The 1,153,433-nt window shown below is 44.6% G+C and overlaps 1 protein-coding gene and 1 long non-coding RNA gene across 2 annotated transcripts; one reads left to right on the forward strand and one right to left on the reverse strand.

The window, feature by feature from the left end:
• Positions 1-4,313: 4,313 nt before the first annotated feature.
• Positions 4,314-23,585, forward strand: LOC144823481 (uncharacterized). The gene is made up of 2 exons (XR_013608803.1): positions 4,314-4,403; positions 22,861-23,585. It is a non-coding gene; the product is annotated as an uncharacterized LOC144823481 (long non-coding RNA).
• A 103,712-nt stretch (positions 23,586-127,297) lies between these two features.
• On the reverse strand, positions 127,298-954,514 carry SEMA5B (semaphorin 5B). The gene is made up of 23 exons (XM_078682030.1): positions 954,136-954,514; positions 781,403-781,462; positions 632,028-632,240; positions 572,619-572,718; positions 522,579-522,624; positions 425,369-425,431; positions 391,611-391,709; positions 374,498-374,711; positions 361,644-361,929; positions 340,623-340,758; positions 327,084-327,291; positions 325,735-325,942; positions 260,873-260,990; positions 243,157-243,338; positions 230,232-230,375; positions 222,493-222,640; positions 213,586-213,811; positions 206,991-207,209; positions 200,972-201,142; positions 191,916-192,065; positions 190,772-190,816; positions 168,291-168,496; positions 127,298-137,412 (listed from the first exon to the last, which is right to left on the reverse strand). Exons 3-23 carry the CDS (start codon positions 632,182-632,184, stop codon positions 137,257-137,259), a joined length of 3,282 nt encoding a protein of 1,093 aa, XP_078538156.1. The 5' UTR covers positions 632,185-632,240; positions 781,403-781,462; positions 954,136-954,514; the 3' UTR covers positions 127,298-137,256.
• Positions 954,515-1,153,433: the final 198,919 nt, after the last annotated feature.

Below are 1,153,433 nucleotides of genomic sequence, written 5' to 3' on the forward strand. Positions count from 1 at the left end.
GAAATTCAACCACATCTCTCCCAGTGGTCGAAGTGGGGGGGGGGGAAATAGGGGAATTGTGGGTGGAGAATCAAAGGGCAGGAAAAACCCGGGAACTGGATCAGTGGGCGGAGTCAGAGGTGTGGCCAGAATGCGCAAAACATCCAAATTTTTTGTATTTGTTTGACATTTCACTGACCAGTTACAGCTTTTTATGTTATTTAATTCAATCAATGGAGGCACCTAATTATTTAAGGTTTAGTATGAGTTATTGACATTAAAATACAATCACAAAGTGGGATATGTTTTCAAACACATAATGTCCCAAATACGCTTAAAAGTGGAAGCACAAGTCATCTGTCATCAGCGCTTCTCCTCCTTTTTTCCACAAGAGCAGTTCAAACGTGAAGGCGAAAAATATCCTAGTTTGCAAAGTTTTCTATATAATTATGGCTCTTCCATATTTGTTACATAATACAAGCTAGATAATCTGATGATTTTAACTAATACATTGTTTGTAGCACAAACGGATCAAAAGTTTTTTTTGAATGTGACTTGTGTTGCTGCGGAGTGGACGGCCCTTTGCAAAGGTTGACTGATAACCTCTCTCACTGCTGCATTTGTTTGTTACACTGGTACTAATAAGGCAATATCTTTCCAGAAACTGTTAGCGTGTGTAAAAATGTCAAAAAGTTTCAGGAAATATACTGCAGCCTTATTTTGCTGCATAATTTAGTCAACACTGTGGCGTAATTTTGTCTTTTTTGCTGCATAATTCCAGTGGCCCTAAAGCAGGCAGCACATCTTAAAAGTGCTTGCGCATGAAGCAGAGAGAATGTGAAGACTGTGAACTTAGTTTTGTGTGCGTGCAAATCCTGCATTGCCAATCCCTGGTGAGTTGCAGCTACTGCTGCTGAAACAAGGCCAATGGAGATACCAATGGGTGAGAAGGACTGGCCTCAAAGACACGGCCGACTTTAGCGCTGGTGGCACCTTGTGCAACAATGTGTGTTGGTGTCCCCCAATGACCACCTCCGCCACGGATTCCCTCAATTCCATCCTGTAACAGTGCCCCTCAAGTCACCTTAACCACACTCTCTCTCAGATGCATTTAATGTGATATACAGCGCCACTCATACCAGTGTAGGGTTTCAGAGCACTTTACATCACACACACTACAAAGAGACAATCAGTTATATGTGTTTAAATCACGATATAGGAAATGTTACATAAGACAAAGGACTAAAAGGTGTAGAAGTCACATGACAACCATACTAGTAAACCCACTGCAACCCCAACAGAGCAGTACCTCCACTAGTCAACCCTCTGTTTCCAGCACAGGTCAGGTGCCTTTTTTAGGATTAGGCACCGACGCAACCGGCGATCCCGGCGGACCCGGTTCAACAGAATTACAGTGTCCTATAGCTCAATCAACACGGAGTCACAGCACTTAATCATAAATATCTCACAAACTGCTATCTCTACCACACAGATTAAAGTTCTACAAAAAGGCATGACCTTCGTCCCAACATACACCACCAATGATTTAGAAACTCAAGTGTGTTTTTACAAATTCATGCGGAAAATCCGATTGAAACACTTTTTTTCCAACGTGTGTGTGCCTCCAACCACGGAGGATGAGCACACCCTCATGGATCTACGACCTAAAAGTTCTTTTCTGGCCCCGGTCAGTCACAAAACCCTTGACCTATTTGAAGCACTTGTGCATAAAGATTTGCATACCATCGATAAGACAACGGTTCATACCAAACAAAACTTTCTAGAAATGAGAAAACAGCGTTAACTCAGTTGGCTACCAACAGTCACATCAAAATCTGCAAGGCTGATAAGGGTGGCGCACTAGTGATCATGGATACTCAATTCTACCTGGATAGTGTAAACAATCACTTGTTAGACACCAACACGTACATGGAAATACATACAGATCCCACCATGGAATACGCAACTACTCTCCAGTCTCTCATTGATAAAGCAGTCTCCATTGAAACTATCACGGATAAAGACAGACGATATCTGGTCAAAACTCATCCTCAAATTCCATATCTGTACATGATACCCAAAATCCACAAACATCCGGTCAAACCTCCATTCAGACCTATCATCAGCACATGCAATTCCATTGACGAACCTGTGGGCACCTACATAGATCGACATCTTCATTTATCAGTGAAACAAATGCCAAGTTACTTACAGGACACTACAGATTTCTTTTCAAAAATCAAAGATATCGCCATTGATCCAGCAGCACCTGTTTTACTATGTACAATCGATGTCAATTCTTTGTATACATCCATTCCGCATGACTTAGGTTTACAAGCCATCGAAGCAACATTACTCAAAACTCAAAAACCAGCTGATCTTCAATTATTCTTAATGGAACTGGTCCAATTTACCCTGTTACACAGCTACTTCAAATACCAGGATAAATTCTACATTCAATTAATTGGCGTTGCCATGGGCAATTGCGCAGCACCATGATATGCTAATCTGTTCATGCAAGACTATGAAACTCAACACATACTCACGGTTCCACACTGGCAAGATCATCTGAAAACATATCATCGCTACATAGATGACATATTTCTAATATGGTCAGGTACAGAAAAACAACTGGTCACAGCTATCAATCACCTCAACACCATCAATGACCGAATACAATTCACTCACAATATCAACTCATCCAGAATATCCTTTCTGGATGTTGACATACAAATCAACAATGCCAAGTTTGAAACATCCATTTATACCAAGCAAACTGACCGCAATAACTTTTTGCATTTTTCCAGTTTTCACCAGCCCAGCTTAAAGAGACATCTACCCTACTCACAACTGCTTCGAGCCAAGAGAATCGCATCTACGGATCAGGCCTATGCACAGGACAGTACTACCATTATCAACAAGTTTTTGAAAAGAGGTTACCCGGAGCAGATAGTTAAAACAGCTAGTGACAGAGTGGCAACCATTGATCGTTCCACTTTACTCAAACCTAAGGGCAGTACAAGTCCGCCAGATCAACGCAATGTGTTTGTTTCAACATTTTCCACCAAAAGCCGTCTCATCAAACAAAGTATTATCAAACACTGGCAAATTCTTCAATTGGAACTTGACTTTAATCAGATATTTGAGCAACCTCCTATCTTTGCGTACCAACGTTCCAGAAACTTACAAACCATGTTGAAACCTCGCACCATTGAATCAACCACATTTAAAGGAACTATCCCTTGTCACAATTGTATCAATTGCCACAGCATTATTTCTGGAAACATTGTTACTCATCCTTTACAAGGCACTCCTATCCGGTTACAAGTCAATGCTACATGTGACACTACAAATGTAGTATATCTACTGAAGTGCCCCTGCGGGCTATCTTACGTGGGCAAAACGGAACGCAAGAATAAAACCAGATTGATCGAACATCGTAGCAACATAAGAAACAAAAATTTTAAATCCTGCGTTGCGGCTCATTTCATACAACAAAACCACAACATCAGTCAACTATGCTTTCAAATACTGGAGGTAGTCAAAAAACCAGAAGGGACTGACTCTAGAAAAATTCTTCTTCAAAGAGAATTGTACTGGGTTCACAAGCTTGGTTCTACTCATCCGAAAGGACTCAATGAAAGACTGGAATACAGTAGTTTTTTAAAAATATTTTTCTTACCCTGAGGGCTCTGATAAATGTTTGTTGGTCTCTTTTGTCAGCATCCCCCTATCTCACATTGTTTCCTAGTGTTTCTCTCTTTTTCTTTTGTTCTTTCTCATTTTCACTTCCCATGTTTTCACTCCTACTGGATTTACCCTCGTCCGTTTCTTTCTTTTAAGTACTGTTTCAGGTAATGGTTCTGTTCCACCGTTTACAACCCTGTCCCATCTTTTGTCTACACTTGTTTCTGGTGTTTTTACATTTTTCACTGTTGTTCGGTACGTGCAGTTTCACTTGTATCTCCATTCATTATCCTTTCTTTCCTATGATACCCGTATTTTTACACCTTTGGGTGTTTCATCATGTGTTTTCCTCCATATTGTTTCTTTTTAACATGGATTATAGTAGTCCATTTCAGTATCTCGTTTGACCTCCGTTTCACTATTAGGTACAAGTATCACCGTTTCATTGCATAGCATTTTCTTTCAGCATTTGTGGTTATATTTACAGATTTATGCATGATTGCTTTTTACTGGTTTGCTTTTCTCTATGTTTATGACCACTCCTAGTTAGCGATTTACCTTTGTATTCTTGACGATTCCCCTTCGCACTAACCTTTAGTCCCATTTCTATTGTTTGTTTCGGCACCCTTCATAACACGCATGCGCGGGTTTTCTCACACTTCCGCGTTTGGAGACGGAGCATTGTTATTCCGAATGACCCCGTCTGTTCCTTGGCACACACCTTTTTCTACACAGTGGTAAGTGTTTGTCTTGTCCGGTTCTTCTTTTGTACCTCTTTTGGTTTACTCGCCTCGGTGTTGGTATTCAGAATCCACTGTTTCACAGTTTACCCGATAAATGTCACGAGTCCTGCACCGAGCTAGGTGTTTACCGCGTTGCCCCGCTTCAAAGTTTTAATTTGCACCGTCTGCTCTCTTTACACTCTTTTTCTCTCCGTGTAACTTGCCATTGCTCACTCATTCACTTCGTTTTTTCTGGACACCATTAATCATCATCCGTTCAACGGCCATTATATTCGAGCACTCCCCTTGTTTGAGTTTAGCACTAATATCTCGGGCCCTGTATATTGGTAAAATCAGTATTTCCTTTTGAATTTCATTTGTAGATTTCTCTGACCCCCTGAAGAAGAGCCATGGGCTCAAAATGCATCGGGGCAAATTTAAAATGGTGTTTCTTAAAACATACAGACATACTGTGTTGAAACCCACGTTTGGGAACTTTTTGAAATTATTGCATTTGATCAACATTTAGTTCTTGAAATCCTGGTTTTGGACATTGTGAGAACAAAATGAATAAAACTTTGAACTACACGATTACCTTGTTTAATTACCATCATATTCTCCCAGCTTATAGGAGTGCTCAGGAGCTCAACCTTACACCTGTAAAGTTTCTTCAGCCTAAATCACGATATGGGAAATGTTAAATAAGACAAAGGACTAAAAGGTGTAGAAGTCACATGACAACCATACTAGTAGGCAGTATTGTTTAATATTGATTGGTCTGGACAAACAAACTCAGAATTTAAAACGTAATACAATGGTTGGGGGTTCTATTTACTAATCAGAATTGATTTCTATCCAAAATAACACTTTTTTGTAACATTAGGATAATGAAAGACTGGGGGAAAAACCAATAATGCTCTAATTTATCCCTTGTAGTTTGCATGCAGCTCTTGGATGACAACAGCTCACTGTTCTATGTTAGGATTTTAACTTCTAAACTGCAAGTAACCAAAGATCTGTCTGACAAAAGCAGTAACCCACTGACCTATTTACATTATGTGCACTTTGTGATCTGCATAGTACATGGTCTTTGCAGCAGGCACATTAACCCTCTGTACAACCTCTCCATGAATCAAAATTCCACTAGACAAAACTTCAATCTCTCTCTATGAAGAACATTAATCAACGGAGTTATCATAACATTTGTATTGTTGCCGAAAATTGCTGGAGGCCAAAAAGGAGGCAACAAGCACCTTTAAAATAAATCATAATATACTTGCCACCCAAATTCAGCACCCGGTGCGAACACACCGGTCGCACCGCTCTAGAGCTGGCACTTCTCAAGGGTCCTGTAACCTCAGTGACCAAGTAACTGTTGCTCTAGGGTGTGCTGCTTCATAAGCCTGCTCCCAAGACTAGAGGTGAACTTCAGTATGGATTGTGGTGGACAGGCCTTTAAGGTTAACCCACACTAGGGTAAACTTGCGGGTGCTTAGACACCAGGGCTTCTATGGTCTTGCGTGGCATTCTAAGGCCTAGCATGGGAATGTGCTCCCTCAGGAGAGTGGTCTGGGGGACTGGTCATGAAGGCTGAACCTGGTTTCCCTGTTCCAAATTCAACAGCTCTGACCATAGTGCCACATCCTCTCCCCCACTGAACACAATACTGCCCCACTGAGAGAAAGTCGCACAGCCTTCAACTACAACCCAATTGTGCCCTGCTATAAATACCTGGATGGGACTCAGTTCAAATTGTATAGTGGCTCTAATGTGTTTAGGTATGAATAAAATCAATCTGGCCGCTTTGTGAACACTGTCTTGCTTTATTTAGTTATTTATTTTTCATAGTTTAACCTTTTATTTCTCTCCGTCCCGAGACTGTACTTTGGGATAGAATAATGTCAGAAAAAGACATTTGCAACAAAAGTATTTTTCTTTTTTGGATCCATTTCACAGGGGAAGAAATAAAGGAAAGGAGGAAGGAAAGGATGAGAACCGTTTCTTGAAGTCACGGTTTTCAGTGAGGAGGAGCGAGACAAAAAGAGAGGGAGTAAGAGGAAGAAAGGAGGGGGGCAGCTGCCAGCCACAGAGCAGGAGTGGACACTGTCCTTGTCTTCTCTGGCAAAAAGGAAAAGATAGAGTCCTTTTCCTTCCCTGCCCACCGCCCATCCCCGAACGGCCAGGAAAGCCAAGCCTCCTCTGCAGGCCTTGGCTATTTCTGCCGTCCCGGGGCGCATTATTAAAATGAAAAAATTAGGGGCATGGGATCTTTTGAATTATAAAAGTAGGGGCACACCGTGCCCTGCTGATCCCACCCACTTCGACCACTGATCTCTCCACACCTTAAAGCGCTAAACTGGCTTCCTCTCAATGCCAGAATCCAACTGAGGCTGGCCTGCATCACTCACAAGCCTTATACTCCAATTCCCCTGCATTTCTCACCCAGAAACTCGTGGTATCAGAGGAGCCAGACACTCTTGGTCCGCCAGAGACCTTGTGCTCCAACCAGCACGCTTGCGGAAAAAAAAACTTAGAATCGGGCCTTCTCTGGGGCCTCTCCAAAAACATGAAATTCACTCCTGCTCGTCATTAGAAGACTTCTGTCTCTGGCACGCTTTAAAAAGGAGGCCAAAACCTTCCTAATGGGCGAATTCCCCTTCTGACGCTTGCACTACAATCACCTCGGCGACTTTGTTCTACCTCTTATTACGGCCTCTCCATGGTTGTCCGGAATGATTCCTACCCGGCTCCTCTGGACACTCCACTCAGGACTTGAGACTGCCTGTTCCAAGTAAATGTTCCCATCTGTGTTTTTTACCCCAAATGTATCCTCCCTCCTAAGTCTTTTGTATACCACCTGTCAATCCTGTAAAGCACTCTGATACCCTCACTGGTCTGGTTCGCGCTCTATAAAAATCTTTTTAAATAAACAAATAAATAAATAGAGATTTTATTATTGGACGCCTCAACCATTTTATCCCAGGATACCAAAACCTTTTCATCTACCATATCTCCCCATCTCTGCATTCCTGCCTCCCTTAGCAGGAGAGCCAGGTTAACCTTCGTCCCTTCAGGCGATCCCGGGGCGATCCATATTAGCGCCCACATGTTATTGTAAGTATGTTTTACCTCCTTTCTAATCTTAGACCAAATTTCCGTCATACTGTGTAAAGTTTTAAGGTGCACTCTTTTTGAAGTATTTGGGGTCACCAAACTTATACATAAATCCTTGCTTTCTTCCTTTAATATCTAACAACATGCACCTAAACATTTTCCCAATGTCTGAATTGTCTGGTTGGGTTAATAACACCTTCCTGTTCCTTAGAAGAAAAGCCCAGGCATAGTACATTAACTCTGGCATACATTAGCCCCCCTTTTCTATCCTTCTGCATAGTTTTACCAGGCAATTCGGGGGCCTTTTGAATCCCATAAAAAACTATTAATTCAGCATGTAAGTTCTCCAACCACTCCATTTTAAATAGAAATGGGATCATCTGGAAAAGGAAAGTAAACTTCGGAGGAATTATCATTTTCACCAAATTAACTATTCCAATAATCGTCAATGGAAGATGGGGCCAGTTTAGGATCAAATATCTTGCTTCTTTCATTACATTGAGGAAATTAATTTCGGGTAGGTCGTTGATGTTCTGAGAAATTTTTATGACTTGGTTTCTCATCTCCTTTTTGCAGATGTTTATGTTTGACTCCAAGTTCCAAGGCATAACCTCTGTTTTTGCCCTATTTACTGAATACCCAGCAATACGGCCAAATTGTGAAGTTAAGTTGTTTAATAAAGAGGCTGTTGTCTCCAAATCCAATGCAAATACCAACACATCATCTGTATATAGAGCCACCTTCTTCTCCCACTCCTTATATCTAAAAGGGAGTATAGAACTCTCCTTCCTAATCCTAACTGCCAATGTTTCAATGTATAAATTAAAAGGAGAGGGGATAAAGGATAACCCTGTCTTGTCCCTCTAAATACTAAAGGGCATGGAGGGATTACCATTTAACAAAATTCTGGCCCGTGGTTTTCTATATCTCATGGCCTGGGTCCTGCAGATGTTTCCACCAAGATTGTAAAATTTTAACATCACCTGTAGGTAAGCCCAGTTTACCCGATCAAAGGCTTTAGTAGCGTCCAGTGAATAACTGCTAGGGGGAGTTTATAGGTGGAAGCTATGTTGGCTGCCCCTATTAGGTTAAATGTCAGTTCTTGGATCCCTCTGCCTCTTACAAACCCCTTCTGGTCTGTACGTAGAATACTACCTATCACCCCTTTGAGTGTCTGCCAGGATTTTTGCAAAGATCTTATAATTGTATTTGAACCCTTTCGGCGCTTATGCCAAGCTCAGCTCGTCATGAGGCACAGTGGAGGTGTGCTCATGACGAGCTGAGCTCGTCATAACTGCCACGGAACGCCCACGTGGGACTAATTCACCTCCTGTGCGGACGTTCCACAGGGTGGGCGGAGTCGTGATGAGCTCAGGTCATCATAAGCACAGCTCCACTGTGCAGCATGACGAGCTAGGCTCGACACGAGCAAAGCGGCGTCGTGCGCGGCCACCCCGCACCACAGAAGGGGTTAATAAAGAGATGGGCCTATAAGAGTCACATAAATTCAAAGCCCTCCCTGGTTTTGGAATTAGTGTGACTGTGCCCTCATCCCAAGATGCTGGCAGTTCTGCTCCCTCCTAAAAAAAATTCAGTAAACAACTTTGCAAATATGGCAAGAGGACCTCCTCCAATATTTTATATACTTCTAAAGGCAACCCATCCAGTCCTGCTGCCTTACCCGACTTTCATGCCCTTATTGCGTTTATCTCTATGGTCGCTATATTGCTATTTCAGAGCTATCCTGGGGAACATCCGGGCCCAGCCATGCCTTGACTTCTCCCTCAGTGACTGCCAGCTCCTCCTGATATAACTCTCCCAAAAAATTTTGAAAGGTTTCTTTGATTTCTTTACATCCAATAAGAGTATTACATGTCATCTCGCACCTAACTTCTTTAATAAAAGATCTTGCTTGATCTGCCTTCGCTTTCCATGCTAACAACTTTCCACAGCCCTCTCCATACTCAAAGTGAGCAATTTTACTCACCTGCCATCTTTTCCTTAGCCTGTATTCTTCAAAACCGGACAGAGACTCTTTTACAGCCTGTAGAGAAGCTTGTAGAGTTAATTTCTCGCTGTCCCCCACCACCTCTAAAAGCTCTTACTCCAGCTGTTGAATACAGTTTTCTAACAAACTTACTTCCATGATAAACTCTTTCTTTCTGAGTAATTCTAGACTAGTTATTCTTCCCCTTAAAAAAGCCTTGTATGAATCCCATACTACGCCCGCTGGCGCACTTTCAATATTTATGGCATAAAAGTCCTTCAACTCTATTTTAAGTGCTACTATCACTGCCTCGTCTAGTAGCAGACTTTGGTCCATAGTCCACCTTCTTTGCATTACTCCAGGGAATACTGATAGGACCAAAGAAACTGTTGATAGGTCAGAAAAATTGGCCCCATGTGTGTGATTTTTTCCACATAATCTCTAAGCCCTTGATCCACTAAGAAAAATCAATTCTCGATTGGTGTCTGTATTTTTTGTTATAATACGTAAAGCCCTTCCTGACCCCCATTCTCTCTCTCCATATATCACACAGTCCCAGTTCTACCATGGAGACTTTAATTAATGACTGCATTGTACTATTTATAACTGACCGGCTGTTAACAGAGCAATCCAACAAATTATCTAGGAACACATTATAGTCACCAGCCAGAATGACAAGATCCGTAAAATTCAATAGTTCTGTCGACAACCTCCCTAATGGCCTCATATCATCGATATTGGGTCCATAATATCCGACCACTGTATACCTTTGATTAAAGATTTTAAGCTTTACAATAACCCATCTGCCTGCCCTGTCTACTGTGCTATGGTCTACCCTAATATATGGAATATTCTTTATCAAAATTGCCACCCCCTTTATCGTCAACTGTTGGGTAGTACACACCACCTTTTGCACCCAACCTCTAGCTTTAAATACCTCCTTCATTTCCCCCTCGGTTAGGTGTGTTTCTTGTAGAATTATGATCTGAAACATCTTTCAGATACTGCAGGATCTTCTCTCTTCTTCTTTCACTCTTAGACCATTGACATTCCATGACAGTAGCTCTCCTCTAGTTCTCTGATCCCATGTAATTCCCTATTCAATAATTTCCCCAAAGCGGAAGCTCCATAACCATTTTTCTATTAAATGAGGAAAATCATTTTTTTATTTTCTCACTTATATGCTCCCCCACCCAGTGTTCCTACCCCTAAAACTACCTATCTCCCCTCCCCTTACCCTGGAGAACCCTTCTTCCTTCCTCATGGCCTAAGCCTATGGGGCTGCTAAGTTGGGACAAACCTTTTTAAAAAACTGTGATAAAGATTGGGGACATATGACTATTTCCTACAACCTCCCACCTATAAGTGAATCAATGTGCCAATAAAGCAAATAATGTGATACATAATTAACAAATGAATGCCTTTCTAGCCATCCAAACAAAAGGGGTATGGTAGAGGAGACAAGATAACAAGAAGCACACGTGGAGCCCCCAACCAACCTTTATGTAGCATCTGCTCTAGGGATAGATTTCATGAATTCCTCCACTTCCTCACCTCTCCTAAAATTCTGCATTTTATTTTTTTACATTACTCGCAATGTAGCTGGGAATTTTAGCTGTGCAGTAGCACCTAGCTATCTCAGCGGTTCCACCATTTTCCCTAATTCCCATTGCTTATTTGCAGTAATCTGGGAAACGTCTGACTTTATCTCAAAGTTTATTCCATCCACCTTAAGGGAGTTCACTTTTAATGCCTTAGCAAGATTTCTTCTTTCATTTTGTAAGTAAGGAAGTTCACGCAAATTTTCCTGGGCTTCACATGATTAGGGTTTAACCTGAAGGGATATCTGTGTATTCTCTGAATATCGTCAAAAATGTCCTTCTCAGAGCAATTCACTTATGTCCCAGCTTTAATCAGTTTTGCTACAAACTTTTTCAAGTTCTCCCCTTCTGCCCCTTCCGGAATTTTCAACAGGTGCAAATTGTTTCTTCTTTGATTATTTTCTAGTGACTCCAATTTTTCCTGCACGCCTGCCCCACTTTCTTTAAGAAGTCTAATGTTTTCTTTGTTTACTCCTGCATGCAGGGTTAAGTCTTTAACTGCGGATTTCAGCACTTAAGTCCTAACAGCAAGGTAATCAAACTTTATTTCCAAGTTGTCACACGCCAGTCTTATATCTCTTTGGTTTGCTTCTGACGTTTCAAATCTGCTCCTTATCTCCATAGTTAACGTCTTGATCAATTATGACACTGGCTGTGGTGGCACATGCATTTGGGATATCTCTGCTGACTCTGTCTCTCTCCTTACACCATCTCGAGCAGATGACCCTCCTCCCTGTACTGGAGAGTTTATCTCCCCTACCTCCAGGTCAGCTTCACATGCTACTGCATTTTGTACACCCTCCTCTGAATTGATACATTCCTCTACTGTCAGGACTAGGAATCTGTTTGGACTGAACAGGTCATACCGTCCCCACTTTGCCATATCTCTCTTAGATTCAGGACGGTGTACCTCTACCACATCTCTTCTCAGATGATCCTGAGGCTCCCTCTGTATCCCTTCTTCTCCCTTTTTAAGAATCATCAGCGTTTTTGGCAGCACTTTAAGAAAAGTGCGAAGTGAGGAGGTAATCTGTGTCTGCTCTTCCAGGGCGACCTTGGAACACTTTAATATATTTTGTTTTTGCTAATTTAGTTTCTGGGGACAACAACGCCTTATCTTGACCTCAACTTGCTTCTCAGCACGTGTCTATTATACTTCCCTAGCTTCTCTGTTTGTTTTATCCAAAAATGGAGATGCAGCAACAATTTGAGCTGTGTCTGTCATTTCCCCCTTAACTGGGTTGATTAGAGGAGTTGTACCTCCCGACGCTCCTTCCCCTTGTTAGGCGAGTGTTCCTGCTACTGGTGAGCTGGCTGCCACCTTTTCCTTTCACCTTCTTTCTCAAAAGTGACTCTGAAACAGCCCTCTGCTCCTTGCCTTCTACTTTATTTCCGTACAACTCTTCCTGGCTCCCCAAGCTAGCTGAGCTCTTTCCACCCACCACACTCTCTCCGGAAGGGAATCTGAGCCGTAGCTCCACGACCCCTACAGAGCCCACATGTGGCTTCAATTCAGCGCACCTCACTCAGCGCCTGGAGACTCTGCATGTGCCATTTTTAATGACAACAGAGGGGGCTCCACGGTCCCAGAACAGGAGCCCAGCTTTGGCAAGTCTCCCAGCACAGCAGGGAGGCTAAACTATATTGCTAACGGACCCCCTAAACATAACACTTACTCCAGACAATAGGAGTAGGAGCACCCGTGATCTGCCGCTAGCCGGCCGCCATGTTCTCCCACCAAGCCAAAAACAAAGCCACTATATATGACTATGTTTTACCCTCCTTTTTTATCCTCTCTTCCTCAATGTGTCAGTTACTGGCATTCAGCAGTTTTGCAGTGGGCTGGCGAGAAATTTTGTGTTGATTCAGTGAAGATAAACAATGATTTTTGACACAATTGGTGAACCGTTCTTACTTAATTGCACTGCTCCCACATCCAGCCGTCATTGGAGGCTCTTACACCACCTAGGTGTATAGAAATATTGGCCTCTCACCTAAATGTGGGTCCATATTAACCATTGATTGGAGGGGTTGTTTGCAGGTCACAAGTCCTAAAAAAAGAAGTGGGGGGACGCTCCAAGTTAGGTGGTGTCACCGGAAGTGAAGTCACGACAGAAGTGACGGCACAAAATGTAGTTCCCTCTAATTAACAAAGGTTACAAGGCAATGGGGGCAGGTTCAAAGGGCAAAGCAGAATGTTTACCTTGGAATTTGTCACCGTATTGACACTCGAAGGAGCGGGGAAATTAAAGCTGTGCTTGTTCAGTGCGTATTTATTGCCCACAGTAAATTTGCCGGTCTCCTCCTGAAATGGGTGAACACATACTGGCCTTTTCTGATATACGCCCACGAGCGCCTGTCTGTCATACTGAACGGCTCCATCAACGTGAAACAACTTAAAGAGCTCTGTTCGCACTCTCTTGACAATAGGATTTGAGGTTTGGTGAGTGCTAAGCGCGTGCCCAGGTGCAGACTCAAGGTACCGGCACCATCTTTTGGGCAGGGGGACGGCGTCCACCCAGTAAAAACCCGGTAAAATAAGTGGGGGGACGCCATCCACCCGCGTGGTACCCCGACTCGAGCCCTGGTTGTTTGAAAATCTCCTATTTCTGGCTTAGCAGCGCTGCGTCATAGAACCAGTATGGTTAAGTCAGTAGATTTTCTGATAACATTTCTGATAGAATGTTTATAATTTGATGTTATTAGCTTTGCTAAATTATTGAAAACTTGGCTACAACACAACCACAGAAATTAATACATTCTATTGCAAAATGGGTTCAGAAATAAGTACGAAAGATTGGGTCTGTTATTATTCAGAAAATCACTATTAGAAATGAAGATAGCTTTTATGTTTTATACTAGTATTTTAATAAATCATCAGCAATTGGTTAATATGGACCCCCATTTCAGGTTAGGCATAGTTTGTCTGCAACAAAATATAGCCTCTTCGACATGCCATTTAGAACTAGAGCCATTCTGTAAGACGTCATTTTTACAGTCCTGAGATTAAATTTGAAAACCTAATGCTTTCTGCTTCCATTGATTCAACTAATTTATCGTTAATATCCGATATCGTTTTGTATTCCAAATACTAAGGATATGAACATCAGCCCACACTTACTAGGCATTTGCACGACTGTTCGCGAGCCACAAGCGATGCAATATGGTATATGACAAATATTTTGATCAAAAAGTTATGGCGAGCGCAAGGCTAGATAGTTTTGTAATGCTCGATACCAAACCACTGATAATGAATGTAAAGGGTCATGACAGGATGGAAACACAACAAGTACGTTCAAGATTTCAGATAAAACCAGAAGTAGCATGACCTGGATGTGTTCACTATCCTATTGCCACATGGAACCAAATGCAAAAAAGGTCAAGAAGAAAATTGCGTGACATTCCTATTTGCAAAGTTATTTCTGTGAAATTTTATATTTTAACTGGCTTACCGTTCTGTGGTTGCTACTGCATAGATATTTGTACTTGAGAACAATTATAACATTTTTTTTTTTTTTTTGAAAATCTGTTTATTAGTAAAGCATGTGAAGCAGTTACACACATTTCAATTTCAGTACATCAATATAAACCACAGAGATATCCGCTCAAAACAAATCTGTAGCTTTGTCATTTTGATTTCACATTTTACATTTTACGGCGATCAGAACTGTCGCAGTTAAACAAACCCCCAACTTTAGAAACCCTCCCACCACCCTCGAACAACCCACCCGACACTCTCTTTGCAGTTATCAAATGAAGTGAATAGAACGAACATTTATCTGGGTCACCCTTATTAGTACAACATGTAGTCGCTTTTTCAGTACACTTAGTCGGTGCGAGGCAGCAAGCCAGTGATTGGGCGGTCCTCAACCCATAACTTTGCAACACAGCCGGTGACAGTGTGTAAGACGAAATTCCGGTTTCGGACATTTTATTCCATATTCGGTGTGTCACTATTATCCCCTTCCTCCCCATCATCCTCCGTTTCAAAGTCCCCCAGCATGGCAAACCAGTCTAGTGAGATCGGCCTTTTCCGCAACCCTCTGTATTCTTCGCGTTGCAGCGCTTCTCCCTCCGCCCTGCTCCAGCGCACTACCTCTGCCTTCCATAATTCAGGGTTGGGTGGGTTAGGTGACTTCCATCTCATTGTGATAGCTCGCTTCGCCAATAATAAGGCCAGATCCGCAAAGCGTGACGCCACTGTCCTACTGCGCTGGGAGGGTCTCAGCCCTAATAACGTGCCTTCTAATGTAGGAGATCGGGACAGGGCTCCTGCGCTCTCAAGTGATGCATGGACCGTGGTCCAGTAGTATCCTAGCTTGGGGCATTGCCACATCATGTGTATCAGTGATGCATCTTCAGTGTCGCAGCGGGGGCAATTGCTTTTAGCATCAGGAAACATCGTGTGTAAGCGGTGCGGGGTCAGGTAGGCCCTATGTAACAGCATTAATTGTATAAATTTGAACTTGGGGTTCCTGGCTACTTTCCTGGGAAACTGCAGTATTCGGTCCCATTCCTTGTCTCTCAGGGGTCTACCAATATCCTCCTCCCATTTCTCCCTGAGAAACGAGAGAGGGAATGTCCTCCCTTCTCTGATGCCCGCAGCAAGCCATCTCGTCAGATGTGCACCCGGTCCCATTAGATAGTGCATCTTAGTGAGGGGGTTCGTGTCAGGTTCCTGTCCCTCAGGTGCCCATGTATGTGTGATATAATTGCGAAGACCGGCGTACAGAAGGAATGATCCCCCGGGTATGCCTTGTGTGGTTCTGAAGTCTTCAAAGGACAACAAGTGGCCGTCAGTAAACAGGTCACCTACATGCGATACTCCCACGTCATGCCATGTGGTTAGTGCGGTCATCGTGAGAGCTCCCGTGCCCAATGGGATGCCCAGAAGTGGAATAGTGGGGGCATAGGAAGACTTAGGCGAAGTGTATTTCAGAGCCTTCCTCCAGTAAAGGATCGCTAGTCTAAGTAGTGGTGGGGTATCCCTCGGTATGTTCGAATTAGGTAGGAGTAGTGTGTGCAAGTTCCCTCCACCGTAGCCCTCCACCGACATGTCGATCTCTTGGAGATTACGGCCAGCCACCCAGTAAGCCAGCCATTGAAGCTGACATGCGTAGTTGTAAGCTCTAAAGTCCGGCAGGCCCATACCTCCCGCGCCAGAGGGGAGTTGCAACTTAGACAAGCTTATACGTCTGCGGCCGTGCCCCCATATGAGCTCAGTAAGGAGAGTGTCCAGGGTCTTAAATGTCGCAGCTGGGATCAGGTAGGGTAAGTTGGTGAAATAATAGATAAGACGGGGAAGCATCACCATCTTTGATATCGCTATTCTGCCGGGTATGGAAAGTGGGAGTGTCAACCAGAATTGAATCTGTGATTTCAGTGCTCTGATGGCCCTCCCAAGGTTTCCATCAATCATCAGGTCGGACTCCCTATATATTTGCATCCCCAGGTATCTAAAGGTGGTTTCCGCCATCTGGAATGCATGAGGGGCGAAGGGTAAGGGTGTAATCAAGCCCGTTGCCGCAAATGTGTAGCCATAGGACTTAGATTCGCTTATGGTCAGACCAGAGATCGCCCTAAAGTCCTCGAAGACCTGGGAAACAGAGCTCAGATCTCCCCTCAGGTCTCGGAAATACAATATAATATCATCTGCGTAAGCAGATACAATATGTGCAGTCCCGTGTCTGCGTATTCCATATCGGGGAGCCATCAATCGAAGCCGACAAAGCATGGGTTCAAGGGCAAGGACAAAAAGGAGGGGGGATAGCGGGCAGCCCTGCCTGGTGCCCCTTGCTATGGCTATAGGAGCCGATATAAGGCCAGAGGTGCGTACTCTCGCTGTGGGGACGGTATAGAGCAATCTGACCCAGTCAAGGAATTCAGAGGGTATCCCGAATTTGGACAGGGTGGCGAACATAAAGTCCCACCTAAGGGAGTCAAACGCTTGTTTCAAGTCCAGAGATATGCAACCCTCTGAGTGTACGTCTCCACCGCCTCCGAGCATCAGTTGTGCTAAACGTCTAAGGTTCATGGCCGTGCTACGACCCGGAATAAAACCGCATTGATCCGGGTGGATCAGTTGCGGCACGTATTGCACTAGTCTCGCTGCCAGTACCTTGCTCAATATCTTGGAGTCAGTATTGAGGAGGGAAAGTGGCCTATAATCCGCCATTTGCAGCCCTTCCTTGGCAGGCTTTAATATAGATGTGATCAACGCCTGCATTGACGACTGTGGAAGGGACGACGTCCGTAAGGCCTCAATATAAATAGTGTGCAGGCGCGGTGCCAGGAGGTCTACGAATGTCGCATAAAAGTCGGCCGGTAGGCCATCCGTACCAGGGGTTTTGCCCTTGGGGAGAGCTCTTATCGCCTGCTTAATTTCAGCGATCGTAATGGTGCGTTTCAGGTCTTTGGCCTGACTCTCAGTGAGTTGAGGTAGAGTCAGGTCCCTCATGAAGGTTTCGAATGCATCTTCGGGTAGGGGCTGCGGAGGGCTGTAAAGTGTTATATAGTAGTCCTTGAACGCCGTATTAATCCCGAGTTGGGTGTTAGTTGGGGTGCCCGCCTGATCCAGAATATTCAGGATGGGATGATGAATTGGGGAGTCACGGAGAATGCGAGCTAGCAGGGGGCCGGCCCTATCCGCCTGTGTATGCTGCCTGTTCGTGTACTCTTTGTAGTCTAGGAGCCTCAGGTCTTCCAGTAGTTCCGCTTGCCTAATGCGAGCCTCCTGTAGTGGCGTGAAGGGTGCATTGGTGCCAGCTGCCTCATTTTCTAAGGGCGCAAGTGAGTTCTCCACTTCCGTCAATTGGGCAATTACTGCACGTTTCCTACCCGTCCCAGCAGCCATTGCCTCCCCCCTCAGGCAAACTTTAAAGGCGTCCCATTCCACTAGTCGGGAGCTGGCCGTGTTAGTATTTGTGGAAAAGTATGAAACTATAGTGTCAGACAGGGAGGCCCGAAATACAGAGTCCTCAAGTAGATCTGGAGATAGTCTCCAAGTTGGGATGGGGGTCAAACGCCTACCCCACTGCCAGGTGAGTTCTACAGGACTGTGGTCAGACAGAGTTTTCCCCATGTGTTGGGTTCGGACTATGGAAGCCGCTAGGGAACGGGAACAGAAAATGTGGTCGATTCTGGTATGGAGCTGGTGGGGTGGTGAAAAAAAGGTATATTCCCTGTCTCGTGGGTGTACACTACGCCACGCGTCTGTCAGATCCCATCCCTCGGACCATCTCGCTAAAACCTCTGCCTGTTTTTTGCTCTCAGCCGCCTGCAAAGGGGGATGTGACCTATCCAAAGCAACATCAAGCACAGCATTAAAGTCCCCTCCAAGCAACAATCGATGATCCGCCCAGTCTGCAAGTACCCCGTTCACTGTCAACAAGAACTCCGCCTGATTCGAGTTCGGCGAGTACACACACCCAAACACAATAGCCTCCCCGTCCAGCAGCCCCCTCACAAATACATAGCGCCCCTCAGTATCGATTCTGTGCTCCAGTAACTGGAAAGGGACAGAGCCGCGGAACCAGATCGCCGCCCCCCTGGAGAACGCAGAATAGGAGGTAGCAAAGAGCTGTCCCCTCCATTTCTTCCGGAGTTTCATGGTCTCAGCAGCGTTCAAATGCGTCTCTTGGAGGCAAGCAATCTGTGTCCCCCTGCGGTTAAGTTGGGCTAATATCCTATGGCGTTTATGAACCGCCCCCATGCCACGCACGTTCCAAGTGCACATTTGGTATTTATTAAGCGGCCCCATTTCCATCTATGAGACTCAGCCGGATGATAAACCCGGGTACCCATGGTAGTCCGGTTTCGTGAAAGGATGAGAGTGTCTTACAACCCTGGATTCCCTGAACAAAAGGGTTCCCAGGCAAACGTGCCCGAGATCCAAACCATGGTGCCCAACGTGGGCACAAGTCAGTTAAGTTTGTATGCATCTCGGGGGTGACAGGCCTCTGTCAGTAGTCTCTCTCTCTACGGCCTGTATTAGTTCAACAGCCCACCCAGAAATAGGCCCCTCATGCAACCCACCGCCTACCATACAAGTGGGGGGGAAACAGTCATACGTTACCACCCGGAGGGGAGCATACTTGCAGCAGTTCAGAACTCCTCCGCCATCTGGGCTGTGACCTTCGGGAAGAGCGGCAAGCTGTCGACCGAACCAGACACCTCAGTACGGGTGTCAGTGGAGATGGTGTGTCTGTCTGCAGCTGCTACCGCGTCGTGCGCTGCCAAGGCCTCCTCCGTTAGCCGTTGTCGCTGTAATGAAGATGGGTGTCTGCCTGTGAGGGCACCGGAATGGTGCGGCTGCGCTGGTACACCCTGGGAAGAGTGTTGTCCCGGGCTGGGGCCTTTGTCCTGTCGAGTCGGAGGGTTTCCACGGTTTTCGCCCTGGCGATCTTCAAACGGGTCCTGTGAGGCCGGCGGTGAGAGGGTGACTTCCATCCATTCTTCTGCCTCTTCTGGCGAATCAAAGAAGTGGGATCTGTTTGCGTGCAGAATTTTGAGCCGTGCAGGGAACAGGAGCGCATATTTCATGTTTCTGTCTCTTAGTTTGCGTTTTACATTCATAAAGGTGGACCTGGCACGCTGGACTGTAGGAGTGAAATCAGGGTAGACCGAGATGTTCTTGTCCTCAAAACGTATCGGCGCCTTCTCCCTGGCTGCCCGCAGGACAGCGTCACGATCCTTGTAGTGAAGGAGGCGTGCGATAAGAGGACGAGGGGGTGCTCCAGGTTTGGGGGGCCGCGGCGGCATCCTGTGTGCCCGTTCCACACTATAGAGGGCAGTGAGATCTTCTTGGCCCACTAACTGCCGCAGCCAGTCTTCCACAAATTGGGTAGGGTTCCTCCCCTCGCTCCTTTCCGGAATACCTAGGATGCGGACGTTGTTGCGGCGGGCCCGCCCTTCGGCATCGTCCACCCTATCCCACAGTTGTTTAAGTTGTTTCTCCACACCTTCCAACTTAGTGGAGTGTTCCGTCTGTTGCGGTACAAGGTCATTCAGTGTGATCTTTTGTTCCGCTACCCGTTCTGCCAGTTTGTTGTGATCAGCCCTTAATAATGATAGTCCCGTCGCCATAGTATCTATACGTGATTCCAAGGCTTCGCGCGTCGCGCGTATCTCGTTTAGGATGAGGTCCAATTTCGCATCTTGGGATCCCCTTCCGGTCGGCGGGATGATGTCCGCATTGGAAGAGGCCAGTGGGTCTTCAGAGCCCGTGGATTGCACGTCCATCGCGGCTCCCTGGCCATGGGCCCTGCCCCTGGGCTTGCCCATGGATCTCGTGTGCAGGGTGACGCAGCAGTGGATACCTCTGGACGCCGCTGCCTGCTCCGGAGACCAACCAATACGCAGTCCACGGCCACCGGGGATACAGGATGTAGTGGTCAAAGAGGGCAGAGCGTATATATGGTCTATGCGCGCTGCACTGTAGTTGGGGTGCTTGTAAGCCTACTGGGGGCAGCAGACAGTCGTCTCCCCTGCTTCCAGGGAGTAGAAGAATAGGGACCGTGTGGCCCTAGGTGTTGTTAGGCACGACTCGAAATCCTGAACAGGAGCGCGATGAGCAGCTATGCTGGGAGTATATGGCCAGGCGGTATGGCTCACGTCGCACTTCCACGCAACGAGCCGGCGCGGGTCCTCCGGCCCTCAGTAGTGTGTCCTACCTCGTAAAATGTCCGGTCCGAGGGGAGCAACACCTCGGTTCAAGGCCCCGTCTCACCTTCAGGGCGCCGAGGGTACTGCCCGGCTGTGCTGGCAAAATGGCGCCGGAGGCAGTCAATATACCACAGCCCCGGTGTACTCAGAAAGGTCCAGTCAGGGTCGGGCACTCCGGTCCGCTGGCCCAGGGAGCGGCAGCACTGTATCTGCAGGCTCAACCAGAGTTGCCGAGGGCAGACGCCGCAAGGACGAAGGGCGAGCCGGCAAACCAATCCGGTGAGGTTCCCGCGCGTCCCGCAGGTCTCACAGCAGGGAAGCTGGAAGGTGCGCAGTGTTGGAAGACAGGCAGCAGGGCCACGGACATGTGAGGGTGTCCGTGCGTACTCCGGAGCCTCCGCTGAAGTCCACAGTCACTTCCGATCAGGGGCCCCGTCTGGACCGCGCTGATGGTGCAGCGCGAGTCGGGCAGGCCACTTAATTGAGCCCGGGGCTCCGCCTCGTCCCGAAGGCCGCTGCAAGGGCTGGTGACGCAGCGTTCTCGCGCTGCTGGCCGAGTGTAATAACACCTCACCGCTGCTTTCAGCACCCCCCCGGGGGCTTCCGGAGTAGAAATCAGATGGGCTGCCGCACGGGGCTGCAGGATATATCGCTAGTATTTTGGGCTGTGGACGGAGCTCTGGAACTACGCGTCCACCATCTTCGGCTCCAGGCCACGCCCCCCGAGAACAATTATAACATAACACTATATTTGTTGCCATTGCCCTGTGGCACTGCGCTTAGCACTACACTGAAACATCATTTATCATTTTTTTTTGTGCAAGCAACACTAGTAGAATCTTTGGCTAGGGACTCCTTGTAGGTACGGAACTGCCCAATTTCTTTATTATTTGCTTAAAGCGATACTGCACTGTTCTACCTAACTTTTAGTAAATCTTTGTTAGGTGTCTTGCAGTCGTGGAATAAGGTGGCAGTTCTCATGCCAGCCCTACCTTGCAATATGAAATTAAACCCCGTCAGGGCAAACCAGAATGCTTCTGGTGTCTATTCACCTCATGTGGACATACTTGGTGATTGCTGAAATTGAAGTAATAACTCAGGAGCATTGTATGCTCCCCCTGCCAGAAAAAAATGGGAAAAGAGGGTAGGCTGTCGCTGCTGCCAACGTCTCATGTGATTCCACTAGGCGGAATTATCATCGGACAAAATCAGGTTCAGCGTTTGAATACATTCAATAACGGGGTAAACCGGGTGTGGGTATACCATCCAACTCAGAATCAGGCATATCAAAATTCGATACATGAATTGAATTCTGTTCCACCTAACCAATAATCATGGCCCTAGAGTGGGCTGTGGGTTCGCCCCTTTCAGCCATTGACTTGAGTCAGTCATGTCTTGCCTCAACGTAGTAACGTATTTATCTGTCGCCCAATGCTGTTGGTTGTTTAGGTGTCTCCTTCCACATCCACTTGAGTGCAGGCATTGAGTTTAATGAGGGATTATTTAATGACCATAGCCATCTTTCTTCTTCATACTCCCTCCAGTATGTCTTGCTCTAATGTGGTAATGCTGTCTACAATTTGTACATTAATCTGGGCCTTTAGGCTTTCCCAATGCTTAGTCTAGGTATTGGAGCAGTTACACACCAGCTTTGGAGAGGGTACTGATGGAGCGAGATTTAGAAATATATTTATTTCAACTCGCAAAGTTAAACTTCCATAATAAAAATAATTGAATTAACATGAATGGAGTGAATATTATTAACCAACCTAGATTAGATTGCAGTTCATGACACGCGGGAACTAATATATGTGCTCATATATGTGCTCCATGTTGCAAATGCTTGTCTGTGAAAAATAATAAACTAATCTAGTCTATTGTCTTTGTCAGAATTAAATGTGGTTGATTTATTAATGGCATGTGTTTATTTGCGTGTGCTCATGTTTTGTCTTTCTTTGTCTTTACGTTGCACAATTTTGTTTGTTGCTTTATTTGCTTCTGCTAGGTAACATTTATTAATGGGTTAATAATTAGAAAAGGTGGGTGGGTAACAGAATAAACTCTATTTCTTTTATTAATCGATGTTTTGTGTTTGTTTATACATTAGTTTTACGAATGGGCCTAATGAAAAATGGCTGGCAGTGCTGCAGTTTTCAAGACTTGACCAGAGTGAAGCCTTCACTCATGCGCAGAGTATTTTGCTGAGCTGACAACGTTTTGTGCGGAAATAATTATGGTCGAGTCGGATATGTTCTTGGAGTCATAGCCAAGGACAGGATGCTGAATGGCCTGCCAAGATTAGGAAGTGAAATGATTCTCCTCGGTAAAAGTATCGTTTTGAGGAAGCAAAGAGGATGGTGAAACTAAGAACAATAAGGGCTATGATGAGGCCCCGGACTTGGTCTGGAGAGTGTGACCTAATTGTGGACTGACATGGCTCAGCCAATGGGAAGTTTGGATTTTCAGAAAAACGTGCGATAAAGATACTTTAGTTAGTCAGAAAAGGTATAAAAACTGTCTCCATGGGAGGGAGGGGGCTCTCGCTGCTCTTGCTGCTCATCATATCTTGATTTCTGTTAAGCGTGACGTGCTGAAGGACTCTTTGAAGCACGTAAGGATCAATAGGGCTAAATGACTTTTAACTTTATTCTTTTAGGTGAAGTGAGTTTTAGACAGGGAAAATAGGGCTTAGGTGATGGAAAATTGTTTATTCTTCATTTAACATGCTATTTGATTTTGCTGTCAGAACTGTCAGTCTAATTTGCTATTCCTCTAATAAAATGTACTTTCCTTGAAAAAAATAGTTAATAAATAAGATTTTTGAAAAGACAAGCTGGTCTTGTTATTTCATGGTCATTACCATCAGCAGATCCATTTGCCTAAGTGACGTAATTAAATGCAAAACTTTATAAGAACCATGGTGAAATCATTATACTGCAGTTATATATAAAATGTGTATATAATTTATAAATAGGTTTTATTAATTATGTCACATGATTCAGTTGCTCAAAATATGTCACATTAGTTTATGGGCCTTGTGAGTGTTATATGATTAATGATGAGTATTGTGGAGTTGGGTAGTGTTGCTATGACATATTTTCTATAGGGGCGCTGGATCAATTCTGAGGTAGCAGAGTTACGGTTGCTATGGTAACTGACGTGCTACATGGTAATTACATAGGATGGATGTTTAACATATGTTGAGTTTGTTCATTTGTTACATGTAGTCGAAAGGTTTTTCCTGCAGTGTGAAAAATCCTAGTTGTGCCGGCATATGAGTGGTGTGACAAATAAAGTTGCACAGTGCATTTGTTCTGTTTCAAAATAGTGATATTGTCATATATCACTAGTGTTGTGGACGTACAGCACGAATTTAGGGATTTTAGGTGTGCTAGGTAGAATGTATAGTGAGGATTGTCTATGAAATTGTAGCTTTCGAGTATAGGGACTTAGAGCCTGTTTTAAAACTCACTGTGAAAAGAGTAGTAGAATTTTATCTGAGCTTGTGTGAAGGGAAAGGAAGCGTCGTCTATTCTTACTGGCAAATGTGGATTTCTATGGTTGGTTAAAGTCCTACCAGAATTTCATGTATGGTTAGGGAAACTTTCCGTTTGAAAGTGCGTAAATGATTTTTTAAATTCGTTAGAGTCAAACTTTGAATTGCTATTTAATGTGCATTCAGAGGGAAACAAGTTCGTTATTACTTGTTAGAAGGGTATATTCTGTGAGATTAGCGTCGTCTATTCCACACAAAAGAATACTTGAATGACTGTATAAACTATCACTTTATTTTAGCGAAACCGACAAATGTTTTGTTTATTTGTTGTTGTTATTAATTGAAATTAATTGAAAAAGTTTTCTTAAAATGGCGCTGTCAAAATATTTGTGAAGGAGGGGTGAGCGCTAGGAGTGAGAGACGAGAAGCTGCAGCGGCTGTGTACGTCACAGGGTCCGCGCTGTGATTGGCTAGCATACGTCACAGCTAGCGCATTGATTGGTTCACGTGACTGAGTCAAGCTGTAAGCTGATTGGTTCTTCCAGAAAGTGGCAATTCTATTGGTTGAGCAAGGTGGTGACGTAGCTTAACCTGATTGGCTTGTTGGTAAGTTTCGCGCACGGATTGGCTGGTTTTGCGGAACAACCAGGAAATATTTACGATCATTTTGAATTAAACGAATTTGATTAAAACATGAGTTACTATTACCGAAAAGAGGAAAAGAAGCTTACATGGCTTCAGAAATTGAAAAATATATTTTCACCCGATAAGAAAATTGAGACGCGAGGTGGAAAATTACTTCATAAGTACAAAACACCTGCAGCCTATATGGAAGGTGAATATGGTTATCATACTTGCCTTTGATTTGATAATTGGATGGATTATACCAAGAATGATGGTGTTTTAGCTTGGCCAGAAGATGGCTCATTTAATATGAGAATTTTAAAAAATTTGAGAGAAAAAATGATGGCTCTTGTGCCGAAACCTAGACCGACACAATTTGAGGCTTTAGTTGAATGGGAGGATGAGATGTTTCAACTTCAACTGGAAAGCTGTGGTATAATAAAAAGTCCAAAATCAAATTTTAAAAGAGAAACTCATGAGGATAGAATGCGTCGATGGAGACAGGCAGACATGTGTGATGGTCTCTATCCAGTGAGAGTAATGATTACTGAAATACCAGGTCAAAAGAATACCCAAAAGAAAAATAATATTGAAGAAAGTGATTTGGAAGATCCAGTTTTAGAAGAAATATATCTTACAAATAAGAAACAGACCCCTTTAAAACCAGCTTGTTCATGGTCTACCCCAATGGTTTCTACACGAACCACCCCGAGTGCACCTCCACTTAATGAGGAATCACCCAGATTTTACCCAAATAATACAGAAACTCCTGAAAGATTAGAAAAGAGAACTAATTCTAGTGCATATGGTGAAAGTAGAAATTTTCCTGAGACTCCAGTTTCAAGAAATGAGATTCCTTCCAGAGGTCTAATGGGTACTGGAAGAAATGAGGAAACTCCAAATACTTCAGAATATTTACGATCAAAAGAGGAATTCATTCGACAATTAACTAAAGGCATGGAAGCAGTAACAGTTCCAGTAACGATTGATCCTGTTCAGCCTGTATTTGATCATTGAGAAATTAGACATCCGGGTTTGACTATTCCATTAAATGCAGAAATTCAAAAAGTGTCTGAAAAATTTTACTCGAAATTAACTGGAATACATCGAGAGAAAACAATGATGCCTGATTTAACTTTTAATCCAGGTTCATTATGCAGAACACCAATGGGTGCAAAGTCAGATACTGAATCTCAAGAAAAGAGTGTTGAGAAAACAGATTCATTCTCAAAACTTGATGTCGCGAAACTTAAAGCAGATTTGGGGGAATTAATTATTGGCACAATTGGTCCTGACAGTTTAAAGCATTATCAAGATGATGAATTGTTATTCATTTGCAAAAGCATACAATGGAAAACTAAAAATAAATACGAACAGTTAGAAGAATTAGCTACAGAATTAGAAATTGACTTGAGTAAACAAAAAATTTTGGGAAAACATTACAGATTAGATTTTACTGAAAAAGACATTGGGAATTTTAATGCAATGGGAAGAATTCTGCATATAAAAGATTTGATTGTGTACATCAAAAAATTGGGTGATTTAAGTAAATGGAGAGTGAAAGGGACAAAGAAAAGAGAGGAATAAATGAGAGAAAGGAGCATGTTGACTAATCAGTATCCAATGAGAGAAATAGCAGGAGGTGGTTATGTGCATGTTCCTTGGTCTAGACAGGATATTCTGTTGTTCACAAATGATTTTCCTCGGTTGAGAGAAAAGCCAGTGGAATGGTATCGACAGGTAGACAGATTCATAAAGGTTTCGAAAGTTCTGTGGATTGATCTGGATGGATTCTTTGACATTGTTGTCCCATCAGATCTTTGGACAGAATGTAAAGTTTTTGTAAGTTGGCCTAAGGTAGAACCTGCTCGAAATGAAGTAACAGGTGCTCCATCACCAGTTGTTATGGATTTATATGATAAAGTAATTGTCTGGTTGAAAAACAAAATTGCCCCTAAAGAAGTAGACTGGGTTAAAATTGACGGAACAAATCAGGTGCCAAAAGAATCAGTGCATTCATTCTATGAAAGACTACTGTTAGTTTTTAAACAGTACAGTGGCTATGAAAAATTAAGTGAAAAAGACATGAGTCACTTTATATACAGATTTGTTTATGGCCTGAGACCTGAAATTGGAGAAATGATTAGAAATGGGATTGTCGGCTGGCAATCACTTTCAGTTGACGATATACTGAGAAAAGCAAAATACTGCAGTGATGAGATAGACGCGAAGCAGAAAAAGCTTAAAGAAAAGGCAATGTGGGCACAGGTGAAAGTAGCTGAACAGCAGATTGCAAATTTGGAGAACAAAAATGTAAATCTTAATCAAGGTCAGGGTCAAGGAAAATTTAAAGGCAATTTTAATAAACCTAAATTTAATGTTAATATTGAAGAGCTAAAACAAAAGCTGCCTTGTTTTAATTGCGGCGAAATTGGACACTGGAAGCGCGAATGTAAAAATCCGCCCAGAAATTTTAAAAATGCATCATTAAATCCACAGATGCAGAATGATGTAAATCTGCAGCAACAGCTACAGCGACAGTTAAATGAGCTAAATCTTCAGCAACAGCTACAGCGACAGTTAGCGAATCAGCAGAATCAGATTCCACAACCTCCTCTTCCAAACTGTGTGGATGGTCAGAGGTATAATTCGGAAACAGGATTCAGTGGAGGTGATCAGGTAATCAGATCACAAAGAGTGAATGTGCCAAATGTTTCTCGACAATTTTTGATGACAGAAAATGATGGAAGTGATTCTGAGGATTATTTATGACGGTGTCTGAGAGAGGGGGAAGAGTGTGTGCTTGGAGCCACTCTTGAGGTCGACCAGTCTGGTCCATTTGTAAATGGCAAAGTGAATGATGTAGAAATCACTTTTCTTGTGGACACTGGCGCTACCCTTTCTACTGTTAGATCAGTGGAAATAGAAAACCTGCCTCTCTCTGGTGAATCAATCCAAGTAGTTGGTGTAGCTAATCAACAGATTAAAACAGATTTTACAGAGCCTGTAAAAATTGAAATTGGCAAGTTCAAAGACAAACATAGATTTGTAGTTTGTAACAGCAGTCCTGTAAACTTGTTAGGGAGAGACATTCTCTGCAAGATGAACTGCAAATTATACTGCTCACAGGAGGGTATTGAGCTTCAGACACTAGAAGAAGATGGGCTTTACAAATTGACAATGCTAATGGTTGAAGCAGAGGAAAGTAAATTATTTCCTGCATTTGATAAAGACAATTTACATGAAGAACTGAAAAAGACAGTCAAAGCTGAAATTTGGGACTTGTCAGGAAGTGAGATGGGCTTGATGAAAAATGTAGACCCAGTTAAAATCACAGTGAAACAGGGAATAGATGTTCCAAACATTCCACAGTACAAAATGAAAGCAGAAACAATTGAAGGTGTCATTCCTGTAATTGACAAATTCATAAAACAAGGTGTTCTAAAAGAAATTGAAAGCAGTCCTTGTAATTCACCGTTCATGGGGATCAAAAAGCCAAATGGAACGTACAGAATAGTTCAAGATTTGAGAAAGGTTAACCAAATAGTTGTTCCATGTTGCCTAGTTGTTCCAAATCCAGCAGTGATTCTTTACCAAATTCCGCATGATGCAGAATGGTATACAGTCATTGACCTTTGCAATGCATTCTTTACTGTTCCATTGCATCCAGACAGCCAGCAAATTTTTGCATTTCGGTGCCAAGGTCGCATATTAGCATGGTGTTGTATTCCTCAAGGGTATACAGAGAGTCCATCTATCTTTAATCAGTTGTTAAAAAAGTCTTTGGAGAATTTAAATTTACCTGGAAAATCGACATTGGTTCAGTACATTGATGACTTACTTGTAGCAGCAAAAACACGAGATAATTGTGTCACAGATACAATTACTCTTTTGAATCATCTAGCAGATGAGGGACATAAAGTGTCACCTGCAAAATTACAGTTTTGCAAACAAGAGGTAAAATACCTTGGTCACAGAATTGCAAAGGGAGTCAGACAAGTGACAATTAAGAGAATTAAAATGATTCAGGGAATGCAACCTCCAAAAACACAGAGACAGGTTAGAATGTTTCTAGGGATGGTTGGTTATTGTCGTCAATGGATTAGTGGATTTTCAGTAATTGCAAAACCACTGCAGAGATTAACAAAATCAGATATAAAAGATCCAATTGTTCTGACAGAAATTGAAACGGAAGCTTTTGAGAAATTAAAAAGAAGTTTGTGTGAAGCACCTGCTCTAGGTATGCCAGACTACGAAAAGGATTTTGAGTTATATTGCAGTGAAAGAGAAGGATGTGCATTATCTGTTCTGATTCAGAGACATAGAAAACTGAGAAAAACAATAGCATATTTCTCAGCAGTGCTTGATCCTGTCGCAAAAGCATTACCAGGCTGCTTAAAAGCGGTGGCTGCAACAAGTGTGAGTCTTGAGCAAAGTGAGGGAATTATAATGGGATTTCCTGTAAAAGTTTATGTACCCAATTCAGTTGAAATTCTCCTTACCAGAAGCAAAACTCAGCGTTTAAGAAGTAACAGACTTACAAAATACGAGAAAGTTATTCTGGGATCAGATAATGTTTCTATAGCAAGATGTGTGAATTTAAATCCTTCCACATTATTGCCTGATGGTACTGTAACAGAAATCAGAAATGAAAATGATATTGACCATGAGTGCTTGGATGTTTTGGAATATTGCACCAAGCCTAGGCAGGACATAAAAGATGTTCCTTTGCCTGAGTCAGATTTTGTTTACTTTGTTGATGATTCTTGTCTGAGAACAGAGGAGGGCTTTCTGAGAGCGGCATATTCTGTCTGCACAGTTGCTGCTGTGATCGAAGCATCATGTCTTGAAGGAATTCGTTCAGCTCAAGTAGCAGAATTGATTGCTTTGATTCGTGCATGTGAAAAATGCATAAGATTTAAAAATCACAGTGGTGAATGACAGCCAATATGGATATGGAGTTGTGCATGATTATGGACAGCTCTGGTCTCAAAGAGGTTATTTAACCTCTGCAGGTTCTCCCATCAGAAATGCAAAATTGATTAAGAGATTGATCGATGGCATTCAATTACCAGAAAAGATTGCTGTTGTGAAATATGCAGCTCACAAAAAGGGTGAAGATTTTATTACAAAAGGAAATGCCTATGCAGATGAGATTTCTAGGTATTGTGCGAAAAATAATTGTTCAATTAATCGGGAAAAGAATGATGAACATGTCTTGAGCTCACTTATGCTAACATCAATAGTTGAAACATGGCAGGGAGTAAAGGATTTACAAGATGAAGCAAGTGATGAGGAGAAAAACACATGGTTAAAAGCAGAATGTAGACAGCGAAAAGAGGATGGAATTTGGACCTACAAGGATGGCAGACCAGTTTTACCAAATAGCATGATTGCTGACATGGCCAGGATGTATCATGGTCAGAGACATATAGGAAGTCATTCTATGATTAGGCTTTTCAGGCAGACTTGGTTCAATCCAAAGTTCAGAATAATAGCAGAATCTTTTTGCCAAAGGTGTTTGGTTTGCCAACAAATGAACCCCAACAGGAAAACAGTTGTGAGTATAGCAACCGTAGGACGGGAGGGTGGTCCATTCACAAGGTTTCAAATGGATTTCATTGAAATGCCACCACACAACAAATTACGTTATGTGCTCGTAATAATCTGTTTGTTTTCAAGATGGGTTGAAGCGTTTCCTACACGTCACAATGATTCAATTACTGTTGCAAAATTACTTTTAAGAGAAATTATACCTAGGTACGGTGTTCCGGTGACTGTGGAAAGTGATCGTGGAACACATTTTGAAAACAGATAATTACAAATGGTTTGTGAAGCTTTACACATAGAACAGAAGCTACATTGTGCATACAGACCAGAAGCATCAGGTGTTGTTGAGCAAGTGAATGGAACCATTAAGAATAGACTTGTAAAAATGTGTCTAGCTACAGGTATGAAGTGGACTGATGCACTTCCACTTGTTTTGATGTCTATGAGAAGTACACCTGATAAAAAGACAGGTTTAAGCCCACATGACATTCTCATGGGCAGGGTCATGAGACAGGCATTTATACGAGTAGGAAAGTTGATGACTATTAATGATAGCGTCATTTTGGAGTACTGCAGGAACTTATCTGACATCGTGACTTCTGTGTTCCATCAGGTGGGAACTGAAGTGCAAACAAGAGAAAAAGAGCAAGCACATGATCTGTTACCAGGTGACTGGGTAAGGACAAAGGTTCATCGAAGAAGAAACTGTCTGGTACTCAGGTGGCAGAAAGCAAGGCAAGTTATTCTTGTCACAACAAATGCAGTGAAGTGCAAGGGTCTGAAGAGGTGGATCCACGCAAGCCATACAATTCGTGTACCTACTCCTGAAAATTCAGACGAAGAAAGTGACTCCACTGCTGATTCAGATTCTGAAGGAGAACCTGAGAGAAATCCAGATCCTGAAGATCGACTAGCAGGTCGACATCTGGAAAATTCAACTGTGAATGAAGTATTAAATGAAAAAGATTTGGAAATTGTGATACTAGACTCTGAAAATGATGAAGATGTGCTAGAAGGAGAAGCAGAGAAAGAGTCTGATCAAGTTGTGATTCAAGACCAGGAGAGTATTGAAAAGCAGAAAAGAAGCTATGAAAGCAGGAACAGAAAGTCTGAAACTGGGAAGTTGAAGGTAATTGAGGAAGAAGAAGACGAATTCCGAAGTACCAGCTATGAAGATAGAGTTCCTAACGGAGTGAAATTGCCGAGTAAAGAAGTACCTGAGTCTAGAATTCAAATTTCTGACAGTGAAACTGAAGAAAGTGATGAAGATTCTCAGATAAGAAATTTCAGAAAAAAGGCTTGGAGAACAGGTGTAATGTGATAGAGCTAAAGAAGAAATTACCAAGAAAAGGTGATAACTGGCCAAGAGAAAATGAAGGTCTGAAATTCAAATTGATAAAAAATTCAAAGGAGCAAATTAAGGAAATATCCAGTCAAAAGGACCCTGAAAAGAAAAGTGAAGTAGGAAAGAAAATAGAAGTCATTAGTAGTAGAGCAAAGAACTGTGAAGCCAAATCAAAAATATAAGTCACCTGAGTGGACTTATATAATTATTCCACCTGTAGTGGAAGTCAACAGCAGTAGTCAGGAAGAGATAAGAAGATAATAGTGACAATGATTGAAGTATTATCTGTTAAAATGTAGGGTTTTCGTATTTTTGGCATAAGGCTGAAGAAATTGTGTTAGATGACACAAGGTCGGAGAAATTGTGTTAGCTGGAAAACAAATTGTGACGCAAGGTCGAAGAAAAGTTGTTAGAAGGTGGGGTTTTATAAAAAAAATAAAAATAAAAATAAAATAGGGGGTATTAGAAATTTAGAAAATTTAGACATTTTAAAATGTTTATTTTTATTTTCTTTACAAGGCTTTGTTAAAAAGAGTAAAAATGCCTTACTTTTTTGTTAATAACAGTTCAAGGTGTTCTATTCTTAGGAGATGCTGAAAGATGTCTTTGATTTGTGTGGTCCTAATAATCCTGCTTTGGTTAATTCTAGCTGTCATTTTCCCTTTTGGAATTGACAAGGAAGTGTATAAGGCTAATATGACGAGTAAAGCTTCAGTTAAACAAAACAAACACAGTGCAACAGGTAAAACTAACAGAGTTATTGATCATAGACCAGAGATACATCAAGATAGATCTGTTGGTGATTTTTCTAGCAATACTTTTTCAAGACTCCTGGCTGAATATGTAAAGGTCATGGAAGTCAAAGACTGTTACATTTGTGTGAAATTGCCTGCTTCTGTTTCGGAGGGAGTGACCTATAATATGCTTCCTCTTACTTATGGCATAACCTGCAGTGTAATAGCTAGCTTATTTTATCAGACTGGTCGTTTGGAATATTATTATTCTAACCATGACGAGATTTTTGCAAACCTGAAAATTGAGAAAAGCTTAAATAAGCACAAACAAGCCAAACAGATGAGGGAATTTTTCATTGTGACAAATGAACTCACCTATGAGTATGCTTTTAGAAATAATTTGACATGTAAATTGAGAACTGAGGAAAAGTCTTTCCTGAATTTAGTTGAGGAGAGAAGAGCAATTTATAAAAGAAATGAGATGTTCAAGCAGACAAAATCTAAATTTTGGCAGTTGGAGGATGAAAAGCTTAATGGTAAATCATTTGAGAATGTTGCTATACACATAGACAAACCAATTAGTGGTAAATTTTGTATTAGGAGAGATAACACATTGTTCGATAACTATTTTGTGGGTGCAAGTCATTGTGAGGACACTTATCAAATCATGGGGGGTTGGGGATTTAACGGTGGCAAGGATCCAATTTTTCCTGGAATTTATTTTGTATGTGAAGATAAAGCTTACTATAACCTCCCAGATCACTGGTATGGGACGTGTTTTGTTGGACTTGTTTTTCCAAAAATATTCCATGTTGACAGAAATGCAGAAGGTTCATTTGAAATCAGCAATCATTTAAACAGGTTTAAAAGAGAAAGTTTTTCAGAAATTCTGGGAGACATCTTTGAAGCAGTAATACCTTTAGTGGGTATAACCCTGAATGCAGGTAGAATCAGAAAATTGTCCACAATAGTTGACAGGTTGTCAACTGACACAGCTAGTGGCTTACAATTAGTGGATACTGAGCTCATTGCTATACGGTCCATGGTAATGCAGAATCGTCTTGCTTTACACATTCTGTTAGCAAAAGAGGGAGGGGTTTGTGGCATTTTGCATGTCCAACACTGCTGTACCTATATTCCTGATGAGAGTCAGAATATTGAGATGTATATCAAAAATATTACTGAGTTGCAATCAGAAATTGTACCCTTAGAAGAGGATGATTTTTCAGAACGTTTAACTAAAAGATTTGCAGCAATCAAAACCTGGTTTCAAAAGATTGGTGGTTCAATTCTTGGCAAAATACTGACACCTTTATTAGTTATAGTTTTTGTGATACTGTTGTTAACGATCAGTTGCATGCTGCACAAGAGAAAGAAATACCTGAGGGAAAAGAAGAGAATATATAAGATCAGAAAGGAACAGGAGAAAGAGATAGAACTGGAAGAGTTTCGTAGAACTCAATATGAGAGTTGCAGACAAACAGCTGAGACAAGTCTTTAGAAATACTAACACAGTGAAAATCAAAACATGTTCTTCTATGGGATAACATTTTGCTAAATTTTTGGGTGTGGTTTGGTGATTTGGAAATCACCAGATGAGGGAGTTGATGGAGCGAGATTTAGAAATATATTTATTTCAACTCGCAAAGTTAAACTTCCATAATAAAAATAATTGAATTAACATGAATGGAGTGAATATTATTACCCAACCTAGATTAGATTGCAGTTCATGACACGTGGGAACTAATATATGTGCTCATATATGTGCTCCATGTTGCAAATGCTTGTCTGTGAAAAATAATAAACTGATCTAGTCTATTGTCTTTGTCAGAATTAAATGCGGTTGATTTATTAATGGCATGTGTTTATTTGCGTGTGCTCATGTTTTGTCTTTCTTTGTCTTTACGTTGCACAATTTTGTTTGTTGCTTTATTTGCTTCTGCTAGGTAACATTTATTAATGGGTTAATAATTAGTAAAGGTGGGTGGGTAACAGAATAAACTCTATTTCTTTTATTAATCGATGTTTTGTGTTTGTTTATACATTAGTTTTACGAATGGGCCTAAAGAAAAATGGCTGGCAGTGCAGCAGTTTGCAAGACTTGACCAGAGTGAAGCCTTCACTCATGCGCAGAGTATTTTGCTGAGCTAACAACGTTTTGTGCGGAAATAATTATGGTCGAGTCGGATATGTTCTTGGAGTCATAGCCAAGGACAGGATGCTGAATGGCCTGCCAAGATTAGGAAGTGAAATGATTCTCCTCGGTAAAAGTATCGTTTTGAGGAAGCAAAGAGGATAGTGAAACTAAGAACAATAAGGGCTATGATGAGGCCCCGCTCTTGGTCAGGAGAGTGTGACCTAATTGTGGACTGACACGGCTCAGCCAATGGGAAGTTTGGATTTTCAGAAAAACGTGCGATAAAGATACTTTAGTTAGTCAGAAAAGGTATAAAAACTGTCTCCATGGGAGGGAGGGGGCTCTCGCTGCTCTTGCTGCTCATCTTCTCCTGATTTCTGTTAGGCGTGACGTGCTGAAGGACTCTTTGAAGCACGTAAGGATCAATAGGGCTAAATGACTTTTAACTTTATTCTTTTAGGTGAAGTGAGTTTTAGACAGGGAAAATAGGGCTTAGGTGATGGAAAACTGTTTATTCTTCATTTAACATGCTATTTAATTTTGCTTAGAACTGTCAGTCTAATTTGCTATTCCTCTAATAAAATGCACTTTCCTTGAAAAAAATAGTTAATAAATAAGATTTTTGAAAAGACAAGCTGGTCTTGTTATTTCATGGTCATACCATCAGCAGATCCATTTGCCTAAGTGACTTAATTAAATGCAAAACTTTATAAGAACCATGGTGAAATCATTATACTGCAGTTATATATAAAATGTGTATATAATTTATGAATAGGTTTTATTAATTATGTCACATGATTCAGTTGCTCAAAATATGTCACATTAGTTTATGGGCCTTGTGAGTGTTATATGATTAATGATGAGTATTGTGGAGTTGGGTAGTGTTACTATGACATATTTTCTATAGGGGCGCTGGATCAGTACTTTAACATTCTGTGTCTGAAGAATTTTAAAACTGTTCCTTTCTTGTCACCCACATTTACATAGACTGCATTGTAATATATAATATCTAGATTTTTTTTCTTGTCTTCTTGTGACAAGGAAGGCAATGCCAGGGGAAGTGGATGAGGAGGGTTTTATGCTGACTCAAGATGGCCCACTTATAATGGAGCGCCGTGGCAGCCACAGATGGACTTTGACCCCTTAACGGTGTTTCTAGCTCATGACGGATTTTAAGAAAGGGTGCTTTAGTGCAAAGCTTTCCTCCCCATTTGGTCGATTTATGAAGATTTGCTGTACTGTGATTGTAGATAAATGATCATGCTTGTGTGTGCGTTCACTGGGAATGTTGTACCCGCCATTATGTTTTAGTGTTCTTTAATGGAAAAGCATAACGTATTTATATTATGCTTTGGCTTGAAGGAGTTGCTGTGTCTTGCATTCCATTTAAAAGTTGCTTTTAAAGGATAGTGTACACTAACGTTTAAGACACCCCACTTAGTTGAAACTGTGTTGAACAGAACCAGAACTAGTAACATCCCCGTAGATATGATTGCCACTATCCCTTTGGGATATTTCTACCAACCTAAACTTTATATCAATGACACAAGGCCTTGGATAACATTTGCCCAGAGAACGAGGATGGGCCATAGGTACCTGGTTCAAACCTCTAATCATTTCCACTGTCTGTCCTCCCTAGATGGTTTGGTCTGACTTAATGATCATCCTTCTACAGGTATTATAGAGCGTTCCCTAAGAACTCACCCCATAGAAAAGATCACCGAGGGTACATTTTTACAATTAATAACTAAGGAAATTAGATCAACTATAGACAGTAGAACCGACATGGGCAGTAGTAATAAATTAATCCCTTTGATAGGCAAAAAAAAAAAATGAAATTAAAACAAGCAGACGATAACTGCGAATCATTAGGATTCCTAAGTTAGGACTTGTCAGGCTTGAAAAGGAAAAGACATAACACAGAATGGCTAGAGTTTGTGACAGACTATCAAGTTAATTCCCTGCAAGAGGCATGTTTCACAGAGTCTGCTCATATTAATGGATATAGGACATATTTAACATCACCACCTTTGGTTTTTCTTTGTTCGCCCTAAGTTGGAAGGGTATGCTCAGACGTGAGTCCCTTGCTCACTTTGCCACTGGAGTCAAGCAAGCCCGGCTGAAGATGGCTGTAATGCCAGAAACCGGTCCTGGGAAGCTTGATTCCGGTCCAGGGAAGACATGGCTTAGCAGTTCGGGCTGGACTGTTCCTATGAGGCACAGGGTCAGACTGATTTGCATATGGTCATGTCTGAACTGGGGTGGCGGAGTGAGCTAAAGAATGGTGATGGATTAAACCCAGATCAGTTGACTGGGGGTGAGTGTTTGTATTGTCAACGCTCCGTCCATCACCACCTTTGGTTTTTCTTGGTTCGCCCTAAGTTGGCAGGGTATGCTCAGACGTGAGTCCCTTGCTCACTTAGCCACTGGAGTCAAGCAAGCCCGGCTGAAGACGGCTGTAATGCCATAAACCGGTCCTGGGAAGCTTGATTCCGGTCCAGGGAAGACATGGCTTGGCAGTTCGGGCTGGACTGTTCCCATGAGGCACAGGGTCAGACTGATTTGCATATGGCCATGTATGAACTGGGGTGGCGGAGTGAGCTAAAGAACGGTGATCGATTAAACCCAGATCAGTTGACTAGGGGTGAGTGTTTGTATTGTCAACGCTCCGTCCATCACCACCTTTGTTTTTTCTTTGTTCGCCCTAAATTGGCAGGGTATGCTCCGACGTGAGTCCCTTGCTCACTTTGCCACTGGAGTCAAGCAAGCCCGGCTGAAGACGGCTGTAATGCCAGAAACCGGTCCTGGGAAGCTTGATTCCGGTCCAGGGAAGACATGGCTTGGCAGTTCGGGCTGAACTGTTCCCATGAGGCACAGGGTCATACTGATTTGCATATGGCCATGTCTGAACTGGGGTGGCGGAGTGAGCTAAAGAACGGTGATGGATTGAACCCAGATCAGTTGACTGGGGGTGAGTGTTTGTATTGTCAACGCTCCATCCAACACCACCTTTGGTTTTTCTCTGTTCGCCCTAAGTTGGCAGGGTATGCTCAGACGTGAGTCCCTTGCTCACTTTGCCACTGGAGTCAAGCAAGCCCGGCTGAAAACGGCTGTAATGCCAGAAACCAGTCCTGGGAAGCTTGATTCCCGTCCAGGGAAGACATGGCTTGGCAGCTCGGGCTGGACTGTTCCCATGAGGCACAGGGTCAGACTGATTTGCATATGGCCATGTCTGAACTGGGGTGGCGGAGTGAGCTAAAGAACGGTGATGGATTAAACCCAGATCAGTTGACTGGGGGTGAGTGTTTGTATTGTCAACGCTCCGTCCATCACCACCTTTGGTTTTTCTTTGTTCGCCCTAAGTTGGCAGGGTATGCTCAGACGTGAGTCCCTTGCTCACTTTGCCACTGGAGTCAAGCAAGCCCGGCTGAAGACGGCTGTAACGCCGGAAACCGGTCCTGGGAAGCTTGATTCCGGTCAAGGGAAGACATGGCTTGGCAGTTCGGGCTGGACTGTTCCCATGAGGCACAGGGTCAGACTGATTTGCATATGGCCATGTCCGAACTGGGGTGGCGGAGTGAGCTAAAGAACGGTGATGGATTAAACCCAGATCAGTTGACTGGGGGTGAGTGTCTGTATTGTCAACGCTGCGTCCATCACCACCTTTGGTTTTCCTTTGTTCGCCCTAAGTTGGCAGGGTATGCTCAGACGTGAGTCCCTTGCTCACTTTGCCACTGGAGTCAAGCAAGCCCGGCTGAAGATGGCTGTAATGCCAGAAACCGCTCCTGGGAAGCTTGATTTCGGTCCAGGGAAGACAAGGCTTGGCAGTTTGGGCTGGACTGTTCCCGGCACAGGGTCAGACTGATTTGCATATGGCCATGTCTGAACTGGGGTGGCGGAGTGAGCTAAAGAACGGTGATGGATTAAACCCAGATCAGTTGACTGGGGGTGAGTGTTTGTATTATCAACGCTCCGTCCATCACCACCTTTGGTTTTTCTTTGTTCGCCCTATGTTGGCAGGGTATGCTCAGACGTAAGTCCCTTGCTCACTTTGCCACTGGAGTCAAGCAAGCCCGGCTGAAGACGGCTGTAATGCCAGAAACCGGTCCAGGGAAGCTTGATTACGGTCCAGGGAAGACATGGCTTGGCAGTTCGGGCTGGACTGTTCCCATGAGGCACAGGGTCAGACTGATTTGCATATGGCCATGTCTGAACTGGGGTGGCGGAGTGAGCTAAAGAACAGTGATGGATTAAACCCAGATCAGTTGACTGGGGGTGAGTGTTTGTATTGTCAATGCTCCGTCCATCACCACCTTTGTTTTTTCTTTGTTCGCCCTAAGTTGGCAGGGTATGCTCAGACGTGAGTCCCTTGCTCACTTTGCCAATGGAGTCAAGCAAGCCCGGCTGAAGACGGCTGTAATGCCAGAAACCGGTTCTGGGAAGCTTGATTCCGGTCCAGGGAAGACATGGCTTGGCAGTTCGGGCTGGGCTGTTCCCATGAGGCACAGGGTCAGACTGATTTGCATATGGCCATGTCTGAACTGGGGTGGCGGAGTGAGCTAAAGAACGGTGATGAATTAAACCCAGATCAGTTGACTGGCGGTGAGTGTTTGTATTGTCAAAGCTCCGTCCATCACCACCTTTGGTTTTTCTTGGTTCGCCCTAAGTTGGCAGGGTATGCTCAGACGTGAGTCCCTTGCTCACTTTGCCACTGGAGTCAAGCAAGCCCGGCTGAAGACGGCTGTAATGCCAGAAACCGGTCCTGGGAAGCTTAATTCCGGTCCAGGGAAGACATGGCTTGGCAGTTCGGGCTGGACTGTTCCCATGAGGCACAGGGTCAGACTGATTTGCATATGGCCATGTCTGAACTGGGGTGGCGGAGTGAGCTAAAGAACGGTGATGAATTAAACCCAGATCAGTTGACTGGGGGTGAGTGTTTGTATTGTCAATGCTCCGTCCATCACCACCTTTGGTTTTTCTTGGTTCGCCCTAAGTTTGCAGGGTATGCTCAGACGTGAGTCCCTTGCTCACTTTGCCACTGGAGTCAAGCAAGCCCGGCTGAAGACGGCTGTAATGCCAGAAACCGGTCCTGGGAAGCTTAATTCCGGTCCAGGGAAGAAATGGCTTGGCAGTTCGGGCTGGACTGTTCCCATGAGGCACAGGGTCAGACTGATTTGCATATGGTCATGTCTGAACTGGGGTGGCGGAGTGAGCTAAAGAATGGTGATGGATTAAACCCAGATCAGTTGACTGGGGGTGAGTGTTTGTATTGTCAACGCTCCGTTCATCACCACCTTTGGTTTTTCTTGGTTCGCCCTAAGTTGGCAGGGTATGCTCAGACGTGAGTCCCTTGCTCACTTAGCCACTGGAGTCAAGCAAGCCCGGCTGAAGACGGCTGTAATGCCAGAAACCGGTCCTGGGAAGCTTGATTCCGGTCCAGGGAAGACATGGCTTGGCAGTTCGGGCTGGACTGTTCCCATGAGGCACAGGGTCAGACTGATTTGCATATGGCCATGTATGAACTGGGGTGGCGGAGTGAGCTAAAGAACGGTGATCGATTAAACCCAGATCAGTTGACTGGGGGTGAGTGTTTGTATTGTCAACGCTCCGTCCATCACCACCTTTGTTTTTTCTTTGTTCGCCCTAAATTGGCAGGGTATGCTCCGACGTGAGTCCCTTGCTCACTTTGCCACTGGAGTCAAGCAAGCCCGGCTGAAGACGGCTGTAATGCCAGAAACCGGTCCTGGGAAGCTTGATTCCGGTCCAGGGAAGACATGGCTTGGCAGTTCGGGCTGAACTGTTCCCATGAGGCACAGGGTCATACTGATTTGCATATGGCCATGTCTGAACTGGGGTGGCGGAGTGAGCTAAAGAACGGTGATGGATTGAACCCGGGACAGTTGACTGGGGGTGAGTGTTTGTATTGTCAACGCTCCATCCAACACCACCTTTGGTTTTTCTCTGTTCGCCCTAAGTTGGCAGGGTATGCTCAGACGTGAGTCCCTTGCTCACTTTGCCACTGGAGTCAAGCAAGCCCGGCTGAAAACGGCTGTAATGCCAGAAACCAGTCCTGGGAAGCTTGATTCCCGTCCAGGGAAGACATGGCTTGGCAGCTCGGGCTGGACTGTTCCCATGAGGCACAGGGTCAGACTGATTTGCATATGGCCATGTCTGAACTGGGGTGGCGGAGTGAGCTAAAGAACGGTGATGGATTAAACCCAGATCAGTTGACTGGGGGTGAGTGTTTGTATTGTCAATGCTCCGTCCATCACCACCTTTGGTTTTTCTTTGTTCGCCCTAAGTTGGCAGGGTATGCTCAGACGTGAGTCCCTTGCTCACTTTGCCACTGGAGTCAAGCAAGCCCGGCTGAAGACGGCTGTAATGCCGGAAACCGGTCCTGGGAAGCTTGATTCCGGTCAAGGGAAGACATGGCTTGGCAGTTCGGGCTGGACTGTTCCCATGAGGCACAGGGTCAGACTGATTTGCATATGGCCATGTCCGAACTGGGGTGGCGGAGTGAGCTAAAGAACGGTGATGGATTAAACCCAGATCAGTTGACTGAGGGTGAGTGTCTGTATTGTCAACGCTGCGTCCATCACCACCTTTGGTTTTCCTTTGTTCGCCCTAAGTTGGCAGGGTATGCTCAGACGTGAGTCCCTTGCTCACTTTGCCACTGGAGTCAAGCAAGCCCGGCTGAAGATGGCTGTAATGCCAGAAACCGCTCCTGGGAAGCTTGATTTCGGTCCAGGGAAGACATGGCTTGGCAGTTTGGGCTGGACTGTTCCCGGCACAGGGTCAGACTGATTTGCATATGGCCATGTCTGAACTGGGGTGGCGGAGTGAGCTAAAGAACGGTGATGGATTAAACCCAGATCAGTTGACTGGGGGTGAGTGTTTGTATTATCAACGCTCCGTCCATCACCACCTTTGGTTTTTCTTTGTTCGCCCTAAGTTGGCAGGGTATGCTCAGACGTAAGTCCCTTGCTCACTTTGCCACTGGAGTCAAGCAAGCCCGGCTGAAGACGGCTGTAATGCCAGAAACCGGTCCAGGGAAGCTTGATTACGGTCCAGGGAAGACATGGCTTGGCAGTTCGGGCTGGACTGTTCCCATGAGGCACAGGGTCAGACTGATTTGCATATGGCCATGTCTGAACTGGGGTGGCGGAGTGAGCTAAAGAACAGTGATGGATTAAACCCAGATCAGTTGACTGGGGGTGAGTGTTTGTATTGTCAATGCTCCGTCCATCACCACCTTTGGTTTTTCTTTGTTCGCCCTAAGTTGGCAGGGTATGCTCAGACGTGAGTCCCTTGCTCACTTTGCCAATGGAGTCAAGCAAGCCCGGCTGAAGACGGCTGTAATGCCAGAAACCGGTTCTGGGAAGCTTGATTCCGGTCCAGGGAAGACATGGCTTGGCAGTTCGGGCTGGGCTGTTCCCATGAGGCACAGGGTCAGACTGATTTGCATATGGCCATGTCTGAACTGGGGTGGCGGAGTGAGCTAAAGAACGGTGATGAATTAAACCCAGATCAGTTGACTGGCGGTGAGTGTTTGTATTGTCAAAGCTCCGTCCATCACCACCTTTGGTTTTTCTTGGTTCGCCCTTAGTTGGCAGGGTATGCTCAGACGTGAGTCCCTTGCTCACTTTGCCACTGGAGTCAAGCAAGCCCGGCTGAAGACGGCTGTAATGCCAGAAACCGGTCCTGGGAAGCTTAATTCCGGTCCAGGGAAGACATGGCTTGGCAGTTCGGGCTGGACTGTTCCCATGAGGCACAGGGTCAGACTGATTTGCATATGGCCATGTCTGAACTGGGGTGGCGGAGTGAGCTAAAGAACGGTGATGAATTAAACCCAGATCAGTTGACTGGGGGTGAGTGTTTGTATTGTCAATGCTCCGTCCATCACCACCTTTGGTTTTTCTTGGTTCGCCCTAAGTTTGCAGGGTATGCTCAGACGTGAGTCCCTTGCTCACTTTGCCACTGGAGTCAAGCAAGCCCGGCTGAAGATGGCTGTAATGCCAGAAACCGGTCCTGGGAAGCTTAATTCCGGTCCAGGGAAGAAATGGCTTGGCAGTTCGGGCTGGACTGTTCCCATGAGGCACAGGGTCAGACTGATTTGCATATGGCCATGTCTGAACTGGGGTGGCGGAGTGAGCTAAAGAACGGGGATCGATTAAACCCAGATCAGTTGACTGGGGGTGAGTGTTTGTATTGTCAACGCTCCGTCCATCACCACCTTTGGTTTTTCTTTGTTCGCCCTAAGTTGGCAGGGTATGCTCCGACGTGAGTCCCTTGCTCACTTTGCCACTGGAGTCAAGCAAGCCTGGCTGAAGACGGCTGTAATGCCAGAAACCGGTCCTGGGAAGCTTGATTCCGGTCCAGGGAAGACATGGCTTGGCAGTTCGGGCTGGACAGTTCCCATGAGGCACAGGGTCATACTGATTTGCATATGGCCATGTCTGAACTGGGTTGGCGGAGTGAGCTAAAGAACGGTGATGGATTAAACCCAGATCAGTTGACTGGGGGTGAGTGTTTGTATTGTCAACGCTCCGTCCATCACCACCTTTGTTTTTTCTTTGTTCGCCCTAAGTTGGCAGGGTATGCTCAGACGTGAGTCCCTTGCTCACTTTGCCACTGGAGTCAAGCAAGCCCGGCTGAAGACGGCAGTAATGCCAGAAACCGGTCCTGGGAAGCTTGATTACGGTCAAGGGAAGACATGGCTTGGCAGTTCAGGCTGGACTGTTCCCATGAGGCACAGGGTCAGACTGATTTGCATATGGCCATGTCTGAACTGGGGTGGCCGAGTGAGCTAAAGAACGGTGATGGATTAAACCCAGATCAGTTGACTGGGGGTGAGTGTTTGTATTGTCAACGCTCCGTCCATCACCACCTTTGGTTTTTCTTTGTTCGCCCTAAGTTGGCAGGGTATGCTCAGACGTGAGTCCCTTGCTCACTTTGCCACTGGAGTCAAGCAAGCCCGGCTGAAGACGGCTGTAATGCCAGAAACCGGTCCTGGGAAGCTTGATACCGGTCCAGGGAAGACATGGCTTGGCAGTTTGTGCTGGACTGTTCCCATGAGGCACAGGGTCAGACTGATTTGCATATGGCCATGTCTGAACTGGGGTGGCGGAGTGAGCTAAAGAACGGTGATGGATTAAACCCAGATCAGTTGACTGGGGGTGAGTGTTTGTATTGTCAATGCTCCATCCATCACCACCTTTGGTTTTTCTTTGTTCGCCCTAAGTTGGCAGGGTATGCTCAGACGTGAGTCCCTTGCTCACTTTGCCACTGGAGTCAAGCAAGCCCGGCTGAAGACGGCTGTAATGCCAGAAACCGGTCCTGGGAAGCTTGATTCCCGTCCAGGGAAGACATGGCTTGGCAGTTCGTGCTGGACTGTTCCCATGAGGCACAGGGTCAGACTGATTTGCATATGGCCATGTCTGTACTGGGGTGGCGGAGTGAGCTAAAGAACGGTGATGGATTAAACCCAGATCAGTTGACTGGGGGTGAGTGTTTGTATTGTCAACGCTCCGTCCAACACCACCTTTGGTTTTTCTCTGTTCGCCCTAAGTTGGCAGGGTATGCTCAGACGTGAGTCCCTTGCTCACTTTGCCACTGGAGTCAAGCAAGCTCGGCTGAAGACGGCTGTAATGCCAGAAACCGGTCCTGGGAAGCTTGATTCCGGTCCAGGGAAGACATGGCTTGGCAGTTCGGGCTGGACTGTTCCCATGAGGCACAGGATCAGACTGATTTGCATATGGCCATGTCTGAACTGGGGTGGCGGAGTGAGCTAAAGAACGGTGATGGATTAAACCCAGATCAGTTGACTGGGGGTGAGTGTTTGTATTGTCAATGCTCCGTTCATCACCACCTTTGGTTTCTTTGTTCGCCCTAAGTTGGCAGGGTATGCTCAGATGTGAGTCCCTTGCTCACTTTGCCACTGGAGTCAAGCAAGCCCGGCTGAAGACGGCTGTAATGCCAGAAACCGGTCCAGGGAAGCTTGATTACGGTCCAGGGAAGACATGGCTTGGCAGTTCGGGCTGGACTGTTCCCATGAGGCACAGGGTCAGACTGATTTGCATATGGCCATGTCTGAACTGGGGTGGCGGAGTGAGCTAAAGAACAGTGATGGATTAAACCCAGATCAGTTGACTGGGGGTGAGTGTTTGTATTGTCAATGCTCCGTCCATCACCACCTTTGGTTTTTCTTTGTTCGCCCTAAGTTGGCAGGGTATGCTCAGACGTGAGTCCCTTGCTCACTTTGCCAACGGAGTCAAGCAAGCCCGGCTGAAGACGGCTGTAATGCCAGAAACCGGTTCTGGGAAGCTTGATTCCGGTCCAGGGAAGACATGGCTTGGCAGTTCGGGCTGGGCTGTTCCCATGAGGCACAGGGTCAGACTGATTTGCATATGGCCATGTCTGAACTGGGGTGGCGGAGTGAGCTAAAGAACGGTGATGAATTAAACCCAGATCAGTTGACTGGCGGTGAGTGTTTGTATTGTCAAAGCTCCGTCCATCACCACCTTTGGTTTTTCTTGGTTCGCCCTAAGTTGGCAGGGTATGCTCAGACGTGAGTCCCTTGCTCACTTTGCCACTGGAGTCAAGCAAGCCCGGCTGAAGACGGCTGTAATGCCAGAAACCGGTCCTGGGAAGCTTAATTCCGGTCCAGGGAAGACATGGCTTGGCAGTTCGGGCTGGACTGTTCCCATGAGGCACAGGGTCAGACTGATTTGCATATGGCCATGTCTGAACTGGGGTGGCGGAGTGAGCTAAAGAACGGTGATCGATTAAACCCAGATCAGTTGACTGGGGGTGAGTGTTTGTATTGTCAACGCTCCGTCCATCACCACCTTTGGTTTTTCTTTGTTCGCCCTAAGTTGGCAGGGTATGCTCCGACGTGAGTCCCTTGCTCACTTTGCCACTGGAGTCAAGCAAGCCCGGCTGAAGACGGCTGTAATGCCAGAAACCGGTCCTGGGAAGCTTGATTCCGGTCCAGTGAAGACATGGCTTGGCAGTTCGGGCTGGACAGTTCCCATGAGGCACAGGGTCATACTGATTTGCATATGGCCATGTCTGAACTGGGTTGGCGGAGTGAGCTAAAGAACGGTGATGGATTAAACCCAGATCAGTTGACTGGGGGTGAGTGTTTGTATTGTCAACGCTCCGTCCATCACCACCTTTGTTTTTTCTTTGTTCGCCCTAAGTTGGCAGGGTATGCTCAGACGTGAGTCCCTTGCTCACTTTGCCACTGGAGTCAAGCAAGCCCGGCTGAAGACGGCAGTAATGCCAGAAACCGGTCCTGGGAAGCTTGATTACGGTCAAGGGAAGACATGGCTTGGCAGTTCGGGCTGGACTGTTCCCATGAGGCACAGGGTCAGACTGATTTGCATATGGCCATGTCTGAACCGGGGTGGCGGAGTGAGCTAAAGAACGGTGATGGATTAAACCCAGATCAGTTGACTGGGGGTGAGTGTTTGTATTGTCAACGCTCCGTCCATCACCACCTTTGGTTTTTCTTTGTTCGCCCTTAGTTGGCAGGGTATGCTCAGACGTGAGTCCCTTGCTCACTTTGCCACTGGAGTCAAGCAAGCCCGGCTGAAGACAGCTGTAATGTCAGAAACCGGTCCTGGGAAGCTTGATACCGGTCCAGGGAAGACATGGCTTGGCAGTTTGTGCTGGACTGTTCCCATGAGGCACAGGGTCAGACTGATTTGCAAATGGCCATGTCTGAACTGGGGTGGCGGAGTGAGCTAAAGAACGGTGATGGATTAAACCCAGATCAGTTGACTGGGGGTGAGTGTTTGTATTGTCAATGCTCCATCCATCACCACCTTTGGTTTTTCTTTGTTCGCCCTAAGTTGGCAGGGTATGCTCAGACGTGAGTCCCTTGCTCACTTTGCCACTGGAGTCAAGCAAGCCCGGCTGAAGACGGCTGTAATGCCAGAAACCGGTCCTGGGAAGCTTGATTCCCGTCCAGGGAAGACATGGCTTGGCAGTTCTTGCTGGACTGTTCCCATGAGGCACAGAGTCAGACTGATTTGCATATGGCCATGTCTGTACTGGGGTGGCGGAGTGAGCTAAAGAACGGTGATGGATTAAACCCAGATCAGTTGACTGGGGGTGAGTGTTTGTATTGTCAACGTTCCGTCCATCACCACCTTTGGTTTTTCTTTGTTCGCCCTAAGTTGGCAGGGTATGCTCAGACGTGAGTCCCTTGCTCACTTTGCCACTGGAGTCAAGCAAGCCCGGCTGAAGACGGCTGCAATGCCAGAAACCGGTCCTGGGAAGCTTGATTCCGGTCCAGGGAAGACATGGCTTGGCAGTTCGGGCTGGACTGTTCCCATGAGGCACAGGGTCAGACTGATTTGCATATGGCTATGTCTGAACTGGAGTGGCGGAGTGAGCTAAAGAAGGGTGATGGATTAAACCCAGATCAGTTGACTGGGGGTGAGTGTCTGTATTGTCAATGCTCCGTCCATCGCCACCTTTGTTTTTTCTTTGTTCGCCCTAAGTTGGCAGGGTATGCTCAGACGTGAGTCCCTTCCTCACTTTGCCACTGGAGTCAAGCAAGCCCGGCTGAAGACGGCTGTAATGCCAGAAACCGGTCCTGGGAAGCTTGATTCCGATCCAGGGAAGACATGGCTTGGCAGTTCGGGCTGGACTAATCCCATGAGGCACAGGGTCAGACTGATTTGCATATGGCCATGTCTGAACTGGGGTGGCGGAGTGAGCTAAAGAACGGTGATGGATTAAACCCAGATCAGTTGACTGGGGGTGAGTGTTTGTATTGTCAACGCTCTGTCCAACACCACCTTTGGTTTTTCTCTGTTCGCCCTAAGTTGGCAGGGTATGCTCAGACGTGAGTCCCTTGCTCACTTTGCCACTGGAGTCAAGCAAGCTCGGCTGAAGACGGCTGTAATGCCAGAAACCGGTCCTGGGAAGCTTGATTCCGGTCCAGGGAAGACATGGCTTGGCAGTGCGGGCTGGACTGTTCCCATGAGGCACAGGATCAGACTGATTTGCATATGGCCATGTCTGAACTGGGGTGGCGGAGTGAGCTAAAGAACGGTGATGGATTAAACCCAGATCAGTTGACTGGGGGTGAGTGTTTGTATTGTCAATGCTCCGTTCATCACCACCTTTGGTTTCTTTGTTCGCCCTAAGTTGGCAGGGTATGCTCAGATGTGAGTCCCTTGCTCACTTTGCCACTGGAGTCAAGCAAGCCCGTCTGAAGACAGCTGTAATGCCAGAAACCGGTCCTGGGAAGCTTGATTCCGGTCCAGGGAAGACATGGCTTGGCAGTTCGGGCTGGACTGTTCCCATGAGGCACAGGGTCAGACTGATTTGCATATGGCCATGTCTGAACTGGGGTGGCGGATTGAGCTAAAGAACGGTGATGGATTAAACCCAGATCAGTTGACTGGGGGAGAGTTTTTGTATTGTCAACGCTCCGTCCATCACCACCTTTGGTTTTTCTTTGTTCGCCCTAAGTTGGCAGGGTATGCTCAGACGTGAGTCCCTTGCTCACTTTGCCACTGGAGTCAAGCAAGCCCGGCTGAAGACGGCTGTAATGCCAGAAACCGGTCCTGGGAAGCTTGATTCCGGTCCAGGGAAGACATGGCTTGGCAGTTCGGGCTGGACTGTTCCCATGAGGCACAGGGTCAGACTGATTTGCATATGGCCATGTCTGAACTGGGGTGGCGGAGTGAGCTAAAGAACGGTGATGGATTAAACCCAGATCAGTTGACTGGGCGTGAGTGTTTGTATTGTCAACGCTCCGTCCATCACCACCTTTGGTTTTTCTTTGTTCGCCCTAAGTTGGCAGGGTATGCTCAGATGTGAGTCCCTTGCTCACTTTGCCACTGGAGTCAAGCAAGCCCGGCTGAAGACGGCTGTAATGCCAGAAACCAGTCCTGGGAAGCTTGATTCCGGTCCAGGGAAGACATGGCTTGGCAGTTCGGGCTGGACTGTTCCCATGAGGCACAGGGTCAGACTGATTTGCATATGGCCATGTCTGAACTGGGGTGGCGGAGTGAGCTAAAGAACAGTGATGGATTAAACCCAGATCAGTTGACTGGGGGTGAGTGTTTGTATTGGCAATGCTCCGTCCATCACCACCTTTGGTTTTTCTTTGTTCGCCCTAAGTTGGCAGGGTATGCTCAGACGTGAGTCCCTTGCTCACTTTGCCACTGGAGTCAAGCAAGCCCGGCTGAAGATGGCTGTAATGCCAGAAACCGGTCCTGGGAAGCTTAATTCCGGTCCAGGGAAGAAATGGCTTGGCAGTTCGGGCTGGACTGTTCCCATGAGGCACAGGGTCAGACTGATTTGCATATGGCCATGTCTGAACTGGGGTGGCGGAGTGAGCTAAAGAACGGGGATCGATTAAACCCAGATCAGTTGACTGGGGGTGAGTGTTTGTATTGTCAACGCTCCGTCCATCACCACCTTTGGTTTTTCTTTGTTCGCCCTAAGTTGGCAGGGTATGCTCCGACGTGAGTCCCTTGCTCACTTTGCCACTGGAGTCAAGCAAGCCTGGCTGAAGACGGCTGTAATGCCAGAAACCGGTCCTGGGAAGCTTGATTCCGGTCCAGGGAAGACATGGCTCGGCAGTTCGGGCTGGACAGTTCCCATGAGGCACAGGGTCATACTGATTTGCATATGGCCATGTCTGAACTGGGTTGGCGGAGTGAGCTAAAGAACGGTGATGGATTAAACCCAGATCAGTTGACTGGGGGTGAGTGTTTGTATTGTCAACGCTCCGTCCATCACCACCTTTGTTTTTTCTTTGTTCGCCCTAAGTTGGCAGGGTATGCTCAGACGTGAGTCCCTTGCTCACTTTGCCACTGGAGTCAAGCAAGCCCGGCTGAAGACGGCAGTAATGCCAGAAACCGGTCCTGGGAAGCTTGATTACGGTCAAGGGAAGACATGGCTTGGCAGTTCAGGCTGGACTGTTCCCATGAGGCACAGGGTCAGACTGATTTGCATATGGCCATGTCTGAACTGGGGTGGCCGAGTGAGCTAAAGAACGGTGATGGATTAAACCCAGATCAGTTGACTGGGGGTGAGTGTTTGTATTGTCAACGCTCCGTCCATCACCACCTTTGGTTTTTCTTTGTTCGCCCTAAGTTGGCAGGGTATGCTCAGACGTGAGTCCCTTGCTCACTTTGCCACTGGAGTCAAGCAAGCCCGGCTGAAGACGGCTGTAATGCCAGAAACCGGTCCTGGGAAGCTTGATACCGGTCCAGGGAAGACATGGCTTGGCAGTTTGTGCTGGACTGTTCCCATGAGGCACAGGGTCAGACTGATTTGCATATGGCCATGTCTGAACTGGGGTGGCGGAGTGAGCTAAAGAACGGTGATGGATTAAACCCAGATCAGTTGACTGGGGGTGAGTGTTTGTATTGTCAATGCTCCATCCATCACCACCTTTGGTTTTTCTTTGTTCGCCCTAAGTTGGCAGGGTATGCTCAGACGTGAGTCCCTTGCTCACTTTGCCACTGGAGTCAAGCAAGCCCGGCTGAAGACGGCTGTAATGCCAGAAACCGGTCCTGGGAAGCTTGATTCCCGTCCAGGGAAGACATGGCTTGGCAGTTCGTGCTGGACTGTTCCCATGAGGCACAGGGTCAGACTGATTTGCATATGGCCATGTCTGTACTGGGGTGGCGGAGTGAGCTAAAGAACGGTGATGGATTAAACCCAGATCAGTTGACTGGGGGTGAGTGTTTGTATTGTCAACGCTCCGTCCAACACCACCTTTGGTTTTTCTCTGTTCGCCCTAAGTTGGCAGGGTATGCTCAGACGTGAGTCCCTTGCTCACTTTGCCACTGGAGTCAAGCAAGCTCGGCTGAAGACGGCTGTAATGCCAGAAACCGGTCCTGGGAAGCTTGATTCCGGTCCAGGGAAGACATGGCTTGGCAGTTCGGGCTGGACTGTTCCCATGAGGCACAGGATCAGACTGATTTGCATATGGCCATGTCTGAACTGGGGTGGCGGAGTGAGCTAAAGAACGGTGATGGATTAAACCCAGATCAGTTGACTGGGGGTGAGTGTTTGTATTGTCAATGCTCGTTCATCACCACCTTTGGTTTCTTTGTTCGCCCTAAGTTGGCAGGGTATGCTCAGATGTGAGTCCCTTGCTCACTTTGCCACTGGAGTCAAGCAAGCCCGGCTGAAGACGGCTGTAATGCCAGAAACCGGTCCAGGGAAGCTTGATTACGGTCCAGGGAAGACATGGCTTGGCAGTTCGGGCTGGACTGTTCCCATGAGGCACAGGGTCAGACTGATTTGCATATGGCCATGTCTGAACTGGGGTGGCGGAGTGAGCTAAAGAACAGTGATGGATTAAACCCAGATCAGTTGACTGGGGGTGAGTGTTTGTATTGTCAATGCTCCGTCCATCACCACCTTTGGTTTTTCTTTGTTCGCCCTAAGTTGGCAGGGTATGCTCAGACGTGAGTCCCTTGCTCACTTTGCCAACGGAGTCAAGCAAGCCCGGCTGAAGACGGCTGTAATGCCAGAAACCGGTTCTGGGAAGCTTGATTCCGGTCCAGGGAAGACATGGCTTGGCAGTTCGGGCTGGGCTGTTCCCATGAGGCACAGGGTCAGACTGATTTGCATATGGCCATGTCTGAACTGGGGTGGCGGAGTGAGCTAAAGAACGGTGATGAATTAAACCCAGATCAGTTGACTGGCGGTGAGTGTTTGTATTGTCAAAGCTCCGTCCATCACCACCTTTGGTTTTTCTTGGTTCGCCCTAAGTTGGCAGGGTATGCTCAGACGTGAGTCCCTTGCTCACTTTGCCACTGGAGTCAAGCAAGCCCGGCTGAAGACGGCTGTAATGCCAGAAACCGGTCCTGGGAAGCTTAATTCCGGTCCAGGGAAGACATGGCTTGGCAGTTCGGGCTGGACTGTTCCCATGAGGCACAGGGTCAGACTGATTTGCATATGGCCATGTCTGAACTGGGGTGGCGGAGTGAGCTAAAGAACGGTGATCGATTAAACCCAGATCAGTTGACTGGGGGTGAGTGTTTGTATTGTCAACGCTCCGTCCATCACCACCTTTGGTTTTTCTTTGTTCGCCCTAAGTTGGCAGGGTATGCTCCGACGTGAGTCCCTTGCTCACTTTGCCACTGGAGTCAAGCAAGCCCGGCTGAAGACGGCTGTAATGCCAGAAACCGGTCCTGGGAAGCTTGATTCCGGTCCAGTGAAGACATGGCTTGGCAGTTCGGGCTGGACAGTTCCCATGAGGCACAGGGTCATACTGATTTGCATATGGCCATGTCTGAACTGGGTTGGCGGAGTGAGCTAAAGAACGGTGATGGATTAAACCCAGATCAGTTGACTGGGGGTGAGTGTTTGTATTGTCAACGCTCCGTCCATCACCACCTTTGTTTTTTCTTTGTTCGCCCTAAGTTGGCAGGGTATGCTCAGACGTGAGTCCCTTGCTCACTTTGCCACTGGAGTCAAGCAAGCCCGGCTGAAGACGGCAGTAATGCCAGAAACCGGTCCTGGGAAGCTTGATTACGGTCAAGGGAAGACATGGCTTGGCAGTTCGGGCTGGACTGTTCCCATGAGGCACAGGGTCAGACTGATTTGCATATGGCCATGTCTGAACCGGGGTGGCGGAGTGAGCTAAAGAACGGTGATGGATTAAACCCAGATCAGTTGACTGGGGGTGAGTGTTTGTATTGTCAACGCTCCGTCCATCACCACCTTTGGTTTTTCTTTGTTCGCCCTTAGTTGGCAGGGTATGCTCAGACGTGAGTCCCTTGCTCACTTTGCCACTGGAGTCAAGCAAGCCCGGCTGAAGACAGCTGTAATGCCAGAAACCGGTCCTGGGAAGCTTGATACCGGTCCAGGGAAGACATGGCTTGGCAGTTTGTGCTGGACTGTTCCCATGAGGCACAGGGTCAGACTGATTTGCAAATGGCCATGTCTGAACTGGGGTGGCGGAGTGAGCTAAAGAACGGTGATGGATTAAACCCAGATCAGTTGACTGGGGGTGAGTGTTTGTATTGTCAATGCTCCATCCATCACCACCTTTGGTTTTTCTTTGTTCGCCCTAAGTTGGCAGGGTATGCTCAGACGTGAGTCCCTTGCTCACTTTGCCACTGGAGTCAAGCAAGCCCGGCTGAAGACGGCTGTAATGCCAGAAACCGGTCCTGGGAAGCTTGATTCCCGTCCAGGGAAGACATGGCTTGGCAGTTCTTGCTGGACTGTTCCCATGAGGCACAGAGTCAGACTGATTTGCATATGGCCATGTCTGTACTGGGGTGGCGGAGTGAGCTAAAGAACGGTGATGGATTAAACCCAGATCAGTTGACTGGGGGTGAGTGTTTGTATTGTCAACGTTCCGTCCATCACCACCTTTGGTTTTTCTTTGTTCGCCCTAAGTTGGCAGGGTATGCTCAGACGTGAGTCCCTTGCTCACTTTGCCACTGGAGTCAAGCAAGCCCGGCTGAAGACGGCTGCAATGCCAGAAACCGGTCCTGGGAAGCTTGATTTTGGTCCAGGGAAGACATGGCTTGGCAGTTCGGGCTGGACTGTTCCCATGAGGCACAGGGTCAGACTGATTTGCATATGGCTATGTCTGAACTGGAGTGGCGGAGTGAGCTAAAGAAGGGTGATGGATTAAACCCAGATCAGTTGACTGGGGGTGAGTGTCTGTATTGTCAATGCTCCGTCCATCGCCACCTTTGTTTTTTCTTTGTTCGCCCTAAGTTGGCAGGGTATGCTCAGACGTGAGTCCCTTCCTCACTTTGCCACTGGAGTCAAGCAAGCCCGGCTGAAGACGGCTGTAATGCCAGAAACCGGTCCTGGGAAGCTTGATTCCGATCCAGGGAAGACATGGCTTGGCAGTTCGGGCTGGACTAATCCCATGAGGCACAGGGTCAGACTGATTTGCATATGGCCATGTCTGAACTGGGGTGGCGGAGTGAGCTAAAGAACGGTGATGGATTAAACCCAGATCAGTTGACTGGGGGTGAGTGTTTGTATTGTCAACGCTCTGTCCAACACCACCTTTGGTTTTTCTCTGTTCGCCCTAAGTTGGCAGGGTATGCTCAGACGTGAGTCCCTTGCTCACTTTGCCACTGGAGTCAAGCAAGCTCGGCTGAAGACGGCTGTAATGCCAGAAACCGGTCCTGGGAAGCTTGATTCCGGTCCAGGGAAGACATGGCTTGGCAGTGCGGGCTGGACTGTTCCCATGAGGCACAGGATCAGACTGATTTGCATATGGCCATGTCTGAACTGGGGTGGCGGAGTGAGCTAAAGAACGGTGATGGATTAAACCCAGATCAGTTGACTGGGGCTGAGTGTTTGTATTGTCAATGCTCCGTTCATCACCACCTTTGGTTTCTTTGTTAGCCCTAAGTTGGCAGGGTATGCTCAGATGTGAGTCCCTTGCTCACTTTGCCACTGGAGTCAAGCAAGCCCGTCTGAAGACAGCTGTAATGCCAGAAACCGGTCCTGGGAAGCTTGATTCCGGTCCAGGGAAGACATGGCTTGGCAGTTCGGGCTGGACTGTTCCCATGAGGCACAGGGTCAGACTGATTTGCATATGGCCATGTCTGAACTGGGGTGGCGGATTGAGCTAAAGAACGGTGATGGATTAAACCCAGATCAGTTGACTGGGGGTGAGTTTTTGTATTGTCAACGCTCCGTCCATCACCACCTTTGGTTTTTCTTTGTTCGCCCTAAGTTGGCAGGGTATGCTCAGACGTGAGTCCCTTGCTCACTTTGCCACTGGAGTCAAGCAAGCCCGGCTGAAGACGGCTGTAATGCCAGAAACCGGTCCTGGGAAGCTTGATTCCGGTCCAGGGAAGACATGGCTTGGCAGTTCGGGCTGGACTGTTCCCATGAGGCACAGGGTCAGACTGATTTGCATATGGCCATGTCTGAACTGGGGTGGCGGAGTGAGCTAAAGAACGGTGATGGATTAAACCCAGATCAGTTGACTGGGCGTGAGTGTTTGTATTGTCAACGCTCCGTCCATCACCACCTTTGGTTTTTCTTTGTTCGCCCTAAGTTGGCAGGGTATGCTCAGATGTGAGTCCCTTGCTCACTTTGCCACTGGAGTCAAGCAAGCCCGGCTGAAGACGGCTGTAATGCCAGAAACCAGTCCTGGGAAGCTTGATTCCGGTCCAGGGAAGACATGGCTTGGCAGTTCGGGCTGGACTGTTCCCATGAGGCACAGGGTCAGACTGATTTGCATATGGCCATGTCTGAACTGGGGTGGCGGAGTGAGCTAAAGAACGGTGATGGATTAAACCCAGATCAGTTGACTGGGGGTGAGTGTTTGTATTGTCAACGCTCCGTCCAAAACCACCCTTGGTTTTTCTCTGTTCGCCCTAAGTTGGCAGAGTATGCTCAGACGTGAGTCCCTTGCTCACTTTGCCACTGGAGTCAAGCAAGCCCGGCTGAAGACGGCTGCAATGCCAGAAACCGGTCCTGGGTAGCTTGATTCCGGTCCAGGGAAGACATGGCTTGGCAGTTCGGGCTGGACTGTTCCCATGAGGCACAGGGTCAGACTGATTTGCATATGGCTATGTCTGAACTGGGGTGGCGGAGTGAGCTAAAGAACGGTGATGGATTAAACCCAGATCAGTTGACTGGGGGTGAGTGTTTGTATTGTCAACACTCCGTCCATCACCACCTTTGTTTTTTCTTTGTTCGCCCTAAGTTGGCAGGGTATGCTCAGACGCGAGTCCCTTGCTCACTTTGCCACTGGAGTCAAGCAAGCCCGGCTGAAGACGGCTGTAATGCCAGAAACCGGTCCTGGGAAGCTTGATTCCGGTCAAGGGAAGACATGGCTTGGCAGTTCGGGCTGGACTGTTCCCATGAGGCACAGGGTCAGACTGATTTGCATATGGCCATGTCTGAACTGGGGTGGCGGAGTGAGCTAAAGAACGGTGATGGATTAAACCCAGATCAGTTGACTGGAGGTGAGTGTTTGTATTGTCAATGCTCCGTTCATCACCACCTTTGGTTTCTTTGTTCGCCCTAAGTTGGCAGGGTATGCTCAGACGTGAGTCCCTTGCTCACTTTGCCACTGGAGTCAAGCAACTCCCGGCTGAAGACGGCTGTAATGCCAGAAACCGGTCCTGGGAAGCTTGATTCCGGTCCAGGGAAGACATGGCTTGGCAGTTTGGGCTGGACTGTTCCCATGAGGCACAGGGTCAGACTGATTTGCATATGGCCATGTCTGAACTGGGGTGGCGGAGTGAGCTAAAGAACGGTGATGGATTAAACCCAGATCAGTTGACTGGGGGTGAGTGTTTGTATTGTCAACGCTCCCTCCATCACCACCTTTGGTTTTTCTTTGTTCGCCCTAAGTTGGCAGGGTATGCTCAGACGTGAGTCCCTTGATCACTTTGCCACTGGAGTCAAGCAAGCCCGGCTGAAGACGGCTGTAATGCCAGAAACCGGTCCTGGGAAGCTTGAGTCCGGTCCAGGGAAGACATGGCTTGGCAGTTCGGGCTGGACTGTTCCCATGAGGCACAGGGTCAGACTGATTTGCATATGGCCATGTCTGAACTGGGGTGGCGGAGTGAGCTAAAGAACGGTGATGGATTAAACCCAGATCAGTTGACTGGGGGTGAGTGTTTGTATTGTCAACGCTCCGTCCATCACCACCTTTGGTTTTTCTTTGTTCGCCCTAAGTTGGCAGGGTATGCTCAGACGTGAGTCCCTTGCTCACTTTGCCACTGGAGTCAAGCAAGCCCGGCTGAAGACGGCTGTAATGCCAGAAACCGGTCCTGGGAAGATTGATTCCGGTCCAGAGAAGACATGGCTTGGCAGTTCGGGCTGGACTGTTCCCATGAGGCACAGGGTCAGACTGATTTGCATATGGCCATGTCTGAACTGGGGTGGCGGAGTGAGCTAAAGAACGGTGATGGATTAAACCCAGATCAGTTGACTGGGGGTGAGTGTTTGTATTATCAACGCTCCGTCCATCACCACCTTTGATTTTTCTTTGTGCGCCCTAAGTTGGCAGGGTATGCTCAGACGTGAGTCCCTTGCTCACTTTGCCACTGGAGTCAAGCCAGCCCGGCTGAAGACGGCTGTAATGCCAGAAACCGGTCCTGGGAAGCTTGATTCCGGTCCAGGGAAGACATGGCTTGGCAGTTCGGGCTGGACTGTTCCCATGAGGCACAGGATCAGACTGATTTGCATTTGGCCATGTCTGAACTGGGGTGGCGGAGTGAGCTAAAGAACGGTGATGGATTAAACCCAGATCAGTTGACTGGGGGTGAGTGTTTGTATTGTCAATGCTCCGTTCATCACCACCTTTGGTTTCTTTGTTCGCCCTAAGTTGGCAGGGTATGCTCAGACGTGAGTCCCTTGCTCACTTTGCCACTGGAGTCAAGCAACTCCCGGCTGAAGACGGCTGTAATGCCAGAAACCGGTCCTGGGAAGCTTGATTCCGGTCCAGGGAAGACATGGCTTGGCAGTTCGGGCTGGACTGTTCCCATGAGGCACAGGGTCAGACTGATTTGCATATGGCCATGTCTGAACTGGGGTGGCGGAGTGAGCTAAAGAACGGTGATGGATTAAACCCAGATCAGTTGACTGGGGTGAGTGTTTGTATTGTCAACGCTCCGTCCATCACCACCTTTGGTTTTTCTTTGTTCGCCCTAAGTTGGCAGGGTATGCTCAGACGTGAGTCCCTTGATCACTTTGCCACTGGAGTCAAGCAAGCCCGGCTGAAGACGGCTGTAATGCCAGAAACCGGTCCTGGGAAGCTTGAGTCCGGTCCAGGGAAGACATGGCTTGCCAGTTCGGGCTGGACTGTTCCCATGAGGCACAGGGTCAGACTGATTTGCATATGGCCATGTCTGAACTGGGGTGGCGGAGTGAGCTAAAGAACGGTGATGGATTAAACCCAGATCAGTTGACTGGGGGTGAGTGTTTGTATTGTCAACGCTCCGTCCATCACCACCTTTGGTTTTTCTTTGTTTGCCCTAAGTTGGCAGGGTATGCTCAGACGTGAGTCCCTTGCTCACTTTGCCACTGGAGTCAAGCAAGCCCGGCTGAAGATGGCTGTAATGCCAGAAACCGGTCCTGGGAAGATTGATTCCGGTCCAGGGAAGACATGGCTTGGCAGTTCGGGCTGGACTGTTCCCATGAGGCACAGGGTCAGACTGATTTGCATATGGCCATGTCTGAACTGGGGTGGCGGAGTGAGCTAAAGAACGATGATGGATTAAACCCAGATCAGTTGACTGGGGGTGAGTGTTTGTATTATCAACGCTCCGTCCATCACCACCTTTGATTTTTCTTTGTTCGCCCTAAGTTGGCAGGGTATGCTCAGACGTGAGTCCCTTGCTCACTTTGCCACTGGAGTCAAGCAAGCCCGGCTGAAGACGGCTGTAATGCCAGAAACCGGTCCTGGGAAGCTTGATTCCGGTCCAGGGAAGACATAGCTTGGCAGTTCGGGCTGGACTGTTCCCATGAGGCACAGGGTTAGACTGATTTGCATATGGCCATGTCTGAACTGGGGTGGCGGAGTGAGCTAAAGAACGGTGATGGATTAAACCCAGATCAGTTGACTGGGGGTGAGTGTTTGTATTGTCAACGCTCCGTCCATCACCACCTTTGGTTTTTCTTTGTTCGCCCTAAGTTGGCAGGGTATGCTCAGACGTGAGTCCCTTGCTCACTTTGCCACTGGAGTCAAGCCAGCCCGGCTGAAGACGGCTGTAATGCCAGAAACCAGTCCTGGGAAGCTTGATTCCGGTCCAGGGAAGACATGGCTTGGCAGTTCGGGCTGGACTGTTCCCATGAGGCACAGGATCAGACTGATTTGCATTTGGCCATGTCTGAACTGGGGTGGCGGAGTGAGCTAAAGAACGGTGATGGATTAAACCCAGATCAGTTGACTGGGGGTGAGTGTTTGTATTGTCAATGCTCCGTTCATCACCACCTTTGGTTTCTTTGTTCGCCCTAAGTTGGCAGGGTATGCTCAGACGTGAGTCCCTTGCTCACTTTGCCACTGGAGTCAAGCAACTCCCGGCTGAAGACGGCTGTAATGCCAGAAACCGGTCCTGGGAAGCTTGATTCCGGTCCAGGGAAGACATGGCTTGGCAGTTCGGGCTAGACTGTTCCCATGAGGCACAGGGTCAGACTGATTTGCATATGGCCATGTCTGAACTGGGGTGGCGGAGTGAGCTAAAGAACGGTGATGGATTAAACCCAGATCAGTTGACTGGGGTGAGTGTTTGTATTGTCAACGCTCCGTCCATCACCACCTTTGGTTTTTCTTTGTTCGCCCTAAGTTGGCAGGGTATGCTCAGACGTGAGTCCCTTGATCACTTTGCCACTGGAGTCAAGCAAGCCCGGCTGAAGACGGCTGTAATGCCAGAAACCGGTCCTGGGAAGCTTGAGTCCGGTCCAGGGAAGACATGGCTTGCCAGTTCGGGCTGGACTGTTCCCATGAGGCACAGGGTCAGACTGATTTGCATATGGCCATGTCTGAACTGGGGTGGCGGAGTGAGCTAAAGAACGGTGATGGATTAAACCCAGATCAGTTGACTGGGGGTGAGTGTTTGTATTGTCAACGCTCCGTCCATCACCACCTTTGGTTTTTCTTTGTTTGCCCTAAGTTGGCAGGGTATGCTCAGACGTGAGTCCCTTGCTCACTTTGCCACTGGAGTCAAGCAAGCCCGGCTGAAGATGGCTGTAATGCCAGAAACCGGTCCTGGGAAGATTGATTCCGGTCCAGGGAAGACATGGCTTGGCAGTTCGGGCTGGACTGTTCCCATGAGGCACAGGGTCAGACTGATTTGCATATGGCCATGTCTGAACTGGGGTGGCGGAGTGAGCTAAAGAACGGTGATGGATTAAACCCAGATCAGTTGACTGGGGGTGAGTGTTTGTATTGTCAACGCTCCGTCCATCACCACCTTTGTTTTTTCTTTGTTCGCCCTAAGTTGGCAGGGTATGCTCAGACGTGAGTCCCTTGCTCACTTTGCCACTGGAGTCAAGCAAGCCCGGCTGAAGACGGCTGTAATGCCAGAAACCAGTCCTGGGAAGCTTGATTCCGGTCCAGGGAAGACATGGCTTGGCAGTTCGGGCTGGACTGTTCACATGAGGCACAGGGTCAGACTGATTTGCATATGGCCATGTCTGAACTGGGGTGGTGGAGTGAGCTAAAGAACGGTGATGGATTAAACCCAGATCAGTTGACTGGGGGTGAGTGTTTGTATTGTCAACGCTCCGTCCAACACCACCTTTGGTTTTTCTCTGTTCGCCCTAAGTTGGCAGGGTATGCTCAGACGTGAGTCCCTTGCTCACTTTGCCACTGGAGTCAAGCAAGCTCGGCTGAAGACGGCTGTAATGCCAGAAACCGGTCCTGGGAAGCTTGATTCCGGTCCAGGGAAGACATGGCTTGGCAGTTCGGGCTGGACTGTTCCCATGAGGCACAGGATCAGGCTGATTTGCATATGGCCATGTCTGAACTGGGGTGGCGGAGTGAGCTAAAGAACGGTGATGGATTAAACCCAGATCAGTTGACTGGGGGTGAGTGTTTGTATTGTCAATGCTCCGTTCATCACCACCTTTGGTTTCTTTGTTCGCCCTAAGATGGCAGTGTATACTCAGATGTGAGTCCCTTGCTCACTTTGCCACTGGAGTCAAGCAAGCCCGGCTGAAGACGGCTGTAATGCCAGAAACCGGTCCTGGGAAGCTTGATTCCAGTCCAGGGAAGACATGGCTTGGCAGTTCAGGCTGGACTGTTCCCATGAGGCACAGGATCAGACTGATTTGCATATGGCCATGTCTGAACTGGGGTGGCGGAGTGAGCTAAAGAATGGTGATGGATTAAACCCAGATCAGTTGACTGGGGGTGAGTGTTTGTATTGTCAATGCTCCGTTCATCACCACCTTTGGTTTCTTTGTTCCCCCTAAGTTGGCAGGGTATGCTCAGACGTGAGTCCCTTGCTCACTTTGCCACTGGAGTCAAGCAACTCCCGGCTGAAGACGGCTGTAATGCCAGAAACCGGTCCTGGGAAGCTTGATTCCGGTCCAGGGAAGACATGGCTTGGCAGTTCGGGCTGGACTGTTCCCATGAGGCACAGGGTCAGACTGATTTGCATATGGCCATGTCTGAACTGGGGTGGCGGAGTGAGCTAAAGAACGGTGATGGATTAAACCCAGATCAGTTGACTGGGGGTGAGTGTTTGTATTGTCAACGCTCCGTCCATCACCACCTTTGGTTTTTCTTTGTTCGCCCTAAGTTGGCAGGGTATGCTCAGACGTGAGTCCCTTGCTCACTTTGCCACTGGAGTCAAGCAAGCCCGGCTGAAGACGGCTGTAATGCCAGAAACCGGTCCTGGGAAGCTTGATTCCGGTCCAGGGAAGACATGGCTTGGCAGTTCGGGCTGGACTGTTCCCATGAGGCACAGGGTCAGACTGATTTGCATATGGCCATGTCTGAACTGGGGTGGCGGAGTCAGCTAAAGAACAATGATGGATTAAACCCAGATCAGTTGACTGGGGGTGAGTGTTTGTATTATCAACGCTCCGTCCATCACCACCTTTGATTTTTCTTTGTTCGCCCTAAGTTGGCAGGGTATGCTCAGACGTGAGTCCCTTGCTCACTTTGCCACTGGAGTCAAGCAAGCCCGGCTGAAGACGGTTGTAATGCCAGAAACCGGTCCTGGGAAGCTTGATTACGGTCCAGGGAAGACATGGCTTGGCAGTTCGGGCTGGACTGTTCCCATGAGGCACAGGGTCAGACTGATTTGCATATGGCCATGTCTGAACTGGGGTGGCGGAGTGAGCTAAAGAACGGTGATGGATTAAACCCAGATCAGTTGACTGGGGGTGAGTGTTTGTAATGTCAACGCTCCGTCCATCACCACCTTTGGTTTTTCTTTGTTCGCCCTAAGTTGGCAGGGTATGCTCAGACGTGAGTCCCTTGCTCCCTTTGCCACTGGAGTCAAGCAAGCCCGGCTGAAGACGGCTGTAGTGCCAGAAACCGATCCTGGGAAGCTTGATTCCGGTCCAGGGAAGACATGGCTTGGCAGTTCAGGCTGGACTGTTCCCATGAGGCACAGGGTCAGACTGATTTGCATATGTCTGAACTGGGGTGGCGGAGTGAGCTAAAGAACGGTGATGGATTAAACCCAGATCAGTTGACTGGGGGTGAGTGTTTGTATTGTCAACGCTCCGTCCATCACCACCTTTGGTTTTTCTCTGTTCGCCCTAAGTTGGCAGGGTATGCTCAGACGTGAGTCCCTTGCTCACTTTGCCACTGGAGTCAAGCAAGCCCGGCTGAAGACGGCTGTAATGCCAGAAACCGGTCCTGGGAAGCTTGATTCCGGTCCAGGGAAGACATGGCTTGCCAGTTCGGGCTGGACTGTTCCCATGAGGCACAGGGTCAGACTGATTTGGATATGGCCATGTCTGAACTGGGGTGGCGGAGTGAGCTAAAGAACGGTGATGGATTAAACCCAGATAAGTTGACTGCGGGTCAGTGTTTGTATTGTCAACGCTCCGTCCATCACCACCTTTGGTTTTTCTCTGTTCGCCCTAAGTTGGCAGGGCATGCTCAGACGTGAGTCCCTTGCTCACTTTGCCACTGGAGTCAAGCAAGCTCAGCTGAAGACGGCTGTAATGCCAGAAACCGGTCCTGGGAAGCTTGATTCCAGTCCAGGGAAGACATGGCTTGGCAGTTCGGGCTGGACTGTTCCCATGAGGCACAGGGTCAGACTAATTTGCATATGGCCATGTCTGAACTGGGGTGGCGGAGTGAACTAAAGAACGGTGATGGAATAAACCCAGATCAGTTGACTGGGGGTGAGTGTTTGTATTGTCAACGCTCCGTCCATCACCACCTTTGGTTTTTCTTTGTTCGCCCTAAGTTGGCAGGGTATGCTCAGACGTGAGTCCCTTGATCACTTTGCCACTGGAGTCAAGCAAGCCCGGCTGAAGACGGCTGTAATGCCAGAAACCGGTCCTGGGAAGCTTGATTCCGGTCCAGGGAAGACATGGCTTGACAGTTCGGGCTGGACTGTTCCCATGAGGCACAGGGTCAGACTGATTTGCATATGGCCATGTCTGAACTGGGGTGGCGGAGTGAGCTAAAGAACGGTGATGGATTAAACCCAGATCAGTTGACTGGGGGTGTTTGTATTGTCGACGCTCCGTCCATCACCACCTTTGGTTTTTCTTTGTTCACCCTAAGTTTGCAGGGTATGCTCAGACGTGAGTCCCTTGCTAGCTTTGCCACTGGAGTCAAGCAAGCCCAGCTGAAGACGGCTGTAATGCCAGAAACCGGTCCTGGGAAGCTTGATTCCGGTCCAGGGAAGACATGGCTTGGCAGTTCGGGCTGGACTGTTCCCATGAGGCACAGGGTCAGACTGATTTGCATATGGCCATGTCTGAACTGGGGTGGCGGAGTGAGCTAAAGAACGGTGATGGATTAAACCCAGATTAGTTGACTGGGGGTGAGTGTTTGTATTGTCAACGCTCCGTCCATCACCACCTTTGGTTTTTCTTTGTTCGCCCTAAGTTGGCAGGGTATGCTCAGACGTGAGTCCCTTGCTCACTTTGCCACTGGAGTCAAGCAAGCTCGGCTGAAGACGGCTGTAATGCCAGAAACCGGTCCTGGGAAGCTTGATTCCGGTCCGGGGAAGACATGGCTTGGCAGTTCGGGCTGGACTGTTCCCATGAGGCACAGGATCAGGCTGATTTGCATATGGCCATGTCTGAACTGGGGTGGCGGAGTGAGCTAAAGAACGGTGATGGATTAAACCCAGATCAGTTGACTGGGGGTGAGTGTTTGTATTGTCAATGCTCCGTTCATCACCACCTTTGGTTTCTTTGTTCGCCCTAAGATGGCAGTGTATGCTCAGATGTGAGTCCCTTGCTCACTTTGCCACTGGAGTCAAGCAAGCCCGGCTGAAGACGGCTGTAATGCCAGAAACCGGTCCTGGGAAGCTTGATTCCGGTCCAGGGAAGACATGGCTTGGCAGTTCAGGCTGGACTGTTCCCATGAGGCACAGGATCAGACTGATTTGCATATGGCCATGTCTGAACTGGGGTGGCGGAGTGAGCTAAAGAACGGTGATGGATTAAACCCAGATCAGTTGACTGGGGGTGAGTGTTTGTATTGTCAATGCTCCGTTCATCACCACCTTTGGTTTCTTTGTTCCCCCTAAGTTGGCAGGGTATGCTCAGACGTGAGTCCCTTGCTCACTTTGCCACTGGAGTCAAGCAACTCCCGGCTGAAGACGGCTGTAATGCCAGAAACCGGTCCTGGGAAGCTTGATTCCGGTCCAGGGAAGACATGGCTTGGCAGTTCGGGCTGGACTGTTCCCATGAGGCACAGGGTCAGACTGATTTGCATATGGCCATGTCTGAACTGGGGTGGCGGAGTGAGCTAAAGAACGGTGATGGATTAAACCCAGATCAGTTGACTGGGGGTGAGTCTTTGTATTGTCAACGCTCCGTCCAACACCACCTTTGGTTTTTCTTTGTTCGCCCTAAGTTGGCAGGGTATGCTCAGACGTGAGTCCCTTGATCACTTTGCCACTGGAGTCAAGCAAGCCCGGCTGAAGACGGCTGTAATGCCAGAAACCGGTCCTGGGAAGCTTGAGTCCGGTCCAGGGAAGACATGGCTTGGCAGTTCGGGCTGGACTGTTCCCATGAGGCACAGGGTCAGACTGATTTGCATATGGGCATGTCTGAACTGGGGTGGCGGAGTGAGCTAAAGAACGGTGATGGATTGAACCCAGATCAGTTGACTGGGGGTGAGTGTTTGTATTATCAACGCTCCGTCCATCACCACCTATGATTTTTCTTTGTTCGCCCTAAGTTGGCAGGGTATGCTCAGACGTGAGTCCCTTGCTCACTTTGCCACTGGAGTCAAGCAAGCCCTGCTGAAGACGGTTGTAATGCCAGAAACCGGTCCTGGGAAGCTTGATTACGGTCCAGGGAAGATATGGCTTGGCAGTTCGGGCTGGACTGTTCCCATGAGGCACAGGGTCAGACTGATTTGCATATGGCCATGTCTGAACTGGGGTGGCGGAGTGAGCTAAAGAACGGTGATGGATTAAACCCAGATCAGTTGACTGGGGGTGAGTGTTTGTAATGTCAACGCTCCGTCCATCACCACCTTTGGTTTTTCTTTGTTCGCCCTAAGTTGGCAGGGTATGCTCAGACGTGAGTCCCTTGCTCCCTTTGCCACTGGAGTCAAGCAAGCCCGGCTGAAGACGGCTGTAGTGCCAGAAACCGATCCTGGGAAGCTTGATTCCGGTCCAGGGAAGACATGGCTTGGCAGTTCAGGCTGGACTGTTCCCATGAGGCACAGGGTCAGACTGATTTGCATATGTCTGAACTGGGGTGGCGGAGTGAGCTAAAGAACGGTGATGGATTAAACCCAGATCAGTTGACTGGGGGTGAGTGTTTGTATTGTCAACGCTCCGTCCATCACCACCTTTGGTTTTTCTCTGTTCGCCCTAAGTTGGCAGGGTATGCTCAGACGTGAGTCCCTTGCTCACTTTGCCACTGGAGTCAAGCAAGCCCGGCTGAAGACGGCTGTAATGCCAGAAACCGGTCCTGGGAAGCTTGATTCCGGTCCAGGGAAGACATGGCTTGCCAGTTCGGGCTGGACTGTTCCCATGAGGCACAGGGTCAGACTGATTTGCATATGGCCATGTCTGAACTGGGGTGGCGGAGTGAGCTAAAGAACGGTGATGGATTAAACCCAGATAAGTTGACTGCGGGTCAGTGTTTGTATTGTCAACGCTCCGTCCATCACCACCTTTGGTTTTTCTCTGTTCGCCCTAAGTTGGCAGGGCATGCTCAGACGTGAGTCCCTTGCTCACTTTGCCACTGGAGTCAAGCAAGCTCAGCTGAAGACGGCTGTAATGCCAGAAACCGGTCCTGGGAAGCTTGATTCCAGTCCAGGGAAGACATGGCTTGGCAGTTCGGGCTGGACTGTTCCCATGAGGCACAGGGTCAGACTAATTTGCATATGGCCATGTCTGAACTGGGGTGGCGGAGTGAACTAAAGAACGGTGATGGAATAAACCCAGATCAGTTGACTGGGGGTGAGTGTTTGTATTGTCAACGCTCCGTCCATCACCACCTTTGGTTTTTCTTTGTTCGCCCTAAGTTGGCAGGGTATGCTCAGACGTGAGTCCCTTGATCACTTTGCCACTGGAGTCAAGCAAGCCCGGCTGAAGACGGCTGTAATGCCAGAAACCGGTCCTGGGAAGCTTGATTCCGGTCCAGGGAAGACATGGCTTGACAGTTCGGGCTGGACTGTTCCCATGAGGCACAGGGTCAGACTGATTTGCATATGGCCATGTCTGAACTGGGGTGGCGGAGTGAGCTAAAGAACGGTGATGGATTAAACCCAGATCAGTTGACTGGGGGTGTTTGTATTGTCAACGCTCCGTCCATCACCACCTTTGGTTTTTCTTTGTTCACCCTAAGTTTGCAGGGTATGCTCAGACGTGAGTCCCTTGCTAGCTTTGCCACTGGAGTCAAGCAAGCCCAGCTGAAGACGGCTGTAATGCCAGAAACCGGTCCTGGGAAGCTTGATTCTGGTCCAGGGAAGACATGGCTTGGCAGTTCGGGCTGGACTGTTCCCATGAGGCACAGGGTCAGACTGATTTGCATATGGCCATGTCTGAACTGGGGTGGCGGAGTGAGCTAAAGAACGGTGATGGATTAAACCCAGATTAGTTGACTGGGGGTGAGTGTTTGTATTGTCAACGCTCCATCCATCACCACCTTTGGTTTTTCTTTGTTCGCCCTAAGTTGGCAGGGTATGCTCAGACGTGAGTCCCTTGCTCACTTTTCCACTGGAGTCAAGCAAGCCCGGCTGAAGACGGCTGTAATGCCAGAAACCGGTCCTGGGAAGCTTGATTCCGGTCCAGGGAAGACATGGCTTGGCAGTTCGGGCTGGACTGTTCCCATGAGGCACAGGGTCAGACTGATTTGCATATGGCCATGTCTGAACTGGGGTGGCGGAGTGAGCTAAAGAACAGTGATGGATTAAACCCAAATCAGTTGACTGGGGGTGAGTGTTTGTATTGTCAACGCTCCGTCCATTACCACCTTTGGTTTTTCCATATTTAACACCGGCCATTCAATCAAGCCATCATCGGGCAAAGGGGGTCTGTGCATTTTTGTGTCCAATAGTTTGCGATTTACTAATATTAAAATGGTTATCCATAATCCATATTATCAACTATTATTATGCGAGTCGCAAGGTGGACAAGGTTGGCATTAATTAATTTTTACAATAACACTACAACCAGGGAAATGATAGAGTCCTTGAATAGTTTGAGTCTGGAGTTGGATCACATTGTTTCAGATAGTGGAAGTCAAACCATTATTCTTTATGGGGGGCGATTTCAATCTGCAACAATGCTCCACTCAGACGGATAAAATCATTGGTATGGTAGACCGCGAGGGTGGAGATCAGCTTCATTTCAGTCATGGCTGTTATGGGGATAAGATCAATGACAGAATGGCAACATTTGATATGGTATTTGCAAATGAAATATCTTCACCTTATGTGGCTCGTAAAATAACCTTCTATGGAAGGAATAGTTAGAGCACTATTGACCATATTTTACTCTCAGATAGGTGTGTAGGTTACCTTTTAACCTCTCTACTCACTCAATTCCACTTAGTGATCACCTCCCCCTGAGCATGCAAATACATTTGTTATTGTTTTTCAAACTGAGACGTGGTAAAATATATAGACAAGCAAACGAAATTGAGTTAGCAAGGAGTAATGGTTATTCTTTAAGTTGGACCCAGAGTAACTCAGAAGGCTTCCTCAATAAATTGATTACAATAAGAGGAGAGCCTTCGAGTGCCGTTTAGACGACTTTAGTTCAAATATTGAAATCATTACAGCTTTTGTATCAATAACAGAGGGCATCAAAGAGGGTCTATTTGTCGTGGGTGAGAAGGCAAAACAGAAGAAGAAGGGATGGTTTGACTCATCGTGTTCTAAAGCATTTAAAAGATTAAAGGCGGTACTACATAAAATACCCAGAAGTATTACAGAAGTCCGTAAATGCAGATCTGATTATAAGCAGGCAGTAAACCTAAGGAAATCAAGTTTAAAAGAGAAAGCTTGGGAGCACTTGCAGGAAACAAGCTCCAGTAATGATAATAGAGCTTTTTGGTGGGTAATTAATTCTATACCCTCTGCTAATCTCGAAGCTCCCAGAGTGGAGCTCGCCATCCTGGAGGGAGAATGGATTAGACATTTTTCCAAGATCTATGCTTTGCTTCACACAATACTAGTATCTGAGTCTGCCCATAGTTATACTGAAAACACCACTCTATCTCAAACTTCTTCCATTACTTCCTTCACACTGGTATAAGTTAAAAATGCTATTCTAGAAAGCAAGAGTGGTAAAGGACCAGACCAGATGCAATACTGGTTGATCTATACAAGGGCAGTATCGATTAATGGGGGCCTGGCTTAACCCTGGTACTAAGAGCCTGTTGTTCAACAGGGAAGTTGCCTAACTGGGGCGAGTCCATCATCGTCCCAATTTTTTAAAAAGGAGACCGCCTCAATCCCACCTGCTATAGACCTATCTCTCTCCTTGATTCCCTTGACAAGGCAGTAGGGCGTGTAATTTAAAAAAGATTGCAAGACTGGGCGGAATCGCAAAACATGTTGTCAGATTTACAATATGGTTTCCGCTTGGGTTTTGGGGCGATAGAGCAGAGCCTCAATCTAAATATGCTAATTGGAAAGTATGTCCATGTCAAAAAAGGGAACTTATACCTAACTTTTGTTGACTTACCTTGGCTTTTGAATGTGTCATTCATTCCAAGCTTTGGCAAAAATTGATGGATATATGGGTGGAGGCACTGATCATCAGCTTACTGAGGGACTTATACTCGGGCTGCAAAACCAGGGTTAGATATGGCAGCAGGGGAGAATGTACTGAAGCATTTTGAGTGGAAAGAGTGGTGAGGCAGAGTTGCGTCCTGGTCCCCTTCCTGTTTTCATCATATATCAACAGGTTAGGGGAGGCACTCGCAACATCAACTAAAGATTTACCACAAATAGGATGCGCCCTGTCTCTGCCCTCTTCTACCCTGATGATGCCATTCTTATGGCTTGTACACCCTTAGCCCTTCAGTCCCTGCTGTCAAATATTTCAGAATACATGAAAGATCTTGGTCTCCCAATTCATCTAGGGAAAACATTCATTATGAAATGTGGCAGGACAAGAAAAAATGGTAGAGACATAAAAATAGACGACACCTCTATTGCCTCAACTAATATATTCTCCTACTTGGGAACTTTATTTGATAGAGATTGTCTGAAATAAAGCCATTGCCAACAGGAAGTTACTATTTAGGAAATCCTGAATGGCTCTCAGGAGTTTTGCAAAACGCCTGAAATGAAATGAAAGGGAATTCATAATGCGCAAAAAAACAATAACCCGCAGGTATCAAGGCGCCTAATAATACAATCAAAATTTGAAACCAACGTCCTTACATATAGGCTTGTTGAAAGAGGCGAGTTTTTAGGGCCATGCGGAATTTCTGTAAGGATGGAAGAGAACGCAGGTCAAAAGGGAGATCGTTCCACCATTTGGGGGCCAGAGTGGAGAAAGCCCTGCCACCCCATTTGGCTCTTCGTACACGAGGGGTTTTGAGAAGCAGTTTCCCAGAGGAACGCAAACTCCTACCGGGGGCATAGTGGGAGATGATAGACCCAATACCAGTGTCGCTGTTTTTAGTAATGGCTCTATAGGTCATACAAAGGACCTTAAACCGGATTCGGGATTCTACCGGTAGCCAGTGCAGTAGTTTCCTAGCTGCAGTGGCTGAGGAGCGTTTGGGGATATCCAAAACAAATCTGGCTATAGCGTTTTGGACCACCTGTAAGCGCTGTAGGTGACTCCTGTTTAGCCCAGCATACAGCGCATTACAGTAGTCCAAACGAGAGCCAATTAGTGCAACAGCTATTTGTTTTCTAGCCTGCAAGGAAAGATATTTCCTGATCCTTCGCAGGGTATGGATCAAACCCCAGCAAGTGGACACAGTTCTGTTCACCTGACCACCCAGATCAAGGGCTGGATCTAACAGCACCCCGAGATTCTTAGCAGATATTGTGGGGGCGGGACATATTCCCAATGAGTCAGGCCACCAATTGGCTGACCAGATGTTTTCTTTCCCCCCAAACACCAACACCTCAGTCTTCTCCCCATTCAATTTGAGAGAGTTCTGAATCATCCAGTGACCAACCGCCTCCATACAAGATCTAAACTTGGAGGCGGTGATCACATCCGAATGGGGGAGAGAGACGAGTATTTGGGTGTCGTCTGCATAAGAGACTACCTCCATCCCGAATGATCTTATTAGCCTGGCCAGTGGGGTTACATAGATGTTGAAAAGGGTCGGACTAAGCGCCGACCCTTGAGGAACCCCACATAGCACTGGTCGGGATGGAGATAGAAACTCTCCCAGCTTGACTCTTTGTTCTCTCCCAATAAGGAAGGAGGTCAGCAGATCCAAGGCTGCACTTCTCACCCCCACCTCCCTCAGGCGAGATGTGAGCACTGAGGGGGAGAGGGTATCGAAGGCTGCTGTTAGATCTAACAGGATCAGGAGGGTAGTCTGGCCCTCATCTACTGTCGTGCGGATCTTATCAAGCACGATGGTGAGGGCTGACTCGGTGCTATGTTCCCTCCTGAAACCATGCTGGGAGGAATCCAGACATCCCGAGCTTTCCACGAAGGTAGCGAGATGCTTGTTAAGATGTGCCTCAAGCATCTTCGCAGGGGCAGGAAGCAACGAGATGGGGCGAAAGTTTTTTAAGGCCTCCGGATCCAGGGATGACTTTTTTAACAGGGGTTTAACTACTGCCTTCTTCCACTCTGTAGGGTAGACACCATCTCTAATAGCTAGGTTCATAATATCTAGCAATGGCGGCAGGAGGGTCTCCCTACATAACTTAATAATTTTCAATGAACAGGAATCCAGGGGAGATCCCGACTTGGTCTTGTTAAGCAGGATCTCCAGATCTTGTAGGGTCAAAGGAGGAAAGGAGTCCATGGTGCACAGTGGGGAGATGCCAGTAGTATTCATATTCATCTCAGCCCGAGTGCTAGGCGCACTAACGGAAAGCCTTTGTTCCTCGAGAGCCACATGGATATCCTGAATCTTGACATGGAAGAAGGAGGCTATCCTGTCACATAGGTCCTGCGAAGGAATAACTGGGTCAGGGGCTTGCAGGTTGACTAAGGAGTCAACCGTTTTAAAAAGCTCCTTTGGCGAGGAGAGCGAGGTAGTCAGGGTAACAAAGTAATCTTGTTTGGCCTGTGTAATCTCGGCTTTATATTTCCTGACAAGAGTTTTGTGATCCTCCTTATTCTTGAAATCCCAGCTGGCATGCCAAAGTCTTTCCTTTCGCCTCACTTCTTGCCTCAGAAGTCTGAGGGAGTCGGAAAACCAGGGGGCGGATGGTCTCTTTCTGGCTCGGCGGCGAGACTGTACTGGGGCCAGCTCATTCAGAGCCTCAGTGGTGACCAGTTCGAAATGGCCAACTGCATTCTGTACGCTGTCCAAGCCAGTAACAGCAAGACTTGTAGCCCAGGGCGCAAAGGAGTCACTGCTAAGATTCCTGAAGTTTCTGGCGGTTTCTATGACATGATTCCCTCTTTTACAGGAATCCGATCTATGATGTTCAAGGGTAAAAGGGACCGCTAGATGATCCGACCAAGATAGATGTATCGGATCCTTGATGGTTAACCGGGGGTCATTCGAGAAGATACCATCCAAAGTATGGCCTGCCCGGTGAGTGGCTCCGCTGACTCGTTGCGTGAGTCCACATGCCTCCAACGCCTCAATGAGGCATGATGTATCAGATAGATCATGTCGTTCTAGGTGATAATTAAAATCACCTAGGATAGACAAGTTTTGTTGGCCGAAGTACGGTTCCAAAACTTGGAGAAGATTGTGGGTAAAATGGGTTCTCACACCAGGGGGTCGATATACTAAGATCCCATTAAAAAAGGGGCATTGCACTTCCTTTATTGTGAAGTGGAGTGCCTGAAAGCTATCCGAAAATTCGGATATCGGTGCTAGATGGCATTGCAGATGGTCCTTATAAAGGATCGCTAACCCCCCTCCCACTCGACCCTGTCTATCAAGTCTGACCAGACGATATCCCTCTGGGACCGCTTCAATTAAGTCGGGGTCAGAGGAATCTTTAGCCCATGTTTCCGTGATGAATACTATGGTAGGCGATTTCTCCAGTACCAGTTCTTTAAACATAAGTTTGTTCTTAACAAGAGAGCGGGCATTAAGTAGAATGCCCTCTACTCCTCCTTTCTTCTGGCTGGAGATAGCAGGACAGGCAGGGAAGGAATATTTAGGTGCAGAGCTGGAAAACCTATGCAAGGAGGAGCAACCACAGCGAAAGGGGAGGAGGAGATCATCCGGCGCGTAAGTATGCGAACATCGCAGTCGATTCGGTTTCAGGCACAGCAGTTGCTGATGGGAGTAGCTATAGGGGGCGGGGGCGGTATCACCGGAGTCCAGGGTCCAGCCGTCCAGCGCGTCCTCAGCGCGGACGGGCGCAGACGGGCTGGACTCTGGCGTGACTCCGGCGTCACTATGGCGTCCACGCTGCGCGTATACGCTGCGCGCCATATCCTACGGTCTATATGGGGCTCTAATGGAACCACGTGTCTACTCCAGCCAATGGCTGGATAGCGCCAGTGACCCACCCAAGATGGCGTCCCAGACAGAACAGAGCGCGGGGACCGGGCCGCCCGAATGGCGGTGAGTGCAGACCAATTAAATGCAGCAGTGCGAACCGTGTCCAAGGGCACAGGTGAGGACCTAGAAATATTAAACACTAATCTAAACAAAATTCTAACTCTTTTAAAATCAGGGGGTAACAGGCGCGAGTCAAAGTAAATATAAAACGGGATGTTTAAAATGCAATTCCAGGCTTTCAGCGCGTAGCGCTATATGCAGGACGGGGATCGAGCTGGAGTGCGACACTCTCCTACCTGCTTTAAGTACTATCCTCGGTAACTGCTTTTAATGGAACCACGTGTCTACTCCAGCCAATGGCTGGATAGCGCCAGTGACCCACCCAAGATGGCGTCCCAGACAGAACAGAGCGCGGGGACCGGGCCGCCCGAATGGCGGTGAGTGCAGACCAATTAAATGCAGCAGTGCGAACCGTGTCCAAGGGCACAGGTGAGGACCTAGAAATATTAAACACTAATCTAAACAAAATTCTAACTCTTTTAAAATCAGGGGGTAACAGGCGCGAGTCAAAGTAAATATAAAACGGGATGTTTAAAATGCAATTCCAGGCTTTCAGCGCGTAGCGCTATATGCAGGACGGGGATCGAGCTGGAGTGCGACACTCTCCTACCTGCTTTAAGTACTATCCTCGGTAACTGCCTCTAATGGAACCACGTGTCTACTCCAGCCAATGGCTGGATAGCGCCAGTGACCCACCCAAGATGGCGTCCCAGACAGAACAGAGCGCGGGGACCGGGCCGCCCGAATGGCGGTGAGTGCAGACCAATTAAATGCAGCAGTGCGAACCGTGTCCAAGGGCACAGGTGAGGACCTAGAAATATTAAACACTAATCTAAACAAAATTCTAACTCTTTTAAAATCAGGGGGTAACAGGCGCGAGTCAAAGTAAATATAAAACGGGATGTTTAAAATGCAATTCCAGGCTTTCAGCGCGTAGCGCTATATGCAGGACGGGGATCGAGCTGGAGTGCGACACTCTCCTACCTGCTTTAAGTACTATCCTCGGTAACTGCCTCTAATGGAACCACGTGTCTACTCCAGCCAATGGCTGGATAGCGCCAGTGACCCACCCAAGATGGCGTCCCAGACAGAACAGAGCGCGGGGACCGGGCCGCCCGAATGGCGGTGAGTGCAGACCAATTAAATGCAGCAGTGCGAACCGTGTCCAAGGGCACAGGTGAGGACCTAGAAATATTAAACACTAATCTAAACAAAATTCTAACTCTTTTAAAATCAGGGGGTAACAGGCGCGAGTCAAAGTAAATATAAAACGGGATGTTTAAAATGCAATTCCAGGCTTACAGCGCGTAGCGCTATATGCAGGACGGGGATCGAGCTGGAGTGCGACACTCTCCTACCTGCTTTAAGTACTATCCTCGGTAACTGCCTCTAATGGAACCACGTGTCTACTCCAGCCAATGGCTGGATAGCGCCAGTGACCCACCCAAGATGGCGTCCCAGACAGAACAGAGCGCGGGGACCGGGCCGCCCGAATGGCGGTGAGTGCAGACCAATTAAATGCAGCAGTACGAACCGTGTCCAAGGGCACAGGTGAGGACCTAGAAATATTAAACACTAATCTAAACAAAATTCTAACTCTTTTAAAATCAGGGGGTAACAGGCGCGAGTCAAAGTAAATATAAAACGGGATGTTTAAAATGCAATTCCAGGCTTTCAGCGCGTAGCGCTATATGCAGGACGGGGATCGAGCTGGAGTGCGACACTCTCCTACCTGCTTTAAGTACTATCCTCGGTAACTGCCTGGGCACAAATTCCCCCGAGGCAATAATGAAAATCTATAAAGCCAAGTGTCTGTGGAGAGCTACATATGGGGCAGGACTGTGGGGGTACAGAAACTGCATAGACATTCAAATGGTGAAAAACAAATTTTTTAGATATTTACTCGCAATCCCCAAAAGTACATGAGTCTATGTTAGTCATGTGGAATTGGGGGCACAATACGTCACAGACTTAATTAAGTTGCAACCAATACTCCTCTGGCATAAAATCTGGACTTCTGAATATACAGTATTGAACCAAGCAAGTATTGGGGACTGTCTAAAACCGAGCTTGCCCACAAGAATCTCATGGATAGCGTACGTTCAACGCTTTTTCCACGACATGGGCTGTTGCGAGTATTTTGAAAGACCAGATACTCTTTGCACCATTAGCAAAAAAACTTTGAAGGAGAAAGGGTTGCCGCATCTAGATAATATTAGATGGACACTTGAAGCTCCTAAATCAAGTGTATCAAAGAATCAATTAATTTTAACAACTTTTAATATGCAACCCTATCTCAAATCAGTATTGCATGGTAGACATAGATTTGTTTTAACCCACCTAAGACTAGACATTTTTCATCGACTAGTCAGTCTCCCAAAAATGATTGACTGGGCAGTAAACTTGATTAACTGTCCATGTGATAATTTTCTGCCACGGGATACAATGCATGCGGTTCTCTTCTCAAGTTTTACACTCACTTACGGAAAATATATATTTTACCGATACTAAAACCGCATGAATTTACCTAATGTCGCCCGGCATATTTATATTTGCAAATATTTTATACTAGAAAGAATATGGTATTAGCCCCATAACTGGGCTAGAATGGACAGTATTGAACTGTTAATTGTTGTAGAAATATCGAAATGAGTATCCGATGGAATTGAGGGTAGTGTAGCACAATAATTCAATTGCTATATTTTTAATTTGACCAGATTTGTGTAACATTTTGTATCTTTGCATTTTAACTTAATTAGATTAGTCCATTTATGCATTAGAATAGGGGGGACCAGGCCCTACAATATACCATTGTACCTTCTATGTGCATGGGCCATGGCAAGTCACAGAATGATGAATGATTCTGGAGCTTGGAGTTTTTACCCCCCAGCACATAATGATTCAGACTTTTTAACCAATATTAATACTTATGCACTTTATAAAACTTGGTCGGGCCCATTTGTCAATAAAGTTGCCCCTAGTGTCTTTTGCACTTAATCAGGATGTGTACACAAACATAAAACCCTAACGGTCTCTTTAAGATTTTAATACTGTTTGTGTATTTTGACTAACCATGGCAGTTTTCTTTTCATCTTAGGACAAGTACTGTATAATGTTGCCTGATGTTTGTTATGCTTTTATGGATGTTTTTATGCATTCGAAAAAAGATGACTCGGACTATGGCTAATGTACACTTCTAAAGTATGTTCATGACTGGTTGTGACCTTATTTTATTAACTTTTTTAATTCTTGTCGCATATTGCTTCAAACTTATACACAGTTTCACTCCTGTTTCTAACAATTAACTTCTGGGCAACATTACATCTGTTATAACTAAGTTCTACTGTATTCTATGGAGAGATGTGAAACTCATTTCCAATCCCATAGCATCTTCGCCGGGGAAATCTTCATTGCCTGTTTCCAACTCAGTCACCACTATATCAATCAGCATGAAGGACTCAATATATGTGCACCAAATCTCATCTTTCTCAGTCCCTTCTGCAACAGTCAGACCTTCAGTCATGGGTTGTTACAAACGTGGGTCGAAAAATAGCAACACTTTTATAATTTTAGAGTAAAAAAAGATGCACCTTCTCTGGCCAAATCTCCTTTTCTCATCTTAATGGAACTCATAAGGGTTCTCAAACCGTATATAGAGGAAGCAAAAGGCCCCAAAGCGTGGATGATAAATGGACTCTGATGGACAATAGAGTTACTGAGGTGAAAAAAACAGTGTGGGAGTCTACAGGATGTTGCTGATCAAATTAAAAATTTGCAATCTGATGATTTACAACTAAAGGAACAAGCCAAAGACCTTAAAAATTGTAATTTTTGAAACAACCTTATCATTTATGGCTTAGAAGCAGGTTCAGAAGGCTCCAACCAGATTTATTTATTTTTATCCTTTATTTCGAAGGTCCTTGGGATGACAGAGCCTACCTCTTTATATTTTCTATGGGCTCACGGGCTTGGTAATAATCCTCAGCATTCAATTGCTTAACAAAATACAAGAGGCATCATTGGTTTCTTCTTGAAATATACTGACTAGCTTTTAGCAGGGATGGCTCCTCCATAAGGTGGAGAAGCATCGCCCCACTGCCCTGCGAGCAGTGTAAAAAGGAAAATGAAAACGATAACTAACGTTATTGTTTTAGTTTTCTTCCTTGCTTGGGTACGGTGTGGGTCGTGTGGGCCGGGCTGACCAGTGCAGGGGAGGAGTGTAAAGCACACTCTAAAGTACACACGAAGGTTTGACCGTCCCTCACCATCATGCACACTTTGCATTTTCCCCACCAGGCTGCATTACACAGCCTGATGCGGATCATGCAAAGCCTTTAAGCCCCTGTCTGAGCACCAATCCATGGTGAACAGACCAATCACAACATTGCTTAAGGCAGCGTTGTGATTGGACAGAAGATTCTGGGAGGCTGGGAGCTTCCTGTTGCGGCACAGAGGAGACAGAGCAGAGGCGGTAGCACCCGGAGGCACCTAGGGAAGTTCGTTTATTGTTATTGGTTGATTACCCCCTCTGCTCCCCCACCTCTCCTACCCCACAACCCCCAGCCCCTTCCCTACAACTCAGGCTCATATTGTTCTTTTCCCTTTTTTCTAGTTATGCCTGGTTACCATGTTTGAGAATTAATCATCTAGGTTATTACACTTCATATATCTTGTTTTTATGTGTAGTTGTTACCTTTTTATATATAACAAGGTATCTACAAATGACTTTAAGAGTCATACCTTGCATTGCTACGAGATTCGGTTCACCTATTTAAAGACAGAGAGTTTGATCACCTTTAACTAAATAAAAAGCTGATGTTGCACTTTTAAAAGAGACATGTGGCTACAAAACTTCAAATATATAAACGTAACCGGGTTAGTAATGTTTTTCCTCACCTGGATCAAAAAACAAAAAAAAAAACAATTATTGTCCGTCCCTCAGCCTATTGCATTTGCATTAGCCCCACCGCACCAAATGCCTCGTTACTCATAGCGGCACCTCTGTGTAATCATAGGACCACTTGTTGTGCCGGTTCTGGTACCAATATACCACGTCACCTATAGAAGTCAGCCCATATCCTTTTTGTCCCACAGGGCTTGCCCTCAGTGTCCAACCGACATGTCCAGTATACCACTTTGAGCCAGACTGTTCCAGAGGGGGAAGATGGGGCAATCCAGCTCTTACAGATCTCTCTTCTGGCTACAAGTAGAAGATAAAACAGGTCCCTCTTAACTCTACTAAAAAGACCACGTGAGACCATATCCACCCCCATCAAAACCAGCAGGACATTGACCCTAAGATGTCCTTTATGACATTCTTGACATCCTCCCAGAACCCTCTAATCCCAGAGCAGGTGTAAAATAAATGTTCAGAATTAGCTTTTAGATAACCACACCTTCTAGATTTAGGGGTTAGTTCCTTTGCAATCTTTTGAGGAGTCCAGTATAGTTTGTTGATGGTAAAAAAGTGATGTTTGTTCAGATTGTCTGGCATGACAGCAGAATAGAACAGCTTCAGAGATTTTGCCACATAAGTTGTAACTTGGGCCCCTGGATGATTCCTTCCCATACTAACTGCGACGCTCCCATTTTTCTGTCCTCAGCATCCAAGAACTTCCAATACCAGATGGCAACTTCTCTACTTTTAGGCCTCACATCCTGTAATAGCGACTCATCTTCCCAAACATTTCCCATGTCCTCAGTGATGCTTACGAGCCAGGAAGACAGCTGCAAATATTTGAACCTCAATAATGATCCCCCGAGAGGAGGAGCTACGCGCGCATCCGAGATGGCCGCGTGAGCACAGGGCTCCCGAGGACCCTCGCTGCCTCCCGCATTTATCCTGGATAATATCCTGATTTGAAGGAAGGTCATTGAAGACACAACCCGGCTGATGTACTAGCAGGTTTTTGGGTCGGAATCGGACACAGGGTCCCCGAGTTCTGCCGTCTTAAAATTTGTGGCCTTCTCCATGGAACAGCCTGGACCTTGAGTTGTAGCAGTGCCCAGGTCGTAATTTAACAACAACGGCTTGAGGGGATCAGACCATAGCCTCACTTCACTTTCGGTTTAGTTTCTCCAGCGCACTGTCTCCTATCTGCGGTGTATCTGTTGATCGGTCGAGCTCCGATGCCAGCTCATTGAGCTTCGAGCTAGCGACTGTTTGGCTGTGGACTCAATTTGACCCGACTTCGCCTCCCGTATTCTTGTGTGTGAATTTTAAGGAGCCATTTGGACCAGATCCCAAGCCTCCCTCCAGGGCACCCAGCTCGCCATGACGGGCAAGCCCGAGGGTGAAAAACGGAAAGTTAAGACCACTATCCGTGGAGGTTCAACCCAGACGAATGTCATGGATCGCTACACACTTTCTAAAGGATCCCCTGGTGGCGCACCTAAGGCCCGGGAGGAGGCTGCCGATGATCCTGCTGTATTAGCGGAATTAACGCTACAGGACGTGATGGGCGCCATTGCTGGTATTCAGTCTTCTATTGGCCAACAGTATGAAGCCCTGGCTCTAAAGTTGGACACGGTGGCTATTGATGTCAACCTCATTCGAACTGATTTGGCCAAGACGAACGAGAAGGTGAAGTCATTGGACCTAAAGACATCCAGCCTTACCACGGATGTGTCCGACTTGCAAACAGAAGTGCGCAACCTTAGATCTGCTAATGGCTTTTTTGCTCGTCGCTTGGAGGATTTTGAAGGCCGTGCACGGCGCAACAACGTGCGTATTATTGGGGTCCCGGAAGATTCTAGTTCACTCGCCACTGATCTTCGAGTGGAGGACCTCATTCTTAATCATCTTGCACCCAAGGGCCTGAGCAAATTCTTTGCCATCGAACGTGCGCACAGAGTGCCAGGGGGACAGGCGAAGCCCGGTTTTCCCCCCCGTCCGATTATTGCACGGATCTTCAACTTCAGAGATCACTACGCCATTCAGCAGGCAGCACGGACAAGCGGCCCTACGCAGTTCGAGAACGCTGCTGTGAACTTTTATCCGGACTTTTCTCAATCGGTCCAGAAACAACGAATGGGATTTCAAGGGGTGAAACGGCGACTAAGAGCCATGGAACTAAAATACGCTATGTTATTCCCGGCCCGACTGCGTGTTGAATATGACAATCGAACATTCTTCTTTGTCAGGCCTGAGGAAGCGAGTGATTGGTTGGACACTTTGCCGGCTCGCCGTGCTGGCCAGGAACATGCTGGTGGTGCTGAGGGGGGACTAATGGACCAAGAATGATTATGGTGCCTGTGTCCGGAACACTATTCAACGTGTCCAGCTGAGGCTCACTGACTTCCTTGATCATTCCATTCGTATCTTGGGAGGTAGCGGGATGGCGGGACCCCTTTCCTCCTCTGGGGTTTTCTTTGTGTAGATTAGTTCTTTGTTTGTAATTGTTAGGGCGACAGGCACACTGCAAATTGGGGTGGCTTTTGAGTCGGTGCAGGGGTGCAGGGTGGGGGGGAATTGTGTTGGGAACCTTGGGGGGAGGGAGAGCCATGTTATGGGATTGTTTGTTTTTTCTTTTTCAAGGCAAGGTACTTTCATTATCTTTGACATTGGTGTGACGCTCGTTTTGCGATGGGAGTTCATTGTGGATCTGGATGGGGGGTAGAGGGTTGAGGGTATTATGCTGGAATGTGAATGGGTTGGGTGATCGGATAAAGAGAGGGGTGGTTATGCAGCTGTTGCGGCGCCTTTCGCCTGATGTCGTTTTGCTACAAGAGACACACTTGATAGCAAATACTTGTCACGCTCTTAACAGACGGGGTTATCGTCTTGCTGCCCATTCTGGATTTACATCTAGTTCTAGAGGAGTGGGTATTTTGCTTAGGGTTTCCCTCCCCCTCGAGGTTGACGATGTGATCCTTGATGCCAGGGGTCGATATGTTGCACTTGTTGGGCGGTGGGAGGGAAAACCAATTTCGTTGGTGTCGGTGTATGTCCCTCCGGGCTTACAATCTACGACATTTACGGACCTGGGGCGGATGGTTCTGGGTCTCCCGGAGGGTGTTTTGATACTGGGTGGTGATTTTAACTCCGTCATTTCTGGCAGAATAGACTGCTATCTGCCCCGAGATCTTCCTGCTGCGCAATCCTGGTTGGGTGACTTCCTGGAAACATTGGGACTTATAGATTGTTGGAGACTAATGCATCCAGAGCAAACACAGTTTACTTTCTATTCGGGAGCTCATGGTAGTCTTTCTAGATTGGATTATATCCTGATACCGGCTGCCCTGTCCCCTTCGATTGGAGAGATTAGACACTTGGCCCGGGGTATATCAGACCATTCCCCTATTTGGTTTCATTTTAATCTTAGCATCGGCGCCGAAGGGAGGGTGGCCCCGATTAACCCCTGTTATCTTCTTGACCCTAAGACTCGCACTGAATTGATTAAATCATTTGATCTGTATTTTACTGAGAATGCTGGTTCTGTATCCTTGCCTGTTTCATTATGGGAAGCTTTTAAGAATGTGATCAGGGCACAGGCATTGTCTTTGGTGGGGTGTGCTAAGAAATGTAAGAATGAGGCAATTGTTCAGCTCGAGACTGAAATCACAGACCTGGAGATTGCATTGGAACGAGAGGTGTCTCGAGAAGCATTACACGTCCTCCGCCTTAAACAATTAGAATATAAAACTTTTGGTTACTGATGCGGCAAAGATGATGAGTAGGGAACAGCAGGGACGGCTATATGATGTGGGTGATAAGGCAGGAAAATTGATTGCCTGGCTGGACAGAAGGGAGAGAGCGAGTCGAGTGGTTCCGGTGATTGAGACATGTGGTGGTGTGCGTGTAACGGACCTTGTTGAAATTGTTGAATGCTTTGCTGATTATTTTCGAGAGGTCTATACCTCGGTGTCCGACAGGCCCGAGGAGGATTCGCAGTTGTTGCTTCGAGATATAGCACTTCCATGTTTGTCGGAATCGGATCGGGACTGTTTGGATGCCACGCCCTCGGTGGATGAGGTGGCTCTCACGCTACGCTCCATTCGTTCCGTCAAGGCTCTGGGTCCCAATGGCCTTCCTGTTGAACTGTATAAATTACGCCCTGATACTCTAGCTCCCTATCTCCGTGATATGTTTTTGGCTGCGCGAGACGGTGGCTCCCTCCCCAGAGATCAGCGTCTTGCTACTATTGTGGTGATCCATAAGGAGGGTAAACCACGGGATCGCTGCTCGTCTTATAGACCCATTTCGCTCTTAAATGCGGAGCCTAAGATCCTCGCCAAACTGCTTGCTAATTGTCTGATTACGGTTATTAGCGACCTGATTCATCCGGATCAATCGGGTTTTATCCCGCACCGTAACACGGCATTAAATTTGCGATGTTTGCATGGTGTTCTCGCGAGGGCCCCGACGCTGCGTGAACCGGCCATCTTGGCGTCCTTGGACGCCACGATGGCCTTTGATACAATCGAATGGTCTTATCTCTGGGCGGTACTCGGCAAATTTGGATTCGGCGCTGGTTTTATTGGTTGGGTCAAACTCCTGTATGAAACGCCACTGGCACAGGTGGTGGTTAATGGCCGTGTCTCCGTGCCTTTTACTCTTGGGAGGGGCACGCGGCAGGGTTGTCCGTTGTCCCCGCTCCTCTTTGCTTTGGCGTTGGAGCCACTCGCCGCTTGGCTACGGTGGGAACCTTCGATGAAGGGTATACGCTGAACGCCGGAATTTGAAGATCGCATTTCCTTATACGCGGATGATATTTTATTGTACCTTACGTCTCCCCAAAAATCGCTCAACGTATTGTTTGACGTACTTAACTCCTTCGGGAAGAACTCGGGCCTTATCATTAATTGGTCAAAATCCTACATTTATGTACTTGCGGGTGATGTCCCTCGTTTGCCGCGGGGCTATCCCATCCAGTTGTTGCAGTCTGGCTTTAAGTACTTGGGTGTGTTTATCTCGTTGGATCCGGCGGTTCGCTATGAACGCAATTTACTCCCCCACTCCAAAGGTTGCGCTCCGATGTAGCGCGTTGGAGTAAATTACCGTTATCTCCCCTAGGGCGTGCGGCCCTTTTTAAAATGATGTCCTTACCGCGGTTCCTATACGCACTTCAGAATAGTTTTGATGTCATCCCGTCGAAATATTTTTGGGAAGTAGAATCGTTGCAGAGGCAATTAATATGGGACGGACGTTCACGCATCGCTCTGCCAAAATTGACACTTCCCTGGTATGATGGCGGTATAGCGCTCCCGGATATTCGTAGGTATTATTGGGCCTCCCACCTTGCTGCCATCAACCACGGGATGTATGACCCGGCGTTGAATCCTGCATTTGAAATGGATAAGTGGCTGCTCCCGGATGGTGATTACTACAGGACGCTTTATTCGGGACCCTCGCGTTCACAACTCTCGGGACCTACCGCTATAGCCGTGCGCTGGAGTGATAAACTAACTGGTGCAACTCCGCTCTATGCCTCTGCGAAGTTGGGTGGCCTATGGAAGACGAAGGGATTTGATAAATGGGACACGATCGGTATTAGTAAAGTGCGTGATCTCTGGGTTAAGGGAGAGGTGAAGACCTTCTCGGATCTGCAAGTAGAATATAAGCTGAGTGACAGGGAAACATTTCGTTATGTCCAGGTACGTCATGCTCTGAAATCTGTGTTGCCAGTGGGTAGTGATATTCTGGAATCCTCCCCCCTCGAAGATCGTATACTAGACGGTTATGTGCCAGACAGTACTATCTCATTGTTCTATAAGAAAATGATTAATGACCGATCGAGTCTGCTTGATCGCCTTCGTGAAGCTTGGATTGCTGATGGTATTGAACTGGATGATGAGGACTGGCAGTCCGCGATCTCCTCTCCCAGGGAGGTGGCGATTCCGGCCCGCCTCCGTCTGGTCCAACTCAAGATCCTCCACAGAATCTATGTCACCGGTCCCCGTCTGATCCATATGGGCTACTCCACGGATGGCATGTGTAGGCGTGGGTGTGGTCTCCTTGGCACCTATCTCCATATCATATGGGAATGCCTTGAGGTGGTGCGATTTTGGAAACGTATACATGAGGTGATGGATGAAGTAACGGGTGTTGTGATGATGCCGGAAGCCCGACAATGTTTATTGAATGTGTGGGGTCCGAATGATTATGATGTGTCGCAGCTTCGGTGGGTGACTCTTGCCAATATGGTTGCGAAGAGGGATATTGCACAGTTGTGGGGGTCCCCGAGGCCGCCTACAGTGACTGCTTGGAAAGAGAGTCTGGACATGTGCATGTTCAGAGAGAAGACAGTGTATATGGCAAGAGGCAGACCCAAAAAATGGGGGAAGATTTGGAACCAGTGGAACTCATACCGTGGAGATATCTGTACGCCCCCACTCACTGAGATTCCTAGTCCTTCCCAGTCGCCCTGACCTACATTCCTTCTAGCTGTGGTATATTGTGCTGTTCATATACAATTCTACCTTTGGCACCCTCCCCTCATCTGTATTCAAAACATCTTTTTTCCTGTTGTCATATATCTCCCGTCCTCCTTGAGCGCAGACCTAATGGCTGTATTATTGCTGTATTGCCTTGATTGTATGTTTAATGTGTTGTTTCCTTTTGTTTTATATAATAAAAAGTTACCAAAAAACAAATAATGATCCCCCGTCCTAGCTTTTAATACTTTCCAGGGTAGTAGCCCCTGTACTGAAGACAACTCCCCAGGTAGCTATTCCAGCCCTCCTTAATTGAAGACTCAACCCGTTCCGCAAACACAGTGGGGTGCCTTGGGAATCCCAAATGGTTGCAAACTGTTATCCAAGATCTTCCTGATTCTGAACTATAAGCTCAGTGCAGCATTTAAAAACTTTTAAAAACAAATTCGGGGCAGCACACTTATATAGGAACACTATGGATCCAAACTCCCTGGTCATCTCTTCTAAAATCACCCCCCAGATTGAACTATTCAGAGTACCCAAAAGCATTCTGCAGTTTTTAAACTGAAAGGCCAAAAAAAGATTCAGGTCCGAGAGAGCTAGGCCCCCCTTCACAAGCCTGCGCCTCAGCTTTTTCCAAGCTAATCTTGCCCCTCCCCAAGCCCAAATAAAGCTTGTTATTTTCCACTGAATCTTGTCTATAGCCGATCTTGAGAATGTAAGTGGGATACAATTAAAAATATATGTGCTACTAATGGAAGAGGCAGCCGGGTTTTCAAGAGGATTGCACTGCCCAGTCTAGTCACTACCCTTCTGGAATATTGCCCACCTCAAATGGCCAGCTGCCACTTGACCATAAAGTTAAACATTCATACAGGGGGTATGAGAGGCAACATGTAGAGACAGTAAGTTACAAGGTCTCTGTTTTGAAAGAATGAGTCCACGTCGCTGTTTATAGTTATAGTCTTATCCCAGTTGTGTTTGATTATAACATCCTGTTTAATCAAATCTACCTCCTCCTCTAATGCTCTATTGCGTGCAGCCACTTCATCAGGCTTCTTAGAGAAGGCAGAGCAGGATGCTTGGATGCCCACCTGATTGGCCTCAGAGTCCTCAAACCTGACTTTGATCTCTTCTTTCTAGCTCAGGAGAATGGTTGCTAGTGACTCTTCTGGCCGTGCCCTGCTTATTTCGCCTCCGTCCTTCTCTTGCAGTCCCCCTGAAAATGCTCACCAACTTGTCCACACTCTTCTAATACAGCAGAAGCTTCAAACCTGTTGTTGGTAACAATATGTGCCATTTTACAGAGATCTTCATCCTCCTCTGATCTTCTTTCCACTGTGAGGTGCCCAATTGACCCGTCGGGACATCGGAAACTGCAGCCAGTGAATATGTCCATACTCAAGCCCTGCCCACCTGTGTCCTCTTCAAAGCCCCCCTCATTACTCTTTAGGGCTGGTGAGGTTAAGACTTTAGAAAAAGATTTGAGCGATGGCGTTACCTTAATCTGGGGAGCTGGCCCCTTCCTGTCCCTTCCTCCAGAGCTCTTACTGGGTGACTTGGCGGGTTTACATGATTTAGTGCGGGAGGCTCCAATAACCCCACCAAACATGGACCACTGCCCCTTCACTGTATCTTTAGAATTAGCAGGAGTAAATTTCAGCACATGACTTTACTACGAGTGTGCAGCGTTTATCTCGAGGTCTTGTTGCCAACCTTTCCAACAGTTTACTGTTCTTATCCATATGGTTAAAGCACAATGCCCGTTTGTCTTGGGTAAATCCATCCAGTTTGACCTCGGAGGACGATAGGCTGATCACAGTGGGTGAGACCATATTGGCTATAAAAACCCTCAAGAAAGTGAAGGCACCTGGCTTTGAAAAGCTACCTGGAGACATGTATGGAGGGGAACCGGAAATCTGGGGTCCCTTACTTACTTCAGTCTTCAATGCCATCATGGTAGAGGTGAGATTCCGGGGTCATGGAAAGGCACCAAAATCATCCCAATATACAAGAAAGGCGATAAGGGATTCCCGGAAAATGATAGGCCAATTAGCCTCATAGATGTCTCCCAGAAATCTTTGGCAAAGTTGTCCTAGCCAGAATTCATCTATGGATCGAGGAACATAACATCCTTTCCGATCTCCAGGCAGGTTTCAGGATGTCCACGAGCACAACTGATCAGGTGTTCAGATTTCTGATGCTAGTCTCAAAAGAAGTTACCATCGCTAGAGGCCACCAGTATGTTGTGTTCGTGGACCTTAAGACTGCTTTCGATTCCATTGATCGATCCATCCTGTGGGCTGTTCTGAGAGATATGGGCCTACCGTCATTCAGTTCAGTTCATAATCTTTATTCGAACTCCAAGAATTCATAAAAGCACATTCACAATTAACACAATTGTTCTAAAATCCATATAAAATTAATTAAGTCACAGAAACGTCAGACAAATTTTACAGATTGATATTCAGAGAAAAACTCAGGCATTGTCCATCGTTTTGTGAGCTCGGACGGCAATTCTCAAAAAAGTGCTGGTGCGGCAAATTATTCTTCATTATCCAAGGAAAGCAGCAGTTGATAAGATTCCCCCAAAGTGATTGGTCTATGTTTTCTAAAAAAAGGGAGTTAAAGTCCATTTTACATATTTTAAGTAGAATTTACAGACAAAGAAAAAGTGTAAATCAGTTTGTGTGCTAACCCCGTCACAAGGACATCTTATATTGTCGGAAGTTGGCCGATAGCCCAGAGGAAAATTTAACAAGAATCTAACAGTTCCAGCCCTCAGTCGAAACAGAAGACTTCTTTCCCAATTTATCATGGGCAGAGTTAGATATAATAACAAAGGGTATCTATATGATTCCCTGCCCATGTAGGTAAGGACTGTAGATTTCTTAGATTCTTCCCTGACTCTGTCTGTGTTATAAAGTGCTTTCTTGAAGTCATTCTTGTGTACCAAGTTAACTTTACTTGGGTCAGTGAAGAGGCTACCTTTGTCAATACTACACAGACTTTTATAAACCCCCGAGAGCCACGGAATTTCCATTCCTCTTTTGCATTTTAGACAATCGGTTGTAATTTCTTGAGTCAGGGTAGCTGATTTATTCCTCCAGACAGAATGCCAAAATAACGTGGGTCAAGCGCTAATAAAATCAGATATAAAATGTAGATTTAATTCCTTGTGACAGATGTATTGGGAGGTGAAAATCGGCGTTCCCAGCAGCTTTCTACAAAACCGATTTACTTCCTGCTGGATACACTGGTTCTTCGCCAAACCCCATACCTCTGCCCCATAGGTAGCTACGGGGACACATTGTAATTTAAAAATCTTAACAATTGCTTCAATGGCGCCTGTTTTCGTAGGTCGGGGATACTTAAAATCGAGTTGATGGCCTTTGATAATTTGCTCGTGGATTGGGCCAAGTGCCCAATCCACGAGCCATTCGCAGCAAAGACGATCCCCAAATGTGGGAAATTGTGAGTAGAGGTAAGTCTGTCATTCTCAACTAGTATGGAATTAAGCTGACGTTTCCCTGGTCCACATGGCATGATGAAAGACTTTTTAAAGTTCACCCGTAGATCCAGTCCGTCCATATATTCTGTAAAACTTTTGACTAGAGTACGCAAGGAGTTTGGGGTGCGGCCCAATAGGACCGAATCGTCTGCGTAGAGAAGTACAGGCAGCAATTTGCCATTGATTATAGGGACTTCTGGGGTGGACTCTTCCAGATGGTTACTCAGGCCGTTAATATAAATAATAAAAAGCAGGGGTGCTAAAACGCACCCCTGTCTTACTCCCCTTTCTACCTTAATTGGTCCTGATAGTTCCCCTCCCATTCCTATCCTTACTCGTGCCTTGAGATCAGTCTGTAGGAATGCTAAGAAATGGACCAATAAATGGTCCGAACCGTAACGCAATAAAATAGACCAAAGTTTGGACCGGTTAACTAAATCAAAAGCGGATGACAGGTCCATAAACGCTAAATAAATGGGGGCTGAGCAAGCAATGTTATATTTATTAATAACCAAATTAAGGTTTAAACATTGTTCAACTGTGCCAACCCTGCTTCGAAAACCCAGTTGGCACGGGGATAAAATGCCACTTTCCTCTGTCCAGTCTAAAATCCTGTTGTAAATAACACGGCCCAGAATCTTTAGGGTGTTATCGAGTAAAGAGATTGGTCTGTAAGTAACAAGACCCGATCTGTCACCCTTTTTGTATATTGGGACGATTACACTCGTTGCCCATGTATCAGGCATGGGTGCTTGGGATAAGCTATTAAAAACATTCACAAGGACTGGGGCCCATAATCCCGGTTTCCATTTTATAATATCTATAGGTAACCCATCGGGTCCTGGAGCCTTGTTTCCAAGGCTCTGTGTAATCGCCTCTTATACCTCCGCCAATGTTATCTGTAGGTTGCCAAGGTGGCCCTGCACATAGTGATCCGAGCTATGTGGTGGCAGGGCATAGATTTTAGAAAAGTGGTTTTCCCAAGAACTGCTAGTAATAGTGCAGCTGACAGGTGTTAACTGTTGGCCCATATTACGCAAGTCTCTTACTGCGGATCAAAATAAGTTACCAGTCTTCCCCCCTGCTGTTTCTGTGAGGGCTTCCCATCGCTCACTCAGATGGGTGCCCTTCCGCTCATTTAATGTGGTTTTGTAGACTTTCCTAGCTGCACTAACATCTGCCCTACATTTTGGTTTAGCTGTTAGGACCTTACGCAGTTTCCTATTGGCCTCAGAGCAGTTATGGTCAAACCATCTTGGGTCTTTTGGACCCTGTGAGAGTGGCGCTGATAGAAGGGATCTAATCACAGAACATATTTTAATAAAATCTTGAATTACGTTAAGGCTTGGTGCTGTCGTCGATAGACATGAATTAATTAAAGTCTGGTGCCCTGTTAATAGGGACTCAGTAATTTCCCCGCTATCTATCCCCTTCCACTTTAGTCTTAGTCTATCTGATGAAGGGGTTATATCCCTCGCCCCTTGAGCGGTAGCATACACCGGCCGTGGGGCTAATCTTAAGGCAACTGTCAGAGGGTTATGATCCCCAAAATCTGTTGCAAGAACCTCTTTGGCCAATAGGCGGTCCGCCAGGCAGGGAGAGAGAAAAATGAAATCAATAGTTGAAACATTATCCCTGCCTCTATATGTCGGCACCGGCTTGGTTGTAGAGAGTGAGCCTAAATCCATTGCCTTACTAAGAATGTATTCGCTAAGAAAAGAGTTTAATTCTAATCCCCTCCGCACGGCTGGATACGCCTGTCATGTGCCTATATTTCGAGTATCTATTGGGAGCTTAGCATTAAAATCCCCCCCAGAAGGATCCCCATACCCTCACCTGAGCCCTGAATTTTCTCTAATTTGGAAATAAATTTAAAAAGTGCAATGAAATTCTTATTTGGAATAGAATAAAAATCCTTATTATAAAAGTTTATTAAATAAAAAGGGACTCGACGCTTATACTCTATTATGTTTGTATTTATTATCTTGAAACTCCCACTAGCTGCTATACTGATCCCAATAAATAAGCCCCCTGTTGCACGGCCGAAAGTTGGCTTGGGCGCCACAACGCTAAAGCAGTGGAATCCTTCTATGTACAAGTCTTGAGTGGCCCATTTTTCTTGAAACATTATTATATCTTGAGAGGATAATATATGTAGCCACTCTGTATCAGCGAGTCATGGCTCGAGACCGGCAACATTCCAGCTTAAAATTCTAAGGTCAGAGTCATTATTACTTCTGTTACTATTCTGAGAGGCCTTAACTATTGACCCACCACCAATTTTAACATGGCTGGGGCCAGCCTCTGCCTGCCCCTGATGATCAGTGAAAATTAATGGCTGCGTATTGCATATTTCCAGGGATTCCTGTTCCTTGCTAATGGCAGAAAAATGGATACATAAAGGGTCCCTTGGTGTGTTGTCATTTGCCATCCTATCTAGCAGTCAGTCTAGGTTGGAAAAGGCTAAGTCAAACCAGATAAATGTTGGCACATTGTACTCATACCTCCCCTGATTGTGAGCACTAGTTAGTGGTTGACATCTGTACGTAGGTAAAGGAGGGGGGCCCGATAGAAGAAACTTGGAGGTGATAGATAATAATTTCCCTGTTGCAGAATGTTCTAATGATGTTATGAATATGTTATCCTAATATGTCTAACCAATATGCAGTTACAGCTTATTATTCATGTGCTGCAACCCACTGAGCTATTTTTGTAATATGCAAGCTTCAACTTCTCTCATAAGAGAGAGAGGCTTGTCTATGGCAGAGAGAGACTTCTGATGCTGACATTTGCTCTGCAGCTCTAATGTCTCATGGTACAGTTTTCCCACCCTCCCTTATGAGCAGAAAATCCCTGGTTTCAGCATCTCTCACCTTCGGTATTTTTCTTGCAGAAATGTTTCCATGCTCTAGAGAAGCCGAGTCTCGGCTCCGTGGCCTTGAGAGAAAAATGTTGCTTTTGCATGAGCAGATGCTTCTTGTGTGAGGCTATTGTTTGCCCTCTGCTGAGCCCAGTACTTTTCCAGTCTGGGCGTGTCTTTACCCTGCCATGCTATGTTATAATGTATTGTCCTGATGGGATGGGTCAGTCCTCTCGGTGCACTCCCTGGGGTGTAGGCCTGACGGGGCCCATCTGCAGATGAATCTTATGGCCTAATAAATATATTTCTAATTCTTCTCCACTGTTCGGCTGGCTTATTATATGAGAATGATAGATGAGTGAGGTAAGTCGCTCAGGTGGATTTGAGCCACGCTTATCAGATGGCGCCCGAACAGGAGCTCTGCGATAAGGATCTTTCTCACCCGTAAGTGGGTAGCAGAAGGCCGGGGGCCCTCTGGTCGGCACGGTGGGTCTGGGTACCCACTTTGATGCCGAGCTTGGTTCTCCCAGCGCTGCCCCACCCTGCTGATCGGGAGAGGTCCTGGTTCATGATCCTGCGCCGGGGTCCGGAAGGCGGAACTTTGGAGCTGACCGTGTTGGTCCCAGCAGCCGAAGGGTAGAGAACGGTGGATGTCGGTTCTGCGAGCAGAAGGTGAGTGGTCCGACTGTTGATTGAGGGAGCTGGGATGCTCTATGAGACCGGTGTGTCTCTGAGACCGGTGTGTCTCTGGTGATTGGAGGAGCCGGTGTGCTCCTGGGACTAGTGTGCTCCTGGGGCTAGTGTGCTCCTAGGAACTCAGAGTGCAAGTGGCGCTCTGACAGACTATTGGTGATGAGGGTATTGGATGGATGTCTGTTTTAGAGCATCCGACCGGGTGGTACTGAGACTGGAGTGTGGCTCATCATGGTTAAATACTAGGAAAGGACCCAAACCCCTAGTGTGAGTGGTTTGATGGAAGAGTCCCAGATCTTCCGGGGTAAAGTGCGCAACGGTCTGTAGTGCCGCCGGGTGGCGGATGTGTCATCCAACCTCAGAGCAGTTAGTGTACTGTACGGTCTGCGGTAGGGTCCAGGTTCCCCAGGACTTGGTCGACGGGCCTTGTCCCATTATGGTAACACGTGTTTGGCAGGGACTCAATGCATAGGACGTGCATGCAGGGGCGGTGGGTGACATTTCCAAGTGGTGGGGCGCAAAGTGATTTGCATACAGCAACGCAGCAAGCGAGCGAGCGCAGCGAGCGAGCCCGAACCTTAAAAGGGGGGTTTGGGGGGATAACCCCCCCCAGAAAATTTTGAAAAAAAAGAAGAAAAATTGTGCATTTTCAAGCAAATTTGAGAAAGCAGGAAGGTTAATAAAGCAATTGTGAAAGTGCAGTTATTACATTAATAGATGGCATAACATAGGTAGCAAAAAACAAAACACACAGAAGAGCAGACCAGGTCTGGAAGTGGTGTGGAGCTACAACAATAACCGTGAGGCATTGGTAATGAGTGCGTGAGATGCAGGTATACAGACTATCAGTAACAGAAAACTGCAGCAATTCACATCAGACCACCCATGTGGTGGAGGGAAATATTTAATGACCTCTCTGCTCGCTCCCCTTAACCAAGATACAAAACACACAGAAGAGCAGACCAGGTCTGGAAGTGGTGTGGAGCTACAACAATAACCGTGAGGCATTGGTAATGAGTGCGTGAGATGCAGGTATACAGACTATCAGTCACAGAAAACTGCAGCAATTCACATCAGACCACCCATGTGGTGGAGCCTTAAAAGGGAGGTTTGGGGGGATAGCCCCCCCCCAGAAAATTTTGAAAAAAAAGAAGAAAAATTGTGCATTTTCAAGCAAATTTGAGAAAGCAGGAAGGTTAATAAAGCAATTGTGAAAGTGCAGTTATTACATTAATAGATGGCATAACATAGGTAGCTGCTTATTCAGTATAACCACAGAATGACCATGCAAGGTTCTACAGCATATTCTAAAGCAGAACAAAACAAGTGGAACTACCCCTCCCTTAAACCATACAAAAGAGGATGAATGAACTAGTCAAATAGTGTCCACGAGGACACTAAATGAAGCACACCGATGTTAAGAGAAACCTGGAGCCACTACCAAAATGAAACTAGCCGGTGAATGAAAACAAAAAACAAGGAGGAGGGGCCATCACATGCTGTACAGTGTGATGGCCAAACAAAACGTTCTCTGAGTGAAATCGCCTGGGGCGGAATTAAGCAGCAAAGGAGGGGCATTTACACAAATGCAACAGTAACAATTAAGCATTTCTGAATGCCACAGATCGTAACCAATGGCTGTAGAGGGTGTGCCAAACCCCACAGAAGAGATATAACAGGTTGATCGAAGCTCGACTTAAAAATGGTGAGCGAGATAGAAGCACCTGGGAAGAATGGATAAGTAGCGGGTGAGACTGAGCAGATAGAGTGCAGGAGCAAATGATTGTGTGTGAGTTTCTACCTTGAAGGATGCCTACATCCGTGAAGTGCCATTGACAGATGTCAACACTGATGGAAAATCCTGGTAGCCAATGGCAAATTTTCACTCAACCACATCAGCCAATGAATGAAATTGGCTGTTCAAAAACCCCTGCCTGTCTATGTATGTTTTATGTTGTGTTCTGTATTGGGTGTTGGGTCTGACAATATCTCTTACCATACAGCTAAAGCTACCTCTAAGTACCACTTGAGGCCCGGGGAGATAAGATAGCATGATAGCTTTCTTTTCCTCACTTAATGGATCTGTTCTCTGCAGTGTGCAACAAGTCTGGATGTACACTGCCTACAAGTTGGCATTACTGTTCAATACCTTTGACTGCGCAATACCTCATTCACTGCACAAAATGTGTGCAATACAGTCGACTGTGCGTTAACTTGCGCAGTACCTTTGAATGGGCACTGCTATGTGTAAGAGGCCGTGACGCCTGCCTCTGCACAAGCTCTTTAGTATTGAACGGCTCAAACAATGACAGCAGGTATATATCACCCACTCATGACAGGCATATCTCATTCATTCATAGCAGGCGTATCTCACCCATTCATAACAGGCATATCCCATTCACTCATAGCAGTCATATCTCACCCACTCGCAGCAGGCATATCTCGCCCACTCGTAGCCAATATATCTCACCCACTCATAGCAGGCATATCTCATTCACTCATAACAGGCATATCTCACCCACTCATGGCAGCCATATCTCACCCACTCATAGCAGGCATATGCCACCCACTCATAGCAGCCATATCTCACCCACACACAGCATTGAATACACATTTCACCCACTCATAGCAGCCATATGTCACCCGTTCATAACAGACACCTCACGCATTCATCACTGTCACATCTCACCACTCATAGTAGGCACATCTAACCCACTCATAGCAGCCATATGTCACCCATTCATAACAGACACCTCATGCACTCATCGCTGTCACATCTCAACCACTCGTAGCAGGCACATCTGACCCACCCACATCATAGCAGACACATTTCACCCACTCACAGCAGCCTTATGCCGCCCATTCATAACAGACACCTCACGCATTCATCGCTGTCACATCTCAACCACTCATAGCAGTCACATCTCACCCACCCATAGCATAGCAGACACATCTCACTCACTATAGCAGCCATACGTCACCCATTAATAAGAGACACCTCACTCACTTATGGCAGGCACATTTCAATCACTCAATGCAGGCACAGCTCACCCACTCATAGCAGGCATATCTCACCCTCTAATAGCAGGCATATCTCACACGCTCATAGCAGTCACACCTCACCCAGACACCGTCCGCCTCTGCACTAACAATTCCTTTAATACCCATGCGTCATCCACCACCAGAGCGACATGCCTCACCGTGTCACTGCCGGCCTCGAGGAGACATTAGCTCCACTCGCTGTAACATTCATTATAACATTCATCGTAACTGACAGTCATTGAGCCTCTCCTGCCCGAAGTCGCGGCTGCCTCTGGCCTCTACCCTCACACTCTGACCCTTCCGCTCAGGAGCTCTCAATCCGCACAGATCTCACCCGCGTCCAGCAGTCTAAAGCCCAGAGTGTTCTCGGCAGCAGTCTCACCCCCTGACACCCCCGAACTCTCCCCCCCCTCCCACACACACACACACAGGACACTCTCCAAAACCAGTGCACTAACACGGGGCACAACCTGAGGCTATAGAGTAAAAACATGAAAGGGCCGACTCCACCTTTCTTATAAAATCACTCAAACTCTACAATCCATTTAACTAAAAATACAAAATTTACAAGAATAGTTCTAAATTCTAAAAAAACACATTTCAGTTACACTGATTTGTAAAACAGTGAAACCAAAAATCACTAGTCAGGTTATTATCCGATCCTGATTTCCCCTCTCCTGGGGCCTGAATGTCACTTTCATTCTGCACAGTTTTAAATCATGTTTTAAGAATGAGCGCTCAGAGGGGGAGGGGGGGGGGGCTCTGATGCTCCCATTTATCCTAAACACAAAAGCCTGGAATCTTAAAGTCAGAAAAAGTAATGGTGTTAATGTGGAAAGTGTCTAGACAGTGGCCATTCAGAAATGAAATTCACAATTTGTAAGATTAAAGAGAAGTCATAAGCACAAAAACCTATATATATATATATATTTATATATATATATATATGTATATATATTTATATATGTACTGTAGCACATAGTAAGGTAAGAGTCGTCAGCCAGACCGTCAATCACAGAGAGAGAATAGTAGAGAGCTGCATTCAAGAGACAGTGAGTTCAGGTACCTGAAGGTCTGTAGTCTAATACTGGGCTACAGCTGCTGCTTAGGCAATAACATATAGTGTGCACTATTTTAAATAGTTTCTTGCATATGTATTCAACCTGACTTACTTTTCAAACTATGTTGCTGAAGGACACTAATGCATGTTATTATTTATTTTTAGTGCTACAGTGCTTCAGGATTGTGAATGTAAAAGCTAATTAAATATAATACAGATCTTGCTTTAAATTAATTTAGGGAACAGTCACTCTACAGGACTCTACAGGACCTCTACTCGGGAAAAACAACAAACCTTTCCGTCACAAAGCTCAAGGTTAGCACATCACAGTATGTACGCCACAACATCAATGGAAAAGTTATCTTACCATCATGGGTCAAATCCCTGCTCACGAGACTCTGGGCAGCGTTAGGCAACAGCTTTGTTCCCAGTCTCCCATATCTGTTTTTACGTCTCTTAACCAATTCTGGCCTCCCGCTTTTCGCACTCCATAACGCAAGGCAACAACCATGGTCTGCAAGGCTGGTTGTAGACGGGCTCAGGCCTTGTTAAGTCACCGCAGGCTGTAGCCATCAGCCCCAGCCTGCCTACAGTGATAGTCCTCCAGGCCGTCCTGACTTCTGCAGGGCCGTCTTGTGACAGAGTGACTTCTCTAAGCTTAAAAATTGCAGTAAGATAGAGAATAAAGTGGGGGAGAGCAGGTATTCACAGCTGATAGCAACCGCACGAGTCCCCCAAACAACAGGGAGACCCTTCCCTACGGCTGTTGATGGCAGGAAGTGTTGAACTCATCCCCTGGAGGAGCTGGCGAGGCCCATGCCGATGTGGGGAGTCTGGCTTAGAGGCCGAGGCCGTACTTGCACTGCTTGTGCCTGGGATTTACGGTTCTGGGAGCCTAACTGCCAAGAGTTGCACAGCAGTTGTCCTGTATTCATCGTTTTGCCCACAGTGATTGCCTGCGGTGCAGGCTGCTTCGCCACCGCATGCAGCCTGCTGACCTGCTGCGATCAGGGCACAGAGCGACAATCAGTAACGTGTTACATATTGTTACATCGTTTGCATACATAACCCACTACTCCAAAATTAGGTTTGAGTAATTGTGTAAATGGCTTGTAAAAATGTCTTCTCTCTATTTTGCAAAAGTAGTGGGAATGGTTTTTCCCAAAAGGAAATCATTTTAATCGTGGATAATGTTTTCTTCAAAAAGTGTAGGTTTTTCCATTGAAATACACCAGATAGTTTCATGCTCCATGTGGATGAAAGCGCTGCTGTTGCACTCGAAGATGACCAGCACACTGATATCGGATGTAGTCCTGTATGTTACACACCTCCCAGAGTTCTTTTCGGTGTGATTCGACACCTGGTCTTCTAAGTACAGAACAGTGCCTAAGTATTATTCATTTAATTTTGAGCGCTGGGTAATGAAGTAAACGTAGAAGGCGTTGCCTTGCCATATACTTGTCAGCAGCTGCTCTTTATGTATTTTAATCTCTATTATTTGCCACTAGTTTTCAGATCACTTGTTTTTGCCTAATGTTATTTATTTTGCTTGCTGTGACTTTGGTGGGCCCAGTGGATGCCAGAAGAGTCTTGGGAAGGCTATGCTTGTTTAACATAATTTGGTATTTGGCCTGCCTATGGAATCTATGCATCTATGGTTGTCGACTGCTCTAATTTATGTGCTTCATTCAGAGGATGAATGTTCTTTACAGAGCATGGATGTGTGTGGTGCTCTCTACTTGTTTGAACGCACGTAGAGGATAGAGATGAATCAATATGTTACAGACTAATGCACAGATCTCGGTGTGGACATGCGCTTGTGTAAATGTGACCAGCTGATTTTTCTTGATTCGTTTGCCTTCATTTGCATTTTTATACTTTTGTAGTTGTATTTGTTTTTTCTAGTCTGCTGAAATATCTTGACAGGGAGTGAGGTCAGCCAAAAGATCGGTTTGGCAGTAACTTTTGCGTGAGTAAAATTGCACATTGAATATATAGCTGTCAAATGACCCTAGATCAATACTTTGGCCTGCTTTCGAGCTAATACTAAGCATGCTTGGAGGAGTTGTGTCACTTTTTACACGCACTCTTCAGCAAATCACGACTTGAAAGTTGTTTCTACGAAGTCCAATGGAGCAAACCCGGGAAATTACACAACTCATTCACCTTCTGAAAGTCGGAAACACATGGCTGTTAAAGTTTAAGCCCCCTAAGTGTCCCACATTTCTCTACTTGATAATACCAGTTTGACTCCTTAATCACAGTAACCTAGTGCACAGTAAGGCACTCCCAAAAAATTATAGTCTAATGCAAATCGACACAGCTTATCTCTGTGCTCCACACCAAGAGCTCAGACCGAAACCACAGACACCATGTTGTGACTCATCAACTAGGTACGTAAATAAATACTGTGTGAAGCGCTCTTTATCCCTTCTTGCATTCCTCTGCAACACCGGGCTTGCATACCAGCAGCGACAAGTTCACCATGTCACAACAAGGCCACACATCTGGGCCCGCATCCTGCACCCGCCTCTTCCCATGCAGATCATACTACTCACCCCCCACTCAAGCCAAAGATTCAGAACTACCTGTATTCACTCCTGACAGTGTGGGTGCTACAATTCCACACTAGTGGCAGTCGCACACTTCACAAATGCTAGATGACAAAACGTGTGTGGGTCTGAAAAGTCCGAGCATGCCTAACTCAAACTCCCACGCGGTCGGTGTGGTACATTCTGTGCCCCCTAGTGGCGGGTACATTCCCGGGGGAGGTGATGGGTGGTGGACTGCCTCCACAAGGTGTAGGCTGCGGCCTACAGGATGGGACATCGCGTGACATCGGTCCTCGCGCCGATTACCAGCTGGGCCGACAGCCCGATGCCAAATGTCCGAGCCCGCTCAGACACAACACGCAAGCATGGTTGTTGAGAGAATTGTGGCGTTCGAAGACACAGTAGAAAAATTAAATTGGATAATTAAATTGCACAGGCAGGCAACAACGCCAGTACGCATGTGAGAATTTCCACTTTCCAGATCCCAATGATCAAATTAAAAGAGTGCATTTGTGTCAGCGTGGAAGGTGGGTGTGTGTCTGGCTCCAGGATTAGAAGAAAAAAAAACAGCTTCTGCCTCAGTGAATATTTCAGACAGTGGCGGCCAAAAGCAGTACAAAAGGGGGTGGTGATGGACGGAGCATCTGAATCAATCAAACACTCACACCCAGTCAAAAGATCTGGGTTTAATCCATCACCGTTCTTTAGCCCACTCTGCCACCCCAGTTCAGACATGGCTATATGCAAATCAGTCTGACCCTGTGCCTCATGGGAACAGTCCAGCCCGAACTGCCATATTGCGGGCCCAGGGGTGCATATTTTTGCAAAGCTGAAAAGCTCATGATGCTCCCATCAATACCAGCAAGCAATATACAATTCAACCCAGCTCCCTGGACAAAGATGTTCCTTGCTCTTTATTAGAAATGCATGCCCTTTTCTATTCTCTCTTATAGGGTGGAAAACCATATGTTACAGACCTCTCTGTTTCTCAAAATGTTCGTGAGAATATGTAATGGGAATTACAGATATATAGCATTGTTTATCTAGCTCTTATTTAGTATCACATTGTATATGTAAAAGCAGCAGTAGTGTATTCGAGGAGGAGAAAATCTATTACCGAAAAACGACCATAAGATCAATTTCTATCTAAATACACACAAGTGTATATAACACAAGTATGTCATGTATGAGTGAAAATGCACAGTTGTCTTCGTTAAGGATATTGCAAGTCACTGAGGTGTTTCTTGACCATACAGAGACACGAGGCCGCAATCTGAGTGCTTTTAATGGTCAAGAAACTCCGAGGTGACTTGCAATAACCTTCATAATGCAAATTAAAGGGGCATTTTATTCCATCTACTATGGGAACCTCTTGCCGCCTGCTTCTCTCAATATATATTACATGTGTGACATGCAGCACTATTATGTGTGACACCTTCTGTTGGGACTGATTATTGAGGCTATGACGGCATGACCTGCTGATAGTGTAACATATGAAATGGGCTTCTTGGCAGCTAACTTTAAGCAGCCTCCAATCAGCAATAGCGCTGGCCCATAAAAGAAACAAAAATAATGTATTCCATCAGGGAGAGAAGCCCATTTGCACCCCTAAAACCTTCTTCCACGAAATAAATCATTTTTCTGTTTCTTGCAGAGACGGGCGCTGCTCTTTCCTGCAGGCGGCTAAGGTTGTGTTTAAGATGTAAGAGCTAGCTAGGGACGTTGGAATTTGGGCCCTAGTACTGTCTATGTGCCGAGATATATAGTTTTACAAACTGCTCCTGCACACCAACTTCATTCCCCTTAATTTCCCTGGGGCGCTATGATGGCTCGAGTTGCCCGTAATAACTTATTACAAACTAATAAGTGCATCGTTTTCGTATAACACATTCTGATGCTGGAGCGCATTTGTAATAAAGAAATAACATGCAAAGTAATATAGGGAAATTACAGTCTCCACTTGTTAGAAAGATGCCATGCTAAATGCCATCAGGATATAGGAAACAGGTTATAGGTCACACAGGCCATAGTGTTAGCGGGCACATTCCTTATCTAAGTGTCTTCCTGCAGAGAGATGGCATTTCTCTCTTTATAACGCGTGGGAACTGTAATTTCGCTATATAAACATTCAGAATTCAGACAGGGATAGAATCACACCGGGAAGGAGAAGAGGATAATTTGTCACGGTATCCCTGTTTCCATGTCAGTCTTTTCCCTTTTTTAGTGACAGTCTGATCTCACTCCCAGAATCTGTTTATTTCCTCTCAGGAAGGATTCGAGTATTCTCTGCCCATCTGTCAATGAGTTATTCCCTGACTCCTTGTCAGTCTGTCATTTGCCCAAGTGCCTGTGTGCCCCCATGGCAGGCTCTTCAGAAGAGTTCAGAGGAGCAAGAATTGTAACGCGACACAAGGCTTTTTCATTAAACATGCTCGAGTCAGCAGGAAAAAGAAGGCCACGGGAAAGACGCAAAACTGAACGGAGTTAAAAACAGACAGAGAGTCCCCGGTGGGCGGTGGGTGAATATGAAGCACCTGGACACACAATGTACCTGCCATACCGTACCCCGGCACTGGACACACAACAGCTCCTCGGTAGCTCGGCGGGGTGGACGGGTAAGGGAGTCTGTCTCCTCAGATTTTCTCCCCGGCTCCCCTCTGTATTTCAGCGCGGCGGGCCCCAGCCAATCCTGGCGCTCCATAAGCGCCAGGATTGGCTAGGGGGGCACACAGTCACTCGCCCTGGCGTTTTCTCTAAAGGACGGGGCCCAGCAAAAGACACACCCCCCTCCCTCTCAGTCAACTTGACGAAGTTGACGGCTAAAGCGCATGCGCTGGGAAGTTTCCTACTGAATTCCTCATGCGCAGCCTGTCAGTCGAGTCAGACACTAACCCAGCCCCACCCCCTGCCAGACACTAACCCAGCCCCACCCCCTGCTCACTCCCTATTCCTTCGGGTCTGTCCCGGTCGGAACACCCGATGAAGCGCTGCATAATTATTTGGTGCTCTCTCTCTGCTGCAGCCGCAGGTGCGTCCACCAGGCTTAGTGGGGCTACGCCCCTACGCCCCAATGGACGCACCGCTGCTGCGTGCATGTGCGGTTGTATGTGGTTGTGGGTGGAGATAGTTGCTTGGTTCTTTTGTGTCTGGGTATGTGTGGGTTCTTTGGCGGTGTCTGATTGAGTGAGTTTGGTGGTGTTTGATTGAGTGTGCAAGATGCCGCGTTTCAGTAAGTTGCGATGTTTTGGGTGTTGCTGCAGTTCAACTGATGTCAGAATTGGCCGAGAGCCAACCCGCTCCTGTAGAAGACTCTTTGAATTTTGAGATGTATGTGAATATGGATTTATCCCGATTTTGTTTAATATTTTTGATGCAGCTAAGATAGATTACTTGCAGGAGAGATTGTTTGCTAGGCACAGCTGTCAGAGCATGTTTGATTCCCTAAGGTTGTGGCAGAAAGAGGAGACAGATAAGAGGATAGTCCAGAATATGGGCAGATCAAAAGTTTAGTTTTAAAAGAAGACAAAATGTGTACATTTAAAGTTGCTTTTAATGGCTCAGTGAGCCAATGTGAGCAGTGATTAAGAGGATGGGGTATGCATTTCATGTAATATGTTTGATTTGGTTATAATTGGTTTGGTTTGAGAGTGTTAGGATTTGGGGTTAGCCCTATTTCCATGACCATATACTGACATCACATGATCCGGGGCTGAGGTATAAAAGTTTGTCCTACCTTTGTCTCAGTGCTTGATATTGCCTTTGTGAGGATTCTGGTATCCTGCTTCCCTGTTTGCTGTGTACCGCTGTTGGGGATTCCTGTTGCTTTGGTTTCCCTGAATTGCTTTTCTTTCACGGGCTCGTGAGAGACTTTTTCTTCCCCTTTTTGCCCCTAGTCAGTTAGTCCTAGTCCCGTTTTTTGACTCCCCTTCCATTTCGACCCCTTTTTCGGTTTTCCCAATCCAGCTTCCTTTTCTTCTTTTGTTGTGTCCCTAGCGGGCGGGGGCTCCCGTTCGCTGTGTTTTCTCGTTTTTGTTGCTGTGCCCTTGTTCTGGTACCTATTGTTGACCGCGTACCGCGTCCTTTTTTTGAGACGCTTTTCACATCGTTATTCGCGGAAGTGACGTTTGGGTCTTTCCGCGAAGGGACAAACAATTGAATGTTTTGGAAGCCTCGGCGTTTTCGAGTGCCGCAGGCCGATTCCCTTTTTCCCTTTCAATCAATCAATCAATCAGAGCATTTGTATAGCGCACTACTCACCCGGAGGGTCTCAAGGCGCTGGGGGGGGGGGTTCGCTACTGCTCGAATAGCCAGGTCTTGAGCTGCTTCCTGAAGGCGAGGTGGTCCTGGGTCAGGCGGAGGTGGGTCGGAAGGGAGTTCCAAGTCTTGGCGGCCAGGTAGGAGAAGGACCTTCCTCCTGTGGTGGCTCTTCGGATGCGGGGGACGGCGGCGAGGGCGTGGCTGGTCGATCGAAGCTGGCGCGTGGGAGCGTAGAAGTTGAGGCGGCTGTTGAGGTATCCTGGTCCTTGGTTGTGTAAGGCTTTGTGTGCGTGGGTGAGGAGCCGGAAGGTGATTCTCTTGTTGACCGGGAGCCAGTGCAGGTCTCTCAGGTGTCCGGAGATGTGGCTGCGGCGGGGGATGTCCAGGATGAGTCGTGCTGAGGTGTTCTGGATCCGCTGGAGTCTCTTCTGGAGTTTGGCGGTGGTTCCGGCGTAGAGGGAGTTGCCGTAGTCCAGACGGCTGGTGACGAGGGCCTGGGTGACCGTCTTCCTGGTCTCGGTGGGGATCCATCGGAAGATCTTGCGTAGCATTCGCAGGATGTGGAAGCACGACGAGGAGACGGCGTTGACTTGTCTGGTCATGGAGAGGGAGGAGTCCAGGATGAAGCCCAGGTTGCGTGCGTGGTCAGTTGGTTTGGGTGCGCTGCCCAGGGTGGGGGGCCACCAGGAGTCGTCCCAGGCGGAGGGTGAGGATCCCAGGATGAGGACTTCCGTCTTGTCTGAGTTCAGTTTCAGGCGGCTGTTCGACATCCATTTGGCTACTTCTGTCATCCCTTCGTGCAGGTTGGCTCTGGCGGTGGCGGGGTCGTTAGAGAGGGAGAGGATCAGCTGGGTGTCGTCGGCGTAGGAGATGATGTTCAGGTTGTGCTGGCGTGTGATGGCTGCGAGGGGGCTCATGTAGACGTTGAAGAGAGTTGGGCTGAGCGAGGAGCCTTGAGGAACGCCGCAGATGACTTTGGTGGCCTCCGATCTGAACGGGGGGAAGCGGACTCTCTGTGTCCTTCCGGTGAGGAAGGAGGTGATCCACTCCAGTGCCTTCTCCTGGATTCCGACGTTGCTGAGGCGCTGTACTAGGGTGCGGTGGCAGACAGTGTCGAAGCCGCGGAGAGGTCCAGGAGGATGAGGGCCGCTGTTTCTCCGTTGTCGAGCAGGGCTCGGATGTCGTCTGTGGCTGCGATCAGGGCGGTCTCGGTGCTGTGGTTGGCCCGGAAGCCAGACTGCGAGAGGTCGAGGGAGCCGTTCGTCTCGAGGAAGGCGGCCAGTTGCTTGTTGACGGTCTTTTCGATGACTTTGGCCGGAAACGGGAGCAGCGAGATGGGGCGGTAATTCTTGAGGTCGGTAGGGTCTGCTGATGGTTTCTTGAGTAGAGCGCTGAGTTCGGCGTGCTTCCAGCTCTCCGGGAAGGTGGCGATGTCGAAGGAGGTGTTGATGATGTTAACTTTTAAGCTATTAAGCTATTAACTAAGGGTTTTTTTTTTGTACTTGGATAAAGACCTTTTTTCCCCTTATGCCCATAAGTCTGAAATCGAAGGACACCGCCATTAATAGCTCCTGACTGGCAATCCGATTAGAGATTTGCGTGAAACTTGGATTGCCCAGTACCTGAACAAAGCAAAGCCTGCACTATCATGGGTAAGAGGGGCCAGTGTGTGTTGGGGCAGTGCATGGTCATTGGAATTGGGAACCTGCAGTATAAGAAGTGTATTTGATTTCTTTCTGTCTGCTGCAGGTGCATCAGGGTGGAAGACTTGGTGTCTCCTCTACAAACCACCCTCTTTTCAGGTCCATTGGTGTGCTCATTGTTTTACAACTCGAGAGTGGCCATTGGGCAGGGGAAGGGGACTGGTGCATGCTACGTTCCTGCAGTGCTTGGGCTGGGCAGAATCCAACAGAATATCAAGCCCACGTATTATAGCACTGCCCGGACTAGCATGGACGAGGATGGGAATTCGTTGAGTGGGAATACGGGAGGTCCCTCCATGCAAGACATTATGGGGGCTTTGCATGTTATACAGGCACAGGTTCAGGAGCTACAACAAGAGAATGCAGGTCTTAAACAGGAACTGGTGGCGGTAAGGGCTAGAGAGCAGTCGCAACATAGGGGAACGGCTCCAGTCATACAGCCTGCTACGTTTCAGTATAGTGGAGGGGTGGGACAAGGTGCGGTTGGTGGTAGCAGTACCATAGCGGTGACAGTGTCATCCCCTGTGGCGGTTCCTCTAGCACCCCCTGAGAGGTTTTCTGGAGATAGCGCCAAATTTGGCATGTTCATGACCCAGTGTCAGCTGCATTTTATGTGTAGACCTAGTGCCTTCCCTGATAACTCTGCTAAAGTCGCCTTCACGATATCATATTTGGCTGGCAATGCGGCCCAGTGGGCTATTCCATTAGTGGATAATGACGATCGTGTGCTGTACAATTATACAGCCTTTAAAGAGTTGATGCGGGGTCTGTTTGCCAAGCATGCGTTCATGCAGGCAAGCGATGCAGAACTGATGAAGCTACGGCAGGGTAGGCAGGATTTGTTATCGTATATAGCCTCCTTCAATCGGTTGATATCCGAGACTCACTGGCCGACTGAAAAGAGGACGTCTATATTTTATCAGGGTCTTTGTGAGGAACTCAAGGATATAGTGTCACAGGTGGTGGATCCCCCGGAGGACTGTGCAGCATTTATAGACCTTGTGGTTAAATTGAACCATCGGGTATCAGAACGGCGTGGAGAACGCAGTCGTTTCCAGGCATCTAGGATTAGTTATACGAAAATAGAGACGAAGGCAGGAGGGGAGAGTAAGACGTTGCCAGAACCCATGGAAATAGGAGGGGTGAGGGGTCCTCTGACCCCTGAGGAAAAGAAAAGACGAAGAGAGAACAATCTGTGTTTGTACTGCGGTCAGGGAGGACACTTCGCACGGGAATGTTCTGTTAAACCGTCTGGTGCAGGTTTTGGCAAAAAGGTAGCCTGCGTACAAGTGGAACGAGATAAACAGTATGAAGTAGTCGGTGCCGTAGACCAAGTTCCAAGACACTTTGTTATAAACGCTCAGCTATTGCTTTCAGTACACAACCATGTCCCTGTGTCAGTGTTGTTAGATTCAGGGGCTACTGGAAATTTCATAGATATTGCTATGGCGGAGAAATTAATGATTCCCAGTCAGTTGAAAGACCAACCTGAGCCTGTGAGGGCTATTGATGGGACTGAGTTGACCTCTGGTTGCATCACTCGCCAGACCGCTCCTTTATGCCTGTTATGTGAGAATGGGCACGCAGAAACGGTGGTGTTTGATTTGATCGATGCCCCCTCTTTTGGTTTGGTGTTGGGTGTCCCGTGGCTGCAGAAGCATAACCCCAAGATTGATTGGGTACAGAGATTGGTGACGTTGGATTCGGTGTACTGTTTGGGGAATTGTTACACCATGGCACGTGAGCAGGTTAACCCTCTGTTCTGTGCCATGGCAGATGCGGGATTAGTCCCACCTCAGTATTCTGCCTATAAAGATGTGTTTGACAAAGGATGTGCTCAGGACCTGCCACCAAACAGATCCTATGATTGTAAGATCAAACTGATACCAGGGGCTCCACTGCCTTGCAGTAGAGTGTATGCTCTTTCGGAACCTAAAGAGGTTCACTTGAAAGGATACATCGATGAGATGTTGCGATTGGGGTTTATTCGCCCTTCCTCCTCCCCTGTGTCATCTGCTATATTTTTTATTCCTAAGAAGGAAGGGACGCTGAGGGCTTGTGTTGACTATAGGATATTGAACACGAATACGGTAAAAAACAGGTACCCTCTTCCGCTCATCTCCGTGTTATTGGACCAGCTCCGCAAAGCAACGGTATTTACCAAACTAGATTTGCGGGGTGCTTACCATCTTATACGGGTCAGGCCCGGGGATGAGTGGAAGACGGCCTTCAAAACCAAATACGGTCTGTTTGAGTACACGGTGATGCCGTTTGGCTTGTGTAATGCGCCTATTAATGAGGTCCTCAGCAAATACCTAGACCGTACTGTTATCGTCTATTTGGACGATATTCTTGTTTTTTCTGAAGTCAGGGCGGAACATACAGAACACGTGCTGCAAGTGTTACAAACATTACAGGAACATCAACTCTACGCCAAGTTAGAGAAGTGCCAGTTCAGCACCCCTGAGGTGGAGTTTTTGGGCTTTATCATCTCGGCGGCAGGGATCCGGATGGACCCAAAGAAGATACAGGCCATTGTGACCTGGCCTGTGCCGACTTCAGTGAAACAGATCCAGGTGCTTCTAGGCTTTGCCAACTTTTATAGGCGATTTATTTCGCACTTTTCCGACATAGTGGCGCCAATGACTCGCCTCTTGAGAAAGGGTGTCCCCTTTGAGTGGACCAGTGAGACTCAGGAGGCTTTCCGTTCCTTGTTGGAACAGTTTACATCGGCACCTGTGCTGGTGCATCCTGATCCTGCCCTGCTGTTTTATGTAGAAACTGATGCTTCTATGTGTGCCGTGGGTGGGGTGTTGTCCCAGCGTGACGAAGCCACTGGCCATATGCATCCCATCGCTTTTTTCTCCAAGACATTACTGCCGGCAGAACTAAACTACACGGTGGCTGAACGGGAACTGTTGGCAGTGAAACTGGCTTTTGAGGAGTGGCGCCATTATCTGTGGGGCGCTAGGCATGTTATCACCATCTATACTGACCACAAAAACCTTGAATTCTTTCGTTCCGCTAGGGCGTTAACACCTCGACAGATGCGCTGGGTTTTGTTTTTCAATGAGTACGATTTTATCATCACTTATAGGCCTGCGGCTCAACAGATTAAATCGGATGCCCTATCTCGAATTCATGATGACCCTAAGGAGGATGGCTCCTTGAGTGAGGACAGGGCTATGATACAGGGAGAAAGGATCATAGGGGCCATGGTAATGGGTGATTTCCCCGCTGTGGTGAAAGAGAGATTGAGTCAGTTGGATTTGACTCCCTGGTTATCGTTGCCCCTGATAACATCAAAAGAGGGGTTGCTGTACCATGAGAGTGAGATGTTTATTCCCCCTGTGTTGAGGCCTATGGTTCTGGAGTGGTGTCATTCCTCAGCTTTGGTAGCACATCCGGGGATAAGGAAAACAAAGGAATTGTGTATGAGGTGGTTTTGGTGGGATTCCATGGCTAGTGACGTTCAGGAGTACGTGCGTGCCTGTCCTATATGTGCCATCAGTAAGCCTTCGCACACTAAGCCATCAGGGCTTTTACATCCCCTGGAGGTACCCCCTGCCCCGTGGCACACCATGAGTATGGATTTTGTGACCGATTTGCCTGCCGCCTCTGGTTACACTGCCATAATGGTGGTGGTGGATTTGTTCACCAAAATGGCGCATTTTATTCCACTTTCCAAAATCCCTACTGCAAAGGAGATGGCTGTGGTTTTCATGTCCTCAGTCGTACGATTACATGGGTTGCCGTCTGTAATTATTTCTGACCGGGGAGCGCAATTTGTGTCTCATTTTTGGACGGAACTTTGTTTGGTTCTTAAAACGGACATACGTTTGTCTTCGGCATACCATCCTCAGTCTGATGGCCAGACGGAGCGGACTAACCAGACGATGGAACAATATCTGAGATGTCTGGTTTCATCTTTGTCATGTGACTGGGTGACGGCTCTGCCCATAGCGGAGTTTGCCTATAATAACAGCCTCCATTCCGCTCTGGGCATGACCCCCTTTTTTTGCTCTTTTGGTTACCATCCTAGGGCGATGGCTATTCAGCCTACGGGACGTGTGCTGGCCATTGATGATGTGTGTGGGCGACTGAGTCACATTTGGGGCTTGGCCAGGGAGAGTTTGGTGGAGGCCAAGGCTGCTATGAAAAAACAAGCAGACAAACATCGGGCCCCGGCTCCCTCTTATAAGGTGGGCGATTTAGTGTGGTTGGCATCCCATAATCTGAGATTGCAGGGATCTCGCAAATTGCAGCCTCGGTTCCTGGGTCCATTTCCGGTAACTAAGGTTATTAATCCAGTGGCCTTGAAGCTCCAGTTACCATCAGATTATGGAGTGCATCCTGTGTTTCATGCATCATTACTGAAGCCTTACGTTCCCTCAGCACAGGTGATGCCCCCTCCTCCTCCTTTGGTGGTAGACGGCCAGGAGGAATTCGAAGTGCAGGCTATCCTTGATTCCAAGAGGGTCAGGGGTCGTCTTTTCTACTTGGTGGATTGGAAGGGTTATAAACAGGAGGACAGGACATGGGAACCAGCAGGGGGAGTGCATGCACCACGGTTAGTTCGAATATTCCATAGGCAACATCCCCTGAAGCCCCGCCCTGTGGGGAGGATCGTAGGGGGGGGTACTGTTAGAATTTGGGGTTAGCCCTATTTCCATGACCATATACTGACATCACATGATCCGGGGCTGAGGTATAAAAGGTTGTCCTACCTGTGTCTCAGTGCTTGATATTGCCTTTGTGAGGATTCTGGTATCCTGCTTCCCTGTTTGCTGTGTACCGCTGTTGGGGATTCCTGTTGCTTTGGTTTCCCTGAATTGCTTTTGTTTCACGGGCTCGTGAGAGACTTTTTCTTCCCCTTTTTGCCCCTAGTCAGTTAGTCCTAGTCCCGTTTTTTGACTCCCCTTCCATTTCGACCCCTTTTTCGGTTTTCCCAATCCAGCTTCCTTTTCTTCTTTTGTTGTGTCCCTAGCGGGCGGGGGCTCCCGTTCGCTGTGTTTTCTCGTTTTTGTTGCTGTGCCCTTGTTCTGGTACCTGTTGTTGACCGCGTACCGCGTCCTTTTTTTGAGAAGCTTTTCACATCGTTATTCGCGGAAGTGACGTTTGGGTCTTTCCGCGAAGGGACAAACAATTGAATGTTTTGGAAGCCTCAGCGTTTTCGAGTGCCGCAGGCCGATTCCCTTTTTCCCTTTTAAGCTATTAACTAAGGGGTTTTTTTTTGTACTTGGATAAAGACCTTTTTTCCCCTTATGCCCATAAGTCTGAAATCGAAGGACACCGCCATTAATAGCTCCTGACTGGCAATCCGATTAGAGATTTGCGTGAAACTTGGATTGCCCAGTACCTGAACAAAGCAAAGCCTGCACTATCACGGGTAAGAGGGGCCAGTGTGTGTTGGGGCAGTGCATGGTCATTGGAATTGGGAACCTGCAGTATAAGAAGTGTATTTGATTTCTTTCTGTCTGCTGCAGGTGCAGAAGGTGAGGGAAGGAGCTGTGTCCTATCGATCTTTCATGGGTGGAAGACTTGGTGTCTCCTCTACATACCACCCTCTTTTCAGGTCCATTGGTGTGCTCATTGTTTTACAACTCGTGAGTGGCCATTGGGCAGGGGAAGGGGACTGGTGCATGCTACGTTCCTGCAGTGCTTGGGCTGGGCAGAATCCAACAGAGAGCAGTCTGTGGGCTGCCTTTTGTTTGTGTAAATGTTTGTTTGAATGAAGTGAGTGCGTCTTGTTGCATGAGTTAGATTGTCTGGTCCTTGTGAGCTACCGGAGATGGTTGTGCCTGGCTATCAGTGTGTTTTTCATGTAGTTTAAAAGTGCATGCAGGGCTGTGCTCTATGGAAAAGAAAAGAATGAGAAGAAAAAATAACACTGTGGCCTTTTAAAAAAAAAATGTGTTTGGAACTTATTTAATTTGGTTTCTTTCATCCCCTTAATTTGTGAACAGTAGAAGATGAAGAAAAGAATAAGGATTTGATTACCAGTAATTAGAATGTATATTAATAGAATGTAGAAAGAGTGTAAAGTTAGAAAGAAGTGAGAAAAAAAGAGAAATGTATTTTTTGAAATAGGGTTAATTATTGCATGTTAGAGAGAGTTAGGAAGGCTTATTGGCTTTGTCAGCGCCAGAACGAGGAGGGCAGAGCGCGAGGCAGATTTTGGCCTCGGTGGAGCCCAGAAGGGCTGGAAGGCTGGCTAGCAGCCCAGAATTCTTAGCTCTTGGAAGACTGTGAGAGGTGCATTTCTGAACGGCAAAAGTGGGACTCAAAAGGGGGTGGAGAGCAGGAGTTGTTTAGTTAGTTTTAAACATGACCTGTTGAGTAGATGTGTTTCAGTGTGTGAATTTTTATTCCGTTCTGGAAGGGTTAATTAGAAAAAGGAAAATAGACGCAGAGCAGACGTGACCTTTGTGTGATGATAAGAGCATTCCAATGGGTTCGCAGAGCTTAGGCAGCAGATTGTGGGGGGGCTAGGAGGCTCAGCTCTTGGCACAGACAGGCAGAGATACACAGTCGGAGCCGTGTGAATTATGAATTTGGAGCGAGTCTGCATAATTATGAGTGCAAACTGCTGCTGGTTTAGACTAAAGTATAATGCAGTTATTCAGAACACACGTGATTTAGTATTAGGAACAAAATTATGAATAACTTTCAACAGGTTATTCCATTTGGACATAGAGAATTACACTTTAAAATGGCCTAGTCTGAGAAAAGAAGGATTGTTTTGAGAAAAATTTATTTACTAAATATGTTAGTGAGATTTTCAGATGCAATAGTTTAAGCACGTTACTCCTATTATTTGAATTGTATTCAGAATTAGTGATTTATTTGTGTGCAGTTTAAAGGCACAGAGAAAAAGAGATTTATTGGTTGTCTATTGTGTCCATTTTTGTTGTTGATTTTTTTTGTTTCACTGTTGGTCCATGTCATAGTATAAAAGTTTTCTATTTAAATAATTATTGAGTTGGGGGGTCTCTGATTGGCATACTGATTAGTGTGACTTTGCTAGTGGATCCCTAGTGGAGAGTACTGATCATGCAAGGGTAGGTAAATGCATAGCGCCTATTAGGTAAAGGATAATGATTGTGTTGCTCACAGGAGCGGCCTGGTGGGAATGTATATATGTGTGTAACAGTATTGTATGCAGTTTGTCCATGGGACACCATTGCAGTGGGCCCAGTGCCCCACCCGCTGAGTGGAGGTGCAGAGTGCGTGTTTTGTGCAAATGTCTGCTAGTGTGGACCGGAGTATTTAGTATGTTCTGGGGGTGAGAATATACCTTTGTCAACAGGATTAAATGTAGTGAGATGGCGCCCTTTTTGTTTAAAGATGAGAAATTGCATTGGTTATAAAAAGGCCCATTTAGACAGCGAAAGATGTCTGTGCAGAAATATTTCGTACCTTTAATAACAAGAATAAAATGTTTACGCAAATATGGAAATTCCTGGTTAATGACAAGTGAAAGATGTGAACGTAAATGTATATCTTTTTCCATTTTTTTAAAAAAAAAACCTTTATTGTACATAAAGCAGTTACAATCACGGGCAAGCAAATCAATAAAGCCATAAGCATGCAACATTCTGTCTTCCAATTGCCCTATTGTAGCTCAGGATAGTGACCGTACCATAACGATACCAGGATGAAAGAGGTTTCTTTTTTAAAGGTTTCTAGAGAGTACAGGATCAATGCCAAGCGATCGTTTCAGGACCTACAGCTGGCCATCAGAATGTATAACGGCATCCAGCATAACAATTAAAGTGGGAGTGAAGGGCGAAGTAAACAATACAAAGTAGCCATCATTACAATCACTATACGTGATAAACCGATGTCCCACCCCACAAAAACTGAGTACACTACAGGGACCCTGTGAAACGATAACGCAGAAAAGAATAAAGAGAAAGGGCCATAGAACCAAGGAGGAAACAAGAAGATAGAAAGAACCCCCCCCTCCAACCCCCCACCCCGCACCCCTGCAGAAGGCCATGGCCTACCCCCCCAGCAGTGTGCCCGTCGCCCTAAATGGAACCCGAAATTTAGTAAGACAAAAGAGAAAGAAAATGGAGGAGGAGAGAGAATTATTATACTGGCCTCCAGCCACCACACCCATCCGATCCCCAGCCCTTCAAATCAGCACCCGGGCGACCATCAGTTCAATCAACAGAAGGCATGTCACACATAGTCACCAGGAAATCAAACTCCAGCAATCCAGGACACGACCTCAACCCTGTCCCGTGCGATCTAATGCACCAACGGAGTCCAACCGCAGTCGACCCATTCCCATAATGAATATTGCGAGGGAACGGAGCCTCAAATCTAGCCCAGACTGCAGTCCACACACAATGAGGCGACATATCTGAACACAAACACAGTCATCAGCATGGCAGTCCAACAATCCCAATACCGCTCCGAAGCGTATCTTCCAGGTCACATGCACAATATCCGGGAGGAAGAGGAGAAACAAAATGTCCGACAGCATCTGAGGCAGCACTAGGGTCTTCGGGAGCATAGCATAGAACGATACTGCCACCTCTGGATCCAGTGTTAGTCCCACCGAGCAGTCCGAACATCCGGAAGCCTGCGCACAAGTTACCACACGAACCGGGACCTCCGATGTTGCAATGTTCACAGAGGCAACCATCACGCTCCTCACGGGTACAGAACCAGGCAGGTCATCGTGAGCCTGAAGACGGTCTGGTATCGAAAGTCTCAAGGTAGACACCATGGCATCCAATTTATTCCCCAATACTTGGGTGCCACGTTCCAGGGCGGAGTGTAGGGCACTAAGAGCCGCTAGAAGGTCACGACACGTTAATCCAACTCCATGTGCAAACACTTCCACGCTCCTCATGTCCATGCACTTCCCTCCTTGCTGCAAGCCAGCACTTCGGGTGTTACACTCCACATTATCGAGTTGGTCAGCAAGCCGCTCCACTAACGTGTGGGACCGAGCCTCAACAAAGGCACATCAGGCTCCATAGTACTGCAGCAATTCTGTAAGGGCAGTATCAATAAATGCTGAATTGGCAGCATCCGGTGCGAGCCATCCGTGAAAGGGAGCAGTTCATGCGAAAATTTGGGAGCGGCCCGTCAAAAGTGGGCCGGGCGGCCGACAGCGTCCGATCGGCTCACTTGCAATTAGGCACATAATTACACAATCCCTCGAAATTAACACGCCGGGCATACTCCGATCCGCTCCGCTAGTTGTGCTAGCTGTCCTCGGCAAGAAGCAAGCCGATCATCTCATTGCTGCAGCTGACCGACTCCTCCCCGGCACGGGTGACCGCTGTTGTTCACTCAGTACCCGGCCCCATCTATAACGCACAGTCCCGGTTCCGACGCCATTGCAGGCCGCAAGATGCAAATGGATGTTTCTCCGGGTGTATGGCTGGGGGAGACCTTGGGATGACGCGACCTGTGACCGGGCGTCCTCACCGACGCGGGAGTGTGAAATAGGTCCAGGATCAATTACAGGATATCCAGGCGGGAGGAGAAGGGCCGCGGAGCCGAGGTCTCAAGCGGCCATCACAGTCGCTGTCTTGGCTCCTCCTCTTTTTCCATTTTTGATGCTGCATTAAATGTCATTACAAGATTGTTATGTGATTTTCAATACTGCTAAATGTTTTATCTTTTTGGCTGATGGTTAAAAGAGGTTAGATCTGTTTCTTGTTTAAAACAGCAGACAGGGTTTTCAGAACGGAAAGTGAACAGTTAGTATATATATAGGGTGATGATAGATAATATAGATGAACTGGTGTGAATGAGCTCCAAGAATAGGTTTTAAGGTAAGTATTTGTAGAAGGTATTTTTACTAAATGGTTGCCTTTTTGTCCAAAATTGTGTGTGTTGTTTTTTTTTGTGGTTTGATTTGTTTCGTTTCAGTGCAATGGGAAATATTTTTATCTGTGTGTTACGGTGAGTATTGATGCAGATTTGTGCTAAACAGATAAAGTGTGCACTGACACCGCATGATGCATGACATGCATGAGAAAAATATAGTCCTTTGAGTAACTAATATTGTGTTTTCCTTTTGTGGCCTTTGTGTTTGGTATATGTATTATTGCGTATTATTTTATGTTATACGCATGTACCTATATTGTGTGTTTTATGTTTCCTTTGGCTTATTGTGCATTGTTTGTTCTGTTCTGCGGGGTAGGTATGCTGATCGATCTTAAGCCTGACAAATTAAGCAGGCTAGCATGCTGGGTTTTGGGCCGCAGGCTCACTGTGCATGAAATGCATGGCATCGTGTTGTGTGTCCCAGCTCATTTGCATGTGCTACTGTGAATTGTCTATGCTTTCTGTGCTTAGCACGGCAAGTATACCTGCTGCCTTGGTATGCTTGTTTTTATTTTATGTATGTTTCTGTTTTGAATTGTTTTGACAATTCTATTTTTGATACTAGTACACGCTCCTATGTGGGGAATTTGTTCTGGTCCCTAAATTCCACAGACAACACTTCAGCAGTGTATGTCTATTTGGTCAAATGGTATAGATGAGAAATGCATGAGTTCTACGGTGTACTCATGGTGTTGTGTCACAAGCCTGACCACCACCTAAGTAATTTTTGTTCTTTTATAGATTTTCCTTTTGCCGCCATTTCCCTAATGAATGTCGCATAGTGCCTAGTTATGGGGACTTTAGATGTGTCCCAGTCCCATTTCCTTTTCCTTACTACTTCATGGGAATAAAATGCCTCAAAAAGAAATAGTGTGTTTTGTAATAGATAAATAATTATAATGAATTTACCTTAGTTACATTGTATTAGATGTTAAAAGGCACACACATAATTTTGTGGCAATGACATTTGTACATGTGCTAACAGGCGTTCTAGCCCTCTCAAAAGTGCTATGTATCTCCTAGAATTTTGTTTATGCTCAGTGCTACACCCAGGGGTTGATGGTGTTGACCGAAGAGAAATATGTTTCAGATTTCTTCCTGTCAAACTGGGGGAGGAGGCTAGCTCCCCGCTAGCTCTCTTATAAATTAAAAATAGGTAACATGTATATTGCTCCCTCCTCTTCTCAAATTTGTATTAGCCTGTCCTGCTTTGATCTAAAAGGGGAATTAGATGTGGGTAGTTTTGTTCTACAAGTGTTGGGTGATAATACCATTATTGTAGGGATAGTCCCTTTTTAGTGTTCATGGACTGCCATCACATGATCAGGTAGCAAGGGATAAAGGTCTGCCCTACCTTTATTTCCTTGCTAGTTGTTGCTTCCTGTGAGGTTCCTGGTTGTTGTTGGTGGCTTTGGAGTACTCCTGGGCTTCGAATCGGTTATTCCTCACGGGCTCGTGAGGTCTAGACCTAGTACTCTCCCCTGGAGTACATTGCCTGTATTTCTTTTGTCCTGTAGTTCTTTCCTTCCCTCCCTGTTACTTGGCCCCTCCTAGTCAGTTAGTCCTGTCCCTACTCCTCAGTTTTTTTCCACTACGTTTGCACTAGTTTTTCGGGGGTTAGTCAAACAGATAGGGGCTCCTATCTGCCTCCGCTTATTCAAGTGGGTTATCCTGTATGCGGTGAAGTTGAGGAGACGCGGTTTATTGCGGGGCTTCGGCTTCGTGACGCGCTCCTTGTTTTGTAGCCGCTCCACTTCTTTATGCGGAAGTGACCCGTTTTCGGGTCATTCCGCGAGTGCAGAGGAAGCCGATCGTTTTCCCTTTTCCCTGGCCTGCCTTAGTTCATTGTCTTCGATACGGCAATTGGGATAGGGTTTTTTTTAAGTGTGCTCCTGAGATCTATGAGCACTTCCTGCCTTTTTTTCCCCTATGATTCAGTCTTTTTTAAAGGCGACACCAGAATTACAAAAGTGTCTTTTCTTGAGTCCCTGAGGATTGATTAGGACTCGATACCAACTTCTGCCCAGCGTCCCTTCGAGGCAAAGCCTGCATTGTGCATAGGTAAGCTTGTGATTGTGGTGGCAGGGCATGCTCACCGGCGTTGGGGGGTTTGGGACTATCTCGACTGTTCTACATTGGGTGATGTGTACTTCCTTTTGTCTGTGTACCTAGGTGCAGAGGCGAGGAGACGGGAGCAGTGTCCTTTTAACTACCAGTGGGTGGAAGACTTGGTGTCACCTCAATACCACCCTCTTTCCGGGTCCATTGGCACACCCATAATTGTTTGTCTGTGGGTTGGCACATGGGCAGGGAGAGGGGATTGGTGTATACTTCGCTTCGTTCCTGCAGTGTATGGGCTGAGTGGGTGGAACCCCAACAGAAAGTACATTGCTAGTTCTTTATTAGATAGTCTTTGAAAATAAACTGATAGTCTTTATTAGAGGATTATTTTAATTGGATAGGGATGAAAGGGATGAAAGGACTGGTGGCCCCAGACTAGTGTTTCCTTATTTGACCTTTGAAGGGTACAGCCCAGACTAGTGTTTCCTTATTTGACCTTTGAAGGGAACAATAGGTCGGTACTTTTTGTTGTTGTTTTGCTTCACATTCCTAGGTAACAACATCATTATTGTGCAGCACTAAGTAAAGGTGTACAAGTCTCCTATCAGTTAGCCTGTATAGTTGAGCTGACAATCCCTATTAGAGCTGGTGAACAGGTTTTCCCCTAAACAAAATGTTACATGGTCTCAATAGTGAGAAAGGTGAAAGATGCTTGTGTGATCCTCAGCAAAATATTTTTTTTAGAAATTAAAGCTTTGTAGAAGTTAGTTTCCTGCTGCATCTAATATGTGAGCATGGTCATGAGCAAAAATATAGTTGTTTTGAGTAAGAAAAAGAATATTAGAAGTGTTTGAAGTTTTGCACAATAGTGAAGGTTCACAAAGTAGACGCTGTGTGCTCGCTATAGGAATAGCGGTTTGACCTTCCCTTTTTGCTGTTTCTCAAGTACAAATGTGGGAATACAACAGGTCTGTTTTGTTTTATTTTTATTGTCAGTGCACAAAGTTATTGATGGGCCTGAGATGTTTTCACCTTCAAATTCACACTGTCCAGCAAATGTTTGGGGTGTCCCGAGACCAAAGTGTTTTGCTGATATTGAATACCCTTTGTTGACAGACTATTTGTATGCTTTGACTAAAGATCTTCGTTCCCTTCATCAGCAGGTAGCAGACACACTGAAGCCGAAACCGGAGGGGCCTGGACATACCATCCAACCCAGGGACTGGGTTGTTGTCAGAAGATATCAACGGAAGTCTTGCTTGGAGCCGAGGTGAAGTGAGGCGAGGCAAGTGCTCCTCACCACCCGTACTGCACTCCGGATCCAGGGCCGCAAGCGCGTCCCACTGCCACTGCCATGTGACGAATGGGTGAGAAACGGCGTCGCTGACGACGAAAGTGAAGAAGTTCCTCGGTACATACCCTTCTCGGATGCTTTGCTGAGGGGTCAGGAGCCGGATCAAAGAGCAAAGAGGCCAGCTCTGATTGCAAGTGGTGAGGCCTCTCCTGATCACAGTGAGCAAATATCAGCGGATAAGTTCCCTGCCATTGAGTCCCCCCATTCTGTTCACAGATCCAGAGGTGCGTGGGAGCACTCGTTATAATCTGCAGCCCCGGAAAGGAAGGAAAGAGAACAGAGCACTGGAAGAAGGGCTGAGTTAGGGACTTAGAAGAGAACTGTGCTGAAGAATAGTTAAGTGTTAGGGACGGACTGCTGGTAAGAGACCTGGTGCACTGTCGAGACATTGTCAGATGGGACACTAGGATTGCGCCTGGGCCCGGATTAAGTGCTCCTGAGTTGCAAAAGCTGTGCGACTCCGTCGTGGGATTAGGGAACGAACAATAGAAGCCTGCCTGTGAGACTTTAACGGACACAGGGAGAAGATCCCTTCTGAGAGTGAAGACCCCCTGGCCGGCTTCAGTGTGCCTGTGACTGTTTTAGTACCTTTTTTAGTTTAGTTTTGGACTTTTAGCTCAGAAAATTAGTCCCTTTGAATGTTCCTATTCCCAAGGAGGAGCAGCCTCTGCGGCTCCTTGTCCAGATGTCCCTGATCTCATTTGGTTCTCATGGTCTACAAATGTAATATTGTGTTTGTTTATATCCTAACTATTGCTTTCATATTTCTCTTTAGAGAATTAGTTTCTTGTTGCTTGGCGCATACCCTCATGGGTGTTATTCCAACGCCACCTGAGAATGTCATTGGTACCCTAGCTCCTCACGAAGAGGAGCACTGGGAAGTTCATTAGGATGATGTAGTATTCAAATGTTGCACCAGACACATGTTATTTATAGTACTGCAAATTATTGGGTGTGTGGGTCATTGCCTTCATACACACACAGAGGTGGAAAAATGTTGCTTGTATTCTTGCCCTATGGAAGTAGCTGTGAGGGTTAGTATACTTTGAGTAGTTTAGTACAACACATTTCTCAGCCCGATAAAGATCTACTTCATGGATGTTAGATATGGGTCCTCGCTGATAATGCAACTGAGCCCTCAGTATAGAATTCAATAGGGTGTTTTCCCTGATAATGACAGTTTGATCTTATTTGCATTAATTCCTGCACATGACTTAAACTGTAATGTATTTTAAAGTAGTCCGATCATGACATAGTGTTATAGAGAAATGGTACCCCGAGAAGATATGCTTAGATTAGTCAAAAGGAGGGTGTCTCACACCCAGAGAATAATTATTGTCTTAGTAGGTATTGCAGGGGTTGTTCTTTTACTTGTTGCCTGTGCATTTCCTGCCCTATAGTATGCTGCACTACTTCTGTGATCATGCTCATCCTAGTATTTCATTTTCCGATACCAGATATCTTTTATGATGATATACTATTGGTTATTCTTGTGTTTTTTTTTGTTTCCCTTTGATTGATGAGTGATGCCTTTAGAATTGTATAGTCCTTACCTTTAAGCAATAAAGGCTGCGCTTATGTTAGCCACAATAGGCTAAAAGGAGGGTCTGATAGATAGTAATTTCCCTGTTGCAGAATGTTCTAATGATGTTATGAATATGTTAGCCTAATGTGTCTAACCAATATGCAGTTACAGCTTATTATTCATGTGCTGCAACCCACTGAGCTATTTTTGTAATATGCAAGCTTCAACTTCTCTCATAAGAGAGAGAGGCTTGTCTATGGCAGAGAGAGACTTCTGATGCTGACATTTGCTCTGCAGCTCCAATGTCTCATGGTACAGTTTTCCCCCCTCCCTTATGAGCGGAAAATCCCTGGTTTCAGCATCTCTCGCCTTGGGTATTTTTCTTGCAGAAATGTTTCCATGCTCTAGAGAAGCCGAGTCTCGGCTCCGTGGCCTTGAGAGAAAAATGTTGCTTTTGCATGAGCAGATGCTTCTTGTGTGAGGCTATTGTTCGCCCTCTGCTGAGCCCAGTACTTTTCCAGTCTGGGCGTGTCTTTACCCTGCCATGCTATATGTTATAATGTATTGTCCTGATGGGATGGGTCAGTCCTCTCGGTGCACTCCCTGGGGTGTAGACCTGACAGGGCCCATCTGCAGATGAATTATATGGCCTAATAAATATATTTCTAATTCTTCTCCACTGTTCGGCTGGCTTATTATATGAGAATGATAGATGAGTGAGGTAAGTCGCTCAGGTGGATTTGAGCCACGCTTATCAGAGGTAGAATATGTATCCCTTCCCTGCCCATGTGCCTTGTCCCTGCTCTCTCCAAGATGTTTTGTACTACCTATGTTGAACCAAAATTCTGTATTATGCAGTCACCTCTGCTAAATTTGATCGATCTACCTATCCATGGGACCCTTCTGGCCATTTTAAAGTCCTGAAACAAGCGGCTGCCCAATCCCGTCTTAGTGTCCAATAGGTGAAGTGCCCTATTTCTTAAAGAACTCCAATGTTCCACTATGTTGGGGGCTAGTGGTGGTACGTTGGAGAGGACAATAACATTCGGGAGGTAGATTAAAATGGTCCTTTCTATAAGCAGTTTGTACGATAATTGAACTGTCCCCATTTAGGCCCCTATTGTTCCCCTTACTTAGTGTTCCCCTCCTATGATTGGGATTGCACGATGTAGAATTTGCCCCAATAGTACATGATGTAGGGTCGTGTGTGCCCGTTCTGATAGGATCATTATTTACAATAAGTGGCTGGTTGAGGGCGGGTGCCAAGCATGCACTAGGCACCCCAGATGCTACCAAAGTTCCATTTGATAACTGGCTGGGCTGCGTCGGTAGTTTTTGCTCGATGATATTTAGTCTTGTGTTAATATCGGCAAGTTTATTTAGCAGTGGATTTAACAATACCACAAATGTATCTACTAATTTGGATAGTAATACATCTCCTAAATCTATTTGGGGCTGCTTGCAGGTTCAGTGACATCCACAAGTACTTGAACCAGTGGGGCTGATGACGACTGCCTCTTCAACGGGGCCCGTCTTCCCACGGACTAAGCCTTTTGTTTTAGCTACTTTGTTGGTTTGTTGAGTTGTAGCAGGTAGGTCCCTTGCCTTTCTTTTCCGTGTTGTAGTTAAGACTGTATTTCCCCCGCCCTGTAATTGATGTGTAAATCGTGTGACGATTTGAGGAGGGGGAGGAAGGGGCGACGGGGACATACCTACAGCTACAATAGGTGGTTCTCTGACTGCCATCTCGGGCTCACAAGGCCCTGTGGCTGGATGGTGAATACTAATTAGGCTACATTCAGCTTGTTTTGATGGGTTAGAAGAAGGACCGCCTAAGGATGTTTCAATGGGAACACAACGTGTCTCCATGGATAGTCTTTTTTGCGTGAGCTCGATCTCTTGGTTTATGAATGATTCTGCCCGAATGAAAAAGGCATCAAGGGTGCCCGCAGCCCCATCACCCCCAACCCCATTGCGAGTGCTCATTATTCAGCAATGAGGTAATAGACAAAAATACTGTATATTAATATAGCTTGCAGTGAATAGCAATAAGCAGTAAAATATGAAAGTCACTGACCACAATAACAAAGTGCAAAGAGTAGGTCCAATGTTCCGATGAAAGGGAGGTGGCCCTGCCCTACCTTATCCTGCCTCTGACTGCCTCAGACGGCCTGCCCTTTGCCCAGGCTTAGCCCGGCGCTGCCCGCGCACGACCCGCGATGTGGGGGCTCTCCTTGATATTTATGCGCCTCCAGGCACGGAACAGGCGTGTGCGGCTTCCTGCCGCTAGGGACACTGGGTAATGTAGTCCCCCCTCACTGCGGCCGCGCCAAGATTTCCAGAGGCTGCGGCGGCGGGGGAAGACCAGCGTCAGGGGCAGGGAGCGTGGTGCGGTCAGCGAGGAGCAGGGAGCCAGGAACTGCCAGGAGCTGCAGCAAGGGTTCGCGGTAAATCCAAAGGTAAGAATAGAGCCCCCCTACCCTCATATTTAGTTGACATCTTGATCCGTCTGCATTTTAATACCTTTGCCAGAGTTAGATGGTACAGTGATGGTGGCCTAACAGGAAAGATCCTGATCCAAAAAGGTGTCAGACAAGGGTGTGTCTTAGCCCCCACCCTGTTTTCACTCTTTATTAATGGGATTATAGGTGATCTCTTCAACTGTGGTGGTGATCCTCCTAAAATGGCGGGTAGGGTGGTACCCTGCTTGCTCTTTGCGGATGATACACTCCTAATGGCTAGAACCCCAAGGGGAATTCAGAATCTACTAAGTAGTTTTGAAAGGGCTTGTTGAGCTCAGGGACTGACGATTAATTGTACGAAAACCAAGTATATGGTGTTTAACCCATATAAACATGATAAGGGGAAATTAATGTTGGATTCCCAAGTCCTAGAGGGGGTTAAGGTGTTTGATTATCTTGGGGTCCGTATCAGTGAGAATCTAGCATGGTCCTACCAAATTGAAAAGAGTACCATTTGCCTCCAACATATAGATAGTGCGATTGCCAAGAGATCCAGAACATCCCCGTTTAGACCCATTTCTCCGCTACTTGAGTTGCACAGGGCCAAGGGCCTGGGAGCAGCACTATATAGAGCGGAGCTGTGGGGTCTCGAAAATCTACAGGAATTGAATCTCACTGAGAATAAATTTATCAGGGCCATTCTGAATTTGCCAAAAAATACTCCCTAGTTACCATTGAGATTGGACCCGGGGCTCAGATCGATTGGCCACTTTGCTATCCTTAGAGCCCTGATTTTTTGGATCAGGATCTGGGATAGTAATACACAAGTTCCCATAAAGGAAGCCTTGATAGAGCTGATTGCTCTTCACAAACAATCAGGGCGTATAAAATGGCTAAATTTGATCAGGGATTGGCTACTCAGATTAAATCTGGCTTCCCTATGGGAGGATCCTGGCTCGATCAAAAGAAGTATTGTTCCTACATTAAAACAAAGGTACTGGGAATTCCAAGATCGATCTAGTCTTGAGTGCAATGTACATGGCTCCTTGACATCCAGCTTTTTAAATGTGAAGGCTTGTTACGATTTTGAGGTATGTCTGGATGATATTGAGCCGCCCCAAGCTAGAGTATTGTTCTCCAATTTAGATATGGGACTTTGCCCCTTAATAGTTGGAGATCAAGTTGGAGAAACACTGGCTTAACTTCATTATGCCCTGCATGCCTTTTGGCACCTGAGTCCAATATATATTTTCTTTTTCATTGTCATGCATACGATGACCATAGGAGACAATGGATTGTACCCGTTTGTAGGCTACTGTCTTGTAGTAGGCCAGCCGAAACATTTAGAATATTTTCATCTGACACTACGAGGTGGTTGGCTTTTGCTTTTTCCAGATATTTGTTATTTGCTTGGTGGAGGAGATCCAAGATAATCAAATCTGCTCTGGGGAGTAGATTATGATCTCAATATTGTTTATATAAGTCTGTATTGATGCTGATGTATTGTAACTGTTTTTTGAATCTGACTATGCCCACATAAGAACACACTGACAGGTGAATTATGACTGTAATCTGATTTGTTCATAATTAAGTTTGCTGCTAAACGGTCTTGGGATCAAATGTTTAACTAGTATTTTTAAATTGTTGTTTTATGAGAAGTTTTTATTATTTTAAACTGTATTCCTTTTTGCAATGATAAAGTGATTGATCGAATAAATATTCTTCTATCCTTCCTTGTCTTCTTCTGCGGCCTCCCAATCCCCTCTATTTCCACCTGCCACTTCTCAAAAGCAGGGAACTACTGTGTGCCGCTGCGTCGCCTCTATGGCAGTCAAGGAGCCTCTCCAGCTTATGCTTGACCTTCGACTTGTGCTGGCACTACCACCACCATGGAGAGCTTGAGCTCGGGCCACCCTACAATGCTGCAGCTACTGTGTGGCTGCCTCCCCTCGTGAGATCGATGCGCTGGCCGGCGCAAAAGGAGTGAACTCTGTAATCGTCACAGAGGGCATTTCAGGCCGACAATCTCAAAAAACCTAGGGAAGCATACATCCACTACTGTCAGGCATGTGTTTGGGTGGGGGCGGCAAGGACTCATACCTCGCGGCATGAAGCATTCCTTTCCCGTGGAGCTCGGAGCCGTTCAGTGCACGGCCGTCACATTCCCCTCACTAATGACACTTGACTGTTATTGCAAATCTTGTAATGGCCCCCACTTTAGACCACAATTTCAAGTTATATTTATTCCGTATGCTCTGCATAAACAATTGCTACTGCTAATAAACAAAGATCTCTTGTAGATGCTTAGAGGAGTTTTGTAATCCTTCTTTGAGAGTACAAGCCTTTTTCTCCCCTTTACATTTCTCTCTATCTACATTTCACCACTTATTGTTTATACATCTTTATCCCAACATATTTTGAATGCTGATATTGGCACAATTTTGATTTCTGATCATGATCCAAAACTTTAGATTTAGATCTTTCTCTGGTTCCCAATAGTGATAGAATAAGGCACTTTTATAATTTGCTTCTACTAGATAACTGATTAGCTAAATATTTTAAGTTGTTCATACATTTGTTTCTTCTAATAAACACCACATTTGATATTTTATCCTAGACTAATTGCGATTCATTTCAAGCTACTGGCAGGGATTTTATTATTACTAATGTTTCCAGGACAAATTAATTTTTTATAGGAAAAAGATTTATATCAAAAAACTAAAGAACTTCTATTTCATCTCAAAACAAATACTTTTTGGACAACCTAATAAAAGCAAAGTTTCATTTCAAAATACTTTCTACAGAAGATGCTGCCTCCTACTTACTTAAATCAAGTGCTAACTACTACAGTCATCAAAATAATGGTGGTAAACTATTGGCCAATTATCTCAAAGTTAAATACCAAGTAAAAATAGAATCTATTATACAAGATACCACTGCACCCATTTTTAAAGGTGCTGACATTTTAGCTGAATTTACAAAATATTACAATACACTATATATTCTGGAATAAGTTTCACGTCAAGATACCATCAACCTTTATTTGTCATTGATTCAAAGGAATATGATTTGCATTTTGATTCGTTTTCTTTGGGAAAAGATATCTCCACTCATAATATTATTGCTGCAATTAATTCAATTTGGAAAGGTAACACTCCTGATCCAGATTGATTTCCTATTGTATTTTATCTCCATTTATTCAAATGCTCAATTCTTAAATTACATGAATTATTTTCAAACTTCATTAATAAATCAGCTGACAGCACTTTTCAAGGCACTCGAATATGTCTCTTAGTCAAAGTCAGTTGGCATCGTAAATTATGCAAAAACTGCAGATCAATTCCTTTAGTTAACTCTGATTATCAAATGTTTACAAAAAATTTCACCCTTTGTCTTGACCTGTTACCACCAAATTTGATAGGTAGGGTACAGTCAGGTTTTGTCAAAGGCAGATACATTTCTGATAACACTAGGCTATTCTTCAATATCTTCAATAAATATAGAGGTTACAAACATTTGTTAAGTGCTATCTCTCTAGACGCCGAGAAAGTGTTTGATCACATGGGTTGGAATCTCATATTCCATACTCTTACGTGGTTTGGTTTTGGTATTAACTTTATTAGTTTGGTTTAGTTTTTATATTCATTTCCCAAAGCTTCTATTTTTGTTAATTGTCTAGTCCCCTCCTACTTTCCATTACATAGAGGAGTTAGACGGGTTGTCCCCCTCTCTATTCGTTATTCTTGCATTATAACACTTTCTCACCAGCATAAGACAAAATACGAGGATACATGGTTTCCAATTTGATGATAAGCATATCAAGATTTCTGTTTATGCAGATCATATTCTTTCATTTTTGTCCCAACTTGATTCTTCTTTACCAGCATTTCTTGAAGAAGTTATTAATTGTGCTACTCTATCAGGGTAGGAACTTAATCCTGCTAAATGTGAGATGTTTGCACTTAACAAAATATTTTTTGAAACATCATTTTATAATCTTCCAACTTTGAGCGGAAAACAAGAAAAGTCAAATATGTGGGTCTTTAGTTTATTGACTCTTTGAAAATCTAATGGCTGTCATTACAAAATGATTATCTTTAACCTCTAGCTGGAATCCTCTATTTCGCTCTTGATGCAGAAGAATAGATTCTAGTTCCCATTATTCTTTTAACCCTTTATTCAATTCTCTTTCTAAAATACCCAAAAATAATCCATCTCACTTCTTATTACCCTTTCTATAATTCCATAATATGTTCAATCGCACTTCAAAAAAAAAATTCTACTCAATTTTGTGTTCTATTTTATGTAATAACAAAAAACCCTGTAGGGCCCTCCTTAAACTAAAACAACATGAACAATAAGGAGGAGTAATCTCTCCCCATTTTCACTCTCATCATTATGCTTTCCTTTTGAAACATGCAGAAATTATTAGGAAGATACCCCTATATTAAGATACAGGGACGGGGGTAAGTTAGAAAATAAGGTGAAAGGCCCTGCGGTGTGGTCACTGGGATCCTTGTTAAAGTCTGAGATAAAAAGATTGATACCTATACTCTTGGTATTCTATCCACTACTATTCAGATGCAAGACTGTACATACTATATAGAGGCAACAAGTTTTTCTAAATAAAGCTTAAAGTTCGGAAAAAAATTCAAAAGGTGTAATTATTTTAAAAGTTAGAAAACATGTTTATTCAAAACCTCCCTACGGGTTACATTCTACATACAAATTATTGGTTAAAAACATCATTACAACATACACAATTGATTAAAAAACAATCACAAAGGACAGTCGACGCGGCGTTTCAGTGTTTGTGAATCTTATCACCTTCATCAGGACAAAATTATTCGACGATGTAAAATCTTATGGGATTGGTTTCCTCAGTTTGACCCTTTTCTTTTCTTTTTTGAAGGGGTTTGGATTTATTAATTTCTCCAATTTGTCTTCAGGTTTCTTCGAACATGTTTTAATTTGTGCCTTAAGAGATGGTTATGTGGGTACATCTATATAGATGTGAGGTGCTCTTTATTCAATGAGAGTACCCCTTATTTGATGCAGGGTCGATATAAGTGCAGAAAGTAAGAATAAAAACAACTGCATCTCCTTTTAATTAAAATACGGCCTCCCTGTTCCAACGTCCCGGGGTTCTGCTTCCGTAACCGAAACGCCGCGTCGACTGTCCTTTGCGGTTGTTTTTTAATCAAGTTGTTTTTTAATCAATTGTGTATGTTGTAATGATGTTTTTAACCAATAATTTGTATGTAGAATGTAACCCGTAGGGAGGTTTTGAATAAACATGTTTTCTAACTTCCTTTTGAAACACCCATTATATTGTTTGTTAAATAATCAATTAGAAAATTCTAATTTCTGGTATGACAAAGAAGCATTTTTTATTCACTCTTTCAGAGAGTTTTTCATCTTTCAGACAAAAAACTGTTTCTCTTTCTCCTCCTGCACTTAAAAATACTAGCAGAATATTTTATCCAATTTTACATTTCTCATCTTACAGATAAATAACAGTTCCTTCATTTATCATTATGGTATAATAAATGTACTAACATTAATAATAGAGCTATCTTCTGGAATTCATGGAGAGAAAATGTACTTTGGGTTAATCAAGCCATATAGAATTACAATTTTCTTTCTTTTCAGCACCATAACACATCTTTAACCTTCCATCCTCTTACAACAAAAACTTTAATTGTTTAATTCATGCTTTTTTTTCAAAATACAATAACTCAATTCTCTTTTGTCAGACATGCTTGTATCACCTCCTTCAGCATGTACTATTTACTAAGCCTTCGGATACATTCTCTGATAATAGGGAAGTGAAACTAAAATAAGAACAGGACTTGAAGACTTCATGGCCAATAAATGTATAGAATACAATATGGGATAAAATAAGAAAATCCTCCAGACAGCAAACATAACCCAAACCTTTTCTGGATCTATAACAGACCAAAGTTTATCCCAGTCACTTTAAATAAAGTCTATTATTTTACCTTCTTGTTGGTCATGTAATACTGCCTTTTCTGACTTGAAACATATTATATTTTCTTGTCCTTACACTCAGGACTTTTAAGAGAAAGTGTGGAAACAAATTAATACTATTTTCATTACTAATGTATATTTTATTTTTGCAAATATATAACTCAGCTTTATTGGGCAAGCTGGGTAGGTTAACCAAAAGTACTTGCTTTGCCTCCATGCTCATTTACTGGTCTGGACAGAAAGATATATTTCAGGGAACTCTTTGGCTGGAAGCCATGGTGTAGGAATTGCTGCTATGGGAGATTTGTACATTGGTTTGAGGTCAAAGTTATGCACAAATTTGACATCCCTTTTTTAATAAGCCTGTTATTTGTTTCTGATAACACATGCTCTTCATACAAATACTATGGCCATTGGTCTTCAAGCAAACGCGACAGCTTTATTTTCTGTCAACAATCACCAACTAACTGCTAGGTTCACTCCAATAACAAACTGGCCTTCATCCCAGCTTGTATTCCAGGTTGCGATTGTAAGAGATCCACATAGCTTGATCACTTCGGAAATCAAATAGAACCAAATATTGTTTTAATGTATTTTATTAAAGAAATGCAAGTGTTTCTTTTTTGTCCCCACTCAAGTGGACTTACAAAAACACTGTATAACAATTAGAATAAAAACATAAATGGAAAAAAGAGAACAAGAGCAAGTTGAAATGTAAACATTCTAATAAGGCTTTCTGGAAACGGTGACAGTCTTGCATTGTTTTTTTTAATTCAACGGCTCACAGCAGAGCATATCACAGCTGAAAGACAAATCCAAACCTTTGGGGGCAAAACTGGAAAAAAATCACCTCCAACATGGTTTGATGATGAAACATATATCCATTGACATGATCGGTGTAAGCTGAAGATTGACATTGCTGGTCAGTGTTGTAAGAGAGCAGTCCCAAACAAGGTGAATTCAAAGTGATGCCAAACTTTGAAAATCATGCCAGCCATTTTGAAAAGGACAATGCTATTCAGATAAAGACGTTGTGTGTGTGCATCACATGAGATGTGTGCAGCAGTACATACTCAAATGAAGAAAATGTAACACTCCAATTGCATTTAAGAATATTATTGTTTTTCTTATAATCATACCTGCCAATGCCAGGTCAGCAGACCTCAGATAGGACAGGTTGGTGTGCATTTTAACAGAGGATGCCATACTTGGCGCGAGTGAACATACACAAGTGACATCAATCAAAACTGAAAAACCAGCAGGAAAAAAATGCAATATATACAGAAGACAACAACATATAAAGGAACCTCAACGTATCGTTAGTGTTCCGATGAGAGCATGTAACTCACAGAATGTTATTCTGGTTCTGCTTCATTTCAGAATTATTCTTTACATTGTACAATATATAAAAATACTGAGTACCAAAAAGAAAAAAAAAAGAAATTCACAGTGTCTAAAGGCAGTGATTACCATCTAGGTCACATTATATTAGTTGTACCGTCAAGTTCAATTGCATAGGAAGGCTTATGGCACGCTAACAATATCACACATATGTGTCTCCATGCTCTTTATAGTGGGGCCACACTGACTGTAAGTTCCATGTGAAAACTATTCTTATACCAACCAAACTGCACTTCGGCTCCTTATATTTTCCTCAACTATGAAACCATTCAGATGACTATGAATATTGATTAGTGCTCACTACATTATTCCTCATCTCTGGTGATTCTAAATATCCTTGCATGGAAGATACTGGGAGGCTAGCAATTATCACCATGTTTGGCTACTCCATCATATCACTGCTTGATCAGTTTGAATGAGTGAGATCATTTCTAAAGCACCCACCAATCTTGTCTCTGAAAACTGTACCAAAAGATTTCCGACCCACGGTTATTGTCCGTATCAGAATTTCAAGAGAAATATTTCGCTGCCTGGAAAGTTTCTTGGAAGTTTGCTCAGGAAACTTACATAAATTTGAGCCAAATCAATAGCAGCTGAAACAAATCGCTGATGGTTGTGCTCTCCCTGTGTCAGAGGAGAAGTGAAACTGCAGAGAGTGCAACAATACTCAACATTTTTTTTTAATTCAAAGTAACTCTGGTTCCTTAAATAGTACAGAACCCTGTCTCCCCTTCATCCACATTATCCTATACCAGTTGGCTTCATATGCCTGGTTCCCAGTAAAAAATGACCATGGCTGCATAAGTTAGGTTTTATGATCTCTTCCTAAAGAGCAATGAAGTGTATTTAAAAACCCTTTAAAAATGGCTTCAAATTACCTGTTAATAAGAAATGTCTAATAGCATATCTTGAGTGAGTGTGATTGTGGTCAACAAGCCACCAAGCAGCATTTGCCCTAAAGGTAGATTTTTATAATAACATTAGACAGGGCCAAAAATACATATGAGTATCTTTAACACATGGTATGGCACTAAAAGATGTGAGTCCACATAGAATATGTCTCTACTACTACCTCTAGGCAGGATACAAAATAGATGTGATCTGGTTGCGTACTATGGAACCTGAAGACCTTACATTTAATCCAGTCTTCGGACTGACTAAGCTTTGTGATCTTGTCCAGTCACTTGATATCCCTGTGCCTCTGTTCTGCAATCTTTACATGTATGTGAACTCTCTGTTGTGTTCTTCTCCCTGCTGCATGCACTGCACCGAGGGACAAGGCACTTGTAAGCTAGGTAAGGAAAATAAAAGCAGAAGTGGATTAAAGTGGCGGGGGTGTAAACCATGTAAAGAAAAAATAAGAGGCTGCATTTTTTTAAATGGCTTCTAATGGCAAAAAAAACCTTAGGGTTGCAACATGCCTCCTACCCTGTACGCTGTGCCTCAAAACAGAGAGAGAGAGAGGAGGAAGGGTTTTTCACTTCCTGGGGGAGCATACCTAAAAAAAATATTTTTTTAAACAACACAGAGAAACACAACCAGGGAGCCGTTAGGGGGGGAATTCACTGCGGGACAAACGCTGGCACTAAACATGTGTTAGTGACTGTCTCACTGTGAAAAGTCACAGAACTGTATTTAATGATTGGCAGTACGCAGAAACATCCAGAATGCTACTATTATGCCCTAGACAAAAAGTGTACATTTTGAATTCTATTTTAATGGTGCAATTGCTTGATCTCGTTCTCTGGAAACTCTTATTTTATTGCTATCCCTGAATAGGAAGGCATAACATGTGGAATACGTAAGCCGAATACCATAGGCAAAAGACTACATGCAATAAAGGCCTTTACAAACTTTAATTTTGTTCTCATCATGCAAACAAACAAAGCATGTTGAGGGAGTGGCAGAGCGACTAGTGGCTCGTACTAAATAATACAAGGGATTTCGTTCAGCAAAGCAAACATCCAATAGACTAATTTATGCTAATTTCCTAGTGCGTTCACACCAATTCCTATCATGTTTTGTGGTGCCATTCTGTGCCCCACCTAAGCTTAAAATCAGGTACAAATGACTTTCACCCACAACTTCTCGCAAATTGTGCTTGGTCATGAATTTTTGCCCTCTGCAATATTCTCTAGGAAATAGAGAAATATGTGTGTTAAGGGGGAACACATGGTTTTACCAGCTGCAAACAATATTTCTGCATGTTATTCTCCATTACCAGGAAGAAACTCCGAGTGAGACGTAAAAACCGACTCAATATCATGCAATAATAGTACATTTATTGCCAATTTTGCATCATATTTCCCCCAATCTTGGAAGGAGGCTGTTTGTTTCTTGTTACTATCACATCCTAGTAGAGCACCATTTTTTCGACAAGATCAGAAGGATCATGTGATGTTCCTATACGAACCTTTGCTTAGACATTTCCTATTGTTATCCTAAATGTACTAGTTTTTCTGTAAGATGCCCATCAGTATGCACATGGTATAAGAAGTAAGGGACAAAAATCGTACAAGTGTGAGTTATGTACGATGAATGGAATCACAGTTCATGTTTACACGCTAGAAAAGCGTTGATCAGTACTTTTTCAAAAATCCGAACTAGGAGCATAATTTGAGTGGCATAAGCATGGTGTAAGCCTAGGTGCAGGTTCACCTTTCACCAGGAAATGAATTTTAAAAATACCTATGTGGAATATAGGTCTAGCATAGATGTATGCATACTCCCTCAAATACGCTTGTAATTTACTCAAATAAATTCCATCTGTAAAAGCTTAGGGTATAATCTACACATGCAAGTCCATCTGCACACAACTGTGTGTACGTAGTTTTCACGTGCTGGAAATATGTGCACAACTCAACGTTCCTCATATGTTGGTGGATGCCTATGAATTCCATAATTTACTGATATTTTGTGTTTCAGAGATATGTTGATCATTCTTAGGTGGGACCTAGGCAATGTGGCTTCCTGAAGGATCTGTAAATTTAGTACTGCAATGCGTGCTGTAACATGCAAGAGAAAGCTTTGTCAATTCCAAGACAATTAAGACCTGGCGAATACTTGTCTGACTCTCCAGTAGGAACTCCCTCTTTGATTCCCATCATCCATACTTTAGACTACCGAACCTCCAGTCAAACCGAACACGATAGGCAGAAGGAGAGAGGATGTAGCCTGACGGCTAGAAAAGTCAAGCTCGAATCTGGGCAACCAGGTTTGAGTCTCGGCACTGACGCTCAACATCCTGTGATTCTAGGCAAATTACTTCATCTCCCCTTGCCCAACAAAAATGAATGTGTCCGTCTGTAATGCAACTGGGGATCTGTTAAGCACTCTGACACCTGATATCTTCGGGTCTAATTCGCACTATATAAAATTATTTTTATTAAAAAAAAAGCAGGGAGTGCCAGCTGTACCCTAAAAAACAACATTTGCAAATTGATACGGTGCTAAAAGTGCTATTTTTAATAAACACCAACTAACTACAGCATACAGTAGCGAGGTCTCACAATTCTGCCATTTGATAGCGCCCTTCCTTCTGGCAGGAAGAACTAAAATTGCCGATAGGCTGAAAAACTAGAACTATTGCCATCACATTAACTGTTGACAAACATTTAAATTACGTTTAATACAAAACACCAGATTGTGGGTTTGAAATGCCAAGGGCATTTCGTTATCTTATTTTAATTTAATATAGCGCACCAATCGCCCACGGAGGGGTATCTCGGCACTGTGTTCAGACGCAGGCAGAATAGAATGCCAAGTTAAAATAAAGCTGTCTTGAGCAGTTTCCTGAATTTGATATGGTTAGTACTTTGAAGGAGGTATGCTGCCAACCTGGGCCCTCTTATGACAAGTGAACATGCACATTCTAGAGTGGTTTAAAAAACACTGTTTATCTTTTCACAGAAACAAAACTACCTGCTCAGTGAACACGTAACATTCCTGTAAAGTTCAGAGCGCATGAGCATACCTCAAAAATAACTTTAATGGTAATTATGCGAGTGAAGGTTGTTGGGCCTTTTGACTTTTTTGTCTTGAAATTGTTTGTAGTTAAAGTGACAGCACCTTATCAATTTGACTGCGTTTCATCACCACGGGTCCCAACTACATCCTTCCTCAAACTCCACCACTGTATGATTTTGAGGGGGTATGCAGCTAACCATTCCTCGGAACTTGATGGAGTGTGGCTGGATACGAAAAGGGATGCAAAAGGATAAAAATATTCTGAAAATATGTGTCTGAGAAAGCCAGAGAAAACACCCACTTTTAGTAGGTGAATTTTCTTGGGAAACTTATTTTAAGTAAAGTTTCTCTTGTAAGTGAAAAGGGAACCTTTACAAACTGAGCGAAGTGCACATTTTACCAAATTCACCCAACTCTGTGCAAACTACTTATAATTTTTTTTAATGGCATCCCATCAACTGCTCCTTTCAATGCAATAAAGCCTGCTACGCAAGAATAGTGGGGGGGAGACTGTTGTAATGTTGCTATTTCTGGTTTATATTCCCATTGCCCTTCCTTCTGCAATGAACTCTCACAAAGTTCTTCAAGACACCTGGCCTTTGACCACTAAGGGAGTTCTTCTGAATGTCTTTATCATATTAAAAAAAACCTCCTGCCTGACAGATACCAGGTATTTATAGAGCTTTGTATTGGGTGGAGCGTACCCATATTTTTCCACATTTCTGCTTATAGTGATTTGATTTGCATGTAGCATAAAGTAGTAGGGAAGGATATCAGTCGATTACACAGAAGGCATCACTGATATCAGTAATCGTCCCATTTAACATGACTGTTTCATGTCACTTTACTTTATGTACAGAATAGAGATATATGGATGTGGTTAAATTGTTGCTCCTGACTATTGATGCAACAAGATGGGAATAAAGACCTTATGCCTTCGGAAGCAACTGTGCTGGCACTAAGGAATCGATTAATGTGTCCCTTTTCTCTCTATGTGTGGGTCTGAAATATGGAACAGAGTAATCAATGGCTACGTTGGGGTGGGGGGAAGGGACTGCATCCTCTCGACACCAGGCAGGGGAGGTTGGAGACAGGTATCATTTAGTAAGCTCCTACATGGCCAACTGAAAAAAAGGACTGATTCTGAAGGTGCCCTAAACACCATCCATACAAACCAGATTGATGAGCTACATATAGTTTTATACATCAAAACCCTGATTTAGAAAGACTGTGGGAGGTTTGCATTATTTTTTAACGCAGACCAGATTGAAAGAGTAGTGGTGGTATTTACATTCCTAGGCAAATCATGATTTGTGTTGTAGTGTAACCAAAAGTAACGCAAAGCGCTGCCTTGCATTACTATGCGGCAAGGAGATTTCCACGAGTGGTGTATGGGCATTCCCAGGCAAACACCCATAGGTTTTTATGCAAATCTCCATCTACGAAGAAATGTAGACAGAAATGTGTGCCAAAATCCTGCATCTCCTTAAGGCAGGCATAATGAGGAGATATGTTTTAATTTCTCCTAGTTTTTAACTCTATGCATGAGTGTTGCATTCTAGAGCCCAAGTACAAAGTGTAAATGCTATAAAACGTAGTTTTTGTACTGGAAGGGACATCTTCCTGTACAAAAACTATGCTTATTACAACACTATGGTGCAAGGGTGTCTGCTTAGAGCATGGCAGCCAAAAGCGTGTCAGCACAGGGAAAGAGACAAACAGTTCTACATCTTAGTAGATATGGTGCTGCTCTGCTCTGTTTGGTTCACGCAAAGCAGCAACTGTACTTGCGGCACTGCATTGCATGATTTTTCAGTACATCTATACCTTCAAATTCTTCAGTATGGTGCAAACAACCAGTGCTCCCAGAATCCAAAGCTAAGGCAGTAGCCTTAGGGCACCATTATTAGATGGTGCCAAATTACAACAAGAAGCCAGAAAAAATGATCTATTTCTCAGGGAATAGAGGAGTGATTCAAAAACAACAAAAAAACATCCTTGCCTAGAGCGCTGTTCGTCCTTGCACGATTACCTTGGTGGCATTTGCCAAGTTCTAGGAAATTACAGCCTGGTAAATATTTGATCACCACTTGTTAAAGATGTAAAGGGAAATAGAGCAATACAAGCCCTTATTGGAGGCCTGGCAACATTTGATACCTCGGAGACAATCACTCAAAAGGCAGGGGTATGACCATAAAACTCATTGCATCCAGACTCCTTCAGTTTTTTTTGTAAGTGTGATTATTATTTCCCTCTCCCCATTACCTCACTGTTCGTACCTTGTTTGAAGCGCTATCTTACTCAACCACCAGGGGAACAGAGAGCAGAATTGCTCTCCACCTTAGCCCATACAGCGGTGCAGGCAAGAGATAAGTAAATATATGAGTGAAAAATGTCCATCTGTTCATAACAACTCTTACTACTAAACACGAATTAAAATTATCTACACTGTTACTATGCATTGAAGTACTGCATTTCAGGAAAGTAATGGGGATTACATCCTGACTACTTTATGATCGCTACAATAAAAGTGAAGACGGCATTTACATGGAACAGCACAAAAGACAGAGGGTTTAAACTCTGTCAGAACGCTGGTCACTGGCACGTGACCTTGATAGAGGGTAACTGACTGAAATAAAAGTGATCATTACATTGGTCCACGGCATTGCAAGGGATAGAACTAAAAATACCTTATGGCCTTTCTCCTCGGTCAACATACAACGTTTCTCTGCCTAGAAAGTATCCAAACTACACATTATTGCCAGATCACTGCCAGTCTCATATATTACAAAATGTCAAAGGAACCGGAGAGGCTGCTGAAAAATGTGATGAAACATATGGTTCTATTTCCCAAAATACAGGTGCCTTTTGAGAAACCACTTGAAATGGGTTCTTCTTTATTGTACTTTTTTGGTAAAAAGGTGTACTTAACCAGACCAAAGACTTTCCTTCACATTAATTTTGTTCAGGATTACAAAAAAAAACACAAAAACATGTTTTCATTCATAGTGGCCTACAACCAACTATTCTATCTCACGTTTAGGCACGTCTTTTATGGTTAAACATGGCCATGAGACACATTTTTGAAACAGTCAACACAGTTAGTTAGTTGTGTTGAAACATTGCAGTTTTTCATGAGCAGCGGATTGACCCTATGTGACCCATATCACCTTGGCCAGGAGTCTGTTGGTGGTGCTTTATTTACATTCATCATGTGTGAAAAAATACATGTCCTGCCTGGAACAGTCACTAACTGATCACATGTATTTTTCGCACAGCCTGACAAGATGGCTTGGGTCCCCATTGTGGACAGAAAAAAGTCCTCCTGTGGGGTCGAAGAGGCACAATCATTATGCCAGCCCTTGTATTACAGCCTCAGAAAAGAATAAAAAATCCTGGCCTATGTACATTAGCATGAAGGCAGTCCATTAAAAGGAAGCCTGGATTTAAAGAGCAGCCATGCTGTGACCGAAGAATCTCTGAAGTGAAAATCAGCAGTCTATGCTAAAAGCAATCAAGGGATATACACCGAATGCATGTCGGTATATTGGAGAGCATTCAAATGCAACGATCACCGCTATTTGCTGCTCAGTGAGTTACTGCTGGAAACTTGTCTACAAATGTAAAAAAAATCCCTCAACGTAAGGACTTGGAAAAAGAGAAGACAATGGTTAGCAAAAACGCATAAGCTTCTATTCAATAAAGAGTTACTGTAGATTGACATGACAGAATTTCTTTAGGATTTGTTTTAGGAGGGCATAACATCTGATGTATAGAAATGGTTGTCATGCTTCCTGATGAGGGAGGAAGTGACATAGTAGACCATATGAACAGATAATATGTGACATTACAATGTTTTTTTTCCTTGGTAATCCCAAAGAAAGCTCAATGATGAACGCAAGCCTTTCTCATACAATGTACCTACTGACCATACCTTTGTACTAACAACTTTGACCAAACCATCAAAGGCAGGCCCTATGGCTTTCTTTTGAGTCAAGCATCAATAAGGGATGCAACAAATTAAATTCTATATTGGTTCTGAAACCTGTCAGCACTATCATCAACACATCTTTTCTTTTTAGTAGTGGATACACATATGTGTTGTCTACAAGGTCAAATAAATCTAGTGGAATTTGTATGAGAAATGCAGAAGCATTTGTATCGTTTGGAAGACATACTGAATGCTTGAGTGATGGACGAACATTGGATTAGCGCGCAATAAAAAGTGATGCTGAAAACAGAATATAAACAGTGCTGCGTTCCTTCTCGTGGTATGGGCGCTAATATGACCAATACAGGAAATATTGGTATGCAAAAAATAGATATTACCTAAATGTAACAAATGGTGATGAGACTATGGATCCATAGATTTCCACTCTTTTCTACTGGAAGAAATTGTAAAATGATAGAATAAACATCATACCCATCTGCATACTTTAATTGACAGCAATGGGACTCTACCAGTAGAAACAAAACCGTTTCTTTAGGTTGAAATAGTAGCACTTGTTCTTTTGTCTTATTTCTCATTGAAGTAGAACTGAACACTGCAAAGGAAGGATTGTAAGCTAACCTGCTATTGGGTATAGTTGTTAGGCTGTGAACACTGAATTTCAAAGTTAATTCAACAAACTTGTTCAAATATCAGTCAAGCTTATAGCATGAAGGGAGTCTCAGCAGCCTATCATGCAGGGTGTAGGCCATTCGATGTACCGCTATTTGATTTGCCTTTGTCTTATAAACAACGCACTTCCATACATTGATGGGACCCTACGAAGAGACTCAAGTTCACAAACCTCTTGTCTGGGCTTCTTCAAATGATTGACCCATGAGGTTTCAGTCCACATCCAAGGGTCGTGTAGCATATCTTCAAGACAATGTAGGGATTTTCCATCCTCCAGACAAACTTGCTTGTCCCATGACAAAGTTAGGGTGACTTGTCCATCCAGGATTTCATAAACATGTACACAGAAATAAATCTGTGTTTTAGTAGATCCTTTCGAAGGTAATATCCCAATCATACAGGAGATGTGGAGAACTGAGAAGAACAACAGGGAATGTAGGCTCAATGTATGATAGCAACGTCATGAGAAAGGGCCAGGTATGGTCCACAAACCCAACTGCGCTAACAGTACGAATGAAAAAAAGGAATCCATTGCTTGAGGGGGTCTGTCCTCAGCTGTTGGTAAAGGTTCGTCCTGGAGAGGTCTCTGGCATGTAGTCATATTTGTTCATTGTTGTAGGGTAATATGTTGTGGTGTACACATTAGTCTGCTGCAAGGGGTAGAAATTGGACCTTTCATCTGGGATCAAATTGTTCTTGTTTAATGTCTGGAAATGGAAATAAAAAAAAAGGATTTGTTAGGGTTTTGCCTTACCATAGAAGCTCTTCATTTTTAACAACTTGATACATTTCCAGCATACCCATCCTTGAGAAAGTCAGTAGGAAGCCTGTTTTCAACCCTTTTCATACCCTGAACTTTTGATAACCAAAAGGTTTGTGGATGTTCTTTTCCCAAAGAATGAATGAATACATCAAAGGTATTGTGAACATTACCACAGAAAGGATTGTTTAAGCAACAAGACAGTTAATTTATTATATAAAATCAGATGCACAAGAATAAAACAGCAGGGCTGGATTAGGATCAAAAGATGGACAATCTCGACTAAGGAGGGGTAAGTTAACACGTTTTCTACTCTTTGCCATATCTCTCTATTGCCAATTAATAGGAAGCCGGCACATGATTATTTCCTTACAATAATTTCAGTATGCATGCATTTTGCTCATAATAACTTACTTTGCAGTGACATGCAACCATTAATTGCAAAAGTGATTGGAATATTCAGGTAGCTAAGGCTGATCAAGGAGTGCGTCTGTTGAATCTAGTACATTTTTGCAAGAAACCATATAAAGTCTAGCTGATCTATGAATCCTTCGTTACTGTCTAGCATCACCAACAATTAAAACTAAAGAAACACTACATGTTCCTCAATTTTTCTTTGGAATCTAGTCTATTGAATTCCAGATTCACCCACTCCATACACAAAAGACAGCATGGGCATGCACACAAACCACAATAGTTTGCGCCTTCAGGACTAGACACTGAGGAAAGACTGTTTTAAAGCTTGACGATCTAGGATGTACCATGAATGCACCATGAATGCAACAAGGAGAGGCAAGGAAGAAATGGCAGAATGCAGAGGAAGGAAGGTCCTGGAGGGACTTCACACAAAGCTAGGGCAAGAAATATTTAAATGACAGAAAAAAAACTAGAAAACGATATTTACTTCACAAAAGCATGGGGAATATTAAATGAGCACTCTTAAGTATAAAAAGAAAACAATTTCTACCACAATTACCAACACAATTACTTAACCAAAATAATTGGAAACAAAATAAATTCAAACCAGAATCAACAGCACCAACATAATACATACCTATGCTCCAGACTCATATATTTAGGAGCCAGCTATACATAAATTGAAGTTAAAGCATGAATGGGATGCAGGAGGCAGCCAACTAAGGTTGGCTGAGGATGAATGATCGGTGGTTCTTAACCTAAATATAGACCACAAAGCAAGACTATTCCTGTGTACCAGAAAGAGAGAGAAATATGCATTTGTGGTGTCCGATAAGTGAAACCTAAAAAAAATTAAATGTGATTCAGGAGGAGAGTTGGGGGACAGGGAGAGAGTAAAATGAATTTAAAGACTTACAAAGTGCACACAAAGGTTAAATTTGCCCCCGTAAAAATTAAATAAACAGAGGCAGGAAGGGACAAAAGTTGAGAATATAGGGATTCTGCCACCCTAATAACAGACTAAACCATACAGCTAGATATTACATTTTACACTGTCAGTGCAAATGCTGGCTTAAAATTGCCAGACCACAAGTGCAAAATTGCTCACTATCTGATGCAAAAAGGCATGTAACCATCCTCTGAAGTCACTCTTACAAGATGTAACGGTACTATTTATGGACATTAGAAAAGCCAATGAGGGGAATCGACTACGCTATGATCTGAACCGGTGAAGCGCAGGTTAGACCGCTATCAGGCCCTAGTGCCTAATTCACTGAGCTACCGGACTGATGTGCATGAAAGAAGTATTTAAAATAATTTAATCAAATACAATTTAGAACTCACAAACTCCATCACATGCACACCATTTTATGTTGAAAATAAATAGCAGTTTCAAAGGCTGCCAATCACAGCTGTACAGTTATTTTTGGCAAAGAACATTAGAGTTTATGCAAAACACCCAAAATATTGAAAGTGTTCAGGTATTTCAGAAACTTCTTTCCATATAATGCCAGAAAAGTGTGAAAATCCAGCCGAAGATCAAAGGCACTCGAGTAGTGGCGCGCTCATCATGGCGGAGGACTGAAATCTCTTCAAATATTGCCAGGGGAGGACCAAAGAACGAGTGCCACTACAGCCTGACTGATTTAACCCCAACTAGCATTCATTCGGACCCCATAAACTGTACCGCTATTTTACAGAGAAGATCCATAAGCGATTTAAATGGTGGAAATTGCTCGAGGTTACAGAAGTATTTGACACGAGTAAAAAAGCATAGCTAGCTTAATGAGATTTCTTCCATCTATGAGTATTTCGAGTGTCTGCTATCAAGTTTAATTAGAGCGGAGTGGTCATAAGTGCCCATTGGCTCCAGCTGCTTGGACATCCATCCAAGCTCATTCCACACGGTCCAATCACATTTTCAAGAAGCACTCTTGCAACCATGCTGGGACACACTGATGGCAGCTTATGCAAGCACCTAAAATCAATTCAATATCAGCGATCTGCGCAACGACTCATCAGGCACAGAATACTGAATTTCATTCCAGAGTCGAGTAGCTCAAGCTGTCCGTACCTCAGACTACATGGGTACACCTAGAGTTAAGTGAAATCAAATTAGATGTTTCCAAATTTCGGTAAAAATATACAAAGCTGTAAGCTAAACATTTTTTGTGGAACCCTATCATGTTATTATCTTTTTTTTTAAAGATAATAGGTTTAAAGGCTAGCACTTTACATTTTGGTTGCACTGCCTACATTAGAAAAAAAACCTTTCAGATTATGCTTCTTGTTGCCATTCCAGGAGCCATATTATCGGACAACCCTGGAGGCACAAAAGGTGTTTGTGCCTGCTTTGCACGCCGCCAGGGCACTTTGGTATTATCGAAGAGGCAGCAGACACTTGTGCAACTCCTTTTGTAATACTGAAAACGCTGGCGCACATAAAGCGCCAGTGCTATCATCAGGTGGTGTGTCCTCATTTGCATGGGGGCACAGCTTCATGCATATGACGGAATCCCTTTGCTTCTGCGCCATAATACAGACGCTGGCGCAGAGGCAAATAAGCTGTCAGGAGGCACTCTGACAGTGCGCCCCTAAAAGGTGGCAGGCCTCTAAAGGGAGAAAGAGGGTCCTATGTACTCCCCCAGACATCCCCTAGCAGGCGGGTGCAATCATTCACTGAATCCGCCTGCAAAGGGATCTCTAATCCCCCTTAAAAGTTTGCCACCTGCACAGTGAAACGGTGAGTGGCTTCACAGCAGCAGGTCGGGTTTTCACCTGAATAGAAAGACAAGTGTCCACAGCGGACCAAACGAAAAAGCACCTCAAGCTTCAGAGAGTCCCATAAAGTATTAAGTCTCTTGTGCTGTTCAACCTCCAAGACCTGCTGTGGTTAGGTCCCACTGGGTTCCCAGACAGAAATTCGAAGACAAATGGAGGGAGCACCAATTTCAAAGTAATTCGCAAAGGCGGGAAGTTGTGCAAAAATATATTTTTATTTTTATTAATCTTTTTCGAAGGTGCACAGGACAGCCAACGCGTTTCGCTCCCCAACCTTGGGAGCTTCGTCAGGGCTAGTAGTGTGGTTTAACAGGCGCTGTGTGCAGATATGTTGCTCAGGCGAAATCCAATTGGACAAAAACAGAAATCGGAAACAAGTAGAAATAGCTGATCGCTCCACGTTTGGGTCCAAGTCAAATAGAAGTGACACCGTCCATAATAGTGTGGCTTGAAAGGCGCTGCGGGCAGGTATGTCACTCAAGCAGAATTCAATTGGGCAAAGATTATACTTGGAGACAAATAGAAATAACTGATTGCTCCACGTGTTAGATCCAAACGCGTCAAGGGGCCATAAAAAGCTAACATCAGGTTGCAATGGTGTGCTATTGCATGTTAAAGTCACATAGATGCCGAAGTAATAGTGAGCAGTCCTTGATAAGCTGCAGAGTATAATCGATCTCACACTGGTGTGGAATCTGGACAGGCCCCCGCAAGGTTGGGGAGGGAAACGCGTTGTCTGTCCTGTGCACCTTTGAAAAAGATTAATAAAAAGAAAAATATATTTTTACACAACTTCCCGCCTTTGCGAATTACTTTAAAATTGGTGCTACTGTTTTTCACATGACACTGCTGCCCACAGGGCAGTGCAAGATCGCGGCTGCCCTTGTAGCAGCTCATACACTATAATGCGGCACATTTTCCTGGTTAGCGCAAGGCGCACCTTTTGCCAACCAGGAAAATGCGCTGCATACGAAATACGGCCCAAGGTGCCTATGTTTTTCTTCTGTGTTAGGTTTTGATCATTGAAATTCGTCAATTCACAAGTCATTGTTCGACATATAAACATGTTGGTTGGGATAATGTGATTGGTTTGTCTTACATTCACACAACTGCCTTTCACCAGGTGTCTTCCTTTGGTCACCTCCTTTCTACATACAGCTCATTCTGCTTGTTGGTTTTTCTTTGCTTGCTTGTTATTCTTTTAAGGGGAGACCCTCTTTATCCCACACCTTGATTATTCCTTTCTACTTTTATTTCCATCTCTTTCCAACCTCCTGCCATTGTATTTTCCCTGTCAGTCTAGTTATAACCCTTTCCTCGTCCTGATCAATACTCCCTCCATTCACACCATCGTACCTACTTTGATCTCACTCTGCCTTCGGGACTCTTTTTCTTCATACTCATATAAATAACCTTTCTTGGCTGTAACTAGTGTTCCCTCCCTCTCTGATACCGTCCTTTTGGTTTGTACATTTTAAGTCTCAGCTATAGACAGTGTGGCAAGACCTTTTGTTTCTAATACATTACAGATAAATTGACCTTTCTGGCAGCTCCTTGCTTGTGATTGGATGGCATTGTTGTCTATCTCAATTTCATGTTCCAGATTCAGTGGTTTTCTCCTTTATTGTTCTATTTGTCCCACCCAGGAGCATTTTGGTCTCACAGTATTCTAATGGATGATGTATCCGTCCACCACTCAAGACCGATCTTGCTTTGCAGTGCATGGGGGAGCCTGTTATTTTTGTGCTCTCTCCCTTCTCTCCATACTCCCTGATGCCCATCTCTTCCTTCCCCCTAACCTCCCCACCTAGCATCCTCTTGCACCTTTCAAAAAAACAGTTTTGCCCCCGCCCACTACTGGCAGGTGGCTGTCTTAAAATGCTGTTCTGACCATTTCAAGATGGCTGCCTGCACAGGCTCATGAGTGAAGGGCATTTCCCAAAAGTTTCTTTTTAACAAAATACACTCAAAGATGGCCACTCATCATGTACTACTATGACCATGTCTTACTACTATTTTATTACTTTGAGCGGGGGAGTGGAGGATGGGGAGGCAGACTTTACCCTCTTTCTGCTCTTTTAAGCTATTTTTAATCCTTATATATTTTGCAGGACAACACATGCAATATATACACTTGGGCGCTTTGCAGAGCACTAAACAGAGCACCATTCATTGTGTAATTATATTTTAATATCGTCTTCTAAGTGGGTGAAGGGCAAAATGGAAAGTTAAGATAGCAGTATGATGCCACAAGAGGGGCGAGACAAGAACACTGGCAGGCCACAGGTCTTTGCACAGCGTATACAAACCATCCTTAATAAGAGTCCTCAAAGCAACTTGAGAGGTGCCTGCAGTCAGGGGCTGCTCCTTTTTATTTTGCTATCCAAAAGTTTTGCTGGAAACAACTTGACGATAAATACCATGACTCCGAACCATTGTCTTTGGTTGGTACCCAAAAAGAGGGAAACTGAAAATTTAACAGCGTTTCCTGATCTTGGAATGAAAAATTTAAATAAAGTGCAATTAAAAATTGATACATAATCTGTGATAGCCAAGTCAGGCCTGTGCCCAACAGCAAATTATTCAAGTAATCTTGCTCATTGTCTTCTCCTGACAATCTTGTGCACTCTTTCACTCAAACAAAACAGTGCTCTTTCCTCTATTTTCTCTAAAAAGAGGTTTCTTGCACTGCGCAACCTTTCGGCTTCTTCCACTTTAACAATGCAGTATACTAGTTATCTTTGAGCCAACGGTGAATGCATTTGCTTTTTTCCTATTTATTTATGATGCTCTAAGCATGGAATACATCCTAGTTCACATTGTTCTGGGCCATTTGATTGCCGTCCACCACCGTGGAGGAGGCGCAGGACACTTCTGGGTCTTTGTCAGGGAAGGAAGAGGTTCCCTTGGTTATGGAGAGTAAGATTGAGAATAATGGCTCGTGTCTGGTAATGAGCTTCAAGGGTGTCGGTGACTGAATTTAGGCGAATCAGCGAGAGGCGATTACATTTTGACCAGCTATGTGGGATAGTTGTAGCTGATGATCATACCCTGAAGTCATGTGAACTGTGTAAATAAACGTCAGAGTGAAGCCAGTGCTGCAGATAGACCTGTGGCCGACCATTGCGGCCCCTGTATTTGCCACCCCGCGACGGTCACAGGTAAGAGCAGGGAGAGCTGGAGATCCCTTGTGATGGCCTCAGGGAGTAGCTGGGGGATTCTGGCATTCCCTACGTTTGCCGCAACAGCAGCAGGTAAGAGCGGGTGGAGGCCATCGCCCCCAAAACACATGCCGCCCGGGGATGACCGCCCACTCTCTTGCCACGCCACTGAGTAAAGCAGCCAGCCTGGTGAGTGAAGAGTCGATAATGAGTCGCAAGTAGTGACACATGGAAACACATATGGGTCCCGGACCTCATTAACCCCATGTAGGCACTAAAACATATGATGATTGAGAACAATGTAGTTCCCCGCAAACACTTTTCCCACCAGACTAGGAATGTGAGGCTGTTCTAGAACAAATTATTGCAAACCTGAGAATGCAACCCAGCCAGGTGAGGTAAGTGGGGAAACCACTGCACCAATAACTTTACTAAAGCCTCAGAGGCATAGGTTTTTAATTCAACTATCTTCAATGATGGAGACATGGCAAGTTTTATCAAGTTTCGTCGGGATAGACAATATAACTATCCAAAATGGAAAACATTTAAAAATTGCAACAATGCTTGGAAAGTGTATCCTAGTCATAGCTGCACTGGCCAATGAGAATAAAGTTGGCCATTGCAAAAGGTTCGTCTTTCTTTGCTGCAGCTCGATTAATATTATTTTTGCTATTGTGTCACTGTGAAATATGAATAAGTTTTATATTTAAATTTCCATGACCATGTTTGATTCACCTGTTGTAAAGTTGGAAACTCACACACATGTACGCTCAAGCTAGGGTGATCAGGTGTCCCGGATTTGCCCCGACGGTCCCGGTTTTTCACCAGCTGTCCCAGGAGATTTCAGGAAATTTAGCTCCTGTCACGCTTTTTAGAGAGAGTTGACTGAAAACGGTGGGAGGTGCTTTTTCATGTTGTACAAAGCAGGGAGAGTTATCAGTTGTTCCAAGAAAGCAAATTTGCTACCAAGCAAGATACTGGGTTTAAACAATTACATTTTATGTGTGTTCTTACCTCCTGTTCTGTAATTCTCTGCTGAGGAGCGCTGTCATTCTGACCGCACGCTTGAAGTAAAATTGTAGTCCTTCTTCTATTTTCGTGAAATCGTTTTTTTGGTTTTAAAAATCTGGTCACCCTAACTCAAGCACATGTGAAAAGATTGCTTTCCCTTCATTCTTGAACTCAAATTCTCCCATCCACATATTCGACTTACAAAAGTAATAAGACCCTTGAGGAGTCTCTTAGTAATTTCCAGCCTCAGCGGCAAAAATAAATTTGGCGGGAAGACGGGGGAGAACGAATGAGCAATAAGGGGAAACACTCCAGTTAGCTACAGTGATTTTCTCAACACAGAGAGCTAAAGAAATGCAATCGACATTACCCTCAAATCCAATTATCTAAGAAAGTGAATTGTGTCGATGCTTAGCTCTTTGTTAGTATTTATCTAATTTATTGCAAACTCTGTTTTGTGCCTTGGGCATTCCACGCCGAACGACAAATCGGAATCTCGCGCGGTAAGCAAAAGGCACTGCTTCCACACAGCGGGGTGCTCTGCATAAATAAACGTTCTTGCCTACGCGTTGCAGCTTTGCGCTCAGGCAACGGAAATTTCCCTGATACAAATAGGCTAAGTGCATCAAAGGAGGCAGCAAATAGACACCGAACGTGGGCTGAGGAAAACAACAGGAAATTCTACAGCACACATTAAAACGTAATTTTCCAAGAGATGGCTCTTTCAGCGTGACCTCCAGGGTGAAATCACGCGCGGGAGGTAGGGCAGAAGGCGGTCACAGAGTCCTGAGACTGTGAGAGAAGAATGCGCGAGAGCAGCATAGCACGGCACTCACACACGTGCACTCTCTGTGTCTGAGGATAAAGCATATTGGGACCTGCCTGTGTGCTACAATGAAGGGCGAGGCGCAGCCATTGCTGGCTGTCCCTGCCCTTGGTGCTGCGTTATGTTTCACCCAGCCTCTAACCTGGCTGAGGCTGGACATTGGTAGCATGTCAGTCCCTAGGTGCAAGAGTTAGAGATGCATTCAAGGAGGCCATGCAGAGGTTATCACAGGCATGGGTGTGCCCCTTGCACAGACCCGCAACCCTACTGCTATCTGGCAGCACAGTGCTTGCAAGCAGGGCAGGCCTTGGGCATGGGCAAGCTGGGCCCAGGCCCAGGGTGCTACTATTCCGAGGGGCACAGCCAGGGCCGGACTGCCCATAGCCGGCACCGGGCAATCCCCCGGTGCACCGCACGGGTGGGGGCTGGTTTTGGTCCCCTGGGGGCCGTTTTTCTTACAGGGCCGCTTTTGCAGCCTAGCTGAAAAATTGCCCTGTACCAAAATCGGCCGAAAACCGGCACTGGCAAAGTGCTTGGCGGCCCCTCCAATCCCCCCCCCAGTGGGGAGGGGGGGCCGGCCGAGCACTTTGCCGGGGCCGGTTGTGGTTCCCAGTCCAGCCCTGGGCACAGCAGGGAGCTGCCTGACAATGTTATGCAAACAGCAGCATCCATCCCACTTCATCTCAATCGGTCCTGTTAAAGACTTTGTAATCAGCCCATAATTTAGGCCCCCTGTTTTCCATTTTTACGGATTTTCACAGATAAATACAGACAGAAAGCAATGTGTTTTCTGTCTGCATTTATTTTTAAAAGTGGATAAATACAGAAAATTGTGCTTCTTTTAAATGACACTCCGTGCTGTCTTTCATGAATTATAGGCCATCTCTGTGTTGTCTTTCATGAATTATAGGCCAGCAGCTGAACAGATGGACAGCACGGGAAATTAAAAAACAGGATGAAATGTCTTTAAATAAAGGCTTATGTCAACATACATTTATGATATAATGCTAGTATTTACCAGTGAATGTATTGTTATGCAATATTTGGCAGCTTAAATAGCTAAAACACGACAGACATCAAAGGCTGAGTGCCCGTCTATCAGTTAAATGGATATGGAAATGCACAGTTTTACAACTTCATTTATACTCAAAACACAAAATAAATATGGATAAATACAGATAACATGGCCAAAAAATAGATATGGATGAATACAGATGGAAATTGACAAAAAATAAATACCATAAAACTGGGAGCCCTACCCATAATGTACCTCATCGTAATTGTTAGCACCCCATCAGCCCCCTGCTCTCCTTCCATCATCCTCACACCTCCTGCCATCGCCCCCGCCGCAACAAACCCCGCCCCCACAACAAACACCAAACTTTTGTTCAGCCCAGGGCGCTGTCCCATTCAATCCGATTTAGGGCTGACCGTGCTTGCAAGCCCAAGGTGAGTACACTACAGAGAGGGGAAGGGAAAGAGAATCACAATAGGTGAAAAGGGCTAGAACAAAACAAACCCATTCCCCTCTTTTCCTTCAAGGCTCCTTTGCAATCGCCTCCTGCTCTTCCATAGCAGAGTACAGAGTACCACACATAGAGCATACATGGTTTAGGCTTTACTACAAAATATAGATTTTTGTTATTATCTTGATACTGTGACAAAATACTACAATGCATATGCCATTCCTAATTTTCACTTTCTCTATGTTATTTTAGAACTTGAGTTTGTTTTTAATGGAAATGTAAAAATGAAAAATAAAAAACATTTATCCGACAGAGTTTTATCATCCATTAAAAGACCGAGGAAAAATGAATGCATGCTTTAGCTGTGTGTAATGGCTGTAGGAACGATGCATGTTTTCTGTGACATGAAGTCTGAGTAGCTAAATGTAGGGCCCAGGCAAAAGCATGAGGAAGGATCCGGCTTTGAGCAAAGCTCTCCTACTGCTTCAGCATAAAGACAAACAGCATACATGCGCCATTCCTGGCGCCACTGAACACAAGGAGGAGCTGCACAGATTTCCGTGTGCTGTACAATAGGCAGCGTGTGGGATGGATGCACGGGACATCAATCATAATAGAAGAGCATTTACATAGTGTTGCAGATCATCACGACACTCTGCACCCTTACTAATATGTATAGTGGGTCACAGGGCTGGCTTTGGCGCTGGTGGCGCCCTGTGCAGTAACCTGTCTTGGCGCTTCCCCAGTGACCTCCTTCGCAAGGAACTCCCTCACTACCACCCTCCAAGAGCCCCTCATCTCTCCGTATCCCCTCTCTCACATGCATTTCATTTGTTTTATCGCGCTTTTCGTACAAATGAAGGGTGTCAGAGCACTTTACATCACACACATTATAGAAACACAATGAGTCATATGTGCATAAGTCAGTCTATAGGAAATGTCACATATAACGATGACGATTACAAGGTATAGGAATCACGTCATCCATACTAGTAGGCAATATCATTTTAAGAGTGTTTGGTCTGGTGAAGCCCAAGCTCAAGATTTAATACCTACCGCAGGGTTTGGGTTGGCTTTACTAATAAGGATGTATTTCTACCCAAAGGAACCTTTTTAGCAGCATACGGATAATGAAAGAAAGACTAGGGAAAAAAACATAACGTTCTAACCTATACCATACAGTTTGCACGCAGCTTTTTGATGACCGCTTATACCTCACTTAGCTATATTAGGGTTAGGACTTATGAACTGCAAGTAGCAAAAAGATCTCTTTGACCAAAGCAGTAACCCACTGAGCTATCCAAATAAAATAAAGTTCTGTGATCCTCATGGGAAAGGTTCTTTGCAGCAGGCATATTAACCTATGGTGCTACTTTATGATGAGTCAAAACTGCCACTAGAAAAAAGTAAAGGTCTCTCCAGCAGGAACAATAATCACTAGAGTTATATTGACATACGCCAGGTCTGACTGCACCAGTTGCACCCACTGTAAAGACAGCCCTGGTTGTTAATTTGATTTTGAAATCAGTATTAAGCCCATTGTCACGGGGCGGGTCGCCAGGATACTGACTTTGAATGGTGGTCGGCTGTTCCCCCCCCTCTCACCTGTGTCTATTCCCGACTCACAGACTGCGTCTACATGGCCGGAGGAGTGGACTTCTTCGGACATCGGGTTTCGTTGGGAGAATAGGCACGAGGAGGCGCACGGACCCTTTAAGGATCCCGGCTGGGTGGATGAAACCCCGCCCCCCTGGTTGGTGACGACGCCAAAAGGCAGCCCGACCCGGAAGATGTCGAACAGCAGTTCCGGAGCGGGAGGTGGAGCCATAGCGAGAGACTGGAGAGTAGAGACGAACAACGAGGGAGAGGAGACCCTGACGAGCCCAGCGGAGGACTACAAGCCAGGAGGCCAACGAACAGGCGATCCGCCCAGCCACGTTCCCGCGGGAGGAGCGTGGCTTTCCAAGGTACGGGGCAGAGTGGCGGGCTGGGTGACACGTAGCCAACCAAACGTGTAAGAGTACCTGTGTGAATAGTGTAAAGTCTCCACAAACCCCCCTTCCCTCACGAGCACAAAGAGCACCTGACCGGACGTGTGGTTATTTCACTAGAGCACCAGATTTCCTTCACTCCCCGGCCCCATACAACGTGTACAAACGGAACGAATACTAATAGTTCCTCCCTCTCTGTTTTGTTTCCATGGGACGTGCCGAACCCGAGAGGGATCTCCCGGTCACGGCATCTACCCCCGAAAATCAGCGGCCTGGCTGGCTCTGGTGCCCGGCGTGGGAGAAACACCCTGGAACATCCCATCTTCCCCCGAGGCGTCAAGACGGAACCGGACGAGTTTGCCCGGTTGAGACTGTCTAACAGAAGACGAAAAGCATATTTAAAAATAAAACCTTCCTTGAAAAGTTTACTCCAGGTGTCTGACTCACTACCTACGGTCCCTACCGTTCCCGAACCCCAACACCCATTAATTTGAATATTCTTCTTAGGTCTTGCCTTTAGACAGCTAGAAGTGTCTATCAAGGCAAGACCTATTGTATATAATACCAAACCCTTAGATCAGCCCACTGCTTATCATTAGTAGTATTTCTTATAAATCTCATTTGATAGCTTCTTATTTGATGGCTTTTTCGGTTGAGCCTATCATAGATCACAAGATGGCTCATAGAAACAGAAATATTATGGGGTTACTAAGCACATACAGGGGCTTGCAGTATTGCTTTCCAGCTTATAATTCTTGTGCTTGTCCATGCCATGGGGCATCCCCTCTTTACCATCCCTTTGACTGGCTGGCTTCTACGATTCCATGGCTTGCTTTTAAGGAACTACTTTTTTCTTTTTGTTTAAGCACTCCATGAGACTGCATGTCTTTTCAAGCTGCGCACCAGTGTGCTTTTCTCTGTGTCAGTGTTACTCTTGCTTGCCCATATGTTTCCCTCCTCGTGCTCATGTTGTGCTCTCACCAATGTGTGCTTCTACCCCCGCCACAGCTACGGCTGCAATCTTTTGCGTCTGTTGCTTCTCCCCCTGCTTGCTGTGTTGTGTCTCCCTCTGCCTGCTGTGTTGCTTCATCCTCTCCTCCCAGCTCTCGCAATCCAGTCATCCTTTTGAATATTTTAAAGGTTTTTTCAACACTTTCACTGTGTGTTTTAAATCTGTTCTTTCAAGCTCTATTTTGTACATTTACAGATCCTTCTCAAATCAGTAAATAAAATGGAAAAAACAATGCCCACCACATTTTGCATCCATGCATATGTCTTAAAAGTCTGTATGCATCCTCAAAAGGATGCAACCACTGTGTTGTCGTCATTTTTATCTTATAGCCATGCTGAGCAGCAGCCGTGATGCTGTACAGCATGGCTAAAAAGATGGGTAAAGCCAAAAAGTGAGGCTTACAGGCTTTGCCAAGGCTTGTTTTCATCTTGTTGCTGCCGAGAAGCTTAATTTATTTACCATCTTTCTCTTTGGATGGGTTGAATCCTTCCACTTCTTGCAATCAGGGAACTACGGTTTTCTTTTTCTTTGAACATTCTATGGAAGTGAATGTGTTTCCTCACCCCCCTCTCCCTGCTCCTATGTGCTACCTTATCCCTTATCTCGCTTGCCCATTGTACTGTTTCTCTCCCCAAATTCATTTGTTGTTTCCCTGCCACTCCATGTCCAAATTGGATTCTTTTCATCCACCACATTCCTTTTTTTGCTCACCATCCCCACCTCATCCAATTAAAACATTTTTTTATGGAGGATTCAGCAGCTTCAATTTGCCACCAGGAAGCTCCTGCCTCTGGGAGAAAAAATATATATATATATATATATTTTTTTTTTCACAGAAAAAACATAGGTTTCAGGCACATTATAGTTAGAAATTAGCATTTAAAAAACCTTAGAAATTCACTGAAAAAAACCATAGCTTTCAGGGACGTTATAGTTAGTTGGACATTTCTCTCATACAAAACCATAGAAATTGCCCCATTATAGTTAGTTCAGCTAACTATAACTTGCGCACCCGCAATGCACTTCTGATGATGTCACATATTACATCATTCATTTAATGGTCAGTGACATCACTTATGACATCTCAAATGACATCACTGATGACATCATCCAGTGACTGTGTGTTTCTGTAAAGTTTAAATACGTTTTATATATATATGCCACGGTGTATTGAAGAATGAGTGGGTGTACATGTGTGTGGATGGAGGATTTTTGTAGGTGCGTGATTGATTGTATAAGTGAGTGATTAAATATGTTTTACTGAATGCATGGGTTAGTGACTAAACTGTGTGAATGTCTGTATCAGTCTGTCTGTTGTTGTGTAAGCTGCTACATGGGTTGGTCAGTAGCTGCACAAGTGTCTATTTGGGCTATTGATTGGTTGTCTGAGTATTTGTATGGGTGCCTGAGTGTGTGTGTGGGTGGGTGGGTGGGTGGTTGGGAGGTGTGTGACTCTGTGCATAGATGTGTGAGTGGTTAATTCACTGGGTTGTGGGTTCAAGAGTGCATGTGCAAACAGCTGTATAGGTGGGTGAGTGTGTGTATGGGTGTGTTGGTGAGAGAATGGATGTCTCAGTGGTAACATGTCCAAGTAACTACATATGGAAAAGGCAGTGTCTGCGAGTGTTGGAGTATATAAGTGACTATACGTGAGAGTCAGTGATTGTGAGAGTGGCTGTATGGATGAGTGTGTACTTGTATCAGTGATTGTATAAGAGAGTAAGTATGCTTTTGTTTCGGTTTGAATAAATGTTGTGGTGTGTGTATAACTCTATAGGTCAGTAAATGGAAGTGTGATTGATTCTTTGCATGACTGACTAGCTGTGCGAGTAACTCTATGGATGAGTGGTGGTGTGTGAGTGTCTGTATAGGTGTATGATTGCTTATGATAGTGTTGTATTGATGAGTGACTGCATGTATGAGTGACTTTATGGGTGAATGAGTTGATGTGTGTGTAGACCTAGGAATCAGTGAGTGCGTATGTAGTAACTGGTATTGGTGTGTCGATGGTTTCGAAAATGGTAGTCTGTATTTTACAGTGGGTGTATCAAAGGTTATATTAGAGTGTGAGAAGGTCCATCAGATATTCACATGGATGATGTCATCGATGTCATCAGTGATGTCATCAGTGATGTAACTGACCATGTCATGAATAATGTAGTATGTGACGTCATCAGAAGTGCCTTGCAGGTGCACAAGTTATAGTTAGCTGAACTTACTATAATGGGGCAATTTCTATGTTTTTGTACAAGAGAACTGTCCAACTAACTATAATGTCCCTGAAACCTATGTTTTTTTTCGGTGAATATCTAAGGTGTTTAAATGCTTAATTTCTAACTATAACGTGCCTGAAACCTATGTTTTTTTCAGTGAATTTCAATGTTTTTTTAAATGCTAATTTCTAACTATAACGTTCCTGGAACCTATGGTCTTTTCAGTGAATTTCAAAGGTTTTTTAAATGCTAATTTCTACCTATACCATACCAGTCGTGTTTCCCAAGTGGTGGAGAAAGGTGAGCGTGGCCTCCGAAACACCTCTTAGCAATCCCACTGTGTGGTATTTACTGGAGGTAACAGGAGGAGTAATTAGCCCCCAACGTCAACCTTGGGGGCCAACTATCCCTTTTATTACCACCAGTAAGTCCCACAGCGCAAGATTGCTAACTTCTTACATAAGGCCCCGCCCCCTTCCTGCACCACTGTGCAAATGTGCCCCCTAGCACATTGTAAGTTGGGGGATTAAGTCCCCTTGAATCCTGAGGGTCCCTGGGGGCCAACTAGCCCACCAGGTACCTCCAAGAACCAGCACAGAGCTGCATTGCAGAGAGGTGTTCTGAGGCCACGCCTCTTTTTACACCTCTCTGCAGCGCACCTCATGGGCGCTAACTGGAGGTACCTGGTGGGCTAGTTGGACCCAAGGGACCCTCAGGATTCAAGGGGACTTAATCCCCCAACTTAAAACGCGTCACAGGTCACGTTTGAACACTTGTCACATCAGGCTCCGCCCCCTCCCTGCACCACTATGCAAAAGCAGGCAATGAGGCAGGTAATGGCCTTTGCCACTTGGCAGTGCTGTAGGCTGGAGTTGCCTGTAAATGTTTCAGGGACAAGGTTTCTTTTGTGAAAGAGCTGCTCCCTGGTGCTGAAACATTAGAGGGGCCCGCATGAAGTTAGTTACCTAGGGCCCCACACATGCTTCTGACTTGCCTGGTCCTTAACACAGAATTTAAGGACCTTGAAGAGCGCAGGAAAAATATGTTAGAAAAACCGTCAGGCAGGTCATGCTTTGCGGTTACAATTAAAATAGTTTGTGTTCTGAGACAAAAAGATATAATTTTTGTTTAGGAAGTAGTGTAAGTATGCTAGTAGGTCTTTACACAGAAGATTGTTTTAAAGAGGTCCTGTGTGTAACGCAGATGGAACAGATGCAGGTGCACTCAGAGACATTTTTAGAAGTTTAATGATGAAGATGGTTTTCAAACACTGTAGGCGCCAGGACAGAGCTGGAGATTAAGTAGGTACCCAAGATAAAGGCAATGAACAACAAAAAATGCCAACGACACGGCAAAAATCTTTTAATGTGACATATCTAGTTCTTAAGTAATTTACAGGAACCCCTTTTGTTTCATGTGCTCCAAAATACGACATGTTTTAAAGCTGTCACGTTATTTTTCAGTCCTTGAAGTAATCGCTTTAATTTTTTCTGCATGAGCTGCACAGCACGTCAGAGCTGATCCACGTCCCCACTGAAGTGCAGCCATCAACAAACAGAGACACCTCCAGGAGGCGAGGATACACCTGCCACCCCCCACCCCAAGCTACAATTATCACCGTGACAGACGCTCTTCCCAGAGAGACAGGCTGATTAATCTGAAAGGGGAGGGGGGGGTGGGATGCAGATGTTTATGCATCCCCGCACTCCATCTTTTTATAATCTCCTCAGATACTGATACTAGACGAGAACAGAGGCAAGAAGGCCATAAAGTGAAATCATGTATTTGAACTAAAAAAGATGACATGACAAAATAACCTCAGAAGCAGGTCCAGTGGGGAGCGGGGGCTTGGCCATAATGCAGGTCATTTAGTGACAGCCAGAGGTGCAGCGCGCCACTTCTTAACTTCCACTATGCAATTCTAACAGCAGGAATCAGGAAAGGCTAGACCTGCCAACTTGAAGTTAGATGAGTGGGTGGGGCCTTGAAGGGGCAGGCTCTTGCGTGGGGGGCGGAGTTTAAGCCCATCACAGGTGGCCCAACCATGGACAAGATGAGCGGCCAAGGAGAGGGGCTAATGCTTAGAACCTGCACTGCTCAGGCAGAACTTCAAATCCCCCCACCCCCCCCCCCTTCCCCCAAAACAAATTACAAAGGCTTCTGAGGCTGCGGCTGACACCCTGGGGATCAAACTCTGATCGATGTTGGCTGCAGTGTCTCGACACGAGTGCACACGTCTTAACCCCTTAGCTGCGGGGTGTTTTCCCCCCGCTGTGCGGGGGGGAGGGGGGCCGCGTGCAGCGCCGCCGTGCTGGTCACGGCCACACCCGTTTTTAGAACGTTCAGCACAGCGGGGAAATTAGCCCCGCGTGCGAATGGTCCAACGGCCATGACGAGCTGAGCTTGTCAGCAGCACCCATGTGGTTAAAGAGGTGGGAGGACTAACCAAGTTAGGCACTATGCAAGTGACATCGTGGCACGTGACAGCACGGTGCTGCATCACAAGTGGCATCGCAGTATGTGACCTCATGGGAAGTGACATCACAAGAAGTGACATCAGATCTTAACACCTCACACATATATTTAGCAGCTCTGTCGTGAGTTCATTTGAGCGCATTATGAGGTTTAACAAATAAGATATTCAGTTGGGGTTGTGCCAACAATGTGACGCAACCATGGCGCAAAATCTGGGCCCCAATTTATACATTTTTTCTTTTTTTAACTCCGCTGCAGAGAAATTGGCAGAAAGGAGAAGCAGTAAATCTGTTCTGCTTAATTGGTTGCAAAGTCTGCATTTTAAAATATCTTATGGGGTTAAGGAGACACCTGCTGCAGAAATCTTCGTGTGCCCAATAAATCTCAGGAAACAATAATAGTAAGATAACTTTGGAGGTTAAGCATTTGCTAGATAGATCTGTGCTTTGTCTAGTTCCATTTTTTTTTCAATCAAAGTAGCACAGAGGTTTTATTTGCCTCCTGCACAGCACATCATCCAATGTGCAGAAGGCAGATTTTTTATTTTATATAGCTAGGTAAGTGGGTTACTGCTTTTAACATATAGATGCTTTTGTTATTACAATTCATAAATTGTAATCCTTATAATAAAGCACAGTGAGCTTGGAAAGACATGTGACTTCCACAGCTCATACATAGTCCTCACTGCCTTGTGTAACACATCCTGTACATTAGTTTACACGTGATTTATTGTCAATGTATAACGTGTACGCGTGATGTAAAGCGCTCTGACACTCTGCATTGGGATGAGTGGTGCTAGAAAGAACCCAATAGTGATATTTAAATTATTTGGGTAAATACTATGACAGATTAACAAATGTGACACACTTACAGTGCATGCACATCTCTTGTATACAGGGTATGAACAAAGTGCAAACCATGCGATGAGTACTCAATAACAAGCTGTGCACGCCTTTGTTTCCTCTCCATTGCATTTGCATCTGGTGTGAGGCTCCAGATCGCTCACAGCAAGGATAGAACAAAAGGAGGCCTGATGGCCCTTAACTTCAGCCTTAAACGTCAGCCTCTGTTTTGGCCCCATGCAGCTCAAATTTAAAATAAAGCCCCTCACTGCCTGCAAGTTGCTGCTGGAAAAGTGCAGGCGCTGCTGAATGTGTCCAGTGTTTGAAAATCACACCAGGACAAGTTCAGCATATTTCAGTGGGGCCCAACGTCTTGGCAGGGGAGACAGCGTCCACCCCGTGAAAGAAGTGGGTGGTCATTGTCTACCAGTGTGTACCCCCGACTTGTGCCCTGCTTCACACAATGTTAACAAGTAACAGGGTCAGACCCAGATAGTCATTGGGACCTGAGTGATAAGTTATTATGGAGAAAGGGGGGTCCCAGACTGTCAAACAATTTTTCATAAAATGATGAAACAACAGAGTTTAAGGAAGAAATTTTTCATACAGCATATGAATTAAGGGTTACGTTGTATTTATTTCACAGGGTAACCAGGCAAACCGATTAATGGTTCAAGCAAATTGTAAAGGTTCATTTGCAGTTCATAAGCATATTAGTGCCCACATGGTGAGGGGGTGGGAAGTGAAGTGAGGGATTATTATGTGAAAGAAAGTGACAAAATACATTAAATAATCAATTGCACATCATTGATTAAAGATTTTTCTATATATATATACACTGGTCTCCTGAATTCGGAGCCAAATCCAAACGGAATAATTTACAATCAAAAGTCAAAAAGAACAATATCTCCTATCTATGCAAAGCGACTCGCGTAACCAGGAAAACTTTTCCTGGTTACGCGAGTCGCTTTGCATTGACTGCCTCGAGACCACGCCAGCGCCGTGTTCGACAAGATTAGATCTGTTGACACCCCTCGTGACGAATTGAATGGGACTGAAGAACACCTGTTTGCGGTAACGACCTACATCCAAGGCTACTGCAGCGCCCCTCCACTCCAAAGGAGGTCTGCCCACTGCTCCATTGTCCTGACGAAGACCCGCCTTGTAAGGGCCATTCACCCTACCACATAGGGTCGAAACGTAGACGTTTTTTCCTGATATATACTCCTATGGTTACACAGGATTTATACAGCCATAGATAGGAGATATTGTTCTTTTTGACTTTTGATTGTGAATTATTCCGTTTGGATTTGGCTCCGAATTCAGGAGACCAGTGTATATATATATATAGAAAAATCTTTAATCAATGATGTGCAATTGATTATTTAATGTATTTTGTCACTTTCTTTCACATAATAATCCCTCACTTCACTTCCCACCCCCTCACCATGTGGGCACTAATATGCTTATGAACTGCAAATGAACCTTTACAATTTGCTTGAACCATTAATCGGTTTGCCTGGTTACCCTGTGAAATAAATACAACGTAACCCTTAATTCATATGCTGTATGAAAAATGTCTTCCTTAAACTCTGTTGTTTCATCATTTTATGAATAATTGTTTGACAGTCTGGGACCCCTGCTTCACACAATGAGCAGTAAACTTGGTGTCTGCCAGAGTTTCCAGCTGACTGTGTGATATTGACTCTTCACCAGAGGACAGTGTGAAGATAACTGATATCACATGACACACGGTGGCGCAGGTTGAGTTGGCAGGTCTGGAAATCAGTTCCTCCTCTTCAGGGAACTTCTGTTCCTCCTTTGGTGCAAGAGGATGGAAACAAAAACCGAGGGCAATATATCAGCAATTGAAACCCAAAGAACTCAACAGTACCCCTGATGAGCATCCAAAATTCCAGATGTTGCTTTGTGCTTTGCTAGAAATGCCTTCTAAAGCTAGTAGTAATAATCCATGTGAAGTATTGAGATCTAGACAAGGTGCAAAAGGTGAGGCCATGCTAGTGAAGTCTACTTTGTACAGTTTGTTTCTTTAGGTGTTATTATACGTCACTGAGATGCAGCCTTATGCCAGGATCATAAGACCATACACTGCAAGCATGCATACACACTAAAGGTGCTGCTCAGACGTCTCACCGAGTTTGCAAAATGCATGAAGGGGTACGATGTAGGAGATGATTCTCACTCTCTGAACCTCTCCTGGTGAACCCCCATCTTCTCCGTTCAATTGTTAGCGGAGTAGCACAGAAAGTGTGCTACTCAACAAAAAAGCTCTCCAACACTTCATCAGGGGTAACAAGCGCAATATAAATGCAAACCTTTTTCCTCATCTATCCCTCGACTATCCTTCTCAATCCAAATAACTGACTAACATATCCACCGCTCAAATGACTTTCATATTTCACTATACTAATTCACCACTAATCCTTTATGGGTTCTGGATTAGCGTACTACTGACCAAAAAAGCGCTTCAATGCCTCGTCACGGGGTTTAAGTGCTAGATAAATGCAATTACAATTGCAGAACTAGAGACACATTCAGGTGAGGATGAGCTTCAGCCCGAAAGTCCTCGGAGTGCAAGTACGAGACTGGCCTGGGCACACGTGCTGCAAGCAGCCTTTGCCGAAGTCTGGGCCACTGTGGGGACTGGTATCATCTGAGACCGAAGCGGGGCTACAATTAGACTTATGCACATACGCTCGCCCTTTCCCACTCTGCCCCTGAGCTGCGATTGTGACTCTCCCACAGAACACAGTCTCAGTGCCAATCCCAAGTGCATGCGTGAGAGAGCAGCCCTTAATGCCAGTCTTGATGAAATGACTGAAAGGGGCTCCTCAGGATTGAGCGAGGGAGAATCTAGCAAGAACGGATGAGTGGCTGAGTACATTGCCTGGGGGAATGCACCCTCTATTCATCACCAGGTGTAAAAGATGCTTGGTTTATAAAAGAGCCTAAGTTGTAACAGTCATTCAAAGTTTATTTTATTGATTTCCATGTTTATAACAAGCTCAGGTTTTAACAATCGTTTAAAGCTTATTTGAGATTTCATCTGCACCCCAAAGTTACTTTTGCTCTCTCTGGAGTCCAGTCATAGTGTTTGCCTACTTCCGGTCATCCAGCAAGGGGTCCACAGAGAGGCCTACGGAGAGGGCAGCATGCACCAGTGCCATCTTTTACCTATATATATATTCAAAGTTTTATATAGCGCGAACAAGATCTTAGCAGATATCAGAGCGCTTTACAGTAGGGTGAGTAGACATAGTAATTGGGTACAGTATAGTGCACGGTAGCATAATAGGATAACAATCATGTGCAATAAGATACAGGTAAACACTCAGCTAGACAGTAGAATAAGGTGGTGTAGAGTCTTTGATCTAACTAAAATAGAGATCATAAGGTAGCAGAGAACACTCAAATAGACAAAAATATAAGACAGTGCTGAGTCTGAGCTAGCTACAACACAGGTCTAAAGATAATATTAAACATTCAAATAGACATTAGGATAGGGTGGTGCAGAGGGACTCTGATCCAGCTGCCATGGAGATCAGTGGATACCAGTAAACACTTAAAAGACAATACTGTAGTACGGTGCAGGGTCTATGATCCAACTGCAAAAGAGGTCAATAGGTCATGAACAGAAAGTTAATGGATCACTAATTATCCAACGTTACAAGATCGGTGCATAGACTCTGAGCAGCAACAGTGTGGATCATGTAAACTTGGCCATAAGGATGGCTTGAGGTAGGGTGACCAACCATCCGTAAATTTCACGGACAGTCCGTAATTTCGGCCGTCTGTCCGTTGTCCGTGAAGGATTCTTTAACGGACGCCATTTGTCCGTGATTTAAACAGGGCACCGGTTGCCTCACCCTAAAGCCGGCACAACCTGCACCCACCTCCCTTCTTCACTCCGATGCTGTACCAAAGCTCCTCAGATACTCAGCAGCATTGGAGAGGCACAGCGGGATGGCAACCCTCACACCTCCAGCCCTTGATGACCTGTTAAGAGGTGCTTCGAAGGTGACTGAGAGGGAGGGGCTGCAGGTTCAGGAGCAGCGGCACCTATTCACATGCAAACAGCCCTGAATGCATCATGTCTCTGCTATTTAGAGGGGGGCTCACAATTCCATTTCTACCCAGGGCCCCAAACATCCGAGACTCGGCCAGATTACACCCCTGATTACACCAAGGCAGCATGTGCTTCTCTTCACCGAGCTTAATTACTGTCACTAAATTGTAAGCAAACCTCGGTTCTTCAAACATGCAGTCTATAATGTAATACAATAAAGAAATGGCACAATCGCACCCACACTGATTAACAAAGTATGGAGGACAATCAGTTCTCTTAGAGTATCTCCTGTAAGTACTGTACATCACAGTGGGGGATGGCATTTTGGACAGAGAGCCTGTCTTCTCGTTGTCTTGTGCAGGAGGGGGCGAGGAGCCCAAGATGATACTAGAATACTGCATGGCCACCCCTGTGCCCACCCTGGTTGATCCTGTTCCCTCTCCTGTGATGGCTCCTGCCCTCCCCATCAGTGATGGCTCCTGTCCCCCCCATGTGGTGGCTCCAGTCCACCCCCCGCCTGTGATGGCTCCTGTCCCCCAATGTTGTGGCTCCAGTCCACCCGCGCCTGTGATGGCTCTTTTCCCTCCCCTGTGGTGGATCCTGTCTCCGCCCTGGGTGGCTTCTGTCCCAGTCCTGGAACGGCCCCTACAGCGAGGGTGAAGTTCTTGATGGGCCTCTTCTCAAAAGGGCTCAGCTCAAAATTAATATGGAAAGGTGGGCGAGTAAGTAAGTGAAGGGATGGGTGAATGGCTGGGTGAATTAGTGAAAGGGTGAATGGATGAATGAAAGATTGAATAAATGGATAACGAGAGAGGATGGATGGATTGATGAGTGAGGGGAAGGATGGAGAGAAAATGTAAATAGCTGGATGTATGGGTGGAAGGGTAGCTGGATGATGAATGAGGGGAAGGATGATGGATGAGAAGAAGGATGGATGGAGGGGAAGGATGGATGGATGAGGGGAAGGATAAATGGATGGGATGGATGGATGGGTGAGTGGAAGGATGGATGATGGATGAAAGGAAGGATGGATGAGGGGAAGGATGGATGGATGAGGGGGAAGGATGGATGAGGGGGAAGGATGGATGAGGGGGGAAGGATGGATGAGGGGGAAGGATGGATGAGGGGAAGGATGGATGGATGAGGGGGAAGGATGGATGAGGGGAAGGATGGATGAGGGGAAGGATGGATGAGGGGAAGGATGGATGGATGAGGGGAAGGATGGATGGATGAGGGGAAGGATGGATGGATGTGGGGAAGGATGGATGAAAGGAAGGATGGATGAGGGGAAGGATGGATGGATGAGGGGAAGGATGGATGGATGAGGGAAAGGATGGATGGATGAGGGGATGGAAGGATGAGGGGAAGGATGGATGTATGAGGGGATGGATGAGGGGAAGGAAGGATGGATGGATGAGGGGAAGGATGGATGGATGAGGGGAAGGATGGATGGATGAGGGGAAGGATGGATGAGAGGAAGGATGGATGAGGGGAAGGATGGATGGATGGATGAGGGGAAGGAAGGATGGATGGATGAGGGGAAGGATGGATGGATGAGGGGAAGGATGGATGGATGAGGGGATGGATGGATGAGGGGGTGGATGGATGGATGAGGGGATGGATGGAGGGGATGGGTGGATGGGTGGGTGAAAGGATGGATGGATGGATAATGTGGGGAAGGATTGATGATGAGGGGAAGGATGGATGGATGGATGATGAGGGGATGGATGGATGGATGATGAGGGGGTGGGTGAAAGGATGGATGATGAGGGGAAGGGTGGATGGATGGATGATGAGGGGAAGAGTGGATGGATGGATGATGAGGGGTGGGTGAAAGGATGGATGGATGATGAGGGGAAGGATGGATGGATGATGAGGGGAAGGATGGATGGATGATGAGGGGATGGATGATGAGTGGGTGGGTAGAAGGATGGATGGATGATGAGGGAAAGGATGGATGGATGATGAGGGGAAGGATGGATGGATGATGAGGGGAAGGACGGATTGATGGATGGATGGATGGATGGATGATGGGTGGGTGAAAGGATGGATGGAGAGTGGGTGGGTGAAAGGATGGATGGATGGATGATGAGTGGGTGGGTGAAAGGATGGATGATGACTGGATGGGTGAAAGGATGGATGGATGGATGAGTGGGTGGGTGGGTGGATGGTGGGTGGGTGAAAGGTTGGATCAGTGGATTGGATGGTGGGTGGGTGAAAGGATGGATGAGTGGGTGGGTGGATGGTTGGGTGGATGATGGGTGGGTAGGTGGATGAGTGAAATGATGGATGGATTGATGGATTGATAAGGGCAAGGGTGAATGAATGGACGTTTGAGTGAAATGGTGGATGTAAGGATGGAGTGAAAGGGAGGGTAGATGGACAAAAGGATGAATAGATGTGTGAAGGAGTGAAATGATGGATGAGTGATAGGGTCAATGGATGGATTCATGAGTGGATGAATAGATGGATGGATGGATGGGTGGGTGGATGGATGGATGGAAGAAAGGATGGCTAAGTGAAAGGGTCGATGGAGAGAGAAAGGGAGGATGGATGGATGACTAAAAGAGTGGATGGGTGGAAGGATTAGTAAGTGAAAGGTTGGCTGGATTGGTGAAAGGGTAAATGGATGAGTGAATGGATGGATGGGATGAAGAGTGGATGGATAAGTGTACAGATGGGTAGGGTGAAAGGGTGGATGGATGGATGGATAATGGAGGATGAGTGAAAGGATGGATGAGGGGATGGATGAAGGGATGGATGAGTGAAATGATAGATGGAAGGATACATGATGGATAGGTTTGCAAATGGTTGAATATGTTTGGAAATGGCTGGGCTTACTTATATACTATTGCGCGATCTCTGATGTGTCTGTAAAACGTACCTATTGTCCTGAAGTTTTGTCCTGAATTTTGACCTCCTGTCCTGAATTTGTGTCCTGAATTTTGACCCTTTGTCCTGAATTTTTACACTCACCGTCCTGAATTTGCACCAATGCCAGTTGGCCACCCTAATCTGAGGTGTACGGGAAGGATGGGACGCTGCAGTCCCTCTGCTCTTGTTCTCTTGAAGGTGAGCTTTGCTCCCACTCATCGTCTACCAGGCCTGCGTTGGACAGAAAATGTGCATTGTTTTCACATGCGCTCTCCCTCCTCTGTACTTGTGAGAGACGCTTGCACGATTGTCCTGCCACACACCTGCCGGTTCTGCGTGTGATGGAAGCTCGCACACCTCCTGCCCAAGCTGTGTGCGTGAAAGAGACGATACTTGGTCACATTTTTTAACTGCACAAATCCATAACAGTTGCCTTTCCCAGTGCTTGGTTTCACTACAATGGTACTACGTTCCCGGACACCCCTCCCCCGCCACCTGCTGGAGCATGTACAGCAAATGGCAAAAGCTGTTTATCACACCACCAACAATAGACCAATCACCACGCAGAGGGACACCACCATACAATGACAACCAAAGCTGTTAATGAAGAATAGAAAGGAAACACACTTCTATGAGAGATGTTGAAAAAATGATCATAATTCCCTACACAAAAAACACACGTTCAGCAGACGAAAGTTCGCGCACCGCCTCATGAAATAGTGAAGAGAACCTAATGACGGGCTGGTATCCCGGCAAAATGATTTAAAAAAATAAATCGAATCGGCACCAGTATATTGTGAACGTAATGGTTCTTTCTGCGTTCGGGTTTCAAGGAAGGCGGTAAGAGGCCTTTGTGTTACCAGAAGCGCGCCCGCACAGAATGTCCGCTCCCGCCAGATTTACAGTACTGTTCTCTTTCCGGCTAAAGACCTCAGCTAAATCTTCCACTGAGCCGCGCCGTTCCAGGGGAGAACACTTTATAACTTTCTTTATTGGGCCGCGTTTTTCATCGGCGCCTGACTAATGTCTGAACTTTATGGCCCGCCACCGAGGCCGTCGTGCATTTCAGCGAGGGCCATTGAAGCCACTGTTAACGACGCTTCACCTCACACGAGCATAGTACCATGACCGCCTGCGCAGGAGGGCTCCGAGTCCAACAGCAGCTCATCGGGGCAAACGAGTGATTTATCATTTGGAGAAAGTGTGTCTACGTCACGCTTTTCCAACCAGTAGCTCGTGAGCTACTGGTAGCTCTCCACCTCCCTTTGAGTAGCTCCCCTGTGTGCAGCCCACTCTGCTAAATTAGAAGCTTGGCTGATGTGAATATATTTATATCCACATCGAAAAAAGTGTTTATTCAAGATAAACATTTATGTATTTTCAGAGCTCAAAAGCTGATGTTTGGTGAAAAATGGTTGAATTTCCTAAATACTTTTTAAAGCCAAGTGATAAATCATGTGGCGTTGGCGAGTCCTATTACTAATACTATTACCTTGGGGCCATGAGCATTTCAGCTACAGCTGTTATGTAGTACATATGTAAAAGGATTCCACATTGACAGACTTTTTAAAGTTACTGCTGGCAACCGTGCTGATGCACTGAGATGATCTCTGTCAATAATGTTGTATAATGTGGCCAAATAATCTTGTCTGATGTTGTTGCTATTACAGGGCCCACAATATTATTAGCTCAGGAACAGTTTCATTTAACATAAGTAGCTCTGGTTACAGAAAAGGTTGGAGATCTAAGGCTAGTTTGAGGCTTGGTGAGAGGGGGTTCCCATGAGTGGACATAAAGCAAGAGGTTGAATTTGAAACCTAGTACAAGCCAGTGATGGCCCAAGTAGCTCAAGGAGGGCCAGAACAATCCCCGATTTACATGTTATCCACCTCAGATAACTTAACAAATAGTGAATTTAAATTGAACACATTAACGCAGTCAGTGGTTATCCTGACAGACCGATATGGATCAGGCTCTACAAGACCCACAGTGGACAAGCCCGCGCTAGGCCTTATCGGGCACTTGCTGCTAAAGTTTTGTCCATTACACTGCAAGAGTTTGTTTAATTAAGAAAATATATTGCTGATGGAAGTTCTTGATGGCGGTATTCATGCTGCTCTGTTTAAATTTACAAAGAAATATCCTCAGTAGCGGCCCGTCCCCTGCCAAAGTGGTGTGGCGGACTTGGCCGGAGGAGGGAGGTGAGGGGGATGGTGGGGAAGTTCAGGGGCCAAAAACACCCCCAAAAATGAACTGCTGCTGCCATCTCCCGTCGCATCGCGATCTTCCTGATTCTGGGCACAGGCTCTCAGAATGCACTGCAGCAAATCTTGACGCTGCCTGAAAGCACCGTCGGGATTGGACTAAGCGCCAGCAACTTGCGTTCCCAGGCAGACTGAAGGCAGTGCCTGCTCTCTCCAGCCCTAGCAATGCAGCTGGGGATGGAGAGAGCTTCATTGAGCATGAGGTGTTTGGCCGGCCTGAGAGGGCCAGCCAAAGCCTCATGTACAGTGAAGGGAGAGCCCACCACTCCCTCACCAGCAGTGTCATCCACTGGACCCACCTCCACGACTCGTCAGAGTCCTGGGGGCAGGTCCAGTGGATTAAAATAAAATCATAATAAAACGAGTTTAAAACCTGTTTCATTATCATTTTAATTGCTGGTTGTGGCGAGGAAGGGGGGGGGCGGTGCTCCTCCACCTTAATGGAGTGGCCGCTGCTGATATCCTTGACACAAATAACACATTCTTATTTCCTACAATATAGCAGACTTTTTGAGATTCAGGAAAGCCCTGCAAATGCACTGAGCAGCATTCGGGGTCAAGTCCCGGACAGTAGTGACATTTTTGCAGGCATCCAATGATGCATTGATGGGCAGACCGGTGTGCAGAAGCCGAAAAGTCAGTTTTTGCAGCCTAGATTACAGTAAGTCTATATTTTAATATGGTACGTTAAAGCTGTCACATGTCTAATAGATGCTGGCACCAAGAAACAGCCAGAGAAATAAACATACAACAGAACACATTAGGCAGAAGATTTCACACAAGCATTACAAAACCAGAACACACTAGTTAGGACACCACACACAAATGTAACCTATAACAGATCTTTTTCATGCCCAAGGACAACATGCTTAAGCCACTTCCATTGTCTGGGCAATGGTCGGGTGTGGCAGCTTAGATGCTTCATAAGCAATTGCTAAATCCCTTCGCTTTCACCTCTCAAACTCAGTCTCATGCTCCCATGACTCAATGAATAAAACATAACCACCAAGCCGATACACTTGCAGAATGCAGTGCCCATAACACGTCATCACTTGCTGAACCAGACTTGGGTTTGTGAAAGAAACCTTGGAGTCAATTTTACGTCAACCCAGACTGTTGAAAGTACTACAGTGTCATACCCTTGCAGACCATGCGCTATAGAAATGGCAATTAACTCCACGCAATATAACACGCCTCAAGATTATCTATATACCATACATGTTATTGCACCTGTCACATACTTTTACGGTACAATTATCTTTTGACCCACCAGTTGGACATGCTCTTACATAAAATAAATATAGAAGACACATTTCCTCTAAGTTGCTTTATTATTGGAAACCAGATCAATGTAATTAACCGCAGACCATCGACAAGTAGGATATCTGGTGATTTATGTGGAAAAAGTTTGAGCATTTTATTAAGAGATCTTATCGCTCTACCTAGTTTGTAAGATGGATTGCGTGCGATGTACAGTATTTCTTTGATATGTAGCCATTTGCTTTCTTGTAACTCTTCAGCTCTGAGCAGATAAGCGCCACATGTGTAAGAGAAACCAATTCCTCGAGGTTCTAACCTATCGATCAATTGGAGTTCAGTTCTACCTATTCCATTTGAACTATAGTAACTGTTCAGTTGACATCGTGTTATCAGGTGCCTCATATTGGAATTTCCGGCACTGAACATTTATCCAGCTCTCTTTGGAGTCTTCAGCCTATGTATTTTAGAGCACCCATGGCCAGCCAGCTCAGGTATCTCTGGGTGAGAAGCATAGAAGGCGAACTGGCCAATGGGTAAGGGGGGCACACAAACAACCACAAACTGTGGATAGTGAAGTCTTGGGAGAAGATCACAATGTTTTGAACATAATAGATGTACACAATTGACAGTATTCAAATTTGTCTTAATTAGTGTTGAAACATTGCCATCTAAGAATGAGGAAGAGCCATGCTCATCCTTCAGTGAACACCGTTAATATGTTCACTGGTCAGAGTCGCAATTGCTTTCATGTCAGGGTTGTGAGAGCTCACGGGTGACAAATTAGAGACATTGCACAGAATAGCACATCTTGGATGCCATCAGCCCTGAAGAACAGCATTATACAGTGCGCCCACAGGTCCTTAACTGGCACTGGGTTGATGGAAGGAGCTTTAAGGAACTGGGGAAAGTAGGGGCCATCGTGGCACTATTAATTAATTAATGATCCACGCCCCTTCTGAAGTTGACCGCAAACTGAAGTCTGTGTCTGCTTTCCAACAGCGACTAGGAGTCACTGCTGCTGCTGCATTTCTTGCATCCTATTGTAATCTCACTGAAGCTGAACTATTCTAAATTTGATTCAGCTCCTACATTCCATAATACAAATACGGCCATCTTTCTTTCGTACAGGAAACTAAAAGAGGTGGTGTTGCAAGTTGGCCAAATGCAGTCTTCTGATGAATCCATACCAAACCCTAAAAATTCACAGAGGCCACGGAATAGTAAAAGGAATACGGCTATGGAGCTTAAGTCAAATTTCCCTAAATTTCATAATTCCCAAAAGCACAGAAGGTTAAAAGAATAGTCAAAAGAATACATTTGGGGAGGATTAGCAAATTTCAGTAAATGTCATAATTCTCCATATGAAGAGAAGGTTGTACACATGCACAGAATCAGAGAAGCGTGAAATGTTGCACAATTCTGCTATTCCAATCGGCTAGTAGGTGACCCACTGAATGAGATGAGCAGAGGTATTGGCAAATTTCACCAAAGCATGCATAATAATAATAATACTGTCATTTGTAGAGTGCGAACAGCTACCTCCTAAGAGGTGTCCCGACGCTGTAGCAACTGGTGGCGTGCTGGCAGCCTTAGTTAAACAGAGGGTTCAGGGGCTTAATCGTGGTTGAAAAGCCAAGTTCTGGTTGCCTTCCTAAAAATGGTTTGTGACTTGATTTGTTACAGAGCGTTTGGCAAGGCGTTCCAGAGCATGGCAGCCCTGAGCATAAAGGATCTGCCTCCCAGCCGTGCCTTCCTTACTCGTGGGATGCATAGCAGGTTCTGGGAGCTAGAACAGAGTGAGCGAGACTGCTTATACGCTCCAAGCCTCAGCTTCAGATGGCTGGGGAAAGATTCTTGGAATGCCTGGAAGGCTAGGGTTAGGGCCTTAAATTTTATTCTACTGGTGACCAGCAGCCAATGTAATTCCTTGAGATGTGGAGAAATAGGTTGTTTAAATGGGACGTGTTTGATCAATCTCGCAGCCGCATTCTGGACCATTTGCAATCTCTTTATCTGGTACGCTGGGAGGCCTATCCACATTCATTTAATTCCTCCCATTATCCCAACTACCTGAATCTATTTATCCTTTCTGGCAAATTTAGAAAACTATGACATTGAGCCATTCATCACTTGCAGGTGTCCTACCTTGAATTCCATAGGTGTGTACTTCTCGTTTTTGGGCGTGGTGTTGCCTTTATAGTGTAGGTGGTTCGGTGTGGCCGGGTGGATGACCGTGGATTCCTGGGACTGCCTCTGGCACCTCTGGCAATACACGTAGATCACAAAGGTGAGCAGGCTCGAACCGAAAAAGCACGAGACTCCAGTGGCGATGAGGTGGATCAGGCTGAACCCTGGCAGGGAGAGAGTCAGTACCACAGGGTCACAAAAAGACACAGAGGGAACCAGTTTACAAGAAAGAATTTCGCCTTTGGTTAATAGTAACATCAAACTATTTTGTAATAAGCATACAACTGTGTGTGACATAACCATTTTTAATTTGAGTTCTAATCAGTTCAGAGCTCACACTTTCAGTGTTCCATGTGAAAAATAAAGAAAACTGAGAATCCGGATTACAGAAGGCCTTTTATTCATTGTGAGCCTACGAAATGAGGGACTGTCACTTGAGAATTGTTGGGACTGGGGGACTGTAGCATATATGAAAAATAAAACATCAATTGAATACTAATTATGGATTAATCTCCTTCTGGTGCAATAACATCCTTTCAGATGTCAAAATTATTGACTAGTTTAACTAAAAACAGACTTTAATTCATCATTTGCGTCCCACTTTACTTTGTTTAAAGACCATTCATAGTTTACTAGACATTTCCAATTACATCACAAATTTTACATTATTCTTCAATTCTTTGTTAGTTACTAAACATACCATGCATAGCTCTCTTAGAGAGCCATTAGTGTGAACCAGATCATTGTTAATCCGCTAATTCACTACTACAACAGTGGGTAACAGAACCGATTAACCTTAGCAGCACCATAAAGGAATATCAGGCTGATATGGTTGTGCTCTCTAAATGCCTGTCCTGAGCAGTGCTGATGAAACAAGTTACTTACCATGGGTAACGCCTTATCTGGTTAAGACTATCTAGCAGCAGATTCCTTAACTGCGAATATTCACCAGGTGTCAAACTAGGTCTGGAAATTTTTGAGCAATACCCCTTTGCGCCAGTAGGGCTCGTTATTTGGCCTCGCGTCAGCACCATTCATGATGGATGGGACATGTGCAGTGCCTATATAGGCGCCATATCAGCGTGTGGACGTCAGTTTAATTTTTGAGACTTTTCACACGAGAAGCACGGAGCCATGACAAATTCTGACAAACTGGTGTGCATTATTAAGGCCCTCAGAAGGTAGACCCTACTGAATCAGTTCGCAGAGTGAGGAGAGTGGGAGGGTCAGTAAGGAATCTGTAGCTAGATAGTCTCTACCGGGGAGGCATTACCAAAGGTAAGTAACTTGTTCATCTCATAGAGACTTCTAGCTGCAGAATCCTTACCTTAGAATAGATACCAAAGCAATTCCTTCCAGGAAGTGGGTGTGCATACACATTAGACCAAAAAGTCCTACAGGACCGAATGGGCAAAGTGCTTGTCATGATGGACCTGACCATCCAGGCAGAAGTGCTTGGTGAACAAGTGCAAGGACGCCCATGCTGCTGTCTTGAAGATATCCAGGACAGGAGCTTTGCAAGCTAAAACAGTGGTCACAGGCTTGGCTCTGGTAGACAAGCCTGCAAGCCCTCAGGGGATTGCTTTTTGTCTAATGTGTTGCAGATCTTGATGCAGAGCACTATCCATCATGAGATGATCAGTTTCTGCACTGCCTTCCCTTTGTTAGCTCCAATATATCTTTCAAAAAGGTTTGATCATCAACCCGGAACTCTCTTGTTGGATCAATGTAGAATGACAACACTCTTTTTGGGTCCAGATGGTGGAGTCACTCCTCTTCCATAGAAGGGTGAGGCGGAGCAAAGAAGGTACGTAAGGTGATGTTTAGGCCTACATGAAAAAGTTTCACAACCTTTGGAAAGAAAGAAGCATGGGTCCTCAGAACCATCTTGTCTAGGTAAAAGTTGAGTGTACAGAGAGGCCCTGGAGTTCGTTGAACCTCCTGGCTGGAGTTATGGCCGCTAGAAAGGCCGTATTGATAGTCAGCAAGTGAAGTGGGCAGTTGTGTAATGGCTCAAAGGGAGCACACATGAGAAAGGTAAGAGCCTGGTTAAGGTCCCACTGGGTCACGATGAATTGCCTATGGGAGGAACATGTGTTGTATTCCTTTGAGGAACCTAGTCACAATGGGTGATTTTAACAAAGAAGGTTGGTCCGGCAACTACAATAATGCCGAAATGGCAGACAAATAACCTTTAACAGTGCCCAGAGCAGAGCCCTACTGGCCAAATAAAGAACTAAGAGACAAACCTGGGATAACTGTGCAGAAAGATGGTTCAATTTTTCTGGATGCACACCATGCACAAATTTGTCACAATGGCAGTTAACTTTGGAATAAAGTTCGAAAGCTGTCAACTGTTGCCACTCTATCTCCATGCGTGAAGCTGGATAGTGCGAAGATTCGGTTGCAGAACACTCTCAAGCTGCTGCAATACAAGATCCTCCTGAAGGGGCAGCCTGATACCAATCAGGAGATCAATCTCTCTGTGCCTAATCTGGAACCATGCGATTGACTTGGGCCAGGTCGTTCCTGATCTTCCTAAGAACTCTGGGCAGGAGTGGTATCAGCAGAAAGGCATATAGGAAGTGAGACGAAAAGCGTTTCAGAGCGAGAACCGCTTTGGGAACTCCAGCTCACAAAACTGATGACATTGCACTGTCCCAGAAGTGACCAACAGATCTAACCAATGAACTCCCCACTCTTGAAAAAGACCTTGCACCACCTCTGGGCAAAGATGTCATTAGTGCTGTGCTAGGCATTGACGCTTGAGTTTGTCTGCCCTGGTGTTCAGAGAGGATGTATGACGTTACAACGCATACTTTTACCACGCCTACCATTACCACGCAATTTTTACAACGCAGGATCCATTACAACGAAGTACCATTACCACGCATGTATTTACAACGCATATACCTTTACAACGCATACAATTACAACGTAAGTATTGGTAAGTATATAATATTTTTTAAAATGTAACTTAATTAAAATTAATATAATGTAATTTAATTTAATTAAATTAAATTAAATTAAATTAATTTAATTTAATTTAATTAATTTAATTTATTTTAATTTAATTTAATCAATTTAATTTAATGTAATTTAAATTTAATTATATTTAATTTTTACCCTGTACCCTTTTACCCAAAAACCCAAAACTGACCCTGAACCCTAAAAATACCCCTTTACCCAAAAATCCAAAACTGACCCTGAACCCTAAAAATACCCCTTTACCCAAAAACTCAAAACTGACCCTAAACCCTAAAAATACCCTTTTACCCAAAAACCCAAAACTGACCCTGAACCCTAAAAATACCCCTTTACCCAAAAACTCAAAACTGACCCTGAACCCTAAAAATACCCCTTTACCCAAAAACTCAAAACTGACCATAAACCCTAAAAATACCCCTTTACCCAAAAACCCAAAACTGACCCTGAACCCTAAAAATACCCCTTTACCCAAAAACCCAAAACTGACCCTGAACCCTAAAAATACCCCTTTGCCCAAAAACCCAAAACTGACCCTGAACCCTAAAAATACCCCTTTATCCAAAAACCCAAAACTGACCCTGAACCCTAAAAATACCCTGTACCCAAAAACTGAAAACTGACCCTGAACCCTAAAAATACCCCTTTACCCAAAAACTGAAAACGGACCCTAAACCCTAAAAATACCCCTTTACCCAAAAACTGAAAACTGACCCTAAACCCTAAAAATACTCCTTTACCCAAAAACTGAAAACTGACCCTAAACCCTAAAAATACCCCTTTACCCAAAAACTGAAAACTGACCATAAACCCTAAAAATACCCCTTTACCCAAAAACTGAAAACTGACCCTTAACCCTAAAAATACCCCTTTGCCCAAAAACCCAAAACTGACCCTGAACCCTAAAAATACCCCTTTGCCCAAAAACCCAAAACTGACCCTGAACCCTAAAAATACCCCTTTACCCAAAAACCCAAACTTATAATATTTTTGATAAAATGATATACTTACCAATACTTACGTTGTAATGGTATGCGTTGTAAAGGTACCTGCGTTGTAAATACATGCGTTGTAATGGTATGCGTTGTAATGGATCCTGCGTTGTAAAAATTGCGTGGTAATGGTAGGTCGTTGTAAAAGTTGCGTGGTAAAGGTTGTATACCGTTCAGAGAGCATGTCAGGAGTTGAACTTCCAGGGAAAGACCCGGACATTCCAGCCATGTCCATAGGCGCAGGGCCTCTTGATAAATGGTCTATAACGGCACCCTTTTTGTTGCAGTACCACATTACGTTGGTGTTGTCCGTAAACACCTGCACTAGCCTTACCTTGTTCGAAGGAAAAAAGTCTTTCACTTCCAACTGGATGACGCCAGGACTCCTTCAGAGACCAGAGTGCCTTGATCTCCACCTCTCTCAGATGGCCACTCCAACCCAAGAGTGACACATTTATCACTAACCCCAGCTCTGGGTGGGTAAGGGAAAGGGGTCTGCTGCTGAACCAATTGTGGTCAGTCAGCCACCACTGCAAGTCTTTTGCAGTTTCCTCTGAGATCTGGACAAGGTTGGAGAGTTTTCCCTGATGATGTGCCCAGTGGAACTTCAGATCGCCCTGCAAAGCCATTATATGCAAACAGGCATGTTTTACAACAAGGATGCAGGAGACTATGAAGTTCAACAGCCTCAGAGTCAGTCTCATTGAAATTCAGAATAGAGGATGAAACATCGGAATCATAACCTGAATATCCTCGACTCGCCGTTCGGGAGGATAGGCCCAAAATTGGACTGTGACCAGACCAGCCCCAAAGAAAGGGAGCATCTGAATAGGAGTCAGGTGTGGCTTCAACACGTTTATAGTGAACTCCATCGTCTAGAGGTGGCAGACAACTGTCTTGGATGAACCCACCTTCAACAGCCAATCATCGAGGTAGCTGAAGACTGGAACCCCTAACCACTGCAGATGTACTGTAACCTCTGCCATCACTTTTGTGAACACCTGCGGGGCGCTGGTGAGGTCTAAGGGGAGCACAGCACCCTGCAAGTGCTCTCGGACAACCGTGAATAGCAGGAGGCACCTGTCAGCTGGCAGGACGGGGATGTGGAAATATGCGTCCTGCAAGTCCAACACCACCATCTTCTTTCCAGGGTCCAGGGCAGACAGGCCTTGAGCTAAGGTGAGCATTTTGAACTTATACTTTTTTCAGGCAGCGGTTGAGAAGGTGTAAGTCTACGAAGACCTACGTCCTTTTTGGACACTAGAAAATAGCAGGAATAGAAATCACGACCCACTCATGATGCCGGCAACCTCTCAATGGCTCCTTTGGCAAAAAGTGCCAAAACCTCCTGACAGAGCAAAAAGTGGTGGCCCTCCATCAGTCAGTTGTAAGTGGGTGGCATGGGGAGAGGGTTTGCAGAAAAAGGATGGAGGAGCTCTTCTTGATGATCTGCAAAACTCATTTTTTGGATGTATCGACTTCTAGTGGGGCAGATGATGGCGAATCCTGCCTTCCACTGGGTGGCCATGTGGGTGTTAGGGCAAACTAAAGGGGATTGGCGGTTGTGACTGCTAGGAGGTTATGGACTTGCTCTACCTCTTGCAGGTGGTCCCACATGATGTTAGGCCCGCGTCCACAGCCACTAAAGGGCTGAGAACCCTGTTGGCATTCATGGCTGGGCAGGAAAGGACACTGTTGGTAGCCACTACCGAAGCCATCGAAGAGGAGAAAGACAGACTGGGGTTGGTGTGGGGTTATGGATAGACCCAAGGATCTGACTAACTCTGCTAACCTTGAAGCACACCAGTGCTGAGTTTGCCTTCTCACCAAAAAGGCAAAAGCCATCAAAGGGCATGTCCATGAGACATCCTATGGCAAGCCAGTGGTTCTAAGCCTGGCATGGAGTCTTAGTGCCAATGACAATGAGATCACTCTGCCCAGCGACTCAGCCGTGTTACGCCTACATCTGATAGTGAACTTTGCTGCTTATCGCGCATCAGAAATTGCTTGAGTATGGCTTGGACCTTCTCCGAGACTAATGGCAACACTTGCGCAATCAACTCCCGTACAGTGTGCTGCTTTCAGCCCAGAAGGCACGCTGTATTAATTGACCACAGTGCTAGGATGGTGAAAGAGAAAACCCTCTTACCGAAGGTATCAACATAGGGACAGAGAGAAAAGACCATGTTATGTATGGTTCCCCCATTAACACCTTCGACGCTCATGACGAGCTGAGCTCGTCATGAGCCACGGCGCTCCGGTGCTCATGACGAGCTCAGCTCGTCATGGCCTGTGGAACGCTCAGGTGCGGGGAGAATTCCCCTGCTGTGCTGAGCGTTCCACGGGAGTCAATACACCTGTGACGAGCTCAGCTCGTCATGAGCACCGGAGCGCCATAGCTCATGACGAGCTCAGCTCGTCATGAGCATGGGGGCGCTTTGCGCGCCCCCTTCCCCTCCAGCACAGCGGGGGAATAACCCCCGCAGCGAAGGGGCTAATAGGACCCTGCATAGAAGTTGAACATGGGCAGATAATTTTGGAGAGTCACACATAACATAAAATTAAAGATGGCTAAAAAGTGAATTAATGTGATGTTTTTCACCTCCGGGTTCTGAGTGATGTCATGGACAACTCTAGCTTTGCTCTCATTGTCTATTTGATGTCACTCAGAACCCCTTTAGTAAAAAACATCCCAGTAAATCACTGTTCCCCATCTATAACTACCACCATGCGATAAGTGTGCACATATGTTAGCACTGTAAATTTCATACGTTTGTAGTATTTGCATTCATTTTAACATCGCTAAATGATTTCCTGTAAGAGGATGCAACTCAGAGTTTTATCTTGTCTAAAGAAACGTGAACTTTTTATAGCACAATATTGTTACATTTGAAAGGACCATTGAAAGGATTCTTAAACACCAAAAGGAAAAAATGAAGCCTGATTATGGTCCACTTTTTCGTATCCTACTCATCTTAACTTTTTATATGTTCTGACAGGAAATCCCTAGTCTGTTTTTACATACTACTTCACAACAGTGGTTAGCCTCGTTGCACACATTCTCAATGTTGGTACATAAGGGAACTGAGGCACCAAGCGTGTTATTCAATCTCACACAATTTATTCAAGTATAGAAGCCAGGATTAGAAATCGGATTTTCATATTCCACCGCCATCAGTCTAGCAACAAGCTCAAATATGTCACCTTGGTTTGGAAATGCATCATGTTAACAATGTAGGTGAGAGGATGGCGCCTAACGGCTTGGGCGGTCGACCCCAAATCTGGTGAACCGGGTACGAGTCTCGGCAACGACGCTCAACATCCTGTGATTCTGGGCAAATCACTATTGCTCCGTGCCTAACAAAAATTAATGTATCCTTATGTAACGCAACTGGTGCTCATGTAAAGCGCTCTGATACCCAATACCTTTGTGTCAAGTTCTATAAAACAAAAACAAAAAATTATGGTTTGCCTGCAATAACTGTTGAATGAGTAACAACTACCACAAAATATAGGGTGAGTACGTAAGACTAAATATGAAAGCCTACGCAGAAGTTGGTGGAAACAAAATCATCTAACCACGTCATCAGGAGAAAGACGTGGATGTACATTTTGACATGGTATCATGCAACTTGGCCAGTCCTTTTTTTGAGCTTGAGTGATTATTACCTTCTGCTTGCTTCTGAAGCCCCTGCATATATACTTTGTGAATAGCAAAAAAAAATGTTTTTTAGATTGTTGCCTAAGAAGATCAGGGAACTCAAGCACATAAATTAGAAACGACTTGTCAAGATTCAAACAAATTTGTTTTAAAGGATATGCCGGAGTTACAATTGGGCTCAAATATTTCTCAGAAGACCACGGCCAGTGCTACCAAGTATCAGAGGTGCAGAACATCAAGGTTGTCAACTACTAAGTCTACCTTATGCTTTTCCTCCACCACCATACACTCGGTGCCCCTTCTCTTTTCCACCAGTGGTTTCTGCTTTTTCCACCGTTTTCCCTCCCTTCTCTTCCTTCTTTTCTTCTCCCATTTTCTGCATTTCTCTCTCCATTGTTCTGGGTCAAAGTCTAGTAATAAGAAAATAACTCCTGGTCCCCAAAAGTGAGTGCCAGTGGGCCCCACCTGAAACCACTGGCTCTAATGAAGCACTGACTGTACAGCACATGTGTTAACATCTCCCACAGCCTGTCTTATCCTCCAGGGCCCAGTCCAGGGTAAACTTTCGCAGGGACTCTTTTTCTTGAACACACTGCGGAGCCGTTGCACTCGTGCCGCGTCTGATTTGTGTGGGGCCTGCTCATTAGCTAAAAAAGCTGCCTCCAATAATTTCCTCAACACCTGTTAGAGGTTGGTGAAGCTCTACTTCTCAGATGGCTCTAATCCTTCCAAGGCTCGTTGTGACAGCATTAATTGCCAACACGTTTTCACATTACATCCTCCACTGACAGAAGCCGCAATGCAATCAGTGTCGGGGCCGCGAGCTGTCTGGCGGAGTTAAATAAGTTTGCGCGTTCTGCTCTCTCAGCCCACTTCCTTTCTCCATCCGAACTGAAACGAGCTGATGTGTCAGGCTGACAGCAGCGAAATGAGGCATGGAAGCAATACACCTTGGTGATTGCAGAAGCATGTGCCTGCCGCAGGGAGCGGCAGGCCTGGGTTGCTGCAAGCTAAAATGTTGCAATGCAAAGTCACAAATGACGTCTGCTCAAAATGGCTAAAAAGGGCTCGGGGTTATAGCTTTGAGGCCCGCACACATGTAAGCTTTTCAGGATAGCCAACATTAAGAGGGAACATCGAAATTTGCATAAAACTGTACATTTATTTAATGAGTATTAATTACTAATATCCTGGAACCCTGATGTGGTAGCTGCTCTTGTGGGCTAGTTATTTTTTTCCATCCCCCCTTCTTCATTTTTGTTTTTTCTGGTGTGTGTTTTTCTCATTTTATTGGACGGTTTTCAAAAAGAAGGATTTTACCTTTCAAAGAAAGTCATTTGGATGCTAGTTTCTGTTGTGGATATTACCACACAAACCACCTCCCCTGGAGAAAGATGGCGCGGTTCCATTTCATACAAATGAACTTTGGAGCCTCTAGTGGTCACTCAGTGAAGCAGATTGTGGTGTGGGCTTAATTTCTTGAACACCATTTGCAAAACCACCTTTTTGAAAACGACCTCTACAGTCTGTGTTTTCAATGATAGTGGCTTCCTCACTCACAGACGTCTATCTATGTTGAACAAAGGTCCACTTGAACCAACATTCAAACAACTACCCTATCAAATACCACAGCGAACACAAGTGACCCATCAGCGGGCTCCCTCATCCAGCATAAAGCTTAGGAAAATATATATGATAAATCGGAGTGGGGACATCTTTTTACCATGCACTCCTGCTTCATTTAGGAGTGTAAACAAAATGCTGGTATTCACAAAATGTGGATTTACATTCGTAAATTTGCTGACATGTCATATTACATTAACATAACATCCTATCTCACAATTGTTTTAAAAAATGCTAATATTTAATGCAGCACGGAGGCCAATAAATCCATGGGAAAGGAGACAAATTTGTATTAAAATAGATCCTGAAAAACAAATTCCAGATTTCCAAATGTTTCCATTAAATTCCGTGGACAATTTATAGACAAGAAGAATAATCTTAACACGAAGGAGGAGTGTTACTAAACTGGCCTCCGACTGTCATTTCCTTACCAGAGAGGCCATCTAGCCTAGTAAGGCTCACTTTCTCTACCACATATTGAGTACATATATACCTCAAATTCTTGAGATTGGATACGTGAATTGTTTTACGCTGACACGGTAAGTGGACGCATTCTTTATGTCCATCTTAAAGTGCTACTTTAATGTCCCACTTTTGAATGGTTTTGGGTTCATGACCTAATCCAAAAAGACATTGAAGAAAGCTATCAAAAGAATTAGGTAGTGACCATAAGATCCAAAATATAATCATCGAGTAGAATCATTCATTCACATTGAAAGAAATATTTTCTAAAACTGCAATACAAACAGGCACAATCTATGAAAAAAGTACATTGTGAAAAATTTGTGAAAAGGCATGTTTCCATATTCTGATGGTTGCCTGGGTGTTAATGGAAGAGATGTTGGCAAAGGCATACTTTTCATAACTTTATGGTGACTAATTGGTGTAAAAACACCCTTTAAAAATTCAGTTTGTAAAACCGTTCCCACATCTTGTATCATAGTCCATAACATATAATTATAGATTCCTGCTAACAATCAGAGGGTGCTAATACCCATTTGTGTTACTCTGCACTTCGCAGCTCACTCTGGGGTACAATCATAGCCTAACTTTTTGGGAGGCTTACTTTTTCCAGGGACGAATTCTTGAAGAGTGTGTTATATTCTGAGCAAATCTTTTAAGGAAATTTGAACTTACCAATAAGGATTGGAGATTCTGTATTTCCTGAATATGAGAATGTATTTAAATTCAAGACCTACCGGGACAAAGACACCACGTGTGCAGGTTACATAATGGGACACTGACCAATCACATGAAAACAAAGGTGTTAACCTCAGCTACAGTACAAACGCCTTCTGTCTGTGCATCCAGGTAACACACCCTCTGTAATATCCTAATGCACTCACATTTCCTCAATTGACACTACAATTGACTCCTTGTTAGTTGTACACTTGACACCCTTCTTGCACCCACCTTTCCTCATCACACTCCCCACAACTGGCAAGTGGTTCCATGTCTTGCCGCTTTATTTCATTAGGGTCTTAATGCGGTGATATATTTAATAATCCAAACCCATTGCTCCTCGACGTTTCTTGAACTCCTACCACCAAGCTCTGGACTGATTCACTAAACCTAGTTCCAGGTGGAAGTCAGACTTGCGCCTGATAATGGTGATTCTTACCATTGTGTGCTTTACGCTTGACTCACAAAGTGTGAACTATCCATAAATGTATGCGAGTAGTGGTAACGTGGTTTAGATAACCCACAAATTTATATCTCTGTGTATAGTCAAAAACATTTTGCAATATATTTTCCACACCTATCCATGTAAATAACTTAGACCCAAATGGCCAAGGCCTACTTGGTGCCGAAAGTGTAGGAAAGCGTCCCAGTGGCTTGTGTTTTCACAATGTTCATGAAGAAAAAACTGTTAGCAAATTTAACCGCATGCGCGCTAGCGGTTTTCCCGCTGCGCGCTGCATTTTGCAAAAAGCCGCGTTACATGACGAGCTCAGCTCGTCATCAGCGTGCGAGCGGCGTAACTCATGACGAGCTCAGCTCGTCATGAACGCCGAAGTGGTTAATACATGCCATCCGTTTGTATGCAGAAGTTAGTGAAACTGCTATAACACCGTGCCCCCGATTAGGAGTGGGCTGATGATTTCTGACGTCTGCGTACACCCGTGTTTGTGCAGGGGTCAGAGTTACAAGTTGGGTGGTGTTTACTGCATCCGGTAATGACGGGTGCCCTAACAGCTCACCCTTCATTACATTTTGGTAAGCCAAATCTTCTGGAATTTAACAAGGGAAAAATGTACAGTATTTACAGTACTATTCGGATTTTGGTGTGGTAAGCACCAAAATACGCATATTCTCTCCCAGAAACTCATAATAAGTGCAATTTATCCCCACCCCCCAATAAATAACATACCCAGGATATTGTTATTGATCAGGCCCGATAAAGCACCTGGATTCCAACAAACTCTTAACCAGGGCCTAAATAGCTCAATTACCACCGTGCATGTGTATGTAAAATATATGCCATAATTTACAACTGTTTTTGCCTTTGTGGCCAACCCTTTCATTTACTGAGAAGCTGATCTGCCACATCTATGGTGTCTCAAATTACACGTTTTACCCTGATCTACTGTTATACGGGGGGAGGCCTACCAATCATTTCCACTCATGCATTCATAGTGCTATACCTTTTAAAGGATGGGCATGTGTTCTGGGGAAAGGTGTGCTTTACGGGTGGAAAGCCCGGGATGGACTTGGAACAGTTCTGAATTTGATCTCCAGCTCAGTAGACTTAATGACATTCTGGGCAAAGGCAAATCAAGGTCTCCCTCCATCTCTCCAAGTCACCTTTGGCTTGGCTAGAAAGTATGCCACCTACCCCTTCACTGCACTTCTGATATACAGCCATGGGCGTATGTGAAGCAATTTCCAAGTAGTACATATTCGTGGAGCCACTGGTACAATGGTCTCACAGTGACACGTTGGCATGCGGCTCTCCATTCATTCATCTTGACACAATGGCTCCCTTTTCTTCTGAAACAAAGACCCATTGTGAGCACGAATATCATTGTGTGGGGCTGGGCATTTTCTTGGAATCACACTGAATAGAATAGAATAGTCCCCTTCCTCTGCTGTTCAGAAATATTTCCAACAGTTAATGTCCTCTGCACTCGTTGCCACCCCCCATCATTGCCATCATCATTTTAAAGGTGAGGGTCTGCTGCTCGGCCAGCTCACCCTTTGATGGACGCCTGTGGCTGAAGATGATCGACGAGCCGGCTCCACTCCTGGTCACAGTTTCAGAATTTCTCTGCAACCTGCCAGTGCGGGGATCACTCTGCCCGGCTGTCGAATGATGTATGGCTCAATTGTGGAATATATTTATGGGCTGGGTCCACGTCTGTCAGGATTAAGACATTGTGGTAGAAGATCGAGTTTTTCCTGCAGCATTAAGGGGCCTGCTAACCCAGGGAAAGGACCCACTGGTGAGCACATGGAGAGCCGAGGGGCGCGCAGTCCAACCTTGCAGTAGGGAAGAGCTTAATGATGAAGATAAACTAGGACAGTGGCATCAATCAAATTTGCACTGCTTATTATTTGTGCTCTTCATCTTCCTCGTGCCCTGATTTGTTTTTAGCATTAAAAATATGTTCCTACCCCTCCTCCCTCCGTACTGTATTTTGTGTCCCCCCCGGCTTGGTCTCGACACCTACCGCACATTGCTAAATAAGAATGTCTATACCTAAATGTTTTGTTCTGCACTGTTACTTGTATTTTTTCCTTACAGAAAACCGAGTAAACAAATTTAGAAAAATATATATATTTTCCATCCACACAATCCTCAATTGACATGAGACGCCCGTGGTATTGGTACACATTTGAGTTAGTGGGGCCAGTGGGGCCTAGAGCAACTGTGTGTTTAGCCCCTTCCGCTACCACCCCTAGCTAGTTTAGCACGATGCGCTGTCCCTCCATTTGCTGGGTGCACTGACTGCATATCGCATATTACAGCACCTCGCCCCACTGTACTTGCAGGGACCTCTCCTGTACACCACCTGATCATTCCACCCTGGATCACCAACACCAGCGGTGCACTACGTTCACTGCAAGCTGCAGAACATGCTTTTAAACTCATCTAATCATAAATCCATATTATCAAGCAGTTATTCTTAAGGAAAAGAATTAAAAGGCCCATTTCAAAAAGATATTTATTCCTCGAGACCTATGCAATTATAGAGAATTTCAGGAGTACTCCAGGAATGTCTGATTATCTCGGCTTTCCAGGAATGCTCAGCCTGTAGATAGTTGCACTTGCATAAGTATAACACCTCCTTGAGTAAGTATAACTCAAGAGTGCATTGCACTTTAAATCTTTTAGTTTCTCTAGGCAAAGCTATTTTTCCTCTCAGGAAACGCTTTTACCTATTTATTTCATTCCCTCACCCCTGGAGAGAGACTTGTATATGTCCTTGTCAGGAGTAATTCCTGACCACATCCAGTGTGGAAACATGATTTTCACAAGTTTGTCAATACCCATTAACTCAGTACTCTGGTGGTAATCCCCCAGTTAGGTGAGCATCCCCAATCTAGAAAGCCCCCCCCCTCAGATCAGTTTTACCCATATGCCAAATGACACCATTTTGTAAACGCAAGAAATTAGCTTACACGCACAAATGAAAAAAAGGTGCACATTTTCTTTGGTAAGCTAGTGGTGCACGTTTTTGCTCAAGGGCTACCTCAGAAAACTGTGGCTGGACAGGTTATTGTGCAAATGTTGGTACGAGACTGAGTATTGCAAGCAGTGCCTGGAGAGTGAATTTTGAAAATGGTGGTTGAGTGAACTGTGCACAACTATTTGTTTCCAAAACTGCCGTTGACTTCCTGGAGTGGGAAGAAGAGTTACCAAAGTGCAGTCACTTGGAGCGGGACACATGACAAAAGCCCCATCTGCTACATGCGGTGCGAACAAGTCCACACTTACACATTCAGCACTACACTGGAAGGAGTAATGGGTATCTCAATCACAGAACTTCTGTTAGTCCGTCACATACATGGTAGATGCCGGCAGTCTGGGTCACCCTCAACATGATGGAGTCTCCTTGATTGGGCACCAGTGTCTCTGGTCCTGAACTTCAAGCATAGGATTGATATACATATATACATATATATATATATATATTCACTGAAAAAAACATAGGTTATAGACCATATATAGTTAGGAATTAGCATTTAGAAAACCTTATTTTACTCACACAAAACCATTGAAATTCCATATATAGTTAGTTGCACTAACTATATATCGCGCACCCGCAATCCACTGCTGATCATGTCACATATTACATCATTCATGACATGGTCAGTGACATCACTGATGACATCACTGATGACATCTCAAATGACATCACTGATGACATCACTGATAACAACATCCAGTGATTTTATGTTTCTGTAAAGTTTAAATATGTCTTACATATTGAAGAATGAGTGGATGTATAAGTGTCTGGACGAAGGATTTAGTAGGTGCATGACTGACTGTATGAGTGAGTGATTAAATGTGTCTCACTGAGTGCATGGGTTAGTGACTAAACTGTCTTAATTTGTGCATCATTATGTCTGTTGTTCTGTAAACTGTTGCATGTGTTGATCAATAGCTATATGAGTAACTATATGGGTTATTGATTGATTGTCCAAGTATTTGTATGGGAGACTGAGTGTGTGTGTCTGGCTGGGAGGTGTGTGACTGTGCAGATCAATGTGTACTTATATCAATAATTGTATAACAAGGTAAGTATGTGTTAGTATATGTTTGAAAATATAAGGTGCTCTATGTTTAACTATATAGACAAGAAAATGGAAGTGTGATTGATTATTTACAGGACTGACTAGGTGTGTGAGTAACTCCATGGATGAGTGGCAGAGTGTGAGTGTCTGTATAGGTGTATGAGTGCATATGATAGTGTTGTAAAGATGAGTGATTGTATGTATGAATGATTGTATGGGTGAATGAGTGAATGTGTGTGTAGACGTAGGAATCAGTGAGTACATATGTAGTAACTAGTATTAGTGTGTCAATGGTTTCAAAAATTATACTCTGTATTTAACACTGGGTGAAACAGAGGTTATATTAAAATATGAGGAGATGCATTGTATTGTCACATGAATGATATCATCAGTGATGTGGTCATTGATGTCAAATGAGATGTCATCAGTGATGTCATCAGTGATGTCATTTGAGATGTCATCAGTGATGTCATCAGTGATGTCACTGACCATGTCATGAATGATGTAATATGTGACATCATCAGCAGTGGATTGCGGGAGCGCGATATATAGTTAGTGCAACTAACTATATATGGAATTTCAATGGTTTTGTGTGAGTAAAATAAGGTTTTCTAAATGCTAATTCCTAACTATATATGGTCTATAACCTATGGTTTTTTCAGTGAATTTTCAAGGTTTTGTAAATGCTAATTCCTAACTATATATGGTCTATAACCTATGGTTTTTTCAGTGAATTTCATTGGTTTTTTAACAGCTAATATCTGTAGCTGTAAAATGTATTCTTCTTTAAATCCAAAAATATATTTTATATGTTTATTAATAATTTTTTTTTTAAATATTTTTTTTTCTTCGTTCCCGCTTCGCGAATCGGGAAGCTTCCCGTTAGCTGACCTTGATGCCGCGAAATAGACCGCGAGCCGGTAAACGTTTCTTTACCGCAACTGCCGCGTTAGAAAACAACATCGTGACGCCTCCCGTCCGCATGACGTTTCGCGTTGTCGCGTGATACGTCATATGACGTGCTACGTTAGCGAACTGGTACGCTTACCGAGTCGCAAAGCACAGGTTTCTGGAAGCAAACCGGGAGGCCCTGCAAAGCGCTTAACGTAAACACAGCAGGTCATGTGACTTGGTAATAACACTTTTCATTGGTTCATCTCACTTTTGGTTTCCTAATGATGGAAGACTAGGTCATATAATCTAAAATGAACACTTTTCATTGGTTGAGAACTATTGTTTTTCCCAAATGATGAAAATCCCTCCTTCTTTCCTCACTCTGACTTTCATCATTGTGAGAGAAAGACCCTTTGTTACCAGTGAGCAATGGCTTCTTTAGTAGCTTCAGCTGGTGCTTCCCCACCACCTCCACCACATCCAAGGAAGAGTGGACCACCTGCTCAAGTTATAATTCAGCAAGAAGAGGAAGAAGAGGAACAGGACGACGAGCACGAAGAGAGGCACTTTTTGCCTGAGGAGCCCAGGACGTCTCACCGGAAAGAAAACTTCATTTGGCAATTTTTTAAAATTCCCAAAGGTCAGAAAAAAGTAAATGCAAGATACGTAACTTGCCTTATATGTCAAGATAGACTGTCCAGAGGGACCGACAAAAAATACAGTTTCGGAAACTACACAATGCATCGCCATATGACTAGGTGGCATCCTAACAACTACAGTGCTGCACAGTTTCGTAACGACCTAGATAATCTCCCTATTATGGCCAGAAGATCTGTTGTACCGGAAGTAACTGGACCAGAGGGCAGGGAGATGGTGCCAAATATTCAAACGAGATTTCATGAAGTAAAACACGTCTGCGTACATTGCAATGGATTCATTTGCTACGGAGAAAGAAGCATCACTCTGATCAACAGAGCTATTGACTATCATATGCAAGTTTGTACGAAACGCCCCAAATAATAAATACTTTTTTTTTGTTTTGTTGCTCCTGTTGAGCCCTTTACAATGAATCGTTTTCATTGCCCCCTGCAAGAAAAACCCAAAAAAATATAAAACTGTTCAGAAAAATTCAACAAAAAGTAAAAAAATGTTCAGAAAAATAATAAAAAAAATATAAAACAACAAAAACAATAAAAAAAAAAGTTATTTTCAGAACTACCTCCCCGTTATTAAAAAATTGGTACAATATTTGGAACTGTGCCAACCTCTATTTCTCGTAGTTCGCTTCCCAGTTCGCTCGCCGGTACGCGAACCGGAAGTGAACCAAAATTTTTTAAAAAAAAAAAGAACAGTAAGTATAAGGGAAGGAAACAGACACTTATGTTAAAAGAAAGACAGCTATAGGGGAGTAAACTAGAGATACTATTACCCGTAATCCACTGCTGATGATGTCACATATTACATCATTCATGACATGCTCAGTGACATCATCAGCAGAGGATTGCGGGTTTTTTGGCAACGTGCCTTATCCACGGTTTAATAACGCTGCCTTTTGCTTTATATAAGTTTTCAAATTGTATGAAATATATACCAATAGGTCGTTATGAACCTTTAGGTAGTGCTTTTCTTCATGAGGTCTGGTCGTTTCCATACACATACAGATGTTTCAAAGATGATCAAGAAGTTTATTTGAATGGAGAGGAATGCACTGAGACGCCAGATCATTCACTAATGTGTAGGCACATACAGTTACATGGTTCATGCAACAAACACCGACCAAATATGGCTTGCGTGTTGCAAGGCACGCCAGTTCCTGCTATCATCCCCAGGTTCAAGTTGTTGGAAAATGGTAGTTATTTGATGCTCAATAATGAAGATTGTTCTGGGTTAATTAAAAGTATTCCTTTTATCGTAACAGTAAATGAACGGGTTATTTGCTGCAGAAATGTTCTATTTCCTCCCACACATGAACATAGGGAGTTTTCAATCTGGCCACAAATACCAACCTTGGGAGCACATTTCAACGGCATGGCAAGAATAAGAGCTCTTTTGTCTCAGAGAGAGGTGGCCTTGAGTTCGGCCCATGAAACTTTCGTGCTTCACATAGCGAACACCCGTACAGAGGTGCAGACCCTTTTAAATACTGATTCGCCTTTGCATTTCAGCGACATGGTTCGGACTATCTTTAACGCGTCCTCCACAAAGGCCCTGGCGCACTTTTTTAAAGTTGTTACCAGTGGTCTCGTGACTTCATTTGAGAAAATCTTTGGAGTCATCCCTGCTTTCTTTCATTCTATTTTTTCCACTCTGCTTCGTGGATTCCCATTTTTACTTGCATTACCAGCGGACGCTCTTGTGCTTTTTTACATTTTTAAATATGGATGTCCCTCCTGTGCAAGCTCCCGCCCTGCAGCTGCTGACACTGTTCCGCAATCGCATGCTAGAATATTAAGGCACAATGCCGTTGGCGATATTAAGCACGGCATATGGATTATCTTTTCGATTCTCCTACTTCACCTGTGTCCAGCCTGTATTTCACTGCCTGACCTGTGATTTCGATTGAGCCATTGATTTGTGTCTCTGCGGACCGGTTTCTCCTGACGTCGACTTTAATCAGCTGATGACTCCTATCATTACTCACGAGTTGGTTTGTCCTGGCGAAAGGATTATGGCTGTGGCATTGATGCATGGACTAATTGGTCCCTGGAATTTACTGGCGGCAACACAGTCTTTCTTGGAACAGAGCTTTCTTGAAAACCCACCGAGCTGTCCTCTGATGGTGATAGAGGATCCGGTGCTGGGAGAGCACGTATGTTCTTTTCCGCTTTTAAATTGGATGGCTGAACTCTTTTCGGATGAAGACGGTGACTTCCTATTGGAGGCTGTTGCAGCTTATTTTGCATACACAGTTATGTCATAGACCTTTTTCATGTTTGATATGCTGAGTACTAGCATTTCATTGACAATTCATTGACTTATTTGTCAAGTTTTTATTATTTAGCTTGCCTATTGGCTTAAGCCTCGATAAAGTAGTTGGCTGTTTTATTTTTCTTTAGCATTAAATTTTCCTAGTTTTTAATGTTTTACCTTGCGGACCGTCCACATATAAAGTTGTAATCTGCTCTCATGAGATGGCACTTCTATTATCTTATTCAGTTAGTTTCCGGATCATGGGGAGCTGTCATCTAGATCCTGGATATCTTTACACCGTGTTAAGTTAGCATGGGCTCATTACCGGTTTAAACGCCATTTTTCCTTTTTTGCAACTTCTGTACACGACACTTAGTTGTTGCTTTAGCTTTCAACCTAATAGTTCATCGTGATTTACATGAGAATAATATGTTATTGCTCTACTATCTGCTTTACTTGTTAAACTATATCTGTACAGCGAGTGCTGAAGTTTCAAGAACAACACGATACAGAATTGTTATGAGGTCTGATCTCCACGACTTCATACTCATAACATAAGTGCAGCTTCTGCCAATTCTGGGCATGAGGCGGGTTTTATATTGCTTTGCCGAACACACATACACAACACTTGATGCGGTTCACATGAAGAGAGAGCTGGTGTATGCTGATGTGATTCCTTCAAATCTAAGACACTAAAGAATGGGCACGCCCTAAACCAACACAAAGAGACCTTCTTAGCAAATAATATAATATGTGTATTATGGAGGGTGAGATATAAGCAGCCGCGGGCCGTGGAGGGAGTTACGGTGGGGCAGGGAGGCGGGGAGGGGGAGGGGCAGGGTGGAGCCCTCTCCACCCTGCCCCTCCCCCTCCCCGCCTCCCTGCCCCACCGTAACTCCCTCCACGGCCCGTGGCTGCTTATAAGTGTTGCTAACTCTTATTCATTTACAGCATGTTAACATACTGTCACCATTCGCTTTCTATGTACTAGTAACTATGCTGGTAATTTTGCTACTAATAATATGTGTACTTGTATTATCTAAGATACTACGCCTGAGAAGACGGCATTAGTAAATAAACATTTCAAATACACATGTGTTCTTCTTAACTCCATGTTCTGGTTTCTAAGAAATATATAACGACCGACTGTTCATGAGTTCCACGTATCCTGAGGTACTATAAGTTCATATTCTGGATTGTCTAAACATTGAGAGTTTGTTATATCCAATGTGACACTGTACCTAGCTTGCTAAGGGGTTTTTGATTACTAAGGTGAGTTTTGGGACACCCTAATTCGCCGAGGTTCCAATCCTCTGTCCACAGTTCTGTGTGAGAACAGAAACCCTGCGACAGGGGCACCCCCGACCCTTGCTGGAGCTTCATCACACTTGCGATACAACTCCAGCAATGCGCCACCTTTACGGCACAGATACATCACGCATCTGTGCTGTTTTTGCCCCATGATGCGCCGCATTGTAAATGCAGCACACCATAGGTGACGGAACAGCGGCACAGAATGACTAACACATCCCTGGTGATGCGCCAGTCATCATAAATCTATCCCTATGCTTCTTATCTTGTTAGAGATGAACCGCCATATGTATCATCAAAGTTTTTTGCATTTCCTAAATAGCGAACTTTAAGGAATAAATAGCGATTCTTTACCATTCCTAGTTTGCGATGAGCTATTTGCTAATTACAAATTACCCATTCATTTCCTTCATTTCCATAGGGCGGTTGGACTCACTTTTAGCTCGAACGGCTGAATGGATTTCCACGAAACTTGGCAAAATTGTAGGGACTGGTAGCCCGATGTGCCTTTGCTATGTCTCAAGATATATGCTCCAGTGGTTTTTACGAAAATTAACTTTGAAAAATATATATTGGGCTACATTGGCCTATATATATGTTGGAGCCCAAATGTAGCCCAATGTAGCCCAATGAAGCCCAATGAAGCCCAATGTAGCCCAAAGATGGCCGCCAGAGACAAAAAAAACAAATGTAGCCCAAATATCAGCCAGATGTAGCCCAACTATAGCCCAGTGACAGAATGACCAATCAGCTTCGCAAACCTCCGTTACGCGAAGCGGAGCGCTGTTACAGATATATATCTTTTTTTGAACGTTAATTTCTCAAAATCCACTGGAGCACATATATTAAAACCTAGCAAAGGCACATCGGGCTACCAGTCCCTAATATTTTACCAAGTTTCGTGCAAATCCATTCAGCCGTTCGATTATTATTATTATTATTTTTTTTTGCCCCGCGGGGCCCTTTTAAAACCTCCACATCAAACCTAGGGGGTCAGCGAGGATCTACTATGCCCCCTTATGGTCATTTGCCCCTTCGCTTTGGCCTCCTCTTGTCTCTCGATCCTACCGAGAGACAAGATGGCGGCCGCTACGGACTGTTTGGAATGTTTACAGACGCCGGAGAACCAATCAGCTTCGCTTCACAAAGCTCCGTTGCGCGAAAAGTACGCGTACTGGAGCGCTGCCCGGTCCGCTGTTACAGATATATATCTTTTTTTAAACGTTAATTTCTCAAAATCCACTGTAGCACATATATTGAGACCTACAAAAGGCACATCGGGCTACCAGTCCCTACAATTTTGCCAAGTTTCGTGCAAATCCATTCAGCCGTTCGGGCTAAAAGTGAGGCCAACCGCCCTATGGAAAACTCAATGTTAAAAACACGTTTTGGGACCCCCCTTTTTTTCTCGGCCCCCCCTTGACGAAACCCCCCCAAATGTTCAGGGGCTGCTCAGAAACAAAATGTTCCATTTTCCTGAAAATTTCAGCCAATTCCGTCCACAAACGCCAACGTTATTAGACATAGAATTTTCAAAAATCCCATAGAGAAAAAATCCTAACTATATATACCTACTGGCGACCGCCAGTAGGTAATATACATATATATATATATATATATATATATATATATATATATATATATATATATATATATATATATATCTGAGTTTTCTAAATAAATGGAAAATATCTCTGGAAGTGACAAAGCCTTTTGATAAATAAAATTAATTTGGTCAAGGCACTGGCCTATCTCTACCATTCTCAGGCAGGGGACGTACACATGGTATATTCAGTTACAAAGAAAAAAATGCATATTTTCCCCCTTTTTCACATTCCTAAAATTCTTTTAAGTAAAATTAAAGCATTTCCCTTCTTTGTGTTTAAAGCCTTGGACTTTACAATCTATTTGTCCTTAAATGATCAGGCCATAAAAATAGCAACACACTGAACAGCCCTGCTAAGAAATGGCTGAAACACTGAGCCTCGGTTTTCAGTCATCAAATGAAAAAAACATTTAGCCAGGCCATCAATATTTCTGCTAGACAGTTCAGCAGAAAGTGTCGCTTTGAAACGCTGCTGAAGATGGAAGAGGTGGGGGAGGGAGAGCTGGCATGGGACAACCAGAACTATTTTTTTGACATTGAGAATTAGGTAATATGACATCCTGGCAATCTGGCCCAGACAATTAGACTCCCCTGGGCAGGGAGCTCGCCGCTGCATGGGAAGCTGCAGATTAATGCATGTCGCCGGAGGTGTCTTGAATTAAATCAGAGGCAGATTCATAAAGGGAGAGATTAAAATACAAAATGTAGTTCACTCTACCTCCACAGTGCACGCTTTCATCAATGCTGGATGCCGGCAAGATCACTGAGCACAGGAGGGAAAAAAGAGAAAGTTATTCTTCTGAGACGCTACTTTTTTTAGTCACCATATAATCAGTCAATATTTTTGTTATTTGGTAGTTGCTGATGATATAAGGCTTCATCAGTGATACATCAAGTAAAAATAAAAACCCACTATTGTGTAGTATAAAAATTACATTCCCTCTGAGACAGTCACCTTTCGAATGCCACGGTTGTAGGATCATGGCAGGTTTGTGGATCTTGTGCAAAATCACTGAAGCAAAAAGGGTAGTCAAAGTGAACATTTCCATATTAACTGGTTTTTCCTTTTGACTTGATTAGCAGTTGAACATTTTCAGTGCACCGCTGCAAAAGGGGTTGTTTTGTTTGTAGTTGGTAACTAAGAATGTGTATTTTCATATGCATTTTTTTTGCTGCTATAAATGACAATTGTGTAACAGTGAGCAGACACTAAAATGAAAGTTCTGCCTCTTGTCATCAAGCAGCGGCAAATGTGTTTTTTTCGGAGAGGGAGGGACAAAAGGTTTTTAACCTACTGTACTGTATTAATATATCTCGTTTTAGCTTATTAAAGTGGTTCAGCATTTCAACATCATAATTACGGTGCACTGCTTAAAAACATTTTCAAGAGAACCCTTGTGTGATGAAGTTGCTGAATGTGAGGGGAACAGTCAGCTTCACTGTTCTTAACCCCTTCCCTGCGCTGTATATTCCCCCGCTGTGCTGGGGGGAGGAGGGGGCGCTCGCAGCGCCCCGGTGCTCATGACGATCTCAGCTCGTCATGAGCCACGGTGGTCATGTGCTCATGACGAGACACCCGTTTCTTTAGAACGCTCGCACAGCAGGGGAATTTGCCCAGCATGCGAGCGTTCTAACGGTCATGACGAGCTCAGCTCATCATGAGCACACGAGCACCGTGGCTCATGACGAGCTGCGCTCGTCATGAGCATGGAAGGTGTTAACCGCTCTTTTTGAACACCTGTAACAAGTTTGTTCATTGGCTATAAAAAATGGAATAGCATACATTTAAAAAAAATAAAACATTTTTGCCTTCCATTATTCTTCCAGGGTTTATCGGCCTTCCAAGTAGGGGTTGTACATACCAGGAATTTCATTGTATAGGCACTCTCGGTACTGGGTACTGTTTCCGTTGCACTGGGAGGGGCCAGGGTTATGGAATTCACAGTAGCGGCTTCTGTACTGAATCCCTTCCTCATTGCATAGAGTCCATTCTGACCAAGCTGCCCAACCACCTATAAAAAGATTCAAGATGAATAAGGGCATGGAAACACCAATACACATGTGAACAATTCAATATGACAACACAAGGTGGCATCAGCTTAGTCATTACAAAGTTGTAAATTACAGGCTCTTTCTGAATTGAACTACAATATAATTCAAGGCCCTGTGAATTAAGGGCTGCCTCCTGAGTTTGTATACGCTGTAAAACATGTTTCTCTATATTGCTTGCAGACAATCACCTGCCTACATTAAAATACCACATGTAGCTCCTTTCTAGGATTACAAGAGGAATTATCCATGCCCCGCACCCAATTCTAGAAGTTCCTGCAATTTCGTCATGCACTAACACCATACCTTAAACACCTTACAGACCTCCCTGAATTCAGCCCTCTAGCAGGAAAGCTCCTTATGGGTGTCCTAGGGGAACATAAAATTCCCAAAATATATCACACGCTAATTACCCATAGTACCCCAACGCTGGAAACACTCAGAGACCTGGCAGTTAGATGTGGGCCCCATAGATAATGACGATTGGAAGGAGGCTCTAGAATCTCCACGAGGGGCTGCAATCTCACATTTGCGTCAGATTCAGCTCAAATACCTACATAGATCATATTATACACACTTAAGGCTCTGGGAGGCAGGGCTTATAGCCTCTCCTGAATGCCTGGGCTTCGGCGGGGGAAAAAGCCACCTTCTTGCAAACAGTATGGTCCTGCCCGACCTTAACCAGATTCTGGAGGGGGGTGTTCTCGAGCTTGGCTGAGGTGTTAGGCTGGAACCTTCACTGCACGCCATGACTGGCATTATTACAGATTGCAGATGACATAGGTGGGAACAGAGATAAGTGTCACTTGCTCTTCCTCGGCCTTACCATGGCCAAACGGGATATAGCTTGTGCTTTGAAGGCTGAATCCCTGCCTCTGTTGGGTGTTTGGAAGTGGGGGATGGATTTCTCCATGGGGTTGGAGGAGCCAGTATTTCAGGCTAGGCGATGCACCAAGAAACACACATGCATATGGAAGCAATGGGCCGACTACCGAGGCATTGTGCTGGCCTCATCACCATCAAGCGCAGCTTCACTAGACTCCGAGGTATTTTCATATGGCTAACACGCAAAGTATACTCACCGCCAACAGACTGAGGACAATGTTCATCTGCTGGGGATGTGACAAAGGGACACAGACAATTCTCTATAGTAAAGTCCTTTTCTGTATTAACCGCAGCTTGTTTATGGTTTAGTTTCCAAACTATTATATTGCTTAATTAAGCCAATAGAACATTTTTGCTTGTATCTATATACAATGACTCCAAGAGCACGACTGTGGCAAAAACCAATCAAATATGTTCTTATAAAAAAATACTACATGAAGCTATCAGGTTCCACCCGTATTCTTATTCCCAATGGCCAACAGGCTGTTAAAAATAATAATAAACTGGGGTCTTAGAGCTCACCACAAAGTACATTTTCTCTTAATAGTTTTAATGATAAGTGTTCATCATACCCAAATGAATGAGGATTGTTTTTTCAATATCGAAATTACAGAAGGGAGAGTAACCCATCGATATTTAAAACTATGAAGTGTGAGTTTACTCTTTGTACCTCCATTACAGAAAGCACAAACTGGTGGAATCTCCTTCTCCTTCCAGACAGTCAGATTTTGAAACTAACCACCTACTCGAATAAGGAGAACTGGCAACCTTCTCGGTTTCCGGATAGCAAGAAACATAGCTTTTTTCCTAGACTATGCCCACTTGACTTTATAATCTCTGCCAATAGGTTGGAAAGTAGGTGTGGGCAACGGCATCTATCCTGACACTCTGCAACATTACATGCTTAAGCACTGCAAAACAGGCTGCTCCATGTTTGGTGCATGTCTCTGAACCTTTACGCACCTCACCCATCTCCTCTCACATAGAGCATTCTCTAATAAACACCCTTCGAATCACTCCTACCGGGTATTGATGACAATCAAAGTGCTTTCCAGCCTTCTCGGAGTTATGAAGCACGATGCAATACAATACAATATCAATTTACCGAGCAGCAATATGATACATTGGAATTTATTTACGAGTTTGAAATTATGACACTACACATCTACTTTACTCCAAAGTCTCTAACACTGTCATTTTCTTTTTTTCCTGGCTATGAAATCAACAAGGGAAAGAGGTGATAGCTTCACCTTTTAATTAGCAGTTACTAAATATTTTATAGGTTTGGGTCTCCAATATGATTTTCTTTAGTAGCATTATTCAATATATAATTTACAGCACTAAGTTTATAGTAGGTAAAGCTTTAGTAACCATCTGTATTAGTTTCCTCTTACATTTTGGTCATTATAGTGATTTTGATTTTAAATGCCTGATCATTTTCGTTGTTTTTCTCAATGTTTGACAACCACCAGCGTTCAATGGGCATGTCTTTAGTAGCCTATGATTAAATTCAGAGACTGTAGTAATTTTACCTTAAACCTTTGAAATTTGAATTTTTTTTTTACAGCGACTGCAAAATTCAAAGATATTTGGGTACTGGTATTTAATGATGAGCACTGCATTAGACTAAGAATATGAGAATACCTTTACTCTTCTGTTCAGCGTCAAGAAGAGTGGCACAAAAGCAATGACTTACATTTACACCAAGGAGAAAACATTTATCAAAATGTACAGAGCAAATCACGATTTCTCCACCAGTTCGAAATGTTTAAAGTTTAAATGATCATAATGTAGTAGAAGTTTAAAGCCATGAGCTATTGAAGGCTGAAACGTAACAAATGTGGCAGCAGAAACAGAAAAATTATGCAAAAGTTCAATGCCTGATCCGCTCCACCTGTAGTGTTCAGTAGAGTTTTTAAACTGGTGTTGCTAACATGCAGAAGTAGGAGGGACACTCTCACTTATGACAGTAGTGCAAGACCCGAGGCAGAATTTTTTATTTTCATATATTTAAATGGGTCACATTACAAAAATGTACCAAGAGGCTCTACTGAATATAATAAAAATTATAATGCCGAACAAGGAGATCTGCATATTTAACTAAGACCTACTTGAAAAAGTGATAGATTTCACACCTTTACTGAAGTTTATATTGATAGGTTAAATTTTTTTTCCAGGGCACCAATTACAGAAAATCGGTTATCAATTTTCTAGCTAAGTCGAGCTCTTTGGTTGATTTCAAGTGCTAAGTTAGCTGTTTGAAGAGACAAACGGGGAAATGTCTGCTGCCTTCCTACCGGAGGCAGAGTGGAGCCAGATTATTAAGGTGTCCAAAGATTAAGCCTGGGATTTTATCAGGATCGGTTTTGCAGCTGGAAGCCAAAGTAAAGAGGTAGTACCTTTCAGTCCGCTGGTATTTAGAATCAGATGTCTCGATGCATTTTGAATATCTTGCAGCATTGGAAATCCCCTCAGTAAAGAATGTCGCCAAGTTTGGAATTTAGAGGCCCGCCAACAACCAGCATATGGTGTTTCTTGGGAGTGAGAAAAGAGGTAAGCGAAACAGCTCAGGATTGTCCTCATGTGCCTTGATTTAAGGTGACCACCAAAGAGAATTACCCCTGTTTTTAGACCCGGCGCTAGCCACAATCTTTTTGATTTTGCTAAAATTCTATTATAATACTTATTTAGACGGGCATTCAGCCAGTCCCTTTTATCCATTGGTCTGTTATTGTGTCATTCACATTATTCTTCCACCAACTACAGCACACAGCACGTGGCAATGGTTCAGCCTACTTCAGTCGTTGACTAACATCACTCTGAGTGACCGCAGTCATAAGGAGCACATCCACACACAAAGTGGTTCTCTTAAGTGTTGGGGAGCACTTCTGAAATGTGTTCCATTTGAGACCAAAAATATTTTTCTTTATAACTAATTTCTTTTTCAGGATCACAAGGGCCAGACAGCTTTCCCAACATTGATCCAAATAAGCTTTGACAAGGCCAAAAGGCTGGCAGCTAACCACGGACCCATTGGCTTTGCAGTGCTTGTTACTCCATTGAGCTTACTGCCACTATTGCTTTTTCAATAGGCTGTCTCTTCTAATTATGAATCTAAGGCACAATATGGTCCTTTAACACTCAAGTACATTTGCATTAAATTTGCACATGAGTGGCAGCACGTCGTTTTGTCTTTGAGAATTTGTCCAAGGTTGTTTAGTAAATGTATTGAAAAGTAAAGGTGGAAACTCATGTGGGTCTCTGCACCTTAACCTCTGCCAAATGAAATGGCCCTAGTTTGACACAATGGTCTTTACCTGTCAAAAAAGATCTTGGTCACCTAGTGCTGGATTAGCATTATTGGCTTCAGTGGGCAACCAGTTTCAAAAGCACAATATTATAACAGACCTCCAAGATCCAGCTTTCCTGATGGTGGTAATGAAGTAATACACCCAACTTTAGCTTAAGTCATCAAGACATGCACTTTTCTTTTAGCACAAAGTAAGAAGCCAATTATGGTGAAAATAGACTCTGTTTTGTATATTTTTGTGATACTGGAGGGGAAGGTGGATGGAACCCATCAGCGGTTGTAGATAGCAGCCAAAAAGAGGAAGAAGTTCTTTGGGGGAGGAAGTTCTCTGATGGGCTGGCCAATTTTGCAATGCTTTGGCACTTTTATGCTATTGCTTTCAAACCTCTGTCTTTACTTGATGAATGGTTGTCAGTTTTGAACACTGTGGTATTCCCTATTTGGAATATATTTATTAGTATGTTCGAGGTCTTGAGCAGCACAGACGGGTGCTGGTAAGTTGCCAAAACGCAAAACCAAAGTTTGATGTTTCAATAATGGCAAGGAATGTGACTCGCCTCCACAACCAGGGAAAACACAGCCAGGTTTGGAATACTTGACGTTATTCTGACATGCTGATTTTGCAACTAGAAATGTTCCTTTATGGACAACAGCTTGATTTGTTAGAATCTGGTTGCTTAAAACAGAAGATTATGTACAACTACATGACACCCTTGATGTGTCTATCTCACACAAAAAATACAATGATAAGCACTTTATTTGCTGTACTCCAACTGTTCTGAAAATCTTCAGTGTGCTGATAAACCTGTATCTGTTACCAGTTATTATGGCGACAACTTGGATGATGAGCACATTCAGTGGATTTTGCAATAAAACTCGCTCAGCTACTTGAACCTTATTGGGTGGATGGAAATTTCAGTTTAGTATTAGATTACATATTACACCCTGGATACACTTTCTCACACATTTAAAGAGATGGTTGCCAACTACGGTAAAATCTAAGAAGCATTAATGCAATTAATCTAAGATTTCAGTTTAGTATTAGATTACATATTACACCCTGGATACACTTTCTCACAAATTTAAAGAGATGGTTGCCACCTACGATAAAATCTAAGAAGCATTAATGCAATTAATCTAAGATTTCAGTTTAGTGATATATTACATATTACACCCTAGATACACTTTCTCACAAATTTAAAGAGATGGTTGCCACCTACTGTAAAATCAAGGAGGCATTAATGCAATTAATGTAAGATTTCAACCTGACATTATGATTTTGAGTTTACGATCCGCTATGTCTATTCAAGGACACATAAATTACCCTCTGGAATAGACTCCATAAATCTGTGATTGTAGTGGGGAAATCTTGAGTATCTTGGTTATGGAAAAGAGAGATTTTAACAATGACTAACTAGAGATAATAACTTTAGGGGCCGTCTAATATGCTTATAGCCCTCTGGGTTTAAACAAATCTATAAAAAAAAGGTGCATAACTGAGTGAGGAAATTCCTGCAGGATACCTCATTGTCATACACCCATATGGCACATGCAAATTCATATATGCAACAGTTGTTCCACCACCCTATTCAGAGAAACTCCGTAACTCAACTCCTACTCGCACTGCGGAATAAATTGGAGATTGTGGGCCATACTTGGATCCGTAATACCATATTGCAGACAGCAACTCGCAGCATACTGACTACAGGTGAACTATCAAAATAATGGTTCTAGTCGGATCTAAAAATATCGGAATCTACAGCATCCACCATTGAGCTTATTCTTTCTCTGAATAGGGTGGACTAGTGGCTTGTGCTAAATATGAGCAACATTGTGCATATTTCGAGAATTGAGATACGAAGCCCTGATGAAGTCGTAACTGTAACAAAACATGTGTTGGCTATTGTGAAGAACCATCTGAAATGCAATAAAGTGCTTGTGAAGAACAAGACTCAAGGAACAACATCTGTCGGAGACTATATTTTTACTAAATACAGTTGCATATATGAATTGTGTGTGCCATATGGGTGTGGGTGTGTATGTATATATATATATATCTCTTTATAGAACCTCGAGAAAGGCTCTAATTTGTGAATGTTGGGTGAACATTCTTCCTGTGCAGAGCACCGTATTTACTTGATTTGTGTTTAAACAATTTGTGGTACTTCTCAAGTGAGCACCGTAGAACCCTTTTTCACCCTTTGTTTTGCTAGAATGATACCTCATTGTCTCATGTTAGGGGAGAAACGAATTTGCCCATTGGGCCTGTAACAGGTTCTTCATATTTACACAGAAAAGGGATACGAAGCAAAAATACAGATTTTTCCCTAGATCACAAAATTTGATTAGGTTGGGTAGCCACCTAGATCTCAGGCCTACTGGTTCCCACCACAGTTGTCTTCCTTAGTGGACTACCTGGTGTGGATAAAATGGTAGATCATACTGGTTGAATGTCCGATTCTTGGCCTCTTAGTAGATGTTGCGAACAAGGGTTTCAATTGGTGGTTGTAGCAGTGGTGGTTACAGAATAAGATAGCAACAGCCTAAAGGGATCTTAACTTCTGAAAATTGACTCAACTCATCATCATGTTCGTTGGTGCCATGGGATCTGTACAATGCTGGATCTCTAGAAACTCTGCATGCTGGACACATTTGCTGTCGCACTACAACTGTATACTTCAGCAAAGACAATGGAGGACATCGATGTAGCATGTTTCAAACAGGTTGATGCTTATTTACATGATAGTCCTATTTTTTTAAACTCTCACAGTTTGAGGTCTAAAACAAAATATGGGATCTCCATCTCAATATCAGGTCGGCTTGGAAGCTACAGATATGTATACTGGCTTCGGTATTCGGATATACAGCACGGCCACAAAATAATTTTAATCCTGGGACAATTGACTAAATCCCATGAAAGAGGAGAAGTAAGAAGTACCTCTAAGTGACACTGTCACCGTGCATAAATAATAAGAATAAAGAATCTACACCGAATACACACGGGTGTAACTGTCCTTATGAACAAATTGACAAAGGACGATAAATCTGCAGAACCACTATACTGTGTGGGAGTGAAAAAGGATTAAACACCCTGATATACCCTATTACAGGAAGGAATAACTTCAAAAAGCTGACTACAAGTGCCCTCGAAGTTAAAATCAGGGTGATTGGTGGAGTGTATAAAGATCACTGTGTTTTAATTGTCCTGAGGAAGGTGGTGCGAATAGCAGGATCCACCGAAACTCGTCGACATGTATTAACCTCTGTGGTTTTAAAATATTCTTTTATGTATTTGTTTGTATGATATTTTGTTCTTTGTATATTGAATTGTACCTTGATACAGCAGTTCATATCATTATAAGTAGTAGATGTACACTTGATTGGTATATGTAGATGTTTTTAGAATTATTTAAAAAAAACTTTTTGAAAAAAAAACTGAATGAAACATACACCTTGGCAATGGAATGTTGAATACCTTTTAGATTGTTAAGTGCCTTTGTGGTTCTACTTATGTGTGGGGTCTTGAGTAAATGCAGTATGATCAATGATAGGTTTTGATCACGAGCTAAGCAGTAGATTAGGGAAATTGGAGTTGATATAGTTACAGGCAAAAGTATTTGAATTCAACCAAGGGAACCTTCTTGTTTTACTTGACTACATGCATACTGTCATGCCACATCACCAAATGTTTGCTAATTAGATTGTGTAAATGTGAACATTTCCATGTTTATTCCATGGCAGAGGTTAAGTTAGGAACATGTACTATTTAAGTGTGTATAAAGCGAATGTGGCTGCTGGCATTCAGTTTTTGGAGTTGGACATTTTTTGCAATGATTTGGCTTCATGTTGAGAAAGAATTGGTAAATCTGCTGACTTGTGCCGAAAATCATTACTTTCCACCACGAGAACTCCATCAATTTGACAGGATTGTATAGGCATTAAGGGCCTGATTAAGAGTTTGATGGAAGCGCAAATAAGATGGATATGCCAACCGCCTTATTACAAATGCATTAACTACTAAGGCACTTGTAATAAGGCGGATGGGATATCTGTCACTGTTGTGATGAAGTAACCGGTCAGCCAAAGTCTAGATGAGGTCCTTGGTTTTCCAACAGGGGGCTTGGTATTATTGTCCTTATATAGTTTTATTGTGACAGATTTCTGATCATTGTATTTATTCCATTTTGTATTTAAAACTTGTTGACTGTAAAATGCAAGTCCGACAATAACTTTGGTGATAAAATACGAATTTCAAGCACTATGACTGCATTAACAGGTTTTTAACTCTAAACATTATGTTGTTACTGTTTTTTGGATTAGGATATAGACATCTCTACTACAAATTTCCATCTGTTAAAAGCATTTACGATATCTACAAGCTACAAATCCAGGGGCAACAAATTGATTCCCCAAAGCTTGAAGGCACTGACAGATCTGTCTGTCTTTTCTTATGGACCAGGGACCTCTGCACGATAACCAAAATCCTATTCCTATTCAACTGTTTGAACAGTATCTACTGGTAGCAAGATGCTGTACTGACATCTCTAATCATTTCCATTACCGAAGATACGACCCGGTCGCTGCACAGAATCTCGTTAATAGTTTATCACTTGTCACAAAGTTTCAGTGTCCTACTGTGCTTGACTGGGAGTTAAAAGAAACTTCATCCTCTACCTTCACACGGGTATGTGTTACAGAGAGCTTCTTCAGTATGCAGCCCAATGCAGATGTCTCCTCCGTTGGATGGTGCTGGGTTGGTACAAGTCCGGGTACGTTGATAGTGTCCTCCGCCACAGGTCGTTGAACACTGGGACCACGAAGACCAGCAAGACCAGGATCCTTTAACTGAAAAGCAATGATTTCAAAAACAGGACAAATGTTAAAATGCATAATCGGGTCTTCTACAGAGATCATGTTCTATGCTGCTGAGTCAAAGTGTGTTACTCAATATTTCTATATCTTAGGCAAAGAATATTTGTTCACTTATTGATTCCAGTCATGGCTCCTGAGCCACAGGTTCCCTATAATTTTTACTATTGGAAATATTTACTTTACTTAAGGTTATGGGAGTATTAACTCTACATTTGATTTAGTTAAAAAAATGTATATAAATATGTGTATATAATATATATGATTTGTTGACGGACAACCATGCCAATGGTAAGGGCCATCTTCCCACTTCCTTGGACATCCTCTAGTAACTGGAGAGACCTACCTTCACCGGCACCATTTTTTAATCAGAATACACCCCGGGCCCTCACTTCAGAGTCACTGTCACCCTGATTTGCAGATAGCCACATGGCTGAATCTGGAAGCTTTTCCATATCTTCAATTTCAACTAATTATGTTAAGTATTACATAGTTTATGCCATTGGGCACAATCAACATAAGACCTACTTGAATGTCTCATCTTGAACTCAATCCATTTTATATTGCTAGACCAAGCTGCATATTCAAAAGTAAATTATTACTGTATGCACAGCTGAAAAAAGTAAATAACTATATTTATATATGCAAATATATATATATATAATATTTGTTTACATTTTGTGTATTTATTTGTAACGTTTTTTTGTTTATTTGTTTTTCTGACAAACCTCAGTTATCATTTTGGAGATACATACTATGTTCAATTAGGTTCATATCATGGTGAAAGCATTTTTGCTGCACTTTGGATGTATTGCCATAGGCATTCGAAAATGGAGCCAGTTTACCATTGTTTGGTACTAATACTGACTGTCAACACTGTCTATTACTGCATGTTTATTTAATGTGTACTGCACTGTTCAACCACTACCCATGAGCACGGCCATAGGGCTGAAACTTGTAGGGTAATTTTTTTCACCTAAATAAAATGGTCAATGAGCATTTGCAATCATCTAGAGCGCCCATATTCTGTTAATTCACCAATGAGAATCAAAATATATATATATATATATATAAATATCTCTCTCTCTCTCTCTCTCTCTCTCTCTCTCTCTCTCTCTTCCCCCCCCCCCTAGTTGGAACGCACCCGCAGGAGACCAGTGTAGATCAAGGTAAGTCTCCTCACAGACCTCCGCAGCCAATCCTGACGCGTTTCGGGAATGTTCCCTTTATCAAAGGTGAGCTGCGGCGTAGTGGCAAACAAAAAGGACTTCGAATATTTCCCCTCTTTTATTTCTGGCACAATCATTGACATCAGGTGAGTTTACACAGCATCCTGCGATCGTCATTAGCATTGAATGAATTTGCATAGCATCTTGGGATTTGAAGTCCTGCCATAACCCCCATGTGGGCTGTAGCCACCACGCTGTGAAAGTCACTAATATTAGGGTACATTCAGATGTGCTCCTCTCAGTGTAAATAATCTCCTCCTGCTCCACACACTGTTGCCCACTACAGGCAACAAAGGATCCGCGCTGATAATGTATATATATATATATATATACACACACACACACTCTAACCGAATACCTTACGTGTTTACTTACTCGACATTACAGCATTCTAATTCAGTGGATCGGAAATTATGCTAAATCCGAAATTTTGGATCAGAAAAAAATGTGATCTAAAATTGTGGCTCTGTAATTGTTGGGGTATATGCACCATATACGGTATAACACGCCAACCTCTTCTTAATTATGAATATTGCTGTTTTACCCTGAAATGCTTTATTTAATATGGAACATCACAGGTTTGAAGTAATTTAAAAAGGCAGACCTGAATTTTGTACAGGCTATCTTCTTTTCCCAGAATCCATTGCACTCATGTGTACATAAAGAATGCTGACCAAAGCTCTAGAACGTATGTCCTATTACTCATTAGCTAGAGAGATCATCATAAAAAAACCTAACTGGGAAAATTCCTAGGTGGGCCGGTGACAACGTCTGCGATGTTTCAGCTTGTGTTTTAAGTATTTTCTTATTTTTTTAAATGATCTATTTAATGTTTTATTGGTTATCATTTAAAAACATGAAGGAATGCATTTTTAAGAATTAAACGACAAAAATGTGTTCTCGTGTTTTTCATCAGTTCTAACACAGAGTTTATATTTCACAGCTCTTTTCCTTACGACTGCCCCTTTTCACAAAACAGCACAATGAGCTCTCTGCATCTGTCTTTCCATCTGTTGAGCAATTGCTCCCTGGTGTGGTAGACTAAGGCCACACAGTGTTTGCCAATCATACTGACACTAGAGCGGTCTCTTACTCCAACCCTAAGGGTCCTCACTTTTCCTGAACTGTGTGGAGACAAGCGTCTCAAGCTCCCAGAGCTACTACTCATGCATAAAACAGAAAATTAGCCTTCTGGTCGGTCATGTTTTACACCATCGTCTGCCATTCTGCCCCCTCATTACTGCCACTATTTCATCTCGCCAGCCCAGATCTTAGACTGGCAACAGGGTTTTCCTTTGTTTGTAATGTGCGATGTGGCTAAGGGCCTAATGGCAGATGCATCTCTATTTTATTTGCATTGAATAAATACATTATTTCCTTTGTAGACAATTCTAAAGCAAGATTCTGAATAATTCTCCAGGAAACCAGAATGTTGAAATATGGGATATTTTTGTGCAGGAATAAAAAAGAGTGTATGCTACTGAGCAATCAGGTTCCTCCTATGCTTACATTTTGGAGTACACTGACTAGTTAAATAGGACAGTTTTCCAATTTACTGTCTTCTCATGCGGCGATCCTTCCCTTACACTCGCCTAAGTTCCTCTGAGGTGTCTTGAGGCTCACAATTCAACTATATCACCCCTGCGCCTGGTGATGTTGCTCAAACAGTCCCACTTTTCACGATGAGTGAACAGGCTTTTTTTTACCCATTCCATTCTGGCTGAGCAGCATCTCAGAAGATAATCGAGGTGAAAGCGTGGTCAATGGTTGAGCGGAAGGCTCATGGGAACACCTTGTGCTAATGTGCCCAGGTGGTGCACTTCTTGGCTCTCCGTCAGTCCCAGTATGGATGTCGGAAACACTTTTCCAGAAGACAGAATGACTATCTAATGAGTTCTTCAAGCAGGCCGGACTCGCTTTAAAGAAATGACAGATCCCAAGGAAGCTGTTGTTAAAGTACAAGGTAAGAATGTGGTCTCAGGTCCCTGATTAAATTTAAACACGGACTGCCTCTCCTCATCATTATACAGAAATGTGGTGTACGTAGAACAGTCTTCCACTTTTCTGTTTGTTATAATGTGCCTTTTCATGGCCACTACAGAAGATTTATTTTAGTGTACAGATAATATTTGTCCTTTGCTATTTTCTAAAGCTAACAGACTGTTACACACATAAAAAAATATATATACATTCTCCTAACATGCTAGCTTCTCAGTGTACTCAGAGTTGGAAGGAAATGGCTGAGAAGCAAAACACAGATGGACAAAACATTTGCTATGCGGTTTAGGAATTTGAAGTCTGGGTTGTGAAAAAAGAATTAAATTGCACCATAAAAATAAGGGCTGATTCACAAACTGCACTTTTGATTAAGTTTAAACTTTTGACGAAGTTTACTACTTGTTGGCATTCACGAACTGCACTTTTGTAGTAATTTACACTTTTGTATTAGGTCCAGCACTACTTATGGCCAACCACTGGTACTGCAACATTTGCCAACAGATAATAATGGAGGTAGGGACGTAGAATCCCATAGGAAATAATGTTCAGTTTAATTCCTAAATCTTTTTGGCAGAATCAATGTTTTGATATATTCAAAATGTTTTACAAGAAGGTAGAAAACGGGGGTGGTTTTGGCCCATTATTTCTCCCAGAAGAGGGAAAATTGGGTTCACGTTTTATTCCCCATTTTGGGAATTAATTTGTAATCCCAAGATTTAGATCCATGCAAACCAGCAGAAATTGAACATTTGCATCCCCCTGGTAGGCAGGTGCGTAAATCTGGGGAACTGTTAACGTAGCATAAAGTGCCTAGAGTGTCAGAAGAAGATACTAGTTCTCCAGGAACTGATTCTAGTGGAGTATTGGGATAGCTGTAAGTAGTGTAGGTGGCTGGTCAGGTGTAGCCCGGGTTTAAGAGAGAAGGTAAGTAGTTGTGTAGGTCCACTGGCAAGAGAACACATTAGTAATATAGTTTCAGGGTTACACATGGGTGATGGGGTAGCAGAAACCACTAGAATAGTAGACTATGTAAGGATCTGCAGAGGGGATGAACATGCTTAGAGGGCATAGGTTATGTTTTGATTCATTGAAATTAATGGCAGGATCACAGGTATCAATAGACAGAAGAGCCGGAGATCAGTTTCCAAAGTCCAACAGATGACACTCTAGACTAAACAAGGGATTCCTGGCTCAGTGGGAGCTCCTACAAGCAGAATCCAGGAGCAGGATGAAGGGCGACGGTTTCAGGTAGAGGTCAAACAGCAGACGAAGGGGGAAAAAGAGGCTAGTGGTGGATCAGGGCTAATCCAGCAACAGGTCATTGACAAGGTAACATGCAAGTAGGGAGCAGGCTAGCACAAGGCAAAACAACAGGGCCATCTGAGAAGGAGTGATAATTGTAAGGCTGCTTACATTCCCTTCATGCTTCACTACAGCACTCAAAGAGATAAACCTCCTGTTGATGGCAATGGAGTGCTATCGAAACCCCAGCATTCTGCAAATATTTCTGGCTTGCCGTTGCTCATAGGTCTTAGTACTGTGATGCCTTTATGTATACACACACTCTACAAATAAACTTTCGATCATTCACGATGGAAACATGCACATCGATTTGTAGCACCCGCACAAAAACAAAGAGGATATACTAGATTCCAACTGAACTCATAGGGCCCAAGGCAAACATAGTCGTTTGCCGGTGAGCTCCCTCTATCTTGATCTTTGCCACATTGGCCATCATTCTCAAGTGTGCTCCACTTAGGGTTATAGTATAATCCTTGCCAGCAAAACACAATTGTAGCTCTTTGTGCAACTGAATTCATGTTAATAGACTGGGACCACATCAGTTAAATGAGCCTCAGAATGAACGACAGGAGTACAATAGTTACATTGAAGGTTTTAAATTACTAGTGTAGTAAATGACTACCTTCAAACCCGAGTCTGTACAAACCATTTATCAGCCCACATTGAAAGGGTGAGATGCGGGAGCCCTTTAAGGCTCAAGTTGCTGCAGTGCTAATAAAGTTAGGGTTTTTACAAGCGTGGGTAATCATAGAAAAACAAACATTCTGTGAACAAATGGCCACAATACACTTGCCAAAGGCTCCATATCATTCCATATCTTTCCATATGGAGGATCTAAGTACTACATTCCTATATCTCTTTGGTAGCATCTGCACTTTCATCTATTCAGAATGTGTTGGCAAGATACATACCTTCCCCCACGGTTATGAACCAAGGGTTTGAAAAGCGAAAGATATATATTAATTCAGTATAATGTAATACGATACCTAGCATAATGACTTACTCACATCACATCCTGTATAGTGGCCTCCTTGGTTTCTTGTACTATCAACCGCGAACCTTGAAGATGTGTCTTTGATACATGAGACCCCTTGGAACCATAACCTCATCCCTTGATTTTCCATGCCCTGGTGTGAATTATTTTCAATCCCTAGCCAACTGGTTGAAATCACACAACCCTTGCCCAAACTCTGTATAAAGGGGCCTTGTATACGAAGGAAGGAGAGACAAGAGACATAGGAAGGGATTAATGCAAGATTTAATCAAAATCTGTGAGAACAGTAGAGTCCGCTCACCTGGACAGGGCTGTAAATTGCAATCTTGGTATTCCGCTGCTGACCCTACACAGGGCAGGCCACCATTTTTCGGTTCTGGGCTTGTGCATGTTCTCTTCCGGCTCTTAAATCCCATCTCACAGTCTTTGGAGCAGGATGACCAGGCACCCCATGAAGACCAGCCACCACTGATGATGCGAGTTGGGGACTTCCCAGATCTCAGGAGATCTTCTACAAGAGCTAGAGAAACAGCAGAAATCATGAGATTCACCACTGGAGCCATACATCACATTGCTATCATTGGGAACAAACAAACTGCACCTTATTAGTACCTATTAAGAAAGAGAGAGGGGTTAAAGAAACATATCCTGAACATTTAATTAATTAGTGAGGTAACAGATTTATTGTACTCAACACTAGGGTGGATGTCGTGTCCTAAAAAATAAAAACCACAATAGTCCTATTTAAAAGTTCCCGTCTACCGGAGATGCGTAAACAACTTTTTAAAGATGACTCTGTATTTGTATTTCTTCAAAAATGCGCGCGTAATTGCCAGCCAAAATGATTTGCCTCTCTCGCTTTTTTCTCAGCCCATTTAAAAAAAAGCCTTTTTTTTAACTTCAAATTGCGCAATTGTCTTGTCCCAAATTGTCCATGACACGACGACGCTCTGAGTTAGTCTATGGGTTTCTGTGTATTGACACAGGTACGCTGTTTTTTGGCAAATCTGCAAGTATTTGATTTGCTCAAATACATTTGTCATGCCTAAGTGGATTTAACAGAGGGTACTGCACATCACTTTGATGTATGTAAGTACTTTTAAAAAGCTATCTGTTTTTTGGATGTAGCTCAGGGAGTACTGAATCATCTCTTGTAGGCTCTGGTGTGCAATATTGTGCTTATTTCTTTATTTTAGGGTTTTCTATAGTGGAACATAGAACACTTTAGAGCGCTTTTGTGCATTGTTACAGAGTAAGACCAATATTATCCCAGTGAATACTTGGACATGAATGAATCAAGCGGATATTATGGCACTTAAGAAACAAAGTGAAAGGCCGTAGTGTAGGTAGCTTAGGTGAATTCCTATGGCACTTCACAGTGAGCTTCTCAAATGAGGTAGGTATTTTCGGGAGTGGTGGATGGATGTAGTTGTGGGCTAATGGGGAAAATGAAATGTGAGCTTTGTGTATAGACACAAATTGTATTCATAACATCATACAACTCAGAAGTCCTAAAAAGTTTAGTTTCAATCGCTTCATGAAGACAAGGTAGTTCGGATGTCACCTTAAAGTGCGGGATGAAGGTGTTCCACGGCTTTGGGTCCTGAATGGAGCACTAAACACCAATTGTAACGAGGTTTCCACTAACTTGAATGGCCGCTTACTGATATAGATTCTAAAGGACTGACAGTAAGTCTGTCTTTCTTGTCTGCTACACTTGGCAGCTATTGCAACTAGGGCACTGCTAGATTAAACGACCTATCCGGGATGCCACTATTTAATAATCAGTTGAGAAATACAGGATTAGAACACGGTTCTCCAAGTTGCTGTATGCTTGACGAACATTCTTTTTTGCATAAAGAAAATTGACCTAAGGAGGACAGAATGGTTCCACAAATTAAATATGGTTTGCCTGGGCCCAGTCCTGTGCCCTGGCCAAAGAGTAAAAAAAAACAAAAAAACCTAGCTGTAAACCCCGAGATTAAGAGCATGAATGCAAAATAACAGTGGCGGTTGCTACCTGGAAGCAACAGTGGGGTGGGTTGAGGGGGGGAGGTGTGGGGTGATAGGATCGGGCTAAAAAAATAAAATAATCACTTATATCCCGGCCAGCTGATCGGTCGCTGCCACCTCTCCTGCGTCCTCTTCCTGGCTTCTTGGGGGAAACAGGAAGCACCAGGGCTCCCACGCTCCCCGCAGCCCATCACAAGGCTGCAATGCATTGTTGTGATTGGTCTGAGCGCAGTGACACAGTGCTCAGCCAAGGGCCGGAGGGGCAGGCTGTAATGCAAACTGCATGGAGAACATGCTATATGCGCATCACTCTCTCGGACCAATCACTCATGCTCACATAAGGAGTGCAAACCACTCCTCCCCCTGCTTTGAGAGCAGCCCAGCCCACAAAGACGCTGCAACGAGAAACAATAAAATGATAATACCCTCAAGTTATTATCATTTTATTTTTCCTTTTTTTGAGACTGCATAAAGCAGCGGCACAACGCTCCCCCGCCTTAGCGGAGTAGCCGCCACTGCAAAATAACATCGAATGGACTTAATAGCTGACCACTGCACAGGTGGTTTACTGTTGTATTAATTAGGCATGACTACCCTAGAGCCAGATGCAAAATGTGGAAAGAATTTAAAATGATCCTACTAAGGTTTTATATCAGATATAAAGATTACCAAGGCTGCAGTCCAAGACACTTCCTTAGGTACTTGCACCAAATGCCTCCCAACTTGGCTGTTGTGCACACACAAATAAACCTGGGGCCCAACCGCACCTTCCAGTCTGCAATCCAAGTTCAAATGAAAGACCATAGAAGCAGAAATCTCAGGCCACTGTGTGAACATCTTTGGAATGCCTTTGATCTCCCACTGAGGTCACACTGAAGCATCTCTCATGTGGACGTTAAAACATCAGTCTTCAAGGATGAATCTGGACTATGAATTTGTCACAGAAAGGCCAAGCCATTCTCCCCTGTTCCGGCGCGACCGGGAATGGCCTAGACTAGAACCACCACCACGGCTTCCTAAATAACGGGCACTCTCCCAATATTTCAGATTCTTATTCTGATGTGTTAGCGCCTCATGAGAAGAACTTGCAAGAGGAGATATGAGTGTGCTATAAATAAATGAAGGCAGCCAGCAGCTACACTTTAGCCTTAGAACTGGACTCCTACCAGCTGTAACCTGGCCCTAGATACCCAACCCACTTCACAGACAGCTGACAAAAAACACCACATCACAATGAATTCTCATCAACACCACACTGTCATAGTCATATGGGGATTTAGAGGAGAACCCACCAGGGTCTGTGAAGGAAAACACAGAGCCACCCATTTACACAAACAATAAAAATACATCGCATAACTTATTTGCTTTTAATATTGTATTTGCAGAGCTGAGGTTTGGTTTGTTTTAAAGTAGTCTGATTATGGCCACTGTGACCATTAAGTTAATAGTGTATCTTGGTGGTGAAAATTTCATGAAAAGACCTGTCTAGCTGAATCAAACCTTAGTGATAAGGTCACTTAGCCTGTAGCAGTGACATTTCAGCTCTGCATGGGATGTCGAGATGTTACCTTGCCGCATGACAGAACTGCACAAACATACCCGCCTTTCCAGGAACCCTACTCTGTGGAACAGTTCTGCTTTCGGGAAGAGAATCTGGTTTGCACAAGTCTGCTTCATTTAAGTTCAAAACAACGTGTACACATTGGCATACATTAACTAAAGTCTCGGTCTGCGATCTGCAAGGCCAGATTAAATGTTGTCGGCTATGGAATTTATCCTTCGCCTACATTCTCAGAATAAAAGAACTGTTGTCCTCTCAACAATAGGCAATCCAGTAATGTGCATTCATTTTTCGATCATTCAAAGAGTATATTTAAAAGAGAATATTAGGGAAAAAAGTAGATGGCAGTTTTTTTTCCCTTCCTCCACTGACGTAGAAACTCTTCAATCTTACATCTGAAGAAATGACAGTAACGGACGTTGGAAGATATTAACTTCCATATTTAATATTTACTTTTGATGATACAGTGTGTAGTTAGTTTTCTGCAGGAACACTGAAATTAATGTCTGCCACTGTTGCCCAATACTAACAGTTTACTTACTATTCAAACCTGTAAAGCCGCAATTTGTTTTGCAAATCGCGATGTTGCTATTTGTATGCATGTACACAGGGCCGGCTTCAGGGTGGTGCGACCAGTGCAGCCAAACTTGGCGCTAAGTTCGGGGGCGGCGGGATGGAAGGGGGTGCGCCGAGTTGTGGGGGGGCTGTGTATAGAAATTGCTGATGAATTTAAAAGCATAAAAACAACTACTACAAGGTTCCTTGTGCGTCCAGCAGGGTTAAGGCTACAATAAAAATGTCAAGGTCACACTGGTGATTAATGTTGGTGCTTGAAAGAGATCAGAGTTTTGTCTAGTGGAAGCTTTGACTCATCATAACGTAGCACAGAGTGTTCCCTACATGGTGCAAAAAAGTGTACCCTGCAGATCACAGAACTGATTTAGGTAGATAGCTTAGTGGGTTACTGTTTTTGCCTTAGAGATCCTTTTGTTACTTGAACTTCATAAGTTACAACCCTGCTATAGCACAGTGAGCTATGAACTGTCTTTGAAGCGCAAACTGCATGGTGTAGGTTAGAAAGGTATGTTTTTTCCCCAGTCTTCCATTATCCTAATGTTGGTAAGAAAGGGTTGCTTGGATAGAAATACATTCTCATTAATAACGCCAACCCCAACCATTATGGTAGGTTTTAAATTTTAAAGTTTCTGCTTCTTCAGACCAAACACAAAATATATTGCCTACGCGTATGGATGATGTGATTGCGACACCTTGCAATACTCTTTATCTTATGTAACATTTCCTATGCAGTGATTTACACATGTATGATTCATTGTCTCTGCATAGTTTATATGTGCTCTGACACCCTAGACTGGTAGGAATAGTGCTATAAAACAGGTTAATAACAAAAATGCATGTTTTGTGTTTTAGGAAAATGTTGGCACCGAAAAGGTTCCTTTTTAGGTCTCGCCCGGAGGTAGGATTTTAGCTGAAGAGCTTCTTAGCCAGCACCTATTCCCAGTCTAGTTGGCATTCAAAGGAGAAAGGCCGAAGGATTGACTGAACATCAGATATGATGCATCCATCCCCTGTCAGAGTACACACGCGAGCCACATTGGTAGCAGTGCAGCGAACCTGCTCTGCCTTTAGTTGCATCACCATACATCTGACATCTTTAATGAGTGTCTAAAAGTCATATATAACATTTTAGGAAGAAATATGGAATGTGAATTGAATGTCTGCACAAACACAAGAATGCTGAAGAAAGAGGCCCATGAACTACCAAAGGTTGGTTAGTTGTCTCCTATTCTCACTCTCTATATGATGCAACGAACTCGACCCCACATCCATGCACTGGAGTCGTCCATCACATTTGATAGACTTTTTGCTGCGGATGCATCTGCCAGGTCTACAGACAACCTGAGATTTGCCTGAAGGATGGAGTTCACAGGAACCCAGTCGCAACGAAGAATAAACCACTCAGTAAGTCAATCAGTACAAACCGGGGTAGGCATGGAGTGGCGGCAGTGAAAAGAGACGTAGATAAAGATCGGAGATGTAATTGGGAAAGGTTCCTAGAACTAGGAACGACAGCTAATGGAAAAGCCTAAAAACAGTCTGACTGTAATTCCAATCTAAAGTGAAGGCATAGTTCGTCTGGTGAGACAGCTCACTAGAGGAAGACGGAATCATTTACTTATCTCTATGTATCCGGTAGCTGGTAGCCCCGAGCAGTTGTCAATGGACAGCCCACACGTCAATCAGCTTGGATCAAAAGATAGAAGGTCAAATAAGGATGTTCTATATTTGGTAATACAGAGGGGCAGAACACATAAGTTCCAGTAAGCATATAGCAAGTGTTCAGGAATCAATACATCACTTTTCAAACAATGATGACCATCATACAAGAAAAGGTGTGCGCAGAGCAAGATTAAAAACCACAGTAATTTCAGTTACATTCGTAACCAGAGTGCGGGGAAATCCTTCAACCTGAGACACTGCACCATGAAGATGTGGAATCGAATTCAGCATGTGAATATAGTCCTGATTGTATAGACTCAAGTTTGGTTATGCAACCCTTTTAGAAACAACTGACAGACTGTCTTCTGACATTTCTTTCGACTCAGTTCTAGGCAAGCAGCCGCAGGCAAGTCGAGAGACCATTGAGTGTGCTTGGGCTCTCCTCATCATCAGCCACTTAGGGGCTATTATTTATTTATGCATCAAAATAGCTACCTACTGCACACTATAAAGGCCTAATGGATCCTGGTATGGGCATAGCACTATGGAATTCAACAGACCAACAACTGCTTTCAACTTGACAGTTTGTTGTGTATTACCGCACACTTTAGATCTCCTTTTTCACAATCACATATACCCTGTTGCTCTGTATAGGGACATTAATAAACTTTATATTTATATCTATCCCCCAGATGTTATTAAACTGAAGAGAAGGAAGACTCCTGACAGTCGGTTCATCAGGGAGGCAAAGGGAGCCCATCATTTACTTTTAAAGTACTTTGGCCGTCGGGTCACACCCTACACTCCACCACTAACAGAGCAGAGAGCACAAGACATTCCCATTGTTAGTCTCTAGTCACCATAAAATCTTAGGACTCTGCTCAAACAAACTCCCTTGAGGTATCTTCTAAACACTCCTTACGGCGGATTACTCAGGAGAAGATCTAGCTCCTGGTGTACCCCAAAAATATACGGCTACAAAGATGTCTTTAAGGTGTGTTTTAAGCACCATACAAAAGCTCCCCCCATTCACACACTGACCCACTGATCAGCTCTGCTACCATCCTTAATCGAGTAAACGTACAGTCAGTTTCACAAACCGCAGAACCATCATTGGGACAAAACCGTGACTCTGTCTTTTTCCTCCCAAACTGCAGCTCGTGAGGGTCGGCCAGCTGCGCACGGCAGGTGTAGCGGAAGCGCTGCTCCTGGCGGGCTCCATTCTGGGTCACGTTGACGGGCATCCATGGAGTCCAAGGGGTATTCCTCCGAACTTCAGGGCAGTTCTCTGGGTTACAGGTCCTAAACTCCTATAAGAAATAAAGACTAATTTTCAATTTAATTATCTCAAAAGATTACAGAAAATATTTTGCTTACCTGCTTAGTCTGAAACAAAGGAATGGGGGATTAAGCATTGGGAGAAATGAATCAACTTACACAATTATAATACTTCAATATGTTAGAATACCTGCCCTATCGCTAATTTCAGTCTAAACTCTTTTTAGACTATCCAAAATATTTACAAATAACTTAAACATAACATATGAAATAATCTGTGCCAAACCTCGCTGTGACTAAAATTCAGACAAATTAATAGCACTTCTGTTAAATTATATATATTCTAAATTTACCTACGCATGCTGATTTTATCTCTATACACTTTTATGTAAGTACCGGAGAGGGCTTATGAAGAGAGAACTAGATTGGGGGATTCGACCAGACCCAGGTTTTTGGCTTGAATCCACCTTTGTAATGGACCACTTCTGTGTACAAATATATTTAGATGAAACTGGCATGCATAATATAGAAAGTATAATTATCTGGGAGGGTCTTGCCTTTTCTCACACTTGACTTAATGGATACCATAATGAGATGCTGTGCCTAACACGTGCACCGCTTGTTTCTAAGAGGATGTAAATTATATTCTTCAAGTTATAGAAGTAGTTTAATTAACACCATACACTGACTACAAGAACAATACTTCCATCTGGTTTATTGTCCACTGAAATGTACAATGCATCTTTGCTTCCAAACATCTTTATAATATGTCATTTGAAACTTCCAATATGTCCATGTTACTTTGACTGTAAAGCACAGCTGTTTAAATATTTTATAAGGCTTATTAGAGTGGGTACCTCTTTGCATAAATATGCCACCAATTAATTTGTTGCAAGTTCACCTAGAGCAATGTAACATACTACTGGCTTTAACATAGGATTCCTTTATGCTATTAAACTCGAACTGCAACAACAACAAGGTGATGGATAGAATGCTGAATTAATGTCAGCCACTGGCAAACGCTTGGGGCTACACTCCAGTCCATTGTTTTTTACCCACCGTGCCATTCTAGACAATGGCTAGCCATATGCAAATCAGTGACGACCCAGCTCTCTATGGGAAATGTATGTCCTGAAATGCCAGAAGGGGTCCCCTCCAGAAGGAACCACAAGCAATACTAGAACGCTTTGACTTATTTCGAGCCCATCAGTGAGATACAGCTCGAGTCCTATTGCACAGTGAGCACTATACCAAAGTATGGGCATACCCGTTGTACCTAGGACATAAACTGAAACTGCATGAAGGTGATGGATAGATGCCGAATGAATCTCGGCCACTAGCATAGCAATTGTGGAGAAGTGTGGCTCACTGGTTAGAGGAGGCAGACCTGGAAGCAGAGGTCAGCCCGGGACCAGGGTTCAATTCCCGGCTCGGCGGGGTCTTGAGTCCTAAAATGTCCATGGACTCGACAATTCTCGCTCCGGTGCCTACTCGATTCACGGGCTCACACTCTGCGACTCTGGGCAATAGCTTGCTTAATCTCCACAACGGCCCCTCGCGGCGGGATGCCTGGCTTTCACCTTGCGGATACCCTGCCGGGGTTATCTCACAGGGGAATACCAGGACGGGTTCCCTAAGCAAGCGCTTAGAAACCGCTTGGTGATTTGCGCTATATAAATTCCTGTGCATTTACATTTACAATTGTAGGGGGCTGCATTGCTGTCTGCCCCGTCACTGTAGAAAAGGCCCGCCTCATGCAAATCATTATTTTCATGAAAGTTAGATGACTCATAATTGTTTAAACTCGGACAGTTCTACATTGCTATTGATGATCTGTTTATCAAGGGTATGCATGGGCCATACGGGAAACCAAACTTTCTTTGTGGAGTATTGTCTTCTTCCTGTGCAAATCTCATGCCCTCGTCTCACAAACATCTTAGGAAACAAGTACTGTCTGTTCAACGGGTTTCATTTAGTGTAAGAGTATAAATTGTCATGGCCTCAGTAGGTAGCTAGAGAGAAGAATCACTCTGCTTCGGGAAATGTAAAGGATCAGTGAGAGATTCCTTTGCATATGGAATGGTGTCAAAGGTGAAGGCTGTATTAAAAAAAAAAAGGCAACTTAGGAAAATAAATGTGGGAAGGGTTATATTTCCATAGAAGAACAAAAAAAGACAGGATTCTATCAGGCTGTTTTTATAAGACGTTAAGTACCGTATATATATATATATATATATATATATATATATATATATATATATATATATATATATTTTCAAGGTCGTGGCAACACGGTCGAAACGCGTCATGACGATCCTCACGTAATAGATTCGCACTGAAATTTGAACCAGCAGCACGTTGTGGTTTGTACCTGTGTTTTCCAGAATTAGGAGGTTGGGATTGTGATTTGTCATATATAGTTTAAAAAAAAACCTTTGAGTTAACACGCAAAATTGGGATTGTGATTTGTCATATATATATATATATATATATATATATATATATATATATATATATATTGTTTTAAAAAAACGTGTTATTAACACGCAAAATTGCTGCACATACATAGAGCATTTATATTGCTTCTTCAAACCCCTTATTTGTTTTCTTTTGCTTCAAAGGTTATATAAAGATTTTTTTTCGGTACCAAACAGCCATTCTCCTTGGCTCTTCAGAAACAAAATGAAAGGCCCCACTTTAAAGTACTCTAAAAGGTTTTCTGGCAGGTCTGTGCATTCTCCAGGCTGAAGGTTCTTTAAAAAAACACACAGATAGGTCACTGAGACGCAGGTCAGTTCTTTCAACTCTGCCGACTCAGAGTGCAGTCAAATGAGTCTTGAGGGCAAGAGATTTTTTTTTTTTTTGCAGAGTTTTATATAGCGCGAACTAGACCCAAACCGAAACGGTATCAGAGCGCTTTACATAGCACCAGTTACGTTACATGAGGACACACTTTCATTTTAGGCACGGGGAGATTAAGTGATTTGCCCAGAATCACAGGAGGTTTTGGCGTCGTTACTGAGAGTCGAACCCAGATCCCCAGGTCCGAGGTCGAGCGCCGTAGCCGTTAGGCCAGGGAAGGCCGAAATCCCATACTTGGTCATACTGAGTGCTTCTGCTCATGAGTAAAAAATGCATCTCATCAGACCTGCATTGTCCCACAGTACACTCATAAGGTATTTAACTTGGCACATAAGGGATAGCTTAGCAGGTTAGTTACCAGTGCATGAGACTCTTGCGTGTAAACTCAAGGTCAGGGATTTGAATTCTGCTAGGCAAAATGTGACATTCATCCTTACAGGAAAATGAGTGATCTTACTATAATGTAATCCTTCAGAACTGGTCATTATCTGATGGCAGTCATTCTGAGTAAGAAGGTCTGACCAGGTTAGAAATGTGGCAAATTTGAAAATCTCACACTAAAAGGTTTGAATGAGAATCGTCCACTTTTAGCTAGTGAAAAGGTGGCAACACAGGCTCCCTGTCCAGGAAACGTGATGGGAAACCATCTACAAAATGTTAACCACAGATGGAAACGGTTTGGTGGGCCCGGTACCAACAAATAAGGTAATTGAGAGATGTATACCGAGTTTTCTCATTTAATTCATATTCTGAATGGTTTGCCTGGCATAACATGATTCAGGTGGTAAATACATTTGGCATCTGATTTACAGTTGCGTGGCACTACAAAGTTCTCTAATATACGGAGCGAGTGCTAAATTCAGTGGAGAATTAACTTGTTGAAATTTACTCATGAAGAGGATGGACTGATAGAAGAAATTCAGCTAAACGATTGTCATCAAGGTTTGGCATTCATTACCACCCGACTCCAAATCAGTCCACTGGCCAATAAAACTGTATAAGGCCATCCCAGTCTCTTACTGCAGAGGAGAAATTGCAGTATAATGTATGGATGACCGAAACACATTTTTAAGAACCTGCAAATAGTTTCCTACCAATGGAATTGCAATTACCTGTGCCTTCAGCCTGAATTCTTCAATTACCTATTCTAACTTTATTGATTGTATGCCATTTATGTTGGAGAGCACAGACCAAACACAAACCATTAGGGAATGTACACAGGCATGCTTTTGGTTTGAAAAGGTTGACTGTATTCCTGGTCTGTTTCAGTTAATCGCTATGCCCTGGCCACCAGAGACTTAGTTTATTGGCTTTCATTACCTATAACCCCAAAGCTGGTGAATGTTGGCCATCTTTATATTTCGCAGTATTTACCACTCCAACGTATTTGGATAGATTTCTAGTTAAAAACAATGAGGGTTGACAGGAGAACTCTGAACCTACACACCCAAGAGGAAAACCATGCCGATGACAAGTGCTCTATAACAAGATAGTTTTGAATGTGCTTTTTTTTTAGCAAATTACTCCTATTACGTACAAGTATAATTCTGATTGTTTGCCCAGTCTTCCTTTTACTTAAGTCAGCAATTTAAAATTAAGGATGTGAAGGTTTGTCAGTACATCATAAAACAGTTACTAGAATGACTGATTCACGTTGCAGGCCCATAGGAATACATTGCGAGTTATGTTTCAGGCCCAAATACTTTTGATGTCAGGAGAAAATCAGACCCTCAAGAAATGCAGAAAAACTACTACTGAAACCACAAAAATTCAATAAGAAAAAACATAACAGAACCTTCTCTGGGAAGGCGCCCAGAATTTGGAATGCCTTACCCCCAGAAACCAGACTTAACCCTTCCACTACCTCTTTTAAAAAGGAAGTAAAATCCATCCTCATGGCCAAATTCACATGAGTATGGTCTATTGAAACCTTGTGACGAGATATACACACGCTCCCAACCACAAGACAGACTTGATGTTGCATTTTACTATGCTGCTTTTACAATATGCTCTGTACGTATGTTTGGATTAGCTCTTTTTTACTGTATAAGTAACATTTATTGATTGTATTACACTTTGATATCCACCAGGATCTTGTTTGCGCTCTATAAAACTTTCAAAATAAATCAAATAAAAACAATTAACTAACAAGGGAAGTCAGTTTAGGAAGGATACAGAACCAGTCATTTCGCTTTTTTTGGCCAAGGTATTTGTCAGACAGACTCGCTTGCTTGCTACACGTGGTTAACACAACTGAAATCAGGAGTAGAGTGGGAATAGACCAGTAGACGTTGCTTGCAAGGGAAGTTAACTTCTGGAACCATACATAAAAAGTGTTTTTTTTACAAGACTTACAGAAAAGCAGCACTAAATTAAATCAAATTCAGAACTACCAAATCAGTCCTATGCTGCTGCCCTAGCTGAAATAATGTAAGCATGTTAAGTTTCCATTCATTATCTTGTCTCTTTTTTACCTTGAAATGTCATTCACTACTAATAACGAAAGTGGAAGTTGTTCTGGGAGGATATTCCTTAATGTCAGGAGGATGCCTCTATATGTAAACTAGAAGGAACAAGGGTCTCTGGGAATCATGAAGAGTGTGGGGCACACAGGGAGGGGGTGAGGGCAGCAGGTAACACAAGGCAAGTCAATTTTCTCTTGTGCGTTCAATGCAGCAACCTAGCAACTGCTTCATCTCTCACCCTCACATTTGCAATGTAGCACTCTAGTCGGGGGTCTGATCTTTGCCCTGACTAGTGCTCTCCTGACTAGTTATCTTCCATCTTCAAAATCCTGAGAGGGGCTTGGGGCATGAACCTCGGCTTAAATTTTGGCTTTCTTAAGCCTAGCGGGAGTAAGTGGAATCTGTGCCCTAGCCCTTTTGATATGCCGTTACTCATTCAAAAGCATCTCTACCTGAGGCATGTCACTATATGGATTTTTGGGCCTTCTCTGAATACCCATCTTTTTGGTGTACAGACACACAGTGTTACACTGTTTGGAGCTAGGCGGATTAGTCCTTATTATAATTATAAATTGAACGTCTAATTCTCACCCATCACACCTCCAGGCTCTAAGACCCATAACACGATAACCACACCTCAGTGGTTATCACACAGGGCACGGTAACACTTCCCATACAGACTCAAAACAAAAACACCCCTCCAAATACACAACCTACACAGTGTACATTGCTATGCATGTTGTTAAGCACTTCAGCACCCCACATAATCACTATTCAAAAGCTACATTACAATAAAATCTCAAGATGCACAGAGTAAATGAACCCCTGCAAGTCAGCCTGCGCTCAAGATCAGTAATGCACCAGAAGAGTTTTAACACTGCCATCATTCTCAATTCCAATAATCCTCAGTAACATGACCTTTCTATTAAACAGAGCAACCCTGTGACCCAAACTCTCTGCTGAAGCCCATCTCTAAACTATCCTGCAAGTCTAAAGAAATTACAGTAATGGCAGAGCTTTTTCATGATCTTGCCCATGAAGCCAGCTTCTAAAGGAACCTCCCTGTGCGAGCTATCCAACCCATAACATTTAAAAGCGCCCACCACCCGATCCCCTCACAATGGAAAGATGAAACCCACTATCAGAACCACAGTCTTTTGCCAGGGGCGGCCTTAGGCATGTGCAAGCTGTGCACCTGCATAGGGCCGCCAAACACCAGGGGCCGCCACACCAATATATATCCTTAATATAATAATCCTCTGAGGATGGATAAATATTTGCGTGGCGGCCCCTGGCAGGGATTTGGCGGCCTCCGGCTCTGTTCCACTTCCAAACACCCTGACCCCCCCGCCCCACCCGGACCCCCTCTTCCGGGGCCCCCTACCTACGCTACCTGCCCAGGGCCGTCATGAGCCTAGAGCCGCCCCTGCTTTTGCAACCCATTCTGTGTCTGCGCTAAGAAGTGGTTCCTGTGGTAATAATAAGATAAACAAAAATACATTAACAATCTTTGAAGTGAAGTTTGACCGACTCAATGGGAAGTAATTTTTTCTTCAGGAGTTGGACCAAATCCATCTTTTGGAGTCCATTCAGCTGAAAGGATTCTGATGTGGGACAATTGCTCCTTCACTTGAGGAAGAACATTACATAAGATGTGAGCTCCCACAAACTTGCCTCAAGCCCACACACTCTTCAGACAGACATGCACAAGTGTTTGAAGATGGTGCTTGTTTGTTATAGTGGTGGCGAGGTGAGACCTCTCCATCTGTGAGAGGCCCATCACGATCTTCCCATTGGATGAGGCGTCCACCAGAGTACTGGGGCACACAGCTCTTGGAGAATAAAGCACATTAGTCACTGGCTCAGCAAATCATTGATAGACAAACTGACTGCAGAGGCCCAAGACTGCTATCTATGTTTTATTTAGATACTAAAGTGGGTTGGTTAGCCATGGTGCCCACTAAAAAAGGCTGAAGAGCACCAAAACTTCAAGGAGAGTGCACATCTAGAATTATGGTGTCTGTGCACTGGATATCTACTTCCAGGGAAACAAGCACTCCGAGCAGAAGAAAATACAAGAACTCTGCTGTGCTTTCCTAGATTCAGATGTCTTGTCTGAAAAACATTGGAAAAAATTTGAAAACTGGGCAACCTTTGCTAAAGAAATCAGATCTTCCTTAATAAGCAACAAACTAAATACAGGAAACAGAAAGGGAATCATCCTGATCTTTTTTTTACAGAACTAGTAAATTAGGCTGCTCAAGGTGCTATTTATTAACAAGGAACTGATGTGTGTACAGTTGGAAGCCTGTGTTTAGCACACCCTAAAAATACAATGTTCACGTTGTGAGAAAACCCAGGTTTGCACTCAGGTAGGGGCAGCTCAAGCAGTTTTGGAGGTGGTGCAGAAAAAGATGGTCTGCATCTAGGACATAGTAGTCTGATTTGATGTGCCAAATCTTGGTGAAGTTCCAGATGTGTATTTTATTGGGTGGAGTCCACTTGGCAGTTAGTCATATGTTCTCTGCTCTTGGCCTCGTCTTACCTTTACCTACCAGTGACTCTGAGGTTAGATACACTAGAGTCCACACCGCAGACTGAGAGCTAAAGTTTTACACTTGCAATATGTGAGAAATTAGCTTTATGTGAAGTTCAAAACACAATCCATTGTGTCATTTTTTGCTAGTGGGAGACTGATTCAGACAGAACATGGCAAACCAAAGAGAGAGAGAGAGAGAGAGAGACGTTCTCAATTAAAACCAGAATCTTGCACCTTATTGTATGAGGTGTGGGCTGGCAAGAACATTTCACAAAAAATACAAGCAAACTATCCAACCAGATTTAGACTAATTCACCTTATTTTGCATAATTTCACCCAACTTTCGCACACAAAATTATGCGATTTCGCACATTGTTAATTTCTACCTAAATCTCAGACAAGCCAGGTTTCACAACTATACTTTTGTTGGTATGGCACTTACAATATACTTGTTCTTATGTACAATATGTGTTATTGGTACATACCTCTTTATTAAATAAAATAAAAAAATTACCAGATGCGGAAAACATACAGAAGCCGCTTTGGTGACATATGCACAGCACACACATCGCCTAAGGTATACAAACATAAACAACCTTCATAAAGCAGTATTCTGTTAGTATGTCTCATTTGTCATGCTTGTCAGAGCTGTTTTACCCCTGGGAATCAGATAACTACTTCTTGCTTCCAATTTCAGCATCAGGAGGTTTCCTTTGTTTTCACCTCTGCGCTAAGACACATTGTTGTTTGGCATATTTAACCACTACCAGTGAAGCATACAAGCAACTGAGCATTGCATTCACATCAGGGGGTTCGATCACAAGCAGCAATGAACAATAATACACACCACAGTACAGCCCAAGCAGGTGTTCCCATTTTCACAAGACCGCTGTCGTGAATGGATCCCTCCGCCGCAGTTTGAGCTGCATTTGGTCCATGGGCCCCATGAGGACCAGAAGATCGGCAGTGGGCATGGATTCTTCTCATTGCAGAATCTGGAAGACAAAATAACTGGTTTCGTGGATTGCTTTAAGTGCATCATACATGTGTGAATGAAGTGCACTTACCTGCGGCTCAAATATACTTCCTTCCAGGCAAACAAGGTCATTAGCTGAAACAGAATAGCAAGGTCTGTGGAGATCATGATGAAGCCGTGATATCCCTCAAACATTAGGGAAATACCGGGGCAGTCAAGAAGAGCAGCTGCTACCACTGAATCCTCTTGTTGCACATGTACCCCAAAATATTGGTAGGTCTATGATCTCCATGAGCAACCTTAAAGCTGTCTAGCTATAGCCAAATGTGTGGTGCTCTCTCTTAGCCACATCTCTTCTCTCTCCCTCACCTCCAAACGTAAGCGTCAATAATCATAAGTTATTTTTTGCCCTTTTTATGATTTTCAAGTATGTCACTTCTTAAGAATTAACCTCTTCTGTTACTGCTAGCAGCTCAATGTTTGTTATTGTTCTTCTTTTACACCTGTGTCTGAAGATGGACAAGCCGCTGGAAGCTGCAGGCCGTCACCCATCACCCATCAAAACAGAAGATGTGGAACACTCAAAGAGGTGCCATTTATAGTATGTAGGACTTTGTGTCTCCTGCCATTCTGCCAAAGCGCTCATTTAGTTGGGTGTCTCCAGATTTATAAGAAAAACATCCTTTCTATGCTCCTGCTTAACAATGCTCCACGTCACTGTGAATAATGTGTAAATTAACTACCACATGTTTTCTTTTCTAAACCTTCCTCTTATCTATTCCCAAAATTACATCCGTGATGGAGTTTCACTGCCTTTCTTCTGGTTTCTTGCTCACCAATTCAGGGCCTGTTTTTATAGCTTCTAATTATGGTGGGAATCCACCAGGGACATCTTAAGTTCTACCTAACCTTTCTAATAGAAATAATACTACTAAATGTAGTCATGTCACTATTTATTATGTCACAAAGCACCTAGGCACCTTTCAGAGTACGGATATTAGGAACTTTCTTTCTAGCACTCCGAAGTTGCCTCTCACAACCTGAAGCCTAGTTATATCCTCCTACTAATTTATTTAATTGAAAATTTTGATTAGCGCAAACATGACCCTTGCGAGTATCAGAGTGCTTTACAGGTTTTGGAAACCAGAAACAAATACAACAACAACAAAAATCCTAATTGAAAGTGTCACAGGATATAGTACATCCCAAGCTGATGGGAGTATACCTTTGAATGAAATAATATTCAATCAATAATTTGCCATTGGTATCATTTATTTGGGTGCTGGTATTGGCGAGTCCTTCACAGCTAAGCCACTCCACTCCACTCTACTCCACTCCACTCCACTCCACTCCACTCTTAGCTTAGAGAGTAGCAAACACCCAATCCACTTGAGACCCACCAGCATCAGCCATCTTCCGATGCTTGTGCAAATCGTGATACCTTTGCCATCTAACTGGCTTCCCCCTTTTGTTTTTGTTTATGGCAAAGCAAAACCCCGGAGCAGACCACAGCTCGCATTTCTAAACTCAATCGCTAAGAGGCACCATCCAATGAACCTCCAAAGAGCAGCAGGCCAATGGTGCATTTGAATTATCTTTCACTAAGAACTAAGACAATGTTTTACAATACCTTTTACTGAAGATCCCTTACCATTAAAACTAAGGCTTCATTTCAAGATGACACAATACATTATCTTATTTCAGCCTTCAGAGTTGGTCTTCACATGAAGGATTGAAGTTATTTATTTTAAAAGGACTTCCTTGTATTACAATGGTGATAAAAAAAGGAGCCAAGTAAAAAGGCTCAAAAGTGGCTGATCAGCATAATCACAAGAAGCCATTCTGTACAGTTCGAAGGTCAAGAGAGTAATGGTTGACACATCTCAACAAATCTGTATTATATTCACCCCACACCCCAGGAAACCTATCACATACAAAGTAAACTGACCAATTTTTGACCACCACTCATTATAGATCAGTCACACCCAACCATCCTGTCTGATTTTGCTAATAAAACTATGAGAAAACATAAAACAGTAAAATCATATTTTTTGGAAGGTGCACAAGATGAAGAGACTTCTGATAGCACCATGAAAAGTTGGGGCAGAGCATAAATGCCTCATTATGGTACACCAGCCAATGAGCAAGTGGAGTAGCCGGTAGGTACAGTCAACCCCTTCCGGTTTTAACATATACTTGATTTCGGCCAGTGATGCATGGGTCAGGAGCTCAGCCCAAGAGCGATCTCGGGATAAATAGGAAACTTGGCCAAGGTAGTGGGGACAGCTCCATATACAACTTTGCAATTACAATGGAAACTAGATTAGGACTAGGTCGAGTTCTTGAAATGTTGAGGTTTCTTATCATTTTACGGGTGCATGAAGGGAATGTAATGGAAAACTCTGCACTTCCCAATATGCTGTGTTACAGTCCTACATTTCGACTGAGTGAGTTTAGATTGTAACACTTTTCTTGACATACATTGATGAGGGAGGGGAACTATGGAAGTCCCTCCCTTTGTCTGCAGAGAAGAAGGTTTCATACTGTAACGAGGGCCCCCTACTTCTTTTCCCAGTTAGCAGAGAAAACATCTGCTGTCCCCAAAATCTTGGGAAGCTCTTGTGTGTCCTTCTAGCCAGCATGAATCAGTGTTGGTATCATGAGAAGTAGGTGGTGTTTTCGGTGAAGGTTTTGAGTATGTGGAAGGAAAGAGGCACCCATTCGACAAAGTAGTCGGTCTCCTAGCTCTCTAGATCCAGTGAACGGAGTAGGTTGATACTAGCTGCATTGCCTTTGGACTGGAGGTTCCAGATAGTTAGTGTCCCAGAGTGTGGCAGAGTCATGTGCAGCTCCTTGAAACCCTCAGACGTTGTCCCATATTATCAACTAACTGGAGGTGCCCTCTCTGTTGGTCAATACTGCCTTATAAGGGCACGATGTTGAGAACAAGCTTCAGTAGATGAAGGTCGGAGGCAGTGGCGGTTTCTCGTCTAGGGTGTCGGGGCTCCGCCCCCTTTACTTTCGTCCCCATCATTATCTCCAAATTAAAACCAAACTCATTGTTAATTTATTTTTGGGTTTCCACGCTGCATTCAATCACACAAAGCATTCTTTTTTTTTCTTTCTTTCTGGGCCAGGAACCACGACTGCTGCACACTTCCAATTTGCAACTCGCCGTTAATGACGCTGAATGACTCTTCTTGTCTGAGAGGTCGCAACATTTACACTAGTTGCCGGGCTGATGATTTCACAGCCCTGAAGCCTGTGACGTCATCAGCTCGGTAAACGCATAGTATTGAGGGGCAGGCTCCACCCCCCGAGGACGTCCGAGTAAAATTACCCCCAGGCGTTTTAGATTGAAGCCCCGCAGTGCTAGGGCTTCATGTCACTCAGGTAATTGAGAGCACAGTCACCACCACCCTTTCCCAACTCGTCACAGGGTTGGTCCCACCCTGTGACGAGTTGGGAAAGGGCAGGGAAAAGGCAGCAGGCCGGCGGGAAGTCAAAAACTCGAGTATGCGCAGTTTGTTATTTTCGAAGACACTGCACAGACTCTGATACCACGCTGCATTTTGGAAGGGTCATGATTAGTGGTGGTATAAAACACATGTATGACACTACACAGCAGTACTCTCTGGCTGCGAGGAGGAGACTCGCGGCTGCATTAGCTAAGGTGGTGCTGATGCACAATACAATTGTGTGTGACTCAGGATGGTGTCTGGAGACCAGGGCCGGTTCTTGGATCTGCGAGGCCCTGGGCTAAAAGGGAACCTGGGAGGCCCACTCTAATTTAGATAAGTGGCCCCCTGCAAGGAGACCATTCACAGACACTGTGGGGGGCCCATTGTCCAGCATTTTGGCGCCCCCACAGTTTTAACTTTTACTCCACAAGCATTTCTCACACCTTCAGTCCGATAGGTGTGAGAATTGATTGTGGTCTAAAAGTTAAAACTGTGGGGGCGCCAAAATGCTGGACAATGGCCCACCAACAGTGTCTGTGAATGGTCTCCTTGAAATTGAGGGAGCGTCTCCGTCTCCCTCCCCTATGCCTCCAGACACCATCCCTGAGAGGACCTGGGAGGGGGCCCCCTCCAATGGACCTTAATTGCAGGCGACACCTTTCTTTGTAATAGATCGCCAGGGAAACAACAGGACACATCACTGGTGCGTGGCCCCATGCTGGTGGGCTGAGTGCGAGGCCCTGTGCAGCTGCCCACGCTGCCCATGTCTAGCGCCGGCCCTGCTGGAGACTCCAGATGGTGCCTGCAGCCCCCAACCCAGTGGACCACGAGGTGAGAGGTTTACATTTTACGGCTCCGTCTGCCCCTGAAAACTTTAGATTAACAATTGTTTGTGTGCTTTAGCTTTTCCTATTTATGCATTTCACTGTAGTTTTTATAATGCGACTGTTAGAACTCACCTCGTAGGCAGTGCTAATGGTCTGTGTACACAACTGACATTCATGCACCCATTTGAAAGTGCTTTGATTGACCGTAATGATTTATGTAATACTGGCCTTCACAGCCACGCACACATTTTAAAGTACTTTCATATCCATGCATGATGATTTATGTATAGCTGGTTTTCTGAATGCACATATTTAAAAGGGCTTTCATAGGTTCGTGATAATGTTTTTTTGCTTTCTGAAGGTGAAAATGTGCCTAAGATCACACACAGTTTAAGTAAGGAAGCACTGATTTATTCACATTTTCTGGTTTCACCTTACAAATCAGACAGTAATTGAGTGTCTATTAGACTTTCTTTATGTTAAGCCTTTGGTTTTTACCTATTTATGCATTTCTGTGTAGTTTTTATAAAGAGACTGCAGAACTCGACCTGAAGTCAGCCCTAATGGTTTTTGTACAACTGACATTCTGAACATACATATTTGATTTAGTGTGCTTTTATACCCGAAAATGATGAAAAGAGCTTTTGTGAAATAAAATGTTTACCTAAGATCACAATTTAGGTTGTGTAAGCCCTGATTTATCCCTGTTTTCTAGTTTTACTTTGTGGAAATCAGCCACGAATGAGCAGATTCTATGGTACAGGTAGTCCCCTTGCTTATAGTGAATGCATTTTAGCTATGAATGTCATGGAGCCTAATACCACCAAAAACCATTAAACCATGGTATTTATTGTGTGGGCACTAGAAGACAGCCATAACGGTGGTGCATTAGAAAACGCATAATTTTATAAGATTTTTAAAAATTAGACTTGCACAGAAAATGGTGACGGGCCTCCCCGAAAATACCATGCCGCACCCCGCGACAGGCCTCCCTACATGGAGGAGAAGAAGGTATGAAAGGGCAATGTGTGGCAGCTGCCAAGAAGACAGAGAATCAATGAATTACTGCATTTATATAGCAAACTCTGTGGTGGCTGAGGACTGCCAGAAGTACAAAACCCTTACAGGCTACATAAAGTCTCTGGGAGTATTCATAGACTGACCTCGGTACTCAACAATGGTGCCAACATCCATAAAGTTAGCAATCTCAATTTTATGATTCCTAAGGTGGACTGGTGTTAAGAAATTCAGGGCCAGATTGGAAACCAAAATCAGCCCTTGTAAAAATGCAGCTCCACACTGCTAGAGGCCACGATTAGTATAGGGCCATTGGGCATGGTTGGACCTTGGCAGCCCATCCTGCTCCGGAAGCAGCCCCCTAGAGTGCAGCCCACTATGGCAATGCGGGAGTAGCGGAACGTCCTGTCAGGCCCTGAAGAAGTTAATCAAAAGCTAATGGCTGGTAGCTGAGTCCTTAAGATGCTCAATTAGCCTGAAAGAAGCAGTAATGTGCAAACCATTCAAAGTGAAACTTGGAGGTAAGTGAACATGTGAATTGCTGCTCATGGAGAGAATTTTTAAATAAATACCTACACAAGCAGTATCCACCCTTTGAAAACGTATATCAGAGCTGCTTAAAGTAGAAAATGTACGCGCTAGTGTGAGCATGAAAAATGCATGTTTGGTTGTCACCAGGGCCGGAACAGGCCTTTCATTCTACTGGGCATTTCCCCGGTGGGCTGGAGACCCCAGAGGAAATGTTTTTGGACTGGGAGCCACTCCTGGTGTCCATGTCACTGTTATCGGCTTTCAAGGGTTAATTGCAGCAAGCACAAGGAGGCTTTAAGAGAAGGAGAGAGAAAGGGAGGAAGAGGCTAGAGAGAAAACGATCAAAGAGGGACAAAAGAGAGAGAATGGATGGAAAGGAAGAGAGATTGTTTGAGGCGATGAAGGCAGCGGGCTGGTTCGAGCATTTTTGCTGGAGCTGCTTTTGGTTCCCCAGTCCAGCCCTGGTCATCACAATAATGTAAGGCAGTTGCTGTGTGACGGACAGAATGCATAACCCTCCTGCTCGCTACAAATATTAACTATTACCTGTATTTTTAACATCAATCACGCCCAGTGGGATGAATTGAATTGTTCAGATGGACTCTTTTGGGTCCGGCGGAGGAGTTAAATTCACTACTGGTTAATGCCCTTGAAACAAAGCTAGGCAAACAGTGTTTTTGTACAAAGTTCGTGAGGACACAAAATTTAGCAACATGCAAAAATGGAGCGATTTGATTTTTCGCAATTGTTGCTGTTTACAGAGAAAGGAATGGCAGAGATATACAATCCACATCAATCCAAACTGAGTTTTCACTCCTGTTCGAAAATGTATGCAGTAGCGCGGTGCCTGTTCACTGATAGCTTTTAAGACATCTCATTGTCGGTATGCAGCGCTACATACATTTAACTGCAAATCAATGCAAATTAATTTACTCTGGTTTCAAATGTCTATTACGGGATTGAGCTTGAGACCCGAGCCTGTTCTGTCCATCTTTAGGTAACCTGCAGAAGGGAAGCATCCTGACTTTGCTCCTACAATCGTTCAGGTAATGTTGCTTTTGAAAAATGAGCAAAGTAGGTTTCTCATTATTTCCTAATTTTGTAAACTGCAAAAACTGAGGAATGTCTGATTATGTACATTTTGTCCATTTCGAGCCTTTATCAAATACAATTACGGATTCCCATTCAGACCTCCAGAGTACATGGCCAGGCACTCACCCTTTCCCAAGCATTCACTCCTTCCCAAGCAACACAATCCAGACATACCATTTGACATTTTCATACCTGCCAACTCACAAGGTGCCACAGTGTGACACACGATATGGTCTCCCATCACACGGTCTCCCAGCGAGGCGCGGATATCACACTGTGGCAGGGAAAACGAGCTGAAAACCACTGTAAACAGTGGATTTTCTGCTCGTTTTCTGAGGCTTTGGACTGCTGACGTCCATTAAGGGTTGTGAAAACACCCCAGGACATCGGCACCAGCCTCAGCAAGCTTTTTCTCTGGTTTTGGAGGAGGGTGATTGGGGGCAGGGGCAAAAGTGCCTCTCAGGTGCTTTGGCGGCACAAGGCCACGCCCCTCCAAGCCCCGCCCCTCCTCACAATGTGAAATTTCTGTTTTAGTTGGCAGGTATGCATTTTGTTGTACAACCTAAATGAACAATGCTCTGACAGGCACACAACACAGTCTTGGAGCATTGGTAACACATGCAGCCTTCAAGAAAATGATAAAACAGAAATATGGTTGTGTAAAGGTCCAGGGATCTCTTACCGTTCCTCTCTGCTCTGTCCCACGCAGACTCTGCCCCCAAACTGTGGGGCCGGGTTACTGCAAGATCGCTGTCGCACCTGGAAGCCGATACCGCAACTTGTGCTGCACTGAGCCCAGGATGACCAGGATGTCCAAGCTCCGTTCCTTCGGGAGAAAATGGAAGTGTGTAATGTTTAGCCATCAAGATCTCTGGGCATTGGTGCTTTCTAGTACAGCAAGATGAAGTGACGCGGACTAGTGAGAAATGTTGTGCTGCTATGTCGGACAGGGCTAGTAAGTCTTACAATCAGCCACGGCAAATAGGGCATTTAAACTGCGGCTACCATTCCATGTCCGCTACATACTTTCATGGGTTGCACACAAAATCTAATCTTGGGATTTTGGTAAATTTGCACAAAGTGTATTTGGGAAGCAAATAACTTGGCACTTACATCAGCCATGCGAAAATCCAACATTTACCCTGAATAGTATGTGGATCACTCTTCTGCAGGAAACTTTCAATTCTAGATATGCCTTGAATGAACTACTGTTTGGCCCCTTATTACTGGCTAATAGTGAAGCTGCATTTCTAAAGCGCGGATGGGTGATAATACCAGATGAGGTCTGAGTAATGCATCACACATTTTGGAAGTTTAGATTTTTTATGAACTAACATACCAGATTGACTGAAGACCTACTTTCATTCCTGTTACCTCTTAGGTTTCTTTGAAACGTGCAGCAATGTCCGCTACTGTTGTTGCTGGTGACATGTACATTGTGTTTAAATGGTGGTCACCCTCCTGAAAAGATAGTATGACGTTTTCCAGTTCAAAAGAATAGGTGAGCCCTACAGCAGAGTTCTGGAGTGCTGTCTAGCAACATGCAGAAAGGAAGGTCTCTTCTACCATCAGCTGTCTCTAAAAGGGATGCTCGGTAGCGTGTGTATACCACCCAAAAATCAAAAAGCGATAAATATTGTAACGTACACCTATAACCAAATGTGACTTAACACAGGTTGACTGAGATTGTAACCACTGACAACTAAACGATAATTTTCTGTATCCACTTGGTTTAATTTATTTGACTTACGACACATATTCCCTAGGAACTCATTTGGAAAATTGTAAATTACATATTCAAGATGCAGCATCGGGTAGTACCTGGAAATATCATCGAATAATGACCTAACCATTGTCCCCTTGAACTGTATATCAGTTAAAATGGAGTTAAAGACATGGGAATCGCTGCTATAAAACCACAATACTTTCCAATACAAATTCTTAGAAAACTGTAAACTTTTGTACTGGATGAAGCCCTCCATATTTCTATTTTATGTGAGACACATTTTTCCAATATTAGAACTCAAATTCCCATGATGCAATCCATTTTGGAATTGAACTAATTAGTCTTTAACACTGTTTCACTGGAACTGTTGGGTGAAAGTTCCCCACTCCAGTTTTGGTCATCCGCCGCTTTTAATTAGGGAACTACCAGGGAGAAAAAGAGGACTCGAGATATCTCAATGGATTACAAAATACTTACATATTTAAATAATGTATAATGTTTGTGCTTTGATGATATTAGCATATCCAATCAAACAATTTACACTAGTGGCCCACAATGCAAATTCCCTAGTGTCTAAAAAATCTAGAAATCCACAAATGTCAGCGGTCCAAATTTGGTACTCGCACCTTAACTTGATAATTGTTATCAGGAACGAAATAAAAAAATATCTTTGCCCTTAGTGCTAGGAAAATAGGTTGCATTTAAACACCAAGTATCTCTGCTGATCATACTAAGAATGAAAAAAACCTTGTCTGAGGACAAGATGCTAGTGAGACAAGAGATCCTCACCACAGGTCCTCGCTAACAAATAATAAACTATAGCCAGATTTCTTGCATCTCCAATAACTCTTAACGTAACCCCTGAGCACTATGGGCTCATTATCTAGTGAAATCTAAGTCATAATCTATCTTTGAATGTAAGGTATCTTTCATCCAGTGCATTATACACACTACACAATTGATAAAGCCCTGGACACATAATAAAGTGACCATTGCATTTTTTCATATTATGGTGGTTTTAACTAAACCACCTATAGAGGCAAAGGAAAATTAGTTGCTTATTCTCTTCCACATCCAACCCAGTCTTGGGTATTTCCAAAACTTGTTCTGAAGACACTTCTAATACTGTGTGGTAGATGAGACTAAGCAGCTTATAATGCTAGGAGTAGTCTCGGAATGCACTAGTCCACCAAAATGTCTACTCGAAGGAGCGGTCTTGTTTTGATTATCTGATAATTTTCTGTTCTTAAATAACTAGCACAAAATTGTATTTCACATTCGAAACGTTCGATAGTTATCACATTTTTTTTAACTTCTATTCAAGAGTGTAAACACTACACAGTTGCACCAAAGTAATAGGGATCTCAGATTAAACAGAAATAGCCCCTCTACTGAATTTAAGAGGGATATCGATGGGGGAGGGCACTACTTTTGCAACGCAACACCACAGCCTCTGGAATGCTCAACATATCCTTCAGAGCACACCCAAACTACATGATTTTCAAAATAGCTCTAAAAAAATGTTTCCCAAACAAGCTTTTCAGTTCAGTTCAGTTAGTCTTTATTCGATAGTTCACGTTCATAAAAGTCACAATACATACATAAAAGTGTCATAAAAAACAGTTAAAACCCTATATACATACATTTAATACAGAATTAAACCCACATATCGAAGTCCTAACTTGACAGCAATAATTAAAATAGAATTTATTGGAAATTATATTTCCTACGTTCAATCTCTAGAAGGGAGCCAGTTGGATTAAGTCAGACTGGCACTGAAATTAATTCCTCAGCATCTGACAATTTTTTCCTCCTCAGAGGCCAGGACCAACTCCAGAATTTCGCTACAGCAATAACAATATCTGCACGCGTATTCGTTGTCAGGATACGCATAACCGTAATACAAGATCTAGTGCCAAGATTGGAACATAGAGGCTTCAGCCACCTAGAGCTTGGGCCTTTGAAAGCAGGACATACAAAGAGAACGTGGGTTACTGTCTCTTCCTAAATATGGCAAAAATGACAATTGGCATTCATGGGCTTTTTCCATTTAGCAACAAAGGATCTTAGAGGAAGTGAACCCACTCAGAATTGATGGAATATTTTCATATCATTTTTGTTTGTAATCAAATTCCAGTATGGTCCTGCTTTCGATGCAAACTTATGATCTAAGAAGATGCCTGTGAGCGAGGTACTATCCACTGCTGACAGGGTTTTTCTTGTGACCATGTCCCAATAGAGGGTTTTAAAATCTTTTTGTTGGGAACAATGTTTCCAATTGGATCATCCCACAATTGTCCAAGCCAATTTCCCTTAAATTGTGCTTGATCTTCTCCAACCATTTGATTTTCGAGGATAGATCAGCACTCCTGATGTGCAGTAATGCTCTCGCATACAATGCCAATTCAGGGGTGGTCCAGAGCCTCCTCCAGTAGGCTAGGGGTCTGAAGCCTGCAACCTCATCTAGAGAAGTGCAGCCCAAATCTATGAGTAAAGGCTTCATAGGTGTTGATTGAGGGAGAGCAGTCAGGGATCTCGAAAACATGTTTTGTGATTGTACTAGAGGTAAATATTTTTCGAACCCTCAGAGTTGAGCACCATAAATGATGGAAGCTTTAATTTTCCCATTATAGATATCTACTGCTGGCCTTATAGGTTTTGTATGGGGTGATCAATTGTTCCTTTAGTAGGTCGCCAGCCAGCTGGTTGTGCCTTAAGACTATGACATCCAAATGGGAGGCCCAGTTCATCTTCCTACCCATAGTTACCCCTAAGTAGGTGAAAGTATCAGTCTGTTCCAATAATACATTGTCCAATGCTACCCTACCCTTGACACATTTGTGCCTATGCAATATCATGAACTTTGTTTTGTCGGTGTTTACCATGAGCTCATGGTCATTGCAAAAAACAAAAAAACGGTCAAGGGCACGATGCAGACCAGACTGAGTTTTAGATAAAATTAATGTATCGTCCGCAAACATTAATATAGGTACCCTTGAACCAGCAAGAGATGATGCATTGGTAGGAAAATCAGAATATTATGTAATCACCTTGTTTATGAATAGGGAAAATAGGGTAGGGGCAGGGACACACCCTTGCCGCACTCCCTTATTAACTGGGAAAGGATCAGTTAATTCACCCTGCTGCCCCCACATAACTTGAGCGTAATTTGCCTCGTGCATGCTTTTCACTTGAACAAGGTAATACTGGATAGAAATTACACTGTGTCTTGTACCGACTCTTACTGCACAAGTCCATGCCATACTACCCATTATCTGAACTTTATTACCTACCTGTTCCTTTTTTCTCTCCTTCCACCTCCATTCCAAGCCCATACTCAATATACCTCTTCATCTGCATCAAACGCAGATGGACCATTCACCTTATGTACGTAATTATCCAGTATCACCAGTGGCACATTTTCAAACCATAACACAAACATGCCCAGTGTTTGGGGTCACCAGATTATTTCTTTGTTAAGTTAATTTAAGAACTCTGAGGTTGGTGCACTACGACATACTTTGTGTGGCGATACATCTTATGTTATATTTTGTAAACGTCTTCAGTCCTATGTGTTTCTGTATTACATTTAAAAAAATAGAGTTTCAAAGTCAACAATTACTCTTCAACAGTTTTTCTGGAACCATTGGGCAAGCCCTTATTGGAGCCCCCATGAGCACAAACGAAGTAAGAATACATCAAAATCAGATGACTTATCAAGTTTCCATCAAATATATTTATTTGCCATAATTTCATATGCATTGACATTTTTATTTATTATGCCAATATGCCACTTTACAGCCACTTTGAAGTGTCATGCTTATGACCTCAAATCAGAAGAGCAAGCCCTAGTGATCCCCAGATTAGACTATGGGAGTGCAACCCTATGAGGGTTGCAGAGATCCAGTGTGGCCCCACAACGGGCATCCCCAACTCGGCTGCAAGGCTCATCACTGGATCCAAAAGGAACAACCACATCACCCCTGATCTGATGGCACTAAACTGGCTCCCTTATGAGGCAAGAATACAGATGAAAATTGCTTGCATGACAAATAAAGCCTTGCACTTCAAGACACCTAAGTATATAGCCGATAAACCGGAAGTGTCAGGTGGTGTCCGATTGTCAAGAAGCACCACACCTTACTATTGAAACCACAAATTTTTCAGAAAAAGAAAACCTACAACTGTACTTTCTCCAGACTAGCTCCCAGAATCAGAAACTCCTTGTCCCCTGAAGTCAGACTGAATCCTTCAAGCACATCCTTCAAAAAAGAAGTCAAACTGTTTTTAATGAGCAAAACTCAACCTTGAACTCAACGACTAATGTATCCGGGTACTGATCTGACACAGTTCACCAGTCAGGGTTTGCACTCACAGTTACGTCCTGATGTTTAACTCACTCCTTTTTATTCTCAACTGTAACGGGTAGTGACAGCATTTATGTTGCTTGGTTGTCTTGTTTTCTACTTACGTTCATGTTTCTAGGTTAGCCTGCTTTCTACTTACTGTAACATTTGCAAAGCGCTCTGACACCCTTTCCAGTTTCTAGTTCGCGCTATATAAAACTTAATAAATAAATAAATAAAAATATGTTTGACTCAAAAAGATGATGGTTATTATTTGGAGTCTATATGTTACTTATGATGTTAGCGAGGTAAGGAAGGTTACTAAATTATAAGCCAGCAATTCTAAAGCAACACAGCTGTATGTTCTGCAATTACTAAGGATAGACAGCTCAAGTAAGTAGTGCAAACGTAGATAATCAGAGGGTACAGTGTATGTCAGTAGCCCACAGCTGGACCTAATTGCCTGGCATCTGTTTTTGCTGTCTTTGTGGTTTTCTGCTTGAAGTCAAATTATTGTTTGTACAAGGATGTTTTTGGTGGTTTTCTGAAGAATATGTAGTTTGACTAAGATCCTTCTGATGAGCAGATGGGAGATCCATAGGTATTGTCCTTTTATTCCCAGGATTGTACCCCCCTCTTTTAGTCTTTTGAATTTTTATTTGGAAATGGTTTATTCTCTGGCTGATTGGCACTATTTGGGATCCTTTTGCATGTAATCCAGATCTTTGTGGATTATGCATGGAAACTTTAATATGTTCCTGGATTCTGCAATCGCCACTGGAATACTTTTCAGACACGTTTGATAGGATCCATTGTATTCCATTTAAGGGCAGACTGAGTTTGCTCATCCTGTTCGCATTGTCTGCTGTCAATGGGTTATTCGGTAAGCCAGACACACTACAGACACACAACTGGGAAATTATACTCATGATCCAGTTAATCCCTCTGTGCTCAGAGTGCTGCAGCAGTACAGCAAGGCAGAACAGTTATCATTGGTAATCCAAGTCATATTGTTGTAGAGATTTAAAAAGTTGCTGGATCTACTCTCTGCACATGCTAATAGTATTAGGCTTCTTTCGGTTCTCCCAATATTTCCATTTGTCTTGATGCTGTAGAGAAATGGAAAGTCACCACAATTCAGCGATCAATAGGTGTCTATACTTGTGATAGTGGAAGTTGGGAATGGGCTGCTCCTCCTAAACAGAGCGTTGCTCCGCCTGCTGAGAGCGCAGACAGTAAACACAAATAAATTAAATGGCATGTCAATGCCATTTTATTTTGCCATCGCTCACGCGCGAGTGTGGGGGCAGGGCTGAATCCTGCAGATGCGGGATGGCTGCACTGGTCTACAGTGCGCATGTCGAATTGGCTCGCTGTTTCGCAACAGCCAGCCTGACATGTTCACTGTAGACCCAGCATCCAAGGACTGTAAAAGAGCCTGGGGATTGCTGCCACAGGGCAAAAGCCTCAAAATGAGCGCTGGGTTAGCCTGCTCCAACCAATCCTGGAGCTACTCTCATGCTGAAAACAACATGTCAAATGCAAAACAACAGTTGATGGACAGAATGCAGAACAATGTCATACATTCACCCCACTACAGGGATCTGGGCCTAAATCCATCGATTTTTTGCACTCCACACCACCCCAGTTTAGACATTGCCATATGCAAATCAGCCTTGACCCTGTGCCTCATGGGAACAGTGCAGCCCGAACTGCCAAGCCATGTCTTTCCTGGACCGGAATCAAGCATCCTAGGACCAGTTTCTGGCTATCAGCCGTCTTCAGCCAGGATAGCTTGACTCCAGTGGTGTGGAGAGTATGGGACTCACGTCTGAGCATACCCATCCCACTCGGGGTGACAAATGCAAAACAACAGTTGATGGACAGAATGCAGAACAATGTCATACATTCACCCCAGTACAGGGATCTGGGCCTAAATCCATTGTTTTTTTAGACTCCACACCACCCCAGTTCAGACATGGCCATATGCAAATCAGCCTTGACCCTGTGCCTCATGGGAACAGTCCAGCCCGAACTGCCAAGCCATGTCTTTCCTGGACCGGAATCAAGCATCCTAGGACCGGTTTCTGGCTATCAGCCGTCTTCAGTCAGGATAGCTTGACTCCAGTGGTGTGGAGAGTATGGGACTCACGTCTGAGCATACCCATCCCACTCGGGGTGACAAATGCAAAACAAAAGTTGATGGACAGAATGCAGAACAATGTCATACATTCACCCCAGTACAGGGATCTGGGCCTAAATCCATTGTTTTTTTGCACTCCACACCACCTCAGTTCAGACATGGCCATATGCAAATCAACCTTGACCCTGTGCCTCATGGGAACAGTCCAGCCCGAACTGCCAAGCCATGTCTTTCCTGGACCGGAATCAAGCATCCTAGGACCGGTTTCTGGCTATCAGCCGTCTTCAGCCAGGATAGCTTGACTCCAGTGGTGTGGTGAGCATGGGACTCACGTCCGCTTTGGCCGCCATAAGTGTGGCAGGGTATGCTCAGACGTGAGTCCCTTGCTCACTTTGACACTGGATTCAAGCAAGCCGGGCTGAAGAAGGCTGTAATGCCAGAAACCGGACCTCGGAAGCTTGTTTCCGGTCCAGGGAAGACATGGCTTGGCAGTTCGGGCTGGACTGTTCCCATGAGGCACAGGGTCAGACTGATTTGCATATAGCCATATCTGAACTGGGGTGGCAGAGTGGGCTAAAGAACGGTGATGGATTAAACCCAGATCTTTTGACTGGATGTGTTTGATTGGTTCAGATGCTCCGTCCATCACCACCCCCTTTTGTACCGCTTTGGCCACCATAAGTGTGGCAGGGTATGCTCAGACGTGAGTCCCTTGCTCACTTTGCCACTGGATTCAAGCAAGCCGGGCTGAAGAAGGCTGTAATGCCAGAAACCGGTCCTCGGAAGCTTGTTTCCGGTCCAGGGAAGACATGGCTTGGCAGTTTGGGCTCGACTGTTCCCATGAGGCACAGGGTCAGACTGATTTGCATATAGCCATGTCTGAACTGGGGTGGCAGAGTGGGCTAAAGAACGGTGATGGATTAAACCCAGATCTTTTGACTGGGTGTGAGTGTTTGATTGGTTCAGATGCTCTGTCCATCACCACCCCCTTTTGAACTGAAAACAACATGACAGCAGTTCCAGGATTGGTTGGATTCGTGCACTGGCGTATGAAAAGTGAGGGGGCCTCCCTGCACGGTACTTAGGGGGGCCCCCTCCGGGCTCAATCAGGAGCTCTCTGGCCAGAGTGCAGTGCCGAGGGGGTCCCTTGAAGCTAGGGGCCCCCCGCACCGCGTGGGCTGCGGGGGCCTGTGTTACGCCTCTGGATTCATGTTCCACGAGCAGGAAGTAAGTCCTTCCCTTTCCTGCTCGTGGACAGCAGGATCCAGCAGAGGTGAGACACATTGGACGGGATGGAGTCCAGGAAGTGCAACATATATGGTGAATTCTTTGGGCATCGTGCCCCACCATATTTTAATGTTGCCAGCTGTGACTGAAGTGGGGGCTAGGTATCATCCGCATATAATAGGAATTGTAAATATTGGAGTTACTTACTTGAGCCAACTGGCTCATATATATGTTCATCAGTGAACATAAGGAAGCATCTCCAGGTGGTCCCAAAGCCCAAGTAATAAAATCAATTAAAGGGGCTGGGAATCGGGGTCGTGAAGGAAAAGGAAAGTGTGAAAAATGTCCATGTACTGTGGACCAGCTTAGGTTCTGACATTTAGTGTGAACTTGGGTAAGTTGATATCCTTTATTAGCATACGATAAACCGAGAAATTAAAGTTTGGCTATGACTCTATGGGTCATCATGTTCAATACCCTGTTGTGCTGTGGGAACTTTTCCTCTTCTGGTATAATTTCGTCAAACTGCCCTTTTTCAATTGATTTGCTTGTTTATTTCAGACATTCAGAGTCTGACTTAGAGTTAGGTAGTACTTGACATTCCTCCAGTTTCTAGAGTATATGCTAAATTCTTTTGGGAAACCATCAGTTAAATTTCCTGCACTACTCTATTACATTGGTGTAAGAGATTCCACTGCATTTACCATTTCTTCCAGAAATTGGACGATTTTCCATTACTATCAAATTCTCAATCAGCCCTTGATCAAATGTAAACCATTTCCTGGTTTGGATATCAGGGCAGTTCTTAAATAAAGTAATGCGATTTGGAACTTAAAAGAGCTATTTGACACATTCAGCGATTAGCTAAACGTGTCGGCGTTCGGGTGGATTTTTAGGAGAGGGCCCGCACTTAAGAGCTCGCAGTGGTTGTGATGTACATTTAGAGTACCTAAATGCTTTTGCATCTGGTTTTTAGATCGTCGTTCTTCTGTCATTTGCTGTTCCCTTTAGTAAGGAACGCCTCGCCTTCAGTTAATACTTCTCTAAAACTGTGATGTTTTGAAAGTAGGTCATTGAAGAGGCGTGTGGTTTCATAGAATTGACTGGGTGTGGGGTTACCTTGAGCTCATAACTAATGGCCTTTCATCGATCAATGCCTTTTAGTAGTGCTTCTGAGCGCCACTTAGAGTTGCTGTAACCAAGACTCAGAGCCCGAAAGCACAATCTGCGAGGTACTTAGCAATTAAGATCGCAAGTGCACAAAGAACAGAGGCGCACATTTGTATCCCTTATTATTGCACCCGAGCTAAAACCACTTGAGACTTCAAACAAAGACATCATATGTATCCCAGTTAATAATTGATAAACTCTGAAGATTAAGAATTCCCCTTGTCCAACCCCGCTTGATCCTGATTTTCCAGTAGGGATTTTAAACCCTTCACAATCGACCTATACATCATTTTTCTCTTCTCTTGCGTTTTCTGTAAATATTCCTTTATTGTGATGCAGTTCCTGAAATAAGTATGTCTGCCACACTGGGAATGAAGAAGGAAACGTGCGTGTAGTGAACTGGGGGATTTCAGAAAGGGCTCTGTTTTCAACTGTGAAAATGGACCAAGTGTCCTCTTTGCACTCTTGGTTCTCTAGAGATGACTAGTAATCCAGGCAGAGGATCACAATCAGGGACTCCACTGAACAGTGGCAAGGGAGACTAGTCTATATGGACTCACTTAACCATTGGCCGACAGCTCGCCAAGTAACAATATTAAAATACTTAATATATTTATTAAAATTTAATAAAATCAGATGGACTTCGTTTTCATTGCAGAAGTAAGTAGGCGTGTTTGTTCTTGCCAGTTGCCACTATCCGCCAGGAGAATGTGAAATCAGTCGGTGCACATCAGTCAAATGGGAACTCAGTGCAATGGGTTAGAACGTGGATTCAGATACAGCAGTAAAAAGAATTTCCTTCACATCACACAGTAACCAACAATGGATCAGAAATGAAATCACCACAGTGTAAATCGAACACACACATCTGATTTATATGTAGGGTAAACGAAAGACCAGAATGCCAAAGGTCCCAGACACCATACCTAATGTGGTCCCCGAACCCAGCTCCAGACCTGTACAACAAACCTATGCAGACGACAAAGGCAGTAAAACAAAGTACCCCTATTGATGTCCCTTTTTTGATCGTCCCTCACTGCGCCTTAAAAATGAATGCTGCTATTCATCTCTAACTGTCTTTTTAACTAAAGTATGATACTCATTACATATCGTAGTTTTTAAAAGATAATATTAGATAGAATGTTTATCTTTTTTCTAAGTGTATATACATTTACAGTGGTTGTTATGGTGAAACTTGCATTGTCAACGGTTTTAGCTTGTACTTTTATGATTATTAATTAATATTTGAATAAAGAAATATTGATTGATTGATTCTCCCTCACACGTTATTCCCCTCTGGTGCAGGATTTCCTTAAAGCGTCTTCTCCTCACGCCTTCTATATGCATGCCTGCCACAATCCCCTTGGTCAGGACATAGTTTGTGTACCACTGCTCATGCTAACAATGCTTGCCTTGTATGACCCCTCTTGATTATGCTTGTCTAATACAAACTTTTCCTACAATATTTGAGCTGTTATTTCAGGTGCCTGTGATAAACGCATTGCTGGTACAACACTCTGCTAATGGTGCGTTCATAACACAAGAACAGTTCTGGATGTCGGCCTATCAGAAACTCTGCTGATGAGGCCTGCGTGTTGCAAATCTAGGTCGATGTTTTATATGAACCTTGCACAGCTCCCTATCGTTTTACAAATTATGAAAACCGGTGCTTAATTTATAAAGAAATAAGTGCCAAAGCCGACATCAGCAGGCGACTGCAGCTTGCCCAACCCATTGCCCCTGCCAGAGCAGCCAATGACAGTACCAACACAGCTACTAACCATCCCGCTCCTAAAAGTGTGACAATTCAGCCTATTCCAGGCTCCCAAAGCTAAAAGAAAGGGTTGGGTGGCAGGTAGTCTTCATTTTTAATGTGTATTAAATGATTAAACAACTTTTGTTGTGGCCATCTCTAATTAAGACATACAGAGCCACCCTGTGGCAGACTGTCATAAGTGCCAGTGTTGACAATTAAGTGCCGGTGCTAAGCATCGGAAACCACCAGCACAAATTAAGCACTGCGATAAGTTTATCTGCCTTTATAGATAAACCTTTGGTTTTAGTGCCACTGGCACTACTGGAGAGACATAAATTCAGTCTTCATGTCCACAGGTTTCTCACTCTTTCTGAAACAATCAGCCATGATGTCAGCGTGTTTCATTTGTTTATTGGGAATGTTATAAAGTGCATAAATGGCTCGAGGTTTCAGAGCACAGTACAGTATACAAGGTAATTACAGGTTAAACTGATAACAGTTTCAAGGATAAATATAATGCGGGAGAATCTGTACAAGGGTTAGATGGAGAGAGAGAGAGAATCAGTTCAACACACTGGAGGGGTTCAGGGATAACGACTGGTCAGTTCAATAGATATCTTTCAAGTGGAAGGGATTTAAAGCTCTTTTTGAAAGAAGCAAGAGTTCAGATGGAATGATGATTACTTTGTAATGTTCACGTGCACCAATGGTAATTGGATTGACACCACTTTCCCATTTCATAAAGGACTACCAAAGACCACCAGATGCTAATGAAATCTGACTGCAACTGATGTAAGCAGCTTTAGAAATGGTGATTGAGGGTTTTCCTAACTCATGGCCAACTTGGTGAACCATTCTGTATCAATGCCTCGGCGCCATTAACAATTTTTAAGGCACAGTACTCCTACAAGTTCAAAAAAGCACAGGAAACGTCCATATTATGCCTTCGTGGTCAGCAGGAGGGAGTTAAATTGTTGCATTTTCTGTGCTGTCGTCACTCATGCTAGGTTAATTTATGTACTGTTTTCATGACAATCTGCTATCTAACTCTATTAAAATAATTCTTCCCGGTGAATGATGCACCCAACACAGAGAAGGCACACTCATCAATCAGTGTGCACAAAAAAGTGTTAAGAAAGCTCAGAACCAAGTTGGTTAAAAGACCGATTGGGTTATGTGCTTTCTCCAAATTAGATAAACTTCAAACCCACGTAGGACAATACCTAAATAAAAACTTACCTGGAGCAATTTGCAATCTCGATTCGGGATCCCTCACAGGCACGGCCTCCGCAGCGCGGAAGTGGGCTGTCACATAACCTTGAGCGACACATACATGATCCTGTACTGGCACCATCTGAATGCTCGCAGGGTTGCCACGGAGACCATGGCCCAAAACCGCCATCTGTCGTCAGGTTTCTTACCTATTTAAAACAAAATAAAGTCACTCGGACCTTCTGACCTTGATTGACAGCAGAGGAGTGACAAGACAGAGACAGGAGGAGTCTGGTACACCAAGATGTCTGCTAGCATCTCGGAGGACATTAACAAATGAATTACGTTGATTATTCTATGTTCACACATTTGTTCCTAGTGTGCCAAGGTCTGATGTCTAAGCAGAGGTATTATTTTAATAATGATTTGTCCAAATAAATTGAAACTTTATCAAATTTGACAAGCAGGAGGCAGTGAACGTTAAGACTCCCTAAAGACTGTACATTGACTCGCTGGCATTAGCTGAATCTGTGCATGACCATGTACAACAGTGCTGGAGAGAGGATGACAACCTGTCAGGCCCCTATTCCAGATCCATAAAACCAAGCCTGTACGCCCATTAAAAAAAGAGAGGGATTATGTTGTGACCTTTTTATTCCACCTTGAGACTGTGGGCACTGTCACTTTCCATGGGGCATTCCAGATGCCAGACACACTTTGTATGAAAGAGTGTCTCCTCGAGTTACTTTTGATGAGCAGGGCGCCGACCTTGTGACTGTCACCTCTCCATTTTTACTTTCTATTAACTCAGTTTCACCTGATGGTTTCTCAGAATGGCAATGTTCATTATCTGGAAAAACAGCAGCAGTTTCTTCTTTGAGACTTCAAACCTGACACTTATCTCCTCTTCGCTCACACTAACTACTTTGGTGGCACTGGTTAAATCAGGAACAAAAATTCAACAATTTGTTATCACGAAGAAATGCATCAACCCTCTTCTGGCTGCTTTATTAACTGGCTGGTCTTAGGAAAGGCCCAAAGTGGGGATCCGGTGCCCACATTGTGTCACAATTACTTGGGGAAATGGATGGAAGACCATATTTAAAAATGTGTTATTGCACGTACATGCCACTAAAATAAAATAAAGGCAAGCATTGGTAAAGGCAATAGGTATGGCATGTGCTGTCAGTCGTTTTGCTTTGTCAAGGTTTTTGTAAAACTTTATTGTTGGTGGAGCGGCTTGTCCCCATCTACTAAAGATCTATATATCTATCTATCTATCTATCTATCTATCTATCTATCTATCTATCTATCTATCTATCTATCTATCTGTCTGTCTGTCTGTCTGTCTGTCTGTCTGTCTGTCTGTCTGTCTGTCTGTCTGTCTGTCTGTCTGTCTGTCTGTCTGTCTGTCTGTCTGTCTATACGGGGAACATCGTTTACAACGCTGTGTTTACACCGCGTTGCCTTTACAACTATGCCATTACAACGCAAGTCGTTACTACGACTTGCGCTGGATGGAGCTGTTGTATAAGGAATATTGTAATTTTATATCCAACACCTTCCCTACTGTTACGTGGACTGGTGTTGGAATATAAAATTATAATATTCCACAATCCACGCCCTACAAAGCAAGTCGTTGTAACGAATTGCGTTGTAATGGCAGCGTTGTCATGTACCGCGATCTAAAAGATTGCGTTGTACTGACATACATCCGTCTATACACACACACACATTGGCTAAAAGCAATATCATTTTTGGTATCAAAAAGCACACATTGTTATTGTAGTCCCTGGCAATGAATGGATCTACTTTGCGTCCCTGAGAAGGAGCAGAATGCCATCACTCACAGTGATTTTACCTAATAACCGAAATGGGCTGACCCTTTGCAAAATGAGGTATGCTGTAGTGCGTGTATGAAAAAGGTTAATAACACCACAACAAAGCCAATAACTGAAGAGGCTGTCTGAAAGCCAGCATAAGTATATATAATGTTAGCAAAATCAATAAGTTTTGTCCAACACTAAGCCGAAAAAGAAAACACGCAGTCGCCTAAACATAGCTGTCACATGCTTACAATAAACATTTTTAAATTTTAAACAATTTCACTGAAGACTCCGTTTTGCCAGTGATATTTTTTTAAATAATACGCCTTTCAGTTGTGCCATTTATTTTACTATAATTTACCTTGGCACCCGAAGTGCAGGCAAAATAAAGCGTGAGCAGTTGCATTTAATATAAAAAATAAAGTAAAACACACTGTGAACCAGATGTGTCACTGAAAGGAAAGGAGCACATTTCAATGTACATGAACACAATGCACAGATTTTTTGCAGTTAAAGTTAAAGTGGCCAATGTACAAAGTGAACTGACACGGTTTTGTGTGGTGGGCAGAACCAAAATGCAAATGAAAATGTAACAGAAGAATGTATGAAGCCCAATGACCAAAAGCCACTATATATGTGCGAATTTGTAGAAAAACTATCTATAGAGAAGGCTAAAGTGATCTCAAAGGCAAGACCTAAAAATAAAAAATAAATTAAATTACCGGAAAGTTCACTGCTATCTAGAAGCAAACAAGCAATTGAAGCATCTTTTGAGGGGCACTAAGGTTCTCTGCATCACGTACACTGAAGCCTCTTGAAGTGGCAGCCTATATTTTGGAGGGGACAATATTTTGCAAAGCGCAGCCATTACACTATTATACTTATCAGCAAACATAAGCAGTACACCCGATGACTTAATGCATTGCACACTTAGGCAGGGGCAGGGCCGGGCTGACTACAGGGCAGTTTGGAATGCTGCCGAGCTGCGGGCTGATTTCACTGCGCTGGGGGCTGATTTGGTTCTTCGAGACCTGCGTGTGCTTCGAAATAATTAAAGCAAATCGAATTTCATTCACCACACCCAGGTCTCCATGAAGGAAATCAGCACCAGCTCAGCAGGATTCCAAACTGCCCGGTAGCCAGTCCGGCCCTGGGCAGGGGCATAGGAAGGGGGGTGCGGTGGGTGCCGGCCGCCCCGGGTGTCATCACTGAGGAGGGTTACAAATTGGCAAAAATATGTGTTTTAAACACATATTTTTGCCATTTTGTCAAGCTGGGGGTGACAACAAATTTTCCGCACCGGGTACTACCTGACCTTGCCACGCCACTGCGCTCAGGTATGTTCTACAAGAAATAGGTGGAGGTAGCAAAATCCAGCGACACAGACAGGATTAGGGAAATTAAAAAGTGCAATAATTCTTTTTTAATGACTGGTTGCATGAAACAAATTGTGTTATACTCATAGCATAAACACAGTGCCAAATCCACTGGTCTTTCAAAACGAACACACAACTGTGTTTTTTCTCACAAAGTTTAGGGGGAACATAACACAAGAGCCAAACACAGCTTCAGTACGGGAACAGTTAGAAACTGATGAAACAATAAGCCTGGTGAGAATAAGTGATGGGACGGACTGTTGAATCTCAATGTCAGAACAGCAATCACAGGAACGTAAATGAATTTGCGAGGAGCGATTGCTATTGGAAATACCCGTTAACTGGTTTAAAGTTGTGTTCACTCGGACCAGTCTCTGCAATGGCAGTTAATATGGTATCAACGGCGAACGCCTAGCTCACTTTCGTGGATACTACAGCTGTGGATTTTTAGGTCCAGCTTAACAGCCAGCTGTCACAAGGCCTTACATGATCAACAGAAAAAAGAGCTTTAAGGGTCACTACTGAGAGAGGGGTGGTGCAGATTTTTACTGGGCAGAAGCTGTGTACTTCTGCTGAAAAAGTGTGCTTGTATTGCAGGAAAAAGTAAGTTCAATACAGCAGGACTGAGTTGGTTCAGTGGTGTAACACAGTGCGGGGTCCCCAAGCTCCAGGGGTGGCCCCAAGCTCCAGGGGTGGCCCCAAGCTCCAGGGAGCCCCCTCAGCACAATACTTTGGTTTCAGAGCTCCTGATTGAGTCTGGAGGGGGGCCCCTCCACAAACCTTGCAGGGGGGCCCTCAAGTTTAGTTTCGCCACTGAGTCAGTTATGACGGCAACACCTTAATTCAGGCTATAGACCAAATTTGTTTATTATGAAAAGTTACAACAAAGGCAGTAGGCCTGACCTGTTTATTGTGAACAGCATACTTTAAAGCCAATAAGTCTTTAAGGGTGTGTTGTCATTACATCATTACACTATCTTAAATGTAGACCAGTATATATATTTTTTTACAGGTACCTCACACATTACCACAGTAGGCCAGGAGTTTGGTGTTGGTTACCCCATGTGACAAACCCTCTGGATAGAAGATTTGCACTTTGAGAATCTTAGTCGTAGTTTTAGGAAGAGATGTATATTGTAATTTCAGGACTGTATACTGATAGTGTGGAAATTTATACAGAATGCTTACTGTAGGTCTGAGTTGATTATGATGACCATCCAGGTATTAAGGTTATAGGACTGATAAGTTCATTAGAAAATCTTATGGCAAAGACCATAGGATATATATATATATATATATATATATATCTATATATATATAGATATATATATATATATATATATTACCTACTGGCGGTCGCCAGTAGGTATATATAGTTAGGATTTTTTCTCTATGGGTTTTTTGAAAATTCTATGTCTAATAACTTTGGCGTTTGTGGACGGAATTGGCTGAAATTTTCAGGAAAATGGCACATTTTGTTTCCGAGCAGCCCCTGAAAATTGGGGGGGGGGTTCGTCCAGGGGGGGTCGAGAAAAAAGGGGGGTCCCAAAACGTGTTTTTAACATTGAGTTTTCCATAGGGCGGTTGGCCTCACTTTTAGCCCGAACGGCTGAATGGATTTGCACGAAACTTGGCAAAATTGTAGGGACTGGTAGCCCGATGTGCCTTTTGTAGGTCTCAATATATGTGCTCCAGTGGATTTTGAGAAATTAACGTTTAAAAAAAGATATATATCTGTAACAGCGGACCGGGCAGCGCTCCAGTTCGCGTACTTTTCGCGCAACGGAGCTTTGTGAAGCGAAGCTGATTGGTTCTCCGGCGTCTGTCAACATTCCAAACAGTCCGTAGCGGCCGCCATCTTGTCTCTCGGTAGGATCGAGAGACAAGAGGAGGCGAAAGGGAAGGGGCAAATGACGATAAGGGGGCATAGTAGATCCTCCCTGACCTCTTAGGTTTGATGTACCATTTTGCCAAGTTTGGTGTAATTCCGTTCAGCCATTCAGGCTGTAGACGTATGTAAATGTCCTATGGAAAATTGCATGGGGAAAACACATTTGAAAGTGTTGAAATTTAGAACCAATTAAAATGTTACTTTGGTTTTGTATTTGTGTGTGATGAAAGTTAATTGGTTATGTATATATGTCAAATGAGAGGAAACCACAGCCATTTTGTGATACTACTGTCTGAGGTACATTTGTGAGGAATTTTTGGTGGTGAATTTCTGGTGTTTGATTTACACAGTACTAACACTTCTCCTACTTTTAAAAAGGTGAGTTGTTAATTTGTAAGGGGAACTATGTTGTACACTTGAAGATAATTTGAAAAATGTTTTCTGTTATTTATTTGCAGTCCTTTCTGTTATACTAAATACTTGATAAAGTTAGTTTTATATTATGTATTACTAAAAACGATAAATGAAAGTGATTATTTTTTTCTGCAATTTACAGCAAGCAATTTCAAAATAAAATGGCTCACAATGAAGAGACCGTGGCAATTTCTTTTGAATTGTCCACTACATTGATTGAAATTGAGAGCACCAATAATGAAATATTGTCACATGGAGGAGATGACTTGTATGATTCCATTAGATTGATTGAAATGGACAGCACCAATAATGAAATATTGTCACAAGGAGGAGATGACTTGAATGATTCCACTACATTGATTGAAATTGAGAGCACCAATAATGAAATATTGTCACAAGGAGGAGATGACTTGAATGATTCCACTACATTGATTGAAATTGACAGCACCAATAATGAAATATTGTCACAAGGAGGAGATGACTTGAATGATTTTTTTGATCAATCTGTTGATGGCGAATTTATCGAATGTTTGGAGACCATAGAGTTACAAGAATCATCATTGCAGACTTTTCATGAGGAAATTGCTGATGAGGACATGTTACTAGTTCTTTCAAATTTAGAAAATTCTGAAGAATAAATTTATATTTAGAAATCAAAAATTGTTTGAGACATTATTCATTTTTATTTTTAATTTATGAGGTTGTAGCGAAGTGATTGTAGTATAAAATGAGACTTATAGTATAGAGTGCAACATTTTTATGTTACATGGTAAGTTTACTCATATTTACTTCCCTTCTGCCACTATATTATCTCCAATGTGTATTTGACATCTCTTCTTCATCTCCGGCCTCCTTTCTCTCACTGTGTGTCTCCGATGCATCTTATCGCTGCTATTTTGTGTAATTACAGAAGAGAGTAAAATAAAATAGTTCGGAACGTGAAAAGGGGGCAAAGTAGAGTACCCCTCACCCCGTAGGCCTTTTCAGGCGGTCCCAAAAGGATCAGTTTCTGCTTTCCTGAGAGATTATGGTATGAGTTCCATATACCACAATAATTTGCATTACAACATGCAAGATATCTATCTCCTATTACCAACTTTTGGAGATATTCGCGCTAAGCGCGAATATCTCCAAAAAGTTATACCTGCCCTGAGCAGTTCTTAGCCATGTTATCCAATGGGAGGTGGATAACATGGCTAAGAGCATTAGCTCGGTAATGCATGAATATCGCGGACTTTTTAGCGATATTCATGCATTGCGGCCGTTTTTTATCGCATTTGCGATAAACCTTGATAATAGCAAGGTTTATCTTCGATAATTTCTGACGATGCTTAGCGGTAAAAAATTCGTTGGTAAGCATCGTTAGCGATAAATATCGCTTAACTTTGGTAATATGCACCAACGTCTGTTAACGTTCGATTCGAAGGAAATGAGGAAGTGTTGAAAAACATTGTTTGCGCCATCTTGCCTTTTTTGAAATGCCACACTTTTGTCGTGCACGGCAGCCATTTTAGATGCCTTGACCAGACCCACTCTCTGCACGCTGTCGATTCGTAGCATGGCTCCCCACCCTCGCAAGCATCTTCCCCAGGCACTGGTCACCCCCGCTCTCTGTCTTATGCATGGGCAATAAACCTCCCCCCATCTGCGCTGCTCTTCCCTGAGAATCACACTCTGTGCCCGCCCGACACCTCCCTTTCGCCCTATTCACTACCGCACCCTCTGACACTCCTCTTCCTCTGTGTCCGATTGTCCAGGCTATCAGCTAGCCCTGCAGATGTAGTTTATGGCTCCAGCTGTAAAGAATCACCCCTCTTTAAAGGAGTTATAGTAGATCAAGGCCCACACCCGATGAGATCAGTCACACCACACGTGTTCCTACTATCTGAAAACCATCCTGTATTGTGATTGGGGAGGGGACCGAGCCTGAAGCGGAAGATTCCAGGAATGACTCTTTGTACATCAAAGTTTTTACAATTATGTGTCACATTAAAAATATATAGCACTCCAACAAAGTAGTAGTAATATAAAACTTTAATAACATATAAATATATACAACAAAACAAAAACAGTAAAAACATTTAAACAACGAAGAGACCGTGGCAATTTCTTTTGAATTCCTGATGAGGACATGTTACTAGTTCTTTCAAATTATGAAAATTCAGAAGATGTTGCCTGGGGGTGGGTCATCAGTAGCAGTCTGTTGTGCAAATAGTTCCAAGGCAGCAGAACGCGCTGAAATCTAGATGGCACGAAAGTGATGTCTAGTAAGTTGCCGCCCAGCAAATAACGGCGTGGGGCGCCGCGGGGGGTGGATTGTCAGTAGCGGTCTGTTGTGCGAATAGTTCCAAGGCAGCAGAAAGCGCTGAAATCTGGATGTCACGAAGGTGATGTCTAGTAAGTTGCCGCCCAGCAAATAACGGCGTGGGGCGCCGCGGGGGTGAGTGAGTCCAGTAGGCACCACAGCTATTCTTACCGGCATTGCAGAATTACTGCTGGGGACAATGCCTGTGCTGTAGCAGGGTCACAGCAGAAACAAAAAGGATTCTGTTGAAGATGTTGTTGGTTTTCAATTTGAAAACAGTTCTGGTGTCAATTGCTATGCTAATGTAGTGGTTAATGTTTTGTTTTCTCTAGAAAATGTAAAAGAGAGGGAGGCAGTCCAAAGTTCCGTTAAAAGGGCAAAGGAAAGGATCGGTGGTTTGAACTATCAGTCAAAAAGGGGAGGGGGTGCAACAATTTTTCCTACCGGGTCACACTGTGCTTTCACCGGAACTGAGGTCTGCAGGATTCTAGTAATTCAAAGTGAGGCTGGCGCCAGCATGGGAGCGCCGACGTCCCGCGGATACAGTTTCGTCACTCCACGGGCGATCATGGCAGTCATTCCCCATCGGGGGTGTCTGCGGGGGTCGGAGACTCCCGCGGCTCCTGTAGAATCTTCAAGGTCGTGGAGGACTACGGTGGTGGAGTCAACCAGTGACCGGGCCATTTCTTTATGCTGGGCCCGCTCTTGCCAGGTCGACCGCCATTTTGAGAGTTCGGTAGCTACTGGCGATCGCGGGGTCAAATGAGCGGACGGGCTCCACCCTGCCGGGCGAGACGTTGCAGCATCGCCACAGTGGAAGAACCCTTTTCCGGGCGCTTGGAGCGCCGAGGGTGCAGGTGGGAAGCCTCCACTGGGGAGGCGGGAGAGGCCTGTTCGCATCGTCTCTCCCTCCCAGTGCACCCCACGGCGTCTCGCTTGACTTTTGTTATGGCCGGACCAGGCGATGAGGACGAGGGGGGGGGGTCGGAGGCATGTGCAAGACACCCCCCCCCAGTGTTGTCGCAGCCATTATTCAAGAGAGAAGAAGTGTCCCGTCCGTCTTCGGGCCGGGCTTCCGGTGGATGTCGGCCGGACGCCCCTGGCTCTGGCCCCATGAACGGGTTTCTTGGTTTATCGGCTGCAGCCGGATCCCGTCGGCCTCGGCCCCCCGACCGTTGGTGGCCGGACCGGAAGAGCATGTGGCGGGACTACCTGCAACTCTCAAGGGCCACCGCGGCCGGACTGGGAGAGAGAGGGGAGGGTCGAGGAGACATTTCCCCCCCCCCTGAAACTCTTCAGCGTTGTAAAGGCAATCCCCTGGCCGGGTCCCGCTGGCCTCGGCCTCTCCTCCGGCTACACCCTACGTTAGGATCTCCTGGCCGAGGCGTGGCAGCAGGATCCGCCTTATATGGGCTGCTCCCGGCTGGGCGTAGCCGCAACCCTGCCCCACCTTGGAAGTTTCCAGAGTGGGGGCGGATGTTCTACTGACTTGCATTTTCCCTAGTCTATCGATTTTTTTGGTGTGGCAGGCGGTGGGACAGCGAGGGGTGATTTGGTTTCTCTTACTGTTTTTCTGGTCTCTCACCACTGGCATATTTCTAACGTTTTCTTGTTTCTAGGACATTAATAGGTTTTATCATTACGTTATGTTATCGTTTCTTTGTTCGTTGTTTAATAAAAGTTTATGTTCATCAGTGGCCTACTGATTTTCGTTTTCCTATTCTTTTCTTTCCAGGTTGTTTCATGCTAAAGTTTCTGTTAACAGGATACAGTGATCACTTCGTTATTATTGCATATGTCCTTTTCACTAGGGGTGCTCTCTGGTCGGGCCAGATGACGTATCTCTAGTAAATGGTCCGGGTGAAACAGGTGCATCAATCAGTGGGGAGTAGATAGGCATGACAGATTACAATGGGGGAGAAAGGTCCGCATTACGTACCCTTTCACTATTTGCAAAGATTTTCCTACGTATATTTGCAAACAGGGAATACCTCCAAAAAGAACCAATTCCCAAACAGTCAATGTTTGGGGAAACAATCAATCAATGAGGAACGAAATAGGCACGACGTGTTAAAGGTTTGCGTTACCTACCCTTCACTATCTGCAAAGGGAGAGAGAATATTCCTATTCTTCCTCGTTTGCAGGCAGAGAAGATTCTTAAGAGAACCAACTTCGAACAATTCAATGCTCGATTCAAACAATCAAGAAGGGGTACTGTGAACACAAATGAACGCCGCTTATGTACATACACATTGGTATTATCAACAGGTTGTTCCTAATGTTTCTATTTTAGGGAGGTCAAAAAGAGATCCCATTAGTGGCCTACTGATTTTGCTTGATTCCTTTTCTTTTTTTACACGATTTTTCGCTATCTGCAAAGACTAAACAGAGTATTGCGACTCTGTGCTTCTTTGTAAATAGAGAATGAACCAAAGAGAACAATCAATCAAATGGAGAGAGAAGCAGGCACGACGGATTACAACGGGGGCAAAGGCCTGCGTTAACTACCCTTCACTATCTGCAAAGAGAGAGTACTCCTAATAGAAATGAGGGGTGGGGGGCAGCATTCAAAGCAGATCAGTGTGCATAAACACGAAAATGTTTTTACTTACCACGTACTTGACATTCGACAGCTTATGATATTTGCTATTAAAAAACCTTTGAAATTCACTGAAAAAACCATAGGTTATAGACCATATATAGTTAGGAATTAGCATTTAAAAAACCTTATTTTACTCACACAAAACCATTGAAATTCCATATATAGTTAGTTGCACTAACTATATATCGCGCACCCGCAATCCACTGCTGATCATGTCACATATTACATCATTCATGACATGGTCAGTGACATCACTGATGACATCACTGATGACATCACTGATGACATCTCAAATGACATCACTGATGACATCACTGATGACATCTCATTTGACATCATTCTTGTGCTAATACGATAAACCTCTTCAGACTCTAATATAACCTTAGATACACTCAGTGTATACAGACACTCACACACTGCCACTCATCCATGGAGTTACTCACCCACCCAGTCAGTCATGCAAAGAAACAATCTCACCTCCATTTCTTCAACTATACAGTTAAACACACCTTACTTATTGAAACATATACTAACACATATTTACTCTCTTATACAATCCCTGATACAAGTTCACAATGATCGATACAACCACTCACTCATTCAGTGGCTCTCATGCACAGTTATTTATATATGCCAACTTTCACATGTACTGTGTTTTACATATGTATTTAGTATGACATGTAGCATTGAGATATCCATTCACTCATCAATACACTCATGCACACAGTCAACTGCCCATGTAGCTGTTTCCACATGCACTCTTGAACTCATACACCTAGTGAATAAACTGCTCACACATCTATGCACAGAGTCACACACCTTACAGCCACCCCCACACAAACTCAATCTCCCATAGAAATACTTGGGCAACCAATTAATAACACATATAGCCTCTCGTATAGCTAATGATCAACACATGCAGCAGTTTACATCACAACAGACATAATGATGCACAAATTAAGACAGTTTAGTCACTAACCCATGCATTCAGTGAGACATATTTAATCACTCACTCATACAGTCAGTCACGCACCTACTAAATCCTTCATCCAGACACTTATACATCCACTCATTCTTCAATATGTAAGACATATTTTAACTTTACAGAAACATACAGTCACTGGATGTTGTCATCAGTGATGTCATCAGTGATGTCATTTGAGATGTCATCAGTGATGTCATCAGTGATGTCACTGACCATGTCATGAATGATGTAATATGTGACATGATCAGCAGTGGATTGCGGGTGCACGATATATAGTTAGTGCAACTAACTATATATGGAATTTCAATGGTTTTGTGTGAGTAAAATAAGGTTTTTTAAATGCTAATTCCTAACTATATATGGTCTATAACCTATGGTTTTTTCAGTGAATATATATATAGATATATATATATATATATAGATAGATAGATAGATAGATATATATATAATGAAAATTTACAACCAAAGCAGTAGCCCTGACTTATTTATCATATGTTAAAGTCAATAGGCTGTTGAGAGTGGATTGTTATTTGCAATGTTAAAGCCAGTTGACTTGCATTGTGCTGCATGGATTCTCACAAATTACTGTAGTAGGCAAGTGTTGTGGTGATTTTCCCCTCGGGTTAGCCCATTTCTGCCACTGGCTCTATTGTTCTGCAAGTAACAGCATTTGCCTGTTCACACGTGCACAGCTACCTGAAAATGAATATGATTTAGGGTCACTCCTTTACTTCTTCATTCAATCAATAAAGATTTGTAAAGCACTGCAAATCAACCGTGCGGGTCTCGAGGTGCTGGGGCTGCTAGCTGCTTTGTGGTGATCTGTTCATTCAAACAGCCAGGTCTTAAGTCCTTTACAGAATTGCTGTAGTTTTGGAGAGGTCCTGAGGTGCAGAGGAAGGACTGAGGCTTTGGACGCCATGTGTGAGAAGGAGTGCCCTCTCCATTGGCTCGGCAGTTTCTGGGGGTGTCTGCGAGGAAGAGGGAAGAGGATCATAGGGATCTCGTTGGTTGGTGGAAGGTCAAGCACTTGTTGATGTCTCGCTGGTCCCTTGTTGTGCAGGGCCTTGAATGCATGGGACAACATCTGGAACTGGCAAACCTTATGGATTGGGAGTCAGGGTAGATTCTTGAGGTGGGGGTTTGATGTGGGTGCTTCTGGGGAGGTGCCTTGCATCCCGGCTGTAAGACCGATGTTATCCTACCCAGAGGTTTCATTCGACCTGATAATCCAATCTCTAAGCTTTTAGCGTTACCTCACTGGGATCTCCTTATCAAGCCCCCTATTGTCTAAAAATCTTCCTTGTGGGGTGTCTCCTTTCATTTTGAATAATCGACTGCACCCACTATCATTTGGATAAATCCACGGTGCTGGCTGCACCTTTGGAGCCAGTGTACACCCTGTATTTAAATATATTGCTTATCTTTCCATGACTTTGGCCGCTGTCCTGGCATCTTAATCCAGGTCTCCTTATCTCTTTTGCTTGCACACAAATTTTTCGCCCTGAAGTTGTGACCCTAACGAGGGTCTGACACTAAAGCGCACGTCGGCACAGGAGCCTCTGTGCTCCCTTTGCTTGCATCTGTTCCTTGGAGAAAAACAAGAATATGGACTGTATCAATGCTGTATAGTGATAATCAACTGCGCCTGGATCTTCTGCAGCATCCTACATTGTCTGATGTCTTTATGTGATGTAAATCTTGTTTTGGAACATAAGACTGTGTTCAGCACTATTTAATGCGCTGTTACTTGATGGAATGTCTGAGTACGTATGAGTCAGTGTCTGTCTGTTTGCTTGAAAGTGTGTGTGTGTGTGTGTGTGTGTGCAGCTTAGGATGTTTGCAATAGTCAGTTGACATTTTTTGTCTGTTATGCCTTTTCTACTATGTTGATCAAATAAGCTAAATAAATATGATATCCCTAACTCACAAGCTCTTTGTACTATTAATGTGAAAGGTAGCCTACTGAGGACTGTTTTGTATATATCAGTGATGTATTGCACTATATAAAGAAATATTGAGGCAGAGTGTCTTTCTTTATTGCTCTTCGCCTCTTGGGAGGTCAAGGATGAGTCTTGCAGCTGAATTTTGTATTGTCTGTAGTTTCATGAAGAGGTGTGCGGTGATTCCTACGTAGAATTTGTTGCTGTAGTCTAGCCGACTGGTGACGAGGGCCTGTGTGACGGTCCTTCTGATGCTGACTGGGAGCCACCTGAAGATCTTTTGGAGCTTGCGTAGGGTGTGGAAGCAGCCGGATGAGACTGCATTTACTTGTTCTTCATGGATAGCTTGCTGTCCAGGATGATGACGAGGTTGCGGGAGTGGTCTGTGAAGGGGGGCGTTTTGCAGGCCACCATGCTTTGTTCCATGGTGAGGTGTTGTTCCCAAAGATGAGTACTTCCATCTTGCCCATATTGAGTTGTTTTCTTTATAGGTCACTTTTTTTTATAGGTCCCGTTTCCTTTCATTCCTGCTTCTCCTTTGAAGTGTCCTGTAGCTCCCAAGACAGTCCAACTGGGCTGCTCACTGGCTGTTTATTTCATTTTCAGTGTTCTGCATCCGTTTTCGACCACTGTTCTAAATTGAGGTGCTATCCTGGAATAGTATTGTAATTATATGTATCATTATTTTACAGTTTGAGGTTTACGGAATGACCATATACGAATGGTATTATGTATAGTCTATCGGTGTGTTTTTACGGGTCCAAGGTAGCCAACATATATCTTCACAAGATGATAGCTATTCTGGAACTTTAAAATAACAATACACTATTTACAATATGACTGCAAGACAGCCGAATGCTGTTCTATTTAATTTTATTTTGCATTGCAAGATCACCAAGATTTGATGGTGGCATGTTTTCTTTTTTCTACTTTTAGAAAAAGAAATCTTCCACATGCTTGTTGAGTTTGTGTATGTGTTTTATTGCGGATGAGTAATAGGGTGAATGCAAAAATTAATGGGTAAATCAATGGGCGTACTAGTGCAAAGATGAATGACAGAGTGTATGCAGGATGACTTGATTGCCTACATTTATCAGTATCTGGAGAAGCATTTTCCGTTTTAAACCAGAACTGTAGGCATTGCAGTGCTTTACAATTAAAAAAAATGGTAAATTGAAGTTGCCCAATATCCAATGTTCCTTATCTTGCAACTGGGCTCTATAGGAACCATTTGTAACTAGATTTTTATGAAGCATCTAACCCGACAGACGCCAATTCAAAAACACCAAAATCAGTTGATAAGTGACGTCATGTGGTTCAAAGGCCTTCACACAAATGTCCTGAGTAAATATATGTTAATAACAAATAGGGAAACCACTGCTCTCACCCACAACCCCACCCCTTCCCCTCCTACCAACTCTCAGACCTCCACACATACCATTAACACCCCTCTGTCCCCTAACACAACAGCTCTCACCCACTCTCCTCTCTCCCCTGACATCACCCTCAACACCACCCCTTCCCCTTCGACCAACCCTCGGACCTCCACACATACCATTAACAATCCTCTCTCCCCTGACATCACAGCTCCCACCCACAACCTAGCTCAGCTCCGGAACGACACACACAACGACAATTCCCACCCTTTATCCCCTCCCATCCTCAGCCCCCACTACCCTCTGACTAAATACGCAGAACACACTTCCTCTCTCTACTTAACTCCCCCACCTCTCAACAGGTCCACCATCATTCCCACTTCCCCCCCCCCACTCTCAGTCCTCACTACCATTACTGCACCCCCACCACCACTAACTTACACCCAGCCTCCACCCTGCTCTCTCCGCCCTCCACCAACCCCCTCTCTACCTCATCCATACCGCCCCCGCCCAAACTCTCTCTCCTCCCTAACTCCGGCCCGTACATGGACACTGACACAATGGTGCCCTGCACGAACACCAGCCTACCCCCCCTCCTGCTCGCTAATTCACGGGTCAGTCATGCACCTCTGATCCCCGCTCCCACCGCCATCGCATACCCCACGCTGGACAAGATCATGGCCACCCTCATCCAGGTCAAAGAAGAACTGCACATCATCAAAGAAATTCTCTGCACAAACCCCATACAACTCTCACCCAACTCAACCCAACCCACCAAGTAGTTCAAGTGTACTAATTACACTTGAACCACTACTTCGGACTCTTAAAGAATATGCACAGACCTTACTCCCTGCTCGACCTCTTTGTTTATCTGTATTATCTGTATTTTTGATCTACATCGATTTGTGCTGTTAGCTTTACTGACTTAGCTGTTTGATTAGGATCTTGTACTCTCTCTATGTAAAGCGCTCTGATATCTGCAAAGATCTTGTTCGCGCTATATAAAACTTTCAAAATAAAATAAATAAATAAATGGATGTAAGCCAACTTCATAAAGTGAGAATGATGGGCACATAGGGCCAGACTGGCCAATTATCTTAATGAACATTCTCTGGTGGACTAGAGTCATCAGAGACAAGTTTATGAAGGCCCATGGCTGACAACTGGTGTCCCTCACTCTCTACAGTACGGGCCTCTTTAGGTTGTTCTAACCGATGCCGTTGCACTGGGGGCCAAGGTAAAGACGTTGCCCTCTGCATATGTAAACAAAAGGAATCCACCTATGGTGCCTGAAAGTGTTCCCTACTGTGGTAGGGAGCACTTAGTGTTTTTTAAAATACCCCTCACACACCAAAAGGACCCTTGGTGTCATGCTTCATCATTGGGGTCTTCGCACCCCTCTACGGGATGCGGCCTGCTGCGACCTACGGCTACGCGGGAGCACTTTTAAATGATGAATATGCGTGGTGCGTGTGAGAGTATTTTTGTTTTTCAGTGAGTGGTGGGGTGAGTGAGAGTAAAAAGTACCTGGCTCATGGGGTAAGACTAAAAAACTTTTTATTAGGCCCTCGGGCTGGTATTAAAAATGTGAAGTGCGAGGTGTTGATGCTGTGCTTATGTACATCACCTCATGTGTGCGTCAACATGTTTCGGAGATCAACTCCTTCTTCAGGACGGGGTGCACAAATTCCCCACCTTACTCACGTTTCACTATGTAAAATATGTGTAGATATTTACAGAAAAGTGAAAATTATATGTAAACAATAGGCTACAATGTACCTACAGCTGTAAATCCAGTAATTGGCTATTTGCATTACTTAAGGAAAAAGAAGAAAAAGGCGGAAGAACATCAATATTGCCCTCGGCGACATTCTAGCAGGTGCCCTCTGCATGACAGGCTGAACTGAGATAACAGCAGCCTGCAGAGAGCTTTGTGTGCGCAGCATATTACAAAGGCATGACAATGGTGGTTAATGCACTTGAGGGAAAGATCTATGATTTGTCTAGTCACAGTTTTGACCCAATATAGTAGCATAGAGGATAATATTCCCGCTGCAAAGCACAATGTATGACATGTAGATCACTGATTCGTATTTTATGTTGATAGCTCAGTGGGTTACTACTTTTGTCACAGAGATCCTTTTGTTCTTGGCGGTCATAAGTAACAATACTTTGAATATGGTACATTGAGGTATGAACCGGCATCAAAGTGCAACACAGCGAGGCACCTTTGGTTAGTGTGCATCGTAAAAACGTAGTTAATCTGACTCTTCATTTCACTAGAACAAGCACTCTGAACATATAATGTCTACCAGCATGGATGACATGTGACTCCTACACCTCCTAGTCCTCACTGTCTTAAGTAACATTTTCTGCACATTGATTTATACACTCATTATCTCTGTATAACATGTTTGTAGGGTAAAGTGCTCTTACAGTCTACACTGGGATGAGTAGTGCTATAAAATAAACCAATGTGAGCGAGGAACTAAGGAGCGCTAAGGAGCATGATTGGAGGGTGGTAGTGAGGCAATCCGTGAAGGATGTCTTAGGGAGGGAGGCTCCAACAAAGTTTATCGCTCCGGGCACCACCAATACTAAAAACAGTCCCACTCTCAAGCTTCGTGGGGTTTATTGTAGCAGGCAAAAATGGGGGTGTATAAGAAGAGAGAGGGAAAGAGAAGGGAAAGAGGAACAGAAGTGGGAAAAAGAGTGGAAGGAAAGAGAGGGAGGAATGGGAGAGAAAAGAAAAGGAGAGACAGACAGATTGGGGGGATGAAAAGATAGTCAAGTAAAGGCAGGAGTAGGATGGTTTGAACAATTTCGCCAGGGCCACTTTTAATTCTCGGTCCAGGTGTGTGGGCTCATGCTCATCAAACCGTACAACTGGAGGGACATGTCATACATTACCTCACAGATGCCACACTCTTCTCCCTCCATACAATTACAACACGGTGGTGATCTAGGGACCTGGTCATGCGCAATGTAGGCATACCACACAACGGTGAACATGAGGCCCACTTACCGGACAGTCAGTGATATTCTGGGTCCATAGACTCATGTTGGAGCTGTCCTCGAGGGTGGTGCACCGGTTCTGCTTGCTATCCCAACCACAGTATGGGTCTCTGGAACCAAGGCAGATGCTGTTGAAAAAAACATGTCATTAACGGGACTGGCTAATTTCTATTCATTTCAGGTCAGGTTTATATGAGCCACAGAAATCATTCAGCAGAGTCAAGGATGTCAACGTCTTTCTAAAGTTACAGGCCTGGGGATGAGAAGGGTGCAGAGTTACAGAAAACTTGATCTCGTTTTTTGTTTTCAATTACTGACCAGTCAACAGAAAGGAACACAATTTGGGTTGGGTGGGGAGGGATAGTAACGGACTCAGACTCGTGCAGTAGTATGCCTTGCTTGATAGTTCCCACTCTGGCTAGCATTTGTATTAAACAGACTCTTAACTGAATGACAAGTACAAGGAGTGTGAGCAGTAACTTGGGACTGCGGGTCGTCTCGTGAACAGAGATGCTAGCCAAAGAGTGGGGTGGTCTCTCAGAAGACGGGGAGGACCCAAGGGAGCATAGATGGTGTCTCTGGAATGGATAGTTTCTTAGGAGCAGGGGTAGTCTCTCAGGAGCACAAGTGTACTCTCAAGAGCAGGGGCCGCCTCTCTTCAGCAAGGGTGGACTCGTGTGAATGGAGGTGGATTGCAGGTGGGGCTTTTGTTGTGTTTGGAACCCATGATCTATAATTCCCTGAGGATTTCACTGCAGTCAGCCACTTTATCCAAGAGGAGCACTGAGGCAGGACCTGCTCATATCTGTGCTATTTAAGAGACAGCTTTTGATATCAGGAAGTGCTCTGTTAGAAACTACGTCTGTACACGGATGTGCCTTGGAAGAGGTAGTATAGTAAGCTGTTTTTTGGGAGAGATCCACATAAGATGTTTCCAATAGTACACAAAATGTGTCAGTTTGTCATGTTCTCTATTTAGAACTAACTATGCCTTGGAAAAGTCTGTGCTTGTTCTAAGTTGTATTGAATTGTAGTGCAACATTTACATAGGACTTAATACCTCAATGCGGGGCACTGAAATGCATGATATCGTGAGCAGCATGCTAAGCCTTGTAGGGTCTGTCCTGAGAATCGAGTTTTCCTTGTTTCGACCTATGTGGGACGTATTTTATGTTGTGCGTGATGGCCATGAGATGCAGCGCATAGCATTGTAATGGATGATGACAGGTGAGAGAGAGATGCCGAGTTTATGGTCTTGTACCCCCCTCATGCAGTGCAATGTAAAAGCCAGCACATGTTTGGTGCTGTCCCCTGATTGGACAAGGATACAGTAAACTGTGCCCTGTATGAATGAACACTAGTCAAACAGTGTCCTTGTTGAGATTGCGTCACATTGAACAGCGTAGAAGATGCTAATTTTCCGGGGGGGTGGGGGGTATGGAGAAAAGGGACAGCCATGGGGAGAGCCAAGGTAGGGGTCAGGCTTGGGTCCAAGAGTCAAGGCTAGAGCCGAGCCACCAAAACATCCATATTAGGCAACAAACATCATGATCAAATATATTAAAATCTTTGAAATATAAAAGGCAATATTGTTCAGTGTGCCAATTAAGTACATATGATTATATCACTGAATTAAGTGCTATTTATTGAAAGTAATATGTTTTAAGCATGAAACATTGAAGGACAGCCCCATCCCTTTATAACATTGCCACGAGTTACGTAAAATGTGTATGTTTGCTATGTTCTCCATTTATATAGCCTGTATTGTTATTAAATGACATGCAAGATTATTTTATGTTAAGTATATATATGTAAGGTCTTTGCACAGCACAGATTCTTAATTGAATCAATGTGTGCTCAAACTGGTTGTTTAAGGAAAAAGATACAGAGTAAATTAAAGTGGTGGATCACACATCCTACAGCAGCGGCTCCTCCACTCAGGTGGAGGAGCATCGATAAAGGGAAACATTGATAATTACACTTAGTTATTATCATTTTATTTTTCCCGGTTTACATGGCAGGTCGGGGATTTGCTGTGTCACAACCAGCAAAGGGTGGAGTGGTGGGCACTTAAGTGCGCATGACTGTTTGGCCATCCATCTTGGGCTGGCCAAACAGTCATGCGCACTTTGCATGTTCCCCACCAGGCTGTAATAGACAGCCTGGTGGGGAACATGCACAGGCTTCCACTGCTTGCCTGCGCACCAAACCACGGCGCTAAGACCAATCACAACGGTGCAATAGCGTTGTGATTGGCTAGAGGAGCCTGTTTGTGCTTCCTGCTTCAAGCAGGAACAGAAGAGGACGACGCGAGTCAGTGGTCTGGCAGCAAGGTAAGTAATTTTTGTATTCATTTTTCTATCACCCCCACCCCACCTGTGCTACTTGGTGGCAGCCGCCACTGTTTGCACATTGCACTGTTCAGAGGCTGTAGGTTACATCCTTGTCACTTTTATTTGACGTCAAAGGTCAGTGCTTTGTATTCAGTTAACCAATTATTGTTATTCAATTCAAGTTAGTATGTGGAGGTCAATAAATACAAGCATTACACCTTTAATCAAATTGATACTATACACACACACGTGTATCTGTGTGTCATCATAAGATTTAAAGGTATGGTTTTCTCTCTGGAATGTTTCCATAGACACTGAAGATCAAACACAGTGACTGAACATGCCTGCCTCAAATCATTCTACACTGCACTAGACTCTTTAAAGAGATTTATTCTAAGGAGAAACTCCGTAGGTGCAAGGGAACTCTCCGTTTCTGTTAATTATTTAATGGTGTGTGGCGTTGAACGTCTCCTAAAATGGTTCTTTTTTGCAAGACAGCCGAGCCAGCAGAAACATTAGCATAAAACAGCATGTTCTGCCTTCCCTTCCTGTTGGTTTGCCCAGCTGGACAAGCAGAACTATCTAAGGAGAGTTACAACACCTCAATGACCGCAATTAAATAATTGGCAAAAGAAATATGCCTTGCAGCCCCCACAAGATTTTCTCCTTAGGATCAGGGTCACTGGAATTATGCGATACTGCATCTGAGGCTTTTTTCGCATAATTATATATCTGTCACATTTGCCACATACCCCATCATCCACTGCATAATCTGCAGATTTTAACAATTTTTTTTTGTTTCTAGCTCCATTGGATCAAAAGTTATTAAAAACGCTGCGATATATGATCACATGCAGTGGAAGGCCATTCGTAGAGATTAACTGGTCATCTTTAAGTTACTTATTTCTATATTTGGTGGTTAAACTGACATTAAGTGAAATTCTTGCCCAGACAATATTACCAAGTGTGTAAAGTACAAAATTATTAACACAATAAAAAATGTGCTGCATTATGCTGCATAATTTGGCTTTATTACCACATATTTTAGTCAATACTGCCGCATAATTTGATGTTCCCCACCGCATAATTCAAGTGGCTCTGTTTAGGATACTTTCAAAAACAAAGAAAGGAGTACCCCCAGGACACAGTGTCCTGGTGATCAAATCAAGAGGGAGAAAGGTGCAGATAAAGAAAGAAGTCTTTCTTTATATAATCCCCCCCTCACCAACCTGGTTGGTGACATTCTTCATCATCCGGGTCCACCTGAGTGACCGAGTGCCACCCAGGTGTGCTACGACGCCTGCAACTGCAGCGGAGCTGCTTTTTGTTTGCAAGTTGTGACAGGAGTGAGTTTGAAAAAAAGTGATTTTTAAAAAGGTGTTCGACATGTACTCTTTGCCAATTTTATTCACATGTGGCACGGTTAAAAAACAAGTGGGATACTTATACTGGCGTAATTTGACCAGAAAGTATCAGTGTTGTGTGAGTATGGTCAACATGTTTCAACCTTATTATTAGGTTTTCATCAGGACCAATGTGTGATGAGTCGAGTGGTATGCGCACGCTAAGGCGCACCCGTCCCAGACTCAGCCAGATGCCAGACCATGTACTTGCGGTTCGGCGAATTTACAGCCTTCTGTGTAAGAACAAACTTGTAACTAAATTAAGTTGTACCCCATGGATCCCGTGGGGGGCCTTTTATGTGAGCATTTTCTTTAAGTTATGCGGCCCGCCGGAAACCTGCCTTCCTACCACATGGAGTCCGTTTAGGATACAACACTGCAAGGAGACAGATGACGAGTTACACTGTAGCTTCAGCGAGACATGTTTATTCTGCCACTGCTTAATCTTCAATTCCTCTTCAAAATCTGGGGGTGGGGAGGATGAAGGGCGATATTGTCCGCTGCGTCCCCACTCTAAAGTCTGGGGGGAATAAACCGCTCCCCCCATGGTTCCTAAGTCCATGGTCTAGTCGTAATAAGTCATTTGGAAGACAGCAACTAAAAACAGTGTACCCTATATGAGAGGATTTGCTCACAACCGTGACCTGTGACAGGAGCTGTGTTCTGTGGGAGACACTGAGCGCTGCTCTGCCTGAGACCGCACCCAGTTAGATCTGTTCCGTGTAGCAGACAGCATCTTGTCGCAGCTGTGCTCTGCATGAGCCAGCTAATAACCAGAGCTATTGCATGAATGAGACAGCGCCTAGTCAGAGCTCTGCTCTAAGGCGGCGCCTACTCAAATTTGTACCGCCTACGAGACATCACTTAGTCAGAGTTATGCTATTTGTGTGTCTGCCCCTAAATAGTTGTGTCATGTATCGGCAGCACCTAGTCAGATATGTGCTCTTATGTGTAAGAGACAGCATCTAGTCTGAGCTGTGCCTTGTGTTAGGCAGCATCTAGTCAGTGCCATGTAGGAGACAGCACCGAGTGGGAGCTGTGCTCTGAATGTGGCTGCACCTGAGAGAAGCGCTCCTCTGTGTATGAGACAGCACCTGCGCAGAGCTCTGACATGCAGGAAAACCACTAACCAGTACAGGTCCCTTTAAGACCTCTGCATAGAGCCGAGAAAACAAATGTCACCTCAATAACAAAGGTGGCAACACGCAAAGCAAAAATATCACTCATGCAGTCTCTAGATTAAAAAGCTGTCCACATCCTGCTCCCAGAGCCAGAAGAAATTGCATTTCAGATTTCGCCCATGAACACCCGTCATTGAGATACCCTTGCGCACCCCGGAAACCATCCGTCAGGCCAAATGTTGCACAAAGCAGCCTGTGTGAAGAGGTGTTCTGTCACTCAGCGCATCGGCGGAGGTTAGACAAGCGGAATTAACCAATGGTGTAACAACAAGGCCCATCTATTAACCCTGGCAGCCTGCGGAACAATGGCCTTGTTGTGCGACAAACTAAACCGAGATTGACAGGGGCACGGTTTCTATTTTCCTGACTAATCTGTACGAGAGCAGATGTTTATGTTCTCTTTAAATACACATTTTCCAGCAAAATGTGTTTCCGTCTTGTGGGAAAATTGCAATTGACCAGCTACAAATGATTTACATCGAATCCATTTCCAGGTCCTTTGGACCTCAACACCATGGGCAGAACTCAGACCACTGTTCAATTGTGCCAGGTTTGGTGGTATCTTTCATTAACCAGGATAATTTCCTTTGTGTTATATATATATATATACACACACACACACACACACACACACAAGTATATATATATATATATTTTTCACTGAAAAAAACATAGATTTCAGGGGCGTTATAGATAGTTGGACATTTCACTCGTACAAAAACATTGAAATCACCCTGTTATAGTTAGTACAGCGAACTATAACTTGCGCACCCACAATGCACTGCTGATGATTACATCACTCAAGACATGATCAGTGACATCACTCATGACATCACTGATGACTTCTCAAATGACACTGCAGGAGCCGGCCCTGGTGGGTGGAGGTCCCGAGGGCCATCACAGGGCTCCAGGAGGGGGGGCGCGGGCCAACCTCCCAACATTGATAATCGTGGCGTTGGTCTCCGGGGCTCGGGGGTCCATAACGGACACCCAAATTTGCATACTTAGTGTCCAGGGGAGGTGGCGGTCCCTGAGGGGTGGGGGGGGGTTCAAGCCCCCACACACAGGTAGTTGTGCCCCCGCCAATATTTTATAAAAGCCCCGGGGTGTGGTGGTCCCCGGGGCTATTTATTTAATATTAAGTACACTACGTTTATACTAGGTTCTATCTTAAATAATAATAAATTGTTTTAGGTAGTACTTGCAACTTTTAAGGGAACATAGAATTACAATGAAATTCTGTCAGAGTTTCAAATCATGGCACAGCTGTGATTTTAATGGTCTGACTATCAATAGGGTCCAAGTGGATTCTACCTCAAATATGTTGTGGTGGAGTCAGGACTAATCAACCATTACATAATGGTATCACTGCGATTTTGAACAAGCAATTACTATAAATAACTATGTTTTTAAATCTATATTTATACATGGTTTTAGCTATGGAATACCATCTCCAGGTTTTGATAAATAGATTATAATATGAATGTTATTATATATTTTTTAAACATATATTTATATATTTATTTATCAACGCATGATACAATATCCAACTAAGTATTTTACTGTGATGTAGACAATGTGTTTATGTAAAGTAAAGGACCCATGTTAAAAGACAGACTATAACAACAGATCTTGCCATTGAGGCTAAAAGTATGTTTACGGTGTTCATTAATCACGTGGTACAGCAATGTAAATGTAAAAATGGCAAACAGCTTCCTATGTGTCTGTGTGATCAAGAACTGGTGAAGTCTGAAACGCGTCACTGAGGAGAAAATAAACATCTAAGCCATACCTTCCTGGGGTCCGTGTCTCTCTTACCCTTTGAGGTGCGAGCCGGAGAGTCGTTTGTTGGTGATACAGTTTACGGAATAAAGGTTGCTTCCGTTCACGGACCCACTCCCGGAAAGAAGGCAGCCGCTCACAACCACGAAAATATATATATATATACACACACACACACACACCAAACTGTGATAAAGTTATCAGTTGAGAACGAAACGCGTCGGTATGGCTTTGTTAAGAACCTGACAAAAGCAATTTACATAAAAAAAGGATTCATTTCACCAAGCCAAAGAGTGCGACCTTTCTCCTTCTTTCGGAAGGCTTTGGAAATATATATGTGTATATATATATATATATATATATATATCCCAGCTCCACAACACCAAACACGTGAGTCACTCTTCAGGGCGGGTGCCGACACCAATGGAAGAGTCCGTGTTGAAATTAGGACTCACCTTTTGCCCGAACAAAAACATGGAATTTACACAAACACGCATAGACCTTTACAAATTCACTCGGAAAATGAAGCTGCATAAGTTTTTTAAGACCAAACCTACTAAGCTGGAATCAAAACACCTGAGAAAGAGTAAAGACACCGATCTCCTAACGGTCAATGACCTCACGGCCTGTGAAGTTCTACAAAATCTGAGACGAGATGGTGATATGGAGACTAATGCAGCAACAAATACGTTAACACAGAGACTGGAGAATGTTAACATAGAGCAAGAAGCACCGAAGAGTACATTTAAACTTGCTTCAAGATTTGTCCCTCAGACTGCAATGGACGCGATTGATGTCTTTGCAGAAGTAGTAACCAGGGATCTGGCTGCCATGAGGACGGAATCTAGACCCCGGAACAAGCACCATAATATCAGCAAGGAACAACAACATGCTGTGCAATGCTTGACGGAGGATGAAAAGATTGTTTGCAAACCCTCCGACAAAGGAGGCAACATAGTCATTATGTCCAGATCACAATATGTCACAGAGGCCAAACGACAACTTGACGATCAAACATGCTACAAGGTCATCACTAAGAAGGACTATCTGACCAGCATTGAGGAACTTTACCAATTGCTAAAAAAGTGGCACGATCGACAAATGATTGAACTTGAGGAATATCTGTTCCTGAAAACTGTGAACCCCATTTTACCCTGTTTCTACCACCTGCCTAAGGTTCACAAGAGCATGTGCAATCCTCCTGGAAGACTGATTATCTCCTCCATAGGAGGTCTTACTGAGAACCTATCCAAATTCTTAGACCATTTTCTTTTTGGCTTTGTACTGTCTTTGAAATCATACATAAGAGATTCTACAGATTTCATTGAAAAAATAGAGTCTATTATTTGGCAACCCTCATTCATACTCATCACGCTAGACATTACAAGTCTCTATACTTGTATAGACCACGAAAAGGGACTTATTGCTGTGGAATTTTTCCTTAACCAAAGAGAACTGAGATTTGCATCACACAACAAGATGCTGTTGGAACTTATCAGATTTTGTCTGTATAACAACATTTTTCTCTTTCAGGACACCCTATACCAACAGTGTTCTGGGACTGCGATGGGTTCCTGCTTCGCCCCCAGCTACGCGAATTTATTCGTGGGCTGGTGGGAGGAGCAGGTAGCCTGGGCCCCTGGAAATGCAGTCTGGAGCAATAAAATAGTGGCTTGGAGCAGGTATATTGACGACCTGTTCCTTGTGTGGAATGGGTCTATAGAAGAGGCGAATGATTATATCTCTGTGCTTAACAACAATGAGTGCAACCTTAAATTCACTGGGGAAATCAGCAAAGAGAAGGTCAATTACCTTGACTTAGAAGTGAGTGTGCAGGATGGTAAAATCAGTACCAAACTTTATCGCAAACCAACGGCGGGGAACAGCGTTTTACACGCCTCAAGTAGCCACTCCCGGAAACTTATTGCCAACATCCCTTACGGTGAATTATTACGATTAAAGCGTAATTGCACCAACAATGAAGATTTCGAACTAGCAGCTAGCGATAGCATAAAGAGGTTCCAAAATAGAGGCTATAATAGTAACCAGCTTCGAGAGACATTGAAACGAGTCAGAAAGATACCTCGGAGCAAACTGTTTGAAAAGAAAGAGATCATTGAATCACAAGTGGCCCAATTCAGAATGATCACACCGTTTGCTGCGAATTCATTTAGACTAAGATCAATCTTGTCCAAACATTGGCACATCCTGAAAGCGGACCCAATCATAGGTCCAGACATTCCAGCTGTGCCTGCCATTACTTTTAAAAGGGCAAGATCGTTACGAGATGATATGGTTCACAGTTATCTTCCAGTAGAGAAAAAACGCCTAGGAACTCTAAAGGATGCAAAAGGCTTTTTCCCGTGCGGGAAATGCAAGGCCTGCTCTGCTAGTAAGAGAACCTTGACATATGAGGTACCAGGTTGTCTAGGTGGCAAGAAAATTAACAAATTCATGTCCTGTCACACTGATCACGCAGTCTACTGTTTAGTCTGTCCATGCTCGTTAAGGTATGTGGGTAGCACCATCAACCCAGTTAAACTTCGAATACTGGAGCATATGCGGGCAATTGCCAATAAAGACTTCAGTTATCCGGTAGCACGGCATTTTGCCATCAAACACAAGAGTGATAGAACTCTGCTGCGCTACTTCTGCTTAGATCAAGTGGATGAAAACCCAAGAGGAGGAAACCGATTACAGGTCTTGAGAAGACTAGAATCTAGATTTATCATAGATCTTGAGACCAAGGCCCCCAAGGGACTTAATATGGGGGAAGAACTTGCTACTCACCTGGGCTAAGAAGATGATCTATAATACATAAGTAACCATATAATTCTGTTCGCAATATCAGTGATCATTTAACTGGGTATTATTCTGAATATGTATATAGTGAATGCAATGTTTTGTATTTGATCTTTATGGGATTTATTTTTCATGTGCTTTTTTCTGTGTCACTTTACTGAGTATCTAGCAACCTACTATTAGGTTGCAATTGCCGATCCACGGCAAGATTTGGTTAAACATACCATTTATCAATAAGAGTAGCGTTTTTCGCTTTAAAGATGCATTCTTTGTATTGCACTTTATCTCAGATATGTGACTATTTAAGACTTTACTGTCTCTTATATCTGTTGCCGATACACGGCGAGATTTCGAGATACTAACGCACTAATGTCTTTATTGACGTTCTGAATATGATGCGAATATTATGCATTCTTATTTCCCATGTTGATAAAATGTAAAAATGTAAATAACATAGGCGTTTGAAGATGGCGCGCCGTTTTTTCCGAAAATGCATTATTCCTTTGTTGATGTCGGCATTTGGCATGAACATAGATAAGGGTGTAATTATTGGCGCTTTGATGACAACACTGACGAAGGGATTTCACTCCCGAAACGCGTCTGCTTTGCTTTTCTGAATAAACCGTCTTGCTAAACTGCTGCTGCCCGTGTGAGTGCTGTGTTTTCCTCTAAGCCCGGCTGGGCATTTTTTGGAAATTGGAGCCTTGATATATATATATATATATATATATATATATATATATATATATACACATATATATATGTGTGTATATATATCTCCAACGAAGCCAGATGCCAAGCAATCCCCGCACTTATAATGTGATGATGCCAACCGACGTTCAGCAGATTTGGGCAGGAAGTGCCTGATGACAGTACTATTGTGTAAACTTTCAAGGTGCAGGACACTATCACAAACCCACTGGCGTTTTTATGGCATTTTATTCTGGGGCGTGCAAGCAACTCACTTGAGGAATAATACCTGGTACTTCAAAGACCAAAAGGCAGTGCAGGTGCTAACGCCCATGGAGGTGGAGATACAAGTGTTTATAAGTGCGGGCAGTGCTTGGCGTCTACTGTGCTTATCTGCCCATGATTAAGTGCGAGAGGAGCACGAAACACGTTGGGTGATTGAACTGGTATTTAGTGACTTTGTCGTTATAAGCTACAGCTGTCACGATTAAACAGTGCATATACCTACTTTCTTGTGCGAGGCTTTCCTTAAGGGGACAACTTCTTTGTTATATATATATATATATATATATATATATCTCCATTATATATATATATATATATATATATAGATATATATATAAATGAGGCTCCTGCTTGATTTCGGGTACGTGAGAAGCACTCAAGCGCCAGCACCGGGCTCCAAGCACTGCCCAATCCTTTGTGCAGGAAGGTGGGTCAGTCAATCCCTTTCACAGTTCTGGCATCATGACACTGCCGACGCGTTTCGAATAAACATTCTTCTTCATGGGCTGATGATGGCAGAAAAACACGAACCAGGTGGTATTCCCATTTATGCAAAATAGCGCGCCTACTTTCTGGCTGATCTCTGTGATCCTACGCTTAGCATTGTGGTAATTATAGTCCTGGAAGTATTATTAAAACACTGCTGGTTTTTAAGGCTCACAGATGAGCCCTGACGAACACACGATCCTCTATCAGTGCCGATGTTCCACTTGAAGGAGCATGTTGGATACAGGCTCCTGTGGCCCCCAGGTTCCCGGGGTGGTGCTCCTCGGTGGTACGAACACCGCCGATATCTGAGGCTCCTACTTGATTTCGGGTACGTGAGAAGCACTCAAGCGCCAGCACCGGGCTCCAAGCACTGCCCAATCCATTGTGCAGGAAGGTGGGTCAGTCAATCCCTTTCACAGTTCTGGCATCATGACACTGCCGACGCGTTTCGAATAAACATTCTTCTTCATGGGCTGATGATGGCAGAAAAACACGAACCAGGTGGTATTCCCATTTATGCAAAATAGCGCGCCTACTTTCTGGCTGATCTCTATGATCCTACGCTTAGCATTGTGGTAATTATAGTCCTGGAAGTTTTATTAAAACACTGCTGGTTTTTAAGGCTCACAGATGAGCCCTGGCGAACACACGATCCTCTATCAGTGCCGATGTTCCACTCAAGATGATCATGTGTTCGTCAGGGCTCATCTGTGAGCCTTAAAAACCAGCAGTGTTTTAATTGCTGGAACCCGTAGTTTTATTTCTGCGAACGATTATCCCATGTGGGTGCAGTTCAACTTCTGTGTCTTTTTTTTCACAAAATAAATCCCAAGTGGGCTGCAGTGAAATCAGGACGATTTTTTGATATATATATATATATATATATATATATATATATATATATATATATATACATATATATATATATGAATCCGTTTTCCCCAAGGGGAAATTTTTCTTCATGCACTCTCGGGTATTTACAAATTACAAACTAACACATAAATTGCAAAGTTCGTGCAGTTTATTCCTCAATTTTAACAGCAAGCCAGCAACACCTTACGCGTTTCGGTCTCTACGGAGACCTTGCTCATAGGAAAACCAATTAGGCATTTTTTTACACAGTTTAAATATAGTGCATACTCATTACTGACATCACTTCCTGTTACTTCACGGGAATTGTGGGATCTGTAGTTTTAACACATAAAAAAGAACCGTATTTAAATTAATATCCGATTCTGAGTATATAAATTTATCCGGGAGATACATGAGGAATAAATTGTGGAGTATTGCCCTCCAGTGGGTAACTAATAAATCACTTGGCCTCTGGCTCCTTGGTTTTGGCTCGTCCGAACTTGTGGATGCGTGACTGGAAGGCTGATTCTTCGGAGAAGTCCTCGCTCCTTAAGATCCCCTTTGATGGCAAGATGCTCTTTGGTGACCAGCTGGATAGTATGATCACTAAGGCCTTCAAGGACCGTAAACATGCTCTGCCTTACAAAGGCAAGGCGTCTGCCTCTGGTTCTCGCCGTTTTTGAAATCCGGCTCCTTCCTCCTCTGCGTCCTTTCAGTCTTCTCGCCAGTCCTCCAAGAACTTTTCTGCTCGTCAGCGCCGCTTCAGGCCTGGGAAATCTTCGGCCTTGCCTGGTCCCAAGCTTCCGGCGGATACCTTCAAGAGGAAGTCCTGACGTCGACTGTGTTTCAGCCGCCAGTCCTGTGGGCGGGAGTCTGATGTCTTTCCTGGACGCTTGGCGGCTGGATGTGAGGGATCTCTGGGCATTGACTATTATCAGGAGAGGCTATCTTATAGACTTTGTCACCGTTCCACACGGCTGGGGCTCCATCCTTACTCCTATCCCCAAGTCTCCGACCAAGAGGGAGGCTCTGCTGGAGGGGGTTCGGGATCTTCTGTCAAAGAAGGCGACCGTTCCGGTCCCACTGACACAGTGAGGTCTGGGATGTTATTCCATTTTGTTTCTGGTCCAGACGGTGTCAGGGGGATTCCGGACAGTTCTGGACCTGAAGAGGGTGAATGGTTGGGTTCGGACCGTCCACTTCAAAATGGTGACTTTGCAGTCCATCATCCCGTTGGTGGGGGTCCGGGACTTCATGACGTCTATCGATTTGCAGGACGCTTACCTTCAGGTTCCTGTGGCTCGGACTCATCAGTAGTTTCTTCGTTTTGCGATTGGCAGCTTCCACTTCCAGTTTGCGGTTTTGCCATTCGGGTTGAAGTCCGCCCCTCGGGTCTTCACCAAGCTCTTGGCCCCTTTGGTGGCCCTGGTCCATTGTCGGGGGATATTTCTACATCCATATCTAGACGACTGGTTGGTTCATGCTCCCTCTTTCCAGTTGACTCTCGATCACACAGACATGGTGCTGGCCGTTTTGAGGGAACACAGCTTTCTTGTCAATCTGGGCAAGTCGTTCTTTGTTCCGTCCCAGGATCGTCTCTTCATTGGGGCCAGGTTTCGGACCGATTTGGGGGTGGTCACTCTGCCCGAGGCTCGGATGGCCAAGATTCGAGCTCACATCCTATCTCTTCTGTCCGGTCCGGTGCAGGTGGCAGCACGTTGGCTACAGGTCCAGGGGGATATGGCGGCCACAGTTTTTCTGGTTCCTTGGGCCAGATTCCATTTGCACACTCTGATGGCTCATGTTCTGGGGCATTGGTCTCCCCATTGCCTTCCCCTCTCTTCTCCAATCCCGGTTTCCCCTCAGATCAGGTTGTCTCTGGGTTGGTGGCTGGTTCGAGGTCATTTGCTGAAGGGTGTCTCTCTCTCTCCTCCGGCTCCGGTTGTGGTGACCACCGATGCCAGCCTCTCGGGATGGGGGGCCTGGCTGAGGGTTCATCAGTCCAGGGGCTTCTGGTCTCCCGCTCAGAGCGGGATGTCATCGAACTGGAGGGAGTTGGAGGCGGTCCGTTTGGCTCTGTTGGCCTTCTCCCGGTTTCTGCGGGGTTCCGTGGTCCTGATCAGGATGGACAACATCACTGCCATGGCTTACGTCAACAGGCAGGGGGGGACGAGGTCCTCTTCTCTAGCCCTGGTAGCGAGGCGGTTGTTTGTTTGGGCGGAATCTCATCTGTTGGCACTCTCGGCGATCCATATTCAGGGGGTGTCCAATTCCCGGGCGGATGCCCTCAGCAGGGCCATTCTGTCTTCTGTGGATTTCTGCCTTCATCGGGAGTTGTTTGTGGCTCTGACGATGCGTTGGGGTGTTCCGGTGGTGGACCTCTTTGCGGATGTGGGAAATGCCTTGGTGTCCCGGTTTGTCTCCCGCTGTCGGGAGGGATCGGCCTGGGCGGTGGATGCTCTCTCCTGCCCTTGGCCCGCGGGCTTCTGTATGCGTTTCCTCCTTTCCCCCTTCTTCTCCGCTTCCTTCTCCGGGTCCGGTCCTCGGGGGCTTCTGTGATTCTGGTGGCTCCGGCGTGGCCTCGTGCCTCCTGGTTTCCTCTCCTGGTGGAGATGAGGTCGGAGGTGGAGTGGTTGCTGCCTCTGTCCCCTCCCCCATTGGTCTTCCCCGCGTTGCAATGTGAACGCTCAGGTCTTCTGCGTCAAGGGGTTCCGGCTGGTTTGACCTCTACTCTGCAGGCGGCTAGGCGCGCTTCGACCAACAAGTCTTATTTGCGTCACTGGCGTTCTTTCAGTCGATGGTGTCTTGTCCGGTGTTTGGACCCTGCTACCTCTTCTTTGTTTGAGGTGATGCTGTTTCTTCAGGAGGGTGCTGCCTTGGGCTTGAAGGTGTCTTCCCTTCGTTTGCAGTGGGCGGCGATTAAGGCGTTTCGGAGCTCTTGGGGCAATCTCTCTGATTCTGAGGGGTTGGTCAGTCGCCTTTTTAAGGGTTTGTGTAATCTTCTTCCTGCCCCTCGAAAGCATTTTCCGACCTGGGATCTGTCTCTGGTCTTGGACGCCTTGATGTCTTCTCCCTTTGAGCCTTTGCTTTCGGTGGATCTGCGCCTCTTGTCCTTCAAGACCTTCTTTCTGGTGGCCATTTCCTCTGCTCGCCGCCTGGGTGAACTGGGTGCTCTTTCTTCCAAGCACCCTTTTTGTCGGATTTTTGATGACAGAATCGTATTGCGGCCGATTCTTTCCTTTCGTCCTAAGGTGGATTCTCAGTTCCACAGGGATCAGGAGTTGGTTCTTCCTTCCTTTTTTGATTCTCCGTCCTCGGAGTCTGAGGTCCGGCTTCACTCTTTGGATGTTAGGAGGGCTCTCCTGGTCTATTTGGAGCGGGTCGCTCCTTTCCGTCTCTCGGATTCCCTTTTTGTTAATTTTGGTCCTGTGAATCGGGGTTTGCGTCCTTCTACTCCTTCCTTGAGTCGTTGGGTTCGTTCGCAGATTTTTTTGGCTTACAAAGAGGGGGGTCACCTTTCTCCTTTGGGGGTTCAAGGTTGTTCCACTCGCTCCAAGGCTGCTTCCTGTGCGGACGTCCAAGGGGCTTCCATTTCGGAGATCTGCCGGGCTGCCACCTGGGCTTCCCCGCTGACTTTTGCCTCTCATTACAGGATTGGACAGGAGGTTGACTGTGCTGATGTCTTTGGACACAGGGTTCTTTCCACTATGGTTCCTGAATAGTGGTTTTTCCCTGGTCTTCTGTGTTTTTTAATAAATCTGTTTTTTGCATACCTTCTTTGGTTGTACTGTTTGGCTTTGTACATCTCAATTTTGTAAGGAAGGGAAGCGAGGGAGGGACGATGAGGTAATGCTTCAATTACTTACCGGTAATTGCATTACTCTGAGTCCTACTCCCTCGCTTCCCTTACTTACCTCCCTCCCTCCCTGATGGTCCAGGCCAACCTTTTGGTATGGTTTCGATCTATGTGGTATTACAGGAGGTATGAGGGGGCTGGGGGCTATATATAGTCCCCACGTGATACATCACGTGGGTACGGGTGTCTGGTGAGGCAGGGATGCCTCAATTTTGTAAGTAAGGGAAGCGAGGGAGTAGGACTCAGAGTAATGCAATTACCGGTAAGTAATTAAAGCATATAGTAAGATACTACAAATTTTAAATTAGTATACTTTGTGTACTGCTTATGAGTGATACTATTTGTAACACATTATGTGTGTGACTGTGTGTATCCATGTGTGCGTAGTTGCCTAAGTGGGTCTATGGGTGTATGAGTGGCTGTATGGGCGAGTGATTGTGGCCGTGTGGATGTGTCAGTGGTGTATGGGTGAGTGGGTGTGTCAGTGGTGAATGGGTAGTTATGTGAGAGGCTTTATAGTTGAGTGATGGGGTGTGTGAGTGGGTGTTATTGGTGAGTGAGTGGGTGCATAAGTGTTGTAAGCATCAGTGAGTGGGTGTGTGAGTGACTGTATGGGTAAGTAAATGTGAGAGTGGCTGTATGAGTGAGTGTGTGCTTGTGTTAGTGACTCTATAGGTGAGTGAGTACATGTGTTAGTATATGTATGAGTAAGTGAGTGGGTGGGTGTGTAAGTAACAGTTGTATGACAGAATTCCACATGCCTTTACCATGCATGCCTTTGCACCACAGTCAGTATCCTGACTGTGAAATTACCACTCATTTGTTTACCTCGCAAGTCGTTACAACAACTTGCTTTATAGGAGTGCTAGACTTTGGAATAGTATAAATTACTCCAGTGGGTGTATCAGTAGGGAATGTGTTTGACTTACTATCCAACACCAGCCCAACACTGTGTTCCCTAAAGCAAGTCATTGTAACTACTTGTGGGATAAAGGAACGTGTGGTAACATTGCAGTCAGGGTAGTGACTTCATTGTAAAGGCAGGTCGTGGTTCTGCCTTCACAGTAACGGATGTATCACATGAATAACTGTATGGGTGAGTAAGTGGCTGTATGGTTGAGTGAGTAGGTGTGCGAGTAGCTGTATGGGTGACTGACTCAGTGTGTGAGTGGCTGTACGAGTGAGTGAGTGGGACATGAGTGGCTGTATGGGTGAGTTAGTGGTTGTGTGGGTGGCAGTATGAGTTGGCAGATGTGCGAGTGCCTCTATAGCTCAGTGAGTGGGTGTGTGAGTGGCTCTATGCATCAGTGAGTGGGTGTGAGTGCCTGTGCGGGTCTGTGAACGGGTTTGTGAGGGGTTGAGTGGGTGTGTGAATGGTTCTTTGGATGAGGTCATCAGTGATGTCATTTGAGATGTCATCAGTGATGACATCGGTAATGTCACTTGGCACATCATGAGTGATGTAATATGTGAGGTCATACGTGGTGCATTGCTGGGGAGTAAGTTATAGTTAGCTCAGGAAACCAGCCAGAGGGGACCTGGAGGATTATGTTCGATGGCTTGTCCATCTTATAGAGCAGACCTCGCACCACAAGACATTCTGCTGGATCGCACACACAGGGCGGGCCGACCTGCCACCTCCCCTGGCATGCCCGAGGACATTTTCATGTACCTGCACTACTGTAAACAGAAGGAGGCAAATATGACAGCAGTGCTAGATCGCAACGCCATGGGCTTTGAGGGAAACCAGGTCTGGCTCTGCCAAAATCTCTCACCCATCACACTGCAGCTGCAACGGTAACTGAGACCACTCACCAAAATACTACAGGAGAAAGGGATCCGCCTCCGCTGGGGACACCCATTTCGCCTGCAGAAGTTGCATTGGCTGCCAGTGTCGCAGCACATTACTTTTAAAATACTTACTTTGGCCCATAAAGCAATCAATGGCCAGGGCCCTACCTACCTGATGAAACGGTTTGTCCGCTATCTTCCTAATCAGCCGCTGCGCTCTGCTACCCAACATTTGCTACAGGTCCCACGATTCCGGCATTCTCGGCTGGGTGGGCAGTCAATTGCTGTTAGAGCTGCGACTGCCTGGAATGATCTACCTTTGCCCCTTCGGTCTAACTTGAATCTCGGTCTTTTTAAAAAAGCTCTGAAAACGTATCTGTTTAAACTTGCCTTTTAGGTTGCTCCTCTGTTTGTTATGGCCCTTTACTCACTTCCCTTTCATAACCCGCGCCAGGATACTCCGGCTGTAATTGAGCGCGTTATAAAACTGCATAAATAAATAAATAAATAAATAAACATTTGACTGGGAGAATGAGACGTGTAGTGTAGGCACCACTGAGGATGTAAAGAAATTGCTGGACGTTGACACAGTCACTTGCCGAACATTAGGGTCCTCCTCCACATAGCCTCTCCCCCTCAACTGGCTTGAGACATTTCACATGACCGAAACAAAAAAGTCAGTCAAACCATCTGAGATAGAAAGCCGTAAAGAGAGGGCGACCTTGCTATGTCAACTCCAAAGCGTACAGGGAAACTCTGATTGCTCCCGCCTGGCAAGCTCCACTCTATGCCACTGCACTCTACACCACTCCACTGTACGCGACTCCATAACACTCCATTCTACACCACAGTACGCTATTACCTGTATGACACTCCACTCTATCCCGGTGCACTGTACAACACTCCACTCTACGCTATTCCACTCTATAACATTCTACTCTATGCCACTACATTGTACCTCACTCCACTCTACTCTACTCTACGTATGCCACTCCACTCTATGCTATTATACTCTATGCCACTGCACTCTACCGCACTCTGGAGCACGCTATTCCACTCTATGCCACTCAAGTATATGGCACTCCACTCCATGCTATTCCAGTGTCCGCCACTACACTGTACCTCACCCGACTCTACAACAGTCCAATCTACAACACTCCACTGTAAGTCACTCTACTCTAAGCTATTACATGGTATGCCACTCCACTCTAACACACTACAGTGCACTCCACTGCACTGTACACCACTCAGTTGTAATTCCACTGTATGCTGCTAAACTGTATGATACTCCAGTCTATGACACTCCAATGTACTCTACTACACTATACGCCAATACACTCTACACCATTCCACTGTACTCAGCTCCTCTTTATGGCAATCCACTTATGCTATTCCACTCTATCCCACTCTAATATACACAATTCCACTGTACGCCAATCTCTTTATGTTATGGCACTCCAGTCTACACCACTCCACACTACCACAATCAACTGTACGCTATTACACTGCACATCAATCCATTCTATGTCACTCCACTGTACGCCACTCCACACCAATCCCCTCTATGTTACTACACTCTACCCTTTTCCACTGTACAACACTTCATTCTACGCTACTCTACTATACACTATTCCACTATCTTCCACTCCACTCTATGTCACTACACTGTTTCACCAGTAATGCTCACTATATCCCTCTACACTACCCATATATACGCCACTCCACTTTAGGATAATCCATTGTATGCCACTCTACTCTAGAACACTTCACTTTATGCCACTCCGTAGTACGGTACTACGCTGTATGTCACTACACTGTACCCCGCTGCACTATATAACACTATCCAACAATCCACTTTATGCTACTACACTGTACACCACTCCAGTTTATGCTATTCCACTGTATGCCACTATGCTGTACCTCACTCCACACTACTGTGCCCCACACCTCTGTATGCTATTCCAGTCTATACCACTCCACTCTACCCCACTCCAGTGTACACTGTTCTACTGTATGCCACACCACACCACTCCACTCTAATCCAATACATGCCACTATAGTCTATGCATCTCCACTGTACCCCACTCTACGCTATTCCACTGTTCACTGTTCACCAATCCACTAACACACTCCACTGTACACCAATCTGCTCTTCACAATTCCACTGTATATGATTCAACTGTACAAGATGCCCGGCTCTGGGGACTTATTGGACTGATGTGGGGGATCTCTTAAACCTAATTACAGAACGCCAATTGGCTTTCGATATGGCGACTTGCATCCTACATTGGTTTCCTCATACACCCAAGACGAAGGTGACTAGTAAGTTTGTGGATTTGGGCCTAATATTAGCAAAAAGGGAACTGACGATGCGCTGGATATCAAAAGAGGGGCCCAGTGGTAAAAGATGGAGGGGAGCTACTTAAGTGGGCTAGTAGTGAGGGAGCGATCCGCTATCAGATGGCGATCCGACAGAAGAATGAAAAGGCACTGGAAGTGGAGAAAGCTTGGGAAGAGTTGGTTCAGTCATTGATTGCCCATACAACCGAACAGGAGGGAGAACAAGGAGACGGGGGGCACAGGAGTAGTCGTAGTCCCAAGATAGAGCATCCTGATCTGCTATTATCATAGACCTCACATCTAAATATGTCTAAATTGGAGCGCACACCGGTGATGGGGTGGGGAGAGGGGTTGATGGGAAGGGGAGGGAGTATTCGATTGTTTAGTTGTTATTATAGTATGGGAGCAGAGTTGGTCACGTCCATGATGAGGTTGAGTTGGTAAATGCCTAGATGGTCATTCATGTAATCCCAAGAACTGCTGTACTGGAATCCTAATCAATGGGACGGCAATGTGGAGTTGAAACTGCATGCTAACATGGGGGTGGGGGGGGGAGTATATATATTCATGAGCCAATTACCTTGATTGTTGAATAAAACTCAATAAAATATGTTTACAAAAAAATATGATTCAACTGTACAAACTATGCTATTCCACACTATGCCACTCCACTGTATGCCACTCTATAATACTGTGTTTCACTGTACACCACTCCACTGTGTGCCACTGTATTCAATGCCACTCTACTCTGCCCCACTCCACTCTACGCTAGCTCCTCTACACTGCTCCACTGTACATCATTCCACTGTATGCTATTCCACTGTATGCCACTCTACACCACTCCACTGTATGATACTTCATTGCATTCTATCCCATTCCAAGGCACTCCATGACACTCCATGCTACGCTATTGTACTGTATGCCACTACACTGTACAGTAACTCGCACCTTCTCCATGAACTGCTTATACCCTTTTATATTAAATCAGTTAGACCATCTAAAATAATATTATTTAGAATAATAGCTGTGGCATTGCAAATCATATATTTTGTGACAGCACAGTACATGGTAAGGTGGTGAGATATAATTAATGTACTATGGCTACCAAGTTGAATACACTGTGTATGGAGGTGCGCGAGATATAAGTATAAGTTTAGAAATTTTAAATATTGTGTACTTTAACCTGTATATGTAGCTAAAGAATAAAGTTATATCAATGTAATGGTAATGCGTAAATTATAAATTTAATGTATAACTATAAATGAAGAATTTCTATTGTTTGTGAATGTTAAGCTTGGTTTATATAGAAAGAATAACTGAAATGTTCCTAACTATAACAAAGGTTTGACCTTTGGTCTTTTCATTGAAGGAAATAAAATATATGTATATATATATATATATATGTATATATATATATATATATATATATATATATATATATATATATATATATATATATATATATATATATATATATATATATATATATATATATATATATAGAGAGAGAGAGAGAGAGAGAGAGAGAGAGAGAGAGAGAGAGAGAGAGAGAGAGAGAGAGAGAGAGAGAGAGAGAGAGAGAGAGAGAGATTTTCAATGAAATGACCAAAAGTCAATCCTTTGAGATTACGTGATTTGCATAGAATCACAGGATGCTGAGCGTCGTTGCAGAGACTCGAACTATGTTCCCCAGCTTCGTGGTCGACCTCCCTAGCCGTAAGGCTACATATTAATTTCTAAACTGTTCTTTTATTTCATTGTCTCCTATGCAAACTTTTAAAATTATTAACGGTTTTACGATAAAATCATCTTAACCTAGTTAGTTAAAATATAAACCTGCCTCTTCATAAAATATCAATGTTTTCTTTGCTTTTGAATAATTGAAAACATCAATACAAACTTGTATTTTTACCCAGTGTAGCATCGCAAACAATCAGCAGCAAAAGGCATTCCAAAATGTCTTGTATTTGCGTCATTCACCGGATGGGCCTTTTAACACAAATCATGCCCCATTCACCATCCATCAAAGCCACAATCCTCATACAACGAGAGAGTCACATTTTTCTGGAAGGAAGAAACAGAATGCAATCTGGCATCCTACAGAAAGGGGGCGCTGTAGCACAACAGGAACTGTGCACGCATTTGTTACTCCGGAGTGATTGGGGGGGACGCCGAAGTGATGGGGGGAGGTGTTGCGAGTCCTATACCACTACAGATCTTGAAAGTGAAGGGAGTTGGAATCACAGAAAAAAACTAATAAATAGCGTAAACTGTCTGTTTGCAAATGGCGGCAGGCCTGAAAGACATGTAGAGGCATTCATTGCTAATCCAAATGTCAAGTCTATTATTCTATAATTTCTATTTCTTTTCACTAGGAGCCAGCTTCAAACTAATTTTCCTATTTGAGGAAGAATTAAAAATAAATACACCCCTAAGCTCGCCAATGGCCCCATAGTTTCTATCTATAGAACAAAAAAATGGTGAAAATGAATCCAGTAGGAACTATCTTTCATATTTCAATGCGAACAAGGACTAAGGACTAAGAAAATATAGCTTAAAAACACACAATCGCTGCTCAAATAGTCAAACATTTTCTTTGTGACACGCAGAGGCAAACACAATAAACAAACCTGCCTTGCTAACTAAAACCTGACAAATAAAGCTGTCCATGCAAAGGAATATACCAGTGAACACAAACGTCAAAATGAATGGAATTTGACATTGCCTAATAACAAAGGTTCAAGGTTATTTTCTTTGTCACAATGAAACCTGTTTTTGATGCAGACAGAGCCTATTAAAGCTGAATAAAAGCCTCGCTCGAGGAATGAATCTGCTAAGAAAATGTTGTTTTGCACATCAAGGCCCTGCCTTTAGCACTTTTTTTTTACTGTAGAGGACGTGAATGCCTAGGGTTACTATTAACACCATGCATTTCTGTGTTCACACGAGTTTACATCAACTTTTAGTGCTTGATGTCGGAAACGTTGCTTAAAAAGCTCCAGAACCTTCATGAAAATGTTTAGCCGGAAATAAAATAAACCCCCCTCCCTCCCACGGCCAAATATTGAAGCACTGAATCTATTCCCTCAGAGTTTGTAATCCCTACCTCCCTCCCATTCACGTCTTTGTTAAAACTTCAAATAATATTCAGAAATGTCACTGAAATGGCAGCCGTGCCCCAAGGGGGGGAAAATCCATTTTGGGAAGCTAATAAGGTTTGCAATGGGGGATGGGCATCTTGGAGCGATGAATGACATGCTGGCCTCAAACATCAAGTAATAGGAGATGTGAAGGGTTCTCATGCAGAAATCTTTGTAATCATACTAGCCCGCGTGACTAGCAGCTCAGGAACATTTCAGCCCCAAAGGCCCAGCAGCAAACAGTCAAAGGGATGGAGCTTGCCAGAATGGATGGTCCCCATGCAATTTCCCTCCCAAGCAAACACCATGGGTCTTGGGCAATCGTCATTTGCCCAGGTTGTGCGCGAGGCATACGAATGCCATAGACATAGCGGCGAGCATGCTTAGGAGGCGGCTAAAGGAAACCAACGAAAGCTGCTGGAAAAAACCATCATGGATGGTGTCAATGGCGTCCGCCCGCATGAGTGCGAAAGTGAACGAGGCATGCTAACTATTTGGCAGAGAGAGTTTGTAATGGGTAGTTCGCCAGGTCCCCAAATCAAATTTTTTATATAGAGTACATACAAATGAATAGAATGCACATTTATTGCTTGATTTTTAACTATCAGTCGGAATCCAGCTCTAGTTTGTTAACTCTCGGGGTTAATACATTGCTGCCGCTATACCTCATCGTCCATTGTATCCATTTCCCATTCCTATTTGGTTCTCTGCCATTATTAATTAATGCCCCAGTTACTTACTGGTAATCTTCATTACTCTGAGTCCTAATCTTCCTCGTCATAGTAATTCACATGAGCTTTAGGTTTCGGGGCCATATTGGAGGGATGGGAGACTAGTAAAATACCTTTTTACTTAGAGTTTCTGTAGGAGTCTAAAGCTCATGTGAATTACTGTGGTGAGGAAAACGGACGCGAAGTATGTGTCATTGTTGTTGTCCTATGCCTAGGGCTGCTGATTTATGCGTCGGGAAGAACCAAATTATTGGGCAGAATTTAAAACATTTTGTGGTAAAACAAAGGAAATTAGGCAGTGTAATATGGCCCATGTCTTGCGGTAATGCCCCGTTTTCACATTCTTACATATTACCACTATCTGGGCAAATGTTTCACCTCATTAGTAGCAGTCTTGCACCCAAATACAGAAACAAGCACCAGCAAAGTGACCAGGCAACGTTTCCAAAGGTCCTCCCACTGGACATCAACACATGTTGCCACGTTTTTAGTAACTTTTGATCCATCTAAACTAGAAATAACTTTTTTGTTAAATCTGCAGTGTATGCAACAAATTATGGGTTATGGATTATGTGTCCACTGTGACAAATACTTAATGGAAATTGGCGAAGTCACAAAATCGTATAATTCCAATGACCCTGCATTTGCCCTAGTGGTTCTGATAGCACTCTGATCTCAAGCAGGTAGATGTCCTAAAATTCTGTAGCTTTTCCCTATATTTTTTTTGGTAAACAAGTTTTATTGATTTTGCATAAAGAAGGTAAAAAGGTAAAACAAAATGGCACATCATTAGTTTGCTTTAGAAAATCATACAGCGTTTGATCAAGGCAATGACATTCAGGTGATACAGAATAATTATACAAATCAACAACACCACCCCTATTTGATCAAGATCTTAAGCTAATTGGCCCTGCCACTTCCATCAGACTCGACAATGTTTATGGGGGCAACCTCTTGCCTCGTAGAGTGGCTTTTCTTGTTGTGCACACCAATCCACTCTATGGCGCCAGGAATGATCACTCAGCTCTTGTGCCTCCAGTGCCCTCAAGGAAACCCAGCAGTATCAGCAAAGGGGAGAGGGGAACCTCCCAACCCAGGACCTTGGTTAGCTCCCTAACCACAGTGTCTCTCCAAATTTCAACCTTAATGGGGCCTATCCAACATTCCCACCGGGTTCTGAGATGGTTAAGTGTGCCAGGAGCATTGACAATCAAGGTGCAGTAGATCTGGGAGGAACTTGCCTTCTAAGGGGCTAAACTCTGGAAGAGTTTCAGTCAGCAGGATGTGAGACTGAAGACCATGCCATAATGGAAGGCATTTATATAGTTGGGTATGGGAAAGGTGATTTGGAGTTCTTGGAACAATCGCATGTGTGTCCCTGCCCAAATGTCGCACAGTTGAGAGATACCAATATGGTCCCTTCACCCAAAGCTCTGCAATGATTTTGCCTCTTTACCCAAGTGCCATGCCAAAGAAGTGTTTGTTGTGTAAGTTTGGCACCCCAGTGCGTGAGACGGAGGGCAGCCCTCCAGGCTAGAAGAGCCGTTTTGGTCACTTGAGGCATAGAATTAGGGACGGGAGAATCCTATCAAATGGCTTGTATTCGAGGGAAGCCCAACAGGGATAACTACAATTGGTAAGTGGATCTGACCACCCCCCATTGAACCAATCATGAATGGGTAGGAGGTGAGAGGCTAAGTAGTAGAGATAAAGATTGGTTATCTCTAGGCTACCATCATATGGATCTCGTTGACAATAGGTGTAAGCAAGGCGGGGTCGGGACCCATGTCACAGGAAGGAGGCTGCAGTCCTATCAAAAGCCCGAAATCATGGCTGTGTTATGTGAAGTCGCAAATATTTAAATATGTATAAGAACCATGGTAGAATCATAATTTTATATAAAACTATGTGGCCCATTGAGTTCAGTAAGAGGGATAACAATTTAACAAGGTCAGTTTTAGCCTTCTGTGCCAAAGATTGGAGATTGAGGGATCAGGTGAGTTCAGGATGTAAGGCAACCCCAGATGCCCAGGTATTTCAAACTGAGTCGGCAGATAGGAATATTTGTTTGACAATCAAAGCAGTCCCTGGATGGAGCCAGGGGAACCAATACTGATTTGGAGGTATTAATTTTTAGTGAATAGGATCAAGAGACACATCCAAATCTTGCGTCTGAAGTCTGAAGCTGACTCGGTCTGACGCTTCGGCACATACACTTTCCGTCGGGATTACTCTCCCGGGTGTTTTTTTGGAATAGACCTAAGTGCCGTTGCATTATCAAATATGTGCAAACGACACACAAGTTTACTTCTGCTATTTGTTCGACCACTCCTCTGAAGGATGAACCGGGTTGTCTAACATTAAACAGGGGTGCCGATTGGTAAACACAATTTCCAGGCAATTTTGCCCCATAGCTGGCACTGGGAAGTTAACATTACAGTTTGGAGGACCACACCTGTTCCAAGGACAGACTGCTGAAGATAGTCTTGATGAAGTCATTGGGTCATTTGCCCCAAACGACGAAACACGTGTTGGCTAAAGCTCTGAAAAAGTCACATAAGCACGGAAAAAACCATGAAACCAAGAAAAGAGGTTTTCTTTTTGCTATTTATATTGTATATGTAATAGAATTTGTCTGAAAACTGTTTGCTTCTACCTCTTGATCTTAATCATTTTTGCTCAGTCTTCGAATTGACATTTTTGGGGGAGTTGGGTGTATCTTCCCATCATCTGACAGCACTGCGGGTGAGAACCCTCAGAGGGAAACTTAGAAGTGATGGCTGTATGAATGCCCTAAACACCCGCTGAACAAGTCTTTGAATTCAATTTAAGACCTGATGCCTCTCCAAACCCCTGCAGAAGGCAGAGACAGCGAGGGCCACTTATGGCGTGATCCGCCAGGAAAAGGAGGACATTGTCTGCTTATAAGGCTACGCAGTGCTCGTGGCCGGCACTCCACATCCATCCCTGCAGCTGAGGATCAGTAGGGACAAGTTGCACTAGTTTGCTCGATCGTGAGCACAAAAAGAAGGGGTTAGGAGGCAGCCCTGCCTGGTTCCCCAGTCGATGAGAAAGGCACCAGAAAGGACACCATTGATCTGAACCCACGCCATAGGGTTGAAGTATAGGGCCTGGGCCATGGCACATAATCAGGGTCCAATCAAAGCCCGGGTCAGCACCATCTGGAGGTAGGCCCTGTCCAGCAAATCGAACGCCTTTTCAAAATCAATAAATAGTAAGGGTAAGTCCTGAGGCAGATGAGGACAATGGGCCAGGTCCACATGGAACCACTTGAGGCAATGTCTTGTGCTGCGGACTGGCATAAAGTGGCATTGGTCTAGATTTATTAGTGTGTGAAGGACTTGTTTGATGTGGGTGGCCAGCAGTCTAGCAAAGCTATAGATCTCCCAGTTAATGAGGGATATTGGATGATAATCGGCACACACTGTGGAAGGGGGTTGCGTTTTGGGGATCACCACACTTGTGGCAGAATCTATTTCTGGGGAAAGGTGCCTTTTTGACCCACCTCCTTATAGAGGGATAGTAGGTGAAGAGTCAGGATCTCACGGAATGTAGTGTAGTACTATGTGGGAAAAGCCAAAGGGACCAGGAATTTTCCTAGGAGCCATATTTGATAGTCCTGCCCCCACCTCCACTGTCGTGAAGGGCTCGTCCAACATACGAGTTTTACTCAGAGATCGACACGGTAGGGGAACATCACCGAGGAACTGTGCAGAGGGGTCTGTTGCTACCACGAGGAGATGTATACAGATGTTGATGGTAATGGGCGTATGTATGTGTAATCTCCAAGAGGGTATGACAGAAGTTACCATGTTCATCGATAATTTCATGCACAATCCTGGTTATCTGCTGACGAGAAGCTAGCCAGTACAGTAACTTCTCGTTTTTGTCTCCCCAATCGTAGATCCTGGCCATTGTAGTGCGCTAGAGATGCTTGGCAGCCTTCAGGGATTATAGAGGTATTTCTTCATAGAGAAGACTCAATTGGTGGGAGGTGTCATCCTGAGGGTAGGATACAAGGTTTCGTTCCATTAGGAGGGCACATACCTCCAGCTGGGTGATGTGAAGGGAGCAAGTTTGCTCCTGCGACCGGATATGCCCCCTAAAAAAGTATGGTCACCTTGCTGGCATTCCATAGGGTGCCAACAGCTGCGGTGAGCCCTCATTACTTTGGAAGTATGCCTGCAGTTCAGCACTAAGAGCTTGAACATGGTCCTTGCCCTGGAGGTACCAGGCGTTAGATGCAGATCAGTCCTAGGAGAACCAAGGTGAAGGAGGAGAGAGGCATGGTCCTATATCCTTTGAGGGAGAATCTGGAGTTGTGAGATAGCTCGACAGTCCGGGGTGGGTAAAAATGCCAGGTCTATTTGTGAGCGACTGTAGTGTGCGGCCGATGAGTGCGTAAATTGAGATACCTTGGGTTCCATATCCTCCAAGCATTTCATAGGCCAAGATTAGTGGTCTAATCAAAGAGGCGATGTGCCCCAGAGCACCTAGAAATGGAAGGAGGCCCAGTGGCGTCTATTTCCCCAAGAGGGCCGGCTAAACAGTCATCCGCAACTAGAGTGAAAACCACTCCTCCCCCTGGCCCCTGCTCTGGTCAGCCCCGCCCCTCCCAGCACCTAGGAATGGAAAATAACTAAGTTATCATCATTTTACTTAACATTTAACAGATAAAGGGATGCACTTTGAAATATTGGGTGATGCACACTTCATTAAACCCCTGCCTCAAAGTCGGCAGGCCACAGCCCTTCTGTGCCTAGCAGTAGTGAGGCACCCGACCAGAACAGCATGATAAACCAGGCTGCTCGAATCCTCCTCTGCCTTCCCTAATACAATGCATGTGACACTTCCGGATTGAGTCTTCAATCAAGTGACAGCTCCTGAAATATTGCATCCTTAAAAAACTGAAAAGAGCGGCAGCCCCGTTTTTCCTTGTCACAGTATATTGGGTAGCACTCAAATGACCTTGTCATTGCATGCAAAATTAATGGTAAGAAGAACAAACTTTAAATCCGCAAGCACTACACTATCTGTTAACACCTGCACCTAGAAACCATTGTGCATATTCACAGTCAAAGCTCCTTAAACTGCTCGTGACTTCAGCGCTGTAGTACTCTGTTTTGATATGGTATGTCTGTATTTGTATAGTATACGAATCACTCGGTGGTCATCCTGGCGCTCAACCAAAGTCGTATGAGCCAAGCCAGGTCCAGGTGAAGAGCCAGGTCTTTAGTTTCTTGTTAAAATCAAGAACTGAGGGCAACTCTGATGTGCACGGACAAGTTGTTCTAGGCATTAGGATCCGGACAGGCGAAGGCTCTACTGCCGCATCTGGTTTTGTGTCTACAGGGGGTGTGTGCCAGTAGCAGTCCCTCAGTGGAGGTGTCTGATAGGTTTGTGGAAGTTTATATGCTTGTTGAGGAAGGTGGGGCCAACATTGTGTAAGGCTATATAGTTGTGTTTGAAGAGTGCTCATTTGTGAATTGGGAGTCAATGGAGCTCTTTGAAATGCAGGGGGATGTACGTACAAGGTGGGAGTTTGAGGGTGAGCCTGTCCGCTGAGTTTTCTGTGATCTGGAGTCTTCTGGTCAGTTGAGCGATGATTCCAACAGAGTCCCCTGACGTAATCCAAATGGTGTCACATACAATACTATCAGTAGAATCCATCACACATTTCCTGATTTCTGTTGTTTTATCATAGCAACATTTATGTCACTTTAACAGAGATTTTCTTTAAAATTCTTTGCTTTTTAGGTGTAACTCAATGAAGGTTGCATGCAGCATTCTTAATAATAATAACAATCTTTATTCGGCATATAGAAAAATATGACCATAAAAGATACACACTCCGCAACACAACATTACAGTACATTAATCATCATATACGTTAGAGGCCAATCAGAGCACCGCAAACTTATAAAACACTACTATAAACATGTTAAGATATTATAAAAAAGAATAAGACCCTAAAAAGGAGTGCCAGCTGTTGTCCCCACTTATCGGCTAAGTAATTAAAAGTCTCCTCCTATTATAAGCCCCTCATATTTCTTAGCTTTCGGGTAGATCTAAAAAATTTGTGACACATAATAATGTATAGACATCAGGGCACAGTTTTCGGAACAGTAAGGCCGCCTGGGCCTGCTTGAAATTCCGTTTCCTTAAAAGCCTCTTGAGATACACTTTTCTTGGGAATGAGTAATATGGACACAAAAGGACAAAATGGAGGGTGTCCTGTGGAGACTTATTGTCGCAGCCGCAGGGCCCCTTTTGTTCTAGTTGTGCAGTATACCCTGCCGGGGCACCCAGTAAGTGGTGTAACTGGCTATAATAGCTAGATATGGTTCTATGCTTTGTGTGGACGTAACTAAAATATAGTTCCTGCCCAAGGGCTTTTTAGTTCAATTTCCTCCCTTTGGGCCCCAATTAGTTTAAAAAACTGATTTGTAATAAGATCTTTGTCCCATGGGCTCACCTTGGCCAGGCAAGAGAACAAGTCTGCCCTGCCCAGCATGGTCAGGGAATCTTTTACATATTTTAGGCACAGAATTTTTAACACGTGATCCTAGGACAGGCAGTCTTGACTTACGTGTCTGTTAAAGCATTGGTCCACGTATTCACCCAGCACAAAAGGTGTTTCACTTTCACCAGGTCCGAAATGTGCTTAATTCCCAACTCCTCATGTATGATGAAAGAGGGGGTGCTTTGGGGGACTCTCAGGCATCGCCTGGGGTACGTATTGTCTTAATTTTGTAGTTCACTTATCCCAGTGAAACCCCACACGTCACTTTCATATAATGTTTTGGAACTACAAAATGTATTATATAGTTTTAAAATTGTCGCCGGTGACCACTTGCCGAGCCTATAGGCAAAAGATGTAATTGCTCCTGTAGATTTTACCAGGCCTAGACACTTACTCTCTACTAACTCTCTATAGTTTAATTTTTCATCGAACAAGATACCAAGATATGAGAAGGCCAGTACTTTCCCCAATGTATGTGTACCGGCTATATAATGGTTTGTCTTCCTGCTTCTTTTCCCTAATTCCATTACATAGGATTTTGTGAAGTTGGGTGTCAGGTCCGAATCATTCATGAATGCCACAAACCCTTGTAATAGGATCTACAAGGCCTTGGGTGTATGAGCGAGCAGAACCGCGTCGTCCGTGTAAAGTAGGACAGGGACTGGCATTAGACCTACTTTAGGGGAGTCCGCTTGTAATGCGGTTAATGCTCATTCAAGACAGTTAATATATAGTGTGAATATGTAAGGAGCTAAAATGCATCCCTGCCTGACCCCACTTGATCAACTAAAATAATCTGTGGTCTTTCCCTCTTGCGTGTATCTTACCGTGGCCGAGGTGTTGGAGTGTAAGACCATAAGTACGTTAATTAGTGCCTGATCCGCCCCCAATAACCCCATTAGCTTCCATAATTTGGTTCGATTCACACAATCAAATGCTGAGCTAAGGTCCATAAAGGCAAGGTAGAGTGCCCCGCCTTTCGGTACAGTATACTTCGCGCTAATTAGGTAAAGATTTAAAAATTAAGCAACTGTAGATTTGCCAGAGCGAAACCCATACTGGACATCTCTTATAATACCAAGGGTCTCTGCCCAGTCAGACAACGTATTTAGCATGCAGCATTCATTCATGCCATCCTTTTTGGAGATCTAAGAAAAGAGGCATGTGTGCGACACGGATTTCCAATTGTTTGAGCCAGCGAGGTATAGATGTGTCACGCTTTAGGAATGGAGCTTAGCTTCTGCACTTTGCTCATGATCTACTACTGTTTCATCTATGCCACTATTAGAAAGCAATTCCGTCTTCACAGAAACCACCACTCAAGCCAGACATTTGCTTTAAGTCTGTAATGTAATGCAGCTATGGCATAGCCTGCATTCACCAAGTATTGGGTCTCTTGGTACCAGTGGTTGTCAGCACAGATCGGGGGTAGAGGCAGGACGGGGTATGCGGGGGGAAGCGGATGCTAAAATAAGTAAAGAAAAAAAACATACCCTCTCACCGCTTCCTCACTGCGTCTCTCCTCCGTCGTCCCTCTGCAACAAGAAACACACCCAGGCTCCCCATAGCCAATCACACCGCTGTACTGCAGCGTTGTGATTGGTTTGAGCATTGTAGTTCGGCGCACAGCCAGGGAATGGGGCCTGGGCATGTTCTTCACGCAGGCTGTAATGCAGCCAGCTTGGAGAACATTCAAATTGCACATGACTGTTTGACCGGCCCCAGAGGGCCGACCAAACAGTCTTGCCCACTTGGAGTGGAAAAACCACTCCCCCTGATCCTGTCATGAGAGCAGCTCCGCCCGCAAAGCTGCAGGACAAAGTAAAATGATAACCAAGTTATCATTTTATTTTTCCTTTTTTGCACTGCTAAAAAGCAGTGGGGTGACACTCCTCTTCCTTAGCGGAGGAGCCACCACTGCTAAGTGCTCTGAGACAGAGCTCGTTCGTTTTTTGAGGGTGTGTGAACGGAAAGCGGTCCCTACCTTAAGTGACCTGTCGCTTCCCTCAAGCTCCCGAGCCTCGCGGACCGCTCCGGCGGCGTCCCTGGCAACCCGGACTCCAGTTGTTTCTCCCTCATTACAGGATCGAAACCGGAAGGACTCCCGAGTGACCCCGGAAGTCCCTCCCACTACCCGACGTCGGAAGAGGAAAAAGCCGGAAGAGCCCGCAGTGTTGTTGTCAGAGAGCCCGACTCGTGGCAGAAGACGGACGGCGGCGACCCGGTGACTCAGAACGGCGAAGAAGGAGAAGAAGACGAAATCTGGACGGAGGACTGGTGGAGTCCGGTGGAGGACGCTGGAGAGCGGCCGTAACTCAAAGGAGAGTTACGGCGGGGCATGTGAGTACCCGGTCTCCTGGCTTCCAGGCGGACCTGTATACATATGTAAATAGCGTAAAACCCTCACCGCATGGCACCTCTAAGAGCACTGTATATAAGTATATATATATCACGACCCGAAAACACGTAAGAGTAGTGATCCCCTCACCGGAATCCTCACCCAGTGCACCTTCTTCCTTCCCCGCTTGTATTCTCTCCCATCTTTCTCCCTACCGTCCCCTCCCTCACTTTCGTCTTGCCCTCATCACATTCCTGGTGTCGGTAACAGGCCACTGATAGTCCTGTGTTTTAGGACTAACCGCCCTGTTCTCTCTCCCTTTGACTTCGAGGACCACCGGACCCGCAGAGAGAGAGAGGAAGGATCACCCTTAACCCTGAGGCGTCCAGCAAGACCCTACCCGGACCTTCCCTCACCCTACGACGACCACCCGGAAGACCACCTTCATCTCTACCCTCTGCTTCTACATCTACCCCGACCCTACCTTTGTGTACCTGAATAAAAACTTCAAAGACATTGCTCACTTTATACGGCATCCACGCCTGTTATTTCGGCCCGCGCAACCCCCACGACTACAGGGTGACTAAAACTCACACGACTGACTAAAGGTGTAGCACAGTGTTTCCCAAACTGTGGTCCGCGGACCCCCAGGGGTCCCTGACACATTCCCAGGTGGTCCGGAGGCAGCAGTTTTAAAAGCACTGCAAAGTAACTTGTTTAATTAGCAGTTTTCAAAGAACAATAAAAGTGTCGAGATAACGCCAGTGATTAATGTCCCTGCTGGAGAGAGGTGAGAGTTTTGTCTGGTGGCAGCTTTGACTTATCCAATGTAGCACAGAGGGTTAATATGCTTACTGCAAGGAAGTGTACAATGAATTTTAAGAAACAGTATTTTATGTGCATAGGTCAGTGGGTTACTGCTTTTGCCACAGGGATTCTTTTGTTACTCTGCAGTTCATAAGTGACAGTTGTAATCTAGCAAATAGACCTATAAACTGTCATCAAAGAGCTGCTTGCAAACTGTAAGGTACAAGTTAATAACTTATGTTTTTTCCTAGTCTTTCATTATCCTGATGCTGCTAAAAAGGTTTATTTGGGTGGAACTACATTTTTATTGTTAAAGTCAATGCTAACCACTGTGTTATTTTCTGAATCCCGGGTTTGTGCTTCTCCAGAACAAGCACTCTTTAAAAATGCCTATCAGTATGAATGACATGTGAATTCTAAACCTTGTAGTCCCCTTTGCCTTATGTAACATTTTCTATACACTGATTTACATGTATGATTTACTGTCTCTATATGTGTGTGATGTAAAGTGCTCTGACATCCTACAATTGTATGAGAGATGCTATAAAAAATGAAATACACATGACAGAGCAGGGCTATGGAGAGATGAGAAGCACTGTTGGAGGGTGATAGTGGGGGAATCATTGAAGAACCCCCAGAAAGATTGTCGTATTCTGGTGCATAGTCAGGTCTTCATTTACTATTCTTGAAAAGCTACTACAATTCAATATATAATGATGTGTTGTAGACTGCACCATTGTTTCCTAAATTGCTTGGGGGGAGAGCCATCCAAAGTCCCCTTTGCAGTGGTCAGGCTCACTCACTGCACTCAGTGTGCACCGTATGGGGACTGGTCTGAAATCATTTGCCAATGGCTGCTTTGGGTTTCCAGTTTGGCCCTGGCAGGAGCAGGCCTCGTACTGCGAAATAAAGCCAACCATTGAAAAGTTAGTCACGGAGACGCAGCACCAACCTTCCCATTAACTTTTTTTGTTTTCTTGCAAATTCTTTCAATATAAAATACAACAGAAGTGGCGAAGAGTGTCGTTAGCCTCCTTGGCTTAACAACACACTCCGCCACTTCAGAAACGCAGGGCTGCACCATATTTACAGGAATATGGTGCAGCCCTGCATTTCCCCTGCGCTGGCCCTACACTTAACAGGGGAAGGTTGTTTATGTACAGGAAGGTCCCCCTTCCTGCACATTTACAATCTTGAAGTGTCGTTTTGTCACTTATATGTGTGCTGCTTAATGCAGCACACATGAAAGTTATAAAATGGCATTTTCTTTTTAAAGATTATTGAGGTGCAGGAAGGGTCACCTTCCTGAAGATAAACAATCCAGGGCGTTTTGCAAAAACGAGTAGAAATTAGGCATTTCCCCTTGTTTTCCCAAGTTAAGACCCAGTTGTCCCTGGTCTCAATTTTGGCGCTGCCTCCCATTTACGCTGCCCTTGTAAATAGGGGGCAGCATCAAAATCAGTGGGTGTTGCAGGGGAAACGCCCACCGCAACACCCACTGCCCACCCCTTTAATGCTAAGCATTGGGTGAACGGGGGTCTTATTTACAAGGCAGCGTTAAGCCACGTTAACTGGCTTAACGCTGCCTTGTAAATAAGGCGAAGCCCCTATCGCCACGGGAACGTATCAAAAAGTGATTTTCCATTGTGATAGGGGCTTGTAAATATTCCCCTAAAATCATTAGTAATTCGAGTATTTGTTTTGTGTGCACACGTGTGTTCATTTTTTTCGAATTACTGTTTTAATGTTTGAAATTTAAATCCTACAAATTGCTTGGGGGTCCTCGGCTTCCAGTGGTGACTCAATGGGGGTCCTCAGGAGTCAAAAGTTTGGGAATCACTGGTGTAGCATATGGTAAGGGGCTGCATGGTCGGTATGCAAGTGCCCTTTATTTGTTATATTCGCTTTTATGTCTGCCCTTCTATGTTGTGTGCATAGAGAAGTGTATGCATTTCTGTTGTCTATGTGCATAGGCGCCTCTAGAAGTGTTGGTCCGAGTGTACCTGGAAGCCTGTACCGCTCATACCCGGTGTGACTGTGAGCAAGTGTCTACATATGTTGTGGGCCTCTGTGCCTTCACTGTATACTTTTTTTTTTTTTAAAAAGCCAATTGGCTTTGGCAGTGCTTGTTTATGGTGTAAAACAGACTGCCTGCACACTCCCCAAGAGTTGAGTGGTGCACTCTACTTTAACTTCAGGCGTTGAAACATCAATAAAAACAAACTAGCAAGTAGCAGGGGAAGGCAACTAGAATGTATTTCACTGCTGCATATTGATTTTCTGACACACATACCCTATTTGTTGAAAGGTTCTTAAATTGTGCTCGGAGAAATCCGAACGACTGAGCTATGAAGCTGCCGCCTTATTAAAGAATAACGTCCGTATATCTAAAGAAACATGCGGCAGCGACGTTTCGGAAATTACACGGCTACCTTAAGCATTATTTAACGCGTTATTTACGATGCTTCGGTCCCCAAGCTGGAGCATGCGTGTCCCGCGTTCATCTGACGTGCTCTGAAGGCAGTTCAATAATATACACTAAAATGTCACCTTGGGGCGACAGTGCAATATCTTCTCTGCACGAGGGGTGGTTAGGGAGTGCTGTGCAGTGCAGATGCCATATTTTGTAAATTACAACTGATTTTCATAACCCTTCAACAGAAGTGACACGTTTCCTTCAGAGAGCGTGTGGAAGACACTACAAATCCAGATTTTTTAATCCTTCTCCCGACGTCTAGCACAAGCTGGCATTACATACTAAGAGCAGCTGCTCTTAATATGCACTGGGACTAAGTGGTTTGTGATAGGTTTCCATTCATGACAAAGACTGGCCTTCCCGATGTCACCATATTTAGCATCCAGACCTACACAAGGGAAAGAAGTCAATTCAGAGGTTGGCACAACTCCCTCTGTGGACACACCAGATGTTTTCAAGAAGCACAGGGGCAGTTCCAGCCACACTTAATTCAAGCCAGTGATTGAGGAGCAGGGAGAGCAGTCCTAGGCCTGGCCGGTCACTACTGCAGTAGGATGGTGGATTGAAAAGGGCATTCTTTGGAAATGTCTTTCTTTTTTGGTGGGAGTTTTATATAGCACAAACTCGACCCGAGATCGAGCATCAGTTCCATTACACACGGATACATGTATTTTTGTTAGGCATGGGTAGGGTAAGTGATTTGCCCAGAATCACAGAATGTTGAGCGTCCCTGTCGAGACTCGAACCTGGTTACCCAGCTTCGAGGTCCACCGCTCTAGACGTTAGGGATGGTTGACCAACACCGATCCAGGAAGACAGGATATTCATGATAATTACTAACTATACAAATGGCTCGCATTTAATTAAAATTAACAGCATTCAAATTTAAGCTGGGTAAAAGAAGGAAAATTTGGAATTGATCAGATCCTCCTGGACCTGTTGTGGGCATGGCTGTAGTAGAGAAATTGCCTAACAGTGTTCTAGTTACGCCATTCTACAGCATTATCTACAGTGAATCTGTGATTTTTCTCTCGCCAAATGTTAGAGAATCACAAATCCACTGCAGAATGATAAAATATAATTTGATTATTCACGTTGCCCTTGGCCAGTGATATTAAAAAAGCTGGATATCCACCAATTGACTCCAAGGGCCTACTGTGAATTCAGGAGGACAAATTGACGTAGGTCTGAAATGCATCCATCTTCTAGTAACAACCAGGCCTATTCAGAAAAGTTACTCGAGGCACTTACGGAGAGGCAAAGCTAAGCTGTAGGATTGGAATCCAGCAAATTCAACTTTTTCCTCTTTACAATCTGTTTGTTTTGAAGTTGGTCAGGATTCTTCAAGTAATTTAACATATTGACAGAAAGAGCTAGTTTTTGTTATCCTTCAACAGAATATTCTCATTTTGATAGTTTCCCATTGACACATCAGTTTGTATTTCCCTGACATGATATCTACCTTAACCACCGCAGTCAGGAGTTACAGATCCCAGTTATTGAATTTTAAAACTCACATATGGGCACACAGAACTTCAAGGTGCAACCGGCCTCTTCAGCAACAGCCACACATCATGAATAGAGGTGCATTCTTACCTACAGCTGCACCCAACAACTCTGTGATCTCCACTGGCTCCCCATCGAAAGAAGAATAAGCTTCAAGCTCCACACCCACGCTTACAAGGCCCTGCACAACGTCAGACCAGCATAACTAAATGACCGCCTCACCTTCCACGCAACTAAGAGACACCTCTGATCAGACGACTCTGGCCACCATCCCATGCATCCATAAGACCAGAATGGGAGGGAAGTCCATCTCCTATCTCGCAGCCGGAACAACCTCCCTGTTTGCCCCTGGTAAACCCCCACACTGCCGTAGTTCAGGAAAGCCCTCAAGACCTGGCTCTTGAGTTGACCCCAGCATGCTACGGAGCTGCCGCCCCCCCCCCTTTTTTTAGCGCATTGAGATCCTCATGGGTATTGAGTGGTTGCACTTTACAAAACCCTGACTGATTGATTGACAGCTGCATCACTTCTTGGCTTAAAGTTAGGCATAGGAGCACAGTGTCAAGGGTCACTGGCCCAACTTCAAATGCCAGAGACAGAAGTGAGGATGAACAGACATACTCAGCTTTCCTGAACTGAGGAAACTCTAGTCTTCTTTAGGCAGTGGACTGTAGCCCTAAAGTTGGGGGTGGAGAAGATAGGACCACCCAGATTGCTCATGCCTTCCTGGCCCAATGTCAACCTCAACATTTCAGAACTCACACTGTTTCTAAAGGTTGTCCGTCTGTTACTCCCCCTTCCGACTCCAAGAATTGAAGAGGGATCACAAGACGGGAGGTTGTGGAATGTGGGACTGTGTATCTGATGGTATTAGCAATCACTTCAGGTTCTGGCTGTAAGGTGAGTTTCAGTATGAGGGCATCATCCTCTCCGCCTCACCCTCAATTCTACCCCAGACACGGCCGACATGATGTCAAGGAAATGGGACTTTCCTGTCACCAGGATAAACGCTTGCAACAACTCAAAACACAGTGGTAATATATCTGCCAGTGTGAAATCGGAAAGCTGTCTGGTTTTGACCTAGGAATCCAGCCCGATACCCTTCTGGGAGACCTTTTCTTGGGGAGTCCTGAGGCAGCCAGGGGTTCTGAACAGAAACCTATGTGGGCACTATCGTTTACCAATGTTGACCTAGTAACACCAATACTTTTGTACTCCAATTGGATAATCAAGTTACTTACTCCCTTTGGAAATTTAACTCACTCTCAAGGGATAGTGAAGTCAAGCAGTCTAGGCTTACGCTAGTACATGGTAGTAGTTATAAACTGAGATACAACATTGCACAGTAAGTAAGCATAATAAATTAAATGCCCAGCCAGTTATCATTTCAAAGAAAAATAGGTCTTTTACCAACAAGCCATAAAAGAATTGTTAAAGCTTAAATAAACCGAGAAAATGATAGTTGCCAACAGTTGCTGAGGGCTACATACGACTCTGAATGTAGTTATAGCATAGTCTTTCAACTGACATTCATCCCAGTTGTTGTGGTTATCATCGGTGGCTTAGCTAGACGTTGTGCCGTCTGTGGCGGTCAGTGCGTTTACCGCCCGGCTGCTGCAGGTAAGAGCAGGGGGAAGGCTGCCGCCCACAAAACGCGTGCCACACGGGGCAGGCCGCCGCCCCCAACCCCCTCCTGCTATGCCACTGGTTATCATATGACGGAGTGTTTGGGTGTTTGAAGTCAGAGAGACTTGCAGGAATTTACGACAGTATTTGTAAACAATGGGTAGCCACTGAGGCAGAGTTGTAGGACAGGAGCCACAAAGTACTAGGATTGCTACCTTGTGTCTGGCAAGCTAGTTTGAGTGTTTCTGGCTCCGAGTACAATCAGGACAACTCAGTGGCTTTAACACCCTGCTTCTTAGGTTTCAGCTAAAAAGTTCAAAAGCAAATATTTCACAAAATCTGTCACTCAGACAAAAACAAGGGTTCCAACCACGTCAAGAGTGGTGGTTTCCAGTTCAATAGGACTACTGAGGGTGCCTGTAGTTGGTATTCAGTCAGGCATGGCTCTAACGGAGACCAGTTATGGTAGAACCGGTTTCCAAGTATTGGCAGCATTTTCAAATGGGACAGATGTAGCAGTGGATCAGAACTCACTGTGCAATACCATGGGAGTGCCAAATGGAAGGGTCTGTATCTGTTTCTAAGCAGGCCAGTTGCAGTCAGAATTTTTGACCAGCAGGAGTACCGTGAGACTGTGTCAAACAACTCGGCCCAAAGTCTTAGCCAGTCACAATTGGGAACTGAAAATTTACAATAGGGTTCCATCATTTCTCTGGAAGCTACAGAGATAGTTTGAACTTTCCTGGACTGCAGACCACCAGCCACCACAAAATGAATACCGCTGCAATGACAGGGGTGAAGAGAAAAGACATATGTGTCCCTCTGGGCTTGAATGGGGGGAAAACAGCAGGCCAAGGGAACTGGTCAAACCAAGATGAATCCAGGCCCACGCCCTTAGGTGATGATCTTAATTTGTTTTGAAGACCATGAGCAGATGAGCACAATTCTCTCAGCTGAGGAGCCTTCCACGTAACAATCTGCTTGGGCCTTGTGTAGATCTTCCTGTCAGGGAAGGGTCCTCTCCTCTCCATGCTGGACAGCACAGCGTACCTTCTGCTAGTGGGTGACAGCAGCAATGGTCCTCAAGCATCGTAAGGTTATCCTCAGCCTTTACCCCTTGCATGCTGGTGACGAACCCCAGCCGTCACGCTCCGCGGTGCTCATGTGCGGATGACGGCTGGGGTTCGTCACGGCCCCGCCCTGTTCGTTTGTTTACCGCACAGCGGCGGAAACGGGTGAGCATCGAAGGGGTTAAGGAGGTCAGCCACTATCAAAGATTCTGTTTCTAATAAATGTCTCTCCCAACTTGAGTAAAGGGCTCCCTATGTGTCCAGATGAAGTGTGAGGTACTAATGAGGTATTGACTCATTGCAGGTAGTATTTTGGGAACCAAACAAAGTGCTGCTTTATAGAATTAATTCCACCACTATTCATGGGGAAGCACATTTCGAGCTATACTGCATGGAAACATCTATTGTGCAGAGCCATGCACAGGATCACAAATTAATCCCTCCTATTTCTCTCACAGTCTTCTGGTCGAACAGAGTGAAATAAACAAATAAATCTCACACAAACAAATCACCTACAGGGGGCTTTCACAGCACTTACAATGACAGGGCTAGTAGACAGACTGCCAGCAAGGTGCGGAAGTAAAATGGACCGGTCCCCAGAAGTATGAGCCATTGTTACCACCACTAGTCATCTCATACATGGGCTTCCCATCTCAGTGTGCCCCAGCAGAGAATGCTGCTAGGACTGTTGGCCGGTTGCTGGGAGTGAGCGTATGCCCTTGCCTGACATCCATCGAACTGAGCGACTGGTGCGTGTGGGGGCCCGCAGGTCAAGGCTCGCTTACCTAAAGATGGGACCTGGGGCTGGCAGGGTGACATGAAGTGGGGGCACTCTCTGGAGCAGAGAAGAAGTCTCCCAGGAACTGACAGGGAGATCGTTATCACCCGTGCCTGACTCCAAGATGGCGCTGGGCTGGGACGTGTAATGCGGTGCATGGCGGAGGGGACAAGCGAACAGCAGCATTCAATCCTCATTCAGAGGGTATTATTTGGACACCGGGGGTCAACTCACAATATGGTCCTGGGACAATGATGAATTTGGGACAATCTGCTCTCTAGTATCAAAATTTGCATTGTCACAATGTGGGCCTATAGAGGACTAATTTCTGATGAAGATCAGGTTTAGATTCACAGCCCCTCTTCAGTTTCACTCCGGCCAAGAGGACTGTAGACTACAAGGATGGGTTGTCCCTCAACTCGACAGCCTCTGGAACTGTCCCTTGCCCCTCTGATCTTCCTAATCTTGATCTGGGGGCGAGTTGGAAGACGAAGCGGTTGGCGTTTCCCAGTAACGTCAGGACCGGTGCGTTGATGGCTTTATGACGATGCCCCCTGGGCGGATACCTGAATCTCTTCGTACTTGCAGTGGTACCCGAGCAACCCTAGCCGATGCCCGGTGGAGCCGTCCCATGCAGCTAAAGAGGAGTTTGGCTCGGGTTCACCTACCCAGCCGGACATCGGACTCGGTTTTCCTCGTTTCCCTGCTGTTTTCCCCCCTTCCCCCTCCTTTTCCCAGTGTCTTGACTATACTATACGTCAATTTCCCTTATTATTGTGTAATCTCATGTTTTTATACTGGGCTCCTGTAACTGATGTAATTTTGTAACTTGTAAACCGATGATCCTCATGTAAGCGCTCTGATAACTCCTGGTCTAGCCAGTGCTTTATAAAACTTCTTAAATAAATAAAGAAGAGGAGGCAGGGAGGCGCTCTCACTATAAATAGAGTACACTTTAGCATATTCACTTCCAGTACGGCTAAACTCTAGTACAGTGAGTCTCTTGTTGAAGTGCAGCACCTCATGGGGACTTGTAAATTACAGACTCCACTAGAGGCAAAACAAAGCGGGTCCAAAACAGCAGTCTGGTGGGGCAGCACAACTTTCCCAAGTCATCTTTTCCAACAACAATCCCATACCTTCCAGGCAGGGGGCAAATTAGAAAACCAAATGCCCGCCTAGGTCGAAAGCCCCCAGAAGCCATGCATGCAACCCCCACTAATTCATCCATAAGGTACTTTAAAAGTGGCTTGCGATTACTTGAATACAGTAGGTAGTCCATTAAAATATTGCTAAAGCCAACTAAAAAGAAACGTGCAATAAATCAAATGAACAGCGGAAAGAGAAGACATTTTAACATTACATTCATCTATGTATAAGACACAGATTTCACACTGACTGTTGTGAACCAATGGAGAGGCCCAATAGTGTTGCCGGGGCAGAACTGCCCTGCTTCACTACATAGGTTGGAAAAAAAACTATTTCTGGCTGTTTGTCCATCCATCTTGGACCACATCAAGATCGACCTTGGCAAAACCGAATATGTGATTTGGGGGTCAGTCACAATCTTTATTATTATTGATGGAACAGGGTTTCCGCATAAAAATGAAACCTGCTCGGATTGAACATTCAGTAATATTTACTAAACGTGTGCAGTGAAAATGTAATGGAAAGGCCTAACACGAGGGAAAAGGCTTCTGCGCAAGCGTGAAACTAAACTGCTAAAGTAGGCCACAAGCTTGTTTTTTAGCTAATGAAAATTAAAAGGACTAATACTGCTTCAAGTACACGTTACTAATATTGGCTGAAAATAAAATAAATTACTTATGTGGGTTGTGCAGGGATGGATGCAGCATTTGGGTTGGTGCGTAGAGAAAACATTTTCATGAAAGTAATAGATGTTTGTGTTTCATTCTCTGTAGAAAGCAAGCATGGGTTTTCGTTCTGCATGTCAGATTGAGTGTTAACACAAAATCTGAAGAAAATATTTTAAAATTATGAAGTGTGAGCAGAAGAGAAGAAGGAGCCTGAATTTGTCCTTTGAGGATCCGCAAAGCTGCCAAATTCTGAACAAAAGGAAGTTACTATGAATGAGGAGAGAAACTTCCTCTGCAGAGAGGCGTTCACCGGAAGATTGTTATACAAAGTATTATTTGCTGCCGGAGTGGAGGAAACAAGTGATAATGGCATAGAGAATATTTCCAGGGATACAAAACTGATGCCACTGCTGAAACAAGAACAATAAAGTCTTAGAAGCTCATGTGTGTGTAGAGAGTGGAGTGATCATACACCCCCTTTCCTAGGTTATCAAAAGTAGAGAAAAGCCCGAGTTAGATACTTCTGTGGGATGGTCTTTGGGATTTTAGGGTATAATTGAGGTGCCCTGAGGTAGGGAGGGGTTTTTTGGACAGACATCTTAGCTGACTGTTGGGGTGAGGTCATGTGTCGTCGGTTTGCTGTTTCTCCTGTGTTTCCTGACTTAGTCTTTGCCTTTTCAAATCTACTTGAGGGGCCCATACTGACTTCCCAGCCAGGAGTTAGTGTTTCCTTATTGGGTTAGTATCAGCCTGATATCTAATCTGCATAATTATTTGCAAATGTATTTTCTCTCTGAAACTTTTATCTCTTCTCCTATCCACTCCTCAAAGCAAAGTCATTGACTGTGAATTTGTCATTTTTCTCTTCTGATGTTGTTTGGTTTGTGACGATCTATGATTGGCCCTGTATTTGATGTTTCATGAGCCTTCATTGACATTATTTAGATAAATATTATATATTTACATATGAGTCTGTCTTTATTAGTGTATTTTATTCATGGGTATTAATGTGTCTGCCCTGTCCAACTTTATAAAGATTGCATCGCCATATTTGATAAAATAGGGAAACATAATAATGGATATTGGTAAGTTGGTATAGTTACAAGGAATACAACTAACCCACAGTAAAGGGGCTTGTTGGGCAATGGAAATTGGGCCTTGTCTTTAGAAAATGTATCAGTTCCTGAGCGCTGGATAATTTTTATATGCAGCTTGTATAGCGCTCAGTTACTCCATTTCGGGATGTCCCCGCGCTGGATTTCATCAATGCATTAGGAGAGTTCTGACAAAGGAAAGGAATCATGTCACACAGCTACTCATTATTATACCATAGTAAGGATTTTTTAAGACCTACTTTTAGTAAATTGCGTAGTTTAAAACATATTGTTTGTGCCTACTGAAATATATCAGATTCATTAAGTGTACGGTCATCCTTTTTGGTGCATTTCTAGCACATAATTTATTGTGTTAAACCCTTCACATATGATTTGAAATTTCAGATGAAAAACATTCAAAAAAAGACGTTTTGATTTTCCAAAGTATTTCAAACCAAGTAGAAATAATTATTAGCATTCTGGTAATGAATAATGGCTGGTAAGTGGCAGTCTATGGTGATAAACTTGTTCTCGGAAGATTCAAACCGCTGAGAATTTGGCAGGAGTCTTACACCTAGAAATTCATGCAAATTCATGTATCAGTTCTACCTACCTATGTCAGGAGGAAGGCACAAATATATTCACACAAAAAAAGCTTTTTGCCTTGGGCCCAGGTGGATCCACATCAACGAGTCAACCACTTTTCCATTTGGGACTTTACCTTTACATATCATTGTTATCAGGGGTGTTGGTTCAATTAGTTCAACTAAAACGTACCAATACTACAACTCCCAGAATTCTCTCCGATTTAAAAGCAAGGTCCAGGAATGAAAAAGTGGCGTCACCCAACCCTAAATGCAATTTGACTCAGAACACATAGCATACATTTGATCAGCTAGCACCTTCCACATGTTTGGTGTTTCAGCTCACAAATCTGTACATACCACACACCATTGTAGCTCAGCTGTGGAAGGGACACGTTATGAGCACGGTAGCAAGAGTGTGGGCCATAATGCAAGCAAGGATGCGTGCCTCTCTCTCACCACGGGTGCGGGTTTAAAATATTGTGCTAATCCCGGTTCAATGGTCCCTCTGGGCTCAAGTTCCACTGCACCTGCCGCACAATTGATAACTACATCCCTGACGGTTGTGATGCATGTGGTTGGGGCGCTAACGCGCTCTCCTTGGCTAACTGAGAGCACTGGCTTCTCGCGCCAACGCACGAGTCGCGTGCCGAGCACGTGGAGCCTTCCCATGACCCCGAGTTGATGAGCCGTTCTGTAACCGAATCCTGAAATAAGCCCGCGTGGCAGCGCTGCGGTTTGGCTCGCGCCCGCCACTCTGTCTTCCCACCCGTGCACCTGATGCGCTGGGATCCAGTCCCGCGCCATTTACCCGGCCGCCATTTACAAGCGAAAGTGACACTATCGGTTCGCCCGTGCGTCAAAGCTATAATTTGACATCACTCAGCGGGAACTGGACCTTTTCCTTTTAATAGCAGCCTGCCAAGAATTTCCAAGGCCTAAAACAAACAGATGCCCTTCCAGTCGTCGGGAAATACAATACTCAATCATCTGATAACGCGCTGCAAAGAAACCTATTATATGAAATGGAGAGTTACAAAAATGTACGCGCGGGGGAACAGCCTTTGCATACCGAGTCACAATCATTTCCTTTGTTTTCGCTTGCAAAATGCTTTTATTTTTGTAACGGGGCTCGTACAACTTACTTTAAAATACAATTTGCAGCCAAGGGATTTATGAATGTGAGAGTGCATTGTCTCAGTACTCTCAAATGTCTGCCCTCAGGGCATATTTCCCAACTTGGCCTAGCCCAAGCAGGAACAGCCAGGGACTTTGTACTCCAAAAAGTATTCATGTTAATAGAAAGGAACCTGGGTAATTAGGATTTGGTTGCCAAATAAAGCATTGCCAACGCCTATAGCCATGTCACTGTATGTGGGTGGAGTCAGAGCATACTGTAACATGCCCCTGTGGGTGAACTTCCAGACAGTCGTATTTCTACTGTCTGTCCGTTTTTTTCGGGCGTTATAGGGGAAGGGAAATCCTTTAAAGAGAGTAATTTTCTCTCTGTATTTCCCTTCTCTTTTTGGAACTTAGGAGCAGCAACATCGTTGTGGTGTCACCAGGGTTTTAAGTGGAAGCTTTTTCAATATTAACCCCTCCCATGCTGGTGACGGAACGGCTCAGTCACCAGCCTCGGTCGTGCTGTGCTGGTGACGGAGCGGTTCCGTCACGGCCCGCTCCGCGCGCCTGCGCGCGCGTTCCATTGAGCGGGCGGGGCCGTGACGGAACCGCTCTGTCACAAGCACAGTGTGCCCGAGGCTCGTGACGGAGCGGTTCCGTCACGAGCATGGGAGCGCCGCGCGGCCCTCCCTGCCCCCTAGCGCTGCGGCGGAATTGCCGCCGCAGCCAAGGGGCTAATACAAGCCATAGTTGCTGTTCATTTATCTTATGCAACTAACAACCATTGACAAAGCTAATAGTACTGACTTATTGTAGGAATGATGTTACTTGTTGTATCATATATCTGGATGCAACGACAGAAACAGCAAAATACCCATTGGGCGGCACACTATGCTAAGCACACATTTTTAGCTTACATGTTTTAAGCCATGCCCTAAATTGCATTGGCCAAGCCCCCTTGAGACCCCCCAGGTTTTCATCCCACTTAGGCCCTGCCTAGAGCACTCGGCATATTTCGAAGCAGCAACTAGCCTATGCCTGAACTCACAATTTAGTCCTGTGTTTAGATTTGTAGAGCCTTCCGAGGTTTCCAAGTTTTTTTATTTTAAACGTTTTCTTTGAAAAAAAAACTGTTGTGTAACTTGCAGTAACAAAACCAAAACTATCTTGAAAAACATGGCCAAAATGGAGATTAGAAGATAGGGTTTTTTTGCAGGAACTCCTTCACTCCTGAATCCTGTACACTTATAATCTTGAAAAAGAATAATTATCTGATCACCGACAGTAGAAGTGAGCGAGCCACAAATTAACAGGGAGACAGGGAGAGCCGAGCTCTCCAAGGGACTGGCTGGACTCCACCTCAGTCATGAAATATTTGATATCTAAATCATGCAACAGACATGATGTGAAAATATAATAGTGTCTTTAAAATCAAAAAGGTTATTTATTTACATGCAGAAGCGTTGACGGTAATACATCAGATTAATTTGTACAGCGCACACCATGAACCTAAATATTGAAAGGTGCTCTCATATGTGATAAAGAAAAAGGAGGCTCTGTAAAATACATTTTTTTGCCTAGGATCACACCATTTCCTTGAGCAGGGAAGCCAGAATTAGTACCAGGTTTTCGGTTTTCAAATTATGCAATTCACCCACTAGATGGCTACCTCTTTCTCTTAACACCAAAGGTTTAAGCTTTGCTTTTAAAGTTATGCACACAATGGTAGAACATGGGTTGCAGGTGGAAGGTCCATTAAAGCTCGGCCCATTTTGAGCTTGAGGGTCCAAGAGGCAGTGGTGTAGCAAGAGGTGGGGCAGTCCGCCCGGTAGGCACGGGTTTGGGTGCGGCGGCCCCCAGCTCTTAGCTACGGCCGTCGTGGTGCGGCAAACATGGGGATCGCCTGCATCCACCCAACCCCACTCTTACGTGCGGCCGTCGCGGTCAGGAAATGCAGGGACTACTACGGGCTCGAGCCTTAAGTAGGTCGCCTACCTCTACTCGACAACTGCAGCATCTGAGAGGTAGTGCTCCTAAAAAGAAGACCAGCTAATGACTGCTGACATAGCGAAATCAAAAAGAACAAATTGCCTTTGTAGTACCTGCCACTGAAGGGAACTATTATGTGTGCAGATGCACGTTTGCAAAAGAGCAGAATGCCAAACTCACAGTGAAGTAAGACAATGGCTAAAGTTGGCAGACCTATTGCTCCATGTTGTATGCTGTACTATGCGGAAGAAAAGTGTGAATGAAACACACATGAATGGATGAAGCGGGATGGCGGAAGGCTCCCATAAGTAACTATACTTGATATACTTTTAGTAAAATCAAAAGGTCTTGGTCAACCTTTGACCTAAAAAGATGTGTCCGAGCAACTAGGCATGGCTGAGCCCTAGTCTGCGGCACAACCAGACTGTACCATTCTTAAGCTGCCCAGTTTTAGCATTCATTGAAAAGTGGCAGAGGGGCAACCTTTTAGCTTCAATTTGCTGAATATATTGTGGGTGGAGCATAAGGCAGGGAATGAGCTACTGATCCAGATTCCAAATCCTGGTTTTGAAAACTGGGACAATATGGTGTCCTTAGTGAGGCCGACACCAGCCCACCTGCAGAAGATGTGTCACAATGGGGCAACAAACTAGTGAGGAGAGCAATGACCGTTAATAATACAAAATAATGGGCAGAATAAAGGTGAGAGAATATTACCAACACTGATGGGTCATGAACTCGGATTTGTTCTGCATATATAGAATTGGCAAAAACAATATAGTCATTGCTTAGAGGAGGCAGAATAGTAACTGACCAGCTGTGGTTGGTCCACCAGTGATGGTGTCTTACTAAATGAAAACGGAAGGAAAGCACGGAGGACAAAGATGTGTTTACATACGAACGAGGGTCTAAATAACTTCAGTTTAAATCCGATGCACAAGGCGTACGTATGACCTCATTACATCCAGAAATATGATCGGGCCAGGAGCCTAAGTGAGGGACAGTTACTGCCACTGACTAACTCTGAGGAAACAGAATTTCTGAACCTTATAACACCGATTGTATGATTGCTTGGAAAAGTAGCGATCAAGGAAAAGGGAAAACTGTCTTGAAATCTATATTTTTTGGGCCAGCGCTGAAGAAGCGGTTGAAAGTTTAGGCCGTGATACCATATTGAAATTAGTTCAGAAATGTACGCTCAAAATGGCGAAGACTGAGAGTTGAGGAGGACAGATGCTGGATCAGGGACAATCACGCCGGGGCGTAACACAGGCCCCCGCATCCCCCGCAGTGCGGGGGGGCCCAGTGGCTGCAGGGGGCCCCCTCAGCACTATACTCATGCCTGAGAGATCTGGATTAAATCCAGAGCGGGGCCCCTCTGTGTACCTTGCAGGGGGGCCCCTACTACTTTCGTTACACCACAAGACAGGGACACATGTTTACGCAGTTTACTTACCCTTTGACCCCTGCCATACGGGATGTGGTTATAATTGGGGCTGGGGAGGGGGGAGAGGGGGGGGAGAGGGGGGAAAGATTCCGAAATAGAATATTTAGCATAAATATGATGAATTGTGCAAATTAGATTTTGTGAGGAACGGTCCTAAGTAACGTTCCTTATTTTTATTTATAACAAAAATATGGAGAGTAAAAACATGGAAACTGATTAAAACACATTTCCCATAATTTGGCACTCTATTCAAACATGTTAGCAAAAGGCCTGCGATCTTAATTATTATTACGGTCTCCTTCTACAAATGTATAAAAAATGACACATTTGTGAGAAATGTCAGAGAAGGTCTAATACAGTCAGGGGTAAAGCCTCCCTAGCACATAAGGAGTCAAGTATTTACTGTGTCTGTTGATGGTGATCAGCTGTATCTTTCTGTGCACATGCGTGCATGTTAAAAAGGTGCACACATTCTAGGCAGATGTGACAAGCAAAGGTCTCAATTAAATTTGGACTAAACTTGAGAATTAAAAAGAAAAGGGAGCAGGGGGCCTGAGTTGTCTGACGTTGTGCCCACAATCCATGCACCTACCGAAGCAAGCAGGGACACCCGAGACAGTGCACACATTCCAGCACAAAAACACTGGGCTGCTAAATGTATCATAGCTCCATGGGCCGCTTCAATGCTCCTTTGCTTGTTGTGGATGACTCTGCCTCAGCAGCCGCGGCCCTTGCAGGTAAGAGCGGTGGGGCCGGGTGGGAAAGATTTCAACAGACAACGAAGAGAAAAAATTATTTAATTATTTAATTTTCCATCCCTTGTGGAAGTCTGTTGACGCCCCCCCCACCCCTAACCCGGCGCCACCGCCCCCACCGCTTAAAGCTGCATTGGCCGCAGCTGTGCCACAGACAGAAATGACTCTTACTGTTTATAAGTTTTAAGATTGAATGAAACCTATGAAAGCGAGATGTTGAGCTAATGGAACAAAAGGGTTTGTGGAGACAGTTCATAGTGTTTCCTCTGCTAATCACTAGTGACTATTTCCTATTTTATAGGATCATATTTGGTTGGTGGCCTTTGCCTTATTTCACCTACAGATGCATTTCGACTGTCACACCATCTTTCCAAGAGCCCTGTTCAGTGACGTAACAAAACTTGAGGGAGCCCCCCTGCAAAGTACATGCAGCCCCCAGCCACACGCTCTGGACCCAGTCCGGAGCTCAGGGCAGGGACCTGCCAGTGCCAAGGGAGGATGGGGCGTTGGGGGGTGGAGCTTAAGGCCCGCCGCACTGCAGGGACTGCAGGAGCTTTTGTTACACCAATGACCCCATTGAATGCACTGCTACTGGCAAAAAACACACAATTCATTTTTTTTATCAACATCCTGAGTTTATGAAGACAAGAAGATATTTTAACCCACCTAGCCCTTTTGCAGAGGCCACATCGGTTTATTAAATCCTCTGAACCATCTACTTAAGGGCAGAGGTGTGCACCCAATGGCTTGCATGAGTGTGGCTTTCCCCTGTGTAGGCACATTTACTTTCAGGTTAACAGGAGACAGGCCATGGGATGGAATCGACCCTGCTGGATATTTACGATCCGCTCTTGTGTGTCAGAGACGTGGTAGAGAGAAGGTCCAATCGGTTTCACACAAAGTCTGTGATTGATACTGTGGAGCGCCCTCTCCTGCTACATGGAATTGGGGAGGTTGTCTCATCTGGAGAAGGCCAGGACGGCAAAGATCTACTGATTATTTGGCAAAGAACAGCTAGTCCAGTTAGGTTATTCCTGCCCCACATGCTTAGTGTTATTTTAGAGGTGTTGGGGGCCCAGGGCAAAACCTAATTTAGGAGCCCCCGTTCAGAACAACTTTGAATTTTTTTCTAATCTTTTTACAGTAATTCGGACTAGCATGATAGCAAGGAAAATGTCAGAACTGAGGTCATGCAAAGACATTTGAAATATGCTCCAACAGTGCCCCAAATATACTTAGAATGACCCTGGGCATAAAGGACATGGGCAGAGAAGAGAGAAGTTGACAAAGATACAAGCCCGGACTGGCCATTCCGGGCATCAGGCGTTTCCCCAGGAGGCTGGAAGGGTGGGAGCTGGTTTTGATACTAGGGCAGTTTTTGTAGGTGTGCAGCAGTTTTGAAAGCACCTATTGAAAAGTTCCTTGTGTCACCAGTAGTTTTAAGGCAACAATAAAAGTGTCATAATAACTCTGGTGATTAATGTATCTGCTGGAGAGAGATGAGAGTTTTGTCTAGTGGCAGCTTTGACTCATCAAGGTAGCGCAGAGGGTTAAAATGCCTGCTGCAACGGACATGTACCATGTGAATACCAGAACAGTATTTTATGTGCATAGCCTAGTGGGTTACTGCTTTTGTCACAGAGACCCTTTTCTTACTGTGAAGTTCATAAGTTACAATCATAATCTAGCACTGTGAGCTATGAAGTGCCAAAAAGATGTTTGCAAGCTTCATGGTACACCTTAGAAAGCAATGTCCCCCCACCCCCTCAAGTCTTCCATTGGCCCAATTTTGCACACATTTTCTTGGGAGGAGAACCCCCCCATACTCTCTTTGTAGTGGTCAGGTTCTCTTGCTGCACTCACTATGCACCGTACAGAGGCTGGTCCGACACAATTTGCCAGGGCTGCTTTGGATTCCCATTCGGGCCCTGCATACATAAATAGACAGAGGTGAGATCAAGAGAACATTCACTTACTCAGGGGAGCACTTTGAAGGCGAGGGGCCCCGGGCGGCTCTAGGGCGATGCGACTGGTGCCACTGCACTGGGTGCTGACCTCGGGGGGCCAAATTTGCAAGTTTATTTTGTTTTTAGAAGCACCTGGTGCTGCTTTCTTGGCCTCCAGCAATTTCCAGGCAACAATAAAAATGTCAAGATAACTGTGGTGATTAATGTTCTTCCTGGAGAGAGATCGTTTGTCCAGTTGAGGTTTTGACTGATCATAAAATAGCACAGAGTCTTAACATGCCTGCTGCAATGAACGTGTACCAAGAAGATTACAAAGTGCATATAATGTAAATAGGTCTTTTCTAAGAGACATCCTTTTGTTACTTGCAGTTTCTAAGTGAAAATCCTAATATAGAAAAGTGGATTATTAACTGTTAAAGAACTTCATGCATACTGCAAAATATAGACTGCCTACCAATATAGATGACATGGCACTCCTACACCTTGTAGCCCTCTGGCTTATGTAACATTTCCTATACACTGATTTATACACGTGTGACTGAGTGTCTCTTTGTAATGTGTGTGTGATGCAAAGCGCTCTAACGCCCTACACTAGTAGGAGTGGCGCTATATAGCTAATTAAATGCATCTGAAAGAGAGTGGTTATAGAGACCTGAGGGGCACTGTTAAAAGGTGGTAGTGAGGGAATCTGTGGTGGAGGTGTTCACCACTTCCACCACGGATGGGGGACGCCAATAAACATTGTTGCACCAGGTGCCACCAGTGCTAAAGCCGTCCCTGCGTCGACTATCAGATGGATGCAGAGGTCCACTCGCTAACTGTGCAGTTGGAGAAAGGGAAAGAAGAGTTCAAAATGGAATGTAACACGCATTTGGTCTGGAACAAGGGAGCACAGGACAAAAATAGGATCCTTGGTTTTGGTTATGGATAAACCGATAAAGTCTTATTTTGATTGGCCAGCCTTTTTCGAAGCTTAACACCTGAGGAACAGTGAAAAAAATCTAAACTTCTGATTTGATTCCAAATTCTCCCTACATAAACAAATTGCACAAGTAATGAAAAACTGCAAGTCTCTATTCACAGTCGTCAAGAGCATCACTCCCTACCTGAAAACACAAAATACAACAGCTATTATTGAAGGCCGAATACTCTTCGACCTGGATTACAGAAATTCGTTGTTCAGTCTCCCCTCGACCCAATCACCAGAATCCAAGTCTGGCTTGACCTAAAACAGTATGTCTGAAATATAGACACCGATGGTCTTGATCACTCAAGCAAGAAAGGTCAAATATAGATACACGCAGAAAAACATCACAGAAACACATGCACAGCACAGAAAACACATACACGGATAGATCAAGGACGCGTAATAGACAGAAGTGCAGAAATCACATGATACACAAAAACACCACAGCAACCAATTCGCTTAAAAAATGCGCAAACAGCACTTCCATACACAAATACACCACAGTAAACCAGATTGCACATGCACAAAACACGATAGAATATGGTGCATGGTACAATGCGAGGCGCACACTGATAGACTGCACAGACACAAATACACTACAGAAAACCACATATGCACAACAGAAACCCAGATAACATATACAAATCACGGCAGAAATTCATGAAAAGTAAAACACTCACAATGATACACAACACACAGACAAACCACATAGATACACACAAAGCCAACAGAAACCCATCAGGCAAAGAAACAGCCCAAAACAAAACACACCAGATCAGATAATTCAGAAATACACACAAACAGCACTAAATCCAGAAAACACATGCACAGAGAAACATACATGCATCTCTAAACAGAGCCCTACTTTAGACAACGCAGAGTTATTGTTCATCAGAGAGAACCTCTCAGGGAGAGGATGTGGTGTTTCAGACAGATCTGCCGACTTTGGAACTGGGGAACCAGGTTCCAGTCTCGGCGTCGGCTCAACATCCTATGATTCTGGGTAAATCACTTAATCTCCCTGTGCTTGAAAAATGAATGTGGCTTTGTGTAATGTAACTGGCACTCATTGAAAGCGCTCCAATATCTTCGGTTCGAGTTCATACTATAAAAAACTGCCAAAAATAAACGCGAAAAATAGTGCGGGGCAGGACTGGTCTTTTTTTTATGTCATCTGGCATTTCCCCAGTGGGCTGGATTATTTGAAGGCCGATTTTTTAGTTCTCAGAGTTGCTGCCTGTGACTTTATTGCAGGAGGGAGCCACAGCGGGGGTATAAGCAAAGAGAGAGAAAGGAAGGTGAGGGAGAGAGGGGAAGAGAGCACGAGGAGAGGCCAGCGAGAGAGAGAGGCGGAAAGGAGGGAGACAAAATAGGATAGCAAGATGGCGAGTGGAGAAGTGGGCTGGTTCGGACATTTTTCCCCGGGCTGCTTTTAGTTCACATTTCGGCCCACGGTCCCGGGAATAATAGCATAGTGTGATGTTTGCAAACAGAAACTCTCCACCGTGGCCCCTTCCCGAGCCGGCCCCTGTCAGCTGGGAACGGCCTTCACTCCTGCCCGCTCGGGCCTAGTTAAACGAATGTCAGGGAATCGCTGCTGACGCAGCAATTTTTGGCAATACTGAAATAACCGTTTGTTTGAGAGGAGGAGGCTGGGGGTGAGAACGATTGCAGGCATTTAGTTATCGTGACTGTAAATCGGCGCTCGGCCCCTGGTTATATTAAGCACTGCTAAGTCTGAAAGGAGCCCAGTCATACAACAGCTCTTTAAATGGCCGCGGGGCACACATTCTCAGAGAGAGTTCCACGCCAGCAGAGAGGCGCGCGCATGGCCCGGGTGACCGCCAGTGGAGTTGTTAGATTAGCAAAAGTGCTGAAACTAGACTTCGTTTGACAGCTGTCAAAAAGTTACGAGAGCAGCAAAAACTACGTGCATGAGGTGGGGGCTACCTCGCGCCCAGTCGAGAGTTATTTCTTGGCATGTGGTATATAGAGGCGGGGTACGTACTCCGTAAACAAAAACCCATGCACATCTATAGGTGGGTGACAACCTTCTCCAGAATGTCAAACCTGGAGAAAAAATGAAAAACAGATTTAATGCTGTAAATCAATTGGTTGTGCGAATCCTTCTCAGATCGCACTCATGAATACTATAAACGTGGGTTATACCCACACCCAATATTCTATGCCAATCGATAATTTCGTTTGTGGCATCGATAAACAGTGTGGCAACAGTGCGCAGGGGTCGAGTACCACAAACTCGAGTTAGGAAGTTTTCAGTTTAGGCACGGATTCAGGACAATCGTGCTACCTCCGCAGCACGCTTGGTTTAAAATTGAAAAATATATTGGAGTAGGGTTATAAGGGAGTGCTTCTCTGATTTACTCAAACACATCGATACATAAATGGCCAATATTAACCACACATTACACTTTGATAGGTTGAGAAAGTGTACTCGGACGTTTCCTGTTCGTTTAGCCCAGTCCTTGAAATGGAAAATATACCTAGATAGTGCTTAATTTGTAAAAGAATAAGTGCAGGGGCCGAATTATTGCTGAGACTCCTAAGCCCAGTGCCATTCAATGTCAGCGTGCCAAATACCGAAGCTTTATAGTCGTGCTTCCACCTCATGCCTCTTTGATCCACCACCAAACACTCCCTGCCCCTTTCTTTCTCTCTTGCGGGTTACTACAGTCTCCCTCTTCACGTTTTTTTCTCAATCTTGCGCTTTCTCTTTTTCTGGCTTTTGTAATTTTTCACTTTCTTGCTCCGGGTCAAAGCCTGGTGAAGAAAAATAATTGCCAGTCCCCAAAATGAGTGCCAGTGGGCCTCAATTGCAACCACCATCTCTAATTAATCACTGACCCTACTGGCTTTGTGTTCACTGCCCCTATGTTCTCTCCACAATCCCTTGTGCCCTTCTCTCTCCTGTACCCTCCTCGCTCTCAGCCATATTTTCCTTTCTATGCTGCATCCCCACATTTCTGTTATATCCAATGTTTTAAGTTGGATGAAAAGTGTAGGAAGCTCTCAAAATGGAGCAGGGCCAATTAAGCATAACCAGGCTTCCTTTCTAAGAGGCATGGCCTACTTAGTTAATTGTGTGGCTTAAAACATGTAAACTAGAACTCCATGCTTCACAGAGCATGCCACATGACCAGTAATTGTATGCCTCTCTATGAGATTTCTATTATTGCATCCCGACATATAACAGCACAACCAATGCACACACCCAAAACAAGGCAGACCTATTAGCTTTGCCAGTGCTTGTTAGCAGTAGCCGATAAGTGAGTAACAACAATAATATTATTGTGAATAATTAGAAACTAAAATGTTCCAATTTGGCAAATATGTGCCTGCGAATTAACATAGTAAGTTCTGTGGAAAGGGCAGTGCCCTTTCGAGTGCCTCAGACAACCCAGTTCACCCCTTCACACCACTTTCTTATGAAGTCTCCCACTCTGTTACCTACTTATGCCCATTTCCCCCTCATATCTTTCTGCAATCCCCCATCTGCATATTCCCACAATTACAACTGAACATATGTAGCCATCGCTCTGAAGAGAGGCCAAGGACTGGATGTGCATTCAGTCTGTACACATTTAGAACAAAACGGCAGACACTGTGAGAAAGTCGCACTGCCTTCTGCCTCAGCTTCAGAGCCCTCAATGGTGCACCTTGAACCGCCCACCCACATAACCCGAGCTCACTCAGGCATCTTGAGGCGTCTCAGTTTAAAATATGCACCATTATAAAAGAGTCATTTGGTGTATCAAAAAACTACAGAAACACAACACCTTGAAAAAGCAAATACTCCCAGGGAATGCAAGATAAAGTAAAACACGTGAAACGTAAACAGAGATTGCATCGCTAATACGGAATATCTAAATGCTTTTAACATCATTTTTGAGCAAACAATTGGTGTTTTTGATAGTCAAATTAAGGACATGAATATAGAGCCAGATACAGCCAGTTTTAAAGACAGATTTCAATTGCTACTGGGTCTGAGACTCAGCAAGGTCCACCCCACCTAAAGTCCTTGTGACAGCCATGGTTTATTTCCTGTCTGCTATAAAGGTATTCTAACCCATCTCCACACCAATCAGTATGCTGCATTCTAGGACATCAAAGTCTCACTAAAACAAAGCACTACCTCTCCCCAGCTTGGCTTCCTTCCCTGTCCACCACAGGCCACTCTCATTGGATATGGTCTAGAGATAGCTATTGTTGTCTTGTTAGCCTCACATAAAAAAAAAACAGGCGTTTGCAGTGCAATAGGTCTCACATTTATGAGAGTTTGAACTATTGCCATTGTAAATGACATTGCCTTTTATTTATGCGTTGTTTTTAAAACAGATACATAAAAGGAATCTTCATTTACAATGCCAAAAGCTTAAACCCTCACAAATGTGAGATCTATTGCAAATGCGTTCATGCTATAATTTTTTTTGTAAAGCATTAGGATAGAGCGTGTCCTGCCTGTAACAGCAGCCAGGACAAAGCTATATGAGAAAATAGTGCTCGGAGACTGTAATTAAAGCCTACTGAGTAACAACACACGTAACTGGGGGTGTCCCCATGGGAGGTTACAAAATAAGACAAGGCGGTACTAAGGAGGGACTACTAAACCTATAGACCAATGAACAGCCACAGTTTACAGTGGACAATGACACAAGACAATGAAAAATATGGGCGGAGGGTGATCAAAGCTTCAAGTCCATACATGAATATAGAATGCCTCGCAGAGCAGCGCATGCGCTGCCCAGGCTCGACCCAATCATAAAAACAATACATAGATGTATACACAAAGGCTTTTGATCAGATCTTTTCACCCACTGGATTACTCGAGTATTAGTCACATTTTGCTTCCATCCTTCAAAGCATGAGGCAATGGGTCAGCCCCTTTAATCCATTAACTGTCTTGAGCTGTGAGTAGCAGCACTTTGCCTAATTACATGTGCATAGCTGCCTGAAAAGGAGAGCACTTTAGTGCCAGGGCTGGTCTGCCTTGGCTGCTGGACCTCTATCCTTTCCATATTTTTTTGGCAATGGTTTTTGAATATTGCATACACTTGCAAACTAAAATAAATTAAACAAACATGCCGTCTTGCCAAGACCAGATCTATAGGCTTTGCATTACTTATTTTTAGGTCTAGGTTTTGAGAGGGGAAACATCCTTTACAACACAACTTTTACCACACAGTGCCTTTACGACACAACTTTTACAGTGCAAACCATTACAACGCATTGCGCTGGGGGGCGCTCTAGGATATGGAATAAGTTTAATTTACTATCCAACACCTTCCCTAGTGTCCACGGGGACTGGAGTTGGAATAGTAAATTAAACTATTCACTATCCAGCACCCCAAAGCGCTATGCGCTGTAAAGGTTTGCGTTGTAAAAACCGTGTTGTAAAGGCATGCATGGTAAAAGCATGCGTTGTAATGTCATACATCCTTTGAGAGCACAGCTGTCAAAATGACCTACTGCTAAATGTAAATGTAGGTGTACTTATATAGCGCAAACCTGTCACCCAAAGGGCATCCTGGCGCTTGCTTAGGGAACCCGTCCTGGTATTCCCCTGTGAGATACCCCGGCAGGGTATCCACAAGGTGAAAGCCAGGCATCCCGCCGCGAGGGGCCGTAGTGGAGATTAAGCAAGCTATTGCCCAGAGTTGCAGAGTGTGACCCCGTGATTCGAGTAGGCACCGGAGCGAGAATTGTCGAGTCCGTGGAATTTTTTGAGCCTGAGACCCGCCGAGGCGGGGAATCGAACCCTGGTCCACGGTCGATCTCAGCTTCCGGGTCTGCCGCCTCTAAGCACTGAGCCACGCTTCTCCACAATACACAGAGTGGGATTTGGGTCCACCCCTTTCAATGATTGGGTTTCTTCAATGAGTCTTTGTCTATGACCTCATGTCTCAGCCCACCGGAGCATTCATCTCTCAACTAATACTATTAGTTGTTTGGATGTATCCATACTCCTCCACGGGAGGGGTTACACCAAATAACATGAGCAACTACTTTACAACAGTAGCATTCCCAGGCTTTAATTACCAGTCAGGTGGAGTGGTATCTCCGAGTGGGATACTAGTCCACTGGATCAAGACTGGCTCAGTGTTGGGTGAAGGAATATTGTACACAATTCTACCGGCCTGTAATTCTGATCCCCAAAAATCGTATGGGGCTCTAGCTTTAATAACAGCTAGGCCTCTGTCTCACCCCTGTCCAACCATATTGTGTCAGCACGAGGGGAGAGGGGGGTGTTGGAGGAGAGAGAGTCATATAATGCTTCTTCTTGCCGGGGTATATTTTTACCCTTCCCTCCACTACCCTTTCAACCCCCCCACAACCTCCCAGCATCTGCCCCCCCCGACTTACCTCTTACTCTGAGCAGGTGGCAACTGTTAGCGTTAATTCCACAGGACAGAGAAAATTGTGTGGAATTCTGCCTGGTAAAATCAGGTCCAAGTAGTTATTTCCGATTAAGCATGGATTAACTTGTAACTGTATGGTACTGGTGGGGTGTTACTACATGGTAATGTGACGTGTGTGTCTGTTTGCGGAGTATGCTCCCCAACAGTACTACGCAACTTGTAATGAGGGCCTCAGTCTCCCTCCAGTGTGTTGCACTCTAATGGGCTATTGCTGCCTGCGTTGGATCTTTAAACCCAAACCTATTGGATTTGCAAAAGCTTGTTTCTTCTTCTCTGCTCTTGCTTAATCTTCCCTTTTCCATGCTACCACTCTCCTCCCACTTCAATGCCTCCGAATAGTCTTTTTTTCACTTCTCACCAGTGCGCCATCAGCACTGTTCATCACTCTCGAGACCCTTCCTCTATTCTCCACATAACCTGAATTCCCTGTATAATTTTTGCAGCAGTCTGGGGATACACGCAGATTCAGCACTCCTACCGTAACTGCACCAGTAAGCACCTTCTCAAAAGTATTTTCAAGAAACATATGCAGGGAAATGCATCTCAGCTCTAACTTGTTTATTTCAACAAAGTTATTTTTACTGTCAGCCTTAGTGCTAACAATCCCCACCAGTACTAGTGGCCCAGTACCCATCAGTGTTAGGGTCCGCAAGAACCATTAGTGCCAGGGCCATCACAGAACCATCAGTGTCCAGTCCCCTGAAAGCACTGGACCCATGGCACCTGAAACAATCAATACTGGGCCTTCCCAAGACCAATCAGTGACAAGAGACCACCCCCCCTCCCGGAATCTATCCATTAGTACCGGGTCCCAAGAACCATCAGCGCGAAGATCCCAGAAACCATCAGTGTCAGGGCTCTCAGTAACCATCAGTGCCAGGGCTCTCAGTAACCATCAGTGCCAGGGCTCTCAGTAACCATCAGTGCCAGGGCTCTCAGTAACTATCAGTGCCAGGGCTCTCAGTAACCATCAGTGCAAGTGCTCTCAGTAACCATCAGTGCTATGGCCTCAGGAAATATCAGTGCTATGGTCCCAGACTAACCACTAGTGCCGGAATCCAGAGTGGCAATCAGTGCAGGCCACACAAGCAAACTCCATTGTCAGACTGTGTACATTAAATGTGCAGTGAAATATTGGTCTTCAAATGAATACAGTGGCGTAGCTAGGGGAAGGGCTGGGGGCGGTCTGCCCTGGGCGGCATGAGTTTTGGGGGCAGCGGCTTCCACCCAAACCTGCTCTCTTACCTGCAGCCGCGCGGGGTGCCAAAGGCTGGATTCGATCACCAGCAACCCCCCCCCCGCTATGGCCGCCATGGGGTGGTGAAGGCTGGGACCGCCACGGGCGACAAAAGGCCTAGCTACGCCACTGAATGAATAGTTATTTTCTATTTTTCTAAACCTTTTCCCCACAGAGATCATCATATAATCTTTTAGCCTTTCAAAGTTAGGCTGTAGTATAGGTTGTATCTGGGTCTGCACACAAGTTTTCGACATTGCTCAGAGATCTTAAATGGTATTGTGCCCTTGCTTCTAGAGAAGGGGCGGTCTAGAGTTAAACTGTCAACTGTCGAACCAGAAGCCCTACATTGTAATCCGAGATTTCTCAATCAGCTAAATTGTGTGATCTTGTACAAACCACATTACCGTCCATCACCACCCCCTTTTGTACCGTTTTTGTTCGCCATAAGTTGGCAGGGTATGCTCAGACGTGAGTCCCTTGCTCACTTTGCCACTGGATTCAAGCAAGCCTGGCTGAAGACGGCTGAAATGTCAGAAACCGGTCCTAGGAAGCTTGTTTCCGGTCCAGGGAAGGCATGGCTTGGCAGTTCGGGCTGGACTGTTCCCATGAGGCACAGGGTCAGACTGATTTGCATATGGCCATGTCTGAACTGGGGTGGCAGAGTGGGCTAAAGAACGGTGATGGATTAACCCAGATCTGTTGACTGGGTGTGAGTGTTTGATTGGTTCAGATGCTCCGTCCATAACCACCCCCTTTTGTACCGTTTTGTTCGCCATAAGTTGGCAGGGTATGCTCAGACATGAGTCCCTTGCTCACTTTGCCACTGGATTCAAGCAAGCCTGGCTGAAGACGGCTGAAATGCCAGAAACCGGTCTTAGGAAGCTTGTTTCCGGTCCAGGGAAGGCATGGCTTGGCAGTTCGGGCTGGACTGTTCCCATGAGGCACAGGGTCAGACTGATTTGCATATGGCCATGTCTGAACTGGGGTGGCAGAGTGGGCTAAAGAACGGTGATGGATTAACCCAGATCTGTTGACTGGGTGCGAGTGTATGATTGGTTCAGATGCTCCGTCCATCACCCCCCCCTTTTGCACCCCCTTTGGTACCCCATTTTTCACCACCCCCTTTTGTACCATATACAACAAGCAGCTTCTTGGCAATGCTTTTTTCTTTTGTCAAGGTTTTTGCATATTTTTATTGTTGGGGAAAATGCTGGGCCACTGCCAATCTAAAAAAAAAGCATGGTAAAGCCAGTATGCCTTGCAATGGCTGCCAGCCGTTAGAATTTGCCAGACAGTTTTCTCTTGTAAAGGCATTGAAAAGCTTTATAGGTGTGGAAGTTGCCATGAGCTTGTCATTTGGAAAAAACATGTTGGCTAAAAGCATTTTTTGGGTGGCAAAAAGTACACATTACCATATTAGTGCCTAGCACTGAAGGGAACTACTTTTTATATCAACGTGCTCCTTTAAAAGGCAGAATGCAGTTAATCAGAGTGAAGTTAGTGAATGGCTGAAGTGGGATGACCCATTGCCTCATTTAGTATGCTGTAGTGAGCAGAAAAAAAACGTGAATGACACAGCAGCAGACCAATGGATGAAGCTGACTGACTGACAGCCCTTATAAGTATATTATACATATTATTTTAGTAAAATCAAAAGGCCTTGGTTAATGCCAGAACTAACAACTGATCATTTACATTAGCTGTAAGATAATATGAATGTCGCCTTCCCCTGGTACTCGTGAATGACAGCCACAGTGTTTCACAACATCTCACTACTTGTCATGTTTATGAGATTCAAGCAGGAACATCCAAATGCCAAATTTTGTCATGGTGTGGCCCATCACAAAAAGATGCAACAGAATTAATATTTGCAAGTGTAAACTAAAGGATACAGAATGCAGCTGGCTGAAGTCATCAGGGCAAAAGACAGCAAAATTCAATTGATGGAGTATTCCAGTTGCCCGAGTACAAGGTTATGGCTGTGCAAAATTGCCACATTAAAAAAAAAAGTCTGACAGAGTGGCAGTGCATCTGTGTGCAGACCTACAGTTACTAATTCTTTAACATAAACCTAAACATAGAGTGGGCTTTAGCTCCGCCTACAGCAATGCTTCTCTTTCATCTAATGTTACTGGTCGTTAGGTGTATCATTCATTCCACAACTTAATGCAAGTCATAGGTATTGGTTTTGCAATTGCTTTTTTCTTACTTCCACCCTATGTGAAGGGTTATAAAAAAATGCACAACTTGGAAATATCGGGACATTTTTTCTCCGTCGCATGTGCATAAAATCTTTGACTTTTTAAGCAATTTATGGGGTGTACCCCCTTCTTTGAGACTACCAAAATGATTCTGCATGAGCTGGGTCAGATCGTGTTCTTCGCAATGGGGCAACAATCTGGTGATTAAAAAAACACTTATTTACTCTCTTAGATGTAAAGCCTCAGTTACTACTGGGCTTGAGCCCAAAGAAGCTTACAGAGTCAGTCTAAAACCCGCTGCCTCGCACATTCCGGACACCTTCAGGTCCAGCACCGCCTTCTTTCCTCAAACCACACATGTGGTACGAGAAGTGATCTAAAAATCCACACCATAGGATGGATGATGTGCACGGGTCTCTTTAGTTAGGCCTTCAAGAAAGGAGGCAGATTTTTAAACAAGTGGGATACGGAAGCGATTGTGCACCGGTCAGGCACCCGCTGTGACCCTTGGAAATATGGCAAACCCATCCCCTGCACCATCCCCCACTTTCACATAAGAAAGGCAGTGTCCAGCCATGCAGTATATGGTCTGGTGGGACACCAAGCGCCAATCTAAACATCCGTAGCTGATGAGGGTTCAGCAGCGGATGAGAAGACCAGCACCATCACTGCAACACACCTTGCAGAGACAACCCGAACACCTATCGACACCACACAGGTTTGGACGTTACGCTGTCAGGCTCACCATAGCCTCCTACCTCCAGACCCTAGTCATAGAGAAACCCTACATTAGCTCCTCGCCACACTAACTCACCGAGCACCCCCCTCCACAGAGACCGGTGTGGGGCTGAATCCACAACTGCAGCACTACAACTTTAAGAGACCTAGTAATTGGCAAGCATGTACCCTGTTATTTTACTTGCTCCAAAGACCTTGACCATTTCTGGTTCATGTCATCAACAGGGACATATTGCAATATTCCAGGCGTGTATCAAAAACTGGTCGTTTACCCTTCTAGAGCTTTGCGCAGTGCGTGGAAGCCATATCAATCAAAATCATGGTCCATTTGATTCATTGGTTTCCTTGATATTGTCTTAGTGCTTGTTTTTAGCTTTTATCACACAGCACTTCGCAGTAGGCGGGCAGTAAAAGCTTTAACAACTATCTAACATTAAGACATAATCAGTGCGTGGAGCAAAGATGTAGTGATTGAAGGTCTGTGACTTTTGTAGTGGGGTGAGAGGTGGAAGATGATAAATGCATAAAGGTAGGGCACATATAGGCAGGGATCAGAGAAATCAATATTTCAGCCATGACTGCTATCTTTGCAGGCACTAGAGAGGGCCATTAGACTAAAATGCATCAGCCCCACGAGGGACCAATTTGCATTTTAAATACTTGTTATAAGCTATAAAAATGCAGGGGGACTTCACCGGCCATATCATGGGCGAGGAGCTTCCCTTCCATGAGAGCCTGTAAACATGCTCAAGGGGCCCAGTGCCAAGGTGGCTGGAGGTGAGCTTCACACCAGTGTCAGCACTGCAGAAACAAGATAGTTAAGTCGGTAGCGTGCATGCTGCAGAGTTCTTTGGTTCTCATGGTCGCAGGTTTGACTCCAGGGCATGTTTGGCTCAGACGTTTATGCCTCAGAGGTGGATAAAATTAGTACTATTGTGCAGGATAATCCTAATATTACGCATGTTGGTGGCATATAGCGGGTACGTGGCTACACAGCAGAGCGCTGTACACAATTGGGCTCTCGGAGTAGCAAGGTCTTATGAAGGGGCAGCGGGGAAACAGGCGCACATTATCAAGGGCGCAAGTCTACAGCGGCGAAGGGTTCTGTGCTGAGGCCTTCAATGAGGGTTGGGCATCGCTGGGGTGGTAAAAGAGATTAAGGAAAAAGAGGAGCAAAGCTTGGAAGGGGGGTAATGGGACATCTTCAAGGGTGGGCCCGCATCCTGGTGGTGACCATCAGTCAAGGCCCAGTTGACAATTTATTTGTGTACTATATACGGAATCTATGAAAACATGGTTTTCATCAGCCTCCAGTGTTCTTCATTATGCAGACATCACAAGCTCAAAACAAATAATAAAAGAGTTATGTTTTTCTTTTAAAGTTAGTCCTAAAAATAGAGAGTAAATATAACGCTAAATGTATAAGCTTGGTAACGCACCCACAGAGTCTTATGAACATAGGTACTTAAGGGATGCACATGTTATACAAGTGCAAATTCGAACTTAACCCACAGTTTATAAAATATATTTTTAAAGCATCACTCTGAATCTTGCAAGCAATGCACACGCGCTTTTCCGAACACCTACGGGCCAATAATGGATATAAAACGGTGAAGACAACGAGCATATGTTCTCCAGTGATTTGTGGTTTCTAAAGCGGCGAAGAAGTAAATAAGAGCGATACATTTGCTTACCCTTCTGTTCTGTACATTGAACACCTCTCCAGGGGAATCTTTAGCACTCCATTATTTAGGCCCACAAAGAGTGATCTGTCACTGTGAAGAATTTGCAGGTTTCTGATTGGCTCTCGCTGACCGCTGGGCAGAATTTGCATTTCCTCTAAGTAACAGCTCCTCAGGCTCTTGTTAGTGGTAGAGAGCGCCTTTAAGACCGAGCCATACTCTGAGGGGATAAGAGGGGGAGGCTCGTCAATCTCTTTTATCATGATTGAGTTTTGTACCTTGCACACAGGAAACAAATTCTTCAGCTAATTTACATTTCTAGATGAATCACATATTTTGCATTCTTGTTTGCACAATCAAAGGGTCTTTTCCCATAGGAAATCACCACATCATGGGTAAGGGCTTGAAGTTAAAAATTACAACCTCGAAATAGGAATCTGAACCGATTTATTATCAATGTCCACTGTAGCAGTTAGGGAGCAAGGGTTGAGGGAACGGTGGCAGAGTCGGTGCTGCATAAGCCCACTGCAAATATGCCTTATGGCACCACCACAAATGGCCTCAGGCGGTTGCCAGATTCCTACACTTGGCCTAAATATATGCCACGTTACGAAAATCCTTGCAGAGGAGATGTGAAGGAGGAGAAAGGCAACAATGCACTACAAGAATCCCTTTTCTGCCACTCCTCCTTCAATACTTCTTAATAGCTTCTTGAATGTGACACAGTGCTAGTTCAAGAAGCCTTGCAGAGCAGTGAAAGCTAATGACTACATACTAAGCAAGCAAAGGCCAATCAATTTGGAACTCTGGGGAGTCTGGTCAATTATGTGTACTTAATGGCTGCCATTTGACTAGAACATCACTCCTGCAGCACCATAGGGCATTTTGTATTTATAAAACTAGCAAGCATCTGTGCAGCTTGAAATTAACAAGATAAAGGACACCAGCTTAAAAATGTGAGAGAGATGTCTGTTACTCGAGTGTCGAATCAAGATATTGCACATGCTCTGCGAGGACACTCAAGGATGCAGGTCTGCGCTTCGAGGCCCTAATGAATGTATGGCTTTACAACGCATACATTCACAACGCGGTATTTTACATTGCGTTTGTCACAGCGCAAGTCGTTACAACAGCTTGCGCTGGAGGGCGCTGGACTTAGGAATAGTATGATTTACTATTCCAACTCCAGCCTACGTAACAGTAGGGAAGGTGTTGGAATAGTAAATCATACTATTCCTTAGCTTAGAGCGCCATCCAGCGCAAGTCGTTGTAATGACTTGCGTTGTAACACCCGCTGAGGTGTAACAACCGCGTTGTAAGGGTCGTTCTCCGGCCTTAACCACCACTGCAGCGATTCTTACCTGTTCCAATGTACATCACATGGTATAGGGTGTCCTTCCCCTGCACAATGTCGACCACTAGTTTGGAAAAGCGAAGGTTGTCCTGGGTGACAAGGGGGTCGACTGAGACGGGCTGGACCACGTCATTCATGAGGAACAAACGTTGGGCGTCCTGAAGGCTTCTCTCCGTCAGGTTCTCGTTGGGGCTGTCATCGTTCAGGATGCCGCACTGAGGAGAAACGGTGGACCACATTAGAATTTTCTTTGTTTGGTTCACACATTCACAAAACCGATACGCTCTCCGTACCACAAACACACCCTTTTGAAGACAGCAATGCTGCCCAAACAACTTCCAGTTAGTGTGCAAGGATTGCCCACACCGGATGAAGGGTGCAGTCATGGAGTAGCAACAGAAACTTTTGGATGAACCATCACCACAAAAACAATCAATAAGTACCCCAAGGCAGATATTTTTCAAGAGCTTCGCATTTAAGAATATAACTGAAATCACGCAGCTGGAGAAACTGCACATTTAAGGGGATCAGATGATTTGGTCATATGGTGAACTCACAGTTAGAACTCAAGCCTTTTGGTTTCACAGTGAACAGCTTAGCCATTGGGCCACACAATGATCATTTTGTCTGCACCTAGAATGTGCTTAATATTTTTTCTGACTTTTTATTTCCATTTACATGACTTAGTATTTCATCTCAGTGGGGGAGCTTGCTTGCCAAATAATTTAAGCATCACTTTATTTTCATACAAAATATTTTATTACTCAATATCATATATAAAAAATTTAGACCATCTCACGAAAATAAATAACTTCGGCCCAGAATACATCAACAATCCATCTAGCACTTAAATCCCTAATCAATGGTCCACAAAGTTGTGCAATATCTTTTTGTTCTATTTAAAACCATCCACAATCCAAGTGACTTGGCAGTACTGGATACAGTCGCCGACAGAGCCTAAATGCCCCGGGGTCATGGACCCAGTTTGATTAGCAAGTTTAGTAGAATTTAAACAATGTGCCATGATTACATATTCAATTCCTTAATATTCACATTAATTAATCACAAACAAGAAAAAAGCAGCAGCGCTTTACCAGTAAGTGCGACCTGTCATCAGAAAATTATATCTGGTTACACAAATTACCCCACCGGGGTGAATTGATTTGTGAGCTGGTTGGGCTACTGGCTCTGGGCGGTGTGTGCTTAGCTCAGATCTAAATATACTGGTGAAACCCGCCTTTTTTCTGATAGTTGTGCCTTGGTATTTGTTTTGGGCCTGCCGCTTTTGGATAACCCTGTACAGTGGACCAGTAAATAAATTAGTTATGTCAGTGTAACCAGAGGTATGGCATAGGTGGGTGAGCCAAGTGAGAATAAAGCCTGCTCCGCCAACTCTCGTGGTCTGGCCCGACCTTTGACCTATGGGAACTGGTGATCCTAATTTTTATTTTTTACTTTATGCACTTTTATATAGCGCAAACTCAACCCGATTGGAATTGGAGGGCTTTACAGGATCACAAGTTACACAAGGACACATTATTGTTTTTGTAGGCACAAGAAGATTATGTAATTTGCCCAGAATCACAGGATGTTGGGCCAACTCTGAACCTGGTCCCCCTCTCGAAAATCAGCAGCTTTGCCGTTACGCTACGTCCTCTTCCCTCAATAGAGGCATGCAGGCATCCAAGACACATCACGTTTCCCTCTGTAATGCAATTATTTTAAAATGCAAAAACTGCTAATAGCAGCGCATTTGAGAGTATACATTAGTTCAGCGTAGCTTAAAAAGCCTTTCTGCATCCAAAGTTAAACTCCAGTTGTGTCCCAGTGACGACCTGTAAAACTGTGCAATATCAATCAATCAATCAGGATTTGTATAGCATATTGCTTCACCTGTGAGGGTCTCGAGGCGCTGTAGGGTCAATGCTGCATGATCGCGCTGCCTGCTCCTATTAGTTGAACATCCAGGTCTTGAGGTCCTTCCTGAAGTGGTGGAGTGATGCTGATGCTCTGAGGTGCAGGGGGAGGGTGTTCCAGGTCTTAGCCGCCAGGTGGGAGAAGGAGTGGCCTCTGCTGTTGTCCATCGGATGTGCTGGGTAGCTGCTAGGGAAAGGGATCTGGAACAGAGTTCCCAGGTAGGTTGGTGGAAATTCACGCGTATGTTGAGGTACACCAGTCCCTTGTTGTGTAGCTTCTTGTAAGCGTGGGTGAGCAGCTTTAACTGGTATCTCTTCGCAACTGGTAGCCAATAGAGTTCCCTAAGGTGAGGGGTGATGTGACTCTGTCTGGGGAGGTCGAGGAGGAGACTGGCTGCTGTGTTCTGGATGGTCTGGATTTTCTAATGAGTTTGGTGGTGATTCCTACGTAGAGGTAGTTGCTGTAGACAGTTCTCCTGGTATTGGGTGGGAGCCATTCGAAGACTTTCCTGAGCATTCAGAGGGAGAGGAAGCAATCGGAGGAGACAGCACTGACCTGCTTTTCCATGGATAGTTGGCTGTCGAAGAGGATGCAAAGGTTGCATGTGTGTTCGGTGGGTTTGGGGGTAGGGCCCAGCTCCGGTGGCCACTTTCAGTATTGCAGTATTGCCTTTCCTGAAGATAAGAACTTCTATCTTGTCTGTGTTGAGTGTGAAACAGTTCATCGAGACGGCCCCATCCTTCATGCATCTTTGGAATCGCTCTTTGATGGTAGTTGGGTCATTTGTCAGCGAGAGGATGAGTAGTGAGTCGTCAACATAGGAGATTATGTTAAGTCTGTGGATCCTGAAGATGTTGGCCAGGGTTGTCATGTATACGTTAAAAAGGGTTGTGCTGAGGGATGACCCTTAAGGTACACCGCAGGTGATGTTCTTAGGGAGCGAGGAGTAGGGAGGGATAATGATCTTCTGTGTCCTTCCTGTGAGGTAGGTCGCAATTCACTTGAGGGCTGCTCCTTGGATTCCGATTTGTGGAGTCTGTTGATCAGTGTGTGTTGGGATACGGTGACAAAGGCTGCGGAGAGGTCGATGAGGATGAGAGCTGCTTTATCTCCATTGTCTAGCAACATTCTGATGTCATCTGTGGCTGCGATTTAGAGCGGTCTCAGTGCTGTGGTTTGCTCTGAAGCTGGCTTGGGAGGGACCCAGAAGGTTGTGGTTCTCCAGATGCCTGGTTAGCAGGATATTAATAGCTTTCTTAATGACGTTGGCTGGGAAAGGGGGCAGGGAGATGGGTCTGTAGTACTTGGGTTCTTCTGGGTCTGTGGATGGTTTCTTCAGCAACTGCTTCATGTCAGCATGTTTCTATTCAGTAGTGGCTGGCACAGATCGGGTGTGACGGGCGGGCTGGGGGGTTGTAAAAAAAACCAACAACAACAAAAAAGTACCTTCTCACGCTCTCTCCCACGTCATCTCAGTCTCTCCTCTCTGGGGCTGGACAGGAAGCAGCCAGGCTCCCTCCTCTAAATCAATCACAATGCTGCAACGCAGCATTGTGATTGGTCTGAGCGCCGTGGTTCGGTGCTCAGCCAGGGAATGGGGGCCTGGGCAAGTTCTCCACACAGGCTGTAATGCAGCCTGCATGGAGAACATGCTGAGTGCGTATGACTGTTTGACCGGCCCGGAAGGGCCAGCCAAACAGTCATGTGTACATAGGAGTGGGCTAACCACTCCTCCCCTGCTCTGAGATCAAATCAGTCCACCCACCCCACAAAGCTGTGCAGCAGGAACAAATACAATAATAACCTTGAGTTATCATCATTGTATTTGTTCTTTCTTTTACTGCTTTGCAGCAGTGGAGCGAGACTCCTCGGCCTTAGTGGAGGAGCCACCACTGTTTAGATATATGGGGGAAGGGGGCCATGGGAATCGAGGAGTTGAGGACCTTGGTGAGTTCTTTGCTGATGGGTTGATTGCCGAGTTTTAAAGTGTGGTGGGGCAGGGGTCTGCTGGAGCACCGGAGTAGATTGATCTCATGATGGATGCTGTTTCCTTCTCGGTGAGGGTGTTCCAGGAGGTGAGTTGGTGTGGGTGGGTGTCGGTTGGCGTGAGAAGGTTGATGTCGCCTTGATGGGGGGGCTTGGGTGTGAAGTCTTTGCAGATGGTGTTGATTTTGTTGTAGAAAAAGACTAAGAGGGTGTCGCAGAGGGCTTGCGATGGTGTGATGGTGTTTTCGGTTGCCGAGGGGTTGGTGAACTCCTTTACTATGTTAAACAGTTCGTTGATGGTGTTGGAGCTATCATTGATGCAGGTGGCTTGGGACATCTTCTTGGTGTTTTTCAGGAGGTGGTGGTACTGGATGGATCCATCTTTGAGTAGTTTTCGGTCCTGAAAGTCTTACCAGGCTCTATCGTCTTTCCTTCTGTCTGCAGTCGCATTTCCAGGTTTTCAGCTCTGCTGTGAACCAGATGGGGTGTCGTGTTCGTTTCTTGGAGTTGGTGTGTTTTCTTGTGCAACTTCATCAGTGCTCGCTGTGATCCAATTCGCAAAATTTTGCTTAACTTTTTTTTGTCTTTGGTGGTGGTGGGTGGGTGGGAGTTGAGGGCATTGGTCCATCATTGCTCTGATACCTTTGACCATCTGCGCTGTTTTTCACTGGCAGAGGAGGCAGGGTTTTGGGGGGTTCTGAGATGACAAAATGGATGCAGTGGTGCTCGGTCCAGGTGAGCTCCTCAGTGTGAGTGTATGTTACTCTGTTCTGGCTGAGAAGATGGGGTTGAGCATTTATCCTGCGGTGTGGGTGGGGCGGTGACAAGCTGCTTGAGTCCGATGTTAGCCATGGTTTCTAGGAGGTGGGCCAAGTTGGTGTTGTGGGTGTTCTCAAGGTGAGTGTTGAGGTCTCCTAGGAATATATAGAGATCCAAGTCAATGGCGAAACAGGTAATGAAGTTAGGGATTGCGTTGCAGAAAGCAGGTTGGGGTCCTGGATGTCTATAGGCAAGGGTGCCTCTGATGGTGGTTTTGCTGTTTGTTTGGCGTAGGAAGTGGAGGTACTCCATGAAGGGGTGGAATTGTTTGTGGTGGTTTAGCATTCACGGATCTCTTTGTAGATTATGGAGATGCCCCTGCTGTTTGTTGGATCGGTCCCAGTGGGTGATCTGGTGTCCTTCGGGGGTGGCTGCGGCGATGTCTGTGCGTGGGTCAAGATGGTGTCCCAGATTTCTGTAGCGTGTTGTCTAAGTTAATGTGTGTTTATCAGCAGACAGTTGATCAATCCAGAGGTGTTGGCATCAGCTTTGTTGGTGGGTGTGTGTATGATGAGGTGTGGCTGATTGGAGAAATGTGGGTAGTATCCTTGGTGAAGCGGCAGATCTGGCAGCAGAATGGGCCTTCGGTGGTCCAGGGGGCGCACTTCTTGTTGTCCTGGCATCCAGGGTTTAGTGCTCGAAGTTCGTCCAAGGTGCAGGCCTGGCAGTCTGTGGTGTTCTGGCACTGGGTGTGATCCAGGTGTGTGGTGCCCTCTGTGTGCGTTCACGACGTGGTAGCACTGCGGTCTCCATGCCATAAGGAGACAGGGTGCTGGGGAGAGGGGGAGGGAGGGAACTTCGAGCCCTAAAACCCCAATGCCAGGACAACAACAAGTGCGCACATGCCTTCCCCAGGACCACCAAAGGCCCATACTCCTGCCGGATCTGCCACTTCACTTGCGTCACCAAGGATACCACCCACGTCTCTCCAATCAGCCACACCCCATCACACACACACACACTAACAAGACTGATGCCAACACCTCTGGAAAGATCAACTGTCTGCTGATAAATGCACATTCACTTGGAAAACACGCCACAGAAATCTGTGACACCATCATAATCCATGCCCGGGACATCGATGCAGCCACCCCCGAAGGATTACGAAGATCGCAATCGCCCAGATCTTTGTGATTGGGGGTGAATGTTTGCATTGTTCAGCATTCCATCCATCATTTGTTCCTTTTGCTTGTATTCTCAATACAGCAGCACTGTGTTTGGTATTGTGGTAAGCCAATAATCATGGCTATAGGCGTGATCTATTTATTATTAAATGTTATGATAAAGGGAACAGTCCTAATGTATTTATTATGAACAGCGTTTGTTAACAATCAATCCATCTAAAAGGTGGAATATTATCACTCCGTATGAAAGCCTGCAGAGAAGGATTTTGTTACATGGAATCTCACAGATTACTTAAGTAAGCAGGGGTTTTGGTAACCCACTTTGACATACCCTAGAGGTTTTCTCTGTGATGATTCTTGTTAGGCCGCTTTGAGAGGGGATGCATATTTTTTTGCAAACTAACACTTTCTACATATCTATAATGATATAACTGGAATGGTAAGCATGATGGTTGTTAATTTTATGTTCACTTGAATACGCCTTTGTTGGTTATGGTGGAAGGCTTAATTGTAGGAACCCTATGATGAAACATGCCATCTTAGTGTGTGTGAGACTGTTCGTTCTTGAAGGAATGTGTCACAATCAATTGAGACAGACACAGATAGACCCATCCAATGTGATTAGGCCTTAAACTATGTGCATTTTTGGTGCTTTGAATTGTCAGATGGGCGATAAGAACATTTGGTCTTTAAATCCTCCCGCATGACCCTGCTCAATGAAAGATATTTTGATACATGGAAGCTCACACATTACTGCAGTAAGCAAGGGCTTTAGGGCCTGATTTAGATCTCGGGTGATATGTTACTCCATCACAACGGTGATGGATATCCCGTCTACTGAAATATAAATGCCATTATATTCGATAGGATTTTTATTTAGGCGGCTGGGATATCCATCATCGTTGTGATGGAGTAACCCATCCGCTGAGATATAAATTAGACCCTTAGTGTTTATGAACCATCGAAGAAACCTTTGTGATAAAAGATATGCATTACAATAATCTTTATTAGGCTCTTTTACTAGGTAATTTATAATATTTTGGTAACTTTGTGCATATTAATAATTTTATGACGATATACCTTATGGTTGCTTGCGGGCAAGCTTATGTCCAACACAGTAGGTCTTAGTCGGTTATATTGATACGCCAATGATAACGGTTATGGGCCTCATTGCTTGTTATGAAACTGTTCAATAAAAGCAGTAGGCTTGACGCTATATTGTGAAAAGCATATGTTAAAGTTCATACTCATTTATGGGTGGATTGTTATTACTCTGCATTAAAGCCTACAGGTAGGCAATTTGCTATATGGAACCTTACAGATTACAGTAGTAGGCAAGGCTTTTAGTGTTGGTTACCCCCCCCCCTGACAAACCACAGGTCAAGAAGATTAACACTGTGAGAATACTTGCTACAACCGTGTAGGACAGACAGTATTTATCCATTGAAAACCTTTATTTTGCATACATTTTTAATTTATGCCTGTGTGCCATATGGTTGTCTTGTGGGAAAGTTTAAGCTGATTGTAGTAAGCCTGGGTTGGCTATGATGACAACCCTAAATCAGCTAAGGGTTCACTAGAAAAGGCATTACAGATACCGTAAGTCTGATCTGTTTATTGAGAAAAGTGACAACAAAAGCAGTAGGCCTGATTTATTTACTATGCAACATGTTTATTAAAGATAATAGGCCTTTAAAGGCGGATTGTACTTGCACCGTTTAAAACCTGCAGTCAAGTATTTTGTTATAAGACATTTTACAGATTACCTTTGAAGGGAAGGATTTGAAGTTGACAACCCTAAGGTTGAATATTTGCCCTGTAGTAACTATTGCTAGAATCTCATCAGAAGGCATGGCAGGCAGTGCTTGAAATGGAAAAATAGAACTTCAGGTACTCTGTAGATACCTGCTTGTTTCTGAGAAGAGCCGGCACTCTCCAATTAAAAGTATTACATTTTTTTGAGAAGTGAAGGTAGTTTCTGTCTCTCAAAATAAAAAAGTGCCGGTACGGAGTACCGGACAGTACGGGCCTCTTTATAGCACTGCTGACAGACTTAGCTATTTGCCAGGACCTTGGCTAATAATAAACTGCTTAAATGATACACACATCCATATATATATTCATAAAAAATCACGTCTTTGTAGATACATGAAGGGCCTTGGAAGCAGCCCTGTTCTGCCATTGGTCTGCTGAGGGTACTTTGCACTCCATACAGACCACGGGATCATAGTTTTGTCCATGTCAGTCACTGGCTCTCTTGCGCTGTGAATAACAACATTTCTGATCACGTGTACATCCTACTGAAAATTTGTGAACTTCACTGTCACAGAGGTTAATAATATCATTGGCCAAACTGACCCAAAGCAACCAAACAATCTTTACTCCTTTCTGAAAGAGATGGCCCAGTGGCTTGATGACAACATGTTAAAATGCAACGGAGAGAAAACAGAATTTCTGTGTAGCTTGCCTGGGAATTGACAATATCAACTCCCAGCTAATTTTTGGCCATAGTCTAAAAATTCAGATCTGGACATAGCATATTCAGAGCGAAACCTGGGAGTCCAATTTCACAATAGACTCTCAATGGAGACTCATGTGAACAAAACGGTATCAATTTGCCATGGACTCTGAAGAAAATAGTCCCTATGCTTCCCCAGTCTTTTAGGAAACTAGTAGTACAGGCCACTGTGCTGAGCAGACTGGATTACTGTAGCTCATTGCCACTAGGCAGCCCAGACTATCTGCTCAAACGGCTCTAAAGAATTCAGGCAATGGCTGCTAAGCTAGCACTAAACAAAGGAAGACAGGACTCTGCAACGGAGACACTGCAGGAACTTTACTGGCTGCCAGGAAAAGAAAGGTGCATTTTTAAGGTCCTATACATGCTGCATTGGGCAATAACTGGCACCGGACCCAAATCTCTACAACAGAAAGTGGAACTTTACAGGCCCGCATGAACCTTAAGATCGTCCTATGCTTGCCTAGTGCCTTTCCTTTCCTTAAAAGACTTTGAGGCAGAGACTTCCAGGTCAGGGCTGCTCAACTATGGAATGACCTCCCACTCTTTCTAAGAACCAACACCAACCTGTTGAGCTTCAGAAAGAATCTAAAAACCTGGCTATTCCCCCGGAAATTAGAGTGATCCAGTGCTACCTTTTAGTAGTTCGTCTCCTCTATACTGATAGGTTAGTGTTGGACTGGCCTCTTTTTGGCTAAAGTTCCCTAAACTTTTTTTGCCTTCCCCCAGACCTTTTTTCTGACATGGTGTTGCCAACCTAGATGCTTTTGGCTCTTTGCCACTGCTGATCAGTGTCAAAGTGCAAGTGCTCCCTGTGTAAAGTGTTATGGTAATTGATTGTCCATGATTGGTATGTTTGCCTTACTAGTTAAGTCCCTAGTAAAGTGCACTATGTGTGCCAGGGCTGGTAATGCAAATGCTACTAGTGGGCCTGCAGCACTAATTGTGCCACCCACACAAGTAGCCCTAAAGAGAGAATTCAGGCCTGCCACTGCGGTGCCTGCGCGCATTTTATTAAACTGCCTTGTTGTCCTGACAAATGCACCCACTTGACTTACCCTTCTCTTTTTATGCACATCAGACACCCTATGGTAGGCCCAAGGTAACCCCTGGGCAGAGTGCAGTGGATGTGAAAGGTAGGACTGTACTAAGGTGTGTACCATGTCCTGACAGTGAAAACTGCCAGATTCGTTTTTCACTGTTGCAAGGCCATCTTGCCCATGGGACAGAATGGGGAAGGACATGTACTAAGGTGCGTACTATGTCCTGACAGTGAAAAAATGCCAAATTCGTTTTTCACTGTTACAAGGCCATCTTGCCCATAGGACAGACTGGGGAAGGCTGTGTAATATGTTTCCAGCCTATCTTCCCATAGGCTTAAGATGAAGAGGTGAAGTTTAGTGTGCCTGAACTCACAATTTAATAACACATCTTTTTGTGAAGGTGGTTTTTGAGTTGTGTGTTTAGAAGCGCGTTTTTAGAAGTGGCTGTTTTTTTTTGTTCCACCAATTCTGTGTGTCTCTGCCTGGTTGTTGATTGTATATATGTCTTGACCCAGGGGAGGAGGTGAGACAGCAACAGGCTGACCTGCATCTGGAGTGTAGGGGAAAGGAGTAGCCCCTGGAGGTGAAGAGGCCTGGGCTGATGCCATAACACAATGGCTCCATCTCCTGCTGAGTGATTGAGGATCCAGACCCCCACTATCAAAGGAAGAAGGTGTCACTGGCAGGGAGACACCCAGAGCTGGTTTGGACAGGGGTCAGCCCCCCCCCTGAACACAAAGACTTCAAATACATTTAGGGGTATATCTATGAGAGCTGAAACCCCTGAACGTTGGAATGATCAAGACTGAAAAGGATTGAAACTACTTTGTGGTCAAGAGGAACCTCTGCCAAGGAAGAACAGCTGAAGAGACTGAAGCGAAGGACTGACCCTTGCTGTGTGTTCTGGGGCTGGCCTGCAGCTTGCAGATTTAACTAAGGAGAAGCTAAGGGACTTTGCTCTGTGCTGTGTCCTGAAATAACTTGTCCCCAAGGGCCCGAGGAGAGCTGGCTCCCTGTTGTGGAAACTCAGGAACATAAAAGTTTCCAAGTGTGTCTCTGCAACGCTGTGTGAGTGTGTGCTTTTTGCAGCCTGAGACCTTCGTAAGAACTGCCCAGTGATCGTGTGCACCAGGAGTCCAATTGAGTCTCAGTGACACTGCGTGCGTGTGCTTTGTGCAGCCTGAGACCTTCGTGAGGATTGTCCTGTGATCGTGTGCACCTGGAGTCCAAGTGAGTTCAGCGACGCCGTGTCTGTGTGCTTCGTGCAGCCCAAAACCTTAGTGAGGATTGCTTGTGATCGTGTGAACCCCCGGAGCTCAAGTGAGTCTTAGCAACGCTGTGTGTGTGTGTGCCCTATGGCAGCCTGAGACCTTCGTGAGTAATTGCCCCGTGAATGTGTGTCCTAGAGCAGTCTTGTTCTCTGCTTCGATCGACAGCGTGACCAGAAGTGCTGCAATCGTCATTGCCATCGGCCCAGACCGGCATCCCCAGAGGAGCTGTGAGAATTCACCACCGCCGGCCCGAGCCTGCCTTTGCCATGGAGAGACCTCGACAGGGCCAGACTGGGAACCACAACCGGCCCTGGCAAAGTGCTCGGCCGCCCACCCTCCCTACTTGGGGGGGTTGGAGGTGCCGCCGAGCAGTTTGCCAGGGACGGTTTTCGGCCGATTTTGGTACAAAGCCGATTTTGCAGCTATGCTGCAAAAACGGCCCTGTAACAAAAACAGCTCCGAGGGGCCCAAACCGGCCCCCACCCGTGCGGTGCACCGGGGGATTGCCCAGTGCCCGCTATGGCCAGTCCGGCCCTGGTCCTCGAACCATCACAGTCGGTGGTCGAGTTCCAATGCCCAAGATCAACAAAGTCACATCAGAGGCCCAAGCCGAGAGGAGAGTGAGATCGTACCCCCCAGGTAATGCTCAGCTAACGTGTGTGTGTGTCGCCGCCTGGGGCAGGGTGCGGGCTAAGAGAGAAACGCTCTCGGCCTTTCCGATCTTTGCAGCGCAAGCCTCCGTTCAAACCCGTATTGCGGCCCGTACTTGCCGAGGAGTGGCAGTACCGGGGCCGGAGTGTGGAGCTGCACATTGTTTTCCATCAGAACAGTGTTGGGGCATATTTTGGCTGTATCTGACTGAGAGTCAGTAGGAGTGGCATAGAGACGTCCAGAGCCCCGCGATCGGTGCCGGAGTACACTATTTTTGCATTACGAACTGCCTGATTGTTGCATTACGAATTGCATTATTTTTACATCACGAACTGCCTGATTGTTGTATTACGTATTGCATTATTTTGGCATTATGAACTGCCTGGTTGTTGTATTATGAACTGCATTATTTTTACATAACGAAGTGCCTGATTCTTGCATTACGAACTGCATAGCATTGCATTAGGACTGCTTGGGATCATCAAGAATTGCTCATTAATACTGCAAGAACCTATAAGGACTTGCTGGCCTAATAACCGGCAAGGCGACATATTACAAATATGCATATGTTGGATTTTTATCGTGTGGTCTCATCTTATATCTTTTTCTATAAACATATCATTGTTTTTTTAAAACTCGTGTGGAGTCCATTTGTGGTGTTACCATTGGGTTACTGAGAGCGTGGTTGCAAATACTTTACACATTTGCCTTGGAGATAAGCCTGGCTGCTCGTGCCAAGCTACCGAGGGAGTGAGCAGGGATTACCTGAGAAGGTGTCCTTACTTTCCCTGACTTAGAAGCAAGGGTCCCTATTTGGACTAAGGTACCTACCTCAGCCAACTAGAGACCCCCAGTTCTAACAGTTAGCAACTCCAAGATGACCATTGGGGGATAGTTGTGCTTTACAAATTATTAATAATAATAACATCTAGTTGGCATGCCCTTTAGTTTTCAGTTTTCTTCTTTTATAGTCTCCCTTTCAATTCTTTGCTTTAATTTTAATTTTAAGATTCTTAAGAGAATATTACTTCTCCCCAGGCAACATTAACAGGCCACTTGCATGCCTCTTATTTCATCTGTAGTGTGCTGCATCCCACATGGCCGCTTCATCAAACCAAATCATTCTAGAATGCTGGTACCCATAGCAAATAATTGTTTTACCGTTCCAAGATGGTTAACATGTCGCCCTTAAATGTGGCAGCGGTGCTGGAACTTTAAAGCAATGATAGATCATGTACAATAACACTGCAAGATAGACATCTGCTGCTATGTTCAATTTTATTATTTCAAGCATATACCTACCATATTTATAAGGGAGCATATTTTCTTTTTTTCCTACTTGAAGTGCCTTTTAATTTATTTTACATACGTTGTTGAGTTTGTGTTTTTTTTGTTGTAGCTGTGCCAGGGGGGAGAATGCAAGAATGAGTCAGTGGATGAATGAATGGATGCAAGAGTGCAAAGATGAGTGACAGAGCATGTTTGATTACTTACTGAATGCCTAAACCCATCAATGACACAAAAGGCACTTTCATTCTTAAACCAGACCTACTGGTGCTGCCAATGCTTGTTTGAATTTGAAGAGACGCTTTCATGACAATTGCTGCTTCTATTACATGCCAATTATATTGATGGCTGGGCTTGGCTCTGACTCTGCTCTCCCATTAATTGGCTGGATTTCTCTTCTCTAGTTTAACCCCTTGAGTGCTGGCCACGTTCAGCGGACGTCGCGTGCACTACCTCGATAGTGCTGTGCACGTCCGTTGAACGTCGCGGCCCCGCCCACGCAATAGAACGTTCCGCACCAGCGCGGAACGTTCAGCGCAGCGGAGGGGTTAAGGCCTAATTCTCAGACGGAAGGTAAGATGGAAACTGTCAGCACAAACAAAAAAAGAAATCACTCCTTGTATGGCAACATTAAGTCAAATTTTGCAAAGCCTCGGGTTACACTCCATAGAATGCTGCTGCAATGGTGTAATGGTGTGTTCACTATAGTACTTAGGTAACATCACACAACAAAATTTAGCATTAAGTAACCTCACATAATGCCACAACATATCACATTAACATCATACAATATAAGTTGATATTATTTACCCTCAAATAGTAGAAGAAACAAATGGCGTGCTAAAAAAATTATAGGCACTTAAGGATATTACACAAAATGGAAGCTCTAATATGTTAGTTCCAGTGAGATCCCAGTCCTGCTGCATGTACCTGGAAGTTGGGCATGGAGTTTATGGTTGGCAGCCATGCTGACCTAGGGTTCTCCTGGTAACGGAACGGTCCATTGAAGGCCTGGGTAATGGCACTGAGGTTGAAGGCACACACTGCCGACGCGGCAATACTGTTCCTAGAAGATAGTTAAGAAACCAAACCTGCTGTTATTGCATAAGTAACATTTGCGTAATACAAATCTAAAATCCATGAAATTAAGAATGGAAGAATTTCGGCGGACAGTCATTTAAAAATCATTTGCAACAAAACGTACATGATTAACGTTGTACTACCTATACATATTTCAAACCTGTAAATTCACACGGTGCCACCTTGTGCCAGACAAGGTAGATTGGCTGCCAGGCACCCATATCCCTATTATCTAAATCTGGTCATGCGCTTTTGGCGCTCCATTGCAGGCAGGGACTCAGGTCTGCAAGGCTGGCTGCAGGCAGTCTACGGCCGCGGGATGCGGCGATTCGGGTTTGCTGCCCGGCCCGCCTCCTGTGATAGTCATCCAGGCCGCTGTCCTGACTCCTTAGAGTCCCGTCAGGGCCGTCCAGTAACAGACTGTCCTGGCGGCCAATGTGTCACTGACTCCTCTCCATCTCTGGCTGCTGCAAAAGATTGCATTCGGCCTGGGGGTAATAACAACAGCTGACACAGAGCTGACCCGAGCCCTCAATACAAGAAGTTACCAAGCCTCCCTGACTTCCTACTGTTTACTTGTATATAATTCTGATTATTTTGTTAATCCCTATTGCACTCCTTTAATGATGTATTGTGGACATGTACTGCTATTTGCAATATTTATGAACCTATGAATGTTTTCATCTCATTTTCTACATTTCACTTTTATTGCCTTGATGGTTTTTTGTATATTAACAGTATTCTCAAGTATTCTTTTATGCCTTTATGCATTGATAAATAACTGTTTGTACGAAGTATTGTTTTCACAACAATTGTAATTCTTCAATAAACCTTCACTTGAACTTAAAAATATAACAAACGGTACCCCTGAACCTGCTTCAGCACCGATAGTTATGCCCCTGCACCCTCTTTGTTCTTCGAGTATTGCCCCGCAAAACACAAATACATGTAACAGATTGCACTGTTAGCAGTTTACAAAATGTTGAACGCGAACACCTCCAAGACTGCTTTCCAAGAAAACAGAGAGCTGAGTCGACCACTTCCTGAACATAGTCAGCACATATAGGTTTATAGAACAGTTGATAACAGTACTGCACCCCCAGCCCACAGTGGCAAACAGGACAAATCAGCAAAATGTCCCTTCGGGAGAGAAGGCTCATGACATTAATCATGCACTTTATTGGCGTTTCATGTTTTCTGTAAACCAAAGCTCAATGTCTACTAATAACACCCATAAATCACAGTTATGTTATGCTATTATTTCCATGTTCACAGTTACCAACCTGGTCAATTTATACATCACTGTCAAGGTATCGCTGGAAGCAAGGTTCAGGGAAATTGTATACATTCATCTACATGAAGTTGCTATGAACATAACTAGAAATTCGGGTTTTCTCTAAAGGAAATGAAAATGAATGTCAGAGAAGCAGATAAACATGCACTGACGTGACCAGAGGGAATACAAAGCTAAGCCTTTTTACTGTACGCGAGCCAGGTACTTTTTAACCATCACTTAAAGTACTTCGAACCCCACCACTCACTCACTATTATTATAATAAACCTCACATGCATCTCACATAGTCATTGTAAAAGTGCTCCCGCATAGACGTAGGTAGTAGCACGCCGCATCCCGTAGAGGGGTGCTAAGACCCCAATGATGAAGCATGACACCAAGGGTCTTTTTGGTGAGTGAGGGGTATTTAAAGAACACTGAGTCTCCAGGTCATCTTACATTTAGCTTTTTCTGCATGGATATTCTAAAGTTATCATAGTGGGATCTACCAGGCGCAATTCTATATCTTTCATGTCCCACTGCTGGGATTGCTTCTTATAATCAATATGCTTATGCCATAAATATTTTTTTTAATCTATATTTATGTTTGGCTAACTGTGTGGGTGGAGGTCTCTAGGTTTAGGTGCTACAATTGTCAGGGCCCAATTGTGTTGTGGCACATTCCTCGCGAATGGCTTCACCCAAGAGCCATTGTAGAAGTAAGTATAGAGGAAAGTGGAGGATTGTGCCCTCACGGTCTGTCAAAGGTGGTCCAAAAAGAAAATATGAGCGTTCTTTAATGGTATCGCAGGCGGGATTTTATTGATTGTTGCATATGCGAAAAAATAAGCACAGACGACAGGTGTTTTGCCCTAATGGCCTATTGGCCGTGGGCTTTCTCAAGGCAAAGTTCAGGTGTGTAGTCAGGTAAGGATCGTGATTCTCCAAGTGCCCAAAATTCTGTTTCTGCGGTCTTATGCTCCAGGACCGCAGAAACAGAATTTCGGGCACTTCGAGAATCACGATCCTTACCTGACTACACACCTGAACTTTGCCTTGAAAAAGCCCACGGCCAATAGGCCATTAGGGCGAAACACGTGTCGGCTGTGCTTTTTTTTCCGCATATGCAACAATCAATAAAATCACGCATGCAATATCATTAAAGAACGCTTGAATTTTCTTTTTGGACCACCTTTGACAGACCGTGAGGGCAAAATCCTCCACTTTCCTCTATACATTTATGTTTGACATGAACATGTAGCTCCAATGAGTTTAGTGCCCATGCTGGGATTTGGACAAGCAATATTACCTATTAATATAATTATCTTTTCCTTAAACTCTTAGGTTTGTTTAGCAAACAATTTGCAGGCGCTCAGTGCATCCAGGCTATCCACATGCTTTCAAATCTTTTTGTAAACTTTTCTTCCCCTAATGATTTTTTCATGGGCATTTAAATTGATTTTAGTGCCTAGAGCAGAGCTTTCCAAACTCTGTGTCGCAACACATTACTGTGTCGCCTGCCATGTGTGGGTGTGTCGTACGACGACGCATAGACGTGGTCTACGCATCATGCATGATGGTGCTGTTCATGTCAGTGACGCAGTACCTGTTCCTGCAGAAGGCGGAAAGGAGGTGCATCGCACTGCCGTTCTACTGCGGGCCCGGCGGTGAGTATAATATTGCAGCGTGAATGTCCGGGGATAGTTTTAAACATATTAACAGAAAGAAAGCCATTGAGTGCATCTTCAGACCTTTCTGATTTTTTGGGGGAGTTGCCAGAAAAAGGATTCTTCGCAGTTGTTATTAGTGCTGAAACTGACTTTTAGTTGCTTCGTTCTTGTAAAAAACACACAAACTTTCAAAAACGCAGTCACACACACACACAAATACTGAGACGTGCCGGCATTCACAACTGAAAACAAATTCACAGAATTGGAGATGCATTCACATATCACACAATGCCACAGACACACAAGCCCAAATTTCACTTGCACATACAAAACGTTCATATTTACAAAAACACACATCAGAAGGCACACTCATTTGCATACACACAATCAGACTCATACTCCGATATAAAAACACACAAGCACACACCAACAGGCACCAGCAGCTGAGAGCGCACAGTCAACCATGTTTGAGACATCCAGTGTTATTATGAACGCGCCATCTGTTCTCCTTTAGTGCTTAATTTGTAAAAAAAGAAGAAAATAATATGTGCCAGGCCCTCGTGAGGAGGCTATTGCAGCCTGATCCACCCATTGCCCCTGCCAAGCCTGGTGGCTTAGTGGACTAGTGCATCCACTGCAGGGGCTTGTGTTTGACCTCATGGTCACAGGTTCAAATCCCCAGCTGGTCCACTCAGACATTCACCCATCTGAAGTCGATAAAATGAGTACCATTGGGTTGGGTAACATTAAACGTCTGTTATTCAGCGCCTTGAGACACACGGGTGATAAGTGCGCTTTACAAATACATGTGTTATGATACGTTTTATGTTATGTCAGAGCTGCCAATGATACTACCTTCACAACTACAAACCATCACATGCATAAAGGTGTGACAATTCAAACTATTCAAGGCCCCAAAGCTATAAGAATTGCTTGTATGGGAGGTATTAGTAATTTTTTCGGGAGATATGTTGCGTCCCTATACATTTAGTTATTTACAATTTCTATGGCATGTATTTGTCCTTATATCTTCTTATATGCAGCTAATGTAACCTCCGTTTGCTAGTAAAACTGAATAACTGTGCCATGAACTGAAGCATGTCTAAATAGTGTGTCACCAACATGAAAAGTTTGGAAAGCACTGACCTAGAGTCTATGATTTGGGCAAGTGGATAATCTCTTACTACTTTGTCTACCTATGAAAGAATTTTCATTGCACAGAAAGGGTTATATGGTCTCTGTAAATGCATAGGATGAGATTGTTTGAAGGTTCTATGGTGGGAATCATAGGAACTAGTTAGTCTCCGGACTAAATTATCATAAAAATTATCTTCTGCATCCAAGCAACTAGCTGAAGGATAAATTGACTAAGAGTAGATGTGGAGGAAGGCCACAATCATCTAACAAGCAAAATCAGCAGAATAAATCCAACCATTATGGGGCACTGGTGAAAATGGGAGCTTGAGTCGGCCTAGATTATGTCACCCGAAATGGTCCACAAAGCTTTGTGGAAGCTCCCTTGAAACTTAACTACGGCGTCTTGATTTCACCGCTACACACTAGTGGCACCTGTTTTTCCATCTTTCCGTCAGTGCCTGGATACCCTCATGGGTGAACAGAAGCACTCTATAAATCTACCTTACTATTTAACTTCTTTGCACTCTATGCTAAAAAAAAACTAAATGCAAACATAAATTCTTCAGTACTGCTTATTATTTGTCCCAATCCATCTGAAAGCCTAAAGCTGACCAGCACAACGAATCCCCCGTAGAGATAATTCAGGCATCCTACTTGAGTGTGTGAAAAATCCACCTCTCTTCTACTTCCTGCTTTTGATTAATCCAGCAAAGAATTAGCATCATGCCACTTTACATCGCCAACAAGCCCTTGATTAAATTCGAACACCGTTGACTTAATTTGGATTCCATCAATGGCTGGAAGGCTTATTTCCTGATCCGCTGTCCTAGTGAATCATTCATCTTTTGGAAAGATTGAACATTATTTAATTGCAATATGTTCCCTCACCCAAATCTATTTATACCTTCCTGTCATCGCAGCCAAAGCTCAGCACATGCCAACTCATGAATAGCTGCTTGCATGGTGAATGCATGCAATGTACTTGTTCTGTTCTGCAGAGTATGCCCGTGTCCGCCACGCTCACTGATTCTAAAGCAGGGAACATGCTAGAGTTGCAAGGTTTTCTAAAGGAACCTTTGGCTATTGATAAAGGAAAGTAGTAGAGGATTTAAAGGTTAAGAGGAGAACAGGATCAGAGGAAGGAGGAACTGGCCCAGTGCATCATGGGAACAGGGCAGACCAAACTACCAAGCCAATTCTTTACTGGAAAGGAAACAAGCTTCCGGGGACCGGTTTCTGGCATTACAGCCGTCTTCGGCTTGGTAGTTTGGTCTGCCCTGTTCCCATGATGCACTGGGCCAGGGTCAGACTAATTTGCATATAGCCAGGTTCTGAGCTGGGATGGTGCAGTGAGCTAAAAAACGGTGATGGATCAAGCCCTGATCTTTTTACTGGGTAGGAGTGTTCTGCTTAATTCAGATGCTCTGTCCATCACCACCCCCTTTTCTGAATCGTTTTGGCCACTATAGGAGTGGAAGGGTATGCTCAGACATGAGTCCCTTGCTCACTGCACCATCAGGATTCAAGCAAGCCGGGCCGAAGACGGCTGTAATGCCAGAAACCGGTCCCCGGAAGCTTGTTTCCTTTCCAGTAAAGAATTGGCTTGGAAGTTTGGTCTGCCCTGTTCCCATGATGCACTGGGCCAGGGTCAGACTAATTTGCATATAGCCAGGTTCTGAGCAGGGATGGTGCAGTGAGCTAAAAAACGGTGATGGATCAAGCCCTGATCTTTAGACTGGGTAGGAGTGTTCTGCTTAATTCAGATGCTCTGTCCATCACCACCCCCTTTTCTGAATCGTTTTGGCCACTATAGGAGTGGAAGGGTATGCTCAGACATGAGTCCCTTGCTCACTGCACCATCAGGATTCAAGCAAGCCGGGCCGAAGACGGCTGTAATGCCAGAAACCGGTCCCCGGAAGCTTGTTTCCTTTCCAGTAAAGAATTGGCTTGGAAGTTTGGTCTGCCCTGTTCCCATGATGCACTGGGCCAGGGTCAGACTAATTTGCATATAGCCAGGTTCTGAGCTGGGATGGTGCAGTGAGCTAAAAAACGGTGATGGATCAAGCCCTGATCTTTTGACTGGGTAGGAGTGTTCTGCTTAATTCAGATGCTCTGTCCATCACCACCCCCTTTTCTGAATCGTTTTGGCCACTATAGGAGTGGAAGGGTATGCTCAGACATGACTCCCTTGCTCACTGCACCATCAGGATTCAAGCAAGCCGGGCCGAAGACGGCTGTAATGCCAGAAACCGGTCACCGGAAGCTTGCTTCCTTTCCAGTACAGAATTGGCTTGGTAGTTTGGTCTGCCCTGTTCCCATGATGCACTGGGCCAGGGTCAGACTAATTTGCATATAGCCAGGTTCTGAGCTGGGATGGTGCAGTGAGCTAAAAAACGGTGATGGATCAAGCCCTGATCTTTTGACTGGGTAGGAGTGTTCTGCTTAATTCAGATGCTCTGTCCATCACCACCCCCTTTTCTGAATCGTTTTGGCCACTATAGGAGTGGAAGGGTATGCTCAGACATGAGTCCCTTGCTCACTGCACCATCAGGATTCAAGCAAGCCGGGCCGAAGACGGCTGTAATGCCAGAAACCGGTCCCCGGAAGCTTGTTTCCTTTCCAGTAAAGAATTGGCTTGGTAGTTTGGTCTGCCCTGTTCCCATGATCAGACTAATTTGCATATAGCCAGGTTCTGAGCTGGGATGGTGCAGTGAGCTAAAAAACGGTGATGGATCAAGCCCTGATCTTTTGACTGGGTAGGAGTGTTCTGCTTAATTTAGATGCTCTGTCCATCACCACCCCCTTTTCTGAATCGTTTTGGCCACTATAGGAGTGGAAGGGTATGCTCAGACATTAGTCCCTTGCTCACTGCACCATCAGGATTCAAGCAAGCCGGGCCGAAGACGGCTGTAATGCCAGAAACCGGTCCCCGGAAGCTTGTTTCCTTTCCAGTAAAGAATTGGCTTGGTAGTTTGGTCTGCTCTGTTCCCATGATGCACTGGGCCAGGGTCAGACTAATTTGCATATAGCCAGGTTCTGAGCTGGGATGGTGCAGTGAGCTAAAAAACGGTGATGGATCAAGCCCTGATCTTTTGACTGGGTAGGAGTGTTCTGCTTAATTCAGATGCTCTGTCCATCACCACCCCCTTTTCTGAATCTCTCCTGTAAAGGACATGTTAATAATGGAAGAGTGTACTTCCTGTTTAAATCATGATGCTTGTTGCTAGGTTTGTTGGCATTGGGCCGCGGCAATGCATAATTGCCTACTGGCCGGGTCTGCCGTTTCCGGTGTGGATTTCAGACAGGTTTTGGCAATGATCAAGCCCTTTTCTTGAACTCTTCAGGCAGATGTTGCATGAGTTCTTCTATTTTTTCCCGTTGTTGGTAGGCATGCTGGTTTAGTAGCATGTTGAAAATTGCTATGCACCACTCACTATGCTGCCACTAATCTCTAATTTTTTCTGTCCACCATGTCCACCCTCTTGCTCTCTTTGTCAAGTGTGGAACCTGTTAAGGTGATGGAATTGGCTCTATTTTATGCTGTTGCTACAGTCAGAGTCAGCTGGGACATTACCCCTGACGTGAGGGTGGTCACTGCTGGAGAACCTATATATCTTTTCCACCCTTAGGTGATTGCTGGCCTTTGCACCCTCAGGTTCTTTAAAGGCCTCCTAACCCTGGTCCACCACCCTAGCCAGCATTGGAAGGCATTGTTTCCTCTTCTGGTTGGGCAGTAATGTTAGTATGCGAAAGCAAAGCCTGCTAGTCAGCTGTTTTGTATAACTACATTTTATGCAGTGATGCCAACTTTTGGGGGAAGGTCTCAGTAGGTAAAAATCTACCATTCTTTCTGCTGACAGCATACATGTCTTGCTAATCTTCCATCGACTCTCCTGCTTGTAGTAAATTGTTTTTCAGGAACTATTCTTTATCTTCCTCAAAATCGAAGACCTCCTCCTCTATCTCCTCCAAGCGTTCTGGTGTGAGTTGTGGTTCCAGTTCCAGAACCTTATGCTCTGGTTGTTGTTTGTCGAGTTGAGGTTTCAGAGTTACCTTGAATCTTTCCAGAGTTGTAAAACTCTCTTTTTTGTGTGCGTGGGCTATCAGTTCGGCCTAAAGGGGCCGCTTTTTTTGCTCAACATCAGAAAAGCTTTCTGTTCGACGTCAACCATATGGCTCTTTTTCTTCAGAGTCAGCCTGTGCTTCCCTGAAGGAGTCTTGTCCCTCATATGCTCTCGATCCTTCTTCAAGGTCCAGGCTGATTCAGAAGGTTTGCCTCCCGCGGTATTCTTTGACTTCAATCTGCGGGGCTCATTTGGCTTGTGCCTGGCCTGCTTTCTGGCGCTGACGTTTTCTGCATTGATGCTGATTTTGCATGCTTCAAGTCTGAGATTTTTGCTCAGCTGCCGAGCCCATTCGGTGTTACCTTGCGCTTCATCTCAATGTTGGTTTTTTCTCTTCATTGACTTCATGTACCTCTTTGAGATCTTCATTATGGGCCACTTGTTTGTTCTTGAGTGTGTCTTCTTCCTCGCTCAACAACCTCAGATCTTTTAAGGATTCTTGTCTTCCCTGGGACAAGGTCAAAACGTAGTGTGTCCAGCTCTGCATCTTTCTTGTCCTGATCCTGATGGTCTTGAATTGGTATTCTGCGCATGCTGCACACCCCTCCGAATGATGGTTGGGAGACAGATGTTGCAGACCTTGTGGTTGTCTTTGTGTGTACTTATGGTGGCACTTGTGGCAAAATCTCAAGGGTGTGTGCTCCATACCCCTCTTTTATTCTCCCACCTATGTGTTCGTAGTGGGTATCGCCAATCTCATCTCTACAATGTTCTTCAGTGTCTTCCTGTTTTTTTCCTATCCCATGATTCCCTTTGTGAGCCCTCCTCTCTTCCACTGTCCTTACAGTGTTTTTGGTGAAAAAGTATCCTCCCTAATGCCGTTTCTTCCTCCTCGACTCCTGTGATCTATTTTGGGCTTCTAAACCCAAACGGTGGAAGAAAGAATTCAAAGTTGACGGCCACGTTGAAATGTTCCCAGGGGGTGCATCTGATGTCACACAAGGAGAACCATAGCACCAAATGGTCGATGATGTGATGAGGATGTCTACTCAAAATAAAAAGTCTACAAAGAGACAATTCTGGACCCAGCCAAATAGATTGATGAATCATGCACCAGATATGAATCCAGAAGAGAAGCACGCTGCAAAACTATTTACCCCGAATGCTGCTGCAGTGGATAGGATGGCTAGGACTGTAAGGGAAACCGACTGCCAGCGAGGGCGTTTAGAAACTCCTACTCTTGTTGGTTCAAGCCTCAGCAAAAAAAAAAAAGACAAACAAGGGAATCATCAACTTATGGTCCTCTGGCATTTGAAAGTGAAACAATGCAAAAGGGGGAGTGATTTAGAGCAGTTGTGTCCGACCTCGCAGATCAGTGTAAGGTGTGGTTAGACAGATTGGCAAAGACCACATTCAATCTTTGTGCCCCATTTCCTGAAGGTGGTGATATATGTCAACAGTAGAGCGTTTTCTTTACAAGCTCATCTGTCCCCTCTTAGATGCCAGGAGCATTGAAGAGATACCCATTTCAGGCACTGAGCGAATACCACGAATACCACAAGGAAGAAGCTCTGCTTCCCAACAATGCAAGGAGGACAGCTCTAGTTAAAACAGAGGACGGAAATCCATACACCACTGATGTGATAACCTAATGTAAGGGTTGCTGGGCCCACCAAACCTGTCTAATTCATGGTGTTTTCTTGGCATACAGAAATTCAAATAGATCTCCAGGTACACCACTGCATACCCAGAAGTATCACAAAGACATAAATGGGTGAGATGCTCACTCCATTTTAGCGCTTGCAGTGCCATCTGGCTGTTCAGAGACTGATACATTTAAAGGACTGGGTATAGATCCAACATTGTGACAAGGAACACCCGGTCTCTCACCAAGTTTGCAACTGCGTGGTATCAGCATTCATTTTAGGGAGCAGGACTTATCTTTCATCACACGACTTTGAGCCAGAACAAATGAGAGAAAAGCAGAAAAGTGAGAAAGGGGGAAGACAGAAAGAAAACAGAGACAACGTCTTAACCAACAGTGTGATGGGTTACCATTTTGGATTGGAGTAACCTTCTAAATGGATCGATATTACCGACATCCATCTGAACTTTATAACTCAAACACATCAATATGCCTGAATTAATTGTTGATTATCAATAGTCTATGATATACGTAGCTATGAGAAGTTATTTTGTTAAACACAGTGTGGCTGATGCTGTTATTCGAGGTACAAAATGTGGCATATTACATTTTTTTGTGTGAAATTTATTACGTTTTTAGGAACTGTTGAAAAGCTTTTTCTGAAACAGAATACCAGTACTGTCTCATTAACGTTTTTGCTATGAACATTTACAGACTTAATAATGTGTTTGTGCCTCCATGTGCTGTATTCAAGGACTACTTCACAGGAGGTTTTAATGGGTTTAGTCCAGCGGTTTCTGGAGCTATCTAGGCAACAACTGCCTTTAGAAGTGCATTAGGCCACTGTAATTGGCCACCGGAACTTGGCAGGACTTAAAGTCCACTTTAAAGGAGCGCTTGTGATTATTTTGGAAATGTAGTGATAAAAAATGCATTGTTAAGCCATTAGGCCAGTAATACGGATAGGGCTGATTTGCAATGGATTTCAGCTTTCTTCCCCATGAAACTTCTTCAGTGATTACCTGGTATTTTTAAAGCATATTAGGATAGGGGGAATAAAGGCCTCTTTATACAGTAGCTGGAGCCCTCACCAAGGAATCATTCAAAATAAATAGTAGGACAAATAAATACACGGAAAAACAAATTTACAGGAAGAAAATTCGTTCACACTAAAAAACACAACAACATGCAGAGCATCCAGTTCCGTGCCCTGGGACATGGACCGAAAAATTTCCTGTCCACTTGCCTCATACATAGCACAGTAAATGGACAAATAAAAATGCAGTGGGATTCCTGAGCACCGCCCATCCTTTCCGGATATTTTTATAGCGTAAAATAACTCCCGGGAGCCTATTTATACAGGGGAGACACTTGTTGTGATGACAGCCGACAGCTACCTTGCAAAAGGCTTCAACTGTAATGTAAACATCACATTAAATCCCGAATCATCCACTCCTCCCTGCCATTAAGGAGACAGAAATATGATTTCTCATAACCAAAGCACGACAAAGTTAAAAATATAAACAGACGCACCGCAGGGCGTGGGGTTTACTTGCCTCACAACCCAGGCCCCCGCCCAAATGACGTCATGGTAATTTCAGCGGAGCCGCAGCCCTGGAGTGCTTTATTGCCTTTTCACTGTGTTTTGCGTGGGTAATATCAAGGGTATAATTGGGCTTTGCTCGCATGAAAAAAACATCCTATGCGGCCATGAACTGGGCGTTCAAGGTTCATTTCTGTTTTGGAGGAACATGGCTGTGCTGTCATCAGACACATGGCGATGCCGATTGGTCAAAGTTGGACTTCGAACAACATGCAATGGGGCAAACTACAGTCAGACAGGCAGGAATGAGGAAAGAACGTGAAAGTGTGGCAATGAGTGTGTGAGTGAGTGTGGAAAGCAGTACAAGAAGAGATGTAGTGTCTCCAACGTGAGCTACAACAAGCTCTCCATCTACCTGTGAGTAGCTCTCTTGTGTGCAGCCCAGCCTACTTCTATGGTAGCTTTTGCTTTTGTTATATACATCCCAAAATAAAAAAAAACATGTATTCAAGACACAAATGTGTGTATTTTCAGAACTCACAAGCTGATGTTTGGAGAACAATTGCTGAATGTTCAAGATGTATTTAAAGCTATTATTTGAGTTGTAGAGATTATAACTCATATTTATACCTTGGTGCCAGGGGGATTGTGTCTATGGTTTGTATGTAGTACCCATGCAATATTTCACTTCGAATTGTCAACGCCTTTTTACATTACTGCTGGAAACCCTGTCTATGCACCAATGCGATCATTGCTGACAATCTTGGATGGGGTGTTTACTTTTATATCACTAGTGTCAGTAGCTCAGGATGAATTTCACTGAACATAATTAGCTCTTGTTACAGAAAAGATTGGAGTCCCTTGCTACACACACTTCTTGTCCCCAGATATGTATGGGTAAATCCTGAAAAAGATGGTGACAAAGTTGTGGCTTTTGGCAATGTACATTTCCCAGAATTTAATTGGACCTTTCTTGTAGGTACAGGCAACAAAAGTCATATCCCCTAAGCGATCCCAAACAACACTTCATCTGTTTCCACTGCACAACCTAACACCCTTTTTTCTTAGCTGACAAGCACTCCATCTTTGGGAACTGCAGCTCCAAAACTCAGCCAAATGTACAGCTAAATTCTTTTGATTTTCTTTTGTATTCCTGTAGAAACAAGCCGGAACGGTACTGAGCATGCGCAGTAATCCCAATTGTGCTTCTGTAGTAAGTGCTTAGAAACTCTGTCCCTGTATGCATGTCAGATTTTCAGGACACCCACATGTCGTCATGTATTGCAGAATAGGTACGGGTCGTGCATTAAAAGGACAGGTACTGTCCGGTACCGAATACCTGCACTTCTTTAATTTGAAAAGGAGAGTAACTGCACTTCTCAGCACAGCTGCAATACAGTTAATGGAACAGTACGAGCGCCTCTCAGGAGCACACAAATACTCAACATTGGGAGTACCTGCAGTTCCATTTTCCATTTAAAGCATTGGGTATAGCGTTTCCTAAAATTGGCATGGCCACGAAGGTCAATGATTTGCATTAGGCTAATAGATGCCATTTCGGACTATATGGTTCTATGTCCTACAAGAGGGGAGTTGGGTAAGATGATGAATTCACATAGTGAATCTAGACACTCATTTGCATAGATCTTGGTTATTTAGAAAATCTGGTGTGGATCCAGACTCCTGAACCTAAGGGGATGCCCCAGGTTTCAGGACAGACTAATAATTCTCTGGGGACTTAATGAAGCTCTCACTCATATAGGCAGGTTATCCCAAAGCTTTAGTGTTCCAAGAACCCTAAACTAGGAATATGCATGTCCATGAATTTTACTACGTCTATACATTTTGTAGGTAACCGTTGAAACTAAATGCTACTTGTTCTTTAGATTGCATAGTGTTCTATATGTTCACGTTTTGCATATCACAGTCTGTGGGATTTTGTAGATCCATGTTTTAGGGCGCTCCGGTAGCCGGTGATCTGGTGTTATTCCTTCCCTACAAAAGCATCAGATCCATTACAAATACAAATGCTTGATTCTGGAATGACCTCTTTCCAGTTTCTTAACTGTATTTGGATCCTTATTGGAAAGTGCACCTGTTAGTCTGAAGGGAATTTAGGAAAGAGAATGGGCACTTGACCCACAAACTTCGCAGAGGACATTCCAAGGTCAACAAATGATTTGCATAAATGTAGGCTGTAAAATGTTGATGTGAATATACATGTTTATAAACCACAATGGAAAAACTCACATGAACTATAGTTGTTGGCCAAATGTTTGCCTTAAAGGATACAGTTCATTAACAATGAGTTTTACCTCAAGAAACATCAACAGCTGGTGAATTACTGCCATGCACTGAAAATTGGCATTTTTAAAGATTTGCCAGAAATGCATGACCAGTAGTGTCATTTGTGATCAGTCCATCCCTGATAAGAACCCCCTCAAAAGTAATTCTCTTCCTTTCATGAACTTCTCTTCTTTACCAGCAGCCTCTTTTGGTATAGACGGCAGCAACACAAACTCAATGTTGGGGGAAGAAGAACATAAGACAGCTTTGCAAATGGAGGAAAGCATCGCTAATTAAAGGTATTGGTTTTCAGTTCCGGTGAAAGGATGTTTGGAGTCGCAGTAGTGGTTAATTTGTAAAACAATAATCACCAGGGCCCTTGTCAGGAGGACATGGCAGCATGCACAATCCATTGCCTCTGCCATTGCTGCCAATTACAGTACCAACACAACTACTAACCTTCACACCCCTACAAGTGTGACAATATATACTATTAAATGCCCCCAAAACTATGAGAATGACTTGGGTGGCACGTATTATTGATTGCTAATGTATATTAAATCAATAAACAGATGTTATGCTCAAACCCAAATTTGGCAGATAGTGCCACCATGTGGCAGACTGTCTCAAGCACTGGTGCTAATAATTAAGTGCCGGTGCCGAGCACCAGAGACCCCTGGCTCAAATCAAGCACTGCGTCGCAGGCAAATTGGTGTTTCACTGTTTTGACCCAGTCTGTTTGTTAGTTAAGAAAAAGCAATTTTTCAGTCAATGTTTTGCAATCTAGATCGATCTTGTGGGCAGGACTGGTGCAGAAAATAGGCACGGGAACCAAATTAAAGTGCCCCCTTTAGTGAATTATAGATCTAAAAAGTGGCCCATGTGTGTAACTTAGGGCAGTTTTGAGATTGTATAGACACAAGGTATAGGTGCTTTGCAAGGTATGGAAGACAGCATGCATTTGAGCTTCCTGCAGGCAAAGTGTGCTTTAACAGCAGGAAAACTAAAAAGTCATAAATCTGGTCCACACACTGACCTGTCAGATCAGCCTATCTGGCATTGCCTGATTACACTGTAGCCCAGCCCGATCTTGCTTGTGGCCATTAGTGGTGGCTCCACACCAAAGGTGCCTCCAGCAGTCTACTGAACCAATGACCATCAATGTTAACACGTCTGGGTTTTATGTTTTGAACCAATTTCATATCAACCATCACTGCTTTGCACAGCTGATATTTGTAGAGGACATGCTTATCAGTTTCGTACCCTTCCATGGATTTTGGCAAATCACTTCATCAAGTTTCCAACTAATATATATTTATTTGTGATAGTCCTTCCTTGTACAAGTTCCTAAGCCCTATTTGCTGCAATGATTTATTTAAAACTCCACCATCCCTTATGCACTATTTAAATCAGTATGGAATGCTCTGCCATGGGATCCCGCCCACAATGCACATATGTTCTGTTCTGTACAATGCACAGCTATCCCTATAGTGTAACATCCAGAGAGCTCTCACAGGAAATCTCTATGCTTGTTTCTCGCAATTCACTTGGGGTGAACGGTATATAGAGGATCTATGGATGTGCATCTCATCTAGAGGGAAAAAAAATTAAATATCGTCACAAACTGACGTCGAAAGGATCAGAGGATGCAACGGTGACGTACATAAAGCCTTAACAATGGCTATAGACAAGAAGGCAATTTTTGAGACCACTTCCAGTCTTAACTTGCAAAGATGATACTTCCGGTAGTGGACTTGACCACAGAAGTAAACATGTTCTTGATGGAGTGTGTGTGGTGCTAGTACTTTACAGTAAATCAGTGATGCTGGTGCCATCAAAACAAGCCATGGCAAAGCCACAAGGTCTCACCTTTATCAGCTATTGAATTTTTCAACACTTTTTGCAGCATTTGCAATAAGGAAAATGTTTTTTTGCCAATACTCTGCAACATCAACAAAAAAAAGGGCAGGATGATGCAGGCGTTGCTCGTAGCTGTGTCATTCCACTGGTACATGCATGCCTGATCGCATATGCGCGCACATGCAAGACCACGCATGCACTCTGCTGAGAAGCTAAGCCGGTATTGTGTCTGGAGCCAATTTAAAGTCTTTGGAACACAACATATCACAGATGTGATTTCCCAGAGAAACTCTTTCCATGCTATCTAGAAGCCAGGAATGGACCTATGCTGTATGTTCAAATGAATAACTTTTTTCTAAAAATATTCCTGCCTCTTGGTCTTCTCAAGTCCACCGATTGCTGAGAATGTCATTAAAAGGGAATCCTCCTCCTAGAAGGTACTGTCAATGAGATTGCAAGCTGTCAGTGTGATGGAAAGATACTACTAACAAGAGCAGTCCAACACAGAAATATATCCAAGGTGCTGTCTGGCACGCCATTGGATGATTATGTATTGCATTTGCTTTCCACAGTGGATGAACACTTTTTAGGTGCCAATTTACAGGTAGATTGAACAATATGAAACACAATCAGCACCTCCAGGATAAGCACACCTGCACTCTTGTACAAAACCATCTTCAGTCAAACCGCACAGCCACCACAAATATTTCATTATTAATGCTGTCACGCGGTAATGGAAAAAAGATTGATCGAACAGCCCAGAGGTGCTCTTGTTTTATGGCCCAACAATACTTCTAGGACCTAAACACTGAATGAGTCTCAATGCGAGAACATACTGCAGGCAAGGACAGTGTAGGAGTGTGTTTGGGATGATAAACTACTTTCAATTCATTGCAGCGAGGACATTTGATTTGTTCTGCAGCAGAGCCGCGCCAATCCTCAAAACCAATATCGTATGGATGCCAGCTTGCCCTTAGCTTGCCATTGGTGTCTTTGGGAATTCAGCTCCAAGTATTATTTTGTGTTGGATCAAATTTCTTTATTGGAGTTGGATCTCTTTCCAGCTCGAGTTTAGCACATTTATTGGAACCTGCCAGCAGTGATTAAGAACTGTAGCAAGAATTCGTCATTTTGCCTTCAATGAGTCGCAAGTCAAAGCTTTTAACTACTACAGTGACGTTAGTCTAAACAATTAAGTGCAATCACATTAATAAGTAAAATCCATAAGAGCCATGACTAGCTTTTCGACACTTGCGTCATGCTATACTGAAACAGATATTGACTAAGTCGAGGCTTTTAGCAACGTACAGTTCCAAGAATGTACTTGGGCCTTTCTTGTGGCTACAGGCAACAAAAGTAATATCCCCTAAGCGATCCCAAACCAGACTTCATCTATTTCCACTGCACAACCTAACACTCCTTTTAGGTAGCTGACAAGCACTCCATCTTTGGGAACTGCAGCTCCAAAACTCAGCCAGGAGAGGATGTGGCCTAATGGCCAGAGGGGTCGACTTAGAAACTGGGGAACCGAGTTCGAATCTCAGCACAGACACTCAATATCCTGTGATTCGGGGCAAGTCACGTAATCTCCCCATGCCTAACAAAAATGAATGTATCCATCTGCTAGGTATTTGGTGCTCATGTAAGGCGCTCGGATACCTTCGGGTCGAGTTTGCGCTATATAAGACAAGCAAACAAAAAATTCTGTCTGCTTCCTCTCCAATAGCTGGTTCCTTACCTTTGGAACACTATCCTAACACACATTTGACTATTCAGGACCTGTTGGAAGTTTGAAACAGCCTATAGTTTCCTGTTTGAGTGCCCAGCCACCCTCTACTCATGCACGTGTGTCTGCTTGAGTGTATCTTCTGCTCTCATAATAATTTCACATTACCAGGCTCTATGCACTCTACACTCCTAGGGAGTCTCCACCACTTTTCTTTATGTCCCTGACAACTGATCACATCATACTGCCTGCCGAGAGGCATTGATTCACCAAGATTCCAAGGGTATCGGAAATGACGTAATAGCCCTAGGACTCCTGATGTCACACCCTCATCACATCTTGACTACCTCCTACTCCCATTCTTACTGAGGGACTAGGGCAGCAACAAGAAGCAGAAAATACGCAAAGTAAAAAGGGCGACATATGGCTGCTCATTTTCTGTTTCACTGTCTAACACTTCAAAAATGAGTGGTGACAAGGGCACTGCCATGCATACCAAAAGGGCAAGCCAGTGGACAGGAGTTGCTACCCTCGGCTGTGCCAAAATGACATGCATCTCTTCTCCCACCCTGGGCACCTTAACAAACCTAACAGATTCCATGTCCCAGGAGAGCATAGGAATGAATAAATCAAAGTATCAATCGATGTGAAAAACAATCTAGGATCTGAAAGGGTTTAAAATATTTTTCACAATACTGCGTATGGACAGTGGGGTTGTATGAAATTAGAACGCATTCGGTTGCAACGCATGCCTATACAATGCATGCATTAAAACGCAAATGCCATTACCACGTTTAACCTTTACCACGATTATCCATTCACCACACATACCTTTACAACAAATTTCTGTGCAAAAGCATGCACGTTAAGGGCATATTTGTGATTAGGCGGAAGGGTCTGTTTCCTTTGACAACGCCGATAGACCACCCTTACCACACACATACCTTTTCCATACATAGCTTTACAACGTAAAGGCATGCTTGGTAAAGGCTGTGCGTGGTAATGTTGCATGCATTGTAACGCATGCGTGGTTAAGTAATTGTGTGGAAACAGCCACGTTGTAATGGCTGTCCCCGATAGTGCAATACATTCTGAATGTTTGTTAAATGCTTCACACTGGGAAAGGATTGGGGTTTGGAGGGGGATTGGGCCTGGCAAAGGTGCTTTCCAGAAAACCAATTTCAAGCATCCGTTCTCTACCGCACAATTTACGCAAGGTTGATCATTGCTCGATACTCATGGGGTGCGCTATCACGTTCACGTGTCTATCTAAATTAGAATTCACAGCTGGTTAGTGCATTCAGCTAAATCAGTCACAAAACATTTCTCTTTTACCATCGAGAGATAAGTTGTCAAATGCTTCATGTTTCCAGGTCTCATTATGAACGTGGAGGGCGCATATGTCATGCTCACTTGCAGGTGAAGCAGTGAAATGTCTTTCATGTCACTATTTATGTATGTTTCCACAGGAGCTCAGATTTAGGAATGATGACTTCCCCTATAAACCTCAACTACCTTAAAATAACCCAAGATCTGCCTTCAAAATTCAGGTCTACTTTTCAGTAGAAGATACAGCACAGCGGACTCTGGCACAAAAGAAGTTAGAAAGATGGCATATGCACATATTACTAGGAGACTGAGAAGCAGTGTAACTTAAGCATGACAACTAGTAACTTCCTGGAGCTCTAGTGAATGGCTCAAATTTTAGACCCAGTGACAACGTGTGGAGATGACAGAGAGAACTAGGAAAACAGATCTTCACACAAAGTGAGACAACGCCATGGAATCCCTTTGTGTTGTAACATGAGTTGGTGACTTTGGGACAATGAGAGGGGACACTGCCAGAAAACAAAGTGAGCCAAAAGACTGTAGTCCAACTTAGCAGCCAGCCTTTTGATAAAACACGCCTCATAAAGTGCCCATTTAATAAGTGACTTGGGGAAGTCGCACTAAATTGCTAGATATTCAAACCCATCATGGCCAACTGTGACATCCTTCCATCCGCATTAGACAACTTCTGGTTTGCCACACACACATTTTTCACTCTGCTGAGGGCAGCAACTAAAGACAATTTTGTATAATGCAAATTGCAGACAACTCTAAGGGCACTTCACTGTTACAGATGGGTGAGCTGAGGCACAGACTCTGCTATCAAATCTACCTGCGTTTGATGTCTTGCAAGGGCACAGTCTCTCACCACTGAAGGTCTCACCTAGTGCTAGGGCATTTTGCACCATGTTGTTCACATAGTAGACCGCAGGTAGGTCCTATAATCGGCATCCTAGTGTGAGAGACTGTGAATCCAACAATGTTGCATGTTGCCGATCAACACAAGGGGACTTTGGTCCTGGTGCTCACATTATAATAATAATCCACATTTGTAAAGCGCAAACAATCACCCTTGAGGGTCTCTAGGCGCTGGGGGCCATCGGAAAGATTAAGCAAGCTATTGCCCAGAGTCACATGGTGCTGGGCTAATCTGCCACTGGCGCCGGGGATCGAACCGAGATCCCCAGATTCCAGCGTCAGTCGCCCTAGCCGCGGCGTCCCACCTCTCCCTTGGAAAATTGGAAAAATGAGAGGAGGATCATTCTTAGGAAGATGTTGAGCTAGCAGGAAGACCCATCTGGGAACAGCCAATAGGAGGGAGCAAGGGTTATCCCATGGAGAGGTCAAGAGCCCATCCTTCAATGGAAAAAAAGACATCCAGAGATGGGGGGATGGGATCAAACCTGGAGCAGGGGATATATACAACCCACAGTCGAAGCACTCAGGAAAAGCATTGGGACCTCAAGTTTTACTTGAACATTCTCTCTCCTCAGGCAAGGGACTTCAAGGGTTGAGTAACCTCTCAGACAGGAAATGTAGTCGTGGTGGGGAGATAGATGGGCTTTGGAATATCAGGAGTTACAGTGACGCCCCCATTCTCTTTCATCAGGACTTCTGGGACAGACCCAGAGGAACTAATTCAATCACGGGGGAGACAGCCACACATTACAGACTTTCTTTTCCATTCCTTTCCTGATTTGAGACTCATGTCTCTACTCTTTAAAAATTCTGGAGTATGAAGTATTATTTCAAACCTATGTATGAAGTATGTAAGCAACAAAGAGGAAGGCTTCCAGTCGAACAAAAGTTGAGATTTCCAACTTGAGCCCTTTAAAAAAACAATACATAAAATAAAAATAAAAGAATGAAGTTTGACAATTGGCTGGAAAATGAAGCAATAAGTTTACTGGTGAGGAGAGGCTGAGGGGCTTAAAGATATGTATACACCCAGCACGACAGCACAGTGACTGGTCGAGGCCACGTCGTGGGCCAACCGGAACCTGGAGATTTATAAAATACTTCCTAAGAAACATCATTTAATAAGGATTACACATTTGTGTTAATAGTTCATTTACCTTCATAATGCATGATTTACTAATAATGTTTTTCCACGATAACACAAGTCTTCAATTAATAAGCCCTCTTTTGGGTATTCATTGTGGTAAATGTCTCCAAGCAGTGACCATTTGTTCCAACCACCCTATAAATGGGATGACCATTATTCTGGAATAGGGCAAAGGAAGACGTTTGCACAGCCAAAAATTTATAATAAAAGAACGTTTAAAAGTGAAAAAGTCATCAAAGCCTCAAAGAGAAGAATAAAAACAGAGCAACTTACACATTGGTAGTGAAGACCCCATAGATCATGTCTTGCTCTGGAAGGTAGAAAGTGCTCTGCAGCTCGTTGTAGTAAAAAGGGATCTCGCCCGAGCGTGAGCAGTTCAGCCGGGCTTTCATGAAGGTTGTCCACGTGTCCTCCAATAGGAATCTGCCTCCAAAGTCATTCTTGCACACCCGGGCCACCCGAGAGTACACAGTCTTCCCACAGTCGTGCTCCACAGCATTCTCCCGGAAGAAGAAGTACGTGAACAAGCCAATGTCATAGGCAGCTACAAAGTTTGGTTCTGCAAAAAAAAACAATTGGATAAATCTTATGGTGTTTTGATAATGTAAAATTGTTAAAATATATCTAGTGATTCCTAGTACGGACCCGTCTAGTGTTGTAAATGTTATTAGAACATTGGAATGTTGGTAGCTCCATTGAAGACAATGGAGTGCTCTGAGCTTCTAATGGCTGGTAGAAGCCATTAGACATTCCAATGTTAGCTCATAGCAACAGCTATGAACAAAGGCCTCAGGGAGCTCGAGAAGATTTCCCGCGGGCTCCATGAAACCTTTGTTGTCCAGTGTTTCTTTGTTCACAGCTCTGACTGTGAACCAAGGCTTCAGGGAGCCTGAGGGGATTTCAATCTCCTCGCGCTCCCTAAAGCCTTTGTTTAATTTGTTAGAACATTCTGCCCTCTAGTGGCAGAATGTTCTAATAGCCGTATAGCCCTTCGTAGTGGGGCTATACCGGCTATTAAATTCCGCTCCCTTGTTAAAGTCCCTCGCCTTCGGCTTGGGCTTTTAACGTGGGAGCAGGCCTTTAATAGCCAGTATAGCCCCAACAGGCTACATTAGAACCCTGGTATGCTGGACGCTCCATTGTAGACAATGAATTGGCTCAGGGTGAATATTTTCTGGTAGAGAACTCCTGCTCCAATATTGCAAAGTTTTTCTAACTGTATTTCCCAGTTTCTTTTTTTTTGTAACCCTCAGTTGATGGACAAGCATTATAACTGTTCTGCCTCTGGCTTTAACAACTGGTGTAGCCTTCGGAAGCGGGCTTTAATGGTCTCCATTGCCCATCTTGACATCACTACTATATAAGCTTTTATACTGCTATCTTATGAACCAAAAGATCACATGCTAGCCAGCAAGTCATGGAAAGCCCTGGGTAGTAGATTGTAAATCTTACAAAGAGAAATTAAAATATTTTCAAGGTAGGTGATGTCCCAATTTATATCATCAGATGTTTGTATGTGTTAATATTGAAAATATATGTAACGTTGTGAGGATTGCACAGTAGAGTAATATTTTGAAGCTGTTGGTAAAGCTCATACCCAGAGTGTGTAATGAATACACATCTCAGCTTGTCTCAAGGCTGAAGATAGTGGTGGTGTTTACCACGATTTTCCAAAAGCGAAACAGAAGTCAGGTCACACAAAATGGCCGATTTACTCAATGCCCAATTTGCACCACATACTCCACCGCTCAGCCCTTCAACGGCAGGTAGTAGCTCCCCCCTGCACATGAATCATTCACAGTGTATCAGTAGCTGCAAAAGCCTTCCAACCCTTGACAGAAACCAAAAACACCTATGCACACTAGTAGCACGATCAGCAAAGCAATTTCAGAGGGAGTGGCTACTGTGATTGAAAGGTTCATCACTTAAGTAAGGCGAGGTAAGGTAGCAGCGGTAGGGGGCCATCTGTTGGTGGTGGCAAATTACAATGAAAGTCCACAAAAATGACATGCTTATCAGCGTATGTGGAATACTCCAGCATGTAAATCTTGTTTTGCATGGGCAGCTAAAACTATTGTGCTATTCTTGATGACATAGAGCCTTTCTCTAAGTTCAATTTCCAATGAGAGGTGTCTTACAACCTTTTCATTTTCTCATGCTGGATATATGCAGGTTGAATATATTTAGGTTGTTTTTTTTATTAACTACAAAAACTTTGTGAATCTTCAGTGCCTTTCAATTTTTTTGTTAGTTCTTACCAATGGAATGAAATCAACGTTTATTCAAAAAAATTGCCATGCAAAGAAAGGCCATTTTATTCTTTATACACAAAGAACCTTTCTCCCAAAAAACAAAAAAAATAAAAAAACACAGGAAAAGACACAGAAAAAATGCTTACTTTATCAGGTTATATAACATATACTTGACAGGAATCCATTTGTTAAGGTCATATAATGCCAAGAAAGGGCATCAGGTGGCATTTACAAATCAGTATACCTTGGGTTGCCGGGTTTACTGTTCATCAGAACTCCTTGAAAGGCATTTTAGGATCATCTACTCATGTTTGTTATATTTGTTCTCACTTTGCATATTGATTTCACACACACACTATACTTGTTACTACAGCGGGAGTAAAATGCAGCAGCACACCTGATTCTGAACTGCCTGAGAAGGCAGTCTGTTTGTCAAGACCTAAAGCAACTTCTCTAGCTGCCAGTAAATACAAGTATTGGCAATGCCAATAGGTCTAGCTTTGAAAAGGAATTTGCATAGTAATGTGAAGCATTACAAGCAAATAGCATGGGAATGAAAATTTATTTGTGTGGAAGCAAAGAACTGCAGAATAATATTGGCTTAGGTTAAAAGGTCGGGGAAAGTTGCCCGGTCAAGCCATATCTAAATATCCTAGTAGGTAATAGCTGTCCTCCCATTTGTGCTGCTCATAGACTAAAACAATTTATTGAGTTATCTAAGACACTTTATTAGCATTACAATGGCATGCGTGTGTCCCTGAAAATTCAAGCTCAGGCAGCTGGAAAAATAAACAAAATTATCACAACTGTGTGCTTCCACTTCTTTGTGGAAGCACACCAATTCTGCCAAATCAAAATATGGCTCCCAACATGTGAGCAGTGCTAAAGCCCCTCTCCTGGTGATGCTCACATAATTGTCTAGCAACAGTTGGGCTGTCAAGCCAGGCTATAAAAAGGGTCAACTTTAAGCCATGATGATTACCTTTAGAGCTATAAACAAAACAAGCATTTGCAATGCAATAGGTCTCGCATTAGGAAAGTTTGAGCTATTGGTACTGTAAATGGCAAAGTTTTTATTTATGTTTCTTTTTTTTAAAATAGCTAAATTAATAGCTTCGTCATTTACAATGCCAATAGTTATAACTTTCGCAAATGTGATACCTATAGCATTTGTAATGCAATATGTTTTGTATTTACAAACCGCGAGAGGACAAAAAAAAGCTCCGGACCACCGCCTCCTCCCAGGCCTTCAAAAGGGACCTCAAAGTTCTCCTCCTCCAGAGACACCTCCAAACGTAATTCACGTCCTCTTGCTATTTGTGAGGAAGACTTCCCACTACTGATAATTTCTACTTTCCATGACCATGGAAGTGCCTTCCCAGTGTATGCCTGTGATTGGAGGGTCTGCCTTTTTGCAGTATTTTCCATGTACTGGTGTTCGGTGCCCTTTTGTAACATGCACACACCACTCTGCCCTTGCAACACACGGCTGCTACCTCTCACATGTCTTTACCTTTGATACTTGCACAAGTGCCACCTTGCCCATGTAACGCTTGTTCCTGAGCCTGAGTGTCTAGCACTTATTGCAGGACTATACCTCTAATTATACTCTGTTTTCTCTTATAACTGCACACTTGTCACTTTCATTTCCTCTTGTGCACTTTTGACTACCTCATGTATTTTGGTTGCTCACAATTTTTACTCAAGTATTTTGTTTGCTCACGATTGTCACTATTACCTTTACTACCTCATGTATTTTGGTTGCTCACAATTTTTCCTCTTGTGCACTTTTGACTACCTCATGTATTTTGGTTGCTCACAATTTTTACTCAAGTATTTTGTTTGCTCACGATTGTCACTATTACCTTTACTACCTCATGTATTTTGGTTGCTCACAATTTTTACTCAAGTATTTTGTTTGCTCACCATTGTCACTATTACATTTAATACCTCATGTATTTTTGGTTGCTCATAGTTTTTACTACCTCATGTATTTTGTTTGCTCACAATTGTCACTATTACCTTATGTAAGTAACATATGTTTTTGCAACCTGTTCTTTTGTAATGTTTCTCATTATGTTTCATTTCTGTTCCTAATGTGAAGCGCTCTGACGCCTTCGGGTAAAGTCCGCGCTATATAAAAATGCATAAATACATGAATACATAAATACCGCCTTCGGGTAAAGTCCGCGCTATATAAAAATACATAAATAAATAAATACCGCCTTCGGGTAAAGTCCGCTCTATATAAAAATGCATAAATAACTAAATAAATAAATACCGCAAATCACCGCCGTCACTCTGCCGGCCTGCGACCAGGAAGTCAGGCAGGCCGGCGCGACAACCGGAAACAGGAAGTAGGAGGGCGGGAGCCTACCCCGCCTCCCACGGAAGAGCCGCGATTGGAGCCGTGTTTGGAGCACCGGAGCAGGCAGGAGCCTACCCTGCGCCCCGGTGCCGAAGGAGGGAAGAAGAGTCCTGCTGCCGGGCCCTGCAGCTGAGGAGAGCCGCCGCACGAAGGAAGCCGGTGAGTGGGTTGCTGAGCTGCGGGGGGGGGGGAGAGAGAGCATGTGTGTGTGCGCGCGCGCGCGTGGGGGGGCCCCGCGGGCTGTGTATGTGTGTGTGCGTGCGTGTGTGTATGTGTCTTGGAGTGCGTGTGTGTGACTGTGGGGGAGGGGGTGTGTGTGTGTGAGCGAGTGTCTGTCTGCGCGCGCATGTGTATGGCGCGGGACACGACGTGCGCGTTCGCGCACACGAATCCAAGCAATCCAAGCTCGTACACCCTCTTGTCCTCCTTCCCCCCACACTGATCGCTATTGGTCTCCAGCTGGACAAATGCATCCTTGCGGATGCATTGCCAGCGAGACCCAAAAAGGGCCCTCGGGAGACAAGGAAAGACTTACCTGAAGGTTGCCGCCACCGCCAGGAGTCATTTGAGGCAGCGAGGAAGTCCTGCAGCACGCCGCCACCGCCAAGAGTCAAAAACCAGCTGACTCCACGCGCCGCCGCTCCGGGACCACAACTCCCGGCAGCCTACGCGGCGGCGCGCGTTTCTGACGACGCGAAGGCGCCAGGAGGCGCTCATAAGCGCCGCAGCTATCGGCGGAGCGGGGGGAGACAAGGAAAGACTTACCTGAAGGTTGCCGCCACCGCCAGGAGTCATTTGAGGCAGCGAGGAAGTCCTGCAGCACGCCGCCACCGCCAAGAGTCAAAAACCAGCTGACTCCACGCGCCGCCGCTCCGGGACCACAACTCCCGGCAGCCTACGCGGCGGCGCGCGTTTCTGACGACGCGAAGGCGCCAGGAGGCGCTCATAAGCGCCGCAGCTACCCGCTTCGCGGGACGCGAGCGGGACGCCCGGGGCGAAGCCCGGGCAAAGGGCGGGCCCTCTACGGCCCTCATCGGCAGGAAGAGGCAGGGGCAGGGCCTGACCCCCTGTTTCAACAGAGACATATCCACAAGTAAGACACAGTCCCCCAGTTGTATACCGTGTTACATATATGGCAACCAAAAAGAAACCTGCTGTTGTTCCCGCTAATACCATGGATAATTATGTTGTGCAAACTGTAAAGAAAATAAACGAACAAAGGAGAGAATCACTAGGGCTAAGTCAGTCACCAGATTTGCGCAGATTAAGCCCTACCTTGCCTATGTCAGCTGAGGATAGTCCTTTTGTGATGGTGGACACAAGGGTATCAACTAATGATTCACCTATGATTGAGTCTGACAGTCAGCCACTGATCACGTTAGTATCTCCTGTCATTTTGAATGTAGACTTTGATAGCGTTATTGATTCTGACCCAGACACTGTTACTGGTCCTGTAGAGGACGATTCACCTCTAATTGAGCACACACCTCGACCTGTGCGTGCCTGTGTGAAGAACCAACGGAAACAGGGTGGTCAAAGACAAAGAGCGAAAAGGAAAAGAACATTATCTCCAGGTTCCGCGAGAGTTCCCCCAAAGGCAGTAGGGGACGGGACTATAAGAAATAATGGAGAGGATGAATTGTTTGCTAAACTGCTTGAGGTTGTAGAGGGCAAACTTATCGAAATTGTAAAACCTCTGATCTCAAAAATAGATAAGCTTCAGGCGGAAGTTAAAAGGCTTGGAGGTCTGCAAACTAAGCTGACGGAGGAAATAGGTAGTCTTAATACTTTATTATCTGCAAAAAACACTATAGAGGGTGTTGATCATGCCGTAGAAGGCATATCTGGCGTGTTGACTGATCAAGCCCATACGTTGGCACCCAAAGCTAATCATAATATTACAACAGTAGAAGGGTGCCCGTTGTCAGCTAATATTCCACAAGCACAAGCCCACGGTATAGACCCTCTCCAATTTATTGAGGAAGCTTCACCAGTTGTATTAGTGTTAGCTAATGTACCCCAGTTGGATGACGGCATCACCGAGTCAGCCAGCTCTCTGAGTAGTAAGGCCCTTCACTGGCTCTCTGGTAATATGAGGTTAGCGCCTGGTGGTTTACAGCAACTAGCGCATGATATCAAAACAGTTAAACGTATTCCCTGGATAGGGAACCGCCCTAAAAGATTTAAAGGGGACTGCGTGGCAATAACATTTGCTCATCCCAATATACTTCCCAATGTTTTAACACATATTTTTCCACCTCAGCGTAGAAGAGGTACGGTGGTTCCCCTAACATTAAAATTTTTCCACGGGGAACAGCAAAATGTAACCCTACCGAAAACGCCAGCATTGGGATGGGATAACAATTTGATTAATAATCTGAATCTGCATAATCGCTGGGCATCCCCCTTAGTACCTAGTCTGCTATTGCATAATAGATTTGATGCCCTGTCTGGTCTTAACAACTGCGATTGACAAGAGGTCAGACATGAGTCAGTCGCAGTGGTTGCAGGAGTAGATTTACATCAGCCCCCAATTACAATTGGTAGTATACTGCCTAAGCCTGTGGGTATATCCCGCAATATCCTAGTGGGGGCATCATCGACAACTTGCTTTATTGCTAGTTGGAATATAGCAGGACTGGTTTCCAAATTAAATGTACCAGGGTGGTTAGAACTAATTAGAACATTTGATATCTTATGCTTGCAAGAGACCTGGTGTACAAATTTCCAGGGGCTTGACGGTTTTGTAGCCTATGAGCTACCAGCAGTGGCAACTACTTCAGGGAGGGCCAAAGGAGGTTTGCTAACTCTGATTTCTGTGAAAATGCGAATCAGGGTGAAGGAATATATTACAGTGGGCAATAATTCTCAATTACTATGGTTAGCGGATGAGGCAGGTAAAAACATTTTGTTGATTAATATGTACAATAACGTTTTTGATGCCAGTAGATATACGGTTATTGTAGAACTTGATGTCGCAATCAAACAACTGATGAAAACCTCCAATACGGTTTTTGAATACATATATGTCGGTGATTTTAATACTTCTGTTTGCCCTCTCTCTAATCAAAGGTTGTGTGGTAACTTGAATCGTGTTGGAGAGCCAGTTATGCACTTCAAACATAATACATATGGTGAAACTTTGAACTCTTTCCTATTCGCCTATGATTTAGAGATTTTAGAGATTGAACAGGATGGGAAGGGCGTTAGTTTGCCAACCTTTGTAGGGCGAGGGGCGAACACTGTGATTGATTTTATTTGCATGTCTTCCGAATTAGCTGATTTTAGTTCCGATGTCAAGGTTGTAGATCATATGGTCAGTGACCACAACTGTCTTGTTATTGAAACTAGGTTTTGGAAAGCTTGTATAATCCCAGATAGTAGTGCTATTTCAAACATTGAAGTACATAGGCCAAATGGATTTAGAATAAGGTGGGCAGGGGATAAGGCTGAAGTAACTTCAAATTGCATTATCTCCTGTTGTTTAAATGATATTATTTCTATTACTGATGAGAATTCAAATATGATGGCCTGTATTTTCCATTTTACAAAAATCAATGTTTTTATTAGCAGTAAGTTTACTAGGTCTGCTGGAAATTTTAACTCCAAGGCCAGGGGATGGTTTGATAATGCATGCACTGTGGCATTGAAAACATTAAAAAAAGCATTATCCACAAAACCTAGAGATAAAACAGTTGTAGTTAAGCTTAGATCTGATTATAATTTAGCTCTTAGGCAAAGGAAAGCCGAATTACGTGAGGAAGCTTGGGAGCGATTTGATCTGGCGGCTGTATCGAATAACTGTACGCTTTTTTGGGCAGCAGTAAATAGCCCTTTTTTAAGAGATGATAAACTTCCCACGTTAACCTCAAACGTGGGTAAGGAATCATGGGTACAGCATTTTTCTGCCATTTTTAATCCTGACATGGTAACGTTGCCGGAAAGTTGCTCTTGGCCAGTACTTAATTTAGATATCACCTTACAGGAGGTCCTAAGTAGTATCAGGGCTAGCAAGGGCGGTAAGGCCCAGGGACCCGACGGTGTCCCAGTTGATGTATATAAATTTGCGCCCGAGACTTGGGGGCCAGTACTAGCCAAAGTTTTTAATGCCGCTGTTCGCTATACTATTCCGTGTACCTGGTCCGAATCCATAATAGTCCCAATTCATAAAAAAGGGGACCGAGGAAACGCCAAAAACTACCGGCCAATCTCGTTGTTGGATTCGTCGGTTAAGATTATGAGTCGTGTACTCCTCGTTCGATTGGAAGAATGGGCAGAGACTAATAAAATAATGACAGACTGCCAATATGGGTTTAGGAAAGGGAGGGGTTGCATTGAACAATGCTTAAATCTGGAGCTATTGATTGGGAAATATACCCGTGCGAAAAAGGGTTCACTTTACCTCTGTTTCGCTGATTTGAGCAGTGCTTTTGACCTAGTGGATCACGCCATATTATGGACCACCTTGTTAGAAATGGGAGCACCCAGGGAAATCATATATTTTCTGGCCCGTTTATATGAGAGGCTTAGCTCGTGTGTCCGGTATGGGCCTTCGGGCGAATGCACAGACAAATTCAAGGTCAGGAGAGGTATCAGACAAGGGTGTGTATTGGCACCCTTGCTCTTCACTCTGTTCATTAACGAAATAGACTCGGTCTTACAGAGGGCGCCAGCCGACGCACCTAGAGTAAACACAAGTACCATCCCCGTGTTACTCTATGCGGACGACGCTGTGCTGCTCTCTAGGACTCCTCGGGGTCTACAGCTTTTGATTGATAAATTTGTGGCCTTTATTGAGAAAAGAAAGTTGGTCATTAATAAAAGCAAGACATTTGTGATGGAGTGCGGAGTTAGTAAGGTAAAAATTAAAAAGCCCTATAGGTATCTCATTGACGGCCAAGTGGTGCAGTCCGTGGAAAACTTCTGCTACCTGGGAGTTAATTTTTCCAAAAATGGTCGCTGGGATGTCGAGCACAAGGTGGTGCGCGACAAAATGATCAGGAGCGCCAATGGAATATTTGCATTTGCAAGTAAGTTAGGTGGTAGAAGGCCTAAAGAAATGCTCAAGATTTTTGAAGCCAGGTGTCTCTCGGCTGCCCTCTACGGAGCAGGGGTATGGGGGGTATCCAGGGTTGAATCCCTCCAGGTTGAAGAGAATATGTTTCTGAAAAAATTGTTGTGTCTCCCGACTTCTACTGCTAATAGTTTGGTCCATAAAGAACTAGGACTACATCATATAAATGATCTATTATTGTTGAGGCCTTTGATGTTGTGGCGTTCAGTCTGGATAAAAGACGAAACCTCATTTAACAGGGCCATTATCGAGGATTGTTTACGTCTAGACTATTTCCTTAAAATCCCATGGATTAAGTACACAATTGATTCTTTCTCTAGTGTATTTGGGCTTAACGTTACATTAGATCACTGTTCTGCCTCGGATCTCTCCAAGGAGAGTCTGAAATTAACTTTTTTAAATCATTGTGCAGAAAGACGAGCTACGGATGATCTTAAACTTTCTACTTGTATACGTTATAACCATTTGAATGAATCTGTGGGCCTACACCCTTACCTCGTCCAGGTGACCAAAGGGCAACATCGGTTTGTTCTCACCAGGATGAGGATGGGTACGGTCCACCTATTGGTTGCATTCCCTGAGATTAAGAAGCGCCCTACCGGTCCATGTCGGTGCGACAATATTTCAGAACAAAGCACAGAGCACTTTTTGTTTACATGCAACCTGTATAGCGAATGTCGCAAATTCTTTTTAAAACCTCTACTTATTAAATTTGGAGCAAGAACTGTTAAAGCGGCAATGAAATTACTTTTTAACTTGCATCACCCTGACATCTGTTTTTATACGGCTAGTTTTTTACTCAGGGCCATCAGCTATAGGAAAAGCATGATTTTTTAAATATATTTATCAATATTCTTATTCTATCTTATTTATTGGGAAATTTTTAAGAGTGTTATTTGCTTGTTATATGTATCTCACCGTATTTGTAGCTGATTGCGATTGACTAAGTGTATTTTCTTTTATTTGTATTGTTGTATGTACTTTTATGGACATGATTTACATGTTTCCGAATAAAGTTTTGAAATTGAAATTGGGCCCTCGCTACCTTTGTAGCAGACGTAGTGAATATATTTCAGTCAGAAAGCTTTGCTCCTCAAACCAGAGATTTTTCTGCTTTTCCAGAGTTCGAAAGGCTAGGAGGGGCAACCGCTCCTTCTCTCTGCTGGCAGCTAGGCTGTGGAATGATCTGATAAAAGAATTGAGAGAGACTGAAACAGAAGCCCTATTCAAGAATGGTTTTAAGATCTTCCTTTTTGTGGAAGCTTAGTACTAGGAATAGTTTGCCATTCTGGCTAGCACCGGGGTGCTAGAAGCAGCTGTCGTGCTGTACAAATAACAGTTCATTCATGTCTGGCGCTGCATTGAGCATTCGTCTCAGGTTGACGTTTTTCTAAACACCCAAGGAGTATCCAGGCATGACAGTGCACTTGCATAATGAAACAAACGAAAAATACTGCCATGCTCAACACAGCCATCTGTTGAATTAGAATTCTTTCAAGGAAAGGGGAACCTGACCTCATCAATTTAATTGTAATCATGGCCATTGTTAGCTGAACCACAAAAGCATGTTAATAAACCCTCAGGTCTACACTTCATATAATGTGTACAAGAACCCAATTTCCTCCATAACCTAATTGGCCAATTTACAATTTCTAAAAAAATTGACATAACGAAATAGTGCAGTGCATAATACAAAGGTTGCCTTGTGCCCATACATGTCGGGTTGCACTGAAACAGGTCAAGGAGGAATAACTTGCCACAAGCTGGAGACATATGCCATGCCCAGCGGGTATTGCAGGCTGAGGTGCTGGACATAGAATGTGACCCTAGGCTATGCCCTACACGTATCCCTAGTGGGAAGAGCGACCACTCTACGCTGTATGTACTGGTGGCTGAGGCCGTGAAACTGAGAAAGGCAGAATGCAAGCCTAGTAGGTGTAGGTAGTAGGGGTAAGGGTGCAGTCACTGAAATAGCGCACTGAGCTCTGCGGAACGAGGTACAAGTCACACGGCTGAGCCTGTGGGGTCCAGTGGAAACATCACTGGGCAGTGCCACAGCATGTACACTGGTTAGGGGACATTGGGCCATATCCTTCACCCTTTACCCAATGGTGAACAAAGCTCCATATCATACTGAAGAGAGTCTTGGAAATTGAAGACAGGCTAAAAAAGACTTCTTATAACAATATATAGTTTGCTCCATTTATGAGCCAATGATGAAATTTTTTTTAAATGATACATTCCTGCTGCCAAAAATCAGTCACAGTGTCCTGAAAAGAGGGACTGCCACAAAACAAGTGTAGTAGCAATCAATTCTTGAACTATCAATACGTGATGCTCTGTGCCCACGACCCGCTCACTAGTATGCAGCATAAAACACAACTGAAGGAGTAAGCTGGGTACAGCCACAGCACTTGCTCTGCTGGTACAGGGTGCTTGGATGCTAGCACATGGTGGAGCTAGCGCTCTTTCCCAGTACCCACTGAGCAAGGCACAGGCTATGTATGCCCTTCATACACTTGGTTAAGGTGCAATGGGGCAAAGCCCACTGTGCATGATGTTTTGATTTAAGGGTCCACTGGCCACCGTTCCAGACATAACTTGGAAGTCTGGACACAGGGTGTGCCTTCGGCCATTTTTTAAGTTCATACTTCCTATGTACTCAGAGAATACTGTACACGTCTTTCAGTACCCTCAAACCTTATTGTTTCTCATTTGATTGGTTGGTAGACACATGGGATTTTTTTTTTAGTTCACCCTATGTATAAAAGGAGCAACCAAAATTGTTCATGTTTCTGATTCATTCTTGTATTCAATAAACTTGCTACCCTCACTTTAGAGCATATGTCTTAATAACCACCAGATCAATTTACCCATTATTACAATAGGCACTCAGAAGGGAATTGCACCTGTCTTCAACCCACGTCTGGTCATCTTTCCAGGGTTATGTATGAAGCCTGGCCTAAAACTTCCCTATTGTAATTCAAATAAATAAATAAATGTATGTTTCGGTTCCCCCTGGACCACTCTACACAAAACCGGAGGAATTACCAGTTGTTTACAATTTCTCTGGAAAACGTTTTGCAGATTCATCAGAAAGGCTCAAATTTATGATGCCCGATCAAAACATAATTTTCCCATAAACCATAACCATACCTATAATGAAGTAGTTACGGCTGTAATCTATATGTGTAAAACTACTGCATGGCTGACCATGCATTTTGCATGAAAAAAATACCTTTGTATTAATGGGTCAGACAATTTTTTTTAGTTTCATGCCTCTGCATATGCCAATGATGGGCCTTCCTGTTTCTGCTGCAACCACTGACATGTGACAGCTCTCAGCCCTATGTACATTGCTTTCAACCCTTAAAAGACATAAATAGGTTACATATGTGAACATTATTTGTTTCAAGCAGATGCTAATAATTACCGTTGAGCCACTTTGAGTTGTACTGCGCTGTTCGAAGAGGAGGAACACTTCCGAGGCTGCGGTAGATGGCGGGATCCCTTCCAGAAAAGTCAATCACCGTTGCGGCGTAGAGTTCACCCCGCGACGTAATCACAGCCGTCGAGTTGTGCCTTGGGTCATATGGGCACCGTGCCACACCATTTATCTTGTCGATTGTTCTGCTGAGATTCCCTACCTGCATTTCAATAGAGAGGGGACACTGCTAACACAAGCGGCTTCTGTTAGACATATAGGGACACAAACCTTTTCATGGGGATCAGTCTTGTCAAACCAGGCAAATGGCGCGATTGTTGATTGCAATCAATAACGACAAATTGCTTTCGATGGTGTAATGAAATGACACACAGGGGATCATTTCTGTCAGGAAGGTCTAGGGAGCAGAGCAATCTAGAGGGATACAGCATGTTAATGTGACAGGAAATTGAATTATAATGGATTTAGCAAATCCAAACCAAGGTGCAGGAGCCAGAGTTGTCAAAGTAACTGCATACATCAATTTGCTTCTTGCAACCTGTAAACGTTTTCAAGTCACTCATTCAAATGGATAAATCCAATGTAAACCTGAAGGTGATGAGACCCATTTATTATGAGTGATATGGCACTGTAAATGCATTCAATTACAGAGATATGGCACTGTCTTAATATGTAAACTCACAAAGCAATACAATTTAGAGGACTAAAGAGGACACAGACAAAACACTTTTGGTAAATTTTCCCATGTCTATTCATATTGAATTATTTGAGTGTTGAATGCTTAAGCAGAATATTCCCATTGCAGGCATGTAACATGTCCCTTAAAACAGCTTTGAAAGTGGCTCACAGCTCTGTTTTTTCCCGTGGCTCTGCTGTACCAATCAAAAAATAGACATAACATGTTTGTCTTTATGTTGTTAGTTGTTTATAAATGCACATCTCTAGTATATGCGCTATGAAACAGATTCCTGCGCATCTGTTAACCAAAATTTTCTCTACAACTGAGTCTTGCTTTAGTTTCTGAAAATGGTTAATTTTTTTTAAGTGAAAGTGTCTAAATTCATCAGTAGTCTTCCGAAGATTACTTGAGTGTTTTAACTGGTTACTCTTAATGTGGCCGTTGTCACTCCGCTAAGAACCAGACCTCAGTAAAACAGAGAAATCACATCAATAAATGTGTTATATGACAAATTAAGTTTTTCACATTTGTATAGAACTTGCCGGTTGTAAGTGATTTCGTATAAAACTATTTAATGCAATGCCATTACTGAGAAACCATTTTATTTAAACGGTTTAATGGGAACTTTCTAGTGGATGTCATTTACAGTGTTCTAGAAACCAATTCCTAGAATGTCTTTTCTTTTAAAAATGTGCTTATATACTTATTTTTTTCAGGTGTAAGTGAAATGGCTGTAGGTCTTACTTTCCCAAACATTTCTGTGGAAGGTATTTATTTGAATCCTTTATGTCAGGGGACATTATTTCAGATTTATATCTTTTACACTGTCAAATAATTACTTTGGATAGTTTTAATTTGCTGAACCCACACCGACCCTAAACACCATTCATCTCTTCCCCACCAAAATACCTCCCCACGCATAAACTCCATCCCTGAACCCAAAAAGCCCCAGTTCTAAACTCCACCTAGCCCTAAACCATAAAAATGCCACGCCACACCTAAACTTCACCCATCTCTGACCCGTAAACTTCACCCATCCCTGAACCCTTAAAGCCCTTTCTACTCCTAAACTCCACCCTTTTCTAAACCCTAAAAACCCTTTGCTATGTCTAAACCCATTCATCCATTACCCTTTAAAATCCCACTCCATCCCTAAACTCCACTCATCCCTGAACCCTAAAAGAAAAAAATCCTCACCATCCCTGATAACCATCCATTCATGATCCCTAAAACCCCTCACCACTCCTATACTTCCCCAATCCTGAGCCCTAAAAACACTTTCTTCATATGTACTCCACGACCCCGAAAGCCTCACACCAGTCTAAACTCCACCCATTGCCGAACACTTAAAACCCTTCACCATCCCAAAACTCTACCTATCACTGAACCTTTAAAACACTGACAAGTCCTAAACTCCACTCATCAGTAAAACCTAAAAAAGAATAATAATACAAAATACAGCAAAAACATACACACCACCCATCCCTGAACCCTAAAAACCCCTCAACACCCCTAAACTCCACGTATTCATGAACCCTAAAAAATCCTTACCATCCTAATCTCCACCCATGCCTTATCCCTAAAAAATCCTCAGCACCCCTAAACATCACCCATCTCTAAACTCTTAAAAAACCCTCATCGCCCCTAAACATCACCCATCTCTGAACCCAAAAATCCCTCACTTCCCTCTAATCTTCACCCAAGGGTGTGATTTTGGATGTTTCTTAAAATTAACTTTCCTTTAAAATGTGATTTATTTGTATTTCCTTGATTTGATCTTTCCTTAAAATTGGTTTTCCATGATTTGGTTTCTTCCAATGTGGTTTCTCAGTTTTCGCTTTTCCATTAATTCCCATACATCAGAACCAGCCACCATTGTTTTTGCACTGTAGCACTATTTCTACCTGGGTGCCCTTTGGTGAGGACCAGGGAAGGCCATCCAACGGACCTATATCCCTTGCAGTCTTGCAGTGCAGGCATCATCTACATTTTGTTATAGCTAAACATAATGGTACTCATTTTGTCAACCTCAGAATTGTGAAAAGCTGGCCTGCAGACATTTAAAGACCAAGCAAAATTTCTAAAGTTGCCTCATAAATCCACTGACCTCTACATGTAAAATTGTGTAAATTGGAAATAAATAAAAATTCTACCCTTTACCAAAAAATTTCAACTTGGTTAAGCTAGACAATTACAAACAGGCATTGGCAAGGCCAACAGGTCTAACCTTTGAGACCAATTGGCTTTTCCAATGCCTTTTGTTCATGCTGTACATCATCTGCAAATATGTCCATGCTGTATAGCATGGATAAAGTGGAAAAAAAAGTGTGATGACATGGCACATCATTTTTCAGGCGTGCGCAGGCATCATGATGTATGCACATGCATGCATGGTGATACATTTGCAAAATGCAAGCATCATTTTATTAATTGACCATGAATCAGTAAATAGAAAAACATTTTGATTAACACGTTAACTGCTTAGAACGTTCCGCGCCAGTGAGGAACATTTGAAGAAACGGGTGGGGCCGCGACGGCCAACGGTCGTTCGTAGCACCAGGTAGGTACTGCTCCCGTCGGCTGGGTTAATTAGCGCAAAAATACTTTTATTTATAAAGTAGAAGGGCAGGAAGCAATTTGATTTCCACAAAAAAATCAACCACCCCCTACCCCACCCGCTACCCAAGTTGTGGTAGTGGGTGTTGGGGAGGTAGGGAAAAGAGGCACACAAGATAGGGAGCTACAATGAGGGTGGGATAGATGCACATGAGGGAGAGAAAGAAGCAGCAAAGGGGTTGAAGGGAGAAGCACATAGGCTGGAACAACACAATGTTGTGTGGGTGACAACCACACAGACAAGTGAGAGCAACATAGAACTTAGGGAGAAGCACAGAGAGCGAGAGCAACATGGAACACTGAGGGAGAAAAGCACACGAGGGAGACAGCTGGAAAACACATGCACTCTAATGAAGCCCTTAATCAAATAGAAAAAATTGTTCCCTAAACGTGAGCAGTGTAAGGACACAAGTAAAGAGGCTAGGCTACAGCAGAGGGACACAAACAAGGCAAACAATCACCTAAAAAGCAAGAAAATTAGTGACAAATAAATCAAACCAATGGGCTGCTTTAAGCACACTGTAAGTTCTTGGTAAACTGACAATAGGTCTCTTTCAACGAGACAACGTGAACTGTCTGGTAAGCTTGACCTTAAAAGAAAGCCTCAGTGCTTTAATTGGGTCGGCACTTCTCAAGAGTTAGCTAATACTTTTGATTGCAGAGTACCGGCACTTCTCAGAAACCGGCACTTCTATTTTTCCATTTCAAGCACTGGAAAGCCCCAAAAACTGGAAAAATTGAGCAAAGTGCCATCTAATTGCAAAGCTCTCATTTTAAGTGGAGGCATTTCAAGAGAACAACACATTGCTCAACTCTCTGCTATTCAGTTTGTTTAGTCCACATGTACAGTTTCGTTCAATTAGTACTGTCCATCAGCCGGCTGTGACTGATTGACGGTTGTTGTGAATTGTTCATGAGGGCACAGCACACCTATTTCGTTTTACAAGTAACACGATCACCTCCCAACGTGCACCAGACAGTGCCTTATTTCTTCACAATTTCACAGCAGACGGATAATAATTGAGGTGGAAATCCATATTCATTCCATGAGCTTTTCAATTACAGTCAATGGCTGCGTGGTTTAAATGAAAACACATGTCCTACAAAATACACGAGAAAAAGATTACAAGTGCCGTTTTGTCTTCCTCCAGAGAACAAGTACGAGCGCTCCAGCTGAGTCCATTAAGGTACAAGTCCCCAACAGCTTAAAGAACCCTCTTTTGAGGAAACTGGATCATGTGAACAGTAAGTTTGATTGCAGGGTTTTGAAAATTTGTGAGCTACAGTTTTTCCTCAGATTTTTCACCTTGCAAACCCTCTCCATCTCGTTTAATGAACGAAAAGCTTGAGGTCGTAGCTTCTCAGGACCACATTTTCCCACTTCTGAGCAAAAGGTTGTATTGCCTCCAGTAGGGGGCACTATTGAGAACTCAGTAACCGACTCTCGGATAGGCACAGCGTTGGCTAAAAATAAGGAACAGGACAGTAACAACTGAGCTTTATTTTTCTCTCATCTCTTCCTCCACACATTCTTTTGAAAATGCATGTCTGCCATCAGATGTTCGTCCTCAAATGTGAAAGTGTATTCCAGAGATTCTCACTGGCCAATAACTGCCCCCTGCCATTATTTGCTATCCCACTAGCACCTTCTCTTGACTACAACTCTGTCTGAGGCACTCTGACCTTCTGGATCAAAAGTCATCAGGCCCCCTAACCCTGTACATATGCTGGTTGCTATAAATCGATGTGCAGGTATTTCACAGCTGGGCAAACATTGATCCACCCTAGATGCAATTCATGCTAATGTGCAATTTTTTTTATTTTTTTTATTTATGGACGGTGTCCTTCCATGCCCCTTCTCCCTCTACCCATGCTGCCAACAGACATTTTCCCACCTACATCTGCAGCGTTATCTATTTGCACGGTGTAGTGCAGTCGGAAAAATACTGAGCAGCAGGAAAGACGCGGAACAAAGGCTGCGCCCACTATCAATCCACACAAGCAACTTGACAAGTGCCTCCTACACAATGCAGGTAGGTTAGGCATGTCCGCCGTACTCACATAAGTTGTCAACATCCTCCAGCTTCTTCATTTATCTACAAGCTAGGAGCCATCAAGCCTCTGCCTGACTCATTCACAATAGCATTTTCCTTTTTTTTTTTTCATCATCAGGATTTAAACTTGATCATTTCATTATTACACAGCATATATACAATAAATAAGATATTTCCCTCTTGGGATACTAAGCAAAGATACAAACATGAATAAATGTATTGTGATAAACAATTGCATTTTCCATAACAGCCAAAAACTTACTGGAACCATGGTAGGAATTGCAGTTGTTGAATATCCTCATACAGCATAGCTAACAAACATCTTTCCTACAGCAGAAGAAAATGTGTCTGTTCTCAAACTTCCTGTAAAGGAGAAATCTGTGACTGTGTTGTGTAAAGGGCTCACTGCCCTGGTGTGTGCCACAACAGACCTTTAACCACTTCGGCGCTCATGACGAGCTCAGCTCGTCATGAGTTACGCCGCTCGCACGCTGATGACTAGCTGAGCTCGTCATGTAACGCGGCTTTTTTAAAAACGCAGCGCACAGCGGGAAAACCGCTAGCGCGCATGCGGTTAAATGGGTGCGCTGGGTGCAGACCTGGTAAGTGCACCCTATTAAAGGGCGGCCCCCACAGCAGCTACAAGCTTGTGCCTGCCTAGGGAGCAGTGCATTAGTGAAAGGTGTATCAGCTGTTGAAGCACATGGTCTGCCTTTTCAGAGTGCAGGCTGTCACATGGCTGCCTTACAAAGGAGGGCAGAGATCCCACTAGCTGGCGAATGCAGGGAGTGACTGAGATGCTAGCCGTGGGAAGCCCTTGGTTTCTTGGCAACCCCTTTTCCACACTTTCCGTGGCCCCCCACATGTCACTTTATATGTGTCTCACAATCAGCGCACCATTATACAGGTTCTGTTTCTACATGCACCTTTGTACTATGACATGAGCGCAGAGGAAAAGCATTTGCATAGGGTGACACCCCCTTCAAATGAGGGGTTACCTCCTTGAGATGGTGCATGCTCACATATAGTCACAGTAACATCTGTATCACAGAAGCCTGTAAGGGTCTGTGGACCCTTCTGCGATATCAAAGTGCCCTGGGGTGCAGGACGTGGGCACACAAGCCTACTGTGCCCTCGAGGCACTCAGTGTAATATGGCCCATGGAGCCGTACAATTAGGGTAGGGGAACAATCAATCAAACAAACAAACAATTGTAATGTCTGATCTCCTTACTCTCACACAAAGAACTGAAAGAAGACCAATGATGAATACAAGCATTCAAAGAGGCAGCATGCTGGGAGGCTTGAGGTTCCAGGGCAAAAGCATGAGAGAAACCTAAATGCTGGAGCCTTTTGAGGTCTCCGGGGGAGAACTGGAAAGCAGAGTGGACAAGGAAATGGGGGAATTACCCATTCCTTCGCGATTGTTAACTGATTCAACAGCAGGACCCATTACGTTCTTCTCCAGAAAAAAACACTAAAATGACGTCTATGTTCCCGACACTGCGGAACATCACCTACACACGTTGAAGGCCGGCACAGGCCGCCCGCCGTGAACCAAGAACAGGACCTTGTCGGTGGTGCTTTGAGTGGAACCTAGCTGTGGGCAGGGCAGGCAGCACCCCATAGTGATTGCTGAGGCCCACGTCGGGACTAGAGGGCGGACGAAGCCCTGAGGTATGTTGCAGTGTGGCCGGACCCACTTGAGGTTGCCCGAGCTACTGGCCCCCACCAGTGATACATCGCTGCAGACCTAATGGCATTTGGGGAGTACGCTACAGTGGATCTTGCACCCAGCAACCCTAGGTGGAGTAACCGATTATCAAAGGAGCCCTCCTTGCAGGCATAGAGCAGATTGAGGAGATCTGGCACATTACAAGAGCCTGCAGGAGATGGGGTTTCTACGTCCGGCCCTGGTTGCAAGGAAGCACATCTCCCAACATCTAGACATTCTCAGCTCCTGGGCAGCTGATCACTGCAGTGGGGAGCTGTTTAGCTGGGCCTTGTGACCCTCTAGTGATACAATGTCAGCTCTGGGGTCCTGTGTAACCCCACGTCGCTGGAAGCCACCATTAGTGACTCCGGTGGGACTGACGCCCCGACCTGGAGTTCCACTGTGTTCCACTGATGTATAATCATTAAAAATGACGCGGGCCCGGCGAGCAGTATTGCGATGTTTCTGAAGTACCCTTGTACTTTCTTAGTCACAACATTAAAGTCCTTCTTGGAGGGGCCAAGAGAGACAACTACTGATGTGAGGTGCTAGCCAGATGTGAAACAAGAGCCAGACCTCCCAGCGGGGGCCTATTTGGGGGACAACTTAACCACAAAGGCGTCGTTATATGGGCAATAACCACAGGAATGCACCAGATTCATAACCCCACACGAGACTCGGTCGCCGAACCAAAGGCAAAATGGGACGCACAAAAGGTAGGAACCAGGATACAGAAGACTCTAGCACAGCCTCGCCCACCACGACCACTGATATGGTTGCCTGCACACAGGATTGCACATGTCAGAACCATACCAAATACAACAGGGCACAAGGCAGGGAGGGATGCCCCCAATCACCCATATTGTGTGCTCTGCCCTTAACCCATCGGCCCAGAAACTACGAGCATCCTCAGCGGGATGGGGTACAAGCATAAAGGGCACCCACTATGCGCTCTCACTCTATGCAGATTACATCATTCTATACACCATGAGACTGTGAAATAACTCTTTACACAATTTGAACACATAGCAGGGTTGGCAGTTAATTAAGAAAAATCTTCTGCCTTCCCCTTCGGCACAAACACGGAAGAGCGGACTATACTATTCGGAAACCATGAAATAACAATCCCCCACAACACTTTCAAATACTTAGGGATTAAAATTTATAGAACCAAAACAGATCTTATAGAAGGGAACCTGCATAGGGCGATCCGCTCCCTGAGGTCTCATGTCACGTTTTGGACGTCACTGCCCGCTCGGTGGCAGGTAGATTAGCAATCTCTAAAATGGTAATGCTCCCGCGTTTACCATACTTTTTTACAAATCTTCCAGTGGTAGTCCCGCGAGCAATATTTGCAACACTGAATACACTCCTGACCAGCTTAATATGGGTCATGGGCTGCAGACTAGTATGCAAAAAGGGGGACAATGGAGGACAATATTTACCGGGGTCCAATGTACGTGTCCAGTAAGCAATATACAACAGTTGTACAAAGTTCCCCAAGGGATGGATATACTAAGGGGAGGAAAGAAACATCCACTCTCAGGAGTGTACAACAGGGAATCAAGTAAACCCTTTACGGAATAAGGATGCCTCACACAATTAGAAGGCTGGACAACAATAGCCATCCGTCCAAATAACTGTATTGTGTCATCATTGGCCTCCTGCTCCAACGACAAGCTGGCGGTGCAATGCCTGCCGGGTAGCACGTAGTGCTACTCTTTTGGTGGAGTTCTTTTATTCCTGGCCAATGGGTGCATGCGTGTGAGGGACCTAAGAAGTGCAATTGTGAGCGTGAGTGAGAGTTTAAAATAAGTCAGTAGAGTCCATTAGAACATTTTTAATAGAGTGGCTCACTGCTTAATTAAAATTGATAAAGGGAGGGGTAGCGAAGCGCAACAGTAAAGGTGATGTGGCTTCGTTCAACCCTCGCCTATGGTGTGGTCGACATGTTTCACGCCAGTTATGGCGATTCTTCAGGACCTATGGTTGCTCATCAATTAATGCGAAGTCTCCCCCAAATTGAAGAAACTTTCATATACAACCTGTGTATCAAGGCAGAAAGTGCTACTGCGTGGGTCCAGGCCCTAGAAGTTGGGAAGAAATAAACAAACTCAATCCTGGATGTAGTCATTCAGGATCTTACACGCGGCAGCGTATTCCCAACATTCTGTGGTTAAACAATAATATGTCCAAACCCGGTGAGGTAAAGGAAGGAGAGGGGCTGTGTGCGGCGAGGGGAGGTAGGGAATTGATGTATCCCGCAGGACAATTGCTACGGATACCATGGTTAGATCTATACCAATACTTATACTCCAGGCTATGACACCCATTCGTGCTGTTACAGCTTAGTGGTAGTATAAAGGATACAATTAGACGAGGGTTGAACGAAGCCACATCACCTTTACTGTTGCGCTTCGCTACCCCTCCCTTTATCAATTTTAATTAAGCAGTGAGCCACTCTATTAAAAATGTTCTAATGGACTCTACTGACTTATTTTAAACTCTCACTCACGCTCACAATTGCACTTCTTAGGTCCCTCACACGCATGCACCCATTGGCCAGGAATAAAAGAACTCCACCAAAAGAGTAGCACTACGTGCTACCCGGCAGGCATTGCACCGCCAGCTTGTCGTTGGAGCAGGAGGCCAATGATGACACAATACAGTTATTTGGGCGGATGGCTATTGTTGTCCAGCCTTCTAATTGTGTGAGGCATCCTTATTCCGTAAAGGGTTTACTTGATTCCCTGTTGTACACTCCTGAGAGTGGCTGTTTCTTTCCTCCCCTTAGTATATCCATCCCTTGGGGAACTTTGTACAACTGTTGTATATCATGGGCTGCAGACGCCTGAGCTTAGCGAAACTGCAATTCCCATCAGACGCTGGGGGCATGGGGGCCTAGACTTCCATGCTGATTGTTTAACATCACAATTGCAGTGGCTCTCGTATTGGTTAGCAGGCCGCAATCTGCAGGAAATTGCTTATTCGGAGCGCATGCTAGCACAGGGCAGGCTGCATAGACTGCTCTCAACAGGTAGTACTATTCCACATGCTGCAGGAATGCTACTTAAACCTGCACTCACATGCTGGAAGCAGGCATTACACTAATATTATCCCTGCGTTTGCTCCTAATATACCACTTTTGGGCATTCCCGCTAATCTTGGAACACTCACAACCCGCAAGCTATAACTCTGGTTTCAGGCCGGAGTGACAATGGTAGGTGAACTTTTTGGGGACAAAATGTGACTCATGCACACAGATTTCATGAGCAAGCGCAGAGTTACGGAGACACTGCTCTTGACTCATGCGTGTCTGCTGCATTACATCAACGAAACTGGGCACCCAACGGGACAGAACAAAAAACACACAAGTTGGTCCATCTAATGTATCTTATGGGTATCCACCTAACCCGCTGGCTCGATCGGGGAATACACACACACCGTCCATCCCCTCTAACTGCAACATGCACTAAGTGGGAACAGGACATTGACAGACCACTATTGGACAAAGAATGGGCAATGATTTTAGAATACCCAAAACGAGTATCCCGTAACACCTGTTTTAAATTCATCAAGTATATGATAATGCAAAGAGCGTACCTTACTCCGCATAGAATACATGCCATCTTCCCTACCATCCTGTCATTCTGCCGTAGATATCCTGATCAGGACGCAGATCTTTTACACATGCTTTAGTCTTGACCCAGCCTATGGAGATACTGGGGTGGAATAACTGATACCTTAAAAAAAGTTGTGGGAGACACGGGATGGCACACAGTAGAGACAAGTATACGAGGACTATACAGAAGGTGAAAAGAGCACAAAGTTCGAGCCAAATTCACGGATCTGGCTTTGCTTCTTGCAAAGCAAGGTATCACTAGGAGGTGGAAATCCCCTGTGGCCCCAACACTGCTTACTTGGAAGGAAGAGGTTGAAAAATGGGGACTGGCTAAAAGTGTAACTACCCAAAGAGAGGAAAAAAGAGGACTAAGAAAGGAGCCGATCGCAATGGGCTGGGACCTCTTGTTGGAATCTTTCAAAGTGGCTGACTCATTCACTCCAAAAGGCTCTGTAAATGTCATTCACACTTGCCACCACTAGTCCCCTGCCCGTACAGGAGCTCCCACTCTCGCAGCTGAGACATGGGGATTGCCGTGGTTCACATTCTCCAGGTCTCCATTCACCCTCATTCTACGGAGTACCCACCCAACTGGGCAGACATCCCACTCTCAGCTACTACAATCTAGGTTTTAGTCACAGCCTTACAAATTACGTTTCTAAAAATCCAGGGCGGCCAGTCAGCAGGGGAGTGGGGTGTGCAGTTTATAAAAATGTGTCTTACTGGCGATACCTTGATCCAGGAGACTAGTACCATTGTTGTAAAAGCAGGGTGGGAAGAGATGCCATATCAGGACGTAGGCTGCTCATACGGATCCCAATGAGACAAGATTATATAGATAGTACAAAGTTAAGATGTGATGTAAAAGTATACAAATTATTTCACCATCATGTATATGTGAGAGATCCTGCTATGCAGATAACAATTTTTTTAATTTTCTTTTTTCATCTACTGTAACTCGAGAAAATGAATAAAATTTGTTGGGGAAAAAAACAAGGTGACTTCTGTGTTCTTGATCCAGATCCAAGCTGATACTCTGGGGACGAGTGGAAAGAGGGCAATACATAAAGGTGCCTCGGAGGCCAAGGACAAAGGAGAGAATCCACTCCTCATGCACCCAGCTATGGGAATCTTGTGCTGAACAGGGCAACAGGGTATTCGTTTTTGTGAGGTAAGGCGGTTGAGCAAAGGGACATCAAAATGCATGCATAAAGCTGCAAAGGCTTGCCAGATGACACAAAAAGTTGAGAAAAAGTGAAGAATCAACTCAAGGAGTCTACCAGTCAGCTGACCACTTCCCTGATATGATATGTACCACTTTGACAATAGTAGATGATATTCTTCCCAGGAGCAAATCTGCACTGCTACTGCCACAAGATATCTCAATCTTGTCCCTTTCTAAAGACTGATACACTGTGTAGTTGGTTTGTACTACCACCGACAACCGCGGGTGAGAGAAAGAACACAGGTCCAGATGGTAAGGTGAACGGCAATCAGTTTTTCTGGTTTGATATCTAGTCAAATCTTTCTTTGACGACAAACCCAGAGTTCAGAGGCTCTCCAGTTTTGTTCCCCAACCAAATTCAGAGGTTTCTGTTGTGAGAATGACAAGGGTCATGGGAAGGTCCATGGGCACCCTCCTTACTTAACATGCTCCTGGGAGACATCCACTATTGCAGCTCTCTGTGAAACACCATTGTGAGGTAGCTAGATATAAGAGTTGAAGGCTTCCAATGCAAAGACATATCGGGGAGTTCCCCAGTTGAAGTCTTTTCCATGGTAGAACAAAAACTACTACTGAAAAGACAGAACATCACAAAGAGTTTTTAACAATTGAAAATTCAGTAAGAGAATGATTTTATGATCAAGATACCTACTGTGTTTCCATGGACACAGGACAATTCTCAAGCTGTGCACTCTGTGCAAGAAGGGGAAGTCACAGGTGAGAGCCTAATTTAACAGCTCGAGTTTCTGGGAGGAATACACTCCTCAACTCAATAAAGAATCTAACCCTGGGGAATTGTAGATCCCGAGAAGGGAAGTAGTTGATACTTAGAGAATGTCAACATAACAGGCTGCACACGTGTGAAGGTACAATCTGTACCCCCATTGTGGAACCTGCATGGATCATTTAATCATCTAGATATGGATTGCAGCAAATCTCATCAGGGGTGGTTTCTCCATTAGGGCTCTGGGGCAGCGGCCCACTGAAATTCCTACACATTGCTGCGCAAATATTAAATAGATCGATTTATTTAGAGATACGATCATATTTCTATACAAATCGATGCATTTAAGTCTGAGCTGTCTCTCCCAGGCTACGTGTCCTGCCTTGCCCTGAAACAGGAGGTGGAAGCCAGGCAGAAAAAACAACTTTCTGAACTGTGACGCACAACGCAGGGCTTACTGTTCTAAAGGCCTACATTGCCATTGTAGTTTATCCACTATAGGCCAGGAACGCTTTCAGCACCACGGTTTTGGGCGTCGGAAATATTTGTTTATAGCAAAGACAGTTATTTACTGTATGAGGCTAAAATGGCCCTATCTCCATGCCCTTAACATTAACCTCATCGCTGCTGCCGACGGCCAACGGCCTTCGCGTGCACTTGGTAGTGCTGCGCACGTCCGTTGACCATCGCGGCCCCACCCGCTCAATAGAACGTTCCGCACTAGCACGGAACATTCGGCGCAGTTAAGAGGTTAATGCCAAAACATGGATTTTTTTTATTAACAATGAATCTTAAAAATCATTAATGCAATGCCAGTAATTTAGTTCCTTTCTTATTTCACGTTTTACTTGATCTTGCATTACCCAAGAGTGTTAGCTATTTTGTCATGTTGTGTTTCTGTATTTCTTTCCGTGCATCTTATTACTCTTGCATAGTTCACACTTTGAGCAGTGGCAGGTGTTTATGAGGGGCTTTGATTGAGAGTTCTGAAGCTAAGGCTGAAGGCAAAACAAAGTGCCTGTCAGTGGGTTGGCCTCTCTACAGAGCACGCAGAACAATGGTCATGTATTCCAGTTGCAATTGAAATTCTGTGGAAATATATGTGAAGGGGTAGACAGATGTCAAAATATTTACAAGGCAAAAAGCAAAAAGAAATAAATTGCTTTAATGTAAGGGAGTAAAGTGTATGTTTGGAAGTGAGGCAGACGAGAGAAAGTGTATTCAGGGAAGAGTGTAAAGAGGATAGTGGAGAGAAAAGACAGGCAGGTGAAGATGTGCAGATGGATGAGATATGTAGAGAAAAAGAGCATACATATCTAACAAAGTGCACATAACAGACGTTCAAAACTCCATGCACGGGCCTCAATAGTATTTAAATCACAGACTCACAATTTCAGAGTTGAAACATTTCCAATTTTAATTATTTTTAACAAATCATTGTTATTACTCATTTAGCATAAACAGCTAACAACCATTGACAAACCAATAGTACTGACAGGTTTTAGGTGTATGTCAGTTGTTGTGTACATCTGGATGCAATAACATCTTAGAGAGAAACCAAAATACCGGTCAGGCGGCATACTCTGGGAATTACAGGCATTTGTTTTACATGTTCCCTGTTAGACAGTCCCACTTTTTTCATCCCACTTTAAGACCTGTCTGCAAATATTTCTATGCGACTGATTGCAGCTGTGAGTGCTTTCGAAGCCTGGTTAGAGCATTATCTCCCAAAGTTGATGCTGCATGCAGTAAAAGACACTGGGCAAGCACACACTTTAAAGGGCTGAAGTTGTCATGCTATACAATTTGCTTATTACAGTAACTGTTGAATATATTAATGCAGTAAGATATGGGGCAGTTTTTAATGTGTTTAATATTTCAAGACTGTAAGCTCCAACTGCTTTATAAGCGTTGCTTTAAAATGCACCAATTGCCAATCTTTTTTCAATTTTTTCTCGCCAGGAGGACCCACCGTTTGTCTATTGAAATGGCTAACGTCGCTTGCTACATAAAAGTCATACCCAACTTTTACACTCCACCACTTCAAATGTCACCAGCTGCCACTGCTCCTCATAGTGGAGAATACCCAACAGAGGAGCAAAGACCTTGGTACGTACATGGAGATGATTTCAGGCTGGACCAGCTATTGCAAGTGAAGGTCTCCCACAGCAAATTGCAGATATTGATAATAATCGTGATAAATGGGTACATTCAGATAATTGTCCTCCAAGTCCAAAAGAGGACACAAATGGGCATATTTACAAGGGGATGTCACCTCCAGAGCATCACTTTTAGTGATGTTCTGGTGGCGATATCCTCTTTTCCTTATTTACAAAGCCGCGTTAAGCCACTTAACATGGCTTAACACCGGCTTGTAAGTAAGGCCCCTTTTCACGCTTGATTTAGCATGAAAGGGGGGTGCAATGGGTGTTGCAGTGGTCGTTCTGCTGCAACACCCATTGCTTTTGGACGCTGCCTCATATTTACAAGGCTGGGGCAGTGCCCAAAACTAAGACCAGGAATTACATGGTCTTAGACTGGTGATATTGGGAGAAATTATTAATTTCTTCTCGTTTTTTGCTCTTTGTATGTGTGCTAATGCAGCACACATAGAAAGAGCAAATGGCCTTTCAAGATTGTTTATGTGCAGGAAGGTGTCCCTTTCTCCACATAAACTATCACCCTGGCAGTGCAGGCACCCTTGAAACATGGAGCCAGGGTGCCTGTGCTGGCTCTAAGTAGATTTATTAGCGCAAGTGCTAGGAGAAACACAGGGGTGTACCGTATTTTTTTAAAAACGGCGCATATCTGGGTTTTCAAAATGTTGGAGCACGACGTTATCAATTTTAGGGTAGCACTGTGTTGCGACATTTTCTGTAAATTCGCCCAAAAATCTCCTGGAAAAACTAGAGGTATGATGTGCTGTAAACGGTCCATCTTAAAAGGAATTTTTGACAATGATAGATTGATCTGCCATAGGTTGATAATCGTACAGAATTCTACACGTATTTCATAAGAAATATGTGAGACCACAACCCATGGCCCTTTCCACAGAGGGTACCAGGAAGAGTGCCTTCTTTTCCAGAAATTTCTGGGAGCTGTTTTAAACTGCTAATCTGTTGCTGCTGGCAGTTGGTGGATTGGAAACTTAAAGGGATTCTGAAAATGATCAGGTGATGAGGGAAAGTAAAATGGACATGCTTTCTCTCGTCTTCCCCCCCACCCCCCAGGTCATTTGTCCTCAAGAAAAACCAGACCAAGTCTTCCATTAACTCCTTTTCTTCTTCTCTTCATAGAGAGCCACGGCGAGCAGCTGAAATAGGTGGCTTCTCTCTGTGATTAATATGTTTCGCTATGGTAGCAGACACGTCTGGACAAACAAAGTAATCATTGTTAAGAATATGTAGTGGAAATGTGCCAGATCTTCTCCTGACCAATCATAAAAGGTCCAATTAAAATATCTACCCTTCCATCTTGTGTTAAACATTAAGATATGAATACAGTAATAAACTTAAACACCCATCCAAAGATCGTGCCTGAGACATCATCATGTGTTCCTTTTAGGGAACATCTTTTAAGCAACACCTCAGGGAGCAGGTGGGACTAAGGCACTGGCCTAGTGGGGTGCGAACTCTTGAAATGTAGGTGAGTGCATGTTGGGAAAAGGAAAAATTCTATCAGGCCAATTGAGCGCTGCTAGAAAAGCCACTCAAGGGAAATTGCATGGTGCTCACGAGTTTGTCCGCATCAAATCCTTTTGCTGTCTGTGTCAATCAGTTAATCAACTTTATTTGGGTTCAAACGAACCATAAAAGAGCACACGATACAAATTTAAAACAAGATAAATGCAGATCACAATGCAAAATGTATGGAATGAATTACAATAGTTATAATAAAGTGCCATAGAGTAAAGACCACGCCAAAGAAACAAAAACCTCCAAATTGTCCGTAAACGAGGACACATAAGGGATCTGCCAAGTTGCACAGGATATCTTGAAGGCTAACAATCAGATATTTATATCAATCAGAGTTATTTAGGTCTGTATAAATTCATAATATGAGACACATATGCAGTTGTGCATCCTCAGTGTTGACAGCAGAACTGTGGTGTTTTCTCCCTTTTCATGTTATTGGTATAAATGATCACTTTTAGTTAAATAAAACACAAAACAACTGCCATTTTCAACAACAAATTCATAGCTTGTTGATTGTGCTTGCTAAACTTGCCTTTAGTCTTTTCAGAAACCATGCTTAGACTCCTTTAGTTCGAGGGCAATTAATGACTATATGGAGGATTAGGATGAGTTACTAGCTATTGACCATGAAAAATGGCATTACCACTCCAACCGATATCTTTGGCAAAAAGCCACAAATCATCAACCCAAAAATTCCCATTGGAAGTGGCTACAAGCATAACAAAATCCATAAAACAGCCTTAAGATGCAGAGCTAGAAAGGAAACAACTTACCTGTCTACTGGAGCACACTGGTGAAAAAGCGTTGGTTCCACATGTAAATACCTTCTTTCCATTAACAATCAACACCCGCACATAATTCTGGCACTCCTCCTGCAGAGATAAACAACAAACAAACAGTCAAACCCTCAGCAACAAAGCTGTGGTTGAATTTCTCCACACTCACTCACTTTGGCAACAGAGGTGGAAATGACCAAGAACGGCCTAGACAAGTCAGAGAAAATCTATTGTTGCAAATAGATGATACAGGAAATAAAAGGAATATTTATACAGTTTGCACAGTTGTTTACGACTGTTGCCAGTATTCGATTGATAGTTATCACCGTAGAGACCAGATGTAATATTAACGTAAATCTTTCCTTGTACCAGCGCTAAAATGAACAGGATGTCTCAAAATACAATTTTTTTTTTTTTTTTTAATGAAAAATAAAGGAAACAATGATCGAATGATGGCTTTACATTCTAATCAGCAGCAATGTGCATGCTTCGGGATTGTTTAGAGTGTTAAGAAAGCAGCACGAATATGCCTGATTATCCTTAAGAGTAATCTGATCCTCAAGACCTTTGTTGGATGTTGAATATGGCCAATGGACAGTTTTAATCTGCAGTTCTTAAAGAAATGCTTCTTTTTTATGCCTAGTCACACCCAAAGATTTGGACTTATACTATTTGTTTTTCGATTCTGAGAATGCACGGAGACCTGCTAACCAGGCCCCAGTGTCAGTGTTTGACTTCTTACTAAGTGTATGTTGAATAAGCTACACCCCCCCCCATTGGAATAAGCTGACTTACTTATAAGTCCCTAGTATATGGTGGTAAGGGTACCCAGGGAATGTAAGACAGTGTGCCCCCACCCCCAGAGCTACAGCAACGGTTGTGACACGTTGAGTGACACCAAATACAACATTGTCTGCCAGTCTGCCACTGTAGCTTGGAAGAGCAGTTTTAGGCTGAGCTGCTAGTTTGACTTTGCCATTTAAACCAGGGACAAGGCCCCCATTTCCCAATATATGCAAGTCTCCCCTAAGGAAGGCCCATGGATCACTGAGCAAGGAGCTGTGTATTATTGAGTAGAGCATATAGTTTTTATGTGTCTTTACAGCAAAAATTACAAATTGTTGTTTTTGCTGTGGAAAAATTAGTAGCCTGGTTGGCTAACACACAGTTACCGGCTGCCACTCACCCGGCCAACTTCTGACTGGGAATACTAAAATAGGAACTTCAAGGTATCAAATTAATCATAGCATTAAACCTAACTTGATGCCCAAGTCAAATTTCATGTCACTTTAATGACAAAGCAACTTTTAGAAAGGTGCCACTCTGTATGTAGCCCAGTCTGTCCAGTCACCTTGCATGGTCATTAGCCACTAGACAGCCTTTTGCCCTCCTCTGGAGTAGTGTGAATGACCCCGGGTGTGGTGATGACTATAAAGTGCCGATGCCGAGCACCGGAAACCAATTAAATGCTGGTGCTGAGCACCGGAAACAACCAGCTCAAATTAAGCACTGCACGTACGGTCATAGTACTAGTGTGTCCTTATATGCTATTTCTACCATATAAGGACACAGGTTATCTGGTTTTATGGGAATATGAGATCTGGGGATCATTTATGGTGAATAATGTTATTCTGCCTAAAGAAAAGATGGCAATTGTGACATATTATATACTATCAAGCCCTTATTTATTAAATCTATTGACTATAAGACTTGTGCCCAATTGAAGTGCAAAGAAAGACTAGACTAGTAAAGACTACTATCAGGATTTTAGTTTTAGCTTCATTTATCAAAAGGATGCCCTTCTTTATCCAGTGGGGCCTATATTTTTGTCTGTCGTGAAATGGATTTGAGTGTATATTTGCAGATTCACCAGGTTATGTTTAGCTCAAGGAGCCGTGCATGAGGCCATCTGTAAATGTTCAAGAGCAAGCAAGAGAGAAGTGATTTCTGAGGTCTGCTGCAGGATGAGGATTGTCTTGAACGAAATGGGGTTTGATCCTGTGAAGGCTCATGGAGGAGAGATCCCTATACTAAGAACAGAATATAAAGACAGCCAATTGACATAACTCAAGTATTGACTAGTACAATACACAAGGATTCGAAACAATGTGCATTTATAAGTTACTTCGCATTGTTTCTGAAATTAATTAGTTATGAAGCACTTCACAGGCTGTAACCATGAATATACATCAATGTATGCCATACAAAAATTAGACAAAATCAATCACACAAAATCAAAGTAAGTACAAACGCGGAGTGATGCTGTTTCGCAAAGGTGCCGTGGTGATGCCAGTCAGATACTGGAGGCATGGATATTGCATGGATATTGGGTACTAAGGTATACAGTGGTGTGTGTGTGCGTTTGCCAAAATACTAGAGCTACAGTACTTCACAGTAAAACTAAAGTGGGCACAATGTATGTCTTAAAACACTACTACGCCATTTTCCAGTCTTACAAAGCCCAATTGTATCTTGCAGAAAAAATAGGAAGCAGACCATAGGTGGAAACGATACAATGCCTGTCTTTCTGTCTGTGCAGTAGTCACAGATAACTGCTTTACCCTCAAATGTAAAAAGTGTTACTTGAAACTGATGGAAGTGTACAACCCACAGTACGCTAACTGTACATGCATTGCTTAATTTGAGCTGGTGGTTTCTGGAGCTGGCACCAGCACTTACTTGGTTTCTGGTGCTCGGCATGGGTACTTGTCATCACCACACTTATGACACTCTGCCACATGGTGGCGCGGTTCATCTAATTTAGTGATAAGCAGAACGACGGTTGTTTATGAATACAGTATACATTAAACAAATACTAATGCCTGCGTCCCTAGCCATTCCTTTAGCTGAGGGGATATGGAATAATTTGAACTGTCGCACTTGCAGGCGACAGATATGGTTAGTAGTTGTTTTGGTACCGTCATTGGCGGCGATGATGGGGCAATGGGTGGTGCAAGCTGCAGTGGCCTCCTGTTCAGGGCCTGGCACTTATTATTTTACAAATCAAGCACTTCATATGTGTACACCTAGAGTTGGTGTGATGAATATCTTGAAAGTAAATAATAACTGTGAACCACTTACACTGGCATTTACAAGTGTAAATGCTGAGAGACTACCTTCCAATCACTAACATTGGTTAAATGAAGTCTGCGGAAAAATGGTAAAAGGTTCCTCGTGAATGGCAGGAATGAACCCAGGCAAGAACATTGTGCAAAAGAGCAACTTGCTATCCAAGTATTTGAAAACACACCTGAGAGAGGGAAAGGACCAGAATTACCGGGCGATAACACGCTATCACCATCTTCCTACTCTATGCAGCCAGCTTAAAAACATCACCATTTAGTTAATCCTACATATTTTCACAACGCCATGCCATGCACATGTACTAGTTCACTGTACGCAATAACTATCTGCAGACACAGTGTGCAGATCACCTTGATCCGAACAACGATCAAGGAGTAATCATGTGCAGTGTCTTCAAGTACCTTCTAGACTTATGCCACATCATGCTACCACATATCTGTAGGAAATAATGCATAATGTCAAGACTTCCCACTAATTCCTTGCAGAGCCTTGTCTAGCACAGAACAACCAGCTGTACGAATCTAGGATCAAGACCCAACAGGGTGTATAATCCTTCCTTCAAGAATTCCTCTGAGAAATGGTGTGTCCTCCTACATCCAAAGCAATTAGTGACATGCCCCAACAGGACATTCACATTCCAAAGGTGACAAAAGGTGACTGAACACTATCCTAATCTCTTTTCTCCTACACTCACCCGTCCACAATAAACTGGAATTTTACTCGAACACTGCAAATGTATTCTTGGAAAATATCAATTGTGAAATGTAACTACTTTCAAGTGACATAAAAATATCAAAATGCTTTATTCAAAAAAACAGAAATGAACTCATTTGGTTTTCATGAAAAATATTAGACCTTTTAGGCGACAAAATATCCCCAGGAACGTGTTAATCCATGCGGTTACTAATTTCATGGTTGTGCTTTTAGACGAACCGGGCAGTGATTGATTATTTGCTGGCTTGGCGCCTGTTCTTGCGTTCGGGATGTTTTGGATCAATTAGGCAAAGATCCCTAAAGGTCTAGTCATATTTTAGTGCAATCATGCGCAAGTGCCACTAGAGGAAAGTAATAAAGTGTATTGATCTGCTCCACGCTGTGCCTCTTACACCTATGCCCTCAAACTCACCCATTTTGTTTCATTATTTGTGTCTCACTCTCCTATTTTTCGTCTCCACTTGTGCAGCAGCTCATGCACAATCTAACACCCACGTGCTTGCTACAGCGGGTGAGAGCACAGTAGTAGTAGCTGTTTATTGATTGATTACTTAAAATCTTTACAAAAGGGTAAAATGCTCCATTATGTACATTTGAATCACAATACATCATAAAAATAGCTTTTCAAATAGCGGTGAATCTTTAAAATTACATACACTCATTATTAAAACTGTTTACATAAGACAAGTTCATATGTTTCAGAGTTAATGGAGAATATAGTCATCATAATGATCAATGTTACATTGTTCTAATTTTTTCGATTCAAATGTTAAAAATTGTGTCAAAGCAGAATTGATGGGTACATCATCTGGGCAAAAACAACGAATCACTGCTTGTCTGCATGTCCTTATCCCTCTTTCATTAAATAACTTTTTTAATAATGTTAGTCTTTCATTTTTTAGTTCTGGACAGAGGCACAGGAGATGTATAATATTTTCTTCTCCGGATTTGCACAACCTACACGATATATTGTGTGAGAGTGCATGAGAGCAGAGAATATGCTTTCAAACAAATGATAAAATTTTCAAGGTATTTTAGGCTGCCAATTTTTTCAGTCTGTCTATACTCGAGGTTCAAGAAATGATTGTCTCTGTACAAGGTGCCCATCATGTCCCCCATTGATTCAGCTCCTGGTGGTACTAAAATCAAGGCTACAGGTGCCTACTTTGGAGGGAGATACCACGAAATCTTAAAGGGGCCAGGAGGATCCTCTGAGAAATGGTAAATTACCAGAGGGAGTCAGAAATGCTACCCTTGTATTTTTCAATTCCCAACCCCAATCCCCCAGTATTTTACAGGGAGGCTGGCTCTGCATTCTGCAGGCAGCATCTCCATGTGAAATTTTTGAGATCCAGTGGACTTTGTAATCTTGTTTCACCTGACAGCGTATTCTCTACCTCCTGTTACCAGACGAATCAGGATTACCAGGGCATTGGGCATTCCCCCCTCCCGGCCCCCCCAAGTGCATATATGGTTTTAATTGTGGAGAAAACAACCTTGAAGGTTTTTCTTCAAAATGTCAGTACAAGCATACAAAATATAATATTTTACTAGCTGAAGTGTAAATTACCATTAGTACGCCACAGTTTGCGCAATAACCAACTTGTGTAAAAGCGCAATTTTAGCACCAGTCTGTTGAAGAAAATTGCATTTCTGCTGGTGTCAGTTGGTGCAGATTTCTTAAAAGTGCAAGCAACTTTGCAGAGAGATTTCAGTCAACCAACCACTGCTAAAATAAGATCTGCACGCTCGAGTGATCAAAAAAAGTTTTTGCTCCGTTTGGTTAATGAACTTTTTCCTTTGGTTGATCAATATAAAAATGTTTGCATTGGTTCAAAATGTATGCTGTCTACCCTATGTGAACTTTGTGTTACCAAAATGTCATCATGCCTTCATGTTACACATTGAAGGGACATTATGACCCAGTGCTTAATTTGTAAAATAATAAGTGCTAGAGCCCTCTTAGAAGAACACTGCTGCTTGCACCACCCACTGCTCCTACCAGAGTTGCCAATAACAGTACCAACACACCTACAAACCACCACACACCTAGCAATGTGACAATTCAGACTATTTGAGGCCCCCATAGCTATAAGAATGGCTTATGCCACATGTTTTAGACATTTGCTATGTATATTGAATTAATAAACAAATGTTGTAGTGCTGATCTCTAAATTAGGGCAGTCTGCCACATGGTGGCACTGTTTGTCTAAGTGCCTGTGCTGAGCACCAGAAAACACAGGCTCAAATTAAGCACTGTTATGACCCTTTGCCTTTCACCCCTTGCTAGAGTGAGAAGAAGAGACTGTCTGTTATGCCTGGAAATTGAGAGGTGAATAGACATCACACCCAAAGGTAAGGGGGGGGCACAGGCAAATACATGAACCCTTTGCTGCCACGGTGAATGCCCATTTTAGAGCCTATGGCACTGTTTGATCACATATTTTCCAAATTGTTCTTCAAGAACTGTACTAACTCATGTTGAGGACATTACGCTCCCTTCACAGGATTGCTGAAATCGAGCTTTGGGCGGAGTCCATGCAGGCAGCAAATAAGTGCAGCACCGGTTGTTGAAGTGGTGGCATCAGTGGTAAACCAACTGGTGCTGCTGGCGGACCTGAGCGATAGCCTACTAAGAAACATTTTGAGCACCTGCACTTATTTGTTTACGTGTTAAGCGGTGGTAACACACCACCATTCCCAAGACACCTTAGACATGCAAGAAGCCAGATGGCTAGGAGTTAAAGTAGTTATTTTCATGTTTCATAGTCTGCTTGATCTCAATTTGGACACACAAAGTCTTTAAGTTTCACCCATCCCTTCCTCTCCTGGGTCAGTCTAGGTCAGAGTTGTTGAGTCGCCATTTGCAGCAGACAATGAGATTGGAATTCATCAATATACAGATGATTACCAACTGTACCTAAGGATGTTTAACAAGTACATGACTAAACAAATGTGGCTCCTATAGTTTAAAACTGGGAAAAAAATATTGCACGAAAGCCAAACTGAGAAAGAATTGCAGCTACTTTGTTTGGAGCGCTCAAAAATATTCAAACGAGGCTCAACACTTCCAGCCCTCGTGAATTCCCACTGAAATGAATTAATTTGGCTGAGTCCCAGTGGTTGGATGGAGAACCCTAACCTGCACGACCACACGCCAGATATCACTGGGAAAAAACCTGTGATTTGCCAGTGTACTTTAATACCCAGCAGTCTCCCATCAAGATCTATCCTACTTGCAGGTCCACCCAAGTTGACTGGCCTTCAAAGGTTTTATTCACCTACAACAGCGAGACAGACAACTGTAGACATACTGTCACATTACTCTCATCTAGTAAACCTAGAGCGACACCCGCCTAAGTCAAGGGCAACTTTTTATTCAGTTCCGGATTACCAAATAGCAAAGTAGGCACAGGTCTAAGGGCCCAGCTATCAAAATAATATCGATGTGACCTTGAAAGAAAGTTACAATCAAGCTTCCTTAAATTGATTCCACTTTATTTTTGTTTAATAAGATGAATAATCGTTAATTTTTAGTTCTGTGTAATCAAATTGGTTTATTAAAATTGTTGGTTGGTAAAATTGAAATCGTATTAGGAGATAATTTGCGAAGGGGGGGGGGGACATTTTGACTACCTATTGGCCTCCATAGGGTTTAATCGACACTGCGTTTATGGTTCCCTGTCAAACATACAAAGCACTCCACCTGAACCAGATACCACATCCACATGAGGAATTAAGGCGGAGGGTCAAAGCACGAGAAACTTGTAGAAGATCCTGGATGTTATTAAACATTCCTCTGGTTTCTAAATCAAAAGGCCCATCCCGGGTTTTCATCGGTTTCGGGCTGATACTATGGGAATCACTTTCGAAAATCCTCAGACTGTCGCTCAATTAATACATCTATTAAAAACCATCTACTTATGCCGGCTGGTCCTGGTACCAGTTAAAAAAAAAGAAAAACACATACACACAGGTGCTAATAAAAGTAGTAGAATTGGCGCAGCCAAATGAAACATAACCATGAAGTAAAAAAAAAGACTAGAGAGCAAGATTATAAAACATGAGAATCAGCTACAATTCAGAGGTTAACCAGGGAGTGAGAAAAAGGATGCAATCATAGTGGGGAATCCGCAAGATTTAGGAGGTGTGGATTGATGCTAACCACCCTGGAACACCACAGTATCCATGAGGAAGCGAGACATGACTCAGACATGGGCTAAACACATGGATTGCGGGGAACTTTCCAGGGACTTCCCTTTAACAAAGAGAGCTAAGGCAGCCTTAGGGCGCCTCAGAGCAATGGGTTCAAAATACAGAAAAAAAGGCCTGAAACTTGTTTTTTTGTAGGGCTGAAAATGCTTCCTTCTTACCGCGACTAACCAGGTCACTAACTATGTTAAAACTATACACAAATTGTGATATGACAAGTAACGTGCACACATCAGGCTTTCTGTGGTGGGCGCACACCTACACTTCCTGCACCGCAAGGCGTAAGAGGTGAAAAAACAACAGCAACTGAGAAGACAGGTTGGACAACATACCTGCGAGGAAAGGTGTTAGTCTTGTGTGTATAACAGGCCGTTATGAAACAATGTATTGCAACATGTTCTCCCTGTGGGACCTTACAGAGGGCACTTGCCCATAACCCTCAGGCTGTCCTTGGACTTTCTTTAATTTGAAAAGATTGACGTTGATTTTCCTGTCCCTCACATTGTAAGGAGACGCCAAAGTGCTGCTCAGGTTCCAAGCAGTTGGTAAATCAATCCAGCCACAGGGCAGATAAAAAGTGGATTGGAAGACATGTTTAAGTTCTCACCAGTTGGTAGATCCGTACAGGAGTCATGTTAAGGACAGAGTAAGGAAGAGACCAAAAAGATCTCCATGATGCCATTTCTCAGACAACAATTCCTTCGGGAAAGTTTATCCACATCTGTTCAGAGACAAGGAGCCATTTGGATCACAATGACACTCTTTGCCCTGAGGTTTTGCACACCAAGGGCCCGATTACAAGTTTAATGGTGCGGCGGTGGGTTCGCCCTGCCGCCGCACTGCCAGACCTATTGTCGGGTCACACGCCAGATTTTGAGTTAAACTCGTGTCTGGCGGGCTTTTTTTGGCATTTCCACGGTGGTACCTTTAAAAATAGGCACCACAAAGGGAACGCCAAAAACAATTTCTGCACGGCATGGACTTAAAAGTCCATGCTGTGCAGGTATTGGTGTGCATGCACATAGGGGGGCACATTTTGTGCTCCCCTGTGAGCAGACACAGGTTGTGAGGCACACGGGGGGCTGTATTTCCTCTCCACCAGGGTTTTCATGGTGCAGGAACCACCATGAAAACCCTGGAGGAGAGAAAACTTGTAATATGCTTGACAGGACCACGGCAGTCCTGCCAAGCATACTGCGGCCTCTGGACTGCCACCCCACCTCCAGGAAACAGCGGTTCCTTGGCGGTGTCGACGGTCTCACCACCAAGGCATAATAGGGTGGTCAGGAGACTAACACCGCCACGCCACCACAAGTCTGGCCGTACTCACACCACCAGATTCGTAATTAGGCCCAAAGTGAGGTTTAATCAGCAACTCTATTTAGTGCCAGGCGGCACACCCATGCATCGATTTCTTTTTAACAACAGTGTTTGTCTGGGAGTGAGGAGACTTGTGGAGCTCATCACTGCCTCTAGGGACTCTCAGAATGAGCTAAATTATGCGTCTTTCAGCAGTCCAAGAAACTGGTCTTCAGCCTCTCTATTAAGTGCTTCCAAACTGGCAAATAAGGAAAATGTAGGACAAGCAAATAAAGGTACAGGCCTAGGATGGTCCAACTTTCAGTCAAGTAGTTACAAAGTCTGCAACTTACATAGTAGAAACAGTGTCTCCGAAAATAAGCATTAGGTTGTACGCAAGGTTAATAAATCAAGTAAAGGGGATACATTTCAATACTTGCAACAAGGTCAGCAGGATGCAGAGTGCTAGCGTTTAACTCCCAAGTCGACTTCTGAGTCACATAACTGCTAGATAAGTCACAGCAATGTTTCATTCCCGAGTACAACCTAGTTGAGAAAAAAGTGCCATCTGCTGGTGCAAGGGGCAGATCCTAATCCCTAAGATCACAATGCGCAGTCATGTTTGTTATTGTAGTTACACGTATGAAGCATTTAGATGTACCATTTGGAGGCCTCGAGCCTTTAGCATTACATAGCACATAACACCTGTGGATAAGGCACCAAAGATGAAAGATAGAGTTTTTGAAAGCAGAACATCTAAGTATTCCAGTTTTTTTACTGTCGTAAATATTAGGATCAGGGATGTATGAAAATATGGATATTCCAAGGTGAGAGGCAAGGACTGGCCATTGACAAGGTACTGAATGCCCCATACTATCCTAACTTTGTGGATATTCACAACCTTCCTGGCAGTGTTCTGCATGCAGCATGTGGCCCTTCGCTTAAAGCAAAAAACATACATAAAAAGAATGCCGACTGAGTCTAATAAAAATCCAAATTCATATTTCGAGACGATGCATAGGAACAATGCAGGTGGGGAACACAAAGTTAAAGATGCCAGGGAACCTTTCTGCCACATTTACTCGTGTCGGTTGTCTACTGTTGGGCACTCCCTGGCACTAGGGTTCAGGGGGGCAGGAGCCTGCATAGATTTTGGCATGCACAACTTTTTGATACTTGAGAAGTCCCAAATACTAGGAAATCTATTCAAATTTTCGGAGGAACCAGAACAATGAACAGATTTCCATCTTTTAAATGCTTCTATGTATATCTGTCCTGGAAGGTCTTGGAGAAAGCCCGAAGTCAATTGATATGATGCTATGGGCGTATAAAGCTAAAAGAAAAAAACTATAGACATCCTTAAAACATGGCTGTTTGATCTCTAATATTAATGAACTGCGACCTATGTTGGATCCTCCTGCGCCGAGAGATCCCCCCCCCCCCCGAGGATGATTTGTGCGCTTAATAAATCCATATAGTATAACAGACATTCTTTCCGTTTAAAACCTTAGACCATACTTATTGAACCATTTCTTCAGAATGGTATAATTATGTTTCAATTGCCTCTTCCTGCCCACCATTACTGCCATGAGTAGATGCTGGATGCACAAAAATAGATGACAGTTTTCTGCTTGGAGTTCCCTCCACTCTATTATACCTCCTGTGTGCAAAAATTTATAATTGTAGGGTATTTATACAGCAGCTATTTACAGTAAAAGTGGGAGGAGCTCTGTGCTGGTTAACACAAAGAGGTTTGGTCTGTGTGACTTTAATTCATCTATGAAGTGTTCATCATCTAATGTACATTTAAATGAAGTGCTACACAAAAGCTATTTCTATGAGCAATACTGAGACACAGACACACATTGCAAAGCCCCCTTGCCTTTTACTGCCAAATATATTTTTATTAGTATGCAGTATTTAACATATTATGCATTTCGTAAAAATAAAAAATAAAACTAAATGTTTTTAAACACCTATAATCTAAATTACATAGCTAAATTTAAAATCCTTTCCTTTATACTTGACACTGATCATACGTGCCTGAAGATTATGTTAACCTTTATAACCTACAAACTTTGACTTCATAGGAAAATAAAAATCTGATGTAAATATTTTCTGCAGGCTGACTAGAATTTTTCACCAAACAGAAGGATATGGGTAAGATCTTATTATCCTGCCAAAAACTATGACATGTTCACTTTACTTATGAATACCATTTGGTAAATGTATTGCATACTATTACATGCCAAAATAACAATATTAAATTGAATAGCATAAACAATCATATCAAGGCTATTTCCCTGCAAGTAAGTGAAATAACTGGTGAACAACTGATAAATGAACGATTAAGACCCCATCCAAATTATAGCCCAATCCCAGATGTAAGGCCTATATAACTGAGTAACAGACTCGTCCTATGAAACGTACAAGGACATTGCCTTCTACCAATCAGAAATTGCAACCTCAGATCAGGAAGTTATGTTTCAGCAGACTAGAGCCATATTTGGAGGGAGCTAATACTTCTAGCAATGTGTCCTTGTATAATGTAACTGGTGCTCATGCAAAAGTGCTTCAATACCTTCGGGTGGAGTTCAAGCTGTATAAAACTACAAAAAATCAAAGCCTACGGTCACTTTTCAAGCAAAGCATTCTCACACTGTGGCAGCAAAAGTAATTTGCAACTTTAAGGAACAGGCAGAGTGGAGATGTGGGGCTTCTAGGAACGGGTGAAAAAACAACAAAGCCTCATTATCAAGTAAATGGAATTTTAAAGACCTTTGAAATACTCTTGTGTGGCTGAAAATAGACGCCAGCCCAGCCAGCCCACAGAAGCTAAAGAACTGTCTCTGTGTGTGTGTGTGTGGGGGGGGGGGGGGCAAGGTGCAATCCGGTCAGTTTCCAGTTCTGTTTCAGAAGCCACTCTTGTTACTAAGGGTAATCAAGTCATGTAAACCCCACATTATTACATGTCCACTAATGATCTGCTAATTGTATTGTCTGTGTGTGTGGGGAAGGTGTCTTAGCCCTGGCTGTTACACATGATGGGGTGGGCCTGAACCCCTTTGAGCCCTATAGGCGTTGCGCGCCTGAGTCACTTTAAGGATCAGAGTTTTAAACTGTTCGGTACCTAGACCAAAAATAATTTGATTCTTGAGTTTGCTTTTAAGAAGAACTTATTGTTTGTTTCCCTCCCACAAATATTCTGTGTAGTGAATTTATAAGAACACTGTAAACAATATGTTTGTTTTTAGATCAACCTGCCTGCCAGGCACAATGTACGAGCAATAACTCTGAATCTGTCTTGTCTCGATATCAGTCATTAAGCAAGAGAAACATTTATAGAGAACCGTATTCTGAAGTAAAGCTTACTTAAGATGATTTCATCTGGAGCTATAATTGTACTAGAAGAAAATGTGTGCTGTCTACTTTTCAGCAGATAATGACACTGCCAATGTAGGGTAATTTTCTAAAAAATTGTTTACTGAAAATCAATGGGAAGACACAAGACCATACACACCCTAAACAAAGCAATATCTGATACTTTAGAGGTGAAGTCTAACGACCCAGGTTGTTGTCTTGTTAGACTCCTAAAATAATTCAACTCAATGATACAACATAAAAAAGGAGAAAAAAACAGTAGGAAAGTGCTATGAGGTATGCATCCCATCCAAGCAGGAACCACAATCCTAGTCAAGTAAATCACAACACACCCTAAATTACCCTGTGCTCACCCTCTGGTATATTGGCAAAGAGCAGTCAGGCTTAACTTAAGAGGCAATGGATAAAGTATTTGTGCAACATAGCAAACAGTAATCCAGTGAAAACGCCACAAAAAGACTCCGAACCAGTTTAGAAAAACAGAGAATAATTTTATAAATAAAACAAGACCAAAGCAAAACAAAACCAATCAGTAGAAGTCACAATGTGAACTTAAAAAAATAAAAAATAAGTGCTTAGAAGCAGCAAGTGCAACAGAGTTAATGGGTCGCGCTGGACGAGGACAAGGCATGAGTTCAGGCCGACCACAATGGAGCGCAGTCCGGATACAGGACATATGCAGGGCCTGCTGAGCAGAAGTACCTTAATCCCGGTCCCAAAACAACAAGATGTGAGTTGCAGCCGAGCGATGCATTGGTTATCCCCATGCATTAGGGTGATGCGCCGGATTTTTTCATGCAACAGCAGTGATGCGTCTGTTCCATGAGCGATGCACCGGTTCCAAGGTGTGGCGGTCCGAATGAGAAGCACCGGGTTTCTCCAAACTGTAGAGGGGATGCGTCAATCTACTCCACGAAATGGCGAGAACACACTGGCTCTGAACCGGCAGCTCCGGAGGTGATGCAGCGGTTCCATGTGCGATGCGTTGATCTGGTTCCCATCGGTGCAACGGTGTGGATATGTGAGTTCTGGCAGATGCAGCACTTTATACTAACTTACAAGGGAGGCAAGCCAATAAGCCCTTGGAGATACTTAGGTTCTTGGATGTAGAGAGGTCCAGTCCTTCTCACTACCAGGCAAATGGGCAGTAGGCAGCAGGCCAGCACAACACAACAAATAAGTCCAACAGAGTGGCAGTCCCTCCAGCAGCACAGCAGTCTTTCTTCCAGGTAGAATGTCCTCTGTTCCAAAAGTGTTCTAAGTTGGTGGTGTCAGAGTTCCAGTACTAATACCCAGTTGGGCCTTTGAAGTGGGAGACATTTCAAAGAGATGGCTTTGAAGTGCACATGTCCCTTTCTTTCCTGCCCTGGTTCTAGACTCAACACAGGGAGGTATGCAACCCTTTGTGTGGGGACAAGACACATCCCTTTCAGGTGTGTCAGCTCCTCCTTTCTACCCTGATCAGGATGGCCCATCAGGATGTGGATGGCCCATCAGTTACACCTCAGCTCCCTCTGTGGGTGGCTGTCTAAGGGGAATGCACAAAACCAGCTGTCACCCACCCCAGACGTGTGTTCAGAGACAGGCAGAAGGCACTAAATGGTTACAGTAAGAAAATGCCAACTTTCTAGAAAGTGGTACTTTCTGAATTGTAATTTAAAATCCAACTTCACCATAAGTTGTGTTTTTAAATTGTGATTCCAGAGACACCAAATTTAGGGGTCTCATCTGTTCCCAGTAGGAAATTATACTTGATACACCTTTAAAGGGCTAATTAAGTGGGTGTTACAATCAGTACTGCAGGCCTGCTAGTAGCATTTAATTTACAGGTCCTGGGCACATGTAATGAACTTTACTAGTGACTTATAAGTAAATTAAATATGCCAACTGTGTATAAGCCAATGTTACCATGGTCTAAGTATAGCACATGCACTTTAGTACTGGCTAGCAGTGGTAAAGTGCCCAGATTCCCAAAGCCAGCAAAGTCAGCAAAAACTGTAAAACAGGAGGTCTTAAGTCAAAACGTCAAGAATGTCAGCCACTATACCCAGTCATGTGTTTAACGGACAAGTTACTTACCTTCAGTAACGCCTTATCTGGTAGAGACATGATCTAGCTGCAGATGTCTTACCTTCGAATTCCCCAGGCGTCAGACTGGATCAGAGAAATTTTCTTCGAGCAATACTTTTGCTTAGCTCTGCGTGATGTCGTCGGAGCCATCTCCGCCATTGTGACGTCCGTCACACTTATATAGGTGCCAAGTCAGCGCGCTAACATCAGAAATTTTTTACGATTTTCCACGTCAGCCATGAATTGCAGAGACATTGGTGTGTTTTGAATAACAAGCGCCCTGAAAGGGAACAGCCCTGACTCTAAAAACCTGTCAGCATTGCGGGGAGGATGGGTGGGTTGGTATGGCATCTGCGGCTAGATCATGGCTCTACCAGATAAGGCGTTACCGGAGGTAGGTAACTTGTCCATCTGATAAAGACATCTAGCCGCAGATTCCTTACATTTGAATAAGTACCCAAGCAATACCATCCCCGGGGTAGGGACAGCGGACAAGTTTAGACCAGGAAGTCCTGCAGGACAGAGCAGCCAAAAAGGCAGTCCCTGTGGACTTGACTATCCAGGCAGCAGTGCTTTGTGAATGTGCGCAGTGATGCCCACATTGCTGCCTGACAAATGTTGAGGACGGTGACTCCATATTGCAATGCCATGGTAGAAGCCTTAGCTCTAGTAGAACGAGCCATTAAGCCTTCAATAGGCTGCTTTTTGGCCAGAGCAGAGCAGATTTTAATGCAAAGGACGACCCAGCTCGAGTGTCGGTGGTCCATCCGGAACTCTTTTGTGGGATCAAGGTGGAACAGCAGTCTTTTTGGGTTCCCTATGGCGGAGTTGCTCCTCTTCTTTAGAGAGGTGTGGAGGAGTGTAGAAAGTGGGAAATGTGACAGATTGCTCCACGTGGAATGGTGTTACCACTTTCAGTAAGAAAGAAGCCCTAGTGCAAAGCACCAACTTATCAGGGAAGATGGTCAGGTAAAGAGGCTTAGATGAGAGACCCTGCTACTCGCTCATCCTCCTGGCTGAAGTTATAGGCACTAAAAAGGTTGTTTTGATGGTAAGCAGCCGGAGGGGGCAGTTGGGCAGAGGTTCAGACCACACCTCAGCAAGGTTAGAACCAAATTAAAGTCCCACTGAGGTTTGATGAAAGGGGCAGGTAGAAACATATGTACAAGACCCTAGAAAAATGTATTTACAATAGGGGATTTAAATATAGAGGGTTTGTCTGGCAGCCTCAAAAAGGCAAACAAGCCAGAAAAGTACCCTTTAAGAGTACCCAGAGCAGAGCCCTGCTGGGCAAGGGTTAAAATAAAAAGTAAGACTTGAGAGAGGGAGGCATGAAGAGGATCAATACATCTTTCTGTACCATATGTTACAAATGTATTCCACCGGCAGACCTACACAGTCTTAGTAGAGGGTCACCTGGCTGCCAAAATAACATTGCAAACTTTGAGAGGAAGGCCGATTGCTATCAACTTCCAGAGCTCAATTTCCACGCAAGAAGGCGTAGAGTTGACAGGTTCAGGTAGAGGAACCTCCCCTGTGCTGTGGAAACAGAAGATCCTCCAGAAGGGGCAGCCTGATCAGAGGACCATTGCTCAATTGGAGAAGCTCAGGATACCAGACTATCCGTGCCCAGTCGGGAGCTACTAAAATGACTTGGGCTTGGTCGCTCTTGAGCACTTTGGACACTAGAGGTATATAGGAGGCCTGAGCTCCACTCAAGACGAAAAGCATTTCCGAACGAAAGCCGCCTTGGAAACTCCAAAGCTCAAAACTGCTGACATTGCGTGTTTTCGGCAGAGGCAAACAGATCTAACCAAGGCTCGCCCCACTGCTGAAAGAGACTTTGCGCCACCTCCGGGTGGATACGCCATTTGTGATTCACAAGGCATCGACGACAAAGTTTGTCCACCCTGGCATTCAGGGAACCTGCCAGGTGTTGAACCAAAAGGGAAATGCCCTATTGTTCCAGCTATGTCCAGAGACACAGGGCCTATTGACAGAGGGTCCATGACCCCACCCGGCCCTGTTTGTTGCAGTACTACATGGCAGTAGTGTTGTCTGTGAACACTTGAACCAGCTTTACCGTGATTGATGGAAGAAAAGCTTTAAACTCCAAGCAAATAGCTTGGAGCTCCAGGAAGTTGATGTGGAATCAGATTCCACTGGAGACCAGAGTCCTCTGATCTCCTCTGATCCCCACCTCTCCCAGATGGCCGCCCCATCCCAGGAATACCGGGGGAAGGGAGAAGGGTCTGCCTCTGACCCAATTGCGGTAGGTCAGCCACCACTGCAGGTCCTGTGCATTTCCCTCCGAGATCTGGACCATGTCAGAGAGATTCCCATGATGCAGTAGCTCACTGAAACTTCAGGTCCCACTGCAGAGCCTGCATAGGTCATCTGATGTGGGTCACAAGCAGGCAGCAGGAGGCCAAGAGGCCCAGCAGCCTCAGAGTCATTCATATCTAAACCAGGATAGAGGCTGATACATCAGTATCATAGCTTGAATACCCTGCTGACTTGCCGCTCAAGAGGATAGGCCCGAAACTGCCCTGTGTCCAGAACAGCTCTGATGAAAGGAAGCATCTGACAAGGAGTCAGGTGTGAATTCAGCACATTGATGGTGAACCCCATGTGAATGTAGGAGGTTCACTGTAGTCTGGAAGTGGGAGATGACAGCCCAGGCGAGCCTGCCAAAATGTGACAGTGGGTAGCTCTCTTTATGGATCTGCAGTAACCGGCGCGGAAAGAAAAGAACTGACGTCAGTGCGCCGAGGAGGCACCTCTATAGGTGACGTGGACGTCACAACAGCAGTGAAGACGATGCCGACGTCAAACGGAGCTGACCGATTTCACCTTCTGGCACGCAAGTTTGATGCTCAAAGAAAACACTTCCAGATCCAGTCTGATGTTGGGGAAATTCAAAGGTAAGGAATGGGTGGCTAGATGTCTCTATCAGATACAGTATAGTAGGGGCAGTCAAGAAACATCAGGCTTACTGGTTTTGTCATGGTGTCACCTCAACAATTAATAGGAAAAAGACATTGTCAAAACACAATGCAATCAATATTAAAACTTTTCAAGATGGTACTATCTTTCAGTAACATTCAAGAATATATACAATGATTGACTGTTAATATTGTTATTGCCAATAAAATATTTAAAACTCACTTCAACACAGTTTACAAGCCTTTCTTCTACTTTTACACCTGCAACAAAGCAGTCTTGAGACCCAAAGCAAAGGTCTATCTACCCCAGAGCTATAAAGCAACTCAGGGAGTTATTATAGAAAAAGGCTTTGAATTATTCTCTAGGCCCAGCTGGGCAAATACCGTAAATCACTACAGACGTTACACTATAGTCAAATAGAAATGGGAGCATTACTCACTGAATGCCCAACTAAATTAGAAGGCAGAACAGGTCATAAACAATTTATTTTAAGGCCGCATTGGTGACAAGCTACTTGTGTCCACATACCGGCCTGAGTTAAACTGTAGGCCCTCTAGCTCAACCCACATATGTATACACGCATGTGCAACAAGCCCAGGTATCTTAACCAAGTGGCACAGCAGCGAATCTCATTTTAAAACGTGGGCAATAGCAGTTAGTACTCAAATCAATTTAGAGGTTACAGTAATTGAGACTCAGGGAGACTCGCAGCAGATCCAAATAAATGTGTGTTCCACAAAGCAAAAAAATCTAGGGGGGTTGGGGGGGCTGAATGGGTCGGAGTCCATTTCTCACATTTGGTTTACTCATAAATGAGAGGATGCGTTAACTACAGCAGGATGCAGGCTTGTCCCTATTAAAAGAGAATACCTCCTAAAAAATATGTATTTTATCAAATCTTTTCTGCATCTATGGAACTTCGTGGGTAAAGTATGTTTAGTTCTTATGACTTGAAGCGTTGGGTGCTTTGTGTGGCTTGAAGGAATTCATTATTTAAGGCAGAGTTTTATCTTTAGGGTGTGGGTTCAGATTCTAGGCTGATCTGTTCAGGTTTAAAATGACAAAAGCCAAACCTTTGAATGAAAAAGTGAGAAATGCAATACAGTTAATGTCATCTGCAATAAATTTGAAAACAAAAATATGAAACTTTTATAATTCTTCAAAACTATTTTTGTAGATATGTATGCAAGTGGTAATGTATCCTAACCCAAACCAACCACTGACCCATCACTTACTAAATCCCTAACCACATACCACAAGCCTAACCCTTTCTACACTTCCAGTCCCATGTAAAACCCCAACCACCACCTATACCCTTACCTTAAAGCTAATCCTGAAAATATCCTTGCTAAGAGCCAGATTAAATGTCATAATTTTAAATGTTTTTTAAACCTTTGTTACATTTCCTACTTTTAGTATTTCTCAATATTTAATTCAAACTTCAGAACCTCTTAGCTGCCAAGGTCTGAGATCGCTTATGTGTAACATTTTCATAATTTCAGTGTAACTATGAGTGACATTCAATGACTACGAGTGACACTTTCTCGCAAGCAAACATCAAGCAATGAAGATGAGGGAAACATAAATATCAGAAATTACACCCATGTGAGTAACGAGAAGCTCTAAGAAGATCTTAAAACTGCTGCAAAGCACCAGAAATGGAAGGGCACTAACCAACATAACTCACCGAAAGTCTGTCCACATAGCTGCCAGGTTGTCAGGTTGCCTATGTGTGACATTTCCACAGTTTCAGTGTTATGAGTCACATTCTACTACCTAATGTGTTACACTGCGAGTGACACTTTCTCATCAGGAAAACCAAGCAATAAAGTCATTGTAAAAGGCTAAATATCATAGGTTGCCACCTTTAGAAGAATGACAAGCAGTAACCTGACTACATGATCCATTCAATCATCATTAACCAAGAAGCAACATGATCCAAACCAATTTCATCCTCACTCCACTAACAGTATCATAAACAGCCAGTCCACGCAGCATGTTCACACCTTGTACACGTTCAAAAGACCTACCCCTACTCAATGTGCTCTAACCCTATTTCAATCAATCAGCCCAGTCATTTCAAAGCCATTCTAGACCCATTCACATCCACCAGTACCAATGTGGCCCTGTCAAGTTCACCTTAGCCCCATTAACAACCATTAGAACCAGCCTTGCCATACCCAGCCAGTTCAACCATTCTAACCCCATGTACATCAGCCAAAACCAGCCTTAAATATGGCTGCCATCTGGCCTGATCAGTATTTTAAAGTCCTGGCCTACACAAAAAGGAAAATCATTTTAAGTCAGTAGGTTGTTTCCTCTTAGTACATATTTAAAATTGCAAATATAAGAACAAAGGACTTTAACATGTCTTCAGGAGCTACCTTAATGGTCAGTGGCTACCACTTCAAGTAAACAAAATCAGAAAAGCAGTTTTAATAATGTACAGGGACGATTTTATATAAATCCTGTCTACTATGTTCAGGCCTTTGCTGAATCTTGAAATAAGACCTAATATGGTATTATTTTTTGGGAAAGGTGGCAACACTACTGGCATAGCCCAATCCTACTTTAACCGCATTCACTGCTCGGTTTAATTCGCCTGTGCCATAGTCACAGGTTCCGGCCCATTGACTCACCGCCAGGCTGAGCCAGGGTGTTTGTGTGGCCGAGGGCTGGGGGAGATCATGCGGTCACATGACAGCACCAGCATTAAGCCTCAGGAAAGTGTCAACGAGGCTGAGACACAGGCACACACATAAGTCACAGCCAGGCAGTCTCAGGCTGCTCGCTGTATAATTCCAAAAACACTAGCTTTTTACTGTTTGGATCAGGGCCGGACTGGGAACCACAACCGGCCCTGGCAAAGTGCTCGGCCGCCCCCCCCCCCCCCTTCCCCACTCGGAGAGGGGGGGAAAGGGGGGGCGGCCGAGTCAGTTTGCCGGGGCCGGTTATCGGCCGATTTTGTTACAGGGCCGATTTTGCAGCTATGCTGCAAAAACGGCCCTGTAACAAAAACGGCTCCCAGGGGCCAAAAACCATCCCCCACCCGTGCGGCGCACCAGGGGATTGCCCGGTGCCCGCTATGGCCAGTCCGGGCCAGGTTTGGATCACACACCAGCCACATGGCACACAGCCAGTAGTCGCCTGCACAGAGCTGGGTGGCTCAGCTGAAGTAAAGAGACGGAATATGGAGCACATTTTTAAGCATTAACAGCATGAGCACTAGGATAGTAAAGCTCAACACTCCAGGCACTTACTTCTGCAGATAGACGATACGAGCACAGCAGTTGAATTCGGTAACACAAGTCGATTAGCCGCAACGAATCAGACTAGTCCTACGAGCGCGCCCCAAAGCAACGAACGGTACAGAACACCCAGGCAAACATGAGTGATGATTCTGGGCGCCTGGCCATGTGTGCTCTGGGCTTCAGCTGCACCGTTGACCTGCGCTGCCAGCAGCCAGATTTAGAATTGCAGCCAGCAGCCAAAACTTAATATCACCACTGTGCCCGATCAAACCGTGGACGGCAGAACCAACCCGCCTATTTTTGTGAGTGGCTCATAACTCACACTATCTCAGTAGTAGCCATTGGCCGTGCACAGTGTGAAGACTTTACTTGTAATGCCGCCGCGCGGTCGAGTGAATCCAACAATTATGTTGGTTTTATTGTAGCAGCAGCTACCCAGCGAGCAGCTGAGCCAGTCCCCAAATCCCGCCGACACCAGCACACTCCCCACAGTGACCGCGTGTTGCGGCTCCAGACTAAAACTCGGTGGGTGCATTAGCAGCGCTCCCACTTTGACAGCTGAGGAGGCGCTATAAGGTGTTACTTTGCATTTCAGTGTAGTGGAGCGGACCTAGTCACTGAAATGAGTTAGTCTAACTCCTGATGCGTGGTACTTGGGAGGGCTGGACCCTAACACCACCGTTGGCTGGTCTCAACTATGGTGCAGTTGCCACATTCATGTTTAAATTTGGCTTCTTCCACAAAGCAAAAGAGAGCTTTTTAAAAGGGAACTTTCACCATTTGTGTAGTCTCAAACAATTAAATGCAAAGGCGAAGCAGCGGGAGAAGATGGAGGGAGCTAGCTAACCTTTTAGCAAATGCTGAGCCGTTTAAAGAGAATACACAGAATAGAATACTAACCCGGTAGGTCGCTGTACATTAGAAACAGATCTTAATTAATGTAGACTGGGGGCCCTATTGATGTGTAAATCTACTCCTGCACCTAGGTTTAAGTCTACACTTTTTTGCTAGTTACGATTTCTGAGTGTAGATTTACACTCAAGTGTAAACTCTACTCTCCTCATTTCAGAAGGTGGAAACATCTAAGAGTGAATTTACAAGTGTAAACTTACTACTAGTAAGCCTATATCTTCTGAGAAAAGATAGGGAAGGGGCAGGTGGGCTGCATGTAGGTTTGTGAATATAATTTTGTAATAAGTGAGTAGTACTGCCGTAGTACAACTTCTTATACTACAAAATTAAGTTTGTGCAGTCTTCTCATGTTCATTACTTCATAAGACCGACAACAACAGGAGCTGTATTATGCTTACTGTTTTGCTGGCTTAGATCAACAATCTATTACTCACTCTAGCACCTAAATGCATTATTTAAAGGTTTTATATAGCGCTGGCTAGACCCGGAGGTATCAGAGCACTTTACATGAGCATCAGATCATAGTTACAGGTTACATTGTTACAAAGGTTACAGAGTTATTAGAGCATGGCAATATAGTTACTTGTAAGGTCTAGATAAAACAATAACCACTAATCACAAGTGATTTGAACCATCAGCACAGCAACCACTTCCATCACATGACACTCCTTCCGCCGCTCTCTTAAGAGGAGCATATCTAGACAAAGAGTACCGTCCCGGGCAACCCTCTTTGTTCTCATATTGGCAGGAGTTCTAAACATCAGTGCTTAATTTGAGCTGGTGGTTGCCAGTGCTCAGCACCGGCACTTAATCATCAACACCAGAGCTTTTCATGAGCACCAGTTAAGGACACATTCAGTTACAGGGAGATAAAGTGATTTGCCCAGAATCACAGGATGAGGAGACTCAAACCTGGTTCCCCAGCACCGAAGTCGGCAGCTCTGGCCATACGCCACATCCTCCTACAACTTTCATGATTATTAGTGGGTTCTGTTTTAGGCAGTGCTAACAGGAGAAATGGGCTTGTGCAAGCTGCCTCCTGACAAGAGCCCCAGCATTCATTTTATTTTTTTAACAAATTAGCCACTGCACCTACTGAAAATTATCTTTGGAGTGTGCGTTTTCCAGGCACTCTCCACACCTGTCTTCATTCATGAGGATGATCTACTTTAGGTCATGTGACTAAAATGTAATTGAACCCGCCACGTCTGCCCACTCACTCTCTAGAAGGTTCCAAGCAACGGCTGGTCATTTAGAGCTATTTCCTTTTCTTATTAGTGAAACAGTCTTCCCTGTTTGACAGCTCCAAAGCCCCCGGTCTGAAACAAGCCCATTAAATACCTAATGTTTGGCAAATCATTCACGCTGACCCCCGGATGACCTCCCGTTCTTGTTCCCTGCATGCTACACTGCTGTGTGTAACTCTGGGTGATGCGGCTGAATTCCAGGCGGTGCCACAGGACTGACCTACTGTATCGCTGAAATAATACATCCCAGGGGATGGTGCCTCGATTTCTGTCACCCAATGCAAATCACAGCTTTGACTGCATTCGCCTTACAGTGGCCCCCTGCTAGCCGTTTCATGTTCCCATGCACCCCTTTATCCTGGCAGCTTTGTGCACCTGATTGTTTTGCCTTGCTCCTTGAAGCTGTCTCTGTTTATATTACTATGTCATATTACATTACTGCGAGAAGCTTGCATCCTCAGCTGTGATCTTAATTGAACACTTTGGTCACAGGCGTAACAGTTTGTTTTACACAAGTAGCTGCCACCCTAATGAATTGTCTGATTGAGGCGTAATATCCTAAATTATCTCTGCAGGCCTTTGATCAGGGGTGGGTCGTTCTCAAGTGTCGCTTTGTGTAAATGACTTGCGCTTTGTATGGAAAACCTAGAGAAACACTATGAAGTAGAAACCATCTCACGATTACTGCATACCAACAAGCTGGAGATGCTACATTCGGTAAGTGAAGGGTTCTTTTTGATGCAGACATGAATATTGCAGTCTGTGGCCAGGGCTGAGGGGAAGATTGTGGGGGCAGGATAAGGTTAGGAGCAAGAATGCGGGAATGCAGACAGCCTAAAAGAGACATGGGGACATTGGCCGGTGAGCTGCTCAGGTGAGCAGGAAAGGAGTGACAGAGAAGGATGGATGAGGGCGAGTGGAGGATGTAAACAGTGAGGAGAACTGCAGTGCTTAATTTGTAAAAAATGCCAGGGCCCTCGTTAGGAGGCCACTGCAGCGGGCACCGCCCATTGCCCTGGATATCAATCCCAACACAACTACTAACCATCAGTTCAGTTCAGTTTTATAACTTTATTCGGATATACAACCATATCCATAAAAGTACAATAGCAATATTAGTAGCAGGAGAAAAGTGACAGTATAAGCAAATAAATAATTTATAAAACACAATATAATACAATCAAGGCTAAAACAATAAATCCATTAACTACTAACCATCATACTTTTGACAGTTCAGACTATTTCTGGTCCCCAAAGCTATAGGGACAGCATGGGACGCAGGTATTAATCATTTGAATGCATATTGTACTAATAAATACCTGCTATTCTGCTAATTTGTATATTAGCCAAACAGCAGCACAATGTGGCAGACTTTCATAAGTGCCAGTGTTGACAATTAACTGCTGTGATGAGCACCGGAAACCAGTGGCTCAAATTGACCACTGGGATAATGGGGGGGGGGGTACCATGGGGGTAAGGGGGAACTAAAGTTAGATTTGGACAGCTTAGAGAGAACCACGAACAGTGAAGGGCAGGTTGCTCGACATGCAAGTGGGGTAGAACGCCACAAAGAAGAATAGCAGGTCATCGTGATCTCATGCATGTTTCCATGTTATCAGTGATATGTCACCAACCACTGCAGATTGAAACCAAAAAGGAAATGTAGAGTTCGTACAACGAGGTCAGCAACTTAAGCATGTCACACAGAAGTGCAGCAGGCCAACACAACATGAATTCTTCCTTCTATGTCTAAAAAGGCACTAGTTAATTTCACGCATCCTATTGCTTTAGATAAAAATTTGAAATTTCTGACCCCGCCTTCTCTGCTTATTTCAAATTATCTTTGCGGACCCTCTTCTACAGCCTCCTATAGAGGTGGACGAGTCACCAAATTAACGGGGAGAGCCAAGCCAGAGCCGAGCCAAGGTTCTGGCTCAGATCTCAGAGCCCCGTGGACGAGCAGAGCCCTGAAAATATGTGTTAGGTAAATCATACAACAAACTATGTAAAATATCATGCTCTCTTAAAAATTTTTTTTTAATGCATTTCCATACAATGTGGAAGCTTTGACATTAATAGGGAAAATTGTAGCAGTTCATGGAATAGTACTCATTAAAAGTGATAATTTTTGTACAACTGGTAGTCTGAACTCACATACTTTAAAGGGATTTCATATGCAATAATGAAGAAAAATGAGTTTTGGTGAAATATATTTGCCTAGGATCACAAAATTTAAGCCGGTTTCCTGGTTTCACTCTGAACAAATCAGCCAGTAATTGTGTATATATATTTGTCTTTCCTTATTTGAAGGCTTTTTTTAATACTTTGTAAATTTTTTGGCAGTTTGTTAAAATAAAGCTCAAACTCGCACAAAGGTGTATTTTTTTTACAGGAACACACGTTACATTACACAAGGTCACATGCATTGCTTATAGGCATGGGGAGATTAAGTGATTTGGCCAGAATCACATGATGTTGAACCGACACAGACTCAAACCTGGTTCCCGAGTTCCATAGTCTGTAGGTCTGACCATACCGCCACATCCTGGGTAGAGGGGAGGGGGGGGCAGGCAGAAGCAACATGAAAGCTGGTCTCGTTATGGGTTGGAGGTTCTAACGGTACCTCGAACTGAGCCAGAGCCAGGCTTCAGGCTCAAGCTTTTAGGGCTCGCCCACCACTATACTCCTAGTGTCTTATCTCATCCGCTTCTTTAACATTACTTTTTGGTGTCTAATGCCCAGATTCTGTTTCTACTCCCAGAAAACCAGCAGTCCCGGCCTAGCTCTGCTTTTCCAAGGGGTGTCTCCAACATCAGCCCTTAAATCCAACATCTTCCTAGAGGATACAGTTAGGAGTAGCTCCACACAGCCTTTGGAAGGGCAAATCTTTGACATTCGCCTCTATCCTCTACATCCTATCATGTGGTTAAAACCTTTGTTCAGGAAATTCGTAATGTCAAAAGAAAAAATGCCATGCCGTTATACTACACAAGCACACAACTGGTTATAGCCAAGATGCTGGTGCATGGAAATATGAAGGAACTAAATGGCACTTTGGTTATTTTCCAGTTCTAGCCATGCTGCTATGTATCTAATGATACATAGTATATTTTTTTGACTCCTCTTTACTGTTGCCTCCTAATAAGAGCCCCTTGGAAACTCTGTTTTTATTTACTCTATAACGATTGCAAATGTTTACATTAATTGCTAGTTTAATTGGTGCCATGCGAGTCAATGAAAAACTGCAATTGAATTGATTACCTTTTAGGAGATGAAAGCAAGCTGATCCTGTCTAAGGGGTGAGTAAAGAGATCCATAATTGGGTGAGATGGTTTTGTTAACTGATGTAATCAAGTCACTATCAATGTTGTTATAGCCAGTTACTGGAGGCGGGTGCCTAAAAATGAGCACCCCAAATAAAAGGGGATGAATGAACAATATAATGGAGACTTAACAATTCGATTGACAGGTAGAGAGCTATTGGGAAGATATACCAATTTGACTATCATGAACATTTTAAAAGACATCATCATGGAAGACGTGTTCTGCCCCTCAAGGCCTCAGTTTTGGTTGAGAGTTAAAGCAAACGTGTTTTTGTGCCATTGTGAATGATTTTGGCTTTTGAACCATCAACCAGGAAGCAGCTCTAATTACTCTGTTGCTTTTTCCAAGAAAATGCCCAGTTTTGTGTGCGTTGACCTTCTACACTGCTCGTTTACTGACTGAATGAGCAAACGTGCATTTGATTAAGCAGAACAAGGCACCTGCCACATTCAGAAAGAACTTTCCTCAACACAGATTTTACTCAGTTCTTACAGGTCACTGCAGGGGGCCTCTCAGGATATTTATTTTTTAGGTAAAAGTAAAACTGTTGTTTTGTATTCCGCTTCTAGCTGAAAGAGCTGTGTAGACAGTGCCTTCTGCCACGCCACTCACGCAGCAGTCATCTCACAAGAGAGATGGCAAGAGGAAATAAATGACACAACAAAGAAGTGCTGTGGTACGTGGTGGAGTGACAATGTGCCAGATCAAGAGTAATTATCATCTTTGTGAGTTCTGTGAGCCGAGCGGAGCAGCTGCAGGGGACAGGCTGTTCGTCAACTGCTGTTGGGGAAGAGGGAAAGCAGCACAGACCACTCACACCAGGTTTGTGTGAAAAAAGCTGCTTTATTGAAACAGGTGCACATAACAAAACAACCTGGGCCTTCGCCCACAAAACTAGAGCTTCACTATACAACTTTGCTCACCTATGTTAAGCTACCTCACTCCCATAAAACTAGCTCCCCGCATAACAGCTTAATACAGTAATAGTGTACCCGCTCCAGAGCTGATGAACTGTAACTATGATCTTTAAACTCACCAACCCCTATACTACCACTATAGTCCCCTACTCAACTAGACCATCTACTAAACCTTTAACTTCTTGGCACATCTAGGCGTAAACTTACCTACCGCTTCCCTTTCAGCCTGAACTGCCGCTGTCAATAAGAATAAACTTTGTTAAATTATGGCAACTTCTCTGCGAAGCGCCTATGCACCGGCTTCATTGCAACCACCCTAAAAAACAAAGAACCCGCTACACAACTGCTTAAATGAAGCCAGCCCGACATGGGGGACCCAAATGATCAAACTCCCTCCTCCCCCAAAACCCAGGATCAAGAGACGGGTAGGGGAGGCAAAAAACGATCACTAGCTAGGTACCAGCCACCTTGTCACCGAGACAAAATGGTGTCTGGAACCACAAAATACCCAGTTATAAACCCCTTGAGCTTTAAAAGTAGCCCAAAACCTGCACAAACCCCTGAGCAGTCATCAGACTGCTCCACTTCCACAATTTAGATGGATATTATCTAAAGTAATTATTAGGCAGAGGACTTGTTGTCGGAGCATCAGAATTGTGTACATGCCCGGCGTAAATACTACTTAGAGGTTCCGTTTATACATAAGAAGTGCGAGAACTATACGATACAAATTATAAGCCTCTTCTGGTAGTTTTAATAAAAATGGCAAACCTCCCTTTATTTAATTTTCTATTTGCAGCCGACACATGTAAAATATATTCTAGATTTTTTAAATACGTAAATTCTATGATCTTGTCCTTTCTATGATAGAATTCTAGTTCAGGGATTAGCAATAAGCAGTTTATGAAGGCACACAGTGGAAGATGGTTTGGCTCTCCCAAGCTTAAAGTGATATTATTTTGTGCATTTTGCACAACATGTATTAGATTTAGCAGGAGTGGCACTTTACATAGCCAGCTAGAGAATGATTTGATAGACATGGCGTTGGAAGAAATCAAACTAAAGATATTTTAAGGTTAACCAAATCACCCAAAAAAGGAAGGCATAAGACGTTACAATGGTTTTAAAAGAAGAGCAAGAAGGTGAGATTTCACTCATGTTAACTCAGAAACTTCGTTGGATCAACTTGAATGGGATACTGGGGGTACCTTGGAGCCCGCAATTGAAGATAGGTGGAGAATCAATGATTTTGGGAAATTAGATACATTCTTGGTAAGTAAGTGGAAAACCTAGGACGACATTGAATCACAGATTAGAAGCGATAAACCTGGTTGCAGTGGTCCTATAGGTTTCTGTAAGGAGTTGTATGATATATCGACTCTAAGACCATATTAGATAGAAAGGAGTTGGTAATAAACTTAATTAATACCCCAGATATGAAGAAATTAGAGTTTTGGAAACAATATTTGCTATCAACTGAGAAAGTGGAGGAGATTGGGCGGATTTCTGCTAAATAGTTAAGAGAGGAAAATATGGGATTGACCCAAGATATTTGTCAGAGAATTAACGAGTAACATTTTTCCCGTTTGAGGGGGGACCAAATTCCGCAAGAAGCAGTTTGTTTTAAAATGTTTGATTTGTAGGACCCCCCCATTTTAAAAATAAAATTAATGTGGTATGATCTAATATGGGTTTTAGGTGTGATATGGCAGTAGGTGGAGGATGGTTACAAGAAAAGTCTGCGGCTATGAATTTATGTATGGGTTGGTTGTATTTATGGGTTGGTTGTATTTATGGGTTGGTTGTATTTATGGGTTGGTTGTATTTATTGTAATACTGCATGTTCTATCATGTGCTAATGGTATTTAAGTGGCTTTGATTCATTTGTACTGTTGGTTTTTATGAAACCAGGGCTTAATTTGAGCCGGAGCTTGCCGGTGCTTAGCACCGGCACCTAATTATGAGGGCCGGGTCTACAGTCACGCTGCTTTAAGTGTACCTGTCCTGCCGTCAGTCATTGATTTACGAGTCATGCGTGGCACTGTCACACACAGAGAGCGTGTGCTGTGCTACTGCTGTGGTGCCGTAAGTGCTGTGCTGCTGCCTGTCTCATAGTTTAAGTTACAGACACGTCCTACTGGTTGTTGACTCGATGCATGCAGTAAATTGTAAACACTGTCGGTGACGTGACTGACACTGACTCCTCCGATTCGATTCTCAATTGCCTCCTTCTCACTCTCTTCAAAAATTCCGGCCGCGGATCAGGCCCAGTGGGCGGGACACTGCACACTGTAGTACTTGTTGTTGGGCAGGGCTTTGCTGCCCTGGGCTGGTCTTCTTCTGCGGGGGTTGGGGCTGTGCAAGGCAGAGGCAGCGACGCCTGCGCAGATTATGCAAATGAATGCACGCGCATTTTCGCTGCCCGCCCCAGCATACCCGCACCTCTCCTCACCAGCCATCGATTATCCAGTGGTGGTGACTGTAATTACTACTCAACCAACGCGCGCTGCCTTTTGAAGTAGAGGGAGTCGGGAGCTGCTTGGACGAAGGTTGAGGCTGCAGTACATTATTATCTCTGGACTGCTCAGCAGGTGAGGGCGAGCGAGGCAGGGCCTGGCAGGCCGCAGGCGCCGTGACGGTGATTACTGGTCAGTGGTCAGGTTTTTTTAAATCATTATCCTGATTGGTCTACCGCCGTCTGGTCATGATGGCCTGGGGTAGGCCGGCGGCGGATTCATGAATTAAAAAATAAATAAAAGCGCAGGTGAGGCCTACTGGTTTACTTTTTTATTTTGATGGTCACGTCACTCTTATCGTGAGGATGAGAGGTAGTTTTTGATCCCCTGGTTTGATCATCACGATCATGTTTTGTTGCCAACTTGCCAGTAGTGGGTGCACTGCAGTGGGCACGTAGGTACGTCGTGTACACACTTGTTCTGTTCTCTGCAGTAGGCTGTCAGGGGGCGATTCTGATCTCCAAGGATACACGCCCTGGTAGTTAGAAACCAGCATCGAAACTGATGGTAGTCATAGAAAATAGGTGCAAACTCCATTGTCCTCTTCCAGTCTCTATATTGAGTTTTTCTACAATAAGATGTGAGCAGAGTTTGAGGAGTAACTCGACGAAGCTTGCACTGACACCGCCTACCCTGTGCTCCTTACACAGGCCAACCCGATGACTTGTGGGTGCGAGACGAGTTACATCAAAGCCTTCCTTTTCACATATGTGCGCCAAGAAGCCCTACTAAACTCGTGTTTAAAGCAACCCGGCCTAGTGCGCACTGAATGAAGCCCGTTAGCTTTATGGGGACCTGGAGGACTTCCAGACACAAGCAGCAGTGTGCGGAGAGTGGGGGTGCGTGGCCATTTGGATGTCACAGCTAAGAGCAAACAAAAGGATGGAGCATTTAGAATGAACTTGAAACTTATGTTTGCTGCACTCAAATCCTGAAGGTCTGAGAATATATACTCAGTCACTCACGCTCATTAGTGATTTGGAAGCTGGTAAAGGTCCGAGCCAGGCCTGAAAACAAAGACTACAACTCAAAGAGCCACAGCAGGCAAGTGATACCTTCAGCTCGTCTTGGACTTAACCAAACTGCACTTTGCATTCTGGGGCTAGTAGTTTTCTTTTTAGAATTAAAAGTAACGCAATTACACTCCCAGAATACACCTTGTATCGCTATATTATATTCAGTAACTAATAAAACACAGCAATGTAGCATTATGGATGTAATTTCTGATATTTACTAAATATTATTTCAGGATTGACACAATTATTTTTTTTCTGGCTCGGCTCATGCTTTGGCTCTCGGATCCCAGCTAGGTCGGCTCAGCTCTGGCTTGGCCCTCTACCCATGGATTCTTTGGTTTTCCCACCGCTACTCAGACCCAATGTGAGCCTCCACAGGGTGCAAGTAAGACGAATGCTCGCTCTTGCTAGGGTACAGTGCCCTCTAGTGGGAGACCCACTGAGAGACCGCTGTCACAGAGAGATTTGACTGAGCTACTCGTACATTCTGGACAGACTGCCTAGGTCTCCCGCGTGCGACCTCTTATTGGGTGAACCACCGCTTGACAACAAAGAGAACCTAAATACAAAGGATACATCCGGACATCCTACGCTGTGGCATAGTGGCATGCACAGTTTCCAATCACTCAAAGAATGGAGCTCTGGCATCTCTTGATAACCCAACACCAAGAGGCGACTGAGTCATTGATGTTAACTATATAACATCAACGTGTTCATTCAATCACTAACTCAACTATTTTTTTATTCAAACTTTTATTCATTAAATCCTTCTTCTGTCTGCATTGCATTTTAATGGCTCTGACATACCCTCATTTCACGAGGCTGGCTCCTGGAAGGCATTGATCCTGGGTGAGGATGGTAAGGGCCAGGCAGGATAGAAAGCGTTCTGAAGAAAAGTGTACTCCAAAGAGCAGTCATGGGGACGTTCATTCTTCGCATGCACACCCTACTTGGTTCTAGCTTTACCCCCGCTAAGTCAGCGAAAACAGGCCCTAAAAAATTTGTTTACCAAATTGTATTTCATTTCCCCACTCAAAGACATCTTATGCTTCACTGCACTATCTTAAGATGCTGCATCTCTTCCTGGCAGGTGACATGTTGCAGAGGGGTTGCTGCAGAGCCCATGAATGAAATCAAGGAGGCTGGCATGTAGGGAGACTGAAATAATCAAATCCTTTTGTTAACGTTTGGAGGTTATCAGCTAAGCCAGACCTTCTGATTACACTTGTAGCTGACGTAAAACCTAGCTATGGTAACACACAGTTCAGGAGTGCCAGGCTGATACAAGCACCACACAAGCATTGTCCCGCTCCACGCCCAGCTCGCCACACTGATTCAATGTCACTGTGTTATTATCCGGGTATCTCACAGGCTGTGCGTTTGTTCTGTAACTGGTGGGTGTGAGGGAAGTTTACTTTTCTGCTGCTTGTCTTTTAACTAAAGTACAATGGTCGTTTGACTGTCATTGTTTGGGGCTTCAGCTGCTCTGTGCATGTGAGGAATATCCGCACTTCTGCTGCTGGGCATGCTGTGCCTGGTCTCTCTATGTGATGGAAGCTTGCACTGCTGCGGCAGGGTATGCTGGGCCTGGTCTCTCTATGCGATGAGGGCTTGCACTGCTGCTGCACATGCTGTGCCTGGTCTCTCTATGTGATGGAAGCTTGCACTGCTGCTGCACATGCTGTGCCTGGTCTTTCTATGTGATGGAAGCTTGCACTGCTGCTGCACATGCTGGGCCTGGTCTCGCTATGTGATGAGGGCTTGCACTGCTGCTGCACATGCTGTGCCTGGTGAGTCCCAACTAGTCAGCAGTGACAGTTGAGGATGTGGTTGGAGCAACTAGAGTAAGTGGGTGGAGCCACTGGTGGAAGTGGGTGGAGTTGAGGGAAGTGGGTGTGGCCTCTCCCAAAAATTTGAGCACCTGCACTTCATAATTTACAAATTAAGCACTGTATGAAACGATGTACTGTACTATAATAAAAAAAAAAAGAAAGTGGCATTGTCTAAATCTGAAGCCTTGCAGAATAATTTGGACCATAAGAACAAATAGGAGAATACGGACATGTAGGAGAAATTTACTGGTAACAAAATGGTCTCTACGTTGACATGGAATAACTTGACACAAAAAACAGTGAAAACTGTTAAAAATAAACAATTCCTATCTAAAAGCAGTGAAAATAGATAGAAATGCATTGGGTGTGTTGGGAGGTCGGGCTTGAGCTTCGTTATTAACAACCGTTTTGATCAGCGCCATTACTACTTCGGGGGGGGCTGTTGCCCCATGGATGGCGCTGAGAGAAATTGTTGTGGAACAGTTTGGAAAAGGTCTGCTAGACAAAGATGCATTCTCTCACTTTCCAGCTGACGAAAATCTTCTTGTGTCCAAAATGCATTGTATCTGGGGAGCTGCTGGGTGAATTTCATCACCATCACCGTAGTTACATTGTTGTCACAGCGTATTATACCGACACATGTCCTCCTCAGTCATTGAAAGGAACACAAGTCTGGTATGGCCAGCATCCAGGAACTTGCTGTGTTGGGGCTGGGAATGAAGCAATCAATCCAAGAGACCCGCCTTAATAACACTGTGGTCTGGGAACGCCACCATGCTGGCCTCTGACTGGTCACAAATTATCGTACTTCCAGCAGCGCATTACGCCAAAGTTCACACCGGGCAGGCCCAATAAATGAACTGCGGGTGCCCCAACTACTGCCTTTTATGCGCTTAACATATGTCAGGCTGTTGTTCTAAAATATTGAGGCTTTCAATACTGTAACGGGTATCAGGATTTCGTTGTGTGTGTTTTTCAAAGCATGTGATATAATGACTTGGAACTGTAGTGTCTTTGTGTGGGGCAGAACTTACCTCAGACTTCCCTTTACTTTGACAGGACCTCCTGGTGTCTTCGTCTGAGCTCCATTCTGTTGCCTAGGGAACAGAAAAATGCACATGGTCATGTGATGCTGCAGTGAATTTTCACTTTTTGGCTGTCCTCCCTATCTGAGAGGGACTTCAGGAGTAGCAAACTAAATACAAGCTAGGCATCACATTTTATTTTAGACATTGTGGCAATGAGCAAGACATGATCCTCAAATCCTTCCAAGGCCATCAGCGTAGTAACAAGCATTTATCAGACTACTGTGTGAAAAAAGAAGTTGTGAGCAGGGGCAACACAGAGTCACGCTTTTTAATTTGAATACAAATAGAACACCCAATTATAATTCAAGTGGTGAATTCAGTAAACACAGTCTCAATCGCATACATTCTTACCCAACTAGTTCAATTTGCAAGTAAAGAAGTCTGTTTTCTATTGCAACTTTGAAGAACCTAGTGTTTATCGCATTTTATGAAGAGATGGTTTATTTAGTAAACAGAAAGTGATTTGGGAGAGAGCAGGTTACAACAACAAAAAGAGGATTCTTAATCTCCTGTTTTGTTTAGGATTTTACACAGTACTCTTTTCACAAATTCAAAAAAGGTGAAATATTTTCTAATCGGTCATAAAGTGCCATACATTTTGTAAGCGACTCTAGCAGGCATGCTGCGTAACAGCTTACAGAAAATGGAAAACTGCATGTTAGACCCATCACTCCACATTGTCGGACCCAGACAAGGATTATTACTAGTATCCTGTGTGAGACATGCTCTAGTTGACCTCGCCAGGCAACATCATGGATGTTGGATTTTATCACTAACCCCCATTTAAAGAGACAAATTATTTGTAGATACCTGTCTTTTGAAGCATACTAAACTTCCAGAAACCTTAGATTGTCTTGTATTTCAAATTCCACATGAAAACGTTCTGGGCAACAGTGACTGGATGTTCGAAGATGACAACTTTCAAAATTTGCTCGATCAAGGTTTGAGTAAATTAAATTCTTCCACCAGTTCAGATATGGTTATTAGAAAAATTGAGAAATTAAACACACTGTAAATGTGGTGTAGATGACATACATATATACAACACATCAGTGCTCCATTTTTTACCTGCCATATCTCAAACAGGGGAACGCCCTTCTATCATTGTTGAAAGACGTAAAAGAGAAGTCTGTGTTAGGGTCACAAAACCAGGTTCATAAGGACCCTATATTTCCATTATTTCACTATGTTTTTATATGAAAATCCAGCAGATATAAAATGACGTTTTTTCAAAAGATACATTTCATAAACAGAGCTTCAGATGAAGCTATGAACCGGGGACGAAACCAATAACCGAATATTGATTTTTTTAATTGCTCTGGAGTACGCATCATTGACAGCATTAAATGTATCTTGAATTGCCAAAACTGAGTTGAATAATGAGATTCCATTATAATCTATGTTACCATTGGTCTTTCACATAATACACTAGTACAAATGAGGTTTACCTGCTCTTCAGAATATATGTGAAATCTATATCCTCGCCATGTTAAACATAATCAAGTGTTGATAGGGCTTTGTTATAGTAAAACAAACATTCATTGACAAAGCCAGTGTCTGCTTTGCATTTCAATTTTTTTTCGTCATAATCCTGACATTGTTTTTGCCAAAGCATGGCATGCAAATGCTGAATTTGCAGATTAGCAATGACCTAGTGGTTGAACCAGGAGAGCTGCCAGGTGCGCGGTTTCTTATCAATGACTTGGCGGCTGATTTTGGATTATAGAAATACCGAAGGATTGTTGCTTTAATGGAAACCACTAAAGGCGCTGCCCTTCGGCAATCTTTTCACCTCGTTAGACCGATGTCTTGTGATAAAAAAAAGCAAAAAGATATTGCTTTTTGTCTACAATGTATGTATCAGATAAAGAATTGAATGTGAGGAAAAATTTCGATGATTATGTATAATTTTTAGACGTAAAATAGTCCCTTATGCCTTGCCATAGAACAACTTCCTGAGAGGCGGAATGATCCACTAAACAGCCAACAGGATGGGGTGAGAAATGCACGCCTCTGAGCTTATTCAAGACGTGATTGATTCACGCTCAAAGCAATGGCAGAAGAGGTTTATGGTGGATGTATGATGATACATCGCAAACACTTACATCGTGTGCCATATAACATCGCAATTCTTACATCGCATGTCCCCTTAGATCACGAGCAATCACAATGCATACCATAACATCGCATTTGTATAGCAATGCATGCGCAAAACCTTTACATCGCATACTGACACCCTGCATGCTTTTATATAGCTATTTTTACCCTTATGCGCAATCCCCTTCACCCGACCCTAAACCCTAATCCTTTAAACAGCAAACAGTTATGTAAAATATTGCTAACACTTCCCTAAACCCTAAGCCCTAAACAGTGAAGCAAGCGTACACTACGACCTCATCTAACACTTCCCTAAACCCTAAGCCCTAAACAGTGACTTGCTTCACTGTTTAGGGCTTAGGGTTTAGGGAAGTGTTAGATGAGGTCGTAGTGTACGCTTGCTTCACTGTTTAGGGCTTAGGGTTTAGGGAAGTGTTAGCAATATTTTACATAACTGTTTGCTGTTTAAAGGATTAGGGTTTAGGGTCGGGTGAAGGGGATTGCGCATAAGGGTAAAAATAGCTATATAAAAGCATGCAGGGTGTCAGTATGCGATGTAAAGGTTTTGCGCATGCATTGCTATACAAATGCGATGTTATGGTATGCATTGTGATTGCTCGTGATCTAAGGGGACATGCGATGTAAGAATTGCGATGTTATATGGCACACGATGTAAGTGTTTGCGATGTATCATCATACATACACTATGACCTCATCCCTAAGCACTAATCCCCAACGGCCAAAACATGACCTATACTGCTGCTAGCCCTAAACCCGAACACAACCCCAAAACAGCACCTATATAACTAGTAGCCCTAGAAGCCCTAACGTAACCCCTAAAAGCATCACGGTGCAATTTAGCTCCACAAAGGCAGTTTATATAGCTTAGCCCATATGGGAAACAAACACCTTGTATTTAGAACTCTAGCTACTGTAAAACAAGAATGCTCAGTTTTGATAGCCGGGTGGTAAAACCCTTACAAATTTTAAAACAAAGTAACTATTCTCTTACATGTTCCACCTCATCCCTTAGAATCAACATAGTTTAAACGTGGAAAGATTAATCCGACCCTGCTCAACTTGTGACAAGGGAAAAACACAGAACCAATTGTTCAAGCAATTGCTGTGTTTTTTACTCATTTGTGAAAGTTCCCCTTTGTAACCTGGCTGACACTGACAGGACGAGATAACAGCTTATATTATTGTTTATCTGGTTTAATCAATACCAACGTAAGACCAATAGAATTAAAAAGGCCTGAAATGCCAATAGTGCAGTTCTTTTTTTTTTGTATGCTTCATGCCAATGTTTACATAAAGCGTGTTTTAAAATGAATGGCTGTCAAAACAGCCAATAGTCTTGTTATTTGTCATTTGGCCAACCAATGTTACTTCAGACCTGTCCCATCAGGTCCAGGTAGTGTGAGAGATGAGTTTCCATCGACGGTGGTAGCTTAATGTGTGACAACCCTGAAAAGTATTTAATATCTCCCACCTCCATAATGTACGATTTATAAATTAAATAATCCCATTACCTCCTCGTTAGTCTTCCTCGCCACATGACTTACATAGTGAGCTTCAGCTCCACACCAGAACCCTCTGAAGTAAAAAAAAGCCTCCCATCCCCTCCCAATATGGCCGACCAGATCACCCGTGACCTCTATAAGAGGCGGGCCGGCCCAACCAACAGCCTGAACAACCAAATGAAGCCGATAGCCAGACAGGGAGGGAGGGAACTCATGTGTCGAGGAAGACTATACTCGGAGTAATGAAGATTACCGGTAAGTAACCGGGGCATCACTCTCTGACATAGACACTTATTTTCTATCAGGGACTTTTAGCAGAAACATCAGGAGAGAGTCATCTAGTTTGAAAAGAACTTCCTCTACCATGAGCAATGATGGCCTGGCACCTTAGGTCCAAGAAGAGCCAGGCATTGTCGTGAGGATGCTTCCTCTACTGCTTTGGACAGTCTTTCCCTGCTGAAGGATGGCAAGGCAGACGTAATCTAGTCACAAGCAGAAGCAATGAATGGGAGAGAAGAGCAGTTAGGTGCTGCTTCTTGGTACAAGAGTAGTATTGGCGTTATCGTCTTTGTTATAGTTGTATTAATACATTGTCGCATAGTATGGATTCCATCGAACCATGGACAGAGCACGGTGCAATCAGAACTCGAAACAGATCAGAAGAGTGCAAGGTAGAAAAGCCGGCAGGATATAGCTGTAGCATAGCAAAAATGCCATGGGCCTTGATGCAAGCAGGCAAATGGCCCTTTTGACTGCTGTTGTTGTAGTAAAATGTAGCAATTATCAGGGTTCAATGGGCCTCTCGGGGCCCTGGTGGCACTGTGCCTGCAGCACCAATTGTAGCAACGCACTAGGGATATAGTTACAACACGGCTTAAAGAGTAATTACGGCTGCATTTGACAATGTGATAAACCAGGGTACTCAGGATTCAGACTGTGCGAGGAAAGAAATACACACAGTTTGCTCCCAAATAGATGTGTGCAGGAAGGTTCAAGGAAAACTGAACGATAAGATCAAAAAACAAGAAATTCGCCATGACCGGTATTCCCTAGCAGCAATAAGAACATATTGACATCAGCATGATAGAGGCATACTGGCACACTAAATACAAGTAGGAAAAGCCTAGTAGGGGTGAAAGTAAAGTAGATAAAGGAGAGCGTTGTAACCTAGTAGGCTGCTGACAATACATCTCTGAAAAGAATGGTAAAAAGTGAAGAAATACTTGGAGAGTGAGAGAAAGCAGTCAGGTGCAGATATTTCTAAGGTGCACGCTCTTAAGAAAGGATTTAACCATTTACATAGATGAAACATTCTTAATATGAAGGAGGAAATTCCAGATTCCTAAAATGTCCTGGATTGGCGAGAGACCTTCTCTATTTGCTTGACAATGGGCGAGAGCCTTCTACTATTTTAATATTCCAGCTTCTAGGAGCGTGCTGCCTGGCGGGGGAGGTCAAGTAACGAAGACACATCTTACTACAAGGGCCTCTGTTACCCTGTTAGGCAGAGGCATAGCTTGCAATGCTATGCCTAATTTACAATACTTCGCTTAAAAATATCCCACTTAGTTATAGAGTGGCTGAAAGTATGTCACAGGGTGATCGCATTAAATAAATAAATAAATAAATAAATGTGCGCTCTCCTTCGATAAACGTCTTATCAAAAGGGTTTTCAGCCAGCCACTCACCTTCCATGGGCTCTAAAAAAGCATGCCGAACACTACAGCTTCTGGAAACATTGCTAAGGAGGTCCTTCTTCTAGAAACAAAGCCCTGCAAGGAGTATGTTTCCCCACAAGGAATGTTCTCGTAATTGAGGCCCTGCGAAGGTCCGTACAGCAGCGGAGTGGCCACTGGAAAGACTAAGACTTGAGTGCATTTATTATTATTTTTTGTTGGACACTAATACTGCCAAAGGACTACTGGTTGTTTTCTGGAAGAGTGGGATAGGAGGAGAATTACTCTGGCTTTCATTAGGTTGGACACAGACTGATACATAGAGTGGAATGATCCATGACCAGGGGGAATGTGTCAGCAGTGGAAGTGGGTGAGGTTATCCCCAGTCTCTGGTGTCTCTTGGGTGGATTGCTAGAGGATGCAAGATGGCACTAGATAGTAGGATCCTTAGTCCATGGGTGTCAGGGTACTGAAGTCCAGAGGGTGCAATGCTGGGATCCACCCACTATAAGCTATGGTAAAACTAAGGCAGAATATAGAAACTAAGTGATAGCAAAAGTAGAGGTAGTTTTACACATCAAATCACCATTTCTGCAGGTGAAAAACATATGATTTTCGAAGAATAAGCTCATAAATTAATTTAATGTATTCCTCCACCGACACACATTTGTTTATGCGCTCATTGAGTTAGACATAATAGTGTCGATACTTCACCATCACCAGGGAGCAGAACACTTAATTTATTAAACAAAACAATAGATGCAGAGAAGACACAGGTATGTGACACAGGAGAAATGGCCGTCATAAACAAGGCTTCCAATTTTCTGTTTTTACTGATTTTTACAGATAAATACAGACCTAAAACTATGTTTCCTGCCTGTATTTATTTTTAAAAGCAGAAAAACGCTGAAAATTGTGTTGCATGTGGGTAACTCTCCATGCTCCCTCATGATTTCCATTTCCAGGAAAACAGCTGAGCAGATAGATACCATGGAAAGTTTATAAAATAGGGTGAGATTTCCCTAAATACAGGTATATGTAACATATATTTGTATTATAATGCTGATATTTACCTGTGGGTGTAATGTGTTGCTATATTTGGCTGTTTCATTTGCTAAAACGCGACAGTCAGAAAAGTATGAGTGCATGTTTATCAGTTAAATAAATGTGGAACTATACCATTTTACACCTTCATTTGTTCTCAAAACACAAATTAAATATGGATAAATACCAATAAGTTGGCCAAAAAATAAAAATGGATAAATAAAGATGGAAATGTTAAAAAAATAAAAATACCATAAAACGGAGAGCCCTATTCACAAATCATCAGGAGAAATAACACTATTATACTGTGTCAGGAGAAAAAGACATCCAGAAACAAGGGCCAAATATATATGCATTTAAATGAGGTCATATTGACCTTCTGAGAGTTCTTATTACACATGTAATTATGCTTTAGCACATGTGTTACTCCAGTTGTAACGTGCCAGATAATCTATATGATAGTTACCGAACCCCAAAGACATCCTTCTCTCTCCCATATTAACATTCCATTTAATTGTGGCGCAACTCTTCTGCTAGTATTCCAGCCTGACAATTTCTTCTGCTTGTGATCATGTCCGAATATGGTGCTCCTGCCAGTAAATACATTATTAACAAAGTAAATGTACTTATAACCAAACCACTCACACAATCTTTAGCCATTACCCATGGCTCAGGCATAAAGATGCGAAAGTAGTAATATTTCTAACAAAGGTATTGCGCCAGTAATAATGGCCCGGTAGCAAAGTCATCGTGCCTGTAATCAATCGACTTCCCTGCAGGATTTGTGTCTGTAATTACTGTTCTCAGCACGAGTCACAAGAGCCATCATTCCCCCAGAATATAATCTATTTCCACAATCATTGTCCCCACCAATGTCTTTTTGCCAGTATTCCATTACTCCGTAAGGTTTTTTGCCACTGTTATGCGTGACCTGAAGAAGACTTATGGATAATGGCCAAATTCAGCTACTCCACTCCAAACAGGTAGTCACATATAGATCATTAGGTCTAGTCTGGGCAGCACATGTGCTGCTCTGCGAGGCATGCTGTATTAGAGTATGCACTTGAGGTTGCGCCCATATTTTTCATTGTGTTTGTCCTTTGTAAATGCTGGCTTCTAATTCGGTAATTGGATTGTTATCCCCTCCCTAATACCGCCTTGTCTTCATTTGTAAACTTCCATGAGGACTGGCCCTTTTACTTCGGTCGTTAGACCGTCTGTGTTATTTACTCTGTAAGCACTACTTTCTTTACTGGACATTGCCCTACTGCAGGCACGAAGTGCTTTCCTTATATTCAGCGTGCCATGCGTGCTTTCACTTTCCAAGCAGCTGTGACAATAGCGCCCGCTTGTTTGCAATGCCTTAGGTCTTGTATTTAGGAGAGTTTGAGCTATTGGCATTGTAAATCACAATAGCTTATACTCTCACAAATGCGACACCTATTGCTTTACAAATTTTTTTTGTGAGTTGTTTCCAAACCCCCCATGCTGCACTTGCACTTATTAGAGACCACGCCCCTTTCTTTAGACACAGCTCATCTAAAGAAAGGGGCGTGGCCTCTTAACTGCAAGCGCAGCATCGGGCGCTTGGAAACAAATATTTGCAATTCAATAGGTCTCACATTTGCGAGAATTTAAGCTATTGACATTTACAGTGATAATAGCTCAAAGTCTAGCAAATGCAAGACCCATTGCATTGCAAATTCTTTTTTTTTTAGACTTGTGACTGCTCTATTTAATTTTTACGGTTTCATTTTATTCTAACACGGATAATGAAAAGCAGATTCCTACCTTGGGATGCTGTCAATTTTTAAAGGCGTAAATGGGCATTATTACATACCAATGACTCATAAACCCATCACCTTGCTTCCATCTGAGGAGTCACTTGCTTCCAGGCAGAAGTCAATGACTCCAAAAACTGAGCCATTGAAAAGATCTTAAGAATCTTTAAAGAATATATTTTGAGTTTTCCCTGTTATTTAAAAAGTTAAGAGGACTCCACACTGAGCAATGTTCACGTGTTTTCTCAAATTAAACTATAAGGTATCTACCAGAAATCTCAAATTGCTTTCGCTGCTTATAGTAGGATCTTTTCAGCGCCCTACTGTGGACACAACCTGTAATGAGTCTACAGATATAAGGCAGTGGACAGTTGTGAAGGTTATAGTGGTAACATAGTGATGACGGTCTTAACGTATGCAGAGATTTGAGCAAAATTTAGGTACAACTTTTGTTCAAATGAAAAGAAAAACAATCAGCGGCATTAACACCTCTAAACATTTGGGCAATATTAATTGGAATGTTACATTAATAGTTGTGTTACAGAGTTCTGCGTATATGTGTTTAATTTATTAGTAGGTCACGAATTGTCAACCTTCATTAGGATTCACAATTTTAAGCAGCCTATTTACATCATTTTCTTTTTTCTCTTGAATGCTTGTCTGTTAGGGAGCACACATCCACCTCATTGACTCTATTCCCTCGGACTTGAATCCACTGAGTGGCCCATCATCTCTTCCCCGAGACTCAGCGACACTTCGCTGTCTCGCCACCTCATTGAGATCCATCCCTGGATATAGCAAGCATTGAATGACCCATCGCCTCAGATTTTCTTCTCTGAAGGCACGGGGTGTCCCACCACTTCCTTTGCTCACTTGTCTCTGTAGCCCACCCACTGGATTCTGATGTAGGAGTCACCTTACGTGAAATGTATTTTCATGGAACCTGGGGATGTTTTCCGGAGTACTATCTTGGCCCAACCTCTTTTAAAATAATTATTTTGGTCAAGAAGGTAGTGTTTGTGGGAGAATATACTTGTAACATTAGAGAGAAGATGAGGCCGCAAGTCAGAGATGCTACCTTGGGAACCTGGGAACCTAGGTTTGAATCCTGGTCTCAACAATTGACTCAGTGTGGTCTGATTCTGGGCAAATCACTTAATCTCTGTGCATATAAATGTAAAATATAATGTGTGTAAAATATATTTATGAAACTCCCACTTGATGTACACAAACTTGAAGATTGCGTCCCAACCCTTAACTACTGTACAGTGCTGTTACTTTATAGTAAGGTTCGGGCTATATCAATACCAGTGCATATGTACATACATGATGTACAAGCAAGGGTGTAGCTATCAATAGTGCAGCAGGTGTAGTGTAAGTTACCCACTTGATCCCAAGTAGTGGCTGTTTTTTTTCACTGCCAAACAAAGGGATGCGGCCAGTATTTCTTATTTGCATTAGGCCCATTATGCCCTTGGTACCCCCACTGTGTTAAAAGTTTGCTAAACTGACTCTGAGGGGTAAACAGTCCAGAATCTCACTCTCCTAATCTGCCACTTTTCATTTTAGTGGTTTCATGAGGGAGAAATTACACTTTGAAGTTGTTGCTGAAAACAGCCACGACTAAACCATGTTTACTGAGCACATACTCTTTTCCATAGTAAATGACAGCAGACAAGAAGATGGATGGCTCCTGGCGATACTGGGAGAGGGAACAGACTGTTAATATCGGATAAGTGGCGCCCTCCAAGGTAGACCTACCAAAAAGGGAAGATGTCCCATTAGACAAGGGGGTCCCGACGGAAAATTGGCTAAGCTGAGTAATCAAACCAATGAACTAGAGACAATCCCAGCTACAGAGTCATGGAGATCAATAGACTCGACTTGCCTGACTATAAGGTGGCAGCCAAGCTACACACCCTTGGCTATCCTGCCACTCTTGCCATCTCCACTCGCCTGTCACTGGACTCAAGACCTTTGGTCTCTTCTGAATGTTTTTGCAACTTTTAACTCGCTGTTTCCCTTATGTAAAGCGCTCCGATACCTCCGGGTCTAACCAGCGCTATAAAAAACTCAAGTAAATAAATAAATAAGTTTGTGGTCCTGTGTTTACTGACAACTTCCAATGATACTTTCTCCTCCCTTGGACTTGTGAAAATTGAAAAAAGGGTCTCAATAAGGCATGGGGGAGGGGGAGAAAAGAAGGGGAAGGGGGAGAAGGTAATGATTTTCTTTTCTATTTCTTACTACTGCTAAAGTTATACAAATATTTTCATCCAAGTGTTTCACTACATGCCTGGTTTAGCTTTTTAACTTTGAGTGCTGGCTCCATGCGCTTTGACGTAGAGCTCTCCGCCTGATGGGGAGTACCTCTAGGAAGTACATGCTACATGTAAGTTGTTGTTTGCACCACCGTGAACTACTTTGCAGTCACTGTGATTTAACTAATCGGACTGGAGATCTTATAAATATAGGCATGCCTTTAGGGATTGCTACTTTAAACATATGGTTGTTTGTGTCTCATGTATTTACATGGATTATTAACATGCTCCAGCCCAAAGATTTCAATAAGGATAGCTTAAAATAGAATGGCATGTATGATGCCATCAGTAGAGGGCACAGAACTTGTGACATCACTTCCACTATGATTATGGAGACATTATTCTGCCTGTGTCCTCTTCACTCATCATTTACATGCTTTAATAAACATCTACACATAAAATCTATATTTTCTTATTAGAAACATAAACTGCGTTAGTCTCTGAATATTTATTAGCACTGTTAATGTAGAGATGTTAATGCAACAGAGCCCGAGAACATCTGCTGAATGGAGGTATAAAGAGAGAGTGGCAAACTAAGGAGCTGAAAGCACTGTTTAATAGATTGCAACAGGACATAGCAATCAGATGTGCATACATTAGGATGAAGCAGTGAATACGTGGCTTAATTATAGAAAAGACCACAATTAGAAATACAGAATTTATATTAAAATTTCAATTGGCATAAATAAAGATATATTTGAGGAGGTGCTCATTCATCGTAATGGTATACAAGAAAATTGCTAACGTGATAAAAAAAGTAATGTATTCGGTAAATACCACGTAAATAATAGCAACACTTGAATGCATGGAGCTCATTTTAGAATGAGATGCGATGTTAGGAAGTACTGTGACGGTGAGGGACCTAGAATGGTAATAGCTTAAATCAACCTGAGCAGTGTAAGTGGTGTGGTCAGGCTTCCTGCAGTCAAGTGCAATAGTTCTTTGAGAAACAAATAACAGAAAAATGAGAAAAGTGAGGAAGATGTAGTCCTGCCAAGTATCACGCATCAGGCGTGACTAACGCATTTCAGTGGGGTGATCCGCATCACCGCACTGAAATGCAAAGTCACGCATTATAGCCTCCTCACCTGTCAGTCAGAGCGCTGCTATATCCAAATGTGCCATACAAGCTACAATGGCAGCTCGATGTTCATGGCAGGCTTGGGGACTGGCACAGCTGCAAGCGCTGAACACAGTGTTACAATATTACTTAGGATACGCGTGCTGCATTAGCGTTCACTGACGTCAGGACGTCAGATTCATTTTATCCAATGGAAACCGGGACATTGTACGTGACTTTAGCGGCCGCAAGTGGCATCAAGTCTGCATGAGCTCAGCTGTTGCCTGCCCTAAGGCCGTGCTGCTTGGCAAAAGCAGCAAAGCGTGGCCCTCGCAGCGCGTGGTGGGTGGTTTCCAGCTATGGACCCAGCCGGCGGCTCTCATACCGGCTTTAACACACTGCTGCCCTGCCGAGGGCAATACGGAAAACAGCTCACCACGGCAGTGCGCCCACGCGGTAGACAACAGGACAGTCAAGTATGTGTAACAGTATGCTCAAGTCCCGGCTGGGACAGAATCATGCGGCATGAGGAGTCGTTAATGCCATGCTCAAAAGAAGTAAGTGGGCCGCTGAGTCCAATACATCAGTTGCTTTAAGTGCGAAGGCCACACAATTATATTGGAAGAAGGGCTGGGCACCCGGCAATACTTTTAAAATTATTAGCCCTGCAATGCGACCGATGGACCCGGATGGTCCCAAACCCCGCTGGCACCGACCACGGTCAGCGGCCCGGGGGAGCCCAGCACATGAGGGTTTCTTTGTGTTGTCACGTAAAGATTATAGCGCGAAATCGACCTGTAAGGTATTGGAGCGCGCTATACATGCGCACCAATTACCTTGTACTAGCACACGTTCACATTTTTTCCCCGACATTAAATTGGAATGCAACCTCGGCGACAAACTCATTGACAGGCTGCAAAACTACCCGAACAGAAGACAGGTAAGAGGCACTAGACTTTAATTCACTACTAATATGTAGCTCAAGTTGCTAGCATAACTTACCCCTTAAAGAAACCATCCGGTTCCTACCGAGCACACAGTTTTCTACACACAATGCTCATGGAATCCGGCGCCCGACCTACCAGTCCAGAATGACCTTCTAATCAAATATACATACCAGCATCTAATGTTCGAACCTGAGATTAGCTACGACAGTTGGCGCAGCAGGCACCATGGGCTGCAGGGACAGTTCAGCCCCCGAAACCCATATTCCGAGCGTGACTGAGAGATGTCAGGTTGTCAGTGACTGCCACCTTTAGCAAAAGAAAATAACAGCCTAACAGCTATTTGAACAGTTTAAAGCCTCAATAGTATACAGAGTCATTCTGTATTCTTTGTTTTTGATTGCCGAGGTGGCGTGAAAATGTAATAACCCTGTTGATGTATTTGGAGCTGCAGTTTTATATTTCAAAGGGAAAAATAGGAATTCAGAAGATATCTCCCCATATTTTACCTGCATTGTTATAAAAATACCTGCCAGGCTGGTGAAACACTGGTGAAATATTGGTTTGGTCTCAACCCTAACGATGTCGACTGAGTTATGCACCTCTTTCTCATTAACTGCTGAGAGGTTTCTCTAGCATACCATAGTCACTGCAGAATAAGGGCCTGATCATTTCTCTCCAAACGTGATCCGGCAGGAGTCATGGCAGTCATTACAAGGTGTCCAGGCTCTTTCCAGAAGTCACTACCGTAAGATGACTTTAAAAATGCAATATCAGTTAGTGACCCTCCATTTCAGGGGGTTTATAACAGTTCCTATGCCTTCTATGGGGCGTCTTACTGCTCAAAAGGCGCTAATTTCTGATATTTATCTCTTTAAATGGACCTTATTCCTTGGTTTCTCGTGTGAGAAAGTGTCGCTCGGAGTGTCACACATTTGCACTACAATGTCACACATAAGTACACTTAATTATTGGAAATGTCACACATAAGCAATCTGAAACCTTGGCAGCTATGAAGATGATTATAGGAAAACAGAAGAGCGCAATGAAAATGGATATCGAAAATGGAAAGAAAAAGGGACAGAAAGAGAAAAAAAAAAAGACATGGGCAGACAGAGGGAAAGAGAAAGAAGAACTCTATAAATCACACAAAAGTTCTTTGTGGCTTTCACTCAATCATGCAAAACATTTGTGGAGTGAAAAGATGTCATCGCCTCCCCCCCTTTCTCTCCCTTTTTAGGGACATTCTTATAGAGCTGCCACCCCCTTTTCCTTCAGTTCATCGGCAGATGTGACAGGACTCCAAAACAGACCCCCTTCAATGTCCTGTCACAATGATCTTTGGAATAGAAAGCTCACAATCCTTCCCAATGGACCGGCCCATATTCACTCCAAAAATCAATTTACAACGCCGGCAGCCCCCTTTGTGTTTCTGCAGTAGGCCAGCTGATTGTATTTTCCACTCATTTTTCTGCTTTAGAGCCCCCCCCCCCCCCACACACATTGTCGTGTCCCTTTCCGGCAACCACCCTTTGGAGATGTCAGGTCGCATGGGTGGGGGGAGGGGACTTTTCCTCCACCTACTTGTTAGTTTCCGTTCTCAGAAAGTCTGGGCCTCGCACATTCCCACATTCCACTGAACCTTTTATGCAAGCTTATAAAACGGGCTTTAACACCCAGCGACATCAACATAAATGTCCTCGACTCTTAAATTATCCTATGAAGTATAACTGGGAAAAAGCAAAACTACAAATGCAGATATAAAGAACACATTTTAAAGTTATGATGTATCTTGTGAAACTAGCTCGTATAATGTTCATCTGGATTTGATTTGAAATTCTAAAACAGTTACCAGAATTTTAACAAAGAGCCTGCGTGAATTCTCAGTTTATCAGCATTTCCTGCTAGCCGTAGTTCTATCCAGAAATTGCTTTAACCTGCCTTTATTAGACGTTAACCCCTGGAGCCCTGGAACACAAAGTGAAGAAACCGGATGCCAGAGTTTTAGGAGTCAGTGTACTGCTCTTAACCCATTTTATCACTTATTTCAATTAAATGTAATTAATCGAAGAGAAAATTAAATTTTCGACTCGACTAACAGTGCCTTGCCTTGAAAGTACACCGGGGCAATAAAGTAAATTTTTTGATTGCCCTGTTGCAGACAACAGTTCCAAGATGAAACACTGTCGAAAGTTATGTTTCACAGAGGTAGGTGCCACATGTTTACAAAGGTATGAACAGGAGTTGGTTGTGAAAGCACAACAGTGTGGGTCGAATAGCGTCTGGGTTTTAACAGGTATCCTGTCAGACTTCAATTTATAAGACATTATTCCAGTGCTTAATTCATAAAAAAGTAAGTGTCAGGGAAGAAGGAGGGACCCAGGCTATTGTTCTAAGGTTCACATCTTGTGCTTAAATATGTTTCTTGAAGCACATTTTGGACATGGACGCAGACCAGACCAGCTGGATGAACAGGTAAAAGGGCCTGACATATGTGAGGGTAGAATCGGTCCTAAAAGGTTTGTTTGTGTTTAACATGTTGTTATTCTACATAACAGTGTGCGAGTACAGGGAGACTCTCCCGCTCACACTCCAGTTTCACAGAAAATCACATTGAAACTTGGTAAGGGATATTACTTGTATTCCATCTTCCCTGACCCACACCTCTTTTGAGTGGTGTATAAGTATGGTGGTGATCTGCCCGTCAGCTCTACAATAATTGCGGGCTGGAAGAGATGCCGCACTAGGAATCTTCACGCTTTTTACAAGAATACACAGACATTGAGTATTGAACAATGCACTGATGGGTCCTGCATTGGTGTTGAGCTGTATCATGTGTGTTTATGGAAAAAAGCATTGTTTGCATTCATTTATGTTGTTTGTCATTTCAGGATCATTAGCAGTTGGTTACTTAGGAAGTGGCAAGTAAGGTCATTATATTTTGGATGAATGCATCCCCATACCCCTTAGCTAAAACTATATGGTAGAGTCGGATAAGTAAGGAGGAACTCTAGTTCAGAGGAAGGCCGAACGACCCAGTTGGGCAATTGAGAACTGCCGAAACATGGCGACAAAAGTGCAGATGAATGGGATGAAAGGACACTAATACACCCATTTCATCACTAGCATTGATTTTTAATCCTATCCAGGGAGACCAATAATCAGGGCACAAGTCCTAAATAAAGAAGTGGGGGGACGCTCAGAGACATGATGTGACGTCACGACAGGAAGTGACGTCACGAAAGAAAAAAACATCGAAATACAGTAATAATCACGTCTCAGTGGGCCCGGCCCCCGGTGCCACTGCACCAGTAGCAGCTTGCCCCTGGGTGTATGGGGGGGTGAATTAAGTCACGGGAAGAGAGGAGTGAGGGGACGAGAAATGGGGAAAGGATGCGCGCCTCGTAGTTAAGAAAGTGTGAAGGCTCAAAGGGGGGGGGCATGAGCAGGTCACGAACAGAGTGCGGGGGGAGCATCTGTGAGAGGGGAGAGCGGGGCACAGACTTCAGGAGAGGGAGCATGAGATGGGTAGCGAGTGAGTGGGCAGGGGAGGGTGATGGGAGGGGTGGAGAGAGGAGGAAGCAGGATGCGAGGTCAAGGTTGGGAGATCGGCGGTGCGCCAGTCCAGTAAGTAACACCATCATTGTCCAGACCAGCTATTGGTCAGGGGGGACGGCGTCCACCCTGTAAAATACATTAAAATAAGTGGGGGGATGCCGTCCACCCGCGTGGTACCCCGACTCGAGCCCTGCCAATAATAAAGTGAGTCTAGAACATCCCAGAGGTAGTTTTATTTTGTTCTGCAGCGTAGATCCCTTATATGTCTGTATTGTCTCTCACAAATCCATTTGCTCCATCCCTGACATTTGTCTGCGAAAGGATGTTGTAGTACGCTCAATGATTAAGCATTCCACTACTAGTGGGTGAAGGCAATTTTAAAGAACCTTGCGTTTTTCCTATGTGACATTCTCGATTCTATAAAATGCTCCTTTCCTCTTTTGTGTGTATACGTAGGGTTGTCAACGAAGGGCGGACGGAAAAGGAGAGGTACCCCTCTCCCCTTTTGTTTGTGTAGGAATGTGTGCCTATAGTAACAAGCATTTGTATGTTCATAATGAAGATCTGTTTTGTCTTCAGTTTTTGAAAGATGATGTATGGGAAGATTGGTTGTGTGTTAGATATGGGGGTGATAGTGGTTCTGTGAACCAAGAAGCTGTACTTTTTTATTTTATTTATTTGTTAGCAGTCATAGCATGTCGAACAGAAATGCATTTGTTGTCAGGGTAATCTTGGTTTGATGTTATTTGGTGTTTGAAGGACTTACAATGATGGGATAGACAAGTAAACATAAGAATAAAGAATATAAAAACATTCCACGCATCTATATAAGGTTGTAGCCGTGCACACCTGTAAGATGGTAGATGCTGATTGTCCAAGTGTGCTTGAACTGAATTTTTAACTGCTTTGATCAGTTACCTTCTATGTTTCCAAGATTCATTTTATGATTGTCCTACGCCATACAGGATGGCATTTGCTGTGATTTCAAAGAGGGTGGGACCTTGGTGGTTTGGGACTGCACCCATATTGATTGTAGAAATGTGCTGGACAGCACTAGCTTCAAGCTAAGTTTCATGAGGCCTATCTCACTCTGGCGGTATCAGATGAAGGCTCACATATGTCAAATAGTGGGACGTTCATCTCAGAAGTTACTGAGAATGCAACAGACTGGGAGGAAATGGAGAGTTTGCCACTGATTTGGTACTCTGAGCACATACCCATAATTACTATAAGGCAAATTAGGATGGTGAACAGTACTAGCCGCTCCTTCCAGAGTGATTCGAACTCTGGTAGTAGAGCAGTTGCTAATTTAAAAAACCATGAGGTCACTAAAGTGCTCATGAAGGATTCATGCCTTACTCAAAGCAAGAATACCTTCCACAAAGTCATAGAAACATGAAATTGCAGCCCCAGGAGAAAGGTATGATACCTGATAAGTCTTACTCAGTATAGGTCTTGGGTCAGAAGAGGTTAGACACATCTATATAATTGACCACAAAACACAGCAAAAATAGGGCAGAGAAATGAACTGGGTAGTGTGTCATCATGCAGGATAGCATGTGGCAGCTACTGAGGAGATATGAACATCTACTTAACCCTTTTAACTTATCACCTGCTCAGCGCTAGTGTGGTACTTGCGAAATTACTTGTAGACAAAAAACCTCCTCCCCCCACCTCTCCCTTGTGCTGCTTTTCCATCCTGCCCTTCTCCCGCTGTCTGTTGTTTTGTGTCCCCATCTAATTAGGCCCCCTCCCTCCTTGTCCCACCATGGAGCGAAAAACACTGGCAAAGCTAAATAGCTCATGCATATGCGAGAGCTGTTTGGCATTTCCAATGCTTTTTTCCCCTAAAGTTTCCACCCATTGTTAAAAGCTGTTCAATCCTGTTCAGGACCAGTGTTTGCTGTGGGAGTAAGACGACAGGGGCTGCTGCACGTCTTACATTGTCTGGAAGAGTCATGTGCTGCTGGGATATTCGTGAGTGTTCAATAAGAACAGTGAAATGGACATGTTTTATGTTTACTCCATTCTATTCACACCTGTGCTTGCCTGATTGAAGCCTGTTTGTGAAGAAGGATGCTTCCCATCTTCTTCTATTCCAGTATGTCTGGAATGGAACCTGTGTATGTTTTCTCGCTTGGCTTCCTAGGAAGTTAGTTGTTTACGGCAAAGTTGCAAAATGTGTCGTTTTGTTCGATACGGGGTATAAAAAGTGTCTATGGAGGCTTTGGTTTGAATACTTGCGCTCGGAAGGCCCTGTGGACAACAATATATTGTATTTGGGTAAATATGTGGCTAAAGAGCAATTTACATTCTATATGATTCTCAAGACAGTTCTCAATGCAGGGTTTTATTTCAACATCACTGCTTCTCACACTACCTTTGTCCTACTTTTACCACTCGTTCTCCGCCCTTTCCATTATGACGATTGGTAAGCGCATATGTTAGGTGGGTTGCCAAGGGAACATTGATTTTTTTCATTTTTCTGATGCTATTGCCAAGCCCATAGAGGCCATGTTTTCTTAACTGACTCTTCACAGAAATGAGTGCATAGCCTCTATTAATAAAATCTCCATTGCTGGTGTTCTGTTTGCTCAAGGCCTCTGGAATGAGCCCATGGATGTATCGGTTCTCGGTGAACGTGTTTTGTGTGAAGCCTCTGACAAATGATGGGCTTAGGAGTCACATTACTCACCTTTTCCAGTACCTGCAGTTGTGTATTTCTAATTAGGTTACGTGATCAGAATGTTAAAATATTTTGAAGAAATGTTAACATTTTGTATGTCTGTTTTTGGGCTTCTGTGTTTTACATTCAATGTGAAAGCTGTTCGCTTTGCATGTTCTCTCCTCTGCAGGTGCAGTTTCAAGGCTTTATTAGTTAGAGAAAGACATTTTGTGTACTGTAGAGATAGTGAGGTACAGTAAGAAAACTTTGACAAGAAAGAGACTGGTAACAAAGTAGGAGACTGACACCCAAGGTTGAAACGAACGCTTAAGGTCGACCTAATGTTCCAATTTGAAGGTGGCAAAATCAAAGGATGTAGGCAATTTCTACCATGAAGACGATTGCATTTTACAGAAGATAATGCTGAAGATTTTGTATGTGGTGATAGGTTTTTGTATTGTTAGTTTGAGAGCAGATGACCTTACATTTGGAGAGGTACAGGCCTCTTGCTATATTTCTCATTGACTTTATGCTATACTTTCCCCTTGAATTGGAGAACTTGTACTGAAGTCTCCAGTGTGCGGACACCTATCTGCTTCCCTGATTTAAATAGTGTTTCTCTGATCCCTAGTTTAGAATAGTTTAACCCCTTCCATGCTGATGACGGCCCCGTCCGTCATGCAACACGGAGGGCGTGTGCTGATGACGGCTGGAGGCCGTCATGATCCCGCCCACTCTTAAGAAGTGCCGCACAGGCGCAGAATCGCACCCGCGCCCAAGGGGTTAATAGATTTCTTGGAAATCCTCATGTATAGATGGGAGCATTGCAACCTGCAATCTAATCATCAGATTCTGTTTCTCATCCTCTGCATCGCGGCTACTGAACTCCTCATGTGCTTCCTGTTATTGAGGATACATTTTGTTCAATGTTTTGGATTTCCAATAGTAATCCAGAATTTTCACAATATGTTTCCGCGATTCATTTATATCAGCTTGGCTTTGAGTCTGTAAGAAATATTTTAAACTTTTATACAAACTCACACTTTTATTGTGTCGTTGTAAAGGCTACACTGTAATCTGAAATTTAAATTGATGTTAACCCTCTTTTACCTCTCTGGCTACTACAAAAATGGAACAACTGGAGACAGATAGTAAGAAAGGTCCAGTGCCCTCTCACATCTAAATGGCCCACAGTGCTTTATTTTTCTCATCACATCGCCGACATGACATGTAGTTGTGTAGCATGGTGCTCAACATAAGTGAACTCTCCCTCAACAGAACACGCCAGATACGTTCTTACAAAAAACCACAATCCAGCCCAGCCTCCATAAGGCAATAACTCGGAATCATTTACAAAGTCACACCGGACTGTCAAGCGCCTCGCTGCTCATGCCAATGGCATACTTGCATTTTCAGGGTTTGTATTTGTAAAGTGTGCACTCATTTGTTGCCCCTTCTTCTGGAATAACCATTAACACGGATTTCCGAGTTTGTGTACTACTCATCTAGAAGCGCTTGCTTGCCCTATTACTACTCCTGGCGTTGGAGGTCTTGCTCCAACCTCCCTTCTTTGTGTTGGTTGCCTCTCCTGCTGTTAATTATTTTATGTCTCCATCTCGTTCTCTCCCACACTCTCCCACCAGGCCCAAAAAAATTATCATTCACAAACCCAAATAACTTTGCATACACAAGGGCCGTTTGACTATGTCTATTTTCTTTAAAACCATGTTTTACAGCAGTGCAGCTGCTGAGCAAAATGGCTGAAACGAAGGGAAAAAAGCGCTAGGACGCAGCCAGCATTGACCTCGTCATAGCCCTTTTTAGGTCTCGCCTGTCAATGCTCTTGCGCATTGAGCTTGCGAGAATATAGGGGCTTATCCAGAGCTTATCCATCGGGCGATTCCATGCAGTGCCCGTGAAAAGCAAGCTCAATGTGCAAGCGCATTGACATAAAAAGCGCGTGCACATCAAAGCTAGCCATCTGTTCCCCAGCTTGGTGCCTACAGCAGCTCTTCAAAGGTATCCGCTCCGCCCCTTGCTGCATCAAAGGCTCCCCAAATTATTCACAGCCGGCCGGCCGTACTTTCACTTTCACGGCCGCCAGGCCATGTCTCTCGTTTCTCCTCCCCCCTCCCAGTGTACTTTTGATTTTGCAAGACTGACGAAAGGCCAGAAGCAGCGGACATTCTTAAGTGTAAATTATTGACCGTCACGCTTGTCTTTACATGCTTGTCTTTACATGTATCAGCTTTGGATTCTTGGACTGTGGGCGGGTTCAAGTGCATTACGGTAACCATGCTGTTCCTGCTTACATTTCAGATGCCTAATCTTCTATTTAACAGCAGTCCTCGCAACTCCGGAGAGCTCCGTACATGCTGCAATGCTGGGCTCATTAACACCCCACCCGCTACCCCGTCCTTGTATGAATATGGCAGCCGCCCGCTTTTGTTTGGTTATGCATATCACCATGTCATGTTTTATCTTTAGATGTATCAGCGTCTGATTTTTGCACTGCTGGCCCAGTTAGAGTGTATTAAGGTAGCCATGTTGTTTCTGCTTACATTTCACGTGCTTTACTCTCGTTCTATTATTGAATTATTCCTCTATGAACACACACATTTGTATGCGCGTGTCCCATCCTAGTGCCAAAGTCTGCCTGCATGCACGTCTTTAGGGTCAGAAGGAAGTACACGAAGGTACTAGGTCAGCTGACACTTGCTCCTTTTCTCGGCTGCCGCCTCTTCCCCCACTGCTTGTTTCGTTGACCAGGCACTGACTAAACTGTTGTTTGTGCGCCACCCCATTTTCTATTTCTTTAAACAACGCACTGAATTATCCATTTCTTTCCTGCCCGTATTTTACTGCATCGTCCGTCCCGTCCCTTCCTCTCTTGTTACAACGCCGCCTCCTAGCTATACCAAAGCTTTTTCCAGCAACTGCCGCCACTACCTCGGGTGATCTAAACAGATCTGTTCCTCACTTTACAATTTCCATTTACTAGAGCCTAGAGGGAGTTCCCCAGATATTTAGTGCAAACACTGTGTTTTTCACATCATTGTCAGCGCCCGTGAGTACCTCTTCAATCTGTGTTACAACTCTGTATTATAAACGTTACTCCGGCATGTCCATTTTTCTGTGCCTCGTATTTCCACCAGTTCCACAGTTGCTCCGAGAGTTTAGCAGTTTGTATTGTGACCGACACCGGAGAAGCGAGCAGCGCTTGTCACGGTCTCACTCTGGGCAACTTTCAGGTCAGTGGGTGCACAATGTGATCTGCCATGGCTGCTGCATGTATCGCACTCACAGGACTTGAGCGCTTCACCTTGAGATGGCCCCTGGCCGCCCTCACTTCCTGCCTTGTAAACTTCCCTCCCCGACCATGTAGCATAACACAGTCTGTATGAAGAAGCACAAGACTGAAATTTAAGTAATTTCCACTCATTCACATCCTGGGTTAATTAAACAGGTCATTAAATTGAAACTGCAAGGCCTCAGTGACACCGTCTACAAAAAAATACTCGAGGCAGTACATAAACTGTTTAGGCAGGGCTTCATCACTCCGTTCATTTCACCATTTATTTTGTTTCCTTTTTTTAACAGAATTCACAGGTCTTGTTGTTTGGTTTGGGAAGGAAGCCCTCGATCTTACATTCACACCTAGCATGCAGTGTATCCACAAGCTTGTTGTTTTGCACGTTAAAGCACATAACAGGTAGCCAAACACAAACTGAGGCGTCAAATGCACCACTGTGGTAGAACTATCACAAATATTGTACGTTCGTGCCCCTCTCTGCTTTTTGATGAACCGGCTCATTTGAATGATCATAAGTGAGCTGTTCGCATTACCGGGGACCTTTCAATGCCCCGAACAAGGAAATGGTTTTATAAAACGCACTACCAAGTGCTTCTAAACGGAGGCGCCCCTTTTGAAAAAAAAGATGCAAAGCTCGAATAGATAAATAAAGTGAAAACATGCTGTGTGCAGTTGCTCTGATATGTGCACTTTGCAGCCGTTCACAACATAATATTAGACGGCCATTATAAATTACAACAACTATTATGTAAGTATTAATTAATTATAAAATTTGTAAGCCATTGTGATTTGTAATATCAATATATCTAAGTCAGGTAAATACTAAACATGTAGCTTTACTAATGCTATAGGTGTCACATTTGCAAATTTTATAACTATTGGCATTTAAAATAACAAAAAAATTATTTTGATATTTTAAAAACATAAACATAAGTTAAAAAATTATTTCATTTACAAGACCAATAGCTCCAACTTTTCTAATGCGAGACCTATTGCATTTCCAATGCTTGTTTTAATTTGAAGCCATGTTGCACAGTTTAAATGTGGCTAGCGTGAAACATGGTAAAAAACAAATTGACAAAGCCAATAGCTCTAGCATAGGAGAATTCTATTGGCTTTTTCAATGCTTGTTTACTTTTGGTTTGCTTAAGTTTCATTACTGCTCTTAAAGTGCCTACGGCCACTGACGGCAGATTCTGGGTGCATTGGACCACGCCACAGTATACCAAAAAAAAAAACTGTAGACAAAGCATAACTTACAGCGAAATTCAAAAAACAAATGCAGCTCTTCAACTTTTAACGGCTGGTGAATTCTTTTAACTGAAATGATCTTATGCTTTTTAAAGTTAAAATGGAAGCGGACATATTTATCAATACCTTTTAAATAAGTTTCGTGCTTGTGTCGTACACACCTTTTAAGAACTATGAAGTCACACGAGTTCAAATATGAGTAACTCCAAATAAACGGAATTTAAATACAGATGAAAACATACCCCATTGCCTCATCACCTTAAGAGCTGTTCCCCTTGAATGTTTGTCTTGGACGCTCACTGAGAAAAAACACATTGTGAAACTTGTGATTTTTGTGCCTTGAAGTCAATGACCAGTGCCTGCTATCCATCAAAAATCAATTTGCTTCAACATACATTTTAAGTCAATTATGGTACTTTATGACTGCAGCTTCGGTGCGATGCTGAGAACGAACAGAACAAACTTATTCCCACAGAGTGCTGTTTGAAAAAAAGGTTTCTCTTTCTCAGCCCAACATCGAAAGAAATTGACTTTAAGTGAAAATCAAATCTAACTGGATCCAGGAATTACTTCTTAGGAAGTTATTTTTCAGTGAACTAAACCTGCATTATTAGTATGGATCTCACCTTACCCAGATTTGCAGAAAACCTAAGTTTAGGATATTGTGGAAATGTTGATTCCAGGGAGCCAATTAAGGTAGAGGTAGTTTTCCATTTTGTTACCTGATTTAACACAAAATACATTTCTCATTTCCAAAACTGGTCATTAATGTGGAGAGTTTGCAATGATTTTGGCATTTGGGGAGATTGTTGGAATTTTTTTGTTTTAAAATTATTTCGATGGCAAGAGCCTATCACCTATGTTCCAGTCATTCTCAAATGACTGCCTGTCTAAGCAAGGTTTTTTCTCAAACTGGCATGCATTTCTGTAACTCGCTCAATGCACACTCACCAAACTAATTTGATGACAAACTGGCATCTTAGTGGCCATTACTGCATGTGGACCTCGGATGCCCTTCTTCTGGAATTTCCACTTTTAACCCGTTGTGTGCTCAGGACGGCCCCCGGCCGTCCTACGTCACGGTGGGCGTGTGCTCAGGACGGCCAGGGGCTGTCGGAACGCCGCCGATTCTCTAGTGCGGTACAAATTCCACACCTGTGCGGAAGAATGAATTAGTGGGCGGAGTTCAGACGGCCCCCGGCCGTCCTCCGCACACGCCTACCGTGACGCAGGATGGCCGGGGGCTGTCCTGAGCATGCAAGGGGTTACGCCCCCTAATTAAATCCCCACACCGTGGCGGAATTCGCGCCGCAGAGAAGGGGTTAAGAAGACAAAGACACAAAATCAAACTTTCTCTGAAAATGAAATCTGCATATGGTATTCCATAGCACTAGCCATCAGGACAATACTGAAATATACCTTGAAGAAATAAGTAAAACTAGTGCTTTAAAAACAATGTAAAAGGCATGTTTGGGGTGAGGAAAAGGGGTGTGGCCTAAAAGGTTTATCTAAACACCCTCCACAAGAGGTTTGACGAGAGCAAAGAAAGGCACAGTCTAATACATGTCAAATATAATCTTGTGCTTCACAAATTCATAAACAAAGTACCTGAAATCAGTAGGCAACAGAAATGTTAGTTAGCACTATACATTAATTACGAGACAAGGGCTACATCAGCGGTCCCTAGTACATCCTCCTGACAGATGCGTAACGAAAGTTAAAGGGGCCCCCCTGCAAGGTACAAAGAGGGGCCCCCGCTCCGGATTTCAACTGGAGCTGTCAGGACTGAGTACTGTGCTGAGGGGGCCCACTGCTGCTCAAGGGCTCACCTGCACTGCGGGGTCTGCGGGGGCCTGTGTTACTCCCCTGACTAAAATGCACAAAAATATAAAGTATTGCGCTCCACAGCTATGCACTTGCAAAGTCTCCCAGGTCTACAAAGAACGTGTAGATGTTTGCGGCCCAACTACAGTATCTTTGTTAGGGTGACCAGAATTTTAAAGCCAAAAACCGGGACATTTCACAAAAATAGAAAAAAATTACTTTTTATAAAACATAAAACAATGATTCCCAACGGAAATTAATTAGCTTGCCTGTTATATAAATTGCTTTCTTGAAACAACTGCTAACTATCCCTGCTTTGTAAAACATAAAAAACACCTCCGTCCGTTTTCAATCGACCCTCCTGAAAACTGGGACATGAGCTAATTTTCTGGAAATCTGCGGGGGCAGCTGGTGAAAACCCGGGACCATCCTGGCAAATCTGGGACGGCTGGTCACCCTAATCTTTGTAGACCTGGGAATCTTAGAGAAGTGTATAACTGTGAAACGTCATACCTTTTAGTTTTTTTTATATAGCACTATTATTCTGGCACATAGGATTAAACCCTGAGAAGTGCAGGTACTCTCCCATTGAATGTATTGCAGCAGAGCTGAGAAGTGCCGGTACTCAGTCCCTTTGAAATTAAAGAAGTGCAGGCACTCAGTACCGGAGAGTACCTGCCCATTTAAAGCACTGGTACTGTTGAGTTGCCTAATAATAAACATTCATTATCTGCCAATACTGCCAATGAGATAACCAGTTTCCAGCCCCTGTGTGAAGAACGTGCTCTCTATAGAAACGCCTTTTATATAGGTTTCCCATTCTATGCACATAGGCCCACAACGCCCAGCATGCTCAGGCTATCTCAAAACCTAGCACTGCCTGAAAGTCACTCTCACCATAGGGGTCGGTTAAAAATCAGGTAATAATACTTGCCTTGTTTGCCACCTATGCTTCATAACTCTCTGAGAGGGAATGTTGAATAATTGACCAGCTTCACAGCAAATGATTTATGTTGTTTATGTCTCCACTATCTCTCCACACACCCTCATTCCAGAAAGGCCCCTGGTCCTGGCCTTGACTGTTTGGATAAGTCCTTGGAAAGGCTCGAGTTCAGGCCTGCCCCTGCTGCAAACACCTGGCTCCCTGTCTATGTTTAACTATAAAGCAAACACAAACCCACTCAGCCACAGCCCCTGCTTGCCAGCGTGTCACGCCATGGGGGCTGCCAGTCACGGGCGAGGCCTGCCCTTGCACGCAGAGGTGAGCTCAGCCGCTGGCCAGCCTGCCAGGCGCACCGACTTTTATCTCGCTGGTCAATCTGACGCGTTGTGACTCCCGTCCCGGCCCCGGGCGGTATTAATCCCGCAGCATTAGTGCCGCAGGGGTGCTCCGTGTACAAGAATTTGTAAAACAGCTTATCAGGTAAACACCGGCAGCAACGGGCGGTGAATAATTTACTTGCCAATTCTACAGCGTTTAACCGCAAAAGGTTCACAGGATTTGTTTCTGGGGGGGTTTGTTTGAATTCTTTAGTTAATGATTAGATCTTTCTGAAACAGGTGAGTCAAACTTCGCTCCATGCTACATTTTCAAACCATCCATGTAAAAATGCCTTTACATAAAAGATCTAAATTAAAATAATGTATATAGCTTTTATTCTGAAAATCGGGCACGGATGCAAAACCTCCTGGCGGTACGCTGTCTACAGTAACTGCTCATGGTGCACTCACCGACATGGGTCTTGCCTGTCTTGTGAGTTAAATTGATTATTAAATCTTTCAACATAGTATTCAGCAGGTATAAACGCTGCTGCATTTACTTCCTAGTGGCTTTCTATAATAATAATCCTTTACATGAAGCATATAGCAAAATGAACTGTCCTTTTTGGCCAGCGGCGGCCCGTGCAGGTAAGAGCGGTGACGCTGGGTTGGGGCCGGGGCGGGGGCTGCGGAGGTTCCAAAGACCCACCGCCAGATTAGGATGGCTGGTGGGTCAGGAAGACCGTCCGCCGCTTTTCCACCGCGGTCGCATTCCGACCGCGGCAGAAAAGCTCTGATATGGTGGCAGTGTCTATCAGACACCGCCAGCCATATTAGGATGGGGCATAAGACATGCTTTTCTGCGGCGGCTTTTCCGCCGTGGAAAAGCATGTGGTCTTTCGTTTTTGGGGGCTCGTTGCGAGCCCCCAGGGTGTTGGGGGGTGGGGGTACACATGGGGGGTACCTATGGTACCCCCCTGCATATGCATGCACAAAGCGGCAGGCACCGCGCGGTGCCTGCCGCTTTGTGCATGCATATGCAAAGCATGCACTTTTAACCTTGCGGCGGGCGCTGCTTCAAGCAGCACCCGCTGCAATTTTAAACATAGGGTATGTGACCGCCAGGGTGGCGGTCACATCCTAATCTGCATGGCGGGAACGCTGCAGCCCCTGCGGACATTCCCTCCACCTCAGGGGTGGCTGACGGACACAGGTCCGTCCGCCATCCTAATAGGCCCCTAAGGCTGGAAACACAACGCTACAATACTATAATGTTGGCTTTCCCACTACAAACACAGGATTGAGGCTAGAGTGAACTTCGGTTCACAAGCTCAAGCTCAAACTAAATAGATATACTACTGAACCGCATGGGAATAATTTACATAATCAATGACTACTATGAAAATCTATATTGGATTTGAATCTCAGGAACAACATTGGACCTCCTTGGGCTAGAGACTGGTACAGAACGTGCTACCCTAAGAACATAGCTGACGAGGATGGTATCTGGCCATCAAAGGGTCTCTGGCCCAATATCCTTTCCCTAGTAGACAAGTTCAGTTACAGAATTTCTTTTTAGCTCCCTTCCAGAATTGATGTGGCACCCATAAAAATTCAATGCCTTCCAGCTCCACCTTTGTGCTGAATGTCGGTCAATTTCTTCTTTTCTTTACTTGGCACCATTAGATGTTCGGTGTGTATTAAGTTTGTGCATCATTGGAAAGTCATGCTCAGTATTCTGAGGGTCTTGAGTGGGGCGGGTGGAGAGTCAGTTGGTGAAGATCAACTGCAGCCAGGAAGCTTTTACGTTGATCATATATTTGTAATAAACGTACTGCTTTAACCATGTATGGTATGCAGCGTGATTACATAACATTACATTTGAGAGAATAGGTACATGAAGAGGGGGCTACAGAGAAAATGGTTTAAGCAACCACTTTTTACTCTATTCTGGAGTGGAACCGTTATTCAGATAGTAAGCCATTGGAAAGGGGAGGGGGACAATTTGTTTCTCCAATGAAGCACGCATATGTCCTCTCATAGCTCCAACTCATCCAATAAGAACTAATTTGTAGGCAGGCCCAATGGTCTTAGACCGAGTCTGGTTTTGCTTAATGGCATGTCATGGTTGCTTGAATCAGTGCTTAATTTGTAAAAATACAAATGCTGGTCTCCAAACCTTGCCTGAGAAGGCAATGTGAGCCGGAGGATAGTATGCGCCCCACCTGCAAGTGCAGGGCCACTACCTAGGAAACCTTCAACTACTTCTTTATGTTGCCCTCCAGGCCAGGAAACTGAGGGAAATAGTCCAACTTTTAATTTCCAATGTAGCTCATGGAACTAGAAGAATGCCTGTAATATACTTAAATGGTGAAAGATCAATGTGTTGGCTGTCTTTCTACTATTTCTATGTCCATTTGACATCAAAGAAGAGCAAGAACTATTTCCTCTGTTCTGCCTGTTACTAGGACAGTTGAGCAGTCCTGGCCCCCAGAAATAAATTACCTGCACACATTAATCACTGTCCACACATCTGTGAAGTCATTGTTGTCAGCAGTGCTTGCTACACGGTGGAAATGTATTTAGGCCAAGCCACCACATCATGCCATGGAGGAGAAGCAATGCTCGTGCACAGCGTTATAAATTCTGGGTACTTACTAAAAAAACGATTGCTTTATATTGCTATTTGTGGATGTAAGGGGAGGTGTAGGAAAGTGGAATATTATGTGGTATAGCTGGGTAACCTTACCATGTAATATTATCACAATACCAAAAGATAGTTCTTGGATTTACACTAATAAATCCTTAGCTCAGTGCTGGTAAAGTGGCAAAGAACAGTCAGGTTTAACTAGAGGAACATGTGTTAAGCATTTCTGAGTACCATCATAGTTGATAAGTAATTGAATAGGCCTGGGTGGAGTTCAGGGACTGCTGATATGTAGAATGCTGCAAAGTGCCCAAAAAACTCCCCACGCTACTTGGAGTTCCGGAAGCAGCGGAGTGCAGTATGTTGTGCTGCCCGAGCTGATTTTAAGCAGCAGGAGCTTGAACCGCACTGTAAAATCAGCATGAATGGCACTACCCATCGCGCCAGCAGGTGCTGCTTCTTCCTACTGCTCGAGTAGATATTCTACTCAAGCAGCAGCTTCTTCAACGCAAGTGGCAGATTTCTTAATGTGAGTGGTCGCGACCTGACGCGGCCGCTCGCGTTGAGAAATCTCGCCCGGAGGTAGAGCGCTCGATTTTTTTTGCTCGCTTCACTCTTCATTCTGCATAGCTTCATGGAATTTTGCCAAACTCCGCACTCCATGTCAAACTCCGCACTTCATGCCAAAATTCTGCGAATTCCGCAGGCAGAGCAGAATTCTTCACCTACCCCATCAATTGACATGACTCGAGAGAAATCCGACACCAATTTATAAAAATAGAAAGCATTTATATCTTAATCTAGATACCAAAACGAATGGAATACCATACATATAACCGAGTTATGGATTTTTGAAGCAATATTAAAAAAGTGGAGGGAAAAACAGATAAGATAACATTGCGGGTGCATGTCACGTCACCCAGGGCACAAGAATTGTGTCAGGGTGAGAAGACAGGTTGTTTGGTATCAAGCATGACATTTCAGTGGTACCCTAATGTCGCTGCCAATCTCGAGAGTGCCCGGTTGGCAGGGCCGGACTGAGAACAGAAACCTGCCGGTTGGCAGCCCATGTTATCCTATGAACCGCTAACACTTATAGTAGTTTACAAAGAGGAACGCTATTATAGGGACATATAGGCTTGCACTTCTATGTCCACACCTTTAATATAATGCACCTTGCCTTCTGGGCTGAGGAGGCATACCTTAGGGGTGCTTTACATATATTAGAGGAAGGGCATTTGACTCTGCTACACATGGTGAGGGCACAGTCGAATTTTGGCAATTTGCACTGCTCCTGCAGTCAGCAATGACAGGCCTGCTGTCAGTAGTTTGCATGGGTCACATAGGGTAGGTCTAAACCGTGCTGCAACCCTGGGGACCCCTTTACCACCAATGCCCTGGGTACCCTAGGTAGCATATACTAGGGTCTTATAAGGGGGTAAAGTTTTTGCCACTTTGGAATTACCAAGTCAAACATAACAGTTTTCGGAGAGAGCACAGACACTGGGGTCTGGGCAACAGACTCCAGTCAGAATCATAACCTTCAGCATTTAGAACAAAGGGTGGGCGGTGGCAATACAAAAAGGAGCTCTTTCCTACAGGAGAACTTTTGAAATGCATATATTTAGGAGTATGCCTAGTTTGAGTACAGTTGGTTAAAATTTCCAACTTCTCCACAAATTTGCAAGTCATCATGTTATAAATGTAAATTTTCTAATCTTGACATCCCTTTCTTTTTTCAGATTTTTTTTTATTTCTTAAAATGTCAACATTTTATCATTTTTCATTTCTCAACAGCTCAGTTACAAATAAAACTAAACAATGACTGTGGAAAATGTCAAATTCTTGTCAACACGATTACTGCCCCTGCCACATTTGGCCTGCTGGCATAGTGGCCCAGAAAAGGAGAGTTGTGTTTAGAAAACATTCTTCTTTTGAAAGGTCATGTGGCGAGCAGGAGACAAAGTCCCAGAATGCTGATTGTAACAATGTGAGCTACAGCTGGACTTCTTTCACTTTGTTTGTCGAAGTAAATTGATACACATTTATCTTCTTAGCACCAAAGTTCATTTGTGAGGCACGGTGACCTCAAGCACAGTCCTCTTTATATAAAGGACCTTGTACAAAAATTTCCCAGAAACCCTGGATGGACTGGAAACACATAAAAGACTTGGAGGAACTAGATGACACACAGAGGGAGGAAGCTTCCTGGTTCCCGAGAGGTGAACATCAGAACTGGGCTCAGGCTGATGCAGTCTAAGATATTACACAGGATGTACTACACATGTTCGCCCTAAAAAACAAATGGGGAAGCCAGTGACATATCTTTGCAATCAACACTGAGGACAAGTTGGAGATTTCTTGTGTGCTGGTTGAATGTGCAATGCCAAGAAGAATGTGCCCCAGGATAAACTGATCCTGGGACAATGTTAAAATCAAGCTTTCTTAGGACTCCAAAACTGTGCTCCTAAGGATCTAGGGAAGGATCTAGGGCAAACTGACATCACCCAAGTGCACTATATATTTCTGTGTCATAGGCCTGACGGGGTCTCGCCAAGATGTAGTCAGGTTATTGGTAAATGCAAGAACACCATTAGATAGATGGTCAGTGAATAAGGACTAGTGATGACTGTCAAAAAGTGGGTACAGGAAGCAATGAATTTTAAAAATCTGGGGAAATTGACAAGTGTATAGTAGACGTAACTGAAGAAAGTAAGGCTAATTGATGGTACAGACGACACAAAATGGTTAGTGAGAAATAAGGTGTACAGAGGTGCCCTACTGTTTTGTTAATGAGACAAGGGTAATTTTCATAGTACACAGTTTTAAACCTTATGCGCTGTCCATTAGAAATGCCAAATTGGTACCAACAACTGTTATGAATGTCGCTTGTGTTTCGAAATCGAAAATAAATAAAAAGAGCTAAAAAAAGAGACCTCAGCAATGAGTGGAAGATCTATCCTCCACCACCCTTCTGTAGACCTGCTGTTTTTTTCTTTGTGGGTGCCGGTTCCAAATGTTGGTGTCAATGGAGGGGGAGCTCAGGCTGCTGGGAGCACCAGGCAAGTTTGCAGATGTGAATGAAGCTGCACACAGGTTCTGATCCTGGACACCCACTTGCTCAGAATTCAACAGCTTTGATCAATCACAGCACTGTGGTATAGACAGGCCATTATATAGAAGGCCAGTTTTCTAAAAACATATTCAGTATAAAGGCTATGGAAGCTTCCAGCAAATACCATAAAGCTGCCGAACCCTTTTAGATTCAATTTCTGTAGAGCATTGTGTTTCCTCCATTTAATTGTGCTTCTTTGGCTCCCTGCTGGATGCAGTCTGCCATGTCGCAGGACGCAGGTGCATTATTCATAGTAGAGTTCGTCCATTTTGATTTCACTGGATCCCTTAATTTTTTTTGCAATGAATGTGCGAGAAGTGTGGAAATGTTGGCAACTCAGCTGCTTATTTTAAGAAGCTGAAACGTCTAGACCTGCCTTTAGTAGTTAGCTCAATATACTTCCAAGAACAAATCCACAATCTTGAGTAATTAAAAACTAGATCCTTAAATTGCTTCCCACGATTATTGTTGAGATGAATGTCTGAGGTGAAGGACCCGCCTCCCTGAACAAAAGATGCAGGCGGCACCCAGTTGAGTTCAGGCAGGATCCAAGCAGATCCCTCCAATGGGAGCGGGTGCCTGTCCTTTTCAACGAGGCCTCGATGCAAACCTCACTTCCTTTCTTATGCATTCTGAGCTATCCTCTGCACTTGCTGCCATAAGCCGGAGCATACTGCAACTGGCCTCAAACCATGTGATGCTAGACAGAATGCCCTGATCCCTCTGTGAATGGGGAAACCATCTAAACAGTTCAAACAAGGTTAAGGCAAGGCTAAAGGGAAGCGACTCAAAATGAATATGCATGACACTGATTTGCATAATGTGCAAGTGAATTAAGGTTATTTGCATACCCATTGGGCAATCTAAGCTCCTGTGGGCTCGGCATAATCAGGTCCCCCAAATTTCTTGTTTGTACGACTTTTCAATGTTCAATAGCACAAGCCTGCAATCATATGTGTGGCACTGAGCCGCCATTTTGTTAACAAAGTTTGGATTTCACCAGTTGTCATTACGCTGAATTTATTCTCGGGATAAATCTTTTTTTACTTCTAAATGTCCTCCTCATGAAAAGTAGGTTGACTGCTTTTGCCTCAGAAGTGCAAGGGAACAGCCTTCAGCTTTCATTCACAGGGCGAAAACACATACCAGGAGGGGACTTCGCAGAATAGCATGCCAATATGTCAGACTTATCTGCGAGTGTCTGACGTGGCTAATTAAATCCTCAATATTTGACTCCAGCTCCGAATGTTTGCTGACAAACTCCAAGCCCTCTGTGGGTACGCCACTGTTTGTATTCCTGGTCCTGAATACTAAAATGTTATTTATCCTGAGAGCACACACTAACCTCAGACACAGAAGGAGTGCTTTCCATTTCACAGGCTGGTGTGAGCGCTGTATGAACCTCTGCAAGTCTCGAATTTTCAACTACCTGCCATTTTAGGTTTCTGGGTGGCCCTTTTCACCAGCTGACTACTGCTTGTCTCTTTATCCACATCGCACTGAGAAAGAAAGTGTGGTGTATTTTTAATTGTTCCAGATGCACAATGCACGTGGCTTCCAAATTAGATCTGTCAGAATTAGCCTGTGGATTTAGTCTCCTCACCACTCTTGTTAGATATTTGTTTTGGAAAGTGCTAGCACAACCAATGAATCCTTCAAAATGCTGAAATGAGATAAGGGCGGGGAAGAGGTAATAACAAACAGTATTAAACAAGCATTTACAATGCAATGGTTTTGCCTTTGTTAAAGTTAGAGCTATTGGCATTGCTCTTGACATTATTTTTATTAATGTTTTTTTTAACATAAATGGCATTGTCATTTACAATAGCAAATTCAACCACTCATCTAACCCATCTGAACACCCAGCCACTGATCCACCCGCTCATCTATCTACGCATGCGCTTGCCAATCTCTTCATTCACCCACCCAGCTGCCCACTTGACCATTCCGGTACCCACTCATCTATCAAAGCAGGCGCCCGCCGACCTCATCATACATCCGCTCCCTCGTCCCTCCCTCCAGCTGCCCACCTACTCATCCATCCACTCATCCTTCCACCTATTCATCCATCCGCTCACACATCCATCCGCCCACTCATCAATCTGCTCATCCTTCCACCCGCTCATCCATCCTCTCACTCATCCATCTGCTCATCCTTCCACCTACTCATCCATCCACTCATCCTTCCACCTACTCATCCATCCATCCACCCACTCATCCATCCGCTCATCCTTCCACCTACTCATCCATCCGCCCACTCATCCATCCGCCCACTCATCCATCCGCCCACTCATCCATCCGCCCACTCATCCATCCGCCCACTCATCCATCCGCCCACTCATCCATCCGCCCACTTCTAGGATGGTCAAACAGTTTGGAAAATGTTTGCAAAAACTCACACACTCCTGAGCTTGTATTTTCTCACTGCATGTTGCACGGACGGCCCTCGCAATGCTCCTTTCCTGCGGTGGTAAATGCGCCATTCTGGCAGATTTTCCACTATTGTAAGAGCAATTTATGATCGAGTTTTCTATTGCAATGGCATTTTTTGGGTGCCCACGGTCTGCTTGTTTGACTCTGGCCTTCTAGGTGCCTTCATAACCTGGTCACAACAGCATCTCTGGGTCTCAGCAGCCCTTTAATACTCTAGTGTGCAATGTATCGATGCAGCGCCTGCTCACGCCCTGTGCACTGACGATGATTCAATGCAGTGCCTGCCCACGTTGCTGTGCACATGCAGGGCCTGTCTAGCCCCTGACCTTACATGCCATTGTGTACAGCTTTACAATGTATCAATGCATTGCCTGCCCACACCCCTGTGCACTACCTTCGCATGCTATTGTGCTCTGCCTGACAATGTATCATTGCAGTGCCTCCTCACGGCCCTGTGCACTGCCTTTCCATGCCAATGCAGTGCCTGACATGTATCAATGCAGTGCCTGTCTATCCCCCTGTACCCTGCCTTTACATGCCACTGTGCACTGCCTGATAATGAATCCATCCAGCGCCTGCCTACGCCCCTGTGCACTGTCTTTCTATGCCCCATGCTCTGCCAGTCCGTGCCTCCGTGCCGTACCTGGCCATGCCCCATGCTGTGCCAGTCTGTGCCCCCATGCTGTGCGTGTCCCGTGTTGTGCCAGTGCGTGGCCGAATGCTGTGTCAGTCCGTGCCCCGTGCAGTATCCGGCCATGCCCCCATGCTGTGCCTGTCTGTGCTCCCATGCTGTACCGGTCTGTGCCCCATGCAGTATCCGGTCATGCCCCTTGCTGTGCCTGTCCGTGCCCCCTGCGTGCCCCCATGCTGTCCCGGTCCGTGCCCCCATGCTGTACCGGTCCGTGCCCCCTGCGGTGCCAGTCCGTGCCCCCGTGTTGTGCCAGTCCGTGCCCCCATGCTGACAGTTCGTGCCCCGTGCAGTATCCGGTCATGCCCCCATGCCGTGCCTGTCTGTGCCCCCTGCGGTGCTCGGGCAGCAGGGCACAGTGTGAGGGGCAGGAACCGAGAACTAGGAAGAGAGTGAGGGACAGTGAGAAGGAGGTCGGTTGGGGCGAAGGAGGGGAGAGTGTGCAGAGCGCCAGGACTGACAGTGAGGAAGGGGCAGACAGGCGGCAGCGAGCAAGAAGGGAGAGCGAGCAACAAGAAGAGAAGGAAAACGACAGCGCAAGGGTGAGAGGGGCGGGCAGAGAGGGAGTGGCGGAGGGCGGGGAAAGAGAGAGAGGGGCACCGAGGGGAGAAAGAGACAGATAAGAAAAGCATTAAAAAAGAGGAGCGGGAGGGCCTTGGCGAAGGAGAGGAGCGGCCACAGAGAGACAGGGTGAGGGAAGGGTTAAGACTAAGAGAGTGCGAGGGGACGAGTGAGCCACGGAGAAACACCGAGGCAGACAGAGAAGACAGAGCACGGCGTGTGTATGAGAGAGACAGAGAGACTCAGAGAGCTGCTCTCAGACGGGGGAGTGCGGGGGTCCCACAGCCCCCATCCCTGCGGCCCGGGGCGGAGCTGAAGCCAGCGCCGGAGGAGGAGGACAGAGGGAGTAGTATTCCGAAATGTGGTGTTGATTTAAAGACTTCTCTGTTCCTATTCTCCGGCGAGCCCTGCCAATTACAGAAATCTAACTGGGCCAGAGCTCAACTCCAAAACAGTGCCCCGGAGGCACGGGCCAGGAATGCGCTTGGAGGAATGTGATGTCAGCACCACATCTGAGGCGCCGTGGCGGGGGTGAAGATCGGAGGTTGCGTGTAACTAAACAGCACTCATGTAAACAACTCTCAGTCACACCTCAATCCCGTTCCTCCGAACCACTGCTCATCTAACCCAAACCGCACTCATCGAAGCCACTCTCGGCCAAGTCACACTCATGTAAAGCACTCTCAGCTGAACCACAATCGCATTTATCCTTCTCCTGTAACCAGCACTTAATTAAATTACAAACATCTCCTTTGAATCGCTGCTACATTCTCAGCCATACCCCTGTCATCCATACCCCTCTCATTTGAGATACTTTCAATTCAGCCGCAGACCAGGCACTCGTCTAATCCAAACGGCACCAATCTAAATTACTGCCCATAAGGCCCCCTTGGATAGTCCTCAGCCAAGCCCCCTATTTACATTGCTGGAATCAAAGTGCGACCACGAGGGGAGAGAGCGGGAGGGGGGACGGCGGGAGGAGGGACACGGAGAACTTTAAAACTCACCGGACTGCTTAGGCTTTCATTACCAGGCTCCGGGAGGAAGACAAGACCACACGGAGAGCGGGAGGGGGGAGAGCGGGAGGGGGAACGGCGGGAGGAGGGACACGGAGAACTTTAAAACTCACCGGACTGCTCCCAGGAGGCGGACTTTACCCGAAGGCATCGAACACGGACAGTGGGCGGGCGGGAGAGAGACGGCTAAAAAAAACAAGTCAGGTCCCGGGCCGCGCTGTGATTGGCTGACGTCACGGGGGTGTCCCGGGCCGGCAGCCAATCACAGCGCGGCCCGGGAATGACGTCACGGGGGTGTCCCGGGCCGGCAGCCAATCGCAGCGCGGCCCGGGACAAAGGGGCGGGGCTTAAAAAAAGCACCAGAAACGCCCGAATCGCGTTTTCAAGAGAAAGCGCGATTGACAGCCTCTGTCTCCCAATGGCTAGCCTCCATTTATGGAGCTAGCCAATGATAGACAGAGGCGGGTCATCACCCGACATAGAACTCAAGAGGTTTTGCTAGCGCATGCGTACTTCGTACGCATTGCTAGGCAAAACCTAAAAAGTAATTGAAGAACAAAAGTTTAGCGAGATGCTGGTGAGTCTGCACAAAACTCAGATGTTCACCTCTACACAAAGAGGCAAAGCAAGAGACATCCAAAGGGACAGAACTTGGTAGAGACCTACAGCAACCCACATACGTTATAATATAAAAAAGGTTTCCCCAATTATATTGTGACAAGTTTTTATATAATGCATCATACCACACTTGTGTTTTTTTTTTTCATTGCAGCTAATAGGCGCTATTATTATCTACGTAATTGATACTCAATTTACTAGTTAGATGGATGGACGGACATCTGTGTTGGCCTTGCAAATCACATCAGATGTCAGCCTGAGTGTTTACCGCAAGGAGCCATTTTCCTTGCTATAATAAAAGTCTCTCACAAACGGAGGCATAATGCAACAAACCAACCGGTCTGGAATCCCACAGTTTGGTTCAGGGAGAAAGGCTCAATAAGAACTTGTGACTTCTGATTTCACTTTTAAAAACCTAGCCACTTTATTAGATCGCCTATGAGTCTTGTGTAGCGTAATACAATGAAACTGGCTTAAGTCTGACTTCAAATTAGAATTTGCAGGCCTGTCGCAATGTTATCCGCACTCACTAGGGGTTGACTCCACATCCAACCATGAACTGAAATTCCTCCCAAAGAACACCATTACATTACTAAAAGCAAAAATATCAATTGGTCTAAACAACAAGCACGATCTAGAAAAAAAAAACATCAAGGTGAAGTGACATCCCCATCCACTCTCAGACCCCAGCTATTCCTCCAGTCATTTATTGGCTGTATCTTCGCCTTTAACTCATACAGATCTACTCTGAAAATGGTAAGATTCATGATATATGCCACATGCATACACACGTGTGTGTTCGACCCAGGTGTAATTATTATTCAAGTGTTCATATTGGAGATGCACAACTATGATCAGTAGTATCATGCTTGCATCGATCAGTACCATGGTGACATTGATGGGCAGTAAAGATTAAATATGGACTGCAAGCTTTGAATCCTGAGGATACACGTCACAATGAACACAATAAGGAATGGGATCCCCTTCTTGCTTTGTCTGTGAGAAAGTTGAGTAAAAACTGCTTGCCAACAGTAAGGTCATTGGCAAGCCATTCAGCTCAACACATCTACCGGCTTGGCATAGGCCTTTGAGTGGCGGCATCTTGAGAATTATGAGGAGATGGTTTACGGTGCATCAGAAAGAGTCAGTGTTGGGGCTGAGGAAACAGATCCAAGCATAGTAAGATGGCACTCAGTGGTGCAAGCTACTGATGATGTGATGCAATGGCTATTCCACGCAGGTACTGGTAGGCACAACAGGGACTTCCATGGAATCCAGCCGACAAAAACAGGTGGTCCTATAATAGCCAAACAAGGATGGTTAAGCCACAAGAATGGGCTGATGAGGTGTTGGACAAGCCTGGGCCATTAAAACCATCTTGGGATAAACAAGAAAGACATCAAAAGAAGAGCCTCAAGAGAATATAATGCATGAAGCAGACAGTAATTCGGATGCAAGTCCTGAGGACAGTTTATTTCACACCGAGGAGTGGGCTCTGTGGGGCACCCAAATGGCTTACATAGCGCGTAGCAGCTTTACAAAATACACTTAAAGGAGAAACTGGACTGCAGCTCAACCTCTTCTTGATGGATCACACCGTGTTAAAAAGCATGAAAAGACGAGGGCACTAGCTCTATGAAGCATAATCTGCATGAATGGTTGACTCATTGAAATGATCTCTTACGAGTAAACGCTATCATGTGCCTGCACTCAATGGAAATATGATCAGGAATGTGAATCCAGTGGTTAGAAGTTCTCAGCCCCTTACCAACATGCCACATTGCCCTTTCCGTAACCTTGTCTCTAGAGACCCCTGTACACCTGCACTATTTAATGCACCTTCACTTGTAATTGAGATGCTCCTGCCATAACAACATAAAAATATGTGCAGAACACTCAGTTGACCTGGTGATATCAATGATCATGCAATATCAAATCCCTCAAAGTGTATGAAACATTCACTGTGTTGAAACTGGGCAATGTGGGCTCTGTTTGTTGTAGAGGGCCTTTGACAGTGTCTGAGAACAAATCACATTGTTTTCACGGTGGAAAAAGTTGAAACACTGCCTTTCTGTACTTCCCATAGTTAACACCTGGTGTCTGATTAGAAAGCAGGCCAGAGTACGACCCAGTTCTATGATATCACTGCCTACCATTTTGTGGTCAATGAGCTCATGAACGAGCAAAGCTGCTTCGAATCAGGGTAGCTGTCTGAGGGCAGCCATTTAGCAAATGAGACCGGTCCAGCAGCCTGACTGCACAGGCCGCACAGACCATCAATCTGGGCCTACAACCCGCACTGTTTCTTGGACCAAGATGGGTGCTTTGAGATTCTGAATCCACATGGCGGCTTGAATTTGCAACACAGCCAATCCCACATCTCTGGCAGCTGTACTGCTTTTCTACATACCCATGGCCTGTTACGGACTAGCCAACAGCATAACTTAGCATTCCGCCGAGCGATTGCAGCGGATTGGCTTGGACTGTGACATTTCATCTCCAACATATCACTCGCCCAAGGACACTACCACCATTCGGCCCCCTTCCATGCACCGCTATCTGCTGGCCTAATACAGACAAAATAGGTTAGGGGAGGTAAGATGGCGCCACCACTCTCTGAATTCAAGATTAGTTTCGGTTACACAGACTCATTTCAGTAGAAAATGTCTTGCAGGGCTAAACACATCAGACTCTTTAAAGATAGCTTATGAAACCGCATTTTTCCAATGAACCCAATAATTTCCAAGGGGATTTTTCTCTTGGTTAATTACTCTTCACCATGTCTCAATCCGTACTTTCAAGAGTGGTGGTGGGATGGCAGCATAAAAGGGCCTCTATCAATCTTCAGCCTATCTATATTTAACCTTTTCGCCGCAGCGCGAATTCTGCTGTGGCGCGGGCGAGGCTAGGCGGTGGGTGTGGAGCTCACATACTTATGATGGCTCCATGCCGTCATGAGTCATGGGTGGCGTGTGCTCATGACAGCGTGGAGCCGTCATGACCCCGCCCACTCACTAATTCGCCTGCACAGGCGGGGCATTAGTGCCACGTGGGCGGAGCTTCAGTTGCATGACGGATCCAGGTCATCATGAGCACACGCCTCCCGTGACTCATGACGGTGTGGAGCTGTCATGAGCACAGAAGCGGTTAAACTAAATAGATTACGTGGCCTCCAGTTTACACTCGGTTTACCCACTGTTTTTTTTTGCAGTTTAATAGAGCGCAAACTTGGACTAAGGGCATTAGAATGCTTTACATGAGCCCAAGAATATATTACACTTTTATTTTGAGGAAACCAAGTCATTTGCCTGGACTCTAAGGTTGTTGAACCGAGGCCGGGGCTCAAACCCGGTTCCTTAGTTTGGCAGCTTTGTCCACACAACTATAAGCTACTCTTCTCACTTCACCTGAATCACCTCTAACCAGAACACACCAACGCTGGATGGATTATTCCTCTGCAACCATAATTTTAGCAATTTACAAGCTACAACATCCTCCTCCCTAAATATGCTCGTTCTCCCCAATCTCGTTGTTCCCAGCTTGGCAGGAGCCCTAAATGATTTAAAACACCAATCTCAGCATTTATCTTTTCACGTGACTACAACAAGTAATGTTGAGCTTTATGAACTGTATTACATTATATTGTATTGCATGCCTCACCGGAGGAGACTGTCCTGACTGAGCCACATACTTGACCCCGCATCATGGACCCATCTTCCACGCCAGTGGCACTGCTGTGTGGAGGACAGGATGAGATTTTTTTTGTTTCAAATCGTGACTTGTGCTGAAAACCCCTTAAATCTCTGAATTCCATGCATTTTGAGTTAGGTGAGAATTTCCCACATTATTTTTATTTTTTAAAACTCTTTATTCATGACTGCAAAGGAAAAATATTCTTGTCACAAGAAATGTATACGTTACATTCAGTGTTTTCAATTTTCACCCTTATATCACATACGGCAAAGTCTGCCTCATGATCCCTCTGTCCACAATCAACAAGCAATGAAAAAACAAAATAATTATTCCAATCATCCGAGGCCTGTTTCATACACAGACAATGGAAGTATGGTCATCCATATATACACTATTATCTTCTTAAACATAATAACCCCCCCACCCCCCCCCAAACATTCCCCCACCCCAATCCCTCCCCTCTCCAAGAGTTCTCTAAGAGATCCACTTTTACAAACTGGTTGAGTTGACTTTTTCCACCGGAATCAATGTATTCCCCCTCCCCCCCACACATACAAATCTATTGGTGTGTATTTGATTGGTTTGTTTTGGATTACATTATTATTCTCATTTTCTTTGAGCACATAATTTTTGAGAATGACAGGAGGGTGTCTATTTATAATTTTCTACAAATTATTAGATTTTCACCCAATACACTCGGCTAATTTATTTTACTCAGACTAAGACTCTGTAACCGATACCCCAAAGAGAGAAATATACAGGCCTAGTTTACATTTTCTGACCACTGTGAGTGGCAGATGTATTCCTACTAGGCGTTAGTGAATCTACTAGATACTACAGCTCTTACAGAATAAACATTTACTAAATCATGCAATAAAACTAGAAACTAGGGTGTTTCATAGCATATTGCCGCCTGTGTCACAGGGTGATGTAGAAACGGATGTAGGATAATCCCACCAAGCGGTATTTAATGTATCAACCTCAGAAGGATGAATGGTTTTATGGTTCGAGAGCAATTCTGACATCTGATCTTCACGTTACTTACAAGCAGATCTCTGCAGTACTTGCATTAGACAACTGACCTATTTACTGGCATGTGTAATAAGTGATGCAAATGTAAATGTCTAGTTAGACATCCATTTTAATATGTACTGCTCTAAATTTTCAGACAGTTTGTTTGGGTCAAGCAGCAAAGAGCAGATATGGGACTTTAATTCCCACCTCAAAGAACAAGAATACCATCTTTATTCTAGTTTGAAGTCTTAGCCACAAATTGGCAACATTATAGTTTAAGACTTTAATCTGAACTTCAAACTCGTTGCCTCGTTTATTTTCAGGGTGTCTTTTAACCAGAAAACACCTCTTCCTGAAAAAAGAATATGAAGCCTGAAACCTGTACTCCTACCTCTAGGCTGCAAAGAAATGTAACATGTTGAGTCTGGGATTCTCTGCAAAGTGTTAAAAGCCTATGTGAAAACTGTACTGCAACGGCTTTCCAACCCCTGGTCTAGCTGTCAATAGTGCAGTAAGTGCAGTGATACCAGGGTCCAGAGGTGTTAGGGTTCCAGTGTGCCCAAATTATGCCTATATAGTACTACCCAAGTAGGGGACATGGAGCCCATTTTTGTTGCACTAGACCCCAAAGCATCCAAGCAACGCCACCGTTACCAACAATATACTTAACCCTCCACAAGTAATCCTGGATTCCTTATTGACATAATAAAAGAGGGTGGAGAGGGGGTGTGGCTGTGACATCGGCATCTGTTCTAATAAGAACAGTAAGTCTACATCTGTCCCATAAAGCACAAACATGAAGTTTAAATACTTTTCGGGTATCATTTTACACTTGCTTGATTAATAGAGTGATGCAAAGATGGATTACATTTGCACTTATTTGAGGTACACAGGTGTTTACTCATTTCTTTGGATTTTGTAAGGTTGTACAAATACTTTCTTTCTATTGCCTAGCTCATGAGAGCACATATGCACTGTAGTGGTGAGCCTCCCTATGGCTTTTCTTTTCTTAATGCTTTCCCTAATCTCAGGAAACCTATGGAATTAGTTAGTTGCCCTGTTTTTTGCATTTTTGATAATCTTATTTGCATCACAAAATCCTTTGTCTTATGCACCGGTGGTAAACACACCTTGGGAGAAGGATGTAACTTACTCCATATGTATATAAAGGAGTGTTGGAGTGTAATTTGGCCATCTCTTCTTGTTCTAGCCCTGATGAAGTCCATGGCTTACAGCCGTATGGACGAAACACATGGCCTGTGGCTTGAACTTATTTTGTTAAGAAGATGGATATCATGGAAAGATACCTCATAAACTTGGAATAAAACAAGAACACACCAAGGATTATTGACATGTGGACTTTATTTGTTGCTTCTATTTGTGTGCTGTCTGCTCGGGCTGCCGATTGTTTATCAAAGATGTAGGTGCCCTCTACCTATTAGATTACATCTATTCTCATTGCCTTTAGTTTGCCAAACATATCCGTATTGCAGTTCCTGACAGTACGGCCATAACAGTCGACGTGATAAATGGTCCAACATGGAGTCCTGTGTAGAGTGCTTTTTCACATTTGTCAACTGATCACACCATTCTTCACCTGTTTACATTTTGCAGACAGTGGGAATGGACGTCGATTCATCAAAATGCCTTGGGTAGCAGAAGTGACATCACATGCCATGTGACCCCCGCCTGATGTCACAGAAGGTTACATCACACACATTTTTACCTGGTGACATCACAGGAAGTAATATCACCTGCCATTTTACCTACCCTGATGATGCCCCAGGAAAGAACATTGCAAGGCATTTGATCTGATTACATCATAGGAAGCAACACTTTCTGGCCCTTGGCTTGGTGCTATCACAGGAAGTGCTGCATCTAACTTTGGTTACTTACATCACACACAGAGGCTGGAAAATCTCTACAGATACAAACAAACCCGAAAAACAGACATACTTAAAATCCTATTGAAAATGAAGCTACAGACATTGTTTCAGGTAATAGCTTCAGATATTCAATTAAGATAATGTAGCATTGATTAGGAATCTATCAAATAATGTACAACAATGGAAAATACGCTAGTCAAGTTAAAATCAGCCATTCTCAATATCAAATAACTTATACAATGGGAAGGTTGATGGGCCTATTATGTTCAAAACATGTTCACTTTATCATTTGTTTTAGAAACAATGATTACCATGTAATTAAATCTCAGTCTTGGAATGTAGCTAAGTGTTATTTAATGCAGCTCAAGTTTTCCCAGCAACCTTTCTTTCCATGACATGGCATACAGTCTTCTAAACCTGTGAAGCCATTGATTCTTTCCAAGTTTGCTGCTATTTCTTTTCTTTTAGTTTTACAGAAAACATGCACATTACTGGTACAGAACATGTGTTGATCAGTAATATGCTTGTTCTGTATTAGCATACCTTACTAGCAACAAACATCGTATCTGACAGCCAGAAAGCCCAAAGGCATGAATGCTTGCTTTACAAATACAGATGCTACAGTCTGCATTAAAAACTGACTCCACTAATCACTGCTCCTAAAGCAAAACTTTCTACATTTTGAAAATCCATCTCTCTCTCTCTCTCTCTCTCTCACACACACGCACCGCGCAGACACACAAAGCACACAAGGAGAGAATGAATCACACGTGTGTACATTAGTGTATAGAAAATGTTACATAAGGCAAAGGAGACTACAAGTGTAGGATTCGCATGTCATCCATACTGGTAGGCACTTTCTAAGCGTGCTTGGTCTGGAGAATCACAAATCGCAGTGGTTATGATTGACTTTAGTAATAAGAATTTATTTCTACCAAAACAAACCTTTCTTAGCAACATCAGGATAGAAAGAATGGGGGGGAAAAACATAACATAACAATGACCGGCACCACCAGAAGGGGAGTTGCGGAATTGAGACTCATCAAGTCTCACTCTCACACGACCTCACCTACCAGCAGCCCGCCCGAGGTCCGACCGTCTGGCTCAGTCAGAGAGTGACAAATAACTGAAACAAGTCACTCACAGCCCGGTCCACAACTTGCGTTGATTCTAAGCATTCCAGAGTCTTGACACCCAGCACCCACACTGCAGAGACGAGTCCGACTCGACTCCAAGGCCGCACTGCATCAGTGTCCAATAGTTTCTGCCAATGCCATCATCCTTTGTAGCGCTTTTGTGCTACATGGTCCTGGGACCTAGTCAGTGATTCCAAATACAGTGGTACACATACCACACCAGTCACAACGTTCTCAGCTAGGGTAGGGTGCAGTAGGTGCATGTGTGGTTAGTCACTGTCCAATCATGCCCAGCCACGCACCGTGCTCATTCACTCAGCTTCCCTGCCCATCCCCGCAGCGGATACATACAATGTATCAAATCAAGGGCTGCGTTGGCTGGCCAGACTCACCATTGCAACAAGTGAGAGGAGTTGATTCCTCCACCCAGGCCTAGCTTGAAGGCCATCACAATGTCTCTGCAGGCAGAGCTTCAGCACAGCAGTGCAAACAAGCGCTGCTCACACTGCAGCTGATTTTATGCCACCAGTGCACTTGCCAAGACTGACAATGAGCCAAGGGTCACAAGCAAGGTGGCAGGGGTCGCAATGGGTGACTTAGGGGTCACAGTTGCGATCCCTGGTGACCGCTAAATGACGTCCATAACAGTGGTGCTTCTTATATCAAATGTATACATTGTAAGCTACTTTATATGTTGTACTTGTACATGTATGATTTGCTGTCATAACTTGCAAGTCTCAGCTTTGCTTCATTAGGAGATTAAAATTAGAGTGCAAAATGTGTGTCATATCCTTTTGGTTAATTACACAAAATGTCCCAAAAATTGTGTGAAATGGGAATCTGACATTTAGTGCAATATTTTAGTGCGACATGCATACTGGCACTCATTTTGGATGGAAGGACGCAATTCATACCAAAAAGATAAGTGGAAGAAAACAAGTGTTGCAAACAAGTGCTGTTTGCGTTCGGGTTCTGGTCGTTCGCATTGTTCCTATAGTGCCACAATTGGATGTTTCTCCTAACAGTCTTTAATTAAGCCATATGGTGTAATAGCGTAATTTTGCCTACCAAGCTTAACGCAAAGTGTCAGAAATTATGCAAGAATACGAGGCATTACGAAAATGTTGCAGGGCCAGATTAAAGGCCAGGCGAGTGCACCCCTATAGAATCTGATGAGGAGTGGTACGATCCAACTAGAATTCAACAACAGGCCTCGCGCCAACTAGAATTCAACAACAGGCCTCGCGCCGAATGACACCGAAAAGGTCAGGAAGTTGCTGAGTGTAGGAAGCGAATGCAAATATTTCATCCAATACCTTCTTCACCTCGGAAGAAAAGCAATTTGAGCTGCAAGACCCCTTCAAAGAGGCCAAAGGAGCCAATTTGAAATGTATGACTTCAATCAGGTATTCAGTGATAAGGCGCAAATAAGTCTGAACACTAAGATGGGGCCCAATTCACTGAGAGGTCAAAAGTACAGGTCGAGAGACTTATTGATACATTCTAGACAAATCTAATACAAAGAAACAATCCTCACACAAGATCATTTTTTCCTGCCTATACCTCTATTGACAGGCTACATAGTGCTACGGGCAGTCAACGTAAAGTGGGCCTGTCAGCTGTCAAACTTTATATCCTGCAACGCCAGCTTCCCAGTGAATAACCACGGTCATGGAGCAGCATGGAGCTTGATATGCATCTGCAGGCGGCTTCCTCTGACATGCATCCCATGCACTTATATCGCAAAGACTCCATTCATCTCCTAGAGAGCATGGAAAGCAATGCAGACCCCCTGCCTCCCATCCATGGGCGGGAATACGCAGGCGACACAAGACCTCTCCCCAAACTCACGTACAAATCTACCCAAGGGGGGGGGGGGGGGGGGGATGACAGATTTGATTTCAAAAGAGGTAGGTTTCAACTCTTTCCCCGGTCTTTTTCTAAAAGAAATTGTTACATTGTGTTTAGTTCTATTTGTTATGTAGCTTATTCAGTCACGGCCTGCACTGTTTTATGAGCAGGGCTTTCTAATAGTGCTGCCTCCAGATATTCATAAAGTTAGATTACAAGAATTTTGCAAAACTTTTTACAATTTATCACAATGCTGAGCTATATTTATTCCACACAGTTGCCATGGAACATATTGATTCAGGCAAGGGAACTGGTCCCCATTAGAGCCCAGTGGAGTAATGAAAAACAGCATTCATTTGGACATAGTGGCACCTCTCAACCCTGGTCCCAGTTCTATTCCACCTGGTAGCTGTGTCACCGCTTCTACAGACACAAATACACCTTGTAAAGGAACTGGGAGACTTGTTGTTCGAGTCTGCATTTGTATGGGTTTACAATAAGCCCACCCTCCATCAATAGTGCAGAAAAGTAACCCCAGGCTCAACTCAAACTTAAAAACACCTTAAGAAATGTGTGCTTAAACAGGTGGGAGACATTGGATGTCCCTCCTCACTAGTGGTTGGTCACATGTTGGGGCAGAACAAGCCCTATGCATGACTCGCCTTGTACCCTTTCTTCCGGCTCCCCATAATGAGTTTCTTTTGGTGCTGAGGGCTCCCTTGTAACATAGATAACCATCTGGCGCACAGCTCTGTGGTTTGGAGGGGCACATTATGTACCCCACCATCAGCCTGCTGGACTATGGAGCACTGACATTGATGGCCGGGGCAGAAACATAATCATGGTGGGTACGGTATTTTTGCCCGTGCTGGTGTAGAAGAGTGCCTACTCGCCTCTCCTGTTCGACATGGTCTGCTAGTCCAAGGCAATCAGGTCCTTCGCTTCATCCATGAGAGACAAGTCGTTTGCATGTGTGCATACATAATGTGCATATAGTAGGATGCATGTAAAGCATGGCACACTATCTGTTGGCTGTGGCGGATGATAGGGAACGGTGGTGGGGGAGTGGGAGGTTATGAAAGAAAAAGAAAAAAGAAAAAAAAAACATACCTGGGGTTGCCAGGCACCATCTCTACCACAATGCAGGAACCAGGAAGAACACAATCTCCCAGAATCCCCTGACCAATCCCAATACTGCCTTACACCAGCGTTGTGATTGTTCTGAGCGCCGTGGTTCGGCTCGCAGACAAGGGCATGGAGGCTGTGCTGGTTCTCCAGCCAGGCTGGATAATACAGCCTGTGGAGAACATGTACAGCGGGCATGATGGTTTGGCTGGCCTGAGACGACCGGTCCAAACCGTCATGCGCACTTAAGGTGCAGCCTCGATATCAGAGGATGCCAGTCCCCCTTCTGCCCTAACAACCCGGCTGGCTGAAGTCCAACTGCAATGCTAAAAATAAAATGACAATAATGATTAGATATTATCATTTTATTTTTCGTTTGCACTGCTTTAAAGTAGTGGGGCAACGCTCCTCCGCCTTAGTGGAGGAGCCGCCCCTGCCTGGTAGTTTGTGTCCCACATTTATATTAATGTTGTACAAAGAGTTGTGTATTCCATAGGTCAAGCTCCGGGACCAGTTTTGAACAGTTCTTGCCTTTTGCCTTGCCTCTCATACTGTTCCGGCTGTAGTCTTTGTCTTCAGGTGTAGGTGGAAAGAAGGTGAAAAGGAGGGGAGTCTCTTCTGTCAGAGGAAACTGAAAAGAAAAAAACACAGGCGCAACCGAGCAGTGGCTTTCCCACTTGGCTTTTTTCTTTTTACAGATATTTTTTAGGTTTTAAAGTTAGTTACTCGGCAAGATAGCTAAAGGTCGAGAGGTTTGTAAAGGTCATCAGAACATTCAGACGAAAAAATAGGAACATTTAGCACTTGTTATATATTACGTATTTTTTATATTACATTCTTATTTAGGGGTAGTTAACTTGAAAATACAATGGTGAGGGACAGTGAAATTTTGCAGTTCTCTGGCTGCACCATTCATTGCATAGTTATCGATTTCTTTTACATTTGCTAGATAATTTTCAAAATAATTTGCAGATTTCACAAGAAACTGTTGTTTCTTGTTCAAATGGAGGAAAATGGTACTGACAGAAAATGTGCCGCATATTTTGCATATTTGCTGCACAACCTAGATAACCTCACTGCAGAATCCTAGTAGTTCTGACAATGCTAACAACTTCATAAACCCTGCCACAATGAGGACTAAAGCTAGATTTTACAGGGAAACATTAAAGGTTTTACGTAGTTCACAATTCTGAGTGAAATAGTGTTTTTTGCAGCACTGCATTTTGTGCCATAAAGCACTAAAATAAGCAAAATGACTATGTTCTTATGAAATCCCTGTGGCAATAATTGTAGTAAAAAATACATGTTGTTTGTAATGAATGTAGTAATAAATAGTTTCATTAATTTATTGCTCCAAGTCAAAGGTGAAAATCCTCGTTATTATCACAGTACTGAGCAAACAATGCATATTGTCTTACAGATTCCATTCTACAGTCAAATTACGGATATAAAAACTGGAGCTTTAAGTGTAAATCGTAGTTATTGTGAAAATACCTCACTGCACGGATACAACCCATTGTGCTTTGGATATAGTTATAACTATTGCTCATGAAAAAAGAAACGGCATGGCATAAATTATGCATGCAAATCTCCAGAGGGTAATATTTTTTTTTTTACCATTGTTGGGGGAGGGGCAAATTGACCCTCTCCAAGCTTCAGATTTATTCTAACCCTTCCCCACTCTTAACAAGGGCAATATAGAACATATTACACTTCGAGCATCTGCATATACGCTAGGTACATATTCTATTTCTGAGTTTTTCCCCTTTTTATTGTTTAATATTATTATTTTTTTGTTAACAAAGTTGTCAGAAGCGCATAAACCATTCAGAGGATAAGACCTATAGGAAGAGATCGTTCTATTGTGAAACGGTCTGAAAAATAAATACAATGGCAGCCTGGGCCTTTCATTTCCTAACCTGCATTCATAGTTATGAATTTCAACTTCATGGAAAAGTACAGCATCAGAGCACTGAATAAAAAAATAAAAAATTCAAGATGCTGACAAAGTACTTGTCTGACAGATGTCTGCGGTTACAACCATTTAGTATTTGTTTGTAGCGGTAAACAAATGGCACCCGGATAGGAAATGATTATTACAGTGCAATAATTGCGGTTAAACGTCTTTTCTAGACATTCAGAGACAGACTCACAAGAACCTCAAGGGACCTAACAAAAGAGAACCTTTCATTAACAATCCACAGGAGGAGGAAACCGTAATCAACTAAACAATAAAAAAACACATTCAGAACAAAAACAACAAGCACATAAAGTGTGTTTCAGGGAGGTCCCTGACGTTTTCCAGTTTTTAAATATTACTGCTGACAAAATAAAATACCCATGAAAGGTGGAATCGATAAATAATGCAAATTAAATATGGAAAATGACAGTGGGGATCAGGATCCACAAAGTGAGAACTGCTGTGTTTCTTGGTTTTGTGCCCCACAACATTTATTTTCTGAAATAGTTCATCATGTCTAATGACATTTTCTGTCCAGGACATTAATTGCCAGATGTTTTTCAGCCTCACACAGAACACCAGGCAACAGGCAATTTTCTAAATAGACCTCCCACCCTCAAAAATACCGACCTAGGCACACACTGGTCCCCCACCACACTGCCACCCTTTGCCCCTTATCAAACTTGAAACAATCATTGTCAAATTCAGCAGGTTATGCCTATAGTAGTTTTTTTTAAGCCATGTTGTACAACAGCGCGGCTGGTATGAAGCATGGCTAAAAGAAAAATATATCTTTTTTTAAAGCGTAATGATGCAGCCAACACATACTGCGTAATATTGCTTTTTGTAATGGCTGTTGGAAGAGAGGGCGGACAGCGAGGCAACACAGAGAATAGAGGGTGCGGTAGAAAAAATGTGCTACACGTGGCCAGGTCTGACCATGTTACAGTGCTTTTTTTGTTACCATGGTGGACCCAGTTACCCTCCCACTTTTGTCCCTGTTGCCCCCAATTGCAACTGACATCGGGGAGGGTGGGAAGGGGCAACACAGACAATGTAGACTGGTGGGAGGGGGCAACACAGACAAAGTAGGGGGTGGGAGAGGCAACACAGACAAGAAGGGAGGGTAGGAGGTGCCACACAGACGAGAAGGGAGGCTGGGAGGGGCAACACAGACACAGCAAACAATGGAGGGCAGGGAGTGGGTGGGAGGGTCACAGCGAACAACGGAGGGTAGGGGGTGGGTGGGAGGGGCAAAGCAAACAACAGAGGGCAGGGGGTGGGTGGGAGGGGCACAGCAAACAACGGAGGGCAGGGGGTGGGTGGGAGGGGCGCAGCAAACAACGGAGGGCAGGGGTGGGTGGGAGGGGTGCAGCAAACAACGGAGGGCAGGGGTGGGTGGGAGGGGTGCAGCAAACAACGGAGGGCAGGGGTGGGTGGGAGGGGTGCAGCAAACAACGGAGGGCAGGGGTGGGTGGGAGGGGTGCAGCAAACAACGGAGGGCAGGGGTGGGTGGGAGGGGTGCAGCAAACAACGGAGGGCAGGGGTGGGAGGGAGGGGCACAGCAAACAACGGAGGGCAGGGGTGGGAGGGAGGGGCACAGAAAACAACGGAGGGCAGGGGTGGGAGGGAGGGGCACAGCAAACAACGGAGGGCAGGGGTGGGAGGGAGGGGCACAGCAAACAACGGAGGGCAGGGGTGGGAGGGAGGGGCACAGCAAGGGGTGGGAGGGAGGGGCACAGCAAGGGGTGGGTGGGAGGGGCACAGAAAGGGGTGGGTGGGAGGGGCACAGCAAACAACTGAGGGCAGGGGTGGGAGGGAGGGGCACAGCAAACAACGGAGGGCAGGGGTGGGAGGGAGGGGCACAGCAAACAACGGAGGGCAGGGGTGGGAGGGAGGGGCACAGCAAACAACGGAGGGCAGGGGTGGGAGGAAGGGGCACAGCAAACAACGGAGGGCAGGGGTGGGAGGGAGGGGCACAGCAAACAACGGAGGGCAGGGGTGGGAGGGAGGGGCACAGCAAACAACGGAGGGCAGGGGTGGGTGAGAGGGGCACAGCAAGCAACAGGGGGTAGGGGGTTCAACGCGAACAACTGAGGGCTAGACGGGTGGGTGGGAGCGGCAATGCGAACAACGGAGAGTGGACGGGTGGGTGGTTAGCTAGCAACATGAACAACGGAGAAAGTTTGGGTGGTAGGGGCAACAGAAACAATGGAGGGAGGGTGGATGGGTTGACAGCTCAAGACAGTCAACAGAGGGAGAGAAGGTTTGTGGGAAGGGGTCAACATGGACAATAGAAGAATGGGGACAACATGAACAATGGAGGGAGGGTGGGAGTTTTATGGGGACAACACTGACAAATATTGGACAAACAGCATAAGGTTGGTGGTCGAGAAGAATACAGAGGGGGGGAGTACACGAAGAGAAGGCTGAAAAAGACACACTCTGGAAGAGTGCTTAAACACAAATAAAAAAGTAGAGCCTGAAAAATGAGCAGTGGAAGAACACAATTAATGCATCCATGCTCCAAGGCAGGGACAAGAAAGAGGAAGGAAGCCTATGGCAACTGACCAATAAGATTCAAGCAAATGAGAGGAGAATCAAGCCAACCAATTTTAAGGAATGAGCGGCCTCTAAGCCCACTGTTAGAAAGCAATATGCCTAGCAAGAGACAGCGTTTGCATTTTCTTAGGTGAGACCTAAAACGGAAGCTAAATTTTTGGCTGGTAAGATAGCTTACTTTGCCACACTCATGAGATGTGGCTAATAAGATGCCTAGAACCAACAGGCTTTCTTCGCCATTGGCATTAAGGCCATCTGGTCTTTAAAGGCTTTGCCATCTGTTGCAAATACATTTGATGGTGGGTACACCCAGTAGACTATACCCTTACTGGTGGAACCAAAACAATGTTGGGGTTGATTTACAAAAGTAGAGTAACTTACAGTAATCATAAGTGACGCTGATGTGTGTTCTTAAGTTATATCTCATTCTGCAATTCATGAAAACAAGCACTATAATAGGACATAACTTAAGAAGGTCTGGAGTTTGAAATATAGGTTGATGGCAATTACAGAAAACAAGTACTTAAGCTTATGACAGCGGACCTCCCCCACCACGATGTGAAGTTGAGGTTGATTGCAATTGCGGTCACACACACTTACTCACCGAGTTTGAACGTTCAACTTTCGACTGGCTAATATTCCCAGACTGTTCATATCAACAGACTGTTTAACAAGTGTAAACCATGGTATACATTTGCCTGCTCCGCTAAGTGACTATTATTGAAACTAAAGCTCAAAGAATATGCCAGAAAAGGCCGTTTTACGTGGTCTTAGAAGACCTGTCAAGCATCAAACATCATGAGTTAACTTGCTTCTTACTTGATTGAAGGAAATGAGACACAGGAGTAGAGCCAGACAGAGGAGGGTGGATAGGACCTGCATCATGCATGCAAAGAAGGTCGCAACCACCACCCATCGCAGGAGGGATTATTGAATAATATAGCAGAAACACAACAGTAGTTTGCAGTGCAAGAAATCTTGACATTTAAAGCTCACCAGTTACAGACTTGACTGCAACCACCATTCCTGGAGGACATCACACCAATCGACAGACCATGCTACTGACATGCAGGTGTGTACCGAACAGTCACAACACACTTTTTGCAGGAGACTGAGCATGATGTGGATTGCTGAGAGTCTGAGCAGAAATTAGTCAGCGTGCAGAACTGTGGCAAATACAGACGTGCTCTTCATAGTTCATGCTGCTTGATGTCCTCTGTATTTTGCAACAAAGCAGTTTTATTTTAGATAATTACTCAGGCTAAGAGGATAGCAGCTAAAGTTTTACAAAATCTCAGAAGCTGCTGCAGTCCCCTTAGCCACCACTTCTCCTTAGTTTGGCCTTAAATTAAAGCTAAGACCATAGTTACATCAACAGAAATGTGTGCTGTGATCACGTTTTTTACATTATCGGCATGAATATACAGCGCTGGTATATATGTGGGAGAGGCATTCAGCGTGTATTTTTGGATAGTCGAGCCGAGGTGATGAATGCTGCTCATGTGAGGTTTTCAAGAAAGTGCTGTTTGAGTTTCTGTTCAAGGCAGAGATGGATGGGTACCAGCAAAGCAATCCACATCTTCAGTGCATTTTCAAACAAGGATTGCTTGAGAATGGGAATATTCTAAACCTTTGAGTGTCCAACTTGAGTAAACATTAGATTCTTAGAATTCTGGTGTTGCCAGAGATTTGGAGTTTGCGTGTGAGGTATTAAATTTTTTTCAGGTGGAACGCTTTGTAGGTAATTTGTTCAGTCTTATTTGGTGATCCGTATTCCAATGAAAGCCATCTCACAAATGTGGTGTGCTGAGGTTTTTTTTTGTTAGCGATCAGGCAGGCTGTTGCATGGAGTTTCGCTTTGAACATAGTGATGCAAGATTTGGATAAAAGAGTTTAGAAACATCATACCCTATGCAATGACTAAGGTTTCGATTGCCACCTTCCGTTTTGAAGTGATAAAGAGGTCAGTCAAGAGATTTGACTGTTGCAATCGCTTTAGGTGTAAAGAACATGTCTACTGAACAAGATGAGAGAGAGAGGAAGGAGCAATTGGGCTCGTCCGTTTCCCCAAATTACTTTTAACAAATAAAAAGAACAAGCTAAATATAGTCTTAAAAGACCAGCATCCTGTTAATCACTGAAGATGTCTCCATTGAGGAAAAACCCATTAGGTTTTTTAAAGAACCCTCACCCACCAACCTAGTTGGTGGCATGCGTCATCAACGGGTTCCCACCTAGGGGGCTGAGTGCCTCCTAGGTGTGCTTGGACACCTGATTACAGCAGAGCAGGATTTTTGTGGGGTGAATAGGGGAATTCGAGTGGGTGTAAGTCTTAAAACTGCCTCCAAGATACTTAGTCAAGTCCCATTAGTTTTACTAGAGAGTTTCTGGGGCAGGGATAAAATAGAAGGTGGATGTGAAATAGAAGGAATGATCTCCCACATCCCCAAAAAAATGAGATGGTCTACATGTTTCAGCCAATCAAATCTATGTCAGGAGGCTTTTTTCAGGACCAGTGCTGCTCTTGAGACTACATTCAGCTAGTAAGGACCATGTCCTCAAGATGATTTGCTGATTTAATGAGAAGCTTCTAGGGGTCAGAAGAAGAAATTCAGTCTTCCTTATGTTCAAATTTAATTTCACATTGGTTATCACGTTTTCATTTTCCCTAAAGGAGGAGGTTAAAGTGTTAAAGGCTGTGAGACTAAGCATTCATTTTCAAGGAATAGCTGGGAATCATAAGCATACTGTAGAAAAGGGATACATTGTTTTCGTAAGACATCACGTTGAGGCTCCAGATAAGTATTTAAAAATAGGGAGCAATAGTGAAGCCTTTCAGGACTACTCATGGGACTTTAATGGCATTTGAGAAGGGATTTCCTATTTTGATGCCTTGTGTTAGAAATAGAATCTGATTACATTGAGCCCGGTTTCTTCAATAGCCATTCTCTTGCCTAGACTTTTTAGGAGATGTATATGGTTGGGGAGGGGTGTAAGAGTACCTTTGTCCTTACCCTAGTGGAGATTAACTCGCCCAGGAAACTGTAGTTACATGAGGAGATGAGTTGATACATTCTGTAATCAAGAAGGCCTCATTGAAGTTCCTTTACTGCTAGGTGGGACGGTTGGCCTCAGATCTGTAAGAACCATGATGGTTTCTTCCACAATGAGGTGTTTGGATATAGAGGAATTTCATACGCTTACCATTTTGCATTTAAAGGACTCGCTGTGCATATAGGCAACCCCACACACCCAATTTCCCGCTTTGTTCTTGGCAAGAATTTATCCTGTGGTAAGATAACATTAAAAGGTAGAGAATTTTATGTCCCACTGGTAATAAAACATTAAAGACAAGTCTGGAGAACGGGCTGCACCAAGTTTCAGTGAGTGTAATAGTGTCAGTGCTGTGTTCCTCAATGGAAGCTGATGAGGATGTGTTACTGGAGCCATGGTCCGTGGACCTGCAAAACAGGAGGCAGCTTTGATGTTGTGGTTAGGTACTAAGTTGCTGGTGTGAGAGGAGGTAATACTTCTGAGGGTACCTGGGCAAACTGACCTTTGATTCTAATTCGAGTGTAGTGGGAGATAGTTACATATTGGGCATGGAGTGAGTTGCGTCTTCTCAGAATGTAGAATAAACAGAAGTGTGGCGGTGGTCAACATAGTATTTCACCCTTCTATGGTTCATCTTGTGAGTACCGGAGTACTGTGTAACATCTAACACCTGCAACTAACACTTCTTACTAGTGCGCCAAGAAACGCGAAAACATCACTACTGAATCACCAAGTAAAAAAGATGTACTTCTATGTGCAAAACAAAAATACAGCAATATTCACAAAACTAGAAACTCTGAAATATGCAACGATTGACAGCCTCTTTCAACCAACACAAGCTGCCTTTGAACAATTCTTATCAGGGAGCTTCTAAGAGTGTGTAGGGAAATTTGCGGAAAACAGGCACAGATTGACATTAGTCTATTCTTTTCATTGTGTAATACTTGCTTAATCCTCCAGGGGCAGGACTGCCATTGATATGTAAGGCACACACGCAAAGAAGCACGAACCTTGAATGAGCAACTTGCCTTTCCACAACAGCATTTATGAGTGACCCACCAAACGCTAAGCACAATAGAATCATAAATAAAGCCAAACAAAGGTACAACAACAGCCATTTTAAACCAGAAGGCAAGGCAGTTTGTACGTACACATATGAAACCGGTTACCACAGGCAGCATTGATTTTTCTATGGGCTGCGATTTGTTCTTGTGGCATATGCCACAATATGTGGACATTTGAAGACCTACGTTTTTAACCCAGTAAATTCACGTTTCTAATATATTTATTCCTATTTGAATCACCTTCTCGTTGGGCCTCATTTCGCTTAGTTTCGAAATTGGGAGCAATTAAAAACAGAACTAGCTTTGCTTAGAAAAACACCCCAGTAGTTTCTAAAATGGACAAATCCAAATAAATTTAGCAATGGCCGCCCTTAAAGCAGGACTTTCACATGGTATGCACACAGGCTGTCTCCATAACAGCCTAGCATGTCCATAAAAAGGATCCGCTCTCTTAATTCAACGGCTCAACAATACAAATGTATTCCGCTCCCTTTGCTTCTGTGGTTGAACTCTCATTGATGGCTCAGTGCACTTGATGCCTGTGCGCTTTTGTTTCCTTGAACTTTGTTTTTTTTGTCTCTTTAGGATCTCTGCACCAAAGGATACCAAAAGGCAGCGCTTTGTATGCTCTCGGCTTAACGGAAGGACACCACAAAACCAATGGCCCGCAGCCTTGCTAAGAGTTAATAAAACGTAACGCATCAGGAATGTCGCAGCGCCCTAATGTATCAAAGAAAGATCACCCACCAGTGGTAAAGAAGCGCTGCGGCTTTGAACTTTGGTCCCTTTCAGAATCAATACTACACCTTTTCAATAAAAGACCTTTGGTCCAATTATTCCAACTCACAGAACGCTCAGTTTGTTAGCGAGAAGTGCAGCTTTAACGATCAACCGCGACACGTCACAGCAGTTGGAATGGTCTGGTGTGGTCATTTTTATGTCAATTGTCACCCGATTAATAGAATAATTATGCCATCTCATGTTTTTGTTCGCCTAATCCCAAATTTGATGAAATCTAGACAAATTTATTGATCAACGTAGATCAATAGGAAAGTTTGTGAGACTCATGAAAATTCGAGAAGCAATGAAAAAGCACACAAAACACAATTAAAGAAGTCCACATACAGCAGCCTCTTCTCAAGCAGAAATAAAATGAGTAGTGCCAGAGCACAGCTAAATGAATTTGATGGCATAGGATGCGTTCTAGTGGCTGACTAAGTTGCACGGCCGGCTCCTCCATGAGAGTGGAGGATAGTTGTCCCACTAAAAAACATACTCCATAACAGCTGAAAAATAAAATGGTAATAACGTTTATTGATTACTATTGTATCAAATGGTAATAAAGTTTGCGGGATGGGGCAATTGCTACTGATTGGCAGAAGGGAACCGTGCACTTATGTTTAAAGTGCTCATGTCCCTTTGGCTGGCAGTCTTACGACAGCCAGCCAGACATGCCCATTTTAAACTTCTCTAACCCAGCTGTCTTGAGAAAGCACAGGCCTCTAGTACTCGTAGGAGTGCTGAGAGAGGCTCCTCCCTCCAATCCTGACCCTTCTCTCATATCATGAGAGCAGGGTAAGGATTGGTAGTGCAGATTTCTGCATCCAGAGCTTTGAGGATCTAGGACACCCGAGCGAGGAAGGTGTTGTGTTGCAAGTCAGCAAGGTAAGCACCTTTTTTGTTTTATTATTTTAATGTCACCCGTATTTTGCCCGCTCCATCAACCTAAATATATGCCAGCCGTCACTGCTAAGTTGTTGAGTCTTATACTAGGAGGCCCATATTCAACAAATCAACTTCATTTGACCAAATTGTGTGATCCTAAGAATAATTTTTTCAGGAGTGGCTCCTTCGCTATGGCGGAGGAACGTCGCCCCACTGCTGAAAGGCTGCAGACAAAATAAAAACAAAATGACAAAACTATTTCATTGTCATTTTATGTTCCACCTCCAGCCGCGGAGTCTAAGTGGGGCAGGGCCATGTTGCTGTGTCACCCAGAAGGGGAAGGAGTGGTAGGCACTGAAATTGCGCATGTCGGTTTGGCCAGCCGTCTTAGGACGGCCGAACTGACATGCTCACTTTGATATCTCCAGGCTGCACCTTGGAGATATCAGGAGTGCTCAGGGGCACAGGTTCCTAGTCCCTGCTGGAGCGTACAACAGGCTCGGTATGCCCAATTCCAGCACTTGTCTCATGCTGGGAGTAATACCATGAGAGCAGCACTGGGATTGAATGGGGGAGTCTGGGAGCCTGTGCTCAAGAGGATTACAGTGCCGGGAGCAGAGGAGCAGCGTGGCCCGGGAGCAGAGGATCGCCCAGTGCAGTGAAAGATTATGTGTACATTTCTATCTTTCTTTCTTTTTTCATCCCTGTGCTGCCCCCCCCCCCCCCCCAGTCAAATTAGCAGCAGCTGCTGCTGATTATTTTATCTCTATGTAGGGTAAATTATTTCTTTCTGAATTGTTTCTTTATCTTTATAATACCTACCTATTCTCCTCTTACCATGTGTGCCTTTCTTCTCCTACCTGTTCATGCGTATCATACCCACACCCTGTGAAAAATGATCAAGCTGTTTCGCAACTTGCCTATCAATGCTACTACCAGTTCCAATTCCTATCCTTATTTTTAGTATGCTCTTCCAGCACTGCCACTGTCCCCATTTCTTCTGAATGCAGCCCTGCTTCTTTCCTCATTTGTTTGGATTTTTCAGGGTGCCTCTGGAGTAGCACCGCTTCTGCTGTTGACACTTCACCCCCCCCTCCTTTCCTTATTTATTCTGCAAGCATCTCTCAGTTTTACATACTCCTCTAATATTCTGTGTGGTGTGTTGCTTCTTATGTCAATTCCTCAATGAGCGTAGACTTTTTATCCATAGGTTAGCTGTGCTCAAGAGAAATGGAGAGATTATGCTATGAGCTCTCTTTTGTTGGTTAATTTTGAGGGCAATAATCTGTTTAAGCCTCAGTAGTGGCTGACAGGGATCGGGGTGGTGGGGCAGGCGGGGGGAAGGGAAGATTAAAAAAAGAAAACTTACCTCCTCGCATCTCTCTGCATCATCCCTCGTCATGTCCCTCCACTCCAGCCGGAAGAGGAAGCAGCCAGGCTCCCCTAACAATCACAACGCTGCAATGCAGCGTTGTGATTAGTCTGGCGCTCAGATGGGAAATGGGGGCCTGGGCATGTGCTACATGTAGGCTGTCATGCAACCTGCATGGAGAACATGCAAAGTGGGCATGAGTGTTTGGCCGGCCTGAGAGGAAGGAGTGCCACCACTCCTTCCCCTGTTCTGAGAGCAGAGCAGACCCGCCCGCGAAGACGCAGGAACAAATAAAATGATAATAACGTCCAGTTATTAGCATTTTATTTTTCTTTCATTTCCACTGCTAAAAGCAGTGGGGTGGTGCTTCTCAGCCTCGGTGGAGGAGCCGCGACGATTCACTTTGCCCTTGTTTGCTGGACGGCTGCAGATAGCACTTGACTTATCAATATTTTTTCCGTCCAATATCGGTTGGGTCGGTTGTAGGCTAATTTGCAGATGTCCTCCTATCCTCCTTAAAACTTAAATTTGCCATTTAGATTCGTATTGAGTGCTTGCAGTTTCGGTATGTATGTGCAGAGAAGAACATGGAGATAATTTACCCAGAATTACACATTTGTGGGTGTAAAAGTGGATTTAGAAATCAAAGCAGCTTGCTCTACAAACTATTATCTAGCCACATGGCCAAAGTTTCCTATTAAGTTCTATGCACAATGATGCACCCGCATCACTTCCTCTTGTGGCTACAAGCACAAGACACCTATAGAAAAAGTTCCTTCCTGCGGTGTCTACAGTATGAGAGTACTGTGGGGATGTGGGACAGAGATTAGGGTTCATAACAAGTATCCCACCTAGTAGCAAGACAAATTGGGCACGAGTCTCTTTTGAAGATATATCACTAGTTTAATTGTGAGTGTGTGAGCAATTCATTTTTGTTAACTAACCCTCACACACTCTAATAGTGTCATGCTTCATCATCGGGTGCACCCTGACTCCTAAAGTTCAGGGTGGGCTCATCCATATCTCAGGAAAAACTTAGGAGAATAGGCCAGGGGGGTTAAAGATTAAAAACCATCCAGAAGCTCCAGGTATCCCTTTATTAGCTGAGCTTCAGGAGATATCAAAACGAAGAAAAAAGAAGAAAAAAAATTGGGTTTTTGAGGAATTAATGGTCCTATGACCCTAATGTCAATGCCAACATGTTTCAGCTTGTAAACTACGGCTCCTATGGGTCCTAGGCTTTCTTCAGGCAACAAAGAGATTCCTACCCTGGTTAAATTGAAACACCTCATGCAGTGCAGGTAGCTACACCCAAAAACCCGGTCCTGAGATGTACTTATCCTGGATCCGGAATGTCAGCCTTTTGTGTCCAACCTAATTAAGGTAGACCACACATGTGTAGTAGGAATGCGGCGTAAGGGGTAGTCCTGTAGTCAAACAGTCATCAAGGATCCTAGCCCTGCTCAGATACCTATTAGGGTCCGCATCTCCCAGCTTTTAGAAACCCAGCAGAGATTAGGGTGCTACTTGCGGAAGTCAGGGTACTGTATCCAGAGACTATGAACAATCACTCTGTAGGTTTCCTCTAACCACCTCCCACCTACTGAGTGCATCTCCCATGATGGTATTTTGCCGAACCCTAAGGAAATGAAATATTTCATTCAGAGCTGTTAGTAAAGCTAAGAGTTTTTAGGCAATACATTAGGAAAAGTCATTGTTTCGCCCCGACTTCAAACTGGATCTACTATCTTCTTCCAATCTCTCCAAATTCACTTTTTATGCCCACTCGCTAGGAACAATGCTGGAATAATATTAAAACAATTATCAAATTAGCTTTTTGATTTTATGCCAACTCAAAGTAACAGTGGTGTAACATTAGCCACAGCAGACCCTGTGCTCCAGGGTGCCACCTCAGCACAGTAAACTGGGCCCAACCCAAATGGTAGGCAGCAGGGGCGGCTCTAGGCTCATGGCTGCCCTGGGCAGGGAGCGTAGGTAGGGGGCCCCCGGAGGAACGCAGGTGCGGAGGCCAGTGAAAGGGGGGGATGGGGGGTTTGGAAGTGGAACAGAGCCGAAGGCTGCCAAATCCATGCCAGGGGCCGCCACGCAAATATGTATTCATCCTCAGAGGATTATTATATTAAGGATATATATTGGCATGGCGGCCCCTGGGGTTTGGCGGCCCTGTGCAGATGCACAGCTTGCACATGCCTAAGGCCGCCCGTGTAGGCGGTGGGCAGGGAGAGCCTCCATGTACTTCGCAGGGGGGTCCCTCAAGTTTTGTTATGCCACTGCAGACTGCCAGAAATAAATCTGATCATATTTTGTGGTTTGGATCTTTGTATCATGCTTTACTACTATGTGTATGGCCCTGCAAAGTTTTCAGAAGCTGTAAGACACTGGAGTACTCAGCCCGAGGAAAAGTGGGCTGTATTTCATTTTGATTAAAAATACGTCATATGGCTAATGGCCGACTGGATCCAGTTATGGGTCTGGGAGGAGCATTATATTGAAGGATACCTCTGGTAAAGGACATTACCAGCTGAAGAGGATATTTTATCCGGCAACTTACTCCCGCCTATAGTGCTTTATAACAGCCTATATAAGGCTTCCCTTGGGTGCCATTGGAGGGGACTTTTAGGTAGCTACCATCAACTATTTAAAACACAGTGCTAAACAAAAAAGTCACACTGTATAATTTATTTATTAAAAAAGTCACACTGTATAATTTCTTATATTTAGTCAAAAAATAAATAAATAAATCATCAACCGTATTTGAAAATTCTAAAGAGGGGGTTAAAAACCGAGCAGCCATACATAGTACAGAAACCTGGAAGTGATAAAAAGGAAAAAAAAATCCTAAGCAACTCAATTTAGATCATTTTTGCTATGAAACAAGCATTTGCTTCTTGCGAATACAACCACTTTAATTATGACTTTATGTCAATATACAGTAAGCGAGTGCAACAATTTCGTCACTCAATGTGTCCCTCAACTCATGTCATAGACAATGCTTTCGTCTGACATACAAAGAGAAGTTGGCAGGGGCAAGCTTAACATAGTAATGAGGGCGAGTTGTCTGCCTTGGAGGTGGCGCCAGAGCTGTAATCCATAATATGGAGGCCAGCTTTGCAAAGCAGTAAAGTTACTTGACTAGGGTTTGTTGCCAAATGTCAATCATATTTGATATAAGGTCTAAATGGAAGAGAGGTAGACTCGAACGTATCCATCCGCTTGCCTATAAATGCAGTCAGCCTCTCGAGTGCGTCAATGGACCAAACCTTGCCCCACGATACAGATGGGCCGTGTGGTGGACTGGTTCCAAAGTTGTGCAAGAGCATACAGACCGCTACCAGTAGGTGAGTGATGAGTTTACCCCATGGAGTAGTGAGCAGGTATACATTGATCTCCCCGGGGTCACCTAATAATAGTGGTAAAGGTTGGAATGGGACCGTGATCCCTAGTATTGTCCTGATGTGAGAGATGATGGTGGACCTATAGGTTTGAACGTGGGTGTAGGACCACCAATTGTGATAAGAGGTGCCCCCCTCCACCCCAATTTTTCCAAGATGTCTAGGACTGGTGAACATCACGTAAAGCCACTTTGGGATGAGGTATCACCTAGTGAGGAGCGTGTAGGCATTCTCTCTATGTGGTGTGCAGATGGAGGATGTGACGGCTCTCTTCCAAACTGAATTCCATGTGTCTGACGGTATTTCGCTGCCTAGGTCACCCTCCCATCCACCGATGGACCTATATTTATGGTTGGGCCAATGTTAGATATTACTGATTGCAGTCATGTGATACCTTTTGGGAGCACCCTGCTGTCGAACCGTGTCTCCAGTGGAGTTGTTTTCCCTTGTGCCTCACCACCCCTAAGCCGCCCAATGAAGTTCGCGGATTCCGAAATTGCCAGTTCGTGAAAAGCACCACGCCTCCTGCACTTCCTCAAAAGTCATTAGCACCCCACATATTACACGTCTTAAAGTTTAACGCAAATCAATTTAAGTTTTTGTTACGTAAAACTTTAAACAAGGTGCTAGCTAAATCAATGTGCTTTTTTAAACATGTGATGTATGGATAGGGACTGCTTTATTTCTTTTCCAAACACTCTAAGACAAACAGAAAATAATTCAGAATTAGTACATCTATTCTATATATGTTGAGCAGTTGTTTCACAAACCATTCGGGTGCAAAATGTTTTTGTAGCTTGTAATTGAGCACATTGTATTGCTACATTCTCTACTACAAAGCAGCAAAACAGTACAGAATGGATTTGCCTCGGTCTACATTTTGGATTGCTGCAAGGTTTCAGAAATGTAGCCTCATATGATTGTCAGCTGACGTTTGTCTACACAGGGATCATTGGTACTTCATATGAACAGTGGTTAATTTGTAAAGAAATAAGTGCCAGGGTACGCAACAGGGAACCAAAACAGCTTGCCCCACCCAATGCCTCTGCCAGCGTTGCCAATAATGGTAGCAACACAACTACTAACCATCCCACCACTACAAGTGTGACAAGGCAGATTATTCTAGGCCCTTAAAGCTATAAAAATGGTGTCGGCGGAAGGTATCAGTCATTTTAAAGTATATTTAATTAATAAATAACTGTGGAGGTGCACATCTCTTAATTAGACTAACAGTGCCATCATGTGGCAGACTGCCATATGTACCAGTGTTGACAATTAAGTGCCGGTGCCGAGCACGGAAATAACTGGCTCAAATTAAGCAGTGCATATGAATTTACAACAAATTTGCTAATTTTCTGGGTCATAGAAAAATGAAGGGCATCATTGTCATGTTATGTCGTGTAGTTAACATTTACCAGCTGGTATATGTTACTATAAACTCTTGGCACCCATTCTTTTGCTTACAGTGCCAAGTCCGGACCACACTCAACCAATACCATTCTCCATACATGCACTAGTGAAGTTTTACTACTCACTTGACTGTCCAGGAAGTGCTTCGGGTTGTGACAAGAGGCAGGTAAGATATATAGAAATTCTACAATACAATGCATTTGCAAAGCGCCTAACCAACCTTTAGTTTGGCGTCGTAACATTGCTAATGAACATCTATCTGCACGAAATGAGACAAAATATGCGGCTAAGACAGGAAGGTGGAACATGCAAGGAGTCACCAATACAATTGGGGGCAAAGAAACGCCACTGTGGATTGACCGAAAAAGTCACTAATACCCTGTAATCAATTAAACCAAAGCCATAAACCAGAGCCCATCCCAAATCTGTTTGAGATGAGGAAAGGCAGGAATAAGTAGTTGCCTAGGGTACTACCATTAGGAAGGGGGCAGCAGACTATTGCCTAGGGAGGAAGTAGCAATAGGCCAGTCCAATTGGGAATTTAAAATTTTGGTTCAGACCACTAACCACTGGGACACCATGCGACTCAAGCAACAGAGTTCACACAACCCATGTCCAATTCTGAAGAACAATTAAGACCTGGCTGCTCTGCCTCCCAAAACAATATAAACCACACACTGTTGCCAACCAACGCCTGCTCTAAAAAGAAGCACCAAAATTAGGAATATGAAATACATGTACACAAAACCTCGATTCTACATGGATTGATGGATGGTTGTGTTCATAAAGCCCAACAATCCTCCCCCACATAACACAGTAGTTATACACTAGCAATGAAGCATTCTTGCCCTGTCGAGCAACAAAGTAACAAGGATTTGACAGGGCTTCAGAGTAATACAGGAAGTAGCAACATCAAACACCCAATCTAATACAATGTAAACATTTCTTACACAGACCTAAAGGTAGATTTACTGGAACTCTGCCATGATGAAAACAACTGCTAAAATAGTTTACGACAGAGCCAAACTGGCACCAAGATTTCAGATCAGAATAATGATTGATACATTCATATGCTACGACAGAAATAGTGGCAGGAAGAGCAAGCATTGTCAAAGCCAATAGGTTTCGCCAATGTGGCTTTGATAATGTCTTTTAGCCATGTGGTACAGCAACGTGGCTAAATGTTAGTGGTGTGACATACAGTCAAGTGGCACAGAGAAGCGTGGCATAGATGAGAGTCGACTAGAGTGGATTGAGGTAGAATGGAGTGTGTTAAGAGAATGGACGTACAGTAGAGTGACATACAGCAGTGTGGCAGAGTAGGGTGGTGCAGAGTAGGGTGGTGCAGAGTAGGGTGCCACAGAGTAGGGTGGCACAGAGTAGGGTCAAATGCACAAAGTGGTGTAGAGTAGAGTGAGTGGGTGGAGTGTCGTAGAGTGGCATTGTGTTGAGTGGAGTGGTGTAGGGTGGTAAAGTGGTGTGGATTAGAGTGGAGTGAGATAGAGTGTAGTAGTATATAGCAGAGTGGCATAGAGTAGAATGGCACAAAGTGCAATTGATTAGAGTGACAAAGTGGCGTCGAGAAGAATGGCGTGGCATAGAGTGGAGCGGCATAGAGTTCAGCGGCATAGAGTGGAGCCGTATAGAGTAGAATAGAGTTGAGTGAAGTAGAGAAGCAAAGAGTAGAGTGACTCCATCGCAGGACGAAGACTCAAAGCCCAGGAGAAAGACAGAGGCGAGGTGAAGTGGTTGATCAATAGTAAGCAAGGAAACAAGAGTGGTGTAGGAGCCACGTGGGAGCCAGTCAATAGTAAGGAAAGTGAGATGGAAGCCATGGGGGGAGCAAGCCAATGCTAAGTAAAGGTAAGTAATGAGAAGGCTCTAAGAACATTAAAGATTATTATTTTTTAAATAAAAGATTTCGCAAGCGCAGCCAAGTGTTGTTCAGGCAAAACCTAAATATAGCCTATTTAGGAAGTGGTTTAGCTCAGGAGAAGTGTAAAGAACTCCAAGCAGAAATTGCACGCCTTTGCATAGAAACGAAACACAAATCCAGACTTTTTCATCTTAGACCAACAGCCCCAGAGGCAGAGTGATGCACAAAGAACACCTGCACATCGAACAGATGCTTTAACCACAAAGTGAAAAGCCATAAAAGCAAGCACATAAAAATACCATCATTTGAGTTGATACTGAATAACACATAAAACATGTCATCAGTGCCAGACATTTGTGAATGATGATAAGCTTAGGAAGAAAATCTTACCCAACTAAACGAAACTTTTTTAAGTGTCACTCCATTTACAGATGGGTCCTTTACAAACAAAGAATTTCATAATTAGTATATATATAAATTATGAAATATTATATATATATATATACACACACACTAATTATGAAATTATTAGTCTGTAAAGGACCCATCTGTAATGTGTGTGTATATATATATATATATATATATATATATATATATATATATATATATATATATATATATATAGAGAGAGAGAGAGAGAGAGAGAGAGAGAGAGAGAGAGAGAGAGAGAGAGAGAGAAGAGAGAGAGAGAGAGAGAGAGAGAGAGAGAGAGAGAGAGAGAGAGAGAGAGAGAGAAGGAAAGTATGCATGTAGGTGTCAGGTGTGACATTATATTATTATGCATGACCTACAAAGAGAATCCACCCTACAAACCTAGATTAGCACAGCAGCTCCTATGGTGGCCACCTATCCACAGGTCCTCTTTAATTGCTGCTCCAGCTTCTCATTAAGATGGGAGTGAACGGTAGAAAGAGGTTTTTTTCCCCACTGCCAAGATGTTCATTTATCATGCCTGAACCTCGATTAAGTGATAAACCGACCAAATTCTTCAAAGTCCTACCAACATATTCTGGAATGCCCTCTACCAGACACTGGGTCCCAGCTGATTATGCACCCAACATTTTTCATGCCTCATTTGTATTCATATTTATTTTCTGCATAAGCACCTAGATGCTCTTAATCAGTTACTTAATTGGTTAATCATAACTTTTGAAGTAGTCTAATATAATATCCCCGTAGCAGTGAATGGTAATACAATAAGATAAATCACTTCTTTGATCCCATGGCAGAACGCTATACGGAGCTGGTAGGATGGATTAGTGACTTAAATGTTCACAACTGCTACATGTGGTGATCTGCACATCACTAGCTTTAATTTTGGCATGGCAGACTCAGCCTTCCATTCTTTGTAAGTCAGTAAATTAAGTACCGTTACATTGAGTAGTAGAAAAACTAGTAATTTACAGCGCCTGTAAACGGCAGACGTTAAGTGATGTATAAAAATGAGACACAATCGCAGCTGCCAGCTAGTTGACAGGTGACCCATGTCATGTGTGACACCTACAGTCAACCCAGGTTTTTTTGCCAGCAATTTCTAGGTCTGTACATATAGAGACTTCTTATGAGCGTCCTTGAGGGCGGTATATGCTATATATCAGTCATGACAAATGTGAATACCCTAGAAATTGGGATTTATCAGGTACAAGAAATAACTCCCACTGCATGTTTTCTCATTTCAAATGGGGAATAATTTGCAGATTTTACTCTGCTCATACCCCAAATCTGCCTATCCTGGAGTTTACCGGGCACTTCTTACCCGTTACATTTCAGCAGCTTCTACCTACTGAAATGTAACTTTGGAGATTGGACTTTATTACACCTCATATTTACTAGATGTGGTAAACACCAACAAAGTTATGATTGTGACCCCTTGGCAAAAAGATATTTGTGCAAAGGTTACAATTTACTGGACCACTTGTAATGAGGGTCATATTGAGAAAAGCAAAGTCATGAGTCCAAGGATGCTTAGCGCCACTGGAAGTCATATAGTCTACAAAAGAAAAGGCCTAGGGTGACATCAGCACATGTGTCACTTTCAAGACCAGGGGGACAAATATTTAATGTTTTTCAGAGAGGAGCAGTAATTTGATAGGTCATGCTCCATAGTGAGCTTAAGATTACAAAGTCTCTGGAGCCCCACAAACATTAGTTAATAAAACAAAGTAAATCAGCCTCTCCTACCCTTCCCAACATCCTCCTCACTATGGGCCTGATTCACAAAGATAAACTTACACTTGTGGGCACATTTATGATTGTTTGGCTTTCACAAAGGAATTTACTACCAGCATCTTTGCAAGTGTGAAGTCTCCCCACATAAAAAGGCCTGTGATTTTATGTGCGAACACTCCGCACTTGGAAAGCTACTACTCGTAAATCCCTTGGTGAATAGCAAAAAAATCGTAAACTTACATGAAAGCTCTATGGGAACTTCTCATGCTCCTCAATGACCTTGCACATCTTTAGCCCCACTACCACCACCTGCCTATTCTCACCACAGCGGTCGAGGTACACACTAGAGACCTACCACATCATTATTATTATTATTAAGCGTTCTTATATAGCTCTCGATTACCCGTAGGCATCTCGGCGCTTGCCTTGGGAACCCGTCCTGGCTTTTTCCCTGTGAGATACCCATACTGGGCATCCCCAAGGTGAAAGCCAGGCATCCCGCCGCGGGGGGGGGGGGGGCGTAGTGGAGATTAAGCAAGCTAATGCCCAGAGCTGCCGAGTGTGAACCCGTGACTCGAGTAGGCACCGAAACGAGAATTATCGAGTCCGTGGATATTTGGGCTCAAGACCCTGCCGCGTTGGGAATTGAACCCTGGTCCCGGGTCTGACCTCTGCTTCAGGGTCTGCCTCCTCTAACCAGTGAGCCACACTTCTCCACAATCACATCAGTCTGATCATTAACCACCAAGCTCCCTCAGAGCTCCACTGTTGTCACACTGTAACCCTCTAAAATTTCTCAAGAGAGAAAAATATAAGTAGTAAAAGTAGAAATCTACTGAGGGTATGCGGAAGATGGGCTCAGTATGTTCCAGAGTTTTCCGTTGGTTCTTTTGAATGCGTGTAGCCTTTAATGTTTGCAGCCGTCACGTTCCAGTCGTGAACCTAGTTCTCCAGAAAGCCATTTGTATTTATCACAGCCCGCTGACAGCAATGAGAAGCGGCGATGAATTTTAACAACCAAGATGAAGGACCACAGGCGAGCTGCACTTTACAAATTAGTTTTGAGTTGACAAATTAGCTTTGTAAACCACATCAAGAGGCAGCTACACTGGGGAGCTTGTACTAAAAGTAAGGTGAAAAAAAGTATGAGGGGATCAATAGTGGAGGAAACGCCGTACCTTTCTAATGAGTCATTAGGCCGTTCATGAAAATGTATGAAGACGTAAAGATCCTTGTACCGCTGAGAGAATTCTGATAAGCTACACAATGAATTACGGTTCCTTTCTTTTGTCATTACCCCTGCCTCTATCCGCATCCAATAAAATACTTGTGGCAACCTCGCTTCCCCTCCTAAGATTTTAAGCAAATTGTATTTGGAACAACAGATCATTCCAGGCGAAATGCTTGAAGCACCTCCTACCAGAGTAGACCACCACATCTAGAGGACAACTAATGAAAGATCAGGAAAAGGCAAGACCTGCACAGTTAGTTTTTCCACAACTCTGTGTCCACGTTAACACAGTTTGCTCAAGTGAACTTCGTACTTCCTCAAAAAAAAAAGAAATAGTGAGTTTTAAGGGTCAGTCGTCCATCATAGTCTGTTGTTTTCTATCAGACCATTTTATAAATAAAATTCATTACTCTGTAATCCCTAGCTTTCTCCTCTATAAATGCTGATGTAAAAACAACAGGGCTTTGGGAGGGGCGGCCGACCTGTGGGAGGCCTGCCCCTCCCTGGGGGGGGACGGCCCGGGGGTGGGGGGGAGGGCGGCCAGCACCTCAGTTGGGCTGGTTGGGCTTTGTGGGCTCCTTTTGGGCTGGTTGGGCTGGTCTTGGGCTACTTTTCGGCTAGGTGCATATTTAACTGGACATTTTGGGAAACTACCCACCATTTTGGTGGTAGTGACCCAGCAGCCGGTTGTAAGTGACCTGGGGGGTTTCTCTGTTTTTGTGTCATTTGGCTTGGTGGTTTTGCCTCTTGTATATGGCCTTGGGTGCCTATTTTGGGCTTTTCTGTCGCAGGTGGTGGCCTGAGTCCTTGGGCAGCTTTCCTTAATAGGGGGACTTGTGCTGTGGCTGACTGGCCTTGGGCGAGGGTTTGTGACGCGCTTGTCCTCTTACCTGCATTGTTCGTGGAGGAAGTCGTGCTGCGTGTGTCCTGCGTGGATTTCCTCGATTGCGTGTGACTCCAGCGATGGCAGCTTTGACGCCCTGCGCCTCCTTGAAGAAGCAGGCCGCACTGATCTGCTGCGGCCCGGAGTTAAGGTAAGGCCGCCGCGAGGCGAGCAACGCCGCCGCGGCAGTGCTGGCGGTGGAGCTGCCTAATGTGTGGCAGCAGTTGGGGCGGGGGGCGGCGAGGGGAAGAGAAGGATGTGCGGTGCGGCCGCATGTCTGCTGAGGCGGTGACCAGGGGGCGGAGGCGGGGGGAGGCGGGGTGTGGCCCCACGGCCCCAGATTCAGTTTGAAGAGGGGGCCAGGGGGGCACCTCGAGGGGCAGCATCAGCAGGAGGTTTGTTGTGGGAGGGGAGGGGGGTGTTCGGGGGCAGGGCCCATAGGGGGTGACCAGGCACGGGAGAGAGCGCAGGTGGGAGGGATGCCCCCGGGCACAAGAGTGTTGGCGGGTTTCCCCGCTATTAATTGATAGTTCGGACACGGAGGGGAGGAGGGAGGGTGGGGTGGGTGCTGGGGGTACCCTTGGGGCGGTTGGGAGTTCAGGGGGGTGCCCAGGCCACTGTCCCCTGGGTGGGCCGGATGCCAGCGAGTGCGGTTCCAAGCTAGGAGGGTGCGGGGTGAGGACTTGGCAGAGGAGGGGACAGGGCGGACCTGGGTTGGCAGAACTTGTGGAGCGGGCCGGCACACACGGTGGGGTCCAGGCGCATGGGGGAAGGGGGTTGGGGCATACGGGGGCCCAAGGTAGGATCGGGGGCAGAGGGGGGTGTATGGGGCAGGGGGGTGGGGTGGGGGACGAGGGGAACAGAGGAGCGGGTGGTCGGTGCGGCGGGAGATGGAATTGTTGGTGTGGAGTGAAGGGGAGGAGGAGGGGGCAGTTGGGCGGATGGGGGGCAGGGAACCGGAGGGGAGAGGGGGTGTGACGGGACACCCCGGCACGTCGGGGGCATTCGGCAGGATTGGGGAGGGGTGCGTGGGGGGACGCATGGGGTTCTGGGGGGTTGTGGGGTCTTTTTAAACCCGGCATGCTGGACTCCACCTATTTCTCCCAACAGGAACGGATGGCGAGGTGCTCGGGAGAGCAGCATGCAGCTCCAACCCGCCGAGAGGATGGGCCAGCTCTGCTTTATGCGGGCAGTCGCGCTCCCACGAAGGACCGGACGATAGAGGGAGGCGGGACGGTAGGTCCCCGCCAGCCCCACCCCAAAGGGTCGAAACGGCCGCTGGGGGACTGGGTGGAGGTCCTTCAGTACTGATCGGGACCCCGAGATGGAGCTGGATGAGAGAAGGGAGAATGTTGACTTGGGTGAGCTGTTGCGCAACAGCAGGGAGAAGGCGGGGCTTAATAGGCTGGAGCCCATGGAGGGCGGCAGGTGACCCGTGGCACAACGTGGATCTGGAGGGGCCTCAGCTGGATTACGATGAGGACTGCACGGAGGAAGGAGAAATTCGGGAGAGGCAGGGGGCGGGGCGGGACGGGGGGAACAGAATAATGTTGTTGCTAGTGCTTTGCAGGCCCCGAGGAGTTGCAGAGCGGAGAAAGTGGCGGCCCCCCCTGCTCCACTGGATAGGCAACCGGATCCGGTGTGGACGCCAACCTTGACGCCAGGTAAGGATAGTTCTCTACCCCAATCCCAACAAGGTTGATGGGTAATCACTCCTGTGTAATTGTACAAGGTAAGGATGGTGGCGAAGCAGGGAACGGGTCGGGTGGGTCCCACCAGGGTACGGTGTCCGTGGGCACTGATGCAAAGGGAGGGGAAGAAGGGGTGCGGCCTAGTAAAGGGACGTACGTGAGGGACACGGGGTGGGCCCAGACACGGCAAGCATTGGTGGGGCCGGGGACACTAAGCCGGACGGGGGTGGAAAGGGGGGTGACGGTGGGAAGGAGAGCCACGACATACCGGTGCGTAAGCTGCCATATATGGGCATCACTAAGTCCCTGGAGGCGCACTTGTCCGTGGCCACCAAGGAGAAGATTTGGAAAGCGGATTATGTGAATATCTTGAAGCTCTTACATCATGAGCTGACGGCGAAGGAAGTGTCAAAAGAGGAACAGCAGGAACTATGGAAGAGGCCGAAGCTGCCTCTGACCATAGAAAACTGGTCAGCTGGGTTTTTGATATTCACCAGCGTGTACTGTGAGAAGTACCCGGAGCAGGCGGTCGCGCTTTTCAAATATATGGACGTGATCCAAAGGGCGCAGGTCACGTATGGGGGCTACGCGTGGTCGCACTATGACTAGGAGTTCCGGGCGCGATTGGCGCGGGACCCGGATGCAAAGTGGGGTGAGATCGACGCAGACTTGTACTACCAGACGATGGGGGGAGCAAAGTTTGATAAGACCATCTACACGGCCAGTGGCTTGCCGCTGGCACCTCGTCCCTTTCAGGCTCGCCCCACCCGAGCAGGGGTGGGACAAGGAGGGGCTGCCACAAACGCCGCGGTCGGAGCGTGTTGAGATTACAACAAGGGCACGTGTGGCAGACAGTATTGCGGATTTTGGCACAAATGCTCCAAGTGCGGGAAGCGCCACCCGGTGGTACACTGATGGGGGGTTAGAGGCGGTCCGCAGGCTCAGCAGCCCGCGACGGCAGGAGCACAGCCTGGGGGCAGGGGAGGAATAGGGGGGTCAGGGACAATGGGGAAAGGCTCATACGCCGGTTAGGCTGGAGCGGTTGGAGACCCTCCTAGCGTCTTATCCACGGACCGAAGATGCGGGTGTATTGCGCCGGGCGTTCTGGGAGGGTTTCCGTTTGGGGTATGAGGGTCCGCGGATTGTTCGGTGGGCAGAGAATTTTAAATCAGTCAACAGACACAAGGCGGTGGTGCGGGACAAGTTGTTCAAGGAGGTGCGGGAGGGGCAGATGGCAGGTCCCTTTCGGGAGGCGCCCATCCAGGATTTGATTATTTCTCCTATTGGCGTGGTGCCGAAGAAGGAGCCGGGGCACTTTTGCCTGATTCAGCACCTGTTGTGGCCAGAAGGGATGTCGGTGAACGATTACATATTGACGGAGCTGTCCTAGGTGTCATACTCGTCCGTGGATGTGGCACGGCGGTTGGTGGCGGCGGGTGTGGGGGAGGGGGGAAATGAGACATTAAGTCAACATTCAGGCTGCTGCCGGTACATCCGGAGGATCGCCAGTTGTTGGGGATCCAGGTTGATGGGGACATATTTGTGGATAAGGCATTGCCCATGGGGTGTTCTATCTCGTGCGCGTTGTTTGAGCGCTTCAGTACCTTCTTGCAGTGGGCATTTTCCTGGCACACTGGTAATGAGACGGTGACGCACTACCTGGATGACTTCTTCTTGGTGGGACGACCTGGTTCGGCGGACTACCAGCAACAGCTGGACGGTTTTACAGAACTCTTGGGTTACCTGGGTGTGCACCTGGTACCAGAGAAGACGCAGGGTCCCAGTACAGTGCTGTCATTTCTGGGCATAGAGCTCGACTCCATGACCATAGAAGCATGCCTGCCGGAGGACAAGAAGGTGCGTATGATGGCATTGGTGGACAGCTTGTTGAAGAAACAGAAGGTGACGGTTCGGGAGGTCCAGGTTCTGTTGGGGTATCTGAATTTCGCGTGTTGCGTCGTTCGGGCGGGCCGTATATTTTGCAGGCGGCTGGGTCTGGCACTGTGCGGTCTCACGTTGCCGCATCATCACCTCCGATTGTCAGCAGGGACGAAAGAGGACCTGCGCATGTGGCAGGCTTTTCTGGAGCACTTCAATGGTGTGCCCATAGCGCCCCGGAGGACTGGGAATGGGATGTAAGCATCTCGTCGGATGCAGCGGGTGTGGGCTGTTTCGGATTGTACTGGCAGGGCCGGTGGTGTGGGGAGGAATGGCCGCCACATTGGCAAGCGGGGGACGGAGCATTGCTTTCTCGGAGCTCTTCCCGCTCGTGGTGGCAGTGACGGTGTGGGCACAAGAGTTGGCACACAAGCAGCTGATTTTTAAAGTAGACAACATGGCAGTAGTGCAGGTCGTTAACTGACAATCCGCCAGGGTCCCGCAGGTGCTCAAGTTGATGAGGGTGTTTATTATGAAGTGTTTGAAGCATGATATTTTGTTTTAAGCTCGGCATGTTCCCAGGGTGGACAATGACATTGCAGATGCTTTGTCTCGTTCACAGTGGCAGAGGTTCCATGGGCTAGCCACGGAGGCGGACGAACACAAGACACCGGTGCCGCTGGGGTGTGGTACGTGGGAGAGACCGGGTCGTACAGCTGGTAAGAGCATCAGTGGCAGTTTCTACCTGGAGAGCTTACGAACAAGCATGGTGGGAATTTAGGGAAGGTGGGGCGGTGCGGCAGGATGATCGCTGGCTGCGGTGCGAGCAGGCGGTGCAGTTTATGCTGTGAATGATGGTCAAAGGGATGTAGAAGGTGACGACTGCCGGCAAATTGGCGGCAGTCGCCTTCATTGGGAAGTTGTGGTGGGGATATTGTGGTTCTGAAAAATATGGATCCGTAACAGTACCGGACTCGAGAATAAAAACTTCGTCGAAATAGGACGAATTTGGTATCAAAAGACCGGAAATGACGAGTACATCAAGCACATGTATTTTCAGTATATTCGAGTGACAATTTCACCTCGAAATCGTCATTTACCTTCTGAACCCTTAATTGCATGTTGCCCTTTTCATAGGCCTTAATCCAGTCGAATTTGATTCCACAAGGACACGTACTCCTTAATCGACTTCTTCCTGACCCCAGTACAAGTTAGAACCATTGCCCCAGGCCGAGCTCGTTAGGTCAGTTCCCTCCCAGTGACCAAGCAAGATAGTATCTAGGCCCAACCGGCCATAAAGCCATTTCAGCACGCACACCTGCCATATCTCGCTCACATCTTTCTTCTTTCCTTTTCCTCATTTATTTTATGGTGGGGAGGTGACCATTTTTTATTAGGGGTCCAGCGATATCTGATGAAATGTTGGGCCTTGCCGGATGATTTGTTATGGGCATCACAACGTGAAATATGTACATGTCATCATGACTCTGCTTTCTTTTGTAATCAGTAACCATAAATGAAATACCGCTCACCCAAGGAATGTTTCGCCAAAGGGCAAATGTTATGTATAAGAAGAGAAGCCTAACTTTGTGAAAGTGTGCAGTCTCCTGAATATACTGGCATTGTACTTCTAGGACCCTGTCACCTTGGTTGCAGCCAATAAACTAATCTTTGACTTCACCTAGAAGACTCTGAAGTTTCTGTGGGTCTGACTCAGGAGAACCCGAGGTCTTTGGTGTGTTGATCCCCTGGCACCGCTGGGTTACCGGTTCGGTACCGGTTCCTAAAAACCCAGTACCTCATTTGGCGCCCAGCGTTGGAGCGATTCCAGTGGTACCAATCAGCCTGAAGATCGTGAGGAGCTTCGTGTGAAAATTCCGGAGGAGGGCCCACCACCTCATCGACCCCTGCATGTCGACGTGGTCCGAAGGTCTTTACTGCGAGGTTCCCTGCTTCCCGACGGCTACAAGGACTGCTGCCCTGGCTATCGCACTGATGTTGGACCCTTGACATTTTCGGTAGAGCGAAACGCTGAGACGAGTCTTCTGGTGAAGCCATCGATAATTTTCAGTTAAGTATAAGTGGAGCGTCTCCTAGTCCTTAGTTGGACTTACTTTGTGATATCTTAGAGATACATAAAGGTTTTTATTGGTTCTTGCAAGTACCATAACCGAAGGATTCGTGTTTTCACGAGCAATATCGTAATCGATAACTCCTTTGAAGTTTTGGAACTAGACTAGAGAGAAAGGATGCCTAGTCTTAGACTCAGGAATTGGTTTTGTCTTGGTAGTAATAATAGGGACTCCCGATTGGAGGACTCATGTCCGGTTCCTCCAGTTGGAACTCCGACTTACGATCTGTACGTTAAACATGGGGTAGGCCCCATCGTTTACAACGAGGTATGGATTAAATACACTAGGAAAGATGGTGTTTTAAAGTGGCCCCAATATGGTAGCTTTGATTCTGAAATCTTAGACAACCTTGAAGTTAAACTCTTCAAAAAGAAAGCCCGGCCGGCGATGTTTGACTCTTTCCGCATATGGCGCAAAGAAGCCAAACAAAAAGAGATTAAATTAGCTAAGAAAAATAAGAGAGAAGAGGGACTTTCAGTAATACAAGCTGCCGTGCAGTTTAAAGATAATGAGGAAGAGCAGATAAATGAACAATTGCACAGGCAACGTAAAATGGCAATAGATAAATGTTATCCAGTTTTGCCGTCTCTTCAGCAAGGGACAGTAAAAGAGCGTGAAAAAGACCAATTAATGTCGCAATTGTTAACCTCGCCACCGCCCTATGCGCAGAATGCTACCGCACCCCCGCAACCTTTAGTTGCACAAGCTGCGCCTCTGGCTTTTCCACAGCACCCACCAGCTGTTCTTCAACTGGCTCCTACTTCTTCGGTGCAGCCTCCTCTAGGCCCACCGGCCAATTCTGTTGCTCCTGTGTTTTCTACGATCTTGCCTACTGTACTTTCTACAAATGCCCCTTCTATGATTATTCCTCATACCTCTTCTGTCATCTCTGCATCCGCTTTACCTCACCCCGTTCTTTCATCTGTTTGTTCTTCCGTTTCACCTTCCTTTCGGCAGAAAATGGCCAGTACTGTTACTAATCTTCTTTTACCACTTTTCGGGTCGCCTGCTACGACCCCTAACATAGGAAAAAGACAGTTGCGAAGTCAACTGCCCGATTATCAAGAGAGAGATTCCCTGAATAATTTAGCTCGGAAATGGGTCATGGACACTGCAAAATATGATTTACAGTCTGTCATGGAAGTTTTCCATCAATGGGAAACAGCGACACAGAGATATGTGTTCGAACAGATGTGTGTTTTTCTTTGCGAAGATTTAGAAGACAATGATCAGGATTGCCTCCCACAAGAGATGTGTCGTATAAGGTTTCATTTTAGTCTGGGTATGATTGTAGGTCCCGATGTGGAAGAAGCAGTTGAAATGCTATTATCACATCGAAGTAAGGGGAGTAGTTCTGGGTCACCATCAGAATCTAGTGCATCTAGTAGGAAAAAGGCACGACAATACCCTATGAGAGAAGTACCCCCACAATGGAGAGAGGGTGACGCGACAGCTGTCCCACCTGTCCTGCCCCACTTTCACCGAGTATGGGTACATGTTCCATGGAAGCGAGCTGAAGTTTTAGCACTCAAACAAACACTACCAGATCCGCGTAAAAATCCTGCAGGGTACTATAAAGAATTGTCGCAAACTGCTGGATCATGCATTATGAATTTAGCCGATATCGATATGTTATTCGGGAACGTCGTTCCACAGCCTTTATGGGGAAAAATTCGTCATGAAGATCATGACCAGGAATTAGGTGACACGTGGGCTAATATTACTGTTGCAGATGCACGACAAGTTGGTGGTGCCAAGCCTGAGCCCCTGATAGCGGAATTACCTGGTAGGATAGTAGATTACATGAAGACAATAATGCCTGCGATACGTGTAAATTGGGATAAGTTATCTGCATGCAAGCAAAAGAAAGAAGAAACTGTGTCAGATTTCTTCACCAGATTTGAAGAAACATTCATTGACCACAGCGGTCAAGATATGACTACAGAAGGTGGTCAGAGATTGTTCGTCGATAAATTTGTGCACAATCTGCTTCCAGACTTGTGTAGAAAATTGAAAGATTCAGAAAGCTCTTGGGCAGTCTCATCTTCAGCCCAGATATTAGCTACCGCACAATACTATGAGAATAGAGACAAGGATGAGAAAGATAAAGTAGAGAAGAAAACTAGAGAACTCAAAACGAAGGTTTTGCTACAGCAAGCATATCCTCCACGTGGTGGTGGTAATAAAAATAATAATGGTCCGAATCACTACCGGACCACTTTTCAGCAACCGCAGAGAAACTTGCAGAGATTCGATTACAATGAAAACCGCGTAGGTCCCAATCAGTGTTTATACTGCAAACAAGAAGGTCATTACAAGTATGACTGTCCTGCCCTGCCGCAACGTACGAACGAGTTTTCTGGTATACGAGGTCGTGGTAGTCAGCAAGCGCCTAGAGGTAGAGGGCGTGGAAACACCCCTCAGGACGCACGTCCCCTTCCACCACAAAACTCTATGAACAGGTTTGACCAGCAAAATAACGTATCTGACAGGACAGCTCAATACTACGTCGATGAGTATTACACAGAAAATGAGCAGTGGGAGAATAACGATTGCTAGGACAGCCTTAGACGAAGAGAGGGAGTTGTTTCAGTTCCAGTAGATCAGAGTGGACCTTACGTTGAGGTGATTACATCGGGTGTGTCAGAACCTTTTCTGTTGGATACTGGTGCTACAAAGAGTTCTATTATGCACTCCAAACTCCCTGGCGCACCTTTGTCTGGCGAAATGAACGTTTCCGTAGGTTTTTCTGGCGCCCCGGTTAGAAATCCGATTTCTGACCCTTTATCTCTTTCTGTTGGTCCTTGTGAATTCGAAGCACCCCTTATTTTGACAACAGGTTGTGGTGAAAATTTGCTAGGATTAGATTTGCTAAAAAGATTGTATGCGACTTTGTACTGTTCTCCCTCAGGAGTACAACTGACTTTAGGTAAGAAAGTGGTTTCTCCCATGTATTTGTCGAGAAATACGCTTCCAACAGAATTGACACTTCTTCCAGATATTCTTTGGGCTACTGGTCCGAATGATGTGGGTCTTTTAGAAATTCCACCATACGTTGTAACATTGAAGTCGAATGTCAAAATGCCACGAATTCCCCAATACAGAATATCCAATGAGGGCGAAAAAGCTTTGCTAGCGATTGTTTACGAGTTGATTGAGAAAGACGTAATTGAAGAAACACGAGGCAATGTTTGCAATAGTCCTGTTCTGCCTGTTTTAAAACGAACTGACCCTTCTCAGCCACCTGTGTATAGATTCGTGATTGATCTTAGGGAAGTAAATAAGATAGTGGTGCCACAATTCCCAGTTGTCCCCGACATTACAACATTATTGACTATGATTCCAGCCTCCGCATCATGGTTTTCGGTGATTGACCTGAAGAATGCTTTCTTCAGTATCCCGATTGCTGAGGAGAGCAGGGATATTTTTTCCTTTAGTTTAGATGGTCGCAGTTTCCGCTTTAAACGCGCTCCTCAAGGCTACTGTGAGAGCCCCTCAATATACAGTCAAGCTCTGAAAAGTCAGCTTGACGCAATGGTTTTGCCCAAAGGTTCCACTCTCGTACAGTATGTGGACGATTTGCTCATAGCCGCGGATACTGAGAAAATATGTAAACTGGCCACATTGGCACTACTGCGTCATCTATGTGATCTACATCACAAGGTGTCACTTTCCAAGCTCCAATATTGCCGACAAGAAGTGACCTACTTAGGTCATCTCTTATCGAAGGAGGGAAGGAAACTGACCCCAGAAAGAATTCAGGCAATAGCTAAATTGAATGTGCCAAGAACACAGAGAGAAGTACGCGCTTTCTTGGGCATTACATCGTACTGTAGACAGTGGATTCCAAATTTTTCGTTATTAGCCAAACCCTTATTGGCACTAACGTGTACAAATACACCCAATCCCATTCCTTGGTCCGATGAGTGTCAGAAAAGTTTTCTCGAATTACGCACAGCATTATGTTCGGCCCCTGTGTTAGGTAACCCCAACTACAGTAAGCCCTTCACATTATATGTCCACGAGAAGGAGGGCTGTGCATTGTCTGTGCTGACTCAGTTACACGGAGATAGACAACGGCCATGCGCCTATTTTTCGTCAACTTTGGATCCGGTAGCACGAGCTTTGCCAAGTTGTCTAAGGGCCACAGCAGCAGCAGCTGTTTCTATTCGACAGTCTGCAGGCCTAGTAATGAATAATACACTAATCGTGATGGTCCCGCATGCAGTAGACACATTGTTAAATAGGACCAAGACACAGCACTTAACTAGTGCTCGACTGTCCAGTTACGAATTGACGCTACTAGCAAGCCATGTGCACATCAAAAGATGCAGTACCCTGAACATAGCCACATTGTTACCAATTGCTGAGGAATCAGATGCTTCAGAAAAGCACGATTGTTTCCTCAGGACGGAGGAGGAGACCAAAGGGAGAGTTGATCTATCCGATACTCCTCTCGCCGAATGTGATGGTACATTATGGGTGGATGGTTCATGCTTTAAACTCCCACACGGTAACGTGACTACAGCGTATGCTGTCACAACTTTGCACACAATCGTTGAAACTGCGCGAATACCACATGGTTCGGCTCAAGCCGCCGAACTCGTGGCACTTACGAGAGCATGTGTGTTATCAAAAGGAATGAAAGTGACTGTCTATACCGACAGTCAGTATGCTTTTGGAGTGGCTCACAGTTTTGGACGATTGTGGAGAGTACGTGGGTTCCTGACTTCGCATGGAGCTAAGATTCAGCACGGTCAGTTGGTGAATGAGCTTCTTGAATCACTGACGTTGCCCCTGAAAGTAGCAGTTGTGAAATGTAGTGCACACAAGAAAGTGATCGATGATGTTGGTCGTGGAAATGCATTTGCTGATGAAACTGCTAAAGAAACGGCAAAGAATGTGATGAGCCGAATGTATGTTGCGAGCCCAGAAAGATGGACTGGCGATGTTGGAATATGTGAAGACACAATAGAGAGTGTGAAGTCCATCCAAGCTGAGGCCACGGAGAAAGAGTTAAGCATGTGGAAAGAAAGTACAGGGAGAATGGATGTAAATGGTTGTTGGATTGAATCGACAGAGCAACAAAGATGGTTGTTACCCGATGCGTATGTGCCTGCAGTGGTTACAATGGCTCATGGGATGGCCCATATCAGCGCGAAAGGGATTTGCGAGTTATTGGCCCCAGTGTGGAAGAATTCAGGGATCCCCAAGTGTGCAGAGAATGTTGTCAAGAATTGCATGGTATGTCTGAAACACAATCCTGGTAGGGGAACCCCAACTCCAGCTGGTCATTTCGCACCTCCTACGTATCCGTTCGAGGTTTTGCAGCTAGATTTCATACACATGGAGAGGTGCAACAACATAAAATATGTGCTCGTGGTTGTTTGCGCCTTCTCAAGATGGGTAGAAGCCTATCCCCTAAGGGACAATACTGCCTTGTCCACAGCGAAAGCCCTTGTGAAAGAGTTCTTCCCCAGGTTCGGAATGCCTAGAATGGTCTGGTCGGACAACGGAAGTGAATTTGTGGGTTGTGTGATGAAACGAGTGTGTGAAGGGCTAGGCATTAGTCAGAAGTTCCACGCTGCAAATCACCCCCAATCAGCTGGATTAGTGGAATGTTACAATGGCACGCTTAAACTTAAATTGGCCAAAATCCAAGCGAGCACGGGTCTTAAATGGCCCGACGCTCTACCCTTAGCACTCCTATCCACCAGAATGACTGTGCATTCGCGAATGAAACTCAGCCCCTATGAAATAGTCTTTGGTCGGCCAGCCAACATATGGGGAGTGCCTAGGCCCACGAAGTTTAGCGAGCTGCAACACCCAATTTTGCTCGACTATCTGTATGAATTGACGGCTAAATTGCGTGTTTTATATCAACAGGTCCACAACACCTTGCCTCCGGTTTCCGAGACACCGGGTCACTCCATTGACCCCGGCACCTGGGTGTTGGTCAAGAATTTCCAGAGAACAAGAAACGACCAGCCCAGATGGACCGGACCTCACCTCGTCCTCCTGTCTACAAGGTCAACTATTAAGGTGGAGGGGAAGGCCAATTGGGTCCACGGGATCCATTGTAAAAAAATACCTTTCCCTCTGCCACATGACCAATGGGTCCGGACAGGAGGCACTGACTCAAAGCGCACAATTGATGAACGCGTAAAAGAAGCTAAACGTGATTGTGACAGTAAGAACATTTTTCAAGAAACTACGCCGCCATCAGAACAATTGAACTCTGTGGAACCTGAGCTACTATTTCCGGACCAGACAGCACCCGGGAAAAGACGCTATAATTTCCGACCGAGAAAAACAGACTAAAGGAAAAGTGATTTATTTTTGATCCGAGAGAAAAACCTGTGGACTAATAAAATAATGAATTTTTTCCTTCCAAAATGCTATTTTGAAAATGCAGATTCTCCCATCTAGGTAACTTGCTTATTTTTGTTTTTTTTTAACCGCCATCCGGGTTCCGCTGCTAGGGTCGCGGTTGACTAAAGACTTTTGGGTGCAGCTGACAACAATAGGTTGCTGGTTCCAGTTGGTCGAAGGGAGCCACCCTAGACTGACGGAAGCATCCCTTAGCAGAAACAACCTACCGCCGCGGGCAGCACCTTAGAGAGGATGGAGTTTCCTGATGTGGAGAGAACTGCCAGACAAATGAGCTTTAAGCAGAGACTTTTGAAAACAATGAGAAAGAAATTTTTTATAATGATGTGTATTTTTATGATATTTAGCGTAATGGTGTTTTTGATAAGCTATTTTTTATTCTCTTCTCATATGACATTCACGCCTACTACATCACCCATACCTCCCCCTACTGTTTCCTCTCATTCTTTCCACTCTTTGCCTGACCACGAATCAAATAGGAGATTAGAGTTCATTAATAACTCCTTCGTTCAGCTATTACACCAACACCAACTTGTAATGAACACAACCAACTGTTGGGTGTGTGGTCTCATGCCCCACACCACGGACAGAGGTATCCCCTATTTGGTCCTGCCATTTAGTCACAATGGGTCAGTATGGGCATATAGGACAATGTTCATATATGCACGAGAAATCCAACCCCTACGTTCTGTAAAAGACAACCTCAAGACTAGCGCCCTAGTGAAGGGTATAGTTGACATGATCAAGGAAGTGACTTCTTACGAAGATACCCCCGACGATGAGATACTTGCATTTGCAGGTTGGAATGTGACCGGATATGGCACTACACTAAGTGAGAAACAGCAAGCTAAGAGATCGTCCCCTATCTGGATCGTGCCCCATCAAGGGCACCTGTGTCTGCAAGGTATTGGTAGGAATTCCAGAGCTCAGCTAGGGAAGAGTGTCTGCACAGAAACGTATGTTTTTGGATCTCAGACTTCCCCCGCCTTTTTAGCCGCAAAGGGTACTTATTTCATCTGTCACGATAGAGCCTATACATGGTTGCCCCCTGACTTCTCGGGCTCATGTTTTGTTTCATTCCTGTTACCTCCCACCTACACAGCAGCGGCGGATTACCATCGGACAAGGACAGTCCGAGGTGTTTTGAGTAAAGAAGACACTGCGGGTCAAGAATTTGGTGACTTTGCAATGGGTATTCTGCCGTTCTGGGGAGCCATGGTTAACAGCAGAAACATAAGGCAATTGACAAGGGTAGTTGAATCCACTGTGATCGAGACTGCCGGTGCCCTTAGTAACCTGACTGCTGAGCTCCAGTCGGATCGACTGATGACCCTTCAGAACCGGGTCGCTTTAGATGTAATACTTGCGGACCGGGGTGGAGTATGCAAATTGATCCAGCCCAGTTGTTGCATTTTCATTCCAGATAATGCTCCAACAGTGTACGGGGCCATCTCCAAACTACATAAGATTTCCGAATCTATTCATGTGGATAACGGAGATTGGTCATTAATGGGATGGCTCTGGGGACTGATATCTGCCTGGGGATGGAAAATTCTGATGGTCATTGGGATGGTCTTAGCCATTCTTTTCCTGTTCTGTCTATGCATACAGTGTGCTCCTGCAATATGTGGCCTCTGTGCTACATCATGTGTAAGGAAGCCTGTGTCAAGACACGAACTCAGCACTAGAATGATGTTGCAGCAACACCTCAATGACTTTAGGAATATAGATCTGGACTCAGATTAACATAAGGATAGATTAATTGCCTATGTAAGGGCAAAAGGAGGGTCTGTGGTTCTGAAAAATATGGATCCGTAACAGTACCGGACTCGAGAATAAAAACTTCGTCGAAATAGGACGAATTTGGTATCAAAAGACCGGAAATGACGAGTACATCAAGCACATGTATTTTCAGTATATTCGAGTGACAATTTCACCTCGAAATCGTCATTTACCTTCTGAACCCTTAATTGCATGTTGCCCTTTTCATAGGCCTTAATCCAGTCGAATTTGATTCCACAAGGACACGTACTCCTTAATCGACTTCTTCCTGACCCCAGTACAAGTTAGAACCATTGCCCCAGGCCGAGCTCGTTAGGTCAGTTCCCTCCCAGTGACCAAGCAAGATAGTATCTAGGCCCAACCGGCCATAAAGCCATTTCAGCACGCACACCTGCCATATCTCGCTCACATCTTTCTTCTTTCCTTTTCCTCATTTATTTTATGGTGGGGAGGTGACCATTTTTTATTAGGGGTCCAGCGATATCTGATGAAATGTTGGGCCTTGCCGGATGATTTGTTATGGGCATCACAACGTGAAATATGTACATGTCATCATGACTCTGCTTTCTTTTGTAATCAGTAACCATAAATGAAATACCGCTCACCCAAGGAATGTTTCGCCAAAGGGCAAATGTTATGTATAAGAAGAGAAGCCTAACTTTGTGAAAGTGTGCAGTCTCCTGAATATACTGGCATTGTACTTCTAGGACCCTGTCACCTTGGTTGCAGCCAATAAACTAATCTTTGACTTCACCTAGAAGACTCTGAAGTTTCTGTGGGTTTGACTCAGGAGAACCCGAGGTCTTTGGTGTGTTGATCCCCTGGCACCGCTGGGTTACCGGTTCGGTACCGGTTCCTAAAAACCCAGTACCTCAATATGCACCGTCCGAAGGGGAACTGGGTGCGTGTTTGTTGGAAGGTTGGGCGCGGGAGAAGGGTGCCAGAGTGTGTCACGCCAGCTCATCACTGCGGGTATGCTCCAATTTGATTCGGCTTTTGCCGTCAATTTGCCACAATCGGGAAGAGACCGTGCTGTTTTCCACGCTCATGTTGTGGATGTAATTTGGGGCGTTTCGAGTCTTAGAGCTGGTGGGGATCAGGTGGGCCTGGGATCTTGTGGGGGGCCCAGGAAGTGGCGGTGAGGTTACGATGTTCTAAGACCGACCAACGGGGTGTGGGGAAATGGGTCGTGATGGGTCCGGTGGAGTCAGGTGCGGTATGCCCAGCGGGTTGGGGTAGGTTGTTGGTGTCTGCACGGTAAGTGGGGTTGGAAGAAGTTTTCTGTTGGGACGACCATAACAGGGTGACAGCGGCTCAGTTGTTAGGGGTCCTGCGGCACACCCTACGCGCCATTGGTGAGGACCTGAGGGTTTTTGGAACACACTCGTTCTGCATTGGGGCGGCGACGGTTGCAGCAAGACAGGGTTGGGGGAGGAAGGAACTCCTGCACTTAGGGCGTTGGAAGTTGGACTGCTATAAGACGTATATCAGGCTGAGGGGAGTGGGGTTGGAGAACCGCACTTGATGGCGCCTTTTCCTGTGGCTCACATATGTGTCTTTACAGGTGCAGTGGTGGGGCCGGAGGAAGCTGTCCTGTCTATCCTCATTGTGGGTCATTCCTTCGTGAAATGGGCGGAACGTTCAGAGTGGGAAAAGGACCGGAGTTTGAATCTGGGATTGTATCCAGGGTTGTTTGTTTGTCAATGGCAGGGACAAGGGGGTATGCGTTGGCATGAGCTGTTGCCAGCGTTGAGTAAAGTGGTCAGGAGGGGAGTGTGTCCGGAAGTCCTTCTTATACATCCAGGGGAGAATGATTTAGTGCAGTGTAAGGGACTGGCTTTAGTCAAGCAGATGAAGAGGGATTTGTTGGAAGTGCGGCGCCAGTGGTCAGGCTGCCATGTTATATGGTCAGAATTGGTACCGAGGCGGATATGGAGAGTAGCGGAAAGGCCGACGGCTATAGATAGGGCATGCAGGAAGATCAACAGGGAGATGAGGTGTTTTTGCGAGAAGGAAGGTTTGGGTAGGATGGAACATCCAGAACTGCGCTACGGGGTAGTGTACTTTTTTCGGGAGGATGGAGTACACCTATCTCGGTATGGGATGGAGTTGTACATTGTGCAATTGAAGGAGGCGTTGGATAAGGCCATAGTAGTATGCTGATATCCTAAGAGACAGGATACGTAAGGGGGGGTCGAAAGCCGTCAGGACGACTTTCGAGTGGCGTTTTTTACTAAATAGTGCAGGGGGGAGTTTAGGAGGTCTAGGTTTACAGTTGGGTAGGTATAAGACGGTATATAGGTAGGTAGGTAGGAAGTTGGAAATGACAAGTTGGTGTTTATAATTGCTGCAGCGGGGATCCAATTTTAGGGGTGGGGGAGAGGGGTATGTTAGGAAGTATATATTTAGTGAGGTTTCGTTTTGTTCGGCACAGGCCAAGGGTATGTATTTGTAAGGTGCACCGGTTTCGTATAAAACGGCCTTTTACACACCAACAAGCTAGTCTGTGGTATGTGCTGCACCTCCCCACCCCATTATGGGCCCAACAGGGCTTTGGGAGGGGCGGCCGACCAGCGTGAGGCCTGCCCCTCCTGGGGGGGGGGAGGGCCCGGGGGGTAGGGCGGCCAGCACCTCAGTCGGGCTGGTTGGGGTTTGTGGGCTCCTTTTGGGCTGTTTGGGCTGGTCTTGGGCTAATTTTGGGCTAGGTGCATATTTAACCAGACATTTTGAGAAACTACCCACCATTTTGGTGGTAGTAACCCAGCAGCCGGTTCTAGGTGACCTGGGGGGTTTCTCTGTTTTTCCCTCCCGTTCTCCCTTTGTTTCTTTTCATCTGGGGGGTTGGTACTGGATCGTAGGGTTGTGCAGGATGTTTTTTTTTAGGTGGTTTCGTTGGGAACAGGTGCATGGGGAGGTTATATTGTGTGGGGGTTTTCGTCGCTGGAGCAGGTGCTGGTGTGTTTCTGTAGGCCTTGTTGGTGGTGTTTTTTCCTAAAAAGTGCCGGGGGGAATTTAGGAGATCTGGGTTTACAATTGGTTAGATATAAGAAGTTATATAGGTAGGTAGGTAGGTAGGAAGTTGGAAATTGCAAGTTGGTGTTTATCATTGTTGCAGGGGGGATCCAGTTTTACGGGTGGGGGAGAGCGGTATGTTAGGAAGCATATATTTAGTGAGGTTTAGTTTTGTTTGGCACAGGCAAGGGTATGTATTTGTAAGGTGCACCTGTTTCCAATAAAACAGCCTTTTACACACCAACAAGCTGGTCTGTGGTATGTGCTGCCCCTCCTCACCCCATTATGGGCCAAAAACGAAAAAGCAGCATCACATTTTTTGTTTCAAACTATTCACAACAAAGCCCAAAGGAATTTTGATGAATTTTGTGGCTTATTGGAGAGTTCACGTCATGGATTTGGATACCAAACGGGCACCACAGTTGAACTTAAGTGGGCAAATGTTCAGTTTTACAGATGCAAATCCACTTTTGGTACATTCTTGAAACATTAAAGGACTTCACACCATTGCACTGCTACATAGTCATCTTTTGCTTTCATTAAGTTCATGTTGGTGCAAGTGAAAGGACATAGTAGACTCCATCTCCTGAACCATGACTACTCTGCAGCCCAATTCTGGAACAACATTCATGTCCCACAAAAGCACTGCTCCATGTTATTCACTGGATGTCACAGTGCCTGTCTTTATTTATCTATGGACCCCATAACAATCCACAGTGAAAAGAGTTTTCTAAATATGTTTAGGCTGCACCTGGGAAGCGCATGTGCTGCTCTGCGAGGCATGCTGTATTGGAGTGTGGGCTTTAAGCTCCGCCCACTCTCCGCCCATATTTTTCATTGGCTGTGTCATTGTCCTTTGTAATTGCTGGCTTCTGAGGCTTGTTAATCTCTCCTTAGTACCGCCTTCTCTTCATTTGTAACCTTCCATGAGGACGGGCCCTTTTATTAGGTTTTGCCTGGCGAAAGCTGCGCTCTGCGCAGCTTTTTCGCGCAGGCGAAAACCTAATGAGTATGGTATGGGAGACAGGAACGGCCCCCGTCTTTCATTGGCTAGCTCCATAAATGGAGGCTAGCCATTGGAAGACGGGCCTGTCCGTCAATGCCGGACCAGATTCGGGGGCGTTCCCGAGAATTTTTGGCTTTTGGCTACGTCACGCTACGTCAGCCAAAAGCCGGGAACGCCCCCGAATCTGGTCCGGCATTGCCGGCACCTGCCTTCCTGCTCCTGTCTCACGCGGCGCCCGGCGGCGCCTGCCGCGTTGATTTCTCTTTTGCGGACCCAGGGGGTCTGGCCGCTCTGGGACCCCGGTTTCACATTTAGGAAACAACCCGGAGCCTGGTGGTCTCATTGGCGGCAGCAAAAACGGCCTGAGGGAGACTTGGGGAGGGTTCAAGAATACGCTGCCTGACCCCAACATGGCGGCATGAGGAGCTCGGCGAGCCGGACCGATCTGCGGGAAAGGGCATGAAGGTCAAACCAAGCTGCAGGGCTGCTGCCATTGGAATTTCGTGTCTTTAAGGGATGCCTTCGTGGTGTTGTGCTTTTTTGCTTCCGAGGCGAGCACTGTTGGATGTAACTGAAATCGTTACATTACCTTCTATTCTTTCCGTTCGCTGGAGGATTTTAACTCCCTTTAGCTGACAAGCATGCCTTTCATTGAATAGCAGAGGCATTCAAGTTTGTTACGCAGCGAGCCCCGGGGGAAGCAGGGCAGATGCAGGGGAGAGGGAAATGGAAGGCAGCCTCTGCTTGCACGAAATGTGGTTTTGAGCGCAGAGCGTTAGGTTCCCGCCCACCCTCCCGCTGTCTGTTGCCCCCCTCCCGCTGTCTGTTGCCCCCCCTCCCGCTGTCTGTTGCCCCCCCTCCCGCTGTCCGTTGCCCCCCCTCCGCTGTCCGTTCCCGCCCCTCCCGCTGTCCGTTCCCGCGCCTCCCCCTCCCGCTGTCCGTGTCCAAATATAATTTTAGGCAAAGCTCTGAAGTTAGGCCGGTTCAGTCGCCAACAGCTAATCCAGCCCTGTCCTCAATTTATTTTTTTCTCCACCTTCACGTCATTGGTCTACTTTTGTCATACTAAACTACTGGTCCCAGCGTGCTAAGCGGTTTGGTGAGCAACGCATTCTTCTCGAGTTACAAATCATGCTCTCTAAATGTTCTGATGCTTATACTAGTATTAAAGATGTTTTTTCAGGCAGTACCTTGACCCGGTGTTGCACTTTCTGTTTTTAGATCGGTGGCCGCGGGGCGGGTCACAGACAAAGCACACGGTAGCACATCTTCACTCATCCTGAAAGCCAGAATTATCACCAATATCGGGAACAAAACTGGAGAAGATGAGGCATTACGATAGAGCTATTGAGAACTGTGGAGCCAGCCAGGCTTGAGTCTCGGCGCCGGCTCTACAGCCCGTGATTCTGGGCACATCATTTAATTTCCCCGTTACCTTTAAAACAAACACTGGCCTGGTGTAGGCACATGCACAGAGCGCTCTAATACCGCGGAGTTCGCGCTATATAAAACTGAAAAAATACAAATAAATGGAGAACTGAGAGGAGGATTTTCTGGCTCCCGTGAGTGTGTACAAGTAGCACCTCAGGGGCGGGAAGGGGTCGAGAGCCAGCTGAGAGGGCCTGGGGCGGGGGTGCAGGAGGGAGGGGGAGTGAAGTTTGACAAGCTGCGGCTCCAGCTGAGATGCATACACTTCAGGGAGGGGGGGCAGCAGGCGGGGAGGGGCCCCACAGACGCCCACCCCCAGCACCACTGCAATCCGCGATCCCTCACACTGGGGAGCAGCCCTGCTCTGGGTAATGTGAGCCACAGGGAAACCAATCATGAGGCGAGGGACCGCGTGTGATCTTCGGCAGCCCGTCACTCACTCTTCCCTTTCACCACACTCTCCTTCTCTCACTGACTCTCTCTCTTCTGCTCATACTCTCATCCCGTCACTCACTCTTCCCTTTCACCACACTCTCCTTCTCTCACTGCCTCTCTCTCTTCTGCTCATACTCTCATCCCGTCACTCACTCTTCCCTTTCACCACACTCTCCTTCTCTCACTGACTCTCTCTTCTGCTCATACTCTCATCCCGTCACTCACTCTTCCCTTTCACCACACTCTCCTTCTCTCACTGACTCTCTCTCTTCTGCTCATACTCTCATCCCGTCACTCACTCTTCCCTTTCACCACACTCTCACCTTGTTTTACATGACAAGTTTAAACAGTATGCAGCATTCGGCAAAAAGGTCTGTTTTATTAAACCTGCCAATGCTCTGTTGACCTCACTGTCTATGCTACTTCCCTTGATAACTCATCCGGGCGTCCGAGCAGTGTCCCAGTAATCATTTAATAATACATAATAGACTAACTATGGGGTACACTTGTGAGGCATGGCAACCATGAAGCACGCAGATGAACAAGATCGAGTGAGAAAGAGATTGTGAAAATGTTGGCATTATTATAGTAAAACATATATAAAAAGGCAGTTTAAGCAGATAAATGTATCTATCGATCTCTCTCCCTCCCTGCATATCCCCCCCCCCCCCCAGCACGTCAGGCAGGGGGTTCGGCGCCCAGCAGCACACAGCTTAAGCCCCAAACCAACCCCCTCCTTTTTTTTTCTCTCTTCAGCCTTGTGGCTCTAACTAACGCAATTCTGCAAGGGGCCACACTTCGGGTGGATCTGCAGGTCACCGAAGTGGCAGAAAATCAATATAAGCAGCCTGTCCCCTCCCTGCCCTTTCCCAGCCTGTCCTCTCCCAGCCTGTCCACTTCCAGCCTGCCCTTTCCCAGCCTGTCCTCTCCCAGCCTTTCCACTTCCAGCCTGTCCACTTCCAGCCTGTCCACTTCCAGCCTGTCCACTTCCAGCCTGCCCTCTCCAAACCTGCCCTCTCCCAACCTGCCCTCTCCCAACCTGCCCTCTCCCAACCTGCCCTCTCCCAGACTGTCCCCTCCCTGCCCTCTCCCAGCCTGCCCTCTCCCAGCCAGTCCCCTCCCTGCCCTCTCCTAGCCTGTCCTCTCCCTGCCTGTTGTTGTGTCCCGGCGGCAGCAGGCAGCAGCGTGCACTGCGTCCCCGAAGTAACAGCCCTAAAGCAAGCAAGCAAGAAGTACGCCCCCCTCCCACCAATCCCTGTTAGGTAGTGGAAACTGTCCAAACTGGGGTGCAGACAGCCCCTCTCACCTTTCGGCCTGGTACCACTGCACCAGCCGCACTACTTCCCTACTGACCGTTCTCCACTTCAGCCCCGTCTAAATTACAATTCATGCTTGTGACCCTTTTGCCTGCTTGTGCTTGTTTTCATGACCATGTTGCCTGCTTGTGCCTCCGTGTGCCCCTGTTGCCTGCTTGTGCCTCTGTGTGCCCCTGTTGCCTGCTTGTGCCTCCATGTGCCCCTGTTGCCTGCTTGTGCCTCCGTGTGCCCCTGTTGCCTGCTTGTGCCTCCGTGTGCCCCTGTTGCCTGCTTGTGCCTCCGTGTGCCCCTGTCGCCTGCTTGTGCCTCAGTTTTCGTGCCCCTGTTGCCTGCTTGTGCCTCAGTTTTCGTGCCCCTGTTGCCTGCTTGTGCCTCTGTGTGCCCCTGTTGCCTGCTTGTGCCTCCGTGTGCCCCTGTTGCCTGCGTGTGCCTCCGTGTGCCCCTGTTGCCTGCGTGTGCCTCCGTGTGCCCCTGTTGCCTGCTTGTGCCTCCGTGTGCCCCTGTTGCCTGCTTTTGCCTCCGTGTGCCCCTGTTGCCTGCTTGTGCCTCCGTGTGCCCCTGTTGCCTGCTTGTGCCTCCGTGTGCCCCTGTTGCCTGCTTGTGCTGTGTGGGTGTGTGTGGAAGGCTCTGTGTGGGTGTGTGGAGGGCTCTGTGTGGCTGTGTGTGTGGGGAGCTTTGTGTGGCTGTGTGTGTGGGGGGCTTTGTGTGGCTGTGTGTGTGGGGGGCTCTGTGTGGCTGTGTGTGTGGGGGGCTCTGTGGGTGTGTGTGTGGGGGGGGCTCTGTGTGTGTCATTTGCGAGAGATAAAGCTAGTGGCATTGTAAATGACAATGCCATTTATTTATGTTAAAAAAAACATAAATAAAAATAATGTCAAGAGCAATGCCAATAGCTCTAACTTTAACAAAGGCAAAACCATTGCATTGTAAATGCTTGTTTCTGTAGTTACACGCTACGTCATATTTAGTCTGTAAGCACTATTTTCTTTAATGAGTTTCTCCTACTGAAGGCATGACATGCTTTCCTGCAACATTCAGCCATGCGCGCTTTCACTTTTCAAGCAGCCCGGGAAAATGGCGGCTGCTACTTTGAAGTGAAATAGGTCTTGCATTTACAAGAGTTTGAGCTATTGGCATTGTAAATGACAATGCCTTTTATTTGTGTCTTAATTATCAAAACAGATAAATAAAAGGCATTTTCATTTACAACGCCAATAGCTTAAAATCTCGCGAATGCGAGACCTATTACATTGCAAATGCTTTTTATTCATTGGAAATACGTCAAAGGAGGGAAAAACAAAATTTGCTTTTCTCTACTGCGCTGTAACAGTAGTCACTGTTTATTCCAAGCCATTTTACTGATGTATTTCTATGTGAAGCATTTGGGACCAATATACAACGTAAAACTGTATATGATGCCACCTCAAAGGCTTGAAGTTTCACACTCGTTGTCTATGTGATGTCACTGAGAACTCCTCAGTGAAAAATATCCCTGTGATTTCCAGTTATCCACCTGTAATTCTCTCTCTTCTGCTACGCTTATGATGGCAGATCTATGACACCTATGTGGTTCCGATGCCTTACTATCAGGGCCACTTAAATTCTAGAATTCTGTAACTGCAGTGTTTTCCACATACTCATGGACATGCCACATGTGCCACATTATCCAACATCTTTTGCTTAATTTGCAGATTTTACAAAGCAAAATGCTTCTAGTGCAAACGAATCACACATTACTAAGAAAAGACTGCCACATGCACACAGTGGTGTATTCTTTCAAAGATTAACTGATCATTTTTCAGTTGACGACTGCTGTTTTCGGGTGTTAAACTGGTAGTAAAGAGGTGCAACTTGCCCAGCTAATACTACTCGGCGTTAAAATGATAAAATAGCGAAACAAAACTGCTACAGACTAAGCCAAATTATGCTGCAATAGTTGCCTTTTCTTGTACCATAATGTTGTCAGCCATGCTGCATTACTTGGTCCTCCACTGCCACATAATTCCAGTGACTCTGCTAATGCTGTCACAATGCCCCCAATCCTGTTTCATCTGCATCACTCAAGATTTTACAGCCACTGTCTTTTGTTATGTCTACTCATGCACAAAATTCTTCTGTGTTGTGTTCAGGGTACAGTCACACCACATAGAATATCGTTGCCTTTTTACATGTGTTTTATCTGTACACATCCTTATGTAATGATACTTGAATAAACAAAGGTTTGATTTAAGACAGATTATGCGTAATTGTACACACTCGTTGAGGTGGGTCTGTGTTTTTTTTTGCGACAATGATTAGTTGTTAACAATCCCTAGGTAAAGCAGGTGTGCCTCATTTTTTTCAACAGCTGGCCAGGACAGGAAATAACACCAAGACAGGGAAGTACAACTTGGAGTTTTGCAGGTGGCAGGATTTACGGCAGAAGGGAGGGGGGAGGGTGCTCAGGACTAAACGATCTGTTGTTAAGGAGGAAGGGCTGTTTGCTGAGATCAACAACATCCAGGCTACAGATTTACTGAAGGCCTGGCGTGTTTCCGAACTTCAGGGACGAGACTTGCACATACCCTGATCTATAATGCCGAAAGCCTAATAAAAATGTCAGGTCCGTGGGACCTAAATCTGCTTTTCTCCACTTGCTAAAACAGTGCTGCAGCTCAAATCATAAATAAACAGTCCCATAAATCCCTGCAATGAAAGGAGCAAAAATATGGTGCTGCTCTCACTAGAGGCCAAGGGAGCCATCTTATCTGGTTGCACCAACGTGATATATGGCGACTACAATAAATGTGCTGTATTTTAGGGAACTTACAGGGATGGTGCAAGCATGTTAGCTTAACATCTGACAAGTGGCGGCTATCTTTGCGGGCACTGGTGCAAAAGATCGATATGCATGGGCGGCAACAGCTTAAAAAATATGGTGGAACGTGATCGTGCCAAACTCAGCATATATGATGCCGCATTTCTCCCCGGTGTTTCACGAGCAGGAATGGAAGGATTTCCTTCCTGCTCAGTGGAACGCAAACCCAAGCAATCCTGGGACTGATCTCAGTTTGAGAGCAGCTCCAGGATTGGTGGGAGCAGGCTAGCCCAGTGCTCATTTTGAAGCTCGGGGCCTGTGCCAGTAACCCGCCGCCAGTTGCTGGGTGTATAGTGCGCATGTCGGCTGGCTGTAGTAGCCAGCCGGCCAACCGGACATGTACACTGAAAGGGGCAGTAGTCATCCTGCAATAGCAGGATTCAACCCCGCCCCCTGCCTCATGCTTGCGCTGTATACAGCGCAAGCTGGTGGCAAAATAAAATGGCATTTTTATGCCATTTTATATTTGTGTGGTTGCCTGCTGCGCTCACTTCACAGCAGGTGGGGCGACGCTCCTCCTCTCTCGTGGACTAGCTGCCGCAGCCAACATGGGTGGCAGCCTTCTCTATTTTGTCTCACTCCATTATTTGTCTAATACGTTTCAATTATTCGCAACTCCTTCATTAAGATGTGTGCAGTACCAGAGATACGAGACGGTGTAATACTAAAGGGCACTGTTTCCCGTATCACGCCGCCACTTAGCAAGCTGTTAAATTCAGGTAGTTTTAGTTCTTTTCATTAACATTACTGAATTAAAGAGCCAGATTACAATGTGGTAAAATGAATGTCTAAAGCCCACACTACAAATCACCACTACAAACAGACGAGCAGAAAAAGTATTTCTCTCTTGATTTGGTGTATGAGGAATGGTGGTATTTTCCATGCAGCATTACCGCAGGTGATTTTGAGGCCATAGTGACCAGACCAAAGATTGAATAGCCGCCTTCAGAAAGGTGCAGCAGTTGGAAGAGGCATGCCGACGAGGTGCGGTAACACAGATGTCCCATATTATTATTCATTCCACTGGGGACGACTTAAAATAACAAGGTAATTTCACAAGCCAGATTAATGACCCTCTTGGAAATAGTAATAGGTAATTACTGCTTCTGTATCTCTGTTGCACCTGTAATGAAGGCTTATGGATGGAATCATTGTGTCCCCGCAATGTAGACCCATGTTGCCACCCTAACTGTCAGTGAGTCTGAACCCTAGTTTAGGGATGTTGTGTTCACCACAATTACAGTTAAATAAGTTTTTTTTTTTAAATGAGCAATTTACCTCCTCAGTAAGGGAAGCGAGCTTCCTTAAACTCTAGAGTTCAACCTTTTTATTGGACAAGCACGCTGTGGTCGCATGCACTGGCGCATGAAAATGGAGGAGGCAGTTTTAGAGCAGAACAAAGTCTTTTATATGTGAAAAATGTATGACACTGAACTTGGACGGGGGGAGCTTTATGTGCCCTCAGATAGCTTTAGGTCCTTTCTTAGGGTCAACTTATCAAAGGAAATTCAACTTTGCAGCCGCCTGGGATTCCCAGGGGAGAGCAGAAACCGGAGGCCATGTTGGAGAAGAAATGGAATGGCTTCCCTTTAATCCGAGATGGACAACACATGAAAAGACTTCCTCCTCAACCCACTGACCTCACCAAAGGACGAATTTCTTTGAGGTGTTATTCAGATGCTATATTGGAGTGCGCACAGCTGTGGAAGGGAAAAAAAGCACATAACCTAGACGGTGCAAGTGCAGAACTGATAGGGTTTGACTAAACAGCGAATGCCATCAAGCAAGGTTGACCAGACATCCCATTACCCAGAATAATGCGGGTTTTTTTAGATCTGTCCCAGGGAATTTTCTGTAGTGCAAGCTCCAGTTTCTAAAGGGAGTAGACCAAAAATTGAGGGAAACAAGTCTTCATGTGCAGTCGCGGTCGGCACAGGTGAGAGCAGTGGGACGGGTGGGCTGGGGGTTGGGAATACGACATAAGACAGGATAGGTTAAATAAAACATTTTTTTTAAAATTATTACCTTGCACTCGCCTCATTGACGATTCGGCGATGTGGCGAGTGCAAGGTAAGTGGCTTTATTTCGTTAATGTAACTTATCCCGTCATATGTCGACATCCCCCCCCCCCCCGCGCAGGCCATGCCCTACTGCTCTTACCAATGCCGGCTGCCACTGTTCATGTGTATCTTTTCAGAATTAGTTAGCATACTTGATCAGAAATTAATCTAATTAACACAGATAATGCTGTGCATAAACATAGCATTTAATTTCCCCACAGCCTCACTGGTCTGTTTTCTGTGGTGGTGAGCGCTGCCAGTTAAGTCTTTATGTGCACCAGGGTAGCTTCAAAAATGTAACTTTTGATCTTCAAAATCAGGTCACCCTGCATCAGTCCCATTGTGACCCAGTCATTTCAATCGATTCTGGAAGGATGGCGTAATGCAAGAGAAAAATGAAGACATAGACATACCTGAAGAAGAGAGACATTGGTAAGGCTGAGTCTGAAGAGGTAGTTCCTGAGAAAACAGAAAAAGAAAATTGTTAAAAAAAGGTAGGGCTTACTTTGCCACAACCCTTAACCAAACCCAAATATGATAATGCCAAGAAACCAGTACATTTCTCACAGCCAGGACAGACTATATTTGCCCACCCCCTTCCTATTCTTGAATGACAGTTGATGATATAGTTCAATGGGTTGAGTTCTCACTGCAGAGACTGGGGTGTCATCTGCATGTTGCAGATTTGAAAGCAAGCAGGGCCATTCATCCATTGATCTTTACAATGTCCATAATATGAGCCCAAATGTTAAATAATTGCATCTATTATTTAAGTATCAATAAACAATCCACTTTGGAATTTGCACTAAATAGAATTTCAATATTATGAATAATAAACATCAAAAATATTAATTCATTCATTAACCTTTATTGCGGCTATTTCAGCCAGAAAAGCACAGAAGTAATTTTTGCAGTACATTAAAACATAATCAATAGCAGCATTGTCAATTGCAATTTCAGTTCAGTAAATTCATACATTGTGCAAAAGTCGCAGTAGGAGTGCAGGTAATCAACCATAAAATTGAGGCTATAAAACCACAATTTAAGTTAAAAGGTTAAAAGGAAATCTAAAAGTCAGCGAGCAATAATTTTTAAAAGAGAGAAAAACATCCCATATAGTACATAAAAAGGTATCCAGAAAAAATAAAATCACTAGTAGCTAAATAGCTTCCTTTACCAAAAACATGGGTTTAAGCCACATTGCAAAGAGAAATTTTGAGCAAACCACAGCATATACTAGTGCAGTGTCAGATTTCAAAATCCTTAGAAGATCTTGATAGTTTCTAATGCCCATGTTCTTACACAATTGGATGATCCACTTTACCCTAGATGTTTTATACGCAGGGCAGAAGAACATTACATGGGTCAGAGTTTCCTCCTCCACCATGCAGCCTGGGCATAAAGACTTTGTGTGTCCAGCCCACTTATCAGTTACTGCATAGAGCGGGAGGGTTCCGTATCTGAATTGCAAGTATAGCCTCCTTGCTAACGGTGGCTGAATCTGGTCTAGAATCAGTTCAAACTGATAAACTGACTATAAATCCAGAAACACCTGTGTCAAGCTTGTCATAGCTACTCCCTGTATTACTCTTGTGAGTTTATAAGCTCTCACAGTCTTAGATAATTGGCTTTTGGAGATAGCTGGACATGCTTTCTCAGCCGAGGATCATAGGTCCTTCATGTGCATGGCACGGAAGGAGTCCTTAATAAACGACAACCAGGTATACGGCCTACAGCCCCCAGCAATGAAAGTACCGCTTTCAATTCATCCCTATAATGCCTTAATTTAGGCGTGCTCCACAGCCGCCGCCAATATAGCAGCGGCCTAGCCGAAATAAAATCTTCTATTGGGAGAATTCCCAGGTCCATTCGTAGGACCTGGGGGGTGCTTATTGGTAAAGCTAACATGTTTCTTATGAGCTTATTTTCTTAAATGGGAGGCATTTATGCTTGGACTTTATAAATCTCAAGTATCGGGCTTATAATCTTTGTCGTACAGGACTTGTGGACTTTCGTTAACCCTCCTACAGCTTGTATTAATTTCAAATTTGCCTTAGCAATTTGGGTGCTCCATCCCATCTTGTCATTTAGTGACAGACCCAAATAGTCAAATGTTTTAACTTGCTCTAGCGGTCTATCATCCATCCGAGGATATGGGCAGTTAGTGGTAGTGGCATTGAAGACCATATATTTTGTTTTATTGATACTGACCACCAATTTTCGCTTCTTGCAGAACTGGACAAATTCATTCAACACCTTCTGCATCCCCATTGGTGACTTAGAGAGGAGCAGGGTGTCGTCTGCAAACATTGGGCAGGAAATTTAGATGACACGATTCTCGGAGCATCTAGGTCTTTTGCGAGAAGCAGGTCATCTATCAGACCATTTAGAAATAAAGAAAAGAGTGTCGGGCCAGTACACAGCCTTGTCTGACACCCTTTCCCACTGGAAAGGGCGCTGTTAGAGAACCGTTCTTCCCGTATCTTACTCTAGCATAGGTGTTTTCATGAAGGCGTTTAAATTGGAAGCAAAGATATGGCGGAACCCCCATGTCCAGTAAGATCTTCCATAACTGGTCACGGTCCACCAAAAATATTCAATTACAGGTGCTGGACTTTCATGGGCATTCTCTTTTGGGGCACAAAAAAGTCCCACGTGTTTAGATCTCGGTAGTTGTGATGGTGAACAACACTGAGTGATGGTGAAGGACCTCTATCTAGAACACCCCCTTTGACTCACTTTAAAAATCTTTCCAGTAGGTGGTGCATATCGGAGCTAAACCAAATGTCGCCCATAACATGATCTTGTGCTCATCCAGTTGATACACTGAGGACGTACCCACAAACAGGGTTCTCTTTGCGGGAGTCCAATTTTGTGATACTCTGTACCCCTAGATCTTGGAATCAAAAGAATCAAAGGCCACCGGAAGACCTAAAAGCATGGCCAAACGCCCTCTGTAAAAATGTAACTGTCTCTTTGTAAATATATTTTTATTCACATTTCATTTTTTCAGCTCAATTTTTACATACACGTACTGAGTCTCCGCTCACCACCTACATTTTTAATGGATTCTCTTCCTAAAGAACAACGCAAGCACAATTATGCAACTTTCTTGTTTATTGGTCTCGTTCCTTTTTCAGGAACAATAAAAAAGTTTTGATAATCATTGAAACCACGTCTGAGTTTGAATTTCGAATCATTTAAACCAAACCTGGTTGAATTATATGCACCTGGATATACACAAACCCCAACTTCCACCCAACGCCATCACTTGGATTCACTCTGGATATCAACCTCACCCCATGGCACACACTTCCAAGCAAACAAAGACGTTTTGGTGCCAGCTCTCTACACTTGTGAAAGTGAAACAATTGCTCACAGAAAGCGACTTCAGAACTGCTGTTCAAGCCCTTGTACCTTTGCATCTGTATGGTTGCAATACCCTGCTTTATGACCTCCCATGATCCATACTCATCCCTATTTAGGGAATCCAACACAGAGCAGTACTCTCATCCGGAGGCTGAAGTAGTATGAACACACAACCCCAATACTTAAGCAACTTCCCTGGCTCACTTTTCTGGCTGACATCATCTTTATAACCAGCTGCATCATGCACAAAACCATCACATCCAGCACCCCCACATATCTGGCCAGCAAGCTCACCATCTCTGGGGGTCCTCTGCACACCAGCCAGGACACCATCAGACAGGAGACAATGTGCAGAAACAACTAAAAACTAAATAAATAACATGCCGTTTCCATCTATCTACCCAGGGTCTGGAACAACATCCCATTCAACTAGAACCCTGCTCCAACAGATAGGACGTTGCACTTCTTTAAAGAACACTACACCACTGTAACAGTCCAGTCCTTCTTCCAGTACTAAGCTACATCGCCCATCACTTTTTGACTATATCTTAACATCTGACATTGTACAGCGCTGCACCACAGTATCATCTGCAGATTTTTCCACGACTTTAGCTTCAAACAATTTGATTTGTTAGATTAATTTAACAATGTAAAAAAATACTTTCTGTATACATTTTTAAGTGCTATATTTAAAAAAACGTTGCTGTATTCATTAATATGCCTACAATCTAATGGAGGATGTAGTCAGAAAGTTGGTGAATTTTGAACATCCCGAGTGTGTCTCCGCATGCCGCCAGCATGCGGTTTTTGGTTGCCTGATCGTACGCGGTTGAAGAAATAGGAGCGTGAGATTGACAAACACGCATGGTTGCGGTATGGTTTTTTTAAGAATACAGATTTACCCTTGAGCCACCATGGGACCATTATGAAGACGCCCTTTGGAGCTTAACATCACCATCCTTATCCAAACACCCTTAAGGTTCTCCTGTAATCTAGAAATAGTGGCATTCGTTTTGACATTGGCAGTTACTACATTACTGAGGGGCACAGCTGGTGCCAGTATAAAGCTTGTACAAGCTCTTTTTCCAGGTCCTGAGGATAACCCAGTTAAAACACAATTGGGGTTTGAAACGCATTAAACGTTTGTTTGTGAGCAAACAAGTGTCCTTTATTTTTGAGTATCAGGTCTACATTTCATTATGACAACAAATTAATTTAAGTTTTTCTAACGACCTGAATACAGTACTGTTTGGCAAACTTTCTCCCTGGTTCTGTGTTGTATCTTATGTACTCTTAATTTTGTGGTGTATTTTCTCAACCTTGCCCTTGGGTTTCCTTCAGTTTTTTTTCGCTCCTTTTACCTATTCTATCTATTTCTTGTTGGAATTTGAGCTTGCTCACATTTCTTAAATATTTTTTAAAGTGAAATGTAATGTAGTGTTATATTTGTGATTGTAAAATATGTTATATGTTTGCATTATTTATGTGGTTCTGAAATAATTGTTTGGGATGTTCATTGAAATAGTAAAATGAACTAGTTTACTTTGAAATTGATCCTTTAAAAGATATATAATTAAAAAGAAAAAATATACATGTATTTGTTTTGCAGTCACTATGAGTGTCACGTGTGATTGTGGTCAGTTAAGTGTTTAATAAATATCAGTATTTGCATTTGTGTTGGTGTTTCTACTATAGATTGGTCTAGCCTTACTGATTATGGGCCATCCCCTTTATTGATTTGAAGAAGTACCCCTCTTCTACAGCAGGATTTCCCGCCTTTGGAGCACTAACCATTAAGCATCCTTCAACATGACTATTAAGAAGTTTTTCTCACTCTATATCATGATTGACACGATAAAAGGCCAGATAGGCAGGATGACTGAGATTATGTACTGAACAAAATTGAAGCAAGATGGTTTTGAAATAAATGTTTGGGGTTAGGAAAAAGCATGAACAACACACTGTTCATGGTCGAGGTTTCCTGGAATCAAGGCTTGCAATCTATCATCCTGTGGCGGCTCCTCCGCTAAGGCGGAGGAGCGTCGCCTCACTGCTGCAAAGCAGTGAAAGAAAGAACAGATACAATGATAAAAATTCGAGGTTATTATTGTATTTGTTCCTGCTGCACAGCTTTGCGGGTCGGGCGGGCAGCTCTCCTCTCAGAGCAGGGAAGGAGTGGTTTGCCCACTCCTAAGTGTAAATGACTGTTTGGCCAGCCTTTTCGGGCCAGCCACACAGTCATGCCCACTTTGCATGTTCTCCATGCAGGCTGCATTACAGCCTGCGTGGAGAACATGTCCAGTCCCTCATTCCCTGGCTGAACGCCATTTCAAGGCGCTCAGACCAATCACTGCATTGCACCGTTGTGATTGGCGTAAGGAAGGGAGCCTGGCTGCTTCTTGTTCCGGCCCCGGAGAGGAGAGACTGAGAACACCTGGGAAAGCAGCAAGGTGGTACGTTTTTTTCTTTTTACATTCCCTGGCCCGCCCCGCTACTCCCGATCCATGCCAGCCATCAATGTATGCGACTTATGACAGGTCTGCGATAAATATTCGATTCAGAGGCTGCTGTGTTACATAAGTATAGATTTATTTCATATACAAAATAATCCTCAATCTGCAGCCTGCATAGAATTCAGTAACAAATAATGTTTTTGTTCGAATGGATCGAAAGTTACTTAAAAAGAGCCATAGATGGTGCATTGTGATGGCATGCACTTTGCAAAGTCTACCTGGACACCTTTCATTTGCTGACTGCTGTATCTCGGGTAGCAATCTGGTGCCAATAAGGCAAAACTTTTGCCCAGGGAGTATTCATATGTGTTAAAATTACCAAATAATGACAATCCTGCCACCAAAATTACTACATTATAATGCATTTGCCTTGTCATTCGGCATAATTTGGTCCAACCGGACACACAGTTAGGTTCTCCATTACCACCTAATTCCAGTAGTCCAGTCTAGAGTCTAGCACTTTTCAAGGGAAAAAATGCAAGAGTCCAAGGTAAACCATGGTACCAAACTGCCTTTTATGTCTCGGGAGTATCCACTTCTGCCCCAAAATAATTATAAAAAGTGGCAGTACAGAAACACAAGAACATTCTGGCATTTTGCTTGAACCATGAACCCCTTTACCAGAGCTGATACCAACGGACTGCAAAAGATCATTGTGAGGTGAGATACATTTGCATGCCAAAGATGCCCTTTCAGTAAAATCTTAGCACTCTTTGCCTTCAGTTCCTGTGCATTCTTACCCCTCCGCTTGTCAAGAGTCTTGACAATGACTACTATTTGTTGAAGGACTTCTTGAAAATAAAAAAGATGGATCCCGCTGTCTTACTATATGAATGACTATTCTCGACTCACCATATCCATGGGGCCGAACACTATTCATCATCTCGGTTTCCACTACACCTATCTAATATCAGGCCTTTCAACCCAAATATCCAGAGTGTGAGAAGCACTAAGGAAACAAAGGGAGAGAGTCAAATAGAAGATTCGGCAAACCACACAGGAGTCTTACTTGACGTGTTTGGGATCTGGCCGATGATGCCCAACATCCCTGGCACTGATAGGTAGGACTTAAGGAACCACTGCTAATCCACAATACCCACATTTTATAGAAGGTAGTGCATTGCTCTTCTTTGAGCGTACAGCTCAACTCTGCACCTGCAGTCTGGCCAGGAAAGGACTCAACTTCCAGCTTCAATATTGCTATTGTCCAGGATAGTGCTTTCTTATTGGATTTTCCTTTGAGGAGCGGAGAGGGTGGTGGGGGGCATGTAACATGTAAAAATTCACCCTACCCTACCAAACACAGTTGAAAAAGACAGGCATACAGGTATTGCCAATGCTTGTTTTAACTTGTCACCAGACTGCACATGGATTGCATGGGTAAGTAAGGTTTACCAGCAATTTGAATGCTTGGATAGATATGGACTTGGGCATCACCGCTTGTCAACTGAACACACAGGCCCAATAGGTTTTATGCAGGTTGGGCACCAATACAGCTGCAAACACTAGGTATGTGCAATTTACCGAGTTAGAGGATGCATGACCATGCCACTTTATTGTTCTTCCCTATCATAATTTAGGAAGATGCGTCCACATTTAGACCAACACCTTGGTCATGTGGTCCAAACAAATCTTCTCGATAGCAGAAGTTGAGGTGGATGGCCACTTGCTGTGAAGTATACTTCCCAGCCATGTTGACTATTGGTAAGAACAAAATGGGGGATGTGCTAAGAATGCTGACTTGCTGGAGAATACTAAGCTAGGCAAATGCTTTACAATGTATTCAATGCAGAGGGCCTGCTGACCTAACTTCTCAATGAGAAGGACAAACAAATATGAAAGCTTCATTTTTAGGGTAGAAGGCTTCAGCTTAGATGCCAGGACAGCAAATGCTGCTTTCAGGGTGTTTCTGGCTGCAGGATGCTAATTCCTTCCTGGAAGTATCACATTCAATCCATTCGTTCCATGCATTTGTGTCCCTCCTATGCCTGCTCATTTCTCTTAACACCTCACAATCCCATGCGGACTGTCAGTGACACGTTAAGATGTAATTAAATTGGTGGCCATAGCATGCAAGCCCTCTCATTTTCAAGACAAGCAGCATTGTAGTGCCATGTACCTTGACAAAATAATGCCCCTGCCACTTACTGACCACATTTATTGGTAAGGAGTATATTGATGAGGCATACAAGTTCCTCAAGGCTTTCCAAGAAAGAGCAAATCTCAATTGTAGATCCTTTGTCTGGTAGGCAAGTAGGTTTTGACTTGTGCGCAGAGGTACATGGACCTCCTCATACATATGTCCTCCTTGCTATTCACAACGCTGAGGTTATGAAACAGTATGAATTATGTTAGCCCATCCAGTATTTTGTTTTGCAGACCACACTGAATACATGAACTGTGGTACAGGAAAAACCTGGCAAAAATGTGTAAACATAATGCAGCCTATCACTAAATTTCCTTCATTACATTTTCAATGCCAGGCTACAGACAGCTTCAGCTATTTGCATGACGTTATGTCATAAATTCTTCAAACAAAAGTACAAGATGAGCAACTCAAGAGTGAGTTGCATGTCAGGCTACTTCAGCCATTGGCTTTCATTTGATTTTCATGATATGGCATTGGTTGGATGGGCTTTCCATTGGGGTCGTGACATTTTGTGGCTGGTTACAATGTTCCATTTGTGTTCCTCTGATGTTTTGATGATGGGGCATCATGTACTTGTTTTGTTGGACAGGTGATGTGACATGAGTACAACTTTTAATTGATGATTACTGTGTGTTCTTTCATGTGTTTACTTGCTGCGAAATTTCATCTTAATTGACATTTACTGCTCTTGTGCTTAGGAAGTGCTTTACGTTTGGATAACTTAGTGTGTCATAAAGACATAGTGCTATTATGTGAAAATGTGTTGGATTTATAGCTTTAATTGGTTCATAAAGTAAAGTTGTGCACATAAAAAAGTTTTAATAAACATACAACATGCTTGCCCTCTGTCAAAAGTATCTATTGTGCAATATTTTGCTGTGTATGCCTTTAAAGTACACCGCTCATGAGGCAAACGTTATCTTCTGACTCCTTTTCATTACACTCTTCTTTAAGGGTACAGAATAACCTGTGATTCATTTGTAAAATGATAAGTTCCAGGGCCCTGACCAGAAGGCCACTGCAGCTTGCACCACCCATCGCTCCTGTCGTTGTTGCCGAAACAACTACTAAACATCTTTCTCACCTGCAAGTGGGACAGTTCAGATTATTCTAGGTCCCCTAATCTAAAGGAATGGCTGCGGAGGCAGGTATTAGTTATTTTTATTGTATATTGTATTCATAAACAACTGTTGTTCTGCATTGTTATTATGCTCATCTTTAAATTACATGAGCAGTGCCACCATAGGAAACCACTGGCTCAAATTAAGCACTGAGCTGAACTCTGTGAATGCAGTCCTTCTCCCAGCTTTCATGTGTAGTAGCCCAAGGTACAGTGGTGTAACAATGGCACCCGCCAACCCCAACAGCGTGCGGGGGTCCTGAACGGCAGGAGGCCTCCTCAGCACTGTACTCAGGCCTGAGAGCCCCGAATTAAATCCGAAACCGGGGTCACTTTGTGTATCTTTTAGGGGGGCCCCCTCAACTTTCGTAACGCCACTGCCCAGGTATTGCCTCACTTTGGGATTTATTTCTAGCACAGCTAGGGTAACACAAAGAAAGTCAACCAACTGTTAACCATTTCTTTTCCCTATCAACATAAAGCCGAACATGTTGGCTTTGCCAAACCTTGTTTTAATATTATTAAATGCAGGGCCTTGTCAGCATTTGAAAAATAAAGCAAAACATTTTTAATGTTTTTGCCCAAGCGCAAAAGCCAACTAAACAAAACAAATGAGAAAACGTGTTTTGTTAATTGCAAAACATTTTAAAATAATAAGCTGTGTATGCTGTAACCGCTCTTCAATTTAATGGAAGCTTTTCCCCTGATACAGGCCTAGTATAAATTCTACGCAGAGAGCATAAAATCACACAAATCATACTGCCAGTCCGCCAGAATGTTTGATATAATGTAAAATGGATGATCCATGGCATCCTGCCACAGTATAAACGTTTGAACATTCCTTTCAGCCTCTCATCTGAAACCAGAGAATGAAAGCTAACATCTCTTTCAAGGTGATAACAGCGGAGGCAGAGGCCTGCTTCTTATCCCGCGCCAGCAGGCTGCACGGAAAGCAAAGGTTTAGTTATAGAGCAATCTCCCCATTATAGATATAGCATTCTGAGGATGATTTGTACAGCAACTGATATTCCAATATTCCATGGGTTTCATAGCCTGGTATGAAGAGGTCCCAAGGCAAAGAATTTTTAGAGCGAAAATAAAACGAGTTTCTAGGGAGTGTAAAGTCAGCCCACCATAGCGCGCCGAAGCCCACACCTGTGTACCAGTGCTTTTGGCGACGGGGCTTGACCACCTCCTGATCTGTCTCTAATAAATGCAATGTGAGAGAAGCAGCATCTTCCAATGCGGAAGTAATAGCAGTGAGTGGCGGACATCTTGGTGTGGTATTATTTTTCATAAAATGCAATAGATTGTTAGGAAACTATGGGGAAACTATTACTACTATTTCCAGCCCGCTTAAAACGTGTATGAAAGAAGTGGGAAGGGAGACCTGATACAATCCTGCTCCAAACTGTCTCATGATGGGTGTCGTACACATTAGGGACATTTTATCTCTTTCTCTAGCTTGGGTTTTATGAGTTGTGAAATTTAGAATCTGAAAACTATAAAAATAAAAAGATTTAGTTGTGGGGACATCCCTCTACCATTTGACATTAATCTTTTAGTTGTGATTTTCTTTTACCGCAAATATAAAAAATGTGGTTATTGAAATGCTTTACCTTTCTTTTTAGAGACCTCTCCTTATTCGAACAGGCCTGTCGCCCAAATTATAGACACAGTCCAAAAGCAATATCTCGAACAGTGATTTAGATCAATGAAAGTGAGGGGAGGGGGAGGTTAGTCAAAGAGATTCGTGACATAAGTATTTCCATGTAGGAAATTCATAAACCTGTAGAGAAATACATACTAAGATCCAGAGTTGGAGGGTGTTTTCAATGTTAACCAGATTTTATGGCTAGACACCAGACGTTTATGATGTATAACTCTTTATTTCCACACTCCAAGGATCATTTACCTTAAGCAGAAATAGTTCCAGAACTCCTAGAACGTTCAGACAGAGGCATTCCAGGATCCTGCCTCTTTTTTTCTGCTCATCAAACAGCTAAATCATGCCTGACGTTATGTGTCAATACATTACAATGTTTTATTCTTCTTGAGTTTCAGTAAGATTAAACTTGTTTCTCGGTTCTACTTCTCTGTGGGAAGCATACTTTACCATGTTTTGTATGTTGAAGCCGAATAGTTTAACTACCTTGTTTTAGGGATACACTGAGGTGAGAGGGACTCCTTCCAAATGTCACTCTTCTAGATTGACAGCTCATTCTCACAAAGAGCAACAGGTGTTTGGAGGAGAAAACCAAAGGGCATAAAAAAATTGCCTGTCACGAGGAGGAACACCCGAATCAGAACCGATTGATGAACATAGGCAGCGGATACCAGAAGGGGTTAACCCAAAAAGGAATAACAGGAGGACTGAAACCACGAAAACAGGGAAAAAATCAGAAAGCAACACAAAGGAACTACAAGGCGTCAAAAAGCCCACGAGACAATAAGTACACGAAGCATTGCGACAAGCTTTTACCACACTTGAAAATTACTTCATAGGCCAATGAACCCCACCACTTAACGGTAGGAGAAACCATGAGCAGAAAAGCCAGGGCAGAGAGAGACTCACCAAGTCTACCAGCCGAAGGTTCTTCAAAAACCTTACTGTGGTTGACACATCTCCAATGGTTTTTCAAATGTGTAGCAATTTTTTGAAATAAGCATGCCTTTTGTTTTGTCAAGGGGAGGTGGAGCTGGTGTTCTCTGGTCCTCTCCCTGGAATTGCTTTAGCAACAGTCACATATCACCGAAGTCCTCTATGAAGGCTCGATTGTGTGGTGCAGTTTTTTCTTCTGGTAAATATTAAGTTTTGCTACATAAACCATCATCTGCTGCACAAAATGCAGATTTTAAGAGAAATTGTTTCAAGTTCAAATATAACATAAGATGTATTTATTTGTTACGCGCAAGTTCACACTTGGTCCTCTTGACGCTCATATAACAAATGCTCAATATTGCCAAACACAAGGGTACTCATGTTATTGACCTCAGTAGGATGGACGGCTGAGTGGAATCGCTGGGATGCTAACCTGTCACAAACATGACCAAGAGGTCAAACAATGATTCCTGGAGATGAATTTTCAAAAGTTAATTGTTCAGCGTTGATAGCTGTAATCGACCAAAGAAAGTGGACCAAATTGTGTAAACATCTTCATTTGATCAACCAAGAGGAGGTGGGTGGGGGGTTCGGGGTGGACGAGAGAGGTTGAGGGGATTGGTTATGCTCATTCGTCCTGACCCAAATAAGAAAATACACATCTTACATTTTTCTTCCACTTTTCACACAAATTCATATTCACATCATTGAAACTGTTTTCAAACCTGGTTATTGCAACAGGGCTCTCCCAATTTTGAGATATTATATTTTGATTCTCAAGAGTCTCCTAGAAAGACAGGTTTTGTGAATTTTAACATGCTGTTCTGCAGTGATCTTTTTAATAAAAAAAAGATCTGCTCCCAGAGGCTCTGTAGTGCGAACCCAAATAATGAAGCCAAGCTTTAAATCAAAAGGGGGATGGTCTAAATAAATGAGACCCGTCTTTTATTACACATAGTGTGTAGCTTTGTGTTCTGATATGTACATCACAGCATGTGTTTTACACTATCTATGTTCATCTGGGATGTAGAAAGGACGGTGTTAATAAGTGGCTGTCCTCTGCTGCTTTGCAGTACAAGATTATTAATTGCGGATATATATACTTAATATAGGGTCAGCGATACGTGCCTAGTTTTCTTTCTAATGAAACCTTAATATTTTCAAAGCCCCTGAGTCTTCAATTATTTTTGTAGGAGTGTTTAAAAATCAAAATAACTCTACAATAACGTTACATATTGTGCTGGATAATTTGCTCTTAATGACATGAATGAATGAATATTCTTTAATGTTCGATTAATTAAAATCATTACAATATACATAACTGCAAGCATAACAACGGAATACAATAAAAGAGAGTAACAGATGAAGGCCTTTTAGTTCATGACTTACGGTGCACACTCGAGCTGACGGGCAGAGTTTGCTAAAATCGGTAATAATCGGAGCAGCAATGATCCAATCCGGAACAATGGCGCAAAGGCATAAAAGTGACAGCAGCGCCTACAGTCCCGGTCTTCTCGCCATTTAGGTGTACTCTTTGTCCAAGTATGTGAGAATGATTCAGTATGCAAAATTAATAAAACCTTTGCATATACAGTCCCAGCATTAATTTCAAATAAAAACCTTTTAAAACAATATAGAAATGTGGTTGTCTCGTTTCAGTGCAGAGTGCAGGAGTAGACTCATCTCGCGTGCTTGTACGTGAGCTTCTGATCTGGAGCATAGTGGGTTCCTTGAGTTTCTTATGTTACTTTGATTAACCCCTTGAGAGTCACATAATTTTCTTTTCCATGCTGCATAATTTTTTCAACTATGACAGACAATACTGAATAACTACTGTACCCCCATACAATAAGGATGCAACTGAATTAAAGACTGCAACCCACCATTCTTTGCTCCCCTATGGGACTGAAGAGGGTCCAGGGTCACAGCACCCCTGCACAATGGTATATGCCGAGGCTCACTCCAGCCACGGTCATGCTGATGCGTTCACCTTAACCCCTTCCATGCTGATGACGAACCCCAGCCGTCACGCTCCACGGTGCTCGTGTGCGGATGACGGCTGGGGTTCGTCATGGCCCCACCCTGTTCGTTTGTTTACCGCACAGTGGCGGAATCGGCCCAGCATGGAAGGGGTTAACATCGCGGCCTCAACTCTTCCTCCTGCCCACACAATGTTTTGCCCTTGTCCTGCGTGTGGTAGGCCATTTTCTAGATTTTGTAGCCAACTGCTTGTTCCAATATTCAATCAATCGTTACTAACCTGCCAATATGAATCTTCAGCTGATGCTGTTAAGAAGGTGTACAGTGACTTCTTGGAGTTGGATGTTGAGTGACATCTGATTCTTGGATGCCAGCAAGGCAGAGTAACGCTAGGTGTCACTTGGCTATTACTGCAACGTTGTAATCTAGGACTAACTTTTTTAAAGTTATCTAGGTTTCCTTTCTCTTGGGGTAGCATTGTTTATATTTGTTCTAGACAATCATAACAGAGGATCTGTTAATGGTTTCTTATTACTTGTACAATGTGGAAAAAGAAGGATTTTCTTCTATATTTAAATGAATATGGCTGTAAGCTACTGGTGTAGATTAACAAGAAGATAATACACTAAGCATCTGGGTTCAACAGTGATAATGGTACACAGGGCTGGCGCAAAACTATAGAGAATGTAGGTAACTGCCTAACAACACCTCCATAAAATGCCACAAAATGGACCTAGATTGAAACAAATTGCTTCAAAAATGGCCTTGTTGCTAAGGAAGGTGGAGGCCCGAACTACAAAATTTCATTTTGCCTAGCGCTTTACAAAACCTTACATCTAGCTAATTCTGCCTAAAAGTGAACGCTTATGTATATGTATGTACATGGCATTTCTATAGCACAGACCTACCCAAAAGGCTGCGGAGCACGGGATATCCAGTTACCACTTGATACATGTGCCAAAGTTTAGCATCTCCTTAGCCATTTTTTAACTGCCCGTAAATTCTGGGTTTATTGGCCATTGCTCTGATTTTACAACATCCGCTTCGGCTCGCATGATGACAAAGGAGGGCTGCACAACACACTGCCTTCTCTTTGTTCTACAGGCATAGATTACACTGCTGTCCAAGGTCGCCTGCACTTCCTCCCTTATGCTAGCTGGCATTAAATTGTTTCCTGCGCTGGGAGGTACAGCTATTTGTTTACATTATGCTATGAGCTCCCTAGACTGCTTATAAATCACTATTCCAGACAACAGACAATTACTTTGCTGACAGCTCGAATTGATGGGGGTGATGGCAATGTTCAAAGAGAGAGATAAGCTAAAGGACACAGAGAAGCTGATGATTTGTAAAGTGTTCAAAGTTAAACAAACTTTTCTTCTGAGTAACAACTCGGTAAATTACTGCTCATGAAACAATGTCTACAGTTCAGTAGAAAAAAACTGAATATTGGATTGGACTGAACAGCATTCCTCAGTATTCGTCTCTCTACTGAGCATTTATTCAGCTATTGGGCGCAAACTAGGATCATGATAGTTTATTTTGTAACACTTAGACATTCTCATACATGTGTGGATTCCTTCTTTTATACGTCAATAACGCTGGTTCTGTAAATATATTGTATTGTACTTGCATTTATATTGCACTTCGTACCCATGGTGATTTGAGGATGGGTAGCATATGTCTCCTTGGGAATGCCTTCGCTGTTGGGCTTTAGGCCTGATTTAGAGTTTGGCAGGCAGGTTACTCAAAAAAGTGCTGGATATCCCATCCGCTATATTATAAGCGCATTATATCCTATGGTACTTACAAGGAGGCAGATGGGATAGCTGTCACATTCGTGGCCAAGTACCCATCTGCAAAACTCGAAATCAGACCAGATGTCTGTAATTCTGTAGTGTCTAGTGTAGATTCTGTGCAGGAAGACGATAGTGATACTCGTATCTTGTTTTTGCCACAGTGCCTATATATGAATTTGTAGCAAAAAGGCGTGAAGGCTAGGATGCCTAGGCAAAAGAGATGCGGTCATGCGATTGCTCATGCTAGTATACATGTTGCATTCACTATTGCAATGCAGGAATAGTTGTTCCAATAAATATTATGTGGAGTAACCCCAGGAGCGACAATAGTTCAAACCCAAGAGGCACTGTTAGGCCACCAGTAAAATGCTAGATATGATCAACACAAGATCCACAGAACCGAAGTACTAAAGCTAGTTGTTTTTGGGTCTGACTTAGTAAACAGCATATGCGTTGCCTGTTGCGAGATGTATGGTTAGCTTAAACCAGTCAATTGCTAACCACTGGTTGGCTTCATTGTCGCTCTCATTTGCTTGCTTCTTATTCATTAGCATGTGTGGGCTTTCCCTTTCTCATCTTATGCTTGTCTGGCTCCTGCAGCATCAACACATTACTGTGTCCATACACTGTCCGCCTTTTCAGGCATTACGGTTTTCTTTTTGTTTAAGCACTCTATGATTCCAGGTGCAGATTTTCCAGCTGTCTCTCTAGGGTGCTTCTCTTTAGGGATGGACTGGCCGTAGCGGGCACAGGGCGCTTTCCCGCTGCACGGTTTCCAGCTATTTCCCTGGTGTGCTTCTCTACAGGGCCGGACTGGCCTTAGCACCACCAGCCCCTTTCCTGGTGGGCCGGTCGAGTGGAGGCCGTTTTTTTGAGCGGTGGGGGTGTTTTTGTTAGGGGGGGCCAGTTTTGCAGCAGTGCTACAATTTCGGCCCCCTGTAGCATAAGATACACACTAACACCCTCCCTCTCTGGTCCAACTGAATTGGCAGGGCTGGTTTGTGTTCCGTGTCCAGCCCTGCTTCACTTTCCCTCTCTTTATTGTTCAGTTTTGCCCAAATGATTCTTTCCATCCCACTCTGTGGTGTGCTTGCCCTTGTGTGCTCTTAGCACCGTTGTTGCTTTCTCACCCCTGCTCTTCTACCCTTACCAGCTTGAAATGCTCTCTTTGTTTCTCACCCATTTGCATTCCTCTCCTGCCTTCCACGCTACACGCTGCTCTCCCTCTCGCCTGTTTGCGTCCCTCATGCGCAGTGTGTTGCTTTTCCCTTATTACTTTCACTGTGCTGCTTCCAAACCCTGGGTGGCTTCCTAGTTGCTTCCAAGCCCCTTTCACCTCTGCCAGTATTGTTTCCCCCACCCGCTTTTCCTTTGTGTTGCTCATCCTACCAACTTTCCAAACAAAGAAAATGCTTTTGCACTATTTTTCTTTTTTTTTTGTTTGCCAATCCGAGTTTGACATAGTACTAGATACAGTAGCTTCTATGCATGCATCAGGACAGTAGACACTTGCTTGGAACACTGTACTAGGCCCCCACTTTCTTCTGGTGCTTCAGGCCGCTGCCATTTTAAGACCCTGTCCCCTAACACCTTGATGTGGCGCTGAAAACCTATTCAGTCCGACGTCACAAGAAATCTAGCTGCTATCTTGTACTACTGTTGCCTACCTCAAAAATTCCTCCGCTAGTATTTAAGGATCTAATTCGCATCTCAGCACAGGTGACAAACGATGTTGGACATGTTGCTTTTTTCAGGTCATTCTGGTATTTTATCCTGTACTGTTTTTGAAATGGAAGAATTCATTTGGAATTTTTACTTTAACCCTATCTTCTTTTCGTATTGATGTGAGAGGTGCGTTGTGAGGGAGATAGAGAGGCCTTCGGCCCAGGCGGTCCTTTTAAGTGCTTCACTGTTGTCCTCACGCAATAAATAGCCCAAGGTTGTTACTGAGCATTTATTGGCGGGTTTCACTTTCAAGTCTCTCTGGATTGGCCACCTTCCTGTAACGGAAACATGCCTTTACCCAGAACTACCTTACCCAAAATTTAGATTAACCAAATTAAATTGATTAAAAAGAATGACAACATTTTCTAAGAGTGTTAGCACTTTATAGGCAAAATTTAACAACTGGATTATTGTAAACAATTAAAAAAATACAAGAATCTAGCAACATTTACTAAACGATCACGGTTACATCCACACTGCTAAATCAAACAGCCACGTGGCCAACTTGGAAAAACAGCAAGGCTGCAATATAGATCTTGGAATTTCCTTGTTTTCCAAAAGCGCTGCATAGGTCTAACACAAATGTACTCAATAGCAGGTCGCTAGCAGAGGAAGCGTTTATTTAGAAAATATTACATTCCCGAGGCTTCCCGTAGACAGACGTTAATGACATGGAGTCCCCCTGGGTACCTTATTAGAAGCGTCTCGTCCCTGGCAATAGAACTGGGGGGAGGCCAAGGAACCGACACAGAAAAAAAATACAGAAGGAGAGCCATCTAAATGGGGAGCATAATTAATGCGCAAATATAATTTGTGGTAAATGAATAATATATAATATGAATTGCTGTTTTGGGCACATTGAAGTTCATAGGCTCCCATCTCGACTTTGTTACGATCTTTTCACACCATATTTACTTCAGCAACCGGTTAATAATTCATGGTTGTTCGGATTGCTAGTCTCCACAGCACGATTTCCCGGGCAAGGTTGCCCTGCAAGGCTTCATAATGACCTCTGAAGGGAAAAACAGCCAGACAAGCTATCCAGAGGCCACGGGCTCCTGGAGCGCTGAGATCTAGAGAGAGATTAAGCTGGTTCAATATTTCAAACATTATTTATTTATCTGTGTGCCCCCCGGGGACTTCCTTCAGCAGAAATAGACTAATCCGTCCAGGCAAGGCAACCAGACCAACAACACATAAGGCCTGGCAGCAGATAGTGTCAGGCTGGTAGATGTGTGAAAGTAAAAACGATAATAACCGATGCACCAATCTAGTGATCCCTTGGAAATATGTATGGAGATAAAATAAATTAAGCATGAAAGCAATATCTGCAAGAAGGGTTAGTCTTTTTCTTTCTCAGCTGCATAAGTGGTACGCTGTTTATGCACACAGAAGGCAGAGCGTAGCAGTGGTGGGTAGGAAGGCCCATATTGTCCATTCCACATGCCTCGGCCCTAACCTGAAGGGACCAATTTTTTTATGAGAGCACAGTGCTGTTATCTCTATTTGTACAACTTTGATTTTTTTTGCCCCAGGAGAAACAAATCTCTTTTGCATCTGAGCTGATATCTCAAAATACAAGTTTATCTTTGCAAAGATGGCTCCCAGGAATAGCTAAGAAAGCTTTCTTACCTTCGTAAATATAATCCGAATCATAGATTCGGATTATAACAGATAACAGAGTCGTACTGGGAACCAAAAGCAGCCTAGCTTTTGTTTTTTCTCTCTGTTTCTCTTCCTCTTTTTTTTTCCTCTTCAGCTCCACTGTGACAGCGGCCATAAACCCTGGGATTCTGGAGAGAGTGTCTGAGGTGGCCGTGGGTCTTAAAACTTGTCTCTTAAGGCTCCAACCACACTGTGGAAATGCCCAATAGGGTACATGGTTGGTCCAAAAATTATCATAAAGCATGAAGCCTCCATTTTAGAAAATGTGATGTAAACATTTATTTTCTGAGGACTAAACGTGATGACTGTTTTGCTAATATGTGTGGACGAGGCATGGGTTTACTCGGGTATCTGTTACGTTTTGCTCATACTTCAGAGACACTGTAAAGCTTTTTGAATGTTTCTAATCAAAGAGTAACGTCACACAATAACAATATATTTATCAGTAATTGGGTGTATAGAATGTGAATGGGGAATGCGAAAAGTAGCTTAGTGCCTGCAAAAGATAAGGCAACTGCAATTTGATTTACTAGTCAACTATGGTGGGGCTATTTACACAGCAATTGAGTTACCTTGAATCTCACCAATTTGCCAAAGATATCAGCAAAAGATAAATCTGAAAGAAAAGTGTGTTTGTTAGAGTGCACAAGCTTGTTCTCTTACCATGCCCCTTTTCATTTTCTCTTTTGTTTAAGATTGAACTTTTCTTTCATACACTTGTTCAGGACTGTCGATTTCTTATCAGACAACTCTCAACTCTAATTATAAAAACAGCTTCATACTTTGCCAAAAATAGTAAACAACCCTTAGGGTTGACAGCACCACACAACTTTTGAAACTTCACAAAGCCTGCGCCCGTTGCTGCTGTGTACCCATACTGTGCTCCCATTGGATCACCTATCCCTGGTAGCCGATGACAGATCACCATTCTTCTGACTGGTCCATTCCTCATACTTGATGTCTCTGTGGCATTTGACACTGCCCACAATCCATCCTTCCAACACAGACTAAATGAATGGATTGCTATGTATTCAATTGTTACTTATCTTACAAAGTGTCAGAAAAAAGTATCTTGGGCCTGTACCACTTTCAAGGGCAATTAGGTAATCCTTGGGATGAGCACTGTCAGTGGAAACAAAGGAACCAGATGCTCTTCAGCCTCTACTTTCTCTCCGGTATCTACTATGACTGTTTCAAATCCATTTGAGATCAAACACACAGTTGCTGCCGAGTACGCAGAGAAGCCACCCCTCCTGAACTCCCAAACATCCTTTTAGCCAATTCACCCAACTAACAGTTCCAATAGAAATCTACAACTTTCCTTCTCTATTCCACTTGAATGACTTTATCCCTACTCGTAACATTACTAACACACGAGAATTTGAGAGCACAAACAAAAAAAACTTACCACAGTTAATCCACAAGGAAAAAAGGAAGCACATATTCATAATTTATCAACTACTTAACTCTAATTTTGGGTTCCAGAGGAGTGAGCTACTCGCCACAAAGCACTTAAAACCTTGCCAGAGGTAGCAAGTGCTATATAAATTCAATATACATTTATGATTAGTGTCAAAACAACAGAGGAATAAATCCCCAAGTTGGTTCTAGAAATATGTATGTAGAAAACAAATGTTTTCTATGAGGTAGATGAGACGAGTCACCTACAGAACTCACGGAGGTAGTGCTAGTTCTGCTGTTCTAAAAATTATTGACCCCAATCACACAAGGTACCGGTAAACAGTAGGAAAGAAGAAATGTGCCTGCTAAAGAATGTTACATTGTTTCTAATATTTAGGAATAAACCATGACTTCTACGGACATAGATTAAAATGACAAAATAAAAAACTAGAAAGAAAAGTTTTATCCATAAGGAATTCCTTAAAATCAAAATTGCAGGGCCTGATGTCTATAGAAACTCCTTGGATGGCAAAATTGGCAAATGTTCTAGAAAATTAAGCTCAAAACCCATGTACATGTGATCCACATGCTCTAATCGTGTGTGACATGTCTTCTTGTAAATGTAATGTATTACTTTTAAATAGGAAAAGACTATACATACTATATATGAAATTGCATTGTTGACCATTTTTAAATTACATATGGTATGGTATGTTTTGAAGAATACACAGACCAAATAGGTGGTTCCTAGTTATGTATCTTGACCACTCAGATAGTCTTAGGGGAGGGGGAATCAATTAATTTTCAATTAAAAAAGATTATTATAGTTGAGAAAAACTGGAAGGTGATTGCAAAGGAGCTAAATAAAAAAACAAATCATAATTCTTTAAATTTCTTTGCTGCTCCAACAGATTTGGTTGAATCAGCGAAAGGCTTAATAGTGACACTATCACATTATACTAGATTGATAATAGATAGTACCAAAATTATACCATCTTAAAATTCTCAACAATGTGAAGGCCTGACGGATTGGATTTGGCTACCAAGTATGATGAATACTAACATCCAGGTCCAACCTGATAAGATGGGCCTTTTGTTCAGCTAATTTCTTGTTAAGCGTGAACATGTCTGGACTCCAGGGCATACACCATTTAATTGATAAGATGAAAGAAATTAAGGCAGCTATTGTGTGCCTCCAAGAGACTTTGGGGAGAGAACATTTTAGTCTGAAAAAGTATTATTCCTTTTGTGCTGCTGTGTGACCTGTTTCCGCTGGTAATTCTAGAGAATGGTTGGCAATATTGCTAAGCAATGAAAAATGTACACTTATCTAATATGAATTTAAGCTGGCTAAGTATTTAAGGGATCACGGGTAAAAGGTTATTAAATTATAAATGCAAATGCCCTCAAGGAATTGTTACTGCTCAATATGTATATTCCACTAGGAACAGAACAAGACTATTGAATGAAGGAAATTATGGCAATTGTAGAAGATATCTGTTCAAAGAGTCGGTTTGCTAATTTAATAGTTGTGGGTGATTTTAATGTACAAATTACAGTACAGGTTGCAAACATCATATCAAATCCTGAGCAAAACCTGTAGTGAAATATTCCACACACTGTAGGTTTTAATCTAAAAGGCAAATACTGACACCAGCCTTGTAAGTATGCACTTTTTCTTTTTAAACAGCGGTTATGTAGGGAGGCTCCAGTGGTCTCTAATTATGTAAACAGATCTGTTTCCAATATTATTAGTTACCTCTTGGTCAATTACATTTTTTTCTACAATAGCAAAATGTGAACATTTAGCAAACATACCTTAGAAATCATTGTATCCTATATTTTCAATTGTAACAGAAGTTGATCTGAGCACTTAAAGTTAGGGAATTGAAATGTATTCCAAAAGCCTTGGTTCAAATCAATCATTTAGTAAATTCAGTTGGCATTAAAACCATAAACAGTGCCTCAGATAAGATTAAATAATTTGGAGAGTATATTAGATCAATAAAAAAGTTAGTAACTATAAGTAATCAAAAATCAAAAGCAATTGTAAAATCTATTGGTCATCTATCCCTATAACTATCAAATATTAAAAAAATGGATTTAACAACTTTATAAGAAAATTGTAAACAATAGTGCTAGTGAAATTAATCAAAACATGAGGTGAGAGTTAATGTAAGAAATGTTAAATATGAATGACTCCCAGTTTTCCGTTTTTACAGATTTTTACAGATAAATAAAGTCAGAAAACAATGTGTTTTCTGTCTGTATTTATTTTTAGAAGAGGATAAATACAGAAAATTGGGTTTCTTTTAAGTGACTCTCCATGCTGTCTTTCATGAATTATAGCCCCACAACTGAGCAGATGGACAGCACGGAAAATTATAAAACAGGATAACATTTCTTTAACTAACAGCATCTGTCAACATACATTTATGGTTTAATGCTATATTTACCAGTGGATATAATGTTTGGGACCTTACATAGCTAAAACATGGCAGACATCAAAGTATGACAGACTGTCTATCAGTTAAATATCGAAATGTACAGTTTTACAACTTCATTTATCTGCAAAACACAAAATAAATATGGATAAATACAATTAAAATGGCCAAACAATAAATATGAATGAATACAGATGGAAATGTACCATAAACTGGGGAGTTCTAAATATTAAACACAGGCAGACATTCCAAGAACGAACTATCTCGGCAAGCCCCAAAGAAAACTGTGGAGAAACAGAAGCTGATCTGATCACTCAAAGTTAAGGAATTGAGATGTACTCCAAAAGCATTGATTCACATCAGTCTTTTAGTAAATCCAATTGGCACTAAAACCATAAACAGAGAAAATAATTTGGAGAGTATATTAGATCATTAAAAAATTAATAACTATAAGTAATCAAAAATCAAAAAGAAAATGTAAAATCTATTTCCTATAACAATAAAAAAAATGGGAATATAACAACTTTATATGAAAGCTGTAAACTTTAGTTCTAGTGAAATTAATCAAAACATGAGGTGAGAGTTAATATAAGAAATGTTAAATATGAAACACAGACCAACGTGCCAGAACTGCCTCGTCAAGCCCCAGTGAAAACAAAAGGTCATTACCTTTCCTATTCACAGGATGGAAAATGAAGCCATAGAGATTCACTGGTCTTTACAAAGAACTTAAAGTGGGTGCGGGAGCGGGTGCAGAATTAGGAGAACAGTGTAATATGCAAATAGTGCGCACCATTCCAAAATCAAGTAGAGCTGCTGTCAAGAGACTTGTTTCCTAGGTCCCCTGCACAAGGAACATAAAGGATCTATCAGAGTGAGAAAATGATGAGCACATTGTCACAAGGACACAGACCGATTCTTAAAATTATAAGCCTCTCAGCTTTCCAATCATCACGTTGAATACCAACGCATGTGACCCATAAGGTTCACCATTGCACCATTACTTTTCTACACCCAATTAACCTCCTACACCTATGCTACCGCCACTAATAACACCCTTAAGCTGGCAAGCCCTACAGACTGACTAAGCACTTAGCCCATGTCTGTTAGTAGCAAACACTTGCCCTACAACCACCTGAAACTAAACACATTAAAACAGTAGGCTTAACATAGGGACAAAGGTCTCTTTGCCCAGTGGCCCAAGGACCTCTGAGCAGCCTTCAACTTAACCAGTAACATCAGGAATCTTGGAGCCATCATGTGTAATGAACTTTCCCTAACAGTTCAGGTAATCTAGGGAACCAAATCTTATTTCAACAAGTCACTACTGCCACCTCGCAGGTGCTTTCCCTGATATGCTACACCAATGAAATGTATCGTAGGGTTACAGCTTTCCTCTGAAGCTAACTATACGAGATCCAAAAAAACATTTCCAGACTATTCTACATTTAAAAATGGCAAAAAATAACATTGCCCCTACAAGCCCCCAAATGGCTCATAATTGTCAGGCATCTCCTTAAATCTGATCTGCACAGTGCAATGAGCAAAGAATGGTGCAGGGCCACCTTTCACTGCAATACAGGCTTCAAATCTACCAACAGAAAGTTAAATATGATGAGAATTAGCACATTTGAAGATTATGCCAGAGGTAGTACAAATCTTGCATTTTTGACCAGTGTGGTCCAAACCTCAAAACTGTAGCATTTCATCAAAACCTGAAAAAGCAATCTCTCAAATCACTTGGAATTCTGACGAGTAATAGAGACATTTGTTTCCTCCTCCAGTATAAACCACACATCACAACTGTGGACAAACTAATGGCTTTGGTGCTCATGCTAATATGGTATCAAATTGACAGTCTTCTGCAACACAGTTACGCTTACGTGCAGCACCAAGCCTAAAGCAACAAGACCTGAACCCCTGTCCCTCAAGCATTGCACCAATTGTAGCCAAATAGGTCACACTAAAACATCTACAACCAACTATGCACTCAAAGGGACTGATTATGACTTTTGGCTGTGCAGGACTGGGCGGGCATGCTCATGAACCGCCTAAGGTCACTGCCGCCCACTTGCCAGATATCAAGTTTAAAGTGGTCTGGCGGGTGGGCAGTGTTGCGGTCCCATTCGATGCCTTAGAAAACAGGCACCGCATTGGGACCGCACAACAAGGTTCCTGCATGGCATGGACACGAAAGCCCATGTCGTGCAGGAACTGGGGTGCATGCACATGGGGGCATAATGTGTGCCCCCCTTCATGCATCCCCATGCAGAGGAGTCACAAGGGGCCCTGTAGGGCCCCTTTGTTTCCTCTCCACCAAGGTTTTCATGAAGGAGGAACATGCATGACACCAACGTCGGAGAGTATACTCAATATATGCTTGGAGGGATCACGGAGGTCCCGACAAGCGTATTGCGGCCTCATGACCGAAGCACCACCTCCAGGGAATGGCAGTTTCCTCGCAGCTGTGGAAGTCTCATTGAGGTCCGACCACCAAAGTCATAATGGGGAGGTCGGGCCGCCGGTTGGCATATTTGAAGCATGGTGTGCTGCAACAAAAGGCATGTCGTTCACATAGATAGAAGTGAGTACCACGTTTAATACATGCTGCAATAGTGCCATTAAAGCACTCACTAAGCAAAAATATAAAGTCAGAAATCTGAAAGAATGGAGGCAATTATCTTTCTAACCAAGTTGGTAAATTACTCCTCACAAGATCAATGATCCAAGACTCATGTTGATAATACAGTGAGAGAAGCATGCAAGGCTCCCTCATAGATCAGCCATATTTAGGCCTTGCCTACAAAAGACAATCTCAATATTTACAGTGGGCTTTGGGTTGTTAGACTGCTTATCAGTGGTTGGCTTTCTTGCTTATCTTGTTTGCTTGCTTCTTGTAATACAATGTCTTTCTTTCCTTTTCATATGTTTGTCACTTCCCTGGAGCACTGCTTCTTTTTCATCTTTTAATTGGATTTTTTTTGGACGATGGTATTCAGCTTCAGCATGGACCACTTTTTGTTTTGTCGAAGCTGAACAGCATCAGTGGAAACCACTGGGAAAGGCAAAAAGCGAGACACATTGGCTTTGCTAATGCTTTTTGTGAAAAGTCATCAACTAAACTGGAAGTTTGTTTGAAGAAAGAGGAGGAAGGAAGCATGCAGGTACTGTTCAATGGGAATGAAGGGTTCACAAAGGTGAACAAGGTTAATGAACATGCACCTCACGGTCTGAGGCCATTACTTAAGGATAAAGACACTGGCACTTAGAATATGAATTTGCGTAGTCAAAAACATCCTATATTAGAGAGCGATAATAAAGCTGAATGTCTAACCAAGTACTGCTTATTGGCACTACTTCAATTTAATGCTGGCAGACAAACATACCTAAATTAGCTCAATTACACATAATAAACAAGCATTTGCAATGCAATAGGTCTCGCATCAGGAAAGTTTGAGCTATTGGCATTGTAAATGACAATTTTTTTATTTATATGTTGGTTTTGAAAATAGATACATTAATAGCATTGTCATTTACAATGTCAATCGCTTAAACTTTCGCAAATGTGACACCTATTGCATTTGTAATGCAATATGTGTTGAGTGAGTCAGTGAGTGAGAATGAGTGCGCGAGTCAGTGAGTGAGAATGAGTGCGCGAGTCAGTCAGTAAGTGAGAATGAGTGCGCGAGTCAGTCAGTGAGTGAGAATGAGTGCGCGAGTCAGTCAGTGAGTGAGAATGAGTGCGCGAGTCAGTCAGTGAGTGAGAATGAGTGCGCGAGTCAGTCAGTGAGTGAGAATGAGTGCGCGAGTCAGTCAGTGAGTGAGAATATGTGCGCGAGTCAGTGAGTGGGAGAGTTAGTGAGAGTGTGGACAGTGAGTGAGTCAGTGAGTGGGAGAGTCAGTGAGAGTGTGGACAGTGAGTGAGTCAGTGAGTGGGAGAGTCAGTGAGAGTGTGGACAGTGAGTGAGTCAGTGAGTGGGAGAGTCCGTGAGAGTCTGGACAGTGAGTGAGTCAGTGAGTGGGAGAGTCAGTGAGAGTCTGGACGGAGAGTGAGTCAGTGAGTGGGAGAGTCAGTGAGAGTCTGGACAGTGAGTGAGTCAGTGAGTGGGAGAGTTAGTGAGAGTCTGTTAGTGACAGTGAGTGAGTGGGAGAGTCTGTTAGTGACAGTGAGTGAGTGGGAGAGTCTGTTAGTGACAGTGAGTGAGTGGGAGAGTCTGTTAGTGACAGTGAGTGAGTGGGAGAGTCTGTTAGTGACAGTGAGTGAGTGGGAGAGTCTGTTAGTGACAGTGAGTGAGTGGGAGAGTCCGAGAGTGGGAGAGTCCAAGAGTGGGAGAGTCCGAGAGTGGGAGAGTCCGAGAGTGGGAGAGTCCGAGAGTGGGAGAGTCCGAGAGTGGGAGAGTCCGAGAGTGGGAGAGTCCGAGAGTGGGGGAGTCAGTGTGAGTGAGTCATGAGTTAGTGTGAGTGAGTCATGAGTCAGTGTGAGTGAGTCAGTGTGAGTGAGTCAGTGTGAGTGAGTCAGTGTGAGTGAGAATTAGTTTGAGTGAGTGTCAGTGAGAGTCTGTGAGAGTGTCAGTGAGAGTATGAGAGAGGGAGAGTCTGCGAGAGTGTCAGTGAGAGTGTGATAGTTAGTGCGAGTGAGTCAGCCATTAATGCAAGGCATTTGCAGTTAGAGTGAGTACTCTACAGCTCAACTTTAATTTTATAAATCCGGATGGGAATCTATTTAAATATTTTACCATTTGTTTTTTGCTTGATTCAGACAGTCAGGGTCTCCGGTTTTCAGTAAAGGCTCTGGATACTATTAAAGATTTAGTGGTGGTTCATAACAGTCAAAAGGTTTAGAACCGCAGGTCCAGTTATGAAGTCTTTGTTCGTGGGAGCTCAATTACAATTTTGTTTATTGTAGGTATGCAGTTGGGAGTATAAGCAATGTGGGCAATTTGTAGGAAGTAAGAGAGAAGGATTGCCAGATGCTAATCCATGCTGCACGTAGTAAAACTGCACCCTAAAAAAAAACACAAAGATGGCTTTTTATACCGTAGAGGGTACCTATTTGGAGATACAAATGTAACCTCAAAAAAACGACTCCACCAGTTTATGTGGTGACCACTATAGTGGGAAAGTGCATTTAGAGTTGTGTGCTGGGAATTTGAAGTAGGATTTGTGCATGGATTGCACTTGTGAAGTGCTGCTGCATATGTGTGTTTGTGCAGGAATGTGTGACTGCAAGTTGGGTGTGAAGTTCTGTGTGATGGAAGAGCTGCAATGTAAAATGATCTGTATATCATTGTCTGGCAGTAGAGACATGAACAAACTTTTGTGTGTGATTGTGTAGCATTCCGTGTGTGGTATGTTCTGTATGTGGTAAATATGCAGCGGTATTGTGGGCTGTAGTAGCTGCCTCTGCTGGTGTGAAGGTTTTATATGTAATGGTCGATCTAGTAATTTTAATCATGAGTATGGGTATTTTCAATGGATGTCACTGTATGTAGAGGGCTCTGTATACTGGGGTAGTCAGAAAGTATACCATTTTGTTTACTGGTTGTGACTGGATGTATGGAGCTGGGTAGTGAGTGGACATAGGCCTCGTGTAAGGAATGTGTGGTGCGGAAAATGTATATAGTTGTCCCGTCAATGTCCTGAATTCAATTGCACATAGGATTGGCCGTATGGTGGGGTCTTTTACTTGCGTAGAGGTGACAACTCAATACTGGGCTAGGTGTATTTAGAGTTATCCAAACGGTGGAGGTATCTTGGTGTACAGAGTCTATGTGGTAACACAGCTATGTTAAAACGGGTGTGTGGAGTTGTAATTCTGCACATAGCCAGTGGCGTAACAAAGGCCCCCGCAGTGCGGTGCCCCTGAGCTCTGGGGGGCACTCATCACAGTAACCTGGCCTGAGAGCTCCGGAGTGAGTCCGGGGGTGGTTGGGGGGTGGGGGCGGGCTCCATGTACTTTGCAGTGAGCCCTTCAAGTTTTGTTACGTCACTGTGCATGGCTGTGTGAAAGGCTTGATTTTGTGTTGTGGGCATTGCTGCGCGTGGTTACCATGTTGGTGTCAAAGAGTAGTGGAAGTAGGAGTCTGTTTGGGGGGGATGCTGAGTGTAGATTAGCCTATTTGCAAATGACTGCATAACACCACGTACCCACGAAAGACCCATCTTGATATATACAGTTTGGTTGGGTGACCATCACTTCGATGTAAGCAGTGCCAGTAATTCTAATGCATTAGAAGTTGCCTGTGCTTCAGGTCTTGTCTATGCCAAAGGACGGGATGCGCCTGCTTTAAGTGGCCGTTATCTCAAGATGCGCCAGGGCTCACAACATAAGCCAATATATAAAAGTTGTAAGGTTAATTTGTTGGTATGATGGGCTCAGTTAAGCAAACACAGGCGAAGTTGCGCATGCTGAGGGAATTCATTAATACCCAGAATTCACAGACATCAATACAATTACATACACGCAGGTGTAGACGGCGCGGGAGGCTCGCGGCCAGTGATTCACGCTGCTGAAGGCGGCACGCTCGTCACGGCGCCTCCTGCCCGGCGGATTATTGCGAAAGGTCAGGTCCGGAAACCCTTCGCGGGGATAGGGATGCGAGCCATGTTTGCTTCTTTTTTCGGTGGGTAAACTTTCCATGAGGTAGAAACGATTCCATGCATGGCCGTGCGGCTGACACCCCTTTCAAAATTTATTTCATTGGAAACAAAGCACTCGGATGATGAGACGAGCCGGGGCCGTTTTTAAATAAAACAATGGCCCGCCCGGGTGCCCTGATATCAGAGACGTGCTCCCAGATGAACCTGCTGTAGCTGTAGAGGCGTTCTATTGAGCCTTTCTCGCATGGCATGCGCGGGCATGTGTATGGTATAATGGAGCCCTGATTTAAAAAAAAAAAAAAAAAAGAAACAGAAAGCAGCCCGGGCTGAGTGAGAGGGCGGGGGCTGCTCGCGCATGCGCGTTCCGAGCCCCGGCGCCAAAGTGGAGTGCGGCATCTGAAGTCCCGGGTCCCAGGAGGGGGCCCGGGTGAAGACCAGCGCTGCGGAGGAGACACGGAACACGCCGAAAGAGCCCGGTGAGTGGGGAGTGGGGGTGGGGGTGGGGGGTGTACGCGCGTGTGTCTGTGTTCGAGTGTGTCTGTGCGTGTGTCTGTCTGTGTGCGCGTGGGTCTGTTTAAGGGGCGGTGCGTGTGTGTATGCAGTGTGTGTGTGTCTGTGTATGCATGTGTATGTGCGCATGCGTGAGTGTAGCGCGCGCACCGCGATGCACGTTACAAGCAGCCAAGACGCCAAAGCGCGCCCACGAGGTCAAATCTCCAGCAGGAGAAGCGCGCGTCAGTCTGCTGTCCACATTCCCCCAAAAGTGATAACATAAGTTGTCTCGCTCTAGACAGCAAAAGCTTTGCTTTTGCTTTCGTCTAGGCTCGACCTAAAAAGCAACGAGTTTTATCTGTTTGCTGACACACGATCCAAGGTCAGACAGACAGAAAATAGGAAAGGACATCAAAATAAAAGTGCCCCACACCCTCTTAGCAAATCAGATTGCTAACAAAGTGGCCCACATTTGCAATTCGGTACAAAAGGGGGTGGTGATGGACGGAGCATCTGAACCAATCAAACACTCACACCCAGTCAACAGATCTGGGTTTAATCCATCACCGTTCTTTAGCCCACTCTGCCACCCCAGTTCAGACATGGCCATATGCAAATCGGTCTGACCCTGTGCATCATGGGAACAGTCCAGCCCGAACTGCCAAGCCATGCCTTCCCTGGACCAGAAACAAGCTTCCTAGGACCGGTTTCTGGCATTTCAGCCGTCTTCAGCCAGGCGTGCTTGAATCCAGTGGCAAAGTGAGCAAGGGACTCGCGTCTGAGCATACCCTGCCAACTTATGGCGAACGAAGCGGTACAAAAGGGGGTGGTGATGGACGAAGCATCTGAACCAATCATACACCCACACCCAGTCAGCAGATCTGGGTTTAATAGGGCAGGGCCCCACACCCTCTTAGCAAATCAGATTGCTAACAAAGTGGCCCACATTTGCAATTCAGCACTGTTTTGAGCCTGTAAAGATCAACTGTACAGGTGTTTTAGAAGGTATGGGAGTTTGCATGCATTTGTGCTTGCTACAGGAAGTGTCTGTGGTAATACCAGGTAATTCAACAGTAAAAACTGGCCCACCAGACTATAAAACAGGCCCACAAGCAGGCAAAAAACGGGCCGCACACTGACTCGTCAGACCAGTCCTTCTGTTACTGCCCACCTGTCTGTGTGATGGCACGGGGGGGGAGGCGCAGGGGCGTAACACGGGCCCTTGCAGACCCCGCTGTGCGGGGGGCCCTCACCCTTCAGGGGGCCCCGTCAGCACCGCACTTCTGCTAGGGAGCTCTAGATTGAGTCCGGAGGGGGCCCCTTCATGTACCCTGCAGGGGGGCCCCTCAAGGTTCGTTACGCCACTGGGGGGGCGGCGCTCCTCCATCCTAATGAAGGGACTGCCACTGCTCTGATATCTTCCATATTTGACCGTGTGTGGGACACCATTTTAACAGGCGTGACTTACTGTATGCAGCCACATGAAATTCATGCGAGGAAGGAGCTTATAATTCACTTTCTCTGTGACCACGCAATGTGCAACTTGAAGACGCACCTCACATTGTGCACAAATCAACCTCTTCTCTCATGGGGCCCTCCTCTAAGACTCATGCTATTCAATCTATAAAATGTTCCGCGATTGAAGGGGCATTGCATACTTTTTTATTTTTTCCTCAAATGTATGTAATAATGTATACAAAAAAGTGCATTCACAAACACGTTGCAATGCACTAACTTGAATCCCTAATTGACCCTGTGCTCTTGATGAACTCTGTGCATTAGGTCTTGTTGTTGGGGTAGAGCTAGGGCACTCTGGCAAGCAAGCTGTGTTTCTTGCAAGCCTCGTTCTGCTATTAATCACTTGCAGGCGTCATGTTCCTATGGTCAACTGCCTTTTGTGACCCCATCAAACTCTTGTCTGTTATATCAAGGTCAGCAATCCCAGAGGATTCTGCTTGTGAGCAGCCTGTCGGCCTTTCCCGGGTCATTATCACAATTGATCCCACTAAAGAGGCTGGGCAATGTGACAGGTTTGCAAAGCGTGGCGCTTTTCGGTTATTTTTACTCTCTTTTCAGCAATTTTCTCATGTTTTCTTCTTTTTCTAACCCCATAATCCCAACTGCTTTCAGCCTACAGGTGCAGGACAGCATTCATGTTTGAGCTCAGAGCCCCAAAAGTCATTTATAGTACACAGCAGATGTTCTTTACCAATTGGCTCCCAAGACCCTTCTGTCCAACACAACTATAATTAGTCACAAAAAACGCACATCTGAAGGAAAAACACACTGTGGGTGTTATTGGAACATTATGACCTTCGCTATCAGCCAAGGCTTCAAACATTTGACTGCCTCCCTTGACATCGGTTTTGTAAGTCGATGCATACAGTTTTGGATACAAGGGGGTGTTATCAAACCTACCTATAAATGTGTGCTTGTAGCACAAAACATTTAGTTCCGTAGAATGAATATAACACATTCAGACTTTTTTTTTCTTTTTGGGTTTGGCTTGAAAATGTGGCTGGCTGAAAGATCTATTGTTACCAATTAAATTATACATAGAGTGGGCTTTTGAGTATCTCATTGGACTGACACTCTCTTACATGATGGTATTGGCTGTTTGGTGCATCATTCCACCTCCTACGGAGAGGCTGGCATTGGAATGCGTAAAGGGCTATTTTAAATCACAAAAATACACTGAATCAGTTAATTAAATTATTTAACTCGTATATACTTTGTATACAGAAAGCAATCGTTTTGGTTTTTCATTGTAGCAGGTTTTCTTTAATATTTTAGTTAGGAGTCAAAATGCAAGCCAGAATTAATGGTTTTTCCAATGCTTGTTTAAATTGTTAGTCTTTCACACGGTGGGTCGGTTCCCAAAGGACAGAGTACCTCAGTACACTTTTTGTGTTTTTATCTGATACTCATTTGTCATGTAAACAGCTTTAAATGAGAATGTTCACCTCATTATTTTATATTAGAAATTCATAGAAAAAAGAAATACCAAACTCACCAAAGATATAGGGTTAGCGAAAGATATTCAATGCCTTTTGACCTCTATCTAAATTAAAGGTAGTCAACTCACAAAAAGAATCCACATTCTTTTGAAGAATTTTTTATTGAAAGGTGTGAATCTCCATTATGAAAAGAAACTGGTATGGTATGCTTACTCACAAATACCTGTAATTGGATGGAAGAATTTAAAGGGGTCCCAGAGAACAGCAGAAAGTTTGCAATTTCAACCCCTAGCATCTGTTGTCCCCCACCATGTGCTATGTTTTGTACAGTGGCATAGTCCCCCCCCCCCACGGACTAAATCAGGAGCTCTCAGACCAGTGTACTTTGCTGAGAGAGCCCCCTGAAGCTCAGCCCCCCCCCCCCCACTGCAGGAGTTGCGGGGGCTATGTTTGCCCCTAGTTTGTATGATCAAAGTCAATCAATCAATCAATCAATGACACTTATAGAGCGCGCTACATACCCGTAGGGTCTCAAGGCGCTTAGGGGAGGGGGAGGTGCCGCTACTGCTCGAACAGCCATGTCTTCAGCTTCTTCCTGAAGGAGAGGTGGTCTTGGGTCAGGCGCAGGTCGGTCGGGAGGGAGTTCCAGGTCTTGGCGGCCAGGTGGGAGAAGGACCTTCCTCCTGTAGTTGCTCTTCGGATGCGGGGGACGGCGGCGAGGGCGTGGTTGGCTGAACGGAGGTGGCGTTTGGGAGCGTAGAAGTTGATCCGGCTGTTGAGGTAGCTCGGGCCTTGGTCGTGTAGGGCTTTGTGTGCGTGGGTGAGGAGGCGGAAGGTGATTCTTTTGTTGACGGGGAGCCAGTGAAGGTCTCTCAGATGTCCGGAGATGTGGCTGTGTCGTGGGATGTCGAGGATGAGTCTGGCTGAGGCGTTCTGGATCCGCTGGAGTCTCTTCTGGAGCTTGGCGGTGGTACCGGCGTAGAGGGCGTTGCCGTAGTCCAGTCGGCTAGTGACGAGGGCCTGGGTGACGGTCTTCCTGGTCTCGGTGGGGATCCACCAGAAGATCTTCCGTAGCATGCGTAGGATGTTGAAGCACGCCGAGGAGACGTTGTTGACTTGCCTGGTCATGGAGAGGGAGGAGTCCAGGATGAAGCCCAGGTTGCGTGCATGGTCTGTCGGTTTGGGTGCGGTGCCCAGGGCGGGAGGCCACCAGGAGTCGTCCCAGGCGGAGGGTGAAGAGCCCAGGATGAGGACCTCCGTCTTGTCCGAGTTCAGTTTCAGGCGGCTGGTCGTCATCCACTCGGCTACCTCTCTCATCCCTTCGTGTAGGTTGGCTCTGGCGGTGGCGGGGTCGTTGGTCAGGGAGAGGATCAGCTGGGTGTCGTCGGCGTAGGAGATTATGCTGAGGTTGTGTTGGCGTGCGATGGCCGCGAGGGGGCTCATGTAGACGTTGAAGAGGGTGGGGCTCAGAGAGGATCCTTGAGGGACGCCGCAGATGACTTCGGAGGCCTCTGACTTGTACGGTGGTAGGCGGACTCTCTGTGTTCTTCCGTCGAGGAAGGAGATGATCCATTCCAGCGCCTTGTCCTGGATTCCGACGTTGCTGAGGCGCTGTACTAGGGTGCGGTGGCAGACAGTGTCGAATGCCGCGGAGAGGTCCAGGAGGATGAGGGCCGCTGTTTCTCCGTTGTCCATCAGGGCTCGGATGTCATCGGTGGCGGCGATGAGGGCGGTCTCGGTGCTGTGATTGGCTTGGAAGCCGGACTGTGAGGGGTCGAGGGATCCATTCGTCTCGAGGAAGGCGGCCAGCTGCTTGTTGACGGTCTTCTCGATGACTTTGGCTGGAAACGGGAGGAGCGAGATGGGGCGGTAGTTCTTGAGTTCGGTGGGGTCCGCTGTTGGTTTCTTGAGTAGAGCGCTGAGTTCGGCGTGCTTCCAGCTCTCAGGGAAGGTGGCGGTGTCGAAGGATGTGTTGATGATGTCTCGCAGGTGGGGTGCGATGACAGCGTCAGCCTTGTTGAAGACGTGGTGAGGGCAGGGGTCGGTCGGTGATCCGGAGTGGATGGAGTTCATCGTGCGGATGGTGTCTTCGGTGCTGATCGGGGTCCAGGCGTGGAGGGTGGTGGTGGGGGGTGGTTGTTCGGTCATGGTGTGCGTTGGTTGTTTGTTGAAGCTGTTGTGTATGTCCGCGATCTTGTTGTGGAAGTAAGAAGCGAGGGAGTCGCAGAGGTCTTGCGATGGGGTGATGTCGTTGTTTCCTGCGCTGGGGTTGGATAGCTCTTTCACGATGTTGAAGAGTTCCTTGCTGTTGTGTGCGTTGTTGTCCAGCCGGTCCTTGAATGCAGTTTTCTTGGCGGCGCGGATCAGCTGGTGGTGCTTCCGAGTGGCCAGTTTGAGGGTGGTCCTGTTGTCCGGTGTAGGTTCCTTTCTCCAGACTTTCTCGAGGGCTCGGCAGTTCTTCTTGGAGCTCTTGAGTTCGTCGGAGAACCACGGGGCTTTCTTGCTGCCGGGTCTGCTGGGCGGGGTCCTCAGCGGGGCGAGCTCGTCCGCGCAGATGCTGATCCACTTCGTGAGGTTGTCGGCGGCCTGGCTGGGGTTCGCTGAGCTGGCAGGAGGGTGCTGGCTCAGGGAGGTGGCGAGCTGGTCTGCTGTGATCTTGTTCCAGCTTCTGCAGGCGGCCTGTTGCTGGTGGTGGTGGGTCGTCGTTCTCTTGAAGGTGAAGTGGACGCAGCTGTGGTCCGTCCAGTGGAGTTCTGTGGCGTGGCTGAAGGCGACGTCTTTGCTGGATGAGAAGACGGCGTCGAGTGTGTGTCCGGCGAGGTGGGTGGGGGTGGATACCAGCTGCTTGAGTCCAAGATTGGCGAGGTTGTCGAGCAGGGTGCTGGTGTTGCGGTCGTTGTTGTTCTCCAGATGGAAGTTGAGGTCCCCCAGGAGGATGTAGTCAGCGGAGGGGAGGGCATGCGGGCTGACGAAGTCGGCGATGTCCTCGCTGAATTGTGTGCGTGGTCCCGGAGGTCGGTAGATCAGGGTGCCTCTAAGGGTGGTGTTCGGGTTGGTGTGGATCTGGAAATGCAGGTGTTCGGCGCTGGTCAGGGTGTTGTCGGTGCTGGTCGTGAGACGGATGGTGTTCCTGTGGATGATGGCGATGCCTCCTCCCATCTGGTTGGCGTTGCGGTCCCTCCGGACGATCTTGTAGCCCTCTGGGATGGCGATGGCGATGTCGGGGGCTGAAGAGGCGTTCATCCAGGTCTCCGTGAGGAAGGCAACGTCAGGGGCTGTGGCGTCTAGGAGGTTCCAGAGTTCGATGGCGTGTCTGTGGACGGAGCGGGTGTTGAGCAGGATGCACTTGAGGTGGGTGCTGCTGGTGTTCGACTTGGCGGGTGCTGGTGCGAGGCAGGTCCGGATGCAGGTGAACTTGCAGGCGTGGCAGCTGAAAGGTCCGTGGGTGCGTCGTGGGGTGGCTTGGTGGCACTCTGGGAGTCGGCCGGTGTTGAGTGCGATGAGGGTGGCGGCGGAGTACGTCAGGCGGGTCGGTCGGGGTCTTCGTGGGCCAGGGGTCCTGGCGCTGGTCGCGATCCGGTCGCGGACGGGCGCAGACGGGCTTACCTTTGGCGCGCCTTCGGCGCACAATCGGCGCGCCCGCTGCGCGTTCGCACGGTCGCCATATAAGGCGAAGTGCGCGGGTGGGCGGGGCAGCTGGGAGGCGGGAGCGGGGAGGGATACAGAAGGCAAAAAGGGGCGGGGCTTAGCGGCGGTGGCGGGAAGCGGGGAGGGAGAGCGGGGTCGGCGAGCAGACAGGAAGGAGAGCGCAAAAACACGGGCACAATTACAGAGAGAGACAGGCAAAAAAGGAGAAAGCACAAAGTCAAGGGAAATAATTTAAACAAACACTAAGAGCAACCGGCAGGCAGGCACGGACCGCGCCTCTCGGAGGAGGGGGCGTGGTCAGCGGCAGTGCGACAGGCAGCGAGGCAGCTAGGCAGGGCAGAGGGGCACACGCAGCAGCTGGTGGCCGTGCGGCGCGGGGGTGTCCCACAAGTGGGTCACACTCACCTGCGTCGCACGGTCGCCATATAAGGCCAAGTGCGCGGATGGGCGGGGCAGCTGGGAGGCGGGAGCGGGGAGGGATACAGAAGGCAAAAAGGGGCGGGGCTTAGCGGCGGTGGCGGGAAGCGGGGAGGGAGAGCGGGGTCGGCGAGGTAGGCGGGCAGACAGGAAGGAGAGCGCAAAAACACGGGCACAATTACAGAGAGAGACAGGCAAAAAAGGAGAAAGCACAAAGTCAAGGGAAATAATTTAAACAAACACTAAGAGCAACCGGCAGGCAGGCACGGACCGCACCTCTCGGAGGAGGGGGCGTGGTCAGCGGCAGTGCGACAGGCAGCGAGGCAGCTAGGCAGGGCAGAGGGGCACACGCAGCAGCTGGTGGCCGTGCGGCGCGGGGGTGTCCCACAAGTGGGTCACACTCACCTGCGTCGCACGGTCACCATATAAGGCCAAGTGCGCGGGTGGGCGGGGCAGCTGGGAGGCGGGAGCGGGGAGGGATACAGAAGGCAAAAAGGGGCGGGGCTTAGCGGCGGTGGCGGGAAGCGGGGAGGTAGAGCGGGGTCGGCGAGGTAGGCGGGCAGACAGGAAGGAGAGCGCAAAAACACGGGCACAATTACAGAGAGAGACAGGCAAAAAAGGAGAAAGCACAAAGTCAAGGGAAATAATTTAAACAAACACTAAGAGCAACCGGCAGGCAGGCACGGACCGCGCCTCTCGGAGGAGGGGGCGTGGTCAGCGGCAGTGCGACAGGCAGCGAGGCAGCTAGGCAGGGCAGAGGGGCACACGCAGCAGCTGGTGGCCGTGCGGCGCGGGGGTGTCCCACAAGTCAGGTTGTTTGAAGTGAACAGCCACTGCTAGATATACACACACACAGTATGGTGGTGACAATAAATATGGCCCAATACTACTTGTTATTTAGAGGAACTGCATAAATGCACATGAATACTACCACAGAACAGTGAAACAGACAGCAACCATTGTTGTTCTTATGTCAAACAGATTGCATGTTACAATTATTGTACAGAAGGTAAACAACTCTCCAAATAGTCAAGACACCCCTTCCGTATAATTTTACCTTGCTATACAAATTTAACCCTGGCATCCTGGTGTGGGTTATATACCATTAAAACATATATACAGGAAAATATCACATAGCATAAATTAGACCTGCAGAAACACAGACTGTAATATGTTACGTTCTACCATTGTAAGGGTGGGGAGGGTCATCCTGGCCCATTCAAGCCTTAGCTTCTTGCGAATCATGGATCCTCCCCACATTCAACAATGAAAATAAATTTCACATTTGCATACATACTATAGATTGCATGTTTGTGGTGCTATTATTGCACAAAATGTAGTGGTGTCTAATCCTGTATTTCGCAGGAATACTTGAAAACATGCAGAAATAATGGACCCCTGGAAGGTAAGGGTTTCATCATCTTAATGACAACCCTTCAAAACATTCTGCAGAGCTTTCCAATTGTTTAGACCACTAAGATTATGCATCATTATGTGGGAAGTGTGATAAATTCTTAATCATTTGATAAACACAGCAGCCAAAGCATTATGTAGGTCCACTGACACGGACTATTGTTTTTATAAAGAGCTATTCATGTAAGATAAACAAAACCTAAACATTATAATTCCAGTCAGTGTCCATTGTTAGCTTCACCTAGAAGAGAATTATTTTAACAATCTGTCTTATACATAAAGACTGTGTTTTCAACAATGCTAACATTCTTTATTCTAAACTACTCAGTTAAGTATTGTTCTCTTCTTTTTACTGCATAAAACCAAGCAAAGTAGCCACTATTTCCTGTTCAAATTTCGGTAAACATTTCCCTGTAGGGAGAAACATTTTTAAGCTAACTACCCAAATTATACACATACAATATAAGAACACACAAGGAATATCTTGTCCAGGGAATACCTTACTGTTCAAATATTTTGTCCCCAAAGAGCTCGCCAACAGTTTTTTTTTTTAAACCTTCGTTATTTTTTATTTGATTTGAAATTTGTAAAGCGTGGCAAATACCCTGGGGTGTCTAGGCGCTGCCCTTGATAAATATTGAACGGAAGGAAGCAAGGAGGATTTATGCTATAAACAGCCATGTTTTTAGGACTTTTCTAAAACTGAGACGATTGGATTCTCTCTTCAGAGAGGTGGGCAGGGAGTTCCATAAGCTGGCAGTTGTGGCTGCGAAACTCTTTCCTCCCCATCTAACCTTGTTAACTCTAGGGAAAATTACGTTTTACCACGCAGTGCCTTTACGACGCAACTTTTACAACGCAAACCATTACAACGCATTGCGCTGGGGGGCGCTCTAGGATAGGGAATATATTTAATTTACTATCCAACACCTTCCCTACTATCCACGGGACTGGAGTTGGAATAGTATATTAAATAAATCACTATCCAGCGCCTAAAAGCACTATGCGTTGTAATGGTATTCATTGTAAATACCGCGTTGTAAAGGCATGCAATGTAAAAGTATGCGTTGTAACGTCATACATCCGTCTCTGGAATCACATTCTCAGGAAGGAACTGTGTGTACTGCACAAGGGAGTCTGAGGCTGCTGCAGGCAACCCATGCATCTTCAAACACATTGCACCCGTGTCTGTTACCTGCATAGTGCCATCATCTTGAATCATGACCGTTTGTTAGGGCTGGCGCTCCCCCTCTGGCTTCCGCCCTTTCCCCAGGACATCATCTCTAGCCTCCATGGATGTGCAACATCCTGGTGTTGCCCCTGGACCCCTATCTGCTGACCAGAGCCTTCTCCCAGACCTACAGAAGTCCCACACCCCTTGTGGGTGCTCAGAAAAGTGTGCTTTTCCATTGGAGTGATCTTCAATTTAGAGGGATAAAGCAACATGTACTTCAGATTCATAGCAAGCGACTTCTGCTTGACCCCCGGAAATTACTTTTGCTGCTCTTTAAATTTCTTTGTGTAGTCAGGAAAAATGGCAATGGCATGATTGTCAAATGTGGGAATATTTATTTCTCTAGCTGCTCATAGGATACAGTCTCTTTCCCTGTAATCCAATATTTTAGCAACACCAGCAAGAGGGAGGCCCCCAGGAGGCGGGGATGGCACCAGGGCATGGAAGGCTGTCTCCACCACAAAGATATCCAAGAGACCCTGAGGCCTCAGTTGCTGCCTAATCCACTGTTCCAGAATGTTTTCTGCCAAAGGACCCTCCACCCACTCCAGGAATCCCAGGATCAGAGGTTGCATCTGTGAGAGAAGCCCTCCATATCTTCAACCCTGGCCTCCAGTTCCCTCGTGAGCACCATGATCTTAGCCATCTGCTGCCTAAGAGTGGATAACTCGCCATGAAGCAACTTGTTGTTATTCTTAGCAGTCATTATCTTGTTTGCCACTTTACGGAAATCTGCACGGAACAGATTCACCTCTATGGAAACTGTCTCTAACTTGTGCTCCAATTCCATGCGAGATCCATGTATGGCTACCATTAGATCAGCACACAAAAGCTCCTCCTCTCACTCAGGGGAGGGAGCCCTTGAATCCACTCCTCCCTGCCTGACCAGCCCCTGGGACAGCTGGTGGAGAGTGGGATATTGCGTGACGGTGTCTTGAGGATGGCCTTTTCAGGTGCTTTTCCTTATGCATAGTAGCTTAATCTCACAACTGTGTAGCATCCCGCAGTTCCGGCACAGTCCCACTACAATGAAGACCTGGGGCGTGGAACTGCAGGTCGTTATGTCTGACCAACCCAGCGCAAGGCAACCAACAAGTATCTGCATACCTAATAAGCTTCAGTACAGTCCGCAGTTTTCCTGGATCAGCGACAGCTCCACTAATACATCAGACAATTAGTGGCAATCCACTTCCTAGCCCGACTCCTACGAATATTAAGTCAACAGGAGATGTCCCACCACCGAAGGGTCCCCCTCTGGGCACCCCTCTTCTACCACCCAGGCCAGACACACCGTCGTACGCTAGTGCGCTCCATCGGTCACCACAGGAAGGTCTCCCATGATGTGCACTGGAGAATAACCTGCACTCAGCATGTCCAGCATCTGTCCAGTAAGACTCTCAATGCAGGCTCAGACGATCTCCATCAGCACGTGTTCTTATGTCCCCCGGGGACAATCTATACCCCAGCACCATACTCCAATCAGTCTGGGCCAATTTCCAGTGTCTCTGCAGCATTCTCGCCTTGCCACTTGGCTCTCAATGGGAAACTGCAAGGGTCTCTTCTGCAGTGCAGCAGGCGGCTTTCTCCAGGGCAGCCCCGCAGGATCACGGTCAACCATAGTATATATGGGGCCTCCTCCCCACTCCTCGCTCACCTCCAGCGGAACCCCTTGCTGTACACCCCGCCTCCGAGAAATTCATTGTAGCCCGCTGGTCACCACAACACTGATCCCTCCCCAGGGGGCCTATAGTTCCCACTCCGCAAACTGATTGTCCCTACTCCTGCCGATTAGTGCGGGAAGGCAGAGAAGGATCCCCCAGCACTGGGGACTCTCACAGGGCCCAAGCTTTCACCTCAGCCTCAGATCACTCCCACGCCAGTGCCCTTGGTACACCTCTTCGGTTGTGGACTGGGCTCTGCCATGCCCCCAGGCCCAGTTAAGCCCCAAAAGAGAGGCCGCCATCGTCTTCCTTCCAGGAGGTTGGTGCCAACCCACTCCGCAGGCGGTCAGCTCCAGGCACCTTGACTAGCTAAATTAAAGGGCTGATGAATGCTAAGGGGCTCAGGATTATGGATGGTGATCTGGAAGCAGCAGGCACTACATCCTGCCAGCCACCCTGCCATACTCCACCCCCTCATCAACATAGAGTTGACACTTTGACACCTAACTTTCTCCCACTATTGTTCTTTAATGTATGGCATTGTAATTTTGGTAGAAGTAGTAGGGTCTGATCCTACCACAATAAGGCCCAGGAAAATAAAAGTTTTCATAATTTGCACTACCCATGTCAGAGAAATGCCATTGTCAAAATTTGAGAGGTCAAGCTTGGTAAATCTGTCTTGGTAGATATAGGGGCCTCATTGAAGTTACCATATTGTAATTCCTTAGGAGCCAATAGAAGGTTGTTGAGAGGTTAAAGGTGGAGCAAAATCTCAACCCTGTGATGTCATGAATAGTTGTGGTCACTTCTGCAACCTGTAGCATTTGTGTAAATCGATATCCAATCTAGAAGGTGGAGTGCAGGACCCTCTGCTAATCCTTAAATACTTCACCAAGCTTATCTTAAACAGTCTTCTTGCCTTCAAGCGAGGAGGAAATTGGATCCCAAAAAGTTACCTGCTTGATATTGTCTAACACAAAAGCCCCCTGTGTGAGGATACTAACGTCGGAATGCTCTACTAAGACAGGTGAATCAAAATACCAACGAGCTTCACTTCTGAAATTTGTTCCAACACCATGGAACCTTTTTTAGGCCTTCCATTTGCAATAGGTCCTATTGGCCACATCTCAGAAGTCACCCAAACAGAGGCCTCAAAACATAGACTGCATCAGTACCAGAGCCAATTTTACTTCCCATCTGGATTTTACCATGTACGTATAATGGATTTTGCTGTGCATATATTAACACTCTATTTGTTAATTGTTATAAAGTAAATTGCTGGATCAGTGAATAATAAAATTATAACCGACAATATTTTTATCAAGAAAAGCTATCTAAGATGGGAAAAATGCAAGCCGAAAACAAATCTCTCAGGGAGAAGTTGGACGATCAGGAAGGGCGTTCTCGGAGGAACAACGTCCGAATACTAGGGGTTCCGGAGTTGAAAGCTACAGGAACTATGGACCTTTTTGTGGAAGACTTGATTAAAAATCAGCTCAACCCCAAGGGACTCTTGCACTTCTTCTCTGTGGAAAGGGCCTATAGAGTACCCGGAGGGAAACCAAAGCTGGGTCCCCCTCCGAGGCCAATACTGGCTAGACTCTTTAACTTTCGTGACCGGGACGCCATTTTGCAAGCGGCCAGAGTGGCACCGGCCATCCAAATTCAGAACTCCAAGATAACCTTTTTCCCCAGATTACACTGCGGAAGTTGCGCGGAGAAGAAGGACGTTTCTTGAGGTAAAAAAGACGCTGCGAGAAAAAGAATTGCCCTACTCAATGCTGTTTCCAGCCCGATTGCGGGTGGTCGCTGACAAAAAGGTCTGGTTCTTTGACACTCCAGATGCAGCCAGGGACTGGCTCGAGGGTTGGCGCACCGCAGGACCTCCCCGAAGATCTAATAGAACAAACCACGGACACCGCGACAACGGCCAGACCGGGTCACATACATCAGGCAGAGGAGGCGCGGACAGGTCACCGACTCCGGAACACACTGAGGCAGACGGGGGAGAATAACCCGGAGCAACCGGTGCAGTAATGGACGCTGTTTTTTCTATCTGAATTACTTGCACAATGGTCGCAGATGGACGCTGGCCTGAGACACCCGGAAGAGTGCAGGGATGCCGCCTGCCCGGGGAGACACTCTCTCCCTACACGCAAGTACTTTGGTTGAGGGATGGGTTAAGCGCTCTGCTCAGTTGGGGAGGAGGGCAGTTGAAGGTGCGTTAAGCAGGGAGGCAGGGAGGGGGGACAGAGGGGGGGATGTTTAGTTATTGTTAGAAATCCACAAGTAGGGTCACGATGTACCAATAGGCGATTGCACTGCTTAGCTGTCAGGAAGAAATGGCGCGCCTGGGCTGCAAGGCGCGGCAAACATACACCACGATACATGACTAACTATGGCCGATTGCCCGGTACGTAATACGGTGGGGGACGAGCCAAGGTCACAGGGTGCGCCCCTACGCATGCTGACATGGAATGTGAGAGGGCTGGGAGATAAGGTAAAGCGCGGGCTGGTACTTACTGCACTGAAAAGACAGGGGCCAGTCCTAGCACTCCTCCAAGAGACACACTTAATGGGTGGGACTTCCAAGGCTCTTGACAGGAGAGGATATCAAATGGTGGTGCATTCAGAATTCCCTTCTGGCTCCCGAGGGACTGGTATTTTAATCAAGAAGTCCTCACAATTCATACCAATGGGCACAAAGACTGACGGACAGGGATGTTTTGCAGCCCTACAGGGACAGTGGGAGGGACGACTCATCAATGTGGTTTCGGTATACATACCCCCGGCGCTTCACTCGGTCATGCTTCCGGCACTGGGTGACTTCCTCCTGACCCTACCAGAGGGAGATGTTATACTTGGGGGGGACTTCAATGCCACAGTAGACACCCTACTTGACAGATTCCCAGCGACGACCCAAACGGGGGGTCCCTCCTGCTTTCAACGATTCTTGACTGCTATGGGTCTAGTTGATATATGGCGACATACACACCCACAGGAGAGACAATACACCTTTCACTCCACAGTCCACAGCAGCTTATCGAGGATCGACTATTTCCTGGCACTGGGAGATGGCATACAACACGTAGACACCGTAGACATTCAACCTAGAGGCATTTCAGACCACTCACCGGTCACTTTGACAATCTCCACCCAAGAGAAATCGTGTAGAAGACTTTATCCCATACAGGCTGCATACCTTAAGGTCCCCAAGGTCAGGAAGGCACTCAAGATGGCGACAACACTCTACTTTGCCGAAAATGTCACATCGGTGCAATCCTCAGCGATTTTGTGGGAGGCATACAAGGCAGTGTTCAGGGGGACAGGCCATAACTTCGATCACGGGATATAAAAGGGGAAAAGCAATTGAACTGGCAGGGCTGGAGTTGGCGCTGCAAGATGCGACAGTAGCACATGAGGCACACTCCTCGCCTGACACGTCCCATGCCTTACACATCCAACAACAACTGTACACAGAACATTTACGGCACCAGGTGAGGGGGCACACAGCACAGGATTTATGATATAGGGGACAAGGCGGTTTGGATGTTGGCCTGGCTGGATAAAAAGGGGGGGCGCTCTAGAGGTATCCAACGAGTGAGAGACAGGTGGGGGGAAGTTCACACGAGCCCTGAACAGATAGTGGAGGCACTGGCGGATCACTTCGAGGGGGTATACACATCAGATAGGGAGGTATCCACTGACATGGCCAGGGCAGCATTAGAACCTATCCAAACTCCGACGTTGCAGCCGGAGACGTCAGCTGAGTTGGAAACTGACATAACTACGGAGGAAATACAATTGGCCATACGAGCGATAAAGCCCGGTAAGGCACTTGGGCCAAACGGCATCCCGATAGAGTGGTACCAAGCCACGCCGGAGAGGCTAAGTGAACACTTACTTGCTATGTACAAAGACTGCTTGGGGAAGGGCGAACTCCCACTAGATCAAAGAGTAGCTACCATTGTCGCAATCCCCAAGCCTGGGAAACCACCAGACGATTGTGCCTCCTACCGCCCCATTTCCCTGCTTAATGCTGAAGATAAAATTTTGGCCAAACTCCTGGCTACCCGACTGGTGGCGCACCTACCCGACCTCATACACCCTGATCAGTCCGGATTTATGCCACACAGAAATACAGCACTGAATTTACGTAGGGTGCACGGAGTGTTGGCAAAGGCGGAATCGATCCCCGAACCGGCGGTTATATTGGCACTGGATGCAAAGATGGCTTTCGATCTGGTGGAGTGGAATTACCTGTTCGAGGTCCTGGCACAATTGGGATTTGGACCCAAGTTCATAGCATGGGTCAGACTGCTCTACACCAAACCGGTAGCACATGTGGTAGCGAATGGCCACATTTCGCGAAAATTCCAGTTGGGGAGAGGCACCCGTCAAGGATGTCCCCTGTCGCCATTGCTCTTCGCAATCGCCTTAGAACCCTTAGCGAACTTGATACGGTCGACTCCGCTGCTGAAAGGGATATCCTGGGCAGAGGGATGGGAAGATCGCCTCTCACTGTATGCGGACGACATGCTGGTGTACCTAACAGATCCAGAACGCGGTGTTCCAGCGCTCCTGGCCCACTGTGATGAGCACGGGAAAGTCTCGGGGTACACGCTGAATTGGACTAAATCGGAGCTCTATGTTCTGAAGGGCCCACTCCCGGCACTGAACGCAGATTGCCCCTTAAGAGCAGCCGGCTCATCCTTTAAATATTTGGGCATCCATGTCACCATGGATCCAATGGAATTTACGCGGAAAAATTTGATGCCACCCATGGAACGGCTTAAGCAGGACGTCAAATTTTGGGCCGGGCTACCCCTAACGATGCTGGGTAAGGCAGCACTTTATAAGATGATGTCATTGCCCCGTTTTTTTATACGTTCTAGAAAATACGCCGTACCCGGTGGCACCAGGATACTTCACGAAAGTATCCGCGTTAGTGGCTGGTCTTTTATGGAGTAACCGTTCGGCTCGCATTGCGCAGGCTAAAATGCACAGGGGATGGTACGACGGGGGGATCGCACTGCCGAATTTGAAACTGTATTACTGGGCAGCGCAGTTGAAACCCATAAATCAATGGATTCATGCTCCCCAGGACGACCCAGCGTTTCGGTCGGACAAGATGCAGCTGGGCGCCAATAGTCTACTGGCCCCCTTGTACGACCAACGAATGGTGCGCAAACTGGCGGGACCCACGGGACTCACCGCAGCGCTGTGGCATACAGCGCTGGCAGCACTAGATTGGAAAGGAAGAATAACCAAACTCACTTCATTGTGGGACTCTCGGGCTCTGGGAAACCTACGGCTTAGCAAGGGCTTCTCCCACTGGGATACGATTGGGATATCTACGGTGGGAGACTTATGGGAAAGAGGTGCGGTAATTCCCTTTGACTGGCTGAGGGAGCAATACGAGCTGGGAATTGTTCCGGTATGTACAGATTCGGCACGCACTGCTTACTGCCATCCCCCCTGAGGCGGAAGTACCAGAGGCCTCCCCGCTTGAGGATCGCCTCCTTACGGACTTCATGCCTGAGCGAGCGACGTCACTCACGTACCGTAAATTAATTAATAATTTGCAAGACCCCCATGACCAAACTGAAAGACAAGTGGGGGGGAGACGTAGAATCTATGGACGAAATTGAATGGAATGAAGCACTGGCGTCACCCAAAGAAGTCGGCATCTCTGCTAAATTCCGGCTCATACAACTTAAAATTCTACACAGAGTATATTACACGAGAACGACGTTGCACCTCATACACCGTGCACAGCACCCATACTGTCTTCGTGGATGTGGAGAGGAGGGCACGTTCTTCCACACAATATGGGATTGCCCACGCATTCAGGAGTTCTGGAGGCGAATTATGCGCACCATATCCCAGACTGTAGGGACCTCCCTAGTCCCGGAGCTGCGGAAGTGCTTACTGAATGTATGGGGACCCAATGATTTGTCCAGACATAGCCAACAATGGGTTACTTAGGCATGATAATCGCCAAAAGGGATATAGCGCAGAAATGGGGAGCGGTAGAGGTACCAACGAAAACACAATGGTGTATTAATATGGAAAGGGTGATGATCACAGAAAGGGCGGTGTACGCAGGCCGGGCTTGTCCAAGGAAATGGAACAAGATTTGGACCCCATGGAATGTATATAGGGGGGAGATTTGTGAACCCCTACCGGAAGTAGACCCAACAACATCAGATGAAGAGGGGGAGGACGACTAACGGGACCTAGAGATGGGAGGAGAGAGGGATGTGCCGCGGGGAGTGAGGGCGAGTTTGGGTGTCGGGTGGGAGGGGATGGAGTGGCTGATAGAACGAAGCCCCAGATGAACCACACACACGTGCCCACACTCCTTCGCAGAAATTGCGGCTGCGACCGGCCCTAAGGGTGTCAGTGCAGATATGCCTTCTGGGAACACTCCATGACACAGTTAGTGCACATTTACTTAAACACTTGATGACCTAAATGTGGATTCTTCAGGTTTTATGTTGTTTATTGTTATAAAACGGAAAACCAAACCTAAATAGATTAGCAAGCTACTGCGAACTATACACCTTCATTGTGTTGCGAAATAGCCATACCCAGAACATGGCGGCCGATATGCGGTGTTGTCCTGCAGAGGTACAATTGTCTTGATAATGTTGCGGCCGGCCCCCTGGGTTGTAGGCCAAAAGCTGTGTAAGACTGTAAGGTGCAATAAAGGTTTTAAAAAAAAAAAAAAAAAAGCTATTTAAATGTAAAAAATTTACTGTGTAGATATATTCAGTAAAGCGGGTTGCTGAATTAATATGTCTCTTGCCCGGATGTGTATTCACCATACAGGTCAGAGGTTCAGCCTCGAGTAACTGTTCATTTCATCCTTAAAAGCGGCAAATCATTCTGTGCACCAAATATAACCGTAATGGTTGTAACTTATTAGGACAGAGGGGAATGGTGGACTTCCCCCATGAGGTTAAGAGCCTTCCTTGCTCTCCTGCACCCAGAGTAAATGGGGGCCTTAATCTGAAATGTATGAGACCAAAATAAAAGGGCCAAACAAAGCAACATTCTGGAATTCCTATTTTTGAAGATTGTTAGAGAAGCAGGAACGAGGAACGAGCACTGCTGATTTGTTCTCTATACTGTACCTATCTTTATCGCAGTCGTGCTTTACTGCGAATAAAATGTAGAAAATAAATCAATTTAAGAATGTTGGCTCTGTAGTTAGAACAGCCGAAAATCACTGACAAACTCCCTTCACACAAACCAGGGGTGACTGGAAGGCCTTCTGGCATTAAAAAGGACAACTCCACTTATGCCTTCTGGAACAGAGTGAGACCCGAGTCCACGTGGCACATGAGCACCAACTGGACACATGTGTAAAGGAAAGCAGTGCAAGATACATTCACTTATGAAGGAGCTACAGAGGACACTTTTTAACCCTGAAATAAACAGAGAACTGGAATCTGGCGTTTTTCCTTCATTGAGGTATTTACTCAAGGACAGCAGTGCCTATGCACATTTGATGAAGAAGCAAAGCAAGCGTGTGTCCAGTACCCAACGCAGGGAGGCCGCTCTTGTGCAAATATTATTCTTGCATTCCTGCCAAGCCTGCTGGCTGCCTGCATTGACGAGCGCAGAAGAGTCGTCCGCATTCATTCATGGGCCCGGATAGGGCTTCTGTGTGCCAGGTTCCACCCGTATCCACGCTCTCCGTCCTGCCTTGAACTTGCCCACCCAGTCCGGTGCCAAGCCCGGCAGCTACCACCATGCCAGCACTTACAGGGGTCAATGCCGGCCTAAGCGTCATTATAGCTCCTAGCCACGCATTTGATTTGGAGGGAAAGCAAAACACAAGGTTTGTTTACACCGCGCAGTGTATAACAACTAGAACGGGTCTGCACTGAACTGTTCCTAGCATAAGAGGAATCATTTAGTACAGAGGTGTCCAAAATAGGTCCAGGAGGGACAGGTTTATACCAGGTTTCTAGGATATGCACACATGATAAATTTACATAAAATTGTATTTAAATGGTACGCATTTAAATGGCCGTAGTTATCCTGCAGATAAGGCATGGATCTGGCTGTTCTGCAATGTTTTACACCCTTTATTTGGCAGCTATAGCTGCGGTCAGTCTGGTTCTAGCTTTGCCAGAGAGAACCAGAGATGTCCCATATTAGTGTGAGTTGCGCATCTGGCACCTAATCTGAAATTAGAGAAAAAAAGGAGAAATCAATATTTCATGGACTTCTGACAAGGGACAAAAGGGCATCATTTCCTTTAGCAAAGAAAACTTACACTTCGGCTACGAAAAAGAAACTTCTGAGTCATAGGCAAGATTCCCTAACCTGCACATTTCATTGTAGTTTCGATGGAAGGGTGAGCAGCCATGACAACGCGGGCCTTACCCCGCGCTGCCATTACGACGCTGCTTTTACAAGGCAAGTCGTTACAAAGACTTGTGCTGGAGGGCACTGTTGGAAAAGGAATAGTTTAATTTTCTACTCCAACACCTTCCCTACTGTAACGTGGGCAGGAGTTGAAATAGAAAATGAAACTATTCCACTATCCAGCGCCTACAGCGCAAGTCGTTGTAACAACTTGCGTTGTAAAAGCAGTGTCGTAATGGCAGCGCGGGGTAAAAGCCCGCGTTGTCATGTCATACATCCGATGGAAGTAACGGGTACCCCAATTCCAGCATGTATAATTGCTAAAAGATATTTTATTACTAAATCTCGTATTTCACTGAACAAAAATTGTGCCTGCTACTCAGTCTGGATTCTTGTTATTCCCCCCCCCCCCCCCCCCCCCCCACTGCTTCGTTTCATTTATATTGTAGCAGTGTAGAGGGCTCCCTGCCAGCCCATGGGATTGTCACACTGCTTCACGAAAAGGACACATGGCCACCTCCAGGGGGCAGCAGATATCACCCCACACCCTCCCCACTTCTCTGTTTCATGAGACCAAGAAAGTAGAAATGCATTGAGAAAGAGGAAAAACAGAAAGGAAGGAATGATCATGCACACACAAGGTTAGTCCACACATGTTATTTGATTGGCCAACCACTATCAGTGACTGAAGACAATGCCATGAACTTTTTTTACTAGGAAAGGAAGCCGTTAATGTGCTCAAGGCCTTGAATATCTTATGACAATGAAACTCCATAACCGTGAGTAGACAGCTGAAAAACAACACCGTCAGGAGCAGCGCTCACCTGCAGGGGAAACATTTCAAAGCGGCAACAGCTACTAATGAAGCAGAGGGACCCTTACCGTGCGCCCACGATGAGCTGGTTCCTGTTGACGTCCAGGGCCAGTTGGGAAAAGTCATGTACACCAGGAAATGTGAAGTTTGACACCCAGGGCTTCAGCTCTGCGGAAGGAAAGGAACATGCGTTCAGGGGGGCGCTTGGGCAAACTAATTAGCACAGACAAATTTACAGAGAATATACAGACCCACCTCAGGAAAAATGACAACAAATCAATGTCGGTTTACAAAGGGCTAATGTTGTCCTCTGAAGCCCCTGAGATGTGTCAAGTTCAAACTTGTTAGATTGGATTGCATTCACCACGCTTGAATTTAGCAGGCCTGACGGGAGGACATGTCAGGGGCTGGCACTCCTGTGAATGTAATCTGTTCTGATCACCTGTCGGAGCGATGTGTGCACGCCCTGCCTACTGCGCATCCTTTACGCTCAGATGGCGAACAAATTAGGCACATTCCTTGCTTTGGCGTCTGGCCATTGACAGCCCTTTGTATGACATCCCTGTTGTGATGGGGATGGATGCAGGTAAGGTTGAGTGACAGTTTTCAAAAGGTAGATGTATCATTTACTTTCTGCCCCTCAGGTTGTGGCTGCTTACGCTATACTGTTACAGGGGCTTAAGAGCCTTCCTTTCATTCTGTTCCCATCAGATCCTCTCCCAGCAGCACAGCACAGACAGTGCTCTGGAATATTGAGTAGAAGAATATCATAGCACACTAATATAGTAGACAAAAGATCGAAAAGTAAGTGGTATAGAGAAGTATTTATTTACAATTTTTAACTCCACATCTATGCACAGTGACTATATATATATATGCATATATATGTATATATATGCATATATATATATATATATATATATATATATATATATATATATATATATATATATATATATATATATATATAAATAACCAAACAGCAAGGGTCCTTCCAGGATCGGCTCCCAATGTCAGGTGGTGCGTGAACCGGCGAACCCAAAACCAGTCAACATTTTTCAGATCCAAGAAGTTGCGCGAAAGCAAGCGCACACTCAGAGGTTTACAATTGCTGCAAAACTAGGTTTATTCTTTAGAACCGCTATGCGTTTCGACACAAGCCTGTGTCTTGATCACACTAGACACAGGCTTGTGTCGAAACGCGTAGCGGTTCTAAAGAATAAACCTAGTTTTTCAGCAATTGTAAACCTCTGAGTGTGCGTTTGCTTTCGCGCAACTTCTTGGATATATATATATATATATATATATATATATATATATATACACACCTACTGGCGTTCGCAAGTAGGTAGTTATAGTTAGGACCTAATTTCCATAGGATAAGTGTTTTTTGACTTGCCTAGATCTTTGGCACCGGTTGATGAATCTTTACCAACTTTTCCAAACAAAGTGTCAACGTAGGTCTTGCTGTGCACGGAGTTTCAGGGTGATCCGCAAGTGGGGGGCAGGGATAAAAGTAGGTAAAAAAGCTGTGTTTCCTATGTTAATTCCCATGGAGATTTTAGACATGACTACAGCCCGAACTGCTGGAAGGAATCACACCAAATTTGGCAGAAAGATAGCTTTTGGTCCAGAAAGCGCACTTTTCATTATTTGGTGTAAATCCATTCACTTGTTTGAGATAATAAGAAAATCCTAATTTGTATATCTAAGGTTGCAACTAATTTGCGACGGTTTGAAAATTTACGAGCCAATAGGAATACCGTGATCGGCTGAACGCAACCTGAGCAGAAAGTTGCGTCTGCCATTTTAAGTAATGGTACCCAGTCCCTGAAGGAGAGAGTAAAAATGAAGTGGTATAAGGGGTCAGGGTAGCGGTACATTGACCCATGGGCGGCATATAGGGGTTTTTGTGGGACCTCATGTGTAAATCACGTCGGAAATTAGTTTTTTTCCTTGTGCGATTTTTGTGAATGCATCGAAACAGCCAGCACCGCCCCCCATGTAACTTCACAATGAATTCGCAAATACCACGGTCAAAATAAAAATATATAAATCAAATCAAAAAAATATATAATTTCAGATAGTCAGACACTAATGTAGTGATTCAGAGATCTATTCACACTGTAACATCCACTCACAGATCCACTCGGAAAATCATGCACCAACTCCGAGACCCCCTCAGATACTCATACACCCATTCAAAGACCCACTCAGATATTCATGCACTCACTCACAGACCCACTCAGATACTCATGCACCCACACAGACTCACTCAGATGTACACCCACACCCACTCACAGTCCGCTTTGACACTCATACACCCACTCACAGACCCACTCACAGATCCACTCACAGACCCACTCATGCTCACACTCACAGACCGACAAACATGCATGCACACACTGACACACTCAGACTCATCCACCCACTCACAAACACACTTAGAGACTCATGCACCATCTCACACACCCATTCAGTCACATACCCACTCACAAACCTACTCAGAGACTTAAACACCTGCACCTAGTGACAGACCCACTCAGAGACCCATGCACCCACTCAGAGACACTCTGATACACTCATGCACACAGTCACAGACCCACTCAGTGACTCATACGCCTACTCGCCAACCCACTGAGACACTCACACACTCATTCTCAAAGGATACAGGTTACAGCTGGGAAATAACTTTTTTTATACATAAGAAAGTCACTAAAAAACAAAGTTTACAGGAATGTCACAGTTCGGAAATTAAGCATTAAAAGGCCATAAACATTCACACACAAAAAAACAAAGGTTACAGGGACATTGTAGATAGCAATTAACATTACAAATAACCTTTGAAATTCTCAGAAAAAACAAAGGTTACAGTGGCATTATAGTCAGAAAATAGTATTAAAAAATCTTTAGAAATTCACCGAAAAAAAACAAAGGTTACAGTGGCATTATAGTTAGGTTTGGATTTCACTCATACAAACCCAGTGAAATTCAGCAGTTATAGTTACTTGAGCTAACTATAACGCCTGCCACGCAATGCACTGCTTATGACCTCACATATTACTCCACTCATGACATGGTCAGTGACATCACTCATCACATCACTGATGACATCACTGCAACATCATCCATAGAACCACTCACATCCCTATACAACCTCTCATACACCCACTCACACACCCACACAACCACTCACAGACCCATACAAGTACTTACACAACCACTCACTCACCCATACAGCTACTCATAAAACCAGTCACTCACCTATACAGCCACTCACACAGCCACACACTCACCCATACAGCTACTCATAAACCCAGTTATTCACCTATACAGCCACTCACATACCCACTCACTAACCCATATAGCCTCCAACACAGCCACTAACTGATCTATACAAGCTACTCATACTCTCACTTATACACCCAAACAACCACACACCCACTGACACACTCATACAGCAACTCACTCACACACTGATACATCCAGTAACACAGCCAGTCACATAATATGTGTTAGAAGTTGTATAACTCATTAGTAGTACACCTAGTATACTAATTTAACTTAGTATATAGGTCTAACAATCAAACTCTTAGAACATACACTCACTGGATGATATCATCAATGATGTCAACTTTAATATAAGCTTTATTTGGTTATTTGAATAAAAACCATAAAAGTAAGATAGCAGAAAGTAAGCAATACAGGAACACAAATCAGTACGGAGTATATCAATCATACACAAGGGGAAAAAAACTAAGTTAAAAACGCAATCACAAGTTTTCCTCAATCTCATGCCAGCTTTATAAAACAGACCACATTTAAAACAACTTCTTTTGAAAGCCTTTGTAGGTACAAAATGGCAAGTCATACTTGGGAGAAAGTAATTCTTTTTAGAAATGGAATAATGTACATATTCCTAGGGATCTCATAAAACTTGCAGAACGTTATAAAATGCAAGGTGTTCTGTGGAGACAAATTGTCACAGCCACAGGACTCAAGTGTTTAGTCCCTAATAGCCCCAGAGGGAATGCTAGTAAAAAGTGGAAGAGGTCTAGCCTGAATCTGGATAGCAGAAAACGATCATACCTGCTTTTTACCTTTAAGAGATATGGCTCAGTGATTGGAACAGATTTCCACAGGAGGTCGACACACACACAAGGTTTCAGTAGAGCTCCCTCTTCTCTGACCATGTAATAAGTGAAGTAATATGTGAGGTTATAAGCAATCCATTGCTGGTTTTGTATGAGGGAAATCTAAGCCTAACTATAATGCCTCTGTAACCTTTGTTTTTTTCAGTGAATTTCAATTTTTTTAAAATTATGTTTCCCAACTATAACGTCCCTGTAAATTTCGATTTTTTCAGTGAATGTCTATGTTTTTTTTACAATTCTATTTCCTAACTATAATGTCCCTGTACCCTTTGGTTTTTTTAAGTGAAGTGGTAAGTTTTTTTAAATCGTATTTCCTAACTGTAACCACTAACTTGTGGCACTGAGTGTGTGAGTGAGTGAATGAATGTCTCAGAGGGTGTATGAGTGTCTGTGTAGGTTTGTAAGTGGGTGTGAGAGTATGAGTATAAGTTGGTATATGAGTGTCTGAGTGGGTCTGTCAGTGGAAGTGAGAGTCTCTGAGAGGGTCTGTGAGTAGGTGCACGAGTCTCTGAGTAGATCTGTAAGTGGGTCTTAGAGAGTATGAATGAGGTTTTAATTTTATTTCCTAACCGTAACCTTTGAGATTGAGTGTGTGAGTGAGTGCATTAGAGTCTCAATGGGTGTGTGAATGACTTAGTGGGCCTGGGAGTGGCTGTATAAGTGTCTCACTGGGTGTGTGAGTGTCTGAGTGAGACTGTGAGAGGGTGTGAGTGGGTTTGCGAGTGCCTTCATGTGTGTGTGTGAGCCAGTCTGTGAGTGCACAAGGGTCTGAGTGGGTATGCGAGTGGTTCTGTGAATGAGGTAATCAGTGATGTCATGAGTGATGCCACTGAACATGACATGAGTGACGTAATATGTGAGAATAGAAGCAGTGCATTGCAGGGACGTAAGTTATAGTTAGCTCAGGTAACTATAACTGCTGAATTTCACTGATTTTGTACAAGTGAAATCTAAGCCTCACTATAAAGTCCCCGTACAACAACTCTGTAACCTTTGTTTTTTTCAGTGAATTTCTAAGGTTTTGGTTTTTAATGTATTGCCCAACTATAACGTCCCTGTAACCTTTGTTCTTTTTAAGTGAGTTTCTAAGGTTTTTTACATTTTATTTCCTAACTGTAACTTGTAATCATTGAGAGTGAGTGTGTGAGTGAGTGCACGAGTGTCTTAGGGGATGTGTCAGTGGGTGTGTGTTAGTGCATGAATGTCTCAATAGCTGTGTGAGTAACTGAGTGGGCCTGAGAGTGGCTGCATAAGTTTCTCGCTGGGTGAGTGATTGGGGGTATAAGTGTGATTAAGTGGGTGCATGAGTGTCTGAATGGGTCTGTAAATGGGTGCATGCATGTCTGAGTGGGCCTTTGAGTGGGTGCATGAGTGTCAGTGGGTGTTGCAATGGGTGCATTAGTGTATGAGTGAGTATCTCATTGGGGGTGTGAGAGTGTGAGTGGGTTTTCGAGTACTTCCATAGGTGTATGAGTCAGTCTATAAGTAAGTAAAAGAGTGTCTGAGTTGGTCTGTGAGCGAATGGATGAGTCAGAGTGGATGGGTGAGTGGGTCTGTGAGTCTGAATGGGTTTGTTTGTGGGTGTGTGAATCTCAGTGGGTCTGTAACTGGGTGTGTGAGTTTCTAATTGGGTCTGTGAGTGGGTGCATGAGTCACTGAGTAGGTCTGTGTGGTGAATGCATGAGTTTCTCAGTGGTTCCGTGATTGGGCAAGTGAGTGGGTCTGTGAGGGGTGCATGCATCTTTAAGTGGGTCTGTGAGTGGTGTGTGAGTGTCTGAGTGGGTGTGTGAGTGGGTGCATTGGTGTGTGAGTGGGTGCATGAGTGTGTGAGTGGGTGCATGGGTCTGTGAGTGGGTGCATGAGTCTGTGAGTGGGTGCATGAGTCTGTGAGTGGGTGTACGAGTGTCTCATTCGGTCTGTGAGTGGGTGCTTGAGTCTGAGTGGGTGCATGAGTCTGTGAGTAGGTGTGTAAGTGTGTGTTTGTCTGAGAGCTCTCTGTCTTGAGTTCATCTGCTCTGGTTTGCCTTTTCTGCCCTCTGTTTTGCCTTTCCTTGAAGTGTTGGCAGCCAATCAGAGCTCTTCAGATCGATGCAGATCTATGCACAAGCTTATCATTAATTGCGAAGTCATTGCGATGGTAGATACACAAATTTGGATTTCCTTTGATTTCTCAACAACTACTGAACAGATTTACAATAAATAATTGAAAGTGAGATCAGCGAAACCAAACCTACCTTTCTGCTAAATTCAGTGTAATTCTGTCCAGTGGTTCAGGCTGTAGTCGTGTTCAAAGCTATGATGGGAATTAACATGGGAAACACAGTTTTTTTTTTACCACCCGCCTTTTTCTCAACCCCCACTTGATGTATCATCCTGAAACTTTCCATGCACAACAAGACATACCTTGACAATTTTGTGGAAAATTTCATGAAAAGTAGTCAAACGGCACCAAAGATAAAGGCAAGTAACAAAATACCTTTCCTATGGAAACTTGGTCCTAACTATAACTACTAAGTAATGCTGACTGCCAGTGAGTAATATGTTTATGTGGATTACACACCCCACAAAGACAATCTCATTCACCCAAAGACGCCGGTGCCATCAACGGGATGTGAAACCCATAATTATGTATTTTCACCAAAGAAATCCATTGAGGCACTCCTCCGTAGTGTATAATCGGTGCTTATTACGATATCTGCGATAAAACGTATCAGCTATTCGAATATTCTGTATTCAGGATTCCAACCCATAGGACCTCTGAACCCCCTTCACTAAATGACCATGTTCTGAAAAAATGACTTCAAATTCATTTCCTGGTGCGTGCACCCAGTTTAGTGACAGCCTTCTTACCTCAGGGACACAAATAATCATTGACATATATTTCAAGAAAAATGCCACTATGCTTACATGACCTAAAAGTTGTCAGGACATCAAAGTTTGAAACTTTTCCCCTTTTGTAGCGTGAGTAAAAAAATATATCAGCAGCAGTTTTCGATGGGTTTCCAGTACCACGGTTCTAGTACAGCATATCACAAAAGCGAAGTACTTGTTTTAGATCCTTAAAAGGCTGAAATGGAAGAAAGTAACTATTAGGCTCGTTTTTAGGTCGAGCCTGGAAATACGCATCTGAAGGATGTGTCCAGGTGGAGAACTATAGCTAGCTGACTCGGGGGAATAAAGGACAAGAAACTGCCACGAGCTTCTCTTCGGCTGGATTACACTGCGTGCACGCGCACCCACATTCACGCATGCGCACATCACAGCCACACGCATACACAGCCACACGCATACACAGGCACACCCCCCCGCCCCGCCCCGCCCCTACACACACACTAGCGCACCTACACGCACACACAGAGACCCCCCACACACACACCAGCACACCTACACTCACGCACGCACGCACACATACAAAGACCCCCCTTCCCCCGCCGCCGCCGCCGCCATCGCACACACACACACACACTGCATACACACACGCTCACACACAGGTGCCAAGCCCCACTTACCGCCTCAGCCGCCTCTCCTGACTTCTGCTGCCATCCACTCTGTGGGCGCGGGCTTCTCGCAAAGTCGGAAGTCCCGCCCCACGACTGCCGTGAGCGTGCACATCCCAAGACCGGAAGTTCGGGAGAGTGCACGCTCGCGGCTTGTTTTCAAATTAGGATCTGTCAGACTTGTGTAAACTGAGGCAACAAGGTTCATCTGCACAGTGTCCGGGCAGACAGGGAGAACTCTGGAGGGCCAGTCCTCTCGGCGCGTGCCCGGTAAGAAGAGCTCCTTCACGGATTCACTACACTTGTGTCACCCTCGGCCACGTTGCTGAATTGGGGAAGGGTTTGCACGGAGTCTTTCCCGGGCTGGCGGGACACTTATGTTTCCTGCGGTGTAGCATTGCTTCTGTCTTTCATTTATACTTTTAAACGCTGGGCTTCCTTTCCTAACGCGCTCTTTTCACAGTTTTCACACCCACCCAAATGCGCTGTTGTTTCTACGGCGCATTTGTCTTACTTAAGTTGCTACAGGCCGGGGCACTCGATAAGCGTGGAATGAAGTCCCTAAGTTATGTAACTAGATCAACAAAGGCAATGCTTGTTTTCTACGGAAGATAACGGCGTCTTTTTCCATTTACTTGCACTCTTTTTCATTACGATTGGCATTTAATGTGAAGGTGAGCCACAAAAACATCCTCTTTTAGGTACATTTACATGCCTTTGTGAATCAGAACCAAAGCTTCCAACTCCCTATTAGTGAAAGTGCAAAGAAGGCAGAGTCCTTTCTATTTGTACTAACTGAATATGAACATTCCCTGACTATGTTATTCCAATTTTAGATGTTTTGGAGCCAACTCACAAAGACTTATATAAGTTTATGTAAAAGAGCACTACAGAAATACTACTGTACAAACTCCAACATGTATGCTAATCAGTGGGTTCCCCTAGCCGCATGGTATCCCTGCCTAACCACAGGTTTAAACCTGAGCATGGTTAACCACATTTCATCCTGATAAGATTTATCTTGTCATGTTTCTCCTGTGAACCCCTCAGTTCTGCTGTTCTTATAACATCATTAAGCGCCGACGAACGTCCTTTGTGCGTCTTGTGCTATTCAGTTTGTGGTGTGATCTGTGTAGATGGAAAGTACAATATGAACTCAAAACCAGTAACTATGGAATATTGTTATGTGTAGCGTATATGTAGTTGCCATGACTGTTTGTTGATGTAATCTAAACGTTTCATAACGGAGTTTGTAGTTCATCATTTCGTATATATTGCATGCCCTAACATTATGCTATCAATAAATGTTTAGTGGCGCCAGACATCGCTTTTTGGTACTATTTTTACACTTGCTATATTCGGAACAACTTGCCATATGAGTTTGTGTGAGTGAAATGATAAAACGAACTACTTTTTCCGAACTTCACGTTTAAGTTTGGAGACAAAATTAGTGTGCACATGCCTTGTTTAAATATATATTACTCTAATTTGCCTTGTTTTATACCTGGCTTCTCTATATCCAATCTCTTCTGCCTGAGTGTCCTCATTTGCTATAAAATGAACCACTTAAACCGTGAAACACTGTTTTACAAAATAATAACAATAATAAAACGGAACGTAAACATGAATAGTTGCTTTGAAGGGGAATGTGTGAAATCACAACACTGAACTCCTGAAAAGGATTCAGTAGATGGCATTTGATGACGGAGCAGTGTGCCTCCTGGCTTGTCCGTGCTGTGTTTTAGATGAAGATTGGGCATGAACAGCAGGGAATCTAACACCTCGAAGTGCTGGCCCCTCGGGAGGTGTTTAGACTGAGATGATGCAGACCTTTAACTTCATGACACGAAACACCCACTGTTAAAATAAAAGGAGAAAAGTATCTCCTTTCTCTGATCCAAGGTGTCATTCCTACACTATATATTTTATTTAAACAACATGCTTTAAAATAAGCTGTGGGCATATAAAAATGTTCTCTCTATAAATATTTAAGGTTCATAAAATAAACATAAAATAAGTTTATAGACAGTGAACAAGTAATAATACCAAAAAGTGAAATACAAACATCAGTCAGATCAGATCAAAATTAGCTTTATTCGGTTAAAATTTAAAACCATCAAAGCACAGGACAATATTTCATAATGTAAACAATCTCATTACAAGGCACAATATGATGTTTACGACATATTACAAGATATACAACACTTGGCATATAAATATACAATTTAAAACGTTTGTTGCCTTTCAAGGGCTCCTTATAAAATCCAGTAGTTCATCATATAAGTCGTCACACCACAAATTCCTATCAAAATCACAACAGATAAAAGGGACGGGGACGGTTGCAAATTATGACTGTACTTTGTTTCTTCGCCTAATGGCCCCGGTGAAGTAACTGGCTACCCCAAAGCACACCACTGATGATCCAAGCATTTGCAAGTAGGCCAACGCTGGTCTAACTTGCTCGAAGTTACAGCCCCTTAACAATGGCAAAATACATTTCTTGCGCAGGGTAACATAAAAATCGCAGAAGAAAACCATATGTAGCGTAATCTGCTCAGAATCTATCTATCGATCGCTCTCACTCTGTCTATCTATCTATCACCCTCACTCTATCTATCCCCATCCCTCTATCTATCTATCGCCCTCACTCTATCTATCGCCCCACCACAGCATCACTCAGGGGCACCACAGCATCACTCAGGGGCACCACAGCATCACTCAGGGGCACCACAGCAACACTCAGGGGCACCACAACATCACTATGCGCTACCACAGCATCACTGAACGCCACAGCATCACTCCTCGCCACAACAACATCACTCGGCGCCACCACAGCATCAGTCTGTGCAACCACTCAACAACTTGTTCAAAAATGTTTCAAGCTTTATTACAAATGTCACAAAAAGATGTTAATATTTCACTTCTGTTCTTGGATTTTCGTCACAATAAAATACACTGAACATAATCTTCACAAAAGTTATTTACAAATGTTTAAGCTATTGCTATTATAAATTACAATAACTTTTATTTAAGTATTGATCATTTAAAAAAATTTAAAGCCATTTTTATTTGTAGTATCAATACATCTAAGTCACGTAAATACAAAACATGTTGCATTACAAATGCTATAGGTGTCACATTTGCAAAAGTTAAAAGTATTGGCATTATAAACACAGGTGAGCCCTACTTAAGGCGAGCTAGGTAGTAGCTCGACCTGGAGAAAGGGAGCAGCACGCACGCGCGCTACTCTGCTGAAATTACCATTCTTAGCGCTGCCATAACTTTTAAAAAATCGCTTTTTGCAGTTTAATTTCTAAATTGTTTTTACCTTGTTTTTAGCACGACCTCTGTGTGCCCTCTCACTTGCACCCTAAATTGGGCCCCCCACCGCGCTTTTCGCGGAGCTATCTCATTTTCTTCTCAGCCTTCGTGTTTGGCGCTGGGCGCCATCTTGGGGGTGGTGTGGAGCGAGTGTGCCACTTGTGGGAGCGCTCTAGCGCTCATTTACAACACAGGTGAGCCCTACTTAAGGCGAGCTAGGTAGTAGCTCGACCTGGAGAAAGGGAGCAGCACGCACGCGCGCTACTCTGCTGAAATTACCATTCTTAGCGCTGCCATAACTTTTAAAAAATCGCTTTTTGCAGTTTAATTTCTAAATTGTTTTTACCTTGTTTTTAGCACGACCTCTGTGTGCCCTCTCACTTGCACCCTAAATTGGGCCCCCCACCGCGCTTTTCGCGGAGCTATCTCATTTTCTTCTCAGCCTTCGTGTTTGGCGCTGGGCGCCATCTTGGGGGTGGTGTGGAGCGAGTGTGCCACTTGTGGGAGCGCTCTAGCGCTCATTTACAACACAGGTGAGCCCTACTTAAGGCGAGCTAGGTAGTAGCTCGACCTGGAGAAAGGGAGCAGCACGCACGCGCGCTACTCTGCTGAAATTACCATTCTTAGCGCTGCCATAACTTTTAAAAAATCGCTTTTTGCAGTTTAATTTCTAAATTGTTTTTACCTTGTTTTTAGCACGACCTCTGTGTGCCCTCTCACTTGCACCCTAAATTGGGCCCCCCACCGCGCTTTTCGCGGAGCTATCTCATTTTCTTCTCAGCCTTCGTGTTTGGCGCTGGGCGCCATCTTGGGGGTGGTGTGGAGCGAGTGTGCCACTTGTGGGAGCGCTCTAGCGCTCATTTACAACACAGGTGAGCCCTACTTAAAGCTCGCCTCCTGCGCGCAGCGGTGACGCGCAGCGGGAGCGCCGGACTCTCGCCGGAGTCAAGCCAGAGTCCTGCCCGTCTGCGCCCGTCAGCGTCCCGGAGGCGGGCGGAGCGGCGGGGGGGACTCTACCACCAGGGATGTGTCCCCCAGGGACCTCTCTTCTGCGCTATTCCCCTAGCGAACTTCGCTCATTTCTACCTCATGGTGATGGGTGTCGTACGGTATTCCCTGGTCGCTACCATGGGAAATCCCGTTGCCCGGGTTGTGGCTGGCGCCCGACCCGCTCGCTCTTCTCACGGCCCAGCAACAACGTCTCTAGAATGGGCTTTGGGTGCATGCTTTTGAACACCAGGTCTGCCTGCAAACATGCGCAGGACATCTATGAGCTTCTAGATGTAGATAAACCACTATGCCTTATGCTCACCGAGACTTGGTGGGGTGACTTCTCTAATACTGACGTCGCCCTGGCAATCCCGCCCGATTACAACATCTTTAGAAAGGACAGAACCAACGGAAGGGGAGGTGGAGTAGCGCTAGTGGTACGGAAGGGAACCCCTTGTGAGATCCTTCCAGCCTTTGACATCCGAGGTTCAGAAACCCTAGCCTTTTCCATCACTCTGTCGCCCCATCAATCCTTTAAGGGATTGCTTGTATACAGGCCACCTGGTTCTCCCGGCACCTTCTTTGAAGACCTGGATATGGTACTGGTGGAGCTGGCCCTGAAAGCCGAACATTTCATCGTAGCTGGTGATTTTAACTTCCGGATGGATGATTCATCCGATCCGGCAGCCGCTAAACTTTCGGAGGCGCTGACCCCGCTGGGGCTCACCCCCTATTTTCAGGAGCCTACGCATGAGAAGGGGCATACCCTTGACCAGGTCTTCTCGTCTGTTCCCCTTGAGGATATAGAGATCACTCCTGTCCTGTGGTCGGACCACTTTCTTGCAAAATTTGTCATCAAGGGCATAGTTAAATCTGTGCCTTTCCCGGTACACCAACAGGGTCGTGTCCACAGGGCTTTCCATCGTGTTACCCCGGAGATGTTGGCCCAGGCAGCTGAGGCCCATCCCTGCCTTTTTGTGGGTGATCTAGACAGGGATCTACAGACCATGCAAGACTGGCTATTGGATAGGCTAAACGATCTTGCCCCGGAAGTAACATCTCGCCCGACACCGAAACGGGTCTCTGCACCTTGGTTTACCGCTGCACTGTCGGCTACGCGGCAGCAGTGCAAGGTAGCCGAAAGAGCCTGGCGGGCGCAATATGACACTGGCGCCAAGTTGACATACAAAACGGCGGTTAAGGCTTATCACCGGGATATCCGTTTGGAAAAAAGAGCCTATCTAGCAAGGAGGATTGATGCTGCGTCCAACTCTTGCAAGGAGATTTTCTCCATTGTAAGAGAATTCACCACACCTTGGTCCAACACCTCGAACCAAAAACCATCTAGCTCCTGGGCCACGGACCTTGCTGTTTTTTTTACAAGCAAGATCCAACGCATTCAGGAGTCATTCCGGGCACCAGTGTCTGCGGGCCAGACTGAACCTGACATTACCACACTGCCACAGGCTGGGCCAGGGGCGACGTTGAGTGTGTTTCCTCCTATCTCTGCTCCGGACTCTCTGGCTCTTATGGGCAATTTAAAATCGGGCTCTCCTCTTGACCCATGCCCTGCCAAATTTCTGGCGAAAGTCGCGGAGGTGATCAACCCGTTGGCTAATCCGCTTTTAAATCTTTCGCTGAGGCTCGGCGTGGTCCCGCAGGCCTGGAAGCAGGCGATGGTGATTCCATTGCTTAAAAAATCTGGCCTAGATCCGAAGGCCCCGGTTAATTATAGGCCCATTTCTTTGCTGCCGGCCCTCACGAAGATTCTGGAAAAGCACGTCCAAGGCGTGCTCTCCAACTTTCTTGAATCTCATGAGATTCTGCACGCCACCCAATCGGGCTTTCGTCCCCATCTCAGTACTGAGACAGCGCTCCTGGAGGTCTCGGAAACCATTAAAGGGGTTCTGGACTCGGGGGGCAAAGTCATGCTGGTGATGTTAGATCTGTCGGCGGCGTTCGACACCGTTCCCCATGATGGTCTTCTCGCCAGACTTTTCGAGATTGGCCTACGGGGGACGGTGCTCGACTGGTTTTCTTCTTTCCTAGCCGGCCGCCGGCAGTCGATCTGGGCCCCGCCGGATTCCGCCGCGATGCCGCCTCTGGGAGTCGGGGTCCCTCAGGGTTCTATTTTGAGCCCGACCCTCTTTAACATCATTATGACCCCATTGGCGGCGCTGGTGGAGTCGCATGGTGCCCAGATCGTATCCTATGCGGATGACACCCAGCTCCTCTTCTCTTGTAAGAGAGGAGGCGACTTTGATGGGGAGAGCATTCGGGATTGCCTTGGGGCTGTTTTTCACTGGTTCCATCTAAACAGCCTTAAGTGCAATTCCGACAAGTCCGAAGTTCTTTTCTTTGGGTGCGATACAGAACCAGACTGGCAGACCTGGTGGCCTCGGGATATGTTCCCTCCGTCCTGCTCCTCTCAGGTCGCTAAGAATCTGGGGGTGAAGATGGATAACAGGCTTTCCTTAAAATCCCAGATCCTGGGGGTGTCGGGCATGTGCTTTGGCATCCTCAGGATGTTGCGGAGGTTTCTTCCTCTGTTATCCGTGGAACATAGGACGCTGACTGTCCAGGCTCTGATCGGGTCCAGGTTGGATTATTCCAACGTTCTTTACCTGGGCCTCCCAGAGTACTTGTTGCAGCGGCTACAAGTGGCACAGAATGCCGCTGCCAGGGCTGTCTTTGGCCTTAGCAGGCGTTCCAGGGCCTCGGGTTTGTTGGCAACGTTACACTGGCTTCCTATCCGCAAGAGGATTGCCTTTAAGGCGCTGACCTTGGCCTATAAAGCCCTTCACAAGGAGGGAGCCAAGTACCTCCAAAAGAGACTGGTCTTTTATCATCCGACCAGGTCTCTAAGGTCGGAAGCCTTGCACCTTGCAGTTGTTCCCCGGGTAAAGAAAGCGCGCCTTGGAGGCCGCTCTTTCGGACTGCTGGCATCTCAGCTCTGGAACTCTTTACCACTGGCCCTACGGGGAGCGACCAGCCTACTGGCTTTCAGGAAGGGCCTCAAAACGTGGCTGTTTACTCAGTAGCCGGTCTCCCGCTAACTTCCGGCCTATTCTTCTGTTAGTTTTTATCTTGGTGTTATGTTTTTTATGTGTGGCAGCATTGTTTCTTTCTCCATTAAAGCGCCGGGACACTCTTTTTGAGTAGCCGTGCGCTATAGAAATCAATAAATAACATAACATAACATAACATAACATAAATGACAAAGCTATTAATTTCGCTATTTTCAAAACCAACACATAAATAAAAAATGTGTCATTTACAATACCAATAGCTCAAACTTTCCTAATGCGAGACCTATTGCATTGCAAATGCTTGTTTATTTTTAGGTCTGGATTAACAGCACAGATGTCTGTTGACATACTATTAACAATGCTTTAAAGTACATACAGTGTGATTTAGCTCCACCCGGAGGAGTAATACTCTTCTAGGTAATACACCACATGCTATTGGATGTTGGTTTCGCTAAGCGGATAGGTTCAAAGCCAGTCCAAGCCCTTATGAAAATATATAATGCAAAGTGTGTCCCCATGGTGCTATACGGGAGTGAGGTATGGGGCTACACAGATGCTAGTGAAATACAAGTAGCAGAGAATATTTTTTAAGAAAATTGCTGTCGCTCCCAGCATCTGCTGCTAACTTTAACACACATGAGGACGTGGGTGTTGGCTACATTCAAGATCAGATTGCTGTGGCCCCATTATTAGGCTGGTTAAGAATCTGGGCGCAGCAATCGCCAAACCTAAATCAATCAATAATTCAGGATTGTAGGTCCCTAGATAGAGCCCTTGATATTCCATGGCTTAGATATATTAAAACGCAAATGGATATCTTGGGCAGTCCCGACCTGTTTACAAATCCGAGGGCACTGAGCAAGGTGGCCATTAAAGCCATAAAATCTCAGTTTCTAAACAGGTCCATGCTAATGAGAGAAGAAGGGGAGCTGGTTAAACCTTCAGTAAGGAGCTTTGTTACACTGAGCACAGGAAGAGGAATACATCCATACTTGACGTATATAAACAAGCCATTCCATTTGTTTGTATTGACAAGATTCAAGTTTAATATGCTTCCATGGCTACTATCTTTTCCAAAAGGTTTCTCCAAGGAGGGGGTTCTTGGGCCCTGCCCCTGTGATAATTTTTCAGAGCAGAACACCTTACATATGATTTTCTTTTGCGATTTTTATGTTTCAATACGCAAGAAATTCTTATTGCCATTGTTAAAGGGTTGTAACTTTGAACGGGTTAGGCCGGCCCTGATGTACTTGCAATGTTTGAGGTCCCCATTGGTATGCTTTGGAGTGGCTAGCTACATCACGGGGGCAATTAGACGAAGAAACAAGATGTAGTTATTATGATATGAACTTCCTACCTCTGTATATGTAGTGACTTTTTGATTAAGAAAAATCTTTTATTGATATGAAACTTTATTATATTATTAGGGAATTTTAGGAACTATACTCAATGGGTGACAACATCTTTTTTAATTATTTATTCGGAGTATTATTCTTGTGGGGCTAAGCGAATTTAAATGGTCTTTTGCATTAATTACTAAACAACGCATACTTGTGTACTGTTAATCAAATTCATCTCACGTATGTAGCGAATTTTAACGCCATGTATTTTGTGTTGTACTGTGCTTTGATGGTTTTAAAATTTTAACCGAATAAAGCTTATTTTGACTTTGACTTTGACTTTGGATGTTTGGTGTATAATTTCGTGCCATATTAAGTGTTTTTATTGCTATGCACGAAGGGTGATTTTAAATCTCGAATATACACCGTACCAACACACATTACATTATTTTTTTAATAGTGGCACTGTAGACAGAATTCTTTTTTTCTTTCACCTCTACAAGCGTTTTCAAATGTTTTAAAAAGACTCAACGTACAAGTCAGACCTATTGATTTTGCCAATACCTGTGGTTCTCAGAAATTCACTTAAATTATTTTTGTTTCTTATTGTAGCAATTATTAACAAGCATTTGCAATGCAATAGGTCTCGCATTAGAGAAAGTTTGAGTTCTTGGCGATGCAAATGAAAAAGTATTAGTACTGCATATTAAATCACATACATTTGACATGCCTGCAAATAAGCCCTAACATTGCACATTAAATATGACATGCCTGTAAAGAAGCACTAACACTGCACATTAAGGGAGTGCAGTGTTAAGTTGGGAATGGATGCATCCAGAATGGGAGGCAGCTGGGTGTGCTTCATGATCTATTGGAGGGAGTGTCTGCTTTGCCTGGGGTTACTGGAGGGCAATTTGACTGGTATACTGGCCATTTTTTGTGTTATTGGTCCAGTAGACAATAAAAACGCTGCATGACCACACTGTGTGATCCTGGGCACACTTTACAAATCCTACCCCCCATCCAGTGGCTGAACTGCATACTTAAAAAACTAATAACTGGGCTTAATTACGGCATCCCTGCAGGCACACCCTGTGTGATCTGGGGCATTTATCACATCTTTAAGTACTTTTAAATACTTGAGCTCCTGATAAACCTTGGACAAATGCTCTTATGCATTTGCCCTACGCAGGTGTTTGCTGCTACGTGCATAATAAAAAATTGTGCAACACACAATTGCAATTTCTGTGCCCCTTCCGCACAAACCGCGCTGTCTCCAGAGCCAAGGGCGGTGTGTTTCTCTGTTCTTATTGGATGGTGGTTGTCCATTTGTTGTTTGTTGTGCTGTGCCCACAGCTCCAGGACATAATGGAGTGTAAGGGAGGTAACCCTGCCTCTGTTATGTGCACGCCTGCCCACCCCGCCCCCAGGTTTGTAGAGGGCAAAGCGAGCAGACTGCAGTTTTCAGACAACAAGAAGCATCTCAGGACAACTCTGATGTGTGTTCCGTTCCTGCTGGCATAATTTCGGATGCCTGTCTGCTGTCAGTTTGGAGTAACATGGAGAGTCAATGTGCAGCATATTTTGTCCCACACTGATTCACTATGAAGTCAATTTGAACACTATTGTGGCTAAACAGCATACCACTTCAGAGTTTCACACGTGGCAGTGCTTTTAATGCATTCTAACTGGTAAGTATTTTATTGAAGTTTTTAAACAGGGTAGCGGAGGGAGGGGGAATTATGTGGCACCTTTTTAATTATGTGGGAATAGCTTCAGCATCTCATAAATACAGTAACACTGATATGACTACCACAACAGCACCCCAAGACAGGGGCACCTCCCTGGTTGTTCCCCATAACGCCAACAAATTTAGCATACAGCAGCAACAGAAACAAAACACTGTCCCAGCCGTGTAATGGACCGCAGTGCAACTTCCTACTTACCCGATGGCCCAAAACATGATTCCACGCCCCGCATACGGAGATGTGCAAATCTAAATATACATGTATATTAGACCCGATAGCTGCCCGAACATGTATACGAAGCGCTCTGACGACTGCCTGATGTAGTAAGCGCTATGCAAACCTGTTGTGGGAGTGACTTGGAGGACTCCAGCCCTGCGCTGGTGACCATCTCTAGTTCCGATTACAACAAGCATAACGTGATTCTGGGCAAATCTCTTAATGTCCCGGCCCTAAACAAAACCAGACATACATGGGCTGATTAGCAGAAGCAGCGGCAGCAATAAGAGTGTGCACATAGGTTGGCTCCTGCCCCTCTCCGTCACGCTAGGGGCGCGGCTTGCTTACAAGCTATTTCACCCTGCGGTTGCGCTTGTTTCGGCGTGCGCCAGGAGCCCGTACCCACCGTGCTTCGTCAGAGGCTCACGCTCCTGGGATCGGCGACCGGGGATGGACACGTAGCCGCTCCCTCCTGCCATGATGCTGGACGGCACGCTGCTTTTGGATCCCCAGCTGCTGCTCGGCTGCTGTTGCTGGTGGGTTCTTTATGTGTGGATGTGCGGCGGCCGCCCGGCTGGAAGACCTGGACACGCGGCGGCGGCGGCCGCCCGGCTGGAAGACCTGGACACGCTGGCCACAGTGGTGCGAGCCTGGTAAGGGGGGGGGTGTTTGCCTGTATGTCTGTGTGCCTGCGTGTGTGTGTGTGCCTGCCTGCCTGCGCGCGTGTGTGTGTGCGTGCCTGTTCACCAACGCGAAAGCGTGCGCGTTCAAGCACCCAAATCCAGCAAAATCGGCAACAGAAGCGCGTGGCACACTAATGTCCCTAATTCCCCCGAGACGGCTGACTAAAGTTGTCGAACTGGAACATCCTATCGGATGCAATTCCAGCTCGACCTAAAAATGGGACAATTATTTATTTTCAGGTGTACACTATGTGATCAGTCATGGTATGCTTTTTGGCCAGAACTGCAGAAGCTACACTTCTTAACCTATTTTACTAGATTAGTGCTTTTCCATTACATCACCACAAGAAGCAGGGTTCCAGCGCAGGCACAGACTTTTCTTGCTATTTCTTACCCACAATCCACTATACTGCTTTGTACCTAACGTGAGCTACTCAGTTTTCATATCTTATTTTAGGCTAAATCTGCATACCCAAGAAAGCTCTAGCACGGATCTGATCTCTCAAACAGACCTTAGATCCTGAACTAAGACAGGACAATGCGTTTTTCAAATTCATGTCCTAGCTTGCTGCCCTAACTTGAGGATTTCACCCACCCTAAGAAATAGACTTCTTTCTGTCCATTTTTCCTGTCAGTGTTTATTTTCGGTCCTCTGAAATAACGGGATAGCTGCATCACTAGTGTGGTCCTTACTTTCATGGCGTGTCCCTTGCTTGGAGTGCCCCATAGCTGGCTTATTCATCCTTAGCATATGTTCTTTGGTGTTCACAGCAGATGGAGTAAGCTGCAGGGGGCTTCCACTACACAGATTAATACTACCGGGAAATCAAATAGTTCACTAAAAAAGTCAAACGTGCATAGACTTTTCATTATCAATAAACATTATTCAGGTATCAAGATTTCTGCAAACGACTGTATCAGGCAGCATAATGGATGGTGGACCTTGTTTGGAAAATGGAATGGGGTCCATTCATCATTATACCTTCTATGCACTGAGCATTTTCTCTTATGGAAATAATCTTTCAAGAATTTGATTCAAAATGCCCACGCGGCAATTTTCTCATATAATTTAATTCTATTAAGGACCTTGGGGCTCCGGTAGTATCTAGTCTTTTCTATGTAGGAATTTCAATTATTTTCCAAGTAAAATAAATATATAAATACCTTCCTAGGACCCCAAACATTTTAAGTGACACAAAATACGGATCACAACTTTATGCTGTTGTGTAGGGCTGGACTCAGTCTTTTTGAGTAACTCCATAAAACAAAACAAAGATTATCTAGCCGAAGAACTGAGGTCTCGACTCCTGGTGAAATTTAAAGCCCAACAAAGTAGTCGATGGGTGGAAGAGAAAGTAATACGTCACAGGGCTTTCCGACAGACCCACAGGTCAATTTACAACACTGAAGGGATGCTGTGTATTTCGCATTCTCCCGGGCAACAACTTTACTTTGTAAGGGATAACTATGGCTGTGAGCTGCCTATCAGGAAATCTTTGAAGGATCCTCTCCTATGCGAGGTAAACTACTTCAAAACCACATCCTCTTGTTGCTATTGCATAATTTGTAAAATACATAGGGCCAGGGGTGCACAGTTGTCCTTCGGAACCACCGGCAGTGCCGCTGAATGCTGGGGTTGCCAATCTAAAGTTGCCTAATCTTGATTCCACCTCTTGCTTCTTTATTCCGCCATCCTGCACTTCCTGTCTCATTATCTCACTCATACATGTTTTTTTGTTTCCTTTTCTCCCTTTGTCATTGTTATTTTATATCCTTCTTTTCCTCCTACTATATCCATTTCCTGTCTTTCTCTCACTTTCTCTGGATCAAAGTCTGTTGATGAAAAATAGGTTCTTAAAAATAAGCACTGGAGCCCACCACCTGCAACTACCAGCACGAATTAAGCAGTTTATTGAGCTGCATGTTCTGTGCAATGTAAATGCAACTCTTCAGCCTTTCCCTTTACTCTCTATGCCTATGTTGACCCCAGGGTTTTCACTAGGAGTTGTGAGGATGACCAGCCAGACTGCTACCTCTTCACAGAAGAGGAACTACACAGGGGAGCAAGCTCAAATATTTAGGAAAGAAAGGGCTACTTACAGCTAATTGGAAAGTAGGGGTAGGATGGTTTTGGGAGGTGGCTTAAGTGGGACGGTGTGACAAAATGGAACAATGATGTTTTCATATTGATGAGGCACTGCAGCTAAAGAAGGCGACTCGATAGGAGTGTTGACCACTCTCTTTAGCAACAAGAGTTCACTCAAGCAAAACAGGTAACTAAACAGGAGAACACTTAATCGTCGTGCAAGTATCAACGACACTGGAGGAAAAGAGAGTACTGGAAAGAAGCCCCAGTGGTACCAGAACTAGAGAAGAGAAGATCAGAAGCTATATTTACTGTTACTGGACCAAGGACAATAGAGTAAAAGAGGTGCTTGTGCAGATGCCCTATAAGCCCCCTACTGTTCCTGGTATGTTACCACAGGTAAAGTAGGGCAGCTTCCAGACCGCTGTCCACCGACCTCAGCAGAAACTGCAGAAGATAAGACGCTGGTCTGAATGGGAAGGTCAGAAGCACTGCAATTCTCTTTGGTCAGAGCGTGGAGGTGGATGTCAGAGCCAGGAGGGGGATGTCAGAGCCAGGAGGGGGATGTCAGAGCCAGGAGGGGGATGTCAGAGCCAGGAGGTGGATGTCAGAGCCAGGAGGGGGATGTCAGAGCCAGGAGGGGGATGTCAGAGCCAGGAGGTGGATGTCAGAGCCAGGAGGTGGATGTCAGAGCGTGGAGGTGGATGTCAGAGCGTGGAGGTGGATGTCAGAGCGTGGAGGTGGATGTCAGAGCGTGAAGGTGGATGTCAGAGCCAGGAGGTGGATGTCAGAGCCAGGAGGTGGATGTCAGAGCCAGGAGGTGGATGTCAGAGCGCGGAGGTGGATGTCAGAGCGCGGAGGTGGATGTCAGAGCGCGGAGGTGGATGTCAGAGCCAGGAGGTGGATGTCAGAGCCAGGAGGTGGATGTCAGAGCGCGGAGGTGGATGTCAGAGCCAGGAGGTGGATGTCAGAGCCAGGAGGTGTGAGGTGTTCTCCCTAACTCTAAGATGGGTTTAGTTGTTCTCTGGAGGGGCGATTGGGGAATGTTTGAAAAATATACAATTGGTCAGTACCTGCATCTTGTACCAGGATTTTATTTCAGATGGTGAACTTCCAATACAAAATGTGCCTAGATATGACTAAGTCATACTTTTTTCTGGAGTGACACAATATGCTTGATGCATCTCGTTGTGTCTGGACGGAGAACAAACATTCTGCTGCACTGCCAGTCAACCTAGTTATACTCAACACCAGAAACTGTCACCTCTAAAGGACCAGGCTCTTGATCTACCGAGTTGAAAGATTATTCTCACTTACAATGCCCAAAATGGTTGTGTTCATGATCAGGTGAGATGTGGACTGGTATTTGAGGCTCGATTCCTCCTTTAAGGGCAGGACCAAGACTGATTTGCATATGGGTGGTTGTATTCTGCAATGCCTCGGTAAAGCTCAAGACACAGATATGCAATGCTTCTGACCAGTCAGGGATAACTGAAGAATTTGCATCCATTGCATTTCTTTCTGTCCAAAGGAAGGGATGTTAGAGCAAGTAGAAGGAAGGTGGTGCCTAGTCTTCAATCTGAATTTTGTAGGTCTTGACAGAAAGCGTTCATACATCCCAAAGTTTAGGAATGGGGGACAGACTCATTTAGATGCATGGTCATTCTCCTTCTATAGATTGTATGTGTAAAGTTTCATAATAGCTACTTGACATTGTGTTACGTTACTAGCTCTTGTATGGTGCTCATATCTCATTGGTGTGGCCTTTCAAGTGCTGTGGGTGTTTATTGTGCGCACAGAGTGTAATGTTGATTTTGTCGTGAAAGCTCCAGTGGTTTAATGGTGGACCACTGGCTAGCTGTGTTATTGGAGCACTTTATGCTTTGTGTACTTATTGGAGTGGATGAACGATGATTATAGTGATTTTACTGTTTTTGTGCTTGTTTGGGAACAGTGGCTACCCATTGCCAAAATACGTGTTCAGTAGAAGAAATGCAAGCATATGGAATTTACTACACTCATTTATTTTTGCTGTCCCATGAAACACCAAGCATTCTTTTAATGATAAAGATAATACAAAGGAGGCGGTCATGAGAGTAAACAATGTCGGTGTAGAGAAATTGATTGAATACGATTGCAATGTGGCCTGTTTGGTTCCCCATAAGTGGCGCTGAAGCAAGTAAATGCCACACAATATGGCAGTAGGGTCCTTCTGTATTGCCCAGCCTAGGTTGCATACTGCCTACTTCCAGTTAAAGGCCCTGTGCTGCACTAACACCACAGTATGTGGTGGCCTTACACTGTCACCCCAAGATAAACTATAAAAGAAAGTCAAACTGCAAAAATTGGCCTGAACATTCCTTAGTGGCTAAGGGAGAGGAAGTACTCACAAACTGATTTTGCCTGGGGCACCGGATATCCTTTTAACAAAGATGTCTGGATAGAGAGCTTCGTTTTAACCCAGCTTGCTTCTTGCCTGAGGGGAAGTACCTCTTCTCATGTCACTCCTCCGCTTTCTCCCTCTCGTTAAGGCAGAGAGTGGAAGGCCCACCTCCAGTTGGTGGTTGTCATTTTGCTAGGATATATTATAGCCTAGGTCTTAAAGATGTGAGAGCAGCATTAAGGTTCTACCTTAAGTAACCAGTAATGCCATTAATAAAGTCCATAACTGTAAGCATAAAATGTTGGTATCTGCATGTATAAAGTCATTTGGTGCCTGCTATTAAAGGCAGAAGGTTACACTGAGGAGTTATGCAGGGCAGCCGTAACACCTCTCAAATTTACCTAGACCGATAGTTTGTTCAGTAGAGTCAAGATCAAAATTCAAACAATACACAAAATAATGGGTTTCGATTTTTTTCACCCCAGCTACAGGCAGGTTTTTACGAATTTGTGCCCCTGGAATTTGCAATTTACTGTGATGGCACTGAGAGCAGAGTACAGCCCTTACATTTGTAGCTGAGAGCAGCCAGTAGTACTCGACGGTTCTTGGGACAGTCTATTCCACAACACTGTCCTCTTTTTAGGTGGAGCCTGGGCAGCGCATTCGCTGTTCTACAAAGCATGCGATATTAGAGTATGGAGTGGAAGCTCCGCCCACTCCACCTATATTTTTCATTGGCTTGTGTCATTGTCCTTTGTAAATGCTGGCTTCTGATTCATTAACAGGCTTGTTAGTCAATCCTTGTCTTCATTTGTTACCTCCCATGAGGACTGGCCCTTTTGCTTCTGTTGTTACATGGTACGTCTTATTTAGTCTGAAAGCACTATTTTCTTTAAAGAGTTTCTCCTACTTCAGGCACTACATGCTTTCTTGTAACAGTCAGCCTGCCACGCGTGCTTTCACTATCCAAGCAGCCCGGGACAATGGCAGCTGCTTCTTTGAAATTAAACAGGTCTCGCATTTACAAGTGTTTGAGCAATTGGCATTGCAAATGAAAGTGCCTTTTATTTATGTGTTAATTAGAAAAACAGATCCATAAAAGGCTTTGTCATTTACAATGCCAATAGCTTAACCTCTTGCAAATGCAAGACCTATTGCATTGCAAAAGCTTGTTATCCTATGATAACGGAAAATGTATCCACCCACTGCCTGCAAGTCTCCACCTTGCTAAGAAGTACTCTGCGTGACACCTGGGCATGTTGAGCCTCTCGTCTAAGCACACTCTCTCAGCCCTCCACCAATATTTATGCAGGCGCTATGGTCTCTGCTAAGTAAAAATATTTCATCTGGCCTCTTTCCAATAAATGGCCCGTTTGTTTCCAAATTCAAAGCTGAGATTTTTAACGACCTCCTTTTAATCAGATTAAGGAAAAGCCAACAGTGTTTGTCTTGATAATTGTGTACAGGCTTGTTGAGATTTGGATTTATAAAAATCCGATGTTAAGGAAAAGTAGTACAAAATGTACTGTGCGTGAGAACATCGCCTCAGATAAGCAATGAGAACCCATGTGCACAAAGTTCAAAGGGGGGGCATGGGGGGGGTGCAGAAAGGGAAAGGATACTGCAAAGATCCGGGCACTGGTTTATCTTACAATGGGTCGGGAAAGTGTGGTGACTCCCCATTTCATCACAAGCTACTTGATATACAGAAAACAAACTAATTAGCAAAATGAAATGCAAAATGTGGTCCTAAAAATACTCCATAAGAATGCAGAGATAAGCGTGCCTTGTATTGGAGGATTAAAAGAGGGTCTTTTGTGATTCGCTAGAGAAGACCAGAGCCGTGTTCTGATTGGTCACTGATAAAATTGATAAATTTTCCATTGACAAACACAATGATCAAACAGCGTTTGATAACTCACATACAGGAAATGCCCCCCAAACAGCAAGCATTGGCAAGGCCAAAAGGTCTTGCATTAATTTAATAATATTGTAAACATGGCCGTTCACAAATACTGTTTGCATTCATTGTATGCACAAATGCTGTTTATCACATTAAAGCCTGTCCTAATGGCAGTGCCAATGGTGGAGAAAATAAGCTTTCTGAATAGATCAGTGGCGTAACACAGGCCCCCGCAGCCCCCGCGGTGAGGGGCGGCCAAGCTCCAGGGAGCCTCCTCAGCACAGGACACTGTCTGAGAGCTCCTGGTTGAGCCCGGAGGGGGTCCCTCCGCGTACCTTCGCAGGGGGGCCCCCTCAAGCTTCGTTACGCCAGAATCCATGTAGGTGATAAATAACTGAATCTGACAACCAGCTTAGTGCATTTATTTTTCAGATTCAGAATATTCCCTTTACATTCTAATGGAAACACTTGCTGGAAGACAGAATGATCCATCATCATCTGATCGCATGAGGCAAGAGAATAATATACCTCTGAATGGAGCAAAAGACAAATATCACACATATATTAAAAATTGCTTAAAAAAAGTCATCCAGACAGCTGCTAGCCAGACCTAAACCGGAAAAGCTTACAGATAGACCACAATTACGAAACATTTATAATAGTCATTCACTAAACTTTCGTGTATTTTGCCATTCACGGACATATTACTTTGGGGGTAATTTACAATACATGGGCAATGGCATAGCAAGGGGGGGTAGGAGGTGCAGGAGGGGGGCAGTTCACCCTGGGTGGCATGAGTTTTGGGATGGCGGCCTCCCCGCTCTTAACTGCAGCCTTCGCCGCGTGGCAGCCAATGAGGAAATTGCCAGCACCCACCCCCCGCTCTTACAAACGCCACGGGCGGCAAATGCAGGGGCCGCCATGGTCTAGCTACACCACTGTATGTGGGAAGCTGAAAAAAAAATCTGTCAAAATGTGTGAAAAATGGATGTACGTCGTTACAACGCATGCCTTTACGATGCAAGTTTTACAACGCAAGTTGTTACAACGACTTGCGTTGGGGGGCGCTGGATAGTGAATAGTCTAATTTACTGTTCCAACTCCAGTCCCCGTGGATAGTAGGGAAGGTGTTGGATAGTAAATTAAAACTATTCCCTATCCTAGAGCGCCCCCCAGCGCAAGTCGTTGTAGAAGTTGCGTTGTAATGGTTGCGTCGTAAAGGTACTTCGTTGTAAAAGTTGCATTGTAAACGCAGTTCCCCGTGAAAAATGGATTACAGTGTATTCAATTCTATTTTTATGCTTTAAGAAACAAATATGTTATTCTATGAGTATTACTACCAGAGCACAAGCAAAAATCTGCTGCTAATTTTACACCGACAATTGCAGAAAAAAAGACAGACAGAAATGTCTAAATGTACAGTAATACCATGATAACGTTGTGGTGACAAAATTACCGAACAATGCAAAGCATCCAACATTCTGTGAATTTCTCAATTAACAGGGTTGTGCTAGTTTCTTCCAAAAGGCAACTCAGCAAACTCAATTGTACATAAACAGCAGCATGTAGTTCTAAAAATGCTTCTACTGATGTCCTAATAAGTTTCTTCTAACTTTTAAAAGAGGTAAGCTGTTCTGTGTTGCCCAACATCACAAAGGGTCTTATAGCCCCTTTGTGATGTTGGGCAATTACCTGGTAACTCCTCCCCAGAACTCAAGGGCATTGATAACTATGGGGAGGGACATGTTTCTGGTAACTTTGGATGTGGTGGCATTCTACACCAGCATCCAACCAGATCTAGGATACAGCGTAATTAAACATCAGCTAGAAAGAAGACCAGCACTGTTATGGAAACACACTGAGAAGTTATTAACAATGATGGACCTGATCCTCCATAACAACGTGTTTTTTTAATAACACATGCTATAGACAGAAACAAGTCATAGCAATGGGTTCAAAATTCCTTCGTTTGCCAACCTCTTCATGGGGCATGTGGAAGACACTTGGATTTGGGCAGAGGGGGGCAGTGAGTGGAGTGAACACATTGTATATTGGGGAAGATATATTGACGACTGCCTTCTATTATGTTCAGGCTCAGAGGATGAACTAAAGGAATGTTGTCAATATTTGAATTCCAATAACATGGGAATGGAGTTCACCTCCAAATATAGCAGAACACAAATAGAATTTCTGGACATAGAGCTCTATGTTAGAGACAACACATTGCACAGTAAGCTTCACCGCAAACCAACTGCCTGTAATTCACTCTTACACGCAAATAGTGCTCACCCCCCACACCAGATTCGAGCCATACCATTTAGGGAATTTATAAGTGCAAGGAGGAACTGTAGTGAAGAGAAAGAATTCATCTCATGCTTGGGAGAGATGAAAGACAGATTCAGGATGAGAGGATACAACAAACAGACACTCAGGAAAGCTGAACACAGAATCATGATCACACCAAGGGGTGATACACTAAAGGACAAACATAAACACCAACACAAAACTACCAGTCAGATTAATAACCAACTTTAATGGCTTGACCAAATCATTGGTGAAAAGCATGAACAGACATTGGGGCATCCTTAAGACAGACAAGACATTAGATGAGTTCACCACCGGGCGACCACTTATAACATACAGAAAGAACAGGACACTGAAAACCATTTAGAGCCCTAGTATCCCACAAAGCAGAAAGAAAACAGATTGGCTTACCAATCACTCGATAGGTTTCCACAAATGTGGTTCCTGTGTGGTATATAGATGGGCGGAGGACAAGAAAAATAGCTTTAAAGGACATGACGGACGAACATACACAATACGACACAACATCAACTGTTTATCCAAATTTGTGGTATATGTTATTATGTGCAAGTGTAACCGAATGTATGTGAGAAGAAAAATCCACACACTTAAAGAAAGGATCAGTGAACATTCCAGGGCCCTGAAACAGGGAGACGAGAGGTACCCCACGGCTGTACATGCAAGCACTTGTGACTCACAGAGTACATTTAAACAATTCTCTTTTTTTGAAATTGATCAAGCATTGCCAAACCAAAGAAGGGGCAATAGGGTATTAAGATTACGGCGCTCTGAGGCAACTTGGATCATGCGCCTTAAGACAGTAGAGAGGGGTCTAAATACGGACCATGAGATGCAGTATTTCCTGGGGGACTGATCATCTAATGAAAGACAGACACAGAAAGGGAGTGACACATAAGGGGTCACTCACGTAATCCAAGTACAATTTGAGAATGAGGTCACGCACACAACTTAGCAGATATGCCTGCATACACTGTTGACACCACAAAAGATATATACAAACAGGTCCCATGTGGGACATATGAAGAATAGGACACCTCCATGGCAACCCTGCTTTAGCTTAAGATGTTTAAAGCTAAAGCACAGGTGCGGTCATTGCTACAAAAGTAAACAAATGGAAAAGAAATGGCGGCAGCACACTTTTTTCCCCCTATATACAAACTTTTGTTTCAATGACGCCACCCGAGCTTTAGTTCTAAATATCTTAAGTTAAAGCGTGGTGCTGCGATTGCTTCAAAAGTAAAGAAATAGAAAAAAAAGATGTAGGGATGCAGTGTGAGCTGGACTGTTCGCATAAGGAACAGGGTCAAGACTGATTTGCATATGTCTGGGTCTGAACTGGGGTGGTGAGAGCAAAAGAAAGATGATGAATTCCACCCAGATCTGTGACTGGGGTGAGTGTCTGAAAAGTTTCTGCGCTCCGTCCATTATCTCCTTGTGTTTGCTTTGTTTGCCCTAAGATGGCAGGGTATGCCCAGATCTGAGTCCCTTGCTCGCTTTGCCACTGGAATCAAGCTAGCCTGGCTGATGAGTGAGAGAGAGAGAGAGAGAGAACTCTGTTTATTTAGACCATAGTCTTTAAACTCCAAGATCTTATAAAATATAAAAACTGTACGAAGCCGGTCAATAACAAGATGATTCACAATAACATAAAAACACACAGTTACTTTCCGGGCAGCTCTGCTTAAATGAGTCTATAGTAAAACCGTAACTACCATCGCCCCTTATGCCTCTGTATTTCCAATTTTATAAAATCAGTTAAAAAGTTAAAAACCTCCGGAACTTGACTGATGAGGGGTGTTACCCCGAAGCCGGTGCCACAATGCTTGTTTCCGGTCCAGGGAAGACCTGGCTTGGCAGTTCGGGCTGGACTGTTCCCATAAGGAACAGGGTCAAAACTGATTTGCAAATGTCTGGGTCTGAATTGGGGTGGTGAATTGAGCTAAAGAACGATGATGGATTGAACCCAGATCTGTGACTGGGGGTGAGTGTCTGAAAAGTTTCAGCTCTCCTTCCATTATCTTCTTGTGTTTGAACTGTCCAAAGTAACCTTACTGGACTCCTAGACCTCCACCCTGTTGGAAATTGGCCACACAAGCCGGGCCGGAGTCACAGGAGTAACTGTTTCAAACTTTTCAAAAGTTTGCAATGTTTTGTTGACCAATGCTTGTTTGCAGTTGGATTAGAAGTTATTTAATGTTTTAAAAATCCATATATCTGGATCCCTCCACTAGACTCTAAAAATGAATTAAAATATGCTCTAATTTTTATAAATCTTTGTTGTGTCTCTTTCTTGTTGTGCAACTTTCTTATTCTGTTTAGTGCTGTTAAATGCTTTACACTAAGTTCCTTTGTTAAGCTTTGCTGCTGAAAGCCACAGCCTCCCAGGGTTGAGCTTAAGGTTTGTGAATGAGCCTGACAGGACCAAAATATTTTTTGCGAATGTATTCCACGATAAGGCCCCACAGCTATATCATATAACACACTCAAATACTGACACTTCTGAATTGCAGGCCACTCATATTTTCACATCTATACCCTGAATAAAGAAAGGTGTGAATTATGCCAGAATTTCTAGTCCTAAGTCATAAAAATATTATATGACTAGGTGTGTCTTGCTTCAGGCTTAGCTCGGATTTACTCATAAATCTCCAAATACAAAGACATGCTCATTTATTGGAAAACATATTTTTCAATCAGGGGCCATAGCGAAGCCACACCTAAGCTAGAAGTAAGACAAGTACTCACAAAAAAGTCTTGTAATGAAGCCTGGAAATCCACATTTAAGACAGAAATAAGACAACTACTAGCAGCTAAAGCTTCTGAATTGGGACCACTTTATCTAATCTGGTTCACTGTCTGAGAAGTAGTGCAAGTGCTCAATCTGTTCCATTTACAATACCGCTATAATATGGCCATTGGCAAGCCAAGCAAACCTAGGTAGCTGTAGTTTGTTAAACATTTACCATTACCTATTCCTCTGGCACTACAGCTTCAGTAGTACCTCAATCTCTGACTCCAAAGAGGGCACGGAGGCATGCCACACATTCACCTCATCCTGTTTTTCTGCAAACCAGCCCTTTTCCCATCTCGGTTTCTGTGCTCTCTGTCCTTCAAGAAATGCTATGCCTCTATCACACCTATTTATTTACAATATCCAGAGCCCAAAGTAAGCAGAACTAACAGAAACTGAGCTCCACTTTTTTAATCGTTAGTTGTATATTGTTCCATCACTTTTGCAACTTGTTTGTAACTTTTTTCTGCAATTCAACGATACTTTGTTTTATTTTACAATTTTACTTTACATTCTCTGAAAATAATTGTTTCACTTGGACTTCTAATGAGCTGCAAGTAATTTATACTGTAAACTCTTTGACCTGCCCACTTCCTCTAATCCTCTCCTATCCCCCCACCCCTTCCTTGTATCCTCCTCTGGACCTTCATAGCTCACCAGTCAAAGTTCCACTAATGTTTGTTTAACACCTCGCCTTCTAGGCACGCCCCTTTTAAACCTTCTGATTCCACTGGCCATAGACCCAGCTGAAATGGTTGAAAGCAGATTTCATGATAGTACGAAAAACCAAAGGTGAGTTCAAAAATAAAGTGCCACGTGTCACATTGTGCAATAGTCAAACATCAATAACTAACTTGGGTGGAAACCGTAGATCAGTCATTATACGTTCCTAATAACTAAGGTGCAGAATTGTTCAATGTCTTGATGGAAGTGAGCTAGAATGTGGCCTTTGTCCAGTACAGAACTGATTGTAGACCTGTGCAGAAGAAGTCTTGCTTCCCAACGACAAGGTCAATTCTACTGTTTTAAATTCATATTTTTTTGCTCACAAGGGCATACGGCTTTGGTTTTTGTCCCTCCATTTCTGAGTCTTTGGGTGAAGATCTTCACCACCAACCTGCACAAATCCCATTTAACACGATTTCCTCGTTGCAGGCTAGTCATCTGTTTATAGAAAGTCACTGCGCAGGCTCCCGCGATGGTCTCCGTATACCTAAAGTAATGAAAGAAGCCGAACCAATCATCTTTATCCGCTAACACCTGCTATTGGCCTGTTGAGCCACATCAGATCTAGACTGCCATCTCTAAAGGATTCCACCTCTAGCAGAGATCATACTGAAGACCTTGTGTGGGGCACGCAGCCTTTTTCCTACCAAATCTTTGCTTTAAAAGGGAAGATTGAAACATATGTGCTACCACGTTCACAATATTGTCACCTAACACACATTTGGTAGAGTCTTGATTAAATGGAGTTAGAACAGCTTGAATAGCACGGTCTACGATAGATGCTCAGCTCCGGGACATTCTACCACTCTAGCTCTATCTTAATGAAAACTATCTTATACTCCCTCAAACGTATTAAAGCTTGTTTTTTCTTCATCTAACGCTATGATTTTCAGGTGTTGCACTTAGATTTCACTCAAGGCACAGCGATGAAATGTCATTTTGTAGTGAATGCAGGATCTACAAATCAATGTAACTTTTGCAGAACCAAATACCACAACAATACCATTACTGGAAAAACAAAGATCACACAACACCGACACTGCTTTTTCCATGCCCTTATGACATGTATAAATGTATGTGTAATGAAAGCTGTGCTTAATTTGAGACTGTGGTTTCCGGTGCTCGGCACCTGCACTTAATTGTTATCTGCGGCACTTATGATAGTGTGCCACATGGTGGTGCCGTTTGTCTAATTTAGAGATGAGTGCAACAAAAGTTCTTTAATAAATCAATATACATAAAAAATGACTAACACCTGCTGCCTAATCCAGTATTATAACTTGGAGGGCCCGGATAGGTCTGAATTGCCACACTTGTGGGAGTGTGATAGTGAGTAGTCGTATAGTTACTGTAATTGGCAGCCCTGGCACCGACATTGGGTGGTGCAAGCTCCAGTGACCTCCTGACGAGGACCCCTGGCACTTATTTTTTGGGTGCAAATTAAGCACTAAATAAAAGGGATTAACCTGGTGTCTCACTGTCTGAGAGCTTTGTGAAAGATACTCTGTGCTTCCGACAGGAGTCTGCTGTTTGCAAGACTTTTAATATTCAAATAAACAGGCACTGTTCTAGAAACTAAACTAAGCTTTACCCGTTGATCATCAAAGAAGGGAAAAATCATTCATACAAAAATTCTAAATCATAAATTATATGAAGAAAAAAAACATGGCAGCCCAAAGACCAGTTGCTTGGATCAATCTGAACAAGACACCTAAAATCTGAAAGGATAAAAATCAAATATTCTGCCACACACCTTCCACAAACCTGCATAAACCACCGGCCTTTAGCATATGTTAGATGGGTCTGAGCCCGGAGTGCAGACCTTTCGAGGGGCTCAGGATCTGCCTGTAGCAGTCTTTTTCTGACATGCCTCTAAAGAAGAGCGTATTCAAACACTGTTTCTGGAGGCTGATGGTTCCCGTGTCTGCATTTTGACTGTTTTTTTCTCATGTCTCTTCTTTGTTTTGCCTTCCTCACCTTTCCCCACCCTTCACATTTTTTTTAAACCCACAGTTGTAAAGGAGGTGGTGCAAAATTGGAACCGCCAAGGTCGCTCTCTGACCAAAGGCCATCTCTGGTCACAAAATCTTAACCTGCATACTATGTCACCTAGACAAGACAGTAATGTCCTATTAGTATGTCAAGACAAATAATCTTTATTCGGATAAAAATATCCATAAAAGCACAATTCATCACCACCAATAGAGAATACAATGCAGATTTTTAAAACAAATAAATACACATAGTCATCTGGTCCATAAATAAAATTACATTAATAAAATCTAAAAGAAGGTTTGGATGGGCCTATTAAAACTAGCAGCATAATGGGATTTGGACCAATGTGCTATTAGTATGTGTTGTAGACCTCCCGTTACTATACAGTTATCCCCTTTCTTTCCATACCGCCTCCCCACACTCCCTGCTACATTGCTGCCCTAAGCCTCTGACTTGCGGCGCGTGCCTGCAAACAATCCCGCCATAAATAGAGCGAGTACAATTAAATTGGATCCCAATCCTTAGCATAACCTTCCTTGGGGGATTTTCAGGGCCGCTTTGGGTTTGATGGATGATAATGCATTCTTCCATCAATACACACCAGGAAGAGCATCCATTAGTGGCCAGCTCCATTTTAGAAGGGGGTGTTGGGTGGAACGTCAAAGAAATTCATGGGGAATAAATCACTGTATTATCATTCAACCGCGCAAGCTTCGGCCGTCTCTGGCTTAAATACGGGCAAACACTTAATAGCTCCCGCGGGAACCTCATTACTTTGGTTTGGCCCCATTTCAAAAGTTAATATTTCATATTAACCACCCTTGCACAGAAAGCTGTGGTAGGGCTACATTGGCTGTGACTATTGAGCAGAGAATCATTTCACAGAACTTTAATTTCCAAGCAGGGAGCTTTTCTTTCGTGGGAGGGTGGGGTGGACTGATTCATTACCAGAAGAATGCTTCATGTGTACAAAAATTTCATTAAGGAGAGTACCATGTTGGACAGGACGTCTGCAGCAATCCAATGCACCGCCTGATGCATTAAGTGCAGAGGAAAGAGGGAAGGTTTTCAGACGGGCAAACCTTTGCCGTGACAGGTGTTTGCGCTAGGCCAGGGGTGTTCAACCGAAGTCCATATGCCCGATTACGTATCAAGCAAACCGCCCTTTCGGTGCTTTTGAGCCCAGGCCGGGACACAATGCCTGACTATGAAAACAACCACAGTAAGTCCCACCCAGGAGCGGCTCCTTGGCTATGGTGGAGGAGCTTTGCCCCAGGCATGAAATGCAGCAGACAGAAGAAAAATAAAAGGACAATAAAACTACTTTATAGTCATTTCATTTTTATTTCAAGTCCCAGCATGGCTAGTGAGAGGTGGGGCCATGCTGCAGGGTCACACAGCAGGGGCAGGCACTGAAAGTGCGCATGTCGGTTTGGCCAGCCATCTCTGGACGGCCAAATCAACATGCGCCCTTTGATATCTCCAGGCTGCTCCTTGGATATATCCTAGTGCTCAGAGGCACAGGCTCCCAGTCCCTGCTGGAGCCCAAAACCGGACTGTTCCGCCCAATCCCAGTGCTTCTCTCATGCTGGGACTAATAGCATGAGAGAAGCACTAGGATAGCGTGGGGTCTGGGAGCCAGTGCTCATGGGAATTATAGTGCCAGGACCGGAGCAGAAGAGCAGCGCTGTGCGGGAGCAGAAGATCATGGCATCCGGTAGGAAAGGTAAGTTTCTATTTTTTGTTATTTTTTTTGTTTCCCCACCCCCCACCTCAGATTGCGATAGGGGCAGGGGCGGCTGCTGCCAAACACAAGGAGATGATGGACAGAGCGCTGAAACTTTTCAGACACTCACCCCCAGTCACAGATCTGGGTTGAATCCATCATCGTGCTTTAGCTCACTTCGCCACCTCAGTTCAGGCCCAGCCATATGCAAATCAGTCTTGACCCTTGACATGATAGGCATGACCGCACTATGCGGGGGAGGTGATGAAGTGAAACACAGACCAGAGGTTTCAAGACGCCTGTTCACCTTTCACTGCAGGTGGCAGACGGTCTCAGTTTGAAGAGGGTACAGGTGTGCCTCTGCAAGTGGCTTCCTGGTAGTCCCTGTGACCACCAAGTCCCTTGCCAAAACCAACTGTACCTAGCCTTTCAGGTGACACCCAGTGACTGAGTATCTTTGCCCCTAAACCTGCATTAGTCTCACCAGGGGTAGTAGATGAAATATAAATGCAATTAGCAATACAACACGCACACAGAGGCAAAGACGGGGCTCTCATTTGCACTAAAATTTGCCTCATGTAAATAAATAACTGTCTCCATGCGATCATACAGGTGCAAAATGTAAGCCATCATGATTGGTGTTGCAGAAAGGGCTGTACAGATGTCTCAGATGCCTTCTGCAGGACAGCATTGCCCCGGGACACAAAAACAGGGACAAATGCCCATTTTTCTAGGACTCTTCAGTAATATGGCCCCAAGTGTAAGATTCAGACAGAATTTCAGGATAACCACTGATAATGCTCAGTGCCCCAATATTGCAAGACACTTAGTGCTATACATGGTTTTGTATTTGGATTACATAAACGAGCTAGGGGATACAAATGTATCTTTTGTGGCTATGCTGAAACTCTGAGATGGATTTTACCATGCTGGACCAAATCTGGACTCTTCTGTCCTGGATAGAGTTATCTAGTTTATTATTAATCAAGTGAAGGCACACACGATTTGTCACTTTGGTTCCTCACTCCCTTCACCACAACCCTAAATGCATTCATTTCTAACCCCTATTTAAGTCCATTTCGATCTCTTCAAGGCTGGTGTGGGTCTTTGAGCTAAATCCACGGTTGGCTTTTCTTATGGTTTATGAAGTGGGAGTGCAGTCGAAAATCGCTTACATTTCTATAAGGTGTACATTGTGACTTTCAAGTTCTAAGTTCTCCTTTTCGCTGGAAATCTGAAGCTCTATACTGACTTTTCTAGCACTGGGGAGGATACAAGATCCCGGCGAATAGCATGTGGCATTATGCACGTTTCTGAAAACATTGTGTTCTATCGTTAAATGTGAGGTAGATCTGCACAGCACATTTGCATTCTGAAAATAAATTCATAAATAAGTTAAAAACATGTAGCAGCGCCAGGATACTACCCTGAAAGTTAAATCGCAGGTTACTGCGAGGACTTTACTGTGGTAGCACCCATTTCTCACTGCTTAAGATGTTACTAACCTCTAATGGGAGCAACCCTATTTAGGGTAATGGACTTCAGACAAACTTTTCACCTGGTGGCGGGAGACATACCGCTGAGAGCCACAATTTCGCACACCACACAACCATAGCATGTGCGCTTGTGTGTGCATGCGTGTGTGTGTGTGTGTGCGTGTGTGTGTGTGTGTGTGTGTGTATCTCCTATGAAAACAATAAAGTTCTCCATGGATTCTGGAGACAGGATAAAGGGAAGAAACGGTCATCTACCTCATACAGTACATGTCAATTTTGGGTACTCGCATTCAGTCCCTTATCCCGACAAAGCACCAGACCTGTGTGTTAGTAAACCATTTTGGCAGAGGTTTCCTGTGTTGGTAACTTGGTGATAAGACCAGAGTCAATGCAGACGGCCTAGTCACACTGCCCTGAGTTACGAAGTGCTTAAAGAGTGCTAGTGCAGAATCTGGGTCAAGGAGCGAGAGACAGACCACTTCCGTCAAGGAATCGAATTTCAAGACCATTTTTTTGGGCAAACATTCCGGTGCATGAGGCAATGTATCAGACATTTTCCACTGGTTCGGGTGGCAGTATTTATAGCCATGGGTGGTTTAAACAGGTATCTTTGTAGAACTAAAAGGCTGCATCTGCCATCACTTAAGCACACAATGGATTTAATTTTTCTTTAGCCTTTACAATATTTTGTGGTTTTCGCCCACTTGCTTCCTCCGCCTAGTAAATACGTTTTTTTTTCTTATTCATACCAAAGGAGCGTTATTTGTATTTTGTTCTGAGGCACAAAACACGCGCCAGTTCCAATACAGTGTCACAAACACAATCTTTGCATGTGCTGTCACGTGGCTTTCGTTAATGACGTGAATCTGCTGTAGGACTTTCATTAATTGGAGCAGGACTAAGTGAATCTCTTGGGTTCAATGTGCAGCACTGTGACATGTTGCCATTGACAGGGCCAATGGTGTACACTCGAAATAAATCCACACATTTCCCCTCCCTGCTTGCCATTTTGAATGTCAATACTAATAGATAAGTAAAATGAATGATCTTGTTATGTAAAAAGCCCCACCTACGTGTGTACGGTGTCAGGTGCCCACTTTGAGAATGCAATTGTCTATTTCTTTTACGTCTGGTGTTAGCCAAAACTTACTTCCATGAGCATTTAGCCATCCATCATTTTCCATTGGCCTCTTTAGGTGCCATTCACTTCGTCCTTCCGTTCACTACAACTTAGGGCAATGGCTCAGCCCACTTCAGTCACTAGAAAATTCACCGTGGGTGACGGTATTTTGGTATGTGACAAGGTGGCACACCTGCACAAAAGGTAGTTCCCTTCATTGCCAGGGATATAGTAATTACATGGGGAGATGCCCAGGTGAGGAGCCGGCTGGCCTTTGCGGTTTCTTTCGTCATTTATCAGTTAATTACTACATTGACTGTAACTGGAACTCCGGTTGTTCCCCACTCAGTTTTCACTCTGTCCTTATGAAGACCCGCGTATAAAGGCTCTAACTCCACCCCCCCCCCCTTTTGTTCGGGTCGACATTCTTTCTGCAGCCTGGATCAAAGTGATTACAATTCTGAGAACGCAGTCTGTGAGGCATATTTAAAAAATGTTTAGTATGTTGAATATTTTTCAAACCATCGACCTCACTCCACTCACATTTTCGCGCCAGGATACTCTGTAGTAGCAGAGCGCGTAATAAAATGTTTTATAACATAACATAACATAACATCTGGTACTGCAGAAAATGGGGCTTTTGATGTGAAACAACCACCAAACCAGCATACGACTAGAAGACAGACTGAGTGTTTGCTCTCCCACATTGCACTGCCTAACCTGTTCGTGGGAACAATAACCTCGCAAAGAAGCTCAGATGAAAGGATAAAAAAACTGAAGCCCAGAGCAGCAACAAAGCCCAGGGAACCTAACCCGAGATGCTATCGTGCGAGTGTGACCCACATTTAAGGGCAGCCTTTTTATCGGCACTGCTAGCTACTTAAATAGGTACCGAGACTACAGAAACTCAAACAATGAGGCTAATACATCCCTCGTCTTTCTTCTGAATCAAACACTGCCCTTCTCCATCAAAAAAAGATTGTTAACAAATGGCTCTATTCATGAACATGTTCAGCGTTGGAAGGAACCACAGGCTCCCCCTCTCAGCTCCTAGGTAAGTGCGCTGCTTGGTCAATTTTCTCTATGCTATTAGGAAGCCAGGGATGATTTGTGCTATATTTAGTTGGTGTTTAACTGGTGTATTGGGTGGTTGGGAAAGCATTAACGTCTGTTGTGCTTTTGCTGAGCATTTACAAAGATGTATGTGAAAAGTGATGGGATTAAATACTATTAAGATTAATATTATTGTGTTAAAGTCAACCCTACCAACTCACACGGTGCCGCTGTGTGTCACACAATATCGGCTCCTTTCACACAGTCACCCGGTGAGGAGCAGATATCACACAGTGACAGGGAAAATGAGTTGTTGGAAACCACTGCAAGGAGTGGATTTCCTAGCTGTCTTTCAAGGTTTTAGACAGCCGATGTCCATTAAGCATTAAGGGGTGTGAAAACACAGTGGGACTTTGGTCCCCACTTTAGCAAGCCTTTTTTTCCGAAGAGAGGGTAGCTGGGGGGAAGTGGGAAAAGTGCGTCTTGGAAATTACTCAGCACAAGGCCCAGCTCCTCTTCACACATTGGTTTTTTTTTTTGACAGGTCTGTTAAGTGTGCCAGAGACCTTACTAGGGAAGTCCTTCTGCTTCTGCTCCTCTTTACATTTCTTTGGTTGAGCGCACTTGGTACAAGCTAGATTACTGTTTCTATTTCTTTAATACCAGGTCATGTTTCTTAAAAAAAAAAGGGGGTCATTAGCTGGCAGTGGTTTGCGCCCTGTTCAAGTAGGTACCCTTATTCTAGTCAGGGTAAGGGAGTTACACACCCAAGATAACCCCTGCTCACCCCCTTGGTAGCTTGGCAGGAGCAATCAGGCTTATCTCAGAGGCAATGTGTAAAGCATTTGTACATTAACACACATTAACACAGTGAAAACACTACAAAAGGACACCACACCAGTTTAGAAAAATAACCAAGATTTATCTGAATAAAACAAGACCAAAAAGGACATAAATCTAACATAAACATATAAAGAAATCATTTTTAAAAGGTTTAAAATAGTTCAAGCAAACCCAATAAGATGATGGAGGGAGCTTACAAACTTTTTAGACACTCACCGCCAGCCAATATTAGATCTGGGTTGAATCCATTATTATTCTTTTGCTCACTTTGCTACCTCAGTTCCGACTCAGCCATATGCAAATCAGTCTTGACACTGTTCTCATGGGAACAGTCCAGACTGAACGGCCAAGCCAGGTCTTCCCTGAACCAGAAACAAGAATACATGGAGCTGTTTCGGGGTAACACACCTCATTAGTCAGGCTAGCTTGAATCCAGTGGCAAAGTGAGCAAGGGACCCATGTCTGGCCATAAATACCATGCCAACTTAGGGCAAACAAGCAAACACAATAAGACAGAGGTCTTCAAACTAGTTTACTCTGAGCACCCTCTAAGCAAAATGTTTTGAGGTCGGGCCCCCCTCCAAAACTTTATGGTAACGATTGGAGGAGCAGGAGGGACATGGCTGTGTGCAGGGAGCTGGGCTTATGAGATGATTTCAGGAATACTTTTTCTATAGCTTATGAACCGCACTAAATATGAGACTTATAAAACAGCAAATGCATCAAACAAAAACAGATATTATCCCAAACAAACTGCTCCCCATAACTGGGGTGTTGTGAGCCCCTCACACTATTTGACCCCAATGCAACTACGCCTGCTGCACTAATGATAACTTTAGTCCTGAGTAGCAGGCTATCTCCTCGACACCTTCCCCACCAGGACAGATCATCACCTCAGTCCTAATGCTTGAAAGGAAAATAAAGCTCCAATCCCCCATTTTTAAAGGTAGACAGTCATAACTGTGATTTAGTGGGGCCCTCAAATCCATGGGCCCCAGTCCTGCTGCATCTGCTTGCTTAATGATAACCAGTAGTGGCCACTTACACACTTGGCAGCAGTACCAGCTTCACTAATGAATGTCCCTTTTAAAAAAAAAACAACACTTATATTGTCCCCTTCTTTGGGGTATCTTTCTGACGAAGCTGTCTCTGGCCATTTGTAAACATAAAATGAGTCCCCAGACAGTGTTGCCTATTCTGTGCCTTCTCTTTGACAATTTCTATGAATCTTGCTCATTTCCTCTGTCTCCTAGACCATTACTGTGAGGCCCCAGGTATCCAGAGGATTAGGGCTCTGCATCTTAATGCAACCCTGCTGGCATTCTACCTGCCACCCCATGGACTCCGCTTTCACAATAAAACTACCCCTGAATTGTTAATATTGACTTGAGGTTCCTCTGCCTGAAAGCGAAGTGTGGCAGAAAGTTAAAAAAGAAAGCAGCCTTCTTACCAGCCATTAATTGATGTTGTCACTTAAAGCCAGGGCCACTGGAATTATGCATTTCTGCAGCAGCAGCGTTTTCCACATAATCTTCAGTTTACTGCATTTGCTATATAATCTGCAGATTTCAACAACAAAAAACTTGATTCTAGTTCAAACTGAACAAAAGTTACTTAAAGCACGGCAAAGTGTTCCAGAGCAGTGGAAGGCCCTTTACAAAGATTGGCTGGTAATCTTGTAGTTGCTTACTGCTATATTTGGGTGTTAAACTGGTACTAATGAAGTGAAATATATCCCCTGACAGTGTTACCTTGAGTTAAAATGTAAAAAAGAATGAAGTAATGCTAACCACAAAATGTGGCGCATTGTGCCGCATAATTTACCTTTTCTTGCTGCATAATTTAGTCAAACCTGCTGCATAATGTAGTCCTCTTCTGCTGAATAATTTTAGCGGCTCTACTTAAAGCTTCATGGTGGCAAAGATTTATTCTTTTTGAGATGTAATGTAAGGGTGTTATCAGATGAGATCTGGAATAGTGGAGATACTTACAAAAATGTCTGCATTAGATACAGTTTGATTACTTATTACTACAAAATATATTTTGTAGGAACTTATTTTATCTCAATCACTGCTTCATTTTGCAGCAGCCTAGTTTAGAGTATGTAAAGACTGTTTTAAAACAAAGACTTGCATATTCACAGTACTAACTGCCGTAGTCTGGGACGTCATAGCACTATCAACAGGGCCACTGCAATTATGCGGCAGGAGAAGGCCAAATTATGCAGCAGGGTTGACTAAATTCCGCAGCAAGCAAAGGTGAATTATGCTGCATAATGCTGCATATTTTGTGATTGCATTACTGCATTGTTTTGCAATTTTTACGCTTGTTAACACTGTCCTGGCTTTTATTGCCCCTCTAACGTAGCACATTAACACCCACATATAGCAATAAGCAACAGAAAGGTGACCAAACAACCTTTAGAAAGGGCCTTCCACTGTGAGGTAACATGTATTGCTACATTTTTAGTAACTTTTGAAACATTTGAGCTAGAAACAAGTCTTTTTAAAAATCTGCAAATTATGGAGCAGATGATGGATTATGTGGCAAATGCGGGAAATCCATAACCATGTGCTAGGAGTGCAGTTGTCTGAATACAGGATGTATTGTCAGACACTTGAAGTAAATCAGCTTGTTATTGACAGTGGCGTAGGGTTTCAGGTACAAGTTAAACTAATGCTATTAAGGCACATGTCGCAGATGGTACAAAAATAAACAGTCACCTAAAGCAGCATTTTCAGCACTTATCTGTGCGTACTTCGAAAAGCCAATACAAACAGAAAACACTTTTAATTGTGTTCTAGGGCGGCCTGAATGATTCATGACTGATAATTAAAGGGAACAAAGACAGAAAAGTCACATTACAAATGAATACATACTTTTTTATTTATAAACCTATTTAGTGTCAAGATGAGGTATTTGCAGGCTCTTTAACCAACACATGGCTGGCATTTTTCTTTTGGTAACCCTACTTTATATTCCTTTTCATGAAATGTGTTCTCACACTAGTAAATGTAAAATACAAATGTAAGGAATAGGCAGGGTGGGGGTATTTTTTTAGACTTTTTATTGGACTAATTCAAATCAGCTTTTATAGTACTTAGCCGATAATCGTGTTAATTTTATTATCAGTCCGTACATGCCAAGTCTAGCTAAGAGCTGACTGGAAGCTGGTGGGTGAAACGGTGGGAAAGTTACACTGTCTGATTTTTTGCGAAAACCACCGTGCTTTCATTCGGAGTTTATCTGGCGGATTAGCGGTTAATCAATGGGAGCTCCTCTGTGAAGAAATAATCCAATCTGGGCATCATCCTAATCACCGCCTGCTGATACAGCCCGGGGTGAGACATTGTAGTTTGACGCTGACATTTGCAATGATCCGAGAGTCGCGAGATTTATTCCTAGGACGGCAACTCCATAAGTTGGTCTGTAAGAGCGGCGTAAATGGTATGCAAAAACAAGATATTTGTAATAAATTAATGCAGAGATGTAGTTAGACTTACTGTAGTTTTAAAATGTTGCTTTCAAAGGCACACAAAGGGTAATCTTTATTATTACATTCTACAACAAGAAGAGAATAAACTGTAGATTTCCTAACCTTCTGTTACATGCAAGAAAACTCTTTGTGATAACAGTGAAACAAGCACGTGAAAGACCGTGAAAGCGATCACAATCGCGGGAACGCGCTCTGTGGTCGGGAGGGGTGGAGCGAGGCGCGCTGCATTTGAGAGGCGGAGCGAGGCACGCACGCTTGCATGTGTAATCGCAAGCGGGTGGCCAAGCCTTTGGTAGCACTTTTAAAACCCGCTTTAAAAATGTCTCGCAGACCAGCGCATGAGCTGACTCAGCGAGATCTAAAAACTAAGCCTCTGTAACCAGTTTACAAAGGTATGTAAATATGCAAATGGCCTTTAAAGACCTGTGAAAAACGTGGGCGTGCGGGAGATAAGGCTCCAGACACTGCCCAGCCTAGCTCACAGCAGCACACTCACTGACCTCTGGCCCACGGCACTCTGATCTCACTTCAAGGGCTTAGGAGTAAATGATGACAGCAAGAAAATGCAGCAAATAAACATCACTGCACTTCAAGGCCATCTTCACTTACATGTACCTGCAGAGGTATTTGTGCCCCCCTGGGAATCTATCCACACCCCCCCATGGGGGCACGCCCCCAAGTTTGAAGACCTCTGCAATAAGATGATGGAATGATCCCTGAAACTTTTCAGACACTCACTCCCAGTAACTATTAGATCTGGGTTGAATCCATCATTGTTCTTTTGCTCACTTCGCCGTCCCAGTTCAGACCCAGCCATATGCAAATCAGTCTTGACCCTGTTCCTAATGGGAACAGCTCAGCCTGAACTGCCAAGCCAGGTCTTCCCTGAACAGGAAACAAGAATCCTGGGACCGGTTTTAGGGTAACATCCCTCATCAGCCAGCCTAGTTTGAATCCGGTGGCAAAATGAGCACTGGATCCACGTCTGGGCATACCGTTCCAACTCAGGGCGTCAAAAGTAAAAGGAACAAATGATGGACATAATGCTGATCAATGCAAACATTCACCCCCAGTCACAAGTATCTTGGTTTAATCCATCGTTCTTTTGCTCACCACCCCACCCCAGTTTGGACACCGCCATATACAAACCAGTCTTGACCCTGTTCCTCGTGGGAACAGTCCATCTCAAATTGTTAAGCGTTAAGATGGTAGGGTGTGCCCAGACGTGGGTCCCTTGCTCACTTTGCCACTGGATTCAAGCTGTGAGGGCTACATTGTGCCTACCTTAGGGGTGCCTTACATGTAGTTAAAGGGAAGATTTGGACCTGGCAAGTGGGTACACTTGCCAGGTCGACATGGCAGTTTACAATTCCAGTCACAGACTCTGAAGTGGCAGGTCTGAGGCATGATTGTAGGGTTAATCATGTGGGTGCCACAATCAGTGCTGCAGACCCTCTAGTAGCATTTGAATTACAGGCCCATTGGTACACACAGTGTACTTTACTAGGGTATTACCAGTAAATTTGCCAATCATGGATAACCAATCATAATTTACAGCGGGAGCACATGCACTTTAGAACTGATCAGCAGTGGTGAAGTGCCCAGAGTTCTAAAACTAGCAAAAACAAAATACAGCACGCAGTAAAAAAACAGGTCAGAAGCAAAAAAGCTTGGGGAAAAACACACCAAAGATGCCAGGTCTAATAATGTTAGTACTACATTTTTTATTGTGTTCCCTCACAAGTGCAAGCAATGCCAATGTTTTTATTTTTTTACTACTTTTCCCATTTTTGTTGCTGATGGTTTGGGGCTGCATACCATGCAGTCATTCTATTTACTGGTTGGTGGGTGCATACCATGATGGACCTCGTATTTCTGTTTCTGAGGGTTGGTGGGTGGATACCATGCCAGTGCTTCCATTTGTGTCGGTAACGGTTTAAAGGAACATACCAAGCTGGAGTTTCCATTTCTGTTGCTGGGGGTTTGTGGAAGTATATCAAACCAGTGCTTATGTTTCTGTTGATGATAGTGTATGAGTCATACCAAGCAAATTTTTCCATTTCGGTCCCTGATGGTTCGCGGAAGTATACAATGCTCATGTTTCCTTCTCTGTTGCTGATGGTTCACAGAAGTATATTACACTAGTGTCTAAGTTTCTGGGGCTGACAGTTTTAGGAAGCATATCATGCTAGTGCTTCTATTATTGTTGCTCACAGCTTCTGAGAATATACCACGCTAATGATTATTTCTGTCGCTGATAGTTTGTTGGTGCATACTAAGCCGGTGCTTCCATTTCAGTCACTGATGACTAATAGGTAGTATTTGACTGGGGTGATTGCAGTGCTTAATTTGCAAAAGAATAAGTGTGGGGGCTCTCGTCGGGAGGCCACTGCAGCTTGTATCACACTTTGCCGCTGCCAATGACATTACAAACACAGCTACTAACCATCACACTCTTACAAATGTGACAACTCATACTATTCCAGGCCCCAAAAGCTAGAAGAATGGCTAGTGAGGCAGGTATTAGTCATTATAAATGTAAATTGAACTAATAAACAGTTGCTGTTGTGCTCGTACCTAAAAATAGCCAGACAATGGCACCATGTGGGAGACTGTGATAAGCCCCCGTGCTGGCAATTAGATGCTGAGCACAGGAGACCACCAGCTCAAATTAAGAACTGTTGGTAGTTCCTGGTTGGTAGGTACTAAACATCTAGCTTCTTGGGAAACAAGCTTGTGCTTCAGCATACCTTGTTCCCAGTGCACCAGACTCTGAATTTAATTGTAAAATCAGTTATAAGTTCTTGGATGGAAGACTTAGTGACAATGAGGTCTTGCTTTTTTACAGGTTTAGCCTACAGAGAGCCTTTAGCTGCCTGCTGACAAAACACCTCCTGTGGATCTTATAAAATCATACATAGAAAGCACATTGCTTACCATTGGTTGTTTTTTTTGCTACTCATTTGCTTGCTTCTTATTCAGTGGCTTTTCTTCCTTGCCTTGTGTTTGTACCTCTCCTGGAGCACAGCTTCTTCACCATCCTTTTGACTGGATGGCGTATAACCTTCCACTGCTCACATTCAGGCAATTTGTTTTATTTTTATTTTTTCACTCCATAAGAGTGCATGTCTCTTCTTCCTCTCACTCATATGATCCTGCTTCATCTTCAAATTCTGCCCCCGACATGCTCCATGTTACTCCCTTTACCTCCAACCCAGAGCTAGTCAATTACTTGTCTGACACCTCCTTGCCTTTTTCCCTTTTTTAATTTTTTTCTCATTCGCTTCAAACTCTTCTTTTGATCCTCTCCCCCCGACCGCTCCCCACTGCTTCCGTCATCCCATGGGGACTTTCTCCTGAGGCACAGCTCCATTGCTCCCCTGACTCCACTCCTCCCATCACGTCCTGAATAAAAAAAAAAGTTTTAACATTTTTTAGCCGGCCCAACAGACGCCATTTGCTTTTGGACTTCTCCTTTATTTCCAATGCATCCGAGCACTCTAAATTAATATTTTTCATTTGCCATCCACCATCTGGAATGGTAAAAACAACAAAAAACACAAGCCACATCATGCAGTATACACGTGCATGCGTAGTGATGCTCTTACATCATCACGATGGCCCAACTTTGCGTCATGACATTTACATGCATGTGCATGCGTACATACAAGTTATTGTGCTTTTTTTTATTTCCTTTGTTTTTGTCCTAGCTGTAACATTAGCAATGAACATTTCTTTTTGCCAATGCTGGAGGGTCCAACATAAGTCATTTGCTTTTTGACTTCTCCTTTATTTCAAATGCGCTTTTGTGCACTCAAAACTGTTTTTTCTTTGCCATCCACCATCTTGGAATGGGAGAAAAAAAAAAACGGCAGCCGCATCATGCCCTATTTATGCATGCATGGTTATGCACATACATCTTCACAACGGTCAAATGTTGTGTCATGACATGTATGCGCGCGTGCGTCTCGATGCATGCGCAATACAGGTTATTTGTTTTTTTCGATTACCTTTGTTTTGCTGGAACATTGGCAAAAGCATTTATTTTTGCCAATATCTTGGAGCATCTTCAAAACACATTGGCAAAGCAAACACATTAAAAAGGTAAGACCCACTGGCTTTGCCAATGCTCATCTAGTTTTATGATCTCTGATCACCTTAGGCGATCAAAATGTACACTGACACCTACTGATCAAAATGTACACTGACACCTACTGAGCCATGCTGCTTTTACAACATAAAAGTACTGAGCAACCGAGTTTAATATCTTGAGCCTAACTATTTGGCCAGAAAATCAAGTCTAACCAATGTAGACATTTTAAGTTCTTGTACCCTTTGGCTATAACTGAATGGCTCAAAGAAAACGTTTTTGTCTTCTGTGTGTGCTACATGACAATTTTCACTCTTTAGTGGAACTTTTATAGTCAGTATTTTCAAGCAGGTGTAAAGTTTATTGGCTGTTTCGACTGTGCAAGTTAATAGTATTTCGGTATACCCGAGGCAATATTAGCCTTCACAAAAATTCCAGTACACCAGTTGTAGATGTTTTAATGCTGGACACAGTCCAGACATATAGGTTTTGGACAGCAACCTATATGTCTTGCAGCAGAAGAAACAATGCACATTGTCTAGCAGCAGAAACAATGCACATTCTGTTGGTTAAAAACATCAACCGAAACCAGTAGACCGATTGGAAGCTGCCAATGGAAATTTTCTTTACAGAAGTTTATTAAAGGTCTAAAACCAATATACTATTTCCTAGAGTTAGTAGAGAGTATTTATAAATGATCAAGTGGCATGGACACCAGGGTGGCTTTTTAAGGGACATTAGAAGACAAGCCCCACCTTCCAAAGCAATATCTTGACATGAACACAAAGGACGGCGGGTACGGCTACGGGAGGAGCAGCTGCAGAAAAAGACCTATAACCATGAATCAGGAATGAGAGGCACGGAATCCTAATGAAGATAGCTTCATTGGTTTTGCACTAGACATCTGCCTGGCGTCGCGCGGCAATAACTGACTGTTCCGCCGCTCACGTCTAAATATGCTGCGCAAACTCATCTGCCATATAATGAAAAGCATGAATCTTCAAGACCAATTGCCAGATTAAAAAGGAGGGAAAAACACAGTTTGTTTACCCACTAAGCCTGATCAAGACAAAGGATGGATAATGGATGAGCGGAGAAATTTACAGCGAACATTTGTGAGAACATTCTGGCAATAGGTACTTGTGCACCAAGCGAATTAAGCTTACCTACTTAAATTAAGCAACCCATCATGGCATGCTGGCATGCACTTGTATTTACACAAGAGTTATTCTCCCTCAGTAAAATGCGAGCTCGGTCCTATGAAGCAATAAACAACAGAAGTCTATTTCTTCATTCGGAAGGCATGAGAGCTGCCAGGACGCTATTATGTAGATTTACGGGCTTTGCTAATTTACTTTAATCCAATTAAACTGCAAAGCATGACTTATACAAAACAGACAACGAACCTTTATGCTTTGAAAGCTGTGATTACAATAAATAGGCCCCCTCCCTCAGAATTGAGGGGACGAGGGAATCGTGAAAGGTCAGCCAGAAACCTGTTGAAATCATTCCCCCTCCTTAGAGGATCCGCGCGCTAAAGGTCACGGCGTAGCCTGCCCAACTCTCGCGGGAGAAGAGCAAGCGACAGACCGAGGCGGGAAAATCCCAGACAAAGCATCAGAAAAACAAAAATATCAATAAGGTCTCCCGGCCAGGCTACAAAATGATTACATTAGCTCTTCAAGTTTACGGAGAAGAAACAAAAAACACTACCTCAGGAATACAGAAATGATTCCAGTTTAAGCAAAGAATTTGAAGCCGAGTTTCACCAGTAGCTGCATCACACAAAGAAAACAGGAATGCTTCACACCTTGTGTATTTAGAGGGATTCACACAATGGACTGTTACAGATTATTCCTCTATATTCCATCTTAGATGTGAGACCAGGATTTCAACCACTGAATATGGGCACCTGACTTCGTGTTCTATCCAATTGTCATACCACGCTCATTACCACAGGCACGCTTCAATCTAGCTGTATGCTAAACTGTGAGGTCTGGTGATTTTCATCGTCACTTTTTTTTAAGGTACAAGCTTCACAATCGGTACAGCTCATAAAGTTATCAAAAAAGGCAAGAGGGGGTTTTCAGTGTACCTTTGAATCAGAGGGACCAGTCCTTATTGTAGTGATGACCTGCAACCCGTGAAAACCTACCCCTGTATGTTCACTGTGACATCCACAGCACCTTGCCTCATCCACTTCCATTAAAGACCCTCAACCCAGGTTCTTTGATGTCTGAACCACCCCCTTTGGGGACCATTCCCAGGCATCAAAATCCTCCTTCCTCCTCAGCCCTCACCAGGACAGGTTAGAGGGTGTGACAGGTTCTAAAACGCCCTGACCCTAATATTTAAAATCTCTTGCCTGCTTCTTCTCCTGCTGTACCATGAGCAGGATATCAGCAGCTGAGAACATGCCCAGTTGTGAAGGAGTGTGGGCAGGGACCCTGCATCAGCGAATCGGAAAATGTTGTTCTATTTCCCAGATGCGAAGCTTCCAAATTGTGCATGTATTATTAAAAATAAGCAATTGTCCTCTGCTTCTTTTTTCAGGGTGTTAATGGCCCTTGCCTGCTTTTTCTTCCTTTGTTTTATCATCTCCTGACTTATTCTCAGTGTGTTGCCTCTCAGATGATTCTTGACACTCTTTCCTGTTCTTCTGGTTTTCAGTTACCCACTTTTCTTCTGATCCCACCAGTTTTTTTTAGCCAAGTATCTTAGTGCAAGACATAAAATCAAGAACTTTTTGTATCCATCTATTTACCCTTTTTTCACCTCCATAGTTTGCTTCCTCTGATGATAAAACGTCTGTTTCAAAATCCCTGCATGTGCCTACTGTTGATCACTAAACAGTATAAGTATTATGTGCCACCAATTTCAACCATATGTATGGTGGACTAATTCGGGCGCTCACTTGACTTATGCTCGCAGGGGGGGTTGGATAGGTTTTCCCCCTGCGCCATTCACAATAATGGGGTTGCCCGATCTTCCCGCAACACTACATTCCTCCTTTACCATAGAATAAAACACAACTAAAACTTACAGAACCCTCAGCGTCATGACATTCTAGTCCAAACATGACAACAAAACAATTCTCTTTTACATCGAACAACAGTATGAAATTGGCTACTCACGAGTGCTACAGCGTTCTCAGTCCCAACTCACTCACATACAAAGTCAGTGTACCTTTAAAATGGCTTAAGGTTGGGCCTCAACAGATAACGCCCATGACTACCCCTGGCTGACAAACCTGGCGAGGATTCTCCCAGGCTCGGTGCCTGAGCGATTCCTTGATTCTGGTTGCTAGCTGCTCTACAGGGATCGGGTGTACCTGGTGATGGAGCAGGGGGCGAAGCAGGGAACAGTTCCTCTGACAGTGCACCCTCTCCTTAATCTGGATGATGACTATCCTCACCATCAGAGTGTCCATTCATTGAGAAGTATCCTGCAGAGTCAGCCTCTGCAGCAACAGCCAACTGCGTTTGGGGGACTTTCTTAAAATGGGACGTATTCAGTGCCCCTCCTGGCGGTTATTCTGGTGCCTTTCACTTCGGTGACAGTCCATGGGGAGAGCTCAAACAGCAGCCGAAACTTTTCTCCAGGATGGTGGTCCATGACCAACACATAGTCTCCTAGTGTGTTGTGGCTCCTTTTAACTCACCGGCTCTGCGAGGCCTACTTGTTGTTGCGGGCTCTCCTAGAGTCGAACAGTATCGGGGGATTTGGTGTCTCTTCCAAATCAGGATTATGTGGCATGGTGTCAACCACTGTCCTCCCAAAATGCAATTTGCTTGGAGAGATGCTGGTCGTGCAGTGTGGTGTGAGTCGGTACTCCCATAGGAACTGGTACAAGGGACACTCTACATTGCCAGCTTCAGCCACCGCAATCTGGATCACCTTCGTGAGAGTTCTCATCTGGCGCTCTACTTCTCTGTTGGCTTGGGGCCAATGAGGGGTTATGCGGAGGTGCGTGGTGTTCCTGAAGTACCCGGCCAGCTCTGAACCATTGAAGGAGGGCCCATTATCCATGTGAATCTCTCCAAAGAGGGCCTGGGTGGCCATGAGCTTCTCCAGCTTGAGGATTACCTATAAAGCAGACATGGTTGGCACGATTTCGACCTCCGGATAGTGGGAAAAGTCGTCTACTGCCACAAACATGTGGTTTCCATTGCGGAGGCTTCTGAAGGTAGCACTGACTCTTTGCCATGGAGAACTGGGACCTTCTTCAGTGATAACTGGAAAGGGGTGGTCTGACTGACTGGTAGCAAGGTAGACTGGACAATTGCGCACAACCGCCTCCACCGTCTGGCCGAGTCTGGGGAACTAGACTTTGCTCCAGAGTCTGTTATTGGACTTTAGAATGCCTTGGTGTGCTCCATGTGCGAGGCTGGCTGCTTTCTGAGTTAGACTCCTTGGCAGCACCAATCGAGGGCCTCGCTACAGACAGTCATCACCGGTGACAGATAATTTGTGGCAGACGTTATGTAGCACCTTCAGGATCGATCTGGCCTCCTCGGTACAGAAGAGAGCGGGTCTCTGAAGTGGTTGCCAATCCCCAGTTGTGGTGGCCTTGATTGTCACCTGTAAACAGTCGCCCAACTGAGTGGCCTCTATCACTTCCTCTAAAGACATTGGGAGAGGTCTGGAGCACTCCATGAAGAATTTGACGTATTCTTTGGTTGCCAAGGGTTTGGCTGTCTCGGGAGGAAGGGGCTGGTCAAACATGCTGGGATAGAAAATCACCTGGGTTCCGGGTACCTGGTCGATACTCAATGGTGAATTGGAACTCTTGCAGCTGCAGAATCCACTTTTCTATTCTTGGGGGGGGGGAGAGGGGGCTTTGATGATGATCCACGGTAGAGTGGATCAGTGGCTTGTGATCTGTGATGATGGTGAAGGGATGGCCATACAGGTAGATGTAGATTTGTCAGCAGCCCCACAAGTTGGCAATTGCTTTGTGCTCAATTTGGGAATAACATTGTTCCGTGGGCGTGAGCGTATGGCTGGCATATGCTACCAGGACCCATTCTCAACAGCTCTCCCTTTGGGCTAACACAGCCCCCAGTCCTGTGGGGCTGGCATCCACGACTGGCTGAAATTCCTTCATTGGGCTGGAGTAGACAAGAATGATGTCAGCCGACAGCGTGGCTTTGATTTGGTGGAATTCTGCTTCTTGCTCGGGTCCCCACGCCTAAAGGCTAGATGACTTGGTGAGCTCTCAAAGCAGGCCAGTGACTTCTGCCAGGTTCTGCTTGAAATGCCTGCAATACGTAACCGTCCCCAGGAAGCTGTGAACTCTGGACACCGAGAAGGCAGCGGGGGCATCCTGTATATCCTTCACCTTGTCTGGGTCAGAGTCAATGCCTTTCTCAGAAAAGCGATATCCAAAGAAGCTGATGTCCTTTTGTAAAAAGTCACACTTTACCCTGTGAAGCGCAGGCCCTTGTTCTTTAAGTTGCTTGAAGACGGCATGGACGTGAGTCATATGTTCACTCAGGGTGGGAACGTGCACACGGATGTTGTCACTTACATTCAGCACCCTGGCCAGGCCTTGTAGGACAATACTTAGGATGTTCTGGTAGACCTCAGCTGTACTGGAAATGCTGACGTTTAGCTGGGTGTACCTCCACAGGCCAGCATTGGGGGGGAATGTGATGATGGAGCAGGAGTCCAGATGCAGCGGGATCTGGTGGTATCCAGACTGCAGGTCCATTTTAGAGAACCACTTGGAACCTGACAGCTCCCCAATGATAAATACCAAAACATGTGCCAGGACTGATAATTTCTTTAAAGTGAACAATTTGATAATGGTCTTCATGAATAAAACAAACACCTGCTTCAATAATTGCATCATTTAATGATGTAATTCATTCATTATTCTTTATCACAATTTTTGAAAAAAATAATTGCTGTGTGAGAAAACACTTTGTACAATACTATATACAAATATGTACAAAATATACAACACATTTAACAAGTGAATAAATGAACTTAAACCACACCCATACCTCTTACAAGCTTCACATTCAAACTACGCAAATATCCCTAGGAGCACCACAGTAAAAATGAAACATTCAAATATAACACAAAAGCCTATTACAGAAATGAGAATTGATTACTTCAACAATGTTTACACTACTTCTACAAATTTCCGTTCATTAGTAACAATCCAAAATTGATCACTTCTTAGTGCAGGTGACCTGGGACTAGGTCGACGCGTTTCGAACCCTCAAATTCGTTGGGTTCTCATCAGGACCATACAGACTCTACAAAACAAACAAAACCAATTTGTAGGACAAACTGCTAAAAATTCTCTCATCTTAAATGCCTAACCGGTGGAACACTTCCCTACCTTAAGTCTTCTACAACCAATCCCATGCGTGGTATTGCTGTTATTGGGATCTGAAATTTAAATGAATTCAGTATCACCCACATGTTTCAAAGAACTCGAATCATCCAGTCATAAAACAAAAGTTAGTCACACCAAACGCTCACATCTTTTTTTCTCTCTCTTTCTTTCTCAGAAACTCACCCCTGTGTGCAATCGTCAGGGTTTCACTGTTCTGGTCTTCAATTATCGTTTTAACAATGTCCCGGACTTATTGATTGGAGTCCATGTTTTCAATTCGTTTTAGAAGGTTATCTATGGGAAAACGGGGACTCGTTAATACCCTGTGTACCTTAGCCTGAATTCCCACAACTTGTTCGAATATCTTGAAGCTGTACTTAGTGCACTGGTCAAAACCCTCCTTTACTGCTGGGGAAGGAACGTATGTCAGCGGTGACTCGGTTGTCTGGACCGACTCGGGCGCGTGCTGGTAATCGGTGACAGGGGCCGTTGCTTAACTCCGCCTTGGTTGAAAATCTAATGCGAGACCCTTAAAAAGGGTTACAAATACTAAAAAACGTTGGCGTAATGCCTTGTTCACCTTCATGCATTGTGCGACTATTTGTTCTTAGATTCCAAGAACCGCACAAGCGTTTAGCGCGGTATAGTGCTGCTGTGCGTTGTCTCTTACTTGGCCCTTGGAGATCCTATTGCGCGGATCAGTGCCTAGCAGTCGCACAATGCATGAAGGTGAACAAGGCATTACGCCAACGTTTTTTAGTATTTGTAACCCTTTTTAAGGGTCTCGCATTAGATTTTCAACCAAGGCGGAGTTAAGCAACGGCCCCTGTCACCGATTACCAGCACGCGCCCAAGTCGGTCCAGACAACCGAGTCACCGCTGACATACGTTCCTTCCCCAGCAGTAAAGGAGGGTTTTGACCAGTGCACTAAGTACAGCTTCAAGATATTCGAACAAGTTGTGGGAATTCAGGCTAAGGTCCACAGGGTATTAACGAGTCCCCGTTTTCCCATAGATAACCTTCTAAAACGAATTGAAAACATGGACTCCAATCAATAAGTCCGGGACATTGTTAAAACGATAATTGAAGACCAGAACAGTGAAACCCTGACGATTGCACACAGGGGTGAGTTTCTGAGAAAGAAAGAGAGAGAAAAAAAGATGTGAGCGTTTGGTGTGACTAACTTTTGTTTTATGACTGGATGATTCGAGTTCTTTGAAACATGTGGGTGATACTGAATTCATTTAAATTTCACATCCCAATAACAGCAATACCACGCATGGGATTGGTTGTAGAAGACTTAAGGTAGGGAAGTGTTCCACCGGTTAGGCATTTAAGATGAGAGAATTTTTAGCAGTTTGTCCTACAAATTGGTTTTGTTTGTTTTGTAGAGTCTGTATGGTCCTGATGAGAACCCAACGAATTTGAGGGTTCGAAACGCGTCGACCTAGTCCCAGGTCACCTGCACTAAGAAGTGATCAATTTTGGATTGTTACTAATGAACGGAAATTTGTAGAAGTAGTGTAAACATTGTTGAAGTAATCAATTCTCATTTCTGTAATAGGCTTTTGTGTTATATTTGAATGTTTCATTTTTACTGTGGTGCTCCTAGGGATATTTGCGTAGTTTGAATGTGAAGCTTGTAAGAGGTATGGGTGTGGTTTAAGTTCATTTATTCACTGGTTAAATGTGTTGTATATTTTGTACATATTTGTATATAGTATTGTCTAAAGTGTTTTCTCACACAGCAATTATTTTTTCCAAAAATTGTGATAAAGAATAATGAATGAATTACATCATTAAACGATGCAATTATTGAAGCAGGTGTTTATGTTTTATTCATGAAGACCATTATCAAATTGTTCACTTTAAAGAAATTATCAGTCCTGGCACATGTTTTGGTATTTATAGTTGATCTGGTTTAGCCTGACTGTGTATAAGCCGAGGCCCATTTCTGTTTTTTGGTTAGCTCCCCAATGATGTCATCTATTGGTGTAAAATGACGTTTGCGCTTTATCGCCTGGTTAGGGACCCTCAGTGTCCACGCAAATGCGGGCTGCGTCTGGCTGTTAAGGTTTCTTCACCACCACAATGGGGGAGACCCAGGTGTGGGGCCTTTAACACACGCAACAATGCCTGCTTTCTCTGGTATCTTTAGTTTGGCTTCAACTTTGGTGTGGAGATGGAAAGCAATCCTCCAATTCCAGAGTGCCATGGGTGCGACGGACTCATCAATATGTAGCTGGATGGCCGGCCCTTTCAAGCAACCGATCCCTTTGAATAATGGTGCAAACTCTTGCAACAGATGGTCGAGTTCATGGCCATGCACACTTAAGGCTAACTGTATTAGATTCAATTCTTGAGCTGTGCGGCAACGGAGGAGGAACCCAGATCCTTCTTGTGATACATACACCTTTGCTCTCTTCCGGGTGGTGTCATAGAAGAGATCGACATGGAGCATGCCATGGAATCTGTGGTGAACAGCTGCCAAATGCACATATGTGCACCTTGGTGTGGTAAAGCGAAGGTGGATTGAGCAGGCTGTGATATACATCCGCGGCCATCAGACTGATGGAGGCGCCAGTGTCAATGAGGGCAGAGATGGTGTGGTCTTGCACTGGCACAGGGGAGCTGCCTGGCAAATATGCTCAAGCATGTCTATTGTTCTTACAACATGGACCACCATTGCGTCGTCATCATCCATATCACTTGCAGAGAAAGGAGTACAGGTGTGATTCCAATGTGCGGACTGCCTTAGGCAGAGCTGGGGGTTGTCATCTTTGACAAGAGCATCCGACTTCGGCAAAATGGTTTAGCTTGCCACACGCACTGCAGGTCTTGCCGCTGGCAGAGGGCCGGACTGGGAACAAAACCCGCCCTGGCAAAGTGCTCGGCTGCCCCGACGCCTCCCCGGGAGGTTGTTGGTGCCGCCGAGCTCTTTGCTAGGGCTGGTTTTCGGAAGATTTTGTTACAGGGCCGATTTTGCAGCTATCCTGCAAAAACGGCCCTGTAACAAAAACGGCCCCCAGGGGCTCCAAACCGGCCCCCCACCCATGCGGCGCACCGGGGTATTGCCCGGTGCCCGCTACAGCCATTCTAGCTCTGCGCTGGCGGGACAGGCACCTGCGCAAGGGGATGGGCCACCACACCAGCCACACATGTGCGCCTTCTTTTCTGGCTTAGTGGGGCCTGTAGATGGGTTGGAGGTTTCGGAGTCCGCTGCCTTTGTTGGGCGGCGTGGGCAGACTCCTACTTGATGGGAGGCATTGTGTTTGGGTCCGTACAGGCCATGTGAGGCTCAAAGTTCCTTGGAGTGGCCTAGCATTAGGATGTCTCTCATGTACATGTTAGACACTTGGAGGATCCTTTCGCAAAGCTTGGAGGACGTGCACTCTTGGATGAACTGGGCGCGCACTTTGCTGTCCTTATCTGGCAGGGTGTAAGTCCACCAATTTTCTAGGCTTGGCGCAGTAAAAACCCCTCATAGTCGGGGTTGTCATACAGTTCAAAGTGTGCAGTGATTGCACAGCTACTTGGAGGACCGGCTTCAACAATGGTCTTGGAGATCTTGTGAATGAAAGCACCACTCAGATGCAGAAGCATGGGCGTCTGCATCCTGCATGCATCTCAACTGTTTCAAAGTAGTTCTCTAGCTGCTCCATCAAGGCCTTCGAGCGAGGAGCTTGAGAGGGTGGAGGCCCTGTGACAATAAAAGGTTCCATAAGTGCTAGGGACGATGTCCAAGCTTTCCCAGGGTGGGCAGCAGGGGGGAGAGTGCAGGAGCCATGTGCTGGAGCGAAGCAGGTAGGCCGGCCTTAGAGAGTATGAGGAGGAGGAGGGCCAGAGGATCAAAGCAGGGCACGTGGCAGGCAACGCACACCCACGGGGAGCATGTGGGCACAGGGAACACCAATGGCCTGCACGGCATCAGCAAAAACCAGGACGGATGTGCCACTAACCTCTATGGGGCCCACCGGCCTGTCATAGGAGGCAGAGACCACTGGGCCGGAGGACCCAGGCAGAGAAGCTGCAGGGTGGTGCCAGCCCACAAGGAGAGAGAGGCAGGCTGACAGAGGCTACAGTGAGGCAGCACTGCCGTCAAAGATGCGGCCCGGCGGTGAGCAGGTCAGCCTTGCACTGTTGTGTGCAGGACACCAGACTCTGCTATGACATGGCAGGCAGGAAGGAGGCAGCCGGCCTCAGCCAGCGTTGACAGCTGACGGTCAGGCGTGGGACAGCACCAGGCAAGGCAGCCCAGCGGACTGCAGCTGATGGGCTGGTGAGAGTGAAAGGGGCGCACACGAGGGAGGCATGGGCCACTCGTCGCCAGTGTATGTGGGGGTGAGGGCGACCCAAAGCTTCAATAAAGGACCACATACACTGGTGTATGGTTGGTGGTCTTCCAATCTGACCACGCTGGAGCCCCAAGCTATTTATTCACTTATCAGGGGTTTTGGCATGTTTTCCTCCAACGCAGTGCACAATAATGGTGTGGCCCGAACTTCCTGCAACACTGGAGGGGTCATTGTGCAATGGCAGCTCAGCGTTATGAAGTATGTGTGAACATGCATCGCCACGCATGCACGCACATATGGCAAGATGTGCCAGCCACTTTCTTATTTTTAATCATGGACACTACTTGGAGTGGTATATAAAAAAGTAAATTGAAACACAGAAAAATAGAGCACCCCAAAAGCAAATAACAGCTACCAGCCCTAAAAAATTGTTTTTGTTTTAATTGGCTGCAACGCGAGGGGTGGCGGATGGTTGAACAATGGAGGAGCTAATGGGGAAGCTAATGGGGAGAAGGCAGGGAGAAGTTAACATGAAAGCAGGAACAGGGAGTGAGTGGGGTGCAAATGGAGGGACTAGAGGCAAAGGTGAATACAAAAAAGAACCTATGTTCCAGTGGAGGGACAAACTCAAAAGAAGGCAGGAAACACACTGTAAAAGAAGCACTCAAATGAGTTGCAAAAAAGTCAACCAATGGTGAACAATGGACTAGCCAAAAACCCACAGTAGGTTTTGGTATGAGGTCTTTCCACAACAGACTAGCAAACACGGTTTGTAGGCAAAACCCACGATTCAGACAGAAGCTTTTATTCTTTTTTACACCTGATTTTACACTTTGCAACCTATTCTGAGATGAATGCAAATAGGGCTCACTATCGGGTTGTACACGCACATAACTTTGTGGTAGGAGCAACACCATATGCAAAACCAGGCACAGAACACTATTGCACATTATTTCCCAATTATTACCATAGACGTTATAATTAAGCTTACAGTTTTCTGTTTTTACTGATTTTTACAGATACAGACAGAAAACAATCTATTTCCTGTCTGTAATTATTTTTAAAAGCAGAAGAATATAGAAAATGTTACTTTTTCTGAGTGACTCTCTTTGCTGTCCTTCAAGATTTCCAGACCAGCTGCTAAGCAGATAGATACCATGGGTGATTTAAAAACAGGATGAGATTCCCCCAAATACAGGCATTTGTTAACCTATATTTGTATATAATACTAATATTTACCTTCTGATGTAGTGTTTTGTTATATTTAAATGCTTAATTTGCTAAAACACAACATGCATCAAAGTATGAATGCATGTTTATCAGTTAAATAAATGTGGTGGAAATATACCATTGTATAAGCCCATTTATTCTCATAACATAAAATCAAAATGGATTAATACCTATAAAATGAACCAAAACTAAATATGGATAAATACAAATAGAAATGTAAAAAAAAAAACATTAAACCAGGAGCCCTGGTTATATCAAGCATTACACAGAGAGCATGGAGAAAATGCATGTTGTTTTTCGGCCTAAGGTATCCCCAAATTAGAAATGAAGCCGAAAGCAACCGAGTCAGTGAGGAGTAAATTCGAATAAAGACAGGAGATTGAGACGATGTGGGCTGTTAAGGCTTCTTAACAAGGAGAGGACAACAACTGGGACGCAGATTTGTGATCATGGGTAATTGACGGGTACAGGGTAAAAGAACAAACTGAAATGTGACTGAGGAGCAGGAAGTGAAGTACTCAGACAGGCAGAAAGCGAACACAGGACACAGTGAACATCATGCTTGACTACCATGACAGTAATTGTTCTCACCTTCGAAGGTAATGGTGGGGTGCTCTCTCCGGAAACACCGCTGGTCTGGATCTGTGTCAGGAGCACCAGGCACATTCTGTGATACTGAAAGGTGGAATCCCAGAATTAGGAGTCTTGATAAACACCTGTATATGGCCTTCAGCCTTGACATGGCCATAGCGCGGGGCTTGACTGCAATTCTAGCTTCCAAGCTAGTGCTCCCTGCTAGAGCTCCTGCAATAAAGAGCACACCGGTTTTGAGCACACACCAATCCATGTAGTCCGTCAAATATTATTTTCTTTCTGTGCAAATCCATATTTTTAGAAGTATAAATATACCTAAGAAAATTGACAACTACATCAAACATACTTATTTCACGCTCTTTTGCTAACTTCTTTACCAACAGACGGTCTATTTTTTTTTTTTTAGAAAATTGGGAAATTGAGCAACAATTTGTTTGCAGTCCATGGTTGCCAGGATCCAAAAAATCAGTCACATTAGGATGATAACATAACCTCAGCACAATAGTACAACCGCTTGGTTTAAAGTTGAAATTATTCTAGTGGTAGGCAGCTTTACTGTTAGTACTGCAAGTATGGCACAGGCCATACTTCTACCAGCAATGCAAAGCCAGGTCTTTTGCTGCACCTCAAATCCATGAAACTATTAATAGGTTTTCTTCAGTTGTAGTGTTAAAAAGGAGGTCATCAGCATGTTTCCACAAATGGACACTCGCTGACTGACTGTGAGAATAAATGGGAAGGAAAATAATCACGGTACAGGTAACATTTTCTATGGCGGTGTTGGTACTCAAGAGGTGTTATCACTTCCATCATAGACAAAAGTACATCACAAATACTTTTTGCCAGCAGCGGCCTGTGCAGGTAACAGTGGTGGGGCCGGGTGGAGTGGGGGTGGGGATTTTGGCAGGCGATGACAAGAGAAAATTATTTATTTAATTTTCCCTAATGGTCATCTGTTGAATCCCCCCCAACCCCACCCCACCGCTCTTACCTGCACAGGCCGCTGCTACCTTTTGCTTCCTCTCCAATGCCTACTCCAATTCAGATGATGCTATTGCCTTGATGGTGAGTCTACTGCCCCCTTGGGTTGACTTGCCTTTCCCAGTCGTCTTTAAATCCACATAGTGCTCTTCCCTCAAGAAGGCCCTGCAATCCACAATTTTCGATGTAGAGATTGCATGGCTGGCCCAGGAAAGGTTACTTGACTGCAGTCAAGATGGGTCATGGCACGGTCTAATGGATCAATCAGGAAATAAGGGTCAATCCTCTGTGTACTATAAGAGCGGTGCCAGTAAAGTGGTGAAGTTGAAAGATCACTTTAGTATTCAATCAGCTACATTCTGAACTGTATCGATTGGAGCCTTTTACAGAGCTATGAGTATGCCCAGCAAGTTGGGTACCACAAAAGTAAAACTGTGTCAGCACTGAAGCATGGGCAAAGCACTTTGAGACCAATGCAATGTTGGCCTATACAAAGAACCAATCATTTAAGACCACAAGCTGATAGAAGGAGCCACAGCCATAGGATAATCTGGCAACCATAAAACCTCACCTTGGGAACTGCTGAAAAATAGGCTTTGAGATATAAATTCTAAAAGTATATTTCCTCCACAGTGGATCGCGAACACACACACACATCATGCTTCTGCTAAACCTTTGATCTGCAATAGCAATTTTGGAATATTATAAACTTCAGTTATTGGTGGTGTAACCAATGATTTGTACTCCACAGGGATGGACATATCGCACTTATAGGGGAACGAAAGGCAGATCAGGACATTCAGTTTCAGAACAGATGCAAACAGAATACTTGGTGAATCAGATTTCAGGTAGAAGTCTCTCGGCTGAAAATGATTCTCACTTTGATTGTATTTCAAGAAAGCCAGTTATGGGAAAATTTACTTTTGCCATCACCACCATTAAACATATACTAATTAATGGCAGATGGAAACCTCCAAGTTCATACAATTAACATATTAATTTTATGCTACACTTCAGGAATGAGGGTGGCATTAGTAGACAATTTACAAGAATCCTGTCCTATGATTTAAAATATATTTACTTTCTTTGGCTGCACCACACATCAATTAGATTTTGACAAAGAATCTAGATTACTTATTTTATTAGAAAACATTATTTTGGGTGGGAGCGGGTGGGTTGAATCTCATGAGAAATACAATCATCGAAATATACAAAAGCTCTGGGGGAGGAGGAGGGGTTGGATTTGCACCTTACACCATTCCACAACAGACCTTGATCCAAAGCAAGAGAGAGAAAAACACATACTGGGTAAAGAAGAAGGAAGATAAAGATGGAAAAACTAACAAGGCAGAATGCAAGTAGGAATTAGACCCCACACAAGTTAAATAAAGGGACAGGCAGTATCTGTGGTGGATGAAAGAGGCATGAGGTGGAATCAAGACTACATAGTTTTGATATTCCGCACCCTGACATTTGATAGCACCAGCTGTGGGCTTCTGACCAAACCTTTGGGGCCCAGCACTTACTCTTCACAAAATAAGCATGGACCATACCCGGGGATGTACCACAGGCCCCTGATGACCCTTCAGTGCAGAGGGGTCCCCAGTCATTCAGAGAGCTCCCCCTCCACTCCATTCTGGTGGGCCCATTAAGGCCAAGGTCAATGAATGTCTGTGGGATATGGGGGTTTCATGGGCCTGTCATCAAATTAGGCAAGGGGAGTGTAGCTGTGGTACCAGTCCCAGGAGTGTGAATGGCTCCTTGCACCCCTATTTTAGTGGACTCATTCCATGTAACCAGGTGGATCCACTTTTCTAGCTTGGTACAAAGCCGGTAAGTAAGCTGGGCCATGTAGAACCAAGGAACTACTGGGCACGTTAGCATTGTGAAAGGGTCAAATGTGTGCCCAATCAGAAGCCCTGGTACATTTCCAAATGAACCTTGGACAGCTAACATGGCTCTCTAAACTGAAGCTGCCAACATAAGTAAACACAAGGCCCAACCCGCCCTGTTTTAGGGTCGAACAACCAAACAGAGAGCTGGCAAAACACCGACCTAAAATTTGATAGTAAACGAGACTTCAATTATTACTCCATCCGACATGCACCCTCAACAAAGGTTGCTCCCAGTTGGCACCCTCATTACACGCGTTGAAAGAGCTGTAACGTGTGAAGTCTTGTCTGACAGAAAGTGTAATTCTTCACAGCTAATTGGTCACAAGTATCCGCCACTGAGAAACATTGAAATTCAGGGAGGAAGGACCAAGAACAGTGCAGGAAAACCTTTTAGTTGTACAATTTTTTTTATTTTTTATTATTTGTTTATTGGTTTTTACAAGACAGAGTTACACTTCGCAACAAGGGTACAGTTGAGATTGTAATTTAACCAACGTAAAAAACCAACAGGGAGAAACAGACCCATTTGTAGTTGCACAATTGTGTCAGGAAAAAGGTTTCAAATCAGATCACACAAAAAAAGTAAAATAAAAAAAAATTCATGAGTCGCACAATGAAAAGAAAAAAAACTTCATAAGCAAAGCCCAAAATTAGAAATTAGATCTGTTGAGTAATCTACATTCACGCAATGTAGTGGGTTCTGGAATCCTTGTGTGGTACTGTAATGGCAGTGAGAGATGCCTTTTATTGACTATGTTAACTAATCACGGATTGACATTAGGTCTGATTTGCATTACGAGTCCTGCCTGTTGCACTGAAGAAACAAACCAAAAAATAGCTTTCAGTATACAAAGAATCTTTGAAATATAGCATTTAATTTTTGATGATTTAGTGCTACTTTTGAAATGTTAAATTGTCCCTCTTGCAATGTAATGCAAGCACTCCATAGAGGGCAGAACGCTATACCACACAGTCAAAAGCATATGGTGACAGATATAGCTTTGGGTGGACTAGAATAGTCTGAATTGTCACAATTGTAGGAGTGTAATGGAGAGCAGGTGCGTTGGTAGTGTCAATGGCAGCACTGGCAGGTGCAATGGGTGGTGCAAGCTGCAGTGGCCTTCACTTGTATTCACTAATACTTTGGCGCAAGAAGGACCACCTGGTGGTATAAGGTTGGTCACATTTTGATCATTATTAAAAAACAATGTAATCTAAATGCTAATGACTTGGTGAATCGCTTTGCTATTTTTAGTTCACTCTCAAAGGGAAAGGTGCCTGAACTAATTGTGGTACATCTGATAAAATCTCGTTTATAAGTCTAGCTTCTCCTTATATCTTATTAGCAGCACAGAAAATAACTGGGGAGTTTATGGAGGATCTATTTGTTCTTCTAGGGGAAAAGTGTGCGCAGCGTTGATGAGTTTCAGCAGTTTTATCCCAACATATCAGACCTGATGCCATCCTAGTGCTGTTTGTCCACTGTGTGAAGAGGGGGGAAATGGGCTCCTTTGGTTAAAAAGGTGTGGGGAGACCCCTCTCCTAATACCATTAAAGATGTTCTTTGTATTCCTTGTCTGCAAAGACCTCTTCCCCGTTAGTCTATCTTCTTCTCGGGGGTGTTCCATTTGCTCTGTTCGCCCTCATCTGCTCCTCATTATCACTGTTCAGTGCTCAGGTCCCACTTCACTTTCCTTTCTTGGTCCTTGTCATGGACTTGCTCTGGGGCCTCACCACACTGATGCCTTAGCAATGTCTCTGGCCTAGACCCCATCATTCTTACCACTAACTTTCCGGCTAATGTATCCTCCCCATTTATATTTCATCATCCTCCTGCACTACCCAAGTGCACTTGGCGTGGGCCTCTGTACACAGATAGTCACAGATGGTGCACTGAATTGTCCCAGGTCATGTCATCTGCAGTAAGATGACAAGGCACCGGTTGTGTTGCTAGATCTGTGATACATTGTACCAAGCGGTGCTCCTCAGAAAAGACCTGATTTGCATAGTTCTATAAAGGCTTAACCCTGTGATTCAGTGTGGGGCCCCGGCCCACATTGTGCATTTGGCTACTTGGAGATCCCCCTTGGGTGAAGGTCCATATGATGTACTCCAAGGGTTAACACTGTTTTCTACCTTAGTCAACATCAAACTGCTTGAAGGTCTGCCAAGAAAGGCATACCAGGGGGTGTGGCCATCAGTCAATCACAGCAGATGCCTGAGGTTGTAGCTCTGGCCAGAGGCCTGAATTCCTCCCCTTCTATTAGCCACTGGACTCACTCTCTGTAGAAATCTGGCCCTACATAAGCCAGAAACGCTGTCTAGCACCCAGGGACCTCCCCCGCCCCGTAATTACCCAGACTGCTAGAGGAGATAAAGAGGTGGCACGGTCACTGTGAGGAGACCTGCATGCAGCCACGCCCGCTGCGAGCATATTGGGTTCTAGGACCGGAGCCGCAGTCCAGCAGACTACAGGGAGACATTACCCTGCGGAACCAGTGGTAATTCCTGCCTCCCCACGGCAAGAAAAGCAGCATGGCTGTGGAAACACAGCTGGTGCATAGCTGCTCAGGGCATGGTTTGGCTGCCCCTGCACTCCCACGGAGAGCCCTACAGCCATCCTAGGGTATATCTGGGGGTCCCCTCAGTAAGTCCGTCATGGCCAGCACAACTCACGAGAGGTAGAGCACGCACAATCTAAAATTAAAAAAACATTTTAATACACTTACCTTCCTGCCGGGTCCCGCGGCTCCGCTCCTGCTCTCCTCGGTCTCAGATTCCAGGAAGCACAGCCAGGCTCCCCTGACCAATCACAATGCTGCAATGCAGCGTTGTGATTGGTTTGAGCGCTGTGGTTCGGTGCTCAGCCAGGGACTGGGTGCCTGGGCATGATCTCCATGAAGGCTGTAATGCAGCCTGCATGGAGAACAGGGAGAGTGTGCATGACTTTTTTGAGCGGTGCAAGAGGGCCGGCCATACAGTCATTGCAAACTTAGGAGGGTTCTTCCCTGTTCTGCATTCCAGCCCCCCTCACACAAAGCTGCCGCAGCAGAAGGACAAAATAAAATGATAGTAAAATTACGTTAAAATTACGTTATTATTATTTTCTTTTCCTTTTTTACGACTTCAAGGAAGTGGGCCAATGCTCCTCCGCCTCAGTGGAGGAGCCGACACTGCACCACAGTGGAAGAGGTGGAGAAAGGTCTACACTGACAGGTAGACGATTGTGATAAACTACAACAATGGATACTCCTATTTGAACAAGACCTCCAGCAACTTCAAGATAAATGTGGATCTGGAGAATAGATCACTCCAGAACAACATCTGTATCCATGGCATCCCTATGGAAGTTCAATCCAAGGACCTACCCACGTTTGTCCAAGACCTTTTCAAGGCAGTCCTGGAGGACCCAGCTCTCTGCGTATCTGCTTAGACAGAACCAACAGAGTAGCCATGATGTGCCACGCAGGAGCCTCACCACCACTAAAAACATTTTAAAACTGTTGTACGTTCTGATTAATAAAAAATGGCTATATTTTATTTGATAAGAGCTTCAGTACTGTACAGGGAGAAGTGTTTTTGGGATGTACAATAGCTAATTTCAGCTTCTGCTTTCAATACTGCAAATGCAAATAGGAACAAGTATTGGCAAAGTCAACAAGACGTATTGGCTCTGACAATGCCTTCTGTTCATGCTAGATATAGTACAGCATGAACAAAAGGGAAAAAAGATGTGATGACGTGGCCACGTAATTTTGTCTGCACAAGCACACATACGTGACCATGTATGCCTTCTTAAATAATGTGAGTGACTCTTTTTTGTTTCATGGTAAAGAGGCAATGCTCCAGGGGAGGTACAAACATGTGATGGAAACAAGGGAAACCACTGTAGAAGAAGAAAGCAAATGCGAGTGTCAAAAAAGCCAACCAATGGCAAGCGATGTATACATTCTAGGGAAGTGACAATTTAACTTTTTCAACCAAATAGCTGTGCTGCCTGGTAGGCTCTACTTAAAACGCTTCAAAATTTCAAGGCCAGAAGTATTTAACCATCTTCTGGTTTCATGCGACTTGGAAACCGCCTGCCCACATTTGCAATAAAGCCTCAGAACAGCCAAGTGATCACACTTGTAGCCAGAGTATGAGCCCAGGAGCCTCGAAGTACTAAAAGACAAAACTGTCCAGGCTGCTCTATTCGAGACACACCTGCTCCAACACATAACTCATGATTCATCTTATACTGTCCTATCGACATCCATGGGCATTGCCTGAACACAGTGTTGTTGATATTGGTCTCTAGCCTATCATCTGCTACTGAGCACACAATATGGAGCCCCATAGTTTTCTCTTTCTTGTGAGCAATGGCCACCTAGTAGCAAGACAAGCAGAGCCTACTCATGAAAAAACATTGTTGATCTGCTGGTTACCCGGTTTACAAGACTATTAACATACGTATTTGTAAAGTGCATGGTCACCCATAGGCATCTTGGCACTGAATAACAGATGTTTATTGTTACCCAACTCAATGGTACTCATTTTATCGAACTTAGATGGATGAAAGGCTGAGAGGACCCGCCAGGATTTGAACTTGTGACCATGAGGTCAAACACGAGCCCCTGCAGTAGTCCACAAAGATACCAGACCTAGGTTGACTGTGCGGTTACCTTCCGTCCCTCCTCCTTGCCCCTTCACCAGCCTTTCACACAATTCCCTCACTGCAGCTCTCTCTCTTCCTCAGGCTGAGACGAACATTGATCATGAATAGAGACACACTGTTTCTTTCCGCAAAGCAGCAGAGAACTTTCACAACATGGCAAATTTGTTATTAAGGCTTATTTATTACATAGGTATGTGATAAAGTTGTTTTTTGTTTTCAGATGTTCTAATTGATTATGTGTCCTTATTATCTGTAGGCAGATGCATATATGTGAAAAATGTGAACGAAAAAAATTTATGACAATAGGGACAAAAGTTGGGAACACAAACTAACCGGAGATCCTCCAAGTCATAAACGTTTTGGACTTAAGAGTAATTTGCCACCTGTGGGAGATCCAGAGTGGGGGGAGAAAAAATACATACCACTGCCTTCAAGGAGTTAGTATTCTAGAGTCACAGCCCCTTTAGAGACTGGACCCATAAATAATAGGCTATGAAATTAGGTTTTTCTCATAAGTCTGCCACACTACGAAAGGACAGGAAATACAGATTTCACATTGTCATTAGGTTGACCTTGTGGTGTCCTAGGTGGGTGGCCACACGCACTAAATTTGGCACCGGCTCTGTGTAGATGGAAGAACAGCAGTGTGGCCATGTGGGCCCAGCTCCCTTTTATTATTGATTGCAGGCAGTGGTCGAAGTGGGTGGGATTGGCAGGGCACGGTGTGCCCCTACTTCTTTAATTCAATAAATTCCTTTCCCCTACTTTTTTACTTTAAGCATGTGTCCCAGGATGGTAGACACAGCCAAGGCCTACACATAAGGCTCGGTTTTTGTGGCTGTTCGGGGCCGATGGGCAAAGAAGGAAAAGTACTCTGTCTTTTTCTTCTTGCCCAGAGAAATCCGGGAGATACTGCGATGCCTGATTGATGGGTGGATTGGAAAACAAAATGCGTACCGCAGCTCTGTGTTAACGGATGTAGTCTGTTTTAAACCATACTGCTTATGTTTTGTAAGGATATAAGCAATGGACATTGAAATGGGTCCCTTCCGGGCCCTGTAATCATGTTCTCAACTTTTCAGGCAAAAGCATTTAGATAGTCACATTGTTCATGTTTTCATGTCACATGCTTTACTTAATCTTGCATTCCCTATGAGAGTTTACTTCTTCCAGGATGTTATTACTTTTTTTAGGCAGCATATTGCCCTTGTCGAGTGCATAATTTGAATTGAGTCGCAACCAGGTGTTTATAGAGTGGCAAATTGGGTTGTAGTTTAAGGCAGCACAAGTTTCTCTCAGTGGGGCAGTATGGTGTTCAGTGGGGGAGGAAATGTGGCGCTATGGTCAGAGCTGCCAAATTTGGACTCGGGCATCCAGGTTCAGCCTTTATGACCAGTCCCCCTGGCCACTCTCCTGAGAGAGCACATTACCATGCCAGACCTTGGAAGGCCTTGACAGACCTTAGAAGGCCTGGTTTCTTCGCACCAGCAGGTGGACCCTAGAGGTGGCAACTGTAGACCTGTCCACCACAATCCATACTGAAATTCACCTCCAGTCTTGCGAGCAGGCCTACGAAGTAGCAGACCCTAGAGCAACAGTGACTGTCACTGAGGTCACAGGACACTTGAGAAGGGCCGGCTCTAGGGCACTGCGACTGGTGTGACTGCACCAGGCATTGACTTTGGATGGGGGCATCGTTTCTACAAGTATATTATGATTTTAAAAGCACTTGCTGCCTCCTTCCTGGCCGCCAACAATTTTCGGCAACAATAAAAATGTCACGAGAACTCTGGTGATTAATGTTCTTCTAGAGAGAGATTTTAGTTTTATATAGTGGAAGATTTGACTGATGGAAAGGTAGCGCAGAGGGTAAATGTGTCTATTGCAAAGAACATGATTTACCATGCAGATCACCAAATGCACATAATGTAAATAGGTCAGTGGGTTACTGCTTTTAACATGGTGATCCTTTTGTTACTATCAGTTTATAAGTTAAAATCCTAACATAGAACAATGAGCTATTTACTGTTATCTAAGAGCAGCAAGCAAACTCATCAGCTTAACAACGGATCGGAGGATTTTGTAGGAACTCCCTTTGACACCTCACCATCTACTTCCCTACGTCTCTTGCCAGATCCCATGAAGACTTCCTGCTCCATCACCCCTCCCTACACTTCAAACTAAGGCCATCTACACACAATGCACTATATATCTCTCTCTTGATAGGTCAGCGTCTTGGGGTCCATCCACAAGGGTCCTCTAAAATTCCGTCTAGCCTGTGCCCTCCTTTCCTGGCACTTTTTCACATCTTTCTCTTGTTGCACTGTGAGCCAAACTTGGGGTGGCATTGGGCCCCATACAAATAATTATCACAACCTTACCTGTTCCCAATACAACAGGACAAGAAAGTAATATCACACTCCCTTAAAGACTGGCGATGGAACACTGGATAGCCTATACACAAAATATGTGCACCTTGAAGGTCTATAGTACATCCATGTGTAGCACTTAGGGTGTCACACACATTAGCAACCATCTGTTTTAATGGATTCTAACTTTTAGCATGTGCTCATTAAAGTATGTCGGAATCTAAAATCGTTCCCAGCTTCCAAAACTATTCAGAGAGCTTTAATTGTTCAAAGGTTTGTCATACACAAGTCTCACTATACGAATGTGTATACCTAAAACTGCCATTTGTTTATCATGTGTTACAAAACATAAAAATACATCCGTATAACTGACATGCCGATTGCCAGAAAACGCTATCTCATTGTAAAATTAGGCCCTCGGTGAAAAGTTGAGAAAGAAATATATATATACAATCCAAAATAAACTGGGTGATAGAACATGTCAGTTTTCCTCTAGTTCACAGCACACTTCTGGAGGTCACTAAACATTTTTGGTGGCATTTCATTTCCTTGCTGGTAAATTAAGGCAAGGCTTTCTCCAAATGCTTTTAACCACTGCATAACGAAAACAGAATTCTTCAATGATATGTGACCAGAATGTTTCCCTACATTTGTTGTGTGGTATCTTGTTATGGTGGAGATGTATTCTAGTTTGTTTTGTTGTGCTGTTGTGATTTGTGCTGCATTGTTGCATTGTGATCTTGTCTTTCACCATGTGTGTTGTGTTGCGTTTTCCTTTCTTGTGATATGCCCTGTTATCTTTATTTGTGTTACATCGCTTTGTGTTTCTAATTAGGTTTAGTTGTTTACTTTAGATATTTCAATAAAGGCTGCTGCAGTCCCAGCTAAAAGTACCTCATGCCTTTAACGTTCCTGTGACATGCAACAATTCAGTACTGTCTAAGTTGATAGAATAGAGCTGGCCCATCTCATTAACTACTTAAGACACCGGTCAACCCCAAACTGTGGCCGAGATGGGCACCCAACTGCACTCTCAGTGCTCACTTTGTATGATACAGTCTTGATGCCAACCGGTTACTCTCGGACCAGACTGAGGAGCGGCTGGTATGCTGGAGGAGCAGGGGGGTTGGCAAGTGGGAAAGAGGGGCGGACACTAGGGGTCACGGGGGTAAACAGAATTGTTCAACTTACCTTCAGAAGTCCCCGTTGTGCTCTTCACACTCCTCTTCACCTTTTCAGGAAGGCACAGACTCCCAAAATACTCTGTGGCCAATCCTGAAGCTCCTCTCGCACATGAGAGCAGCTTCAGGATTGGCCTTACTGCCCACGATTTGCGCTACAGGACAGACTGTGAGTGTGTGCCTGCTCTGTCTAGCCCAGCTGCGAAGCTGGGTTGGAAAGAGGTTTCACTGCGCATGATGGTTTGGTCGGCCTAAGACGACTGGGCAAACCATCATGTGCAGTGATGGGAGTGCACTACCTCTCCCCTCAGTGCCTGTCACTACCAGGACCCACCCCTAAGACGTGAAAAGAAAGGAAAAATAAAACGAGTGTCGTTTTATTTTTCCTTTCCTTCTGTTTTTGGGGAGGAGACACTCCTCTGCCACAGCGGATAAGCCTCCGCCAACCAGACCCAGAGTTGGTGCTTGTTGTGTTTAAGCACATACTCAAATAATTTTGTTTTTTCTGAGTTTACCCCAAAATGATCGCCTGTAAAAGCACCTACAGTGCAGGAGAAGATCACTGCTATATCTAGTGGTGTATAGAGCACTTGGACCATGTGGAATTCAGGCCAACCCTGCAGCATGAATCCATTGCCCACCTGAACCATGAACGACCAGGGGCTCCTTTGCCTGGATTGAAATTGACTACTAGATTGGGGATGTCTCAAAAGAGTTGTGGTGTCCTTGCATTGCAGAGACCCTTACCTACAGAGTTAGGTTCTCCCTCTAGCCTCTTGGAGAGCATCACGGCCCAAGACCAGGCCACCAAGGCTGACCAGGTGCCCACTAATTGTGCGTAGGTTGCCCTCTGCTTTGCGCACTCTTTGCATATGTACACTGCATTAGAATGGAGCATGACTCAAGTCCATAACTCTGGTCATAGCCCATCATTTGAATAATGGGGTCTGGAAGAATGAGGGGTGCACCCTGAGCCAAGAGGAGAGCCCAAGCAGGAAATGGGGGGACACACACAGTGCTCATGACTGTGTCCAGTAAGGAGGGGGAAATGAATCTCTCCTAGAAAAGAAGACACTGACGGAGCGCCTTACGTTGCCAGGGAGGAGGGAAAATATATCACTCCTAGTTGCTAGAAGGCAGATTTCTATTCTGGCAGGATCTAATCCTGCTCTATTCACATTGCTGCAAGTCTATGAGATCTCATTACTGAATTGGAAATGTCGTCTTTATGTAGATCAAGGCTGTCCTTGTTTAACCTTTGGCTCCAGAAAGACACGGTTTGGAACATGATCGCACGAAGGCAACTGGACTCAACCGCTACCCGTAGTCTGTATTTTAGCCCTACAATAAAACATGTATGGAAGGATGGAGGATATTTTCCCTATGAATTGAGGACAATTGCTTGTGAGTGGTGATAAGGATTTTTCTAACCCACAATGCGCACACTCATGACATTCAAATTGGGGGCAATCTGGTGGGAAGAATGTATACAGCTCCACATCATCATCAGCACCCACTTCTTAAAAATGTGGGTCAAAAGAACAGTCTATGGTATGCTGATACCATCAAAGAGACCACTATGGGAAATGGGAGGTCTTGGTTTTTGGCAGGGGAATGGGGAGGGTCACTTCACATCCTACACACTGTGCATGGGGAAACGTGGGAAGCTGTCAGACATACCCAGCGCATAAGATCACCATTGGCACGAAAACACATTATGAATATGCAAATCCCAGGGCATTTCTACTCTTGGCCCCTGTAAGCCCCACAGAAGTGAAATTAGCCACCGCCTTTAGTTCCCACCCCCACCCCACATACAAGACTAGCATTAATGTCCGCCACAACCTGCCCACACACACAGACTGAGATACAAGCCACCATTTTAATCTTGTTTATTAATGGAGGATGGATATACTGTTTTCATTGCCCTAACCTCAATCCACAGGGAAGCAGATTGTGTGGCTAAAGAGCAGCTAAACCCACAGTAAACAAAAGCAAGATAAAGTTCTCACATTCCTCCCCAGTTGTCCTGACACAAAACATCACTCCCAGCTCAATCACCATCCACTTTGTAACTGCAACAAATAGAGCTGCTTGGAGGCAGCCCGACTGTAAACAAAGATCATTCAGAATTGGTCCCTTTCGTCTCCCAGATCAGACAGAATGCATGCTTTACACAGTCAGATTATGGCATTTAAGATTCAAATTTGAAAAAACTGTGTCTTGGTTATTTCTGCTTTCCCTACTTACAATTTTTCCTGAATCTAATCTAGTTTCCTGTATATATAATTTCCCCATGGTGTGCACTTCTCATGCTTTTCACAGCTCTAAACACCTCCTAGTGCTTGTACACCGTGTTCTTATAGCAGTATGGAACAAAGTGGTGGGGAGAAGAGGGGATCCATCAAAAGTCACAATGAATCCAACCTTAAGTAGCTCTAGAAAAATCGAAATATTGTACTACCTCTTTACGCCCGCAGCGCGGAGATACCCCATTTGGGGTGATTCAGGCGCTTTACAAATGATACAAATAAATAAAAATAAATAAAATAAAATAATTCAGTGGCTAACAAAGAAGAACTTCTCTATGCTTCTGTGTAAATGGAAAGGTCAATCTATGTTACAAAACTGTGAATGACAAACCTTAAGTACATCTTATCCCTCATGAAACTGGCCAACATCGAAGGCACGCTTGTACTACGCAGTGGATAGCACGAAGTCTTTCCGGCCATCCTCAAAATCCCCTAGTGTGGTCCAAGCTTTTGCTCTCCATCCACCCCCTTTCCTTAATGTGATCAACAGGGTGAGGTGCTGCACTGCCCTTGACTCGGTTCTTCGAAAAGGATACACCATGTAGCTTTGAGGTGTCAAGTTCTATGCATCCAAAGACCAGCACCACTACAGCATTGGGTAGTCTTGGTTGGTGCCAGCTGCAAGAGCAAATGGAGCACAAACTGCTTTTTGTAATATTCACAAATGTTGACATAGTAGCAACCCTCTCCCTGCAAGACAAAATCTCCATTTACCAATTGACATGTATATTACAATTCACTGGAAGGAGATATAGGCCGTATTATTGGATCTTTATTTTCTCCACTTAACTACAACCAATGGAAACTCATTCCATCCTTCATCTTACTCCAGTTTCAATTCACTTTAAAAAATTAAAAAAAACATGCCTTTGATCCAGTTTCACTTTCTGCCACCATCATAGCAGGAAGGCTTATGATTCACCTGAAGACCAGGAGGAGGACAGATCTCACTCACCAGTTGACTCCTTGACGCCTCCTCTGCCACCAACAGCTGCTTATGTGCTGCTGAAGTGCTAAGGAAGGTCATAGTAAAAGAGGAATTAAAGTGTAGAGGGATCTTAAAATCTTGTTTGCATACTCTTCATGACGCTGCCTTCATGCCCCCTGATGTCATGGAAACCAAGATTATACACAATGTGGTGAGTTTTCATGAGAGTTGGAATGGGGGACCAACAAACTGTTCACGGTATTATATGAAAAAAAATAGATAATTTGGCAACAATCCTTTTAAATCCAACAGAAACGTCTGCAAACATACATAGACTATGAGTTATGTACACAGAAATGGACAAGACAATCTAGAAGAATTATTCAACTAGAATAATAATACATCAAGGAAAATTCAATTTAAAGCAAGTTGCAACAAAAACAAGAGGGTACTTTATTGGCCGTAACCATGAGACAGGAAGATAAACACCTCTATATATAATAACACACAAACAAATTTCTTGCTTCACTTCAGCTGTCCTCCTCCATGTAACCTTCATGAATCTCCATAACTAGGAAGGAACTGTACAAAAATGAAGACTACATGGCAAATGCAGATGAACTAAGAAGAAATGTCAAAACAAGCACTGGCAAAGCCAATTTATCTCCTCTTTTGGCTTTTTGAATGCAGGACTATTGGCTTTCCCGATAGTGTTTGGAGATGCTTTACACCATCAGCAAAAAGAGCAAACAAATAGTTATTGACGATGCTAAAGATCGTCGTCATATCTATTTATTTATGTTACCATGCGTGCATGCGCATATGTCATGAGGCAGTCGCCATTTTCTGAAAAAAATATACAGTTTCAGGAATGCAGACACCTTTAAAGTGGTAAATGAAAAGAAATCCAGCTGGTTTTTGTTGTTGTGTTTTTTACAATGGAGCACCCGGCAGCAAGTTACAACTGCTGGGCCCTCCTAAACCAGGATGCGCGAGGGAACAAAGGAGGTTGGATGATGGACTGGCAGAGGAGCAACACCAGTGTCAGCAAGCAGAAAGGGTGTGTGGGAGGCATGGGAGGGTAATGGCTAAAAAGCAGACTGGGATTGAAGGGGATTGGAATCAATAGACAAGCAACAGAGAGAGCGTAGAGAGCAGGGTATGAAGGAGGAGATGGCACATAGGGGGACGGTAGAGCGAGCAAGAAAAGACACGCACTCCCAAGCAAAAGCAAAAAGTAGTTCACTGAATGTAAGCAGTACAAGGTTCCAAGTCATCGATCCAAAACATGGTGAAGAAGAAATGTTCCAGAAAGGAGACAATGAATATGGAGGAAAGCCAGAAATACAGAAGCAAGGAAATGAGATAGACGAGAAAGCCATCCAATCAAGAGCAAGAGGCTAATCTAAAGTTTGCAAAAATGATGGGACATTACAGATGTTGTAATTGTATGGAATATTCTGAAACCATGGAATGATGTGATGGAGGTGCCACGCTCAGTTAAGAACTAAGTATGGGTCATCAGCATTTGGTAAGCTGCAACGAAGGCTGTGGAGTCACCATTTTGCTACGCTGCGGAGTCTATATCACGGTCGCATTGTTGTCTGAAATGGTGCTTCTTGTGGTGGCCTGTACAGGAGTGATGTTAGTGTTGGGTCTCCATGTCAGGCATTATGGGGGAGGAGGAACAATGAAGTGATTGGGGCTCATGCTGCCATATCACTTCACCTCAACTTACAGTCGTCGTGGTCTGCTGTCCTCGTGGATTTGCTGGTGGCCTACTCCTGCCCCTATGGTGATTCTACTGTCTTTATTGTCCCGTTAAGCAGCTCAAACCACCCTCATTACATCGCGGCCAAGCCCAGAGATTCGAGCCGCCAGGTCTCTTGACGCCGGCTGGTCCCCAAGATCAATAGGCTCTGTACAGCCTGATCGGGGACGCGCTCCTGGTGACGAACTGCAGGGGCTCTGGGTGCTCCTTTCCAGAAACGGGCACCATAAGCCTGTTTGTAGTACAAGTCGGGTGTGCGGCACAGCGGCAGGCGGTACAAAAGGGGGTGGTGATGGACGGAGCATCCGAAGCAATCAAACACTCACACCCAGTCAAAAGATCTGGGTTTAATCCATCACCGTTCTTTAGCCCACTCTGCCACCCCAGTTCAGATATGGCTATATGCAAATCAGTCTGACCCTGTGCCTCATGGGAACAGTCCAGCCTGAACTGCCAAGTACCATGCCTTCCCTGGACCGGAAACAAGCTTCCGAGGACCGGTTTCTGGCATTACAGCCGTCTTCAGCCCGGCTTGCTTGAATCCAGTGGCAAAGTGAGCAAGGGACTCACGTCTGAGCATACCCTGCCACACTTAAGGCGGCCAAAGCGGTACAAAAAGGGGTGGTGATGGACGGAGCATCCGAACCAATCAAACACTCACACCCAGTCAAAAGATCTGGGTTTAATCCATCACCGTTCTTTAGCCCACTCTGCCACCCCAGTTCACACATGGCTAGATGCAAATCAGTCTGACCCTGTGCCTCATGGGAACAGTCCAGCCCGAACTGCCAAGCCATGCCTTCCCTGGACCGGAAACAAGCTTCCGAGGACCGGTTTCTGGCATTACAGCCGTCTTCAACCCGGCTTGCTTGAATCCAGTGGCAAAGTGAGCAAGGGACTCACGTATGAGTATACCCTGCCACACTTATGGCGGCCAAAGCGGTACAAAAGGGGGTGGTGATGGACGGAGCATCCGAACCAATCAAACACTCACACCCAGTCAAAAGATCTGGGTTTAATCCATCACCGTTCTTTAGCCCACTCTGCCACCCCAGTTCAGACATGGCTATATGCAAATCAGTCTGACCCAGTGCCTCATGGGAACAGTCCAGCCCGAACTGCCAAGCAAGCCGGGCTGAAGACGGCTGGAATGCCAGAAACCGGTCCTCGGAAGCTTGTTTCCGGTCCAGGGAAGACATGGCTTGGCAGTTCGGGCTGGACTGTTCCCATGAGGCACAGGGTCAGACTGATTTGCATATAGCCATGTCTGAACTTGGGTGGCAGAGTGGGCTAAAGAACGGTGATGGATTAAACCCAGATCTTTTGACTGGGTGTGAGTGTTTGATTGATTCAGATGCTCCGTCCATCACCACCCTCTTTTGTACCGCTTTTGGCCGCCATAAGTGTGGCAGGGTATGCTCAGACGTGAGTCTCTTGCTCACTTTGCCACTGGATTCAAGCAAGCCGGGCTGAAGACGGCTGGAATGCCAGAAACCGGTCCTCGGAAGCTTGTTTCCGGTCCAAGGAAGACATGGCTTGGCAGTTCGGGCTGGACTGTTCCCATGAGGCACAGGGTCAGACTGATTTGCATATAGCCATGTCTGAACTGGGGTGGCAGAGTGGGCTAAAGAACGGTGATGGATAAAACCCAGATCTTTTGACTGGGTGCGAGTGTTTGATTGATTCAGATGCTCCGTCCATCACCACCCTCTTTTGCACAGCGGCAGGCTCCAGATAGCCCCTGCAGTGATCCATGGTGCGTGGCGATGGCGACCCTCCAAAGCCCCAAGTTCTTGGTGGCAGGCTGTGCCGTCACGCAATTAGGCCCGATCCTGCCACTGCTCTCCCAGGCGTCAGCCAATGCTTGGCGGGAGCAGGAATCCATAGAGGAGCTTCAAGAGTGCAGTCAGGATGAGACCGGATAATCGGATGCCACCTCTCAGTTATTATAATTACTTGACCTGGGCGGGGCCAGGGAGCTCAGCGATCATGCTGCTGGCATCTTCGGCTACTAGCCACGCCCCTGCAACTCATATATATTACAGGGTTGTCTAGCGAGGGCTTTCAAAGCTTTACTTTAAAAAATCTAACAAATTGAATGAATTGATACTCGCCAACATTGTTTTATCACATATGCAGGTCAGTTTGCAGTGTGCAGTGGTTGGAATGTTACACAATGATACTCGGGAGACAGACACAAAATCTATTTTTTTAAATCATCATTCATGTAAAATATATGAAAAACATGTTTTACATATAAAACCAATCTTACATAGAAACATCAAACCAAAGTGACAAGACTGTGAACGTCTTCCTTGAATATGAATTAAGGGTGATTAACATTGCAATGTGGTGTGTGCTGCATACACGACCCTGTACCACTAGGTCACCAGACCATACATACATTGTATGAGTAATATAAATAAATAAATGAATATCGCTTATAAGCATGAAAAAGGATTCAAGGAAAAATATCATAACCTCTCTGATTTATAGCAGAAAACATGCATGTATTACATTTCCATTGCTACGTGAAGACAGAGCTTTGTTCTGTCTAATTCAAGCCAGCACACATTCATAAATAAGAGCAGTTTGCATCATAGATCAGGAACATGAGTCAACCAGCACATTGCGAATCTAACTAAATTAGTGAGGCAAATCTAAGTTATTCACGGCCTCAGCCCAGCCTCTGCGGATCAGCTCTAGTTATGACTTCTATGCAAATGGCGCCCTCTCCAAATCTCCTCTGAATCAATTATTACGCGATTAATTTACACATGTCCACCTGGGGTGCCCGGGCAGAGCACGTGCCTCATGTTAAGAAGTTCCAAAAGAGCGGTAATGAATTCCAGGGGATGACTGAGACAGATTTCTACTTAGTGGAGGTGCGACCTTGTTGCATTAATGTCGCGGCCGCGTGAAGCTCCCTCAAGAAAAATGGCAGGCAGGGTCATTACGTGGGAGCAGACGAGCCTTCAATCACTCTCTGAAATTAGCAAAGTGCAATAAAACATTAATAGAAAAAAAGCAGGCGGAAAACAAAAAATCCTTAATGTGCCAGGTTATTACCATTTTTTGATGGATGGGTAATTTAAATCTAATGCTTAATTCTCAGCAATGCTGTTTTATTAACGCTGGAATAAAATCAGAATAACTTCATTAGCTATTGTTAATACTGGAAATACCCGGTGGTATAAAAGCAATTATGTTGTTCTTTGAAGTAGGTAAAGAAAAGGGCGGCAAGCTCAGCGTTTGCATGACAAATTTATTGCAGGGAGAATTCTATTTTTCTTTGGACGTGTTTCAAATTACTCGGTGGTTGTAAAGTAATTACATCCATCTTTGCGGGTTACCTTGGCTAGGTAAGCACGAGGCTCTTCTTTGTAGTAAGGGCATCACTGATATGAGACTAAAGATGGCTGACCGGAAGATCTCTTGATATAAACATGGAGGTTTCTGTCAACCGAAACTCAAGGTAAAATTAGACATATTTTAGTGTAACATCGGCCAGAGGGGAGGGGGTACTCTAAGGGGCCTGTGTCCTTTCCTTCTTGAAAAAAAAAACGACCCTTTAGTCTTTGCCTAGCAGTATATATAGGCTGTGACTACATCTTGTACAATATGAGAATAACTAGTTCGGTCTCACAGAAGACAGCGCCCATGCTGCCTCCTGCAAGACCTTATGCTAGCTTACAGGGCGCTCAGAGGTCGCCTATTGTTTACCAGTGGTTGCATTCATTGTCACTCATTTGCTTTATTTTTATTGGTCAGCTTCTGTGTGTTGTTTACCTCCCCTGGGTCATGGATACAGTACCTGTGCCATTCCATTGCTACTTTTTTCCGTCTAAGCACTCTACAAGAGTGCTTGTTAGGTCTCGCGACCTATCGATGCGCGCATGTGCATCGAGCGGAGCGAGAATTCATGTCGACAAAATCCTGTTCAAACCAAGGGCTTTCAGCCCCGCGGTTTTCTTGCAGTTCACGTGAATCACGTGAGCAAACATGTACGAGCATTCACGGCCAGGGCTTCTCCTCCCCTAGCAGCACTCCTCCCACACCAGCAACTCCCCCCTCCCACACCAGCACCTCCCCTCTCTCTCCCCGCAAACACAGCCTTGCCGTAGCAGCACTCCTCCCACACCAGCACCTCCCCCCTCCCACACCAGCACCTCCCCTCTCTCCCCGCAAACACAGCCTTGCCCTAGCAGCACTCCTCCTCCCACACCAGCACCTCCCCCCTCCCACACCAGCACCTCCCCTCTCTCTCCCCGCAAACACAGCCTTTCTACGTACATGTATTCCACGTCCCAGCGCTCCTTTTCTCCCCCTTCCTTGACCCAGCTTGCTTTCTTAGCCTTCCCTTCCTCCTGTTCGGTGTACCCTCTCCCCCAGCTCCTGTCGCTTCCTCCCCCCACCTCTCCCTCGAGCACGTTTTCAGCTCCTGTCGCTTCCTCTCCCCCGCAGCGGCGGATTTTGGACAGTGCACGTAAATCCCAATCACGTGACTGTCTCTCATTCACGAGCCTTCCCATCTGTTCCTCACACAGCTCTGCTCCCCGCCCCCCGCCGTCACCTATTTACGGCCGCAGGCCGTGACTCGTTTGGCAGTGGCTGCGCTGGCCTCCCATCTCCTCCCCTCTAATTGCTTTTTTTTCACCCTTCCTTTGATCTCCGGCCGCTCTTTCACTAATTTAAATGCCTGGCGGGCTTCGGGCGGTTGGATCCGTGTAATCTTGTTTCACTGGCAGGTGAAGTCTTTCTCCTCAGCCCGAGAGGTGCACGCTCATAGTAACTTGTTTTATTTGATTTTGTGATGGGTTATGTTTTACTTTTTTTTAACAAATGAACACAACCTTCAGACTTACAGGACATTAACTTATTTTTTTAGCAAGGCTGTTCTGTGTGACCGTTTTAAACATTTTTATTTGTGACTGGCACGTTTGTGCATGTTTTATCTCCTGATGATTGGATCTTTTCGCGCCGTTTAATTAGTTGTGAAGAAACATTCCTAACACATCCTAACTTCTCCCTGCCCCCTGCAGTGTTTTTTCGAGGGGTTCCAAAAAGCTCGACACTAGTAGTTGGGGGTAATTTTGTCCGCGAAACATCCTTATTTGTCCCTATTTGCTCTTCATATCATTGAACCTGGTGACTTCGGCACACCTCTAGGAGTTGTGAGCAAAGTCTCGCGGACTTCACGATGAGGGAATGGAATTCGTTGTTCCTTTTTATCGGGTAATATGATGTATTTGGGAAGGGAAGTCAGAGAGCGGCTGCCATGCTGCAGAATCGTCTTTGGTGTTTGCAGCGTGCCCAGCTGTATTGATTCTCATCTCTCGCTGACCCCACGCTCAGCAGACGCACTATTAAATTTTAAATGGCACTCGAGACTTTTACTGCGCAGTGTAGCTGCTGGGTGTGAGGCGCCAGCTTCTTTTCCACCGATGTCTTTAGCTGGTCGTAGAGCCATGACCGTATTAAATAAACAATTTGTCATATCCGGCCAATGATGCTCTAGCTCTGTCTTGGAATTTTATATTCTTCATTTTTACTGAGGTTTGTAGTAAAAAGAAATTTTCACGCAAACCCAGGTTTAAAATTACCATTTTGGCCCGCTTCATTTCATTGTGATTTATTTTTCTTTGATAGGACAAAAGTTATTTACAAAAATGTAAGCTATGAACATTACAAATTAAATAAATTATTTAAGTATTAATTATTTAAAAAAAAATAAAAGCATTGTTATTTGTAATATCAATATATCTAAGTCACATAAATACAATGCCACTCACCCACGCAACGCCACTCACCCACGCAACGCCACTCACCCACGCAACGCCACTCACCCACGCAACGCCACTCACCACGCAACAACACTCACACATGCAACACCACTCACCCATGCAACGCCACTCACTCACGCAAAGCCACTCACACCCACGCAGTGCCACTTTCACCCACATAGCACCACTTTCAGACATGCAATGCCACTCACACCCACGCAAGCCCACTATCACCCACGAAACGCCACACTCACCCACACAATGACACTCACACACGCAACGCAACTCACACACACAACGCCACTCGCACATGCAACACCACTCACACATGCAACCCCACTCACACATGCAACCCCACTCACACATGCAACGCCACTCACACATGCAACGCCACTCACACATGCAACGCCACTCACACACGCAACGCCACTTTCACCCACACAGCACCTCTTGCAGACACGCAAAGCCAGTCACCCACGCAAGGCCAGTCACCCACGCAACGCCATTCACCCACGCAACGTCACTCACCCACGCAACGCCACTCACCCACGCAACGCCACTCACTCACGCAACGCCACTCACACAAAACAAAATAACTTTGACATTTTACATATCCAAAACTCAAACTTATCTATTGCGAGACCTATTGCATTTCCAATGCAATAGGTCTCGTTTTAACGCAAATTTAAGCTATAGGCCTTGTAAATGACAAAGCCTTTTATTTATGTTCTAAAAACCAGAACGCAAAAATAAAGGGCATTATCATTTACAATGCTAATAGTTCAGACTCGCGTAATTGCGAGACCTATTGCATTTCCAATGCTTGTTTTTCAGCTGTCTCCCTTGTGTCATTCTTCCCATTTATTTTTCCTCAGTCCTTCCCGCTACCCAACCTCGTTGCTCCCAGACCTGTCCTATCACCTTTGTTGTCCGTCTGCTTGCCACCAAAACCAGGGCCGGCCTGGGAACCGAAACCAGCCCTGGCAAAGAGCTCGGCCGACCCCGGAAGGGGGGGCAGGGGTATTGGAAAGTTTGCAGCTTTTGTTGCTGGGGGCCGAAATTGCAGCTTTGCTGTAAAACAGGCCCCCGGTAACAAACTTTGCCCTCCAAGAGTCTAAAGCCAGCCCAGGTCCCGCTATGGCCAGTTTGGCCCCTATCCCCTCTCAACCATCATCCAGTTGCTTGCATCCAGCTTCTCCTGACTACCCTCTTTTGTCTGTCTGCTTGTCCACAGCCCCTCTACACCCACCCTCCGTTGCCCATCTGCTTCCCCCAGCCATTCCCTCCCACCCTCTGTTGACCATGCTTGCCCCAGCTGCTCCCTCGACACTGTTTGCATGCTTGCCCCCAATACCCCCCCCGCACTGCCTCCACTGTCCTTGTGCCCCCCCTACCTGCTCCTTGCCTCCGCCATTCATGTTGTCTTCTGCCCTGCCTCCTTCCAAGTTGCTTTCCTCCTTACCTCTGTGTTATCTCGAGGGAGCAGAAATAGAAAGATTTTTTTTTAAAAAAGCTGATGCAGTCAGCACAGACCATGTCATAGCGCTTTTTAAAAATGTCTCTGCCACCCGTGTCCTGGTCTCCAGTCCACCCGTGTCCTGGTCTCCAGTCCACCCTCCCTCTGTGTTGTCCTCCGCCTACCCTGCCTTTGTGTTGGCTCAGCAAGCAATAAAATAAAGTGCTATGATGTGGATAGTGCAGCTCACATCATAGCACTTTTTTAAATTACTTTTAGTGATGCTGCACAGCAGGTGTGGTGCTTGCTGTACAACATGCCTACAAAAAATTGACAAAGCCAATGGCTCTTGCAGGCGAGACCTATTGGCTTGCCAATGCTTGTTTTTATATAGAGCTTAATATCTCAATTTTGCTGTTTGTAAGCACTGGGTGTAATACAAGGCAATGTATTCAATTTTCTGACCCTGGAAGGGGGGGGAAGGGCAAGTGTGGCTGCACATCGCACCTTATGATATCATTACATTCAATCACTTTCTTCTCTCCATAAATTAATCGAAAAAGTGAATTTGGTTTCAAAAGCAGCAGTTCTGCCAAGGCATCTACATTCTCAATCAATAAGAATGACCTTCAAATCATAACCAGTCTCAGTAGAGCCATTAATTCTGATGCAGTTGCATATCAGACAATCATCTTTTTGGTACAAACATTATATTATAGTCTAAAACCTGAATTTCACTCCTGTGAACTACTGGGCCTTGAACTATTGGACTACAGAAAACACTAAAAATAATTGCCCACTCCTTAGACAGTCCAATTCCACTTGTCTCAGCAAGATTACACAGATTAAAACTGTGTTCCAGACCATCCTCCCAAATACTAACGTTTCTTCCCAGACAAAATCTTTAACACATTACTGGGTGTTATGAAGTTTGTGGTGCTTTTCTAACGGAAAGTTACGTAGACATTTGATAAGCTGGTAATATGAATTACTGAGTTAAACAACAACTGCTGACTTCTGTATGTGTTTTTAATTCGTGATAGTTACTCTGTTGAGGTTCACAAAATTTCATGTGTGTAGTATCAATCCATTCATATGCCTGGTCCAGGCTTTTATGTTATACATTGTAGCTGACTGTTGGTTTGTATCAATTTGTGCTTCCAATTTTCAGGTCACACGTTTTGCTCACTAAGCTTCCTCAAGGCGTACAAGGGTTATCGTTAGCATTTATTTATCTTTTTGTGAACGAAATTCAGGGGCATATTTTCAAGGAAATGGTGGAGCATGGCGTTAGCCTCCTTGGCTTAAGGCCACACACCGCCACTTCTGAAACGCAGGGCTGCACTTCATTTACAAGAATAAGGTGCAGCCTTGCGTTTCCCCCTGCACTGGTGCTAATTTAGCTGCCTAGCGCCAGAGTGCAAGGATGCCTGTGCTGAGGGGAAGGACTGTTGATGTGCAGGAAGATGACCCTTCCTGCAGATAAACAATCTGAAATGACGTTTTGAAACTTCTATGTGTGCTGCTGAATGCAGCACACATAGAAGTTGCAACAAAAAAAAACGTAATTTCTTTTTTTAATGATTGTTTATGTGCAGGAAGGTGTGCCTTCCTGCATATAATCAATCAAATGTGTTTTGCTGTTTCAGTGTGTGCTCTACAACGCAGCACACATGGCAACATCAAAAACAAGGAGAAATTAAACATTTCTCCTCGTTGCGGTTAAGACTAGGTTTTCCCTGGTCTTAATTTTGGCGCTGCCTCATATTTCCGCCACTCTGGTAAATATGGGGCAGCGTCAAAATCAATGGGTGTTGCAGTGGAACACCCACAACAACACCTATTGCCCGCCCCTTTCATGCTAAGTATAGCGTGAAAGGGTGCCTTATTTACAAGGCAGCGTTAAGCCACATTAAGCGGCTAAACACTGCCTTGTAAATAAGGCGAAGCCCCAATCGCCACCACAACGTCATGAAAAGTGACGTTCCTGTGGCGATAGGGGCTTGTAAATATGTCACGCCTAAAGGGGTGAGTTCCTGCCATTCATCCTTGAAGTGCTGTATGCAGTATTTTATCCTTCGGAGGTTGATACATTAAATGCCCTTAACATGTGTAATGGTTAAGAGTGTTATGGATAGCAATGAGAACAAACATGCAATGCTACATGAATATATATTATTGCTAGCGAAGGAGTGAAAATGCCTGAATTTATTGCCGTTTTAACCTGTAGTTGGAGAAATGAAAGTGCAGTTGGGGTAAGTTTAAAGTCAGACCCAACCTAACTCCGCCCTGATTTTGTGAGTTGCAAAAAAAAAAATAGAGAAATCGGAACGTTGGTAAAAATCCTGTAATTTTTCCAAAGCCCCCACAAAAAAATGTGATTTATAAAAACAATCGACTAAGTCTTCCTTTATGGGCTCCGTGCTGCTGCGGGGCGAATAAAAGGTGGGTGGGCAAAAGCCCAGGAGCCAGGAAAGGTGGTAATTACCGCTTTAGACTGCCTGACAACACCACTTGTCCCATTTGTGTGCAAATAGCATGTGACCCGTGAAGTGCATGCCAGAGACGGGATCTGCACGTATCTGCATGATCCAGTCTCTTTGCACTTCCCTCCTCCCTGAAGTTGACTACCTCCTGTGGACCTGTACCCATGCCCACCATTGATGTACTCCGTCTCTTGGTTACCCTTCCTCCATATCCCAGTGACTCCACTCTACTTCTCCCCTGCTGCCCCTTTGTTTCCCGTATACTCTATTCTCAACCCCTTGGGTCCTTTGCTCCACCACCCCTCTTCCTTAGTGGTGTAGCACGAAATGATGGGACCCCCACCACAGAATGTGATGAGGGACCCTAAGTTTCCCATACACTAGCTCATGACACTCGAGGGAGCATCCCTAAAAGGCAGGCTCCCTCCAGGCTCAATCAAGAGCTCTGCAGCCAGAGTGATGTGCTGAGGAGGCCACCCCCGCACAGCGAGGGCTGCAGGGCCTGTGTTATGCCTCTGCTCCCATATCTTACAGATATTCATTAACCTTTATTCATTAATAGCTCCCATCTGCCAATCATCCATTTTCTGTCTATTTACTCTCTTAGTCTTGGTCATCAGAAAGAACAAAGCGCGGAGATATCTCTTTGGAGATCGAATTCCTGCGCTATAAAAGAACCTAAAATAAATAATAAGGGGAGCAATGAGAAGTATTAGGGGGCCCCTGGAGGGTGTGGCCCCCTGTGCCACAAGGACTGCCCTTCCCTCTTCATTTGACCCTCCCTTGAGTGGAGTGGAGAGGTGTGGCATTGCGTCCAGGGAAGCTAACTTCGGAGCACAGATTCACGGTACGTACCCCAGCTCTGGTGGCAGCTCAGCTCAGCACCATGTGACTCTGGGCAATAGCTCACTTAATTTCCATGACGGCCCCCAGCGCCTTGAGACCCGCAAGGGTGAGTAGTTTGCGCTTTACAATTACGGATTTACATTTAGACTCATCGGATCCTCAGGACTCTTCTAGTATCCATTCGCAGATGCCCCCCTTTGCCTCCTCCAATCCCCACACTCCTTGCGGTCCTGTGCACTGCAGGGAATATAGGCTATTTTCTGTGGAGAGAGCAGAGCTTTCAAATTGCAATCAGTACTCTGTGGCATCAGATATCCTCCTGTCTGTCCAGCCGGGTCTGGTGGCTCAGTGGGCTAATGCATCCATTGCAGGGGCCTGCTTTTGACCTCACGGTCACAGGTTCAAATCCCGGCGGGCACACTCAGCCTTTCATCCATCTGAGGTTGATAAAATGAGAACAATTGAGTTCGGTAACGTCAAACATCTGTTATTCAGCGCCAAGATACCCTATTAGGAGTGAACGTGCGCTTTACAAATACACATGTTATGTTATGTGGTGAAGGACTACTAGAGACACAGCCTGGTCGCCGACTGACTTGTCAAGAGTATCAGGGGTGACAGACTGCTGGCAAGCAATATTTTTGCGTCAGGCACATTTTCTGCCTACTGCAAAAGTAAAGCAATTTTGGGAGTTTTGGGCCAAGAAAGTTTACTCTGTTTTGCTACATTCTAATACCTGTGGTTGACCTCTTTTATTGTAAGCGAAGGGCTAAAATGGACACAATGTAGACATTCTCCAGGATCTAAGAAATTTGATACAGAAGAAGGTGCCACCAATTTGTTCAAAGTCACACATGACGAAGAGTGAACACGCATTCTGAATGCACCAAAGAAACAAGCATTTGTAATGCAATAGGTCCCGCATTTATGAGAGTTTGAGCTATTGGCATTGTAAATGACAATGCCTTTTATTTATGTGTTGTTTTTCAAACAGATAAATAAAAGGCAGTCATTTACAATGCCAATAGCTTAAACTCTCTCAAATGCGAGACCTATTGCATTGCAAATGAGTTTGTGCTATAATTTTTTTTTAAAAGGCGTTAGGACAGAGCGTGTCCTGCCTGCAACAGCAGACATGACAAAGCTATTGAGAAAATAGTGCTCGGAGGCTGTAATTAAAGCCTACCGAGAAACAACACAAGTAACAGGGGCTGTCACCATGGGAGGTTTCAAAATGAGACACAGCGGTTCTAAGGAGAGACTGCTAAGCCTATTGACCAATGAACAGCCACAGTTTACAGTGGACAATGACACGTCAATGAAAAATATGGACGGAACCTCAATTCTCTACCTGAATACAGCACGCCTCGCAGAGCAGCTCATGCACTGCCCAGGCTCGACCTAAAAAGGGAGCTCTACGATTTGATAGACATAATATCCGTATTTTCCCACATTTGGCAGTGGAACAATGAGGAAGAAGGCCAAGTTAAACTTGGTCAAGAAGGGTTTCGTTGAAATGTGGGTCTGAGCTAGGCTGCTTTATCCAACCAAGCTGAGGGCAACCACTATTTAATCTAGGGTGCTGCAGGGGCAGAGGCACTCATGGCCTTAGTCCGCCAAGGTGAAGGTGGATCAAAGAAATACAAATAATCTGGTGTATTTTGGAAGGGAAACATAGGAGCTTGTTTCTCCTTCCAGCAGAATAGACTGTATATGACCACTATATCGAATGCGTTCAATCACATCACAGTAATATCACATGTAAACATAATCACTGCATGGCAAGATAAGTCTACGTCAGAGCAATAAAATAAATACCTACCTTGATATGTTTGCAGATTGTTATTATTGCCCTGTGGGCAATGTCATACAATCAAACAAACAGGCGAGCAGAGGGGCATTGCCAAATACTGTGCAAGACAGAGTTTGGACAGCGAGAAACCGTAGCTGGCTATCACATTATAAATGGTTTAGTCGCTACATCAGGGGGCATTCAAAAGGTACCCCGACAGATGTAATCCCTACAAAGTATATAGTGAACCTATAGGGTTTAAGTTTGGCTTTATTGCAGGTAGCCATACAGCAAGGGTGGGTAGGCGAAAGGTAAAACTGGGACAGATGCGTCATGTTATATTATCGGTCTTCACACAGGAATATTAGACGTGTTTTTTCCCAAAAAATGTATTCCGTGTACTTTGGGGGAAAAAACAACAATATATGGGGCGGTCTGCACAAAAATGAAATTGATTTCTAAAAACAAAAAGGGCCTCATTGTTTCACGTTGACTTATGAAAAATACAGACTACAGCTGTACGGAAAGCGAGAGGGACTAATGTTATTAACGGTCTGTTGTTCTTCTGTCTGGTTTTTATTCAAATGGCGTGCTGAGGTGCCTCTGAAGTATCCCTGCGAGGGCACATTTTTAGAAAGGATTCTGCTTAGGATATTTCTTTTACTCTTTTAAACTGTTGTGCTTGCCAGGGCGTACACAACAAGCAAACTGGAAGCACAGTGGATACAACGAGACACGAACGATGTCCACAGGCCACACAAGCCTAAATTGAATAGAGTGTAAAAGTACATCGAGTCCCACTTATTAGAGGATCAAAATGGTTTCACACTGACTTCTGAAAGAAAGCAAGATGGGGACATGGAAGTGTTGAAGTCGGGCAGTTCTTGTAAGGCAGTAGGAAGTGTTCCCACATCCTTTTTTACTAGTGAATTTGATGTGAAAGGCGCAGCATAGGCAGTTATGCATGCAAAATGACGAACAGATACATAAATACATAATTCAGTGCTATGAAGTGGCAGCAAAGCAATATGCTGGCACTCTGCCAAACGCTGTAATAACACAGATGTGGACCAGTGGCATTACAATGGTGCAATGGGCATAATGCAAGGAAAGAGGACCCCCCCTATCCGCTAATAGACAGCCTTAGTTGGGTGCACCTGCTGCACCACTGAGAGCTATGCTCGTGATGTAGGCAGCAAAGCACTGCCAGTCACTCCAAATGTGTGCCTACATCTACAACAGAAATCACTACATCGCCTCTATCTTCACAAGTGCTTTCTCTCTACAGTTGCCTCCTGTAACTTTCCCATGTCCCTTTGATTTCGTGAGCCGTGATTGGTTCCAGCAGATCTGCTAGCATTGCTCCTAAAATAATTTTCTTTCTCTGTGAGCACCGCCATTCCCGCATCATAATGTCTTCCTCTCAAAAATACTTGGAAATGCTAGACACTTCTGGTCACTGCCCCTGGAAATTAGAATACCCCATCAGCCTCCAAGTTGCTCAAGCTCATGAGACGTGGCTCTTGAGGGTTCTTTTTCATCTTTGGTTTCTCCATTTGTCACAGCTTTTCTATATTTCATTTCCTCTTTATTTATTTTCTGCCTTTGTCTCTCTTGCTCTAGGTCAAAGTCTGATGAGGATAAATATACACAAGCTCCAACAACGAGTGCTGGTGCAAGGCACCGTGTGAAACGCAAGCATGAATGTTAACAAAATGTTGTTGTTTCTGCTGGTTATATATTTCCCTGCGCATCCCGGTAGCCACCCATCACCCAAACTCCTTGCTGTTCTTTTCACCAACTTTGAGGACATCCAGTGCGGAAACCCCTAGATCCTGCTCCACCTTTTAGACCGCATTGCTCATCATGCACTGCCCCTCAAGAGGCCCGCTTTGCAATTGTCACAAATAAAACTTAGGTGTCACTGACCCAAATACTCAAATTTATTCTATTTAATATATATATTTTTTTAATCGTACCACATATTTTTCATCTCTTCTGCCGGTAACAAACCTACTTGAGATCTTTAGAAACATCCACAAACAAACTAACCTATCTGTGTCTCTACCATGGATTGAAGAACAGAGAACTTGTCTGTGCGACTCCCCACTTCCATTAGCCTTTTCCTCAGTGTGCATTCCATTTTACAAGCACTCATTGAATACCTCCTTGATTTCCCGGACTGGCTAACATGCCAATGCTGAATCAGCACGGTTTCAAGTTGTCTCTGTGGAACAGTATGAAAGGCTTAACACATCCCACCATGAACCTTGTCGCTGTGTTGAAGAAAGAGCAAACAGTGGGTTTGGTAATATCCACAGGCCTTGTGTTTCCAGTTCTTTCAGGGACAGGTCAAGCACATCTCCACTATATTGAATTCTTCAAGGGGAGGGATCATCCCTCTACTTTCTATAGATGAAAACAGTGGTAGGTAAAGGTTTTGACTGTTATATTGTTCTTTGACACTATGCACAATCAGGAGCAATAGTGGGTAATTTGGCTCCCTTGCCCATTTGCTGTGAGTGGTTAGAGTGATATGCCAGGCGAGAAAAGTGATTTTGTGAACAGGACCATTGACAGTAAGGCAGTCTCATGCCCCTGGGCTCCTGAGTTGAGTTTCATCAAGTGTTTTGTCGAAAGTGTGGAAACGTTGGAAAATCTTTAATTCTTCACACACAATGGGCAGTTTCTGATGTGACGATGAGGTAGTGGACGTCAGTGTATAGAATTCAGGTGCTTAACACTCTGGATATGTATTCTACTTTTATAACTGCCATAATAACTATATCAGGATTAAGAACGTTACCTATTTTATTTATTTATTTAAGAAGTTTTCTATAGCATTGACCAGACCCGGGGGTATCAGAGCGCTTTACAACAGGAGGGAAAGAAAACATAAAAATATACAGTTTGGGAGGAGGATAAATGTGTTCATAAGTGTAATTAAAAAAATTGTGATGAGCGTCCGAGGTGCACCATTGAGGTAGAGAGGTCTAGGGGTCCAGGGTGCGCCGTTGAGGTAGAGAGTGTTAGAGGTAATCTCGATCCATGAACAGTTTTGAGAGGAGGATAAACGTGTTCATAAGTGTTCAAAAGATTACAATTGTGATGGGCGTCCGAGGTGCGTCCTTGAGGTCGAGAGGTCTGGGGGTCCAAAGCGTACCGTTGAGATAGAGAGGGTTACAGGTAATCTCGTTACATGGACAAAGATTAAGGCTGAAAGATTTCTCTGAGCGGCGGTGGAGCAAGGCGAACGTGTTGGGGAGAGGGGGTGAGGTAGGCAGTGGATGCGCATTACCAGAAGTCTGATGGCTGGGGGCTTGAGAGTCACGGAATTCAGCTCGGGAAGGCACGGTTGAGGTAGAGGACTTTTAGGAGGCTTTTGAATTTTGCAAAGGAGGGGGTAGTTCTGATGGGCACAGGGATGGAGTTCTAGATTTTGGGTGCGCTTCTTGCAAAGGAGCGGGCTGCGGTTTTTTGTTTGTTGTTTTCAGGGGGATGAGTAAGAGGGAGTTGGAGCTCCTGAGACTTCTAGACTGGCCGGCTTTCTTAAGTTTAGAGGCTAGGTATTCTGGTTTCCCTGTGTGCAGGGCTTTGTGTGTGAGGCATGCAGTTCTGAAGCTGGCACGCAATTCCACTAGGATCCGTTTAGGTTCTCTGAGAGCGGGAGAAATGTGGTCGCATTTTTTGACTCCGGTGACCATTCTGGCAGCTGCATTGAGGGTTGTTTTGAGTGGCACTACATGGGAGAGGGCTGTCCCGGAGAGGACTGCGTTCATGTAGTCGAGTCTGGACAACACAAGTGATTGGGTGACTTGTTTGAAGTCCAAGGGTGGAACGTGGGGTTTTATTTTGTTGAGAAGCTTCAGGTTGAGGAAGCCACTTTTTGCGGAGTTCTTGATGTGGTTGGTCATGGTTAGCTTGTGATCAAGGGTGATTCCAAGTGATGTTACAGAGCTTGCCAAGGTGAGGTTACCGTTGAGAGCATAGATTGCTTTCAGCCATTCAACTATTTGCAGGTTTTCTTCCTTGTTGGAAATTAGGAGGAATTCGGTTTTCCCCTGATTGAGTTTAAGATGGTTGGCTGATAATCATTCTTGAATCTCTCTGAGAGTAATGTTGAGTCTTAGAATGTCATTAAAGGAGGAGGTTTCCATGTAGATTTGAGTGTCATCTGCATATAGATGGAAGGGGATGTTGGCCTTTTTTAGAATGGTGGTGAGGGGTTCCATACAAATGTTGAACAATTGAGGGGAGAGAACGGATCCTTGAGGTACACCTCTGTTGACAGGTAAGAGGTCAGAGGAAAAGGATTTTATTTTTACCCTTTGGGAGCGATTTTGAAAGAAGAAGGAGAACCATTGAAGGACCACCTCATCTGCACCTACGCGGTCCTTGAGAATCTTGATGAGAAGACTGTGATCCACCGTGTCAAAGGCCGCTGATAGATCCAGGAGGATGAGGATGCAGCAATGATCCGAGTCAAGGGAGTTGAGAATGTCATCCACGATGTTCAGGATTGCAGTTTCGGTGCTGCAGCCTTTTCTGAAGCCTGATTGGTCTAGCAGATTAATATTGACGATATGTTGGTTCAGTTGTCGGAGAACACATTTTTCGAGGACTTTGGCTAGGAAGGGAAGATTGGAGAAAGGTCTGAAGTTGTTCAAGTCATTAGTGTCTAGGCCTGGTTTCTTCAGAAGCGGAGTGACTTAGCCAACTTTGAGGCAGTCTGGGATGATGCCTGTTTTTAGGGAGCTGTTTATGATTTCGCACCATAGTGGTGCTAGGGAGAGTTTCAGTTTTTTGGCCATATGCAAGGGTAAAGGATCGAGGGTGTGGGATGAGGGCTTGGAGGAGGAGATTAAATTAAGGATTTCGACTTCCGGTATAGGGTTGAAGTAACTCCAGGTACTTTTGGGTTGTTCTAACAAGATGGTTTCGATTGCTGGGACCCAGTTTATGCCGGCAGGATGGAGGTTGATGTCAAGAGAGAGTTCGATCTTGGTGATTTTTTCGTTGAAGAATTTGGCAAAGCTGTCACATGAGTCTTTGGAGGCCTGGACGTGGGTAGTGGAATGCTTGGATGTTTGTTTTTTGATGATGTTAAAGAGCTCTCTTGGCCTGTTTTTGGCATTGTCCAGCGCGTTGGAGAAAAAGTTTTTTTTCTTCATTATTGATATGTTTTTTGTACTTTCTTCTTGCCGTTTTGAGTTCTTCGCAGAGGCTAGAGGAGGGTTTTTTCTCCAGAGACGTTCTGTGGCTCTGAGTTGTCTCCTTTCATTGTTGATGTCCTTGTTGAACGCTAACATTGCTGACATTCGTTTCAGAATAGAGACTGGTTCTCATGGTCATTAATACTTGGCCAACTGTCTTATGTAAATTACGGCCTAGACACAAGTAAACTGATTATGCTACCAATTTGACAAAAGATAACATAATACTTTTGCCATAAATATTGTAAGCCTAGTTGGATAATCCTAGCGTTCCTGAGATCAAGGTAAAATACCTTGGGGTTATTATTGATTTGAAGTTTTTAACACAAACCCTTTATAGGTTATACCTAAATACACATGCACATATCTTTGTAAGCAATGTAGCTATCCAATGTCACTTTTCATGCATGCATTACAAAGTCTCTGCTCTCTGTACATGAGTTCAATCCATCAAGAAGAGCCAGTGCATGTGTCCTCACCAAGTAATGAAAAAGTTAAAATCATAAAATGCCTACACAGGGTACTCATAAATTATCTAAATTACAGTATATAGATCAAACTACCTACAGCAATTCCATGTAATACATTTTATTTGGTGTGTACCATTTTAAACCATAAAAGCGTCATAACAGTGGTACAATATTAAAGTATGAATACATATAAAATGTCATATAAGATAAAAGTTTTAAAGATGTAATAAACATATACAATGAATATTCATATTAAAGCAACAGTCCTGTTTAAATGGAGCCTGCCATACTCAGGATAATTACACTAAGCTATCAAAATATAAATAAATAAAGCAATACAGGGTCAAATCATATTAAATATTGCACAATCAGAAATCACCCTCCAAGGGGTACCGTGGTCAAATAAGCTAAAACATGTCGCTTTCTATATGAGATAGTATGTCCCTATTGCACAGCACCTTGGCTACCCGATGACAATTCATAAAAAAGCAGCTTAAGACTATTTCCTATATGACTGATAAACTTTATAAAAAAGTGCAATGTCAAAGGTCGATTATTCCAATCTATCATCACTGGAGCATTTTTGGTTTAAAGAGCCCTACCCTTCGTTCCTGCTCATGCTAGAAGGTGTAGCAGCATTATACAAGGACATTAAGCCATCAAAACCCATTAAGTTTGTCAGCCAGTTTTCTTAGATACAAACAATATGATCCTTTTTAGCATACATTACCCAATCCTCTAGCCAGTTTATTTGGCCAAACCTGTGATATTCCAGGAGACGATGACAAGTTCTTCGTCCCCCTTGGCAAGATCCAAGCGTTGCTCCCCCACTCCACGGCCAAGGTGTAGCAGGGAGACTGACCACAGGAGGGGATTTGATCTAAATGTCAATCCAGTTGATCCAGATGAACAAAGAGTAGAAATCTGTCTGTAGTGGGAACAGGCTCGTTGGAAATCAGAGGTGCTAGGAACATTCTACATGGAGGTTTAGAGAAGAAACCTAACTGAAGCGCTTCAATTGTCTTGCCAGAAAACCAGAAATTTGGAGCCTGCCGAAGATAACTTAGGCCACTAGTTTGTCTTTAAAGTTGACAACAATGCAATCGTTAGCATACGGCTTTATATTGATTCCAACCCATACAACTTTAAAGACATGGATAACCTATGTGACATTGCTGGGCCCTCCAGCCTTCTGACCAGTGCTACACTTGTTCATCAGTTGGCCATGATTCTCGCTTATACCTTGCCGGGGGGGGGGGGGGGGGGGGGGGAAACGACACACCATATCTCCTAGTAATTTCCAGTAATATGTTTAATACTCCAGAGATGACCCCATTACCAATAATGTATATCATTACACAGAGGTATGATGAAATGATCTTCAGAATCCATGATTTATAAGGTTTTGTGCTATTAACCTTCACTTCACTTGGCAAGTAAATAAGGTACTGCACAAATGCCTGTGAAAGGGAACAAGATCAGCATCTCACAGGATAAACAAAGTTAATAATTTGAATGTGGAAGACCATCGTAGAACTATATAGTTCTGAGATCTGGATGAATGAGTTTGGGAGAAAACATCTTAGTACAGTTTCATGACTAATAGTTGGGTGGACTCAGTTCAATAAGATAGCAACTTTAATGTCAGACCTTCCCTGGTCTCTTCCCTCACAAAGTGAGTCTTAATTTTCTAGGGAAGCTATGCTGGTTGATAAATTGGATATCTCCATCAATAGGTATGCATAAAATGTTGGATTACACCTTTAATTGTGTTTCTTAAAGGACATCTGCCATTGAGGAGAGCTATAACAGTGTTGTTTAAAAGCAGGTGTCTGCATATTTGTAAAAGCTGAAACCCCAAATGGTGGAACATTTATTTGCCCCTCCTTTTAAAGTGCCAGGATAAAAATGGATGTTAAACCTGACATCTTTTGGAATTGTTGCCACTTTGCCACCAGTTGACAACTTATTGCATTTTTCTTCTAATTTGATGTCCAATTTGTGAACAAACTACTAAATTCTAATACTGACCAGCTTTACTTTTTGAGGAATATAATCATGGGCATTTGCCCCAGTTTTTTCCTGACCGCTGTCAAATCCTAAATGTCATCATGAGTGGATGGTGGGAAGGATTTTGACTTAATTCCCTCAACATTATCACAATTGAAAGCCGTACAACAGGCAGCTGGCAGATTTATTTCTAGGTTTCATAATTGCGATCAAACAACGCCAATTCTATACAACTCATGCTAACTTCTCTTACAATCATCTCGATACTCTATAGCTTCTCAGGTATTGAAACTAAAGATACCAGTCATATAGCTGTAGAACTTACCATCTTGGGTGTTTATTTGCTTTAGGTGGAGCACTTACTATAGTTATTTATTCTTATATGAATGTTGTGTACTTTATGTTATGCAGACTGTTTGAAAAGTGATTGCGCCATCATAAAGGGTCACCTCAAAAGGGCAGAAATAGGTTTTCCATGTTTGTTTAAATGAGTCAGGGGTATGAATCACCCTTCCAATTTTCTTTTGTATGGCACTGAATGTTTATCCTTTTTGAGTTAAAGGAGAAACCTTATCTCGTAAAATGGGCCTGTTGAGGTTTTGGGAGACATTGCCTATTTTTATTTGATTAATGGTTTTTTTTCTAAAAGAAATTCTGAACCAAGCCATTTGATGAATTTATCGACGATTAGTTTTGACAATCTAGCAAGACAATACCTGCATTAATATATGTATCATTTAATTGCACTTTTACATGTATATTAAATATGAATTCTTTCTTTTTACCTTTTCTGAATTATTCTTTTTCAATTATTTTGTTTATTCTACTTCCTTTAATTTTCCCGTTATGTTTTGTAACTGTTAATAGTCCAACTTTTTTCACAATAAATTTTTTTTATCGCACTTCGCTATCCTGGGATGATGTCCCCCATCCCTCTTAGAAATGAGATTATTCACAAATTTTAGCTACTAAGCTAATGTAATTCATTTCTGATTTAAATACTATACCTGCGGTAAAGAACAGACAACAGTAACACCAGACAATTCAACCGCATATATATATATTTTTTTACGGAGTTTTAAAGAGCGCGAAATTGACCTGAAGGTATCAGGTATCAGATCGCTGTACATGAGCACCAATTGCATTACATGAGGACACATTCAATTTTGTTAGGCACGGGGAGATTAAGTAATTTGCCCAGAACCACAGGATGTAGCGCGTCCCTGCCGAGACTCGAACCAGTTCCCTAGCTCCGAGGTCAACCAACCTAGCCATCAGGCCAGATCCTCTGCCCGTAATACACTTGACTCGTGAATGCCTGCCTGGCCTTCTGTGAGTCAATCACTTTCGATCCCAAAAGGGCTTTCGACGATACCTGGGATAGTATTTCCACTTTTCTTAAGTGGACATTGGCTTTTGGATATCAATATGTCATTGTAACCCTAGCATTAACTCATGACTTGAGTACCTGCCACCAGGGACACTTCAGCTAAGTTTGCTATGGCTCAGGAAACACAGCTGCTCTGCCTCCGACTGTAACTAGTCCTGTCCGGGATTGGTGACAAGCAGTGTCTGTATACTATTAAACCCAGTGCCTCATCTATGCCAGTTGTTGCAGGCGGTGAGCCTGGCACTTTTCTTTGATGCCCTGAGTTATTTTTCATCATCAGACTTTCACCCAGAGAAAGAGAGAGAAAGTCAGAAAAGGGTGAAAGAAGGAGGAAGAGAAAGATAAAAAAAAATGGGACAGAGAGAAAGCAGGGATGAAACAGAACCTGTAGGGGTGAAAGAAAGAGACAGGAAGAGCAAGTTGGTGGAAAAAATAAAGAGTTATGAGGTCGACTCACTTTATTTATGTATTCAATATCGATCTATTTTTTACAAATGTAGCCCTGTTTGAGCTATATTAACCTCTTCCATGCTCATGACGGCTCCCGGCCGTCATGAGTCATGGTGGCCGTGTGCTGATGCCGGGAGCCGTCATGACCACGCCCGCGATCGGAATGTTTAACACTGCGGCGGAATTCGCGCCGCAGTGATGAGGTTAAATTGTACTGGAGGTCATCCACCCAGTTTTCTAAGGCATCTGGGTGTAATGATCTATTTTAGGATTCTTCTTAGCTTCAACGGAAACCAGGGCTTGTGAACTCACCAGGGCTTTAAGTGGACTCGGTCCCGCCGGTGCTGAACACCAGCAGTTCTAAAAAGCAGGTGTTGAGACGGGTCCCTATCGGGCTCTCCTTTTTTACCATTAGCATCTGGGTGAAAAAAAATTCTTTACTCTGTAGCTGTACCACCCATCACTGCCTTTGGCTAACTTCGAAGAGACCTGTTAAAGTTCTTTCACAATCTCATCATTTCAGAACAGAAGGATTGTCATATTATGTTAAACGTAGTCATAGTTGTTGCTTATGCAATTAACAACCATTGATAAAGCCAATATTTTTGGCTTGCTGTAGGTGTAATGTTACTTGTCGTATTATATATCTGGATGCAATGACCGTAGCAGCCAAATACCAATCTGGCCGCACACCATGCGAAGCACAGATTTTTCGCTTATGTGTTTTAAGCCACACCCATAATTACATTGGCCACGCCCCATTGAGAGACCCCCCCACCCAGTTTTTTCATCCCACTTAAAGCCCTGGAAAAGGCGAATGTGTTACTATCCATGCTTAAGGAACTCACTGCAAAGCTGGTGCCTAAACAACATATTTATGGGTAGGAACAAATCTCAATGGCCTACTGTGCACGTTCCTCCCATATATGCAGGAGCTCCTTTTTACATTGAGCCTAGCAGCAGCACGCATGTGCTGCTCACTCTGTGAGGCATGCTGTATTACAGTATGCACTAGCAGCCCCGCCCACTCTCCGCCAACATTTATCATTGGCTTTGTGCCACTGTCTTTCTTAAATGGTGGCTTTTGTTTTTCGTAAATAGGCTTGCTAGTCCCGCCTTGGTACCATCTTGTCTCATTTCTTACCACCCATAACGACTGGACCTTTTACCTGGCTTGTCACACGGTCTGCTTTATATAGTGGGTGAGCACTATTTTGTTTTAGGACACTGATGAGGGCAATGGCGGCTGGAATGTTTTTTTTAGGTTTTGCCTGCAAGTGCGCACGTAGTGCGCATGCGCTAAAAAACCTTTTGAGTTCTATGTCGGATCGATGACCCGCCTCTGTCTCTCATTGGCTAGCTCCATAAATGGAGGCTAGCCATTGGGAGACAGAGGCTGTCAATCACGCTTTCTCGGGGAAAACGCGATTCGGGGGCGTTTCTCGGGCTTTTTTTAAGCCCCGCCCCTTTGTCCCGGGCCGCACTGTGATTGGGGGACACTCCCGTGACGTCATTTCCCGGGCCGCGCAAAAATACAGAGATGCCCGACCTTCCTTCCCTCTTTGCAGCTGTTACGGACATTGAGCCCCTTACTAAGTTGCTGAACATGACCTTCTGTTTCCCCTCCCACTTTCCTCACACAAGAAGCCCCCAACTGCCTGACACCGCACGTGAACGGGCACACTTCGGCTTCTGCTCGGCTTTGAACCTGTTTTCCCAGCCCTGGCTTCACCCTGAGCCGAGGCTGTGGGAGTAGAGCGCTCTCCTGTCACTTCCGGGTGAGTGTCTCGAGAAGGGACGGCAGCGTCCGCAGGTCCAGAGTGCTGCACAGTGAAGACGAAGACTCTGGCCTGGGACTGGCGGTGAATGGCTCCTTATCTGCCCCTCTTCGCGTGAGGCCCTCGGGATCCTGAACGCGCCTCCGGTGGTCCGGGAGGCGCCTGTGTCACCCGCGGAAATGATCCACTCCACCAAGCGCGGCCCAGGTAAGCTGCGGGGGTTCGGGTGCCAGGGACAGCTGCCAAGGGGCCAGGTGTGGTGTGTGCCAGGGGCGAGCAGCGACGGGGCGAGGCGTGGTCTGTGCCAGGGGCGCACCGAAGGGTTCAGGTGCCAGGTGCGCACCGATCATGCAACATACCGCGCCGTGTCCGATAATAGCCGAGCTGGGGGGTAGCTTCTCAGAACACCTGGCTTACCATGTCGATCCTCTTGCAAGGAGGCTCCCTTTGTGCCTTTACTGCGCATTTACAAAGCACGAGGGCAAAAGGCTCGAAGGATGAGGCTTTATATGTGAACCACCGCCCCTGCCGCAGAAGGGACTGCAGTTTCCATGTTCAGGACGTACTGACGATGCTTCGAGTGCATCCAAAACGTTGGGCTTGTTGGGCATCTGACCTAAAATGGCAGCATAAGTACTCGCGTCGCGTCCCCGGTGTCACTGTCAATGACCATGTCGCTGTTCAGGCTCGGACTGGGACATTCAATATGCCTGGGCCACAAACAAAAGTCACCCTGTAAGTGAATTTCAAAGCTAAAAGAGTGACCCAAAAAAAATTTGTACAGGTGTTTGCAAGGTGTGAAAACTGCATGCGTTTAAGCTTGTTGCAGACTGCATGTTTCATATAAGGTAAATCAACTCTAAAATCAGACCCAGCCCGCGATAAATCAGTCACAAAGAGCCAAAAAAAACAAGCATTTACAATGCAACGGTTTCGCCTTTGGAAAAGTTTGAGCTATTGGCATTGTAAATGACAAAATTTGTATTTATGTGTTGGTTTTGAAAACAGATAAATAAATGGCATTGTCATTTACATTGCCAATAGCTCTAACTTTTCCAAAGGCGAAACCGTTGCATTGTAAATGCTTGTTTATTTTTGCATTTGCATGCTGAGCACGGTGCCCGCTTCAGGGATACTGCGCTGTTTATTATTATTATTTTTTTTTTTAATTTAATTTGGTATTGTAAATGACATTGCCTTTTAATTTTTTTATAAAAGGCATTGTAATTTACAATGCCAAAAGCTCAAAAACTCGCAATTGCGAGACCTATTTCATTGTAAATGCTTGTTAGGGAGGTCAACAGGGTAGTTCACCTCTGCTTGCAAGTGTCTACTCTCCAAACACTGCCATTTAAAAGCCACATCTCAAAAAGTTTCAGGCAGTACGTAGGGCGGTCGAGTTGCACTGTTAGTGTAGTTTTGTTTTGTAGACTGGCTTACATGCTTCCCAGAAACAGCTTCACTTCATGTGGCTCTTCACATAACAGGGACTGCTCTTAGTCATAAGCACATAGAAAAACTTTGATTTTAATAACTTACTGAACATAAGGCATTTCTCTTCCGACTAGACTGAGAGTACTACTGTCTTTACATCATTAGTTTTGGGGGTTCTCATCATCAGCAGTGTCGACCACCATAGTAGGCATGCTGATGTGTTTTTGGGCTAGTCCTTTTGATGGCAGGCTGTCTCTCTTACCACCACCACCCCCAACACACCTCTACCCCATCAAAGTGCAACGATCTTGAAAAATAATTGAGCATGCTTCTTCACCAGTAGCCGCTGCAAGAACGTCAGATCAGAGAGCAGTGTTCCATAGTCTAAAAACGGCTCCTTTTCAGGGTTTGAGATTCTTGATAGAGTAAGGCCGGGCATACCGCATAAATTGGGTTATCATAGCCCTGCGAAGATGATATGATAGCACAATTTCAAGATATAGGGAACACTTTTTTTGTCAAATGGTGATGGCACTTGCTAATCTTGATCACCTATAAGATCTGTTTCTCTTGGAAGAGGAACTGATCAAACCAGAACTTATTCCATAAATATTGTAAAAGAAAGTCTATGGCTTTTATTTCTAAATGGGACGTGGGAAGTACTGGCTTCAACGGAGTTGACCAATCAAGACGTGGAAAAAGGATCACATTGTCTCATCGTAGCATAAATGTCAGTGAAGCCCTCTTGGATGAGCATCGCCGTCCTACTCCCTCAAGATGCTTAATCAGTAGTTGATGCTCAACTTTATGTTGGGGCCATGTGTGGCAGCATTTTATCCTCGTGGATATTCTAGGAGCTGGTTGTGGCCGCCAGCCCCCCTCTATTCGTCCCATTGCTTTGCCAGCATCATCAATTTAGGTCCTTAACTGTCTCCAGCTCTTGCACTAGTGTTACTTGTGTCTTTTTGACTCTATTCCATAGCAAATAAGGACCGACCCAGTATAGTGAATATCATGGACACAATTTGGCCTTACTCTTCTGAGTGACATACTACTAGTACTTCTGGACACACTGGAACATTTAGTTGCTTGGAGTAAGACAAATCCTATATGATCATACAGCAAAGTATAGGTTTTATTTGCACGCAATTGGAAATTCAGTGCCTTCTGGAAATCAACTAAATGAAGCAATTATCTTGCCCAGTGCACTACTTAGAAGAATACATCTTCCCTCCCTTGCATTCGCACCAGTAATTCGTGCCTGCCTAACTGGTAGTTACGACTGCGAGGCCTGTCAGACAGCGGCACTCGAGTCCAAATCCATCTGCATAGCTTGATATGAATAACAGCGATTAGCCTGGTCGCCTGGAACATTCTCTGCGGGGTATGAGACGCCACATAAAAGGCCAACATAAGCCTGTCTAATATTAGTAATGGTTCCTTGTGAAGACTCAATCACACGACAGCTCTTCGCCCTTCCGCTCTAGTGACGGCCAAGCCTGCAGCCTGCACAGTGTTGGGAGCCGAAGACCAACAGGAGCGGAGGCGGAGACCAGCCTTGGCTATGCCATGTCTTAATAAATGCTTCTGCTGCCACGGTAGGATGAGGAACCCACATCCGCTGCCAGTCATGTTTAATTACTGAAACATGCAACAAAATATCTGCCTCTAATTTGGCTTCTTAGAGAAGTGGGTATTGCCTCCTGGCCACTTTTTTGGCCATCAGAGTGGGGGTGGGCGTTTGGATGGGCAGGAGGACAATTAAGTAGACTGTACCAGTGTTAGTGCAAAATTATACTAGTGTCACATTGCCTGTCTATTGCACCAACCAAAATGTGCCGAAAAAGTGCTTATACTGATTGAGCTAGGCAAATAGAGCTTTTTGAACTAGTTAGTCAGCGGAAATAACATTTTTGCCCCAGTCCTAAATGTTGGTGTGAAAGTGCACAGATTCAAAATTCCCAAGACTGGTGCAATCTATGTAATCAGACTCCAGTGTCTTAATTTTGCTTTTGCTGCCTGTACATGCACACTACTTGGCTTTGTGCAAATCATCGACTTCTCAGTTTCATTACCCGTATCCCCTAGTGCAGTGATACTCAAAGTACGACCCGGGGCAGCATTTACTTTACATGTGGCCCCTGGTTGAACAGCAGCACTAGACTGCTGCTTACTTTACAAAGCACTAATACTTGTAAAGATATCAAATAAAATGTATTTACATTCAAACTGAAGTAAAACAAAAGAAGTACAGAAGCTGTCCTGCACCACTTAACTTTAAGAATACTTTAATTTTTAAAGATGTTTCGGAAATTCAAAAAGTGTATTTCATTAACCTGCAGAAGAAGCGTTTTACCTTAGTACATCGGATTATGAAAGTGCAATGCGATTTTTTTTTTAAGTGACAGTTTTCAAACATGAATTTAGAAACATTCATGCCTTCATCCCTCCACCCTGACAACAAGCCAATAAAGTGAAATTAAACAATTGCCCGGGATTACACAGTTTGGTCGAGTGTGGTGGCTGGAATTGATCCAAGGTGCAAGTCATCCACTAGTTTTACATGTCTCGTTTCCCCTATGCCCACCTTACACCTCCCATGCCCCGGCCACCACCATGTTGGCATTAATGCAACCTCGGTCACACCATAGATGAACTTTTTGGCCCCTGGGAAATTGTTGGCGAGTACCCATGCCCTAGTGCTTAGAGCACGTTACCTCCTGCCATTCAAAGGGTTATGAAACAGTGCGATTGTTTTTATTATTTTGACAGGATCTGAGCCTGTTGCTCTCCGTCGGTTCTCTGAATATCCACAGGTTGGGAGCCTGTTAGTGCTTGTGTTTTTACAGCTGCTCGTGGTTGCTAAGGCGAAGAGGAGGCTTGCTGCATAGATCAGTCCTCAGCCGTTTAGTATCAAACTGCGGGGCTGCTGATCTCATTTAAGGCCCTAAATAACCGTGTGGTGTTACAATAAAAATAATTAATAGCGAGAAGCATAATCAAGTGTCAACACAGCCTGAAGTTCAAGTTTATAGAGAGCGGCGCAGTTCATTGCAAACATGCTTCTGTGCTGCCTGGTTACAGCCATTGTGTCCCAGGCAGACAAGGGTCCTTCTAGGCGCCGGGGAGTCTCTGGGGGTTCATTCACCACTCTCCTCTGCGCCCATAAACCTCATTTACCACTGCAAGAAGTGGAATTATACGGTCTTAATTCCCAAATCCGGATACATAGAATACGCATTGCCTAAATTCTTCCGACCGCTAATTCATTTGGGACGAAAATCTACTTCCGTTGTGGTTTTCCGCTCTTGTTTCCGTTTAGGGATGGTTACATAAAAAGCCCTAAAAAAGTAATGAGCAAATAGGGTGTGAAACTGTCCAAAACAGCACAAAATATTTTAGGCTATAAAATGAAGGGCTTTCTCCACATGATAAAATTGGATTACGCCGCGCGTTGAGTAAAAAATAAAGGGGCCGATTAGGATGGCGGACGGACTTGCGTCCGTCCGCCACCCCTGAGTTGGAGGGACCGTCCGCATGGGCAGCGGCGGTCCCTCCATAGCAATTAGGATGTGACCGCCACCCTGGCGGTCACATCCTGTATGTTTTACATTGCGGCGGATGCTGCTTGAAGCAGCATCTGCCGCAATGCAAAAAACGAAAGGTGTGCATTTGCATGCACAAAGCGGCAGGCACCGCGCGGTGCCTGCCGCTTCGTGCACGCAAGGGCAGGGGGGTACCATAGGTACCCCCCATGTGCACCCCCCACGCAACCTTCACCCAGGGGGCCCGCAACGGGCCCCCAAAGTGACTGTCCGTATGCTTTTCCACGGCGGAAAAGCCGCCGCGGAAAAGCATGACTCACCCTGCATCCTAATATGGCTGGCGGTGTCTGATAGACACCGCCAGCCATGTTATTGCTTTTCCGCCGTGGTCGCCTTCCGACCGCGGCGGAAAAGCGGCGGACGGATTGTGAGACCCACCAGCCATCCTGATTTGGCGGTGGGTCTTTCAGGCCTCCTCGGCGGATTTCCCGCATACTCCGGGCCGGCGGTGGCTTCCGCCGGCCCGGAGTATGCGGGAAATCCGCCATCCTAATGACCCCCAAAGTGTGCAAATGCACACTTGCCATTGGTACTCCGGCAGACAGTGCAAACTCTGCAAAGATTATTGTAGATGCGTACGAATACACATTCACGACTTGCACACTGTCCATACAAACTCTTCGAGAGTCTGAGAAGCAGGGGGTGGTAAGGGGGGGCAAACCCTTCAGTAACCCCCCCCCCCAATCCATTTTGCGTTAAGCCACACGCAAATTGTAGGAAGAAATGCATGATGCGTGGATTTACTCCAAATTGTTGTGAAACTGGTCATACATATTTGTTGAGGTCTCCGCCAGGGGCCTAACAGAGGCCCCTGCAGATCCCAACCCTTCAGGGCCATTCTGCCCAATGTCAGTGAATATCTGTGAGATATGTGGTGACCCAGGGGCTCCTCTTCACATTTTGCAGGGGGATGCTCCCGCGAGTCCATCATTCAACAAAATTCCTCCACCAATGGTTAATGTTATTGTAAGCCGAGCTGAAAAGGAATTACAAAGGCCACTAATTCTTTGTAGTGTATTTTGCACACAAAAAAGAAAAAAAACTGGCAAAATACAAACTAGTTACTGATAGCACAGTTCTTCCAGATTAATTTACTCTCCATTTGTTATTTTGCATTACATCATCTTGCAAACGACAATTTCAAATCTCCCTCCAAACATATACTCCTTTATTGCCGATTTCTTAACCATTTTACCAAGCCTTTTCAAAACAGGCTGCACAGGCATTGAAGAGGACGCATACTAAGACATTCATTCATCTCTGTGGCCGGCAAATTAACCCAGTGGAGAATTGCATCAGATGTTAACACTGCAAGCAAACATGAGTCTATAAAAATGTGCCATTATCTTGGGAACTTGCAACACGGGATCAGCAGGAGCAGAGTGCAAGACACTGGCATCAAGTGCTATAAAAAATACCCATTAAAGATAATTTCAGACCTGTCTTGGCACAGAATGATTCTGCATTTTGATGGCTCATATTTCGTAACCCCAGTATTTACCCACAAAATAATGGTGGCGCACCAAAAGACTGCTTTAACGAGAAATCAACGCTGCAATAAAACATTCAGAGACTGTTGGCAAATACCCCCTCAAATACAGGCTCTTTCCTGGCATGGCACAAAAAGTTTCTTTTTGCCTCCCTGAAGAAGCAAAGTTATTGCAGCCAAACAAAGCATGCCCTTTAACAGGGTTCCAAGACGCCCGCTAGGCATTTTAACACTATACAGAAATTTTCACAGTGTGCAAACAACTCAACGTGAAAGAATAGGGCAACCCTCAGGAAGACCTTTACCTTGTTGGTGACGCTGTCCATGAAAAGGCGGTAAATTTTCCTGCGTGCCAGCAACTATCGCGAGCAGGGAGCCATGGATCCTCTTAGGCGCGCGGGCAGATGCTGTCTAGCCCTCATTGTCAAAGCAGCATCTCATCTCCCAAGACCCAGATTTAAGCTAATTTATCCAATTTTTTTGAAGGCATAAGCCATGGATGCGTGAATCAGTGTCCACCCTACCCTTGCCACGTCACTAATGACCGTTAACTTTGTTTTCAGTCAGCGATTGATACGGATGCAGTGTGCAAACACAGACAATAATCCCTTAGACGGCCCTTGTTAATGTACCATGCATAATTTGTGTGAATGCTTCAGCTCAACAGAATAACGCCAAAGTGACTCGCTAACGCGCGAAGATAAAGCACTTCCACTCAGACGGTAACATGGATGTGGGCCGTTCTTGGAAGATGAGTTAAAGAGTAGGCTTTGTTCCAACTTGGAGAAAATGGTATAATTCTTTTAAAATATGGAAACTGTGTCTTTGAGAGATTCAGCATCACCATGAATACGTAAAATACAAACTCCCAGTGGGTGTGAAATAAGTCTTTAGAAAAACTTTGTCTAGTCTGTGAAAGTTTTTAAAGCGCCAGACAAGTTTGGACATGGGATGTTAAAAAAAAACAAAAAAACATGAAAAGTTTTTTTTAAAAGATGCTTTATGGTGAATCCAGTAGTCAAAGAGGCTCATTCATTATTTAATCGAGACAAAAATGCAAGAATTTGCAATGACTTCAGTGTCCCTTCCATGCAACAGTTTTGCGTTCAGGCCTCTCAAAAGTTCAGTTTGAAGAATCTTTGGAATTGAATCCTTCCAAAAGTGCAAAATTTGAAAGGCCATTTTATATCCGCAGCAAAAACAGATCCAGCCTCTCCATTTTAATTATTTTGAGAGTTTTATATTTAATAATAGTGATAAAGGATACTGATAGGATAGCCAAAGAATAAAAGCGCATTCACAATAACCAGTTCTACCAGGTGGAGATTATGGCTAATTTTTTACAAGCGATTCTCACCGGATCCACATTTTGACCTATGCGGCGGGGGCATCTACTCTAATGCTACAAATATTCTAGTTGTTAAAAATTGTCTTTATTGGTATCTAAAGAGCCGATTGGTGTTCTATTGAAACATAACAATAAAATTACTTTTTTTACAGAATAATCTGGAATAGTTTTATAAAGCACTTCAGATCTCACTTTTGCCATGCTGTTTATTATTTACAGTTTATTTATAAGGATTACAGCAGCTCGGGCGGGGCCTCATGGGCGTTGGAACACTGTACGGAAATTGTACATTTGGTGATACAGAAACTGTTGATTGTTGCACACAGCAAGAGAGAAAAAGGACAGTGTTTGTTTCATTATATAAATAAGTATTAAAGGTTCCATACACACAATTTCAGCCTACAGTGTACAACCCATAATAAATATTACATTTTACAACTTGCGGTAGTAAAACCAGGAGCATCATCATGTGTGATACAACTATAACCTGGTTTAATTGTACTCAATTTACTGACTTCCAAAGGAGGGAAGGCTGTTTTGCCCTAGCTGGGATTCAAACTTGTGCCCTGAAAGGCACCAAAGATGTCAGCTATAAGCATTTAACTCACCGAGCTATCTTGCTTAAGCTTTAATGTATGGTTCTGTGCCTAAAAACCATGTGCTACAAATGTTTTGTAACTGGCCAGATGGAATATCACCCAGGACCGAGTTTTGCAAAAAATCTCAACTCTTAACTACAGAAGAATACTGCACACAAAATTGACATTTACCAATTCAAACTTCCCACGTGCAAAGAAAAGCATCGCCATCTTCGCCTTTGAAAAATCCATATGCTGAGACGTTCTGCCCAAATGAAAGTATGCTGTTTTAATGAAGAACAAAGTCCAGGGCTTCAGCACTGCTGGTAAGGCTGAATAAAGGGGTTCAGCCACAAGATTTTGTGTTGATTATGGAAGCAGTCTTGTACTATTGAGTGCTGCATAATGTTTGGATCATTGCACGTTTCGGCAACCTTCTCACTACAGTGTTCTGCAGCTGTTATAAAGCTACACCAGGACAGCTTGTGGTCACTATCAGGACATATTTGCATCCTAGGCAGGAAAGTGTGTTAGATCACCACTCCAAGGGGATGGGCAGACTACTGCAGAGAAGGATGGTTTGCCCAGGGTCAAAGCGTCTTTCCCTGTTGAGGGAGGAGATTGGAAATGCTTCCTTCAAGAAAGATGCTAGATAAACCCAGTTAATTCCAATATTGGTCAGATGCGGAAGGCTTCTCGTCTATAGGTGGTGGGCACTAATTCTGCAGTTTTTTTTTAATTTCTTGCCGCCTTGGTGCAACTTTTGATTGGATTGATCTGAAACACTCATGGTTCTGAGAGTTCAATCAGTTATTTGGAGGTCTGCTTGATGGCTAGTAATGATTGGATGGCTGCTAGTTGTGTACAGATTAGTGGGGATGAAAAAGAAGGTTACCATCACTGATGGTGTGGACACAACAGGGGCTGGAGCTTTGGCCCATGCGTTTGATGCCACACAAATTCCACCTGAACAGATAAAAACCTAGGCATCACAACAGAAGAGCAATCCAGAGACGAGAACTGCTGATGTCGGATATAAAGACAAGAATGGCTGAAGGTGTTGCAAATGATAGAGGGGCACTTGACAGCTATTGCTGCTTCGAAGCCAAACTTCAACTCCAAGAAAGTACAACAGTGGGGGTGAATTTATGTAAGAATGTCTCAAACGAAAATGTCAGTCACATTACCAGGTGATTCAGGCCTCTTTCTATGGCCACGGCAGTACCTCTTCCCTGAACGCTGCCACAGGTCTCACCTGGTACGCACAGCCAACGGCTTCATCTTGAGGCAGCTCTGCTAGGAGCATCAACAGGAGCAGTGCAACAGCCATGACATGACCACCGAAAGGTCATGTAATCTCTCAGGGCTACAGCGGCCCTCATTTATGGAGCCCACGCTTCCGGCTAGCACTGCTAGCAGAAAGACGTCAGCCACTTATCCGCAGCTAATTGGAGAGGGTGGGGCTTGGTGTCAACAGAGGCAAGGAGGGCATGTGAGACAGAGAAACAGAAACAAGAAAAGAAGAAATATAATAAAAAGTGGGTAATAAGGAGCATGGACGTGGAGTGAAGAACAGGCAGGGGAGTGTCCGAGGTCACTGCCAGTATTTGGTCAGAGATAAGCAAGGGAACTGACCTATAAAACGCATTATTCTGGATAAAGCTAAGTATTGCTTGGCTTCAACAAGTGCTAAAACACAAGCGCGGCCCGGGCCGTGAAAGTTAACTGTTGTCAAAGTTAAGCAGGAGGTGAGCCCGCGAGTGGTGTGTTCACGCGCGGTGGAGAGAGCAGTCTGCTCTTTTCGGAAGCACATACTCGTGCTTGTGGCACGCCGCTGCACGCTCCCGCAAGGTGAATGCCACCACAAGCACCAGTATGTGCTTCGAAAAAGAGCAGAGCGACGGCTAAAGGTCTCCTATGCAGTGCATGCACACTGCGTAGGCGAGACCTAAAAAGGTCATATCATTGCATAGAACCACCAGTGACTATTGGATTGTCAGTTGCAGTCAAAATTGCTTTACATAGTCTTTTTGATGACTCCCAAACATCCTAGCTATTCATTGTCTATACAAAAAAAGCATTGACGCGTTTCGGTGGGCTGAAGTTTATTGGAACTACCTTTTTCAGGAACGTTGATAGCTCCTGACTATGAATTGTATTATCTACATTGCACATACATAAAAACAAAAGGAAAATGTAAGAGCAAGCATGAGTAATCTCTTAAAGACAACAGCTATAAAAGACCATTTATATCCTGATGATACAGTCATTTCCACAAACAACCCAATTCGTACCATCACAATCAAACTCATCCAGGTTTAAAAAAAAAACTCATCAGGTATCATACCTTGCCAGGTTTTGTTGTGTGAAACATCGATTCCAGAGTTATTTCTATGCACTCTAGGACTTTCAACGACGTAGGACCGAATTCTATCTATGGTCCAGTTTCCCATTAAGAAACCTAGAAAGGCCATACGATTATTTTGTGAGGCATTTTAAATGTCCCTTCGCTCTGAACACCTCACCCATATTCCTAGTGATGGTTACCTGTGTCTTTCAGAGTTGACACCCTATGCCAATGGCAACAAAATGACGGGGTCAGCACTTGCAACCAGTGAGAACAATACCCCTAAGTACCCACACAAATATAAACAACGGGGTCATGCCCACTATACCTTTTTCCAGCATGCAATACATACCTCTCTGTCATCAGATAAGAACTGTAAGGTATATCTGTTCTGCTATAATACAGATGGTTGCGGTCCTCAAATTTGTAAGGCTTTTTCCCTTCCGTTTTTGGGATTATTGCCACAAGATCCCTATGAGACATATAGATAAATCTATATTATATCCTTGTGGTCGTATTAGGTGACCAGGTGCTTATTATTTTTCTAGCACGCAAGATAGGCCAAATAGGGATATCATACGAAATCCCTTTGTGTAATTTACCGTGCCAAATCTGTCACTCAATCTTAGTCTGACCCTTTTATATGGTTAAAAACCTATCCGTATACTGTTTTTTATATATATTCGCTTAAAAGGAGAAGTACACGTAACCCGGAACTCTAACTAGGGATTAAGGCAAAGTGCTTGCACTACTGATAGAATACTACAACTCAGTCAAAGTGGAAGGTGCTAGATCAAGGAGCGTAATCCCCATACGTTCCTAACAAGGAGTTGAGAACTCTACTCCCTAAATAACATACAACTGAGATTTGGTCTGCACCCTTCAAATTTCAAATCCAAATAACAAAGAGTATTATTATGATAACAATCACTCATAGATGCAAAATATATGATTTGTTTTCCCAAAAGAACAGCAAAATAAAAGAGTCTTCACTTCAGTTCTTTCTTTTATTCAGTTTTCTTTTTTAAAATTGCAGACCGCCAGATAGCCAACACGTTTCGTCCATTACCGGACTTCTTCAGGGCTGAATCCATTCCAACAAATGGCAGATGACAAAATTCATACCGCTGATTATTTGTTGATTTATTTATGTTCTTGTTTTATGTCGAAATACACACTCAAAAGTATTAACAATTTTCAATGTTGATAGTCTCAATCAAATAGTAAAGCCACAGAAATACGTGGTCGTCGATCACAATGCGGTCTGGTCGTCTTTGTTTTGCTGTTCTTTTGGGAAAACAAATCATATATTTTGCATGTATGAGTGATTGTTATCATAATAATACTCTTTGTTATTTGGATTTGAAATTTGAAGGGTGCAGACCAAATCTCAGTTGTATGTTACCCGGAACTCTGTTGCTACACAAGTGTCCTAACGCAATATTAAAACAATGCCCTGCATGTCAGGCTTCAACATTTCTTTTCCCAAAACGAGTAACTAAAGCTACTCAGTACTAAGAGAGTCTTAAACATTCTTTGTAAAAAAAACACTACGGTATCTCTTCTTACATCCAAATTTTCGTAATCTCACGGGGACCGCACCTCCGTTCACACCGCAAGTTCGAGGATGCTGATTTTAAATATGCCCGCATTGGACCCACGTGACTCAAAGTACATCTTTCTATTAGTTAGCACTATCAAAACCCATGTGGGAGCGTGACAACCAATCAACTTTGCAAATTCTTTCACATCTAGAAGTGCCATTTTGAAGCTATCTCAAACCTACAACAACATTGACCACCCTGAGGTTAAATTCTACGGCACCAAACCTATAAGGATTTTATTTCATCCAATAAGCATAGCGTAATATTACTAATGTTTACACTATGTTCCATCTACTCTTGGCATCACCCTACTATAAAATATAGAAGTGCGTTTAAGAGCACCACCCTAAACTATATTTGTTGATTACTACCTCATCTTGATATCACCCAAATTCTTTTCAGTGCTACCTCATTTTACATCTTCCCCAATTCTTTTTCTGTCATTCATTCATAAACCCCATAAACATGCTATTTTCGACAATTCCTTATCAAATATTTATTCCTTTGTATGCCCTACAGCAGGAGCCAATGCCAATGAAATCTCTTAGTTTTGGCTCAATAATCGTTCCCATTCCTCTCTCGAATTCAGTCCCTTCCAAACCGTGTTAAGTTTGGACATGAACCATTGTTCCCTTTCCTTCCTCTTCATCATCATAAGAGAACACGAACATCTTTCCACTGTATCCCAGAAGACAAATGGAACAGAGTCAATCCAAAGAACACCTGGAGGCGAAATGTGGAAGCAGAAATGAAGATCCTGAACCAATGCTGGGTTACCGTACAGAAACTTGCCAAAGGCAGACAGAATTGGATGTCCTTTGTTGCTGCCCCATATCCCAGTCAACCCAAAGGGCAGCCAGTAAGTATATAAGCATCGCATTTGATATGACCACTCACATCATCCTCAATTGTTTTTAAAATAACTTAAACTGCGAATAAGTAAATTTCATTTTGATGTAACTGTACAATATCAACCTTCTACTACCTAATGCTGATTCCTGTAGTAGTGCACTTTGGAATTCAATGGACTGCAACTTTCAATTAATTCAGTAGTGACTGGACTTCCCACTACACAATTAGCGCTGCACATTCCTATTATTGCAGACTTTGAGAAGTTGGCCTGGCATATGATATCCACTATTATAGTGGGCACCTTGCACCAGCCCAAACGACCCTTATTGATGGTGGGTTTAGACAACCTTTATAGAAACCTATCCTAGTGGTAGCTGTGGAGAGCAGCCTTCAGGCTAAGTCTTGAAGGAATGTAAAGCAGCTTGTTTTACCATTCTATAATCTCTTGAATGACCAAATGAAAAGAGCACCACACCAGGTATATATAAAAATATATGTATTCATTCTAAACACACCGCTCTAGTCTCTTTATGAGGCTAGAGGCAAAAGTACAATACAGGAACTTAATTAGCACACAGTAAACTAGAACAGTATATGTTTTGCCCTAGGGGCGTCACAAACCATATACTAAGAAAGTGGTACAAGTACCGCTCTTAACATAGAGACTAGGCCTAGAGGCTGTAGAACCGCTGGGGCAACCAGGAACCACCCAAGGTAGGGATGCAGGAGACCCACGGGGGATGCGTGCAGTGTCTAAACACAGCCCCGAATCACCATGGACTTCTATGGAGAAAGTTAGAGTTACAATTTTAAAGAATAAGGACACTTAGGAGTGGACTTCGGTAAAACCCTTTCAGTACTGGACACTTCGAAAGTCAAGACCCATGGAAGCACCAAAGTACTCGTGTTACCTCACCCAGGGAAGCCAGGTGCATTGGTGTCTTTTCGTGTTGGGTTTCGTCGTCGTTTCCAATGGAGAGCTGCAAAGAAGTGCTGCAAGCGTCCAGGTGAAGAGTGTCCGGATGGATCCAAGGGTGGATCAGAGATCTGAAGAACCTGAAAGCAGAGGGGACAGTGTCTGGGTCACTAGGCAGTGACCAGGAAGGCGACAAGAAGATGCCAACCGATGTCGGGTGCTTTCAAGTGATGTAGGTGAAGCTTGACTCTTCAGCCACGAGGTCCAGGAGGCGTCGACGACAACCAGGAGCTGGATTCAAGCTGTCCCATGTCGGATGTGGAGTGCTGCAGCATCGGCATCCGGATTGGACCCAACAAGCCTTGGCAACAGCAACCCACGCAACATAATAAGATTGACTTCGGAGCAGACCAGCAAGGTCTGAGGGACTCACCCTTTGGAGGGGAGTCAGGGCATGTCTGGAGCAATGAGGGAAGCCCAAGAAACAAAGTAGATTCCTTCGACCAGTCGACAGACCAGGGATCACAAAGGGGCCTCGAGCAGAAATACAGGAAGCAGGCCCACGGAACACTCATTGAGTGTAGGCCTCTAAGCTTCAGTGCAAAAGATGCTCAGGCTTGGACTACAAGCAGCCCAATGCACAACTACGGGATTGCTCAGGAAGTCGATGCACTAGCAAATGTGCAGGATGTCCTGGAGTTCTGGTCCCACATCTCTCGTGATAGCTACAGGTCTCAGCTCTGCTGGGGACTCGTGTCAGCCTTGAAGATGTCTGGAAGTCCATGTCCTGTGTCGCAGATTCTTCGGGATTCAGCAGGAGCCTCGAAAATGCAGTCCGGCAAGATGCTTCTTAGGTGCCTGTTTGAACAGGGTAGTCACTCCACGACCCCAAGGGAGATTTCTTCTGATTTCCAGTCGATATGGAATGTCGAAGGTCCAAGATTTGTGTTTCAGAGTTTCATCCAGGGTAATCTAAAGTCTAAGGGACTAGTTCCTTTACTTATACTAAGTTTAGGGGTTTGACTAACTCTAGGGTCCCTACTATGGGAGGACAAGGGGAGGGGGTGGTTACACCCCTTCCCCTTTGTCCAGTTTCGCGCCAGAGCTGGGGCTGAGTGCCCCTAGAAACCGGTTTGAACTGGGAAATGCACGGAGACATCTTGTGTGCCCCAGGAACTGTCTGAAAAGCATTCACTGAATGCAACCCACCCTGCCCCAATAGACTAACGCCTGTCTGGGGAGGTGCTGGCACCTCCCTGGACAGGAAACCTATTGTCCAGGACTCCCCTGCCGGAGTTTCGTCCAGCAGCAGGAGGTCAGACTTGTATCTGTGGCAGCAGCATACATTTTGTGATGCTGGGGCTCTGTTTAACTTCTACCGGGTTTACCAGTGTGTACATGTCTTCTCCCTCTAGAAGAGTGGAATGCTACCCCCACCACCAGAACAGGCGGAGGGGGTAGTATTCCAAAGTGTTTGACACCAAACACAACATGTTTTGATGCAGCCATTCCAAAGTTAGCATTTACCGCGAGGTTATAATGCACTTAAGAGTATATGGTATGGCTGTATCATGGAACAGCTATAAGGAAGGGATTCCGAAAGCTGCAGAGGGGCTCAGCTCATGCTTGGGCACCCTCTCACACAAAACCAAGCACTCTGCCTTCAGGATTGTCAAGGCCTGCCGTAGGAGTGACTTATAGGCTTATATGTGTCTATATATATATAGGTAGATATAAGTATACTATATCCAAGTAAGGGGTACAAAATATCACCTTACCCAGGCTGCAGTAGCAGACCTGTGGTGCCATTTTGAAAGGCTTCTCAGGGTTGGCATAATACATGCTTCAGCCCCTGGTATGCCTCTGGGGTACCTATGCCCTTGGTACCTAAGGTACCATATACTAGGGACTCACAATGGTAAACCCAGTAATTAATCTGGAGTGTACCTAATGTATGGGTAATCAATTTAAAGAGAGAACAGCTAGGCTGTGGTCCTGATTAGCAGGGATAAACCAGTGAAATACAGCAAAAAGTGGAGGTAACCATAGTAAGAAGAGCCTACTCTCCTACGCGGCCCTAGCGAGACTTTATGAGCAATGCAATGCTGAACCTTTTGCATCATTCCAGTATTTGCAACTTTAGGTTACTGCAGCATTACTTCAGCAACTATATTTTGCAACTATTTTCTGATATTTTAATAATTGCACTATTGTAATCATATCAATGCAGCAATATATTTCACTTATTTCATACTGCTGCAAACCTTGCTTTGTGCGCATTGCAGTGATCGTTTGGTTTACAGTTGCAAATGAGCTGCTGGGTTCCTTTGGTGCAGCCATCTTGGGGCTGCTAGTCAGTGATGTTTTAGTAATCCACACAAGAGCCAAAAACATAATTAGGGCCAATGAAATTATGCATACATGGCAACAATGGCCTCTGTGCTAAGAATGGAATACAACAAAAGAACTGGTAAGCTGCAGAAATATTGTAAACGTTTTCATAAGTAAAAGAAAACAAAGTAGTACTAAGAAGCGATGCAAAAATGCAATAGTAGTAGATGAGCTTGGTACTCATCCGCGGTACACACAGTGAATACATGTGTCCAAAGTGTACAAAGAACAGCTCCAAGTGGTCCAAAAAGGAACTATTTTAAGGAAATACTTGTATGGCACTATACAGTTGATTGTAAATTCATAGAGCAGTGGGTCGTGGGAATAATGTCAATAACGTTTCAAACCTATATTAAGGAAGGGTCATCATCAGGACTGAGAAGATCAACTGAGGACCCAAAAGGCTGGGAGAGAGACCAGAGGTCCTCAGTTAATTTCTGGAAAAAGCCAATGTTGGATGATGGACAGGTAGAGAGCATAGAAGCCTGCACTCAGCAGTCTATGTCAAAAGGAATACATTCATGAAACCTCTCGAATTGTGAAAATGATGTAAAAAATGGTACTACAACCACAACAATAAAGTTGCCAGAACAGGTTGAGCGCAAAAAAAGGACCAATGTTGGGATGGACCTTTTTAGCACGGAGTCAAGAGAGCTCGCTGACTGCCTGCTGGGCGAGAATCACGAGCACCAAAGATGTTGTGGGACTGGTCACCGGAGCCTCTGGTTCTCTTCCAGCCAGACAGCGAGTACTCCAGACTACATTTGTGTGTATGTTAGACATATTTATACACTATGCATTCTGCCATTAGTATGACCTGGCGGCACAAGGAGGGGTTCAGTCCCTTTATGCCCTAATTTGGAATTATTCCTTCACATACCAGGCTCTGACTTGGTTTGTAACATCTGAGGTTACTTTTGGTTGTTCTGTTGTTTACATTAGGTGTGTTTTAGTAATGGATAGTTCGATTGTTTAAGGTTTAAGGGTGTGGCGAGACATCCTTCCAAAGCATATTTGTGTTTGTTTTATTGTCCGCCCCATTGTAGAAAGTTTCACATGTGCCCCCTCTTGAGTTGGAAGAGGTGCTGTGAATCCATGATATCCATTTAATTGTCTGTCTGGGCATTTTGGGTGGGTAAACTGTGAAGAGTTGTTCTGTTAAGCCTGTTCTTTTGTTGGTTGACATGCAGGGTGTACTATTGCAAGTGGTGCACCATTCTGCCAGACAACTTCACGGAAAATGGTTGGGGTTGATATCTAAACCAGTCAATGAACATACGGTTTAATTTTTTATTTAACTTCTTTAGTTTGTAGACAACTCCTCACCTTTAAGACAGGTAATAACCCCACCATACCGGAGTTCAGAGACCTCTGGAGGTCCATAATTGCAATCACAGCTTTTTGACCCCACCGTTCATCCTTCCTGAACGAATTTCCTTCCATGCCTCCCACCCCCTTCCCAGCCCCAGCCCCAAGCACCACATGAATGAAATCTGGCCTAATCATTGAAGGGAATGCCCAGGAGGAAGGCTGTCTTCCCCTAGAAACCGCTGGAGTCCTATTAATCGCTTCAGTTAGAATTTTTTATGCTTCTTAAATGGCATTCTCTTGTTTTCCGGTGACAGCGCGATTATTTCCGGAGCACATTTGCATAGCTCTGCCATTATGACCACGCCACGTTCGGAGAAGTCATTACCGTATCACCTGGGGGGAGACTTCCATTAAAATTTTGCGTGTCACTCGGAATCACGGTTAAAGGCGCGAAAATGAGGTTTTCCTCATGGACGTTGTCACCCGCGTATGACCCGGTCTGCCCAGATCATTAGGACATTCAGATGTAAATTAAGGAATTTCGGACAATTGCCTTTGTGTGGTGTTGTATATTACCTTCTTTTATTTCTATGCTGTACCATCATTCTTACCTGTGTTCTAAATTCCAGAATGTTGTTGGCTCTGTTCCCTCCTAGTGTTCTAGGTAGTGACAGTTTGTGCCTGGCCAGCTTGTGTCGTGGTTGCTTCTTGCTGTTCTTCTACAATAAACCAACTGAACATCTACGTGGTATCTAGCTTCATTTACCACAATTTTGGCGACGTCTTGAGCGCTGGCCAGACAGCTTCGACAGAGATTTTCGTTTTCCAGTTGTTGGTGCTGGTAATATTGAAGACATCGTTCCTGTTGACACAGCGGAACACAGCGGAACATCCACGACGAGAAACGAACCTGCTGCGTGTGGACTCCGTCAATCTCCAGGAGGTGCCCCTCAAATCCGGTCAAAGATACTCCTGTGGTGTGCCTGTAAGTACTTTTAAACTCGAGCGCATAGCTAACCCCAGTAACAGCAGTGGATCTGACGTCACCGTCTCCCTGCTATTGGAACTTGTCGCCTAGGAAACACCACATCGACAAGCTCCGTCAAGGCTAAAGCGTGCGTTTCAGGACTTGATAGGCGGATCCCAAGCCTCGTTTTCGCTAGCGGCAGCCATATTGGATTCAAAAAAAAAAAAAAAAAAAGCGTGCCTCCTGTTGATTTGAGACCCAAACTCATTTCTTTAGCACATGAGGGTCACCTTGGCCAAACCCTGACACAACAACGTCTCAAATTAAATTTTTGGTGGCCCGGTATGGACTCTATGGTGTCTTCTTGGGTTGAGGACTGTCATATCTGTAAGGATGGTGAAAAGAGACTAAAAGTCGCTGCAGGGTCCCAGATGGGTGCGTTGCAGTTTCCTGAAATTCCGTGGCATACCATCTGTTTGGATTTCATAGGTCCTATGGCCGAGTTACCTCTTTCACAGAGGTTTGCCGCAGTCATTGTGGATTGCCATTCAAAATGGTTATCCGTAGAGTTCATGAAGGATATTACCACGGAAAATACCATCAAACACCTGAAGTCCCTATTCTTTGTAGAGGGTTTTCCAAGTGTCATTATAACTGACAATGGTACTCAGTTGGTCTCACATACCATGCAAACTTTCTTAGCCGATTGCGGTATATCTCACCGTAGAACTTCCCTCTACAATCCCCAAGCCAATGGCCTTTGTGAGCGCCTTAATAGATTGGTGAAGGGCACCATTCAGATGGCTCTCTCCAGCAGTTCATCTGTCTCTTCCCTTGTTCGTGAGATGGTGTATGCGTATTGTACCACTCTTCATACCTCTCAGTCCAAGTCCCCTTTTGAAATGATGAGGGGTAGAGTCCCCAATACCAAGCTAATTCCTTCTTGGCTCAAGGACATGATTTGTCAATCAGCCTTAGATAAGCTGCCAAGTGTACCACATCCTGGTCTGTCTACCAAGTATTCTCCTGGTGGAAGGTCTGTGAACCTATCTACTACTAAAGGAATTTCCGCTGGTTGTGGCATACGGGCCCAAGGTGTTCCTAAGCCCTCTGGTGGGAATTCAGTGTGTTTGCCTTCTGGTAAGGATCCTGGCAAGCTTGCTAAAGGTGATCTAGTCAAGATAAAGTCCGGTCGTCTTTCGGGTGGTTTGTCTAAATTCCGTGGTCCCTTTCTTGTCAAGATGGTCTATCCTCAATATGTAGTCCTCTCTAATGGTGAAAAATGGAATTTAAGGAGAGTTGCTCTCTACCAGAAAGCTGGCACTGGTCCTGTGTCTGTGTCACCTTCCTCCTCTGTTCCTACTCAGGATTCTACATCTTCAGGGTTTTTGTTCATTCCCTCTCAGGGTTCATCTCCGGCTGTGTCTGCTCCTCCCGATGTTTTGGTGCGGGGTGATGGGGGTGGGGATGCACCTGATCCTGTCCTCTCTTCTCTCAACCCTGTTCCAGATTCCGACCCTCCCGTGTCTGCCTCCAGACCTCAGAGGTGCCGTAGGCCCCCTGCACACCTTAATGATTTCTGTTGTGATTAAATATTTTTTTTTCTCTTTTAGAGGGGCGACGTGTGTCCATTTCAATGCTTAGTTTCACTGGTGACTTTTAATTGGTTCATTGCTTAAACTACTTTGCTGACATTGCTAGCTTTCTTTAGGTCAGCTAGCTCTTTAGTTTTGGCTAAGTTTCCTTTTCATGACTGTTTCCTAAATGCGTTAAGTTTCCTTTTATTGTGACATATTTTCTTTTATATTCTACGGAAGGAGATGTGTTGTATATTACCTTCTTTTATTTCTATGCTGTACCATCATTCTTACCTGTGTTCTAAATTCCAGAATGTTGTTGGCTCTGTTCCCTCCTAGTGTTCTAGGTAGTGACAGTTTGTGCCTGGCCAGCTTGTGTCGTGGTTGCTTCTTGCTGTTCTTCTACAATAAACCAACTGAACATCTACGTGGTATCTAGCTTCATTTACCACATGTGGCCAAGGCTTGCAGTTTATATTAGCTGCGTCCTATAAACAGACACAAAGACAGACAAAAAGAAGCAGCGACCAACAGACCTTCCTCTGGGCGCTGACAGGATAAAAACCGCGCCAGGCCTCCTCTGCGCGGAGACTGCAATCCGTCTTGTGCTGCCTCCGTGCACCTCTAGCTCCGCGTGCCCATTACAAATAGTTGCACTGTCTCAGAACTCTACATCAGTGTCAATGCAATGGGCCTCACGGCTGGAGCTGCCGACTTTGGAGCTGGGGAACCAGGTTACAGCCTCGGAGTCGTCTCATTCATCCTGTGATTCCGAGCAAATCATTTAACCTCCACCAAAACAAGCATTTACAATGCAATAGGTCTCGCAATGACATTGTTTTGAGCTATTGGCATTGAAAATGTTATTGTTCTTTTTTTCCCCTTCGTGAAGCATTAATCAAATTGTGTAATTGAAAATGGCAATAGCTCACTTTGTTGTAATTGCGAAATTTATTGCATTGCATTTGTACTACAGTACAATCTCTCTCGAAACTCCATATGCTTTTACAACACATCAGTCAATATACCTAAAGCCGGGGTATCAGTTACACCTGGAGGCAGAATTGTCATTAGGTGTAGCCTTAAAAAACTAGGAATTACTGGTGGAATCAGTAATCTGTACCTAATTCCACAAGCTATTTCTCATTTTACTGGGGCAATTTCGCTATCAGCGTAAATATCTGGTTACTTGCACAGGATCTGCGATGATCCCACAGAGCTTGTTATTTCAATGGGGCAGGTAACTAATGAAGTAAGAGGGCACTGGCAATAAAGAGTCACTGCATCATTTTTGGTAGAATACTTAAATTTTTCTAAAGTTGAAACAAGGGGGTGGGGGTGGAGTTAATGTATTCACCTTTTCTTTACACTAAAATGTGCACTCCCATGGCAGTGACACTCCCTGAATAAAGACCAGTTGGCTGGACTACTTTCTTTGAACCCCCCCCAGAGGTCCTCAAGGGTTAAAAAATCTTTCCCTTCGTAGAGCTGAGGACCTGCCCCAACAAAGTTCTCAGCAAGTTAGGCAATCTAACTCTTTATCTTGACATCTAGGCAACAGTAGGGGGTTCTTCCTCAGTTCTAAAGTCAATCTTGAGTACTTAAAGGAGGGCAGAAACAAAATCCCGTCCCTGATCAAGTCATTTGTTGCGTACTGGTAAAAACCTGAACCAATGTAGTTTACACGGCCAGCTTACACCGGATGCAACTCTAGTTAGCTACAGACCACCCAAACCAGTCACTTGTATTGTGCAGCACTAAAAACATTTGGAGGAACCCCATCAAACTCAAGTGCATTTTTCTTCATGCACGATCAAGTGCAATGGCAACCTGGCATCCTAGAATATGCCCAGATTCTCAGATTCCACAGTGATGTCTAGCATTCCATCATTCCCCCATGGAGGCCCATTCATTCTTCGTCGTACACTGGCAAGAGGATACATTTGAAAAGGGGCATTTCCTGGGAGTACAAATGGTCACGCCCAAGACTCCATCTTTGTTTAAGAGTTGGCCCACCAGGAGTGGTACTGTGCAGCACTGCAAGCTTGGGGGAATAAAAAATTGGCACAGACCTAGCAGCCAACAAAACAGGGAGACTGCACAGACACAAGACATAAGCAGTGCAGATTGAACACAGTAAAGCCAGATCAAGTGGTTATGCCAATGCTTGTTTTTACAAATAGAAGGCAGTTAACCTCATTATAGTTGAAGCAGATGATTTTCTTACCATATGGCTAGAACCTCCGGCCTCGCATGCCAGCCCTTTAAGTGGTCTTCTAGGGGGCGCAACAGCAAGGCTATCTATGTCCCCGTCACTAGAATGATCGGGAGAGACTGCAGGATGCAGAAATTCTACATGAATTTCCATCGCTGCTCAAGTTCCACTGGTTCTTCTAAGAAAGCACTCTTTTAGTAGTCCGGCAGGAAATCGGTGGCGCCATGCCATGGGAGCCTGCTCCACTGGATGAACCCGAGGGATAGCTCTGCCGAGGGAGCCTGAAAGACTGGAGGAAGAGGCTGTGTAACCAGAGGGAAAGCCCTGCTGTGAGAGCCTGTAAGGAAGATGCTGTGTAACCTAAGGGATAGCTCTGCTGTGAGAGCCTATAAGGAAGAGGCCGTGTAACCAGCTGGCAGGTACCGCAGGCCCTCAGGAACAGGCTTGAACCTTCACCCCAGCACACCCCCCTCCCTGGAGGTATCTGGGGGCAAAACTGACCATTTCAGTATCGATGCCTAGGGATCAACTGGTTCTGGGTCATATATTAACCTCGGTACACTGGGCTGAAGTCCGTCTGGTGGAGCCTCCCCCCCTAGCTCAGACCCTGGACTGGACTGTGAGTGGCTAACACTGCACAGGTCTCTGCAGGCCACAGGATCACACAGTCAGTCACCGAGGTGCCCCACCCCAGAGACTGATCATGTCTGCTGCAGCAGCTTTAGGGATCACTTCGGCAACCCCTGTCCTGTGAGCTCTGCCCCGATCTATGCCCCCTCTCCACACACACACACCCTGCCATTAACCCCCACCCCATCCCCACAGGAGTCTGGAGTCAGGTGATAACAAATTCCTACCTGAGCAGGGGAGGAGTGAGAGGCAGAAGGAAGAGGTGGGGGCCCAGGGAAGGGCGGTAATGATGATGACAGCGTCAGAGGGAGGGATTCCAACCCGCGGAATGTGGAAACAGGGCACGGGGAGAGGGACCCGCCTCCGAGGCTGCAGGTGTAATATTCATTTACTCCCTCCAGAGGGGCCACAACTTTATCACACTGGGGGGTCAGGTTACCTTGCGCAAGAGCCCTGGGTACAGAAACCTACACCCTGGCACCACCAGCGATGCAGGCAATAGAGGCACAATTCAAGTGCACAACCCTACGCCACACTCGGCAATCCCCCAGATGGCGACAGGCATGATGTGTTTAGCACCAAGAGAGATGCCTCACTGCAAGTTTTCTGTTCTCGCTTCTCACGGTGTCTCGCGGCGCTAAGGGAGCATAAATAAAAAAAGCTATCCAAACAGTGCTTCTTTGTTACCACCCTGTCTCCTTTTGGGAAGGACCATCCGGACTGGATCCTTTGCTTCACGGCTTTTTTATATAATACCTCCTTTGGATAAGAAATTACTACACAACAGCCATGAAGCAAACGATCCAGGCTGGACGCGCCATCCAAAAGGTGAAAGGGCAGTAACAAAGAAGCCTCATTTTCAATCAGAGGCCACCGTTTACCATAAATGATTACGCCATCCAATGAAAATGAGGGGCGGAGCTTCAAGCCCCTCAAATCTCCTTTCTCACAATATGTAAAAATGAACGTGTCCTTGTGTAACGTAACTGGTGCTCATGTAAAGCGCTCCAATACCTTTGGGTCGAGTTCACGCTATATAAGTATGCAAAAAAAAAAAATAGAAAAAATTGCCAGTGATGTCTGTTTGAACAGAGGTTACAGATGTGGCTTTTGGAAGCTATAAAGGCATAGAAAATAATGTTTGCTGTTTATAGGATGCACACTAGAACCTGATTTCTCCATCGGTACTCATAATCACTGTTATTACTCCACTCAGATGTACTCCTGGTGTGAACCTTAAGAGCAGGAAAGGAGCTCTCATCTAATCCAAGATCTGTCGCATCACACGGTGTGGGGCGAGCCCGAATGTCACACGATATCTATGCCTTCGAATGGGCATCCGACGAAGAGACAATAATATCTCTGGGTTAAGCGCCCAAACACCTGCAAACCTTGAACTGTCTTCAATCCCCACTATGACCCCCTGACAGAAACTCAGATCTTGTACACCCAAATTCCAAACAAAGCTCCATGGTGGAAAAGCCATCATAGTCCAGGGAGCTCACATTAGGAATATATGGACCCTCATCTGAGACTATTCACTAAGTGAGGCCCTCATTAAGATTGCCCCGGTAACACGGCTAGTAACAGTGCACAGAGTCCCAGCAATATTGTAGGGCATTACTTCGACTTTACCAGCAAATTCTCATTTAGGCAGCTAGAATCAGGACTACAACTCTGTAATCTGTTTCTGCACATAATCCCTCAGATATCAGTTGTACCTCAGTTATGGATGCCATCTACTGTACCTGGCTGCATCAGGATTACTAGGGCACTTATAAATCACTGGCGTAACAAAGCCTAAAGGGGCCAAAAGGGGCCACGCTGCAAGGTACATGGAAGGGCCCCTCTGGACTCAATAAGGAGCTTTCCATCTAGAGTATTGTGCTGAGGAGCCCCCTGGAGCTTGGGGGCCCTGGCCCCACAGGGGGTGCGGGGCCTGTGTTATGCCACTGCTTGTAATGAGGGCCTTAGTATGATTCACAGACCTAAATATGAACCTATTAAAAGAGTTTCTTTGCTTACGATCTCAAGTTATCACACTTTTTTTTGTGTTGCTTAGGGATGCCGTCCCCTTAGCCAATAATACCAGTCTACTATTCCCACCTACTGAAGAGGTGCAGGCATTTTCTCTGTCACCTCTCTGATCATATCTACAACCGTATGGCTGTAACATGACTCTATATCCTTGTCATTGTGTGGTACCAAGTGGAGACATGATACAAAGAAAATAGATAAATGAATGAATAAAAAAATATTTGACAGAAAGTATCTTTCAGAAAGGCAATGAGCTTCATGTTATGCTTTCTACATAACTTCAACCAAACGGTTGGTACCTTTTAATTCAATGGTTTCCGATGCCTTGAATTCCATCCACTGAGATGCTTTGAATTTAATGACTTCAGAATTTTTATATTCCACACTTTTGAATCCCTTGAATCCTATGCTTTCAGATGTTTATAGTCCATGCGTTTGAAGGCTTTGAAATCCATTTTTAAGTCGAGCCTGGGCAGTGCATGCGCTGCTCTGCAAGGCGTGCTGTATTCAGGTAGGGACTTGAAGCTCCACCCACACTCTGCCCATATTTTTCACTGGCTTGTGTCACTATCCGCTGTAAACCATGGCTGTTCATTGGTCAATAGTCTTAGTAGTCCCTCCTTAGTACCGCCTTCTTTCATTTTGTAACCTCCCATGGTGACACCCCCTGTTAAGTGTGTTACTCGGTAGGCTTTAATTACAGCCTGCGAGCTCTATTTTCTCAAATAGCTTAGTCCTGCCTGCTGCTGGCAGGACATGCTCTCTCCTAATGCTTTTAAAAACATGTATAGCACAGGCACTGAACGCATTTGCAATGCCAGAGGTCTCGAATTTACTGTTTTAAAAACAACTCATAAATAAGAGACATTGTCATTTACAATGCCAATAGCTCAAACTCTCGTAAATGAGAGGCCTATTGCATTGCAAATGCTTGTTATATTTTGCTTTCCATGCTTTCAGATGCTTTGAATTCCATTCACTCAGCTGGTCTGAATTGCATCCATTGAGATGCCTTGAATTCCAGACATTGAGATGCTTTATTTTTTTCAAACGTTTTGAATTCAATGTTTTAATATGTTTTGGGGTGGGTGACTTCCCACCTCAAAGAAAAATGATAACTTTTGGGATGGTGAACACTTAAAGTCATCAAAATAACCTGAGCTCAACCCCTAGTACTTACGGCACAGAGCAGACAGGTTTAACTTAGGCCAAATTATTTATGTACTACCAAAACAGTAATAAAGTCAAAATGAAAACAAAATCCCAAAGTTAATTAGAAAAACTTACTAAAGAAAATGACACAAAAATCTGATAAGGGGAAACATTAAAAAAATATTTTAGGAAGAAATAGCGCCAAAAAGCACAAAGCATCAATGATAGTCACTGGTCGTGGTAGACTGGGACCTAGGTGCAATTTAAGGCGAACTGCGATGGAGCATGGGTCAGATTCAAAGACATCATGACTAATGATTTTAACTCCTTACTTTGTCCTTTAAATCGGAATCTACCACCGGAATAGACCTCTAAATCCTCCCAAGGACCTCAGGGGAGGCACTTAGCGATCCATCGGGTGTTAGGTAGAGGGCAACAGCAGAGTCCAGTCCAGGGCCAGTTTCCACTGGTCACCTGATTATTTCCAAGAGTCGTCTTCTTGTAGCTTGTTTTATCCCTGTAGCTTGAACAGGAGGTCAGCCTTATGACCTTGAAGTCCACCTCTATGTCCTGGGTACAAGAGGGAGCAGGCCCAGTCCTTCAGTCAGGAGCGGCTCCTCCATTAGGGTGGAGGAGCATCACCCCACTAAATAAAAATGCCTGAGGGATGAAAAATAAAATGGTAATAAAGCTAATTAATTACCATTTTATTTTTTACTAACCCACGTCCCGAGCAGAGTGTGTCAGGGTGGTGTAGGGCCATTGCTGCTGAGTGGCAGCAGCAGGGAGGACTAATGGGAAAGGCACTTAAGTTTAAAGTCTGCAAGTCACTTCGGCCAACTGTCCTGTGATGACCAGCCAGACATGATCACTTAATTCTTCTCCAACCCAGCTGTCTTAGACAGTTGGGTGGAGAGCAAGCACAGGCCTCCAGTGCTCTTGGGAGCGCGGAGAGTCCGCTCCATCAAATCTTGGTGCTTCTCTCAGGCTGGTTAACAGCATGAGAGCAGCGTCTGGACTAGTTAGTTGGCTGGGGCCCTTGCTGGATGAGAAAAGAATACCAGGACTGGAGCGAGGACGTGCAGCAAGGCAAGTGAAGGTTTAATTTTACATTTATTGTTTTTTAATGTCACTAATTTGCCGACAAGCGTTACATTAAATATTTCAAAGTTTAACATTTTAACTTTAAAACCATAATGTAATGCATTGCCACCCATTTGCCTGCCACACCGCTTTCAGTAGTTGCCATCCGCCACTGCCTTCAGTACTCCTCTCAGGTCACAGGCGGCATGTCTAGTTCTCTTCTGATTTTCCACAGGTCGAAAAAGTGTTCTGAAGTGGGTGCCTGGAGGTGCTACATTTATGCCTGGCACTAGCTAGTGGGTGAGAATGCCTCCTGTGCAGGCTCTAACCAATGGGATAAAAGTTTCAAAGGTGAACCCTAGCCACTTTGGGTATTTTGCAGATGGCTAACGTTTTCAGCCACACTAAATTTGGGCTCTGAGGGTTGGGAGGGAGTGGGAAGAGTGTACTGTGTTAATTCTAGTGTCCTTAAAACACACAAAAGGTGATGGGAGGCTGCGTGCAATAAGTCTAACCACTTGCAACGGCTCGGGGTACCACTCCAACGCATCAATATTTTGCTCGCCATGCCACCTGAGTTTGGATCCAGCCATATGCAAATCAGTTTTGACACGTTTCCTCATCAAAACAGTCCAGTTTGAACTGCCAAGTCAAGTCCTTCCTTAACCGGAACACAAGCAACCCAGGACCGGGTTTGCCCTCTCACCACATCTCATACTAAGGTAAAGTTCGAGGCAGCCATTATACCCACAATAAACCACTGACTGTCTGGCAGGACAAAATCAGAGTCCTTCTGCAATCACATAGTGGATCCACAAGAATGGTCTTGGCATTTTGTTCACTCCCCTTTCAAGTGTGCCCCAAAGCTATATTTGATCCTAGGGACAGAAGTCTGTTAGGACAACAATACCAGAGTTTTTCAGCCACAAGAAAGTGGATTCACATGAATTGTCTTGGCATCCTGTTCTGTCCCCTTTCAAGTGTTCCCCAAGTGTTATAAACAAACCCAGTAGGTCTGTCCAGCAGGATGACACTCAAGCAGCATTTGACACTGTAGTGTCAAAAAGGATGCCCACAGCCTGCATTTTCAGAGGAGTCATCTCTGCCTATTTAGGGCAGCATATTGTCTGCTCCTGGGAAGTATTTAACACCTATTCATGGCTAATTATTGGATGAGGGAAGCTGGAGAGCAAATTAGCCTCCAGGAACTTCAGGCAGGGAAAATTTAACTTTCTAAAATGTCCTTTTCCTTAATATTTAATAAAAATCTAATTTCATTATATTTTCAATAACTATTGTTTAATTATTTTTCTAGCTAGTCCCCTCACTACAGTAAAATTATTTTAATCGGTACTGTTAGGACACGTAGACCCTAGATCCCTTTCCATTCCTTCAGGAGAACCCGTACAGGCAGGAATATGCTGTTGCGCGCTGCTTGTACTACATCTCCCAGAATGCCCTGGGAAGGACACACGTGTACAGAAAGTCACTGGGAAGTATAGACCAATCACGGACCTCGAGGTAATATATATACCTCCTCTTCCAAGATGGCGGCGCTTGGTTTTCCTAGCTCCAGTCCTGCGACGTGTTCTCGACTTGGATCGTGATCCTGTCTTGTTCCTTTGCTGCGATTGTCTGCTCATCGTTTTCCTGTTTCCCCTGAACTATCCTGACCTGTTACCACGTTCCTGAGGGTGTTTCGCTGTGTGGCTCTGTGCAGCGAGGAGAGTCTGAACAACGCGACTCCTCCCCTTTCTTACCTCCTCCTTTCCCGTCACCTTTCCCGTGACCCTGGACCAGGAGCCTTTACCGCGCTCGGAAGCGCTTCCCAAAAAAAAATAGTGAGAGCGTGAAGTTAAAGACAGTGCGAGCCGGCCCTTGTCTTTTCTTTATTTTGGTTCCCTTATATTTTATAAACGCGAAGTAGCGTTTTCGACCCAAAGACTCCTGAACTGGGTTCCTTATTTTTATAAACGCGAGGTAGCGTTTTTTCCCAGAGACTCCTGAACTGGAACTCGACTAAACACGCTGTAGTGTTTCATCGTCAGAGACTATTGTGCTTGGAACTCGAAAACGCGAGGTAGCGTTTTCGCTGGATAAAAACCCTCATCTTTATTTTTGGAACATTCCTTCTTTAACTGGATATATTGGTGTAAAGGAAATCTTTTGGGAACGTTATATTGTTGGATCCTTCATGGTCTTTGGAGAGAGACCTGCAGACACTTATTTAAGCAGTATCCTTTTGGTGGCTGGAGCGCTCGTGTGCTCATTAACTTCTTTTGGGTTTGTTCTTTCTTTAAAGGCAGGTAAGCGCGTGACAGCATATTTTTATGTAGTGATGTGTTAGACAGGGACATCTGTACATGTATGCCTATTATTGAACATTCTCTTTTGTTCTTGTCTTTTCTGTTTCTGCAGGTCATTATCCCCCAAAGACGTGGGGTCTCTGCCAGACCTTTCATTTCTTCTTTAGACCTTGGTTTTGGTCTCTCTCTTTTCTTGGGATAGTATCATCCTCTTGTGTTGTGTATCACGGAGGGAGGTCTGTCTTGAGGAAGGAGGGTGACACTGTCTACACTTCTGAGGAGCCCGGTTTCTGCCTGGATATTAGTCTACGTCCGACAGGTACACAGGTTTACTACACAGGACAGCTAGGCCTGCCGCAGTAAAAATGGCTTTTGGGTGCTGGTACCGTAAAGTCAATTTAACAATACATTTCTACTTTTGAATACCACAAACCTTGCTTTGTCAGCTACAAGGACTACATAGGGTGACTTATTAATATTAAAAAGGAATGTTTTGACCTGTCAAATTGTATTTATTTTTCCAAGTTGAATTGCGGTTTTCACACTGCACCAGTAAGCCTGCAATGTTAGGCATGGAGCCATGTTTGCACTGCCACTGTAGTGGATAGCACAATAGATGCTGCTGACCGCTAGTGGCATTTAACCTACAGGCCCTTAGTATACCTTATACCCTATACTAGGGACGTCTAGGTAAGTTGAATATACCAATTATGAGTATGCCAATTCGACCATGTTAAAATGTGGAGTACAGGCACTTTACTCCTGGATAGCAGGTGTAAAGTGCACAGAGCTCTACAGTCAGTAAAATAAGTGCACAGAGTTCTGGACTTACAGGCAAGTTAAATATGCCAATTAGGAGAATGCCAATTTGACCATGTTAAAAGGGGGAGGACAAGTACTTTACTACTGGATAATATGGGTAAAATGCACAACAGCCAGTAAAAAAAAATAGGTTCACCAAATGGTGGCAAATCCGGAGTGACCACATACAAAAGACAGAGTTCCTGCAGACTTCCATACTAGGAGCACTTCCAAACGCTTTGTGTTCTAAGATTAAATCACTTGGACATTATTGATATCACCAAATATTTGATGTTAACAATTTGCATTATAAACTCTCTATTTTTCTGAATAGATCTTACTAGCTACATTTTTTCTAATCCATTCTCTCGGCCACTGCCTTCTTCAGTTACCCCTCAAAGCGCCGATGCAGCCTTAGAGTGGCTGCACAAGCAACCAGATGAAATAATCCTGTTGCATGACTTTCCCACACCTTCCAAGCATACACGGTCATGTGCTTACGATTACTCCACCAACGGAGCCACAACGTGATAGGAAAATGTAATCTGTCATTCATTTATTTTTCAGCATCACAACAGTGGCGTAACGAAACTTGAGGGGGCCCCCCTGCAAAGCACATGGAGGGGGCCCCCCCAGACGGACCCGGCCCACCACCTACCACTTTGCCCTCCCACCCAGAAATCTAGTATATTTTGATTTGAAACCTCCAACATTTAAATGACATGCCTCTATATTGTCTCTCTACATTCTAATGAGAAAGTGGGAAACAGTCTTAACATACAAGCAATGCCATTTGTAGCAATACTGTCAAAAGCAGATTATTTAACTGAGGCAGCAATCAGAACAATGCCAAGGAGCGATCCTATTGTCTCAGGAACACTATGGCTGAAGAACAAAGAACAACTATGAAGGGTCTGAAATAGAATTGACATTAATGGACAATAACTTGAAACTTTGAAAGACAAACCCAAACCTGCAATTTCATAAAAACTCGACTCACAATATACATGAAGTACACAAGATATACTTCATGTACACAAGATATAACTCAGTATTGTGAAAAAGTCAAGAGAAATAGACTGGCATTTTCATTTTGGCAACCCTACTTTATATTCCTTTTCATGAAATACTGTCACACTATAGCAGTAAATGTAAATTTCAAATGTAAGGAATAGGCAGAGTGGGGGACCAGGGGTACTGGAACTAGAAAAAACACTAAGGGGATCATTAGGATGGCGGGCGGACTTAGTCCGCCTGCCATCCTATCGGGAATTGGGACTGCCCGCCATAAGGACGGGGGTCCCGTGGGGGATATTAGGATGCACCCGCAACTGTGGCAGGCGCATCCTGCATTGTTAGCATTGTGGTGAGTGGTGCTCTCAGCACCGCCCACCACAATGCTAAAAATGCACAAATGCATTTACATTAACAAAGCGGCAGGCACCGCGCGGTGCCTGCCGCTTTGTTAATGCAAATGCAGGGGGGTACCACAGGTACCCCCCGTGTGCACCCCCCACCTCTCCTTCACTCTGGGGGCCCGCAGGTGGCCTCCAGAGTGAATACCGCATGCCTTTCCGTGGCGGCATCGCTGCCACGGAAAGGCATCTAACTAAGCCCATGGTAATATGGCCGGCGGTGTCTAATAGACACTGCCACCATATTAAACCTTTTCCGCCCCGGCCGCAAGCCCGCCATCCAAATGGGCCCCTAAGCCTCTGTAAACAGTTTACAAAGGTATGTAAATATGCAAATGGTCTCTGGCCTCGAGGGAGCTGCCTTCAACCCCATGCTTCTGGGCCCGGAAGCTTAGGTCACCTGCACCCACCGCACGCGGCATCCACTATTTAATTTATGAGGTAGGACTGTTATGAGGCAACTCACTGCTACAACCAACGCTGGCAAGCGAGTGTAGTGCTACCTGTGTGCGCTACAGCACTGATGGGGCCCCCTGAGACTGGACAACGGGGGCTGCTGGGGCATAGCTGCCAAGGTTTCGGATTGCCATGTGCGACTGTTGTTGATGTGTGTTGCATCCTCTGTCAGTAATGTCTGACATACACAGATAATTCATTTTTCCAATAAAAGCTTTATGGACTTAATCAAAACGCGAAACTGAGTTTTCTTTGCCAGGAGGCAGTCACAGGAGCTATGTTAGTTTTTGCAGGCCCCTCTCTCAGAATACTGGGAATATATCAGGACCTCATTTTCACTGCAACACTGAGAACCTTCACAATTCACCGCAGTCCCAGCTCTCATTGTGTCTAACAGTTGCTCCCTTGGTGGCTGGCCAAAGGCAGAGCCTTTTCCTTCTCAAGTAAGATGGCCACCATGTCTTTCACACTCTCAACAAAGTTGATTCCCATTTGACCTCTCTGGGGAATGGGTGTAGTCAAAAAATCTTTAATTCATGGAACCATGCTACAAATTCTCCCTTCTTACTCAATCAATTTGTTGTCAATACCAAAATCCAAGATCTGGCAGTTGCAAAGTCTCAAAGTTTACTTAAAGGGAGAGGATAATCAGCATACATTTCTCACCAGTGTTTCAAGGGTCATCTTACAGCCCCAACGTGTTTGACACAAGTCCTCACATCGCACACAACATAGGACCACCACAGCCTTCATCGTCTACTGAAGATGACCAACTGTGCAGATTAATTAAAGACTGGCTAAGTTCTGCAAACTTAATCATCTGAAGCAATAACTACAGCCTTCTAAGTAGCAATAAAAGATGTCATTCCAGATCTTCCTTTCGGACACGAGTTCCTCAACCCAAACCATTCTTCAAATAATATATTTTACAGCCTTGTAATAAAGGGGAGCACTGTGCCTCAATCATCAGTCGAATTACTGCTAAAAAGAATCCAGCTGTACCAATGCCGTGAGACGAGAAATGATCACCTCGTCAATTTATGCCAGATCACCAAGGAAGGACAAGACGTCACCAGACAATCCTCGTGAGGCCCACAGAGGGGGGTCAGGAACAGTTCACAGAAGGACCCTACACTTGACATCACAGGAAATACTGTCATCTAGAAGCAGCTTCACTAAACAACAGCGGAACCTGCAAATGAGCACGCAATGTCCTACCGGCCCAGGGCAGGGCTGAGCGTTCCAGAGGAGACTGTCCAGTCTACTGGAGAATAACTCCATGCACCTCAGTACGTCACTAGTGTAGCCACTAAAAATACAGGGCGCATCCCTCTGCGGAAGCCCCTACTGTATGATCTACCACTGTAGGTAAGGTCCTGTCTTCATAGTAGCCCCAGAAACAGCTGGCCTCCGCTGAATGAGCAGAGAGAGGAACAGGCTGAGTGCTCCGGACTGGCCTCTCGAGTAAGGTGCACTGTCGACCTCACTTTAATGTTCTTGGAAGGAGCAGGGAGTTGTGTGTGTTGCTTTGACGCCTCTTGGACTGAAAAGCATGGACATATCTTACAGCTTGCCAGGGGTAGCTGCTGCGACACCTGGCTAGCCCCTTGCGACCCCCGGCACTGCCTTTGCGACCCCTGGCCCCAAAAGTGGCTACCAGTGTCAGGAACAGAGGGACAACTAATCCTTATAGACATTGTTTGGGTGGCGCTCCACTTTCTTTGTTTTGTGTCGATTTTTTATTGCACTAATAGTGAATAATAATATATTATTCACTATTAGTGTATTAAAAAATGAAGTAGAATTAGCTTGAATATGAGCCTCCATTGCAATGGCGGTAAATAAAAAATGCTTTTAAATGTATGTTGTGTGTGTGTTTGTGGGTGAAAGTGTTTATGTGAGAGACTGTGTGTGTTTGTGTGAATGTGTGTATACGTGTAGGTTTGAGTGAAAGTAAAGGTCAAATGGTGTGTGACGTTGCTTGTGATGTCGTTTCTGATACGCCTGTCGTTCTGGTGAATTTATGTCCATGCTGAAAAGCTACCTTTCTCTAGATGGGTTGCGCCTGCCGTCAGTCATCCCTGAGTAGAAAGGAAGATCTTGCCGCAGACGTATTTCAGTGCCCTCTCTGTGGTTCCATCATTGAACAGGCCCTCGAGCTTCAAACACACAGAAAAGAAACAGTGGCATAACGCAAAATGATAGCCCCCTGCAGAATGTGGTAACAGGCCCTAGTCTAAGATATCTCCCAAAAGTTCATAAACTCTGGGCTGAATAGGGTTCCCCTGAAGGGTGGGGGGTGGGTGCACCACAAGGGTATCAGGAGCTGTAGGGGCCTGTATTACGCCCCAGAGAGGAAATATTCTTAACTCAGAGAGTTGAGCAATGTTTGCCCTTCCAGGCTGTTGTCTAAATCAAATACTCCCCATTGGTATTAAAAAAGGGCTATCTTTATCTTAAAAGTGGACCCTGAACTTTGCCGTCTTCATTCTTTTTCTACTGTGCCTCAGTGTGTAAAGGCCTGCAAGACGAGACCAGGCCTATTTGCTGCACATGCAGAGCTCCCTATGCTTGTGAAGTCCCACCAGGAAACATGGTATCCAATCTCAGACTGGGCATATAACTAGTCACCTGCACTCTCCTCTGTGCTAGGACTTCGGAGGCCACTGTTCCTCCATTTTATTGCGAGCCGTCAATACTGTCTTAAGCAGCAGCTTTCAGCAGACGCCTACTGCTGTGGTATACTGTAGAAGTAAGGTTCTCTTCTCCCCACTTGCTTCAGCCTCACCTCCTGCTGTCCTCGCCACTCATCAGCTGCTGAGACCCAGACCGTCAACCATTCCTCATTCCACTTTTAGGCTTGCCTGACTTACATTCTGCAACAATCCGCCTCCCTTGCTCCCTCCTCACTCAATGGACTCCTGGTGGTCCCAAACTGAATATCATAATTTGAGGTCACCTTTTTTATCTAATTGACACTACACTTCTCTGTAAGTGCCTGAACCAAGAACACCAATGGGCGGGAAAGAAAGGAGTGTCTGCATGGAGAAGGAACTATGGAACCCTAATGGGCTTGTATATAGTTTAGAACAGCACTTTCCCTCTCCACAGGTGAATGGCCGTAAATCCCTTTGTGTGCTCTGTACAGGCCTTTCCACTTGGTGTGTATTTTCAACCTCTAAGTTTGTTCCCAGGGTGTGTAATGCGACAAGTGTATCTTCCATTTCAGCTGCATGTTAATTTGTCCCAGCCCTTTCATTTGTCTTAGGACCATGATCTTTGATCGGGCTGGGCTACATATTACATTTTTTACTTTTATTCCTGAATTTCCGGCCGGGCCCCGCCCCCACCATGATGCCCTCTGTGATCCAAATGATCTCATTGTCATGGAACTACAGTGTAGCTGCTCCCATCGTCATGCTGCTACAGTGACTGCAGTCCTAGTGTAATATCACTGCATTGAAAGTGGCGTCCACTAAGCTGCCATTGCATTAAGGCCATACCATTCCACCTGTTTAAGTCTTCATGGAGGGTGAGATAGTGTTTCTGGAGGGATATCTTTGAAGTCAATGGATATCACTTTTTTGAATGGCTCTAGTGGGTTCATTCATGGCGATGGATAACATTTTTCTTGTTTGGAGGCTGAAGATGAGTCAAAGGAGGGTGACAGATCACGAGCCAAATCTAAATCGTCTGAAGATTGCATGGTCGGAAAGAGGATGAAAGGGGAATAACCGGAATTTTGCATTTAGGCCTTCCCTGTACCCAGGGCTACATGCACAGTTTTGCACACAGACAGGAACTACATCAAATATGAGAATTTTGAAGAAAACTAAATGCCCCGATGTCAGGTTACTTCTATGAAAATTGAAATGTACTAAATATTTAAATGAATGAAGATTACCTCATTGAAAATTGTATATTACAGTTAAATGAATACTGGAAAATTAAATGAAAGATCGAAGCTTTTCGTTTAAGACAGGCCAGTTCCCTATAATGCCTAATGAAGGTATGCAACAAATATTGTTGTGATAGGCCAGTCACGGTGGCTCACCCAGTCGATTTTAGACATGCATAATGCCTGAGTGTCATACACTGTTAGCTACACAGGATGAATCTGCTGGCCTTGGCAGCCAGGGCACATAAAATGCCTGGCTGTAAAATGTAGACCTGCCAACTCACACAGCACCGCTGCATGTCACAGGATACATGCTCTCTAGACACTTCACAGGGCCGTAGGTCGATATAACAGGGTGACCACCAAGTGAGTAGGAAAACTCCAAACAAAGGAGTTTCTAGCTCGTTTTGGAGTCTCTGCAGGCATGCCGGCCTTTGCTCAGGTACTGCCTTGGACAAAACAAAAGTTGGCACCCCTTTCCCACTCTCATCTTTAATTGTAATGGGAGGGGTAGGTGGGGGAAGGAGAAGGAGAAAAACAGACTACATAACATAACAATAGTTAACACACTTTTCTTTAGAGGTAGGTTGAAGGGAGACTGCTGCAGACTGCTCTGGCGCCCCTTTAAGGTTGGCGCCCTGGGCGTGGGCCCAGCGCGCCCATGGTAAAGACCGCCCCTGTCTGCAGGGTTAAATTTGGTTACTGTATTTTAGCACCTTCTCAGGAGATGCAAGTTGGCCTTATTGGGGAGGGTAGGAGTGACTGCCTTGCGAGGGATGGGCTCAAGGTGCACCCCCCCTTCCATGGCCAGGGCCCCTCCAATGTCAGTCCATGGTGACTGGGGCATCATTGTCAGACCCTAAGCCCCACCCCATTTCCAGCCCCCTCTTGCCAAGGCTTCGTCACCTCTTTCCACGAGCAGCCTGTATGGTGGACACAGGGGAGGGGGGAGAGGGGACGGGAGATGGGGGCGGTCACTAGGGGTTGCGAGGGGATAAAAAAATATTTTAAAACTTACCTTTCGCCGGCCGTTTCGCCCACCTCTTCAGGAAGGCACAGGCTCCCAGAATGCCCTGCGGCCAATCCTGAAGCTGCTCTCACGCAGAAAGGATGCTTCAGGATTGGCCTGAGTGCCCTCAATTCCCGCTCCAGGACAGACTGGGAGTCTGTGCCTGCTCTGGCCAACCGCAGCTGGGTTGGAGAGAGTGTTCACTGAGCATGATGGTTTGGCCGGCCTGAGACAGCCGGCCAAACCATCATGCGCAGTGATGGGAGTGCACTACCACTCCCATCAGTGCCTGTCACTACCAGGCCCCGCCCCCAAGACTCGGCAGGAAAGGAAAAAAACAACAAGTGCTGTTTTATTTTTCCTTTCCTGCCTTTTTTTGGAGGGGCGACTGATGCCTCTTTCTCACATGATGGCAATCTGTTAAAGGTCGACAGGTTAGCCTCTATATGGCTTTTAAAAGTATTTTTTATACTGATCGTCTGGTACTGTATCAAGTAATCACTTGCACCCACAGTATTTGAGTATTCCGACACTACTGGCCATATCGCGTAACCAGATTTGTGTGAGCAATATTTGAGTATTTCAGTTTTGGAAGCGGTCAGCTCTGTTTTCAATCAATATGCAAACGTTATCTATTGAAATACAACAGGCAGCATGCAAAATGCACTACTTGATGCAGTTTTTCACTGCTCGACCAGTGTCTGTGAAAATGTCCGTGCAAACATTTCACCAGAACAAACTATATAATCCAAAAATGTTGCTGCACAATTGCTCCAATACTTCTACAACACATGTAATTATGCCCCAAATGATTTGCACAAGATCGTCCAGTACATCAATGAAGTAAACTGTTACATTTTTGTTAAAAGTTTGACTTCTGTGTGCAACATCATGCTCCCCGAATTTGAGGCCCGGGAACCAAAAACACTCAATGATTTTGGCAGTGCTTGATTTGTAAAAAAAAAAAAAAAAAACATAAGTGCTGGGGCCCTCCTCAGGAGGCCACTTCAGTTTGCACCGCACATTGCCACTCTACTTACACAACTACTAACCATCATACGGCTCCGAGTGTGTCAATTCAAACTGTTTGAGGCCGCCAAAGCTATCAGAATGGCTTAGGTGGCATATATTTGTTAATTCAATATATATTAAAAACAACTAAACTGTTTTTCTGATCATACTTAAATTACACAAACAGTGCCACCATGTGGCAGCTGTCTTAAGTGCAGGTTCTGGCAATTAAGTGCTGGTGGCGGGCCCCGGAAACCACCGGCTCAAATTAAGCACTGGATTTTGGAGAATTTATATCTGCGCACTTCACAGCCGAGGATATATATGCAATAGATTTAGATGTGATGCGTCTGACGGCCAGACGCATGGGCCATTAATCTATGGGTGGATTTTGTGAGCTAGTCCCTTGAGTGAAAAAGTAATTGACTTCTTGAGGCTACTAAAATATATTTTTTCTCACATTAACATGTCTTGGTGGGGTAAAGTGTTATTATCCGGACGCAAGCATTTATCAGAAAGCGACAATTGCAGCGGCCCCCTGTCATTGACGGATGCCCATTGGCGAAGAGTACTTGAATCTATCCTGGTTAACCTAGGAGTATCCACCATCAACGCTACAGCTGAAGAAGGTGCGCTTGTAGGGGTCGACACTCTAACGTGCTTACAGTCATCATTGCTGCAATTATCCTTCCTTGTTCCATTAATTACGCCTGGCTGCCCTCCCTAGTGGCTAGAGCTAGGGGTGCTTGAGCACTCCCTTAGAACTTGAAGTTCAGATGTGGAATGATCAAGAAAGGGGCCAGTCAAATGTTTTTAAGAGAGACCGACACATGTCCCTTGTATCTTTAGTGAGTGGAGGTTACTGGTCCGGCACTGCTGAAAAGGTGTGTGATCACAAGGGGTTAATGAAGGCAGGGAGGGCTATGGGAGTCTCTACCCTCTATTGCCCCTCCAGGACAAGGATGGGCTTGTGGAGATTGTGCAGGAGAGGGTAGTGGTGTAACAATAGCCCCCACAGCCCTCGCGGTGTAGGGGGGCCCGAGCTCCAGTGGGCCCCCTCTGGCACTGTGCACGGGCAGCAGCTGAGAACTCCTGAATGGGCCAGAAGAGAAGGTTGGAGCTGTTTTAAGTACTTTGCAGGGGGCCCCCTCTAGTTTTGTTAAGCCACTGGAAGAGGGCGAGTATTTTCAGATTTAAAGCTTGCTCATGCGGAGCGTGGGGAGGAAACGCCTCATTTTAAGGACTGGGAAGAGGAAGATTTGTGGAGGTGCAGAAAACTGACAGTTTCAACAGCTAAACGAATAGACATTCACTCCTTTCCACTTTACTCCCTCGCCCCATTGAAGTTTACAGCTTTCCGAATGAGCGGCATAAGTAGGCTTTTTCCAGATCAAAGTCCCAGCAATCCTGCAGCCCGCAAGGGGCATTTCTTCAACACCGGTTTGCTGAATGTGCAGTGAAATATATACAAACGTTTCCTTTTCCAAGAGCCTCGCTGGATATGTATTTGCAAAAAAAATGTACCCAAAATACGAATAAAGCACTGTTATTTGTATTATTTGTGAAATAACAGATATTAATCCTGTAACACTTTATTTTAGAAAATGTTGCTTGCGTAGAGTAAAGGCTCCCAATTGTATCCCTAGTTTTTTTGACCTGAATGGTACCCAGAGGGCAGATCTTTTGGCAGTGCAACATTTCTACTTTAAAACCCTTTCTTAAATACTTGTGAAAGTTTTAACTTTCGCTAAATATTGCGTAGCTGGAGTAATAGTACGGTACGTGGACTATTTTGTGGGGAGTTGCACTTTCCCTTAATATACTAGGGCTGGAGTTAGAATAGTAAATGTGCATTCTGAGGCCCCATAAAGCCCGCTACTGCCGTGAGTGCACACTTCAAGGCAAGAAACTCAAACATGCCTCGCATTTGTGCACTGTTGGGAGAAGAACTTGTATTGTGAACCTCAAGCACTTCGTGGTGCCACAAGAAGGCAATACAGTTGTAAGACAGCATAACTTACATCCTGGATGACAAAACATTCTTTATTCCTTTAAGACCAGTGGTATCCAACATTGGCGAAGGACATCTGGATTAAAGGCAGATTTTAGGGATAATTATGTTACTGAGATCAATTTGAATTTATTGTATGTAAATATTTACCATGTGGCTATCGTAAAAACCTGGCATCAATCCAGCCCTCCTGGACCTGTGAAGGAGTGAATTCACCTTGTAAGGGTGAAGAGATGGCCATCAGGTGAATGCCTAAAATATTCAGGTTTTGGAGAGTCCCGAGCAATGTTGGGTCAGTTTTAATTTAGGTTTATCGACAAGACTAAGGAGTGCAGACACATTTTCATTGTATCAAATATTTACCTCATATGGAACCAAATACACTAAGAACTGGTCATAAAATATTGTTCGCAATTTGTGAGCAGTATTTTTGCGACCAGTTTGGTAATTGGCGAACCGACCTATTTATTAATAGGCTACATCACACATTTCTGATTCACAGTGGGTTTCAATTCTACCTACCTCATGAATATGAATGAGGGAGGTCATACATTGTGAGCCATGATGAATCGCAACCACCACAGAAATGGTGGCCTGCTGGGGTAAACAGACCACCATGTATGTCTGCGATTATTTTTTAATAAAGCACTTTTTTTTTAATGCAGCCCTTTCCTTTAAGTGGAAAAAATGATATCCTACAGCCTTTCCTTTCACTTTCACTGTACTGTAACAAACTGTCACATAGTTCACTAGAAACATGTCACTCACTTTACAGTCAGAGAAACTAAACACCAATCCCCATGTTAAAAAAATAAGCAGCAGTTTGTCAGAAGCCATAGACTGGCATTTGACCTCTGTCTTCCAAGTACAGCAAATGTGACAAGATAAGTGCAAAAGGTATAGGCATGTTTATTTATTGCTCTTTCCAGACCCACCTAAAATAGGTTGGGGGCCCACCAGCAGGTCGTGACCCACAGTTCAGGAATATCTGCATTAGAGGAATTCTCCTTTGGCATACTTGTGAATTAATTTTTTTGCCTTAAAGAGAACCAGTGTCCCTTGAGGTGAAGACAAGATTGCTTTTCTAGGCATGTACGAGATAAAGAATTGAATGCGATAAAAGGTTTGCCGATTATCATAGATAAACTATTCAATTAGCCTAAAGTGAGATATATATGTATTTTTTAGCTGATCCATGAGGCGATTGACATGGTCACAAAACAATGGTGGAAAGAGGATTATCCAAACAAGTCAATGGGTGGTTGAATGCGGTTGATCCAAAGCCCACTTCATGTATGTTGCAAACAAGATGTCTTGTGCTATGAAGTCAGACCTAAAATGGTCTCCACAGCTCTATTTACTACCCGTTGCATGCTGTACCTTCATAATGCCTGGAGGACATTGCATACCAGGGATTAGATTGCTATCCCTGCCCGGCCCCAGTTGGCAACAATGTATTCCCAGAGGCAGAATGTGTGGCAGGAATTCTTTTATCCTCCCTCAGCCCCAAGAAATCTTTAGTGTGAAATGAGAGGGTAAAGCTCAGTGGCGGCTCCTCTGCTAAGGCGGAGAAGCGTCGCCCCACTGCTTCAAATGCAAGCTGAATACAAAAAAAAAATGATAATCAAGTTTGTTATTGTCATTTTGTTTTTTGTATTCAGCTTGCAGCTGAAGCCAGGCAGGCAGGGCTGGGCTTCACGAGTCACAGGGTGAGGAGTGGAGGCAGCACCTAAAGTGCGCATGACGTTTGGCGGGCCGTCTGGGGCCGGCCAACGTGTTAAGCGCACTCTGCATGTTCTCCAGGCAGGCTACATTACAATCCGGGTGGAGAACATACACAGCTGCCAGCCCTTGTCTGAGCGCCAAACAACAGCGCTCAGACCAATCACAACGCTGCTAAGGCAGCATTGCGATTGGTCCGGGGATTCTGGGAGGCTTTGTGCTTCCTGCCGAGAGGGAGAAAGAAGAGGTGGCGGCTGATGGTAAACAGGTAAGTGCAATTTTATTCCCCCCCTCCCTCGCCATCACCTGCTATCCCCCCCCCCCCATTCCCCCCAGCCTCACCACCCCTGGTCGGTAGCAACCACTATTGGTAAAGCTGAAGACTAAACAGGAGTTTTCAGCAATGCTAGACTGCCTGGGGAGAAGCCAGGCAGCCTGATATGCTGGGGAGACGGACGCTGCTTCAAGCGGAAGTTCCTAAAGGGAATATTTCATTTTTCTTCAGATTCATCTGTAGGACCCAGTAATGTTTACCCAATATATTTGGGAAATTATGTTGTTAAAGTAAACGTGCAGCTCCATTTCAAAAACAAAACTTCGAACAGTTGTGGGGGGAGCAGGGGCGGCCTTAGGCATGTGCAAGCTGTGCACCTGCACAGGGCCGCTAAACCCCAGGGGCCGCCACGCCAATATATATCCTTAATATAATAATCCTCTGAGGATGGATACATATTTGCGTGGCGGCCCCTGGCAGGGATTTGGCGGGTTCCGGCTCTGTTCCACATCCAAACACCCTGACCCCCCCCCTCTTCACTGGCCTTCGTGCCTGTGTTCCTCCGGGGCCCCCTACCTACGCTCCATGCCCAGGGCCGCCATGAGCCTAGAGCCGCCCCTGGGGGGCGGTCTACGCCTGGAAGGGGGGGGGGCAACATTTCTGAGAGGTACAAGCTAGCTTGCTGCACTTGGTACAATATGGCGCTGGTATTAAATCGAATTCCAGATCTGCTTTTAGCTTCCAGTCTATAAGAGCAATTATTGAAGGCGGGGTGGGTATGTGGGTATGTGTGTATGTGGTGGGTGGGTGGTGGAAGGTGGTGGGGGGAGGGGAACCAGGTGAGCCTAATCTCCGACTGACTTTCTACTATTTCCAGGTGCTGTGTTGCAGCTTCTCTTCAGAGATCTTTCCACAGATCAGAGCTGCTATATTTAGTAAATTAAGCATTCATAAGGCCCCACACAGATGGCAATCAAGACCATTTTAGAGAGATGCCAAAAGAAGGCAGCATTAAGCAAGGCAATGTATATATTTCTCGCGCTACATAAAAACTAAACTATCCACTGAGAGATTAAAATACAGCTGTAGGATGCCATTAAGGGGGCCTCGGTTATGTACTTTACACAGCAGCGCCTCGCAGCCCTCCCATAGCACAGCTCACTAGAAGCAAAACTCTATTTGCGGCGGAAGGGGTGTGAAAGTGACTTAATAGCAAGTCAGCGATAAGAAATCAGAGCTCGTTTCAAGCGCACGCGTCTCCATTCATGGCTTTTTGTAGCCTGCACACAAAAAGCATAAAAGATTTCCACGCCTTACGTGTGTGGAAGACAGAAACAAGGTGGGAGCAGAAAAAATAATCTAGATTTTGCTCTGATACAGGGGTGTAGCTGTAAATGGCGCAGCAGGTGCAGTGGCGCCGTTGCCTAGGAGTCTGAAGGGCCCACTGCACCCCATTTAAAGCTGTGTTTACTATAAAACCAGTAGATTGGGGGGGGGCTGATTTTCTTGCTTGCATTGGGCATGTTACCCTTGCTATGGCACTGCGCTAACATGGTTATGGGCATAGGCGTATTGTGAGGCATCGAAAAAAGATAACTGCCACAGAATCACCCACTAATGATTCGTCTTCACAAGATATATGTCACGTATGAGGTACTCAATGACATCACTGTTGGTATCATCAATGACATTTCCGATCACACATTGAAGATGAAACAGTGTCAATGGTAAGTGGGATGGAGAGGCCTTAGAGAATAAGATTTAAGATTTCAAAAAGCTTCTCTTACTGGTGACAATACACATTACAACAACCACTGACCCACACAAGAGGACACAGTCGGCAATAGCAGCTCTAGTCATGGGTGAGTTGGTCAGTCCATAGGATAAGTGATTTATGGCTAATATCCTTGGCTAAGTTGAATGAATTTGAATGGTGCTTTAAAACTAGCATTAGGCATGCAAATAGGTTTCACGTTTGTACTGCATACTGTTGGTTTTGCCAATGTGTACAGTGCCCTGGCTCAGTCAAAAGCTTCAAAAGAATGGATGCTACAGTATATATGGTAACCCTTTTTCTCTGTAGAATCCATTTTTCAGATTCAGTTGTCAGCACTCGCCCCTTAGTGCGCCGGGGGTGGTCGCAGTTTCCTCGTGTATTCAATAGAGGCGGTGTCACACACCTAAATAGCTAGTTACAAAAAAAGTGTGGTACCAAAATACTCTTGAGAGCTGATCCACGCTATGATTGACAATGTTGCAATACGATGGATGAAAGTTCAGAACTTCTAAGGTAAAATAAGTCCATAGCCATAAAGGCAGACTCAAATCATCTTAACATATAGGATACATTATGTTTGCACTGATCAGTGCAAATGCCACAGATGTCAAAGGTAAAAAGAACATACACATAAGCTTCAACCTAGACAGTTTTGTTATTATTAATCAAGAGGGATGGCTGTTTCTAGAGGGCTGTATTTTCCATTCAGAATCCCAAAGGCATTTTGTCTGGCTGCTATAAAAAGATTCTGGGGCGGAATGACAACAAAAGTACTTTAAGATTGGGATTATAGTACACAATCAGGTAATAACATTTCTTTGCTTTCCTCTAAAACTGCAGTGAAATTTGCAGTATTCTGAAACAAAATTATAGAACTAGCACAGTAGGTTTCATTACATTTTCTGAAAATTAAATTTTAATTTGAACACAAAGGGAGATAGGCAGATAACAGCTGGCTATTTTATCCCAGCTGCCATTTTCCAGCTTTACATTTCGTATTTTGAAAATAACTTCTGTAGTGGCATGTGGCGGCAGTGTAATCCAGGGCTTTAAATGGGCAAGTGCTGTCTGGTACCGGTTACCTGCACTTCTTAAATTCGAAAATGCGTACATGCACTTCTTATCAGGAGTGCAAACCTTTTAATGAGAGAGTACCAGCACTTCTCAGTAGTAGGCAGGTACTTTTGGATAGTGAGTACCTGCTCTTCTAGATTTCCATTTCAAGAACTGGTGTAATCACTACTCATCCAGAGGGAGTGCTTGGCGAGCAACAGAATGAAGGAATTTTTAAGGTTTTTTTCCCCATTAAAATTCCTTAATTATGCCAGCTGATTAGAAACTCAACGTTCATGTTACAAGCAGATATACATATTATGTCATACCCTTTCGGGTGAAATGGGATTAATGTACCAAGCCTCGGTCAGTAACGCCAGTTCTGTAATAGAATGAGTAAGTTCTGCTCAAAGGGCATGAAAGCTTGTCAAGTTTGGTGACCAGTTCTTGCGCTAGGTACAGCCACAAAAATATTGTGTTAGATTGCTTCTAAATTTGGCCCTGAATGCTCACAAAATCTTCCTCAAATAAAATATGTCCACCAAAAATCGACATGGCAAAGTTGCATGATGATTAGCGATACCCCTATATGGGCTTGGCGTACCAAGCACAGGTTTTGGCCAAAGGCACTGACCTTTAGCAGCCAGAGGCCATGGCTAGCGATACTGGACATAAGCATGGCCAAAGACCAGTCGCTGTCCAATTTCCACTAGGATTATACTAAATGGGTAATGACTTTTTGGGGTACTGCACCAAGAAAGTACTGAGACCGTGGAAGAGCCAACATGAGCAAAGTCGATGTGAACATTGCCTCTGCAGTACCAAGGGGTAAAGTTAAAGGGTGTACTGGAGACAGTGTTTGACCGCCACACTCCAGGTCATTCAAACCACTGTCTGCTGTCCTGCTGCTCTCACCTACAAATCAACGATTTCAGGTGTGCTAGTCTAATTATTCAAATAAAAGCAAAACAAGACTACAACACCCAGAATGCATTAAGCCACCACACGAGATCCCAGGGCATGATACAGCACATGAAATAACCTTGAGGGAGATGGTCCCCCTTCTGTCAACAAAGTCCTTGCGACCAAGGACACTCGAGGCTGTTTTAATAATGACTGCTAGAGTGGGCATACATTGTGGCTGGGCCATGCCCAGTGCTCAATGCTCACTGGACAAGACTGCAGGCCATGTGGCTGAACGTCAAACTTTGTTCCCTGTATATACTGGAGTTAAGGGTATGGGACTCTCAAAATTCTCAGAGTGTAGTGGTCAGTGGGCCCTGGAAAAGATATGGTGTAGCCAGTGGCCTTACCCCTGCTCCTCCCTCCCACACGCCTGAGTTTATGCAAATCACAGCCAAGCTCTTTTGGAGGAAGGGAATTGGGATACACGCAGCACTGATGATCGATTAGGCCACCCACACTAAATCCACTCACTCTCTAAAGCCAATTATATTCTGGTGCACTCAATCATCAAATATTTAGAAAAAAGACGTTCACTGTAGAATTGCTTCAGCTTCCACCCCAATGAGCAAAGACCGCCATTGTAGAATGACAGCCTTGACTTTAATAAAACATGATCACCATGTCATGCGGTTACAGATATGCACATTGATGTAATGAGTAAAATGGGTGCACTCCATGGCACTCATTACTAAACCCTCGGAAGTTCCGGTTGCGCCAGTAACAGAAGTTACCATAGCCATCGGAATTACAAGGTCAGCCGGAACACAGATGTCTGCTGCTGAATCGGACCACAATTGTCAGGTGAGACTCTGGGGGTAAACGAGGAATTACTGTGGAAATCAAACAGATGTATCAATTTTTCAGGAAAATCCTCTTTTCTTATGGGGATTTCAGGATCCCACTTCTAAAATCATTGGTCTGCTCCCCAATGGGCAGAACAAGCGGGTATAACAACAGGAGTGTGAGTGTACTGCAAATGTGAAGCTTCCTCTAGCTTGATGCTCTGTGACCCTTTTTAGGTTTTGCTTGCGCTGTGCTTGAGAAATCTATTGTTTTTAATATAAACTTAAAAGGGACTTACATCCCACCTTCTTGCTTTCCTGGCATCTCATTGGTTTCTGTTCATGCCACTTATCTTTTCCAAATTTCTATTGGCTGTACCATATGTTCCTGCATTTACCAATGCTTATTCCTCATCTGCTGCTCTTATCAGTTTCCCCGCCGAACATCCCCTTTGGTGGAACTACTTTTTCATAAAGTTTTGCCTTTTACTCTTGATGCATATTTATAGAACAATTTATCACCCGGAGAGATTGAGTGATTTGCCTAGAATCATAGGATGTTGCGCAGCGCTGCCGAGACTCGAACCGGGATCCCCAGCTCTCGCGTCAGCAGCTCTGGCCACTCTTTCCTTTTCCCAGACGATGATTGATGAAACAGCTCTTTATCCATAACATAGGCGAAACCGATGCATTACCAATGCTTGTTCTTTTTAGTGTTACTGCAAAAGTTTCCAAATGTCTTTCTAAAGCGATCTTACACTAAAACATAAAAGAAACTAGAGATTTTTCTGTATACTAACAGAGGATTGAAAAGAATGACATCAACGCCCTTTTCCACAGGCCTAATCAATTAATTTATAGTTAACATATTCCACTTGAAAAATAATACTTATTTAATGAGTTTATTATAAAAATTAATTTCACTTCAGCATGTATGTGGTTATTAATTTCCCAACTTATTATCCTGCCTCAATTTGTCAATTATAAAGTATTCATTTTATTGGATTATTTCTTATCTTGAAGTGTGTGTGTACTATGCTAAACCAAGTCCTGCGTTTCCCTGCAGTTTTCCGACTCCAGAGGTGGTCAAGGGTGGGATCGAGGCAATCATTGGCTCACTCGTGTACCAACCTCCTTCAATCCACCAATCCCGTTTCATGACACTGCTTGTCATGAAGCGAATATCAAGCCTACATAAAGGGCGACGCGAGCGTTATCAGCATCCGGCAGGTGCTCCCCCACGAACCAATACCGTAACGAAAGAAACACGTCCTGCTAGAATTGCAATTAACAAACAAATGAGCCGGGCCTAGGAAATAATACATGCTAATACTTAATATGTATGTTATGAAAAATATTTACATATCGTTAATTAACTTCAATAAGCCGAAGAACTAAATCCCTCATAAAAGGGATGCGTTATTTTCACCAATAATGGGGGAGGGGCAGATGGAGAGAGGCACCGACTCTCTTATACATCTCTAATGATGGTGTACCCTGGTGGCCAAGGGTTAGCAGCTTACACTGAAGCGGAGGGCGTCACTTCCTAGTGCAGTCTGTGCATGCGTGTATTTTAAATCAATGGCAAAATAATAACCACTTTTTGTCTGTTCTCTTGCTGCCAATACAAATCCTCTGCTTTGGAATACACTGGGATTTTTAAACCACTCACACCATTTCTGATTAAATGCGTGCTCTCGAAATACCTAAATAATCAAGCCCTCACTCCTTGGTGTTCATTTTGGATAATAACTCTGCTTGGGCAAAAAATTTTCACTCGAACTTTTCACCTGGTTTGCATCACAAACATGACCCAAACCTAGTGCAAGCATTGTTTTGGGATTTACTTTCTAGCGCAAATCCTGAATTGTGCTGAAAGTAGCCCTAATGTAACACAAAGTAAGCACTATGCACTACTTTGTGTCCAGAAGGCGTACCATGGGTGGTACATGGTTGCTCCCATGCCACCCCCCCATAGACTGTGATGCTAATTCCTATTTTCTAACTATGCTAGAAAGAGATTTGCATAACAAATGATACCTCCGTGTAACAGGCATAAAATTGGAGAACATTTATTTATTTATTCATTTATTAGAGTTTTATATAGCGCAAACTCGACCCGAAGATATCAGGTATATAAGCACTTTACATGAGCACTAGTTTCGTTACATATGGATACATTCATTCTTGTTAGGCACGTGGAGATTATGGGCCAGATGTACGACCATTGGCAATTGCGACTCGCAAATTGGGCCAAATTGCGAGTTGCAATTGCCAATGTACAACAGTGTCTGAGACACTGTTTGCAATTGCCAATGGGGGTCGCAAATTGCAAGCCTCATGCATATTAATGAGGCTGTCGCAATTTGCGATCTCATTGTGAATGGCTGGCACCCCCAGGGATAGTGGCGTGCTGGAGTCAGCAGACCTCGATGTCTGGGACTTCCTTTAAATAAAACCTTTTGTGTTTTTAAATGCAGCCAGTTTCCCTTAAAGGAAAAGAGGATGCATTAAAAAAAATATGTATATATGAAATGAAAGTGTGTCTTGTAAAGCGCACTGCTACCCGCACCGCAGGCCTCGTAGCGCTATAGACCGCTGGGGAACCCGTCCTGGCTTTCCCTGTGAGATAGTTCCTCCTGGGAGTCTCCAAGGTGAAGCCAGGCATCCCTGACGTTTGTGAGGGGCCGTTGTGGAGATGAGGCAAGCTTAATGCCCAGAGTTACCAAGTGTGGTCCCTGGTTAGAGTAGGCACCGAGGCGAGAATTATCGAGTCCGCTGATCCTGGTCCAAGACCCTGCCATGTCGGGAATCGAACCCTGGTCCCAGCCCGTTCTCTGCTCTCGGGTCTGTCGCCTCTAACCAGTGAGCCACACCACTCCACTCCACTCCATATATTTTTGTTTCATTTTTTAGGGGCAGGTAGTGGTCCCTGGGACCACTACCTGCTCTGAAAACATGTTTGTGCACCCATTCACAAAGGGTAAGGGGTCCCCTGAGGACCCTTTCCTGTTTACGAATAGTTTACCACCCTCTTGAAGAGGGTGGTAAACTGCGAGTGTTTTGCAAATGCAATTGCAGTCGCAAAACATTCTTACATAGGGTTCAGACTCGTTATTAAGAAGGGACGCCCTCGGAACACCCCTTCATAATAGCGAGTCGCTAACCCTATTTTGCAAGTCACTATTTAATTAGCGACTCGCAAAATAGGGTTAGTATATGGCCCACAGGTTTTTTGCATGTGCAAATGGGTCTAAAACCAATTTGCGCATGCAAAAATATATCATACATCCGGCCCTAAGTGATTTGCCCTGAATCACAGGCTGTTGAGAGTTCCTGCTGAGACTTGAACCCAGTTCCCCGGCTTCGAGGTCGACTGCTCTAGCCGTAACGCTACATCCTCTCCCCCCTTCACTTCAAATATTTCTAAATTTGCATATGTGTTGCACTAGACAGCACACATACAAAGCCATAAAGTGTTAAACTTTGCTAAAGGATAAAGTTTTGTGCTGGAAAGGTAAGCATCTAGTTTAAAACCTATGCTTGACATCACAAACACACACACGCGCCCTTGAACTATGGTGTAAGGTTGTGTGCATTGGCAGAAGGAAGCCTAGATACATCAGCAATAAAGAAAATAGCAATAGCTCCATATACAACTAGATACAGTGCTGTTGTGCTTTCTTCTTTTCACACAATGCAGTGCAGCAACTTTAGTTACTGCGCTGCGTGAAAACATAGTAAATCTGTCCCTTTGTTTCTTAAAAGCAAGCATTCTTAACAAATAATGGTTAACAATATGGATGAGATCGGACTCCTACACATTGTAGCCCTTCACTGCCTTAAGTGACACTGCCTATATATGAATTTACATGCTTGTGTGACTCATTGTCTCTGTATAATATATTTTTGCTGTAAAGCGCTTAGACACCCTAAACTGTGAGAAGTAGTGCTATAAAATAAATAAATGTGAGAGAGGGGTAGAGGAGAGATCAGGAGCGCAGCTGGACTGTGATAGTGAATGAACTGTGAAGAAGGGGGTCATGGGCTGGAAGGTGCCAACAAAGATGGTTGCCTGGACACCACCAACACTAAAGCCGGGTCTGGTGGTCAGTCAAAGCGAGGCTGCCTTATTGCTAGTGGGGTGTCCTGAAAGCTTTTGGGAGAAGAAGGGAATTTTTACTGGCCTCATAAAAGTAGTTTTGTCGTGCGTAATACATTGGAAGAGAAGAGAACAAAAGAGGCGAGGAGACCCTTCTACTCCACACACAGTTTCCCAAAAAGCTGTCTCATGTGGACTGGCCACTGTATGTTTACACCCCTGGCTGGGTTAGAAAGGCTAATAACGTTCAGGATACATACAATGAACCTAGCTTTTGCTAACCAGATGATTTTTCTACCGTGTGAAATCCTGCTGAAAGAAGTTATTTCAAGAGAAAAAAACTTTTTTTTGTTGAAGAGCGGTTATCCCCAAAATACTTTTGGCTGAAAAATGTCCTATAAAAACATTTTTTGTTTTTTTTAATGGAAATTTTGCACAGGGGTAAAGTTTTGTGGAATGGACAACTCGGACATCTTTGAGAAGTTGAAAGTTTGTGACGTTCACAACAACTTCCCCTGATGAATTTTAATTTTGCACCCGCCTGAATTTAATATATAGTGCTTTCTAATGCTCAATAGATGTGGCTCTGCGGCATAGTGCAATATTGTGAAAAACTAAAAAAAAAATATATAAAAAAAGTTACCAAGTAATGCACCACGAGAATAATGTTCTTGAGAGACACCCCGTCTTGCTCCTGTTGGACTCCAACCTTTTTTCCAGTCCTAAAGAAACTCTACTTTCTGTAGAGAAGATAGTGCTTTCAATATCATCAGGGACTAATCCCAGATCACCTCGTGGCATTGTTCACCTTACGGGACTCAAGCTTTATTACTCATCTTTTCCAAGAACACTTCAGCCTTGTAAAGCGCACGTTCACCCCTTACAAGTTATCTTGGCACTGAGCAGATGTTTACTGTTACCCAACTCAATGGTACTCATCTTATTGACCTCAGAATGAGGAAAGGCTGAGAGGACCCACGAAGATTGTAACCTGTGACCATGAGGTGAACATAGGCCCCTACAGTGGATGCATTATTCCACTAAGTCACCAAACCCGGCAAACATATGTGTGTGTGTAACATAGACCCTATAAACCTTTTCTATGAAGGCGACCCTCCCTATCAGCGGGTCCTGTGAGCAGCCCCTGGTCTTTCTCATCAGCGAGCTGGCCCGAGTGCTCAGGGCTGGCAGCATGTAGAATGAATTTAAGAGGTCCCTGACCACATTTAGCACGAGGCAGTACTTAATTGAGCTGGTGATGGTGGCCCAGTGGTACTTATTTTTGGGAACCAGCACTTATTTTTCATCATACGCGTTTGACCCAATACAAGAGAAAGGTAGAAAAGGAGGAGCAAAGGAGGAAAAGAAAGTAATGAAAACATTGACAAAGTTTAGATAGAACAACTCGGTTGTTTCTTCTCTACTCAGGGAATTAAAGCATTTGAAGAATTAAAAAAAGACTATAATATTCCCAACAGGGATTTTTTTAAATATCTTCAAGTGAGAGACTTCCTACTAAAAAAGGGGGGTGGCCGTATTAAATTTCAAATATGTCAAATCATAGAAAATATACGTAGCAATACGCCACCAAGAATTGGCGAGATATATGATAGCCTTAACACCATACTCCCAGATGATATGGACAAACATGGGGTGGTATGGCAAACTAAACTAGGAGTTCCACCCAACATCCCCCCTTTGGCATATAACTTGTCACTTACTTACTTAATGTCCATAAAACTACAGGCGCAGTTTTATAAAACATATTTTTCATTATATTATACACCGTATAAAATTGCTAAATGGGGGACTAGTAAAGGCACCACTTGTCCGCGATGTGCGCTCCCCGCGGCAGATAGTGTTCATATGTTCGCCACATGTAATATCCTAACAAACGTTATAAATGAAATAGCAAGGTTTCTTTCGGAAGTTGTGGATGTTAGGGTTAACATAACAACGGAGGAGATTATGCTGGGCATATCTAACAAAGAACGTCCTAGTCAAGCTCAAGGGTTGATTTTCGTGGCAATGGCTATCTTTCGACTATGTGTCGCATCAGCTTGGCTCGATCCCATTCCACCATCCTTTCCTCAATGGAAGGCTAGATTACTCGCGACATGTAGCCTCGAGGTCGCCATTTATAAACAAAAGGGGCATAATATTCGGAAAAGAGGCATGAAAATTTGGGCACCTTTACTAGATTGGATTCATACGCACTGAATATAGGAATTGGGGGGGGGGGTGGAAAAAAAACTCTAGTCAATTGCTAAATTATATATAATCATCAAATAACGCTACACAAGGAAATGTATGATTAAGAGTGTACTGAGCTTTGATGCTAATATTTATCCTTATTTCTTTTCCTGTTCTCCTTAATTCCCTCCTTAATGAAATTTATGTGTGCACTGTAATATCAATGTATGTAACTATAGAAGCACCTGTCCTCATGGGGGGAAGGGGGGTGGGATCCAGGGGTAACAAATAATATGCTGTAAAAACTTGAATAAAAAAACAGAAAGAAACCATTGACAAAGTTAGGAAACTGTAATGAATTTAAAAAAACCTGCGACAGTGGAATGAAGTGGGAGTGAGTTTATGGCGGTGGATGAAAGAAGCATGATGTTGATTAAAGAGTAGACACCATTAGTAGTTGGCAATCCTGATCTTCGGCAGCTCTGACAACAGACAATGCCTCTATTTACCACTCTCCGCCTCAACTTCATTCTAACTCACCTCCCTTTATACCTTACCAATCTTTCAACCTCACCCCTGTTCCCTGAATTATATCTCCCATTATCTAGCTCTCTCTCTCATTCTAAAACCTTAGCCATCCCTTCTATACCTCCATCTTTTTTTCTCTAGCAACTTCTCCCTCTTTCTATTGCTCTGTATCATTCTGGTTCTCACCTTTCTTTCTGTAACTCATTTATCTCCCTACCTTAGCTATCTCCCTACTTTCTCCCCCCCTCCACTTCAATTCTTTCACTATACTGTTCTGTTTACCTCTGTGTCCCTCTCCTGTCTCACGCTCCTCACATTTCTCTTACTCAGAAGAGTAGGAGGTCACTGTCTGGCCAGACAAGTGTACACCTGAAGAGAGAAGAGGAGGAACAGGGAAGGAGATCAGAATTAAGATGGGAAATTATCAGCTTTCTCTAAAGATTGACGACAGCCTCAGAGCAGTGCTTTGAATTTCTCCATTACACAGAGAATATAGTTGTGAAGTGGAATTTGTGCTTTTGAATATCCAACAACTATATGTTTTTTGCAATTGACATCTGTATAGGTCTTCTTTTAATATTATGTAGTAGCCTGTCACACATCCACTGAACACCCAGGACTGCAGCAGGCTATAGTAATTCACAGGGATCCATAAAAGGCACAAACACAAGGCTGGTAAAACTAGCAAAAACTATATGCAAGATGAGTTATCAAGAGGCTGCCCTCGCTCTCCTCTCCTCTTTGCATTATACATTAAGCCATTCATTAAGGCATTGCAGGCTAACACACAGATACTCCCTTTGACTACAGGGTAGCGCCTGTTGAAAGTCACCGCCTATGCTGATGGCATAGCCATCTTCATCTCTAATCCAGCATCTGCAATAGAAGTAATTGAAACAGAAGCAAAGCAATGTGGTCTTCTCTCTGTGTACAGGCTGAATGTCAATAAGATGCAAGTGCTTCTTAACTTTCAGCCTGAACAACCTATCTCAGGTGTCTGTACAAATTCTACCTATTTAGGAGTACGCACCTCGCCAAAGATTGAATGTGTCCCGGTACTAAATTATGATCCTCTGCTGGCAGTTATAACTAAGCAATAGAAAAGTTGGCATAAGCTTCCAATTAGTATTCTGGGGAGGTGCAACAATCTATACTACTATAATAAAGGAAGAACTTTCAGCCTTTGAGGCGGGTAAACTCGGGAACCACAGCGCCAATCCACACACCCGATACACCGTTGGAATCGTCAGGGTGTGTAGATGGTTATAGGCTATATAAATTAAAAAACAAAACGTCATTTAAAAAATGTACAGTACAAAAAAAGTAGTCCCTCCGAAGTAGCGCCGGCCGCGACGTGCGTGCTCACGTCAGGAGCGCGGGGAGGAGCGGCGTCCAGGAGCGCGACGAGGAGCGGCGGACATGGCACGGGGGAGGAGCGGTGACGTGAGGAGCAGCGGACAGGACAGCGGCGGTGCGAGCAGCGGACAGGCTGGAGGAGCGGCGGCTGAGGTAAGGGAGCAGCGGACATGGCGTGGGGGAGGAGCGGTGACGTGAGGAGCAGCGGACAGGCCAGCGGCGGTGCGAGCAGCGGACAGGCGGGAGGAGCGGCGGCTCAGGTAAGGGGACCCTTGTCGGGGCAGGCGGGAGTCGGGGCAGGCGGGGGTCGGGGCAGGCGGGGGACGGGCCGGGCGGGGGCCCTGGCTGCTGCACAATGTCGGGGTGGGCGGGGGTCGGGGAAGCCTGTTGCACCCGGACAGGGTCGGGACGGGCTGCTAGTATAAAAATAAAAGTGCTACCAACATTTTTGTATCCATTCGGTCAATTCCACTGCGTATTCCCAACTCCTTCTTTAATAAATTAGATGGTGGTTTGAGTAGTTTTATTTGGGGATACAAAAAAATCACGACGGGAAATAGCTCTAATGAAACTGCAGAACAATCAGGGGGGATTGGAACTCCCAGATTTTAAAATGTCCTACTGGGCAGAGTTTGTGGGGCGCCTCTGTAGCCTTCTGATACCAGACAAACTAGATTTTTGGCACTGGCTGGTCCTTGGACCTGATAGTTGAATGTTTTTATATGGACTCAACGACCCCAACTATTTTAAAAACGTTCGCTTTAAGGCCATCAGGGATTGCGTACACATATGGCAGGGAATTGTGGCTAGGTGCTCTATCTCTCTTCTCCATGATAATGTACCCTTATGGGGTAATCCAATGGTGCCAGAGGTATTTCAGGACTCTGATAGCAGGCGGTGGGCAACGTATGGGGTTGACCATCTGAGCCAGTTATATGATCATAACGGCTTTCGATCATTCGAAAAACTGCATCTCACATTTGCTATCCCTCATCAGATGTTCTTTAAATATCTTCAGTTTAGGGATTATGTTATGGACACCATGTATCACTAACTGTATCAATCTCTGTGGTATGGGAGTGCTTGCACGTGCAGAACCGGAGATCAGCAATTAGTATGATGTACCAATGCCTGTGCCAGTTCAGAGTAAACAGTTGCGAAAAATAAACAGTAAGATGGAGTGAGATTCTGGGGATAAATGTCACCTCTAAAGCAATCAAGACAGAATTTGGTGCTATAGAGCGATCAATACACTTGGTTAGTCTATGATTGCAGATGTTTTGCACGATCTGCGCACTACATTAAACCCCTGAGGGGATCGCTAGATGGCTTTGGGGGGGGGCAAGGTGGGGAACAATAAGGGGAACACTGTAAATGCCCCAAATGTGGTGTGCACACAGCCAACATCGTGCATATGTTTGTTACTTGTCCTGATTTAGAAGCATTTTGGCAGAAGATAACATATAAAAACGGTAGTTTGAGGGTCCACAGGAAAATTTTTAAAGACCTACAAAGACACTTTCCCAAGAGACTATAAAACACACTAAATTGTCTAGAGGTCTACAAATTACTTGGTGCCCAACAGCATCCTCCACAACTCTCCAGTATCTAAACGTGCTTAAGTGAAGCCCTCATGTGGGCACCCCAAATTGGGAAACGGAGTCCCATCACTCACCAAAGGTGACCTGCTTCATCATCTGGGATCTCCCAGCTGTAATCCCTAATACAGCCGAGGTTTACAACTCTCTCACTGTGAGGGAGGAGCACAGGGATGTTGTAAGGATCTCCTAGGATGTACTAAAATCCAGAATTTTGATGAGCTGTGGTATATTACTTAGTGATGGGCGCAGTGCAAAAAAGTTAAAGAAGTGGAATTAAAACTGGCTACTAAGAGATAAATCTTTTTATTATATATCCCTTAGTATCAGGGTTCAAAACAGCACTAAGGCAGTTTTAGAAAAAATAAACTGCAACGATCTAGTTTAGAGGGTCGGTCTACATGTTTCAGCTATTTGTGACCTAGAGTGTGTCTAGCCTTCCACGGGACCCAAAAAGTATAAGCTACTGCATTAGGTGTGTATTAACAAAATTATATGTGCAAGCGTGAAATGTAAAGATACAACTTATCGCACCACTTGTTTCATTTCAAGGTACATAATTTAACCCATAGTGTGCTGGTAAAAAACATCACCTCACCTGGCTACTGCTCAGGACGTGAGGCACCGCTCTATCAGTCGGTACGCAGTGGCCAGGTGAGGTGAGGTCTTTTACCCGCACACTATGGGTTAAATCACGTACCTTGAAATGAAACAAGTGGCGCGATAAGTTGTGTCTTTCCATTTTTTCATTTCCATTTCACACTTGCACATATATTTTTGTTATTACACACCTAAAGCAGTAGCTTATACTTTTAAGGTCCTACGGAAGGCTAGACTCACAAGGTCATAAATAGTTGAAACTTGTAGACCTACCCTCTAAACTAGACAGTTGCAGTTTATTTTTTCTAAAACTGCCTAGGAACTGATTTTTTTCAACCCTGACACTAAGGGATATATAATAAAAAGATTTTTCTCTTAGTAGCCAGTTTTAATTCCACTTCTCTCACTTTTTTGCACTGCGCCCATCACTAAGTAATATACCACAGCTCATCAAAATTCTGGAATTTAGTACATCCTCACCGTGAGGGGGTTGTAGTCCTCGGCTGTACTAGGGGTTGCAGCCGGGAGGAGATCCCAGATGATGAAGCATGTCACCTTTGGTGAGTCATGGGACTCAGTTTCCCTATTTGGGGTGCCCACATGAGGGTTTCACTTAGGCGCGTTTAGATACTGGAGAGTAGTGGAGGATGCTATTGGACAGCAAGTAATTTTGTAGACCTCTAGACAATTTAGTGTGTTTCATAGAAGATAACATATGCCATGAAGCTTAGATTAGGGCTTGATTACACTTTTTCGGTAGCTGAAATTAGGTTGGGCTAGAAAGAGGATAGTAAGGGTCATAAAGGTATTATTTCAATAATGTTGCTGGCAGACCTACTTGCTATTGCCAGGGCTTGGATTTCACCTACATCTCCCTCAGCTGCTGAATGGCGGGCAATTGTGAGAGAAACTTGTGAAAGGGAGAAGGCCCTGGTTAGAGCAAGGGGAATTCAATCACTACAAAAATTTGACTCAATATGGGGCTCTTCAGAAGACACTTAGCGTGTTAGACCAGCCGGGACTACTTATTAGGACAGGCCCCTTTAGTAGCGAGGTCATTTGGTTTAAAAAAGTGTTAAACTGTTTAGGTTATCACCTAGAATGAGTGGAATGCATGTGTGTATTATTGCTACTTTTTACTGCCTCTTGCCATGGTATGTTATAAAGAGCGTTTTGGTGTACCTTTTTTTTACAATAAAAAGAAAAAATATTAATTAAAATAAAAATAAAAAAAGAGTTGTTAAGTGGGGTTACATCCAGGATTGCAGTATGACCCCCTGAAGCACTAAGGATATAATCCCTCAGGGTGACGTCACCTCTGCGCCTTGCTTGGCTCAAGGCTTTTGTATAACTTGTATGGTAGCTAGACCTAGTCAACCTCTTCATCAAATCCTTCAAGTGGGGAAGAGGCATCAATTTGCATTATGCCACTGGTTAAATCACAAGGATTGCAAAATGGTACAAAAGCGTTCGAAAGCAGCAATATAGTGGTAACAAATGTTTTTTCCATGTACCCTAAGAGACAAGTTCTGCCATTGTAGACTTATTTGCCAGCTTTAGGGAAATAGTTGTGGCCTACAGGGTTGGACTAGCATAAAGGGCAACCTGGCAGCGCAAAAAGGGCTGGCCTGGCAAGTAAGTGCATGGGCAAGTTTTTTTGTCCATTTGGGTCTGCTTAGGGTCTGGTAGGCCTACTTTTACTGTTGATGTTTTCATATTACCAAAAATATTGCTTTCAGGAAGCACAAATGCATGCAGTCACCCACACCTTGTAAAAACCTATACAGTGAATAGCTATCTGATTTACTAATGAGGGCCACTTTTATTTTAGAGCCCACGCCTATTTTCTCTCCCATTCCAACCCTAGTGGCCAGCAATACTGGTTGCTGAACATATGGGTCGCGAGCTCAGAGTCCCCAGATATACAAGTCCTTGATTACAGTACAGGTTTGTGCATCAGTTCCGGTTGCTGACTGTATCTACAGGCAAAGTGATAATGCGCTGCAGATGAATATTCCAATTATGAGACTTAATGCAACAGCGTCCTCTCAGTCCTCTTTCAGGTCAGTAAGACATCACAGGCTTAACGTGTTCTCTTACACTGATGGGTTTTAACGTTCAGTAAAACTGAGAAGATGGCTTTCTTTGCTAGATTTTTTCTCGTTTACTTGCTATCCCGATGTAATGAGCACCACCCACAGGTGCAACATTATAGGATTTCCTGGGGCTTGAATCCCACTAATAGCCTAGGGCAGAAGCTGAAGTGTGAGGCAAGCACTTTCATATAGGTTACCTGACCTGACTTGCCCCAGGCTTGGTGTACTGCCAGGCATCTGACTTTAGAAAGACAAGGCATTAAACAGTGATCAGTAAATATGAAAGGACCCAAGGGCAGTCAGACACACACAAGGATGTAGTAAAAAGCCCGTTCTTTCTAATGAGACCAATGGAACATTATCACACAAGCATTAGAAGAATAAACTCAGAAAACGTGGTACACAGGTTGAAAGAAGGCCTTTTTTTAAATGCACTATACATGCTTTCCTTCCCTTTGTTTTAAAATGTTAACATTTGAATAATTTTTAAATTAGTTGACTAAGTGAGTGTGATCCGTCGAGAACATGTCCTCGCTTTTTTAAAATGTAAAAAATGGTTCCCTTAGTTTTTGTTGAAAAAGAAAGGTCTCCGGGCCGTTACTGCCGGCCTTCAGGCACCACCTTAATAGTGAAGAGAGGAGGAGGGTGCTGTTCTGTGACGCAGAGGAGGTACAGAGAGCTAGAAAGAAAACAGCAAGCCCTCTCACCTAGGTGCCTACTACCTGAGAAAAATGTAAATGTGTGCAACTGGGAAGTCAGCTAACGTAAAGGCTGCTTGGGAGCCAGTATGGGCTTTAATTGATTAAGCGACTTGGAGCTTGCTCATGACAAAGGTTTATTAATTTGAGATGTAATTTAAGGGTGTTCCCCCTAAGTTCTAGAGCCTAGACAGAATTCTAGAAATCGATACATCTAAAAAAAATAGCTGGAACTTCATACAGTCTGCATATTACTAAGAAATATATTTTGAAAGTACTCGTTTTATAAAAAGATTTTTTACATTCTGCAGCAGTCTCTTATATTTTGTTTCAAACAATGACTTCACAGGGCTTTCTGCCACAGGTTGGCGCCTTGTAGTACTATAAATACACACTTTATTGTTCCCCCTGCGCCACACAGGATTCAATTCGGTGACAGTCGAGTTTCACACACAAATATCTGGTGTAAAATGTTCATAAAACCTTTTCAACAAGAAAATACACGTAGAACCAGATATTGAAGTTGATATGCTCTCCACTTTAACTTTAACTATTCAAACAATTTATATGCTCTCCACTTTAACTTTAACTATTCAAACAATTCATTTTCTTCACCAAGTCTGTCTGAACGGGCACGGCCCGTATTTCAGAGTACGCAAGGCTCCCTGCAGGGCTGCCGAGTTTAGCGCAGATTTAGGACATGGAATCCGCGCATGCGTACATGACTGCGCGTTGATGTCAGCGCCGAGGAATGCTGTGTGCGCTTGGCTGCTTGAGAAAAGAACTCGGCTTCTCATCAGCGCGGGCCTTGAATATTCAGAGCGGGTTTTCACGCTGCACACAATCATTTTCTTCCCCTTTTGCCCAGCCCGACGCTTTTGTAAGAGCACATGAAGCGCCAAAGAGCTTCTATCTTCTAACGAGGAGAAGTTACACGAGGTGAAAGTGAGAGACAATAACAAAAGTTACAAGAATATGGATTTTAGATGAACAATAAAGAATGCGGGTTTCAAGAAATGGCCGCATTCTTGAGTTAACATGACGATGAAGTCAGAACAAACATGGTAAAAGGGGCCATGAGGAAGGCTTTCACCGAGATGCCTTTCTGTTCCTCTCGAGGATCCTTTCTTCAGGCTCCTTTCAGACATTGCCTCCATTCAGCTCCAGCCATGAAAGGATCGCAGCTAAAGGGAAAGTTTAGGAACAACGCCTTTTGCAACAAAATATTATACTTTATGGGAAGTTTTTAACATAAAACCGTAAAAAAAAAAACCACTTTTTCCTGACTGCTTTTTGGCGACTCTATCCTCAGAAGCAGTTTTAGCCGGGGAAGGGGGGGGGGGGGGAGGGTGTTGGGGAGGGAGAAAGCTTTGGGGTGCAGGCTCTCAGCTTTCTCATGGGGTGGCGTCCGCTTTCCCAGGGGGATCTCCCGGTAGCATAGTAACCAGCGATTTATTTGACCCTCATCCTGATGAGCGGAGAGGCCTCTTCTGCCAATATGTGTCAGAATATCCAGATTTTGGCAGAAAAAAACTATATTCTCAGATGTGAGATTTCACCCCAATAAATTGGGCCGTGCAGACGGAGAATTAATAGGACTCAGAGGCGGCTCCTCCACTATCGCGGAGAAGCGTCGCTCCCCCTTCCAGCAGCGAAAAATAAAACAAAACGATAATAAACCGTGGTTTATTATAATTTATTTTGATCCCGGGGTTTTTAGGGGCACGGCCAGGAGGGAAAACAGGCACCCACAGGAGTGGTATGCACTGTTATCAGTGTGCATGACTGTTTGGCGGGCCCTTTGGGGCTGACCAAACAGTCATGCGCACTGTGCATGTTCTCCACCCAGGCTACAATACAGCCTGGGTGGAGAATATGCCCTGTCCCCCAGTCCCTGGCTGAGTGCTGAGAAACAGCGCTCAGACCAATCACATGTTTAGCTCAGGGGAGCCTCAGTGCTCAGATCAATCACAACGCTGCATTGCAGCGTCATGGTTGGCTCTGGGGAGCCTGAGTGCTTCCTGCTTCCTGACTGAGCATAGGGACGTCGAGAGGGTACAACAAGAGATGCGTCGATAATGAACGTTGAAAACATTTTCACTAGCCTCCTTCCCAGCCCCCGTTCCGTGCCAGCCGCCACTGATAGGACTTAGCTCTAAGGATTCATGTTCATCGAGTTTGAGATGAGGAGCCTCTCAATTGAGAGTGCCCACATAACACTTTTGATTTCCCCGTATCTATCCAGAAGGAAGAATCATAACATTTCACAATACGTTGTGCTCGGTAACTTTTCGGTAACCCTTCGGCCCTCACTATCCTCCTAGTACTAATTCTGACTCAAGACTCTGTCAAGCACACCTTTGCTAAATCAGAACACTTAAATGGGAACTCAATCATGGCCGAGCTAAGAGATGAAGCCTCCTTTGATGTATTCAATACAGTCCAAAAGCGAGAAGATGGGAGAAGGTGTGACATTACAGCCAGAGCTGCTGACTTTGGAACTGGAGAACTGAGATGAGTCTCAGCGTAGCTCAACATCCCAAGATTCTGGGCAAATCATTTATTCTGTCTGTGCCTCAAAAAAAAAACGTAATGAATGAATATGACCGTGTGTAATTTAACTGGGACACATGAAAGCTAGTTCAATACATTCGGATCAAGTTTACAGAAACAAAAAAATAGGACATTCCTAATATTTGAACTTGAAACAGGCATCACTTCCCCACTTCTTCCCACACAATTGGTTCGCCGCCATCTTCCCATTTTATCTCCCGTAGTACTCTCTGCCCCCCTCTAAAGAAAAAAACACATGAAAGGAATGACAACCTAACTCAGTATTAACCCCTTCCGTGCGGGGCTGTTTCCCCCGCTGTGCTGGGGGGCGGGGGGGCGCGTACAGCGCCCCGGTGCTCATGACGAGGTCAGCTAGTCATGAGCTACGGCGTTCCGGTGCTCATGACGAGCTGAGCTCGTCATGGCTACACCCGTTCCAATGGAACGCTCAGCACTGCAGGGGAATCAGCCCATCATGCGAGCGTTCCATGGAACGGGCGTGGTCATGACGAGCTCAGCTCGTCATGAGCACCGGAGCGCCGTTGCTCATGACGAGCTGACCTCGTCATGAGCATTCAAGGGGTTAAAGTAGCACTTTACTCAAGGAAGTGCCTTTGCTATGGTGTAAATCTCCTCAGTTGTTAGAGAAAGAGCACTTAAAGTGTTGAGGCAGGCTTGAAACTGTTAAAAAGTTAGTCAGTGGATGAGTCTCTGAACTATGCATCTGTGGATGCAAATTTTAAAACTAAAGGAATATGACTGCATGTTAGAGCTTTTTCTCAGATAATTCATTTTGGGTTGAGGAACCCATACCTAAAATTGTGGACCCGACAATGTGGCTGCAACAGTGAGACGTCTGTTGCGGCCGTCATTACAGGATGCGGTGCTCGGTCCCTTATCCTGAATAAAAACGTAAAGGAACCTTAAATGGGGAGGGGTAGTATCTCCGGCCTCGCACCCCTAATATCCCCCACTCCAGTTTAGATGCAGGAGGTCTGAAAGGGATCCCTCCTTTAGAGAAGAATAAACAATACATATTGACATAGGATTCATGAACCCTATAGCAGCTACAAGGTCTGTGAACCCAATTTCAAGCACCCCTGACAAAGGCCCTTGAACCACGTTGGACCTCCTCTCAGATTCTTGAACCCCAGTTCAGAAAGGCACAATCGCACCAACTTGTAGGCCCAGGTTAGATCTCCATAAGTCACACACAAACCCCATCCCATCCCAAAAAAGTGCAGTAGGGGGTTGGTATCCAGCCAGTACCTGTGGCCAACTACTGCTGCACATACACCAAAAGCAGCCAAGAGTTGGGGTTGTTATGGTTATGAAGCTACATTGAAAAACTCATTAATATGGATTACATCCAGGATTTCAGTAGAAGTCCCTGAAGTGCTGGGGATTCAATCCCTCAGGCTGACTCAACCTCCACTCCTTGCTTGTCCCAAGGTTTTTTTAAACTTGTCTGGTAGCTAGACCAAGTAAAAATGTAGCACCTCTTCCCCAAATCCTTCAAGTGGGGGAGAGGCATAATTTTGCATTATGCCACTGGTTAAATCACAAGGATTGCAAAATGGTACAAAAGCATTCAAAAGCAGCAATATAGTGGTAGCAGATTCTTTATCCATCTACCCTAAGAGACACGTTCGGTCATTGTAGACTTCTTTGCCAGCTTTAGGGAAATAGTTGTGGTCAACAGGGTTGGACTAGCCTAAAGGGCAACCTGGCAGCACACGGTCTGGTCAGGACTGGCCTGACAGGTCAGTGTGTGGGCCAGTTCTTTTAGTCCATTTGGGCCTGAATATCAAGACCAAGCAACTTTTCATAAAGTTTCATTAGGTCTGTATATTGTAATTGTATTTCTCAAAAGATCCCCTCATTGTGCTGGCCAATTCATAACTAAAACAAACAGAAGCACATGATGGAGAACAGAGAGACCCACAAACAAACTCCAAGCAGCAACACGCTAGGATCGCCACTTATCCAGTAAAAGAAAGCAAATTAAATGGTTATATCACATTAAGAAATAATTAGCTGGTTAAGACTGGAATCTCAAGACTACAGAATCTTCACTCTGCCTATAATCCTAACTCCAATGCCGGGTTTCCAGAAAGGCTTCTCGTATGGAGCTCGTAAACGTGTAGTGCAGCTTTGATTTTCAGGCTCCCTCCCATCTTAAAATTAATTCATATCACATATGGGATGAAGCCCAGGAGGTCCTCGCCTGTAACTGTGGGGGTAGCCACAAAATCATGCAGCTGCCCACACTGGTACTATTCGCCTCCTCCTTGACTCTACTTTTCAGGCATACCACAGATGCTACATAACTATCTTGCTTCGGGAAAATACTGTGGGTAAATAAGGAATCTTTAACAATACTTTTTATATTGTTTAACTCCACTGGACAATAAATCTAGTCCTGCTTTTTTGTGCATCTGGCTTTCTCTGGAAGCGCTCAAGTGTCCTGCTTTCCTCTTCTGTAGGACCTTGGACATCATAATCCTGCAGTTTGTATCATAACCACTCTTTTAATCTGGCGGTACCCATCTTAGTTTATTAAACTTCACATTTCTTCTTTTTTTAGGTGCAATGACATGTGTGCCAATCATGGGCAGGATGTTGTATTCCATAAACACTCTAAGGTGTTTTGGTTCGGCCTCTTTCATCCATTGGCTTCTTTGGCTCCGGAACCTTGAGCTATTGGCTTGAGACATGGTCAATCAGATCAGCCCCCTAGGGGATTAATTTAGTCTCACCTTTATTTTGTTGGCTGTTTGGAGGTATCCTATTATCTCCTCTGAAATGCAAGAGGGCCTATTTTATATTTGAAAAGGACACTCTCACCACACATTTAATTCATCCATGCATTGTATAGGGAAAGCAAAGCTTTTAAGGTCAAACCTGCCAGACAGCGCATGCAAAGACATCTTGGGACATAAAAAAATTCCCCTGGAATACATTTAGTCCAAGGCCTTACTATTGGCTTTGTGGTTTGTAACTCACAGTTGCTTGCTTTCTATTTTCTGACTTTATTTGTTTTAGGCTGTCCATATTGAGTTAGTCCCTCCCATGAACATATCCTGTTTACCTGGCTCCTTGTATTCTTCCTTGAGTGCTCGTTTTCTGTAAACAGGCCTTTAAATTTCGTTCTATCTTGTAATATTTGATGTGCATTCAAAGACAGAGGGAGTAAGTTTTATTGTTTAGTTAATAAAAACCTTAATGCATAGTTCAGCGAAATCCGTAATTAACAGATTGAAGAGCATATCATAAAACATTTATTCCTGATTAATATCAAACAATAAAAAGACAAAAGCTTAGATTTTGCGATTGGGCATAAAATATTAGTCACAAACTATTTAGGTATTCAAATGCGCAACTAGTTAATGATTCGATAGGTGTGCAAAACAAATTACTTGGGTCCTGGAGTGTTAGACTGGAGTCCTGGGTACATTACTAGCGATGCGATTACCCTGGAAACGTCTCATGTACCAATATCTTTTTCATTAAATGAAGTAAAGCTGGCACTAAATTCATGTAGTGCAAGAAAGGCCTCAAGTCCAGATGGCGTCCCAATTTATTTTTCCCGAACTAATCCAAATCTGTGGATCCCATTCTTAACCAATATATTAAATAGCATAGCTTTGATTGGCCCAGCCCCCTCATGGTCCTCGGGGGTCATTGTACCTATTTATAAAAAAGGGGATAATGCTGTCCATTTAAAAATTACAGACCAATATCCCTGCTGGACACAACGTCAAAGCTTATGGGCCAGCTTCTCCTCTCCAGATTAGAGAGTTGGGCTTCTGCAAATAAGATCTTGATCCAGGCACAGTATAGCTTTCAGCAGGGAAGGTGTACTGTGGACCAATGCTTGAACTTAGCACTGACTATTGTAAAATATTACGACAATCAAAATTGGAATGGACACTGGTATCTACTATAACCATTGGTTATATTTGAAAACCCTCATAGACGCTATGATCTTAATGATGCGGTGTATATTTCTCATCCACCCCTTATCCAGCGTCATGGCATAGTCATCGGGTAATCAAAAGTGCTGCCTCACCCGAGGCAACCTCTGGTAAGTGTAGAAGTGTCCAGAAATATCAGGGACATCAACAGAGGGATGATGTGTAGAGCAGACAAAAAAGTTGTTAAAAGACAGTGTCACACCAAAACCAGAATTTATTTTATAGAGGTGGGCACTGGTGGTTAAAAAATGCTGCGATATATAGGGTAACCGAGTTACTGGATTACCATATGTCTCTAAAAGTAGGTCGACATGTTTCAGCTCCCCTTGGCCCAGCAGGGTCTGTGGAGCTTTTGTCAGGACAATACAAAAAAAGTGTTACTCGCACAACTTGTGTCGTTTCCAATTTTTAGTATGAGATTCTCATACTGAACTTCCTGCATTATGGGAACATAAACCAACATCACACTTTTCAGTGAGAAAGTCACAATTGCATATAGCACAAATACAAACAATCATTGTAATTAAGCAAAAAACATTATTTGCTGATGTGCAAAACACTGTAAGCACTGGAACAGAATAGAGCTAAGAAGAGAAGAGCAAATGGGTCTGTGTCTAAGCACTGTATGTCACAATCGAACAAAATTACAAAAGAGGCTAGTTGGAGGGGCATCTCTCTCACTTGGAGGTAGAATGGATTAGCATATCGTGAGAGTCTGCCAAAGTCTGTGAAATGTGGCTCATCTAAAGCTTATCAGAGCATACATTGCTCTCAGTTTATGACATCATACACCAGTCGCGCAAAATTCAATGTTATACATCTGCCAAAGTCTGTGAAATGTGGCTCATCTGTAGCTTATCAGATCGTACGGTGCTCTCAGTGTATAGCATCGAACGCCAGTCGCGAACAATACAGTATTATACATAATTCCCCAGTTGCGCAGAATCCCGTGTTCGGACTTTATACAGCCTGCTAAATTTGATAGTGCCGTGCGCAGCGATCTACAGGAATAATTACCACATTCATACTCTCAGCGTGTGTCCGGTGTAAATACCTTAGTTAGAAGTTAGTTCCTCCTCATCTGGGTGCTGAGGGTCGCTTTTAAGTGGTCCGTGCTACGGTAATGGAGACATAAAATGAATTAGCTAGCATAGCCCCATTAAGCCTTTAAAAACGGGAAAACTAAACGGCAGTTTTGTTGGTAAAAAAAGCCATTCTTACCCACGTGCAGGAGATCGTTTGCTCCTAGTGCTGACTCTGCCCCTGGTTGTGGGGGTGGCCATTCCTCCCCGTCTTTAACAAATGGCAACAAAATAGATGAGGGACTAACTAAGGACTACGGGAATACATCAAAGATGGTGGCTCTAAAAATGAAAACTTCATTCATACCCGCGATTGGTATCAAGCCATCGGGAATATTGTAAAATATACCAGTATGAAAGATGGTAAACTATACATGGTGTTCATGGACCTGAGCGTGGCCTTCAACTGTGTGGTCCATGATAAATGATGGGATATAATGGAGAGGATGGGGGTTGAACCAGCTATCTTAAATTACATTAGGCAATCGTATGTAAACGCCATGACTTCAGTGCGCTATTCTAAATCGGGAAATTGTACACGTCTCTTTTAACATTTCCAAAGGAGTCAGACAAGGCTGCGTACTGGCCCCTTTTCTCTTCTCCCTATATACAAACGGAGTGGAGAAGGCGCTACCAGTGGCTACTAGGGACGTTCCTCTTTATGAAAATCAAATGCTACCGATATTGTCCTATGGAGACGATGCAGTTTTAATTGCAAGAACTGGGATAGGACTACAAATTCTTATAACAGCGTATGTCTCTTTTATGGAATCACTACAGCTAAAAGTAAATCAATCTAAGTCCTTTATAATCATAGCTGGGGGTACTAAAAGAGATAAAGTCCTGTATTTTAGCGCAGATGCAGGAAAAATTGAGGTAGTAGACTCTTTCCCCTTTCTTAGGTATTCTTTTTGATAAAGACCTGTCATGGGCAAAATTGATGGAAGGTAGGAGGATGGTGATGGAGAGGGGCATTGCTGCTGTAAAATCGTTTGCAAAGAAATTGGGCGCCAATCCCCAACTGCCAATAAAAAACATATATCAGGCTAGAGTAAAAGCAGCCGTGATTTATGGAGCTGGGGTCTGGGGTACGGATGGAGCTACGCCTCTACAAATCATTGAAAATTATTTTTTCAAATCTGTAGTGGGCCTCCCTCTCTCCTTTATGAATGTGATCTTACACACAGAACTAACCCTCCCTTACATATCAGATCACATAAAACTAGCCCCACTCCTCCTATGGCATTCCATTTGGAGGAGAGTCAAATTACCTCTGACTCAAATGATAATTAAGAGTTGCATAGAGATGGAGAAATGGAAAACATCTAAGTGGCTAAGCTATGTGGAGACAGTTTTAAAAAGAGATCGGTCTTCACAAACTTCTAAAAGGTCCTCTGGTCTGTAAGAGGGTGTCCGAGCAGAAAGTTGTTGCTATGTTTATGTTGATGGCTGAATATAAGCGTAGGGAATACCATAAAGAGAAACATATAGCACAGGTCTATTATCTTAACCCACCATTCAATGGAGGGAGATTTCTCTTACCTGGTCAACATAAACAGTTCACAACATAGATACTTACTGTTAAGATTTCAGACCAACTTGATTCCCCTAATGCTTGGCTACCCTGAAAAAACGTATAACCACTCCAATCTAAGTTTGTGCCTGTGTGATAACGTATCCCTTCAGACTGAACTGCATTTGGTTTTATTTTGCAAACTCTACGAGATTGAACGGAAGGCCTACTTGAAGCCAATTTTAAAGAAAATGGGCTTTAAGCAGTGTAGGGTAGCACTATCCTTTTTAAAAACACTACAAGGTCCTTTGGATTGCTTCTCTGTAGCAACTTTCCTATGGGCTTGCATGAGAAAAAGGAAGGGGATGACATGCAGTAAATTGAGTTTGATTAGTAATTTCAATGTAACTAGACCCATGATATGAAATGTTTTTTCTATATTTTTATCTCTTTTTTTGTCTTTTATACACTCATCTCAGCTTAGGATTGTGAAGAAATATTCGGAATTTTAAATGATACTATTTTGTAATAATATTCTTTTTATAGATCAATTTGTATGTGCTTTTATGGTTATTTGAATAAAGATGATGATGATGAGTTAGTCCCTCCCATGAACATATCGTGTTTACCTGGCTCCTTGTATTCTTCCTCGAGTGCTCGCTTTCTGTAAACAGGCCTTTAAATTTTGTTCTATCTTGTAATATTTGATGTGCATTCAAAGACAGAGGGAGTAAGTAAGTTTTATTGTTTAGTTAACAAAAACCTTAATGCATAGTTCAGCGAAATCCGTAATTAAAAGATCAAAGAGCATATCATAAAACATTTATTCCTGATTAATATCAAACAATAAAAAGACAAAAGCTTCGATGTTGCGATTGGGCATAAAATATTAGTCACAAACTATTTAGATATACAAATGTTCAACTAGTTAATGATTCGATAGGTGTGCAAAACAAATTACTTGGGTCCTGGAATCTTAGACTGGAGTCCTGGGTACATTACTAGCTTAAGTTGTTATTTGATCCGATCAGTGTACAAAACGAGTTACTTGGGTCCTGGAATATTAGACTGGAGTTCTGGGTGCATTACTAGCTTAAATTGTCAAACAAGATTCAGTCTTACTTAGCAGCTTGACAAATGCAACATCTAAGGGCTGAAATTAACAAGGTAAGTACAAACTCCGTTATTGACCCTAAACATTTTTTTTTTAAGTTTACATATTGCGATCGCGTAAAGTGCCAGATTCATTATAAATTAAGATGGATGACTAAATCTCTTAGTTTGTTGAAAAGCCATTCAAAGACAGAGGTCAAATGTCAAACTCTGTCTTCAGGGGGGCTTGGTGTTTACTTTTCTTTCTCTGACTTCAAAGTGGGAGGATATATGTAACAATCCTGGTGGGTACCCATTTGTGAGGAAAGGCTATAGGATGTTTTTTTCTAGCACACAACATAATGTACATGTCTGTAAATGTTCTGTGCAAATATTTCTGAATATTTCAGAATTAGTAAAGCACAAATGAAGCAATCTTTTTCTAATTCTAATGTGTGGGGGAAATTTTAATACAATAAAAACAATTCCATGCACTTAGTGATGCCATTTCAACATATTATCGTTTCTGCGCAGTATAGTTTGATCATTAAAGCTGTATTTTTGTGCAAATGTAATGGTCATTTCAATTGAAAATGTGTTGTCTGTAATGGCAGTGTGCTACCACACCATGCATACTCCACTCTAAGCAATTCCACTATAGTCCACACAATGACACTCTATTCCCCTCTATGCTAGGCCGCTCTATGCCACTCCATGACACTCTACGCCACTCTACTCTACTCTACACCACTCTACTGCACATCACTTTACTCTGCTCTACTCCGCTTTACGCCACTCTGCTCTATGCCACACCACTCTATGGCCCTCTACTTACAATACTCCACTCTTCAACACTCTAATCCACTCGATGACACTGTACTGAACTTTACCACACTCCACACTATGCCACTCTACAGCACTCTATGACATTACACTCTATAACACTTCAGTCTACGCCACACTACTCCACTCTAAGTTACTCCACGCCACTATCCGCCATACCACAAACGTTCAACCATGCTGAACAGCAGCCATTCTCTATGACTCTCCATTCCACTCCACAATACTCTACGCCACTCAACTCTACGCCACGCCAGTGTTTGCCACTCCACTCTACACCACTCACTCCAAAACACTCTACACCACTCACTCCAAAACCCTCTACACACCACTCCACGATATTCTAGACCACTCCACTCCACGATACTCTACACCACTCCACTCCACGATACTCTACACCACTCCACTCCACGATACTCTACACCACTCCACTCCACGATACTCTACACCACTCCACTCCACGATACTCTACACCACTCCACTCCACGATACTCTACACCACTCCACTCCACGATACTCTACACCACTCCACTCCACGATACTCTACACCACTCCACTCCACGATACTCTACACCACTCCACTCCACGATACTCTACACCACTCCACTCCACGATACTCTACAACATTCTTCTCCACTCCACAACAATCTACACCACTCCACCCCACTCTATGCCACTCTACGCCACTCTGTGCCACCCCACTCTACGCTACTCCTCAACATTCTACACCACTCTACTCCTCAACATTCCGCAACACTCTACTCCTCAACATTCTACACCACTCTACTCCTCAACATTCTACACCACTCTACTCCTCAACATTCCGCAACACTCTACTCCTCAACATTCCGCAACACTCTACTCCTCAACATTCCGCAACACTCTACTCCTCAACATTCCGCAACACTCTACTCCTCAACATTCCGCAACACTCTACTCCTCAACATTCCGCAACACTCTACTCCTCAACATTCCGCAACACTCTACTCCTCAACATTCCGCAACACTCTACTCCGCAACACTCTACTCCGCAACACTCCACCCCGCAACACTCTACTCCGCAACACTCCACCCCGCAACACTCTACCCCGCAACACTCCACCCCGCAACACTCTACTCCGCAACACTCCACCCCGCAACACTCTACCCCGCAACACTCCACCCCGCAACACTCCACCCCGCAACACTCCACCCCGCAACACTCCACCCCGCAACACTCCACCCCGCAACACTCCACCCCGCAACACTCCACCCCGCAACACTCCACCCCGCAACACTCCACCCCGCAACACTCCACCCCGCAACACTCCACCCCGCAACACTCCACCCCGCAACACTCCACCCCGCAACACTCCACCCCGCAACACTCCACCCCGCAACACTCCACCCCGCAACACTCCACACCACTCCACAACATTCTACACCACTCCACAACATTCTACACCACTCCACAACATTCTACACCACTTCACTCTGAAACACTCTACACCACTCTACGCCATTCCGCAACACTCCACACCACTCCATGCCACGACACTCCACGCCACACCACACTATGCCTCACTTCACACCATGCCACTACATGCTATGCACCTCCACTCTGCCAATTTACTCCATTGTACACTACTCCACTCAACTCTACGTTACTCCACTCTACAGCACTTTACTCCACTCTGTGCTATGTCACTCCACTCTATGGCCCTACTTCACTTTACGCCACTCCACTCCACTCTACTCAACGACATTCTACGCCACTCCATAATATCCCACTCCACTCTGCTTTATGCCACTCCACTCTTCTCCACTCAACGCAACCCCACTAATGACTCTCCACGCCACTCGATGCCACTTCACCCGAGGCCACTCTATGCAATCCCACTCTAAGCTCTTCCACTCCACGATACTCCACTCTATGCACTCTACTCCATTCTACTCTGCAACACTTCACTCTGTAAAACTCCATGTCACTCTGCACTACTCCACTCTTACACGTTACTCCACTCTATGGCCCCCACCCCACTACACTTTGCTCCCATCTATGCTAAGCCACTCTACGCCCCTCCACTCTAGGTCACTCCATGCTACTCAATGCCACTTCACTCTAGGCCACTTCATGACATTCTACTCTGTTCCACTCTACTCTTTGACACTCTGCTCCATGCCACTCCCCGTCCCTCCACTCTATGACACTCCACTCTACACCGCTTCATGCTACTTCGATCTACGCCACTCTGTGCCACTCCACGACCTTCAAAGCCACTCCACTCTATGCCCTTCCGATATACAACACTTTACTCCACAACACTCTACTCCAAGACACACTACTCTGTGACCCTCAACTCTATGCCACGCCATGCTACGCCACTCTACGCCACTACACTCCACTTTCCTCTATGCCAAAATGTTTAGACACGCTGAACAGCAGCCAAGCTGGTGTACAACATGGCTAAAACACATTTGCAAAGCCAATAGCTCTTCCACAGGCGAGACCTATTGGCTATGCTAAATTGTTGTTTAAATACTATGCTCTGCAGCAGATATTTTGTACTTTTTTATCAGTTTTAAATGCCAGCGTCAAACCCATAAGCGTATCCAATGCTTGCTTTTGTTCCTCTTAGTCACCATCTATGTTGGTTGCTTTTTGGGTTGTCACTTCATTATCTTTTAAATTGATGGGAGAATTTAATCAGCGTTCTTGCTATCCTGGACATCTTGCTATAGAGGTTGGCCGCTTTCGCTAGTAAGTGCCTGTGGAGTTTGTCCTCTAATGGCACGTCTGCAGCATCAGGATGCTTTGGTTTTCTTTTTGTGCCTAAGAAGGGACAGCACTTTCCTGCTGGGCCACCTACAATTCTGTTCTGGTGGTTTACTTCCATGATCCACTCCATCCTCGGCCGCCACATCTGCTCTGTGTAATAATATTCATGCTACACAACATGGGGCCCACCACCCTGGGCCTTCTCAGAGTTGGTCTCTATAAGCAAGCACTTATCTCCTCCAAATGATAGAGATTTTTGAGAGAAAGAATCACACCCTTTATCCCGCAAGAAATGAGACTCGACAGGAAGCACTGGGAAACTGACCCAAAGCAAAATAAAATAAAGGGGAAGCAGACAAAACAGTGCATTTCATTCTCTTTGTCTTTTCATATCATACTTCTGCTTCAGCACACAGGTGTAACAAGGATAAAATAAGGTGTTTAATCCTTTGGGAAATAAAACCGCACTAATTCCTTATTCCACACCCTGCAAGATACCTGCAGGTAACAGGTTTCTAATGCCGCTACCTGTGAAGAAACTCCCTTTCATATGATGACTTGAAAGATTTGTACAATACCCTAATCCTTTTAGCATGATGAAAAGGCATTGACAGCGGCTTATGACTAATCAACAACCTTCCCGCACGCGGTCCCCAAGGAAGATCAGCGCTTTCCTGAAAAATCACAAACAAAGCTGCATAATTCAATCCAATTTGCTTTCAACTGAAAAGACACTCTGGCAAATTGGAAACTAAGAATGCTAATTTAGTTTGGAACCAAGAAATGTTCTGATTCCATTGACACTACACTTTAGATTCGTTTTAGGGATTACGTTTTATCTGATCAGGCCATAATCAGTATCGGCTTAAATGAAAGCGTATTGTGTGTGGATTCTATTTTACTGTGTTTTAGAGCATAGCGTGATCTAAAAGAAACTGGTCCAATCTGCTCTTAGTGTGTCACACCGGAACCCTGTTCTACCCCTTTGAAGACACTGCAACCAGTGGCGGCTCCTCCGCTAAGGCAGAGGAGCTGTCACCCCGCTGTCTTTTTCAGTAGAATAAGAAAAAATGTAAATGAAAATAACTCCGTTATTATAATTTAATGTTTTCCCTTTTCGTGCACAGCAGCTAAGCTTTGCGAGGCGAAGTGGGCTCACAGAGCAGCCGAGGAGTGGTTTGGTCCCACTCCTAAGTGCACATGACTGTTTGGCGGGCCCCCTCGGGGATATCAGAACAGTCATGAGCATTTTCACTCTTCACCACCCAGGCTTCATAACAGCCTTGGTGGAGAACATGCCAGGCCCCCATGCCCCATCTAGGCACCAAGCCACGGCGCTCAGACCAATCACAACATTGCATTGCAGCGTTGTGATTGGCTAAGGGGAGCCTGGGTGATTCCAGGCTGCTTCCAGTTCCTGTCAGAGGAAGGAGGAGAGACGCGACCAGGAGGAAAAGCAAGAAGGAAGCGGCAAGCAGGTAGATTGAATTATTTATTTTATTTAACCTCATCCAACCACCCTCCCCCCCCCACACCCCGCTGGCATCCCTCCACCCCAGATCGGTGCCAACCGCCTCTGTCTGCACCAGCAGAACACTGAATGGTATAACATTGTTACACGATCAATAATATTTACCTGAAATGGGCTGAGCCGGTCCTCCCCAAGTGAAGCTTAGTGACCTACTGGCTTTGCCAATGCCTTTTGGCAAAGCTGTACAACATCAGTAGGACGCTTTTTAAGGCACGCTCATGCGTTAGGACATCTGTGCATATATGTAATTGTGCAAGCCTGCACTTACAAAATGATGCAGTACCATTTTTTTTAATTTACCAATCAAATATTGATTGGTAATTAAAAACAGTGACGTAGAAGTAGCATGAGAGTACTTTTGTATGGGTAGGGACCTGCAGTAATTTGATGCTTGGTCCTCTTTAACAAATATATATAAATAAACAATGAAACATAATATATATATTTTTTCATACTGCAGTGGTGGGTGACAACAGAGAAGCAGGTGGAAGGAAGCAACAAAGAGTGGGCTGGTGAATGGCAAGCAGCACATGAGGGAGAAGAACACAGGAGCGGTTGGAGAGGCACTTGAGGAAAAAAGTGGTGTGGTGGGGACTTTGGCAGGGGAAAATGTACATGAGACAGAGCTTGCAACATGAATTAGAAAGCAACGCAGAGCGCAGGGCAGCTATTTGGTGGAAGGGAAGGCGAAAAGGGAGAGAGCTGTAAAACACATGCACTCTCAAGGAGAGCTTAAGCAAGAAGAAAAAAGTAGTTCTCTAATACTATGCAGTGGAAGGATACAAGTCAACTAAGGTAGAGGATGGTAAAGAGGATATGCTCCAGGGGTGGGAAAACACAAGATAAAACAAGATGGATTAGGAAAGCCATTGACTAAGAAGCAAGCAAATGAGTGACAAACAAACCAATGGGTAAGCAATACGCCTACTTTAAATCCAGTGTAAATTATTGGTAATCCCACAGTAGACAACGTGCACTGCCTGATAGGCTTGACCGAAAAAAACAGATTAAACCACATTCCATTGGGTTTCAAAGCTAAACCCTATGGATTGCACACATTTCTCCATCAGGTCAAAAGACACAAGCACAAAAAAGGGCACAATAGATGAAATGGGATAGTGAGTGGGGAGATGACCAAGGTTAATAGCTGGGATAGGAGTGGAAAAAAGGAGAAAGTGCAGGAGGCAGTGAGTGCGAGAGATAGCAATGCAATAAAGGAGAGTTTAGAGTGTAGTGCCAGGTGAGATGGAAAGCAGTGAGACGGGGCATGTTGAGTTGGTCAATGTCTTGTGGCAGGGATGTTAAGTGTGGAAATGAGTGCTGCAAGTTTACGGTGGGGGGGAGTTACAAAGGGCAAATTTGGGAGTGGCGGTAGATAGGAAACTGTTAGTCTAGCGGCAGAGAATGGGACAATGCTATGGGTGAAGGGAATTGAAAGGGATGGAGAGTTTGGATTTAGGGAGATGTGATAACGGAGATTGGGGAGATGAGGGAAGGGCAGTTAATAGAAAATAATAAGGAAGGTGATTGGGGGTTTGAAAATAGGAAGTGGATGAGATGGGGAGCGAGGATGAGTATGGAAATATGAAGTAGAGGATATGGGTAGGATGAGAGATAGAGGAGATGGCGGATGGCTACTATCAGAATATAAGAAATCTGGAACGATGGTAATGTGGAAAGTTTTTTTTATATAAATCTTTTTATTTGCAAAAAGAAAACAGGTAGGGTGGTCACCACATACAAGGAAAATGTGTGACATATCTTCTGTAGGAGGAACACAGGTTAGACAGATCTTACTATTAAATTTTATCTCGGGATTACATAATTTACATCGAAAATTACAGTTCTGTTAGCTCGTCAATGGGGGTAATGCAGGGGGGTTCACATATATTGCCACGGTATTCGTTCCACTTTGACCACGCCGCAACCCACTTTCGGGGACATCCCCTGGCCACATACACTGTCCTCTCCTGGACCATACACCAATCCATATCCTTCTTCCCGGAACTGAGTGTTGGCGGTATGGCTGACCCCCAAAGTCTCGCTATGTTTCTCTTCGCAATCGCAAGCCCCAACGTTACCCATAGTTTGCCTTTTGATGGTAGGTCCGAGGGCTCCCTGATGTTAAGAAGGCACCTCTTGGCCTCTGGGCAGAGTTCTACCCCCCACACCTCATGCATGCATCTGAGTACCCGTGTCCAATATACTTGTATCACTTGGCATTCCCATATTATGTGTAGGAAGGTACCCACTTCTCCACATCCCCTCCGACATAGTCCGTCTTCACTGCGGCCCATCAGGACCAGCCTTGTGCCTGAGATGTAAACTCTGTGGAGGATCTTCAACTGGGCCAGTCTTAGTTTTGCAGAGATTGTTATTTCCCTAGGGGATGCAAGCGCCTCTCGCCATTCTTCCTCATCAAATTCGAGACCACCTGCCTCCCATTTCCCTTTGGGAGCCCATAACAGGTCCGGGGTACGGTTAATGAGTTTTTTTTGTACGTGAGGGAAATAGCCTTTTCTGGGAGGTGGCCATCAAGCAGTCTGTCCTCGAGTGGGGAGGACTCTGGCAATTGGGTCCCAAGGGGGGATATTGGCTTGAAGTGCATGTCTAACTTGCATGTATCGGAAATGTTCTGTCCGGGCTAGGTCGTAGGATTGTTGGAGAGTAGCAAATGGTATTACCCCATCCGGGCCCCAAAGATCTTTGATCTGGGATATTCCTATCAGGTCCCAATTGCGGAATCCCTTAGTGCGGCTAAGTGTGCCTAGTGTTTCAGACGCCCAGAGTCGCGTTGCTAGTGTGAGTTTGCCCTCCCTACCCAGTTTCTTTTGGACTATGTGCCACAACTGTACAGAGTGCTTTGTAGGCCCCGTGAGACGGTACAGACCCAGTCTTGAGTACAGGGCAGCCTCAATGTTCCCGCCCCAGGAGGAGCCATTTATCCATCCCGTATCCCGGGTCGTTCCCAGCACAGTAGGTGCCCTGGTTAATGGCCGAGAGATGTGCCGCCCAGTAGTATTTCCGAATGTCCGGGAGCGCTAACCCCCTGTCAAACCACCCGAGCGTGAGTTTTTGTAAAGAGATCCGGGGCATTCCGGTCCAAAGGAGGTCTCTCTGTGTGGCCTCAAGTGCAGCAAAGTATCTTTGCGGGACTAAGTCCGGGTAGTTTTGGACGGCGTAGAGAAACCGTGGCAGTGCCATCATTTTAAATAGCAGGGACAACGGAAGCTTTTTCCAGGTGGCAGAGTCCCGCTTGAGCCTTTGCAGGGGTAGCAAGAGATTTTGTTCGTACCCAGTGGCCTTTTCCTTGAAAATGAATATTCCCAAGTATATGAAACCATCTGTGGCTATCTGAATCGGGTAACTGCTCGGGATCCGAGGGGGGGCACCATAGAGAACGTATAGGAGTGATTTTCCCCAGTTAATACTATACCCAGAATACTCTCCAAATTTATTAAAAATAGCTAATGCCGCTGCAATGGACTCATGTGGTTTTGTTAGGTAAAGGAGGATGACATCCGCGTAAAGCAAGATCCTGTCTTCCCATCTGTCTGCCCATCGGAGCCCTTTCAGGAAGGGAGTCTGTCTAATCCAGGCAGCCAGTGGTTCTAGGGAGAGGGCGAACAGTAAAGGTGAGAGGGGGCACCCCTGTCGTGTCCCTCTTACTAGTGTGAAGACCTCTGAAATGTTGTTGTTAACCACCACCTGAGCTAAGGGTGCGGTGTAAAGAAGGCGCACCCAGCCAATAAAGTTGGGACCAAATCCCAGTTTTCGGAGAACACCCATCATATAAGGCCACTGTAACGTGTCAAACGCAGTGGAAAGGGTTTTTAGGGAAGAGTGAAGATGGGGAAAGCTGATGTCAGAAATGTTCACCTGCTTCTATCAACAATGCTTCATTATAGGAACACATGCATTATAATGATATTTCAGTATTACATCGACCATTATTACTTAAGTTGCGAATGCTTTCTACTGAATCCGATTAGGAGTATATTGCTTTTTAGACAACTCCTAACCTGATAATTCCAGTTACATCTTAGAACTGGCTATCGATGCTAGGTGTTGATTATATGTTTTGGTTGGTAGATTAAATTTATGACTAGAATGTTTCTTGTTTTTTTTGCATTGGCCATATTTTACCTATATGACCACAAAAATCAATATGCTGCAGCTAGCAAGTGGAAACAATTCTTATTGGTCCAATGGAATTCCCAATAGAGTTGTCAGAAGCCAGTGTTCAACTTTGTTTTTAAGCTCCTAAGTAGTGTAGTATCCCCAACAAATCCTAACATTTACACCAAAAAGGATCATATATCTCTGTTGCTCTTTTTAGAGCCGCCTTAACTTACTAAATCATTTGTGAATATTTCTGTATATTTAGGGACTTTCATGTAAACAACACTCTGATCACAATTATCATTTAAGAAGACAATGTCTTACACAATACATTTTTAATTATTCTACAGTAATTCCTTGGCATTTCACAATTTTCAACAATAGACTCAATGCTATGGATCCCCACGAAATCATCACCGTCAGAAAGAGGGCCACAAATACAGCAACCTGTTAAGAAGCACCTTTACTGTGCAATTCTCACTAGGCCACTCAACCCTATGAAAGAGTCTGAACATGCAACTACTGTGCAATTCTACTTTCTGGGCATGAGACAAGATGTCGCCCAACAGCAAAAGGTTTAAGAATATATGGCCAGAATATCATTATAAAAAAGTGACGTCATATGGTTTGTAGCAACGACACTGGCTTTAATTTAAGTTTAACCTCTGATTACCCCCACCCTCTTCACCTGCATCAAGAAGGCTTTGTACAGCTCAACACCCAAAAAGATAAGAAAACTCAATCAATGTTCATGGACCATGCCATTTGAAGTTTCATGCGTACCACATGGACTGTCCAAAATGGCATTATGGTGACTTCTGGCAGTGGTTCAAAAACAATTTGTAGACTATTGCCCCCACCCTGGCACTTGAAGAAATACTTTCTAAAATGTTGCAGGGCATGTGGTGGGGCAGATATATTTCTTTCCACTACTGTGTAGCTTTTCGTATCAAAAATGGTCAGTAAGGTACATCCTATTACATCACATATGCCACACCATATTGCGTCCGTAGACAAAGATTGAGATTTGGTATCTTCTACTGAAGAAGAGCTTTGGGGATAAGAGGGGGGGGGACTTCTAATAAGTTTGGGGCGTCCACTTCCAATTCTTTTCAGTTCATGACAGACTGTAACTATGTAGCTACAGAATGCATTACTTATCACTGGTGACCATGGAGCACCACAGGCCCATTGCCAGAGGACAACATTCAGGAACAAATGATTCCAAGAAGTATTTTGGACCAACCAGTCAAATACTTCAGGATAAACTAATTCACAGTCAAATATTGGACAGAGAGATCTTCATGGACATCATTAATGCCGCCCTTCACCAGCCAAAATGCATTAATTGCGAGAACCGGGCAGGATTCCAACCAGCAATTTACAATGCACAACCTTTTGTCCACTTTTCTGCAATTTGGATTCCTCCTTATTGTACAGTCAGAGCAGACCTCCTAAAACCAACCTTTTCCATACTATGAAAACAGACAGCTCGGGTTATTTTGGTGAAAGTCAAAATCGAGTGCGAATGCAAGAACAGTAAAACTTTGTGCTAGATCAATTCTCGAGTCAGCAAACACGAGGATGGAAAAGCAAGCACATTTGAAGATTTAGCCAATTTCAAACATGCAAAGAAAAATATTATTGCGTTCAATAAACTCCAGAACGTATGGCTTCGGGCTGTAGGTGAGGTCTGTGCACGTGCCATGGTTCTTTCATAGGTCTTCATACTTGGCCCTCTGTGTGGTTTTAAACAGTGAAAGTGTAAATATTTGACTGGGGAGGTGTTTACGCAGGATAGGTTATCAGAGGTTATTTTATGAGGCTATGAATCAAGTACCACCAAGCCAAGAACTCTGTGTTTATTTAGGAAATCACCGGTTGGTGTTCTTTCACTGTTCATTTGGCTCTCGGGCTATCCTTTTACTGCTCTTGGATGTTATTTCTTTTAATGGTGTTTGCAGACACCGAAAAGTTAATAATGACAATCATTAACATAATGTACACTACACAGGGCCTATAAACAAATAACATAGTTTGCTTAGCTCAATGGCATTTATGCAATAGAATTGGAAAGATTAAGATCTTACAGCCTAATTCATGTACGGGCCGTTTTGCGTGGCCCTAATAGCGAATCATAGCGACTCGCTATTGAGGACACGCAAAACGGCATTCATGTAGGAATTGCTAAATAAATAGCGATTCCTACATGATCTCTATTCGCAAAAAAAGGAATAACTCCCCATTCATTCCTATGGGCCAAAAGGCCCATAGGAATGAATGGGGAGTATCCCTCATTTGCGAGTAGCAATTTGCTACTCGCAAATCAGATAGCGATTTTAAGGGTGCCAGGGGTGTCCAAAGGACACCCTGTAGCACCCCTAAAATGCACATTTGAACAGGTGTTGCGCACACACATGTCCAAAGGACATGTGTGTGTGCAACATGCAACTTAGAAAAATGCTTTTAAAAGCATTTTTCTGAGTTTTTGCTATTTACCGAGAGGTCTGACCTCTCGGTAAATAGCGGCCCAAAAGTGGAAAATCGCAATTTTTTTTTGTGTCATGAATAGCATTTGAGGAATCTCTATTAGAGATTCCTTAAATGCCATTCCTCGCAAATATGCGAATTCTTACATAGCGATTTTTGCATTTGGGATTGTGAATACCAAATGCAAAAATCGCACTCGCAAAGGGCCAGATTCTCAGAATCTGGCCCTTTTGCGAGCGCTTTTGGCTACATGAATCAGGCTGTTAGTCACTCTACCTTGTTACCCATGGATTTCTGAATCAAGGGCACTATCCCATTGAGCTGTCTAGCCTCACTTACTAATACAGTCTTTTGTCAATGGTTTGAAAACACGTATATAACATGACGTTAAAACCTAAATGACCTTGTGCCAAGATTAGCAACTTAGCCAATTGACTACTTATCCTCCAAGCCTCTGAAGTGCGGAATTCAGCTCTGTCAGGGAAACCTTCCTACATACATGGGCAAGAAGAACCAGTGGCGGGTGCTACTGGATGTGCCTCTCCTCTGTCCTCTTCATCTTCCTCCTTCCTGTATCCAGTTCCGGTCGGCAGCAGGAAGTTCACACGGGCTCCCCTGATCCAATCACAATGCTACAATGCAGCGTTGTGATTGGTCTGAACATAGTGGTTCGGCACTTAGAGGGGGACAGGGAGCCGGTGCATGTTCATCACCAGGCTGATTAATGTAGCCTGGTGGGGAACATGCAAAGTGCGCATGACAGTTTGGCTGGCCACAGAGGGCTGGCCAAACAGTCATGAGCAGGTAGGGAGTGCAAACCACTCCTCCCCTGCTCTCGTCAGCCTGCCCCACCACTGACAGCAATAAGAAAAATAAAATGATAATGACATTACGTTACTATCATTTTTTTTCTCCTTTTGAGCAGAGGGTTGGCGTTCCTCCGCCTTAGGGGAGGTTCTGCCACTGAAAGGCACATCCAAACAATCTATACAGAGGGTATTTTTCATACTGTAAATTTTACAGTCTTTTTCACTCACCCGAAAAATGTAATTATTGCAAAAATTGCACTTCCCTCTAGAATATGGTGCATAGTATCGGGCTCTCTTTTCTGCTGGTGCCCCTTGGCTGTAACAACTATGTTACATTCTGCAAATTGCCAAAATATCCAGATTTGGATAAAATAAAGAGGTTTTAAATTCACTGAGCAAAGACACCCCCTTACCTTTTCTGTCATCAGGACCAGGTGTCCCCATATTCCCTTATAGGTATTCTCCTACGGTCATGTCGAATAGCAAAGCATGCAAAGAATTTGGCATTTCTGATGAGGATCTTGTTTTAGGAAAACCAACAAGGCAATTATTTATATCATATTTAAAAAGCCTTGTGCCTTTTTTCTTACATTATCCTATACTTCTGGCCTCTGTACCTCAGTTTTGCAATTTCCTTTTCCTGCCTACTCTCTCCCTTTGTCACAGTTTCCCTATGTTTCGCCTTCTCGCTCTTTATCCCTTATCCGTTTTTCTCTCTCTTGTCCTGTGGTAAAGTCTGACGATAATAAATAAATCCATGACCTTAAAATCAGTCCTGGTCCACACCATCTGAACAGATTAAGGACTGCTGATCTTACCTCCACATCTCATTTCAAGCCTTCAGGTTGTGTGAAATGATTTTGCATGCCTTGCTACACACAATAAACTCTGGCACACCTTATTCACAATTCCACACCTTCAAACTTTACATTCAAGATCCAATTGAAAGGCCTTTCCTGTGATTTGTTTCACTTTCGTCAACAGATTCCAGCCTTGAGATCTGATCGCCTTTCTCTGCCATTGGTCCCTCAACTCCACCTCATGTCCAAATATGGACTCAGATGCTTAGTTCGGAGTCCAAAGACGCGCAATGCGATTGGACAAAAATTAGAAATGTGCACTATACTACTACAAATATTGCATAAAAAATCATATGTTAAAGCCTTATGTTGGGTTACCCCCAGTTTACTGTGATCACACCTGGTACATCGCCTAAGCCCAAAAAGGTAGACACAACATTTTTAGAGAAGAAAAGATCAATCTGTCACTCCACCCTCAATGAGTTAAGCTCGAGTGTAAAGGAGTGATTGGAGTCACACAAACTTGTGAGAGAGTATCTCATTCCCAGGTGGTGTACATAGAACCCAGCACCACGCCCCTGAAATCAGCACACACAAACAGTAATTGGCATTTCAGTTCTTGTTTAATGTCAGTCTACAAATCATGTACATCAGAATGATTGTAACAATTATAAAAAGCTCAGGAACAATTATGCAAATCATGGAAAATGTCAAATATACCTGCTCTTATTTCATCACACATCCCTGTACTACAAGTTTTATCTAAGTTGGCTGGAAACCAACCCCCTAAGGGCAAGGTTAAGCACAGTTTACATCGTAAGCTAATTTGCCAACATGCGAATATGCTAAGTTATGTAATTTGTCCCTGTGTATTCTATGGTGCCGCCAAAAAACGTTGGCAATGTGTTTATCGTTGTGAACCATTTTATCTCATCATCTTTTGAATATATTTAGAGAAAAAATGTCGAACAGGCCCATGTGTGTTTTTCTTCTGGGATCTATTTCTCACAAATGCAGTTGTTAACTAAATGTATGTATACCAGTTTTTTGCTCCCACAGAACAATTTGTTTTAATGTACCAAATACTGTACTGTTGTCTGTGTGACATTTTCCACTCAAACTAGTAACCCGAGTATAAAAATCAGGCAAAAGGTATAAGCATAGGAAGAAAAACAAAAAATACACAATACTGGAACCTCAATAATCTGGATTTACTCGATATAAACTCGTGTTAAAAAAAAATAAAAAAAAGGCCAGCTGTGTTGATTTCTTGCAAGCATTACTTTGAAGGCTTCCAAGGCCAGCCCTCATCTCGCCTGCATCTCACCTCAGTGTGAGCATGCTGGCTTGCTCTTTGAAGTTCAATACTATACTTTAAAAAGGCTTCTTACCGGCTCACAATTGATCCTTGATTTGCAGTCTTTGTTTTGTCCACAGTTAACCCTTTGGGCACTACTGCACCATACGCAGTGCAGACAAAAGCACGGGCATGAACAAGTGAAATGGCACCACTGGAAAAGCTTTTACTGAGATATGTTTTGTCCCCCATCATGCAACCTCCACTGAATGAACCCCAACCTACTTTCACCGGACCGGTTTCATTTTAGGTCTCGTTGAAACATGAACGCGTCCAACGCCCAATCCTGACAATGTGTATCATTTTGGGTCAAGCTGAGCAGCTGTGATCCAATAGCAGAGCTGCTTTCACGGCCAGTTTTTTGCTACAAAGCTGCACTATCTGTCCTTCCTGCACATAGGCTATTACTTCCTCTTGTCAGGTGAGCTTGCTAGACAAAAAAAAAAAAAAAAAACTCCATTCCCAATACCTGGTCTGTTCATCCTTTCATTCTGTCCAAATTCAAGGATTACAGAGTATTTTAATGCATGGGCAAAGTGACCATCTGCCCAGGACCGCCACCTTCTAAGGAGCTCCATGGTAAAGTGATTGATTGATTGATTGAATGAATGAACGGGGATTTGTATCGCGCGTCTTAGCCCAAGGGCATCAAGGCGCAGACAACGGACAAACACATAGTCTCAGGACATCGAGAACAGGAATTACTGGTACGCTTTGGTGAAAAGCCAAGTTTTAAGATGTCTGCGGAAGATCAACAATGAAGGTTTACTGATCAGTTCTGGAGGGAGGGAATTCCATACTTTGGGGACCAAATTGGAAAAGGCTCTACCTCCCCACTTAGCTCTAGCAAATCTGGGGACAGAAAGAAGATTTTTGGAGGCAGAGCGGAGTGTTCTGCTGGGAGTGTATGCACAGACAAGAGACCTAATGCCTTCCGAGCCAGAGCCAAAGACAGCCCTGTGGGCAAAACAAAGAAGTTTGAAGGAGATCCTGGAATGAACCGGAAGCCAGTGGAGACTCTTCCTAGCCTGGGTTACTGAGGCAAGCCTCGGGAGGTTCAAAACCATCCTGGCTGCAGCGTTTTGTACCATTTGAAGACGATGGACAGAGCGCTTATTTATGCCACTATACAGGGCATTACAGTAATCGAGCCTTGAGGAGACAAGGGCAACTGTAGCTTGTTTCCGGGCAGCAGGAGACAGATAGGAAGCAATCTTTCTCAGGGTCCTGATGATGCCACAACAGGTGGATACAGTTCTATTGACCTGAAGGTCAAAGGAAAGTGCAGAATCTATCAAGACTCCAAGGTTCCTGGCAGAGTGGACTGGGTGGGGGCAGTCCCCAAGGGAGGCCGGCCACCAGTCATCAGACCAAATCTCCTGGTTTCCTCCAAAAACCAGGACCTCCGTCTTGTCCCCATTTAATTTTAAAAAGTTCCGAATCATCCACTGGGATACTGCCTCCATGCAAGATCTGAACTTGAGGGCTGAGTCGTTGACCGACTGTGTGATAGAGACCATAATCGGAGTGTCGTCGGCGTACGACAGCACCTCAAATCCAAAGGATCTCACCACTTTGGCAAGTGGGGTCACGTAGATGTTAAATAGTAGGGGACTCAACAAAGAACCCTGCGGGACCCCACATTGCACTGACTGGGAGGGAGACAGAAAATTTCCCATCTTAACTCTCTGTTCCCTTTGATGGAGGAAGGAAGCCAATAAGCTGAGGGGAGAGCCTCCAACCCCAATCTCCTCAAGCCTAGAGACTAGGACTGAGGGAGATAGGGTGTCAAAGGCTGCCGTAAGGTCGAGTAGGACCAGAAGAGTGGTATGGCCCCTGTCGACCTTAGAACCAATGTTGTTAATAACGACAGTAAGGGCAGACTCTGTACTGTGGGCATTACGAAAACCATGTTGAGAAATATCTAACAGATTTGAGCTCTCCAAAAAGGTGGATAGATGGTGCTTAAGATGAGCCTCGAGGATCTTAGCCGGGGCTGGTAAAAGGGAGATGGGACAAAAGTTTTTTAGGACTCCTGGATCCAAAGAGGCCTTCTTAAGCAGTGGTTTAACGACTGCGGTTTTCCAGGAGAGGGGGAAAATCCCCTCCGAAATAGCCAGATTCATGGCCTCAAGTAGCGGGGGAATAGCCACCTCCCTACAGGCTTTCATTATTTTCAATGGGCAAGGGTCCAGAGGCGAGCAAGATTTGGTGTTATCAAGGAGGCGATTTAACTCTTCCAAGGTCAGCTGAGGGAAGACAAAAAAAACAACTTGGGAATCACATCGTGGAGAGGTGTGGGAGGGGGAAAAGACAGTGCGGGGTTAACATCAAGCTCCGAGTTGAGGATTTCAAGCGATTGATGGATATCAGCGATTTTTGAATGGAAAAAGCTTGCAATATTATCGCAGAGCTCCTGGGTCTCAATGATGGAATCCACTGTTTTAGGCACGGACAGGGAGTCAATGATTTTAAAGAGATCTCTGGAAGATTTTAGTGAGGCAGTCAGATTGGTATAGTAGATCTTTTTTTCCTCAGCTATTGCCCTTTTATATTCCCTTAACAAAAGTTTATGTTGTATTTTTCCAGGTGAATCGGGATGGGCATGCCAGTGTCTCTCTTTTTGTCTACATTTCTGCCGTAACAGCCTAAGACGATCAGAGTACCAGGGCAGTGATGGGCTCTTTCGGGCGGAGTAGTGCTGCTTGGCCGGGACCAGAATGTCCATTGCACTCAAAAAGGCATTAGACAAGCCTAATGCCGCCGCGTTAGGGTCCGACCTTGGAAGGGAGCTAAATTCATCCATAAACGGAGCAAGAGTTTCAGTATTAATCTCCCTATAATTCCTTCTCAGTTCCCATTTCTTACATTTAGAATGGTAGGGGGCAGTAAAGGTAGTTTTGAGCTCAAAGGACACCGCCAGATGGTCTGACCAGGCTAAAGGAATAGACATTACGATCGTCAATCTGGTGTAGTTTGAAAAGACACCATCGAGCGTGTGGCCAGCTAGATGAGTTGCACCTTCTACAAGTTGAATCAGGCCACACGCGGCTAGGCCTTCTACCAAGGACGACGTGTCTCTAGAGTATGGGTTTTCTAGATGAAAATTTAAATCACCAAGAAGGGTAGGATTTGGCCTGTTGATGAAGGGCTCTAAAAGTTTCAACAGATCTTGGGAAAATGTAGCTCTGGGGCCTGGAGGCCTATAACATAAAATACAAGAAAAAGAGGCTGTGGGGGTAAAGTTTATAGAAAAGTACATTCCCTCAAAATTATCCAACTGAGAAGAGAGGGGGGTCAGTGCGGCAAGTAAAGGAATCTCTAATCAAAATTCCTAGCCCACCGCCTTGCGACCTGTTCTATCCATCCTGGTCAGGGCATAGCCCTTAGGGATAGCATCAACCAGATCGAGGCCCGAGGTATCCGATCCCCAGGTTTCAATAATGAAAACCCAGGGGGGTTTCCTCAGCGAGACAAAATCACAAAATGCCATATTATTTTTAACTAAAGATCTTGCATTAATGAGAAATCCCACATTCTTTATATGATTTGCAATAGGCTTAAATACCCCATGGTGAACCGGGTCTTTCCTGGGGTGTCGAATCCTGATATGTCTTAGATTATGACTACAACAATGCGTACTAGGGAAGTCATCGGGGGATAAGGTATGATGGCACAGTTTAAAAGGAGGCTTCAAAGAGAGCAAGGTAGAAAGAGTATACAGCTCAGTATCAGCTGGGGGAGAGTAGCAAGGTCCAGCCCGTCTGGCCCGTGGCGCGAACTCAGCACGGACGGGCGCAGACGGGCTTAACTTTGGCGCGACTTCGGCGCGCGTCCGCTGTGCGCGGAGAAAGCCATCCGTACTAAATAGGGTGGATGCTGCGTGTCGAGCCCCGCGTGACCCTCTTGAGCCAATCAGTGTGGAACCCCAAATGTTTGCCGGCGCCCTCCACAACAAACGGGAAAACCCGTGGTGGACCGGGGCGCTGGCAGAAGCGGTGTGAGTACGGTAAGGGCTGCGGGGAAATGTGCACAGAAACACAGTAAGGGTCAGTTTTAAAATACAAACGTAGCAGCAAAGCTAAGGCAACATAGCAATCATGTGCCAGAGAAACGGTATTCAAGTTTTAAAAAGTGTTTCAATAATTTACTTTTTTTTTTAAAGCGGAGCATAACAACTAGCATAGTAATCATGCAAACGATCCTGAGAGACAAAAGCTTTATTCGATTACTATAAACGAGAATCATAAAAGCACATAACAAATAATATACACAGTTTGTACAGTTAAAAAAGAAATCACGTTATCAATCAACCATGGTAAAGTGATCTTTCTCAGTTTCTCTCACTCGTTCTCACTTTTATTGATTTCTCGCTCTCAAACTTTTCTCTCTTTTCCTGCCTCACCCACCATTCTGTATCTCTATACCCACTTTCGAAGGAAGAAAAGGTGGGAAAGGTGATAGGGATAAAGTTATACGGGAGAGAAAAGCCACAGGAAATTAAACTGAGGTAAGGATAGAAGGATAAGGAGTCAGAGAGGAATAAGGAAAACATGGGGGAGGAGAGAAATCAATTACTAAGATTAGAAAGAATTAGTACAAATGATTAGAAGGAACTAGAGGAAGAATGAAAGCAAGAAAGAGACAGGGCAAGAGGTGGAAGGAAGTAAAAGGCTTAAAAGAAGATAGAATAAGTGAAGTGGGGTGGTGAAAGGAAAGTGACAATGGGAAGAATGAGAATAAGAAAAAAAAACAATGAAATAAAAACGTTGATGATGTTGAATTCAAGAAACAGAGAGAGTATAACGAGGATGGGGGGAAAAGAAAAGGTGAAAAAAAGAAAAGGTGAAATAATGTGAGAAGGCGCAAAAAAGAAGAGAGAGAGGGGGTGACTTATTTCACCATCACTTGTCAACCATTATTACTTGCTTTTACAGTTTCTTGTTATGCAAACAAAATCGTTTAGCCACAGTAAGTTAGGAAGGTTATCTCCCCAAGAGCACAGACACGATCACTGCTGAGCATCTTGAACAAACAGCTAGCCCGACAACAAGGCAAGATTGGATGTATAACACAGAGCTGGGAATCTTGCATATAAATCTATTCTGGTTTAATTCCGGTATCCTGACCTGCCCCAAGAAAAAGGCAAATTGACAATAAATAGATAGATACATTCTTTAATCAGATAAAATATATATAACCATGTAAGATACAGAAAAACATTGTAAAATCACAACAAAGGCATAGAAAACTCAATCACGTACAGGCTATAAACCAAAGTACAAAATACACATGACAATAGCTAAATAAGTCAAGAGGGTAAAGTATGACCAGTGAACCCTACTAAAAATCTGTCAACGGGGAAGAAAAAAAAGGGCGAAATGTATAATTGTAAAGGAATAAACAGTGACACACCACCCAGCACCCCCAAACTGCAGGGAAAAAAAAGGGAAAAAAAGAAGAAATAATTATGGTCAGGACCCTTGGAGTTTGACAACCCTACTTAACAAGCATTTACAATGCAATGGTTTCGCCTTTGGAAAAGTTAGAGCTATTGGCATTGCTCATGACATTTCTTTTTTTTTTTTTTACTTATAAATAAATGGCATTGTTATTTACATTGCCAACAGCTCGCTCAGCTCTCACAGCCCACACAGCCCACACAGCCCACACAGCCCACACAGCCCACACAGCCCACACAGCCCACACAGCCCACACAGCCCTCACAGCCCTCACAGCCCACACAGCCCTCACAGCCCACACAGCTCTCACAGCCCACACAGCTCTCACAGCCCACACAGCTCTCACAGCCCACACAGCTCTCACAGCCCACACAGCTCTCACAGCCCACACAGCTCTCACAGCCCACACAGCTCTCACAGCCCACACAGCTCTCACAGCCCACACAGCTCTCACAGCCCACACAGCTCTCACAGCCCACACAGCTCTCACAGCCCACACAGCCCACACAGCCCACACAGCCCACACAGCCCACACAGCCCACACAGCCCACACAGCCCACACAGCCCACACAGCTCTCACAGCCCACACTATGCTGCTGTCTCTAAGAGAAGCACTTCCCAAATTCAAAACAGATCTCAGTTTCAGAGATTCATTCCCCAAATGCAACTACAGACATGTGCTTTCCCAAGGAAATATAGTGCAAAAATGAAACAAGTATTTACAAGTGGGGCCGGAGACACGGACAGCGGGAGGGGGGGCAGTAACAGGCTCACGGACAGCGGGAGGGGGGGAAAAGGAACGGACAGCGGGAGGGGGGGGCGGAAAAGTAACGGACAGCGGGAGGGGGGGCGGGAAAGGAACGGACAGCTTGAGGGGGCAAGGAAGGAATAAGGTTAATTATATTAAAACTTGAACGGGCCTGGTCAAAGAATGCTTTACAAGCGAACAGTCTTAATGTTCGATGCTAGAGGTTGCTTCACATTCAATCCATTTCAAAAAGCAATTCTGATTAATGCCAGTGATTTCCTCCCAGCGTCCACGTTGCTGTTCAGTGCAAGACAGAGGGTCATAGCGTAAGTGACCAATCACTTAGGCAAAACCTAAAAAGGTATGATAACAAGTATAAAACTGAGCGTGTGAAAATAAGTGTGGGCAATGTGTAAAAGTAAAGAAACTGTGTTCCTAAAGGAGACAGACAGTTTTATGACCGCCAAAGAAGTGGTGGAGGTCCTGAATAGTGCTGTGGGATTCAATTATGGAAGGGCGTGGTGTGGAATCTTAACCGTATGGCTGTGGGGTTTGATGGTTTTGACGTGGGAGACCGTAGGTGCTCTGGTAGTAAGGAGGAGCGCGCTGATGGGATGATCTTAAAATAAAATAACACGCTGTAAATTAACATCGCATATCTGTAGCAAAGTTCCCCCTAATAAGGTTAATTATATTAAAACTTGAACGGGCCTGGCCAAATAATGCTTTACAAGCGAACAGTCTTTTGCTTAATGCACCAAAATGTTCGATGCTAGAGGTTGCTTCACATTCAATCCATTTCAAAAAGCAATTCTGATTAATGCCAGTGATTTCCTCCCAGCGTCCACGTTGCTGTTCAGTGCAAGACAGAGGGTCATAGCGTAAGTGAGCAATTCCACATGGCCAGGATAAACAAAGTTGTGATTTTTCAACGCTAATATATGCCGGCAGGAGCACGCTCAATCCCCCACAAAACTACAGCTCCCATAAGGCAACTCAGTGGACCGATGAATAGCGGACATCTTTGGGCAGTGGCCCATGACTGACAGAGTCAATGTTCATAGTCCATCTCCTCGGGGCCCAAATCAGAATAGGACCAAGCACAAGATTCATATATAAAAAAAAGCCATTGAAGGGAGAGTTTCAAACTCGTGCTCAGTGTTCAGCGTTAGATGTCAATAACATCAAGCACAGGCCCAGGATCGAAGGAGACCAATAAACAACAAGCACCTACGAGGACACGGACAGCGGGGGGGGGGGGGGCGGGAAAGGAACGGACAGCAAGAGGGGGGCGGGAAAGGAACGGACAGCGGGAGGGGGGCGGGAAAGTAACGGACAGCGGGAGGGGGGGCGGGAAAGGAACGGACTGCGGGAGGGGGCAAGGAAGGAATAAGGTTAATTATATTAAAACTTGAACGGGCCTGGTCAAAGAATGCTTTACAAGCGAACAGTCTTTTGCTTAAAGCACCAAAATGTTCGATGCTAGAGGTTGCTTCACATTCAATCCATTTCAAAAAGCAATTCTGATTAATGCCAGTGATTTCCTCCCAGCGTCCACGTTGCTGTTCAGTGCAAGACAGAGGGTCATAGCGTAAGTGACCAATCACTTAGGCAAAACCTAAAAAGGTATGATAACAAGTATAAAACTGAGCGTGTGAAAATAAGTGTGGGCAATGTGTAAAAGTAAAGAAACTGTGTTCCTAAAGGAGACAGACAGTTTTATGACCGCCACAGAAGTGGTGGAGGTCCTGAATAGTGCTGTGGGATTCAATTATGGAAGGGCGTGGTGTGGAATCTTAACCGTATGGCTGTGGGGTTTGATGGTTTTGACGTGGGAGACCGTAGGTGCTCTGGTAGTAAGGAGGAGCGCGCTGATGGGATGATCTTAAAATAAAATAACACGCTGTAAATTAACATCGCATATCTGTAGCAAAGTTCCCCCTAATAAGGTTAATTATATTAAAACTTGAACGGGCCTGGCCAAATAATGCTTTACAAGCGAACAGTCTTTTGCTTAAAGCACCAAAATGTTCGATGCTAGAGGTTGCTTCACATTCAATCCATTTCAAAAAGCAATTCTGATTAATGCCAGTGATTTCCTCCCAGCGTCCACGTTGCTGTTCAGTGCAAGACAGAGGGTCATAGCGTAAGTGAGCAATTCCACATGGCCAGGATAAACAAAGTTGTGATTTTTCAACGCTAATATATGCCGGCAGGAGCACGCTCAATCCCCCACAAAACTACAGCTCCCATAAGGCAACTCAGTGGACCGATGAATAGCGGACATCTTTGGGCAGTGGCCCATGACTGACAGAGTCAATGTTCATAGTCCATCTCCTCGGGGCCCAAATCAGAATAGGACCAAGCACAAGATTCATATATAAAAAAAAGCCATTGAAGGGAGAGTTTCAAACTCGTGCTCAGTGTTCAGCGTTAGATGTCAATAACATCAAGCACAGGCCCAGGATCGAAGGAGACCAATAAACAACAAGCACCTACGAGGACACGGACAGCGGGGGGGGGGGCGGGAAAGGAACGGACAGCGAGAGGGGGGCGGGAAAGGAACGGACAGCAGGAGGGGGGCGGGAAAGTAACGGACAGCGGGAGGGGGGCGGGAAAGGAACGGACTGCGGGAGGGGGCAAGGAAGGAATAAGGTTAATTATATTAAAACTTGAACGGGCCTGGTCAAAGAATGCTTTACAAGCGAACAGTCTTTTGCTTAAAGCACCAAAATGTTCGATGCTAGAGGTTGCTTCACATTCAATCCATTTCAAAAAGCAATTCTGATTAATGCCAGTGATTTCCTCCCAGCGTCCACGTTGCTGTTCAGTGCAAGACAGAGGGTCATAGCGTAAGTGAGCAATTCCACATGGCCAGGATAAACAAAGTTGTGATTTTTCAACGCTAATATATGCCGGCAGGAGCACGCTCAATCCCCCACAAAACTACAGCTCCCATAAGGCAACTCAGTGGACCGATGAATAGCGGACATCCTTGGGCAGTGGCCCATGACTGACAGAGTCAATGTTCATAGTCCATCTCCTCGGGGCCCAAATCAGATTAGGACCAAACACAAGATTCATATATAAAAAAAAGCCATTGAAGGGAGAGTTTCAAACTCGTGCTCGGTGTTCAGCGTTAGATGTCAATAACATCAAGCACAGACCCAGGATCGAAGGAGACCAATAAACAACAAGCACCTACGAGGACACGGACAGCGGGAGGGGGGGGGGGGGGCGGGAAAGGAACGGACAGCGGGAGGGGGGGCGGGAAAGTAACAGACAGCGGGAGGGGGGGCGGGAAAGTAACGGACAGCGGGAGGGGGCAAGGAAGGAATAAGGTTAATTATATTAAAACTTGAACGGGCCTAGTCAAAGAATGCTTTACAAGCGAACAGTCTTTTGCTTAAAGCACCAAAATGTTCGATGCTAGAGGTTGCTTCACATTCAATCCATTTCAAAAAGCAATTCTGATTAATGCCAGTGATTTCCTCCCAGCGTCCACGTTGCTGTTCAGTGCAAGACAGAGGGTCATAGCGTAAGTGAGCAATTCCACATGGCCAGGATAAACAAAGTTGTGATTTTTCAATGCTAATATATGCCGGCAGGAGCACAGGACAGCGGGGGGGGGGCGGGAACGGCGCACGGACAGCGGGAGGGGGGGGCGGGAACGGTGCACAGACAGCGGGAGGGGGGGGCGGGAACGGGCACAGGACAAAATACGTAAACTTACAAAGTGAAAACACATTTATAAACAAAATGCTCCTTACCTGATCGCTTCGTGGGAACTCGAATCTTGCAGCCAACTCCAACAACAGACACTTGTAAAAGGAAGAAAACAGGCCGACTCAAAAAAAAAAAAAATAACACACACCCACCGCCGCAATGACGATCCGAAGTGGGTGGAGAGCGAAAAAATCGCGGGAACGCCCCCGAATCTGGTCCGGCCTTGACGGACAGATCCGGCTCCCAATGGCTAGCCTCCATTTATGGGAGCCTCCAATGGGAGCCGGGGGACGTTCCTGAAGCACATATAGTAAACAATAGATTTCTCTGGGGGCGGAGCTAAAGCTCCGTGCCCCAGGCGAAACCTAATAAAAATGGCCCATGTTTACACATGTGTGAATCTCCCGCAGCCTGAGGAGGATTGTTGGTCTGACTTGCTTAAAATCTGCCGCTCTTAAGATAGGTATCAAACATTTTTACCTAGGAAAGGTGTATAAGATGCAAAACATTACAACGTGTGTAATGATCTGAGCCGAGGTTTTGCCACACTCATATGTGCCTGGTGCCTTAGGCAGCCCAACCTTTTGGAAAGCTGATTAAAGGGAGATAAGAATTCAGTCTGAACCTGATAAAAGCTGGCGGTGACAGACATTATTAACCCATGTCAGATACGGCTCAATGGAATTAATTCGGTATCAAGCAATGAGCCCGAGCAACTGGTTTCTGCAAATCATGCTCTTACCTGGCAACAGAAAGGAATGATCAGAAATTCCATTTAAGCCACAAATAATCAGCCTTGACAATTTCTTCGGGGTATGTAAATAAGCTAGGGAGACCCAGAGCTGTGAGTTCAGACTTAATATAGCTCAGCCGGGGCATCACTTTAAAGTTGTCCAGAGAGAGAAAATCCCTGATTATCAACCTTTTGAAATTTGGCTCACTCTTATGCCAGATCGAAATCCAGCATTGTAGAGGCCTGAATTTGATGGTATCGGAGATATATTTATGACCAAGTTCCTCATAAATGGCAAATGTTGAGAAACTTTGCTGGACCACCATCTGCCGCCTGGGTAGCTTATTTTCTTGCAGCTGGATGGGGCCGCAAGCCCGGTACCCCCAAATGTCACTGTCCTAACATGTTGCGGAGATGCACTCAGCTTTGTAAATGTGGATCAAAGCTTTTATGGGTTTCCTGCCCACACTTAAGTTGAAGTCCAGGACCGACCCACATAATCTGTATAGTGTAAATCTTTTCAAAAGAAAAGAGGGGCCAGACGAGGTCCTGTCATCAAACAAAATGTCCAAATAAGTAAAGGAGCGGACTTGGGTGATCTTGGTTTTAATACAGAAATGACTTTGGTTTAGGCAGGTTTGACACCAGTAGCCATCACAGAAGATTTAGAGATGTTCACTCAAAGATCCAGACCCTCCATAAACTCAACAAAAGAATCAAGAAGCAGTTGGAGGCCTCGTGCCGTCTTTGACATAAGGACAGCATCTTCTGCCTATAAAAGAAGGGGTAGTGGCCGGCAGCTCACACTAGGGGGATCACATTGTGCTCTCAACAATGCCGCCTCTAGACCATTGATGTAGATAGGAAATAATAACTCCTAACTCCTTGGATGATGGGGAAACATTGGGTGCCTGAGCCATCCTCCACAAATCTATCTGAGGCAGACATATCCAAACGGATGTGTGCCAAAAGGGAGACAAGGGCTGGCTCAACACCTAGGGACTACAACTTTGAACGATTAACCCGAACAAAACCTGAAGAGAGATCTATAAAACCCAAGCAAAGGGTACCCCTGTTGGCCACTGTGTATTTCTGAATCAAAAGGTACAAATTCAAACATTGGTCAATGGTGCCCAAATCAGGCCTAAACCCAAACAGTGAGTGGGTGATTATGTTCTTCTCTTTGGCCCACAGAGACAGCCTATTTACGACCACCTGGCCCAAGACCTTGATAGTGGTATCAATAAGAGATATAGGCCTATAGCATCTTGGATCCGCTCGATCACCCTTCCTGGATGGCCAATTGACACAACAGCATTTAAGATACTTGTCAACAAGGGTGCCCAGAAAATTACATCACTCCAAGAGAGGTCAGCTGGGGCACCGTCTGGACCTGGCCTTATTACAGACTAAGCGTCTGATAGCACACATAACTTCAGTAATAGAGAAGGAGAGGCAAATGGTGCTCATGACCTAAATACCAGTGTTTGTAATAGATAACTCTGACCTATCCTCAAAAGAATAAGTTTGAGAAAAGTTGTCATACCATTTATCTTCAGATATCACAGTAGACAAAGTAGGGGTGGCTTTGTCAGCTATAAAAGGATGATTGAAAACTATCCAGAATGCTGCACAATCATTAGGGCCACTATCATTAACTAGCTGGTCCCAGACATCATCCTTGAGGGATTCCTTTCTCTCCTTCAAAACCCTCTTACGGTGGGATCTTAGAACCTGGATCTCACCCCTGTTTCTTGGATAACATGTAAGGGCTTTCATTAAAGCACGATGGGTTTAACAGAATGCCTTGTTAAACCACTGAGGTCTGCTCAAGACCAAAGAACATCAACTGGGAACAGTAAGGGTAAGTCTCACACCTTTGCAGAGTGCAGAAAAAGCAGTTAGAATGTCTTTAGGGCATACATCAGAATGATTACAACGTTCTTACTCTGAACACAATTTCCTAAACAAAATCCAGTAGAACTTCTCTGGAATTATTTTACTCTACCTTAGCTGTCTACCCTGATCTGAAGGGTTCATACATTTCAGGGAAAAGGCCAGTGATGGGGGTCACTGACACTGATATTTTAAGAGTAACACCAGGGAGTTAGGATCCCTCGAAACCATCCATTTGGTCTGGTAATGAACTAAAAGACTGGTAAGTGACAGAGAAATCAGAATATGGTCGACAACTGATTCTGCCCCTCTTCCTACCGGCCTAAGGCATGTGCAAGCTGTGCACCTGCACAGGGCCGCCAAACCCCAGGGGCCGCCACGCCAATATATATCCTTAGATACATGTTTGTGTGGCGGCCCCTGGCAGGGATTTGGCGGCCTCGGGCCCCCTACCTACACTCCCTGCTCAGGGCCTCCGTGAGCCTGCCCAAATGCTAGTTAAAACCAAATTCTGCAAACAAATCATTACGTTTACCTGGTCCCCTTGAGAAGAATGTTCGAAGTGAGGGAATGGTGAATCAACTCCACTCGAGAAATCCTGAAGAACAAACAGGGTCCTGAGCAAGGATGGATGTTAAAGTTGCCCATGAACACGACTGAAGTGTTCTTAGTTAAACCTACACCTAGGATTGCTAAGGAGTTGTTAAATTTCCCTATAACAGAGCCAAAATGGTAAGTGCCAATTCCTTTAGCCTGCAGGGACTTGTAGTCTCCTCCTGTGGACTCTCCGGTGCGGCGGAACCTCCGGTGGCGCTACGTAGCGCTGCTGGGCTGCCACAGGTGCTGCACACAATAGGACCATCTCCTTTAGCTTGCTGAGACTCGTAGTCCCCATGTGCGGACTCTCCCATGCAGCGCGACCTCTTGTCACAGGTGCTGCAGATGATAAGGGCTGCCTCCTTTAGCCCTTTGGCCTGCTGGAACTTGTAGTCCCCAGGTACGGCAGGACCTCCGGTGGCACTATATAGCATTGCTGGGCCGACGCAGGTGCTGCAGATAAGGGCTGCCTCCTGTGGCCTGCTGGAACTTGTAGTCCCCAGGCGCCCACTCTCCCCAGTTCTCATCTCAGTTTCTCTCAGTTACTCCTCACTTTTATTGATTTCTCTCTTACGACCTTTATCTCGCTCTTTTCCTGCTTCTACCAACACTCTGCATCTCTATACCCACTATCGAGGGAAGAAAAATGTAAAAGGAGACAGGGATAAAGATGTGAGGGAGCGAAGAGCCACAGTAAATTAAACGGAGGTAAGGAAAGAAGAATATGAGAAGTAAGAGAAGTAAGAGAGGAAGAAGGAAAAACACGGGGAAGGAGAGAAATAAATCACGAAGACGAGAACAATTAGTACAAATGATGGGAAAAAACTGGAGGAAGAATAAAAGCAGGAGGGGCAGGGCAAAAGGGTGGAAGGATGTAAAAGGCTTAAAACGATATAATAAGTTACTTGGGGTGGGTAAAGGAAAGTGACATGGGAAAATGGGAACGAGAAAAAATATAAGAAATAAAACATTGATGATGTTGAATTCAAGAAGCAAAGAGATTACGAGGAGGAGAGGAGAGGAAATAGAATGTGAAATATTGTGTGGAGCAAGACAGAGTTAGTGACTAATTTCACCATCACTTGTCAACCATTATTACTTGCTTTTACAGCTTGACTTAATTTTCAGTTTCTTGTTTTGCAAACAAAACCGTTTATCCACAGTAATTTAGAACGGTTTCTGCCCAAGAGCACCGACACTATCACTTCTGAGCATCTTGAACAAACAGCTAGCCCGATAACAAGGCAAGATTGGATCTATAGCACAGAGCCAGGAATAGTGCATATAAATATATTCCAGTCGAATGCCGGTATCCTGACCTCCCCCCAGAAAAAGGCAATTTGACAATAATAATGAAATGCCCTGGCAGAACAATGCATTGTTATGTACTGTGCTTGTAAAATATATTGGCAGCAACGTTCCTGGTTAATTGGTTTCATCTTATTAAACTAAAACCCTATTTGTAAAAGCCGGGTCGGTCTATGTACAAGCCAAACATTTACACAAAAGCCAATTTAGCATTTCACAGCGAGAACTAAGCTACAGTAAGCAAGAGATCCTATTAGAGTAAAATCACATAATTCTTTCAACAGCCTTAAGCTGGATAGATTTCCTTCGGAAACCTCACTTCCCAGTAATCCACATGCAGGTAAGCGAACAAAAGAACAGGCACAGAAACTTGGAAACAGACACAGATCAGCAAACCGATACAAACGAAGTCACAAATACAACACGCGCAAAACGTAATTTAAAATATGAACACCAGTGGAATCAACAAATGGGGACAGAAAACCATAAGGTAAGGCGTGGACATAATGTCAATCAAGCACATCCACACATACTAAAACACAACTGAAAATTTAGAACGACAAAAAACAAAGGGACTCACAGGCACATGCATCAACCATTTTTGCGAGCGCAAACGGTGCGATTCGCAAAAATCGGCCATTTGCGCCCGCAAAAAGGGCAATTGCAATGCAGCAAGGTTCAAGGCACTCGCAATTTGAGAATTCGCAAATAATTGCGATTTCTCAAATTGCAATTGCATTGAATTTGCGATTCCTTAATGCAATGCAAGAACCACTTTAAAATAGCGATTTCGCTATTAGGGGCGCAAATTACCATAAAATTGAACTTGATGGTAATAAAAAACTTTGAAAAATGCACTAAAGTGCATTTTTCAAAGTTGTAGGTTACACACACACATGCCCCAAAGGGGCATGTGTGTTCGCAACATGTGTGCACAGAGCAATTTCAGGGGTGCAACAGGGAGTCCTTTAGACACCCATGCGCCCTTGAAATTGCAAGCACAATTTGCGAGTACCTATTGGTACTCGCAAATTGCACATGCAATCTCCCATTCATTCCTATGGGCCTGTAGGCCCATAGGAATGAATGGGAAGGCATTCCATAATTGCGACTCACAATTTGCGAGTTGCAATTAAGGTATGTTTGGGAATCGCTATTTTAATAGCGATTCCTACATGCGTAGGCTTTTGCGATTCCTTAATAATCGCAATTAAGGACTCGCAAAAGCTTTTCTTGATGCTTGTGCCTGTCAGAACAGAAGCGCCGCAAAACACACGCCACACAAAGATTCCCCTAATGCAATCAGAAAAAAAACGTCGACAGAAATCCCTAGCGAATGGCAATCAACAAGACCACCACTACACCACATAATTTAACAATGGCTCAATGCATCTACAGTCCCAGTGAGAGACAAAGTTTATCTGGTGCAAACCGTTATCGAACAACCTCGTAAGATTTGCCTAAAACCTCTTGCTTAAATACGCTATAGCATCTCTTGCTAAGGTCCAATTTCACCTGTTTTATACAGGCTCTTGCTTTCCTTTATGCTATGGTTCCTCTAAACTTACATTCTGTGCTCTTGTTAAGTGAAGTTTCTGTTACAATTTTGAATTGGACTCTAATGTGTTAAATGCTGTCTAGAGTAATGTACTAAAGAAAAAGTAGTCCTGTCTTTTACTGTGAAGCGCTCTGATACCCTATGGGGTCAAGTTTGCGCTATACAAGACACTGAATAAATAATGCAAGGGAAACAAACATTCATAGACTAACATCACTGTGCCAGTCTTTTGAGATCATGAGTGGGTCCACCCAACTTAGGACCATGAGGGAAGACATTTGCACCTAATTTCAACACCACACATCAGTAAGAGCACGATCATGAACATGGAGACACTGCCACACACCACACCCCAATGACAACCTCAGAAGCACAATAACTATCTCTCATCTCCCCTTACTCCTATGATTTGTGATAGCTGCAAAACCAATCCCCTTGTTTGTTGCCAATAGCCATAACTACACGTTTGCAGTCAAAGGTGCATCAAGCAGAAGAGGAATACGTGCAGTAACGTGCACCTACCTACAAAAACTCAAACATTAGGAGCAAAAATTACTCACACTAGACTCTCTGGATCAGGCAGCACAATTCAAATAGGGGTGCATGCAGACGGGGTTTGAAACAGGCTGCAAGACCTAATCAACCATAGCAGGAGCCTCTTTTTGGACCAACCTAGCAGCAGGTTTTAAACTCCAAACACAGTCAATGTGCTGTTGGTAACTGGCTGTTGTGCTATATAATGCAAGGATTAACATAGCATGGAAGCACTACACAATGGACCACAAATAAACAAACATAGCATATAAGTAGACATGTGACATTTTTAACATCTCAGTATCGTAAAGACCATGGTTCATGAGTGGTGTAGTCAGGCGGGCCAGACAGCCTTGACCTTCATATCACAAAAGTAGGTAATCTGTTGGGATAATTCAAAAGCAGACAGATCCACAAACACAGAGGTCTGTAAAGGAACAGGACAGCAGAAATGAACTCACACCCTGTTGTTATGTTTGGCAGACAGCAATCCCTATTATTTAATCACTTTTCCTTTAATTAAATCAAGTACCCCAATCAGTATGCATATTTTTAGGGACTCCAAAGCATTATAAAGAAGTAAGGTGCTACAATGCACAAGCACAAATAATACCCATAGAAGCTGGAAATTTGGCTGGCTGATTTTGAAACCAGTGGATTGTGGAACCAGGAGAAGTAAATGTGATTCTCTTGTTTCCTGCCACACGGAGCAAACTGATTTACTCCGCTGTGCCTCTGTATCATGATAAACAAAAATCACCTGCACATGTAAATAGAAATAGCATTAGCATTTTTAAAATGTTAACTCTTATCTTCGCTAAATTAAAGTAGTTTCCATGTATATAAATGTATAGAATCAACCAACTATACAGCTTAACTGTCAATGCTCACAAAAGGGCTGATACTGAAAGGGATCATAACAGTTCAGTAAATCTTTTGCAGAGAGAGCTCAGAAGTGAATTCTACTTAATTGATGTTTTATTAATCCGCTTTTTAATGTACTATTATAGCTAATGTAATGCAGGATTGTGTGTGTTTATGGTGATTTGAAATGGTTTTAGTAACTAAGACACAAAGATTTGACTTAGAATAAGCCTTAGAAATAATGGCTACATAAATAAATACACATCTACACAGTGCGTCAGTGAAATAGAAAACTACGGCCCACTTCCCTTTTTGAACGTGCTTCTGTACTACAATCTGAGGCGTAGTCCACCACCATGATATCTGTGTTGCCTGTCATCAGGCCTTTTGTCTCATCGGTAAACACAACAAAATTGTACGGTGTCTTTGATACACAAAGAACAAGGGTGTATCTAGAGCCTCAGAGCATGGGCTCTGGTGCAAGTGTGCCCACTTTGGAGCTGAGACCCCAAGTTCCTAACTCATTGGGAAGTCATCTCCACTTCCCCAACCTTCAGTCAGTCCCCTTTCTCCTGAATAGACCCTCTGTATGACCTGCCAACGAACTGCCACGGCCCCCTCTATCTACAAACCAAAAGGCCGGACTTTGCCAGGGGATAAGGTCTTCAGTCCGCTGTGGCCCCTCCTCCCTGCCATCTGGCTTTTTATCCCATCACCTTGTTTTATGGGCACCTCTTTAGGTGCTCCTTCTATTGCCGACTCCAAGGTTGCCTGTACTTCAAAGGATTGGCATAGGTTAGACCACAAAATGGGTTAGACTCTCCTTTCTTCTCCTATGATTCCTCTCTCCCATCACCCATTGCTACTGGTCACTCATGAGTCTTAATGCAGATTTCAGTCATTGTAGATTTGGTCTCCGATCAGATGATGGGTGTACCAGATGTAGGATGGCAGGGGCTGATTTTCTTTACTTGGCGTGGTCCTTTGGGCCAGTGAAGACCTTCTGGTGTGAGGTGGACGCTACAATCTCTTTCATGATAGGTCAAGCCCTAACACTGACCCCACTTTTGATACTTCTAGGACATGTTGGACAGCTCAAAGCTGGCTTCAGGAAATATGTAGCACTTGCGCGGTTACTGGCTAAACGCAGAGTCGCCTGTCGTCGGGGGAGGGTACCGAAATTCAAGGAGTGGCTTAATGATATCATCTACTGCAGTGGCAGCTGGCAGGGAACGGGGGACAAAATTCTTTTTTAAAACCACTTAACCTTTGACGGCTGCAGTCTCTCCTTAGCTTCAGTCCCGTGTCATGCAGCCTTCTCCTCAGCTTCGGCGGAAGCAGGAAGCACACAGTCTCCCTCCCCTAAGCCAATCACCATGCTGCAATGCAGTGTTGTGATTGAACTGTGCACTGTGGTTCGGTGCTCAGACAGCCTGGACATGTTCCCCACTAGGCTGGGTAATGCAGCATGGTGGGGAACTTGCACAGTTCGCATGACTGTTTGGCCATCCCAAGGCGGCCAGTCATGCGCACTAGCTTGTGCCACCACTCCTCCCCCTGTGACCCTAGCCCCACTCCCCCAACCTAGCCCCATAGTAAAAAATAAAAATGATAATAACAGGTTTATTGCCGTTTTATTTTTCCTTTCCCCTGCTCTGAAAGCACTGAGGCGATGCTTCTAAGCCGTTACGTAGGAGCCGCCCCATATCTACTGTAATGAGCAAATGTCTTTATATGCTGAGCTACTCCCTCCCACGTGCCTACCTCAAGACATTTGGGAGCCGCTTCATACATATCTGCTTCTGAATGCCTCTCTCGACAGACTCTGACGAAATTACTGGTGCTGAACACAGAGAACCTGCTGGGAGAGATGGAGGTGCCACCCAGCTTCCATCCTCTTTGACGCTGGGCTCAATCTACTGCCTTCCTCCTCAGAAGGACCCTGACTTGCTTCGTGGTGCTAGTTACTTCATATTGTAAAACAGGATGCCTATTGCACACAACAAGAGAGTAATTCCTTCTCTATATCACTAGTGCGTGTCTCAGTGGACACATTTTTCAAAACATTATACATATACAGCTGTCAGAGAAAACACAATATCTTAAAGAGAGTCTTCTTTAATATCTTTTGCAGCCAGCCGACACGTGTTTCGTCGCTTAACAATGCGACTCCTCAGGGCTGTGAGGTTCAAAGGAAAAGAAGAAAGGTCGCTTAGCCGGTGATACTTCCAACCCGGCTGGGCTCTAGACCATGTGAAGTGTGTGAGTCAAGGTAGACTGCTCCAGGTTCCAGTCAGAAACTCGAGTGCGAGTATTTTGCTGGTTCAATTCAATTCAGTTGTTGAAATTATTATCGATAAATATTTTAAGGTCCTTATCCGGAACACGGGATCCCACACGGCATCAAGGCAGTCCACGTATAGCTGGTAGAATACAATCCGGATATCCATCGAAGGGAGTACACCCGCTACTTCGTTACCTCTAGCGGATGCCGGCGGATTTTCCCTAGCGGATTCGCCTTTCTCTAGCTTTATTGAGCTTCATTCTCCCCGACGCCGAAATATTTATCGATAATAATTTCAATAATTTTATGTAGATGGTAAGTGGGTTACTGCTTTTAACACCGAGATCCTTTTGTTATATGCAGTTCCTAAATTGTAATCTCAATATAAGACAGTGAACTATGAAGGACATGTGACTCCCGCAACTTGTAACCCTCACTGTCTAATGTAACATATCCTGTACATTGATGTACACTTATGATTTATTGTCATGGATGGAAAGCTCCGACACGCAGCATCGCAACAAGTAGTGTTATAAAATAAGTTTTAAAAAATAGTGGTATTTGAGTTATTTTTGTAAATTCTGGGACGGGCCAACACATCTAACATTCCTAGAGGGCATGCGTATCTCTTATATAGAGGGACTGAACAATGTGAAAAGCATGCCTCTTAAGTGCCTGTGAAGTGATGACAAACTGTGTGCCTTTGTTTCCCCTCCTTTGCATTTACATACAGGTGTGAGGCTCTAGATAGCTTCCAGCCAGGATACAGGAATAAATTGAGGCCGGGTGGCCCCTTAACCTACCTTTGTGCTGGACTCTGCTAGAATTTAAAACAACAAAGCCCCCTTGCCGCCAGCCCGGTGCTGCTTGAAATGAAAGCAGACAACGTGCAGGCACTACTGAATGTGTCCTAGCCTCTGAAAATGACACCAGGACCAGTTCAGTATATTTCAGTGGGGCCCTGCTTCTTGGCAGGGTGGACGGCGTTAACCCTGTAAAAATAATGGGTAGACACATTCCACCCAGAGTGTACCCCCGACTTGTGCCCTGCTCCCAAATGTGAGGAACTGTCAGTTTAGGAATAAGCCCCCCCTCCTCCCCATCCACCCTCCCCTTCTTGCCATCTAGCATTTAAGACATACAAAGACATAAACACAATGTGTTAAGAGGCATAAGTGAAATATGGTGGCTTAATCTTTTGTAATTTCATCATTTTGTATTCTGCTTTTTACGTAAAATGCCATCATGCCACATCATGTGACTTAGATTTCATTTGGGTAAATATCCTATCACAGGAGCAAGAAAACAATGCGAACAAAAAGAATGCGAGTGGTTGTTCGCTTCACATGTGAGTTTCCTCCATTTTCTTACGGTGAAATGCATCCTCATGTTCAAAATTAACAAGAGGATGCAATTTGTTCTAGAAAACCGCAGAAAAAGCTGCACCAGTATTTTGCATATTAACATGCATTTTTTTATGGCATTTTGACTAATTTCTGCAAAGAAAATTATGCAAATTTCATGTAGCCAGGACCTTGTTGGATTGTTTATCCTATCCTGTTGCTTGGCACTGTTCCCCTATGTGCCAATGAGAAGAAGATTGGACAGATCAGAAAGCAACCTTTTTATCTCCAGCTCGATGTATTTCAATGTGTCTGCTAATCGAAAGAGACTGTATAGGTATTATGCAGGGTCATTAGCATGGTTTAAAGTGCCTGTTAAGACAAAAATGCATATATGCAGTGCTTAATTTGCAAAAAGTTAAGTGCCAGGGCCTTTCTCAGGAGGCCACTAGAACTTGCACTACCCATTGCCCCTGCCAGTGCTACCGGCAGTACCAACACAACAAGTAATCTTCACACTCCAACAAGTGTGACACTTCAAGGATATTTCAGGCCTCTCGAAACAATAAGAATTGTATAGGCCACATTTTAATATATATTAGAATATTGGAATGTTGAGAACTCCATTGCAGACAATGGAGTCGCTCGGGTCTTATATTATGTTGCACTGTTCTTTTCCGCCTCTTGTGATGCTATGTCAACTATGAACCCTTCTTTTAATGCTATGTCTTGTAAAGCGCTTTGATACCTCCGGGTCTAGTCAGCGCAATATAAAACTCTCAACTAAATAAATAAATAAATGGCTGGTATAAGCCCAGAGCGCCAACGTTTCAATGTTAGTCTTTCTGTTTCTCCCAATATAAATCAGAACATTCTACCCTCGGTGGGTAGAATGCTCTAATAGTCTTAAATCCATTCTGCCTTAGGCTTTACTGGTTGTTAAAGGCCTTCACCCTCATTATAGGCCCTGCCTGTGGCTCAGCCTACAACTTAGGTTCAGGGCCTTTAAAAACCAGTATAGCCTTCAGTAGTCGGCTATTAAGCTACATTGAATTATTAAACACTGTGTTTTGTGCATATCTCAAAATTAGGCAAACAGTGCCACCACGTGGCGGACTGAAATAAGTGCAATGTTGAGAATTTGAAGTGCTGGTGCTGAGCACTGGAAATCACTGGCTCAAATCAAGTACTGAGTATATGGTTACACTTCTCACTCTTACGAGTATTAATGCCTAGCTACTATCATTTAAAACTCAGAATATTTATATTACTCAATTACTCAAGAATGATCCATTTTAGGGCTGGCTTGACAGAGCAGCTGTCACCCGACCTTATGTGATCAACCTAAAAATAAGCTTTCAGGGGTACTACAGAGAGGGGATTTAGCTCTGCCGATAAGTTGGTGGACATGTTTTGATTGGGCAGAATTTGTGAGGACATGTTTTGATTGGGCAGAAGTTGTGTGCTTGCATGCAAAAAGTGCTTGCCATCCATGCATCTTTGAATATTGTAGAGGGGGGACCGTAGTGATGATCTGGCCCCGTAAACATTCCCATATTCAAATACGGACCCACAAAATTAAAAGTCACCAACTTGGATTTCTGTACAAACACATGTAATTATCACAATGTTCCTTTCTAGTACCTTCAACTGCTAAATACAGTACTATTTGAATCTTTAATTTTAGAAACAATGTACGCTCATTTTTAACATTCATCCCTATAGGTGTAAGACTGTTGAGCCAAAATATCTATTTTGCCTCAAGGTGGCTAGGTTTCTTTTCTAAGTCGCCACCTCTCACATCTTCCCTCAGTTTATCTATAGCAAAACATATAAAGCTGTTCAAACTACCTCCATGACATTCATGAAAGAAAGTAGCACACTGCATGTCTAAATGTTTTTACGTGTTCCCTAATTCTTTCTTTCAACTGTGTAACTGAACTGCCACCATACTATTTAGAACAATCACATGTAAGTCTACACATTTAATCTCAAACGTTTTCAAATCCAGTGAACTCCCACTATGGCTTAAAGTATATAGTCAATAGTTTGACCTATTTGGATGCTTGACTGCAGGCTTTGCACTTCCTACAGCAGTCTCCAAAAATGGCTGCTTGTTACCATGTCACCAGTATTCACCAACCTGGATAATGTAATAGCCAGATTTTACGATCAATCAGGGTCTAATCAAATGCCAGAACGTATTGACTTTTTTAAGTATAGGATGTTTTAAAACCAGACAGCAGGACTTTTTTTTAATCGGCTCTTCATTGTATCAATAATGTAGTCCAATAAATGTTGAAACTCACAGCATAAGGGAGTTTAAAAATGGAAAGAATTAACCCACTGAAGCCTGAGTAGCTGCAGTTGAGCAGGCATAACAATACTAATGGTTTGTCATGAGTGTTTAGGTATAGTCATCATGACTAGTTAAAGCGAAGGCACCCTATAGCACGCATGGAATGATACGTGTTGTAATCCAGTTTATACGAAGAAAAACAAATACACAGAAAAACACAGGAATATATATGAATACAAAATGGAAATGTAAAAAAACATCCTGGGACCTAATTATGTGACACAATCCAAATTGTTTATATACTTAATTAACCGGTGTTACCAACAACAAAATTAACTGAACTTTATAAATTAATTGCATAATGATGAAAAGCTGCACCAGCTGTGGTGTATTTTGAACCTGTGGCTTGTGGGTTTCTAGGTGGGCTCTCAGCTCACTGAGTTACAATATCAGGTGTTTACTCAGATACAGAGAAAAGACTGAACTTGAGGTGCTACCAGCTCAACTCTTCCGTAAAAGCGCTAGATTCCGACGAGCGGACTGCTCATCTGATGGTGCAGACACTATTTTCGTATCTGGATCTGCTGAAACTATCAGCAGTAAAGCGCCTGTGATAGTTCACTCGGAAAGGTCTTTTATCAGTGACACACTTTATTTAGTATTCCTGCAGGGCTTTCTCTTCCAAGCAGCCGACCATTTTGTGCCTCTGGCAGAACATTCTTGGTAGCAGGGCAATCACAACAAAGTAACTCGCCCTGAGGTGTTTAATGCATACACAAAAACATGTGATTAAAACTATCCATGCTCCCTTTTGTATCTACGAAAGCTACTTTCGCACTCATTCCGAATATGTCCCTAAAGCTTATTGAGGCACAGACGTCACAGAGAGCCAATCACAGGGCAGATAAAGTCCCTGACCCTGGCCTCACACTGAGGTTAATACTGGACTACACACGACGCTTGAGAAGCGTTTTCAAACCTCAGAGCTGCTAATGGCCGCGAGGGAGGACAATGGCGGGAGAGGGCCGAGCCATTGTCAGCTGGAGTGGCAGAAAAAATAGGAGGCTTAGCCGCTTACTACCAGATTTCGGTCAAATAGCGTATTACGAAAATCTAAAATTAAGAAGGAATTGAACTTACTGCGGCTGCATCACGGGGTTGTCGCCGTCGGGCCGTCCTCGGTGTTAATCCTGAGGTAACCTGCAGAGAAACAGTAGAAAGGCCTTAGACTCCCCGCGGACAAGTACAATGCACATCTCGGGGGCGGTACACGGGGCCTAGCAGACTTGGACATAAAGGAAAAGTATAGGCATTGTGCACCGAGGAAGCGCCGCTCACACCCGCCATCTTGTGTGCATTTCCTTACAATGACTCCCACTGGATTTTTTTTTTACTGTATATCTCACTGGGTGGAGGAGTCTTGCAAAATTCAATTATGAAAAAACTAACGATAAAGATGTACACAAGCGAGCCAATAGACTGGATTCAGGCGGGAGATACTCCCGAATTTCTAAAGCCAAAAATGGCTTTATTTTGGCTATCTCCCGCCTGAAGTTGCCTCTGTTCCAGTAGAAGTCAATGGGGAAATACATTCTCCCAATTATTATAATTTTTTTTAATCTCACACGTGGCGATTCCAAAATGTTGGCATGTATGAAGATGCCATACTGTATCGAGGTGTCAAAACCACTCCAATCTACAATGCACATCACACAAGGTCAGTGGTGGCTCCTCCACTAAGGCGGAGGAGCGTTGCCCCACTGCTTTTTAGCAGTGAAATAAAGGAAAAATAAAATGATAATATCTTGCGTTATTATCATTTTATTTTGTCCTGCTGCAGCAGCTTTGGAGGGCAGGGCAAGGCTGCTCTGACTACAGGAGCAGGGGGAGGAGTGGTGAGCACACTGGGTAAGTGCGCATTAATGTTTGTCCGTTTCAGGCTTTCCAAACAGTCATGCATACTTTGCATGTTCTCCACACAGGCTGCATTACAGCCTGAGTGGAGAACATGCCCAGGCTCCCAGTCAGCTTCTGAGCACCGAACCACAGTGCTCAGACCAATCACAATGCTCCATTGCAGTGTTGTGATTTGCTGTGGGGAGCCTGTGTGTGATCTTCCTGTACCAGCCAGAGTGAGGGACTACGGAGGAGAAAAGCGTTGAGAAAGTATAATTTTTTTTATACCCACTCGCCCACTTTTTTCCCGCCCCTCCCCCCTGATCCGTGCCGTCCGCCATTGCATACAGTGAAACCCCAGTTAGAAATTAGAGCCCAGTTGTGTAAGGATAAAAATTCCATCTTCAGCAGATACTTTCACGGGCCTGGTGTTACAACAGGTATGATATTTATGAAAAGCATTGGTGTTACGGTTTTTTAGAAGCACACATACACTTCTGCAGTTCTTAATTTGTGCCTGTAGTTGCCGGGAATTGGGCACCAGGACTCATTTCTGGGACTGGGACATATTTTTCCACATCAGGTTTTGTTAAAGAGCAAGAAGGGAAAAGGCGGAAGAAGGCAAGATAGGAGAAGTGCAACAGAAGGAGAAAGAATGGATAAATGGGAAGCTTTAAGTGTGAGATAAGGAGATCTGAAGTGTAGGGTGGTGGAAGAAAGAGGGGTGACGTGGAATCAAGCATAGGTAACCCTGTATTCCGCGACCCTTGCATTTGTCATAATTGGTAGAGGGCTCCTAAGAGAAACTTTGGGCCTATTAACTTTTTTTAACCTATACATTAAGCAATGTTTTAGTGAGGTATTAACAGTAATTCTAAGCATTGAAAGCAGACTTTCCTAAACGTAAAACTATTTACAGGACCACAAGTCAGTGAATGACCTGTGAGTAGCACTTTCACTGCTCAGATGACTCCACTAAATTAAAGTTCCCCTATTGAGTGTAAGTGGTCAAGGTATACAGCAATCTATATTGGTAACAAGATGAAGAAAACAGTATTTTCCATCTGTACATGTACATCATGTAGAGAAATTTAAGAGGACGCTCCCTAAATTAGCCACATAACTTCTGTGATTTACTTTGCACAATGGGACACACACACAAACCCACCAACATTCCGCCATTGATTCACAAGTAGGAACAATGAGGAGTGGCTGACATTCTGAGATTGGACATCCCACCCCATAGTGAACTGTAAAAATCCAAAAAAATGCATCTGGATGCAGTTACAGCAACTACTGTATAGTCACCTTTACAACTTTCCGTCCTTTGTGACGCTTAGTACACCAGCCAATCACAGCTGAGGGCTGGGTTGGGGCGAGGCGTCTTCCTGTGATCTCACAATTTAACAGGAAAAGTGTACAGCATATACTGTACCATGCAGATTTTGGTGCAGTAAGCACCTAAATCTGTATGTTATTCCCCAGAAACTCCTATTAGGTGCTATTTACTGCATCAGATAAATAACGTACAGTGTATTGTTATTTATCTGCTGCGATAAAAAGTAACTGGATTGCAGCAAACCCTCCTGAACATTTACTGCCAGACTATGCTTGCACCATAATGGCACTCTTTGAACAATAGCACAGCTTAATGGTTGAATAACAGGGCTTCTGACTCAGACTGCCGGAATGTTAACAAAACACCCTGGTTCGAAAGGGATGGTTCTGTCCAGAATAGTACTGACATTTGTTTGCAATAAATTGACTTTGGGTTTCATTAGTTGCATCACGTTTTAACAACATTTTGATCCCCCACCTTCAAATAGCAATATTCAACTCCCTTTCTCAATCCCACCAGTGCCACGGGGTAACCACTAGATAAATGTGCTGTCCAGCAAAGGGTGTTCCTTTCAACTTGTCCCCCACTTACTTGAGTATTGGTCTTCTCCCAGCTTCCTGTTTCTATCACCACATGTTTGCTATTTACAAGTTCAGAGCCATCTTTACTACAGGGCCTGGAGATGCCAAATATAATTGTATGCCATATACGTGAAATACAGATCTGCTAACAAGCACCGTGCCACTGTGGTCGCACAATACTGTCACTGCTCACACAGTCGCCCAGTGAGGAGCTGATATCACACGTTTGGAGTGAGTTAGCTGGAAACCCTGGCTCAAAGTTTACACCTTGTGTTTGGAGACTAGACAATGTGGATGCCCCTGAGGAGGATTACAAACTCCAGAAGACATTAGTGTGAGCCCCTGGAAGCTTTGTTTGTGTCATTCTTGGGGAAAAGTGGAAGTCAAAGCTTGTCACAAGGCCTGCGCCCCTCCAAGGCTGCCCCCTCCTGTCACATAAAAGCAATGGGCTCAAGGTCCTGTCACCATCAACAGGCCCTACCCCATTTAGACCTGCTGTCTCTCACATGTGATTTGTCTCACAGTGGGTGGTCGGGTTATATAAGCATCATTCACCAGGGTCTCCTCATTCTTACTTACTAAATGAAAGTAGTAGTATTTGTAGTTTTAACAACTGTGAACATTACTGCCAGACTACACTTTCACACTAATGGCACTCCCGAACAATAGGCACAGTACTAATGCCTCTGAACATTAATGCAAGACTACACATGCATAGTGCTCGCACTTTTGAAAATAACTGCTGGACATCTAAATTAGACACTACCAGTCCCTTTGAACAGCACCAACTGATTGCTACAGGTGCAACCCTAGCACGTCTAAGCAGGGAGGCAGATATAGCACTTCGTCATTAATCCATAGCATATTTGTTTCAGATAAAAGAGCCTTAGAATCGTAGCATAATGTTAGCTCAGTCTCCAACCCTTGCAATGCAAATCTAATTGTTATATTGCAAAACACGTATATAAAGTTTTAATCAACAGTATACATTTAAATACCTGAGCAAGGCAAGCAGTAGTCAGCACAGATTGTGGTAGCCCTCACAGGTGGGTGTGTGCCCTCAGGAAGGCTCGCAAAGCGCTCTGGGAGCAGTCCTTCAATTATTATTTTTTCTTCCAGTCTTCATGTTTTAAGTAAATATTGCCCATTTCTAGGTCGAGCAGCACATGCTCTGCGAGGCATGCTGTATTCAGGTATGGACTTGAAGCTCCGCCCACTCTCCGCCCATACTTTTCATTGGCGTGTGTCATTGTCCTTTGGAAACTGTGGCTTTTCATTTGTCAATAGGCTTAGTAGTCCCTCCTTAGTACCACCTTGTCTCATTTTGTAACCTCCCATGGCGACACCCCCTGCTACATGTATTGTTACTTGGTAGGCTTTAATTACAGCCCCCGGGCACTATTTTGTTAAACGGCAGGACACGCTCTCTCACAGCGCTTTTTTTTTTCTTTCCCATAGCACGTGACGGCCACAGTTTTGATTTATTTGCGGTGCTGGACACGGCTGCATTTTTTAATCATTTATTCGTTTTTTTTAAACTGCCAATGCCGCACTTTCAATTTAATGGCGTCCGCGGTCCTTTCCTTAGACGTGGCTCGTCTAAGGAAAGGGGTACGGCCGACATTAAAGTGAAATCGTGGCATGTGGGGCTTTTACAAACAAGCAGTTGCAATGCAATAGGTATCGCATATATGAGAGTTTTGTAAATGTGAGACCTATTGGAATGCAAATGCTTGTTCAATGAGGTAATCTTTCTTTCAAACTTGTCATTCAAGCTACTCTGATGTGATAAACCTCGTTAAATGATGGTAAACTACGTATACCTAAATGCTCTGGGGTTTTACAGAAGGAACACAACTAGGATAAGTTTTAATGCTGCTTTGGCTGAGCGCCAACAGAGTCTATAATCAAGTCATGAAGTTCCCGTCTCTGGCAAGTAGGGATAAGTAGAAACGCCCAATTTGCTAAACACTACATGTGTAGAAAAAGTTGTTTTTTGCACAGTCCTCTCCCACCTCCATCTGGCTGATTAAACCCAGAAGCGAGGTCCTGGAGGAGTGAGGTCATCCCCAGATGGAGAGAGCTTAGCAGCAGAGAAGCTCAAAGGTAGTGTTGCTGCATGCTGACAAAACAGTCACGTCCAATCCCAGAATTAATTTACAAACAGAAGAGGTACAGCTAGGCGTCAAATGGACTCCTGTTCTCCGGTATCAAGGCGTTTCGCGAGTGATTTTTTTATTCAATTAATTCGCAAAGAAGGGCCAAATACGCCAACCGACAATTTCCATTTTCATTGTTGGGTGCTCTTTGCAGACCGTGGTTAATTGGGTTAGTGTCTCCTCGTCAGTGTACCCCAACCAGCATTGTTGGTCTGTCCATGGTGCCTGTGCTCAAACAGTGACGACAGACTCAAAATGCGGTCCCTCTTTGCACTGGCTGGAATCACAGACAATGGCCACCAGAAAGAGGAAAGAAAAAAAAGGAAGAACAGACAAAAACCTGAAAAAAATGACAAAACACGCAGCAGAGCCAGCCTTTCAGTGCATAAACAAAAGGTGGCAGCATAAAAAGCAACAGAAAAAATGCATTATGTGAAAATCTCTACCTTGTGACCGAGAAACTGGTTATCTTAAGTAAAACTACCAAGAAAACAAACATCAGTTTTATTGCCAGAGGAATGCAAAAGCTTTTTAATTACTGGCTATATTTCTACAGCCCAAAGAGATAAAACGCTTTTGGATTATGCACTTACAGCTGAGAAGTAGGTGGCCAGAGGTTCGAAACGTGCTCGTGCCAACACATCTGCCTCTCTCATTTGAGGCAGAAAAAAAATGGAAAGTACTGAAATGGACAATTAGAAAAACAATAAAGAAAGACAAGTGTCCCCTGGACAGATACAAACAAAGAAATGGAATGACTACATGCTTGCTTTCTAAAGATTTTTTTTAAGAGCAGAGGATTGCTTATGATATTTTTTATGTGGTACATAAAATGTAACCCCTTCCGGGCTCATGACGAGCTAAGCTCGTCATGAGGCACGGTGGCCGCGTGCTCATGATGAGCTGAGCCCGCCATGACACGCGCGGCGCTCACCCGCGGGGCTAATTCCCCCGCTGGGCTGAGCGTTCCAATAAACGGGCGTGGTCAATGCGAGCTCAGCTCAGCGCCACCGTGCAGCGTGACGAGCCGAGCTTGTCACGAGCAGCGTGGCGCTGCACACGCCCCCCTTGCCCCCAGCGCCACGGGGGAATTAGCCCCGCGGCGAAGGTGATAAAAAGTAGGGATCAGGGGCGATATCAAGCTTGCGGACTAGCGAAGGTCTCCATATTTTTTTTGCTCTTCATTCCTTTGTATCACTCAAGTGGCATCTGCAGTACAAGTATAACCCTGGCGACGGTCCATGTATCCATTTTGCCAGGACACCATATATCAAGACCTGGACTTTTCTTCCTTAGTTAGTGTGCTAGTCCATTTGATTCTATGGGAGTAAATATATTTAACATGTTTACTTTTCCAACAATTTATATTCGTTTTTGGAAAAAAAGAAGCTAATATAGAAATAAAAAGCTAAATTTAGTATCATTTTTTCAGTTTTTCCTCTAGACGTTTCCCTAATGTTCATTTACATTGATTTCAATCGTATGTCATTATTTCTAGTGATTGGTTTTATATTGGTGTAAGATTCTGGTTCTTCAAGCTATGGGGCGGAGTACCAAGTTTTGCCACAATAGGAGTGTGGTGAGATCAGGTTAATCAATATAAAGTAACCAGCCTTAATGCCATCTATGGTCTAGGCCACTGGAATTATAAAATATTGCAGCTGTAGCGTTTTCTGCATAATTATGAATGTGTCGCTGTTGTTTTATAATCCATCATCTGCTGCACAATCTGTACATTTTTATTAAAAAAATATCTCTAGCTGAAACAGATCAAAAGTTACTAAAACGCGGCAACACGTGTTGATGTGCAGTGGAAGACCGTTTGCAATAGATACTGGTCATCGTTCTTTTGCTTATTGCAGTATTTGAGTGTCAAACTTGTACTAAGGAGGTAAAACCTATGCCCAGATAGTGTTAACAGGTGTACAAATGAAAATCTAAAGAGGTAATACTAAAAAAAAAAAGTGCTGTACATTACGTATCTTAATTTGCCCACCGCAATGTCCCCAGGCAAACCTCCAGAGGAGGACTAGTTTCTGGGGGGAAATCTACTAGAGAGTCCATTGACCTTCTCTGAGTTATCATTGTGCACCTCTTCTCATGTTTTTATGACTTCATGGAGCATAACGCCCATTCGTTGGCTTTCTCCCCACTAGTGATACCCTTTCTTTTCACCAGATGTAGGGACGCTGCCTCAAAGCTGGCCCATCGTATCATATCCTCTCTCGCCGCTTTAAATCCAGGCGCTTTTTCTCTCTTCCAGTGCACGGCTATAGCCCTTTCGACCAGTGACAGTGTCAAATCTAAGAATTTACAACAATTTTTGGGATTCTGAGAGCAGGGCATTAAGCCCAGTTAGTAATGTAGCAAGAATGGTGCTGGCAAGGAAATAGTCTCATTTGGCTGATGCTAGGGAAGTAAAATACAGTCATTATCTGGGTTCAATAGGACCCTCAGGGCTCTGGGCTTGGTGACACTACACCTGCTGCACGAATGGTAGCTGCACACCTGTGCCCAATAAGCAGCTTTCCCTGTGGTTTCTTCTCATGTATGAGTCACTGCCACCCAATATCAGTTATCTATTCACAATTCCACAAGATACAGCATAACTCTGGTTCCGCTGCTCCACACCTACAGCATTCTACAGGGGTAAGTCCGTAGATCGTATGGAGTCTGCTTGGGGTAAAGTAAGTTTACTGAAGTGCATTGAATTCTAGCAATGTAAACTTAGTATTTCTGGATACTTTTGGGTGTAATCCAGTGAAAGTGCCCAGTCCCTGTCTTCCTGCTGCCTTCCAGTGTCATTAGACCATTTCTCTTTAAGAGCATTCAAGTTGTGTTTAGTCTGCTAGTCTTACCATATCCCTACATAAAGTCGTCATTAGTCGTCTCGCTCACCCTACTGCCAGGATCTGTTGAAGAACACTACATTTTGGGCTCTCCACTTTCCCTACCAAGCTTTTGTTTCATTAGTTCAGTTATTTTGCCATATGTCAGGAACTGCACCACTTTGTGTCTTCCCTTTGTTTGAGTTCTAGAAGATCTCTCCCTTCAACATTCACGTTCTCAAGTGTGTCCTCCCGCAACTACCTCTAGGGATTCATCCTGTACATCCATTGTGGTCCCTTGGAGACAGATAATCGGACCACGGCTACAGCCTGTGCTAAATTACCTGAATGCCAGCTCTTTCTAAGCCACATTTTCTAGCAGAAAATTACGACTTTGAGCAAAGTAGTCTATCCACACTGCCAACATGGTTCCAATGGTAGTCGCTCTAGCCAGTGGTGGCCAGCACGGATCGGGTGGGGGTGGGCAGGGGGAGCAGGGGTAAGGAGGTTCAAATGAAACAACAAAAAACGTACCTGATAGTTGGGTCTCTCCTCTGCTGTCACTCCGTTTTCTCTCCATGCCGGAACAAGGAAGCAGGAAGCACCCGGCTCCTAGGCTTCCCAAAGCCAATCATAACGCTGCAATGCAGCGTTGTGATTGGTCTGACCACCATGGTTCGGCGCTCCGCCAGGGAATGGAGCCATGTGCATGTTCTCTATGCAGGCTGTAATGCAGCCTGCATGGAGAACATGCAAAGTGCGCATGACTGTTTGGCTGGCCCGAGATGGCTGGCCAAACAGTCATGTGCAGGTAGGGAGTGCAAACCACTCCTTCCCTGCCCAGCTCTGTAAGCAGAGCAGGCCTGCCAGCTTGGCTCGCAAAGCTGCAGCAGCAGGGCAACATAAAATGATAATAACTTATTATTATTTGAAGTTTCCTTTATTTCACTGCTGCAAAACAGTGGGGCGCGGCTCCCACGCCTTAGATGAGGAGCCACCACTGTCTCTAGCTCACTTTCTTGTGGCCCTGTCAACACCATTGTAGTTTAACAGAATTTAGACATAGCGGGCCATTTTTTAGACCCGTTGCGGATAGGCCGCCAAACAGTAAAGTTAATTATCTGGTGCCCGTAGACACCCCCAAACTCTGTGGACAGGAGTTTGGGCTTCACCTCCCTTCATTCCATACAAGGTCCATTAGCATTATGCGCCCAATTGTTTTCCTCTGTAAAGTGATTGTAACATGAATATTTGCAGCTTGAAGTAGTGTTTTCTCCATTTAGGTAAACTGTACTATATTAACAAAGAATTTGTGAAATGTTAACACTGTCCTGCAATTATAAAATGTGTGAATGTACATTTAACAGTATGTTTCTTTCAAATAACATTTTATTTGGTCACATCCATTTCCCTAGGCAAGCCAAAGCTTTCCAGGCCTCTCATATTTGTGGTGTTATGAGGTCACCGAACTAAGCGGTAAAAGGGTGACCTTTCATTTTGCAGGAAAGAAGTTTTTTTTTCTAGCGCATGTGACTAAAGTTCTACCCTTTTCAAGAGAGTTGGAAGGATACTTGTATTTAGTTTCTCAGTCAAACTCACGCATTCGCTGGCCACTGTAGCAATAAGAGGGCTTCAAATGGAGATTCCTTTAAGACTTAGTGACGCCACAGACACGTCATTATCGCTGTCCAATGAGACTGTACGTAGTTGCTCTGTTTTATGTAAGGGTGCACGTGAGAGACAAAAAAAGGCAGCAAGAGGAGACAGAGGGAGAAGAAGAATATAGAGAGATACAGAAAGGGATGGGGAGAGAGAGAGAGAAAGAGACAACGTGAGAGACATCCATAGAGGGACTGAAAGAGAGAGGAGGGTGAGAGATAGCCACGCAAAAGAGAGAAAATGAAAGAGGGGGTTGGGGGAGAATGAGAGCGCGACAGAAAGCAAATGAGAGCTGAAGAGAGTGACCTTTCACCAACTGAAGTTTCCAAGCCCACTCTACCCCTCCCTACACACAGCCCAGAAGATGAAAGAACCCACCGCTGGAAGCCACGTGAGAGGCATCTGTTTTACCTTTGCTTCACAACACAAAGTATTTCAAGGACCGCTCTGTTTGGCGTGTGATGGGGCGAGTGGACAGCAGGGAAGCCACAGAGCGTTCTGACGGGTCTGCTAACCTCAGTTGTGAACAGTGTTATTTCCAGCAGCTTTTCCACCTTAGCTCACGATTAAGTGTGTTGGCCATTTCTAGAAACCGAACAGTCTTGCCGCTGAGCCCACCTTTGTCTTTTGACGCGCCCTAAGGCTGTTTTGTGAAAGTCATGTATTTTGTTTTCAAGTATACAGCATTCGATATCTTGCATCATATAGATGGGTTGGTATGCTGAATTTAATCTCACTTTGTTTTGCATTTCTCTCTTTTTTTTTTTTTAGATGTAGCTTGACAGCTAAGCCCAGAGGGATTTTTGGCTCTGTCTTCAGGACAGAGTCAGGGTGCAGAGCCAAAGGCATCCCAGGCCAAAATGTTCAACCCAGCCCAACTCCCTTTATTCTTTCGCACAGTCTCTGCCTTTTTAAGCCATCCATTCTCTCTTTCTCAGTCTCTCATCGCCTCTCTGATCCTTTCTCTTTACCTCCCCACTCTCCCTCTATTTCTTTCTCTCTCTTGAACCCTCCCTGTTTGCTGCAGTTAAACTCAGGGAGCGGAGGAAAGTGACCGATGCACTGGGGCGGTCCTGGGCTTTTGAAGTCCACCTCCAAGGGTTTCAGCCCAATGGGAAATGCCCGGTGGAATAAAAGGCCTGTCTGGCCCAGCCCTGTTTGAGGAGTATTTCTCTCTTACCTCATGCTATTCCCTGGGGGTGTAACATTCTGACTCATTGCAATGCATGAGGAACTGGTTTAAACCTCCAAAGTAAACTAAATCATCACAAATTAAATGTTTTCGACTCAGACGAGTTGCACAAATAAAACTATTTCCTTTTCCTTTCGCAGGTTTCCTTATGTTTTATTCAGAACTCAAAATGCAAGCCAGAGCCATTGACTTTGCTAGTGCTTAATATGAGCCGGTCGCTGCTTGTTATGCTATGTTATGTTATATGTCTTATAGAGAGCACAGCTGCCTCAGCAAAGGGGCGTCCCGGCGCTAATAACAGTCAGAGGGAGGGGATCACCAAAGAACGAACAGCCTAGAGTGAGGAGAATAGATGGGTTTTGGTTGCCTTGCAGAATGCTAGAAAATTGTTTAGGCTTGTGGCCTCCACTGGCGCTTACTTTTGGGCACTGTATCTTCACAAGTGCTGACAGAAGGAAGGCAATCAAGTTTGGGATAATTTTTTTAATTTAAATAAACGGTAATCGTTAAACCCGCCAAGTCGGGGCCATTACTCTAGAGCATCATTTTGCAACATTACATGTCACAAATTGGCATGAGGCGTCGCAGAAATATCACTAGCACTTTCTAGCATTGGACATCACGTAGTGCTTAATTTGAGCCGGTGGTTTCCAGTGCTCGGCACGGCACTTAATTGTCAACACCGGCGCTTGTGGCAGTCTACCACAAGGTGGTGCTGACTGGCTAATTTGGAGATGACCACAACAACAGTTAATTACTAATTCAATATACATTAAACATGGCTCTTACCTGCAACCAAATTCCTTCTTTGGGTGCCAGGAATAGTCGCAATTGTCACACTTGTGTGTGATGGTTAGTAGTTGTGTTGTTACTATCATTGGCAGCACTGGTAGGGGCGGTGTGTGGCTGCAGTGGCCTCCTGACAGGAGTCCTGGCACTTATTTTCTTTTTACAAATTAAGGACTGACATCACCACCGGTTTCCACACCCACCTCCCATTGGAGGAGACTATCATCTGAGAAGGCTAAGCTGGAGTAGGCTGTACACCCAAGCGTGTGCACGTCTCTGTCCCTTATGCTTTGTGTCTGGCAGCAGGGCTGGACTGGCTGTAGCGGGCACCGGGCATTTTCCAGGTGGGCCACCAGGGAGTTGTTGCAAAAAACGGGTTAAAGGCTAGTCCATGTGAGTGTAAAGATAATGCAGCAACTGCCGCACTCATACTCCCGCGCAAATAGAGCGCTCCAGCGTCCTAAAGCTGTAGCGCTTTGGCTGGGCCCGAATAAGTGGTCTCTCGGTCTGTGGACTGGGCAGTACGCATGCGCCCACCTTGCTGACAGCACTTCCAGGCAGAAGATAACCGGTGGTAAGTCACGTGTCTCTGGCTAGGCAGGTACAAATAATCCAATGGGAGCAGGCAGTAAAAAAGAAAAATCGCAGGTCATCATTGGTAGTTCATTTCATTGTATTCAGTCACATAAAATATCAGTTTTAATTAAGTAAAGCAGATCCGGATTGTCATCTTAACAGGTTTAGGGCAGACATATGCGATCACCTAGTTGACAATGCTCCTATCCAGTGGCCTAGCTAAGAATGGTGCTTTTTACACTTGTTTGTTCAGTACTATATGGTGCCAAAATCTGTTTGGCAAAGCTCATGGTGCACTGTTGATTTATTTCCCAAGAAGCATTGCCAACCACCTTTCTGTGTAATGCGTCTTAGGCCTGGAAACTTTTAGCCTAACAGGCAGAGTCTCAGTTTTCTGCACTACAGACACCCCCTTCAGCAATATACTAATCCCTCTTTGGGTACTGACGTTACACTTCCTATGCATACAGATGCACAACTTTGTGAATGCTGACTAAACACCCTCCACGCCTTCAATACTATAGAACCATCATAACTAGGGTCAGTTGAATTATGCAATTCTGTGGCTGTTGCATTTTCCACATAATTATGCATTTGCCATACTTTCCAGCTGCAGCTCCTCCTCTATCGTGGAGGAGTGTCGTCCCTCCCCAAAAACAGTAGAAAAATAAAAATAAAACAAACGTGTTTTATTTTTCCTTTCCTGCCCAGTCTTGGGGGCGGGGAGTGGTAGTACACACCCATCACTGTACATGATGATCTGGCTGACCGGCTCAGGACGGCCAAACCATCATGCAAAATGAAAGCGCTCTCCAACCCAATAACGCAGTTGGGTTGGACAGAGCAGGCACGCACTCACAGTATGTCCTGGAGTGCAAATCGAGGGCTCTCAGGCCGAGAAACTTTTAGCCTAACAGGCAAAGTCTCCGTTGAGCAGTTTCAGGATTGGCCGCAGGGCATTCTGGGAGCCTGTTCCTTCGTGAAGAGATGGAGGAGGGCGACGTGGCTGGCTGAAGGTACTTTTTATTTTAATTATTCTTCACCCCTTTGACCACTAGTGCCCCTCCCACCACCAAACCACCTCCCACCCCCGCTCCTCCAGCATACCGGCTGCTCCTGATACTTTCTGTGTAACTCATCATCTTGTGCATAATTTGCAGATTTTACAGTTGTCTAGCTCAAACAGAGCAAACGTTACTAAAATAGCTGTGAAGTGTGTTGCTGCACAGTGGGAGACCTCCTTTAGTTCACTGATGGCTGTATTTAGATGCTACACGGATACTAATATGGTGAAACTTTAGTCTATACAGTTTTAACAAATGTAAGCATAAGAAAATAGTAAAGTAATACAGCCACAAAATGTGCTGCATTATGCCGCACAATTTGCCTTTTCTTGTGCATAATTTTGTTAACCCTGCCCATTTTTTGGTCTTTCTATGATGCATAATTCCAATGGCCATGATTATAGCTCAGCATATTACCAAACATGACCATGAGAGCTATAAAGAGTGTGTGACATTCAAACGGCCTATGTGCAGTGTTTCATTTGAGCTGGTGTTTGCAGGATGGCTACACTGGCACTCATTTTTATGGACCAGGACTTATTTTTCATCATCAGACTTCAATTCAGAACAAGAGACATAAAGGTGTGTAAGGGGTAAAGGAGGAGGAAGAGAAAGACAGAAAATCATTAACACTGGGAGAAATGATGGATGAAAAATAACCTACACGGTTGAAATAAAAGAGCAGGGAGTGGAGGATGGTGGGCAAAAGGAAAATAAGATGGTCTGGAGACCGGAAAGCGTTTTTATTGAGGGAAACTTTAGGCCGCTGCACTTATCCTTTTACAAATTAAGTACTGTCCTGGGCCACTATCGCTATGCGCAAGAGTAGGACTAAATTATGCTGCAGGGTTGAACAAATTATGCGGCTGGAAAAGACAAAGTATGTGGTACATTTCGTGATGATAATACTTAATTATTTTGTCAGTATCGGAGAAAAGAGTTCCCTTTAATAATAACAAATTAACACCCAAATACAGCAATAAGCAACTTGAAGATGACCAGCAAAACTTAATAAAAAGTGTGCTGGTGCCCCCGGTACCAAACTTATCATATTTTTTGTATCTTTTGATCCCTTTGAGTTAGACACATTTTTTTCTCGTTAACATCTGCAGATTATAGATTATATGGCAAATGCGGCAAATCCATAATTATGCAAAAATCACCACATCCACAGAATCACATTATTCAAGTGGCCCTGGCACTGTCCAGACAGTAGGGGATCCTCAATCACTTGAAGCCCCTCTCTGGGGTGCAAGCAGTAGGTATGACTGTTGGGCGAGCTCCAAAAACACTGGCGAGGCTGATCTCAGGACAAATAAATCATACATGAGAATTTTTAAAAGGTGCATTTGTTTCTTTTTTTTTTTTAAACATCTGTGATGCAGTAAGGCAGCAGTCTTTCCATTGAAATCCAAGATTGTACTTATTGGATGTTGTTTTGCAACTAGTGCCTGTCAGCTGTTTTCAATGCAATCCTGGGGAGAGGATGTAAGCCTAAGGCGGTCGACCTAAAATCTGGGGAATCGGGTTCGAGACTCAGCAATGACGCTCAACATCTTGTGATTCCGGGCAAATCACAATCTCTCCATGCCTAACAAAAAAAAAATGTATGTGTCTGTCTGTAACGAAACTGGTGCTCATGTAAAGCACTCTCATACCCAATACCTTCAAGTCAATTTTGCATTATATAAAACTACGAGAAAAACATAATTGCAGGCAATTGTTGTGGACACACGTCGGAAATAACCTGGAGACATGCAGGGTTCGACTGGGAGAGAAAATAGGTCCAAGTCCATTACAGAAGTAGTCACCACTAGTGAATTAGATAGCTAAACAAGCATTTGCAATGCAATAGGTCTCACATTAGGAAAGTTTGAGCTATTGGTATTGTAAATGACAAATGTTTTATTTATGTGTTGGTTTTGAAAATAGCGAAATTAATAGCTTTGTCATTTACAATGCCAATAGTTTTAACTTTTGCAAATGTGACACCTATAGCATTTGTAATTTCCACGGGGGGCTGGCTTGGGCGGTGGGTGGGGGCGGGGGGAGGAGGGGCTGGCTTGGTCAGAGGCGGTCTTAGTGGCACGAGGAAAATGCCATTGTGCTGGAGGCTTGCAAGGGAGACAGGCACATCGTGTGCCTGTAGTGGTAGTTGGGGGAAGGGGGTGTGTGCGCATGTGTATGTGTGCGTGTGTGTGTGCGTGTGTCTGTGTGTGCGCGCATGTGTCTGTGTGTGCCTGTCCGTGTGTGTGTGTGTGTGTGCGCGCGCGCGTCTCTGTGTGTACAGCATGCCGGAATCGGAGCGCGTGTTCACGTGCGCGACCTGATCCGATTCCGGCATGCTGCGCGTGCCCATCTCTTGTCTCCTTGTAAGCAGAGCCGCCCATTATAGGTCTCGCTGCAACAGGGCTTCACCATATACCGCAGGTGCGAGACCTAAAAAGTGGCCCATGTTTGCAATAAGGGGTATTTTGCAACTTTTAAATGCACGCGGTACATGTGTTTTGCAGGGTATGAAAGACTGCATAGATTTGAGCTTGCTGCAGGCAATATTTGTGGAAATATCAAGGAAATCCACAGAAAAAATGGCACACCAAATCATAAAATATGAAAAACCAAAAGCCAAAATAATGACCACCACACTGACCTGTCATACCAGCCCTTCTGGCGTTGCTTGATTGCCCTATACCAGGCTCCTAAGAAAAATTTGGGGCATCAGCACTTATTTAATTTATTTTACAAATTAAGCATGCATCTTTGCCATTCTCTTGTTTTTTTGTGTTCCATTCAATATATATATGCTATATTATTTTTACACAGTCAATAAATAAATGGGAAAAACAATACGGGGCACACGCAATTGGTGCATCTAATGGCCTAAAATTTGCACGCATAAATCATTCAAAACAAAACAAGTAAAACAATCGTACCAGTTATGTTTCATTATCAGTTTTCAGAAAACTCATTTGCTAATACTGCTGGTAAAACAGAAAAAATCAGCACATAAAAAGAACACATCAAAAGTAAATGCGTTAATTTGATTTGCCGAAATGCTCTTCTCAGGTTCCCTTCTTCAGAAATGTATTTTATGATTGGCCAAAATGCTCTTCTCGGGTTCTTTGATACGCTTAAATGCTCGACATGGTTTCTCTCTAGCAGTATATCATTCCTTGATCTGATAGGCTAAAAACATATTCTCAGTTTCTTTTCAGTTGTCAATGCCTTAATTCAACTGGCTGAACGGTACTGCAATTCCCAGGGCCTGTTTAGTAGATAATTCTCACATATTTCGACAAAAGTGTTTTGGGGGTGCTGGGATGTTATAGCTTGGCCTTAATATGTAGCTTATGGAACCACAAATGCTCGTATGTAGTCTAGTCCGTGGCTATCCTAAGTATGTTACTAGTACGTCTAGGAAGCAATGTGCAGCCCATTCTTGGAAAATGAAACACAAACAGGGCCAGGTCACAACACAAAGTATCAGGTAAGATAGAGCGGCCATTTTAGCACCTCGATGGGACAAGTAACACAAACGTGTTTTTTGTGCAATATGCTCCTCTCCATTCATTGGGCAGGCATTTCTCAGCCCAACCATAGGTAAATATTGAATAACACTAAAGAGCAGTGAGAAGCAGGGGCCTTATCCATCTAACAGAAGTGGGAAAACCAACTTTAAAAACACCAAAAAAGTTTGCGACGCTGACTGTAGAAAAACACCAGTCAGTTTTCTATGTGAAATCGCAGACTACCCATAGCTACACAAGGTTCTCCTCTTCGCTAATGTCCCATCATAGTTAAAATTACTTTCAGCTTTCAGGCTGGTGTTTATGTGCACCGTAGTTTATGGCTGCAGCCAATAGCGATCAGGATGAGTCTTCCTCAAACTTGTCACATACAACTTGTGAGGCAAACTTTTACACAACAACGTGTAACCATTGGCCCCCAGAAGATGCATGAATCCTTCCAAAAATATTCCAATAGCCCTGCGGGGCATGGGTGACAGGGAGAAACATGCAGCAAAATTAAAAGGAAGCCATCTGACCAGTTATCAACTTGAACTTCAAATTCAAACCATGGGCTAAAATGAAGCAAATATGATGTCTTAGTTGATAGGCAGCACTTGGCAGTTTTATAGAGATATTTGTCTCACAGTCCTTGTCCAAGCTATTATTAACATTTATTTGAGCCTCGCCCAATGGGAACAATTCAAAATCACAATAGAACTACTGTTCAGACCTGCAAGACCAGAGCAAAGGTTGATGGTTTCAAAGGCCGTGGCACTTTGATACCTCGTTACCCTGCAATGGAGCCTCAGGTGACGCTCAAGGTGATGTTTGGCACCGCTAATTCCAGGTGGCGCCCTAGGGGTCAACGGTGTCTTTCTCAGACATAGAACCAGCCACACAGGCCAGCCACAACAATCACAAAGAACTTAACTTTATCCAAAAGCTTGGGTTAGAAACTAGGTGATTCAATATGAGGTAGAGACTTGGCTTCCAGTTTCCGAAAAAGAAGCTCCACCCCCATCCAATTCTGTAATTGTTTCACTGATTCTGGGACATCGAGACCAGAAACCCTAAGATTCTCAGACTAAGGATAAAGCACTATCTGAGCTACATTTAGACGAAGACAGGTTTCAATATACATTCCTCAGTGTACATTGCCTTGCAAAATACACCATCCAAATATTCTGACTGCTGTCAGGTGAGCTACATCTAGACCAGGCATCTCCAACAAGTACCTTGCGAGCTGCTGGTAGCTCTCCACCTACCTGTGAGCAGCCCACCTTACTAAACTAGATGCTTTAACTTGATTTAATGTATTTATGTATATCAAAATTGAATGTGTATTTGAGATGAAAATGAGTATTTTCAGAACTCAATTGCGGATGTCTCGAGAAAAACAGCTAAATTTTCAAAACGTATTTAAAGCTGATATTTGAGTGACAAATAATGAGGATATGGGCAGACTTATTACTAATACCATAATGTTGGGGCCAGGGGCATTGCAGCTATTGCTGCTACGTAATACCCCAGTTGAGGCATTCAAAGTTGATAAAGCCTTTTTTTACCTTACTGCTGGCAGTCCTGCCTGAAGTACTGAGGTGATCGCTGCTAGTAATCTGGCATATGGTGGCCACTAATGTAATCTTGTCTGTCATGGTCACTAATACAATGTTAATACTATTAGTAGCTCAGAAGGATTTTCATTGAACAGAAGTAGCTCTTGTTACTGAAAAGGTTGGAGACCCCTGATCTAGACTGTCACTGATGTGCATGCTGCGTTTCTCATCCAGCACAGTCTAACCCAAAACTGTGTCTTGCTTTTAATCATTAATGAGTCTCGTGGGATCTTCGTGACACCCAAAGTCTGATGTAATGTACTGAATATTCTGTGTGATAATGGATCATGGAAGTGGGGTGGTTCTGTTACTGACTGTTTGAGCTGATCACGGATGAAGTGTCAGGAGTCAACCCTCTACTTTTTACCTCTGCGTGTCCGATTTGTCATTGTTGAGCATGGAAGAGGGCTACGCACTTTTGTGGAAGATGTAACAGGTCCCAATATAAAAGAGGGAAAATAAAACAAAAACTCTATGAAAGAATTTACCATAAAATACAAAAATACATTTAAAAAAATGAAAAATTACTGTATGTCCTTGGCCTACTGGTGTCTACAAAAACTGACATGCATTGGTAAAGCCAACATGTCTGACCTTGGCAAGCCTGCAGAGTTTTGCATTTATTCGTCTTTCAATCATATGCAATATCATTAAAGTTTATAATAATAAAAAATTAAAAATACCACAGTCTAAGGGTGGTCTGCATATATGTTTGCAAAAAAATGGATTGAAAAAATGACTCATTGCATTTTTGTTTTAAATACATGAAATGAAAGCAGAAATGAAAGGATAGATTGGCCTGCCAGCCCTTGCACTTAAGTGCACTACTTTTAGCAAAATTGTGTTGCACATAGTGAGAAAGACAACAGCTGAAGTAGGTTGACCCACTGGCCTATGCAAATAGGATATTGAGGACGGAAGCAAAAGGTGACACTTGAGCATACCAAAGGGTGAAGAAGGGTAACCGAAATGCCATTGTGTCTATATACCTATGAATTGTTATTACTTTTTTGTAAAACATTAGGCTGATGAGACAGCTAAAGGTGGCTCAAGATCCGATATAAAAAGTACCAAAATACATGAAAATAAAGGAATCATAAAACAGGGAAATACATGCATAAAATATTTGTGTATACATTTGCAGTGGTTCCTGAGCAAACGTCCCATTTAATTTTAGATTTTTAACACAGAGTGACAAGGAACCGCAGCCTCTGCAAAAACAAACATTCTTTTGCGGTTCCGTCTCAGCATAACACAGACCGAGTGATTATGGAGTTGAACGGGCTCCTCTACAGTGGCATAGTGTTTTCATTCAAAGGGGAATTTATCAGCTTTCCTACTCCAAGCTCAGGGAGGAATGTAAAGTAAACAATCTGAAGAAAGAACCTGTGTGATCTTGGAAGCTAACTAAGTATAACCGTCATTTTCCACCAGTATCTATTAGGTTTCACACATTAACCAAACATACAGAATTATTTATTTCTTGGATTAGCATTCTCAGAAAGATCCTCATTTGAAATCAGAAATTGTGAACTAGAGTAAGCTGAGCTGTTGATAGGAAAAACATTGCATACAGTTCATTTGAAAATAATTTAGTTTGAAAAACATTTACTTTAAAAACATTTACTTAAGAATAATCAAACTTTGACTTTATCACAACTTGATCTTTAGCTAGGCTTGTCTTTAGTGCCCAAGTTGGGAATATGTCATAACAAAGAATATCATGAAAAAAAGTTTATGGATAGGAGTCGGCAAAACTATTGCAAGAAACAGGAACAGCAAAAATCTAAACATTTTTTTTTAATTTGCATGCTGATCGGTATAGAGCTACAAAAACTGCTAAAAAATCTCTGCAGTTGTACCTTAAAGCAACTTGCATATTTTGCGATTTGGGCACTTTGTATGTCTGTTTTTTGCAAACCTGGATCTAGCACGAACTGCATGCACTACCTACTAACTGGACAACTCATGAGGTTCGTGTGGTTCTCATTGATTTCATTTTGCTAGCGAGAACCACACAAAGTGTTCAGCCAGTCAGTTCTCGGTTCGTGGTCCTTTCTTATAGTCCATGGCCAGTCCCCCCCCCCCAAAATGAAAAAAATAAAAATCATCCAGTTTCTGAAAAAGAAAAAAAAACAGTCGTAGTCCTGGCAGAGGCCCTTTATCAGAGAATACTTCCATAGCACATGGACAAAATGAAATCACCTCAATAATTTCATTTGTAAATATCTTTGATGCCAGTGGGAACAAATTAAGCAATTACCATTTATTTTTACAGGGTTAAAGGTTTAAAAAAGGTAGGATTTAGGTAAAGGTAAGGATTAGGGGTTAGATTAGTCAGGATTAGAGTTTTTGAGAGGATTAGGTTTAGGTAAAAGGTTACTGTGGCAAGGAATAGGGCTAGTCATAGGCTAAATAACACAATCCAAAGAGTTAAAGTGATGGCCATCACAACCTTTTTCCAGGTAAATCTTTTCAAGGTAAATATAAAGTAAATAATAAATTAACAATTTTGAAATAAAGCCCGCAAACCCAGATAATATCAGGAGCATATTTAAACAAATGAATATGGAAAGTTCGATCTACAGGACAGAAAGCAGCTACAGAATTTGGATCTCAAAGTACAACAACCGACTACAATCAGATATAAAAATCAACCTTGTCATATTTCTACAGATGTCAAAGCACTTGAGAGACCTTCCAGACTGTAAGGCTCATAGTCATTTTAATAAAAACACAGTACTACCTGATCAAATTAAAAAAGCTTTGGCAAAGCCAATCAGTCTCACCTTTGGCCTTTTGGCTTTGCCAATGGTTTTCGCTGATGTTAGGCAGCATCAGCAAACAAATAAATAAAAAATAACAAAAAAATACCAAGCGTGATGAATGACCCACCACTGGCAGCTCGAATGACTGAGCTGCCAGTGGTGGCTCAGTCAGCAGGCATATTTTATGTATTTATTAATTTTGTAGAGCATGCAATTACCCAAAGGTGCCCCAGAGTTAGCAAACTAATAGACTCTATACAGCAACTCACGTACATGGCTGCAGGCAAAGGCTATGCAAGCAAATGGGGTTTTAGAGCCCTGCGAAATTTTAAGATATTTGGCACCAGGCGTAAATCAGGCAGTAGTCTGTTCCAAGACTGAGCTGCAACCACAGAAAAAGCCCATCCACCCAATCTTGCTCTTTGGTATTTTGGTACGGTGATCCGACAGGCCATGGTTGAGCGAAGCAGTCGTGAAGGAATGTATTTTTTTAAACATATCAAATATATACGAAACCCATTCTACTGAGTAAAGGGCCTTATGAACCGGTCCCCAGGCCGTGATCAGCGGTATGGCCTGCCCCCAAGAATATTAGAATCGGAGACCGTCCCCTCCGGACCAATTCAGAAGCAGAAGGGGAGTGGCGCTTTGGGCCGCGGCCAGTGATGAAAATAGCATGAGGTGCCTGTAGACACTAGAGGGGTCTGGTTTTCACGCTGAGCTGGGGATGCCCAACACACCATAGATGTGACCTAACCTCTGAATGAAGAAATTTGGAACGAAGAGGAGAAGCGTGTGGATGAACCTCCTGGCCAGTGACGAGCCAAGGCCTGGGGAGAACGAGGTTAAGGGGGGGTGCCACACCACAGAACAAGACCGCAGAGCCCCCTAATAAGACAGGCACATTTTGTGGACAGCATGAAGACCACCCACAATACCCTGCCATGGCGACTGAGAGGTTGAGAGCAAGAGTACGGGGCTTCAACGACTGTGAGCAGCTGGATTTGGATTGGTTCAGGAGCTAGTCTGGTGGGTGACACGGCTGGTCTGGACAAGAGCAGCGAGACCCACTGGGGGCAGGGTGAGAGACGGGAGGTGGGGGCTGCACGTGCCTACGCCTGAGCAGCAGAATAGGGATTGCACCACAACGATCTCTGTGGCTGTCACCATGGGGAAAGCGACCTGCAGGAAAGATCAGAACAATAATGGAATGCTACAGGAAGAAGCTGGGGGGGAGGGACCACACAGATGAATGAAAGCCAAACCTTACAGCCTGAAGGACTGGGGGACCTACACTTCAGGACATTTTGCAAGCCATCACAGTCTCGAGCAGTGGTGGAGACCAATATAGATACCCTGGGAGAAGACTTGAGCCTCCTGAGAGACGATCACTGTCAACTAGCTGATCTACGAGCTAAATAAGAGGAGGATTTAGTTGTCCCTGTGGCAGGTAGAGACCAGGTAAACATACTGGAGCGTACCACCAAGTTGTCAAGAAATGCACACTTTCAACTAATTAGCTTTCATCATTTACGTAGGGCATACCTTACACCTGGACATATTAATAAATTCCCGCATAGTTGCTGGGAGCAAATAACTAAAATAGTTGCAGATGTCATAGAAAAGGTAATTCCCTTCTCACCGGCTCATTGCCTGCTTGGTTGGTTCCCTCACGCATCCAAGACAAAGGTGACCAGTAAATTCCAGGACCTAGCCTTCCTCTTACAAAAAGAGAAATTCCAAGACACTGGAAAGACCCCCCCCACTTGAGTGACTACATGACGAAAAGAACTGGAGAGGTGGACGGACTATGAGGGGCGATTGCTGCTCTGAGAGGCCAGGCTCATAGATAGTTTGAAGGTCCCTGACACAGGCACAGGAGGCATTACACCAGGAGGCTCACTGGCACCTGGAAAACCATATCCACCATAGGGAATACAGGAATAGCAGAGGGGATGCTGGCACCCCCTGGTCCCTGGCACTGGAGGGCGCAGTATGAAACTCCCAGCGGGATATTCATCTGGGCACTGGAAGCCATAGACGGAACAAACTAGAATGGAAATGACCACACCTATGGGATGCAACTCTCAGAGGTGGGTGGAAGAGAGACAGTTAACGTTAAAGAAGTTAGACTTGCAGGGACATGGAATATCTGCAATATGAGGATGTTGACCTAAGGAGACATGTGATGTGATTTCAAGCCAAAATAAAAGGTGTTTAAAAAGTTAATTGTGAATTTAATATACATTAAAAATGATTGTTATCTGCCGCCCAAGCCATTCTTGTAGCTTTGTGGGCCAAACTGTCACACTTCTAGAAGTGTGATGGTTAGTAGTTGTGTTGCTACTATCATTGGCAGCATAGCGGGCCAATGTGTGGTGCAAGCTGCAGTGGCATCTCAACAAGAGCCCTGGCACTTATTTTACAAATTAACGATACAGGAAGTTAAGAGTGGTTAAAGGAGGAGGCATGATGTAGAATCAAGACTAGGCGGCCTTAGAATTCTGCAGCCCTTGAATTTGGCAGCACTGGCAGTGTGCTCCTAAGAAAAACTTTACCTCATCGTTTTTATTTATTTATTTATTCCAAATTAAGCAATTGCATGAGCAAAGACACCGCTGGAGACAAAACAGTGTGTTGTTTTACAGCAGACAGAGAACAGTAGGTCTTGATTGGCCAAGTGGTCTGTTCCTCAACTCTGCACAAATGTCTATTTTTAGGTCTCGCCAAAACAGTGCATGCCCTGTAAGTTGCGAGACAATTTGTTAGCTTACGGTGGGCTTACTCACCGTTGGTTGGCTTAATCGTCTCTCTCATTTGCTTGTTTCTAATTCATTAGCGAGTCTGAGCTTCACTTTCTCTTCCATAGTTTGTCCCTCCTCTGGGGCATGGAACCATGACCCATGACGTGTGTCCTTTCACTCCTTCCTTTTTAGGTACTACATTTTCCCTTTTTCTTTAGGCACCCTAAGACAGCGCATTTTTCCTGCTGTCTCCCTAGTCTATGACTCTCCCTCTGCTGCACTCACTGCCTGTGTGTTTGTGGCTGCCCGTGAGCTCCCCACAGCTTATCCTAACCCACTTTGCTTTTTTGCCTGTGTGCTTCTCCCCCACCTCCGTATTGTGCTCTCTCGTTCGTTTAATTCGGTCACATTCCTCTCTCTGTTTGCTCCCCATCTGTGTTCCTTATCCAAGCCCTCCGTGCTGCTTCCCCCACCCATGCCTGTGTTGTTTCGCACACCCCATCATGCTGTTACCATGTGTTACTTGCGTCACTCAGTGATGCATCCCTCTCAGTTCTTTACACTCCCTGTGTTGCTCCCCCCCACCTGCACTACTTTTTTTTAGGATAAACCAGGGGAGCGCATGGCCTGTTCTGCGAGGCATGCTGTATTCAGGTAGGGACTCGAAGCTCCGCCAACTCTTCGCCCAAATTTTTCATTGGCTTGTGTTATTGTCCACTGTAAACTGTGGCTGTTCATTGGTCAACAGGCTTAGTAGTCCCTCCGATAAGCTTTAAATACAGCCTTCAAGCACTATTTTCTCAAATAGCTTTGTTCTGCCTGCTGTTGCAGGCAAGACACACGCTCGTAATGCTTTTTAATTTTATAGCATGGGCGTTGGCATTTGCAATGCAATAGGTCAGGCATTTGCGAGAGTTTAAACTATTGGCATGGTAAATGACAATGCCTTTGATTTATCTGTTTTAAAAACAACACATAAATAAAAGGTATTGTCATTTATAATGCCAATAGCTCAAACTCTCGTAAATGCGAGGCGTATTACATTGCAAATGCTTATTTGTTTACCAATCCATCTTGGATTGGCAAACAGAAAAAAAGTGCTTGCCTAATTTTGTAGGATCACCCATGTATGGCTTTTTTTTTTTAATCATGCTGCACAGCTAGAACCATCGCCAAAGATAATAACAACTAGAACGATTGGCAAAGACAATAGGTTCCAGAGGCGAGACTTAGGACTTATTGGCTTTGCCAATGCTTGTTCAGTCTCTCCTCAAACGACTTTTGGTTGAAAACTGACGCCATTTTGGTAGCAGGTCCCACAGGCCATCTTTAATCGTTTCTCTAGAACACATGGGGGAAGGCAGGTAAATCTTCCTACGAGTAATGGAACCATCTGCTGTTTTGCCCGTATCCACAAAGCTAAATTGACTGGTGCGGATGTTGCTGGACAGAAATGAGAAAATGATAGCTCCATAAGAGATTAAACATCGTATGCAGAGTGTTTCTGCACCAGCTGGACACCAGCCTTTCAAAGGCAATTGTGCTCCATGAAGGTTAGGAGAGCAGAAATGGAAGCACTCCAATTACCACATTATGGGTAATCCAGTTAAACAGTCTTGGCACTGCTCGAGCCCTCATTTGCAAAGTCTTTGTACGAGAGGACATTGTGCACTGGAATGCCCTTCATCTCACTGAACATTCACTCTGCAACATAGCGCCTACCGTGATAATGTGTCGCCAGACTACCTGCTTATGAGAGCGCGTTGTGTCCCTGATGCGTCTACCTTTAACTTTCAGCCTACTCAAAAGCATCAATTTTCATAACTCAAATCCAAGAAGAGGTCCAGTGTGCAGAGAATATGGACTACTCGTTCGCAAGTAGATTTTGATGTCCATCTGGTTGGAGCATTGCCTTCCATGGACCTACTTACTGGACAGCACCACCATTACTTTCACAGTACTATAAAACCCCTGAACCTGATGGACTCTTTAGGTCTGGCTTGATGGACCATTAGCTACTTGTCACCAATATATTATCAACAAGAAGAGATTTCAACAAAAAAACTGTTGTTATCTAGAAGTATTAAAAGTTACTAAAACGGGGGGCATGGCTTAGCGCCCGGTGTGGATGGCAGCTCCGACGTGAGCGCTCCGTGCCGACCGGGGGATTTGCCAGCTTTCGCTTCCCGCCGGCGTTCTTTAAGAGAGGAATGCTTCATCGGAGTATGCGGGGAATGTCGCGGCACTAAGCCCAGGCTTCTTTCGGTGATTTTCACTGTTTTTCTGACGCTTCACCTAGAGGCCGCGGCTTCATGACGGCCGCGACCGCCATTTTGTGCTCGGAACGCGCGTCCAGTGCGCTGCTCTCTTCTGATCCTGCTGACCTCCTGCACTGACCCTGCTCTCTTGGATTGCTCATGGTGAGCTAACATTTAACTATTTCGGCTGTTGCTGCCATTAGCCTTATTATCCCAGCTTCTACGAGTGTCACCCACAGTTTGTCACGATTCCAGCGGCCATTTTACCCTCACCTGGCATTCTTCTCACTTGTGTCACCTGTGGAAGTAATTTATGCAGGCTCTTGGACACAGTTCATTTCTTTCCCCTGCACTCTTTGATTTCTGGATTACCTTCATGCTTACAGTTCCTCACACAGCATGGGCCTTTTCTCTGCTGCGCATTTACCTCAGGCTGCTCTCAGTGACCATGATGTTGTGACTTTTCTCTCTCTTCCACTGGATGCTTCCTTTTCTACGGTGCGCCAAATTTTCACCCCTCATCTCAACGGACATTTTGCGCTTTGCCTCCTTGCATGAAGGCCTCATGGCTTGACTGTCTGGACATTGTTTTCTGAACTTATGTGACTTTTTGATATTCTTGGGTGGCTCTGAAGCAGCTTTCTTTGGACATTTTGGCTTCCCTCCTGTGCGCTCCTGCTGGTCGCCCTCTTATCAATTTTCACAAAAACGGAGCATTCCAGGTACTAGTTTTAAAATTTATTTTTATTTTTTTTCTCTCTGGAGGTGATCTTCATCTTATGGATAGGGGTGCAACTGGTCGTGCTTCCAAGACTCCGCGACGTATCTTCATTACAAACTCAAAAGTGTTTTCTGCACTGGCACATTTGGAAGCCTCTCAGGCGTCTGTTGTCCAAATGTCGCAGTCTAATGCAGACCGTCCTGTTCAATCCTCAGGAAAGGCTACAACGAAACGCCTCAAAAAGGATCCTCCATCACCGACGGGCTCTTCCTCAGCTGTATCTATGAAGTTGTTGTTGGAGGCGATACGTGCTCTTCGACCTTTCATGGAGGAAACCAACTCCAAGTTACAGGTCTTAACTGACAATTGGTCACAGATGGATGTAAGAGTGATGACGGTGGAGCGCAGTATCTCTTCTCTCCGGGAGTCATCCTCCAAGGTTACGCACATGCAGTCGCAGATTTCTTCTCTCCAGAAACAGGTCGAGGAGCTTGAAAACCGTAATCGACGCAACAACCTTCGCATTTACGGCCTGGCGGAGAATTGTGAGGGGAGCGACCCCATTGCTTTCTTCAAATCTTTCCTACCTAAGCTCCTCCACTTACCTGAAGGTACCGTGCTAAACATCCAGCGAGCACACAGGCTTCGTCGCATCTCTTCATCTGCTTCCGCCTCTTCAAGACCAAGAGGCGTCATCATGTATTTCCTGGAATATACTGATCTTCTTAAAGTCCTCTCAGCAGCCAGGGCTTCTCCTCGCCTCACATGGTCAGGATCCACCCTCTTCTTTGCGCAAGATTACGCCAGAGCTTCAGCCAGTCGTCATAAGGCTTTCTTGGATATGAGACCAGAACTTCGTTCCATTGGCGCAAGATATGGCCTTTTCCATCCCTGTCTTTTCAGAGTCACCTATGACAACAAGACGACGACTTATGATGATCCTGTTCGCCTTCGGAGCTTCCTAAATTCCTGTCAAACATCTGACATGGACCATTCCAGCTCCTCATCTGCTTTCCCTCCATGACTTTCCTGAGTTGTTGTTGTTCTTTAATTGATCCGCACAATTTGTGTTGGCTTTGCCTTTGTTCATGCTTGTCATGCTAATTTCTCTTCTCCCTATATGATCCTCCTTGTTTTTTGCTCCCTTATGTTTATATATCCTGTTCATACGTTTCTCATCCTTGTTTGGTACCATATTTTCATTGTTCCGTCTCTTGATGTTTGCCTCTCCTCATGTCTGTTGTTTTTTTTTTCACAGAATCTACAGTTCATTATGTGCTGTCCCCCCGGCCTGGTGGTGCGTTCGCACTGGTTGCTTTGCCTCCTCCAGTTGGCGCTACCCCCCTCAGTTTTTCTCGTTTGCTCTCCTTCCTGATTGTCCTCCCCTGGTTCCACCCTTCGTAAGTATGTTCTCCTCCCTCCCCTTAATGTTTGCTGTTCCCTTTTTTCCCTCACTCCTGCTTCTTTTCCTATTTCTATTTTGTTCAAAGGTGTCTCCTTTTCCTTGCTTTCATCAACTCTTTTGCTCTTTCTCTCTTCCTGTCTTTTTATTTGTCACTTGCATTTTTCTCCTTTGTCTATTTATTCAACTGGTTTTCTTTATCACTCTTTTAATCTACACTTTTTCTCGCTCCTCATATTTTTTCCTCTCCCTTTTTTCCTCTCCTTTTTTCTTATGATCTTTTATTCACTGCTTTTCATATATTTTGGATCTTGATCTTTTTTCTCTTCGATCATCTTTCTTCATTTTTTCTCACATTGTTACTTCTTATTTCTGTAATTCATTCGCAATTCCTCTTTTCTATTTCTTTATCTCATATCACATTCACTATCCTCTTTTCTCTAGACTACTCTTCTCTCTCTTGCTTGTTTTCTCCTCTGGGCTATTTTTTTGCTTCTCTTTTTTTTGCTATTCTCAATTTATCTTTTATATTATGTTGTTAAAAATAATTACATGGAATGTTAAGGGCATTAATTCTCCAATCAAAAAACAGAGAATTGTATCTCACCTTGCTGGTTTAAATGTTGATGTTGCATTTCTGCAAGAAACTCACTTGTCTGATGAAGAATCTGTTAAACTACAACGAGGATGGGTGGGGGATGTTTACTATTCCCAGGGTGATGGTAAACGTAATGGAGTGGCTATTTTATGTCACAAAACTTTGTCCCATTCGTTGCTTGCTCAGGAATCAGACGCTGAAGGTCGTTGGACATATGTTAAACTGTTTATTAAGGGTGTTCCAATTTCCTTTCTTAATGTTTATGCCCCCACTGGTGGTGACCCTGCTTTCTGGCATACGTTCTCCCACCATATCACCAGATTTATTGATGACAACTTCATCCTAGCGGGGGACTGCAATCAGCCCCTTGATCCCTTCCTGGATAGACACTCTAAAGTTCATTTTGTTCCCAATAAGTCCCATAAACCTTTTTCCCAAGGCATTTCCCAACATAAGCTCACTGATGCCTGGCGCTTGTGTAATCCGGAGGTGCGAGAATTTACTTTTTACTCTCCTTGTCATCATTCCCAATCCCGGATTGATTACATTTTTGTCACTCATAATAATGCCCAAACTCTTGCTCATGCCGAGATTGGCCCGATTCTACTCTCGGATCATGCTCTCACTTTAGTTCAGCTTGACATCCTTCCTAAATCAGCTGGACCCAAGCGTTGGGATCCAAGAGAAGGGTATTATTGAAACGCCAAGTTCACTACCTCTTTTACTGAATTTTCGGATGAGTATTTTTTGTTCAACGATACCCCTTCTATTCCAAAGCACACCATTTGGGACGCTTTCAAAGCTGCGGCGAGAGATTTTACAATTGGCTATGTGGCAAAGAAACAGAAAACTGCTCGCAAATTCACGGCTGATCTTCTCCTTGATATTAAGAAATTGGAGCACTCTTATTTCACCTCTCATCCGCAAGACAGTTTAACAGCCTTGATTAATGGCAAAATTAAATTTAACAAGAAATCTACGGAAGATGCTTCTTTATATTTACTGAAATCGAGTGCAAAGTTTTATGGGGGCAAAAATAAGGCTGGGAAGGTTTTAGCTAATTATTTGAAAGGTAAGCATAACAAATTAAATATAGAATCCATTTATGATACACACTCTGTTCTTAAACATAAGTATACGGACATTCTCGCTGAATTCTCTGCTTTCTACAAAACCTTGTACTGTTGAATTCTTCCTTCATTTTTCAAAACTTCTCATCCCAAAACTACACTCCCTCATCGATACTTTCCTCACTTTAGGTGCCTCCTCAGGTTCTTTTTCTGACACACACATCTGTCTGATACCTAAGGAAGGGAAAGACGCTCAATATTGCAAAAATTATACACCAATTTCTTTGGTTAATATTGATTATAAAATATTTGCTAAATCTCTTGCAGCACGTCTTGACCTTCTTCTCCCAGACCTTCTAGGTGAGGAACAATCAGGTTTCGTCAAGGGTCGTTTCATCACTGACAACACTAGACTTTTATTTAATGTTTTATCCAAGTCCCGTCACCTGCCCCAGTCTCTTGCGGCGATTGCCCTAGATGCTGAGAAAGCATTTGATAGGGTTGAATGGACCTATCTTTTTCATACCCTTCATTGGTTTGGTTTTGGTTCTAAATTTATTTCTCTAATTTCTTTACTTTATTCTAATCCCCGTGCAGCGGTTTGTGCCAATGGTCAAGTGTCTTCCTTTTTTAATTTGGGGTGAGGTGTCCGTCAAGGTTGCCCCCTATCTCCTTTTCTCTTCAATTTAGCTTTAGAACCCTTTTTATCCAAACTCCGTCCGAATCCTAATATTCAGGGTTTTCAAATATCAGAATCCCAAGTCAAGCTTGCAGCTTATGCGGACGATACCCTTATTTTTATTTCTAATCCCACTGATTCTATTCCCGCCTTCCTTGCTGAAGTGAATGATTATTCCCGAATATCTGGCTACAAACTTAACAATGATAAGTGTGAGATCCTACCCTTGACGAAGTTTACATTCAAACCTGATTTCACTGCCTCTAATTTCACATGGAATTCCTCTCATATTAACTATCTTGGTCTACATGTTGCTCCTTCTATCTCAGACACTGTTTCCCTTTGTCTATCCAAATGTACTCAAAAATTGGTGGACTTAACGTCCAGATGGCACCCTCTTTACTTATCCTGGTGGGGCCGTCTCGACACTATTAAAATGATGTTGTCTCCCATAGTCCTCTATACTATTTCCAATATTCCAGTATCCATTCCTTCTAATTTTTTTTAAAAAGATTAACTCCATTTTGATGTCCTTTCTTTGGAATAACAAAAAACCTAGAATGTCCCTTGCTCGATTGATTCGCCCTAAATGGGAGGGCGAGGTCAATTTCCCAGATTTCCCTGCTTACCATAAAGCGTTTTTATTGCGACAAGCTTACTTCTGGTTGCAAGACCCTAGCTCTGTCCTTTATGGGCTAAATTTGAGCGCCTTCTTTTCTCTCCTTTTTCTTTTGCTGAATATCTCTCTTTCTCCCGTAAACCTTCTTCCATTCCTACTCCCATTCACAAATTCACTACTAAACTGCTCTTATCTTCTTCTCCCTCCTCCCCTACGACTATTGCTGACTTTCTTTCTTCTCCCATTTGGCATAATACCGCCCTACTTATTCGTAGCAAACCCTTCTTTTGGAAGGCATGGCGTCGAAGAGGGCTGATATGGATTTCCCAGCTTTTCTCTCAATCTTCCTTCTTACCTTTCACTACTCTTTGTTCCCTCTATGGTTTACCTACCTCCTTTACCCGTAACTACCTCTTACTTAAAGAGGCCGCACTGACAACTTATGCTCGCTCTCTCAGTTGCATTCCTCTCCTATTTCTCCCACTCCCACCTCCTCACTTCACTCCTTTTTACACACTACTCTAAAGGCTTCCTCCATTTACAAATACCTTCATACTACTGACTCTGTTAGGCCTAAATCTAAAGTGGAGGAATGCTGGGAACATGATCTCCCCGCGTCCTGGCCAGTTTCGTTATGGGACAAGATCTGGAATAAGATCCGCAAATCCTCGAGAGCGGCGACTTTAACACAGTCCCTGTTCTTTATCTACAACAGGCTTCTCTACACACCCTTTGACCTTCATAAACGCTTTCCAAACACTCCTCATATATGCTGGTCTTGCTCCTCCCCACAGGCGACTTTGTTTCACATGTTGTTCTTATGTACATCTGTTCATGATTTTTGGTTACAGGTTTGGGCTCAAATTAATGGGATTTTTCATACGTGTATTCCTTTTCTCATGCTAACGTTTTTTTAGGTAGTCTCTCCCCTTGTTGGGACGATGTTGAACTAAAGCCTCAGATTATAGATTTATTGTTAGCTGCTGCATTTCAACAGATCACGGCCAATTGGAAGAACTTTTCCAACATCTCCTTTAAAGCGTGCTGGTTTAACGTTTGCCATAATCACAGGCTAGATACTGCTTTTGTTTTCCCGGCTCACATGGTTGCAAAACGTATGGACTTATGGCTCCCTATCACGCTTTACTTAGATGTTTGTGCTAATCGTATGTTTCGTCCACTGCCTTCACAGCAAGAAGTCCTTAAACCTCCTTAAATGCTCATTACATTTCATCTATTCTTTACTGTATTACTTTTATACTCCTCCTACGTACTTCCATGTTTATATAACTACTGTTTTTCTTTCCTTTTTATTCTTTTTTCTTTTAGCTCTATTGCCCGGATTTTCCTCTTATTACTATTTATAACTTTATTGCTCGTATTGTTGACCACAGTTTTCAATATTTTATACTTTTTCTGTATTTTGTATTGACACCTTGTTTTCCTTTTTATATCAAATAAAAAAAAATGTTGAACTTAAAAGTTACTAAAACAAATGCACCACATGTGGTGCCGCACAAGGACAGTCCCTTTGCAAAGCTTTTAATTGCTGAATTATGCCATGGAATGTGCTGCATTCTGCTGCATAACTTCTCATTTCTAGCCACATAGTTTAGTTAACCCTGCTGCATCCTTGGGTCCCCAACTCCTGACTATTTCATTGGGCCTCGTGCTGCCAGGGGTATTATGGGGCAGTACATAATATGTAGATGCATAATGTGGGGAATTGGTGGGCATGACACTTAGAGGTTACTTATAATGTAGTTATTTAGGAGTCTGTTAGCCCTTATAAAAAGTGAGTGGCTTCTCCTGATGGAGGTCATGGCATGTGAAGTGGAAGTGTGCTCAGCCACTCCAGTGAGGGGGCACTGCAGGAAGATCCCACAAATGGCATGGCCAACCCAATAACCAGTTAGGAGCCAGGGTTTCAATCTATAAACTAAATGCTAGTAAGGGGATACTTCATAGTATTATTTGGACAAAGATTAACTTGAGGTTTTTAACCGATTTCTGATTTCATGTACATAATTAATTTATGCTGGGTTTTCAATTATGAATGTACACTACAATTTTGAATTATTAACATACAAACAAAATGTGTTTTGCTAGAACTGCTTTGTGTACGCCTGTGTCTCTTTTTCCTACCATTTTATTTATTTAATCAATTTCGCAGACCTCTGGATTTATTCCCTTTGACAGCCAATGTCCAAATAATATTATAAATTATCCTCTTGCTAGCATTTACCTTCTAGATAGTTGCAGGAAGTTGGGCAAAGGTGTGCAGGCTCTCCATTGAGAAGCCACAGGGGTGCCATGCATGCCCCCTCCCCGCCCCCATATGCCTCAGGTCAGAGGTCATAGCAGGTGGCTGGGGCAGAGTGTGCAGCATCTCCTGTGAGAAGCCTCGGCTGTTGCACACACCGACCATGGCCGGACATTACTAGACGCTTGTAAGAAGTAATTACAAGTGATTGCTGGTGCTAATTTCTTATTACTTGTGTGTTGTCATTTTAGAATGCCTATTTAACCCCTCAGCTGCGCTGAACGTTCTGCGCTGGTGCGGAACGTTCTATTGCGCGGGTGGGGCAGGAACGTTCAGTGGATGTGCCCAGCACTACCGAGGTAGTGCACGCTACGTCTGCTGAAAGTGGCCAGCACTGAAGGGGTTAATATGACAATAATTCCTCCCCTTTTATAGGGATATTCGTGTTCCCACTTATACTCTAGCATATAACACAGATGAGTAAACCAACAAGAAGGTGCTGCTGGGATAGGTAAAGATTAAGGTATGATAATTTAGTCAAGAGGAGTTCACAAGTCTTCTAAGATAATATAATTAAAAGCTGAAGGTACATCCCATTCAAGGATATACCATTTTAATTTAACACAATTTGTTTAATCAAAAAATAATACTTAAAATACTTCCTACACTTCTGAGACACTCTTTGTGAGTGAGTGCATAGATAGCAGAGCGTGTTCATATATTGCACTTCAAAATGTCCATCTGCAGCATCTAGGCACTGCAGATAAAAAGTATTACTATTACCCAATGTAATGGTTCTCAATTAAGCAACCTCAAAAGGATGGGAAGTCATGCTAGCCTTACCAGGATTTGCTCTCTGTGACCTGTAGATCACCCAAGACATGGCTAATCGTTTTGTTATCCTCCGAGGCTGACAACCAAACTTACCCTCTGGAACTTGAACCTCCAGCTTTCAGGTTACACGTAGATAACGTCAGGTGTAGCCCAATTTATTGAAACCCAAAGGCCTGTTGCTAGCCCCAGAACGTCTATTCTGGATGCTGATTTTCAATATTATAAACCCACTCCAAGTTTGTCACTCAAAAAGGTGTGCATTGATTGGACACTGAGCTTTGATACTCTGCCCTGATTGGAGGGGGCGGTACCAAAGTCAGAGATGCCATTGGGGGAAACAAGACCAAAGTGGCACCTTAGAAACATCTGTTTTACATCCCGTTTTTTCATGACGGTAGGCGAGAGAAGCTTCATAAAAATACATTTACAGGCCATGGGAGACAGTGAGTGTATTTCTGTGCCAGGTAGCCGCGGCTGGTACAGGTTGCGTAAACACTACATTTTTCTCATAGCTGTGTTAAGCCAGGCTCGGCAACAGTTCATCATAATGGAACGTTTTGTGAGTCCTTTAAAAAAGAAAAAACACAAATACAAGTAGGCCCTTTCAATTTAATTCCAAATATTAAACGTTAAAGTACAAATTTTGATACCACGTAAAAACCAAATATATTTCGATTTTGTCAGATGCAACTATTGTTTATTCACCCCAAATAGATTTTCTTTTCCAATGGATTTGCTGCTTTTTTCAACAAGAACCTCAAATGAGCAACCTTTTCCCACGCAGCAGTGACGAGCTGGCTCTCCCCAAGCCTCAACTTGCCCCCAAAACCCAGGAAATGTATTACTGCCTAATCCGCTAAAGGCAGCCCTTTATCACAACGCGTCTGCGACTTTTACATGTTTTTTAAGCTGTGGAAGTCTTTGTCACCAAACCAAGGAGAGATGTCCGCTGTCTGTCGCTCCGGGTACCGCGCCAGGCCATCTGGAGAGGACGGAGACGGCTCCAGGACCGGCCACGATGAAGCGATTTAACGGAGTCCAGCCCCCTTTGCTGGGGAACCTGGCATTCCTACAAACCGGCGATTTCAGACATTTCGACGCGACGCGTGGCCTTTTCGGGGGCAATTTGTCGGAACGCCCAAATAAACACAAGAAATATGAATTTGGATGGGTCCCTAATTAAAGGCAGATTTTATAGACGCCTTCTGCCACCGGCTCTGACTTGGCGGCAACCGCGGGTAGGCGATGTCAGTAGCTGCTAGCTGGATCCGAACAGGCAGGGACGGTGCCAGCTGAAGAGGGGGCAGTGGGCGCGGCTTGGCAACACAGGCAGGACAGCGCCAACAGCTGCATCTTCTCCCACAGGCACCTGGCTCCAGGAAGCGATCACGGGTGACACTGTGCAAAGTTACTTTTGAAAGGGAAGGATGCACTTGTATTCTCTGTCCTTGCATAGACTGTTGCATGTTTGTCCCAGTATGAAACAAGCCTTGGCAAAGCCAAGAAGCGCGCTGCTGGCTGCCAGCCTTTTTTTTTTACTTTGTCAATGCCTGTTTTGTTTTTTTCCTCGTTTTTGTGCATCTCTATATTCTTGAGAGCGCTGCTGTGGGAAAATAATCTTTTAGTAGTGGTGGTGGTTGGAGGCAATTTACCAATGCACGATTTTGGACAACAGCAAACATACAAATGAAGCTGCCCGGTGCTCACATCCAGGTTAGCTCATTTGTATGCAGGTGACGTCACATGTGAAATCACACATACATCAAAAAGGCCTAGTAAAGAAACCCTTGCTCCTCCCAGGTCTTTCACCTGGATAGAGCCTTGATGCTGCGCTACGCGTTGGCTGGGCCTAGGGCAGATATCACTGCCTTTATGTCCTCTGAACCATCCTCTTTTTCAGTAGGTGGAAAGGAAATGGGATGCAAGGAGGGAAGAGCTGCCGGGCTCCTCCCATCATTCCTTCCGCTCTGCCAATAGAAGAAATGAACCAGGAGGCGAGGGGTGGAATAGCAGGTGCTCGGATTGTTCCTAGTCCCTTAGTGGTGATGTGAAGGCCTCTTGCCGCTGTGGCGGTCCCCAAGCTAGGCCGCCCGCGGGCTCCAAATGTAAGAGCTGGGGGGGTGCTGGTGATTCTTGCACCTGTCGGCCCCGCGAGCGATGGCCACTGGTAGGGGGGGTTGCAGCCCCCAAAACTTGTGCCACCCGGGGCGCACCACCCCGTGGCTACGCCACTGCCGTCTTTGCCCCCCCTCCCCGGTCTCACCTCCTGGCAAATTTTTTTTTGGTTGTTGTGGCAAGATCCTTTTTCTCACAATGCGTCTCTTTCCATGAAAAGCATTGGAGAGATGGTGCAGTGCATCTCTGCAGCACAGGAGGCCACACCATTTGGATTTTCTCTTGGCTCCAGTAAAGGCAAACTGAGACTTGTTCCTTGCTGGGATAGAGGCTGCTTACCTGGACACAAACACAGAGATCACAGTCTTTCTCTCTCTTCTTAGGACCATTGTGAGAACAAGCAGCTGAGTGTCTGGTCCTTATCAAGGATCCAGAGTCTATTTGTTGTTTTTTTAGCCTAAGAAAATGGACAACATTCCCCATTTTTGAGATTAGAACTGCTTTTGATTTGTGGGGCGAGAGGCGTGAAATCCAAGGGAAGGTCCCCAAAAGCAATCAATTCCTGAAAAGTAATCCACATTCTTAATTCAACAACATGTCAAATGTGTAGATTGCTCAAGGATGCCTTAAAGAAAATAACTTTTGAAATGAAAAAACTGTGAATACAAGTTGGGACAAAAAGAAAAATTAGTTACTCGGTATTCATTTGCATCGCACAAATCATATACTACACAAACACTCTTCTCATCATCCAAAATATATTTTTTAGTTTGTTAAAAAATCCATAACACCTAAACATAACAATCGAACTGCAGTTCACAGTTATTTTGCACTGTGTATTGACTGAGCATCACTTGATGATCAAAAGCTAATGAATAGTAATTAGGGGTTCATTGAAATATAACGAAAGGATCTGTGTTCTGAGATAGTTATTTGTACCACTCCGAATTCTTCGCTACCCACAATGCCAGGTACTACTGAGGAGGTTGTTTCAAACCGTATTGTTTGTGGACTTTGAAAATAGTAAGACAAACATATATTAAAATGTAATAGATAATAGTGAATATCATACCATTCCACTTTTCCATGCTACTTTTAATTAACATGTCATCCCACAAGTGTGGGTGGACCTAGTATCCTGGAGAGGAAATGCCCAAGAATGCAACCATTAACAATATAAGAAAGAAGCTAGGAATGGGGTTAATTTTTGGGTTGTGGGTAGCTGTAGCTATTTGGGGCCAGGCTCAGCCATCACACAAGGAATCATTTGCCCCCACACATTTCTGAAAACTAGACACCCAGGGATGGCCATGTTGGCATGTTTAGCATGGGTGCTACCAATTTCTCTCATCCATAAGATCTTGCAAATATCAAACTTCAGTTAACAAAAAGAAAACATCCTCATATTTTTTGTTATGGAACATTCAGGTATTTGTAGGAACAGCAAAGTCCTAACAATCCGCATTGCCACACTTCTACTGATAAAAAGAACGTCACAACTGTTGGTAGGCCTACAGTTATGAACACAAAAGGGCCAAAGCTGTGACTATATGAAGTCAATTTAGTGTCAATGTGGTCTTCACATGGTCAAGCTTTTGGCCTATTTCTCTCCAGTGCAATAAGCCCACCCACACGTGTAGGACAGATAAAAAAAAAAAAAAAGAAATGTTGAAACTGCGGGAACAACTTTTGTCATTTGCCAGTATTTCAGGAGTTTTCTGTCACAAAAAGTGAAGAAATTGTATTTTTCCCATGCACTTAATTAATTAATTAATTATGTGCTTATATATTAATTATGTGCTTATATAGCGCTGGAATCACTCCCGAAGGGGTACCTCCGCGCTTCGACCGCTGCGAAACCCTTCCTGGCTTCCCTGAGAGATGGTCCCTTAATGGGTATCTCCAGGGTGAGACCAGGCATCCCCGGCGGTCTGGTGGGGCCGTTAGTGAAGATGAGGCAAGCTAGTGCCCAGAGTTGCCGAGTGTGATCGCTGATCAGAGTGGGCACCGAGGCGAGAGAATTATCGAGTCCGCTGACCCTGGTCCAGAAACCTGCCGCGTCGGGAATCGAACCCTGGTCCCGGGCCGTCCTCTGCTCTCGGGTCTGCCGCCTCTAACCAGTGAGCCACACTACTCCACAATGCACTTACGTTTGCAGTGTGTACTGGCTAGTAAAACATGCTGGAATTCGTGTAACCCATATCACTCTGGATTCCCCATGGTCTATAGTTTTTAGAAATGTATGAAGTTGGTAGGTTTCTCTCGGTGCCAGCCAACCACAGGCCCAAATACTGCAGGCATTTGCTATGAAAGCTACTACAATCAAAAACATTCCCTGGTTTCTACTCTGCAAATTCCTCCCCAAACCCATTGAAAATGTACACATCTGCTATTTCCACAATTAGGAAAGCCAGGGGAACACCCACATGCTTCACAGACCCTGGGGAACATAGGTATGGGTATGGGTCTCGCCTTGACAGAGAGATGTTACAGTGTGATGAAAACTAAAGGAAATCGCCATGTTTTGGGAAAAAAACTTCAGTGAACAAGTAGGGTACGGGCAAAGGCAGATAGCGTGTAGCAATGGTTCTTTTGCCCTATGGCTTAATCAACAGCTCTTATTTTCTAATTGACCCTTGCCTGCCACTTATTTATGAAATCCAGAGAGGGGAGCATGAAAAACCTCAATGCTGTAAACTTGATCTTAATCATGGTAGATAATGCTGCCTATAAGTAAAGCTGCTCCTTGTGAGCCTCAAATGTACTTAGCACCAACCACCCATGTGCTTGCTTGGCCAGGGTCCTTTGATCCACCAGCAGACTTTTTAATCGGATACATCCAGACAAAGTTTTAATTTTTTATTTTCTCTCGTATAGTTGCCGTATAGTTGCCAATTGCCACAACTCACAAATTCCAATTCCATCCTGCAGATACTTTTTATAGCAACCTTTTCCTCTCTGCGGATTTATTTCTGACCATAGGTAGTGCACCACGGTGTCTTCTGGGAATTTCTCATTTGTGGCATCATTTTACGAAGGGCCCTGCTTCACTATGGATTGCTTTTCCAAGGAAAACTGAAGTCTAGCTTCAACAGGCGATGTGAAACTTGGAATATGAAGAAATCATTTTTAAATCTAGGTTATAAGTTTTTCCGTAAGGTATGCATTATGGCCATGCATTATCTCGCTTCCATACGAGATCTCAGTGATGAAATACAAAATGTTGCTGATATTAAGTATCTTGAGGTTATGGCCCCACAAGTCTTTAGCTAGAGATTGAAAGACAGATGTTAGGGCTGCTGCTTTCCCTTTAATGGCTTCCTTTTGAGGGGCAAAAGATACCCCTGAATCCAACTTAACACCCAGGTATGTGTATGTCTCTTCTATTGGGGACCCTTTTAATAACCCCCTTGCTTTGCTTGGTGGTGCACCAGTTTAGAGAGATTACCTTTGTCTTCTCGAGGTTAATCTCAAGCAAACTGTGATTCATACGTCTGCACTAAGTGCCGTAAATAACCAATATTGAAATACCCCCTTTATTGGTACTTGAGTTACCAAGCTTGGAAGTAAGTCTGTGCTTGTTTACAGAGATTTGAATTTCTGGCCTGCAGATCCCCACATTTCTCAGTAGCAAGTGCATTGTTCACTGAGGTGCACTGCATGCAATCATGTGATTGCAAACTTGGTAATGTTGAGAAATGTAGTTAGAGGGGTCAACACGTCGCATTTTAATAAGTGAATAAAACATTAGAAACTGCACTTTAAACTATAAGCACTGTATGTTGTAGTTACGTGACTATGCATGTTCAGACCGTGGACAAAATGGCTAATTTATCGAGAACCTGAGGAATGAAGGTCTACTTGGAGGACATAATCTGTCGTGGTTTGAAATCTCCCATGTTTTCACAAATATATATATACCTTGCTCTGAAATCAGAAAATGCTTCCTTTGTCAGCTTTGCCTGTGAGCCACAAAAGCACAGATAGCTGTTGGACAGAGATCCAGTATGCATATTCCATTAATTACCTGGTGCCAATTTCATACAGCTTGATCATTGGCACCAGTCACAACATTTCAACTTAACTAAAAATACATTGCATAATCTATAAATATTTAGTTTAGTATATTTCTATACCGTTTACTATAATTTGTGTAGTGCTGCAGTGCTTTCAGAATCTGGGTTCCTTTAAGTTTCTGGGATGCTTGTAGACAGAAGTCAAATTAGTCTGTTGGTATAGGTGTAATTCTTGTTGTCTAGAAGTGGGTCATAGTAGCCAATGGGCGTCAAGGTTAGGATAGACTAGTATATTGTTCAATGATGGATTATATGGGATAATGGCTGGGTAGGTCCGGTTATGAATGAATTTTTTATGGTGCATTAAGAGTATAGATGTTTTTATATGACAATGCTGCTGGTTTCATTCTACTGAAGTTTTGGTTTGTCCTTTACTGAGATGTGTGGCTATGTTCAAGACATCGTTGGCCATTTTATTATTTAAGAGTTTTGTACACCGTAACATGTGTCTAGTTATTTCAGAGTAATGCCAGAAAATACTCAAAGAATTTAGAAAGGGCCATGAAGTCTGATCGAATGGCTAATGATCATGTCGGATGTTCTACACTGCAAGCAATGAATCCATGACAGTTCAGTTACAAGCAAAGCCATAATGTTTCAGTTTTCAAAAGTTTGTTGAATCTCTAGCAATTGTGCTGGATACCAGATTGGGGTTGAGGCTGTTCCACATTGTAGGCCCCTAGATTCCTACGGCTGTGCCTCCATGTTTAATCCCCTTGGTTGGTCAAAAAGATGGCCACCGGGCAGAGATTTCAGGTAGTCATGGAGTGAAGTGCTGCTACCTGCAAGTTTTCCAGTTCCTTTCCCCCATATATTCTGTGGGTAGGGAAGAGTACCAAAATGTGATCCTTGCAGTGAAGTGCTTTGAGGTAATTGGTTGTCGGTGGTGTGTTAATTTCACTTCTTCTGGGTGGCTGACTTCATTCTGACACAGAAGTGCCTTTGAGATTCTTGGAGCAGAATACTACTTAATGTGATGACGCTTGGGGGTGTTCCAAATGATGGTTTAAGGGAAGTTGTTAATAGGATGTGTACGTTGTGACAAACTCGGTAGTTTTATATAGCTTTACTCAGATTTATACCTTTAAATATTAGGTCTTATTTTCTATTATTTGTACATGTGCCTAAAAGCGAATGTAACACTCATCTTTCCTACGCCCATCAAAATCTTGCCAGTCATTGAACAAACATAACCAGAGTTCTAATTATATTTAAATGTAAGTTAGTCTTTAGTTCCATATTTTATTTGACTGCTGATTAGTTTCCGTAGCCTCGTGGAGACATTATCATTTTCGCCCTGGTTGGTACTTTCCCACTGCACTAATGAAAATGATGACATGTTTAAATGGTCCTGATGTAGTGCGCTATCAAAACCATTTGAGAAATTCTGTGAGTTGTACACACGCTCACACACACATCACTAATGAAGTTTGCTTTCCTGGGGACTGACGGGAATGCAGAGCATAGACAAAAAAAATAGTCAATGTGGCTGAAAATGTAGTAGCAGCAGGAAAAAAATTGCCTTCCTCGCTTCATTCGAGCAAATTGCTAAATATTCCACCCAAGGTACCATTTATAAGCAAATAACAAGAGGAATGTGCTTCAAAGAGCAGAGTAAAATCCGATTATTTTCCAAAAACTGCCCGTCAGGGATTGAAGAGTAAGTAAACATCCTAAAAGTGTCCCTAGGAGAGGAGGTTTTAGATTTAAATTACAAAATCCATTCAGAAGAATAATTGCTTCTGTGTGCTGGGATGTGTCCAGTACTTCTGAAAACATTTAAAGCACGAAAAAATGCAGATAGTCTATTTGCCAGGTGCAACGCAATGACAGCTTAATACCGCCCGCAGATAAAAAAAAAAAAAAAAAAAACAATCCTGAATTTATTTTACTCGTGTTCTTTTTCCATTGTGGGGTGCAGTTGATTTAAAGCTTTGTGCTTTCGCTCACATTATTCCCAGGCCGAAAGTCCTTCAGCTACTGCACTTACAAACATAAATTCATCTCTTTACATAAGAAAGGCATCTTAACATTGTGGACCTTATAATAGAACAAAGGACCTGAAGTACAGAGACTGCATTCACAAAAGTGGCTGCAAACTGTGCACCAACTTTTTTCAAATGCAATCTTATTTTGCGAAGCAACCTACATTATATAAGTGACCTCACAAATGACTGAATCGCAGTATTGTGCGGAACAACTGACTATTTAATATTCATTGGACCCAGGGCTTCAAGTGGGCCGGTGCTGAGCATCGGCAGTTTTTTAGGTTTCGCCTGGCGTCCGCTGCGCAGCAGCGTTCACGCAGGCGAAGTTTTTTGAGAAGTAGTATGGGGCTTTGTCCCGCCTCTCTCTTCCATTGGCTAGCTCCATAAATGGAGGCTAGCCATTGGAAGAGATGGTTGTCAATCACTCTTTCCCCCGTCACGACGCGATTCGGGGGCGTTTCCGTGTCTTTTTTTAAGTCCCGCCCTCTCCTCTTCCCATTGGCTGGAATTTTACCTTCCAGCCAATGGGAAGGGGAGAGCACGAAAAAACACGCCCCCCGAATCCCATAATGGCCTTGCGTTTGTATTCCTTTCCATGCACTTCATTGCTTTGGTTTAGTTGTTAGAAAGTGTCACTATATTTGTGTAACACTTCAGTACAATTAAACTGCGTAAATGTCACACCTAAGAACTCTGAAAACTACGAAACGATAATGTTTTAAGCATATTGTAGTTCTGACTTAATTTTACTAAACAAATGCGCTTTAAAAAAGTAAATTTCACCTCAAAAACTAATCTAAAATACAACCACCCTCATTTCTTTAGTTTTTAAGAATTCACAGGTAAATTGCGAAGGACTGTGTCGCACACGTGAGCCTTGTTTTATTTGAGCTAAAAAGTTATCCTTCTGCAGGAGTCGTCTTTCCATTGCCAAATGCACAATTCGAAGCGCGGCATTAGTAGTTCTCTGGTTTTAGCGACTGCTATGTCCGCTTTCTATGCCTACTGTAAACATCCCTCGATTGCGCGTCTCTTTTCTTCCTTTTCTCGCGAGAGGTCCTCAGAGCTATGTGAATTCTCTGGGCGGAAGTTCTTTCTCTTTCCGGCGGCGGATCTCAGGCGAGCTGCGAGATGAAGGTGAGCAGCCGGCCCTGGCAGCCAAGACTCTTACGGAATCGGGAAATGTGGTGGTCAGCGTGTTGAGTTGGTCTTGGGGGTGATAACCGAGAGCCTTCGGGGACCTAAAGCGCTACGCTGAGTAGGGTGGAGGCGGATGGCGTGAGGGAGCAAGAAAAGCCGGGCTCCTTCTCCAAGATGGCGGCCTCCTGCAGTCCGAGGCACGGGCTACAGACATCCCTTGGCAGGAGCAGACGGTTCAACAGGAGGCCTCATTATGGGACATTAGAGCTAGGGGAACTACAGATCGTGCGCTTAATGCAGCAAGGTGCTTTGGTGTCCTGTACTGTACACATTTACCTGTAGGCAACGCTTGTCATAGACCCAGTCTGCCACGGAGGTAACGGTGTGTAATCCTGCTTTTTAAGCAGACGTTCTGCTCTTAGAACAAGTACTTGTCTAGGTTATAATCTCTGCTTGTGACTTGACACTGTAGTTTTTTCAGAACTGCTTTGTTGTATCGGTGAAGAATGGTAACGTTAGGGCGAGTGCCAAATTATAGTGTAGATATCTATTCGTTTTCCCTGGAGCTGTCAAGTCCATGTTTTCTTTTTTTGGTGTTCCGCCAAAGTATTGCTCTTTTTAACACCCAAAGGCAAGCGATTCTCTCGTCTACAAAAGCAATTGGGCGTGTTATATACGCACGTTATTGGTCTAGGCTGGACATGTGGACATCTGTCAGATGTACACACCAGGGCGCGTTTGTTTGCCACAGCTTGATTATTGTAAGCAGTAGACGAGGAGGGCCCGTCATCTTAGCTGCTATGCTATTTAAGCACGTGGCAGTTGAATGCCACGTGTTTTTAAGTTTCAGAACCGAATGCATTCTCCATCTGTTTTTCTGTGACAGTTGTGAGGCCAAGGCTCCTCGTAGGATTGTGGTGAAACTGCATGGAATTGGGGTTGTCGTGAACTACGAGTAAGTGAGTACACTCGGTGAGTCTTTATTAATGATGTGTCTTTTGTGTGCATTAGCTCAACATCTCCCTTCCGGCCACTGGCTACCAGAAGCTCATCGAAGTTGACGATGAGCGCAAACTCCGAACTTTCTATGAGAAGCGCATGGCCACCGAAGTTCCTGCTGATCCCTTGTTTTGTGAGGTGTGGAGGGCGGGGTTCCAGTGCCTCCAACAAAGAGGCAGGAGGCGCACAAAGGGGGTGTTGCAAACTCCAGCATCTGTTCCTAGGCCTGGCAGCCCCAAGCCGGGAGAAGGTGGCAGTGACATTAGGGTACTTCTTAGGTTTGCTTTATTTCCGTGGAATTTTTTCCAAGTACCTATATTTTTGCAAAGAAATGAAGCAAAGGGAAACTTTTCACTCCCATCTCTTTTGTACATAGTAATTTATCCCTTTAAAAAAAAAAAAAAATTTAAACCCTTAGTTTAAGAAGTGTTTGTTAAAGAGTAACACCACTCACCTTTTTATCGAATTGTCTAAAACTATTTAAATATTCATTAAGCATTGTAGATCGTAACATTGGGATTCATGTTTAAATCTGCTCTTCTTTGGAATACTGAACATGGTGGGGTAACAGTTCAATGTTTCTGAAGAAGTCAACAATGATGTCATGTGGCAACCCAATGACCCAGTTCTGATGTAGAATAATGTATGACGTTGATGGTGGCTAGGGAGTGAAAGGCCACTCCTAATACAAATGGTGGCGCCAGCACCTCACCCTGGAAGCCACATCTTCAAAAGTTTAGGGTACATTGGTGTTGGGCACAGAGTTTGAACAAGTCTTAAGATGAAAAACGCAAAGTGAAGCTCTGCATATTACATATATTAATGCTTTATAAGGGCAAAGTGTAGTTTTATTGTAAAATTGGCTTTTTCTGTTTGGAAGAGGTAATTGAAGTAAATCATATGTTTATTTAGATTGATGTCCTCTTTGAAGGAATGGTAGAAGCCATTTTATTTGCCATATAATTCCTTGGGTCTATTTTAATTTCTTTACAGGATTTAGTGGGTGAACTGTTGAGTAGGTGCCACCTGGTGGAAGCTGCACTTTCCAAAACTCCAGGAGCATGCACAATGTCACTATAAATAAGCTAATGGCACTGGCCATCACATGTTGCACCACTTTTAACATTTTGACATTTAATTTTTTTTTGTGAATTCGGCCTAATTTATATTTTTACATATGTTGAGTTGTGGTGGTTTTGAGAGTGTGTGTGTGTGTGTGGCTCTGGGTGTGTGTGGCTCTGGGTGTGGGTGGGTGTGTGTGGCTCTGGGTGTGGGTGGGTGTGTGTGGCTCTGTGTGTGTGTGTGTGTGTGTGTGTGTGTGTGGCTCTGGGTGTGTGTGTGTCTCTGGGTGTTTGTGTGTGGCTCTGGGTGTGGGTGTGTGTGGCTCTGGGTGTTTGTGTGTGGCTCTGGGTGTGGGTGTGTGTGTGTGGCTCTGGGTGTGTGTGTGGCTCTGGGTGTGTGTGCATGGCTCTGGGTGTGTGTGTGTGTGGCTCTGGGTGTGTGTGTGTGGCTCTGGGTGTGTGTGTGTGTGTGGCTCTGGGTGTGTGTGTGTGTGTGGCTCTGGGTGTGTGTGTGAGGCTCTGGGTGTGTGTGTGAGGCTCTGGGTGTGTGTGTGAGGCTCTGGGTGTGTGTGTGAGGCTCTGGGTGTGTGTGTGAGGCTCTGGGTGTGTGTGTGTGTGAGGCTCTGGGTGTGTGTGTGTGGTAGTAATTGCTGTCTGCTGAGCTCGTCCGTAGGGTACAATAGGTCTCACATTTGCGAGAGATTAAGCTATTGGCAATGTAAATGACAATGCCATTTATTTATCTCTTTTCAAAACCAACACATAAATACACATTTTGTCATTTACAATGCCAATAGCTCTAACTTTTCCAAAGGCGAAACCGTTGCATTGTAAATGCTTGTTTAAAGGGGGCCTCGAAACGGGTCTCTTATCGTGCTCCTTTTTTTTGCCACAGGTGGTGCGTTTTCTTCCGGACTGCAGCGACAGCAGGCACATCCATGCGTGTGTGCTCACACTGCTCTCTTCTCACTAGTGGAGAAGTTACGGTATAATGTCATGCCAGGTGAGCTTTGTAGGGGAAGGGAAATCCTTCAAAGAGAGTCATTTTCTCACTGGATTTCCCTTCTCTTTTTGAAACTCAGGAGCAGCAACATCATTGTGGTGTCACCAGGGCTTTAAGTCAAAGCTTTTTCAATATTATATACAAGCCATGGTTACTGCTTAATTATCTTATGTAACTAACAACCATTGACAAAGCCAATAGTCGTGACTTGTTGTAGGTATGATGTTACTTGTTGTGTCATCTATCTGGATGCAATGATAGAAACAGCAAAATAAAAGTCGGGTGGCACACTATGCTAAGCTAAATATGTGTGTTTAGTAAACAGATTTTTAATTTATGAGTTTTTAAGCCACGCCCTTAATAACATCGACCACACCCCTTTGAGAGACCCCCCCAGTTTTTTCATCCCACTTAAAGCCCTGATTGGGCCAATCACAATTTACTTTATACATCAGATCCAAAACTCAGAAATTGTGGGCCTTGTGTAGATTACTGTACACCATTTCCCTCAGACAATACTCGCTGCACAGCACCTTTTTAACACACTTATATTTCAACTTTCTAAAAAGAACAAGCTAGAGAGACTTTTTGGAACCCCACATGTGCACAACCTAGCATCAAAGCTGTATGGCTGTCAAAGAGCTTCCAACTCAACAGCATTGCCCTACTTCTCTCAAAACACGAATATACTTCCAACCATTTGGCTAAAGTTATGTTAAACTTACAATATTGTCACACAAACAAGATTGCAATGTAGGTGCGCACATGGCAAGCGATGCTTTCTAGAAATCATTTGCCAAGTGACAATGAAGCGCAAATAAAATGAGACCCTTTAATTCACAAAACAATGGTATTTAGCAGGCAGAAAACCGATTTTTACTTTAACATTAGCAATGGAATGGAAATCACAGACATGAAAAAGAGTACCAAGATTCAGATAGCGCTTTGGCACCTTACAAATGACAGGTGGTACGGTCCAAATGCTGGTACCATACCATGCAAACAATAAGCTGATCCCTGATAAACAAATGTTTGTTCTGCTTTGAAGCACACTGTTGCTGTCATAACGCTCCCTCTTTTTAGGTTACGTCTGCACAGCACTTGTGTTGAGCTTGTGAAATCGATTATGTTTAGTATAAATCCTAAAAGGAGCTTACATCTCGCTCTCATCCGCCCTTACTTTTTATTGGTTTGTGTGCTTGCTACTTACTTTTCCTCCACTTCTATTGGCTGTCACACACTATTTCCTGTTGTTCCGCCTGTGTTTGCTCTTATCAGTGACACAAGGCCCAAGTACTCCGTTTCATCCACTGAACTGTTTTTGTTATACCACCTTTCTACCACAGATGTTTGAAGACCTGGGCAAAGTGGGTTCTGGCCCACGGCTATTGGCTTTCAGGGCGCCCCCTGAGATTAAGCTCTGTTTTTCAGAGAGTCTTACCCTGAAGACCATGAGTAATTCATAAACAGATGGTTTAAAATACTGGTTTCCTTTACTTTATTTTCACTGTGGGTGATGTGCGAGTGTCTATTATGGACATTTTACCGAGCAATGCTGTGTTTATGTTACATGCAACATCCATAACAAAAATTTCTTTTAGATCAAAACAGGACATTTCATATGAGAAATGGTAGGGTGATGGAGAGAATATTCTTAGTAATATTAGTGAGCAGCTGCTGTGCTACAATATTGAAAACATACATCACTATGCCTGAATATTAGATGTAAACATAACTTGAATTTGGATGATTGTGACTGTGTACGGTCAGTGACCTGACCAGAGGAGGCATGAAAGAGCTGGTAATGGATCATAAATGCAGAACTGTTCAGAACCAGGGCCTTCAAAATATGTTTGGCCCAGGGCTCCCAATATCCTTAAGATGTCTTTGCTTTCTAGAGGCGGTGATATAATGGAGAAGAGCAATAGTTATGAAAAGCAGGAACACGCTTCTCTGATGTAAGGGCGCAAGCCACAGTAAAGGGTTAGGAAACGCGCTTCGTTCACCTCGGTGTGCTTGTCAATAACAAGTCGAAGGTCAGCTGTCTAGTTGTTATGTCATCTCTGCACACATGGTGATGCCATGAAGTGAAGCAACATTGAGGAAATAATTCCCTTCCTTCCGACTGGGGACGTGAAGGAGAGGCAGCAAGTTGAAAAGCTCCTCAGTGTTCAACAAATATTGTAGCGCAAACAACAAACACATGGGCTATAGAAAACCTACACGTTTCAACTCCCTCCATGCACTACAGCTCACACAGAGGTAAGTCATGTGGATGCAAAACCAATATTCTAATCAGCTAGGATATGATGCACGCACCATATACATAAGTGCCTAGCACTCTGCCTAAGTGTGAAGGATGTGGGCAAAAAAGAATCTAATTTGTGAAAGCAGATCTTAATTTTGCAATCACCGAAATTAATTATTTCTTCCTCTTTGGAGAAAATGTGGGTTCTGTAAACTGTTACTGAGGCACGGAGACTATGGCAAGCTTCATCTCTGGTTTAATATGCACCTGGAGTACCAATGGAAGCTACGCTCCTGCTTAGTGATTCTTCCACTGTAAACACCACACTTGTTTTACTTAATTCTACTTCCCCCCCATTTACTCTTTCTACTGTAATTTGTACTACCTCGCCTGGTCTCAACACCATATTCATGATGCTGATAAAGGTCAGTATTCTAGTCCTCCGGTGTGCACTTCGGCTGCACAGCACTTACTGTGTTTGTTCAGCACTCTGTTTTTAATGCAGTGAATTCACACATACATTACTATTTCCCAATACTTTTTCAACTGCTCACCAAGCTATAACTTACAACAAAAAACATCTTAATATTAATCACATAGGTGAAACCTAATGCATTTACCAGTGCTTGTTATGGTCTGGCTTGTCAGCGCGTGCCGCCAGACAATTATGTGAGCTTTTCTAGAGAGGGGGTTTGGTTCCACCCACAAGGCGACAGTCTCGATTACATGCTTTGATGGGGCAGAAGTTGTGTGATTCCACAAAAAAGTGCTTGCTCTCCACACAGCTGTGATCCTTTTGTTTATTTACCAGTTGCCTGAGCTTGAACATTTGGGGCACAGACATGACACTGTAATGTTATTAAAGTGTCTTAGATAAATAGATAATGGATGGTATTTTTCTCCAGCAGCAGTACAGATGGAAAGAAGGCAGCCAATTAACTTTTATGGATGTTTAGGTCTGGCTTGATAGTGTAACTATCACCTGACTTTTTAACTTAACTTTCACCAAATATTATTCTACAGTTCTTTGCTTCCACTCAAATATATATCCATTCCTGTGCTATTTACTGGTAATGCTTCTTATTCCTATACAACATTCCTTTAAAGCCGGACATATTGGCATTGCCAATGCTTGTTTTTGAGATATGAGCCAGAGGTATAGCTTTCAGTGTTCAATTTTGTCCAACCCTCCCTTCTTTGGGAGAGGTAAAGCGGACCAGGCCACGGCATGCTGTCCTTAGTAGTTCCATTTATCTTAGGTGAAAAAGGAGACCCTTTAGGCAAGTCCAACTCCTCGGGCCACTTGCAGAATCCCACCAACGCAAACCTAAGATCAGCAAAAGGGCTGAGTCAAAACCTGTCTATTTCGCATGCAGGTGCATATTTTTAAAGCCTTCGTGAATCACTTTTCACATTCTTGTATTAATAACGTACTCACAAAATAGCATTACCCAATTCTCAGAAGTTACTCTGTGCCGCACATTTAAGTTGCGTATGTTGCAATAACATTTACTCCAGGTCAATATTGCACGACTGCATATTTTTCCTCAAAGGGAGGTATATGTTCATGCATGCCCTGGTACAGTTTGGGGCCCAACGGGGGAGGAGGGGAGGCAAACAGCATCGACCAGAGACTCAAAAATAGGTGTGATAAAGGCAGCTTTATTGGAAGCAGGTGCACCTTACACAATGAAAACCCTTGGCCTGCACCGTACAAAACTAGACCTCACTAAATATGTAATTTCCTGACAAACCCCCCACCCCCTCCCCTAAACTGGTTCCCCCAATCCACAGACAGAAAACAATTAGCAAAAATGTCAATTTGCCTCTCCCTCTGGCTAAATACTTTATTGTGCTTGACCTACCCCCCATAATCCAAAAACAGATCTCCTACACTTCCCCCATACCTTAGGAAGAACCGCCCCCAAAGGCGGAAAATCATACCACCTGCTCCAGCGATACGACAAACCCCACAACCATCTAACAAAAAACCCTGATGCGCCGGCCCCCAAGAAAACTCCTTCCAAAAAACACCACCGCACACCACAAAAAAAACCACTACACCCTGAAAAAAGGCAATCACCCCACCCCCTGCCCCCCACGCTCGAAACGTGAACCCCCTATCACTGAAAGAAAACCCAGGGAGGGAGGGAAAATAATTATGTCCGCCACACCCCCGCCCGGCTGCTGTGTCACAAGCCACCGAAATGGTGGCCCATGACGCAAAATGGCCAGTTTTAAAGAAACCAGCCCAAACGAAGCCTAAAATTAGCCCACCCCAGCCCAAGGCTACCAACTAACCCAAAAACCAGCCCACATACGGTGCTGGCTCTACCCCCCCTCCCCCGGCCCCAAAACTCCCCAGGGGTGGCAGGCCTCCCGCTGGTCACCCCCCCCCCCTTCCCCAGCCCTATTGTGTCTGTTAACATCAGAGGGGGGGAAGGGACGATAAAGGATTGCACGTTCCTCCTGGTCAGTAAAAAAATAATAATTTTTTTTTTTAAATACTGTCTATTGAGGATCTGCCCACCCGCGTATGATTAATTTATGTTTGAAGAGAAAATGTGTTATACTCTGCTTTCTATGAGCGTTGCTTGACATTATTAAAACTGAAAAATAGGGAGAGTTTACTGGTAAATATGCATAATCCTCTAGTGAATGATCAAGGCACACACTAAGGAATAGTGCTGCAATGAGTGGAAGGTCATTAGTCTGTAGGAATACTTATTTACTAACATTTAGCTCTCACCTCTCCATTCCTTTTTATCTGTGGATCCAGGTTGCATTACTTCATTTTCTTTGTGACCCCTCAAACAAGCAATACATCATTCACAGCATGGGATACCTGCCATTATTGTTCAGTGGTTGTACACATCTTGACTGAGATGGGCATGGTAGGGGTTACTTTCTGTGAAAGGTCAGCATGGATGGTTCTCTTTACAGATAAATGTTGGCTAGCACGTGTTGGCTGAAGTTCAGATTGCGGCAGTGAAAGGCTATTTAAATTGGTCTGATGACAAAGAGGGCATGCACAGTGCCTGTAATTTAGGCGTTCTCAACAAATGGTAAATGAAGATTCACAATATAATTCAATGTATTAGTTATGCTTGTTTGCTAACATTGAGCTGCATTGATTGTTAATACAGGTCTGTGAGCCTTGTTGAACCCCGAAAGATGCAGGATGCAACTCCTGACTGATGACCAGCAGCTCTCCCGGTGCAGGGAATGCAGAAGCGTGGAGAATTTCTCTATTCTAGAGATGCAGGAGTGGTTGCGTCTAGCTGTGGCACATGCTAGGAGTGCGGAGGATCCTCTGAAGTGCTTTCCACTGCCTTGGAGAATTTGAGTGCATGACAGACATGCCTTCCAGAGAGAAAATCGGGAAGATCCTGAAGGAGGCCTGTTGTGTTTGGGGGGAAATTTCACAGGAGGACTCTTGTAGGGTTACGACCATCGAGTTAAGGAAGAAAAAAAAGAGGCGGCACCCCCCAGACCTCCAGCAAAAAAGAGACACCCAGAGGAGGGTCCTGCAGAAACATGTCAGGTAGTAGAGAACAAAAGAAAGGAACTTATGGGATTTCATAGGACCGATTGGGAAGTTGCTCTTCATGAGAAAGGGTAGGAAAGATGGCGAAACAGACTCATGGATGACAGCTCCTTATGATTTTTTTTTCTTCTGCAAACAAGTGTTTTCCAGGAAAGGGAATGGATTTATAAGATCTTAGGTTGGTTAGTGGGAGAGTAAGGGCAGCAGGCTGGGAATACTCGAAGACAGCTTCTTATTTTCTTCATCCCCAGGAACATCTTGGACCATTTAAGGAGTCAAACATTAAGAAGTAAAGTCACTGGCCATACTACCAATCTGATTCTTTGGATTGTAGGTGTTGGAAGATACCAGTATGATGTTATGCTGCCATCTATGACAACTTAAGAAAGATGAGAAAAATAAAAATTGCATTTTCGTTGAATCTTTGCTCGTCACCTGATAATACATAACAGTTAATAATGAGGGAACAGAAGTCACCCCAAGATGCTGGTCCTCGTGTCATTTATTGAAGTAGTTGAAGAGATGTTTTGAAGGGAGAACCATTGTCCTAAAAAAGTAGCACCTGGACACGGTTTGCGGTATTTGTTGCACTCTACAAATTGATTAACAAATTTCAGGCTAGGTTGCTTGACAGCCTGACCAATCGTGATCCAGCAACAGGAGTGGAGGCACTGAAATGTATTATACATGGACACAGACTTGTAAGTCTTATCGGCAAGGCTGTATACATTCACCAAAGCGAGAGTGCAAGACTGCCCTCTTCAATTTACCAGAGCCAAATATACTTCATGCATATGGACTGCAGCAGCGGTTGGGTTGTAAAAGGCTTTTATGGGTATTTCAGGATTCTTAGCTCAGCAAGGTCTTGATGCAGAGGCGAGACCAGGGTGGCAACTGTAGAAAGGGTCCTGATGGAAAACTCCCTGGAGGTATTCGCAGTCTCATGTCCTTAATTTTCCACAAATAGGCTTAAAAGAATGGGGCTAAAATCTCAAATTCCAACAGAGGATGGGTCCAAATTCTAACACCAGAATAATTGTCTATACACAGGATTAATCTCTATCAGCCAAATTTGTGTGTGATTAAAACCTAATAAAACCCCCAAGAGGTGAAGGCCACAACTGTTTGTGGGACTAAAGTCTAATAATTGAGGATGGAACTGTAGAAAAAATATCTTGAAATATAATACTGGTAATGAGTGGTGGTCAATTGAGCGTTGACAATACATTCTGGTAGGCTGGATAATCGTGTCTACATCATGGTCCCCTCCCATCTAGATGACAACCCTGGAACTTTTTAAGTTAATTTTATATTACCCAAGGGAGGAGTTACATGTCCTTGAAATAAGTGATGAATTGGACATCACAGTAACCTAATCCATTTATTGGGATGCTTTGCTATACCATAATTTGGTATTCCTATACAATCATTGATGTTATGGTTTGAAAGGTAAGCTCTCTCAGTGTGTTGAGAATCTGCTAGACAAAGGATGGGATCCCTTTGAAACCCCCCACCTGTCTGATATCATCTGATGTAATTTCCTCATTGCTTTGCTTGAATTCATATTAGTATAATACAAAACAATTGCCAATGCTGCCAATCTCAATCAAAGTCTCTGTTTATAATGCCAACATACGAATAAAACACTATGAAGGCCACGTTTTAGTCTTTGTCAATTAATCTTCTTAGAAGATTAATTCACAAAGACTAAAACGTGGCCTACATAGTGTTGTATTATACATTAGGCAGGGTTTGGCCTTGCTGCTTGGGAGCCCATACCCAGTGATGTGTATCGAGATTGAATTCATATTAGAGCATTATTGTGCTGTATTGAACAAGCACAACATGGACATAGCTTTGTGCCCCGCAGCGCGCTTTGATATTACAGAAGGGTCTGCAGGCATTTTTGCAGCCCCTTCTCTAATATTAATTGCGCACATACATATTTTGTATACATTGTGCACCCATGCGATCCCAAGGAGACGTTCCCTAATTTGCAAGGGACTTTGCCCCTGCGCCCACACTGTTTCACTGAGATGGACTCAGGATCACAAATGCCAGCAAGGGGCACAAAAGTGGTGCAGAGTCAGAGCGCCTCCTTGAGTGCACCCCTCCCTAGAGAGGGGGGCTATAGCGTCACTTGGATCTAAAAGCATATCACCCAGAGGCTGGTGCAATGACATCACACCTACCGTAGGGTCATCACTCCTCCGTCTTGAAGATGGGGTTGGGATCACAAGACCTGAAGAAAGCTGAGGTTTCAAGCAGCCGCTTTGTCTTTCACTACTGTCCCCTCTCACCCACCCCACCATGAACTGCCCAGAGTTCATATCTGCGTTGGGGAGAAAAATGTTCCTCATTAAGGTTGCAGTATTCTTATCTGTGCTCAACACACCCAATTATGGGTGCATAGTGGGGCAGATCCGGACAGTGCACCCGATTGCCAATAAAGCCCCTGGCTGCAAAATTTCGGGAAAAGATCATTGGGTTTGCCTCCAACCAGTGGCTTAACATTGGTCGTCAGGGTGTGGAAGGAGGGGGGCAAGCTGCAGGCCCCCCCTCCGGCACTGTGAATGGGCAGCGGGCCCCAGGCCTGGGAGCTCCCGACTGGGTCGGGAAGGAGCCCTCATGTACTTTGCAGGGTGGCCCCGCTCACGTTTCGTTACGCCGCTGCCATCACCCGTGCACTGTCCCCACCTATGCAAATAAGCATCTCCTTGTCAGGACCTCAGAAAATGTAAAAGGTACTTCTGAGAGTGCTGGGTGGAGAAGGGAGGTGTTTTGCAGTGAGTTATCCTAAAATCCCTTTTTTTTACGATGAAACTCCACACTCTCTCTTAAGAGCTGCCCTGTTTGTGTTAAAAAGACGTGAAACTCAAATTATCTACAGATTGTATTGTAACGCATTGTGATTGCATTTATAAAGTACTTTATACCCACAACAAGATATCAGAATGCGTTGGCGGTGTTTCAAGTCCATTTTGCAACACAATATCCCGTCCTCGCATCACATTGAAAAGAAGGCCCTTGGGTATCAAAACTAGAAACATCCGGGTCCTACACTTTTTGAATTCCTTGCCGTTTGGATGACTGACAGCCTGGCACATGGGTGAATTCAGTCAATTTGCTCCGTCACTCGGGCTCAGCTAGGTCGTTCATCCACCAGACCAATAAAAAATATTGATGCTTTTAAGCCTATGTGCTACACCTCCAAGCACATGCCAAGTGCCAAACTAGTTAATCGAATTTCATAAGCTGGATCTAATACTATTAGGAAGCTTGTTAAGGGAACACAGCCAACCTCATGGATACATTAAAATTCTGTGGTAATTCATGATGTATTAAGGAAAGAAACCCTCAGCTGAAATCTGAAAATGTCTCCGTACACATAACTGTCCACATCATTCAGAAATGCTATCGATTTTTTTAACACCATGTTTTGATGCATAATAAATATAAACTACAATGCAGAATGAGAGGCAGTGGCACAACGCAAAATGACACCACCTCTGCAAGGCTGGGTGAGAGACCTCTACAAAGTCACCTAGGCTGACTAACTTCAGTCATGGAGTCTCCCCGAGCCAGCCCCGCTGCCCCACTGCTCTTGCCTGCAAGGGCCACGGCTGCCTTAGACTCATCCCAAACGTCTTTTATTACTATGATCTCCCTAACCTCTTTCTAGAGACTCTTCCCTACTCCATTGCTCCTTTTTACTCATCCCAAACCTCATTTTACTACTATAATCTCCAAAATAACGCTCTCTAGACTCTCCTCCCCCCATTATCCAACTAACAGACTGTAGTATCTTCATGTAATGTTATTACTGTCCCCCTTTACCTTGTAACTAGCTGCTCAGCCAGTGTGAGAGTTCCGTGTGGAATGTTGACATGACTGGAATGCTTGGGTGCTTGGGTGTGTGAGAGACAGTTAGGAAGATGGGCTGAGCAGCTAGCAGGCTGCTCCTGGTGGGGCTGTTCTATGGATCTTAATAACTTAATAAATATCATAAAGACATCTCTCGGCTACGTCTGCTGTGTCACTTTTACTCATGGAACCAGCTTATTACACAGACTCCCATGTCCACACCCCTCATATTGACTCATATTTCCCTATACTAATACACTGCTAATCCTTTTGGGTTTGTGAGTAGCTTGCTACTCGATGTAAAGCGCATCAATGCCACGTCAGGGGTAGTAGGCACTATATAAATACAACTACAATACAATAACAAATGCCTTGGGCTAACTGGGGGTGGGGGGTATTTAGTTCAGGATCCCTCTGTGCTCCAGGAACTGATTTCATGACATAGCTTCCAATCGGCCCAGAGTCATGTACCACACCTTCAGCCAGGCCTCACTTTGTAATCAGAAGCATTTGCTGGGATAACTAAGCCAATACTGACAAATGCTGCGCGAAACAACAAATCCCAGAAAGCATTGCGCTTGAGGCTAAAAAGCAAAGACAAAGTGTCACCACCAGTGGCCGGTGCAGGTAAGAACAGTGGGCCAGGTTGGGGGGGATTCGACAGACGACCACGAGGGAAAATTAAATAAATAATTAATTTTCTTCGTCATCTTTCAAAATCCCCTCCCCCACCAAACCCCTCCCGACCCCTCTCCACCGCAGGGCCCCTCCATCCCACCGCTCTTACCTGCATGGGCAGTTGCTGAGTGTCGCACATGATTTGGGGGGATACATGACTTGCTCTGTCCAGGTTTGAAAATGTTAATGACATCCGTTGCCGTTGGCAGTAAGAAAGAAAGCATTCCGCTTTTTGGAGACCATGCTGTGTAGTAAAAGCCCGCGCTCTGCTCTATTTTCAACTCCCCACTTAGGCCCCTGCTCCTCATAACAGCAGTTTATTAACCTTTTCCGCGTCCTTAATAAAAATGCCTTTTACTGCCTGTTTGAGGGGATCTGGCGACTTGTTTTTAAGGAGTAAAGGGAAAGGATCGACAGAGCATGAAGCTGCTTAATTGCCTCACAGTTAGCAGCGCTGATGTACTGAAATTAAATGCGTTTTCCTAGGCAATCTTTTTATATTTGTAATTATTGTTCGATGATGCATTAGGTCCCGTTCACCTGCGGGTGCCGTGCAGGCCAAACAAGAACGAACGTGTGGGATTAACGTGCCTGCGTCATAGGAACGGAGGCAAAGGAAATTGCGACACTTTTGAGCTCATAAGTACAAAATGAAGTCGGCGGCATGGCGCATCCAGGTTTTTCTTTAATAGCAACTCATTTAATTATACTGAGTTTACCAACCTCTGAATTAAGAAGGGTGAATTGGCACTGCTAGGATTCAAGCTGTGACATCAGAGGCACAAGATACGGCAGCGGCGAGCGTTTAATTTGCGAAACCATTTTATGGGTCATTTTATGCGTCTCATGTTATGATTGAGCAACATGCTTTCATTATGCGTGGAATAAGCATTAGTTGTGTGCCCCAGTCCTTGGTGAAGTGGAACTTTCGTCACGTTTCCTGCTTTAGGGCCAATTAGATTGCCGCACCTCAAAGTGCCAGTCAGACACCTCGAAATGCTTTGTCCTATTGCTGGCCTTGGTCTGCACCGGTCCTTATGTTTTTCCTTTTTTGGTTGCCATTACTCCTTTTTTTCTCTCATCTCCATCCTCCTAGGGCTTTAAATGTTATGGGTAAGGCAGAATCCCGGGGCCACGTAGCCCATTGACCCTTCTTACCCATTTACCCCATTTACCCCTAAGAGTATCGTATGATAAATGCATTGATTTAGCACATTCACACCATTTGTAGGGCCCTAAAGTGCCCTGTGAATCCATACGCCATGTACAGATCTGGAAATTTTGAAGCCTACCAATGTCTTCTGCAGGTACCTGGAGAGAGAGACAGAGACACCAGGAGTGTCCCTGCGCTTTCAGAACCGAACTCTAAGGCATGGGCGTCAATTTACCAATGTGCCAGGGGTATCAGAAGTGACATCCTACATAATTGGACCATAATGTCGTCACAGGAAGTGATATCATAACCCTCATGACATCACATTAGGTGCAGTGTTCAACAAAGGGGAGGGACTGTTTTTTACCGAGGTCCAAAAAAGATGCCCTGTAAGAACCTTTGCAATAAAGTTTTGCTGTTCCTTAGCAAGGTGATGCCTAGAGAACAAACAGACAACCAACCCACCACTATCATAGATACTGATAGGGGAGTCAGGTACTGTTTAAGTGGAAGGATCCCAGCAAGATGGGTGTCATGCTTCATCATTTGGACCTGCTCCTCGTGAGGTTCTGTAAAATTCTGCCTTGTCCTTGAGGCTTGAGGTTATGGTTCCGTCACGATTTTTGTGATGTTGTACCGTATTTAGTAAGTGCGGCTAATATGGAGTGAATTAGTCACGTTAACTAGCAAGTTCATTACGTATTCAGAGACTTTGTCTCGAATATGGGTTCTGTGCCTCCATTTTTGTGTTGCCATCACGTAGGCCCGTGGAGGTAACCAGACGAACAAAGTTTCATGGGTTTCGTTGTTCATGCACTTATTAACTAACCCTTTTCTTGACTCTAAGGTGCATTGTAAGGAACTGACCCCTTTATTTGAAACTGACCTCGCTAAGCCAATTTCCTTGGTTGATCGCTATCTGAGATTGCCAGTCAATGTTCAGGACATCGTTAACTTTTAGCTTCTCTACACATGCTTTATCTTGCTCGTTATCTGTCATTGTTTCCTTTCTATGTTTCTTCATTACATGCATTGTGCTTTCAATTATGGGTTTGTCCGGCATTTGGGACATTCTTAATGATTTACTTTGGGTTGGGTTATTGCAAACTGAGGTTTCTGTCATGTGATACTTTGTTTGAAAATGTACCTTATTGGCTAGAATTTTGTGCAGTGGGTGTCCATTTGTAATGTGAATATTGGGTATAAAAAGGGATGTTTCGCCTTACAAAATTGAATAGTTTCTCGAGTTGTACACCGTGTTGTATTGCTGGGATTACTGTTACTAGCTGCAGCTAATAAATTTGGTCTTTGACGCCACCCAGAAGTATTCTGTGTCTCTGTATACCAAGACAGGTGAATCCGAAGACTTTGGGCGTGCCCCTGGCGCCGCTGGGTTTAAAACCCGGTTCTTCACTCATTGGGTCAGCGCTGCAATACCCAACGAGCTCCCATAAAGGGGCTCTTTGTCGGAGATCTTTTGTTCCTTGCCGTATGATGAAGGGGGGGGGGGCGTGAAGTGTAGATACAGTGAAGTGTGTGATTAAAGTAAGTAGGATAATCCAAATAACACTTTTATTCAGGCTGGTTATCCCCTTGACTAAAAACGTGTAGAGTGGCAGCTTTCCTGGCTTCTAGGTTCAGTACAAGCTATGTTCATCTCCTACGGTCAGCATGTTTCTTGCCCAATGGTTCTAATAATCCATGGCAATTCTTCAAGACCTACTCGATGTGAAGTGAATCTATCTACACTCAGTGGTGGGACTGATAGCTACCTCCCACATTTAGTCACTATGACAGAAATATTCAATAGTGCGGTTCAGTGATCTCCCATAGTAGGGGATATCGCTTCAATTGGTGTGTGGTGATTCTATTGGACACCTAGTAGCGTGGTGTCCATCCCGTCGTTGAGGGACAACCGGCTCACTTACCCTCCACGCTGATTGACCATGCTGCGTAGGGGAGACCTAAAAAGGAGAGAGGACGTGCTGTATGGTAAAGCGTGGTGCGCATCTCTGCCACTTTTTACATTTTGATTGATGTTTGCCTGAATGCACGATGTTTAGCACGACGAAAGCGCAACAGCCAAGTGAGATATGAGGCATTACCAAAAGAGACAGTTACAGTGAGGCAGCACTTCGGAGTACCAGTTTAGCAGCATAAAACCAATTATGAGAAAGTGGAGGTGGAGGCGTGAGTAGAGGCAAGCAAAAGTTATCCCTTCTTTAAAATTGAAACAGCGGGATAGAATGCAGGTGTCACAGTGGCGCAGTTTGTATGTAAAGTGCCATCCTGCCAGGCTTCAAGCGTAGCAAAGGAGGCAGAGTGCAAGGTAAAGGAAGATCAAAGTTACAGCATATGTGCGACGGGTAAAAGAGAAAAGTCAGCTGAAACTGTGGATACAGTGGCACAAGTAGTATTAAATGAAAAGTTTGGAGCGGGCGAGCACTCATGCCCTAAAGATGAGGATTGACTCACAGAAACCGTCACTGTGGCGCAGTTAGAATATTGTAGAAACTGCCGCCGCCCTGCGCACAAAGTCTAGGAACGAAGGGACAGACGGAAGTAAAGTCAATTAGTGAGACACAGGCAAACAAAGCCACATTACTGGAATGTTTAATGCGATCAGCGATATATGGCTTCACTCTACAACAATACACCATCTTCTAAACCGAGGAGACAACTCTGCTGTCCCAGGTCGGACCACAGAAGATTGCTGATACGTAGGGCTGGTGCTACCAGAGATTTGTCTGCCTGCTGGAAATCTTAAATGCGCTGACGCAAAAGTGAAAGCGCTCACGCTGGGTAAACATAAGAACTGTAAACGTGATCCTGGAATGCAGCTGGCACACTGCACGCCGCTGCTCACTCTGCTCGCTCCCTAGACACATAGGCTAGGGGAGTAAACATTTAAAAAAAAGGCGGGACATACCCACATCTTTGTCCATTTGCGTGCTTTCCTTTGGGAAAGACAGACGTAAAGGCCAATCAAATGTGTGGGTGTAAAGAAATCCACAACGGAAAAGTTGCATTTGTGTGCTTTCCTTTGTTAAATTCAGATGCAATGGCCAATCAAATTTGTGGGTGTAAACAAATCCACACAGAAAAGTTGCAAGGAATTTGGAAGTGCTTACAAGACGCCTCCCATAGAGCAGCGCATCCCGCTGCGCTAGGCTCAACCTAAAAATGGCCTCTTAACCCATGAATAGGAAGCTCTGTAACTTCCTGGGGCTTGAAACTAAACCTTCCGTTTCTCAGTAGGCTACCCCCATTGACCGGAAACCAAAGTATAGAAAGCAGGGCGAGTGCTACCTTAAGACCATTGTACAGCACTGCCTTATGGTGACATCACAAAGGGCCACAAGAGGGCACTCAATTGCAATGACCTAAGATATGGCCTTGCTGTGAGAGGATAGGAAGCACCCTAATCACGGAAATCCTTACCCCAACGCGGATTGAACATTTTCCAACTCATGTTTGTGAGGTCTAGAAACGGGACAAACTGAACACTGTTCTCTCCTAATGACTAGCCCAGTGTATTGGGCCTCGCTGTCTTGTTAAGAGGCTTCACCAACCTCACCTCACAAGCAATCCCTTTCCAGGAATTAACATCAGGAACATATATGACAAGCAATTAAAGGTCCTTTCTGTGAAAGCTTTCCAGAGCAGAGTTTGTTTAGAAAGTTTCAGAGCAGAATAGGGTAAGAATATTGGAATGGCTGACTTTCCAAGGTTCACATATTTTTCCTGAAAAAGGATTCAAAAACACAAAACGAACTATGCCTCTTCATAAGCAAAGTCTTCTTGGGGAAATATGGTCTAAAAATCAAACCTACTATTGCATGGTACATGATACTATAAAAATACCAATGGAATGCATTAACTTGTCAATGATATTTTAACCATGCTCTTCATAACACTAGTGGAAGTACCCAAAATTGGCAGGTCTTTGTTGATAGAGCCTATCAGTTTTTGTATTTACATAGCAAATACCAGCAGTTACTTTTGGGAGTTTTTCTGGGCACCATAGCAGTGACCTGTGCGTAGAGAACAGAGTCTTGAGTTTGTAAATGGACAATGACATGGCTGCAGATGGCAGAATGCTAGCGGAGCTTTCAACAAATTGACCTGCAGAACCTAAAATGCAAAGCCAGTAGGTCTCGCAGGAGCAGGAGCTACTGGTTATGCTAATATGTTTTAGCCATGTTGTGGTTGCTGTTCAGCATGGTTAAAGGTTAGTGGGGTAAAGAAGAGAGGAGTTTAGTGTCAAAGTGGAGTAGAGTGGAGTGTTATGGAGTGGCATAGAGAGTCATAGAGTTGGTGTAGCGTGATGAGGAGTGTCATGGAATGGCATAGAGTGAAGTTGTGTAGAATATTTTGGAGTGTCCTGTAGGGGAAAGGCGTAGAGTGGTGTGGAGTAGTGTCAGAGTAGAGTAGAGAGTTGTAGAATGGAGTGACATAGGGTGTCGTAGAGTGGTGTAAAACAGGATAGAGTGGCATAGAGGGTGTTGCATGGAGTTGAGTGTTGTAGAATAGATTTTAGAAGAGTGGAGTGGCATAAAGGGGTGAGTGTAGGAGAGTGGAATGGCATAGAGGGGTGAGTGTAGGAGAGTGGAATGGCATAGAGTTGAGTATCATAGAGTGGAGGAGTAAAGTGGCATGGTGTGGTGTAGAGGGAGTTGCATACAGCATCGTAGAGTGCAATAGTGCCATAGAGTTGCATAGATTGGAGAGAGTGTTGTAGAGTGGTACAATGGCATTGAATGGAATAGATTGTCAGAGTGGAGTAGAGTTTAATAGAGAAGAGCATCATGGAGTGGAGTGTCATAGAGTGGACTAGAATGAAGTGGTGTAAAGTACAGTGGCGCAGAGTAGATTGTTGAAGAGTGCAGTAGTGAAGATTGCAGTGGTGCACAGTAGAGCAGTGTCAGGTAGAGTGCATTACATAGAGCAGATCGATGTAGAGTAGAGAGGCATTGAGAAGTGGTGTAGAGTGGAGTGGTACTGAGTAGAGTGCAGTGACAGAGAGCAGAGGGATGGTGTAGTGTGGAGTGATGAAGAGAAGAGTGCAGTGGTCTGGAGTGCTGCAGAGTAGAGAGTGTAAAGTGGAGTATGCATGGTGTGGTAGCGCACTGCCATTACAGAAAACACATCTTCAATTGAAATAACCATTACATTTGCACTGACATACAATTTGATTGATAAAAGTATACTGCACACATGATAATGTGTAAACATGTCATCACCCAGTATATTGATTTGTTTTGATCATATTTAAATATTTGTTAACATCACACTTCAGAATTACCCCAAAATGTGCTCCATTTGTGCTTTCCATATTCTGAAATATCTGCACAGTTCATTTACAGACATTTAAAGTTTGTTTTGTACTAAAAAAAAAAAAAATTGTCCGGCACACTACGAATAGCCAGCATGTTTGTCACATAAATCCTCTCACTTTGAAATCAGAGAATTAAAAGTAAACACTAAGCTCCCTGGAAGGCAAAACCTAACATTTGACCTCTGGCTTTGAATACACAGCAGATGTGACAAGATAAGAACAAGATTTAAAGGTCTGTTAACAGAAAATTAGTACTGGTGGAAGAATACAGTAAATTGGTTTTGGGCAAGAGAATGATGGAGCTCAAGCTGGACAGCCTAAAAGAAATACATGAATGCGTGGGATGTTGGGCAGCGTGCAAAGGCTTTTGGTGTAGGTTGGATTGATACAAATCGAGCAGAACCAAGGCTGATTTGCATGTGGTTTCTTGTGGCATAGTGAGGATAAAAACGATGTACTGGAATGCATACAAGACCAATTACCAGTGGCTGAGATTAATTCAAACATTTCAAGCCTCACTGTTTTGCTTTTCTGTGTGCATCGATTTAGGGCTAAATAGAAGATTGTGTGTCATTTCCAAAATGCCAGATAGTGTTCAATTTGAGCTGTACATCCAAAAAAAGATGCCGGGTGCTTGTCACAAAGTGATAGCAGCCAAACATTTTTAATAGCACAGAGATAACTCCTGCAAATGCCATGGCTGTCAAATTGTCAACAGAAGCTAAATATATTTGCACATGAAAAACTTACTTCTGGCATTTATACTAATAACATATAATCTAGTCCTATAAAAGACATTCTGGTTTTGTAACTGCTACATGGAACTCAGGATAATTGCATCAAAGCTATTCTGCTGTTGAAATTGAGACCCAGTGTTCCGTTTCAAGTTAGGGAAAACGGGAACAGATAACTGACTCGCTTAAAAACTGACGTTTTTAAAATTTGACTGGGCTTTGAGCGAGCACACGTCGGTCTCTGTGCTACCAACTGTGAAACAGAAGCTCTTCAAAAATAATCCAAGCTCTATATACCCAGCTCAGAATCAAATAAACGTTATCAACCCTTATCGTCCAAATTTTAAAACACCAGAGTTATGTGGCTGATCCATAAATAAAGGGACCCAGAGACTGGCAGAGGCATGAATACTAATTAATGGGCGTAGAGTATACAAAAACTTAACTGCTATTTAACTGTAACCCCAAAAGTATATAATTAAATGTTTTTATGAAGCTGTCCACCTAAGTAGTAGATCATGTGTTGCAACATTGCTTGAATGACAATGTTTTGTAGTAGTAAACTGCGAGTTGAAACACTGCAGATTGTTCTGTTCTGTTTATTTGTATAGCGCACTAATCACCCGTGAGGGTATCCAGGCGCTTGACCAGTTTAACCCCTTCACTGCGGCGGCTATTCCGCCGCAGTGCTAAGGGGGGCGGGGCGGCCGCACGGCGGCCGCATGCTGGTGACGGAACCGATCCGTCACCAGCCGCGGTTGGGCTGTGCTTATGACGGAGCGGTTCCATCACGGCCCTACCCGCTCAATGAAACGCCCAGCGCAGGCGCGGAATCCGCGCCGCGCAGGCGCTCCGAGCGGGCCGTGACGGAGCCGCTCCGTCATCAGCACAGCGCGACTGCAGCTGATGACGGAGTGGTTCCGTCACCAGCAGGGGAGGGGTTAAGTGAAGCCTGCAAAATTGAAGCAGCTTGTTGCATGAAGATACTAGTTCTAATGTTATGTTATGTCTATTTCTATGTTTCTACACATATGGGCAACTAGGTTGAATAATAAGAGTGAGGTCCTAAGGAAATCCAAAGATTTTGGAGTAGACGCCTCGCCCACTAGATAGTGGCATGCTTCATCATCGGCGCCTATCCGCTAGCTGGTTGGATGGTGCCACCAAGGCTGAGTCAACCAGAAATGGGAGTTCTTATATAAATGGTTAGTGGATTATAAAAGCAGGGATCCAGAAGAAAAGTAGTAAAAATGCCTCATGGAATACCTAAGTGATTCCCTTTATTTGTTGTGTACCCCAGGCACTAATAAAAAAAAAGGGTTTTGTGGGGTTTACAGGAGTTGCAATGTCTCAATTGCCCCGGTTTAATGCCAACATGGTTTGGCCGGCATTTTGGTCTGAGGCCTTCGTCATGGCTGTCAGCATGTGCAAGCAAGGAATACAAATGTAATTCGCTGGCTCCTTTCTCCCGGCAGGGAACACAACTTTGCTCCTGCCCGGCGGAAGCACAGCAAAAAACTGCTTTTGCCCTGGCAGGAGCAAGGGAAGGAAGTCAGCAGGGCCTTGTGGGTCCACCGTGGCCCCCAAACGACTGGCCAGGGAGGCGGGGGACAGGTGTGTGCGTGTATACAGACATAGAATTTGCTTTTGCCAGAATATGGAGATGAGGTTGTTATAAGCAGATCCATTGATATGGGGGGAGGGGGTTGGGAACACAAGCTTCTTTGTATACATAGCCACAGTATACATGAGTTTATCAGAGCATGCACATATTGCTGCTTCTACATACATATGATATACATACATATAATATATATATATATATAGTGAGCAAGGGCGTTCACGCCCGAAACGCGTCTGTCCGACGATTGCTTTTCACCCCTGCACCTTATGATTTGAATAATAAAATCATACATCGAAGACTGGCTTGGTGACGCATATTTTGTTGTCTGCGTTCTGGTGAGCGTGCATGATCTTAAATGCACAGTGACCGGTTGGAGTTATATATATATATATATATATATATACACACACACACAAACACGAGAGACTTACACTTTCTACTACAAATTTATCAAGTGCCATGTGTGTATATGTGATGTATGTAGGAATACATATCACTACAGATTTGATGTGTGGGCATGTCTCTATATTTGTGTATGTTCATTTCAGTTATTTGTTTAAAAAAAAAAAAAAAGAAGACAGTAAAACAAACGTTTTCCCTTCAAGCTTTGTCCCATCCCACCTATCTCTGACTCATTCCACACCTTTCTGACTACTATGAACTCCCAAACATCCTTCTCAAACTTCCCCCTCCTTTTTAACCAACTCGCCGAACAAACGCATGTCTACTACTCCCAGTAGCAACTTACAACTTCCTGTTTCTACTCCACTCCCATTATTCTATCCTCACTCAAAACACTCCTAAAAGCACAAGAACTCGAGAGCACAAACTTAACAAACGTACCACAACTGATACATAAGGAAAATAAATCAACTATTAAAACTTTCTATTTAAGACTAATCTCGTGTTCCGGAGCCACAAAGAGCTTCAGGGGTAGTAAGCGCACTTTAAACACAATTTAGAATAGTTATTGTCCCTGGCCTTGAAATGTAATTTGCCAAATAATTGTTAATTCACAAATTCCAAAATAATTCCGGATTAATTTTGTTATGTCACGCTCCCGTTTGTGGTCTTCCCTCTTTTCTGTTTACGGATGTGGGCTTTGCATCCTGGCACTCTCTATGGCTGTTCCCTTCAGATTTCCTGCACTTTCCCTCCTTTAAGCCTCATTTATTTACATTCCCGGCTGTCACTTGTTCTAGCTGGCAAGCAAACGCTTTCGGCTGCTTTACTTTCCCAGACATTCTTTAGCCCGACTGATGTGCTTCTGCCCATGTTTGATATTCTGTTTATTAGTCGATGATCCACTTTATTGTCTACTTGTTTTTCTGGCTCATTGGTAATCCTGCCAGTAACAGACTGCTTGAAATGTAATATGTGCTTTCCTTATGTCCCCTTTACTCAGCAATACCGTAAGGTGCAAAGATATATAGCCTTCCATCCAAAATAAAAATTTCCCTTTTCGTACACACGCATAAATGGAAATATTGCCATGTTGGGCCTCTTGAAGCAATTTGGCAGGACCACTTGCTGGCATCTAAGGCTTCACCTCTCTACTCATGGCAGTACCAGCTTTGTATTAATACAGACAAATGCACCAATTTCCCAGTCTTCATTTATTTTGAAATAAGGATAAAGCCTGAAATTAGATTTTTGTTGATCGATTCCAAATGCTGTCAGTATCACTGCAAAGACAATAGCTTTGCGGCTCAACAGGTAAGGGGAGTTAAAAAAAGAAAAAAGAAAAAGAAAAACAGCTTTTTCTAATCAGGATTAAATAGCTGTAGATGAGCACAAGGATATTACTAAACTGTGCATGTTTTATATGAGTGTAATAATTTAATATTTACGGTATAAATCGAATTGTAACATGTTGGGCAATCAAGTATGAGTGTAGGTCATTTAAATAAATATGGAAACATACTTGTTTCAGCTTCATTTTTTCGTAACCACCAAAATAAATATGAAAAAAACCCAGATAAAATTAGAAAAAAAAGATATGGGTAATGCCAAAAATAAGCCACCAGCTAGAAGAAGTAAAATCTGCTTCATCAAGGACAGCATAAGCTGTATTTCAATGTGCACAGTTGGGTTTAGGACGAACCCAAAATTTAGGAATAAATCACCACAATATGGGGTGGCAGCCGCAAAACTCGAACTCTTTGCCCCATCCCATTTCCAAGGCGGTAGCGCTTTCGGTCTTTAGGAAGCTCTTAAAGACCTGGTTATTTGCCTCCTAGCTGGTTGTTGGTGCGGTCACTTCTCCCTGTTCGCTTAGTGCCTTAACAGCTGGTATAAGTGCACTTTATAAATACTATCCTATCCTATCCTAGATCAGCTTCTTTGCTGGGCATTATCTTTCACAAAAGCCTAGGAGAGCTCGACCAGCAATATACACTGAACACAGCAGCTTTAAAATATCTTGATCTTTGAGCATGCCAAAGCTTGCTAAAAGGGGCAACTGTTGGGGCAGTAGTCTACTACGAACACTCACTGGGACGCTCTTGGAAGGTCCATGCCGAGATGGAAACCAGGGATATTGGATGAGTGTCACATACAGAGTCCAGGGTCCGGTACCGGCCTGCCCATTATGGTTGCAACGCTACTTACTGTGCATGAGGTGATGAGTTTAGCTTTTGTTTCTAGAGTAGCAGTTGATGTCTGCATGGGTATGCATTGGAGTATGGCCACAGTGAGGTGCTGATATCAGAGGTCTTCTGAGTGACCACAATTAAGACAGCAAAGACTATGTGGCTGCATTGGATGAGCGAAAATCATGTTCATTAATTTCCTGGGAAAAGGAGGGACAGCGCCAACATGAAGGAGGGGGTAGGGAACAGATTGCATATGTGTCTGGTCGCACTGATGCAATGGAAGCATAAATGCTCCTAGAACCTTGAACATGAAAAAATAGAGAACTTCTGGTACCAGACGTGTACATCATGCAGCCGTATGGCCCAGATGTCATAAGCTAGAGGTCTGTGGGATAATCAGAATATGTGCAGAATAACAGCCTGCCCATTAGCATGAACTATGGATTGGTCCTACTGTAGAATGCAGTTAATGGAAGAAGGGGCTGGGTAGCTATGCCAGGGACGTTTTTGCTCTCCAGTTCTAGGCAGAGATCAAGTTTGTCTTCAAGTTGTGCATTTTCATTTGCTTTATCATTTCAGGCGTACAGCCGATTATCTTGGGGTTTAAGGTTGGATTTGTGTATTTGTCCTACAGAACCACTGTCCCACCAGAGTATATGGTTGGCACAGCCATCTCTAGAATTCAGACTTCCCTTCCCAAGATGATTGCCTTTGGAATTTGCTGCCAGATTTCTTTGCAAAGTCTTGCAAGAAGTCCCTGGTACCCTCTCGGGCCGGGAATTTGCCTGGAGCCAGAGTTGTGAAGACCCCAGTAGTCTACAGAATAAAAATTTTTTAAAAACTCATTCAACTCAGTAAAAAGCCTCCCAAACTTTGCGACCAACAGTAAAAAGATCTCATCTGCGTCTTCAGAAAAAGTTCACAAGATGTGCAATTACAGCCACCAGTCACTGTGGGCCAGATGTCCAGAAATTAGGAAATGTGATTTCCAAATTCTCATTCTTACCGAATCCCAATTAGGAAACATTTTTTACTATTAAATAGCGATTCCTAGTGGGTCGCAAATTGATCTACCTCATGAATATAAATGGAGTAGGTTGCAGTTTGCGACCCATTCGCATTGATAGTTATTACAGGGATAGTGACCTGCCGGGATCAGCAGATGACCATGTCTGCGATTGCTTTTAAATAAAGCTTTTTTTTTTAATGCAGTCCATGCATTAAAAAAAGAAAATGAAACTTCTAAGTTTAATTTTTTAAGACTAGGCTTGCTTTTAAAAATATTTTTGCTCACATTCTCAAAGGGGAAGGGGTCCCCTACACCCCTTCCAAATTTGCAAATGGGTTACCACATCCTTCGAGGTTCAGTAAAATACCGAAATGCTATCACAAAACATTAATAAATGTAACTGTGAATAGGTATTTGGCCTAAACACAGCCTTTCCAAATACTGATTCACAAATCCAAATTGCAATTGAATCGCAAATTGCATTTTTTTACATTAAAATAACCTTTATTACAGTCGCAAATGGCTCAATTCTGCAAGTTGGGCCGTTTTCAACCTAAAAAAAAGTTTTGTACATAAGGCCCTTTGTTAAAAAAAACAAAATGGCAGACAGGAGGCACAGATTCTTGAAGTTCCTTGCATGGACCTAGCAAGACAACATAGCATATAGTATGGCTCACCTGAGCTAATACCACAATCTTCATGAAATTTTGTAGGCCTGCTATCATGCATCCAATTAAACTTTCAAATACTATAAATATAAACCATAAAGCAACCATCTCTTTTGAGCAGCCACATCTCAGTACATACATAATTAGTCTCAACACGTTTTGGAAAAGGCACTGCATAAAAAGGCAATTTATCTTATTAAAAAGAGAAAAAAAATCAGCTTCTTCCCGCCATCTGGCACCTTGATCAAAAAAGGGTTACTGAGCAAAAACAAACGCTTCAATAATTCAATTTGAAAGGATGGAAGGGAAAGTGTTCCCTATGAAAAGGCCAATAAACTGAATAACTGCGCCATATTAAAGTACATGGCATTTGGCTCATGTGTTACCTTTAAGGCTAGCCCCATTTCCTTGTTGCTCCTTTCCCTTTTAAATGGTTTAGGAACAGAAGCCTTGAATGTCTGAAGCACCAGCCTTTCATCCTCTGTAAATCACTGTAATGGGTTCTCTGTTTCAATTTCAGTTGCTGAGCATCTGAGAAAAATGTTATGCTTTTATGTGCACTGAAAAGGTGTGTAAGCCGTTTAAATGATTTATGCATTCAATTTTCATTTTACTTTGGCACATTCTGAGCCCGGTTTCAATGATGAAGAGAAATCCTGTAGAGGCGTGGTCAGACTGAGGACCAATTCCGGCTGCTCTTTGCCTTTAATCGGCCTTCAGATTTTTCGATTGATAATATGCATACTAAACATGCATTGCTGACCACGCAAGCATAAGTCCAAGGGCAGACATTCTGAATTAATGCATTATTGACACGTTTTGCATTTCAGAACTCAGAAAAAAATACCCTGCCCCCAAACCTAGCTACAAAACAAGGTTACTCGTAATGAGCACTTCACCGAGTTTCTAGTACACGAGGACAGAGGAGTGCATATGTTTGATGTAGGACGCGTTTGTCTCTTGGGATAACCATGCTGGGAAGCGGGTTTCCAGCAGTCAAGGGAAAATAGCTGTTTGTGCCAAAATCAAATTTTTTCCATCGCTTCAAAACCAGCCCCAAGGCCCAGGTCAGCCCTAGTCACAGTTTTCACATACTCTTTTCCCATGAACTCCAGTGCTCTCAAAACGTTACTCGCGGTATCGTATCCCAGGAGGGAGGGACGTAAATCCTTTAGCAATATTAGCTGAGATGATAGCATAAGGTTGATAATTTCGGATAGGGTATTTACTGTACTCAGTCATACCTCCTAATCCGAGCATTTGTAAAAAATAAAAAAATTAAAAAAAAGAATCCGACTCACAAGAGGAACTGGTGTATTTCATGTGTACTAAAATATACTGGGCATTTTACCCGCAGACACATTTTAAAGCATCACACCTGTCAAAATTGAATCTGACAAAATTTGCTGCACAATTTGTATTTTTTATTGGGCCTAGGTGTGAAATTCCGCTCTGCTCGCACAGTACACGGAGTTCCGCGGAGCGGAGTTTTCCATCACTCGACAACGTTAAATTGGCTAGCGTGAATGAGGAACATCTTACTCCAGACCACCTCCTGTTGAGGTTTGTCAATGCGTGCAGTCGCTTATGGCCACTACCGCTTGAGTTGAGAAGCCTTCCATTCGCATTGAGGAATCTGCCATTCGGGTAGTACATCTACTAGAGTGGCAGAAAGAAGCAGCACCTTCTTCACTGCGCATGGTGCCGTTCGCTCCGATTTCCCAGCGCGGGACAAACACTAGGTGCTAGCAATCACCTCCAACGGCGTGACCCAACGCAATCTGCCACTTGTAGAACTCTACATAGCACAGCAGAGTTTTTTGGTCACTTTGCGTAGTTCCTCATAGTGGAACTCTTGGAACTCCACCCAGGCCTATTTTTCATCGCGTGCAAACAGGGGCTTACACTCAGATTGGAAGGTAGCCCTATAGTAAAGTTTTCATAAATAAGTTGCGCTTTCTCACTTCATCACAGACAAAAACTGGAACAAACTCCCTCTACACATCAGGACCACCACTCCACTCCTCAACTTCCGTAAGAAGCTGAAAACCTGGATGTTCAAAGAGGAGCACCTCTAGGCCTACACTGCGGCACATGAATACTCTCACGGGTGATAAGGTGTGCCATACAAATCAACGTAACATTACAGATAACGGCGCAGTCTACACATACAACTCCCCCACTCCATATTTTAGTGATTTAAACTTTTTATGTAATCAAATTTTGTAAAACATTTTATGCATATAGTCAGTATTTTAATAATTTAGAATTATTAATACCGTATTGTCTGGCGTATAAGATGACTTTTTAACCCATAAAATCTTCTCAAAAGTCGGGGGTCCTCTAATACGTCGGGTGTCGTCTCATGTAACTTAACGTTTGCTTTTGTAATTTGTTCACTTGTAATGTTCTCCTCATGTATCAGTTCTGTTTCTATTGTGAAGCGCTCTGACACCTTCGGGTAAAGTCTGCGCTATATAAAACGCATAAAATAAGTACAGGTAAATAAATACCTAAATAAATGTGCTGGTATACGGCGTGCTGTAACTTCAGGCCTGGCAGTTCGGCCTGGACTGTTCCCATGAGGCAAAGGGTCAGACTGATTTGCATATGGTCATGTCTGAACTGGGGTGGCAGAGTGGGTTAAAGAACGGTGATGGATTAAACCCAAATCTGTTGACTGGGTGTGAGTGTTTGATTGGTTCAGATGCTCCGTCCATCCCCTTTTGTACCACTTTGTTCGCCATAAGTTGGCAGGGTATGCTCAGACGTGAGTCCCTTGCTCACTTTGCCACTGGAGTCAAGCAAGCCGGGCTGAAGACGGCTGAAATGCCAGAAACCGGTCCTCGGAAGCTTGTTTCCGGTCCAGGGAAGGCATGGCCTGGCAGTTCGCGTTGGACAGTTCCCATGAGGCACAGGGTCAGACTGATTTGCATATGGCCATGTCTGAACTGGGGTGGCAGAGTGGACTAAAGAACGGTGATGGGTTAAACCCAGATCTGTTGACTGGGTGTGAGTGTTTGATTGGTTCAGATGCTCTGTCCATCACCACCCCCTTTTGTACCACGTAACTTCAGGGACAGGCACCCTCTAGCTGAGCCAACGTGCGCGTTGATGTTTCTTTATTTTTATTTGGTGTGCGTTGGAAGAGGGGTAGTCTTATACGGCGAGTATAGCCCAAACCCTATATTTTAACAAGAAAAGTAGGGAGGTCGTCTTAAATGCGCAGTCGTCTTATACGCCGGACAATACGGTACTCCAAACTTTTTTTAATGAACCTGTTTGTTCATAGAACTTGTGACATTTCCACATTTGGCTCAGTTAAGAAACAAAACTGCTGTAAGATTAAATGACACATACATTTACACTACATATGTTTCCACCAACTTTTCCCTCCCCCAGTTAAACTGCATACTTTTGGTTGTCACTTTTATGTCTTGCTTTTACATTCACTGATGGCCCGAGTTATGGCCCGTCTTTATTCCGTCTTTCAAGCGGTACGCTGAACCCATTAATACATAACTGGGCCACTGTTACTCCATAGTATATTGGGAAATGTGGGTTCTTTCATCCCTTTTTTATTTTTAGGACTAACCTAGAAACAGCTTTTGCTGCGTTGCCAGCCTCCTGTTTTATATATATATATATATATATATATATATATATATATATATATATATATATATATATATATATATGTATATGTATATATATATATATAGTTTTTTTTCTAAACAAAGGTTAAGGATAAGTTATAGTTAGGAAAACATTATTTCTTCTTTGTATACAAACCCAACTTAAACTACACAAACATTAGAAAAACTAAAGTAATACTTATAACTGTATTATTTACACACCACTTTAAAATCCTGATGTTATACTTATAACTTACACTTATAATTTATGAACCACCTTCCAACTACTATAAGTTGTGCACCGCCGTACACAGTCTTGTCATCTCACTCGTCACACTACATATAACTCAACCCTTCTCAATGCAATAGTTATACCCTTGCATTTTACATAAGTTATATCATGTGAAATCATAGCATTAATAACAACACTTATGACATCTAAAATCACATGATTTGCCAGAACACCGTGCATGGTAGACTGGTGAGTTATAGTTAATGTAGTATGGAGAGTGAGGTGACAACACTGTGAACGGAGGTGTACACAACACTTTTTTGTATACTTTAGTGTGTCGCCCTAAGTGGGACAGGTATGCCCAAACGTGGGTCCTGTGCACATTGTCACTGGAACCAAGCTGTATCTGGCTGATAAGCCCATAACTAGGGCAAACCCGGTCCTGGGTTGCTTGTGTTCTGGTTCAGGAAGGACCTGGCTTGGCAGTTCATGCTGGACTGGTACGACTGGAGCAGGGTCAAGACTGATTTGCATACAGCTGGTCCCAAACTGAGGTGACATGGTGTGAAAAATAACGATGGATTGGGATGCGGCCAGTAATTGCCAGTGGCTGAGATTAATGCAAGCATTCCAGCCATCACTTTTTAGGTCTCGTGACCTATCAATGCGCATGCGCATTGAGAGAAGCGAGACTATAGGGCTTTAAACAAAGTTTGCCTGTGCGCTTTTAGGTCAATGCGCAAGCGCATTGACCTAAAATGCGCGTGCACATCACCAAATCGCCATCTGTTCCCAAAGCCACACTCCTCCCACACCTTTGAAGTGAAGCTTAGCTTCACTTCAAAGGCCCCGGCTGCTTCACACCCTCATGCCGCTCTCCCCGCTCCGCCCCCTCCCCTGCCCGCCGTGTGTCTCCCCTTCGGTGTCTTAAGTTGTTGTGTGCAATCTCAACAATGACCTGGACCTATTGTCTGTTTTAGTTATGTTTTTGTGGGTAACAAAGTTGCTGTTTCATAGATGAGTCTGTAAACATATAGTCTGTTCATTAGACCAGTTTTCATTCTTGTGAGAATCAGTACCGCTTCATATGCATCTCCAGTCTGGTTGCAAAGAGCACTGCCAGGAACCAATCATAGCAGCGTTAGTGTGATTTTAGTGCATCAAACTACTATAGCACTTTATTGCGTAAAAATGTTTATTTCTAAAGGTTTTTTTTGTTAACAGTTTTACATCCTAATATTGCACGTCATCTAATAACCCTCTTCACACTCTATTATGAATCCAGAGCAGGAGAGTCTGGCCTGGATTCCCTCTTGCCTTAACTTCTTTCCCTGCATGCCTCCTCTCTCTGGATATAGCCTACTCTGTTTAACGTAATCATTTAATGTATTTATCCAAATTGCCAACGCGTAATTTCATGAGCCTCATCCTTGCCGCCTTTGAACCCCTATCCGTATGATCATTATTCTTGTTTGTCGCCCTGCCCTTTGCTTAGTCACTATACCTGTCTTCTGTTTCATGCTCCCCCTCTGCCCTTTCTGTCCTGAGAGCAGTTTACTTGGCAGTGGAAGACGGTACTTGAAGGTAATCAGCAGAAGTCCTTCCCAAGCTGCCCTCGTGTCCTTGTCATTCCTCTCTCTACCTGTACTGGAGCTCGAAGCCATCTCCTCTGCGTTCAGCTCCGTTCTGATTACCTCTGAGTCCTCCACATCACCTGTTCTTTCACTTTCGCTTTCTCGTTATATGCCCATATACATCTCCCCTCACACTCACCCTCACTCACCCTCACCCTCACTCACCCTCACCCTCACCCTCACCCTCACTCACCCTCACCCTCACTCACCCTCACCCTCACCCTTGCTCACCCTCACCTTCACTCACCCTCACCCTCACTCACCCTCACCCTCACCCTCACTCACCCTCTCACCCTCACCCTCACTCACCCTCACCCTCACTCACCCTCACCCTCACTCACCCTCACCCTCACCCTCACTCACCCTCACCCACCCTCAACCCCTCACCCTCACCCTCACTCACCCTCATTCACCCTCACCCTCACTCACCCTCACCCTCACTCACCCTCACTCACCCTCAACCCCTCACCCTCACTAACCCTCAACCCCTCACCCTCACTCACCCTCACCCTCACTCACCCTCACCCTCACTCACCCTCACCCTCACTCACCCTCACTCACCCTCACCCTCACTCACCCTCACCCTCACTCACCCTCACCCTCACTCACCCTCACCCTCACTCACCCTCACCCTCACTCACCCTCACCCTCACTCACCCTCACCCTCACTCACCCTCACCCTCACTCACCCTCACCCTCACTCACCCTCACTCACCCTCACCCTCAACCTCACTCACCCTCACTCACCCTCAACCTCACTCACCCTCACTCACCCTCAACCCCTCACCCTCACTCACCCTCACCCACCCTCACCCTCACTCACCCTCAACCCCTCACCCTCACTCACCCTCACCCTCAACCCCTCACCCTCACTCACCCTCAACCCCTCACCCTCAACCCCTCACTCACCCTCACTCTCACTCACCCTCACTCACCCTCAACCCCTCACCCTCACTCACCCTCACCCTCACTCACCCTCACCCTCAACCCCTCACCCTCACTCACCCTCACTCACCCTCAACCCCTCACCCTCACTCACCCTCACCCTCACCCTCACTCACCCTCAACCCCTCACCCACCCTAACTCACCCTCACTCACCCTCACCCTCACTCACCCTCACTCACCCTCACTCACCCTCACCCTCACCCTCACTCACCCTCACCCTCACCCTCATTCACCCTCACTCACCCTCAACCCCTCACCCTCACTCTCACCCTCACTCACCCTCAACCCCTCACCCTCACTCACCCTCAACCCCTCACCCTCACCCTCACTCACCCTCACCCTCACTCACCCTCAACCCCTCACCCTCACTCACCCTCACCCTCACTCACCCTCAACCCCTCACCCTCACTCACCCTCACCCTCACTCACCCTCAACCCCTCACCCTCACCCTCACTCACCCTCAACCCCTCACCCTCACTCACCCTCAACCCCTCACCCTCACTCACCCTCAACCCCTCACCCTCACTCACCCTCAACCCCTCACCCTCACCCCCTCACCCTCACTCACCCTCACCCTCACCCTCACTCACCCTCAACCCCTCACCCTCACTCACCCTCAACCCCTCACCCTCACTCACCCTCACCCTCACTCACCCTCACCCTCAACCCCACACCCTCACTCACCCTCACTCACCCTGCACTCTCCTGCTCTCTAGAGATGTGGCCTAACGACCAGAGCTGCCATCTAAGTCACGTAAATACAAAACATGTTGCATTCCAAATGCTATAGGTGTCACATTCACGAAAGTTATAACTATTGGCATTGTAAATGACAAAGCCATCAATTTAGCAATTTTAAAAAACCAACAAATAAATAAAATATGTCATTTACAAGACCAATAACTCCAACTTTTCTAATGCGAGACCTATTGCATTTCCAATGCTTGTTTGTATATTTTAGCATGTCTCCCTAATTGGGATGGCTATGCCAAGTGCACATGGTATCACTGGAACCAAGCTGTACCAGGCTGATGTGCCCATATCTAGGCCAAAAGCAGTCCTGGGTTGCTTGTGTTCTGATGCATGGAGGACCTGACCTGGAAGTTTGGGTTGTTCTGATTAGAGCAGGGTCAAGACTGATTTGCATATAGTTAGGTCCAAGCTGAGGTGGCATGGTGTGCAAAATAAAGATGAATTGGGATGTAACCCAAGTAATTACCAATGGCTGAGATTAAATCAAGCATACCACCCATCACGGTTTTGTATACCGTAGTGTTTAACTTTTGTAAAGGCGGTCATTAGCCAATCACCTAATGACTTTTCATCGCTATGTATCTTGGAATACTGCAAAATTTCATGAAAATACAGCAACACCAAATATCACCAAGTTGATGCCTTATAACTTTAAAAATTCTCACTCTGCGCACCTCTTTTACCCAAAAGGATTATCCATGGACGATAATGTCAAATCCTACTAAATTTATGGAAATTCGTTCATCAGTTTTCATGCTGCATTCAATACAAAAGTCTATGCAAAATGCATTAAAGTGCAAGTGTGTTTTGGGACCGCTCCCCTTTTTCTTTGCACAACCGTGACCAAATGCTGCAAAACATTCAATCCTCCACCAATGTAATGGGTGTAATAGGTCTGCAAAGCTTTGCAGAGATTCATCAAACAGAAGCAACATTTTTAAGGGGCAAAAATCTGAGGAATTCCTATCTTTGGGTAGCCCGAACTATAAAGCGGCTACCACCACTCTGTAAATAACTACCCAAATCACTGACTAACAAATACCTTCCACCCAACCAGCATAGAGCATGGGGTAGTGGGTCAACCCAACATCACAAGGCTGTCTTACACTGAGTACTGGCATTTTGCAGGGCTACAAATACACAGCTGCTTATATAGGTGCACGCCAGTCCAGGGAAGACATGGCCTGGCAGTTTGGTCTGGACTGTTCCCATGAGGCACATGGTCAAGACTGATTTGCATATGGCTATGTCTGTACTGGGGTGGCGTGGTGAGCAAAATAACGATGGATTAAACCCAGATCTGTGACTGGGGGTGAATGCTTTGACAATGTTCAACATTCCGTCCATCATCTTTTTGTGTTATATAGGTGCACGTCAGTGCCAGGGGTGCTGGGCCACTCATTTATTTTTAGATTTGCCAATTTTCTTTGCATATTATATATAAAGAACAGTTTTTGCCCGTCTCTTTTGTTCTTTCATTTGATATAAATGCTTGGCAAATGCTCTGCGGAAAAGGAATTCCGGGATTGAACATTAATTTCTGATTCGCACGATCTCTCATCTTTTGAAAATTGCCTTTCGGTCGCAAAACCTAGAACTCCCTGTAAAGCAAATGTAAAGAAGCACATTCTTGGAGCATCCCAATGAATCAACATGGGAAATGGTTGCAGAGGGTTTGGGGCCTCTGTGCTCAATGCTTCCCAAAGAAGAGCTAACCAGGGAAGCATCCAGTAGTGTTACAACAAGATGCATCCAGTAGTGTTAACAAGGCATGCTTGTCGCAGTGTTAGCTTGGGGTGCATCGAAGGAGAGCTGCGACAGTCATTTAAGGTTCACCTTTAACTGCTATTTCTTGATTAGTGCACAGAAAACACAAGAATATCAATTCATGTGTGCTAGGTCCATTTTTTAAAACTTTTTTTCACTTCCTTTCAAGAGCATACCTGAGTTTTCTACCAGGATGAGCACCACCTAGGCATGGTTTCATATTTACAAGAAAATGAGCGAGGGACGAAGGGATGGATGGAGCAACAAAGAACTAGGAGTCATGGGATAATCCCTTTGGTGGGTCAGCTTTCAGACGTGAAGACCAGCTTGACAGAGCAGCCAAGCACGGAATGAGGCCACGAGCACCCAGGAGCCCCCACCGCCCAATCACAACAAGTGAAAGTGCTTCATGTAGGTGCCAATGGCGGAATAGGTTACTAAGGGAATCCAGTCTTTTGCACTAGTCTCCAGCCGAGGGCAGTGGAGGTAAGAGCAGTGGGGCCGAGGGGGATTTTGACAGATGACGACAGGGGAAAATTAGTTATTTAAGTTTCCTTCATCGTCGACTGTCGAAATACACTGCTCTTACCTGTACGGACCGCAGCTGCTAGTCACACCATGCCCTTCATATGCAAAGTGGGAGTAAAGCATGGCACATGTTCAGACAGACTCAATAACAAACAAGCATTTGTAATGCAATAGGTCTTGAGGCAGGCAGGAAATCTGTGTGTATCCCGCCGGCACCGGGGGACGGGGCGGGGGACGGAGGATGCGACTATGTACACTTGTAATGAAGCCAAGTGCAGGGATGTGGAAACCTTGACGGGGGAGGGCGCGGGAGGCAAAACAATGCTTTGTGTTCGTCTCAGTTGAGCCCACAGGGGAGAGAAACCGTGAAAGTGAAAGCGCACCAAGCTCGCGCCAGCCTCCAGGGACAGGAGATGTGCACGCGTACGGAGTGCACATCTTCTGTCCGCGCGTGCCACCTCCTGTCTCCCTTCCAGCACCAAAGCCACAGCAATAGAGTCTTCGCTAGGGAAGCAGCTGTGCTGCATTCGTAGCAAGACCTAACAAGCATTTTCAATGCAATGGTTTCGCCTTTGGAAAAGTTTGAGCTATTGGCATTGTTAATGACAAATTTTTAGGTTTTGCCTACGCAATGCGTACGAAGTACGCATGCGCTAGCAAAATCTAATGATATCTCTTGATATCTCTATGTGGGGTCGGGTATCCGCCCCCTCCTCCCATTGGCTAGCTCCATAAATGGAGGCTAGCCATTGGGAGAAGGCTCTGTCCGTCAATCTCGGACCAGATTCGGGGGCGTTCCCGAGAATTTTTCCCTTTTGGTGACGTCAGTCTCGGGAACGCCCCCGAATCTGGTCCGGCATTGAAGGCACACGCCTTCCTACACAGGCCGTGCTTTGAACGGGTGCGCAACGTTTTGCTGTGTCCCTGAGGCTGAGCTGCCCCTTTAACTGTGAAGCGGTGTACAGCATCGGAAGTCACGGGTGAAAGTATGATGCTTTTCAGGATCGGCAAAAAGGGGATGGTTTCTGCCGAGAGGTCAGTGTACAGGAAAGTCACTTCAGGTTTTACTTTATTTCACTTCAATGTGACGCTGGGACGTATTGTAAAACAGATGCATCTTTAGGAAGTCAGCCATACAGTGAAAACATGTACGCACGCCTGATTATCGTTGAGCAGTTGGCTTCTGTAACAGTCTCCTTGTTATCAGTTGTCAAACATTTACAGAACACGATACTTCAATGATAACCCCCCTCCCATAAAATTTGAAAACATTCTTGTATGTGAGCATGCGCTGTACACAATGTTTTTCCAGGGGTGTGAGGGTGATGGACCACGACAGTTCCAGATCAGGCACGGCGATAAGCATTCCTTGTCCGGGATTGTGCGGCACTACGTGAGCCAGCTGAGAGGGCCTGGGGCGGGGGTGCAGGAGGGAGGGGGAGTGAAGTGTGACAAGCTGCGGCTCCAGCTGAGATGCATACACTTCAGGGAGGGGGGGCAGCAGGCGGGGAGGGGCCCCACAGACGCCCACCACCAGCACCACTGCAATCCGCGATCCCTCACACTGGGGAGCAGCCCTGCTCTGGGTAATGTGAGCCACAGGGAAACCAATCATGAGGCGAGGGACCGCGTGTGATCTTCGGCAGCCCGTGACAGGGCGCAGGGCGGCAGCGACATGAAAGGCGAGCTCTGGGAACGGTCCGGGCCTGGAGGCCTCGGCCCTCCCGCCAGCCGTGGTCACTGGCCTGTGGTCGTATGCAGCCTTTGGGAGCCAGGGGAGCGTGAAGCCCTTCAGAGAGTAATTAATGGGGCCAGAGAGGTTCTGGGGCAGGAGTCCGCGATATTCTGCTGCCATTGGAATTTCGTGTCTTTAAGGGATGCCTTCGTGGTGTTGTGCTTTTTTGCTTCCGAGGCGAGCACTGTTGGATGTAACTGAAATCGTGTCTGAGTCCAACCCCTCCTTGGCGTGCCTCGATGCTCTGTACTATTAAGGGGCACATGCAGGCCCGCGCTCTGTCTGAGCAATGTGCAAGCTGAGAATTATTTCTCTGTATTTTAATCTGAATTTTAGAGTATTATATTTGCGTGTGGTCGATGTTGGCAGCAGTTTCTATGTTCTCTCTTCAGGTTTTACTTTATTTCACTTCAGGGTGACGCTGGGACGTATAGTAAAACAGATACATCTTTAGGAAGTCAGCCATACAGTGAAAACATGTACGCACGCCTGATTATCGTTGAGCAGTTGGCTTCTGTAACAGTCTCCTTGTTATCAGTTGTCGTTAAACATTTACAGAACACGATACTTCAATGATAACCCCCCTCCCATAAAATTTGAAAACATTCTTGTATGTGAGCATGCGCTGTACACAATGTTTTTCCAGGGGTGGGAGGGTGATGGACCACGACAGTTCCAGATCAGGCACGGCGATAAGCATTCCTTGTCCGGGATTGTGCGGCACTACGTGAGCCAGCTGAGAGGGCCTGGGGCGGGGGTGCAGGAGGGAGGGGGAGTGAAGTGTGACAAGCTGCGGCTCCAGCTGAGATGCATACACTTCAGGGAGGGGGGGCAGCAGGCGGGGAGGGGCCCCACAGACGCCCACCACCAGCACCACTGCAATCCGCGATCCCTCACACTGGGGAGCAGCCCTGCTCTGGGTAATGTGAGCCACAGGGAAACCAATCATGAGGCGAGGGACCGCGTGTGATCTTCGGCAGCCCGTCACTCACTCTTCCCTTTCACCACACTCTCCTTCTCTCACTGACTCTCTTCTGCTTATACTCTCATCCCGTCACTCACTCTTCCCTTTAACCACACTATCCTTCTCTCACCGACTCTCTCTCTTCTGCTCATACTCTCATCCCGTCACTCACTCTTCCCTTTCACCACACTCTCCTTCTCTCACTGACTCTCTCTTCTGCTCATACTCTCATCCCGTCACTCACTCTTCCCTTTCACCACACTCTCCTTCTCTCACTGACTCTCTCTCCTCTGCTCATACTCTCATCCCGTCACTCACTCTTCCCTTTCACCACACTCTCCTTCTCTCACCGCCTCTCTCTCTTCTGCTCATACTCTCATCCCGTCACTCACTCTTCCCTTTCACCACACTCTCCTTCTCTCACTGACTCTCTCTTCTGCTCATACTCTCATCCCGTCACTCACTCTTCCCTTTCACCACACTCTCCTTCTCTCACTGACTCTCTCTCCTCTGCTCATACTCTCATCCCGTCACTCACTCTTCCCTTTCACCACACTCTCCTTCTCTCACCGCCTCTCTCTCTTCTGCTCATACTCTCATCCCGTCACTCACTCTTCCCTTTCACCACACTCTCCTTCTATCACCGCCTCTCTCTCTTCTGCTCATACTCTCATCCCGTCACTCACTCTTCCCTTTCACCACACTCAGCTTCTCTCACTGCCTCTCTCTCTTCTGCTCATACTCTCATCCCATCACTCACTCTTCCCTTTTACCACACTCTCCTTCTCTCACTGCCTCTCTTTCTTCTGCTCATTCTCTCATCCCGTCACTCACTCGCCCTTCAACACACTGCTAACTCTCTCCAATGCACCACTCTCTCTCACCCTAATTTGTTTTTCCTTCTTGGCTCTATCTCTATTCATTATCCCTCCCCAACTCCTCCTGATTCTATAGAGCACTTTTCAAAAATTTTTGTAACCATCGTCCATTTGCGTGAGATTATGCTATTGGCATTGTAAATGACAATGGCATTAATTTATCTGTTTTCAAAACCAACACATAAATAAAAAAATTGTCATTGACAATGCCAATCGCTCTAACTTTGTCAAAGGCAAAACCATTGCATTGTAAATGCTTGTTTATTTATGTGTTGGTTTAGAAAACAGATAAATAAATGGCATTGTCACTTGCATTGTTATTAGCTTAATCTCTGCAGTCTCTAGAACTCCATAGCACTCCCTAGTTACTCTACACTCCCTAGCACTGTGCACTTCCTAGCACTCCCTAGCTTCCCTAGTAACTCCGCCCCTCTTAGCACTGTGCACTTCCTAGCACTCCCTAGCTTCCCTAGTAACTCCGCCCCTCTTAGCACTGTGCACTTCCTAGCACTCCCTAGCTTCCCTAGTAACTCCGCACCTCTTAGCACTCTGCACTCCCTAGTCACTCCCTAGTCACTCCTTAGTCACTCCCTAGTCACTCCTTAGTCACTCCCTAGTCACTCCTTAGTCACTCCCTAGTCACTCCTTAGTCACTCCTTAGTCACTCCCTAGTCACTCCTTAGTCACTCCCTAGTCACTCCTTAGTCACTCCCTAGTCACTCCTTAGTCACTCCCTAGTCACTCCTTAGTCACTCCCTAGTCACTCCTTAGTCACTCCCTAGTCACTCCTTAGTCACTCCCTAGTCACTCCTTAGTCACTCCCTAGTCACTCTGCACTCCCTAGTCACTCTGCACTCCCTAGTCACTCTGCACTCCCTAGTCACTCTGCACTCCCTAGTCACTCTGCACTCCCTAGTCACTCTGCACTCCCTAGTCACTCTGCACTCCCTAGTCACTCTGCACTCCCTAGTCACTCTGCACTCCCTAGTCACTCTGCACTCCCTAGTCACTCTGCACTCCCTAGTCACTCTGCACTCCCTAGTCACTCTGCACTCCCTAGTCACTCTGCACTCCCTAGTCACTCTGCACTCCCTAGTCACTCTGCACTCCCTAGTCACTCTGCACTCCCTAGTCACTCTGCACTCCCTAGTCACTCTGCACTCCCTAGTCACTCTGCACTTCCTAGTCACTCTGCACTCTCTAGTCACTCTGCACTCTCTAGTCACTCATACACACTTAGAGACACCCCCCCTCCAGAGCCACACACACCCCCCAGAGCCACACACACACACCCCCCAGAGCCACGCACACATACACACCTAGAGCTACACACATATATCCAGAGCCACACACATACACACTGATTACAAACACACACCGAGCCATACACACACCCAGATGCACACACACATACAGAGCTACACATACATACCCAGAGTCACACACACACACACACACCTAGAGTTACATATACACCTTTCCACTCTCGCTTGCTTGAGTCTTCTCTCTCCTGTCCGTCTCACTGAGCAAGGTTCGGGTACAAAGTTCTTTTACGGAAGTCCAGAATCTATGCAGGAGTGGGAGGCAGGACTAATGGGGTCAGTGAGCTAATGGGTGCGAGGAAAGGATACCATATGTCAGGATGTCAGGCCAATCTAATTGCAATTAAAAGTAAAATTTAGAGGCTCACCGGGGGCTCATCGCAAACCGCACCCGGTCAGAACCGAGCCGTCTCTGCAGGCTACCCCCCTGTGCCCCACTGGTACAAGCGGTTCTGTCTCTCAGCTGCGCTTCCCTGAAAGATCCACCGCTTGTTACCTCAACTGTACCTCTTAGCTGTCCCCAGCTGTCTCCACCGGGTGCCAAAATCTCCACTCCCGGCCAGGACGGCGTCGGCGTCAAAAGGCTAAACTGCCGCGCTGCGGCAACAGCGGAAACACGGACTGGCGCTGTCAACGAGGAGAGGATGAGATGTGCTGAAAATCACCATGTGTTGCTCAGCTGAGCTGACACAGAACTGTACCTTTCCAATGCCATGTTTGCGCCGGTGCCGCCATCAGGAAACAAGCGGGAGGGGGCGGGAAAGGGGGAGGAGAGACGCAGCGCCATTGCGAGGCCAGCAATTGAAAGTTAGCCGTCTTAATAAATGTTGGCGAACGGGGGGAAACATGGCGGAAGCTAGTTGCTAAGCTACTGACTCACCGGTTGCTGTTGTGGGCGGAGGGGTCTCTCCCCCCAATATTTTGAGAAATTTGTTGTCGCCTTTTCGGTGGCGTTTATCGCTAGAGCGGTTGCGTTTGGCTGTGTGCGTGACGCCGCCTAAGAAAATATATATTTACCTGGGCGTGCTGGCCTCGTGTTTCTGGTTTTTCTTTCCCTTTGTCGCTTATGTGTTTTCGGACTGCAGCGATCCTCCCAGCACTTGGGCTGTTGCGGTGGAGTAAGGCCGCACTGGAGCTCCGAAGAGGACGTAGGTCTCGGAGCCTCCTCCGGGGTGCTTGGGGCAGCAGCAGCACCGGTGCTTCCGGGTCCTCTGAGGGCGGTCAAGTCACAGACGAAACGGAGGTGAATTCTACAAGCACCCGAGGGGGTAAGGAGGATAAAGGACAAAGAAGCCGACCTCAGGTGAGCGGAGAACTGTTAATAGACCTGGCGGCTCAGACACAGCTTGCAAAGCCTGCACAGGGGAAAGCAGCAGTATTGGGTCCCGCAGATAGAAACAAGCACCTACGAGGACACAGGGGGCGGGAGAGGACACGGACGGCGGGAGGGGGCGGGAGGGGACACGAACGGCGGGAGGGGGGCGGGAGGGGACACGAACGGCGGGAGGGGGGCGGGAGAGGACACGGACGGCGGGAGGGGGCGGGAGAGGACACGGACGGCGGGAGGGGGCGGGAGAGGACACGGACGGCGGGAAACGTGCACAGGACAGCGAGGGGGGGGGGCGGAAAGGCACACGGAGGGGGCGGGAATGGACAGACTTTCAGTGAAAGGGGAGGGAACGGGAAAAAACGTAACTCCGCCCTGGGAAAAAATCTCGGGAACGCCTCCGAATCTGGTCCGGCCTTGACGGACAGATCCGGCACTCAATGGCTAGCCTCCATTTATGGAGCTAGCCAATGAGAGCCGGGGGACGTTCCAGAAGTCCTTATTGTCAACAAAGGATTTCACCTGCGCCGAAAAGCTGCGCAGAGCGCAGCCTTCGGCAGGCGAAACCCAAAAAGGATAAAGGAGGGTGCTGGGTTAATGGCTGCACCGTGGCCTAGTGACCCATTTTTGGTTAATCTAGGTCAGTCGCCAAGACCTACTTTGGCTACCCCAGGGACTTCGCACATCTTCAGGAAAGCAGCCAATCTCCCCAACCCAAGTCAAATGTGTATTCTTTCACCCATCCACCTTTGGCTTAGTAGGACTACTTGCATTGTGTAGACTGGAACACGAGCACCACAAACCTTTGACGATACAAGTTGTAAACCGAACAATATACTTACAAGTTTCTCACAACACAACAAAGGAAGTAAAATATTTCACAAAAGCGCAAGCTTGTAAGGTCTGCGTAACCTTACCTTCAGCTCTGCTGAAAGTTGTATGCTTCAGGTGATAGCATCTTCAGACCTAGACAGCAGAGCTATCATTCAGTATACAAAGATCGCGGACTCGTACACCAGAGCAGCGATGTCACGTAAGTTACAAAAATGTCACACTTTCAAACTTTTGGCAGTCCCCTTGTCCCTTTAGTTACATTGATGGTGCAACCGAGCTACACACAACAAAACCATACGTCAGCTTTCACAAATATCCCAAGCTCGAGCTTCTGTTTACATAAATCATATATGTTACACTGTAATAATGCCCATGTTACTCGAAAACATTGCTAAAATGCTGAACATGCCCTACATCTTAGCGAGATGGAAAAAAAGGCCTGAAAGTTTTTGTCATTTACATCTTTTTGTAAGTTGGCTTTCCCTCTATTATTGTTAGGGCTGTGATTTACAACTGCACTCCTGTCTCGATGCAGTCTGCAACTGTTGCCATCCGTCTATATCTGGACATCAATAAATTGTTGTTAATCTACTACATATGTAGCTTGTTTGGGTTTTCAGGTACAAAAATCTGATCTCCCTACCACTGCCCTTCTCTGAGTCCCTTTCTCGTTACCTTTTTCTTAGACGGTCTGGAAGAGGGGCCAATCCTATTGAAACCCTCCAAAAAAAGACACACAACTACGGAGGGTTTAGGCTCAAACACATGATATTGGAGACTGACTCCCACTGAAGAGAAAACTGACTGTGCTCATTGGTGACAGATTAATACTCTAGTTAACATTTCAAATTCGCTACCAAAGTGCAATTGTTTTGGGGGCGGGGGAGGGTGAGTGCTACTGACAAGGGCCAGTCCCGGGTGGGTGGGGGGGGGGGTGGTGCTAGTGTCAAGCATTGCTGTCGCTTTTGTTACAGGGGGCTTATATTGCAGCAATGCTGCAAAACCGGCCTCCACCCTTCGGGCCCACTGGGAAAACACCTGGTGCCTACTATGGCCAGTCCGACCCTGTACCCTAGAGACTTATGAGGTGTGTCCTCTACTGTCTATTGGCAGCAGAGGACAGGAGCAAGGAGCAGTGGCTAGCTGGATGCTCCAAAGTGCGCATATCACTTTGGCCAGCTGTCTTGCGCCAGCCAAAGTGAATTGCACACTTTGAAGCTCTCCACCCAGCTGTTTAAGCACAGGCCTACTCGGCCTGAAGGAACATCCAGCCATCCCCCTCCATCCAATCCTGGCTCTTCTCTCATGCTGGTTAACAGCACGAGAGAAGCACCAGGATTGGTTAAGGGAGTTGGCGACTGCGAACAGAGACGATTTGTCTGCCCCCCCTGTTCCCCTAGTTGGCAGCTGCCGTTGGTAAATGCAAGTGTGTGAAAGTATGTGTAAGTGAAAGGGTGGGTATAAGGATATCCATGCTGGTGTACAAGTGGATGGGTAAAAGTGATTATGTGCGCATTGCCCCACACCCCGCCCGATTACTCAAGTAGTTAAATTAACCAGTCGCCACTGGTACAACCTTTTCTAAAAATGCACCAGAGAAAGTTTTAGCCCTAGGAGTGAACAGACAGTTTACTCTCTGGATCTCTCAGTTTACACTCTGGGTCTCTCCATCTGTCTGTCTCAAGAGAATGCGTGGGCGCAATCAAGACCAAAAGAGAATGAACATGAGAACACAAAAATAGGAGCATGACAATAAACAGAAATCTTAAGAAAGCATGTGATGGAGAGTGCAAGAGAACATCGGAGACCATGAGAGGAAGCAAGTGCACCAGAGAGGAGAGAGTACACGCCCTAAAACAGAATTCATAATAAACATTGAGACAGCCGCCACACGTTGCCAGATCCCACGACAGTCAACGAAATAAGGAATGAAGTGGCACTCCATCAAATTACACAAAAATCTATGATGTCTTTTTTTTCAACCACATCTGTAGGCAGAGCACAACCTTCACATAACCTCTGCAGCTTGAATAATGAAACTCGGCCCGCTTTGCAATTTCATGCCAAAAAAAGCAGGCGATGCTGGGTCTTGTGGTATCCCGGGCTTAATTAAGGCGTATCAAAACACTATTTCCTTTCTGGTGTTTTGTGCATGGTTAAGAACATGAAAATGTATATTTTAGTTACTTATGTGTGCCAATTTATGTGTGGTAAAACTGGACTCAGCAATTCACATCAAACGGTGGTTGCTGCTGTCTTACCATCTGATGGTAACTATCATCCTGATGCTTTCTACAAAATATTTGAAAACAGAAGTTTAAAATCTTCACTAGTCTGCTTTACTCGTACATACTTTGTATACTAATATCCAATCACGTTTCTCCATCCTAAATACAAATTCAGCGATGGCAAATTTATAGTTTTGTTTGGGAAACTAGGCTGCTCTTTTGACAAAGCCACAAATAAATTAAATGACACATCTTGAATAAATTTATATATATATATATATATATATATATATATATATATATATATATATATATATATATATATATATATATATATATATATATATATACATATATATATACATATATATATACATATATATATACACATATAACACTAGACAAAAGTGGACAGATGGAAAAGACGGGAAAACAATATTTACACTGGAGTATCAATATCACTGGAAGGTACTAACAATATTGACTGAGTGACATGATCCATTTTGAGATCTAAAATGGGGTGGGAATGTCACTGGTCTACCACCTAAGAACTACAAAAGTAAAATGTTAAATTATTTTATTGCATGTAAGCAAGGGAGGATATGAAGGTGGTTCTAAAACAGTGTCCAATAATGGTATAAGAGGTATGGAAAGACTCCAGATCTCAGGGTAATACCAGACTATGTAAGTGATTTCCATTTGGTTGCATTATATGTAAATGTATTGTACGGGGATAGCCTGAAACTCTGGTATAGCTCCCTATCTAATGGCTCAAAGTACGACTCCCAGGTTAAAACACACACTGGCAAACGCAGTAGTTCTGTTTGCTGGCTACAAGCATTTAGATTTGGCAAAGGCCGTCTTATTTTGTCACTGTTTATGTAACATGTTATAGTTAAGGACCTGCTGGGCTCGTGCCAGTATTATAAACAAACTTAGTCTGAAAGAAAACATATTTTGATCTCAACAAGCACATTTTGCCATAATGCTCCAGGGCACTTAAGGTAACTACTTTGTGTGTGGATGTGTTTCATATGTAAGAGCAGAAGTTTACTCGCAATGAAGTAAGTTAATGGCTGAAGTGGGCTGACCCATTTCCCCATGCTGGTGGTGGGAATGTCAACAGACCTATGGATGAAGATGGCTGGCTGAAAGCCCCCCACTCCATTAGTAATTATATATAAAAAAAATGGAAAATCAAAAAGGTCATAGCTAATGCTATACCTAAAAGTACTGATTTTACACACTTGAACTCTCTTAACTGTTTGTCACTGGCATGATTTAGACTCCTGAGTAGATGAACTATGTAAAAAGGCTTCTATCTGCCCCACTATGCATGGAGATGTTTCTCACAGCAATTTGATAATTTTCTAATCGTGACATATGCACTCCTTAACACTCTGATCCATCCTAATGATTGGAACAATAACTCTACATTGTTTTAGTACTTTGAATGCATCTTCAGATTATTACCAAACCTCACACGCCCTGTACCAGCCATGGAAGATACACAAGAAATAGGATTTTCACTCCAGGATATTGCAGGCAAAATCTTTGACACCATACCAATCTTCTCTCCCACATACAGCTCTCCCCCCAGGAAACTGTTGGAGTTTTTGTGCTTTTATATGAAGGTGCATCATTAAGAGCATGAAGTATGTGGATTTACTCTTGATTATACATGTACACAGAGATATATGTATATGGTCTTTCAAACTAATGTTTCTGAGCTCTTATTAGCTAGGCCTCAATTTAGGCCCAGTTGCCATCATTTTCAAAATGTATGTCTCCCCCCCCCCCACTTCACTATTCCATTATTTCTGCATCATGCAGTCAAGCAGAGTTATGTTTGTTTATTCCATAGACGTTCCTCTTGCTGTTCTCCATGAAAACACTGATCTTCTGTGCACTTACATTGCTCTGGTGACAGTGGGTTTATTGCCTTGTTTCATCTATTGGGGTAGGTCGTTTTTGTTGTAGGCACTCCATGAAAACCTATCCAGCACAATACTGAATCTTTTTCAAAGACCTTCTGCTGGCTCACCGTACCCTATTCACTCATAACAGTTTGCTGTTGTTCACGTAACTAGCTTGTTCTAACATTTCCGGGTGGCATTAGCATATCATGGGCAGAATCAATTTCCACATAGTGGGACAGTGCTTAGGTTTTAAGGCAATATAACATTTAGTAAAACTGTGCTTCAGTTTTCTAATGATGTAATACTTTTGCTCATGATGAATCTGCACTTTCAATTCTGTTCTATAAAAAGATTATCTAAATCCCTGATTTTGGGGGTGAGCCAGAAGACTTTCTGTTGCTACTGGGGATGCTGTCCATTTCTTTATTGATTTGCTGCTCACTTGGTACTTAGAATATGACAATTACAGTATAATGTGCAAATCTGTGAAATATTCTAAGAGCCTTAATGGCATTACCTTATACTTGTGAATTTATGATCTCAATATGTAATATTTTGAATTTTTGTAAGAAATCTCTTACATTTTATTCCTGATCTAGAACTAAATTATTGAGTGGGCCCTTTATTCATGTTTATTTTAATGTGTTGGGAGGTACCTCATCTCGGGGGAGGCACACTGCCTCATAAAATTGAGGTTAAACATAATTTCTGATTGAGTTACAGTTTTGGGGGTGTAAAATATCCAGTGACCCATGCGCCCACAAATACAGAAGCCAGTCATGCAACTCAAGCTGCCTCAGCAAGGTACAACTGACCAGTTTGCATTGGAGGTAAGGGAGGATTTTCATCAGAATGGGTATTTGGATGTTAATGACATTAACTACAGCAGATTTCATGAGGGTAAAGGTAAGGTCACTAGTAAAAAGCGATTGAAGGTGCTCCAAGGCTCGACAACCATTCTAAATGGCAGGATTGGGGAGTACGCTACTGTTGCTGTTAAGAAGGAAGAATTGATTAGGCTACTGATTTCGGCAACTAGTACTGGAAGCAATAGCTTCAAGAAGATTGCTGCACATGGTTCCACTGGCAAATTAGAAGGTTTTTTATTTTGTATTTTATACTGGTGGGGGGTACACCCTTACTTTTATACATTTTGAGCTTGAGGGATTAAGAAGGACTCTCGTTTGGCCCAGGTAAGAAGCACTCTAGTTTTGCCTTGATAGATTCCCAGATGTTTTCTATTTTTGATTTGAAAAATAGAAGATAATTTGAATTGGGTTTATCACATTGGGTTGGGTAGCTCTTTGAAAATATTAAAGATTTCCTTTATCCAGTTCAAAGCATTGCTGAGGAGTTGGGCACAGAAACCTTTTTGTACTCCCTATAACCAGTGAAGGCGGGGGGGGGGGGTAAGGGGGGATGATTAAAAAAAACTTGCCTGAATCCTGTCATCCACCGCCTCGCCAACTCTTCAGCTCAAGCCGCCGACGTGAAGATTCTCACACAAGTTCCCAGAGTGTCCTGCGTAAATCCAGATGCAACTCTCATGCTGGTTTTACCCAGCATGACAGAAGTGTAGGGATTGGGTGGAGCAGGCTGGTTCTACGCTCCAGCAGGGTTTGGGATCCAAGCAATAGCTTCGAGATATTCAAGTCCGCCACGTCCCGCCAAACTTACATGCTCACTGGTAGTGCCCGGAGCCCACCACTGCTCCTGCTGCCGGAATCCCCGCCCTCAATACTCGGCAGCAGCCCCGGAGTAAAATATAATGATAATAAAGCAGTTTTATTAACTGGTTTATTATCATTTTAGTTTGCATGCATCTGCTGGTTCCAGCAGTGGGGCGAAGCTCCTCCGCCATAGTGGAGGAGCCAGTCCTGCCTATAACCTAATAATAGCCCCTTCATATATTTCACATTATGTCTTGTCAGTTTCAGACGAGGTTTGAACCACTTTCGTTCAAGTTTGTGGTTGCTTCTTTCTAGTTCTGTCAATTCCCTTTAGAACCACATACTATGGCTTTGGGGAATGATGTTCAGTAGGTGGCAGATTATCCATTGGGGTTGCTGGGTTATGATGGATTTATCTTCAAGAAAACGTTTGAGGTTTGGGGTTATGATTGTGTGCGAGGGGTCGTTTAATAACAAGCTGCTATGCATTAGGAGGGCTAGTGTGTGCCAAGTATTTCTCTGCAGCACAGCTCTTGCGAAGGCGCGATTGCTCGACTGCCTTACGATTATTTTTCAACCTATTGGAGAAGTTGGTTGAAGATTGTCTCTGAATTTATGCCAAACCATGATTCTCAGAGTCCACTTAGATTGCAGTCATTGCTGTTAATAATGTCATGAACACTTGCATGAACATTGTCAATTTGCGGTCGCAAAGCACGAATTTGCTCTCCTAAATTAATTTATTCATATATAATATTACACCATATGGTGTCATATTAATTTGGTGTAAATCTGTTCCCAAGGGCGATAGAGGAGTGTTGCTGGTCAGCAAAAATAACAACCACAAATATTCATCTTGGATACAGTCTGAGCTTTACTGTTCTCCAGGGCTGGATAAATCCCTACCCAGAGTGTAAAAATTGAGGAAACACACCCATGACCAAAGAGATAGGAGACAGGGTTTCTTCAAAAACGTTAACAAGGGCAAATGCACTTTTACGAAGCATTAATACATATACAAATATAAACATATATAAGCACGTGCACAAGCCTGGAAAACTGAAAATCACTGCTTCCCAGGAATACTCCTAGATTGTTTTAAAAATGCGGAATTCGACTCAAAATGCAAGCTTAAATCAAAAAAATAAATTCAGAAATTATATCGTGAATCATCCCTCTGGTCTCGGCGAAGACTGCTGACTGTAGTGACACGGTTGAGCACCTAGGACAAATGATTTTCAGTAGACTCAATATACTGCCAGGTTTTCCTTCCGGTTCAGTGCTCTGGGACAGACACATACACGACCTACTATCTGTGGCAGCTGCAAGCCTTCCAATAAGCAGCGTTTGCCACACAATAGTCCCATTTTCACTGGCTTTCTAACATACCTGGAGCAATATGCATGGCCACGAGACAAGCATCACCATTCACTCTCAATAAAATTCCACAGATAGCTGTGCAGATGAAACACAAAAGTGATTTATGCTGCATAAAAGATCAAGGCAGATCAATGTGTGTGTGTGGCAGATTAGCCATGAAAAGGTTTCCATAAAATTTATTAATCATCTTCTCAGGTCAGTTGGTTGTGGCATAAATATGACTGCGGTTACTTTATCTCTTAATTTCTCTTTATTAGTGTGACCGGTTATTTCAGACATATCACAAGGCCCGCTCACAAAAGGACGCCCATGAGCTACTAAAAACAAGCATTTGCAATGCAATAGAACTCGCATTTATGCATTGCATCATGGACAACGGGAGGTTGTGGAGGAAGCATGGACAACAGGAATGCGGGCGGGGAGAGGAGGGAGAAGCGGGTGAGAAGGCATGAACAAAGTAGTCCTCACAGTCTAAATAACTCGCACCCTACCGTGTAGCACTCAAAGTAAAGGGGCCAGTAGGCATAGGAGGGTACACATATTGACATGGCCATAATAAAGAGGGACTAACAAGCCTCATAATCAATCATAAGGCAGCATTTACGAAAGACAATGACACAAGGCAATTTAAAACCATGGGCGGAGAGTGAGCGGCGCTTCCACTGCATACTCCATTATTGCATGCCTCGCAGAGCGAGCAGCACATACGCGTTGCCGCTATAGGCTCAACCTAAAAAAGGGATATGACTTTGTTATACGTTACATTTTTTAGCAAATTTACACAAGGATAAGCAGTGTGTTGAAAGGACAATTCCCAAGTTGTTTAATGTCATCAGAGAGTTTTTTTGTGAAAAAAACACAGTATGAGACACAGCTTCCGATCTTGTGAAGTCTGCTACAGGAGTGAAGTGCACCTTGTATGGTTTTGGGGGTTGGGATGAAGAACTGGGACTTTCTGGAGTCTCGAGTTAAAGCTAATCTTGGGAATCATCAGAACTGCTTTTAAGCAGAGTAAATGAAGGAAAAATTAAATTATAACTCTAAGTTTTCAGTTTATTTTTTCCTTGTTGTGGCAGCTTTGCAGGCGTGGCAGGGCAGGGCTGCCCTGCTGAGAGAGCAGGGGAGGAGAAGTTTACACTCCATACGTGCGCATGAATTTTTGGCCGGCCGTCTAAACAGTCATGCGCGTTTTGCATGGTCTCCACCTGGGCTGTATACAGCCTGGATGGAGAGCATGCCTGGGCACCCAGTTCCCGTCTGAGCACCAAACTACGGCACTCGTACTGATTGCAATTGCAGTGTTGTGGTTGACTCAGGGGAGCCTGGATGCTCTGTTCCTGTTCCAGGAGAGATGACAATGGAGAGAGTGGCGAGACGAGGCGAGGAGGTATGTTTTTTTTCTTTACACCCACTCCCCCTGCCCTCCGCTCTCCCAACCTGATCTGTGCCAGCCACCACTGGTTTGCACTGTAAGTGGTTAACTTTAAAGGCATAATGAGCTGAATATCAAAAAGCAGCTGTGCTTGGCAAAGGGCCAGTGATTTTGTTGTAGCTTCAAAAAAGCCTAAGTGATGGCACATTTTCACTTTGTAAATAAAAAGACTAATATCAATAGCATGTTATCATGAGAGCAAAGCAAAACAAACGAGCACACATGGCTCTTAGTGAATGACACAGTCTTTAAGGAAAGCTAAAGAATCTAACCAGCAAAGTGCATAATATCCAAATTAGCCATACACCAGCAGTTGAAACAAGGCTGTATCAGTGAAGTAAATACATCAAGGACCACAGTCTGGCTCTAGTCCAACAAAGGACTACTTGATGCTTCATTATCAAAATAGGAACTAAAATGGCACAATATAACCATCCAAAAATGCAATGGCATTCATGAACACCCTACCTAAGCAATCGAAAACCATGAAGAGCACATGAAAGCCAAAGGCTGAAGGAGACTTACTGGCATATTCTTTTTTACTTTGTACTGTCCTTTATGAACAATTGATTACATAAGATCTTCCAAACCAGCAGTCTGTAGAAAGACCTAAAAAGAAGCAGTTTCATATGTTGCTGCACCATGAACAATAGTTATGCTGATGGACAGCTAAACAAACTACAGTAAGTCCAAAACGCCGTCGCCAGACAGGTCCGCGACATCCGCCGCCGCAGCCACATCTCGCAACACCTCCGACAACTACACTGGCTTCCAGTCAACAAAAGAGTCCTTTACAAGCTGCTCATTCATGCCTACAAAGCCCTACATAATGAAGGACCTGGGTACCTAAACCAACGCCTCACATTACGGATGTATGACATCACAACGCATGCTTTTACTCCGCATGCCATTACAACGCAGTTTTTACAACGCAAGTCTTTACAACGACTTGCGTTGGGGGGCGCTGGATAGTGGAATAGTTTAATTTTCTATTCCAACTCCAGTCCCCGTGGATAGTAGGGAAGGTGTTGGATATAAAATTAAACTATTCCCTATCCTACAGCGCCCTCCAGCGCAATTCGTTGTAACGACTTGCGATGTAATAGCTGCGTCGTGATGGTAGTGCGGAGTATAAATTGCGTTGTAAAGGATGTTCCCCCACATTCCACGTACCAACCAGGCAACTCCGATCCGCCCATAAGGCCCTTGCCTCCATCCCCAGGATCCACAAGGCCAGAACTGGAGGAAAGTCATTCTCCTACCTCATCACCAAGACATGGAACTCCCTCAGGCAATCAGTGTCACTGACCCAGTTCAGGAAGGACCTCAAGACCTGGCTCTTCGAATGATCTGCCACCCGGCCAACCCGTAGGCCCCACTCCCAGCGCCTTGAGACCCTCACGAGTGAGTTGCTGCGCTTTCCAAGCCCTTGACTGATTGATTGATTAACAAGAATCAGCGGAGTTACCCATATGAGATACAACAATGTTGAATTTGCCAAGAATGAAAACTGCTCGTTCAGCAGCATTTGGTTTCATGTGCAGTTCTTTGCTAATGAAACTTGGTGCCCCCGCCACCCCGTCAGAGTCTAATATATGCACCTACTTTATGCACGAGTCAAGAAGGACTGGAACCATAGTGCCTGTTAAATAAATAAAAGATTACTGTAGATCGTCTCTTACTAATATTTTATATGTAAAAGCATAATCTGAAGGGCATTATTCATCATGAGTTGTGATCATTGGCTCTACGAACATCGGCAGGGCACAAGCTGAAATCATTAATGGCCTTTTGAATCTTGACAGTGCTGTGGGTGGTTCCTTAGGCATCTGACCTCCGTTGGAAGATTAGCATTATTGAAACTAGGTCTGGTTTACCCCAGAGGGTGCTCAGGATGTAGATGGCGATGGCTCTATTCACGCAAAAACCTGGAACAGGACATCCCGCCTGGGCTTTGCCTTACGCATGAAAGCCCTGCGTGCTCCCAATTTTGTCAGGTGAAGGAATCGAGGCACCCGGCTAAGATGGTATTTTTAGATTGCAATTTAAAATAGTGCAGACATGGCTACAAATGGGCAATGGAGTGATTTGCAGTCTCCTGAAGGGGTCCAGCTCAGATTAGATTACAGAAAGCAGGATGCCATGGGAAGGCAAGGATGGAAATATCTAAGTGGGAAAGGGTCTTGCAGACTGCAGACTTTTACATATCTAGATTTTGAACATTCAGATTTTGAGGCACAGGCAGAGGAAGAGATTTGCCAATAATAATACAATGTATTATTTAAATGAAGGACTGAAGTCAAATTTATAACGCAGATCTCCAGATTCCGAGGTCAACAACAAAGTCATTTGACCAGGGCTGCTGCCCTTGTGTATGTTCATACAATTTGGTAAAGTGAAAAATGCAGGGTAACAAATATAGTAACTGGACAATTTGTAGGGTGAACATTAACCACTTACGGGGCAGTTACCATTATTGGAGGATAACAGACATTTTTTTACCAAAATCAATGGCACTCATATTATTGCTCACAAAAGGTTGAAAGGCTGAGTGGTCCTACAAGATTTGGGTGTGTGACTAACCCTTTTTAACAATGGTCATATCAGTGCAGCTGCCGGCCAGGGCTCCTCATAAGATAGTTACTTCCTCTTATGTTTTCTCAATAGGGATACATGGCAAGCAAAGATCTCTGGAGCCATGGCTCTAAAAACGAACATTACCAATGGATAGCAAAAAACATATGAAATCTAAACTAGGTTAAAGCCAGTTTTTCTAAGTCTTACCTAAATGGCAGCAACTGGTCAACAGTGTGAAGATTAAGTAGAGAGATCCAGTTTTTAGCACCAGTTACTGAAAGGGGGCAACCACAGATAAAGGTATCCTGAACTAGGGAACCACCATACACAAGCACACTTTCGATGTCCTCAAAGTGAGACTAGGATTCTAGATAAGAGTTTGGTGGACCATTGGACCGCCACATTTTTGGTGGCGGTCAGGGACCACCGCACCAGCGGTCCGACCACCATATTACGAGTACGGCTATTGGACCTACAGAGAACTGCCGCAACCGCCAGGGATCCGGGATCCCTATTGGTGGTGGGGCGGTCTTGAGGGTGCAATATGCTCGGTGGTGTTGCTACAGCACTGCCAAGCATATTACGAGTTTCCTCACCACCAGCGGTCTCATGATGGTTCTGATGCCAGGAAACTGCTGGCGGTGAGGAAACAAAGGGGGCCCTTCAAGGCCCCGTCTTGGCCCTCTGCATGGGGGTACATGAAGGTGGGCACATGTTGTGCCCCCCTGTGTGCATGAGCCCCTGTTCCTCCCGGCATGGACTGCACAGTCCATGCAGTACAGAAAAGTGCATTGGCGGTCTCGCGGCAGTGCAGTACAAAGGTTCACATATGAGCCTTTTTTTACTGTACTGCCGCGGGACCGCCACACTGCTTGCCAGACCACAAAATTACTTTTAATCTGGCAGGTGGGAGGCAGTCCTGTTTGGCAGGTTGTGAGTGGGGCGGTGTCGTTACAGCCAGCTCCCACATCACCAAACTCATAATCAGGACTTTTGATCTGTAATCATGAAACTATTGTTGCAGGTATGAGCACTAAAGAAACGGTGATCTCTGAAACCTGTGCAGAAAGTCTTAAAAGTAATCTACTTGGCAATGGCAGGCCAATGCAGATATTTAAGAAGGAAGCAGATGAATGCAGAGGAAGCTGAAGTGCAAGTGGAGTAGCCCAATTTTGGAGGTGCTGCCATTTTACCAATGGGGGACTTGTCAGCAATAGGCTTCTTTAAAAGGCCGCAGAAATCCCAATTGAATGTCCACACGGTATAGGTACAGTTGCCAGAGAAATAGATTTCTTACGAATTGTCAGAAGTGATGGCAGAATTGGTGATGGGCCATTTTGGATAATGGATGGAGGACAAGCTGTCAGGGGCATTGTATTTAGCAGTGCGGAGAGCCACTCCATACTGGGCATGCTCTTGCCAAGCTCAGAGGAACGTCGCTGCATGAACAGAGATGCCTATTTTGCCTGTCAAATTTCTTTTCTGTTGCCATATCCCCTTTGTTGTCGCAGTTTGCTAATCAAACTAAATACATTTAATTGCCCTGGAATCATGAAGTCCATTTCCAGAGAAAATCCTTGAGCAATGTTACACCATATAATTACAGTCTTGCTAATAAGCATCATAATGAGCCAGCTCGAAGTTGGTTCCTTTTGGTAGGTTTGTGCCTCTGCTGTGTTCCATTCGATTTTAATCAGCATACAGCACCCTAATGTGTCCTCTCGCAACACAGCGGCACCAGTGAAAAATTGTTGGAATGCTTACTTTATTATCTCGTGAACTTTGTATATCAATTAAAATATGTTTGTAGAGCAAATCTGTTAGCATGCTCCCTTCTTCTACCTCCCAATTCTTCCGCACATAGCTCGTAATAATCATGCATTAGTCTGAACATTTGTGTGTTGTTTTTTTTTTTTGTAATGATGCAGCAAGCCACTTTTTAGTTGGAGGCCAACACTAAAGAAAGCCTAGTACAGGGCCACTGGAATTATGTGGCAGGGAAGGGCCAAATTATGCATCAGGTGTGACCAAAATATGCTTCAAGAAAAAAGGAAAATTATACGTGTAATGCAGCACATTTTGCGATACTATTTCTTCATTGTTTTGTCATTATTACAGTTATTAACACTCCCTTGCCATAGGTGCACCTCGTTAACCCATGTTTCACCCGTAAATTAGCAATAAGCAACATAAAAGTGACCAGTAAATGTTTACAAACGTGTAGCTGCGTTTTTTAGTAACTTTCTAATCCGTTTGACCTAGACGCAAAATATTTCTTTTGTTAAAATCTGCAGATTATGTAGCAGCTGGTGGATTATATGGCAAATGCGGCAAATCCATAGTTATGCGGAAAATGCCACGGCAGCAAAGTTGCATAAGTCTAGTGGCCCATGTCTAGCATGAGAGAGAAATTCTATAGTCCAGTGGGCAAATATTACAGCAGTTTTGAGGAGGGATGAGGCCCACTAGTGACATATAGTCACAAAATGGCGGCATACCAATCAGGGTTGCATTCTGGTCACTTCACACCAAGGGGCCGATTTAGATGCAGTCGGAAAAGGCTCCTACCATCTGTCAGAGCCATTCCGACAGCATCGAAATGTCCCATTCGGATTCCTTTCGGGACCAACCCATTATGATGTGGTCAGTCGGAAAGGAATCTAAACAGGCTTCCCGAATGTCTTCCGACGTCTGCCGTATGGAAAGGGGCCAGTAACCCCTAGGGCGGCTCTTTCAGTCCGAGGGATTACGATAGTGGATTCCTACAAACTTTATGTGCCGGCGTTCCCAACACAGAAAGGCTGTCAGGATCTGACTTTAGGGGCCCCTAGCAGGGCTCCCATGGGTACAATACCTCTCCGATGGCGGCTGAGGGGGCACCATAATGCCCCCCCTGTTGATACCTGCCCCCTGTGGCAGGCAAAGGTGCCTGCCACAAGGTGCAGAGATGAACTGCACTTCAGCTCTTTACAATGAAAGCATGTATTCCGGTCGAAATGCATGCTCCCATTGTAAAGAATAGGAGTGCGATAGAACAGTGTTTAGTCGCATCCTAATTGCTGGTTTGGGGCAGCCGACAGGAGTACGGCCGGTCACAGTTCCAGATCGATGTCGGAAGGACTCAGGTCCGTCCGACATTGAAATCGACCCCCAAGATGGAGCCTTTCATACTATTAATAGGTGTATCCAGGGCCCTTCTCGATTTCATGTTTAACAAGACTTCTCCCAAATGATGCATGTGATGCAGCAACCAAGGTAGGTAAGCATGGTAGGAGCACAGAACACAATACATAATGGGCCTACATAACTCTTCTTAAAAGGGGACTTCTTTCACACTTTGAATTAGGCCGAACCAACACTCATTAGTGCTTTGGTGTAATCTCATACCAAATATATTTGCAGCTTAGAATAAATAGCGCTATTTCCAATCAATTGAAAAACATATATTAACACGATGAATTCCTGTGTAGCCTAGTAAATAGAACACTTTAGTAGATGCAGCATCTCTCCATTTTGAGTGGGTTATTTCATCACTACACTTTCTTCCCAGAGTTTTATATAGCGCAAACTTGACCTGAAGGAATCAGAGGGCTTTACATGAGCACCAGTACCGTTACAGACCGACACATATATTTTTTGGTTAGGGGGGGAGATTAAGTGATTGGCCCAGAATCACAGGATGTTGAGCTTTGTTGCCGAGACTCAAACCCAGTTACCCAGATTTGAGGTCGACCGCCCTAGCCGTTAGGCCACATCCTCTCCCCACACTTGATGATAAAAAAAAACTTAAGCCTAATACGATGGATACAAAGTTAATGCTAGGTGCCCAGAATCACAGGATGTTGAGCGTCGTTGCCGAGACTCAAACCCGGTTCCCCAGATTCGAGGTCGACCGCCCTAGCCGTTAGGCCACATCCTCTCCCCACACTTGATTAAAAAAAAACTTACACTTAATACAATGGATGCAAAGTTAATGCTAGGAGTAACTTTTTAATGCTCACATTTTTGCCCTTTGTAAGTACTGTAAGTAACAGGTGTTACTATCATAAAATCTAATGGCATGCATCTTTCTGACTTCGAAAGGATGAAAGGCGGAAATGACATTGCCCGGATTTGGAATTTTCAAATGAGGATCACAGAAAACGTTATGGGCTAGCATTTAACTTGCTCAACCAGCATATAAACATATGAATTGGACTATGTGCTCCATTTTCTATCAAACATTTTTTTCACTTGCGGATTACCGTTCTACCATCTCAGAATTCATGGGATACCCTTAGCACAAGCCACATTACACTTAAATTATTTTTAAATAGGGAGATAGTTAATATTTTGGCAACTCTCTGGTTCTTACAGCTGCTCCTCTTCAGATTACAGAAACTATTATACCATAGGAAGCTCAAATTGCAATTATGTCAAATATTGGTATATGGAACTAAAATGTACAATTTAATTATTTTACCATAACAAAGTAGCTTATAAAAACGCAGCTTTAAGCTTCTCATGCTGCAGGGAGCATCCTTAAATCTTACTTAAGAGAAATTAGTGTTTGAAGAAAACGATCAAGGGTTAATTAACTTGGAAAGGATAACAATCCGAGATTGATGTAACTCTGTCCTTACTCAACCTACAATAAAAACTAAACGGAAGAAAAAAGCGTTTCTATGTGTGTGTTCTGAACGTTGGCCCTTATCAAAATATGAACATACTCGCTTGATACGTTAAAATGGTGTCATTTTCATTAGTTGTTGAAGTTTCCAAAATTGTCTTTTCATCAGGTAAGTGTGTTTCTATCTCAAATACTAGACTGATTTAACAGCCGTGCGATAGGAGGAAGAAAAAAGAAAACAGAACAAGACGACCATTAGCATTAACACCAAGTACATAAAAAAATTAAAAATTAAAAAGCGAGAATGAAGATTAAGGTAACAAAGACCGTGATGACGAAAATGACAGTGGCGAAGAAGAACATTTTGAAAACGCAGAGGAAGGTGAAGAAGAGGCTCAGCCATGGAGACAGGCAATAATTTGGAATAAGTTACAAGTATTCAGAACCCCGTGGCTAAAAGGAGTGGTGGGTACAGTGTTAGACCTTTCAAGACTTCTAAATCTGGGGAGTACCATTGATGGCGCCCCATTGAAGAACTAACTGATGGCCTCTACAGCCATTCTCTATGTCCAACACAGGCAGGCCTGACCCGCCCAGGATATGATATTCAGTGACTGCATTTGAAGACCATGCTCTGCTCACCCATGCAACCACAGGCACAACCTTGAAGCGTCAACATTCTTTGAAATCTAAGCAGCCGGACGCCTGGGAAGGGAACATGTCGCTGCTGCTCTGATGCACACAAATAACTCATTGCACCATGTAAGCTTGAGAACATGTTGGGGCTGAACTAGAGTTTTGCAGAATCAGGATATCCGCCAAAAAGAGCAGATGTCCCATCTGACCCAATTACAGTGTTTAGACATCTTTACGCTCTAAATGGGACAGACAGCGCCTGCTGCTTTTTGGCAGATTTCCCACATCCACAAAACTCTAAATCAGTCCCTTGGGCTTTTACAAACAGCAAGTACCATGATTATTGAGGGGCGATGCCAATGGTGGAAGGTGCTATATACATGCATATAGTATGGCCTAAATTATATTAGTTGAAGGTACACTAATCTACCATTCCGCTGACACTTATGATCTTTCGAAGGCCTGCAGACTATAAGGTTGCCAGGTTGTCCATTCTGAGATCTTTGTTTAGGTGTATGGTCCTGAACATTGTTTTATTAAAGAAAAACATTAGTGCCATCTTGCAAAGCTTTTCTCTGGAATCCGCCGGTGGTCGGGTGAAATACAGGGAAGGCCAAATATCAAGGATCTTTACTCCACCTTGTGTCTCTTTCTTCCACCTCTCAATCTTGCAGGCTTTTTTTTTTTTAAGCAAAGCTTTCACACTTTGCCACAATTTTCCAATCTTTCGCTTTCTCATATTTTTCCTTATTTTGCTTACTCTCATGTTCGGAGTCATAATATGATGCCAAAAATCAGTTGTGGTACCCAGATATGAGCGCTGGTGCCAACTACAGGTACAAGTTAGTCACTGCACCCGACCCCAAGGGACCTCTATTTAGTTGTACAAAGAGGACATTTTTATACGTTGAATATTCCGGCTGGTATATACGTATAGATTGTCTGAAATGGGGTGGCATAGTGGGCTAAAGAACGGTGATGGATTAAACCCAGATCTTTTGACTGGGTGTGAGTGTTTGATTGATTCAGATGCTCCGTCCATCACCACCCCCTTTTGTACCGGCTGGTATATACGAAGCAGAGATTTTTTGAGTGAAACGTTTCTTCTTTCACGTTTCCTATGATCAGTATGCAAGTCAGTGCAAGCATAATGATATTTAATGACAAACCAGAGCTGGCTAAAAGGCACTTGACTGGCATGGAGCAGTTATAAATGGACCTACAAATCCTTATCCCAATGTTGTGCCAGCCTGGCATAGTGAAGAGTCACTTTGTGAAGAATTCAATGGTCAGATTTCTGCGCCTACTGGCGCCAATGACTGAAAAGCCCACGCCACTTTCATTTTTTACCTTCAGTGAGTGGAGAGTCCTTAAGAGAAGCAGATATAATGATGGCTAGAGGCGGTAAGACGATGATTAGGCCCCGAGGAGGCACCATCAACCTACACTCTAAGAAATTAATACATTCAAGCAATATTTCTTAACATAATAATGTTTTTGTAACAACTGATAACATGTAAATAACTTCATATTTTTTTTAACTGTGCTGTAACCAGAGTCAGTGGCAGCATGGTGTCTGTTCCGAGTTGTGCAGGGCTTCCCAGAAACACCCAAGAGCTGAGGTTAACCACTTCACAAGATAAATTCCTCCTCACAGGAAATTCCCAAGAAGGCCGACTTCATGTGTTTTTTATGAGTTACCCTGTACAAGGAAGGGTATTCGTTGATCAGCTGTGTTTTTCATGTTCTACTAATATTTTGGGGTTATGTATTCGACGCCAAAGACATTTCGGGGTGGGAGGAGGGGGAGAAGGGAAGGAGAAGGGGACAGTACAGAGAATGGACTAGAGGGCTTGCAGAAAGGTAACAAAATGGTGATCATATTTGCCTTGTGGGTGACCTCCAAATACAAACTCTGGTTCTGCAAACTTCCTGACAGTATCTAGAAACCATTTTTGGAAAACTCAATACAAAGCAACAATGTGTTTTTCTCCAATCTTAACCCTGCGCTTACTTTCCTCATGGTTTCTACCACTTTTGACACATTCTGCCTAAGCAAAATGCTTAATTTGTTAAAAAAAATAAAAAGTGCCAGGTCTCTCTTTACGAGGCCACTGCAACTTGCACCACACATTGTCCCTTTAATACTGCCAATGATAGTAACAACAAAACTACTAACCATCACACTCTTACAAGTGTGACAATTTGGACTATTTCAGGCTCCCAAAGCTATAAGAATGGCTTGGGCGGCAGACAATTGTCATTTCTTATGAATATTGAATTATTATTAATTAACTGTTGTTGTGGTTATCTCTACTTTAGCTACACAGCACCACATTGTGGCAGACTGCAACAAGCTCCAGTGTTGACAATTAAGTGCTGGTGCTGAGCACCCGAAACCACTGCCTCAAATTAGCCCTGGTTTGACATCACTCGAAGAAAGCTAGTGAGCGAGGCAGGAACACTGACAGATTACGGCTTCCAAGCAATAAGCAACAATTTGAACGCCCACCCAGATTTCACAGTCACGACACAGCATGGCCTTCCTACTGAAAACGTCAGCCATAAATAACTCTCTGAAAATCCAAAAAGATGCTACTAACAGAGTGGGAGTATATGAAGCTGGCTTCCTGAGCTCATGGCACTCACTCATAGCTGTTTGGTTTGTAGCATTCAGACATTGCTGTTAACACTAGCGGTGTGCACAATTTGTGTAATTTGTTTTTGCATATCTATTCAAAATTTCCCAATTATTATCCGAAATTCTGTGCAATTATGTGAAATGCAAACATAGGATATAGAGCTATATTATATTGCAAAATGAAATGGATACAAGGATGGCTTTGGCACAAAAACAAAAATTGGTGCCAAAAATATAAGAACAGTGAATGAGAGCCAATCACGTTCTGGTCAAATTGCTCCCATGCTATATAATTTTGCTGTGATTAGGCGTAAAGGAATCATTTTGGAAATTTCGCGACAAGCTTAACGAGAAATTCCTGAGATTACGAACATTACACTGGCGTAATTTCAAAAAATTCCAGGCGGGGTTAACAATTTAAATGTCAATAATCTACTATCACAACAGCATGATAACCTGCTGCACAGATGGTACTAAATGAAAGAAAATATGCACTGTACGGTTTCCCAATGTGGAAGAATACTCAAGCCCCTTATAGTACAGTGAGGATGTAGAAACCTACCATACTCTATTGACATGTAGAAGTCAAAGTAGCAGGTTACTATTAAAGAATGCAACTATTTTAGTGGATGTAGGATAGAAGTTGAAGTGTGTCACATACAGACCTCAGTCTTGACGCTCACGATTGCACAGGCAATGCTAGAACAGTAAGGAGAATTTCCTAACAAGGCATCAAAGTCAGCCCTGACAAAAATGTTCAAACCAGCCCACCCTGTAGGAGGTGGCGTGGCAACAATAGTGGAACAAGGTGCATGGTTGTTTCACCCAGCCCACCTTGTTCTGAAGCCCCTTAGCCTGTGCCCACAGGGGGAAAGCCAGAGTGGCTGAACGGTCAGTCCGGTCCTGGTCCCCACCTTTCATGGAGGGATACAAGAAGGAGCTACAAGGCAGCCAGACCATGCCCTTCTCATTTAATTGTACTGTTGCATTTTTAATAGCACTTGGCATCCTCTTGTTCAGATCCCTAAAAGGTCTATGGTTGGTAGAGTATGTAGAAAACTCTCTTTATTGCGTATGGTTGTAGAAGGTGCTGTGTGAATGTGGCCTAAATCTGTGCAAAAATGGAATTGCTTCACAAAATTTCATGTGACTTTCGCGAAGTAACACATCATTTTTCATACCTCACTAAGAAAAGCCAGGCGAGATACCAGCAAGAAAAGTGGTTTAACAACAAAATGTCCTCCATAGCACCTTTTGTGCCTGAGCAGGTCTCCCACAACATATTTTCTGCTTGAACAAGTCCACATAGCCCAAAAACTGTGCAAAATTTCCCACATGCAAAATTCGTAGAATTTCACAACAATCGAAGCCATTATAAAAACTCTGCATGGGCATACTGTGGATTGTGAGCAGTGTGATGTGGTTTCATGTTTTTTTTTAAGCTACTGGCCTTACTTATTCATGTGCATTAGGAACGAGCATAATGGCAATTACACATTGTGATATAAATCTACTGAATCTCCTTCCATCCACATATTTTTGGGACACGAAGCTGATTGCAATTAGACCGATTGTGAATGTCATGCGTAAACCTTCACGATACCTTACTACCACCCACAGCCCAGTTTCTTTATGGCCTCTCAAAATCAACCCACACATTTGTTGATTTACATATACCTTTTTTTTAGAAATTGTGTTAAATTATGTACTAGAGTGATTGATCTGTAGTTTTTGCAAGAAACACTAAACCAAGATAGTGGACAACGTAAAAGGTTACCATGTCATCAGGACAAAATGTTCCAGACCAGGGCTTGTTATTTTACATCAATTTTATTTGCACAACAAACGTAGTCAAAGGTTTCTTGGCACTACAGAATAACACATCAAGCAATAGAAGAGAAAATAAAAGAGCAGAGGAAGCAAGGATGACTAGCTAATTGACACCACTAAAATAAACGGGAGAATAATATCAGAGGCAGCAAGAGTTATTAGCCAGATAGTCAGGTTGTCAGGTCTTTCAAAAACTCAGACAAGATATCACATGCGAGGGGAGAGGATGTTCAGTTCACTGCCTTTACAGCTGAAGTCGAAATGGTGCCATGCCCAAAAGTGTCTTTCCTTTCTCAGGTGTAATTTAAAGGTTTTCAGCTGATCTTAACTAAGGCAACAACTCCCAGTACTTATTACTGAATGCAGAGTACTGAAAAGTTTTCATGGAACCATCTGGTAACCTTAAAGTAGCTACCATGTTCCGAATCCGGTACAACAACAAAAAACAAGCATTTACAATGCAACGAACTCGCCTTTGAAAAAGTTAGACCTATTGGCATTGTAAATGACAACATTTTTATTTATGTGTTGGTTTTGAAAACAGATAAATAAATGGCACTGTCATTTACATTGCCAATAGCTTAATCTCTCGCAAATGCCACACACAAATACACAGACCCACACAGAGTCCCACACACATACATACCTACAGAGCCACATGCAGAGCCACACACACACACACAGCCACACACACACATACACAGAGCCACATACACAGACACACACACAGCCCCCCCCCTCCCCCCGTTGGGACACACCCTCCAGGGCCAGCATGGACGGGAAGTCCTTGCAGTTGAAGATGCCGGTGGAGTGGGTGATGCAGGTCTTCCACAAGTTGGACCAGAAGGTGGCCGTGGTGATGACCGTGCCGTCGATGCTCGACACCTTCCAGTAGTCGGTGGGCAGCGTGGAGCAGACCAGCACCCAGCCCGACAGGGCCAGCAGGAAGGCCACGATCTCCCCCGCCGCGCTGGCCATGGTCACCGGCGAGGGGCACAGGTGTCAGAGCTGAGGGCACGGGTGAGGGCAGAGGGCACAGGGGTAACAGCTGAGGGCAGAGGGGTGAGAGCTGAGGGCACAGGGGTAAGAGCTGAGGGCACAGGGGTAAGAGCTGAGGGCACAGGTAAGAGCTGAGGGCACAGGTAAGAGCTGAGGACGCAGGAGTAAGAAGCAAGGGCCTAGGAAGAGCTGAGGGCACAGGGCAGGGTAGGAGCTGAGGGCAGAGGGGTAAGAGCTGAGGGCACAGGTAAGAGCTGAGGGCACAGGAATAAGAGTTGCGGGCACAGGAGTAAGAGTTGCGGGCACAGGGGTAAGAGCTGAGGGCACAGGGGTAAGAGCTGAGGGCACAGGAGTCGGTGAGGGCACAGGTAAGGGCAGAGGGCAGCGTGGTGAGGGCTGGAGGCCTGGGTTGAGGTCAGAGGGCACAGGTGCCAGAAGTAAGGGCCTAGGAAGAGCTGAGGGCAGAGGGGTAAGAGCTGAGGGCAGAGGGGTAAGAGCTGAGAGTACAGGGGTAAGAAGTGAGTGAGGGCCCGGGGTGAGATCAGATGGCAGAGGATTCAGAGCTGAGGGCACCTGCGAGGGCAGAGAGCAACGCGGCTCGCAACTTTAAGGAAAGCCTGGAACGTTGGAGTCCCGCTCGGGGGACTCTGAATCAGAAACTGCCCAAGAGCCTCTCACAGGCTCTAAAACAATAATGCCCCAGGATGCTGTGGCGGAACGATGGAGCTGCCCTCTGCCCTCCGGGGCCGCTCTAGAACCACTGCTGAGCCCCCCAGACGCCCACACTCACCGGGCTGCATTGGCGGGGGCTCTTCGTCGTTCCCGCGCTGCTCCTCGAGGCGGCAGCTCCCTTCACTGGCTGCAGGGCTCTCCCTTTACTCTGGGAGCCTCGCGGCTCTCGCGGCTGGACTTCTATCTCTCCTCTCACTCCCCGGGGCTCTCCCACGCTCTTGGGAGCCCTAGGGTAGGGGGTTTGCGGCGGCAGTATCTCTCCGGACACGGCAGCTTCCAGAGGAGGCAGGGTGGGCTCCCGGCCTCTTCCTGTGGTCCCGCAGTCCCGCCCTCGGCCTGCCTGACTTCCGGTTCGTGCGCCGGGGACAATTTCGGGCAAACGAGGGGTAGACAACCTCTCCAATTGAAATATAAAGCGAGGTGGGCACTCGCTCGGGCAATAAAAAAGAAATCGCCGCAAGGTCCCTGGTGGGGTGGGCACTCGCCAGGGATTCCAAACTTGGCAATTAGCGAGGAAAATGCCGGGTGGGCACCGGCTACGAACAGAAAGCGCTCCCAAGGCGCTGAAGACAAGTACAGCGCTTCCAGGTACTTTAGAGAAGAAATAAAGCTCTCCCAGCGCTAAAGGCACAATAAAGCGCTTCCGCGACCCGCCCACCCCAGCTCCATGAAAAAATGGCGGCCGCAAACATCCTGAACAAAAAAAAAAAGGAAACACCCACAATTGGCCACCTCTTCATGACGAAACAAATGGGGCGGGGCTTAAAAAAAACACAGAAACGCCCACGAATCTGCTCCAAGAATGAGTGACATTATTCTCTTCCAATGGCTAGCCTCCATTTATGGAGCTAGCCAATGGAAGAAAGAGGCGGGTTCAACCCCAATAACTGAAAAACAAAATTTCTCGAGCCGCACGACACTGCTGCGCAGTGTACGCCATTCGAGACCTAAAAAGTAACTCTCAAATTATTCTTTTCCAAGGCACTGCAGGAAAAGAACGTCACAATCCCACTAATTTATGGCATCGACAAAAAAAACTCCCCAACGAGCATCCGGACAAATGCGGCCTGGAAGAAGCCATGCATGAGTGAATACTCCTAATCTAAGAGCAGAGAAACGGTAACGACGCCATTCCCCCATCCATGCACCTCAGAAATCTGAACCACTCACCCGACGGTCTGGAACGCGCTTTGAGGCCTCCACATTGGGTGGGAAAGTGCTCTAAGAATGCAGCTATAAAACACAAAACAATACATTTCACAATTTCTCAGCAAGAAGCTCTGGAAGGAGGTTCCACATTGACATTGTATGTTGTTACCAAGGTTTTTAGCTCCGAACAGAACCAGATTGTAGTACATTTTCTGTCTCCATGCTTCCCATTTGCCTAGATGAATTTGGAGTGCCCTTTTAAGAACTCGAACTCATGGAAGTGACACTCAAGTCTGTCTTCAATTGAGATTTCAATCTATTGAGGAGTGCAAGCAACCAGCGTGGAAATTCCAGTTGACCGGTAACAAATGGTTTCTCATTTATCCATTTATGACATAAGTCAACGCCGTCTCCTCATCGTGCTTCAACACCCTGCGTATGCTTCGCAAGATCTTCCGCTGGATCCCGACAGAGACCAGGAAGACTATTACCCAGGCACTCGTCACCAGCCGACTGGACTACGGAAACGCCCTCTACGCCGGAACCACAGCCAAGCTACAGAAAAGACTCCAGCGCATCCAGAACGCCTTCGCCCGACTCATCCTGGATGTCCCCCGACGCAGCCACATCTCCAGCCACCTGAGGAACCTGCACTGGCTCCCCGTCGACTAGAGGATCACGTTCCGGCTCCTCACCCACGCACACAAGTCTCTCCACGACCTGGGCCCCAAGTATCTCAACGACCGCCTGACCTTCTACACGCCCACCCGCCAGCTACGGTCCACCAGCCTCGCCCTCGCAGCCGTACCACGCATCCGAAGAGCCACCGCCGGAGGAAGATCCTTCTCTTACCTGGCTGCCAAGACTTGGAACTCCCTCCCCATCCACCTTCGGCTGACCCAGGACCATCTCGCCTTCAGGAAACAACTCAAGACCTGGCTGTTCGAGCAGTAGCATACCCCTCCCCCCAAGCGCCTTGAGACCCTCCCGGGTGAGGAGTGCGCTATACAAATGGCATGATTGATTGATTGATTGACATGTGTCAAGTGGTTAAAAAAAAAGGTGGGGGGGAAAGAAAATACTGATTGAATAAAATACTTCGGTTCAAAGCAACAGGTTCTATGACTCAAATTGAATCCGCTTCTTTCAATTGGCCAAAAGGAAAAACTTCTCAAACTGGATCCAGTAAAAACCACTTTCAACTGGTAAATGGAAATTTCTATCAGAAAAAAGGCTAAATTACGTTGAAAAGTAAAATTAGGCCAAAGATAATCAAACTATATTGTGCAATTTCCTCGAAAATGACACTGCTGACAGCAAGTAGTTTTCAGAGCATATGATTGGCAGGTGTGTAAATAAAGCAAGCATGAACAGTTGCCTCAGACACCCAAGCACCTATCTTCAACACACCGCAGCGCACCTGCATAGAGTGACAGACAGTGAAAAATGTCTGTGTAAACTCTACACATCACAAAACCTAATAACACATGGAATCATGCAAAGGGAGCGCCGAGCAGTAGCAAAGGGAGCGCCGAGCAGTAGAAAAGAGCACTGTACTCAAGAAGGAAACCATTGTATTCCACTAAAAGGAACAGGCTAGCATCCACTATTTCGGTTTAAATATAAGAGAGGGTTTTATTAGAGCGTCCAATGTGGGTCAAAGAGAGCCGAAGCCACGTTAGATTTTCAGCATAATCACGGGCTGTGAAAATGAGGCTCATTTGATTTATGTATAGACATTTATCTCGTGTGGTTAGCCTGAAAATTAGCCATCATGGACCTACCTTGGATATGGCAATGTGGCTTACAGAACTGGTGCTACAATTGGAATTAAAAGTAGATGCGGTCAGGGTAGAAGCAGACACACAATATCAGCAGCCTAGAGGCAACTGGTGACTTTAAAGAATACCACACAACAACAACAGACGCAGGCGACCAATGGCTTTAAAGGACTTGTAGATTAATTGATGGTGTCTTGTGGAAGCCACTGTACTGTAGGTTAAAATTCATCGCCAGGTCACATTTTGCTGCATCCCTACACAGTATTCAAGGAATGTCTTTGTGACTTATTTATTTGTTTGTTTATGTGAAGCTCAGAGGTGACCGGTGTTATTGTCGAAGTCAGTAGGCTACTATCACAGTTCTCATCAGTTGTCGAACACTCATAATAGTTTAATGAGAACTACAAGATGCCACCTATGATCAAACATGGTTGCAGGAAGCAAACGGCTTACTCGCCCTTGAGTGGTGATCTTACTAGAGCTGAGGCAAGTTGGCATGGCGAGGAGGAGAAAATGGTACTGGTGACACGAATACTGTCCCAGATGAATGGTACACAGACATCTTTTTTTTGTTTTTTTGCAGTTTTACATAGCGCAAACTCGACCCAAAGGTATTGGAGCGCTTTACGTGAGCACCAGTTACGTTACACAAGGACACATTCATTTTTGGTAGGCACGCGGGATTACGGGCCAGATGTATCAAAGGGTTTTACCCATTCTGTGTCAATGGAAAAATGTGTTCCTACATATGGCCCCAAGTGATTTGCCCAGAACCACAGGATGTTGAGCTGATAAGAGGCTCAAACCTGGTTCCCCAGCTCCAAAATCGGCAGCTCTGTCCGTTACGCCACACAATTTATAATCTGCCATCCTTTCCACAGGGACATGGGAAGCAACTGTTGCTCCTGTCTTGCCCTGTGGTACCATTGGCGCTATCCTTGCTACCACTGGCCTCGGTGGTCAAGAAGGAAGCAGCAGGGAGAAAGCAAACAAGGCTCACAGTTTCTTTGCTTAACACTAGTTTTCCTTTTCCTGGCACCTCCACAGCAAATAGGAAGATGTTGAATGCAACATCTTCCCTGATATCATTAGGGATTAAAAGGAGTTTCATTTACTTCCATTCCAATATAGAGGCAGCAGGGTGATGGGTTAGGGAGGGGCCAAATCAGGGAGCCATAGAGTAAGAAAATGGAACTGCCGGTGTCACAGAGAAAAAGGGCTGACCGGCATTAATTATGGAAGAATGCAGAGATTGGGTTCATGGAGGATGAAAAATTAACAGAACGAGACCAAGGGGATGACGAACAGATGGGGGTTATGCATGACGAAGGATTACCAGAATGGCAGCAGGAAGCAAAAAATAGTATCTATCCAGGACCAGAGACTAAGAAGAAGTAATACATTTGGATCATGAGGGAGGAGAAAGCGAAGTGTAGGCTATATAGGAGACAGACAACACCATGGTAAGACAGAAGGTCTGAGATGGATAATGGCAGAAGGAGGCAGGGGAAGAAGAATTAATATAAAACACAAAGGTTCGCCCGTGAAAGCTGCCAGTGCTGCACCCAACAGCAGTTTGCAGATAGACGACGACTATAGAATAACCAGCCCAGGATAAATGAATAGGGCTAGAACAGGAGGAAAAAAATCCCAAAAAAGGAACAGAAAAGGAATGATTGGTTAAAGGTGAAAGACGAAGAAACAGAAGTAGGTGTCTGGAGGGAGAAGACTGACCACAATAATGTCCAAGAAAAAGGAACAGAAGAAGGTCATGTGGGAAGAAGGAACAAACCAGTGTCATGAGAAGAAAAGGGACTGATCAGTGTGAATTTTGGAAGATGGATTGAATAGGTTGTAGGATTCCCCCTGCTCGGCTTCCTTCATAGCTTTATCTTCAGATTTCTCTATAGAGAGTTCTTATCTTTCCAGTATTATTGATCCTTCGATATTCTTGCGCCTGCAGTTTCATGCAGGCCAGATGCACATACAAAGCCATCTTTCTGTGACAATGAGCCTGGGTTCAAGTCTCATCTCGAAATCGACTGCATTTTCTTTATGGGCTTCACTATCTGACAATACTAAGAAATGGTTTGTAGCACTTTTGGGTTTATAAATCGGATCTGCTGCTAGGGAGATTCATATACTTTATTAAATGAGAGACCAATGTTTATTAAACTAGCTGGAAACAAAGGATTGAATTTAGCAAGAATTAAAGCATTAACTCACAACTAGTTACTTAAAGCTAATACTACTAATTAGAGCAAGATCATAAGTGGTGAAACTTAAAGAAAAAACTCCAATGTCCACAGTGAAATAATAGAATGTAAGGAAGGTTTTAAGAAGCGGATTATGCACCATTTCTTAGCTCAAGGAAAACCCCAAAAAATACGACTTCAATATAGGTTTCTAGAATGAGCAAAAACCTCCAAATAGCATGGCCTACCTGTTGTGGGTGACTTCAGATTCCATATTCATTCAACACCAGACCGCTTTGCTGAGATTCCCAACAAGTACTTAGATTGGAATGGACGTTTAATGTCCGCCACAGGGACACCCAGCCACGTTGGACTGAAGATCTCAGCTCACAAAGGAAACTGGTCACATGCCAGGCAGTCACGACATTTCATCGACCGTGCACCGGTGGAGTTGACCCAGTAAGCTAGAGGTGAAATCCTTCTCAACCTAGTGCCAAACAGTTAAGAAAGCCTGTCCCCCATACCATTAATTAGAAAAATGGATATCTTGTGTAAATCAATGTCACCCGGAAGGAATGCCTCGAAAGCACTCTTCAACTGAGGTTGGCTCGGGCCCAGGGCCGACCGGCACGATGCACAGAAATAGAACCCGGCGTGTCCAGATGGACGTCACTGTTAGGGCTGTTGGTCATTACACTGATGAACAATTAATCCCCGCAGAAACCGTCCAACATGACCCTGTGGCCTACAAATAAATGAAGGCTTTTCTGTTGGCAGACCTCCAATAAGGAATGAGATGGATTTGGGCAGCCACACATACATCATAGTGCTTGCTATAAGCTTTCTAGTTTCCTAAATCCCTGGGTAAGTAGCGTATCCACTATTCGCTATTACTTAGCATTCTGGGACTTGTAGTATTGACATTTGTTTAAGGTAAACACGATTATAAGACCCATGCTTCTCTACGTAATTTGAAAAAGGTTGTGTGGGGGTTACGCCAGGTGAGGTACACCTGCCAAGTAGCTTTGTGTTTAACAGTGCTTTCAGCCTATCCGAACTTTTTACCACTGTATGCTGGAATTTCTAGTCCATGATGTACTGCAAATACAACAGGCTTGGGGTGCAACGTACTCAGCCCTGCCAAGTCTCCCAGGTCCATGTATGATGTGCTGCTCTCAGTCCATGTGTTCTCTCTTTGAATTCTGGGAACTGTAGTCTTGTTTATTCCACAACAAAACAGAATTACAAGTGCCAGAATTAAAAGGCAAAAACCCAGCATGGAGCAGCATATCACCCAAGGATCTGGGAAACTTGGCAGCTATGACCAGTGGTGTTAAAAAAGGTAAACACAAATAAAAAATAGTTGAAAGTGTTACATACATGCGACAATAGCCCTTTCGATAGCTCTTGTAGAGAGTGCTAGAAAGGTGGAAATAAGCCTGTTGCTCCTTTATAGTTGGCTGCATATTGTTGGAAGCTGCCGTGTCTAGCCCTGTGGCCACACTGCATGCCTGGAATTGTAGTTTTTCCTCCAACATAGCTGCCAAGATTTTCAGATCTTTGCTCATCTAGTTAGTCCAGTCCTGGCTTTTTCTTAGAATTCTGTGACTTCTAGTCCTGGTTTTATACTGGGATAAATAAGACTACAAATCCCAGAATTATAAGAAAAAAGCAGGACTGGCTGAACTATTCACGCATGGACTTGGGAAACTTGGCAGCTACTTTTGTACAATATGAGTACCGGCCCATAAAATCATGGAAGGGAAAGTTATGCTGCACGCAAAGCAAGACTTGATAAAAAATTAGAAGTAGCATCTTTGTCTTTCCCGTATCATTTTTCCAGGAAAAAAAACTCCTAGAAGCCTTCTCCCAAGAACCAAGGCACACATAGCTTCTGTGGGTGTGCATCTTTCCACGCCGCAGAAATATTCTGAAACACAAAACCACAGACCAGCAGTGCTGCTTTAAACAGTACCTGAGAAACCAAATATAGAATATTCTAAGATGTTCATCAATCACAGGAGTAACTCCAAGAAGCAGCACACAATCAGACTTCTCAAAGAGAACTTCAAAAGTCAGTAGAATAAACAAGAAGGACATGAAACCTACAATATGAATAATATTAATTCGCCTTTGTGAAACTATCTGCCAAGCATCTCTTAAACTTGCAAGGTGGGAACATTTTGACTTCACGAACCAAAAAGGCTCAGTCTTGAAAAAAATACAGCAGGAAACCCACAACCACTCATTTAAAAGGCGGGAGAGGTAGGCCATTGAATAAGATGTGACCTACTCAAGCGTGTGAGGTGAGAAGGGGGCTCGGGTCCCTTTGCACGGATACAATATGTGCACTTATGACAAACATGATCTAAAGGTTGTACTTTTGGGGGGAAATGGAGACGAAGTAACTATTCATTTAATTTAACATCGATGCCTTAAAACATATCTTTCAAGAAATCAGCAGGTAGGCCGATCTGAAAACAACCGCTTTTAGAATTTTTTAAGGTCTGAAATCTCTTTGGGCTTACCCCAGGAAAGAGGTACTGCAATGGAAGTAAACATAGATAACTTGATTTTAAGTCTCGCCTACACGCTGCTTTAGCTGTTCATAGTCGACAGATCAGCCAACTTATACCATTTTCAGGCAATGACCAGTTATTTTCAGTCATACGATAGATCATTTCCCAGGTGATTGGCTCCCTCAGCTCCTACCAGCTGTTCCTTTGTTTTCCACCTCCTATGGAGTAGACTGCATTCAATGAGGGACTATTGTCCCTGCTTCTATCTCTCACCTCCCTTTTCCCTACTGTCAACTGTGCTTTGGCTTTCGTTTCAAGCTCCACTCTTTATTTGTGCACTCCCCCATGCCCTCTCCTGCCATAGTGATCAGGAGGCTTACCCTCAACAGTGGGGTTGATGGCTGTCTTTGAATGGTGATAGGGCAGAACAAAACATCATAGATGGACACCTAGGCGATGGCCATCTTTCAATGATTTTGTTATACTTTATTTAAAAATACATTCCAAGGTAGAGTGCTTTTTTGTTACTCTTTGAGTAAAAAAATACAAAGATTGCTACCACTTCATTGCACATGCATGCACAGGGGCCATCTTTGCATCATTTTTTTTTTACCATAATCAATGGCAAAAATCAAACAGACAGTAGCAAAGAAAGTAGCTCTGCGCCCTGCAGTCACAGGCGAGATCTATTGGCTTTGTCAATACTTGTGTTTTTTTTCAACCTTCAGAAGTAGAAACCTGCAGGCACAGTCAGTCAAGCGAGCCACCAACACCTACATAAATTAGAGTAGCACAAGCACACAACAGTAAAAATTAACAGGAGTGAAAGTGGGGTGATGCCCCCTGCCAGGGTCAGTTGTATGGTACAACCATGCATGCCTTAACCACGCACACCTAAACAACGCGATCTGAACCACAACCGAGTCTTTACTACCCTGCCTTTACCCATACACGCCTTTACAATGATTTTTGTTGTAAAGTCATGATGGTAAAGAGATATGCGTAGTGAAGTTCACATTCCAGCCTCCCAGACCCATTTACCAAGCTGAGTCCCTCATTTTCCAATCCTTACGGTTCCTCTCCTCACCCATCAGCTCTACATCTTGACCGCTGAAGACCTTAACCAAGCATGGTTCAGGCATAAGCGTGGTTCAGGCATAAGCGTGGTTCCACTTGCCTTGAAATGGCATGCATAGCACAGCATGAATTGTAAATGCCATTTCTCGCCGAGCCAGCACACCGTGCTGATTTCCACAAACCGGCAGGGACAATGATGGAGTAAAGTGGACTGGGCTCAGACACTCCTTAAGCCTGAAATGGAGCTATGTGCATGGATTGGGGCCTGAGCTCTCTAAGCAGATGGAGAGAATGGGGGCAGTGCATAATTAGTGAAAAACATAAGTGCTGGCACTCAAAATTTTCTTTAGGAGACTAGCACTGGCAGATGTCAATATGGCTGAATGCCAAGGCTGACCGGTTTTAATTCCACCTCATCCAAGTTTCTCCCACCATTCTTTCTCTTTCTATCATTCTTGCCACATTCTTTTACATCCCTACTTTCTTCTTTTAACACTATCAATATCTTACTCCTTCTTTGCCTTTTTTCTGCTTTACCCTTTCTTGTTCTGAGTAAAGTCTTATGATGGAAAACATTTTTTTTAGTGCCAATCACTTTCAATCACCATCACAAATTTAACACTGAGAAGGGATAGTTGACAAGCAGCAGTTGTAGTCCAACCTTTGACACTAGAGTTTTTAAAAAGCTTCTAAAGCTGCTCTTTTTCTTTTTTAGCTTGCAGAGGCAAAAAAGATTGAGAAGTTGGGTCAACTTTGCACACTCTTACAAATTCCCTTCTTCTGTTGGTGTGCATATTACATGTTTACGGGATAGAGAACCCGATTTAGTTGATTATATGTCACTTCTTGGATGCTGCAAGCATTTGTCACAGCGCCCTTCAGTCCCTCAGTTTTCAAACAGGAGTTTGTCTGTCTAGAGCTGAAAGGTTGACTTTTAAATCAAAAGGCACAGGGAAAAGCTGTTTTTGTAACAACCAGCTGATCCTAAAAGCCCGTTTTACAGTCGTTTATGCACCTTTTGATGTATTGTCTTGGCCTCTAGCACTTTTGCACTTTACAAATGTATTTTGCGTAATTTAACCTGAATCCTGTGTTTGGTATTGATACAAGGGATGTTACCATTTTATCTATTTTAACTGAAATTAATGCTCTTTTTAAAATGTTGACTTTTATGGTTTTCAGTTGCCGAATAAAGCAACTTTTGACTAGACTTGACTTGAATGTAATCTGTGATCAAATACTTCTAAAATGAGATTCATAGGCTTCTAGAGTATAGATAATTCATTGTCCCACTGATCTCAAAATCATTGACATTTTAAATATCCATTTCTAAATCGGAAGAACCATCACATTGAGTGGTGTTTCTAATCTCGTTATTTATTTTAGCCATCTGAATACCTAGCCAAACTCGCTTTTGTAACTACTGCGCACTCATGGGGTAAAAACATACATTTTCCCTGCCCTTTATAAATAATAGAGATCATCGTAACCATTAAAAACATATTTTTATAATAATATAGAATTTGTCTAGCATTATACATTATGTTTCAAAACATGAAAGTTGTTCTCTAAATAAAGAAACTTTTTGAAACTGGGCCTTGTCTCAATTCTCCCCTAATGTGCCCAAGATTGCTAAAATCATGCATAGGAATCTGCAAGCTACTGTTCACTACAAGATGAAGTCAACCCTCCCATGATTAGCACTGAAGAATCTATGGATTTCTCTCGCTGCAGGTAAAATGATTCCCCGCCCCCATTAACGCGAGGGAGTGATCAGAAGCGAAACCTGTGTCTTAAGATTGACTCCGTGGAACCTAGCGCCTGCCTCTAGGGGTGGCTTAGTGACCGCACAGCACTACCTGCGAAGAGGTGTGTTAACACTGAGACCTGCCATCTTTCGGCCATGCCCTTTGTGTTCAAGGGACTGCGAGCGTACTTACAAGCACCCATGGTTGACAATTTAAAAATGTGCACAGATGCCCTTTATGAAGTGGCATAAAGCAAATTAGCACATTTTTAGATCGCACAATTACAAGCGCATATTTGTACTTATACGAATCAAACACATTTTTGTGAACAATGCTCAATGTTTTTGCCATCACTCAGTGATTATCTGCGTCAAACGTGAAACTATAACACATTTAATTCTTTATTAGATAATAATTTTGAGCTTGTTAAACTACTGGAATTCGTAGTCGAAATTCATCCATTGCGGTTATTCCGGTTTAAAATGTATTTTTCTTCCTGAACGTTGCATCCAAGCAAACTGTGCTTTTAACTCCTGACAGAGCTTCCAAGCGCCTTGAAGACAAGAGAATGCATTGCCGTGAGCGCTAGAGGCACCGCACTTAACTTGCTATGCAATGGATGAAGCAGTTGTCCAATCAAAATAAAGACGGGCTTGGCAAGGTGCAGGCAGGACTTGCAAGGGACTGAAACACCAACAAATGCTGCTTCAATTTAGCTGCCTTTCCCCCTGAGATGTAAAGAGACGAACTGCTTCCGAACACGCCCCTCCCATCCTCAGCCAGATGCGATTGCTTTTACATCTGGACATGTGGTTGAACAACTTTTGCAGAAGCCCCCTAATCGACGTATACAGCACGCAAAAAGACAACCATTAATCAAAGACAGGGAAACGAAAGAACAGGAGGGTGATGCCACGAGGAAGATGTTCGAAGAAGGGACACAGACACAGCAACCCATTTGTGGTAAATCCAAATAAACATAAATGAATACATACTGACTAGTGTGCTGCAGATTGCAATCTCAGCACCAGTGAGATGTAAAAATGCTCTCAGTGCCAATTTCCATGCTAAGTGAACAAAATAAAAGACCGTGTTACAGTGGTTTTTAGGCCCCACGTGAACGGCGCTTGCACCATTCATGGCAAACATACTGAATTCTGTGTTTACTTTGAAGGTATGTGGGTCTGAATCTTTCAGCTTCTTTTGCTGTGGAATCTTCAGCCATGTACATCAGAAAAGGTCAGTTACATTTTGGTACAGCCCACAGAAGCAAGACAGTCTCATGTTTTCTATATTGGCTCTTTGGGTGTGTCCGTCCAACTCCTGTTGGAAGTATTATTGTGTATATAACCAACATTTAGAGAAGGTTTTGGGTCAGACCAGTGCTTAACATTGGTTAAGGTCTTGTAGGTCTCACGTGCTTGCTTCTTATTTGAAGGATTTATTTCATTTTTAGGTCGGGCCTACAGTCTGTTGTGAGGCATATTGTGGCTTACCACGAACATAGATAGAGGGTCTTGGATACCGCCAATTGGTTGCCGTTGGTTGGATTTCCTGGTCACTCATTTACCAGTTGCTTATTCATGCACCTGCTTGTCAATCTTCTGTTTGTCCCTCCCATGAAGCATTGCCGCTTTCCCATTTTCCTTTTTTTTTTTTTTTTTTAAATCTTTTTATTCACAGAATTTTTTTAATTTTTCCCACCCTCTGGAGCACAGAGGGGGCATGGAGCAAATAATAGAGAAAAACAGTTTTTCCTACACATGTCAATTTTACATCATACATTTCGTTTAAAATAAGCCAAAACAAAAAAAAAAAAAAAAAAGAAAAAAGGAGAAAAGAAAAGGAAAGAAACATCATCTTAATACCAAAATGATACATCACTCCTTATTTGGGTGAGGTCACTCTCCTTATACATACATATTGACATCGATTATACTTTCTATATGTATTCTAGGTTGTTATACCTTGTTATACCTCATTTACGAATTACATACACATTTATACAAATTATATACAAATTATGTACATATACATTTCCTATACAAATCAACCTTCTTCCTTCCATTTCGTTATTGTTTCCCATATTTCCAAACCTAATTTCCTCAATCTTTTCCCTCTTCTGGAGTAGATCGCTTTTTCTAAATTGTATATGCTCAGCAACCTGGCTAACCATTGTTGAAATGATGGCGCCGCTTGATCTAACCATGCGGTGGTAACACACAGTCTGTACACTGCCATGGCCACGAAGATAAAATAGTTCCCTGTCTCAACATCATTGTTTCCATCTACCCCTAACAGAATAATCGCAGGTGATAGATTAACAGGTAGTTTTAGTGCCCTTTGTAGAAACGTTTCTATTTCTTTAAGTACTGTGACTAAGCTCGGACATATTGCAAACATGTGAATGGCATCTGCATCTGCACTCTTGCACCTGGGGCAGTTTATACCAGTTGTCGCTCCCCATTGTGCCAGTTTAGCCGGGGTGTAATAAAGCCAATACATAGTCTTGTAATGCTGTGCTTGTAATGACGCAGAGCATAGAATGTTCATCCCTAATTCTAATGATATTTTAAAACATTCTTGTTCTATGCCCAGCTTCGTTGACCAGATTTCCCCCCATTTAGCCATGTCATCCGGTCTTTGTTCATTTAGTTCAAGATAAAATCTTTTAATTGTGCAATCTACTCCAGTTTCTATTATCTCTAATATGTTGTTTTTTTCAAATCCTCTTATTCCCCCTCTTTTGCTTTGTAGGAAACTTCTTACTTGTAGATATTTGAAGAAGTGATTTGTCGACAAATTGAATTTTTTCTGTATTATTGCAAATTGTTTCACCCCTTGTGTCCCCATTACATCCCCTAGTTTTATTATCCCTTTCCGATACCATTCCGTAAAAACCGAATCAGAGAATATATCCCCCGGAAGTAACACATTCTCGTATAACCTCATATACCTGTTAAATTTCCCCAGACCAAACTTTTTCATAAAAGCCTTCCATATATTATATGCACCCAGTATAGTCTTAAAGCGTGTTCTTTTGAAATATGCCGTGTCAAAATTTCTCAAAAAAATATTTTTTGTTTCTTCGCCCAGCAAGATGCCATAAATCGCTAATGACCCTAAATGATCTTCTTCTTCTGCTTCAGCTCCACCTATTAATCCTACCATATACTGCAAGGCAGCGGCCCAGTAATACAGCTTAAAGTCTGGTAACGCCCACCCCCCTCTTTCCCGTGGGAGTGCCAAGAATCTCGCCGCTCTCCTAGTTTTACCTTTGGACCAGATAAATTTATTAATCATATTTTCAATCCTTTTAAACCACACGTTATCGAACCATAAGGGAATTGTTCGGAAAAGATACAAAAATTTCGGCATGATTAACATTTTTATAATGTTCACTCTTCCAACCAAGGTAAAATGGAGATTATTCAGTCTGTCTAATTCACCCCCAACTTTCCGTATAATAGGATCGATATTTAGATCCACTAACTTGTCTAATTCTGAAGTTATAGTTATTCCCAAATAAGTTCCCGTCCGCGCCACCCGTGGATCCTGGCATGGGGCCTTACTATTTTTTATGATTTGTGTTTTCCCGGTATTCAAGGAATACCCGGAAACCTTCCCGAATTCCTTTGCCTCCTGTTCCACGTGTCTTATAGCCTCTGTGGGTGATGATGTTATAACCGCCACGTCATCGGCATAGGCCAGAATCTTACACTCCCCCCTAAGTGTGACAATTGGGGAGATGTTCCTATTTGACTCCAGTCTCCTGATTAGTGGGTCCAAATATACCGCAAACAGTAACGGGGAGCATGGGCAGCCCTGCCTTGTGCCCCTATTAATTTTTACTTTATCCGTTAACCCCGCATTAATTCTGATTGCCGCAACAGGATCTCTATACAATGTCTTTAACGCTGTTAAAAAGCCACTACCAAATCCCAATTTTCCCAAGACACTCCACATATACACCCATGACACACGGTCAAAAGCCTTTTCAGCATCTAGTAATAATACTGCGAACGGGTCCCCATCAGCCTCTGTTTTATCTATAAGGGTGATTAACTTCCTAACATGGTGTGTAGTCCCCCGTCCCGGTATAAAACCGTGTTGGGTATTGGTAACTAGAGGTGTTATTACACTGGCAAATCTTGTTGCCAGTGCCTTTGAGTAAATCTTTGTGTCCGTGTTCATAAGAGTGATTGGTCTGTATGACCCCGGGTTAGTTGGCGTTTTCCCTTTCTTAAGAATAACCACAATCTCGGCCTCAGACCAAGTGCTTGGTATTGAGCTTCCCTTCTGTGCCTGTTTCATAGTATAAAGCATATCTCCACCTAGCTCCTCCCAGAACACTTTATAAAACTCTAGCGGGATTTTGTCTGGACCTGCCGCCTTACCTGATGGTAAACTCTTCATAGCTGTTTTTACCTCCTCTAGGTCTAACAGGTTGTCTATCCTCTTCTTCTCTGTTTCCTCCAGCTGCCTCCCCTCATAATAGTTCAAATACTCCATTATGTCTTCAGGGTCTTTTATATCGCTCTCAGAATATAAGGTCGTATAAAAGTTCCTGAAAACTTCCCTTATTTGTTGTACATTGGTTAAGGTCGCCCCTGTACTGTCTTTGATTGCTTTTATCTCCCCAAATGATACCTTCTGTCTAGTTCTAGCTGCTAACAATTTGCCCACCCTTTCATTCATCTCATAACAATTCTCTCTATTCACTGTATATTGTTTGGCTGCCCTTTCTGCTATCTGTTCTTCCTCCTCCATTCGCAGTTTAACAAGTTTAAGATATGCAGAATCCGTTGGAGCTCCACTGCCAGCTTGATCTGTCCTACTATTCAGTTCATCCTCTGCCCGCAATAATTCCCTCCTTACCCCCTCACTTCTTTCTTTCTCCTGTTTTCTTTTCCTAACCCCATAGCTGATGGTCTCACCCCTCACTCCAGCCTTGAAACAATCCCACACTATCCCTACGGGTGCTGTATGCCTATTTATATTCAAAAATTCAGATATCCATCCCCTCATGTGTTGGATATATACGTCCTCCACTAGAAAAGCCTTTTCAAAAGACCACTCCGAGGCCTTCCTTACCGCTGTCAAACCTTTTAAAGTGGCTATAAGAGGATTATGGTCCGATAATAGTCTTGGTGTTCTTTCGATATCTATCCCATCAATGCCTTGGCTACTGACTAAAAAATAATCTAATCTGACACTTATCCTATGGGGTGCTGAATAGTATGTAAAACCATCTTGACTAGGGTTAAGGGTATCCCAAACATCCAGCAAGCCATTATTTCTGGCTAAATTAACAATTGCTTTAAAGACTCTTTTCTTCCTCCCCTTATATTTAACTGGGGGCCCCAGCCCCAACCCCAATCCCCCTGCTCCATTAATATTAAAATCTCCTCCTATCAAAATAAATGGAGCCCAGGTTGCCAACTCAATATCGATTGCTTCAAAAATCTCCGGATCATCACCTGTAGACCCATAAATAGACCCAAGAGTGACCCATGTTTCTCCAATCAAGCATTCTATCAGGGCCCATCTGCCCCATACATCCTCACATTTTTTCCTGGTGGTTACATCTCTTTGCCTTGCCATAACCGCAACCCCCCTATTCCTACTTCCCTGCCTAGAGTGCGCTAAAACAGTAAGACCTAGCTGGTCTAGCAGCCTAATTTCAGACAGTTGTATATGGGTCTCTTGGAGTATTAGAAAGTCTATTCTTAAACTTTTAATCAAAACAGCTACCTTTTGCCTTTTTGTCTTATCGTTAAGACCACACACATTCCATGTCATTATACGTGTACTCATCCTGGGTTTTTAACAAATACAATCACAATTTTGGCCCTTAAAAAAAACAAATTACACATTATGACCACGGCTTTGTATGACTCAGCCAACACAAACCTTCCTTCTGTTTCATTATTCCTCTTATTCCATAATGTTTCCTGTGTTATATATTTCCTATTTGTTTTGCGCTCCTTGCCCCCCCCCGTGAACTCCACCCTTCCCCCCCACCCCGACTATCCCACCCCCCCTACAGGCAAAAAGGTCCAACGGACCTCTGTGTGACAGCTGTGTCTGCTTGGGTCCCACGCCCCCCCCCCCCCCGCTCCTATTGTGTTCCTAACCCTTTACATAGGTGGTGCTCACTTACTGTTACCAATCTGCACAATTACGTAGCAATACACTACAATTCTCTGTTCTTGTGCTTCTATAAAATTTTCAAAATCCTAACTTTATATCCTGCTGCCTTTAGATGGTAAATCTACCACTAGACCCTGAGGTTGTGTACTGTTCTGCGGGGTCCTCTCCTTGAGCCATGCCAAAAATTCAGCCGCTCTGATCTCAGAATAAAAGATTTTGAACTGGCCATCTTTAACCACCTTCAGTCTGCTAGGGAACATTAGGTATGCCTCGCACCCAATTCTCTGAAATGGAGCTATCAGCTCCCGCAGTCTCCACCTACGCTCTACCGTTATATGACAGAAGTCTGGTCTAGCAAAGAACTCTACCTCCTGATATCTACATTTTGCCTGTGGTCTTGCTTTGGCCAGTATCTCTTCTCTCAATAGGCCGCTTTCCCATTTTCCGATTGGCTGGAATACCGGCATATCTTCTTCTATATCTTGCTTTTCAAGCATATTTTTCCCTTTTTGTGTTCAGCACTCCATGAGAGTGCATGTTTTCAAGCTACCTCCCTCATGTCAGTTTGCTTCTTGCAGATTGTAAAGATGTGGCCAGTGCTTTAAGTGTCCAGGGGCTTGCCAGGGCTCAGCCTCTGCAAAGTAATTAAAACAAGCATTGGTTGTGCGAGATCTATTGACCTTGTCAATGTTTTTTTGCCATATTGCACGTTACTTTAAATGTATCTTAGGTATATTTGAGGTTTACAAGGGAAGTTATATAACTGCATGAACAAAACTTTTGGTGAAGGACAATCTCTATGGTGTGCTCATAGAGGACATTAAACAGAGCAGGAATCTTGAAGTCATCACGTTGGTTCACACCGACTTGGGGGCATGACTGCTGGGGTATTTTTATACATTTGCAGAATCTTTTAATGCACTTACAATTCTCCTCAGTGCACAATACTTGTAATCTCGGACTGTCAATGAAGGATCCACTTCATGGAATCCATAATATTCAGATGTTTACACTTATATAAATGGGATTTGGAGACTTAGTTTTGAATCCCAGCCTCAGTGCTTGACTCAACATTGGGTAATTCTGGGCAAATCACTCAATTTCCATATGCCTACAAAATGTGAAATGTAATGTGTGAAATATATTTGTAGAATCGCAGCCTTATAAATGACCATCTTTTAACATCCATATAATGTAGAGCGCTGGGTTACTTCCTTGCTTTAGTGGAAAATCAACAAGGCAGGAATATTTTCTATGCTGTGAGTTTAGAAGATGAATGGGAAAATAGGAGATTCGATGGGAGGTAGGATCCAACGGGATGGACAATGGTAATGCTGAGAACAACTACAAGCTGTTTCAACAATGTGCATATTTATGTTTAAAAAGTGCCCCAACCAGCCCTATATTTCTAGGGGGTGGATTGCTCCACGTGGAAAACTATTTCTATGGGCAGGGAAAAACAAAACATGAAAAAAATTAAAAATTTGCTAACGGACATTTCCCGAACCCTAAACTTGTGGCTTTCTCATGTGCAGATAGTCTTGTTTTCTTTAAAAAAAACCTGCAGGTTATCTTTAAAATATGAAAGAGAATTGTAAGGATAAAAAAAAAAGACATATCTCCAGGAATGACAACCAATTATGCCTCCTAGACTCCTATTGGGGTTTGACAGGCAAGGGAGGTGAGGAGGTGAAATCCTGCATGATAAATGACAAGGCAGATGAAGAATGTGTCTAATGGGAATTATGAACAGAATTCAGAACAGCACTTGCAGACAAGCCCACATAAGGTAGCTCCTCACAAAATTAAGCCGCAATGACATCTTGACATGTGCTCTTATTTCCACTCAGTGACAAAAACAAGCACTGACAATGCCTTTATGACCTATTGTTAATGCCAATGCTTTTTGCACAAGCTATTCAGCATCAAAATAATTCTTTTTTTCAGATTCTGAGCAGCAATGCAAAAAAAAAAAAAAAAAGAAAGTGCCATGGCGTGCGACATGTCTGGGCCTTCATTCAATGACATTCCAGTGCGATAACATATGTAGGCACGTGCATCAACGGGTATCTGCGGTCAAATGGCCTGATGGGACCACAAGAAAATGGCAGCGGCTAGGCAAACCTTATAAAATGAACACCCCACCCCCGTTTGTTTTTTCTTCATGAATGCAGAGGTAGGGTATGGGACTAACGGAGAGGCAGGTGGTGGGGAGTGAACACAGGGGGATGTGGGTCGCAATAGAGAAGCAAATAAATAATAAAAAGCAGAGTTAGGAAATGCAATGGATGAGCTGGGTTGGGTAACGGGGTGCAACAAGGATTGTGGGTATTCAGGAAGGAATTTGCGGAGAAGCAGCACACAAGGGAGTACTGAAAGAAAAAAAATAAGTAATTTCCTGAATGTGAGCAATGTAAGGATACAAGTCATTCAATCAAAAGGATGGTACAGAAGCTATGTTCCAGGGGAGGAACAAACACAAGAACAGGAAGTTAAACCACTGAATAATAAGCAAGCACATGAGATTGGCAAGGAAAACAAGCCTATTGTAAGCAATAGGCTGCTTCAAAAACCAGTGTGAGTATTTGTATCATCCACAAAAGGCCTTCCGTAGCAGACAGCTAAAAGCCACCTGTAGACGAGGCCTAACAAACATTGGCAAAACCAATAGGTCTGAATTGCATTTTGAGTCCTGACTAAAACAGTAAAGTCTTCTGAAGTGAAGAAAAAAACTAAATTAAAAAGATTGCTTCCTGTATAGAATGAATCTTTGAGATCAATAATTTAATGTGTGATGATTTAGACATATAGGAGTCCCAGGTGCATTGCCAAGCATGCAGAGCTGGAGTGATGCTTCAAAAAGCCAATAGCAAGATAGAGGAATACTATTTCATGTGCTTCGGCAAACATTTGTTCCAAGTAGTTTTCTAGCGGGATATGGGAGGACTCGCTGTATTTGATGATCATGATCAGGATTTGAGCAGGTATTTATTGGTTATACACCAATCTCAGGAGTAGGCTCAATAACTCAGTTATCTTTTCAATCAATGGATTCATTTTGAAGTGGGCGTCATCTCTCTAGGAGAGCAAGGCCAGCAAGTACAAACATTTGTCAGTTTCAATAAAACACAAGAGGTTCCTGAGAATATTAAGAAAAAAGAGATTTAGAGACCAATTATGGCCCACGCAAATGTGCCTGGAAAATAAGAAATAATTCAGAAATCAAAGAATTACCTAATCTGGTGAAGCACAAATCCATTCAATAACCATTGGGTTACAATTTCCCTCTGATTCTGATTTCCCCATGGTGTTTTTGTTCACCATGACAAAGAAATATTTATGGATTAAAAGGTTATACAACTTCAATGAAGGTTTAATTAAGGGCCATATTTGGGAAGAGAGTAATCGACCCAGAAACACACTGTAAGAGTCTGCAGCTGCCTCTTCCACAGTGTTTGTACAAAGATTATTCAAGTAGAAAGTCCCAGCTTCACTATTTCTGCCTGTATGTTCCTGGGGCAGAGGGGCTCTTACGCAAGATAAGGTCATCTTTTAGATGAGGTGCTCAAAGACAGGCAGCTTGAGGAGACATCAAGGAAAATCCTTTTCTAGATCTAAGGCAGAAATTATGGAGATATTCTGAAAACATGAATGAGAAGGAGCCATGCTGAATAACAGTTTAAACAGGGTGCATGAATAAGGTGTCCACTTTTTCATAACAAAAAACTGGCCTAGTCCAAACAAAAGAGAGGTTGGGCTACAATACTGCATTAACCAAGGGACACAGAATGACTTAATTGACGAAGTGCCACTATGCGAATTAAATGAAACTTTTATTCACAGTATTGTCTGTGTTAACTGAATTGCTTTCTGATTAGGCCAATAATTACAGGTCAGGGGTGCAGTCTAAGAGGTAGTGCCAAGGGGTTTCTGCAAAAACAGAAACTCCAAAATACAGACTGTCACAAGCTTAATCTTACACAAACATCTTCCTAAAAGCATTCCAACCTGTTTAGGTCTCATCTGCCAGACAGCTTTTTGTTGTCTGTAGGCAAAAGTCTCTTATGTACTATACCGAAAACTTATAGTGTGCTTGGAGCCCACTAATTTCTCCCCATTGGTTGATTTTATTGGCTCCATTCATTTACTTACTTTTTATTAGATAGCTTGCCTTCCTCTTCTTGTATTTGTCCGTCTAATGGAGCACAGCCTCTTTACCATCCTTGTAGCTGGCAGACTTGTATCCTTTCACTGCTCACCTTTAGGGAACTTTTTTTTTTTTTCCATGTGAGTGCATTTGCTTTCAAGACCTCTGCCTAATGCCACCTTCTCGGGCACTTGCACTCCCCCGGTGAGCTCTTTGTCCCAAACCAGCCACTTTTACATGCGCAGTGTGCTGCACCCTCCTTCTGCGACCCTGCCCATTGTTTACTTCTCCTTGGCTTTTAATTATTCTTTCTCCATCCGTTAATTCCCTCTGTAGCTACTGTTTGCTGCGGGCCATTCTACTTTTGAAAAACATTTCCGTGCAGGTAAAAATATATATTTTTTAATCATTGCTCCAGTGAAATATGGGTGTGTACAAAATGGTGCAACTGCCAATCAGTAGGTATCATATGCCTACTGAATAATGCAATGGTCAGGAGTGTTATAAGGCGTACGTGCTATATGTGCATAATCATGCATTTTTTTCCTATTTGTATTTTTTCCTTGTTTTGGCAAACAATCTTTTTATTTTTACCAATACTGTGCAGCATTTCGAAAAAGCATTGCCAACGTAGTAGGTCACGAAGGCGAGACATAGTGACTTTGCCAATGCTTGTAAATGTTGCCAAGTTCAATTGCCACATATATAGTGCGAGTGGTTAAATGTACTAATCTAAAAGTCAGTCATTTCTAGTCTGCTCAGCTCACTGAAAAGAACCTTAATGCCTAGGACCCTAGAGAGCAGGAAGAGACTGCTACATGCTGATTGGTCTCAGATAAGTTATTTTTGGTATGCCAATTCTTCATATCTTTGTCTCTGCCTACTAGAGCTTAAGCGGTCAGATTTGCTTTCTTGGACTTTGGACCCCTCCTCCCCCATCTCCCCCTCCTTTGTTCTGGATTATGTGGTTCATGTTGGTAGTTCAGTAGTACCCTTATAACTTGGCAATGCATTTGCAGAGCATCTCCTCTTGGAATGGAAAGATTGTTATGGCATGCCCTCACTGAAATCTTAGCACATGTACTGGATTAGCTACAGACAGGATGGATGGCGCGCGTGCACAATTGAACACACATGTAGAATGGAAGCAATATGTTACCTGGAATGTCCCAGAAAAAGAACTTAAAAGTTGTCCTGTAGTAGATGCCAGCGTAGTTACTCACTTCTCTTCGTAACTTGCTCTCCAGGCACTCTCCTGTTGGTTAGCTGCTCTGGTCTTACTGGATCAGTACCACAATTGTCTTTTTCAGGGTATAGTACAGGTGGCGCATAGGCAGCTCTACATGATGCTGCTGTAGCCAATCTATCATTCTGGCAGCATTCATTCAATTAAGCAGCCTGTTGAAATTACCGATACTGAGTAACCATGTGCCTCAAGCCTCCTCTGAAGCCCTCATTCTCTATTCTATTCTTCTCACTGCTTCACTTCTACTAATCAGCCTGCAATCAAATCATTGTACTTCTGCCTACATACATCCTCCTGTCAGCATCATCTAAAATATATTGGGCTAAGAGCATTGACTTGAAGTTATAAAGAAATATTTACTTGGATCCTATTGGAGAAGTGTGGCTCAATAGTTAGAGCGGCAGACCCTGATGCAGAGGTCTGCCCCGGGACCAGGGTTCAATTCCCGCCTCGGCGGGTCTTGGGCTCAATTTCCTTGGTCCTGATAATTCTCGCCTCGGTGCCTATTCTAATCATGGAGTCCCACTCTGCAACTCTGGGCAATAGCTTGCTTAATCTCCACAACGGCCCCAGCAGCGCTGGGATGCCTGGCTTCACCTTGGGGGTGCCCAGGAGTGGACACCTCACAGGTAAAGCCAAGAGGGGTTCCACAGCGGTATTCGTACAAGCGCCTTGAGACCCTTGCGGGTGAGTAGTGCGCTATACAAGTATCAATTTACATTACATTTACATTGTGCGCCAGATCTACAGATCTCCTTGGGATCAGCGGCAGCAAACAAGCGATGGTTGAAGTCAAATCATATAACTGTAAGGAACAGGGTTTTAGATGTGAGGGAAATTCTGGGCGCACTGCTGGGTTAGCGTACAATTGGATGCTTTAAGGCAGAAGGTGCGTGCAGATGAGAGGCAAGGCCCTGTAACCCCTCAAGGTGTGTTTTGGGGACACACCAAGTAAACGAAACACAAATTCTGCAGCACACTTATAGGCAAATTTAAGTTAAAGCGATGTCCCAATGGACATAAAGTTCAAAGTTCAAGGGCGAAGAAGTGGTCCACAATAGTATCGTACACTGTTTCCGCGACTTCTCAGGGCTGTAGGAGTGAAGATATAGGACCAACTTCGAGAAACAGTGTCCTCATATAGGTTTTCATCAAAGGATCTCCACCTAATATTGCTGGATAGATTACGCTCCATTCTTGCAAAATCCGTATCCGATTTTCATCAATACCCGGTCTCGAGCGGAGCCGAGTCGGAATTATCACCGGCACCGCGACCTGCTGGTCCTATCTTCACTCCTACAGCCCTGAGGAGTCGCGGAAACAGTGTGGTTTCTTGCGACGAAACACGTGTCGGCTGACTCATGTATGATTCGTAAAAGAAGAATCGATACTATTGTGGACCACTTCTTCGCCCTTGAACTTTGAACTTTATGTCCATTGGGATATCGCTTTAACTTAAATGTGCCTATAGGTGTGCTGCAGACTTTGTGTTTGAAGTCAAATCATAGTCTTCAACAGTCTGTTGATCTAAAATTAACTAACCACTGAGTTTTTGGAAGGCAAACACAAAGTCAGAGCCTAATTTAAAACAACAAAAAACTCACTGCATGATGATCCTAGAGTCTGTGATTTTAAGTATTTATGTAGAGTAGCAAAACAGAAGGGAATGGTCAAGTCTGTTCAAGGAGATAAAACCTCAGTACAATATGTGCATGTCAATACATTAAAATAAGTCCTAAATCGAAGAGAACATGATTAACTTATTTTAATTTGTCCAGGATGGCCTGCATCTGGTAGTCTCCTCACAGGGCAATTAATGGAAAAAAGGGAAAGCGGCCACAGGATTATATGCAAGCAGAGAAGAGGAAATTCAGGAAGATGGCTTAGTGAGTAGAAAGGAATACCTTTTGTAGGCGACCAAGGACAAGCAGCAGGGCAACTACCGGCATCTGACTGGATTGTGATGCTGGGGACTGAGTTTCCAGGAGAGCAGATGCTAGCCATAATAGACAGTCGTAGGGAAATAAAGGATGTTCAAATTGTGTGAAAAATCTCATTCAATAACACCCCTTCTCCCTCTCGACTCTGAACACAAAGAAAATCTACTGAGGACCCATCTCAAGTAGGAGAATATTTCCAACTTTCTAAATACGTCCCTATTTGTCACATGACAAGGGTATATCGTCCATTACTTAATACTGGTAGTTTTTCAGAAATCCCTAAACGCCCTGCTGAGCCCAGCACACTTTAAAGACTAAGAAAAAGGCAAACAAACGTAAAGTCTCAATTTAGAACAGTGCAATTTGTCTACATTGTTAGTGTTGTCTCCTTTTTGGCAATTGCTCTTTTTGAAAGGCTGGTTCCAGATTTATTCAGGGAGTTAGGAGAGGTAATGTCACATCTTCATCTTCCAAACGAAAGATAAAAGGACCGAAATGGACAGGTGCTTTGTAGTGAGTTCAAGCAATATTTCCCAGGACTGGCCCATTGTCAACACGCTCCTCTTCGCTGCCAAGGAACCACTAGAGGGGCAAAGAGTTCGAACTATAAAAATACAACACAGGTTTAAAGGCTCATTTTACGCATTCTTCCTGCTTCAGCCTACATGATCGCGGAGACCAGAGGTAGCAAGGGCCAACGTTACTCCTGGGAACACCAGTGGCAAAGTAACCTAATGCCAGTGGCCTGGGTTTCATATAAGGACACAGGTTCAAATGCCAGCAGATTAGATTTTCCGGGTCAACGACAGAATACTGTGTACAAAAATATCAGTCTCAAATATATTGTTGTTCTAAACTCATAATGTCAAATACAAAAATATTGTGTCAAAAATATAGTCTATAGGAATATTGACCAAAAAAAGACAAAAATAGTGTTTAATAAATATTGATTTTAAAATAGTGTATTTAAAACATTTAACTCTTTAAATGTAATACACATTTGTATTTAATAAATTAAAGTATGTTTAAGTGTATATATACATATTATAACTATAAGTCTTTCTGTATTCATGTATATTTAATTCAATACATTTTAAAAAATATTTTAATTGTCAGTATTAGCAGAAAATTAAAACAAATACATATATCAACAAAAATGTTTAAACTAAATAAAATATAAACATACTAAAATGCATTTTTTTAAAACTTTTTTTAACATACTATATTTTTTAATAAAATCTAGATATTATAAATGAAATACATTCAAATTATATATATATATATATATATATATATATATATATATATATAGTGTGATCAAGACTGTTCTCAGTCGAAGCACGTAACTGGAAAGAAATGTCATCTACCTAGCATGTCTACCCTCAGTGTGAGCTTTACTTCAAGAATTGCGACATATATATATATATATATATATATTCACGCATATATACACAAAACAGATATAAACTAAATATAGTATTATATTTAAAATCCACTGCAATAAACAGAGAAAAAGATGGACTTCAGAGAGCTTAGATCTACTATTCCCACACCATTCTAAGCAACAGTAAGGAAATAGTTGACTTTGAAAGAATCACATACAACAATAACATTTCAGATCATTAATTAAAACTATTTTAATACATAATAAAGCATAATAAAGCGTAGTAAATATAAAATAATAATACTACATTAACTAAAAATGAGTGGTTAGATTTGCCATTTACACTTCACTCTAAGAAACAGTTTCAAAAACATTGACTTCAGAGGGGTTAGATTTACTATTCCCACTCCAGTCTAAGCAACAGTAGAGAAAACATTGGACTTGGGAGGGATTAGATTTACTATTCACACTCTAATTTAGGCAACAGTAGGGAGCGGGTTGGACTTCGGAGTGGTTAGACTTATTATTCTCACTCCAGTCTAAGCAGCAGTAGAGAAATGTCTGAGAGGTTAGATATATTATTCCCACTCCAGTCAATGCAAAAGTAAGGAAAGTGAAGGACTTTGAAAAAGTTATATATAACAAAAGTTGAAATAATTTATTAAAACTATTAAATACATAATAAAGGAAAATAGCACAGAAAAAATTATAATACAATATAAATAAATATATAAATATAATTTAAAATTGTTAAAAATGTATTAAGACTAAAATATACACTTAACCAAAATACATTTTAAAATACCTCACAATTAAACAATTAACATAATAATTATTAATAATCAATTCACAATTTACCTATTTAATAATCAATTAGATTAACAACAGCAAAAATATTATTAAAATTAACTTCACACCTTATTCTCCCACAAACTCTACAACCGGCTACTTAACTTAAAATACTAATTTCACATAAGAATAAAATACTAAAAACACTTTTACAAACAATATTTCTAAAAATAAAAACAAATTATGCGAGGAAAACTATCACCTTAAACTAATATAGTAACCAAAACTCATTAAATGAATGGAAAAAACAATCTTTTTGTACAAGTAGATTAATAAAAACAATGATATTTTTAGAAACAATATTTCTTACCCAAAACAATGAGATTCCTCACAACGACATTCTGTATCGCTAAATTTTTGCAGTAACAATATTTTGTTCACTATATTTCTGTATCACAATATTCTCGATATTTTGTCCAAATACCACATTTTCATAATCTTGAAGTCAACAACATGAGTACCATTGAGTTTGTTAACCATAAACATCTGCTACCATCACCAAGAATTCTGTTTGGTTTTGTGCACCTTTCAACTAGATTAAACACTACATTATAATTGACATCCATGATGGGTCCTCGGCTAATTAATATAAGATTGAAACCTTTTCTGTCTCCATGGAATACAGACATCGAAAAATAAGAATGTTGCTGGCCAATGAAACCATCCGAAGATCCACATCTGAGCTACAGCCTTTGCACGATTTAAAGCCGATTGCTTGTTGTTGAATAGGACACATTCCAAGTTCAATAAATGAAGCCAGTAGTGGAAACAAAAGAACACGTTTTCATTAAAAGATAAGGTCTGTCAGGAGATTGTGTGGCAAGGCCAGACAATACACACCTTGCAATAGCTGTTTCCCTAGCTGTGAACATCTTCAGCATATCCGCTTGGAATGCAAGTAGATTTCCACAAAAGCGTTACACCCTTGGGCCTGTGATAACATCACTGGGGTTTGCCCAACAAAACGTGACGGGTTATGACCTTAAAAGGGTAAAGGACTGGAATAATCAAAACACCTGCGCCACCCTTTTCCATAAGTCTACAGTGCAAACTATATTTAGCTGATTTGAATGATTTCCAAAGCAGAGAACTGTGAGGAATGGGCAGGTCACAAGTCTCTATCCCAGGCGCATTGACTAAGCCAATAAAATGAATTCTCCAACTTCTCCTTGCATTGCACAGATCCTTCATTTTGATACCCACTGTGCAACTGGTCAGTATCATCAGTATAGGGAGAAGTTTTCATCTCTTTCAATGAAAAGGATGACATTTGCTGACCTTTTATCGATATTTCTAGGAAATCATGTCTTTGTTGAACACCTTCGTCTCACCAAAGCCATCCGGGGGATGAACTTTCAACTGAACATAAATTGAAGGTATTCCATTAAATTAAACCCTAGAACCAACAATTGTATATTTTTCCTCTTGGTCAATTGACAGTAAATTTTTCTTTTTAGTTTTTATGTGGTCTGATTTACGTTCCATTGCGTTTAATTTGTGCTGGGCACGCTCAATTAACGGTTCACCAGGAGCATACGGGTCAATTCCACCCATTTGGACATCTCGTAGTTGAACCACTGTGCAGATTAATACATGAAGAATGCTTGTATTCGTTTTTAATGGCAGGGGAGCCACAAGAATGTTGAGCAATACAGCAATATGGAATGTGCATTAGTATCTTTATAGTTGATTTGGTGTTTGGCATTGGTGACTGCCAGATTTAATTCAACAATTTAACGTAGTAGAACACGGTTTACTTGGGGCAGTAGTTTGGCTCCGTTGATCAGGATATGTGTTTAATCGTGGCTTCTGTCTTAATCTTCCTTGATGTGATATTTTAAATTGCATTGTAAGCTTTTGTATTGTCATTCGGAAATGGAATGCACACTCTGAAAGGGTTAGGGAAGAATGCGAATGACAGAAATGCAATATTTAAATGTTCATACAACATCTAGCATTTTGGAAAATAGACAAAAAACTAAAAGGTAGGATTACTACTGCCAAAAATTTGACAAAAGTCAACTCACCTTTTTCAAACCTTGATGGATCTAGCTATAAATAGTGGAGCACTGCCTAATTTGAGCAGGAGTTTGGGAGGGCTCAGTGTTTCTGAATTCATGTTAGAGCACTGGGACTTCCTTGAGGTTCCGGCATTTACTAGATCATTGACTCTGCAGTGGCCTTCCATTCATTTTACATGAAAGAGCAACAGCCACTGCACCAACATTTATACTTGCTAAAATGGGAAATGGGATGTAGTGCCATTGCCCCATGAGGACTGCCCGTGCCCCCTGCACTCTCCCAAACAGACCGAGAGCCTCTGCACTGCCTCCCAGTGCCAGATTTGAGCAAGGCGGGCAATGTCAGTCTCCTTATTCTTGTGTGCCCCCTGATGAATCATTCTGCAAAATGGGGCCAGCCTGGCCGCTCTGGCATTGACGTGGACAGATTAAGAACACAAGCAAAAATAAAGAACTTCCTTGCTTTGCCGTGGCTAGCAAATAAGTTGTCCATGCCTTTTTCATTGCACTAATCCTTTTGGAATGTTTTCCATGGCAGTTGCAGAAATACAAGTACCAGAATGCACCACAGGCAGGCACACCTTAGAATCAATCCATTGCTGGATATAGAAGTTGAATGCGGCTTTTTTAAAAACAAATACTCGGTACTTTAAGTCTGCTAGAAAAAATGGCTGTGTAAAACAAACATTGTCTTAAGTTTCGGGTATATGTTGTATTCAGTCTATATGGCACTGGAGACTAGACTCAACTCATAGTGTCCAATGTGGAATTTCATCGTGTGCAGCAAATAAGATAGATATTGACTAGTTTCAGCTCAAAACAAATATTTGTGCAAAAAATTTGCAAATTAATTTACAGTTGAATATGGGTAGGGGCAAGTGAAGTAAATTCAGTTCTATGGGGAAAATGGTGCCTAATCCCGCTTTCTCAGTGGCTCTGTACATTTATTGCTGAGGTTGTTCGTCGCTCTGGCATCCGCGCTGGTGCAGTTTCGACCCAAACCCCAGCTGCCAACATGGCATATGAACAGACTGACCAGTGAATACCTCACTTTTCAATGTAGGGTTAGTACAAATTGTACTGAAAAATGGCCCTTGTTCAAAATTGACTGACAGTGGAGCAAAGAACATAATCCTGCCCTAGGTACAGCTAGGACTCTTTGGCATGACAAATTTGCCTCTAAAACATTCCTATGTTGGAGGAACCCAGGACCGGATATTAAATTGTTCCTTCCTGCTATAGTAAAAGCTAAAAAGCAGAAATCGTCATGCTGTAATTCAAGGACTACCACCAATCATTTTATATAGCGCATACTCCTTATATACATTATTCTATAGCGCCTTAAAACAGATGACATTTTATATTACAAACATTTTATCAGGATTGGATTGCACTACCCCCAGAAACCAGACTGAATTCCACGACTGCATCTTTCAACAAGCATTTACAATGCAACGGTTTCGCCTTTGGAAAATTTAGAGCTATTGGCAATGTAAATGACAATGCCATTTATTTATCTGTTTTCAAAACCAACACATAAATACAAATTTTGTCATTTACAATGCCAATAGCTCAAACTTTTCCACCGGCGATACCGTTGCATTGTAAATGCTTGTTTTAAAATTCTGAACGCAATCTGGTACTGCCTAACACCCAAGTTGAGTCATAATGGTCTAATAATAAGTATGTAAACTGTTTTGATCAAATTAAAAAAGCTTGGAAAAGTTAATACCCCGTTCCTCTGCCCACTTGGGTCTCTGAGGTGGGCCCATCATTTTGTGTTACACACTGCTTGTGGGGACTTCTGTGAGGTCAGTGAATATATCATCAATGGAAGGTGCCTGTCTATGGTCAGGCTACACATTACCTGTCGGTGTATGTATGTACGCGTGCATGTATACCTAGCTACAAAGTAAAAGTGCTCTTCCCACATCTGGGTGTTACAGTAGGCAGCACAGAAAATTGAGGAGTTGGAATATCAACCTCCTCTCTCCCTGCCATCACCTCATCTCGCTCTATACCTGCCCATCCTCTCACTGTGCCTCCACTTCTACCTCATTTTTCTACCTCCATCTCATCCTTCTCTCTCGCCTCAGCATTCACTCTTTCATACCTTTCTCTCACTTTCATCCTCACCAACATTCTTCTCTCCAAATCACAGCCCTCACTCTCTCTTCCCCACTATCCTCCCTTTCTTTGCCCTACCGCCCCCGTCTCCCCCTCACTCTCCTACCTATCACCCTCCCCTCTTCACTATCCCGACTTACTATCTCAGCCAGCTCTCTCTCCACCTCAAACTTAATCACTTAAGAAAAGTATGTGAGAGAGCTGGCTGGGTTGTGCGCTACAGCTTTAATCCACAGCATGGCCAAATCATCCCTTCATTCTTCTTGGGACAATAACTGCATAACTAACAGTTGGGATCTCTCTCTCCTTTTTCTCTCACACAAAACAAACAATTTAAAATGCAGGCAGATTACTTGCTACAATGTGCTTATTCTATGGGCATATAGAGCAGCAGTTCTGTACATTTCAGCACCTTTGTTAAACGGATTAGACATGAATCCGGAGGCTCACAGGGACCTGGGTACTTAGGTAGCAGAGACCTCCGTATATCTCCCACCGCTCTGCTCACAGGAAGGTGCTCTCCCCCTCGCCTATAGCGCCTAGTTAGAGGCTAAATTAGAAATGAGAGGCCCTGGGTGGGGGTGAAAGCGAGAAGGAGGGGGGAGGAACAGCAGGGACTGAGTGAGGGGACAAAATTGTTTATGCTTCGAGGCGCTGGTGATCTTGAAATAAAATAAAAGATCTAAAAAAGGTTTTTTGAAAGGTCCTTTCGCCGCTGGCTCTGAAAGTAGACGCCCTGGGCCAGGCTCGGTCCATGGCTAAAGCCGGAGCTGGACCCGGCCGCGGCGCCCTCCTTTCAGAGACAGCGGCCTAGCCTGACATGTAGTTGACTCCGCCCCAGCTTTAGTGGAATATCAGAGTACCGAGAGTGTTTAGAAAAATCTCCTGGCTACCTTCTACATCAATAAGCCCATGTGCTATGACGAGCCTTAAATGCTGAAAATGGAATTGTTAATTTCTTAGCACTTAATAAACTCCATTTTCTTTTTTATCTGATCTGTCCTGCCCTTCCTCGCGCCTTTCACGTTCCTTGTGGAGTGTGTGTGTGTGTTTTTTTAATCCGTGCGCCAGACTTTCTTACCTTGTCCTCGCCTCCCACCGTTATTCTTACATTCACTTGTCAGTCTACTCTACACCTATTCTTTTTCTATCCCCCAAGGTCCCTTACCTGTGGCTGTCCGACATCATTCGCCTGGTCGCGGTGAGCCGCCGAGGCCACCACAAAAACAAGTACCGTCGCCAGCCCTGTCAGCCGCCATGCGTTCATCCTCGTAGACCTCCTGAGAGCATCTGCTGAGCGCAGAGGCCGAGCACCGCACCTGGCACTTCTCCAAAGTCCCCCGTGGCCCCTCCTCTCACCACCACCACGTACTGCAGCCTGGCGTCTCGGGGCCTGAGGGTGAGAGGCATAGCTTGGTCAATAGCTCAACTGGTTAATGCAACTGCTGCAGAGATCGGCGTGTCACATACAAGTCGCAGCGTCCAATCAGTGAGCTGGTTAATGTGCCTGAAATAGCAATACGTGAGTTACCCGAGCTATTCATTGTTCTCCGTTATCTTCGTGGGTGCCGCCATGTTGGATTCTCGATTGCGGTGGTCGCCGTTTTTCTCTCCTAATTGTTGTCCCAGGCGATTATCAGCATCCTAGTCCTACGCAAAGCATGGCCCTGATATTCCGATGCCACAATCCATCATGGGCGGCAAAGACACGGACAGCGGGAAGGGGGGGGCGGGAAAGCACACGGACAGCGGGAGGGGGGGGGCGGGAAAGCACACGGACAGCGGGAGGGGGGGCGGCAAAGACACGGACAGCGGGAGGGGGGGAGAGGAACGCACTCACCTGGACTTCTTCCGGCGGCCGTGGTCGGCATTAAATGAGGAAAACACACCAAAAAAAAACAAGACTCCGCCCACCACCCAATGACGATGCAAAAAGGGTGGAGAGGGAAAAAAATGCAGGAACGCCCACGAATCTGGTCCGGCCATGACAGACAGATCTCTGTTCCAATGGCTAGCCTCCATTTATGGAGCTAGCCAATGGAACAGAGGGCGGATTCAAGTGTCCCTTACTGAAGACTACAGATTTCTCTGGAGGCGAAGCTAAAGCTCCGTGCTCCAGCGAAACCTAAAAAGGAAGTAAAATCAATTCTCAAGGCAAAATTCACCTGAACATAGACTAAGGAAATTCTGAGAACATTCGTACCCTCACCAGTATTCGCGCTCTATAAAACTTTAAAAATAAATAAATAAAAATAAATAAACAGTGGTGCTTATATATGTTTATACGTTGTCGACAACACCCAAAACGCCTTGTGAGTAGGGTTGCTCTGGGTGACACAGTCGCAAACTTTCTAGCCTGCCTAATGGCCATGGACTCAGGGAGGGCATAAATTAATTATAACTTAATAGCAGAAAGGTATATTTCTGCCCTTTCTACAGGACTAGTATTGGTCAGAATACAGATAGGTGGCCGTCTGTACTTGCCTTCTGACCACTAGAGGGAGCACAGATCTATCTCCTCCTGCAAAGGGAGGCCTTCTTCAGGGACTTCTTGAACTCTGTTTACCAGCACACATACACGAGCAGGAACCTTTCCACCTGGCAGAGCGATATCTTATGTACCCAGGCACTACAGTACTTAATTTGTAAAAGAATGAGTGCCGGTGCCCCAAAGGACTGCTCAGAAGCCTATGGCCAGTGCTATTAAATGTCTGTACGCTGTATACCAAGGCTGCGTAACCTTGAATACACCTCATGCTAGAGGCGGCTGGTAAGTTTAGGAGGGAGGGGGCAGACAGGTCCCACACGCACACATACACAATCACAGCCATGCATTCACACACGTGCACACACACACACAAATACGTCCATTCACAACACTCATTACCAAACATCCATCCATACATACACACATGCACGAAACATTAATTTAAAAAAAAAACACACACTTACCTGCAGCTCGGCCTCGGAGGTCCCAGGAGGCTTGGGACTGCTGCCTTTCCTCATTGGCTGATCCAGGGTCAGCCAATGAGTGATGGCAGCAGTCCCAACATCATCACAGTGTGGGATGGGGTCAGTGAGTGACACTGATGACGCCACCCTACTCTGTGATGAAGTGTCACTGATTGACACTCAACCCTGGGGGTTACAGGGCTTAAAACTAAAGCGCCTAGGTGTGAGGCAATCATTGATGCTTCCCCTCATCATGAGGGTGAGGGCCTGGAGGTCCTTCGCTGAGTAGGTCACGCCCACAGGATCTGTGACTTCCTCAGCCCAGCAAAGTTCAACTCAGGCAGCCAGGAGCCTGCACATTTAGTGCATGTCTGGCTCCTGGCAGCCTGAGCTGAAAATTAGGTGTCTATAAGGCTGACCATTGTTGTGAGGGGCAAGAGATGGGGGCATGGCCCCCTCAGCCCAATGGACCGGCTGCGGCTGCCTCATGCCCTTTTACTCCACTACCAAACACTCCCTGTCCTTTTAGCTCACTCTTGCAGGTTTCAGCTTTGTTTGTGAATGATTTCCAGCTTTCTCTTCCAAAAAGAACAATTGATGGACAGAATGCAGAACAATGTCATACATTTACCGCAGTACAGAGATCTGGGCCTAAATCCTTCGTTTTTTTACTCACTATGCAATTCCAATTTGGACCCAGCCATATGCAAATCAATCTTGACCCTGCACACAATGGGAACAGTCCAGCCCAAACTGCCGGGACCAGGTCCTCCCTGGAAGGGAAACAAGCATCGGCTCATCAGCCAGGATAGCTTGACTCCAGTGGCATAGAGAGCACGGGACTCACGTCTGAGCATACCCGTCCCACTCGGGGTGACAAATGCAAAAAGAACAATTGATGGACAGAATGCAGAACAATGTCATACATTCACTCTAGTACAGAGATCTGGGCCTCAATCCATCGTTTTTTTGCTCACCAGTCCATTACAGTTTGGAACCAGCCATATGCAAATCAGTCTTGACCCTGCGTCCAATGGGAACAGTCCAGCCCGAACTGCCAGGCCAGGTCCTCCCTGGACTAGAGACAAGCATCTTAGGACCGGTTTCGGGCTTTCAGCCCTCATCAGCCAGGATAGCTTGACTCTAGTGGCATGGAGAGCACGGGACCCACATCTAAGCATACCCGTCCCACTCGGGGTAACAAATGCAAAAAGAACAATTGATGGACAGAATGCAGAACAATGTCATACATTCACTCTAGTACAGATATCTGGGCCTAAATCCATTGTTTTTTTGCTCACCAGTCCATTACAGTTTGGAACCAGCCATATGCAAATCAGTCTTGACCCTGCGCCCAATGGGAACAGTCCAGCCCGAACTGCCAGGCCAGGTCCTCCCTGGACTAGAGACAAGCATCTTAGGACTGGTTTCGGGCTTTCAGCCCTCATCAGCCAGGATAGCTTGACTCTAGTGGCATGGAGAGCACGGGACTCACATCTGAGCATACCCGTCCCACTCGGGGTAACAAATGCAAAAAGAACAATTGATGGACAGAATGCAGAACAATGTCATACATTCATCCCAGTGCAGAGATCTGAGCCTAAATCCATTGTTTTTTTGCTCACCATGCCATTCCAGTTTGGACCCAGCCATATGCAAATCAGTCTTGACCCTGCACCCAATGGGAACAGTCCACTGGAATCGAGCTATCCTGGCTGAAGAGGGGTGAAACCCCGAAACCGGTCCTAGGATGCTTGTTTCTGGTCCAGGGAGGACCTGGCTTGGCAGTTCAGGCTGGACTGTTCCCATAAGGTACAGGGGCAAGACTGATTTGCATATGGCCAGGTCTAAACTGGGTTGGCATGGTGAGCAAAAGAATGATGGATTTAACCCAGATCTCTTGACTGGGAGTGAATGTTTTGATTTGTTTTGCATTCCGTCCATCAATTGTGTGTCTTTTGCCATCTTTCCCTTCCTCCATCTTTCCACTTTGTTTTTCTGTCTCTCGCTCTCAGAAAATGTCTGTTGTGGAACATTAAGTGCCAGTCCCTAAAAATGAGTGCTTGTGAGTCCAGCTGTAACCACCAGCTCAAACTAAACACTGCTAACACAACAAAATGATAGGAGATAAAAGTTGACATTTCCCTCTCAGCACTGAGACAGCTTGATCCTCACATGCGAATACAAAGACTCAGATAACGAAAAAAAATATCCAGTCGTATATCACAGGAAAGCCGGTGTAGGACACATTATGGCGTTTTCAGCCACAAACCCAGTTTTGGAAAAGTGTACATATAGCACTTCCTTGGTCATCATGATTTAGTTGTGGCTGTTTTTCAGCAGTGTGATCAGAGAGTGATCGGTGCTGCTGCCTCTGGTGATTTAAACCCTGAAAGGCAGTCAGCAAGCCCCATCTCTCTGAAGCGCCTCATTCGAAGGCATTTTTTTCTAGAATCATACGTGTCTAGAAGGCATTTAGGGCACAGGACAGAATCAGAGACTTGTGACCTCAGCTCAGAAAGATCCCTTAAAGAATATCGTGCGAATCAGGGAAAAGTGCAGCAGGGTCTTTTTGACACCTATCCCTTTGAGCACCATTCATCCAAGTTTCATAGGGACCGACACGAGTTTCGATTGTAAAATTCATAGGCAAAGTTTTGAAAAAGTACTCAAGGTCAGCTTCGAATGTTTTGTTGCTGTCTTTAAGATCTTCCATGCCAGGTGTGACTGACACCGCTGACTTAGATTTCCCCAGACACAGTCTGTATTTTTTTAGTTGGATACGTAAATTTTTTGTGGATTGAGACAGAAAAAAGGATTGGTACTCCTATCTCCAGGCTACAGTACTGATGTATTCTCTCAAAGGAATATACAGTCAAAACAGGCTGTACACAGCACTTCAATAAAAGCCACAAGACACACTTTTTTTTTATAAAATCCGCATGGACGTTGGTTTTCAGCATCCTTATTTGAGCACTAGCAAAGGGAAAGGGGTGGGATTGGAGAATACAGCAAACCAGGAACATATAATCATTTAGCAGTGGTTTAGTCCAAATGCTTCTCAGCAGAAGACTGGGCTTCAGAAGCCACAATACTTTCTAAAGTGCACCAAAATGCATAGAATCAAGCAGAGGCAGTTCCTATAAATAAAATATGAATCACTTACTGGCCAATATATAGTGCTGGTTAGGCCGAGCCTGGGCAGCGCATGCACTGTTCTGAGAGGCATGCTGTATGCACTTGAAGCTCCGCCCATATTTTTCATTGGCTTGTGTCTTTGTAAATGCTGACTTCTGATGCCGTAATCGGTTTGTTAGTCCCCCCTTAGTACCGCCTTGTCTTCATTTGTAACCTCCCATGAGGACTGACCCTTTTACTTCTGTTGTTACAGTGTCTGTGTTATTTAGTCTGTAAGTACTATTATTTTTAGTGAGTTTTGTCTTCCTGCACGCACGACGTGCTTTGCAGCAACATTCAGCACGGCATGCACGCTTTCATTTTCCAAGCAGCCGGGACAATTGTGGCTGCTTCTTTGGAATGCCATAGGTCTCACATTTAGGAGAGTTTGAGCTGTTGGCACTGTAAATGATAATCGCCCAAACTACACCTATTGCTTTACAAATTTTCTTTGTGGGTTTTTTTCCAAGCGCCCCATGCCATGCTTGCACTTAATAGAGGCCACGCCCCTTTCTTTAGATAAGCCACATCTAAAGAAAGGGGCGTGACCTCTATTAAGTGCGACACGGGGAGCTTGGAAACAGACAATATTTGCAATTCAATAGGTCTTGCATTTACAAGAATTTAAGCTATTGACATTTAGAGTGCCAACAGTTCAAAGTCTCGTAAATGCGAGACCTATTGCATTGCAAATGCTTGTTTATTTTCTGCAGCGAAAGTATATGGAGGATTATGTGCACGTGCCACATAATCCTCCATATGGTGAAATGTTTGCAGAGTTCAAACAAAGAATTGTTTCTAAAACAGAGAAAGCGAATGTTATTAAGACATTGAGCTGAGTGCAACAGTGCAGAAGTGAACTGGTCATCTTTAACCTGCTAAAATCTGTAGTCAGGAATAAAAAAAAAGGTCAAATATTCACAGAGGGTATGAATATCAGCTATGGAGGGAGTGGCAAGGGCTTTTGTCAGACACAGTGGGAAGAATTATTCCAGTTATTAAAATCCGTTTTTGGTTTACTCCTCGCGCAAATCTATGCTTTATCAAGGTGTTCTCAAAGCCGCAGATGGCACTCAGAATGTATACAAATCCCACACAATGTGTCTCTTTGTACGTTTTGATTCCTTGATCGAATGTTGCGCCTAATGAAACACTTTTGTAGTAAATATGTAACAGTCATTAGGGATATTGTGTGTTGTAAAGAGGGGCTTCACGAGCCCTCTGAGCCTGAAGGCAAGTTTGTAATCATAGCTGGGATGTGCTAAATCTGTTGCAAGATAGCCCAACAAGGAGACCAGTTTCCTGTCAAATGAAACAATGTAACATTGTATATGATTTGTACAGGCTGTTTTACTCTGGGCGCTAAGGAGGACGATGCTAACAATCCTATTCCTGTGCTTTTATGCAAGAGAAAAAAAACAATCATAGACTAACTTTACGTCTGGGTATTATATGAAGCAATTGAAATACCGTGTGTATCAGTGCATGATCAAACATCAAAAGGCCACATATTTATGCTATCAAATGGGCAGTATATTCAGTATATTTTGCCGTTCTTTACTACTGTGTGTATATATACCTATTATATATACACGTGTTGAATGAGTTGCTCAACCGCCTTTCATACTTTAATCTTCCACCACACATAATTTTAGTGACCTTTACCCTATTCATTTAGGAAAGCGTGCTCCGAGATGGACTTTGGTATACAGAAGCTGTCAGGGATATCTATATATATATATAAAAACGAAAGTATGTCCGTTTGTCCTTTATGCATTACTACACCATTCATCCGATCTGCATGAAACGTTGGGAAGTTGTTGGGTACACTCCCGTGAAGTTTTCTGGCAAAAAAAAAAATATTTTTTTTTTAAAATTTTTTAAAAAGTTGTTGAGTACACTCCCGCGAAGGTTTCTAGCAAAAAAAAAAAAAGAAAAATGTGTTAAATATCAGCCCCCCCGACCCCCCCAGGGCCCTCATAATCTTTCCAATACTGAACGTTTACAGTTTCCGGTGTGACACGCTTTTGCAATGACCATCAACAAAGCACAAGGACAATCGCTGCAAGTGTGTGGACTAGATTTGGAGAATCCGTGCTTCTCACATGGACAACTGTATGTGGCCAGCTCACGCCCCGGAAAACCTTCTGATTTATTTGTGTACGCACCAGACGGAAAAACAAAAAATACCATGTATCCACAAGCACTCGAATAAATAAACAGAATTAAAACAACACTTTAAAATGTTTTCCATATTAAAATGAATAAGTTTCAATAAAAATGACACAATGTAAATTGAATGTTATCATAACAAGTTTCCTTAAATTTCCTTTCTTCTGAGATCGCAGCAACGCGCGACGGGTAAGCTAGTATCTATATATCTCTTAAACCTTTGAGGTGTAACTTTTATAATTTTTTGGGGGGGTTAACCCTAATCAGAAATAGTACATTAATTTTTTGCGCTCTAGACAAGAGAATATTTTTGGCGGTTGGAGCAATCTCTGTACACTGAAAAGGGGATCATTTTGAGCTTTTTTCAGTTATTTGACTAGGAGTGACCCTACGGCTATTGCTTTACCTTTCCCCCACCTTATGGAAAAATTGCCTCTGATTTTAACTTTCAAACACAATTGAATTAATTTACATAGTCTGTAGTTTTCTTGAAACGTTGGCATGGATTGACCCTTCCTGGACTAATGTTGGACACTCCTCTAATGTAACCATTGCATGATTTCTATAATTTTTGACTTGTGAAACTGCGGATGTGCAATTTCTTTTTTTGAGTCCAACTTAATGTTCAGGTGCCATTGTTTCAGTTTGGGGGTACTATAACTTTGCTACCATGGTAAACTGTAATTTACATTTTGAAAAACATCTTACTATAAGATTTCTCATTTTAGTTCGGTATTGTCATTGCTTTGCAATTCCCGTACCTTGATATTGGTTCAACTCTTATTCTGTGTTCTTAAGACTAGTGTGTGACAGGACCTTACAATGGAGATTCTATAATTTAAGAATAATAGAGCTTAAGCTCTGTGATTTATATTTAATGTTTACTCGGTGTAGCTTCTGCTACACGATTTCTGTCTTTTGTGGATGAAATGCCTTTGCTGTCTGATTTCTTTGCTTTTGAGTTGGAGTTCACAAATAAACTCACCCAACGCAGTGAACTGCATATGTATTCGGAGGCAAACACATCCTCTCCTGCAACATGATTTTAAAATACAAATAGAATATTTTGAGGTGAATACAGGTCACCAGTAGAAAAAGTGGAACTTGGGTACCATCATTATCACAATTTGTATCAATTTTACAGTATGGGCAGCTTACCACTGCACGCGTAAACCTTTCAAAAGCCTCAGTTTGGATACTGACGCATGAACAGAGCCACCAGATGGAGCAACCAAGACTTCAAAATAATCAGAAAATAGTGTTATCTATCCGGAGTCTGTGCTTTGATAGTGTAGTGTACAATACTAATGCATTTTGCAATGAATTTGAATAATTATATTAACCCCTTCCATGCGTCGGACGGCCGGCGGCCGTCCGACGTCACGGTGGGCGTGTGCGGAGGACGGCCGGGGGCCGTCCGAACCACGCCCACATTGTAAATCACCCGCACCGCGGCGAAATTTTCACCGCGGTAAAGGGGTTAATAATACAAACAACTGTTTTACTAATAGCAATGGCAATAATAACAACAACAACAGCAGCAGCAGCCTCCAACAACGCCTGCGAATCGGGTCTTCTCTGGGAAAGAGTGGCTGGTTTAGCATGCAGGCTTTAAAACTTAAAGCAATAAATAAAAACACGGCAAATATCAGCTGCGGACTGGGAGGGGGAGGCGTGTATGAGAAGGATAATAATTACCTTTTGAAACAGTTACAAAGAGCACACTTGCAAGAAAGCAGTAGTTTCTTCAAATAGACCCAACTGCACTACGCTCCCATACTACTTCCAGACTGGGTGCTAAAAGATGCTAATTAGTGGTACAAGAACAAATTTCACACTCTGGACACTAAATATGTTCACATGCCAGGCCTATTGGCTTTGCCAACGATGGATGGGTCTTGTGTGAGAAGAGGGAATACCGCAGCCTGGTTAAGTGTGCCTAGGCCGCACCCAGCCGATGCTCTGGTTCTCATGCTGTTTCAGCATGCAAAGCAAATTCCACTCAACTGGTCGTTCCCCCAAACAAAATTGATCCACATTGTAGCAGCTTCAGGTGGGTGAAGGGCTTAGCAAGCACTGTGGGATCAAGAAACTGCAACTCAACTGTTTGTGCAGATGCCATAGCTGAGCACCAAAGTGCAGGAATTTGAAGGAAAAAAAACTCTTCAAGTGCTGAAAAGCAGGCTCTGCCTAATTTAGTGGTATTCAGTTCACCAGCATCTGAAGATGGAATGGCGGAGCTGGGCCTGGCAGAATTCAAATATTTGACCTCCTTACATAGATGTACGCTATCATGAGCTCAAAAAACTGATCTATCTTTCTGCATTCCCCTCTTTTTCAATTCTTTCTAAAGTCTGGACAGAGTTTTTATGATTTAATAAAACAGCTATCAAATCACATAAAAAATCCAATTAAAACTTGCAAAGCAAACTAAATGCTGACTCTTATTTTAAGAGAGGTAGCCAAAAGCAAAAACGTTTTTGCTCATGGAAAAAAAATACATCCGAGCGTTGCTGGACAGTGAGGTTAGCACACGTGAACGCCACAAGGCTTTTTCCTGTGAGAGTCTCTTCGATGGGCTTGGGTCCCAAACATTTTCTGAGACTAGTTGAACCATGTGCTGTCAAATATGTGAATTACTCCTGAATATCCAGGTCCAGTTCAAAAATTTCCTGTGATTGATACAGTTCACAAAACATTTCCTGTGATAAATGGAGATTACCACTCTCTTTGATGTAAATTTCACCTGAATAGCCAGATCCAGTTCCCACAAAATTTCCTGTGAGGAGATGCGCCTTATTCCAGGGGTTGGTGGTGTCTTATTTCTATAGTTCCAGAGTAAGCCATTCTTACTCGAGGAAATAAACTGTGTGAATCTCAAAACTCTTATCTTCTTTTCAATGTATGACTTGTTTACTCATATATTATCTTGTGTTATAATATTACAAGGTTGCTATATCTTAAAAATATAGCCTAATTATCTTGATAGCTCCCTGTATATGTGTCCAGCCATTACTTTATGCTTCCAACCCTTGAGTTGATCAGCTGTCCTTCTGAAAGCAGTGGTCTGAAGGTTGTCAAGCAGTAGACAAACAGTGTGCCTTGTTCTAGTGCCTCTCAGGAGTACACAAGATACTTTTGACATGCACATAAAGTGGAATCATCTACAATACAGCATCCTCAGATTTCATGCGGCATAAAAAAGCATCCTCTAAATTCATAAAACCCTGCATGAAAAAAATAATTGCCCTTCATTTAAATCTCCGAACTGTTGCCTCTTCTTGTTCTCTTTCGAATGCCCGTTCCCTTCCTCTGCATGCCTCCTCTCTCAGAGTACAGCCTAATGCAAGCCCCACTAATGCACGTTTGCCTTATTCTCCATCTTTGTACGTCTCCAAAATGCCCACAGCTCATTATAGAGATCACAATCTCTGCTTCTTTGAAACCATATCCTTGCAATCTAACAATGCGTAATCTCTGCTAATCTCACCAATCATTTGCGGAAACTCACATACCCTGCCCCCTCACGCAAAACCCATGAGCACATTTCACCCTATCAATTTAATTTACCACAAAGAAACTGGAGCACACTGGATGGGCTACTTCAGAGCACAAAACTAATCCCAGCACCACTGGATTAACCACTAACCTTGGGTTCCCGGAGCAGAATGCTGCCAGGCGTAAAGCTCCTCGATGTCTTGTCTGGGGTAATAAGTGCTATGTAAATGAAATTATAATAAAAGTACTCACTTATTATTCATTGATATTCATGAGTAAATCAACCCAAAACTCTAGAATAAAAATATGGATAATGATTGGCAAATCTGGCATAAACATTCAGGTGTAACTCAACTCTAACCCAAGATAAGAAAAAAAAAATACTTTGAACAAAAACCTTCAAAATCAAACGCTCATCCTCTTCTCGATATCTGTGTTCCCTGTAACTGGGCATCACAAGAACAATGAATTTTTTGATAAGTAAAACTCCATGGCTTTAGTAATTCAACAGTTTTAATTTTACACCCGTTCAATTTGAATTATTGAGGTGAACAAAAAAGGCACGTTCGCCCACACACAATATGAAGCGACCCCGCAATGCACTGGCAACCCGAGAAAAAAAACGGATTAACCATGATGCATTGTGAATGCAAGAGCTCTGAAGTTAATAACCAGTATTTGTTCTACAGTTCTGGCTAGACATTCAGGTCACAGGAGCAGATTACTGGAGAGCTGCACTGTGGAGAAAAAAAACACAAATGCGCTCTGTGGAATAGTCACTTCGATGAAATAATCCCTCACTGCAGCGAGTTAGGAAATTGGGTGTTACACTGTACAGGCCGGAAAGAAATGTAGCTGTGCTGGCAGGGCACAGCGCATGAATGGCGCCAAATATGCGGCCTTCTCGGCCATTGCAAACAGGTACTATGGAGTCATTTGATAATATGGCAGTCTACGCAATTCGAGAACAGACAGGACTTCAGTATTTACACCTTTTAATAGGTTCCTTGTAGAAACCACACTATCTCCCATCGTTGTGTAACCTTGTGGACTTCCTCCAGAGGCAAGGGGGCTCTGGGCTGGGGTGTAGGGGCATGCCATGGAAATGTGTAAAGCTCACACTCTCTATTAATGCGGCCTTGTAGCGCTTTTGACAGCATGATGATTTTCCAATATAGTCCCGAGGTTTCCATTGCGCTGAAAGCGTGAAATCAGGGCCGGACTGGGAACCAAAACCGGCCCTGTCAAGGGGGCGGGTGGGGGGGGGGGGTGCTGCCGAGCTCTTTGCCAGGGCCGGTTTTCAGCCGATTTTGTTACAGGGCCATCTTTTCAGCCCCCAAGAGCCTCAAACCGGCCCCCCACCTGTGCGACGCACCGGGGAATTGCCCAGTGCCCGCAAGGGCCAGTCTAGCCCTGTGTGAAATGTTATGGGTGTTGTCCTCAAAGTAGGAATTCAGGTCTTGTTCAGTTTGGCCCCAGATACCTCAACAGCCACATATGCTTCCACGAACATACCAGATACCTCTGCTCAGCTGGACTCCTGCTTGCACCCCCCCACTGCATATGCAGAACCAGTTGTGCCTTCTCCTACTTCGCTCCTAAGGCCTGGAACGTCTTGCCCCTGCACATCAGATCCTCCTCCTCATTTCTTGAATTGCACAAGAAATCGAAGACCTGTCTCTTCAACTAGCCCCAACTCTGGTTCACCCCGGACAGCTTCAGCTACAATGTGCCTCTCCCGGTTTCACACAACAAAGTCCAATTTATTGTAAATGATGCATACCGGCCAGTAAACATAGAAGGAGGTCTATGAAGGTGTACATAGCTCCCGGGAGTGCAGTACCAATGATGGCCCCTGCTTTGAGGATTTAGCTCCTATGATAGTGCTGTGTTAGGGCAATCCATAAACAAAGATATAAAACTTGTCCTTTTACCCTATCCTACATCTTCAACAATCACCAACAACAAGGGTACCAGAACGTCTATTTCACGATCCCAGATTGGGTAGTTCTACCTACTGTGGCATCATTTTCTAAAAGGATCCTCTCATGTGGTGCGCCATCGTCACACTGTAAAATAGGTCTGTGTGGCAGGTGATCTAGACATATGAATCTCTATATCCTCCGGGTCTCCATATCTCCTTAGGTATAGTCATAGCCTATAATCCTCATCAGTGTCTGGAAGAATAGATTTGGCCACAGCCCGCTGGCCTACCTCCATTTCAGATCTGAGACAAGTGAGGGACATGAGAGGAAGGTGGAACTTCACAGGTATAAGAAAAAGAACAGATGAGCACCCATGGTTAGGGAGAGGATGTGGCCTTATGGCTAGAGTGGTGGACCTCAACACTAGGGAACCGGGTTCGAGTCGCGGCAGGGACGCTCAACATCCTGCGATTCTAGGCAAATCACTTAATCGCCCCATGCTTGAACAAGCATTGGAAATGCAATAGGTCTCGCATTAGAAAAGTTGGAGCTATTGGTCTTGTAAATGACAAATATTTTATTTATTTCTTGGTTTTTAAAATTGCTAAATTGATAGCTTTGTCATTTACAATGCCAATAGTTATAACTTTCGCGAATGTGACACCTATAGCATTTGGAATGCAACATGTTTTGTATTTACGTGACTTAGATGGCAGCTCTGGTCGTTAGGCCACATCTCTAGAGAGCAGGGTTGGATTTTTTAAAAAGTGTCCATTTGCTGCAAACAGTGGCGATGAAGTGATACCTTTGCTCGGAGTGCGCACCCCCTTTCAGCAGGTGTTGGCAGATGCAACTTCAGCAAGGACAAGTTTTAAAGAGCAAAGGAGCCTGGCCATGCAGGTCTGCAGAGTGAGACGTGACGTCACAGGGGGCGGTGCAAACATGTGTGTGAGGGAGAGAGTCAGATGGGGAAAACCTGAGAGGTGCTGCATGGCATGCACAGATGACGACAGTCAGTCTGCACCAACCGGGATATATGCTGCCACACAGGAGGAGCTCAACTACATTACTATCGTGTAATCCAAAGTTCTTCACATAAAACATATTTATTCAACATTTCTCTTATTCAGTGGAGAGCCCTGAGCAATGTACCAACATTGGAAAGATGAATGTTTAGGACGACATGCTAGGATTCTGCCTAGATCCCGGCAGGTCATACACAGATGAAACTGAGCGCTTGTTTATCTCTTGAAATGGTGAAGCTGAAAGACGTCACTCTGCGCACAGAGATAAAACAAATAATTATCCCCACTCTTTTCTGCACGAGCATGTTTCAAAAGAAGCTGAACAGTTTTATCTGCAGGTTTATTGTGCTAATGAGCCAAGCTGCAATCTGAGAGCTTCTTTTGAAACCTGCTCATGGAATTTGGAGCGGCACCTCATTTACTTCCTCTGGTGTGATTAAATCTTGTGTCGAACTGCAGATAGTGCCAGTAAGTAGCCCCATGTGATATGTTTCACAAATAATGCACAATACTTTTATGAGAGGGCAGGCTGTGTTTGAATACGTCCACACACTAAACTACTCCTTGTTGAAAACTGATTGAGGTGGGTGGCCAGGGCGACTAGCAGATGCGTTCTGACTTTTTACCGATCTTAAAACTCAACGCTGCGGCGCTGGGCTTTGTGCACCTTTGTTAACACGACGAAGGTCGGACGCACGGGGCGAGACGGGATTTGTCTCTAAACCAGGAAGGTGGTCGTTTCGCACCAGGCTGTTAACAGAGGTCAAGTGACAGGGGTGCGCGGGTGGGGAGTTTATCAGACGACCTCCGAGCAGAGGCTAAGAGAGGAGAGGAGCTTGTGACCGGGCTCGTGTTATAAGGCCCCGACACCGCCACTGACCTCTGCCCCGTCCGAAACCCTCCGAGGACAAAATGGATTCATTAGCAGGGTAACGGAGTAGGGAAACTCGCCATCCGAAGCATGCACCCTTTCTCTGTTCTGGGTCCTCACACGCAAGCACGTAGAGTAATGCAGGATTTGACAAACAGGCTTTGCGCACCATCCTTCCCATTACAAATAAGGCGGTGTAAAATGAAATCATCAATAGGTCTTGAAAGTCCGCAAGTCTAAAAAGCAGCACAAAAGAATAAGCACACAGCCCGAAAGAATGACATCCATACTCTGGTCGAAGTTTGGCTGGCGGGGTCATTACTTGTTCTGTTTGCAAAATCCCAAACAACTCTAAACTGGTTGGTGCATGTGTTTTCGAAAGTGCACTAGCTTGTCCTTCAGTAGCGCGATGCTACACCAGTAACAGATTTACGTGAAATCTATAGTTTACCCATTAGGATTTTTTTAAAACACAGTGATCACCCGGCAGGATAGCCGCAGCACTGAGGTAGCACAGCAGAGACTTGGCGCCCGGCTATTTTATATAAAACCAGGCCCTGCTTCTAGTTAATACGTTGAAGTAAAAATAAACTATTGCAACACGCTAATATATATTTTTTTAAACTGCACACTTTTTCTCTCAAATAACTCTTCTTTTGTGGTAGATGACGCTGATATTGCCTACATAGGCATGAAAATGCATATTCTAAATTGTTTTCAATTACAATGTCACCTCACATGTCAATGAATGGTTGTGAAAACTGCGTTTGTGCTCGGAGGGTGGGAGGAGGGCTCCTATCGCAAGGAGGGAGGGAGAAAGCCAGAAATATAGAGGCAGCGATGGAAAGGAAAGATAAGGCGGCCGTAATATAAATGCCGTCCAAAACATGAAGTATGGCGTCTGCTTCACAGACGCCGTGCTATTAGTCGAGCAAAGGGAAAGCAACAAAAATAACAAGCTTTCGGCATTGCGTGGCGGGAGGGGGCGGGGGGAACGTCGAGGGCAGGCAGGATGACTCAGGGGAGGGGGCGGAGCGGGGCAGAGCGGCATGTGGGTGTGAAGAAGCCGGGCCTTTGAAGTGAAGCTAAGCTTCACTTCAAAGGTGTCGGAGGAATGCGGGCGGCTGTGCACGCGCTTTTAAGCTCAATGCACATGCGCATTGAGCTTAAAAGTCACGGGCACTGCAAGGAATCGCCACGATTCCTTGCAGTGTGGATAAAGAGTCGATGAGCCCCTATAGTCTCGCTTGCTCGATGCGCATGCGCATCGACAGGCGAGACCTAAAAATGAATGAGTCCTTCTGAAAGCGACTGGTGCTCATGTAAAGTGCTCTGATACCTTCCGGTCAAGTTCGCACTATAAAAAAACTCAGGGGGAAAAAAGTTAAAAAAAAAAAGTCCCAGAGTCCCACAATAAGGTGTAATCTTACCATTAAAGATGGATTCCGGTGAAACGTCCCCACATCTGCTCCTTTTCTTGCATTTAGGCCACCTCAGTGTCCCACTGCTCCCACTTAGAGGAATGCTGTCCATGATAGGACACATTTGTGATTGCCGCCAAAACAGACTAAGGTCTAAAGACTGCTTGTATTGAGGCACCGGGCTTCCCTGGAGAATGTTAAATCCCCAAGTGTAAGTTGCAATAATGGCTAAACTCCTGCCTGCACGTCTGGAGGCTGTTGTTTAGCCTGGGAAGTGTCGGATTGTTTACTTGATAACACCTGCACAATCTTTTGGGGCTCACCTGCAACCATGGGGTTAGGAGACACAGTGATGCAAAGACACAAGGAGATTTAAACGTTGATAGGGGGAAAGGAAGCACTGACACGTAGAGTGGCAGGAAGGCACAGACAGAGGGGGGGGGGCAGAAAAGGACAATGGGGAAGCACAGAAGTACAGACAATGGGGGAAGCAGAGAAGTACAGACACTGGGGGAAGCAGAGAAGTACAGACACTGGGGGAGGCAGAGAAGTACAGACAATGGGGGAAGCAGAGAAGTACAGACACTGGGGGAGGCAGAGAAGTACAGACAATGGGGGAAGCAGCGAAGTACAGACACTGGGGGAAGCAGCGAAGTACAGACACTGGGGGAAGCAGAGAAGTACAGACAATGGGGGAAGCAGAGAAGTACAGATAATGGGGGAAGCATGGAAGTATAGAGACGGGGGAAGCAGAGAAATACAGACACGGGGGAAGCAGAAAAGTACAGACCCTGGGGGAAGCAGAGAAATACAGACAATGGGGGAGGCAGAGTAGTACAGACACTGGGGGAGGCAGAGAAGTACAGACAATGGGGGAAGCAGAGAAGTACAGACACGGGGGAGGCAGAGAAGTACAGACAATGGGGGAAGCAGAGAAGTACAGACACTGGGGGAAGCAGAGAAGTACAGACACGGGGGAGGCAGAGAAGTACAGACAATGGGGGAAGCAGAGAAGTACAGACACTGGGGGAGGCAGAGAAGTACAGACACTGGGGGAGGCAGAGAAGTACAGACACTGGGGGAGGCAGAGAAGTACAGACAATGGGGGAAGCAGAGAAGACGTGGGAGACTAGAAGCCTGCACACTAACAAAAGGGCAATGCATTCCTATACTAAGGGACACAATAAGGACTCTGGGGATAGAGAGACACACAATCACCACGCCCAAGCAACAGGAGAGGGTAACGGTGTATTTTGCTGCCGGTGGTTCATTTTGGAGCACATTTTCCCAAATGTATGAATATGACAAGGTGTGGTAGAAGCATGAATATTGGGGGGGGGCACCTCCTAGCACCCATACTTCCATCGTCTACAGAGACAGACACAAGAGATATGGACAAGGACATGACTGGCATTTCCATGAGGCAAGGTAAGGCTATTGCCTGAAAGTGTAATCTCCACTTGCCACCTTACTAAAACAAGACAGAAGACTTACTAAAACAAGACAGAAGACTTTGCTTTTTCTAAGCAAATATTGAGCATTCCCAAGGCAAAATGCTTATTTACCGGGAGTGCAGAAAAACCTTACATCTTTCCTGGACAAGTGATATGTGGACACCGCATCCCACAAGCAGAATTGCATCCTTCAAGAAACCAAAAGTGTCTAAAGGCAATACCAGTGGCTGACTTATGGTCCATACAACAGAGATACATAAAACAATATCGCCCCTGTGTTGTTATATTATTGTTAGATGCTGGAATGCCATTTATACTTCTGTCTGGCGACCTCCTAGTTCACTAGTTTTAGCCACTTCCCACTAGTCAGTGGTAACACTGTGTAGAGCTTGGTGGAGAAACAAGTATTTTGAGGAAATTCATGAAACATATTTTATGTTATGTTTATAACCACTGGGTCGGCCGGGAAACTCAGCTACCCTATCCTCTGTCATGAGTAAATGGGTATGTGGGATATGTACAGCATTTCATTGCTGTTACCGATCACTTAGAGAAAAAAAAGAAGCCTGTTTTGCCCAGACTCTCCTAAAGTGTGACTGGATATTAAGGAGAGAATGGAGTCCCTTCCAGTGCTTAATTTGAGCAGGTGGTTTACGGTGCCCGGCGCCGGCACTCTACTGTCAACACTGACACTTAAGACATGGTGGCGCTGTCTGTCTAATTTAGAAATGAACAATACAGCAGTCGTTTTTTAATTCAATGTACATTAAAAAGGACGAATACCTGCTGCCCAAGCCATCCTTATAGAACTGGGCATCTGGTGAATTGTCACACTTATAGGAGTGCGATGGTTAGTAGTTGTGTTGGTACGGTCACTGGCAGTCCTGGCAGGGGTAATAGTTGGTACAAGCTGCAGTGGTCGTCTCGTGAGGGTCCTGGCACTTATTTTTTTACAAATTAAGCACTGGTCCCTTCCTACTTCCTGCTCATATCTTAGTTCGCAGCCGCCTTGTCTCTGGTTGTCAAACAACAAGAAATAAGTTCAGCACCTTTTAGTAGCTTGCAAGTTCCTCGAATTCATAAAGTAAGGCATTATTATTTTTTTTGCACAGGCACAGGGCACTCGCAGAAAAGCGACCTTAACAACGGTCTTGCCCATTACAGTTGGCAGAAGAACCTTCTCGCATTTTTAGCACCAGACGCCACCTCTAGAGACCATTCATATCTGTGTAAACAGCACATGATTCTTGGTTTCGGACATATTTTAGAAATGTGCGCCACTACTCGCAGATGTTGTGCCCTGTGAAAATAGATGACAGGTTTTCTCCTTCTGCCTAAAGTTCCAGAGGTAAAATGTGAACTACCTGAAAGCATGGCGGAATGGCTGAGACAGGCCTTAGCAGTACTTATCAACATCAGATAGCAACAGTTTTGATGGAGTGTGATGGCTGTTTGCTCAGGAGCATTCTGAGCTCAGTACTGGGCACCAGGGGCGTAGCTTAGTCAGTTAGATTGGGGGTGAGGGGTAAGTTTCAGTGCCGACTCTTCTGCTAAGGCGGTGGAGCGTTGCCCCATTGTGCAAAAAGGAAAAATAGAAGGACAATAACGTAACGTTATTATTTATCATTTTATTTTTCCTATTGCATGCAGTCAGTGGCCTTGTTCAATGTGGGGCGGGGCTGGCCAGAGCAGGCGAGGAGTGGTTTACACTCCCTAAGTGCACATGAACTGTTTGGCCAGCCCTCTTGGGCCGACCAAACAGTTCATGCGCACTCTGCATGTCCCCCCCCCCCCCCGGCTGCATTACACAGCCTGGTGAGGAACATGCACAGGCTCCCTGTTCCCGTCTGAGCGCCGAACCATGGTGCTAAGATCAATCATGACACTGCATTGCATCGTTACGATTGGCTCACGGTAGCCTGTGTGCCGGGTGCTTCCTGCTGCCGACTGGAGATAGGAAGAGGACACAGGGCAGGCGGCAGCCAGCCGTTCCAAGGTAAGATTTTTTCCCTCAATTAACCCCTCCCCACCCCACCACCCCCATCCGGTAGCAGCCCCTACTGGTAAGTTCCATATTTTCCAACAATTACGCAAGCATATATTGTTAAAATACATTGTACGACAAGCAGAGTGCATAAAAGGTGCCTAAGGCGCAGTGGAAGGAGAGAGAAATGCGTATTAGTAGGGGCACTAGGTGAGAGAAAACACAATATTTTGTAAAAGAATCAACATTTTTTAGGACTTTCAAAACAGAGGGAGAGACAGTGTGTGTGTGTGTGTGAGGGAGAGAGAGTGTGTGTGTGTGTGTGTGTGTGAGTTTTGGTCTGTGTGTATGTAAAAGTTCCTGATGAAATCCGACAGTCACTTCACTGTTCATTTATTAGGGGGGGTGTACCACCCCAAACACCCCCTCTCCTGAAGCTATGCCCCTGCTGGGCACCTGCACAGTGAGTTGTTAAGAGGAAGCCACTGATCACACGCCAACCAATAACACGCTAAAGCTCTCTTGTCATGTACAAGGCCGGACTGGAAACCAAAATCAAACCTAGGAAAAATGTGCAAACGAGAACCACGATATAGGAGGCCGTGACCAGAATGGTGCCATGGGGGCATCATTGGGTCATGGCAGACCACCCCACTTGGAAACAGCCCCATAGCCTGCCACCCAGTGGCATAATGGTCAGTCCAGCCCTAGGTGTGTCTAACTGAAAATGGCAAGCAAGTGCCGCTAACCACTCACCTAGTGGCCCTAGACAAGAAGGCATAAGGGCCTCAACATGCAAAGTGGGTGGTTTGGCGGGGTAGAGAGTGCAGCTGTCCTGTCATCATTACACAGTAGGTGGTAAAGAGAGAAGTGCGTGCAATGGGAATAGAGCCCTTGACCACAAATCACACAAAATGGAGGCGGAGCGTGGACGAAAGAGGTTCACGGGCAAGACAGAGGCCCTTGTGTTTCAATTAGCTTACTTTCTAAACATTCACTAATGTTAAAAGAAATCAAAATAGAGTTTGCAGTTTCATGTAACTTGTTTCATTGCTTTTGGCGTTTGCTCTTGGAATACGAACATTCGCCTCCATTGTTGATTTTTCTCCCTGCAGACATTTACTGCTTCCGCAGAATTTTCAAAGATTTAGCCTACCTCTTGTCAGACTATTTCGAAGAAAGCCGTGCCCTTCCCTGGGACAACACTGCCAATTAACTGTAATTACAGTAGTAAAAAAATGGATTTAGTCGTCAAAACAACAATAAAGTCTGCCCTGTTCAGAAAGTGGGTCGCCGACTGTCTAAAGGACCATTCAGCACTAGAACAATGGACAGCCATCATCCTGGGCTACATTGACAACGCTCCACCATTGACGCCTATTGTTGGTGGCTGGCGTAGGTGATTGGCTGTGCCCTTGTCACGTGCTTGAACCCTCTAGCGCACTCTTCTCTCAATATATTCATAGTTACTGATGCAAAATGTTACAGCTAACTTTTAACAGCAGCTGTGACATGCCAGACCCAACAGGGCCCAGACACAGACATTTCCCAGCATTCCTACGAAGGGCCCTAGGGCGTGAGGTTTAGCCCACCGCACTCCCTCAATTAGCACATGCACAGCCGAGCACACACACGCCAACATGAATCTCGCTCAAGCGCATGCCAACATTAATATTCATGATGCCCACCACTGCTCCGCGCCATTTACTGGTTCGATAGCAGGTGTGGCTTGGGCGCCTTTTTTAATGTGTGGGAAACCCGATCGGCAGTTTAAACATCCAGAGTCGCTTTTCAATGTATTTATATATATTTATTTATTCTTGGTGTGTTTGTTAAGTGCCCACAATTGGTGTCCAAGTACTTCACAGAGATAACTGGAGAAATACGATTTCAGAATATTAATACAGCCTCAAGTATACACAGCACTTGCATTGTTTCCACAGTTCAGGTGTAGATTACAGTATGGATTAGGGAAAACGATATATATGTCTGCATCGTTCTAATGTATGCTCCAAAAGCACCAAGAGGTTTTCAGGTGCACCCTGTGCTTATAAATAATGCAATTGTAATACATAGTGATTGCAGCGGAGAAGGATTTATAGGACCAAGGAATGCAGTGCACAACTCTTAGTTGATAATGTAAGGGTAGTGCATTAATAGGGCCCAGAAAAGGCATGCCTCTCACCTAGGGGTCATTTTAGGTATTTTTTTTAAAGGTATCATTGTATTAATATTATTCGCAGGATTCAATACATTTTATATTGTTCGAGTCATTTAAGCAGTGCTTGACTGCCAGTGCTCAGTAACCTTCAGCAGCATTCTGTACAGAATAATGAGATTGGCTCCACCAATGAGGAAGCTTGGAAAGCTGGTTCTGTTTGCTGCTCCTCTGTGTACTAAATTCAGTGACAGTCTGAAGTAAAGACATGGTACAGATAGGGATGGTGGCCTTCTGTATCTGCCTGTAATGGTTGAAATAAGAGAGTGGGGTGTTAACAGCTGTTAGTTGCCCTTTACCATTATATACCACCCATGCATTTGCATGGAGGGCAGCTCACAGAGATTAACAACCTCCCAGCGATTAATGTCCTTAGCTATGGGCGTTAACTATTGTCAAAACACTGAGGCGAGGACAATAATGCTTAGCTGACTTGAAGGGGGTCATCCACAGAAGGAACTATGGCTATAACTTAAAAACATAAAATAGCAACAACTGAAATAAACAAAGAAAAAGTCCTTATCACTTTTCTTACTATTTTGGTAACCTAAGAATACTGCTCAATACCGCTTTGTGCGTTCCCGAGAAGTGGAGCGGCAGTTTATCAAAAGAAACGCGAAAAGCATTATGAAGCAGAAATAGTATAATGATTTGTGGGAGGTGCGGCAAGGTGTCAAAACTGCCAACTGTGGCACCATGACAAGGAACTCTCATCACGGTTTCCTTCCTTGGAACCATTGTGACCTCCACAGCGAAGCATCCTTTCTCTTTCACCAGTTCCCTTATTGAAACACTATAGAACCAATGAATGAATAACGGGTGAACGCATGGTAAAGCCAACTGGTCTAGTCAGCATTTTGAGTCCCAACTGAAATATTTTCAAGAGGCTACTGAAAGTTAGAAAAATCTATACAAAAAAAGTTTGAAAAATGACTGCATTTTCAAACAGTGTATCTATGGGATAAATAATTTGATAATTCAGTATACTTTTGAGATGTGGAATTGTGTCTAATGCATCTCAATAAACGGCACTCTGTAGGATTGATGCACCAACCACCAAAAGAGAGGTGAGAGGGTAATCGTCCTCTGACTGAAGCAAAATCCTGCTTTATGTATTTTGTAAATAAATGGAACAGTGGGTATTCAGACAGATGCAGTGTCTAATTGGGTCCAACACTAAACCTAACTGGTGAGCTCTACTGCTCTCAGATGCTCCATGGGCTAACCTGCGGGCAAGGGAGGAGCCAGAAAATGAGAATACCCCCACTTTGAACCTTAGCTCTGAATGAAGCACGCAAGGGAAGGAAGTGAGCTCAAACCTCCCTAGAAGAGCTCCCTTGTCTCTTCAATCCAAACATCTATCTTTCACCCTTGTATTCACCTGCACTGGTTCCCCTTTACAGTCTATCATTCATTCTTCCATCCATCATTCAATATTTCACTATTTCATCCATATACCCATCCTTACACTGATCCTTTGACTTACACATCCATCAATATAGCCTTTCGTCCAAAAATTATTTTTCTTTTTTTACGATCTGGCATCTTAGATTTACATGTACAGTGCCATCCTTGCAATCGTCCATCCAATCCATCCACCCACCTACTCATTCATCCACCCACTTATCCTGCATCCATTCTCCCACCTATTCATTCATCCACCCACTTATCCTGTATCCATCCACCTACTCGTTCATCCACCCACTTAGCCTGTATCCATCCATCCACCTACTCATTAATTCCCCCTCTTATCCGTCCTATCACTCTTCCTTTCAACCTTCATACCATTTTCTATTAACCCATGTTTCTTTCTTCCTTTAAGTGTTAATTACGAGTTTTTGTCAGGCCAGTTGATGACAGAAAAGGCCCATAAGGAACCCTACTCCCTCTATAGCTGCTGAGGGAGGGAGGGGGTGTTCACGACGTCCCTGTCTGCAGCATTGTGGAATGGCTCATTGGTGTGGGAGGGCCCGTAACAAAACTTGAGCCCCCCCCCCCCCCCCTGCAAGAGCACATAGAGGGGCCCACTCCGGACTCAATCAGGAGACATCTGGCCAGAGTACTGTGTTGAAGGGGGCTCCTCAGAGTTTGGGGGCCTGTGTTACCCCACTGGGCCAAAGGCCTCCAGTTCTGGTGTATTATTGAACTGCTTTCTAGCACACTTTGGAACATCATCTCCGTTCACCAGCTTCAAGTCAGCCTTAAAATCATACCCATCGTCACTGACTCTACATTTGTCTTGCACGTGCTTTTGTTTTGTGTTTTAACAATGCCGCTTGTGTATGTTCAGGCGCTCAGAGTTGCGCTCCTCCTTAGCAGGACATGCGATGAACTAATGGAAAAATATCCAATGTCTTGGGGTTTATTTGCCGACCGGGGTCTCCCATTCTGTGCGGGTGACAGACGTCCGCCGGAAAAAGGCTCTTTCTGGTTACGCCTCATCCATCTCTGCGAGCTCTTTTGTTCGCACCACAGTCCATTTACCCCACTGCCATTACCGACAACGGCTTGGAAATGCGTCGTCACACTAAAGACCACGGCGCAAAAAAGTGCATTATGCATTCAGCTGACAGAGAGGGGAGCCCGGAGCGTCCGCGCTCTTTATCGGGAAATTCAATGGTTATCTCGATTCTTCAATGCAAAACCTTTCTCGTGCTTCTTTACCGTAAATACTGGAATATGCCTGCAGGCGTATTCTTGATGCAAACCCCCCACCCCGTTGCGCACAGTAAATGCAAGTCCCAACATCTATAGGGAGACATGAACACCCTAAGCTGTTCAGTGGGTCTATGGGGCGGATGAAGAGTTTGTGTAATTGTGGGTTCATAAGACCTAAGGGCTTTGAAGCTACGACAAAGAAGTATTCTAAAAAGATTAATCCATCAGGTCAAACAGACCCAATCAAGGTGGGCATTTAGTTTAGCAAGGATGCCAAAGGCCCTGGTGCAAGGAAAGAAAATGACCCATTTGACTGATCTTTGGGGCAGTAAAATATAACAGTTATTAGGGCCCAATGGGCCCGAAGCCACTGGCACCTATGACAGCTAAATACCTACAGAGGGCGCTTTGTAAGTACCGTCTGACCTTGTGTTGGCCTGAAAATATTCCCATGCCATCACCTAGCAGGTTGATAGTTTCACCTCAAACTCCAGGCACATGCAGCACACTATGCTGGCACAATTCATCACATTCCTGAGAGATTCCAACTCGGATTCCAGTCCCACACACGCACATCACTTCACTCAGCCTTTCTTCAGTCCTCTAGCAAGAGAGAACACTTTTCCGGTTCTATAAATTAAAGTGAGCATTCTGCAGCCCAAATTACAGACACCGGGAGCCTCACACCTCTAGGAACTATCAATGGGTAGGGGCGGGGTGGGAGCAAAACATCGGGTTGCCAGGTACACTATTTTTAATCTTTAATCTCAAGACAAAAAATTCACCTGCTATATGTCATCCTCCGAACGCACTTTTTTCCAAGCAAGCTTTTGTTCAATGCTGCCCCCTAATGGCTGAAAAGTCATCAGCGTTCTCGTGCGCATCCCAGTCAGAGCAGGTCTTTGTTCTCAATGGGACGCTCCTTTCAAAGGCCTCCATAAATAAGGGAGTGTTGTCACCGCGGCGGTTCCTGCTCAGTTCACAAAGCGTTAGAATAGATGGCAGTAACATCTGTGAGCAACCTTGGAATATTAAACGGTGGTGTGAAAAACCACGCTTCCTCTCTGTACCTGCACCTGTATGGGGGAGGGAGGGGGCCTGTCTGATGCCGTTTCTAGCGGGGGGGGGTGGCTTTTGTCTTGTCTGGCACAGACAATAAGATAAACCAAGTCAGCAAACTGCTAACATCCTTTTCTTAAAATTACAAAATGCATGACAAGGAACAATCAATCCCTCGACAACGGAGCAAGCCCCTTCTACGGCCGCCCCCCGACTCCCCACCAAGGCTTTTCTTTCTTAGAACAAGAGGCCAGCAGCCGCCAGCGTGCAATATTCACGTTTTTATTGATTGTTGCTTCACTTTCCAAAACAGAAGCTCCAGAGGAGGTGGCTACCGCTGGGAACAGCATTCGTGCAAGTCCCTGGAACGCAAAAATCTACACCCATATTATTCAATACCATCTAACCCCCTACTCAGCCCACAATCGGTAAGGTTAAAAATCCAAGCATTAGACAAAGAACAACTGTAGCAAATTAACCACACCCATTCAGCAGGAGACTGGTAAGGGGAACCGGTGGTGCATATTCAAACACACTGTCGCAAATGTATTAGTAAAGCATGGTGTGGTAGCACACTGCCATATACACATGCACATTTGCCCTGAAATTGACCTAGGTCTGCACAGGCATGCAGTTTTACCAATAAAACTATATATGAATGATAATGTGTGGAAATCCGGCTTCTTCGAATGTTTATCTTTCGGCATCCCCAAGTAAAGTGCCTGGATTTGATTTGATCTTATTAAAATATTTATTTCCACCACAATGCAGAATAAAAAAAAGAAGTGTTTCATTTGTGCTTTCCTAACTGTTGAGATATTCTGAAATGTATGTACAGTTCATTTACAGGTATTCAAATTGTGTGGTGTGTTATGAAACAACTGACATTTGTAACCTTTCCTTTCACACTCCCTGTACCCCAGCAAGACTGACACATAGTTCACTTTATACAAGCATCCCACCTGCAGTGAGAGAAAGAAAGGCAAACACCAATCTGCATGCCTGAATGCTAAAAGAATGAGTAGCAATTTGTCAGACGACAAAGCATAACATTTTACACCCATCTCTGAACGCACAGCAAATGTAATAAATCAAAAAGTCAATGTAAATGTATCCCTATTGGTCACTCATCTTCTGACTCCAGGAAGGTTATTTTGGGAAATGCTACACCTCACACCCCTACTTCGAGTGCATACACTTTTAGGTGTATCCCATAGACTGTTAAACATCACAGAGCAGTGATCACGTTTAGAAAATAAAACCGTTCCGCCAATCAGAGGGTGCACAAGTCGCAATGTACTGCCAATAAAACGCTTACACGTTTTGCCACTTTACTCTCGTGCCAAGGGCCTTTCATCGAGATAACTCTCTCAGTTTCTTATTGAGCCTGCTCGCCAGGCACTAATGGCGCCACACCTCATTAAAAAGACCCCTGAAGTTAACCCCTCCTCAAAACGGGCACATTCTCCTTCCACACAAAGAAGGTGTGCGCGAGCAGCCAGCCTCGCTTTGATTAGAGAGCGTGCCCGGAAACGCCCGCGCGCTGGAGGGCCGCCCCTCCAGCGGCGCGAGACTGACGGGCCCACCTTGCAGCCGGCAGGCCGCGTGCTGCTGGACTTCCGCTCACCGCGGCCGCCCGCGCGCGGGGGCGGTTTACTCAGGGAGCGGTCTGGGCGTCTCACCTTCCCTCCCCCCCACCACATTCCTGCGCTGGCAGCCCGGGGTCACCCGAGGTCAGCCCTGCTGATTACACACATCCAGCAGCACGGGGAGGTGGGGCGGCGGACAAAGGGCCCGGCCCGGGGGGCAGGCTGCCCGCAGCCCCCAGACTGCTCGGGAGTGCACTATCTCCCCGACACTGACAGCCTTCACTCAAACCGGGACTGTAAGAAAACAGAGACGTAGCTTCCTGCCCTTGCCCCCCACATAGTAACCCCACACCTCTCCCATCAACCACCCTGCAGTGTAGAGGAAACGAGTAAAACCGCCAAGCCAAAATCTGGGCTGAACAACCAGCCTAGGTGACTGTTCTTGTACACCTCTTAAAACTACTGTTTGGATAATTTCTAAACATGTGTTCGTTCTTCTAGTAGAGAGAGCAGCTGGACATTTGAATACAGCACTGTGATGCTTTCTGGCACAACAAACATACAAGAATACAAATACAGTCATTTGCCCAGGAGCACACCTAGCCAAAGTTACAACTGTTTTACCATATTATTTATACCCCTGGAACCTGGAGTTCAAACTCCCCAAGTACAACAGTGTAGCCAGACCATTCCATCTCAATGCTCAGAAGGTCTTTACCAAACCACAGTATAAAGTGATGCCAGCGACCACATCTGGTCCTAAAGAAATCATGTTAAGTCTATACAACTATCACACCAGGGCAGGCCTTGGGCATGGGCGAACTGGGCCCAGGCCCGGGGCGTCAATATTCAGAGGGGCGCAGCAGGGAGCTGCCTGGCTTAATGGTATGCAAACAGCAGTTCGTCCATCACAGTTGGTCTCAATCGGGTCCTGTTAAAGCCTGTGTAAACAGCCTTTAATGTACCTCTGCATAAATTGTTAGCATCCCATCAGCCGCCTGCCCTCCACCCATCTTCCTCAAACCATAATGACATTTTGGAAGCACTTTTTTTTACAATCTTACACCCAAATGTTGTCTGCGCATTTTGTGACAGCCTATTTTATAGTGTGTGTAATGAAAGTTAAAATAACGACTTGCATAGTCACGGTGCTTTCTGTCACAGACTAGGACCTTAGAACACTAAAACACACAAGTCACTAGTCCCCATTGCACCAACCAGACTAAAAATTCTGTGTCTCTCTGTTACATACACAAACATGAGTAGTGAAAACATTAACCAGTAGAGGTGTCATAACATAAAATATTGCATCTCTCACTGATCTGTTTAACTTGTGTTTATTTCTCATTTAAGCTGTGGGTTATTTCATACGCAGTTACCCAAAGGTGAAAGGCCAACAAAAAAAGTTACAGAATATTATGTTCTTTTCAGCCACGCCTCCATTGCGCTCAGAATCACAGTTCCCGTACCTTTTTAATGCACTTAGATTGCCGATAGCCACTGCACACCATGGCAACTCACACCTTTCATCAAATAATCGTCACCGAGAAGCGTCACCCAAGGGTATTCTCCATTCCTAGATCTCCCACTCCTGCTATAGGCCAGCCTCAAACGCGCAGGGCCCGATTCACAAAGGGACTTACGACTCCTAAAGTTCAGAGTACGGAGTTTTCGCATCTCCGCTCTAAAGTGGCGAGATTCCACCCCGAGAGCGGGAACTCTGTATTCATAACTTCAGGAGCCATACGTGCGTTTGTGAATCGGGCCCCCTGCAGACCACACGGTGCTGTGACCACACACACTGAACCCCTATCCTTTCCACACCATTCACCCTCAATCGAACATAAAATGGTTTCTTGTTACGGTTATTATTATTTGCTCAATGCATGGTGAGCAAAGAAGAATCTACAGAGGGGGTGAGAATTCGAAGATATTATGAAATATATCTAGAACTGCACACATGCTCCAAGACCCTGCGGATATGTACACTAAACCAGGGAGGGGTCTTAGTTGCCTAGGGAAGCACAACATGTCTAGAAACGGGAAGGGACTGCCTCTAAAAAGGAGGCAGATGGCCACGGTAATTAGATAAAATGTGCGGGTTTCCTGCATTAAAAAAGCTACAATATACCCGTCCCCAGGGGTCTGGCTGCATGCCAGCAGGCTGTGGCGTGCGCCTCGCAGCCCTGCCGGTGTTTTGTGGTCCAAAGAACCAGCTGTAGGTGAAATACTGTGCTACCCTTCCCTTTCTCAAGCGGTCTTGTATCATCTGCTCCGCAGGCCCTCGCGGGACACAATACCAGGTGTGTCTAATCAACTACGGCAATATCTGACGTCAGTATGTGACGTCAACAGCGTACAGGGCTGGTTAGGGTACACTCTAGGTAACGTGTCCATGTCGTTAAATGCCGCATCATACTGTACCCGCCTGAGGTCATCTCTGCCACTCTGTGCCGAATAACACTGTGCCGCATATATATTTTAAATCAGCACGCACCTGTCCCATCACTGTGCCTCGGATCCCCGACTTCAGACACCAAAGATGCTGGGCTTTTAATCCTCGGGGTCACCTGCTCTCAAAACCGAACCCTCTAACCCGTGACAGCACATGCCCCACGGCACTTCTCTCTGGCAGTGTCACCCGAGACACCCTGTCCTTGAACTCACGCAATCGCCTGTACCACTGCCACATAACGTGCCCCCCGTGCACTGCTCTAACCTGTGCACAATTACAGTACAGCCGAACCCCTGCCATCTCCGGCCCTTATACCCCCCCCACACCCGCTCCTATTTCACACACCCACCGCCTCTTTAATGTCTGGCACTGTCAGCCCTGCGATGTCTGCCCCTAAATCCTGTCCTCGCCTGCCTCCCTAGGTCTGAAAACATCTAGCCCAGGCCACCCCGATCTCCTTACTGTTTAGTGCCTGACATTCCGTGCCTAACCATGGACTCTAAAATCTTGCCCTACTATGTGCCCCGTAGTTACAGCTACCACCTCACACTGCACGCTTTGTAATCCATGCCCTCTCATAAAGTTCATCTCTGTCTTTCGATCTCACCAGCCCCACACACACGCACTACTCTCTAAATCCAGCCCCTCGTTGCCCCTCCACTGTTATGTTAAAATAAATTTATAAAGCGCACGTACACAGGTGTGGTTTCTTGGCGCTACTTTGATTGATACCTAAGTCCTAAAGAGTTATTCAAAACTCCTTCATTTCAAAGCCTCCCTATTAGCGACCCTTCCACCACGGCCATCTACTGCCCCCTCATACAGGACCCTACACTATAATCTGTTGTCGTCCATCCCTAAATAGGATGCCTCCAAGCTAGCTCCCCGTCAGTGCCTTCCTTCAGGGTCCCTGCCCTATATATTTACCGCACAATACACCACATACGTTAAGTTGAATAACCCGCATACTGTCACCGCGCGCCCTTTGTTTACCCCTCCCATCACACCTCTGCTACCCAGTAACTGAAATCCCAGAGGGCCAGATGTGGGCCCAGCAGGGCCGAGGCTTGTCTTGGCGACAAAAAAACAACAAACAAACAGACTGAGGATGAAGCGTTCTCGCGTTAACCCCTGCGTGCACTCTGTGCTATAAGAGACTAACTGCCCCCTCCCTCCCACACACTCAAAACAAAGCCCCTCTCAGCCTGCCTAAAAGAGGGAGTAACAACACACACACTCGAGACCCACTCAGTCATTACCGCGAGGGCTGTAAATAAAGCACCCAGCTGTGCCGAACATCTGCAGCCATCAAACACCACACATGCGACGCATCAGCACAACCCCTCTGCAAACAGCAGTTCGAAAGCACATTTTAAAAGTCTGGTTATGTTTAAAATGGTTTCAGGCACTCTTCACCCACGCGAACCAATGTATCTGCTCTTTCAAGATTAAACATGTAGCTGTTCACAAAGTGACGGTGACCTTTGACCTGTTCTGTTTTTTTTTAAATCTCGGGTCTGTTTTGGGTCGGCGGTGTAAACTTTGAGAGAATCCGGGGGTGCAGGGTGAGCGATGGCTCTGTGCAGCCTCTGACTGCCTCCTCTGTGCGTTTGATCTCCACCGGGACGTGAGCGGAGAATTAATGGGCCCGCGACCACCACAAAGAGAGGAAATTACCATGTGAAAAAAATACCCATGAATGTCCCCAAACTCCGGTCCATCCCCCCTCCCCACCTAGCAAAATAAGGGGGCTTCGGACACGTTCCCAGACCCATTCATTTTCAACGCGGGTCTTTCTGCACCCAACTCCAAATGACTCCATGGACAGGTGAAATGTGTTTGAACGCTGGATAATTTTAATTTCCAGTGACATCTTTGACTTTTCCTTGCTGGAAGAAAATATTGGGGAGGGGGTAAAGAGGGTGTTTGCATCTGGATTCTACTTAACAGCAGACATGTTTATAGCTTGGTACCAGCGGGAAAAACTTACCAATTTTACAAGTTCATTTAGAGGTGTGGTGTGTGTATTGGATGATAAGAGGCGGTGGGTGTAAAGTGGCTTGAATTTAGAGGTGTACACTTCATTTTTACCCCCACTGCCAACTAGATTACCAGGTGAAGTGAGAGTCCATTTGCAATTTTTAAATACCACCGATGTTCATATCGGGTGCTCTTTTTTTGTTTTGTTTTAACTCTCCTGCAAGCTGACGTGGTGCAAGCTGAGGATTACCTGACTCCCGTAGCTTGTCTCGCACTTTTCAGGATCCAAATGTATTAATTATCAATAAGGGAAGAGGAGGAGCTTAATTCTTAATATTTCCCTAGAAGATATCTTGCCCCACTTTGCAGACACGCACTTTACACCCATTCTGTATGTCACACCTGGCTTTGCAGAACCCACCCCAACACATATTTTAGGCGCCACACTTTAGTTACTGTCACAAACACAGCACACAGTTTATATATGCAGAATACTCCCACACAGCCCCTCTTCACTTTAAAGTAATCCCAGATTTACGCAACACAGATAGCACTACCCCACACACGTTGGAGACCCACCACCTCGACTCAATCCTTCTGGGAACCAGAATGTCTGAGGCACTATAGCTCCCTCAGCTGCACTTGCACTGCCGGCTGCACTCGGAGCTGCACTTGCACTGCCGGCTGCACTCGGAGCTGCACTTGCACTGCCGGCTGCACGTAGAGCTGCACTTGCACTGCCGCCTGCTCAGTTTAGCTGCTTTCAGTGCTGCACTTGCACTGCCGGCTGCGCAGCCCGGACAGCAGCAAAGAACGCAAAAACGTCAGTCTCACCAACCATCTCTCCAGTAAAATACATAAACAGAGCACAAAGTTTGTGAACTTACTATTTGGGGGGGGTCCCGGGTGCTAATTTTGCTCAGAACTTGACAGAGGATAGGTGAATGCTCCCCAAACTTGAAGTTGCACCTTGTCGTGAATCCTTGTGGTGCTCCACAGACTGTAGCCCGCTGTCAAGAGGCCCCCCTCTGCACGACAGACGCCCCTGCTGCAAAGTCTCCCCCGTGGGCAGCGAAGGGATTCCAGCTGCCAAAGGAAGGTGTCCTGCTGCAGAGTAAGGAGGGTCCCGCCGCACACGCGTGAAGCCCGGGTACCGCACAGAGCGCCTCCAGTGTGCCTCTAGAGGGTGGCCTGCAGCTCGCGTCTCCTCATCCTCGGTCAGTGGCCCCCATTGTAGCAGGCTCGACCTGCCTCCCGAGTTTGGAATCTCAGTCCTCTGCCTTCAGCAGCGCCGGCTCCCGCGCCTCCCCTCTCCATCCCAGCTCCTCCCCTCTCCATCCCAGCTCCTCCCACTCGAGCACTGGCTCCTCCTCCCCACAGAGCGCAGCTCCCCCTCCTGGCCGGCTGCAGCAGCAGCTTATCCCGCGCCCGCCACACCCCCGGGAACACCGACCTTACTCTTTGGAACAAAGCTCCTCCTATCTTACCCGGCGGCTAGCGCCTCACCGTGAGCGAATGCACCTGCAGTAAGTAGAGCAGGCAGGATGTCATGGGCCCTGGTGCAAGCACACATTAATGACCGCTGCTGAGGTGGTAAAATACAGAATTTATTAGGATGCACCGGGTCCCGGTGCCACTGCACTCTCTGCACCAAAATGGAGCCCCGCCCCGCTGCACTCCATGAGGTTGTACCGGTTCATCAAGCGCCTCACCCAGCTCATGCACTTCTCATATAACCACTCCCTGTCATTGCAGCACCAGCTCCTCGTGACGCTGCCAAGTGGCCCCTGTCATGCGTGCCACATTCAGCAGCTCACGCCCTTCCAGCCTGCAGCGCTGAGCCTAACCTTTATTATCTGAAAGTGTTTAATAGTAAACGCGACACTACAAGTAACATAATGCACAGTCCTGTTGTGTTGGCTAAAAGGGCAGGAGTGGTTGAATGTGTCGCCGATGACAGGGAGGGGCCCTTGGAAGCTATGCACCGGCGCCCCATTCTCCCCTGGGATAGTCCGTTTTCTACCCCAGCACCAGTGCTTTAAATGGGCCGGTACTCACCGGTACTGAGTACCGGCACTTCCTAAATTTATCACTTTGAGTACCGGCACTTCTCTACTGCCCGAGGAGAGTACCGGTACTCATGAAAAGGTCTGCTCGTGGCTGTGCTTGTGGGCCGGAGTGGGACATGTCACTGGCAGCCGAGTCGCCGCTTCTGCAGCCCCCTCCCGCCCATCAGAGCCCCAGCTGAGCTATTCAGCAGGGCTCTTTTAAATAATGTCCGATGCTCGCCGTCATGCTGTGCTTGACAGACATGGGTGGAGATTCATTTTACCTGCTAGTGTGCGCGCGTGTGCTTTTCAAAGCGCAGCACTTCAGGTAGTGAAAGAAAGTCAGTGCAGGGTAAACGGCGGCGGAATTTCACACGTCCTTTCTCTTGATGTGAGTGTTAATGCCCTGTCTGGGCATTAACCCTACAGTTAGATTGACGCTCCAGGGGCCTCTTCGATCGCATTGTCTATGCGATCGAAGAGGCCCCTGGAGCGCTAATCTAACTGTTTTCTGCACTGAGGCGCCCACCTTCCTAACGCCAAATGCCTCAAGGTCTGTTTCTTATATGCCCAGGCTGTGGCAGGATGTTGCCTTTCCTGCCAGCCAGCCGGCCCCAGTGCACCCATGAAATTCCCCTGATGCATGGAGTTGGAATTTAATGTGCAAAATAAAGGCTACGCCCTGGTTAAACACCACAAGTGCTTTTCTTTCCTGACAGCCCGCTGGTGCCTGTTGTGGTGGTAGATGGCGACTTGCACGTTGTGCTCCTCGCACTATATTTATACTGTGTGAGGAAGAGCTGGCAGCGAAAGACTGCCTCCTTCCTAAAGAAATGTAAATGTGGTGAATAAGTTAATTAGCAAAGCTAAAGGTCTCCTGGAGGACACTGTATGGCTTTGGTTTGGAATGGAAACGGTTACAAAAGGCTTACACTAGTTTCCAACCATGTTTGGTAATGTGTTTGTGTTCTGGATTTTACGCGACACAGAGCATTTACCATATCAGCAGAAGAGAACTCTAACACTAGGATACTTGCAACCTGCAGAGGGTCCGGGTTCAGCACCTGCACACCTCCTCCTGACCTCTGCCCCAGACTCATCACGCCATTGTGAGTCTCATGGTGGGAGCAGAGGGCACAGGCAGAGACACTGCACCAGGGCTCGCTGTCTGACTCCCTGAGGAAGAGACAGGCCAGAGATCCCCGCGGTGCCAGCCAGCAGCTCCTTGGTGGATCGTTCTGACAGCTGTAAAGAGATAATTTAATATTCTCCTGCTGCTGACATTTAAAATGTTTGTTACGAAAATTATTATGGGGCTCCAGCACGACAGGGGGCCTTGCAAATGGGCACACAAGAGTCTGGGCTTAATATGCACTACGTTTTGTCTAAACTAGCAGTTTTGGCAATCCCCTGGCAGTGGCAATTAAAAAAGCCATATTGAAGAGTATAACATGGCTTTTAACATGCCGAAATCTTTTGTGTGTCTGCTTATGTTTGTCTGTTTGCCTGCATTTGTAAGCTTGTTTTTTTAAAGCAAAAAAAGTGAGAGAGAAAGAATCAAGAAACTCTCAGGAGTTATTTTAAAGAAAATGGGTGGCCCTTTGTGTGTACATGTCTGCTCGACGACAAAGGTTCATAAATAACAGTAGGGAGGGTTGGTGAGTGAGTGGGTGGATGAGTGAGCCAGGGTGGATGTGCAGATGGATGGATGGATGAGTGAATGGATGGGTGAAAGAGGGTGGATGATTGGATATAAGGGCCGAGGATGGGTGGGCAAGTTAAATATTGGATGGATGAATGAAAGGTAGAGAGGATGGATGAAAGGGGGGATAATGGATGAGTGAAAGGAGGGATTGGTTGAAAGGGTGGATGGAATGAAAGGGCGGATGGTATTAAGGAGTGAAAGGGTTGATGGATAGATGAGCGAAAGGATTGATGGATGAGTGAAAAGGTGGATAAAGAGATGGATGAGGGAAAAGATTAATGGATAGGTTTAGGGAAGGATGGATAGGTTTGGATATGAAAGGTGGACAGACGGAATGGTGAAAATCAACTGAATGATGGATGAAAAACTGAATAGACAACAGAATGTAAATGGTGAACATCAGCAGGTAAATGGTTGGATGAAAGGATGAATGGATAGATGGATGGAAGAGACAAGAGATATGTTCTGGGGAGGGTCATGATGATTTGCTTGGTGCCATAAGAGCTTTGGTTCGAAGTGGGGATATTTTCAGTTTCTTCCTACTCACTTGCTCAAAAATATATAGTATTGTGCTAAACAACAGCAATTGACAGTATGGCATTACGAAGGTGTAACTATTGCAAAAAAAAGGAAATGTTAACATATTATTGCATTTCTCTTTCATTTTGTGTAATGAGTTAACCTGCTTTTTTTATATAAACACATTTATCATGTGTTTTGCTGTGTGATGCAACTATTATAGAAGTCGTTAAGTATCATCATGTCCTGCCCTTAGCCCCGCCCCTAGCCCCGCCCACTCACTACACCTCTTGCGTATTTTAATGAGTACCTGCACTTATTTTTTCCCATTTAAAGCACTGCCCAGCACGTCCCTTAGAAGCCCCTTCCTACACCCATGCATCACATCAAAATCAGCAACCCCGTCTCTCAAAGCACCTGCAAGCACCCCCATCTCTCTCAGCCCCTGGTAACTATTGCTAATTCCAGACTAAACCCACCTTATTTGCTGGCACACCTGCCCGTGGGCTCCACCCAACCGACCTCCGCCTTCACCTCCTGGCAGGAGGGCTCCTCCAGCAGTGTAGCATGAATCCCAGGGGCCCTGCTGCAAGCGAGGAAAAGAGTCCCTTTGACTCCTGTTGGAGAAGTAAAATACAGCAATAATCACGGGTCAGTGGTCCATACATGGCTCAGGGCCCCAGTGCCACTGCACCTGTCGCACCTATGGTAGATACGCCCTTGGGCTCCTCCTCTCAGATATAGAATACACCAGTGACTTCATCACCGCACCAGGGCTGCTGCCACCACTCTTCTCCCACCTAAATGACACCTTCTTTTCTAGTCCCATTCTGACTGAACAAGCCCCGCCTCCCTCGATAGGTGGCACCAGGTCTCGAGGCGAGAACCTACCTCAGGGGAGCCAGAGTGTCCGAGCAGCACCCACACCCGTCCGCTCAGGATCTCACGACTTTCCCCGCCAGTGCTTTAAATGGGCAGGTGCTGTTCGGTACGGAGTTACCTGCGCTTCTTAAATTTGGAAGAGACTTCTGAACAGGAGTGCAATACTTTTAAATAGAGAGTATTAGTGCATCTGAGTAGTAAGCAGGTACTCTTGGATAATGAGTACCTGCTCTTCACATTTTCCATTTCGAGCACTGTCCCCGACCTTTCCCACCTGTGGCTCGGAGGGCTAAATGCGCCTTTTGCAAATAGATCATCGGGAGTTTTACATTGCGTTTCTTTCATTCTCGAGGTCTCTGCCCCCAAGGATCTGGAAAAAGGTTAAGTAGAGGCGGGGGAGGGGGGGGGGGGGGGGGGGGTGAGGGGCAGAGGGGCGCTTTGTGTTAGAAAGGATGTTAATGGTCAAACATTGCGAATACGTTATTAGTATGGGGGGAAAAGAAAACGCCCCCTAGTCTTAGCCCCCATGAGAAGGGCCAGGTAGGAGATATGGAAAACTAAGCCCATTTCCGATCGGATATGTTGGAGTTGTCAGTTTTTAAGGATTTCAAGACATTGGTCAAACGCACTGAATATACAGGATGCACAGGGGTAATTATGACTGTCAGTATACAGTTTTAAACTGTTTAGAGTATATTAATTTATTAGCTTCTAATTGCTTGAAATCCGCAGTTTGCCAGAAGCATGTTGTTCCTTGAGAATTACAGAGAACAAAGGCTGTGACATAAATCATTCAAATTTGGAGTTTAAAGCTAATTCTAATTGTGCAATAAACAAAGCTAAAGGTTTTAAAACATGCACAGATAAAGCACAGTCAGCACTCACAAATTTCCAGGATAAGTTGAGGTGCCACAGGAGAGGGCATTGGTAGAAGGTGGGTAACCTCGGACCCCGATGATAGGTCTGTACCCCACATTTTCTTCTATACACATTTTGGCAACCTATTATTGTTTGAGGAAAGCTGTTGCTGATTAGTCAAGGGAAAACATAGTCAGAGGGTTTCCAAAAGTAACATTTCTTACTCAACATGAAGTAGAGTATTTTTCTGCTAATAACATTAAAAATCTATACTCAAAAGTTCACCACCTTAGAGAGGAACACTCTGTTTGCCTTCATTAAAATCCTTTCATATATTTGACAGCAACAATGTTGTCAAACATTTATTTAAAAATAAATTAAGGGCTCATTAAAAATAAACTAGTCCAGGGTGGGAAAAATGAAACATCATGTTTTGATTGACACCACTCAAACTATGAAAAAATAATGTTACCAAATATTAAGATGAAGGAAGTGACCCAAAATGGGCCACCCGGGTCACTCGCGACCACCTCTCGCCCTTCCAAGAAATGAAGAGTTGTGACGACAGTAGAGAATACAAACCAAGCAATTCTATTAGTAGTGCGCTGCAGAGGAGTCCGGTCTGACCAGCCTCATGATATAGCTGCTAACTCCAGAACAGTTGGTAACACATAATAAGCTTTCCAACACCTCCCAAGCACCGCCCCAGGTGGAAAACTACAGCTTGGGCAGAGCCTGAACAAAGGAGGCACAGAAGGATGAGATACCACCTGCAGAACGGGTGCACGTTATCAGACTCCGAAGGTTGTCTTGTCCATGCTCAGCTCTCTCTCGTGTGGGAGCAGAGCTGCGATCAGGGATAGACATGAAAGAACAGAATAAGCTATTTATTAGTACATTAGAATGTCGGCCTTGAATATGATAAGGAGAAACAACTGAACAGCAGATTTCTGCTGAGGCAAGAAGGAAGGGTAACAGAAGACCCCCGTAGAACCCCCATGCGGGTTGGAATTATCACCACATATTAACTAAGAGAGAACAGATCTGGAAATAGCCTTGAAAAAGTCGTGGGTTACACTCCCAGTCACGACGAAACACGTGTCGGCTGTGTGGAGAACTTCCAGCGATCAAGAATAAATAAAAAATTTGTACTAATAACAACTACGTACTGTGATTGTTTCAAAAGTGTGGCAACACCTATATATAATTGTACTATGATAAACGTGTGCTAAGGAGTGTTAAAAAAATAAAAAGAGGCCTAGGGGGTCATTAGGATGACGGGCGGACTTAGTCCACCCGCCATCCTATCGGTTATTGGGACCACCCGCCATAAGGGCGGGGATCCCGTGGGGGGTATTAGGATGCGCCCGCCACTGTGGCGGGCGCATCCTGCATTCTTAGCATTGTGGCTCTCAGCACCGCTCTCCACAATGCTGAAAAATGTACGTATGCATTTGCATAAATAAAGCGGCAGGCACCGCGCGGTGCCTGCCGCTTTGTTTATGCAAATGCAAGGGGGTACCCCAGGTACCCCCCCGTGTTCACCCCCACCTCTCCTTCACTCTGGGGGCCCACAGGGGACCCCCAAAGTGAAGACCGCATGTCTTTCCATGGCGGTATCGCCTCCCTGGAAAGGCATCTAAAAAAGCCCATGTTAATATAGCTGGCGGTGTCTATTAGACACCGCCACCATATTGGATGTTTTCCGCCCCCGGTCGCCTTAAAAGCGGCGGATGGTCTTTCCATCCGCCGCGGTCCCCCCCGCCATCTTAATATGGCGGGGGGTCATTTAGGTGATGATGGCGGGCAGATTGCCCCAATCCGCCCGCCATCCTAATGGTACCCTTAGTTTTGATCACAGTGCAATATGGCGGCTGATGACCAGATATGGCGTCGCAAACGCTAACTTAATTTGCACAATGCTAGAAGGGGCTGGCCACATGCATATGCAGTAGCGGTTATTACAAAATTAGCTACATGAATGCTAACATAATACAGTGTAAAGCATGAGCAATGGGGCAATAACATATTCAGTTATAACAGACCCTCCTTTTAGCATTAATAGCTAAATTTTTATTGTTGCCATCAGGTAAGGGTCTTTACAATTCTAAAGGAGGAGGAAGAAAGAAAAAGCTCTAAATGGATGCCGCTCATTTGACCATCATCAAGGCCAATTCTTCTGGTAGTTTCAGAACTAGGTACACATGTTAATATTCCACAATGCCCTCATCAATATTCATCAACTCGTGAACAGCTTGCACCAACATAGCGGAAGACTTGGCATTTTGTACTGGGACTCTGGGGGGGGGGTGTTAGCTTATTTACACAATAAGTACAGCAGGCGGGAAGGCAATTAATACACAGGCAACAAGTGAAGATGACACCTGCAATGGCTACTAGGAATAAGAGTATTTTCCAGCCCCAAGACGTTATTAGACCCCCAAACCATCCGGACAAGGACCAGGTGCCATTCTCTTGGTGGATCTCAGATGCTAGTCTGTGTAACTTTTGAATTGTTGCATAAACATTCGGAGCGTGGTCCAGTATGTACACACAGCAACTGCTACCGATGATGCGACAGCCCCAGCCCGATCAGCAAGGATGAAGTCTAACACCATCCGGTTTGGAACGGCAACAAGTCTTGTAGCCTGAAGCTCAGCTGTGATATTGGTCAGTATTCCTGCTGTTGTGTTGACAACTCTCTCGACAACCCTTGTGAGTCGTTGTGTATGGAGGCTATTGTGCATGGGACCCCAGAATGGCAAAATACCCTTCATGGCATCTGTAAATTGCTGCAGAGTAGTGCCCGTCTGATCTATGTCCTTCATATCAATAATCTCTCTAACTTGAGACAGTTACAGACTCCTGCACTGTAGCCTGTGATCTCTGTGATAATTGGATGATGCAATATATATATGGGGGCAAAAGGAAAGACACATAGCAAGTACCAGACCACCCCCTAGGAAGCCAAACATAAGTATGGGGGCCACAGACAAAATACACATTATGGGGCGGAAGTAGTGGTGGACTACCAGTGGTATTCAAATCATAAGTATAATTGCAAATACTCTTTCCCATCTGAACATATCCAAACCTCAAACACAGAAGCTAGCCATTGTATTAACTACTGGTACTGGCATGGCCTTGTCTTGAGTAATATTATGCAATTGAAAGGACCTAAAATGCTCAGTGACTTTAAAGTCCTGGAAGTCTATCATTTCATTCTGTAGCCATGTTACATTCTTTTTAACCTCATACACATTTATGCAGGCATCTGGGTGCAGAGTACCAAAAGTCCCATCTCTCCCTGGGGTAAATCCTTGGTGTGTCACTATATATTCTAATACAGCCTCATAATAGAGGTAAGTTATGTTAATTGCTTCAGCGTGGAAATGGATATACACCATGGTGAACAACTGAAACCAGGCCTCACAGCTGGCTAAATAGGAAAAGGGCAGCAAAATGTACAGGTCATTCTTATGCATCACAGAGGGGAGCAAGCCACAAACCCAGTAATTAGTGACATTGGTGGTATGATGAGCCTGATGGAGCATCTGCAGAAACACGTTGTCCACATATGTCTGTCGGTGCCTCTCCTTATGAGGGGCCAAAGTTACAAATATATGTTCAGGGGGAACAGGAGTAGTACAAATCAATGAATGCACTTTCTTCAAGGAACCGTATGATCACAAACACGGCTACCAAAGCGTTCAAAACAATTATTATACAAACTGCCTTAGTTTTGGTGGACCAACTCGACCAACTTGGACTATTTTGTTCAAAATGGGGCGTTTCCAAAGGCTGCTCTTCATCCATGAGAAGGCGGCTAGAGGGGTGCATCTTTTTTTAAATATATCAAACTGCCAGAGGAAAGTTCGTGCTATGGAGCCAGGAATTATAAAAAAAAAGGAAAACACAGAGTCCAGTGTCCGTTCGAGCCTCACTGGTATACGCCTATTATTCATCAACAATGGTGCTATTGAGCACTTCTCAGTGGGGCCGTGCGATCACAACCTTTTCTGTCTCTTCGCTCAGGATAGACTACCCTCCTTCCTGGGAAGACACCCCACAACTTATTCTGTCCAGTGTCTCGGGCAATGCACCAATCTCCCTTTCCCTGATCTATCGTTGGTGCCACAGACAAGGTACATTCACCTTATTCTTCATCCATGAAGTCCATCCCTACTATTCCGAATTTCCTTTGTTGCACTGCCCCTCCGCCGGCGACGCAAATTGTACCTAATCACTCCAGGCACTGTCTCGTCGTGGAAAAGGATTTTAAACCCAGAGGGGGTAAAGGATTGAGACTGAAACTCCTGTGAGTCAGATAGAGGAGTATACTAGGCAGCCCTTATTATCTGGGGGAACCGCCTCATTCAAAGCAGCGTTGTTCTCCTCCTCCGTCTGCACCCAGGTCAGTTGGGCATCAGAAAAGGAACAAAGCGTGGTACCTTCTCCGTCTCGTGGTCTCCTATGCCATCAAGGACCCACCGATTGTAGGGGAGAGAAAGGGGGATGCACCAGCAATGCAATGAATGAATCCAGTGCTTCCGGCTGTCCACCTTCACTGTCATCCGGGTGGCAAGAAGGACCTGCAGAGGTTCTTTCCACCGTGGCTCCAAGCACCTCTTCCTCTGGAAGTTACGGACTAGGATGCAATCCCCAGGCTGAATGCTGTGCCCTGGCCCTTCAGGTATTGGCAGTAATGCTTCATGAATCTGTGGGTGAATAGAATGCACATTTGTAGTCAACTCACATAAATAGTCCACAAGTAACGGGTATGCAATTTCGGAAAAACAGAGGGCTGGGGACGCACCAAACATTTGCAGGACGACCGAAAAAACCTCATATGGGGACAACCCAGATCTAGAGTAAGCTGTCACCCTTGTGGACAATAGGGCAAGAGTTAACACATCTGGCCATTGCAATCCTGTGCTATCCTTGATCTTAGCCAACTTCAGCTTGAGAGTACCATTGTACTTCTCAACCAGATCTGCTGACTGGGGGTAGTTTGCTGCATGAAGTTTTTGCTGGATGTGCAGGCCATCACACACCAGCTGAATAACCTTTGAGTTGAAGTGACGTCTATTTTCACTCCAAATCAAGCGGGGCAAACAGAAGCACCGGAAAAACTCCTTTAAAAGGGCCTTCGCTGTTGATATGGCTGTGTTCTCTTTAGTGGGATAAGCCTCAATGCATTTATTGAACGCACACATAACCACCAGCACATATTTCAAGTTGTTTACTCATTCCATTTCAATCAAATCCATCTGGAGAACCTCGAAAGGGAAGGAGGGTGGTGCAAAATTACCAGGAGGTGTCGGGGTAACCTTTCCAGGGTTATGCATCATGCAAAACAAGCAGTACTTCACTAGATGGGCAGCTACCTTTGGGACATTATAATTTTGCCATACAGGATCCAGTAATTTGCATATTCCCTTCACACTAATGTGAGCTGGGCCATGTGCCATCGTTACCACAGGGAGTACATAAGCATCTGGTAACATCCATCTCTGCTTTTCTGTCTTGTCAGTCCAGCACCCCTCCTCGTCTAAGCGTCCTGTACTCTCCTTGCCACGTTGCCAACTTCTCAATTGTTGCCTTGCTCTGTATCTCTTTCCTGTTGTCCAGTGTGTCCTCAAACATCCCATTTTCAGGCACCCATCTAGCTGGACCCGCCACAAACATTTTCTTCATCCTAGATCTGGCTGTCTCTTTGGCTGTCTGGTCTGCAAACACATTTCCCCTCTCTACATCATCAGTAATCGCCCTGTGAGCACTAGATTTCACTATTGAAAACTGTTGGGGAAGTGTCAGAGCTGATAAAGCCTATGTATCAGAGGGCCGTGTTGTATTTTTGTACCATGGGAAGTCAAGAATCCTGTCTCTGCCTAGAGCCTCCCAAAATCATGGGTTACCCCGAAGGCATATTGGCTGTTAGTATAAATATTGACAGCCAATCCCTGACTTAACTCACATGCTCGTAAAAGAGCAACGAGTTCTGCAGCTTGGACCAATTGATAGGGAACACATGATGTCTCATCTATAGTGCGCAATTGGAAACAGGAGCTGTTGGGACGGGAAGTCTCCTGCATGTCTCTGTAGAGAGTGCTTCCCCTGCCTTATGCTAATCTCCAGGCAAGTCACTCAAAAGCTACTGTATAGTTTCTAGATCCCTACCTCAGTGAGCATGACAATCATACATGTCCACTGAGGGTCTCCTGTTTACATGGATTGAGACCCTAGAGCTTGGCTCTGAGGTCGAGGGGGCATGCCTATTGCACCCCTATTTTTCAGAGAGTGGCTACTGCCCTCTCTATTAAGGCCATGGTAGACTGACAGTGGTGGCAGCAATAAATCTATAGTCAGGAGGGGTGAGTCCCTAGGCACCCTCCTGACCAAGTCTGTGCAGTTTGCCATGCCTGTGGGCCTGTTGCCTTTGTCTGACTGATGTATGTTTGAGAGCCCGTGGGTGTACAGGGGAAGATTGGGGATTTGAGCCAGTGTGAGGAATGCGAGCTGTTCTGCTGGACATCCCAGCTCTCCCGTTCCCCTCCCTATTTCCTTGGAAAGGCCTGGTGGGCTGGGATAGACACTCCGCTCTTATCTGGGTTTAGCTGCACTAACATTGTGGAGAGGACCCTCCCCCACTGGTCAGGGCCTCCTGGACAGGAGGTAATTAAAATTCCTCTCTAGGGAGTTGCACAGCCTGATACCAGAACAGGACCTGGTACATGCTTTACCCATGCATTGAACACGCGGTGAATGGTTTGTGATTGGAGGTGTATTCAGGATGCAAAAGTAGCAGACCCTCTGATTGGATGAGCCTGTCAATCAGAGGTGATAAATGTCTGGCCTGAGTGGTCAGCTGTTGTTCAAGACTGGTCTATGACTGACGGTAGCCAGACGTGACCCCGCAGTGTGAAGGCAGGAGATAAGACTCTGTTCACTGCGGTCTGGAAGGAAGGCATCAACAACATTAAGGACCAGCTGTTCTGTGAGGCTTGGGGGAGCCTGCGCTTTGGACCAAGGAAATTACAGACAGCTGCCCAAGGTGTGGAAAGGAAGCTCGCGGCACATCACCGAAGTTGTGGAAAGAAGCTTGCGGCACATCAAGAAAAGCTGGTGGAAAGAAGCTTGCAGCACATGACGAGAGCCAGAGAGGAGGATGCTTGATTCTAGTCTTTGAAGGTGAGATCAAATCCCCTCTAGGCTCCTCCCTTGCACTGTGGGAGCCTGTACGAGCAGTAACTGGGAATAGAGGCCAGTGAAGCAGGCCCCACCTTTCTTTTTGTGATCTCTGAGGGTATCAGGGTGAACTGGCACTCTGTCCAGCCACTACCTCCTACAGCTAGCCAGTGGCTACTGGACTAGTGGGACTCCAGTAAACTGTGCCAAGACATCCCACACCTGTTATCAGATCCCTGACACCACTAGAGCGGTGTCCTCACTCACAATGGGAGGGCACTTCTGTTGCTTTGGGTGGGGGGTTATGGGGCTGATCACGAACATTTGACTTCACATCATATGCTGAAACTATATCCTTTCAATAGAAAGTTTGGTATCAAGGCTCTAGTGAATGAGAGCAGCCCTGTGTAACATGATCTGTAATATGCAATGCTTACTGTGTGTTTTCATGTTAACTGTGTTTTTATAGTGCTTGGCGTCTAGGTGCTATAATACTGTTTGGGGTCAGAACTCTGTCCCAGAGGGTTCTAGAGACTTCTGTTTTTCACTGTTTATCCTAGTTGTATGTGTTGTATAATTATCTTATATGTATTAAAGTACTTTTCTTTTATTTATGGACTGGAGGTAATTAAAATTCCTCTCTAGGGAGTTGCACAGCCTGATACCAGAACAGGACCTGGTACATGCTTTACCCATGCATTGAACACGCTGTGAATGGTTTGTGATTGGAGGTGTATTCAGGATGCAAAAGTAGCAGACCCTCTGATTGGATGAGCCTGTCAATCAGAGGTGATAAAAGTCTGGCCTGAGTGGTCAGCTGTTGTTCAAGACTGGTCTATGACTGACGGTAGTCAGCCGTGACCCCGCAGTGTGAAGGCAGGAGATATGACTCTGTTCACTGCGGTCTGGAAGGAAGGCATCAGCAACATTAAGGACCAGCTGTTCTGTGAGGCTTGGGGGAGCCTGCGCTTTGGGCCAAGGAAATTACAGACAGCTGCCCAAGGTGTGGAAAGGAAGCTCGCGGCACATCACCCAAGGTGTGGAAAGAAGCTTGCGGCACATCAAGAAAAGCTGGTGGAAAGAAGCTTGCAGCACATGACGAGAGCCAGAGAGGAGGATGCTTGATTCTAGTCTTTGAAGGTGAGATCAAATCCCCTTTAGGCTCCTCCCTTGCGCTGTGGGAACCTGTACGAGCAGTAACTGGGAATAGAGGCCAGTGAAGCAGGCCCCACCTTTCTTTTTGTGATCTCTGAGGGTATCAGGGTGAACTGGCACTCTGTCCAGCCAATACCCTCCTACAGCTAGCCAGTGGCTACTGGTCTAGTGGGACTCCAGTAAACTGTGCCAAGACATACGGCACCTGTTACCAGATCCCTGACACCACTAGAGCAGTGTCCTCACTCACAATGGGAGGGCACCTCTGTTGCTTTGGGTGGGGGGTTATGGGGCTGATCACGAACATTTGACTTCACATCATATGCTGAAACTATATCCTTTCAATACAAAGTTTGGTATCAAGGCTCTAGTGAATGAGAGCAGCCCTGTGTAACATGATCTGTAATATGCAATGCTTACTGTGTGTTTTCATGTTAACTGTGTTTTTATAGTGCTTGGCGTCTAGGGGCTATAATACTGTTTGGGGGTCAGAACTCTGTCCCAGAGGGTTGTACAGACTTCTGTTTTTCACTGTTTATCCTAGTTTTATGTGTTGTATAATTATCTTATATGTAATAAAGTACTTTTCTTTTATAAAAAGTAAAGCACTGATTGGACATTGAGTTTATCAGCTGGTGGTACGGTTCACACTGTATTCTGAATGTCTAACCCCACCTCACCTCCTTGAGTAAGCCTTGGACTGCTCTGTCTCGCTACTCTGAGAGAGTCAAGTGCTGGAGAGGAGTACTTGGTTATCCAGTTTTGGGTCCATTAGTACTGAGGCCCCACGACACCAGTGAGGGAACACTCCAGTTGATGTGATTGGAGCGCAGTTACCCCTGAGTGCCCTGGTGCCCAGGAAGTCGGGTCTAACATTGGTGGCAGCGGTGGGAACACTAGACTTCAGGCTCAGTGGACACTAAGGCCAGTTGATAATTCCAGCAGATATCCATAACTTATATGTAAAATGGCAGATAACATTGGAGAGGAATTGGAATTGCAGAACTTGTCTGTGGAGCAATTAAAGCAAATGTGTGCTGAAAGGGGGTGGAAGGTCCCAAGGTCTAAGGACAGGGAACACTTGATTAGCCACATGACAAAATGCTTTGAGCAAGAGGTCACTGTTGTGCAAGAGTTAGAGACCACTGTTACCACAAGCCTGCCAAGTCAGTCAGTGCAGGCTTCTCCTGTACCAGCCCCAAGGCATTCCCCAAGGCTTTCCCCTATGCTTTCCTCTAGGTATTCCCCTAGACCTGCCCCTAGACTTTCACCTCCCCCTATCTCCAGGGCTACCTTTTCCCCTGTCCCAGGATTCGCCTCCTTAGGAGGGACTGAACTAGCAGAGACCCTTAAACTTCAGCTGAAACACCAGGAAGCCAAGGATTTAGCAGAGGAGAAAGCAAGGGAGTTTGAAAGGGAGAAGCTAAGGATGGCCCGCCAGGCAGAAGAGGAGCAGCGAAGGGTCAGACAGGAAGAGTGGGCTTGGAAGGAGAAGGAGAAAGAAAGGGAGAGACAGGAGAAAGAGAAGGAGAGGAGAACGGAGATGCTGGAAAAAGAAAGGGAAAGACAGGAGAAAGAGAAGGATAGGGAATTGGAGAAAGAGCGGATAGCCCTAGAGAAAGAGAAGCTCAAGTTAGCAGCTGATAGAGGGCTTAGCTCTGTGGATGGTGCATCCACTTCAAAGTCCCAGGGAAAGGAAAATACCACCAAGGTACCAAAAGAATTGATACACATGTATGTCCCTGGCACTGATATTCTCAGTTGGATGTGTGCCTTTCATCTAGCATGTAAGGCTCAAGGTCTTAATGGTCAGTCCAAAGCGGCGACTTTACTGAGTCGCCTCCCCGGGAAGGGACTGAAGTGATTGAAAGGATGCCTGAGAAAGACAGTCTGACATATGAGTGCATGAATGATGCTTTGATTAGGCGGTTTGGGTTGAAACCAGCCCAGTACTTGCAGAGGTTTGTGAGAACAAGAAGGCAGAGGGGGTTCCTTTTGAGAATTGGGTCCATGACATAGTGAGAGACTGGAATGAGTGGGTGAGAGGGATGGAAGCAAATGATTACTAGTCCCTAAATCAGAGCCGGGAGGAGTGCTCTGTCCCACTCAGACATTATTTACTGACCTTCCTGAGAGGGATCCTGAGAAACTTGCAGTGATGGCAGATAAGTGGCTTGCCAACAGAGTGAACAGGGGGCAGGGGCAACCCCTTTCCAAGCCCAAGTGGGAGAAGAACTCCCAGCAGGCTAGCCCTAAACCAGAGGGGAAGGGCCAGAATGGTTCCCAAGGCTCTCAGTCAGGACAAGAGTCTAAGGGGAACGGGGCCTCTAGTCAGTACCAGGAGGGGAAAGGAGGTAAGGGTCCTTTCCCTCCCACGGTGATTAAATGCTATAAGTGCCACCGAGAGGGACACTTAAAGCCAGACTGCCCAGTGAAGGATGTGGTGCCAGTGGCACCCGTGATAGCAAGTGTGTTTTGAGTGGGGTCAGACATGAAGGGAGGCCCAAGTGAGTTTAACTTAGTCACCAGGGACATCTGGGAACTTGACCCAGAAGCCCTTAAGCATATTCACCCTAACTCAACGGGGTATATGAGTGTGGCAAGTATCAATGGAAGGAAGGTTCTTGCCATGAGGGATACTGGTGCCCACAGGACTATGGTTGAACGCAAACATCTCAAACCTGAAGAGATCATTCCTGGTTCCAAGGGGTATGGACTTGTAGCTAGTGATAATGACATGGAGTACCCTCTTGCTAAAGTGCAGGTAGGGGGGAATGGCAAGAAGGCCATGGTCAATGTCGGGGTGCGAGAGAAGCAGGGTGCTGGGTGCTTTCTGGGGAATGATCTTGTTGAATCCGGGTTAGTACCAGGCCCTGAGGCCTATATGGCCTGGATTTCATCAGCTGTGCTCACTAGGGCACAGACTGAAAAACTGCTTCCTAGTGAAGTGGGGACCGCTCTAGTGGAAGAGACACTAGGGGGGAACAAGCCAGAACAAGAACTAAGGGCAGATTCTGAGAAGGCACCTGTCCTGGTGTCTGCACCTCCTGCTTCTGTTGGAGAGTAGGGTGTGCATCCAGGGGCGGATAAGGTGTTGGAGTCTGGGTCCCTGCCAGAGCTGCAGGAGCTGCTTGTCGCAGGAGGACTGTCCCGTGAGGAGTTTTGTTAGGCACAGGCTGAGTGTCCTACACTTGTTGGCTTGCGGAAAGCTGCTCAGGAACAGGTCTCTACTGGAGTAGTCAGAAAGCACAAGGTGGCTTGGGAAGATGGACTCCTTTGCAGTGAGCCTGCTGACCCAGAGCCAGGAGCCAGCAAAAGGTTGGTGGTTCCTCAGGTGCACAGGAATTTCCTGCTGCAGCTAGCCCATGATGTACCCCTAGCTGGTCACTTGGGCATCAAAAAGACAAAGGACAGGTTAGCACCTCTGTTTGACTGGCCAGGAGTTGGTCAGGATGTGGAAATGTTTTGCCATACCTGTGTGGTCTGTCAGGCCAGCAGAATGTCTGGTGGCCTGATGAAGGCACCCTTGGTTCCCCTACCAGTCGTGGAGGTACATTTAGAGAGGGTGGTGTGTCTTCCCAGGAATGACACGGTTTCTTTACTTGCAATGGCTGAAGAGTTGGAAGAGGAGAGTGAGTCCCTCCCTGACTTATTGCAAGGTAATGAGAAGGATGGTTCAGTTGAGGGAGTTAAGCTCGCCTCTAAACTGACAACTGAACAGCAGGTGGAGTGTAAAGAGCTGCTGGGGAGATTTTCCCATCTCTTTTCACTTACCCCTGGGCTGACACCTGTCTGTGTGCATGACATAGACACAGGGGACACCCTGCCTGTTAAGAGCAAGACATATAGGATGTCAGACCGGGTTCAAGAGTGCATCAAGACTGAGGTGGCCAAGATGCTTCACCTGGGGGTTGTTGAACACTCCCGTAGTCCCTGGGCCAGTCCAGTGGTGTTGGTGCCTAAGCAGGGGTCAGCTGACCTGCGCTTTTGTGTGGACTATCGCGGTTTAAATACTGTGACAAAAACTGATGCCCATCCAATTCCCCGAGCTGATGAGCTGGTGGATAGGTTGGGTGCCGCAAAGTACCTTATTACTTTTGATCTAACCAGCGGTTACTGGCAGATTGCATTAACATCTGGTGCCAAGGAGAAAACAGCATTTTCAACCCCAGGGGGCCTCTACCAATTTAAAGTTATGCCTTTTGGATTGAAGAATGCTCCCGCCACTTTCCAGCGCCTAGTCAATCACGTATTGGCAGGTCTGGAAGAGTTCTGTGTGGCGTACCTGGATGACATTGCTGTCCACAGCTCCTCCTGGGAGGACCACATGGGACACCTGGACCAGGTGTTGGTGAGGATGCAGGGTGCCAAGCTGACCATCAAGGCAACCAAGTGTCAAGTTGGGCAGTCCTCTGTTGTTCATCTTGGACATCAGGTGGGTAATGGGAAGGTTCGCCCCCTGGAGGCTAAAGTCCAGGTGGTGCTGGACTGGGAGACTCCCACTACTCAGACCCAGGTAAGGGCCTTTCTTGGCCTTACTGGTTACTATCGGAACTTTGTAGCAAACTATGGGACCATTGTTGCTCCATTGACAGCCCTGACCTCTAAGAAGCAGCCCAGGAAGGTGATCTGGACTGAAGAGTGTCAGAAGGCATTTGATGAATTGAAGACTGCACTATGCAATGCACCTGTGTTGAAGGCTCTTGATTACAGTCAGACCTTCATTGTGCAGACAAATGCTTCAGGCAAGGGAGTTGGGGCAGTTCTTGCCCAGCTCAATGAAAAGGGAAGGGAGCATCCGGTGGCCTTCATCAGCTGCTGACTACTCCCCAGGGAGCCGAACTGGTCTGCAGTGGGAAAAGAATGCTTTGCCATAGTGTGGGCACTTCGAAGATTCAGGCCTTACTTGTTTGGTGCAAGGTTTGTGGTTCAGACAGATCACATGCCCCTCAAGTGGCTCATGGCAATGAAGGGGGAGAACCCAAAGTTGCTCAGGTGGTCCATATCTCTGCAGGGACTAGATTTTACTGTGGAACACAAAGCAGGCTTACAGCACGGTAATGCAGATGGACTTTCCCGCCGGTTTATCCAATCAGATGATCGGTCTTCTCCCACTGGGAAGTAAGTACCGGCCATTCTGATCTGGGGAGGGCATATGTTGGGACGGGAAGTCTCCTGCATGTCTCTGGAGAGAGTGCTTCCCCTGCCTTATGCTAATCTCCAGGCAAGTCACTCAAAAGCTACTGTATAGTTTCTAGATCCCTATCTCAGTGAGCATGACAATCATACATGTCCACTGAGGGTCTCCCTGTTTACACGGATTGAGGCCCTAGAGCTTGGCTCTGAGGTCGAGGGGGGCATGCCTAGTGCACCCCTATTTTTCATAGAGTGGCTACTGCCCTCTCTATTAAGGCTGTGGTAGACTGACAGTGGTGGCAGCAATAAATCCAATCCAATCCAAAAATTCTTTATTTCGGCCATTTGAGACCATAAAAGATTAATTTAGGCAATTTAAAATAGATAAAACATACAGTAAAAACAAGGAAAGGTACAGCATACATCAGAGTCAGTGTCCTGACACTCTGGCACGAAACAAAAATGGTTAACTACAATTCATCTGTAATTCCTTGTACATATGCATATGGCATAAAGTTAACCTTTTAATATTTTCCCCCTTATCTGCCAGAAAGCCACTAGGTACTTTGCAACTGCGAAGACTATATAATGCAGAGTACTTGTCTTTAAAATTCTGAGTGAGTGCAAATAATTTCTAATGCCTAAATTCCTACACAATGGTAATAACCAATACTTCCTTGGTCTCGTGTAGGCAGGGCAGAAAAATAACACGTGTGGTTCCTCCTCCTCATTCTCACTACACCCAGGACAAATTTTATCATTCAGCATTGACCATTTGCTTGTGAAAGTTTTAAGGGGCAAAGTGCCCAGCCTCCATTGTATAAACAATTTCCTTGCCTTAATAGGGTAAATTATATCCATAAAACCTTCAAAATGAAAAGCATTTTTGGAGTCCAAAAATTGATCAGTTAGGGTGCCAGCTCTGGATGCACACACAAGCAAGGCTAGACTTTTATCCTTGTAGATCTTAACAAGCCGTTTGCGTGCCACCCCGAAAGAGCTTCTTTCGGGATCCTCCCACAAACCAGGCAGTCCCAGACGGGTAAAGTTCTCGTTTGACATAAGCCAACCAAGGAATTCTGTCGGATTGATTAAGGTTCAGGACATGCCTCAGATCTTGCCTGTAATGGGAAAGTTCGCCAGTTGACCAGAGCCTATGCCAGAAACTCAGTGGTTTTAATGCCAATTCCTCCCCTATTGAGGGGAGCCCCAGGTCTAGTCTCAACAGTAGCAATGGTGTGCTTTGGGGAAGGGCCAGCAGGCGTCTGAGGAAGTTGTTTTCTACCTTAACAAGCTCTGTCCCAGCTTTGTGGCCCCACAGCTCACCGCCATAGGATGAGGCTGCTCTGGCTTGTGTTTTGTACATTTCCAAAGCTGGGCTGATAGGTCTAAAGGTTGATGAGTTCGTAATCTTCAGAATAGCCCCGGCCATCTGGGATAACTTTAAGCAGGATCTCACTATCTGTGGACCCCATGATAGATTTTTGTGTAAAGTTACACCCAGATACTGAAACGTTCTGACCCTTACAAGCCTCTCAGATCCCAGGGTTGGATTCGGCCTGGTTGTTGTGGAGGGGTTGAATACCATGAATTTGTTTTTTTCTGCGCTGATCTCCAGACCATGGGTCCTGCAGAAATCCCCAAACCCATCCAGTATTCGTTGGATCCCCATCGGGGATTTGGAAAGCGGGAGGGTATCATCGGCAAACATAATAGCCGGAACCCTCCTGCCTGCCAACCAAGGTGCATCGTTGTCCCTGACGTTGTCAAGGTGGGATAACACGCCGTTAACAAAGAGGCAAAACAGGGTCGGCGCAAGAACGCAACCCTGTCTTACCCCCCTGAGAACTGGGAACCTAGAGGACAGAACACCATCCCTCCCACACCTAACCTGGGCAAAGTTGCCATCGTGGAGCCTGATTATAGCCTGTAGCAATTGTAACGGCACACCCAAGTCCTTTAGGACCGCCCAGAGCTTCTTTCGGGGCACCAAGTCAAAGGCGGACCTCAGGTCCACAAACACCATGTACAGACTCCCCCCCTCGATCCCCACTGTTTTCCAGTAGAGAAGGACGAGGCAGAAAATCTGGTCCATGGTGGACGTGTTTTTCCTAAAGCCCGCCTGGAGGGGGCTGAGGATCGCGTTGTCCTCCATCCAGTCAAGGAGATGGTCCAGGATGAGGCGAGCAAAAAGCTTTTGGGGTACATCTATAAGACTGATCGGCCGGTAGTTGGCTGGGAGCAGAGGAGAGCCCTTTTTGAAAATCGGTACTATCTCTGCCCCCAGCCAATTACAGGGGATCTCCATCTCTCCCAGGATAGAATTGAATATAATTAAAAAATACGGGCCCCAAATCTCTGAGTGATGTCGGAGCAAATCACCAGGGATTTTGTCGAGACCGGGGGCCTTCCCAGGCGCCAGTCTCTCCATTGTATTCAGTACTTCCCCCAGAGTAAATTCTAGTTTATCGACGGGCTCAAGTGGGGTGTCAGGTACTGGCTCATTGGCAAATTCTGTGTCTTCTTGATACAAATTGCTAAAGTGTGATTCCCAAACAGAGGCAGAGATGTTTGGCTCAACTGCTAGTTTGGATTCACCTGTACCTGTGGTGACTAGAGCCCAGAATTTTCTTAAATCCCTGGTTTCCAGTGCCATAGATAAGTCTTGCCATCTCTCCCAATCCCATTCTGATTTTGCCTGGGCAATTGCTTCCCTATATTTACTTCTCAGGACAGCTACCTTAACCTTGCTGGAACCAGACTTTATCATAGAAATCAGCTTGGTTTTTATCTTTTTGCAAGTACCATTGTACCAAGCTGAGGTTACTGTCTTCTTCTTTTTGGTCACCACCACTGGAAAAAGGACATTTCTTAGGCTTCCCACTAGATCTGCATTAATTTGGGCGAGTTTCTGGTTGAAATCTGTGCTTATGGGTTCATTAATTAGTTTGTCCACTTCTACAAACTTTGGGAGTACCAGTTCATACATTTTTGCAATAGACTCAGTAGAGTTTGCTAGTTTCCCCCATCTTACCCTGCGTCTGCTATTTGATAGAACCAAGTTCCCTGTCTCATCCCTTTGAACTTCAGTTACCATCCGTTCTTCAGGGGCTGGATGTACCATATCCAAGCAGAGGGCATTGTGGTCGCTATCTGATCTTTCAATTACCCTGAAGTCCTGGACCTTGGACCATAAGCTTGTGTCTACAAAAATATAGTCCAGGCGTGATTCGTGGCCCTTTCTGTTAAAGGTGCACAACGAGGGGGTATCAGATGGAGTACGCCCATTGCAGGCCCTCAGGGCAAAATTCAGAGTCAGAGACATGATTTGAACTGCTAAAGGCGACCATGATTTTGGATTAGGGGTTTATCAGGGGGAATCCCCCAATAATGATCTTCAGCAGTTAGGGCACCCTCCTTCAAACCATGCAGGGGTTCAAAGTGGCAGTTGAGGTCACCGCCCAACAGTATCTTGCAGTCGGCGGGTAATTGCCCCAAAAATAAAGATAGATCATCCAGAGTGGATGATTCCATCGACACGCTGACTGGGCGCGAGTACACATTGACAACCGCCAGATTGAAGGCGTTTGGCCATTTAAGGAGGACACATTGAATGTCCTCCGAGAAAGTTGGTATTATCTCTGCTCCACAACCAATGTGGCAGCCACCCAGATAGCTGGTCCACCAGAAGGCCTCCCTTTCCCATTCCACCTAGCGTGTATGTAAAAAGTTGCGTAGCCCACCCAGGGGAACGGCTCCCTAGCCCAAGTCTCCTGGAAGAGACAGATATCATTGCTAGCGACTAGAGAAGCCCATTCATTAGAATCTATTTTATTGGCAATGCCTGCAACATTCCAGGAAAGGACTTTCCTGGATCCCAAGGGTAACTTGGGTTCCATTCTCCTTGTCCTCTCGACACTGCTGTCTGTTGGTAATGATATGCGCCTATCTGTTGTTACTCGCCACAGTGAGGCCCCCAGATCGTGTGAAGTTCGGGGTGCTAAACCGCCTAGGGATGGCATCGGGGGTAAGTTGACGGGAAGGGTCAAGATATTGGTGGTGGATAAGCTCTCCAGTGGTGGTATAGGAGAGCTACAGTTGGAATTAGCAATGGCAGCTGCCTCTATTCCCTTCGAAGCAATATGAAGGACCACCCCCTCAGTGTCCCCCTTACATGCAGCCATCGAGAGTCAGTCAACCTGATCCAGGCAACTGTATCTGTTGGCATGAGTATAGTTACTAAAGGCATGGATGTCATTTCGGGGGGGCCTATATCTTCACCCATCAACAGCGTAACCCACCCTAGTCCAGCCATCAGTTCCCCCCAGAAAGGAGTCCCCACCACTTGGATAGAAGAAAGACAGTGGGACCAGTTCTATAGATGTATTCCTTGAACTCCCTAGCCAATTACATATGTGAGGCACTATCTGGGCATTCCTAAAGCTTACAAGGATACAATCTCCCCTTATTTTCTTAACGGTGTACCCAACCCAAGGAACCCTCCTGACCATCAATACTTCTCCTCTCAGATTAGGAGGTAGGGGCCTATGAACATTCAACCAGCTAATAACTTTATTACGTAGGGAGTCAAAAGATTCCACCACCCCAGTCAAGATTACAGTTTGTGCCGCCGGCTCAGGAGGCAAACTAACTACTTTTGGCCTAATTTGACTATTGGTAGTCCTATTTGGGTGGTCAGCCATTGCATTTGGCATATTTTCCTGCCTCATTGTGGTAGCCGAAGTGTGCTGCCTCGACTTCCTAGCAAGAGGCACGGGGATGACTTGCCTGGGGAGAGGTATTGGAGGGGATTGTGGTGAAGTAACTGCAGGGGTATTCACCGTAAGAGAGGAAGTAGGCTGGGTTGGAATCACAATAGTAAAGCCAATGGACATACGAGGAATCCCAGTATTTATGCCAATCACTCCAGTTGTGCTAGGACTCGGCCCCTGCTGGCCAACCCTTCCCCCGCTAGATTTTTCTATGGCTACAAGTCTGGCCTCAATACTTTCTAGTTTAGCCAGCACGGGGTCCAGTAGATTTTTGACAATATTTGTGAATGAGCAAATAATATGGTCCAAGGTATTAGAAGCCCCATCTCCAAATATAAACGGGCCAGTGTGCGGAGGCATATGGTTGTGAACGGGCTGTAAAGGACTCACCATATCGTGGAGAGCCACGGCAGAAGATGCTCGAGACGCGTCCGTGCTGTTAACGACAGTGTCAGGAACATGATCTACTTTGGCCCTCTTTGCACCCTTTGACTGCCTAGGTCTTTTCCTTTTCGGGACCGCACCCTCCCGAATACCCCTGTGTTGTGATGCGGTAAGAACGTCCCCCTCTACTATAGTCGAAACTGGGTGGGATGTCAAGGGAGACGGCGACTCATTGATGGTGTGAGCTGAGTCTTGATCTCTTTGTGAGTTGGACGGTGTCCTCAGCTGCTGCAACACTGACTCTATTGTTTGGTCGATGCTATCCAGGAGAGATAAATGGGTAGCATCCATCAGTTCTAGGGATCTAGCATTCATAGATGAGCCCGTGGAAACTAATTGCGAGCTATCCAGTCCCACTGCTAATTGTTTTTCTAGGGCTGTAAGACTCTGGTTTACCACAGTATTTGCCTTAACGAAGAAACTGTCCAAAGTACCTGTTACCGTCCTTGCCGCCTTGCTCCTTGATTCCCTCGCTGCCATGTTGAACAGCACCTTTGCTTCCTGTAGACCAGGCAAGGTGTAAAGTTAAGAGGGAGATCTGCAAAGCAAGAACTTAGGGGAGTTTGCCGGTCCGGTCTCTCCCGTCCTCTAACGGCCTCAAACGGCCCGCCCTTTGCCCGGGCTTCGCCCGGCGCCGTCCCGCGCGCGTTCCACGATGCGCGTCCGGGGACGTGATCTTATAGCCGAGTACCCTGGGGGCGTGGACTATCGGGAAGAGTCACCAGGTGCGGCTGGAAGCACGCCCCTTGTAGTCCTGGGACTCGCAGTCCCGCTGGAACGCTGGTCTTCTTTCACCCACGTAATCCTTTGGTGCCTGGGACAGAGGTGAGGCACTATACTCCTCACGCCAACCACACACAACTACGAGCGGCACCCCATAAATCTATAGTCAGGAGGGGTGAGTCCCTAGGCACCCTCCTGACCAAGTCTGTGCAGTTTGCCATGCCTGTGGGCCTGCTGCCTTTGTCTGACTGATGTATGTTTGAGAGCAGGGGAAGAATGGGGATTTGAGCCAGTGTGAGGAATGCGAGCTGTTCTGCTGGACATCCCAGCTCCCCCGTCCCCCTCCCTATTTCCTTGGAAAGGCCTGGTGGGCTGGGATAGACACTCCGCTCTTATCTGGGTTTAGCTGCACTAACTTTGTGGAGAGGACCCTCCCCCACTGGTCAGGGCCTCCTGGAGTGGAGTTAATTAAAATTCCTCTCTAGGGAGTTGCACAGCCTGATACCAGAACAGGACCTGGTACATGCTTTACACATGCATTGAACACGCGGTGAATGGTTTGTGATTGGAGGTGTATTCAGGATGCAAAAGTAGCAGACCCTCTGATTGGATGAGCCTATCAATCAGAGGTGATAAAAGTCTGGCCTGAGTGGTCAGCTCTTGTTCAAGACTGGTCTATGACTGACGGTAGCCAGCCAGGACCCCGCAGTGTGAAGGCAGGAGATAAGACTCTGTTCCCTACGGTCTGGAAGGAAGGCATCAGCAACATTAAGGACCAGCTGTTCTGTGAGGCTTGGGGGAGCCTGCGCTTTGGACCAAGGAAATTACAGACAGCTGCCCAAGGTGTGGAAAGGAAGCTCGCGGCACATCACCGAAGGTGTGGAAAGAAGCTTGCGGCACATCAAGAAAAGCTAGTGGAAAGAAGCTTGCAGCACATGACGAGAGCCAGAGAGGAGGATGCTTGATTCTAGTCTTTGAAGGTGAGATCAAATCCCCTCTAGGCTCCTCCCTTGCGCTGGGGGAGCCTGTACAAGCAGTAACTGGGAAAAGAGGCCAGTGAAGCAGGCCCCCCACCTTTCTTTTTGTGATCTCTGAGGGTATCAGGGTGAACTGGCACTCTGTCCAGCCACTACCCTCCTACAGCTAGCCAGTGGCTACTGGACTAGTGGGACTCCAGTAAACTGTGCCAAGACATCCCGCACCTGTGATCAGATCCCTGACACCACTAGAGCGGTGTCCTCACTCACAATGGGAGGGCACTTCTGTTTCTTTGGGTGGGGGGTTATGGGGCTGATCACGAACATTTGACTTCACATCATATGCTGAAACTATATCCTTTCAATACAAAGTTTGGTATCAAGGCTCTAGTGAATGAGAGCAGCCCTGTGTAACATGATCTGTAATATGCAATGCTTACTGTGTGTTTTCATGTTAACTGTGTTTTTATAGTGCTTGGCGTCTAGGCGCTATAATACTGTTTGGGGGTCAGAACTCTGTCCCAGAGGGTTGTACAGACTTCTGTTTTTCACTGTTTATCCTAGTTTTATGTGTTGTATAATTATCTTATATGTAATAAAGTACTTTTCTTTTATAAAAAGTAAAGCACTGATTGGACATTGAGTTTATCAGCTGGTGGTACAGTTCACACTGTATTCTGAATGTCTAACCCCACCTCACCTCCTTGAGTAAGCCTTGGACTGCTCTGTCTCGCTACTCTGAGAGAGTCAAGTGCTGGAGAGGAGTACTTGGTTATCCAGTTTTGGGTCCATTAGTACTGAGGCCCCACAACACCAGTGAGGGAACACTCCAGTTGATGTGATTGGAGCGCAGTTACCCCTGAGTGCCCTGGTGCCCAGGAAGTCGGGTCTAACATTGGTGGCAGCGGTGGGAACACTAGACTTCAGGCTCATATGCTGAAACTATATCTTTTCAATACAAAGTTTGGTATCAAGGCTCTAGTGAATGAGAGCAGCCCTGTATAACATGATCTGTAATATGCAATGCTTACTGTGTGTTTTCATGTTAACTGTGTTTTTATAGTGCTTGGCGTCTAGGCACATTAATACTGTTTGGGGTCAGAACTCTGTCCCAGAGGGTTGTAGAGACTTCTGGTTTTCACTGTTTATCCTAGTTTTGTGTGTAGTATAATTATCTTATGTGTATTAAAGTACTTTTCTTTTATAAAAAGTAAAGCACTGACTGGACATTGAGTTTATCAGCTGGTGGTACGGTTTACACTGTATTCTGAATGTCTAACCCCACCTCACCTCCTTGAGTAAGTTTCTGTCTCGCTACCCTGAGAGAGTCAAGTGCTGGAGAGGAGTACTTGGTTATCCAGTTTTGGGTCCATTAGTACTGAGGCCCCAGGACACCAGTGAGGGAACACTCCAGTTGATGTGATTGGAGCGCAGGTACCCCTGAGTGCCCTGGTGCCCAGGAAGCAGGGTCTAACAAGAGCCATCAACATAGTTCTCCTTGCGGGTTGGTTAAGGGAACATCAGTCAATTCTACCCGTCCCTTTGTCTCCTCTTCCATTCGAAATAAACAATCATGTACATCTCTGTCCTCATTTTCCGAAGGGAGGGGTAGTAACTTGGCTAGGTTCAGAGTGGCACATTATTTTGTGGTGATGTGTGGTGCAAATATGGTCAATTCATAGCCAGTCAGACGCGCACTGGTAAGGTGCTGCGTCTTTGACTTGTTCAGAAGTGTGTCCACACATGGGGTACCATCACTGTGAGATCAGTGTTAAGAACAAGCCCTGCCGATTGTCGAATAGAGACTGCCATGGCAGCGGCCGCTCTCTGACAGCTTGGGAGGGCTCTGGCGACAGAGTCAAGAAATGCAGGGAAATAAGCACACAGCCTCTGCTTACCTCCAAAGGCTTGTGTTAACTTAGAGAGCGCACATCCAGCCGTTTCATGTACATACAACATGAACAGCTTCTGGTAGTCACGCGTACCAAGCACAGGTGCAGAGCAAAGTGCAACTTTTAATTGTTAGAAAGCTTGTTGACATTCATGCTTCCAGGGTAATGATTCAAGCACATCTTTAGTTGTTAAATGCAACAGCAGCTTCATTAGTAAAGAATAGCCAGGTATCCAATGACAACAATATGAGTTGATGCCTATGAAAGCACGCACATCCCTCTAAGTCACAGGGACGGGCATCCTAACAATGGCATCAACTCGTTCAGGTGTTAGCCTCCTTCCCTCCTTCAACAGTAGCTGGCCTAAATAGGTGACCTACTGTTGACAATATTGAAACTTCGAAAGGGACACTTTATGTCCTTACTGCACCAAATGTAACAACAATTTGACAGTTGCATCCTTGCAACCTTCTTTAGTGTCAGAGGCTACCAGAATGTCATCCACGTACTTTCGTAATACATTACCTGAGGGAAGAGAGATGGAATCCAGCTGACGTTTCAGAGCTTGACTATATATACTAAGACTTTCAGTATACCCCTGAGGAGCACAACAGATTCGGTAACTCGTACCTGCCAAAGCGAACCTGAAAAGGTGCCTGCTAGTCAGATGAATGGAAATGCTAAAGAAAGCATTTTTTAGATCAATCACAGAAAATAATTTAGCTGTGGAAGGAATCATTGTTAAGAGAGCAGAGATGTCAGGAACCACTGGGAACTGAGGGGCCACTATTTTGCAAATCAGTCACAAAATGATAGATATCAGGATGAGCATCAGAGGAATCCAAGGGTGCCTTTTTAAGGATGGGGAGAATAGGGCGGTTACTCACATTCGCCACTGTTTTCTCAACCACCCCCGATTTGATCAAGTCCTGTATAATCTGCATCAAAGCTCGTTCCCACTGCCTGTGGTATTTTGTACTGGGGAATACGAGGTAACACAGCGTTGTCTTTAACCTTAATAGAGACTGGCGGTATCTATTACAACAACCCTACGTCCGTATCTCCTGGCGTCCACAATGTGGGCAGCACATCCTTAAATTCAGCAGGAAGCAACACATCTTTTGAAAAACACTGTTAGCAACGATTGGTCCTATCGTCATATAGACACCATCCGGAGAACATGAAATGGGAGCATGTAACTTCTTCAACAAATCTAATCCCATAAAATTCTCTATGCAATTCGTGGTCAATAAGAACAGTGAGTTCACAGTAAAAGGGCTGATAGTCAAAGCAAGGGGTTTGGAAATGGAGATCACAATCGGTATGCCTGATAATGGCTAGACTGAGCCGCCCCGGGGACCAGTGAATGAGAAACAGAGCTATTCATTGCACCTGTATCCACCCAAAATTTCTTTACTGAGACATGCAAATACGCTGTGACATAAGGACAACACTGATCTACAGGGATTTGAGCTGGTCTCTCACCCTGTCCCTGGCTGTCCTAGCTATAGGAAATCCCTGTCACCTCATCCAGATCATAATTATCTTGGTGGTACTGCCTTCCCGGGGGTCATCAAAGTAGTTCTGATCAGAACGACCCAGCGAGGACTCACTTGCCTGGACCTCATCACGACCACTTTCACTACAACCCCGTCCTCTAGAACTCTGTCGTCTGGGGGCCGTGACTTTCTGCACCAACTCCGGGCACTCATTCCGCCAGTGTCCCTCCTTTTTTACACTACGCATATTCGTTTGGTCCCATAGGTGCGCTGTTTCTGCCAGTGCAGTGCACCGTCTAGGCCGGACCAGTGACACGTCCCCTGCCGGTCACCCTTGTTGCCTGCTGCATTAATACCCTAGTATTCAGCTCCTTATTCTTCTTCTCCACCTTCTCCTTCTCCTCATTTCCCCTATGCCCATAGTACTGAGCCATACTCAATACCACTGAAGGGGAGGAAGAAGTCCAGGTGCTCTCAGAAGCCTGCAACCTAGTCGCGATCTTGGGAAGCAGGTTCATAACAAATCTGTTAACGAACAACCGAACGCCTCCTTCCATTGACAAATCTTGTCCACTGAAATCCAGAAACATCTCTTCAAACAGAGTGAAAAAATCGGACACACTTTCTTCTGACAACATGCCGCTTACTAATCCCAATCTACCCTTCTTGGTGGGATGAGAGAATGCATGTAAGCGATGATACGACTCGGCAAAGCGAGTATCTCAGCCGCAGGCTTTTGACAAGGCTTTCGCTCCTTATCCCATGCTCTAATCTCATTCCAAGTGCCACCCAACTCCACAATGTGGTCCTTTGTATGCACCTGCCTCCATATATCCACTGGTACCAACAACCCGAAAAACATCTCAACAACTGCCAGCGTCATCACTGTCGATGAGGCGGCCTCCGTCAATTTTTTGTAATATACAGTTGGATTTTTCCTAAGGTCCGGCAGCTGACTCTTAACAGATAACACTTCACTCCTTTTCCATGGAGTGTAAACCCATTGTCCCAGAAAACCAGCCTCTAATCGTTGTTGAACAGTAACATCCTGTGCATTACGCTGCCCTGGAATCTCGGGATGAAAGATAGGATGCACCTCCCTCATTGGGAATTGGGACACTGCTGTTGGTGTTTTCTGATGCAATCTACCACAGTAACCAATCAGAGTCTCAACATTTGTAAAAACATCCTTAGGGGCCATGTTAGGGCCATACATGCGGTTGACGGATTTCATACATTATTTGGGGTCCCACACCATTGAAACTCTGTTCCTACAACCCTATCAATGTAGCCGACATATGCTTGAGGGCATGCTGTTGTACAAATGGCTCATAATCCTTCACCACGCTCCACACATCCTCTACACTGTAAATCAGTTTCGGGCCCACTGTGCAGCCTGATCAGCCACCATCTTTTACTCCTCATTCCCCACATCGGATCGGATCAGTACTTGCCCCATTCGCTCTCGTGCCTCTGCCCGATTTCCTTCATCCAATTCATGCACCAGTGTCCCAGCACTCGGTAATTCCATGGATAAAATAACTGAGGAAGACGCAATGGATGAAGGGACAGGCACTAATGTTAGTAATGACTGTGTCGAAGGCGTGAGAGAGGGGGGAGAAACAAGAGCAGGACAGCAGATGCAGCGGGAAGATCTGCAGACACTGCACCCGCAGCTAGCGAAGCCAGGGAGGAGACAGGCAGGCCGTAGCTGAAGCAGCCGAGTCAGAGACAGAAGGACCATATGCAGAAAAAGGAATGGCGGAAGACTGAGATGTCGGAATGACAGGATATATCTTCTGTGGGGCATAGGGAGGTGGATGTCAAGCGTCTAATAGTTCCTCCACAAAGGCATCACCTTACTCACGGGCAACATAAGACTTATCACATTGCAATCGAAACTTCCTATCAGCTGCAGCAGAGTCCGGTCTGACCAGCCTCATTCGATAGCTGCAGAGGGACTTACTCCAGAACAGTTGGTAACACATAATAAGCTTTCCAACACCTCCCAAGCACCACCACCGGTGGAAAACTTCAGCTTGGACAGAGGCTGAACAAAGGGGGCACAGAAGGATTAGCTACCACCTGCAGAACGGGTACACGTTATCATACTCCCAAGGTTGTCCTGCACATGCTCAGCTCTCTCTTGCTTGGAAGCAGAGCTGCGATCAGGGACAGGCATGCAAGAACAGAATAAGCTATTCATTAGTACATTAGAATGTCGTCCTTGAATATGATAAGGAGAAGCAACTGAACAGCAGCTTTCTGCTGAGGCAAGCAGGAAGGGTAACTGAGGCCTAGTTTCAATCAAAGTGCAATATGGCGGCTGATGAACAGAAATGGCGTCACAAACGCTAACTTAACTTGCACAGTGCTAGAAGGGGATGGCCACACGCATATGCAGTAGCGGCTATTACAAAATTAGCTACATGAATGCTAACATAATACTGTGTAAAGCATGAGCAATGGGGCAATAACGTATTCAATTCTAACAAAGAAACAAAAGAGAAGTTTCCACTTTTGGCGTCAGAGTTGAGTGTGAGAAAAGTATTTCCTTCACTTTTGGCCTATCAAGAGCTGGGGATAGTGACCTTTTCATCATCTCCAGCATGGCCTTGCCAATAAAACCTCTGTGGGTGTAACTGCATCTTGTGTCCCTCTACATCTGCTGCAGTCATGTTATGTTGTCTGAGTAGGAGATATTTGTTCTTTGGAAATACCCTACCCGTGACGGGGCGAGGGTGGGTGCTTGTCACCAATGATAAAGGCAGCTCTTCTTTGAGGGTATGAAGAAGGAAGAGAGGCCAGAGCCGTTTCACAAACTATTCACATACATGGCTATCTTCAAATACGGGATATACCAATCGAGTTCCATGGGGACATATAGTGGGCTAAATTATTGCCAGAATTACCAGTGGCGGCTCCTTCACAATGGCGGAGGAGCATCCGCCCAGTGCCTGGCTCAGAGACAGCAAATGTAAATTAAAATGATGTTCTTGCATCAATTTAATTTACATTTGCTGGCTTTTAGCCAGCGGTGTTGGGAGGGGCGGGGCCGAGGCTAAGGAGGGGGGACAAGCAGTGTCACGTTAACTCCACTCCCTAAGTGTGCATATGTGTTTTGGCCGGCCATCTCAGCCCGACCAAAACACACATGCGCACTTGGGTTTTCTCCAGCCCAGCTGCATTGAGCAACCGGGCTAAAGAAACACCACAGACTGGCTGGTTTGAGCAGGGCATCAGACCAATCCTCGCGCTGCTCTGCAGCGCGTGGATTGGATGGGAGTCCATCCCAGGGGCTGCTGGGACCTCACCCAGGAAGAGAAGGAGAAGCAGTGCGATGCTGGAGGTAGCCAGCAGCAAGTTTTATTTTGATTTAATATTGTATTCTCAACCCGTCTTCTCCACGTGTGACCCCACCGCCCACCACCCTTTGCTTATGGCGGTCGCTGCTAGGAATTACGCTGCATATATTGCAAAAACAAAGTTCGTCTCTGTGATCATTTCAGAAGATCAGATCTGAAGTGTATGCTCCAGAGTGACTCAGAGTCTACATGCTTGCCAACAGAAGGTAACAGGATTCCCTTGTGGTACTTGCAGATCGTTTTTGAAGGTATTTTTAAGGATCTGCTAACGCATCGATGTTTGGCATTCAGAGCGTGCTCATTGGAGCTCCGCTCTGTTGTTTTTGCTTGCTCTGATCCCATGCCTCTATTGGACATGCACTAAAGTAGTGGAGAGTTGCACAGCTCAAAATATATTCAAAGTTTCATACGAAAAGTTTGTTGGTATTGTCAAAGTGTGAGGTTGCTGCCTGGGTGGCGTCTCTTGTCTTGGACTTCGATTATAACATCAAGAACTGTGATTCCAAACAGATGTTGGAAGCATCCCCTGGCGCTCCACTCTTATGTGGTTGCAATACTCCAAATCAATTAGTATAAATAAAAGTTCATGAGCATTTTTTGTACAGGAATGATCTTATTTTATAATCATAAGTTCATGTTTCTTTCATGTAGTTCATTTGTGTAATTCGTTACATTCAATAAGAATAATCACTTATTCAGTCCAATGCATTTCTTTTATCCTCTGTCTTCCTTCCCTTTCCAAGGAAGACAGAGGATAAAAGAACCAAGTGACGCAACAGAGTTTTGAATTCACCTAGAAAAGCTGGAGTTTTTGTCCCAGATGAAGGGCTTTTCAGCCCGAAATGCATTGGACTGAATAAGTGATTATTCTTATTGAATGTAACGAATTACACAAATGAACTACATGAAAGAAACATGAACTTATGATTATAAAATAAGGTCATCCCTGTCCAAAAAATGCTCATGAACTTTTATTTATACTAATTGATTTGGAGTATTCCAACCACATAAGAGTGGAGCGCCAGGGGATGCTTCCAACATCTGTTTGGAATCACAGTTCTATTGGACATGCAACATGTACACAAGGGAGCACGGACCTTCCTCTGTTATGTCCCTGAAGTCCCAGGAATCATAATTTTTCACAAAAAAACGATCGGTATGGATTATTAAGAGTTCGCCCCTGGGCATAGTAGCGCTCTATAAATTCTTCCTCAACTCAACTCAACTCATTTATGCTGTTTTGTTTATAGATGATTCCTTCACTCATGGAACTTGAGATCACTGTTGGTGCTTTTTTGGCCCTCATGCCATTGTACTGACTCCTGCTGCCGCATGATATAAAGAAGTTTACTGGGATTGCTTGATGATGTCATGGGGGTGCAGTGGAGAAATACAATGTGAGAAGAAAGACTTGCTTGGAGCTCAGTTTGATACTTCCTTCAATATGATGCTGATGATCATTACTGATCTATTAGTTCCGGTTACTCTGCTGTGTATACTACACCTTTCAGAAAGACTTAATTCTGGTTTAAGCCCAGGATCAGTGAGGATCCTCTACATTGTTTTCCCCTTTTTCTTCCTTTCTTTGCGGTCAGTAACTTTTATATGTCAAAATGTAAGCATATTCAACATCTGACATATATTGAGGCTTTAACGCCTGCCACAACCGAAAAGTCCTTCCCCACCACCATGGCAGCATCACAAGATATCCCTGCAGCTGCAATGGATACTTTACTTAAACAACTTTTAGATATTAAGAATTCAGTTACGTCAATGAATAATGCAGTATCGGCGAATACACAGGAAGTGAACTCTTTAAGGGGTGAGATTGCTCAATTTCATTCTAATATGCAGCTCGTAGAGATTCCCCTTGCGTACAGAAAGAAGCTGCTTCCCCTTGCGTACAGAAAGTGCTCAAATAGGCATGAGGGATGCAGAAAGAGGGAAGAGCAGTGCAGAAAGAACCAAGGAAAGTGCAAAAAGAAGCATTAGAGGTGCAGAAGGAGGCACAAGGGGTGAAGAAAGAAGGAAGTGAAGTACAGAGACCTGCAACAGAGGTGCAGAAAGAGGCACAAGGGGTGCAGAAAGAGCCAAGAGAAGTGCAGAAATAAGCAACAGAGCTGCTGAAAGAGGCAAGAGTGGTGCAGAAAGAGGAAGAGAACTGCAGAAAGAGGCAACAGAGGTACAGAAACAGGCATGAAAGGTGCAGAAAGAAGGAAAGGGGTGTAAGATAGAAGCAAGAGAAGTACAGAAAGAAGCAACAGATGCGCTGAAAGAGGCAAGAGTGGTGTAGAAAGAGGGAAGAGAGGTATAGAAAGAGGCATGAGAGTTGCACAAAGAGGGAAGATGGGTGCAGAAAGAGGCAAGAAGGGTGCAGAAAGAAGCAACAGAGGTGCTGAAAGATGCAAAAGAGGTAAAGAAAGAAGCAAGTGAAGTACTGACAGAGGCAAGAGAGGTGCAGAAAGACGCAAGAGAGGTGCATAAACAAGCAAGAGAATAGCATAAAAAGGCAAGAGAATGGCTGAAAGAAGAAACAGAGGTGTAGAAAGAAGCAATGAAAGTACAGAAAGAGGCACGTGAGGTACAGAAATAAGCAATAGCAGTTCAGAAAGAAACAACAGAGGTGCAAAAAGAGGCAAGAGGGGTGCTGAAAGAGGTAGGAGAGGTGCACAAAAAGGCAAGAGAGGTACAGAAAGAGGCAGGAGGAATGCAGAAATAAGGATGAGACGTGCAGAAAAAGGCAAAAGAATTGCTGAAAGAAGCAACTGAGGTGTAGAAAGAAGCAAGAGGAGTGCAGAAAAAGGCAAGTGAAGTGCAGAAAGAAGCAAGAGCAGTGCAGAAAGAACCAACAGAGGAGCAAAAAGGGCAAGTGGGGTGCAGAAAAAGTATGAGTTGTGCACAAAGAGGCAAGAGCGGTACAGAAAGAGGCAGGAGGGGTGCAGAAAGAAGGAAGAGAAGTACAGAAAGAAGTAACATAGGTGCTGAAAGTGGCGCAAACGGTGCAGAAAAAGCAAGAGAAGTGCAGAAAGAGGCCACAGCGGTACAGAAAGAGGCAACAGAGGTGCAGAAACAGGCATGAAAGGTGCTAAAGAGGGAGCAGGGGTGCAGAAAGAGGCTAGAGAGGTACAGAAAGACAAAAGAGGGGTGCAGAAAGAGGCAAGAGATCTTCGGAAAAAAGCAATAGAGGTGTTGAAAGAGGCAAGTGAGGTGCAGAACTGGGCAAGAGATCTGTAGAAAAAAAGCAACAGTGGTGCTGAAAGAGGCAAGTGAGGTGCAGAAAGAAGCATGAGAGGTGCAGAGAGGCACTAGAAGTGCAGAAAGATGCCCCAGAGGTGCAGAAAGAGGGAAGAGGGGTGCAGAGAGGGGTAAGAGACGTGCCGAAAGATGCAACAGGGGTGCAGAAAGAGTCAAGAGAAGTGCAGAAATAAGCCACAGAGGTGCTGAAAGAGGCAAGAGTGGTGCAGAAAGAGGAAGAGAAGTGCAGAAAGAGGAAACATAGGTACAGAAACAGGCATGAAAGGTGCAGAAAGAGGAAGAGAAGTGCAGAAAGAGGCAACATAGGTACAGAAACAGGCATGAAAGGTACAGAAAGAGGGAATGGGATACAGATAGAGGCTAGAGAAGTGTAGAAAGAAGCAACAGAGGTGCTGAAAGAGGCAAGATTGGTGTAGAAAGAGGGAAGAGCGGTATAGAAAGAGGCATGAGAGTTGCACAAAGAGGGAAGACAGATGCAGAAAGAGGCAAGAAGGGTGCAGAAAGAAGCAACAGAGGTGTTAGAAGAGGCAAGCGAGGTACAGAAAGAAGCAAGTGAAGTGCAGAAAGAGGCAAGAGAGATGCAGAAAGACGCAAGAGAGGTGCATAAACAAGCAAGAGAATAGCAGAAAAGGGCAATAGAATTGCAGAAAGAAGAAACAGAGGTGTAGAAAGAAGCAAGAGAAGTACAGAAATGAGGTTCTGTGAATTCTGAACCCATGGGTTCCATTTTGTGTATGGCAGCCATTTTGTGGTTGCCCTCACATAGGCCATGATTGTGGCTGAAACTAATCTTTTGAGGACATGTACACCTTAGCTCGAGTTCATGCTGACTCCTGTTGGACCTGAGTGAACTGACCCTGTTGCCTGAAGCTGACCTTGTTAAACCAGTTCCTGCCCTTTAGCTGATCAAGATTGAGGATCAAAGCACAGGACATTGTAGAGTTTGGTATGCACACACAAACCCCTTATCCTGCTTCTTATCTGTTTTCTGTTCCTTCTTTTATGGTCTGATTATGATATCGGTTGTGGTCCTTTTATTATGGGTTTGTCCGGCTTGTCTAAAGAAGAATGTTGGGTTTGTTCAATGATTGATTATGGGCCAGACAACTGTAAAATGGGTTTGTCATTTGGCAGACCTTGCATGTCCATGTTAGGCATTTTTTGCATGCTTGCAAAAGCTAGGACAGCCCCTTACTTGTATGCTGAAGTTTGTAACCCTAAGCATATAAAAGGCCTCTGTTTTCTGTATTCCTCAGACTACCTCATTCAGTTGCTACGGCTTCTGTGTGACGTGGCCTCACTTATTAAATTTAATAAAGCTGTCTTTTCATATTTTCAGCTTCTGTGCCAAGTTCTTTTTTTAATAGTAAATATTCCCTGAGAATGAAGATTACAGTTCTTCAAATGGCGCGGCCAACGTGGGCTTCATCAGAGAAGTGACTTTCTGAAGGAGTGATCTTGTCAGGAGACTGAAATCTACTGAGGAGGAGAGGATGGGACTCTGCTACTTTGTGCACAAGGATTCTGGAGATTCTCTGTCTTCGCAGCCCGGTATATTTCTGATCTTCCTGATTTTGATCCTCCACATGATGTCACTCCTGACTGAGAACCTTTTTGGCGTGAGTATTCTAAAAAAGACCGTTAGGTCATGTAGAACTTGACAGTTAGAATTTGGATAACCTTTTGATTAGTAAGAATAAGAAGTACAGGTGGGTCGCTCCCACGACTTTGTTTGGTTTCTTGGTTTTGATTTGGTTATTGCAATTACCAAAGCCGAGGGTTTGGTTTCTTGGTTTTGATTTGGTTATTGCAATTACCAAAGCCGAGGGTCTCGTATATTTGCGAGTATATCGTTTTTGATAACCCCTTGAAGTTTGAAGCTAGATTAGTGAGCTATAAGATGCCTGGTCTTAGCAAATTTAGGACTGTAACTTTGGAACTTTGGAATTTGTGTTGGCCAACTTTGGATTTGTATAGGTTTGTATATGCGAATTGCAATTTGTGTAGAACAGGTAATGAGGAGAATTCTCTCTATTTGGTTTAGTTGAACGGTGCACGTACGAAAAGTACATTAAGCACTACATTGATAATAATATTGTATATTTTGCAATATTTTTGGCATGCCTGTTTAAAAGCTCACATAAGAAGAATGTGTGTCTTTATTTGGAAGGTACCATAGTGTGATGTGAAGTAAATTAGCCGGCTTCCCTAGAGGGAATATCTAAATAGGTTTAGATTTACAAACATATTTCTTCCTTGGTGATTTTGTATCCCCAGGGAATTAAAATGTGACATAATACATATAAGGATCCTTTGTTCTGCGCAATGTTATGAAGGAAGATATGCAGAGCGATTTTTTGGTGTTCTGCTAGCCAAAGCTAGTGAATTGAGTGTATTTTCGCTTCTTGGACATACATCAGTTTGTTGGGCTGTTTTTGCAGTCTTTTGAAACACAATTGAGAAGCGTTTCTTGTAAATATGACTTACAACTAGTATTTACAAATGGTTTGGTTTAAGTACAATCTGTGGGCTGTCCTTTGTTTTTGTTCTGAGTATTGGTTTGTGGGTTAAATGTGTGTTTAAATGTCTATGTGATTTTCCCATTAGTGCAATTTCTGTAAGTGAATAGCGTTGGCGCTATTTATGAAATGCATGGCTAAAGCGCGCCGTATTGTGTGTCCTGAGTGTTTCACCCCTTTCTGTTTATGTCTGAAATAAGGGATGCAGCTTGCTTTTATATGTGAAATTAGCCAAAATGATTGGGTTTATTTAAAATAATTATTAAATTATGAAAAATAATAATTAAAAATAAGTGCTACAAAATTAGTTTTTTACTATTCATGAAGCGTAATGCTCATACTGTGACCTCCTAGCATTATAATTTAATTTGAGTTGTGTTGCACTGCATAATGAGGACATTAGCATATGACATCTCACTTAGCGCAGGCGTAAAAACTCATTTTTCTAAGGATTTACACGAGATATGCCTAATGTCTAAAATCTGTAATGTGTTAAGAACATTCTGTGGATGATTAATATGTAACATACTTATAGGATATTTATTTTTAGGTGCCCCAAATATCAAAGTGGAATTTGGGTATTTTTGCCATTTAAAATAGTTTTAAAGTGCCTTAGGCGTCAGTAAATGCATACATTTAGGTATAAAACACAAATTTGCAGGTTTTTCCCATTTGGGGTTGCGTTTAATGGCTCAGTGAGCCAATGTGCCTGGTGCAGAGGTTTGAGTTTAATATCAGGGTTGAAGGTTTTTAACTTTGGCTGGACCTAACTGAGACCTTCATCTATTTAAGGTTGATGAAATGAGTACCATTGCAAACAAGCATTTGTTCTAACAACTGGTATGTGTGTTATTATGTTCTGCGAATTATTGACAGTAAATGTTTTAATAATATAAGTATAGAAATAAAGTATAGCCCCTAACAGGAGTGATATATATAACATGTGTTTTAAATAGAGTGAATTATTGCAGGTTAGGAGGAATCCGGAAGGCCTTTTGTCTTTGACAAACGTCTTAGTGAGCTGAAGCTGGGGGCTAGGACAGCGGCAGAGGCTGGTTCGAGTCGCACTGAGGTGTTATCTTTAGTTTCCCTGTAAACAATGGAAGGAGGCTGTCATGTTGACATTTGTGACCTTTAAATTAGGGCCTTGTCTCTGTGAAATGCAGAATGACCTTGCTAAACAGGCCTCTAAAAGGAAGGGTTTCTGGTTTCTCCACAAAATTAAAGAACTTAATTCCAAAGGGAAAATATGAAAAAGGTTTCTTTGAAAGTCCCAACACATGCTAAATGCTCTGCAGAAATGATATATTTGTATCTCTGCCTCTAAAAAATAATGTCTGCTAGTTGCTTTTATTTGACCGAAAATGAAGCATTGCATTAAGTCTTAGACAGAAAATAAGACAAAGCTTTTTATTGAAATTTTGAAGGCTACATGCCTAAGTGAGAACGATTTTCCAATTAAGAATTATTTTTTACAGTGGAAATTGTGGCCCAAAGATAACATGGAGTGTCAGTGAAAGAATTTTACTTTTGGAAAGTTAAAATGGCTTAATGTTGCAAGCTGACTAACAAGATGGTAATAGTTAAGTAATGGAAATTTATTTTTGTGTCTGTTCATGTGTATTATGTTTTGTCTTCGGATTAAACGTTATAATTGATGTCTGTTTGTTATGAGAAATGTCTCTCTTTTGTGTGTTGTGTATTTTTTATTTTTTTTTGCTTCTGCCCACAGATCATTCATGGATTGTTCTGGGTGATTTTAAGGCTGACAAGACACGTGAGTTTGGTTGGTTGAAATGAGATGTGTTTTTGCGTAACTCCTTTGGAAAGAAATGTCCATGCGTTTTTCATGTTTGTGTATTTGGTTCTATCATGAATTGTTCTTGCTGGTTCTGTGTGTCTGAAAGTTGTATTTGACAGCAGATATCCACTAATTGGTGATCTATTGTCAAAAAGGAGGGTAAGGATTTTAAACCTGACAAATTAAGCAAGCCCAAATTTTGAGTTTTGGGCTGCAGGTTTACAGTGCATAAAGTAAAGGACTTGAAGTGTGTGCGTCGCCGCTCATTTACATATGCTATTGTCTTGTCTATGTTTTTGTGCTTGATATACAGCAAGTATATCTGATGGCTTGACATGTGCGTTTTGCATTTATGTTGTTGCTTATGATACTATTACAAGTTTACCTGTGTTGTGAAAGGATATACATGACGATGTGTATCCTGCAAACAGTTGGGTAGATTTGCTTTGACACTAAATTTCACAGAAAGACAGACAACACTTCATCAGTGTATGTCAAATTTGGCTTTAATGGTATTTTAAGGAAAATAAAAAAAGAGATATACAGAATTAAAGTGTGTCACATGCTGTTAGTCACGTACTGCCCCTCCCCTTAAGGAACAGACAGCCCTAAATTTATGTATCCTGAATTGGACGTAAGGAAGAATTATAGATCTGTGACTTTTGCGCATGGTGACCTAATTTTTATATTACATTAGCCAGTTTTGTTCTGCTTCTTGAATAGTGTATGGCCTTGTACCATAAAGGAAACAAGGTTTAATTTTTCCCTGAAGAAAGGAACTGGAACATTAGCTGAGATTACCGTATATGGTTTAGCGGCCAGCGGTAGAGCTAACATTCACTCAATTAATTTCTTGTTCTTCCTATAGATTTTTCTTTCAGCACTTCTCCCCTGATTGATGTTGCATCGTCCTAGTAATTGGGGATGTTAGCTGTGTCCTAGTCCCATTTTACCTTTTTCATATTCCATTAACCGGTTAGCCTTCTTTTATTATTATTATTGTATTAGGTTCACACTTCCAGATTACAGTAATGTACCAGAAACCCCTATATTATGTATAATTCCCTTTTGTATGACCAGACTGGTTTTTAAGAATTTTCTTTAGGCCTACTTCATGTCCCTGATAATCTGGATTATGTGATTTTTCTTTTGAGATGTTCTAGATAAGGAATTTAGGAACACCTAGACTTAATCATTGAGAGAAAAAATGTGTTTACCCCATTAGACGATGTCACTATGTGTGAGGACATCCATTTAGATAAAATTCTCATATAGTTATTTACCCATAGATGGTAGAGGATATGCTCTCACATGGAAACCCAATTGAAGAAATTAGAGGCACTGGTTTGCCTATTGCCTTTGTCTTTGTACTCTATGAGAATGACAGTGTGTTCTAGACCAGAATTGTCTCATGGCGTATGGCCACTCCCTCGCAGATTGCAGGCCACCTGCTTGCAATCCTCTTGTTAAAAACAAACTGTTTTTGTACTAAATTGAAAGAAAATAACAAATGTGTCCCATTTCCTACGTCACTAGGTTCTGCGGGATTAAGTCATAATAGCCTGCGGACCTTTGATGAAAAGCTAATTCCCATCAGTGACAGTCCCAGCACCCAGACAGTGATCGCCAGCGTGTCATCAGTGATATCTCCAACGTATTGTACTTGCTTCATCAGAAGGCGTTGAACATCAGAAAAGAAGGAGGAGCTGGTTTTGCCACAGAACAAGAGTTTCAGTGCAAAAGAGCGAAAGAGAAGGATTCCAATTATTTTAAGTTTTTAGTTTTTCACCTGTCATGTGCTGGTAACCTCTGACAGTAGGCAGTCCATTGAGCCTCTTGGCCTGAGTTTTGGCCACACCCCCCCTTTCCTTTGCTCCAACGGAAAGGCAGTGCACCAGAGGATCCAGGATTGGAAAAAGGCACTACATTGTGGTACCTATGATTAAATGGAAGAGCAGCCCGAGCATCCTCTGACACTGAAAAGCGAGTTTTGGAGTCTGAAAGTGTTGCTGAGTATGAAAGCCTGTTGCTCTTTCCTGATTAATAGTACTTGGGTCTGCATGAGATGATCTGTGCCCATGATCAATGGAGAGCACACTATCTGTAGTGCCTGCCGCAGAGGAGAGATATTGGTGCACTGCCTTGAGACATTGAGACTGTCAAATAAGCTGCGAGTGTTTGCCAGGAGGGCACTCCAACGGATACTGAGAAGGACCATTTTCATGAAAGGCCTGAACGAAGAGGCCCATGCGGAAGAAAACAACAGAAAAGGATTTGATGAACAATAGAAGCCTGCCGGAGAGGCTTTGACGGACTCTGGGTATTTCCCGTGCGATTGCATAAAATGGGTGTTAGGAGACTAATTTTTGCTGTTTTGCTGGCATTGTTTTAAAGTAGTATTCTGTTTAGTAAAAGCAGAATAAAGTCCATTCTCTGTGGAAGAGTATCCCTTTTCATCTGAGAGCATTGATGAGGATCACCACTGTTTCACCTGAACATATAATAAGTTACTGAAATGCATAGGAGCCATAAAAAATGTTACTAGATAATTTTAGGATTTGCTTTCTGCTTAGAGTTGTGAAAAATTATAATTTTATTTGTAATAGTGGTCATTTTTTTCTCCTGTTGTCCATATGTTCTTAATAACATGTTTTCTAGTATTTTTAAGCATGATGTTGTCTTTTGTGGGTTGGATTGTTTTCACTACCCAATTGACTTCTGCACCCACCTCCCAACCTATGTCTTTTCCTACTACTACTTCTTTGCATTCTTTTCATATCTTACCTGAACACGAGCAGATTAGAAGGTCGGAATTTGTGAATAATTCCTTTGTACAGTTTCAGCATCAATACCAGTTAGTAATGAACCCCACTAATTGTTGGGTGTGTGGTCTTATGGCACATACTACAGATAGAGGTATTCCCTATTTGGTTCTGTCATTTAGTTACAATGGGTCTGTATGGGCATATCAGATGATGTTTATTTATGCCAACTAAGTCTATCCCTTGCTTTCCATGAAGGATAACTCAAGTAATAATGCCTTAGTGAAGGGAATAACGGATAATATTGACATCGATTCAGATACAGACTGAGTGATTGCCTATGTAAGGGCAAAAGGAGGGTCTGAGGTTCTGTGAATTCTGAACCCATGGGTTCCATTTTGTGTATGGCAGCCATTTTGTGGTTGCCCTCACATAGGCCATGATTGTGGCTGAAACTAGTCTTTTGAGGACATGTACACCTTAGCTCGAGTTCATGCTGACTCCTGTTTGACCTGAGTGAACTGACCCTGTTGCCTGAAGCTGACCTTGTTAAACCAGTTACTGCCCTTTAGCTGATCAAGATTGAGGATCAAAGCACAGGACATTGTAGAGTTTGGTATGCACACACACACCCCTTATCCTGCTTCTTATCTGTTTTCTGTTCCGTCTTTTATGGTCTGATTATGATATGGGTTGTGGTCCTTTTATTATGGGTTTGTCCGGCTTGTCTAAAGAAGAATGTTGGGTTTTTTCAATGATTGATTATGGGCCGGACAACTGTAAAATGGGTTTGTCGTTTGGCAGACCTTGCATGTCCATGTTAGGCATTTTTTGCATGCTTGCAAAAGCTAGGACTGCCCCTTACTTGTATGCTGAAGTTTGTAACCCTGAGCATATAAAAGGCCTCTGTTTTCTGTATTCCTCAGACTACCTCATTCAGTAGCTACGGCTTCTGTGTGACGTGGCCTCACTTATTAAATTTAATAAAGATGTCTTTTCATATTTTCAGCTTCTGTGTCAAGTTCTTTTTTTATTAGTAAGTATTCCCTGAGAATGAAGATTACAGTTCTTCAGAAAGAGGCAAGTGAGGTGCAGAAATAGGCAGTAGCAGTTCAGAAAGAAACAACAGAGGTGCAAAAAGAGGCAAGAGGGGTGCTGAAAGAGGTAGTTGAGGTGCACAACGAGGCAAGAGAGGTACAGAAAGAGGCAGGAGGGGTGCAGAAATAAGGATGAGACGTGCAGAAAAAGGCAAAAGAATTGCTGAAAGAAGCAACTGAGGTGTAGAAAGTAGCAAGAGGAGTGCAGAAAGAGGCAAGTGAGATGCTGAAAGAAGCAAGAGCAGTGCAGAAAGAACCAACAGAGGTGCAGAAAGAGGCACAAGTGGTACGGAAACAGGCAGGAGGGGTGCAGAAAGAAGGAAGAGAGGTACAGAAAGAAGTAACATAGGTGCTGAAAGAGGCTCGAAGGGTGCAGAAAGAGCAAGAGAAGTGCAAAAAGAGGCCACAGAGGTACAGAAAGAGGCAACAGGGGTACAGAAACAGGCATGAACGGTGCAGAAAGGGGGAACAGGGGTGCAGAAAGAGGCAAGAGAGGTGCAGAAAGAGAAAAGAGGAGTGCAGAAAGAGGCAAGAGATCCTGAGAAAAAAGCAATAGAGGTGTTGAAAGAGGCAAGTGAGGTGCAGAAATGGGCAGGGGATCTATAGAAAAAAGCAACAGGGGTGCTGAAAGAGGCAAGTGAGGTGCAGAAAGAAGCATGAAAGGTGCAGAAAGAGGCAATAGAAGTGCAGATAGAAGCAACAGAGGTGCAGAAAGAGGGAAGAGGGGTGCAGAGCGAGGTAAGAGATGTGCAGAAAGAGGCAACAGGGGTACAGAAAAAGTCAAGAGAAGTGCTGAAAGAAAGAAGAGAAGTGCAGAAAGAAGTAACAGAGGTGCTGAAAGAGGCAAGAGAGGTACAGAAGCAGGCAGGAAAGGTGCAGAAAGAGGCAAGAAATCTGCAGAAAAAAGCAACAGAGGTGCTGAAAGAGGCACGTTTATTGCAGAAAGAGGTAAGAGATCTGCAGAAAAAAAGCAACAGAGGTGCTGAAAGAGGGAAGAGAGGTGTAGAAAGAGGCATGAGAGTTGCACAAAGAGGGAAGAGGGATGCAAAAAGAGGCAAGAGGGGTGTAGAAAGAAGAGAAATACAGAAAGAAGTAACAAACCTGCTGTAAGCGGTGCGAAGGGTGCAGAAAGAGCATGAGAAGTGCAGAACGAGGCAACAGAGATAGAGAAAGAGGCAACAGAGGTGCAGAATCAGGCATAAAAGATGCAGAAAGAAGGAAGAGGGTTGTAGAAAGAGGCAAGAGAGGTGCTGAAAGAGGCATGTGAGGTGCATAAAGGGACAAGAGATCTGCAGACAAAAACAACAGGGGTGCTGAAAGAGGCAAGTGAGGTGCAGAAAGAAGCATGAGAGGTGCAGAAAGAGGCACTAGAAGTACAGAAAGATGCAACAGAGGTGCAGAAAGAGGGAAGAGGGGTGCAGAGAGGGACATGAGATGTGCAGAAATAGGCAAGAGAGATGATGAAAGAGGCAAGTGAAGTGCAGAAAGAGGCAAGAGATCTGCAGAAAAAAGCAACAAAGGTACTGAAAGAGGCAAGTGAGGTGCAGAATGAAGCAAGAGAGGTACAGAAAGAAGCAAGAGTGGTACAGAAAGAGGCAATAGAAGTACAAAAAGGAACAACAGAGGTACGGAAAGAGGCAAGAGAGGTGCAGAAACAGACAGGACAGGTGCACAAAGTAGGAACAGGGGTGCAGAAAGAGGCAAGAGAGGTAAAAAAGAGGAAAGAGGGGTACAGAAAGAGGCAAGAGATATGCAGAAAAAGCAACAGAGGTGCTGAAAGAGGCAGGTGAAGTGCAGAAAGAGGCAAGAGATCTGCAGAAAAAGCAACAGATGTGCTGAAAGAGGCAAGGGAGGTGCAAAAAGACACTTGACAGGTACAGAAAAAGGCAATAGAAGTGCAGAAAGAAGCAACAGAGGTGCAGAAAGAGGGAAGCATGGTGCAGAGAGATGCAGTAGACATGCAGTAAGAAGCAGCAAGGGTACAGAAAGAGTCAAGAGAAGTGCAGAAAGAGGCAACAGGGGAGCAGAAAGAGGCAAGAGAAATGATGAAAGAGGCAAGTGAAGTGCAGAAAGAAGCAATAGATCTGCAGAAAAAAGCAACAGAGTTATGGAAAGAGGCAATTGAGGTGCAGAACAAAGCAAGAGAGGTGCAGAAAAAAGCATGAGAGGTGCAGAAAGAGACAATAGAAGTGCAGAAAGAAACAACAGAGGTACCGTAAGAGGCAAGAGATGTGCAGAAATAAGCAAGAGCAGTGCAGAAATAACCAACAGAGGTGCAAGAAGAGGCAAGAGGGGTGCAGAAATGAAGTAGGAGGGGTGCACAAAGAGGCAATAGAGGTACAGAAAGAGGCAGGAGGGTGCAGAAAGAAGGAAGAGAAGTGCAGAAAGAAGTTACAGAGGTGCTAAAAGAGGCGCAAAGGGGTCAGAAAGAGTAAGAGAAGTGCAGTAAGAGGCAACAGTGGTAAAGAAAGAGGCAATAGAGGTACATAAACAGGCAGGAAAAGTGTGTAAAGAGGGAACAGAAAGAGGCAAGAGAGGTGCAGAAAGAGAAAGGAGGGGAGCAGAAAGAGGCAAGAGATCTGCAGAAAAAAAACAACAGAGGTGCTGAAAGAGGCAAGTGCAGTGCAGACAGAATCAAGAGAGGTGCAGAAAGAGGCAATAGAAGTGCAGGCAGAAGCAACAGAGGTGCAGAAAGAGGCAAGAGGGTTGCAGAAAGAGGCAAGAGAAGTGCAGAAAGAAGTAACAGAGATCCAGAAAGAAGCAAGAGTGGTTCAGAAAGAGGGAAGAGAGGTATAGAAAGAGGCAAGAGAGTTGCACAAAGAAGAAAGATGGGTGCAGAAAGAAGCAAGAGAATTGCAGAAAGAAGCAAGAGAATTGCAGAAAGAGGCAAGAGAGGCACAGAACGCGTCAAAAGGGGTGCAGAAAGAGGAAGAAAAGTTTAAAAAAGAAGCAACAGAAGTGCAGAAAGAGGCGAGAGAAGTGCAGAAACAGGCAAAAGAGGTGCAGAAAGAAGCAAGAGCAGTGCAGAAAGAACCAACAGAGGTGCAGGAGGCAAGAGGGGTGCAGAGAGAGGCAAAAGGGGTATAAAAATGTGCAAGAGAGGTGCAGAATGAAGCAGGAGCAGTGCTCTAAGAAGCAACAGAGGTACAGAAGGAGGCAAGTGGGGTACAGAAAGACGTCTTACCAATCGACTTACTGGAGGTAACAAGAGGGGTAGTTGGCCCCCAAGAACATCGTCGGGCCAACTATCCCTCCTATTACGTCCAGTAAATCCCCCACAGCAGGATTACTAAGTTCTCATGGCAGGCCACGCCCCCATTGCCCACCACTCTGCAAACACGCGCCCTGACACGCTATTGGATGGGGATTGAAGTCCCCTTTGCTGCTGGGGGTCATTTAGGGACCAACGGGCCAGCTCTTACCTCCAGTAAGCCTCACACAGTGGGATTGCTGAGAGGCGGACACAGGCCATTCCTCCTTTCTCCACCACTCTGCAAACGCGCCTCCTGGTGGGTACTTAGTTGGAGGATTAAGTCCCCTTTCCTCCTGAGGGTCCCTGGGAGCCAACTAGCTCTCCCGTTACCTCCAGTAAGCCCCACATCCCCTGGGCCAGCCTTCCTTTTAACCCCTTCCGTGCTGGATCATTCCCTCCCTGGTGCTGCGAATGGCCAACGGCCGTTGCAGTCCCGCCCACCTTGTAGAACGCCCGTACTGCGGCGGAATTCCCGCCGTGGTTAAGGCGTTAAAAAACATTTTTTACATTACTTTTCCTGGGGGGCCCCATGGCCCCCCTCCCTGGGGCCACTTCTGGCCCCTGGGACCCCATCCCTGGGGCCTGGCATCATGTTAGGGACAGTGGGGGGAGCCCCAATGCCCACAAAGTCTCAGCCAGCTCCCCGCCTCCTGCGAGAGCCGGCATTGCTTTTGGGCAAGGGCAGTTGCTAACATGCAGCTTCCTTTGCTCAAAAGCAATTTTGCTTTGCTTTTTGGACGCGAGAGCAGGTTCCCTGCTCTTGCTTCCAAGAAGCAAAGCAGAGTTTGTAATAACAGGGTGGGAGCTGTGCAGCTCCCGCCCTGTCATTGCAAACGGCAATGTCCCGGGGGTGGGCACCCCAGGCCATTGCAGTAGCCAGCCCTGGGGGGTGGCGGTCCCCAGGGCCATCAAGGGCTCCAGGTGGGGGGCCGCGCGGCCCCCCTCCCTACATTTAACATTGCCCCAGGGAAGAGTGGGTCCCCTGGGCTTGGGGGGGCCATGAGGCCCCCTCTTATTAATAACAGAAGCCCCACGGAGGTGGTGGTCCCCAGGGCTAGGGGGCCCTCGAGGCCCCCCATTAATCAAGGAATCCCCAGGGAGGTGGTAGTCCCCGTGGTATCATGGGGGGGTTTAGACCCCCCACGCATTTATTTTTCAAGCCCCAGGGAGGTGGCAGGCCCAAGGGCTGCAGGGGCCCCTGCAGGCCCCCACAAATTAATTAGGCATTGCCCCCGGGATCTGGCCCACCCAGGGGCTTCAGTACAAGGAAGCGCAGGAGCCCATACTTGTTTTTTTTTATTTTCTCGGCCGGATTTGCACACCCAGTGCAAATTTAGCCATTTAAAAAAAAAGTTTTGGGGGGGCCTGGGGGTCTTTGTGGGATCCCCTGAGCAGGCCTAGGGTTTGGCAGCCAATCAGAGTGTAGCCTGTGCCCGCGAGGGTTAGCGAACCCTCCTCGGTGCTCAGATATTGATATTTTAATTTTTCGATTTTCTCAACAACTACTGAACAGATTAAAAAAAAGCACACTGCCTAGACCAAGACCTACTTTTTTGCCAAATTTGCTATAATTCCGTTCAGCAGTTCAGGATGTAGCTTTGTCTAAAGTTTCCTACGGAAATGAACATGGAGATAATGGGTTTTGGAACCCCCCTTTTTTCTCATCCGCTGCATGATGAATCACCTCGAAACTTTCCAGACAGGAGCTGACCGAAGCGCCCCATTAGATTTGAAAAGTTTGCTAAGATTCGGCCACCGGCGCCAAAGATATTGGCAAATCAAAAAATGCTTTTCCTATGAAAACTTGGGCCTAACTATACCCACCCACCGCCAGTAGGTAATAAATATATATATATATATATATATATATATATATATATATATATTCACTGAAAAAACCATAGGTTATAGACCATATATAGTTAGGAATTAGCATTTACAAAACCTTGAAAATTCACTGAAAAAACCATAGGTTATAGACCATATATAGTTAGGAATTAGCATTTAAAAAACCTTATTTTACTCACACAAAACCATTGAAATTCCATATATAGTTAGTTGCACTAACTATATATTGCGCACCCGCAATCCACTGCTGATCATGTCACATATTACATCATTCATGACATGGTCAGTGACATCACTGATGACATCACTGATGACATCTCAAATGACATCACTGATGACATCACTGATGACATCATCCAGTGACTGTGTGTTTCTGTAAAGTTTAAATATGTTTTAGATATTGAAGAATGAGTAGATGTATAACTGTCTGGACGAAGGATTTAGTAGGTGCATGACTGAATGTATGAGTGAGTGATTAAATGTGTCTCACTGAGTGCATGGGTTAGTGACTAAACTGTCTTAATTTGTGCATCATTATGTCTGTTGTTCTGTAAACTACTGCATGTGTTGATCAGTAGCTATATGATTAACTATATGGGTTATTGATTGATTGTCCAAGTATTTGTATGGGAGACTGAGTGTGTGTGTGGCTGGCTGGGAGGTGTGTGACTCTGTGCAGATCAATGTGTACTTGTATCAATGATTGTATAAGAAAGTAAGTATGTGTTACTATATGTTTGAAAATGTAAGGTGCTCTATGTTTAACTGTATAGACAAGAAAATGGAAGTGTGATTGATTCTTTACAGGACTGACTAGGTGTGTGAGTAACTCCATGGATGAGTGGCAGAGTGTGAGTGTCTGTATAGGTGTATGAGTGCATATGATAGTGTTGTAAAGATGAGTGATTGTATGTATGAATGATTGTATGGGTGAATGAGTGAATGTGTGTGTAGACGTAGGAATCAGTGAGTACGTATGTAGTAACTAGTATTGGTGTGTCAATGGTTTCAAAAATTATACTCTGTATTTAACACTGGGTGAAACAGAGGTTATATTAAAATGTGAGGAGATGCATTGTATTGTCACATGAATGATATCATCAGTGATGTGGTCATTGATGTCAAATGAGATGTCATCAGTGATGTCATCAGTGATGTCATTTGAGATGTCATCAGTGATGTCACTGACCATGTCATGAATGATGTAATATGTGACATGATCAGCAGTGGATTGCGGGTGCGCAATATATAGTTAGTGCAACTAACTATATATGGAATTTCAATGGTTTTGTGTGAGTAAAATAAGGTTTTTTAAATGCTAATTCCTAACTATATATGGTCTATAACCTATGGTTTTTTCAGTGAATTTTCAAGGTTTTGTAAATGCTAATTCCTAACTATATATGGTCTATAACCTATGGTTTTTTCAGTGAATTTCAATGGTTTTTTAATAGCAAATATCATAAGCTGTCGAATGTCAAGTACGTGGTAAGTGAAAACATTTTCGTGTTTATGCACACTGATCTGCTTTGAATGGTGCCCCCCCCCCCTCATTTCTATTAGGAGTACTCTCTCTTTGCAGATAGTGAAAGGTAGTTAACGCAGGCCTTTGCCCCCGTTGTAATCCGTCGTGCCTGCTTCTCTCTCCATTTGATTGATTGTTATCCAAGTATTTACTGTTTTAGAATTAGTTCTCTTTGGTTCATTCTCTATTTACAAACAAACACAGAGTCGCAATACTCTGTTTAGTCTTTGCAGATAACGAAAAATCGTGTAAAAAAAAAGAAAAGGAATCGAGCAAAATCAGTAGGCCACTAATGGGATCTCTTTTTGACCTCGCTAAAATAGAAACATTAGGAACAACCCCTCATGACAAATACAAAACTAGTGAGATGAACTGAACTCCACACAATGATGGCTGCAAAACAGCTCGGCTCCGCCACCCACCCCGCCCAAAATAACGATAAAGAGCGGCTGCCATGATTGGTTGCGGAATGGCCACAACGGAGCTACGAAATGGTGCTGCTCTCATGCTAACCCCAGCTTCGGTCTGAAACATCCAGAAACACTGTAGACTACCAATTCGATCAGTTCCGGTAGCGCCCCAATGTAACCCGGTAGAGAAGAACTAGCCCTCCCCTCTTTGACTGATGGTTCTTGTTGCCTGTCCCTTCTGTTGTCATTTAACAGAACTATTTAGCCTGCTGAAAGGGGTTGTGTTTCGACCGCTGGTTGGTGGAGACATTTTGACTATATTCTGGACCTGCGTTGTCGCGTAATGCGTCATATGACGCGCCGCGTTAGCGCATCCGGAAGTCATCCGGGGCGCGCAGCGCGTAACGTAAGCATAACAAGTCATGTGACTTGTTAATAAAACTTTTCATTGGTTCATTTTACTTTTCTTATTCTAATGATGAAAGCCTTGGTCATATCACCTAAAAATTACGCTTTTAATTACTTCCGAACATTATTTTCTCTTAAATATATGTTATAATGTTCCAGGCTAATGTACTTTCCCGGAAATTTTACAACTGTCCTGCAAGTAAAATATATTCTTTTTTCGAGAAAAAGAGCGTTTCTTCGTCCCATGACGGAGCCGTTGAGCAAAAGAGGGTCGACCTGCTGTCTTAGTCGCCGATACGCCTGAATATGAGATTCTTATCGATCACTTTATGTTGCAGGAATAGAAAACACAACAGCCCTTGACCATTTATCTTTACTGCGTTCCTTCGTATTATACCTTTTACCCTTCATGTAATTGGTCTGCTTTATTTCACTTGCCTTTTAATGATTCTAAAACAGTGACTATTATTAAAAACTTTACCAATGTATACACTACTACCATGTTTTCTTTTAAAAACCTTTATTGTGAAAATTTCATTATACAAATACGAGCCTATAACCACGTGGGCCTGCCACGGAGCAAACTGTAATCGTATATGATGAATAGACATTTACACTGTAGAGGAACGTAACGGGCGGGCCATTAGGTTGCAAAAACTAAGGTGTCTAACAGTTACGGAATCGGTGGACGTACATTTTATAATTAAAATACGACAGGGCCAGTTACAATAAAATTATCTAGATATACATTTGCGGGCAAGTACCATGGGTGACGTTAATTCGAATTTTCAACAGTACAGTAATCAATAACACATCAGAACTTAATATCAATAGGGATGTCGAAATATTCAATCAATTCTCGTCCCCGCCCGCCATGTGCTTCAAAACTGCATACGTATCTCGTGATATCAAGGTTGTGCAACCAGTACACAACAAGGAGTTACGAGTCCCATTTATTCCGGCGCCATTTTGGGCGAGGACGGGCAGGTCCAGGATATAGTCAAAATGTCTCTACCAACCATCGACTATGATGATGTTCATATGCTGTATTTATTAGAGTAACACTCATCTGCCCACATGAAATTAATTTACCACAATCTAAACATGTCATTTTAATCTTTCCAAAGTTCTTCTAAATATTTGGGACCGTTTCCCTTGCCTCTGAAGCTCTCAGTGCCACTTCTTTAATGAATGTACTAGCAGGTCAGGGGTTCTCCTCCAAATCTCTCTTTTATGCAGCACTATAATTAATTGGTGCCACCTCTCCATATGACGATGCATGGTATAGTTACCACAACTATATTTTTTTTCGGTTCCTCTGGAGAGTTCATCGTGGCAGATGAAGCGTGTAACATACCGGGCATTTACCTTTTTTTGCATGTACAGGAAAGGAAAAAAAAATCGAGCGTCCGAGTTCTAAGGTGTCCCAGGGCCATTTTAGTGGACCAGGCCCAAATCCAAAGAACAGCCATCTCACAGGCTAATGGGGCGACCCACGCCGAGTTTCAGCATTGTAGGATGACCACACAAGTACAGCAACTTGCTAGACATCACCTCGGTGCCATCCGGATCTCGGCGCCCCACTGCAGATGAAGTGCCTCTCAACTATGAAACCACCAACGTGACATCCGGATCTTGGCGCGTTGTGCTGCCTTCGGCCTATTCGCACATCGGTCCGCTACTGACGCCATCTCACAGGCTAATGGGGTGACCCACGCCGAGTTTCAGCATTGTAGGATGACCACACCAACTTGCTAGACATCACCTCGGTGCCATCCGAATCTTGGCATCTCAACGCCTAGTGGTATCTTCCATACAGAAAATATTGTTACGCTGCCTTTGGCCCCATTCGCACATCAGTCCGCAACTTAGACATCACCTCGATGCCATCCGGATCTTGGCATCTCAGCGCCTTGTGGTGTCAGTCAGAAAATATTGTTGCGCTGCCTTTGGCCCCATTCGCACATCAGTCCGCTACTGACACCATCTCACAGGCCAATAGGGCGCCCCACGCCGACTTTTACCATTGTACGATGGCCACACCAGTGGCACAACTTGCTAGACATCACCTCGGTGCCATCCGAATCTTGGCATCTCAACGCCTAGTGGTATCTTCCATACAGAAAATCTTGTTACGCTACCTTTGGCCCCATTCGCACATCGGTCCGCAACTTAGACATCACCTCGGTGCCATCCGGATCTTGGCATCTCAGCGCCTTGTGGTGTATTCTCTTCAGAAAATATTGTTGAGCTGCCTTTGGCCCCATTCGCACATCGGTCCGCAACTTACACATCACCTCGGTGCCATCCGGATCTTGGCATCTCAGCGCCTTGTGGTGTCTTCTACTCCGAAAATATAGTAGAAAATATTGTTGCGCTGCCTTTGGCCCCATTCACACATCAGTCCGCTACTGACACCATCTCACAGGCCAACAGGGCGCCCCACGCCGACTTTTACCATTGTACGATGGCCACACCAGTGCCACAACTTGCTAGACACCACCTCGGTGCCATCCGGATCTTGGCATCTCAGCGCCTTGTGGTGTCTTCAAATCAGAAAATATTGTTGCGCTGCCTTTGGCCCCATTCGCACATCGGTCCGCTACTGACGCCATCTCACAGGCCAACGGGGCGCCCCACGCCGACTTTCAGCATTGTAGGATGGCCACACCAGTGCGGCAACTTACTAGACACCACCTCGGTGCCATCCGGATCTTGGCGCGTTGTGCTGCCTTCGGCCTATTCGCACATCGGTCCGCTACTGACGCAAACTCACAGGCCAACGGGGCGCCCCACGCCGACTTTCAGCATTGTAGGATGGCCACACCAGTGCGGCAACTTACTAGACACCACCTCGGTGCCATCCGGATCTTGGCGCGTTGTGCTGCCTTCGGCCTATTCGCACATCGGTCCGCTACTGACGCAAACTCACAGGCCAACGGGGCGCCCCACGCCGACTTTCAGCATTGTTGGATGGCCACACCAGTGCGGCAACTTACTAGACACCACCTCGGTGCCATCCGGATCTTGGCGCGTTGTGCTGCCTTCGGCCTATTCGCACATCGGTCCGCTACTGACGCAAACTCACAGGCCAACGGGGCGCCCCACGCCGACTTTCAGCATTGTTGGATGGCCACACCAGTGCGGCAACTTACTAGACACCACCTCGGTGCCATCCGGATCTTGGCGCGTTGTGCTGCCTTCGGCCTATTCGCACATCGGTCCGCTACTGACGCAAACTCACAGGCCAACGGGGCGCCCCACGCCGACTTTCAGCATTGTTGGATAGCCACACCAGTGCGGCAACTTACTAGACACCACCTCGGTGCCATCCGGATCTTGGCGCGTTGTGCTGCCTTCGGCCTATTCGCACATCGGTCCGCTACTGACGCAAACTCACAGGCCAACGGGGCGCCCCACGCCGACTTTCAGCATTGTAGGATGGCCACACCAGTGCTGCAACTTGCTGGACACCACCTCGGTGCCATCCGGATCTTGGCGCGTTGTGTTGCCTTCGGCCTATTCGCACATCGGTCCGCTACTGACGCCGCCTCACGTGCCAACGTATTTTCTCCGCATTTTACACCCTATGCCGCATAACAGGTCATGTGACTTGTTTATAAAACTTTTCATTGGTTCATTTTACTTTTGGTTTCCTAATGATGGAAGGCATGATCATGTGACCTAAAAACAACACTTTTCATAGGATGAAAACTTTTTTTTTTTCCCAAACGATGAAAGCCCCACCTTGTTTCTGGATGTTTCAGACTGAAGCTGGCGTCAGCATGAAAGCACCACCATCTCGTGGCTCCGTCGTGGTCATTCCGCGAGCAATCATGGCAGCCGCTCCCCACCAGAAGCCTGCAGGAGTCGGAGCCCCCAAAACTTTTGATGAATTCTCAAGGCGGAGGGGACGCTTTCGAGAATGGGGTCCAAGACCTAGCAGACAAGCGTCCGATTTCCAAGGTGTCCCAGGGCCATTTCAGTGGACCAGGCCCAAAAAGGAAACAGCCTGCCGCCATTTTGAGAGTCCTGTGACAGCCGCCTATCGCTGCACCGCAAGAGTGGGCGCAACTCAGCTGAATTGCGGCTTTTGACACAGTGGACCAAAAACGGACGGAATGGCAACTGAAACGGTAAAGGGGCGCCCCACTACAACAGATGACACTCCACCTGGAGAGGCCCGTTCACGCCGCCTCCCCCGGGGCGCTCCACGCCGTTATTCGGAGCAGCATTGTAGGATACCAAAACCAGTGCGGCAACTTACTGGACATCACCTTGGTGCCATCGTTCTGCTGCCTTGGAACTATTCGCGCAACAGTTTGCTACTGATGACCCACCCCCCGCGACGCCCCATGCCGTTATTTGCTGGGTGGCAACTTACTAGACATCACTTTCGTGTCATCTAGATTTCGGCGCGTTCTGCTGCCTTGGAACTATTCGCACAACAGTTTGCTACTGATGACCCACCCCCCGCCGGAAATCTGGACGTTGTGCTGCGTTGGGACTATTCGCACAGCCGACCGCTACTTCGTTGTTTTTCCCTAAAAATGTTTATATGTTATTACTATTTTTGTTTTCTTGTATATATTTATAAATTATTAAAGTTTTATAATCTTACTACTTTGTCGGAGTGCTATATATTTTTAATGTGACACATAATTGTAAAAACTTTGATGTACAAACAGTCATCCCTGGAATCTTCCGCTTCAGGCTCGGTCCCCTCCCCAATCACAATACAGGATGGTTTTCAGATAATAGCAACGCTTCTGCTGTGACGGATCTCATCGAGTGTGGGCCTTGATCTACTATAACTCCTTTGAAGAGGGGTGATTCTTTACAGCTGTGGCCATAAACTACATCTGCAGGGCTAGCTGATACCCTAGGACCAGCCTGGACAATCGGACACAGAGGAAAAGGAGTGTCAGAGGGTGCGGTAGTGAATAGGGCGAAAGGGAGGTGTCGGGCGGGCACAGGGTGTGATTCTCAGGGAACAGCAGCGCAGATGGGGGAGGTTTATTACCCATGCATAAGACAGAGAGCGGGGGTGACCACTGCCTGGGGGAGATGCTTGCGAGGGTGGGGAGCCATGCTAAGGATCGACAGCGTGCACAGAGTGGGTCTGGTCAAGGCATCTAAAATGGCTGCCGTGCACGACAAAAGTGTGGCATTTGAAAAAAGACAAGATGGCGCAGACAATGTTTTTCAACACTTCCTGATTTCCTTCGAATCGAACGTTAACAAACGTTGGGGCATATTACCAAAGTTAAGCGATATTTATCCCTAACGATGCTTAGCAACGATTTTTTTACCGTCAGAAATTATCGCAGATAAACCTTGCTATTATCAAGGTTTATCGGAAATACGATAAAAAACGACCGCAATGCATTAATATCGCTGAAAACTCAGCGATATTCATGCATTACCGAGCTAATGCTCTTAGCCATGTTATCCACCTCCCATTGGATAACATGGCTAAGAACTGCTCAGGGCAGGTGGTAGCTTTTGGAGATATTCGCCCTTATCTCGAATATTTCCAAAAGTTGATAATAGGAGATAGCGATGTTAGCGACTGTTTCCAGTCGCTAACATCTTGGCATGCCCACTTTGCATGTCATTAGTGATAAATATCACTCACATGCAAAGTGGGGCCCAAGATGGTCGCTATCTTCTACTAGCCGTCGCTAACTGGTGTTAGCAACAGCTAGGTAATACACATATAATTTTATCTCCGCGAAGCGGAGCGCTGTTACAGATATATATCTTGTTTCTGAACGTTAATTTCTCAAAATGCACTGAAGCACATATATTGAGACCTAGCAAAGGCACATCGGGCTACCAGTCCCTACAATTTTGCCAAGTTTCGTGCAAATCCATTCAGCTGTTCGATCCTACCGAGAGACAAGATGGCGGCCGCTACGGACTGTTTGGAATGTTTACAGACACCGGAGAGCCAATCAGCTTCGCTTCGCAAAGCTCCGTAACGCGAAAAGTACGCGAAGCGGTGCGCTGTTACAGATATATACCTTTTTTTGAACGTTAATTTCTCAAAATCCACTGGAGCACATATATTGAGATCTAGCAAAGGCACATCGGGCTACCAGTCCCTACAATTTTGCCAAGTTTCGTGCAAATCCATTCAGCTGTTCGATTATTATTATTTTTATTTTTTTTTGCCCCGCGGGGCCCTTTTAAAACCTCCACATCAAACCTAGGGGGTGAGCGACAATGTACTATGCCCCCTTATGGTCATTTGCCCCTTCGCTTTGGCCTCCTCTTGTCTCTCGATCCTACCGAGAGACAAGATGGCGGCCGCTACGGACTGTTTGGAATGTTGACAGACGCCGGAGAACCAATCAGCTTCGCTTCACAAAGCTCCGTTGCGCGAAAAGTACGCGTAGCGGAGCGCTGCCCAGTCCGCTGTTACAGATATATACCTTTTTTTGAACATTAATTTCTCAAAATCCACTGAAGCACATATATTGAGATCTAGCAAAGGCACATCGGGCTACCAGTCCCTACAATTTTGCCAAGTTTCGTGCAAATCCATTCAGCTGTTCGATTATTATTATGTTTATTTTTTTTTGCCCCGCGGGGCCCTTTTAAAACCTCCACATCAAACCTAGGGGGTGAGCGACAATGTACTATGCCCCCTTATGGTCATTTGCCCCTTCGCTTTGGCCTCCTCTTGTCTCTCGATCCTACCGAGAGACAAGATGGCGGCCGCTACGGACTGTTTGGAATGTTGACAGACGCCGGAGAACCAATCAGCTTCGCTTCACAAAGCTCCGTTGCGCGAAAAGTACGCGTAGCGGAGCGCTGCCCAGTCCGCTGCTACAGATATATATCTTTTTTTGAACATTAATTTCTCAAAATCCACTGAAGCACATATATTGAGACCTACAAAAGGCACATCGGGCTACCAGTCCCTACAATTTTGCCAAGTTTCGTGCAAATCCATTCAGCCGTTCGGGCTAAAAGTGAGGCCAACCGCCCTATGGAAATTAACATGGGAAAAACGCGTTTTGGGACCCCCCTTTTTTCTCGGCCCCCCCTTGACGAACCCCCCCAAAATTTTCAGGGGCTGCTCAGAAACAAAATGTGCCATTTTCCTGAAAATTTCAGCCAATTCCGTCCACAAACGCCAAAGTTATTAGACATAGAATTTTCAAAAAACCCATAGAGAAAAAATCCTAACTATATATACCTACTGGCGACCGCCAGTAGGTAATATATATATATATATATATATATATATATATATATATATATATATATATATATATATATATATATATATATATATATATATATATATATATATATATATATATATATATATATATATATATATATGTTTCAGCAAGAGCGCAAGCGCTTTGATGAGGGCTCACCACAGCGGCCCAAGCCTCCGGCCTCTGTGTGGCACCCAGTGCAGAGCCTCGATTCCCTCCTAAGTAGAAGAGATAAGTCCGACTCGTTTCGGGGCCTGAACACGCCCCTTAATCATGGACTGATGAAAGAAAATGCCAAGTTCACCTTACAATGTTCAAACACATATTTATTTGATCATGGGCGTCGTCCGCCCTAAGTGGGAGGAGTTAGCGGCGCCAGGACTTCTGGGATTTGTAGTCCTGTAAGGTGAGTAATGAGTTATGCCCTTGAGTAGGTTTGGCATTCCTTCGTGTTTAGCTGTCCTTTGAAACCTTGAGTAGGTGGCGAAGGAAATCTCCAGCTCTGCTATCAATTCAGGGGTCGTTGTGCTGACAGGCGACTGTCGTTTCCTCGCCTCAGCCTCCAGTGGCAGAGAACCCTTGATCCGCCCTCGGAGTGGAGCTCCTCATCCCGGCCATGGCGGGCCGTTAGTAAATGTTTCAGCAAGAGCGCAAGCACTTTGATGAGGGCTCACCACAGCGGCCCGAGCCTCCGGCCTCTGTGTGGCACCCAGTGCAGAGCCTCGATTCCCTCCTAAGTAGAAGAGATAAGTCCGACGCGTTTCGGGGCCTGAACACGCCCCTTAATCATGGACTGATGAAAGAAAATGCCAAGTTCACCTTACAATGTTCAAACACATATTTATTTGATCATGGGCGTCGTCCGCCCTAAGTGGGAGGAGTTAGCAGCGCCAGGACTTCTGGGATTTGTAGTCCTGTAAGGTGAGTAATGCGTTATGCCCTTGAGTAGGTTTAGCTATATATATATTTTTTTTTTCTTCTAAAGTCTCAAAATACAGAAATTCATTGCCATTCCTGAGTTCTAACGGAAGAGTTCTTTATTGTGTCTGGATAACACGTTTCATCATGTAGCCTTTGTCAAAACAAGATCAAAACCCATTTCCCTTCAATGAAAGTGCACATGAAGAACATACTCTCTGACTATTGTTATGCATCAATGATCCTAATAATACTCTTTTACATATTAAATGTTAATGAATTAGATATCATACTCAGTGTATGCTACTCGCATATCTGCTACATACATAGGGGCTCAATTATATACACCTGATCATGATATAAAAAATATATTTACAAATAGATATGGATAACATAATTCTGTGATAGGCTTCATCTCATCTTTCTTAGTATGTATATTATTGCACATTCAATATTTGTTCATCCCAGTGCTATTATAAATTGTTCCCATTTGCATAAACTGCTACATACATTTAAATGCAATCAGACATGATGATTACGTCATTGCACATGGATGTAGGCAACATACTGTTGACTGAGTTAGGTCTCACTTAAAACCTACAGCTGAAGGCTTTTGGTCAGTGCCAGTCTTGTTTTGAGTGTGGTCACAGGGATGTTATTATTGCTTACAGTGGTTCCTTTACCAATGACTACCTATCAGAGGTAGATGACCCTAGTCGTAACATGCTTTTTTAGTACATGTCTTATTGGCAGATTTGGCTCACAAAAAGAAAAAAGGAATAAAAAAAGATAAATACACATCTTATAATGTATGAAACTAAAACAAACTCAACTCTCCATAAATGCCAAAACAATACCAAAAAAGGCAAAATCTGTGATCATTATCCTTCATAGTCTGTCACTGGTTTATATTTCATTCTTTACTGTTATTAAGACTAACAGTTTTCTTACTAAAGTAGTACTTTCTAATTGCTATCCTCCAATGTTCTGACATGGGTTGAACAGTATTCCAAATGTTTTGCTATATTCAATCTCTCTATACAATACAATACAAACCCCCTGGATATTGTGGCATTAATTACCAACTTTTGCAGCACAAGTATGGACATTTTGTAGCATTTTCGCGGCACTCCTCAGCTATTCTTTCTGCACCAAATAGAAAGATCTTATTTTATCAGGTACATTACACCTAGGCATTGTGTGAAGTATTAATGCTGCCAGGTTTATATACTGTATGTCTAAAGTAGTATTTATGTTCACATTACTTTCACTTTGAGGACTGTGCACCCATTACATTTGGATTTCTACATACATTATGGAGATCACAATTGTAGTTCTTTCCAATGAGAAGGCCTATGTGCATTTTGTTCATTTACAATTGAGACAACCTGTTAATGAATAGGACCCATTGCACCTGTATGATTGTTTCTTTATGTTTTAATTTTGGCAATGTATTTGAAATTCTTCTAAGCAGCCAAAATGTAGACCGATATGGTGCTGCTGATTCTAATGTAAAAACAATACAGCCTGGATGGATTGTTCTGAGAAGGATTGATGACTGTTTGTCAGGGGCTGCTCAGAAACAAAATGTGCCATTTTCCTGAAAATTTCAGCCAATTCCGTCCACAAACGCCAAAGTTATTAGACATAGAATTTTCAAAAAACCCATAGAGAAAAAATCCTAACTATATATACCTACTGGCGACCGCCAGTAGGTATATATATATATATATATATATATATATATATATATATATATATATATATATATATATATATATATATGTTTCAGCAAGAGCGCAAGCGCTTTGATGAGGGCTCACCACAGCGGCCCAAGCCTCCGGCCTCTGTGTGGCACCCAGTGCAGAGCCTCGATTCCCTCCTAAGTAGAAGAGATAAGTCCGACGCGTTTCGGGGCCTGAACACGCCCCTTAATCATGGACTGATGAAAGAAAATGCCAAGTTCACCTTACAATGTTCAAACACATATTTATTTGATCATGGGCGTCGTCCGCCCTAAGTGGGAGGAGTTAGCGGCGCCAGGACTTCTGGGATTTGTAGTCCTGTAAGGTGAGTAATGAGTTATGCCCTTGAGTAGGTTTGGCATTCCTTCGTGTTTAGCTGTCCTTTGAAACCTTGAGTAGGTGGCGAAGGAAATCTCCAGCTCTGCTATCAATTCAGGGGTCGTTGTGCTGACAGGCGACTGTCGTTTCCTCGCCTCAGCCTCCAGTGGCAGAGAACCCTTGATCCGCCCTCGGAGTGGAGCTCCTCATCCCGGCCATGGCGGGCCGTTAGTAAATGTTTCAGCAAGAGCGCAAGCGCTTTGATGAGGGCTCACCACAGCGGCCCGAGCCTCCGGCCTCTGTGTGGCACCCAGTGCAGAGCCTCGATTCCCTCCTAAGTAGAAGAGATAAGTCCGACGCGTTTCGGGGCCTGAACACGCCCCTTAATCATGGACTGATGAAAGAAAATGCCAAGTTCACCTTACAATGTTCAAACACATATTTATTTGATCATGGGCGTCGTCCGCCCTAAGTGGGAGGAGTTAGCAGCGCCAGGACTTCTGGGATTTGTAGTCCTGTAAGGTGAGTAATGCGTTATGCCCTTGAGTAGGTTTGGCATTCCTTCGGACGACGCCCATGATCAAATAAATATGTGTTTGAACATTGTAAGGTGAACTTGGCATTTTCTTTCATCAGTCCATGATTAAGGGGCGTGTTCAGGCCCCGAAACGCGTCGGACTTATCTCTTCTACTTAGGAGGGAATCGAGGCTCTGCACTGGGTGCCACACAGAGGCCGGAGGCTCGGGCCGCTGTGGTGAGCCCTCATCAAAGCGCTTGCGCTCTTGCTGAAACATTTACTAACGGCCCGCCATGGCCGGGATGAGGAGCTCCACTCCGAGGGCGGATCAAGGGTTCTCTGCCACTGGAGGCTGAGGCGAGGAAACGACAGTCGCCTGTCAGCACAACGACCCCTGAATTGATAGCAGAGCTGGAGATTTCCTTCGCCACCTACTCAAGGTTTCAAAGGACAGCTAAACACGAAGGAATGCCAAACCTACTCAAGGGCATAACGCATTACTCACCTTACAGGACTACAAATCCCAGAAGTCCTGGCGCTGCTAACTCCTCCCACTTAGGGCGGACGACGCCCATGATCAAATAAATATGTGTTTGAACATTGTAAGGTGAACTTGGCATTTTCTTTCATCAGTCCATGATTAAGGGGCGTGTTCAGGCCCCGAAACGCGTCGGACTTATCTCTTCTACTTAGGAGGGAATCGAGGCTCTGCACTGGGTGCCACACAGAGGCCGGAGGCTCGGGCCGCTGTGGTGAGCCCTCATCAAAGCGCTTGCGCTCTTGCTGAAACATTTACTAACGGCCCGCCATGGCCGGGATGAGGAGCTCCACTCCGAGGGCGGATCAAGGGTTCTCTGCCACTGGAGGCTGAGGCGAGGAAACGACAGTCGCCTGTCAGCACAACGACCCCTGAATTGATAGCAGAGCTGGAGATTTCCTTCGCCACCTACTCAAGGTTTCAAAGGACAGCTAAACACGAAGGAATGCCAAACCTACTCAAGGGCATAACGCATTACTCACCTTACAGGACTACAAATCCCAGAAGTCCTGGCGCTGCTAACTCCTCCCACTTAGGGCGGACGACGCCCATGATCAAATAAATATGTGTTTGAACATTGTAAGGTGAACTTGGCATTTTCTTTCATCAGTCCATGATTAAGGGGCGTGTTCAGGCCCCGAAACGCGTCGGACTTATCTCTTCTACTTAGGAGGGAATCGAGGCTCTGCACTGGGTGCCACACAGAGGCCGGAGGCTCGGGCCGCTGTGGTGAGCCCTCATCAAAGCGCTTGCGCTCTTGCTGAAACATATATATATATATTTTTTTTCTTCTAAAGTCTCAAAATACAGAAATTCATTGCCATTCCTGAGTTCTAACGGAAGAGTTCTTTATTGTGTCTGGATAACACGTTTCATCATGTAGCCTTTGTCAAAACAAGATCAAAACCCATTTCCCTTCAATGAAAGTGCACATGAAGAACATACTCTCTGACTATTGTTATGCATCAATGATCCTAATAATATTCTTTTACATATTAAATGTTAATGAATTAGATATCATACTCAGTGTATGCTACTCGCATATCTGCTACATACATAGGGGCTCAATTATATACACCTGATCATGATATAAAAAATATATTTACAAATAGATATGGATAACATAATTCTGTGATAGGCTTCATCTCATCTTTCTTAGTATGTATATTATTGCACATTCAATATTTGTTCATCCCAGTGCTATTATAAATTGTTCCCATTTGCATAAACTGCTACATACATTTAAATGCAATCAGACATGATGATTACGTCATTGCACATGGATGTAGGCAACATACTGTTGACTGAGTTAGGTCTCACTTAAAACCTACAGCTGAAGGCTTTTGGTCAGTGCCAGTCTTGTTTTGAGTGTGGTCACAGGGATGTTATTATTGCTTACAGTGGTTCCTTTACCAATGACTACCTATCAGAGGTAGATGACCCTAGTCGTAACATGCTTTTTTAGTACATGTCTTATTGGCAGATTTGGCTCACAAAAAGAAAAAAGGAATAAAAAAAGATAAATACACATCTTATAATGTATGAAACTAAAACAAACTCAACTCTCCATAAATGCCAAAACAATACCAAAAAAGGCAAAATCTGTGATCATTATCCTTCATAGTCTGTCACTGGTTTATATTTCATTCTTTACTGTTATTAAGACTAACAGTTTTCTTACTAAAGTAGTACTTTCTAATTGCTATCCTCCAATGTTCTGACATGGGTTGAACAGTATTCCAAATGTTTTGCTATATTCAATCTCTCTATACAATACAATACAAACCCCCTGGATATTGTGGCATTAATTACCAACTTTTGCAGCACAAGTATGGACATTTTGTAGCATTTTCGCGGCACTCCTCAGCTATTCTTTCTGCACCAAATAGAAAGATCTTATTTTATCAGGTACATTACACCTAGGCATTGTGTGAAGTATTAATGCTGCCAGGTTTATATACTGTATGTCTAAAGTAGTATTTATGTTCACATTACTTTCACTTTGAGGACTGTGCACCCATTACATTTGGATTTCTACATACATTATGGAGATCACAATTGTAGTTCTTTCCAATGAGAAGGCCTATGTGCATTTTGTTCATTTACAATTGAGACAACCTGTTAATGAATAGGACCCATTGCACCTGTATGATTGTTTCTTTATGTTTTAATTTTGGCAATGTATTTGAAATTCTTCTAAGCAGCCAAAATGTAGACCGATATGGTGCTGCTGATTCTAATGTAAAAACAATACAGCCTGGATGGATTGTTCTGAGAAGGATTGATGACTGTTTGTCAAAATAATTTTGTAAATGCTGTTGCTCCTTTCAGCATCTGCAGAACTGGTCACACAGTCCTGCTACACAACTGCCAGTTGTGAAAGACCCATCCTACGCCAAAAAGAGGTCAGTGTCAATCACCCCTGAAACTGATGCATGTACTGCTTATGGGCCTACATGCTCAAAGAAGAGGCAAAGCTCCTGGTCAGGAACTTTGCTCAAACCAGAGATGGCCAAATATGCACTTTTGTCCTTCGGTAGGAAGCACAGTCATGCAGGATTGGAAATGCATATTTGTTTCAAGAATCCAATGCATGGTTGGGCCTCCCCCATGTACTTGCTCACCTTTTCAAGGGAATTTTCAAATTCTTCATTAAGCTGGGTTACTATCTGTTTTTTCTGTGCCAGAGTCAAATTAACCCCTACAGTAGTCCATAGGAATGGTTGCAGTGACTCCAGAATGAGGACTGAATGGTTTGTGAGGTTCATGTGGGGGTCCTCTACATAATTACACACCTTTATTGTCTGACTCTGGAATAAGTCCACCGACTTAAAATGTTTTGAATTTTTTTTGCCACAATGTCCAATTGAACTTACAAAAAGTTTTTTTGTCACTGTTCAGAATTCTCTGTAAATGTTTGAGTAAATCTGTGGGAGACATGCTGAGTTGCATCTCAGACTCGACAAACCCAGGTAAGGCATCCAAGTGCTTACAGTGGTACTGAAAGCAGCAAACCAATAATTACGGCGGGTACTTCAAGGGTCAAATGTCATCTGTGCTTTCATCCCATGGTTCTTTGCAAGGTGTGTGAAAAGAGAGAGGTACCCCTTAATCTAGTCAAGGGAAGTGGGGTTATCTAACCCGAAGTATGGAGAGATTCCCTTGAGGTGAGTTACAAGCAGGATTATATCAATGCACAATATTGAGAAAATGATTCTTACATATATAACACAAACATATAGCAGTTAAAAAGTCATTTATTATAAATGCAAAGACATAACATTAAAACCAATTATTCTAACTAGCTAATCTAATCAGCTAATAAAAAAACATGAATACGTCACAATCAATTTTGACCTGCATAATTGAAGAGCAAGACAGAAGTGTAAAACATAAAATTGTTGGATACAATTTGTACATTCAAACTCCTTTATGGTTTCATCGATCTTATGTTACTATCTGTCGTGATAGGGAATTAGTTGAATCTCCCCTAGCGAGACTGGCAGCTGGTTTATTGATGTCCAAATCTGTATCTTGTATATATTGCAACGATAAACTAGGATTCAGTCGATTTTCTTTCCTATTTAAGCTTTTGCGAGTAGTTTGCTGTTTTTTTGCAATTATATGTCTCTAGTCACCTCCTGAAGGAATAGTTAAAAAATATTTGACCATTGTTTAGAAGGTTTGGCAGAAACTGTAATTTGATAAGTCTGAGCACAGAGTCTCCCTGGTATATACGGGTCAATTCCGTCTCGCTCTCTGGTCAACTCAACAGGATCCTAGTGGTTACCCTGCTGGTTTCTTCGTGGTATCTGTCAGTACAGGGATTCCGCAGTGAATCCCTGTATATACAAGATACAGATTTGGACATCAATAGACCAGCTGCCAGTCTCGCTAGGGGAGATTCAACTAATTCCCTATCACGACAGATATACAGAAAGTCTTGATAAAGGTGGTTTTCATCTGTTTATTCCACCGAAACGCGTCGACGCCATCCTTGGTACAATTCAAGACTCCAGCATCAATGGTTGATTCACAGATTCGATAGTAACATAAGATCGATGAAACCATAAAGGAGTTCGAATGTACAAACTGTATCCAACAATTTTGACACTGTTGAATGCCCTGAGCATGTATTTCTCATTGTCTGTTTTAAAAGAAATACCCTTCTGAAAGGCTATGTTGTAATCTGTTAGCACCCTCACAACTGCTTGCGTTACATTCCCATGGTTACACTGTGAGAGGAACACCGTGTCTACTGCGGGTGTGGATTTGATGGCCACCTGTGAAGAGACCACTGCAAATAAAACATTCAGCACACATGATCCTTCGACATCAGGTGTTTCATCAAACATAACATTGATCTTCTGATTTTGCCATAGTATTTTGCAGATCATCCTTAGCGCCTACATATCTCTCTGGAAGATAACATTATTGAAGCTGGTGACTTCGAGGTATCACTCCACCATTTCTTACTCACTCGTGGAGAAAATTGCCCAACACAGAGTGGTCAGTGTTCAGTGCTGTGCAGACATTGGCCACTCCCTATTATTTCCTGGTTTGAGGCACTGGCAGCTATACACTTTGGGAAAAGTGAGTTCACAGTCTTCTGACGGGCAAGTTCCTATGAGGAGTTAGGATCTGGAGCATCTGTGCAGTCCTTCAAGTGCTTTTGGGATCGCATATGCATATCTACTTTGTGTTTTTGGACATGGTCTACTGCCACATTGCTCACACTGCAAAACAGCACTTCACTGTCAGCATGTATTACGTCACTATACTCTCTGGCCTGATCTGCTGCTGTTATCTGGGTAGCCAGATGTGATTGATTCTTCACAAGCTGCACAAAACTTCTCCATCCTGCTTTTGGTGTGGTTGCTCGTTGCTCCCTAGAAAGCGGAAAGGACTTACAGAGAAGTGGTGCACTTGCCAGCCTACTAGGCCAGTATGAGTCATCTTTGGCAGTTGTGGCACAGTCACTTGACTCACCTGCAAATATATTTGGTGTTTTTTCTTGTAATCCAAAGGAACAAAAGGCACTGCAATAGTTGAACAGAAAGTTAAGAAAATTTAGGGAAGCAGTAATTAAAAAAATGCACTAAACTCTGACACACTTGCAAATAAAAGAAAAAAAGGAAAACTTCTTGAAACAAAATCACATGGATAACATAGATATAAAAGAAAACAGCACATCATAAATATAAAAGACTAATTCAAGTTAAGAACAGGTAAAAAAAAGTACCATTTGTACATAGAATAATTTAGTTAAAATAGAATTAAATTGAAATGGAAAGTCTTTTTAAGCGAGTCAACCATGCCCATTTTAAAAATTCAGAAACAGCGCAGACTGTAGGGGAGGAAGTATCAGATAATAAAATGCGCAGCGCCACCGTGTACTGGCGAGTTCCCAATTGTCTGCAAAGAGGTTTGAGCCAGCGTCTTCTTGGGCGGGAATAATCTGGGCACTCAAAAAGGAAATGTGCCACCGTTTCGAGCCTAGTGGAACAGAGGGCACAATGGGGTGATACATGCGCAGGCATGTTCCATCTTGAGAGCAGGTCACCTAAGGGTAAGGTACCCACTCTGAACTTGATATAAAGTGCCCGATCTAATGGTATTGTAATCAAGTCCAGATAGGGCTCGAAGGCAACCACGTCTTTGATTTTCAAATAAGCTGCGGTGGAATTGCAGTGACGTGGATTGCCGATGAGCTGGGCAGAGACCCACTCCCAATATAGTTTTTTTAGGGTTGCCTTCGGTGGGGCAGATTTTGGAATCCAACAAGACCCCAAGCCCAGTTCCCCCAAAAGGTTTTTGATGTCCCTTACCCACTTGATCTTGTGCCAACCACCCATTCCCATCACCTCGGACAGCCCATCCGCATAGGTTTTCAGTTCAGGGACCCTCCACAGGCGTGCCCATAGAAGGAGGGGCCGGAGGCGAGCCTGGTCCTTGATCGATTTCCATCCCGCGTCCAGTAACACCGGGACTGTTGGGGTACTCGTAGGAATAACCAGAAGATCCTTCAAAAATGTATTCTCCGCCTTGGATAGGGCCTCCTTAACTCCGCCCCATATAGTGATGCCGTAACGGCTCTGGTTTTGTAAATGTCAATTACTGGAGCTACACATTGTTTGGATGAGTTACGATATTCCCTTAACAGTGCTCCCCCCACCCTTTTATGGCTAAGGATCATTTTATTGATGTGGGGTGACCAGTTCATGGCATCACTCATGCGAATTCCCAAATAATCAAATTCGGAGACTCTCTCAAGAGGAACAGAGTTCAAGACTGGGGGACGACCAAGTTTCCGTGGGGGGTGCATGATCAAGTATTTCGTTTTATCCACATTGATGACCAACCCTCTTTTTGAGCAAAAATCCTGAAAGCGGTTCAAAAGCTTCTGTAGACCCCGGGGAGTCTTTGAAATTAGGAGGGTGTCGTCGGCAAACAACAGGGTTGGAATCCGCACGCCCCCCAGGGAGGGTGCATCTGCTGGTTCGTCAAGCAGGTGCTCTACCACACCATTTACGTACAGGGAAAATAGTGTGGGAGCTAATACACATCCCTGTCGGACGCCTCTGTGGACCGGGATCCTATCGGTCTTTTCCCCATTCTGGCCCCATCGCACCTGAGCGTAGTTGTCAGTATGTAATTTGATAAGGAGCGACAGGATGTAAGGGGGCAGCCCAAGACCCTGCAGAACCCTCCAAAGTTCCTCCCTAGGAACCAGGTCAAAGGCAGTCTTTAAGTCAATGAAGGCTGAATAGAGACTGCCTTTGCCCAGCTCCACCACCTTCCAGTGTAGAAGCATCAGTCTGAACACTTGCTCAATAGTTCCCGTACCGGAGCGAAAGCCTGCCTGAAAGTCAGACAATATGTGGTTTTCGTCCACCCAATGAAGAATCCTCCCCAGGATCGCCTTTCCCGCCACCTTCTGGGTTGAGTCTATCAGGCTTATCGGCCTGTAATTCTCTGGTTGCTCCCGACAGCCCTTTTTAAAAATTGAGACAACCTCTGCCCCTTTCCAAGACTCAGGGACAGGACCTCCCTCTAGGATGGCATTCAAAGTAGCAGAAACCAATTTGCCCCATTCACTCGGGTAGGCTCGAAGTAGGTCCCCTGGAAGCCCATCAGGGCCAGCTGCTTTCAGGGGAACCAAGGATTTAATAACATTCGTGACCTATCGTACAGTAAAAGGGTCAATGGCTCTATCCAGTGGGTATGGGGGAAGGGAAAATGGCTCATTAAGAGGCCCATCTACTGCAGAATATAGGGCCCTGAAGTGGTTAAACCACGTCTGGGCTGGAATCGTACAAGTCCTCAGAGTGTCATCAGGGCGATTCCTGGAGCCCACCAAATTCCAAAATCCCTTTGCGTCCTTCCCTCTACTAGCGGCCAAGAGATCCCGCCAAAAATTATCCTCCCACTCTTTTTTCGTGATTTTTATGCAATGGGAATAAAGCTTCCTGGCCTCCCTAGTCCTTATTTGGGACTTAGATTTCACAGCTTCAATTAGCAGTGTCTTAGAATCCCTGCATTTGAGGTTAAACCAACCCTGTCCTTTCCCTGTGTGTGTCTTGGCCCCAGTATACTTAGATTGGACAATAAACAGGTTGCTTATAGCCAGAGTCAGATCACTGAACAACCCAGACACCTCCGCTGGCCCTCCCTCAGCAGAATCCAAATTGCCTAGGACTGCGGCTTGTAGCTGCGTTATGATGGTCACCTTCTCTACCGAAAGTGTAAGCTTAGCCCACTTCAGCCGTCTGCCACAGTTCGAGACAACTGTTGCACCAGGAGCAGAGGTGCGTGGAAACGAACCCCTATGCCCACCAGCCACCAGGGAGTCAAGGCAAGGGAGAGGAGATTGTGATCACTCTCAATGGACGTTATAATTTCCATATCTCTCACCGCGCTCCATAGGTGGACGTCAAGAAGAATGTAGTCAATTCTTGACGTGTGATTAGGCCTATTAAACGTATGGGATCCCACTTTGTCAGATCTTGTCCTGCCGTTAAGGGCCCTCAGGTCAAACTCCATAGTAAGAGTGTTAATCTGGAGAGCCACTTCCGTCCATCTCTTGATTGGGGTTAGCTCTAGAGCCGGTATCCCCCTCCTTTGATCTTCCTCTTCCTGCTCTAGAGTGACGTCCGAGCCAAGAGGCTCGAACGTACAGTTGAAGTCCCCCGCGACCAAGGTACATGATTTGTAAGGGGACAACCTGAGCAAGCTCTCTAGGAGAGCTATAGTGGGCGATTGTCTACCTCCCTTTGTGCCCCGGGCATAGATGTTATAAATGTTTAGGATGACACTGCCCCTGGAGTTTCTTAGGGTAATGTTGAGGAGATCCGTACAATTAGTTTGATGCTCCTCTACCCTACAGTTAAGGGAAGAGGCCACCCAGATAAGGAGGCCTCCCGAGGGACGTCCCCTGCCCGATTCTGGGTAGACAGCAGGTACAGAATGGGATGAATAACCCGCCTTGTGGGTGGGCTCCCTGCTCCAAGTCTCCTGGAACATGCAGATGGAATGTTCCTCCACAAGGGCATTCCAGTCGGGCAAAGCCAACTTCCTATCTAGTCCAGCCACGTTCCAGCTGAGAACCCTAAGAGGTGGGTCCGTCACAGCTGCAGCACTACTGGACGCAACAACGCCACCCGTGACTGCATCGACCGGAATAGGAGGGCCACTATCATCTCCATTGATGTCCCGCCCCTGACCTGGTTCCCGTCTGACCTTTGGGGCTACATACTTTCCTGTTGGAATAGATGGGCTAATCAACGTTCGGGTAAGATGGAGAGCCCCACCAGATGTAGGACCCCCCCGAGCCTCCCCGAGGGAATCAGCAAGTCAATACCCCATAGGACCCCATCTCGACCTTGGCCATACAGCATGCGGCTGGAACTGAGGTATCACAGGATACCGTTCGCTACCAGTGTTGTTTTGGCAGGTAACCACATCGGAATGGCCAGGGCAGTTCGTAACTGGCCTCGGGTAGAAGTATGATAAGTCTACAACATCAATGCCTGGACCACCCGCAACCGGATTGAAGTTACAGATTGCGTGGGCAACTCTAATGTCTTGAAAGTTAACTATCACGCAATCGCCTTCAAATAGTTTCTTGCCCTGACCTACCCATCCCACCCTACGCACTCCAAGAATCAAACCATCCACACCCCTGGGTAGGGGTTTGTTGGCTTTTAGTCAGTGCATGGTTTTATTCTTTAGGGCCTGGTGGGATTCCAACTGGGCATCCTTCAGAGTGGGGACATTAACAAGGACAGCAACATAAGGTTGACACTCTGGGGGGAGATTTACTGGCAGACATTTTGGGGCCGCCTTCTGTAATATAACCGCTGAGGGAGCAGCTCCCAGATGGCTCGTTGCTTTTTTTTCCTTTACAACTGAGGCAACTCCCCTGGCATGAACTGGTGACTTGGCCGATAGTTTTGGCTTAGATTGGCCCCCCCCTACTTGCAACTTCATTAGGCCTGGTTTAGTTTTTACATTCTTTGGTAACTGGGAAGTGCTTGCGTGGACCAGGGCAGTATGAGTAGTAGTTCCCGGTTTTACGGAAGCAGGGAACACAGAGACAGTAGTCAAGTCCTTGCTTACTGCTGTAGTGGATGCAGTCGTTAACGTGGATATTGCCTGAATTGGGCCCACTGTAGCTCCCTTTCCATCACTCCCACCCATACTGTCCTCTCTAGCCCTAGACTGGAGTTTGATAAGGGTTTTCATGGAAAAAAAGTTATCTAAGGTCGTCTGCTCGAACCTATCTAACCTTTCCCCCAGACCCTTAACTTGATCAATAAGCGGGACCAGTAGGGATTTAACCAGGTTCTCAAATAGCTTTAGGGAAGGCAATTCCTGTGGTGCTGCTGGCAAGGCAGAGGGTGTAGGAAGGTGGATATCTGACTATGGTTACCCCAAACCCTTTGCCTGGTGTTTAGCTGGTTTTTGACTTTAGTTGGCCTGGGATCCTGCTATCCAGGGCTATCCAGGGCCCCAGGCTAATTGCTCTCTCCTTAAAATGGACTCCATGTACCTTAGGTACATACATAATTGGAATTGGCACACCTTATTGGCCCCTATTTGACACAACTGGCTGATCACTCAGCTGGGGTAAGTCGGTGTAACCACCCCTTACTTAGGTGTAGTATGCCTATACCTAACTTAAAATGGACACATATGTTCCTATCAGCCACTCCTATGGAAGGCCTCATCAATCCTGGAGGCAGAGTGCTTGGAAATATGTGAGATGGTGCTCTGGCATGAGCTGAGCCTGTCTGCAGCTTTCGGAACCATGTCCTTTAGCTGTTCCATGATATTGCCATACCATATACTCTTAAGTGCATTATAATCCTCGCGGTTAAATGCTATCTTAGGTTTGGCTTTATCAAAACATGTCGAGTAAGGTGTCATACGAATTGGAATACTACCCCCTCGCCAGTTCTGGCGACGGGGGTAGCATTCCACCCTTCTAGAGGGACACGACATGTACCTAGCCTGAACCCCGGTTAAAGTTAAACAGAGCCTTAGCATCACAAAATGGATGCTGCCACCACAGACACAAGTCTGACCTCCTGCTGCTGGGAGTCCTTCCAGCGAGGGCAGCTTGGACAAAGGGTTTCCTGCCTGGGGAGGTGCTAGCACCACCCCAGACAGGATTTTGTGTATTGGGTAGGACAGGTCTGAAAAGAATCAGACATGCCTGGGGCACACAAGGTGTCCCTGTGCATAGGCCAGTTCAAACCGGTGCTGGGGCTTTCCAGCCCCAGTCCTGGCGCGAAACTGGACAAAGGAAAGGGGGTGTAACCACCCCCCTTCCTGGTTCCACCCAGAGGAGGGACCTAGTAGGTGATCCGGCCCCCCAGATTCGAATAAGAGTGGGAGCTGTGTCCTGAGACTTCAGATCATCCTGAATCAACTTGAAATACAGAAGAAGACTGGACTTCGACATTCTGCTGCTCAGAAGACCGAAGAGAATCTCCCTTGTGGCCAAGGAGTGACCACCCTGTTCACACAGGCACCATCCAGCAACTCAACATCTGCTTTGCCGCCGCCTCCCACCTCCCGCCGGAGCCCGAGCCCAGAGCCCGACAAGACCCAGACTCCCAGACTTCTCACCGCCCGATCCACAGTCCCTGCAAAGAAGGGACCCGTGGAGGTACCGAGAGACGTGGGACCGGACATCTTGGAAGACCCCCGAAAAGCTGACTGCGCAGCACCAGAGGTACCCTCGACGCTGTGCTTTGGGGTTTGAGAAGCCCCAACCTCGAGCAGCCCTTGCACCGTAGATCAGCCCCCCAGCATCTCCACGATCTGCGTGGGGCCCTTTTGCATTGTGCCACTCGACGCGCCTAACCGTCCACTTGCTAGTGGCCGTCTTGGCGACGAAACCTACAACTTTTACTGCAGGTCTGGTTGCTCCAGACTTGCTCTTGCTTCTGTAAAAAGGAGCACCTGCTCTGACCTTGCTGGTCCGAGTAACAAGCCTTTTTTGATTCCTGCGTGGCTTGCATTAGCCAAGGCCTGTTTTCTTCAATCAAGTTGCCAACACCGCCAACAGCGAGAAGCCTGCGTGGGACATCTCGTGACTGACTCCTGGACGTCTTCGACCCCTCGTGTCTACGTGGCTGCAGAGAGAATCTACACCTCGACGCCTGTTTGCACCCGACATCGCCTGGTTCCAATCTGGTTCCACGGTAGTCACTGGCTAGTGACTTTGAACATTGTCCCCTCTGCTTTCAGGTCTTCACCTCTTCAGATCCACCCTTGGATCCACCGGAACTCTTCACATCGAGCCGCCTGCAGCATCTTCAGCTCCAAGCACCATCGACCTGCGTGACGAAACCCGACACTACTTCGACCCTATGCACCCGCTTCCTGTGGGTGACGTAACTCAGCTCCGCCGGTGTTCCCACACTGGTACACACCTCTAGTGTCTGTGTCTGAAGTTTCATCCTTCTAGGTCACTCGGAAGGTTCCTTTCTAACTAACTTTGTACTTTTTACGCACCATAGACTTTGCATTGGTGAGTGCGTGCACTTTAAACACTGCACCCGAGTCCCGCGGGCCTTTCCCGACTTCTTCACTGTTAGTCCCGAACAGCTCCAGCGATTCCCCAGGCCCTAGGCCTATTTCCTGTCCAAGTGGCATCTCTTATACCACTTTCTTAGTATATGGTTTAGGTGGCCCCTAGGGCTCATCCATAATTGTGCAACTTTTGTGTATTTAAACTGTGTTTTGTTTTAACGCATTTGCTTCTGTGCTCATAAAGAGTATCAGGGTTATTTGTAGAAATAAATCTATATATATTTTCAATATATATCTGTGTGGTGTCCTTTCATTTGGTATTCAAGGGATTGTATATGGTAAAACAGCTTGCTTCACATGCCTTTACAGAGTTTAGCCTAAGACTGCTTAGTACATGCTACCCCTAGGATAGCTTGTCTATAAGGTTGACTTTACAACCTGCACCATAAGGGTTGCTTGGCATGGTACAAGGTGATCACTAGAACTAGTGAGCATCATATACCAGGCCAACTTCTCACATTGGTGAGCAGCGGATTGGGATTTGAGCTTGCTGTTGTTTTACCATTACAATCTTTGAAAATATCATTTGAAAGATCATACAGGTACCTGATAGGTACACTAAAACAAGACTAGATATACTTAAGTTCTACTGAACTTAGTTGTTGTAGAGGATAGGGAGTAGCACACCCTGACTACAACTACTAGATAGGTTTTGTAGGAAAAACACCAGTGTAGGTAGATTGCAACACATCCACCACACTAGAGCAATGTCTGGAGCAGAGGGATCCACTGGACCCATCTCTGTTGAGAGTGACCCTCCAAGGGCACCATCCAAATTTGCTACCTTTCCATTTAAGGAACTGAGGCAACTGTGTTCCATGAGAGGAATCAAAACAGGTCCTTCTCCTACAGCAGGACACCTCAGAGAGCTGTTAGACCAGTCTGAAGCTCTAAGGAACTCCAAACCAGGCCCCTCAGGGACTGGAGATGGAGGATCTCCCACTGAAGATGATAACCCTGATGCCCCTGCCCCTGTCGTCCAGATAGATGAGGAAAACCAGACCACTGGGAATACTCAGCCTGAGGAAGAAGAAGAGGGGGAGGAGGTAGAAGAAAGTGATTCTGATGATGATAGAGATAGCCAGGTGTTAGTCAGCAGGTTTAACCAGGCTAACCTAAGCTTATTTGGGACTGAAGGTGGGTCCAACCCATTCAGACCCCCAAATGGACTTAACCAGGAGCATAGGAGGAGGAGGAATCACTCAGGTGAATCCAATACTTCCCATGTTTCTAAAGGTTCTCATGGCAACTCCAGAAGGGAGTTGACTAGCCCTCAGAGAAGGGAACATGAGGCCAAAATGAGAGAGGCTGAACTTAGGATCCAGAGACAAGAATTAGAAGTTGCCCTGGCCAAAGAGAAACTTGCTAGAGCAAGGCAGCCTAGAGAGAGTGGATTAGACTCCACTGGTGGCAGCACTATCCCTAAGGATAAAGACAGGTCCTATGACAATAGAAACCTGAGTAAGATTGTGCCCCCCTACAAAGTTGGGGATGATATCCACAAATGGATGACTGCACTTGAGAGAGCTTGCAAAGTACAGCAGGTCCCTCAGGAGCAGTGGGCAGCAATCTTGTGGCTCTCCTTTGAAGGTAGAGGCCGAGACAGACTCCTCACAGTTAGTGATGGGGATTCTAGAAACTACCTGGTCCTGAAGAGTGCTCTGATTGATGGGTTAGGCTTAACCACTGAACAGTACAGGTTAATGTTCAGAGATACCCAGAAGACACAGACTCAGGACTGGTCTGAATTTGTTGAATGTGCCACTAAGGCTCTGGAGGGCTGGTTGCTGGGAAGTAAGGTTACTGACTATACAGGATTGTATAATTTAATTATGAGAGAGCAAATCTTAAGTAATTGTCAAAATCAGCTTCTACATCAGCACCTGGTTGACTCTGATCTGACCTCCCCACAAGAATTGGGTAGGAGGGCAGACAAATGGGTCAGAACCAGGATCAGGCCTAAGAACCAGGGTGGTGACCAAAAGAAAGAGACTACCAAGCCTCAAGAGAAGGGTGGGGATAAAAGTAAGGAAAATACTTCCCCAGGGCCCCAAAACTCCAAGGATGGGGGTGGGTCCCAAGACACTTCTTCAACCCAGAAAAAGCCTTATTGTCATGTCTGTAAACAGGTTGGGCATTACAAAACAGACAGCTGTTGTCCCAAGAATGGCAATAAAGAGAATATACCTCCAAAGCCAGCTCCAACACCTCCTGTTACTGTCAGCAGTAATCCCCCAGGAAGTGGGAGCACACCCAGGAATCTGGGTGGGTTTACTTTTGGAGGACAGGTGGATTCTGGCCTAACCAGGTCCCCTACCTCAGATACTCTTGTCTATGAGACTGGCATGGGGTTTGCCAATTTCACTGCTTGCCCAAACACTTTGAGCAAGTATAGACAGGAGCCCCTCATCAATGGCTTGAAAGTTGAGGCCTTTAGAGACACAGGGGCTAGCATCACCATGTTGGCTGAATGTCTAGTCCCCTCAAGGCAACTTTTACCTGATGCCACATATCAGGTGACAAACATTGATGGAATAGAAACCAATCACCCCATGGCAGTAGTAAATCTTAGCTGGGGAGGTGTCACTGGCCCAAAGAGAGTGGCAGTGTCATCAAACTTGCCTGTAGATTGTCTACTGGGGAATGATTTAGAAATCTCAGCCTGGGCTGAGGTGGAACAAGAAACCCATTCTAGAATGGTAAATCTCCATGGAAAGGTTAGTGGGGCTGTGATGGCTACAGCCCCAATACAAGATGTCCTTTCTGAAAAGGTCGGCTTCCCTCCTGAAAAGATTAGCAGGGCTGTGATGGTAACAGCCCATACCCAAACTGAGTCTCCTCCTGAAAAGGTTGGTGGGGCTGTGATGGCCACAGCCCAAACTCAAACTGATACATGTGTTGTGAAGCCTGAAAAGATGGATCACTCCACACAAACAGAGAGCATTGAGGAGGAAGAGAAATCTCCCTCCCACCAGACTTTAGGAAAGGATCAGTCTCCTCAGGGAACTGATCTTACCCCTGATGAAGGAACTGTCCCAGAGGTTGTTAGGCCTGGCCTGACAGAGCCTCTGATGACAGTGGACCCTTCTCAGGTGGGACCCAGTCTGGAGCAGGTATCCTGCCCCTCTCTACCTTGCCTTACTCAGCCCAGGGCTGCAGAGGACAAGAAGGACAGTGAGCCCCAAAGGGCCCCCTGTCAAATAAAGCCCCCCCATCAACAGATTAGGGGCACCGAAACTAGTAGCCCTAGTGAGGTGAAAACTTTAAAAACTCCTGAGGGAGCCCCCTTAAAAGTAGTTAGGGACCTCCCACAGATGGATTCTGTTGGGCACAGCCAAACCTGGGGCCCCAAGGCCCCAAACCTGACCTGTCCCTCCAGTAAGCCAACAAGAGGGACCTAGCCTCCAGCTTTAGGTAGCCAGAGGTTGACCCTGAGAGCACAGTGCAACTCAGTCAAAGAAAGAAAGGCACACATGGTGGAGAGTGATTGGAGGAAGCTGAGTCCTACAGAGGGATCTCACTTCAGTACTCCATCCCAACACCAGCCTTTAACTTTGCAAAGACACACCAGAGGTAGAGATTCCCTATGGTGGAGACCCTCAGATACCCTTAGGGTGAGGGATTGCTTAGTGGACCATGAGACAGGGGGTAACCAAGCCACAGCTGGTACTTCCTTATATGGCCACTTAGGCAATATAGGCTTACCTGGTCAAGGATAGCCTTATCTCCTTTCGTTTGGGGGGGGGGGGGGTTATGTAGGAAGGTGGATATCTGACTATGGTTACCCCCAAACTTTTTGCCTGGTGTTTAGCTGGTTTTTGACTTTAGTTGGCCTGGGATCCTGCTATCCAGGGCCCCAGGCTAATTGCTCTCTCCTTAAAATGGACTCCATGTACCTTAGGTACATAGACAATTGGAATTGGCACACCTTATTAGCCCCGGTAACCGTGTACCCAGGTACCCAGGGCATAGGTGCTTCCAAGGCCTACCAGGGGCTGCAGCATGTATTGTGCCACCCCTGACCTGGCCTCCATATTTGACACAACTGGCTGATCACTCAGCTGGGGTAAGTCGGTGTAACCACCCCTTACTTAGGTGTAGTATGCCCATACCTAACCTAAAATGGACACATATGTTCCTATCAGCCACTCCTATGGAAGGCCTCATCAATCCTGGAGGCAGAGTGCTTGGAAATATGTGAGATGGTGCTCTGGCATGAGCTGAGCCTGTCTGCAGCTTTCGGAACCATGTCCTTTAGCTGTTCCATGATATTGCCATACCATATACTCTTAAGTGCATTATAATCCTCGCGGTTAAATGCTATCTTAGGTTTGGCTTTATCAAAACATGTCGAGTAAGGTGTCATACGAATTGGAATACTACCCCCTCGCCAGTTCTGGCGACGGGGGTAGCATTCCACCCTTCTAGAGGGACACGACATGTACCTAGCCTGAACCCCGGTTAAAGTTAAACAGAGCCTTAGCATCACAAAATGGATGCTGCCACCACAGACACAAGTCTGACCTCCTGCTGCTGGGAGTCCTTCCAGCGAGGGCAGCTTGGACAAAGGGTTTCCTGCCTAGGGAGGTGCTAGCGGGCCCAAGATTTGGGCCCGCCACCAAGGAGGCACGCTGCAGGAGTCTGCTGAGTGCCCGTGGGTCCTAAACGTGTTAAAAATGTATGCATCCTGGGTCCGCTGCATGCACTCTGTTGGTGGGACCTAAACTTGTTACAAATAAATGCCCCTTGGGCCCGCTTGCCCCATGGGTGGTGGGCCATAAACTTGTTAAAAACGAATGCCTCCGGCCTTCCCTTTTGGCCCATGGGCTGCGGAACCCAAACTTGATAAAAATGATTGCACCCTGGCCTGCAGCATGCCCCATGGGTGGTGGGTTCAGGGGGGAATTTATTTTGATCAAGTTTGGGGCTCACCACCAAGGAGGCACGCTGCAGGCCCAGGTGGGCATTTATTCTTATCAGGTTTTGGGGCCAACGTGTGCCCGTAGGATCTAAACTTGTTAAAAATGTATGCCCCCAGGGCCCACCACCTGCCCTGTGGGCCCTAGACTTGTTAAAAATGAATGCCCCTTGGGCCCGCCACGTGCCCTGTGGGCAGCAGGTCTGTTATTTTACTATTTTTGTCCCCCACTTCCTCCCTGACCCCATTCTCACACCCTAACATTTCCTCATCTGGGCATCTATGGTGCCCCGGCTGAGGAAATAGAAGCACACTTACTGGTGCAGGAGGCCGGGTCAGTGAAGGAAGTGACCCAGTTAGGGTCACCCAGGTCACTCGTGACCACTTCGCAGCCTTCAATACAAATAAAGAGTCGGTCAGACAGTAGAGACATTTATTGAAGGTATGCGATAATAAGAACGGTATATTCATTAGCACAACAAAACTCAACCTTGGAGAATTACACGCACAAAGAATACATTGGCAGCTGCTTTTCGGTGAGGCAGACACAAAATGAGACAAAAGTTAGTTTTGATCATTGCTCAAAATGGCGCAGCGAATGCTAACTTAAATCGTACAGTGCATAGAGAATTCGGCAAAAGCATTTTTTCCAGTCCAACAACAGGCATAACTTACATGTTTGTTTCCCCCTGGTCTTCAAGGTGCAGGCTCCTCTTGTATTCCCAGCGGCAGGTGGGAGTCAGTCCTCCACCACAACGCAAACAATGAACAGCAGGCAGGTGAGGAGTAAATAAACAGTGGTGCTATCCACTTGACCAATACAAGGAGGGTTGCATTCTTCAAGTTTCACAGCCACATTTGTAAACAGTGCAGCCTTTTTACAAAACTTCTGATTTTTAGGGTATTTTTGCAAATTGCGAAATCATAAAATGCTGGAGGGTTTGACAATAGCAGTACATAATATTGTGTTAACATACTTATTTCAAGTATAATATCTCTACTTGGAAGTACCGCATCACCTGTAGAATATCCCTTTGCCTAATTGAAATCAATCTCCAATATTCAAGGATGATGAGGCACAAGATATACATATGGCTATTATCCACACAAAATTACAGCCACTGGGCAGTTTGCATTTGTACTTCCTGCTACGAAGTTTACAGGGATTATAATAAACAGAATCTCTCATCTTAAATTGCTGTATTTTATACTTACAGCTATCACCACCTTATAATTAGGCTGTCCTGTTTTCAATGTACATGTTTTGTGGATTTTAGTTGTGTTTCCTCAGTGCTTTCCAACCCTTTTAAAATCAGTGCTTCTCAGTGTTTATTCAGATGCCTAATCTCAAAACTAGACAAAAACTGTGTTTTCCAGTGTTTACAAAACATGTTTTGCTGTTATCTTTATAAAGCACATATTCAATTTAAAGCAGTAGAGTGCTATATTCAAATACTTCAATAAACAAATTCCTGGACACAGTTGGGGGTAATTCTCCTGCTCCTTACTGTATAATATGACATTGTAGGGGTAGTCAACCCAGCCAACAGTACATCACCGTATGAAACCTTTAAAATGTTGAATTGCACCAGATTCATTTGTAGCTCTGCATTCTAAGGCACCTAAGCATGATGCTTTAAGCATGCTCACCACTGTTTTTCCACTCTTTGCCTGTCTACATTAAGGGGGTGCTACTGTTAATTGGACATTCATAGCTGCCAAATGCCACCATGTCTCACTTTAAGTCAGTCCTGACCTTTTAACAGACATCACATTGTATTTAGGGACTGGAAAGATTGTTGTTAACATTGTATCTATGGGCTCAAAACCCCCAGCAGTAAAAAGCAGTTGGGTAAAATGCTAAAATAGCTAAATGTATCCCACATTACAATGAAACACAATGAAACACCTTGCAGCTTTGAATTTTGTTGGTATATGGAAAGTCTTGTGTCATGGTTTTACCACTATCCCATGAGCATGGCGACAGCAGATAGCACTCATATCACTTATTCCTGGCACTACCCCCAGCATTGAATGTTTAAATAATGAATTAGTAGGTGACCTGTTATGAATACTGGCTTGTAAGAAAAGGGGGATAATGTATCAAGTGGGTGTCTGTGGGTAAATGTGAAAGAACATTTTTAATAATATTCTTATCAGCAAGTAATTTCACCAGTCATTGAAGGAATTAAACAATACCAAAATATCAAATTTAATTTTAATATTCCTAGGTTCTCTACTGTGTATAAAATAATTAGAGCAGACCTAAAACTTACTTCCAAACGCTGCACCTTGAATCAAAGTACACAAAACTGGAGAAAACAAAAGGAAGAAGAAACTGTATTTTAGTGATATTTCTAAAAAACAAAATTAAAGCAGAATAATCTAAGACCTCTCTTTTTTGGTACTACTTTGCATAACAAAGCTACATTGTGTGGCCCCTTCGGAAAGAAATACAAATGACTCATTCTGTCTCACTTTCCTTTCTTTGAATGGCATTCTAGTTTGCAGTAGTGTACGTGTTTATCACTATTTAAATGCTTATGCTGATGTGAGTTGTTTCCCTTTCAGTTGTATCAGTTATTATGGGTTTAAACCTAAAACAGATTAGCCTTCTTACAATCAATGCTATAGATTCTCTCATCTCAACCTCTGTAATCAGGGTTGATCCTTTCTGAGTTTGCGTGTCCGCAACTTTTGTATTATTATGTGGTAGCTTTTTGCAGAAACATACCATACTTAGCTCCTGTATTAGGAATTTATAAGTCACTAAAACACGTTTTTGATGTGTCCTTTTTACAAAGATATATACTTCACAGACTGCTAGTTAGATAAGCTTGAATGTGAAGATATTGAGAAACTCTGACTTTGGAACCCAAATTTGGCTTGCACCAGCAACCCAGGTGTTTTGAGTTTCCTCATCATTTAACTGTTCACATGGCATAGTACCCACACTTTTTCATTATCCTGAACTTGCTTTTGGAAATATCTATGTGAGAGAAACATTGCTCCAAATCAGACAGCACAGGCTTGCCCCATGTAAGTAAAATCTGGTGCATGCACTATAATACCTTCTGTTTGAGTATATTGTAGGGACTACAATAATTATACGAAAACACAAATGATTAAACAGAGCTTTCTCATAAGAGAAAAAGACTTTTGTTATCTTTGGATAGACTCTGGAAGTGGAAGGTTCTGTTCTCTTTAAAGTCTGCCTTATTCCTTCACAATATATATTTTCTCTAATTCCTCCTTGTTCCTTCTCAAGGTTTTTTCCCTTTAATCCTCCTTATTTCTTCGCAGGGTTTGTTGGTTCTATTCAAGGAACGAGGGTATTCACACTTCATTACTCTACTGACTTTCACCAACAGTGCTCCCTAGCTCACTGGCCTGCAGAAAGAAAGAGAAAAGGAAGAGGGTCTGAAAGAGGTCTGTCAAGCACTCCCAGTGCTCTCACGTCCCCTTCCCTTTATACAGAAATCTGCTCACAATCAAATCCCATTTGCCTACTGGGGAAGAGAGTGTTTGTCATAGAATTGTCCAGTACTCACATTACTCTCCACTGAAGGCTATGGAAGTGTGCTTAAAAAGAAGAGCAACAGAGCTTGGCTTTTCCTGAAATCTTGTAGCATGTTTAGAAAAGAAAGATTTGCTGTGTTGTGGTTTAACCCACTCTGTTTGAGGCAAAGTTAAGTCTGTCTCCAGAGATCCCCTTCCCCTTTTAAAAGAATCCCCATTAACTTAATTAGTTCCACATTTGGTAGTTGATGAGTTGAGGATGGCACAGGTCCTTTTGTTGTTTACACCATCCCAGATAGAAATGCTGGTTTCCTACCCTGCGATTTCCCCCTAGACAACCTGCCACTGGAACCAACATATTGGAGCACAGTTTGTATCTCTAGCTTGTACGTTGCAGTTCCAAGGAAGAGAGAGATCAATACCCTTCTCAATCATAGGAAGCTTACTGCTAGCCACAGAGGTCAACGTATACAAAAGGAATTAACTGGTGGTTCCAAACCCTTCACGGACCTCAGAGTGTCTAAGTCTGCTTTGGGATGTACAGGCAGTCCCTCCCATAAGCTTCCCTTGTGCCTCTCGACCAGGGACAAGAAGGAAGACATAGTGACTCCTAAGACAGTGGCATATTGAAAAAGGATATAATAGCAAGGTTAAGAACCAACCAGAACCCAATGGCTACTGTGTTTTTGCCAAGCAAGCCACATTAGAGGGGCATCATCATCACAACAAAGAAATGGCATCCAAAAAGATAATATTAATTTACTACGTTATAGCTAAACTTTCCTTCTCAAAAGTGGCATAAGCCACATCACGAGAGATCAATTTCCTGCTTGCACAGAGCATCAGATGGTGACCATCCTTATACTACTGAGATAGAGTGGCTTCTAGCCCCCATTTGTTCAGAGTGTGAACGGTTTGGAATAGTCAGAACACTTCTAAACAGAGCAGCTGAAAGAACATTCTTGAGGGCAGAAAATGTAATTTCTAGTTAAAATACAAGGAGTTATGAATTATTTTCTTTACTAGGGCTGTGGGAGGTTCATGCAGGAAAGAACAATGAAGAATACAACATTTATAACAACCCATCATCCTAATAACGCACATGAATCATTCTTTGTTCTGTATTGTGAAATGGATTCTATGGCTTCAAGTTCCTTTATTTGTGGTTTAACTAACTGCAAATAATTGTATACCACAAGTATTGTACTTATTAGTGAACAGGATGCAATTGGCAGGGTTAGTTGTAAACCCAGTGGATTTAAGGGACCTGAAAACCAACTTCTGGTGTTGCACATGAGAACCATAGTTGGTATTAAAAATTATAATATTGCCCAGATAGCCTGCTGTGCATTTATAATGAGGAGCCAAGATCATGTTGCTTTGAGGCTAAAGGGGCCCTGGAACTCCATGCAAACAAAAAGTAAGTGGGTAGAGTAGGCTGTGTTATGCTGATCACTACATCAAAGGGGAAACCTACCAGAGACCTTGGTGAGATTGAAATACTAAGATAACACTTTCTAATCATTCAATTTAGTTGTCTACCAAGGCATTTAATAAGCTTCGTATGTGGAGATATTATTTACCTGTTGAAAATTTCTTCAGAATCCTATAGATCAATCTGGCTTAGGTACTAGGATAAGAGGTGAAGTATACTCGCTGTATGAGAACTCAGTAACATTGAATATTAACATGATCACTATCTCACTTTCAGTGCTTGCCATCAATGTTCTTCTTTCCTGAAGAGGTTTCTCTCCGCTGTTCTATCCATAAGGTATTCCCAAGAAGAGTAGCAAATACACATCCTTGTGGTTCCAGGAGCTTTCCTGGAGTTAAATTTTTTGGGTGCTGCACTTCTGTTCTTTGTAGCCAGTCTTCCATGGGGTAGTGGACTGTACTAAACATGTTTTTTCTAGCTGTTTAAGAGAGTCAACAATGTCAACTATGCTGAGCGTATCAGGTTACTACAATTTATTTAGACGGTAAAAGCTGGAATGTCAAATTCCTCTTGCAATGTGATAGGTGATATATCTTACACTTTATTCATAAAAGATGTTTTCAACAAGGATGGTGTTGGGACGGGAAGACTGCTGCATGTCTCTGGAGAGCGTGCTTTCCCTGCCTAATGCTAATCTCCAGACATGTCATTCAAAAGCTACTGTATGGTTTCTAGATCCCTACCTCAGTGAGCATGACAATCATACATGTCCACTGAGGTTCTCCCTGTTTACATGGATTGAGACCCTAGAGCTTGGCTCTGAGGTCAAGGGGGCATGCCTAGTGCACCCCTATTTTTGAGAGAGTGGCTACTGCCCACTCTATTAAGGCTGTGGTAGACTGACAGTGGTGGCAGCAATACATCTATAGTCAGGAGGGGTGAGTCCCTAGGCACTGTGCAGTCGGCCATGCCTGTGGTCCTGTTGCCTTTGTCTACCTTACGTGTGTTTGAGAGCCCGTGGGTCTACTGGGGAAGAATGGTGATTTGAACCAGTGTGAGGGATGCGAGCTGTTTTGCTGGACATCCCAGCTCCCCGTGCCCCTCCCCATTTCCTTGGAAAGGCCTGGTGGGCTGGGGTAGACACTCAGCTCTTATCTGGGTTTAGCTGCACTAACTCTACGAAGAGGACCCTCCCCCACTGGTCAGGGCCTCCTGGGCTGGAGTTATTTAAAATTCCTCTTTAGGGAGTTGCACAGCCTGATACCAGGAAAACATGAAGGGAAATTTTTCATGCTTTACCCATGCATTGAACACACCATGAATGGTTTGTGATTGGAGGTGTATTCAGGATGCAAAATTAGCAGACCCTCTGATTGGATGAGCCTATCAATCATGGGTGATAACAGTCTGGCCTGAGTGGTCAGCTGTTGTTCAAGACTGGTCTATGACTGAAGAGGCGGCCACACCAGGTCCGTCTGAAGATAGCCAGGCGCGACCCGCAGTGTGAAGGCAGGAGATAAGACTCTGTTCACTGCGTCTGGAATTAAGGCAGTTTTCTCTATGACGTATGGAGTCTGCTGCCGAGAGTTAAAAGAGAATCCACAGCATCAGCAACATCGGAGACCAGCTGATTCTGTGAGACTTGAGGAGCGTGCGCTTTTGACCAAGGAAATTACAGACAGCTGCCCAAGGTGTGGGAAGGAAGCTTACAGCACATCAAAGGAGTTGATGTGGAAAGGAAGCTTGCGGCACATCACGGAAGCTGGTGGAAGGATGCTTGTAGCACATCAAGGGAGACAGAGAGAGGGAAGCTTGACTCTAGTCCTTGAAGGTGAGAACAAATCCCTCTAACCTCCCCTACTCTGTGGGAGCCTGTACAAGCAGTAACTGGGAATAGAGGCCAGTGAAACAGGCCCCCACCCTTCTTTTTGTGATCTCTGGGGGTATCAGGGTGAACTGGCACTGGGTCCAGCCACTACCATCCTACCGCTAGCCGTTGGCTACTGGACTAGTGGGACTCCAGTAAACTGTGCCAAGATATCAGGCACCTGTGGCCAGATCCCTGACACCAGTAGAGCGGTGTCCTCACTCACGACGGGAGGGCACTTCTGTTGCTTTGGGTGATGGGTTATGGGGCTGATCAAGAACATTTGACTTCACATCATATGCTAAAACTATATCCTTTCATTCCAAAGATTGGTATCAAGGCTCTAGTGAATGAGAGCAGCTCTGTGTAACATGGTCTGTAATAAGCAATGCTTATTGTGTGTTTTCATGTTAACTGTGTTTTTATAGTGCTTGCCGTCTAGGCGCTATAATACTGTTTGGGGTCAGAACTCTGTCCCAGAGGGTTGTAGAGACATCTGGTTTTCACTGTTTATCCTAGTTTTATTAAGGTACTTTTCTTTTATAAAAAGTAAAGCACTGACTGGACATTGAGTTTATCAGCTGGTGGTACGATTTACACTGTATTCTGAGTGTCTAACCCCACCTCATCTCCTTGAGTAAGCCTTGGACTGCTCTGTCTCGCTACCCTGAGAGAGTCAGGTGCTGGAGAGGAGTACTTGATTATCCAGTTTTGGGTCCACTAGTACTGATGTCCCAGGACACCAGTGAGGGAACACTCCAGTTGATGCAATTGGAGCGCAGTTACCCCTGAGTACCCTGGTGCCCAGGAAGCCGAGTTTAACAGATGGTGTCTGATTCATTAATATTTAGTCCATTTAAGAATGTATATATAGAAACATTGCTTTATACATTTCAATCAATTATACAGACCTCTACAGAGTTTTACAGAAATAAGCAAAAGTGTGCTATTGGTGCAAAGAACGGCTTTTTAACATCCTTTGGAGTGGTTTAAGTATACATCATTGTTTGTGGAGTTCTTTGTCCAAGGTGTTGAGGTAGAACAATCTTCCTTCCACTTATCTCGCCATATGGTGACAAAAGCATACAGTACCAAACGATGAGGCAGGATCAATCAGCATTTGCGTCTTACACATTTCTTGAATATTTACTCTCAACGGATTAAGTTGTGCAAATCAGACAATATCGGTGAAAAGTAGCCAATAGCAAGTGTCCTTTTTAGGTTTCGCCTGGCGTTTACTGTGCAAGCAGTATCGCGCAGGTGAAAACTTATGTTTCACAGTATGTGCACTTCGTCTCGCCTTCTCTTCCATTGGCTAGCTCCATACATGGAGGCTAGCCATTGGAAGAGCGATCTGTCCGTCATTGCCGGACCAGATTCGTGGGCGTTCCTGCGATTTTTACTCATCTCGCCCCCTTGCGATCGTCATGCGGCGGTGGGCGTGTACTTTTTTTTTTTAAATGGATGTTCTTTCCTCATTGCTAAGATGTCCTGGTCCCGCATGGTTGTATCCCGCTGTCCGTCCCCCCTCCCGCTGTCTGTGTCTTTGTTCTGCCCCCCACGCCCCCGCGCTGTCCATCCCGCTCTCGCTTCGCCTCCCCCCCTTCCCTCTACCGCAGCTCTTCTCCGCCCCGGTGCGCCGGAAGAGCAACGTTGGAGCAGGGTTCGTCGCGGCCATCGTTTGCCCTATGGAAGGCTGCAGTTATACAAACCCACTGTGCCGATGCCCATGCTGTAACTATCTGTGTGGCTAGGTGAGTATTATGCTGTCTAATGCTTGTTTTTGTTCCTTTTACAGGTCCCCCCCGGCCCGTGGCCGTTCCGTGCAGCGTCGTGCAAGGAGTGTTTTGCCCGGTATGTATGCATCAGTTTGCGGGTCTCAAGTAAGCCATTTTGTCTCTGTTTGTTGTCTAATGCTTGTTTTTGTTCCTTTTACAGGTCCCCCCCGGCCCGTGGCCGTTCCGTGCAGCATCGTGCAAGGAGTGTTTTGCCCGGTATGTATACAGCTGTTTGCGGGTCTCAGGTAAGCCATCTTGTCTCCGTTTGTTGTCTATTGCTTGGTTTTGTTCCTTTTACAGATCCCCCCCAGCCCGTGGCCGTTCCGTGCAGCGTCGTGCAAGGAGTGTTTTGCCCGGTATGTATGCAGCACTTTCTGGGCCTCAGGTAAGCCATCTTGTCTCTGTTTTTGTTGTCTAATGCTTGTTTTTGTTCCTTTTACAGATCCCCCCCGGCCCGTGACCGTTCCGTGCAGGGTCGTGCAAGGAGTGTTTTGCCCGGTATGTATGCAGCACTTTCTGGGTCTCAGGTAAGCCATCTTGTCTCTGTTTTTGTTGTCTAATGCTTGTTTATGTTCCTTTTACAGGTCCCCCTCAGCCCGTGGCCCTTCCGTGCAGCGTCGTGCAAGGAGTGTTTTGCCCGGTATGTATGCAGCAGTTTGCGGGTCTCAGGTAAGCCATCTTGTCTCTGTTTTGTTGTCTAATGCTTGTTTTTGTTCCTTTTACAGGTCCCCCTTGGCCCGTGGCCGTTCCGTGCAGCATCTTGCAAGGAGTGTTTTGCCCGGTATGTATGCAGCATTTTCTGGGTCTCAGGTAAGCCATCTTGTCTCTGTTTTGTTGTCTAATGCTTGTTTTTGTTCCTTTTACAGATCCCCCCCGGCCCGTGGCCGTTCCGTGCAGCGTCATGCAAGGAGTGTTTTGCCCGGTATGTATACAGCTGTTTGCGGGTCTCAGGTAAGCCATCTTGTCTCTGTTTGTTGTCTAATGCTTGTTTTTGTTCCTTTTACAGGTCCCCCCCGGCCCGTGGCCGCTCCGTGCAGCGTCGTGCAAGGAGTGTTTTGCCCGGTGTGTATGCAGCTGTTTGCGGGTCTCAGGTAAGTCATCTTGTCTCTGTTTGTTGTCTAATGCTTGTTTTTGTTCCTTTTACAGGTCCCCCCCAGCCCGTGGCCGTTTCGTGCAGCGTCGTGCAAGGAGTGTTTTGCCCGGTATGTATACAGCTGTTTGCGGGTTTCAGGTAAGCCATCTTGTCTCTGTTTGTTGTCTAATGCTTGTTTTTGTTCCTTTTCCAGGTCCCCCCTGGCCCGTGGCCGTTCCGTGCAGCGTCGTGCAAGGAGTGTTTTGCCCGGTGTGTATGCAGCTGTTTGCGGGTCTCAGGTAAGCCATCTTGTCTCTGTTTGTTGTCTAATGCTTGTTTTTGTTCCTTTTACTGGCCCCCGTGGCCGTTCCGTGCAGCGTCGTGCAAGGAGTGTTTTGCCCGGTGTGTATGCATCAGTTTGCGGGTCTCAGGTAAGCCATCTTGTCTCTGTTTTGTTGTCTAATGCTTGTTTTTGTTCCTTCTACAGGTCCCCCCGGCCCGTGGCCGTTCCGTGCAGCGTCGTGCAAGGAGTGTTTTGCCCGGTATGTATGCATCAGTTTGCGGGTCTCAGGTAAGCCATCTTGTCTCTGTTTGTTGTCTAATGCTTGTATTTGTTCCTTTTACAGGTCCCCCCCGGCCGGTGGCCGTTCCGTGCAGCGTCGTGCAAGGAGTGTTTTGCCCGGTGTGTATGCAGCTGTTTGCGGGTCTCAGGTAAGCCATCTTGTCTCTGTTTGTTGTCTAATGCTTGTTTTTGTTCCTTTTACTGGCCCCCGTGGCCGTTCCGTGCAGCGTCGTGCAAGGAGTGTTTTGCCCGGTGTGTATGCATCAGTTTGCGGGTCTCAGGTAAGCCATCTTGTCTCTGTTTTGTTGTCTAATGCTTGTTTTTGTTCCTTCTACAGGTCCCCCCGGCCCGTGGCCGTTCCGTGCAGCGTCGTGCAAGGAGTGTTTTGCCTGGTATGTATGCATCAGTTTGCGGGTCTCAGGTAAGCCATCTTGCCTCTGTTTTGTTGTCTAATGCTTGTTTTTGTTCCTTTTACAGGTCCCCCCCCCCCCCGGGCAGTGGCCGTTCCGTGCAGCGTCGTGCAAGGAGTGTTTTGCCCGGTATGTATGCAGCACTTTCTGGGTCTCAGGTAAGCCATCTTGTCTCGGTTTTGTTGTCTAATGCTTGTTTTTGTTCCTTTTACAGATCCCCCCCGGCCCGGGGCCGTTCCGTGCAGCGTCGTGCAAGGAGTGTTTTGCCCGGTATGTATACAGCTGTTTGCGGGTCTCAGGTAAGCCATCTTGTCTCTGTTTGTTGTCTAATGCTTGTTTTTGTTCCTTTTACAGGTCCCCCCGGCCCGTGGCCGCTCCGTGCAGCGTCGTGCAAGGAGTGTTTTGCCCGGTATGTATACAGCTGTTTGCGGGTTTCAGGTAAGCCATCTTGTCTCTGTTTGTTGTCTAATGCTTGTTTTTGTTCCTTTTACAGGTCCCCCCCGGCCCGTGGCCGTTCCGTGCAGCGTCGTGCAAGGAGTGTTTTGCCCGGTGTGTATGCAGCTGTTTGCGGGTCTCAGGTAAGCCATCTTGTCTCTGTTTGTTGTCTAATGCTTGTTTTTGTTCCTTTTACTGGCCCCCGTGGCCGTTCCGTGCAGCGTCGTGCAAGGAGTGTTTTGCCCGGTGTGTATGCATCAGTTTGCGGGTCTCAGGTAAGCCATCTTGTCTCTGTTTTGTTGTCTAATGCTTGTTTTTGTTCCTTCTACAGGTCCCCCCGGCCCGTGGCCGTTCGGTGCAGCGTCGTGCAAGGAGTGTTTTGCCCGGTATGTATGCATCAGTTTGCGGGTCTCAGGTAAGCCATCTTGCCTCTGTTTTGTTGTCTAATGCTTGTTTTTGTTCCTTTTACAGGTCCCCCCCCCCCCCCCGGGCCGTGGCCATTCCGTGCAGCGTCGTGCAAGGAGTGTTTTGCCCGGTGTGTATGCAGCTGTTTGCGGGTCTCAGGTAAGCCATCTTGTCTCTGTTTGTTGTCTAATGCTTGTTTTTGTTCCTTTTACAGGCCCCCTCGGCCCGTGGCCGTTCCGTGCAGCGTAGTGCAAGGAGTGTTTTGCCCGGTGTGTATGCATCAGTTTGCGGGTCTCAGGTAAGCCCTCTTTATTTTCTTTCTTATGTAATGTGTTTTTTAAAATTATAACTTGACACCATTTCGTCTCTGCCGCGACCCACCAGCAGATTAGATTAATATCACTGACCTCACTGGGTGTGATTGTATCCATCTTAGATAGCATTTTGATTTTGGTACTGGTCTGATTTTGTACTCTTCCTCTTACCAGTAAATACCTATAAGACGGGGAGGACGTGACTGATGTGGTGATAAGGAGTTATACATGCCATATCTCACTTTGATCTCTGTTTACTTGCAGGTAATGATTTTATATTTCGTGTATTTACACATTTTTTGTATTTAGATGTATGAATATAATAATAAGGACCATATGGACATCCATAGGGAATACTAATCGCTTGTGTGCCTTTCCAGTATTTTTTTTTTAAGTGCCGGCACTACCAGAAGGTATATAAGACCTTTCTATTTCATCTTGACATCCTAAGCTTAAAGGAGGTTGGTCCTTACCTCTGTTGCCTGCTTGTGACCCGGTTTTGTGTGTGCCTCTGTTGCCTGCTTGTGACCCGGTTTTGTGTGTGTGTGTGTGGGTGCAAATGCAATAGGTGTCGCATTTGCGAGAGATTAGGCTATTGGCTTTGTAAATGACAATGCCATTTATTTATGTTGTCAAAGCCAACACATAAATAAAAATGTTGTCATTTACAATGCCAATAGCTCTAACTTTTCCAAAGGCGAAACCGTTGCATTGTAAATGCTTGTTGGTCCTAGTATCTGCCACACTCTATCCGTCAACCCATTCATGTAGTGACCTCCTCTTTCTGATTCAAAACATATTATGATAACATTTGGATAATTATAACATTACCAGTTGAGGCAGATAATCACGAGGCAAGTGTGCATCCTTAGTTCTGCTGGCCATCATTACAGGACCTTGGAAGGTCATCCATAAGTTCTACCAAAGAAAACTCAGCCGTTCTCTTTTGAAAAGGAGTCTATGCACTAGTGAACTGGTTGAAATTGTGCACAGACAAGATATAATCTGGAATAAAGTGTTCCTTATCACAGGGGAAAGTGGCTATTTCTTTACAAATTGTGAAGCTCTTTTTATCTGCTCGGTGGCTGGCTTTTTTTTTTTTTTTTTTTAATTTTTTTTTTTACAAAAACCTTTATTACACATTTAATGTACACTGCGAAATGCCTACAACCCAGTGGGCTGGCCGCCGTAACAGTTAGTGTAATACATTGAATGCGCCCACCGGTAATCTTACATTCGTGGTGAAACTACCATCATGTCCGCCGCGCACAAGAAATGGTGCAGTCTAAGCGAAGGTACATTCGCGAGAGTAGGTTTTTGGTTTTTACATTTTCTCCCCCCCCCCCACAAAAACAACCGAAACTTAGAAGAACAGGCAGGAGTAATCACGTTGTCATATACGCAACATCACTGAATCATCCTGGCCCCCGTCCCCATGCACCCCCGAGCATCACTCCCAGTAGTTCATCCATCACCCCCAGCCACCATCCCCATGGTAAGGTATGGATCCTATCTCAGCTATGGTTCTTAGTCCCCCACGACCCCATCCCTCTCTTAAGTGCGGCTACGCATCCCGCCCTGTAGCTCCCCATCCTCCCCCGGTGTGCCCCACTTCAGCCCTCCACCTCTTCCTCATCCGACTCCGCTAAGTCCTCCTCTGGCAAAGGGTCACAGATGTCCCCCCTGTAACTGTTCCACAGGGACCAAATCTTGTTCCACTTCCCCGGGCATGCGCGGCTGGTGTACACCGCCCTCTCGGTTATCATTATTCTATCCATGTTGAGGCACCAGGTCGAAACTGTAGGAACCTCCGCCACTCCCCACCTTTGCGCAATATCTCGTTTCGCTACTACCATTCCCACCGCTGCCCAAATTCTCCCATGTCTAGTGATATCTGAAGGTGCCCACACGTTTAACAGGCATCTCTTCGGATCTGGCACTAGGGATAGCTCCAACGTTTGTGAGATCGTTCTCATTATTTGTCTCCAGTAGTCCTGTATGTGGGGGCAGTCCCATATGGTGTGGAAAAACGTTCCCTCCTCCCCACATCCCCGAAGGCAATAGGGGTGTTGGGCTCGGGCTATACGGTGTAGCATAGTCCTCGTGTAGTACACCCTATGAAGAACTTTCAATTGCACGAGCCTCAGTCGTGCCGAGACGCCTACTTCCTTGGGCGAGGCCAACGCCTCATTCCATTCGTGCTCATCCATCTCTTCCGTGTCCCCCTCCCATTTCACCTTCAGGGAAAGCATTGGGTCTGGTAGATTATTAATCAGTTTGCGATATGTGAAAGATGTCGCTCGCTCTAACATGAAATCAGTAAGGAGGCGGTCCTCCAACGGGGAGGACTCTGGCAGGTCCGTACCCGCGGGAAGCGCTACCAAGAGTGCGTGTCGGATCTGGATGTATCTATGAAGTTCCCTAACATTAAGTTCATACAGTTCTTGCAGTCTTGTGAAGGGTATGACCCCTCCCCTGTCCCACAGATCGCCCACGGTGGATATGCCTATTGTATCCCAGTGCGAGAATCCCTTGCTATTCCTCAGGGTGTAGTGTAGTTCCTATCTTCCCAATAGGCTCTGCGCATTGGAATAATACCTACAGCAGTAAAGGCCTAGGCCAGACGTTAACTAGGTCTACTACTGTCGATACTAGACTTAAAGTTTTGGGTTTGCCAGCTTAGCTCAGAGTTCACTAGAAACTTTCTCGAATGTTCAAGGAGGAATTAACTTCCCTGATTAGACAAGAAGGGATTTAGTTTCTGACAACCATAGAACATGACAACTTTGCTCTCCCCTAATCAAGAGTCAATCTCGAGAGTCGTGTGAACAAAAGGCAAATTATTTTACTCAGTCAGTACGTGCATTCTTAGTCTCATCAGAATGTAGAGAAAAGGAAGAGACGGGCGTGTTCAATAAAAAGGTGTTATTTATTGATCAGTCTCTTTTCTCATACAAGAGAAATGGATCGATATTATTGCAATAGTTATAGTTAAGTAAAGTGCATACATTAAAAGCAATAGTATAAAATAATACTGTAAAAACATTGATATGGTTTCTAAGCCATAAGATGTTTTAAAATGAATAAAATATATTATATACACATATACATTTGACTAAACGTACTCAACTGGTGTTTCTAGATACGCCTACCCCGTGTACCTGACCTAAGCCTAATACGTGGGCGGGAATAGATAGTTACAGTTTAAGTTAAGTTTGTTTTTGCCAAGTGAATAACTAAAGAATTCTCTGTGAGGGGTTATTCAGTTCTGTACCTGGAATTTAGGATGAATGAGGAATGGTATCTCTCTCTCTGGTCTCGATATTCCAGGCTGCCTGCGAGGGCTACCCGGAAACGCCGGTGCTGGATTCTCGGCAGGAGAAAGCAGCGCGTCTCTCAGCGCGTCAGGAAGGCGGGGCTGCTGCCAGCGGGGTCTGCTCTGCTCTTCGCTTCGGCAAGTATGGCTGCTCCGTCTCGTCACCACGCGTGTGTTTGCATATGGCAAGATCGGTAATATTTATACCTTTAAGGTGCCGAGATTGACGTAAGGATGGACATAGATACGTCAATAAAGATGTCATACGACTTGCTCGTTAGCACATTCTTTTACTAAAGTTCTCGGTGAAATCAAAACAATGGCCGCAGGGTTTTGCCCAGGTTGTCATAGGTTTGATTTGTTATGAGAACTCCGTATGCCTTATCAGGGGCTGGAGGAATATTGCTTGTCTAATTAGATCGCAAGTGTTATGACCTAATCAGATAACACGTTCCTGTGCCGTAGTGTGACTGCGTCAGATAACGGTATCTGCATCATGGGGGTTTTCTGCCTCATGGGCTGACTGCTAGTTAACTTGTTGGTTTGTTTAACTAGAATAGGGTCAGGAATAGGGGGATCGATTCAGGACCTATAGGAATACATGACACCCACTCCACGCTAACTATGGACATATTTACTAATCTAGGCATAGTATAACATAGTACAACATACTATAGAGTAGTGTGTATACCTTACCACCCCAAAATACATAAATGCATTTTGAAATTTTCAAATATACTGAAAAAAGTTGCAGACATATATATATGGTATGCACTCAAGCTGTAGAAAAATGCCAAAGTAATCGCATTTGTATACATTATTGCTTATTTGGTATATGAGAATTACACATGAAATGGTTTCTGACAGAAAAAAGTTTCGAGACCATTCCATCACAGAATAAAATATCTTTATGAACATGCCAGCGGGCAGCTAATGTCTATAAGCTATCTAAAATTTAGAAACCTTAGTTCTCTAAGAATAGTTCTTACTTTAAGCAGAAGATAGTGTCCCGAAAAAATGCAAAAATATTTGGGGCTGCTGAAAAAACTGCTGTCCGTGAACTGGAGCGAAAATGTTCATGTGACTTTATTTTTAAAGTTGAAGGCCGAATTCAGGGAACGCCGTGTGCGAGCTTGCTCAAAAGTCTCTATTTCTGTTCGGGTGAGAACATCATATCATTTAGGCTTTCGAAAAAACTGTCAACAGCTTCCTGGGAAAGTTCCACTAACTCGGAAATAGGTGTAATCATGCATTCTTGCGCATGATTGTCTTCATTGACATTCTGATTTGCATTACTGACAGAAGGTCGTACCTGTTCGATGCTGCTTTCATCTTGAACTTCACTACCCATCAATCGTAGTGGTGAAGCTTCCACGAATGCCGTCATCAGGATTGGTAGCCTTTGAGGGCAGCACAAAGCATGAACCTTGATCGGGCTCAACAATGTTTCTGCATCCATCGGCGCATCCGATTGTAGCGTCAGACAGGTGTCTAACACGCATTCTTCTCCGCATAGCAGACACCTCAATACAGGTAAAACACATCTTTGCCACATTGGTCGAAATGATAGAAACCAAGTCATGTTCAGGTCTCTAAGCCGGGAGAGTCCCAGGATTTTTGATATCCGGTCCCGGTATCCAATGGCTAGGATTGTTTCTTCCCCTGTCGCTAGAGTTTTGTCTGTGACATGGGTTGCCATAACGAAAAATAAGGACTAAGAATAGGATTCCTGCAATTAGTCCCAGGATCAGGGGAAGTCCGCCAAAAATCGAATGGACGAAATCTGGAAAAATACCCAGTATGGCTTTGAATGGTGTTAATGCCATCGAAAATACTGTCTTAAATACCTTTGAGACCCCATTGGTATCAGAAATATTTAAGATTTCATTCAGGATTTCCGCGAAATGTACGGGGGAATTAGTTGATAATAATGTATGTATCTCTGCAGTCGTCCTTGCGACTTGTAGATCATACGTTTCTTTTGATGACGAGAGCCTGGTAGGCGTCTGAAGAAGGACTGTTTTCATTCTGCTTAAAGTATCTACTCGAATAGAAGTAATTTTCAAATCGGGCCATGCCCTTGCCTCCCTGTCTGGGAAGGAGCTGGGGAACAATGTGCGTCCACAGCACTTGACCTTCGCAGTAGTAGTTACTAGATAAGGAGTCCCGGGCATAAGACTACAACATCTGCGGTCTACAATAAGAATGTAACTCCCATTATAGAGTCTTTGAAAGAATGGTTCTATTTCTGTTGCAGGTGCGCCTTGCTGGTGACATGAAAGGTTGTATGAATTCCCTTCACAGGCTCCATGCAAACTAATTCCGTTACACAGAAGTGTGCCACTCAGTGACATCGCACAATTGTTGCCACTAAGAAACACTTTCTGTCCTTTATTACTGACACATGCATGTGAATAGGGCAGGTTCCATGTTGTTTTAAGGTACCCCTTTCCCAATTACTCGTACATGCCAGCCTGTATATATTTTTGGCAGTATTGAAACCTGAAGGTTGAGATTGGAATATTTATTATCCCATGTATTATCCATTCATTGACAGGTCGTTCTGACATTGTCATTGGTAATCTTTCTAGTTTTTCAATGCTCAAGATTGTATAATCAGCACCCTTTTGCGCCATACTGATTTGTCTATCAGTAAGGTTAAAGATTTGGAATAGTGACGTTGTGTTGATTAAACGCCAAGGCACATAGCCTGAACGCAGATTTTGTAACGTCCAGCCAAGCTGTACAATAGAACGCAATTGTGACTGACCGTGTTGTAATAGCAGTAAGTCTTGCGATAATATATCGATTGCTGACGACACAATGCTGTCCAAAGAAAAAATTCTGGAGGACAGAGTCATTAACCCATTGTCCACTACAGAAAGTGATTTTTCCAAATTAATACGGTCAATTTCCCGTATTCTCTCTGCTGTTTCAATTTGAGTAACCTTCCAGGCCTCATTGTATGCTGCATATACAGAGGCTGCTATGAAACGCTTTTGACGCTGTTTGCGTGGTCCCAAAGTGAAATCACGCAAGTCAGCACCATCAGTAAGTAAAGTTAGGTGTTGCTTAATTTCTGCCAGTGTGGAAGTTTGTAGCCATTGAAGGCATAATTTGCCCACACTGTAGGTGGTTATTATCCCTGGGTGATGTCTTTGAGGATATCTTGGGTCTGGCTTGGTCATTTTGAACCCCTGTGTTTTGTTCAGGAATCTGTCTTGACAGTTATTAGTATCTGTGGGCCAGATCAACCACTGTTTCCAATCAGGATGTGTTCTGTTTTGGTTTAATATAAGGTTTACGTCTATCTCTGTATCATCAGTAGTAGTGTTGCCAAACATTGTTGGCTTTGGAATAGACGGTTTATTTAAATCTTTGATTTTCGCTAGGCCAAGACAGGTGGTTTGTTGAACAGTGTCATTTAAAAATATCATTTGTTCTGGGATCATGCAGGCTCTAAACAAAGCTTCTATACCCTGTACTTGCCATTCTTTTGTACCCCAAACACTTTTCAATTCAACATTTTTGTCCCAATAATCAAATCCAAAAGTATTCATTTGTTCAAAAAATGAGTCTGAATATAACAATTTTGTGTTGGTTATCATGGTTTTGGTTCCTGTCTTGTTCGACAATTTAAAATAAAATGTTTCAGCATTACTTGTGTTAAAACCTGAAAAATATGAATATTTGTCGTAAACGGTTCTTGAGCTCCCTTTTGGAGGTGTTGCACAATGTTCCCATTGATTATAATTTAAAACATTTCTAGGTTGTGCAGATCTATGTAAAAAGTGGTTACCATAGTGGTTATAGCAATACATACTGTCATAATTTGTAGAACCCTGCAAATAATCATGTTTGGTAAATTTAGCAGACATTACTAAGTCAGACATCATATTATTAATGCTTTCGAAGTCCCAATCATCAGCAAATGAGTTTGGTTTTGCAAAGTCACTCAATGAGATCTTAATTTGGTGTGGATATTTCAGGATCTCGACCGGACCATACATTTCATAGTCAGTGTTGTCCCAGGCTACCCCACCAGGTATTGGATTGGCTGTGAAGTTGGCTGAAGAAAGTTCTCTTTTCTCGACGTGTGAAGATGTGTGTGGTTTGAGGATCAAGTTGATTTTCTGACTTGCTGTGTCCATTTTAGCATATTTTCCCTCAATGAAGCGTCCCAAAGTAAGTACCATGATGAGCCAAAGTATGAGGATAAATGCACCAAAACCCACCCAAAATTCAATCCATGGAGAAATCAGATATGTTTCTTTCAGTTGTCTCAAAAGTTCCTTAGCTTTGTCTTTAAAGGTTTTTGATGATGGCTGTGTCTTTGATTCGCTGAAGCCCTCAGAGGAATCATCGAAGTTAATGAAGTAGCCGGATGCAGTTCTGTCAATTGTTCCAATTGGTTCAGGATTTCTGTTTCTTGCATTTTCACTTGGTACTTCATTATAGATTGGTGTGTCTCTGCTAAATGTTTTTATTTGGGTATTCAGAGGTCTTAGTTCTATTGCATTGTTGCATAGTCCTTGTTGTTCTTCTGTAGGCGTTTCGAATGTGATGAGCCTCTTCGTTAGGACCTCTGTACTGGTAGCAAACCTTGGTGTTCTGCTACTTATTGGGAGTCCACTTGGCCTACTGTTTGTTATCGGCCACATGTTGTGGTTTTACCAGGTCGATGGATACAACTCGGTTCTCCTTTTTACCAGCAAGTGGCGGTAGTACAACTGATCTTGTCCCGTTGACAGACAAGACAGGAACTGCTTTTCTGTAAGAAGGCCCAAATTCCTTCTTTACCGCGATCTTTTCCCTGACTAGATCCCCGACTTTTGGAATCCAGACAGGTCTTGCTGGGACAGGTGGTGGTTCTTCAGTGGTTGTTGGCTGTTGTTTCAACTTTATGTTGCTCAGGTCTTTTCTTGTTTTGTTTAAGTCCTGCAAAATAGCCAAACGGTCTTTGATATCAAAGGTTTTTTCTTTCACCACTGAAGTCTGACTATCAATGTCAGAGATCATCATCCTAGTTCCAAATAATAATTCGTACGCACTGAATCCCTTCAGAGAATTTCTTGGCAAGTTATTGAGACTACGTTGGACACTTATTAGATGTTTGACCCACCCAGCTCCCGAACCTAATACCTTTGCCGTTATAGATTGCTTTATGTCACGGTTTTTTCTTTCAACAATTCCGTTCCCCTCAGGGTGAAATGGACAAGAGTACCGCAATTGCACGCCCATGCTGACCATGGCCTCCTTATAAGCCCGAGAGCTAAACGCAGGACCATTGTCCGAATGCAGCATGCCAATTGCGTATGTGCCGATAAAGACTCGCAAATCTTTTATAACAGTTCTGGCGTCAGCCGTTCACTGGGGCCACATCCATATGAATCTTGTGCATGAATCCACTGCGACCAAGATATATTTATAGTTACCATCCCTTTGTAAGGGACCGCAGTGGTCTAGATAAACACATGCTAATGGTTTATCCGAGATTAGAAGGGGCGTCTGAGCTGGACGTCTCACCGTTGATACTTTCATTTTTTGACATATTTCACATTCTAGAACATAGTTCCTTGTTTGTCTTCTCATTTGTGGCCACCAGTATCTCTGTTTTAATAATGATACTGTGGCTGAGACGCCAGCATGTATAGAAGCAAGCCCTTCGTGTGCCGCTATTATTAGTCCTAACCTATGTTCCATGTTTGGAATTGCCCTATCCCCCACTCCAGGGATTCGAGCAAAAGGAACATTGTTTGTATCAGTTATGTATGAGTATTTTACTGGAAAGCCTTTAGGGAGTGGTTCTATCGAATCCTTTTCTGAAGCGCTGACAGCTTGTAATATTTCGCTGTCTATTTTTGTTTTTGACCGGGTGACGGCAGCTACGGAAGCCGTTTGCACAGCTGCCTTCGCGGCCTCATCAGCCAATGAATTCCCTGCAACGTGAACGCCATCACGTTGGTGACTCAGTGTATGTATCACGTGAGTCTTTGGTAGTTCTTTTTGTAAAAGAACTACTTGTTCCCAGAGCATTTTATGCTTGATTGTGCCACCTTTCGCATCCTTGAAACCATTCTGAAGCCAGATCTGCAAGTATTCATTGTAAGACTGAACGCAATAATACGAATCGCACACTATGAGTGTGGGGAATTCTCGATCGGTATTTTCAAGCGCCATCTTGAACGCCAGTAGTTCAGCTCGCTGAGCTGTACAATCTCCTAAAGATTGTGTTTTAGTGATTGCTGGTTTAAATTTTCCTTCGTGCCAGCGACCTTTAACGATCGCACACGCAGCACTGTAAGCTTGCTTACCCCCCACTGCGGGTTGTGCTGATCCGTCTGTATATATTATACAGCCGTAGTGGTCTAGAGGCAGAATTTCGGTTGGCGGAGGACATTCAAATTCATATTGGAGAAATTCTTGTGTTTTTAAGTAAGGATCAAATTCGTACACCACGTCTGTTGCAGCAAGAGAATTAGCCCATTGTACACATCTCGGATGGAGTGCTTTAGCATTTGGAATGCTTGCCTTTGTTACCGCCTCTAGGGCTGGTATTGGTGTCACAATTATTATTCGTTTACCTTGTGCCAGGGCTCGTTCTTTTGCTATAGCTGTCTGTGTTGCTGTAAGAATTTTTTCCGTTGGGCTAAATTTAGTTTCAGCCTTAGTGTACAAGTGTGATTTGAATGCAATTGGTACCTTTTCCCCCTCATTAGAGGTCAGGTATGTGAATCCGCATCTCCCTGGGATGACTCGAATCACAAGATTGCGTGTGTTATCACGTGTTTCTAATTTTGTTTTAATTAGCATGTCTGTTTGTAAGGATCTCAGAATTTCTGTGTGTATTTGAGTCCAATTGGATTTTTTAAAATCTGGTTTAATTAGATCATAAAGGGGTTTGACCCTTTCTGCGTAATTTGCAATGTATGTTCTTCCGAAATTTAGGAAGCCTAGAATCGACTGTAAGTTTTTTAGTGTTCTAGGTGCTTGGAGTACGGCACATTTCTCTAGGAAATTGTCAGCCAGGCTTTTGCCTTCGCTTGATAATTCATATCCTTCGTATAGGACTTTTAGATGGGCAATTCTGGATTTTTTAAAGTTGAATTTGTAACCCTCTGCAGCGAACCCAAGTATTATGGTGTTCACTCTTTTCAAGTGAGTCTCCAAGTCATCATCTGTTAAGTAAATGGCATCGACATAAGATAATGCTTCATCATCATATAGTTGTAGTAATTCTGTTACTCTCGCTGAGAATACCCCCGGACTGTTCTTGTACCCCTGGGATAACCGACAGAATTGTTTTTGAGTGCCATTTACTGAGAATGCAGTTAAATGTCTGCTCTCTGGTGCTATGTTTTGACAAAAGAATCCATTAGAGATGTCTAAGGTTGTTTTGTATTTTTTGCGCACTATGTTATTCATTAGTGCAGCACTGTGTGAGTTTTGCACTGCAAAAGTTTTGCAACATGTGTTAAGGTGTCGGTAATCCAAAACTAGACGATATGAATTGTCTGGTTTGGAGACCGGAAACAAAGGATTGTTCATTTGTGAGGTGCAAGTTTCAATCACCCCCTGGTATTCTAGCTGATCTAGTATTTCATTTACCTGTTTTTTAGCTTCTTGCTTAATTGGGTACTGCCTTTGTGCCGTAGGTTGTGATTTTAACTGGATTTTGTGAGGAGGGGAGTCCTCATCCCATCCTACATGATTTTTATATAAAGCAGGTGCTAGGGCCACTGCCCACTTTCTAGCAAGTGTGTATTTTTTATGAATTGGAATTTGATTTGAGAAGGCAGGCATAATTACTTCTTCGCCATGAGGGCACTCCCTGACAAACTCTGGTGGCCAGTCTTTTTCAGCTAGAAGGATGTCATAACCCTTGGAGAGGTTATCCCAAAATAGTCCCCTTATTTTCCTAGTCTTATCTCCCTCTATACGTAATGTTATCTCGTATATCTTGTGAGGTTTGCTAACCCTGGTGTCTGCAGTTTCCACTTGAAGATATTCATTCGTGTCCACTGTCTCCAGATGATTCATAAGGACTTTGCGAGCTATGCTCACTTCTGCTGCGCTGTCTAGCATTGTCTGATCCCACTCTCCGTTTTTCAGTTGTGTCCTCAGTATTCTCGGCATTGTTAACTACCTTGATACTGGCTACCTTCTTTTTTGGAAATTGTAATTTCTTTTTTAGTTGAGCAGGTTCCTTGTCTTTGGACTTGGCGTGCTCTTCTCTTTGTTCTGATCGTCCTCTTCTTTCCGATTTCTGCGAGGAAGTCTGAAAAGATTGAGAGGGACGCGTATCAATGTCTTGACATCTATCAGGTTTTTTTATATTATCCCTATTTCTAAGGTTATATCTTTTCCCAGAGGGGTCACTCTGGGGTGACCTGTGTCTTTGGCTCGGAGATTTCTCTCTTCGCCTAGGAGACCTTCCTCTGGACTGGAATTTCTTTTCTTTAGGATTGGATTGTTTGTTTCCATCCCAGTTCTTTTTTGGTGAATTATTATTAAAAAATATTTTTTCTGGACTTTCAGTCAGTTGCGGTTTTACTGGTATTCCACCTAAACTATCTCTACCTAGTTCCTCATAGGATTTTTCTATGATTCTGGCAATTTCAGCTGGTTGGTCTGCTATATCTGTCTCTTTTAACCTCTGGCGGATCGCCACGTTGGCTGCTTCACCTTTTATGTTGGCTAATAATATAGCCGAGACCTGCTTGAAGTCTTTCAGTAATTTCATACCAAGAGTTAAAGCGGGTTCTGGACCGTATTCGTCTTGAATTTGTTTTAGCACATCTGGTATCACCGAAATTGATGGAACACCGTGCGTTTTTGTGTAGATGGAAGCAAAGACTGTACCCCAAGTGTCACAGTCCTCTATGTGTGGTGCGATTCCCATTGGGAGACAGATAGTCAGAATCCTGTGTTTTTCTAGCGGGGTGGTGTCAGGAAACACCGCCTCTATTTGGGTAATTTTCTGTGCCAACCAGAATGGTATTTGTTCCCGTTTAGCCGGTACTTTACCTAGGCAGGATTGTATGTTCTGTGGTGTAATTTTATTTGTGTTCCCCTGGTGAGGGGTCAGCTGTGGAAGTTTAATCGCTGGCTGAATTGTTGAAGTCCGCATCACATACTGAACTAATTGTCTATGAATTTTTATTAATTGTTTTAGCTGTGTTAACAGCTCTGCTGCAGACATCCCATTGATGTCTGGATGTGGTGTGTATCCGGCTAGGACCGGCCACGTTGCTCCTGGTCTACCTAAAGGACCGAGCCTGGTGATGTGATTATTATGTTTTAGGGCGCCATCAAATAAGAGCAAATGCTCTTGGAATTTGAGTGGTACTTCCACCTCCTCGAAAGGAGTGTACTCATTAGGAGGTTCCTCTATTTTGTAATAGTGGAAGTACTTTGTTACAGCATTTGCTGCTGGAAAATGTATCCATGAATAATATACCTCTGTCTGCCGATATTCGTGTGCCTCAATTACGAATATGACTGTGCCACCTCTAGGTGTCAGTCCATTTTCTATAAGTTTTAAGGTTATAGATTTTCTTTTAATGACCGGGATGAGTATTATATCCGGGTCTGCATTTTGTAGTGCAGTATCAGCTTCTGCTATGTCAGCTGCTAATCTAACTGCCTCTCTTTCTTCATCACTGTCTGTCATTTTACTGACAGGATGGTTATTTTGTTTGTTTGCAGATCAGGTTTCTTGTGGAAACAAAGGTTAGATGCACAATATTTTGGAACTGTTTATCCTTCAACGTTGACTAGACCAAGAACCATACATAGGAGTTCCCTCCTGCGAGGTCTGGCGGATATAACCTTTCACCCACTCCAGACGTCTTTGGAGTATTGTGGAAAAAGGGGTCTGAGTGAGAAAGCACGACTGAGTTACTCTAAATGTCTTACGTTAGTTTTATCGCCCTTTCCAAACGCGTTGGGCGCCATGTAGTGTAGTTCCTATCTTCCCAATAGGCTCTGCGCATTGGAATAATACCTACAGCAGTAAAGGCCTAGGCCAGACGTTAACTAGGTCTACTACTGTCGATACTAGACTTAAAGTTTTGGGTTTGCCAGCTTAGCTCAGAGTTCACTAGAAACTTTCTCGAATGTTCATGGAGGAATTAACTTCCCTGATTAGACAAGAAGGGATTTAGTTTCTGACAACCATAGAACATGACAACTTTGCTCTCCCCTAATCAAGAGTCAATCTCGAGAGTCGTGTGAACAAAAGGCAAATTATTTTACTCAGTCAGTACGTGCATTCTTAGTCTCATCAGAATGTAGAGAAAAGGAAGAGATGGGCGTGTTCAATAAAAAGGTGTTATTTATTGATCAGTCTCTTTTCTCATACAAGAGAAATGGATCGATATTATTGCAATACTTATAGTTAAGTAAAGTGCATACATTAAAAGCAATAGTATAAAATAATACTGTAAAAACATCGATATGGTTTCTAAGCCATAAGATGTTTTAAAATGAATAAAATATATTATATACACATATACATTTGACTAAACGTACTCAACTGGTGTTTCTAGATACGCCTACCCCGTGTACCTGACCTAAGCCTAATACGTGGGCGGGAATAGATAGTTACAGTTTAAGTTAAGTTTGTTTTTGCCAAGTGAATAACTAAAGAATTCTCTGTGAGGGGTTATTCAGTTCTGTACCTGGAATTTAGGATGAATGAGGAATGGTATCTCTCTCTCTGGTCTCGATATTCCAGGCTGCCTGCGAGGGCTACCCGGAAACGCCGGTCCTGGATTCTCGGCAGGAGAAAGCAGCGCGTCTCTCAGCGCGTCAGGAAGGCGGGGCTGCTGCCAGCGGGGTCTGCTCTGCTCTTCGCTTCGGCAAGTATGGCTGCTCCGTCTCGTCACCACGCGTGTGTTTGCATATGGCAAGATCGGTAATATTTATACCTTTAAGGTGCCGAGATTGACGTAAGGATGGACATAGATACGTCAATAAAGATGTCATACGACTTGCTCGTTAGCACATTCTTTTACTAAAGTTCTCGGTGAAATCAAAACAATGGCCGCAGGGTTTTGCCCAGGTTGTCATAGGTTTGATTTGTTATGAGAACTCCGTATGCCTTATCAGGGGCTGGAGGAATATCGCTTGTCTAATTAGATCGCAAGTGTTATGACCTAATCAGATAACACGTTCCTGTGCCGTAGTGTGACTGCGTCAGATAACGGTATCTGCATCATGGGGGTTTTCTGCCTCATGGGCTGACTGCTAGTTAACTTGTTGGTTTGTTTAACTAGAATAGGGTCAGGAATAGGGGGATCGATTCAGGACCTATAGGAATACATGACAAGGGAACCGAGGACCCGAGAGTCCCACAACGGGGTTAATTTGGTGATCCTACCCTTCCAGCCCAGGGCCGCCGTGGCCGTGTGCCAGAGTGTTACTGTCAGTCTAGTAGGACCCACGAGCTTGCGCGCTTTACGTCGGTCATACAGCGGGGCCAGAAGAGTGGTGGTGCCCAATTGCAGTCTGTCTGCCCGGAATGCAGGCTCAGTTTGTGGAGCATGGATCCATTGGTTAATAGGCTTAAGGTGTGCCGCCCAGTAATACAGTGTGATATTGGGAAGGGCAATACCGCCGTCAAACCACCCTCTATGCAACTTGGATTGGGCTATACGTGCTGGGAAGGTCCCCCATAAGAGGGTTGTTACCAATGCTGATATCTTTCGAAAGAATCCTGGGGCCACCGGAAAGGGAGTATTTTCAAGAACATACAGGAGTCTAGGCAGGGTCATCATTTTATAGAGTGCTGCACGGCCTAGAAGCGTCAATGGGAGTCTCGACCAGAATTGCACATCACGTTTGAGCCTGTCTACGTGGGGCTGCAGGTTTTTGTCCATAAACTCCACTGGGTCCGCAGTGACCTGAATGCCCAGATATTTAAAGGAGGTGCCCGCTATTCGTAAAGGACAGTACGCTGCTAGGACCGGGGCATTCCCTTTCAGGACGTACACCTCTGATTTGCTCCAGTTCAGCGTATAGCCGGAGGTCTTACCATAAGCATCACAGAGGCATAGGAGCGCAGGAATTCCGCTGTCGGGGTTGGTAAGGTATAGCAGCATGTCGTCAGCGTACAGAGACAGCCGGTCCTCCCACCCCTCCCTCCAGCAAATACCCTGAAGCCGAGGCGATGTCCTAATCAAAGTGGCCAAAGGTTCTATTGAGAGTGCAAACAATAATGGCGACAGAGGACAGCCCTGCCGCGTACCCCTGCCCAGTGGGAATTCACGTGAGATATGCCCATTCGCCACCACCCGCGCCGTTGGATCTGTGTAGAGCAATCGCACCCACGCAACAAAGCGGGGGCCGAAACCCATGCGAGACAGCGTTTCAAATAAGTGGGCCCACTCCACAAGGTCAAAGGCCATCCTAGCATCGAGCGCCAAGATGACTGCCTGCGTAGTGATCGACTCAGCACGAGCCAATACCCCGTGCAGCCTGCGTAAATTCAGGGCAGTGTTTCGATGAGGCATGAACCTGGACTGGTCCGGGTGAATGAGTGACGCCAAGTGGGGTATCAACCTCAGCGCTAGAAGTTTGGCAAGAATCTTGGTTTCTGCATTAAGCAGTGATATGGGACGGTAGGAAGAGCACTCCTCAGGTGGTTTGCCCGGCTTGGAGATGGCCACTATCGTAGCCGTTCGTTGATCCGGCGGAAGCGTACCCTTTTCCAGGCATTCACTGTACATTTCTAGCAAATGTGTACTAAGGGTCTCAGGCATAGCCTGGTACCATTCTATTGGTATTCCGTTGGGGCCCGTAGCCTTACCCGGGTTCAACGCGCCAATCGCCAGTTGTATTTCCTCAGCAGTGATGTCCGCCTCCAATTCAGCAGACACCTCAGGGGCCAGTGTACTGACCTCAATTGGGGCCAACACTTCCCTGGCCATAGCAGGCGTCACCTCCCTCTCAGGGGTATAAATCCGTTCGAAGTGATCCGCGAGTAGTGTCACAATGTGCTCCGGGTTGGTGTGTATCTCCCCCCGGTCATCTTTCAACCTATGGATCCCCCTTGAGTCCCCTTCACGTTTGTCGAGCCAGGCCAACATCCTTCCCGCTTTGTCGCCCACCTCATAGATCCTATTCTGTGTGTCAGCCATGTCGTGTTTAACGTGTACGCGAATGTGATCCGTATACATCTGCTGCTGTAGTGTAAGTGTGTGTAGTGTAGCAGGGGTGGGATGCTGCTCATGTGTTGTGGTTGAATCCTGCAACGCCAGTTCCAGGTTCGCCAATTCTCGGGATCGTTCTTTCTTGTGTCCCGCGATGGCATTTATAGCTTGTCCCCTCAGAACCGTTTTATATGCCTCCCAGAGGACCTCCGCAGAGTCCACCGAGTGGATATTTTCAGCGTAATATTGTGTCGTGACCTTTTTCAGAGCTTTGCGAATCTGGGGCACCTTGAGGTAAGCAGGTTGTATAAGGTATATGCGCCGACGAGTCGGCACTTGGGAGGAAAGTGTAAGAGTCAGTGGGGAGTGGTCTGAGATCCCCCTAGGAAGAATCTCCATTCCGCCTACCCAGTGGAGTCTCCCCCCTAGTGTCAGAAAATGATCGATCCTAGACAGACTGCCATGCACTGCTGAGTGATAAGTGAATTTCTGGTCAGCGGGGTGGAAATGTCTCCAAATGTCAACAAGGCCCATGGCTGTTAAGAATTGTTGGAGCCGGGGGATCCCTCCCCTTGTGGCCGGTGGCGGGAACCTGTCGAGCTGGGCGTCTACGACTGCATTGAAATCCCCACCGAGGATGACCTCCCCTTCTGGGAGAGATAAGATAAACTCACCCAGTTTAGGGAGCACCACCGAGTGCAGCGCTGGCGGGACATACACTGAAACTAGGTTAAAACACTTCCCCTCCCACTGCCCCTGCAGGGCGGCAAAGCAACCCTGATCGTCAGTCCTGGTCTGCTGGGGGATGAACAGTGCGTTTTTACGTAACAGGACTCCGGTCCCACGGGAACCGGACGTGAATGCTGAGTGGACTACCATTTTGTACCCCCTTCTATCCAAAGCTTTAACAGTCCCCCCCGTTAAGTGAGTCTCCTGCAGGAGCACTACAGTGGGCTTCTGCCTCTTAATTGCTGCTAGGACCAAACCCCGTTTCACCCTGTCCCCCAGCCCCCTCACATTCCACGACATGAGTTTCAGGGTAGGATGCACACTTTCGGTGTCTGCGGCGCCTCCACCATTCAAAGGTAAGTCAGCCATCCGGAACTACTGGTAGCATGGGGTATCTGTAGGTGCACATGTCATAGGCAATGTGTACATGGTAATGCAGGGGGACGGTGGATGCCCCCACTGGGGCAGTGTTTTTGACATTACTCTCCTCCCCCTCGGGGCAGATACAGATCGGGGCCTGACATTCTCCTGCAAAATACTGTTCCAACTCTAAACTACAAAAAAACCCCACAACAACCCTCTCCCCAACCCCCCCTCCCTGCGTCCCTGCCTAACGGACTTTCAACTGCCCGCCTCCCCAACTGAGCAGAGTGCTTTACCCATCCCTCAACCAGTGTACTTGCTTGTAAGGGGGAGAGCGTCTCCCTGAGCAGGCGGCATCCCTGCGTGCCCTCGGGGTGTCCATGCCAGTGTCCATATGCAGCTATGAATCTGTGTTGAAACTGTCGGCAAGCTCCTCGACCTTAGAGTTCAGTGGGGTGGGGATTAGTGGTGTCATTCCTCCCCGCCCGCCGCCGCTAGTCCACGGGGCGGAGAGCCCTCCGTTCCTTCCCGTCCAGACGTCTGTGAAGCAGGCCGGCTGCCGCCCCCTCGATCCTGGGTAGATCTATTCAACCTCCTCTGCCTGCCCACGGTGTGCCAACCCTCCAGCCAGTCCCGGGCAGCGTCCGGTGAGTCAAAAAACCATACCTTCTTGTCCGCCACCACTCGTAGCCTCGCCGGGTAGATCATTGAGTACGGCAGGTCCTTTTCCCGCAAAGTCTTTTTCACCTCCAGAAATGTTTTCCTCCGTCTGGCGACCTCCGCTGTGTAGTCCGGGAAGAAGGCTATTCTTGAATTCTGAATTTGGATGGCCGGAGCTACTCTTGCGGCCTGTAGAATGGCGTCGCGGTCCCTGAAGTTGAACAGCCGGGCCACGATCGGCCTAGGCGGTCCTCCTGTCCGAGGTCTGCCCCCCGGCACTCTGTGTGCCCGCTCCACCGAGAAGAAGTTGGAAAGGCCCTTGGGTTGGAGTCTGGTTTTAATTATGCCTTCCACATAGATGTCCATGGCCCCCGTGTCCTCCGATTCCGGCACACCCAAAATTCGTACGTTATTGCGCCGGGAGCGCCCTTCCTGGTCGTCCAACTTTTCTTTAAGTAGTTTGTTGTCCGTTTGGAGTCGCTCCATCGCCGTTTGCAAGACAGAGACATCCTCAACCAAGGACTTAGTGACCACTTCAACTTGCTTGACCCTCTCGCTCATTTTCTGGAGGTCCGCCCGGATCAAGGTGACTTCTGTGGCCGTAGCTCCCACCGTCGCCTGTACTTGGGCGAGTGCTGTTAGGACGTCTTCCAATGTGGCCTTTTTCGCCCCCTCAGTTTCCGTCGCCTTCCCGGCGTTCCTGCGTTGCTCCGGTGGGGGAGTGTGTCTCTCGTACGCAAACTTATCCAGTTTGGCCTGGGTAGCGTTGTGTTTGGGGCCTCTGTTGGACATGGTTATGGTCGTATGGGCTTCGCCGCCTGGCACCGGGGGACAGTGGTCAGGCCCAGGAGGAACACCTGTCACTCCGCCACGTCTATCAGTGAAGTAGCTGTGCAGTCAAGCATTCAGGGCGCGGGCCGCATTCACTCCAACGGCCTTCAGGCGCAGGGCCCCAGCCCAGCAGGGATGCCAGGTCCAGCAGGGCAACCGCTTTAAGCAGGAGGCAGGACGCGGCCCCCCTCCGACTGGTGGTGGCGCCGACGTGGCTCGTAGCGTCTATATGGCAGCAGTGTGCCTCAAGGAGGTGGACGGGCACACAGCACAGCAGGCGCAAGGTCACGGCGCAGTGTCGTGCCGCGTCTCAGCGGCCCAAGGACAGGTGAGCCAATCCCTCCCTACTCCTCTATTTCACAACAAGGTATCCCTGGGGGGGGGGGGGGGCATTATCCTCGCCTCCACCACAGAGGGCAATCCCCAAACAGTACTTCCGCTCCCCCCCACGCAGTGGCACCAAGCCACAGGGTCCCCAAATCACAGTCTCAGAAGGCAGGCTGTCTCCACCTGAGCCCCGGGCGCAGCGCGTCTCCGGCACCCAAAATGGCGGTTCCGATCGCGAACTGCCGGTGAGGACTGTGTCGCCTCAGGGAGCCGCCCAATAGCTGCGTCTGCTGTCGCTGGAGGCTGCCGGGTCTCATACGCCCCTCCGGGGCCAGGGAAGAATGTAGGTCGTGCGCTCCAGGGTCCGGCACTTCCGGTCCGTCGTGGCCGCCAAGGATGCACTTCCGGCCGGCTCTGCGCAGCCCACGACTCCGCTGCTCTCAGGAGGTCGGCAGGCCCCTCCCCATCCCGATCGCATCTACACAATGTCGGGCACTTGCCAGGTCGTTGCCGCTCCGTTTTTTCTACGGCGGGTGCCGCAGGGACTCAGGGTCCGGTCCACCCCGCCAGGCACCGTTTTCAGCAGGATAAACTGATCGGATAGTAGCGGGATGCCGCCTCAGCACGGGAGCCCCTCTAAGCTGTGGCCGCCATCGTCGGCTGCCAGCCACGCCCCCTCTCGGTGGCTGGCTTTTATTAGTGAATGGGCATTGTCTAAAATCACCCCCTGGAATGCCATTCGTACCACTCACTGGGCTACACCGGATTGTGGGTTTCACCCTAGCAAAGAGTTCTGAATATGGAAAGCTTCTCATACTGACATAAATCTAATAACTCTTTGTTGCCGTTCCAATATTCCTTGATTATTATCAATATCTCTTAATCCTGGATACAATAGTAGACCATCGTCAGTATGTTTTAAGGTGTACAACACATATCTCTTCTCCAATTCTCGTTTGTGATCGAGTCACCCCCATAGAGGTTTGGTATTTTGTTATAAGATGTTCCATCTCTATGACTTGGCAATAATGCTCTAGGATTGGTTAATTGATCTGCTTCGTTATTTCCAGTTTTCTTGGTGTGAATTCTACAAACACATTTAAACATAATTGGAATCAGTTACTGTGATAATTTCTGTCAGGGTCTGTTGGACTGCTGTAAGGAAAGCTTGATCAGTTGACATTAATTCACCACCCTCATTGCTCATGGGACCAACAGTGTAACCAGCTGGGACCAACAGTGTAACCAGCAGAGAGAAAATGAATACATCAGGGAATTGGAATTTTCCTAATCCGTTTACTTTGTGAATCAAGAATAATGTGGCAATCCAAACATATTTTTGTTAGCTGCACAAACAACAATTTAGCCTTCTTCCTTGATCCCTGTACTTGTACAACACCCTTCATCCATTTTAAACACACAGACAATAATCATGGTAGCATAAAACCAGGCCTGTATGTAGGCAAAATAAAAACACATATGGAAGTGTCACCACGCGCGTCAATAGCGACCAATTTTGGACCCTAATGTGATTTAAGGATCAACTGTCTTTATCTTTTCTTTTTGATGAATTCATAGGAACGTACCAGTAATTATCACCGTCAGAGATAAAAGTGCTATCTAGTTTGGTCTCCAACTTTACACAAAGAAACCCCATGTTCTATGTGGGAAACATGATTACCTTCTACCTGTGTTTTCAGAAAATCCCACCTTCACTGAAGTGAAAGCAAAAAGTTTGATTGGTTTTAAATACAAATACAAGATTTTCTTGTTTTTATATGTACATTTTTCTACATGGGAGTGAACTGTTCAACGTGCACTTTTTCTTGCTCACATAAGAGACAGTTGTGGTATTCCTCATAAGTAATACCAGATTCAGCATGGTCTGGCACTGTGTCCCCCTGGGTCCTGTCATGATTAGCTCACTTCCTTAGAGCTGTTGAAATTGTTGGTGGTGCTTTCTCACTATGGGGTAGATCTCTTGTTGGGTGGGTGGGCAGGGATCTTTAAAATTGGTTATTCCTTCCTCCCTTTACATAGAATTGGCTATTTATATTTCTTAGTAGCTGAGCTATTCTCTTTGCCACACTGATCTCTCATAATGAGTGATTTTATCATAATTGTTTGCCTCTCAAGGAAAGTAGCTTGATCTTTAAAAAGGAACATGACTTCATGAGTGATTTTGCTTTTGCAGTACCCTCTTGGAAGGTTAAAAGTCCTTTCGATCACCCTGATTTGGCAGACTAATTCTGTATACCAGCAAAGCCAAGTGAGTTTCTCCCTGTGTTGCTTCAAATGCATTTGTGACTGAAACTATTTCTCTGGCATGTTTAACAGTCAGTTATTTATATTTTGTCTATGACAGTGTTTCCCAAACTGTGGGCCTAAATAAAGATGCCTTTAAATTCTGTATTTGTCTTGTCACATTTACTGCACTTCAAAGACAGAGGTCAAATGTCAGGCTATGTCTTCTGCTGCTTATGTTTTTTAATATGCAGACTAGTGTTTATAAAGTCCTCTCACTTTGCAGTCAGAGAAAGTAAAGTGAATTATGTGATAATCTTGCTGGTTACATAAATTGTGAAAGAAAAAGCTGTAGGATGCCATTTTTTCTAATACACAACAAAATGTAAATACCTGTAAGTTAATTGTACACAATCAGCAGTTAGGAAAGCAAAAATGAAGCAATGTTTTTGTAATATGGAGGTGTGATGGAAACAAAGATTTTAAAAGGATCAGAACAAATTAAGACACTTTACTTTGTGAGGCACAAATAATAAACATTCACTGAAACCCAGTTTCCTCCCATTATCATTTGTGTACGACATAATTTGAACTGTCTGTCTGCACAAATTTAGTGACCATTTCAATGGAAAATTTACTGATTGTAAATCACAATGTGCTACCACAATATGCTTTAATTACATTAAAAAATTGCCCGTTTCATGTCCATTAAAGCTAGGTGGGTTACTAAAGTTTTCATACTAAAAAAGTAGTTTGTGGTTCAGAAAACTTTGTGAAGCACTGGTCTATACAACTAAGGGCCTGTTTACGAGTTTGGCATTGCAGGAGCCTGTGGCCCACTCCTGCACCACCAAACTCATGGGCGGGCCGCCCACCAAATTATGAGTGTTTCTTGTGTCTGGCGGGCATTTTTTGTCAGTGCCTCTGAAAATGGGCACTGCAACGGGAACCCCAAAAAAAGTTCCTTCACGGCATGAACTTTGAAGTCCATTCCATGCAGGAACTGGGGTGCATGCACACAGGGGGCCACATGTTGCGCCCCCGGCATGCATCCCAGGGCCCAGAGGCACAAGAGGGCCCCCTTTGTTTCCTCTCTGCCCCCGTTTTCATGAAGGAACCGTCATGAAAAACGTGGCGGAGAGTAGACTTGTAATATGCTTGGCAGGACTGCCGCAGTCCTCACCATCGCCAGGGAACAGCGGTTCCCTGGGGGAGTTGGCAGTCCCATGGCAGTCTGAATGCTCTAGTTGTAATAGGGTGGTCGAAGCGCTGGTGCGGCAGTGGCTGGAACGCCACTGCATCGCCACCATAAGTCTGGCTATTCTCGGACTGCAAGACTCGTAATCCAGCCCAAAGTAAGGAATTCTGCATCATGTTACTAAAGGTTAGTAAAATAAGCCTAATTGGCTCAACTACTACCCCAATTTCCACCTTTTCTTCTTCCCTTATAACAAATTTTGCTATTAATCTAAGGCCTAAGGAGATACTTAAATGATTCCCATTTTATTCACAGATTTGAGATTGAATGAAATCGTATTACCTCTAAATTCCATGGACATACTTTAAATTTTCTGTAAGAATGCCTTGAAATGTATTCGTAAAGCTAATGGCTATTGGCTGAGGTAAATAGACGAGATTAATACATTATATCTTGTGGATTCACTCTTGCACAATCCACACATAAATAGCACACCACGTTTTACTAAATAATCACTAATTTAGTTCTTTACCTTTCCACCGAATTTCAAAAGCATCATATAACGTTCTGCTGTCTTTTATAGATTTTAAGATTTACCCTGTGTACCTCCTCTGCAATAGTGATTACATTTTGCCCACTGGTCAGAAACATCTGTTACAAATCCCTGTACCTCAGCTCACCACTCCAAGCTGTCTTCTTGATGTTCCAGCTGCTTCGGAGAAGGCTGACCACTTCAAGTGGTAAGGATCTGTCAGGGGCTTGAAACAAAGGAGACAAAAGCAGAAGAATATTGTATGTCAGAAATGTCTAAAATAATACAAGAAGAGAGTGGAAAACGGTTCGCCAATACGAAAGCCTTGCACAGGGGGGCAAATAAAGTCAGTGCTGATATTGAACTGGCACTCAAAAGACAAATGAGCGTTCAGAATAAAAGCATTCATGGTAGCACGAATTTGGGGAATAAAGAGACACTTCTAAGCAGTGGTACCTCTGGAAGCAAGAAAGCACAGCTAAGAGTGCAAGCTCAGCAAACGAGATTTGCTGTAGCACAGGAATCTGGAAAACTCTCTGGAAATAGGGTCAGCCAACCATGAACACTGTGTCAATGCAAACAGCTGGGCTGAATCAAACAGGGACTTTTGAAGAGCTCACTAATAATCACATGCCTCCGATGTATGCCATCAAGCCAGTGCTTCCCAGTCACAGATATGTGGATTCTTCGCTCATTTCCAGTGGTGGCTGCTACAGAATGGGGATAGTGGGGCGGGGGGAGGAGGTTGACATAATAAAAAAAATCACTTACCTGTGAACGGCCATCGCCCCTCCTCCATCATCTTCTCTTCGTGATTACCGGCAGCACGGAAGCACACAGGCTCCTCTAAGCTGATCATGAAGTTGCTGTCATCACCATGACAGCAGCGTCGTGATGGGTCTGAGCGGCCTGTTTGGCCACTCAGGCAGTGCCTGGGAGCTTGGGACAGTTCTTCACCCAGCTGTGCAACACAGCCAGGCGAAGAAATGCTAAGTGCGCATGTCTGTTTGGCCGGCACAAGACAGCCGGCAAAACTGTCATGCGCACTAATGGTGCACCAACCACTCCACCTCCCTGTGAACACAGCCCCACACTGCCTTAACCTGGTACAGTAGCTCATACTAAAAATACAATGATAATAACGTTGTGTTATTATCATTTTATTATTCCTTTTTTACACTGCTCAGAGAGCAGTGGGGGATGCTCCTCTGACTTAGCAGAGGAGCTGCCGCTGCTCATTTCTCAACTTCCTAAGGTACAGAAAATTCAATGAGCATGCAATACTAGTAAATACAGTTTTTGGAGAAGCATTCTGGCTAAAACAAAACCCTGACACGGATCTGCAATTAAAGGCAATTTTTTAATGTTTTCGATTAAGCTAGAAATTGATAGTGTTATGCAATAGGTTCCAGAAACATAGACCTCATTGAATTATCCCACACCTTTTTTTTGGAACAGATTTTATTGCATTTAAGAGTTATATGACGGGTACAGAGTTTCAATATCACATCTTGCAATGACAATGAGCTATCTCCATTTACATTGTGGTTACCACCACAGATGAATGCCATCTGTTTCGAACTCTCACAGCCCAACTCCCCCCTCCCGAGTCTGAACCGGTAGCAGATATACAACAGATTTATTCACATCTTTATTCTGGGGTCAATATCTAACAGGCTCCCCGTCCCCCAGAGTCTTACTGGCTATCTGCCTGTTGTACTGTTGGGGCAGCACCCAGTGGCCTCCCTAGAGGATCATTTTGTTTTGGGCTCTGAGGCGGAGACAGCACCCCCTGTGTAGATTCACCCGATTCCGGTCCAGGGTCCTTCATGCTATCAACCAGCGCCTCTCAAGCTCTGGCCCTCTCAATCGAGCAGATCCCTCTATGAGCATCCCTAATCAGGACTCTACCCTAAACCCCCCCCCACCTCTCTGGCTCTCTTTTCTATGCTTCTATCGGGGCCCCCCTGGGGCATTCCAATGCCTTGACATTTCCAGTTTAGCTATGATATAGGCAAAGTCCTGGATTCTACTGGTAACCCTTGTTTTGGAGGTATGGGGGAACAGGCTTGAGAGCCAATGGGCGGGTGAGCCGGTGTTCACGGAATAGTCTTTTCACTAATGTCAGACACCATTTTAGTATCTCCTTCCCAGTAGCTGTGCAGTGTTGGACATACCTAGATCACGTGCATCATTTCCGCTCCAAGTTCTCCACAGCATAGGCACGCCGCAAATTTCCAGCGGAAGTATTTATTAATGCATCCAGGGTTGAGTTACACCCTGTGCAGGACATAGAAATTAATTAATCTGAAGTGGGCTTTTCTAGTCACCTTGAGGTTTCTGTCTAGGATGCTTTCCCAGTCCCTATCTGCTATGGAGGTACTTAGGTCCTTGTCCAGTGGTCCCTAAATGCAGTCAACAGTTGGAGAGAGTCACCTCTTATTGCCCTATAGAAGCTGGTGACCACTTTGATTTTGTGCCTGCCCTGCCAATATACCTGCATGTGCTGTGGTGCTTGGTTTCTGAGGTGGCCATCCTCCAGTGGTGCTGGAGAGCTGCCGTCACTGCCCTATGATGTGAAAATTGGCCCCAGGGAAGGTCCAACCCTGCCCTTAAATATTCAAATGGGAGAAGCTCCACCTCTCAGAAGAAGTCCCGATTCTTAGTCCCCGCTGCCTTTATCCACTCTCCAATTCCCTTTCACTGTTACCCATCCAGTAGGCTATATATCATTTTCATAGGGCGTTCCGGTGAGTAGGGGACCAGGCAACATTTTTTACTGATATCTTCACCAGCAACTTCTCACCACCTGGAGTTCGCCTGTGCTCGCAGTTGGGACCCTACCCACCTTCAATAACACTTGCAAAAGAAAGTCCAGGGCCCAGTCTCACGATCCAGTGCCATTCGCCCAACCAACCATTGTGTGAGCCACTATAGCTTCCCTGCTAAATATTACATCAGGGATTGCTTCAGTTAAGCCACGGCTACTCGCTTGTGACCACCTCCCCAGAAAAAGGACACAATGAGAATCCAGTTCAGTAAACCATGGTCTCAAGATCCATATAGGCAGAAACGTAAGGAAGTACAGCAGCGCAGGGAGTGACACCATCTTTAGGAGTGCAACCCTTCCAGTGGCACCGTTTTTCAGAAGTTCATACTAGCTTTTAGGTATCTAATTGCAGCCCCCACGTTCCCTTCTTGTAAATCAGGTTGAGAGTTATAGATCTTCACTTCTAAGAATGCCAGGCAATGAGGTTCCCATTGGAGAGCACCCCGTCCATCGTGTTGGCCCCTACCCTCCACCAGCAGGAAGAGTCTGGATTTTTGCAAGTTGACTTTGAGTCCAAATTCAGTCATCAGTCCTCTGGTTCCCTCCAGGGCACCCCTACATTACTCAGAATTATCCCCTGGAGGGCAGCCACTGTCTCTCAAGCGCCTCTTTACCTCGTTGTCAGGACTTTAGGTGTTTCTCAGGGGTAGTCGCCCTCCAAGATCCCGGCCAAGCATTTGGTCTAGGCAGGCACCCTCCACTGGAGCTGATGTATATTGCAGCCCTTCAGCGCGTCACAATCATTTGCTTCATGCCAGGCTTATGTGTCTAGACGAGGGACCTCCGCCTATGCCATTCACATGGACCCCACCCTCTAAGGGGCCACAGGGATATCACCCACCTCTCCTCCCAACTCGCCCGGGCCTCCTCTTGCAGGGGCTGCACCACTAGTCAATTTATTCAGGGCCGTGGCTTTGTCAGAGGCAGTGTGGTCCACAGCCATCCTAGTCCCACAGGGGACCTCCACCGTTCAGAGGTGTGGGGGGCCCTTACCTCAAGGCCCCCCACACAGAGCTCTCCCGCTCTCGCCACTACCTTCACAATATCTGCAACACGCTGTCTCAAGAACAAGGATTTGGGACCGGTTCCCCTCACTGGGTGACCCGCCGCCGGCCTCTATTTGTTACTCCATGGTGGGGAAGCTCTCCCCTCCACCTCCGGCCCTTGTGACAGGGATTAAATAAGCAGGGGGGTTGGGGGCCCAAGTCTCCACCCCTGAAGCTGCCAGGGCAGTGTGATCACCTCCGGTCCCTCTGTTTGCCCCACAGAACTTCTACGAGGCTCCCCAGAGTCGCCTGTAGAGGAGAAGCCACAGGTCCCCTCACACTCTTCATCTTCGGGCCCCTGGCAACAGTCGTAGGTCCCTACTTCACTGAGGGGGTTTCACTGGCCCTCGCAGTGGACACCACCCCGCCGCTGACTGCAGCCCAATGTGTCCCTGAGCATGTTCCTCCTCAGCTGGCAGCCCCACCTCAGGCCATCATTCAACCAGGGGCTTCCCCCTGTTCCCGGTCTGCAGCCGCCGCTCTCCTCACCTGCACAGCCAGGGACAGGCTTTACTGTATCGGAGCTCTCCCCAACCCGTGTGTGGTTATCACAGGGCTCCTCTCGGCAGGCTTCACTGGGGCGATGCGGACCGCACCCTATTCATGGACCGTGGCCGCCATCTTGCCACCATCGCTCCTCCTTCGTCGCTTTGCCATCAGCCACTCAGCTCAGTTCAAAAAGCAATTTTTCTGTGCCTCACCAGTCGCGCATGTTGCTGGAACTTAACGGGACATGGCAGAGTTTCTGGGCCCATTGTTATGTATCAGGATGGCACTGGATAGGGGTCCGTCACCGGGAGCGCAATTCGATGCTGCCTACTCCATTGGTGCCAGGCCACGCTCCTCTTGAATTATCCCACACTTCATGTCATCTTGTGCCCAGGAACAAGAGTACAGGTAGCCATGCACTTTCATCTAAACTTTGGAATTCCCTTACTTTCTTAAGTTCTTACGCTCTGCCCTACCCTTTCTCTTATTTCACTCTTTCTTACAGGAGCACCCTCTTTCCGTTTTGTATAAAGCATTGTCAGTGCTTCAGCAAAAAAACACCAAAGAAAAATCATTGACACGGACAAAATTAATAACTAGTCTCTTGTCACAATTTGCACCACTGTTTTATATGAATTTCTTAGGAACAACCACAAACGTCAAAGGCAAGATGGCTGTTTATCAGTAACCAGAAGGCACACACAGTGTCAGAGCTCCCGATCATGACCTGAAGGTACCGACTTTGCCGCTTCTAGATCCAAGGATTAAACTTGATCAACCCCCAATGATAATCTGCTTATCGGTTTGAGCAATTGATATAATTGAAAATCAGTGAAGTGATGCTGGAGGACTACCACGGAGTGCTATAACCGACTATCATCCCTATATGCCGGGATCCGCTGGGCCGTCCTCAAATATCTTCTAAAACCACTAACGCGTACTCATAGTGAGTCTGCTACTCCCACCTACCTTGCTGAGTCTGCAGAGATCAACACCAGCGCAGTAATGGCTCCGAAAGTCGCTGTAGCTTCACTATCTGCCGTGGCTCGAGCAAGAGCTGCAATATCTGCACAGCAGGAGAACGCGGAGCTGCTGGGCCAGATGGATGCCGGAGACTCTGAGACAATGGCGATGACAGAGAAGGCATCCTTGGAGGCGGCGGCAGTAGCCGCCAAATCACCGAGGCAGAATACCGCGGCAGCTGTGGCTTTGACAGCTGCCCGAAAGAAGGATGGCAAGGATGCGGCCGGCTCTACCGGCTCTACCGTCATTGACCTGTGGCGGAGGGCCCCGGGATCGCTTCCGGAGGGCAAGAAGAAAACTGCTGGGACGATCGTGGCTGCTGATGAAACCACGCTAAAGGACTGTATCGTAAGTGCTAAGGAGGTGAGTGCTCAGCGTGGTCCCGCAGAAACTCAAGTAAATCAAACAGCTCCCAAAGGCAATCAGAATACCTCTGCATCAGCACAATCGGGCACACAAGAAGTATGCACTATAGGTGCTGAGAGTGAGAACGGGAACAAGAGTGTTATTAACACTGATAATACTATTGATATAACAGCGGAAGCTAATATCTCTAACCTCGCTATCCTCCCTCTTAGCGGCGCTCAGATGCAAGAGGCACAGAAGGCGCAGGAAGCTGTATTAGACTTTCAGGCATCCCAAGCTAAAGAGATAGGTCTAAATGCAGAACAGAAGACTACTAACGCGATTAATGAGCATGAACAGGACCATATTGAGTCTAACGTAGATGAGAGAAAGACCCTAGCGATTTTTTTCTCCTTCTCTGATGAGTCTGAGATTGAAGGAGAATGGTCGGACGACTCCACATCATACTTGACGGATGAACCCGGCAGCAATAGTGGAGACAAAGTGGAGATCAGCATCGTTAAATCAAAACCAGCTCTGCTACGTAGAAAGAAACAAAATGGGAGAAAGGAGTTAGCATGGGACTATACTCCCACCGATCAATTCACCCACCCCTCTTGCTTTGCAAAGCCAACACTACAGCCAGCTCAGCTACCATTCGGCGATCCCCCTCCCACAACATTAGATACGGTGCTGCAAGCTATAGCGGCCCACCGGGAAAAAACTGCACAAGATAGGCGCAAAGCGCAAGCAGCATTGCGCAAGGTACAAGGGGTGGTACGTAAACTAACAAAGACTTGTAGCTCTATTGGGGACAGAATGACCGAGATGGAATCCAGGATGCTCTCTAACGAATCTGAACTTGCTACGAACCAGGAACGGATTGAATCCCATGAATCCGAGCTGGCAGACGTTAGGTGGAAACTCGAGGACTTCGAAAACCGCCAACGGAGGAATAATCTACATGTGCTGGGGGTTCCAGAGGCAGCAGAAGGGGATGATATTCGCTCCTTTGTGGTCAGCCTCTTTAAAGACTCTTTGCCCGACCTTTCAAACTGGAACTGGGACGCTGAAATCCAGCGAGTACATCGTATGCCTTTTAAATTGCCAACAAAACCCGGGGCCTATCCTGGAGCCATCTTGGTGTACTTTGGTAACTTTTTGCTTCGACAGGCAATTTTTGTAAAAGCAAGGCCTGAGTCTAAGCGCACTAGCAAGGGGGTCTCCTATTTTGTGCGCCCCGACTTCTGCTACTCCACAGTCGAAAGAAGGTGGAGGCTACGCATGCTAATTAACCCGTTCCAAGAAAAAAAAGCACAAGCTTATTTAAATAATCCCGCACAGCTTAAAGTGATTTATGGGGACCAAATTAATTTTTTTCTCTCTGAGATTAAAGCTAAAGAGTACTTGGACGGGTTAAAATAAGCTAGTCACACCTGAATATGTGCACTTAAATATCCACTCTATACATACCTGATGAGCACTTATATGGGTGGTATATATGCATAATCCGAAACGATATGGGTTGATCCTCTCACTTGCTTGGGTTGGGTTCTTAAAGGGGTCTAGACGATATCCTTCTAACAATCTTTATGGTTTGTAATGTTTAAATATCGGTATTTTTTTTAAGCATATAATGAAGAGACTTATTGCTCAGGCTCTGATACTGTGTTGCATGTTCATCAATACCAGACTCTTATGGTCTGTATGCCTTATTTTGGGTTTGAACTGGGAGAGGGGAGGGGGTCAGGGTTTGCGGGAAAAAGCATTAAAAAAAAACAAGTCCAGGTTAAAAACAGAATTCACCAGTAGTGCAACTTTTCTACATTAACTTTAGAAAGTACATCAGCAGAATTTGTGGTAAGACATAAAACCAATGGAATACTGACAATACAAATAATTAGAGAACTAAGAAATAAGCCTTTATGGGGAGATTGGACTGCAAGAAGACCTGCCGCACCCTCGAGAAAGCCTGGCTCCTCGACCGGACCACTGACAACATGACCGCCGTCAAACACGCTACCCGCAAGCACCCCCAGCTCATCCGCACCACCAAGAAGAAATCCCTGAAGGAACGACTGGACAACAACGCCCACGACAGCAAAGAGCTCTTCACTATCGTCAAGGAGTTCTCCAACCCCAGCACCGGCACCAACGACATCACTCCATCACAAGACCTCTGCGACTCCCTCGCCTCGTTCTTCCACCGCAAGATCGCAGACATCCACAACAGCTTCGGCGCCCCACCCACGCACCCAACCGTCGATCCAACGCCCCCCACCGCCACCCTTCGCACCTGGACCAAGGTGACCACGATGAACACCATCCACTCCGGATCACCGACCGACCCCTGCCCACACCACGTCTTCAACAAGGCCGACTCCACCATCGCACCCCAACTCCAGAACATCATCAACGCCTCCTTCAACACCGCCACCTTCCCAGAGAGCTGGAAGCACGCCGAGATCAGCGCCCTCCTGAAGAAACCTACAGCGGACCCCAACGATCTCAAAAACTTCCGCCCCATCTCGCTCCTCCCTTTTCCTGCTAAAGTCATCGAGAAGATCGTCAACAGACAGCTGACCGCCTTCCTCGAGACGAACGGATCCCTCGACCCCTCGCAGTCCGGCTTCAGAGCCAACCACAGCACCGAGACCGCCCTCATCGCAGCTACCGACGACATCCGGACCCTGCTCGACAAGGGGGAAACAGTGGCCCTCATCCTCCTGGACCTCTCGGCTGCGTTCGACACGGTCTGCCACCGCACCCTAGTCCAGCGCCTCAGCAACATCGGTATCCAAGAGAAGGCACTGGAGTGGATCATCTCGTTCCTCGCCGGAAGAATACAAAGAGTCCGCCTCCCCCCGTTTCGCTCCGAGGCCACCGAAGTCATCTGCGGCGTCCCGCAAGGATCTTCACTCAGCCCCACCCTCTTCAACATCTACATGAAACCTCTCACAGCCATCGCACGCCAGCACAACCTCAACATCATCTCTTACGCCGACGACACCCAGCTGATCCTCTCCCTCACCAGAGACCCCGACACCGCCAGAACCTGCCTACACGAAGGGATGAAAGACGTCGCCGAGTGGATGAAGGACAGCCGCCTGAAACTGAACTCGGACAAGACGGAAGTCCTCATCCTGGGATCTTCGCCCTCCGCCTGGGAGGACTCCTGGTGGCCCCCAGCCCTGGGCACCGCACCCAAGCCAACCGACCACGCACGCAACCTGGGCTTCATCCTGGACCCCTCCCTCTCGATGACCAGACAAGTCAACGCCGTCTCCTCATCGTGCTTCAACACCCTGCGTATGCTTCGCAAGATCTTCCGCTGGATCCCGACCGAGACCAGGAAGACTGTCACCCAGGCACTCGTCACCAGCCGACTGGACTACGGAAACGCCCTCTACGCCGGAACCACAGCCAAGCTACAGAAAAGATTCCAGCGCATCCAGAACGCCTCCGCCCGACTCATCCTGGATGTCCCCCGACGCAGCCACATCTCCAGCCACCTGAGGAACCTGCACTGGCTCCCCGTCGACAAGAGGATCACGTTCCGGCTCCTCACCCACGCACACAAGTCTCTCCACTACCTGGGCCCCAAGTACCTCAATGACCGCCTGACCTTCTACAGCCCACCCGCCAGCTACGGTCCACCAGCCTCGCCCTCGCAGCCGTACCACGCATCCGAAGAGCCACCGCCGGAGGAAGATCCTTCTCTTACCTGGCTGCTAAGACTTGGAACTCCCTCCCCATCCACCTTCGGCTGACCCAGGACCATCTCGCCTTCAGGAAACAACTCAAGACCTGGCTGTTCGAGCAGTAGCATACCCCTCCCCCCAAGCACCTTGAGACCCTCCCGGGTGAGTAGTGCGCTATACAAATGGCATGATTGATTGATTGATTGACTATATGTACATGGAATGTCGCTGAGCTCCATGATAGTAACAAGCGTGCCCGATTGACTGAGATAATCTACCAAAATCCCACAGATATAATATGTTTTCAAGAGACTCACCTACCTTGGAATAAGAAGGAGTTATTAAAAATCAGGGGTTATAATTTACTTGCTAGCACTACTCAAACATCAAATACGCGTGGGGTAGCGATATTGGCTAAAAGCTTTTTAGGCCAAGCTATCCGCAAGATAGTAGATGCTCAGGGCAGATGGGTCGTTATTGAATTGGCTCTGGGCATAACTCTCTGCTCGGTTTACGGGTCGAATCAAGATGATCCCTCTATTTTTGAGAATCTGGAACTTGAGCTAGCCTCGTGGCCAGGCACACTTGTTTTTTGTGGGGATTTGAATATCTCGCTTGGAGTGGCATTTAACAACCAGATGCAACAAAGCTATTCGGGCCGTAAACCGCAAGTATTCAATGCAATTAGCCTGGCTCCGAGATAGCTATGATCTTGTAGATATTTGGGATGCAAAAAATCAGCCAGACCCGGGATTTACGTACTTCTCATACCCCCATAATAAATATGTCAGAATTGATTATATATTTAAAACAAGGGACCTCTCTAACCAAGCTACAATCACTAAACATCCCAAAATACTCTCTGATCAAAATGCACTAACCCTCACAATTAACCTAACAACTTTCAGCAGACAATGCAGGAGCTGGACATTTGATAGGAAACTGCTGGCTAATAATGATTACATTAAATATATTACCAGCTGGGCTCAAGGATTTTTTTATATAAATCGTTTTAGTGCCCCTAGGTGCGTAGTGTGGGATTGTTTTAAAGCGGCTCTCAAGGGGGAAACGGTTAGCTATGTAGCCAGAACCAAAAAACAACGCAATAGTGAGTATAATCAGAGAATATATGAGCTAGCCAGGGCAGAAGAAGAACACACTGCATTAGTAGCTTGAGGGGAGGATGGGAAGCACACTATGTATCGAATGTTACTATTAAAATCAGATCTAAACTCTGGGCTGACCTAGAAAGCCACCGAAATCTATAAAGCATACCAGAGAAATATGTATGAGAATGGGGAAAGGGTTGGCAAACAACTCGCCTTGTGCACTCGGCAGAAAACTTCTTATAATGTAATCTCAGCTATACAATCAGGAAACCAGACACATACAAAAAACAACAGACATCATCAAAGCATTCCAACATTACTATCAAAATCTGTACCAGAATGATAGCCTAGCTAATAGGGATGAATCTGACATATTCCTAAGGGATTTTCTAATTAACTCAGATATCAGCAGGTGCATAGATGCCACAACCAGAGAGGACCTCGAGAAAGAAATCACTCTTACAGAATTACAAATAGCCCTCTCCGTTCTTGCCTCAGGGAAGGCCGCGGGCCCAGACAAAATCCCTCTAGAACTATATAAAGCCTTGAGTAAATGTTTAGGGTCCCTGCTACTTGATTTATTTCTTGGTGTACAATGGGGTGGCACTCCCCCTGAGTCTTGGAAGGAAACAAATATAATCATCTTTCCCAAAAAGGGAAAACCCACGGACCAACTGTCATCAAATCGTCCAATCTCATTAATCAACTCTGACTCAAAATTATATGCTAAAATCATGGCTAATCGGCTCGGGAGGGTTGTCGAGCATCTGGTCTCCCCGTGGCAACACAGATTAATTCCCGGAAAAGGCACCACCGACCATACTCGCAGGGCTATCTCCCTTTTTGACATTATGTCCGGGACGGGGGGTCAGATGTTGATGATCCTCCTTGACGCTGAGAAGGCCTTCGACCGTGTGTCGTGGGATTTTCTATGGGCAATATTGGCGCATAATAACTTTGGCTCCAACTTCGTAAAAGCAATAAGAGCGATGTACCAGGATCCTAAAGCTAAGCTTCAGATAATTGGCTCTGAATCAAGCACAATTCAAATCTCAAGAGGTACAGGGCAAGGGTTCCCTTGCTCCCCGATACTATTCGCTCTCTACATTAACCTCCTGATTTTGAAACTTTTAGAAAACCAAGAAATTAAGCCTGTTTTAATTGGCCAATATGAAACTAAAATATTGGCTTATGCCGATGACATTGCGGTTCTAACACCCAATCCTGCTGAGGCGAATATTGAAATAGAGGCTACCACACAAACATATGGCCTTTACTCTTGATATTCCCTTAATAAAGATAAAACAATCATACTCTGTACCGATAATATTGAACTTACCGACCCCAGAAGAGCCGAAAAAGCCATATATCTAGGGGTATGTATAAGTCCAGATGTTAAATCTATCCCTAAACTTAACTATGAGCCACTAATGAATACTATAAGAAGGGATTTAGAACGAGTCAACAGCTTGCATCTGTCAATTATTGGCAGGGGGAATTTCTTAAAAATGAACATACTCCCCAGGGTATTAATCTATTCCGAGCAATCCTCTTGATTTTCGAAGATAACATCCTAAAGGCTCTCGAATCTCAGATGTCAAAATTTGTGTGGCAGTACGGTAAAATCAGGAGATCTCTAAAAAACCTATCTCTGCCACAGCACAGAGGCGGCTTAGCAATTCCCAACATGTTATTCTACTTCTGGGCTGCTTTTCTTCAACAAATGGCCCCACTTCTTAGCACCACCTCTTTCACTTGCAATACAGAGGACATAGCAATACCCTCTATTTATGAGTTGTCAATAGGGATGAAAGCCAAAGGCCTTTTGCTAAGACAGCTAGAACCAAGCTATTTTAAGAAGGTAAAATTTAAAGTTATCTCTCATGCCTGGAAAATTTGAGGTCAAGAATGGTTAAATACATGCAGATCTCGAAGATAAATTGATATACTCCCCTGTGGCACTCTTCTATATTCCCTATACTGGCCAACGATGATATTGCTAAAAAATGGGAAAGCATAGGAATTACTACAGTTGGTGATTTCTTGGGCGAGGATACGTATATCACCTTCTTGGATCTACAGAGAAAGTTTAACATATCTAATGGTGATTGTTTTAAGTTTATTCAGTTCTATACTATTCTAAGGCTTAAAGCATCTAACATCAATCTAGAAAGGATTCCAATTATAGAAATCATTACCAAGAATACTACCAGAATCGGTTCAATATATGTGCTCCTGTTAGAAAAATTACAGGACGATTTGGAGCAAACTGAAGTGTTGTGGGCAGACAAGTTGGCTAATCCAAATGTTGATATTGACATGATTCTTTCTCTATCATCACGCCTGCTCATATCGTCCAGCTTAAAAGCCCAGATGTACAAGACTATATACAATCTTTATTTTACCCCGGCCCAACTATATGGGGGAAAAGGATAAACGACGAATGCCAAAGATGTGGCTTATGTCCAGCTACGCTTATACACATGTTTTGTGAATGTGACAAACTAACATTGATTAAAACAATGAGGTTAGAATTCTGGGAGGAGGTGTTTGGGCACAAAATAGCTGATTCGTCCACCCTATATATGCTAGGCTATGATAGCACACTTGAACTTAATTTGGAGGAAGAATCAATTCTATTAATTGGCACAGCTGTGTACAGAATAATACTGGCAGCTCGTTGGAAAGATTCAGACCCACCTAGTTTTCAAATGTGGTTGACCCGCTTCCTGGGGGTATTTAATCAAGAAAGTGCCATTTATGCCACCTGGGGAAGACAATCTAGAATGCGGGGCAGCAAGATCTGATCGCCTATATAACTTGGAGCATGGGGGTTAGGCCTCTTTCATAATAGCTGGATGTATTCTTCTATGTATTTATGGATTGTTATATACTCTTGATATAAGATTAGAAGCATAATTTAAACTAGTCACTCAGTATGAATCCATGTAACCCCTTTAAAATTGTCAAAATTGTTAAATTACCTGTTTTTCTTTTCTTTTTTATTTTTGATGCATATGTACTTCCTTTGATACTTTATAATCATGTGATTTTTTTTATTTCTGAATGACTTCTGTACTCTCTTGATTTGGTCAATAAAAAAAAAAAGGAACAACCACAAACTGTTTATCATACCACTCCACTAGAACAGGCAGGGGGCATGCTGTGAGGAGCTTCATTTTCAGAACTGAGATCCTCAATACCTAGTCATTACTTTGCTAGTGAAGGGACTTCTGTCAGATCCATTCCTCTGAGGCCACCCACATCCAGAGAAACTATTATTTTCATAGGAATGGAGTGATTTCTGCCTTAAGCTTTTGGACCAAGACACAGTTCTTCCTATTTACACCTCTTTCACGTGAGTGTTTATGGTCCTATTTCCCTGGATGACAGGTCCTATAAAGCCTATCTGCAGGTCAAATCAAGGCAGGGTTGACACCCTCTGCTTTAGTGGTACTGTAGCTATTGAAGAGCATAGCTTTAATGGGTGCATGACCATCCTAGCTCCTTCTTGCGCCCATTCATTGTCACCCTCTGGTTACTTTAGCCCCCTGTATTTCTCCTCATGCACCTCTAAGTACTAAACCTGTGCCTCTCATGAATGTTTCTTTCTACTGCTAGTTAAGGCGTTATGTATGAAGGGAGAGGTCAGATTGAGATTCTAAAAGGAGGGCTCTTGTGGTAGTCACCAGGCAGATAACAGGGCTAAGGTTGAGGATAGAGGTGGGACAACAGATATGATTGATCTCTTAATGGGGCTATGGGGATCATGTGGACTGAGGTGGGGGTGGAAGTGACAAGAAACAGAGGTTCTTTTGACCAAAAACATATAAGAGGAACATGTACTTGTTTTGGACCTTCATGACTCCTTTTCACACTCTTCGAATCACCAGATAGATCTGTTGATATCCAGGATGGTCTGGTCCAGCTCCATCCTCAAAGTCAAACTATCTTCCTGTGGGGTGTTTGAACAAATATATATATATATATATATATATTTTTTTTTTTTTAATTGTGATACAAAAATATTGTGTCAAGAATATCAGGACGTCAAAAATATCATCAGCAGGAATATCAGGTAAAAATATAGTTTCAGTGTTGTTTTTAATCTTGTTGTAAAAAATATTGAATTTGGAAAGATTGTTGTATGTAATATTGTTTGTAAGTGTTATTTGAATGTAATTTATTGTAGTGTGTTTTATTCTGATTAATATATTTTTATTTTAATTTTTTGTAAGTTAATGTATTATTAATGAAATTGATGAAATGTGTGTTTTATGTTGCATTCCTGTATAAAAATAATAGATTTATATTTTGTTTAAGCAGCAGGATATTGAGGTAATGGGAACATGTTATAAAAATTGATATTTTAAATGAAATTCAATGCTAATTATGTTAATGATATTCAAACTAATATTGTAAAATGTATAAATTAGTTGTTGTTATGGCAATACATTTTATAAATATACATTATAAAATATATATTAATTAACATTTTTAAAAACGTTTCTTTTATTGTACATAATAGAATACTGAATTAAATAAAAAACATAACAATGTATACAAATAAATTTAATACAGTAGGTTATTTATACAATGTTTCCATATACATTTAATATTTGTATTTCTTTACAAAAATCTATACTTGCAATATTTTTACATTTTTTAATGTTAGTAATTATGTTGTGTAAAATTATTTTTTTTTATTTATATTTTAAAAAATTGGTTTTATCTATTTTTTTAATTTTATGGTTGTTAATTTATGGATTATGATTTGTATTTTTATTTTATGTTTCAAAGTTTAGAAACTGTAGTTAATAACTTAAAAAATAAATGTATTATTAATAGTGTTAAATACACTCTTTTATATTTTATTGTCTAAATATGAAAATATAGGTTTGTAGTTTTGGTTAGTGTGTTTTTTAAAAGTAAATTTTAGTTAATTTTAAATATTTTAAATGTTGTGTGAGTATGGAGTTATGATTGTGTTTATAACATTTTTAGTTTGTAGCACCTTGCACAAAATAGTTTAGATTGGAGTGGGAATAGTAAATGTTCCCCCCCCCCAGGTGGAATCTGGGGTGCTTGAGATTCCACCGGGGAAAGTATAAGGGAAGAGACTGAACTGACAGGCTTTAACTGAACTGGCTGAAGGTGGATGCAATTAAACACTTGAATTAACAAATGCCTGTGTACTTCTTGTCACAATCACTTTGTTTAACCCCTTGTGTGCTCATGATGGCTCCACGCCATCATGAGTGACAGGCGGCGTGTGCTCATAATGGCATGGAGCCGTCATGCCGCTGCCGCTCCACCCAATCAGCACTAATTCCCTGCCTGTGCAGGTGAATTAATGAGCGGGCGGGGTCATGACGGCCCCATGCCGTCATGAGCACACGCCGCCCGTGACTCATGACGGCCTGGAACCGTCATAAAAATCGAAGCACCACGCCCACCTCCTACCCCCCCGCGCTGCGGCAGAATTCGCGGCGCAGGGAATGGGTTAAAATGCTGTATATTGATGTGTGATTATTTATTTTCATAATTTTAGCGTGCAATCCTTTGTATTAGTTGTATTGTATGTAGTAGAAATAGTTTGTGTTAATTAGTATTGCTGGTGTTTAGCAATATAATAAAAAAATTGTTAATTGCATGTTTGTAATAAATAATATTGATTACATATGTTTACATAATAAAGAGAAGTAACTAACTCATTTTCTAAAATGTATTTATGTTTTCAAAGTTTATTTTATTCATATTTTTTCATTTATCGAAATATATATCTCAAATGTAAAATAAACATTTATATATAGGTAAATAAATAAAACATTTTTCATAAAAAAATTTAAATATTCAACTTTATTGGGTTTTACAACCAACCAAACAAACAAAACAAAAAGACACAACATTTCATGGCCCCAAATCCCCTCCGTTTGATACAGATCACATACAATAAACTGGGCAAGCCACCCTTACAATACTTTCAGATCACTTTGTAGTCAGACAATCAGTCCAGAGCAGTAGTGTGACCATGTGTCATCCCCGCCTCTTCATCCCAATAGTCCTAGCCATTTGCCCCATACTCTCTTGTATTTGGTTGGGCACCCTGGTGCTACATATAGTGACTCTTCCTGTGTAGCACACCAATCCAGGCCCTTTCGCCATTTGGCGATTGTCGGGGGGGTCAGGGCTCTTCCATCGAGATGCTATGTCCCTTTTGGCCATCGTAGTGGCCGTACCCAGAAAGGTTTTGTCTGCTCTGGAAACTCTTATGCTGTCTAAGATCCCTCAAAGCAGAACTTGAGGGGTGAGTGGAACCTCCCATCCCAGGACCTCAGTCATTACCTTGACCACCTCTGCCCAGTATTTCGAGATGATGGTACAGGACCAAGCCATATGAGAGAAATCTGCAGGCTCTTCTCCACATCGTGTGCTACAAAGGGATTTAAGACATCCTGCACGGTACAGCATGATGGGGGTGAGATATGCAACTGCAAGGAACTCTTCAACATCGTGAAAGAGCTCTCCAACCCCAACGCCGGAAACAACGACATCACCCCGTCGCAAGACCTCTGCAACTCCCTCGCCTCCTACTTCCACAACAAGATCGCGGACATACACAACAGCTTCAGCATCCAACCGACGCACGCCACAACCGCAGCAACGCCACCCACCACCACCCTCCGCGCCTGGACTCCGATCAGCACCGAAGACACCGTCCGCACAATGAACTCCGTCCACTCCGGATCTCCGACCGACCCCTGCCCTCACCACGTCTTCAACAAGGCCGACGTTGTCATCGCACCCCACCTGCGGGACATTATCAACACCGCCACCTTCCCTGAGAGCTGGAAGCACGCAGCACTCAGCGCTCTACTCAAGAAACCCACAGCGGACCCCACCGAACTCAAGAATTACCGCCCCATCTCGCTCCTCCCGTTCCCGGCCAAAGTCATCGAAAAGACCGTCAACAAACAGCTGGCCGCCTTCCTCGAGACGAATGGATCCCTCGACCCCTCACAGTCTGGCTTCCGAGCCAACCACAGCACCGAGACCGCCCTCATCGCTGCCACCGATGACATCCGCACCCTGATGGACAACGGAGAAACAGCGGCCCTCATCCTCCTGGACCTCTCCGCGGCATTCGACACTGTCTGCCACCCCACCCTAGTGCAGCGCCTCGGCAACATCGGAATCCAGGAGAAGGCACTGGAATGGATCACCTCCTTCCTCGACGGAAGAACACAGAGAGTCCGCCTACCACCGTATAAGTCAGAGGCCACCGAAGTCATCTGCGGCGTCCCTCAAGGATCCTCGTTGAGTCCCACCCTCTTCAACGTCTACATGAGCCCCCTCGCGGCCATCGCACGCCAACACAACCTCAACATAATCTCCTACGCCGACGACACCCAGCTGATCCTCTCCCTGACCAACGACCCCGCCGCCGCCAGAGCCAACCTGCACGAAGGGATGAGAGACGTAGCCGAGTGGATGACGACCAGCCGCCTGAAACTGAACTCAGACAAGACGGAGGTCCTCATCCTGGGCTCCTCGCCCTCCGCCTGGGACGACTCTTGGTGGCCCCCCGCCCTCGGCACCGCACCCAAACCGACGGACAACGCACGCAACCTGGGCTTCATCCTGGACTCCTCCCTCTCCATGACCAGGCAAGTCAACGCCGTCTCCTCGTCATGCTTCAACATCCTGCGCATGCTACGGAAGATCTTCTGGTGGATCCCCACCGAAACCAGGAAGACTGTCACCCAGGCCCTCGTCACCAGCCGACTGGACTACGGCAACGCCCTCTACGCCGGAACCACCGCCAAGCTCCAGAAGAGACTCCAGCGGATCCAGAACGCCTCAGCCAGACTCATCCTCGACATCCCACGAAACAGCCACATCTCCGGACATCTGAGATACCTGCACTGGCTCCCCGTCAACAAAAGAATCACCTTCCGTCTCCTCACCCACGCACACAAAGCCCTACACGACCAAGGCCCGAGCTACCTCAACAACCGAATCAACTTCTACGCTCACAAGCGCCACCTCAGATCAACCAGCCACGCCCTCGCCGCCGTCCCCCGCATCCGAAGAGCGACAACAGGAGGAAGGTCCTTCTCCTACCTGGCCGCCAAGACCTGGAACTCCCTCCCGACCGACCTGCGCCTGACCCAAGACCACCTCTCCTTCAGGAAGAAGCTCAAGACCTGGCTGTTCGAGCAGTAACGGCACCCCCCCCCTCCTAGCGCCTTGAGACCCTACGGGTGAGTAGTGCGCTCTATAAATGTCTTGATTGATTGATTGAGTGGATTTGGACCTGTCTCAGGCTGGCTGAGACATTGATGGTCCAGGAACCATAAGGGCATCTCCAGTCCACGTCTTCCATAGGCTCCACCCAACACTCCCATTGGGTCCGCAGGCGATTTAAAGTGATGGGGGAGTTATTAACCATGGATTTGTACATCAGGGAGACCCCCCACACTTCCCAGCCCCCCCATAAGGAGTTTAGCTTCTAAGGGACTGATCTCGGGGAGGGTGGTGTCTCTGGGAATATGCTTTATAAGGGTGTGTCTCAGCTGCAGGTATTTTTGTACATTTCTATTATATAAAAAACGAAAACTTAAATTAAATTGTATTGCATGTTGTATATTTTCCACTTTTTCACTTATTTAACTATTTGTTTTAACTTTTTCTAAATTGTAATATAACCATATTTTCAAAATCATTTTAGCATAGGCTTTGTTAGTATGTATTGATAATTGTGCATATTTTATATTATTATTTAATTTATACTTTTTTTTTACTCTTTGTATAACATTTTAATGTGTTTTACTTTAATATTCTTTTACATTTTTAATACATTTGTTCAACATTTAAAAATGTTTCCCCATTCATGTCTTTGAGGAGTTAGTTTTAAGTTTCATTTATCTGATATTTTTTTTACCTCTACCTTCTATTTTGTAGTCTATTTATTTCATTGTTAGTTTATTTTCCGGGATCCTGGTTGCTGTAAGGTGCTACTGTTCGTCAGAAAAACATAAAAACACTGACACCCCTTGAACAGACACTGAGGAATTCACAATTAGATTAAAATACATTTTAATTCCACACTCCTTGAATATGCTCCTCCAAGATTCTTCTTATGTTGACATAAATTTTAAGGTTGATAGAAAGTTTACTGATTTTGGATGGCTGAATTATTTGCGAGTATTACGATTGTTGTTGCAAGTGACAGTTGGGAAGTTTATGGTTTAGAAAACGATCAGTGGAGTTAATATGTCATATTCAAACCCGTGAAAATATTAGGGGATGGGTCAGAACCAGGCAGAACTGACCTCTTTCTCTCCATGTAGTCCTCCTGGATTGCTGTACCTCAGGCCTAGCTTAATGAACAGGGGAATTCTGCACAGAGAACATGTTACAGCAGAAACAAGATCGCATAGGTGTATACAGAACAGTTTGGTGAATGGAGTCCAAGTGAGATTGGATTTCTGGAACCAGGGGAAAGATGGGGATATGGGAGTGGAAGAGTGTGAATAACACACTGTAGTTCGATTTTTGCATTGCATCTATTTAATTCATGCAAAGGCACAATTTCAGACACAGGTAATGGGCTGCAGAACTAGCTGTCAATTTGCCAGTCACTCAATGATATCGCAGTCTTCTTCTCTTAATCCCTGGAATGTACAAAGGTGGCTCATAGACACTCACACATAAACACCAGGGGATTTAGTTCACAAAGAGCTCCATAATGTCGCCTGAGCTGAAGAACACATCTGAGGGAAGGGGTTGGGAAAATAGGTTGTAATAGCAGGTGGAGCCTGTCAGTAGCTGTCCTTCCTCCCAGGGAATAATGTTCGCAGTGCCGAAAATAATTGGGGTCGTTTATCTGCTGAAAGAACACGGCGTTTGCTGCGCTCCTCGCAGGCAGCAATGGTTCTCAGCTTCTCTTACCCATGCAGCAGGCAGGAATACAGCTCACATCTGGTGCCAGAGACAATAGCTACTTACATATAGTGTTCTTAACGCGCACACAGGGCCAGTTTCGGTTCTCATCAGACAAGATATCGTTGCACATTCTAATTCAAGGAAATGGCATAGAAAGGGTGCCATAAGCCCCATACAAGCAAGAAAGCACCACCCCTCCCCCACCTTAACCAGTTAAGTAGTGAACTACAAAGACTGTTTAGGTGTAGTGGGCCCTTCACACGTCGTCCTTGGTGCCACTGCACCTGCTGCACTATTCATAGCTAAGCCATTGATTCAGGGCTTACTGTACATATTGCTAATGTGCCAGATATGTGCAGTCATGTGCCACAGTAAATTCGTTCTTCAAAAACAGTTTCGGCTCAGTATTCTGTAGCAACGCGGATGTACCCATCGCCCTTTAGTTTAGTCACTGGGTTTATTTTTAGCGAGTGCACTGAGTTCGTTCTCCGGTACAATTAAGTTGTGCGTTTTTAGTTTGGTGCTTGAAGGAAGCATACTGTCCTGCTTTATTGCTCAACTTCCATCATTCAGTTATCCATGACAATTAGTGCTACTGTGGCAAGTTGTATCAGTATTACTGCTGGTTCTTTCCCTCTCAGACCCTCTGTATTGTACTTTGGCTGTCCTCTAGGCACCTCAAATTCTTGTACAGAGATAACAACTTTCAGTCCTTAGTTTGTTGTCTTCCTCCTTCTTCTGTGGTAAATTGACTGGGTTGAGAAGGATATTTAACTGGCTTTTTATAGCTGTCTACTGCCCAACGTAGACCAACCCAGCATGCATTGATGTTGGAGATGGCCCTTTTGCAGAGTTATCCCCACACTTTTTGCTTCTTCCTCCTATTTTTTCCTGACCTGCTGTTGTTGGTTTTAGGACTCTGGGCACTTTACCACTGCTGATCAGTGCTAAAGTGTATATGCTCTCTGTGTAAATTGTATTATGGATTGGTGATTCCATGATTAGCATATTTGATTTACTGGTAAGTCCCTAATTAAGAGGCCTATTAGGATGGCGGACGGACCTGCGTCCGTCCACCACCCCGAGGTGGAGGGACCGTCCGCAGGGGCAGCGGCGGTCCCTCCATATCAATTAGGATCTGACCGCCACCCTGGCGGTCACATCCCGTATCTTTAACCTTGCGGCGGTTGCTGCTTGAAGCAGCACCCGCCGCAAGATTAAAAATGCATGTTTTGCATTTACATGCACAAAGCGGAAGGCACCGCGCGGTGCCTGCCGCTTTGTGCATGTAAATGCTGGGGGGTACCATAGGTACCCCCCATGTGCACTCCCCATCCCCCAACACCCTGGGGGCCCGCAACGGGCCCCCAAACACAAAAGACCACATGCTTTTCCACGGCGGAAAAGCCGCCGTGAAAAAGCATGTTTCAGCCTGCATCCTAATATGGCTGGTGGTGTCTTGCAGACACCGCCACCGTATTTGCCTGCATACACCGCGGATCAGCGGCGGACGGACTTGCCATCCGCCGCTGATCCCACCGCCATCTTAATGTGGCGGTGGGTGTTTCCAATGTCCGCGGCGGTGAATCCGCATCCTCCAGGCCGGCGGTGTCTTCCGCCGACCCGGAGGATGCGGATTCACCGCCATCCTAATCGGCCTCAAAGTGCGCAGAGAGTGCCAGGGCCTGTAAATCAAATGCTACTAGTGGGCTTGCAGCACTGATTGTGCAACCCACAGAAGTAGCCCTGTAAATGTGACTCAGACCTCCCCACTGCAGAGTCTGTGCACAGTTTGCAACTGCCATGTCGACCTGGTAGGTGCACCCACTTGCCAGGCCCTAACCGTCCCTTTTCCTATATGGTAGTCAATCCTAAGGTAGGCCCACGATGCCCTTATGGGCAGAGTGCATTTTATGTAAAAGGTAGGACATGCCCTGATGTGTGTGGCATGTCCTGATAGTGAAATACTGCCAATTTCGTTTTTCACTATCAAAAGGCTATCTGGCCTCTTAGGAAAGCATGGGAGTTAATTTATAACATCTTATAAATGTAACTTCCCATTGGGACCAGCTAGGTAAATACATTTTAGTATGCTTGGACTCAGAATCTAAAGATGCATCTTTTAGTAAAGGTTATTTTTACATTCTGTGTTTGAAAATACCACTTTTAGAAATTAGGTAGTTTCTTGCTTAAGCCATCCAGTATGCCTCTGCTAGGATGTGTATTGACTGTCTGGCTTTGGGGTGACGGGGGCTGGGGATGTGCAGTGGCTCTAGAGAGTCTGATGAGTCAAGGCTGGGCTGATTAGACCTGGGCTGCATTTAGAGTAAGTGGGAGATTTCCTTTCACCTGAATGGGCCTAGTTTGCCTTCCGCAATGCTATCTCCACCTCCTACCAGGAAGCTGGGCCAGAGAGGACAGCACTGGTTTGGACTAAGCACAGACTCTGCCTGAGAGGACAAAGGAATTTTGGATTTAAATACTAGGGCCCAGACCCCAGAATTTATAAAACTCTTTTAGAACCAAGAAGACTGCCAGGAAGAACTGGAGCTGGAGAAGCTGTGAGGAGAGACTACCAAATTGCTGTGTGCTTTGCTACGTTGGCCTGCAGTGGCTGCTTCTGTCTTGGGCAGTGAAAGGACTGGACTGAACTTTCTGCAACTTCCTTTTTGTGAGTTTCTCCAAGGGCTTTAGGTAGAGCTTGCACCCTGTTCAAGAAGTCTTAGGAACAGCAAAGACTTCAAGTTCTTATGCCATCAGCACTGGGGACTGTGTGTTTTGTGCTGCAACAGAAGAAAAAGCAACCTGATGCTGCCTACGATGCAGCTGCCAACTCCGTGTCCTGAAGGCACCACAGAGGGCACCGCCACACCGCAACCCTGGTCTCACCAATGCCGCCACCCGATGCCGCCACCTGATGCCGCCACTGAGCCGCTGCTTGCACTGTGACCTTTGGGCACCGCACTTTGCACCGCCTCACTGCATGACGCCGCCATGGTATCCCCGCCGCTCCACGTCGACATCGACGCCGCTGCTTGCACTGTGGTTCGAGGGCACCACTTGCAAGTTACATGACACACCATCCTCATCCCGCACCTCAGCCATGGCCCACCGATGCTGGCACCAACGACGACAGTGCTTCAGCAACAACGACACCGCTGCTTGCACCGTGACCTGCCCAGCACCACGACAAGCACCGCAGCCCTGGTCTCACCGATGCCGTGGGACGACCATCACCGAGCCACTGCCTGCACTGCGACCTGAGGGCACTGCATGCTGTACCACTGCACTTTGCATCGCAACCCGACGCCTGCCAACACCGGCACTCCCAACTTCAACCGCAAGGAGTTTGTTCTGCAATGCGTGTGAATTCAAGGGCCCGACGACTCCTGCACCGACCTCCGGACCCGACGCCTGCGGATACCAGCCTTACGGGGCTCATCGAGAGGTCGCAGATGCCCTACTTTTATAAAGGTACTGTTTTGCAGGTCTTACCGACACCGTAGCTGGCCCACGATGCTGTGGTCAGCTAGAACTATTTGGATTTGTTGTTCACAATGCTGTGATAGCCTAGACGGAGCTATCGACTTTAGGGAACTGTATTTGAAGTCTATTTTGATTATTGAAGATTCCTGAGAACTGTATGGTGGAGTTTTATCATTTTCGGTCTTATTTTGGATATATAAAATTATTGGATATTTTTCTAAACTGGTTTGGTGTCTTTTGTAGAGTCTTCACTGTATTATTGTTGGTTATGTGCAAATGTTTCACACACTGCCTCTAAGATAAGCCTGACTGCTCGCGCCAAGCTACCATGGGGGTGAGCAGGGGTTATTTTAGGAGTGTAACTCCCTTATCCTTATTAGAAGGAGGGGTGGCTCCTCGGTCAAAGGTGCAAACCCTTGCCAACTAAAGATCCCCATTTCTAATAATTGGCATACCAATCCCAGAGACCTCTCAAAAGTGTAAGTTTTTGGTTGTGTCTCTGCATTGTTCGGATTCCAGCTTTGGGCTTTTGGCTTGCAGAACATAACAATAATTTAGGTAGTTCCTCTTCCGCTAGATTTCAAGCACTTGCACACACTAGATGGGCAAGTACCTGATTTATAGGTGGGCAAGCCAACAAATTAACCAGGAGAGCCAAACCAGAGCCAAGCCAAGGGTCTTGCTTGGCACTTTGAGGTCATATACGAGCCGACTCCTGAACATGTTTGCTATATAAATCAAAGAGACCATATAAAATATGATAAAGTCTTTCTGAAATCCATAAAAGTATATTTCTTTACCATGTGGAGCCTTTGACATTAATGTGTCAGATTATCAGGGGCGGCTTTTCATAATGGCTATGGAGCGTCACCCCACTAGTCGAGTCTGTCAGCGAAAAATAAAATGATAATAAAACAATATTATCAGTTTGTTTCCGCTGACTTACTGACCCAATGTCAGTGTAGGGCAGGGCAGAGCCGTACCATGGCAGGAAGCGGAGTAATGGGCACTGTATCATGCACAGTCGTTTGGCCGGCTATCTTAGGCCGACCAAAATGACATGAGCACTTAGGTTTCTCCAACCCAGCTGTTTTGCACAGCTGGGTTAGAGAAACAGCACAGACTCCCAGGCACTGTCTGAGCAGCAAACCAGGCAGCTCAAACCAATCCTAGTGCTGCTATTATGATAAGTATAGCATGAGAACTGCACCAGGATTGGGTTGGAAGCCTGTGCCCCAGTGACTGCCGGGAGGAGAGCCAGAGAAGAGCACCGAAGAGGCTAGTGTCAACAGGCAAGTTTTTAATTTATTTTTCATTATTCCCCTAATCCCCAGTGAATCCCTACCCCCCCCCCCCCCATTTAGCTATGCGGCAGCTTCCACTGCACATTATAGCACAGCATTGAGTACTTATTAAAAATGATAGTTTTGAAGCTCGACCTTAGAACCATTCCTGCCCCCACCCTTGTGAGAGTGACATTAGTGACCCAGAAGGCAAGGCAGTTGTTTTGCGAACCCTGTATGGGGCCTAGTTTATTCTGAAGCAACATTATTGTCAATTAAATCAAACACAATAGGTTTAAAACAAAACTGGTGGCATTCAGAGCTCACACATTTAAAAGTGATTTCATATGGGACTATGGAGAAAAAGGAGCTTTGGTGAGATTAAATATTTCCCTCAGATCACACAATTTAAGCGTGGAAGCTGCGATCTAACCAGGTTTTCTAGTTCCACTTTGTACAAGTTAGCCACTGAATGAGTATCTATTTGACTCTTCTTTTTATGTTAATGCTTTGTTACACCTCTGTGTGCAGTTTTTATGTAGCACAACCTTGACCAAAGGCATTGGAGTGCTTTATTGAGCACCCATTACATTACACAAGATTATATTAATTTTCATTATTAGCCATTAAGTGTTTTGCCCAGAATCCCAGAATGTTGAGCCAACACCGATATTCAAACCTGGTTCCAAAGTTGGCAGCTCTGGATAACGCCACATCCTGGGTAGAACGAGGATGACAGGCAGAAGCCACATTAAAGCCTAAATCATTATGGGCTTGAGGTTACAATCGTGTTGAGCAAGAGCCAAGATTCAGACTCGAGCCTGGCTCAAGCTTTCAGTGGCTCCCCTGCCACTTCTTTGGAGAATGTCTTCTCGCATGTGACTTTGAGTCATAGAGCATGCTTGCTGCACAGAAAGGCTTACAGGGGCCATATTTCTATTTGGTCCTTTGGCAGCAATCGTGCCATCTGGAAAAGGTAATGTTGATGCCCATCAGACACAAATGGGTAATGAGAGCTGTTTTATGAAAGACCGGCATCCAGATAGCCCACAAGCACTGGATGGTGCCTGGTCTGCTGACACCACCAGCAGCTGGCACTCCCTGTAGCCACAGAATCATGTGCATGGTTTGTCAACAATACAAGTATCACTGGGAAGGATGCCAGAGGTCTAAGATGGATATGGTTCATTAATCCCCGTTGTAACCTGAAAAACAGATTAGAGACTATTGCCTCCCTTAGGGATCTAAGTGTAATTTGTAGATCATGGGTTTCAACCCAACCCAGCATTTCATTCTCCCAGTTCACTAAATCAAGGACCATTGAAACGGGTAACCAGCCACCCTATAAACTGGATTATACCTAGAATATTTGTTCCAGAATCCTCCGCATTTCTGGTTTAATAAAATATGGGCCTCTTGTAAACTGTGGGAAATATGTCGGAGAATATTTAGGGCACTTAGACATGCAGTCCACATTAACCATATCTAAGGGAAAGCAAACAGACCACTATGTGGATATTACCACATTACTCTTAAAAATTATTCCAAAGAGACACAATGTCCCTGTCACAGAGGGACACAATGCTCATCTCGCTGTGATATAATTGAACACATTGTAGGATAAAAGTTTGCACAAGAGACATTTTGTAAAAAATAAAAACAAAACAGTTGTTTAGACAATGTGACATTCTGGGGCACATGTACGACCGTTTTTAGTGGTCGCAAACGGAGAATCGGAGGATGGACGTCAATTCGCCAAAATTGCAGGGGTAGCGGAAGTTACATCATATGTCATTGTACCCCCATGACATCACAGGAAGTGATGCCAAATGACTTTTAACCCATATTATCCATACACATAACTGTCTGTTTCACGTATGTCAGTATTTATTATCTCTCTCAAGCTGTTGTCTCTTTGTCACCCCTCCTGTCTACTCCTCTAGCTCAACTGTCATTCTCACTGCTCTCCTTATAACATCTCACGTCTTCCCTTTTCTCACCTGACTTTCTCACCTATTCTATTGTTCACCTCTTTCACCTACCTCCCACCTCTCACTCCCTTGTCTATCTCTTTTATACCTATTGCTCTGTCTCCATATCACCTCCAAATCTCCCCGGATCTTGATTTGTTCATCCTCTCTGTCTTATCACCACTTTCTCTCTCTCTGCTTCCCTTTGCCTTTCACTTATCTATCACCAGCTGTCTTTTTATCATTTTTGCACACCTGTCTCTCCCTCACTTTCTATCTTCTCTATCTTTTTATTCATCTGCATCATACCTCTCATACATTCATCTCCTCTCACCGGTCCTCTCCTCTCTCTCTGCCTCTTACGGTCTCTTTCTCACTTGTCGATGTGCCTATCACCAATCACTCTTGTCTCACTATCTTTCACACTTGTTTTATCTCCCACACGTCACCTCTCTCTGATGTCTCTTTCATCCCCATCTATGTCTCGCTTTTACATATGCACACACACACACGTCTTTGTCTTCCTGCTCTTCCTTTCATTATTTTCCCATCCTAGCCATTCCCCTCTACCACCCCCTTCTTTCATTCTTCTCCATTTTGTGCTACTTTTACATTCTCAAGGGCTGAAGGAGACTCCAAGGTGCTCCATGTAGCTGAGGGATATGGAAAGTAATCAAGGCTCTTTAGAGGGTTGCTTAGCTTCTGTTTCTGACACTGCCCTTACTACCTCTGAGAGAAGGGGTCGCTAGGACAGTGCTAGGGGTTGCAGGAGGCGAGCCAGGGGTGCAGATGTAACCCTTGGCGACCCCTGAATGACGTTCATAAATCAGACCCTTTGTGATTGCTAAAACAGCTTGCGCATTGTACCAACACTATTTTGCAAGACTGTAACCTATTATAGTCTCGCAAAATAAGGTTTGCAAGTCGCTATTAGTAAGGGGCGTGCCGAGGACCTGCTCCCCTTTGTGACGGGCAGTGAAAACGTTTTTTTTTTTTTTTAGTTTAGAAAGCTTTATTAAATGAAAATATGCATAGTAAAACATCATTACAGAATTAAATGTCAGTAAAGAACGTATAAAGGCAGTTACAATAAAATGATATGCAGTTCAGACCCCGAAGGGGTAAATAAACTATTCCAAGAAACAAAGCTTTTAAGGGTATTTTGTCATGGTGGAGAAAAGGAGAGAGAGAGAGAAAGGGGGGAAAGAGTGAGAGGAAAAAGGGGGCAACTTTGAATATGAATTCAATACCAGTAATTACCATTAGAAGATAAAAGTGAAGGGAAGATAAAAAACACATTCAGGGGACATGTCTGGAGAGAAAATCAGTTAAAGGCAACCATAACAAATCTTTTTTGATTAGTAAAGGTACAGTGGTGGCGAAGGCACGGTCAAGCCTATGATGGTGACATAACAAATTCCACCAAGCGTTATATGAAATCTTTGAAGTATCTTTCCAGTTGATTGTAATTATTTGAAACGAAATTGTTATGAATAGATCTATGAATTTACGTACATTACAACAAACTTTCCATATAGAGGAAGAACCACCCAAGAAAATATGTACAAACTCAAAGGGAGCAGCAGTAGATAAAATTTCATTTAGTTTAGACCAAATGTGACACCAAAGTGACTTGACCAAAGGGCAGTGGAAAAACATGTGGAGTAAATCACTATTGCTACATGAGCATGACCAACACTTTTTTGAGTGAAGTAAGTTAAATTTGTACAAATCAGAAGGAGTAAAAAAAAGCCTATTATATAAAAAGTAAAAAGTCTGCGTGGTGCTGGCAGAACAAGAAACAGTATGTATTTTAGACCAAATGTTGTCCAAAACCTGTAGAGAAAATTCTTGAGCTAGGTCTTTTTCCCATAGCAGCTCAAGATGAAATTTGAGCCTCTCAGTGGTGGGATGGGAAGGTAGTTTATAAATAGCAGAAGCTCTGGATGGGATAGAAAAGTCTGGTGGAGATAAGAGAGACGAGATAGTGGTGGGAAGGTGAGTATTCTGAGAAATAATAGAGGTGAGGGTGTGTGTAAGTAAGAGAAAGTGGGAAGAGTGTGTGTTTGAGAGGTTAAAAGTATTGCATAGATCCTGGAAAGTTCTTAATGAATTATCATTAAGTAAATGGTCATAAGTGATGATACCTTTGTCAATCCATCCTTTCCAGAAAAGCGCTCTATTATTAATCTTGAGGTGTTTATTGTACCAAATCGGAGTGGACAAGTGAAAAGTACCTGGTGAAATGTAGGAGCGAAACAATGAAAGAGCTAGTGCCTTGGAGTGTTTAAATATGGGGGTAATAAATCTCTTTGGAGGTTGAGATAAGCGAGTAGCAGTGAGGAATTAAAAAGGAGCAAGTTGTGCAAGTTCTATTGAGCTCCAGGCTGTTAAAGGAGAAGAAAATGAGTCTGTGAGGAAAGGCCAGATTTGTTTCAGTGTAAAGGACGAGAAATATTAGGAAAATTAACCCCACCCGAATTCTTGGGTTGTTGGAGGCGAGAGAGGGAGATCCTAGCTTTGCGATTGTTCCACAAGAATTTTGTTAGTAGACAATTGATGGTTTTGAAGAAATAGCGCGGAAGAGAAATAGGAAGCATAGAAAGATAAAAGTTGACAATCGGAAGTAGCATCATTTTAACAGTTGCTAGCCTTCCCCACCAAGATAAGGATAGGGGGGCCAACCATCAATAAATGAGGAGACCTTTTTAAGTATATCCGTATGGTTCATTTTAATGGTATCTTTAATAGTATTGGCATAAAGAATACCCAGACATTTGATATGCTTGGGGTTCCATTCAAAGCCAGATCCCTGGAACATATGAGAAAGGCAGAATTTATTAAGAGGTAGGACTTCAGATTTATCAATATTCAATTTATGCCCGGAAACTAAGGAATAATAATGGAGTAAAGAAAAAAGTGCAGGTAAAGAAATGGCCGGATTAGAGATATAAAGTAAAATATCATCCGCATAAGCAGTAAACTTAATCTCAACATTCTAGTATGTGAATCCCGTGTAGGATGATGAACACCTTATTTTTTTCCAAGAAAGGTTCTAATGCAAGAATAAAAAGAAGGGGGGAGAGAGGACAGCCTTGCCTGGTTCCTCTATGAAGAGAAAAATAATAAGATTGTATGCCATTAACCCAAATAGAAGTAGAAGGATCAGAATATAGTAGTTGAATATACTTAATAATGGGAGGACTAAAACCGTGCCATCGCAGCGCTCCAAACATAAAGTCCCAGCTGACCCGATCAAAAGCTTTTTCAGCATCTAAGGTGATAGCTGCGACAGGGGAATCCATCTTTGAAGCTAGATGTATAATATTAAGAAGAGTTCTTGAATTATCCGTTATAGATCTACCCTTAACAAAACCAGACTGATATATATTAACTAGATCAGGGATTACTTTATTTATACGAAAGGCTAACATTTTGGCATATATTTTACAATTGGTGTTAATGAGGGAAATGGGCCTATAATTTTTGCAGAGGGCGGGGTCTTTATCTTTTTTATGAATTAAGCAAAGCATTACCTGTGTAAAAGATCCTCTAGATTCGCCTTTGGCAAGGAAGGGATTAATTAAAGTAAGTAAGTGTGGTATTAAAACGGTCTTAAAGGGGAAATAAAAATGCACCGTAAAACCTTCTGGCCCGGGTGTTTTGTCCTTGGGGAGAAGAGTAAAAGCAGTAACCATTTCTTTTTCTGAAATAGGAATATCAAGGGATGAGAGGTCTAGAGATTTGTCAAGGGATTTAGGGATAGACTGAAAAAAAGAGTCAATTTGTGCAGAAGAAGGATTGGATTCTGGAGTATAAAGAGAAGAATAATATTGGACAAAGCAATCAAGGATTTTAGCATCTGTGGATTGAGAGATTCCCTGAGAGTCTGTGATGGTGATAATCTTAGATTTTAGTTTTTTTAATTTTAAGATAATTCGCAAGTGATTTGCCTGCTCTATGACGTCCTCCATACATTTTAGCGTTAAATTTAAGAAGTTGATTGGAAGCGGAATCCCAGGAATGCTTATTATATTGCATTTCGCTTTGATGAGAGAAGATAGTGTGTCAGAGGAATTAGTGGTGAAATAAAGGTGTTCAAGTTCTTTCATTTGTTGAAGGATTTGGGATGATTGTGAAAGGGCCTTTTCTTTCTTTCGGGATACAAAGTCTATAGTAAAGGCCCTAGCAGCGGCCTTAAAAGCATCCCAAATAAAGTGAAAATCAGACGTAGTATTAAGATTATTGCGGAAGAATTAGTCCATAAAAAGCGTAAAGTGGTCAGTAAACTGGGAGTCTAGTAGGAGAGAGTTATTAAAGCACCAGTGTCGATAGGCGGGAATAGGTGTGGGGTAGTCCATGTCCAAAATGACGGGGGCGTGATCTGAAATAAGGATAGATCCTATTTCTGAGTTAGTCATGAATTGAAAGGCATGTTGAGTGAGAAAAATGAAATCAATAAGGAAGTGTGAGGCATGCCCTGGAGAAAAAAGGAAAATTCAAGGGAATCAGGTTGAGATATCCCCAAGGAGTCTATTAGGCCTCTAGAGGAGATGGATTTGTGAAAAGATTTTTGCTTTTTATTGGGGACGTTTCTGGTTTGTGATTTCTGATCCAGAAAGGGATCGATGAGTTGATTACAGTCACCACCCACAACTAAGTCCTCAGTCACATGTGAGGAGAGAAGTGAAGAAAAGTCGTTCCAAAAGGTTAAATCAATACCATTAGGGCCATAAACATTACAAAAGGAAAGATGAACATTGTTAACAATACTATCTAGAAATAACCATCTACCATTAGAATCATGAACGTCTTTTTGTACCTGAACAGATAACGATTTGTGAAACAAAATTACAACACCATTTTTGTTGTTAACTGCAGAAGAGCAAAATGCTTCTCCTACCAATTGTTTACTCAATGAAGACATATCTTGCGAGGTGAGATGTGTTTCCTGCAATAAAGCTACTTGACATTTCAATCTCGCTAAATGAGACAAAACACGTTGTTTTTTGACAGGATTTCGAATACCCTTAACATTCCATGAGATGATGCGAAGACCACTCATTCTAGAAAATGGAAAGAGATTAGGAAAGAGAGTGTAACCCAGTTAGAAATTAGTAAAAAGGAGAAAAAGTTTGAACAATTATTGAAAAAGTGAAAAATACAAGAAAGAGCAAAAGGAAAAGAAAATGGTCTCTGTGACCACCACAGAAGAAAGAATCGAAACAAATCACAAAAGCAATAAAAATACATGGGACAGAATACGGGAGAGTAAGGAGCATGTAATAAAGGGTAAGTGAGAAGAATGTTGCCAAAGAAAAGGAAAGAAAAAGAGATATAACCACCACAGCAACATGGTGAAGTGAATAAGTTGAAAGGAGAAGGAAAGATATGCCCTGAAAAGAGAGGGGAAAGAAAAAAGGAAGGGAAAAGGGAAAGAGAAATGGAGGGAAAAGATAGGAAATCGGGAGCAATATCTCCCAAAAGTATAAAGAAAGAAAAGATGACAAGAAGCCAAGGGGCTTTAGTCATAATACTCAAGAAAAGGAGAATAAGCAGTGTAAAGGGAGGGGGACGGGAGACAAGGAACCAAGACAACCACATCACTGGAAGGGAAACAAGAACAGAATCGACAATATGGTATTAGGTTAGTATGAAGGGATAAACTACTCCAAACGAAACATGGTAAACAAATGAGACTAAAAGACAATATAAACAAGCATTTACAATGCAATGGTCTCGCCTTTGCAAAAGTTAGAGCTATTGGCATTGTAAATGCAAACTTTTTATTTATGTGTTGGGTTTGAAAACAGATAAATAAATGGCATTGTCATTTACAATGCCAATAGCTTAATCTCTCACAAATGCGAGACCTATTGCATTTGCACACACACACGCACACACACACAGAGAGCCACACACATACACAGAGCCACACACACACACAGAGCCACACACACACACAGAGCCACACACACACACACACAGCCACACACACACACAGCCACACACACACAGAGCCACACACACACAGAGCCACACACACAGAGCCACATACACACACAGACCCACACACACAGACCCACACACAAAGACCCACACACACAGACCCACACACACAGAGCCACTCTCACACAGCACCACACACACACAGCGCCACCCACACACAGCGCCACCCACACACACACAGAGCCACACACACATACACACAGAGCCACACACACACACACACACACACACAGAGCCGCCCACAAACACACAGAGCCACACAGAGAGCCACACACACACACACAGAGCCACACACACACACAGAGCCACACACACTCACACACACAGAGCCACACACACACACACACACACACAGAGCCACAGAGCATAATTCCAAGAGCCAATGTAGTTAAAAAATTACTTCTGAAGAAGCACCGCCATGTATTCATACTGTAGGCTTCTGGCAGTAACATCGGCCATGGCTGTAGTAATGTGGTAAACTGGTCCACCTTTCGGCGCTACATCCATGAGCAACTAAATGAACATCTACACAGGCAGGGGTAATTAAATATTCCACCATTTTAAAGGACTGGCAGTAGATCGCCGAAAATAAGATTTATAAACCAGATATATATTATTTAGTACAAACACCGTTTGAAGGTAAGAACTATGATTTTGCTCTCACGGGTCTGTCTTTTCGTTTGTGAACCAGCCTCTTAAGCTGTTGCGGACTACACTGCATGTCTCGCGCACCTCTCAGCTCGGCAAAATGGTAACACTGCCAAAATGTCCTCCCCCCACACCCCCTCGCTCCGCAGTAGACTGCAAGAAACACTGCACCCTTCCCTCCTAGCTTTCCAATACATTTCACATTTATAATCTCCCTTTCTTTTTAAGCTTCACACATCAAGGTTATAGGTCCGATTGCGCATATCTACCCTCAGATAGCACAGTTTATACCGATTGGATAATTTGCGCTGCTAGCAGCGCCTCTATAGTTCTTTCTGGGGCTTTGTTCTGACTGCTGTCAAACGAGACGCTTATCATATGAGGGGGGATACAAGTATCTGGCAGCCAGCCTCTCTTCCCCCTCCTGATTACTGCGTCTCAAACACTCCCAGGTTTGTCGGGTCAGTGCTTGGGTATTGAATGTGGTCCAAGGACGGGTTTTATAGGCATTGTGGTATTTGTAGTCCTGTTAAAAAAAATAGGTGCACATCAGAATTCAAACTAATAAATAAAAAGGTACTGATGGAGGGGCGTAAAAGTGGACTTGGAAAACTTGAGGGTCGTGTCTGGTCCGGCAGAAAGGACGCATCGTGCCTAAATGCACTAAGCAAAGGCGAAAAGCGGCATTACAATTTGCTGTTACACTTTGCTAAGAGCTTCCAGGTACAATGTGGATGAAGATTGGGAAGTCTTTTAAGGAAGGTAGTGCAAGGAACCTGTACCATGACTACCAGTCATAGCCACCGCCTGGTCATTCAGCCAACAAGAAGCATGCTGGGACTTCTATGCCCGAGCCTGTCATGTAAAAAAACAAACTACAATTTCTCTTATAGTAGGTGGTGATGGTTGTAAAGACAGGGCATGATAAAAGTCGCGCTCACGACAGCTGAGAGAAACAGAATAATTAACATAAGACAACAAACAGCATTACTGATATGCGTGTGCCCCGTAAACTGGCCATGGGGTAAGAAGAGAACACGAGAATAAAGGCATGGGAACCACCTCAAATAAAAGGACGACAGAGAAGGGCGAACAAAACAACCGACGCCTCCATTTGTTGTGAAGGAGCCGGATTCAGATGCATGCAGCTCCGTCTGAGAAACACACAGCTCAATGCCCTCCGGCCTCCAACTGCTACAACGAGGGAACTTTCAGTCAATTCATTTAAATGAGCCAATTCCGTAAATATATTTCCTACTTTGTAAATACACACAGAGTAGCAAGCACTGGGTTTTCCACCTTCTCTCACTCTGCCCCGCGTATATACCCCGGAGTGACGGTGTGCACCGAGTGAACCCACCGACACGGACAGTGCTTTCTCCTCCCATCCAAGGCTAGGCTCGAACGACGGGCACTGGGCCCTCCACGCAGGCAATCTACGTGAACATCTGCAGACTGCCGACATCCTAAGAGCTGCGATTGTAAGCGGCCCTTTAATGACTACTGTAAACAAACAAATAGAGCAAACGCTTTTTTGAACTTGAGGTACAAGCAAAGGGAACCAAATCTGTCGTAAGCAGCAGCCGACAACGCGATTCTTGGTGAAAAACATCATGCCCACAACCCCGTCACCGGGAGGCAGCGTCATTCACCGGGGCCACTAAATAAATGCATGCCGTAGGGGCTTGTGGAAAACATGAGTACAGAGCTGAGTTGGCCTAACGGCTAGGGTAGAGTGCATTTGGCGCTCGCTGCACGTAATTGTGCACACGCAATCCAACATGCCCGAATCCGTCGGGAAACTCCCGACGTTTGAAGCAAAAGCATAGCTTTATTTGGTCTCCCGCCTAAAATCACCTCTTCTTCAATATACGTAAATAGGGAAAATACGTTCTTAGATATCTTTTCAAAATCTCCCAATAGTGTTACAATATGGGCATGTAGGCCAACTAAGACTCACCGCCTTGTATTCATACTGTATGCTTCTGGCAGTAACATCCGCCATGGCTGTAGTAATGTGCATTAAAAATCCCCGCTTTACAGAAAGCATGCAGGAAGAACCAACCAGCCCTCGCCGGAGCGCTGCGCCGCAGAAGGCTCCGAGGCAGCGCTATACGGAGCGAGGTTTCCAGGGAAGGCAGCTCCGGCAGCAGCGGGCGGGGGAGGAAGCCGGAAAGGAGGCAGCAGCAGCGGCGGAGGGGGGCGCACTGCTCAGCGAGTCCTCGGCACGGCGGCCATTTTAAGAGTGGCGGAGAGTCCGGAAACAGCTGCCCGCTGCCGTCTATGTCTTGTTTCGTCTGCCTGGGTAAAACTCTTAACATTACAGGGAAACTTTTTTCAATTGTCACACAGTGTTTCAAATGGAAAACAAGCGTTGTCAGAGCCGCCCCCGTGGGAGCACAGGGAGGAGACTGCGAGCGAGCGGGGAGCTGGCACAGACTGACGAAAAAACAGCCCTGGCAAAAAAAACAAAAAGGAAACACCCACAATGGGCCACCTCTTCATGACGAAACAAAGGGGGCGGGGCTTAAAAAAAACAGAAACGCCCACGAATCTGCTCCAAGAATGAGTGACATTATTCTCTTCCAATGGCTAGCCTCCATTTATGGAGCTAGCCAATGGAAGAGAGAGGCGGGTTCAACCCCAGTAAGTGAAAAACAAAATTTCTCGAGCTGGGCGACACTGCTGCACAGTGTACGCCAGTCGAGACCTAAAAAGGGGGCTTACCGGGGTGTAGGGGTATACGTCAATGAAATACATTACACAAGTAGACATACGAAAGATACACGCAGAATGCTGTGACCATAGTACAAGATGTACCTAAAACAGACAAGATAACAGATAACAATTAGATGGAATACAAAACAGATGTATTGACCTGCAAGGGAAAGCAAGAGGAAAAATAAAAAAACCATCACAAAAACAGTTAATGTTTGCCCAACTCCATCTGCTCTTCTCGATGAGTGTGGATGAACTTCCGAAGGTCAGCAGCTTCATCAAATGAAAAAGTTCTGTCCTTATAAGTTACTTTAAAGAAGCAGGGATGTATAAGAGCATAGCGAGCATTCATTGACTTCAAAGCCGGCCGAAGATCTAGGAATTCCTTGCGTCTGTTAGCAGTTGGCTTGGACACATCTTGACTGAAGAAGATTTTATGGCCTGACCAAAGCATCTGCTTGTGTTGCTTGGCTGCATTGAGAATAGTCATTAAGTCAGATTATAGCAAAAAAAATAGGCAATGATGCCTCTTGATTTGGTAGCCGAGGATACATTTTGAGGACCTAGTCTATGAGCTCTTTGGATATTAAAATCGACAGTCTTGGGGACTCCAGCGATCTGTAAAACTTGAGTTTTCAAGAAAAGAATCATAGTAGACCCTTCAGAACCCTCTGGTATTCCGTTAATTAGTAAATGATTACGTCGATTTCACATTTTCAAATCCTCGGTGGATTTTTTCAATTGGTTTACTTCCTTAGTAAGAGTTTCAATTTGTGCCATGATATCCTGAGCATCGCTTATCTTTTGTTCGACATCAGATAATCTCGTATCTAAGCCAGACCATTTTTCTTCAATTCTTTGGAGGGTGGTAGTAGTGTCCGACATAAATGGGCGAAAGAGGCGCAATTCGTCCATTATATCCTCTAACGTAACAGGAGGAGGAGATTTAGTTGGAGAAGAGGGATCTTTCTTCAGACGTTCGCTGTTGTTACCTGAAGGGTCTTTACGGCCACCAGAAGCAGTTCCAGAGGTGCCATGTGGTTTATTAGATTGCGTGAGATCCATGGTGGAAAAAATAATAGGAATATCAGGATTGCAATACAAGAAAAAAAAAAGGAATAACTGGTTCAGATATGCCAAATTGACACAAGCTAAAGGAAGTACCATGAAACAGTATCAAATATATTGCCAAAAGAAAGTTCTGGAGGCACATAGATACAGGATAAGAATTAACATGAATCTAGGTATAGTCACTGGTCTGTCAAAATTAACAAAGGTGCAGGTTTAGCGTGCATTAATCACAGGCTACAAGAGGAGCAAAGCTATTTAACCTGAGATAACTGATGGCAAAATATAGGACAGACAGCGTCCATGCTGACAGAGCTGAGGGAGAAAAAAAAGAGCGCCAACTCCATTAGAAGTGTTAAAATACAGACATGTCAGCAGCTATGAAGTAAAAGGAACCAAGGTGAACAATATTGCTCCTTCTCATTTCTAGAAGCTTTGCTCAGCAAGCTCTGTTTATGAGGCAAATTGATTTCGCGCCATTCTTGTCACACAGATAGAAAGCGTGCAACTACACAGCAACAGTGCCGACAGTATTACAGAAAAGTAAATGTCAGCTCCACTAAAATCGCAAAAATGCAGGGTAGTGAGTATTAGTAGCAAAGTCCATTGAAAAACAGCTGAGTATGGTCACCAGCATTGCAGAGCATCCAGCATCATAAAGAACCTGGAGACATAGGAGATGTGTGACCATAAATTATAGACATTCACATTGCTGTAAAGACGCAGGCAAGAACAGCCGCTATCATTGCTGGGCTGAGGTGAGGAGAGAAGAAGCCTTAACGAGGCACAAGAGTATCTGCACCATCAAAAGATAAAACAATGATTGTACTGCTTTTCAAACATTTGTTAAAAGGGCAGACAATCCAAGAAACGGGCATTTTTCATAGCCGGCACCGATGAAGGAAAGATAATTGTGCAATGCTTTGTGCGCACGCAAAATGGCGGCCGCAATAATCTGGCCGAGATAGCCGAAATTGCAGAAGTCCAAAAACAAACCTGCACTCACATGTCAGAAGTCGGAAATGCCCCACAATAATCTCGCCGGTTTCCGACATATGTGGAGTTAAATGTAGACAGGAATGGGGGCGGGAAGCGGTCCTTTCTTAGCGAGGCAGAAGTCGACTCAGCGGAGCCTCCTCAGGACGCGGCCATCTTGCCGCCGCACGCTCCTGTGAAAACTTTTTTTAAGAGCAGTCTGTGGCCACTCGGAACACAGCCTACTCTTAAAAAATTAAACAGAAAAGTTAAAATTTTGTTTTTGGAATGAATCCCGTTTTCTGGGCTGCATTGGAAAAAAAAAAGTTGCTTATTTAAAAGAAAACACAGACATGGTGGTCTGCTGTCCCCAGCAGGCCACCACCCCTGTGTTATTGCCCAATCCCAGTGGTTTGCAAACTGAGACCTACCTCATGAATATCGATGAGGCAGGTCCATTGCGCCCCATTGGGAATCCTATGAGTCTGAGGCACATTAGTACATTTCATTTTGTGAGTCTCTAATTGCGAATCCCAATTAGAGATTCGCAAAATGAAATGGTCACACATGTGGCCCTCTTTGACTGCGACCCCCTCCCTATCACCGAAGTGTGGTGTTACAGCCACACCCTCACCCGATTGTGAGGACACATTGCATTTTTTTCCTTGATCTAGTATCTCTGTCTTTTACCCCAATGACACGTCATTCCACTTTAAAAAATCTCTTAGCTCAAGGCTGCTGCATGTTGGTAAATGTTGTTTTCTATGAGGCACACAAAGGCAGTTTCTCTAGCAAAAGCTAAAGCTACGGGTATGCTAACTTTTAAATGCTCGGAAGTCAGACTAGTGAACGCACAGGGCATGCAAAGCAGTCATATGATGTTGGAACTTGCAAGTAGCTACATTGCACCCTCTGCTGTGCTGTCCCTAAATTATATTCATTATTAATAGCCAATTAGAGGACAGCTAGTGCTGATGTCGAAGCTGTTTGCGGTTGTACACAAATCATTTCATTTCATTTCATTTTGGACATTTATAGAGCGCCTGGAAGTACGCCCACCGGCGTGTCCCCGCGCTATGATAAGTGGGAGCTACAGTCCAACCACCCTCATGAACGCCTACCTACTGTATAAATGAGTTTTAAGTTTTTTTTGAAGATGGTTTCAGACGGTTCCAAACGCAATTCCAGGGGTAAGGCGTTCCAACACTTGGCAGCCAAGTATCTGAAAGACCTCCCTCCCATTCGGGCCTTCCTTACTCTTGGAACCATCAAAAGTCCCGTGCGGGAGGAGCGAAGATTGCACGTGGGCTCATACCAGGTCACCAAGCTCCGTAGCAGAGCAGGAGCTTTACCGTTCAGAATGCGGTGACATGTGGAGAGGGCTTTAAACTCCACCCTTCTCCCAATAGGAAGCCAGTGTAGTGCTTGGAGCGCTGCTTTAGATGGAGATCTCCTAGGGAGCCTCAGTACTAAGTGAGCGGCTGCATTTTGCAGCACCTGGAGGCGGCTTATGACCTTTCCTGTGGCCCCCAGATACAGCAAATTGCCGTAATCAAGGCGCGATGTGACCAGGGCATGCACCAGTGTTCGGCGAGCTGCAACAGGAAGGAGATCTAATACCTTCTTTAAGATTTTCAGAACGCCGAAGCATACCCCTGCCACTCGGCCAATCTGGGGGCCAAAGGCCAAGTCTGCATCCAGCCACACTCCAAAATTCCTTGCCTTCCGACATGGGACTGGAGTTTCTCCCAAGCAAGGAGGCCGACGACCAAGCAGTCGGCCCCCCTCCCACTACGAGTACCTCGGTCGTGCTACCGTTAAGCTTCAAGCAGTTGGCGGACATCCAGGTTGCCAGTTCTTTCATGCAATCTCTGAAGCTGTCCGCCGCAAGACCGGGCAATCGATTTCAAAACAAAATGAATGTACAATGTATGTACTGTCATGATCCACGGGTGTCCAGGGTCCATTGGCAACTGATTACTCATTGGATTCCACGCGTGCCTCCCATCGCCCTTCAAAAACACATGCACCTTATAGGGTGACCAACTGGCATGGGTGCAAATTCAGGACGGCAAGTGTAAAAATTCAGGACAAAGGGTCAAAATTAAGGACAAAAATTCAGGACAAAAGGTCCAAATTCAGGACAAAACTTCGGGACAAAAGGTAAGTTTTACAGACGCGTCAGAGGAGGTTGCGCAATAGTATATATGCAAGTAAATAGACAACCACTTAAGTACAAGTAAAAATATGTTTATATTAGGTTGAGACAATCGTGCACTTCACGGTTTTTCAGTATGCCCGCACCTTGCTACCTTAGACGATTCAAAACTCGCATCTCGCTCCAGCAGGTACATTAGTCACCAGACGATGGTGAACCACACCTGAATACAAGTGGGGCCGCTTTTATTGCTGATTGAAAACTATTGGAAATACAAGGACCTTTGCAGTGCCAGCCCTAAGTAACAAAACCGCTCACCCCCCTTTCCAGCCTCCCAGGGAAACACCTGATGCCTGGTTGGCCAGTCCGGCCTTGCTACCACCCTCCAATGGTGCCCCTCATCTTCACATAGACAGTCTCTCATGTGTATTTAATTTCTTTTATCTTCCTACTTTTCCCAAGTATGTAGGGCAGGGTTTCGGAGTATGTTACATCACACACACATTATGTAGAGACAATGACTCATATAAACATGAAAGTCGATGTATATGAAATGTTACTTAAGATAATGGGTGCTACAAGGTGTAATCATTCTTTTATATGTCATTCAGTATTTCGCCATTCAATCTGTCCTTCTATCTATGTGCCCATCTATATCCAAACATGTGCAACCATTTGTAAACCTATCCACCATGTAGCCTTCCATCCATCATTTCACTCATCCATCCCTCCATCCACCCTTTCACTCATCCATCCATTATCTATCCACCCCCCATTTCACCCCATCGATCCGAACAGTCATCCATCCACTCTTCTACCCATCCATCTATTCACTCATCTATCCAGCTGTTCACCCGTTCACCCATACAGCCATCTTTTCACTTACTTATCCATCCACCTAGTCACTTATTCTTCCACCCATTCACCTTTGTAGTCATTCATCCTCCCTTTCTCTCTCCATCCCCCTTTCACTTATCCATCCATCCTTCCACCCACCCACCCACCCATCTACTCATCCATTCATGAATTCATCCATTAACCTTATTACTCATCCATCCGTTCTCTCATCCATCCACCCTTCACTTCTTCACTCATCTATCCATCCTTTTGTCCATCTACACCCTTTCACTCACTCATCAATCCTTACATCCACACTTTCACTTATCCATCCATCCACCCACCCTTTCACTTATCAATTCATCAATCATCCATCCTTTCACTCATCCATCCACCCATTTACTCGCCCATCATCTACTCTTTCACTCATCCATCCATTCTTTCACGCACCTATCTACCCTTTTACCCATCCATCTACCTATCCACCCATACATCCATCTATTTACCTTTTCTCTCATCCATACTTCCACTCATTCACTCATCCATCCATCCTTTCTTTTATTATCTATCCATTCACCCTTTCATTCATCCATTCATCCTTTCACTAATCCATCCAGCCATTCACACATTCCTTCACTTATTTACTCACCCACCTTTTCAGATTATGAGCTGAGCCTTTGTCTGCAGAGTTGCAGACAGAAGAGGCCCATTGAGAACTTCACCTTGCTGTAGTTACTAAAGCAAGGGGTGGGGTGGGGAACTAGAAGTCATGAGTCATGCATGATGCACAGTGCCAGGATTTGAGGTGACTGTGACATTGTGTTGTTTCCAGGGCTTTAAGTGGCGTACACAAACTGGGGGGTCTCTTCAAAAGGGGTGTTCGATGTAATTAAGGGCGTGGTTTAAAACACCTAGACTAAGCACCTGTGCTTAGCATAGTGTTCTGCGCGAGTGGTATTATGTTGTTTCTATCATTGCATCCAGATATATAACACAGCAAGTATCATAACACCAACAACAAGCCAGGACTATTGGCTTTGTCAATCGTTGTAATTTGCTTAAAATAAAAAAGCAGTAACTAGGGCTTTGTTGAATATATTATTAAAAATACTTCAGTTCTAAAATGATGAGACTGTGAAAGTACATAACCTGTTCTTTTTAACTTGTTTCACAGGCTTCTTTTTGTAAACTGTTCTCAAACGTTGCAGCTTTGGCGTTTTACCTTTTGTGTAACAGAATACCCTGCTGTACACTGAGGCTGGAGGAGGCCACCACATGCTGTCACACCCCAGACTGCCCCATTGTCATTCTGTATGCGGCAATCAGCCGCATACGGAATGACAATGGGCGGGTGGGGCTGCTCTTGTGCTCCAGAAGGAGCGCAAGGCGCCCCATCAGGTAGGTGAGGCCTCTCACAGGGGAGCAGTGCTGCTCTCTCTGCTGGCCAAAATTACGGACAAAAGGCGTCCGTAAACGGGATCCTCACGGACAACGGACGTGAGGTCCCAATTACGGACTGTCCGTGAAATTTACGGACGGTTGATCACCCTAGCACCTTATTGACTGTTATTTCTCAATTAACATACTTGCTTATACTGTCAACGGTCTTCCTTCTTAACGCGCTTTCACTTGTATTTGGTACCTCCAAATTTGCATGCAGAAATATATGTTTTACCTAGTGCTACTATATGGTAGTTGTCATAGCGCTATGCAAGAAAACACGGTCATATAGACCTTTTATTATCCACACACTCACCCCTTTTACCTGCACAGTGCAAACAACTTGATGAACGCTAATTATGCTTACTGTTGCAGTGCCACCTAATGGCCAGATAGATTATCGTACTTATAACTGAGTTATAAGTAGGTACCCAACTGTTTATTTCGCTCATATTTTCAGATTTACAACCCATTTTTAAAATATTAAACACTTTCTAATTGTGCAACCTTATAAACCAAGACCTGTTGCAAAAAGTATACTATTAAAAGCAGCTATAAACCTAATACTTTGAATCTGTTCTAGGACGCTGTCCGTTGTCACAATATTCCTGATCACGGAAGCAAAAGACTGTTAGACTTCTGACATTCGGGTAACTCGGATATCTGATGTTTCAAACTTGCGTTAGCAAATATCATCACACAGACAGCATTAGTGACATCACTTATGACAACACCACTGTCATGATTTCTTGAGCCACACTTTGTGCCACCACCTTGAGCTGACATCATAACGGACATTATTAATGACACCAGTAATCACGTCACCATTGACATCACTGCTTCTTACTACAATGTGTTTTGCTATAATTTTTTTAAATGTTATTGTTGTATATTACATCTAAAAGTGTACGTATTTCTTAAAAAGCGAAGAAATACATTGTATAGCACTTGAGCAGGTTACTGTGCAACTATGGGGCTTCCGATTTATCAATTGCTAACTAAGGCTGGCATTTTTTGTAATTTATAACAATATTTGAACAGATACAGTAAGAATTTTGCCTTCAATGCAAAGGAAATTTGAACAGCGTGTAGTGTTAAGCGTGTAGAGGACTATGCTATTGCAAATTTGAGTGTGCTTCTCTCTTTATTTATGTAATTGTTATTTTTTTATTTCATTTATAATTTATATTTGTAACCAATATGCTTCCTGTTAATAATGTTTTTATAGTAGCTCATTCATCTTTTTTTGAGGTTTAAATCTCTTAGAATTCTTTTAATATGCATTTTCCAATCCAAAAGACTTTATTGCGGTTATATATAACCATAAAAGCACATTCAAATTTCAACAATTACAGATCCAAGGTAAATTACAGATAAAAATTAGTAGCGTACATTGGCGTTTGGGCTTAATACAGCAATACCATTACATAAAAAACATTGATACAAAATAATATCATAAATATAAAACACACTTTTAAAAATATAAGTTAAATGTGCAGATTCAAAAATTCTAAAAATACCACAGTGATCTCCCGGTCCCAACTACATAAAACTAAGTCTCCCTCCATCTAAAACTAAAAATAAAAAGCTCCATAGTTCCAAATATGAAAAAAGGGTGCAATACAACACTAGAGGTCTAATCCGATTTTAACACATTTCTACGAATTAACCACATAGAAAACAGAAACTTTGCTATTTCAGCCACATAGACTGGGCTAGTATCTGTTTTTAGAATCCTGAAAAAATCAGGATAATTCCTAATGCCCAAATTCCTACACAATTGAATAATCCATTTCTGCCTGGGTTTTTTGTATGCCGCACAGAAGAGGATTACGTGGACTGCAGTTTCCTCGTCTGCTAGGCATCCAGGACAGAGGCGATTTGGAACTCCTGCCCACCTATTTGTAATTGCGTGTAGCGGTAGAGTTCCATATCTGAATTGGAGGAAGAGCTTTTTTGCTAAAGTCGGTTGTATAAAATCTAGAACCTGCTCACATTCGTAATCACTCTTAAAATCCAGAAACCCATATGTAAGGCTTGTTGGTTTTGATGACCGAAAAATTTCCATCAATTTGTATTCTTTAAGTGCATTTGTCAATGTTTTTTTAGAGGTCACTCAACAGGAAACCTCCGGGTTTGTCCAGAGATTTTCCATACCAATTGCGCTAAAAGAGTGCCTTACAAAAGATAACCAGGGTATACTACCTGCCCCTAGTGATGTCATTACCGCTTTCAATTCTTCCCTATAGCTAACCAGCTCAGGAGTGCACCACAACCGCCGCCAATAAAGCAGCGGACGTGTTGCAATAACATCAGAGATTGGAAGAATGTTTAAGTCCATCCTTAGCGGTACTAGTGGTGTATTTTTCGGCAGGGTCAAGATTCGTCTGATAAAATTATTATCCGTTAATGTGAAGGTATTAGAGGGTCTGTGCCCCCACAATTCCGCCCCATATAGAGATGCTGACCTAGCTTGGACTTTGTAAATTTCCAGAGGTGGGCTTATGATTTTTGAAACACAATTATTTTGGACTTTTAAGATTCCCCCCACAGCCTGCATTAATTTCAAATTAGCCTTATCCATCTGTGGGCCCCGGTCCATTTTATCATTCAATGTGAGGCCCAAGTAATCAAAGACGGATACCCTTTCCAGGGGTCTATCCTCCATCATCGGGTGAGGGCAATTAATGGAATTAGCATTAAAAACCATATATTTGGCTTTATTGATATTGACCACAAGATTCCTCTTTTTACAAAACTGGCTGAATTCGTTTAACACACGCTGCATGTCTATAGATGACTTTGAGAGCAGCAGGGTGTCATCCGCAAACATTAGTGCGGGAAAACTATGTGATGCCAGTTTCGGGGAGTCTATATCCTTGGTGGCAAGAAGATCTTCTATCAGCCCGTTTAAAAAAAGAGAGAAAAGGGTCGGCCGAGTACACAACCCTGCCTAACCCCCCTATCTACAGGAAACGGAGCCGTCAGTTGCCCATTCTTGCCATACCTTACTCTCGCAAAGGAGCCTTCGTGAAGTCGTTTAAACTGAAAGCATAGATATGGTGGAACCCCCATAGCCAGCAAAATACTCCACAGCTGGTTACGGTCCACCATATCAAATGCCGATTTCAAGTCTACGAAGGTTAAGTATAGATTACCCCCTCCCTACACTACATGCTTCCAGTAAATTAACTGAAGCCTAAATAGCTGGTCAATTGTAGAGGTCTTGGCCCTAAAGCCTGCTTGTAACGGGGTCAAAATGTCTTGGTTGCTAATCCATTCTTGCAATCGCTGTAATAAAACCCTTGCATATATTTTTGGGGATACATCGATCAGGCTAATTGACCTGTAGTTAGCCGGTTCCGTAGGGGATCTCTTTTTATAAATGGGGATAATCTCCGCCCCCACCCATGTGCAGGGGGCTGGAAGACCCTGTAGAATTGTGTTAAATAATAATTGTAAACAGGGAACCCACATTGTCTGTTCCTCTCTGTACAAATCTCCGGGAATCCTATCCAAGCCAGGCGCTTTATTCCGTTGGAGCTTAGCTAAGGCCAATTGTACCTCAGCCACTTTACAGGGTGGTATACACCATGTGGGATCGGGAGTTAAAAGGCATACTGGTAACTCACTTGCTTCAACTAACAAGTTTGAATATAATTCTTTAAAATGTAAGCGCCATGCTTCTTCACAGATATTTGGATCAATGGTAGACTTGCCCTCAGGCTTCCCAGTGTGGACCGAATTCCAGAAGGCCCTCGCAGCTTTTGCATCTAAAGCAGACTTAATAGTTTGCCATCTGTCTGCTTCCCATTCTATTTTTGCAGATTTTTTTTTTTTTTTTTAATCTGCCCTAGCTTCCTTAATACGTAACCGATTACCCTCCTTGAGGGAGGTTAGAAGAGTTTGCTTTGCTACCCTACATCCCCTACTAAACCACAGATTTTTATCACCATGGTGTTTACTCTTGGTGGGCCTGGTGTTATAAAATAAATCCGCCAGCGTTACAACCGTTTCCTGGTGGATTTCTCCCAGGTCCTCACCAATGCCACTATTAAGGGAGTTTTTTGAAACAATGCTTGCCTTTTCTACCAAGGGAATTATACTTTTATACATTCTTGCCATTGTTTCTGTAGATTGGTTAATTGTAGCCCAGCGAATACGCCTCCCTCCAGCCACTACTCTGAGATCACTTCTGGGAGGGATTACAGAACCTTGGTCTGCGTCGTTGCAACAGGAATCTAACAGAGTGACCAAAGGATTGTGGTCACTTTCAGTGCACTGCACGACACTAAAATCTAAAACTTTATGCCATAAAGCTATACTAATTAAAAAATTATCAATTGCTAATGTTTGGCCTGGTCTTTCAAAGGTTGGTTGGCCTGGGTTATCATTCGGGAATAGCCCATTACAAGCCCTTATAGAAAAAGTAAGAGTGAGGGAAGTCATTTGGAGAACAACTGGGGTCCACCCCTTTGCCGGATATGTATTTGGCGGTGGAACTGACCAAATTGCATCCTTGTCAGCAGTGATAGGTTTTGAAAACCCATTGAGGGGTTCGTAATGACAATTAAAGTCCCTGTCAATTAAATAATGCACGTCACCCGAGAGAGAGTTAAAAAAACTGCTCAAGGATTCCAATGTCGGGGAAGTTCCTCCATACTGGACTGGGTGAGAATAGATATTAATGAGTGCCAGTTTTTCTGAATTCTTAAAAGTCAAGAGAATACAGGTTATATCTGGACAATGGGTATCAACTCTCTTCACCACACATCCAAGGTGGAGTCCCACCCATATACACAATCCCCCCGATGGTCTACCTTTGGGTCACTTAGCAGCTGGCTCATGATATGTGACAAACGCGAGTTAGTGTCCAAGTCTCTGGTAAGAGACAAATCCCGTGTGAGTCAATAAAGTCCCCCCAATTTAATAAATCAAGTTTAGACATAAGACCCCCGATGTTCCACAGCACTTTTAGACCACAATTGGAACCCTCTAGGCCACTCCCTTCATTAACATCAGGCCCTGTGTTCACCTGTACGCCTGAATGGTCAGTACATAAAAGGTGATGGGGTACATCTTCAGGGTATAATATGCCTTCACTAGCAATATTGGGTAAGTCCTTTGTTGAAACTTGGTTACCACCCTCAGCATCGCGATCAACTATGGGTTGTCTTCCATTATCACTAACCCCTGCTTCCTCAGTTCTTAGTTATTCAAGCAGCATACCCCCGGAGGCCCTTCATTGATTATAACCCTCTGCCTCTAGGGGGGTGTACGGTAGTCAATATTCCTGGTCGAGTACACTGAACCTGTTGCTCGCTGAAACGCCTACCAGGCTTTGGTTTCCACCCCATTCCTCTGTATGGCTTTGGCTTACATGTTGAGTTTACCATCCCCTATTATGGTAACCTTGAGTCAAACTACTGTTGGGGGGAGGATAAAAATAACTTAGATCAAGAGGTCGGATTGTCGATTGAGAGTTTTTAGAAAAACCCATACAAAAGTGTTCAACCGCCCTACTATCCTTAAAATTAATAACAATACAATCCCCCTCCACATCTTCAGGTCTATGACCCACCCATCCCACTCTTCTGGCAAACAAAATCTGGCATTGAACATTACTTGGTAAAGGTCTATTATTATTCAACCAATGTATCGATTTATTTTTTAGTTCTATATATGACTCAGATCTATTGTTATCCAGTTTGGGGACCCCAGCTAAAACAACTACATAGGGTACACTTTCCGGCGGTAAATCGATATATGGTAGATTAAAGGTCGATTGCTCAACATTAACTTGATTAGTTGGATTCCTGCCTGGAGTTTTCCACTCTGCCTCTCCAGGCTGTTGAATCACTTTAGCCTTGTTCTTACAGGCCAAAGTCAGATGCTCATCCGGGCGATCAGTGGCAGTTAGGTGGATCGTAGTAATCGCGGGATTACGAGGGAGTATGGTGTTAGTAGATGAAGGTCCATCTGAAACAGTCTTTGCACATATTTGGCCAGAATTCACCTTTTTGACCGTTTTGTCCATGATATAGTCCAGACTCGACCTAGATAATTGTTCAATTTTAGTTAGCCTTTGTTAAATTGATAACAATCTTCCCTCTAGGGTCTGTAGTGAGGACATTATAAGGGCACCCAATTTCATCAACAATGATTCTTATGCATTTTGTTTGCTGTGTAGTTTGTGTTTAGTTTGGGTTCTTCATAGTTTTGTTTTATTCTTCTATGAGGCACATAGAGTCATAGGGTATAAAATACTTATAAGTATAGTCTCACAGTTAAAGTCATACAGATGCATTGATGTCTATATCCCAATCAAAGTCTGGTGATATAACAAGGCATTGTATGTTGCAGACATATAGACAAAGGCACACACCACACATACAGTTATTCATATTATCCCCTCCCTTAGTGGTTCAGGTTCTCGTCTGTTCTAGACTTCGGGCACGATTTCGAGATTAGAATTCAGAGGCAAGAATATGAACTTGAAATACGGTGGGCAAGATATCAGTCACGTTTGGGATGGTGTATCCCAATCAACAAACCCTACATTTGGGGTTTTGATTTGGGCATAGGGTCCATATATCTCAGATTTGAACACTCAGGCTTGTATTGATGATTGTTTATGCTGTTTTTGTGTCTTACTGAGTAGTGGTGTACAGATGTGTGTTTCAGGGTATGCTTCACATTGTGTCTCCATGCAAATGTTACTCTGGGATCACTGAAAGAATATCGACTACCAAAATATCGACTACCCAAAATATCGAGGAAAAAATATCTACAGCAAAAATATCGAGTTTGTATGTACAAACAGGTAAGTACAAAAATATCGAGTACAAAATATCGTTTACAAAAATATAGTTGTAAAAAATATCGTATTTACTAAAAACAGTGTTAAATTAAATTAATATTAATAATTAATTACTAAAATATACTTAAAATTACTTAAATTAACTTATAATAATTAAATAATTAATGAAAGTTAAATAAATATTTTTTTATTTCATATTTATTAAACATATATATATAGTAATAAAATATAATAAAATAATACCCAAAAACTGAAAACTGACCCTGAACCCTAAAAATACCCCTTTACCCAAAAACTGAAAACTGACTCTGAACCCTAAAAATACCCCTTTACCCAAAAACTGAAAACTGACCCTGAACCCTAAAAATACCCCTTTACCCAAAAACTGAAAACTGACCCTGAACCCTAAAAATACCCCTTTACCCAAAAACTGAAAACTGACCCTGAACCCTAAAAATACCCCTTTACCCAAAAACTGAAAACTGACCCTGAACCCTAAAAATACCCCTTTACCCAAAAACTGAAAACTGACCCTGAACCCTAAAAATACCCCTTTACCCAAAAACCCAAAACTGACCCTGAACCCTAAAAATACCCCTTTACCCAAAAACCCAAAACTGACTCTGAACCCTAAAAATACCCCTTTACCCAAAAACCCAAAACTGACCCTGAACCCTAAAAATAAAAACAATTTATTTTACTATCTATAGTATATACTTACATATTTTCACTTTCTATATTATTTACAGTCGATATTACTGCACTTACCTTAAAAACGATATTTTGGCTGTCGATATTCTGTCCAGTCGATATTTTGTCCAAACGATATTTTTTCCTCGATATTCTGTCCAAACGATATTTTGGAGTCGATATTATGTCTGTGCACCGTTACTCTGGCTGTCAGGCGTTGTGCCAGTAGAGTACCTGAGTGTGCCTGTAATGTTTCTGCTAGACCTTTGACTTTGAGTGTGTGTGAGTGGTGTTGTACATATTCCCATTCTTATGTCTTTAACTGAGTGTCTCTGTGCCTATGTCATAAGGAGTATGATACAGCCGTGTTGTGCAAATGGTGTTTGTTAGTGTGGCTCTGAAAGTGATAATGTAAATCTGTCCTCTGGAATAATGGTTCAAGGTGTGCGAAATTCGCATAATTTGCTTTTGCATTATGTATAGGAAATATTAGAAAAAATAAGTGAAATTACGTGTAATTACATGCAATGAAAAAATATGGCATTTTCTGCTATATTTTAGGGCAAAATGCACCCTCGTGTCCATTTTGGATGCAAGGACGCATTTCACAGGAAAAAAATAGTTACGCGAATTGCACTACAGAAATTAAACTTTCACCAAGTCCTAATATTAATGTGATTAATTAATGCAACCCTCATTTAAAAAATGTTGTCTCACCTTTTAATCACCATTTTTTTGTGTTTTTACTTGTTTTCCTTCTATTATAGAGAGGTGTGAGATATGATTGAAGACACAAATGTAGAAGATAGAGCACGATGATTGACAGTTCCCTTCTATATTCACTTTAAATTGCCCACTTGGGAGTGAATGTGTGATTTTGTCATTTCAGCCAGGCGACCGAGTGATGAATATTATTGGGTGTTTTGAATTCTCACTGAGCACAAAATGTTCATTGATCGATTGGTTTGAGATTGAATTGCAAATTACATTAAGAGATTGTTGATATGTGCACATGTTCCCCCCTATTTTCACACTTGCACTTTTCTTTGAAAGGGGGGCAGCTTTAAGCCGTTTGACAGGCCATTCTGCCAAGCATGTGCAGGGTACAGACAGCCCTTATTCTATGCTGCTTATGTGCACTGACACGTTATTCGCAGTGTTAGATGAGAGGTTTCATTCTACACCAACTGAAATGGACACAGTGAGTAGTAGAATGAAAAGACACTTGTCACACACACATAAGAGATGGTTTTTACCCTGAGATGGACAGTATTTTTGCTATGTCTATTCAATATCAATTATCAATATTAAAAAGAAATGCTCTCTAAACGCTGTAAGTATATAACCTTGATTGATTATATTATGGGAAAGATTTGGCCTGAACTACATGAAATTATTGTTGACATTGCAATTGATTGTCGGATATTGTAAAGAATGTTTTTTCATTGTTTATGGTGTATGTAGTTCCTTTTCTGTAGCACAATATGCACTTTAAATTGTGGTAGGACTAACAATATACATCGTGAACAAGATAAATTCGATCCTAGATTTCCTAAAGAGACAAGAGATGAGTAAATGAAACAATGGAGACAATCAATGCTAGTGGAAGGGCTATATCCTGTCCGAGCCTTAGAAGAACAAACAGGAAGCAAAAGTAATGAGAATACTAAAAATCTAATGGTTAGTGTTGATCCAGAAGATGATTACCTGGAGGATTTGTTAACGAAAAATCTGCCACCTTATAATGAGGAGCCAAACCCAGTTAATCCTAGTGCTCCGTTCTTAAAACCACCTTTAGTTCCACAAGTAATACATGAGACTTCATTAGAAAAGGTGTTACAGGAAAGGGAACGAGAAGCAATAAATAAACAGAGAAATTAGTTAATTCAGAAGATTATGCAGTTAAATACAAGTCCCGAAGCCCTAACGATTCCAGTAACTATAGGTCCTGTTGTTCTCTTACACGGAGATAAACAGACTAGTCCTAGACCTCCCGTTCTGACTACACCTGTAGTGCAGCCAAGAAAAGAGACATTAATAGTGGACGATCAAGCAAGTGAATGTGAGTTGGAAATTTCTCTGATGGATTTACCTATAAGAGATCCGGTAAGTAGCTCAGTCAGGAAAACTACTCCTGCAAGTTCTAGAGAGGTGCAAATGGAAACATCCTCAGGTACAAGAAGTACTACTGTAGTTACCCTGGAAGAAATTGAGAGATGGTCCCGAGAAATAAAAAACCCAAAATCACAGCCAAAAGCATTGGATATTTTCAAATTAAGAGTCGAATTGGAAGAATTGCTTGTTGGAAATGTGGGGTTAGATAGATTAAATACATTGAATGAAGATGAATTGTTGTTTATATGTCGAAGTATTACTCGAAATACAAAAACATTTCATGAAAAGTTAACAAGTTTGCCAAATGAAATGGGAATTGATATTGGTAAATCAAAAGTGTTACAGGAACCTTATCAAGCTGAATTTTCTGAAAAAGATTTGGAAAACATGAATGTGTCAGGACGTAAATGACAGATTAAAGAATTACTATCACTATTGCAAAAATGGGGTGATTTAGACAGATGGAAAGCTAGATGGATAAAGAAAAAAGAAGAGCTCAAGCGAAAAGCACTGTATCAGAAAATGTATTAAAAGAACCAGAAAAAGTAGAAAAGTTGTGCCCGATGAGAGAAGTGCCAGGAGGAAGGTAGGTGCATGTCCCATGGTCCCGACAGGATATTTTATCTATTACGAATGATTTTCAAAAACTCCGAGAGAAACCTGTAGAATGGTACAGGCAGGTCGAAAGATTTGTGAAGGTTTCAAAAGTATTGTTAAACGATTTAGATGGGTTATTTGACATTGTTGTTCCTGTAGATTTATGGACAGAATGCAAGATTGCAGTTGATTGGCCTAATGATGAATACCCTAGAGACACGAAGACAGGAGCCCCATCAGATGAGGTCTTGAAGAAATATAATCAAGTAATACTATACTTGAAGGGAAAGGTACCCCCAAAAGAAACTGATTGGACCAGAATAGACAGAACTACCCAGAATAAAGATGAATCAGTACATGCGTACTATGACCACCTTTTACAGGTTTTCAAGCAGTACAGTGGCTTACAAAACATTGATACAAAAGATATGACGCATTTTATTTATCGGTTTGTTTTAGGATTAAAACCAGAAATTTCACAAATGATTAAAGACCATAAAATCTGTTGGCAGGCCAAACCGATAGATGAAATTTTAAAATATGCAAAGTATTGTGGAGATGAGATAGACAATAAACGAAAGAATTTAGAGGAAATGGTAATGTGGGCACAAGTAAAACTAGCAGAGCAGCAAGAACTCCAATTGAGCCAAATGAAAAATAATTAGACTCAAGGAGATGGAAGCGGGGGCAAACCAAGGGGAAAATTCAATAGAGATTAAGCTAAAAAGAAATTTCCATGTCACTGGTGTAGAAAATTGGGGCATTAGAAGAACGAGTGTAAATAGTAATGTGCAAACTAACACTTTGAATTCACAGACGCAGAATGAGGTGTTGAATAAACAGCAACCACAGGTAATACAGAACCAGTTACCACTAGCGCCTATGCCAAATTCTGGGAAACAAGTCTCATATAGTGTGAATACCACAAATTGTGAGGGAAGCGATAGGAAAGAAGCAGTGGCACCACAATTTCTTTTGAGTGACACATACTTTGATAAGGACAGTTTCTGACGGTGCCTGAGGGGGGAGGACGAGGAGTGCGTACTTGGCGCATCCTTGCCGGTAGATCAGTCAGGTCCATACAATGAGGGAAAAGCTGAGGGAAATTATGTTACCTTTTAGTTGGATACTGGCGCTACCCGTTCTACTGTGAGAACAGCAGACGTTCTAAACTCACCCCTCTCATGAGAAGCGATCCAAGTAGTGGGCGTTTCTAATAAACAAATTAGTACCCCAGTTACAGAACCAATGGAAGTCAGAATAGGCAATTTTAAAGAGATGCTCAAGTCTGTTGTGTGCTATTCCAGTCCAGTAAACCTGTTAGGTAGAGATTTGCTGTGCAAAATGAATTGCACTATCTTTTGCACACCAAGTGGTGTTGAAATTCAAACCCCAGATGAAGATGAAATGTATAAATTAATGCTAGCGAAACAGGAAACCGAGAATAAAAAATTGACTCTAGAAGACTTAGCAAGAGAATTACAGCATACAGTAAATCCTAATGTGTGAGATTTCAAAGGAAAAGATGTAGGATTAATGGCAAATGTCGATCCAATTAAAGTGACAGTGAAAGAAGGTGTAGTTTACCCAAATATTCGACAGTACAAAATGAGCCCAGAAATAAAAGCAGGAGTTGCATTAGAAATAAAGCATCTAGTTGAAGCAGTCATTTTGCAAGAAATAATGAGCAGTCCATGTAATTCACCCATAATTGGCATAAAGAAACCAAACGGAAAATACAGGGTCGTACAAGACCTCCGCAAAATTAATAAAATTGTTGTTCCATGTTGTCCAGTTGTGCCAAATCCTGCTGTGATTCTGTATCAAATACCGTGGGCAGCAGGTTGGTTCACAGTAATTGATTTATGCCATGCCTTTTGCTCCATTCGATTACATCCAGATAGCAAATATCTTTTCTCGTTCAAATTCGACGACCATGTCTTCGTTTGGAACCGTGTCCCTCGGGGGTACACAGAGAGCCCTTCGATTTTAAATCAGATTTTGAAAAAGTGCCTTGAATCTCTGGTACTGCCCGGACAATCAGTCCTGGTCCAGTATATAGACGACCTATTAGTGGTGTCTAAAACTCGAAATGACTGTGTTGTTGATACCATTGCTTTACTAAATCATTTAGGTGAAGGAGGACACAAAGTATCACCTGAGAAACTGGAATTTTGTACCACATCAGTGAAATATCTGGGGCATACCTAAGAACGAATCAGAATAATACGAAACATGGATCTACCTCAACCACAGAAAGAAATAAGAATGTTTCTTGGAGTTGTAGGTTACTGCAGGCAATGGATTTTGGGATTTGCAGTTCTAGCAAAACCATTGATATAAATGACAAAAAAAGAGCAAAGGACCCAGTAGAATGGGATGATGAAAGCATGTCATCTTTCTTAAAGTTACGAGATTGTCTGTGTTTAGCTCTAGCATTAAGGATGCCTCACTACTCAAAAGATTTTGCATTGTTTTGTGATACACGAGACAATTGCGCACTTTCAGTTCTGACTCAGACCCATGGTCTGATGAGACGTCCTGTGGCATATTTCTTTTCCACACTGGATCCAGTGGCATCTGCATTGCCAGGATGTCTGAAAGCAGTAGCTGCAACTCGCATGAGTCTTGAGCAAAGTGAGTCCATTATTATGGGACATCCAGTAACTGTGTATGTTCCACATGCAGTTGTGATTTTATTAACCAGAACCAAAACTCAGTGCCTAACTCCTAGTCGGCTGACCAAGTGTGAGCGAATTCTTTTAGGTGCAGCAAATGTGACTATTGCTAGGTGTAATATTCTGAGCCCAGCAAGATTATTGCCTGAATCGCATTTTGCAGAAGTAAAAAATGAAGTCGAACATAATCGTATCGACCTTACAGAGTACTGTACTAAACCTCGCCCAGACATAAGAGAAGAGCCATTAATAAATGCAGAACATGAGCTATTTGTAGATGGTTCATGCATGCGACATGAAGAAGGAGGATTGAGTGCTGCTTATGCTTTTTGTACTTTATGGGATCCAGTCAAAGCATCCTATTTACCTGGAGTCAAGTTTGCACAAGTAGCCGAATTAATAGCATTGGCAAGGGCTTGCAAAATTGGGAAAAATTTGAAAGTAACAATTTATACTGATAGTCAGTACAGCTATGGGGTTGTGCATGACTATGGCCAACTTTGGCTGCAAAGGGAGTTTCTGACTTCATCAGGTACTCCTATTAAAAATGGAAATTATGTGAAGGATTTGCTACAAGCAATCCAATTACCAGAAACAATGGCTTGATCAAGTGTGCTGCTCACCAATCTGGCAACGACAGAGTGACAGCAGGTAACCGATATGTTGACCAATTAGCCCAACACAGTGCCAAACATAAAATGGCAATAAACAAGAAAATTTGATGCATGTGTAAACAGCTGCCAACTTATGTTGCTTGGAAGAGTGAAAACGTGGGAGGAAGTGAGAGACTTGCAAAATGATGCAGAACAAAAAGAAAAGGAAGAGTGGGAGAAAACAGGTTGTCAGAGAAGTGCTGAAGATGGTGTCATTGTTTATCTTGATGGTAGGCCTATGTTACCAGACTGTATGCTTGCTCCTATGGCTAGGATGTACCATGGAGATTCCCACCAAGGGCGGGATGCCATGATAAGATTGTTCAGGCAAATTTGGTTCAATGCGAGGTTTAGGAACGTAGCAGAGAGTCTTTGCCATAGGTGCTTAATTTGCCAGTAAATGAATCCTGGGAAGAAAACTGTAGTGTTACCAGGAAAGATTGGAAAAGCAGAGGGCCCCTTCATCTGACTACAGATTGATTTTATTCAGTTACCCCCTTGTCGAGGATTGAAGAATGCCCTTGTGATTGTCTGCCTATTTTCAAAATGGGTGGAAGCTTATCCTACCAGAAGAAATGATTGCATCACTGTAGCAAACTCCTACTCAGAGAGCTCATTCCACGTTTCGGTTTTCCAGTAACAATTGAATCAGACCGAGGGAGACATTTTAATAATGAAATAATTGGTCTAATCTGTGAAGCATTTAAAATTGAGCAAAAGCTGCACTGTGCATCTCGCCCAGAGGCTTCTGGAGTGGTAGAACAACTGAATGGCACAATCAAGTCAAGATTGGGGAAGATATATGAATCTACTCGATTAGAATGGCCTGATCCTTTACCTCGTGTTCTAATGGGACTCAGAAGCATCCCAGACAGAAATACAGGCTTGAGTCTCTATGAGATACTCATAGGAAGAGAAATGAGGCAGGCATGGGTGCCAGGACACAAGCTAATTAATATCTCTGATGACTTAGTACTGGAGTACTGCAAAGAACTGGCTGACCAAGTGCATTCTATCTCTCACCAGGTTGGAGAAGACGCTGTTGCCAGACAATCCACTCCAGCACATGATCTGATTCCAGGTGACTGGGTTGTGATAAAGGAACATACTCGAGAATCTTGCCTAGCTCCGAGGTAGGGAAAGACACATCAAGTGATATTGGTTACCACCACAGCTGTGAAGTGCAAGGGAATTCCGAATTGGATCCATGCGAGTCATACCAAAAGAGTGGCAGAACCTGATGAAACTGAAGCTGAAGGTTGTGCAGCTGAGGGGTCTCAAGAAGTTGATCCCGAAGTAGTTGATGATGAACCACCTAGCACCAGTCAGGATGAATGGATTCCAGTGATCGACATTCCTGCAGATTTTGTGAGAACTAGAAGTCAAACCTATCTAGATAGACAGAGTGATAGTGTGATAGTGATGATGAGTCAGGAATAGAAGAACATACTCAGATTACAGAAATCAAAGCCAATAGTAATTCTGAGGAGGTACAGATAAGGAGAAATCTATATACTCAGGCATTCAAGATACCTGTCACAGCTCCAGAGTCTGAGGAGGTACAGATAGGCAATAGGGCGAAGACTCAGGCAGAAGAAAAACAAGAGATCAAGATACCTGAACAGGCCCGGGTAGGTGTAGAAAAACGTGTTCAGGGAGAAGAAGGCAAACCAAATCAAAGTCAAAGTCAAATTCAGCACACTCCTGAACAAGGCCAGATAAGTATCCAGGCATTTAAGCACAGACGGTGCCCCGCAGTGCGGGACGCGCTTCTTCTTGTTTCAACCCTGCCAAATTCTGCAAGGGGTGCAATCCGCCCTGACTGCCTGCCGTGAGGGGAACGGCCAGCGAACTACATCTTCCAGCAGCCCCAGCCCAGGCGCCTGCCACTAACGTCATCAGGCTGCGCCAGGGCTGCATTTAAGCAGACGGTGCCCCACAGCGCGGGACGCGCGCAGGCAGCGCCCGGGCAAAGCCCGGGCCAAGGGCAGGCCCGTCCTTGCCCGTCAGTGGCCGGAAAAGGCTGGGCTGGGCTGGGCCACCCCCCACTGTGATCCAGACTTTGTATCGGGCAGGTACAGTGTGCATTGGGGATTCTGCGCTAAGTGACTTTTCTGAGGAGCCGCGGTCCCCTCTTACAGACAGTGGGCGAGTACAGTGTGCTGGGATATTGCTTGGCCTGGAGTTTAATTATGGGGAAAAGAAAGGCTGTGGATGGTGCGGGAGGGGCTTTAGCCTCAGGGGTGGGGGCCCGGAAGGGGAAGAAGGTGAGAAAAGTTACCAAGATTCCCCTAAATAATTGTGTCATGGATAGAATTGATAATATTATTACTGAGTGTGAGGGAATTCTTTCACCCGATGAATCAACCTTGGCAACTATTATTACATCTCCTGCAACCAAGAATAGAGGTCTAGCTCATAGTCGATCTATACCCCAAATGTTCTGGAGACTTTCTAATTCACAGGCCTCGGGTTCTGTGTTTCCTGCAGACCATGTTCAGCCGGGTGAAAGGGGCATAAGGGCGAGGAGTCCTGCTGATATTCCCCAGGGGGCCGAAGTGGGTCATCTGGAGCCATCTGTGGTTGTGTGTTCAAACCGCTTTTCCGCCCTTGCTGAGCTTACAGATACACCAAGCGGGGCTGCTGAACATCTTCACTCTGGAGGCCCATGTACCGCCCCTGAGGTCACTGAGATCTCTGTAGAACTATGTGATTTTGCTCCTATGACCCTTAGAGATGTGGTACAGGTGGTAGGTTCTCTTCGTTTAGAAATCGCAGAATTAAAAAGGATGATATTAGAGTTAGAGGTTGTAATTAAAAAAACAGTGCCTAGTACCCCTCCCCCTCCCAATAAATCAGAGGTTCCTTTACCAGCTATAAATGTAGATGGCCAATTGGTTTCCCGTACTAAAAGTAAACTTGCACAAGAAGGTAGTCCCTTGTTTCATCAAGGCCTGGTCCAAATTCCAGCAAACTCCCCTACTTTTCTGGGCCCTCTCCCAACAGCCAAAAATTTCCAAATAGAGCCACGGATGCATCATCCTTCGAAAAATCAGGCTCAAGGACATATTGACCCGGGGCCTGGCTTGACAAACAGCTCTCCTGCTTGTAAAATCGTCCCGGCAGGAGTGCCCACAGGCTCTTCCATGAGGAATAAAGTCTATCCACAAAGTCCAGGGGCTACTATTAGGGACGAAGCAAAAACTCTTCACCTTCCACCAGAATGCTCACCGTATGTGGTGATCCTTAAAAATGTTCCATCTTTAGATAACCATCAAAAAGAGTCATACCCTGAGCTCAAGAATAAGGTATGCCATTGGATTCCTAAATCCATAAATTTCTCTTCTAGTAATATTGGGGATATTTTGTTTGTGAGAAGAGTTAAGTGGTTTGGTCCCTCTGTGAAACAGGTGGGAGGCGATTGTGTTGTAGACAACTGTAGATCCTATTTACTTGCAAAATGGCTTATAGAGGAAGGAAGATTCTGGAATAACCAGTGTGGGGCAAGTGGGATTAGTATTCTAGCACTTGGTGATTTCTACAAGCACTTAGATATAAACCATGAGGGTATCAATAGAGGTGGGACTTGGAGCCGGAGGCCTGCCACTTGGGGAGTTGTACCATCGTTAGCAGGGGCTGGCAGCGCTCACTCCCTATTAGGCTTGGATGCCCAGGATTGACTCCTATCTGTCCCTGGTATAATCTTAGACTCCCCTGGGGCATCAAATGGTGTGGTTCCGCTTGGGGGCGCAGTGCCACCTGTTGATTTTTCCTTGATTTTAACTGACACTATTCCTCCAGATGAATATCAGGCAGATCATGCTAGCAATAGAGAGTATCCAAAGGTGAGGGATATTATTAAGGAGGTGGCATGTCCTATGCAAACTTTGGAAATTCTCTCATGAAAGTGGCAGGTATTCAATCCAAACTAAAAGATTTGGACTGGTGCACCTTCATGGAGAAATTTCCTATATGCATTCTACAGAAACCTGGGCGGTGGAAAAAGTTCATAGAGTAGGTTATACTACCTATAGCGTGGAGGCAAAAAAGGGAGCGTTAGGTCGAGCTGCTGGTGGCCTTTTGATTTGGGTTAAGAACTCCTTGGTTGGCAGATTTCAGGTTCTTAACCCTATATCAGATGAATTATTAGGCCTGGAAGTTCACTTCCCTAATGGGAAAACTCCACTGAAGATCTTTAACATTTATAATCATTTTAGCACCCCCCATAGACTCTCAAACACAATAACCACGGTGTTAGATCATTTAGATGCTTCCACAGGGGACTACTTTTTGATGGTCGCCGGTGATTTTAATATTTCTTTTGAACCGGTAAACTATATAGAGGATTTGACAGCATTTGAAGATGAAGCAAGAGGGATAGCGAGATTAAATATTCCCTGTCTAAAAATAAGCTCTAAGGCTGTAGAACAGATTTCATCATTTTCCATTAATTATGGGGTGCGTGCTTGCAACGGTTGAACAGAATCAGATAGAGAAGAATCCCATACCTTTAAGAGAGGGCTATTTAAATCAAGATTCGACTATATCATGGTAGACCTAGATCTCTGGACTAACGTTAAAGATATGAACGTCCTAGAAAGAAGCGATAGCGACCATAACGCACTAGCTCTTTCTATGTGCGACGTGATCGACTGGCTTCGCCCCTCTAAGTATAAATGCCCCCCCATAAAATAGTTAGCGAGGATGGAAGAAGAGTTAAGTGGGCAAATATTCTGGCTGAACAGAATGTGTTAGCCCAGATCTATGCAAAGTTGTCAGATGTTACCATTAATTTAGACCCAAACAAGGGTAATAAAAATGACCCCTTAAGGATGTAAATGTAAATTGACACTTGTATAGCGCACTACTCACCCGCAAGGGTCTCAAGGCGCTTGTACGAATACCGCTGTGGAACCCATCCTGGCTTTCCCTGTGAGGTGTCCACTCCTGGGCAGCCCCAAGGTGGAGGCCAGGCCTCCTTAGCGTAGTGGGGGCCGTTGTGGAGATTAAGCAAGCTATTGCCCAGAGTTGCAGAGTGGGACTCCATGATTGGAATAGGCACCAAGGCGAGAATTATCAGGTCCGTGGAATTTTTTTAGCCCAATACCCGCTGAGGCAGGGAATTGAACCCTGGTCCCGGGATAGACCTCTGCATCAGGGTCTGCCGCTCTAACCATTGAGCCACACTTCTCCACAAGGATCTTTGAGAACTTGAAAAACGATATTAAGGGGTATTTTTGTAAGCCGCTTAGTAATTCCCAATTGAATAGATTTACAGCCCCATGGTTTAACAATACCTGCAAAATGGCCAGGGCAACCCTGATTACAGCAGTTAAGGGAAGTTCTTCCTTAATCATAAGAGAGTGTAGGAAAAGCTATCAAAACATACAAAAGGAGGCCAAGAAAGAGTGGGAAATTGAAAAATGGAGGCTCCTGGTAGAGTCCTCCCACCAAAAGAACAGTAAAGTTTTTTGGCACCTTTTAACTAGAGATGTATCCAGGGAGGTGGCTCATTCTGACTCCCACCTACAGCCCCAGGTATGGGAAGACTATTATGGGCAGCTTTTTGCAAACTCTGAGGGAACAGTAGGCCCCGGCTTACGTCCAGCGACCTCCGATGATCCTGAAAAGGATTTTTATGAGATCAATGTTGGCGAAACTATTATGGTTCTTAAAACATTAAAGAAGGGGAAGGTCCCTGGCCTTGACAGATTCCCAGGCGACCTTTTTAGTTCAGAGCCGGTTGAATGGGGCCCTGTTCTGACTGAAGTCTTCAATGCTATCCTTAAGGGAGGCACGCTGCCGCCCACATGGTTGGGCGCAGAAATTATTCCCATCCATAAGAAGGGGGACAAAGGGTTACCAGAGAATTATAGGCCGATTAGCTTAATAGATGTCCCCTCAAACAATTTCGGCAAAGTAATCCTAAACCGAATCCAAGATTGGATGGATGACACAAACATTCTGTCGGACCTCCAAGCAGGATTTAGGGAATCCACAAGCACAACAGACCAGGTCCTCAGGTTCATGATGGTGATCTGGAAAGAGGTCACCATCAACAGGGGCCACTTGTATGTTGTGTTTGTGGACCTGAAGACCGCTTTAGATTCTATAAATCGGGAACAGTTGTGGGCCACCCTGAGGGACATGGGGATGCCGCTTTATTTGGTTAACATCTTGATCCGTATGCACTATGAAACCTATGCAAAGGTGAGATGGAGCGGTGAGGCCACCCTTTCTGGGAAAATATCTATACAGAAAGGAGTACGTCAGGGGTGTGTCCTGGCACCCACTCTTTTCACCCTCTTCATAAATAGTATTATAGGGGAGCTTTTTAATTGCGGTGGGGACCCCCCAAAACTGGCTGGTCACCGATCCCTTGTTTATTATTTGCTGACGACACGTTACTTATTGCAAAAACTCCTAGTGGCATCCAAAATGTACTAAATAGATTTGAAAAGGCATGCCAGAGTAGACTGTGGTAAAACAAAATACATGGTTTTCAACCCTTATAAGAAAAGCACAAGATCTTTGTTTCTGGACTCCCAGGCTCTAAAGAAGGTTAAAGCTTTTGATTATTCGGGAATCAGGATAAGTGATGATGTATCCTGGTCAAATCAGATTAGAAAGAGTACTTTGACTCTTCAACATGTTGATAGAGCTCTATTGTGCAAGGTTAGAACTTCCCCCTATAGACCACTAGCTCCTATATTAGAAATTCATAAGGCAAAGGGCTTAGGAGCGGCCCTCTATGGGGCAGAGCTATGGGGTCTGGACAATGTAAAAGAGTTGACCAGGGCTGAAAATAAGTTCGCAAGGGCAATTGTTAACCTCCCAGGGTGCACACCTTTAATACCCCTCAGATCTGATTTAGGGGTAAGATATATAGGACATTATGCAATCTTAAGGGCTCTTTCCTTTTGGTTAAGAATTTGGGTGAGCAGCACTAAGGTACCATTAAGATGTGCTATGGGCGAACTACTTGATTTACATAAAAAAACGGGGCGCATTAAATGGCTCAAACAACTGAGGGACTGGTTCACTAAGCTTAGTATGAGTTATTTATGGGATGATCCAGGGTCTATCCAGAAGGCGACTATTTGGATTTTTAAAAAAAAGTTCTGGGCTTTTATGGACCATGAATTTTTGATAAAAAATACCAATGGCTCGCTTACAATACATTTTCTTAATTTTAAATGCGAGCTTGCCTTTGAACAGTTTTTAGATGACATTGAGCCGCTTCAGGCTAGATCTTTATATTTGCAGTTCAGATATGGGACTTTACCATTACACACTAGAAGAAGTTCCTGGGCCAATGCACTTGTTTCATCTATATACCCTGTGTGTATGGATAAATCAGAGACAATAGAACACTTTCTCTTTTTCTGTCCTGCATATAATAAACATCGGAAAAAATGGATCATCCCTGTGTGCCGCATTTTATCTTGTATTCGCCCCTCTGATGCCATTGGGATATTTACATCTGATAATACCAGGTGGCTTGTATTTGAACTAACTAGCTATCTCTTGTATGCGTGGCGAAAACGTTTGAAGCTTTTATTAATCTAACCCTAGCACATGCAGAATAATATTGATTGAAATGAACTGTTACTACTGCTTTTTTTAACTTACCCTGATCTGAGAATATGCGATACATCTTTTTAATTGTAATTGTTGCTATTTGGAATATGACGTTCTTATTCATTTTTATTTAACTGTTTCTATATTGTATTATGATGTTTTTATTTCTGTAAATGAACAATTTCTTTTTTGATCAAATAAATTTACTTACTATCCAGGCAGAAGAAACAGAAACAAGACCTGGAACAAGTCAGATAGAGAGGGCTACAGGTGATAAAGATGTACAAATTGTGCCACAACTGAATGAAAATAAAAGAACATTTGAAGAAGAACAAACCACGCCAGCTAAAAGACTCAGAAAGGGAGATAAGTGGCCTGATTTTGTCAAAAGACTGAAATTTTGCCTTAAAAGAATAAATGAAGAACCAGAGCAAGTAAATGAAATATCGAGCCAAGCTTGGCCTTCCACAGAACAAACAAGAAGAAGGAGTCCATGATTGAAAGACTGAATAACAAGTTTAGAGGCCCTGAATGGACCTATGTCTTCCTTGAAGATTTCGAAAATTTAGAACAAAGTGATGATGAACTGATTGATGATCAAACTGATGAAGAAGTGAGACCAACTTGAAAGGCTCACAGGTTAACATTCTGTGTAAAAGCTACAAAGAGGGGCTAAGTCTCCATAGCGAAAAATGACTGATCATACTGTTAATTGTAAACCGAAAAGAAACTGCCTAAAAACATGCTGTAGAATATACACATGTGAGGGCGTGGCTAGCTAAGCCAAGATGGTGGACGTACTCCATTAGTGCTCCAGGACCCCTCCACCATCCGCCCATAATCCTAGCCAACAGCGAGCCACCAGAATCCAAATCCTGCTTCTTACCTGACACGGTGATCTGGCGGAGGGCCTGGCATTGTAAATCTCTGCAGCGGGACCCCCTGATGCTGTGAGCTGGCCTGCCGAGTACCTTGGACAACATGGCAGCCCCCTATCTGTGACCTTTGTTCTCCGTTACTGGAAGCAGCACCTGGCGGTGGCTGGTGGCCCGGCCAGGTGCAGGACTGCGCTTCTCGTTTCCATCGATGGCTCACATAATGCCGCTGGCGTGGCCGCTATTCTGTGTGCGGTGCAGTGCCTTGGGAGAAGGAGTCGGACATTGTTGCCTCTCGAGCCCATCATCGTGCTCCCTGCAGCCCAGGCTGTTGGGACCCACCTGCGGATTTCGCGGCTGTGAGCCTGCTGCTGCTGGACTCTGCCCCTTGTGCTCACATGCGGTTGCCATGCCCAGCCCTCCGGCGGCGCGGCCGCCTCGATGCATGTAGCGCTGGGCGGCCTGGACCCCACTTGTGGAGTGTTCACGGGAGCGGCCGCCATATGACTACGAGCCTTTGCCCCTTGTCTCCCTCACTGTCTGGCAGCTGACACCCGGCCCCCCGGCGACGCAACCGCTTTGTTGCATGCGGTGCTGGCGGCCCAGGGAGAGAGGAACAGACATTTTCGTCTCCAGTGCGCGCCAACATGTTCCGTGGGGGCCTGGAGCCGCGATGTGGCGGCCAGCGCCGAGAGTGACGCCTGCGGAGCCTGCCCATGCCTTGTCTCAATCTGCGGATTGGCCAGTGGAACGGCCGTCATATCGGGCGGCAGGGGCAGAGGGGAAACAGCTGAGGATCTGGATTGAGGCGAGTGCTGACGTGGGTAAGTCCTGGCGGCGGTGGGGTCCAGGAACAGTTGATTGGGGGCCCCCATGCGTGCAGGCTGCCACTGTTGAAGGGGCCGGCCCTGAGTGGTCCCCCTCATTGCCCAGCCCAACTGACTCTCCCTCACGGGGGTGCGCTGCATGAATTTGGTCTAACAGGACTCTGATATCACACCCCTGGGTGCAGGCTGGGTCAGGACTCCATATCAGCCGCAGAACCGAGCGGCGGAGGGCACACGACGGATTTCTACCACCTTGGTGGATGTGGGTGGACTGTCCTTGGCCTCGATACTGCGTTGGGGTGGGCGTGAGGGAGGGCCCCTCCGGCCAAACTGCTGCACCTTGACTTCTTTCCCACCCCCCCCCAGGCCACATCAAATATTGAGGACCTCCCGTTGGGGGTTTTGGTCACACGCCCCAGGCGGCACTTGTCCGGCTGGGGCATGAGGGTTCCTTGCTTCGCATTTGTGGTGCTGGGCGGTGGCCTTGGGTGGCGGGGACTCCCATGCTGTTCCTCGCAGGAACCTTGGCTCTGCAAGCGGGGTGACCTGTCGCCTGCGTTGTAGGGTCCGTGGCCCCGATCAACAGAGCCCTGCCTGCGGTCCTGGGGCCTGGCCTTTGGCTATCCCACCGTCCCCCCCCTCCTCCCCCCTTACCCGGGGGCCCATTTTGCCTGGGTCGGTGGAGTCGGCCATCTACATAGGGTGGCGGTGATCCGGTCCTGACTGTGCATCAACGTGGATTGTTCAACCTACTTGACTTCGTGCTCCCCACAGAGGCGAGCGGGTTGCCCACTGCGAGGCCCGCCTGCTGGGGGGCTGGGCGACGCAGTTCTTTGAGGCGCTACCATGGGCAGAACGGACAGGTCGTCGAAGGCTCCCGCCACCCAAACCAAAATGGACCGCTTTACTACCTTGGAGGCAGGCGCACCTGGGGGGCCACGGAACAGGAATTGCCGCCCTCTGTGGAGTTAACTGCTATCCTGCAAGCCAGCCATGCCTCAAAAACCTCGGTGGAAGGCAAGATTGCAGAGGTGCGCGTGGACATGACACTCATCCGCAAAGATCTCTGAAACGCCAACGCCCGGATCAAGGAAACTGAATCCCGTATCTCCACCGTGAAAGATGCGTCCAATAGCTCAAGGGGCAGGTGGCCCGCCTTCAATCCCACACTCAGGAGCTGCACCTCCGGGCTGAGGATGCAGAGAACAGGTCCCGGGGCAACAACCTCTGCCTGGTGGGTTTCCTGGAGCGGGCGGAGCAAGGCCACGCGGCGGACCTTCTGAACACCTCCCTTAGCACCGGCACGATCCCTAGGGCGTTCAAGGAAGCCATATTGGTTCCCCTTTTGAAAAAAGCGGGAGCTGACCCCACCAACCCTGCCAACTACAGACCCATCTCCCTTCTGCCTTACACCTCTAAACTCCTGGAGGCCTACGCGACCACCTGCCTCTCGGCATTCATCGAGAGCTCCGGGTTCCTGGAACCCAACCAAGCTGGCTTCAGACCAGCACATTCCACTGAAGCAGTCATCTTAAAAGTCTTGGACACCCTTCGGGAGAATGCCGACAGAGGGTCCCCTCAGGCACTGGTCCTCCTGGATCTATCGGCCGCGTTCGACACGGTGGATCACGACATCCTTCTCCACCGTGTCGGACAAGCGGGCATCCAGGGACCTGCCTGGGAATGGATCAAGTCTTTCCTCTCGGGCAGAGTTCAAACAGTCCACCTAGGCCCCTTTACTGCTACCCAGGTCCTCACTACCTGTGGAGTCCCCCAGGGATCTTCCCTTTCCCCATTATTGTTTAATTTATATCTTCGCCCACTGATCCATTCACTGAGCACCTGGAACTGCACTGTCCTCAATTATGCTGATGACATGCAAATTATTTTTCCTTTAGACACCCCTGACGCAGCATCCAACTTTCAGGCAGTAATGCTCCACATCCAACAATGGATGATCTCCAACCAGCTTAAATTAAACCCCGAGAAGATGGAACTCATCTTGCCCGGCACAAGCCCTTCATATTGGGGCCTCCACTTCTGGCCAAACGAGCTAGGCACCCCCCCTAGTCCCTCGAATTCGGTAAAAAGCCTGGGCGTCACCATCGACACCGACCTTTCTCTTAAAACTCATGTTGGCACCATCATCTCGGCCAGCATGTTCCAGTTACGAAAAATTCGTAAAATCTCTCATTTACTCTCCTACGAATCCCTGGTGCAAATCGTCATTTCTCTTGTCCTCTCCGGTCTGGACTTTTCTAACTCTAGTCCCTTCTCCATCGCCTCCAGCTGGTGCAGAACCAGGCAGCCAGACTCATCTGTAAAACTCCCAAATGGCAATCCGCCAGACCTCTCTTGGCTAAGCTGCACTGGTTGCCCATTGAACAGCGAGCTGCTTTTAAAATAGGCTGCCTGGTATATAAGGCCCGGCAGACCAAGGGCCCGGCTTTTTTGGAGTCCCTTATCAACTCTCACTGCCCGGCTCGTAACCTCCGCTCTGCCCATCTCCACCTTCTCACCACCCCCGATGGTTAAATTAAAAAAACTGGGCGGCCGCAGATTCAGCTACCTAGCACCCAAATTGTGGAACTCCCTCCCCCTTCAAATCAAAACATCTGGCACCCTACTAAGCTTCCGAAAGAGCCTAAAAACATGGCTCTTCTCAAACCTCATTTAAGCTATGGCCCCCACCCTCAATCCTAATCACAGCGCCAGGAAACCTCCGGTGTCAGTGCGCTTTATAAATACAGCATAAGATAAGAGATGTGGCTCAGATGATGGGTCCGTGGGGGCTCTCTCTCTCCCTGGTTTGCGATTGAGCGGGCCCACCGGTCCCTGGCTCCCAGGCCTCTTCCGGGTGCAGCCCCCGATCAATCATGATGCAGGTCCTTAACTTTAAGAATCGGGATGCCATCCTGTCGGAAGCCCGTATACAGCAACGGCTTTTGCATGAAAATCGCACTATCATGATTTTCCCGGACTATACCCGCGAGGTCCGAAGCCAGCGCCGCTCCTTCGACGATGTGAAAACTAAGCTTAGGGCGCGCAATATCCAATACCGTCTTCTCTTCCCAGCGCGCCTGCGAGTGGTATTCGCCAACAAGACCTTGTTCTTAGACAGTCCAACTGCGGCCTGGACCTGGGCAACGGAAGAACGCCCGTTGCACACTGATGTTCAGGCTCCACAGCAGGGGAGGGCCTTTCTCCTTCCGCTCTATTGCCCCAGCGTAAACGCTCCCGCAAGCGCCGCTGACGGAGACGGACACGTTTGGACTCCCCACCCAGCCGCCTCCTTCAACCAATACTGCCTTCTGATGCCCCATCAACTGGGAGACGCTCCGAATCATCCGACCATTTGGCTCGAGGAGGAAAGTTCCAGCCAGGAGGCACCTCATGAAGATGCTACACAAGCAACTATGATAAAGACCCTGTTCCCCAGACTGAATACACCCTTCAAAAACAAATCAACTTTGAATCCAATAATGCCAAGAGATTCATTGGACATTTTTAATGAACAAGTGGTGGCACAAATCAAGAAGTTTCTTGCAGGATGTGTAAAAAGTCTCCCTTCCTACATAAAGGACATCAGTGATTTCCTGCGAAAAATAAACAATCTCGATTGGCAGGAAGCCTATATCCTGAGTTCTATGGAATTCACATCGTTATAGACGAGCATAAAACAGAAAAATGGCATCCGAGCATTAGAATACTTTCTCAACAATGGATGTTTGACACAAATGATTGTGAACATGACTCTGTTTTGTTTAAAGAATAATTTGTTTCTATTTCAAAATCAGACCTACCAACAACTACAGGAAGTCGCAATTCAAGCCAGCTTCTCCCCCAGCTATGCATGTCTACACATGGGCTGGTGGGAGGAGCTGGTTCTCAAAGGCAAATTTGGTCAACTTATGGAAAATCATGTAGTAGCCTGGCTACGATATATAGATGATCTATTTGTAGTGTGGCGAGGGACTGAAGAACGTGCTTTACAATTAGTGCCTTTGTTAAATGAGAATGAAATCAATTTAAATTTTACAACCATGATCAGCTCAGACTCAGTTGAAAATGAAATGAAATGAATGAAATGAAATGAAAAAATGAAAAGGCATTTGTAATGCGCAGCTATGCCCAGTGGGCGTCAAGGCGCCTAAGTCAAATAAGAGGCTGTTAGCAGACAGAAACAGAGCTTACTTGTATGCATTAATAAAAAGCCAAGTTTTCAATGACTTCCTAAAGAGGTCGAGGGAAGGCAGTGACTTGATCTCCAGGGGGAGTGAATTCCACATCTGAGGTGCCAGTATAGAAAAGGCTTTGCTCCCCCACCTAGCCTTCTTGGCTCGAGGGGTTACCAGTTGATTAAGCTCACTGGAGCGTAGGCATCTGCTCGGAACGTATCTAGTAAGTAGGGATCCAAGGGCATCAGTCGAGCCTGCAGTTAGAGCCTTATATGTAAGGCAGAGGAGTTTAAACGTAACCCTTGAGGGGATAGGGAGCCAATGGAGATTCTTCCTCGCCAAGGTCATAGATGCCAACCAGGGCAGGGCGAGAGCAAACCGCGCTGCCGCATTTTGTATGACCTGCAGACGCTGCAAAAGGCCCTTGTTGGCCCCGGCGTACAGTGAATTACAGTAATCGAGCCTTGAGCCAACAAGGGCGATCACCACCTGTTTCCGTGCCTGTGGGGAAAGATAGTGGACGATCCTTTTCAGGGTCCTGATGACGCCCCAACAGGTGGCCACCGTTCTGTTGACCTGGGGCTCCATAGAGAGCTGGGTGTCAAAGATGACACCAAGGTTCCTGGCAGATTGTGTGGGTGTGGGGCAGCAACCTAAAGAAGGAGGCCACCACTCACCTGACCACATGTCCTGGTCTTTGCCAAAGACCAGGACCTCTGTCTTATCCCCATTCAACTTTAGGGAGTTGGAAATCATCCACTCTGCAACAAGTTGCATGCAGGCCCTAAAGTTTGATGCGGCTTCATTCACAGAGTGGGTCAGGGATACCATAATCTGCGTGTCGTCGGCATACGACACTACCTCCATCCCCTGAGATCTTACTAGTCTTGCAAGGGGGGCCACGTAGATGTTAAACAGGGTCGGACTCAATGCCGACCCCTGTGGCACCCCACATTGCAAAGACTTAACAGGGGATTTCCTTGATGTGAGTCAGGATAGTTAACAACAAATTGGTAACATCATTACACTGAAATGAAACAGCAAGAAACACAGTTCTCCACGCCTCCAGCTCTCATCTTGTCCATCTAATAGAAAGTATACCGTATGGAGAGATGTTGAGACTAAGGCGAATCTGCAGTGATGACTGTGAGCTGAGAATGACACAAGAAGCGAGCAAAAAGAGATTTTTGGAAAGAGGTTACTCGCCCAAAACTATAGACACAGCTATAGCCAAATCAAACCAACATAGAAGATCTGAGCTTTTATTTGGTAACACAACAGCATCTGAGGGGGAACAAGTGCAAATCTAGATCATAGCAATGATCGCATCAGATAAATCTTAACTTATTGCAAACAGGAAAAACAGTTAAGAAATATTTTTAAACATAGCTGCCCCTGGTGTTAGATGATCCTGGTAATAGGACATTTTTTACCAAAAACACCCTCCATCACTTACAATCACTTACAATTAAGAGCTGGTTAAGAGCAGTCCGGAAGCGGAGGAAGGAGCTTCATGGTTATTTGCAGGAAAGGGTTTCTTTAAATGCACAAGTTATAAGGCGTGCAAGCACGGGGTAAACAGAACATCGTACAAAACAGCATTCTGTGACAAAGAAAAGAAGATAAAAAGCATTGGCATAGCCAATAGGTCTTGCCTTTGGGACCTTATAAGTGTTTAACCATGCAACAGTTGATGTTGTTGCACCAAGGATTTAGTACTGTATAACTAAATACTTATAAGGTCCCAAAGGCGAGACCTATTGGCTATGCCAATGCTTGTTATACCACTGAAACACACACATGGGCCGCCACAGCAGAAACCCTTTCACAGCTGCTGAGTCACCCATCTCACTCTGCCATATCACTGCTTTGCTAATCTGTTCAACCTCATCACATGAATGATCAATCAGCAGGAAGGGTGTGAAGGAGAAATGACAAAGGAAACAAACTACCAGGAAATACATACGGAATAAACAGCCTTAAATAAACATCAGCCCGACACACAGGGGGGGGGTGAAGATTAGAGATGGGCTGTGGGCAAGTCAACAAATTAATAGGCAGGGCTAAGCCTGAGCCCACCTAACGAATACCCCCTGAAGGTCAGCTTGAGCATGAACCGAGCACCCCAATATTTTGCATGTAAAACGTGTAACAAACAAAATATGGCTAAGAAAAAAGAACCAAGATCCAGGTTAGATATTTTGTGCCTCCTACACATGGCCTTTATAGTTAATATACATACATTATTCGAGTCTATTCAGCCATTTACTAGAAATTATTTTACACACGCTGCTTTTTAAAAATATAAATGTCGATGTGAAGCCCGTACCTTGTAGGTGCCCATGGAACCTGTGAGGGAAGGGTTTAAGGAGTGAGGGAGGGGTCGGGCAGACTAGGGAATGGCTGCGGGAGGAGTGATAAGGAAGTGTTCACATTTGCTTAAGAAAGGCTGTGTTTGCGATCAGAGGGTGTGGAGGGCTTGTGATGCGAAGCAGGAGGGGGGAAGCTTAATGTTAATGCTGAAGTGGAGGTCAGCATTCACCGTCATTATCTTCAGTCCGTACTGCATTGATGCGGACTACAGACCGGTTCGAGTCTCCCTTTCTCTCTGTGCCTAATAAAACAAGTTGGCAGGTATGCTACAGTAAGCTACAGTTATCGTTATCTGCAAGGATAACGATGACCCCCTCAACATGCAGGGAGCTGCGCGTGTGTCCCAGCTGCAGCAGAAGGGCACTCGGGCAAAGCAGGAATAACAAGCATTGGGCGGCCGCAAATTAAAATAAATTAAAAAAAACGCGAGTGGTGACGCAAGTTTGCTATTACGCGCATGTGCGCGGGCTCTTGTCACGTTCTAGCAAGCTGGTGGCCGGGAAAGTAGCACTTTTAAAAGCCCTACTAAATGTCTCGGCCAGACCCGCGCATGCGCTGGATCAAGCCGAGACCTAAACAAACACCTTACGTGCAAAACAGATTATGTTATATATGTACTGCAATGTACATGTGGTTTGCAATATGTGGGGATCACAAAATTACAAGTCTATAAGCACATACTCCAACACATTAGGGCCATTAAGAATTCAGACCCAACATATCCTATAGTGCGCCATTTTAATGAAACCCTCAAAAACAATATAAGTGAGCTGAAATACTTCTTAATTGATTCAGTCCCCACTCAAAGAAGAAGAGAAAATAGAGAATTAAAACTTAGAAGACTAGAAACTTGGTACATTCTTGATCTAGACACAAAGGGGTCCATTATGATGTCGGGCGGATTGCCTCCGCCAGGCTGGCGGTAGCCACCGCCGGCCTGGCGGAGGCAATCCGCCCGACATCCACTGCCCAATTCCCCCCCGCCACATTAGGATGGCGGGGGGGACCGCTGCGGTGCAAAACACCGCCCGCCTGTTTTCCGCCCCGGTCGCCTTGCGGCCGGGGCGGAATGTGTTACATATGGTGGCGGTGTCTGTTAGACAACGCCAACCATATTATCATGAGCATTTTGTCAGGCCTTGCCGCCACGGAAAGGCAGGCGGTCTTTGGTTTGGGGGCCTCCTGCGGGCCCCCCTGGTGATGGCCGAGGGGATTGGTGCAATGGGGGGGTACCTGTGGTACCCCCCGCATTTGCATACACCAAGCAGCAGGCACCGCGGGGTGCCTGCCGCTTCGTGTCTGCAAATGCATGCATTTGATTGTTAGATTGTGGCGGGCGGTGCAGTGAGCACCGCCCGCCACAATGTTAAAATGAGGATTGCGCCCGCCACTGTGGCGGGCGCATCCTAATGCACATTTCGGGACCCCCGCCCTCGAGGCGGGCGGTCCCGTTTCCCGATAGGGTGGCGGGCGGGCAAGCCCGCCCGCCATCCTAATGGCCCCCAAAGAGTCCCAGGGGACTGAATACCACATAAGATTTATAGACCTGTTTGTAAATAGAGTATGAAATATGTGAGATCTTAGAAGTGTATTTTATCCTTTTTTATGGATATGGTTTTATAATTACACTAGCATATACGGGATAATTATATGGACAGGAGTTACTATCATGAACACATCACAGAGAAAAACGTAAGGTGTTTATTGGTAAAAACAATTTCTCTATATATTTTGAACAATATTTGAGGACAAGACTATTAAAACCCATTAGGAGAATTGATTTTGATGAAATGTCCCTATTAGGATATATTCCGCTGCAGCCTGAACAATTATTAAAAATTATAATTTACACACATCACTAAGGCACTTTCTAGTTAGTTTTATGATTCGGAGATGATACATATTTTTCAATTATAAATATAATGGATTTTAATGGATTTCTATGGATAGAGTTTGATTATATGTATTATGCTATAATGACATTCTGACTTTGACACGTATTTTCATTTTAAGTGCGTAACAATAGGCATTATGCAACGATGAAACTATACATTTATGCATTTATTTACTTATTTATTTATTTATTGCATTTTGTTTGCACTAAAAAAGTGTTTTGAAAATTCAAACATAATGAATGCGACAGAAACATATATTTATGTCTATTTCTGGTACCCATTTTCAGGATTTAAAAAAAGTATTGTGCAAATTCTCCTATCCATATCCATGAACCCATTTTATGCACATGTCACTTTAAATCAGATGATCTGTATGAGCAGTGTTGTTATGTGATCAAGGCAGAGGATGGCCGAAACGTGTAATGGCAGACAGCTCTAGTCTAATAAATTAAGCAAGCACTACTTTTGTGGTTCGTGTCCGTTTTTCCATGGGAACGAGCAGTGCAGAAGCGGATTTTTCTTTATTATATTGGCAAAACGAAAAACACATTTCCTATGGAAACTTTGTTCCTAATTATAACTACCTACTGGTGACCGCCAGCAGGTTATATATATATATATATATAGATCGATATAGATTTATATCTATATTTAGATGTATATACATGTCTATATTTCTATATATATATCTATATTACCTACTGGTGGTCGCCAGCAGGTAGTTATAGTTAGGACCTATTTTCCATAGAAAATCCACAGCATTCTATTTGCAATAACTTTGGCACCGATTGACGAATCCTCGCAAATTTTTCAAAACTCGTGGGACGCTCCTATCCTGAAAGTCTGGGGGTGATTCGTCAAGCGAGGGCCGGGAAAAATGGGGGTCCCAAAACGCATTTTCCCCATGTTATTTCCCATTGGAAATTGTAGACATTCTCTTTAACCACTTGGATGCTAATGACAAGGGAAACTCGTCATGGAGTGCCCATTCATTTCAATGGAAATTACATGGGAGGATGGAAAATGCCTTAGCATCCAAGTTTAAATACTCATGAGTTTTTCAAGTATTTGCAGATTCGAAGTTTTGTACATAAATTGAAGGATCAAGAATCTATTTTATTTAACAAGAACATACTTATGGAACTGATTTTGAGGCGATCAAGGATAGGCATATTATATCAGCACTTGCTTTCTGGTCATCCTGATGATCTTCTCTCTCAAAATGGCAAGTGGGAGTTAAAATTGTGAAAAATAGGCTTGGATATTTCCTTGGCTCTAGATCTCCAAAATAGAGTGTTAATATCAGGAAGTCTTCGCTCTCAATGCTATATGGCACTATTCGACCTTTATTATACACCGGCCAAAATCTCAAAATGGGGGGGCAGAGAGGGTCATCACTGCCCAAGATGTGGTCTGGTAGCAGCCAATGATGTACATATGTTTTTCGATTGCCCAAAACTTACAATTTTTTTCCAGGAGGTAGAATTGTTTATTAATTCTAGACTTAACATCTTGGTAACTCTCTCATCAGAACTTGTATCTTTGGCTGCGAGACTAACTCCTCATTTGAGAGGACAACTTATGCTATTGCCTTTCTCTTTATAGCTATGTCTTTAGTGCAGCTCTGTATAACATCAGAATGGTTCAGTCCAGAACCCCCACCTTTCTAAATTGGAGAGCAAGGATCCTGGCTCTCCATAATTTAGAGTCAGCAGTTTTTCAAAGGTGGGATAAAAGTAGGCGGGAGCTGGGCCGGAAGATATGGGCCCCTCTGGAGGAGTGGCTCAGTGATTAAGCACAGGGCTGTCAAATTTGTTTTTTTTTGTATGTATTCCTAGGGTAATTTTTATGTTCTGGGTTAGACTATGTTTCAACTTTTCCCTTCTTAGTTCCTCTCTGCTGTTTATGTTTTTTCTTCTCTTTTTGTATAATGTGTATAATATGAAGCCATGGTTTATTTTATGTCTAATACTTTTCCTTGTTATTAAATTTTATTTTTTGTAATTTCAAGCTAACAATAAAAAAACAAAAAGGAAATTGTAGACACGGCTACAGCCCGAACTGCTGAACGGAATTACACCAAATTTTGCAAAAAGGTAGCCCTTGGTTCAGAAAGCGCCCTTTTTTTAAATGGTGTAAATACGTTCAGTAGCTCCTGAGAAATTAAAAAAATAGTGGTGAAAAAATCATTTTCCCATAGGAAATTTTAGACACTGTTATAGCAAAAACTGCTCAACGGAATTACACCAAATTTGGCAAAAAGGTATTGCTTGGCTCAGAAAGCGACCTTTTTAAAAATGGTGTAAATAAGTTCAGTAGTTTTTGAGAAATTAAGGAATAAATCTAATGATATCTATGGCCGCGGAGGATCCGCGCATCCTCAACGCACCCTGCTGAGCACGAGCTGTATGCTAATTGGCTGTCAACACTCCAAATCAGGAAGTGTTGGCAGCCATCTTGTGCCTCAGTAGAACCGAGGCACAAGAAAGCTGAGAAAAAAAAGGGGAAAACGCAAAAAGGGGGCAGGGGAGAAACACCCTCATCCCCTAGGCCTGCTTAGGGGGTCCCAAAAAATATATATATTTTTAAAATCGGCGAATTCCACGCAGGGTGCGCAGATCCTTCCAATAAAAAAAAATGAAGAGCGGGCTGCCGCGCTTTCTTGGTAAGTAGCTCCGGGGGGCCAAGTCCCCGGGCAATGTAGTTATGTAATGGGGGGCCCAGAGGGGCCCCCCAGCCCTGAGCCCTGGGGACCGCCACCCCTGGGGGTTTATACAATTATGTGCGGGGTGTTCCCAGCCCCGGGACCACCACCCCGGGGCTTTAATATGCATGGGTGGGGGCTCACAGCCCCCCCGCAGCCCCAGGGACCACCACCCCCGGGGCTTTTTAAAATATAAAAAAACCTGTGGAGGGGCTTGAGCCCCCCCACTTGCCCGGGGCCGGCACCTCCCTGGGACACTAAGAGTCTAAATTGGGGGGTCCGCTATGGACCGTCCAAGCCCCGGGGACCACCACCCCCCGGGCTTTGAAAATGTTGGGAGGGGGGCTGTGTGGCCCCCCTCCTGGAGCCTTGTTGTGGCCCTGAGGACCGCCACCCCCCAGGGCTGGCTCCTGCAGTGTCCAAGGCTGCCCACCCCCGGGACACTGTAGTTTGCTATGGCAGGGCGGAAGCCTCGCGGCTCCCACCCAGCCTTTGCTTTTCAACACAGGAGCTGCATCTTAGCAGCTCCCCATGTGGAAAAGCAATGACGGCTCCCGCAGGAGGCGGGTAACTGGCTGGGACCGTGGGAGGATTGGGGACCCCACAACGGTCCCTAACGAGAGGCCAGGCCCCGGGAGATGGGGTCCTGGGGGCCAGAGGTGGCACGGGAGAGGGGCCACGCGGCCCCCCCTCCCCAAAATAATTAAATAAATTAATAAATGTTTTAAAAGGCCGGCCCCGAGGGATAGGGTCCCTGGGGTCATGAGTGGCCTGAGGAGGGGGGCAAAGCAGCCCCCTCCAAAAGATTTAAAAAAAATAAAGGCCATGCCCCAGGGGATGGGGTCCCCGGCCGAGAAAGGCCTTGGGAGGGGGGCCACGTGGCCCCCTTCCAAAATATTATTTTTTTAAATAAAAAAGGGGTCAGGCCCTTGGGGATGGGGTCCCCAGGGCCAAAAAATTAGGAAAAGAAGTGGGCCACCAGGCCCCGTTCTTAAAAAAAAAAATTGAAAAAAAACCCGGCATCGTGCGGAGGCCCGACCCCTCGCTGAAGCACTATGCAAACGCGCCCCTTGCGCTTTTGCAGATGTGGAACAAATTCCCCTTCAATACTGGGGGTCCCTGGGGGCAACTAGCCCACCAGGTACCTCCAATATGTGCAATGGGGCTGTGTTACAGAGAGGTGTTCTGAGGCAAAGCCCCTTTTTACACCTCTCTGCTAATAGAGATTCCTGGTGGGCTAGTTGCACCACAGAGACCCTCAGGATTCAAGGGGTGTTAATCCCTGAACTTAAAACGCCTGTTTGAACAGTGGCGAAGGGGTGGGGCGGGGCCTCAGGTGATATGTGTGCAAACACACCCTGTAGCGCGTTTTACGTTGAGGAGTTAATTCCTTTTCAATCCTGAGGGTTCCTGGGGGCCAACTAGCCCACCCGGTACCTCTAGTAAGCACCACGAAGTTGTGTTGCAGAGTGTTGTAATAAAAGCGTGGCCTATGAACATCTCTCTGCAATGCAGATCTCTTGCGCATACTGGAGGTACCTGGTGGGCTAGTTGTCCCCAAGGGACCCTTAGGATTGAAGAGGAATTAATTCTCCAACTTAAAACGCCCCACAGGGCGTGTTTGCATACATGTGACCTCAGGCCCCACCCCCTTCCTTCACCATTATGCAATCGTGCCCCCTGGCAAATTGTAAGTTGGGGAATTAATTCCTCTTCAATACCGAGGGCGCCTGAGGGCCAACTAGCCCACCAGGTACCTCCAGTATGCGCCAGGGAGCTGTGATGTAGAGTGGTGTTCAGAGGCCATGCCCCTTTTTACACCTCAGTGGGCTAGTTTGACCCTAGGGACCTTCAGAATTCAAGGGGACTTAATCTCCCAACTTAAAACGGACACAGGGCATGTTTGCACAGTGGGGAAGGGAGGGGACGGGGCCTGAGGTGACGTGTGCAAACACGCCCTGTGGCCGTTTTAATTAGGTGGATAAAGTCCCCTTGAATCCTGAGAGTCCCTTGGGTACAAGTAGCCCACCAGGTATCTCCAGTTAGCGCCACAGAACTGCATTGCAGAGAGGTGTAAAAAGGGGCACGGCCTGGACCACCTCTCTGCAACGCAGCGCAGTGGCGCTTACTGGAAGCACCTGGTGGGCTAATTGGCCCCCAGGGGCCCTCTGGATTGTAGGGGAATTATTTCCCCATCTTAAAACGTGCCACAGGGCGTGTTTGCACACGTCACCTCAGGCCCCTTCCCCTCCCTTCGCCACTATATAAACGCGACCTGTGGCATTTTTAATTTGGGAGATTAAGTCCCTTTGAATCCTGAGGGCTCCTTGGGTCCAACTAGCCCACTAGGTACCTTAGTAAGTGCCACAGAGCTGCGTTGCAGAGCTGTAAAAAGGGGTACGGCCTGGACCACTTCTCTGCAACGCAGCGCAGTGGCTCTTACTGTAAGCACCTGGTGGGCTAGTTAGCCCCCAGGGGCCCTCAGGGTTGAAGGGGAATTATTTCACCAACTTAAAACGTGCCACAGGGCGTGTTTACACACATCACCTCAGGCCCCGAGTGTGGATTTTAAAGTTAGTAGTCGTAAAACCATTCGGTGAATACCAAATGTAGTAAGTGCATTCTTTGAATAGCAAAAGTAGTAAGTATGTTCTGAGAATACCAAAAGTAGTACATTTAGGATTTTTTCTTAAGTTAGTTCTGTGAATCGGGCCCTATGAGGGCAATTGCCAAGGACACACTGCGAATATCGTGTGTTTTTTACAAAGTGTAATACATATATAGACATACTTTACATAAAGTTTCAATGTAGCTATTCTTTAACTTTCCCTTTTGTATTCATTTGTCAAAATAACTACATCAAAGAAGCATTTTCCTTCTTCTCAGCAACACTAGAGGTTCAATGACATCAGTAGTCACAAATACAAATGACAAAATGTAAAACAGATATATAAACATATTTTACACAATGTTTGATTCTAGCTTTTTATTAATATAATTGTTTAACTTTATTTTAACAACACATTTAACAAAAACAACAATTTCAAAAAATAACTTTCAACATCTGAACTCCCAAATAGAACATAACTACAAAACACTTATCAAACTACCCATTCTTACCCAAACTTAACAGGAATGAAGAACTGCTCCCAAAGTGGTGCAATGCTCACTCTGTGAAAAGACCCACCGTAGAGGGACAAACAACAATATTCATGTGGGATGACATCCATGTTCTATCATCTTAAAACCTAACATAGAAACGTCTCCAACCATAAAACCAACAAAATATTTCTGCAATTTTATAAAACCATTAAAAAAAAACTGAAAGTCACCAGGAAATAAAGGAATATCATTAGATAATACACTTTTCAACCAAAACAATAAGAGCATGCCCGTTTCCATCTTGAACATTCTTTAAGAGCAGTTCACAGTGAGCAGATTTGCGCAATGACCAATATGTCACAAGACATTGTCAAGGTGTACAAATCAAAAATATTTTTCTGGGACTATGTCCATGCTTTACCATCTAAAAACATACCAAAGCAATAGTATAAAAGCAGCAAGAAGGCAATGCAATTTTAAAGGACCCTTAACTTCAATACCAACCACAACAACACTGGGTCAGAGTGTCCCTTTAGAGGTCCACTGTCAACTTACAGATTTGGCTGCACAGTTGTCCCCGATGGCATCCTACTGCATGGATCGTGGAGTTGTAGTGAGTACTGGAGATCAGTCCATAACAGCCCTTCGCAAAGCTGCAAAAACCATACATTTAAAAAAAAAATGTGTTGGGTCATTCATAGTTTTTCTGCATTTTATTATCTTATAAAATGGATATCTAATATCTGTGTGTTGTTCATTTTATTATCTTCTAACTTATTGTAACACTACTTACATATAACTTTCTGTATGTACATGTCAAAGCGTTCCTCTACAAATAACTACACAGCTAACTTTTGCCAATTATCATTATTTACTTTTTCACTTTTTAAACACAAGACAACAGTCTGTATTTAAATCTTCTAGTGAGTACGTCGACAATATATACAAACATACACAGGTTTTTTAACCACACTGTGTTAAATCTTGTAATCTCTTCTTCAAAACCATCAACTGTAATATCTGTGTCCTGTTCTACAACTCCTCCTCTTAACAACTCTTGATTTCTCCTAGAATCCTGCTGAGGACCACAGAAATGAAACGGCACATCATCACAAACCTTTTCTACATCTGCCACAGTACCATACAAAAGTGCTCTATTCATGTTTCCTTAACATAAAGCAGGTGGTTTCCCACAGTACAGCTCCTAACTAAAGTTTGCATTGTTGAGTGGTGTACAACTGACATCCTGAAATGCTGAAAGGGGCTTTGGCATATTTTGTTAGATAAACAAGCTAGTGAGTGTCCCTGCAAATGTGTATGCTTTCTAATCTTGCATGGATCCAATCCTTGTAAAGTACTTATTTTGTGTTTTAAACTTCACCTTGGAAAGATATGTAGAAATGTCCTTAATATATCAATGGATTGCTGTTAAATAGTACAAACACTACTACAATTCCATTTCTATACAGGCACCTGACTCTGCCTTCCTTGTACCTGTTCTCCAATAACTTGTTCTACATTTGTAACCATCAACTCTTTCACTATAGGAGTGCTATTCTTCAATTTATAACATTGTCCTCCGTAATCAATAGCATGAACTAATCTATTATCCTGGAGATAACTTTATTCATTAAAGAAAGACTCTGTACTAGAACTACGTATGCATTGTCTCCTCATGCACAACACCATTTTGTCAAGAGTCCTCATTCTATTTATAAGCAAATAAAAAGCTACTTTTTCAAAGCAAAGGCCTTATAACCTACTCTCTCAACTCATTGTTTCTGTTTCAGTGCCTCTCTCCTTTTTCTATACTACTTCTTATTTCTCAGTAGATTTATAACTACTCTACTACGAATAATCCTGGCTCTGATTTTCTTAAACTGCTTCTGTCTCCTGGTTAAGGTGTCCATCTTGTTACTTTCTTTCCTGTTCTTGTAATATAGATTTTGTCCACTGTTATTCTTTCTCATAGTTTGAATTTTATTTTCATTATTTCTTAATCTTTAGAAATGTCCACATTTCTTTTTTAGAAATGATTTTGTTCTCTTACCAACAGCTCTTTTTTCTTTTGCCACTTTTTCTTTGTTTTGCCCCTTTTGTGTCTCAGTTCTGCATAGATACTAAGAATGAGTAGATAATTCCCGACCTGCAGAAGATATAAGTGCCCCCGAAATCTCACTCTTAATATTTATTTATTTAAAGTTTTGTATAGCGCGAACATGACCCAGGTTGGTATCAGAGCGCTTTACATAGGTTTAGGAAGTGAAGGAGACAAATAGGGCAATATACAACAAGAACAAACCAGATAAAAACAGACATTTATAGTCAGTAGGAGCACAGGATCAAGATCAGCACATTGTTCGTTCGAGGAGTTTGTTCAGTAGTAGAGATTTGACTTCCTTTTTGAAGGCAAAGGTAGAGGGAATTAGTCTTGTTTAAACTGGAAGGGAGGTCCAGATTATCGGGGCGATGGCAGAGAAAGAGCGATTGTAGGTTTTAAGCTTATTAAATTTCTTGGGCTTGCGCAGCAAAGTGCCTGAGCTCCTTGTGGACCTGAAGCCACCAGATAGCTCAAGCTTGTTAGTCAGGTAAAGTGGGGTGTTGAAGTGTAGTGCTCTATGGGTCATACATGCAATCTTTAATTGTATCCTAGCTTTAAAGGGAAGCCAGTTGAGCAATTTCAAGTTCGGTGAGATATGATTGGTCTTCTTAGGGAGCGTGATGAGTCTAGTGACAGCATTAAGAGAGGATCTGATGGGAACTAGACTGAGTTTCGGCAGACCGCAGAGAGTGGCACTGCCGTATTCTAGCCTGGAGATGACCAGTGCTTGTACCGCTGCTTTAAAGTCATCATGTGGAAGGAATGGTTGGAGTTTTCTTAGGATGCAGAGTTGAAAGTTCGCTGCTTTGGTCGATGATCTGATGTGGCCTTGCATGTTTAGGTTTTTGTCAAGCACCACTCCCAGAGATTTAGAGTCAGTCAGTCAGTCAGTCAATCCACTTTATTTGATTAATTAAAATCATAAAAGTACAAAAACAAGGCACAAACATAGACAATATTACTAAACATTCAACAGAATAATTAAAATATATAGACAATATTTCAATTCATTTGGATAAAAACACTATCACCGAGTCAAACCCCTTGTCCTAATAAAATGACAGTAGACCTTAAACTCTTACTTAAGAAGGAATCATCATCAAATGCCTCTTGTTCTTTAGCCTCACTGCAGCTACCAGAAAAGATGCAATGTTAAAAATATCACCAGGGTTACACAAAGACTGTAGAAAAACTAACGCTGGTCCAACCTGAGAAAAACCCCTTCCTCTCAGGATAGGTACCAGAGATCTCATGCGAATATTGGAATAAAAGTCACAGAACATCATAAAATGTAAAGTATCCTGGGATGAGAAATTGTCGCATTGGCAGGATGGGGCATCATCATGATTACACCATCCCTGATAATCCTCCACCAGCGACCACTGTAATGGGGGTGGGGCATATACACTCCCAAACACCAGCGGTTCCTCACCAATCATCCCCTTGATAAACACATAACGGCCTTGTGGATCAACCCACTGTGTCGAGTGGACATAGGACTACCTGCGGTGCACCAATATGGCCACCCCCCCGGGACCCCCTCGCAAACCCAGCATGATAGACCTGTTGATATCCATAGCGCTGTAGACTAAGCGTTTTGTTGCCCAGCAGAATCATTTCCTGCAGTAGTAGGACATCCGCTCTTTCTCTTTTCCCCAACCGCAGGACTGCACCCCTCTTTATCTTGTCAAGCATTCCCCTTACATTCCAGCTCAGAATCCGTATAGACACCCTAGGAGTCATTGGCCTGGGACCTTAAACCGCCATCCAAGAGCATGCAAATCAAGGGCCCAAGTGACGAGCATAACGGGCGTGTACATACCAACTGTTGAGACCTCCATATCATTGTGCAGTGCAAACCAAATACTCCCCTCCCACTCCCACTCCAACCCCAACCCCCCCAAACACCCACTCCCATACCTCACCTCCAACTGCCCCCCCTCCCCCAGTCCCCGCCCCGCCATACCTCAGCAACATTGAAGTACCTGTCGCGGCATAGAATGTCGCCGACCCCCAACGGGAGGCCGGAGACTATCTACCCCAATGGATGCCCGTTAACTACCAACCCAATCCCCCAACTACCCCCCCCAAGAAAAAGGAACTCTTCTGAACTCGGGGAATGCATCCGCCCGTAATACAGCACCCCCCACCCACATTCGCTCCGTGTCAACAAAATCACTATAGCTCAAGTGTACCTGATGGTCATACCCTGAAGTCTCAAGAACACTCAGTAGGGAGTCCCCCATCTTACCAGTTACCATGGATGTATACGTGCGCCAAAGTTCTGACTCCTATAGGTCCAATGTTCAAGGATCCGCCGTCGGAGGGTCGGGGGCAGCCGCCTTCCCATCTGCCACCCCTAGGGAGGTAAAGCGTCTCCTAGATCTGGATCTCCAGTTGCTTTTGCTCCGTGATTGTCGGGGGGTCAG

The sequence above is a fragment of the Lissotriton helveticus genome, chromosome 3_1, assembly GCF_964261635.1.
Source record: "Lissotriton helveticus chromosome 3_1, aLisHel1.1, whole genome shotgun sequence".
NCBI classification, from domain to species: domain Eukaryota; kingdom Metazoa; phylum Chordata; class Amphibia; order Caudata; family Salamandridae; genus Lissotriton; species Lissotriton helveticus.

Coding starts and splice junctions, on each gene's coding strand:
- SEMA5B (XM_078682030.1), bottom strand. CDS start 632,184: ATGGCCATGTCAAGGCTGAAGGCCATATACAGGTGTTTATCAAGACTC. Junction 361,930..374,497: donor CAACTCAAAGTGGCTCAACG/GTAATTATTAGC, acceptor TTTTTTTTGCAG/AACCAAACTTTGTAGCTGCC. Junction 325,943..327,083: donor TGTGATGTACATTGGAACAG/GTAAGAATCGCT, acceptor TTATCCCCTCAG/AGTATGGCTCGGTCTTAAAG.